Genomic DNA, 1,066,606 nt, shown 5'->3' with positions numbered 1-1,066,606 from the left:
TAAAAATGTAAACACAGTACTATTATTTCACTTAAAAATTAATAGTACCTTACTATAACCAAATACCTAAACAGTATTAAAATCTCCTCCATCATCTCGTAATTTTTTACAGTTGGTTTGTTTGAATCAGCATCCATGTAGCTACTGACTGCTTGAAGTGTGGCTAGTCAAAATTGTGATATGCAAGTGTAAAATATACAACAGATTTTAGAAACTTAACACATAAAAAAGGTGTTAAACATTAATAATTTTTACATTGATATGTTTCAATAATAATACTTTTATATATTGGGATAACTAAAATATAGTATTAAAATTAATTTCATGTATTTATTTTTACATTTTAGATGTGGCTAGTAGAAAATTTTAAATTACCTGTGTGGTTTACATTGTATTTCTGTCGGATAGTGCTGATCTAGAGGCTTAATCAGGTTCAGGTTTGATTTTTTTGGCAGAACTATTTCATAAGAGGTGGTGGTTTGTTCTTTCATGTTGAGGCACATAATGGTTGGCTCACTTTTTATCCTGTTAAGGATTGATCGGTAGTTCTAGCATTGCAGCCTGATCCATCTGTGTCTAGTACTCCGTTAGCTTTTCACCTAGTGGTCTGAGCAGCCACTAATGATCATTTCTCACATCCACTCTTTCTTTTTTTCTTTTTTAAAATTTTATTTATTTAAATTCAAGTTAGCATTGCTTTCAGGAGTAGAACCCAGTGATTCATCACTTACATATAAAACCCAGTGCTTATCCCAACAAGTGCCCTCCTTAATGCCCATCATCCATTTAGCCCATCCCCTCACCCACCTCTCCTCCAGCAACCCTCAGTTTGTTCTCTGTATTTAGGAGTCTCTTATGGTTTGCCTCCCTCTGTTTTTATCTTATTTTTCCTTCCCTTCCCCTATGTTCACCTGTTGTGTTTTTTAAATTCCACATATGAATGAAATCATATGATATTTGTCTGCCTGACTTATTTGGCTTACCATAATACCCTCTAGTTCAATCCACGTTGTTGCAAATGGCAAGATTTTATTCTTTCTGATTGCTGAGTAATATTCCATTATATATATGTACCACATCTTCTTTATCCATTCAGCAGTTGATGGACATTTGGGCTCTTTCCATAATTTGGCTATTGTTGATAGCTCTGTTATAAACATTGGGGTGCATGTGTCTCTTCAAATCAGCATTTTGTATCCTTTGGATAAATACCTAGTAGTGCAATTGCTGGCTCATACAGTAGTTCAATTTTTCCAGATCCACTTTTTCATTAGAGGGTGCTGTTGACTGAATGTTTGTGTTCCCCCCACCCCCAAATTCTTGTTAAACCCTAACCTCAGTGTGATGGTATTTGGAGGTGGGTCTTTGGGAAATAATTAGGTTTGGATGAGATCACAATAGAGTCCTTATGTGGGATTAGTGCCCTTATAAGAAGAAACCAGAAAACTTAGCTTTCTCTTTCTACTCTGTGAGGATACAGCAAGAAAGTGGCCATCTGCAAACCAGGAAGAAAGCTCTCACCAGGACCTGAGGTCCTGGCACTGCCAGCCTACAGAACTGGGAGAAATCAGTGTTTATTTTTCATGCCACCCAGACTATGATATTTTGGTTTAGCAGCCCAAGTTGACTAAGACAATCTATTGTTCCTTCTGCTTTTAAGTAGGAATATTTCTATTAAAAAATACTTTCCTTCATCAAAGATTTAGTTATACTGAAGTTCAAATTATAGGAGATGAAAAATTATTTCCTGTGTTTACCAGTTGTCAAAAGAATGAGTTGGTTTTTTGGCCTCCTTTAAAAGTAGCCAATGAGGATTTGAAAAAAAAATTATGTTTTAAGTATCATAATGAACTCATGGATTTTAACCATTTATTGTTTTAAAAACCATTCCAGTTATTTATTTATTTATTTTTTGATGCTCAAAGTTTGCGCTTTGACCAGTGGAGGGACGGGGACCATATGCAAGCTTCTGAGTCCTTCTGACACAACCCCAATCTTTTTTTATTTTTTTCTTGCTGGTATAGTAAGATGTTCCAGGATCACATTTTAAATTTCCTGCCCCCCCAACCTGGAATTAATTACTTTCCAAATAAGTACTGATTCCTTTTATTGGAAAGTGTTTTTTTCAGAGACCATAATCTGGGTTCTAGAAGTTTTTATTGCTAAATTTATGGTCGTTGCTTCTAAGTACTTTAGTGGAAAGAGCAAAGAAATACATATTTTTTAAAAGAGAAAATACATTGTGTGTTCAAATTCAAATTTAGACTATGATGTTTTTACAGAACTTTTGTATTTTATATTTGTATCTCTTTACACTAAAAACTTAGGTCCTGATGGCATCAGTCTAAACACTTATTTTGCTTCATCCACACACAGACATATGTCATAGTGTCAGAATAACAATTTCAAATATTATTACTAACAATGTGATATCTCATAACCGTTTAAAGGTTGTTTATAATTCTTCATGCTCTTGGAGATATACATGTCTTAGAGAGGTATGGTCAAATTACTGTGTTTTTGAAGTCACTTGAAATGACTCCTCTCTGTGGTTAAATTAACTCTCTTCACTCTCTTTTTAGGGGTTGCTTATTTTCATGAATATTTAATCCAGATAAGAGTGAGTGTTTTTTTTCTTTCAATATTTTTAAATGTTCCATTCCATTCTCTTGTTGCTTGCCTCGTTTCTGAAGAAGTTTGTCATAATTCTTATCCTTGTTCTCTACAATTAAGTTGTTTTTTTCCCCTCTGGCTTCCTTCAAGGCTTTTTTCTTCCTTCTTTGTCATTGGTTTTCTGCAGTTTGAATATGATGTTCCTAGATTTATTTATTTATTATTATTTTTTAATATGTATCCTGTTCAATGTTCTCTGAGCTTCCTGGATCTGTGTTTTGATGCCTGTCATTAATTTTGGACAATTCTTCTTCATTGTTACTTCAAATATTTCTTTAGCTCCATTTAATCTTTCTTCTCCTTCTGGTATTCCAATTACTGATATGTAACACTTTTTGAAATTATGCCATAGTTCTTGAATATTCTGGGTTTTTTTGTTTTTATTCTTTTTGTTCTTCGCATTTCAGTTGGGGAAGTTTCTACTGACACATCTTCAAACTCACTGATTCTTTCCTTGACCATGTCCAGTTTGCTGATGAGCCCATCAAATGTATTCTTCATGTCTATATTTGTGGGTTTTTTTCTCTTTTTTTTAAATTTTTTTTAACGTTTATTTATTTTTGAGACAGAGAGAAACAGAGCATGAACGGGGGAGGGCCAGAGAGAGAGGGAGGCACAGAATCTGAAACAGGCTTCAGGCTCTGAGCTGTCAGCACAGAGCCTGACACGGGGCTCGAACTCATGGACCGTGAGATCATGACCTGAGCCAAAGTCGGACGCTTAACCGACTGAGCCACCCAGGCGCCCCTATATTTGTGTTTTTTTATTTATAACATTTCTTTTTTATTTTTTCTTAGAGTTTAATGTCTCTGTTTCATCTCTCCCATCTGCTTTTGCACCTTGTCTCCTTTCCCCATTAGAATCTATAATATATCAATCATAGTTATTTTAAATACCCTGTCTGATAACTTGAAAATCTGTCATAGCTGGTGCTTACTTTGTTTCTTCAGGCTATGCTTTTTTCTTGCCCCCTTGGATGCTTTGTAATTTTTTGTTGAAATCCAGAAATGATGTATCAGATAATAAGAACTCAGGTAAGTAGACCTTTAGTGTGAGGCTTTATGTTAGTCTGACTAGGAGTAGGGCTGTATGTAATGTTTGTTATAGCTGTAGGTGTTGAAAGCTTCAAATTCTTTTAGTACCTTTGTTTTTTCCCCACTGTTGTTTTGGGTTTCCTTAAGAGTTCCTTCTTAAATAAAGTCTGTGCCTTGCAGCTCTTTCAGCTATAATCCAGTTCTTACATTGGAGCCCTGATGATTTGGCAGTAAGATGTGTGGGAGGGGAAGCATTCTATAATCTTATCATTAAATTGCAGTCTGTTAGTGGGGCTGTGTCCCTGACCTGTGACTTTCAGAAGTGTTTCTTAGTTTTTTTATTCCTGCCTCCCTGGCCCTTAGGTGAGACAGAAAGCCTAGAGAAGGCTGAATTTGGGTAATGATCCTTCCCATGAGGTAATATAAGACTCTGGTAAAATATCTTTCCTCTGTAATATAGGCCTTTGCTATGAAGAATACTTGGGATATTTCAAAATGGTTTTATTTCCCCTCCCCCTGCAAGAGACTGAAGAGTTTTTTCTTTTACTTAAAAAAAATGTTTATTTGGTTATTTTGAAAGAAAGAGAGAGAGAAAGGGAGGGACAGAGGGAGAGGGAGAGAGAGGAAGAGAGAGAATCCCAAGTAGGCTCCGTGCTGACAGGGCAGAGCCTGACGTGGGACTCTTTCTCACAAACCATGACAACATGACTTGAGCTGAAATTGAGGCAAATGCTTAACTGACTGAACCACTCAGGCACCCCATCTTGGCTCTTCATCATGAGAAGCTGGTGTGGGGCCTCCCAATACAGTGGGCCCTTGGAGTCTCTCATTCTCACAGTAGTTCATACTCAGCCTCCAGCAATCTGTTAAAATGACCATTTAAGAGTTCCTACCAGAATCTTCTGCCTGATGTGAGCTGATATCAGAAAAGTTGTGCACCTGGGCGACTCAGTCGGTTAAGTGTCCATCTCTTGATTTCTGCTCAGGTCATGATCTCGTGGATCATGGGATCGAAACCCACATTGGGATCTGCACTGACAGCACGGAGCATGCTTGGGATTCTCTCTCCCTTTCTCTATGCCCCTTCCATGCTAGTGCGCACACGAGCTCGCTCTCTCTCTCTCTCAAATAAATAAACATTAAAAAAACCCTCAAACTTTCATTTATCATAAAAATGTTCCCATGTTATGAAAATTCCATGTAAATATTATTTAAAATATTTTCTAAATCTATACATTTGCTCTACACCAATGCTTTCCAATAGAATTTTCTGTGTTGATGGGAATGTTCTAATGTGTGGTGTTAACAGAGTGACCACTGGCCTCATGTGGTTATTGAGTACTAAAAAGGTGCCTAGGGCAATTGAGGAACTGGATTTTTAATTTTACTTAATTTCAACTAATTTAAATTTAAATAGCCATATATGGCCAGTGACTATGGGATTGGACAGCACAGCTCTTGACACACTAGCCTTCCTTCAGAGCTTCTTTTAAAGCTTGAACTCACAAGTGTTTTTTTCCCCTTCTGGGACCTTCACATATGTTCTTTGCTTTGCATGGAACAATCTGCCCCAGACTCATTTCATGGAAACGTATTTCTTTTATTTTTTTTTAATGTTTTATTTGAATTTTTGAGAGAGTGCAAGCAGAGGAGGGGAAGAGAGAGAGGGAGACACAGAACCCAAAGCAAGCTCCAGGCTCTGAGCTGTCAGCACAGAGCCCAATGTGGGGCTTGAAATCACCAACGTGAGATCATGACCTGAACCAAAGTCAGACGCTTAACCTCCTGAGCCACCAAGGCACCCCCATGGAAAATTTATTTCTATCCTAGAGGATTTTCTATGCATTCCTTCTTCAGATGGGCCTTTCTTGGCCCTTCAATCTATAGAAGGTTAGTTTCCCCTATTATTCTTGCTCATAAAAGTGTCCTTGCTTCTTTTATAGTATTTACCCCAACTTGTAATTATACCCTCATGTGTATCCATCTTTGTTTAATATGTCTTTCTCCTACCAAGCTATAAGTCCCATGAAGCCAGAAAGCACACTTGTATTACTCATCATTCTATCTCTGGGCTCCAGAACAACTTCTGGCCCACGTTAGAACTTCAAAAATCAAAGGCAAAACAGTGAGTAGCATTCTGTTTGTGTAACTACTAGGGCAACACAACAAGAACCAATTGTTTATTTGTCCTCCTTATGTTTTTGTTTTTTTTTCCCCCTTGACAGGAGTTAAAACACACATTCCCATTTCTACCCCTATGATGTTGCTCATCAATAGATAAAAGTAAACAAATAATATAAAAACTTTGAAATTTATCCTACATTTCCCAGTGTGAAACCTGGTAAAGGTTTGAAGGCAATGGTGATAGATGTGGGTGGAGATTGGTGGGATGGAGTTACCAGGCAAGCTTTTGTTTTCTTCTTCATTGAAAGGATACACTCCTAATTTTCTAGCTTTTCTCTAGCATTGTCACTGAATTCTTTCTTTCTTACTAACATTTCTCAGAGCTGCTCTTTCTTGTTTCTAAGCCATCATTTAATTTTCACTTGATAAAGATATTTTCCTTCTTTCTATTTCTACTCTATTAGAACAACTTCCCTTATCTCATAGGAACTTTGCTCCCTCACTTTTACCTCCCTTTGCAAATCCTGAGCAAACCTTGCCCTTATCTCCACTCCCCTCTCTCTATCTCAGTCTTCTAGACAGGTTTGTCTTTATAATTTCAAAAGTGAAGTAAATCATCTAACAGGATTGGCACATTATCTCATGAAGCACTCCTATTTCTTCAGTCTTTTCTCAATTCCCATCTTTGTGGGGACAGGGCAATTCTTGAGTTAAAAAACTCATTGCTTGGGGTGCCTAGGTGGCTCAGTTGGTTAAGTGTACAACTTCGGCCCAGGTCATGATCCTGTGCTTTGTGGGTTCGAGCCCTGCATCAGGCTCTGTGCTGACAGCTCAGAGCCTGGAACCTACTTCAGATTCTGTGTCTCCCTCTCTCTCTGCCCCTCCCCTGCTTGCACTTGTCTCTCTGTCTCCCAAAAATAAACATTACAAAAAATAAAAACAAAAAACAAAACTCAGTGCTCAATGTTTTTTGCTCAAAATCTTCCCTTATGACACTTCATTTCTACTCAGTTTCACACCCAGAATCTCATCCTTGATATTTTCAGGCAACATATCAATGATTAAGCATAAGTAGTAGATACTCTTTTATAGATAGATTACGCTTTCCAATTTAAATTTTCTTACCCATGATTTTCCCCCCAACAATTCTCTAAAGTAGACAGGACAGAGGTCATTGCCCTCATCTTACTCCTCAAGCAGCTGAGACATGGAAAGATTTACTCTTTAGAGTTTGTCAGCCGAAGAAGGTGGACTTTAATTGAAGTTTATAGAAGCAGGTACGTTAGGAAATGGAAATCCCCAGTAGTCAGGGGTTACAGACAGGGACAGCCAGTTCTCTCTACAAGTGCTTTCTTCATTTGGCTCCACTCATGGACTTCTCTGGAAGCAGTGGTAGGTGAGTTTTCCTGGTACTGACAAAGGCTTGCTCCAATACATGAACAGAAAGCATTTCAGTTCAGCAAAAGCAGAATCTGGGAGAAAAGCCCAAGAGGCTTGCAAGCATCCTGGAAGGAAGCAGGAAAACAAGCAGAGGGGAAAAGGACAAGAGGAAAGTAGGAGGGGGAGGGAGAATAAGTGACAGAGAAGGAAAAAGGTGTGAAATAATTTGCCCCTAATTTGTCTTTATGAAAATTTGATATATGAAAATTCCTACTTGAAAATGAGATAAATAAAGAGGTAATTATTTGCATTACAAATTAACTCTTCACTTCAAAAGAGTATTTACCACAGGTGTGATTCTATGATGTGAGAATTTAGAAAGGAATATGACTTGGGGGAGGTAGGAGATTTAAACAATAAAATCCTGATTATATAATATAATAGGAAATAATCCACAGATAAAGGGGGAGCCATCTAAAGAAGGAGGTGGTTGTACAGGGAGCTCTCTGCAGAGCTCAGGTTTTTTAAAAGGTATATGAACAAAAGACAGAGAGAGGGGATTATAGATAAGCTTGAACACAAAAGACTATCATACACCTTCAAGAATGAAAAAAAGGAGGCTAAAGTCAGGAATAAACCTAGCTTTACAAAAGTGCTAAAGGCTGCTATAAGGATGTAAAAGCTTTGCTTAGAGTTGAGAGAACAAACATGGGGCAACTTGTTCTTTGAGTAAGTGAGGTGGTGCAGTGTTAACAGAAGTTAGGTAGTTCTTATGTTTTTCAATTATTTACTTTGCTTCTTTTCCAAGGTGCAAAAAGACACAGGAAATTGGATTTTTCTTAGAGACACAGTGTGGAAGGAAGGTATTGATATTAGCCCACCTGGGCAAGGAATGGAGATTCCCAGGGTTTAGTCATCAAAGACAGGAGAAGATGTGGGAGCCTCCAGGCCAGATTTGGTAGAAAGGTGGGCAGGAGAAGACACAGGAGAGGGACAAAGCCAGGAAGACAGTGATCTGTCTCTTCCCTCTTCCACAATCTGCTCAGATGTTGAGTAAATTCCACTAAAACTTATTAATTGCTTAGTGTGAGTGGATTTCTTATAGAAATAGAAGATGAAACTCAGCCTGGCTCTCAAGGGAACCTAGGGAAAATGAAACCAATTTTTAGATGCAGGGGCCAGAGAAAAGGGACAGTAGGATATACCACCTTCAATTTTGAAAAGAAGGTGCAATGAGAATTGAAGTCCCACAGAGTTGAGAAAGGAAGAAAACAGGGAACCTTTCTAAAGTGGATTTAAGTTTCTAGAGCCAGAGGAATTATATGCCAGGAAATTGAAATAATGTGAAATAATAAAGGAGTTCTCAGAGCCTTTACCAGTAATCTATTGGTGAGTACAGCTAGTGGAAGAAGTGCCTGAAGGCTGAAAGCTTTTTACAAAGGGGAACACATTAGATTCTACCAACTATGGATCGGTGAGCCCTGACATCCATTCTACTGCAAATGATTACCATAAGGTGAAGCCAATCATGGTATTACATTCCCTTTGCCAGGATGCATTGCAGAGTGCAATAGTGACTTAATCCTCGTTAGGAAGACACAAGGGGAAGTCTGCTGGGGGTAACAGGCAAAGAAATGACACCAAGAGAAAGGTGGTTCTGCTGCTGGTAGACATTGTTGTGTTGGATAGGACTCCTGGAACTGCCCCATCATTACCTTGTACTCTTGAGGTAGGGGATGGGGAGCCACCTTGAGCACAAAGCCAGTACAGGTTTCCCCTGTATGTGAAAGTGGAGTGCTCCTATGAGAACTTTTGTAAGCGGAAATGGAGTAAAGTGAAGAATCAGTTGCCATTAATTTATATGGAAAATTATTTGAGCATTCCCAGACCACCAAAATAACCTCTCAGGCCCTTTCTGATATCTTAGGACACACCTTGCTAGCAGATACACAAAACAAATCAATATAAAGCACAGATGCTCACAGACACAGTTCAAAGCTCTGACAGCTTGATGCTGAGATGCTACATGTAGTTCCTGGGGAAGGAGCTTGGTGGGGTCACTCTGGCGACTCTGAATGCCTGCAGCCTCTATAATGGCTGGTTGCAACACAAACTCTGAATGCTATTTTCACTTTTCACATTTTTTCATAAAAGAGAAAATCCTTTTTGGATTTCTTTTGTTAGAAAAAATAGGTACTAACGTAGGTCTCTGTAAAAGCAAAGTGGCGTAACTTGAACTTTCAAAAAGCAAAGGATACCTGTACTCGGAGTTTAGCAGAGAGGTGAGCGAGAAAGAACCTAAATCAATGATGACATTGATAAGCCACTGAATCTGCCAACCTGAAGCTCATACTACCTATAGTGTTCTTCCTAAGTGGTAATAGTAAGCTTTCTAATTAAGGCAATTTGAGACCGGGTTTTCTGCCAGTTGGGGCAAAGAAATTGTAACTGATACAATGGCATATGCTGATTTCAACAAAACATTTTACAGATATTTTTATAGTGTCCTTGATATAAAACTAACTTGGGGCTGGACACAACAACTGCAAGTATATTTGTGGACTGTTGAAAGCGTGGTTGTAACATGCAAGTCCTACAAACATTGCTTGGCTCTGAGGATTGAAGCCTCATTTGTTTTATAAATAACTTGACATCGTCCCCTTTGATACCTTCAAAGCCAGTCTAAGACAGAGTTAAAATTCAAAGTGACTTCACACGCTGGAATGCTATGATAAAAGCAACAAGTTGAATAAAGGACAAATACAAGGTCCAGTACTGGCTCCAAAAATCTAGGACACATATTAGGACACAGAAGTTCAAAACTTTAATGGAAGATATCTGGGAACTTTAGGTGAGCATGGATAGTGGATGCTATTCTCTGCTGCTAAGGCAACAGTTGCCCCAGTTGTGGGGTGTATTGGTGGCTAATGGCCAGTGGCTTTCAGCTGAATCCCTCTCCAGACATGGTCCTCAGCCGAAGAGAGCTGTGTCCCTCACTTCCCAAGTTGGGCCTCCTCCTTGGAGATAGCTGCTTTACATACCTGATCAATATGGGTATATAAAGGCCCATGTACCTAAGGGTGGGAAAAATCTGAAGGGCCATCTCAGATCCAGAAAACCGTATGTGATCTTCTAAAGCCCTTGTTACAACTGAATCAGAGTGACTTGGGTCATGACCTGGTAAAGCCTATGGTATAGGAAATATCATTGGTAGGAAAAAATACCCTGTAGATTTTATGGCAAGCCTTAACAGGAAAATCCAAAAAGACCCCTAAGATTCAGAAGTGAGCCAAGCTACCTGTAGCAGGGTACTATATACCTTTTGAAAAATAACTCTTGGTGTGCTACTGGTTCTTGGTAGAAACAGAGAAGCTGATGATGTGATATCAAGTGTTTATGCAGCCAGAACTACCCATCATAAGTTTTGTCAGACCCCCAACAACAATCAAATGGAAAAAATGGTGTACATCTGCGATCAAGTATGAGCATAGCCAGAGATAAATAATAAACTGCATGATTGGTGGCCCAGACTTCTATGTCACTCACCACCCTTGCACTGATACCTCACCCTTAGCTCATACTTATAGGTACCATGGGGTGAGAGGAAAAGCTGAATTTGGTTTATGAATAGGTAAGATCAATATGTGGTTGAAAAAATAAGTAGACTATTGCTGTACTTCAAGGGTGCAGCTCCACTCAGGGATGTCTCTGAAAGATAGGGATGAAAGGAATTCTTCCTAGTGGACAAAGCTTCAGGCAGCATGCCTGTCAAGAGAAATATTTTGAGGTAATAATATATATCACTAAAGGGCAGTAATGAATGACTTGGACAGTTAACTCTACACAACCTAGGAAACAGAATGTCTTAGCTAGTCGATGCCAGCCAACTTCTATCAATGCTGGTACAGTAAGCACATTAAGGGATGAGCAGGTAAGAAATGGACTCACCATCCTAGAAAGGCTAATTGATCTTGATCATCAGGAGAAGGTAGTTCTGCTCTTACATAATGGAGACAGAAAAGAATATTCCCTTGCCCGAGGCGCCTGGGTGGCTCAGTCATTTAGACATCTGACTCTTGATATTGGCTTAGGTCATAATCTCAGCATTCGTGAGACCAAACCCTATCTGACTCTGAACTGACAGTGTGGAGTCTGCTTGGGATTTTCTCTCCCTCTCTCTACCCTTCCCCTGCTTGCTCTCTCTCTTTCTCAAAATAAATAAACATTAAAAAAAAGAAGAAGAAGAAACAGACCTTAAAGAATACTCCCTTGCTCAATATCAGTGGTAAGGGACAAATACAACAAACATGTCCTGAGAAATGGTGGCAAGGGTGAAGGTTATGTGTGGCCTCAAAACATGGGCTCCCACTTGCTAAGGCTTATCTAATTACTGCTGCTATTGAATATCCAGCTTCCTAGTAACAGACACCTGCACTGAGCTCCCAAAAAGGCTCCAACTCTTGAGAAGATCAACCAGCTTCTTAATGGCAAGTTAAATACAATGGGCACTTCCACAGTGTGATTCATCCTGATAGAAATTGGAATCAACTAATATTCCAATATGGACTTCTCCTTCCTACTCAGACAACCTTAGCCAGACAGTGCTTATGTAGCATTTGATCCACTGGAATAGAATTGCATCAGACCAAGATAATTGCTTATATCAATGGAGGTATGGCCGCTTCTTTTACATATTACACCTCCCAGAAGCTGCTGGCCTAATGGAATGTGCGATAGCTTTTTGCATGCACAACTGAAGCATCTGCTTGGAGCTGATATTCTGATGATGGAGCACCAGCCTTCAGACTGGTGATACACTCTAAATCAAAGACCATTAATGGTGCTGACCCCATCAGTGGGATGCATGGATCTAGGAAACAAAAAATGGAAGTAGAAGTGCCCCCGCCTAATGTTATTTTCCCTGACGTACTTGAGGGTCAGGGAAATTTTGTACTTCTTGTCTCTGTGCTTCTGGACTCTGCAGATTTAGAGGTCCTTGCTCTTTTTTTTTTTTTTAAGTAACTTTTTTGAGGCATATTTTACATAGCATGTAATTCACCCACTTCAAGTGCATAATTCAATGTTTTTTAGTAAGTTTACCAAGTTGTACAACTATCACAATAAATCCATTTTAAAATGTTTGTGTTATCCCAATAATATTCTCATACCCATTTACTATTAATCCCCATTCCCACCCTCTGCCCCAGGCAACCACTAATCTACTTTCTGTATAAGTTTGCCTTTTCTGGACATTTTATATAAATGGAATCCTACAATATATAGTCTCTTGCTGCTTGCTTCTTCCACTTAGTAAAAGCTTCTGAGATTTATCTGTGTCATAGTATGTATCATTAGTTTGTTACTTTTCGTTGTTAAATAGTATTTTGCTGTATGGATACACCACATTTTGTCTATCCATTCACTAATTGAAGGACATTTGGGTTATTTCCAACTTTTGGCTATTATGAATAATGCTGTAAAGAACAGTAATGTGCAGGTCATTGTGTGAATATTTGTTTTCATTTCTTTTGGGTAGATGTCCAGGAGCAGAATCACCAGATGATATGGTAAATCTATGTTTAACTTTTTAAGGACTGTCAAAACATTTTCCAAAGTGACTGCATCATTTTACATTGTCATCAGCAATGTATAAGGATCCCCATTTCTCTACCCACTCTCTAACATTTGTTATTATCTTTTTTTTTATTTTGTAGCCATTCTTTGATGACTAATGATGATCATCTTTTTTATGTGTCTATAGGTAATTTTTAAATCTTTTTTACTAAAATGTCCATTAACATATTAAGCCTTTTTTGGGGGGTGGGGTTAGGTGATTGAATTGTTTGTCTTATTGAATTGTAAAAGTTCTTTGTACATTTTTTTTTTTAAATAAACTCTATGCCCCAGTGTGGAACTCACAACCCTGACTGAGATCAAGAGTCACATGCTGACCACCTGAGCCAACCAGGCATACTCTTTATATTCTGGATACAGTCCTTTATCAGATATGTGTCTTGCAAATATTTTGCAAGCCAGTCTTATTGTTTCTAAATGGTGTCTATGACATGCAAAGTTTTGAGTTTTCATAAGTCCCATTTACCTTTTCTTTCTTTTTTATGGTGTTTGTAATGTCATATCTAAAAAATCTTTGCCTATGTTAAGGTCTCAAAAATTCTTACCTACATTTCCTTTTTAAAGTTTTATTGTTTAGCTCTTATATTTAATTTTAGAATCCATTTTGAATTAATTTTGGGGTATAGCATGAGGTTGGGCCTAAATTTATGTTTTTGCATGTAAATATCTAATTATCCTAGCACTATTTGTTTAAAAGGCTCTCCTTTCATCAATGGAAAATCAAAAGGATTTTTTTTTAGACTTTTGATTCTGTTCCATTGATCTATATAACTATACTATGCTAATTCCATACTTTTGATAACTGTAGCTTTTTAGTAAGTTTTGAAATTGGAAAGTAAACATTCTCCAACTTTGTCCTTCTTTTCAAAAATTATTTTGGCTGCTCTGGATTGTTTGCATTCCCATATAAATTTCACAATCTGCTTATAAGTTTCTGGGAGAAAAAAAAAAAGATCTGTTGGACTTTTGAGAAGGATTGCATTACATATATAGATCAATTTAGAGAGAATTGCCATCTAAACAATGTTGAGTCTTCCAATCAAATAACATGGAGCCTCTAGGTCCTGTTCTTTTTTATATGTTTTAAATTAAAAAAATATGAAGGTCAAATTCACATAACATAAAATTTACCATTTCAAAGTGAGCAATTCAGTGTACCTCTATCTGTTGTGAGACACTTTTTCTGTCTAGTTCCAAACATTTTCATCACTCTGAAAGAAATCATACATCCATTAAGCAGTTAGTCCCCATACCCTCTTCTCCCACCTTTGGAAACCACCGATCTATTTTTATCTCTATGGATTTAACTATTCTAGGTACCATAAAATATGTGACCTTTTGTGTCTGGCTTCTTCCACTTAGCATATTGTTTTTGAGGTTCATCTACATTGTAGCATGTACCAGTACTTCATTCCTTTTCATGGCTGAATAACATTCCATTGTATAGATATACCACAATTCATTTATGCATTTGTGTGTTGATGGCCATTTGGATTCTTTCCAAATTTTTGGCTATTATGAGTAGTGTTGCTATGAACATTTCTATGCAAGTTTTTTTTTTTTTTTTTTTTTTTTTTTAAGACTTGTTTTCAATTCTTTGGGATATACACCGGAGTGAAATTGCTGGATCATGAAGTAATGCTATGTTTAACTTTTTGAGGTAAAGATCCTTGCTCTTAAAGGAGAAATATGTCTAGTAGGGGATGAAAATCCCATTAAGCTTTAAGTTATGTCTTTCACCTAGTCATTTGGAGCTCCTTGTACCGGGAGACCAACAGATAAGAGATGGAGCATCCTGGCAAAGATAATTGAATCCTGATAAGGAGAAGTTAAGGATGTTGTTACACAATGAGGACAGGGAAGAATACATTTGGTGCCTGTATGGTCCACTAAAGTGTCTCTTTGTCTTCCTTTGTTTAATTTTGCCAATATATGGATAAGTGTAGCAGCCATGGTCTGAGAAAGTTACCATATCCCTCAGGGTCACTCCATCAGATTTGTCCCTAGACCAGTAGAGTGCTAATCAGTAGTGAGGGGCATCTAGAATAGATGATGGAAGAAGACAACAATGAGAATTATTTTGGCATTGAGACCAGTTGGTTTGACAGAGATTACAGTCCATCCCACTCAACTTCCACAGAAAGAGAGACCAACTAGATTCCCGATGAAGCTGTTTCTAGAATTTATCATATAAAGAAAGTGGAGCCAAATGGCATTTAGTGTATGCTGTGGTGTGCACCCAGATCTCCCCTTCAGGATTGAGGAATTTCTTCCCCCAGTTGCCAGGAGTGTTGACAATGAGAGCTTTCAACTGCAGAGAGCCTCCTTGCCTAAAGCACGCCTCCTTCCCAGGGATGGTCCACATCCAACTTCTGGCTGGGGCCATAAAAGTCCCTGCTCGCTGAGAAATCCCAGAAAGACTAAGTTCCTTGTATGACTGCATCACAGTTCAACTCCTCCTTCTGCTGAATCTGACTTCTGACTTGCTTTACATATAGGTGTTGATCCCTAAGGCATATCCCATTGAAGTTATCTGTTCAGCATGCAAATCTCCTTCTTAGGATTTCAATAGGAGCCCTAAGAGTCTGGGTAATTTTTGGGGTCATTAAAAATAGAATATTTTAATTATGCAGAAATGAGTCCATAGCACTCTGAACTGGTTAAATAAATGGCATTTAGAGGATTATATTCTATCTGGTGCCCTATATTTTAAGGGAAACACTAACAACATAGCTACATCCAGAAGAAATCAATGAAGATGGAGAGTGTAAGAAAATGTTACCTGGAGTAGAAAAAGGAATTGAGACTTTGGTGAACTGTCTTAATCCCACAAAGGTAGTCATTGGGAAGATGGAATAGAAGTTTCTGCGCTGGAGGAGGGAACAGGGGTGCAAAGGTAGATTTTATAAGAAGACAGATTTTGGTTGAAAGGAGGGAGGAATTTTCTGAAAGATAACCTGTCACTTGTATTGGGGAGAAGTGATTCAGTTTCTTAATATGGCTGGATGATCATGGGTCAGAGATGTTAGAATTTCTGCAATAAGTTGGAGACAGGGCTAAAGTCCCTTCCAACTTCCAAATCCCATGATTTAAGGTTGTTATAAATGGAAGCTTTTCAGGGGTCTTTAATATAGAATCTTATGGAATCTGTAAACCATAATGCAGGTTAACTTAACTCTATTATGTTAAGTTTTCTTAGAAGGAAAATACCATCCTTCACCTTAGCCCATCTGCAATGGTGCTAAATGGGGTAGGAGAAGTACATGATATTCCCTCAGCTTTCCTTAGCCTCAATGGGTTTGCTGTTGAATTCCTTTTTATTTTATTTTATTTTGTTAAGACAGTGAGAAACAACTAAGGATGTTCTTTGAACAGTTTTGACTTTTATTAATAAGCATGTTTGTAGGTTTTTAGGCCTCAGAAGATAATTTATGCCCTTCTAGAATTATTTTTAGCTTGTCTTATCATAGCTTAGGAATCCAGATTTACCACTTTTACTGATAACAAAGTTAAGCACCAGGAAGTTTGCAGAATTGACTCAGGCCACTAAAGAGACTATATGCCAAGGCTGGAATCTAACCTCATATTTTAAATGACAGAGCTTTTGTGAATTTCCACAAGTCATCCAAATTCCAAGTCCTCTTGCCTTCCAGATCACTTTCACCACATTTTATGGATTGATTTGTGTTCCCGCAAAAAGGTATTTTGTGGTTCTAACCCCCAGAACCTGTAAATGTAAACTTATTTTGAAATAGGGTCTTTGCAGATATAATCAAATTAAGATCGGATTAGGGAAGGATCTAATTCGATGACTTATAAGAAGAGGGAAACTTGAACACAGACATACAGCAAGAGAATGCCATGTGAAGAAGGAGGAGAGATTGGTGTTACTCTGCCCCACTTAGAGACATTAAGGATTGCTGGTAACATCAAGATCTAGGAGGAGGCTAAGAATGATCTTCCCCTACAGCCTTCAGAGAGTATGGCTCTGTCAACACCTTGATTTTGGACTTGGAGCTTCCAGAACCATGAGATAAATCTCTGTTGTGGTAAGCCACACAGTTTGTGGTCATTTGATACGGCAGCCCTAGGAAACTAATGCTCCGTATCCAGTATGCTTCTCTCAGGAAAAAAGAGATGGAGTAAGAAGAAAGGCTGTTAGGCTCAGACATCATGAGGAGCAAAGATGGAAAGTCTTGAGGAATACCTGTGTTCTGATCCTCATTCCCTGGCCAGGAGAGGAACAGAGGCCCCAAGGTCACCTTTAGCAAGCACGTATCTGCCATTAGCCTGGCGTCAGATCACTCTATACTTGGGCACATGGCTGGATGAGCAGGGAAAGGGTGTGCTGTTAGGGACTAGCCATTTGCCTAACAACTTCACTACTAATCCAGCCAAGTATCCTGGGAACATTTAGGGAATAAAAGACAAGAGAAAAATCAGATTTCATGTGGGAGGCTGAACAGATTGTGCCTGATAGCATGAGACAATTAGAGAATCAGCAAAGAGAAAGAAAGATGGGCTGTGAACCAGATAGCAATGATAAAAATAGCTGCTTAGGGGGATGATGATGATGATGATGAAGATGATAATAATATCAATGATAATAATCTCTCACATTTGTTAGAGCTTATAGTTGTCAAACACTTCTAATTCATAATGTAGTCTAATCTTCGTCTAGTGAGTAAGGCCATTGGGATGGGTGGGGCAAGACGTCCCAGAATTTGTGCTTGGCACAGACTCCTAGGTTCTGCCTCTGCTAGTGTGTGCGACAGAGCAGGGCTGACATCGGCATCACCCTCCACTGAATCTCTGTGTCAGGAGGTAGTCATGGAAACTCACTTCCCTCCTAAGCTGATGAGGAGAGAATTAGGTAGAAAGGAGGAATCAAGTTAATTGCCTGTCATCCCCTCTCTGCTCTTTGTGTGTTGACTCAAATTAAGCTTTTTCAGCTTTCTGATATCAGCAGATACCAAAGGATGGAAGCACAGGCCTGGGAGTCAGGACCTGCTGGAAACAGCCAGTTCTGAGCAAATCCCTTAACCTTTCTGCTCCTCTGCTTAGTTCTGACCCAAGCATTCAGGAAGACAAATCTCTTTGCTTGACCCCCTCGATTTCTGACCCAAACTCTCTGAACTGCCTTAATTTTAACCATCTCTGATTCTACATCCATTCAGCCAGCCATTTCTCCACTTGTATAGAAAAGAGCAAAGAATTCAAATTGAATTTTGCATTTATTGAAATTCACTGTAGCACAGAGGGAAGTAATTAAATAAGTCAGTTAAGTAAGTCATCTGTGATGTGTGTTGCCCACATGGAGGGAAGTGGGGGAAAGATCTAGAGGTTTTCTGCAAGTTGTATCACCACCTGCTCAGTTACCACCTGAGCAGAGCTGGAGGAGGTCTCCAAAGATGAGGCCCTTTCCTTTCCTGCCCTATGGCCTCTTCTCTACAGCCAGATGGAATTATCTGAGATGCCTTGAATGCTTCTTCCTTGTTTACATCTTTAGCCCTTCAAAGGTTTTCTCTGCCTGGTACACCGTTCCTACTTTTTAATTATGTCTTAACTCTGACAATACTTGTCTGGGAAGACTTGTTAGGGCTGAATATTGAACTTCCAAACACTATGTGAATTCTTTTTACTATAGACAAAAAGTAGGCCATTGGTATATGCATAAGTTAGACTTTCCCAGTGTGCTACAAGCTTCTGGGGGCAGGGACCTTGTCTTCCTTGATGATGTTTCCCAGCACTAACACCATGCCTGGCACACAGAAGGCGATAAATCAACATTTATTTATTTATTGAATAAGTGATTGATTTAGTAAATGAGCAATGAAAGGAGTGTTAGAGGATATGTGCTAGGAAAAGGAAATATTTATTTATGATCTAGAGTTGAATGTTGGTTGAAATCTATCTGGATTTCCACGCTTATTTGCATTTCACCCAAACAGTATGGGAAGCTCTGAGGCTTCATTAGGCCCCAGAACAGGTTTGCCCTCAACAACTCTGCTCTGCTTCATTCAGGGCAACATTTCTCCTGCAATTTTTGGCCATGCTGGCTCTGAGAGTGCAAAGCTCTGAGGTTAAGTGCTGGTTCATAGTGGGAACTATAGAGGTCGAGGTGGTAGAATGAAGAATCCCAGGATGAAGAGGCTGAAGGGAATGTTTGGGATTCCCTTAGAGGGCTCTGCCTGGATCAGAAGAAATTCTAGGAAGGGAATGCTGTCTCAGATTAGAGATAAGAGACACTGTCTAGGAGAAAAGAAGCCTCTCAGCTTAGTGGTGAAGGTGACAGTATGACTTTCTCCTTGTATCTATATGGAGTTTATAGTTTTTATAGAAGAGTTCAGTATATTTGACTGTGTGTCTGTCATTAGCCAACTGTGGGACAATAGTTCTGGACTTGAGTTTCTTTTTGTACAAATGAAGGAGAGAGTAGAAACAAATACTCTCTAAATTCTGTTGCATGATTTTATAAAAACAGATTATGAATTTCCTGGGTGACTGTTTTAGAAATTGAACATGGCAGGAGAGTGAGAGCAATGCCTTGGGCTGGGTTCTTCAGGAAGTTTAGGGGTGGCAGTGGGTCAGGTAGGCTGAAGCTCTCACAGCGATCTTTGTCCCATTCTTTTCTCCCTGTCTTTTTCTCCCACCCATTTACCTCTCTGGTGGAAGGCAGTGTATCATAGTAGTTAGTTGTATGGGCTTGCGAAGCAGGTAGAAGTATATTCAAATCCCAGCTCTGGGGGTGCCTAGGTGGCTCAGTCAGTTGAGTGTCTGACTTCGGTTCAGGTCATGATCTCACGGTTCTTTGAGCTTGAGCCCTGCAACAGGCTCACTGATGTCAGCACAGAGTCTGCTTAGGATCCTCTATCCCCCTCTCTCTGCTCCTCTCCCATTCCCCGCCCCTGTCAAAAATAAATAAACATTAAAAAAAAAAAATCCCAGCTCTGCCACTATGTATAACCTGAGGCAAATTTCCTGACTTCCCTTAGCCTCAATTTCCTCACCTACAAAACTGAGTTTATCTTCTTAAGGTTACCATAAAGTTTTAATGATGTAAGGTTTTTGATGTAAGGAAGGATACACAATATTTGCTATTCATTCTTCCTCATAAATATATTAGTGCTGATGTGGCCTATGTTTTTATTTTTAGTACTCTAATTTTGACACGGAATTTTATTAATTTTAACCCACTATCCTACTTGTTTTCTGTTTATTGTGCATGGGAAAATCTAGGAATCATGTACTTTTACCTCTTCAGATATGTAACTGTCTCAGTCCCCAGTTCTGCTTGCACCATAAACCTACTGAGCTAGATGGTATAAGGTACAAGAACTGGTGGGCACACAAAACTTTTCCACTGAGTTAAAATATAAATACTGATATACACAACAACACGTTAAAAATGCTGGCATTAAAAGCATTCAGGAGTAACAGGTAACTAAGTCACTGGGGATATATATTTCCTTCTTATACACGTAAGGGTTAGAGGAATAAAGATTGGGCAAAGGAAGACTTGGATTCTTTGTAAAGTTCTTGTGCACTTTAAAGCTTTACCAGCACTGGGACACCTGGGTGGCTTAGTCCATTAAGCGTCCGACTCTTCATTTCAGCTCAGGTTATGATCTCACGGTTCGTGGGTTCCAGCCCTGCGTCAGGCTCTGTGCTGACATCAGGGAGCCTGCTTGGGATTCTCTTTCTCTCTGACCCTCCACCGTTTATGCATGCTCTCTTTCTCTCTGTCTCTTTCAAAATAAATAAATAAACTTCTAATTAAAAAAAAAAAAGTAAAATATTACCAGGATTGCTGTGGACATCTGTCATGCCTGTGCACTAACAGCTCTTAACAGTAAATTTATTGAAGTTCGATATGATAACACTTCATAAATTATCTGTAAATTGTATCTTGATTCTGTAGTCAATAAGAAATAGCTTCTGTAGGTGAACAGGTAGTGGTGAGAATATTCAAGTTCCTTCTAAATGCAATTTTGAATGACATCGACACATTATTTTTATAATGCCTTTAATTTCAGTTGTTGGAGTGGTCACGTTCAGATTCTGCACTAGGCCTTTATAAAGACTGTCTGTGTGCTGTCTTTGGACAGCTACATGCCTGGTGCCCTCAGTTCTGAGGTCTACTGGCAGTCTAGGGGAGTCTCTTCCATGCTCACAAATGAACAAACATAGGAGCAGGTGGTGGGATCCTTGAGGGCAGGAGCTGTTTTATTCATTGTCATATATCCAGAGCCTGGGAGGTGACCGGCACTTTGTAGACACTTAGGACTTACTGGGTTTAGGGTCTGAAAGTATTGGGTCTCTGTTAAGCAGGAGATGAAGATGCCTGGGAATAAAAAGTTTATAGCATTATGAAAAGCATATCTGAGGCATGTTATGAACTGCATGGTTTAAAGTGATACTACAGTGGGAGCCATCATTCCTTTTCCACTTAACAACCTCATCCTGAATTACTCTGAGGTTGAGTCTCTGGGATTATGGGAATGGAGTCAAAGGGTCTTCTTAGGTAGACCTACAATACAGGGGTAACAAGGTTTGAAAGGAAGCCCATGTCCCAATGTGGGACAATGTCTTCCTCAGGGCGAGGAATTTTCCTCACCAAATGCAGCCAGATTCTACAGAGAGGTAGAAGCACTGGCCTTGTCCTTATAGTTCAGGATACAATGAACTAAAGGAATGACCAAAAGGGTGTTGGCCCACAAAAGTACAGGGTCAGCCTGATAGTTTAATTATAGGCTCGAAGGAAGAGAGACTGGCTGTTTTGCAAGATGGTTTACTGGCTGAGATTTCAAGGACCCCTGGCGAGTTGACAATTATGAGATCTGTTCATTTTTCCTTCACTGTGATGAATCATGCCTCGGATGACAATTTGGTGTGTGTGTGTGTGTGTGTGTGTGTGTGTGTAGAGTCGAGTCACGTTTTATCAGCTTCTCTCTGAATTATTGCTTATCATTCAGGGACCTCCCAAGCACTTGAAGATTTACAGGATGAAGTCAGAGTTTTAGCTGGGGAGGTAGAACATTCTGTTTAGGAAGAAGCAGTTGGTTACACCTGCTACTCAGGGATGTCCTGGCTCCAGGAATCTTCCTACCCCATGCCAGAGAACATAGCACAGTCTTTCTCAGCAGGCCCTGGCCAGTTGCCCAGTGGCCTGGTAGCTAAAGGTGGGCACAGCGAGTATGTTCTCCTCTCCTTCAGCAAGACAGGATCTTGAGGAAAGCTTTACGGAACTCAACATTGAAGGTGGTATAGATCACAGGGTTGAGGGCACTGTTCACGTAGCCCAGCCACGTGGTGGCGCTGTAAAGCTCTGGGGACACATGGCAGACTTGGCAGTGGGTATTGAGAACGTGGGTCAAAAAGAAGGGCAGCCAGCAGACAATGAAGGTCCCTGGGTTACAAAGGAAGAGAGAAATTGGGTAAGGGGTTTGCTTACTCTTTCTGTTATAACAATGAAAATGACTCATGGTTGTTTGTTATCTGCCAGCGGCTATGCTGGAATTTTACATACCCGTTTATTTGTATACCAACCCTATGAAGTAGGTGTGATTAGCCACTTTTTTGGCGGGGGTGGTGAGAAAACTACATGCTTACATCTTTGATTCATCTCAGGCCTTTGTTCCTAAATCAGTTTTCTAGTTTGCTATTTAGGTAGCTCTTTACCAGTCTTTTCTACTTCTCAATTCAATTCAAATGTTTATTTAATGTCTAGCTGTGTGAGACCTGATCCTAGGCACTGATAGGGAAGAAGACCTTAAAGACATGACTGACAGTTCCTGCTGTTGAGATTACATCTAGATGTTCTCACAAAGTCCCTAAGATATGAAAAAGTGAGGTTTGTCAGTGACAATGAACAGAATAAATTGCCTTCACTAATTCTATATGGTAACTGTGACTTATTGATTTTTTTCTTAATTTAAATAAATCCTCTATTTTTCTCCTATAATGACTAACCCTGATTTTATTCATAACAGGAAACTTGGTAAATACAGAAATGTGAAAGAAGGAAAATAACCATCCACCACTCAAAGACAATCACTTTTGACATCTTGGTAAATTAATTTTCGTATTTTTTTCTCTGTATTTAAAACAATCTAGATGTTATTGCACCATATGACTGAATTTTTTTGCATCCCTATCTTTTTCACTTAATTTAGAATACAAGTAAGCATTTATAAAATATCCAATATGTGCCAGAAATTTTTATTGAATTGTTATCTTCTTTATTATTTGATTTGTCCATTACAACTCCACGTGATAGGCAACAAACCCAATAGCTAAATGGAGCTCAACTAGGCCACTTGTTAAATTTCATGTTTCGTAAATTTCAGCCTAGGTCTTTTGAATTTTCACTGGAGTTAACATTTATACATAACCCCTCCTCAGTTGTATTGCAAACATTTATAAATATGACAGCTATTGAATTTCCAATTTCTGACAAATGCGGTTCCTTAGTACCCCGGGTCAGCTCCACCAACTCAACCTAACCCGACCAAATCCAATGCAACTCAATGCAACATGACCCAAACTCACCAAGCACAATGGCCAACATCTGGGTTGCCTTTTTCTCCCGAAGTGGCACTCCGCGGGATTGCAAGGGCCCCAACTTTAGAGATGTCGACAACCTGCCATTACTGAGTTTTCGAACCTCTAAGCTGAGCTTGGGTGCCATGGTGGGGCTGAGGGAGTTCTGAGTCCTCCCCTCCCTTTTCAACTCTCCTCCTGCTTCTTGGAAGCCTGGTTGCCCCAAGGCAGTATCTTGGCAGATGCTGTAGTAGCGCTTCAGCTCCAGGTGTGCCCGGCCAGGGGATAGTGGCTGCAGGTGGGACAAGAGAGGGTCCTGAGACTCCTGGGGACACTGTTTACCTTCTGAATGTTCCTGAAAAGGAAAGAGGATGCAAAAAGTTAGAGGAAACCATCATGTTGTGAAACCTACATCTGAAAGTAGTGGGATCATGAAAAGTTACAGTATGTGAAATCTGCTTCTGACTTTACAACTAAAAAACACCCATCAGATATAGAACATTTGAGAATCACAATAATCCCCTTAGGAGGGTCGTATAGGGTTATAGCCTGGCCTTTTTGAGCTAGAATGACCTGGATATACAGAGGAACACATTAAATGACACTACTAAGATGTAAATAATAAAATCTGGAATGTGGGGAAGTCTGTAAGATAAATGACTCAGTTTCCTTTTTCTCCAACAAATAAATTGCGATGAAAACAACAGTAACATTTACCAGTTGCAAAGTATGGGTCTTATTTGAATTTTGATTCAAATAAACCAACTACGAAAAATTTACAAAACAATTGGGGTAATGTGAACACTGATTGGATATTTAATGATATTAAGGAGTTATTGATTTGATATTAAGGAGTTATTGATTTGCTTAGTGTGATGTCTTGTGGTTACATGTTTATAAAATAGTCTGTATCCCTTAGAGAGTCTTACAGAAATATTTTTGGCTTAAATGTTATGATACTTGGGATTTGCTTTGTAAGAATCCAGTAGGCATGGATGAGTATAGGTGGGAGTGTAGATGAAATAAGACTGGCCATGAGTTGATAATTGTTGAAGCTGGCTGATGGCTACTGAAGGATTTGTTATATTTGTCTTTCTACTTTTTTATTTTTGAAATTTTCCACAATAAAAAGTAGAAAGAAAGAAAGAAAGAAAGAAAGAAAGAAAGAAAGAAAGAAAGAAAGAAAGAAAGAAAGAAAGAAAGAAAGACAAACCCAGGATTTTCATCTCAGCTTTCCTACTTATCAGATATATCCTTGGGCAGGTTAATTAAATACCTCTGAGCCTCATTTGTAAAACAGAAAAGAAATTGGGGAAAAAAAAGGTTTAGGATGAGTAGACCCTGAGAGTAAAAAACTGCAGCTATTTGGATATTTCTGGTATTTGGCGGGGATGTATGTGTTCAACATCTGAACTTCTTTCTATGCTTGAAGAATCAGACTCTGTCAATCTTGAGTAGTAGGCAGGACCCCTCAGCTCCCATTATTGAAGCCATAAAAGCCATATGTTTACTCTCCCCACATCCTCACTGGTCATCTAGAACTCTGGCACATAAACCAAGCCCAGCAAATTAGAGAATTGTACCTAAGACCTTGAATTGGAGCTTGTGAAGCAGGGAGACTTTAGAATATGTCTAGCAGTTGGGGCACCTGGGTGGCTCAGTCGGTTAAGCGTCCGACTGGCTCAGGTCATGATCTCATGGTTCATGAGTTCGAGCCCCGCATCAGGCTCTGTGCTGACAGCTCAGAGCTTGGAGCCTGCTTCAGATTCTGTGTCTCCATCTCTCTCTGTCCCTCCCCACTCGTGCTGTCTCTCTCTCTCTCTCAAATATAAATAAAAACATTTAAAAAAGAAAAGAATATGTCTAGCATACTGTGGCAGTCAGTGTCCAGTGTCCTAGGTCTTCCAACCAGATTCTTCCTTAGGCAGGAACAGCATCATCTGAAGTTATTCTTCATTGTCTGAGCTACTTTGGTATCCTTCTAGTAAATTCCTTTTTCTGTATGTTAGTCAGTGTTAGCAACCAAGAATGCTCACTACTTTCTCCTTAGTTCAAGGAATCACAGTGCTAGTGCACTGTACACACTCAGAAACATTGCTGAATGAATGAATGCAATAGGCCTTTAATATGATACAGTATTTTTAAAACTCTGCTCCATAGAGGTGTTTATAGGGATTCTAGTATAATATAATTTTAAAATTTTTGATGGGGTTTTAAAATAATTCATATAAACATATTGTGTTTTTTTAATTTTTAAAATTTATTTTATATATATATAGAGAGAGCACAAGTGGGGGAGAAGGGCAGAGGGGGAGAGAGAGAGAGAGAGAGAGAGAGAGAGAGAGAGAGAGAGAGAGAAAGAATCTTAAGCAGACTCCACGCTCAGCATGGGGCCCAACCCAGGGCTCAATTCCATGACCCTGGGATCCTGACCTGAGTCGAAATCAAGAGTCTGATGCTCAACTGACTGAGCCACCCAGGTGCCCTAGGCATATTGTGTTTTTATCTGAATGGCCATTTATAACCAATATTATGATTGTGCTGGCATCTAGTAATCTAAAAGTGACAATATTTAACTTCAAATGCATTACTTCTGAAACTAAAGGACTGGGGACAAATTCTTGAGTATTCTTGTGAAATCTCAGGTTTGAGAACATTGATCTAGTATAATTTGTCTCTATTTTACAGATGTGGAAACTCAGTCCTGAAGAAGCAAAGTGATCCTTTCAAGCATATATATTGGTGAGTGTATTTTTCAGCTCTCTGCAAATGCTCATCACTACCGTCATGACTGGCATGAAGAAACACTGGATTCCTCTGGGTCTGGCTGACAGAGCCCTCCACTCCCAGGTGGTAGGACAGGACCTGTTTCTCCATACTCCTGGCAATGCCAGCCTCTTGGCTCTCCATTCTCTCGTTCTTCCTTTTGGCCTTAGAGTCTCCTCAGACCTTAGATCTGCTATAGGCAACTTTAAAATTCTTACCTATTTTTAAAAAATTATTTACAGGGGCACCTGGGTGGCTCAGTTGGTTAAGCATCCGACTTCGGCTCAGGTCACGATCTCATGGTATGTGAGTTCGAGCCCCACGTCGGGCTCTGTGCTGACGGCTCAGAGCCTGGAGCCTGTTTCAGATTCTGTGTCTCCCTCTCTCTCTGACCCTCCCCCGTTCATGCTCTGTCTCTCTCTGTCTCAAAAATAAATAAACGTTAAAAAAAAAATTAAAAAAAAATTATTTACAGCAAGAATCTCTATCTGCTATACCAGGCATGTGTAAAAAGTGGTTAATTAACTATACAGAGATCGGACAAAGCTCAGACCTTCATCATTATGAGGTTTTGAAATGTTATTCCTAATGTTTACTTGGAGTTCAGGGAGAGGCATATTGATCTTCTATTTAACAGTTCCATTCTGTGCTCAGCTTACTTGGGAAGGCAGGGCTGGATTGAAGTAAAAGGACAAGGATAAGGGTGACCACAAAATTGTCTTGGTTTTCCCCCATATACAGTGGGAAACAGAACACTTGAAAGTCTCACATTAGCATCTCTTCTCTGCTTTTTTCGCTCTGCCCATGTATGCTTCATTGATACCCTGTTCCCTCTAGGCAGGTGACTCTGGATGACATCCTCACACCACACCAAGAGTCAGTGGCTCTAGTCATTGGGATCTATCTCCATAGTGATATGCTTTCTGAATATCATTTGGAGATTCCTATTCTGGAGCTCAAATCAGGATCTCATATTTATTAACAAGTAAGGGATTGGGGCCAGTCCATTCTGGGGTGGAGGTGGAAGCAAGTCAAGTCAGCATCTTGAGAAAATGTATCCTATTCTTCTCCTATAATCAAAGCCATGGCTTACTTACCATTTGCCCCGTGGCATCTGATGGAAATCTGTCCCTTATTGAAAACTGCCGAATGGGGTGCAGCCTCAGACAGGAAGACTAGGGTAGGTTGAAGGAGAAAAAGCTGTAGGTTAAGTTCTACATGGTTGAGCCATATAGATGTCAATGTTTGAAATATAATATGTTCCTATCCTCAGTCTCAGGTCCTTACCTCTTATTTCATGGGGACCAATATTCTTGTTCTACCCAAGTCTTGGAATTTCAAATTTGAGAGACTGACTCTCACTCAGGTCATTATAGGTTAGTCTAAACATCCAAATTGGACCTGCCTTCAAGATCAAATTCAGTTCTTACTCTGTTTATGAAGCCCTTTCCTAAGCATATTGACCTCTATTTTCTCATAACCTCCACAGCACTTATATTTTGGTGCTTAATTGTCTTCATCTCAGTTCATAAACATCGCGTCCAGTTTGGGGCTGTTAGTTAACTTTGAGTGGAGGGAGGTGTGCTTTATTTGCTTGTCTGGATTCTAAACTCCATGAAGGCAGAGGCTGTATAATATTCCTGCTACCCCTTCTTTAGCATATTGCAAGTGACTGGTATCCATCCATTTATGCTTCAAGTACATCTTGTGCCAGACACTGGGATAAGTAGGCTTTATAGCTCAAGCAAGTGGAAGATCAGTGCTGAGGTAGCTCTCCTTTTCAGGGCCTTGAAAGGCCCCATAAAACACATCATCAGTTTTCCTTTTCACAAGCTGGTCAGCATCTTGACACAGGGGCAGATCTAGTAAGGAAAAGAGGTTTCCGTGGACCCCGGTGATTCTTAGAATAAGATGTCTGCTAAAAAGTCAGTCCTGGGGACCTACCAGTGGTGCGTGGGACAACTGCACACTAAGACTGCGAATCCTGTGTGACATTTGAACTTCTGGCCATTTGGGAGCAATGAAAAACTTTGATGGAAAGGAGAAGTCTAGAAACCATCCTATAATATTGCCAAGCAATTTGAGCTCCAAGGAAGACTAGCAGTGCACTTTTTGATTTAATTTCCTACTCTAAAGCATAGCTAATCCCAGCGGATTAGAAGGTGGGTGTCAGATGTGTGTCTCCTGAGGGGCAGTATGGCAAAAGCATGTCCTGCTGGACACAAGGCTGGAGGCCACCAGGCTGGGGACTGTTTCTCCTCTGTCCCTCCAGGGTGCTTACTTGTTGTGGGAAGCTAGGTCTGACACTGATGCACTGACTGTTCTGTCGAGTGAGGATCCGTTTCCGTCTCCTCTGTCTCAACACCACATAGATCCTGGCATAGACAAGGACCGTCACTCCAAAGGGCAGGTAGAAGGACACCACTGAAGAGTAGATGACAAAATCAGGGTTGGAGATGGAGCAGACGGTGGGGTCTCCTATGAGTGAGAGAAAAGGAGAAAGCAAAGCAGTTTGCCAAGTAGGAGACATCAGTGGGGAGTGTACAATATGGCCTCATATCTTGTGTGGCATCTCCACCATCTAATCCACACAGAGCTTTGGGAAGCAGGGTTTCCCAGCCCACCCACTCCCTCATCATGTCTCGGTTCACATCCTACCTCATATGCAGAGGCTCCTAAAATCCAGGAGCAAAAGTGGGTATAAGTATGCTTCTATTTGTGGAAAAATGGATGTACCCACACATGGACACACACATGTGTGTGTCTACATACTTGTTTTAAGCATTGTCTTTAAGATTACTAGTGTTTGCTTCTAGGGAGGGTCACAGGGCAGCTACCAATCTAGGGTAGAAGGGAGACCTACATATATGTATGTGTATATATATTCCCTCACACCTTATGTTTTACCATGGGCAAGAATTTATTTTCCCATTAAAAATATCGAAAGCATATGCATGAGAAAGAGCAAAGAGAAAACACAGAGCTATTTCAGAATCACTGACCCCTGAAGACCCTCAGTATACCATCACTGAGCCTGCAATGTCATCCTGTCCTTTCTCTCCTATCTGGGTAAACTGCTGCCTGTCCCTAGATTAGGCTTTGAGATCTCTCCCACAATTTCTCCATGCTTGAAGTCCTGTGAAGCCTGTCAGTGGGCAGAGTGACACTATGGTGAGCAGTGAGTGGGGCCCTGCCCCAACTCTCATTGGGTCTGGCCTGAGTGTATGTCTTGTCAGTGGGGCAGCAATTCTGGAAGATTCTCTCTGCTGAGTCCCAGATGAGGTGGTGAGGACAGTGAGTCCTCTCCCCCAGGAGATGAGGTGCTTTGTCTCAATTATTTCATTGAAATAGTACTGTGCTGTTGGTACAATAACTATTGGGTGAGTCCAAGAATGATGAATATATGAGCAAAGCAGACAAATGAGCATTTTGCAGGAGCACAGAAGCAGTCATTGGCTGGAGCATAGAGGGGAAAGCCTCATAATGTGATTGATGATATTTACCCCAAATAATTTCAACATTTAAGGAGGAAAGGATGATAAGCACTCACCAACTTCCTATTTCAACAAAAGTATATGGAGCACCTACTATGTTCTAGGCACCATGCTGGGTGATAAAAACACTAAGTAGCCCTACTAAGTGGTCAAAGAGGCTTTTGTGAGCTAGCCTGGAAACCTGAGTCCCACAGAGGTGTGAAGGGCAGGGCTGGAAGCAGGTTGCCTTGACAGGTTCATAAACTTAAAGCTAATTGAAGGCTTTGTCTTCAGCTTGTTTCCAAAGACAGAAGAGCCTGATGCATCTGAATTTAGGATGAGTCTATTATTCTTTTAGTTTTGGGTTTCTCAACTGGGATCCCACCAGCTCCCATGTTCTGAAAGCCAGATGAGGTGTTCTGCTGCTCAAATCTAGATAGCAGTCTTCCATTTCCTTGTTTCAAAGGAAATTTAAGACCACTATTTTTATCTGTGAAATGAAGGGATTGTGCTGCCCATTCAGAGATTTTTAGAGTTTCCTCTAGAGCCACAACTCTCTGCTCCACTGCTGTCAATGATGGGAATTTCAGCTAGACTGCTGGGCCTCGGTGGGGAGCTGGGGCAACTCTAGTGAGCCAGGACCCCCAACCTTGAGACTCTCTGCAACCCAAGATCCTGCCTTATTTCTTATCCAGAAATGCATGTTGCTCTTTTCTCGTACAATGAGGACAACTCCAAGATGGAAGAAACTGATGTTCAACTTTTTTCTGCCTTGTGTTGTCTGACAATTCACAATCTCAAATAGCAGCCTATTTCATTAAAAAGAGCTCTGCCAGGGGCACCTGGGTGGCTCAGTCAGTTGAGCATCGGACTACAGCTCAGGTCATGATTTCACAGTTCGTGGGCTTGAGCCTAGCATCAGGCTCTGTGCTGACAGCACGGAGCCTAGAGCCTGCTTCAGATTCTGTGTCTCCCTCTCTCTCTGCCCCTCTCTCACTCATGTTCCGTCTCTCTCTTTCAAAAATAAATAAACATTAAAAAAATAGCTTTGCCAGAAAGTTCTTTTGTGTTGCACTTCTTAGTGAAAATCCATCCACTTCCAATATCAGGTGTCATTGGCAGTATCCTGCCCTTTTCTCCTCTACTTTTCACAGGGTGAGTAGAAAAAATGGCCGAGAGAAGTCATTTATATTGGGCTTTCGAATGAACTTGGGAACTTCCTTATAGATGGAAGAGGTGCTAGAGGAACCCACATCCATCACAATAATGAAACTGTACTGTGAAGGTCAGGCTGAGGCAGAGAAGGACGGCTGGGCTTCCTCCCTTTGAGTTCTGCTCACTAATTCCCTGAACTGTGCTCTAGGATGAGGTGACTGGTCTCTATGTCCACCAGCAGAACTACTAGTGCTTAGATTTTCTTTGGAGCAGGTGCATAGTTAAATTTTGAGGTATAGAAACCTTTTCTAATACACAATAATAACAACAATAGCATTAGCTCATATCCATTGGGCCCTTACAATGAACCTGAAGCTTGGATGTGATACATGAATAAGTGGAGGGCTGACTATCGTCTTATTAATAAACTTAAAAGTAAGAGAAAGCAGGGCGCCTGGCTGGATCAGTCAGAAGGGCATGTGACTCCTGATCTTGGGTTGGTGAGTTTGAGCCCCACGTTGGGTATAGAGATTACTAAAACAAAAATAAATTAAAAAAGAAACTTAAAAAAATTTTTTTGCAATAGAATAAATCATGTACTTAAAAAAAAGTGAGAGAGAGATTGAAAGAGATGAGACGGAAGTGAGAGTGTACATGTTAAGTCATGGGCATTTTCTGCCTTCTTAATTCTATATTTGAAAATCCTTTTGGAAAGATTTTTCTGAATTTTGTTTCTGGAATAATAATGATCTCACTGGTGACAACAACACCAATTAGCTCATCATTCTTCTGCACTTTAGATGTAGTCATTAACTGGGAACTCTGTCTAACGTCAGAGCTTGAGACTGTTTTAACTGTTACTAGGGTGTGTGTATCTGTGGGAGTGAGTAAAACAGCCCCCGCCAACCCCCATGAATAAGAGGAACCACTCACCCGAGTGAATGGTGGTGGGGATTTGTTGCTGGCCAGGGGCAAGCAGTGCCTTGGCCTAGCAGTGGTTGTGAGATCCCATACTACAAATTCCAACTTAGAATAATGTATTTTTGTATAGAAAGTAGGTTATAGAGGGTGGTTTAGTTATCAGACTAACCCAAAAAGCACATTTAACACTCATCAAAAATAGCATTTTATTTTATTTATTAATTTTTTTCTTAACATTTATTTATTCTTGAGAGACGGAGAGAGACAGAGCATGAGCAGGGGAGAGGCAGATAGAGAATCCGAAGCAGGATCCAGGCTCTGAGCTGTCAGCACAGAACCCCACGTGGGGCTTGAACCCACAAACTGCAAGATCATGACCTGAGCCGAAGTCGGATGCTTAACCAACTGAGCCACCCAGGCACCCCTCAAAAATAGTATTTTAATGCCAGGCAGCCTCTTAGAGTTGGGTTAGGGAATGTTGCTTTGGGGAGTAAGTGTGTGTCTACAACCATGTTTGTGTGTATAAAGTGTCATTCAGTGAAAACAACAAAGTAACTAATGGTAAAGAGTAATGCAAACATGATAGTAACATCGTATTTTAGGAACACCTTGAGTTAACTAGGCAAATATTTGTTGGATGATTCAGATGCTTAACCTTTAATGAAGCAGAGAAGGAAGCCTGACCTTGAGCATGCAGTGTGTGTTTGGCAGGTCTATGTATGTTATTCCAATTTATTCTTGACTTAATCATAAAAAGAAAAGCTCTATGAAGGAAGGAGAGTGGAATTATATCACATGTAGTGTCAGAGTCTAAGGTCAGTGATGAAAGTGAACATTATATAGAACTGAAATTTGCTTTGAAAAATCTCCTGAATCACATACAAAGATATACATGGTTTTATTACAGCCCTGAAGAGCAGTAAGTAAAGATGTGTGATACATAAATTAATATGTCATATATGTATTCTAAAGAGTTCAAACACGGCATGCAATTTTAGAAATGAAGTTACTAGGTTTATTTGCAAGAGGCCATATATACAAATAAATGCTGGTAACTTGCTGACTGAGTATATAGACTCAGTCTATATATTTCAATTTGCTCAAGTTTATGCTCCAGTGTATCCCAAATTTATCAATATGAAAACTTAGAAAAGTTAAGTAGATTGTTCAAGGAGACACAGCTGGTAAGTAGTAGAATTGAAGTTTGAATGTAGGTTTTTCTAATTCCAGAGCCTCTGTTTTCCTAAATGTGTTTTGACTTTTATTTTTTTTTTAATTTTTAAAAAAATGTTTACATACTTATTTTGAAAGAGAGAGAGAGAGAGAGAGAGAGAGAGAGAGAGAGAGAGAGAGAGAGAGAGAGAATCTCAAGCAGACTCCATGTTGTCAGCATAGAGCCCGATACGGGGCTTGAGCTTATGAACCATGAGATCATGATCTGAGCTGAAATCAAGAATTGGACGCTTAACCAACTGAGCCACCCAGGTGCCCTGTTTTGACTTTTAAATTATTGGTCAGCAAATGACTCTTTGATGACTATTTATAAGTTAGGATTTGCCTGTAATTATATGCAATGTGTTACATATAATATCTGTGTATATATAAATACACAGCTATGTGATTTGTACATATATACCAGAAATTAATGATCTTAGAAGATAGTAGGACTTAAATCAATCCAAATGGACAAAATAAGAATTCCAGGTGAACACTAAAACATGACTCAATTAGTTCTCTTTTAGCAAATACTCAGTGTTTATTATCAATACCTGTAACCTTACTGTATATGCTAATAGTTTTCATTCAACACATGAAATCCCTGAGGCTGAAAGATGGACATGGAACAGTGAAAGAAGACTGACCCCTATGAGGTATAGATTTGGATCAGGGTCTTACGTCTAAAAACCAAACATCTCAGATATTCACATTGTTAATCCACATGTCCGTCAGTCCATCCATCCATCCATCTATCCATCCATCTGTCCATCCAATAGAAGATGTACCATGTCCCAACCATCATGGCCAGAATTTTTGTATATTAAGATATAGGAATATACTCTCAAATAATTTAGGGATCTATACTAGCTCTCAAATGCCAGAAATGATTTTTATTCAGTAAAAAATTAGAAATATAGATCCTGTTTAAGGGCTTTTGTAGCATTATTTTGCATTGTAAGCCCATTATGAATTGTCATTTTTTCATTAGCAAACTTCACCTGAATTACTAAATAGCTTAATTTGTTAACTGCCACATTGCTTCAAATGAATACAATATCATTTCTTTCAAAATAAGGATATGCTAGAGTTTTCACTAACTCGGGCAGAACTCCATTTGCCAATAAGTGATGAGATTTTGCTTTATGCTTCAATCAAAATCCAAAACATTGCAGCCTATGGTATCCTTATTTGATTACAAAGTATGCTGATCAGGGTCAGAAATTTCCAGGCTAAGTACCACTGATAGCCACTCAGGCGTGCTATGAATCGCATGGGTGTTGTAAGAGGGACCATCATGTTTACCTGTGGTGTTGAAGCCAAAGAGGAGAGGGCAAGACACGGCAAAGGCTAGTACCCACACGGCTGTAATCATGAGGGCCACACGCCGACAGGAGCTCTGTCCTGTGCCATGTTGGTAGTGGACTGGCATGACCACTGCAGTGTACCTGTGAACAGAAGGGGAGAGAGGATAAACATGATGAGAAGGGATGGGGGAATTGTTCAAAAGACAAGTTGATAGAGGCTCGTAGAGAACTAATTTGGGTGATACATGTGGCAGGAGAGAAACAGTTTGGTTGGAGGAAGAGAGAAAGGTTATTTGAGTAAAAATGCAGAAAAGCTGAGATAACAGAGATGAACCCACTGAGCAGGGAAAGGGAGAAAGAAGAAAAAAGTGAGTAAAGCAACAGACTGGGCGGCTGGAAAGCTTGTTTGCCAGTGGTGGTTGAGGACCAGCATACCTGAGCCTTGTATTCATGTACCCTAACCCTAGACTCTGGGTACTGGTCTGCGTGCCTTTACTTTCTCCCACAGTTTTTCAGGTAATGCTAGAACTGTGCCCAAAGAGGCTGTTCACCCTGCTTGTATCCTAATATAAATTCCGACCCTCATAGTGACAACTATTTCAAGTGGCAGACATTTTTAAAAAATAGAGATGAGTAATATCTAGTGAAGGCTTATTTCAAAATCCAGTTTTCATGCTCTCTTAGTCCATTCAGGCTGCCATAACAAAAATAGCATAGACTGAGTGGCTTAAACAACAAACATTTATTTTTCACAGGTCAGAAGGCTGAGAAGTCCGAGATCAAGGCACTGGCAGATTCATTGTCTGGTGAGAGCCCATTTCCTTGTTCATTGATGGCTATTTTTTCACTGTGTCCTCACGTGGCTGAAGGGGCAAAGGAGTGATCTGGGGTCTCTTTTCTAACGGCATTAATCTCATTTCTGAGGGCTTTACCCTCATGACCTAATCATCATCAAAGGCCTCATTTCCTAATACCATCACTTTGGGGGTTAGGATTATAACATATGAATTTGGGGGAGACATAGACATTCAGTCTACAGCAAAGGCTGTTGCATGGTTAATACACAGTTCTTTGTGTTATTGGACATCGTCTTTTCCGTGGCAACTCCTCTCACACATTTCCAGCTACTTAGCAGAAACATAGTAGGTCTTATACGTTTGCTTACTATGATGTCTTCCCCATTTATCCATGCATCTCTTTCCTACCAGCTGCTTTCTGTGATAGCCACAGCCTCCTGCAGGTCTCTGCTGCCAGGTTCTAAAAGGAAATTTAATCATGTCCTCCCCATCCCTGACCCCCCAGCTGGAAACTGAGAAAGGCAGAATTTCTGCCCTGTACAATCCCCAAAGTTGAATGTAGACTGAACTTGAGAATAGGACATGATGTCACTGCTGTGATTGGATTACTAATCAATAGACTGAGTTATTCAAAAGAGAGATTATCCTGGGTGGGCCTGGCTTAATCAGCCTTAAAAGGGATTGGGCAAGTTCACTAATGAGACCAGACAACTGCCTGCCTTGGGGTTGGAGAGAGATAGCTCCCAAACGATTTGTTACTTGATGGCCAAATCATTTTATAGCCTTGGTATTCCTCATAGGTCCTTGCACAAAGCAAGTAGGAAGAAGCTGTTGACTGATTGCCTTGTGGATTCTGAAGGCCTTCCACATGAGAGGACAATTCTAATTCTAGTCAGGCTCAAGGAATCCAGTGTGCATTTCTGTGTCCATAGAGGCTTAAGTTTTCTTTGTCCTCTCAGTGTCCAGGGAACATAGAGGCCAGATTCAGGGTAGGATCCTCCTTAGCTCCCTTGTGTGTCTCAAGGAAGGGGAGAACAGCCCCTGGGCGGGAGGGGGTGGGGCACATAAGCTCCTCCTCTCTGTGCCAGCCTGCCTAAATCATCAGCCCCTGGTGCACCTGGCCTTGGAGTTCATGTGTTACATTTGCATTCCCACAAGAGCAGCTTGAGAGTCAGCTCTGAGGGCTGAGATGGAGGCAGACTCTGCAGGACTTGGCCTTGGTACCATGATATGTGACAGAAGTGGCTCCTTTCTCAAGGAGAAATAGAGGTCCTTATTTAATAAGTTCAAATTAAGATCCCACCACCAACCCCAAGGGAGGCCTGTGGGAACTCAGTTCCCCTCTTCTGATGCACAGACATTATAAATCCTGCCTGGAATCCCTAACTTGGCGATCAGGGAGCAGGCCTGTAGTACCTCGTGTTCCTCTAGGCTTCTCGCTCTCCTCAGGGCTTTGGACTCAGGGCAGTGGGCTGGGGCTTTGAGTCAAATATGTCTGGCCCTCAGCAGTGATCCCTGAGGCACCTTGGAAGAAAGACTGAGCCTTGAAAACAGCTGTTGGGAGCTGGGTAGGAGAGGTGTGACCAACTTCCTCCTCTCTAGACCAGCAGTTGGTCCGGGGGCCTTCTATTTACATAATGTCTTTTGATAAAAAAGAGCCTGGCTCTCCAGGTGGAAACAGCCCTAATTTGTACCATTTGTCAAGTTCCATGGTAGAAGTACTCCCACCTTTGCCCATTTCAAGCCACACCAAAGGTTTACTAACTGGTTCAGAAATTCTTAAAATGTTGCCCTTTCAGCTCTTGCCAGCTATTAGGAGCTGGCTCCAGGCATGCCGCTGAGCATTTTCCTAGGTATGCTTCAATGTTCAGCAACTCCTTGGAAGCTCCTGTTAATTCAAGAAGTGTGGGGAATGCTGGCTCCATTTTCTAGAGGAGGAATCAGAGACATAGAGAGGTTACGTGATGAACCCAAGGTCCCACAGCTGGTCGTGGAAGAGCCAGGTCTCCTACCGCTGAGGCCAGTGTCTCTCTGGTGTGCCTCACTTCCTCTCAAGGGCACTGTCAAGTCTCTGAGGCCTTGTGGGGAAAAGGGCTTCCTCAGGAAAGGCGGCATTCTATTCGAGAGCACGTGGGATTCCCAGAATTTTCCCCAATTAGTTTGATTCTATTAATTACGGGCAGGGGTGCGGTGGGGGCAGCGCTCCTGTTAAAATACAGATTCCCAGGCCACAGGCTAATTTAATTAAGTACTTCCAGAATGGAACCCAGAAATGTGCATTTTTAAATGCACCCCTACCTATCGTGGGGCCCATCCGGGGCTTGAACTCACGACCCTGAGATCAAGACCTGAGCTAAGATCAAGAGTCCAAGGCTTAACCGACTGGGTCACCCAGACACCCTAAATGTGCATTTTGAACAAGCAAGTGTGTCTTACAATTAGACAAGTTTGAAGTCTGCACCAAGGAAAATTTCCGTCAGAAATTCTTGTAACGGTTAAGAAGTGAGAGACGACGCTACATTTACCACTGTTATGTTACTTTTTTTTTTTTGGTATTATTTTTTAAACATGATTAAACTTCTGGAATAAACGAGGCCCCCAAATTCGCCTGCAGGGTTTTCTGCCAGGAAGCCTGTTGCGGGTGACCGAGACAAAGGTGCTGTTCCGGAACTAGCCATCGGAGGGCACCATAATGCAGCGAGAACTGCCAGCGCGGCAGGGTGAGAAGTTCACCGCTCACCTGGTGGCGTTCCGGACCCCGTGGGGAGGCAGGGGGGCGGGGAAGGCTCGGCTCTGCAAGTTCTCGGAGGCCTGCGGCGGCCCAGAATTCCCACCCGGGTAGGCTGCTCCACAGCTGGTCTCCTCCCGAATCGGCCGCAGGCGACCGCCGGCAGCGAGGGCAGGGCTGGACGTAGACGCGAGCAGTTGGCGGGCCTGGGCTGTCTCTAAGTGCGGCCGCTGCTCTCACCGAGCTGTTCCAGAGCGACTCTGCGCGCCACCTCGCTTCCTCGCCTCCTCCTGTTTGAGCGCCTAGCTCACCGGGCTCTTTCCGGCGTGGCTGGAGCACTGGCAGTGTGTAAGGTGGTTAAGTCTGTGGCGGTCGGAAACAGACTGATAAGCGTCTGAATCCCAGTTCTTCCACTTAATTGTGTGGCCATGGGCCAGAATTTGGCTTCTCCGAGATACAATTCCCTTATGTGTACATTGGGGATAATGATTCAGCCCGATAGGGCGGTTATGAACACTAAATAAGATTATCTCTGTGAAGTCTTTTAGCACAATGCCTGGTACCTATTCAACATTTAAAAAGCCCCATTATTATTATTATTATTATTATTGTCATAGTATTGTGCTAGCCCAAAGGATCTGTGATTATTCATATGGATGAGTTTACGGGTATCTTCCCCTTGTTCCTGGGAACATTAAAGGGAACATTATTTATCAAACAAATATATATAACACTTTCTATGTGCTAGGCAACTGTTTGAAGTGCTTTACAAATAGTAACTCATTTGATTCTTGTAATAACTGTGTTACTATGATCTCCACTAAACAGATAAAGGAACAGAGGCCCAGAGAGGGTAACTGACTGGCCGGTGGCCACATTGCTATTAGGTGGTAGGGCCAGGATTTGTAGCCAGGCAGTGGGGCCCCGGAGCTGAGGGGCCCAGAGTGTGGCTAGGTGCCTCTGCGCAGGGCAGTGTGCTATAGAAGAAAGCGTGTGACTGGATCCTTACTCCTGCACCTACCAGCGGTGTGGTGTGAGCAGACTACACAGTCTAGCCTCAGACTGTTCACTTGTAAAGTGGGGATAATACACCTGTCTCGCTGGGGTGTTGTGACGGTTAGCAATAATGAAAAGCTTTTAGCGTGGCACACAGTACATTCTGCACAAGTGGTAGCTATTTGAGATTAGCACGCAGCAGCCAGGGCACTGAAGACATAGGAAATATGCCTCTTTTACTCCAAGTTGCAGTGGGCTGCCAGAGGCAGCATGGCCAGAAGCTTTGCTCTTGATGTCCCATCCCTACTTCCACCAGTGAAGGGGTGGCTCATTATAATAGAGTACTGGGGGGGGAGTCAGGAGGCCCCAGTTCTAGTCCCAGACCGAAGAGGCTGCGGGAGCCCCTACAAGCATGTAACATTTCTGCACAAAGGAGTTAAACTACGATGCCCCTTCTGGCTCCCAGTTCTGTGACTGGGCTTTGTAGGCTCCTCACTCTGCTGAAGCTCTCAGGATCCTGGCAGAATGTGACCTCCACCTGAAGCCCCGTCCTAAGGCAGGGGGTATGTGTGGGGGGCACTGATGAAGGTGCCTCCTCAGGAAGCTGGCATGCAGAGTGGGGGAGGAAAGAGACTGGTCTGGGTGGGAGGGCCTGAGTCTAACTCCCTGCCTGGGTTTAATGAGCCCCAGAGCTCTGTGAGGGCTGCTTTTCACCACCTTTTATTTGGTCAGACAGGGGGCTCAATAAATCTTTAGTTCTGTGGACTCCCCTCCTGAAATTGTTGAAGGAGAAAGCTTTTTGCAAATGACTGGAAAGCCCTTTGCAAATATAAAGTACTTATTTAGATGCAAACTAAAAATCCAAGGTGCCTGTGACTCATCTGGTACCTATTGTGCTTGCTGCAAAGACGCGGAGGCTTGCCTGTGTGATGGGTGCCATTTGAGAGCCACTTAAAGAACTCCCTGGTGAATGAATTTGGTTGCATTATTCCTGGGCCCCTAGCGGAGGACTCTAATTCTCACCACTCAGAACGTGTCCTCCTCCTCTGACACTTTCTCAGCCCTCTCCCAGAGTCAGTTCTGACCCAGGATGCTGTGGGAGGGGGCTGGTCCCCTGGGGAGGCAAGGAGCCAAGGAGGGGTGGGGGGGGGAAGTAGGGGTTTGTGCTTTTTAAAGAAGAAAAGGCAGCATTAATCCAAGCATCCAGGGCTATGCCTGAGAATCTAATGACAATAGTATTACTTGCTTTCAAAACCCCTTTTTATCATTTCCTTTTCTTTCCTATCTCTTACTACCCTGTTATTACATAGCAGGGCTTCATGGCCAAAAAATGCTGAATCCATTTGGTCAAGTTTGTCAGACTGGTGACTAGCATTGTGTGAAGACCAAAGGTCTGCATGAATGACTGCATTTTTAATGAATTGACCAGTGATTTGGCATCACATGAACAGAATTTAATGCTGTGTACTGCACACTGCCATGAAGGATGATGGAGACAGCTTTTCTAAGGCCTGTTTTCATTCCTGGAATAGAGAGGAGCCTCCATCTTGAGATTTGGTGAGGATTGGTTCATGTAGATGTACCAGCCAAGAAGAAAGCATCCTTCTCTGTTGCAGTCTAAGGCATGACTTGTTCCTCAGATTTCAGGTAGTGAGGGCAACGCCTTCTGGGAGTTGTCCCCTATGGGACAGAGCCAATTCAAGGTTTATCCTTTTGGTTGTGAAAGTGGTGAAAAGTAGAAGTGTCTGTCAAGCGTGGCTGCTGCCAGTGCAATGGTGCTCTTGTGCAGGCTAGGAAAAGGCCCCCTCTCCTGGCCGACTCAAGATTTGCAAAGAAACACTGGTTGAATTCAGTTCCCAAATGCTTGTGCAGGGCACAACCTGCACAACCTCACCTGCCAGCCCCATGCTTGTGAGTGTGTGTGGATGGAGTGTGTAGGCACACTCTTAAGAGGGTGGAGAGTAGGGTCAGGAGCCAAGAGGCAAGGAGGGGGCTGCCCCAGAGCCTCTTCTAAGAAGCTCCCTGCTCTGCTCTTCACCCACTCTCTCATGTTCTTCCTGAAGGTACACATTTGTGCTATAAGCGTTGGCTACCCTCAGACAAAGACCGCTCAGTTTGGTTTAATATTCTTTGTTCAAGGTCTGTAATAGACGCAGCAGGGAGACTCACAGTGATAAGGAACTAGGACTAGTATAAGAGTTTGGGGAAGTGGAGGTGATGATATAGCAAACTAGATGCAGCCTGCTACTTATGTAAATTATATATTTAGGTACTAAATGGCCAGAAATCACACAAAAGACTTAGAAGAGTTCTGTTCTCAGAGACCTAAAAATATTATAAAATCCCCAACTATCCCTTCATTTTAAAACAGCTTTATCAAGATATAAGTCACATGCCACATAATTCAATGTGTACCATTCAATGTTTTGGGGTATATTTATAGAATTATACAACTATCTCCCTTGATTTTGAAATACATTCTTTAGTGGTGGGAGATCCAGCTGTATGGACATGTTCTTTAATTTTCCTTCTCAGGTGGATAGCCAATCAAAGGATAAAGTCAAAAGACTATCCAGTTGACTGGTTGGCCTGCAGTATCACTACAGGGAGGGGTTTTCACATCCATTCTTCAGTCACTGTTCAAGACTCCCATTTCAGCCCGTGAAAGGGAGTTTAGGGTGTTGATAGGGAGGGCACAACCCTGGGTGATGCAAATGTCCAACACAGGGAAATGAGAAGGACCTGCTTTAGATCCTCTAGCGTAGTTACAGAAAAAGCGGTATGAGAGTTCAGGGGTAACTGAATCAAGTTTGTAGAAATTGACAAGTGTGGTAGACCTTGAAGCAAGAGAGGAACTCAGGCAGGGCAACCCAGAAAGTGATGAAATTGAAAAGATAGACGGAGGCTATATTGTAGAAAACTTTGAATCCTAGGCTGTGAAGGTAGTTTTAACATTTATTCCACAGGCCAAGGAGACGCTGAAGGGTTGTGAGTAGGGTAATGGATGTTTGGACTTTACTTCTGGGGAGAGTAATTCTGAGAGTGGTGTGCAGGACCAGTCAGGAGGCTGTGGCAAAAGACTGGGGGAGAGGTCATAGGAACCTAAAATAAGCAGGCATAGTAAGAAAGGAAAGATAGGGGCAAACTGGGGGGAAAATGGCAAAAATGGAGTCTGTAAGCCTTGAGTGCTTAGATGTGGGAGATGAAGAAGAGAGAGGAGTCGAACAAAACTGAGATTGTAAGGCAATGATGTTGCCAATAAGGGACGATCAAATTAAGATGGTTTTGGTTCTTTGATGGTTTGGCTGTTAACGTGTTGCCTTGAAGGAGCCAGTGAGGTATCTAGGTGGTAATGGGGTTTGAAACTCAGGGGAAGTATTAGGGGTGTAGCTGGCAATTTGAGGAGGCTTAGCACAAAGCCTAAGATTATGAACTTGGAGTCAGACATGAATTCAAATGCTGGCACTGCTCTGTACTAGGGGTGTGACTTTAGGCAAATTCCTTAATTCCATTCAGAAGCCCGGAAATGAAGATAATAATAGCAGCTGAGTTGTGAAGATGAAGTGAGTTAGTGCACGTCAAAACCTTAGTCCAGTATGGTAGATTCTCAGTGATTGGCAGAGTTTGTTTGGGAGTGAGTGGATGGTTTTGCTGGAAGAAAGAGTATAGGAGGGAGAAAGGATGGAAGAGGAGGGAGGTGGGAGGGGACTCAGAGAAGGGAAGGTTGGAGGCTCTTGCGTGGCAACAGAGGCTGTGGGCTGGAGAGCAAGCTCCTTTCCCCAGGGCCCCCTGTGGGCCTGGAGATGTTCATGAGAGCGATGAGCAAGTCCAAGGCCCAGGCAGGGGAAAAGGGAAAGAGGAGAGGAAACAAAAGGAGAGGAGAAGTGAGGAACAGAGGCTCCTAGGGCCAGGGCTGGGCACTCTTCGGTAGGGAAAGCGAGGCTGCTTAGGTGGGACATGCACCGAGGTTACTCACAATCACAGAAATCCACTCCACCAACCAGAAAGCAATTCTAAAAACATCACTGTTTCCTTGTTTTCCTTAAACTCCACGAAGGAAATAAATAGATCGTAGCCATAATGCCTAAAATCGCCTTTCTCCCCATACACTTCTCTCTTCTCTCCCTCCTTGCAAATACTCCCAAGCATTTCTCTCTCCTCTCTCTTTGCCTCTTTCTCCTACCTCTTCATCAAAAACAAACAACATAATAATGGGAAATTTTTCCTCCAAAGTCTTGTCAGCTCACCTTTTTTGTCTGTGTCCTGCTCTCCCTTTTCTCCCAATTAGAAATCACAAAAACCCCAGAGGATGGTGGGAAGGCAAAACCAGAATCCTCTTTAGGGGTCTAGTAAGAAGGAAAGGCTAGGAAGGCTATAGGATAATTATTTTTCTCCTGCCACAGGGGTTTCTTCTCTTCTGCAAACATTAGTTTAAAAGAAAACGAGAGAGATGTCCTAAGTGGTAAGTTCTACTTGACAGTGACCCCAGTGTCCTCAAGTGCAAAGCCTGGGCCTCAAATATAGCAGAAGCAGCTTTCCCAGGCTGGTTTCCCACACCACCTGGCAGCCTAGACCTGGTAGAAGGGGAATCCAAGCTCTACCTGTCGATGCTGATGGCGCAGAGGTTCAGGATGCTGGCTGTACACATCATGACATCCAGGGTGACGAAAACATCACAGCAAATTCGGCTGAAAGTCCAGACTCCACCTGTTACCTGAGCATCAGAGACAAGGATGTTAGTGTTTCCCCCGACAACCCAGTCAAGTCTGTTGCCTTCCCTAGGCTAGCCTGCACGTGCTGACATGCCCTCCCTCTGGCTGGTACCATTGTTGCCAAGGGGAGTCAGACACTGAGGAGTTCCAGGCTGCTCAAGATGATCGGTCACCCAAGAAAGGACAGATTCACAGAATGTTAGAAAATTAGTGCTGGAATTAGTCCAGTGTTTCTGAAAGTGTGGTCCACAGTGGGGTGCTTCTTAAAGATACAGATTTCTGAACCCTTCCTTAGGTCTACTGAGTCAGAATCTCTGAATCTGGAGCCCATGAATTTTCATTAAAAAAATTTTTTTTTAATGTTTATTTTTGAGATGGAGACAGAGTGTGAGTGGGGGAGGGGCGGAGAGAGAGGGAGACACAGAATCTGAAACAGGCTCCAGGCTGTGAGCAAGCGGTCAGCACAGAGCCTGATGCGGGGCTCGAACCCACGAACCGTGAGATCATGACCTGAGCCGAAGTCGGACACTCAACCGACTGAGCCACCCAGGCACCCCCATGAATTTTCATTTTTAAATACTCCCTCTGGCCCTCTCCCCCACTCCCTCCAAATACACCAAGATTTGAGAATTACTGATCTAGTTCAAACTCAGGAGGCAACTAAAGCTCCTCGTGGTTAAGTGGTATGCCCATAGATGCCCAGCTGGTAGTGAGAAGAGCTTGGGTGATAGCCAGCTGTGTGCATTGTGCCAAGACTGCCTTTCTGAAGCCCTCCTCACAGTGGAGAGCTTACCATGTACCCAGGAAACAGGCTGGGAACACGTTTTTCATGACACTTACCTCTAAAATGAAAAATCTGTCTGGCTTCTGGTTTTAAAGCTTGGAAGCATTCTAGAACAATATCTGTAAGAACCTGTGTGAAGTAAGTCTGTGCCAATGTACCTTGCTTGGATGCCCTGGTTTCAGTCACCAGGAGGTGGGGGAACAATGGGTCCAGGGCATCAGAAAGGGGTGCTGATTCTATGACTCACGGCACCAGTGAGGATGGTCCTGGCCTCACGCATTTACATGTGTGTTCTAAGCTCCCAAGCTTCCTCCTGGTCATGCTTACAGAGTGCCAGGAACTTAGGTAATTTAATTGGTATCCTAGCACATTTCTATTTTATTTTAAAACTTTTTACATAAGCGAATCAAACCAGACATGTTCAGGGAGACTGTTACTTTCACAGTGCCCATAAACTCCATTCTTGGGCCCTGAGGCATTTGTGCCTCTGCCCTTGGGGACCATGCTTCTCAAGGGGAAACCTGTGAAGCTTTGTGCCCCTGGCTGTAGCTGGGTGCTCATGATATCCCTTCTGGGCAGGCCCAGTGGCTCTCTAAGAGAAAGGGGATTGAAAAACAGGTACACTAACCTCTGAAGTAGCTTCTCAAGGGAAAAAACAGGTATTGTCCAAATGAGAGTGTGCGAAGATGGTATTGTTCCTCTGGTTAGTTTTTCTCATCCAAGATTCATGTTATGTGGCCAAGTCACTTTACTGTTCATTTCTGATTTATTCCACTAAAGAAAGGTTGTGAAAGTCTCTCTTCCCTAATCACTTCTTTCCCCTTAGATTTATTTCTTTTTAGCACCCGATGTTAGCCCTGTATTTGGTCTTCTCCAGACTCTATTTTGAGAAGCCCTTCACCAAGGATATTTTGTTTAAAAGCAACAATGAAAAGTTCAAACTAGTGATGAAGTCGTTATTTTTGTTCATTAGGTTGTGGATTTACTTTCTTATAGTTCAGCCATTTGGCCCTATATAAATAAGGCCTAATATGAATTTATAGGAATTCTGAGAATGAGAAACTCATCAAAAGGGAGCTGTATAGTCATAATAACACAATGATTTAAGGGAGCCAGGAGAATAAAGGATGGTTTTCTCAGTACACTGGATGGTTGTATACTGTAAAAGCTTCTTGCAGAAGTTGAATTTTGTATACTAAGTCTCATTTTAACATAAGTCTACTATGCAATTTAGGTCTTAAATTGGGTAAAGCCTACTTTTTGTTTTGCAAAATTGTGAATGCCTGTGTCTGTGAGTTGGGGGTGAAAATGTAGGTGAGAGAGGATAGTTAGAATAATAGCAAACTCCAGTGCTTGCTGGGTATTCGTTCATTTGTTCATTCATTCACTCATGAAGCAAGTAGTTGTGAGGCCCCTTAGTTCGTAGAAGGAGGATTTGCTTTGTGTTTTAAGAGGTCTTAAAAGTGTACTTCAGGCCTTGTCCTTGAAGAACTTATGTGATAACTGAGGAGCAAGGCATTCTTAAATAAAATGACTAGAGATCATTATGAGATCCTAACATTGTTAATACAATCTAACATTTATTGAGAACTTACTCTGCACGAGTCACTGACCAACATGACCCATTCTGGGAATGTCTATACCTTTGAAGCTTTAGATTCTGAAAACTGAATTTGTTCTTTACTGTATGTGCCCTTAAAGCTTTTAGGGGACAAATGGTATGCTTACTTGATAGGAAATTGAATTACTGTTCCTTAATTCTGTAGGAACAGGGACTATTCTGAAAGAGTCAGTGGTCTCTGACATAACCTGTATTAGTACAAATAGCTAACATTTCTTGAATGCTTACTAAGTCTTGATTCTGCAAAGCACTCTACATACATGGCCTCTATTGCCACTTGTAATCCTATGAGAGACTGCTACTGTTTTTACCACAGAGAAAGGGACGAAAGCTGGGAGAGGGTCAGCACTTCCCCCAGGGTGGCACAGCTAGCAGAGGCAGACAGGGCATTGGGATGGAGGTCATTGGCTGCCCTGCTATACGGGGGTAGTGAAAGCACACACCTGGCAGGATTTTTGGTACCCTGCTTCTTTAGCCCCTGGAGGCCAAAGCCCTCAAGGTCTCCCCTGGCTTCCCCTGTGCCACCCTGTTCTGGTTTCCTCTCTCTTTTTTTCAAATCTTTATTTATTTTATTTTTTATTTCTTTTTTTGAGAGAGAGAGAGAGAGAGAGAGAGAGAGAGACAGAGGGCAAGCGGGGAAGGGGCAAAGAGAGGGACACACAGAATCTGAAGTAGCCTCCAGGCTCTGAGCTGTCAGCACAGAGCCCGACGCAGGGCTCGAACTCACAAACTGTGAGATCATGACCTGAGCTGAAGTCGGACGCTTCACCGACTGAGCCACCCAGTTGCCCCTACTTTCCTCTTTTCCTGTCCCCACTTCTACCATCAAATTTCCCATTCTCCTTGATCTCAACTAAGTGTCAAAAGGAAAAAAAAAGTCTGATCAGCTGATTGAAGTAACTCCCACTAAGGTACCATCACTTAGCCTTTCCTGGAGCTTACTCCTGAAAAAGAATCTCTAACTGGTGGGATATGTAATGGAAATCCTTTTTTTTTTTCTTTACTGGAGTCCTCCACACCAAGTAAATACTAATAAGCAATCAATAGAGCTGCAAAGGACCAAGCACATGGTTAAGTAACTCTCACACGTGAATCTCATAGCAACTCAATGAGGTAAATATTATTTCCAGGTTAAAGGTAAAGAAGTGGAGACTGAGAATGGCCAAGTGATTTGCCTAAGGACGCATAGCTAGTAAAAGCAGCTGGCGTTACAAACCCTGAATATTAACGATTACTGTATTGTGCCTCTCACAGGTTAGCACCTTGGCGCACACCTTCTGGGAAGTCTACAGGTCCACCCCGTTCTACCACCTGGGAGGGAGAAGAGCTGGTCCTGGCCCATCCATCCACCACACAGCCGATAGCAACTGAGTGTCTGATACTTCGCTCCGGTGAGCATATTCAAGTGAGTGGAGCCTGTGTTTGCCCCCAGGGCCTCAGACCGTAGTGTGCACATGTTCGGGGGAGTCACGTATGAATGGGTCCGGGGGTGAGCTGAGGGCCCATGAGGGAGACACGCAGGAAATAACTAGGATACAATGTGAAAAGTGCTCATGGGGACATAAGGACAAAGTGTGGAGAGAATATAAAAGGTAAGGTGAGCTTGGAAATTGAAGGAGAAAAATAAAAAAGCAAAACCAAAATCTGATAGATTTAAAGCTCTGTAGAGACATGATTCTACCTTTCTCCTAAATTCTAATGAATAACTCACTCCAGAATTGTGCAGTGGCCAGGTGGTGTTACTCTCACTTGCTAATGAATATAAGTAACTCCCTTTGGCGATACAGAAGGTGGGAGTAAGCAAGGCAGCGTCTTCAGGTACTGAAATTGGCTATTGATTTCCAACAGACACAGCCTGAGGCAGCATTTCCCAAATTTACTGATTAGAAGACAGCATTCCCCAAATCACCTGAGGCTCTTGTTAAACAAAATGATTCTCAGGCCCCACTCGGAATAATAAGTCCCTCCAGTGAATCTTACTGCCTGGGAGGTTTGGGAAACGCTGGTTTGGGGATGCGGGGGTGGGGGTGGAGGGCAAGACACTGTCTTCAGAAACGGTCATCCCTAAAGCACAGCTTCTTGAACATTCGGTGCCCCATGGATCCCTTTGGTCTCATGGTTCCCTTTCCAGAAGAATATTTTCAAGTGCATACAATAAAATACAGTGGATCACAAAGAATATCAATTATACTGAAATACAGTTACCAAAGTATTTTAATGTATGTGCTTCTTTAATAATGCATTAAATCACAAGACCCAGTGGCAGGCAGGTCCAAAATGCCTGTAATTTCAAAGTACTGGTGAGTGTAAATGGTATTTCAAAGTGTCTGCAACAACTGTAATGCGATTTGAAAACGTAAATATCTGTGATTTCTACTGGTGACACTAAAGATTTTTTCTGCTGTGGGTTGATGCCTACATTCATAATTGAAGAAAATACTAAATGTCAGTCTAGTGAAAATAAAGGAGTAATTTTATTTACATCCAAGTTGATGGCCTCCCCTGATTAAGAGTGCTTGCTCTAAGGGATGGATTTTTAGTTGTTTGGGAGATGTCCAAGAGGCAAACATGGAACTACTTCTCTAGCCTCTTCATTCCATTTTTGTTTGCCACATTTGGAATCTTTTGGGGGGGGGGCAGGGGGATTGTTGTGGGGAAAGATAGGGGATTCAATGATCTGAATCCCAATTTCCTCATCTGTGAAATGGGGGGTTTTACAGATTAGTGGTTCCTAAATGTCATATGGTAGCAGATGGCCAGCTGCCTGCACAGATTACTCAGGCTAGGAGTAGGGCTGGGGCAGGGGGTGCTGATACAGTTACTACAGACTTCCAGGGCCACCCCTGGACATTCTGGTTTGGGAGATCTTGAGTAGGTCCAACAGTCTGTATTTTGAACAAGCAGCTCCCTATAATAAAGGTTTAGCTCAGAACTGCTCAAAGTTTAGACGTGTAAGACTCGTGGAGAACCCATTTAAAATGCTGACTCTCCTTGGGACACCTGGGTGGCTCAGTCGGTTAAGTATCTGACTTTGGCTCGGGTCATGATCTCAAGGTTCCTGAGCTGGAGCTCCGTGTGGGGCTCTGTGCAGATAGTGTGGAGCCTGCTTGGGATTCTCTCTCTCCCCTTCTCTCTCTGCCCCTCCCCCATACATGCATGCTCTCTTTCTCTCTCTCCCAATAAACAAACAAACAAACAAACAAACAAATAAATAAAAGCAGAGATAAAAAAGAGAATATATAAATAAAATAAATAAATAAAATACAGACTCTCCTTTATTTCTAACAATCAACATCATTATAAGGGCCAGAGGCTCCTTTCCCAAAACCCGGTAGCTCTTTCTCATCATCACTATCTGACCTTGATGACTCCCTGGGGTGAATTTCCTTGCCTGAACCCCACCCTGCTCTTTTTTGCTAGGTCTGCATTACTTAACTCTCACATCTTTTCTCCTGTCCACGCTGGGACCCAAGTATTCTGAGTTTAGTATTCTAAATGTTCCTCTGGCTGCTTACGTTGTCTTTCTGGCCTGATATAAGTGCATTACACATTACAAAAGGTGGTTAACCGAGTGGAACAAAATGGGATGTTTGTGCTTGGAGAGGGAGCTGCACACAGACTGCAGCTTCTAAAGCAGGAAATTAAAACCTTGAGAGGGAATCAGAGATAGAACTATTTGTTATGGCACAGAAAAGAGTTTTCGAGAAAATGCTGCAAACTGAATTAATGAGACAGCCAGGCCAACGCCCTCTAAAATAGAACCTGCTTTGAGATCACCTGCATGATTTTTATTCTGAACTTCCCTGCTAGGCCTGAGGACAAAGAACACTGAAGAAGGCCTCTGCTAGCCCCCCTGCCGAAGCCTAGGCTCCTGTGAGCCTTAGTGATGAGAATGGTATCAGTGAAAGCCACTGTAGTGCATACTAGCTGGTTGTTCTCTGGAAAGAACACATCATCTATGCTAAACCGACTCTTCTATCCAGTGATGAGTTCAGAGAAAATCATGTGCCAGAAGCCAGTTCAATCAAAGTACACCTTGACACTTCTACTTGGAATTCTGAGACACAGATTTCCTCTCTTGGTGGAGTGGTATGGGGTACACATGTAAGGCCTATCGCTTACCCTGTGCCTGTGGATAAGGCCAATACATAAAACAGAGCTGAGAGAATTGTGGGGAAATGGAGCTGGAGCCCTGTTCAAACTGTGCCTGTAGCCCACCCTACCACAGGACTTTTAAAGTTCCTGGTATGAGAGCCAATGCATTCTGTTTATTGGCTTAAACAGTCAATTGGAATTAAGTTTTCTTTTACTTACAACTAAAAGTATCTTCCCCTCCCCCCACCCTTTTTAATTTAAATTTTAGTTAACAGTGCAGTATTGGTTTCAGGAGTAGAATTCAGTGATTCATCACTTATATACAACTCCCAGTACTCATCACAAGTGCCGTCCTTAATACCCATCATCTAGCCCATCCCTCACCCACCTTCCCTATAGCAACCCTCAGTTTTTTCTCAGTCATTAATGGTCTCTTGGTTTGTTTCCCTCTCTTCTCTTCCTTACCCCCTTCCCATATGTTCATTTGTTTTGTTTCTTAAATTCCACATATAAGTAAAATCATGTGGCATTTGTCTTTCTCTGACTGACCTATTTCGCTTAGCATGATACACCCTAGCTCCATCCACATCATTGTAAATGGCAAGATTTCATTCTTTTTGATGGCTGAGTAATATTCCTTGTAAACATATACCACATCTTCTTTATCCATTCGTCAGTTGATGGACATTTGGGCTCTCTCCATAGTTTGGCTATTGTTGACAATGCTGCTATCAACATTGGGGTGCATGTACCCCTTCAAATCTGTATTTTTGTATCCTTTGGATAAATACCTAGTAGTGCAATTGCTGGGTTGTTAGGTAGTTCTGTTTTTAGTCTCTTGAAAAAGTGTCTTAACTGAGATATTTATAGCTCACACTTCTTAGTTATCAAAGTGCTTTCTCAGTTGATGACAGTTAAGCCTATCATGAAGCCTGTGACATAGGGGAAGTATAGCTGTCACCTCCATTTGATTCACTTAATTCCATGTCCTCTGACTCCCAGTTCTGAGTCTTTCTGTAGAATAATCCTACGCTGGAATGACATTCATCCCAGTGAATTTCACCAGAAGTGCAATGTTATGGGACATTTTATTTGCCTATCTCACAGCAATTCCTCCCACCACATCTTCTTTTTAAATAAAACCCACATTTTCACTTTCTTTTCTATACTCCCTTGTATCCTTCCCTTATGATCGAGCTTTGGCTAATTAAACTTAAGTGAAGTCCTTTAGGAGGTGCTTTGAGGCACTCCAGGGAAAGGGCTTCTTTCTTTCTCTCTTCTTTTTTCCTTCCTCCCTTCTGTTCACTTCCCTTCCCTTCCATTCCCTTTCTTTAAAAAAAAAAAAAATTACAGTTTATTTACTATTGAGAGACAGAGAGAGACAGAGCATGAACCTGGGAGGGGCAGAGAGAGGAGGAGACACAGAATCCGAAGCAGGCTCCAGGCTCTGAGCTGTCAGCACAGAGCCCAACACAGGGCTCAAACTCACAAACCGCAAGATCATGACCTGAGCCGAAGTCGGGCGCTTAACCGACTGAGCCACCCAGGCACCCCTCGTTCCCTTTATTTCTTTTTCTACTGTCCCCACCCATCCTATCTATCTATCTATCTATCTATCTATCTATCTATCTAGTTTTAAATTTACATCCAAGTTAGTTAGCATATACCCACCCATCCTATTTTTGAATATGGCCATGATGCTGAGAGTTATGGCAGCCATCCTATGAGTAGCATGAGGCACTAAGCCAGTTTGCCAAGGATGGAAGAGATTGGTCCTTGATGACACCATGGTGCAACTGAATCAACACAAACAATTGCCTTCCTCCAGAATTCTGGTTGTGTGAGAAAAGTAACTCCTATTTGTTTAGGCCACAGTTAGTCATATTTTCCAATATTTATAGCCATACATACTGGAGCTGGCAAAATTTGGCAATTTTCCTTTGAAAGAAGGTATCTGGCTGGTATGAGCCAAAATTTCCTTCAAAGAATATGGATGTATTCAAGTCAAAGCACAGGAAGCTATGAATTTGGCAGCTAGTTTGGCCACCACATGGTGTTCTTCTCATTCCTGTGCTCTCCTCTTGGGTGCCCTCATGCCTACAGCAGTCTCTGTGCTATGGTCAACATTGCATCCTTTCCTCTTTCTAAGGGAGCTCTTAGGTATGATCATGTAATTACTCGACCAGCTGCTCAAATCGTATGACCATTAGGACAAGTTAGTGAGAATAATGCTTTGCTCTTCTCTGAGACCCAGGGACTTATATAGTTACAGTCCCTTTAAGGACCCAAAGTACTCTTTTCTCTCCTTAAGGTTCCCTGTCTACTTTTGAAGTCCACAGAAAGCAGGCAGGTATTTAAGATGAGGAAAAGTATATACTGTGGTTGGTTAGGGAGACCTGGTCCTTTGGATTAGAACCATCTAATATCTTAACTGGCTGTCTGTTAATTATGGCTGCTTTAAGTCATGTTGTCTTTTATTGAGAGAGACTCTTAGTGGACTGTTGGCCACATTGGTACAGAAATATTAAGTTGCATTGACTAGAGTTTTAAAGAAAGTGTGTAAGACAAAAAAGAGGTCCCAAAGCCCATTTCCCAGTGGAGAGATGTCTCTCAAATTTTCTCTGTGGAGAGATGTCTCTCAAATTTTCTCTATAAGATTGTAGACTTATTTGACCATGATTTTGATTACTGAATACTTGCCCCAAAGAACCTGTTGGACAGAATGCCTGTGGGTTTTTATGAGAGGGAACCAAGAGCTCCACCAGAGCTCATCTCAGGAGGGAAAACTCATAATTTCCCAGGGTGCCTGGGTGGCTCAGTTGGTTAAGCATCTGACTTCAGCTCAGGTCAAAGTCTCATGGTTTGTTCATGAATTCAAGCCCCGCATCTGACAGTGAAGAGCCTGCTTCTGATCCTCTGCCTCCCTCTCTCTTGGCCCTTCCCCCGCTGGTGCTCTCTCTCTCTAAGAATAAATAAACATTAAAAAAAAAACAAACCCTCATAGACCTAACCTACAGAAAGTCCAGTAAACCTCTGGCAAGATTTCCTGCTGACTCTCTGTGGGCTCAGTTAGTCTTCTACACTCAGCAGTAGAAGGGAGACATCATCAATTTTGGCAGGTGTGGCTAGCAGGGGATGGCATGGGTGTCTAGCGTGGAAAAATCACAATGTCCATATCCTACACTGGTATCTACAGAGATTTTCCAATATGGTCTATCCAGAGTCTTGGAAGCAACCACAAATGGACAGTTGACGAGTGACCCTGAATGGCTTTGTTATAGACACCAGAAGACTGGTTTTATTTCAGAGGCAATTAAGGTGTTCATTATCATGGAGGTCCTCATCTTGACCTGTCTGACTGAAAGACTTAAGAATCTTTGTAATGTATACTGAGAAACACTCTGAGGTGTGGGATGGTGGTGTGTCCATATTATTTATTATGAATCACTAAATAATTCATACTGGTTTGTAGCACCTAAAGTCTGCCTTACTCTTGAACAGAAATATCATATGTGTCTAACTCCTTTTCAGTCTCACTATTGTTAGATGTAAACAAACAAACAAACAACAATTCATTGTAACAATAGATATAGCTGAATATGGTACAAGCAGGAATTGCCCATATGATGCATACATTACAGAAAGGATGCATTTAATCATTCATATATCAAATATTTATTTAGCACATATTATGTGCCAGGTAGTACGTTTGGGCTGCAGGAGAAAAAGAGCAAAGATATAGCTTCTGACTTCAAGGTTGCTTCAGTCATTTTGGGTTGACAGAAAAGTCAAGATAATTATAAGATCTTTTGCCATCAGGATTATCCTAACTGGGGGAAATTAGTGCTTATTTTTTTTAAGTCTTCCCTCAGCCTTTACCTCTGCCCCAATAAGCCTAGATGTTTTTCTGCTTTTCCTTTACTTTTCTATTTTCTTGATTTCTTTCTTTTATGTTTCCCCTTTGAGATCATAAGTCTAATTTTAGTTCCCAGTCATTCTTTAATAGGGGTACCAGCCTAGGCAGTCTATGGTTGAGGTTTTTACTCTCCTGTGATATGTCATACTTAATTAACTGTCACCTTCACTATTAATATTAACCGAGATATTAATTTGATGAATTGTAATTTCTCTTAATCATAGCATCATTTTGATCCTTCATTGGATACCTCTTTAAAATGATACATGATACACGGTGCAGGAGAGACATATTTATAGTACATTAAAGTGTTTTTTTAAAAAACTCTTCAGTAATTGCATGTTTTCCTGGTAAGAATATCTGTTTCTTGAACAGGTGTTCCGTGATTCCTTTGTTAGCAAATGGATGTTTTGTCTTGATCACCTCCTGACTCTGTTTTGCACTTTCAAATGAAAATACTTTCAAATTTAAGAACTGTTTCTCTCCAGAAGAATTCTCCAGGGTTTGCTGCATTATCTGACTGGTAAGGGCTCTGTACTATTAATGGAGGCATCAAAAATATAAATGTGAAGGTTGGGTCTATTTGGTAGCAGAGTCTGTGGAGAGCTGGTACCCAGGAGAAAAGAACTGAGTCCGAGGGCAACTAAACCATCAAAAGAAGTCTGATCTATTTGCAGACTGTTTTTTTCTCTTTTTTCCCCTCATTCATTAAAAAATTCTTTCTGGTTTTTCTGTGATTCCTTCTGAGTCCCCCTGCACCCTCACTGTTGTCTCAGGTCCTTTCTGCACATCCCCAGCCCTCTATATATTGAAACACTGATGCAGACACCCATGGACTGCCTCCCCCAAGCCCCCACATCTTTGCAATGTGATTGGCAAAGAGAATAAACCTGATTAATTTTTTTAAGTAGGCTCCAAGTGCAGCGTGGAATGTGATGTGGGGATTGAACTTATGACCCTGAGATCAGGGGTCACATGCTCAACTGACTGAGCCACCCAGGCACCCTGGACCTGATGCATTTTTAGGATGAGTCTCCTCACTCAAGTCCAGTCACCTGGTTTTTGGAGACCCAGGAACACAATCAATTCCCAGCTCCTTGGTTCTGATATGGGCAAGTGAGGCTGGATAATGACAGCTCTCAGGCCTTCAGTTTCCTTATGAAAGGGAGAATGAGAGGGGCTCTCCTTCCTTCCCAGTCCCTGGATCATGGCAGGGAGCATTTTGAACCCGGAAGGCCAGTACTCAGGGAAGACAAAGACAAGTACAGTCACACAGGCAGCCTGCACTTGGGGCTTACTCACCTCCAGGTACACCACCCAGGGCATCACCAAGGTGGCCACCAGCAGGTCCGCCACGGCCAGGCTCACCACCAGGTAGTTGGTGGTGGTTTGCAAAGCCCGTTCTTTCAGCACTGCCACACATACCAGACCATTGCCGAAGACGATGGCCAGGATGAGCACGCAGTAGGACAGGGCATAGTAGGCATGTGGGCGGGCTTGGCTGGCCCCCGTGGAGTTCTCTGCCCCACAGGTGGAGTTGATGTGGCCACTCAGCTGGCTTAGAGGCGCCATAGCCCAATGGGAGAAGAGTGACCCCAATGGGTTTCCTGGGAGGAGACAGAAAACAATGTCTATAAAATTGGATACTTTGGAGCTTTTTTATTTATTGCTTTAACAAATAATTATTGAGCACTTTCTATATGCCTGGTAGTGTTTTAAGCACTGGAAATACAGCAATGAACAAAAGGGATACATATTCTTGCCCTCATGTAGCCCTCATTCTGGAGGAAAATACAGTAAGAAATAAGATAAATAAAGGATGTAGTATGTTCGATAGTGATATGCATTTTGGAGAAGGATAGATCAGAGAAGGAGGTAAGGAGATGGGGAGAATTGTGTGTGTGTGTGTGTGTGTGTGTGTGTGTGTGTGTGTGTGTGTAGGATATCTGAGGGCAATTTTTTTTTTCTGATTCTAAATTCTTACTTTATTTATTTATTTTTTCAATATATGAAATTTATTGTCAAATTGGTTTCCATACAACACCCAGTGCTCATCCCAAAAGGTCTGAGGGCAATTTTTAATCAGAGTAATCAGGAAGCCCTCGTGGAGAAGGGGACAACTGAGTCAAGACCTGGAGGACATGAGGAAGCCAACCATGCAGATATCTGCAGGAAGAGTGGTTCAAGCAGAAATGATAGCAGGTACAAAGGCAGGACAGGCTGATGTGTGGAAGGTGGCAGGGAACCAGAGTGTCTGGAGCGAAGTGAGGCAGGTACAGAGCAGAAGGGGGTGAGGTCGAGAGGTTGTGCAGGGCCATTGAGAGAGCTATGCTTGGACTCTGAGTGAGGTGGAGAGCTGTGGCTGGATTAGAATCCCAGCTCTGCCACTTCCTACCACTGGGTCCTTGGCATGTTATTGCATCTCCCTGAACTTCATTGTCCTCCTCTGTAAAGTGGAGGGAATCCCGTAGGTTTTTTGTGACTAGCAAGTGAGCTATTAAGTATGTAAGACATTGGAAGTTATGATACCTAGCAAGCTGTGTAAGTGTGAGCTCTTTTTCTCTTACTGGTCTGTCTGCCTTAGCTTCCTATCCTGCTTTCCTTGTTTCCTCTGTCCTCTTCTCTGTTGCCTCTGTTTGCTTTTTCCCCTGCTCCCTCTGTCTCTTCCTTTAGTTTCCCATTCTCTCTCTTGTATTTTACATGAGGCGTGGTAGGAATGCGATGCTGGCTTGTGGGAGAAAAACTCAAGAGTAATGGGGTATAGAGGCAGTACAGTGGTTTTTATGTTTAGGGAAAATCCATGTGTGGAATTTTATTTGAAACCTCCTAATTTTAAAAGATTGGTTACCAATTAAAAAAAATATTTAAGCCCCGTAGAGTCCCTCCTCCTTCCACCTGCAAAATCCCACATCCATGGGCCAATGACCCATGACCATCAGTTTTCAGCCTCTGAAGGGTCCAAAGCCCTCACTTTCCAAACAGGGAAATTGAGACCCAGAGAGGTGAGTAATATGTCTTAGGTCGTAAAGCTTGTTAGCAGCAGAACTGGCATGCAGGGCTTCTGATTTTTCCAACACTCTCCTTTGGCATCTGAAAGCTACAACAGTTGTTGTGTTGTGATCCCACTGGGATGAACTAATCCTCAAACTGTGGGGACTTTGGACTTAGAGTGGGAAAGGCTCAGAGCCCATCCGTTGCCCCCATGACACCAGCCTGTTGGGGCTGAAGAAGAGACTCTGGGCTCTTAGAGCCACATTTGTGCATGTCTGGGTAGAGATGGGCGTGGGGAGGGAAGGAGACAAAAATCATCATCTCCTGTAGAAAAATATGGAAATACCTGTGTCACAATGGTAGCAGTGCATCAAAGCCTTATGTGCTGGAAGAGGGACTCTTGCCCTGCAATCTTTGCTTTAGAAGGTCCCACTCTGGACCCCCTCTGTCATATCCTCCCCATGGGATGAGGTCATGCCCCCACCCCTCCAACAGTGCCAAGGAATGGGTCCACCAAGAGTTCACACTGCTATTCTGGATCACACTCTGGGTACCAAAGTCACAGAATTCTCTGCCCCAAATGCATGGGCCCTGTTTCCAAGGCACAGGCCCTAGTTTGGATCTGTCACCCTGAGGGTAGACTGTGTCATGTGTATTTGGGGCCCCTGGGCTCAAGCAATAGCTCTTTTGGGGGCCTCAGATGAGTGGCTTGGGTGTAGCCTGAGGTAAGGAGAGAAGAGGATGGTGTCCTTGGGGCAGGAGTTGGGATGGAAGGCAGCTTCTCATGCCCTCTCACATTTTGCATTGAACTTTTAAGTGCCCAGGAATCCCGAATTCAAACTTAGCCTTCCAGATGGTTATGAAGGTATATTTGTCAAGGCAGGAGGATTAAACATTTTATTCACTGGTTTGTTGGTTATAACTAAAATATTTAGACATGGAGTACACAGGAATGCTCGCTCCAGCGTATCCCTGGCAGAGATAGAGGCTGACTTGGTGGCCAGGATTTGCTGTCAATCCTGTATCTGCAGCTCTCCTTCGATGAGGGGATTGGCCTAATCATGTCTGTCATTTTATGCCTCATTTTGAAATGTTTCATCCTGGAATGCAAAAGTGTTAAAATGAATAAATGATTGTAAGGGGCTGACTTGGAATGAATGCAGAGAATTGTTTTTTTAAAAATTGTTCTTTATCTTGGCACACTATTTGTACTCAATATATTTTAAAATATAATAATAGTTTTTGATAATAATTATAATTTTCTCATTATTTGGAAAGGGCAGCTGCTACCCTGAAGATATCAGTGCTGCTGCCAAGAGCTTTGTGAAAAATACAATGCTTTCTGATTGTTCAAGGATATTTTCACCTTTGAGATTGGCTTGGACACAGAACACCTTTCCTTCTGTGACTGGACCACTTTGAAAAGTAGTGGCCAGAAATTAGTCTCTCATTGGGTCTGTAGCTGACCAATGATATCTTAGTCTCATCTTGTCTGATAGGTAAGATAAAACACAAAACCTTGGGATATTTGTTCTGATCTTGGAGTTCTTACTCTGCTGGGGTTTGATAGCTACTTAAAAATAGTACAGCTGAGGGGCGCCTGGTTGGCTCAGTCGGTTGGGCGGCCGACTTTGGCTCAGGTCATGATCTCACGGTCCGTGAGTTCGAGCCCTGCGTCGGGCTCTGTGCTGACAGCTCAGAGCCTGGAGCCTGTTTCAGATTCTGTGTCTCTCTCCCTCTGACCCTCCCCCGTTCATGCTCTGTCTCACTCTGTCTCAAAAATAAGTAAACGTTAAAAAAAGTTAAAAAAAAATAATACAGCTGAGTGTCAATGACTAGTTATACAAAAACAAACCCTCAACTCTTTTTTTTTTTTTTTTTTTAATTTTTTTTTTCAACATTTTTAATTTATTTTTGGGACAGAGAGAGACAGAGCATGAACGGGGGAGGGGCAGAGAGAGAGGGAGACACAGAATGGGAAACAGGCTCCAGGCTCCGAGCCATCAGCCCAGAGCCTGACGCGGGGCTCGAACTCACGGACCGCGAGATCGTGACCTGGCTGAAGTCGGACGCTTAACCGACTGCGCCACCCAGGCGCCCCACAAACCCTCAACGCTTAAAGTCAATTCTGAACCTGATGTTGCAATCACAATTGCATGGATTTCTGATTTATTATTATTTTTGCATTGTATCATATCTGGCCTAAGATTCTTTATAGTAGAAGGTAGGTGTGAACCTTGGTTGTCCAAGCAGTTCCTGATGAGTTGTGGGTGTGGGGGATGGAAGCAGAATATGAATGAGATGCTGGATTACTCCCTGCCTCTCAGCTAATTGTATCAACTTTCTCCCTCCTTAGGTCTATCTATCCATCTTTTCTTTCTTTTTCTTTATTTGTTCCTTCCTTCCTTCCTTCCTTCCTTCCTTCCTTCCTTCCTTCCTTCCTTCCTTCCTTCCTTCCTCCTCCTCCCCCCTTTGCCCTCCTCCTCCTCTTTCTCCTCCTCCTCTTCCTTCTCCTTCTCCTTCTCCTCCTCCTCCTCCTCCTCCTCCTCCTCCTCCTCCTCCTCCTCCTCCTCCTTCTCCTCCTTCTTCACTAGGATTGCTTATGTAACACATAGCTGGGCTGGGCTTCTTCATTTCCTTCTCCCTCTGATAAATATATTACCAGATAGCAAACTGGTTTCAGGAGAGCCTGGAGAATTTGTTACCTTAATAATCACTCTCTAAGTAATATATATTTATAGTCTGGTTTCCTCATCAGCAAAATGAGGATATCATACCCACTCCATGGAGTTACCGTGAAGATCAATAAAATTATATATGTAAAGGTTTGGCAGTACTGACGATTTGGGCTGGATAATTCTTTGTTTGGGGGATGGTGTTGTCCTGTGCATTTTAGGATCTTTAGCAGCATCCCTGACATGTACACACTAGTACCAGTAACACTTCCCTTCACCCAGGTTGTGACAACCAACGAATGCCTCCAGACATTGTCAAATGTCATTTGGGTGGCAAAATTGTCCTCCCAGGTGAGAATCATGACTCTAGCATAATGCCTGGCACAAGCACTTGAAGTACTGTGGCTTTATTGTTAAAGGAGAAGAGGGAATAAGTAAAGCGGTCAGGTAAACTACCACTGCAGAGTGGCTAATGGACCTGGAGATTAGGAGATTACTGGTGACCTCAATAAAGAGTGGTAGTAGTTAAGAATGGATGGGAGGTGAGAAAGTGGAGAAGGCAAGGACTAGAAGATTATGGCTGGCCTTACTCTTTTAAGATTCATTCTACATAACACTACTCACAAATTTTAATGAGCCTTTGATCTTCTTACAAAGTATTGATTTATTTTGGTCTTTATAGTTTATTTTAGCATCTCTGAAAGTGAGTGCATAATCTATTTTAAAAAGCAAAGTGACAGAGAGTGGTCAGGTCCCCATCAACTATGACATATATCCTGCTTCACTGATACTCAGTCCCTCAGGGCTGAGCTACCTCATGCCTGGAGCATTTGTGGGGTGACTCCTTGGCACTTGGTTGCATACCAGGCTTGTTAGGAAGATACTCATTAAGGCTTACAAGGTTTTAATTTTTCGTTCCCTTTCCTTAAGGATATTAAATTAGGCAAAAAACAAACACAATAAAAACTAAAACACTTGAGTTCTCATCTCCTTCTGAAGATAGTAGTCATCATCTCTTCTGGTTACTACCACGTGCCAGGCACTGGTACTTTACATGTATAATCTTAATATTTACAGTAGCCCTGAAGGTGGATATTGATATCCTTTTTTTTTGTAGATTAAAAAACCGAGTCAAAGAAAGGTTCAGTAACTTTCTCAAGATTATATACTATATAGGAAGCTGTATAGAGCCTAGCTTTGATCTTAAGTCTCCTTAAATATCAAACTCACAACTTATTTAATGTGTCTATTCTGGGGGTGGACATTGATGTATGGAGTCATTTCCAAGTAGAGATGTTTTTTTTCTAAACCCAGAATAGAACACCTTAATAGCAGGGTTCCATGGCCAAATCTTCATTCGTATCATAGATTCCTGTCTTTTGCTATCTCTAACCTTTCACTAAGTTATATCCTGACCTCTAGTCTTCATAGCTTTTCTGGTTCTGGGCTTCAATGCAGATTTGCTATATTGGTTGAAAAGGTTGATAATTATGGCTAAAATTTGTAAGCATTTTCATATTTAAATCTCACAACAACCTGATAAAGGAGGTAGGTGCTAGTATTACTCCCATTTTGCTGATGAAGAAAGTAAGTAATAGAAAGGTTAAGTATCTTGTTGGGGTCATACAATAATAAATGATGAAACTGATTCAACCCGAGATCTGTTTCTAGACCTTATGTTCTTTTTTTTTTTTTTTTTAATTTTTTTTTTTTTCAACGTTTTTTATTTATTTTTGGGACAGAGAGAGACAGAGCATGAACGGGGGAGGGGCAGAGAGAGAGGGAGACACAGAATCGGAAACAGGCTCCAGGCTCCGAGCCATCAGCCCAGAGCCTGACGCGGGGCTCGAACTCACGGACCGCGAGATCGTGACCTGGCTGAAGTCGGACGCTTAACCGACTGCGCCACCCAGGCGCCCCTAGACCTTATGTTCTTAACTACTCCACTATTGAGGTAAGGAAGACAAACTTGAAATAGAGACTCATTTGAAAACCTTGCCTTTTCAGAGTATCTTGTTCATAGCACCTGACCAAGAACAGTGAAGTCAGTGCAGGTGCACACTGCATTTGAAATAGTGGGAGTTACATTGTCATTATTATTAGAGGTAGTCTTTAGCATTTCTATGGCACTTTGTTCTTGAAAATTGTTGTCTAGTTTATTTTCCTAATGAAGATTCACAAATGCATTAAAATACATAGCATATTTATACATTTGGGCATATTTACACTGTTGGAAATTGTACAGGGAAAAACCATAGCTAGTCTCTGAGATCCAGTAGCTAAGGTAATATACATTTTTTTCTCTAATTAAACCTGCCCCATAGAGCAGAGAATTCCCACTTTCCATCACAACTTCGAATGACCAAGCATTTTATCATTCTAATCAGAGATAAAATGGGAACTCAATAGATCAGTCAATAAATAAGCAAATTATAATCAATGGCAAACTTCAGTGCATTAGGTATTGACTTTAATATTGAGTAAGACCTATTTGGTATTTGCTTTAATTCATATTCTATAATAAGCAACCTTATGTATAGATGCTTTAATATCAGGCATTCATTTGGATACTGTCAGTATTTTCCTTGCTTGAGACCCCTGCTCACTGCTAGCCATACAGACCTTTGAAAATGTTCAACTAAAAATAAACAAGTGTCTGAGTAAGAATCTTTTTCGTATCATGTTTGCTTCTCTTTGGCTACAAGAGATCCAATGGTGTGTCAAGCAGTGATTCTTCACTCTTACCCCAGGAAGGATATCTTACTGACCTTTTAGTATTAGTAAGCAAAGGGCTTCACCTATAAAGTGCAGATAGGAATGCAGAATGAGTTTAGAATCCAAGTTCCACTTTGCTATTGCTGCATTATTATTGTGCGTGCGTTTTGATAGTATTCGGTTAAACTAAATGCATGAACTGGATATGCATAAACTAAATGCATGCCTAATTGCAATGACTTCCATTGACCCAATAAGCTACAATAAGTAATGAAAGTCCAACAATTAAACAACAACAATACCCTCAAAATCACATGCTATCATTAAAGAAAACATACACAATCATCATCTCAAGTACTGCATATCTCTGTTGGGAATAATTGAATTCTGACTTGGAAACAGCCTGACTTTAAATAGACCATTGAAAACAATGCCTCTCTAAACCCTCAGCCCTGGATTACCAGGATGCTAAATTGGGAAGTTTAAAATGACAGACCCTTACAATTAAGTGAGACCCTTAAGGGGAATACAATCAACTTCCATACAAATCCCAGGGATAGTAACAGCTTTTTATTTTCCATCTTTTAATTCTGTCTTGATATAGCCTCTAGAGCCCATGAGGATCTAATTTTGGGGGAAAAAGAGAAAGAGAACAGGTTTCTATTGTTCAAGAAATGAGGGAAAAATGACAACAGTTTCTTCGGGGATTTTAGGTTTTTAAATAAGAGAGGGTACAGAGTTTTAATGCATATTCTTAGAGAACCACAGAACCCCAAGCTGGTTAAATAACCTTCCAGGAAATGCTGTGTATTAAATTAGAAACAAAAGGAAGAATTACTTACCCTGAAAATTTCTTCTGATTTCTGGAGACTGTGGAGTTTAGCACCTCAGCTCCTGCAGTCATTTACTGACAGCAGACATGCCCAAGCAAAGCAAACTTTGCTTTTCCTAGGACACAGAAACTGTGGAAATGAACAGAAAGAAAATCACCCATTTTTGCTTCTAAGGTGAAATCACTTGTGGGCTGCTCTTAAAGCTTTCCTATTAGACCTTACTGCATGCTTCATAGCTGCTTTCAAATTCATACGTTTTCTCTGGAGGACTTGGGAGGGACCCTAAACTGATCAGTGCTTGGGTCAGCCCTTCAGAGGCTCTGTCCTTGGTGCTGAAAGCGAGATGTAGCAGGCTGAAGCAGGATTCGTTTTCTATCTCGCTCTCTTTTCCCTCTGAGCCTCTATCTGCTGCGTGCTATGCTTTTTTAGTACATGTGTGTTTTCCCCTCGGTGCTCTTTTTATCCCAGTTATTCCGCTGTCTTTCCTTCAATGCTTTAATTTCTTTTGAATAACTCTAACCTTCCTCAGCTTAATTGCCAGTGCAGGTTTCGGTGGGTGTAAAGATGATTGGTACAGAAGAAGCAACAGATCAACAAATCGATACCACAAGTGGTTAATATAAATCAGTGTAATTTAAAACACAATTGACAGAATAATTGAACTTGGAGGTGTAAGCTTGTCTGGGAAAAGAAAGTTAAAGGAAATATATTACAGTGGAAGCAAAACCAAGGCACGGAATATAACTGGTGATAAAGATGCGATAAGCTTAATACTGTGAGAAATGTTAAATATTTGTTTAACAGCACTCCTTGCATTCAGAGAACTTTACAAAATCATTTGCGGATTCATTCTCATTGTTCTTCTGAGGTATATGTGAGTAATTTTTCTTTTCTTTTTTAAGTTTGCTTTATTTTGAGAGAGAGGCAGAGAGGGGGGAGAGAAAATCCCCAAGCAGGCTCTGCACTATCAACCCAGAGCATTATATGGGGCTCAAATTCACAAACCATGAGGTCATGACCTGAGCCAAAATCAAGAGTCGAATGCTTAACTGACTGAGCCACCGTGTGGCTGATGCCCCTATGTGAGTAAATTTTCTAATTTTAGAATTGGCTAAAGCGGGATACAACTAAGCACAATGTAAGTAAAAGTCAGTTTCTGAAGCACCACTAAAACTTAATCTTAATATGGTCACCTGTCCATATAACATCCTACCATGGAATCCTAACTATTCCCTGTTCTCTTGTTTTTGAGCTCTTCTTCTTCCTTCAGACAGGGTGGCAATTCTTTCACTCCTTTCTCTGCCAACAGTGGATGTGCTTGGCAGTTGCACTGCTGATTGTCATGGGGAAGCTAGTCCCAGTTCGACTATGCTGGAGACCTCTGCTGGCTGAGAAAGAAGCAGAGGCAACAACAAGGTTTAAATACTGCTGTTACTAACAACAACCACGTTTATTGAGCATATACTATTTAGTCAGTCATTTTTAATGCACTCTTTCTTTTAATCCTTTCAACAATCCTGAAAGGTAGGCATTATTTTTACATCCCTAATTCATAAATAGGAAAACTGAGGCTTAGGGAGGTTAAAATAATTTCTGAAGGTCACACAGCTGACAAACGGTGAAGTCAGGATTTGGATCCAGACATCTTAGTTCTGGAACATGTTCTCTTATCCACTGTGCTATAATTCTTCAAAGGTGAAAAATTCAGATTTCCTCAGAGACTGACAATATGTCATAGAGAATAATAATTATAATGACAAAAATTATGATATCAATGATACACTATTTGTATGGTGACTTATAATTTTAAATTCATGTTCTTGTCTGCATCTTACATAAATCCTTATGATGCCCGTTTTTATAGAGGCTGTTGTGGATTTAATTGTATCCTTCCACCCCCTACTCCCACCCCAAATCCATATATTAAAAGCCCCTCAGAACATGACTAGATTTAGAGATAAAATCTTTAAAGAGGTGACTAAATTAAAATGGTGTCCTTAATCCAATCTCACTGGTGTCCCTATAAAAAGACAAAGAGATACCAGGGAGACATGCAGAGAGGAAAGGCCATGTGAGGACACAACAAAAAGGCATCCATCTGCAAGTCAGGGAAAGAGGACTCAGGAGAAACCAAACCTGCTGACGTGTTGAACTTGGACTTCTAGCTTCCAGAACTGTGAAACAATTAATGTATATCATTTAAGCCCCAATCTGTGGTATTTTGTTATGTCAGCTGTAGGAAACTAATACAGAGGCTAGAGAGGTTAGGTCCCATATCCAAGGTTGCTTATGATTTATAAGGCATAAATACATTGTTATGTGGCATAATTGTATTGAATGTGTCCTAAACCTGGAACTCCCAGCTTGAATGTAAACCCTTAGTGTCTTCTCACGTGGGCTAAGGGATCAAAAGAATATGCACTGTCCAGGGTTGGCATGTCTGACATGTAAAATCAGAGAGAGTGTGTGAGTGGAACGAAGCAGAGGTATATTAAAAATTCAAGGTCTTAAGTGCTCATTTTCAGTATCATGGTTCTGTGTTTATTTTCTTTAACGTCTGAAGATATTGTATCTAATGATACTACTGCTCTGGTAATGCATAAATGTAGCAGGGAAGGCCACATTTCTAAACTTTCTGTGTTGGGATCCCATGGTGTATCCTCACAGGGCAGCTATAAATGTTGCTGGCAAAATTTTCCTCAGCATTTTTTGGAATGTCTTTTTGGGCAAAGTTCAAAGGAAGATCATGAGGGATAAAGATTCTTATTCTAATTCTATATAGGAGCAATGGATAGAGGAGTTAACAGATCCAGGATGTCACCTCAGTCTCCAACAGCTGTCTCTCTCATAGACTTCCTGACTGCCTTGGTGAATAGAAGGGGATTGGTGTAGGAAATGAAAGGGGGTGGTGAGTGAGGTGGTCTTTTCTCTCAGGACATCACTGTAGGTGAAGATCAGCAATTGCTCCTTTTAATTTGGCACTTTTCATTCATACTCACAACACTGAACAAATTTAATTATTTTAAGTAAATGGAACTCTTATTCATGATTGGCATTGAAGATTTTGAGATCTGCCTTCTGGGAAGAACTCCAGGACGCCTACAGAACAGACATGCTTGGGCAGAAATCAAGAAAAATGCAGATCATTTTTCTCATCTTCCTTCCAGGAACCCATCTCAATAGCATGACTGGAACATTCCCATGCATCAGCCAAACAGTGCTTCATGAGGGAAGTCTTTATCTTTTGAACTTGCAATAAGAGGTTTAGAGCAAGAGTTAAGAGGCAGTGGGTTTCTGATACATAGGCATGCTCAGTGGTTTTGTTTCAAAGGGAATTGAGGCAAATGTGTGGTAGAAATATTCCCTTATGATTTTTGCAGTACTGTTCCAGGGTAGCGATTCTTTGGTTTCATCACTGGAATCTTGCATTTCAGCACCAAAGACTGAGTGCAACATGGCTGTTTCGCACTACTCTAAACTTCCACAGAGCTCACACTCAGCAGGACAGTGTGGAGACCAAATGTGGAGGTGTGGGGAGCCAATTTACAGGGCCCTGTATGAACAGAGGAACATTTTGTTTCCATGTCTCAGCAAAACTAGCATTTCTTACTGTGAAATGGAAGATTTGGTTATGATCATCTTAAATTGCATAAGTACCTATCTAGCCCCTCAGTGTGTTTTTTCCCTGGAATCGGACCTCATGCTGTAGCATGTAAATGTAAGCTAGCAAATGCAGTAAGTGGTCCAGACAGTATAGTTGTCCCTTCCTATCCCAGCCCTATTCCTCCCAATGACACTGTGGTCTTGCCATAGATGAGAACTATCTGAGAAAGCCTTAGGTCTTATGTTTGAATTCACTCTGCTGCTGTCATAAATTTTTTGAAAGAGAAAAATAGCTGAATTCATTTATTATTGGCCAGTACTAGGCTCCAATATTGATTCCTTTCTACCAGAGAATGGCAGTAAATAACTTATTAGGCCTCCCAGCCAATCAGATTGGTATTCAGTCACTCTTTTACAGATAGCAGAGTGAGGGTAGGGAAGGTGGGGTGATATTTGTCTTCATATTCAGACCTACTGTTCTGTGGGCTTGCATCTTACTTCCTTCTTAAACATATTTCCTCACTTTTCCAACTATTTTCTTCCTGTTTTTTTTTTCTACTCTATATCAGATAGTCGTCTATTCTTCTACCTTTTCTTCAATTTCTTCCAATGTATTCTATATTTCTTTTCTTCTCCAAAAAACATATAAATGGGAATGGAAGTGGACTAGAATAGAAAATGTATACCATGATTAACTTATTGTATGTTCAAAAAGGATTTGGGGTTGATAAGTATGGCATATTGTATTTCCCAAAGATGACCACAATTGTATTTCCCATCCCTCATGCTCTTCTGGAATTTTGTCATTTCACCATCAAGAGGTAGAGTCTCTTGTCTCTCTTCTTGAACCTGGCAGGCCTTTGTAACTGCCTTAACTAATAAAGTATGATGAAAAGGATGCTGTGTTATTTCTGAGGCCAGGCCATGAAGATGCCATATACTTCCATTTTGTTGTTTTTGAGACACTTGCTTTTGGAACTCTGTCACCATGCTATGAGAAGCCCAAGCAGCCCATGGAGGGGCCCACATGGAGAGGAACCAACATGGTTGTCCCACAGACCTGTCTGAGCTTCCAGCTGAAAGCCATCACCAACTTGCCACTCATAAGAGTGATTCATTTTGAAAGTGACTTTTCTAATTTCCAATTGACCTATCCCACTTAATGTCATGTGGAACGGAGACAAGTTGTTGTGGCAAATTTCTGCCAAATTTCAGATTCATGAGCAAAATAAATGTTTGATACTGTTTTAAGTTAGTAATTTTATTGTGTAGCAATAGATAATACATATACAGAGACTCAGTCTTTCCAGAACTTGTTGTATTTAAAATTTTTTTTATGTTTATTTTTGAGAGGGAGAGACAGAACATGAGCAGGGGAGGGTAGAGAGAGAGGAGGGAGACACAGAATCCAAAGCAGGCTCCAGGCTCTGAGCTGTCAGCACAGAGCCCAACATGGGGCTTGAACCCACGAACTGCGAGATCATGACCTGAGCTGAAGTTGGACGCTCAGCCAACTGAGCCACCCAGGTGCCCCAAGAGAACTTGTATTTAGTGTTCAGAAATGCACATCTCAAATTTTATCAAATCCCATCACATTTTGAAACAATTGCCATTTTGTTATTTAGTATGTTTTGTTTGAATCTCAGATGCTGTTTAGCTTAGACATTTTATAAAAATCTTGTTACTCAAAGTATGGGCCATGGACCAGGTCTGTCAGCTTCAGTTTTACTTCGGAAGCTGTTAGAAATGGAGAATTTACAGTTGCACAAAAAACCATAAAATACCTAGGAATAAATCTAACGAAAGAGGTGAAAAATCTATATGCTGAAAACTACAGAAAGCTTATGAAAGAAATTGAAGAAGACACACACACAAAAAAATGGAAAAAGATCCCATGCTCCTGGCTAGGAAGAACAAATATTGTTAAAATGTCGATACTACCCAAAGCAATCGACATATTCAATGCAATCCCTATCAAAATAACACCAGCTTTCTTCACAGAACTAGAACAAATAATCCTAAAATTTGTGTGGAACCAGAAAAGACTCTGAATAGCCAAAGCAATCTTGAAAAAGAAAACCAAAGCAGGAGACATCACAATCCCGGACTTCAAGCTATACTACAAAGCTGTAATCATCAAGACAGTATGGTACTAGCACAAGAACAGACACTCAGATCAATGGAACAGAATAGAGAACTCAGTAATGGGCCCACAAATGTATGGCCAACTAATCTTTGACAAAGCAGGAAAGAATATCCAATGGAATAAAGACAGTCTCTTCAGCAAGTGGTGCTGGGAAAACTGGACAGCGACATGCAGAAGAATGAACCTGGACCACTTTCTAACACCATACACAAAAACAAACTCAAAATAGATGAAAGACCTAAATGTAAGACAGGAAGCTATCAAAATCCTCAAGGAGAAAGCAGGCAAAAACCTCTTTGATCTTGCCCACAGTAACTTCTTAACACATCTCCGGAGGCAAGGGAAACAAAAGCAAAAATGAACTACTGGGACCTCATCAACATAAAAAGCTTCTGCATAGTGAAACAAACAATCAGCAAAACTAAAAGGCAACTGAAAGAATGGGAGAAGATATTTGCAAATGACCTATCAGATAAAGGGTTAGTATCCAAAATCTATAAAGAACTTATCAAACTCAACACCCAAAAAACAAATAATCCAGTGAAGAAATGGGCAAAAGACATGAATAGACACTTCTCCAAAGAAGACATCCAGATGGCCAACCGACACATGAAAATATGCTGAACATCACTCATCATCAGGGAGATACAAATCAAAACCACAATAAGATACCACCTTACACCTGTCAAGATGGCTAACATTAACAACTCAGGCAACAACAGATGTTGGCAAGGATGTGGAGAAAGAGGATATCTTTTGCATTGTTGGTGGGAATGCGAGCCGGTGCAGTCATTCTGGAAAACAGTATGGAGGTTCCTCAAAAAGTTAAAAATAGAACTACCCTACAACCCAGCAATTGCACTACTAGGCATTTATCCAAGGGATACAGGTGTGCTGTTTCAAAGGGACACATTCACCCCCATGCTTATAGCAGCACTATCAACAATAGCCAAAGTATGGAAAGAGCCCAAATGTCCATTGATGGATGAATGGATAAAGAAGATGTGGTATATGTATACAATGGAGTATTACTCAGCAATCAAAAAGAATGAAATCTTGCCATTTGCAACTACATGGATAGAACTGGAGGGTATTATGCTAAGTGAAATTAGTCAGAGAAAGACAAAAATCATATGACTTCACTCATATGAGGACTTTAAAAGACAAAAGATGAACATAAGGGAAGGAAAATGAAAATAATATAAAAACAGGGAAGGGGACAAAACAGAAGAGACTCAAAAATATGGAGAACAAACTGAGGGTTACTGGAGGGGTTGTGGGAGGGGGGATGGGCTAAATGGGTAAGGGGTACTAAGGAATCTACTCCTGAAATCATTGTTTCACTATATGCTAATTAATTTGGGTGTAAAATTTAAAAAATAAAATTAAAAAAAAAAAAAGAAATGGAGAATCTTGGGCCCAATGCCACACTTACTAAATCCAGAATCTGCATCTTAACAAGATGCCCAGGATATTATTTAAAGTTTGAGAAGCACTGGTATAAAGAATAAGCTCATAAAACAGATGCAGGTATAGACGTTAGACAACTTATTATTTGTTTTCCATGTGCTTTTCTTACCACCCTATGAATGAGGAGGCTGTGTGTGGGGGAGGAGGGGAATGAAGGAAATGGATGACAGGTGTTACAACAGAAGTAGAAATGGCTGGGCAAGTGAGGACATAGGAGCCCAAAAGGGTCCTTGAGACTCTAGACTATGTGGAATATGTTTCAATTGTTTTACTCTTGGAGGTTTGGGACATTATGGGGAATAAGATGGAGGAATAGTAGAAGTAATTTACTTTTCATAATTGACAACATTCTATTATAGAATAGACTGTGATTTTCTTGAAGATAATATATATGTTTATTTTGTAAAAATCGTTTTAAAACCCTTTAGGATTTCCCAGGAGGAAATGTTCTCTGAGATTGGAAATAGACTATTATTATTGTTGCCATAAGTTGGGGTTTCAGGGTTCACATGCCATGCCTCTCTTGGGTAAGTGACTTTATAATGGCTTGATCCCTGCCCTAGAGTACAAAGGATCTCTTTTATCTTCATATCTGATTTTTCAAGATACTCAGCATGTGTAAAGTATATCTATAGTCCATTTTCTATAGGTTACACTTTCTAATCCTCACAATTTAGTTCATACAAGCAGACAGGACTTGTAGAACTTTGTATGTTAATGACAATAATCTTGCATTCAGTGGTAGCTTTTGTTCCCTCCACAGCCCTTTAGCAAACTTTTTGTTGGTGTCCAAATATCTTACTGCACTGCTGTGATTGAATATGGTCACTTCCAGAGTGAAGAGAAGTGACAGACAATTATAAGTGGGCTGGTTTGAAAAAGGACAAATACAACCATCAAAACAAGGGCATTAGGTGTCATTAGAGCTCTTGAGGGAGTTAAAAACTCCCATTATTGAGATATTATCCTTTTTCCTAGACATGGCTATTTCTTCCTCTTTCCTATCTTATTTTATCTTAAGAGAGGATTTCTCTCTCAAACTGGTTTCAACTCTTTTTGTCTTAAATATGCCCTATAAAAGTGCTGATGGTCATCAGGCTTTGGTCATGGTAGGATACTTAGTAGAACCATAACTGATAGCTCAAGGAAGTGGATTGTGCTTATATCCATCCTGACCACACCTCTGAAATGAGTCACTAGATAGAGAATTTCAATGTGGTCATGATTCCTATACGTTAGGATTAGAAAAGGAAAGGAAAAGATGTGAGTATATTCCCCTCTGCATAAAGGTATCCAAGTGTGTTTTCCAATGTACAAAGGAAAGAATCAGTTTCATTATTTTGGTTGGAGCTTTGGCAAACAACAGAAAATCCTTTTTCTCAACTGAACTAAATGATAAGAAGTTGATTATCTCACAGAGGAAGTTCAGAGGTGGGTGACTTCACACTGATTCATCAGGAATCATTTCTTTCTTTCTGTTCTGCCAATCTTAGCATATAGGTCTTGTCCTCAGGCTAGCTTGCCTCATGGTCATAAGATGGCTGCATCAGCTCTAGGTCTTCTATTCTTACACACTATCCAGAGGTGGAGAAAGAGATCTGCTTATAAGATGGAAGAAGCCATTTCCTAGAAGTTATTTAGCAAATTCTCTTTATGCCTTCATTTGCCACATTTACATCACATGCCCATGCTTGAACGAATCCCTAGCAAAGAGAATGAGAACACTGCTATTGAGAGATTTATCAGGACATTCCTGAGTCACAGGGGAAAAGACTGGATACCTGAACAAAATATGAAGTTTTGCTAGCAAGGAAGAGGGTAGGAAGTGGTGAATGGCTACTCTTGAAATTAAAATAACCCCCAACAATGTTGTTAGGGAGAGCCACCTAAAATGGAGCCTAGGTGGCTCAGTTGGTTGAGCACTCAACTCTTGATCTCAGCTCAGGTCTTGATCTCAGGGTTGTGAGTTCAAGGCCCATGTTGGGTGTGGAGTCTATTTAACACACACACACACACACACACACACACACACACACACACCCCAAACAAAAGAGGAATATCATAGCTGCATTAAAATGTTTGTAAAAAGAACAACAATCATGCTACTCTAATTTCATTATGCAATTTCATTCTAATCTTTTTTCACATATGTGTATACTTTTACATAGTTGAAAACTTGGTTTTGTAGTCTATGTTTACCATGCAAATTATTGTGAGTAATATTTGTACACATTTTACATTATTGTTTTCACCTTTGATGACTAAATTATTTTTTATTGAGTTGATTTTAATCCATCTCTATCATTTGAACCTTTTACTGTCATTAATACCATTGCAAAAAAAACTTTAAAAGAGATATTTGTAGTAAGCAAACATGAAATGTGAGGTTATTACCAGCACATCAAGAAAAGCAAGGGCAGGTAGCTGGAAGATCATCAGACTCGGAATCGAGACAAGAATTTTGTCTTAACCCTGCTATATGTTTGCTTTCACTGGATTATTAATCTTTTGGGCCTCAGTTTCCTTTCTTTGGAAAAAATAAATTTGGAATAAATAAAGTATAGGATCATTTCCAGCTCCCATTTTCCATAATTTTATGAATTCTAAGATCCTTTGAAAAGCATAAGTGCTTGGGCCTCAGGCTGGAATATTGACTTAGTAGAGGCATCAAATTGAAAACTGGTGGCCACGTTATGGCTGCAGAAAACTTGGGTTTAGCCAGCTCATTTTTATGTAAAGTGAATGCAAGTACTTTTTAGATAGAGCATGCATGATCCATTTAGACCACAGTTTTCTCCACTGTTGTCTTTCAGAAGGATGCCTCATGTTCTCATAGTACTTGTCTTGTCCCTGAAGGACTTTGAGTTTGCAACCCCTGGAAGAGGGTGAGACTTGTGATTAAATGAATCACCTACCTGAATTGAGCTATCTTTCCATGGAAGTCTTCTTGTGGAGTATTGTTGAGAGGCAGCCTTATTTGTTCGCAAGATCCAGTGATGGTTTCCATGTTATGCACATAAACACCTTGTCAGGCACCAGAGACAGGTTGGAGAGGATGATTGATGGGAGTGGGCTTGTGAAATCACACCTGCTGTCACAGCAGATGGGGAAAAAAGCCGGAGTAACCTGTGGAATTGCTGATTCTTTTTGAAAATTCACTCCTAAAAACATTATTTTAGTTCTTTTGCATACTTTAGAAAGAGCCAGTATCACAATCCAGGCTCTAGGGGAGTGACTACTCTATGAGTTTTCAGGAGCATAATTTCAATAAAATAGCAAGAAGCCTTCAACAACCAGGTGAACTGGTGTTTGAGCTATGGGGTGGTGAGGCAACTCTTTCTTTGCCAAGCAAAAAAAAAAAAAAAAAGAAAAAAGATGTCATTCAAGCTGCAATTCCTGGCTAGCTGCCCACAGGGCATATAAGCCTATCCTCAGTGAATGTTATCCCAGTCCACACATAGCATTGCCTTTGGAGCACAAAATGCATCTTACCAAAAAAAAAAAGAAAGAAAGAAAGAGATGAAATTGACTTTGCACAGAGCAAACCAATGAATGGTCAATGGGAAACAAGGGATATTTACACCAATAGGGAATCCATGAAGCAGTGCTCTGAGATCACTGTTTAAACCTCACTTATTGTTGGCTCTGTCTTACCATTATGTTATCCTAATTTTACCTGATATGCATTAAAAAATGTATTCAACAAACTAGTTGACTCTCCACTATATTCACTGCACTGTTTTATGGAAGGTACAAAGAAGTATGTTTAGGTGGGGAGAATATATGCACATGTGCTGAGCTAAGAAGCAGGGGACAAGTTTAACAGGACTAGGCAGCAGGCTATAAATGAGAGGCATCAAGGCAAAGGTTCCTTTGGATATGATTAAATCCAAAGGAACCCTACAGACATAGCTGTGTGAAGAGGGAAAAGGTGCATCATCTGAGTGGAGTAAGGCTTCCCAGAGAAGCTGGGAATTGATTTGGGTGTTACAGTGCATAGGAGTAAGGTTTGATCTAGGGTATGGTAAGGGAGAACAGTTTCACATACTAGAGTGTAAAATCTCAGGCAGTTCAATTATTCACTCACTCATTCATGCATGTATGCATTCATTCATTTGTTCAAAAAATACTTATTGAGCATCAGTGCAATGCCACGCCTGTTTTAGGATGAGGGGTACAGTGAATAATCATGACAGACAAATCCCTGCTCTGATATGGGAGACAGAGAATAAAACCAGCAAACAAAGGAAAGTTTCAGGTAGTGATTAGCATTATGCAGAGAGGTAGAATTGGGTGATGTGACAGTGATTGGGTGACTACAACAGAGTAGGTACTTTCTTTGCTGCTCTGAAGAGATGATGGCTAAGTGAAGATCTGAACGACAGAAAGCAGCCAGCCGTGCAAAGGTCAGGGGGAAGAGCATTCCTGGCAGAGGAAACAGCTGGTGCAGAGACCCTGAGATGGGAACATGTTTGGCACATTTGAGGAGGCCAGTGTCACTGGAGTGTAGGAGATGACAGGAGGGGTGGAACAAGGTGGGACTGGAGAGGGAATATGCCAGATGGTATAAGAGTTTGGATTTTATTCTAAGTGGGATGGAAGGCATTTGAAGGCTTAAGCAGAGGAATGATATATTTGCAATGCAGAAATTTCTGGCTGCTGTATATGAGAATGGGTCACAATCAGAGGAAGAGAGGAAGCAGTGGTCAGGGAAGGCTAGTGTGGCAATCCAGAAGCACACTGGAGGTTCTTGGACTCCAGCGGTGGAACTGGAGATGGGGGAGAAGTGATTACATTTGGGTTAAATTTGGGATACACAGTTGACAGGACTTAACAGTACGTTGAATGTGGCCGTGAGGGAAATGGAGTTGCCAAGATAGTGACAGCATTGGACTCACTTATTAAGAATGTGCTGATTTCTCTGAAATGCTTATGGAAGCTCTATCACAGCATTGAACTCTCCAAACAAAAGTTAACGTATTGTGAAAATAAACAAAGACCAACCAAATGAGAAAACCAAGGATTATTTATTCAGAGCTCTTAAAAGCAAGAGAGTCAGCCACTGTCACTAGTGTTATGGCAGACAGTCCAAGGCAGGCAGCTTTATAGTGAAAAAACGGAAGGCTGTACGTGTGCCCTGATTGGAGGCTGTTGGCCTGGGGGAGCTCTATGTGGGCTAGAGGAGGGTGTCCTATGTGATTGGTTAAGGGGGGATATTTGGTGTTCTGTGGTTAGCCCTAAGTTGGAAGTAGGGAAAATCATTAGGGAAGTTGTCAGTTACTAATGAAAACCTCTTCACTTCTGGCTGATTGTTACATAAATTATTATTTAGCTCCTGGGTTGTCACTAGAGATAGAAATCTGGCTTCCTGCAAGTCTGACTTACAGCAAGATGGCTTCCTGGGTTGTTTATTCTAGGTAAAGGGTTGCTTTCCTCAGAAAGTTGCTACAAGTTGTAGGGCCAACTTCTATTTTTATATAGGGCCTGACTATTGTAGTCAGACTACGTAGACTCTCAATGTCTTGAAAATCCTTGTTTTTATTTTCAAAGCATGTCATAAATTTCTACATATCTTTTTTTTTTCCCTCCAAGCAAATCTATTTCTCTTCACCTCTTTCTTGTTCCATGTTTCTATTTCTGCTCCAACCTCAGTTTTCCATTGGAAATTAGACATTCCTTCAATGGCTCATAGAGCTCTCACCTCTCCCAGATAACTATTTTATAACAGATATTAGTTGAGTTTCCAATCATAAGACCCAGGGTTGCCCAATGACATTTTATGTCCACCTATTTTAATCATCAAAAGAACATTCTCTAGAGTTCAAAGAGTGGTTTACCAAGTAGTGCTGATAAGTAAACTTTGTTACTGGTCTGAAACAGGATAAATACAGAAATTGAGAGTAAGCCTTCAGAAACATGTAACAGTTTGACAAGATAAATTTATATCTGTTGAACTTAATATTTAAATTTTAGGCTTAGAAGCTTTTTTTTCCCCCCCATTTCATCAATCCAGTGTATGGGTTGGAAATTTAAAAAAAACTCAGACTTTCATAACATTAGTTTGAGAAGCACTGTGCTAGAGTCCTCACAGGGATCAATACTAGAAAAACTGGAAGGAAAAGAGGAATGGAGAGGAGAACAAACAGTTAATGCTTCCATATAGGGTTGAAGATAGTGGCTGAGCTGACTGAGGAAGGGCTACTTCTCCAGCCTAGAAGGCTTCCTGTCCCTATATCTCAGAAGGGTTCCTGAGTCAACCGGACCTACACTGGACTTTGGTTTCTTAAGCTCTGCCAACACAGAACATCCCTACTGTGTATGGAAACCTGCTCTGGCTTGGTGGGCAGAAGTGGGTACGGGTCAGGCAGAGGAGGAACACTTGCTCTTTCCTTGTTTCCTAACTGGAGTCTCCCTTAAACACTCACACCTCCTCTTCCTGGGGTTTGTATGTATCTAATCCCTGGAGTCCTTTACACATTAAAGACGTAGAGGGATACAATATCAAAGTCTAGAGAAAAATCTTAAAATAAGCATCTTAGATTTCATTTGTTCAGTTTTTCTGTGGATAAATGATCACACATGCACAGTTTGGGTATATGAACCAGGTTCAGTCAGCGTTTTTGTTGAGTTCACTGAGTAGATACAACTTAGGTTGTCTTGTTGCCCTGTTCCTCCGTCACCATCCCTTCTGGGGTCTCCCGGTCAGTTCTAATTTAAAATATTCTATCCTATAAGTAAATTCCTATCTGTTGGATTATGTCTTCTGATTTTTGATTTATAGAATATGGTCAAGGTGTCAATCATATTCCATCCGTGTCCACCTCAGTGACCAAGGTAGCATGCCCTAAATGATATCCCAAAATGACAAGTGTGATTTTTGTCCTTCTCCAAGTCAGTGTTTTAAAGTCACTTTCCTCATTCTATTCCCATCTAGCTAGTGGTTTTCCGGTCTAGTTGTGTTTTGGAAGGCACATGCTGGCAGGTCCTCCTGAATCCTAAATCCATTGCATTTTCTTTCCTTCACACCTCTATAGATGTGCCAGGAATGCCAGCCTTTCTGATCTTATAAAACCATGGTGCATGCGGTCATCAGTTTTCCCTGGGATGACCTTGGAGTGACCACCTGCTTTTCCACATTCCTTTGAAGGAAAGCATGTTGTCTTATTTCACAAAAGTCACTTCCTGCCTTGCCTCCTTCCACAGAAAAGACTGACATAAGTCTTGGGTCATATTGCAAAGATTTTTTTTTTTCTTTTGAAATCACTCAAGTAAAACAAAGTCTCCTCTTGCTTTCAAGTCATTTGCTACTAATGTTCAGAGCAAAATCTGCTTCTTGTAGTCATCCACAGTGAAGGAGGAACAACTTTCTTAAGACTTGGGGAAGCTGTCTGCTCTCAATTCTTAGGAAATTCCCCCAGGCAGCCATCTCCAATCAGCTCTAATCTACTCATCAGTGATTTTCCTTCAAAAGGAACCACTTGAGGCTGAGCCAGAGGCTTTTCAAGTGCTTTAGGTCTTTTGGGGAGTACAGAGGAAGGCAAAGAGGGTGGGTGAAGAAGGGGTGGGGTGGAAGTATTTATGAATCTGCTACTAAATACCAGTAAAACCGTTTCTGGAGGAAGACTGAATTCTAAGAGGGAGAATGTTATTTCATGTAAGTTACTTTTGTTTTATTTTTGTCTTATTTTCAATAACTGGAAGATAGTTTCAGAAATCTCTGCAAAATGAAGGCCAAGTATGTACAGCCCTAGTTTAGTGAAGGGATGCCAAGCTGATAGGTCCAAAAATGATAATGCACCCTAGGAAAAGCACGAACATCAAAATGAGGCAATGTTAAATGTTTGCAATCACATAGTCAATAAAATGTATAACATTATGGAAAAATTTCAATTTTTCACAAGTTGGCTAAGCAAAGTAAGTTCTATAGCTGTCTTTATTATTCACATAGTAGCAGAAACTGGCAAAGAGAGACAATAAGACATAGTGTGACTTTTAAAAGTTATTGGCCTTGTGACTGAAAGTCTAGATAGTTTTGCTTTCCAGTTTGAAGTTAATTCAAAGTGGGGAGGGATAGCTAGTATAATGCAATGTTGGTTTTTGCAGTTAGGATTCAAAGGGTTAAACAGAAAGCATTTCTATTTATATCATAAAGCAGTTTAAAATAAAAAAAAATATCTTAGTGCCATATAAAATATCAATTTATCTAAGTAGAGGATCTGACTTGACAGTACGTAGGGGATTAACACTTTGTGGGGAGTGGTTGATTGGATTTTAAATTTAAAAAGATTTAACTGTCTGAAAATAGTGAGGCCAACCAAAAGAGAGAGACTCTTGAATTCAGAGAACAAATGAGGGTTGCTGGAGGGGTGTTGGGTGGGGGAATGGGCTAAATGTGTGATGGGAATTTAGGAGGGCACTTGTTGGGATGAGCACTGGGTGTTATATGTAAGTGATGAATCCCTAAATTCTACTCCTGAAATCATTATTAAACTAATGTTAACTAACTTGGATTTAAATAAAATTTAAAAATTAAAAAAAAAGGATTTAACAGTCTGATTAAAGGAAATGTCTACAAAACTTCAAAACTATGCCACCTAAGGCTGTAGAAGCAAAAATTTACAAAACCAGGGAGAGAATGTTCTCTTTGTGCTCCAAACTGTCCAGGCAACTTTTGGAATGTTGCTGTGCAACAAGAGCACATTCTGAGCAGGACAGTCCTATTGGTGGAGAGATACACGATGATGGTATTCATGAGGAAGCACTGACTCATGCAGTGTCTCTCACACTATGTTTCATAATCACCCCTAGAATTTTTTCTAATTTGAAGTATGCAATTCGATAAGTTTTAACATAAGTTTGGCACCCCTGGGAACATCACTATGATCAAGATAGTGAACAAATTCATCACCCACAAGAGCTTCCTTGTGCCCATTTGTAATCACTCCCAACCATCCCTTTCTGTATCCAACCCCTATTCCCAGGCAACCACTTTTCTGTCACTACAAATTAGTTTACATTGCTAAGAATTTTCTTTAAATAGAATCAGGCAGCATGCACTTTTTTTCGCCTTTCACTTGGCATAGTTATTTTGTATTTTCTTTCTTTTTTATTTTTTTAAAAAGTTTATTTATTTTGAGAGAGAGAGCGCGCGAGCACGTGCACACACATAGGGGAAAGGCAGAGAGAGAGGGAGAGAGAGAATCCCAAACAGGCTCCATACTGTCAGAGCAGAGCCTTATGGGGGCCTCAAACCCACAACCTGGGAGATCAGGACCTGAGCTGAAGTTGGACGCTTAACCAACTGAGCCACCCAGGTGCCCCTATTTTGTATTCTTTCATATGGTGAGTGTGTATCAATAATTCATTTCTTTTTAACACCAAGTAGTATCTCATTGTTTATTTATTTGTCTTAGTGCAGATATGTGCTCTATTTCTCATGGGTGAATACCTAGGAAGAATAGAATGGCTGGATCGTGTGATAGGTGTAAAAGAGTACCACACTGTTTTCCAAAGTGGTGGTACTCTTTTACATTCCCACTTGCAGTGTATGAAGTTCTAGCTCCCCACATCCTTACCAATACTTGTATGGCCAGTCTTTTTATTTCAGTCATACTGATAAATGTGAGGTGATAACTCACTGTAGTTTTAACTTGTGTTACCCCAATGAACAATGATGTTGAGCATATTTTCATGTACTTACTTACTATCTGTATATCTTCATGTCAGTGAAGTGTCTATTCAAATCTTTTCTTCATTTTATAGAGGGCATTTATTTTCTTATTATTGAGTTTTGAAAGTTTGTTATACATTCTAGATATAAGTATTTTATCTGATATTTTCTTTAATAATATATTTTTCCAGTCTGATTTAGCTTTCATTTTTTTAATAGTGTCTTTTGAAGAGTAAAAGTTTAAAATCTTGATGAAGTCCAATTTATCAATATTTTCTTTTCAATGGATTATGTTTTGGTGTCTTGTGTAAGAAATTTTGCCTAAGCCAGGCACAAAGATTTTTTTTTTTTCCTAGAAGTTTTATCATATTAGTTTGTACACTTAGGTCCATGATAAGTTTTGAGTTAATTTTTGTTTATGGTACAAGACATGGATTGGAGTTCATAGTTTTGCATAAGGTTATCCATTTTTTTCTACCACCAGTTGTTGAAAAAACTGTTTTTTTCTGCACTGTATTGTTCTTGCCCCTTTGTCAAAAATGAGTGTCCTTATATGTATAGGCGTGTTTCTGGATTCTCTTTCGTTCCATTAATCTATTTGTTTATCTTGACACCAGGACCACACTGTCTTGATTACTGTAGCCATATAAGGGCTTGAGATCAGGTAGTGTCAGACCTCTGACTGTTTTTATTTTTCAGTTGTTTGTCTGGTCTAGGTACTTTGTATTTTCATACAAAGTTTAAAATCAACTTTTACTTTTTACCAGAAATGTCTTCAGGGATTCTGTGTATGTTACATGTACTCCATAGATCAATTTGGAGTCTTCCTTACAAATGAATATTGAAATTTTCAACACAGGAATAAAGATATACCTCTTCATTTATTTAGGTCTCAGTTTTTCTCAGCCATGTTTTGTAGCTTTTAGTGTGTAGGCCTTTCATTTTTGTCAGATTTATCTCTAAGTATTTTATATTCTTAATGCTATTGGCAATGATATTTCATATTTCAAGTTCCAGTTATTTGTTGGTAGTATATAGAAATACAATGTCTTTTTAAAAAAAAATGTTTATTTGTTTGTTTGTTTGTTTACAGAGGGGGAGAGAGAATCCCAAGTAGGCTCCATGCTCAGCATGGAGCTCAACACAGGGCTTGATCCCACAACTGTAAGATCATGACCAGAGCTGAAATCAAGGGTTGGTCACTCAACTGACTGAACCACCAGGTACCCTGAAATATGATTCCTTCTTATATATTGATTTTGTATCCTGCAATCTTGAACTTACTAATTCTAGTACTTTTTTTTTTTTTTTTTTTTAAATTTTTTTTTTTTTCAACGTTTTTTATTTATTTTTTTTGGGACAGAGAGAGACAGAGCATGAACGGGGGAGGGGCAGAGAGAGAGGGAGACACAGAATCGGAAACAGGCTCCAGGCTCCAAGCCATCAGCCCAGAGCCCGACGCGGGGCTCGAACTCACGGACCGCGAGATCGTGACCTGGCTGAAGTCGGATGCTTAACCGACTGCGCCACCCAGGCGCCCCTCTAGTACTTTTTAAAGGTAGATTCTTTTGGATTTTATAAATAGATGATTGTGTCATTTGAAAATAATGGTAGTTTCATTTTTTTTCCTATCTGGCTGAGGTTTATTTCTCTTTCTCTTTCTCTGTTGGTATGACTCTTTCTCTATAAACAAACAAACAAATATTTAAAAATTCTTACTGTGTTTCATATTTGATAGTTTCTATTTTTAATGTGAAATTTACTAATCTTTTCATCTGTGATGTCTAACCTGCCATTAATCCCATTCCATAAAATTTTCATCTCCCAAATTGTAGTTTTCTTATCTAGAAATTCAATGTTTTTTCATTTGCATGCTTGTACTTAACTTTCTGAATCTCAAGAATGCAGTTATAATAATTATTTTAATGTCTTTACCTGCCAAATTTAATACCTGGATCAGTTCAGGGTCATTGTTGTTTGATATCCACCCCCACACCCCCCCATTATAGGGAGTTAATAAATATTGGAACTAACCCCTGAGTGAGATTTAAAATTTTCCTGGTTTAACAACTGATTAGCAGGCCAAAAATTAAACAGTTCAAATTATAATGTAAATCAGAAGAGCCATGAAGAATGTCTTTAAAGAGAGGCATATACATTATTAATTGGTTGTTGGGAACCTGGAAGTACAAAGTACATTACTGATGAGAAGTAGATGAACGAGAGGTGACAACAGCTGCAACAACAGGGAAATACAATTAGAAATTCAGAAAAAACTAAGTACATATGAGAAAGTCATGTTCTAAAAATGAAGTAAATTATACTGTATGAGATGAGCCATTGATGGAAATGGAAAAGCAGCATTTTCTGAAATAATGAAGTAAGATTTCAAATATTTCAGAAAGATGAAGAGAACGAACTGATGTTTTGTATTCATGTGTCATTTCTTTGGGCTTGTTGTAATTACTAGATTTAATAATATTCCTGCAATGTATTTAGTTTTTCCCTCTTGAAACTAATTTGTCTTTTTTATAGACTATGTTTTCTTTCAGAGCAACCTGTCCCTATTAATTTCCTTTAAAGTTTCAAGCTTTGTTCTCTTTTTAAATAAAAAAAAATTTTGTTCTTGTTGTTTAATCTTAGTGGTATCTTCAGATGCTTAAGAGACATTTGATGAAGTGTTACTTCTTGGAAAATTAAACTTATGCCCATTAAGAAACACATATTGAAAAACTTTCACACAACTACTTAACCCTCTTAATCTCTTAATGATTTTCTTAAATTTTTTTTAACATCAAAGAAAAAAATTGGGGGATGGAAAAGTTCTTGTTTCAAAGAAATTATTTTCTGAAGTTCAGTGATGCCTAAGGTTTTTTTTAGTACATTTTTTTCTGTTACATTGACAATAAAATTATATCTCATAGTTTTTATTTAAGAAGAAAAGATATATATTGACAGCCTTTGTGTTGGGTAAGAAGTTTGTCATTCATTTATTTCTTTCCTATCTCCTCTCCCAAGTCCTAGATTTTATTTATAAAATTGGACCTCTTATAATCAGATTATTTTTGTTATCTTTTAGATTATTAGCTTTCTGACTACAGAATTACATTTGGCATTATTTTTACTTCTAAAAACAGTGAATAGCAATTCTTTTTTATTAGATGTACTGTAGGTGGTTGTCCCTGGGGAGCAGACATGGAGATATATTACAGTTCAACTTGTTCCTCTGCCCAATCCTGCTTTCCAGGACCCTTGTTCCTAGAGAGGATTTCCTACATCTTCCCTTTTAGGCTTCTCCCTCAGATGCCACCACCATTGCTGTTTCCTCTTATTGAAATGTTTTCAATTTTGTCCTTCAGATTTCTGCAATATTCAATCTGTTATTCATTTGTTTTTATGACTGTTTTTAATTCTCACAATAATGGCTTGCTTGTTTCAAGTCTCCATGAAATCTTTCCTTCTTTTATATTGCTTTCTCTTTATTACTAATGGTTTTAGTTTTGTAAATAAAATGTTCTTTCTCGAGAATTCTAAAAGAAACAAGAACATTTGGGGGACATTTCTCCTTCAAAGAAGACTTTTTTTTTCTCCATTAGAGTGATCTTTTTCTTTGGGAGTATTTACATATATTTTAGATTATATTTTAATTTACTTATTGGTTTTTTAGCTAGAATATTTGTATTACATTTTATTGCTTGCTATAAGCTGTATAATTTACATCTGTAACTGTTCATTGTCTGTCTAGAATTAATATTAACAAGAATAGTATTCACTTCACATGAAATGTAAAAATATTTCAACCATAAAGGTCCATTTATTCCCACCCAGATCCAGATTCTTTAGGCTATGGTTGTTATATGTATTTCATCTGCATACATTATAAACTCCAACAAGGTAATGCTGTTGTTTTGCTTTAAACAATTTAATGTATTTTAATGGAAATGAGAAGAATAAATAGTCTTATATATTTACCAGGTATTAACAATTTCTGATGCTTTTCATTCCTTGCTGCAGATTTTTATTTCCATTTGACTTCATTTTCCTTTAGCCTGAAGAATGTCACCTGATTGCTCTGATAGCTCACATCTACTGCCGGTGAATTCTTTTAACTTTCTTGATTTTGTCTCCTTTTTTGAAGGATATTTTTGCTGGATATAGAATCCTGGGTTGACTTTTATTTTATTTTTTTCCTTTCAGGACTTTAAGGTGATTCTCTCTTTATCTTTAACATTTAGCGGTTTGACTATGATGCTGCTGCTACACATCGTTTTCCTTGTGTTTATTCTGCCTAGAGTTGAATCTGCCTAAAGTGAGTTTGTAAATTTATGTTTTTCACCCACATTGGAAAACTTTTGGCCATTATTTTTCAAATAATTTTTTATTACTCCTTTCCACACTTTTCTCCTTCAATGACACAAATTATATATGTTTTAGACCTTTTGATATTGTCTTATGGGTCTCTGAAAGCTCTGTTTATTTTTTCTTCCAATACTTTTTCTTACTTTTTCAGGTTGAGTAATTTCTATCACCTTATCTTTGTTCTCTCCTTTGTCATCTCCATTGTATTGTTAGGTCCATGCAGTGATTAAAAAAAAATGTTTTGATTTTGTAGTTCTTGAATTTATATTTGGTTTTTAAAATATAGTTTCTATATGTCTGGTGGGATTTTCTATCATTTTTTTTTTTCATTGCAAGCATAATTTTCTTTAACTCATCAAGCATAGTTATCACAGTTGCTAATCTAGCATTTGGGTCATTTTGAAGTTGCTCTTCATTTATTTTTCTCTTGAGAACAAGTCGTCACATTTTCCTGGTTCTGTGTGTGTTGAATAATTTCATCCTTGACATCGTGAATGGTAGGTGTGGATTCCATTATATTCTTCTACAAATTTATTTTGTTGGTATTGTTTTATTAGGCAATTAACATGATAGTACTAAAAATGCAAATTCTGGTTTTTTTTATAACAACTCAAACCTTAATTCATTTATCTTTTAGTTGGAGTTTGCCCCATATATGTGTGGTTCAGGAGCTAACCAGAGATTTAGATGGAATTTATACACAGAGTTTGAGGTTCTTCCACTCTGGCTCCCTTTTTTCTGGGATTCATCCCTCAATTTTCAGGGACTGTGGTTCTCTAACACTGTCATCTGGTTCTTCAGGCCAGACAGATTGTGATTTTCTGTTGGAGTTTTAGCTGCTCTGAACAGTTACTTACTGCAGCCTGCCTTCAACCTAAACACTATAAAAACGGCAATTTGACATGTGCTTATTCCTTTTTACACTCTTTTAACACTCCTCCATAATCTACCTGCTTTTGTTCATTCTCTGGTGCCTTTGGATAGTTCGCCTTTTGTATTTTGTGCAAAGTTCATAGCTGACATCTGCAAGAGAATCAGTCTGGTTGGAACTTACTTTGTCATAACCGGAATTGGAACCAAATTCTTTTCTTTTGAATCACAGAATCTTTATCAAGACAGTAATTTTCCTGTGCTTACTCATCTTTAAGAAGTCAATCTATGCTTGACATTTATCAGCTTACTGTAAAGCAAGAGTTGGAATGACTTCTTAAAGAGATTGTTGTGGTCAGTTTCTCAACCCCCAAGTGCAAAATGAAGAAAAAAGTGTAAAGTGGAAGTTTACTTATTTTGTAAATCTGTGTTTTTAGTGTAGAGATGCTGAAGGCTTAAGGGAGCGAAGAGGCAGCTGGAGCCAGGAGCAAACTCTACAGGGGATTTTGCCTCTGTGCCAAAGGGTTTCTCTTTTGTGTTTAGTATGGGATAATCTTCATATGTTTCTGATTTTTTGCCTGGCAGGGCAACCTATACCATATATTATGTTGGAACTAAACCTTGCCTATCCTCAGCTCAGTACATGAATTAACTTTCTAATAACTAGAGGTTGCCAATACTGAGTTTGATCCCACATAAATAGTGAGTTGTTTATCACTGGAATTATTCAAATAGAAGTTTGATGATCATCCATACTTTCTTATTATCACCTCTACTTTTATTATGAGAGGTAGTGGGAGAATATGTTACTGTGTTCCCCCTGGTACATAGTAGGTGCTCAATAACTAAAGGTTGCATAAACAAGTATTTATTGAACTCATTGCATGAATGAATTGAAATAGAGGGTTTTTTTTTTTTTTTTCTGCAACATGGGAAAGCATTTTGCATTTTGAAGGGCAAGGACTGAAGAATTAGGGTCAATATTATCTAATGTCTTTACTTCAGAATATTCTGGTGGAAGAGGACATGAATAGGGCATTAGAACATTTTTAAAAAAGCAATTATTTGATTACAATCAGTTATTTGAAACAATCAGCATATGAAACTGAAAATACCTATTTAAAAATAATTTGAAATTATCACTGTAGAAGAAATTTGGACCATGATGGGATGGCTCATGGCATGCTCTCAGAGCCTAGAAGAGTTTGTGTGTTTAACTCTGCATCTTTCTTTTGTTAGTTCTTTATGTTCTCAAAGAAAAAGCTGTTAGAGTGTTACACAATTGGAACACTCAAACAGGTGTTCCTTGTCTTCTGGTCTAGCTATCAGATAATCATTACAAACAGTACCAAAATGAGTCTTATTTCCTATTAAGAAAGGTTAGAACAGACTTGGTGTTTGTAATTAGTCATACTCAGGAAGCAGTGTGCTTTATCTGAAGATGTTGGCGCAGTCATATTGACTTTTCAAAAACATTTGTAACCATAAGGTGATCTGGACGCTAGAAACTACCTGGAAGATTTTAATTGCTTTAGGGATTTCATCTAATTTTTACAGTTACTCCAGCCATGGCTATTATTCAATTCACACCTCCTTCCCTTACCTGCCCCACTTCATTAGTTGAACAAAGCAAGATTGCATAATAGTACAATAGAATACCATTCACATAGTAAGTGTCCATTAAATATTTGAATGGAGAAATGAATGGTCTTATTTTATTCATCAGGTACCTGGAAACTAAAGTTAAATAATTCTTCCCTCATTTAAAGTGGCACAGACAGATGTTTATAAGCTTGGGTAGGAAAGTAACTTTGCTCTAAAATACTATAAGCTGTCGTCTAATGTACACTTTGATATGTGCCAGGCCCCTTCCTAGATAATTCATAATTTCATTTATACTTTATAATACCTTACGTGCTAGGCATTGTTATCCTCATTTTACAGAGAGAGAGAGACTGAAGCATTAGAGACTTTGGGTAAATAGCTCATGACCAATCGCTCAAGAAGCTGCAGAGCCAGGATTTGAACCCCAGGACACCTGGCATCAAGTCTGAGTGCTTAACCACTGACTTAGACTGCAGTAGGAAATACAGCTGAGCAACATTAGAACCTGTGAAATCACTTCAAGTCCTGAGGGAAACTGAGGTGAAAAGAGAATGATCTAATGAAGGCAAATATGGCTTTTGTCTAATTTTTACTTGAGACCATGAGCATATGTCTGTTCTCTAAATTATCGTAGGAAATATAGTAATCTCTCCCCGATTCCTTCTCAGATTATTAGAGCTGAGAATTTACGGAAAGTATAGTGCTTCAAAACTGACAACCAAGGAAGTAGCTGTCAGTGGAAGCAAATCTGACTTCCCCTTACAACCTCTTTCGTGTCGCAGATCTGGCAGGACATAGTCCAAGGCATCCACACTATTGCCTGTATGGCCTCTGCTGATGGTTAAGTATTTAATTCAATAATGTGTTGAGCAGCTACTGTACTACATTATATTAATTATTTTTTTAATGTGGAAACATAGATATGACATAAAATTTGCCATTTTAATCATTTTAAGTGTACAATTCAGTGGTATTAATTACATTCATAATGCCACACAATCATCACCACTCTCTGTTTCTAAAAACCCTTTCATAATCCCAAACAGAAACTCTGTACCCCTTGTGCAATAACTCCCCCCATTACTCTCTTCCCCTCGTCTCTGATAATTTCTAATATACTTTCAGTCTCTATGAATTTGCCTATTCTATACAAAGGTGGCAGTTTCTCCACATCCTTACCAACACTTAGCTCCCTTTTAAAAAAACGATAGACATCTTAGTAGGTATGAAATGGTATCTCATTTTGGTTTTGATTTTCATTTCCCTAGTGACTAATGATGTTGGGCATCTTTTTATGTGCTTATTGGCCATTTGTATATCTTCTTTGGAGAAATGTTTATTCAAGTGCTTTTGCCCATTTTTAAATGGAGTTGTCATCTTTTTGTTGCTGAGCTGTAGGAGTTACATTCAATATCTTTAATCTTTAACACAGCCCTGCAAATTAGGTATTATTACCCTAACTTCACAGAGGAAAAACCAAGGCTTAGAGAGGTTGGGTTGCTTTCCTGAGAGCCTACAATAAGTGGCAGAATCAAAGTTTGAACCCATGTGTGGATGAGTGGTAGGTAGTCGCTAGGATGGCTCCCCATGATGCCTTCCTCCTGGTATTCATGCGCTTGTGTAATCCCTTCCCCTTGAGTGTGGGCTGCTGTTAATGACTCATTTATAATGGATAGAATACAGCAAAAGAGATGGAATGTCACTTCTGAGATTAGGTTGCAGAAAAATGTGACTTCCATCTTGCTTGCTCCCTTTCATTCTCCTGCTTTTTCCTCTGAGAGAAGCTAGTTGCCATGTTGTGAACTATGTGATAGAGAGACTTCTGTGGCAAGGAGCTGAAGGAGGCCTCTGGCCAACAGCCAGTGAGGAGTTGAGGCCTTCAGTCCAGAATACTGTGACGAACTGAATTCTGCAACAACTGTGTGAAGTGCTTAGAAGTGGATCTTCCCTCAATCAGGCCTTCAGATGAGACTGTAGTCTTAGCCAGCAGCTTGATTGTATCCTTGTGAGAAACCTGGAGGTACAGGCTTCTGGCTGATATGCACCCACATTCTTGATCCACAAAAACTGTGAGATAATAAATGTTTGCTGTTTTAAGCTGCTGTTTTGGAGTAATTAGTTATACAGCAACCCATAACTAACATACCATGTTTACGCCTCTTTTATTTTTTTTTTATTTATTTTTTTTTAATTTTTTTTTCAACGTTTTTTATTTATTTTTGGGACAGAGAGAGACAGAGCATGAACGGGGGAGGGGCAGAGAGAGAGGGAGACACAGAATCGGAAACAGGCTCCAGGCTCCGAGCCATCAGCCCAGAGCCTGACGCGGGGCTCGAACTCACGGACTGCGAGATCGTGACCTGGCTGAAGTCGGACACTTAACCGACTGTGCCACCCAGGCGCCCCATGTTTATGCCTCTTTTAGTAAGGACCTTCCATTGGCTTAAATACTAGGCAAAGATACTTTAAAGAAGATAATGGGGTAAGTCATCTTTGTGGGCCTGTTTGGGCACAGCAGGCCAGGCCAGCCTAAAGAAGAGCTAAATTGGGAAGTGGGAATAGTTGAGCTCTCTGTGGTTGTGAATAGTATACAGAAAATATATCTGTGTATTGACTTCTAGATGGTTCAGGTTCAGCTGATACTCTAGTTTCCCTGGGGGAGCACAGAAGAACAATCTTCTGAAATATCTTTACCTGCTTCTCTGGCTTCTCTTTGTTCTATCATTGGGTAGAAAGGTACAAGGGAGAGGGATGAATGGGTTATGATTTCTTCCTACTATAGAACTTGTTGGAATTGCAACCACAATGTTTATATTCTAGAGTTGTTAAGGCTTTGGGAAGACTGAATTGTACAAGCAAATCCACCACCACCATCATCATCATCACCATCATCAACCACAATATCAGTAACAACTATTGATGGTGACTAGTATTATGAGCCTGTAGTTCTTGAATGAACTATAGGAGGTTCAACTAAGCCCTTGAAATTATAAGCATGACGGTGTATGTTTGTGCAAATGTACATTTTTCTGCAGAGAGGGCCCATAATTTTCATAGATTCTCAAAGGGCTATGGGATCCTGAAACAGTTAAGAACCACTGCTTGAGTTTCTTATTCCCTGCTGTAAGTCTCCTCACTGTTGTTGATTCTCTGTCTCCAAGCAATCTAGATGTTGGAGAAGATGTTACTAATGTTACTTACACATATGTGTATATGTTTACATTATGTTATGTTTATGCACACACACATGTGGGTGTATATATATATACACACATATATGTGGTATGTATATAGTATATATACATATATGTGTGTGTGTGTGTGTGTATGCCATATATACCATTACCAACAAGTGTTAACATCTAATTTCCCCACCCTGTAAAGAGAAGCCAACGCTGTAGTAAAGTCTTCCTCTACCATCTCCACTGTGGGAGTGGTGGCAGAGAGAGTAAAGAACTTGTATTTTTAGTCCTATAGTACATGATTAATCTGAGGGTATCAGATGGCAATGTCTATGCTGGGAGTTGATCAGGGTACTACCAAACTGATTGAAAGTAAACTTACTGCCTCTCAGGCCAGTGAAAGCTTGGAATAGTTTGTATGATCAAAGAAATAAGGAGATATAACATTATTTAACAACTTGGCTCTTTGAGGTACTTTATACCACTATTTATGGTTATTTAGTTTATCTTGTTTATGGAAGTTTTCATACTAGATTTTCCAACTGGAATTTTAACACTACAATAAGGAGCTTGTCCATTTCAGGCATGTGTCTAAACAGTGATGATCTTTTTGAGACAGTATACAATCTGTATTCCTGTAGCTCTACCCAGCTTACGAAACGTTATTTTTTGTTTCCTCCAATAATCTTATAGCGTAGGCGGGATCATTACCCTCTATTTTACAGATGAAGAAGCAGAGCCTCAGAGAGATCAAGGGACTTTCCAAAAGTCATAGATTTGGTGAGTGGTGGTGGAGGTGGGTGGTGAGGGGGCTTCCGATGCAGGCTTTAGGTTCCAAGTCCTGGGTGCCATCTGCCACTGCACACAGTGGGGCATAGTGAGCCCGGAATGGAACTTGTGGGCTGTCCTTTTCCAGCTGGTACCAGAAAGGTAGGTTGGAGATAAAGAGTATCAGAATTGCCCTTCTTTTAGCTTCCTGTAAGAGACACAGAATAGTTTTTTAATAATGGAAGTATAATTTACATACAGTGAAATGCACAGACACTAAGTGTACAATTTGATCAGTTTTGACAAATGCAGATACTCATGTAACGCACATACAATCAAGATGTAGAATATTTCTGTCACTTCCTGTCCTTCTCAATCAATCTTCCCCTCCTTCCCCACCAGTTCCTTCAATCACATCCTCTTGCCAAATAACTTCAGTTCTGATTTCTGTCCCGTAGATTTGGGGAACTGGTTTATGATGGTTCTGTTGTGGTCACGTATGGGAAGAGTTAGATGGGTAGCAGTGACTGTTATCTCTTTGGTTGCCATGGTCAACCTGGAACCAGGCTACATGTGAGCCACTTGGATAGGTCAGCCAACTTTATCACTGAACAGAGGCAGTGTCTCTGTGACAAGTCCCTTCTGTACTCACTAGACAGTGAGGAGCATTTCAACAGCTTTGAGACCTCGCCTGAGGCTCTTTTTGGCATGCACATAACATAGCACTGGAATCCAGTTAATGTTGAGACAAAATATCACCCCCATCCCATTCCACCTCTGGGGAGAGTGGGTTATAAGCACACAGATATGTACTCCTGGGTTCCTCCTCAAGACACAGACTGTCCCCTGCATACAGGACTGGGAAGATGAGTTACTCCCCAATGCCCATTAGCCAACATCATCGTCATCTTCAATTGCAACCACCACTACTCCCTGTTTATTAGTGGTGACTCTGGTGATTCTGTCTAGGTGATGTGCATGTGGGGGCCACTCCTTTTTAGGAGGGAAATGGGTTTGAGAAATTGCACAACAACCAGGAGGTGGCAGGTAAGTGACTGGACCAGACTCAGGAGGTGCTTCTAAGGAGAGATGCCTGGCTTCCCAGTACAGTGTTCCATACCTCAGGGCCATTTCTAGCCAGGGAACCTCTTTCAGAGGGTGGGGTCAGCCAGGAGGTTTTCCCTCCCACCCCAAAACTGTCTTCCTTGCCAGTTCCTTGAAAGGATATTCTTTGTCTGCTTCCTTCACACAGACTGAGAGAGTGAGGCCATTTTGTACTCGGAGCAAGATCCAGCTCATGGTTTTCCCATCCTAGGCTGAGCTCACTCTCTGCCTTGATTAGGAAAGGTGCTAGGAGTGTGGAGCCCACTATCTAGCCAAGCTGGGGCAGCAGCAGGAGAGAGCTTTTTTTTTTTTTTTTTTTTTTTTTTGAACATGCTCACTGAAGGCTCTTCTTGGTCATGCCAATGAAGTGCAGGGGTGGGGACCAGTTCACCTACACATTCCAGGGTATGAAAGAGAGCATGGATCCAGACAGTAACTTGTTTGCATTTGTCATTGCCTATCTTTGTCTCCAACTGGCAAGCTAGAATGGAGTTGGCACTCCAGCAACGGCAGCAGGGAGTCATAGCCTTTTCATAAACGCGTGGAGAAACAGGGGATCAGCAGGTACAGGGTACAATGGCTCAGGTGGAGCACAGGGAATTTATGGTTTTAAAAAAAGATTCTAGGTTCTTCTTTTCCCCTCGCCAACTGATAGTTTTCCCAGTTGCTTCCCTATTGCCCCCAACTTATTCAAAACTGCACAAATTCAGATAATCCCTCTTCATCTAGACAAAAAACATAAAAGGAAAAGACAGTCAGTCAAGATTCTGCTTGATTAGCGTTTCAGGAGAAAGCTAACACGAGTCTTCAGGGATGAAAATAAATGGCTCCGAGCCTGGGCTGTGGTCATAAGGCTGACCTTGTCACTGCCTAAGCGAGGAAGGCAAAGGAAGGAATTAGAGCTCCCGTCCCAGTGTGATTACAGTTATACCCTTAACAGGACATGGCGGTGTTTTTTGGCATTCAATTATGTTTGCTATGCGTGCGTGCATACACTCACACACTCACACACACAGAGCTGGAATTGAAATCATCTCAAGTGAGAATTCTTGTGATGCATTTAAGGGCCTGCATTTGACAGGTTGCTACCTAGTTATGGACTAAAATCTCACCAGGCACCCCCATAGCTTATCGCCTGTCATTTCAAAACAAAGACATCCTGCTTCCCCTTTCTGTGTCACATCTCATCGACTCATTCTCAGCAGAATCTTACTTTCATTACAAGCTTGGTGCCACCTCCCTGACTTTCATCAGATGAGAACTTGAAAAAAAAAAAAAAAGAATAAAGACAAAAAATCCCGTTCCATGTTTTGACTTGGACTCTAGGTGTTATTCTCTCAGTCCAGCTTGAAAGGAAAAAAGCCCACCCCACGAGGGGGCAGGCCTGCTTCCCTGTCTTCTGCCACCACACAGTGTCTGAAGTGTGTGAAGAAGAGAGGAAGAGACAATTAACACTCAGCACCAATCTGCATTTCCTTTTTAGCTGCCATTTACACGCTGCTCAGGTTTTGAAAACCAGCATTTCATGCTGCTCCCTAGAGAGCCAGCACCAGCTTCAGCAGGACCCATCTGCACAGCAGTCACAGTGCTTAAAGCTTCAGCCAACCCAGAATTCATTTATTTATTTTTTGAAAAATGAAAGAGAGGAAGAGAGAGTGAGAGCCAGTGAGCCGGGTGAAAAGAATAGATTGGAATCTGGTAATATTTAACGCACATGCTTGACCAATCCCTGCGCTGGTCTAGACAGGGGTGAGTCAGTGGAGGTTTTCTTTGATCATCTTCTAGATTAGTGTGAGCAGTGAGTGAATGAGCAAGAGCCGTGTGACAACAGGGGCTGACAGGCTGTGAGGTTGGAGGCAGGAAGGACACACTCGATAAGTTTCGGTGCTGCTTATCAGCCTGTGTGTCAGCACGCTCTTGCTGACGGGGAACAGCAGGGAGGAAAGCCATACTGGGAAGTCACTGCTGGTGTGGGACAAGTTACAGGATGCTTCTGGAGGAGGGAAATGTGTGTCATCAACTCCTCAGGTCTGGCCCACTTGCTTTATTTCCTCCTGCCCACCCCCCACTCCCAAAGGGTTGGGAATGGAAGCATAATAGCTTTGATAACCTTTGTTATTTTATCATTATTATTTTTTAAACTGAATTCAGCACCACAGGAGGTCACAGAGTCAATGGTCACAGCTGGCTTTTAAAAAGGGGTTGAGTCATGTTGTGATTGGTAAACAGAGACTCAGCCTGAGATGAGGGCAATCAAATTTCCTGCTTCAAGGCATGGGTTGATCACCACAGGGGTCAGAAAGAAGTGTTTTTCTCATGCAAGTCCTGGCATGAATATCTAGGTGAATGCATAAAAAAAAAAAAAAAAAAAGCAAAAAAAAAGCTAACTTCTCCCTTTGAAGAGGGAGTAGGGCCGAAAAGCCCATCCTTATTTCAATAGACCAATGAGTGTTCTGATTCCATCTAGCTCTGCTCAAATGGCAGTTGTGATTATAGTGTTACAGATGCATTTCCCATCTAAGCAGGGCAAGATGTCACTGTCTGCTTGGGCGCAGATTTACCAAGGGACGTGCACAGGTGTGCTCAGATGGGGAAAAATACCTCAGGGCAGGTTTGGAGGGGGTGGTGAACATATGGCAGTTGGAATAGAAACTGCTGAGGTTTTTTTTTTGTTTGTTTTTTTTGAAGAAGACTCCTAAGAAACCCATAGTGATCTATGGATGCAGTTACATGTCAGGTCAAACAAGGTGTTCTCAGGATAGATACAAGGGTGTTTTGAATCTCTCATAATAACACAGATATGTAACTTGAGTTTCTCAGCCTGCCAGACAGGGGGCAAAATTAAGGTTATAATAAACAGCTTTTGTTCTTTTGGCTCTGCCCTCACTAGGTGGAGCCTCCAATCCTTCAAATTCGTGAATAGTTCTTAGAGGCACTGGTGGCAAGGATGTCCCTCTTCTACTGTTGTGACTCAATGCTACTGGAGTTAGACGGCATGGGTCTGAATCCCACATTCATTCATTCAAAATACATTTAAAAAGAGTGCCCACTATGAACCCAACACCATTCTAGATGCTAAGGAAAAGGTGGTCCAAGCTCCATTTGTAATTTAGGTTCTAGTGAAGGGAGACAAATATAATAAATAAGCAACTAAATATATAATATTCCAGAGAGGGATAAATGCTATGGATAAAAATACATTGGCATGGGGGGGTAGGGAGAACAGGTGGTGAAGGTAATGGTGGTTCGATGTTAGATCAATTAGGCAGTGAAGGGCTCACTTTTTTTTTTTAATTGAAGTATAATTGACACAATATCCTATTAGTTTCAGGTGTACATCACAATGATTCAATATTTTTATACCTTATGAAATGATCCCCACGATAAGTCTAGTTACCATCTGTCACCATACAAAGTTATTACAATATTATTGACTATATTCCCTATGCTGTACATTCTATCCCTGCGACCTACTTGTAACTGGAAGTGTGTACCTGTAATCCCCTTCAGTTATTTTGCCAGGCCCCCAACTCCCTCTTACTCTGGTAACCAACAATTTGTTTCCTGTATCTGTGAGTCTGTTTTCTGTTTGGTTAGTTCATTTGTTTTGCTTTTTAGATTCCACATACAAATGAGATCATACGGTATTTGTGTTTTTCCATCTGACTTATTTCACTTGGCATAAAACCCTCTAGGGTTGTCCATCCATGTTGTTGCAAATAAAAAGCTCACCTCTGGGGTGATTCTTTTGTAGACACTGAAAGGGACAAGCTCTTTGGGCAAAGGAATCAAAGAAGAAAGAGCAGTAGGCACAAAGCCAAGGGAGCAGGAGTATGTTTTGTGTGTCCCAGGAACAGCAAGGAGGCCAGTTGACTACCAAAGTCCAGATATCAAAGGAGAGGTCTAGGCTGGACCTGTCGCCTGAGGAATGATTGTAGCTGGAGGAGGGAAAAGATCTGAAACCCTAGGAGATTGTAACATCTCAATGTTGAGGGAGACCAGGAGGAATAAGCACAGGATACCGAGGTGGTCAACTGGTGAGGGAGGGTTGTCCCAGAATGGAAGGGGAAAAAAGCATCTTAAGGAAGGTGTGGACACCTGCATCAAACACTACTGGCGGTTCATGTTAGAATGAGAATTTACCACTGCACTCAGCAATGAGAGGTCACTGCTGCCCTTGACAAGAGCTGTTTCAGCAGAATGGAGGGAACAAGAGCCTACTTAGGATGTGTTCAAGAAAAGACAGAAGAGAAGAATGGGAGGGAGGGTGTAAAGACAACCATTTTAAGGAGTTTGATTATAAAGGGGAACAGAAATGGAGTAGCAGTTTGATTTAGATGTGGAGTTAGAGGAAGTTGTTTGTGTTTTTGATCAGAGAAATAACATCCTGTTTGTATACGGATTCCAAGAGAAGGAAACTGGTACTAAAGCAGTGTCCTTGGGTAGGCATGAGGGGGTGGGCTCTAGTGCAAAGTGGAGGGATTGGCTTTAGATAGCAGGTGGACAGTTCACCCAGAACAATGAGAGGCCAGGGAAACACATGGGCAGAAATGCAGAAAGATGGGCAGGCGTGATTGTAGAAACTTCACTTTCTCAGTGAAGTTATGAGCTGTGAGCTCTTTAGGGGGAAGAAGTGTTGGAGATTTCAAGAGAGAGGAGGTGAAAGAGTCCCAGGAAGGCGAGTGGACATGGAAGGTAGGCTGCCAGGCACCGCAGGGCCCACTTGAGGTTTGTGGTAACAACTAAAGGGAGATCAGTCAGCATGGTTGTTTCCTTCAGTTGCACTTGGCTGCCCCCATGCAGACATGGGGTAAGGGGAGAGTTGGCTTGAATAGCTTTGGGTTTTACCAGCTGAGCATGCTGAAGGGAAATCGGTTGAGGCAGTTGAAGGTATACACAGGGAGTAACACCATCATGGTCCATGGAAGTTGGGTAAGGAGGGCAGAAGATAGTGAAGGGGTGAGAGACAATTATAGGGTACCAGGAACCTTGGCTTGTAGGTCCTGGTGTGGTCCAAGAATTTTTGGGGCTGGGGCATTAGAAAAGGTGAGCTGGAAAGTCCAAGAGGGAGATGCTGAAACAGAGTACAGCTGCAGTTGTGGTTAGTGATGATGTCTAGGCAGGAGCAGGGACATGGGGGACTAGCTGAGGTAGGTAGAAGAAAATCAGCTTCCTGTTGTAGTTTACATGGCGGTGCTCCCTGAAGCCCAACTCTGTGTTTAAAGCACCAGGAACTGTGATATAAGTGGCTTTGGAAAGAGTCCAACTAAACTAGAATCTTCAAAGAATAAGTGGGAGGGACACAGAGGTCAGGGATAAGGAGGGAGAGGGACAGTGAAGAGGAAGTCTAGCTCACCCTCTGGCTTGAGAGAAATGGAAGTGAAGACAACTCCATCTGGGGGGGTAGACGGTCCTCCATTTGTTAGCCATGTGACCCTGGGGGCGTTATTTAACCTCCTTGTGCCTTTGTTTTTGCAAATGTAGAATGGAGATAATAATTGTACCCTCATACGATTGTTCTGAGGATCCAATGGGAATGTATGAGGTGTGCTTAGCACAGACCCTGGCCCAACATGGGTTTGTTTCTTTGTTTTCAATTGAAGTAGTTCTGTCAGCTTCAATCCGGGTCACCGGAGCTCCTGTTTTTCTGAAGGGACAAGAATGAATCCTTGCCAGGTGCTGGGTGCTTCTCAGGGAGGGTGAGGTGCAGGGCTGAGACCAGGAGGAGATGCTGGCTTATCCACGAGAGGCACAGTTCAGAGAGGAGGGTGAGGCTAGAAGTCCTGCCGCCAAGACGGAGCAATTAAATATGTAGAAGGCGGAGAGGCTTGACAGAAGAAATGGAAGTAAAACATGTTTCTAATCAGAGCCATGATGAGGGCTGCCTGGAGGCTCTATTGGTAATTGATGTGCCTCTGACAATAATTAGAAACAATTTCTGGGGACTTACAGGATAGAGTCACCTAGTGATATTATTTACCATGGAGAGTAGTGTCTGGAGTGAAAATGGATGTTATTGTTTCCTCAGAACACATTAGAAGGTGACTTCATGGTGAATAGATTTTTCAAGATATTTGACATTCACTGACTTTCTATTTAACTCCTCTTAGTCACAGAGGCCATTACTGTAATGACAATACCTGGATTTATCTCTTTTAATGGCAGAAGACATGTGGGAGATAAATCCTCTCAGTGTTGGGTCCCCGACTCCCTGAGCTGCTGAGACACCTGAGGCATTCTGGGAATGCAGCAGCCCAGAGCACAGCTTCAGTCCAAGGGTGACTCACCCACAGAGGCCGAGGGGCAGGATTAGCACAAACCACATTGCCTTTTTCTAATGTGAGCTTTATTTTATGCTACTTGGGATTAAGTGTGATAATGTATGTAAAGTGCCAGAGCTTGGCACATAGCAAGCACTCAGAAAGTGTTGGCTCATTAATTATTATTTTCTTGGGTTCTTCTGATAAGACTTTGAGACCGTGCATATTTGGCATACTCCAAGCCCTGGGGATGGTGGTAGAGCTGAGAGAGAATCAGTGGTGTTATAGGGCCGTGGAACTAGTGGGTTATATTCCTCTTGGGACAGCCATGGTTCAGTGGCTGGAGTTTTTCCTTGAGTTGACTTTTTTAAGCCTGTAGGCAAGATGCCAAATGGCAGTTCAGCAAGGGTACTACATAGGGGTTGGAAATAAAAACTTTACAGAGCAGACAACATGCAATTGCCTTCTGCCCCCTCTGTGCTGGCGGACCAGGGAGCACTGATGTGGTGTCCATGGAATGGGGCATCTAAAACTGTAACCTAGCCTCCAGGCTAGAGGGGCAAATGGAGACCTGACAGCTTACCTCACACTCCTGCCAGTTCATCAGGATGGGAAACAACAATAAAGGCTTGTTGAGGTCTAAGCCCTACAGATGGTTCTCAAAAGGAGTATTATTGGCATTTGGGGTTGGGGTGGGGGAACAGTTCTTCACTGGATGGGACTGTACCAACAATGCAGGATATATGGTACCTGAGGCCTCTGTCTCAGTAACGTCAGTAGAGCTTACCTCACAGGTGCTGCAAGAACCAAAAGATTTCTTAACCTTCCCAGGTTGGGAACCACAGTGTGAGGAACGACAAGCCTGGGTTATCCTCCCTGCAAATATGCCTGCACACCTGCTAGCTGGTGGCCACCTGACCTCAGCTCTGTCACTCCCTCATCCTGGTTCTTTTTTTTTTTTTTTTATGTTTATTTATTTTTGAGAGAGAGAGAATATGAGTGCATGAAAGGGGGAGGGGCAGAGAGAGGGGGAGACACACAATCTGAAGCAGACTCCAGGCTCCAAGCTGTTAGCACAGAGCCTGATGCGGGGCTCGAACTCACGAACCATGTGATCATGACCTGAGACAAAGTCAGACGTTTAACCAACTAAGCCATCCAGGCACACCCCGTCCCCCCCTCCCCCCGCCCTCATCCTGGTTCTTAAGTGTATAAGGCTGGCAGAGTGAGTTCTCAGAGTTGAAAAGTATTTAAAGATTGTAGATCGTGAAAAGTATTTAAAGGCCCCTCCTTGGAGATGTGGCCTTTCCTGAGGGGGCTGTGTTAGTCACCCTACCCCAGTCATGCTTGAGTATGACTGGCAGAAGGTGATTGAACCTAAGGTCAATGGAGCTTCAGATTCAGAACCTCTTCCAAGGCTTGTGTATGAACGAAACTTCCCAAATTTGAACGAAGATTCCCAAATTTGAAACATCCTAGAATTTTAGATGACATTACCAGTAACTCCTCACTTGAGAAGCTTGGCGGTGGAATGATATTAAGAATAGCTGCAGGTTATTATGTCTGTGTGTGCCAGGCACTCTGCACCAGGTGCTTTCAACGGTTCTGTGCATTCCTTTTTCATTACCCCTATTTTATAATTGAGGAAATTCAGGCACAGAGAGGTGCTTAAGATCACACAGCCAACAGGGTTAAGAATCAGGATTCAAACCCCCACGTTTCTGACTCCAAAGTCCCATGTGTTCTGCATTTGGCTACACTGCCTTTCAGGCAGGGGGAATAGCTAATACCAGGAAGTGTGTGTCTAGTAAAGGGGTTTGTATTTATCTGAAGAGTGGGTCTCCAGCTTAGGCTGGCAGCAAGGGGTCCCTGCAGAGGCGGGCTTTGGGCGGGCACGGCGGTGAGTGGGAGCAGTTTAAGAGGAGAAGGGGTGGGGGTGGAACACTCTGGAAGGAACTTGAAGAGTCTGACCAGGCCAAGTTCAATCCAGAAGTTACTATTCATGAAACAACTGTGGCATTGCCCTTCTCTCACTGATCAGAGGCCATGGAGCCCTTGGACTTGCCAGTTCTGGAGCAGACAGGCAAGGCTGGGCCGACAGGCAGGAGAGTCAGCAGAGAGCATTTCTCTGTTGGCAGAGATTTGGTATTTGAAGTACAGGTTGGGTAAGTATAGGCATTAAGAATGTACGTTTTCAGAAAAGAGTAAATAAAGGCACACGCACAAGACAGACACACCCCAGTATGCACTCACATGGGGCAAGAGCAGTGCCCCACAGAGAGGAGAATTCCAGAGAGGCCAGAAGGAGACACATTATCTTACGCACAGAAAGCGAGGGGATCTCTCCAATGGTTTCTTAGTGAGGAAGAGTTTGAAATGTACATGAGAAACCCCTCTTATCTCACTCGTTCAGTGTTGTATATAATTATGCTTAACTAAGCTATGTGTGATTCTCATTATATAATGTAGCTTCATTATCAACATTCCCCTCTTTGCCATCATAAAGTAAAGAATTAAAGATTCACTGGGTAATCTGACAATTAGCAAAATGGAAAATGCACAAGCTCTGTGAGCCGCTTGTTGGAACGTATCTGACAGAACTACTAGCACGGGTACATAAAGAAATATGGACAAAGATATTTATTACAGGACCAGTTGAATAAATTATGGGTCAGTAGACAGTGGATTACTATGTAATCATTAGAAAAGGCTTGAATAGATTTATATTAAGTGAAAAAAAAAGCAATGTGTAGGATAATCTTATTGTTTAATGTGCAAACACAGTCTTTTTATTATTTTAAAATTGCTGTGTGTTATGTATATATCTACATATGTTTGTGTGAACAATGCAGAAAAAACTCTGGAAGGACTGTGGATACCTTTGAGAGCTGAAGTTAGAAATAAGAAGGAATTTTCAGTTTTTAATTTACACCATTCCCCAGAAGGTAGAAGTAGTGGGTTTGTGGGTGAGTTTTGTTTCCTTTTTGCACTTTTGCAATATTTTTCCAAATTTCCTATAAATAACCCATGCTGCTTTGATGATCGAGCTTCATTTCTGCCTGGGAAGCAGCATGGTGTATGTAGTAGCCCCACTGTATGCAGAAGCTGAAGCAAAGCATATGGTTGTGCAGTCGGCACACCTGAGTTCACATTCCCTCTACTGCTGTGCAGTAGATGATGGCTGTGAAGAGATGACTTCACCTCTCCGTGTCACAGTTTGTATCCCATGAGATTGTTGGGAGGGTTCAGTGAGACCCTTTGTGCAGAGGGTGTGGTCAGGATTTAGGAATGGTTGAGTATGGACTTCCTTGCAGGAAAGATCAAGCTCCAGTGCACAGGTAGACAGGTTGATGTTGAGCCAAGGGCTATGCTTTGCTGTCTCCATCTAAGATCGGAGGGACAGGACCCAACTGGAGGCGAAACAGGCCAGTGAAGAGATGAGAGTAGTGTCAGGACCCTGCTTGGGGTGCTTTTCCTCTCTCAGTAGAGCCACAGGGAAAAGGTCCAGAATAACCCTTCAATTTGAGTCCTTGCCCACCTTACATGTGGTCCAGCGAGGTTTTTCCTTCCTCCTACAGACCTCACTTCTGCCTGATTTTCTGGGACTGAAGTCTGAAGGTTTTAGTAGGGGACCTACCCTTACCCTCCTCCACTGGGAGGCAGGGAGAAAGGGAACCTACCCTTTCTGCCAAGTTCTACAATGCCCTTAGCCAATCTGGTCAGGTTGCACCTGTTACCCAATCTTCCCTCAGCTTTCTTCATTTTGAAGCTTGAACAAACCATCAGTCACCGGGAGCTGGGTTCTGCCTATGGTGGAAATTGGTTTCTCAGAATTTACTGTTGGCCTCTAAAATCATGAACACTGAAAATAACTCATGGCCCCATTTGTGGTTCCTTTTCAGATAAATCATAAGCCAGACAAATCTAGTGTGAAAGTCACAGTGGCCAATGTAGATATCAGCATATTTAGGCTCTCTTATTTGACTGATTTGACTGTTTAATGAAACAGGCCTCCAAGTAACTGAAAATGGTCACCTGAAGGCCGTGTAAGGACAACTACACACTGAAAAACACCCGAGCGTGTGGAAGCTCCATGTCTGAAAGCACCCCTCCCTCTTGGTAGGTGAGAACACAGCTATGTCACTTTGCCTCTTGAGATCTCTTACAGTTCTGAGAATACAGGGGAAGGCACAGATGGCCAAGATGTCTCACAGTCTGGCCCTAGTCATTATTGCCAGCCTCACCTCCTACTAACTTCCCCTCTTGCACTTTGCCCCCTGCCTCCTAAACCATCTTGAGAGACTTGCTCCTCTCTGACACCTAAGACATGTGTCTCTCTCCAAGCCAGCTCATGATTTCCCATCCATAGTGGTTTGTGTTGCTTCTCTGATTGGCTAATTCCAATGCATTCTGAGCGACCCCATTCAGCTATAATCTGCTCTAAATGTCTTTCTAGAGTCTTCTACCCTGGTGTTTCCTAAGACTTTGTTCATACTTCACTGGTCTTACTGTTTTTTAATTTTGGTAATATTTTGTTTACTTAGTTACTATTTGCTTTTATGATCTATACTTATACTATTTATCTTATCATGGTGTGTTATATACTTAATCAGTAGCTCTCAAACCTCAGGGGGCAAAAGTATTTACAAGTGGCAGCAGCAACAACAACAATTTATTGAACACCTATAACATGCAGGCCTGGGATTGGTAAAATAGTGGACTACGCAATAGACTGGGTCCTAGAATGTATTTTATGTTATTGTGTTCCTTCTTCCAGAAGGGACCTCTGATTCCGGAGCTTTACTGTGGAGCCTGGGAATCCGCAGGTACTATTGCAACCCTGGATGATTCTGATATAAGTTGTTGGAGACACACTCTTTAGGTAACAGTGTAGTAAACTTACAGTTTATATGAATGTAATGAATACCATTTACAATATTGCTGTAGAATAAATTTGAATCCAAGTGCCTTGAGCCTGGTGTGTGAGAACTAGCCACTTAGTGAGCAAAGCTAATTAACCATCTAGGACCCTCATCTCAACGATAGTGTGTTGTGTTTCTCTTCCAGTCTTGGAGTAAATGGTGTAACATTTCCTAAACAAGTATACTAGTGAACCTAATTCTGCAATACATGGGAAAATGTACTAGGTGCTATAATTGCAGAATAAAGAAAGTGCTATTGGGTAACAGAAGAGGGAGAAATTAATTTTGACTGGGATAATTAATTTATAGCTAGCAGTTGAATGAAATGCCAAAAGCAAACAAACACACACAGGTGTTCAGGATTGTTTTTCTGACACCATTTGCTATTCATTTGTGTGTTGCTTGCTATGAGCAGGAACATGGGTATAACTGGAGATCTGTGAATGCCAATCTTCAAGACAAGGAGCTGCCAAGGAGGGCTTTGATATGGCCAAAGAATTTTATTTTGCATTTCAGAAATCTCATTACAATTATGCCTTAGTAGACAATAGTGAGATATATTCAATTCCAAGCCCACAAAAATCATAACATGGAGGAAAGGCTCTGTAGAGGTCACACAATAACTTACCTTTATGGAATTTTGACATCTCCCAGAGGAAGCATGAAATTATGCAATTTTTATACGATTAATCAATTCCAGAATAGTCTGTTTGTCCAAGTAGCGGACTTTTGGCTTCTCTCTCCCTATAGTAGTGCTTTGTTGGTTGGTTGAGGATTTCGTCGGAGAACTGGGGAAAGATCCTGGAATTTAGCAAGAAACACCATATTAACATCAGACATGTATGTATTCATTAACAACTTCTAGAACTATTTGTTGAGCACTTACTACATGCCAATCATAATGTTAAGCACTAAGAGTCAGTACCCCACAAAACAGGCCCTGACTTCACTCTCATGTAGACACAATCTAGTGGGAGTTACAGAAAAGTGAAGGGATATGGATTTACATTTGAAGTGATTGGTTAAAGTAGCTTGGTTAAAGTAAAGTGATTGGTTAAAGTAGTGATTGGTTAAAGACATTTTTCATGGCCCAAGAAGTAGGGGTAGGTAACAAGCAGTTCTTTTGGAGAGTCCATAAGCTGGCTCATAGGACAAATAAGAAGTACAGAGTCCATAAGTAGGGACACCAGAAAAAGGCAATTAGAAGCAGCAATTTAAGGACTGGCCTCTGGGTGATCATTCCTGGGAATGGTCCTTTAGTCTGATGCCCTTAAAGACTGGCCATGGGTTTGCTGTGTGGCATATTGTCTTAAGGGTGCTGCTCAGGGACTAATGCTCACAGAAGAGAAACCCCCTGGGCCTGGAACAAGGTCAAGTAGACTGAACAAGCCTGTGCCTGGTGCCCCAGACACTTACAGTGCACTCGTTGAGCTTTGTATTGGTGGACTGAGCTTCATACAACAGAAACCACTCTAGTGAACTTAAGAAGAAATATTACCAGATACTGCTATTACCAAATATTGGCTCAAAGAGCTAGCTCTAGGATTCTCCTCAAAGAACACTTCCAGGCTTCAAAGTCATACAAACCTCAGTTATAATCCAAGCAGTTGCATTTGTGCTTCAGGAGGCCACTGAATTAAGAGACTGCTGACTCAGATTGCCTCTGCCTCAGTCCGTACCAGCAAATGGATAGGTGCTTTCTGTCTTCCTCTTTTCAAGTTTATTCGGTAAAACTGGAGTTTTTCTGGAATTCTAGCTGCAAGGGAGCCTGGGAAATGTAGTTTTTGGCTTTCTGGACTCTTCAGCATAGGAAGGCACACTAGAAGGAGGTTAGATTAATTTGGAGTAAGCTAATTACAGTATCTGCTATAGGTATGCATCTCTTTCTGGTCTAATCAGGTACAAGTGGGAGATTCAAATACAACATATCCAACTTCCACCATTTTAATTAATAGGATGAAGGTTTTAGGGATAGAATATTGGATCTCCTGGCCCTGCAGGGTCAGGGATTTGGGTACTTTTTCAAAGGTTGTAGGAGCTGGAGAAGGACAGCCATGAAACTGACAGCCAGGATGTGATCGAAAGGGCCAGGCACAGCCAACAGAGTGCACTCTGGAATGCAGTGGGAGACGAGAGAGGAGTAATGGAGGTACATAATTCAGAGGGGTAGCTGAGCCTCAAAGGCCAGAGAAAGCAGTTGAGATTTCAAGAGCAGGAACTCAGGAATGGTTCACTTTGTTATTCTGATTAATTGTTGGAGAAGTCATGATGTTGACCTATTACTGAGTTAATTAGGAGGGCATATGCATACCACCCAGTGTCTTCCCAACAGTCTGGTCACTCAGTGGTTGATCTTAGTCTCAAGATTTCCTGAGAGACGCAGATCACTCAATCTGATTACCTCACTGAGCAGCTTTCCTTCTGGGATAGGCTTTGTCTTCCCCAGTGGGACTGGGTCATGAGATTCACCTGCAGGTTCAGTCTGACCCAGATCCTGAGCCAACTGTGACAGAGGCAGGAGGTGAGAGAATTCCAGCCTCATCATTCAGGAGGATTCAAAGAGAAAAGTAGATGCCAACAGACCTGGTATGTGGACCACTATGGGTTCATTCCCTTTATTCATTCACTTAACATTGAGCCCCTGTTATGTACCAGACACATGCATACTCTGCAGGGTGATCTAATGCAAGAAAGATGAGTCAGACACCATTAGGTGGAGAAGTGATGGAACAGCATATCATGCAAGAGAAAATAGGATGTGCATAAGCCTTGTGGCTGAAGTGGAAGTAATGAAAGTCAGCGTGGCTGGAGAGATGGGCAGGGGCTGGACAGTGAAGGCTTTATTGACTCCATTAGAGACTTGTGCTTTCTCCTAAGAGTATAGGGAAGCCATTGAAAAAGGTGTTAGGTGGGAAGATGGACATTTGATCACACTTTATCATCAGTCCCATGCTTGCTTTCTTGAAAGATTGATAAGATGGGGAGAGGCTAAAGTAGGTACAGGGAGATCAGGTAGGAAGCTCTGCAGTAGTAGTGAAGGTAAGAAATGATAATCACACAGAGGGGGGTAGTGCTAAGGAGGAAGAAATTTAGAGGAGGAAGAAGACAATATAAGAAATGAACAGTTTTGTTCTTTTCTCTCTAGTCACTTCAAACACTATTTTCATTTTTATTTTTTTATAAAAATTTTAAAAATGTTTTATTCATTTTTTTTTGAGAGAGAGAGAAAGACAGAGCGTGAGTCAGGGAGGGGCAGAGAGAGAGAGAGGAAGACACAGAACTTGAAGCAGGCTCCAGGCTCTGAGCTGTCAGCACGGAGCCCAACGTGGGGCTTGAGTTCACAAACCGTGAGATTATGACCTGAACCAAAGTCGGATGCCTAGCCAGCTGAGCCACCCAGGAGACCCTATTTTCATTTTTAGACTTGTTTTTTATTCTCATATTTATCTTTCTAACTTTTATACTAGCATAAGAAAATCAAAGGGAATAGATCTATTTAGGAAAAGTCACATCACAATATGGATATGCTTGCATATAACACATGCCAAAGATTCTGAAGTGGTATATAGTCTGTATTATATATAGTGCCATGGTTAAGAGCATGGATTTTGCAGAGTAATAGTGATGTGACCCCTGATGAGCTATTTCACCTTTCTGGGCTTCAGATTCAGTGTCTACAAAATGAGGATTGATAGTACCAAACTCGGTGGCTGCTCTGAGAATTAAATGAGACAATCCCTATAAAGCCATTAGCATAGGTCCTGTCATAATGAAAATGCTTGATGAATGTTAACTTGTGTTGTTCTTCATAGATATTATCTGACCATCCTCTACACGGTTGATGGTCCTGTGGGCCTTCAGAGCCACGGTGGAGCAATGTGTAAGCAATTATTGCAAGGACCCTAAAAAAGGTTATTCTTTAATTCTGCCTTTTTCCCCTAAAGCGAGGTTCTGTCTCTGGGACTGCAGAACTTGTTGGAGAAGGATTTCATGGCAAGGAGGGTGGGGAGGAGGGAGGAGAAAGGATTGGTGAGGGGGAAGACTATGAAGTGGGACACAGGATTTCTGCTCCCGTTGGGTAATGTTGGTAATAGTTTTATTGTGGCTCATTTGTTGTAAAGCTCTCATTTGTTTTTTATTCCTCATTCATTGAACATTCACAATGTGCCAAGTACTGATACAGGTATTGGGGATACTGTCATGAACAAAATCTCAGCTTCTATGGAGCTTACATTTTGGTGAGGTTATCTTTTTTGTCAGCAATTTTATCTTCCTGGAAGTCTTAGTTGGCCCTCACTTCTTCCTCCATGATAGGAATGAGAGGATCCAGTGGAACACACTGCCTATTCTAGATCCATATTGAAAAGAGTTTTATTGTGTGGAGTTTGGTGTTTACGCTTCCTATGGAAATTCAGTTTGTCTTCTGTAAGGAAGGGGAATAATGGAGAAGTTAATCACTCCAAAGAATCATCCTCCTATCAGTCTTCAAAATATCCATGTTGTCAGAGATGAAGAAAATGAGGCTGAGAGCTTAAGTGATTTTCCCAAGTGGAGGTTGGACTCAAGATTTGGATTTTACAATCCCATGCTTGATTTCTGTTTTCCACAAACTGGGAGTTATTTGCTCAACTGTAAACAAATAAATTGAATGGCATTAGCCCAGTTGGCAGTTGGCTTGATGTTGGTGGTTAGAGTTTCCAGTTAATAGATTTTACAGTGAATACACTTTCAGATAGAGTAGTCTTCTTGGCATATGACATAGCTTAGTGGTTCCCAAATGCTGAGTCCACTGACCAATGTCTATGATAGAGTCATCACCAATCTCAACAAAATGCGAAATAAATTTAAGTTAAAGGCTATTCTTCTCATAATGTCTTTTCAACTTTTTGTTATGAGATGATGATGAAAGTAAGAGGTAGTTAGGCATTTGTTTGTTTTCAAATTGCTATTTTACAAAATAAAAAGTTGGCAAGCCTATGTCTTGCAATTCTTTCTTTGTTACAGTTTACTGCTGGGTAAATTCAAAAGGTTGGGGAAAACTGATACAGCCAATGAAATGAAAAAACAGAAGTTCTGTTTCTAGAAATATGGAATACTAGGTGTTAAAAAAAAAGATCCTCCTAGTGCAAAACACCTAAAAAGGAAGTAAAATTGGAAAAATTAGATATAAAAAAAATGCATAGTTGTATTGGCAAGAAAGGAAAATTCTTAGAGGCCAGAAACGACAAGAAGGCACAAATCAGAGAAAACTACACCTGGGAGAGACAAGACAAATCTCAAGGTGTGAACAATGTGGGAAATAGGATCTAAGACTTTTGCCTAAAGCTAGTGCTCCCCAATGGTCATATCCTTGGTGAAAAGAGGAAGTAAGAAAAAAAAGTGCCCCTCAAAGGAAGCCCAGTATACAACTGCCTGTCTTACCCTTGGGATGCTAGGAAGGATGAATTTCTCCTAAGAAATTCATAGCCATGAGTCATTCTCATAGGATTTAACGCTAGAATTCCCATTGCTAATATGAGCTGAAAAATCCCAAGATGAGAATCCAAAATAGTCTGAGTTGGGTAGTCTCTCTCCAGGTACCTGATGGGAGCAGGTAAATTTTCTCTGAAGGCGTGCTTCTTGATTTCGGCCTTCAAGAATTCCTACAGATATAATTCCAATTAACATTAGCTCAAAATTAAAAACCACAAAATATATGAAGAAATAAGATGTCCTGGCTAGCAATCAAGAGAAACATCAAGAAACAAAATCAGAACTTTAAAAATTTCAGATATTAGAAATGTTGGATACAAAATATAAAAGAGGTATTAAAGTATAAGAAATTACCAGGTATATATATATATGTATATACACACATATATATATACACATATATATATATTAAAAAAATTTTAATGTTTATTCATTTTTGAGAGACACAGCTCAAGTGGGGGTGGGGCAGAGAGAGAGGGAGACACAGAATCCGAAGGCTCCAGGCTCTGAGCTGTCAGCACAGAGCCCGATGTGGAGCTCGAATCCACAAACTGTGAGATCATGACCTGAGCCAAAGTCAGTTGCTTAACTGACTGAGCCCCCCAGGTGCCCCCCCCCCCGGTATATTTTTTAAAAAGAACCAATTAGAACTTGTATAAATGAAAAATAAAACCACTGGCATTTAGAAGTTTCACTTACACAGGTGGGAAGAGAGTTAGTGAACTGGAAGATAGATATGAAATAATTAGTCTGAAAGCATGGAAGAACCAGGTTGCAAATATGGGAGATAGATTAAGAGAAATGAACGATAAAGTCAGAAGGTGCAATATACATCTAAGTAGAATTACAGGAATAAATAATAGAGTTAATGAGAGAGATGCATACCCGAAGTTATAATGAAGGGAAAACTTCCAGAATTGATGAAATAGAAGAAACCTTAAATTCAAAAATCCTTATGAATACCAAGCATGATAAATAGAAAGCCACACCTAGGGGCACCTGGGTGGCTCAGTCGGTTGAGCGTCCTATTTCAGCTCAGGTCATGATCTCACAATTCGTGAGTTCGAGCCCCACGTCGGGCTGTCTGCTGACAGCTCAGAGCCTGGAGCCTGCTTCGGATTCTGTGTCTCCCTCTCTCTCTGCTCTTCCCCTGCTCACATGCTGTCTCTCTCTCAAAAATAAATAAAGATTTAAAAAAAAAAAAAAAAGAAAGCCACACCTAGACACACTGTATTGAAGTTATAGAATATAAACAGACCTTGGAAAAGCTACAGAGAAAAGAAAAATAAGCTATGAAGGAATGATAAGAAGTTGATAGCTGACTTCTCAACAGTATCTATCGAAATTAAAGGAGAGATACACATTCACAATCCTTCATTGAAAAATAGGTAACAAGCCACATGTAATATCTAAAGAATTATATCCTCAAAAGGCTTACATTGTAGTAGCATTATGAAAACACCTTTTTAACTATAACTGGAATGAATTGGCCCACAAACTTGAAATACAGAATTTTTCCCCTATATTTTTAGCCAGCCATTTGATCACTCATGTGTCCCACCTGCTTTATTTTCAGGAAGCTCAGTGTCTTCTTTCGAGAGTTACCATGCCCCTTAAATTGAATTGTCTAAGAACATTGGATACTTACTCCAAAGTGTATTAGTTCTCTTCTAATGCCAGATATAGAGGGAAATGGATTTGGTCAGTTTATACCACCCAGTGCAGTTACTTTTTCACTGATGTATGTATTGTAGTTGAATTTGGCCTTGAAAAATTCCATGGATATTTGTCCATTGCAAAGACATTTTGATGAGTTCAGATCATTGTTTGATCAGTTTAACTTATAACTTTCTTGAGTAGCAATCATAACCTCCCAGAGAGCAGTGGGTCACATTGACTACTACCACCATTTTCAGATGGAAAATTACTGTACTTATTTCCCAGAGTGGTCACCTGCCTTCTCAGAGTGGAGGCAGAGTTTTAAAACCATAGGAAACACCAAGAGTCTTGTATTCATCTTTCCCAGGGCAATGACACCTGCTTAGTCTATACTTATATGACCAGGGGGACTACTCAATGACCCTCACAGGATCTTCTCCAGGGGATCATTTCTCTTCTTCTATAGACTGAATGTTTGTGTCCTCTCAAAATTCATGTTGAACTCTAAGCTCCAGTGTGATAGGATTTGGAAGCGAGGACTTTTGGAGGTAATTAGGTCATGAGAGCAGAAGCCTCATGAATGGGATTGATACCCTCGTAAAAGAGACCCAGGAGAGCTCCCTTGTTCCTTCCACCATGTAAGGACACAGTGAGAAGACAGTTGTCTATGAACCAGGGAGTGGTTCTCACCAGACACCCAATCTGCTGGGGCTTTGATCTTGGACTTGGCCAGCCTCCATAACTGTGAGAAATAAAATTCTGTTGTTTATAAGCCACTCAGTTTCTAGTATTTTGTTATAGCAACCTGGACTAAGACATTCTTCTAAGCTACAAGGTCTTTTCACTTCTCATTCACAGCCCACTTTCAGCAACTGATCCCAAATGGGCAGAATCTACTTATATCATGACACAGCTGCCAACTTATCTTGCTAAAGGGGAACAAAACTCACAGAATCCATTTCTCATGGGGCAACTCTATGAGGCAGACTACTATAGCTGAAATGCCTGAACATACGTTTACCTGTGGGTAACAGGTATGCTTGTGTGAAAATCTCACTCCTTGCTTATTTCTAAATAGGGAAAGTATTTCTAATGGTATATGATTGCCAGTGAATGATGTGAACAAATATTCACATATATTGTGAGGGAGGGTACAGGCAAATCTGAAGGTATAATCAGTAGATATCAAACCTGTTTTCCTTTCCAGAAAATAGGTCTGATTGCTTGGCATGAATATTACATTGGAAAGAGGCAGAAATACTTCATTTCTTCATTCAGAATGCAAACATGTATCATGAGGTCTGAAAGTAAATCCAGTATACCTAACCACATTCATTCTGCGGCAAATATCTAGAAATCAGCTGTGGCCTGCACACGTGTATTTATGTTTGTGTGTATGTGTGTGTGTACACAGATACATTGATGTTAATAGCAACGAGTACTTTCCTTGTGATCAAATCCAATGAGATTAAAAACTTGACATCTAGTACCTAACCAGTTGCAAAAGGGTATTTATAAGTTACTAGGATTTCAAAGGAAATGAATGTTCGTTGAAGACTAGCCTATGCTGAGCTCTCTTTTATGTGTTATTCTACATATATGTTAGCTCAATGTTTTTAAGCTACCTTATCATTTATTAAATGTGGTCAAGTAACTTTGGATCCTTGATCTCAGGTTTTTAAAGGCACAATAAAAATCCTGTAAAAGTCAGGCCTTATAAGATATAATAGGAGTCATTTTTACTCCAAGGTGCTATTTTTATTAAAATATTGGAATCAATTATTACAAAATAATATGTGATGTTCATTTAAGAACTTGCAAACAATATTTCAGTAAATAAAGTAAAAACTGAAAGTTCCCTACACCCCTGATGGATTCCACTTCCCACTGAGAGCCACTGGTAATAACATTACATTTCTCCCTCCTGATCTAGTTTTATTTCCTGCATCATGCTCTTTTACTTAACACTGTATCTGGGAGATATGTTAACCTCAGTACTAACAGAGATAGATTGTCCTTCCATAGTACTTCATAGAACAAATATACCATAATTATTTCTTTACTGATACACACTTAGGCTGTTTTCAATGTTTCATTTATAAAAACAAATTTATAGCAATTATTTTTATACACATATCTCTGTACATTTGTCAGAATATTTCTCTTGAGTAGATTTCTAGAAATTGAATTAATATGTCAAAGGATCTATATATTTATATTTAATGAATATATTGTATTCATTAAAATTAAAAAAAATTTTTCCTTAAAGTTAGCTAGATTTTCTTTAGTTTGTTTTAGCTCCAATTGAACCTCTAGAAAACTGCTGACATGGTTTTGGAGAAGCCCCTCACAGAGGACTAAAGATGCTGAGAAAATGTGAGGGAAAGACTTTAGGCTCACCTGCTAAAGTCACACAGCTCCAGGACCATCCCTGTGTCCCAGACAAAATGAATCAAAGCAAGTAGACAGAAGTTAAGAAAAACTGAGAGTGCTGGGTGTTCAAAACCGAAGATTTAGAAAAAAAATACCTTAGAGGATCCTGGCTAGCTCAGTCAGTTAAGCATCTGACTCTTGATTTTAGCTCAGGGCATGATCTCACAGTTTGTGGGATTGAGCCCTATTTTCGGTTCCGTGCTAGGCATGGAGCCTGTTTGGGATTCTCTCTCTCTCCCTTTCTCTCTGCCTCTCCCCTACTCACTTTCTTTCACTCTCTAAAAAATAAATAAATAAACATTTAAAAAACTAAAATCTTAAATAGTCTCTCTTTTTTAAAAAAAGTATTTATTTTTGAGAGTGAGAGAGAGAGACAGAGTGCAAGTGAGGGAGGGGCAGAGAGAAAGGGAGACACAGAATCCGAAGCAGGCTCCAGGCTCTGAGCTGTCAGCACAGAGCCTGACATGGGGCTCAAACCCATGAACTATGAGATCATGACCAGAGCTGAAGTCAGATGCTTAACTGACTGAGTCACCCAGGTGCCCCTCTTTTTTTTTTTTTTTTTTTTTTTAAGTAAGCTTCATGCCCAGTGTGGGGGCCAATGCGGGGCTTAAACTCATGACCCAAAGATCAAGACCTGAGCTGAGATCAAGAGTCTGGCACTTAACCAACGGAGCCACCTAGTCACCCCAAAATCATCTAAATCTTAAATGATGCAGGAAGTTTCACAGGCAGTTGAATACGTAGATCCTTATCTCCTTAATTATAAAATAATCTTATGTGGCACTATTTTAAATATTCTAACTTTTTACAAATTTCAAGTATTTCATGACTTAAGCCTTCATATTTCTCACAAAGACTTATGCTCATCAAGACTAGAGGCAGCGTTTTGGAATAAAGAGTGCATTCAACAAATCCTTATAGAGCGACTCTCAACTGTCCAACTCTCCTGTCACTAGCTGTAAGTGAATATGTATATAAAGGACAAATAAAGGGCCAGGCCCTGTTAGCTTTCAGATATCCCCAAGGAAAGAAATGTATGCATATTTCCTTGGGCGTGGCTTTCAGAGAAGTATGAGAGAAGCCGTGCACTCATTTGTTTTTGTTTTCTCTCCTGCTTCCTCCCTTCTCCTTGCTCTTTTTTGTTTGTTTGTTTGTTTGTTTATTATTTTGAGAGAGAGTGAGAGCATGAGCAGGGGAGGGGGAGAGAGAAAGAGAAGGAGAGAGAGGGAATGCAGAAGCAGTAGAGGGAGAGGGAGAGAGAGAGAATCCCAAGCAGTCTCCACACTGTCAGCATGGAGCCCAACACAGGGCTTGAACTCACAAAATGTGAGATGATGAGCTGAGCCAAAACCAAGAGTCAGACCCTTAACCGACTCAGCCACCCAGGCGACCCCTTTCTCCTTGTTTTTTGAAGTAATCTTGAAACGGGCTCAGTGACACCTATGGAGAGAAGTGTGACTGACCTTTCTTCTAAGTGCCCTACAACCAAGAGGTCTTTCTCCCGCATGAATATTCAGATGTCAAGTAAGAGGTTTTCTGTGACCAAGTGATTTTCCATACTAGTTAGATTCAAAAGTCCTTTTCCCTGTATAAGTTCTTGGATGTTTACTGAGGTAGGCACGTGCAAAGGCCCTCCCACATATCTTAATGCTCAAGGAGTTTCTCTCCAACATGACTCCTTCAATGCTAAGTGAGCAGTGAGCAGCAGCTTCAGGCTTTCCTGTATTCACTGCATTCAGAGAGTCGCCCCAGCATCACTCCTTGGGTGTCAAGGGAAGGAAAAGCTGTTACAAAGGGCCTTCCCACACTATTTGTACTCAGCGTTTTCTTTCTCTAGAGTGGATCCTCATGTGCCTCCTTTTGCGTGTGGACTAAAAGGAGGAGGGTAGGCAAAGGCTTTTCCACATTCACTGCACTCATAGGGCTTCTCTCCAGTGTGATTCCTGATGTGTTGAGTGAGGGAGACACTGTAGTAAAAACCTTTCCCACAGTCTTTACACTCATAAGGCTTTTGTGCATTGTAGGTCATGCCATGTCCAATAAAAACAGAGTGGTAGATGAAGGTCTTTCCACATTTGCTGCACGTGTAGGGCTTCTGTCTGGTGTGAATCCTCTTGTATTGAGTGAAAGCAGAGTTGTGGTGAAAGGCATTCCCACATTCGTTGCACCCAGAGGCTGGGCCATGCTACGCAGGACAAAAACAGTGATAGTTGCAGGTCTTTCTATGTTCACTGCACTTATAGGGCTTCTTGCCAGGGTGGATCTGCTGGTGATACATGAGGTGTGTACATGGATGTTGTCAGCATGGGGCTAACAACCTTTCCACACTCGATGTACTTATTGGACATCTCTCCAGTGTGAATCCTCATTTGTCAAAGTCTACCTTTTCATGAAAGGCTTTCCCACACTTGTGGCATTCTTAAGGTTTCACTCCAGTGTGAATGCACTGATGTCAGACAAGGAGGCAATTCTTGTTAAACGCTTTCCTGCATTCTTTGCATTTGTTTAGGATCTACTCTGCATGAACCAAAGTGCCTTTACTTGGTCCCTGTGAGTCACAGTCATGGAAAGCATCTCCTGCAGTGTCTTGCTTCTGTAAAACCCTTGAGTGCAGACTCTTCATCTGTCCCCAGCCACTTGTATTCAAGGCTCATCTTCTCCAGGAGGGCCTCCTTGTGGGAGACTGTAACTGGTCTCAAGTGCCCTTCCTGCATTTCCAACAACCATTCCTGATCTCTGGCTTGCCTCAACCTGCAGGACCTTCTGGTGTCCTGAGTGAGTCTTGAAGCAAGTCCTTCTGAGACAAAGCTGGCTACTCTTGGGTTTAACCTGTCACCTGGACAGGTGCTTCAGCAAAGACCTGTCTCTTACCAGTGCCTCAGCTGTTAGGTCAACTCTGATTTGGGAACTGCATGCTCCAGTGAGACCAGGGGTCTGCAGGTCTCCACACGCACTCCCCAGAATGGGGTCCTCTGGGCCTGGTCCAGTTGCCCTCACTCCTTCCAAGTGAAGGTCGTGGACGGGTCCAAACACTGCCTCCTGGAACGCTGTGCACAAAAGGCGCACGCAACACTGCTTCCGCCTGCACAGAGCTTGCCTGAGACTACAGATACCAGAGCACACAGTGCCCAGCTGCTGCGGCAGGACTACAAGTCCCAGAGGCCTTTAGTTTAAGTTTTTTATTTTTGGGAATTGAATCTTCAGTTACCCTGCAACAAAGTTCACACGTGTGTGGTAGGAAGTACACTCCAGTTGTGTCAGGGAGAACTTCTAAACATGTACTCAAATATGCATGTGACCATGCTGCAAGGAATTTGGTCATGCGGGGTGTGGGGCGTGTCCTACTTGCCGCTTTATTCTCCGTACTGACCCACATAAAACTGTGGGTCTGAGTATGAAAACACTGGGGCTGAGTATGAAAGTCAGTCCAGTCCAGATACTGAGTGTTGGGGAAGGCAAGGAAATTCAAGGTGTCTTTTATGGTGTGTATGGTTCTGTCTTTAGCAAAACTGCTTTGAAAAAGTGTGGCCTTGCTTCCTACCAGTCTTTCCAAGGAGAAGCTTTTCCATGTGTGCCTCAGGAGACATGTACAAGAATGTTCAGGACAGTAAACATCTGGAGGGAGTCCTGGAAAGAGGGTAGATGAATGCCTTCTCCACAGAATGGAACATTTCCTCAGCCGTCTGACAGTGCTCTAGCCTAGGCTGTAGCAGGGAACTGGAAGCATCACAATTGACATTGCAGAACCTGGGAAAGTTAGGGCCCAGCAGTGCCAAGTCCCTCTGGAGCTGGTGAGGAGCAGAGGCCATCATGGGGAGTGTGGGGAGAGAGTTTGAGCATGACCCTGAGCCACTGCCCTCCCCTGTCCAAGCTGGAACTAGTTATGACCATGAAGAGCAGATCTTGGGACTAGAGAAGGAGAGGCTAATTTGAAGGTTCTGGTAGGCACTGGAAAGAACACCGGTGGTCACTGACACTCTGGATGTTGGGACCTCCACCTGTCATTGCTCTTCTTGAAGTTGTTTGGAATGGTCATCTCTGATAGTATGACCAGCTCAAGAGGAGAGAGCTAAAGATGCTGCCAGTACAGGACTCCCAGTGAAATGGCTTGACAGGGTGACTTTCAGCCAATACTTAAACTTTGTTTTATTCTTCTGTCTTCTGTGCTGGCCAAAACCTCCATCTACAATGTTGAAGAGAAGAGGCGATAGCAGGTGCTCTTTTTATTTCCCTGATGTTAAAAAAAATCTAGTATTTCATAATTGAGATTATGTTTAGTATAGATTTTTGTTGACATTACCTGCTTGATCACTTTCATAACATTTGTAAATATTAGGGTCAGAGAAATGAAGGACTAGACAAACATATCACCTGGGAAGATCCAACAGAGTTTTCTCATCCATGGGACTTATTGGAAGTCAGTGCAGTGAGGATACAAGGCAGAGAGGTAGCTGTGTTTTCTCAATATCAGGACTCTCTCCAGAATAAGAGGCAATAGTGGATGGCCATGACTATGGCTGGCAGCTATGCATGAGATAATCTGAATAGGTGCTGGACTGTCTTGGCCAGGACAGGTGCCCCCATCAGCCTCAGGATGCTACACATTTGAGACAAAATTTTCTCCAGCAGTGGTTCTCCAAGTGTGGTCCTTGGTCTCAGCTGTATTCACTTTTAAGAGTTCAAGAAAGGCTGGCCCCTAAATACCGATGTCATAACCAGGATAGTGTGGGCAATTACAAAATGAGTTAGCTTTGCTTCTTGAAAAGTCCATTTTTTTCTTTAGTGAATTTAAAATAGTTTCAATCATATAGAGCAGTTTCTGAAATGATTAATACTTTCAGTCATTTGAGCCATCAGTAGCAATGCTTTTAAGTAGCCTGAATATCTTAGCCAGGAGTTGGTACAAATTAGGTCACATCAGAAGCAATGCTATACTCCGAGTCTGTTATTAGCCATTCTCAATGGCTTCTCATGAGGCTTCTGTGTCAGCCAGGGCTGCTGCAGTTGACAACCATTGTGAGTGCACACTGACAACTTTTGGTTCCCGACCATACCCATGGTCCACCACTATTCCTCTGCCTCCCTTTAGCATTGTAGTCCAAGCATGAGTATAGACTTTTTCTCTGGTATTAGACTGGATTATGAGTTTAATAAGACTTTGCTAAAGGCTGGGGATTTTGAGGGGCTTCCACACAAAAAATAACTTACAATTGGCTACTAGCTATCGTTCTTAAAGCCCTCAATTCCTAGTCTGTCCTCCTGGGGCCTCCATAAGACTGCATTTCTATTCAGAGAACATTCTTTCCCCTTAAGGAAGAACCCAGGTTTTCTCTAACACCAAGAAACACCTTAAACATGCCTTAATTCCTCAGAGTCTAGGCCCCAAGACAAGGTGCAGGGAGAGGAAGTCTCCTTCCCAACTCCATCTTAGGCCTGTCTTTTACTACACCCACCAATCAGGAGAATGATTGATATAGTATCTACTTCCTTTAGTGGAGACTCTGCCCCCATTCACACAGTATTACCCTGTGTCTTCGTTAGTACATCCCTTTAGGACATAACTGGGTAATGTTTATATAAAATATACATACTTACTGGTTGATTGGATCTCCTGCAAAAGATGTTGAAGTCCTAACCCCCAGTAAGTACACACAAATGTGATTTTATTTGGAAAGAGGATCTTTGTGAATGATAAAGTTAAGAATAAGGTCATTAGGATGGTCCCTAGACTAATATAGTTTATCCTTATAAAAAACTTTTAGAAAAAAGAGCTGCTTTCATTAGAAAGAATGATTATGATGTGCAAGAATAATGTTTTCAACAGATGGTGCTGGGACAACTGGATCCTCATGCAAATGAAAGAACTTGAATTCTTGCCTCACATACACAAAAACTTACTCAAAATGAATCATAGACTCAAATGTGAGAGCTAAAACAATAAAACTCTTCGAAGAAAACAGGCGTAAATTTCTGTAATCTCAGTTTAGGCAGTGGTTTCTTACACATGATACCAAAAGCATGAGCAACAGAAGGAAAAAATAGACAAACTTGGTTTCATACAAATTAAAAATTTGGGCTTCAAAGGACACCATTGACCAGGTGCCTAGATGGCTCAGGTGGTTAAGTGTCTGACTCTTGATTTCAACTCAGGTCATGATCTCACAGTTGTTTAGATTGAGCCCTGTGATCAACACAGGGAATTCCATCAAGCTCTGTGCTGGGTGTGGAGCCTGCTTGGGATTCTCTCTTTCCCTCTGCCTTCCCCCCCCAAAACAAACAAACAAACACACAAACAAAAGAAAAGAAAGACAAAAACAAAAGACACCACAGAATAGGCACAAATATTTACAAATTATATACTTGATAAGGGATTTGTATTCCTTGTACAAATAACTCTTATGACTTAATCAAAAGACAAAGAACCCAATTAAAATGAGCAAAGAATTTGAAAAGCTATTTCTTCATAAAGGATATGTAAGTAGCCAATAGCACATGAAAAAATGTTCAGTGCCATTAGCCATTAGGAAAATGAAAATCAAAACCACAGTGAGTTACCATTTCACACTTAGGGGATGACTAAAATTGAAAAGACAATAACAAGTATTGGTGAGGATGTGGAGGAATTGGAACCCTCATATGCTGCTGGGGGGAATATCAAATGCTGCAACTGTTTTGGAAAACTGTGGTAGTTACTCAAAATTTTAAATGTAGAGTTAGTTACCATTTTAACTTTTACCATTTTAGTTTTGCTAAAGGCTAGGTTGTTTCATTTTAAATAACACCTTGTAGAGGACATCCACAGTGTAATCCAGGCTGCATTTCCACAAGCTCTGTGGGGATCTCCTTTCAGAAGCCCCGAGTAAGGTGAAGATCATCTACTTGGCCACTCTTTGGAAGAATCTAAATCTATTGTTAGAAAGGACACATTCCTGCAGACACCCTCTACTGAGGTACAAGTTTGTCTGCAATGCAGACTAGGAACTGAGGTCCTGTGAACTACAGTCCACAGGACCACACAGAAAATGTAGCTTGTTGGAACCACAACAGCTCCATGATCTCTACTTTTCTGTGGTCTCCACCTCTTCTAGGAGGTGTTTCCATATGGTTAAGTTCCACTGGTGAATGCTGTGTTTTACCTATTCTGGAAAATATGTGTTTTATTTTCCAGATCTGTTCTATTGCCAGTTAGCAGAAATACAATACAGTAAAACCTTGGTTTGCGAGCATAATTCATTCCAGAAACATGCTTGTGATCCAAAGCACTTATATATCAAAGCAAATTTCCCTATAAGAAATAATGGAATCTCAGATGATTCGTTCCACAACGCAAAAATATTCATATAAAAATGATTAAGATTCTGTAATATAATACAAAATAATAAATAAAAATAAATAAATTAACTTACCTTTGAAAACCTTCCTGGCTGGTCTGAGGGAGACAGAGAAGAGAGTTATTGTGCAGGATGACTTTCACTATCACTAATGGAATTACTGCTATCTATTGGCTCAATGGAATCTTTTTCTTTCCTGCAACTTCAACAAGGAACTTCTCCAATGACACTTACTTTTGTCTCCTTTTGAGGATTTCACAGAAATGTGACATTGTGTTGTCGTTAAACAGACTTATCACTCACACTGCTATAGCCTTATTCAGGTGGTGATTTCTATAAAAATTTGCACTATTTCCCACATTTTCCACATCTCCCTAATCTCATTTGAAATAAGGGATCCCTCTGCCTTTTTCTCCTCCTCTTCTGTAGACAAGATGCAGACTTCTTATAAAATCTGGCAATTTTGGCCACTTCGCATACCTCGTTTGTACTTCTCCATGATTTCCTTCTTAACTTCCACTGTAATCATCTCCTTCTTACCACCTTTCTTTTCAACCTTTTTCTGCATGGGGGCCATTGTATATAGTCACACGGATGTTGACTATAGTACAGTATTAATAAACTCTTGTCATATACTGTATTTAATGTAACTGGTAATAAGGCAGCAGAGGAAAGGGTCTCTACCTGCAGGCAGCCTGACCTAGATTGAAGCAAAGCATTCCTAAGCTTACTCTTGTATGGAAAAGCTAAGGACTGTCCATAGGCGCTTTGAAGTGATCAAAAGTACACTAGGGCAAGTTGTGGGCACCTTCCAATGTTTTGAAAAATCACTGTTTTTTGCCAAACACTGCAGCCTGAGACTGAGCATGGGAGATGATCACCCACAATTTCACAGAGAGAGAAAGAGAGAGGAGAACCATTGGCTCAGTTGTGATCATGGGACATTCAGTGTCACGTACTACTCATATTGCAAGACATCACTTGTTTATCAAGTTAAAATTTATTAGAAATGGTTTGCTCATCATGTGGAACACTCACAGAACAAGTTACTCGCAATCCAAGGTTTTACTGTATTCCTGTCATTTCATCTTAGAATCTGACTCCTGAGTCCATCTGTAGTAGCAAAGGATCCCAGTTCTGTCTCAAAGAAGACCGGGAGCGAGTTATTTCCACCTGGGAAGTCCTTGAGCATGTAGAACGCCCTTTGACTTCTTTCCCACTCAGCACAAGGTACTTCATGGGTTCATCAGTGCTGCTAAGCTTAGAGTCTCCAAATTTATCCTATGCAAATGTTCAGGCCAGGGCGATTGTCCTTCACTTGGTCAGATCCATTTACCATGGCTCTCTGCATAAAACATAGAGGAGGAGAAGGAGGAAGAGGAACTTATAGCATGAAAACATGTAGGACCTTGCTGTGGAGCCAAACCTCCTGTCCCCTTTTCACTCTGTGCTGGTAGAAAGGAGGGGAGCAGACGGGCCAGGAATAGGCCTGGGAAATGGAAGAGAACTAGAAGGCTCCCAGCCCTGCTCAGAACTTCTCTCTGGATGCTGCTGGCCCTACACCAGACTAGCTGGTGGGAAACCCACTCCAGGCAAACCCACAGATTTCTAGAATGCAGTGCAGTCCTACCCCTCGCATCACAGCAAGCCTGCCCAGCCACTCTTTAAATTCCTCAGTAAGGAGATGGGGAAGAGAAACTCCAAAAGCTGATGGGCCGGGGCTCTTAGCAACAAGATCTCCTGACCTGCAGGCAGGAAAATGAAAATCAAAACAGTGACTTTTAAAGAAACTGACAAGAGTGATATATTTCAATGCTGGCACATACTTTGCCTCCAGAAGCAAAATCCAATGGAAAGGAAAGGTCTTGAAATGTTTTTAGAGGTGAGTTAAAACAGCTTTAAGGGCTGGTGGTCTTTTGATTGCTCCCCTCCCCCAGCCCGGGCTCCCAGAGGAGGGAAGCCCCGTGGGAGATTCTCTATTTAAAGCAAAAGGAAACAACTAAATCTCCCCAGGCACTTCTGGTGGCCAGCCAGATTCTAGAAACTTTGTTAACTCAATTTCCTTCCTCCTGTAGAAAGGCCTCTTGAAGAACTCATCCTTTCCAGACTCACCTGTGATTTCTTCCTTCACCTCTTTGCCTGTTTCTTGCCCCTGCATGGCAAGTTTTTATTCCTTCTCTAAATGTTCAAGTCCCACCTAAAATGCCCTTCCTCTAAAAACGTGAATTCTCGGGGCGCCTGGGTGGCGCAGTCGGTTAAGCGTCCGACTTCAGCCAGGTCACGATCTCGCGGTCCGTGAGTTTGAGCCCCGCGTCAGGCTCTGGGCTGATGGCTCGGAGCCTGGAGCCTGCTTCCGATTCTGTGTCTCCCTCTCTCTCTGCCCCTCCCCCGTTCATGCTCTGTCTCTCTCTGTCTCAAAAATAAAAAAAAAAATAAAATAAAAAATAAAAAAAATAAAAAAATAAAAACGTGAATTCTCCTTGATTCTCCGTATTAGGAATATATTCTCCTTTGTATCTCTCTAGTCCTTTATCCTTTATCTCATACCACTTTCACCTTCTGCCTGGTGATAAGGCTAATATTGTGCTCAGCCTGACTCTCCCCACAGACCACAAGCTCGCCAGACCAGAATTCCTGTTGAATTCATCTTTATATCTCCCAGAGTAGGAAACACTGTCCCTCGCATGTGGTCCTTGAGTGAATACATGTTTTGTCTAATTTGATTCCTTATATAACTCAGAAAAAAGGTGTTTTATACCCCTTTTTTATTGTGAAGTATAATCATCACACAGTCTCCTATCAGTTGTACATCATGGTGTACATCGATCGGTTGTACATCATGGTGATTTGATACTTTTGTACATTACGAAATGATCCCCACAAAAGTCTAGTTAACCATCTGTCACCATACAAAGCTATTACAGTATTACTGACTATATGCCCATGGCCCAAAGAAGAGAATGAAGTCTTACCAGTGTTTCCTGCTTCAAACAAGATTAAGTCTAACAAACAACAAACAAAAATACCACAACAAAACTCAGGGAAGTGTAGCCATTGATTATCTGTTTGGGGAGCCAGCTTCCCCTTGTGTGGGAGTAGTCCACTTCCAAGGCAGCAGGTTGTTACTCCTGCCACCTTGAGGACCAGCTCCTCCTCCTTTCCTTCTGTGGGGAGTTGCCTGTGGGACCCGGAGCTACTGCCATGAGCTGAACACCTGCCTCTCACATGCCCAGTGGACTCTGAAGTCCCTTCCCATGGTGGTTGCTGTAGGGAAGGATGAATTTCTGTTTTCTTCAGAAAATATCCTTTCTGACTAGAGGTTTCCCATGTGCTTCTTGTCTGTTCTACTTGTCTACCATTTGCTGACAGGTTGCCCAACTCCTCAATTATTCATATGCATATATATAAATAAATAAATACTTATTTATTTCTTCTTTGGCATGTTTCCCATTACCAGGCCGACGTCAGATCCTTCACAGGTTGTTATGAGATATCAAAATCTCCCTCTGTAATATCCCACTAGAAACATTCAGGACTAGGAAACCGAGAGAAAACCTTGCTGTTTTTTGGTCTAGGAGAGTTTGACAACTCAAAATGTGAAGGCCAAGGTTTGAGATAGAATTGACTTGTTGGATAACCTTAGGAAATTCACTTCACCATTCAGTTTCTTCATTTGGAAAATGAAGGATGAGCTCTGATAATCTGGACCTATGAGTTTTCCTCTCACCACTTTTAGACTATCCAGTCTTTAGTGAGACTATGGGATATGGGGCATATGGATCCAAGTGTGAAAAAAACTACATAAATCTCAGAATAGGGAGGGTATATTAAAGAGAAAATGTGATCAGGGGCACCTGGGTGGCTCAGTCGGTTAAGCGTCCGACTTGAGCTCAGGTTGTGATCTTGCAGTTCGTATGGTTGAGCCCCGCGTGGGCTCTGTGCTGACAGCTCAGAGCCTGGAGACTGCTTCAGATTTTGTGTCTCCCTCCCTCTCTTGTGCCTCCCCAACTTGTGCTTTGTCTCTCTCTCTCTCTCAAAAATGAATAATCATTAAAAAAGAAGAGAGAAAATGCCATCAGAAGCAGATTCATGAATTTGTAAAATCATAATTGCATGTATAACTCCAATTTGTAATTTAAAGGGCAAATATCACATGGACCACTGTGTTCTGTTTTAATTCAATATAACTCAAGATTCCCACCTCAAAGCTCTCAAAGTCCTTTGCCAAAAAGTCTGATCCAGTCTTGGCCATCTCTAAGTGTCTGATGGATGACCATGCCACCTCTAAGAACTCATTAACTAACTCCTCCCATGCATGTCCTTCCCAGCCTGCCACCCCCAGCCATAAGATTGGACTAAGATGAGGAAGGAAGGATCCTGAATACAGTCTTTACTAAAGCCTAACTAGGGGACCTCCCAAACCATGCTTTCCCAGTCTTGGCTGCCTTAGCCATTATCCGTGGCTGCTTCTTGCTTTCTTATCCTTCCAAAGGCTGATCCATAGAGTTGCCCAGAACTGCCAACTTGAATTCAGTCCCTTCTATCAGTGACTGAATAGGTGTGGCTGTTACTGTTTGAGACCTTCAACTCTCCTGAAGATTTTTTGGCTTCCCTTCCACAATGGGAGTGAATGGAGCTTATCTGGGAATGTTCTAGAAATGTTTTGACCTTTGGTAGAAGTAGGACTGGTTGCTGTGGTACTGCTCTCTGGAATTAGCCTGATACAAGATAGCCTGATTTATTCCAGAACACTCTCTCTCCAGACTCTTCATTAAAAAAATGCCCAGTTTTGTAGGTTTTTTTTTTTTTTTATTATGCCCACAGTTTGAAACTCTCCCCTCAGCAATGATAGGGGGTAGCTCCTCATCACTCCCATATTCAGAGTACATTCCAGAACCCCTCTACAACATTCTCCATAATAGAAGAGTATACATCCTTCAAAATACCCAACTGGTTTGGTCCCTAAATATTTCTCAAAGAGCCTCTTTGATTTATTCATTAAAGCTTAATAGATGGACTGTGGTTCTGGCCAAGATAGAACAGCTCCATTTCTCACTAGTCTTCCCTCTTACAGCTAAAAATTTCCTGATATAACAAACACAGAGACTCTGAAAGGTAAATGGAACAGATGTATTGCCTTGAAACTCAAGACTTGAGAAATGATACAATGGTGAGCTTCCTGGGTTTGTTTGTTTGATTTTGCCTCTATATCCCAGACTTCAGGATGCTGAAGTCTTCAACCTGAAACCTACAACAGGTAACAAAACAAAACAAAAACAACAAACAAACAGATAAAATCCAAGAAAAAATTTCTCTCTCTAGTCAAAAGAGCAGCCTAGTAGAACAGAAAATCTTTTTGGTACTACCTGGCTTACTCCAGCTAATGAATAGCCAGTATACTGGAAAAAGAACAATCAATTTGTGGTGGCAGATGTATAAAGTACAAGAGTGAATGAAGACACATAGACAGGTCTTCATGAAGATGCAAGCAGGGCCAACACATGTCAGAGAGCTTGAGTGGTAGATGAAGTACTATTGCTGAAATTCTGTGGACTCTATTTTTAAGATAAATTTAGAGGCACTACAGACATGATTTAAGGAGATAACAACGGGTTCATATTTATTTAAGTTTTAGGTGCATCGTGTCAAGGGCTAACAGGAGGCAACTGAAGTATTCCATGTGAGAGATGATGAAAGCTTCCATTTTGGCAAGGACATTGGAGATGTGGAGGTGAGGGAAGATTCCAAAAATTTAAGGACTTGGTAATTCGATGTTAGGGTGGTGGTAAAGAAAAATTAGGTGTCAAGAATGACTTTTAGGATTCTAACTTGGATGACTGTGTAGATGGATGCCATCAACTGAGATAGAGAGTATAGAAATGAGTGTGTTGGAAGTGGAAATGTTGAGTTCAGTTTTGAACATGGTGAGTTTTCAGTACCTGTGGGTCACCCAGGTAGAGAATTCTCCCCATATCATCAGTTGTTCAGGTGTGAAGGGGGTCTTACAGTAGGGAGGAGAATAGATCCTTGTTTTTATTTAAAGTCTTCTCTCTCACCAGGATCCAGGACCCAGGATCTAGATTATGACTAAGGGTTGGGAGCTAGGATGGATCCAAGTAACACATTCCATTCAGGAACTGACAGGAGCAGAGATTCTGAGAACTGAGTCTTTGTTCCTTTTTTTTTTTTTTTTTTTAATTTTTTTTTTTAACGTTTTTTATTTATTTTTGGGACAGAGAGAGACAGAGCATGAACGGGGGAGGGGCAGAGAGAGAGGGAGACACAGAATCGGAAACAGGCTCCAGGCTCTGAGCCGTCAGCCCAGAGCCTGACGCGGGGCTCGAACTCACGGACTGCGAGATCGTGACCTGGCTGAAGTCGGACGCTTAACTGACTGCGCCACCCAGGCGCCCCTGAGGCTTTGTTCCTAAATCAGACTACCAGTGACTCATGCTGTCTTTTCATGCAGAGTCTTGTTTCTTGGGATTTCTGGTTTTTTAGCAAATTTTCCAGTCTTTCCTGGGAGGTCTGCCCATCTGGGTCAGACATACCCACATTCCAATTTTTACAATACAAAGAAGGGGTTGAGATGGGAGCAGGGCAAGAGGCATACAAGATAGAAAATTGTTAGCTCTGAGACACAGGGGTGAGAGTTATGAGCCTGGTAAAATAGCTCAAAAAGGGGAACAGAGGGCATCACAAAATATCTTCCTGGCATGATGAAGAGATAGAGTGGGCATGGAGACTATAGGAAGTCAGGACTTCCTATGACCTGGCATAGCAGCCAAGTTAGTGAACAAGGATCCACTATGCCAAAGTTGGAGTGTTTGGATCATTAGGAAAGATTCTGAAGAATTAATGAGGTCAGATGGCAGATGGGGCCTGAAAGGGACCATTTGGTTCTTATAAACCAGAGCCACCTTCATCAGCCCTCAAGAAGCAGAGGGGAACTCATGGGACTAAGAATAACTAGTGTTTATAGAGCTCTTTTCATTTGAGTCAAGATGACTGAGTGGTAGGAAACTTTGTAGATGATAAGGCTGAACTGTAAATAGCTTATAGTAATTTAAAAAATGGCCCAACATTCTTTGAGACTACTTTCCATTGAGAGGTGGGGTCCATGTCCCCTCCTCTCAAATTTGAGCAGGTTTGTGATTATTTTGACCAACAGAGAATGTCAGAGGTGGAACTCTGTGACTTTTAAGTCTAGGTCATAAGTTCTCTTGAGGTATGCGTAGCATCCATATAAAATATCTGACCACCCCAAGATGGCCAGGATGAAGATGCCATATGAAGGCTCTGTGGTCAACAGGCACAGCTGAACTCAGCCTTCCAGCCATCCCCACCAAGGCACCAGACATGCTATTGAAGCCATTTTGGATCCTCCAGACCATCCCATCTGCAAACTGAGTTCTAATGAATGACATCAATGAATGCACTAGAAGCAAAAAACTTACTGTTATGGCCCAAATTGTATCCCCCACCAAATTCATATATTGAAATCCTGACCACCAATACTTCAGAATGTTCCTAAGAGTGTGACTGTATTTGGAGATAGGGTCTTTAGAGTGGAGATTAAGTTAAAATGACGTTGCATGAGTGGGCCAGAATCCAATATGACTGGGGTCCTTCTAAGAAGAGATTAGGATACAGACACACATAGAGGGAAGACTACGTGAAGGCATATTGAGAAGATGGCCATCTACAAGGCAGAGAGAATATTTTCCACAGCCAATTTACTGATGTAGTAGGTGTTTATTTAGTGATTCATGAATTAGGCAGCATCCATTCTAGAAGTTAGAAAGGAGCTCCAAAGCGAGAGGATTTTTAAAAACCAGAGTGAGCAAGAACAAGGATGTTATACTGGGCATTTGCTGACTGGTTGAAGCATAGTTAATTTTCTTATGTGGAGCAAAGAAAGTCTTTGAGGCAGGTCAGGTAACTCGTGGGGATTGGTTGATCCAGGCCTTCTTTTTTTCTGGGAAAGCCTAACATAGAAACTTAGTTAAGTTTTGGTTTGCTGACATGTGGCTTAGCATGAGTGACTCCATCTTGGATATACTCTCATTACTTTAATAGGCCTCAGAAAATCAACCCTGCCTGGCAACACCTTGGTCTTAGACTTCAGAATCGTGAAGGTATTAATTTCTGTTGTTTAAACCACCCACTCTGTGGTACTTTTTTATAGCAGCCTGAGCAAACTAAAATATTCATACAACTAAAATACGAATGTCTCACCTTACAGAAATTGTGAAAGATACTTAAATGGCTACTGTTTTAAGTCACTGAGTTTTTAGGTAGTATGTTCCACAGCAGTGGGAATAGGAACAAGTTTGGACTTCCCAAGTTCCTCTTCCTCTTAGGGATATCTAGTTTCTAACTGCATTGTCAGTTGCGGATGGATCACAGTGAGTAACCTTGAAGAATTGAAGCTACCAGAGAGAGAGAGAGAAAGAGAGAGAGGATGCTGTGAAAGGCCAGAGCTCAGACTTACAGCTTTTATGACACTGGAGAACCAGAAACTTATAAACAGAGGTTTGAAAATATTTTCTCATTAGTCTGAGAAAAATGGAAAGAAACTGTATGCAGAATGCAGCTTCATATAGTCATTCTATGGCTATGTCATTTGGTCAGGTGGGATTCCTTGGGAGAGAGAATTACAGTACCAGATTGCAGGCCGAGGGCCCCGTCTGACCTAGATTCTGATTTTTTAAAAGAGTGATTATAGCTCTGGAGGCAGGGGTTAGGTCTCATGGCCCCCACCAGGAAGTACTTTTCTTAGCCGTGGGGGATATTACATTACAGCTAATTACAGGCTGTCTGCTAAGATTTTCTAATTACTTCACTTACATTAGTCTTCCTTTCCTAAGGATCCTGTCAGCTTTTGGAAAGCATCTTGAGGACAGGGGCACACATCTCTGGGTTTTCTACCCCATGCTGTGCCCTCTTCAGTACCAGCCACCCCAAAGACATCAGCTAGCAGAGGTAGACAGTAGAAGATGAGTCACTGTACGCATGGGCTCTGGGGTCAGGCTGGTTGGGTTCAAATCCGAATTGTACTTCTTATTAGCTTTGTGACCTGGGGAAAATTGGCTAACTTCTCCAAACCTGTTTCCTCGTCTGCAGAATGGGAATACTAACAGTACCTACCTTACTTATCATGCAGTTGGAAGTGTGCCTGTACAGTTGGAAGTGTGCCTGTACTTCAGTAAATGAAGTAAATGCTTTATTCACATTAGTAAGTTCTCACATTAATATATATATATTTACTTCCATTTGGTTCTAAAAGTTCAAGAGCTTCTACCTACTCACTGCTGTCAGGTTTGGGGTTTTGCATGCAAGGAGGGGAGCAGACAGGCAGAAATGGTTGCAGCTAAAGAGCATGGGTTTGGGAAAGATCTAAACCCCAGCTTCCCTCTCTCTATAGGCTGGGTAAATTTACTTAAGCCCATGTCTTTGACATCAGGCCACATGGCAAGGATTTCCAAGGCCTGACTGTTACCACTTCTCTCACCTACTACTCTTACCTCCTAGTGGACAAATCCCAGGTGGCCATCTGCTCCTGTGTCAGACCAGAGGCCCCCACCAAAGCCAGAAGGACTAAATATCTACCCCTGCCATAGCTGGGGTTTGAGAAATTAAAAGGGACCATGTTAATTAGAAAATGCTTAATTAGGAAACCAGTTCCCTAGAAGAAAGGGAATTAATTGAAAAATAGACCTTAATCAAAAAGTTTTGGGCACAAAAATCCAGTGTGGGATCTGGTTTGTACTGGCTTACGGACATGATTGTGTACTTTTCAAAGTTCATGTTCAGTGACATCATGTTGGGAATTTGAAATCACCATGGTGGATGTATTTACACCACTGACATTGACAAAGCCTACAAACTTGGGACTTTTTTTTCTGGGAGAACTGTTGTTCATCATGTACTACCACACAACTGCAAAAATCTAACTTGTATTCCAGTCAGTGGGCTCACTTGTGTCTGGGTCTAGAAACTTGTAGAATCACAGCCTCTGCAATGTCTCAATTCCTTCAAAGCTGATGTCTGCAACATAAGTTGCAAAAATGAGTCATTGGGGTACTTAAAGAAGATATCACATTTGTTATTTAAATATTTTTATATAATATCTAACTTTTTCTATTCTCACATTCTGTTTTATAATGTATAAAATATGTTACTACAGCCCTATGTTTATATACTTCATATACATAAACATTAGGGAAGTCATTGCTTAATATTTTTTTAACTGATGGTATATAAAATTAAAAGGAAAAATGTGGAGAGCATTGTTTTAGGATAAAAGAAAAGAGAATTGGTTTTAAGAAATTCAGACAGGATGATGTAGGAGTAGTGTGTGTATGTCGGCGTGGTAGTAGGGACATGAGATGTTAGAGGTGAAGATAAAAAGTAGAAAAGGTGGCCTCATTGCTATTTTAGGGTAGGATATGTTCATTGACATGCAAGAAGGAAGGTGGGCCACTGCAGTGATCAAGGCAGTGAGGCAGGCTGCTCCTGGATCTGGGAGGAGGATTTCACAACCTGGAGGGTTGGTTACAGTGACTGCTGGCCCCACCCCCAAGAGATTAGGATTCAGCTGGGTGGTGATGGGGCCTGAGAATTTGCATTTCTTCCAAGTTTTAAGCCATGTGATGCTGCTGGTCTAGGGTGACACTTTGAAAACAAGTGATTTAAAGATGAGTTTTCTCTTTTGAAGATAAAAGGGATATTGCTGATGGCAATCTATAGGACCTAGAGGGCAGAATAGGAGAGTTTGGACTGGAGTAGGCAGGAAGGGTGGGAAATTGGGTCAGATTAAAACCTTAAAGGAAGAAGAGTCCAAGTGGCAAGCATTGACCTAGGAGCCTTCCACTTCTGGTGCTGGCTACGACAAGCAGGAATATAAACCATGCTGGGCTTAGCCCTGTGTGCAATCTCTTGTTGGCAGAGAGCTAAATTGAGAGAGCTAAATCAAGCTCTGAAGGCCACACCTTAATTTTGACTATTTCTTCCTATCTTGGCAGAATTCTACATGCTGTTGGTTATTCATTCCTCAGATCATGTCTCACCTTTCTTATGAAGTCTTCTCAGGCACTCTGGAAAGGGAGTGTCAGTTCTATAAGTCCAAGAGAATGTGTGTCTGTTTTGAGGCTGGACTATGAGTGCCACAGTCTGACACTTCCACTCGCCCTCCAGCCCCACAGGAGGCATGGTGTCCCCAATACTTTTAGAGGAGCATCAAGCCATTTGTGCTTACCACTTGACCTGCTCGGCCAAGGGGGCAGGCTATGCACATCAACCTTGTGAGATCAGGTGGGGATTTATGAATCAATGTTCCCCACCTTTACCGAGACTTTGGTCATACCTTCCCTTGAGCTATGACACCATTCACATCTATAATGTTTTGTTTTTCACAGCGTATGTTTGTAAACATTCAGTCTAAGCATGCCCGAGCGTCCCATCATATTTCTGAAGTGTTGCCTAGGAGCACACGAATCTGGGTATGTGAATTAACACTGTCATCACGACTCTGTCCAGGCATTGGCTGCATGCCAACACTTGTTACTGCTTCTGCATGTGCCTTCATATTATTAAGCTATATCTCCTTGCTCTAAGATTAGATATCCATACTTCAGCCGCACAACTACGGCTTTCTTTTCTTACCTAATACAAATGACTATCCTATAAATCTACCTTTGCTTGTCTCTGCCAATCGTTCGCACATATAGCCTACCTTATATTTTATGGTGCTTTTGTTTGGGCCTAAAACTTTCTACTTGGATTGTGAACTCCTTGAATAACCTTTTTCTTCTTTGTATCAACTATAATGCCTAGCACAGCAGTTTTGCAAAGTAAGTGCTCAATATTTGTTGATTGATTGACATGAAGAAATGTGTTAGGGCTGCTAGATTTGTTATGACAGAGAATCAAGCAGCCTTAGCTCAGACTAGGAACTGCCTACCCAATATGAGGAATTTGGCTAAATACTGAAAACTCTAGTTATTATGACATTTTAAATTAATTGTATATTTCCAACTGTATTTTTCAGTTTTATGCATAATTATTATTATGCTAAATGGTATTTATACTTAAATGTTTAGTAATGTAAGCGACTGAAATTAGTAATGTCTCACAGTCAAACCAAATTCATTTTTAATTATTCTCTTCTCACAGCCTTTCTATTGACAATTCCACCAATGCAATGCACCCTTGAATTCTAATCACCCTGTACCATGTTCAGGTGGGTTAAAAGACAGAGGCCCCAAGTTCAGTCCTGAAATAGGCAGGGGCCTCCTTGTAAGGGGTCTCCCCTCCCTCCGCAGCACTGGCTCTTTGACCTTGGGCTTCCCCATCCTGACTGTGCATCCTGCCTGCTGCCTTCCTCTCCCTGCTGTTTCCTTTCCTTATTTTTGACTTTTTACTATGAATTTTGAGTTTCTAGACAAGTAGAATGATAACGCTTAATACCCATATTCCTATCACCTAAATTTAGCAGTCAACATTGTGCACCTTTTCTTTATTATTTTTTTAGGGATTTAAAAATCACAGACATTATGGCATTTCACACTTAAAAGCTTCAGTGGAAATCTCCCCAGACTTTTCCTGTGTAGCCAGTGTCATTATCGCACCATAGTAGTTTGTTAGGGCTGGCATAACACTCACAGATACCACAGACTGTGTGGCTTAAACAACAGAACTTTATATTCTCACAGTTCTGGAGGCTGGAAGGCCAAGATCAAGGTGTGGGCAGGTTTGGTTTCTTCTGAGGCTTCTCTCCTTGGTTTGTAGGAGATGATTTAAAAGAATATAAACATTTGGTTAAATATATGATTTAAAAGAATATATTACATATATTGATTCAAGAATTCATTCATTCAAGAATATATATATTTATATATTATGTATATACATAAATCATGATTTAAAATCAATTGTATTTATAGTTCAAATTCAAATTTAATATTACAGGGGTTTATTTAATTATTTGAATGTATATTTCTATTTCCTCTTATGCTGAAAAGTTTGGTTTCTAACAACATTAATATAATTACCTATTTGTTATATTGTTTTTTCAAAATAACGAGAAAACTGAATGACTGGAATATATTTGTTTATCCTAGAATATATCCCACTAAGGAAACACAAAGTGCTAAGTTTTAAACTCAGTTAACTGTTTTCTCTGTGTAGTTATGCTGTTCATTTTAGATGCAATTAGATTAATTTGTTTCTTTATTCCTTCAATTTTAGGGATGGCCTTTCTTTCACTTTAGTTTTATATAATATGTATTTTTAGATATGTAAAACATTGATACCCTAGAAATTAAATGCTATACCCAAAGAAGTTTCTCTTCCATCCCAATCCCCCCTCTATCCCCTCCCTCTTCTGCCATCTAACATTAACTAATTTAAAACATTGAGTTCTGATTAATTCTTAACAGTGTTCCTTATTACAAACATAGGCAAAATTGTGCTCATATTCTCATTCCCCTTTACCCCTTCCCATGAGGTTTGCATATTATACACATTTTTGGGCACCATACCTTTTCATTTAAGTCTTCTGGAGATCACTCTGTGTTAATATATCAAGATTACTCTCATTCTCTTCATGGTTGCCCAGTTGTGCCTCACATGAGGGTGCCAGAGTTTATTCAGTAAGGAACTGGGTGTCACAGTTTATTCAACAAGATTGATAGACATCTGAGTCATTTCATGTTTTTTTTGCTAGTACACGTAATGCCTCAATGAGTAATGTTTTGCATATGTCATTTCACATTTGTTTTTCTAAAATTATTTTAATATTTATTTATTTTTGAGAAAGAGAGACAGAGACGAATATGGGGGAGGGGCAGAGAGAGAGGGAGACACAGAATCTGAAGCAGCTCTAGGTTCGGAGCTGTCAGCACAGAGCCCAAAGTGGGGCTCAAACTCACGAACCTTGAGACCATGACCTGAGCTGAAGTCAGACACTTAACTGACTGAACCACCCAGGAGCCCCTGTCATTTCATATTTGTGAAGTTATATCCTTAGAATAGATTTCCAGAAGTAGGATTCCCAGGTCCTTGGTAGATACTGACAAATTCTCCTCCAAAGGAATGATGTCATTTCATATTCCCAACAGCATTCTATGGCAAGACTTGCTTCCCCACAGCCTCACTAGTAGAGCGTATTGTTACAGTCCTGACGTTAGCCAATCTGGTGGGGGAGACATGGTATCCCAGTGTTGTTTTAATGCACGTCTCTCTCTTTACAACGGGGGTTGAAGAATTTTCCATATGTTTAAGGAACATTTGTATTTCTCTTGCTATAAACCATCAGTTCGTGTATTTTGGCATGTTCAGGGTGGTTGGTCTTTTTCTTTTTTGATTTCCAGGAACTCTTTATGTTAAAGAGATGAATCATTTGGCTGTGAAATATGTTCCAAATATTTGTTCCTAGTTTGTCATTTGTCTTTTCACCTCTATGACTTTTTAGTGCAAAAATCTTTTTTTTTTTTTTAAATATGTACTCATGGGTACCTGGGTAGCTCAGTGGGTGAAGCGTTGGAATCTTGATTTTGGGTCAGGTCATGATCTCATGAGTTCGTGAGTTTGAGCCCTGCATTGGGCTCTGCACTGACAGTGAGGTGCCTGCTTGGGATTCTCTCTGCCTTGCTTTCTATGCCCCTCCCCTGCTTGTGCGCTCTCTCTCTCTCTCTCTCTCTCTCTAAAAAAAAAAAAATATGTAGTCAAATTCCTCACCACGTTGTATTTATAGATTCCAGATTTTGAATCACAGTTAAAAAGGTTGTCTCTACTTCCAGGTTTCAAAGGAATTCACAGATGTTTTCTTTTAATATATGTATGGTTTCATTTAAAATTTTATTTGAATAGCTGATTCATTCTGGAAAGTTTTCTTTGTATGACTTTTGCACATTTCTTGTTAAATTTATTCCTAAATATTCTTTCTTTTCTTTTCTTTTCTTTTTTTTTTGCTGCTATTGTAAATGTGGATTCTCTCCCAAATATCTTACAACTGGTTGATGATTGTATATGGGAAAACTATTTGTTTATTTATATTAATTTTATATCCTGCCAATTTAACAGAATTCTACTGTTTATGGTATTTTTCCCATTGATTCTCTGGGTTTTCTGCTTATACAAGCCTTGATAACTAGAGATAGTTTTTATATCTTTATTTCTAATTCTTATGCCTCTAACTGCATCTTTTACTTAATCAAATTAGCTAATACTTTTGATCAGTGGTTAACTAGTTGCAGCAATAGTGAGTACCTTGTCTTATTCCTGACTTTAGTGGGAATACCTCTAGTGTCTTCCCATCAAAACAGATGTTGGCTTTGGATGCCCAGGTGGCTCACTTTGTTGAGTTGGCTCTTGATTTCGCCTCAGGTCATGATTCTGGGGTCACAGGATTGAGCCCAGCATTGGGCTCCATGCTGAGGATGAAGCCAGTTTAGGATTCTCTCTCCCTCTCCTTCTGCCCCTCTCCCCTATTTGCACTCTCTCTCTCTAAAATGAAAAATTAAAAATAAAAAAGAAGAAGAAGCTTTCTGTGTGGATTTCACCGTCAATCAATTCATTCGCTCAAAAAAAAAAAAGATTTTGGCTTTGAGGCTGGTTGTGTGTGTGTGTGTGTGTGTGTGTGTGTAATTATGTTAAGAAAGAATTTATCGATTTTTATTTTGCTGAATGTTTTTTTAAAATAATTCATGGGATTGAATTTTCTTTTCAGCATCAAAGGAAATGACCATTTGCTTTTTCTATGTGGATATAGTATTTAATATTAATGAAATTTTTTTGGTATTGAATCACCCTGCAATCATGGTATAGACTCCCTGGTCATTGTGTATTTTGCTTAATATGCTTTTGGCATCTGTGTGGCAACTTTTATTTAGAATTTTTCCTTCAATATTCATAAGAGATTAGGATCTGATTTTCTTTTATTGTGTGCAATCTTAATCATTTTTATATCAGTTTGAAATTCACTTCATAGAACTAATTTGGAAGTTTTCTTTTGTGTTGTATGTCTGTATATTTTCAGTAACATTGAAATGATCTCTCTAAAGGCTTGTTATAGTTCCCCTGTGAAATCATCTAGGCCTGGCATTCTTTTCAGTGGGGGAGGGAGAGCTCTTGATGGTTAGGAGGTTCCTTGAAAGATGTTTCCCTGTACTTCTATACTGAGGGCTCCAGGTGGCAGGAAGTAGGAAATAAGGCTGCAGGGGTAGAGGATACCTTTCTAAAGGCAGATGAGGTCTGGGGTAGATTGAAAGTATAATCACCTTTAGGGTGGAGAAGGGACAAGAGGGGAGTAATGTCGGAGGGGAGGTGTGGGTGCACCAGGAAGAGAAGCCAGAGAGGCCCAGGCTGAGGAGAGATCAGCTGCTTCTTCCCAAAGATTTTTCTTCTGACTCTGCATTCCAACCTCTCCTGGGGGGTCTCTGTCCTATTTTCACAGCTGAGAAGGCAAAGGAAGTTTCCCGTAGTCCACAGCCTCTGTCAGGGAGGTTCTCAGAGTCACCTTACCTGAGGGAGCTTAGACTAACAACAGTCAGCAATCCCCTCCCCAAATTCTCCCCATTTGCATTTGTCCTGAGCCAGTTTTAGCCTACAAGTCCTGTGGCTCACAGACTTATTAAAAATCTTGAAGTCATAGACAGGTCTGAGGTAGCTCTCTCAGCAAGAGGTTTGGAACAACCACTCCACTGCTCAGATAGCTCTGCTGTGAGATGGCTTTACTTTGGCAAATAGTGGATGGGGGTAGGCTCTTCTGGGTGCCTTGAGAGTCCATGCCACCTTCTTTCCCCTGCTTCCTGTCTCTCAGCTTCCTCAGCCCTCTGTGGACCTGCAGGAGGCCCGCCTTGGCCACAATACAGCCTATCACCAACAGGTGCTGGGGTCAGTGAGGTAAAGAGTGGGAGCACTTGGCTAGAAAGGTCATCTCCCTGCAGCTTCAGGATGTTGCATTTGAACAAAGACAAGGAAGGGGAGGGAGAGGAAAGTTGTGATATCCCTGAAGCTCCCCACCACTTCTGAACCCAAGGAAAGACTTTGGAGAGGCTGAAGCTCACACACACTGCTGAGAGATTGTTCTGTGCTCCAAATGGTGTTTCCTGCATACAGGTTGCAGGCCTTGTGGAAAGTGTGATCACTCTCAGTGCCCCCCTCACCCTGTGCTATGATCTCTTCCAGGCCACAGATTTCTAGCTGGAGCTGATGGAGTGGGCGGTGGGTTTGCAGGGCGAGGGAAAGGCTGGGGAGTGCTTTACATTTTAGGCCAGCAGTGGGGCCTGCTTGGGATTCTCTCTCTCCCCTTCTCTCTGTTCCTCCCTCCCTGGGGCTCTCTCTCTCTTTCTCTCTCTCTCAAAATAAATAAATAAACTTAAAAAAAAGAGAGTCAGACACTTAAAAAAAAGAAACAATTAGAGAAACTCTTTAACCTTTTTTAAAAAACTTAGTCTAAGTTTCCTGGGGTTTCTTATTATATAAGATAGATCCTACCTCTATGGCTTTTACCCATCCTACTGTGGAAACCCAGGCTGTAAATTTTTTATAACCCAAACTCCAGTGTCCCCCTCTCTGTGCTCTATTTCCACTACTTGCTCTCAGCTCTCCCACCCTGGGCTTCTCTGCCTGGATAGCCGGTTTTGGAAACACTCTGCCTGTTCAACTTCTGAACCCTCCCTTGGACACACATTAGGTATCACAACTTCCTCAGCTTCAGGCACTGTGACTGTTGAAAAGAGATTGGAGGAGATGTCTTTCCATGTGAGCCTTGAAGCTGAGTTAGGGCAGAGAGAAGTTGAGGCATATGTTGTCTAAGAGGCTGGAGGTGGGCTATGGGGGGGTGCATGGGTCATGGTATCCAGTTAGGAATGGGTGGAACCCAGGGAAGACAGGAAAGTGGTTTGAGATGGAGCATTCTGTGGGGGAGAAGGGGAACAGGAGGACAGGAGCATGGACAGTGTGGAACACTCAGGTTGCTTCTCTGGAGTGGAGGGGCACAGCACCAGGCTTTAGATGTTCCTCCTGGTGGAACATCAGATTTTCAGGATGTGCACCATGAAACATGCCCAAGGTAGCAGAGGTGAGCCCTAGAGGCAGGTGAACAGAGACCCTCCACCTCCTTCGCCCAGAGTGTAGCTTCACTGGAGAGCAAGCTTTGAGTATCTGAAGGCAGGGGCTGTGATTATTCATCTTGTGTTCCCAGAGCCTCGTGCTGAGTCTGGTGTTTCGTAGGCTCTTTGGACTCTCAAGTGAATAAAAGAACAGAGGGAAGGAAGGAAGAAGGATGGGTCAACAGTACAACTTGATAATGAGCTGGAAACTCCAAATGAGTATTGATCAGCTCCTTTCCAGGGTCAGGTAATTGGGGCTCATCCTCCTCTGCACTAGTGATTTTCATGGGCAGGGGATGGGGGGTCACCAGTCATAAGAAAACTCCCTCTTCTGGTCTCCTCTGACTCTGCTGGGTTAGAGAAACTAAGCCAGAGTTCAACAAAATCTCAGTCCAGATAGACGAGACAGAAGAAATCAGATTCAAGAAAAGGACCTCATTTAAAGGAAACTTGCTCTGTTGTCTGAGACTTTTTGTCCTGCCCACATCTAGTCTCTGAAGTAAATGCCTCTTGTTCACTGGCTCATTAGATTTCAAGCGCAAGTCTTGGTCTGTAAAGTATGCAAACTTAGATTTCTCTTATGGGTGCACATTTTTTAGTAGGATGAAGCCAGGGTAGCCCAGTGACCTCCACAGGCTCTTCAGAATCTTGGGCGTTACCAGATACACAGGGCCCTTGAGCTTGTTAGACAAAGGCTGATACAAAACAAGTGCATCAAGACAGAATTTAAAAACAACAGATTAACTAATAGTAGCCCAAAGACCAATGCATCTGTAACCACATTTTTGTTTATTTTTTAGTGTGTTTCCTTCATGGTCTTTCTTGTGGCTCACCCTATGCAGTTTGTGTACTTGTTGAGAGCTTTTTTTTTTTTTAATCTGTCTCTGACATTGTTTCTGCTGAACTCAGTTTTTCCGAGACCCTCTCTCCTCATAGGCTCAGTTTTGGCCTGCCAGCCACAGTCCTCCAGTTTCCGTGGTAGAAGAGGCCTAGGCTGCTTCCTGTGGGCCCCCCGCTGGGCAGAAGCATGCAGTGGTATCTCTTCCTGATTTGGGCACAGGGGCTGAGGCAGGCTCCCCTCCCCACCTCAGGTAAGGCCTATAAATCCAGCCTGGAACTAGAGAAACAGAAGGAGGAAATAAGTCTGGGAGTGGAAGTGAGGGAAGGAAAGACATGGTTTTCAGAATCCTGTGGCCCCTCATGTGAGAAAAGGCAGCATCTGGTAAGCAGGTTCTGTTTTGGGTGGCAGATAGAGGCCTTGGGGTTGGGGTGTCTGACTGGCCAACCCAAGAAAGGAAATGGGGAGAGAAAGGAAACAAGGAGGAGGGATGATCAGTTTGCTTGTAGAAGTTCACTCCTGTTTCATCGTTCTTTCTTCTGTCCTTGAGGAAACTTCTAGAAAGACATTGTACATTTTCTGTGGATCAAAAATGTCTTCTTCACAGATTCCAGAGAGTCTACCATTATAGACTGAATTTACATTAGATATGGTTCCTTCCATAATAAAAATCATAGACATATGTTTCTGAGGGGAGCACAGATATTGAGACACTATATTATAATTTAATTTGTGTGTTATTTTTTTTGAACCATTTGAGGGTGGAGCTGTACCCAGATGATGGGCAGTGGCCAGTGCTGAGGAGGGTAGTTTTGTCTGGGAGAAACAAGTTTCTCTCCAGTCTTCCTTTCCTTTGGATTTTGTGGCTTTCCTGAAGGTTTTTCCAGGCACCTCAAACAGCAGTCAGACAAACAGCAAGGTTTTATTTCAAGGAGTAGTGTGCCCAGCGTAGAACTGGCTGCTGGAAGCTGAAGTAAAACAGAAGTGGTGGCTGACAGGGCTTATGTTGTAGGTAGGGAGACAAAATAAGTACATGGAAATAATCAAAGAGCTTGTCATGAAGCTAGATTATAGCAGCATATCCTGAGTGGGTGAAGTGTAGCAGTTATAGTCCATGTGGGGAGTGACAGGATGGACAGGAGACACTGTCATTCCACAGACCAAATCTAGCCTCAAAGCCCTTTAGGATTTCTATAGGAACATTCCAGGACAGCTGTTGACATAGGACTCATGCACATTTTCTCCCCTTCCCTAGGAGCTGTGTCAGGCAGGATAGTAACAATGGGGAACGTTTCTGCAGAGGAAGGTGGCTCTGTCACCTTGCAATGTCGCCTCTCCTCTACCACTGCCAAAGTGACACAGGTCAACTGGGAGCAGCAGGACCAACTTCTGGCCGTTCATCATGCTAACCTGGGGTGGTACCTCTGCCCAGCCTTCAGGGAGCGAGTGGTCCCCGGCCCCAACCTGGGCCTCACCCTGCAGTCGCTGACCAGGAATGATACAGGGGAGTACTTTTGTACCTATCACACCTACCCCGATGGGATTTACAGAGGGACAGTCTTTCTGGAGGTCCTACAAAGCTCAGGTATGCGCTCTGGAGCAGGGTGGCTAATGAACTTTCATCCTCCAGAACAGAAGATGTGTTCCTGCTAAACACTGTAAGAACAGGGTCTTTCAACCCTGGTTCACATTCAAATCACCAGGGAGCTTTTAAATGACACTGATGCTGGAGCCGCATCCCAGACCAATTTAATCAGAATCTCTAGGGGCAAAGTTGGGATGTAATAGATTCTAAAAGCATGCCTGGTGATTCAGATGTGCAGCCAGAATTGAGAGCCACTGTTTTGCGTAAGAAGGGCATCTTATATGTGTTGGTTAGGAAGAACACTTAGTAAGGTCATTTGGGAAGGGTTCTCATTTATTGGTTTAGGATTAACCAGGCAAATTAGAATTAGCTTCTGGGGCACCTGGGTGACTCAGTCAGTTAAGTGTCTGACTTTGGCTCAGGTCGTGATCTCACAGTTCATGAGTTTGAGCCCCACTTTGAGCTCTGTGCTAACAGCTCAGAGTCTGGAGCCTGCCTCAGATTCTGTGTCTCCCTCTCTCTCTGCCCCTCCCTAGCTCATGCTGTCTCTCTCTCTCTTTCAAATATAAACATTTAAAAAAATAAAAAGAAAGAATTAACTTCTAAGTTTTTTTTTTTTATGTTTATTTATTTTTGAGAGAGAGAGAGAGAGCAGGGGAGGGGCAGAAAGAGAGGGAGACAGGATCTGAAGCAGGCTCTGCCCTGACAGCAGAGAACCCGATGTGGGGCTCAAACTCTCAACCTCGAAATCATGACTTTTACTGAAGTCAGATGCTCAATCGACTGAGCCACTCAGGCACCCCTAGCTTTTAAGTTTTACAAAGGATTAAAACACAGTGTGTGCTAAATGTAAATACATAATAATTTACCTTTGTATGGTACTTCATAGTTTCCAGAGTGCTCTCAAATTCATTATCACCTGAACACTTAAACCAGTTCTCTGCAAAGTGGGAAAAGATTTTTGCATCTGAGAAACAGTATAGCAGAGTGGTGATGAGCTCAGACTATGACACCAGAGAGCCTGGGTCCAAATCTTGGTGCTGCTGTTGACCTCAGACAAGATTACTCAGCTTCTCTGTGCATTGATTTTCTCATCTGTGAAATGAAAATAGATGTAACCTTATGAGGTTCTAACATAGGACTGAATACCATACTACAAGAAAATGCCCTGAAACAAGGCCTGGAATGGGGCGCCTGGGTGGCTCAGTCAGTTAAGCATCCAGTTCTTGGTTTCGGCTCAGGTCATGATCTCACGGTTTCGTGGGTTTGGGCTCCGCATTGGGCTCTTCACTGACAGCACTGTGGAACCTGCTTGGGATTCTCTCTTCTTCTCTCTCTGCCCCTCCCCCACTCGTGCTGTCTCTGTCTTTCTCAAAATAAATAAATAAACTGAAAAAGAATAAAAGAAAAAACAAGGCCTGGAACATGGTAAGTACTGTTAGCTCTTACTGCCAGCCACTCCCATGTCACTATTTGATGGAGCAGTAGAGCTGGTTTTAACACAGATGATCGGGTTCCATTAAATTACACCCTCAGAGCTTTTTGCTTTTTATTTTATTTTATTTTATTTTATTTTTTATTTGAGAGAGAGAGAGAGAGAATGAGAATCTTAAGCAGGCTCCGCACTTAGGGTGTAGCCTGACAGGGCTTGATCCCACAACCCCAGAATCATCGCCTGAGCTGAAATCAAGAGTCAGGCCCTCAACCAACAGAGCCACCCAGGTGCCCCTAGACCCTCAGAGCTTCTGCCTGTTACTATCGATTGTGTTGGAGATTAAGCTTTATGAGTTAGCAAAATATGTGTAGACTGAGAAGATAAAAGGCTACTTTAAAGTTCTTTTCAATGCTGCTTCTTGGCTGGCTCTGGTATAGGTCAATGCTGCATGTGGGGAAGAGCCTATATCCTTTCTGGTTCTATGCACAGCCCGCCACAGCCCTTCTGCCCCCAGAAGCTGTGTTCTCCATGACTACTTTGCTCCCCATCTGCCCTCTTCCCCTACCTGTGGCCAAAGCAAGAGGCTGAGTCTGCGGTGCAGGAGGAACTCATCCTGGGGAGCTTGGGCTCCCTCCCCTCTGGTACCGTGTGGGTCCTATGGGCACTGCCTTGTCCTTAGTGACTGCATTCCTTAGACACCTTTCCCACAGTGTAAGCCCTTAGAGGGAAGAGGGCCTGCCTCTGCTACACCCTTCTCTCAAAACTTCCCTGCACCCCTGGGATCTGCCCAAGCTCGTAGGAAGGAGGTGGGAATAGGACAAGGCAGCCTGGAAACCCTTCTACCTACAGTACAGCACACATCTGAGCAATTGTTCTGTTTCTCTCTCGCTGTCCTTGAATCAGCTGTCACTCTTTTCAAAACTCCCTTTCTGCTTCTCCTCCTTACACTTTATGTCTTAGTGGAAATTCATTTGTTCATGCTTTAATTCCATATTGCAAATATTTATTAAGCACCTGCTATGTGCCAGGTGCTGAGAAAAAACAGGATAAACCTCCAGAACGTTACTCTCTCCAGGGTCTCACAGATGGAAAAATGTTACAGGTTTAATGTGAAAGGTTATATTCTTTCCCCCCTCTTTTTTGTGCTTTAATTAATTAATTTTAATTTTTAATTAAACATTTTTTACTAGTATGATTATAAATATGAAATTTAATAAAATGTTCACTCTCTGGGTTTTTTTTTTTTGGATGTTATTTTTTGTTTCATTTCATGATTAGCATGGAAAGTGATTTTGTCGAATAGAGGAAGGGAGTGTTAACAATGGTCTGCTTTGGTTCCAGAGATTAGCCATTGATTTTACAGTAAGCCAGGTAGATGCTCTTCTGTTCAAGGAGCTGGGCTTAAAGACTCCAGTCCTATGGTTACAGAAAGACCTGGCCAGCCTGCACCTCTGTGCCCTGACACAGAGGCTTCCCTGTGTAATGGCTGCCCTTTGCTTCTGGCTTTCACCACCCCCCCGTCTTCACTTTGTTGCCCCTCCAGTGGCTGAGCGCAGCGCTGGGTTCCAGATCCCACTGCTTGGAGCCATGGCCATAGTGCTGGCAGTCATCTGCATGGCAGTCATCGTGGTGGTCACATTGACCAGAAAGGTAAAGACTGTGGCTGCACATCTCAGTCATGGCCACTCTGCCCCTGACACCCTATCCTTTCATGTCCCCTTCCTGTCCAGAGAGAGACCTTGATGTGCTCTCCCCCGCTGCCCTACATATCTGTTTTACAGTCCTTTCTCTGCCTTTCAGTGCAGTTGTTTACGCTCTTCTGTCGCTTTCCTTGTCTGGGAACTGCAGAAAGGCTGGACCTGTATTCCCCCCCATCTTGCTGTCACCTACAGCTCCTAGTTCTTGTCTGTCCCTGAAGCCACTCCCTAGAGAGTTTGATTTATCTATTGTGAGTTTGCTGTATTTTGGGCATCTACCCGGTACTAGGGATTTTTGTGTGTTAGCTTATGTAATTTTAACAACCTTCTGTGGTGTTGGGCTACCCAGCAGTTCTACAGGATGAGAAATAAACATTCCCCAAATTTAGGGGAAAAAGGTACATGGCAAGATCAGTAGGCTATACATCCTCTGTTGCTCTAGCTTAAGAGGTCATGCAGCTGAAAGAGTGCTGGATGGGGAAGTAGATGATGTCGAGTCTGAGCTCAGCATTGAGGGTGATTACAGGGAAAGTTGTGGAGTCTCCCGGGTCTCCATTTCCTCATTCAGAAAGTGGGGATGATGGTGATTCTACTTGGTCTGTGTCACAGAGCTGTGATGAACAGGTGGCACAGTGCCTGTGACAGCCTTGTAAACAATGAAGAATTAGATGAATGTGCTTGTGTTGTAAACTGGTAGCTACTGATTAGGATGAATGAAAAAATTTCTGCTCTCTGTTTTGTCTGCCCTTTTGGACTTTTAAAGCCATCCCAGGTCGCCTTAATTTCAGTCACCAAACATTTGGGGGAAAGCAAGTCTGTGATTGCCAACATCGTTTTCCACCTCATCCTAGACCCTGCTCCCTTGTTCCTGATTCACTTTCCCCCCAAACTGGGTTTGGCTCAGTGAACAACCCAGCTCTTCATCCCTGACATTTCTTTCTCTGGACCATGTGCTTGGTGCTGTTATTACTGATATATGTGGGTTTACAGCTACCACCTTATTTTCTTCATATATGTTTTGCCTGTTTTTTCCCCTACTCTTTCTTGCTGTCTTTTGAATTAAGTACTTACTATTATAAAAAGATCTATTTGGTAATTATGCTAGATTTGCTATTCTTTTAGTGGTTACACTAGATATTACAAATCATACCCCTGACTTATTCAAGTACAGTATAAATTAGTGCTTTAATCATGTCTTGGATTTTGCAAGAATCTTCGGGCGCATTAACTCTTTTTTACCTACTTTCCCAACTTATTGCTATTATTACCATGTGTTTTAGTTTTATATATATTTTAGACCCTGCAAGAAATTAGTATTGTTTTTAGAGTCACTATTCACTTAGATTTACCCTTTCTGTTGCTCTTTACTTCTTCCTGCATTTCCTGTCTTGTACCTAGGATCATTTTCCTTCTGTCTGAATAATATTGCTTATATTTCCTTTTGTGTAGGTGATGAATTATCTTGTTTTTTTTTTGTCTGAAAATATCTTTAATTTTTCCTTAATTTAAAAATGATATATTTGTTTTGCTGGGTATACAATTCTATGTTGGCAGTTACTTTCTTTCAGCACATGGAAAACATTTTTCTATTGTCTCTGGCTTCCCATATTTCTGTTGAGAAACTATGGGAATCTTATTTTTGCTCCTTTGAAGATATGGCTTTTTCTTCTCATTCCTTTGAAAACTTTCTTTCTCTTTGATTTTCAGCAATTGTACAGTGATATAATTAGATACAGCTGGGAACATGTAGTACTCTTAAGGCGGGTGGCTTGAAGACACTTTAAAACGGACAGTTACAAAGTACTGGGCAGCATTAAGGAAACCATTAGGAGAAGTGTAGCAGTGTATTGTCACCCCTAGTCTTTAAGGGAAAGGGGAGAAGGTGATTACTAGAACCTGGAAAGGGAGACATGTGTGGAGGGGACCAGCTTGAGAAGTACTGTAATCTTTGATTGAAGGTTATAGCCAGTCTAAGGCAACTATGCAGAGAGAATGCCAGGGGAATATATATATATATATATATATATATATATATATATATATATCTATCTCCTCACCTCACTCTCCTTGCCTTCATCCTCTACTGTTGCTCTGCATTGGTTGAGCCCAAACCCAAGCCTGAGGGCAAGGAAGTCTGCTGATGCAGTACACATAGTTCTGTCTTCTTAGGAAACAGAATCAGGTGCAGAAGGCTGGAGAGCAGAGTTGGCGGGTGAACGGTTGGTATCCACCCTTGCTGCTCACAGACCTGGAAACTGGGCAAGAGATTTTGACTTTCCAGGGGTGGGTTCCTGGTCTCAGTCTTCTCTCATGTATTCTTGATCTCTTGTCCATAGATAAGCAACACCCCTCCCTGTTGGTTGTCCATCCATATTTATCTTAGGAGCACTGTGCTTTATTAGCCATCTTAATATCCTGGTGGGTCAGGCTGCCATTGCAGTAACTACATCCACTTTGTTTCTTAAGTGCTACCATCTGCCCCTATATCATTTTGGGGTCTCCTTTCCTATTGCTACTAGGGATCCAGGTCTATAAAAGCATTCAGCCCCAGCCTACAGAGGAGAGATACCACTGAGGTTCCCAGTAATGCTGGTGCTTTCTTCACTAGCACATTCTTTTTCACCTTTGTAAAAGAGTGTCCTCTGGATCTTTGCTAGAAACATAATCAGCTATTGGATTTTCAAAATTATGTAGTACAGGGATCGACCAAGTTTCTCTGTAAAGGGCCAGGTAGTAAATCTTTTAGACTTTGTGGGCTATACGGTCTCTGTTGCAACAGTTCAACTCTGCCATTGCAGCATGAAAGCACCACAGACAATATGTAAATGGATGAGTATGGCTGTGTGCCAACAAACCTTTATTTATAAACACTGAAATTTGAATTTCATATAATTTTCATGTGTCATGAAATATTATTTTTCTTTTGAATTTGTTTTCAACCACTTAAAAATATAAAAATCATTTTTAGCTCACGGGCAGTACAAAAATCTGTGGTAGGCCAGATTCGAGCCATGGGCCTTAGTTTGCCAATCCCTGATTTAGTAGGTTATATTGGGGAAAACTCTGTTTTTTTCTTCTTCTCTACTCTTAACACTGCACAGAACACTTCTAAACAACAGATGGGTGGGTTTATTCCCACAGTGACCAATTCTTCTATACCATCTGGGTGTCCTACAATCAATTCAGTTCTGACACTATCTACTTGGAGTTAACATCAGAACCCACACATTAAGGGCTCAGTCCTACAGGACTGCCCTCACTTTCAGACACCAACTGCAAGTCCCAGACTGTCACCTGTACTTCTGACTGACCAACTATAAATTGAAGTTTCTACAACCCCCTCCTTGGATTTGATCATTTGTTGACAGCTCACAGAACTCAGAGGAACACTGACTTACATTTACTGGTTTGTTATATAATAAAGAATATGATAAAGGATACAGATGAATAGCCAGATGAAAGATACACAGGATGAGGTCAGTAAGGTCCAAGCACAAGAGTGTCTGTCCCTGGAGAGCTGGGGGGTGTTACCCTCCTGGCATGTGGATATTTTTAGAAAACTGGAAGCTCTTTGAACTCCATACTTGTGGGATTTTTATGGAGACTTCATCATGTAAGCAAAATTGATTATTAGCTCATGTTCTAGCCCCTCTCTTTTTTCTGCAGAATGGGGGGTGGAGATGAAAGTTCCAAGCTTCTAATCATGGCTTGGTCTTTCTAGTGACCAGCCTCCATCCTGGAGCCCACCCAACGTCACCTCATTGGAACAAAGACACTCCTATCACCAGGAAATTCCAAGCTATTTAGGAGTCCTGTATAAAACATTCCTATCACTCAGCAAATTATAAGAGTTTAAGGAGCATTGTGTCAGGAACTGGGGTTAAAGACTAAATATTAGTAGAAACTGAAGATAGAGACCAATATATATATGTTCCTTATGATTTTATATACGTCCATCATTGCATCCCTACTTGTCTGAGGGTTTGGGTTCTTTCTTCCTTAGTTTGCCAAAGTGGTGTTGGTATCTCTCTTGACAGCAGTGTATTAGTATTGTCTTCCAGAGTCCTTGTGAGGATGTTATATCTTAAATCACGAGATGTGTCCCAATATTGGCCAGTCTCATATTTTGCTTGCCCAGCATGCCCCTTCGCTCTGAGAATTCACTCCCAGACATGTTCTCCCATTGCTGCCGGTACGTGTTGGCCGTGTCCTTTAGGTATAACCTCTCTCCTCCTTAAGCATTCCTGGCATTCCCTCAGGTACTGTAGGCTGCAGTCTTGCCCTAAATATGGGGCTGATGGCCTGTAGGGGACACAGGTCCTAACAGGGCCATAACTTCCATCAAGGAGAAGTGGGCCATTTTTGTAGCTCCATAGGATACAAGAGAAGCAGGTGGTTCTCAGTGAGTCTACCCAGAGATCCTCTTCCCAAGTCATAGATATCTCTCCTTTTCTAAGCATAAGAGACTTGCACAAGCTTACAATCCAGCCTACTTTGAAGTTCTATCTCTCTTACAGTTAGGTCCTGTGCCTGGTCTTAGTGCCAGAGATGTGTGTTTCTTGAAATGCTATCAAGAAGGAGCTTTGACTCTTCACACTTTGCTTCCAGGTGCTGAGAGATCTGAGCCTGTCATGCTCCCCACTCCATGTACTGGGGGGAATTTAGTAAAAGCTACTCAATCCCACAGTTTGAATAACCACTCTTTCTCCATACTTCTCAAATGTCAGTGATGTGGCACCAGCTCAGATTCCCCTTCCATCTGTGTCCCATCCCATTCCACCACCACCAGTGGGGTTCGTATTCCCATCCAGCTGGGGAGGGATCCCTCCGCAATACCATCCTGTGTCTGCTTCTAGGGCCATTTCCAGGAGCAACTGTTTTGGATCAGATCCCCATAAATAGATCCTGACATATGAATTTTGGTGAGAGTGATTTACTGGGATGGACTCTCAGATGAAGGGTAGTGAAGGAGTAGCTGGATAGGGCCAAGGGCAGAAAGCTCAGCCAGACTTGGTCTCAGCTGGAGACTTGACTGCAGCAAGAATTAATTGTATGCAAAGTTGGCTGTACCTTGAGGCAGGGAGCCAGATTTTTGAAAACCCACCTTAGTCAACCCCCAATTCCATATGCTAACCAGAGAGGGCAGGGCCCAACAACCATTCCCCAGAGAAGGGGCAGCTGTGAGCTGCCCACAGCCCATACTCTCAGTGTCTGGGGAATGGGATCCCTGGTCCAGCAGGTAGGATCTGAGCAGGGTGCCAACAGTGTTCCTTATAGACCTGGAGAGGCCATTGGTTGCATTATTTAGGAGCGTGGACTTTGGAATCAGACAGACCTAGCTTTGGATCCTGGCTGTACCACTTCAGTAGCTATGGTAATATCTATAAAGTGGGAATAATTATGATGCAGCTCTCATAGCGTTGTGGGAAAACATCAGTCAAGTAATTCATGTAAGGCACTTGGCATTTTTCCCGGCATGTATTAATAAGTATTAGTTATTAAATTCTTGTAATTATTATAGATTTTATTTACCGTGGCACTTTATAATGCTTGGTACTCAAAAATATTGATATTGCATGGATGTATTATGACTAAATGAATGGATATTGTTTGCTAAGCAGGTATTGCAAAGAGTTTCCCTAGGGGATCTTCTGTGAGGGAAAAGAGAGATGGCTGTGTCCAGCTCCATAACACTGACTACCCACTGTCTGTCCTCCTCACGTCTCCCGGGGGGCAGTGTTTGTCCTCATAGGACCCAGCTGCAGTCTCCCTTCTTGCTCCTATAGGACCACTTCAGCCCCAGGCTGTTTTTTGTACTGGCAATGACAGAGTCCCGATACACAGGGATTAAATGAAAACTGAGCAGCTGAGAGACCCATCTCAGGAATGTTTACATTTCCCAGAAGACTTTGGAAGCCAAAATAGTCAAGATTCCAGGGCAAGGGTGGCCAGTCTAAGAGTGGAAATGAGAACACACCAGCACCAAAGGTCACCATCAGTTCTTTGAGAAAGAATTGGATATTTATATGTTTGAAATGGATTGGGTTGCATCAAGGGATGTAGCACTCTTTTAGCACAGCATCAGCATGACCAATGATGACCCCTTTTCTTCATACCTATGGTAAGGGTGCAGCCATTGCATTGAAAAGGAATGAATGAAACAGCGAGTGGGAAGAGACCACCTGACTCCTGTGTGTCTTTCTAAGACCATGGCTTCTATCTAGGCCAAGTTCCTCAGGGCCTGCAGTGTAGTGCCACCCCTAATATTTGATATTTGTTCATGGTGTACATCCGTGCAGCCTATCCACCCTTCCCGTTAGCCTATATGCGTGCACCGCTGAGCTCACACTAGCCAGTAAGGATGCTCTTTCCTCTCCTGGGAAGTAGTAGGTGATGGGAAGAATGGGATTTGGTTTTGTGTTTGTTGTTATTTTCCAAGCCTGTGTGTGGCTTTTTGTAATTCTGTCATCCAGACCCGTGGACGCACCCCATGGTGGGAGTGAGTGACATACTTTAGAGCAGAGTCTCCAGTAAGACTGAGAGGGTGTCACCTCTGCAGTTGATGCCATTAGGTGTTTCTTCTGCCAGCCTGCTTGTGCCTACTGGTCTTTGATTTCCTTGGTTTAGCACAATCTTCACCTGTGATGCTCTCATATGGGGGCAATGGCTGACCTCATACCCTTTGTTTTCCCAAACACTGTTTCACTGTCTGTTCTATTTTCCCATAATAGCAATTGTAGCTGTCTGACTATGAGTCCCTTTGATTTGGAAAATCCTGTTCTTTTAGGTATGGGCTGAGGAAGAGTGTGTGTGTGTGTGTGTGTGTGTGTGTGTGCGTGCGCACGCACGTGCACGCATGCCTGTGCACGCGCATGCATGTGTGAACACACACTTTTCAGTCCCAAAACATATATCGAATGTCTGTTATGGGCTCTGAGGTTACAAAGAGGAATACAGCATAGATCCTTCCCTCAGGGAGCCCACAGTTTGGAGAAGTAAGAGGGGTAAACAGATAAGTTCTAGACAGCATTGCATGTTACAACAGAGAACATCTAGAGAACAGGAAGAATGTCACTCTCACAGAAGGTCAGGGAAGGCTTCTTGGACAATGTGCTACGGAGCTGAGTCTGGAGGAAAGAGTAGACAACTTTTTGGAGATCATATAAAAAGTTGGAGGAGGCAGAAAACAGTGCATGGCATTCGAGAAGCAATAAGATGAGAGGCAGCCTGGCTGAGGAGAAAGAGCATGGCCTGGACCCAAGTCAGAACTGGGATTGTCCTTGGGTAAGTGATTTCACCTGTCTGCATATGAGCTCATTCCAAAGCAGAAACTTCAGTAGGGCTGTTGCTGAGATGACATGAAGAAGCTAGCCAGTATGTGCTCATAGCAGCTTCTGAATAAATGCTCCCTGCCTGACACTCAGGCCATATGCCAGAAGCTGGAGTGTTGAGTGGGGATGCACCACAGGTGATAAAGCTGCAAAGGTGAGTGTGACCAAATCACCAAAGGTGTTTTGGGGGGCATCACACACAATCTTCTGCAGGGAATGTAGTGAAATTATGGACTAACCTACGGTGTTTTACAAACCCCTTGACATCCACCTGCAGCCCCTCTGGGAGATTAAGCACTCTTCAGTAGACAAGGGGAGCCATCCAAGGGCTTTAGACATAAGCATGGTCTGATCCAACTTCCAGTTCTAAATTACCACTGTGCTGGTGGCCATGTGAAAGTTGGACCAGAAGAAAGAGGGAGTTCAGAGGTAGGCGGGTGCCGGAAGCACAGGGCGAGATAAGACGTGGGGGTAGGAATAGAGAAGAGGGAAGTGATTTCAGAGGGACTTAGGAATAAAATTGGTTGGGAATTTATGGCCGATTGGAATTTAACATTAGGCTTCTGGTCATCTGGTACTGTGAACCAGGAAAGAGAACGTAGGGACAGGAGCTGATTGTGGGGGAGGGAACATGATTGTCTCATTTGAGACAGAGTGAGTCTGAGCTTGCTGTGACTGGCCATTGGGTGGTCTGGAGCTTGGGGCTGGAGCCCGGGTTAATTTGGGTAGAGATCTGGGAATGTTCAGAGGGCAGATGGTATTTGTAGAGGTCCATATACATGAGGTGACTCAGAGAGTGTTCAGAGTGAGAAAACAGAGGGCAGAGCTTGGGGAGTCCCTTTATTTGGGCAGCTAATGTGTGAGCAGGAGAAAAGCAGGTCTGGCTGAAGGTGAAGGTGGGAGTTTGCAGGAGGAGGAGAACCGGGAGAGAGTGATACTGTGGGAGCCAGGGAAAGAGAACATTTCCAAAAGGAAGAGGTCAGCAGTGTCAGAGGCAGTAAAGAGAACAAGAGAATTGAGACAGAAAGCTGCTTCACAGGGTGTGGGGCTCACTGTATGTGGAACAAGGGTAGTTTCACTGGAGTGGTTAGTACTGAAATCTAGCTGCGATGAGGCTGAGAAATTAAGGGTTAAGAAATTGGTATTGGTAAGAACACAACTTTGCTTGTGTGTCTGTGTGTGTAAGAAAGGAAGAGAGAGATGATTGTAACTATGTATCATGTTGGGGAATAACTTCTGAATGACATCCCCTCCTCCTCACTTTGTAGTTTGTTTGTTTTCAGAAGAAATCTCTCAGAGCCCGTTCTTCGGAAAGTGGCCTCAGGAGAATGCCGCGTGAACAGGAGGAATGGAGTGCTGTCGTTCTGTCATCTGCTGGAAGCTGCATCCAGGCAGAGGCTGTGCCCGTGGTCTTCTGCACAGAGCGGAGGGGAGATGACTGTGCCGAGCCACATGAGTACTTCAACGTCCTGAGTTACAGGAGCCTTGGAAGCTTCAGCTTCCCAGCAGAGACCAGTTAGCTCCCAGAGGCATCGTCTGGGAGATACACTCCTGTCTCTGCTATTACAGGTGGATGATGTACAAGGGTCTGAAGTCTCCATTATTGCTGCGTGTGTGGGTGTGTATGTTTAGTTGAGTGAATGAATGTCATTCTCTTCTCCACATCTCCTCTGCCTTTCCCTTCCCTGGTGGCAGACCCAGAGTGAACAGTTTGTGTCTTGATTATGAATGCAAAGTTAAAAAAAATAACTTGACCTGGTTTGAGCGGATCTTGTGGCTCTGAGAAATGCATTCCCAACAGGAGCATTGGGCAGGGCTTTGGGCTGCAGTTTTGTGAGGGATGATGATGATGATATGATCATCTCATTTGTCATGGTCATTTTCATCAACATTCACACATTCAAGGCATTTTATGAACAAGGCATGACATGGGCATGGGCTTCCATGGGGCGATTTGGGCATGACTAACCCACCCTCTCAGGTCTCAGCCCTTATAAACCTTAAAGTTAAATGGGGTGATGACATTTGCATTAAAGGTAGTAAGAAGACAGGGAGACAAGACATGCGTCTTTGGGAAGAGATGTGGTGCAGGCTGAGGTGGTCAGGATAGGCTTTGTCTGGGGCAAAGTCCTGGGAGGATGGAAGGAACAGTGAGGCTTATGTGGTCAGAGCAGGAATTTTGTCCAGGGAGGTCAGAGAAACCGAACAGAACTACTGAAATTCCCACATGAAGATCCTGGCACCAAGGGAGCCAACAGGGCTTCAGATTTTACTCCCTGAGAAGCTAATTCAAGTCTCCTTTTGCTGGGTGTGCTTGGAGTCCAGGGATGGGCTGCAGCAGGGGACCCCAGGTCTTCCAGCTGCCTGCTGGGGGGGCGGGGGGGCTGCAGCTTAGCCCCTGGCCAGGATCCACCTTTTCTCTGTCAATCCACCACGGATTGACAGTGAGGAAAGAATCTGTGTCCACCAAAAGGAAAACCTGGATTTTTAAAACAGGGACTCTTCCTAGGGGGGAGAAAAAAGAGTGATTGAGGGTTTAAAAATGAACACCCTCCCACTAGCTGCTCTGAACCCTTAAATTCACCCTCTGACCTCTTTGTGCTGGGCTTTGGGTGGCATCTAAGTGCGAGTTTCTGTTTAGCTGACAATCAGGCCTTTATCCTGCCATCACCTCTCTTATAGGATTGAGGGGGAATGCTGGGCACGGAGGTGACAGATTTTCTTTCATGGGCACAGGAAATGAGAGAGGATGTGAAGCAAGGCTGTCATTTGCCAACAGCTGAAGTGAAGTATTGCTCTGCTCCCTAAGTAGGCAGGCTGAGCAGAAGAAAATTCAACTCCTACTCCTTGGATTTGTATTTTTATTTTTCTCGCTTCTCTACCAAATAGGTATGTACTTAGGAGCAACGAGCCCAAATCTGTCCGGACTGCTGAGTCCTTTGGAAGACAGACAGATGCATGTCAAATGCTGTTCTGGGCCATGGCAGCCCAGCACATTCTTCTTGCCGAACTAGTGCAAACGGCTTGGGAGTAGAATACCATTCACGAATTGGAAATGAACTAAAACATACTGACAAAAGGGAGCTGCAGTTTGCATTGGAGGAGACATATATTGAGGTCAAGGCTGGACTGAGCGTTGGGTGTTATTTAACATGATTATAGTGACAGGGAAATATCTACAAATACCATTTGGATGGAAATAAAAATACAAAAGAACCCATAGATGCTATAAATGGGCCAGGTTGCTAAAATGAGATTGAATTAGACAGAAAATAAATTTTCAAGTGGAATTCACTGAACTAGATTTTCCTTGGAGAACCAGAGAAGACAATTCCCTAAAAGCCAGATTCCTGGACAGGTGTCCTGTCCGGTGCGGTAGCCGTTCTCCACAGGTAGCTGTCGAGCAGGTGAGATGTCATAGTCTGAATTGAGATGTACTGCGCTGTAAGTGTAAAATGCACACTAGATTTTGAAGGCTGGTTGTGTGTAATAAAAACAGAAACTATCAGTTTAGTAATCTAAACATATTCATGACATGTCAGAATGATAGGATTTTGGATATTTTGGATTAAAATATGTTATTAAAATTAATTTCATCTGTTTCTTTTTAATTTCTTAATATGGCTACCGGAAAATCTAAAATTGCATATGTGGCTCCCATTATATCTTGATTGGGCCATGCAGCACTAGACTCTGGAACTGAGCACAGCTGGTACCAGGGAAGGGTGTCCATCACTGATTGGTGGTCTCTCTCTTTTGCTCTCATTCAACATAGGGTTTGAGGAGACTTTCTTCTCTTATTATGTCTTTTGAGAAACACATAGGAGAGGATTATAGGGGAGATGGAGTTAGGAGATTATTAAGTGCAGACAGGAAGTGGTCCTAAGCTCTCTTGGATCCCCTCTTGGATTTCATGATAGGAGAAGGGAAGATAAATGAATTAAAGAGTGAGAGTTTGGGCAAGAATAAATGTACTGACTCCTGACCCTTTATTACTCCACATTCTAAGCCTGGGCACGTACAGTCTGATCTCTAATCCAAAGAACTATCCTGAACAAATATGAGAAATTTTGAGTCATAGAGCTTTGAGGTAGGAGATCTTCATGAGTAGATAGAGTTTTCTCATGCAGTTTTATTTCATGACTCATTCCTTCTCACCTGTCAGCCCCTGGGGATGAATCATCATGCACTCAGGTTCATACGGATTCCATCAGTGCTGAAGCTAGACAGACAGGGTGGCTGTGTGCTGTGTGCAAATGGCAGCATTCTGGTGGGCACGCCGTCCCCACAAGGCGGAGGGAAGCAGCAGCATGGCTGTGGCTGCCAGCTGGGGGATGTGAATTTTGTTCCATCTTCTGGGTCTTCCCAGTGCTGCTTCAGGGCTGTAACTAGTAAATTTCTGCATCCACTCCAAAGTACACCTGTCAAGAGGCTCAGAGGAGCCTTATGTGTGCAAGAGCCTGAGCTTTCAGGAAGTCAGAATTATGAACTTCAATGTTTGATAGAATTTTTTTGCAGAAGGTCTAGGTCAGTACTATCTAGTACAGACTAGAGTCTAGGACAGTACAATCCAGTAGAACTTTCTTTGATGATAGAAATGTTTTGCATCTGTACCATTCAGTGTGGCAACCACTAGCCACACGTTGCTATTGAGCACTTGAAATAAGGCTAATGTGACTACAGAACTGAATTTTAAATTTTATTTCATTTTAATTAACTTAAATTTATTTATTTATTTATTTATTTATGAATGAGAGAGGGAGAGAGAAGATGTGTGTGAGTTGGGGAAGGGCAGAGGGAGCGAGAGAATCTCAAGCAGGCTCTATACCCAGCGCAGAGCCTGACGTGGGGCTCAACCTCATGACCCTGAGACTATGACCTGAACTGAAATCAAGAGTTGGATGCTTAACAGACTGAGCCCCCCCCAAAGTGCCCCATCAGTTAATTTAGACATCACAATTCTAGTAAGTCTCTTGCATGTGGAGAAAACACAGAAGAAGTATGTTTATAAGCCATTGGATGGGTCTACAGATGCTATGCATGTGGAAGGGCTCCCACCAGGAATAAGCATGGAGGTCCTCTTCCATCCTCCTGTGGACTTTCTTTGATCAAAACAAAGCATGAGGTGAAAAGCAGGCTGTGCATTTGTTTATTTCAGACTCTTCCCCAAAAGGTATCTGAGGTAGCTAAGGGGTTGTGTTCATGTAAGCAGGGCTACGGTCCTCTAAAGGTTTGCAAGTCATAGGTGTTATGCAGGAATAGACATGCATCACAGGATTTGCCCTGGACTACAGTCATTCTGACTTTATGTCAGAATGTTGTGAAGAATACATCCTCTGGTGCTAGAAGTCTAATTGATTTTACAGAGATCAGAAGAGAAGTACCTAGGGTGTGTTGTAGACTGGAAGGGGTGGGGGGACCTGGTTAAGTGCTAAGTGCTGCTACTGAGCTTTATGGCATTTGATAAGCCACTTAACCTCCTGATCTTCATTATAAATGTTTCCTTATTTGTAAAATGGTGATAATAATATCTACTTCTTAAGGCTCTTGGGAAGATGAAGAAAATGTGGTTGAGTCTTTGTAAGCTATAAAATGCAGAATTAATGTTATCACTATTGTGCCTGGCACTGCTTATGATGCCACAGAGGTCCCCGAGGGGGCATCAGACCTTGTTGGGAGCAACCAGGGTATCTCGAATTATCAAACTCTTAAAAACTGGGATGTAAGGAATGCTAAAAGTTGCAGATATATCTGTGGGATCTGCAAGTTCTCTGTAAGTATTTTAAAATTTTGTGTTTGAAGTGAGACAAACTTTTAAAAAGTCAAACATATCTTGGATAATGATGACTTTTTAAAACAAGGTATTGTTGTTGCCTTCAGTTTCCATATTTGTGTTTACAGTTAAGTTGATTTCAAGACATGGAAGCTTAACTCATAGATGATCCATTTGCTCCAGGAGGGTGGACTGGTGGGAGATTTTGCAGTAGTTGAAATAGTAGGAAAATGGTGGGAAAGCTGTTTTCACTCTGTGCGCAGTATGGATGCCACCCGCAGAGGGACATGGGACAGAGCAGGCAGTCTACCTCACTTTGTGAGTGGCAAAACAACACCCAGTATATTAAATTCATAACTATTTTAAATTATTAAAATTAATAATCCATCAAGATGCTGCTATGGTTCACAAAACTCATGTAAGGGCAAACCAGGCATCATGAAATATTTTCTTTTTCTTTATTTCTATTGCCTAGAGTATCAGGAGAACTTAGGGGTTCAGTGATTGAGTTGCAAGAACTTAGTATTTTAATTCACAGAGGTCACCTTTCAGCCCAGAGTTCTCCTTAAGACCCTTCCCACACCCCTGCCTAGGCATCTGTATTCCTCATACTGGTGGAGATGTCCGTCCACACTCACTTCCTCCAACCCAAAGTCTGAAAATCCCTGGGAGTCCCCAAACTTGACTGCTTATTGCTTGGACCCTTCCCTGGCATGCCCAGCCCATAGATCTTTCTCTTAGTTTATCAACTTCCATGGCACTGACAGTCTGAATGGTACAACCTAGCTCTTGATTTTATATGAATCTTTCTTTCTGGTTGTTAGATTCTAAGGTTTACCAGGGCTAAAGTAATTTTCTTCATTTCCTTCATAAACAGCACAATGTTGAATCAAATGTAGATGCTTACTGAAGACTTGGTGAATCTACTTCAGTTGGGTTGACCTCCCTAGGTACAAACAAGACGTATGTTTTCTCCATCACACCAGTAATTTCTGTGAGAACCATGAGATTCGAGAGTCCTTGTGGGTAAAGCTGCACATGAGAAAGGGACTATGGAGCAAATAGCCTCTTAGGGGGTTTCAAAGCCATCAAATGGGGGCATATTTTGAGCCACAAGCTTTCCTTGGATACATGGATAGAAGGGCATAGTGTCCTACAGTTATTTCCACAGGAGGCAGATAGATACTGATGTGCACACAGGAAGGGGGAAAAAAAGGTGAATCAATTTAGACGGGTAAATGAGCCACATGATCACGTGTGCATTTTGGACAGGAAAAGAAGATGCCCAAATTTGCCTTATGTAGCCTCCAAGTGATATCAATACACCAACCCTGGGATTCTTACATCTTGTATCAAGAGGACTGATGTGTTTAGAACTTCTCTGGCCTTTCAGGCATAATCCTCACTTTTGATAATCTCCAACTAGACCTAGATCACGGGGTATGAGAGAATGTGAAGAACTGCCTGAAACAGAAACCCTGCCACAATACAAAGAAGACGCAATGGGAAACCCAGAGAAGAGTTGTTTTTTTTTTTTTTTAATTATTCCTTCATATTCAAACTTCACAAACAGTGTGAACTTGTACAATACCTCGGAAAGTGAAACTTACAAAAAAAGTGCTGGTAACATTTAAAAAAAAACAACAAAAACCCCAAAAAACAAACATCATTCTTAGCAACATCAATTACTCTTCCACACAAAACAGAAACCTTGTAAAATTTATTTTCGTATTTTTAAGGCGTAATACTTCCGTATAAAGTATATGCAAGAGATAAAACTTCACAGTATTCCAAAATGTCACAATAATAATAATAATATAATAGTATAATGAAGCGCTACAGTTAATTTTTCTTTTTTTGAATGTTTTTTTCCTGTTTAAATAACAAATACAAGTCACAGGTAAATATACGTGAGAAAAATACGAGGCTAATATTAAATGGCAGGTAAGGATACTGTCACTGTAAGAAAAAACTGGCAGGATGTGTGTATTTAGTCTATATTTTAAAGCACTTGATAGAAAAGGCGTATGCAAGGTTTTTCAAAACAATTTTTGTTTGTTTGATAACTGACAACAATTTAAGAGTATAATGAGGAAAAAAAAAAAGGAACAAACTCCCTCTCAAAACTATTGACCTGCTCATCCCAAACCATGTATATACTGATGGATGGATGGATGTGTGTGTTGTGTACACATGGATTTAGAGGGTACACGGATTGATACAAGCAGTGTTCCATGCCCGCCTGCAAAGATCGGAGGGTATAGTCTCTGCAGTCATTGAGCCCAAGTTCCTGTTGGGAAATTATTCTTTCAATTTAAAGCTCACTCTTTCCTTCTCTTTCCCTCTTTCCAAACTCTTCCCCAGTTCTCAGGTCTTCAGTCTGAAAAGACAATCTGGTTAGAAAAGTTGCCCTCCATTCAAAGTTCACTGGGAAATAGATACTGCATAAACAGTGACACCCGCACAGACATTGAAAATACCACTTGGACGAATGAATATGTGCATGTGTGTGATTGTGTGTGTGTGTGTGTGTGTATACAGTAGTAATTGCAAAAAAGGGACCATATTCCTTTCCATACTAAGATACAATGTGATAAGAAACATTTCTGTGCAGGGAATAGGGTTTCTTCGAATCTTATCACAACACTGTGGCGGGAAAATCAGGAAATGGGTTCACCTTTCAGCAGTCACCACAGTAAACTTCATTGAGAACACACATGTCCAGACGTCTGGTCTGTGCACATGTGCATGTTAACAGCCAGCCATTCAGCCAACAGGTAACAGAAAGACAGCAGATAGCAAAACACGTCGATAAGGTGCTCAAAGAAAAAAGTGGCACCCACTCCTTGAATGGATGGCCACATTAAGGTGCTTCAAAAAAGTTTTTTTTTTCTTCAGTTTTTATTTCAAACATTAAGAGAGTACTGATTTGCACATGGTAGTTCTGAGCCAGGCCAAGGGTTTTGAGATTTCTGACATCTTCCATTGAAAAGGGCTTTCACTGTAGTTTATTCAGTTTGTTGTGGGTCACTTGAGTCTAAAAAAATGTTAATGGCCAAAAACTGAAATCAAATCAACGTTGACTAAAAGAAATAACAGGTGAAATGGTATAGAACATTACTGCATTCCCATTGGATCAAGATGGTCTCGCCCATTTTTCCTCTTTCACTAACACTGTTCCTTTTTTTTTCTTTGTTACAATCCATTCCTTGTGAACATACAGAAATAACCAAAGTCACTGCAAGTGGCTGTTTTTATTTTTTGTGATCTGTTGCAAGAGTCCAACCTTGTTTCCTCTGCTGCTGTTTGGGTAGCATCTGTCATGAGCATCTGGGTTTATGATGAACATCTGGTTTTGTTATGTGCATGTGTGTATATATGCACATATACACGCCTATACATGTATAATATATACACTATATATATATGGATATATATAGGAAGTGTGTATACATTTATACATAATATAGTGTATATTGTTTCAACTGGAGATAAACTGAACTGGGTTCAGACACTAGCACATGTTTATCTTTCCCCTGCTCCCTCTGTACATTTTAAACAGTCTGGAGCTTTTATTTATTTTTTAAAGTGCATTTTCAATGCAGAATAACTGTGATCTACTGATTCCTTGGAAAACATTTTTGATGAGAAAAATCTGACGGTTCTCAGCCCCAAGCAAGAGAAACCTGGGTTTGATCGTGCCCGGGGCTGACGTGGCAGTGCCAGGCTTGTGCCTGAGTGATTACTGGGCATTCTGGACTCCGGGCACCTTTAGCAGCACAGCAGCAGCAGCACCTTGACGAGAAGGCGGAGATAAAAGAGGAAGAAGGAAGGAAAGCTCAGATGAGGAAGGGTGGGTTTGCGGTGTGTCTGCAGGTCGGAATTGTTCGCTTTGTATGGGTTTGTGCAGTTCCCGCTCGGCTCCAGCTAAGAGATGCCATCTAGTCTCTTCCCCGCCCACCGACACCAACCTCCCAATGCTCCCCCCAACCCCCTCCCCCGCCCCCGCACGCTCCGGCATCGCCCGTGCGTCCCCACTCCAGAGGCTGACTTCCGTGTCCGTTCCCTGTGGGTATGTGAGTGCCAGCATCAAGCAGGAATAAGGCACCAGAGAAATAAAAATGTTACAAAAAGATGCAAAACCCCGTTTCAAAGAGCCTCTCCCATTGCTCCATTAAAATATTGCATGTGATACCATTCATTTGTGTGTACTTAAAGTGTGTCAAATGCAGTCTCTGGAAGGAACGTGAGTCCCTTCAGCACCAGAGATCTATAGGAATGCACCCTTTATCGAAGCACACCCACTCCCCCACCCCCACGCCCACCCCATGCCACACTCAAAAGCACCAAATCCGGAGAACAAGGCTCTTTGCCCTTGCTCGCCTCATTTTGGATAAACATGAAAGAAGTCTATGAAACAGAATCTTCAGGAATTGCTCTACAGTCAAATGGGTTCAGGCTGTTATGTGTCTGGTTATGCGATGCTCCGAGTGTCCAAAGAGCATCGAAGGGGTTGAAATGTTTGTGTCAATATTTAGGGGAATGTGTTCAACAAAAACTACTTCTCAAACGATACCCAAGTCCTCCACTAACACTTCAACCTCCCCTATTGTTTTAAGCACTGTAAAAAGGAAGAGGTTCATCTAACTATAAAAGGAAGAAATGAAGGCACATGATTTTATTCGGTCCCACAATCCTTAAGAAAAATGGTATTTTGCAAGTGTGTGTGTGTGTGTGTGTGTCTGGGTGTGGGTGTGTGTGTTTGTGCACACACACACACATGAAATGGGAGTCCGAGGGCCATTGGGGCAGTAGTCCAAGGGAAGGTGGAAAAGAACAAGAGAGAATTTTCAGACAGAGAAGAAAGAAAGGAGGAAATGGAGGCCTCTCTTCGGCTTTCTGTCATTGACAGTCTCAAGATTTGGCTGCTTTAGGGTCCAGAACGGTATTTGTTTGTCTTGGTCTAGAAAGTGCCCCCAGTTAAATATCTCCAGTTAATCATGTTACAGCTTTTGGTGTTTCCCTTTTCCCTTCCCTCCAGCCAAATGATTTTTTTTTTTAAAAAAATCACAGTTTTTAAAAATTATTTTTTCAATGTTGAAAAAATATGGAAAGCTATTGAACAGCCTTAGGGCACTCTGCCTCTCCATCTTCACAGTGAGCAGATGGATGGACAATCCACAGAATCAAAAACGAGGCAGACAAGATCCCTTGTGCTAGATGGTCCCTTGCCCTACCTTCCCCAGGGCTGGGGGTGTCTTTAAAGCACCCAGCTGTTACTTTCAACTGGATCCTTCCTCCCCCAGCTGGTCCATAAAATATGGGCTGCGGAGAAAGGCAGAGCCAGTCTTGGAGAGCGGTGGTAACAGAAGGGTCTTAGAAGCTGAGGGTGGAGGTACTGGAAGGCTCTCTCCTTCAGAGGCAGCCGGCAAGCAGTGTGCCCTCTGGGCAGCCTTGCCTCTGGCAGGGAAAGCGCTGTCGCCTGCTGAGAGGTTGAAGTCCCACTCATGTCTACTTCCTGAGACCTCCGGGCCCCCCTCAGGCTCACCACCTTTATGCTTCTCTTTGCATTGCCCCCCCAGCCCTCAAGAAGGTGATGATCCAAGACGGAGAGGCAGAGCCCGTTGGCTGCGTCATACAAAAAAGGGCTACGGACAGTGGGATTTCAGAAACAAATTGAACTTTGGTTTTCTGACTTTTTCGAACCATAAAAATTAAAGCAGGGCTTCAGTGGCTTCCATCATCTGACAGCTGTTATATTTTTCTCATTTGGCAAGGCTAAGGCAGGGGGGAAGAGAAAAGGGGTTTCCCATAATTGGTCGAAGACACAGGGTGGTAAAATGCTTCCACACTTAAACTCACAGTCCAGTGTTTTTGACATTTCATAAATAGCTTTTTTTTTCTCTAAAAAAAGAATAAAACAAGAACAATCCCTTTACTTACTCATCTGAAACAAAATAAACAGCAGTGGGTACAAACTTCTTCTTGTAACAATTACAAAAAACAACAATATAATCCCAACTTTTAACACGCATCTTGAATCAGTTATTTTTTTTTTTTTTTAACCTCAAAACTGCAGCATATCCTTAAGGGCAAACTTTTCGATTAGTTTTTTTCTTTTTTTTTTTTAAATAATGTCTTCACCAAAAAAACAGTCTTGTACCAATAAAATGCATTCAAAAATAGAAAATATTACACAACAAAAATATGTATCCTTCCTTTCCAAAAAAGATTCTTCACAAAAAAATGTAGAAAAAATTCCAACAATTTTTTTCCTCTCCTAAACATTAACTTTCAGTCTAGGGCACAATTATTGATTTAAATGTCTGTTTTTGCATAAAACATGGAAGATGCAAAACAATTACTGTATTAGGATTGTGAAGTTACATCCACTCCCACCCCTACTCCAAAACAAAACAAAACCAGAAAAACCCAGCAAATGTTAAACAAATGATACAGCCACGTGGCTAGGCCAAACACCTGTCCTTCCTTTTGCTGTGCATTTGTATGGGTTAACTGGCTGTGCTGGTATTGGGAATGCTGAAGAAGGGGGGTCAGGTTGGAGACAAGAGGTTCTTTAGCATTAGCTGATGTTCTAGTGATTTAGTCTCCCATGTTGCGGGCCTACCTGCCACAAATCCTCACGGAGGAAAGAAACACGTGAGGTGATACATGGGCAAAGGACTGAACGGCATCCGCCTGTGTCCCATACACATCCCTCTAGGCAAGCCAGTTTTTCAACCATAGCACTTTTTTTTTTCTTCTTCTTCTTCTTCTCAAAACACAGCCCAAGCATAAGATAAAAGGTAACAGAGTTCTAGGAGTTCTGGGCTTATTTCCTCCATGGTTGCGTCTCCCACATTTAACCCCTTTGGGCATTAATTGGAACAATCGCAAGATCTCAGATCTCAAAGGAATGCCCCATTTTCACCATCCCCACTGAGCCCAGGTTTCTTTCATATTTTCAGCACTGTAACTTCTGTGACTTATCTTTCTAATTTGATGATATTTCTCTTTCGTGTGAGATGTACTTTGTGTATTTAGTATGAATAGATTTTTTTCATAGCCTTTTTTCTTGTTGGTTATTTGGTTGCTGGTTTTTTCTTTGTGGTTTTTGTTCTGTTTTGTTTTCTGAATTTGTTTCTGAACAGTGAAATGTGTCCAATTTTATTTCCAGTGCATTAAACAAATTTTAAATTAAAGAAAGAAATAAAACTTTTCCCCCCATCCTTCTAAAGGAAATGACTGAAAAGTACAATATAATAAAATCAGGCATCGCCAAAAATAGCATGATGTGCAACTTCAATTACATCAAATAAAAACAAACAGACAAACAAAAATTATAGAACAGAAGCATGAAGGAGCCAAGACTATATAATCCCAACTATGGTATGATTGGCAAGCACTGGTTAAAAAATAGGTAAGGCTACTCTTAGATTTCTAACTCAACATAGTTAACCACTGCTCTTCTGTCTTTTCCTTCAACTCTTAATCTTTTACTCACTAGTTCTTTATAACTTTAAAATGAACAAATTTGTTTTTTATATTTTTGGTCTACAGTAGAATTACATATTAATAATACAATAAAAAGATATTTCATTAACAGGTTGGTACTGCATCCATGTGGGGAAAATAGAAAAAAAAAGTACTCAAATAGACATAGCAAATGGACTCTATTCTTATAAAAATAACCACAAATATAATAGAAATTATAATTGGGGCAACAGATTCAACAGAAAAACAGGTGTAGAAAGATCTATTTTGGATAATACAAACTCTTGACAAGCTATGCCCTAGAATCACAGCCTCCACACCCTTTCTGTCATTTCCACCTTTCCATAGGATCACTCAAAATTCAAATGAAAATGAAAACAAAATGAAAAAAAAGTGACAGGTGGTTGAGCCAGCCACAGCTTCCAAGTTATCTTAGTTGACTGGTCAAGACCAGGTGGACAGCATTCTGAGAAACTGGTAGGCCATAGGGGAGCCACTGATGGTATCTGTTTTTAATTTTGGAAGAGTTCCCAGACCACTGATAAAGAGAAAAACCAAGGAACCAAGTAATTCTTCTGGTAACATAAAGAAATGAGATGACATATAATTCTGATAGGACAGAGGGGTGAAGTGGGAAAGAGAAGAGAGAGGGGAATAGATAAACTGTGGGTTTATCTATAGATAAACCCTTGTTTTTCTTCAACACATTGGTTTCCTTCTCTAAGCATTTGTTAGGACGAACTACAGGCCCAATGTGCTCTAGGCAAATATGTATCAGGTCGGCTCTCCATATCATATCTCTGCTTTGCAGCTTCCTAAGGGCTTGGTGGCTCTGGAGGAGCCCTGCCCCCCCCCCCCCCCCGCAATTGTCTCAAGCCCTTGATGAAGCAAAAGAGGGACGCAAAGTTGTAATGACAGATGCTCTTTATATTAACTATTCCTACCTGATGGTTAATTTACACTGAAGGTTCAGTGTGGGGGGGGGGGGGGGAAATGAAGGAAAAGAACACCAAGTATGAAGTTTTCTTTCAGGGAAAAGAAGAAGAAGGAAATGGAGAAGGAGAAGGAGAAGGAGGAGCAGAGGCAGGAGGATGAAGGGGAGGAGGAGGAGGAGAGGGAGAAGGAGAAGAGGCATCAGTCAGAAAATACTGCTTTTGGTTTCATTTAACATTGAACCATCCTTGGTTTTTCTCTCATTCAGTTGCTCCAGTATGAAGTAGAGTTTAGAATCTAGTGCAAATATCATCAAATCACATCATTCCAGGAGCAATATCCTGTCCCTTCATCCTAAGCAAATACTATCCCTTCAGACCTCCTCAGAAGACTGGGGGTAATGGTCCAGAAAAGCCTAACTGAACAAATTATTGAGTACTTGCTACAAGAAAGGCACTGTCACAACAGGTCAGCCTCAGTATTGTCCTCGCCATGGGCAGGGACGTTTTAATCACTCCAGCAACCACAATGAAACCCAGATTGTGTCTTTTTCAATAATTGAATTCACTCACCAGTGATCTGACTCCCCTGGCCGTTGCTGTTGGCTCTGGCCATAAAGAACACTGATCTGCTCTGTTGTCTACACCGCCCCATGTTTCACCAATGATCTTTGTTTGGTTCTGTATGATTTAGCTCACTCTCTTCCATGGAAGTTTCTTTCTCTCCATCAGTCTTCAGGTCATGACTCTATTGAAGACTAGTTTACAGTGTCAAAGTACTTTTATTTTTTTTCCCTAGTTTTTTAAACCTCTGACCAAACCCCAAGTCATAAAGACAGTTCAGTAGCTCCTTTAATAACGAGTCTCCTGTAAGTATCACTGTGAACAGAATGAAAACCAAAGCGTCCTCCCTTGACCACCAAAGCATACCCTTCAAGCCTGTCATATTACTTTTGTCTGGGAGAGAGGAGAAAGGGCTCTGGTGATTAAAATCTTTGGTGACAAAACTGGACCAGGTATGCAAGTTTCACGAAAAAAGGTGTTTCCCCAAAGCCTCAAGAGAGGTATCCTAGGACAGTTAATGTGAATGTATTTTAAAAGGTCAATTATTTCTTTCTATACCTTTGGTTTGTTGCAGTCAATATCCTCTTAGTGCTTTCTTACCCAATACACATCTCTAAGTACCTGTTAAGAGCTCTGAATTGAGAGTTTCTTCTTTAAAACTGAGATAATGCTTTGGGTGCTTAAGGGATTGCTTACATTAGTTTGAAAGCCCTAAGTGGTGTTTTTTCTGACTAGCAAGGCGGACAGTTTCCTTAATTTTTTTTTTTTTTTACCTTGTAATAGTAGACTTGGATGGATGCTACGGAGGAGAGATAGGTATCAATGTTATAATCTTAGGAAGGACACCTCAATTGACTGTTTTCCAAATTGATGTCCCCACATGTGCTAGTGTTCAGAGAAATTCAACATTAGCCATTTATATGTGTTGTGGCCCTTTCTTACTGAACCAGAATCTTCACAGCTGTCACCTTGGGTTCTGGAAGAGCTCTTCGGCACCTTGGCTCTTGTGTTATTAATGCCCCACACAATTGATTGCTTTTCCTGTGGTGCAAGGTTCTTTTATCAATAGTCACTGAAGAGCTGTCACCCTCTCATTACTTCTCAGGTTTAAAAAGGCAATAAAAATAAATCCAGTAAAAAAAAATTGAAAAAATTCAGCAACTTCAAAACTAAACGTTTAGGCACTGTTAAGGTCTTCTGCTTAATAAAAGATAGTCTACGATGGAGCAGCTAGTAAGTAGGTTCTGATCAATTTTCCAACCCTTCCTTTAATTTCAAAGTTGGCCCAGCTTGTTTCAAAAGAAACCCTTCACCTCACTGGTTTTCAGTGTTTATTGCACTGTTCCCTTACTGCCATCTTAAAGGATTTTATCACGTGCATGGCCTTCCTCTTTGGTTAGCCTGATCTAGGTCTCACCCAGGGATGGAAAAGCATGCTCAGGCTGAAAGGATATCTCCAACACAGACAAGGCAATGTTTGTTTGAAAGCAGCACACACCATTGCCCTCTGCCACACGGAATGTGCATCAGCAAGGGGCTTTGGGTGGAGGCCAAGGTGAAGCCTTCCAGGTCACCTTGGTTATTAGTTTCCTCACCTTTGCAACTCTTACCAAAAGCTTGGTTGGAGACAACATTGGGAAAGCTTTTCTTTAAACATCTTCAATTTACTGTACTAGCCCTGCTTCTTTATAATAAGAAAACAGATCCTATGAGCATGGCAGTTTCTGGGCCCGATCAAGAGTTAGCAGAGTCCACAGATTCTCACCAACCCTGTTAAGACCAAGCACGACAGAAACAATTCTCCATTTTTGTGATGCTTCCTGTTTCATAACTGCCTCCTTCTTCCCCATATGTCACACACTCTCTCCCAGCACAAGTAAATACATTTCAGTAGTGCAATGCAGTGCAGTCATATTTAGTGCAAAAAAAAAAAAACAAAACAAAACAAAACAAACAAAACCAAAAACCAAAAAACAAAACACAAAACAAAACAAAACAAAACAAAAACCAAAAAAGACCCCAAGGCCCCCAAAACAAACCAAAAAAAAAAAAAAAAAAAAAAAAAAACCAAAAACAAAAAAAAACCCAAAACAAAGAAAACCCAAAAACAAAAACAAAAACAAAAACAAAAAAAGCCCTATTATAGACCCAAGCTCAACCCTAAACAGCTCTTACTAAAGGTTACCAGTGCCACAAAAGTGGGAAATTCAGTCTTTACCTCACGCTTCTGTGAGTCATCTCTTGTTGCCCCTGTTTCAGCTCAGAGGAGAGAAACAACTAGCATGCACTTATGTATTATTCTGTAAAATGTTCAATCAATAGGCAGAAAATAAAGGGAAGTAGATGAGTTGAAACCAGGGGTAGTGTTTAGAAGAGGAAAATAGCTATTTAATGCAAAGGTCAGTAGTGGTTTTTATTGAATGGTTTTCATCATGTCAAATGGCTCTGATACTAAAGAGAATGGGTACAGAAAAAGAGAAAACTTTTCTGTTTCCCCAAACATGTTCTAAATTTAACAGTGCTGGGCTCTTCTTTTAGAATAGTGCAATCAACTCTTCCTGGAGGATTTCTGGCTGTAGCCACCTCACCTAACATAAATAGGGACCCGAGGGGCACTCACTTCTTCACACTGACCACCGTCTCCCTCGCCTCATTCCTCTCCTACCCACTTTTTTCCTGACTACATATAAATACAGATCTACAGACACATACACAGAAATTCCCGAGGCCCCTCTCAGGATGACAGATTGAAAACTGGTACAAATAGCTCAGTGACACACACAAAAAGTACAACTATTAAATACAAAGGTGAATTATAATTACACCCAAATTAAGAATCTGCATTGTACCTCTTCTTGTATTATTCTGTAAGAAAAAACATTCATAGTAGGATATGTCTTATGGAGCTTACTTCTCGCTTAAGACTAATCTGGAACTGGTTTTGGATATGGCAGTACTGAGTGATTCTGGAGAAAGGCTTTGTATTTGATAATCCTAAGAGTTGATCGTTTTGGTTTGTCTGGGTCTCCATTCTGCAAATGTCAATTTGCTCGTCTGCTCATACCCACACATGCATGTTGGAAGTCTCGGGAGAATCAATACATAGTTCAGAATAGATTGTAGAAACAAAGGCATTTGGCATTGTGGGGTCAGCACACCCAAATTACTTTAAATCATACAGTTACCATAGATTTTCTCTATCCTATCAGCTTCTTGCCTTTGTTTGCCATGATGAGGATTACTACTCATCATGGAAAGAAGTAGAAAGAGATTCTACTTTCATTTTTTTCTGAAAGCCACAATTTTGTCTACACTAGGGCAAAAAAGAAACCGATTTTAATTGAGTATGTGGAAGTTACCGTTAATTTCTATCTCAATAGACCCCTCAGGAAAACTGAGGTTCAAGTCAATGGGATAAGGAAGTTTAACAGCTGACAATGCTTTTGAGACTTTTCTCCTACAAATCTACATCCAGATGGTTCCAAATCAAAGTTTGTCCCAAGGAGAGCAGGAACAGAGAAACAAGCCTTATTTTTCAGAGAACCCTCTGCAGTGAACATACACAAAGCACTTTAGACACTGTTCAAATCTTGTATCAAATTTGAACCATTACTATTTTCAGATCTCTCTCTCTCTCTCTCTCTCTGCATATGCCCTGGAGAGATTAGTTATAGGAGCAGTCAAGGATCTGCAGGATTTCTCTATATGGGTTTAATACTAATAAGAAGTCCTAAACCATAAAGAAGTGAGGTTTTCTTACTAATTCATAAGCCTATAATAGTAAGGATGGGGGAGAATGGCAAAGGGTGAGTGGTGTTAGCTTTCTCTGGTAACGCTGAACACTGGCTTTAAAAATCCAGAACTGTATCAGGTTTAGTCCAATCACATTGCCCTACCGCCCCTCTTTGCTTTTCCTCTGTTCACCTAATTGAAATTGCAATTATTTTAAAGATTGAGCTAAAAATGCAAATTATAGCACAAAAGACAGGTTATAAAAAGGTTGTCAGGCCATCTGAAAATTGAGTTGAATTAAAAACAGTTGCTTTCAAATGAAGCACTACAATTTCTCCTTTTTTTTTTTCAAAAAAAGTTTCTAATTTGGTTTTTCCTTCTTTTGTGGTGGTGGGGGTATGCCGGGGTGAAGGAAGTGCTGGCAATGCAGTGCCAGGCTCCCTCTGTGACTGTCACCTCCAGGGCCGGGTGGGGGAGATGGGAAGCAATGGAGAAGTGGGTGTCTCTCTAGTTAAGACCCCAAGGACACATCATAGTTTTGAAATGAATAGAAAAGAAACCTGAATAATTACAGAAATCTATAGATTGATTGACTTTGCATTTTAGTGGCATCCTTTCTTTGTCTTTTTTGGGTATTCTGCATTAGATATTAATAAGGAGCATCCAGTGCAGGTTTTCATTGAGTTAATTTATTCCCAGCCTTATTCCAAAAATTGGAGGAGGCAATAAGGATTTGTAGTGTAAAATACATGACCTTCATCTGCAATCAATTCCCATTCTTTGGCCCCAGACCTGTTAGTTTAGGTAAATGGGGTTTCTCTCAAGAAGTAGTTTTGATTTTAACTATTCTACCCTCAAAGTGCAGAAAGAATCTCTCTCTTCAAAGCTCTCACATGTTTATTGAAAAAGAAGATAAGATTTTCATGGAGAAAAGACTCCTTAATGGTGGGAAGGAAAGCTTTCACTCTAAAAGGGCAAGATTATGGGAAGGGTGGGCATGATCTGACTGATACATACGGCCAGGGACAGTATCAAATTAAAGAATCAAAATCTTTTACTATCTTGACAAGAAAGAGATAAAGGGAAACAAACTTCACTAAAATACACATTCCTCCAGTTTCAGTTTTCTAAAAAGTAATAATTATGCTTAAATCAAGGTTTATAGATAGCAAAAACTGTTTTAATGTGTAAAAGTATTATCCCTTTGCTTTACTAGGTTAGTTTCACTTTCTTTGAAGGAATTGTATCTGTGCACACTTGTCCTAAAGTCCAGTGCAGAAAATAAACTGGTTTGGTACCAGCTTCAATCTCAGAACGTTTCCTAAGCTATATTTGCGAATCCTAAAACTACATATCTGTAAAATGAGATGCAGACTTTCTGAAATGCATTGTGGTGGTGGTAGGGTGGGATGGGGAAGCAAGCTTTTTATGGGGGGAAAAGAAGAAAGAAATCTCTTCTTATTCTCCCTATTATGTACTATAATGTTTATGACCATCATTTTGCTGCATTAGTTACTGATAGGGGCCTTGGTGCTCCTGACAGGTGTCAGTTTACAAAAGCAGGAGGCTCATAAGCAATAAGAAATTCACACTCTGTAGTCTCTAGAATATTATCAGGATTTACACAACAATCTAGACTAATGCAGAGGTTGTGGTGAGAAAACCTGGTCTCAGAGTTAGGGCTCTTCTTGGGGAGCCAGAAGGAACAATGTCAAGAAGGCATCCTGGAGAAATCTTTGTGATTGTGACCAAATGGGGCCTGTCAGAACTGGATCCTCTCATACTCCACATTACACTTTAAACAATAGTAGTTAGGATTTAAAAGACAGTCTTTCACTGTTTCAGAAGCCAAAGCCTGAGGAGAAGAGTACTTTAGATGAAGAATACTTTTTTAAAAAGATAGAGGGAGTTAGAACAGACAAATGAAGAGAAAGACGTGAGATTGACTGGGAAAACATGGCCAAGGGAGGATCACCATCCTAGGCCACATAAATACTGGCTTTAAGAAATGTTGGTTTCCTACTAGATGTATGACTCAGGAAGGTTTTGAACTCTCTCTTTATTTTGTGGCTCTCTAAGGTGTGAGTTGACGTTATAGACTGATTTAATTAAGGGAGGAGATGGGTCAAGCCTCTAGTCACATTAAGAATATACCTCGGATAATAAATTTTGATTCTGTTTGTCAATGGGTAAAGCCAGAATTGAAATAGCATACCTCCAGTGCACTTCAAAGCAGGTAGTACTTTAAATGCCACAGAATTTGTCTGCATGAGAGCCAAGAGGCAATGTAGGAGCATGGCAAGAGGGGTGGACTGGAAGTCAGGAAAGAAGCTATTACAGGAAAGAAGCTATCCCTGTAAAGGGATAGATCCAGAATGATATCACCCCTTGGGGCAATGCTTTAGCAACCAGATAGTTATAACTCATTAAAATGAGATCTAGCATGATGACTAAATTATATGTTGAATGTTTAGGTACTGGGGAGTGTATTCAGTATCTAGTCAAGTATCTAGTATCCAGTCAGCCCTATTATATATATGGTTTACATTTTAAAAATAGCTGCTTGCAGAATAGACACTTTAGACACTTTATGTATCTTTTCATCTCTCAGTAAATTACTGCTTAAATTTCTATGTTAGTCAACAATTATTCGTTTTTCAGAAAGGTAACAAATGAAAACAATGCTTCCTAATTGTTTCCTCCTACTTGAGTGGAAGTGGCTTTACTTGTTTTAGAAGAGCTCACTAAGGCTTGAGCAGTCAGCAAAATTATTTTAAAATGTTACCTCTTTTGTTAGATTTCTTTAAATCTCTTATCTGGTTAATATATCATTTGCCTAAATATTAGCAGGACTTGAAAGGGTCCACATTGATGAATTTTGGTCTCCCTCAGAAATGGTCCTACTCATACCAGGAATTTGAATGCTATGATATTTAAAGAAAAAAAAAAAACAAAAAAACATTTTTTTTTTTCCTTTACCTTTGGCCACATGTGAAGGTGAAAGGGATTAATGACCTTTCTGGTACAGATGACATTTAAAACTGTGACTCAGGTCCTCCCACTCTCAAAAGAATATTGATAACTTTTAAAATTTGAAGGTACAGTGAAGACATACTTCTTCACTCTGCCTACGAATCACAAGGAGCTGACTCCTGTCAGCGCTTTTTAACTGCACAAAGCTTAGAGAAGGGCATTCAGAATGGGGTGGGGGAAGGGAGGGAAGTGAGCACTCAGGAGTCATAATTATTCGCATTCTTCAGGGGTCGAGAAGAAGAGGTAATTTAAAGTAGTCCTAAAGAGAAACAAGAAATACGGGACATGGTTAGGAAAAGAAAAGGGGAAAATTGATACAATTTGGGTATTTTGCAAACATTGGAGAAAGCAACAGTCCCCTTGACTCCCATTTAATTCACAATTCTGTCTGTCCTGGAGACATATATTTAGTTGAAAGCTTTGGAGAAACAGATTTAGAATTTTGCTACTAGACTCAATATGAGCCCCTTCAAAGTAGGCTGGAGTAGGTCTACCAGGCTTCACAAGTGGAGGGTACTGCTAAGGGTGTGAATAAGGGGAGGGGAGATGAATCTTGTTGCCAGGCAGGGAAGGAGGAACACAGCAGAACAAAATGGGATTTGAAACTAAAAATCTATTAGGAAAGATGAAAGGATGGAATTGGTGTTATTTATACTGAGAGGCCTTAATATTGGTCCAGTGTGGGAAGGGCTTTCACACTGAGTATTATAAACAACTGTTTTCATTTTGTCCTGAATGGAGAACTGAGAGAAGGAATCTGGTTTTAGGTCCCCAGGATGGATGTAAAGTTTGTCCAACTATGGAGTTTTCCAGGCATTGGGTCAAGTAGCTAAGGGAAACTGAAGAAGCTCTTTATCTGAAAATACTATTTGAAAATGTTTCTGGCTAGGAAGACAGGATGCCCGATTTCTGAAGTTTCCATGATGGGCTGGCTAAAGAAGAAAGGCACTGAATCCCCACGTTGACAGACAAATGGAGAGAGACACTGAGGGGCAGAGACCCGAGAGCCAACATTTTATACATTCTGCAGGCTAAAAAATGAGATCCCTATTTCTCAGTTCTATTTCTATCAGCCTCTGTCATGAAAAAGTTCCTCAAATTCTGGTTTTATTTAAGAAAGAAAAATCTCCTAGGAAAATGAATGTTATATTGCCAAGCTGCCTCCAGGGAAGCATTGAAGACTAGTTAAAATAATTGTAAAGCACACTGAAAACAGAAATTAGTCAGGAAAGGAGCTGTATTAAAATAAATGTATGAAAACGCAGTTGGGACAGCTAGGCATTTCACTCCCTTATGCTTCTCAGATGAGCAACCCTTTCAAATGCAGCCTGTAATTGTTGGTCAGATCTTATGGAAGTTAAGGAGCCCCTTGGTCATATTTTCAAAAGCAAATATAGAACAGTGACAGTCCTAAAAGGGAAAATCACAGATACATTCATATGCACTTCTTTTGTTCTTCAGATATTGAGAGGGCCAGCTAAACAAGATCACTTTGGATATGAACCTCTTTGTATCAGCCACACCGGAAAAGAAATGTTTTCTTAAAAAAAAGTTTTCACTTTCCTACATTTGCTAAGTCTGAGCTTTAAAAAAAATTCTAAAATCATGTCAAGACAATACTGAAGCTGATAATATAAAAAGCAAACTAGAGCAGTAATGATTATTATTAAATGCACCAGATTAACTGCAGCAGGTTGGTGATGGGTGATAAATGCAAAGAAATAATATTTCAATCAACTCATGATCATAGGCAGATTCAAAGTTAAAATGACTATAATGTAATATATATTTCAATATAGAGTTGTTATATATAATGTGTATGTTCTAGCTTTCAGAAATACTGTAATGTAGTGTACTGTACTTAAGTAAGCATACCTAAATGTAACTCATATTCTTCCACAAAGTCACTAGTACTGTTAATTAAAAAAAACAAAAACAAAAACAAAAACGAACAACTCATTTTTTTCTTCCAGTAAAAAGAAATGCCTATGGTTACAGTCACAGACTTTTGGATATAGAAAGACAATATACATTTTCAAAGAGAACAACAACGAAAAGCTGCTAAGTGTAAGTAGCCTGCCTTAATGGGGGAGGGGAAAAGTCACCAAAATAGAAGAGGAAAGAAAATGTCCTCTGAATTCTGCAAATTAGCAGAAATAACCTACATGTCATAAAAAATAATAGACCATCTAGTAAAAGAAGGGCATGGGAGTGAGAAAACTGAATCCGATGGTTTCCAGGCCACCCTTTAAGGTCGGCTACGAGAGCCAGGTCCATTTGTGCAGACCAGTGTCCCAGAGCAGCATTCTACTTTAACGTTTGAGATGGGCGAGAGCCATCAATTCTTACAGACTACCAAAAAGGATTCCCTCCGAGAGTCTATTGGTTTGCTAGACACAGTAAACAACCCACTCCTGGAAAGACTTCGGCAAAGGCCACGTTGGTTTCAGGAGTCACAGTCTGGAATTACGATGATGACCCCCCGATGCAAGCAGGATGAGGAAGCTTTAGTTTGGGAGTAAAACTTACGGGTGGGCGGGTGTTTGTGTGCACACACTGGGTTCCATAGAGGAAAGGAATGGAGGCTTTCAAGCCATGGACTGGCTCAGACCAAAGTTTGTCCCAGGCCTTGCTCCCTGGCCGCATGCCCCTCCTCCCCAGGAGACCAAGGGAGGTGCCCCAGCCTGCCGCTCTCTTGCTCTGCGTACCACTTGAGTACTTGTGTTCTACCTTCTCCTGGAGGAAAACAGCCTGTCCCTGTAGGTTTGCTGTGGATCCAACAAGCTGCCTTTGTTTCTCCCAACTCCGAAACGTTACAAAAAGCAACAGAGTGGGCAGGTGACTGCTTCCTGGGAAGGGAGCCACAAGTCTCGAGCACAATGGTAGGAAGAGGGAGCCGTATCTACGCACCAGGGCCTATGCCTGCGTGTGCCTCCTTTGAGAGGCACACACACTCCCAGACTACAAGTATACACGCAAACACATACGTATGCACACACGTCAGGAAATCCAGCAGAAGTACAGAGTTTGTTACATGCACTCTACTCTGCACAGCATATTCAAGTTTCTCATGAAACAGGTACATAGAAATGACTGATGGTTAACCTCCTCCAGAATGCCCTCATCACAGATGGTGGATGGCGCTGATGCACCCAACTAAGGCAACAGAGCAGAAGCAGATAGAAGATATGTGAGACTGTTGACTAGCTAGAAATTCCAGAATCTGTCTTGTCACTGGGGAATATGAACGCACAACAGTTTTGTACTGAGAGCACCTCACACCGCGTGTGTACGTGCATAATGTGTACTCACGTATAGACATTTTGGACAGCAGCCGTGACCTACTAGCTGGGTTAAGTCCTTTTCATTACTGGAATCTACATCGAAATGACAAGGATTTTGCTGGGCAATTCCAAACTTCTGTTGTAACAGTAGTGGAAACAGATGTCTCTTATGGGGTTAACCTTTTCTTTTCTATTTTACGCGTATCAGAATCTCACTGAGGTATTTGGAACCAAGGAAACCCCTGAAATTGCAAGAGGACTGGTATGGACTTTCTATATCCTAATTAGGTATCTCAAAAGCCGGGATTCCCATAACTGTGGCTAGGTTTCCTCTATGATCTGCAGATTATGCTCCATCATTGAAGATTTGCGAGTTGTGAGTTTGCATTTAAACAAAGAACCACCAGATGGACCAGATGCTCACCTACACTGAGGAAAACTGAGTCTAGAAGTAAATATATACTGTATAGGGAAAGAAAGCTTTTTGTAGAGACTATTCTCCCTATTAAAGAAATGATTAAAACTGGCATACCAGGCACCCGTGATCATGTCTTACGGGATTTACTATTTGACTAATATGATGCCTATTTTACACCCAGCCCAGACCTATGTCACTGAAATAGGATATGAAAAAATAGCAGCCACTTCCTGAGAACTGTCAGTTCCAGAGAAGTTTGATGCCTCCCTGCAAAACCACTGTTTTCATAGTCTTCACTCGTGAATAGGGCTCATTTTGATGATAATGCAACCATTAAAAAGCAAGAAATGTCTAAGTCTTCGCACCCTTCCAAGCTCTCTAACCTCTGTTCTCTTCCCTGGGCTTTCTGATTTAAGGCAATAATTCTTTACTGTAAGTGGCTTCTGGTGAAAATACCTCGACTGAGGTCACTTCAGATTAGATTTCAGCCTGAAGGTTTTCAATAGGCTGGGCCTCAGGAACCACTGGAACCCAGGGTGTTTCAGTCAGTTATTTCAACCCAGGACATTTTTACCACTTTTCAGTGAAATACATAGTTCTGACAAAGAACACCATGCTCATGCAGCCCTCATCCTCTACTTCCCCATCCTAAAAAGAATGAAAAACAAATCCTAGTGTTCCAAACCATTTTTGGGATCTGTTAAGGTGCATCTCTGACCACCGTGGATTCAGTGTTCAAGGACAAAAAATTATTGAGAGACTTAGAAAAATCTCTGGGCAATTTTGATCAGGCTCATTATCGTAATACCTAGTGCTAGAAATGATGCTTTGGGTTAGTAATTTCCATGTTTTGTGTTTACACAAACACTGAGTCACCATAGCTTTTCCTCTTGCAGAGGTTTAAGCAGTATGAGAAATGGCAACTCCACACAGAGAGCCCTTGGGAATATGAAAATATTCTCACTGGAGAGCAAGAGCTCTTCTGCGCCCCCTTTTCTGTCTCCACATGCTGCCTGAGCACCAGGGTAGTGATAGCTTTTGAAAGTTTGCCCCATGCAATCTATTTCCTGGGCACCTCAGAGAAGGGTCTTTTTCTTCATGACAACGTGAAGAGAAAGGGGCTGCCCCCATCCCAATGGGGAGGTTATGTCGAGCCTCAGAAAGCCCCAGGGGGCTGGGTCAGCACAAGCACTCTCTTCAAGCACTGCAGATGGAAAGGCCTTGGGTTGCCTTGCTTTTTCTATGGAATTAGGAAATCTATTGAAATTCTAGTGCGCCCTTCCTTTTGTTTGTTACCAAGTCACATGGTTCTGTCTTTAGTGTCCTATTTTATTTTATTTTTTTAAATTTCTTTTTCTGGGGGATAAAATTGGCCATTTAAAGAAAGTTCTTTTCTAGTGAGTAAAGAGGTTTCTCAGAGCCAGAAATCACTCAAAAGAAAGTCTGTCGACCCTACTACCCATGGAAAAGCCCAGAGATTTCTCTAAATACTTCTTGCCAAACTTCCTAGGGTTGGGATTGGATGTTTTTTGGTTTCGCATTATTGGGTGCTGAATACAGTGTGCAGTCCTTTTGTTCTCTTCCCCAGGGCTTCCATTACCCTGGACTTCAACTCATGACTAAATTAAAGAATTCTTTCAGGAGATTTCTTTTAAGAGTCAGGTCACAACAGAAACGGCACCCTCCCTTTGAAATCCCAAGGGCATCTCAGGTTGTGTCTGCTCTTGCATTGCACCTTCATTTTGTTTCTTTTTTGCACAGCAGAAGCAGTCCTGATTTGGTTATCTGATACCTCTTCTGCAGAATCTCATACCCTCTGCTCCCAGCCTCAGCTGATTAAATAACATCTTCTGTAACAACAGAGAAAGTCTCCTGCATGGGTATGTCGAGTATGAATCCTGGCCAGATCTAGCTCACTGCTCCCTTTCCTAAAGGCAACAGGTGTTGGGGAGCATGATGGAGGAAGCACATCTAGGAAGGTACATGAACCTTTATTATGTTCTGTCAGGGACCTGAGGGATTTTATAAGGGGCACACCTCATTTTCAACTGCTGAGGGAAAACAGATTTGGGGTATGGGCTGGGCACATACTGCTGGTGTGCTTGTAAGATGGACACACAAGTAGGTCAAGGCATTAGGACTTACTTGAAGCTCATACACCCAGAGGAAACCTTTTTACTTCTCATATCAGAATGTACAAATTCTAATGGTTCATGGGTTCCAAAGGGGTTTCTTGGTCCTTATAGAATATTGGGATGGTAAATAAAACCCATAACTTTTCAACAAAGCCAATCCAAGTCTTTTCCTTCTAGGGCTGCGAACGATTGTGGGCTCCAAGATGCCTCAGAAGAAGGAATAGACTAAAGCTGGAACAGAAGAAGGAAATTATCCACCACACTTACTCATGGCACAAACAGTTTCAGAGCATTAGGAATCTGGGCAGGAAAAAGCCTATGAAACTATTATTAGGACCTAAAGTTTACAACTCAATTAAAATATATAGTAAAAGCCATTTTGATACAGACACTTTCATTTCAAATTATTTTTGCCTTGCTTGTTTCTTAATCTTTTCCCATGTGTAAATCTGTATCAGATCCATCTGTTCCAATTCCTTCCTTTTTGGGGACTATATTTTACACATTTGGGTTTTTTTTTTGGGAACAAATATTGGCATTTATTATAGTTATTGCCCTCTATGCTGAGATGCTACCAATGTTTTCAGTGCTGGGAAATTTTATTTTTCATAACTATATCTAAATGTCATGAGATAAATATTCTCCTTTGACTTTTTTCCTTTCCCTTGTTCAGCTAACCCACTTTTAAATCATAAATTACTAAAAAAAAATGTTCTTTTCCAAACCAGTTCTTGTTCCCTGTATTCATCCTAAGAGGTCTTAAATCTGGAACATTTGCTTCCATTTTATCTATTTTTTTCCCCTGACTACTGAAAAAAATTTTTTTTAGCACTCATAGCATCCTAGCATGAAGTTCTAAATGTAAGAAGATTGTTGCATTTGAAACTAAAAAATAAAGGATTCATGCTCATCGTCTATTCTTGAAGCAAAATGTTTCCCCATTTCTTAAGATGTTGGGAATTATTTAATTTAAAAGTAAGGATTGCCGATCTAAAAGCATCTCTATCCTTTTGAAATAGGTACAGTCTAGTTTACATCAGTTTAGAAGATAGCCCTTTCAAGAGATCAGTAATGACCCCGTAGCAAGTTCATGGCTCCCCAGTTTAGATCTGCAGTCTAGCTTCTTCCTCTCTCCAGAGAACAAATCTGCCAACTATTTTAGACTATGAGTGTTTGGGAGGAATAGACATACAGTAAGAAAAAGTCGACTGCTATGCAAACCTGGAGAGTCCATGTGGTTATAATGACTGCATCACCTCCTCAAGAATTCTCAGGGAGTTCTCCAACATTTTTAAAAAAGAGATGCTTCATTTGAAGGGAAGGGATGAATATTAGTGTTTCAAACCCAAGTGGAAGTTCTTCCCTCTACATGTTCTATAGCAAAATGTGGATTTTCTTTTAAACCAATTGCTTAGATTTTCACATGGCAAATCAGCATTAGGGTAAATGGGTCTCCCTCTGATTTAAGAAGCAGATTGCTAAATGTGGCCCACTATGGCACCCAAGATCAACTTTTCTAGAAGTATTATAAATTCTGCCTACTTTGCTAAGGTTGGAATAAGGACACTATCTTACTTAAGTCAGCTACTGTCAAATAACTGAAAAAATTTTGAAGTGGCTTTTGGCTTCTTCCTTTGTAGCACATGCTGAGTGATTTCATGTCATTTTTCCTCCAGATTAAACAACTTTTTTTCTTAATGTCAATTTTTTCTTTTTTATGTCATGGGTTGAATGAGTTGTTTTCAAGAGATCAAAACAATTCCATGACATGGTTAATTAACTAATGCTCCCTCTGTTGGCAGTAAGTGGAAATATAGAGTCTTAACAACACTGCTATTTTAAAATGCAAAATTAGCAGAGAAAAATGGACTTTATCTTATTTCTGAAGCTGTTCCCCACTAACTTTTAAAACAGGTCAATTTTGGACACATAGCTCTTGTTAGAACTCCTCTTAGAAATCACGATGAGTGACACTCATCAGTTAACCATCCAAGTCTACACTAAACTTCTAGCAAATTATTTACCGAATAAAGGACCATAGGACCAAATAAAACCCACATATACCCTAGTTGCACTAATCCTACTAAACATCACCAAGAACTTATGGAAAAGATCCGAGTTAACCAATATCTAAAATATATGAGTAAAAGCATTTTCGCCATTACAGAGTTGCTTCCCTTGGAAGATTTCTTCTCATTTGTTGCAGTTTTTGCAAATAAGTCGCTGACAGGAGAATTAAAATGCAAAGCAATTTTGAAACTAAAATACTGTCTTTGCTTCTTTTTTAAAATTGTGGTTTGGTGTTTCTGCTTTGTTTAAAGATGTCCTTTTCCCCCCTGAAGAGTGTTAAAACATGCTCAGCAATAAAATCACCTTTGGAATATTTGTTAGGCTTAAGAATTCTTCTATTTGAGACGGAATCCCTTCAGGACACTGTCTAGAATGGAAAAATCCCTATTACGATGCTTTGATCAGGACCGAGGAGAGAAATCCCAACTAGGAAGAGAGAGTGGCATCTAGGATGATGCAATGGACTGGTGGCCTTTTGAATGATGGATGTTGCCATCTGAGAAATATCTGTTAATTTCTTTAAAACTTTCCCAAAAGCAAGGGTTAAGAAATCATCTAAAGGACGGTCATCTTATTTAGCCCTCTCAGCCATGGTGGAAATAGTCAGAAGGTGGCATTTGAAAGGAAGAAAGTAATTTTGGCATCAAGGCATCCTGATCTGTACCAGGCTTCTGATAACGCTGCTCTCTGTAGTTGTGAAGGGTGAGGAGGCCTGAACTCCTCCTCCTGGCTGACCACAAAAGGAAAACCCATTTGTCACGGCCTCTAGACTACTAGCGTTTCCTTAAAGAAAAGAAGTAAAGTCAATAGAAATTCTAGAATCATAAGATCTCAATGAACTTATAGAGAAGCAAGGAATCTGTTTCTGAAAGATAAAGTCCTCCCATGAAAAAGAACAGAATTCTAGATGGATCAGTTGAAAAAAAAATTCAGTGGAGCAACTTAACGCTTTGCTAAAAGTCAAAGAACTACGTATCAAAATACAAAGCAGCAGGTTCAAATTACAGCAGGGATGGGCTGGCCACAGAGGCCCTCAGCAACCCAGGCAATACTTAAAATAATAAAAATTAAGAAAAATTAAAAAAAATATGAAGAAAATATCCTTCCTCTCTTTCAAATATAACTTTAATTGCCTTTTATTCTTTCTATCTGGAAGCAGTAGCGCTAACCTTAACAGTCTTGACTTACCAAAAAATATATATACGTGTGTGAAATAAAATAAAAGAGAAGGGATCGGTGGCAGTGTATGCAAAACCAAAACAAAAAAAAATTACTTTTAACAATCTCACTTTTTTTTGTTTTTTTTTTTACACAAATACTGTCGTAAATATATTAAAAAAATCAGCATTCTATCTGGTAAACGTCACTTTTGCCCCTCTATAAAATTTTGAATTAAAAAAGCCTCAAGAACTTTTTATTATTCCCCCCCACCCTCCATTTCTCTTTCTTTTTCTCTTCCACAAGAATATATCCTGACACTTTTTTTTTTGTTTTTTTTTTTTGCAAAGATTGTTGGAAATAATCCTTCTCTTGTACCTAGAAACGTAGGTGCAAACCTCTGATATCTTTGTTTTATCTGCATTCCTGCCTTTCATGAAAGTCCCTCTTGATTGTGCTGAGGCTGTGGCTCAGCGAAGACACTGAATAAATACGATAGCCACTGTTGCTTGATGCTTGTCCAAGTCTTCCTGGCTTCTGCTGAAAGGGGGGATATGAAGGAGGTGGGCCAGGGGGTGCGGACTCAGCAGAATCTGGGGGAGAAGCCTGCCATTCGCCTTTCCCACACCACCCGACCCACTGCCCGTTCCCACCCCCCCCAGCCCTTTTATGAAATCAGACAACGTGGTAGGTGGAAAACAGCAGGGCCTTTCCTCTGGGTTTTCAACCAGAAGCGATATTCCACAGTTTTAACTGGTTACTGTGAAGTCCGAGCGGCCAGAATTGTGAAAATGTCCACTGAAACACTGCAAGCGGTGTACTTAAAGACAGTAGGCCTTTTAGATTTTGTTATAGATTTTTTGTAGTGCTCTTCACAAGTGAAAAAAAAAAATTTTTTTTTTTTTACTTTTTTTTTTTTTTAAAGATTTTTTTTTTGTAAAGAAGGGTTGTATTTAGAGGCCAGTAGCTAGAGATCCAACCAGTGGACCTCTTGAAGCACTACCAGGCCTTAAGGCCACCATCCGAGGGAGGCTGGGAAAACTATCATTCACCCGAGCCTCCGGAAATGTAATGTACCAGCAGGCAAAAAACAGTTCTTCATGTAGTACAAAATGAAACGAAACAAAAAACAAAAACAGAAAGTAAAAACGAAACCAAAACATTTCTTAAATTCTAGTGCCATAGCTTTTTTTGTTTGTTTGTTTCTTTTTTGTTGTTTTGTTTTGTTCATAAGAAAGAGAGAAAGATAACTACTTATCCGTCAGACACGTGCATCCTCATGTGGTCGTTGAACTGCTCGATTTGGTCAAACTTTGCTGGACAGACGGAGCAGACGTAAGTGGTCCCCTCGGTGCAGGCCACCACCCCCGGGGGGCCGGCGCGGGCACCTGGGGGTGTTCCCGCGGGAGGGGTCCCGTTGCTGGCACTGTGCAGGGCCACGTGTCGCTCCAGGAGGGTCTTGTGGGAGAACTTCTTTTTGCAGATGTAGCACTCATAGGACTTCTCCCCCCGGTGGAGACGCATGTGCACATTGAGAGAGCTTTTCTGGGTGAAGCGCTTGTTGCAGATACTGCACTGGTATGCCCTCACTCCTGTGTGTGTCACCATGTGCTTGATAAGGTAATCCTTTAAGGAGAAGGAGCGCCAACAGATGCTGCATTGGTGGGGCTTCTCACCTGTCCGTGTGGGAAGAGACAGCGAGCAGGACGCAGCGAGACACAGCAAGGGAGAGAGAATGAGAGACGGAAGAACAAGACAACAGAAAACAAAAACAAAACAATTAAAAAACAAATCTGACTGGTTCACACTGCCCTGGAAAGATCCAGGCCTTCCTGGCCTGTCATGTTCTGAGAGACCTTGCTTTAAGGTGATGCCAGGACCACCTAGTTTTCCACGTCCCCAGGCCAGAAAATGGCTCTCTTGGAAAGCTACAAGATAGTCCCCCCACTAAAGCCTTCCAAAGGACATTCTGTGATGAAAAGGGATGGCGACTTTTAGGGGGTTGTTTTCAGCATCATCATGAGGAGATTTAACTGTGTGTTTCCCATTAATTTTATCAAACACACGCAAGAAATAAGAGAGAGGAAAGATCTTTGAAGACGTAGAGTTCTCTAGAATCTTTAGAAACCAAGGACAGTGGTTATATAGCTTGGCTCTTCGGGGGACGGTCTCCGTTTCCAGTATGCTGTCTAGTGAATGCACCTGTGCCCTGACAGGTCTGGAAAATATTGGCCAAGTCATTATTGCTCCAAAATATAGGCACAAGTCGTTCTGAAAAGCTACACTTTAAATTTGATTTATCTTACACAGAAATCTCCCTGAAATGTAATGTTAGAGTTAACTGGCTATTCCATCTTGACTGCGCTGAGCTGCAGACTGGCTTTGGTACGGAGGTTGAGTAGGTGGTGGACAGCACAACAGAGTCAAATGGTCCTGTTCAAATCCGGGCACCAACGCTCGGCACGGCTCTCGGACGAAATCTCCAAATGCCTCTGAGGTATACAGTCCTACTTACCTCACTGTGCTAGTGTTGACATAAATACATATGAAATCACTTTGCGGACCACCAAGGGTGGTATGGGAATACTCTCATGGTATTCTTATTGCAAGACTATCCTTTCCCCCGACCCCCAATTAAATGGTTCCATACGCATTTTTGAACTCTGGGGTCAATTTAAAAAATAGTTTTCTCTTTCTTTGTTCTCAGCCTGTTGGCGGAAACCCTTCTTTCTCCTGTTTACTGCTTTGGTTTGCTGTTGGCTTAGAAACCGAATGTTCAAGCCTGTTAAAAAGATTAAGGTAAGCAAAAATACTGTTACTAAATGTAATACTACTACTACTAAATGTAGTAACATCCACGGACCTGTGACATCTCTTTGGATGAACAGACCCTTGTTTTTGTTGGTGCTGTTTGTTCTCAGCTCTGCTCTTGACAGGTGAGATGAAATGCATTAGGGTGTTTCCGTCTGCCCCACCTCATTACTGATTGCCTAATGGAGGCACCCACTTCGGAGAAAAAAGTCCTTCTATGTACTCTTCCATAACCCAGACCAAGGCCCCAAGCCTTTGAAACTCTCTAGTGTAACTGTTCAATATCTGGATTATGTATCGGGGTAGAAAATCTATTTCTTAAAATTGAGTTAACTTCCAATTAAAATATGTGCCTTGACTGTGTTTCCGTTTTCCCCATTATGGAACAGAAGAGGTTTGAGGTGTCATAGTAATAATGGCAATGAAAACAATCACCATGTATTCAGTGCTTAATATGTGTCAGGCTCAGTGTTAGTGCTTTATGTTCATGATCTGTTTTACAAAACTTGATCTCATCAGAAGCCTTTTCTCATTGTGTTTGTAAGTGTAAAAGGATATGTTTTGAAGCACAGGACAGTGAGGAATGGCTGTTTCGTTGGAATCACTCTACCAATTTCTTAACAATGTCATTGGTCTTTGAACCCTTTTTTCCTTAGTTATTCACAAATGTTTTGGCCTAGGTCCCTCTCCTCTCGACTCTTCTCTGATTTCTTTCCCTACATTCTCACTGATGGGATAGGATAGGTCCATAGGATCATAGGGTTAGAAGAGAAGAAGTTCACTTCTGGACAAATGGGGGACTTTAGGGAAGCCTCATTCCTAAAAGAAGACTTCAGTCTGTGCATGGTGTTTATGTAGGTACATTCTTTTGAAATGAGAGATTCCCAAAGAGAGACAGCCGTGTGTGTTATTTTTAGTTGGAACATTTCTGTCAGCTGTAAACATGCTTGAACTCAAGCTGGTCTTTGCCATCCTTGTGCTTTATGTACACTTTCTAGAGGCTACGAAAGGCTGGCCAACCATCTTTTAAAACATATCCACCTATCACCTTTAATGGGAAGCTTTCTTTCTTAAGTTCCAGATGGTATTGTGGCTACTGAAACTTTATGTTTAAAATGCTCCTGCTATTTGAAACTTTCACCTTCTTACAGTGTGTTTTTCCTCTAGGCAAGGTCACTCATGAAGGCTTTTTGCTTTCACAACCTTCTAATCTGACTATAAATTGATTCTTCACAGTTGGTTGTTATCTTTCCCTCCATAGCATACATCTGTATGTTGTTTGTATGCATGTAGTGTTGGTTCAGCTGTTAATTATCTGTGTGACCCTGGGCTTTCTAAATCTCCTTGGGTTCGTTTCCCCTTCTGAAAGCAAGGAGCTGGACCAAGCACTTGCCATGGCCCTTTGCAGATTTAGTGGCCTTCTGCCCACCCTGACCCACAACCCCTGAGGACTCTAGTCCAGGCCTTGTCAGCACATGACCTGAGGGCAACCTGCTTCAATCACTCACTGCATTAGCAGTCCCACATTTTAAATAGGACAAAGTATTCTGTTCCCTTCCCAGCCACAGAAAATGGTATGATAGTTAATGAGGAAAAATGTTTGTAAAGCACTTGGGAGCTCCTTAAAGGAAAGCGCTCTCTATAATTATTAAGGTGCTGTGTTGGTAGAGCATAGGTATTTCAAGAACTGTCGTACTAAATTGGGCATATTTTCAGATTAATCAGGTGTCCAGAACTTTCATTTATATATGTGTGAATTTGAGACACTATCACTCAGTAGAAATGTTAATATTTTTCTTTCTTGTTATTTTTCTGTCTGTTGCATATAGGGACCCCGAAAGGGCTTTCAACATTATACATGAAATGGATGTGGTCTGCTAATTGTTGCTTTCAGTGTGGAGAAATGAAGAGTTAAGATGAGTGGAAGTGGATGGCTCTTCAGGACTGAGACTATAGTCAGGAATGGCAAGCCCAATCATTGTGTTAGAAAGAGACACAACATCCAAAGCAGACACTAGAATTATAACATAAGGGAGAAGCTCATATAAGCCCCTTCACTTTAAAATGTTCCATTTTGGGCTATACCGATGTGGGAGTCAGATATGAATTCCATTTCCTTGGCTGAGTGACTTGGGTATGTTACTTAACTTCTATAAGCCTCAGTTTCCTTATCTGTAACTTGAGAGTAATACAATAAGACCTGTCTTGTGAAGGTATTTTGAAAACTAAAGAGATAAAGCACTTAGCACAGAGTATGTGATCGTTTTAAGAAAAAAAAAAAGTCAACTGTTCTTTTTAGTAGAAAGAAACTGATGATAAATGAAACCAACTGAGAAATAGTTTGCATTGCATGGGGAAGCCAACTCAGGATAAGAAAATTTTTTTTTTTCTGATAATCAATAAAGCAAGTGATTATACTGCAGCTATGTAATTCAGAGTTAAGGGTATAGTCCGCTCTCAGTTACATATGCTAATGACAGAAGCAGTATCATGAATAAAATGTCAGCAGACAGCGCTGACAGAGGGTTTCTGAGCAAGCGACAGCTGAGTTCTGGAGGCCAAGAAACTACATGCAAGTGGAGAAACCAAAGGGGCGGCAGTGTCCTTTACAATTCCAACAGTGTGGGGGGAGCGGTGAGCGTATATACTCCTCCAGTTTTTGATGTCTGTTCTCTAAAGAGCCTCTTTTAAACTCCTTCTCATGGACCAGCACCGATGCCCTACCATGAATGACAAGTGAGGGAAGAAAGAAAAAAAAAAAAAAAGAAAAGAAAGGAAGAGAGATACTGTTAGGTTAGTAGATACAGAGGGTCTGCCCAAAGTTTAAGTAAAAGATATCCTACTGGGCTGAGACACCCCAATTCTGAATAGTGACTTCTGTACTGGGGGCTCAGCAAGAACCCATTTATTCTGCTGATTCTTTCTCACTCTAACCAGGCTTCTCCAGGCTTGCAGAAAGTATAGTGAATGCTATTACCGGGATGTTTTCAGAGGCACTGTTTCCACCTGTCTCTACCATACTCTTGGCATCTCCATCATCTACTTTAACATGACACCCTCTTTTTTAGGTGAGTATGGTGAGGGGTCAGAAAACCAAAACTGGGAGCTTGGCGAGAGGGTAGGTAGCAGGGAAGGAAAAGGAGAGTAGGGGTCAGGGAAAGTGGTCACTTGCAAGGAAGGAGTCCTGGAATACAGAACATCAAGGTCAGAACAGAAAGTGGGAAAGGTTCAGTGGCAAGAATGGAAGGGTGCTCAGACAGAGTCACAAAGAGCTTTCATTGGCTGGAAAGTCTGCTCTCCACCAGAGAAGTCTAGCTGAAGGAAGGCCTACACACCTGAGATATGGTTGGTGTCCTTTGTCTCCACTTCTGAGGGTGCGATCCTGGTACCAGCTTGGACTGTGAGGCTGACTGGGGGGGGGACTGTTTACTGGGGACACATTGCATTCAGAGAACATCTGTGGCTTCAGTGACAGGTAACATATTTTGGTGTTGGCAGAATTTTGAAGATCTCAGGGAACTTCATCCATGTTATTTAACTTTTCTTACAACTTTATGAGCAGGTAGATACTAACATCCCCAGAAGATGGTATTTCCATTAGAGAGGTAATGTCCTGAGGGTCACCCAACAAGTCAGTAACAGATGAGAGGATGATTTCAGCCTAGCCAGATTATTACTGCCTCCTCCTGTTAACGATTTCCTGCCCTCTGGATTATGCTGCAAAATGTCTATTACTGTAACATATATCTTCTTTTTTAAAAAGTTTATTTATTTTGAGAGAGAGAGAGAATGAGTGGGGGAGAGGCAGAGAGAGAGAAAGAGAGAATCCTAAGCATGCTCCATACTGTCAGCACGTAGCTGGATTTGGGGCTTGAACTCACGAACCATGAGATCATGACCTGAGCCCAAATCGAGTTGGATACTTAACCAACTGAGCCACCCAGGCGCCCCTAACATATGTTCTTAAATGGCTTTGGTAATTTTATGGTGTTTGTGGTTAAGTGCTTTCACAGAAATTATGCTATTTGATTCTTAGAGCAACCATGTAAAGCAAGTATTATTAAGATCCATATATTTTGTGGCAAAAAAACCTAAGGCTCAGATTGATGGCAGAACTTCTATAAGGTGAAGTTTACCACTCTCAGAGAGTGGTAAAACCAAGGCTTTCTTATTTCAAATCTTATACATGTTCATTTCTTCACTGGCTTGATATAATTAATAGCCCAAATTCTGTGTGAGGATTATCACATTATTACCTTGATCTTAGCATTTTTACACTATTTCTGACATGTTATGTTACTAAATTCCTATATCCATTTACATCAAATTCTTGGCAGAAATAGCTGAGCTTCTCAAGTGACAAACAAAATTATCATATATGCAGAGGACACTAACAGACTAAAAACGGTCACCAATAAATGGGCTGTTGATAGTATGATTCAGAAAAAGCCCAAACATCTACCATTTGTTAGTGAAGAAAACACAAGTAGAAATGCAGATACAATAAATTCTTCAGAAAATAAAAAAAGAAAAAGAAGGAAAGAAAAAGAAATTTAAGTCTTGCTAGAAAAATAATGCATTTATGTATAAGTCCCTTGAATTAAATTCTCTGGGAAAACATGCCCACATTTCTGAACATTCATTCACTTACTCACTCAAAAAGTATTTGTTAAGCTGCTACATATGCTAGCTTGTATTCATATATAGAATTTAAAGCAAAGAGTCCTAAGATTGGGTCTTAAAAGAAAGTTCCACCTGGATAGTACTGCGAGATAAAATACATGACACCCAGTGAAATCTGACTTCCAGAAAAGAAATGAATAATATTTTAGTCTAAGTATGTCACAAATACTGCATGGGACATACTTATGCTAAAAATACACTTGTTGTTTATCCAAAGTTCAAATTTAACTGGACATCCTGTATTTGTGTTTGCTAAATTTGGCAAACCTATACCTGCTGGTAAACAAATACTTCAAATGCCATCCTGGTCATTCAGTTCATTCACTGATCAAACATTTATTGAATGTTTATTATGTGTAAGGTATTATGCTGGGTATATTGAAGTATAAGGTATAGATAAAGATAAATATCTTTATCTATCTATGTACCCACCTACCTACCTATCAACCATTTCTGGCTCACAGAGTTCACATTATAATAGGAATGTGCAGACACAACCCCATAATAATAATACAAGTCAGTATTTTAAGTGCCAGGAGGCATACATCTGCCATGGTCCTTGTGCAGTTTGAGAGCCTTAGCTCACCTCTCATACATGAGATATTTGCCTCCGTAATATAATTTAGCCACTATAAAAATCAAGCTGTTATTTTCAACTGGTTTAGTTGTTGCAAATGCATAAGTTCTTATGAGTGGAATTTTAGGGAACAATGCTACGTAACAAAAGTAACCTGATGTCATCCTCGTCATCACCCAGCCTTCTAGGGAAATGATTCCTAGCTTAATGTGAATCAGGGCTCACTGAAACACAGATTACTGGGCTCCATCACAGTGTTTGTGATTCAGGCCTGGATGAGCCTGAGATTATGTATGCTGCTGCTATGGGGATCACACTGTGAGAACCACTGCTATTGGGTTATTTTTGCATTTTCCCTATTGCTTGACTTCCATATGCACACTGACACCAAGTCTTATCCTTCTGTGTCCTCTGTCCTTGCCTTCCTATTCTTTTGACTTTTGTTTTGTCTCTTGAGGGGAGGGGACATAGAAGAGCCCTGCTTTGCTCCATGACAGGACGGTTTGTGTTTATGGTTTTTTTCTCTGACTCTCTTATTTTCAAATACCTCCTTAACTCTTGGTTTCCTTTCTCACAACTTTTATGAGGCTGTAGTAAAGTGAACTGGAGAAACTCTGAGGAGAAACTCTGAGGAGAAACTCTGTGGTTTGTTTGGGAGTGGATAGAATGGTTAGGTGAGGGGTTTTCTTTTACTCTTAAAAAAAAATCATTAAAGAATGAAAAAAAAATGCTGATGTTATGAAGGAAGTTCAGGGGAAATCCAAGGAGCACCACATTGCTTCAGCATTTGAATTCCATAGAGGATGGAAACCTGTTAAGAGCTTATTATTCAGAGATGTGAGACAGAGCAAAGAATCTCAGTGTCTCTTGGGTGGAGGGGGCTAAGATAATAATGATGATGGGTTTTTTTTTTTTTTTAAACATTAGCTAGTACTTTACCTTCTATGACAAGCTCTTAAATGTAGCATACCTTTACAGCTACTCAAAAGACAAGAAAATTATTATTTCCATTATAAACTCAAAGAATCTGAGGGTTATAAAATTAAGTGACTTGCTTATGGCCACACAGACAATTAAAGGAACCCAAACTGAACCCAAATAATATAATTCTAGTATAACTGTCTTTCACTTATGTCCCACTCTAAATTTAGTGGTTCCCTGGTTCCCTGGTTCCCTAAGGTAGAGCTTAGCTCCAAAGTCATTACAATGGACTACTGATTTGTTTCAAACACTTCCCTTCAATGAATATGTGGATCATTAACACAGAGCCCCACAGAATTTTATTTGGAATCCCGATTTCAGAATAGATTCTCTGCAGTTGTCCAAAATAAGTACTATTTACATTAAACCTTTGAGTAACTGAAATGCAAAGCCAAGTACCCTGCATAATAGCTGTGATGCAGAGATCTCAAATATCTTTCCTTTTAATTCTATCAAGCTGCTCTTTCTCAGTAAGATTCTTTTACATTAGATTGTAGAGATTATACAAGATTATATTAGATTATACAGATTATATTAGATTATATAAGAATACTGAAACCATCCATACTTTTCCAAGTATTCCTAGTACTTTCTAGAATCTTTTTAGAGCAACATTTGGACTTTTTTGCTCTGGATTTTTATCATTTCCACTGGGCTCCTGTGAAGCTGGGAGGCCCCCCCTTTTTTTTTTATGTTTTCCCAAGAAACTGGAGAGAACTTTGTTTTGAAATGGAGGGCGCAGTGAATCCAGGTCCTGAATTACTTCCATATGTTCAGGCTGTCATGCCTTTTGAAAAATCTAGACCAATTGTTCTTTGACTTTGTTAGGTTATGGATTCGTTCCGTTAGATAAAGGTCTTGATAGACAAATGGCCCTTCCAAACTGCCACTGACAAATAATTCAGGGTGAATGGGAAGAATTTTGCTTCTTTTGAATGAGGTGCTCAAGTGATATCTGTGTATTAGTAATTGTTCCCAGACGTAGCCATGTCATACACACCAATACAAAACCTTCATAACTTACTGAGGACCTTCATAGTTTACTAGGTTATCTAAAGGCTAAAGGTTTGAGAATAATTTAGATTTAGATTTATGAAATGACTTTACTTGTAGGTTTTGTATCTATGATGTCTAAGTGTACAAACCCATTGCTGGTTTTCTCGTGGGCAAATCTAGTTATTTGGGTTAACCACAGAATCCTTTAGTGAATCCACTGGATAAATGTGTTTATATAGCAAAAAGACAATTTTTGATAGTGCACTGAAAATTTTATGTTCCAAGTTTAAAGTCTTATTTCAATATGTGATCTAATAGAATTTGTGAATTTTATATCTGCTGGGTCTACTGGAAGGGATGCACATTGGGGGAGGGGGGGTGGTAATAGAAATGTATGGATCCAAGACAAGCAAACTAAACTTTGGCTAAGGATACACTTCCACAAATGGTCTCTTTTTCCTCCTTAATCTTTAATTTGATGATTTATGTGACAACTATTCAGGAAAAGAAAGGGAAAAAAATTTTGAGAGCACTTTTGTAAGCCATAAAGTGCCACATAAATAAAAATATTACTGCTTGATCCATTTACCAAATAATGATGATACCCATACCACATGGAAAACTACCCCTGATTGATCTCAGGTGATTACTGAATTCACATTTATCCCAAATAAACATAATGACTTACCTACCTGATTTCCTGCTAAATTCAGTAGTGAGTTACCATGTTTATTTGGAGGTGTGAAAATTGTCATCTTTAAGAACAACTGATTCACATAAAGGCACATGCATAGATTTACATAATGTCTTGCCTTAAGCTGACGGTTAAGAAGGCAAAGTTCATTGTAAGTAACGTTCGGTTTTAGTTGTTCACTTCCATGTTGGGTACCTCATCTCAGTGTTTGTTTTCCTTCCCTTCTATTTCCTAACTTAAGTTTATGTGCCTTATGTCCTATCCCCTAGATGCCTGCTAGCTTATCTGAGAAACAAAGTTGCTTTGAAGAACTAATTTATTTTCATGTATTATAATTCTAGTATATAATTTTTTCTGGCAACTTTTTTGTTTTTTAACAGGGTGTTCTGGAACCAGAGGTATACCAGAAGAGTGACTCTTGTGATAAGAATTTCAAATATGGTGATCACCATTGGGGTAGGTATTTTCAGGTACAAGAGAATCTATGTGACATCATATCACATATGTGGTCACTTAATATGGAGGAGCATCTGTGGAATTCTCACTTCTGTGTCTGTTCTGTTACAGAGCTGGAAAAGGGCAGCTGGGCTGGGCAAAGGGCTGGGAGGGCAGGAGATCTTAGCTCTAGAATCACAGAATCCAGGGATGAAACACCATCTCACCCAATTACTCACCTAATGATTGGGTCCCCCCTACAACATCCCTTTGAAATGATCATCCATTCTCTCCTTGAACACCTCTAATTATAGAAACTCAGTCCCTTTGGGGGCTGCCTATCCCATCTTAGAGCAGCTCAGACCATTAACAACCCTTTTCTTTTATTTAGTTGAAAGAATCTCCTTTATAACTTCCAATCATTGGTCCAGTTCTACCTTTTGGAGCCAAACAGAATAAGCTTAATGTCTCTTTCCTCCCAACCATTTAAATAAAGCTAGCAATACTAATGTTAGCTACCATTTGTAGAGTGCTGATTATGGGCCTGGAATTGTTTTAAGAGCTTCATGTATTAATTCATTTAATCCTGAAAATAACACTATAAGAAAGATGTATTACTATTATCCTGTTTATATAGACAAGGAAACAAGTATAGAAAGATTAAGCAACTTTCCCAAAGTGACAACGTTTAGTAGTGCCTAAGTCTAATTTCAAACCCAGGCAATGTGGGTCCAAAGTTCCAGCTTAACTACTACATTATGCTGCCCTTGAAGCTCAAATACTTGGATGTGGCTTCTATGATGCCCTGAGTCTTTCCTGCAGGTTGAACAGCCCTAGGACTTTCAACTATGATATGCCATGGCTTTGCCTTCCTTTGTCATCCTAATTATACTCCTCTGAATGGGCCCAATCAGTTTATTGTCCTTTTAAAAGGTAGTGCCCAGTCTAATCTGTGGTCTCTAGGTGTTGAAAATAGAGAATAAGCAGTAGAAAATAGAGTGAGTCTATCACTTCTCTTCATTTCAGGGACCACAAATGCAGCATAAGCTTGCATCAGCCTTGTTGTGGTCTCTTCAAGCTGATGATTCATACAGAACTTACTACAGACTAAATCTTTCATTCCTATTCTGTGTATATGACTTTAGTCATATATGACTTTAGCCTATGACCACCGCACTGCTGTAGAAGGAGTGCTCACGGTAAAATGAAGTGACTAGAGTATATAATTTCCAAGGACTTTTCCAGTTCTAAACACCTAGGATCAAACAATGTATTACAAAGTCCGATGCATTTAAAAGATATTGTGCCTGCAAATTCTTCATCAGACTTTTTTCCCATTTGCCCTTCTACATAAAGGGTTTCTGTGATTTTGTATTTTGGTGGCACGATGCTTCATTCCTATGACGGGGGCACCCTTGGGGCTTCTAGAAGATGGGTCCTTCTAATCTGAAAGATGACTCCAAGACTTGCCTTCCACTGCTGTCCTGCCCCTCCCTTCCTACAGCCCCCCTGACACCCACAGCCCACTTCCAGGTCTCCAGGAGAGCTTACACTCACCTGTGTGTACGAACATGTGCTTGACGTAGTTCTGTTTGGCGGTGAAAGTCTTGTTGCAGAGAGTGCACTCATAAGGCTTTTTTTCGCCCTGCCCACTGGCTGTGCTGTGGCCTGCGGATGGGGCCAGGGGCTGTGGCGCTGGCAGCTGTGCAGTAAAGGTCGACAGGCCGGGCTGGGACACTGTCACAAACTGGGTCTGCTGGCCTGCCAGGGGCTGTGGCAGGCTGAAGAGGAAAGGCTTGGGGCCACTGCCCGCGGGCTGGGTAGTGAAGAGGGCCGGCAGGTAGGTGTTGCCGGCTGTGCCAATGACCTGTGTGTTGCTGGTCAAGGTCAGAGGCATCCTCAAGTTGCTGGTGAGGGTTTCTGTCTGGCGTAAGTAGAGCTGGGTACTTGGCAATGGCTGCCCAATGGACGTGTTGACCGAAGGCTGCTGCAGGACGCTCTTGTCGGAGCTGTTGCTGACAGTGATGACCGTGTTGTCCATCTCTACCTCGTTGCTTCTCTCCGGGGAGGAGGCACCTGTTTCTAGCTGGTGCGGCTGCGGGCCGCCCTCAGCAGGAGCTTCCGTGGCCTGTTCGGCTTGGGCAGGCTCGGCCTGGCCATCCCGCGCTGCCCCCGGCCCGAACTGCTGCTCCACAGAGTCAGGCTCGGTGCCTATGGAGGAACTGACGCCCGAGTCGAAGCTCTCGCCCTTGGGCTCACTCTCGGTGCCCTCCGCCTGGTCGGTGTCTTCCGTGCACTCCTCGGATTCGTTGCGCTCCAGGATCTGCACCCTTTGCTGCCCATAGTAGTCGTAATCGTCCTCCATCTCCTGTTTAATGTGGATGTTGCCCACCAGGGTCTGGATGCGCACCGGCCGGGGCTGCTTGCGGCAGTGCGTGGTCTCGGGGGTGGTGGACAGGTAGCGCTCCATCTGCTGCGAGCGCTCATGGATGCGCGTGATCCAGCTGGGGTCTTCCATGTGGTGGTCACGGGGCAGGCCGAGTGCAGTCTCGTGGTGGCTGACCACCGCACCGCTGTAGAAGGAGCGCTCACCACTGCCGTTCTGCATGGAGCATGCGTAGAGTGCCGAGTAGATCCTGTCCACGCTGTGCTGCGGGTGGCTCTGCAGGTAGCCCGACTCAGTGTCGCTGCTCTGGCCCGATGTGCCTGACTCGGGAGTGCCCCGTGGCGTGTCCTGGCCGGAGTCCTGGATCCCCGGGAACACATCGCCCACGTTCTGCGACACGATGCGCGTGCACTCATCGATGACTGTTTTGATCTGCAGGATGCTGGCGGCCGTGAGGATCTGTAGGGCTTCCGACTGCGAGACGCGCAGCACGCCGCTGTACATGAAGTCAATGAGCTTTTGCACCGACTGTACCGACACCACGGATGGGATCTCGATGTCGCTGTAGCCCAACAGCAGCTTGTCCTGGAAGAAGGGGCTGCCGGCTGCCAGCACGCAGCGGTGTGCGCGCAGCATGCTCCCGTGGATGCGCACCGTCACGTCACAGAAGTGGCCACGGTTGCGCTGCTCGTTGAGGGTCTCGAGCACGGAATTGCTGAAGTTGTGAAGGTTGATGCTGTGAATGCGCTCGGTCATCCCCTTGCAACTGATGTCACCTGCACGGTGGGTGGCAAGACAGACACAAGACAGGGCGTGTGGGTCAGGGCTAACTGACTTCATTCCTAACACCCATGTCTTAGGTGGGTAATGCCCATGGCTCCTGGAAACAGCCCCAACCCCCCACCTTGCAGACACAAGCAGGCTCTGTGGCGAGTTGGACATGCTTTGCACAGCAGGCTGAGGTATGATGGCCTACGGGAACAATGCCTTTCTTCCATTTGGCCCCAACAATGCCCCAGCTATTTTGGGTACTGAATCCCTGTCAATGCCCTAGAGCTTCAGCCAGGGTTGTCGAAGTAGAGCAGCCAAATAAACAGATGGGTCATTTGCCTGCTCTTACTACAACTTCAGCAAATAAGACCTGAAAAACAAATGGAAGATTGGTTCTCATGGAACTGTCTACTTCCACTTTAGACAGGTCTAAGACGAGGTCCTTCAGGAAAGCTTACATTTTTCCCAGTTTTTCAAGGTTCTTGATTTTATTCATAGACAGCAATAATATTCATTGTTAAAAAATAAACTCCCTTCCTACTCATTTATATGTATATTTCCAAACCCACACCATGTATGCAAAAACTCTTGGAAAATTCAATCCAGACTAAGACATCCACCAAACAGCTGCTGCCATGTTTTCCAGTTGAGGGACAGGTGATGGAATGCAATCTGCTGGTTGAAGGGGCGCTCACCCACTGTTTTCCGTATGTACACATTCTTCTTGTCATCTCTGACAACCTGTTTGAGAACTTTCTAACTTGGTTGTATGTGATATGGATGGTTTCCTGAATTTCCTGAAACTTAATGTAGAAGGAGTGTTAAAAAGGTCAGAGATGGCAGCACTGACCTGGCAGACTGTAGTATACTAGGTGCTCATACTTAGTGTTCAAACTGGGCACTTCTGAGAGTGCAAGGGAGCACTGTTAATAATTAGGTGAGGACAGCAGGAGTAAAGCAAGAATGGGATGTGGAATCACCCAAGCCAATAGAGTGCTGTATGCACTTGCTACAGCTCCCCGTGGGAAGGCAATAGTGTACTATGGGGAGGCTGTGGATATCCTGACCCATTGCTTATTCCCCACGTTCTGCAGACAAGGGATAATGTCGGTAACATCTGGATCACAGATTGAGAAATAAAATGGATGGCTGTAACACTAAGTCTTAGGGCTTTCCTATTTTTCTACCTCACTTCTCAAATGGTTCCAAAGAATCCTTTTCTCTGAGCCATCCTTCATTTCTATTCCTTATTCTTGCCTTCATAACTGAACAATCAGCTTGAGAGGCCAAGTGAGTAGGCTTTTACCACCCAGGTGGCTCAAGCACGGATTGTTGGCCTGTGACCCAGATCTCTGTGTCTTGTGAGAAGTAACCCCCAGAGGTAATGACCTGCAGATGGGAGGAATGCCCATCTCCTTTGGTTCTTTCTCGTCCACCTTAGGAGGGAGGACCGGTTCAGGAAAGTCTGAGCTCAACCAGCTCTACCTTGCTTCACTCGATCTCCTCCTCATGCTATTTGAGCTCAGTTGGTGTGACCACATCCTTTTACATACTCATTTATTTCCTTTGTTTCCATCTTTATATTTTGTCAGCCTCACATATATCCAGTTAACTAAATAAATGCCTAGAGGCTCTATGTTCACTTTCAGTGATATGATTTGCATTGGTTTTTACGTAAGAGAATTCCTTCTTGTTCTGGCTTCCATTTGGTCTATTATGTGCCTAAAATATTGTATTGGGCTACAGTTTCTATTTTTTTCACTGTTGTAAAACAAATGGTCTTTGCCAGATTCAAGAATCATGGTGAACCCTCTATGACCGTGCTAATACAAAATAGAGCCCTAGGGGAAGGCCCCAATAACCCAGGAAGAAATGTTCAGGAAATCAGTCAGCAGACCAAATTCTAAGACCTTGCTGAGTCCTCCATGCACATAGAGCATGATAACAACAAGAGCATTTATTTTTTAAAAGCTTACCACTTATTACCATATCATTTCACTGAATCGTCACAGCAACCCCTATCACATAGGTAGTATTATTATCCTCATTTTTCAAATGGGAAAACTGAGGCCAGAGAAATCAAGAAAATCACTCAAGGCCTCTTAGGCAATTGGTGAAAGAGTGGCATTTGAACCCAGGTGGTCTGGCCCTAGAATTCACATTCTTATCTGTTTCATTGCATTTGCATGCTTTGCCCCAAATGAAGTCTGGCCCTTAGGTATCCATGGGTCCACTGTAAAGCTGCATGAAAAGGTTTGTCCAATATGTCCTTCAGTTACTTCTATATCTACCCATAAATTAGCATGGTGTTCATGTTTCTAGGCCTTGGGACTTCAACATGGTTTCAGTAATCTAACTTAAAGACATCTTTAAGTTGCACTAAAATGTAGTAAGACTACACTAAAATGTAGTAAGGCTTTTCTTTGTTTTAATATATTTTTTAAACGTTTATTTTTGAGAGGGGGGGCAGGGAGAGGGGACAGAGGATCTCAAGTGGGCTCCGTGCTGACAGCAGCAAGATCCACAAGGTCCTGGCCTGATCCGAAGTCAGATGCTCAAGTGACTGAGCCACCCAGGTGCCCCAAAATGTAGAGTTTTCTACATATAATTTTACTATCACTAAGGTCTTTTTTTATTTAAGTTAACAGTGAGCACTAAAACTGGCCGAGTCTCTGATAAAATCACCATCTCTAAGTAGGATGGATTTATTAGATAACTTTTTCCCACACAGGTGAAAATACTCTTTTTTTTCTTTTAACGTTTATTTATTTTTGAGACAGGGAGAGACAGAGCATGAACGGGGGAGGGTCAGAGAGAGAGGGAGACACAGAATCTGAAACAGGCTCCAGGCTCTGAGCTGTCAGCACAGAGCCCAACGCAGGGCTCAAACTCACAGACCGCGGACTGTGAACCGCGAGATCATGACCTGAGCCGAAGTCGGACACTTAACCAACTGAGCCACCCAGGCGCCCCAGGTGAAAATACTCTTTAAACACACATTTGCTCATAGCACCAGTCACAGACATATCACTAGATTTGCCATTTATGATGAAGAGGTGTCTTCCTTCTGATTAATTCTGGAAAGAAACTTTACCACAAGTATCATAATAATTAATATCATGTAGCATTTCACAATGGACAAAACTCTTTCACGTATAATATCTTAGTATTTTCTTAAAACCATCCTATATGTTTTCAGGACAAGTCCTATTACTACTATTTGATGTAAAATAAGTTGAGGCTATCAAAGTGTTTAAATGACTTAGCCTAGGTTTTACACAGCTAGTAAGAGGCAGGGTTAGGATTAGAACCCACACCCTTGATGTTCTTCCCACTGCATACCACTGGATCTCTGAAGAATGAAAACTGGATCGCCTAAAGATCTAAGGCCACCCTAATTCTCAGGACATAGAAGAAAAGATAAAAACACTGAGAGTGATGATGAAGGTTGCTTTACAGAGGGAAATGGTCAACACCAAAAGCTGTCATCACACTGCACACATTCACACACACAATCTCATGAGAAAAATTCAAACTGCTTGCTTGAGTGAACTGGTCCAGTCTATCCAAACAATCAGGTAACCCTATGGAGATAATCACAAAAAAACCCATTACATGATCTGAATTATGGTTTCTGCAGTAATGTCAACCAACTTCGTTAAAGACCACAGAGACAAACTCCAACCTGCACACATGTACAACCTGACCTGACGAGCCTAGTTGGATTTTTATAGACACAATTTTTAAACATCTCCCTGAGTGCACTGGTCCCACACTGCAGTAAGCAGCCATGAAAGGCTGAATGGGCTTTGCTGATACGGGTACAGATGCTATGGGGGACCCTGCCTCTCCATTCAAGCGCGCCTGGTTCCTCCCGCACACAATGCTGAAGCAATTCTTTCCCAGGCTTTCTTTTATATTTAACACTAATACAGTGGGAAAAAGTTTCTGCCACAGCAAGGCAATGTCCAGGCTTTTGTGAAGCAGGCCTTTTCATCCAATGGGCATTAATGTATAGATTCCAACGGAATAAATCTGAAATAGTCTACTGTAGAAGATTTGTTCCCCATTGAAAACAAATCTTGATTAGATGGTTATTCAGGGACTGTATAGGAAGGAATGGTGTGAAAATGCTAACTCCATTCTTTCCTAGATTGGCACTGAATAGGCATTTGGGCTATTCAAAAACAAAACAAAACAAAACAAAACAAAAAACCACCAACCACCCTCTTAACTCTACAAAACCATGCAACTTTCCAAAGATTATGTATATTTGGGGACGCTACCTCACCCCAAAAATACCCCACGATGGTGTGAACATAGAACTGCGGGGGGGGGGGGGGTAAAATGAAGAGTTGATAAAAATGGTTCTCTATGTGTTTAAAAATAATAACCGACCTCCTTTCCACTAGAGCAAAAATATAGAGTCAGCCTGAGATGGCATTCACTAGAAACACACAAGGCATCCTACCACAGAAAGTGGTCATGTATTCTGAATGACTGTGTTCTGTGAGCGAGCACAATACGGATGGGGCTGAAGCGGGGCGAGCACCAAAGGGAAAATCGGCTTGTGGTGAAAGAGGTGATGGAGGGCCTGGCTCTGCCTTGTAGGAACTCGGCTCCTGACTGTCTCTTAAACTGCGGGTGTTCGGGGACAGGACTTAGCATGAGAATAAAAAGCTGCTTGTGCACAAGGGAAAATGAACAAGAAAGGAAACAGCAGGCAATACAATCTCCTTTAATTAGGTGTGAAATCCAGTCCTTTCTCAGCCCCGGATATATAAAATCAGACCAGTGCAAGGGTGAGGTGCTAGAGAGGGAGATGGGAATTTGAAGTCTCTGTGATTTGGGAGGAAACACCAGCTCTCAAATTAAAACCAAGATGAATTTCGGTCAAGTCAACACGTCTAAGTCAAATGGCAGGGCCGAAAAGCCCTTGAGCTTTCAATCTGGGCCAGCAGGCGCACATGAGGTAAGTGGGTCAGCTCACAAAATAGGGCTAGGGTGGCCAGGCCTCCACAGCCCAGGCTTTTATATCACACTCTTTGCCACCTTGCACCTTGATACTTTTACTGTGTTGAGGTTTCTCTTTCGTATATAGGTGATTAGTGGTGATCGTAAGCTACCGTGTGTTGGTGCTACTTACCAAGTTGGTCATACTAGGAAAGACCCACTCTTCTCCTGAGAAAACAGGGATGCATGTGGTCACTCAGGTCCCTTCCTCCTCAAATCTACATCTGTTGCCCCTGCCAGGGCCAAGACCTCGGATATTTGAGTTCACGTATGTGCCGGGGTGGGGAGGAGCTGCTGAGCCTGAGGAGGGCAGAGGTTGCTTCCTCACGGGCTTCACCATCCAAAGCAGATGGCCCAACACATTCTTTCTATCTCAGGGGCATCTTCACAATCTTTGTGAGACAGGGAAACTGAAGGACTCCGTAAAAACCTGCTTTTTGTTCCCTTTCCCACTTCTATTCTGCTAGGACCTGCATCCCTGCCCTACACATGCCTTAATGTATGTCCTCCTTTGTAAGGGACAAGGAGTTCATGATCTCTTTGGAGTCTTCCAGCACAGCAGATAACATCTAAGGACTGACCAGGCGAGGTCATCATGTGCATATTCCAGACCACTGGCGCTAGACATCTCGATGCCAACACCCCCTGGCTCCAGGGAGTAAGTGACTTATGATGGACACCTGGACTCTGTCCTTGTTCTGACCAGTTCCTGGATGACTGAGAGGACATGTGCACCAGACCACAATCGTCAATAAGAAATCCCCAGGCCCCAAGTGAAGATGAGACTCCCTCCTTTCCTTTCCGAGTCTCCCACACACTCTGTACCTGCACTCTCTTTCTACCTTCAATAAACTCTGCTTTCACCTCCTCCTGGCTCGCGTTTGATTTCTATCCTGCACGCAGCCAGGAACCCTCTTGGCTGGTCCTGTGGGATGGCCTCTGGGTCGTGGGACCCAGCCTGTCAACATCATTTGGAGGGTGGCTGGGAGCACTGGAGAAATCACTTACCACTGGCTCCATACACCTAGCATATCCTAGCTGTCATTGCCCCTGGATGTGGACCGTGGGAGGGTCATTAGCATATGGGAAAGAGAGCTGCACTGCCTTATGCACCCACTCCTGGGTGTAAAGGGAGTGCTTTGGTTTGTCTCCCAGTGGGAGTTGTCCTCTACCTTCCTGATTGTCTAAGCCCAAGGTACAGGAACCATTAGAGGATGTTCTCTTTTTCTCTCTCTCTTTTTTTTTTTTTTATTTTTTACCGTTGGTAACAGAATTGTTCTCTTAAAGCATTAAAAATTTGTTCAACTTTCAGAAATTAGATTTTCAAACTATTTTCAGGAATATACCACCTATGAATGTTGGGAACAGTCTGTATTTACTTTTGTGGTCACCACTTCTTATTTTAGCTGGACAGAGATAGTCAACTTACTAACTTGCCTGAAGTGTTTACAACACCATTCTACTTATGATCTCAGTACCATAGTTGGATATGTCTTTCATATTCCTTGAACTCTCATTCATACATGTAAGGAACTTTCATTCCTTCCGAAGCACAGTTTAAGTATTGAAAGGTCTTTAGGAAGTGTAGTGTGGGCTTTAGGGGTATCCACATATTATCATGAATGGGCATGTTTCTACTTTCTTAGGGATAAGGTCAATGTCTTTCATTAGAATCTCAAAGAGGTCTGTATTCCCCCCAAATTAAGACCCATGAATCGAGAATCAAGTATCTCTCCTCAGGCTGCTCTTAACTACTTTCAGTAATCAGAGCCTCTGAAACTGATGTCACCTTCATGACTACATCTGAGGTAGCAGGCCCGGCAGGCTGATATTTCCCATTTACTTGAGTGGATGCTATTTTATGTGATCAACGCCACAGTCTTAGCCAAAGTGACAGCACTTACCTTTCCAAAGAGAATGATTCAAAAATAAAAATAGGATTGAAAAGGAAGAGAAAAAAAAGAGAGAACAGAAATATAGATGATAAAGTACTAACACTAGCTGAGATCTGGAGGAATAGAACAGAGCTATATAGTCTGACAATTGGTGAAGCCAACTATAGGTTTTTATCAGAGTGGATCCCCTTTGAAAGTTAACACAAATCCATATAAGAACTAGAAAATATCCTTTAATGTTTTTTGGACTGTTAAAAATGAGATATTGTGGTATAAATTGAACAAAAAATAAATACAAACTTAACATGCACTTCTTTTTTTAAAAATCTTAATGTGTACTTCCAATCTAGCCAACAAGGTAGAGTTCACCTGAAAGCCCTGTGGTACTTCAAACAGACGGCTTTTCTTTCTTTTTCTCCCTCCCTCCCTCTCTTCCTTCCTTCCTTCCTTCCTTCCTTCCTTCCTTCCTTCCTTCCTTCCTCCATCCCTCCCTCCCTCTCTCCAGTCTCTCTCTTCCTCCCTCCCTTTTTTCCTTCTGCTACACCCTTAAGTTTTCCTAAGCTTCAAGTATGGGGAACAAGGGGGAAAAACTGTGAATTATATACTCTGTGATCTTCAGGCCCATTCCCAAATCTGGATTGAGTCTCCATTCTTGCCGTCCTTCCCCTCTCTTCACTCTACCAAAAGCAAGAGCTTCATGCTTCGTCTGAAGGATAGGAAGAGACTGATACTGCCGGTGGGATTTCCAGGGCCAAAGGAAAAGTCCCATGGAAGCCTTTTGAGTTGGCTCTGGAGGCTCTCACAGTCTCTCTCTGACAGCCCAGGCCTTTGGCTTGCCTGATTCCACATCCAGTCTGCTGTTACCTCCAAGAAGGGACTGAGAAATGCCTGATTATGCACCTAACATTGCAAATACAACTGACTGATGGATGGAGTTGTTTTGGGGGTCACCTGAATATTCACCAATTCATGAGTGAAACATTTACTGAGAAAAGCCTCTTGGAAATGGATCCATAAGGACACAGGTGATCTAAAATCTAAAACAGTGAAAAGAAATTCATCCATAAGGATCTTTGATATTTGAAACGTATGCTCATCAGTCAACTTCTCCCTGACCTCAGTGCCCAGGAAAAGCTGGTTCTATGTTTATCTTTGTGGACCCTGTGAAAATCGTACCTGGAGCTCAGGATCAAAATTTAGGTCAAATTTTCAGAACTATATGGGACCTCATGGTATGCTTTTCTAAGTCAAATTTACCCCCTGGCCTCATTCTAGTGTCAATTCCTTATTTTACTTCAACTCTGATTTCTTTTTTATAGTTACATGTAAGTATATTTTCCTACATATTTACTAATGTATTGAGTATTCTTTTAAGCCAAATCAAATCCCTTTAGTTATGAGGTGAGGATATAATCAAACAATCAAGAAGTAATTGAACATCAATTTTATGCAACCGATTCTAAATATAAGTTAAAACTTCAGCTTGGGGTATTATCAAGCTACATGCTTTGTGAATTTCTATACTTTGAGCATCTGATTTCAGTGGAACAAAACACTGAATGTTCAAACACCTTCTTTATTCTCTTATAGTACAGCCTGTGAAAGCTAAGTTTTAACTCTGGGAACAAAGGCATCGGACAGCTATAATTCTAGACAACATTCTGAAAGACACCTATGCCCTCATTCCAACGCTGAAATGAAATGACTTCTTCTTGAGAAGGCAGGACCTGCTGGGACTAAGGAAGAAAGTCATTGAAATCTGAGGTTGATGCCTTTAAATCCTCTTATATCATAAACCTTTTGAGACACCTTTTAGGAGTTTGATTTTTTTTATAAAGCTCTTTCCTTACAAATTTAGCTGCTGCCCTATTGTAACCTTTTCTTTTGTTCACTAAATCTGGGGAACAAAAACACAGAGATGCTGCATCCGTGGGTGGGATACAAAAATGAACAAAGGGATCTACTTACATTCACAGTTAAAGTATGCAGTTTGAACCTGGCTTTGGATAGGCCTTAAAGAAGGATCTTTATATTCAAATATATAGTTAATAAGTTCAGTCCTTTTCTTCTGCTTGAAAAGAAATTAAAAATTTTAAAGTGTTTATATAGAAACCAGCATCTTCTTACTTACTAATCTGTTCTTCTTTTGATCTGTATATCATCCTGTACTTATTTTAAAGGAAAAACACATTTTTAATTTGACTGAGTTCAAAGATCCAGAATAACTCCTAGGAATGGCATTCCTTTGGAAAATATCAACTGGTGTTAAAGTAGAGTTAAGTAAGAAATTAATTTTTTGACTTTGGGACAACTTTTATCTGAATTTCAATGAGTGAGAAAACAGAACCCCATAGTGTCATTTTAAAAAAGCTGTTTTTTACTCAAATAATCAGAACTTCCCAATCCACAGAACTTCCTTTGGTCCTCTGTTGCTGCACTGTTTTGAAACTGCCTTTGAAGCAGATCTTCAGATTTGCTCAATGCTCAAATGTTCTCTTTGCTTACGTCTTCCGGGAAAAAATAAGTCACTTCCAACGTGACAACCGGTTTTCAAGCACAGTTCTGTGTATTGGTAGAAGGGGGCTACAGTGTTTCTCTATAGAGGGCATGGGCTTGAGCCATGATACATTGTTTTACTGAAAAAATGAAGGCCTTCTATCTCAAAGCAACAAGGAAAAGCCAAGGAAAAAGGTTATTATTATTATTTTTTTCTGGATTACTAGAAAAGTTAGAAGCACAGAGGGGATTTGATGTTTAGGACAAGTAGTTGAAACTACCTCTTGACAGCCCAGCTAGGGCGATTCATCATGAAACCAGGCACAGAGTTTCCTTAAGAAAGAATAAGATGTAAGTCTTCTAGGATGAAGAAGATCCTAGATAAGTGTTGTTGGAACTCAAAACCTTGGGAGACATGGATAAATAAAGGAAGTAGAAGGCATACTTCATATTATTATAATGAGGAGTAAGATATTTCATTTTTATTTTATTTTTATTATACTTTATGTGTTCTTTTATATAATATTTTAGTACTATTTACCTGTCATAGGAGAAAAGATATTAAGCTGTAAGAGTCTTCTATAGCTGTAGGTAACATTCTAATAATCTCATCTCACTTCACTGGTTTGATCTTATTTTCCCATTTTCCCCAAATAAAATCTTTGAACTAATCAAAGAAGTGGACATTTTGCCATCTCTTGCATGCACTGCAAGAGCTTATTCTTAATTCTCCTCTGCTGAATTTGTCCTGAGTTCTGAAATTCTGTGCTTTCCTCTACTTACCAGACCTTATGACCATTTGAGAACCCTATAAAAAGTTCTTCCTTCTCTGTGGAGCCCTTCTCTGATTGCCGGGTCCATCTTAATTTCTCTCTTTTCTTAGTTCTGACTGGTTGGTGAGGTAATAGATTGAAACATTAATTTCTGTTTTTTTTTTCTTTTCCCCACTGAATGAGAAAACTTTCATAGCAATAAGGCAATTAAGAAAAGCTAAGCTTGTACATAGTTCTGGGCTCTCTTGTCTTAGGAAGTTGTGGCTTCACAGTCCAAATCAGAAGTTAAGCCCTAAAGACAAAGCCCCAAGACGGAGAGCTTTGTTTTGGGAATCTAGGCCCTCTAAGGGAATTAAGCTAGGGCTTTACTAGGGTGAGGAGGGTGAGGCTGGTGCTTTGGAGGTAGACTGAGGTGGCCTGTCAGGGGAGAAAAATAATTACCCCTCAAATGGGGGAAGGTGCTATAAAGTTTGAAGTCTCTGCTTACATACAGCTCTAGTTGGGGTAATTTCTTGGTACACTTCTTGAGGATGGACATAAAAAAGGGTACTGCCTTGACAGGAGCAGTGATGCACCTGGGGCAAGGATGAGGGTGAGGGGCATCTCTAAACCCAGCTACAGCAGTAGTGCCCAGCAGTCAGATGGACCAGGGTCTTTGTCATGTAGACAAGCAATGTTGATGATGGAGACTGCTGTGGACTAAGGATCTGACCTCTCCCTAGATTTTGTAAGTCCCTGTACAAGTCTGGGGAAGGGAGAGCAGCCTTGAAACCTCATGGAATTTCTTGCTATTTTAGTGACATGTTTAATTTGCTTTAGAAATAAGGAAATGTTTCTTCCACCTGAATGTTGAGAAATAAGTCTGAACTTCTTACACATGTACTACCTAATTTAGTATATTATTGACCACTGTCTCTTTTCACTTGTGCTTGTCTGGGTCTACGAGAATAATCGAAGCATCCCGAAGGCTAGTACCCTGCCTTGTTATAACTACAGCTACAACTACAAATTACTGAACCTTCACACTGCCCAACACATTTCTTTACATTGAGTAGGTCCTAACTGAGCATTTGTTAGGTCAAGTCTCTGTTGAACTTCCTGAACATGCTGACAATATCAATGGGAACTTCAGGCTACACCTTTTCTCTGAGGTACTGCATGTTGTAGTCCCAGGGAGTCTTTCTGTCTCTGAAGTTTGAGTGATGCTCTTCTCCCTCTCCTTTATTACTCTACTGCCTCTCATCAAGGAAGAGCCACAGTTCTATTTTCAGTACACATTTAAGGTCTAAGGCAATTGGTTTTTTATGAGTTCACTGAGTTTCTCACAAACTGTGCTCAATCATTTATGATTTCTGACACAGGCCTTACTGTCCCCATCTCCTGGATTCCATTTCTCCCAAAAGACAGCTCATTAGGTCCTCCTGTCGGCTGAGGAGTCAGTGGAGCTCAAAGCAGAGCCATACCTTAAAACCCCAGGTGAGAAGAGACGATCAGTCTCTCATGTGATCTAAAAATGATCAGGCTAAAGTCCCACCACCCTTGCCTGACTTAGGGAAGCTAAACTGCTTGCTCACAGATGTTAGGGAGATCTCTATCAATCAGTTGTGATAACTGGATATGTATATTTGCATAAACAGTGTCAGAGATTGTTTAGAATATTTTCACTTGGTGGCCACTGGGTGTCCTCATTTACAAAGTAAATAAGTAAATACGCGCTATTTAGTGTAGGTCACCAGAGGGAATAAAGACACTAGATTTCTCTTTGGCCTTTCACATGCTGAGCATAATTTTTTTTATTGAACTTACAACCAGGTCAGATATCAGTACTGTTTATAAATGTTTGGGTAAAATTGGTAAGGTTTATAACCAAAGTAACTTTTGTAGGTTCCAGACATGAATTCATAAGGCCATTTCCTCAACAGAGGGGACCGTGATCTAGCTATTAGAATGAGCTCTTATTTGTTTGAAAATTGGCATGGGATTTTGACTATCTGCGCAGAGAGCCAGGAGAGAGAGGAGCAGAGAAAGTCTTCATTTATTCTTAAAAGAAAAGAGAACACCAAATATCTCCATGGGATATTTGTTAGATTCTGTTTTTATCTCAGTTTTTCTGGAAACCAATTAAAAATAATAATGAGAGGGGCGCCTGGGTGGCGCAGTCGGTTAAGCGTCCGACTTCAGCCAGGTCACGATCTCGCGGTCCGTGAGTTCGAGCCCCGCGTCAGGCTCTGGGCTGATGGCTCGGAGCCTGGAGCCTGTTTCCGATTCTGTGTCTCCCTCTCTCTCTGCCCCTCCCCCATTCACGCTCTGTCTCTCTCTGTCCCAAAAATAAATAAAAAAAATAAATAAAAAAAAAATAAAAATAAAAATAAAAATAATAATGAGAAAGATAAAATATGTCCTTTTCCTGGGAAATCTAAAATAATGTAGAAAAACAGTACATTGAACTGGGGCATATAATGATTATGAATCATTTCATATTGAAAGACAAAGAATTAATTTTATTTATTTATTTATTTATTTAGGTGGACCAGTTATCCCATCTGTAAAATGAAGATTCTTATGCTTCACAGGGATGTGGTAGGAGAAATAAAATAGAATAAGGAGGCACGTAGGGATCCTAGGAAAAGAAACTTGTATACCAGATAGATTTTAGGGCAGTACTAACATTCTGACTGTAGCTGAGTCACAGTTGTGGATCTTGTTCCTAACAGCAGACAGGAGTCAAGGCCAGAGTTCATGCAGCCAACAGATATTTCCTGATTCAACCACTCTAAGACACCAAGTGTGAGGCACTGCGGGGCCGTCACTTTGTGCTCCGTAAAGTGATTTGTGCATGCCTAGGATTGTCAATGCTTCTAAACTTGTATTACATACATCCCTGATGGGATTCTTTCCTTGCAAGGCCAAAATGATTTCCATCTCCCTACTCTGTAAATTTCTCACACCTGAGATACAGAGCCACTGTTAGACTCCATATAACAATACTTGCCTTCCAATGTTGTACTTAACCGACTAGCTAACCTTTTTCAAAAGCAAAGTTAACTTTTCTGTAATAATTTTTTCCTCCAGTGCATATCCTCAGCTTAATTATTAGTCTCTGGCATGTCATTTCAGTATATAAATTATCAACATGATTTTGCGCCATAACCAACAGTTTATAACAGATAATACCAGGGAAACGAGGAAGCCCTGTGAGCTATTCACTGCCTTTCAGAGATGTTCTCAGGTCTTACTGGCATTGCTTAACAGCTTTTTTCTGTTTTTAAAAGACCACCCGCCCCCGCCTCTAGTAGAGCTGTTGGTAACTCTCAATCAACCGTTTAAACGCACAATGATGCACAATAGCCAGGTCACTTGCACCCTTGGATTCTACCAAAGGATCACAATGTACTCAGAGTGTATGGAGAAGTATCTCCTTTCTTCTAAAGATCCTTAAATCCCTGGGATTTATAGCATCTTCCAACTCTTTAATTAGTAGATTCATTTTTGAACTACCGTAACCCCAAAGACCCATATCTGCAGAGCCCTTGTGACTGTGTTTTTCCCTAAGCCTTTACTCCTTTCAGTTTCCCCAGTTTGCTCCTTTAATTTCACTTTCAGAACTTCTTGAGGCTCAGTGGCTGAACACCACACAGCGCAGGTCTTATCTGATGTACCGGCGCCTGGTGTGGTCTAAGACACACTGGTGTTTTGTTCTTGAAGTACAGGACTGAAGTTCTGAAACCTAGACTCCAACACAAAGGAGATCATTAGCTCGTTTTAAGTGTCTCTTTTCTTCCCTCATGGCCCCCTCCTACCCACCCCAGTGCTTCCTTAGTCCTATGCACTGGCCACAGATGGCAACCATATTCCAATTCCAAAGCTGAGTATATACAAAATCGTTCCATGGAGAACAGAGTGGCTTCAAAGTTAGCTTTCTATTCAAGTGGGATGGTGGAGACTCTGGAGGAGTGAACTCATCTCTCATTCATTTAACCCTCTATTCATTCAGCCAGAAGCCTGTTTTCCTACACATTCTTCTAGTGTCCAGCCAGTTGAGGGAGGCCGGGTGTGAAGAACTCTCTTGAGGGCCCTTCCAGCAGGAGGGCACTGGGATTCTAAGCCAAGCTCTTGTTTCCCTGGGCCAGCTCTGTCTGCTGCTGATCAAATCATGCCAGTCCCGTGAGAGGTGCTTGGGAGCACTGTGTAGGGGGTGGATTTCTCAAGAGCTGTCTCCTTGCTAGACTGACAGCACATACTGTATTCCCTAGACAAGGATTAGACCAGGGAAAAGGGTGAAACAAGGAGGAGGGTGTGGGGTTTCAGAAAACTCCGCAGGATGGCACAGTAATGGGAGGTGGGAGTGGGAAAACCTTTCCTTTTTCTTGTTTCAAGGTTTGCTGGACCTTTCGCCTAATCATCTGTTTGAGCATCTTGAAAATAAGTATCTATTTTCATGATATCTATGAAAAAAAGGCACCAGATTATACTAGAAAGTTGACCTTAACCCTGCCATATTGTTACTAGAATCAAAACATGTAGCAGCCTACATCCAACAGAAAAGGATTTTGTTTTCCCAGCATAAAAACCAGAGGGTATCTGCAATGCACTTTGTTTCGTAGGTCTGCTGAAGGAAAAAAATCTGATAAAAAATCAGTACCTATACTTTCACAAATGGGCAAAATGCTCACAAACACCATACATCCTTGCTTTTGTTCCATTCTCCCACACCACATTCATTCATTCATTTATTCATTCAATAACTATTTGCTGAGCACTTACTATGGTCAAACACTCTGCTGGGTGCTCAGGATCCAGCAGAGAACAAGACAGGATTTCTTTCCTCATGAGTTCTTCCAACTGGCCCAAAGAAGCACTTAATTTAACTGCTAGCATGTTATTTGAGGAACTGGGATGATTCGTCTTACCTAATATTTTTTCCGAGTCTTTCTGAAACATATTTCTTGAATGTCCAGACTCCTTCAACTAAGACTTCTGTCTTGAATCTCTCCCGTTCTATTGTTATATCCATTCCTTTCTTGGCTACAATGTTGAGAGTTCAGATTGCAACTGCTACCTTTTTTTTTTTTTCTTTTGGTGGGGCTACAACCCTGAGGGATAGTTACTTTTCAAGCTGCACATATATTTTGTCTGTAGATATTGTACCATCTAAATGGTGTCTTTGGATTCTGCTGAATAGCCGTCAACATGATTTAAGGAAGACTTCATATGAGAATCAGAAATCACAAAATTTCATTATTTTAAAGCTCTGACTTGAGATTTATGTGGACTTCACACAATCTAGGTTAGCATTTCAACTGCATCTCTTACTAAGAGACCTGTGCGCTCAAGTTCCATACCCATGTGTCTCTGGAATTCTATACTCAGCGGCAAAAGTGCTCTGGAGGGAGGAGAAGCAAATGTCCACAATTATCTCCACGCATTACCCAAAACCCACGGGACAGGAAACGCGTAGTCGGTACAATGAGCCAACAAGTCTTCCTGAATTTCTTAAGATTATATATATTTTTTCAGCTCCTGCAAACTGCTTCAGAATGGAAGAAGATAAGTGAGCTGGGAGATTCAGGGCAATCCTACTCTGCAGCAACTAAGTTGGCCTCTATTTTCAATTCTTTCATAATACTCTGAAGCCATCGGGTGGACGGTCTTTCAAAAAGATGAAAGGTGCATTTCTTTAGTTGTAAGGATGTCTCTTTGGAGGGGGTCTGGAAGTGGCAGCACAGCTGTTGGCCCGTTCTGAGGACCTCATGTTTCGGCCTTTTCTGGTATTAGTGCTGGTAGGTGGCTTCAGGGAAAGGAAGGTGCGTGGGGGGGTGGGGGTGTGTGTGTGTACAGATGCTACGATGTATTCGGAGCTAATGCAGCACACAGAGCCATTCTCTATAATTTGAAAATCTCTGACTGGAATGTGCTTGAGGACAAGAAGGAACTCCACAGATCAACACTATCAGACTGTCATATCATATAAAGAATAATCTACACCTTCCCCATGTCGAAAAGGAAACATTCCGAGAGATTTTTAAAGCTGTTTGGACTGCAGATTCCTTATCTGTAAAATGGAGTGTTTTTTGTAAGAATGACAGAATGTACCTGACACACAGTGGATGCAAATATCAGTCCTCTGTCAATGTCAGGAAAAAATCAAAATCCACACCAAGACCAATGAGGGCGTAAAAGAAGGCCAAAAGATAATGGAGAGTCTTCCCAGTCCACCTGGGCCTGAATCTGAGAAGGGACAAGGAAAGGGAAAGTGGCCTTTTCCTGAAGTGAGGGGGAAAGTGTCCCACATGCTGTCCTACAGATCCAGGGCCTCTGTCTCCGTCATTCTCAAGGGGAAGTATGCGGCCCCTGCTGCTATGACATACATCATTTATGTTGCATCAATTTTAGTACATATTTACTTAATAATTTAAAACATTTAAACTATAGCTAATGCTCAAATTCTCTGAGTGTTGGCAGTCTTTCTGGTGCGGTTTTAGAAGTTTTACCTATAGCATTTCATTTACTCCTTATAATAACCCCACGAGACAGATACTATTCACATCTTCATTATGCATATGAGGAAATGGAAGTATAGGGAGGTTAAGTAAAAGCATGTAAAATGCATTCATAGGCTGAAGTTCACGTTAAAAAGAGCAAATAAGTAGACCGTGGGGGTGAGAAAACATTTTCTGAGCAAACCTACTCCATTATCAGGTGTTGAAGAAATGGCTTTAGAGGTCTGTTATACCTGCCCCTGCCCTGTGGGCATCTTGAAGGGACCCGAAAGGGCTCTAGGAATCAGTCCACATACGGATGTTCGCATCAGACTTGCTCTTTTGTTTACTTTCGGGGGGCAGGTTTGAGCATGCAGACTCTGTTTGGGCTATGTCTTGGGGAAGTGGCTCTTTCCTTCTTTTTGTTCTCTGAACCCAGCCTAATGAAAGCTATATACTGTGTCTCAGTATATATGCCACTTAGGCAAGCATACATGTGTGCATATCTTCTTAGGAAGTTCATAGACTCTGACAGGGAGGCCCAGTCATGGTATTTTGGTACCTTAACAATTCCTCTTCTAGAGGAATCCCTCTTCTGGAGCTAGAGGGTGACATCTCCATGAAGCCTCGGCCTGTATCACTGCCCAAGGACAGCAGGTCCCTTTGGAGTGCCTCTTAGCATGTAGACCCAGGATTACCGTCTACTTCAGAAGCCCAGGATCCAACCACTCCTCTGGGACCCTTAGGTCAGGAATATAATGGAATAGATCAGATTTCTGGGGGTTTTCTTAAAATTGGAAAAAAAAAAATCCAAACCACCCTGTCCTGCATGCAGAAACCTACAATATTTCCCTGAGGAAAGGCTATGCATCCTTTCCCTTGGAGTTAACATCTAATGGTTGAAGTTCAGAATTTGCATGTGTATTTTCCATGAGACACGGAATTATGCTCTGTAGCTCAAATTTACATATACCTTTCTTCTACTGTCTCCTTTATATCTAAGTACCCAGTTGAGATATGAGGCAAAGAGACAATAAGTGATTATACAGAAAAGAAAATGATTACCAAAAAAATGACAAAGGTAATTTAGATACCACTTCTTGAAATTCTTCATGTGGTGTTCTTCATGCCATGCCAAGCACTCTTAAAAATAAAATAAGATAAAAACCAAGAGGGAGGCAAACCGTAAGAGACTCTTAACTATAGAGGACAAACTGAAGGTTGCTAGAGGGGAGGGGGGCAGGGGATGGGCTAGATGGGTGATGGGTATTAAGGAGGGCACTTGCTGGGATGAGCACTGGGTGTTATATGTAGGTGATGAATCACTAAGTTCTACTTCTGAAACAAACAAACAAACAAACAAACAAACAAATTATGTATGCCTGCTTGAATACTGCATGGGATCTTGGTATAAAACCAATAATATGAACTTAGTTAAAACCACTGAGAAGAAATGAGTAGGAAGAAATTTTGTTTTGGAGTTGGATAGTAAAGGCAAAACTCAAGGTCCATTTTGTTATCAACTATGAATTCATTCTTGTGAGATGATAAAGACTCACATTCAAAATTCTCCCATATGGTTGTTTATATAACTTCTGGTAGTGACAAAATAATTTTCTTATTAGTTTCAGAGGTAATTTAATAGCAGAGAGTTGCATTTGATGTAGTTGGTTCAGAGCACCAACCTGAAGTAGAAGGAAGTGTAGATACTGTGTGTCCAGGTGACAGTGGCCTTAGGCATGTCTTCAGCCATCAAAGAGAACAATACAGCCCAAATAAAAAGTTAAAAAAAAAAAAACCTCCCCAAAACAATGAACTTGAGGATCTCTTGTGCAAATGAAGAAGTACATGAGACAACACATAAGGTTGTTATCTGTAAAGCAGAGCTATTTGAATTGAACCTATCATGAAAAAATTTCACAGAATGTGGCAGTGGCTCAGTTGGTTAAGCATCTGACTTTGGCTCAGGTCATGATCTGACACTTCCTGAGTTCAAGCTCTGTGTCAAGCTCTGTGTTGACAGCTCAGAGCCTGGAGCCTGCTTCGTGGATTCTGTGTATGTCTCTCTCTGCCCCTCCCCTGCTCATACTCTGTCTCTCTCTCTCTCTCTCTCTCTCTCTCTCTCTCCCTCTCTCTCTCTCAAAAATAAATAAAACATAAAAAAAAAGAATGTGGCATTTAAAAGAAGATTATGCCTTAAGAGAACTTGTTTTAAAACATTTTTAGAAAATTTTAATGCTCAACGTATATGGTACTTGTCCTCTGGCTAATGCTTAGAGATTACTGAGGGTGAGTGAATGTGAAGGCATCCAAAGAAGACATGTACAATTCTTGCAGGGCATTAGTTCTTAGTCGCTGAAAGGAAAAGAAAGCAATGTTGGAAAGGAGTAGAGAAAGAACTAATATACAATTACTGATTTGTTGGGTTTGGGTAGTGGCTTCAAATTTCTTTTACATAAATTTATCATCCCAATTGCCATGCACATGGAAGGTCTAATTCTCTCTCACCTTGACCAGTTAATTGCAGAGTCTCCCATAACACTGGTTTTTATTCTTTTGTCTGTAAATGGGCTTGAGACTCTCATATCATAAAAATATTCCCTACCCTACCTTTGTATTACCTGTTCATTATTTCTTTGTAAAGTATTAAACTTCTTTAAAAAGTAGTGCATGATTGTTGCTTTCTCATTCATCTTCTCATTGCTCTTAAACCCCATTTCATGGTGTTTTTGTGATGCATCTGACTCTGCTGTCTTAACAGCCACCAGAAAGCTCCCAATTCTTAATATCTGCAGCACCCAACACTGCTGACCCTTCTCCTCCCTGAGGGTCTTTCTGTACTATCCTGGTGTTCCTCCTCTATCTTAGACCTTCCTTTCTTTTCCTCCTTTTGCTGGTTCCTCATTCTCTTTCTTTTCTTTTTTTAATGTTTATTTATTTTTGAGACAGATAGAAAGACAGAGTGTGAGTGGAGGAGGGGCAGAGAGAGGGAGACACAGAATCCAAAGCAGGCTCCAGGCGCTGAGCTGTCAACACACAGTCCAATGAGGGGCTCAAACCCATAAACCGTGAGATCATGACCTGAGCAGAAGTCAGAAGTCCAACCGACTAAGCCACCTAGACACCCTCCACATTCTCTTTCTTATCACTCACTGTAAATATTCCATTTCCTTTTTTTCTCTCAACAAAGTCTTCTCTGAATTTGCTCCTATATTCGTGGCATAAAGTATGGCTTCTTGGTGAAAGTATTTGCTAGTCCTAATTTCAAATCTTCCTGCTGTACTCCACTACCCTATTTGTGACTCTGTTAATTGTCTCCATTGGGTTTACCCCTGGTGTCTCATTCTCAGTATTGTTTAAAACTGAACTGTATTATACTCCTCTAAACATTTCCTTTGTATCTTCTCTTTTTGGTATCTTAGAGTTATCTTTGATGATTTCCTCTCTCTTAACTAACAGTCAGCTCCTGGAGCTGTCCACCTTCATCTACAAGGTCTGTTGAACCTGGCTCATCATTAGTTCCCTTCGGGTTACCAAAAGTCTGAACTACTGACAAATCTTCCTAGGCTTTCTCCTCCCCCCCCCCCCCCCCTCAGCCACCCCTTCCCACATCCATGCATTCTCTACACCCTTTCTGCTAAATTAGATCTTCCTACAGCAAAGCCTTGAGCATGGCAACCCTTACTTAAAACCCGTCCACATCTTTGCACCAAAATGCAAACTCCTTACATATTATCCTAATGCCATGCCGCCAAAAGAATTCTATTTGTTTTTCAAGAGAGTTCAAATGGAATCTTTTTTGATAAACTGAATGGATATTACTATTAACCATGTTATAATGTATTTTATGAACTTTCTAATTTCTATCTCATATAATGGCAACTTAAAAACATACACTAAGTTTTAAGATTCTTGGTGGCAGGGTCTGGTTGTCTCTACATTTGTATCCCCACAGAACTCAGTGTAGGGTGAGGCACATAAGATGTACCCTACACATGCCTGCCAAGTGAATGAATCAATGCTGTGGTGAGTCCAGGTAAATGGGGACATACCTTTAACCACTCTGCAGGGTAGTTGTTTGTGAATGTCTATGATATTCTCTACGAGATCCCAAGTCTCTGTGCACAGGGCTCCAGTTTATAAAACTGCATCCTGCACAACACAGAGATCCAGTCCTCCACATTGAAAGCATTCAGTAGATTGACAAATGAAGAGTCCTGACTGTTCAGAACACATAAGTTGTCCTTGAAGCCAACTGGGTACCAGGCTGCACAGTATGATGGGAGGAGGAGTTGGGCTCCTGTTTGTCTCTTCCACTCACTCACTATGTGGAAACCTTTTGGTATGACACTGGCCCTCTTTGGGCCTCAGTTTCCTTATCTGAATAACAATGGATTTAGATCAGGTAAACCTTAATCTCTTTCAGTGCTGGTAAAAAGTACTAAGTGCTACACATTCCTTAAAGAAAACAAAGGATACAGAGGCAGAAGAAAAGCAATAAGCGCTTATTTAGCTGATAAGTTAACAAGGGGGGTTGGGTTGACTATGGTAGTTGGATGTGAGGTGATTGGAGGAAGGGTTTGACTTGAAATTTCTTAAAGCAAGGAATTTCTAGAATCTTCATACATGGTCTCAATTGATCCTAAATGACCCATCTCTGAGGCAAATTTTTGTTTTTTTTAAGTCAGGATGTGAGAATCCCTGACAGATATGGAGGAACACTAATTTTATATAATGAAATTTGCCACTAGTGGAGGAAGCACATATGAAACTGCCACTAGCAGCTGCAGATAAGAATTAAAGATGGGAGATGGCAAGATGAAGAATACAGTCCTGAAAATCAGCAGGCAGTCTTACCAATTCTATGTGGGCAATCATAGACACCTTTATGCACTATTTGGGAGGACAATAGGGCATGGGGCAACTTGAGGCAATGGGCCAGGATTTGCCAGGGGACCGGGGAGGACTTCATAAGAGGACAGACTGCTAGAATCTGGGGAGACCGTGAGTTAGTGACAGAGTTCCAGCGTGACACGAATAGGTGACTCTGTGGCTCCAAGAATGAATCTTTCTCAGTAAGGAAAGTTATTTTGTTTTTTGTTTTTTTTTTTTTAATTTTTTTTTTTTCAACGTTTTTTATTTATTTTTGGGACAGAGAGACACAGAGCATGAATGGGGGAGGGGCAGAGAGAAAGGGAGACACAGATTTGGAAACAGGCTCCAAGCTCCGAGCTGTCAGCACAGAGCCCGACGCGGGGCTCGAACTCACAGACCGCGAGATCATGACCTGGCTGAAGTCGGCCGCTTAACCGACTGCGCCACCCAGGCGCCCCAAGGAAAGTTATTTTGAAATCTACTCATCAGAAAAGTATTACCAGGTCCCTCGTAATACTTTCCTACATCTACTGATCGTATGAAAAGAGGGCATCTTTGCCCATTAGAAAACAAGTGGGCTCTTGCTTTACTTTTTATTTGGGAAGGAAATGTCTCTAGAAGGGATATACAATTCAGCCCAGCTGAATTTTAATGACAGGCAATGTTACCCACATATAAACTGTCCTATTAGGTTTATATTAAAATGAAGTAAAGCCTAAGAAGGTTTTAGTATCATAACTGAACTACTCTGTTTACTGAAAACACCATGCTCTGTCTGTCCCTGTGGCTTCCCTTCTGTTCCTTCTGTCTGGAATGCCATTCCCACCCTCTTTTGCCTTACACACACCTGCTCTTTCATGATCCAGACCTAATGTCACCTTTCCACTGCTTCAGGCTCCCTCGTCAGGAACGGTTTACTTCATTTTATTTTATTTTTATCTTTAAAAATTATTTATTTATTTAGTATGAGAGAGAAAGCGTGAGTGGTAAAGCGGCAGAGAGAGAGAGAGGGAGAGAATCTTAAGCTGGCTCCATGCTCAACATGGAGTCAGACATGGGCTTGATCCCACAACTGTGAGATCATGACCTGAGCCGAAATCAAGAGTTGGACGCCCAACCGACTGAAACACCCAGACGCCTTCAGAATACTTTAATACTGCATTTGTATACCCTCCCTCCTCCCCCTTACAGGTTTATAGTTTTAGCAGGGTGTTTGGGAACACTGAGGGGATAGTGTCCTGTTGCTGTCTTGACCCTTTGTCCTCACTGAGGACTTGGCATAGAAGCAGGGTTCAGTAGCATTTGACGGATGACTAAATGAAGGAATGCATGAATGAGTGAGGGAGAGGACTACCAGAAATTATTGCATTAAGTGACCATGGAAGACAGCCAGTTAAATTTGTGTTGTAGGGAGGGAACAAATTGAAAAAGAGGGACCATTTTATAAAAAGAGGTAACTGTGACATGAAACTTCAAGAAAAAGACTTTTAAAAATAAATGTGTCCCCAGATATACTAAGTAGAGACTCTAGGAATTAGAGCAAAAAAAAAAAAAAAACAAAAAAACAAAAAAAACCCAACAAACGAAAACCACAACTAACTGGGCTTCTCATGGGCAAGTGCTGGACTAAGCACCGACATCTCTAAATAAGAGGCTATCAAAGGTAATAAAAATAATTCCAAAGAGATTATGTATCAATTAGCTCAGAGGCAGAAAGGTGACCATTTATAAAGGGAGTGACTATCTGTAAAGAAATGAATCCACATTTAATAGGTAAGAGGTTTACTTGGCTAATGATATAGCAGAAAGACAATTTAAACTGTTAGCTCTGAAAAGGTAAATATGTAATTCTTTATGGTATAGGAGGTAGAATAAAGAGGAATGCGGGGCACTTGGGGGACAATGAGAACACATAGTTGTACCAAAGATGGCTCTATTTACTGTTTAACTGATACGGTCTCCAGTAGAAAATTAATAGCAAAGCCATAGGATAATAGCTATCTGTGGATACTCATTCCCTCCAATTTTGATTATGTTTCTTCTGCAAATTAGTGTGACCCCAAAATGTTTTCAGGATTGTCCAACTTGTCCTAAATTCCATAAATAAACTCTTTCAGAGGATGCTGTTTTTTGCCATGTCTCTATTACGGTTCTTCACAGATGGACCATTTTTGTCCTTCCAAAGCCTAAGAATAACTCTCTCAGTTATCAAGACATACCAAAATCCAGTTCAGCTGCTCCTGTGGGATTCCAGTTAGTTTAGACACATCTGCTGAGATACATGCATTTGAATCCAAATGAAGCTTTTGTTTGATTATACATTTTGAACAGTTAGGGAGGTTTTTTGGGGGCCAAAATGTTTTTCATTTTTTGGCACTCCAAACAGAGATCTTCAGTTATAAACACTGCCTTCGGAGCACCTCCAGCAGAAATCCAATCTTTTCATGTGAACAGGTGCCTCAGGAAGATTTTGGAAGGTTTTACATTGCATCAGCTTTCTGATTGGAAACTTTCTGAACACGCACACAAATTTGCCAAGAAGACCTTCAAACTTGCTTGAGGAGTTTTCACTCATACAGACAGACATTCACACATACAGACAGCCCAAGTAAAAGCAAATCAGAGCCTTGTAAAACTGAAGTATCTTTCCTAAAGGTTAAATACCATACGCAAACAAACTGAACAAAAAGGAATGCATGGCAGGAGAGAGAACGAATTGATAGCAAGGACAGAGGTTCAAATTCTTCATGAGCATGCTCCCCTTAAAGCGTTACTGGAGAGTTTCAGCGGCACATCCTCTTAGTAGAATGCTATCTCACCCAGTCTTGAATAAACGCCCAAGCGTTTGTGATTTTAAACACTGTACCTTAGGGTATTGCTACTGATCCCTTTCACTCACAAACTTGTTCAAACATTTCTTTTGAAACACTTCCTTCCCCAATGCAAATGGGTCAACCGGATTCAAATAGGAAGAGAAAATACTACTCTCTCAACCGGGCTCGTCAGCAAAGCCCATATTTTAGCTGGTTCCCTACAACTTTTCTAGTTTGAGCAGAAGCTGAAAAGTTGATCCAGAGTAAAATGACTTTTTAATCCTTAAGCCTGAAAAGTTATTACAGAGTAAAATCACTCTCCCATTGGGCATGCCCGGGATTCAGGGGGGCAATCTGCTTCCAAGTTGTTCTTATAGCCCTGGACCAGATGCTCTAAGGTGGCCATAAACCTTTGTCTACACCCACTTAGCAGATTTCTGGCTCTTTATCAGGGACTAAGAGGTTTATTTGCAGAAATGAATCATTTCCTTCAAAATATCCTTTACCCTATTTACATGCTTGCATATTCCTTCCATTTTGTTTTCCCCCTACAGCTTTACTAAGGGAATTAATTATCTAGAAGAACAGGAACATACAGTAAGTACATCTGAGATCCAGGATGAGACACAGTATGTCATCTATTAGGCCTGGCTAAGACCAGCAGCTGATGCTAAATGGGAAGGAACATGCACCAAATGTTTTTTAATCACAAAGTTAGTAATTAATTGCTCTTTAAAATACATTTTATGCTTCTTTCTGTCTGTGTACATGAAATGCACATTTATTACATGCCAAAAATTACAACATTATGGTTTAAATGTGACTGGCACGGAAGTCCGGAAATCAGAGTTAATGTTCCCACAGCAACTTTAATTCTGTCCGTGTGCACATGTAGGGCCATAACAGCCTTCCGTTCCAGGATAATACATATAGATGGTTTGGGGAGGGAAGCTAAAGACCCATAGCCTCAACTGTAGTTACAGGAGAAAAACAAAGGGTAAAAACCATGTTCCTTTCCTTTCCACATACGTGGATAAGAAACAATGTTCCCGCGCCTGGTGTTGTGTAATCAGGGAATCAAAGAGTCTGCTGTGCTGCCTGCACTCAAGGGGACAGTTGCTGTTGCTGTGGGAACCTGAACTTTGCATTTCCTGACTTTGGGGTAATTAAAATGTCAGCCTTAATGTGGCATTAATGGAGTCTGCCATAAAAAATCCTCTTTGTTTTGTTCCCTAAAAATTGCTTAAAAGTTCAAACTGAACCAAGTGTACTAAAAATTTTAATCTTGGGGACTTGGATGGGGAGTGGTGGCGGTGGGGGGGGGGGAGATGGGGGGGGAGCGGAAGATTGGGAGGGGGAAGACCAATGAAGGTAGAAGGCCAGAGAGGGAAAGGAGGGGCCGGGCAGGCTCCTCCACGGTGCTCAGCCCCAGCAGAGTCATGCTACCTACAGAGCTAAAGTTAAACCCACCCACACAACAGTTTGGTAATGTGTAAAGGTTAAATTAAAAATAAATAAAAACTGTTAATGCATAAGTGCATCTTGGCAAGGGCACAAGAAATGAGACAGCCTGATGAGGCCGGTGCAAAACACTAGAAGGTAAGTAACCAGGGATGTCAGCTTCCAACAAAACAAAGACATCAGAATAGGTGGATCTACAGCCAAAAGTAGGGAGGATTGCCAAAGGAGTGGGGGATAGACTCACTTGTCTTTTCATTGGGAGCCTTGTTTGGGGGAAAGCAAACTGGAGGCAGCACGCAAGTAAACGTTCTGGTGGAGTCTGTCACATGTATAGGACTGTGACGCACTACAGCTTGATAGTTGTCAAGACAGGGAGAGTGTCGTCTGCCCTCCCCCCCCTCACCCCCCCCCCCACCCTACTTGGTTTAGGCCTGTTTACGCATTTGAAGAGAGAGCCTGAGCTCAGCCAGTTCTGTCAAATACCTAGGGCTTTTCTACCCTTTGCATTCCAAAACTCCTCTTAACACCTTCTGTTATTATTATCATCATCTGAGTCCATTTACTATTGGATTTTTAGAAATGGTGAGGGGGTGACAGGCTAGGAAGGCATGGGGGAATCCTACTAAGAGGCCATTGTCAGTGGGTGCACTGCAAAGTAGCACACATTCCAGTAGCAATAATAACCGCATCATCTCACAAAGGAAAACCTCTCTCCACCATGTTCCTTCTTGTTTTGGATATTACAGGGATCTTTTGCAAAATTTGAAGTGTCTCGGCAGGTTAAATAGACAACTGAGAATTTCATGGGTCAGACTTGTCTAAAACACTGGCCTGTGTCCTTCAGATGCAACAACACTACGTCTGACCCACCCTTATGGTTCATATGCTGAGTGGACCCTTCTTCTGTGGGGATGCTGATCCCCTGTGTTTTAGAACTCGGTCACCAATATGAGTAGTTGCACATTTTCAAGAATGCCATTTATAGGCTTGGAACAGAGAATTCAGGCTGCCCACAGTGAGAGCAAATCCATAAACATCCCTCAGTATCCAAATGAGTTAACGACTGAGTAAGTCATTCATCTATAGACGTGCCAATTTTCTCAGTTTTCTCATCCATAAATTGGGAAGAATTAGAATGACTGACGGGAAATGGGCATTAAGGCATGGCTAAGAATACTTCTGCTAAACACATAACAAATAAAAAGGTGCTATAAAAATTCAGGCACTTGTGAAAGCTTGGAACACCACACACTGGTGGAATGTTTCTGAAGTTAAAGAGACTAACAAGTCCAGGGCACTATTTTTAAATGCCCCAAATCTGTTAGTTCTAAATAGGAGCTGAATATTTTACCTTAAAGAAATTAGGCTTTTAAATTAATCTGTGGTAAGAATGACATTTGAAAGTAAAAAAAAATAAAATAAAATAAAATAAAATAAAATAAAATAAAATCTTCTTGAATGCAAGAAGAGCATCCAAAAAATTTAACAGCTTAAAATAAACCTCTTTCCTGTCTTCTCTCAAGCAATCTCCAAATGGACAGATTTCTGTGAATCTTTCCTAAAAACAATTTTCTTCTAAGGGTAGGCTCAAATCAGGACACACTACAATCCAAATATATTTGTAGAAAAGTATAATCGATTGAAACAACAGGTTAGAGAAGAGAAGACTTACACATCTTAATGGCAAAATCAGAATGACTTTCTAAGCAGCTGGAGATTAGGTTTCTCCTCCCTATTTGCTCTCCTTCCAACTGCATTCAGACACCTCGCTGTGAGCTCAGATCTACTGGCTCCCGCAGGGTCACCGAGGAGCTGTGTGGCAGCAGGAGGCTCATACAGTGTCTTGTACATAATCCACGCTGGTGCCAAGGCCTGGCCAGGGGATGCTTACGGTAAAGTACAATAACTGAAGCCCGGTGCCTTCTCTATTCAGCAAAACGTTCATTTTGCTGTAACAGGGGATGTCTGGGCTAAGGCGGTTCTATGCAATCTTCCCCATAAGGTGTGGCAGAAAGCCAGGCGATGAAGATCTGCGTGCAGGAGCTCCAGGCCCTTCTCCACAGGAACAGGCTACCTTCCTGGTAGGTAGGGACAGTGTGCACATGTCTATGGGCACTGTGCCACGCTATTTTCCAACTCTTCCTGTAATTACTATTAGGCTGGAGACTGCCAGGCAAGAAGGGCCAAGGATGTCACTATTACGATGGTCCACAGAACACAGTCCTTGCTTCTGACCCCCAGATTTCTCTGTAGAGGCAGCAACTTTGTACAAGCCACACGGGCTGTAGAGATTTGGATCTCATTCTTTCTTGTTTCATTTTCTAGTGACAGTAGGGTCTCAGCCCAGCCACGAGTGGAACAAGCTCCTTTCACCCCAAACTCGATCCCTGCATTTTGTCCCTATACCTAGACGCTCTTATGATGAAACGAGTAAGGAGTGGGATCTCCCAGACTCATCCGCTTTGCGCCCACTTTGTGGAGTCAGGAAGATAACAATAGGAGATTTAGACTCTCATTTCCTAATTAATAATGTTTATGTTCGTGAATGGCATAACTGGAGTCCTTTTTTGAAAATGAAACTTTCTTGGTCTTATCTTCCTCCTTCTAAAAAAGAACACACCAGCTCTCTGCCTGTTACTAGACATCCTTTATGGAGATCAGTTCAGAATACTTGTTGGGTATCTCAAGACCAAAAGGAATATCCCTTCAGCCTGGACCCCAAAGTTATTCCATTCCTTTCCATTGTCAACACACATGTTCCTTTCTCTTTGAAGTACTGGGTTACACTTCAGAAAGAGAAAAGCTCCTAAACGTGATTTATCAACTTTCTTAAAATAGAATTTGAAGAAGTGACTCTCAGATTAGTGGGAAGACAGCAAAAATAAACAGCAATGGAGTGATTTCAATAGCGACGATCTCATTAAGCTGCCCATTTCCAAATTTAGCCCGTAGGCAGTTTTTTTAATTAAAAAATATTTTTAACCTGAATGCTTATTGGCTACGTGAAGTCTGGGTGGATTCTGAATTCTTGGAAGCCATTCTCTTTTCTTCTGTAAATTTATGCTATCCTTTAACCACTTCAAAATAAATTAAAAACTGGAAAGACGGAAATTCAGCCAAGCCAAATGAGACTCCAATAACTAATGCAAAGCTGACTTGTATTATGTAATTTCAAAATGGATGTTTCCTGTGTCTAACTGGCTTTTTGAGGTCCATATTTGGTGGTTCAATTTAGTCATGGTGGAAGTGCCATTATTCAGATCGCGGGGACAAAAGAATAATTAGAAAACAGTAACACAACTTCTTCCTTTTTTTTTTTTTTTTTTTTGAGTGGATGCTATGAAAGAAAATGTGGTTCATGTAATTAATCAGCCTTTTGAGTCCAAATGGCTGGACACCTGGTTTTAAAATACACCGTAGCTTTGAAAATATAGATGTTGGCTGAATCAAAATGGAGGCAGGTTACTTTTGACTACTCTAGAAGACCAGAAGGAAACAGCTTGTTCTGAACGCAAAAACAAAAAAGCCAGAACCCAGGGGAGAAGCATGCTCCAAGCGCCGCGAAGACACCATCACCTTACTGGTGTACTCACAATCAGATGACCCGGTGTGAGCGTGAGAGTTTGTCAGTGAATGTGTTGAGTGGATGAGGGCTGGGTCTGGAGACAAAACAGCTTCAAAGTTCAGGCAGGGAAGGCCCGGCTTGGCGTTGGATCCACCCGGCTGAGTAATCTCATTCTCCTCAGATGCCTTCTGGTTTTCAGCTGTCTTGGGTTTCTTCCTGAAAATAAACAAAGGGCCCTTTGAAGGAACTGACTGCATATTTGGGAAAAGGCATTTTTAGAATCTGTTAAAGATAACTTGATTTTTTTTTTTTCTGAGGGGGGATGGGAGGGAGTCCAGTATGTCCCTTGTTTTAAAACAAGCTGATTCTTGTTTTTTTCCCTCCAGTAATGGCCTAACTGGGAACACATGAAAGCATATGGGCCAAGCAAACAGCACCACATTTGGACTCTGTTGGCTGCATAAAAAGACCCTGTCCCAGAACTTTAGACAGATTGAGCTACGTATGGCTGACATTATCCAAGAAAGCATCCTTTTTTCCCCCTTAAGAGTTTTAACATGGTCTGGAAAAATACTAGTGGAGGTTTACCGTTCTAGCATTTGTCAGGAAGCTTAGAGACAGGACCCGTGGAGTAATGGGAGGAGCACTGGACTGGGAGTCAGGAGACTTGAGCTATGGTACTAGCTGTGCCTCTAACTTGCTGTGTGGCCTTGGGCACCTCACTTCACCTCTCTGGGCTTCAGTTTCCTCATCTGTAAAATAAAGGGCTTGGATTAGAAGGCCTTAAATGTTCCTTCCAGCTTCAAGTTTCTATTCACGGAATACATTAAGGAACATTCAACTTTCTTGCTGTTATTAGATTTACTTCAGATGAACACATAATTTCAAATCACAATCTAAATTTGCAGGCTGTAGAGATGAAAGGGTAGTGATGGAGGTTTTTGTTAAAGTAGCAAATGAAAAGTGAAAAGATGAGCTTAGCTGCTAGCAGGTAAAGCGGTAATGTGTCACATGGAGATCCTCTCTTCCAACTCTTTGCTCATCCAAAGCTTAACATTCCCTTTGTTTGTTGATTTGGTACATCATGACCGTAGAGTGTGGGAGTGCGACTGTCAATTTGGGGCGTGAAGAGATGGGTAAAAGGAATTAGAAAGTAATTGTTGCTAATTGTGATTTGGGGTCAGGAAAAGGAAGTAAAAGACGTCAGGTAGTGGTTGGCTCTGGTGTCCTCTCCCCAGGATGATGAAACTGATATAAACACAGAAATACTTAACTTATACTGCATGTGCCCTAGGCCCTAGGCACTCTGCATTCTTAGTCATACCCTGAACATGCCCTCCAATTTCCATGGCTCCGTGCCTTTTTTCTATCATTATTTGATTGGTGACCAGAGAAATTATTTGATTTAATTTTTCGGTACAAGATTATGTGTGCAACAGAATTTGTTGTAAGTAGCTTTGCTTCCATGTCTTTCTTGTTTCTATAAGCCTGGCAATGGACTTGTCATACAGAATATTTTGTATCGAAATTTGTTGTACCGGGTAGTTAAAATCTGCCCTCGCAGAATATGGTGTTATGATTAGCATGCTGTGTTTCTCGTCCAACAGGTTGTGAAATCAAATCTGCTTTTTCAGAGGGCAGGAGGCAGAGATGGCATGGTAAAGATGAAAAGACAGGGGAAGTTTTCAGACATATTTTTCAGTATGGAGGAAGCCAATAAGAGAAGCAACAAATTGCAATGCTTTACCAACTGTTTCTTGGATGGGTGACTATGGAATCAATCCCCAAGACTTGAGTGTCTACATGCACATCCAAGGACTACTTTCTGGGGTTCAGTTTAAGAAAGTATCCAAGATCAAAGTCTCACCTTTTTTTAATCATCGAAAGCTAGTGCCTCCTCTAAGGTCCCATTTCCATCAGTGTTGTCTGTCACCAGGTTTGTCATCAGGTTAGAAACCTTAGGTTAAAAACACCTTCCTCTGCCTTAAAGCCAATTTGTCCATACCTGAGAATACTGCTTCCTTCATATTTTTCGCATCCACGTTTCCTTTCCATTTCCACCGCTATCATCGTAACACTTTTATTTACACTGCTGTTAATTTTTATTGGCTCTCCATCCTCCTTGACCCCTCTGAGATAACCAGGTTAGCCTGACACCCCACATGAGTTCTATACATGCTCTAGTTTAGCTCACATGTCCTACATGTTGGCCATACAGGACTTTCAAGTTTCTTTTCTTTTTGTTTTTCTTTTCTTTTCTTTTTTCCTGTCTTTTCTTTTCTTTTCTTCTCTGTTTATTTATTTATTTAGAGAGTGGGAGAGTGTGTGTGCATGAGCAGGGGGAAGGGCAGAGAGAGGGGAGAGAGAGAACCCTAAGCAGGCTCCACACTGTCAGTGCAGAGCCCGATGCGGGGCTCAATCTCATGAATCGTGAGATTATGACCTGAGCTGAAATCAAGAGTTGGTCACTTAACCTACTGAGTCACCCAGGTGCCCAGGACTTTCAAGTTTTTTTATTATTTGTAGAACATCTTTGGGAATCTGAACATCCTTGGCTCTACATCTTTCTTCAAGTTATTTCCCTTCAACTCTGTTGAAATTGTATTTATCTTTTAACTGTCTTGATTCCCCCCTCTACCAGATAGAATCTCTCTCTCTCTCTCTCTTTGAGATTCAACTCCCTCCCACCTTTTTCTGAAATTCCAAAAATTTTTTACTTTTCCCTATTTTACTCACTAAATTTTTGTTTCAATGATAATTATTTATGTGGTCATCGCTCCTATGAGACTGTAAACTCTCTGAGGGAAATGTCTTAGTGATTTTTAAATCCTCTGTGTTCATCCTTTCCTTCCTTCTTCCTTCCCTCCCACTATTCCTCTATTCACATAGTCATCTTATAAATATCATGTGCCTATGGTGTGCCTGCATAGGTTAGGGGATGCAACGAGCGTGGTTGCTACCTTCCCAGAGTTTGCTCTCTAGTGTGTTCTGTTCATCAGAGTAGCTTAGACAAAGCTGTCATTCAGTATTTGTTTGTTGATGGAATGAAGCGGAATTGAGATGTAGTATATTTTGAGAATAGTCCTCGTCTAAATCCCAATTAAGTTTCCTACACTTTATGCAGCAGTGAAATCTACATTGCTGCTTTTCCTTTGAATCCATGAAGGGCATTCGATAAGAAGAGGACAATTTCGCTCCCTGAAGCGAGCTTGGTCTTCCTGAGTCATTTAAATATCAGGATGAAATACTAATGACAGATATCGCTGCACAGAAAAAATATTTATTTCTGACGCTTATAGACAAAGCCTATGCTAGTTTTGGATGTGTGTTTCAGGCAGTTGAGAAAGCCCTCTTTCAAACATGTGTACATGACCACACAACCAATGTCACTCTTTCATTTTTAATGCTGCAAAAATGGTATTGTACTTCATATAAATGCCCTTGCTTCCTTCCCTAGATTTGATCCTGCTTCCTACCTGACATTTCGCACCACACCCTCTTGTTTGTTGTCTCAAGGATAGCACTCAGAGAACATTCATAGTACAGGGGCATTGAAAGCCACCTCTACAAATGAAAATATTGAAAATTCAACCTTTTGGTTCACTCCCTCATTTGCTTATCCTTATACCACTGGGCTTTTCCCAACTTCACAGATAACAGAGAGCCACTCACTGTCCTTAGAAGCAACTCATTTCCCTCCTCACCCTCTCTAATAGTTCTGTTGGACTCCTTTCCCTGGAGCTGAGAGACACTGAAACGTAGCAGCAGGCTGTGTCTAGACACGCACAGGTGCTGTTATTTTGACCCCATTTTTTCAGTTCGTAGTTTATTAAGGAGGAAAGAGCAAGTCCTGTAGTAATTAATCGAAAATACCTTCTTTGGTTGTGTAAAAAGAATTATATAAACATGGCACATCTGAGGGTAACTCTGTCCAAGCCTCTGTGGCTCTGCATTATTCCTTGGAGCCTTTAGAGGGCAGCAGCACACAGGAGACTTGGGGCAGCATGTCAGAGAGGCAAACTCCCTACCAGACCAGAACCTTCTTCCCAGTCACCATGCCAAAGGTTGGTTTGCCAAGCTCTGTCCGCTCAGCCTCTTTCTTTCTTTTCAGTTCTCATTCTCTCTCTCTCTCTCCCTCTCTCTCTCTCTTCCCTCTCTCCCTCCCTTCCTCCCTCCCTCAATGTTAAAATTATACACTCTGATGAAGTCGCCCCTCAACCGGAAAATGAAAGCTCCAATGAAAAAGTTAGACAAGCCAACAACAACAAAGAAAGAAACCGGGAGAAAGGGGAAAGGGGGATGGTGAGGGGGAAGGATTTAAGAACAAGAAAAGGGCAGATGTTTCGTAAATATATGCAAAGCAAAACTGGGTGTACCCTGAACACTTCCACAGAGAAACAGACCAATCATTGTGCACTTCCTCCCGCCACACTGGTGGAGCTCTGCATTCAAAAAAAAAAAAAAAAAAAAAAAAAGTGTGGCTGGAGGCACCTGCCTTTCAACGGTCAGTTCTGACATTCTCACTGAGTATCTCCCAATTGTCCAAAGAGAACAAAAACATTTTCATCTCCCCACTGCATACATTTCTCTTACGAGAAAAAGGGCTGCTTCAAGAACTGGAAAGGCATTTTAAGGTGACTGGTGGCTGGTTTTTAACTCTCATTGTGCCGGCCCTGGCAACAAGCTTTGGGCTGAAACATAGCAATGAGTAAGGTTGTGGATGATGCTGGCTCTTTCCTTACTAGACATATTGCGTGTGGAAAGAAATATGCATTGAAACATATTGATGAGATGGTAGGTATTAGGCATGTTAAACGCGTGGAAATTAACCAGATCGGTGGCATTTGATGTATATATTTCATACTTCTTTGCACATATTGCACACATACAGTGATGGCAGTGCTTTCTGCAACATATGGAAAATAAATATTTTATCCGTGTGAGCTCTTATCAGGCTCCTGGGGCTGTTGAGAGGCGAGTGCTCTCTTCCATCTCCCTCTCCCAATTTTCTCTCTTCACTGGGCTCCCACCCTCTCCTGCACATTAACATGCCTTCCACTTATCAGCCTGGATGGATAGGAAAGAATTAGTCAGAATCTCCTTTTGATAAATAATTACTCAGTCATTGAATCATGACAATTTAGACCAATGATGCTTTCCCCTCAATTTTGGGGGGAATGGTAACCATTTCCTTATTCTCTTTCCCCAAAAACCATTGGAAAAGATCAAGAGAGTATTTGGGGAGGTGGGAAGAGGAGAGGAACACAGTCCTACCATCAAGTAGCTGTGTGCCCTAGGCAAATTACTGTGTTTCTCTGGGCCCCAGTGGAAACAATGGAGTAATAATACCTACCTCCTTGGGCTGATGTGAGGATTAAATGAGATCATTCATGTCAAGTGATTGGCAGAGTGACGGCACATGGTCAGTGCCCAATGATGGTAGCTCTGAGAGCATCAGTTCTATGGTTTTCATCGTCTCAGCTATAAGAAGGCACTTCCTTTATCTTAGTAATCTTTTTTAATGTCTGGACTCGGGCAGGGACAATGGACTGTAATTGTAGCAAAGATGGAAAGAATGCTAGGATAAGCAATCTCCCCTTCAACACTTTGATCTTACTGTATTACCCTCCTGACACTGTCTTTCTGTTCACCTGTCTGTCATTGCTGCTCCTATACCAAAAGCTCCTTTTGAAGTTGAGGGTTAAGCAAGCTGCACCTGGACCACGGAAGTCTATCAAACCTGAGCACTATGGTCCATGCACTGAGGTAAACCCCTGGGATTCTCACTTATCATGTCTACTTACAATTTATCCCTTTACTACTCTGTCTAATGTTCCCAGGTCAATTTAAGATGCTTTCATAATGAAAACATTTTATTCTCTCGATTTTTTCAACCTTCGTGGCAAGGCTGATTTATAATGTTTTTCAGCATATTTCTCCCTCGCTGTGTCAGTCAGGATCCTGGCAAGAAACAGCTGGCACACTCAAAGGTTTTAGCCGGAGAGGGTTTACTATAAGGACTGTATACTGAGGTGCAGAGGAAGTAAAGGGGCATTCGAGGGATGGTGAAGCACCACCAGGCTAGCAGCGGGGGAAAGCTGTTACTCTCAGCTTTAAACTTAAATGGAAGGGGCCAGGAAGGTGTGGCATTTAGTCTAGTCAGAACTGCAGTTAGGGGGCTGGACAAATCAATACCTTGCTGAACGCGGGCTCCGTGAGAGTGGGGATTTTTGGTTTGTTTGCTGCCACATCTCTAGTCCTTAGAGCTGTGTCTGCAACATAGTAAATGCCCAGTGAATTTTAGCTGGTCAAGTAAATATATTCACTTCCGATGTGTCAGACATTATACACATATTATCTCACTTAATTATCATAACAATCCAGATAAGTAGGCAGGGCTGCTGAGCGTGGCTGTGCAGGTGGTATGGGAGTGGGCAGGTTTTCAAATCTAACACTTGTGCCCTCCGTACTCACCCCCAAGCCTTGAGACTGGCCCAGGGTACTGTCAACCCACTGAAGGGCATATTTTTGTAATTAGTCCACATTTTTATACTTTATTCACCTTAGTGGTTTGGTACCTAGCAAGTATGTAAGTTTTATTGCTGTTTCTTCTTTATATATGAGAGAGCCGAGTTTCTGAAAAGCAGAGCCTGCAAAAGTTACAGCCCAATATGTCCCTGGTAGGACCTGTAAAGCATGAAAGCAGGTGTTGCCACACAGGTAAAATGCTTCCTAGGGCAGAAACGGATGCTCACTTGTGGACCTCCCTGTGTTTTTCAGGACACTGTAAGTCCTGATTTCCGGGTCTGGATCACAGTTCTCTGCAGGAAGGTAGGAGTGGTAAAGACTCTTCCTTCTCCCAAAGGATACAGAACCTGGGAATCCCAGCTATACCCTAGCACAGCTGTGCCACTGGCACCAGCATAGTTATGCTGGGATGCAGAAAAACCCAGAAGACCATCCAGATGTGGGAATTTCTAAGGCACTCCTTGCACTAAAACTTAAGGATGAATGAAGGTGTTCATACAAGTAAGTTCCTTGCCTGGATATAAAGATTTTTTTTTTTTTTTTAAGTAGGCTTCATGCCCAGCACAGCGGGGACTCACAACCCTCAGATCAGAACCTGTGCTGAGGTCAAGAGTCAGATGCTCCACCAACTGAGCTACCAGCAGCCCCTGAAGAAACTATTTTTGCTCTTCGTCATATCTTTGGTCCCCAGGAGTACTGCAGATCACTCTGATGGTCCCCATGTCTGTGCTGTCCAGGCAAGCCTGCCTGTCACCTACACAGCCACTACCACCAATCACCATCCAGGTGACTGAAAGCATTAAAGGTGAAAAGCAATGCAAAAAACAAAACAAAACAAAACAAAAACACCAGCTTTATCCTTTTGGGTATGATTTATGCCAGAATAGCTAAAGACGTAGAAAATAGGAATGTGAAAATCCTACCTGAAAGCCTAAGAGGGATGTTAGTCTCCCAGGGTTAGTGTTTTCCAGTAACAGAGATGTCTGTAAAACACCATCCCATTACCTGCCTCATACCATACAGGAAAGCTCAAAAACACAACTAGAACGAGGTTTTGTCCTAAAATGTATAATTAAGCTATTTTGCAGGCATAGCCTCTAAATAATTTAAATTTCTGGCTTTTCCAGGAAAAAAAAAGCATATATTCATCTGTTACTTTTAGCATCGGTTAATGAATACTTGATACCAAACTAAGTGTTTTCCTGGAGGCATCATATCTCCCACCCCAACTTATTTCCGCACCTTGCCTTGTAAGGGCTGTACTTCTCCTACATCAATGGCTGACACAGAGGAAACTAAATCACACTCACACAGCCATGCATCCAGAGGGCAAGGCTGAGCTGGAAGCAATGGCTGCGAGACGTGGCTGAGGAGCCCAGAGTCCACAGGGAGAGCGCTGGCCTCCTAAAGGAGCAAGGAAGCAACAGCCCAGTGCCGGCATGCAACTCGGACAACAGGCAGATGCAGACGACAGAGCTGGCTCATGGATCTGAGCAGGGTGGCATGAAATGACAAGCTGCGGTGAGAGTCAACAGAAGGTGACGAGAGGCAAAGAGGGGGCGCGGGAGCCACCATCGCTTCGGGTGGGGGTGCAGACGACCAGGCAGAAGAGCACCGGGCCCTGCAAGGTCTGCCCGGGTCTGGCTCAGCACAGCCCTCTGGTGAGGAGGACGCGATGCTGCTCAGGGCGGGCGTGGCAGGCACCCCACGACTGAGTCTGGTGACCTCACTGTGTTCCAGACACGAAGCCATCTAAACTTTCATCTGCATGAAAGTTACAACTGTGTGAGTTTTGTTTGTTTGTTTGCTTTTTAAACTGGGCGAACTAAGAAGCCTTTCGTTGGAGGCAGGGTGTACTCACAGTAGTTTCCAAATCAATGGTGTCACTCTTCAGGTAAATCACTCCAAGGCTTGGGCCTAGTGCAGATGTTCATTGGGGCAGGGAACAGAGAGCGGCTGCATCTAGAGCAGACAAAAAAGAAAGACAGGCTGTTAAATGATAGGTGATGGTGATCATTCACGTTGATGGAGACATTCACGTTGATGGAGACAGATCATTCACGTTGATGGGACTCAGGTAAGAGTCTGGGCCTGCACGTTTGCACCAGAGAGCAGCACGACAGGGGAGGCAGAGGAAGAAAAGAGGATGTCACCCAGGGTCCATTCTCAGGGTGCCCACCTGATGGCCGGAGTGGTCTGGGATCTTCCACCACACCCTGTCTGTGCAGATGGAGTTGATTTTGTGGTGAGGAGATACAAGCCTGCTTGGAAGATGGGGGAGGGTGGGGTGTCCTTCAACCTTGCCAAGCCAGCTCTTCTTCTGGTGTCCTTGACTCCACTGTAGCCCCTCCTGCTTTGGTGCCTAGTTCTTACCTGTTCTAAAACCACCACTGGCCTGGCCAAGGTCTGAGCTCTTACTGTGACTCTGCCCTATAATATGGAACCTCCACTGTCTCCTGTGTCCTCTAACCTGTGGCTCTCAGCCTTAGGGGCTACAGGACTGACCTCTGATTGTCTCCAGCCTCACACCAGAGGTCCTTCCCCAGGTCTTGCCCCTTTGGCCACACGGAGCCCTGACAACCACCTTATTCCCGAAACTGTCCTCCCTTCTCACTGGAACACTGCATTATCCTGACTTTCCTCCCACCTCTCAGTTCTCTCCTCTACCTCCTTTGCTGGCTTGTCTTCTTTCTCCTGTTCCCTAAATGTACCTATTCCTTAAGATTCTCTTCTCAGGCTTTGCCTACACCCACCCTCCATGAACTCAACAATTACTTCTCCATAGCGAACACCCACATGACTATCTTTAGTTCTTGCTTGTCTACAGAGCTCCAGATCCACATTCTTAATAGCCTCTGGTTATTGGTTCATTTGCTCATTTGTTCATTCGTTCATTCATTCATTCATTCATTCATTCATTCATCTATTCATTCATGCGTGTTTGCTTAGCATCTATCAGGCACCGGGAAAAGATGAATAAGGTAGGGCCACTAACCTCACACCTCCATCAAATACAGCACAGGCACATCTAATTCAGAAAGTTTAAAACAGAATTCATCGCCTTCCCTCAAACTATATTCCCATTTCCTGCCATCGATCGGTACCCTCTTCACCCAGTTACTTGGTCCTACCATGGAGGAGTCATCTTCAACGCCTCCTTTTCTTTTGCTTCTCACATCCAATCAGCTGCCAAGAGATGTGGTTTGTGCTGAGGCTGTGCTTCCTAAATCAACACCTACTTTCTATCCCAACACCTATTTGTCCCTTTATCACCTGAGCCTGGGCTCATGCCAGGGCCTCCCTATGGCTTTGCTTCCTCCAGGTCCTTTTTACCTCTAGCCAGTCCTTCACACCAATACCACATTAATTTTCCTCCAGTACCGTTCTAAACATATTATTCCTTTGCTCTTTGCCTAGTGGATTAAATTCAAACTTCTCAGTTTGGTATTCAAGGCCTCTACAAGATAGCCCCAGTCTAATTTCTACTCCTTTACTCCTACACAGCAGCAAAGTTCCGTTCTTTTGCATCCAAATTCCACCTCATTTATGAAGCCTTTCCCAAAGGAAAGTGCCCTGAGTCCTCAAGCACTTTCTGCACTACTCCCTTTGCACGTTCTACGGACTCGGATTGTTATTTATGTAATTTGGCTCCTTCTCTATAAGCTCCTAGGAAGTAGAGACAGTTTTTACTTGGTGTGCCCCTGTAGTGTGCAATGCCTTGCACACAGACTTGCGCTCGGCTGGTGTCTGCTGAACCAAAGTTAAAAGGAATCAAAATTCTTGCTTAGATTCATGGAATGGAGACTGAATTGGAAAGACATGAAAGTTCATCACCTCTCATTTTTCAGATGAGATTAAGGGAACTTACTTGCTCAAGGCCACATCCCTGTTCCTGGTTGAGCAGCAATAACTGATAGAAAAGGTTACGAATCTTTAAATATCTATCCCTGCTTGCTCGGCACCAATAGGCCCAGAAGACCGTTGACAGTGACCAGATCAGAGAGAGTGAGGGGCTAATGGGGTACACAGCCAGCAAGCATATACTGGGTTCCAAGATACAAAGAATTTTGTTTCACTTGTTCACTTCAATAAACTGAAATAATAAATACCCTTTTATAGATAAATGACGTTAAAAAAAAAGAGGTGGATTTCAAAGAACAAGGAAGCAAACCTTTCTAACATGATCCACAGAGACAATTATGAAAATATTGCAAACACCACTGGGGTGATAAACTCAGGGTGAAAACCAGGATGAAGAAATTCCTCATGCTTTAGAAAAGCAGTGGGCTCAGCTAAAGTTCTTGGTGAAAACGTGCCATAGTAATTCTATGGTTAAATTCTCACCTTGTGGAACCAGAGGCTGTTGGCATTCCTGCTATAATGCAACCCACATCAGTACTTTTTCCACCTAGTTTTGTGTGGGATTTATCCTATAAGTTTGTTTACACTGTCACTTATTTTTCTCTCCTTGTGTCACGACACTTGTGGAAATGCATAGGTGAGTGCTCCCAGGTCTGTTCTAACTTTCTTTCCTCTCATGATAGGAGAAACAGTAATTGCTTAATCTCCTTTCTATCCTCATCCTCAACCAGAATCCTTTCCTCTCACCCAAAGATGAAAATCTCCACCTAGTAAACACATGGGGATGACAGTGTTCACCTAGGTGAAAAAAAAACAGGCTTTTCCAGGAATCTCTGTAGTGTTCACTTGGCAGGAAATCTGGGCTCTTAAATGGTAGCCTACAGTGCTATAAGACCTCATCTGCCTCTCTCAGGTGAGTACTTACTCATTGTTACTCACTGGAGGAAAACCTTGGTACTATTAATCATATTCTTTTTGGCCAGTATGGTGGAGCCATGCTATGAATCGAGACATCCATTCAATAGCAACACCCCAGTAGCCACATAAACAGCAAATTGGGCTCAAGAGCTCTCTATAGTTCTTACTAAACCATCTTATGGCCAGACAGGTTATCAACACTTCACCAGATATAGCTTCCTTCTCTTTTCTCCCCCTGGCAACTACATTAAAATGATAAAGGATATCACTCACTGATATGTCTAGTACATTGCAATGAAAAATCACCTGAAAGCATACAAATTCATTGTGTAATTAGATAAGTGTACATTTTAAATATGCCTAACATTTGATTTAAGTTGTGCATTTTATAATTAAATGGAGACGGAATCTTTCTGTTCTTTACTCAAACTCCCCTTTCTTAGCCTCACATCCCACTGCTGTAATCTTCCTTTCATTTTTTGGCAGCCTGTCACCTAATCCCCCTTCTTACTTCCCTGCATGCCTCACCACACACCTAAGGGGCTATTAGTCAGAACTACTGCACAGTGTGGTATATGTTGTTGCTTACAGGGTGGTTAGGCTCTAAAAAAGACTCCACGAGGGGCACCTGGGTGGCTCAGTCGGTTAAGCGTCAGACTTTGGCTCAGGTCATGATCTCATGGTCCGTGGGTTCGAGACCCGCATTGGGCTCTGTGCTGACAGCTCGGAGCCTGAGCCTGCTTCGGATTCTGTCTTCCTCTCTCCTCTCTCTCTGCCCCTTCCCTGCTTGCACTTTGTCTCTCTCAAAAATAAATAAAGCATTGAAAAAAAAAAAACACTCCGTGAAAATGCCTTCATGAGGTTTCATATTTATTCTATGCAACGGCTTTCCATATCCAATATACTCATATTTTAAGTCAAAAGATCATCTTTTTTTAAATTTTATGTTTTATTTTTTAAAATTTACACCCAAATTAGTTAGCAAAAGATCATCTTGAGAGGCTACTGGGGCTATGCATGCTTCCCAGAATCTGGAAATCTAGCTGTTCTCTCTGCCTCTTACATCATCACTGTAATAACGAATCTGCTCTTGGAACCCAGCTGGCAAAGTTCTTGATGGTGTCAGAGGCAGGGGAGACAGTGGGTCATTTCCACTCCAGTCTGTTTTATTGTTGTTGATGTCTCTGTAGCTCTGTCTTGCAAGCCCTTGGAGAGAAGAGCCGTTATGTAACACACTGCCGCAGATCACTGCATGGAATTTTCTGTGGAGGTCTCATTTCACTGTGGCTCCTCCCATTCTTTGGAAATCAAGCCAAAGCATTCTAAAATGACAGACGGGGCCTTTGTGACCAAAGCTTACAAAAAAGATAACAGTAACAATAATAGCTACCATTTGTTAGATGTTTACATTTTTGTTAGGGATGGCATGGGGAATTTTTACACATAAATACATCCTCACTTAATCCCCACAGCAATGTTGTGCTGAAGGTATTAGCATGCCCATTTGACAGATGAGGAAAAGTGAGACTAAGAGAGCTCAAGTAACCACTCCAAGATTAGAAAGCCATGGATAGTGAGGTCAGAATTCAAGGTCAGATATGAGCCCGATCCCTCTGACTTTAAATCTGGGTTATTATTATTATTTTTTAATTATACAACTGTTCCAACACAACATGGACACATTTCTAGTTCCCACTGTGACCTCAGCACAAGAAAGAGGCTTATGCTATTTCCATGATGATTCAGAGCCACTGGAAACACAAAAACCGGGAGCACAGACCTCAGGTGAAGGAACTCTTTCAGAAACTATCAATAAATGGAGCTTCCTCCTAGCTCCTTTCTATTTGAAGATGAGAACATCTTATATCGGCCTTCTCAAACGCTAATGAACAAATGAATCATTCAGGATTTCTGATTCAGCATGTCTGGGACTGAGTCTGTGATTCTGCATTTCTAGAAAACTCCCAGGTAATGCCGATGACACTGGTCTGGGTACCACAGGTCTTATGTCTGACTCTCGCCTTCCTACTGTTTTCGAAGGAGCAGTTCAAGCTGAATAACTTGGCTAACAGCACACACGGCATGACCGGCTTCTGATTCTGGGCCAGTTTGTCAGGTCATCAGGCATTAGACAGAATTCAAGGAGTTTCTGGCGTAGAGCACATTATGAAAAAAAAAAATTGTTCCTCGATCCCCCAGGGCTCCACTAACCCCATTGGAAATTAAAATGATAATGCCTCTAACATGTAAAGTTCCTATTTTTTACATTATTGTTATTTTTAACAATAATTATCTGGTAATAATTCAAATAACACCTTTCCTCTGAGAAATTCAATGAGCTTTACTAACCTTAATTGTCTAACAGCAATTCCCAGGTGTAGATAAAGCTGTCTCAAAGATCACAGTAAATTTAAAATTGTTCCACTTCCCTCCTTTCTTTGCCCCAAATGTAGTGAGGAATTAGTGGTGAGGGTTTCCTAATTGGCAAAGACCCACTGTCTCATAATTTGAGGCTAGGAAATTTTACAAAGGTGGGATAAATCCAAGAAATAATTGGCAGAGAGGTGGTTGTAGGACACAAAATATTGGTGAGAGAAAAAAGGAGGGAGAGTTAAAGAGAGCAAGAGGATGAAAAGGGAAAGTGAAATGATAGAACCAGCTGGATGACCTTGGATGAGTCATTTAACCTGTAGGAGGCTCAGCATTTTCCATTTTCCAGAAAACGTGGATTCTATGATTTTTAAGGGCCTTTAAAACTCTAATAGTCCCCTGAGAAGAAGGATGTGGGAATTAAGTTGCTCATCAACCTGTTAAACCATTAAACCTGTTAAAGAAATCTATTTGACTTTTAACTATTTAACTAATCACCTGAAATGAATTCCCAAGTCTACATCACTAATCCCACCCCTCTGGAAAGTGGTGAGAAAAACCAAAGAATAAGGCACCGAAGGCATCATGGCCAGGCAAACAAGTCAGGAACCCCATCATCTTCAGCTTTCCAATGTTGTAAGAAATATTTTACTTTAAAATATTTTAGCTCTTTAATTAGCCACTAGTTAACCCATGTCCAGAAGAAATACCTCTGATAGCTTGAAGACCCCTGGGATGGCCCTGCAAATAGAAGGTCCTGCTGTTTGTCACATAAAATCTATGTTAATTTTCTCCATAGAGACCTCTGGATTCCTCTTTGACAATTCACAAACTCTGTTAATAACACTTGCATGTCCCAGGAGACATGGAGCTATCAGGTACAGTTGATTCTTGTTTTCAAAATAAGAGATCTTTGCGATCAGGTGACAGATATGTATCTCAATACATACGTATCATATATGGATATATACATATGTATACATACGTATACAGATGGTAATAATTTTTCTGGTTTTAATGAATGACTGGTGATGAGAACTCCTTCTCTAAGTCACTTGACTCTGGAATCTTTTTGAGCAGAAAGTCTGCCACAGGTCCTGGCAGAAAGGTCATTTGAAACTATGTAATGAGGACTCCAACACAGACACGATCTATGGTGCAGCATATTTGTGTTATAGCGGAGTTATCTATACCTTGCTTCTTGTACTGAGTATGTTTTCTGGACTAGTCATTACAGGTTGTGGCTAAATGGAGAAAATAGGCACCAAGAATATCAAAATGACATTACCCTGGAGAACACACTGTCACTGTCTCCAGAGTGAACATCACTCCACTTTTCTTGCTTCCATCACCTCCATTGTAACCTGGATGCTGTTAACTAAATGCTGTGTGGCAGGTATTGTGCTTGGCACTTTTCATACATTGTTTAGTTTCATTTCTTATAATCACTTTGGGGGTAGAGATTATATTCTGATTTTATAGATGAGAAAACTGACATTTAGGAAAGGTGAAAAATATATACCATAGGTCATAAAGCCAGAAAGGGTAGCAAAGCTGGGCTTTAAGGCCAGGTTTTAATCATAGTGCTCTGAATCTTCATCTACACCTAGCTTGTGATCTCCTGCCTGCATCCCACTCCTGTTCATTGGGGTGCTTGCCATAGCTTTATACTAGATTCTGCATCATGGTTCTCTGCTGCTTTCTTGAACCTGTTTTTAACCTTCGCCCAAACCTTCCACATTTGATTTATATTTTCCCTCTATTTCGATCGATACTTTAGTACAAAACTCATTACCATTTTTCCCCATGGATTTTTACCACCACCTTCTCCAGTGACTTTATACCCCTCATCTTCGTTCCAATGTACTCTTTAAGGCTTCACATTTGACATCAAATGCTCCAACCCCAGCTTGAGAACCCCCTTCCTTAATGCCTAAGGAATCAACTCTTTTCACCTGGCCATTTGTAGGCCCCGGCTGACTTCACTGGATGTCTATGTCCAGCCTGGCCTTACTCTATGATCAACCATTTCAACATTGTTCTCAATAACCTTTCAGATTTCCTTGATCCCCGACCCTCTGTATACAGGGTCTTTTCTTGTGTTCTTCAACCATGAATCCATCACCACGTATCATTCTCTCCCGCCCTCAGTACAAAACCTGACACATGCATGTCATCTGGACCCTCACTCCTGCTCAGCGTTGCTTCTAAATACAAATCTCCAGTAGTTTTTCTTTTTTTTAATTTTTTTTAATGTTTATTTATTTTTGAGACAGAGCATGAATGGGGGAGGGTCAGAGAGAGAGGGAGACACAGAATCTGAAGCAGGCTCCAGGCTCTGAGCTGTCAGCACAGAGCCTGACGTGGGGCTCGAACTCACGGACCGTGAGATCATGACCTGAGCCAAAGTCGGACACTTAACCGACTGAGCCACCCAGGCGCCCCTCCAGTAGTTTTTCTTAATACGTCCTACTTCACCGAGTTCATGCTCCATTCTCTTCTTCAGTTGATGACCTTGCCTCCTACATTGGTAAGATGATCTAGACCATCCAGTGTGGTAAGCTCATTGGCTCTTATCTTATTCTCTGATATCTCTGGATTTTCATCATTTTGCTCTTCAAGATATATCTATGCCTCTTCCCACACTCTCTCCATATGCTGGAGGTTATCCTCTTTTCTTCTGATCTTTCTCCTTCCCTTTGGTCCCATCAATGATATCTTCTTCTCTGTAGTCGATGACATATCCATTCATAATAGTACCAGATTAATCATCACAAGATAGTGTTTTGCCCTGCCTCCAACTCCTGCCCTTCAAGATGTTTCCAGGTGGTATATCTCAAAATGAGTTTTATGGAACACTAGAACTCAAAAATGCACCCCAAAGAAAATTCTTTGGTTATAGAAATATAGGAAACACTGTAGGCAATATGTTTCTCTTGCAAACTTATAATGCACATAAGGATAGTAAAGGTGCTGAAGACACCCCCCGCCATTGCCCAGAGTTATTAGATTGCAAACCATTCCCCTGTCCTTTTTAGAGGGAACACTTATCAACCTCAGAGTATACTTAGAGAAAAGATGGGTTAATTGATATCCCTGGTTCCAGATTCTTTAGCTTGGACATGTAAGTTTACTGAATCTATACCAAATAGGCCCTCTCAGATTTCCTTTCTGTCAATACTCCATTTGGTCTAGCCCAGTTAACTTACAGGGTGTCAGAAAGACTGAGCACATTTGTGTTTCTGAGCCCCTGAACACAGTATTTTGGCTGTTTAGTGCCTTTATCACTTTTTCTCATCTAAGCCTTTCCCCTTCTTCAAGGCCCATGCAAAATGATGTATCCCTTATGAAACTTTTCCTTGTGAAACTGTCTTGGCCCATATTGAGTTCTGCCACTCCCTGAGCACTAAAATAAATGCATAGAGTCTAATGCCTGTTTTCTGTATCATTGGGGAGAGTGTCTATTCTCTAGGGCATGGATCTTGTTTTGTACATTACAGAAACTCTAGCACACAGTGCAGCCCTTTGTGCATAGTATGGGGTTATAATAATATTAAAAGTTGCCATAGATACATATGGATAACATTGGGACATGGTAGATCCAAATTTGATTTCTGTAGCGATTGGGAGAGTTTAGTATGCTACAGAACCAGGTGGAATGTACCACCACCTTGTTGGGAAGAAATACCACCCACCATTAACCATCATCACCTCTTCGAATGGTAACACACATGCTTTGAGGAGACAAAGACTAGACCAAGGTGAACAAAGGCATCTGTGCTCTTGGGTGAAAACAGGAATTTGCATTAGTTGACAACAAATGGGGAGAAGGGTAAAATACTCCAGGAACATCCAAGGACCTATAAAAGGTACCACTAGAACAGATGCCTCTCTACCAACGATGAGATTAACATTCATGATCATGAAATCATGGTAACCTGATAAAAAAGAAAAGGCTGTTTTCCTCTACAGGGAAGTCAGGGGCAGTCGTGTGTGAACATTCACTGCTTACAACGCGCCTGATACCTAGAGTATGTAGCGACCACCTGCAGAATGTCAAAGGACTGACAGTACTCTTCCTTTCACTCATATTCCAACTCTCTTTCTCTTTGGGTCATTGTGAAGACACGTTACATTGGAGAAGTCAAGGCAGCTTTACTACCATAGCGCAAGATGCAACCCCCAAACAATGAATTCCATCTTTCTCATAAAGTTCTTTTACTGACACATCATTTAAGAGCAACAGCAATTGTAAGTCTCAGGCAATCGCCAGGTATTAAAAGGCTTTGCGTTTTCCAGATTAGCTGTTATCTGAAGTTGGGACTTAATGCGTTCTCTAATACTGAGTTTGTAGTGAGGCTAGGACTAGAAATTTGGTGTCTTGATGTCTAGTCAGGGAGTAGTATTATGAGGGGAAAGAGTATAGTTTTTTCCCTTAAAACTAACTAAAGCAGAAACAAATGATATTCATCTTTTAGCAGAAGAGGACATGCGTTTTATTTAAAGTACAGTCTGTGAAGTATTTTGCTACCTTCCTGGATGCAAAGTGTTATACAAACAAAGACTTAGTTAAAAAAACTATTTATAAATGAAAATGTTTACTTATGTTTACTTTAAAATAGGTATAGATTGTATTATGTAATGTGTGAAAATAGTAGGATAATGGTAAAAATTCTATGGTCCTTAGTTAAAAGTCATGAGAAAGAATTACAGTATTTATTATTATTAGTAATTAATAAATAAGTGCTTTTAAAACTGGAATTTTCATTGTGGGAGATTATTGGGTTGGTAAAGCGAAACGGCTTAAATATTTTTCTGCCATGCTCCTTTAGCGTTGTCTTTCTGGACAATTTACACATTTGAGAGTGAAAATGAACGGTGGCCTGACTTTTGGATGTGTGATAGGCCATTGGGTCAAGGATGCTGTTTTCTGAGAGCCATGGGCTGTCTTTACAGTAAAATATCTTAGTTCCTTCTTTTTGTAGTAAAATAGGTAGTTTACTTTTATGTTCTGGGTGAAGTCTGAGATCTCTGCATCCTTCTCCTGGATGTCACCTGTGGCAAGAGACAGGGGACCTACTGGCAATGCATTACATTGATCTAGACACATTAAAGGTTATGTGGTACTTTCATGGACACTCTCTAAAAATGAGTTCTCCCCATGATGAGTTACCTAGATGAGAAGACTGAGGTGGAGAAGAGAGGTTTAAGTTTCCTAGATAATGAGCAGTAAAGCTTAGTCTTAAAACCAAGGTTTTCAGAAGAACCCTCCCTCATTTTTTCCCCTAAAAATACCATGGCTGCCAACAAGCTTTGTAGTGAGTCTGAGAATCAGAGAACTAGGTGGAGAATCAGAAGATCTGGTGCATCTTCTGGATCTGGTAAGAATTAGCCAGGCGACCACAGCCAAGTCGCTAACTTTTCTGAACATTATAAACTCAAGTGCAAGGAATCAATGAATGGCATAATTACCTTCCAGCTATAAAGCCTCTCACCTGTAAAAGAGTATTGATTACAAAATGTGTGTTTTTCCTATCTTATAAAGTTGTGGGCTGAGGTAAGCTGAGTATGCGAAAGTAGTTTGCATTGTGAAGCACTGAATCATTGTAGTCTCAAACAATGAGCACTAGAAGAATTAGGAATGGGTCCCCTGTGTGTGTGGGAGCTGACAGCCCAGTCCATTTCCATTCAGGTTTTGGGAGAAGCTGTAATAAATCAGTCAAATCCCACACTATCCCCTCCTCTCCCAGTCTGTCACAGAGCATCACTTGAGCCAAGTTCCTTGAGTGGGTGAGCCAAACCTCCAAGTTCCAACCTCTCTGAGTAGAAGCGACAGAGGATTCTGAGCCACAGTGCAGGTGACAATCCCTGTTCTTCCAGGTGTTTCTGAAACACTGGGGAGACCCTGGGGACAGTACGTCCAGGGAGCTGGGGAGGAAGGTCAGACGGCACTGCTCCCGAGGCCCAGTTTTCTCTTGCACGACTCTGCAGCCTGCATGATTTTACCTGACAGCCCCAGGAGACAGAAAAGACCCAGAATGAGCAGGGGCCTCCTATCCTGATAACCTAAGTGCTGCTCTGATTGAAAGGCAGAGGGTATCAGCAGAATGGCTGTACTGAGTCGGCATTGATTTCTCCAGCCTTTGTCTGCGTCTGGTTTCTGTCTCGTTTGGAGGTGGTTACTGTTACTACAAGCAGCATGAATCATGTCTCTGTTAAAAAACAGAGCTTCAATTGTCTTACATAACCCCTGGTAACTGAACGTCTAATAATAGCAAGCCATTTACAGGTAGGGAGTCTGTCTTCCTCCCAGACACACACATACACACACACACACACACACACACACACACACACTACTCCCAGTGCCTCACAGTAAAGGGAGACAGACAGGGAGGAGCAGAGGGAGAAAGGGGACAGTACAATTGATTTTTTTTTAATTTTACAATATATTGAGTAATCGTGCATCACGGGCTTGCTGACTGGTATGTTTAACTGAGTTTGTTTCATAAACTGAAGGAAACAAGCATTCTTCTTCAAAGAATTCGAAATAGCAAGAAACTCCAAACACGACAGACAGACACCTTCTCTAACATTCTATGGCTGTGTGTAAAAGCCCAAACCCCAAAGACGGAAGGCAGGTATACGTGGTAGGAGGAGGGTTAGAAGTCTCACTGGGCTGGCTGCTCCACCACCAGCGAGCTTTGATTTTCAAAGGACTTTTCCTCCTATCCTTTCTGCTCAACCAGAGAGAGAGAGAGAGAGAGATTCCAAAGGTTCTTGGCTACCGTCATTGCATAAAATTCCAGAGAGAGAAAAGCAACTGAAAACACGGCTGCAGTGTCCCATTATGCCCATGATACAGTGTCAGGCACTGTAATCTGAGCCACTCTCTTTGGGAGAGAGAACCCGTCTCTCTGACGGGTTGTATCTTCAGAACAAGCATCTGAAGACTTGTATTTTTCCCATGAGCCTAATCTTTGCCTTGTAAGACACGATGAGGTCTTTTCGTACATGATCCCCACTCAGCCACCCGTTAAGGTGATTACCAAAAAGCAAATAACAGGACAGGCTGAAAAATGACTCAAAAATTATAAAGGTAAGTTGTCTTTAAACCACCCATTTGGAGGAAAACATTAGGCTCCAGATGGCAAGTTAAAAAGTGTACGAGGGAAAAATAATATAAATTTGCAACTTGCATGTCTCCATTTCCTTACTGCCGCATCATGGCCAACCTAAGAACAATCACTGCAGGCATTACTTTTTGAGAGTGCATTCCCAAGAGCCCCACAGCTCTGAATATGGTGTAAAGTGGACTGGGGGACGACTTTATGGAAAATTACAGATGGAGGCTACATTCTGCCACTCATTTGGGCTAGGCCTATAGAAGGAAAACTTTCTTCTCTCTTTTGGTTATTCAGTAACATGAAACAGTGGACTAGGCTAGTTGAAACCAAAGACTGTCCTTGGAAACACCCATTTGGAAGACCAGCACCTGGGCTAGTCTGCTGCTCATCAGTTGTTTAGTGATAGAAAGCGGCGTATGGATATGGTTATATGTCAAAGTGGTGTGTGTTCCCTCACAATAGGATTTACTGTGCCTCTTTTCCTTTTAGAATGCTTTCCAAATCCATAAGCAAAAATAGTTTTAAGAAGAGAAAGAATAAAAGAATAAAAAAGAAGAGAAGAGAGAGGAAGAAGGAGAATTACTAATGTTTCATTAACCCCACTTGCAAATCTGGCTGGAGTGCATAATAAAACTCCACTGCTGTTCTCTGATGGTCTTTGCTACTGGCCATATGGATGTGGCTTCTGGATGAAATGAGTTCTAGGTTTTTCTCACAAATACACAAACGCATAACGGTAGGGATTGTCACCACTAAATCACCCCGCCTAACAACAGGACCACAGTGGTAGGATGTGGCTGACGGGGCTAGAATCTTCTGCTTATTTCATTCACTTTGCAAAGTAGATAGATCTTAGAGTTGGTACAATGGTCGACTAAATGTTTAATATGAATAGCCACAAGACGCCACTGTTTTCTTCATCAAAGTCTTTCCCTTCTAACTACTGTGATGATATTGCTGAATGATTCCTGCTTCTGGAAGAGCAGGCAGGTTGCCTCTCCTCCTCTCAGCCTCAAATTAGGCTCTCTGCGTTTGTGAGGGGATTACACTTACCTGAAATTTCAGGGTACTATGTTAGTCAGTTCCTTCAACAGTAGTGTGGTTGGTACCTCAGCAAGGACTTGGTGGGCCAGACACATTTCAAATGTGCAAGTGGATTATTAATATTATTTGCATTGCAATAATATGAGCATTTCTGGATTGTTGCTGACAGCTAGATCATAATAACCACATGTGGTGCAAGAAACCACATGACATTATATCAAAAGCTTAGAGTTCATATTTCCAAATAATCTAGAGATTTTTTTTTTAAAGAGAAATGGCGGGGTTGATGGGGGGTGGGAGGGAGGGGAGGGTGGGGGATGGGTATTGAGGAGGGCACCTCTTGGGATGAGCACTGGGTGTTGTATGGAAACCAATTTGACAATAAAATTCATATATTGGAAAAAAAAAATAAAGAGAAATGGCGGGTGCTGTCCATGCTGTCAGCATGAAGCCCAGTGTGGGGCTTGATCTCACAAACCATGAGATGACCTAAGCCGAAATCAAGAGCTGGATGCTTAACCGATTGTGCCACCCAGGTGCCCCCTCCCCTTTCATTAAGCATTTATTGAATGCCTCTTGTCAGTGATGTACTGTTTATTCACAGAAGGGAGCTGGGCTATGCCAGGCTCTCATCATGTTCTTTCTCCTCTAACACTGAACAAAATATCAGTATCAAGTCCAGCCTTTTTTGAACCCGATAGGCAATCAGTATGTAGTGACTGGCAATGCTGATGATGTAGGAGCTGGTGATACTGATGTCAGTGGAATGACTTCCTTATAAAGGCACAGCAGTTTGAGAACATCTCAGGGACAGCTCTGAGGGGGTAAATGAGCAGATCTGGTCTGATCTATTTACGCATTCCAACAAATGTCTGGAGCTCCAGAAACTTCGAAAAGTCTGATAATATGATCACGCTATTTTTACAGGAATGATATGATTCTTAGGAAAAAGAGGCATATATGTTTATCTAGTGAGCTTCTCCTTATTTGTAGAATACTCAGAATACTTCTGAGAACCCACCTTAATTTTTAGCATCATTTATAAGAATCCAGTAATTAATTATTATAAAGGAAACTTAAATCCAAAGCAATTTGAGAAGCTTGACAATTAAGAGACATTAAAACAACACTGGTGGAATAAGGCAAAGTTAGTGTTCTCTAAACTGATTTCAGAGAAACTTTAGAGATGACAGAATGGTTTGGCTGGAAGGCATCTGACTATAAATTGGAGGATCCGGGTCCCCTGGCCATGTTTGTTAATAACTGCAACTGTAAGGTTAATGATCCTACAACTCATGAAGTTTCTCTTGAGCCTTACTTTCCTCATATGTACAATGGGAGTGTTGGATGAGATGGTCTTTAAGATTCTTTCCAATTTAACATTTGCTGATTTTAACGTAAGGAAAGAAGACAGAGCAATTCCCCCTTCCTCTCATTTTGGTGAGTATGTTGCTTTCTCCTGATCTGTGTCTCTGTGGTTTGCATTAGGCTTAGGTTTCTGGATTCTAGATGTCATATAGTAAATAATCATGTCATTTTTTCCTAGTATATGTGGGAAAATAATAGGAGAATAATTCTCCCTTTCCTTCTATATCAATGTCTCTTCTCGATCAGATTTACACATTGAATAAAACCATGATCATCCAGGCCCTGAGGAAGATTCTTCCTTATCCTCATCCCAGCCCTCACTCATTCTCATGCAAGCTTATCTGATTGAGTTATTTCTATATTTACGTCCTGGCTATTTTTTCTCTTTCAACTTGTTGAAATCCCTGGTAAGCATAAAGCTGCAAAAAACCAAAACAAACAAATAAAACAAAACAGCTCTGTTTGAATAATTTACTTCAGTGAAAGCAATGTAAGAAAACACTGTAACACTCAGGGAAAAAGAAAAGCTTTTTAAAATGCTCCTGTATCTTAGAAAAGACCAAATAAAATGTTACTTTGATGATAGTTTCATATGTAGTTACTGTTTTTTCCTTTTCAAAGAGAATGTTACATATTGGGTTTACAGTCTGTGTACAGACGTGTCTATTTCTCCCAATATTTCTCAGGCCACTTCATCCTCAACGCCAGGAAGGTCCAGAATTTACTGAGCTAGCTTTACGTAGACAAAGGAGCCACACAGAAAACCCAATACCTGGAGCTTATATCATATCCTGACTAGGCACTCCAGTTCCTCATGACTTGCTCTTTTCCATCTCTCTCCTGTTTCTTCGCTGGTTTAATTCCCGTCACCTAGGATGCCCTCTGCTTGCCTCCCTTTACTGCCCAAGATTCTTCCTATCTTTCAAGAGCCACCTAGCTCAGGCCCCATTTCCACGAAGCAGCTTATGTTGACCCAACTTGGGGCCCAGTGGTAATTTTCATGGCTAGCGAGTGAAAACTAGCCTATGTGACAACCAGGAATTACTGACAACACATATTTAGCAAGTGCTCAGAGAACACCAGAGAAAAAGACTGTTAACAGTTGCAGGGTCCTCACAAAAGGAAGAAAGGCTTAAGAACAAGCCCAATATAGACGCCATGGTACATAAGAGAAAAGCTGTAACTTTGTAAATAAGAGTTGTGGCCTTGTAAAGGAAAGTTGGAGTCTTATACAGAAGGGATTGTTTTAGAATGGCCTGACCTTTCTTTTCTTTTCTTTTTCTTAATAAAGGAAAAGCAAGAACTCTCTTAAAAGAAGAGGTTAAGACATGGGATATAGCAACATATAGTGTAATAAAGTTTGATTGTACTAATTATGAAGCTAAAATGTCAAGATTTTAATAGGGAGAATATGAGGCACAGCAAAAACAGGCAGACAGAGATTATGTGTATAGAATCTGAATTTCATCTACCCACAAACCCCCTCAGTCTGATGGCCACACAACGAATTATGATAAACTCTGACATTGCCTAGCTGGGCTTACGTGATGGGCCATGATATACTCTGATAGTAAAAGATAGAATGAAGCTCCGAAATGCTGGATGCTGTTATATATGTATATGATTTTATTTATGTGTATATTTTTATATCTATATATACAAACATATATATTTGTATGATGTTTGGCAACCTCACTCATGGTATTCCTGTGAAGTAGGCATGTGGTAAACATAATTAGCCCATTAAACAGATGGTAGGGCTCTGGCATATCTCACCATATTCTAAAATGGTGGAGCTGTGAGCAGGAACTGAAGAGAAAGTGCAGTTTGATGCACGGTTCACTGCAAATCTCTGTGAATTGCTACTTTCCTAAAGACAATCTGGGTAGGCTGCGTTTGGCTGAGAACTGGGGATGGTTTGGGAAGCTTTAAAAATATACAAGGGGACAACTTTTCACATTCATTCAGATATAGTATCTTCATTTTTACTTACTAGGGACATTTTTTGAAAAACAGCTTTTTATCTTAACTCATCTGTGTTCCAAGCAAACTCCCAAATTGCTGAGCAGATTAAAAAAAAAAAAAAACACACACCCACATGCCAAGTAGAAACACTGGGTAAGTGTGTGTGTGTGTGTGTGTGTGTTTTAATTGTCTTAACAAAGTGCACTATTGGAAAGGATGAAGTTGAAAAGAGCTTTGGTACCATAAACATAAACACATAGCTATCACTGTAGCACAGTGATCAGATACGTGCAAAAGCACGTGATCCACTTTTACTCAGCTGAAGTATGTGGCTGCGGCATTGCCACTCCATGGTACAGCTGGCTTTCGAGAGCCTGTAATTAAATATACCAGCCCAATTCTTTGTTGACAGAAACAGGGGCTAGCAGAAGGGAAAGGGTTACTAAAAGTTAAGACTTGCATTTACAAATGTATTTGAACTGGCTTCAAGAAAACATGAAACGTCAATACATCTGGAGAATAGAACTTGCACTTGACTGTTCTTTACCATCTGGTCTCAAGAACATTTTCTGCTTGGAAGTTGCATAAGCAATGAAAAAACACACAAACAACTTCCTGTACCATGTTTTTGGTCACTTATAATGACGTATTACAAAGTAAACCAGCGAAATAGGCGCAGCGGTGCCTTACTCCAGATGACACCATACGTTATATAACTAAGATCAATGACAGCGAACATCTTTATTTTAAAAGATCTAGACTTGAACAAATATTCAAGAATAAATAGCCTTCCTTCCAAGGGGTTTTTCTTGAGTAGTGTTAGCTAGATTCTAGGTTTTTAATGTCACTGCAAGACTTCCTAATTTTTTCCAAATTAATAATAAAAGATCAAACAAAACAACAACAACAAAAACCACTCTGGGGAATGAAATGTCCCATATATATATGGTTTTTTTTAATGACATAAACTTGTCTCTTTAAGCAATAAACTATATATTACACCTTTTTCAATACAAAACTTTTACATATCCCTGTTTTCATAAACAGACTAAGCGGATACTGTTTACATTTTTTCATATGATACGAGGTCACCCTTGTGAGTGCCCATTGATCCTGTTTTTCTTGAGATTTGGACTCATCTCTCACTGCTCAGTCTAAGGGCCATAGGCTAAGTGGCAGCCATTATCCACTGCTGTAGCTCCCTGGCATCACTGTCCAGTTTTTCAGGGCCATCTCCTTCCAAACCTCTATGCTAGGTATATTTTCTAGTCCACTTTGGGTTCGAAAATCAGGTAAATGAGTGCTATAGACACAATATTGCTTGAAAGGAGGGTTTGGTCAGAGACATTGGGACACTCATTTGGATGTTTGAGGGTCTTTATTCACTTCTTTGTGAAGGGTTGTAATTCAGAAGTCTGAACTGCCAGAAAATCACAACCTCAAAGTTGTGATTGTGTAACACAGAGTGTGACATTTATATTCTTTTATTGCAAGCATTCGTGTTTTCAAAGAAGTTGCTCAGTAATCCATTCTTGATTACTTTACTTGTAGGTTTCTGACCATTCCACTTCCCTCCCTTGATTTCTGTAGGCAATGTAACTAACATGTAACTTTGACAAGTAAAGAAATAGTACACTTTTAAGGGTAAGGTAAGTCTTGGAAATTCATCATAGGGGTGGAAGCAAAAATATACAGTCAAGTTAGAACATTTCTCTGGGTTTCCATTTCCCCCCTAGATTTTGAACAGGACTCTGGCCTTATTGGACATAATGTAAAGGCTTTAAAAATTGTGAAGGTATTTGTAATAATTTATACGTTCAGAAAAGTAACATCTGATCATCTTTTCTCCCTTTCCCCCAAAGGGTAAATCCAGCATCATTTACAATCTGTGATAAAATAGGGATTGTGTTGAAATATACCTTTTCCCTATCTCTGAAAATGGATTTTTAAGTAACAGAGATTTTTAGTTTTCTAAGAAAAATAATTGTGTTAAGACTGTTGGGGAAGGAAAAGGGAGAACCATGTTTAACCTATAGGAGGGGAAAAAACTTTTTAAATACTTTAAAATACACATATTTTATAAGCTAGTGACAATTCTTACTTTGAAGTCAGTTCTCAAGAAACTCTAGTTGTTAACAGTTTGAAATCTCAGTTCAAAGTACATAAAAATACTCCATGATGATTCATACTTTGAGCTAATGCAGATCAGTTGTCTGTTTCCTAGTTGGTCTGAACTGGTGAAGTTTTGCAAAATAAACAGCAAAGCTTCTTAGAGCTACATTTTCTACTTGTCTGATTGGTTTGTTAATTCTTGTAACCTGTTTATACGATGAAAAAATACTATGTAAGTGCTATGTCTACTTGTTACAGATTATTTTTGGATAAAGATTGTTTTCGAGAAAGTGTCGATTTAACAGCAGCCAAGGTTACTGCAGACTGAAGCAGAAATTCAGGCATAAACTGGTCTACCAGTTTTCCACAACAGCATCTGAGGACATGGTTAATGAGTTCTGAAATTCATTTGCAACATTGTTAATCTTTTAGGAATCTCATAACCTTGCCTGACCTTTTCATAATCGTGAGAGAGAAGCCTTGACGAAATTAGAACCAGTTGTCTTGTCCTGCCTTCCTTTCTTCTAGTTACTCACTTTCTTTCTTTCTTTTTCTTTCTTTCTTTCTTTCTTTCTTTCTTTCTTTCTTTCTTTCTTTCTTTCTTTCCTTTCTTGTATTGGGACAATCAAAAGATTCCATGTTTTGAAATTCCATAGAAGACTAATGATTGAATAATTCTCTCACATCTCTGTTTGCACTTTCGCAGTCTGGTTGCATTGATTTGTGTCTCATAAGTAGACATCTCCTTTGTTGGTTACAAATCAATGGTATAGAACAAACCTGCCGACACATTCCCACCTCCCCCACCCCTTGCAGTTTGAAAAAACAAAGCACAGTTTTCTTTTTAGAAAATAATTTCATTGGTTAGTAATATACTAAAAGAAGAGAAAGCCCAGAGTTAAAACAACAACAACAACAACAACAACAACAAAAACAGTCCGTGGGAACAAGAGCTCCTCCCAAGCTGGTCTCTGCTCCTTTCTCACCGCCTAAAGCAGAGAACTGCCTAGTTGGAGGGCAGTTCTCCTGTGCCACTGCTCATGATGTGCTCTGTTAACCCAATTAAGGTCCTCGCCTTCATACATCACAAGGCTACCCTAAGCAACACACTGTGATGTCACAGTCAGATATGATTTCATGGCAGGAAAAAAAAAAAACAACAAAAAAGGCAGAAAAGGTTGAATGTGTTCTGCTTTTATTCAAATCTTATAAGAGAGGGCAAAAAGGAAGATAATTTTTTGTTTCGAAGAGAAAAAGAGCACAAGCTTTCTCACATGAATGTGAAAACTCAGTTCTGAAGATACCGTGGTGCTTTTACCCCCAAGTGGAGAAGTATGAGTAAAGACGCACAAAGAAGTACTATCACCAGTTTGAATGCTCCTGCCTACACTTAGCTACAGGTGGAAAGCAGGCAGGCACGATCTGATTTACCTAGATTAAAAGAGCAATTTTCTGTCCTCTTTTTTTCCTTTTAAAAACAGCCAATTTTGGCCTCGCTATTGCTGACTGCACCAGGCCCATCGTAATACACCAGTGATTAAATGGTAGGTTCATGGCTGAAGGCACTTCGGCAGGAACAAGCAGGAGTTGCTAAAGGAATGGAGATGGGAAACCGAAGCCCATTGCTCCGGAAAGCTGGCAGGCTTACTACGTTCGGCACTCCGTGCAGGCCACAAATACGAGCACTTCATCGGTGGGCTATGAGATAGCACACTGTGGACTTGACCCAACTGAAATAGAAATCTGGGAGTTGGAAACCTGGAATTCATTTAAGCTTTTTAATTGTGACCTTAAGAATTACCGGAGGGGGAAAAAAATCAAAGTCCTTTGATTTTTTAAAAATACGGATGGGGGAATATATGGTGTGTCCTAAGTTGCAATGATATCTGAAACGAAGGTGGAAATTTGCTTCTCAGGCACCAGTCTATTTAACTATATCATGAAAAAGTTAAATTTTCATAGGTTGCAGAGTTAGGGTCATCTACCCAAGGGGATATAGTTAGAGACGCTGCTTGGTGAAATTGCATGAAAAAGAAATAATACAGGACTTTTTTATAGGGTGGCTATACCCAGGGATTCGTTGGGCAGCCCGCAGAAAAGTGAGATCTCCGCTAGTTGTGGGAAATAACCATCTGGATTATAATCAGAAAGTACAACCTTAACCAGAGTGTGTGGTGGGAAAAATATACAAGGGAGGGACTCTTTCAGGTTACTGTTAAAGAGACCTAATATCCACAGATGTTTCTTCCAAAAATGCCAAGTCTATCTGGCAGGTGAGATTGTAGTTCCACAACTGACCCGAGGACACAGGAATTGGTCTGGGAATTTGTGAAATCCAGGTTTAAAAAGTGAACCTACCTTTTTTGTTTCTTGTGCCTACTGCTTCTCCCTCCCCTCTCCCCCCTCCCCTTTTTCCTCTCCTATTATTGTTTACTTAATTTTCATCATGGCCTTAACAGAGACAGAACTGTATCCACAGGTACTGTTAAGAAATTTCAGGAAGAAAGATTTAATGAGGCGCTTAGGAGTTTTGGGAGGAGGAACAGAAAATTATTTAGAGAGAAATGAGAGAAAAACTAAGAAGTTACATGTCAGAATCAGCGCAATGGCTGTAGACTAGCTTGTTCGAGACACAGATGGTCTGCATTCTCCAGAACAAAAACAAACAGGAAGTAACAGGGCCAGAGCCCCCTCTCCCCTCCATTCCTCCTTCCCGGGTAAACTAGAAACACACACACACACACACACACACACACACACACACACACAACCAAAATGTGTTCAGTTCAAAAAGTTTTCCTTTAAACACTGGAAAGTGACCAAAGTAAAAGAAACATGAGAGAGCTCGTTCTAGCAGGTAAAATGCTAAAGGGACATCAGATTTTGGGGATTAAACCCACACACTTTGGAGAAAAAGCAGGCTCTGTGGCTAACTAATATAGCACACAGGTGGCAAATTTGAATTCTGGAGGAGAGGGAGGACTTCATTTTGAGCAGTCTGTTTTCTGAAGGGGGGGTGTGTCCTGGGGCAAATGGCTACTGTTGGGGTGCAGAAGGGGACAGGTGACTCAGAGGAGGGAAGCAGAAGGAATAAATTGGGGAGCCGTCTGGGGGCACACTGAGTCAGTTAGGGTTTCAGTCTGGATGACAACAAGCTCTCGGGACATGGAAAAAACTGTCGCTGGGATGCATGGCTATTTGCAGAGTTAAAAACAACAAGCTATTCCATTCCTGAATTTGAATGCTGAAGTACTGCCTAAAGCAGCAAGCATATACATGCGAAACAAAGCAAAAAATCCGCAAAATGGGGGTTCAGGGCCAGAGAGGAGGTTCCTGACACGCACCTCCTTGCCCACAGCCCTGAACAGCACAGAGCTCTGGCAGGGTAATTGCCAGTGAAACCGGAGATTTACAAGCCTTCCTACAGAGATAAACCACCCCAGATCCCCTATGACTCCAGGCAGCAGTGAGGACAGTTTTCATGTTCCAAAACTAATTGGACAGTAAGGAGTGTCTGTAAGAGTAAAAGGGGGTGGGAGTGGAGGATGGAAATAAAAGGGAAAAAAGTGTCCTTGTTGAAAGTTTTAAATTACAGGCTCAGTAAAAAACTGGCATTCCACCACATCCGGTCTAGTTACCAAATGGAAAAATAGGGTCATTAACATGTTTATTTGAATTACATTAGTCCTTCTCTTTCATATTTAATTTATTCTGTTAGAAAAAAACCCACCACACACTGCATGCTGGTGAAAGGCGGGTGTGTAATGGATCAGGGAGCTGAAATGCAATGATCTTTACCCATTATCTACCCTGCTAAGGCTTTCCAGAACTTACTAGGATCATTCAGGGATTCTGCTCCTTAGGAAAAAGGGAAGGGTGCAGAAAGGAATAAGGTACAGATGCCTGTAGGTTATTAAAATAATATTGGAACACATTCAAATTAAGGAGTGGGAGTGGGATTTGACTACGGAAAGGAAGTTCAGGAAAAGAAGAAAACTGACCTCTTCTCTGGATTGAATGTCCAGACATAAGGTAGATGCTGGGCTTATAGGACCTTCTCCACAGGGTATGGCTATTGAAGAACACAGAGAAATCTCTGTGTTCTTGGTATTCTGCGTATTAAAAAGTCAAATCTTCAGGATGATCTCATAAGCCTTGCCATTGTCCAAAACAGTTTAGATCAACTATAATGTGACACATTTAGGGGAAAATGGAAGAAAGTTTATTTTTGGTGTCCAGAGATGACCTGGTTATCATTGTTGTAGTGACATGAAAAGGACATAAAACTTGCCCTACGATTTACCAGCTATACTTGTACACATTTTAATTCAATCAGTTTTCCTCATCCATAAAATGGGCACGAGAATGGAGTTGGGAAGAGAGCTGATCTATGTGAAAGTGTCCTCTAAAGCACTGTACACATGTAAGACATTCCTATTTCCCGAAGACTGTGGTACCCAGTACAGGTTGAACAGCATGTCAAATATCCTTAGAAACAGGGTTGGAAACAAAGGAGCAAAGACTCTGACAAAGCTGAGGAGGACACGGGTCTCCTATCTCAGTGCTGACTGTGTGTATGAGTTGCTCCCAGCAGGGATTTCTCACCGGGATGTTGACCTTGGGTTCACGGATTGCCTCCACCGTAAGTTGCCACCCACTCCCAATGAGTCATATAAAGTTCAAATCTTGCTTCGTGCCGGCGATGCTAATGTAGAGGTAAGTAGTTTTAGGCTTGTTAGTGGCAGGTTTCTGCTGGCATTGTGGAAATGGTAGCCCCAGCTTCTCATTGCAACGCAGGCCAACCAGTCCAACCTAAACTTGGTTGTGGGTCCCTGAGTGTGCCAAGTCCGGCTTCCAGTTCCAACAGAACAAATGGGCTGGGCAAGCACTGCCTTGTATCTCTTTTTTAGGAACTCCAAAATGAGTAAACATTTCGGTCTCTCCCTTTTCCTTAAGGCAAGTTCCTCACTTTGCTACAGACAGAGTCGCATTTTCTGTGACCATTCTTCCTTTTGGTCTTGTTGGTTGGACATTTTGCCAGCTGCTTGTAAGCTGAATCTTGGCCCAAATATAATTGCATTCACATTAAGATAATTCTGGTTTGAGCCCAAAACCTCCTTGGGATATAATTTTGACAGAGGAAGGGGAGAGTTAAATCACAACAACTCTAGAAGATGACAGTGGCAACCCATGTGTGGGACAATGTTTCTGGATGAAGTGCTTTAATACATGCATACATTCATATGTCCATATGAAGAGAAGAAAGCTCAGAATCAATTAAATAACCATGATATAAGATAAGGGTTTTCATCCATAACGATCAGATCCAGAAAGGGATATGGTGGTACATGTCTACAAGGAAATGAAAGCCTTGGTAAAGTGACTATAAATTTGTTTATCCAATTCTAAAATATGTGAATTAGAAGTCATCTTATTCTTCTTTGAAAGAAAGAGTTTAAGACAAAGTAAAATACTACTTTACACAGTAGGCAGTAAACTTATAAAACTCATTAGAGGTTGATGACAAACAGTATCACAAAGGCTTAGCTAAACTCATGGATGAAAATTCTATAGTGGTTTATTCATGGAAACTAGGATGTCCGAAGGAAAGTCTCTCTAATTCTTGAAGTTAGCAACAAGGACAATTGTGTCTTACATGACAATTTCCTGGTCCTGTAATCAGAAGGTGAATGCTGAGCTGAAAGGTCCATGGGACCAGCCCAGTGGGGGCTTTTCTTATAACCATATGGTCACAAGAAATGAGGGCCAAATGCAGTGCTAATAGCAGGCATGCTGGGCCCAGAAGTGCCACAGATTCTTCAACCTACCGTCACACATATCATACTGCCTAAGTCATGTTATACCACTCCCTCTCTGCAGCAACTGTGGTTATCTCCATGTTACACACGAGAAAACTAAGGATCAGAGAAGTTCAGAGAGGAAAAGTAATTTAACAAAAGTCACACAGCTCATAGGTGGCAGATCTGGGATTTGAACTAAGGATTATCTATTTCCAAAGCTATGCCACCACACTGCTTCTGTTTTCTGCCCAGTAGCCGGACATAATAATGGTAACCTACTAAAGCTATATGGTCTTCTTTTTCATTTCCTTCAGTGTCTAAACAATGTGTACAGTAGCTTCTTGCTAAGAAACCACATAAATATCTACTTTATATGAAGATGTCTCCAGCTCTCATTAAGAGGGAACAAGAGAAGCAAGCAGATCATGAGAAGGTAAAAACATGTAGCTACCAACACATTCGGCTATGGATTACTACGGGGTACCACAGACTACAATGTCAGGGAACAACAGCGTTCTCTGTTGGCTCATCCAGAGATTCATTCTTAGTTTTCCTAATCTAAACTCATGTATTTCAATGAAAGTGACATCTAGGAAGTGAATGAATATCATGGACTCCAACAACTTCCTTGATTGACTAGTTCTTTAAAAAAAAAACAACTTTTTTTATGTTTCTTTATTTTTGTGAGAAAGGGAGACAGAGTGTGAGCAGGGGAGAGGCAGAGAGAGAGGGAGGCACAGAATCTGAAGCAGAATCCAGGCTCTGAGCTGTCAGCATAGAGCCTGACACGGGGCTCGAACCCAGGAATGGTGAGATCATGATCTGAAACGATCATGACTGAGTCACTCAGGTGCCCTTTGATTGACTAGTTCTAATGTTGAATGGGTTATCAAAATGTAAGATGAAAAATGCAAGAAATTTCTGGGTGGTGAGGAGAAGCATTGAGAGGAGCAGAGAAATTAAAGTCCAGAGTTTACTTTTCCACATGCTGGGTGATCTAATCCTCCTGAGCTTTGTTTTCTCCATATTTTGAAGAGTTTAAATTCAGTTGCAGGAGATTCTGTGATGCGAGACTGTTGCTAACCTAAAAGCTGTGATGACATATTTAAGGAGCTTTCTGTCCCTCATAACAAAAATAAAAAGCCTTTCAAAATTGTTTATGCCTTTGAATATGTTGGTGAATATTTGTATCTTAAATTCTGTCCTTGTAAAATGAGGCCAGTTTTTAAAAATAGATTCAAAATTATTGTATATATTTATAAATGAATAGGAACTATTTATGCATATTATGAAAAATTCAGGTAAAGTAAACTCATCTATAATCTTTTTTCTAGGGTTCTCTTTCTTTTTCTTCTTTACATTTATGTTCTTCCCCTTACTTCTCCCCCAGGATTTTTGCACAGACGTAACAGGTTTCTGTAACACAACTGACAATTCATTGCTTTCACCAATTTACCCCTGGAAATGGGCTCTTCCAAATAGTGACTGTCACCAATGGAAAAGTCAGTGTGGGTTGATATTATTTAGAAATGATTGAAATAATTCTCTGAGCAGAAATTATTTCATTCTTTACGAACACTTCCCACTTAAAGACTTACTTTCCCTCAAAATTAATTTGACAATCTCACTGCAAGTAAGGCCTAGGATTGTGGCATTACTGACCCTCCCAGGCTATGTCATGATGTCATTGCTTAACTGAAATGAAGGAACTGATCATGCCAAAGAAGAAAAGAGAGTATGAGGGAATGTCAGGGGTTTTTGCGTAGGCCCAGAAAAAACTTCCCAACGAAGACCTTAAATGTACTAAAAGACTCCCAACATCATGTACTGACTGTACTCTCTTCTCCTTCCATGCAGCAATCTGGACTATAGTACTTAATTTTCATAGCCTCTTCTTAATGATAAGACCCCAGTGAAGACTGGTTAGCTCAGCTCAGCTCCTTGGACTGAATCCTGACAACCCTAAGTTGCTGGGGTTGATCTCTGCTTGGCTCAGGCCTTTTGACTTGGGGGAGGAAGGGCGTACAGCGGACAGAGCATTAGAGTGATGCCCGCCAGCTCCGAGCTCTGGTTCTGGCTCTTGATGCTAATTAGATGTGCTGGGCAAAATGGACAGAATGACTGAACTGTCTAGGCTAAATGCCTTCCTCTGCAAAGTGAAGGACTCCTTTCAGATCTAAAGTTCTGATTTTGTGAGTCTTGTCTGGCTGGTTTTCTTGGTCAGAGTGTGGGTTTCATGAGGTTAACATCATAAATTCAGTTCTCATACAAATAAGATGGCCCTGTATAGTGCTTCACACATAGTACTTGCTCAATAGCTACTTGTTCAATGAATACATGTCTTGGTCTAAAGAAAAACTCTATCATCTCATAATCAAAGATTCTACTTTAGGTTAAAATGGAGAGCTGTCAGGAGAGACCATAGGGCTTGGTACCAATGCATCCAAGGCCCTGGGAGAAATAAGTCAAAACACGGGTCTCACTAATGTTGAGCCTGTGGTATTGCTGTAGCTAGTGGTAATACAAGCACAAGGTTACCATTTGTTATTCCTCAGATCAGCTGAGAGTACGCTTCCCGGAACCCTTTTCCAAAAAGATATTAATCCTAAGAGGACTCCCAGAATTTAAGATGACATGAAGAGCTCATCCATTCCTCACAACATTCAGCTGAGGTATGGAAATTACAGATAACTTCCTCTCCATTTTTCTCATGGGAAAAGAGAAGGCTGATTCCACTGCAAGTCGCCTTAGTTCCTGCAGTGGTGGGAAACAAGTCAACCGGTATTAAAATATTTGAGCATAGACTCTGCCTATGCTCGGGATACCCAATGATTTAGGCAGCAATCATGTGCCTCAGATGATGAGACTCATGTCACAAAAGGACATGTAAACATGTAAATTAACTGAGACTGTATCAACCACCTCATCAGTGTGGTCAGATATACCGTAATTTGAATTATTTACAAACTAGAAAGAGGAATTTGAACCGGGAAGGTGAAAAATCAGACGTTAGAACAAGTAACCTGGGGTTATAAATGTTCTTTGACATCTTCAGTTTTGTTCCCAATATTTGGGTTTTTCTTGGCTTTCTTTTGTCTTTGGTTCCCCCTCTCTCTTTCTAGAGCCTGGCCAAGTGTAGACGTGGAGGGTGCAACCCAGTCACGCGGTGTTGACAGAGCTCCTCTTATGGCCTGCAGAACCGACCTACTGAGTCTCACATCTCCTGAGCAGCGGTGACAAGCAAACACTTTATTTCAGCAGCTCTGCTCTACTTCTGCGGGCGGCTGTCCTCACTGCACACAAGCAGTCCCTCCCTCTCTTCAGGGGGTGCTAACTCAACCATCAAAATACCAAAATATGCTCTGGTTTAAAACTTGGTGCACAGAGTCTCAAGCCCCAGAATGACTGTGGTTTGCGTCCAAATTTAAGAAAATATTGAGTTTTGTAGCTTACTTGTTTACTGTTTTCAAATATGTCTGAAGAGTCCTTTAAACTTTCCATAGGAAAATGTACTAAAAAAGACATGCCATTTTAATACCTTTAATGATTCATTCTGAATTTCAGCACACCACTGAAAAGGACTGAATGGTGGGAAAAAAAGAGTTTATTTGTTTTATTTTCTTACCAAATACAGATGTTTTGACCACTTGGGTCCTCATCAGTGTTCAAAATATTGGTGTGTTGTAACATAATAAAATAAAGGCGTTAACTTCTTTGTTTTGTTTCTTTCAGTGATGTGCAGAATGGATTAATGAGTTCTTGTTTTTGGCCCCTGTATAACTCAAAAACTCATTTCAACTTAAATAAATTAAGTAAGTAATTAGTTCATAATATGGCCTAATCACCTCTGGTATTTTGAAACAAACAAAAACACAAAAATGGCTGTTGCACATTTGTACTTAATTACTTCCATATAAAATACCCGTGTGGGTTTTATTACAGGTGACATAAATTTCAAGTGTAAGCTTTGTTTGTGAGAGAAACCTGGGCTACGGAATTCTGTAGACTCTGTACCCTTCCCTACTATTTTCCTGAAGAAAGACAGTCTATGGAGCTACATTCTTGCTTTCTTAATTGGCAAAGGAGAGCACTTTTATTTCAAAAACTCTGGAGAATAGGCTGCTTCCTACAGAGGCCCAAAGGATGTTAATAAAAGAATAGTAGCATTTCTGGAATTTCTGTAATGTTCAATTTTTGCTCTTGGAGTCTGAACAGTTCTTGTTTGCATACATGTCTATCTGGGGATTGCTCTTGGTGATCAGGACAGCTTATGGAAATTCTTCCAGATGAATATACCCGATAGAGCAAAAAATTGTGCTATGTCTCTAATGTAAAGGAAAAAAAAAAGACTTTTTAACAACTGTGTAATTGTGAGTTCTAGCCTTAAAGGAACTTTCTTGGCTTAGATTTCTTCCAACCTCCCTCTCAGATACTTAATAATCAAAGTATATGCCAAGAAACTAATGATGCAAACCAGCGTATTGCACATGAACTTGGGCCTCTTTTCCATTGTGTAGTGTGTATAGTGTGACTAAGATTAGACCCAGAAAGTCAATGATAGAAAAAGACGGTACAACATGATATACAGCCAGATTTCACTATCTTGGGGGACATTCAAAGATCCATGTCTTAGCCTTCATACATAGGGATAAAGAGCCCCAGTATAGGTTCTGAAGTTGCTAGGCTAACCTGACAACCAGCTGCAAGAGGAAGAAGGATCAAACCTTCATTAGTAAACATCCAGGTCATTTGCTTGGCACGAAGCCACTGCTGTGTCAGCCGCACACCTCACAGCTCTCTAGGTGATACCTGATATTATCATGTTTCTGTAATACCTTTTGAGTTCTGATGTGGAAACCTAAGCACAAATAAAAATTTTCCCCACACTGTGGCAGCTTTATGGCTGTCACTCATTTTAGAATTTAGACCAACTTTCTTTTGGATGTTTGACCCGGGAAAGCTTCTCCTTTAGCTTTCTGATTCATGCAAATCCATCGGATGCAGTGCTGTGACTGTTGCTAATTGTGGCCATTCATTCACTTAGTGATGCCTTAAACATAGTAGAAGGTCAATAAACCCTTGCTTTCCAAAATAGAACTGGCCTTATAGGAAGGGAAAAGGGAGTATATGATGGAGTTCTGGATGAACCTGAAGGAGGACTAATAGATGTGGAGTATATTAAAAAAATTCAAGCAGTGAAAACAGTTGGGCTTTGATACAGCTTCCCAGGGGAAGTAGTGGAAGCTTCATTACTCAGGGCACTTAAAACTAGAATAGACAAAACACTAGTGGGGTATGTTGAAATAAAATATGCCTAGTCCGTCTGTGAATTAGTGTTTACTTTCAATATAATTATAAGTGAAGCAACACTGTAATGGGAATTTTTCATACACACGAAAGCTATGGCTACTATGTTTCCACATCGACCATATGTTGCACATATTGGTTGGTGTGGATGTGTATCCCTACTGCCCTCTAGTGGATGAAATGTAAGACCTACCTGATCAGAAGGATCTAACAAGCTACTATGGCTTGGGGGTATATCAATCCTTAATCATTTAGGGTAGAAAGAAAATAGCTGTGTTGATGCATTTTCCATCAAATTATAAAATTGAAGGGCATTAAAAACAACAGAGTCAAACTCTGTAATTAAGACTGCCATTTAATGTTTGTTCGCACACGGTATTCATTTCTGGGTATCCCTGCCAAAGATCCATTGTGTAATGTTGTCCTCACATGACATTAAAAACACCAGTTCCCTGGAAAATGTAAAAAAGAAACCGTGCTGCCTTGAAATACATGGAGCTTACTTTTGGAAACAGAAAATTAATACAGATGCAGTAAGATAATTTGGAACACGAATAATGGCTAGAAGAAACTTGAAAATCAGGACGGCTCCTTAAATCTAAGCAAGCATATTAGCAATCTATGGGTGTGCTGGCTGATACTCAGAAGAGGCCAGGCAAAACAGGCTGCAGAACAGGGAAGCAGATTTGCAAAGGACTGACCGAGCCCACTTTTATCTATAGTAATGGGGCAGGAAAGTAAGTCTAAACACACATTTTCTGGGATATATACTTAATGCTATCATATTTAGTCTGCTTTTCAGGTGTAGAATCCAGATGTCTTACTCCACCAGAGAAAGATATGGATCTGTAGTTCGGCAGCATTTTGTCATTAGTCATGGGATAAATCTGAAGGCAGGTCTCTCTGTATAATATTAATTATTTTAAAGGATTTAGACTTTGATCACTAAATTTTAGTCACAAACTTAGCATGTAAATTAATCCTCCTAAAAGACTGAGAGGAAACAATTGTACAATTTGAGTTGTGAAAACAGCTGATACACTGGGTTGAGTAAACGCAAACTGAACCAAGAGAAACATATCCTATGCATGCTGAGCACAGCAAGCCAATGGCCATTACTAGGAACGTGGAGGAAATAAATGGGCTAATTATTTAAATATCATAAATTATTAGAAGCTGGTGATGGGGCTACATGTACAATTGAGGGGAGGGGATCTAGTTGGGGATGGAGCCAGATTGCTCCCTTTCGGTTAGTGACGGTTTTCACAGTACAAGATTTGGTAAGGAATGACGGTTTAGCTAGCAAAGGTAGATCCCAAAGAACTTTTCAACTTAGAAAAAGAAAGAAAAAAGCAACAGACCTACCTAGATGAAGGTGAAAAACAACACAAAAATCTCTTATTACCTGAGTGACCCAGAAGAAAATCTGACCCAATAAATATCCTGGAAGCTTGGTTTTCATCTCAATCAGATTTCCATACAGCAATTAGCATCTCTATAGACAAATGACTGGAAGCCCCAGGAGAGTTGGGGGTAAGCAGTATGGGCCACAGGGAAAAAGTACAGCCAATTTCCTACTTAGCACCACGGACAGAGCTGTCAGCAGCGAGAAACATCCCTGGAGTTAAAGAAACACAAAGAAATCAGTTCTGCATTTTAAAGATGCTTCTTATCCGCAGTATGACTGGTTTGTGGAATTGTATTGGAATTGTGTCCCACAGCATCCCCATAGTACAGCCGTTGGAGCTGAACAGGGCTAGCTCTAAATAAAAAGATGTCTTGCCCACCTGTACATGTGGATGAAGGCAAGGTTGATCGAGGAGAATGTCTCCTTGACCTTTCTCTGTCACTTTCTGGTTTTTGAAAAATCACAGTGCTCTGAGGAATAATATCTAAGCTTTTCCATGACAAGATGAGTCCACATGTATTTCAGCCTTAGGATCTGTAGGGCACAGAGATTGCTATGGGGCAGAACTAGGGGAGAGAATAAGTAAATATAACTTTAAAGGGAAGTTAAGAACCCCTATTCCATCTCCTGTCATGGCAGATCACAAATCAGACCCTCTTTTCCCTCTCAGTTCTGGTCTTGACAGGGTGAAAGGACTTTTGATTTTGTATTTGAAGAACAGAATCTGGGAAATTAATCCCTCTCACATCTGAGCAGTGAGTGGGTCTCCTTTTCTGCCCTGCTGGACCTTGATGTAGAGACCTCGTTTTATGAAAGAAAGCATCCTGGCACAAGCCATCTGGCATTAAATCTCACTGTCACTTGCTGAGGATTTGGACTCATAGCTTCTTCTATTTGATTGCTAACAAGAAACATCCTATTTCTAAAAAGAATCTGATGGTAGGAAACTTCGGGGTTGTAGTTTTAATATATGTTTTTAGGGTTTTCTTTTATATCTTTTGTTTCTTAGTCCTTTATGTCCCCAAAGAAGTTTGTGGAAGGTATAAAGGGAGTTGGAACCTGGAATTTCTGTCAGCTTACTACACATGTTCACCAAATGGTAAAGTCCTCACTTTAAACCCCAGCAAGACAAGATAAACTCTGTCTGCCCAGCAGCCTTTCAGAGGCATTAAGGGTAAGAGAGAAGGTAAGTAATTCACTATGCGTCCCCATTTCTATAATGGGGAAGGACGTCTTGATACATTTACAATACTCCTCTGGGGATATTTCATCAGTTATACCTAAACTCTAATGGACAATAATTGATTTGAACTTTCCACTTAGCACAGAGCTGTAAACAGCTTCACTGCAGCCGGCAGCAATGAGCCGACGTTTTGTAAAGTGGAGAGAGATTCAGAAAACTTTTGTACTGGGTCAGGCCGTAGCCTAACAGCTTTTGTATCCAGGGAAGAAACAGTTTGTCCTCCTGGTTTTAATAGCTGGGCTAATCGAGTTTCAAGACTGCAGTACGTATAGGTTATCTTCTGAAGGCATTCCATTTTCACCCCTCACTATTATGATGGGTTTACAGCCCAGCCGTAAAAATGCACTTGTGATTTAGACATACATCAAGACCCACTCAGAAACAGAACTTTCAGAATGCTAATTTCCTGATGAAAGGAAAAATAAGACATTATGGTCATTTTAAGACTGTAGTTGTTGTTGTTTTTCAAGCTCTCTGTGGTTGGTGAACCTCTCAAGGAAAATATTCCCTCTCCCTCAGTGTTCTTCATCTGGTTGACATCTGTCTCTCATCCTCTACCCCCACCTCCACTTTGTCTCTGGCCATATCGTCATGCAGCCAGCCTCTCACAGAATGACCCGAAGACTAATCTGCTGCGAGGAATGGGCCAAGCATGAGTGTGTCTGTGTCCTAGAGCTTCCACGGGCCCCTCTCCAGCCTTGAGGAACCGAGAAGCAGACCAAGTTTGGAGGGATTCTTATTCTTTTCGAATCAGTTTTCTCTCTCCCTCTGGCATGGCAGCAGGGTAAAGAATGAAGAGAAATAAAAGACTTACTACATTTTGCTTAGACCACTGTGTGTTCTGCACACACTGTGGCTTTCCCCCACCTTGTCCCGGGGATTTCTCACAACGGGATTCAGAGCACAGCAAGCAGCTGGTCTAAGACAACAAAGGACAGAGGCTCCCTTGGAGTTGCTGCTGCCCCTTCTCTGGTGTCAAAGATCTACAAACCCCATGGGGGTGAAGTAAGACCTTATGTAAGCACCAGTTAGAGCTTTGTCAAAGCCATTTTGGTCTGAGGAACACACGGCAAGAAGGTACATTTTGTGAACATATCGCTCCCTGTCATTACTCACTCACCTCATGTGAGTTTCACACAGAATATGAGTTTTTTTGGTAATTCAGCTGATGAGATTATAAGAGTAAAACCACTTCATTGTCAGAGAATAGATTTAACCTCCACCCCAACTGTGGCTCCCTTTCTAGAAATCTACAGAAAAAATAGGACACAATCAGACATTTTGTATGATGTTGTCCAAATTCTGATGTCGATTAAAATCAAAGGAAATATAACTTGCTCCACGTGGCCCTGAAAACAACACTCTGTAGATTCTCTGTAGATCGATATCAAGCCAGGTTCTGGTCTTGATTTTACCACTGATTGTACAGGTAACATTAAGCAAGGCACTTAACCTTACGGAGGCTTAGCTTTCCCATTTCACATTTGGGGAACATGGTATCTGTCCATTCATATTCATTCATATGTGTATTCATTCATATTCATGTACTGACGAGATGAAGGGAATGATATGATAAGCTATTGGATGCAACGTTATAATATATATATATATATATATATATATATATATATATATATATATATTTAAGGTCAGTCACATTTAGAGTTGCATGACCAATGACTGCCCATCATCAAAGTTCACTGCATTTTATCCTCTCTTGGGTAGAATGCAACATGGAAATGGCATTTCCTATCTGTGGACTGCAAGGGCCTAGCCCTGCCCATATTCTTCTCCAGGCAAACCCTTTTCTTCCATGGTCAAAGGGCAACATTTTACTATCTGATCTTTGAATCAAAATTTGCATTTTCAAGTTGGTTTTACCAAGGTTTAAAACTCACTTAGCTTTCAGTTAAGTCACCAAGACCCTCTTTCAACATCAGGCTCCCATGAAACACTATCCACAAAATTTCAGCCAGTGGTACCCAGTGACTTCAAATTACTTTCTGAATGATCAACAGCTTAACAGTTACTAGCCTGTGAGGTGTTTATATTGCAAACCATTACTATATCAGGTTCAGCTCTCATAAATTGCACAAAGCATAAAATGTGCTTTATACATAAAATGATGACAAAAGTTAACAAGAAATGGATAACTTAAATTCACCCTATGTTTTATATCAACCTTAGGATTCAAAGTTCCATAATTAATGGAAGCAGAAAGAGCTTAGAGAGGGTTCAGGGCAAAGGTCGAAGAACTTTCCTCCTTTCTTGCCCCAAATATTTGAAGAGGTGATTTGATAATGGTTATCAGTAAGATGATGTGTTAATAGATGTTCTTTATCTATAATTCTGATTAAACATTTAAAAAGGGGGGTTAAGAAGCATCAGGGATTTGGTTTACTTAAAAAATTCTGACATATTTCAGGAGATATTAAATCCCCATATGAAATACTGTGATGTCCTAGTATAAGTTTTATGAAATTCATTTGGTCTCTTTTTGTCTGTGACAATTTAGGTAAAGTGTTGCTAGAAGGCAGGGCAACTGAACCAAATGAGTTCCAGACTTTGGATTTTATGAAAGTTAAAAATGAGTCGTAGAGCTTACCTTGAAATACTCTTTCACAAAAAGCATGTATGGGACACAATGACTGAAACTGCTCATATGCTAAGTTGACTACTGTCACAGGGAACCAATCTTATATGAACTGTTTAATTTCATTATCGATCGGTCTTTATAAATGCTTGGCAGAGGTTAAGGAAACAAATTTAATCCCCATAAAACAAATAAGAGATTTCCTTGTTTGCCTTAAAAAATAACATTTACTGATATTTTTCTTTACAGTATTCAGCTGTATGCAGCCATATTGTAATTGTCATATAATAACCTTAATTCAGGGGCACATCTTTTTAAAACAATGTATTATTCAGCAACCTCAGGTAAATGTGTAATTGAGGAGTAGAAAAGATGCACACAGAGACAAGTAATCATAGATACAAAGCATGGTGAATTTCTGTGCCATGCACTTCACACCCCAACTCATTTCACAGGGAAACTAGAGAAGGGGCAGAACCATTTCTATTATGATAATTCACAAAGGGAGGCCATATAGATATGCATGCAAAGTCTCTCCCCACCTCTCCATTTACATGCCAGGATTTCAACTCTGCGACACTGAGTCCCTTCATTTAGCCAATTAGTCTTTCCAGCTTCATGTAATGCACGCCAAGAAGAAGGAGAAATAGAAGTGCTGACGTTCACTGCTTTGAAAGTTGCTATTCTAATGCCAAAGCTGCCTCTTGAGCAATTTCCAGAATGTATTAACATGGGAGCAAAGCTCTATTCCCAAAGACATAGATCACATTATGCAGGGGAGCCCCCTTCAACGTGTCACAATTGCACAGAATCTCCTCCATCCCTCGTAAGACCTTAACATTTGTAGTTAGCATGGGCTCAAGTTTATGGTACTTACTCAGGCAAAACCTAGGAGGTCTTCCTGAAGAAAAGGGTCCAATTTAAAAATATTTAGCAAGCAAAGCATGTTTTCTGAATTATGCATTGGCCAAGTCTTTGGATGGCTGTACTGAAGAGAGCCAGTCAAGGTCCAGGGCAAACCAGTTTCTCAGCTTAGGTTTGAGTTAAGGATTCTTCAGTTTCTGCCTTCTTTGTGTTGTTTTAACCAACTACATGTAGGTTCAATTTTAACTATTTTAACTCAAGCAACCCTAGGATTTCCCCTCACTATTAAGGACCAAGTTGAAGAGTTGATATTTTGGTAAAATATAAATATGCCTCTATGCTTGCAAAAATGTATAGCTGTGCATCTTTAAGTGCCCTCTTCCACATGTGGTTTAGACACTTAGCAGGGAATGAGAAGTTGCTCTGAAATACTCAAAGGGATTCATTCCCCTTCTTCTGGTTGACCATCCTGGCCACGGCTGAAGTAGTGACAGAGATTTTAATAACACTTTCTCCTTTTCTCTCTCATCAACGGATATACACAAGTCATTTTGCATTAGCCTGGCCCAAGACAGTTTCAGACTTTCTTTGCTTAACTCCTAACATTTGCAAGAGGTGACTGGACAAGTCCTTCACCAAGGGAGCATAGCACAGTGGCAAGAGCACCTGACTATGATCAAAGGCTCCTATGCCCAAGTCCTGGCTCTTCTATAAGTTAGAAATTCTTCTGCTTCTCTCTCCTAGGCCTCCTTTCCCCCAGACACAGAATTAGGGCTTTGGCAGAGATTATCTTGCAAGGCTCCTTCAAGCTTGTTTTCTCCCTAAAAAGCTTCTTAAAATGGCTTCCTTTTTTGTCTTCGGTTCTATAGTTTAAAATCTTGACTCAATCTTCAATTGTTCCCTCACTGTTCCTTTACTACCTCTTGAATATGCTGTCCACAAAAAGCTGACATGCCCATAGTATTTTCTTTTTACAGTCATGTATTTGAGTCCATGCAGTCCTCTGTCCTTTCCCATAACCTACGTCAATTAGTTAGGGTTAAGTTAACTTAGCTAACACTTCCTCTTCCAAATATCTCTGATCAGATCTTTTGCTACCAACTCAATTTCCATCTAGAGCATTCTTTCTTTCCTTTGAAATTGTTCTACAATCTGAATTCTATATAACAGTCCATGACACGATCTGATGATAAACTTCCACATTTTAAAATATGTTGCTTCTCACATATAGACAATTATCAAATCCAGAAAATTTCTTATAATGATCTTAACTCAAATATACATTTTAATTTTTTTTTTCATTTTATTTATTTTAGAGAGCAGGGGGCAGAGGGAGGAAGAGAGAGAATCCCGAGCAGGCTCCATGCTGTCAGTGCAGATCCCAACACAGGGCTTGAACCCACGAACTGATATCATGACCTGAGCCGAAATCAAGAGTCAGATGCTCAAAGAACTGAACCACCCAAGGGCCCCTCAAATATTCATTTTAAACTATTATCCTTAGGCAGCTTCTGATCACACTGCATGTGAGTTGTGAAAACTGCCTCCTCACAGCAAACATGTTCTCAGCAGTTTGACTGTCATCATTTCCTCTTCAGTCCTCCAGTGGATTCCCATCTTACTTTGGGCCAATTGTGAATTCCAAACTCCCAGCACGGAAAGCCCTCACTGGGTTTGCTCATCTAGTTTGTCAGAAAATGGTGCCACAAAAGCCCACTTATATCCATCTGGCCTCTTCCCATTGAGAGTTTTCCTTTCATGTGGGAAAAGTTCATCTCTGAACCTTTCCCCCATAAACCTGCATCTGTGCTATTCCACAGATATGCACAAAATCCCTCGTGCACCGAAGAACATCTTTCCTTCCCTCAAATTATAACTTAAACCCCATTTCTGCGAGAGCGATTTCCAAGATTACTATCAGCCAATTAAAACAAAGCAAAACTGATTTCATCCACCATATCATACTTAAAAACCTTATTGTGCTTTAAATGGATATTGTAGTTGCTTATAAATTCCACCAATGACAGGAAAAATATAGTGGGCACTCAACCAATAGTTATGATTAATTTGTTACCTTGCAAACTTAGGTCTTGATTTTAAATCCCTATATATAAAAAACCCCATCTGTCCTGTTTCATTACTTTAAAACATATAAATAAAGCCACTTAAATCTCCTGATTTTGGGGAACTGTCAACTGCTATGCATGTGGCTGGTATCAGCAAACACTTATTGAATTGGATTGAGGAGGAACCATCTTAAACAGTTTACTCATGAAGGAAGGAGTAATCAGAAGAAGACTATTAGCGTAAGTATTCCATAACAACATCTAAGTGTAATGAAAAATAATACCCAAATGAGAGTTTCTAAAATCCTCTTATTCTCTTGATTATTTGATATTATATTGATAAAAATATACTTTTAAAAATAGCTTTGATTTTGAAACACTAAATTTACACACTAAGAATTAGACACCAGCAAAATCTCATAGTCTGATTTATTTCTCTGTAATATATCTGTCTTGAGAACATCAGCAGGAATACACCAAAGAAATATGCCCCTCACGGGATCAACTATATAAAAAGACAGAACACATCATCAGCACAAAAATCATTATCCATCTAATTTCTCCCATTCTAGATGGCTCCGGTGAGCCCCTCCATCATTACTGACTAGGGTTAAGATAGACCTTAATGGATTAATTAAACCAAAGCGGGACTGCATTGCAGACCAAAGAGGAGGAGATCTTGACACAGACGAGGCAGCAACCCTGTTCTTTCATGCAAACGTGCAAGACGTAGGTACCCCCTAGAGCTGTGTGCATTTATATTGTAAAGGAGTCTCCAAATACAAGATTTGGAGTTTGTTGTGTGGGTCTTCTCCTGGGCAGTCATCAAAATCTAATACGTGGGTGCTTATCGAAACTTCTCATGGAAGAAATGAAATGTTAAGACTCTCTTTTTCTTCAGGAATGTGGGGAGCATTTGGAAAAGAGGTAAACCAATACAGATGGCACACTCATTTTGGTAATCAAGAGGCACCAACGAGGGAAGAAGTTATGTGAGTGCCAGTGTGATTCTGAGATGGCCAGGACACAGAACATTCACAAGAGCTGAAAGGATGAACTGCCCACAGCCTCAAAGTCACCAGGGACACGCCCAACGGGCAACTGCCATAATAAAGACCTTGAGGATTGTTCTTTTAAAGAGGACTTTGAAATGCAAATGTACAAGGAGAAACTGATAATTCAAAGGGCACAATTTAGGGTCTTTTTCTTCTGGTACAGGAAGAGGAGAAAAGGAGAGGGAGAAAAAAACAAAACAAAACAAAACAAACAAACAAAAAACAAACCCAGAAGTGTTGCACCATACTGGCAGTTTGCTGTCTCTTTAATGAACCAAATCAGTGTATTAATGACATGAAAGCCTACTTGCCTAATGAGGACAATCAGGCTCTATCACACATGACATTAAATATACAGGTATTGAAAAGGAAAAACAATACTGGAAACACCCCACTCTTGAAATAGTGGGGCTGACTGAGGCAGACTGTGTAGTTAATATCAAGCACACTGCGAGTCTAGGAAAGAATCTGTGTATCTAGACTGGAACTGGCGGACCTCACTTCCACCAGGGAGGAAGTACACTTAAAGTTTCCAGAAGGGGGACCTGGAAGCCTTCTGTCTCCTTTTGGGAAAGACAGAAACAGGGCGGGCTCCTCTGGGGTTCAGCATGACCCCACCATGTTGAGTCTGTGTCTAAATGATAAGTAATTGAAATGAAAAGATACCTATTTCAACCTCTGCCCTGAGTTTTAAAAGCAGTACAAGTTTCCCCCCCCCCCCCCCCCCGGATTTCATTTGTGATTTCTGCATTAGGGAGAAAGTTTGTACTAAGTTCAAACAATAGCACATCTCTCAAAGACACATGTCATTTGTCACTAGAGAGAAAGAATAGAATTATGGAGTTGGGAGGCTTTCCTACCTTTGTCATTATTTAATCTAGTCATCTTGTAAATAAGGAAACAGGACTGGTCAGTGGTCAGAGTTTAATTTTGTAGCTGGCAATTTTATCAGTAATGAGTCCACAGGTGGATTCAGGGCTATTAGTGATCCAATGGAATTGGGTCCCTTGAGGCTTTTTATTTTAAACAATTATATATACAAATATATATAAATACATACAAACAGAGACAGGGGGGTAGAGATCTATAGATATAGATAGGTGTGTATAAAATATATTGCTGGCAGTAAAAATAGGATCCCGTGTTGTAACACTGTCAACTACTGTGGTCAAGAATCTACTGGCTAGATTTCATTTATTCATTAGACAAACGTTAATTGAGCTCCAACGATGTGCAAGTCTTATGAAAGTGAAAAGTGTATGATTAGGCATGGTTTGTGCCGTTTCAAAGAGTTTTACATCTGCAGCACAACCACCTAAAATAATCGCATAGCCACACTCATTCCCATTGGATGAATATAAAACATAATCGTTGATTTTTAAATCAGGAGAGAAGACATAAACTCTGCATTATACTTTAGTCAGAGGCTGGAAATAATTTGGAATGTTCCTAGCACCCTGAATCTAGAGGTTGAGCCATTGATGTCAGCTGCTCCCAGAACTTGGGCATGTTTTCCCTTCAGAATCTACTGCAGATTCACTGCCCTAAGTAGCTCAGAATCAGGGCTCTTTAGGCCTTGCTGCTCTGCTTCTGCCTGGTCTCTGAGAGGGTATTTAGGTCAAGGATGAGGGTGGAGCTGGGGATAAAGCAAAGAACCTGGCGGAGCCTGCGTCTGTCAGATCCAGCACCCTCCCTAACCTTCAAGTGATTTCACTTACGGTTATATTTCGGTACATGGTAAAGCACAGTGATCTCCTTTGAGATAAACAAAAACTGAGTGGCTAAAACCTAATGAATATGCTTGGCTGAAGTCATCTGGTTATGGAGAAAAATCAGTAATAGTAGGCTTAAGACCAAAGAAGTGATCATGTCACCCAGGCATTTCTCTTCAAAAAGAAGGGAGGAGAGTAATAACATTTGAGTGCCTACCATGTTCAGATACTATGCTACATATCATTGTGATATGTGATATTCCACGTATCATTTCAAACCTTATAAAGACCTTCCAGAGTAGACATTATCATCCCCATTTCTCCAGGTAAAGAAACTGAGGCTCAGTAAGGCTGTAGTTGGATGAGACTCACAAAGCAGAACATAATTTACAGGACTTGTGTGTGGATCTGAGTTTGTCCATCTACAAAGTTTACTAAGTGGGAGAACCCAAAGGAGAAACAATGATGAATGTCACTGGCCGTATTTTTAGTGAGTGTCTGCTATATAGCGCTAAATCGTGTGCAGAAGTTGATGCAAATATAAACACACATTTTCTGCCACCTTGGCATTTAAATATGCTAACACGAACACACTGACTTTAGACCCACCAAAAAGAATATTCATGTGGAAAATTCAAATGGTTCATGTACAAAAGGGTGTACATTTTTTCAGTTATAAAGACAGTCTACTTGACATTGCAAAGCTTTTGTGCAACTAATGTTTAAAAAACATAACCAAACAAACTTAAGACACCGAAACACTTTCAACACCAGAAAAACATGAGCAATCCCCACAAAAATCTAGCACGGTCAGTTCTTCATTAGTTGCCAAAAGATAGGGATTTGTCCTCAAAAACATTTAAAGGTGAGCATACGGTTTATACTTGAAGGCTTCATTTTTCACTCCAGGGTTGACATTATCACTGCCTCTGCTTACCTTGTCTTTCGTAAAGCATGGGAAGGGAAAGGTTTGAGTTTTTCTTCCACATAATAAAGGTTTAGCTGTAGGGAAAGACTGTTTCGGTGAAAACACTCAGTTGCTTTCCTGGTGGTAGGCTAGGGTATTGGGAGATGCCCTCCTGCCTGCCCTCCACCATCCACGCATACAAACTTCCTCGCCGAGTTTCATGCAGGGTAGAAAAAGAAAGGGAAGGAAGGAAAAGCACGCAAGGGTGTAGGAAAGGAAGAAAGAAGAAGGGATAGGACAAGAGTTGTGGGAAGTGGTGATGTTCTCCAAGAGGGCTGCATGAAGTGAAAGCAGGCTAAGAGGGAGCTGATGCAGCAGGGCATCTCCCAGCTCCCAGGGGACAGCTGCGTCCCTGAGCTCCAGAACTGAAGCCCTCTGTGGCCAGGATGTTGTTGAAAGAAGGTGGGCACTGGACAGATGCTGCACGGTTTTCCAGCCCCTTCTACACCACACATAAAAACAATTCTTCTGGAAGTACTTCACTTCCCAGAATATATTCAAGTGCGAGGGAAAGGTGCACTGTAAGATGAAATGTGACGTGAGAATTATTTATTATTTATCATGTGACAATTATTTATTGATAATTATTATCTAACGATGACACTGCAGGCTTTCATGGCCCCTTGCTAATCGAGTGTTGAGAACATGCCACTTTCATTGCTTTGTTAAAGAAATAAGAGGGAGCAACTGAGGTCGACATGAATTAATTGCATTGCAATCACAAGAACACATGACCCGTATCCCCAAATCAACAACAAAAAATGTCAATAGCGAGGGCCGAAAGCCCCGGATCTTTGCTTGATTTTTCCACAGTCAGAACCAAAGGGAAATTCGGGTTGTAACAGGCCCTCAACAGATAGTATCGATGGCTACTGCAGGCTAGCGTTTTCTGAATTAAATTTGTGATTGGGATTCCAGAGTCACCCATGCTGGAAGCAGCATTCACATTAGCTTTGCCAGCGAGCCACATATGGGAAGGAAAGGGTAGAAAAGGAAGCATTAGCACCAAAAATCTCCAGTCATCTTCGACCATCTTGACACGGGTTAGCTGAAGGCCATGGAGAATAACGGATGTGCAGTCGCCTCTTTCTTATACAGACAGCAGAGGTTGGGGGGCGGGGGGGAGCCACACACTTGTATTTTGCTAATGTAAAAGTCCCAGTGGAAACATTAGCACTCAAAGACATTAATGTGGATTTAGGACACTCCCTGAAGGATTTTGATTCCATTAGAAAAAAAAAAAAAAGAAGACGGTGACAGATATAATCCTGCTTTGATATGTTTAATGCCATTTAAAGAGAAACTGCACCCATTTACCTCAGGCCGGGACCCCAAGAGTTCAAAAAGTGAAATATCATTTCTCAGTGCAAAGAAAAAGCTTGGAAAATATTATGTGAAAATTAATTTGGCATGCTGCTTTGAAATTTTAGATTTCTGGGATGAGCAAATGGGTACAGTTTTCTTTTAACTGTTTTTGAACACCATGTGTTGAGAAGAAAACAACAGAATGGCAATTGCTCATCCAAAATGCTAACTTGTGGCATGGCACAGTCAAGATGGCCTGCCACAGCCAAAAAGCAGGTGTGCGCTATGCCTCTCGCTTCGGCAGCGTGCGCGCCACATGGCCCTGCGTTCCGCAACCTCTCGCATTTGCTTTGGGAACCTTTCTGAGGGGGACAGGAAACATGACTCAACAGAACGTCTAGCCTGGGAGGCACTGGCTCCCCCGGCTTTCTGTGAGACAGACTCTGAGGAAGAACCAAGGAAAAACTGGAATAACGTATCTATTTTGGAACTCTTTGCCACATCACGTCCTGTGACCCAGCGCAGAAGCGACCGGTTTCAGATCATTTTGTGTGGATGAAATTTAGGACTTAATCAAGTTAGAGAGTAACAGTGAAGGCTTTTGTGTGGCTGGAGAGAACCTATTAAATAGGCTGTCTCATTTGGGCTGAGGACACAGTTAATGTAGCTGCTACAGATCATAAGCACCTAATCTAATGGCTTAGGGTAATAAACCCCTCACCTCTACGGTCCAGGAAAAAGTTCAAAACATAGATATACAAAATTATTTGATATGCTGGGACGCCAAAGCTTCCTCAGTCTGACATTATGAATCTATCATGTTTAAAAATTTATTTATTTATTTATTATTTATATATTTATTTATTTATTTTGAGAGAGAGCACGTGTGCACAAGCAGGGGAGGGGCAGAGAGAAGAAGAGACAGAATCCCAAGCAGGCTCTGCACCATCAGCACAGATCCCGATGCAGGGCTTGAACTCACAAACTGTGAGATCATGACCTGAGCTGAGATCAAGAGTCAAACGCTTAACTGGCGGTACCATGCAGGCGCCCCTGAATCTATTATGTTTTTTCCAGGAATTAAGAGATTTTTATACAGTCATAGGTCTCACTAAACTATATATATAACAGTTCCATGAGGAAGAAGAGACAGTAAAAAATTTCCTCTGCCCTGTAACAGGTTTGATAAGGAGACCAAATTAAAACTCATGACCATTCTTAAGCCTATGCCACATACCTCTTGGAATGAAATCTCAGGATATCTATATTGTGGGGGTTGAAAGGGTCTGAAGAAAAGATGTAGAATGGGGATCAAAATGACTATTTTAACATAAAGAAATGGGAAATCATTGCTTTATTCTCTGGCTTAAATTAATAAATCAATAATCATTTATTAAAAACCTACGATGTGCAAATACTGTCAGCCAAGAGTAAGGAAGAATGAAACCTATAAATACTAAATTGGAAAAAAAAATCCTTAAGCTTTACAGATACAGCTGAGTGCTGTTCTCTGTAGGCTAGCTTCTGGATAGGCATTTACAGAGTTCGGAAAAGAGTTTGCTGCCAAATACTGATATGCTATTGTTAATTTGACTCATTAAAATTACTATATTTACTATGAACCTTTTAGTTCTGCCAGTACTTTCTAGGTGTTGAAGGGGACACAAACTGTGTATAAACACAATCTCTGTATTTATGAAGCTTTCTGTGCAGTGGTAGGAGGAATGAGACACATATAAACATACTCTAGTATAGAACAGTATGTAATCAGTGCCACATGAGACATATAAATAAGTGCTTTAACAGCTGGGCAGAAGTAAGACCTTCTGGTTATGGAACAACCCTTCCACAGACTTACTAAAATGGTTCAATGCACAAAAAGGAAGGGACCTGGACCAAGCTTCAAGTCAACTAGCCATCAGTGTGCATAGTGGTTTAGCTAGGCTGTTGGGAGGGAGGGGGGTGAGGGGAGGGGATATGTACTCTGTATCCACAACACCTCTCACACTGAATTGTCTTGTAACTAATGTTTACCAAAAGCACCCATGGATGAAAGAGGAGTCAATATAGGTGACAGGCTAGGTCAGGGGGCCTGCATCAGTCCTAGATATTAAGATGATGATTAATACTCTGTAAGAAGTTGGCATTGTAATGACATGATTTTTTTCCTCATACTAGTGTGAAAACTTCAATACTTTATCCACTCCAGAGTGATGGAAGGTGTGATTCAGGGTTTCATCCTTCTGAGTAAGCAAACACTTTGCCCATGAATTCCCTGCTAGCCCCTCAAAAGGATGAGTCAGAATGCATGCACTTTAGAAATAGTAATGGCAGTGGATCTGGGGTACCACAGGTATGTCGTGGTCCATATAAGAAGGCAGGCAGGCCCCCATGCAGAAGGAAACAGAATTTGGATGTTGTGGTTTCTAGGTCTAGGTTCTACCTATAGAATCACCTTTTTCAATTTTTATTCTTTTTGGAAACTCTAGCCCTTTGCATCATAAATAGTGGCCTTCTATATCTGATGTGTGTGTGTCTGTGTGTGTGTCTTTTTAAGGGGGAGGATGGCATTACTGATGTGCTTTTATAAAGGATTCAAGGTTGTCTGGATCCTCAAAGAATGCAATTGGAAAAAAAAATACTGTTTCTTTGATTCAATGGTGCTTACATTTGGGCAGAGTTTTCTTTTTCCATCCTCAGATACAGTATTTGAGACAATCTGCCCACAATGGAAAGCTTTTAGAGCTTCAAAAGTGTAGGCGAACCAAATCAGAATTAATCTCTGTGAAAATGGAGACTCAGGCACATGGAAAAAGTTTAGACAAGAATCCAGGCAAGGGGCAATCCCATAGAAAGATATATGACATCTTCCCTAATTCCAGGTGAGCTGGAGTAGGACAGGTGAGGAAGGACCATGGGGAGTTCCAGCCACTCATATAATCCACCCTCTCACCTGTGCCTAGAGAACTGGGGTCTCTGTTACCAGGGGGTCTAGCTGATTTAGTTCCTATGTGTCCTGTGGTCTGACACGCATTGACCCAGAGGAGATTAACTAAGGGAAGTCTAGGCTAATTGGGGCCATGATAGCGTGGCCAACAGCTATTCACTCAAAATGAACTAACCAGATCAGTCTGCAGGGTAAAACCATAGCAGTGTTTGCTTTTATTATCATATTAAAAGCTGTGCATTTTATTGGGGGGAAACACTCTTAAAAAAAAAAAAAAAGCCTTGCAAACCATAGAAGCAAAAAGGGTGGAAGATAATGATGATCACCTTTGAATACTTGGTATATACCCAGAAGTTTTTGTTTTTAATATATGTGGATTTCTCAACATATGCTATCTATTTGATGCTCATACCAAAAGAGCATAGGACTCATAGGAAGGAGCTCTATTTTGCCCGTTTTCTCTGTGAGCAGCCTAGGGTTCAGAGAGGTTAGGTGACTCTCCTGCAGTCACCCAGTTCACAGGGGCTAAGCTGGGATTCCAATCGGAGGGACAGGACACAAACCCTGTGCTCTTTGTCATGCCTTGTGCTTTTCATGGCACAGAATCAGTGTTGGGGGAACTCTGCCCAGCATCTCTGGTTAGCAGAGTGAATCGCTTTTATCATTTGCCAACATGTCATAGAAAAACCCAAAACCACAAAAAACTTAAAACTTCTGCCTCTAGGAGATTTCCTACTGACCACCTGAAGTTTGGTGTGGTTACATATTATTTGAGTATCTGTCCATCTTATAGAAAGTCTAACAAGAGTAAAGAATTTTTCATTTATGCTAGCTCCTACATTAGTTAAAAGTCTCCTCTTCCTATATAACACTGTGCCCTGGGAACTCTCTTGCTGCCAGAAACTCATCTGGAAATGCTGAAAAGTCAGAATTTGGGGCCTTTATACGGACTAATATTACCAGCTGTGAGTCGGCTTGAACATCAGTAATATGATATTTCCCGCTACAATTTGATTTGGTTAAAACGTGTTTGAAGTTCACCCTTTTATTAACTAGAATTACCACCTCCTGTAACTGGAGGGCCCCTGAGAGCAGGCTGCTAGTGCAATCCAACCTCCTACCCGCCATCAGCGCATTTCCTGGCAACAAATACTATCAAATTGATAACTACAGAAACAGGTCAAAATGTCTTTTCAATAGTTGCTAATGTTCTCCTAATGCTCCATGGCCTCCCTTTGATTCTCCTGCTAACATTTGCTATCACATCACACCAGCAACAACTAGTGAAGAGAAATGACTAGAACATGGTGAAGCTTGTGGAGGATGGAGGCCCTCTTAGGAGTTTGCCAGATTGCTGGATAGAAGAGCTACATTTTCCTCAGGGCTGGGGGGCCCTAGCTCAGCTCTGCATGTGGGTTGGGTGACCCGGGAGAAAAAGCCGGGTCCTATCTAAGCCTTAATACACATGTCTGCAAAAGAGGAAACTCAAGGTGACTGATTATTCAAATTTGCAAAACACTCTGAGTTCACAGGAGGTAGGAGCCTTGATTTATCACAAAGCAGTCAGTTTTAAACTTATTTACTCTACTTTCATAACCATACCCATTAGGGCCTTGACTATCCAAGATAGAAACTTATTTTCATATCAAAAAAAATGTGACTGTGGCATATTTTTGTAACAGAAGACCCTCTGCAATCATCTGGGGTTTGATTATTCACTGTGTAAACCTACATTCCCCCCCCCCCCCACCCCGCCCCCGCCTCTCCCAGGAAGAAAGTTTGCTTTTCTGAGTTCACATCACATTATGTGACCAAAGATAAAGATGGGGGTGGGTGGGTATAGTTGCATCGGGATGTCACTGATTCCAGGCAGACTAGTTTGGCTCCTAAGAGACAGCCACCTATACAGTAAGCCTCCTTGTTCACGAGGTGCATTTCAATTGCCAACACCTCTTCTGAAATGCAAACATCCTGTGTGTGTGGAGGTTAAGCCATTTGTGCCTCATGCCCTAAGCACTTTAACCCCAAGAGGGCTACCCCCATTTAAAGTAGTTTTGGGGAAAAAAAAATTAAAAAAAAAATAAAGTAGTTTTGAATTAGAGCTAGGGGAAGGCAGGGAGAGGGAGAAGAAGGAAGTCAGATTAACACAAGGACCTTGGGCCCTGGAGGCAGAGGAAAGGAGGAAGGGAGTGGCTATGACTGAAAAGGACTCAATTTCCTTTGCCATTTTTGCCCTGGGCCTCGTCTGGAGAAGCCAAGGTTTATGAATAAGGCTTTTGGCTCTTCTGTTGTGCCACGGTTGTGCTGGTGCTAGACAGGAGATCGGCACTGATTTAAAAACTTGCCAACTTCAGCCTACCTGGTTCAGGCAAGAATAGGCTACTCTAATCTGCAATTTAAACTTGCAAAGCCAACACACAGTCTAGGACGATTCCACCAGATTCCTCCCTCTTTCTTTCCTTTCCTAGAGAGGAAGAGTAAATGTGTAGAAAAGAGGGTAGGGGAGAAGGAGCAGGGAGAGGTGCAGGAAGCTAACCCTTCCTGACTGAGCCTCTCTCTGGGTCCTCCCAACAATCCTGGAGGCATTATAAGTGATAGGAAGTATTTTTATAGGTTCAGAGAAGCTAACTAGCTTAAGGTGACCAGGCACGTTTTTTTTTTTTTTTTTTTTTTTTTTTTTTTTTTTACATGTAACTCTCCCTGCTCCTAGTTTCTCCTGTATATTTCCTCCTCTTCCTGCTTAGAAAATGGTTTATGGGCCGGTCATTTAGAATAGATCTTTTAAGAATGTTGAGGGTGTTCTGAGTCGTCAAAAGCATATCTGGCTAGGAGTCTGGAGGTTTGGATTCTTCTGGTTAAATCCTGGTTCTAACACACTGTCACTGTGGACAGGCCCATGCATCTCCATGGGGTCTAATCCAGACTTTATGATTTTGTCATTCATACTCTTCTAGGTGGTGGCAGGGGTTAGCGTGTATGTACAAAATTTAGCAAGAATCATTCTTATTAGATGCCATATGGAGACTAAAGAGAGGAAATTCCTCCTCCTCATGCCAGTTTTGAGTAAGAAGGATGAAGTGATGGGCTGAAGGCAGGAGGACACAGCTGTGGCAGCCGCAATGGTGGAAGTCTAAGAGAGACAGAAGCCCGGGGTCAGAGCTGGGAGATCAGCTTGTTTTTAAAATACCCTGGTGTGTCTGATAGCATAATGCTTGGGAAGTCCTAGTCTAAGGTTACTTGAATGTTAGATGTTCTTTTTTTCAATCTCAATTTAATGGTTGAAGTCTATGTTAATCATCCAATAAAGGGCAAAGACTTTAGTACCACAACTATTTCTCCCAAGTATCAACCTCTAGCAAAGGAAAAAAAAAAAAAAAAAAAAAACCAAAAAAAAAAAAAAAAACCCCAAAAAAAAAACCAAACTTGGCTGTGACAACTACTACTGAGTTTCTGATTACAAGACAAGACCATCTTGATTATAATCATCTCAAGTTGTCTGTAGGATGGAAGGAGTGATGGGTTCTTCAGAACCACATTATATGGACAAAAATCTTCTAAGTTTAATACAGGAATTAGCTTCTGAAGAATTGAAAGAGGATTATTTTCAGTAAGAAGAAAAGACATGTGCCTGATACCTTCAGTTGGCATGCCAGGAGAACATAAATTCCAGGTAGGACCGACTATATAATTTGTAGGGTTTAAGGTAAAATGAAAATGTGGAGCCCTGTATTTAAAAATCATAAGAATTTCAAGATGGCAAGAGCAGAGCATGAATCCAAGCACACAGCCCTACTAATAAGCATGGGGCCCTAGAAGGTAGCCCTGATTCTAGTTATTGTTTTCACTAAGCCATTCTCCTCCCATAGTTGCCAAGACCAAAATTAAGAAAGATGCACTACTGTTCTCAAAACTCTCCGTGAACCCTGTCTTTCTAGGGTAAGGATGCAACTGAAGTCTGTAGCAAGGATCAGAAATATCTGAGGTCTGCCAACATGTTTGATAGATCGCAACTGCACTGGCTTCTGCTACGTTTGTCACAGACACTAATCCCCACTTCTGTCACAACCCAGAGATGCCCAGGATATTAATGTCTGGGAATTAAAACATATTTTCTAAAAACACAAATTTCCCTGAAACACACACACACACACACACACACACACACACACACACACACACAAAAACAAGCAGAAGTTACTAAAAAGAAACTGACTTTCCTGGATGTTAAGTCCTGTCCCTGATTTCTTTCTGGCCTTACCTTGAGCAGTTCTTGGACATGTGCACATAGGCTCAAAGCACAGGTGAATTACCACAATGACTCTTTTCAGTTTGGGAAAAAATAGAGGAAACAGGAGAACCTGGTCATAGCCCAGCAGAAACTCCTTGTTTCACTAACAGTATGCTTGTTCCCTCTCTCTCTCCTTATTATGCTAAGTTGGAACTATGACTTCACTTTTCATGCAAGCCAGTTTCTCTTTCTTGGATGCTTGGAATGGACCAAAAAAAAAGTTAGTAGTTGGTACCAGTCATGTCAAAAACATCACATTTATTTATCTTCACCTGCCTTCCTCATATCATTGCTATTCCACTGAGGTCTATATATAGAAAGTAGAGATTAAATAGCCAAAATGAACATCAAAAGAATTGTAGCAGTAGATAAAAGTGGCCTCCTTACCAATGATCTTAGGGGCTTTATATATACTGAGTCTGATTCTCATTGGGACAGACGGGGAGCCTGGGCAGCTGCCTAGGATATTTGTATAGGTTGAAGCTATTCTCTCTTTATCCTTGTCCCATTTTCTAAAAAAGTAAGTGTCTAATACAGAGCACCCGTTCATTCTACAGCCAGAATTATACTTTGATACTACACCTTGATTTAGGATTTTCTTTACAGTGTCTATTGGCAAAGCTAATCATTTACTTTGCTTAGTAAGCTTCCACTGCCTTTAGTTAAGGCCACATGGGTCCATAAGTAGATAGAAATGTGTTTGAATCTCTATAATCATGTTAGATTTCCAAAAGCTGTCCATCTCATAGAGGTGATAGAGGCTTACTTATCATTGCCGAATGTTTTAACACCTGGCAATTAATAACGAAGCTCTTAAAAAAAAGTGACTGACCTTCATTACAGTTGCACATATGAAATCCTGATTTGTTTATTTTTAAATCATTCTCCCCTGTTGTAAATAGATAGCTATAAATATATACATTTATATACACGTGTACAATCAGCCTTAGCAATACTGTTGTGAGGGAGATAGGATAGATGGTTTTCTAGTCATTTGACAAATGCACTGTTATATGGAAGGGTTAAGTGATCTGTCCTGTAAGGAAGGGTGGAACTGGGTAAAAACAACCCTGCCACATCTGTTCTCAAGTTATACCACTCTGGAATGAGGCAGCCATTGTTTTGGGGCTACCTGATCTAAATATTAGGCAAGGCAATTTTCTGAAAAAAAGAGTTTAACTCTTTCTTCTGTCTCTCATACTTTCTCTCTCTCTCTCTCTTCCCCCTGGGGTTATTATAAACTATTGATAAATGTGCCTGCTCTGTGCTTATACTTGCTCTTTGTGGGCTCTGATGGGTTTTAGCTTTTAAGAGAGCATCAGAAAAAAAAATCACCTCCAAAATGTTCGAAGGATAAAGAGAGCTGGAACAGTTAGTTTGAATTAATGTGCCTAATAAAAGTTGATATGGATACAAGTGAGTCTTGGACTCTTCTTACACAAGAGCTAGTCCATAGGCTATAGAGTGATAGATCACTCAGCAGAGGCTTTTTGGAGGCAGGACTTGCTCATCCATACCCCTGTTGTCCTCCTGGGATCTCAGCTGAGGGCCAGAGTTTCTGTTGCCTCTTTCTGCTTTCACTTGCTCCTACTGTACCTTAGGGGTGCACCCTCTAAATTCCTGACCTTAGTCTTTCTCTGTGTTTGGTATATATTTGCATGTCACATACAGTGCTCTATTTGATTAAAAAAAAAGGAGGGGGGCGGACCCTTATTTGTCCAGAGAAAGACTATTCGGGTATTATTTTCATTCCTTAGGAGCTATTTTGTTGATTATTTGTGGGAATAAAAAAAAAAAAAATCTTACGTTTCTTGCCTCTGTTCCTACTTCCTAATGTTATCTGGTAAATGCTTAGGAAATACAATTTTAATACATCCTAAACAAAACTTAATTGTGCAAGAAAACCAAGAGAGAAGAACATATAATGAATTTGGAAGCTAAATGTGATATGTTACTTAATTCTGAAATATCTGCCATTCTTACTCGTTTGTATCAGAATGTAACACTGTTGACAGATTAGCTATCCACGTGAAGGTTCTTTTTTTTTTTTTTTTTTTGAATGAAGGGACAGAATTATAAGTTTCCTTTCTGGTGATAAGAACTACAGCCCCTGCAGCACAACAGCACCTGAGTAGCATCTGCTACATGAAGCCGGCTTCTGTGATTCCTCGTGAAGGAGGCTGTACTATCAACATGTTCAAGAAAGCTGCTTCTATTTAGGACCCAGACTCCACGCAGGGTGTCCGCATTTCCCTCGGAACCTCTGCTGGCTGTCATCCCACGAGGTGCCCAGTCTGCAGCTGCCACTCAGACGTGTGTGGGCCAGGAAGGGACACGGAGCTCTGTCGTACCAGTGCAATTATTGTAAGGAGCTAGCTTTGCTGCAACGGCTTTGCTCTTTTATATTCCAGGCAACACGCCGTTGAATATAATTCATAATGAACATATTCAACATTTTTCCATCAGTTCAATACATTATTCATAAATATTAGAGATGGAAAAGACCTAGTAGATTACTGAGTCTAAACCGCCTTCCCGCACCTCCATTCCCCCCAACTGTTGATGCTAGCTCGAAACAACAACAACAAATCACCCAGGAAAAGCAACAGATTCACAATTTTTAAGTAAAAAGGAAAGCTCCCAAGAAGCCTGTGTGGAGGGTGGGGAAGTCCGAGGCCTTCCCTTCCCACTGCTGTGGCTCTGAGGACAAGGACTACTGGTGACTCTTTGCTGTGAAGACAGGCCAAGGGAGAGAAATGCCCTTTCTCCTCTGGAGAATCAGAATTCAAGGTAAAGAAAGCCCAAGAGGCGATACCATGTCCTGGGGCAAGTGCTTACTATCTGTTTCCACAACCCGACGTGGACTCAGGCACTCTTCTCTCCAGTTAGAAGTTGAGATACTGACTTTAATGATAAAAAGAAAATGTATAAATAAATAGAAAGTTAAAACTACTAGAGAATGCTCCCTGGGATTATCTGTACTATCAAGATAGGAAAACTTTGCAGATGCTACTGTCTCTCTAGAGGAATAAATGCTTGCATTTTAATATTCTCAGCAGCTGGTTCCTGTTGAATACCATCAGGATGATTCAGCCACCCACCAGGAACACCAGTAACAGCAAGTGCACACGCAGAAATCTGCAAAACTTTCTTCTCTTGATGCCAACACCATTACTCTGGCAAAGTCAGAACCCTTTACTGAATTACCAGTTCTACTAAATGTGACCCTTTCCCCCCCAAATACCAGCACACTCTCGAATAAATGGAACTTGTGGCTGAGTAAGAAGCAACATTCTTCCTGACTTGGGCATACCCTGCTAGCAGTCTCTCTTTGGCCATGGTCATATGACCTGCTCCTTTTGACATTTCTCACATATTCGCTGTAACCTTGAAAGACCAGCAAGATCTGTACACACCCCGAGTCCAACTTGCACGTCATCGCACTCTAGTGGAAGCTGTGCACTTAATGCTGTATCTCTACACTGACCTGCCTCAGGTTATATCCTCACTTCCATTTTTCAGAAGTTTTCCCTTTCCACAGAATGTGGCTGCAAGCCAGGACAAACAGAAATGTGTAGATGAACGGCACTGACCACCGACATCATTAATACAGAATTACCATGCCATACTCGAGTTAGAGAAAAGTCTATACTTGCCCCCTTCTTCAAACAGACAAGATTAGGCATAAAGGGGAAAAAATGCCAAAGATGATAGCTGGCTATCAAAATTGTCTCACTGCCTCATTTTCAGGTCCCCAAAGTAAAATCTAAGGACATTCAACACAGATTCAGGTGCTCTCAACAGCCATGAAAATATATGGCTGGAGAGGGAATCTATAAATGTAATGAATACACAATTGGCTTATAACAGATGCAACTAAAATTAAATTCAATATCTTGACCTGCTCTCCAAAGTGAAAGTTTCTAGTTCAGGCTACAGACAGAGGTATAACAAGCTCATTAATCACATGAACCAGAACTGTAAGCTGACATTTCTGGGGATGCTGCAAAGAGCAATCCTAAGTGGTTGGGGGGGTCTGTGAGGAACCTGGAAGGGAACGCGGCACTGATAGTGCACAGGGAGCAACAGATACCCTTATGGCATATGTAGGTCAGCACTGGCCACAACCAGCCACCATTCCAAACTTCCAGGAAACAAAGTAAGGCCCTCTATAAGGAAGTAATAGACCCTATGGACTTGCATAAGAAGACTCAATATATTTTTATTCAGTTCCTATTATGTAAAAGTCATTGTGTTTGTATTTGTTGCCTGAGGAGATAATGAACTCAATGAGGTCCATCTATGACCTCAAGAAGAATGTTGCTGGGAAAGAGCTACAGACAAGGGAATATTAATAACGGTAGTAGTAACAACAACGATATCAAGTGATAGCCACATGCTAGTCCTCGTGCCATGAACTTTCTATACTCCATTTCATAAAATTCTTACAATATCTCAGCAAGGTAGTTATTTTCCTATTTACAGATGTGGAAAGTGAGGCTCAGTGAAATTAAGTGCATTGCCCAAAATTACATAGACTTGTTCCTTACATTACAAATAAATACACAAATGCCTAATGTGTAAGACAGAACATGACAAGAGCCATTAAAAGACAGAGTATATTGTCATGGTGCCTGGGTAGCTCAGTCAGTTAAGTGTCTGACTCTTGATTTCCACTCAGGTCATGATCTCACAGTTCATGAGTTTGAGCCCCACATTGGGCGCCCCATGGAGCCTGCTTGGGATTCTCTCTCTCCTTCTCTCTGTCCCTCCTCTGCTCATGTTCTCTCTCTCAAAACAAATAAATAAAACTTAAAAAAAAATTTTTTTTTAACGTTTATTTATTTTTGAGACAGCGAGAGACAGAGCATGAGCAGGGGAGGGTCAGAGAGAGACGGACACACAGAATCTGAAACAGGCTCCAGGGTCTGAGCTGTCAGCACAGAGCCCGATGCGGGGCTCGAACTCACGGACCGTGAGATCATGACCTGAGCCGAAGTCGGATGCTTAACCGACTGAGCCACCCAGGCGCCCCCCAAATAAATAAAACTTAAAAAAAAAATAAATAAAAAGAGTCTTGTAGAAATAAAGAACACCAGGGGAAAAGGAACAGGGATGTGAAAATGTGGTGTGTGCTTAGGAAGCAAGGAGTAGCCCAGTCTGTAATGTGTTTAAACTTGTTGGCTCAGCACCCTCTGATTAGAACTCATACTTTGATAAGATAATAAGATACATCCATCTGTACAAAAAGATTTCTAGGAAGAAGGACTTCTTTTCAAAAGATCTTCTGGCTACAGTTTCTCAAATTTTTTTTTCTTTTCCTTCCTTCCTTCCCTCCTTCCTTCCTTCCTTCCTTCCTTCCTTCCTTCCTTCCTTCCTTCCCCTTCCTTCCTTCCTTCCTTCCTTCCTTCCTTCCTTCCTTCCTTCCTTTCTTTCTTTCTTTCTTTCTTTCTTTCTTTCTTTCTTTCTTTCTTTCTTTCTTTTTCTTTCTGTGGGGGCAGATGGAAGAAGAGATATGACATACACTTTGGAGGAGATATGAATGTCAGGGGAGCAGTGTTAACTGCAGAGGATGTCCAGGAAGTGCAAGATCTGGATGCATTTTCTCTTATTCCCCAGAATGCCTTATCCTTAGCACATGTTTGCCCCTGCCTCATTAAGGTAAGGTTATTGGTTAAGGCAATAGGAACCCAAAGGGCTTGGTTCCTTTGCTCTCTTACTCAATTACTTCTGGAATATCATTTAGTTTTTATCTTTATAAAAAATGTTTTAGGGGTCAGAATGTGGTATAGGAGCAGTAGCTAGAAAACCTGAGTTCTAATACAATTTGCCTTCCTCATCTCGAGAAAATTTTGTCACTTCTCTGTTTAAATTTTCTTATCAGTAAACTAAAGGGTTTAAGCCCAGATAGCATTTCTTAATCTGTCAACCCCCCTGTCCCTTTTGATGAAAATAAAACCTTATCCTTTTCTGAATTTTTTTCACTCTTCTCTATTTAGATCCCCGGTTCACAGAATCCATTGTACATCACCACTAGTCAAGATGAAGTTCGTGGAGCTTTATTTTCTCTATTTTTTAAGCTTTCCTATTAAAATTTTTCCAAATATAAGTCATTGTAATACATAAAAAATACATATTTTCTCAAATTCTATGTGGTCTTGTGACCATATATTCAGTATTTTTTTTCTGGAGAGTTTTCACTCACCCATATTGAGATATGTAAGGCTCCTTCAAGCTCTAAGATGTAATGATTATGATTCTATGATGCTGACATTTGCTTTGTTGACACTTAACGCAGAGCTTTTCAACTTCAAACAATAGCATAACAAGTTGCTATAACAATTACACTTATAGAAATCTTTAAGCAGATGTATACAACATCTCTTTACCAGTATCACACTGGACAGCCAAAGCTTAGGAGGTTGTTAAAATTCTTCACTTGATTATATCTTATAGAAAAAAGGATTGCCTTCCTATCTACTTTTAAAATTGATTGACTCTATTTTTTTCCGGCATGTTAATTTTCCAGCATGCCACAGCTTTAAACATTCTCCAATAACTTTAATCACTAGCCCCCACCCTGTCACAGCCCCTGTGTCTCACCCTTCTGACCTTCCCCACTGAGTTCACTCTTACTGATGTAATCATACATGCTTCTTTGTAGTGACATTCGTCACAGTGCTCATTTAGAATTATCATCATTCCTACTGCACCCTAGGTCAACGGAACTAAACGTGCTTACGCAATTTGTTGCCATTTTAATTTTGTCAGTTAGGACTTCTTCATCCAGAAGGACAATTTATTTTATCTGATCAATATATAACTAGCCAGTCAAATGACTCTGAAAAATTGGCAGAAAATCATTCGTTGGGGCAAAATTTTATATCAAAGAGAGGGTTTTGTAAATCTGAAAAGTGGCATTTCACTGACCTTGAATCCACAGGTCCAAAATTTATTAGTGTGAACTTAGTTTTTCAGTCTATTAAAGCAATGAGCCTAAAATATAGGTGATTTATACTTACGTGTGTGTTGAATTTAATAAACTAGTCGAGAATCAGGCATTTTTAAAGAAATCTTCAGCCTGTTCCACATTGACTAATTCACTGATTTTGAGATATAGTGGAAAATTTTTTTTTTCTGTAGCTTAAACTTTTTTTTTTTTTTTTAATAAATAGAGCTCAGAGACTGCAAAGTGGCAATGTGGGTCACTGCGACATTCTATATATTTCTCAACTTTGCTCTTTCTACGGTCAGGGTATGCACAAATAAATAAATCCACAGTAGTTTAAAGATAGAAATTTGGCTGAACTATGAAAACATAGCTTAATAGACCTGAAAGCTTGGCATCTCATCATGGCTGTATTTTATAAGGCTGACAATGCCACCTTATAAAAGATACATTCGGTTATTTTCATGTTCGATCAAAAGTGAGGGTTTCAGGAATGGGAATGGATTACAGATTGTTCTCTCCTGGTTATTTTTGGCTTTAAGTATATTGATCATTTTATCATTTTCTTGTTTTAAACTGCTTTAAACACAGCACAAATGTTATTCTCATCATGCCAGAAATGGGTTTGGAATTGATTTTGAGTTTCCATCAATTTTACTCTTTGCTCTCTGTGAGAAGTTTTTCACTTGCTTAAATTCAAAAGGATAGTTTTGTTCAAAAGATGTCAGAGTACAACATTTAGAGATCCTTAGCTGGACAAGAAAACTCACATTTTCTGCTTTAAAAAAGAATAAAAGTCATGAATTTATTACCATGGACTTTATTGAAATTAGTGAGGAATCATTCATACGAATGCAATTTCAAGGGCGTCCTCCCTCTTTCTCTTCATGTAAGTGTTCGACAAAAGCATGTATCTTCTGAGAAGCCGGCCTGATTGGTCCAGGTTGGCACTGTTTCAGTGTTTGGCCTACGGCGGCTGCTTAGGAATAATTTTGTCTCATCCTCTCTATTTTCCTGGACCGTATCGGACTCAGACACGTGGTATGCAAAGGAAATCCAAGTCCCTTAAAAATGCTATTTCTTTGGGTTCTAAAGCCAAGCCGAGTTCTACTTTGGCCAAATGATCTTATCAAGATTTAACAAGAGATATGCAATAATATCTCCAATCTGTGAGCAGACATTCACTAAAGAAGATAATTTACTACATACAGAATACATATATTTTCCCTCCTGATACTGGGGAGGGACATGATCGAACTTACTCTATTGGCGCTGAGAAAAACATAACACTGAGACAAATTTTATGGCAATTATTCATTTCAGTTAATTTAGAAAGAAATAAACAAGTAGTTCTTTTCATATTAAAACAGATACCGGAGATCTATTTTCAGTTATTGCTGAAAATATTTTGGCTTCCATAAAAGCACCTTACTAACACAGCTGCTTTGCCCTCCTCTGCGCTGTCACAATTCAGAATTTGTAACATTTCAGCCAGGTTCTCTAGACTAATTGGATGAAACAATTGCATTACAGTGTTAAGATTCCTTTGCAGAATCAAATAAGAGGAGATCTGCACAGTTCAGATAGCCTGGAAGATTTGTAACAAATACAGCCCAAATCCTACATGTTCCATACATTTTTCTGCATCTAAAGTAATGATCACTTGTATAATAAGTGCTAGGGTTTAACTTCACACTTAGGACTATCAACACAGGGAGATATTTAGATATGTAAACTTCATTTCCCTACCCCATCCTTACTTTTCCCCTGTACCGTGTTTTGGGTTTCAGAGCAAAAGCTTTATCTCTTTTGAAAAGTGCCAGGAAATCTCTTCTCCAGTTCTCTAGGCCCTTGATTTTACATGTGTAGTAATGACATACCTTGAAACAGCCCCACAAAGCAGAGTGGGACATTAATTTAAATACAGACTTAGGGGGAAGAGCTCCATCTACTGAATCAGTTAGATCATAGTTTGTACCCTACAGTTATCCCATTCACTACTTTCAACCTCTCAGAGGCTCTGGAGAGAATAAAGAAAGTTATAGCCATCAAACAGCTTTGAGTCTGAGGCCATTTTGACTATTTCCCAGATACTCTGAGCCCCTTTCCTTCACCCTTCCCAACCTCCAAAGCTTTCCATGTTTCAGTATAAAAGAAAAATGGGATGCTTTGCTATATAAACCATCCTTGGAAAGGCAGGAAGCCTTTGGTTACTAAAGGAAAAGCCTGGATAGCTAAGGGGAAAGCTACAGAAAGAAAACCACTCCACCTGGCCAGTTGAGCAGCCCAGGTAAAAAGCAAAGAGAAGTCTACTTACTCCTCCCGCCTTGCATCATTGCTGGGGAAGTCTGCAGCCACCCAGGATCAGTTCTTCTGGGCTCTCCCCAGCTGCACAGTGTTGTTGTGGCATTGGGAATTTGCTGTGGCTTCGTAAGATTATGGGGATATGCTTCAGCAAGCCAAAAGAGTCACAAACAAAATTCAGGAGAGAAAAAAAAAGTACAAAAACAGCTGATCTTACTGGAGAAGCTCTTGGCATTTTCCTACATATGCCACAATTTTCTTTGGTATTTCCTGGTTCTGTGATCAGAAAAATTATCTTATCATGTTGATTACTGTTGTTTTCTCAGGGTTGCTGGGGGTGAGGGGTAGCACAGTGAGGGCAAACAGACAGACTGGGCAGTAGCAAGGTAAAAATGACTTCTCCCACTTGTTTGAAAGTTTTCCAGGTGATCACAAGGTTAGAAAGTTTCTTCTTCATTATACTGAAGATATATAGAAATCATATATAGGAAAAAATGGCCATAGTCTTTCTAGACTGGGAAAGTAAAAAACTTCTTAACACAGTCACAGATATGGAACAAAGCAAACCGTATCTGAATAAACTGGAATGTTAATATAGCTGCATAAAATTCAAGTGTGTGTAAGACTTATAAAAATGCTCTATAAATTAAGATACCTTATTAGAATACAAATAGACATTAATAAGTAAATACATATATTAGATAATCAGATGGAGACAGTAGTTAACTGGATTTCTAAATTATAGAAAAAATAGAATACAATAAATTAATAAAAGTTTGCATTAATGCTAATCCTCTTTTATGTAAAAATAAAATTAATATAAATGTAAAGTGGAATTGCGTATCTGGGTCTGTGTGTCTACATATATCTGCACAAAGTATTTCTGACTGACATTGAAAGGTGATATGTTGCATGGAAATCGAAACTTTGAATTATTTTAAATTGTTCATTTAAAATATCAACATAACCTGGCAGTTTTTCTCTTTCTTTTTTTTTTTTTTTTATTTTACACATTTATTTTTCAGGTTCTGTTTTAAAGCATGAAAGGAAAGACAAATTAGAAAAACATTGCATATCAGTATGTATTTTGTAAAAGAATCCACCTGGATTTGCTAAAATATTTAGTTCTCAAAACAAAAACAAAAACAAAAACAAAAACAAAAACAAACCAACAACGGCTCATTGGATTTTTTTCAAGTCTTTCCAAGACAAGTTCAGTTCTGAGTCAAGAAAACTATGAGATATTTCACCTCAAAATGAAATTTGTTTGGATAGTTATAAAGGCCCGAAAAACAACATTATCTCCATCATAACTATAACAAACAGCTAATGAATAAATATATTTCTGACAAGAATCGATCAGAATTGCAAAGCCTGGGAGGGTCATCGCAGACTTGAGAAAGGTAACCAAGTGAGGAAACATCAAACGGAGTTAATGGAGATAAAACCTTCTGAAAAATGGAAAGTGTTAACAATCACTGACAGGAAAAAATATACTTCCACAACAGTGACAACAACAAAACAAAACAACCCAAAACAACTGGAAACACATATCTCTAGGAGCAAAATATATGACTACTTATTAAACAAGAGGAGAACCTACTTCTTTGTCATTCCCTTTGGAAGCCTGGCTAAAAAGAAAGAAAGAAAGAAAGAAAGAAAGAAAGAAAGAAAGAAAGAAAGAAAGAAAGAAAGAAAGAAAGAAAGAAAGAAAGAAAAAAGGTTGCACAAAAGATACATGTGTTCCTTTTCTGGTATTATTACAGGCCCACCTAGATTTAGCTTTCGATTCCAGATGAGATCAGGCATGTTCAGACTAGCACATCTTTGCTCTGTAAGAACAGAGCTGCTATCATTTCACTGGCAAATTCTCGTATCTCCAAATTTATGCACAATAGATGCCCTTAAAAATCTGCAAATTTTCTACTTCAGTCAAATACCTTACTGAGTTAAATTTTTTCTTAATTTAGTCTGCTAGTATGAAGCCGAAAAGTTAAGGCAAGCGACTCCTATAAGAAAGGAAAGTTGAATAGTACTTACCCTAAGTATAATGTGCAAGCCTGAATGGGGGAATCTACTTTTGCTCTATGATTTTTAGAAGGGAGTCCAGGTCTAAACTCAGCTCTCGCCCTTTTCCCTTCTGGAAAACTGAGTAGACTCCCTGAAGGTAGCTCTGAGAAAGATCATACAATTCAACAGCCTTACCTGTGGCCATTCAGAAGACTGCACTTTGGTGTGTGTTTAAAACTATGAATAAAGTCAGACACAGCGCATGCTCAGCAGGCAATTTAAAAATATTTATAACGTTGTTGTTTCAAAAACAAATTTCCTCAAACAAAGCAAAACTCACATTTCTTATCCATGCCAAGTTTAACGTTCTGAGACAAAGCTGTTTTGGAGTTTTCCGCTGGGGGAAAGAAAGGCTTCTAAAATTTTTTGTTGAACGAAAAATAGTTCTCCCTTCCCTTTTGGGTACTCTTAAAGGGGTGGAATAAATTTCCCTCCAAGTTTCAACAGAACTCACCTCTGGCTAAGATAAGCATTAGAAATTTAAGGTCTGTGAAAAACCATTTTAGAGAAAGTAACAAGGAACTAACAACAGTGGGCTTAAAGAATGTAATGGTCATCTGAACATTCAGGGCTGTCTAGTTTATTACTGTACTTTAAAAAACCCTGATACAGACAGGATATATTATGCTTATGCGTAGATAAAGTACATCATGATGAGAATAATGCATAGGCAACCAGCCATTTGCACACACCTAGAGAAGTTATGTTTTTCTTCTGCTAACTAAAATCTGAACTCTCCAAAATTGAAAAACAGATACATCAAAAATTTAGGAGAAACCCCATAACAATGTTAGTTTAATTCCTCTGTTTGATACAGGAAGCATGGAGGGAAGGCAATCACATTATCAATTGGCTAAATTGCAAGTTACACAAAATAAAAATTTGATTAAATATGATTCTCAAAGTACCAAATGCAGCAGGAATGCCTGTGTTACTCCTGCCTAGGAATTTCTCTCTTTCTCTTCCCTGAGTATCCCCAAGTTATGCCATTTTACCATCTATCACCAAACCCTTCACGGCCCCCCAGATCTCAGAGATCTTCTTGAAATCTCCCACTTAATTCTGAAGTCTCTGAATGACTTTCAGCCCTTGCTCTACTTTGCAGGGGTGCTCAGCTGACCTCACAAAAGCTCCACAGACACATCATTCAGGATCTCTGATGCTTTCAAACTCAGCAGAGGGTGCCAAAAAAAAAAAAAAAAAAAAGCCAACGATTAAAAAAAAAAAGTTTATTAAAGTGAAACTAGGAGTGCAGATTTGAAGAAGTTGCTTCTACTTTTATTTCCCTCTCAACTCGGCACAGGTGTTTCCTAACTCACACTACCCTGCATGCTGAGGAAGGGGGGGGGGGGGGTGGTTAACTTAAGGTAAGGGAGTGGGCCAAGGGCCGACCCGCAGCCAGTTAGGATCTCTACCCTCATGTGTTAATGGATGTGTTTAAAAATGGACCCCCCAAAAAGCCTAGAATGAGGTTTCTTTTGGCAAATGATTAAACCAGTATACTGAAATAATTAAAGCTTTGTCCTTAAATAAAGCATCAGATCAACAGAACAAAAACAAAGATAAAAATTGCACACACATATGCATGCGCGCACACACACGCGCGCGCGCACACACACACACACACACACACACACCCTCTCTCTCTCTCTCTCTCCCTCTCTCTCTCACACAGATACACAAAACTAGCGGGTGAGGGGAGAAGGAAATTAAATAAAAGAAAACAAACAGAGTCCTAACAGGCCATTCTCCGAAAAGGAATCTAAATAAAAAGTCATATGATATCTGATAGTGCAGGACACGTCGCCAAGAACTGGAGCGGATTGCCTACAGGAAGAAAGGGCCAGTGTATTCCAGCTCAAAGAGCTTTTCTTTCCTCCTCCTCTATTTTTTTTCCCTTTTCTCCTCGACTGTGAATGTGTTACTCTCAGGTCAGATCCACGAAGAATCTCAGAATGACAGCTATCACCTTTCACTGTACTCTTGGCGGCACAACTAGCTGATAGGAGCTGCCTGAGTTGGGATCAAGAGGGGCTAGTGCAGCTTTCAGTAACAGCCTCTTACCCGTAGCCCTTCTGCCCCTTCATAGACCCCTTTGGTCACATAAAAAATAGACCAAAAACAAAACAAAACAAAACAAAAAAAAAGCAAGAGCAAAAAAAAAAAAAAAAAAACAACAACAAAAAAAACCAAACCCAAAAAACCAAACCAAAACAAAAAACAAAAATGTAAACACAACAGCCCACAGCAACAAAAGAGTTCAGGGGAAAAAAAATCAGAAAGAAGCCAAAAGTGTGTGTGTGTGTGGGGGGGGGAAGCTCTTGCCTTCAATATAAAACTTTTTAGAGACTGAGTTTCTTTTCTCTTATTTTGATGACTTTCTCTTTAAAGATCCTTTTGTCCTGAAGCACTATTAGAAGCATAAAAATCTTTACAAAGAGAAAAGTCTGGAGGCAATACAAGAATCTTCCCGAAAAAAATACATAAATATAAGGGAGCTACCTTAGAAAATTTTGGATTTGTCAAAAGTTCCCCTAAATCTAATGTCTTTCAGGGAGTTCAAGTGGCCACCTAGTTCTTGTTTTTTGTCTGAGGGTCATTACTGAGGCAACACATACACAAGTAAGGTTTCCCGAAGAGTCCTTGTTATCAAGTTACTTCAAACATAAGGCGCTCACACCTCCCAGCCAGAAGGGTTTACTGACTAGTAGACATCACTGCCCTGATATGTGTTACACTCTTAAGAAGTAGTTATATAAATGCAGTCTAAAAATATGAAAAAATGTATATATCTATATTTTCCCTACAGTTTTTCTCCCCAGGGACAGGAATAGATTGTATTTTCAGTGAATGGAAAAAAAAAAAAAAAAAGAAGAGAAAAGAAAGAAAAGAGTTTCTGAATCTTGAAACAACTGTTGTAGCTCATTTTCACTTGGTAAAATAGTTATCTCTAGTTAGGTATTGTACATAATACATATTTAAGGATTTTTCTGGTGCTTGTGCATTTTCCTCCTTGTTCTGTTTTATGTCTGTTAGGTACCTTAAAAAGATTTCCAAGTGACAATCGAGATACAAATGCATTAGGAGGAGAACTTTTAGAAAGAAAGCATTTTCTTGAGTTTGTAATTCAAGAATATTAGTATAAAGATATAAATGCATTTAGAAAACGATGGAATTGGTTAGTACATTTTGCACATACAGTTCACATGCTGATTTCTTTTTTTCTTTTCTCGGAGCATTAATTTGAAAATGATAAGCATTCTGGAATGTTTGCTACAAACACAAATTCATGGTAAAAATATACAAGCATAGGCAAAAAATCAAGTGGAGAACACAAAGCTACATGGCAGTCAGCATCGCTGAAAAATCTCTGTCTAGACTCTATTTCACTTGAACTAGTGTATCATGGAGGGGGCAAGCCATCTCTCCGGGGGTTTTTGGCATTTACGTAATTAGATGGAAACAAAAATAAAATACAAATATCTGCTCCCTTTAGTACCTTTTCTTTAATAACTGACAAGTGACACAGGCAGTACCAACACTTGTGAGACTGAGTGAACTAGTGCACCCCATTGGCATTTGGGGAGCCCGAATCCCTTAATTAACTTTTTACCCAAGTGGCAAAAGTAGAGGATGTTCTCACCACTAAACTGATTATTCGGTGCACTCTCCTTCTCCCCTCCGCAGGATTTTGGGGACCCAGAAAGGGTAAAGAGATGATAAGAGAAGATACATCCTGAACAACTTTTATTGTGAGTAGAAAAAAATAGCAGAGTGAGCATAAGAACAGTTGGATTTAGAAAGATTAAAAGAGGAGAAAAGAGCAACATATCCAACTTCATTAGCCTTTTTCCTTTTTGTTTTTTATGTATATATCTTGGGGTGATGGGGAGAAAAGATAACCGGATTTCTTTTGAATGTCTTTGTGTCATTATAGAGTGAATGTTCTGTTCCTGTCTCTTTCTTTTTAGGCGAAAAACTAATAAAAATAGAAAAACATATATCAGACATTAAGCTCACTTCCCCCCCCCCCCCCCCCTTCCCTTTGTAAAGAACTCTTTGTTCTCTAGTGAAAATGCTGAAAAATCCCCGGGCAGCTACTCCCTGAAACAAGTGCAAAACACTTAGAGGCTTTTGGGCTGGCTGGGAGCCAGGAGCCCTCCCGCTGTCTGCTTAGAAGAGGGAAAAAAGAGGAGAGAGGGAGAGGGAGAGAGGGGAAGACGGATGGGGGGGCAGAGGGAGAGAGAGAGAGAGAGAGAGTGAGGGAGAGAGAGACGGAGAGAGAGTGGGAGAGAGAGAGAGGTAGAGAGAGAGGGAGACAGAGAGAGAGAGAGAGAGAGAGAGAGAGAGAAATTGGAGCTTCCTTTAATAGACATAGGAAGCAACGTTTTTTTTCTTTTTCTTTTTTTTCAAAACTGGCGGTCAAGCGTTAAGTAACTCCCGTCCAAATCCACCTGCTAGAAATGAACTTGGGTAACCCCCCAGGGGTGCACAAAGACAGGGAAGACAGTAACATACTCCATACTCTTTCCCACCCCCCCGTTGTACTGCTTCCATTCTTTCTGCTCCCATACACAAATGCCCACAGATCTCACGCCACCCCCCCTTACCCCCCAACAACAAACACAGCGAAATACATGCTCCCTCAGTCTCCTAAAAAAAAAAAAAGGCTTTTCCATCTCGGTTGCGACACAGTGATAAGGGGTAGCGAACATCTCATACCTGGTGTGAATGCTAATCAGTCAGGAGTTCTCCTTTTCCCAAGACAGGGAACTGTTTCCTTCCAAATTTATTAGAACCTCCTCCACTGCCTCTTTGAAAAACCTTCTTTGTCACCCTCTCCCAAGTCCCGATACTTCTTTAAAAAAAAAATGGCTTCGGAGCTCCTTCTATTCTTGATATTGATTCTCTCTCTCTCCCCCCACCCCTCCTCCTCTCTCCTGTCTGTGTCTCTTCTGAGTGGTCTATTGATAAGTCCCTGGAGGCACTGGGTCAGCCTGCCCGTAGGAAACCAGACACAATGCACAAATCTCCGAGTGCCATTCTGCCATCAGCAAGCAGACCACGTTTAGGAGAGAGAGAGAGGAAAAAAAAAACAGTAGAGCAAGAGACAGAGAGAGAGAGAGACCAACCGAAGGAGGGAGAGAGAGACCGAGAGAGGAAGAGAGAGGGGGGAGAGAGGGAGGGGGGGGGAGAGAGAGAGAGGGAGAGAGAGAGGGAGAGAGAGACACACACGGAAGGAGAGAGAGAGTGTGAGAAAAAGACTGATTGGAGCAGGAGGGAGGGAGAGAGAGAAAGGGAGAGGGAGAGAGAGCGCGAGGGAGAGCGACACTGCCAGTCAGGTTAATCATCCCTACTTTAATTAGCTGTTCGGCTTAGACATAAAACAATTGAATTTGAATGATCTGTCAGCAGGCTCGGCTGAACCAAAGGGGAAAAGCGAATATTACAAAAAGACTGTTGGTGTGTTCTGATAAGCAATACTGCTCGTACTGACAAATCCTCAAAGGGGGAACTATTAAAACTTACAACTAAACAAAAAGTGCAAATACAAATGGCACTAGATAGAGGTCTTTTAAAAAAGGGAGTTTTCTCCCCTAGTTTTATGAACAGTAGATATTTGTGTGCAGGTGCCCATATATTAGGGTCTGCGTGTAATGTGTGAAAGTTTATTAACGATGGTCTAGGAGCGTAGCAGACAGATGCTGCAGAGAACAAGACAGGTACAGTCAGATGCCTAGTCTAGATCTTGGAGGGAGATGGATGCTGGGAGAAGAGGCACCGTGGCAAGAGATCAGCACAGACAAAGTCAGTGGGCAGACAGGCAGACAGATTTTAGGCACGGCACGATCTCGTCTAAAAAGGCAAAAGTTCTGATGCAATAATAGGTGCAAAACAATCCATCCATCCTCTCTCCCGGGAGCACTCTAAGGTACAGTTAAAATGGATTAATCTTTGTGACAAACAGAGCTGGCAAGGCAGACTATGGCAGACACTGAAGGCGATTTGCAGACCCAGAGAATACCAGAGCCGGAAAAAGCCAGGGAGATCAATCTCCCCAACGCCCTAATTTAGCAGACGAGGAAACTGAGGCCCGGAGACTCAGGCCAATAAATTACAAAGGCAATCGCAAGTTGACATTGGAACCCAGGGCCTCAGCAGCCCACCAGGCTGGTGCTCTGCCTGTCATACCAGCTAACCTCCAGTTTTCATTACAGACTCTGGCCCAACAGGTATGGCTATCACCCTTGTCTCCAGAATAACAAGATTGCTCCATCCCTGCAGTTACTGCACAAACCTCCAGTTTTTAAAACGTCTGAATAGCGAAGTTGAAACATTTTCTTGTCCATTTTGAATTCTAAGGATAGGGATTTAAGTCTTAATTCAGTGTCAGGAAAAAAAGTAGAAAAATACAGCATGGTAGAGGGCCTGTCTCGACAAGGTATAGTTGGTGTCACATTCCAAGCTAATGAAGGCCAGTGGATTGATCCACAGAGATCTCTCCCAGAGTTTGCAATTCTCTCTATGTATATCATCTGCTGTGTGTCACCATGTAAGAAGATGTTGTTTTCCCCTACAAGTCATTTTTAAAATGTAGGCACACTGTGGGTGAAAGAGATTGAGGCTATTAGCCTACAATGCCATTCTAAATCACTGGTGAGATTTGCTACCTGGAACATTAGCTGTGGGCAACTCTTCCTATATATTTCAATTGAAATGAGCTTCTAAAAGAGAAAGGGAAAACAGTATTACCTGCCCATACATTGGATGGTATCTTTTTTTTTTGACACATATGATCCTATTCAGTAAGGATCTCCCTTTTGACAACAGATAATTGAAGGTGCTTTTTTTTTTTTCTTTAAGGGGGAAGAGGTGCTTATGAAAAGAGCAGTACCATCAGGTGTCACTGGAGAGATGAAGTCTCTTGTCCTAAAACAAGAATCATGGTGTACATAAAAGGGAAAACTCCTTCTCAGTCATGCTTCAGTGACGCTGTTGCTACTTAGGGTGGAAGAAGAAAATTGACAGAAATGTCAGGCACCTGGGAGCCCACTGGAGGACGAGTAAGCTGAGAGAAGTCATAGCCAGAGTCATTTAGTTTATTTGTACATCGACTCTTTAACAATGGCTGCTGTGACGTGTCTAAAACACCTGGTCCACAGTCAGTCAATTTAGGGAGAGGTGGAACCACCGATTTTGACACTGGTCCTCCTGCAGGTCTCAAAGCACCTGATAGGCAAGAACCTGCAGCAGAGAAGTGATGTGCTTAGTAAATCCATGTGGGGTGAATTGGGTGAAGAAGGGAATGAGCTTTGGAGTCAAAGAGACCTTTATAACACTGTGTAAGTCATGGCCACTCTCAGAGCCTCAGTTTCCCTACCTGTAAAAGGTGATAATATTAATCCCACATGGTTGTTCTAAGCATGACATGAGCTAACATATATACAGTCCATGGATGGTATTACGTGGCAATTATTATTGAGGTAGGCATACAGTGAGGGTATAAATAAATAAAACTGCGTGCTATGGATGTGCTGAGTGTGTTATATTCAAAGCATGTAGGTTCAAGACAGGGATACTCATAGTAAAGCAAGGACCTAATATACAGATTTCTACTGGAAAGTACTGGCAGTAGAGATTACAAAACTTAGAATCCCAAGGTTCTAGAATTTAAACTCCAAACATCATCTGAGAATTGTCTGATCTCTTTCTACCCAGACTTTGGTATATTTCCCAGCTCATAATAATAATAATAATAACCAATGTATTACCGAGTACTTGATTTGTGCTCAGCACTCTAAGTACTTGATATTTGTGTCATACCTTAGTGTCACAGCAACTCTATGAATTAAGCACTACAAATCCTCATTTCATAGAAAAAACCCCCGAGGAATAGAGGGGTGAGATAACGTGTTCAAGAGCACACATCTAGTAAGTGTGGAGCTCGAGATGAAATCCAGGCAGGGTGACTTTGAAGCCTGTATCCTCAACCATGATGCTGGGCTGCCACACGGTAGGTATTATTCAGTAAATATGTGTTGAATATTTGTTGAATAAGACACCAGTGTTTTGATTTCATTAAAAATAAGTGAAAATCTGTGCACAATCACTTGTGCTCGGATTATGCAATCTGCACCTATATCTCTTCAGCAGCTCACTTCAGGTGGCGGCCCTTCCTCAGAAGCCAGGGTGAGCCCTGTCCCTGTGTGCTGTTGAAAATGGATGAGGCGAAGATTGCTGGCTATGACCACCCAGGGCATTTAAATATCTGACGACATTTTCAGCACTTTGAGGGTAGTGTTAGCACACGGGTTATTAATTGGCTTAATTCCAGTTCGGATAATTACATCGTGTCTCTTTAATTTTTCCCCGACTATGCCATTCTTCATTTCCTGTCACAAATGTGCTCTTTAAAAAAGCATAGGAACACACAAAAACATATAGTTATATTTAAGGTTTGCATAATAGTATGGGGTGTTCTTTTCTTCTAACTGATTACTGTATAGGAGCCATGTAATAAATGAATGAATGGGCAAAAGAATTAAAGTCATCACAAAAAGATAACTAGCTGAAGCTAATATTTGAAACAAACAGATTTTTAAACCATTTCCTTGGTGACAGGATTCCAATCATATAGTTTTTTTTCCTCATGGGCAGATATTTCAAGAGCTGATTTATCATGATGCTCATGATAAACTGATTTCCTTATACTGTATAGTTTCCAGCACAAAAATTAGCAATGAAAACTGATCTTTTAAAGTAGAAACAACACGGTTCTGAATGGTATAGTATACTGAACTCACGGGTTTTAGAACAGTCATTAATACAATTATTAGACCCTGACTTATTTGGCAGGTTTTTTCTTCACCAAACATATTACTAGAATAATCTTCAAAATTATGGAAGAAAAGGACAAAGGATCCCAACTTAATAAACTTAGGAAAGTTTGACAGTCATAAACACACACGACCCTTCTTCTTTTCCCAAAGAATTCTTGGCCTTTGAAATACAGACTGTGTCTACATGATACCAAAGAAAATCTCCTGAAGGCATGTATTTGAAGCATGTGCACAAATAGTTGAATGTACTCAAGGTAGAGCATGGTTTATTAGTCCTTTTCAGTGTACATTTGTATGAACAAGTCCACCAAATATAGGGAGCGCAGAAAGTAACAGAATAAAGGGTTAATTTATTTACTATGCATGAGAGTTTCTAGACCTTTGCTTCCTCGGCTTTTAGTTCAAAATTCCATGCATACTCTGCACATAATAATAAATGCCATAATTCAATGTATGCCATAATTTGATTTACTTTCAAGCACCTTTTCTGGTTCAGCTCTCAAAGCTTTCTTTCCTATAAACTTCCTCCAAATTATTCTTTGTGGCCCTCCGTAAATCATCATTTAAAATCAGTGTTTGTGGGATGACTCCCATGCTGTGGAGAGATCTGTAGCAAACTAGCCCGATTTCCTTTTGTGAATCAGTGGTCAAGTTCCAGGTCTTATCTGAGAACTGAAAAAACACACTGAAAAAAAAAAAAAAAGCAAAAACAATAAAATCTCAGCCCTTTTCCATCTCTTTGACCCTTATCATAATGACAGCAGTCACTCAGTGACTATCCTCTAGTTTGTCATTCATGCCTTGAGACCGAGATCTTTGGGACAAGGTCTTTACACTCTCCTTGGCATATTTAATCTATTGTACCTGCTCTTGGTAGTAGATGGTATCTCAGATGAGCTGACGCAACAACTATTCTCTCTTAGTTCTTCATATGCAATTACAGTCTATTCTTTCTGTGTTCCTAGTATCCAATATGTACAATACTAGTGATTTGACGTTTAGACTAAAGTAGTATTATTGGATAGGATATTTAAGAATTAGGTAGCAAAAAGTACTTATACTGGCGATTTTCCTAGCCTCACCATGATTTTTACAGTAAGAAGTCCTTGGATAGCACAACTAAATTCAAAATTTAAGTGAATTTGGAATTCAAAAGAAAGGTGAACAAGATTTGCTCTGAATATTAGAGGTGGTAAGCAAGCTCTTGTTTTTAGATTTAAATATCATCTAGATAGATTTAAGGAGGCACAGGATCTTAGATATAGGAAGTGTTTAGGAGATTCTTTGGTTCCGTCAGTTCACAGAGAAGAGCTGAAACATTTTACAGAGACATTTTGTCAGATGAGCTTACGATTACACAACTTGGTAGAAGCAAAACTTGTGCTGGAACCTAGTTCTTCTGTTTCCTGGTCCCATTCCCTCTTCTTCATCATTGAACCTCTTACGCACTGCTGCCAAGAAAGAAGTACCATGTTCTTAACGTAGTCCGAGAAACATATCACAAAGAGGCTGTGGCAGGCTGAATAAAGACCCCACAAAAGATATCCATGTCCTAACTCCTGGAAACTATGAACATTATCTTCTATGTCAAAGGGGTCTTGCCGATGTGGTTAATTAAGGGTACTTAGATGGGGAGATTATCCTATATAAGGTAGGTAGTCCCTAAATGTAATCATGAGGTTCATATAAAAGAGGGGCAGGAGGACCAGAGGTAGTAGAAGGATCAGAGCTAGTAGTAACTGCTAGTAGTAGGAGATGATGATGGAGACAAGAGGTTGGAGTTATTTGTGGTCCTGGGCTGAGTACAGATGGCCTCCAGAAGCTAGAAAAGGCAAGCTTCTTCCTTTTATTTTTTATTTTTACTTATTTATTTTAGCAGACGTATTACCTTGTTGACTCAAACTGAGCCTATGATAAAAGAAACTTCTCCCCAGTCTTCAGAAAAACGTTGACTAGGATAGATCAAGAATGGGTCTCTCTTTCTTGCCATTAAGAACATCCTAGGTTGACATGGAGAAATCTATCTAAAGATTGTTGGTGAATGGATCAGTTGTCTATAGAGGCATCTAATCACGTTTGCCATGTCCAGTCTTAAAGCATTTCTTCATTTCTGGGTTGGCAATCAGATACCTCCAAGTTAATCTACAGTAGTAGGGTTTTGCTTTCACAGTAAAAGGGTTTTGCTGTCCAATTCTTGAGTGCCAGAAGATTTAAACTCATTTTAAACAGCAAGGTGCCCTCTTACCAGCTCCCCTCCCCCCACCTGCTCTGCTCTTTCCCAGTGGAGGTCACAAATGGAGAAAAGGATGAGGCATGAGGTGGCATCATGCAAAACAAACTTCCTCCTTCTAAGACTATCTTGCCTTAATGTATCATTGCCATTCAATTACTGCAATCTATAGAACAGCACTCCTAAAACAGTGCTCCTTGGCAGCATTAGAATTGCCTAGAAAATGGTTAGAAAAATAAATTCTTGGGCTGTACTCCAGACCTAGTGAATCAGATACTCAGAGGTGGATATATCAGTGCCTATGTTTTAAAGATCCCTTTAGGTAATTCTAAAACCTGGCTGAGAAGCACTGTCAGAGGGCAAATCTGTGAGCCTTGGCAAGTCTGGTGAAAAATATGGGCTATGAGTGAGGTCACCTGCTCACCTGGGTATAACTGTGGCTTTGTCATCAGCTATGTGACCACAGATCATGTTCTTAGTTTATCTCCTCATCTACAAAATGGGAATGATGATGTTGATAACAATAATAATAATAGTCCCCCTGTCCGTGCATACGGCTAATGTAGGACTTAATAAGATCATGAATATGAAAACATGCTATAACTGCAGGATTATCATTATGGAAGAAACATTAATTTGGATTGTGAGTGTCCTGAGACCAAGGTGTTGGGGATATCGCCTTGCTTTTTTGCATCAGCTGGGGCTCTGAAGTAATAATAGCAAAAATTCAAGCTTCAGGTGCCAGGTCTAACTCTGCAAGCCAAAATGAAGGCTGGAAGTCTGTAGACTTGTAACGGATCCATTATTGAATGGAGGACCCACCGATGTTTTTAGTTTCTGGAACTAAGTGCTGAATTTCTTGATTTGAAACTCCGCCTTTCTATTCATCAGGTAGCAAAATTTAGTGACAGCTCTGAATTCTATATTGCAAATGAAAGCTTGCAGCTTCTGCGATTCAGAACCATACTTCTTTATCAACTCCCAGTGATACGCAGTTTTAGTAAAGTGGCCCATGATCTCCATAATTTCCATACCATATTTTTAAATAAGCAAGAAGCTCCAGGAAGCCAGCTCAAAGACAACTGATTTTATTCACAAATTTTTCAACAGAAAAGACATAAATCTTGACAGGTGGGAAGCACTATCCAGGTCAGGATTGAAACTTTTTTAGATATTAAATCCCAAGCTCTTAGGGGGCTGGAAAAAACTCTGATACAACCAGATCAGACACAACTGTGATTTCATGGAAAACCATCAGGACTTTATCCAATCAGTAAGTATGAGAATTCTCAGAATTTACCAAGGACTCTATATAAGGGGGGGGGGGGGGTGCACATGTTATAAAAAAGACAGCTAAGCATCCCTTTTCCTTCTTGCATGAAATCATAGCAGGTACGCCTCTTGGCCTGAGGGCTCTTCCATCCTCCGAAGATTTAAGTCTACAGGTCACACTCTGGCAAGTCCTGTGTACCTTGAAGGATAGTTGTGGTGTGGCAAAGATTCCGTCTGGGTTGCTGTCTCCTCTGAGCCAGCCACACTGTGAGCATTAGAAGCAGGTGTGCCTTTTAAGAGCTCTGTGTCCTTAAGAAAGTCATCTGTCCTTGTAGACTTCATAGATTTTTCCATTTGTAAAATGTGGATGATGTGTGCCTTGCCAATCTCACAAGTTGTTGAGATCACACACTGAGGATCAAAAGGGATGATGTATCTAGAATGCTTTGTAAACTAAGGATCCCTTTTGCTTGGTATTATTGATGTTATTATAATTTACACTTCAGCAGAAGAGTAAGGTATGTGCAGAAATGTTGGGCATGGTAGTTTGCATACTTTGCGACACTTAAGTTGTATATACCTTCATGGTTTTCCCCTGAACTTACATGAACCTTCTTGTTAGGTTATGACTAAAGTGGTAACAAGAGATGTTATTTCCTTTTAGTCCCTATATGATCTCTGGGTTGATTATGATTGCTTATACATTAAATAGCATTTATTTTGGTTGCGTTCTGGTCAACTCTACTTTGAACATATCCGCTACGTAAGACCAAATTCAGTATTATAAAATTGCAGAAAGCATGGCTTCTGAAGCTGGTATTGAGTAGTGAAAATATCTCCAAAAGCCATTCCTTGGCTGCTTGACATCAAACATCTACTTAGAAATATCTATTAGTTCAACAAGTATTCCTGAAGGAAAATTTGTAGTAAAGCTAACAGGCATTCAACATTTAAAAGGACAGGAACATGTATTCTGCCATAATGCAAGTTATTACTGCCTGAATTGTCCAAACTTTGTTGAAACATATCTGTGAATTGAATTCAGATGAAGATCTCATGGACTGTTGCTATTTAGGTGGCTATACGAATATATGGTACCCAATCAGCGAGTCCTTCAAGTGGAACAGAAATTAACTGTGTGGTATATTTTAATAAAATTATTAAGGTAATTATGCAAAAAACACACTGGAATATCTTGAGCCGTTATTTAAATCTTTAGTTGTTGCGTGCAATTCCACTTTTTCTGTCATGTATCCTTGACTAGACTATAGGCTCCTGGAGAATAAAACCTGACTTCTACTTCTCTGAATTTCCCATTGCCCCCAGTACAGTGGTTTATACATAGCATTTGCTTCAACATATCTGCTGTTTAATTGGATTCACTTCTTATTGGCTTTTCTTGGGGGGCAATTAAGACACATAAAATGCCCATAGATAAGCGCATCATTATCACTGAGGTAAAAGTTGTGATTCTTAATTTTTTTTTTTAAATTATGCATTGGGCCACTTATTTTTCCCATGTGACACCTGACCTGACTAATTATATAAGTGAATAGAAAAACATGATTCTCTTTTAAACAGCTCACTTTACGTGTATGGTGATGAGGGTGATGGTGAGGCTCTAAGTATTACAGCCCTGATGGAAAATATTTTAAATTAAAGCAAGCTACCCATAAACTTATACCAACAAAAATATGCACTATCCCACAAACACACATTTGCACATTCTTAAACTTAAAATTAATGCAAAGAAAAGATATATTCTTTTGTTCTAGTGGAATACAAATGATGAAGACTAATAAATGAATAAATAAAGCACTGGGTAACCAAATCAATGTCTGCTCAATTCTGGTCAAGGAGGTGAAGTGAGGTTTCCCTTTGAGTCAGAGAATGTAGTGGATAAAAAGGACGTGAATAGCTGGGGGGATTTCCTGAGGCCATTGCAGACCAGCTCACACACTGTTAAGAGGCTCATTTTCATGAGACTTTTGGTTGCATTTGTTAACACTTGCTCTAGGTCCCCTAGAGCATTAAGTGCCACATCACAGCACTACAAGAACAGGACTAAATGTGAGAAGGTACATTACAAGGTTCTTTTTCTTTCAGATCCAAATATCCAGGAGTTTGTAGATACTTTCATGACAGCTTTTTTCTCCTTTTTTTCTCTCCCCCCTCCCCCAAACCCCACATACTCCTTTCAAGCAGGACTGTAGGGAAAGGACTTTCTGTTTTCAGTGAAAATCTAAATTCTTGTACTTAAAAAAATAACCAACTGTAAAAGCTGTGGATTAGTACAGTTAATTATTTCCATAGGTACAACATATTTCATTAAAAAAAAAAAAACAAAACCTGGTCAGACTGCTAAATTTGTTCTAGATTACGGATTTAGCCACAATTTGGTAAGTATTTGTTCTCTATTAGGCTTGGTGCATATTAATTGGTACATATTTTAACATTCCACTACTGCATTAAATTATTAATAATTTGAAATTATTAGCTGCCACCATTTTCCTGAAGCAATGTGCTACCTATTTCTTCTAAGCTTGTCCCAAACAAAAAGTGTGGAATTTGATTTGTCAAGAAAACAAATGTGAAGTTCAGAAAAAGGCTAAGAATCAACAAAAGAATGAGATTCAATCTCAAAATGATTAGGGAGAACAAGAGCTTGTTTAATCCTCAAAGTCAATGTAAAAGATAGGCATTCAGATTTTGTAGATGAAAAACCTGAGGCTCAGAGAGGTTAAGTAACCCCCTCAACGTGCACAGTGAAGAGGTGGCAGAGCTGTGTGTTAAAGCCTCATCTGTCTGACAAAGCCAGTTCTCTTTTCTTTTAAACGTTCTATCCCTAGACACTTAAGGTCTCTGGCTATCCAGGAGTTTCTCTGGGATCTGCCATTGGGTAAATGGGGTAAAAGAGCAATGACAATCACAATAGTTGTTAAATAGATATGCATATGTATTATTCAGTATGTATAAGTGTATATACTTAATATGCATATGATTATATATACTATGTATACACCATATATATGAATACTTAACAGCCAACACTGATTAGCACTTAGAGCGTACCAGGTATTATTCTAAGTATTTTGTTATTTAGTATGTGGTATATGGTACTATTAGGTCTCATCACATCTCTGTAAGATAGAAATCATTATGATTGTCCATTTTTACAGATGAGAAAAGTAAGGCACACAACTAATAAGTGGCACAGCCCAAGGTACTTTCCATCACGCTACCTCTTTCATGAACCTTTTCCTAGTTGTTACCTCCTTGAGAACATACCTGACTTCTAGTCTATTCTTCTACGACTTTGTTTCCTCTTAGATGATAATGAGTGAATCTTAGAAGATGGGAGACCTCAACTATCAACTAGTCAACAGTTTGTTGCTAGGGAAGAAAAAGACAATTTAGTGGAAAATCCCCATTTGTAGAAGAGAAAGTTCCCTAAGGAAGACATTATGGCCTGGAAAATAGGGGAGACACTTCGGGTGGATGGACTTCCTGGGTCCTTCAAAACATAATAGCCATTAATACATAAGCCCAATTTATCATATAAAACTAATTTAATATTTAATGAGGACCTGCTATGAACAAAGGACTTTGCTAGGATCTAAGCTCTAGAAAATAGCTACAAAGATAAATAAGAAGACATAAACCTAATATTTAGAATCTGGAAGAAAATAAACACCATATAATTAAAATACAACACAAAATAAGGCAAATACCATAAAAGGTTGCTAACAGAATTCTGTAGGTTTAGTGGCTTCAGGAATATTATTTGATGATGGACACTGAAAAAAGTTACCTGAAGAAAGCAGTGTTTGTGATAGACTTTGGAATATGGGTAAAGTTCTAACAGAACCTGGAAAGAGAAGTTTTAGGCAAAGGATACAGAATAAGAGCATGGGGAAAGGAAAGCACAAGGTGTACTTGGGATTGATTTGATTACTTCTAGACTACCCAAAGGATAGCAATAGGAGTTTGAGGTGCTGTGGGTGGCACATCCAGTGGAGATGTCCAGTGGCAGCTGGAAACCCATCTTCATGGTACTAGAATTGACAGGTCAGAACTAGATATTCCAATCTTCAGGGGTGTTGCAGCTCTACGGGTTCCATGAACCTGCCCACAGGCTTCAAAGATGTAGTGAGGGAAAAAAGAAAGGCAAACACATTTTGTGGGCACATGAAGGGAGAATTATTGAAGGATGCAATGGAGCCCAAAGCTAAAGAATGCTCTAGAGAAGTGGAAATAGATGGCCCAAACCGTCAAATCAGAAACAGTAAAAACTAACACTGCCAGGAGAGAGCTGGAGTCTTCAGCTCTGTACCCATCCTTGAAAGGACCACCTCTTACTCATTTACACTTTTTCCCCCAACTCATACCTGTACTCAACCACACACATAAACACACATTTCCTTTTTCTGGGAAAAAAATGGTATTATTAGTTCAAACTCTATCTGGAAGTTTTATGAGTAAAGTTCAAATTTTATTGCTTAAGTTTTACTTAAAAGATGACTGAGTTTTTGATGTGTGGGTCAATTGTTCCTTGGTGGGAGTGTAAATTTATTCATATTTTATTTAACAAATACTGTTGGAGTCTTTCCTATTTGCCAGGCACTGTGCTAAGTGGTGGCATCAGAAGAATTTCCATAAATGCTGAGATGGATTTTTCACCTGTGAGCTTTGCTTCCTATGGAAGCCAAGTGGGACAAAATTGCTTCCTATGGCTAAATGGGACAAAATTGATGCCTTTGTGATGATGAGTTTCAATTCCAGCCCTCTAAGAGTTTTTATGTTCATGTTATTAACTGCATATATATGTGTAGTTCCACGATTTTTTTTTTTAAGTTTTGAATAACTTTTGGTGTTAGCAAAAGGTGCTGTAGATGAACAAACCCATTCCAGGGCCACACAGGAATTGATTCTCCTGCTTTGCCATGATGACAGTCTAGTATGTGGTCAAGCAGGAATATTTTTCAAGTATTTAAAACAATGATGGAAATCTTATTCTTGATTGTATGTTCTAAAGTATAAAGGCAAAAAAAAAAACAGCTTTACAAAGATAATTGAAAAATAGCTCAGTATATGTTCCAACTGTTGGGTCAAAATGGAATAAGGACGCTTTGGGGAAGTGAATCTATAAAGCTATCCTTAGGGCCTATTTATTAGTTTATTTGTACATATTTTTTACATATGTATATATTTTTCTAATACTGCCCTGAGACATCAGTTTAACCTTTTTATTATATGCAAATTTTTCCCTTTTATAAAATAAGAATCTTGCTGCATACATTATTTTGTAAACTGCATTCTTTTAAGACATATATTTAAAAAAATTTTTTTAACGTTTTTATTTATTTTTGAGACAGGGAGAGACAGAGCATGAACAGGGGAGGGTCAGAGAGAGGGAGACACAGAATCCAAAACAAGCTCTAGGCTCTGAGCTGTCAGCACAGAGCCCGACGCGGGGCTCGAACACACAGACTGTGAGATCATGACCTGAGCCGAAGTCGGCTGCTTAACCGACTGAGCCACCCAGGCGCCCCAGACATATATTTTTAAACCCTGCATAGTATTCCATTCGACAGATATGTCAACATATATTTAAGAAATCCCCAAGTTTTGAACATTTTGGTTACATTCCAATTTTTGTCACATTCCAATTTTTGTCATTTTCAATAACACTTTGTTGAGTGCTATTGTGCAAAGCATTTGCAGTGCTATTATTTACTGGAAAGAAATTTTTGGAAGCTTTAAAATTTAAAACTACAGGCAAAGAAAGAAAGGAACTTGCTTTATACATCTACCATAAGCAAAGGAAGAAAAGTCAAATGCTTCTAGGAGCCAGGATGATAGAATTTCAAATGAGGGAGGTGGGTGTGGCATAAAACATGGGGTGATAGGAATTTTGTCAAACTGGAAAGGACATGGCTTGTCTGCAGGGAGAGGCCACTGTTCAGGTCCAGATATTGGTGCCATGTAAGAATGCAGGTCTAATACTGCCAGATCTCCAAATTAGCAGGAGAAACCGGAAGAAGCTGGATTTTTTTTGGTGAGATTTCTTGATCTTTAAAGGTTGGCTCAAACTCTCAAATTATTTTAAGATACTCTTTGGACACCAGTTTCCCCTCCTCCCCCCACCCCCCAATCTATGGGTTAGTTAGACACAGCTCACAGGCCACTGGTTTGTAATCTTCAAATGAAAGAAAGGGAAACATGGTGTTTGGAAATACATTTCTATGTAGGGAGTTAAGCAAATAAAGTTTTGCTTCAAGTTTTTCCAGTAACAAGGGATGTGATGTGGAGAAACTGAACCTCAATATGCAAACCTTGGGAGATGGGTAAATACTGCTCTCCATTAACTACAAGCTTCTAAAGGGTCTCAAACTTCTCAAAGAAACATGCTTTAATTCCATAAAACTTTAGCCCAGTGCTCTGTATTTTGACATCTAATGCTGATTTCCCTTCATTTTACATCTGAACAAACATTTCCCATTAACATCCACCTGCACTACTTCCTTGCGTTAAGAGGCGGTGGTATTTGGCTATGCTCTGGTTCTGATTCATGAGGACTCAGCCCAAGCCCAACATTTCTGTTCTTAACAGATTTTGGTTTTTAAATCTGTAGAACACAATGTTTCCCTGGGCTGAGTTCTAGCATGCCAAGTTTTGGCTGGCCACAGACTTTGACATCTGAGTGAAAAATCTTTCAACAATGGCATTTAAACTGAAGAATCAACAGACCTTTAATTATAACACTGCTTGTAATCCACCCCCCCCCCTTTATCATGATGTTCAAATTGCCTCAAATCACTAACTGCACGGACAGCATGTTATTCATTTGCCATTCCATAATTTGGAAACTCAGTGACTTGAGATTGAGTATTAATTTTTGAAAAATCAGTATGACTTTATTCACTATAAATCAAAGAGGCCTATAGAATGCAGGTCAAAATTACTGATTCATTAGAAATAAGAAACAAAACCACTCAGCATACAATTTCTCAACTTATCTAAAACGTTCAAGATTTATTTAGATAGGAGTAATATTTCTACTTAGAAGTTAGGCATTAAATCTATCAAAACACGAAGTTTCTTTTTTGTGAGGTTTCACTAAGTGCCTCTGTATTTCTCCATAAAATGTTAAGTGACCGTTTTTTATGGCTTTTTTATGACACAGACTCAGATCACCCTATATTTCCCTTATGTACAAAAGATACTTCTTTTTTTTTTTTTTTTTTTTTTTTTTATTTTATTTTATTTTTGGGACAGAGAGACAGAGCATGAACGGGGGAGGGGCAGAGAGAGAGGGAGACACAGAATCGGAAACAGGCTCCAGGCTCCGAGCCATCAGCCCAGAGCCTGACGCGGGGCTCGAACTCACGGACCGCGAGATCGTGACCTGGCTGAAGTCGGACGCTTAACCGACTGCGCCACCCAGGCGCCCCCAAAAGATACTTCTATACTGCTAAAGTACATTGGGAATCCTTTGAAAACTTTCTTTTTTGGAAATCAATGTTGAAAGGTACTTAGCTGATATTCAGCCTATCTGAATATATTTAGCGGGCAAATTGAGATTAAAAATGTAAATGTGCAAGATGTTTTTCTATTGTTAAATCCTACATAGGTTTTTGTTTGTTTTTTAAATAGAGAGACTGGTTATAAGGAATGTGGGCATAATTTCAGTCCCTTTTCATCTTGAAGAGAAACCTGGCTCTAAATTTCCAGGAAATGTATTTATTTAGACCAAACAACATGCCAAGCTTTTAAGCATAATTTCTAATCTTTATAATATGTTTACAAGATGGATATCATTAATCTTGGTCAAATTACTTGATTTATCAGAGCCTCAGTTTCTTTATCAATAACAGATTAATGATAGGGATTTTGGAGTCTTTTGCCCATGGATTTTAAGTGGTGGAGTTTGGAGGCAACTCCAGATCTGACTTCAAAACCTCTGCTTTCTCTTTTGTGGGTGGGGAGGAATACCTCCCTGGAACGTAGACACTTTTCCTTGTGTAATCAACCTTGCTTTCTTGATACAATGGGTTATCAGAGAAGTCACATTCTCAATTATGATTAGCACTACCTTGTGATTCTGAAATTTGTCTTCATCTAGAGTATAAAATTCACATTCTAAGAAAGATATGGTCTCATAAGTCTCTGATTTCCTGGACAGACCTGGTTTCAAATCTTGCCTTTTATTATACCCACAAATATGCTTATATTTATAAAATGATGTCCTGTCTTTGTTCAGAAAATAAGGCTCTCATTGTCTACTTTGTGTGTAAACTGTAATAAAAAGGTCCAGGAACCTAGTACCGACCAGCACAGAACACTGAAGAATTGGACCCTCCAAGGTAGAACCGGTAGAAGGAATCCAATTCAAAGTTGTTGAAGGGAGTGGAGATGATAAATAATATTAATAGTAGTAACTATATATATTGGACACTTAACAAAACATTGCTGATTCTATGTATCATATTTAATCTTCACAGATGCCCATTTTACACATGACAAAACAGAGGCTTAGAGATGATAACTTGCTTATGTTCATGTCCCTAGTGATTAGCACCTGCCCCCCAGTGCTTAAGCTTCACTTATTTACTAAATGATCTCCAAGAGCAGGGGAACAAAATGTAAAAAGGTAAATTTAAAGAGCAGTTATAAGATTATAAATAGGAGATGGGGCACAACTCAGGATTTGGAGTGGGGACAGAGTAAAACTGAAGGAGGTAGGTCCAACATGGTGGAGGTCAGCAGGTGTCTGCTATAGGGGTGTCATGTGACATTAAAAGTATAGGGACATGCAGAGCTGAGAGAGAGAGGAACCTTAGGTGGGGGGTGGTAGATAAGGTACACTGGGATGCTTGGCTGATTGCCTATGTTGTTTTCTTTTACCAACATAAATAAAGCTTTGTATGCTGGGGGACAGAGGGCAAAGAGGATGTGTCTGAGAGACCTACTTAGAAACATCTCTTTTCACATGTCACTTCCTGGAGGGGGGAAGAAACCCAGTTGTCTAACAAGTTTCTTTTTAAAAATACACATTTCTCTAAGAGGGTTAAACCTCATTTACACCCTTGAGTAAATTACTTTAATGAGGTTGCCAGACCACCTGAGTGTAATTAAAGTCACGGAGCCACAGTTTGGGGAAAGGTAACGTAACCGGAGCTGAAGCATGGAAGAAGGGTTGTGGGCGGTGATACAAATGAGGAGAAGGACTTTCCTAGGAGAGTAGGAGGGCACCACATCTAATTCTGTGCAAATACTGTGAAGATCTACAGAAATGTCAAGTACTAGCATCATCATTATCGTTAATTCTACTCTGCGCTTATGTTTAGAATTTTGGTAGTAGCCAGTGAGAAATCAAAATCACAATCGGTTGCTAATTTCTGATGTAAAGACTGAGCAGAATGCCCTACTTGTGGCATTCCCTCCATAAAGGATTGTCAAGCAAATGGGATGTCACAATTAGTTGTAAAGTTGGAAGCCCTCATATTTCCCAAATGCCAACCTGTTTCTGCAGTCTAGGTTAATCCAGCCCAACCTGTCAGTTTCAGCAGACTATTTCCTCAGTGGGAGGAAGGGAGAAAGAATATAGAAAGTGGAGAAAGAATGGATACCTCAGCCCTCTCCTGCTTTCCACCTATGTGGCCCAGTACAGAACGCTCTAGGCTTTTGTGGGGACTTCAGAATGTATCTTCCATGAATGCTAAGCAATAAAGGAGCTACGTACAAGTTTAATTCTGAGGTGTGTGATGAAAAACGAACAAAGAGATGTTAAGAATGAGCCCATTAATGAGAAAGCTCATGTGCCCCCAGTAGAATCTCATTAAGGTCTTTAATGTCATTCCAGACCTGTGCTGGGTCTATGGTGTGGTGGGCATGTTTGAATTCCCCCAAATTCACATGATGTAATTGTAATACCCAATGTAATGGTGTTGGGAAGAGAGGCCTTTGGGAGGTGCTCAGGTCATGAGGGCAGAGCTCTCCTGAGTGGGATTCGTGTTCTTATAAAAGATGCCCCACAGAACTTCCTTGTCCCTTCCACCACATGAGGATACAAACAAACAGAAGGGAACCATCACTGGCCTTGCTGGCACCCTGATCTCAGACTCTCAGTCTTCATAACTGAGAGATACATTTCTGTTTATTATAAGCTACCCAGTCTGTGGTGTTTTGTTATAGCAGCCTGGACGACTAAGACAGTCTACACAGGTACTTCAGAAATGCTCATATATACAATCTGACAGGTACAATCAGAGGCAGCACAAGGACCACACGCCTCGAGAAGCACAGCCAGAACAATAAAATCATCTCTAGAGCACAGGCAGACTTGAATTCTGGGTATGTGGATGCTCCTCGGGTGTGGCTGGAGGAGAGCATGCTGTATGTGTGCATGGTCATACCCTCCTTGGTTTTCTTCCCCTTCCATCTTCCCCATACACATATCTTTCATATTTTATAACACCACAGGAGTCTTCCAAATTCAGTGCTTTTCAAATACACTTTGTATTTTACTCCTAACTTAAAGGGGGGGGGGAGTACTTTGTTATAGATGCACTGAATTTGACAGCAAATTTGTTATTTTGGATTCTTATTGGTGACTTGTGGCTCAAAAAGCACATTTTGTCTAAATATTGATAACACTTCAGAATATAGGAGCTGGGAAGCCTAGCCCAGTGGTTACTAACCCATGCTGTCTATGAGTATCACCTTGGGAGGTTTAAAAAATACAGATTCCTGAGCCTTGGCCCCCACCCCGTGCTTCCCCAAGTGAATCTGATATAATGTCAGTTTTGGCTGCTTGCAGCCAGTTATGGGGACTGAGGATCTTTTTTTTAAAAAATTTTTTTTAACGTTTTATTTATTTTTGAGACAGGGAGAGACAGAGCATGAACAGGGGAGGGTCAGAGAGAGGGAGACACAGAATCTGAAACAGGCTCCAGGCTCTGAGCTGTCAGCACAGAGCCCGATGCGGGGCTCGAACTCATGGACTGTGAGATCATGACCTGAGCCGAAGTCGGACACTCAACTGACTGAGCCACCCAGGCGCCCCCTGAGGATCTTGATCAACCTTTTCATTTAACTGACAAGACATTTGAGACCCAAAGAGGAATAGTGACTTCCCTAAGGTCACACAGGAATATATACTATGTATGAAGATAAAGACTGTGGATGATGTGAAATTGACCCCATTAGCTATATTCAAAATTACTTCCTTACTTTAGAATATATTTTGTATGTTTGTATGTATAATGCAATAATTCCTTCATCACCAAGCCACTAATGCGGCATTCCAAGTCTGATTAAGAAGAGGAAGGAAGTGAAAACAACTTGCACTCAGCCCAATCTGGCATCAGGCAAATCACACGTAAGTTTCTCTGATGGGCTTCGCTTCTTGCCTCTTTGTCCTCATCGTCTTTGAGACAGAGATGACTCCACATCTCTATCTCCAGGCCTGACCTTTTGGCTGCGCTGCAGTCTCATGTCTCCAAAAGCCCCTGGGTATCTCATGGATACCCAGTCAGTACCTTGTCTCAGTGTGTTCAAAATTAAACTCGTGCCTCCTCCTCCCAAATGTGCACCTGCTCTGTAGCCCTCTGCTTCCATTTATGGTCCCACTCTGGCTCAAAAACATAGCGATGTCTTTGGTGCTTTCTTCCCCCTTGCTCCCCAAAGATGATAGGTTAATTCTCTTTCTGCCATGTCTCATAAATCAGCTCAGCAGCTCTGTTCGATCCCTCTGCCCCTGCCCTAGTTAGGGCCCTCACTGCCTTCTCCTGCATTGCTGTGATTGTCTCCTATCTGACCTGTGCCCTCTGGTCTCACTCCCTATTCGGGTCCACTTTATTCACTGTTGCCAGGTTAATCTTTTTGAGGCACAGCTCTGATTATGTTACTCTCCTACTAAAAACTTTCAATAGCTCCCCGTTGTCTACGGAATAGAGTCCAAATTCCTTGGCCTGCTAATCAAGCCCTCTCACTTTCTGGTCTCCATCTGCTTCCCCCGCTTTATTTCCCACTCCTCGCCTCTACACAGGGCATGCTCTAGTTAAACTCACCTAACTTCTCTGCAGAATCTTTCCCCTCTGATTCTTCCAACCATTGTTCATGGTTTCAGAAATGCTCTTTTCTTTTCTCTATCTTTGTGTGCTCAAGTCTTCCTTGCCTTTCAAGGCCCAAATCCAGTATCAGCTCTTCTGGTAAATCCCCCCGTTAGCCCTTCTCTGAACTCCAGTGTACTAGTTTACCTGTGTTATAGCAAAGTAGGCACAGGTCTCAGCTCTGCTGCGAGATTAAACCTTTCTGAGGGCAGGACTGGTGTCTTGTTTTTCTGTGTATCCTTTCCATTGCTGTTCACACAGTGCACTGCTCACAAATATTTGCCACGTGAACGAGTTAATGCGTAGACTTTATATGCAACCTAAACAATGTTGGTTGTTTGTTTTCCTAGCCCAAACCAGATTAGAAGTAGTGCATTTGAGAAGGAATGAGGATCTTAGAGGCTTGCACAACAAGAAGTAACTTGATAGCTAAAGAAGATAAATAAAAACTATAAAAAGAAGACATGAGGACTAAAAATATTATGCAGTCTGGGGGTAAATAAGCACAGAAGCAAATAATCTTATAGACTAAGGACCAAATGGTTAATGCCAAATGGAACTGGTTGGAAACCACAAAACAATATTCAAATATACAGAATTATTTTTATACTTCCACATCCCCATTAGACACGCAACACAATTATTGTTTAAAATGATGACCCTGAGTCATTGAAAAATGTTTGAATTATGGTAAGCATATTATCAGAAAGCTGGATATGCACATAAATTTAAGGCACTATACATCAAAACTTAATAATAAAATAAAAAGTCCTTTGATAATTAAGAGGAAATAAACTTCTGTTTATCTGTTATATGGAATATTCTGTTACACAAACTGTTTTCCATAGTGAAGTCAGATAAGTAAGCTCTCTCTTCACACAGGAGTAAATTTATATATTTTCCTAAATATTGGGGAAGTAATTTTTGTATCATTAAAAATGAAATATGCTCATGATAGACAATTTTGGAAATATTGGAAAGCAGTAAAACAAAATAATTTAAAAATCTTAGATTTGCAAGATCAATTTTTTTTTGAAGTTGAGATTATACAGTATGTAAATTAGGTATACTACCTTTTAACTAATATATAGCATAAAAAGTATAGGCTATTGTTATAAGCTCTTTATAAATATTTTAACGGTTCAAACATTCCAACTAGTGGATATGTCATAATACACTTAGCCAGTCCCCTGGAGTTGAATATATAGTTTATTTCCAGTTTTATAATATAGATACATCTAACAAGATTTGCTGTGAGCTGATAAATTGTTGAAGCTGAGTGTGGAACTCACAGGGGTTCACTATGATGTTCTTCATACTTTTGTAAATGTTTGAAATGTCCAAAATAAAAGAGGTAAAAAATACATTTATCTATGATAAGTATCTTGTTTACAATGATTTCTGTTTATTTGTAATGATTTTCTTGGAGTTTAGTACTAGCTGGGTGGTTCAAAGTCTGATTCTACTATTACGTAGTTATGAAACTGTGGCAAGCTGCTAATGCCTTCTCTGCTTCAGTTCCCTCATCTGCAAAATGGGTATAATAATGGTAACTTAAAAGACTGTTTTAAGCATTATATGAGACAATGTGCATCAAACGCCTTTCACAGTGCCTGGCACACTGTAAGTGGGTGATTAACATCAGCTTGAAAAGACAAAATGCCGGCTGCATAATTGTATGTGTTGTGACTCTAAAAAAATCATCACGTATAAACTGAGAAACATGGCAGAAATAACACACTAAAGCATGCAATCACCTCCATCTCTAGGTTAGGCACTTAATTCCAAAGATACTGCCAAGATTAAAATAATTTTGATTAATAATTACCATTATGGAGCATTTTTCTATGAGGCTGATACTGGGGTAAATGCTTCACAAGTATTATCTCATTTATTCTTTGCAAGAGGTCTGTGAAGTAATTACTATTACTATTCTTATTTTATAGCTAAGGGAATTGAGGTTTAAAGGTTAATTAACTTGTCCCAAAGGACACAGGAACAGGCAGAGACTGTTGTCAAATACAACTCTGAGCCCCTGGAATTTGTCCCTCAGCTATTGGAAATGGCCTTTGGACTTCGGGCTCTTTTGCACAGATTCAGTGTTTCTAATCTTTATCCTTTAGAGACGAGATTTGAATTTGGGACAAATGTTTGTCCCAATTTTGGAAGTTTAACTGAATCTGTGGTTGGAGTATATTTTTCCTTCCCTTCACTTTAATCCGTCTTATTTATTTTAAAAATCTTATTCTAGAAGATAATTTTTAGAGAAGAAAAAGGGGTACTCCATAAAATAAGGTGCCCTTCAAAGAATGTGAATCTCATGGTCCAGAAAGATTAATATACATCTCGGTTTTGAACTATGATTTCCCACTGGTTTATCTTATGTTCACTGTAAAATAATCCATTACCAAACACACACCTATACATGCTCTTTAGAAAACTTTTAAAGCAGTCCATATTTACATGTTTCGCTTTAAATGTGTGATCTGTAAATGTGTGCGCATCTTTGGGTATGTGTAAGACAAAGACAGTGAAAGTCTGAATTTTGAAAATGCTGTGAAAGTCTGAAAAAGGTGGCTTCCTACAAAGATTATGAAAATTCAGTCGCAGGTCGTGATTAAAACAAAAAAAAAAGTTCCATGGCAAATTAACTCTTTTTTATTCTGGGTGGGGGGAGGCTACCCTCCATGCTATCATACTCTCTAGACAGGAACTACCAAAGGGGAGGTTGCTACCCCTCTGCCTCAGACAGCACATTTATGCATCTGTATCACAAAAAATGTGCCAGCTCCAGCAAGCTCACAGCACTGAGCAAAGTGCTACAGTTACAGCTGGGGATTTGTCTTTCAGGGCTGGCTCTATTTCCTGGTTGTTTTTGACTGGTCTGTTCCTCCCTGGGGGAGGGGCCCAGTGGGGTGTTTTTGTGGGGCGGGGGTTTGAAGGAGGGAGTTTTTGTGAGTTCTATTTTGGATTTGGGTGAATAAGAAAAGCAGGGAATTTGCCAGCCTGTTACTCAGTTATACTGAAACATGATACAAACTGCCTCAATTTGGAGCACAGAAGGTGCTGAAAAATCTTTCTGAGGAGGTCTTGAAATATTGAAGCCTGTCTTCAAAGAAGGACTTATTTCTCTCAAAAATCGCCCTGTAAATAATAAAGGTGTGCTGTTGTCTCTTTGCCCATCCCTGGCCCCGTAAGTCACTACTCAAACTATCAAAATCTAAAGGTAACCAATATGATTTTTTAAAATTACATCGTAGTGTTCTTTATTCCCAGGAGAGTATTAAAAGGACTACACGTGAGTGTGGGCCTTCTTTAAAAAGTCACTTCTACGTGTGTACATTGTTAGGAACATGGGCTGCCAATGAGTGAACAAGCTGTACTTTCTATATTTGCATTGTCCTGTCTATTCTCTTTTCCCCTATTTTCCTGAATGTGCCTGAACATATGTGTCCAGTATAAACATACAATTGCATGGACAGGTCTGTGTGTGTTTCCAATTCTACACTACCTTGAAAATGGTTCAGATTTCTAGAAACACAGCCATATAATTTGTTTTGATTTGAAAAACTGCTCAGCAAATGCATGCCGGTCATGATGGCAGGTAACAGACCATTTATTGCAGTCCTGAAACAAACAGAAAACAAGTTCCAGGACAGCATCACAGAGCAGCACTTCCTTGTGAGATCCTCTTGGCTAAGTAAGGATTGAGTGAGACAATAATAAAACAAATACCTGTAGGCTTTTCAAACAGTAACAACCGGCTCAGGGTTATAGCAGCCTTTCTAGACCTTGATGGTAAATGGTATTCTCGACCTCTGCTTTCAGACACTGGATTGCTGCTTAAGTAGCCTTTATCATGCCCCCTATCCCCACCTAATTTTCATTGAGGATGCCCTTGAAATTAGATCATATTTGATCCTGACAAAGCATATGCATATTGTGGCATCACTCTAAAACCAAGGATTGGTTTTAGCTCTATGAGAAAAAAAATTCCAACAACCTTTCATGCTGAGATTTCTCATGCTAGTTCTCAGCACAGAAGTGATTTTTTTTTTTTAAGTTGCATAAAGCCTAGCAAGGTTTAAGTTTTCCCAGCAAGGAGAAAGTGTTTTTCAGCTGTTAAATTTTTCAGATGCTTTTTTTGAATTTGGAAAAAACTCAAAAACATGTTTGTTTTAAAATGTAAACCTTTTTATGTACAGAGGTTTGCATATAGAGAAATGCCATTACTATGTTTAAAGGTACTTGCTTTTGAAATAAAGAAGTCCTAGGCATTTAAAGAAAATAAACTGTACGTTGCATTATGAACATCTCATTAGGTGCTAACATAAATACGGTGTTCTGGAGGACCACTGATACACACGTTTGCTGACAGGATGACTTATAATACTGCTAGTGAATGTATTTCTGTGCGAGAGCAAAGAGTGGCCAGGTTTGAACTGAAGAGCATCTTTACAGTTAGTATGCTTCTGAAAGATCTTTTACTCCTTGTATGAGGCTTGTTGGCCCCAAACCTACTTGATTCCTCAGCTTCTTGACTGGGCCAAAGTTGATACAACATATGGTATTTCAAGCACAAAAATGATGAAGAAACACATTGAGGTATAGCAGCAAGGCAGAGATGAGGGTAAATCATCAGAACGCCTGCTACATGCCATTTTTAATGGGCTTAGTCACTCTTCAATTTTAAGCAAATTATAGATTGCTAAAAAGGAAATACTATCTTGATCTACCCAATTTCTTCAAACATTTTTATTGTATGTTTTAAACTGTGATCCAGTGGTTGTTTACATACATACATGGATATCTATCTATCTATCTATCTATCTATCTATCTATCATCATCATCTATCTTCTATCCATCCACCCATCCATTCATCCATTCGACCATCCATCCATCTAGATCTATCTCATTGGAATAAGGGAGTATGTGTGTACGTGTGTGTGTGTGTGTGTGTGTGTGTGTGTGTGTTTCAGAGGCAGAAAGTAACTTATCTACCCAAATTTTAAATCTTAAAAGATTCTTCATAATTACATTGATTATTTTATTGTTTGGAGAGCTAAATATCAAGGTCTAGAAATTCAGCACACATCAAACTTATAATCAAGGATTTTCCAAAATTAAGAAATCTTAAGAAACCCGGTCTTCTGGTTTAATCTTTGAAATGCCAACAAATTCTTTTTTCCCCTTATTCATTCATAACTTAATAATTTATTCATTTTCCAAACATTTATTGATACCCCACTACATGCTTTACACTACATACCTGCAACGTATTTTAGCCCAATTACTTTAACAGTTGCTTTAGGATTTATGGCAGGGTTGGCCAGATGGTTCTTGAAAAGGAAAATCTTCCAGAGTAAAACAACCTGTTCACAGTGTTTCTTATCTAGCAACCAAGAGCCCTGGTAGGATCTCTTCTAACCTCTTATTGTGGCTCCAGTATAAAATCATAAGTCTAGTTTTATTTACTTTTCATATTTAACCCTAATTAAAAATACTGAGTGCAACCATGAGATTTTAATGTTAGAATATTAAAAGACAATTTTCCCATAAGGTCTTCCTCATATATGACACATAGAATATTTATATAATTTTTTTTGTGCTATAGAAATGCAGAGAACTGACCATTACCTACCTTTATAGTGATTTTTGAATAAATGAGCTAAAGCATGTTAAGTTCCAAGAAGTAGAGTAAATAAATAGATCACACTAGTGCCATTAGACAGTCTGTCTGCTCCCCTCTTAATGAGCACAGTATACATACGGTAATAAGACAGGTCCTAGATATTTATTACCAGACCTTCTTTAGGTAGCCACGTCCTTCTATTCCAGTAGAAGTGATATATAAGTATATGGCTAGAGCCCAATTCAATTATTTACATGGCCTTTCCAGAAAATGGTTAATGCTATAGACCAGAGACTTAGAAAATGCGGAAGACCGAACAATACACAAGCGAATGAGACATTAGTCTCTATCCTTATGATGCAGGTCATGGTTCAAGGTCATGGAACTAATAGTAGGAGTTGCTACTTTTGAAGAGTGAAATGCTTTGAGGCTTTTAGGAGAATTTTAAGTAAATTAACTTAATGTTTTGGGAATTATGATTTGGGCATTATTAAAATATTATAATTGGCCATTGTTTCATAAATATAATTACAGGCCACCTTTTCAAACGGCCTTCTTAATAAGTCTTTCAATTTTTTATGGGTATGCTTAGTTGTCTCCCTAAAGTTATTCCATTTTCCAAAGCTTCTTACTGTCTGCACAAATGACAAATTGGCTCATGCTCATTGGCACAGGGAAAGAAGTAACTGCAAAGGTCACATAAGTAGGGATATGGCAGGCTTCAAGCACTGGAGGCCAAAGGCACCAGAAACACAGGCAGACAGCTTAAAATTGTCCTTTCTTATGTTTTTGCATTGTTTCTATATGGAAAATTACATTTCTCTGAGAGTATATGTGTAAATATGCATCTGCTAGTGTTTTGGCAACTCTAAGTTACCTAAATTAGTTTTGATCAACACTGTCGGATTTTTAAACCCACCAACGTAATAAAAGCGAGTTTAAAAAAACACAAACAAACCCTACAGTACATTGTGTGCTCTGCTGTTCTAAGCCTCAGCTTCAAGACAAAAGGAGAGTGAGACTTTGTCATTTGCTAGCTGTTAATAATCAAGAGAAGATCTGCCAGACAAGCTCTTCGAGGGCTCTGTCTGTCTGGACCAGGTATATACTGCAATACACAAAGGGCTTTGCAGGGGGAGAAAAATGAGTGTTCGTGGACAATGATGCAGCTTTCTTAATTAAGATTTTCATTACTGATACATACATTAAGTTCTGCAACTGCAAGAGCCAAAGCACTGTCATGTGCAGGTAGATGTCCCTGATTCCATCTTCAGGCAGTAAAGCTAAAACCTATTAAATGTGCACCCAGCAAATGTTGTGGGAGCCAGGAGAGATCCAGAAATATTTCTGTTGGAATGCAGAGAGGCCCATTAAAAGCAAATTTGTAATGCATCTAATAGGTACACAAAAAGCTTGTATCAATAGATTGGGTGTGCATGGGCGTATGTGTGTGCATGTGTTCCTGTATGGGACTGCTTTGAGGGCCTAAACCACAGACAAAAGTAGTTGTAGCTGACCTAGAAATAATCTCTATTTAAATACATCAATAGCTCAGGCCTTAAAAGGAACTTTGATCTTTAAGTTTTCCAATGCCTATTGTTAGGAAAGAAAATAAATGGCTGATTTGGGGTAGCTTTTGGAATATGGTGAAGACTCCTGTCCACAGCTGGCCCTGACTCTGTCCCTCTGGGTCACTCAGTCTATTTTCCCTGGATCCTCAGGCTGGTCCACAAGTCAGTGTGGTCTGCCAATGGGTGTACTGTTCCCATGAAATAATCTGACTGTGGTGTGGGGAAATCTTTCTTAGATCAAGTTATTTTTACAAACAGAATTTTGCTAAGAGTTGAGAAGAACTGAATTCTGCACAGTCCTCAAAATGGATGAGTATCTACAGTGCACGTTTTTTATTTCATCTTAACTAAAGCCTAATTCATTTTAGGGTTGTTGCTACTGTTGATGTGCACAGTGCTCTGTTGTTTTTCTGGTTTCTAGTTGCATCCCTTCCTGTTTTAAAGTTCACATGCATTTGGGGGGCTATCCTCTCTGTCTCCTCACTAAAGAAGACCTTCATCTCTTGGTGATCCCAGACTAGAGAGGAGTGTGAGATGTCGCACTTCATGAAATTTAATTTTATTATAATAGTCAAAAAGTACACATTCGTTTCTTAATAGGTAAAAACATTTATCTGGAATTTAAATGTAATCCCCTATTTTCTAAGAAGGAATAAACCAGAATCCAACACCAAAAGGGCTCAAAAGGAATTCTTCCAAGTATTTTGGCTGTAGTTCTTTGTTGTTTGGGTAAAAGGGAAAAATTCCAAATAATAGTGGCCAAGAAGATTACTATTGGATTCCTGCACCAAGATTCAGATCTCTGAAGTAGTTTTCTGGATGTTGGTGTATGTTTCTGAAACTCTTTCCCTAGGTATATTAGAGAGCTAGGGCAGAGTGGTAAACACACTGCCCGCTGTGAGATGGCTGGCCTCTGAATATATTCTAGATGAGTGATGTTCATGACTGGAGGTAGTAAGATGATGAAGAAATCAATTCTTTATATGTAGATGCATAGATAGTATGCAGACACCCTGTTAACAGATGCTTCATGCATTTTGGGAAAAGTAAATAGCATTACGATTCTTCCTAAAGGTTACCAAAAAGTACTGTTATAAAACTGGTTAGAGGAGTACGTGGAAGCTGTTGGTGAAGAACCAATATAGTAGACATTATCCAAGGCTTGTGATGATGTGAAAAAAAGAAGAGGAAAAAAATCCCAGAAGAGGATTTTAATTGCAGATTTCCCATTACTTCTCTTATGTGTCCTAGACTTCCTTGTAAGGACCAGACCAAAGGACATTGTTAAAGGATTTATGTGTACCTTTTCCTCAAATTCTCTCATGAGACACATGCTTCCCTTACTCGAAATACAGAGTCAATTTTAATTTAGAGGTGATAGTTATTTTCTACATACCCAAAATCCTAGAAATTTACAAGGGGGTACTAAATATGGAATCCATTTTTGCCTACTAAAGTGTGAGGGGTAAGGTGGCCCACTCTAAATAATTACCTGGAAAATGATTCTCTGGGATAAGGAAGTTATGCCCGATTTGTCGTCAGTGTGCCCACATTAGGAGAAATGAGGAATTAAAGGCTAGAGAAAGAATACATAAAAGAAGAATTTAATGGAAAAAAATCTTAATTTTATCACCACAAAGATTTCTTGTAGAAGATGCCTCTGCAAGTGCCCTAGTAGAAAACTTCTTTGAAGTAGATTGTGTAGGTACTACATAGATATAGGTGGAGATAGAGATGACAGAGGTAGAGATAGAGATAGAGATAGAGATAGAAAGAGATAGAGATAGAAAGAGATAGAGATAGAGATAGAGATAGAGATAGAGATAGAGATAGAGATAGAGATATCCCTCCCCAGCTTTGAACAGGCAACCACGATGTTTGGGGAAGAAAAGAGAAGGGTGAGAAAGAACAAGAGAGATACTCATAATAGTAATTAATAGCACTCAACCTTAATCATGTCCTCATTTGGCCTCTGAGTATAAGCTATGTTGTAGAGGCAGGTGTATAATAGGTGAAGTTTTCTAAGGGCATAAGAAAGCCAGACATTCAGCACTCTGAGCCCTGGGTACACTGAGCTAGCTGTATGGCCTCTAACAGCACCAGGCACTACTGACAACCTGGCTCTTAACCATATCCTTCCTCCCACCTCCTGGGGAGTTAGACTGTTCAGGTAGAGAACAAGCTGCTAACTAGGCCCAGTTCCTACCGCTCGCCTTAGCTTGTGGTTGGCCTAACGGGGCTTCCATACAATGTTTGACATGTTTTGCCTCTATTTCTTTCTGGACACTGTCTAAGGATTTAAGGCACACAAGACTTCCTTGTACAAAGTTGTTTGCCAAAGACGGACAAAGAATGCCCTGGAGTACATGCCATCCCTTATCATCTGCAAATGAAATTCTTGTGCTGAAGAATGCTCCAGTTACCATTCAGAACAGTTGTGTACAACTCCTGCTCCTCTGAAAGACTCAGGGAACTCACTCCCAGATTCCAGACGCTCACCTCCCTATCCCAAAACGCAGGGAAGATGCCCTGTCACAGTTTGTACTGTGGAAGCAGAGGCTGATGCTGTCAGTGTGGCATTTCTGCCTCTCCAGCGTCTTTCACTTTCCCTGAAGTTGCTGAAAAATATTCCATGTCATTAAGTATGTAGCAATACACATGGGAGTCAGAAAGAGAGAGGGAAAGGTGGAGGACATTGATGACATGGCCTCTAGCACTTTATTTATGAGAACATCCAGAAATCTCTATCTACATCTGGTAGAAGAATAGTGTCAATTCTGCCCTGGAGACATGGATCAGGCAATGTTGCCAGTGTGTATTTTTCCCTTCCCAATAATTTACTGATTTTGGAGTCTGATGGCAGAGCGCAGATGATCATTTTTACACTCATATGAGTGAACAATTAGCTTGCCTCAATGGGGGATGGCAATACTAAATAAATATAAATATAAATAATATGAATATGAATATGAATATGAATATGAATATAAATATAAATATAAAAAGTGTAATCAAGAGAAGTACCAACCGTCCCCCACCCAGAGACTCCTCAGGTTCCCTGATTGGTGCTTTGCTCCCCACTGTATTTCCCAGGCAGTGAGGGTTGGTGATGCCCTTGGGGAAAAGGAAACAGTGTTGGAGGTGTGCTCGCAGGACTTTGGGGAGCACTGTCTTTGCAGTGAAGAATGAGACTAAGCAGCTAAACATGTGTTAGACTGCTCGTTTGCCCTTCCGAATTTCTATTGTGTCATTCACCTTTTCATTGTTAATTTACAACCACTCTTAAAATATTAGGGATAGGTCACAATTTTTCCCAGTTAAGTTTTTTTTTTTCTACCACAGTGATTTTTATTTTCATGTAATTACAATTTAATATATTTTCTTTAAGTTTTTAGGCTTTGGTTTCATGCCTGGAAAAAGCATCCCATACCCTCAACATGAAAATATTCACTTATATGCAAAAAGCACAAAAATTGGCATTTGCCAAATTAGTGAAGATGCAGGGAAATGGGAAGTGTCTTTTTTCATTGGTGGAGGTATAACTTGATACATATGTACTGGAGGACAGTTTAGCAATAGATAAATTTTACTTTCATAGTTCCACTACTAGAAATTTATCCAAAGTAGATAATCAGGACAGGGCTTTTTAAAAATGTAAGTGTGTATAAAGACAGTTATTGTAGCATTGTTTAGTTAGACAAAAAGTCCAAATATCCTAAATGTCCATCAATAGGTGATTGACTAAATAAATTATCCATAGAGTACAATGTAGCTATCAAAAAGATAATGTAGATGTATATTTATGAAATGAAAAATGCTTATTACAATGTTGAGTAAAAAAGCAGATTAGAGAGTAAGCAGCTCTTCCTTTCATTTTGGAAAGAAAAAGACAAAGAGAAAGAAAAAGAGACAGATGAATCGGTAAGTATGGAAATGTATTTCCTAAAGCGTTAATCATGGTTGTCTTTGTGGAGTGAGATTTTGAAAGAATTTTATGTTCTTCTTTGTATATCATCATTGTAACAAATGCAAACAAAACTAAGTGTATACTCTAGAACTAAAAATCAGAATTTTATAGAATTTTATTTTGAGGGTAAGAGAGCTTATATAAACCCTGTAACAGCTACTTAAAAATTCAAATATGAGTTTGATAGTCATTAGTGATTAGTGTCTCTCTTAAAAGGATGACATCATTGCCTCTCCACTCTCTTGATCGGTGACATCAGTGCCTGCCTCAACATTCCTTCGAGTTGGACAATTCCAGGTGATACACTGTAGTTCTTGCCATATAGGACTTTAAAACTGAAACACTGGAAATAACCCAAATATCTATATTGAGGGCACAGCTCAGTAAATTCTAGGCGGTTGCATGATTGATAAAAAAAAACTATTCGGATATTACAGTGGCATTTATAAAGAGTTTGTAATTACACCAGGAAGCACTTATATAATATTTAACTGAAAATGGGATACAACTCTACACATACAATGTATGCCTAATTATGTTAAAATCCAGAGAAGAGACTAGAAGGTGATCTGAAAAATTATTAATAATAGTTGTTTCTGTATAGTGGCATTATAGATATTTTCTCTATACTCTATACTTTCTTAATATTTTACAGTATGTGTGAATTGTAGAGTCATGAAAGAAGTAAATATTAAAAAAATACAGCTGCTTTGCTCAACAGCTGCCAAATTCTACCCCAGATGTAGCTGCAATTTAGTTTTGAGTCAAATGGCCCTAATGTCATTTCCTAGAGGAATCTAGCTAGCATAATGGAATGTGTTCAAATAAAGGAAAACTACCATTGCTACCACCTCTTTCTGTTACCATTTTATAATGCTCAGAATAAATCTGAGTAAGGAACCCTACTTCTACTGGAAATTAGGAATTTCCACATTCTCCAGTTCATGTCTTAGGTTGCCAGAAGCTGGATTTAATTATTCTCTAGTACTCTGGTATGTCTCCAGGTTTGGAAGCTGCTTTGGGGAGGCTGTGGATGTAGGCCACCACTAGAAACGGAGGCTCAATTATTCATTTTGAATGGGGGTTCCTCTGAAAAACAGGATGGGCTGTTAATATAAGATCTTCTGTAGTTAGTTTCCTTTCCTTCACTACCTTCCCTCCTCCTTCCTTCCCTTTTTCTTCTCTTCCTCCTCTTGCCTACCCACTCTTCCTCTCTCTCTCCCTCTTTTAAATAAATAGCCTTTCTGTACAGTTAGATGCCAGTTCTTAACATTTAGAGAAAATTCACACAGTACTAACATCACACTTCAAATAGATCATCTAATTGTTCCTAAATGATCATATTTTAGCAAAATGATGATGGGAGAAGTCAGAATTGTCACTCACATGTTTATGATGCATGTTAGAGGCTTGGCAATAAGGCAGGCAGTAGATATTTTTTGAGAAAGCAAGAAAGTAACTAGGTAATGCCAGGGTGGGAGGAAGGAGCAGCCAGAAGAAAGAAGGAATGACATGGGTTTCTGTGTCTTTTGATAAAAGTTACCTAACCATGTGTTCCTGGACTTTTGGACCAAATGGCAACCTCCAAACTTCCCTACACTATGAGCTATTTTAGGGCAGGGAATTGTGCCTTATTCACCTCTGTTTTTTTTCTGTATGCAATACAGTGCTTCGTGTAATGTAGGTGCTCCCTAGATACTTGGAGAACTGAACTGAGCCTTTTTCCTGCCCTTTTATTTTGGCCTCAGCTAGAAAGAAAGAAAGAAAGAAAGAAAGAAAGAAAGAAAGAAAGAAAGAAAGAGAAGGAGGGAGGGAGGAAGGAAGGAAGGAAGGAAGGAAGGAAGGAAGGAAGGAAGGAAGGAAGGAAGGAAAGAAGGAAGGAAGAAGGAAGGAAGGAAGAAAGGAAGAAAGAGAGAAAGAAACTAAAACCCCTAAATCTTTACACACGTACTGGGTAAAACCCCATTCGAATTTGAACTCAGGTACTCATCTCTCTACACTGCCACTTTGGTCAATGAATTGTTGGAGAAAATCACCCAAGACAGATGGATATCAATATTAACCCTCCAGACTCACCTAGGCCTTCCATATTGCCAAGGAGAATGCTCCTAGGTTGCTCTGGTGAACTTAGTGTCCCATTTGTCCCAAGAACTATTTTAAACTTTCACTTTCCTCAAATCTCCACTTCACTTATTCTTAGCAGGACCCTGACCCCCAGGAGCTATCATTTGAGAAACCACTCAGCCTCTCAGTATGTGGCACACATCTGCCCCCATCCTTTCTTTTTCTTTCTTTAGCGGTAGAAGAGATGTGCGTCCTCCCATCCCTCATTTATGCTCAGGATTCCATGTCTCTAGGCTTACCAGGAATCTTACATTACTAATCATCCCAACCTCTTCTCCCTTCCGTAAACTGAATCTCTCCTCTCTACTGTATGCTTCCCATATACATACAAAAATACCAATATTTCCATTTTTCTCTAATCTTCTGACTTCACTGTCTCCTTCCCAAAGCATGACTCTAGCTCATTTTCCTTTATAGTAAAGCTTCTAAGAGTTATCCACATTTGCTCTCTATTTCTTTACCTCTCACTCTTTCCCCATACCATTACAAACAGGTTATTGCTTCTACCACTTCAACAAAACAGCTTTTGCCAGAGTCAACAGCAACCTCCACATTAACATACTAAATGCAATTTTCAGTCTCTGACTGACTTCTCAGCAGCATGTCTTACTACAGACCACCCTGTTCAAAATGCTCTCTTCTCTTGACGTGTGTGCCAATGTTTTCTGGTTTTCCTACTATCTACTTAGCTGTTCCTTCCGAGAGTGTTTCACAGCCTCATTTTTTTTCTACCCGCTGATTAAATATTAAGAGTTCTTCAAGTCTTGGTTTGGGCTTTCTTCTCTATGGAACCCTGTTTCCTAGGCAGTATCATCCCTGCCGACAGCCTTATTTGCTTTCACTCTACTTCTAATATCCAATTGTGTATATTAACCTGCCTATTCAATATGCTCAGTTATCTTTACCAGAAATGCCTCACACTAGATATCTCAAAAACAGACCTTGTAATCTTCCCTCAATTCCCATTCTCCTTTGGTATTTCACATAACTGTGAGTGGCACCAACCTCCATACAGTTTTATGAGCATAAACCAGTAGTCACGGTTGCTCTTTCTCTCTCCATCTCCCATATCCAGCCCATGAGAACATCCTGTATGTCTTGCTTCTGTATTATCTCTTGGTTCCATTTATTTTTCTTCCATTCCCAGTAATTGCCCTAGTCTATCTCTTATCTGTTATACTATAATAGCCTCCTTATTTTTGCTCCTGTGAAACCATTCACAACGATGGACTAGTTTGAGCTTTTTTGTTTTTAAATTTTAATTTTACGATTATTGCAGATTAATATGCAGTTGTAAGAGATAATACAGAGAGATCTGATATACCCTTTACCCAGTCTCACCCAATAGCGATATCTTACATAACTATAGTACAATATCACAATCAGGAGATTGACCTTGGTTTTATAATGGTACAATCTACCCATCTTATTCAGATTTCACCAGTTTGATATGCACTTCGAGTGTGTTTAGTTCAGTGCAACTGTATCTCTTATGTAGTTTTGCATGATCACCACTATAGTGGAGATACAGAATAGTGCCATCGTGAGGCTATCTTGTGCTACCTTTTGACAGCCATTGGCAGCTCCATCTCTTCCCCACTCCTTAACCTTTGCCAATCACTAATCTGGTCTCCATCTTTATAGTTTTGTTGTTTTAAGGATGCCATATAAATAGAATCATAAAGTATAGAATCATAAAGTATATAATAAAAAAAAGATTGGCTTTTTTTCACTCAGCATCATCATACCTTTGTGATTAATCCAAGTTGTTGTATGTATCAAGGGATACCCTTTAATGCTAAGTAGTATTCCATGGTATGGATATACCACAGTTTGTTGAAACACTTGCTCATTGAAGGTAATTTGGGTTGTTTCCAGTCTGGGGATATTATGAATAAAGCTGTTACAAACATTCGTGTACAGGTTGTTGTGTGGATGTTTCCATCTGTCTGCAATAATTGTGCAAGAGTAGCACAATCATTTTAGAATACAAAATTGGGGCTCCTGGGTGGCAATTAAGCATCTGACTCTTGATCTCAGCTCAGGTCATGATCTCACAGTTTGTGAAACAGCCCCACGTTGGGCTCGGCACTGACAGCATGGAGCCTGCTTGGGACTCTCTCTCTCTCTCTCTCTCTCTCTCTCTCTCTGCCCCTCCCCTGCTTTCTCTATCAAAATAAATAAATAAACTTAAAAAATAGAATATAAATTGATCATGGCACATTCCTTCTTCAGTTTTCTTTTTCTTAGGGAGGTCTTTAATACAGCCTACAAAGATGCTGACATCCTTATATGTCTTTTCAACCTCAGCCTGAGCTGCTCTTCCCTTCATTCTCTCTATACAGCTCTATTTGATGCCTTCACCTATGCTGTGCCCTCTCCTTGGAAACCTCTACCACCACCTAATCTCACTTCTTGTTTTTCATCTTCAGATGGTAGCTCAAATGTCACTTACCAGGGAAGGTCCTTGTGAACTCCTAGACTCACTTAGATTCCCCTCTTCTATTTGCTCTTAGAGCCCCTGGAACTTATATTTCATAGGGGCAAGCACAGTTTGTAATTACAAGTTCTTTTGTGTGACCATTTGATTAGCATGCCTTCCATCCCCTAGACTGTAAGTCGAGTAGGGCAGCAGCCATATCTGTTTTGCTTTCCATTATCTTCAGCATTTAGTAGACATTCACTTTGTGTTTGATCAAATTTGGCCAAGGACTTTAAGACAGATAGTCTTGTATTCAAATTCTATCTTTATCACTCACTAGGCATTCTTGAAAAAAATTACTCAAACATGCTAAATCTCTGTTTCATCTTCAAAATTAGAATCACAATAGCATCTACCTAATGACTAGCTCTAAAGGTTAAATCAGGTAGCTGTTAAGAGTATTTTGTCCAGTGCCTAAAATAAGTCAAGCACTCAACACATGCTAATTCTTACTGTGATTGTTAGTTTAACTAAAGACAAGATTTTTCTATATTTTTTCCCAATGAGGTTTTAGTCCATTATCTTAATTTCTTGCCTGTGTCCTGGGGTTCTGATTCAGGTAACTTTGAGACTCTAAAAAGAAACCCTCAGTTTAGATGGTACCTTTTTGACTATGGTTCACATTTTCATCTCACTCAGTACTTCCTTCTCTTGCTTTCCAGACCGTGCATCAGGGGGCTGGCTGGAATGCCTCTTCCCAACTCCTAGTGTTCAGAAGGAAGTTTTCTGAACATAACTTGTCTCTGCCTCATTCCTTACAGTTCCCCATGGAGGTGAATCATCTTGTGGATAAGATCGCTCTTGCTCCATGTCTCTTAATTAGGGGAACTGAGATTGAGGTTTGTAACAGCAGGAGTTTAGCCTCTTTCTCTTTCTTTTCCTACAATGGGAGTTAGTAACCTGGAAGAGCATTGATCTTATGCTGATTCAATTTTCCTTTGGGAGGGCTTTTTCAAAGTATAGATAGAAGGGAAGGGAGTCAATGAGCCCATTTTACCTCTCATCCATCCTACATCTTTCAACCAAGCCTTACCAAAAATTTTTGGTCCCTAGGTTATAAGTTCTTTTGTCTTATTTTTCAATGGGTTTAGAACTTGAGTGGGAAAGAGCCGTGCCATTTATTGGACCCATTCAAAGATTCCAAAACTTAGGTTTATTCTTTTGTTTGGAATATCATTTTTTTTTGCTCCTCATCATTTTTTTTAATTCTAGCCATTTTTCAAGACCCAGCTAAATCATATTTTACATGAAACTTTCCAACCCTCAAGGCTCTCTTTCATGAATGAAATCCTATAGTACTTACTGGACTGTATCATTTGTTTTGGAACTGTCACTTATTGTCTTATATGCATATGGAATACTCAACAGTATAACTTCTTTTGCTAATCCAATTTTGAGTTCCTTAAGAGCAAGCAAGGGCAATGTCTTAGATTTATGTTTTAACCCCATACTAAACACAATTCTTTGTATTTAGTAAGTGCTTAATAATATCTCACAGGATGATTGTGCTTGAAGCTGGCCCACTGACCAAGCTGTGGTTTGAAGGATCAAGTTACAATTAATATGGGTTAGTGGCTGCATAGTTTCTGAAGGGGTGGTCGCAGTGGCTAAAGGGGGGAAAAAGGTTAATATGAGTATGTCCCTGAGATGTGTATCGGCACAAGTCTGGATACATATAGGTAGTGAAGCTTAATCTTGTTATGTGCTGAGTTTTCATCTTGATAATATATTCCCCTATTTTCCTTTATGAAAAACATAGTATACTCATGGTCTGATAGGTAGAAGGCTAAGAGAAATGCAAGCAGAGGGAAGCAATGCTCCTAGGTGTGGTAGGCTGGTCTGTAGTGTGTTTTGATTCTCTGAATTAGTTAAAAGATTGAAAAAAAAAACCGCCACTACTACCTCAGGAAAAAAAAATTAGAAGGAAGGGTCCTGAAAATGGTATCTGAGCAATGAAAGACAGTGAATATTTTAAAGATCACTGAATTTAATTTATTCAACCTAAATGCATAAAAGTACAGGTGGGAACATTATTTATGCAGGTATATGCAAATCACTTTATAAAATAGGCAAAGCCCTTCTGCTTTTTATAAGTTGCCAAGGTGGTTCCTGATATTTTAAAAGCTATACACCTTTAATGTAATTTCCTAAGAGTTGGAATCCCTCTGTCGGAATCATAGTCATTGTCAGAGTGAGTATGTATATTTTTCTTTCCTCTGGGACTTCTACAAGGCTCTCATAACCATCACAAAAAGGGTAGTTTCCACAGAGATATGACTGGAAATATCACTTGGAAGTCACTGAGGAGCAAGTCACAATGTTCAAAGCAGAGAACAGGGCCTTTGAAAACATGAACCCATCTGACCTCTTGAATTTAGTACAGTGAATTCCTGAGCTCTGAAACATGGGGCCCGGCTGTGCATGCCATATTGGTGCTATAAGACTGGCAGTAGGTTGGCTGTGGCATGGTCTATTTCAAACTCCTTCACAGTGCCCAGTGTTGCATGTTCCCAGATGACATTTGGTTGGCAGAAGCTGGGCTTCCAAAGCTGGCAGTCTGGAATGCAGCCCACTATGTTTTGACAAACACATAATTGACCATCTGATCACCAGCCTACAGTCTACACTCAGGTCACTGGGGGGACCTGGGCTTTCAATAGGTCCCTACTCCTCATCTTGTTCATCTTCTCAAACCTTTCTCCAGAAAGCAATATAGAGAAGACTTAAACACACCCACACATACCCTCCCATTTGCAAAGAGAACATGGTCCATGAAACATAAGCTGTTGAAAATTTCCTTTAAATTGTCCTGGCAGCCCAAAGTGAACAAGAGAAAAGCACATTTATGGTGAACTCTAATTCAGAAAGAAGGAAGAGACATACCGAACTGTTTCAACACCAGCAGTATATATGTTGCCATTCAGTTCAATGGCTTGGAACTTCTTAGAAAAGGACAGTATAGACAAATGATAGGAAGTTGGGTATTGTTTGGTTGTAGGGGGACATTACTGAGAAATTGTTTCATTTTCAGGTGAAAGAAGGGAAAAGCGGGACACTGGAAATGGCTTCTTCCTTATCTGCCTGACACTCCCCCAAATTTACTATGGAAAAAGAGTCACACATCTCTGGAGACCAGCAGGCAGCATCTCAGAGTGAGGTCAGATTCAAACTCAGGTCTCCTTTGGAGCTCCTGTAAAGAGTGTTTTGGCCTGAAATTTGGCCCCACATAACACATCAACCTTTCTCCTAGAAGGCAGGGACTGTGCACTGGGCCAAGATATGCTGGCATCATGCAGATGTCAGTGTCTATGTCAACACTACCAGATAGCCTCTCTTCTTCACTCCCACCCCCACTGTACAGTCCGGGCCCTTTGTTTTCACTTGTGACCCGGTCTCCCTTTTCCCAATCAGCCATCTCTACATAGCCAGAGCACTCTTTGCTTAAAATTCTTCAAAGCCTCTTCAAGCCTGCAGCATCACATCTAAACTCCCCTGCATGGCTGACAAGACCCTCCGCAATCTGCCTCCTATCCACTTTCCAGCCTCATCTCCCAGGCTCCCCTTTCAACCACCATGTTCCGGCCATACTAAGCTACTGTCCTCTGGAGCAGGCTGCTGCTCGACACTCTTGACTTTGTAAATGCTCTTGCTTTTTTCGTGATTGTGATGCCCTTTTCTTTTCCTTCCCCTACACTGACTTGGCAAACTGCAATTCATTCTGTAGACTTTTAGATCCAGCTTGCAAGTGGGCACTCCTTTCTCTTTGCTCCTTGTTACACCTTTGTACCATCTCCTTGCTCCTCTTGTTACATCTGGTTTATGCCTCCATTCCAGTGTCCATCACATGCTGTAGCCTTTATTTACTATTTATCACCCCTACCAGACCGTGAGATTCTTAGCAATAGGGAGCATTTCTTATTTATCTTGGAGTTCCAGGAATGACGCACAATAACTAGCTTTCCATAAATGTTTGTTGACTGAAAACTGAATAAAGAGCTGTGCATGATAATTAATCAAAATGAAGCCAAGCAGTAGCGTTAGCCTCTATAAGCTAAGCATGGAGCCTATTAGCAATCTAAGGAAGGCAGAAGATCGCAGCAGTAAGGCACTTTCTGGCGGTTCTCACAGGGTGAAAGGAAGAATGAGGGATAGAGAGTGTGATGGAGGAATGTCTTGTTAGCAGAGAATGCCACTGAGGCAGTGAATTTGCAGCCTTTTCAACACGGGAGTTTTCAATACCGGAAGGTTTTGTTCTGAGAATGAATCTGAGTCTGAATCGTGGAGAGGTCTAATTTATAATAACCTGGTTTCTCAAATAGGCTCAGTCTGTGCTACCTGCTTCCAGGCAGCGTGGCAGGTTACGGCAGGCTCCTCTTTGTTTCTGCTAAAGAGTAACGGAATAGAAAACTCTTGGGGGGGAACATCTGGAAGCTGTTCAGTTCCCATTGAAATCTGTGTCAAATCCGGATTGGGACTTTGGACTAAATGCAGTGCCAGGGAGAGAAGGCAGCATTCTGCACCTGTCTGGAGAAGGCCATTGAAGAGGCACTAGGAGCTAGAAGCGCTGGGGAGATAATGTTCTGATCTGTTCCCAGGAACTTTTCTTTTCCCTTTGATAGGTATCTGGGGCACCACCACCGGGGGCCATCAGCTGTGTCTGTGGGGCACTTGAGGACAGCAGGGCTATCACAGGTCCTGTCACCCTTGAAAGAAAAGCAGCCTTGGGATTTGGAACAACCCAAGCAAGCATGAAGCCTGGCCCACGGGTGGGACAAGGTTAGGGGGTACAGGAGTGGGCTATCAGCCCCATTACAGGTCATTCTCCCAGCTTTATCTCTGGTTAAAAATTAGGATCTCTCTAGAAGCTGCCTGATTAATGGTGGAGGTATCAAGGAATCAGTTTCACATTTTCCTATGAGCCAGAAACAGCCTTTCAATTACGTTTTTATCTCAAAGGTCTCCCCCTCGATTTCTAATCTGTGACACAGGTCTCCAGTCCCCTGTACTGCTTGTGTCTGAGGCTTGCCCTACGGTGCTGACGTCATAATAGCTGAGCCGTGCGGGCAGGAGTGCACTGTGCTGACTCATCCCCAGTGATGTGAGGATTAATGCCTTGTCTAACACGGAGCTATTCTGTGAACTGTTTTTACACAAAAGAACTGTAACAAAAATGATTTGCCAGTCAGAGGACTAGAAATATGCAGTGCTAGGTAACTGAAGGAGGGACACGGAAACACAAAGTGGTAACCAGAAGCATGTACATTCACACCCTCCAAAGCATTGACAGACCCGCTCTATCAACATGGAGAATAAGGAATAACAAGACCTGTCAGGGACAGGGAGGATCCGGCCCTGCTATGTAAATGCATTACACACAGCACCCGTCATCCTTGGGGAGTTTCACCAATCTCCTTTCTCTGTCAAACGGCTGTCACTTTGGACTTTAGTCTTAGTGTCCGTCCTTGGGGGGGATTCTGCTCCCTTAAGTGTATCTGCAACATGCCTCTAGGAATGTTAGTGGAAGCCACACATGTGCAAGAGAGCCATGGGACCCCCTTTCTGTGCAAATGAGGACCACACAAGAAACACCTCGGAGAAGTCAGTGAGGCAGGACAGAATGTTGTGAATCAGGGACAGTGTTCACCAGAGAGGGAGAAGCAGCTGGGAAGATCTGATGCTTATTTATCACAGAAGGTGACTGCCACCACCTGTAGCGTGTCTTGGGCAGTGTCTCATGCAGTGAGTGACTATGATTATTTGGGTTCACTGCCACAGAATCTCTTTCAAGCAGCCCAAGGTAAAAACATATCCAACACATTCGATGCAGCCTGATTTGGGCTTTAAATAATAAATGTTCTCTCTTTTCATCTGAAATCAAGTTTTCTCTCTTGTTTTTTCTCCTTTTTCAAATGACTCCCCACCTTTTTTGAAAAAGGATGGTACCTTCTATAAACCTCTCAGCAGATGTAATCCTGGCTTTCTCTCTCTTTTCTTCCCCCCTGGACTTGTGATTACACACACAACTTTAGCCTAAATGGGTCAAGCCTTATAGTTCACTCTTGCACTTCTTAGTAAAAGGGTATGGAAATTTTGTCCATAAATGAAAGATGTGATGTAGAAGTTGAAATTAAAAACTACGGGATGTAGACATGGGTATATAGCTGATGAATAAATAATTGCCCATTGATTGACAGTGGAGCAAAAGCCCAACTATTGCTGATATCTGACTGAAGAATGCAGGCTATGGTTTAGAGGAGCAGTGACTTCTGCAAACAGCAGCTGCCGCTGAGAAAAATGCAGTCTTTATGTAGTCTAACGCCCGGGCCCTGGGCTTTCCAGCTCCCTCATGGATGGCAACTACTACCAGCACCAACAGCATCAATTCCAAACCCAAAGTAAGCTAATACATAGTGAAGAAGTGCTGGAAACCACAACAAAGTCAACCAGAAACCATGCCAATAAAGATCTGAATTTCCCAAATATGACACTTTATGGAAAAGTAAAGAAACCACTTTTACTTACAGAAAGAGAAGGGGCAGGCCACAGACTGATGGTCAAGGAACTGAAAAACAAAAACAAGGAATTAAAAATAAACCCAGTGAGGGGAAGGAGAACGAATCTAAGTTGTAGACAGAACTGGTTGCTCCTAAGGGTTAACAGTAGGAACCTGTTTTATTACCTGGAGCCCAAGGAAAAAGAGATCCAGCCCCATACAATTTTCCAAAGGCCATGACCTCCTGCTAGATGACCAACACAGCACTCCAGCACATGGCATGCCAACCTCCTTCTTTGCTAACTTCATTCTGATCTGAATGGTGTGAGTACTTTCTAGAGCTGTGCTCCTCAGTAGCCACTACCTATACTTATCTATTTGAATTAGTTAAAATTTAGTAAAAAACTAAATGGTTAATTCCTGGTCACACTAGCCACATTTCAAGTGCTCAATAGCCACCTGTGGCTGGTGGCTGCCTTCTAGGGAGAACATTTCTATCACTCCATAAATATCTATTGGGCAGCACTGATGAGAATAGGTAACGGCCATCCCGCATAGCACAGGGCAAATCTTAGATAATTTTGACAAAGATGAATGAAACTGATTAATGTTGGCTCTTTTAAGGGTAAATACAGTATGTTTAATGCGCAGAAGACCCTCTGGACAAATTCAACATGTACGTGTATCATTGGCCCTCAAATGAGGACTCGGTGTAATGTTGCCTCTTGTCGGCTTGGTGCCCACTGAGGACCATATACTGCCTCATCTGCCCCTTCTATCCAGCCTAGGAATGTCCCCACTGACAAAATGATTTTAAATGAAAGCATCTGTCTCCCAAAACACATCTCTAAGGATGAAAACCTCAGGTTTGCGGGGAGTTGATCTTAACAGTTCCTCCATCTGTATTTCAAATCAGATAATTCTCCTTTGTCATCTTCAACTCACAAGCCAAATGAGCTATGATGGGACTGGCCTGCTCACACTACTGTTTTGACAGCTTCTCTTATGGAAAAATAAAACTGAAGTAACAGAAGATCCATGAGAAATTAATAAACCAAACAGGGATACTGAAAAAAACAAAGCAAGTCTCCCCACCCACACCCCACTCAAATATATCAAGGATTTAATATATGCTGATTGAACTCTTTCCTCTCTGACACCATGATTTTAACCACTTATATATAAGGCCTCTAAAAATATGCAAAACAAATTATACTAAAGGAGATCAAGTACAGAGATATGATTATATAGTTTGGCGTAGAATAAGGCTAAAAGCAAAAAAAAAAAAAACAAAAACAAACAAAAAAAACCAAAACAGAACAACAGCAACAACAACAACAAACACCCCTGTCAATTAAAGAGATTTCACTTCTCAACAAGTTTTCTAGACAGGTGCACTATCATAGAGATTCCTCCAAAGAAAAAGTTTCCTCTTTATGGCTGAGGTGAAACCCTGTACATGCACATGTAAGTGTGAAGGATGGTGTTCGTCTTCTTGAATAAGAAGAGTTAAGATGAAAATCTGCATCCTAGATCATAATGTATGCTAACATGAGAGAGGCTGGGAGTCTCCAATGCTTTCAAATTATTTCACAAAATTGATGAGTTTAGTGAAAACTTTAAGCAAGACAATTAGATTATGTATGATTCATTGGAAGTACATACAAACTTGAAATATATATAAAGATTGACTAGTCTTCAAAGACTTTAAAGTTCTAAGTTTTGCTAAGTTCTAGTCCCTTCTATAAGCCAAAATCCTAGACCATAGCACTAGTCTATTTTTTAAATCTCCTTCCTTCCTTTCTTCCTTCCTTCCTTCCTTCCTTCCTTCCTTCCTTCCTTCCTTCCTTCTTTCCTTCCCCTCTTCTTTCCTTCCTCCCTCCCCCATCCCTTCTTCCCTTCCTCCCATCCTTCCTTCTTTCCTTCCTCCTTCCCCCCTTCCTTCCTTTCATGCTTCCCTCCCAACTTTTTTGAGCTTGTTTTTTTTCCTCAGCCTTTGAGAAAAAGGAGAAAGATGATTAGTGGTTATCTATGAAATATACTCACTCATCATTTCTCTCTTGCACATTTAAACCCAATAACTCTCAATAATACATTGTGCTTTTTAAAAACTATACTTAGCATTTATGTTCTTATATCTAAGCACATAGGTTTCCTTTTCAAATTCCAAGGAGCATTTATTCATAAAGTTAATCAGTCAAAATTAAATTTTTGATGTGATCAAAAGAGATCAATATAAATTGTACCCAGATTGACTAATACATCCAAGGTCTGGAATGAAGAAGAAATATCTTTCCTGGATGTTAAGTGACACACAGGCTGTCAATGACAGGAATCCAAGATGGAAAGAAAAATCACAGTGTGTATGTCACAGTCTAAGACAAATTAAAGCCAAGTTAAATTGGAGATTTTATTGGATATAATTGTTGTCTTTATATATTAATGAAAAACAATAATACCTATCCAAAATTTAATATTAAGGCAAAAAATTTAATCTCAGAGCTCTTATATAATTTATAAATGTTCATAAACGTCAAAAGGCCCCTACATCTTGATTGAATTACAATCTGCAATTTTGAGAATATGTATTAATCTACATAGGTTTATTTCTGTTCAGTTCAAATTGTTATTTTATTGATAATGTGCCCTTTCTGCCTAAGTGATATTTACCTTATACGTCTGTAAGTTGTTTTCATCTGAAATGGAAAGAATTATCTATAATAGTTTTGCATATGATGAAAAATATTTGCGTTACGCGTGCTAGGCTCAAAGCATAACTATCTAGCAAAGAATATATAACTGTAAAGCCCAAATGAATCAGGACCTTAATACATGGTGGGGGGGGGGCAAGAGTAGACAGGGGGAAAAGGGGTGGTTTGTGGTGAACTCTGATTGTGTTTTGTGATATTCTAGTAGAAATTATTGTATAGTGTCAATCTCCAAGGAACTAAATGTACTATTAATTAAATGGATTGTTAATAAAGATTAATCAATTCTGATTTCAGTTTACATTATGTAACGTTCAAGGACAATGGTTTCCAATATTTCCAGGTGATATGGATCCCAATGAGAATCCCCTCCCAAAGAAACTCTTTAGAAACACCAAGTTTCAAAAATCTTCCAGACCCCATGAAGGTTGCTCATGAATTCCAGGTTCGTCACCCTTGGCTTAGGGGGAGAGGGGAGAAAATGCTCATGCAATTCCACTGCTTATCACCTCTAGGAAGCTTGACAAGTCGCTCCAAGCTGAAGCCAGAAGCAAACAAAATGTATAGAAAATAGAGCTCTTCACGGCTGTGTGTGGCTAGAGACACACAGACTCCTCTAAAGGCCTCCCAGACTCTGACTTCCCTAGTTCTTTATGATTTCCATAGAGGCTTAGGAACAGTGCGATAGAGGAGTAGTGAGCAGAGACATAAGAGTTACTATTTACTCAGCACCTTCTGTGGTTTCAGGCATCCTGCTAAGTAAATGCTTCTCAGATTTGAATGTGGGCATATCCAGGGACGTGGAGCAGCGTAACGGGAGCGCACCAAGCCACAGAATAAGTAATAAAGACATAACCGTCTTTCGGGAGGGTCAGTTGTCCTTGTGGCTGAGCCATTTAAACCCTTATTTGTACACATATTCATTTTCTTGGATGTTATAGGAGGAATAAAACAGATACTGTTTTGGTCCTCATGGAACTTCTAGTTTAGTGAAACAAACAAGAACATAATGAGTAGAATGCTAAATTTGTATGTATTTGTAGGATGCACCCTGAGCCATCACTGAAAAGTCTCATTTGTGGCAGATTGCTTCAGGCAATGGCCCAGCACCCTGAGTACTGGATCACTCACTTGAAAGGGAGGATCACCTCTGTGGAAGAGTTTGAAAAGCAGCATTAGCAGTGTATCATTTAATCCTGACTAGAAGAGGAAATACCATTAACTCCCAATTTACTATAGAAAAAGGGAGATTTGAGAAATTAGGAAACTTACCCCAAATCCCACAGCTGCTGGGATCTGAATAAGTCTGCCCCATTCCAAAGTCTACATATTTTTAACCACTAAATTACACTACATGTAGGTATTTCCCATTTTATGTTTCCCCTTGAAATCTGGGCTCATTCAGGATTTTGTAGGCTAGTTTAAGCTTCTCCTTTGGAAGGAGACAGGTTTGGCTTGATTTGTATTCTAAATATTTCACAGTGGTAAGGGAAAGCTATTATTATACCCATTTTATGGTGCGGAAGCTGAGCCACTTGCCAGCTGAGGTATCTGGCTGGGTTAAAAACGGAATCGGGCTGTCAGTCTTTCATTCCTCTTGACTGACTGAAGCCTAGGCAGCGGTCCTGTCTGAGGGCTTTTTTGTACATGGGATTCACACCGGCTGAGAAAGCGTGAGAGAAACTTTGCAAAGGGAAAATAATAGTGCAATACAAAAATGGAAAATAAGTAATCATAACTCACTCATAAAAATTGGTTACTTTTAGTGCTGTGAATAGAAAAGAGAGAGCTTATTCATCACAAATGAATCAGAAAATTAGAATGTGTCATAGCATTGATGACAGGGCTGAGGAATTCAGACAAACTGAAGTTCAACACTTATCCCTCTATCTGAAGAGGGTAAATGGTGTGACAACAGGGCAGAGATGACCTCTTACACACACCTTTAATCTTTCCAGTCTTTTCTCTTCAGCCCTCTCTCTAGAAGTTGGGTCGGTTTATATATCTTTGTTTTCTATGGGTAGAGATAACATTTTAACATCCTTTTCATGTTCTAGAAGTATTGTGTTAATTAATTCTTATGTGGGAGTCATTCCAAATAGTAGGATGAAGATTTTTACCTTATTGATTTTCCTAGTACCTCTCTGGCTTCTGTGTTTTCAAAGGCTGAGGCACTATTGGATTTTTAGATTCATATGTCTCTCAGAATAAGTGCCAGCTTCATAGGTTCCTGTCAATTGATATTCCATCTTCTCTATGGATACATGATTTCCTTTATCTGACAGATTCAAGAAATTTTATGCTAGATTTAATGACATTTCATGCACCCTGAATTTTGAGGTTTTTAATTCTCTATTTTCTATCTGGCAAAAGGTTTACAAAGTTAAAGTCAGAGGGAAGGGTTATTCAGAGTGCACACAGAGCCTGTGTAATCTCCCGCTAGGTACTTCGGAGCTTCCCAAAGAAAAATCTCTTGAAGTATTTTCATTCCTTTTGGTCAGTCCTAAGAAGACTATAAATGCCACAAATGGTCATTAATATCTTAGGGTCTGCTTTTCAAGACCATCCATTTTTTTGGATCCATCTTGAGAAGAATGATAAAGAAATCACAATGATGCCTTACCTCTCCTCAATATGCTATATTAACTCTCAATGAGTTAATATCACTCTGAAGGAATCATGTCTACCTTAAAAAAAATTTAGGTGATCAGATTTAAAAACGAAGGTTCAGCATTTAGGTCTAGGACTGTTTCTAGGGCTGAGACATTGCTAAGATATAACTCGACATTCCACCCCACCCCATACAAATCCTCCTGAGTCTTCCTGATTTTTACAGGTATAGGGGCCTGAAATACAAGAATGAATTAAAAGCCAGGGAGCCAGGTAGGGTGCAGGGCAGGGCAAAAAGCAGTGTCAAGGACTGGATGTGTTTAATACAATTAAGATGATTTCTTACAGCTCCTAAAATAGACCAAACTCTTGTCAGGATGACAGTCAAGAGCTCTCTACAATCTGATCCCAAACAACTTTTCCTTCTTCTATATCTCAAACCTCTGCAGTTGCAGCTTCATGGATTCCAAACAGATCGGTATACCACGGACTTTTACTATATATAGTACACTGATATCCTTTAGGGGATGCTAGAAAGGTCTGGCATTGTTATCATGTGGTTCAATCAATTAGAAATATTTGGTTAACACTGCTAAATGCCATTAATGCCATTTGGCACAAAAAGGTTGTGCCTAATACAGGGGAAACTCATCTTGAGACTCCTCAGTGTGTAAACTCAGAAAGTAACATGTTAGTGGTACAGAGGGCTTTGGAATAAATATGGGCACAGCAGGAGAAAGAAACATCCAGATCAGTGTGAACAGAAGGCTGTCTTTACTCAAATGGTTCCCTCAAGTGTTTTTTTTTTTTAATTCAAAGGGAAAAATCATGACATAAAATTTATACCAAAAGATATAAATCAAGAAGGTACTTATACCCAGTGATCTGTTAGATACTAAACCAAGAAGACAGCATGCACACAGTATGTGTTTTAAAGACCTGGAAAGAGCTTTCCACAATATAGACTGAAAAATGTTACTTTTGTCCTTGTCACCATCAACTATTTGCTTAAGGGAATCCACAGTCTTTCACAATCTGGCCCCAATCCACCTCTCTTGTTTTTTGTTTGTTGTTTCTGTCCGCCCCCCCCCCCCCCCCCACTGCTTCTTCCTTATATACTGTGACAGGCTATTGGCTCCTCCCTGAACATGCCTAGGACATCTTTGTCTTTGAGTCTTTGCTAACAGTTCACACTTGAATCTCCCAAGCCTAGCATAGTGTCCTAAACACAGCACGCACTCCAACATTTGTTGAAGAAATGCTGTGTGTCTATTTTAGGAGACAAAGATGATAGAAAAAAGTTGTTAAATCAGTAAATAAATAGCACAAAAGAGAGGTCAAGGAAAAGTTAATTTTAGTGTGTTTTAGGAGTGGGGGCAAGATAAGCTTTAAGATTAGGAAAACTGATGCTCTTTATTCTTGGGTCTAGCCAATGCTATGAGTCAGTTACTTTTTTGGGAACAAGTTTCAACCTCAAGGTTAAATGAACACAAATGCTCTGTCCATCAGCATATAATGAAAAAGCTGTGGCTATTTCCACATCAGCACAGTGAAATTAAAATATGCAGTGTCTTTTTCAGAGGCATCATATATGACAGAACTTTTTAAAATAGTCCCCTTTGCCACTCTCATACAGAAAGAGCTATAAAAACAAAAGTGAATGTTTAAAAAAAAACACTGGGATAATTTTGCTTCAGAAAGAAAATGCTGAGGTATATCTTCATGGTTTTCTGACTATAAGAGTTGTTATAAGGAAGATAATGATCGACATTTTTGTCCTAGGGCATGGTGATATTAAACTGTCCAGTGAAGAATTTAAGTTAAGACTTAAAGATGAACATCCTAAAGGTGCAAGTGGTAAATAATCAAATAGATTGCTAAGAGCAGTTACAAAATTTCTATCTTCATGGCTATTTAAAAATAGGAAAGATCTTCATCTATTTTGGATGGAATAAATGCAGCTTTGCCTCCAGTCAGGAGATGGATTCAATAACTTCTCTCATCATGTTTAGCTCTATGTGACTACAAAATCCTATAACATGTTGGTCCTAAAAATTGTACAGAATCACAACACAGTCGAGTAAAATACATTCTACAGTTTGAAGAGGATTAGGCATAAAAAAATCTGTAAATTACTAAATTCAAAATAGTATATACAATGCTTACGTCTCAATTCAATTTGCTAAGTGTATATGTCACAAATAGAATTGAGGAAAATGTACTTGAACCTACTATAGTTTAAACATAATGATTAGCTAGATTAAAACATTCTAACAATTAATTCTTTCATGTCTAAGAAATTTAGCTGAATATTTCATAAACCTGGTATGAATATGCATATAAACTCAATCTCCTATTAAAAAAAAAGTTAGAAAAGACCAGAAAGTAATATAAGAACTCACTATTTTTATTCCCAGGACTATCTTCAAAAACATCAGGAGAACCAGTGAACAAGTCCTTTTAAATGACCAAAATGGGCCCCATATGATTAAGAATGCAAATCCAATAACAGACTTAAGGAAAGCTCTCACAGAGGTGGCAAGTTACTGGCTTTCTTGTCTATTTACCTTGCAGTTTTGGAGCTCAGCAGAAGTGTCCATTACATACAGCACACAGGGTTAGATGAACAGTTCCAATGACCTTGTCTGAACCAAATTCATTTAAAGCAGTTTGCTACATTTCTTAAATAGAAGATGAGCCTATTCTATCTATGGCCCACATTTGGACTGGATCACTGAACTATTGCCCAACTCTTATAAGCAAAGCACTAACATGCACCAATCAACAGGCAGCCCATAGCAGAGGCATCAGGAAGGTCAAAATACACACACATAAGAAATTGGCAGTACATTATAGAAGAAAGCTATTTCTAAAGATGAACTTTGGCTACTAAAGCCTTTGAGTGTTATTCAACCTTTGTTAGGAAAAAAAAAATCAGTCCCAATGTAACCTGTAATAATCTAGCTAAAAAAATGTTGAGAGAAATATAGTTTTATTTTGCAACACATTATTTTCATAAGAACATGAATCAAAGAGATGGACTATGCCAATTTCTTCATAGCTGAATTGTTATAGGATATTGTTCTAGTCTTTACTAATGACTTTTTGAGGTTGGTTATGCTGTGATTAGGATTTGGAAGGATAGAGGTCTAAGACCTTTCAAAAGAAACTTTTTTTTTTTTTGGTTCGGTATCACTACAGAAAAAAAGCATTAAGCTAACTCTGACAACCTAACGAGGATAATGGTAATTGCGTGTAGTCATTGCTTATGCTGTTTCAAATGATGGGAATGAATTGAAAAGCAAAGGTGTCAAGCTAACCACAAACTTGAATTTTGAAAAGTCATAGTATAATAAGCAATAACATCAGTTGTTAGACTTACTAAAACTTACACCAAAACTTACAGATGCAGCAAAGGCAGTTCTAAGTGAAAAGTTCATAGCAATAAACGCCTACCTAAAGAAATAAGCAAAAAAAATCTCAAATAAATAAGAAAAATATCAAATAAGTGACCTAATAAAAGCAGCTAAGAGAAAAGTTCATGGCAGTAAATGCCTACCTAAAGAAATAAGAAAAAAAAAATCTCAAATAAGAAAAGTCTCAAATAAATGACCTAACTTTACACCTTAAGAAACTAGAAAAAGAACAAACAAAGCCCAAAGTTAGTAGAAGAAAGGAAATAACAAAGATCAAAGCAGAAATAAATGAAATAGAGGCAAAAAGAGAAAAGATCAATAAAACCAAGAGCTGGTTCTTCAAAAAGATAAACAAAATTGACAATGTTTGGCTAGATTCAGTAAGACAAAAAGAGAGAGGGCTCAGATAAATAAAATCAGAAAGGAAAGAGGAGACCTTAAAACTGATACCACAGAAATACAAAGGATCTAGGTGACTACAATGAACAATTATATGTCAACAAATTATACAACCTAGAAGAAAATGGATAAATTTCTGGAGACATGAAATCTGGATCATGAAGAAATAGAAGGTCGGAACAGACCAATTACTAGTAAGAAGATTAAATCAGTAATTTAAGAACTCCCTACAAACAAAAGTCTAAGACCAGACAGCTTCACTGGTGAATTCTACCAAACATTCAAAGAAAATAGAAGAGGAGGAAACATTTCCCAGCTTATTTTATGAGGCCAGCATTATTCTGATACCAAAACCAGACAAAGATATCACAAGAAAAGAAAGGTCAATATCCCCGAAGAACATAGACACAAAATTCCTCAACAAAATATTAGCAAACCTAATTCCACAATACATTAAAAGGTTCACACACTATAACCAGGTAGGATTTATGTCAGGGATGCAAGGATGGAAATCAGTTTGATATACCACATTAAAAAATGAAGGATAAAAATTGTAGGATCATCTCAATAGACGCAGCTGAAAGCTTTTCTTCTAGGATCAGGAACAAAACAAGGATGTACATTTGTGCCACTTTTATTCAACATAGGATTGGAAATCCTAGCCAGAGCAATTAGTCAAGAAAAAGAAATAAAAGGCAATTATATTGGAGAGGAAGAAGTAAAACTCACTGTTTGCCAATGACATGATACTACATATAGAAAATGCTAGGGGTGCCTGGGTGGCTCAGTCAGTTAAGCATCCAACTCCTGATTTCGGCTCAGGTCACGATCTCACAGTTTGTGAGTTCAAGCCCCACATTAGGCTCTGTGCTGACAGCATAGAGCCTGCTTGGAATTCTCTCTCTCTATCTGCCCCTTCTTGGCTTGCACACTTTCTCTCTTTCTCAAAAATAAATAAATAAATGTTAAAAAAGAAGAATATCCTAAAGACTCCACAAAAAACCCTACAAATCTGTTAGAACTAATAATGAATTCAATATAATTGCAGGATGCAAAATCAATACACAGAAATCAGTTGCATTTCTATACATAACAACATACTATCAGAAAGAGAAAGTTAGGACATAATTTCATTTACAGTTGCATCAAAAAGAATAAAATACCTAATAAGTTTAACTAAGGAAGTGAAAGTCCTATACACTGAAAACTATAAGATATTGATGAAAGAAACTGAAGACACAAATAAATGGTAAGATACTCCATGCTTGTGGAGTGTAATAATTAAACTTATTAAAATGTCTATACTATCCAAAGCAATCTACAGATTCAATGCAATCCCATCAAAATTCCAAAGGCAGTTTTCACAGAAATAGAACAAAGATTTCTAAAATATGTATGGAAATATGAAACACCCCAAATAAGCAAAGAAATCTGGAAAAAGAAGAACAAAGCCAGAGGCATCATGCTCCCTGATTTCAAACTCTATTGCAAGCTATAGTAATCAAAACAGTATGGTATTAAAAGAGACATGTAGATTAACAGAACAGAGATCCCAGATATAAACCCACACATATATGGTCAATTAATTTATGACAAAGGAGCCAAGAATATGCAATGGGGAAAGGATAGTCACTTCAATAGATGGTGTTGGGAAAACTGGCCATACACAAAAGAATGAAACTAGACTACTAACTTACACTATATACAAGAATTAATTCAAACAAGATTACAGACTTGAATGTAAGACATTAAAACTCCCAGAAGGAAACCTGACATTGGTCTTGGCAACGATTTTTTGAATTTGATACCAAAAGCAAAGGCAACAAAAGCTAAAAATTAACAAGTGGGACTACATCAAACTAAAAAGCTTCCACACAGCAAACCATCAACAAAGTGAAAAGGCAACTTACTGAATGGGAGAAAATATATATGCGATAAGAGGGTGGTAGATATGCATAAATATATAAACTACTAATACAATTTAATAGCAAAAAATCTGATTACAGAATGGGTAGAGGATTTGAATAGACATTTTTCTAAAGAAGACATGCAGATGGCCAACAGGCACATGAAAAGATGGTCAACATCCCTAATCATCAAGGAAATGCAAATCAGAACCACAATGAGCTACCACCTCACACCTGTTAGAACGGCTATTTATCAAAATGATAAGAAATAGGGGCACCTGGATAGTTCAGTCGGTTAAGTGTCTGACTCTTGATTTAGACTCAGGTCATGATCTCACAGTTGTGAGTCAGGCTCCATGCTAAGCATGGAGTCTGCTTAAAAATATCTCTCTCTTTCTCTCTCTCAGTCCCTCCCCTGCTCTCTTTCTCTCTCTCTTTCAAAAACAAACAAACAAACAAACAAACAAACAAACAAACAAGTAAAAGCAACAATGAAAAGTTCAAACTAGTGATGAAGTTATTTTTGTTCATTAGGTTGTGGATGTACTTTCTTTCGATTAAAAAAAAATTCATAGAACTTACTCATGGCCTCCCTCCCTCCATCTCTTCTTATCACCCTATTTCCACATCCATATGCTATCAGGCAGTTGAAGAAAAAGAAACAAATGTGACCGGAACTGCTTCTGTGGGGACACTCTCAGTCCTCTGTCCTCCTCAACTGCAACTTGCACTCACTTATCTGAAAATCTATCAATTTAATTGTTTCAATACTTCCTCTCAGGGGAATCTGCATTTCCTTAACTGTCTTTACAAGATGTAGATTCAGGTTTTTTTCACAGGCAATTAAGGAAGTATGGCAATTATGTTCGTATGTGGTGGTGGATTCTGCCTTGGACTTTTCAAATTTTTCAATTTCACCACTTCCCCAATTGAAGAAGCCAGTGTTGCTTATAGTTTAATTGCAAATAAAGATATATACATAGGTTTGCCTACATCATATATATTTTTTTCCTCTCAAAAGTTATAAGAAATATTTAGGGATTTTTCTGTCCATATACTTCATGGATTGTTCCTACTGATGTCAGAGTAATTTACATAGAAGTAGAAGAAAACATAAATATTTTGCACTCAAACTTCACTAGCATGTTCTTCAGTGGTGCTTTCCTCACAGTCAATCTCCACCAGTCCCCGGCTCTTGGTTAGCATATGCTTGAAGAGTCTTTTTCACAAAATCTTTCTTCCCTAGAACACTCTGCCTGTGAAATTTCCCTGTAAATACCTGAATTTTCTGATTCACCTAATAATGATCTAGGAATTGAGGATGTTTCCTGCCTGCTCTTTCACCCCCTACTTCGTGAAAGGATTAGACTGTAAACAACCTGGTAGGGATCCTGCAGGCCAAACTAGGGCTGAGCTGATCTCAGCAGGCAGGGAACCTGTGGCAGTCCGTGAAACACAATTATGAAAATAGAAAGGATTCGTCTGTACTTTCAGGAAGACATTATGTTGTTTCCAAGACGAGACTTAGCAAGTAAGCCGCGTTAAAGAAACCAAGCGAGACAATATGATTTCAGAGTCCAGCAGAGGTAGATTTCAAAAAGTGCCGATTGGCCAGGGCTTTCTCAACTGCAGCTTCATTTTCAGTGTCTGCCAGTGGCCTGCACCAGACGCTTGAAGGGAAGTCCATTCGTCTCTCACCAATGAAGCCCAAAGTACTCGTGCTACAAAAGGATTCCTTTCTTGTCTCCAGAGGCAAGCATCAATTTGTGCCCCAGAGTCTGAGAGTTCGTAGCTTTCTTTCAATTTTGTTAAGTCTGCACATGCGTGGTTCCTCCTGTGTGATTTGGTCCTGAGGAAGTGACCCACCCACAACTCCACAGAGCTAATTAACCCCATACTGAGTGGGTTTTTCCCCTCATTTCACACATCCACTCAGTGCTTTAAATGACCCAGCAGTAGCATGATCAGATGATTTTTTTTTTCTTCTCAAAAAAAACTGTATAGTGATGGGAGAGCTAGGGTATATCTGCTCAAATTCAAAACAGCAGTGTAACCCTAAAATATTGCCCAATAACATCTTATCAGAGGGTGCAGAAATGCTCAAAAATGCTTGAATTAAACCCTTTAATGTTATTCAACTTATTGAAGTTTCCATTTTAAACAACAAGTAATACATAATAAATACTGAGGTAGAGAAGTTTGATCTCTATCCAGATTTTTTTTTAACGTCTCATTTTGCTAGAAAAACTAAAAAAGACCTAGCCTCCTTCCTTATCTTTAAGAGCCTCAAGAGAAGGGCCAATGAGAAGAATGATATAACTCATCTTTTTTTCCATTTCAAGGAATAGGCTCATGTTTTTCTAGATTTATTTTTGCCAAAGTGAATGCCTCGAAAACTCAGAGATGCTCACTGTTTTCTAACTCTTCAAAAAAGAAAAAAGTGAACATGATGATGGTGGGTGATTTAATGGAAGCAGCTTGTCGACGTGATGAAACTGAAAACGCTTTTACAGAATATGTCCACATGCTAAAATAAAAACAAAATCTTTAACATCATGTGTATGGTGTAGAGTGGTTTGTGTCATGGCAGAAGAAAGAAGAATTGTTAATTTAGACAGTAAGTGTGAGGTTCTGCTAGAAACCCTCATGGGTACATCACGGAAATAGTTCTTGGTCAGACAAATGGAGCCAGACAAGTTCTAGTTCTTTCAGAAGCTATCGAAAGGGCAATCAGATTTTAAGTCTGTCATCTCTGCTACATGATAAGAAAAATTCTTGGCTATTTCCTTCAGTTAGACTAGTCTATGACTTCAGAATTTTAAAGATTTATACATAAATGGACAAGAAAATGACCTCCCCTGGATGTCCCATCTTAGGCAAACGGTCAGTTCTCTCTCATTCTCAAAAGCCCGTGTGCCAAACTGGCTCATTCTGGTATGACTCGGTCATAGAGCATGCACGTCTTGTGTGAACTTTCAACCTCTCTTTCCTCTGCAAAGTGATTTATGTGCACACTAGCAAATGCCCAAGAATTCCATAATTCTTAGCACAGCAGAGAGTCAGTACAAGGGGAAACCTATCTAACATTTAAAATTCTTATTTGAAGTGTCTTAAATACTATGCTTTGGGACCAAAGACCTTATGAAGTTCTAAAACACATTCAATATTGTTCCCTAAGCTTCTTGTAGGTGTGGCTGCTAACCGGGAGTGTCAGGTGGGTAAAACTGATTAAACAGGCAACAAGGAGGTCCAATGAGGCACAGGTTTTGTGTGTGTGTGTGTGTGTGTGTGTGTGTGTGTGTGTTTTACCTACAGTGGTCAGAAATTTTGTATTTGATATATAGCCTAAATCAAACTCTTATATCTGTGCTTCCAGTCTTTGGCTGAAACTGCTTCATCTGCAATAGGGTTGTTGTGATTTCCAAGACTCCTGTCCATCAGGCTTTTTCAGACTCACTGATGCTTGGGATTCTGAAGCCCTTACCGTGGTCTATGAGACCCAATCCCTCATTACCTCTCTTGACCTCATTTCCCATCACTTTCATGTAAAAGTGGTCCAAGTATCAAGAGAATATGATTGCCTAGATGGGTGAACAAGAACAGGAATGCGAATGGGATTAAAACAAATAAATCAATAAAAATCAGTGACTTTATGCCCTTGTTAAAATTCAACTATCTCACTGGAGAACCTAACAAAGTTTCTGAACTTTCCTTGAGAATTGGTTACATAAGGAAGAATATGCAAAGCATTGCCCACATGGAGGGATGTATTAATTCGTTAATTTAACAGATATTTTTTCAGAGTCTATTATTAATTACTCTGCTAATTGGACTTTACTCTTGCTCTCAAAGACCTTTCACTCTCATGTATGCTTTAGACAGTTATACCTCCATTACCACTGACGAGTTATTAGCCCACCAGGTTAGGTAATGTAACAACCTCCCCTTGTTCCTTATTCATTCTTTCCAATTGCCCTGTGACATCCACTGAGGCCTCATGAACGACCTCCTTGTGGTCTATATTATCAACTCTATTTCTTACCTAGATAAGAAACCCCTTCCCCACCACCTACATTTTCTTTCTCAAACAGCCAAGAAAATATTATAAAAGTCTGCCCACAACTATTGAAGTGTTAGAAATGGGTCCTTACAGACCTATTTGAAACATGAATTTTTTTTGGAACAATTAATGGGGCCTCAGCCCCTAGGAAGCATATCTTGAACTACAGGCAAATTATGAGTCAATGGTCTGCCAGACACAGCACTCACTACTCTCCAGGATAGAACATTTCAGCACACAAAAGAGGATCCTGGTCTTATTCGAGTAATCCCCATCTCAGAGAGGATTTAATGGAGCACATGTCTCTGGCCTCTATGGTCCTTATATAGAGGAGTACCTCCATCATATTTTAGTCTTTTCTAAACTTCACTATCTTAGGTCACTATGTTAGTGAACATGGGATAAAAGACACTAACTCTTCCTCAACTTATTAAATTTTTTCTTCCTCATATGCCCAATAAACAAAAATGGAAGGATTTAATATATGTACAGAACAGCAAATGTTCTCTCCCTACTTCTTTTCAAATACTTCCTTTTTATTATAAACAGTGGTGATGGAATCATAAATACCATTGTTTTACATCTATGTTAATACTCTTATTATCTTGCATAAACAGAAGTGAACAAATACGTACATGACACCAATCAATCCCTTCTTTAAAAATGCAGTTTTCATCTTTCTAAATAGTAGAGGGAGAATTAATGAATTCAACTTGTAGTTTACCTGTTTATATTTTGAATGTTAATAAAGTAAAACCAAATTATTTCTAGAGTTCTTTTTAGAGATGCATCAGCCATTAACACTCTCCATGCCAGCATGGGATGGGGGAGGGAGAAACGAATGGCAGTGGGTCCCAAGAGCCATTGGTGGCTTAAGGGGCTGGAGAGGATGTTAAGCTGCTAGGGCAGGAGATTCCGACCTGTTAGGTAGGTGGGAGATATTTGCTGGCAGTAGAAACATTATTTTTGTAGAACAAATGGCTAGGAGGAGGTCATGTGGGGCACTAGGTGAGAGGAATATCCAAACATAAAAAGCACTCTTAGGGGACTGGGGCAAAGGGAAATCACTACTCATTCCATCTCCTCACTGGTTTTCCTTCTTCTCTAGCGTGCTTTCTCTTTTTATTACTACATTTTCTCTCTCTCCCCCGTTCGTCAGCTTTCGTTCATTTGCCTCTTTATAACAAAGAAGCATGTAGGGACAATTTTACGAGACAGACCAAAAAAGAATTTAGAGAAGACTTATGATAATATACTATACATTCATATGTACAAGAAAATACAACCTATATTTGATTGACCAAGAACTAGAAACTGGGACTTTTGAGATTTAAAAAATTCATGGTATGTCTGGTCATATTAATCTCTAGACCAGCTGGTTTTTAGCAGTGCTGGAAAGAGCTTTAATAGAGTCATGAGTAAGGAAAAAAAAAGGAAAAAATGGAATTTTATAAGGATTTATATTTGTAAGGAAAAAAGGATCTTCTTCATAGTTGTCTATTGAAGTTCTCACCCAAATTATTTTTTGAACTTGCAAATAGACCATATCAAGAGAAGGAGCTTAAAAATTCTCGTAGGTTTAGGCAACTACTAAACCCTGTGTATTATGTTCATCATAGTCACTCAAGCAAGTAGAGGATAAGTAGAGCATGGTATCTCACAGTGAATAACATGGTTGGTTACTTCGCCAGTCTGACATAGGGAGACAGGGCCCACAGGAACAGGGGTCTCCTTATGAATACCATAAAGAGACACCCAGGTTCATCTGAATACATAGGGCATGAGGGGTTAGTTGTACAGTGTCAAATGGGAATTACCTAAAAGTATTCTCTAACCAAGCACCAACTTTTTAGCCTTGTCTTTTTGGGGAAAAAAATCCAATATAAAGCTTATGAGAATACTTTATTTGGTCACTGGTTGGGGGAAGGTTGCTGAGACAAATGACCACATTTAATGCCTAAAGGCAGGAGGAAACAAGGAAAAAGAAACACAGAAAGGAAGAATGAGTGCCAAAAGAAGGGTGCCAGCTCTGGAGACTCACTAACAGAATAGAGAATCTTGGAATGAGAGAAATAAATGAGCATGCTTTAAGGAAACATCAGTACATTTTTGGAACCAGGGGCAAAAAAGTAAAAATATTTGCCTCTTGTCATTTATCACCATTGCCCCATTTATTCTACTTTCATATACACAAGTAACACGCATTCCCTAAGGATCTGCAAATTGCAACAATGGTGGTCATGATGGCAAAACATTAAGTTACTTTAAATCATTGGCGAAGTTGGGAATGAAATCTTAACCTGCAGGCTTTTTCTGGGTCCAGTCTATGCCCTCCAAAGTATTCATTCTGCTTTCTGTGGTTTCTCTCTGACCGGTGTCAAAAGATAAGTGTGGTAGGGGCAAGCTTCTAGAAAACATGGTTGCACAAAACAAGTACTCTACCTTCTTACCAAAGAGTTTTCAATTTTCGCTTTTTCTCTCTTTTTTTTCCCCAGATTATTAATCTCCAATTTCTTCTCTACCATCCGGGACCCTCAAGGTTGTTAACTTTAAAGCACCTCATCCATGGTTCTCAAATGTACCTGGCTAGTTCTTGAGCCCAGATGAACCTGCTCATGTGTGTTCTCAGCTCTCAGGCTGCTGAACAATGCTGGAGAAGACTTCCCAAATTGTACAGCTTGGGGCCTCTCCAGAGTCCTGGTTTCCAGCTGGTGTTTCAGAACTGTTACAGTTCTTTTATTGTTCCCAGTAATTTTCCTTTTTTATTCCCTGGCTTCCATTTATCACTCTAATTAACTCCTTATAACTTACCTCCTACTCTTCATTCTCAACTAACCTTGTATCTTTTTTCAAAGAGAAACAGAAGTCATCAAATTGCATCTCATCCTTCCATCTCTCTCAGAACCCATCCATAACATCTCAGAGACCTTTCTGTCTACTACTTACAACCTGCTCCAGGATGTCATTATATTAATTACTCCTTTCTTCTGTTTTTTTCCATTTTGTTTATTGCCTGCCAACATGCTTCAGCTGCCCTCATCTAAAACAAATAATAAAAGCCATAACAAACCAGCAAATAACAAACCATCTTCTGTGGACAACATCTTTCCCTTCTTGTACCACCTTCAAGCTTCCTAAAACCCACATTTATTCCTCAATGCATTAAAATCTGGTTTCTTTAGCTGTTTCTAATTAAACTGTCAAGGTCACCAAAAACCTCTGAATTGCTAGTTTTCAAAGTCCATTCTTTAACCTCATCGTTTTATTTCTTTCTTTTTAAAGTCAGGTTCATTGATGAATAATTTACATACAATTCACCCATTTTATACCCTTCTATAGTTCGAAAAGTTTTGAATTCTGTGCTGGTTCCTTGATGTCTGTAAAATAAAGACCAAATGCCTTTGATTCCTATACAATTTCCTTCTGAATCTTTAGCAGTCTTCCCCACAAAACCCATTGTTGGTCACAGATTATTCAACAAAATGTGCTATGTACATTCATGCCTCTTGGACTTTCTTCACGTTCCCCCTCTATATTATAAACACACAAGTTTTTGTGTAATATAGTAAATGCTGTTAATATCACCATATCAGTTTCCATACAGACTCATGAAACTAGATGTTATTTTGAGAAGTTGATGTTTTCAAAATAGAAATTAACTATCAAAATAGTACTACCTTAAGATTTGTTATTTTAGTATTATGACACTATATTTAAATTCTGCCCCCTTGTACCACAGAACACGACTATATTTGGGAATAAGGTCATTGCAGATGTGATTAATAAAGTTAAGATCAGGTAATACCGGAGTAATCTAATATGACTGGGGTCCTTATAAAAGGGGAAATTTGGACTCAGACATGAACACAGAGAGAACACCATGCAAAGATGAAGGCAGAGATCAGGGTGATGTTTCTAGAAGCAAAAAAAAAAAAAAAAAAAAAAAAAAAAAAGAAAGAAAGAAAGAAAGAAAATACCAAAGACTGCCAGCAAACCACAAGAAGTTAGGAGAGATCCATGGTACAGATTCTCCTTAGAGCCCTCAGATGGGACTAACTATGTGGACTAACTAGGTGTCCAGCTTCTACAACTGTGAGACATAAATTTCTATTGTTTAAGCCACCCAACTTATGGCACTTTGTTATGGCAGCTCTAGTAAATGAATATGCTTAGTAAATGAATCATTTTTGAGTACATGTGAATACTCATTATCTCATTCACTTATCAAATACTGAGTGCCTACTATGTCCTAGACATGCTCTAGGGTGTTAGGATGCATGCCATCAAGATATATTTGTTGAATAAATGAATGAGAATTTTATCATGTTCCTGCATTTTCTTTTTTAAAAAGTTTATTTATTTATTTTGAGAGAGGGAGAGAGAGAGGCAGAGAAAGAGAATCCTAAGCAGGCTCTGCACTGTCAGCACTGAGCCTGATGTGGGGCTTGATCTCACTGATTATGAGCCAAAATCAAGACCTGAGCCAAAATCAAGAGTTGGACCCTTAACTGACTGAGCCCCCCAGGCATCCCAGTTCCTGCTTAATATTAAGCAATTAATATATCAATCAACATAGGATTGATTGAATGAATGCTTTCCACTTACTCATTTGACAAATATTTCCTGAATACTTACTATGCATCAAATACCATTCTGGACCAAGAGGATAAAGTTATTGGTAGGACAAATTCTCCACCTTCCTGGAGCTTAAATTCTAGTGGGAGAAACAGACATCAACCAAGAAAACTAGTAAATAAATTACATAATTTCTCTCTGTGCCCCACACTGACAATTATACACACTTATCCTTCTAATTCTTCAACAATGCTCAGGGCATCAGTAATACTTTAAAATATTCCTAAATACCATGCCCTGTTCTTTTTCTTACATTCCTGAAATCTCTAAATAATCCTGAAATATCCCTAAGATTAATGAACTTAAGCTGTTCCCTAGACTTTCTGATTTAAGTATGATTTTAGGAATTTGCATGCTACTTTCGAGTCTACAAAATAATGATCAACACAATAAAGTCTGATAGTGGGGGCAGGGTAATCTATAGGCAGTGCACAGGTTGGAAGTGTTTGGGGAGGGCTCCACCTCAAAAGCTGTGTTTCTCAGTCAGTCAACACATATTTCTTAAGCATTTACTGTGTGCCAGCCCCTGTGCTGAAGATAGTGGAACTGTGGGTAGAGCAGGCATGGTGCTGAGCCACACTGAGATTCTAATCTACAGGGAAACATCTGAACAACTAATATCATAGTCCAGTCCTTAATTTCAATGATGATAAGGATAAAAGAGAAGTGTTAGGAGGACGCCTGGGATGGGGGACTTTGCCATGAGGGTTTTGTGAGAAGGCTTCCTTGAGGAAGCAATGCCTAAACACTGCTTTGGGTTTGGGGTAGGGGTATTTGTTTGAGCAGGGATGGCAAAGTCTTATGTTTTTTCTTCCTCATCTCCTTTCATCCACGTGCACACATTTCAAACACTTAAAAGCATTCTTCAAATATACTAAGAACACCAAAACTAAAACAAGAGAAGGGCCCTCCAGAGGAAAGAGGCCAAAAATAGAAGGAAAAAAAACCCCCTAATCTCACCATTTGTTTTGAAAACACCCCAAATGATTAAAACATATTATAAACTAAAACATATGAACTAATCACTTGCCAAGTTTCATTTTTAAATCAGTGCTGTTTTTGAGGTTCATAAACTGAGAAAGAGTCTTCAAATATGAACTTGGTTTTTCTTTTCTTGGCCTCCACTTGGCTTAAAGCATTTGCTATTAGGCTGTGTAGAGGGAAAGGGATCCAGCTGGTTAGGAACATGTGGCACACATCTACTAGAATGTAAGCTCCACGAGATCAGGGTGTTGTTTGTTCATGATGGCATCCCTGATACAGAGAAGAGTGCCTGCAAGATAGTCGAGATTCAGCAATCATGTGCTGAAAGACCAACTGAATGAATATTCTGGGACTTTGCAGGAATTTTCCAACTCTCTTTTCTTACCCAGGCTACATCTTGCTCTAGGCCAGTGGTTCTTACCCTGGGGCAATTTTTGTCCCCACCAGGGTACGTTCGGCAATATCTAGAGACATTTTGGGTTGTCAAGACTGAAGAAGTTGCCACTGACATCTAGTGGGTAGAGGTCATGGATGCTACTAAACAACTTACAATGTGCAGGACGGTTCTGTACAACAAAGATTTATCAGTCCCTAAATGTTAACAGAGCCAAGGTTGTAAAATGCTGCTTTAGGCCCTTTGTTTCTATTGGGTTATACCTGGAAGTACAATCCTCCAATATATTTGAGAGGAAGTTGAGTCCTAGAGGAAGCAACCAAAAGAGATTTCTTACTTCATTCTCCTTCCTTCTTCCCAAAAGAATTGCCTCCACCCTAATGCACTTTGGGAGACAGCCATTTTGCCTTTTGCCCTCATGGGTCAATATGCATTTGCTGGGGAAATCATCTAGAAAAGTCTGTCTCTACAATGGCAGTGAATAATTTTTATAGCTTATTGGTAATTTCCCTGAGTTTACCTAAGAATATATCCCGCTTTCAGTAAAATTAGCTTGTTTACAGACTACTCATGTATCCCTAAGAAAAAGGAATGTCTTCCCCTAACTCAACCAGTTTATCTGTATCTAGTCAGAAGCTTTGCACCAGTCTAGCTTTATTCATAAGATCAACTTCATGAATTCCAACAAAACCCAATAATGTGCCTGTAGGAAGACTGAGTTTATAGCATTTCCTCTGTTTCCTTCCTTGCCCTGCATATTAAAATAGTACTATCTGATTCTAGTTTTAATGGGGAAACTTCCATGGTGCCAAAGGAGTACATGTGCCGATTTCCCAACTCTGATGGTTGCTCCAGTAATCTTGGTATTGTGGCATGTGTCCCAGTTACCATAGAGACTGCATACACTAACAGTGTAGCACTAAGATTGGTGGGGAAGACACATTTCACAGAAGCTTTTTTGGAGGGATAAAGATAAGACACAAGAAAGAAAGTGAGACTGCCAATAAAGAGGCACAGCAAAGAGAAGTCCCTGACAATCACAGATTCTAGAAATTCGGGACAACAGAGATTACAACTACTACTATAAGACCAACATACACTTTCCATTCAAAGGCTGTCTCTGTCAGGAAAATTTCAACTATGAGGAGAAAGAACAGATACAAAATATTCTAAAATAAAAAGGTAAATAAATGAACCAAGGTATAGAGGTACCAAGGTATAGAGGTGACAAAAGTGGTATGGCCACAAAACATGTTTAGATAATTCAAGCCAAGGAAAAAATAAGTAATCTAAGAGCACAATGAAATTGGAAGTTATATTTCTATAGGATGAGTGACTTACAGAGAGACTGGTCCTCAGGGAGTAACTGAAGTTCTAAGTGCCTCTGTTTCCTTCACTGCAAATGGAAAGAAAACCAGAAAAAGATGACCACCCTCTCATTTTTTAACAGAGGTCTCCTTAAATATCCCAATGGTTTGTGTTATGACAGATGAATTTGATCCATGCCAAAGAAAATCGGACAAAAACTCTTAGAGAATACGTAAATTAGGGGACATTGTTCACCATGCAAATATGTTCATTCCATAGTTTTTTAAAATAATGAGAGCTTAGAGTTCACGAATGGTGTGAATTCATGCATGTTCTTTTTCTTTGCATACAATTTTGAGGTATGCATTTTTACAGCTATCAGGCATGTATGCAATGTAAAGAGTCCAGGTGTTGAATTGTAGACGTTTTTAAATAAGAAGGCTGGGACAGGATGTGGGCTGGTATAGGGGATGAGTAGGAGTGAATTTAAGAGGAAATTAGTCTAGGAAAATGTCAGATAAGTGATCAGAAGTTCCTTAATGTCCAGGTCACATCTGTCTATGTTTATTCCACATACTTCACACAATTATGTCCATTGCCCATTAGACATCCATGTCTCCCAGTCTGAATTAACATCAATATGTTAATATCTTTCAAATCTGTATTTTAAGCCATTAGTTCTCTCCTGACCTCTGGTCCTCTATAGCAAATGACCTACTGGAAAATTCCAGTTGGATATTTCAATACGGCCAAAGCTGACTCATCTTCTCCCTTAAAGTTTCTCTTCTTCTGTTCTCTATGTGAACAAATAGCATCACCATTCACCCATATGCCCAAGCCCCATACCTGGGAACCATCTGTTGCTTTTTCATCACCCCTCAAATAATCATCAGATTTGTAATTCTAATGTAATTTCTTTTAATAACTGAGGGAAGTTTTTGTGCATAGAAAGCAATATTTACAGTTAATTGGATTTAAAACTATTGTGTGTGTGTGTGTGTGTGTGTGTGTGTATATATAATACTCTATCAGTCTAGTAATTTCAGTATAAAATAAGAAAAAAAAAACTTTAAGGAAGGGTGAGGCCACTAGGTAGAAAATATGGAAACTCAAACTATTTCAGCTGTCAGTCAGGCAGTTGGAAGAATGAAAGTTAGGGTCTCATCTGGGAATACCTTCCAGAATGATTCTAACAAAGTCACCAATGAACACACTGAATATTTTTGTAGTAACTATAACAATGAGGGATTCTAAGTCCATATCCTACAAAGGGATTTTTACAACTCATGTCTTCTAAGTTCCAATTCCACTCTTACCTACCTCTTTTATAACCACTTTCCACTTTATAGCCTGATAAGGATAGGCAGTATTTTATTTTCCCCATCAACCCAGTTTCTTCATTCTGGTGACCTTTTACTTATTGATGTTTCTCACATTTCTAGGTCTCTTGTTTTCGCTGTACCACATTAGCTCAGGCCTCTGTTGTCTGTCACTTGTGATATGGTAACAGTCCACTGTACTATGTTCTCTTTATTTTTCTGAGCCTCTGCACATGTCACTACCTGTGTCTAGAATGCTCATATTCCCTGATAAACATTTACCAAATGAAAAAGAAAAGTACTTTAGATGTTGCTGCTTTGGGTGCTAAACAGAAATAGTGGCCTATCTAATATTCTGGATAAACCTGCACAAAGTACACTTACTTTCAAAATTAATTTTGAAGAATCTGAAAATTTTGCCATGGAGAATCATGGGGCCCATGCCACAATATTAAGTTTTGTATTTAATAAAAACATCTGCAAACTCAGGGAAAGAAGCACTCATTCTTTCTTCATTCATCCAGCAAATATTTACTGAATACCCTTTATAGGCCAGGCACTGTTGTAGACACTGGGGATTTCTTAAAGTAGAAAATAGACAAAAAAAAAAAAAAAAAAAAACACCCAACAACCCAAAACCATACAACAAAACCCTGCAATCATTGGGCTTATATTCCGTGGCAAGGGGAAATAAATATATAAATAAAACCTATATCTGAACAGAATAAATGCTATGAAGAGAAAGGAAGCAAAGCTTCTCAGTGAAGCTTGAGAGGAGTGTGTGAGGGATCAGGTGCTCAATAAGGACATGGAAAATAGGGAAAACAATGTATAGTGCCTTCTGGACTACTGTAAAGGCCTTGGCTTTTCCTTTGAGTAGATGGATTCCTTTGAGAGAGTTCTGAGCAGAGCAGTGATTTGGGCTGACTTAAATGGCCTTACCTACATTACAAAGAACCACTCTGGCTACCATTTTGTGAATAGACTATACGTGGCAAGGCCACAAACAGGGAAGATAACTAGGAGGCTACCGCAATAATCCAGGTTAAAAGGTGATAGTAGTAGGAGCGGTGAGGATAGGAAGTGGTTAAGATTCTGAATGTATTTTGAAGATCTGCAGAATTCGTTGCTAAAGTTGAATTTGTGATGGAAATAAAAAACTGGGAGAGAAATAAACCTTTGGGTTTAGCAACTCTAAGGATGAGGTACTGTTTATCAAGGCGGGGAAAACTGTATTTGCTGAGTAAAATAAGGAATTCCACTTGGGGATGGTAGGTCTCTAATGTCCATTAGATTCACAATGGAGCTGTCGAGGAGGCAGCTGAACATGTGGACCTAGAATTTAGGCCTGGACTAGAGGTACTGGCTGGAACCACAAGCTTGGGTGTGACAATGAAGGAAGTGAATGGAGATAAAGACAGGAGGTTCAGGGATTGAGCTCTAGGTCCCTCCAATGTTTACATGTTTCAGAAATGAGAATACACCAGCAAAGGAGACTGAGAAAGAATGGCCACTGAGGTAGGACGAAAATCAAGTGAGTGTGGGAGACTGAAAGCCAACCAAGTGAAGAAAGTGTTTTAATGTGAAAGAATAAGGAGCCATAGAAAACAATCCTGGCAGATGGGGGAAAGACAAGACTGAATTAAAGGACTTGGCAACTTGGAAATTACTGGTGATCCTAGTGGTGGGTGCAAACATTAATGAGAGAAAGATCAAGAGAGAATTAGAGCATAGAACAGGAGAGTGTCTGTAGTTATTGGAGGCATTTCTTGAGAAGCTTTGGTATAGTGGGACTCAAAGGAATGGGATGGTAGCTGGCAGGGATTGTGGGTTAAAAAAGAGTTTTTTAGAATGAGAGAAATTATGACATGTTTGAGGGCTACAGGAAAGATTTAGAAGATAGGAACAAATTGGTAAAGTAAGAGAAAGCAGGGGTATCTTTCAAGGGTACTGTTCACGAGTGTGTGCGAACAGGGTGGGATTGAATGCACAGTGAGGGTGGACTGAGACGAGAATGCACAGGGATTATCCACAGTTATTGGGGAGGAAGCAGTGTGTGGGCATGCCTGCAGATGGGAGGGTAGGTGTGCTGGAGAGCCAGTGTTCACGCAAGTTCTTTTTTGACTGTTTCTATTTTCTCAGTGAAGTAGGAAGGAGGGTCATAAGTTGAGAGTAAGAATAGGGAAGGAAATGTTGGAGGTTTGAGAGAGGGGAAAGACAGGAAATGCTCTTGTGGAAATACGGGGAAGAGAATGGATAGGGAAGTGTAATATGGTTGCAGGGCAGATCTAAGAGCCTCTTGGAGTGATCAGGAGTTTACAGTGAGAGTCATCAGGTTACTTGTGTATTTTTCTCCAGCCACTGTTAGCTGGCATCAGGCCTGGAATAGGTATGGAACTGCAGATGATCACTATGGTGGAGATTTGCCAGGAGAGGTCAGTGAAGAGAAGATGAAAGAAGTTAAGGGCATATGCAAGGAAAAGATTAAAATTGTTGTCCAAGGAATCTAAACTATATAAGGAAGTGAGAATATGAGGGGCTAAGGGTGGAATCAATGAATAAGAGGTCATAGAAGGTTCAGGAGTTGTTGTAATAAGCGGGATTGCAAAAATATTAGGTGGTGGTTGAAGAGAGGATGCTTGAAATTGAGATTATGGAAAAGTTGTAATTATTAGTAATTAAAATGCCACAAGTGTAACCATATAAGTGGATAGCTACAGTAAGGTGGAGGACAGATCATAAGACAATCAAGGAATTGAGATGCAAGGTGTTGGGAAAGATTATATATTTAAACACAAAAATGACCAAGAACTATCATAAGGTGGAAATAAAAAGAGGTCAGTGAGCCAGTGACAAAAATCCTTAAGAAATTGAGGGTGGCAGCCAAGGCTTTAGTGGGTCACTGCAACAAGGAGGGATTATGGGGCCAGAGAGCTTTCTTACCACCTCCCCAAGTTTTCCTTTCTCTCTTTCCATCTTCCCAGTTTATATGACTGGCATTAGCTAACTCTTAATTTCCCTGCCTACATAGCTATAAATCACCTGTGACGTCCCTTTGTGCATTCTCTTCAAATTATATCCAAGTCCTAAGAATTTCTACTTTCAAATATTTACCCTTTTCTCTCCATTTTGGGCCATCACTACTCCTGCCAGTGATTCTCTTTTCTACCACTCAGTTTAATGTTCTTCATGGCACTGATGACTCTCTGAAATTATCTTGTTCATTTATTTGCTTGCCTTTTGCTGGAGGGAGGTTCTAATTTCCCTCATCAGAATGGAAGTTCAAAAGGAGAAAAGCCTTGTCTATTTTGTGCCTGAAACATAATATACCATCAAAAAATATTTCTGGAATGAATTCATCAGTGACCCTATCACATGCTGAGGAATTCTGATCGTCTCCGTTTCACACACTGGCCTCACTTTACCATCCTAACTTGTTTCTCCTTACTCTTCAGCTCAAACCATCCATTCCACCCACCAATGGCATTTTACAGCTTCCCCAAAACACCCTGTTGATTTCTATCCTCACGATGTCATCATATTTCTCCCTGTTTTTAATGTCGGTTCCCCACACACCATTCTTCAAGTCTCAGCTTGGGTCTCATCACTTGGATGGCTTTTCCAGGATTACTCTAAGGTCAGCTTATTTCTCCCTTCCAGAAAATTCTGCTATGACTAATAACATCAACTGCCTTATTTTTTCTAATTGATGTAGGTGTGTCAATGTCAGTCTTATCTTCTCACTTGGAACATAGCATCATTTTTTGGCTTAGGGATCCTGACTTATATCTATAGTTCACTCCCTAATAACTAACAATGTAGGACCAGATAATGGATGTTCAAAAAAAATACCATGGCTTCATTGGACAGTTTTACTGACTTCTGTCTTCCTCAACAATCTGACAAACCTGACTCCTGTCTCACCTTTTATTCTGCTTTTAGCTATATCTGACCATTCTTCCTGCTATACAGATACTGTGTCCAAAACCAGACCCTCTGTCCACCACACAGAATTCTACACCCTTGCATTGCAATTTCCATAACTAAATCATTATCTCTGCCATTATTGTTCCTGGAGTTTCTTGGCAATTTTAGTATATTCAGGACATAGCTGCCAAGATCATCTTTCTTGGTGGATTTGATTCTTTCGTTCAAAAAAAATCCTTGCAATTCTTTTTCATCAAACTTTATGTATCCCCTTGGGGTTTATTTTTCCTTGGCTCCATCCTTGGTCTGGTTCTCCTCCACTTTTTCTAACTATGTTCAGTCCCTGCTTTTAACTCGATTTGCCCTTTGTCTCATTTGAGGGAATCAGCTTTCACACCTTCTTTCAAACCACCCTGTATATTTAGAGTAGTTTCTCAAATAATATAAAATTTATAATATTTATGAATAAATGACACAATGCCAAGATATTCTGTCTCTTCTTTCAAATAACATCTGAAGATGCACCTGCACCACTGAGTTCTATATTTAAGATATTGAATAAGTATCATTCATCCATCTGTTTTCATTCTGTCTTGAATTTTTTGGGACCTGCTTAAGAGTTGTATTGTGAGGTCTTTGGGGCTAGAGACTGTCTGGCATAGTTCACAAACTGGCCTTTGCTCTGTATATTCATGTTTCTTTGACAAATAAATAATAATAATAGCCCACTGTGCATTTTTACATTCCACTCATAAGTCCCTGGAAAAAGGAAAACTAATAAACAGGGATTATAATAGAAACACTGAAACAAAACTAACCTCTTACCAGGTTTTGCTACAGTAACATAGACGTCTATAGACTAATATTCTAATAAATAATTACCTACTTAAGTCATTTGTAAATTGTTCCTTTGCCAACATTATGTATCATATCAAATGCCTATGTGGTTTATAGGACAGGGAAAAACAAGTAGAACATTACAGCTATGTGGGGGATCAGAGCAAAAGCAGCAAAATAAGAGGTTTACTCTGCTGGGTGCACAGTTTGTAAGAATTAGTCTCACAAGTAGAACTACTTGACAGAATATGTGCCTGCTCTCCAGCTTCCCTCCCCCCCCTTTTCCTGCAGTGCTCCACATCTCTTTTCAATAATGGAAGACTTTCTTTCTTCCTCCTTCTCCCCTCTCCTCTCCTCTCCTCTCCTTTCCTCTCCTCTCCTCTCCTCTCCTCTCCTCTCCTCTCCTCTCCTCTCAATCTCTTACTTTCTTAAATTTCAGGTGGGAAGTATACATTTTGTGTGAAAAATCTGTTTTCCTGTGAGTATAACAAATGTTCTGCTTGAAGCTGCTCTATTAAAATGGCAGTATGTCTAAGGAAAAAAGAGGGGACTGTGTTTAATGGCTGGAACGCCCCCCTATTTATCTGCAGATGAGCTACATTTAAACTCCAGTATTCAAAGGAAGACCAAAATGTTATGATTGCCTTGTTACTGCAGTGGCCACTAGATGGCAGGTCCAAAAATCTGATTGGAGCTTCACAGGAGGGTAATTTTTACATGGGAAATAGAATGTTTCTGCCACTCAAGCCAGTATGGGTTTATCAATAAGCCTCTTCTCTCTGTCAATACATTGGGTGGATAAGACAATATCCACATTACTTCACAGGGCTGCAGTGAGAAGGAAGCCCTTTAATATCAAGGTCTGTAGAGTACTGTCATCACATACTCACATACCCAGATACAGCTGGATCTTGAAACTTCCATCAACAAACATTCTCAGATCTGGTGTTTATAAATGTTCAGCTGTATTTCATTATCTAACAGTCTTTGTAATACCTTGCCATAATCTCAAAGATATAAAAGGTAGTGGTCTAATCTACCTCTGTAGAAACACATGGAGAAGACTGTCAAACAGGCTGGATGGGTAACACATAGCTGTATTCTGTACACTTAATATATATTTACCAGTAGTTCCAATTGAGTATTTTATATCTCTATACACCTCTCTCTCTCTGCCTCTAATTTTCTATATAGAGGGTGATCATATATTCATGCTAATTATTCTGGAAAAAATAATGTTTATGTAGAAGAGACCTATTATTTAATAGAAAAACATAATTAAGCCTCATGACTGAAACTGACATGAGTAAATTTAGGACAAATTCTTTGTTGTACCCGGTATCATTTCCATTTTCGTGCACTGAAAGGGAGACTTCGAGAAGCGGATCTTATGAGAACATAAAAGAAGTCATTCTGAGGCAAATTCTTCTGAAAATAGATTGAATTCCTCCCTTCATAACTTTTTTCTTTATCTTTTTTTTTTTTTTGGTTACCAGATTATTCTGATATGAGTGATTTGACTACATGGACACTGAGCACTTTTCTTTATCTTTTAATTAAAGAACTGACCTTATGATTTTTAAAAGTAAAGAATCACAAGTTCTGAGATAATTTATCATTCTCGCTTAAGAAAATATGTTCTAGAGTCAATTGTATTTTTGTACAAAAGCTGTGACACGCATTTTGATATACATTGAAGCATTGATACCAATTAAAATTTTATAACAATGAAAGCAACACAAACTCAATTATAGCCATCCGACTCACTTACCACTAACCTTAGGTTCCCTTTTTCTTTTAAAATTAGGTACAAAACTATCATTAAACATGCTGATTTCATCCACACTTGGTCTGTATATTTGGACTGTTAAAGATCTACATGAGATATAAGAAGAAGAGAACATATATACTAGCCATCAGAATAAAAAAGAAAGATTTTTTTTTCGTAAGGAGTAAATATGGACTATCCTGATTAGCACAGAAGAGATTTTACATCAGTACTAGCTGACTTCCTTTAGTTTGGCAGTAGAATTTAAAATACGATGACAGAAACAATTTATGATGAAGCTCCATGGTTATTTCTACATAATCGTGGTGATTGGAACTTAACCCTTGCTCCTCCCCTGCAAAAATGCTACAACTTGTACCTCCCTCACTGAAAGAGCTCTGGAATGGCAGCTGACACCTGGGTTTTACTCTGGTTCCGACAATGCCTCAGAGGATGAGACCCAGAGGGTTTGGCCTCACTCGCCTCCTCTTCCTTACCTTTAAAATGAGTTTTAAGGAGATAACCTATGATTCCTCTCTGCTTTCAGGTTTAATATCCAGTGAAGTAAATTAGTATGCATTACATATTTTCTTCTCTTTAATAAATGAATTTGCTCAGATCAGAGAACAATGGGTTGTGAAGGAGCTTATGTTGAAATCTAACATGTCCCTACTGCCACTGTGGACCCTACCCATGCAGGTGAAGTTGGAACACATCCTTCTTCCAACCCCCCCTTTTCCCATTCTGCATCACTTTTCCATGGACTCCCCCATAATCTCAAAGTCTAAATCCCACCCTGGAGACCCTCCCTGACCCTGGGAAGTCACTGGCTAATATTAAAAAAGCACTTTGTCTTTTCTCTTGGGCACAGAGCTCAACTCCATTGCCCAGCTCTCCTTGCAGCAGGTGACCAAATTCTGGCCAGTGGGTGTCAACAGAAGTGACAGGAGCTGCTCCAGCCCTGGCCCAACAACATTCCTGTGTAATCATTGCTGTTTCTCTTTACCAGTCTTCTGACTGGAAGTCACACCCAAGGTGACCTTGGAAGCTATGTGCTGAAGATGATGGAGCCTCTGCCAGCCTGGGTCCCTGAGCACCCTTTACACGAGTAAAAGAGAAACTTCTATTATATTTAGCCACTGAAATTTGGAGGTTTATGTATTATAAAAACCAACATTACCTTAACTAAGACCCCCTCTACACCAGAGATTGGCTCTCCCTCCAAGACACTTTATTCATGTTTCTTAGACCATGTTTTCACCACGGAATGAATTCTTTACTGGTGTGTAAGACCGTCGGGGACAGTACACGCTTTTTTCACTTTCTCATCCTCCATGAAACTCTAGTTGAGAAAATGTTGAATACAATATAGTTTGGAAATTATCGGAGGTGGTAAAAAACATCCTAGTTTTTTTGTCTTGTCCTATTTAGGTAGAAGGTAGAGATGATGAGTTTTTCTGGTGGAGAGATAGAAGTATGACATCCATAACCTTTTAATATATTTTGTATACTGCCTTCCTAATAACTTAGCTCCCCCAAATACAGTGCAAATTAAATATTTTGCAAAGTTAAAACAATACTAAAGGGAGGGATAAGTGAAGAGATAAATTGAGAAATATGAGAACTAAGGGATTTAAAAAAATGTGATGTCTACCACCACTACCCCTTATGAAATTATGGCTATAAACTATTATCTCAAGCAGATCACTGAACTTTTGGTACTTTACTCTCAGTGTCAGTATTGACCTTTTTGAGCCAAATTCCTTGGACATTTTCTGTTTTATTTTCGGTTGGCCTTACCACAGCCCCTCCCTGGAACACCTCACCCTTGGTTTCCTCAATGCTGGCCTCGTTTTCTCACTCTCTGGCACTGACAGTCCTCTCTTGTCTTTTCTTTGGCTTCACTTTCTTGTCCACTCCTTGAGACTGGGTTTCCTTGTATTCTGCCTGGAGTTTTCTCCTCACAACTCCTAGAGTCCTCCCTGCCATCCAGTCTTACAGCCACACCTACCACCTCCTGACAAGTAAGTCCCAAATCTCTGCCACCACCAGAACTTTCTCTGGAGCTCCAGACCTGGATTGTCTATGGCCTCCTTGAAATTTTGAGAAGATCTAAACATCTTGCAGCAGACTTAAATGCAAGTCCCAAATCAAAGGCATTATTTGCCTTTCTTGGAAAACCTCTTCTTCCTTTTCCCGTTTTCCCTCTCTCAGCAGATGACATCAATTTAGACACTTTAAACTTTCCATATCCTTCTCCTCTGTTCCTTATCTAAATTAGCTAATTACAGTCATTACTATAAGTTACTTCACATAAACATATGAAACTGGCAAGAAGTATGGAATGACAAAAAGGAGATTTTCATACCCTTCTATCACACCTGAGTTACACTACAAATCTGCAGGGAACGATTAGTGTTAGTCTCACATTCCATTTCTCAAATTGGGACTGCTTTGAAACAAAATTGAATCAATGAAAGGAAGAATTTTTTGCAGAGGTGACAGGAGCTTTGCTCATTCCCATTCCTTTGGTAACCTTTGCAAAAAAAAAAAAAAAGAGTTAAAGAATGTCCCTAATGGCTAGAGCTGCAAAAACTCTAGGCCCATGGTTTTCATTTTTTTAAATGTTTATATATTTATTTTGAGAGAGAGAGAGTGGGTGCGTGTGTGTGCGCATGCGAGCATGAGTGGGGGAGGCGCAGAGAGAAAGGGAGAAAGAGAGAGAATCCCAAGCAGGCTCTGTGCTCCCAGCTCAGAGCCTGATGAGAGGTTCGAACCCACAAACCCTGAAATCGTGCATGACTTGGGCCTAAATCAAGAATCAGAAGCTTAACTGACAGAGCCGCCCAGGTGCCCCTCTAGGCCCACAGTTTTCATTCATTCCTGGATATAACTATAAAGGCTCCCATTTATTTTAAGTGTTATGCTGACATTAAAATGAGATGTCCCTTCATCTAATCAGTTGCTTTGATTTCTTGGTCTTAAAATTCATTTTTCAATGTTTTCCACAATTCTTCAACATTAGTAATAACTTCCTATAGCAACTGCAGTCCTTTTTCTTTCCCTGGTGATATATTTATCATCTATTACACAAACCTCCTCTTTGCTTCCTCCCTTTGCACCACCAGCTCTAACATCTTAAATTTTCATTTGACATACTGCTTACCTAAATTATTTCATGTGTGTTCCCATCCATGGAAATTCATTTTTGTGTGACATAAATCCCTACCCTATTCTATTTCACAGTAATAAAACTTTATACTGAATTGCCAAAGAGATAGGTAACCAAGCACGCAGTTTAAATTAAGTGCAAGATACACATGTTTGAATATTCTGCTCTCTGTCTAAGATGTGTAGAGACAGGTCCTGTTTGTGTCTGAGCATTCTGTCATCTGACTCAAACTGTTGGAGTTAAATCATGTAAAAACAGTTTTTTCACTTTCATTCAAAAGTAACTTCTGCTACGCAAAATAAATAAATAAATAAATAGGCAGCACAGTAATGAAATATGTATATTAAAAAAACCTCTTCTAATTGATGATTACAGTTGGGCTCAGCCTATGAAAGATGCTCCATGACTGGTGCACATGCCAGCGAGATTAAAACTCTTCCAGGGTTGGCATTCTCATTGTTGTCCTTCAGAACCTTCCATGGTTTCTAGGCCTTGTCCACACTAACCTTTGCTAGTCGTTGTAGCCATGGTAAATATCCTATTTATTGGATTTTATTAGCATTTCAAATTTTGACATTTGGAAAAGCACAATCCTCCTTCTTTCTCATCCTGTCATTTTTAATGTATAAGTGTCCTGGCTTTTTCCAATTTGAAGTTTCTTTTTCCTAGCGTCAGAAGAATATAATTTTGGAAAGTCAGAATTACTTTGTTAGTCTGTGGCCAGAACGTTGCAATTTCATATAACAAAATTTTAGGCAGAGGCATCATTCACATAAGTTAAGCATCAAAGTTTGCTTCTGCCACAATTATTTGGCATTTTTGGTGAAATAAGTTCTGGTCTGAATCATCTATTTAATTATGTTGCTTCTCCACCATTTTTGATGACATGACAGTTATAATGTTAGACATTTGCATAGCACCATAAAGTTTTCAAAGTGCTGCTATCAGCGTAGTTCTTATTTGACTCTCAATATACATTGTGGCATAAGCAATCAGACAATACACCCATTTTATAGATAATGAAACACAGGAACAGAGAATATCATTCTGGAGCATGCGTGGTAGGCAGCCGAGGCCGGAGCAAACTCCTATTCCATGTTCTCTCCTCTACATCACATTATTAATAAGTGTTTACTTATTATTGCTTTCCAAATATCCAATCATCATACCCTCCTGCACGGCACTAATATCATTCCTACATACTTATTTGATTTCTTTCTAGAATGTGTCCACCCTTCCGGTTTCCCACAGCCCTCACTAGAGCTACTCAAGAGTCATGTTTCACCCGTGTTTGTATCTGGGGAGCTCCTACTGCATGTTTGCTGAGTGACTCCAAGCTATCAATGTTCTTCTTCTCTTAGTTGTAAACTGTTTCCAACCCATGCTTTTGAAAAATATGTTATACATGTTTGTATTATTTGAGAAGAAGGCGTTTCATCCACGTCACAAGTAGAAGAATGAAAAATCAGGAGAGTGAATGGCTTATTTGAGACTATCTCGTGAGTCAGTGGCAGAGACCTGAAAAAAACCCAACACCAGCCAACCCAGGTGTCCTCCTGCTCCGGCACCTCCATACCACATGGCCAGATGCACTGGGACGATACAGACTGCGCGGGCTGTGGAAGTGGCATAGACAGCACCACTGCATCCCTTGCACAGGCTGCAATTATTTAAAAGAACTGTGGCAAACTGGACATTTTGTTCCCTTCTAATTTATCTGTGTTCCTGTAGCCGTGTCTCCACTTCTAAACACTAATCACTTCTCTAGGTGAGCTTAAGTACCTAATTATTAAGAGCCCTCCAAATTTCTAGTGCCATCTTCAATACAGTTAGTGCCCTTTCTGTCCCATTTGCCCCCTGTGCTTGGTACTGAATCAGAACAGCAAATATCCCTAATGAGGAATCATGATACAGGATTAAATTTACAAATTAAGCAATTCCTTTAGTTTTTATGTCAATTCCTTTTATCTTTGAATCCCCACCCTCCATTTGCTTAAAATACATCCCACTGTGAAACTAAAAAAACAATGCTATTATGACAATTCAAAGAGAAACACTGAAACCTAGGTCATTTTCCAGAGACTCCTGTCACCTGTAAGCTCTTGCATACAGCATCAGATAACTGAGGCTTCCAGGGAATGGTAGGACAATGCATCAGCAGATTTAACATTAATCTCCAGAATCCCAGATTTATTTCCTGTCCAGGTTAAGTGCTCTTTTGATTATTATAGCAAAAAATAATACAAAAAATCGATTACAACCATTAATGGAGGCTTAAAATATTAACTTCCATAGCTTTAACCCAATATCTATAATTAAATGCAAAAAAGCTACGTTAATGCAATGTTAAGGTTGAGCTTCTAATTGCACAAAAGTCATGAAATTTAAAATTAAGGTTTCTAGTGCCACTCTCTGTCAGTTCTACAACATTCCTCGCATGATTTTTTTACAATATATGTTTAATTTAAATGAGTCAGTGATGGAGTTCCTCGGAAAGAATATAAAATATAATAGATTAGGATTGAACTTGTAGATGTCTGCTTAGAGTTTTATATAACCAACATAATTGGGAAAGTGCAATTAATTTTAAATTATGATGCCCCATTGGAGTGATTACCATACTCCTGGTTAGGAATTTATCCATTTCCCCTATAAATCCTTTCACCTTCACTTCTGATTACAAACTAGCCATCCCTTGGAGGAGGAAAGGGAATTTGGATTTAAAAAACAACAACAACAACAACAACAACAAAACACAAAGAAACAACCTGTGTTGGTACTGTGGGCTGTGATGGTACATATGGGCCAGTTCTGTCAACATATAACAAAAGGTATTTATGTGGGATGATTACTTAAGAAGAATAAGTAACTCTGAATCTTCAGGTTGATGGGCACATCTAACAGAACAAGTAAAGGGTCTAGAGGTGGGTAGATAGGGATTGAAATCCTTTTAAAGCTACTTACCAGCCATGGGGACTTTGAGCAAGTTACAAGAGTAATCATGCCCCCTTTGTAGGGTTATTATGAGGATTAAATGAAGTAATATATGTAACATAGGCTTTGCAAAGCTCTCTTGGAATTTATGGCACCAAATCAGCTCTTACTATTAAAGAATGAATCGCCACAATTTAACTATCATTTAGCCACCCATAGGTACCTCTGAAACACAAAACAATGATCATTTACAATTCATTTTATTGAAAGGTACATAGAACGCTTTTCATAATAGTTTCCTAAGGTTAGGTATGTGTCTGTGGTTTTTTACTGAGTGATCAGATATGTTCAATACATAATGCACTGAGATGCATCAGCTACCTCTGAAGGCAGGTGAGTGAAATGAATTCTCGAATATTGGGCTGCCATGCCCAACGTTTTCTTCAAATTGTATGAAGCATTTGTGCCTAAATAGAGAATGTGCCTGAGAAATTCTAGTCGAACGTGCAACTGCGACAGAAAGTTATAAATCAGAAATACAAGGGCTTAAAGCGAAAGTGCCACCTCAACCAAAACAACAATAAAAACTCCTAAGTGTGTTCTGGCAGGAATAAATGCAAGCAGCAAAGCCTGTTGTGGACGGTGCGGAGCCCAGGAAGGTAACCAAGTGAGTAAACAGCTAAGGCAGGATTATCCTCATTTGGGAGGAATCCATTCCAGACAGGAATTAAAGGAGAGGGGGCTCAGGAGGGAGAATGGAGGCTGGGGGGAAGGGCTTTTGCATCTGAAAGCAGCTAAATTATCCTGTGGAATGAAAAGGAAATTTGTTTTTCCCTGTCAACAGTAATCTGGTTTGAGGTCTAGCAGACTGGTACACAAAAGGTACATGTGTTCCACCTACTGGATTTTTCTCCTTTGGCAGGGAGGTACACAGGCGGGGTGAAGGTGAAGCAGGCCCACTCAGAATAACGGAACCAAATTCCCCTCCAAAAGTATAAATACTGATTCTGCAATAGCTACCAAAGTCCCTTCCAAAGGTATAAATACTGATTCTGCAATAGCTTTATTCAGGAGACAGATACCTTATTGCATAGTTCCTAGAACATTCACAGCCAGGTTTGCTCCTGGGAGTACTACAATGCAAAAAAAAAAAAGGGGGGGGGCGGGGGGAGACCTGGGTGGCTCAGTTAGCTAAGGGGCCGATTTAACTGATTTAATGCATTCGAGCCGGGTGTCTGGCTCTGCACTGACAGCGGGGGGGGGGGGGGGGGGGGGGGGGGGGGGGGAGGGGGGGTCTGCTTGGGTTTCTCTCTCTCTCTTCCTCTCCTTCTACCCTTCCCCTGCTTGTGTGCACTCTCTCTCCCAAAATAAATAAACAACAACAACAACAACAACAAAAAGGTTTAAATGAAAGGCAGAGATACCTAAAGATACCTATACCGAAACCATGAATCACAACTGGTAACAATTACTGAAACCAAAATATCTTACACACATACAATACCCAGAAAGTCATAAATAACCGATAATTTCTGAGTCCTATTGGCTCTCCCTATGTTAAATAAATGGTGTAGACGAGATTTCAAACAGAGGATCAGAGAGGAAGAATCAAATCAATGAGGTCAGCATCAAGTATCACCTCTGACTACCTGTGATATGGACCAAGTTGCCTATCTTATTGGCACTTCATTTTCTAAACAACAAGTAGTAAATTCACTATAAAACCTTTAGCTGATATGAATTCTATTAGAAAATGGGCCGTTTCCAGAATAAGTCAAGGGCTATAGCTGTCTACACCCAAAGACTTGTATATCTGAAGCTTTTTTAACAACGACAGCATATATTTATAATAATACAGTTTACACTTCTAAGACCAAAGAAAAAGGTAAGGTCTCAATGGTCATAAAAACAGAAATGAAAGTAATGACTATTTTCTAAGAAAGGAAACAGCTCCCTTTCAGAATAGCCTAACTCAAAAGTCTTTTGAAGTCTTTTGATTTAAAGGTATTCATACAAAACTTACCTTTGAGAGTAAGTAGGAAGAGTCTCAGAAAATAGATAAATATTATGAATTTAAATGCTTCCCTCCAGGAAACCTTACAAAACTAAATGACAAACAAATTAGAGGTAATTAATTAATTAATTAATTCAGCAACTATTTATTGAGCACCTACTATGTCTGGCACTGGACAAGGCAGTGAACAAGAGGGTCTGGGTTTCTGCTCCCACAGATAGTGGGAGCTATCTCCTACCATCACTAAAGAGAGACTAGTCATAGTTAGGCTTATTGGGTTTGGTCACGGAGATACATGAAGTTCAAAACAGTGGTCATTCAAGTTTCATCTCATTAAAGAATTTTTGAAATAAGAGTTTACTTATATCATTTAAAGTATTTGTTTACTAATTAGCTTCTTGCTAAAATTCTGAGAATTGGCAACTAGAGCCATTTTTGAATAATGGAAACAAATCAATTAAAAAAAAGGATTTGGGGGAAGAAAACTATTTTATAAAAAAAGGACATTACCTAAGGTCAATAAAATTATACAATGTGCTCTTAAAAACTAGATTTTCAAATGTGTAGGATATCTCCTAGCTATGTTAAAAACTCTGTGACTCATTCATTCAATCTGTATTTACTTAGTGTCTAGAACATGGGAGATAGTATCTCTAGGAGCTAATTTTACTCCATCAATAAATTTAGAAGAATGACTACCTATTTCATGTGGCTATCATGAAGGAACCCTGTCAGAAAGCTAAAATGAAATGGCTCATGAAGTTGATGCATATATTAAAATATAAGAATTCTGCTCACACCTGTTCTTTCTCCTTGGAATGGCATTTATCCACAAGTGTCCCTGTATACAAAGGAGAGAAAACCTACCTTGGATATTTAGGTTCCTGGCTAGCCTAGTCAAAAAGCAATAGGAATTCTGTTGTTACTGAATGGTCTGGATGCATTACAAGAACAACTTATAGTTTTTTGTATATAACCAAAAGGGCTGCTACTATCTTTAAAGTGTTCAGAATAAAAGCCATTTATTAAAGTTCTTTTCAGGGTAATTTAGAAATTGTCCTCAGGATTTTCTGTCTCCTAGATAAACTACCATTTGTATACCAGTTTACGGTCTATAAAATTCTTTTGTGTTCATCATGTAATTTAGTGGAAGACAGCAGTGTAGGGATTCAGAGCCCTGGTGTTGGCACCAGAAGATCAGAGTGGGTGTTCATCAATGACACTTACTAGTTGTATATCATGTGTAAGCCACCTGACGATGTTAAGCCTCAATTTTCTTATTTATAAGTTAGGGATAGTAATACCTACATTCCAGTGAAGTAGAGGTTAGACATGGTATAAAGTGATATTATCATTGATAATCCATAGCGTGCACACCAAGGGTTTCTCAGTAGTCTGCTTTTCTTCATCAGGCTGGAGGAAGCGGCTCTTCATCATTACTTCAGAATACATAATCCGACTCATCTGGCTCACAGAGATTGTCAAGATGCCTAACAGAAGCCTTTGTTCATTCTACTTTAGAGGAAACAGAAGTTGATGTAGACCTTGGAGTTTGGGAAGAAAAAGAGGCCAAGGAGAACAACTCTAATTAAAGTAATGGTCTCTTCAAATCTTAGATCTGAACCATCTCCATAAAATCGTTCTTTAACTCATGGCCAAAAAGGCCTTTCCCTATACTCTCACAAAGATGGTCTTCCTTTGGGAGCAAGACATAAAATTTAATCCTACTTCTTTAACCCTGGAACTATGTTCCCTAGAGCAACTCATGGACTGCCATCAGATTTTATTAGGTGGGCTAAAAAGAGTCAGAAGGATATTTCTTTACATAACAGTTGTCCCCATGGGACCTTCAGAGAGACTGTTAAAATGTTCTAATGAAGAATGTCTGAGACCCGTCATATTAATGGCCTCTCTCTTTTCCTCATTCATTGATAAATCTCAAACATTGGGCTGGCACAATGAGAGTAAAATAGTACATTTTGCACAGTGTAAAGTGGTGGGTGTGGATGTTTTGGGAGGCATCAGTCTCTGGCAGCTGACTGAGTCACACTTGTGTTTGTTGCCCACTTACATCTTCAGAGAGCAGCTTGGGTGGGGATGCTTGTCACATGTGCTCATTTAAGGACAAACCCATCTGAATATGATAATATTTGGCAAGCTTCCTCTACCAAATAGTGAACTTGCCCCACTGCCTCTGAGAACTACTGCTTGGCCAGGAAACATAGGACCTTTGATGTTCTTCACACAGAACACATTCAAGGCCTTCCAACTCAACACCCTGCCTAAGAGTCCTGAATGCTTTACCCATTCCTTAAACATTTTTAAGTTCCTGGTCTAGACCAGTAGATTATGGATGTGCAGTGAGTCCTTTTGCAATGTACAATGAATTTTAATCACAACTGAAGAATCCAAATGGCTTATTGAGATCTAATGGTCACACATTTCATTAAGAGGTTAGAGCAAACATTTACTGAGGTTCTTTATGGAGAGTTCTGTATCATACTTAGGAAACTGCTGTGTACTCCCTTAGGATGTTTATAATCTTGCTGGGAATGAGGAAACAACATCATCTATAGAGGCAAAACTTCTTAATGCTTCTAGAGCAACACAAAAGTGAGTGCACATAGAATATATAAAGTCTTTAGGGTAAGCAAGAGGATAGAAGACTATGGCAGGGAGTGGTGGATATACATTTTCTAAGGTGAGAGAGAAGAGTACCATATGGTGGAGAGAGAGCATAAACAAGGACATGGAGGTGGGAAAGGGTGAGTCCTTTGACTTGGCTAAAGCAAGGTAATGAATAGAAGTGTCACTGCAGATGCATGGAGCTGTATGAGACACCGACTCATCTGGCTCAAAAAGATTGCCAAGATGCCTAACAGAAGCCTTTGTTCATTCTACTTTAGAGGAAACAGAAATTGATGGGGACCTTGGAGTTTGGGAAGAAAAAGAGGCCAAGGAGAATAACCCATCATAGAGGAACTTTAGAGCCAGATGAAGAATATGGATTTTAATTTATAGGTAGAATGAAGCATGTAGATTCCTAGGTCAAGAAATGAGATCAGGGGAAATAATGGCAGGAACAATTATTTTAGATGCTTAAAAGGTTTTATGAGAACGCCCTAAAGGAAGGGTGGTCTATTTCTAAATTCAGAAAGGAGATAAGGGCCACCCTTTTCAAGGCCCACTGTGAGGTCCTGAAAATGAAAAGAAAGAGGCCAATTGAAGAGATACTGTTGAGGAAGAACTGGCAGTATGTAGTGACTGAACGGAAGAGAAGGGCAAAAGAAGAGACTTTTAAAATGATTTTAGTGCTAGGGCTTGAGGAAAGGGTATCATGGAGAGTAACTGGGAAATAAAATGGATGGCTGGAGTGGAAGATGCTTTCGGCAGTGATGGGATATTCAAATGATTAGGAATGTGTGTGCTTGTGTGTGTGTGTGTGTGTGTGTGTGTGTGTAAACTATAGACATGCAGGTCAGATTTAGGAGTCATGTCTCCTTTTCCCTAATGTTATGTGACAGCTTACAACTTTCATTCAATTATCTACTTCTTTATTAAACAAGTATTTATCAAGTCCCTACTACATGTAAGGTTTACAAGAAGATGGTGCATAAGGCTTACGGTAAGGAAATATAAAAGTTCCACCCTTAAGTGGAAAATGGCTTAAACTTTATAGCAAAATTATTTAAAGGGTGCATTTTTAGTTTTTATGTTATTTTCTATTGTTTGTAATTCTTAAGCCAAAGACATAGTAGTGCTTTCATCATGACAGATGTGCCATCTCAACACAATTTATAATCAAGTGATTTTTCTTAGTGTACTTGGATATCTTCTTTTTTTTTCTCAAATAGCATTTATGCATTTACATGAAGCCAGTGAATAAGGTGCCTTTACAGCAGGTTTACATTTCTACTCAGATCAGTCTTAATCAAAAATCTTGTGGTTCCCTAAAAGGGGTACATGTGTATGTGCATATTCTCTGCCTCACTAAGATTTGGGGCTTATGGCCATGGAATCAGAACTACTGTCAATTATATTTTGGATTCCTGCTTGTCTGGAGGCAAGAAGAGAAAGGAAAATTTGTGCTTATTTTGCACAAAGCACTGTGCAGGAATCCAATGGTTGTAGCCTCTGTTCATCCTTAATTCAGGTATGAGGAAAACTGTGGGAAGTCTACCTGTAGCACTGATCTCTTTTATCATCTCCTTTTTCTCATGCAACTGATACCTAAAGAACCAGCGAGCTCCAGGAGATCAGTTAGTCTCAAAATTGAGTTCATCTACAAGTGCATCAAGAGGAAACCAAGTTTTAAAAACATGGCCAGATTATTTTTTTTAAACAATTTATAAAGTAAAAGAAGCACAGAAAATGGATGTAGGAATCTCATTTTTTCATAATTATTAAGATCTGAAAACCTACTTTGAAGAAAATCAGTCATGGGTAAGAAAATCATTTCTTTACAGTGGTTAAAGGAAAAAGCACCCAAAGAAATAAACAAACATATGAAAGCCTCTTAATATACCAAGGCATTACTATATTTATTTCTGACCTTTGACTACTGAGAAAATATGAAGGATGACAATTCTATAGCTATTCTATATAATGGCAGATGTTCCTCTTATTGAAGAAAAAATCTTTTTAAGAAATTTCACTAAATACTATCTAACCAAGGAGAATTGTGTGTTCACTTCAGATAGTCCTTTCACCAGTCCTTAGAATTACAAAAAATACCTTTTATTAAGCAGGCCACCTTTCGGTAGTGTGTTAAATACTTTCTTTAAGATGGATTCAGTGTTATATAGTACATGACCTAGTAGAGTGGGAAGACTATCTACAAAAATACTTCTATCAGTCCTATATTTTTACCTACTTCACTTGAATATTACCAAATTAATGGCAAAGTCCTTTTACATGTTCAATGTATATCCTCGATGCTGAAGTTTTTCACCTAGTAATAGTACCACAATGGCTCCTCCTATCTTAAATCCATGCAGCACAATCCATTCTCTACTAGACCATCGTTTTCTTTTTGTAAACCAAAATTTGGCTTTCACACAGCAATTTCTACCAGACTATAAAAGTGCTAATGATGCCTGATTTAGGACATAAACAATTTACTGCTGTCCTCCTTTGAGCCTTTCTCTTTTTTCAATTCCCTAATCATCACACTAAGGATATTCTTTCCTAGAAAGCTGTGGGCAGGGTAAATTCCACAATGAGTTACGAACTGATTATTTTTATTTATTTATTCACTGATGCTGATATTAGACTTTGGTGAACCTGTAAGTTAAGCAGTGCACCTTGAACCTGATATTTTTCTTGCTTGAACAACCGACCCCAGCTACTCCGTTTCTACTGCTTTGCTTTTACCACTGTGCTTCCTCAATTTTCCTTCCATAAAATATTCTTTCTGCTTCTATATAACCATATCTTCTTTCATTATTTTTCCCTCACTTATCACATTCAATCCTATTTTTCTTATGTAATTAAAATATTTCCTGAGTACATTTTGGCTCAGTGGTAGTTGTATTTACATCACTATTCCATAGTTTGATGACTTGTATAGAGCATATACATTCATCAAACTGATTCACATTCCCTGTAAATGGACTGAAATCCAAATTGCAAGTTTATTTGTCCATAGCTTTGTGTTAAATATGATGCCAGACAAGACTACTATTCTTTAATTCTATTTCTTCTTCACTTATGGAGGAAGATTGAAGACAACAAGTGTGTTGTTTTAGCCTTCTAATTTTTTTTGGTTGTCTTTAAGTATTTCCATTTATCCTTTAGGAAGAAAATTATAATTTCTTATTTTCTGGTCCCATTCACAATCTCTTAGTTTTCTTCCAGTTTGTGTATTTGTTCTCCATTTAAAAAGTCATAATTTATGAGTTATCTTTTGAACATACAGAGTCTTAAGATGATTTTTTAAAAAGAGGATCTGGAGGGGGCGCCTGGATGACTCAGTTGGTTAAGTGTCCGACTTCGGCTCAGGTCATGATCTCGTGGTTCATAGGTTCGAGCCCCTGGGCTCTGTGTTGACAGGTCAGAGCCTGAAGCCTGCTTCAGATTCTGTCTCCCTCTCTCTGCCCCTCCCCTGCTCACGCTTTCTCTCTCTCTCAAAAGTAAATAAACATTAAAAAAAAAAAAATAGGATCTGGAGTAAAATATGCCTGAGCATCTGAAACAAAGGGAGCTTATAGACTCACAAGGATTAAAAAATATTTTTATTGTCTTCCTAATTTTGAATATAAAGATGCTTTTATCTATCAGTGTGTCCTATAAGTAGTATGGGAAATTGTCAAGAAAAATTTCTGTTTCCAATGAAAGAGATTCAGTTTGAGTTACAATATTTATTGAGAATCTACTCTAAGACTTTATACCAAGTAAAGTTATTTCACTTGAAGAATTCATACCTCGCAGAGGAATTAGACAAATTACAGATGATAATGATGATACAAATTAGGTATTAACTTTCATAAAAGAAGCACCAAAATTTTGTTAGGGAGTGTTTATAGGAAGAATCAATGACCTTTGCTACAGACAGAGGTGAAGAGAAGAAGGCAAGAAAGGCTTCATAAACATAGTGGCATTTGAGATGGGCCTGAAGGAAAGATACATTTGACAGAGAGAAGTGAAGATAGGGGTGTATATAAGCAACCAAGTAAAGAGTGTTAGATCAAAAGTGGGTTATTGAGAAAAAAAATGCTTTCCCTTGGAAACCATAGATAATATTTTGGATTTTATTCTTGCAAATAATTCTAAGCAAAGTTGCCACTCACCCATTGGTGTGAGTGGTATTCAATGTAAATATTCTTCTAGCCTATAAGGTACAATAGTTTTGAAGCCAGAAAGGATTAAGTATGTGTAATGATGTGACTAGACATACCCTGATTGTGCCCAGATGTTTCTGTAAGCTTCTCAATATGGTCTTCAAGGAAAACAGCTCGCAGAACTTTTATTGTTTTAGAACACTTTTAATTCTATAAATAAATGGAAACTCATCTGCAGCTAAAAACATGGACATTCTGGATATAGGTATATATTTACGATTACAACTTCTCTATATTTCCTTACTATTTTGTCTCTAGCTAAAATTCTCTGGAAATGAATATCAAGGTTATCAAATACAATCCAAAAAGATCATGAAGTCAAGGACAGTGAAGTTTTACTTGACTTTTGGAGTTACTTGACTCTTATTTTTGTTGTTGTTGTTGTTTGCTTGTTTGTTTTTACTTCTTTTAGTCATTCACTAATCAGTTCCACATTAGAGCCACTGAAATAATAGAAAGGTTACAGAGACTCAAATAAATGTTCTTATGGCCAGTTTCCAAACAGCACCAAATTAATGAAGGAAATGGTTAAAGTCAAAGAGCTTTTTCTCTGACATGGATTTCTAAACAATATAATTATGGTTCACTCCATGGTTATGAGTTTTAAGAGCTCCCACAAAAAAGTCTTTGCTGCAGATGTGGCCACCAGCTGCTCTACCAGACAATTTGATCCGTGTTTGTAGTTATTTTAAAGCACACACGTGTGTGTGTGTGTACACACATGCACACTCACACACAATCTTTTTGTGTTTGGTAAAGTAAGATAAAGCTAGACACAAAGGTCAGGTATTCCAATATGGTCTCTTTCTATTTGCTCTTTCATGACCAACACGGAAGCTTAGAAGGTCGATACATGTGAATATTGTGCCTATTATTTTGTGTTAGATTTTTGACTTCAGAATTATTGTTTTCAATAACACTTTTTTATATAAACACAAAAAATAATTCCAAGTTGAACTACTGATACTGTGTCACTTCAAGAAGTGTCCTCAGCATAGCTTCGAAATTTACTGTCTTCTCTCCAAATTATCTCATAGGGCAGTTATATGGTATCTTGCCAATAAAACAACTGAGAGTAATACCTCATGTTCAGCTGGGCATTTAGACTTGAGAAGCAATCCAGTCCAAGCCTTTACCATAGGACTGCCAAAACAACTGGATATTAGGGACTTATAAAAGACTTTAAGAGCTCTACCATTTTGTATTCTATATAGATGTATGATGTGGTATGCGAAGTGTTAATGCTTTATGAGAACAGTAGCTCAACTTTTACCAATTTCTGGCATGTGCATTAAGTTATTTTATAGGAAAAATATAATAGATTAAAAGCATAATTTAACTTTACTTTTCCTGAACATGTAACCTCTTCTTACCAACCTTCTTAAAGTATTTTTTTGATCTTTGGGAGATCAGTGAAAACAGAATTTTGTGTTTGATTATGTGTACATTTACTAAAAGTATACAGGGCTTCCTTTTTCTGATGCTATTAGAAATGTGTTACAGCTTTCCTAACCCAACCTTACTATTAGGCTGGTCAAATTATTTACAATGAACACCATAAATTCATGATACAACTTATCTGGTACATTCCTTCTACTTGTAGTTTGAAAATGTGCTGTTCAATACTGAAATGGCTCAAATATAATCATATTTTATTTCAAGAGAAGCAAAGACTCCATCACAAATTAACTTTGCCCTAATGGAACTAATACAGTGTACAAGTTCAAGAATGGGTAGATGAGAAGAGGAAGGGAGAATGAAACTTACTCCCTTGCTAGGTTCCGCAGAATAGCTTCCTTATTCCCACAGTGTGACATTTCTCTTCCTTATTTCTAGCATAAAGTCAATAGCCTTAAAAATCTTCTACATAGAGGTTTGTGTCTCCCCCGCTTTAAAAAATATAAAGATAAGCTTGCAAGAAAAAGATGTCTCCTGCTAAACTGTAGTATCAGATTAAAGAGTTACCAAGCCCAATTTGAAGAGGTAGTCATAACTTCATACTACCTTTCTATCCTTGTCTGCTTCACAGATCTGAGGATGGGGGTCACAGCTAGCTGATCCCTTTGGGTTGGAAAGCCTTTCCAGATGAGGTCATCATTTTCATTACTCTGTTTCTTTTCTCTCACTAGAGTGTGTTTCTAAAGGCAACCGAGGACCTCTTTAGTGAAATATTGAAGGCAGGGGATGCCTGGAATGATTAAAAGAAACAAAGCTTTCCCATAGCACTTGTCCTTTTCTCTGTAAGGAGATGAGGTAATATATAATCTCCTTCCTATATTACTACCACAAGGGCAATTTGAGGGAGGAAGAGATGGATTTCTGGGAGTGAAATCTTACTGCATAGTCAGGGCTATTTTCAGAAGGGCTTATCTTCAATACCCTCATTTCAGAATTGGTCTCTTTGCTCAGAGCAGTACCTTGAGCAGCACCAAGAAACCCCCATCTTCAAGGTAAGAATGAAAGTCATTTCCTTGCTGTAGAATATCTGATGAAGAAAAAGAAAGATGAAAAAAATAAAACAAGAGATTCTGCTAATAAAAGGTGATGCGTATGAATAAATGTCAAATCTTTCTGCTATTTCTCATGTGGTTTGTGTGTGACACTTCATTTGATCTTTTGCTCTGCAGTTTCTACCACCAGACCACACACACACACGTAATCTGGACAGGCAGCTAGTTTGCGTATATACAAATTAAATAGCCTCAAGTGCCAGTAGACCTCTGCATCTTTTTAATACCCCAATAACTGCTTCAAGTAGGAATGGTTACAGAGAACCTTACTGTAGGACATGGAATTCGCACTTGCCAAAGAAATCACTGCACGTGTAAATTAGAAACTAATCATCACTTCCTCTCTGGATACAGTGGCAGCTTTGCCCGAGTTTATGTTGAAATATACATTTTTATGAAATATTTCTCACTGTAGTCAGCATCAATTTAGAAGTATCAAACATTGAGTCCCAGTTCTAGCACACCAGAAAACCAGGGAGGGAAGACCTGAAAAAGGAAATTGACAAAGTCCTGGACTTTTCTTACACTTTAAGAAGTTAATTGTATTTGTAAATGCCTGGTTAAAAACCTGACAATTGTCAGTGACAACTGTCACTGCCAGGCTATTCCTGGGCTTCCTCATCATATACTTTTCCCCTAAAGTCTCTCATGGAACTGAAGGGCTTCCAGAGATGAAAATGAACTTGACAATCATGTTGCAACTCAAACAGATACTGATTCTTTTCGTCACTTTTTAATTCATTGCAGATGGTGTAAATGGGATGTTTACTGGCTGGCAGGTAATGAGTCTTGTTGTAGATAATAGTGATGGACGGAATCTCACGCCTGTTGACAGCCTCGCATCTCAGCAGCTGTATGTGGCTATCACCCATAGCTTGGCAGCACATGCAATATCGTGACAAGATGCAAGTCAAGTCCATTTCCCCCAACAGAAATGATGATTTGTACACCTGAACCTCACAAGGTCACATATGAGTTGCCCTGATTTCATCCTCACTGTCCACATGGGTAGACAGTCTAAGATGTGATCTAATGTCTACTGCTCTAAAAGGAAAATGTAATCTGTTTAAACATCCAAACACTCCTCTTCCCAGGTACCACCATTCATCACAACTGTCAGTGCTTCTGTGGAAGAGTAATGACCCTCAGGCATGGGATAATGCTCCATAGGGGCCTTATGAATGCCACTGCCAAGCACAGAAATTGATCGGTTTTCAGTGGGGCTGGTATGTGCATCATGAAAGACCTGCACTTACTCACTAAATTACAAGTGGCTGTTTACCCCTTATACAATAAAGCCAGGGTTAGGGAGCCACAGACCCTGCTGATTTTAATTGTCCCAAACATGTGAGCACTAGATTTGGACTCGTCAGTGAGATAGATTTAAACAGCTTGAAACTGAAGTTGGATCAGAGTCATTCAAAAATACATTGGAAGATAACACAGGTATTGTTGCCTTCCACTCCTTCTGCTTTTCTTTTTTTTATTCTCTCTATCAATGGAAGGCAACAATATCCCACCATCCAATATAAACACAATTAAAAAAAAAAAACAGAATAAGCATGCCAGTGAGAAATTAACTGTTTCCTTCCTGTGGGTGTTCCTTCACCTCTGGATTTGTCCACACATTCATTCTACAAAGTAGGATAAAGATGAACAGCTATGTAATATGAACTCATGATTTTCAAAGTGTCTCCCGACAGATCTGTTTCCTCATCTAACCTATGCTGACCTTTTTCTTTCGATTCCTTCTACCCTCCCAATCTCAACGGCATTTACTATCAAATCTTGTTGGGAGATAGGATATCTTGCACTCTATAGACTATTCATACTTTGATAAATGATCTATCACTATGAAAGTTTCATCCAAAATGTATCTCTTCCTCAGCTCTTGAGCATCCTTTTTAAATCTGGATATTCTCTTGTGATTTCTTTTGATCCTATCTCCTTTAGTTCTAGTAGTAGTACTCTATCTTCAAGGCTTTTAGATTCTAGAAAGGGCACCATATTTTTCATATTTCTGTGATGTGACTTCCTAATATACTTCTGATTTCTAATTTCTGTCCAATCATTTTTTTTTTGTTTTCTTTTTAAACCTGATAGCATTAAACACTTAACAACTGTAGTTTATCTTTTAGTAAATAAGTTTTGAATGTCCTGTTATTTTATTAGATCATAATATTTTTAAGCTTTTCCTTTTTTAGGGGGTAAAATAGGGATGCCAAACTGAAGGGAAAATAAATGATACCCTTCAGGATGTGACATCTACATTAACTCACAAAGCATCAGTTGGTCTTGCCTTGGAAATTATTTTCCAACCTGTATGAGTTGAATGGCTCAACATGACTAAATGAAGAAAACCACATCTTTTGCTCACAATGACTCATTCCATTTTTAAGAAAATTTAGTAAGTAGTGAATCACCTTGTGAAATCATTTCAGTTTGGAGAGCTCTTTCTGCTTGGGAGTTCTCTGTTCTCTTGGCAGTTCAGGGTTATGCCCAGCTTAGCTATACATTTGGTGTTCACAAAATTCTGCTTATTAATATCTTTAGTGATGGGACTCAGACACTTTCTTGGGAAGAGAAACTTACAATTAGAGAGATTTTAATAATTAATGCGATATACCAATGAGATAATGAAATTGGGAGCTCTCAGTATACTGCCAGGGATGAAGAAATCTTTTTGAGAATTAGGAATATGCTAGAAGACAATAAAAAAGATCAGATAGTGAACTGAGCAAAATGACCTTTGATGTAAAGCGTCAGCTAGAAATGTCAATCCAATTCAGGACTGGATACAAAGGGACATTGTGTTGCTGAGCAGAGAGGTATTAAGTTACCTGATTATCTTCTCTGGAAGAATGCATTATGGTTTAGACACTTTTATTACCTGAAAGATGTAGACAAATCAGGGAAGATTAACAACCAGTTTTATTAGGAGGTAGCAGATGAGCTGGCATGAATAGTACTGGTTGTTAAGAGTTCTGTATTCTCTTCTCAGCTTTGATATTCTCTCACGTGGGAATAGTCATTCTTGAAATTTAGATAGGATAATTTACATTCTGTTCCCCAAAGAAAGGGCAGTTTGAGAACTGGAGGGAAGGAAAGGTTTAAAAAAGCATAAAGACCTGAAGTGGCAAAAGGGCAGGAAATTCTATTACAGCCTTAATAGAACATTAAAACAACAACAACAAACAACAACAGTAATAACCATTTGTTAAGCCTTCACTTAAATAAATTCAGTGCATTTAGTATTTGCAACAGGTCTTTCATATATAGTACCTAATTGTTTCCGGCCCATGAAATAAGGCTATTTCATAATACTATACTATTATACTCAAGTTTCCCTGGAAATATAATTTGCATTATATTCATTCCAGGATCTCTGATTATGAAATTCAACATCACTTTCAGTTAGTTACCTTTAACTCTAGTGCAATTTGCTCACCCTGTGCCACTTACTCTGAAGCTGTAACTTATAGTCTCATAGGAATGGCAGTTGGAAAAGGCTACTGCCCCTTGCCTTCTGAATGATTTTCTAGACGTATTTTTATACATAGTTGCATATTTTACCAATCTGCATTATTTATGAGTGTCATTGAGCAATGATTAATATAATTTTCTAGCTTATTAGTGAAAATAAGTTGTTTATAAACTAACAATACATCACTGTTTTTACACAGGTCATTATTCTTGGGTGTATTTATTACGGTTTACCATTTATTAAAGGATTTCAGTTGGTTGACAAAGTATAATAGAACTAAAATTCTTGTAAGCAATGTCGGTGACTCACTAAAGCTCCAATACATTACACTAACATCAACTCCTGGACTTAATCTTTTAATTTGATTGGGAAACACCTATGAACAACAGAATCCCTTGCTTTCCTGATGTTCAATCAAGTTACATTTGCCTCTAACCCCTGTAAGTGATCTTCTCTGTGGACTAGTTTGAGTGGTAGATGGTGGTGAGAAGCAGAACATTTAAACCCATTAGTTAAAAGGGGCAGAAGAAGAGTTCAGAAGACTTGTGATCTTAAGCTGGTCTGAGAAAAACAGAAGAGCAGACTTGTAGTGAACCTTAGTGAAATAGGCCCAAACTCTCCCTGGCATCCTTATCTACTGAGGTTCCTGATTGCTGGTGACTTCCTCAGTGATGTTAACAATCCTCTCCCCACCAAATAACTGCTTCATTTGCCAGTATCATTAGGCTTTGTTCATATTTCCTTTCTTCCTTCTCTCAGGAAGAACATTTGTAGGCCAAAACAATCCTTTAGTAGGCCAAAAACATAAGAGATGCTATATTTCATAATTCCGTTTCTGCTCTCTTGGCTGGTCAACATAAGATATCTCGAATTTTCTGTGAGGCCATATAGATGTGGCCATGAGACTATAATCTTCAGCTTTGGGTGTCTTCTTAACTATTAACTATTTACTTAACTTCTTAACTATTAACTAACTTAACTATTCTCTTCTTGCTCCCCTATACTCCATTTTCTTTATACAGCAACAACAATTTCTTTCTTTAAAAAAATTTTTTTTAATGTATATTTATTTTTGAGAGAGACAGAGATAGAGTGCGAGTGGGGGAGGGCAGAGAGAGAGAGAGACACAGAATCTGAGGCAGGCTCCAGGCTCCGAGCTATCAGCACAGAGCCCTATGCAGGGCTGGAACTCACGAACCGGAAGATCATGACCTGAGCTGAAGTCAGATGCTTAACCAACTGAGCCACCCAGTCACCCCAACAATGATTTCTTTAAATCAGAAATCAGACCCTTCCATGTAAGTCTCCAATGGTTGCCCAATGCAACTAGAATAAAATCCAAACTGCTCAGTGTGAAGCCTATATAATCTGGCTCCTGACTGTTTTTCTGATCACATCTCCAATATACTTTTCCTTATTCACTGACCTTTCATAATTCACATGCCTAGTTCATTTTAATCTCTGAGTCTTTGCTATTCCACTCTGCTTGAAATGCTTTTCCTCCAAATTTTCATATGTTGCTGGTTTCTGACATCATTCAAGTCTCAGCCACATGCCATCTCCTTACATGCTATTTATATTAGGTTATACTCTTGTTTTCTTCTTTTCATTCATTGGTGTATGTTAGTGCATTTACATATTTATTGACTATATCCTCTAACTAGAATACTCCCTGAGGAAAGGGGACCTTGTGAGTCCCACTCACTATTATATTCCCAGTGCCTACAACAGTAGGGGCTCCATAAATATTTGCTAAATGAATGAATAAATAAATGACTGAATAATAAAAGAATGGACAGTAAACAAGGACAATACCAGTGCTTTTCAATGGTTCTTCAAATGCATCTCAAATGTTCTAAAAACAAAAATGTACATTCATAGCACATCAGCATCAAAAGTATTAATTTTATTAATTAAAAGCCTGGACCTTAGTGTACATTGATGACTGGTCCAAACTCATGTGGCAAAATAGTATTGCATAGGTCTGGTCTTGAATCACATCAGACCAGTCAGTTCCAGAGTGTTTTTTTGAGAACACAATTGTAAACCAAGGATAATTAATCTGAGGTCTGTCATTAGGCTTGAGGGAGTCTATGAATCCTTTCACAGGGTGTTGTCCATCTTTGGGGAGATGGTTCACAGCTTTCTTGAGATTATTAATGGAAGCCTTAAACCAAAAGAAGCTAGAAATCCTTTTAAGCAAACCCATTCTTTTTTTTTAATGTTTATTTATTTTGGGGAGAAATAGCAAATCAGGGAGGAGCAGTGAGAGAGGGAGACAGAGGATCTGAAGTGCGCCCTGCACTAACAGCAGAGAGCCCGATGCAGGGCTTGAACCCACAAACCATGAGATCATGTCCTGAGCCTAAGGCAGATGCTTAACTGACTGAGCCACCCAGGCACCCCAGGCAATACCATTCTAAAGCATTTGCTATGCTATCTTCCTACGTGGTAGCATATGCTTTAAAAAAAAATTTTTTTTTAATCTTTATTTATTTTTGAGAGAGGTACAGAGTGTGAGCAGGGGAGGAGCAGAGAGAGAGAGGGAGACACAGAATCCGAAGCAGGCTCCAGGCTCTGAGCTGTCAGCGCAGAGTCCGACAGGGAGCTTGAACTCACAAACCATGAGATCATGACCTGAGCCGAAGTTGGACGCTCAACAGACTGAGCCACCCAGGTGCCCCAAGCTTTTTTTTTTTTTTTTTTAAGTTTATTCATTTATTTCGAGAGAGAGAAAAAGATGAGCAGGGAGGGGCAGAGAGAGACAGGGAAAGAGTATCTGTGCTAAAAGCATGGACCTCAATGTGGAGCTCGATCTCATGAACTGTGAGATCATGGCCTGGGCCGAAATCGAGTCCCACGCTTAACCAACGGAGCCACCCAGGTGCCCCTCATGATTTAACTGTTATTTTTTGGAATAGCACATGACATACATGTCTGTATCCTCCACTCTGCTAAAACACCTTTGGCCAGTGGGATTTAATCTCATTTTTACCTGAATAGGTTAGGCATAAGCATCTTATTAGCCTAAACCTCTATATAGACATTTATTAATTTTACAATTTTAGGAGAAATTTTTAATCTTAGTCCTAGAAGATTTAAATGAGATAACACAGGGTATGTTGAACCATATAAAACTGCCATTTCTGTGGATGAAAACTGACAAAGTGAAATGGTTCAACCTGTGGTAAGTATTCAAATGTCATCTGTGATTGCTCTTGGAGAAGCAATTCTCACTTTATAGTCCTCCCTTCCTGTAAATATTTCACTCATGTGAAATGTATTATTGGTAAGTGGTGCTGGGGGATGGGGCTGAATTTGCCCATGATTTTAATTTATAATACATAGGCTTTCTTAATTCTTACCACAGCAGGTACCTCCAAATGATACCACAGAGACAGCCTGGAGAATGGGCTTTAGAAGATGAAATTCATAGTCCCCAGATGCACTTTTAACTGGACAGCTTTTAAATGGAGATCAAATCCATGGAGCAGATTCATGGGTTCTGTATTGGTCTCTTATTGTTGCTTAACCAAGTATTACAGTCTTAATGGCTTACAAAACAGGAATTTTTTTACAGTTCTAGAAGACAGAAGGCCCCAAATCAAGGTGCAGGACTGCATTCTTTCTGGAGCTTCCAGAGAAGACTCCCCCTTCTCATCTTCTCCAGCTTCTCAATGCAGCCTGCATTCCTTGGCTCATGGCCCTTCCTCCACCTTCAGAGGCAGCTATCTTTCATCTCATTGTCTCTGAGGTTCTGCTTCATCCTCACATCCTCTTCTCTGATTCTGACCCTATCGCTTCCTTCTTCCTCTTCCAAGGACTATTGTGGTGATATCAGGACCACCCAGATAATCCAGTATAATCTTTCCATCTCATGATCCTTAACTAACATCTGCAAAGTCCCTTTTGCCATGTCAGGCAACAAATTCACAGGTTCTGAAGATTAGGATAGAGAGGAGTTACCATGCTGTGTATCACAGGAACCAAAATTGCCCAGATACCTAAATTTCAAATAGCAAGCAAGATAGTATTTTACTTCTTTAAAGCTCCCATCACGGTAAGCTGCATAGAAGGGTTTACACATACCCTCATATAATTTTTAAAGAGACGGAAATTTACAACTCTTCAGCTTCCCTTTTGGCACATGCGTATGGAAATCATAGTCTTACTTTTGGTTTGTAGTGTCTTATTTTACTCCTTTACCCACTTTCAGTTAATCCTTCTTCTATTCCAACTGGTCCCTTTTTGCAGAATTCATACTGCATACTGAATGATCAGTATGACAAATTCTCTCAGCACTACCTTCTACCAACTCTGAGAATAAAAGGTTGGGTTTTTTTTTTAGCCAAGAACCAACCAGGAGAGTTTCAGTGTAGCTCATCACACCTTTCTGTGCCCTTCCTTTGGGCACTAATATATACAACCTGTCTCTGAGGGCTAACCAGCATTTTCAGGTATTGACACAAATGACGCCACCATGAGAAATCCCTTCTTTCAGCTCCTTGTTTGGATAAATGTAACTCAAATGTCTTCCTTCTTCTTTCACCTAAAATATCTGCTCTCTTGACCTACATCTCCTCTGTCCACTATCTCCTGTGAATGCGAGCCCGCACACATTTAAGTCTCCGCAGCACGGGCCCATCATGACAGCCTAACATCCTTGTCCTGCTGGAAACTATTCAGCATCCAGAGGACCATCTTTATGCTGATAACACTAAAATATAAAATAATGCCAACAGCTGGTGCTACAAATGGCTTTTAAAAACGATGTTCATTCACTAAAATTCCTCTTGCTACTTTTGACATGAAACACGCAGTCTCTAATTATTCTGATCAAGACGGTGAAATACAAAAACAAACTTTAATTGTGTTTAACAGATATTTAATCAGGACTCACTGAACTACAGATTAAAGCTGAAATTCATAAACCATAATTACCCGATTGTCGCAATCTTTTGGTCCACATTCTCCTTCCGTCTGGGCGTCTGGCACCTTGCCCCGAATTTCTTTTACTGTCTTCTCAGCTTCGTTACTGTTCATGTTTTTCCAGCAGAGATTTAGCACAGATTACAAAATATCTGTTCTTGGCAACTTTCTTCATTAGCTTTTTTTCCCCCTTGCAAAAAAGTTTATTTATTTATTTTTTTCCTACCAGAGTAGCTGGAACAGGCATACGTTTAGGGTGCTTCTGTGACACCAACTAATTATATAGTTATCAGGAGATAATATGGTAGCGATAACTAGCGTTACTATAGTTATCACGTAGGTATCATGCAATTTGTCCAGTATGCCAAGCGGTATGTCCCAGTCACCATGTAATTACCTCATGTCACTACTGCATTGTTTTATGGAAAATGCTTATCTCTCCCTAACAAAACCTTTCCACCACATTTGAAAATAAGTAATAAAAAGAAGTGGAATTCTGAGTTCTCATTTCCAGGACTGCTCATTTCCAGTAAGATGTCATGTGAATTAAGAGAAACACCTGTCCTCTCCTAAAATTTTGGTTAAGGAGCAAATGGAGCACTTCTATTTTCTTTTGCTTCATTCCGTCCAGGTGAGAGAAGTAATTACCAACAATACATACATTTTCTTTTTCTTTTTTTCCTAAAAAAGCAAAGTAACAAACAAAACATACCAAAAAACCCACCGCACCCCACCCTATTTACTTAGGATTCGTTTAGTCTGGCACTTCCCCCCTACTCTTCCCTTTCAAATCTCAGTCACTCACATTTGTTTTTTCCTAGAATTATGGTGTAAATCATTCTTAACAAGCTAGCTTGAAACTTGTCTCACTCGGTAGAAACATTTAACGCCACTGTAATTGAAACACGGAACTGCAAGCTTGAAACTCTTTCTAACTATTTTTTTTGGGCCACTCTTCAGAAGGACACACAGAGCTTCCCTTGCCGTGCAATAACCCCTGTGTCACACAGTCAGGATAACATCATAGACCAAGGCAAGAGGATAAAGAGAAGGCTCTGGCAAAAGAAGAGGTGGGTGGTTCCTTTGTTCCCCCCAGTTGGGCACACAAGCCTATGAAGCAAGGACTGCAGTTCCTACTTATTTATCTCAAGTTCATGGCTTGAAGTCTGACCTCACTGAGACCTCTGGATAGGGCATTCCACCGAGAGTTCCAGTTTGAAACAGAATGGAGTGGCTTACTCTGCGGCACAGATGAAAGCTGTTTCCAATTCTGCTTTTATTAGTCACCTCCCAGTCTGATAGCTGCCCATTCAATTGTACACTTAACTCAAGTTGGGGTAAAAATCACCCCCAGATGATTTAGAAGGGCCTGAAAAATTGCTATTCCATCCCAGCGCATTGTTCTTCAATCACATAGTTCCTCTAAATACAGTTGACAGCCTTTGAGATGCAAAATGCATCACTTTAATGTAGTAGAGGTCCCCTTCACTGCATTGCCAAATCTATTTAGCAGAATCTTCTTGGAATAATCTGTCCCTAGACCTGAGGATGCGCAGTGATTTTAAGCATTTTAAGCTAACGATAATGGTTAGTGCTGAGAACAGATGTACCTGGCTGTGATGTGATCTATTCCAGTAGGCTTTTATGAGCTGTTCATTCCTATTGACTTAGCATTTTATGTCTGTGCTTTTGCCTGGTGTGATGGTTGCATAGGGGTGTCATGTGTGTATTTTCCTGATGTGTGATGGCTGCACAGGGGGCTGTGTGTATTTTCTCACTGCAATGGCTACACAGGGTGTTGCGTGTGTGTTTGCCTGGAGTTATAGCTGCACGTGTTACTGTGTGACTCTTACCCCCATTTGATGCCTGCTTGCAGGGTCCTATGTGTATCTTTTTCCTAGTGTGATGGTTGCACTCGTCGCTCTGCTAATGATGGACATTTCTAGCAATTATCTATCTACAGGGTCCTGGGGAAAGAATTGCAGTAAAATCAATAAACAGTGCTAGACAAGCCCTTGTAAACATAGAGTAACACCCCTGCATAAATGCCTTTTCCTACTATAACATGTTAAAATCCAAGTGCTGTTACCGTATTGGCATCGGGATAAAATTTCTATGGTCTCTCCATCTCTTTCATATATTGCAGTTGTTTGGGTGAGTTTGAGATTACTGCTGTTTGGAGGGCTTTTACACATGAATCCATCTAATGACACTTTTCACTACATTGTCCTACATATCACCTCTTATACTCCACCCTGACTTGCTCTGGTACAATAGCTGATGTTCTGAAAGTGAATATGCCTTTCATTTATTCCTGCAGTCTCACCAAGCCCTCCCCACATGCCCCCTACATCACGCACGCACAGCTCCCTCCCTTGCCTCCCTGTAGTCTCTGTATCCCTCCCGTGTTCACCAAATGGAACTGACAAAGGAAAGAACCAATGAGGTTAAAATCTTTTGAAACCCCTGGAATACAGATGAGCTGGGAGGCATCTGGAAACAAAACCAGACACTTGAAATCAAAGAGACAAGTAAATTACTATCCTAATCTAGGAAGAATAACTAAAGGTGTCAGTGGGGTTCCATTGATAGCACTTGGCCCTGGGCCAGAATGCCAAGGGTTCAAACTCCACACCAGCTTTGGGCTCAGGCCCAAGACTTGCCACTGCAGGGCGCAGCAGCATGTGTGGCAGTGTTAAAGGTGTCAGCCTTCTGCAGAGAGCTTAAGTCCAAGTCCTTCTGCCTGCTTGTCATTATACCCCAGAGGGATGCCGAGACAACCCTAGCTTCCTCTCCAGTGCCTTTCTCAACAGGACAGGCTGTGGAGGAGCTAGTGCACAGCGGCAGTATTTGCTAATATCAGTATTGTACATTTACTGAAATGCCCCTTTTCTGATGAGAATGCTTGAAGGAATAAAGTATGTGCAAGAAAATCCAACAACCCACCAAAAAAACCTGATGTCTGGCCTAAAGATTCTTCCATCAATGCAAAGAGCTAAGTTTGGAAACCTAAAACCACGTGTCTAAATGAAAGGAAATGTTTTCATTGGAACAGCTTACATGTCTGGTACACTTGCATAAAAACTATTGCATAGCATTTTAGAGCTAAAATTGCTATAAAATGCTTAATACAGTAAGAATAATTATGAGATTTTGCACGCACAGCTGGTATACAACTAAAGTCTCAGCCACAGATTCAATGGAGCATGGGAAAACCATTTATAAAAATTCCTAGTATGCCAGTTTAAGTCACCATCAACAGCCCATCAACACTTCCTCCATTCTTTAGGTGGATGGGGAAGAGATTTACCTGTTAAATGCTTTATTTCTTCTTTCATGGATGTCATTAATACTTTATTCAGGGAATTCTAGTTATTACTTGACAATAGCAATATAAATTATAACAGGACACAAAAGATTTGAACCCAAGGCTTCCTTCCCCATTGAGCATAAGGGTTACAAATATAATAAATAATGAACCAAAAGACCAAATTATGAGGTCTACCTGCAGTACCCTCCCACTTCTTTTACTTCTTTCTATCCCTTCACTTCTTCTCATCTCCTCTCTTCTCTGAGATTCAAATCTCTCAGTGACTTCCTGGGTGCTCTGCACCCTCCCTCCCTCCCCCACCAGTCACAGCCCACCTGGCCTGGCCTTGCCCTAGGTAACACCTCAAGGACAGAACTCTTCCTTTTCTTTCTCCAATCAAATTATAATGGTTCCTTCTTCTCCATTCCTTTTAGCCCCAACTAATAATCACTTGAAAGGAGCTAAAGTAGTTTGAATGAGCTTTTAGTGGTTAATAATAATTTAATATAGATTATTTCTATATTTAAAAAAAGTGAATTTAAGAGTCAAGGAAGAATTTATTGTGGCCTCTTAGGGTCTATAGAAAATGCCAGACCAGGTGAGATGATTCTAATCACAGGAATTTCGGGATGTTCCATCGCACTATTTTGGTCAAAGGATAAGAAGCCACTGTAGATATATGGGAACCCCCCAGAGGGACAGTCTGCTAACACAAAGCTAACATGGTACAATATAAACTGAACTGGACCAGAATCATGAAACCGAAGTTTGAGTATCAATAAACTTTGCCACCAAATGTTTGGGGAAATCATTCAGTTCCTTCAGCTGGGAAGTTAGGCCCCTGTATTAGCAAATCTTTATGGTTCTTCCAGCTCTAAAATGAGGGTCATGTCATGGCTCTCTGACTGAGGGTCAGTTGGCTCCTCTGGTTTTGCTGCTTCTTCCAGCTAAAATTAGAGGTTCTGAATAAAAATGGTTACCAGTAGTTCCACATGGAACCTAACTAAAGAAGTGTTGAAGCCCATAAGTAAGTTTTAAGTTCTCTGTTTACTAACTACATATACTACCTTTGAGCTGGCTCCTTTATGCTGTACAGCTATTTTCTTAGCATTTTGTTTTTTCCAATGTATTAATTGAAAAATCATTAAGATATTTTTTTTAATGTTTATTCACTTACAGAGAACGAGCAGAGGAGGAGCAGAGAGAGAGGGGGAACACAGAATCCGAAGCAGGCTCCAGGGTCTGAGCTGTTAGCACACAGCGCGATGTGAAGCTCAAACTCACGGACCAGACCGCGAGATCATGACCTGAGCCAAAGTCAGATGTTCAACGGATTGAGCCATCCAGGCGCCCTGATTCAACAATCATTTAATGAGCACTTTCTATATATGAAACACGGAGGTAGTCACTAATGATATAGCTTCTCTGCTTCCTAAGAAGCACAAATGAATCTACTGTTTTTGTCCATTCTCTCTGTCTCTTCCCTTCACTTCTATGAGTAAATACATATACCTCTAAAACTATAAAATTAGTATAGAAAAAATAAGAGGAATTAAATTTATCTAATCTGCACCCAGTCCAAAGTACTGTTTATCTGCAACAAAAGAATATGATAATAATTTTGTATTAGAAAATTATAGTCATTCAAATATGCACTTCAATAGTATCAATGGTATTTCTCAACATGTAGTTTGAGGTCACTGATTTACATTAAGGACAATAATTTGGGTGGCAAGAAAATTATAAAGGTGAAACAATCTCTTCTATAGATAAAATTGTTGGATAAAATCTGAGACTCCTATAAATAGCCTCTGAGAAAGTGAGAACACAGAGTATTTTTGTTTAGTCTTTTTTCCTCAGAGGATTTAGGGTTCTTATCCCTCCAAACTTTCTTTCCTGAATTAATAATAATAACTGCCATTTGTTGAGTACATATTAAATTCCAGGCACTTCCAATACATTACTGCATGTTAAGAAAATGATTCTGTAACGTAGATATTATTACTCTCACTTTAAAGATGTGAAAACTGAGGACCAGGGAGGTGAAATAATTTGTCAAAGATAATACAGTGTGCAGAGTTAAACTCAGGTTTGCCTTGGTGAAACATTGTTCCATAAACATTTCTTGGTTCTACCAAATCTAACTCTATTTAAAAAATAAATAATCTTGCTTGAATGCTTTGTTCGCAAAAGGGGAAACACCCTTTACATTCTTTCTTCCCATTCATTCATTGCATTACATACAGTACAATGAAAACAAGAGATGGTTAAGATTTTTCTAAGTAGGTCTGGCTACCTTTTCGTATTTATTTGGACTGAGATGAATAATTAAATTTGGGGCTCTCAATCAAAGGGAAAGAATGAGCTATTTGCTATCTGAATATGTGCTTGTTATTAATTGATCAGACATGGATAAAGTGTGCCATTACAACTATATTTGTGAGGTCTGATTTATGTTGTTCTATTGCATATTACTCTGTGCTGTTTTTCATTTTCTTGCACTTTGGACTTTTTGTTTTGTTTTTATGAATTTAGTCACAGTTGGTTGTGTTTTGAACTTTATAAAAATGTAATACTCAGAAAATTTAAAAAAGAAAAAGAAAATATTTTCAAAATGATGTCAAAATCAAATCTACCCTCACTAATTTGATTTGTAGGAAACGGAGAACAAAGTATTGCAAGCAGAATGCTTTTAAATACATCCTAATTACTTCAATGTGCAAATGCATTGACTAAATCAAAGCATGCATTTAACACTTTGCACTTCAATTGTGCTTATTCATCTAAGTTCTATAGATAGCAGGTCCACGAAGAAACAGGAGATAAACTTCAGTATAGTCAATCATTCCACAGTTATAGGAGCAAAACTACTGTTCTGAAGTTCAAGCTTACCTGTCAAGTAAGCTCACTTTTGGACTAATACAAAAGACCATCACTCCAACTAATACCAAGTGACAAATAATTTACTGCAGCTACTTAAGTTTTCCTGATTAACTCTGTCTTCCCTATTCTTCCCTTCTGCTTTCAATGGGGCAGGACGAAGGAGTGGGGGCAGCAAAGCCCCACTTAAGTATTCAGTAGGGTGAGTCCTGGGGAATGATGCCAGGGGGCTGCAGGCGATATGCAGTTGAGGGTGGGAGGGAGTCATGATGTCGGGGTTACCTAGAGCTTGGTCTGGGACCAGCTACACCAGAATCATCTGAGGAGCATGTCAAAAAGACATATGAACTCCAGAGCAAATCAACTAAATTAGTGTGTCTTGAGGTGGAACTCAAAGATCTACATCTTAAATGAGCTTCCCAAGTAATTCTTATGCTACTAAATAGCCTGAGAAACACTGGCTTATGCACTTAAGTTCTCTGATTCTAGAACCAGTGTGAGCCCTGATGGTATACCAACCCTCTGTCCCAGTTGTCAAGATACAAGTGCAAGTACAACCAGCTGTCCTGGGAGGAATTAATTCTGGTAATAATAGGCCCAAAAGGGCTTAGCCAGGCATGATGCTGTGTGACATGCAAGATCTCATCCAGTCTCCACAGCAAGGACTGTGAGATAAGCAATACTACTATTCCCATCTTTCACTTGAAAAGATCAAGATTCAGAGATTTAGTAACTTATTGTGGATTTCACACTAGTCATTGCAGGCACTCTTAAGAACTACACTACTTTAATTCTTAGCCTTGTGCCTTGCAAAAAAATATGTTCTTGAAAGATATTTATTTCCAAAGATGTTCATGATTTGGTGATAGCATCATTGTAATGGAACTTGCCTAAATGTTAGGAAAATAATACATAGGGTGTGAACATTTGAAACCAAGTTAACTTTTCCTTCATTTATCTTTATAGATACTGAAGTCATCTAAAGCAGCTAATCTTTCATTAGTTCATTCAACAATCATGCACTTTGCCAGATCCTGAGGTAACAAAGATAAATAGGACATAACCTCTACCTTCACTGGATTACAGTTCTGAAAAAGAGACGATATTGTGTACAAGTAGTTCTGGGTTAACTTGTAGTCAGTCAGTGGAGGCCTGAGCTGGAGGGAGAGTGGTTCATTCTCCTGGCAGAAGGGAAAGAGGGTGCCGTCTGGAAATGTTTAGTTACTCCAGCACTATGCCATTGGCTAGTGTAAGGAATTTAGATATTTAAAGATTACATTTTCACTTACACAGTTTTGTTAGAAAAGGAGTGGACTAAGTTACTTGAGTATTTTGAGCCAATAAAACTTTATCTGGTTCATTCTTTCTGGCATCTAAGTGGGTTTCTTTTTTGGCTAAGTTCTGTGTACAGAGCCAAGTAAGTTGTTATGTTTATTCATTCTTACACAGAGTAGCCAAGATTCTATTCTTGAGATGGGTGCCTGATAAATGTTATCAGTAGTAGTTTATTTTACCAATAAAAGTGACTTTATGTTGACATATTGGCTGTGTCCTTTACTTCATTTTCCTATGTCTCAATTACTCAAAATGTTATTATTAGATTATTAAATTATTACAGGATGAGAAATTTTGAAGTTAAAAACAATTGAAAACATAAAGAGTGATCTAGATTTCTTCCTTTATGATAATCTTATATACATGTACATGTGCTTTGAGCATATTAATGTCAGAACTGATTGATGGAGTAAAAGAAAATGAGGTTCTAGAATGTTAGAGCACAAGCTGAAAACCTGAGGCAAATGCACAAGGATCACAAAAAAGAGAGAGAGAGAGAGAGAGAGAGAGAGAGAGACTCTGAGAAGCACTGAGCAATAGAAACAATGTGATGTGGCTCAGGAAATACACACCATATCATATTCAATATGATCTAATTCCAAAAATCTGTATCACAGATATTTCAAAAGCTTAATACATTGGAAAGCAAAACATTTTAATTCCATTAAGGGTGATAAATATTAAACATATATTAATTTCTTAAATTGAATTATTATCAAATTTTAAATTAATATTATTTAAGTTATTTGCTGTTTGCTTAAAAATTTTATTTTTTATAATTATTAGCATATTTCTAGAACATTTAGAAACTTTAAGAAAAAGAAGAAAAAAATCACTTAATTTCACCATACAAATGTGGTTCACATTTTAATGTATTTCCTTTGATTATAACCAAATATTTTCATTTTTATAATTGGAACATGTTATAGGTATACTTATACCTATAAGATTCTTATAATAGGATCATGTTAGGTGCACTTTTAGTTACATTATTTCATGAACATTTCCTAGTAAAAAAGTTCTTTAAAATATCTTTAATAACTACGTAAATAATACTTGCTATATGCAAAGATGACTACGGATGTTCCATAATTTGTTTAATAATTTCTCCAATTAAATATTTTTTAGATTTTTTTTTTAGGATTTATTAGGATTTTTTCCCCCTCTTCCACTTTTGTAAATGACACTGTGATGAACATCTTTGTACATAAATCTTGGTCTGAGTTTCTACCCCCAATAGATAGATTCCTAGAAGTAAAATTATTCAGTCAAAAAGATACATTTTTTTAAAGAAAGGTTATGGATGATATATTGCCATTTTACTTTGTAGAATTTAGTGTCAATACAATACCCCCACCATCACTATATGAATGCCAGTTTAACTGCACTCTTACTAGCATTGAGAATTATTATTTTTATAAGTCATGCCAATAAGTGCTAGTATGTTATAATACTTTTTCACATGTTCATTAGACATTTGCATGTCCTCTTTCATAATTTTTTTCTTTTAATAATCTTTTTAGATTTTTTAAACAAATAAATATCTCAGTATCTTCGTATCTTTGCTTCTATTCCATCTCTGATATTATCACTATATACTGCCTGTCTGTATTTTAGATTTCTTCTATTCTGATTCCTTCTTTATATTTATGATATAAAACATATTAATACAATATAAGGTATATTATAAATATAAAAAGATGCAACTCTTTATAAATAAAAAAAAAACTGACTCAAAGCATTCAATAAATTACCCAAGAGAAGAGAACCTGTTAAATGACAGAACTGGGACCCAAAACCGTCTCCTGATTCCCAGTTACAGTGACTTTTAAATAGAGAATAATAAAAATCATTTCTACAATGTAAAGAATAGAAACAGCTAAGAAGACTGTTTAATTTCAATCTGTTCTTACATAGAAAATACTATTAAAATCATGCCACATAGGAGGCTTGAGTATTCTTATAAACACAAATATGCACTTCTTATAAATTGATCAAATATGCCATTAAAATTTCCATAAAATTTGCACATCAGCAAATGATCCAGTTTATACTAGTTTGGGTTTTTTTTTTTTGTTAATCTACATTGTTTCATTTAATCTGCTTTGCTACAATAGAAGCATCATATATTTTTAAGCATGTTACAGATCATCATTAAATTTCTTGGTACTATCTAGTGGTGTTCAAAGGAAAATCCAATTTCCTAGCAACTTCTATAAAGAATTTCCTTTGACTATGACTGGGGATTTTAAGAACTATCCTTAAAAAGTAAAACAACAAGAACTACTGCAAAATGCCTGTATTTAAAGAGTAAACAACATGAATCACTGTGGAAGAACATGGACCAATAACAATTGAATATGATTTAATTATTGATATTTAGTCACTATTTCATATTCAAGAATCACACATTATTTGCCAAATGAAAACTTAACAGTAGTCACTGAGTGAGAATGGGAGTTGCCAGATATATTTATTATATGTAGGGGTAAGGTAGGATAAGAAGGGGCAAAGGTGGAATTAGCTGTGAGTGAAACTAACTTTGATAGAGGCTCATTGATTGCAAAGGGTTGGCTCACAAAGCAGGTGTCTGCCTAATAAAAGAAGTAAAAGAAAGAGTATTTACTAAATCATATGGTGGCCCAACAGTTTATAAAATCCAAGGTAGCAGTAGAAGTAGATTCTAAAGACATTTCAGATACGTTTTCTTTCTCTGTATGTATTGTACACAAAACAGGTCCATTCGTTTCATACTCAACACCTATTTATTAAGTACCTACTTTGTGTTAGAAGCTCTCTACTACCAAATAAATGATTTAACTTTTTGCAATTATCCCCTCTACAGCTGTATCATAAAACTAATAATAATCTGTAACTGACATAATATGTTATAACAAAAAATGGGAAACTGAATAGGAGGAGAAATAAAGAAACAGCATCCTAAGTTTCTCATTTCATACAGCATACAATTTCATTAATGATGATAATTAAAGAAAATAGGGCTGGATTTTTAAAAAATAATAGTAATTGTTATTATAAGAACAAACTATGCTTTATAACTTCTAAATTGCTAGATTAATAACAAATAGAACAATCATATATCAAAAGAGAAAGGAAAGAGAGAGTGAGAGAAAAAGAGAGAGGGGGGGATAGAGACATGATCAAGGTTACATAAAAAAAAAAACCAGACAATATAAAATAAGATTTCTGAGGTTTAGGAGCAGGTATATTTTTACAATAAATAACAGTTAGTTTATTTAATTTATTAAAATAAACACGATAGCATAGGTTTTTTTGTTTTTTGTTTTAAACACAAAATGTAACCAGAGGGTAGTACTTTAAAAGCACTAATTTTGGTAGTGGAAAAACCTGAGTTCAAATCTTACTTTTGCCATTTACTATTATAACCTCTTTCCTAAGGGGGAATTTAGCCTATCTGCCTCAATTTCCTAGTTTATAAAGTGGGAATAAAAATAACTGATTATAGAGAGGACTGAGTAAGATAGTATCTATAAAGTTTAGTGTCTAGTACAACTAGACATTCAATAATAACAACTGTTATTTATAATATTTGTTTTAAAATGATATATCTAAATAAAAGAGAGGTGAAATCAAAGGAGTACCACCTGAGATATACTGTTAACTAAAAAAAATTGATATGGTATAAAATGAGAAAATCAAAGAGGCAGAGTTGAATTTTAAAAAGGATCATTTTTTACAAAGAAACTAAAAGAAGCAAATGGGGCTGAAGCTATAAGCCTGGTCAAATCTGGACTCAGAAGCACACAGACATGGCTGGGAGTCTAGCGGCTCTTTGGAGTAAATGAGGCCAAAAAGCTCCATATAAAATGGTGGACCTGAGCCTGGCTCACTACTTCAGCAAGAGGCTGCAAAAAATTTGGCTAACTGCTACGTTGGGCAACAGCCTATATAGCACTTTAGGCACTGAGAAGTAGAAGGATAAAGACACAGCCTCATGATCAAATATCCTTAAAGAGATAAAGCTGAAAGCTACTGGTACAAGATTTGGATTGAGATTAGGAACCCAGAAATCCCAATAAGAGGCAACTGAAAAACCACTAGCCAGGGATGCATGAACAAAGAAAAAAAAAAGAGGAAGAAAGAGGACCAAGAGGCAAGTCAAAAAAAGCCTTATGACCAACATCAACCTACAAAATAAAATTCTAAAACATAGCAAGAAATCTAATGATAAGAAAAACAATGAATAAAATTAATAATTGGAACATTCACTACAGGTGAATTTGATTTTATAGAATTGTCTGACAATGACCTCAACATGAGTATGCTTGTGATGCTCAGAGATAAGAAATCATACTTATAAGAGAACAAGAAATTATTAAATAAAAACATAGAGCAGTAAGATAAGAATAGGTGAATAAAGAACCAATCAGAAATCTTAAAAATGAAAAATATGTTCATTGACATTAAAAATGCAATAGATAGGATAATTTAAGATTGGGCAATTTCAAGAAGAGCATTAGTGACTTGGAAGGTAATATTAAGGAATTCACTCGAAAAAAAATCACAGAAAGTAAAATATATTTTTCAGAAAATGAAAGAGCAATTGAAATATGTGAATTGACTAGGAAACACCAATACACATCTTACAAAATCCCAGAAGAAAATGGGGGTAATAACAAAGAAATAATAAAGGAAAAGATAATAACTGAGAATTTTCTAGCATTAGAGTCCTGAGATTAGAAAGTATACCCTGAGTTCATGACTGATAATTCAAAATAAATCCACATCTAGACACATTTCAGAGAAACTATAAGACATCAAGGATATAGAAAAAATTTTTTTAAGTCACCAAAGGGAAAAGGTAGACTAACTACAAAGAGATGAAAACTGGATTGATAACAGATTTCTCTTAAGTAATGATAGTTGAAGAACAATTGTGTAAGATTAATTGAGTAATATCCTCTAATGCTGAACAGAAATACCCAGATAAATTGCTGTTTAAGACAAAAGATAAAATAAAGACATTTTTAGATATATAAAGAGTATACTCCCCGGGGCCCTCCCTAAAGAATTACTAAAAGATGTAATTCAACAAGAAAAGTGCACCCGAAAGGAAGCCATATCATTCAAGAATAATGGCGGACACAGTAATAATTAAAATATACGAGAAAATATAATTAGGCATTAACTATAAAAATCAATGATAACCACTTTTGCATATATTTAAAACAAATAGGTAAAACTAAAACTCCATTCAGTACTTATAATAACAGATTGATAATTAGTAAGTAGATAAAACATGCTACATGCTAGGCACCTTTTTTACATTAGGGAGAAAGTCAGAAATACTGAAAAGTGGACTTTATCTTTTATTAGAAAAATATATAGTTAGGTATACATATAAAAATTTTAATATGAGCACTGAATAAATAGATAACATGTCCTAGGTCACAAAAATTAAAAAAAAAATTTTTAATTAAATCCATATAAAACACATCGTCTCATTACAGGCAATTAAATTCAGAATTAGTAATAAAAATAGAGTATATTTATGTTTAGAAAGTAAAGACATATACTTCTAAGTTAAATATAAATCAAAACAGACATTACTAAATATTTAAAATTGAACAAAACTACATACCAAAACAAGCTATCCGGCTAATAAAAAACTTAGAAAAAAGTTTAGAGACTAAAGTTAACTTTAAAATAATAAAAAACATTGAAATTGAATGAGTAATAATTTAACTCAGGAATCTAGGAAAAGAAAAACGATCTAATTTTAAGTAGACTGAAGAAAATAATATTGATAAAAGCATAAAGTAATGATATAGAATGTAAGAGGCAATAAAGAAGATAAAATAAAAAGACAGTTTTTAACAAAAGTAAGTGAAACAGACAAATGTCTAACAATGAGTAATAAAAAAGGCTCAGATAAATAATATTAGGCATAAGAAGGGGACATAATTAAATATAAAATTAAAAATCTAAGACTATTATGAACAGTTTTATACAAATAAATTGGAAAGTGTGGATTAACTGGGTTTTTTTAAATTAAAAAATTATTTTAATGTTTATTTTTGAGAGAGAGAGAGAGAGAGTGAGCAGGGGAACGGCAGAGAGAGAGGGAGACACAGAATCCCAAGCAGGCTCCAGGCTCTGAGATGTCAGCACAGAGCCTGACATGGGGCTCAAACCCACTAACTCTGAGATCATGACCTGAGCCAAAGTTGGATGCTTAACCAACTGAGCCACCCAGGCGCCCTGATTAAGGATTAATTGTATATTTTTCTTTAAAAAAAAACAAAAAACAAACTTACTTCCTAAAATTAAGATGAAATAGAACACTTGAATAAACCAATAACCATGGAAGAAACTGAACTGATAATCAGAAGTCCACCCTACTCTACCTACTCACTATGGACAGAAAATACCAGGTCCAGATGATTTTACAGGCAAGTTTAACCAAATTTTCAGAACAGGTAATCCCGATTTATATGAAAGCTATTTCAGAAATAGAAAAAAAAGAAAAAAGAAAAAAATGAATGTTGCTCAACTTACTTTATGAGGCTAGTACCACTATAACACCAAAACTTTACAATAACAGTTTAAGAAAGAAAAATTGAAGACTAATCTCCCTGTGCAAACATATTACATAAAATATCAGCAAATTAAACTCAACCGTGGATTAAAAAAACATACCAGGACCAAGTAAAGTTTTATTCCAGGAATGTAAGAAATGTTTAATATCAGGAAATACATTAATATCATATAAAATATTAACATATTAATGGGAAATTTTATCATATTGATGCAGAAAATACATTAGATAAAATTCAACTAGTATTTCTGATTAAAAATGCATTGCAAACTATAAATAGATGGTGGCAAGTTCCTTAACACAAAAATTCCAATTTATCAAAATCCTAGGCAAATATCACATAACAGATATTCCTAATATCATTGCTTTTATTCAACATTATATAAAAGTCTTAGTGCTGCAATATGACAGGAAAAAGAAATTGAACACTTATGAATTAGAATTGAAGAGAAAAGCTGTCATTATTCACTGATGATACACATACCTATGTAGAAAATCTGAGAGAATTTTCAGTTTAGTCATTAAAACTAACAACAGAGTTAAGCAAAGTTTCTGAATATATAGTAATGATGACCAATAAACAATGAAATGGAAAACAGACTCTACATAAGAGCTCAAAGATCCAAGTAATATGAGAAGAAATCTAACAAAATAGGTTCTAGCAAGACCTTTATGGTAAAACTTATAAAAAATTAATAAAGAACAAGAATAAAGATCTGATTTAGTAGAGGAATATAGTCTGTTAATGGGTAGAAAGACATAATGTTATCACAATGTCAATTCTTCCCCAGGTTATTCTCTAAAGTTAATGTCACTACAAATAAAGTTCAGCAAGGCTTTTGCAAAACTTGACCAACTAACCCTAAAATTTATATTGAGTAATAAAAGGCCAGAAGGAGCCAAAAGAACTTGAAAGAACAATGTAGAGATTTGTCTTACCAGTTAACAAGAATATTATAAAGCTATGATAATTAATTATAATTAATTATGATCATTATAGTGTTAACACAGGGATAGAGAAACAAATGGTTGAAATAAAGATCCTAAAAATAGATTTAATGTAGGCAAAAGATAGCATTACAAATTAGTGGGTAAGAATGCCCAACTTGTTAAATGGTGCTGGGATAATTGGGTCATCTATGGAAAAAAGAAAATGGGGTGCATTTAAAATACCACATACAAAAATAAATGCCAAGTTTACAGATCTAAATGTAAAAGGCAAAACTTTGAAACTGTTAGAAGAAAATCAAGGAAGGTTTTCATATGGAGGTATTTCTTAAATGACATAAAAACACAAACTATATATATATATATATATATATACACACACACATATATATATACACACACACACACATATATATATACACATATATGTGTGTATGTGTATACACACACACACACATATAACATATATGTACATGTTTTTAAAGTAGGCTCCACGGCCAGCATGGGGCTTGAACTCACTACCCTGAGATCAAAAGTTGCATGCTCTAACTGACTAAGTCAGTCAGGCGTCCCAGCACAAACTATAAAGGAAAATATCAATAAACTTAACTGCATTAAAATGAGAAGCTTTAAAAAAATAAGCTACTACAGACACAGCTAAAAAAGAAATTACACATTAGGAAAATATATTTGCAATCTCTATTACCCAAAGGATGATAATCCAGAATACTACAACAATCCAGAATACGACAACAACCAAAACCAAAACCCAAACCGGTCCAAATAACAGTAGCAAAACAAATAACCTAATAGTAAGATGGGGAAAGACCCAAACAGGCAACACACATGAGAGAGTCCCGATGGTTTATAAATTAATTTTTTTAAATGAGGCATTATTTAATACCTAACAAACTGACAAAAATTTTAAAAGTCTAGCCATTCCAAATGTTGTGAAGTATGTGGAGAAGTTCTCATGGGTAGTTAATGAGAATATGAATTGCCACCACTACCATTTTGGAAAGAGATTTTACATTCCTAGTGAAAGTGAAAATGCATGTTTCTTATAGTTAAGCAATTCTTCCTGTGTAAAAATATGTATAAAAATGTTAACTGCAGTATTTGTTGTGATTGGGAAATACTAGAAATAACATTCAACAACGAGAGATTCAATAAATACATTCTAGTGATACCTACAGTAGAATACATTTTATATAAGCCATACTATGGCTTGGCTTGTGTAAAACTAATTCGTAGTGATAGAGGTCAGAATAGTTTTGCTTGTTTTCAACCTCATGTTAAAGCTTTGGAGAATATCACACATGGGAGGGCACAAGGACTCTTCCTAGGTATTGTGAATGTTTTGTATCTTGGATTGGGTGTTGCCTCATGGAAACACACTCACATAAAAGCTCATCAAGCTATCCACTTAATTTATGTACATCATTGTATGTAACTTAGAATAATAAAAGACAAAAAACAGTTTTGAAAATAAGTGTGCCAAATTAGTTAAGGTTTGTTCAATTTGGGTGCGGGATTCTTGTATGCTCATGTTATTCTTTATATTTTTATGTGCTAGAAATATATTACTTTAAAATAATTGATAAGGCAAAGACTACTGCTTTTCCTAACTAGAATTAATCAAGGTGAAAGAAGGCACTAGTGTCACATTCTTTTCACTGTCCCTGACAATAGACCCGACCCCAATACTCCAGGAATCAGCAAGCGGTTCACAGCCGTTTAAACATACTTACAAAGTGCTCATTTTGTCAAACCAAAAGCAAACCGTTCATTTCTTGACTATGTGTAGAACCTAGGCTTTCTTAAGTGAGTGACTGGCAGCATATATTGTTGATGTGGCGCTACCAGTGCACAAAGATCATCTATTCAGGTTTTCAACAAAGTGGGGGATGCCTCGCCAAGTGGGGGACAAGGTGGGGGATGCCTTGCCAAGGACTTTTCTGATATAAATCAGCAGGTGGTTTGGCATCAACATTGCTATTTGCTCGTGCGTTTCACCTCTGGTTTCAGAAAAGAAAAAGAGACGATACCTTTTCAATGCTGTTTCAAGTCGACCATATGGAAAGCAAGGTTTTATTCCAGCCAATTCTCTTTCTCTCAAAGCGTGGAGGAAAAGTGCCAGTCACTGCTACACTCGCCACCAGCCACGGTACAGATGTTTGGAAAATGCAAAAACAGAGAAATGAAACAAAAAGAAAACCCTCAAAAATAAAGTTTTGCATAAATGAAAAATAGAGTATATAATTATCATAGCTGCAAAAAGGTAAATGCATTTTTTTAAAATTTTCCCCTTGTGCTAAATTAAAAGAACCAAAACAAACAAAAACATTGATGTCTTAATCAGTGTTTTGTTGGGGAAACTGACAAGGACCAACTCAAACATGGCTAAAAATGGGAATAAAAAACAGATTTCTTTTAATCTGATAAAAGATTTTTTGTCTCTAAGAATGTTAGAATATGATCTACTTAAACGAATATTTATTAAAGGAACAGACCCGTTTAAAAATATGTTTTCAGGTGCCAAAATGGGAATGGAGAAAGTGTTTCCTTGAAACCTTGTAAGAGAAAAAAATTCATTGAAATTGTAATGGTTCCTTCCATGACTCAGATTAAATACAGCTGAGGAAGAAATATCTCCAAACTATTCAAACGTACGTCCCTAAACTGGCTTTGCCAGTATGCAACCCCAGTTATTCCAAAAATGAATGCCCTATTAGACTTAAGTACATCAGTGTAAGTTATTCAAATGAGAGTGTTTGTTTAGAAGAAAGTTTTAGGCCTTGATCTGCCACAATCTCTTTGGGTATCTTCATTCATGTTATTAAACATCTTTTGGTCTCAGTATCCACCTCTCAAGCGTGAGTATGACACGAAGTCACTATCATCAAGTTCCTTTCCAGCCCTAAAATCCTATGAATTTAATGAGGTTACTCCAGCAAAAGAATTTTTCTTTTATTTCTTCCTTTCTTTCTTAAAATAAATAGACAAATAATCAAATAAGTAAGTAAATATATATTAAAAACACATACACATACACATACACTAATCAGCTATCACTCTGAATAGGAAGAGGGTACGTTTTTTATTGTTGGTACCATTATCTATTCCCTAATGTGTATTTAAAAAGAGAATTCCCATAAAAAAGATTTTTATTTTTTTCCTGAATCAAAAACAGCATACTATTTCTTTGCTATTTAAGTTCTATTAAAAAGGAAAACACAAAATCATTACAGAAATCCTATTAAGGAACTTTAAAAAACAAAGAAAAAGTCACTAAAATTCCATTTAAAATTCAAATAGTTTGCTTACAGGTGTTCTTTTTCAGAAAATGTAAGTGCCCCAACCTCAAACTACTTCCTCCTCCTTTTCTGGGGACAGATCCTTCCCTGTGTAAAACGTAGGACCCTGCCTCACACCCTTCCCACCTGTCTTCTGAGGTAACAAAGCCGAGGTATCGATTGCAGCATGAGATATTTGGGATGGGAGTAGAACATTTCATCTGGGAGACAGTACTGTGGTCAATTTGCCAAATCTAAAAGAAAGGTAAGCCCCATCACTACTTTGGCAAGAAATATGGGTTCCCGTGGCTGAACGACGATAACCATTTTTACACAAGATGGTTAAAAATGAAAGCACCTGAGGCAACAGCCAGAAAATAAGTCTGAGAATGCGAGTTCTTCTCATCGATAGTTAAACCAGACAAGACAGTATCATTGCACCTTTAACCAAGGGTCTAAACGGAATCCAGGGCACCTGACACCTTGATGAATAAGAGAAGCTCAGCTCTATGAAAAGGCCAAAGTCTTAGGGCCAATGCTCCATTGTTCAAGGGCTGGTATGCCCAAGGCACCAGCAGAGGCAGGATGCAACAGGCAAGTCTCCAGTTACAGGCTACCGCTCAGCTCTGTGTGCTGATAAGCCTGAGACCCACCACACTGCACACTCAAGGAAGCTCAAGGGTGGGTCCCCCACGGGAGGAGGACTACACAAACAGTAAGGCAAGAGTTGGAAGTTGCACAGTGTGTGAGCACTCCCTGCTGGCAGCTGAGGTTGGAGATCAACAGGGAGTGTGTTAGAGAGGGCTAATGAAAGTGTCTGCAAGGAGGCCAACGGACATTCCTCACTTTTCAGGGATAAGAGCATGGCTCTGACTAGGTTTAGATAGTTCCAGATGCTATTCTGAATGGGGAGGAGGTTAGGAGAGGCCGCTAATAGGGGGAACTCCAAGAACTGGCAAAAACTATGTTTGAAGCTGGCATACACTTTCATTAACTTTCCCAGCTATTAATATTTTATGAAGTATATACAGGTCTGCATGTGCACACGTGTGTGGGGAACGGAAGAGGTGCAGTAGGAAATGAAATCTCTGTGCATCTCCCTTTATCCCAGCAAGAGACTCCTTGGGACAGTGCAACGTGTTTGCAACATTTACAGTTTCCCAGGAAATCCTGACGGAACTGCCTGGTGTGTCCCCTATACTGCTGCACCTAAGTTCTGAACAGGTGGTCCTTGTTTATCTGTACAGCCTGGGGCAACAACACTGGTATCTCCCTAGTGCTCCGCTCTGTTAGGGTTCTTCTGTAGAATAAGATGAAGGTCAAGATGGCAGCCTGCTAAAAGCAGCAGTATTTCAGTTGCAGGAATAACTTGCTTGTCATCAACTTGTTAATGCAATAGTCAAACATTTCTTTGACATGCACAGTATCAGCTAACTTCAGCAGATAAAGGGTCTAGAACAGGAAGATGCTGCAGATGCTTTAGCTCCGAGGAAGGCTTAGCAGAGCCAAAACGTCAGCAGGGCCTGTTTGTTCCATCCTTTCCATCGGGCTCTGTGAAAGAAATGTTAGATTACTGCAATGACAAGTTTGTGACAAGCAAGTCATTTGTGCAACTGGTGCGCTCCTGTTTTTATCTGTTTACCATTCAGACTTGTGAATGCCATTTCAAGCACTTACAGGATTTCTGGCTCCCATTAAGGGGAAATGGTTCCTCCATGTTTAGAATTTTCTGCCTCAAAGAGAATTACTAAGCAATTATTTATTCCTGTGGTCACAGTGTCACACAAAAGCACTCTTGAGTTGTTTAGTTGGACTCTGAATCATGAAATGGAGTCCTGCAGACTGGATAGCTTGGAGCATCAGAAATTTCTTGTCTAGTTTATTGGAATGACTACAAAGAAAGCCTGTGAGAGTCAATAAAATTGTGGCCAGCTTGAAATACCTTGCTCTTTTGCTCTGGGATCATATATCAAGGCCATATGCTTCAAGGCACATAAACTCACTTGTAATGAGTAGATCCTGGGAAGCCAAGGCCTGACTATGTCACAGACAATGACATGTGATCTAACATATGATAGTTTTGGTGACAAGGACTGCTTTAGCTGTTGAGAAGAGAACTGACACAGCTTTCTCCCTGTATCCTGTGGGTAATCAGAGGGCAAGTCCAAATCCAGAAAACATTTTAAGCATGTGGTAAAAACTAATAACAGAATATAAAATTTCCTGGGGGTCATCCTCTGTAGGCTGACTTTTTCTCAGTAAATGGAGACCCTGGCAGATTTTAGATCAAGATTTCTAGATTGATTCATTGGATTCCTCATCTGAGATCACTGAGTGACTTTTGGTGAGTCATTTTAACCTCCCAGGAAGACAGTATAAAATAATATCTTGTTCACTTGACATGAATGGGCTCAGGGTCAATGTTATAAAAGATGAAGAGTGCCTTCAGAGTTCAAGAACAAGAACAGTATTTCCTAGAAGTCATGTATTCTTTTATGATTTGAAATATTTGCACATTGTTGGTACTGAATTTACAAACCATTGTACGTATACCTTTTAAAGAACAGAAGCATGAAATTTTGAAGCAGGGAGATAACACAGTATCTGGGGAAGCAGGTCAAAGCTGAAACAGAGTGTGGAATGTCAAGGACCAGACAGAAAGTAATGACGTAAGATGAGGCAGGGTTTGGTGTAAGTGACCAGAAAACGTTACGAAAATGGGTAACAGTCCTCACTGAATAAAAATTTTATTGTTAATAATTATTTGCCAGACACTACATGTGTTACACAATTCACATGTGTAATATAATCTTTAGAAGAGCTCAGTGGTGTATGCATTATCAATTTTTTTTAACATGTGGAAATGAAAACTTAGAGTAATTTAAATACTTTCCCATAAATCTATCTGTTAAGTAGCAGAGGATTGAAACCAACTTTCCTCACTTTAAGCCCTTAGACTCTTAACCACTAGAGAACTAAAGTCATTTCCACTACCTTCAGAAGACTTTTCTCTCTCTGGTGTACTGGAAAACATTTTAATCTGTAAATGTAGATATTCAAGATTTCATATAAAGGGGCCAGTGAGAATATTCTGGCTCTAGCTGTGTTGCCGCCCTTTGTAGGCCCCTGGGAAAGCTGAGCCTCATCAGGATGTCATTCCTTTTGCCTCAGCCTGACCTATTCCTACTTGCATACCCTGGGGAAGAGGCGAAAGTGATTCCAACCTAATCACGCATCTCTGCTGTGAATGCAGGGTGTTTGGCCGCATCTCCTGTGTCCATGCCAACCCCTTTCTCTCTCTTCGTGTGTGCAGCCTTTAGTCCCCCTACTCGTTGCTCCCATGTTACCTCCAGGGAGCCTCCTTTTGTCACTTGTCTGCTATTCTTTTCAGGTGGGGGAAGGGGCGGACATCTTTCTTACCATGACAAGGATCTCTGAAACAGTCTAAACTTCTAACTTTGCACAGAATGTATCCTTTGTTCAGTTTTCTGCTTTGTTTCTCTTTAATGATAGCTTTGCTACAGGTCCCATTCGAAGGAAACTTGGAGCTATGCAAATCAAACTGGAAAGCAAGACTTTGCAGAAGCTCCGTCTTTAAATGAGTATATGTCCAAGAGGTAGAGACCTCTGAGGGAGGCATGTCTTCCGAATATTATGTGTCAAATAGCCGCTTTCCTTGTAAGAGTGGCAAAGAATAAGCTCAGTGAGATCTGTATTGACATTCCCTTATCTCTTTTTAGTGTGTGTTCAGAGTGAGTCACAAGAGCATTTAGCTCACAAACTGTTTCGTTTCTTTTGTTTTTCATACTTCTACTTTTTTTTTTCTTCTAGGGGTTTCCCCAAGCGCAGGATTCTTACTTAAAAGCTACTCGAAAAAACCCAATGCATAATATAAAATCATAGGATCAGCAATGTGTATAGAACTCTAATCAGTGGCCTGAGTTTTGACCTAATGCCTGAGTTTGCTCATGACGGTCATTCAGCTGCACACCATCAGGGGCATAGAGCTCTCAGCCTCATAGGCAACCCAATTCTGCTTTAGACTCCTTCTATTTGTACAAAATATGGCACCAAATAAGGTTTCTTATGTTGAACCTTAAGCCATCTTTCTAAAATTCCCTTCATAGCTTCTAGTCTTTTCTCACACCACCTTTCAGTTGGGAGAGCTTCAGGGGATCCAATAGTTTAATGGCTCATTTAAAGACACACTTTGTGCATATCATATACCAATAAGTGGGTTTAGATTATCCTGCCTTCTCCCTCTCTCCTCACCTCACACGAGTTAAATTCCCAGTTTCTTCCTCTGACAACACTGGGAGAAATGAAAGTCAGTGTACTAAGTTTTTCATTTGTATTTCTATTTGAATGTAGACAACATGTGTGGCAAAGCATTCTTAATCTCTTTGATTGTCTGTCCTAATCTGTGGAAACTCTCGCTAGACAACCTCAGGCAGATTTGACGGCTATAGCTATTTATGGGGTAAACGTATAACTTACTGTCAAAACCAGGGCATATAAGGACCCTATGAATAATTAAACCACCATAGGCACAAACCAGAATTGTCCCAGGAAAATCTATAGAGTACCTTGCTTATACCTTTACTCCAATACATATCTATTTAACTAGAGTTACCCGTGTATGTGTCTGTTTGTTTTCAGTTAGTCTGCGAGCACTCTTTACTGATGGAAACTTATTTACCTCTGAACCTCCAGTTCCTAGATGAGTGCTTGGCAAATAGGAGGAGTTTGGCAGATTTTTTTCTTTTCTAATTGAGGATGTCTTCTCCCTAACTGCATTCTGTGGGTCTCTCCCCTTATTTATAGCAAATACCACCAACACTTATTGGCTTTATATTTTTGGAGATGAATCAAAAATATTTCACTTACTGCAGTAGGAAGGGGATGGTTTAAGTTTAAATTTTTTAAAAATGTTTATTTACTTTTGAGAAGGAGAGAGAGAGAGGCAGAGTGAGAGCAGGGGAGGGGCAGAGAGAGAGGGAGACACAGAATTGGAAGCAGGCTCCAGGCTCTGAGCTGTCAGCACAGAGCCCGAAGGGGGGCTCAAACCCATGAACCATGAGATTATGACCTGAGCTGAGGTCGTACACTCAACCGACTGAGTCACCCAGGAGACCCTAGATGGTTTAAGTTTAATGGTAATGGGTTTGACTTTGAATACTGACACCAACAAGCAGAGAGTGAAATGTGATAACTTTTGCACTAAAAGTCTACTATACCTTTTTATAGAGCACTGAACAATATGCTCTAATTTCTTTGTTCACAAGCAAATTTTTTTTCAACCACTGTTGAAAGTTTGTAGTAAATCAATTGTTATAGGAAATGATTGTAACAGAGTGTGATGGCTACATAAGTGAGCATATGTAACACAGAGTAATCTAGTGTGATTCATGATTCATTGGTGGCTCTGCTATTGCTTTCCCATTTGCCAAGCACATTTAGAAATCCCCGTAGCTTCCCGCAGTTTTTGCCTCTGAATAACAGTGGCTTTAAAAAAAAAAAGGGAGAGAAGAAACGTGTGAAAAATGTGAACCACCTAGAGAAATCATTCCTTTTCTTCCCCCTGACACAGGTAAACTGGTCCAGAAGATGGGAGTCTATCCGATTTAAGTTAAAGAGCCTCACAGAAGCCAATCTCATGACTTCCCTTTCGGTATTCAGAAGCTTCACTATCAAGATCCTACCTCATTATCAAACCTAAAGATTTTTTGTTGCAGGATAAGGATAAGCATACTTCATTACTCTGGATCCTCAGTGAAGAAAACAGAGAAAATCTCATTTCTTATTTCCCTTAACTTGCTTAAAAGCTGGAATTAGCTCAGTAACTCAACTTTCCTTTTTCTAAGATGAGCAAAAAAGTCTCCATGTCTTTGAGACATTTGTCCCTTAAAGAACTTTTTTTTTCTCAAAATGTTAAATTTAAATTGGGGGGGGAGGGGTTTTATCACTCTTTCTCACTAAGATGTTCCTTCAAATTTTAGTGAATTCAGAGAAGAATGATTAAGTGTCTGATCTATGCTCAGAGGAAATAGTGGCAATGTCTATATTCTGCACGCTTCTTAAGAATTTCACTATTACAGCTATTTTTAAATTTCTGTTTTACCTTTCACACTCCTGATTAACTTTCTGTGCTCTACTTCTAGATGCTATTGTGCCCACAGAACTAGTCATTCTTTATTTTCAGTCCATCAGTGACATGTGCCAAACCATGGTGGGTAATGGAAAATACAAGACTTCAAAGAAGATTCAAAAGAAACAAAGTTATATGCCTTCCCCTGCAGACTCTTTAATTTGTGGAGGAAGAAGACAGTCCCACAGAAAGCAAGCAATGTGGATATGTATGTTCAGGTATGTGGTGTTAGTTTAGCAGCTGTTAACATATGCAAACTAGTAGAGCTATTATGAAATTTTATATACATGTAGTGAGGGAGGTGTGAATGGACTGCCACTTGGGAGGTTTGCTTTCCCTCCTGGGAAGAATGCTACCTCTCCCCATTATTTAATGACATTCTGTTTATTTTCTGTTTTACTGAGTGTCCATTTCAAATGATTGTCCTCTCTCCCAAGTCTCAAATTACTGTAATTTGGCCACCGCGCATAAAAGCACCATACTTTAAAGCATGCATTCCCTGTCCTCGACGTCTAAAATCGTGATTTGCAACCATTTAAAATTTCTGGTGTCCTGTTATCAATGTGGTTTTGCATCACTTTTCCCTTCTTATTCCTTCTTAAAATACAATTTTAAATTAAAATTGATTTTGCATATTGAAGTGCTGCTACCAATAATTTAGACTACACCGAGTTTGCTCATATTGGAGACCATGTGTTTAGATAATCAAGGCAATCAAAAACCAGAATCCAGGATGGACCCCGATGGCATACCATTTCTACACTTCTCCATATTGACTGATCCCTTCATAGACATTTCCTGATAATTCTGAAGTGTTTGGCATCAAATACAATAAATGAGAAATTTTAATGATTTATTGGTGGATTGTCATTTGAGGCAAAATTCAAAGCTCTGCTAGTTGAGTGGAGTGATATCATAACTCTAGCTTTGCCTTAGTTCACCAGAGCTCTCATTGGGCCAAGAAAGAAAACATACCAGTATGCATTGCATATTACCTAATGTCCTAGCATTTTCAGAGGATTGGCAAATCAGTTCACCGGGGTTTTTCTGGGACATTTCCTTGCATGGAGGTTAGATTTCCATGTCAATAACTTACAGATAGAAGTATCAAAATGACTATTTTCAGGTACAGTTTCCCAAATAGTGAGTCTCATTTTGGCAGAGAAGGGACAATGAAGTCAAATGTGGAAGTATTATCACCCACAAGCTAAGCTAGAACATAACTGCAGCTTTCCTGGGTGATCAGCCACAGAGCACCATTCTTGTCAGAGTTTGAATTTCTATAATGATTTTATTTTAAAATTATATTAAATACAAATATAAGAATGTTTTTAATGGAAAGCTCATTTATTAAATTTCTAGAGAATCTTCCTCTAAAATACTTAGTCCTATCTATTCTTAATCCAACCTATTCTCAATTTTCGACTAGCCTATTGTTTTTATAGAATTTTATTCTATAGAAAGCTAATAGTGTATATTTTCTAACAGGATAATCCATTCTTATACCTATTACAATTAATCTAATCAACTAATCTAAGCCCTGATCTAGTCTATTCCCAGCACACAATTCCAAGAGATTCACCTACAAAACTGAACAGTCATTACTTCTGGGCACATAAATGGTCACTGGATCCATGGCTGCTATTTAAGCAGGTGGCATCTAAGTCACTATTACTTGAGTAGAAACTGAAAAGTATATCCTTTGTAATTATTGGGGAAAAGAGGGCTTTGATTATAGAGAAACATATAGTTATTTCAAAAGCTCACTTTTTTCAAAAAGAACAAAGGCAACGGTCTCCATTCTGGTGTATGTACATCAGAAATTCAGTTTTTGCCTTTTCTTTAAACTAGATCTTGAGATGAGTCCTAAAAATCACTTCTTTAGTAGTAATAACACTTCTTACATGGGGTCCTTTTCAGTTAAAAGTTGGCAAGTAGACTTCTTAGGAGGGTGGAGGGAGTAACTATTATAAATCATTCAAACGTTCATGAACTAAAAATAAGAATGACAACTTATTGATTAAAAAATGGAGGGAGACTGATTTCTGAGTAAAGGTGTCCCTGTGACTGGGACCTAACAAAACCAGATAGACCCATTTACTTTTTGTGCCATGTGGGGTGGGGGTTGTGGATCTCTCTTTGAGTGATGTCTATCACCAACAAGGGTCATCTCCATAGCAATAGAAGATTGCACTTTATGTTAAGATAGGCCTTGTAAACAACCCATTCAAGTGTTCTGTTGATTATTAGCCATCCAGTCAGGCAGCTATTTCTTTTCTGGAAGGGGTAGCCAATGCTGAAGAGTCAATGAATGCACCTTCCCTGCTTAGGTGGGATCAGAGGTACTCCTTCAGCACTCTGTCCCACAGTCCTTATTTCTGTCACTTTACTCGGTGATCAGTAGACAAAATATACACTGGCAAAGAAAGAGCTGAAGAAGTGGCTAGCATCTCTAAGGGAGAAGAATCCAAGTCTTTCCTGGTTTAAGCAAGAGAACATTCTAGTATTAATGAAAAGAGATGGTTAAATTGCAGCCCATCAAATTTCAACTACAGTTCCAAAATGTGTCTGAAGTGATCCAAAAGAAAATTCCTTCTGTCCTTAGCTATAAATTCTGCAGGACGATTCTTTATTCTCATCTTATTCTGGTTTCTTTCTCTGCCCCAGAAAGGATTAGTGTCTAACATTAAACAAACAGTATATAATAAAGAACAGATATAATGTATATTCATAAGATTCTGAATCCAGAGCAAGAGGAGGTTACACTCTAAGCCCAGCAGATGAGTTTTACTGTTAGCAATAGAGACGTTTCTAATTCGTCCATGGAAGGTGCTGAAAATGTTCTCTATTATATCTCGAAATAAAGTTTTGGTAGTATAAAAATTTTATGATTAATGCCATATATTGGATTTTTCCTCTTCCTCTATGGGACCACAAAAACGATCTAGGTACAGACAGGAGACAGGAGAGCATTATTTCTTCATCAGCATCTGTGGATGTTACTATATATTTTTTTGTAAATGAATTATGAAGAAACATACCAAATCTCTTGATCCAGGCCATGTTACAAATCCATGTATACCTAGGCTCTTCTTTTTCCTGTTCTCTCAATCCTTGTGCCTATTTTTTCTTTTTTGAATTCAAGACCTGCCCTTACAATGCCAGATGATCTTTGATGGTTGGAGTCCTTGTGACGTTTCTTTGTCCATCTATGCTGTCTAGTTTAATATGACACTCCCAAGAGGCCTTCAGCCTACAAAAGATGATGACTGATTGGAGTTAAAAAATGATTTATATATTATGAAATAAAATCTGGAGGCAGCATTTATAGCTGATCAAGTGAACTTTTAGCCTTACGTATGAGTCATAATTATGAGGCAAATAAATATGTGTGTTTCCTTTTCTGAAGTATAACTAGAGGTCCTAGAAGTCCTGAGTTTGTGTTCAGTTGTACTGAAACTACATTAATACTGTTAGCTAGGTACTTTTTTCCTCAGTCCTAACAAGAAAACTTCCCATGGTAAGTGAGTACTCATATGTTAGGGACCTGGATTGAAAATCCATACTGGGAAAGATCTGTGAATGAAATGAAGCTTGGGTGAATTCATTCAACTTAGGAGTTATTGCTGGTCCAATGAGTCCAAGGAAGCAGTAGCTAATAATTCCATCCAGGAGCATTAATAGTTCCAGGATAGTCTCTTGGACATAGGAAACCTGCATTATTTAATCTGAGCAGGACCGAAAGCTTGGCAAATCCTTCCATACCCATCCTTGGGTTGGATGTAGATCTCCAAGATAAGCCTGGTTTGCTGGTAAACTCTCATCTTCCATGTTCCTTTCTTTAAAGTTCTGATTCCTGACAGATTCTCATTAGAGGATATCATCAAGATTATATACAGGTTGAGAGCACACAGTATTTCCATAACTAAAATGTTGCCCTAATATTGGTCTCTCTTACAAACCTCGAAAGGCCAATATGCTATTATCTAGGGTAGTTCATGGGAAAGTTGACCAAATAATGCTTTAATGATTTAATTTATAAATGGCCCATTTCACTGAGAAGTAGAAAGGATCACTAAGAAATGTTTGAAAATGTAAACAGTTTTTGTTTACAAGAATTATCTTGTTTCTCCAACCTACTAATATTTCTTTTTATGTAGCTAAATCTCTATCACACGAGACTCATACATAAACTATGGAGACTTCACCTAGAAAGTCTTAACATATATATTTCTGCCATAAAATAGCAACAATAATTTTGGTCCACATACAACCAAAGCAAAAAAGAAATATCTCGAATATAATAAAGACTGTGTTTCCTATGCATATAGCTATATACTATAAAACCTACCAAATCAAGATTGTACAATGATGCCATTTATTTTGGTTTCATAATAGCATGTTTCAGAGATTCCTATTTTTTTTACACAGAGGGAAAAGTGACATCATATACACAAACAGAAAGGTGCAAGAGGCAAATGCAAGATGCCCATGTACTGTCAACAAAGTCTTGCCAGTTGTAAAAGAATTTGACATGCTAATATCCCTTCATTCGGACTTGTTACTGAGATACCAAGAGAGTGATCGCTGGCAGGCACTGCATTTAAGTGCGGTTACTGAGGCCCCCAAATATTGACAGAGTGCCACATTCCAAGAAACTATTGATGTACACAGCCAGCCACAGCTCCAGACACCTCTCAGACAGAGTCTTTAAATGTCACAGATAAATGAATTTTCATGAAACTGAGAGAGAAAGGAAGAACAAGAAGAGAGAAAGAACACACATGAGAGGCAGGATAAGAAAAAAGAAAGACGAAAATTGTTTCCATACCACTGGCATGAAAGTATGTGGCTTCTCATCCCTAAAGTACCTGATAAACGATGTGAGATCAAACCTTCTGAATGCATTCTATGTTACCACAGCACTTAAATGCCTTTAATAATTCCATTGGGTATTTAAAAAGTTAAGGCGGATACATATTTTAGAATAGCTTCAGTAAACTACGAACAAAATAGGATTCAAATATAAATATTGCAAAACTCAATCTTAAAAAATTCAAAATAAAGGAACTACAGGCACAAATAATCATGAGAAAGTCTCCTACATAGGTCTTCATGTATAGTAGAGGTTAAAAGTTAAGGTGCTATGATATCTGTTTTTTTGCCAAGACACAGATGTGTCTTCTGACAGTTTCCTTTCCAGAGTCCCACCGAAAGCAGTGACACCTAGTGGGTTTATAACAAGATATTAAAGAATACCTTCCTCCACCTTTTTCACTGCCCTTCCACAGAAAACACCTGCCAGAGAAACAAACATGAGGTAAGTCAGTTACTTGACACATGATTACAGAAATGAGCCATGGTTATAACTGCAACAACCAAGTGTTCTTCAGAAATCATGTGAAATGCAATATATTTTAAATGTAAATGAAGCTTTTTCACTTTGAAAGTCTTCCATCTGCTGAGGGCACCTTCTCTTGACCTTGATGCACTGTGTCATTAAAAGCAACCACATATTCAAGGTTAGAATGTGGCTGGCTTGCCCATTTTCTTTTCTGTATTAGAGATGTGTGCAACCTCCACATTTTACATAGAGCAATCATGCCAATGCCCACAAACAAAATTCTTCCTTCAACTCAAAAGCACATAGGTTAATGTTTTTTCAACCTGCAGCAACATGGTTTCAAAAAGCTTCAACTGCCTTTTTACTAGCATTACAATAGGTCTTGGTATGAATTATTTTCCTGCATCTGGCTCTGTCTTGGGTAACTGGGACCTTAGCAAGTACTTGGAGAATAAAGTTACATAGCTCATATATTCAAAGGAGGATTTATTTTTATATCAACTTTTTAATGATTTCTTAGGTACTTTTCTTTCTTTATGTCAGGAGATAAAATGAAAGGAATCAGATTCCCTGCCATGGAAATAAAATTATTTTCTCTGTTTTTAGAGGCCTATTTATTTATTGTTCTTGAGGTATAATTGACACACACTATTATACTAGTTTCAGGTGCACAACATGGTGATTTGATGTTTGATTTGATTGGTAAATGTCCACCACAATAAGTCTAGTTATCATCTGTCACCATGCAAAATTAACGTTATTGACTATATTCTCTATGCTTTACTTTATATCCTCATGACATTTAATTTACAACTAGAAGTTGGTACTTCTTGATCCCTTTCACCCATTTTATACCCTCAACCCCTCCCCTCTGGCAAACACCAACCTTTTCTCTATATTTATGAGGCTGAGTTTTGTTTTGTTTGTTTTGTCTTTTAGATTGTACAAATAAGGGGAATCATGTGATACTTGTCTCTCTCTTACTGACTTATTTCACTTAGCATAATACCCTCAAGATCCATCCTTGTTATTGCAAACGGTAAAATTTATTGTTTTTTTATGGCTGAGTAGTATTCCATTGTGTTTACATACCACATGTTTTTTATCCATACATCTATAGATACAGAAAGGTTACTTGTAAACAATGCTGCAATAAAGATAATGGTACATATATCTTTCTGTGTTAGTGTTTTTGCTTTCTTCAGATAGATACTTTGGATAGATAGTAGTGAAATTGCTGGATCATATGATAGTTCTATTTTTAATTTTTTGAGGAACCTCCACAATCAGTTTTCCACGGTGGCTATACCAATGTACATTGCCACCAACATTACACAAAGGTTCCTTTTACTCCATATCCTAGCCAACACTTGTTACTTCTTGTCTTTTTTATTATAGTCATTGTAACAGATGTAAGGTAATATCGTGGTTTTGATTTGTATCTCCCTGATGATTAGTGATGTTGAGTAACATTTCATGCACCTGTTATCCATCTGTATATCTTCTTTACAAAATATTTATTCAGGCCCTCTGCCCATTTAAATTTATATTGTTTGTTTTCTTGTTATTGAAATGTACGAGTTCTTTATACATTTTGATAGTAATCCCTTATTGGATATATGATTTGTAAACATCTTCTCCCATTCAGTAGGCTGCATTTTATTTGTTGATGGTTTCTTTCACTGTGCAGAAGCTTTTTAGTTTGATATAGTCCCATTTGTTTTCCTTTGCCTTCAGAGTAAGATCCAAAAAGCATCACTAGGACCAATGTCAAAGGAGCTTACTGCCGACATTTTCTTCTAGAAGTTTGATGGTTTCAGGTCTTAGATTCAAGTCTATTCCATTTTGGGTTAACTTTTGTATATAATGTAAGATAATGGTCTAGTTTCATTCATTTGCATACAGCTGTCAAGTTTTCCAGCAACATTTACTGAACGGACTGTCCTTTCCCATTGTATATTCTTGCCTCCTTTATAGTAATTAATTGGCCTTATATATGTGGGTTTATTTATGGGCTCTCTGTTTCATTGTTATATGTGGCTGTTTTATGCCAATATCATATAGCTGTTTTTTAATTTTATTTTTTTAATTTGCATCCAAATTAGCATATAGTGCAACAATGATTTCAGGAGTAGATTCCTTAATGCCCCTTATCCATTTAGCCCATTCTCCCTCCCACAACCCCCCCAGTAACCCTGTTTGTTCTCCACATTTAAGAGTCTCTTATGTTTTGTCCCCCTCCCTGTTTTTATATTATTTTTGCTTCCCTTCCCGTATGTTCATCTGTTCTGTGTCTTAAAGTCCTCTTATGAGTGAAGTCATATGATATTTGTCTTTCTCTGACTGACTAATTTCGCTTAGCATAATACCCTCTAGTTCCATCCACGTAGATGCAAATGGCAAGATTTCATTCTTTTCGACTGCCAAGTAATACTCCATTGTGTATATATACCACACCTTCTTTATCCATTCATCTATTGATGGACATCTGGGCTCCTTCCATACTTTGGCTATTGTTGATAGTGCTGCTATAAACATTGGGGTGCATGTGTCCCTTTGAAACAGCATACCTTTATCCCTTGGATAAATACCTAGTAGTGCAATTGCTGGGTCATAGGGTAGTTCTATTTTTAGAGGAAACTAAAATACTAAAAAGGAGTTTCCTTTTGAGGAAACTCCATACTGTTTTCCAGAGTGGCTGCACCAGTTTGCATTCCCACCAAAAGAGATCCCCTTTCTCCATATCCTCACCAACATCTGTTGTTGCCTGAGCTGTTAATGTTGGCCATTCTGACAGGTGTGAGGTGGTATCTCATTGTGGTTTTGATTTGTATTTCCCTGATGATGAGTGATGTTGAGCATTTTTTCATGTGTTGGTTGGCCATATGGATGTCTTCTTTGAAGAAGTATCTATTCATGTCTTTTGTCCATTTCTTCACTGGATTATTTGTTTTTTGGGTGTTGAGTTTGATAAGTTCTTTATAGATTTTGGATACTAACCCTTTATCTGATATGTCATTTGCAAATATCTTCTCCCATTCTGTCGGTTGCCTTTTAGTTTTGCTGGTTGTTTCCTTCGCTGTGCAGAAACTTTTTATTTTGATGAGGACCCAATAGTTCATTTTTGCTTTTGTTTCCCTTGCCTTCAGAGACGTGTTGAGTAAGAAGTTGCTGTGGCCAAGATCAAAGTGGTTTTTGCTTGCTTTCTCCTCAAGGATTTTGAAGGCTTCCTGTCTTACATTTAGGTCTTTCATCCATTTTGAGTTTATTTTTGTGTATGATGTAAGAAAGTGGTCCAGGTTCATTCTTCTGCATGTCGCTGTCCAGTTTTCCCAGCACCACTTGCTGAAGAGACTATCTTTATTCCATTGGATATTCTTTCCTGCTTTGTCAAATATTAGTTGGCCATACGTTTGTGGGTCCATTTGGGGGTTCTCTTTTCTGTTCCATTGATCTGAGTATCTGTTTTTGTGCCATATCATATAACTTTTTAAGTTTGAAATCAGGGAGCATGATCCCTCCAGCTTTGTTATTCATCCTCAAGGTTTCTTTGGTTGACATAGGTAGGGTCTTTTGTGGTTCTATATGAATTTTAGAATTATTTGTTCCAGTTCTGTGAAAAATGCCATGGAAATTTTGATAGGGATTGCACTGGACCTATAGATTGCTTTAAGTGATATGGACATTTTAACCATATTAATTTTCTCAATCCACAAGCACAGAATACCTTTCCATTTATTTGTGTCTCCTTTAATTTCTTTCATAAGTGTCTTACAGTTTTCACCTCCTTGGTTAAATTTATTCCTAGGTATTTTATTCTTTTTGATGAGGTTTTGAATGGTATTGTTCTCTTGATTTTGGTTTCTGGTAGTTCATTATTAGTATATAGAAATGCAATAATTTTGGGGGTGCCTGGATGGCTCAGCTGGTTGAGCATCAGACTCTTGGCTCAGGTCATGATCCCAGGATCATGGGATCAAGCTCCAAATCAAGCTCCACACTCTCTTTCTCTCCTTCTGCCCCTCTCCACTCTCTCTCTCTTTAAAAAAAGGAACTGCAACAATTTTGTATATTGATTTTGTATCCTGCAACCTTGCTAAATTCATTTATGTGTTCTAATAGTTTGTTGTTGTTGTTGTTTTGGTGGAGTCTTTAGGATTTTCTATATATAGCATAGAATCTGCAAATAGCATCAATTTTACTTCTTCCTTTCCAAGTTGGATAACTTTCATTTGTTTCTCTTCATCAATTTCTCTGGTTAGGACTTGCCATAGTATATTCAATAAAAGTCAGAGTAGGCATCTTTGCTTTGTTCCTGTTCTTAGAGGAAATGCTTTTATCTTCTACCTTTAAGTATTATATTAGCTGTGGACTTGTCATAGAAGGTTTTTATCATGTTGAGGTCTATAGCCCCTTTGTTGAGACTGTTTATCACAAATGAATGTTGAATTTTGTTAAATGCTATCTCTGCATCTTTTGAGATGTCATATGATTTTTATCCTTCATTTTGTTAATACATTGTATGATGTTGATTGATTTGTGGATGTTGAACCATCCTTGTATCTTGGAGTAAATCCCACTTGATCATGATGTATGATATGATCTCTTTAATGTACTATTGTATTTGGTTTGCTAATATCTAATTGAAGACTTTTGCACTTATTGTTAATCAGGGGTATTGGCCTGTAACTTTCTTTCTTTCCCTTTTCCCCCTCCTCCTCCTTCCTCTCCCGTTCTCTCCCCTCCTCTCCTCTCCCCTTCTCTCTCTCTCTCTCTCTCTCTCTCTTTTTTTCCCCTGGTGTCCGTGTTTGCTTTTGGTTTCATGGTAATGCTGGCCTCATAAAATGAGTTTGGAAATGTTCACTTTTATTCTCTTTTTTGGGAGAGTTTTAGAAAAATCAGTATTAACTCTGAATATTTAGTAGAATTCACCAGTGAAGCTGTCTGGTATTGAACTTTTGTTTTTTGGGAGGCTTTTTGTTACTAATTAAATTTCATTACTAGCTATTAGTCTATTCAGATTTTATTCTTCTTCATGATTCAGTCTTGGAAGACTGTAGGTCTCTAGGGATCTATCCATTTCTCCTAGGTCATCCAAAATGTTCACAGTAATCTTATGTTCCTTTGTATTTCTGTGGTATCAGTTGTGATGTCTCCTCTTTAACTTCTGATTTTATTTATTTTCACCCTCTCTCTTTTTCTTGGTGAATCTAGCCAAAGGTTTGTCATTTTTGTTACCTTTTCAGAGCATCAGCTCTTAGTTTCATTGATCTCTCATTGCCTTTTAATCTGTATTTCATTTCTTTCTGCCCCAATCTTTATTATTTCCTTCCCTCTATTAACTCTGGGCTTCATTTGTTCTTTTTATGGTTCTTTTAGGTGTGAAAAGTTGTGTATTTAAAAATTTTCTTGTTTCTTGAGGACTGTGTTGTTAAGAACATCTCCCTAAGAACTACTTTTGCTTCATTCCATAGACTTCAGTATGTGATATTTCTGTTTTCATTTGTCTCTAGGTGTTTTTTGATTTCTCTTTTGGTTTCTTCTATGACTCCATAGTTGTTCAGTAACATGTTGTTCAGTCTCCATGTATCTGTATTTTTTGCAGTTTTTGTTTTTGTTTTGTAATTGATACCATTGTGGTCCAAAAAGATTTCTGATATGATTTCAGTATTCTTTAATTTACTGAGACTTTTTTCGTGGCCTAACATATGATCTATCCTGGAGAATGTTCAATGGGCAATTGAGCAGAATATTTTTTCTGCTGCTTTTGCATAGAATGTTCTGTATATATCTATTAAGCCCATCTGGTCTAATGGTCTAATGTGTTATTTAAGGTCAATGTTTCCTTACTGATTTTCCTAATGGATAATCTAAATCTATTCATTGATGTAGGTGGGGGTGTTAAAGTGCCCTACTATTATTGTATTACTGCAATTTTCTTCCTTTAGGTCTGTTAATATTTGATTTACATATTTTGGTACTTCTATATTGGGTTCACGTATATTTACAAGTGTATAACTTCTTGCTGGGTTGATTTTTTTATCATTATGTACTGCCCTGATCCTCTTTGTATTTTATTACACTCTTTGTTTTAAAGTATACCTTGTCTAATATGAGTAAAGCTATACCGGCTTTCATTTCATTTTATTTGCATGGAATATCTTTTTCCACCCTTTACTTCCCATCCCTTTACTTTCAGTATGTGTGTATCCTTACACTGAAGTGAGTCTCTTGTAGGCAGCATATAGATGGGTCTTATTTTTTTAATTAATTCTTCCACTCTTTATCTTTTGATTGGAGAATTTAGTCCATTTACATTTAAAGTAATCAGTGATAGGTTTGTACTTATTTCCATTTTGTTAATTATTTTCTGGCTGTTTTATAGTTCTTCTATCCCTTTCTTCTTCTCTTCCTCTCTTCCTTTGTCATTTGATGACTTTCTTTAGTGGTATGTTTAGATTCTTTTCTCTTAATCTTTTGTGTATCTGCTATAAATTTTTGCTTTGTGGTTACCATGAAGCTTACAGAAACAACTTGTATGTATAAAAGTTTAATTTAAGTTGATAACATTCTAAAGCTCTATATTTTAACTCCCTACTGTTTCATGTTTTTGATTGTTACATTTTATATCTTTTTATTTATATCTCCCCTAACTAATCATTATAACTTTAGTTAATTTAACTATTTTGTCTTTTAACCTTCAGAGTATCTTTATAAATGATTAATCTGCTACTTTACTATATATTTATCTTTTCCACTGAGAGTTTTAGTTTCATAATTTTTCTGGTTATTAATTAGTGGTATTTCTTTTTAGCTTAAAGAAGTCCCTTTAAACCTTGATAGTAAGGCCAGTTTAATAGTGACAAACTCCTTCAGCTTTTCTTGTCTTGAAAACCCTTTATCTCTCCTTTGCATCTGAATGATAACCATGCTGGGTACAGTATTCTTGGTTGGAAGTGTTTTCCTTCCAGCACATTGAGAATATGCCATGCCACTCTCTTCTGGTGTACAAAATTTCTACTCAGAAATCTGCTGATAGCCTTATGGGGTTTCCCTTGTATGTAACTTTTTCTCTCACTGCTTTTAAGATTCTCTATTTGTCATTAACTTCTGACATTTTAATTATAATGTGTTGGAATGGATCTTTTTGGGTTCATCTTACTTTGAACTTGCTGGGCTTCCAGGACATGGAGGTCTGTTTTCTTCCCTAGGGTAGGGAAATTTTCAACTCTTATTTCTTCAAATAAGTTTCCTGCTACTTTCTCTCTTTCATTTTTCTGGGACCCCTATAATGCAAATGTTATTCTGCTTGATATCTTATAGATCCCTTACATTGTCTTCATTTAATTTTTTATATTTTTGCTGCTCTGTTTGGATGAGTTCCATTGCTTTGTCTTCCATCTTGCTAATCCATTCTTCTGCTTCATCCAGTCTGCTGTTGAATCCCTATAGTGTAATTTTTCAGTTCAGCTATTGTATTCTTGAGTTCTGTGAGTTCTGTTTGGTACTTTCTTATATTATCTACACCTTTGCTGAAATTGTCAGTGTGTTCATCCATTCTTTCTCCCTGTTTGGTGGTCACCTTTAATGACCATTGCTTTGAATTCTTGACCAGGTAGATTACTTATTGACCTATCATTAAGGTCTTTTTCTGGGGCTTCTTCTTCTTCTATCACTTGAAACATTTTCTCTTCATTTGAAATATTATCTCATTTTACATGGCTCTCTGTGTTTGTTTTTATGTATAAGGCAAAACAGCTATCCCCGCAGTCTTGAAGGAGTGGCCTTATGTGGGTAATCAACTTCACCCTTAGTTGATTGACCCTTAGGGAAAAGTTTAGCTTTTCCCTAGTTCTTGGTTGTGTCTGAAGCATTTGTGATTATCTAAACCACTTGATTTTCTTGACATGTTCCTATTGTTGTAGGTATGACAAGACCTGTCAGTGTTCCAGGGGAGGAATTTAATTGAGCACCTAGTTTCAAGATGACTGAAAGCCAGACCCTCACTCAATAGCTTTTAATGTATATATGGGGTGCTTGGGTGGCTCAGTTGGTTAAGCATCCAACTCTTGATTTCAGCTCAGGGCATGTTCTCATAGTTGTGAGTTCGAGCCCTGTGTTGGGCTCTGCACTGACAGTGTGTAGCTTGCACTACAAGGCTAGAGAAGATAACCACGTTCATTTGGATTCTGTCAGATATGTCACCTTGTAATCTTGAATAAGAGTGAGAGCAGGTAGCAATAATACCTCTATTGGCCTATCCTTTTTAAAGTTAAATATCAATTTTGGGAGTACCTGGGTGGCTCGGTTGGTTGAGTATCAGACTCTTGATTTCAGCTCAGGTCATGATCCCAGGGTCATGAGTTTGAGCCCCAAGTCGGGCTCTGTGCTGACAGTGTGGAACCTGCTTGGGATTCTTTCTCTCCCACTTCCTCTGCCCCTGCCCCCACTCTCTCTCAAAATAAGTAAATAAATCTAAAAACACACAAACAGACTAAAGTATATAAACCTATACAGTCTTGCGGGTCTGCAATAATAATCCCTGCTGCACTCCAGACTAGGAGTTACAGGGGTGAACCCTGGGCAACAGTTGCAAAAATTAAGGTTCCAAATGAGTGTATATGTTCATTTCTGGAGTCTTGTCAATCTGTAGTGAGGCCAAAAGGTTGTACAAGGTTGGTGTTTTCTTGTTTACATTCCTTGGGAGTAAGTACCACCTTAGTTTCTAGATATGTGGGAAATCTAAAGCATATCCTTTAGGCTGAAGCTCCAGGCTAAGTATGTAGTCTTTTTTCACAGGAAGACTGGGATTGTGTTTCATTCTGCTGTCTGTTCAGTGCCCTGGGGGTGGCAGACTGTCAAGAACTGTCTTTCTGATTTCATGGAGCTCAAGAATGCCAACCCCCTTGGTCTTGAGGGCCAGGAAATAAAGGGGCATCCCCTGTGTGGATTGGTGCATCCATTGGCTTTAATTAGGCAGCTGGAGACTATAAGAGCAGGCATTCTTGCCAGCTTCAGAAAGGCAGCAGGTAAATGTCTTGACTGGGTGCACCCATGGACTTCAAGAATGCAGGAGAACAGTGTCTTATCTGTGTGCAGGTGCCAACTTTAGGCTAGGAGCATATTGCAACTGTTTGTGCTTGCCAGCCCCACAGCCTGGGAGTAAGATAGTGTTGCAACCACCTGCACTCTCCTGCTCAGCAAGACAGCAGGATAGTGCTGTGACCACTTGCCCTGCCTGTCTTATCAAAATGGTTGGAGAGTGCCATGTCTAAGCTCACTTGCCTGTGCCAAAAGTGTTGGTTGAGAGTGTAAAAATAGTGTCCAGCAGGGCCTCCATCCCAAGGCCATGTTTCAACTGTCCCCTGCCCCTCCAGCATATGATTTTAAATCAGCAAATAAGTGTCCTTCATGCATAGTCCAGGTGCTTTTCAAACTGCTATTTTTTCTCTGGGTCTCGGGGCAAATGAGATTGCATGTGAACCCTTTAAAAAAGGTCAGCCCTGATGGTTTTCTAAGCCAGAAATTTTGGGGGCTCATCTCTGGTGCGGATCCCAGGAGTTGGAGCATTTGAAGTGGGGCACCAGCCTCTTACTCCTCTAGAAGTGCCCGACTGATGAGATCCCTTCCTACTGTGGGTTGGTACACTAACAGTGGGGTTTTTGGTGAGACTATGTCTCTGCCTCTCTTAGCCATCTCAGTGTGGTCATTTCATCCTTTGTTGTGGAGATCCATTAATTTAATTTTCAGATCTTTCTCAGAGGGAAATGATCCATATGAAACTGTAGATTTGTTGTGCCCCGGGGAGGAAGTGAGCTCAGGATCTTCCTACACTGGCACCTTGCAGAAGCCCAAAGACTTTTGTTTTGAAGACAAAATGAGTTTTAACTCAAGGGAAATTGCAGTAAAATCTCAGACACTGTAATCAGTGACTGCATTAAAACTCACTAGAAGTATGCCAACTTCCATGTGAGGCCACAATTCATCCAGGATTACAAAGAAACATTATCCACTTTGCTTGTGGCCATTCTGACATTTTATACTGTAAAATTATAGATCAAGGCAATCATCTCTAATATGTTACACACAAATATACACACATACATACACAAACATACAGTGATTTTTCTTCTGTGATCATATAATAAACAGAAAGTTTTTAGTTTACTCTAGGCTAAGGTCTAGCAAACACATATAAAAAGCATATTAAATTTTTCTGATTATAAATATTATAGTGTTCACCAAATATTCAGTGACTGGTTAAACAATTGTGGTACACCCTTACAAGAAATCCTATGAAGTTGCCCAAAAAAGGTAGATTGATATGTTATATGACAAGACACATGACATACATGATAAATCCTCTTGCATGAATAAAATGAAGATCTATGTGTATATATACTGGCATATACATAAATATTTTTTTCTGGGAAGATATACAAGACACTTTTGATTGGAGGGACAAGGAGAATTATATATTTTTATATATTATATAAATTATATCTTTTATTTATATTTATATTTATTATACATTTTTTTATTGTTTGAATTTCCAATTATATGCTTAAAAATAATGCCAATAAGAACACCTGAGTAATAAGGTTATGAGTAATTTTTTCTCTCTTTTTCTCTGTATTAAAAAAACACATATTTTAAGAGGAAATATCTCTAAAATATGTTATATAAAAGTAATTCATGTTATAAGAAATTTGAAAGTACTAAAAAAAGAATTTAAAAAACCTTGTAATTCTCTGGCTCAACAATAACCACTGTTGAATGTTTGGTGGCTTGTGTTCAGTTTGTGTAGTCTTTTTCCCCTCCACTTTGGGGAAAGTAGAAAGATTCTTTTCATTCTTTTAGGTGGAGGGACCTAAAAGAATGAACTGCTCCATGAACTGTTCTGCTATCTTTCCGGACGCCCTCCATCAGTACACTGTTTTTGATTGCTAGGATGCTGTTGGAGCATCACAGGCTATATGTGACACTTCTCAAAACTGCACAAGTAGTCCTGGTATTGCTCCCTGAAACGCATGATCCCTGTATCACTTCATAATACTATCTGGCATCTCATTATAGACATCATGTGATCTCTGTGGAGTTGGAAGCAAAAGTACCCTCATCATGTCCCACAATTATTATAGTGTTTGCACCAAAATAGTGTCTGGAGGGCTCAGAAGTGCTCTGTTTTTCTGAACATGTAAGATGCTTCCCTGCAAGGTACTTGGGCCTTAGAATTTCTTCAAAGGTAAGGACGTTGAAAGAACACAGAGAGGTGACATACTTTGTGTTATTTCTTAGGCAATTGACTTCTAGATTACAACACCTTCCAGTACTTTATTTTTTGAGGATAATTTTCTGAGGTAGGATTTGAACCCTCTCTTCCATGCAAACACCTAGGTGTTACCATTCAGCTTTTAAGTACCTTATCCTCTTTTCAACAAATTTAAGAATTATCCCACCTTTGTTGTTGCTGTTATTGAATATAAGATAATAATGATAATCATTATTTTTATTATGGCTAACTTTCATTGATTTTTTTTTATATGTTGGGCAGCCTACTTACACTATTCTTATTTAATTCTCAAAATACCACTATTGTTGTTGTTATTTTATAGATGAGAAAACCCAGACTCACAAATGTTGAAAAACTTGTCAAATGTCACAAATTCATTAACAGGCAGATGAAGACTCACATCTGCCTTGGGCTGATTCCAAACCTCCCTTAAGATCACTTTTCAGATTAGGTTTACATGACTCCTTACTCAGAAGTGCAAACGATGCCCACAGCTTTCCTTTTTGCTTTCTTATCTTTCTATTACTGTGTGTGTGTGTGCACGTGTGTGTGTGTGTGCATGTGTGTGTGCAAGACAGAGAACTCCAAATAAAATACTACAAAAATTCCTTCTTTAGGACTCCATTTTTCGCACCTCTAAAATGGATAGCAACTATCTCAGAGGTTTATTATGAAGACCAAATGAGATAATATACATGAAAGCACTTAGTACACCTAAAATAAAACATTATCCTTATTGCTATACATGTTTCCCTCCTTTGCATAATGGATGTGTTCTGGAGAAGGTGATTATGGAAATGTATAGGCTTAACTTCTATTATCAAATCACAGAGCAATTACATTATAAAATCGTAGAAAAAAGATTCCCAACAGATTGTGATGAAGACTTGATGTAAGGCAGGGGTTCAGGTGGAGGTTGTGCCTCTGAGTGTTACACTGGAAGCATTCTGTGTGTTGGCATCACTTTCCAAAACCCCTAACTCTTTCTCTGCAGCCTCCAGATAATTCCTGAATCTAACTCATCAGTTTCCAGAGATGATTTCATTCTTTTCTTTTTGTCTGATTATGAGGTCCAGTGGAATTTGTATGAAACAATGATGCTTCATCTGATGGCCCCATCCCACACATGATATAGAATAGTTAGAAAATTCCTTTAATTTGAGATTTCCAATTAGATACACTGACTCTGTATGTTGGGTTATAAGTTTCAGTAATATGTATTAATAATACTTAGATTCATCATATTCATCATACTGAAAGGCTTCTGGGTCAGGAACCATGTCTTCCACTTTTTTGGAAACCCTACACTTACAAATGAGTCCTATAAATAAAATAAAACTTTAAATAGTACTGACTTCACCTTCAACTCATAACTAAACCTGACTCTGGGATTGAAGTGCTATTTTCTCCCTCTAGTCTCATCAGACATGAGTGTGTTATGTTACTGACAGAGGCCAAGCTATATGCTCCCATAATTCACTTCTTTGTAACAACCAGCTGCATCACGGTGCTTGCCTTTTCTTAAAGAACTAGGACTTATTCTTAAATTAATGCCTTAATTATTCTTCTCTCGGGACATCCTTTATCTGTGAAAAATATTCAGAAAGAATGGAATTTTAAAAATAAGCCATCTGTTGCCCAAATCCTGAGAAAAGCAGTGATGTCTGAAAACACTAGATTCATTTAATCAGGGGGCACAAAAGCCTTATTAAATGTATTAGCTTTCTTATGTTTAGAATTCAGGTAAGAAACAAGATCCAACCTTAACATGCCAACAGGTATCAAGTAAAAGAGGTCAGCAGAGTCTACACTCTTATGAGGTAGCTTGGATACATCAACTAGAAATATTCTTTATAAATTCTAAGAGGAGACCTTGTTCCAGATTATCTTACACATGACAGCAGCCTAGGAAACCACCAGATAGCCTCCCTAATTCTAGACCAATTCAAACAAGGTACACTTATATTTCATTTAATATTTTCTCATAAGTAGACTATAGGATCTACTCAAGATCACCTTTATTTCACTGCCTGTTCATATTTCCATAGCTGTCCTCTATCCCCATTTCACTATTCATTCATTTATTCGTTATACAACAAATATCAAATACCTTAGGAGAATGAGTAGATACACATGATAAATGATTGATAAATATTGATAGACAAAATAATAGCTAGCTAGATTAAAAATTTTTTTATGGTTTTTAATTTATTTTTGAGATAGAGAGAGAGACAGAGACAGAGATAGAGAGCATGAGCAGGGAGCGGCAGAGAGAGATGGAAACACAGAATCTGAAGCAGGCTCCAGGCTCTGAGCTGTCAGCACAAAGCCAGATACAGGGCTCGAACTCTTGAACTATGAGATCATGATCTGAGCCAAAGTTGGCCACTTAACTGACTGGGTCACCCAGGCGCCCCCAAAGGTAGCTAGATTAAATACATGTGAGTCATGACCTAAAGAAATGGTTAAGGAAGAAGATTCCAGATGAAGAAGTCCTTAAACTAAATATTGAAGGATGGATGGGATTTCAAAATATAGAAAGGAAAGAGAAATCATTTGAAGCAGAATAAACCGCATGAACAAAAAAATTGATCATAAACTGGGTAAAGCAAATCATTTAGTTTAGTTAGTAGCAAGAAGTAAAATTGATAATTTTGGGGTAAATTAGCACTAGATCACAGGGGAACTTGAGTGCCAACCAAAGAACATTTACTCTGTCAAGATTATAAATCTAAAGAAAGTTCAATAAACCACTCAACAGCATCATAATTTCATTGGAGAATTATAACCTGTCACAGCCTCTGAGGTTTTGGGCTCCACAGGGAGATGCTACATTAGTGGTAGAGAAAAGGTCTTCATCTCTAATGAGTGTTACTCCAGCTGAGATTATCATGCTTCATCTATTGAGGTTAATCACATCATATGACTTGACCAAGAATCTCACCAGCCCCTAATCACATCAGCATTGGTCCTTCATTCTCAATAACAAATTCTATAGAGTTGCTTAAAGGGTGATGGTGAGTCTGGTTCAGATAAGAGAATTGAGTATCTGCTTACATGTAAGATATCTGTAGAAAAATGTGACATAAGCTGTCATTTGGCTTTAGATAGAGCCAATATGTTCATAAATGATTGGTTACCTACCTATATTTAGTTCTGCTTCTCCCTGTGATACAAATAATCATTTCAGTGTATTTGGAACTCTGAGATATCTAAACTGCTAAATGTGTAGAATTCTTTGATTCTAGACATCATAGAAATATCCCTTTCACAACATTTCCCATCCCCTTCCCACTTTATTGCTCACTATTGTACTTACTGACTTCTCATATGCTTTGTATTCTATGTGTGTTTATGTTTATTCTCTGCCCTTCCCCTCCAAATATTAGCTCTTTCAAGATAAGGAGTTTCTGTGCCTATTTTATTTACATCAGAACCTAGAATAGATACTTGTTGGAAGACCACTTTTGAAAGTGAAAGCAAAGGGGCGCCTGGGTGGCTCAGTCGGTTGAGGTTCCGACTTCGGCTCAGGTCATGATCTCACGATTCATGGGTTTGAGCCCCGTGTTGGGTTCTGTGCTGACAGCTCAGAGCCTGGAGCCTGCTTTAGATTCTGGGTCTTCCTCTCTCTCTCTGCCCTTCCCTTGCTCACACTCTGTTAATCTCTCTCTCAAAAAATAAACATTAAAAAAAACTAAAAAAAAAAAAGTGAAAGCAAAATATAGAAGAGGGTAAGCAAATATTAACTGGAGTATGAGGGAAAAAAGTTTTCTACCCAAAGCCCCCTTCTAAGAATTCATATATTATATAATTTTAAAATATCATCAACTAATAACTTTATGAACTAATTTTCTATAGAAAGCAAGGAACTTTTTTTAATGTACCTACTGGCTTTCTTACTGTTACCAAAATAACAATCTCATTCTTGCCATTTTATCCATATGGCAGTCATGGCAAAAAAAGATGCTCTGGGGTACAGCAAATGAATTCAGAGCCTCTGACTCCAGGGGCTAGGTTGTAGGCACTGTTTTACACCAGTTTGCATTTTATAAGCAACAAGATTTTAGTGCTGAATTGTAGAGGATACTAGAATTTGAACCAAAATAATGCCATTAGCTTATGACCTTTCTACTAGTAGACAGCCTTCTCACAGAAATAATGAAACAAACAAACAAAAAAATAAAACAAATAGCAACATAGAAAAACAAAAGCTAATTTGCAGCAACGTGGATGGAACTGGAGGGTATTATGCTAAGTGAAATAAGTCAGTCAGAGAGAGATACCATATGTTTTCACTTATATGTGGATCTTGAGAAAATTAACAGATCATGGGGGAGGGGAAGGGGAAAAAAAAGTTACAGAGAGGGAGGGAGGCAAACCATAAGAGACTCTTGGATACTGAGAACAAACTGAGGGTTGATGGAGGGTGGGTGAGAGGGGAAAGTGGGTGATGGGCATTGAGGAGGGCACTTGTTGGGATGAGCACTGGGTGTTGTATGGAAACCAATCTTACAATAAATTATATTTAAAAATATTGAAGGTGTTCAATAAGTAATTACTGAATTAGGTAATGAATTCATGCATGCTTCTGGTCCAGGTCCAAAAATTCTGGAATGGGAATCACAAAAAAATAATTCTATAAGCTCAGTTACCCTTATGTACAATTCAGCGTTGACAGAATAAAAGTCTCATGTTTTTCTTTCTATAACATAAAAAAAACCAAAGGCTAAACATAGTCATTTTTAAGTTTAATTTTAAAATCCAGATTGTTCTTTTTCATTGTAATTGTATTGTATCCTACTGGCAGAAAGGAATGAGATTTAGTATAGTATGTAAATGATAGTAGGTCAGCCACAGCTCAGTAAGCTCTGGGAACATTATAGTTTCTCTCTCCTCAGGACCTCCTTTATCCTGAAAATATTTTCTGGAGTAAAATTCTCATTGTGTAAATCATATTTTTCAATATAAAAATCTAAACTATCAAAGTACTAAAAGAAAACATTGGTAAATCCCTTTATAATCTTGGCATGGGGAAAAACTTTCTACCTATGACTCAATATCTAGAAGCCATAATAGAAAAGATTGAATTAAAAACAAACTTCTGTCTGGCAAAAATATATGTACCATAATGAGGAATTTTTTAAAAAGATAAACTGGGAAAGATAATTTCAATATTCTCATGTAGATAAAATAATTCACAATATTCATATAGATGAGCAGATTATCTCTTTAATATATAAGTAGCAGGAAACCAATGAGAAAAAGGCTAAGAATCCAACAGAAAGAAGTAAAGGAGATGAACAGACACACTATAGAAAAATAAACACCCAAATTATCAAACACATTAAGGGATGCTCAGAATCATTCATAATAAAGAAAATGCAAATTAAAAATATAATAAGATATCATCTTTACCGATACAATTGGCAAAAATTCAAAGGCTAAAGAGACCCTATTTTGTTGAAGCTGTGGCTAAAGGGGTACTTTCATATATTACCAATGGGGCTGCTCATTAATACAACACCTCTGGAAATCAATTTGGCAAAGTTTCTCGAATTTTAAGATGCATGTATACCTCTGACCAACAATTTTACTTCTGAGAATTTATCCTGCAGAAACCAGCACATCTACAAAATGATTAATGCACAAAGCTTTTCACTGGAGCATTGTTTGAAATGACAAAAACTGTTTATAAGTAGGGACTGGTAGAATAAACTATGACACTGTTAAGTAATGGAATACCATGCCACTGAATAAAAGATTAAGGTAGCTCTCTCTGTTTTGATATGGAAAGATATCCAAGATACACTGGAGAATGTAAGATTGAGAGCTGCATTGAAAAATATAAGAATGACCAATTCAAGAATAATCTCAGATGAAAGGGAAAATGAAATTTTCATGGCAATTGTATAAATGTTCCTGAGCTCCCCCATCTTTTAGCCACTGGTACAACCAACATTTGCGCAAATATGGTAAGCCAGTGTTTGACTTCCATGGGACTCCACCATCTTGAACCATAAGACGATTCAGGTTCTTCTCTCACAGGCCCAATAGCATTCTCATGATGTTATTAAATCTTATAAATTCCTTTCTAGGCCCAATGGAGTTATTAGTAAAATCTAATATGACATTAAAATGTTGTAATCATGAACTAGCTGGGATAAATTTCACTTAAAAGGCTGAGGTGATTCTCTATATGTTCTACTTTCCATGTGTTGAATGGAGATGTGGTTAGCCACCTGTTGCTATATGAGAAGAAAATGCATTTTGGTGGGAGTTTAAATGTATGAGATTATTAAAAATAATGACCTTAATTCATTCATTTGCTAGATACTATTTATCAAGATTCTAGGGTACTCAGGTGGTAAATATTCAGTATGCATGAGTTTATTAACATGAGGCAGAATACAGCATTAGGCAGATGATGTATGCTGAATACTTGGGGGTTCCTAAAAGAGAAGCCTATGTAAACAGTACATTATTATTAATTATAAGTTTAATAACAACAGCCTAATTTTTGTACAATAAGTGACACATTTATTTACTGGTCAGAAATTATAGCATTAGTCCAACAAGCTGTCTCTCCAAAGGTTTCCTCATTCACAGTCAGAGTGTTATCTGGAACAACCTATAAAATTTGATTCTCCATTTCTTTTGTCCTATTACTTTTTTGGTAAATAGGTAACTGATGAGTTATCCATTCAGTATAAGAATTTCTTCCTCTGGGTATTTATTTATTTTAGGCAATGATTTTAAAACATAGAGGAATGTAGGAAGGAAGTATTGATTGATTCTTTAGTAATTAAACATCCAATATGTTCTGGGTATTTTGCTGGCATTAAAGATACAGAATCCCTGCCCTCAAATATTTTAGTCTTTTAGGGAGAAGGGAAAGTAAAATCCAATGAATTATGACATAGGGTGACATCTGCTATACCCAAATTAAGCATAAATAGCTATGTGAGAACAAGCATGGGACCCTGACTTTTAATGAGGAGGCTCAATAACAAGTTTGGAGGAGATGATGCCCGAGATGAAACCTGTAGGATGGGAGGAGGCAAAGACTAGAGGATGGAAGGAAATACCAGGTTATGGTAACATCAAAAATACAAAATAAAATTAAAAAGTTTTTAAAATCACAGAGAAAGGCAGGGTATGGCCCATTCAGCAAATTGTAGGTGGTTCCAGACAGAGCACTTGGTGATGTTTCGGAGTAGGAGGAAATGGGGTTTCAGAGGTGGGTAGGGCCCACCCAGGTTGTGATGGAAGCACCACTTTAGATGAGGTGGTCAGGGAAGGCTGAGACTTGGATGAAGAGAAACTGCCAGCTATGCAAAGCTCAAGGAGAAGAACATTCCCAGCAGAGAAGTGCACTCAGTGCACAGATAAGTCTATTCCAAGGAGTGGTTAAAGAGCTAGGGGCACTGATTCCTGGGTGTCAGAGATGAGCAGAACAATTCCAAATACTATTCCCCTATTATCTAATCTCTTTTGTTGTCTCTGGAACCATGGCTCTTTCCCATCAATGAATTCATTCAGTCCCTGTAATCAACTCTGATTAGTGTTGTTTAACATCAATCTTTTCTACTTTTTTTCAAAGAAAGATACCAATCAGTTCTACACACCCCTGCTTGTTAAAAGCAGCACCTCTCCTGCTGACTTACCGTTCTCTTAATCAAAAGGGCAGGAGGAAGCAGTTGGGATTCACTTTTCTTTTTTTTCTTTCAAAGTACACAAATGTCAACTTCCTCGAGGATGTTTGGCATAGCTGAGTTCAGTCATGTAATGTACAAAGTCAGCTGCATCAAAAGGCTGCAGGCTGCCCACTGCTAAAATGGAGGGAGAAAAGGAAACCAAGGGCTTCTCTGAAGTGTGAATGAGTGCATAGGCCACTGTCATATGTGTATTTACACTGAGGACATGCTGAGCTGACAAGGGAGTTTAGGAAACATAAACCTCTACCACTATACTTCTCTGCCTTCACCTTCAAAACTCTGGAGCAGCATTTTCTCCCTTTCCTGTTTTTATTGCTGCACCCAGCCAAGCAGTTTTGATATAGCTTCATAACACTCCCAAGCTATGACCATTTATATTTATTTAAAAATTATCTTCATTACTAGTCTTTCGACATTTAGCCGAAGGGTATAATTCTCCATGCCTCTATGGACTTGGAAGTGTTAGCACCTAGAACAGGCACCAGCACCAGGTTGTTGGTTGGCTGGTTCGTTCGTTCATTCATTCATTCATTCATTCATTCTCTTACTCATCACTATCCATCATGTGGCTTCAATATGACAAGCCCTTGTCAGTGATTATCTTGGAAGATGCTTCTAACAGTTAGAAGCAGAACAGCAGTTTTCCAAAGAGTTTATTATCTTAAACTATAACTTAACTTTGTTTCAGAAATAGGTAAAAATTCTGGAAATAATATTTATGAACATGTCTAAACCTGCACATCTGATCAAGCACAAAAATCATCGTATATGGTTATGGTCCCTAAACAAAGTCTCAGAAGTTATTTAATATTTGTAATGATATAGAGCTGGTAATGGTTCACAAGTAACATTTTCTGCAACCTCATCATTGTTCTAATGTGAGCAGTTAAGCTATGAGGCGGTACAAGGTCATAAAGGTGAGAATTTCAGCCAGAACTACAATTCAAGCTCCAAATTCCTAATCTAGGAACTTCTATTTTACATGATTACCATTTATTAGGTAAAGCAACAAACCCTGATCTAGAGAAAGACCTCCTTTACCCACTTAAAATGCCTCTGACTTCCTGGGAAGAACACAAGAGAAATGTACATGTAGGATCACTTTTATATGGAATAAACTGATCCATCACTCCTTCTTTTCGGGTGTTCTAAAAAAAGTCTCTTAGAGTAGTGTTTCCCAAATTTCCCTGATCATACCAACTGACTAGGTTTCTTGTATCAGATACAAATACCAAGACTGCTCCATGGAAGTTTCTGACTCTCTAAGTCTGGTGTGGGACCCAGAAATGTGCATATTTCACAAGTCACCCCTATGATTCTTAGGATCAAGGGCACACTTGGGAAACACTGTCCTAGAGAAAGATTTACATTGGCAGCTAAAAAATTCTTCATTCCTAATGAACCATTCCATTTTAACATTTTAAGCAGGTGCAGACTCTCCTAGCAAAACTAGAAACTCACTATTTTTAAAATAACTTTAGATATATTTGTGAGTTTTAGGGCTTTTATCAATAGCAACATAGTCAAATAAGGTTCTTAACTAGCTCACTCCCACAGAAGTATCAGCTTTAAACTCCCAAATATCAATGTCTAATTATTTTTTTAAGAAGCTTGTGTTCAGTAAACATCCTTAATTGTAAACAGGGTTTCTTTTTTTCATTTTTACTTAATCAGCTGCCAATCTGGTTGATCAAATTATTAATTTCTATCCTTTTGGAGGTGGTCTTCAGAAAAATCAGTCTGCTTTTGCTGCATCCCAGACATATTAATAATAGTAATAAGAAGAAAACATATGAAAGAAAAATAATTCAGAATAGAAATCTCTACGTTTGAGCCCAGTACCCCTCCTGCTCAGTAAAACATCTGTCTTCTACCTTTTTGACACTCAGAAATAGGCCTTTTCACATCATCTCACCTCTCTCTGATGAGTTAGTCTCTTGCCTTCCAAATTCTGGCTGAGACAAAACTCTTCTGCCTTTCCCCCTACCTCTTTTTTTAAATATATTTTTTTTAACGTTTTTATTTATTTTTGAGACAGAGAGAGACAGAGCATGAACAGGGGAGGGTCAGAGAGAGAGGGAGACACAGAATCTGAAACAGGCTACAGGCTCTGAGCTGTCAGCACAGAGACCGACGCGGGGCTCGAACTCACGGACCGTGAGATCATGACCTGAGCTGAAGTCGGACGCTTAACCGACAAGCCACCCAGGCGCCCCTCCCCCTACCTTTTAGAGAAAGGCACAGTCAGGAAACACTAAGAGGAGTTCCATTCCTTGTGTCTTTCAGTCAGACTTCTTTAAATGGATGCAAAGTCAACCAACCGAAAAACAAAAATACTCCTGTCACTTCTTTTGCAATAATTCCACAATCTTGAGGAAAATTGAATTTGGGGGAAAAGAATGGTCCATGCCCTCTTATAAGCATGAGAAGGAGGGGCAATGACTGTAAAGAATGTCTTTTAATTGTGGTTGTACTGTAGTTATATTAAGAATTGCACAATTAATTCCCACTATCAAATTAAACGGGTAAACGGGCCTAGATTAAAAACACAAGTTGGCTGTGCTTGTTTTCCTCAGTTATATACAAAATAATAATAAATTCAGCTTGCCATCACTACTATGTTGTTATTTTAGAGGAAAAATGTCTTTTTCTTCACAAGGCATATTGCATATTGATGGTCAAGACCAGGCACGGTGATGTATGTATTTGTAGGGGTGTGACTGCTGCTAAAATAAGCACCGAAGATAGTAGATGATTTCCCTTAGAAGCTTGAAGCACAATGATTTTTTCCAACTGGTAGAGGCTGTGTCTCTTGAGTGGGGTAGAGGCTAACAGACAGGAAGTGGTAGAGGTTGCAGCAGGAAATGCACCTGACAGAATCCAGGAGGATAAGACAGCATCAGAACAGCATTAGAGACAGTGCCTGGAGGTGGCAGAGAGGTAGGAGACTCTTGAGGTATAACTGAAAGATTATAGATGGTAGGTGACCATGGCTGTAAGACCTCATCTCCACTGGCCACACAACATTGGCAGACAACATTTGCAAGGTCTCCTTAGTTTTGCCAGTGACCAGAGCTAGCCTCCTAGATTAGGCTAGAATGACAACTGACAGGATTCCTCTGGCCTCCTGTGGGACTCAAATGATAAAGCCACAACAGCAGCAGCAGCAGCCAGAGCACAGCTTTGACCTGCAGTTCTCGCCCATCAAAGAGCTTGCCCTGTCTGCTCCCACTGACAGGCAGATAAATACAGAGATCTGTTGGCAAGTACATATTTATGTATATCTACAGCTCCTTCATACAGATCTACAGAGAATGCATAACAACTTCCAGTGGTGTAACACATTCACCCACTAATGGGGTGAGGCCCATTACTCACAAATGGGTGAAAGGAGGCATCAATATTCAGGTCTTAACCCCAGTTTGTGGGCAGAAACCTGTCATTCCATTGCAGGCCGATAGGTCTCCTATTCAGACAGTCCTTGTTTAATTTTCTAAACACTCTTCCTCTAAATGGTGCTACTCTACCCTGTGAAGACAGACAGGTTTGACGAGCAGAGCCATCAATTTCACATTCCCTATGCCAACTGCTGGGAAAAATTAGGCCTAGTATATATCTGGGACTATTGGCTGGGGACACCAGTGAGTTTGATACTTAGGAGGTATTTTCCACATTAAAGACGCCAGACTTCATGGAGGATTGTCCCTGTTCCAAGTACATGAAATCGGGGGTGCCTGGCTGGCTCAGTCGGTAAAGCACATGACTACTGATCTCGGGGTTGTGAATTCAAGCCCCATGTTGGGCGTAGAATTTACTTAAAATAAATGCATGAAACCAGGAGAGTCCAAAAATGTATACTGGTGGTCTACTGTGGGGCATACATTATGCTGAACCCATAACATAGAAAAGTAAGGCATGGTCTTACCTAAAAGGAGCTCTGAGTAGGCAAGAAAATACTCTAATATAGTATAAAATGGGGAGAGGGTGTGTCAAAGAATGAAACAAAGCAAAGTATACACGCAATTTTTGGTCAACAGAAAGTTAAATATAGTCATTATATATTGGCCAAATTGTTACTCTCCAAGAAATGTCAGAACCATCCAAAGAAAGGCCCAACTGGGAGCATGATTGATAATGATGGGTGAACTAGGCACACAGCAAAGGACAAGTTAATGAGCATTGTTTCTCACAACAAAGTATGAGGATACCGTTGGGATCTCTGAGACTGTCTCTGGATAAAGACAAAGCTTGGGATGGACTTGAGACTTATGCTAGCATATAGTCTTTTGGTTTTGATCTGGTTGAATTAAAGAAGGAAGGAGGAAAATGGTTCTATTGCTATTTAAGAGTTGGGCAGTGAGAGTTGGGAACTGTATAGTTAAGAAACTTCCTCCTGAAAAAAAAAAAAAACGGTGATGGATGGAACAAACAAAAAGAACCTTCTTCCTAAATCCCCCTAAGCAAATCAGAACTTTATGGTATTTGAGATTTCCTGCACAGTCATGCATTTCTGGATCTCACAAATGGGAACCGAGAGATGTCTGTGTGTCCCCAAGTTTATTACCTGAGCAGTTGAACTTTGAGATCACATTAGGTTGTTCAGGGATATAATAAAGCCCTCACTGGTTGGAGGCTTGAGTGACCCCCGGGGTCCATTCCTCAATCTGGTTCTACCTTATGAGTAGTAACCAACTTCACTAAAATCAACCCAAAAGGTAAGGAGGACCCCACAGTTAGAGAAGATATTCTTCAGTGAAAATTATGGTTAGCTGGGACTAGGGTTAGGGCTGGTAGGGAAGAGACAAGGAGAGTGCTGTTAATATGTTTTAGAAATAGGGGCGCCTGGATGGCTTGGTCAGTTAAGCATCCGACTTCGGCTCAGGTCACGATCTCACGGTCCGTGAGTTCGAGCCCCACGTCGGGCTCTGTGCTGACAGCTCAGAGCCTGGAGCCTGTTTCAGATTCTGTGTCTCCCTCTCTCTCTGACCCTCCCCTGTTCATGCTCTGTCTCTCTCTGTCTCAAAAATAAATAAACGTTAAAACAAATTTAATAAAAAGAAAAGAAATAACCGCCCCCCTTTTTAAATCTCCACAATCATGACTATATTTGAGTTTTGATTGCTCTACATCTGAATGACTGCAATTTTCTCCCAGCTGGCATCTCTGACTAGAATCATCTCCCTCATACCACTCTGCACACTATAGCCAGGTCAACTCCTAAAACACTGCTTTCATTATTTTTGCTTGCTCAATTATTCAGCAAACTTTATTGAGTTTTAATTGTATGACTGTATGTTCTCATCACCCACAAAGAATAAATTCTGGATTCCATCTGCCTTTCCAAATTCATATCTTAATTTTCACCAACATGGATCTCATCTCTAATTTCCTTACTTCCTCTACACGCCATCATTCCCACTGCCATCCCTTCTTTCTGTTTGAGATTTTTCTTCATTGTCACTACTTCCCTGTTTCTGACAGCACACCATAGCAGTCCATCTTTCCTTCTTCCTGAAAGACCCTTTTTCCTTCATTCTTCAATGCTCAGCTTTTACATACACATATACATATACAAAAATATGTACAGTTAAAGCTCTCCCTCTACTATGAAGCCTTCCATGTATTAGTAGAGGTTATTCTGATATGAATTCTTATAGTATTGACTGCCTTTCATTATTGCTCATTTTGGTGCATAATAATAGACTAGTAATTTCCACATAATTAGCTTTAGGATCTAATTACTAATCTCTGCAACAAAACTATACAAACTATAAGCTCCTTGTAGGCAGGTATCATATCATTGACAATCAGTAACACTGTTAACTATTGTGACAGATACTAATTAAGATTAGCATCATACTTGTTTCTAAATTTAAATTGTAACTCTTCTGGTGGTGCCTGGGTGGCTCAGTCGGTTAGGCGTCTGACTTTGGCTCAGGTCACAATCTCAGGGTTCAAGAGTTCGAGCTCTGAGTCGGGCTCTGTGCTGACAGCTCAGAGCCTAGAGCCTGCTTCAGATTCTGTGTCTCCCTCTCTCTCTGCCCCTGCTCTGTCGCACATGCTCTGTCTGTCTCTCTCTCTCAAAAATAAACATTAAAAAAAATTAAATTGTAACTCTTCCCGTTTAAGAGTCTGACAAATAGTGATAATAAAGAGAACACAATAAATATATCAACATATAATGGTTAATGGTCTTTACTGGATGCAACAATGTTGCATTTTGCTTTTAGTTCCTCCCCCTTTTACATGTGATATTTACTACTAGACACATTCTACACTAATGCCAACATTGCCCAATTAAATTTTACATTAAGATTTGGATGTTGTTAGCACCAACCCAGAGGTAAAGCAGCTATAGGGCAACTGAGACCTAGTTCAGGATATAAGATCTCTGAAAATTCATCAAGGGGCTAAGATAAGGACCATTGTGGGAGGCATAGCAAATAGTACAACACAAAGTCTGCCAAGGTTGTTGAATGCTATTTCTTACAGATATGGCTTGATATCAGCTTCCATTTACTTATTATTGATATAAGCATATTTTCCTCAAAATATAATATATATAGAAAGGGTTATGTGAACAACATGATACAAAGATCAAAATCAAGGTTGGAAACAAGGACATCAGATTAAAATGTGAATGGATAATGAATCACTTGTAAGATTAAATTCAAATTTCAAATGGGAAGAAGGCATAGGTAGAGGCATAAAGAACATAGTTGTAAAGATGATGTCCATGGCACGATGAAGGAAAAAATGAAGCAGATAGAAGGGTAGGCCTCTTATATTTATTGGAAATTTTTGTTGAGAGTTTCAAATCAGGCAAGAAGACAGAATTAACTGGGAGAGTTTGGACTGGAAGACTGAGAATAATAGTGAGGGACAGTGAATACTATGACCTAGGTAAATAATGAGGTCAGCATTTAGAACATCAGATAGCCAGGACTAAGACCTAAGTGAAGAGGCTGGAAGTAGAAGAACATTCATTCACTCATTCATTCATTCATTCATTCATTCATTCCTTCACCCATCCTACATTTATTGAGCTGACATAAAAATTTATTGAACTATACTGCTGAACTGATCAATAGACCTGGATTTGGCCATGCTTAACAGAATCTACAGTTTAGTAAGAACTTAAGTGATAAGAAGAGAGGAACTAGAGTGAGTAGGTAATAGGAGTGAGCCCAGCAACTGAGTAATTCTGCATCAAGTACTGGAAACCAACTTTTAAGGTTAAACTAGAATCCAACCCACCACATCCATGTATGAATTCCTTATATGTTCTCTGCTTAAGATGACATTGAGCTTAATGAGACATTGAGATTCATGTGAAGGTGAAGTTTAAGCCCACAGATGGGATAAGCAAGCCATCTTAGGTGGATAGGGTATGTGTGCGTGCGTGTTTGTGTATGTGGGCATACATACGCTTGTGTAGGTTTTTTCCTAACAAGTATTAACCATGACTTTACAGGGAAGGAATAAGTGATGACGAGGAGGATGATATTGGTGATTATAACAGCAGCCAATGTTTACTGGGTGCTTCCTGTGTACCAGGTATTGGGTGAAATATTTTACATTCATTAGATCATTTACTCACCACAATAATTTTATGATTATGGTATCATCATCTCTATTTTACAGATTAAGAAACTGAGGCACTGAGTATTAAACAGCTTTTCCAAATTCACACAGCTACTAAGTGGTAGGACCCAGGCACTCTGCCCTCTTAAGCACTCTGCTATGCTGCCTAAATCCAGAGGAACAATAGAAGAATTGTATTATCTCACGTCAGAACTTGTCTATGTCTATATAATAACTTTTTACATTCCCACAAATATAAATGTTCTGAGGATACTCTTACTTGAGCAATAGCCCTTCTCAGAAGTGTAACAATGGCATATGTTGTTCAAGCATATAATGAAAGTATCATGGTAACAGATGAGAGAGATTGGGCTCTTACAGATTTTAATTTTTAGGATACTACTTAAGCAATAAAGAAATACTGTGATGAAGTGGTAGAACAATAGGCAGGTCAATATGGAAAGTGAAAATATCAGTTTCAGTCGGCCCCTGTGTGGGGGTCCAGCTCTCGACATTTTCATTCTCCACTTCTCCACAGGGTGACATAAGAGTTAATAAGATGACTATTTTTTTTTTCAACGTTTTTTATTTATTTTTGGGACAGAGAGAGACAGAGCATGAACGGGGGAGGGGCAGAGAGAGAGGGAGACACAGAATCGGAAACAGGCTCCAGGCTCTGAGCCATCAGCCCAGAGCCCGACGCGGGGCTCGAACTCACGGACCGCGAGATCGTGACCTGGTTGAAGTCGGACGTTTAACCGACTGCGCCACCCAGGCGCCCCAATAAGATGACTATTGAACACCTTTACCTTATGAGGAATCATAAGTTCTATTATTACTGTGATTTTTCTTAACCATGATAATTCTGCTAGAATTTCTTATTCAGACAGCATGTGGACAGATGAATCCTAAACCAGGAATGAGAGTGACCAAATAAAACATCAGGACCATAATGGCTGAAGGAGTTGGGACTCTGGTGTCCAATTTTGTAGTGTCTACTCTTAACAAAGTTGATTGTTAATGTAGGGGTATAAACATGAAATTTTCATTAAAACAACAACAACAACAACAACAACAACAACAACAACAACAAAACACACCATATTTAGCTTTGATTCTTTCTTTTTTTATCTCCTGGAATCAATTCCAAAGCATCATAGACATTCAAGTCAATTATTACTGCTTGCAATTTTCAGCTTGACTATATCTCAAGACAGAACGTCCCCTTTAGACATCAAGGGAATCACTTTCATGGAGCACTATATAAGCTGCATCTTACTGGGTACTAAGACTATCCAGTACTATTATTTTCAGAAGTGATCTGGGTCAAACAAAGAGGGGAAAGAATGGGGCAAGGACTTCTAGGCTGTAAACCCGGTTGTACAGGTAAGTCCAAACATCCCTATTTTGTAGCCTCAACATGCCAGAAGATCCCGACCTCACATTTGATAGAGAATATCTTGAAGCAGAAAAACAGGAACACCCAACCTCTGAACCCGCCAAGGGTTTCTGCCCCCTTTTAGCATTTGACCTTCAATGAATAATATAGCTGCTTTTGGCCCTTAGCTTGAAGTAGCTGCAAAGGTGACTGACACCTGTCATATTTTAGGACAGATTATCACCTCATCCCCTGGAGTGATTGAGTATCTATAGACACAAAGATAGAAATATAAAGCACATATGTATAGGCAGGAGTCCCCTGGAGGTGGCGATTAGGACCAGGCAGTAATTTTAGCTTGAAGTTCCTATGACTTAAATAGCCACTTGAGCTCTGCTCTTGCAGTTTACGATGTCAATAGAACCCCTAAATGAAATTACAGCCTTCTGATACGCAGCAGGATATCCTTTCTTTGCCATGCAATGTACACGGCCAGGAGAAATTGCTCTGTATATGGAGTTTCACTAAAGCAGAATTTATCATAAGGCTGCTCTGCTAAAATATCATTATGCTGTTATTCACTGGATAACACATCTAATGACTCGGGGTGCACTTGATAGCCATGTTTCAGTGAACACAGACGCACGTCCTGATGTGAACTGGGCACTCCAGTGCTGCAAAGCGCTATCGATTTCAATTCTACCATAATTTACACCTGGCTTGTTTTGCCAATAGCTTGAACCCATGCTAACAGTGGAACATACACATACAAGTATTAGAGACATCAGAAAGGAACTGTATAGCAAAAATGCATGCCGCCAACATTCTAAGATCCTGCTTTTATAATAATCTCCCTTGATGCTAATTAAGTATTCCACACAACTTTCTCTGTTATGCATGGGCATTTCCTCTGTTCTGTTAGCACTGTTCCATGGCTGCTGGTGAGAGTAATAATAACCTCTTACATTTGTACAAACTGTGGGTACTTCCGGGGCAGGATCCGGGTGCCAGTCATCTTGGTTCCCCCACCATTTGGCATGATGACCGGCCTATGATAGTTGCTCATAATAGTCATCCTTTCTAAGGCTCCTCTTCCTCTCTCTGTTCCATCAATGTGGTAAACTCCTAAGGATCAGCTCCCTTTTGCTTTCTGTCAATAAATTTTCTTTGAGAAGAGTCCACTCTATAATTATAACTACTACCATGATGCTGACAATTCAGATGATTGTCCAACTTATGTCTATCTCTGACCTATCTTCAGTTTTCCTGACTAAATCCAACAGCCTACCAGAAATCTGGATTCTCCCGATGTCTCAAAACAAACACATTCAAAAGCAAATGTATCAGCTTTCCAGCCTACAAAACCTGCTCCTCCTCATAGATTTTCTTGCTTAGTTGTATGAGGCAGAAACCTGGGAGCAATCCAAAATGCCTTCTTCTCTCAATGCCCAGCCCAAAGGTTATTAAATTGTGCTCGTTCTGCCTCTTATCTCTTGAACGTGTCTCCTCTCTATTCCCACAGTTATTGTCCTAGTTCAGGGCTTCACTGTTTCCTGTCTGAATAATTTCAGTTGCCTCCTAATTTTCCTGCCTCCATTCTCCCATTCCTCCAATCCATCCTCCAGCCTGCTGCCAGGGCGATCTTCCATAACACAATTTGATCATTAACCTTCTCTACTTAAAACTTTCGATAGCTCCCCAAATGCCACAGGATGAAGTTAAAACTTCTCTGCATGGTGATCAAGGCCCAACATGATTGTTCCCTGCCTACATCTACAGCATCATTTTTCCCCACTCCTCTGCTAAACATTGGTGACACCGATCCCCAACTCTGCTTCATTATTTCCTATTTAAGTGCCTTTGCCCCTCAGCCTTTCCTCCCTCTGACCATCTGGGAAAATCCTTCAAAGCCCAGCATGGATTTATTAGCTCTTCTGTGAAGCTTTCTCTGCCCCCTGCCCCAAGGTACGTTCAACTGAACACACTCTTTTGTGCCTACAAAGTTCCTTGAACATCCTTCAATTATGATACTTAGCATATGGCATCATCCCAACTTGTCTGCCTATCTGTCCCTCCCGTGGAGCAACATGAGGTCATGTCTTATTCATCTGTGTATTCTCACTGACAAAGTCAAAACCTTCACCACATCATATAAAGGCCTACATGCCCAGGTCCCCACTGCTTCCCTTCCTTTAGCTCCCACCATTCTTCTGCCCGCCTACTCTGATCCTGCCACAAAGACTACCCTGTTACCATTCAAACTTGCCAGGTGCATTCTTGTCCAGAATTTGGTTTGGACAAATACACATTTGTCCAGGGCCCTTGCACTTGGTTCCATGGCCAAAATGCTCTTGCTTAGATATCTATAAAATTTTCTTCTTCACCTTTCTCATATGTTGCCCCCTCAATGTGGCATCTCTTCTCTCTTCAGTTGAAAATTACAACTTATCCCTGATACACTCTTACTCTCTTTCCTTCTTCACTTTTCTCCTCTTCAACATGATACATTTGACATATGTACTTGCTTATTATTTTTGTCTGTTGACTAAAATCTAAGCTTTATGAGAACGCAGACTTCTGTTTGTTGTGTTTACTGTAGTATCCCCAGCCCTTGCAAAAGTACTGGGTGTACATAATGTGCTCCTCCATAAATATTTGTTAATAAATGCATCCATCTTTAGTTTCTAGAATAATACCTGACACAGAGTAGGGGTTCAAAATGCTTCTTGAATTAATAAATAAATGAGTGAGTGAATGAATTAATGTTAAATCCATGCTTAATGAATGCATTGAAAGAACAGTCTTTGTAATCTGATCCTCATAACCACACTGGTAAGTAAGCTGAGTGGGTACCATTATCCTCGTCAGACAAATGAATGAACTGAAAGGTAAGGAGCCTAAATTAAGACTGCATGGGTAGTTTAAGGTTTGCTACACTTTTCATTTCAGTATTAAAAGGTACAGACAATTCTTTGCACTCTGTTCATGATGTAGTTCTAACATTTATTACACTATTTTGGTTCCTCTTGACTAGGAAGGCAATTAACGGGAGGTGCAAGGTGCTAATACTTTTTATTACGATTTGTGTCTTTCCTTATTAGGTGCTTTTCATAAAGCAGATCCTTTTCTTTCATTTTCAAAAGTGGATTAGGCACTCACACAATTTTGCCCCTCGGAGTGGTTCGTACATGACTACCCAAGAGGACATCATGCTACAAATCCTGCCAGAATGAACTGGAAGGTGAGCGTGGCATTTGTATCTTGAGGATGAACAGGTTGTTGATGCCAAGTTGTGCTAATGGAGCTGTCCTTAATGTGTTAACACCCAAAGGAGAACAAATTCAACAACAAAACATTTTATTTTTTGGCATGTCTGTGGAGAGTTAACATTTCATTGTTCAAGGGTTAATTATCTATTATGTGAATCACTTCTCCTTCTCCCTCTGGCTGCTTACCTCTAGGAATTCAGTTTACTAAAGGATAAGTAGGGAAAATAAAAAGAGATGAAAAGGAAACTAGTACATTTCATTATATATATTAGAAGTTCTAGAAAAGAATTCTGTGTAGGAGAGAGAATTAGATGTAGTCTGCACATTGCCAAGTTGACTGACCATTGACAACAGATTTAATTAAAGCACATTTTACACAATATTTTGATTTCTTTTAGTTGTTGTTTATCAGGGTTGGTTTGTAGCATATGAAGTAACTCCCTGAATGTAATTCATGTCAGCAGGGTGCCATTCAAGGTGCTGGAATTTCTCCTCTCCTCTGATGTTCCCAGAGCACTAAAGGCTCCTTAGTGTGCTGTGGTTTAATGACTGAAGCAGCACCAAGAGACCCCACCAATTTCTCTACTCATCCATGAGAAACAATTGCACTTTTTAAAGCTGTATCGTACCTAAAAAGGGGCATTTAATTAGTGCTTGTTAGGAAATGATTTGGCTGCCTGTCCTCTTGCCCCTTTCTTAATTATGCTGTCCGTCTGCCCCACCCCTTCCCTATCTAGTTCACAGGGCATTCATAGGCAGTCTTCATGCCTTTCCACATCTGACATCAGTCTGAGCTCCTAAGATGTTGGGTTTGAGGAAAGGAAGAACCACTGATTGACTGTAAGTGAGTACTAACACACTGGAGAGGCCTTTGGTCAATATGATATATTCTAGGTGAATCTGGTACTTTCAGACTGCATGAGCATAACAAGTTGGGTATTTGGCCACCCTCAAGAGTCCTGGAAAATGAATGGAACCACTGCAAGCTCAAAACCCCATGTCCCATCAGAAATCACCTGTGCATTGTAGAAATCTGAGAAGGTACCTTGGCAAAGGGCTGCAGATGCTGTCAGCTAGTTGGAAGATCTAATATGGGAATTTAAGGGGTTCAGATACAGAAGAGTTCATTGATTTGTTTTCTGGACATATTTCTTTTGTTATAAGTAAAACGTATACATTGTCAATGAATTGACATATAGATATTCATTCATCACCTATTCCTCCATCCTCCACTTAGAATGAGGCAATTAGACATTGACTGGGAGGGCACTACATACAAAAAACTTCAAGTCAAAGCAGTATCTGATAAGGGCCAACTGATTTTCTAAATGCCATCAGTGTCAGAAGGGGAAGTTAACTTTTAGTTTGGGTTATCATAAAAAGCTTCAGAGAAAAAAGTGTAACTTGACAAGGATATGACATGGCTGGGTGTCTTGAAAAGGTGTCTGGAAAATTATAGTTGCTGATGCTGATATGTAAATACAGCATCAAAGTATTTAATGTACAACTAACTGAGAACCTAGAATAACTTGGGACATTTGTATATAGATTCACTCTTACAAAATAAAGCAAATTCATTAAATATATTCTCAATTTTAAGATAATTAATAGCAATTTAATTTCCTTCCACTTAATTTTAACTACTTTATACATATAGCCATTATTATTTCGAAACCGTACGTAATAGAATCTAGGCTTATAATCCAACATTTATATTTGTCAGAGGATAATTACTAATCTTATTGGCTAACCAAATCTCACCTTTTGCAGGCACTCTTCATAAATATTTGTACAAAATTTCTGTGTTGTCAGTATGATAAAGTGTCAACTACAGTTCACTTAAGGTCAATTTATAAAACGTCGGACTGAATTCAAAGGCAAGGAAGCCTAGCTAGTAGTTGGTCATATTATCAATAGTGGAGTATACATATGTCATTACGCAAGTATATGCATTTACAAGCTAACATACATACACAATCACACGAAACAATGAATCAACCCCTTCTTTTTAACTTTTGAAAATATGCATCTTTTTAAAGGACTCACATCAATATAAAAAGCACTTTTATGTAAATAAAAAATTTACTTTTTTAAATTTAGTTTCTTATTGGTGTGATCATAATTCTGTTATTTAGCAATGTCACTTTTGTCTAACTATGACTGCCTAATTAAATGAATATAACATACGGGTAGTGAATGCTAACATGATGCATGCAAGAAAATCTACATTTTACAACATGCATCCTCTGAAATGACATTTCAGTTTTTCAAGATGAGCACTGAGAAACTGCATTACTGGTAGTACACTATTAAGTTTTATAACATAGGCATTGAAAAAAATCAGGTAATAATACAACCATTTAAACCAAAAGAAATACATCATTATCTTAACTTGTGTATCAGAGATATACTGATCATATTCTGACTTATATACTCAAACTTAGCCGTGGAATTCTTCCACAGCCATGTGGACCTCCAGATCTTGCCAATAATAAGGAAAATCTCTCTGGCAGGTTATATATTTAAAATGTCATCTCTTGGGATACACTCTTAGAAATTCATGTTTATCTATTCTCTGCCTAAAGATGCTCAGAAAATTATATATATAGACGTAGGAGATTTCAACATTAAAATGTTTTCAAAGAGTTAGAGAGTCAGCCTGCCTTAGGTGTAGTCCTAATAGACATCCTTACCGGAGGCTTACGGATAGTTCTCCTGGGAGTCTGCAGCCTGAGTGTTAACTGAGGGAAGTGCAGCCTCCCAGTTAGGTCTTGGTGGTAGTGGGATAAAAGCTAGTTACTTTTTTTATACCATATTTAAAAAATTTTAACACCATTTTTCTATTCAACTTCTTTCTTTAGAAAACAAGAGACTAATGGAAAATCCCCAAGAAAACATTATAACATACAAACAGCACGGCCATAACTAGCATGCCTAACTGAACGGGCAAACTTTACCATTATGTACCATTAAACTTTTGTCACACTGGCCTTAATAAAACTGGGAGACTGCTTCCTGTCACAATGACAGGTGAGGGATTTGATGTGCCTCACAAATTGTAGGTATTGTGATAGGAGCCTGACTCTTTGTTCTAGAGGTCATGACAGATCCTTGATGAGGCTGTTTCAGGGGTCCGTCTCTGTAGAGAACTTGGGATATATGAGCATGTGTGAGTTTCCTGGTTAAGAATGTGAATCGCCCAGAGTAGCAAACAAAATTCCGAAGCTAAGAACCAATGTAATACGTTGGATGACTGCACCGTCTTGGACAAGAGTGCATACAACAGGCACACACAGTACACATCTGGTTCAATGTAAAATCAATGATTGCTAAAGCATTTTCAACTTTTAGGAGGAATCTACTGGCAATGTGTTAATAGCAAGGACAACTAAAACAATAAAATAGCATCTCTTTCCAAATATTTAAGAACATCGAGTAAGTGCCCCTTAGGCTGGGTTGTGGCTCTTGAAAGTTTTAGCCTATGAGAACCATATTGGGGACATCAAAGACTCCTCCCTCCTTCCAAAGAGCAATTCACTTCAGATGCTGCCACACAGTCAAATGTTTTTTATGGCCACCAAGGGGTTTTTTTTTTGTTGTTCGTTTGGTTTTTCCACTTTTAATATTTTGGAATGTGCCAGATTCTTGAAAGTGGAAAAGAAGATAAGAAAACACGGTAAGATCAAATACCTTTGAAAAAGCAGCTAAGTAGGCACCTGATGGCAAAGGGCATACACACATTCTAGCTGAAATTCCACTTCCATGGAGAATGTGAGTTATCAGTAAGGACATGGAAGGCACATATTGGCTCTGGAAGTTCGTCTGTGGACGCCTCTGCTAGTCTTGTATCAGACAGGATGCAACCACCCTCATTCCATTCCTTCGACAACTTCCCAGAGCACACTCAACCAGTCTCTTATATTGAGGACAATACTATATTTGGGTTTAATACTGTGAGGACAGTCGTCTAGTTTTCCTATGTCAGGATGATAAAATTCCCTGGAACCAAATAAGGATTCTCACTGCATTCTTCTATTTGATACCATGAATGCAGAAGAAGAAAGAAGAGGGTGTGACAAATAATATTTTCCAAGTGTCGGGTGAGGGGAGGTTCCCTAACATTTAAAAGCAACTGGTTCTTAGCAAAGTGATCATTAGAAGAACAGTATTAACAATATTCCTTTGCTATGCATCTACGTTTCTTCCCTGCTCAGCTGGGTACGTAAGGATTCTGAGCAGAATGTAAATGCTCAGAATAGAGTTGCGTGAAGTTGGTAGAGAGCAACTCCAAACGCACGATGAATCCCACTTTCATTTCCCCCTCTTACCAGCCCGAAAGCTACCTCCCTGCCCTCACACACTCACCTACCTTCCTCCTCCCACAAGCATGTCTGCTAGGCATGTCAAGGCTGACATCCATCGGTGGCAGCGTGAAACCTATGCCTGCACGATCCTCCTGAGAACAGACTCAAGGCTCTGCCATTGTCCATAGAATGCTCTCAGCTGTGCACACTAAACTCTTCATCATTCCGTTGGATTGTTTGGTAGCGTTTGAAAAAAACTGTATTTTTTTTTTAAACACCCTTTATTTCCTGACTGCCTCAGAGACACCAAGAATAGAATCCTTGACACATCAAATTCTGGAACCTCACCACTCACCAGGACTGTGGTTCCTGATCCAAGGAGTGTCGACTGAGAATCAGCACAGTCTCTTGAGAGTGTCCAGGCCTGGCTGCTAAGCTCCCTGCTCTGATTAGTTTGTCGAGTTCACAGTGTTCCAGAGTGCTGAAGCACAGAAATTAGGGAGGGGAGGTGGAAGGAAAATCACTGGAGCCTCTTACGATCTAACTTCCACTAACTGAGAGGAAATGTCTTATAAATAAACAACAGCAAGAGAAACAAAAAAAAACCCCATCCCGTCCTGCCAGAGGAATGTACATTATTGTCTCCCGACGGAAAACTTTACACCACACCAGAATGCAGCCATGTCTCCTGAAACTACCTCCCTCAAAACAGAAAGAAAAAGAGAATCAAGAAGAAAAAAGGAACCAAAAAAAAAAAAAAAAAAAAGAGAGTTTTCATCCCCTTGAATTCTGTTGGGAAGTTCATGTGAGTTCCCAGTAGACAAACTAAACGAAGCAGTTTTAACAGTGTCACTGTTCCAGGATTTCTTGCGGAGGCTGCTTATTAGCAAAATTTCATTTCTGCCCAGATCATTGCTGTGCCATCCGGACATTTTCAGAAGGGAAGTTCAGGGAAGCGGGGGAGGGTACAACTGTGGAGGAGAGGAAGAAGAGAGGACAAAGGAACACTCCTGATGAACCGGAATGCCCTGGCCACGGCCATGAGAAAGCCAGCCCCCACCCACCACCCGACCACTGCTTGTTGAGGACTGGGTGATGCAGTGTGTGTAATCTACTTACTCTTTCTGCTCGGGAGGCTGAGGTTCCTACATTTCCAGCTCATGCTGGACTGTACCGTAAGCAACAAGTGAAATGAGTTCAGTGATCTCATTCTAGTCCTTCGACTCCTGTCCACATCGCTAAGCGACTGCACAGCTTGGCACAGGCCAGGATGAGTCAGCAGTCTCTGGTCATGAGAGGCCAGGCCTGGAATAGCAGGGGGGTTTAGGTCAGGAGCAAAACGAAGCAGAAAGGCAGTCTAGATGGCAGGGCTCAGCCCTGCAATACACGGAGATACTGCAGGTCAAAACAAAAGAGCCTCATCAGCTCTGGGGCGAAGACTGTAGGATTGTAGAGAAAGGAGCAGCAAGGGAAAAACTTAGAACAGCTGCCTACCAAAATAACAAGAACAAATCAGAGTACCCCAGGCAGAAAAAAGGGGCACTGGCAGAGCCCTGGAGGAGAAAAGATGTTCGTTAAGATCTCTGGAATTCTTTGTTTTCCAGTGTGCTCCTGAACTTGATTTCAGAAAGCAGTGGTTATCTATATACTATCCTGGTATTTTGGTATTGCTTTCCCAATTTGGTAAGCAGCAACACAAACAAATAAAAGCAAAGCACTGCAGTTAAATAGCAAGAAGCCTCCTACTCCCTAAAAGAATGTAATTACAAATAAAAGACTGATATCTGAAAGATGTACAATTTGAGTCAGTAGTGTCTTTGTATATAACCTGCAAAATACTGGTCATAAAATAGCTAAAGAGTACAGAAGTACTCCTTAAGTCAAACTTGGGTGGGGGTAAAGAAGAGCTGAGAGAAAAGAAAGGGACAAGTTCAGTGATGAAACACAATGGACATATGATATTGTGTCCTTATTTCTACTCCATGGGGTCAGCATAGATGTACATCAGAAAAAGAGGCCTCCCACTAACAGGACTTTCCAGCATCTCTCCCTGTACAGTATTCCTCCAATATAGCAAGAGGAGAGGGAAAACAAAATCTCAGAGGGAGGAACAAGTTTCAACATAAAAAATAAATCACTAACAGGGGTGTGTGGGTGGCTCAGTCGGTTAAGCGTCCTGTTTTGGCTCAGGTCATGATCTCACAATCCGTGGGTTCAAGCCCCGCGTCGGGCTCTGGGCTGGCAGCTTAGAGCCTGGAGCCTGCTTTGGATTCTGTCTCCCTCTCTTTCTGCCCCCCCCCCCCCCCGGCTTGCACTCTGTCTCTCTCAGAAATAAATAAACATTGAAAAAATTTTTAAAAAGACCACTAACAGACATTTTGTTTGGGAGGAGGCAATCACCCTATGAGCCAATGGATAAGGAAAAATCTTAGTATCTGAAACAACCTTAGAGGAACTGTATCTGGATACGGAGACTGGGGTGGAGACTGAGAATTATCAGCAAATAATAGGGATGACCTCATAATAAGGAGGAAAGCAATCTCAAGTCAGATGGTGTGCAGCAAGAACAACATGGAAAGAGAATAGATCTACAGAGTTGGGAAATACTTGTAGAATAATAAGGACCCACTATATGTTCCTAATTGTTATCCTTCAGAGTTGCATACATATGTAAGATGTGTAAGAAAATGGAGAGTAAATTGCATTTAGTTCTCATGCCCCAGTGTATCAAATTATTTCAACACATCTTTATTAAATGCTCAACCTTGGGCAGATGACCTTTCTAGCCTCAATTTTCTTTTCTTTGAAATGGAATGTTATCACCCTTATTGAATTATTTATAAGGCTTGAGGAACTGTTTGTCAATCCTTATCATAGCAGTGTCCGTCACATGGTAAACACTCAATAAAGTGCTATTGTTTTTATTTGATTGTCATATCATCTTCGTAAATGCCCACTGAAAGAGTCATTTCCAGTGTTGTTTTACTGAATCCAGTGGAACCAATATAAAGGCTCCAGTAAAATCAGCTGCGTAACACTCTTCAGAGGATGCTACTTTAAAAAAGTTTATTTCTGGGGCGCCTGGGTGGCTCAGTCGGTTAAGCGTCCGACTTCAGCTCAGGTCACGATCTCGCAGTCCGTGAGTTCAAGCCCCGCGTCAGGCTCTGGGCTGATGGCTCAGAGCCTGGAGCCTGCTTCCGATTCTGTGTCTCCCTCTCTCTCTGCCCCTCCCCCGTTCATGCTCTGTCTCTCTCTGTCCCAAAAATAAATAAACGTTAAAAAAAAATTTAAAAAAAAGTTTATTTCTATTTGGATATATTAAACGTTATACTTGAACACAGAGGATGTTGAGAATCTATCATGTTAAAATCCTGACTTGGGGTATCTACATTATCAAAGCAGCTTGAAGCTTAACAGTGTCCAGTAACTAGAAGCCTAAAAAAAGAAAAGAGGGATTTTTAGAAGGTTCTCCAAAAGCAACAGGATAAAAGTGCTATTGGCCTTGACCGCATGATGAGGGTTTTTTACCAAAGGGGAAAACTTAGTCCAGTTGATCATCCCAGCCTAATTGATTAATTGTGGGTCTGACCATCTGGCTGATGAATGCTGACACCCAGCAGTGATTACTGTGTAACACAAATCCGGATGTGCTCTCCCTGATGCCTCCCACAATAATGGCAACTCTGAACTTAAGGTTAGTTTATTCAGGCCTCTTGGCTCAATCTCTTCATGGAACAGTGGTTGTGGCAGGGAATATTTTACTAGACCTGGTCAAGCATTATCTTCTCTTATTTCAGTTACCCCCTCCTTCCCAACTCCACGCCTACCCACTCCTGAGCCCTCACTTGCCTATAATCACTTTTCATGCAAAGCATTCCATCTGTAGTTTTCATCATACTGTCTGATTCTCTCATTTCCGGTTGCTCTATTCTGAAAAATATTTGGTCTAAAAGACCTGTACTGCTATTTCACAGGGAATTCTATTGAGACATTTTTATTGTATCTTCCTTGCCACTGGTTTGCTTTAAATTACTCTTAGCTTCTAAAGTAAAAACAAACAAACAAACAACAACAACAGCAAAAAACAACCAATGTGTGTGTATACGTGTGTGTGTGTGTATTTGCTCAAATTCTCCATGAGGTTAATAGAATACAAGGGTTAATAGAAGATAATTCTTATATCTTGAACATACATCTGATCCTCAGTTAGGTGTGTCCTATGGAGAAGACTCTGGAGCATTTTTCACTCCTGGAGAAGGAAAGCCAGGCTCCTGTAAATCACAGGGATCAATAGCAATGCCACCCACAAACCCATCTACACCTGGAGATAACCTGCACGTAGGAGAGTTCGCTAAGCAAATCAAATCTGAATGCATAAATATAAACCCGGGGGATTACAACCAAATATTTTATTAGTTTTTGTGGGAAGGCACGGGGGAGTAAACTGACATAAAGTGTCTTGCACAAGCTTGGCCAATGAGTCACAACCAAGCGGGATCATCCATTTCCTCTCTCCTTTTCCCAGACTGATTTCCATCTCAAAATTCATCATGTTTCTTGTTCCCCACAGATGCTGAATTCTTCTATGTTCCAGGCTGGGTTAGTGTTAATTTTCAGGAGACGATGGCAATAGCACGCTGAACTACGGAGTTCCAGACTGGGAACTGGGAAATGTTTTTTGCCTGACTGTCAGTAAACAACTATGTGTCTAGGGCAAGTCAAGTCCCTTAACTCTCCGTGTCTCAGTCTCTTCATTGAAAAATGATAGGGTAGGACCACATGAACTCCATAGTCTCTGCCAACGCTAAGATTCTATGGTCCTATAGCTCATTTCCTTTTTCTCTCTGGCATCAACTGCTCAACCACTCTGCTTATAGTCATTTCTCTGCTCTCAGTTACTGATGGAAAAATATCTCCTTCATTTACTACCCGGTATTTGGTATTTGTAATCCCGTTTTTTCTCTCTCTCTCTCTCTCTCTCTCTCTCTTTCTCTTTGATGCTGGATATTTGGAGTTATAAACACAAACATATCCAGATAGATGCTTTACATTTGAAGCCATTTAAGGAGAATAGCTTTCCCATGTAGAGCATTTAGCATAGCTCGGCATGGAGGAAGCAAGCCATCCAAAAGTGGAGCAAAGGGGCCAATTCACAAATGAGAGGAAGCCTTTCATAATAAGAGTCTCCAGACTCTTCAATTTCGATAAAGCTAAATGCTACCAAATTCCTACTACTTTTCCAATCAATCTCAGACATCATCACAGACACTTGGGACTACAAATTTGAGGACCGGCACTGGCAGTGATGCACTTCTTATTTCACCTCCACTATGTATTGCCAAGTAGGATTTAGGATGGCATAGTAATAAGAGCCAAGAGGACAATCTGTCATTTATTTTCCTCCAAACTTTTCGAAATTTCCCATTTGGGCTCTGTTTCCCAGTTTTAATTTGGTAACTGCCATTTTTCAGCATTTCTTTTAACAGGTTACTAATAATTTCTGATACAGGATCTCATATTTCATTTTGTGCTGCTAGGACTGCTGTTAATATTTCATCTGCCTTCAGTTCAGCTCCGAATAAAGGCTGCTAGGTTTTTGATACACTGTTAACACTTTGGTTCTGAGGATTTGATGACCAGTATTCATCCAGTCTGTCCATATCTTGTTGGGTCAAAGTAAGAGATTGCTTGTCTCGGAAATATCTCAGGGTGTGGTATACATTCTAGGGATACTTCAGAGTTTTTGTTTTTGTTTTTTTCTGGATATTTGATGAAAACAACAAAAACAAATTTTTGTGTTTGTTCTCCCAGGTAACTTGCTATCTGCTTCAGTGGTAGTGTTCTGGAAGCAGAGTACAGTGGCTAAGAACCAGGGCTCATAGGGATATCTAGGTTCAAGTTCTGGCTCTGAAACTTACCACACATATCATGTTAGGCCAGTTCCTTAACCTTCCCAAGCCCCTGTTTTCCCACTGGTAAAACAGAGATAATAATAGTATCCACCTGTATTGCTATGAGGATTCAATAAATTAAAAAAAAGTGCTAAGGACTTTCCGAGTTCCCAGTAAAGGATGGGTGTCATTATTACCCTAGTATTAATAATCTGCCAATTCACATTACAGTGTTATTTTGCAACATCTTTTCAAGGACAACAAATCACTTTTGAGTCCAGACTTCTGTTGTTTGCTTTATTATATAGTTCACATTTAAAAAATTCTCAGTGAAATCAAGTAAAATATTTTAAAGTTGATCCTTAACATGACATATACTTAAAAATAGTATATAACATCATATCATTATGTCACCTTTCAATGTAGCATCGGATTCTCAAAGTTTTTATTCATCTAATAGCCAGGCCTAGAGAAGGTGCCTTGTACCATACCAACGCTAATCCATTCCATAAAGAGATGGCTTATCATATTTACTTTCCCATACTCCCAAAGAATACAGATTATTCTAATATTCTTTGGGTATGTATTATTCCAGGTCCATTAGGAGAGAGAAACCACATAGCAATTTGAACAGGAAAAGTTTAATATAAAGAATTATTAACTATAACAGCAGATTGCAGTAATGAGGGAGTAGCTAGTAAGAAGTAAAGAGAATTCTAAATTATATAAGAATAGCAAATATAAGGAGCAATCATTACTTCTAGGGCTGAGACACGGTGCCCAAGGAAGAGTCTCCTGAAACCCAGGAGAGGGACCCAGATTTTGGTGGACCAGGCATGGATATTTATGAATGGTTGGCAGAGAAACTGCTGGGGAGCTGTACCGGCAGAACTTGCCGGACTTCTGCACTCTGGGGAGCAGGGTGGTGTCTCACCTGAGGCACTCTGCTACACGAACCACCCAGTGCGTGTGCGTGTGCGTGTGCGTGTGCAAGTGTGTGCAGGCGTGTGTGGTGGGTGCTGGAGGGAAGCTACGGGTCGGTGGGCCCTGGAGAGGCTACATGTTTTTCAGCTGCTGGACCCCAAGGCAGTTGTGTGTGCTGCAGGGGCCGGGCCCTGGAGAAACCATGTATACTGCTGGAATCTGCTAAAGGAATACCCAGGAACCAGGAAGGAAAACCACGTCCTCCTGAAACTTCTCTCCAAACCCCCTGCTGACTCCCACCAGCTGGGAAAAGAAACATATTTAAAGAACTCAGATACATCTTCCTAGGGAACGTAAGGAAGGGTAAATTTGGATTTGAGAGGCAATGCATTGATAACTGGCCCAGTTATCATTATTTGCTCACATATTTTATAAAAATAGTTAACTTTGCTGATTACAATCCAATGTTCTGTTCACCTTCACTAATAAATTAGCTCTGTACGGCTAAATAAATACTGTCAGAATTAAGGAAAATAACATTCTATTAAATAAGAGTAGAAATACTAGTATTTGTATAATATTTTCCCTCAAGTGATGCCCATGTATGTTTTACTTGTTTATAACTTACAGATCAAGGAAAAGATGTACATAAATACTAAACTATTGACCTAAATTTATGCATCAGTAATCCCAGTCCAGAATCTTAACTAAGTGGGTAATCAGAGAGCCATTACAAAGAACCCACAGCTTCGAGACAGGTAAAAATTATCTTAATTATCATTTTTACTTTTTTTTTCTCCTTTTCTTTTTATTGACTCGAGAACTCATATTTGCTGTTGACTCATTTTTGGGGGAGACTGTTAAGTATAGGTTGCTAGTTTTCAGGAAAATGTATCATCTATTTAGCAGGAAATTTTTCCTATGGTTCCTGTCCTATATTGTCATATCCTCAATATCAAATAGAGAAGCATCAGGAAATGACCCATGTGGTGCATTCTTCAAGGTACACAGTGATCACTCTTAGAATTGGTTTTGCATATGAATAGGGAGCTATCTTGCCGAAATACTGCCCCTGTTTTGCCTAATCCCTCAATTCCTTTAAAAGGAGGCTTGAATCTGGCAGGCCTGGGTGGCTCAGTTGGTTGAGCATCTGACTTCTCAGGTCACGATCTCTTGGTTCATGTGCTTAAGCCCCATGTCAGGCTCTGTGCTGGCAGCTCAGAGCCTGGAGCCTGCTTCGGATCTGTGTCTCCCTTTCTCTCTGCACCTCCCCCGCCGATTCCATCTCTCTCTCTCTCTCTGTCTCTCTCTCTCTCTCTGTCTCTCAAAACTAAATAAACATTAAAAAGGGGGGGGGGCTGTACTTTTTATTCTCTAATTAGAGGTAGGGTTTTAAAACACAAACCTCTGACATTAGGAAAGGTTGTTGTGGTGAGAGGCTGAAGGCACAGTAAGCAGTTCTGTGGGGAGAGGGACTATGGAGCACAGACTATCGCCTCGTATCGACAAAGACCACAAAGCACACGTCTCACTCATTTACCCGTTTCTACCCAGGCCTCGCCACAAGTTGTAATGCCCTCACTGTTATGGGAAGGACCTACTTGCTTCTTCACAGTTGTGTTTTCTGAAAACCAGTGGTATCATCGAGCCAAGCAAGCCTTGTTGGGCCGTCTCGCAGTCGTTGGAGGCAGGCAGGCGTATCTAGGATGTTCTTTCGTTTGTGTTGTGTGTGAGGATTGAGGTTAAACCTCATGACCCTATACACATTTGATCCCCACCTCCCCAGCAAACACCCACACACACACCCACACACACACCCACACACACACACACACACATCTCTCCCTTGCAATTTCTGAGTCCAAAGGGAGATGATGACAAAGGAGAGCCGTACGTCCACGTGAATCAGGCGGGCGAGTCCCTTTTATTTTAGTTTGCCCTTCTGTTCAGCAGGCTTTTCTGCTCTGACCCACTATACTTACCCTGTCGGCTGCTCTTACTAGCAACATGCCTTTTTAATCAGCCTTCCTGGGGTCTGCATTTGATTACAGCATTTGTGTTCTATTTTGATTCTTTTGTACTGTGCCCTGTGGTGTTAGCTTGAAAGGTGTTATTTATAAAATGAAATTCTATTGTATTGCCACTTGGATTCAAAGAGGACATATAATATTAATGCAGAATGTATTTAATAATATCTTGAATCTATTAAATCAATTTCTTCATGAGAACACAGAATGGGAGGGAGGCCAGTTGGTTAGTAACCAGGTAATGAGATTTAAGAATTACCTGAACTTTCCTTCACAAACACTTGTGAAAGCCGGCACAAGAATCATTCTCTTAACGTCAGGGTTTCCAGAAGGAGGAGACTACCTTTCCTCAGCCAGCCCAGTGCAGCATGCACCTGTTTAAACATTCAATTGTGAAGGCCAAACATTTTCCTAGGCCCTTAGATGCAAATTTTTTGACTAAGGAAACCATGAGGCGAAACACGGATATGACTTTTTTACTACCTAGGAAAATTTAGGTAAAGAGGGAAATATAATCACCTGTTTCCAAGGAGCTGCTTGCAAGATTTGTAAAAGAAAAAAAAAAAAAAAAGACATTTCTTATGTTCCTGACTCCTCTGGAAAGCAGGCTAGGAAAATCCTAGTGATACTAATAATGGAGGCAGAGTTTTCAGGGTGGCTTGTTTAGAATGATGTTCTCACCTAGCATAAGTGCAGCTTTCTTTACAGCTGCTGGTTCTCTACACTCAAATGCGTATGGATTAGATCGATGAAGAAGTCCCCAGCTTCTCTTCTAATTTTAATGCATGCCCAACACTGAAACATTATCTCACAGTACTTATCACATCTGTTGCTGTACACATGCCATTCTTCCCCTATACCCTTCCCACCCAGCCCCCACCCCCACCCCCATTGATACAACTGAAATCATCAATGGCTAAAGTGCTGTTTGAACATGGAATAAGGAAGGATCCAGTGTGGAAGAAGTCTGTTGGGCCCTACAGAACTTGCTAAAAGAAACTGTCACACCCAAGGAAAGTTGGCTGTGCAATTCTGGATGACAGCTCCTAGATTTCCACGTGTTCTCACTCACTGGCTCATCATAGAACTCCAGGAAATCTAGGGTCCAGTTTCTAATCAGGAAAATGGGAATAATTACATTTATCTTTTTCTACATGCATTGGGCTTCTTTAGGGTTGATGAGATAATAGTTCTGAAATGCTCTAAGTTCTCTGCAGTGACGGTAGGATGCAAATGCACAATTTTATTAAACTGATAATTCAGACCCTCTTTTGGGTTCTTCAAATCCAGATATCAGAAACAGTGATGAATGAATTTGCACCCCTTTGGGAATAAATTATATACCCTCATTCATAAATAACATCCCAAATACAAGGAGTGAGGATGTGTTGGGAAATAGACATCTCAACCTCGAATGCATCAAATTACAAGCTACTTATATAAAAAGATCATATTATTCATCTCTGTATCCATCCAGATTTCACCATATTGATTTGCATTATGTAAGTATTCTACTAATATTTCTTGAATTGAACTGAAAAATGAGATCATACAATTTTAGAGCTGAAAGTAGCTAGAGACCATGTAAGTCCAGTTAACTCATTTGGCAGGTGATAAAACCAATGCCCAGATAAATTAATAACTTATCCAAGTGCAATATTAGCAATGTTACAAGTCTTTGGAGGAGTTGTTAAAGATCTGCCACTGAAAATATATCCCTCAATCAATTAAAACAAAATAGATGTTCTTTTGTCAAATAAGAAGCACTCGTCAGATCAAATAAATCCAAAGTATTCTAATCTAACCAGGGAGGCTGAAGTCTAAAGTAACAAGTAAATTTCATTAAATGGCTATAGACCATAAGAGTGCTAAAAATGCCAACTTACTAAAGTTGCGTATTTTATTTATTTTTAAAAAATTTTTTAAGTTTATTTATTTTGAGAGAGAGACAGTGAGAGTGAGCAGGGGAGGGGCAGAGAGAGAAGGAGAGAGAATCCCAAGTAGGCTCTGTGCTCTCAGCATGGAGACTGATGAGGGACTTGAACTCACAAACCATGAGATCATGACCTGAGTCAAAACCAAGAGCTGCAAGCCTAACCGACTGAGCCACCCAGGCATCCCTAAAGTTGCCTTTTTAAAACACTGTGCCTATCCCCCAATCCATTGGTGTACTTCTCAGGTAAAATCGAGGTCATACATATAAAAAGTAATGTTAAATCTTTGAAATTATATGGGATTCATGGTGGTGCAATTTAAAGATGAGATTACTTTTATCTATTATTTCAGTCTACTATTAAGCCATGTAGTAGACCTGTAAACCAAATTTAAATTCTAGGTTTTGGGAAATAAAATAGGACAAGAGACTTTATCCTTTGTTAAATAAAAAAAATAAGCAGGCCTTATAGTGAGAAAGGCAATTTCCCTTTGGTGGAAGTTGCTTATACAGTATTTGCAGAAACAAGTTGGTTTGACTCTTGGCTGAGTCAAGAATTGTCTGGTTAAATTAGTACCATAACAACAAAAGTCAGTCAAACTATCCTTCTGACTGATTTGATTTCTTTTTTTTTTTTTTTTGAAGAGTATTAATTTTTTTCTTTTATCTTAAATCAATCAAAACATTTAAATTATTAATTAGAATGTAAGCAACTTGTAGTCAGAGTTATTTCAATAACCTCCTAAAAGCTGTAGCAGGGTGACTGGCATACAACAGACCCTGAATAAATATAAAAATTTCAATTGTTGTAGAATAGTAATCGAGGAAATCTCCAATGAGCGACTTTTCATTTTTCAGAAGCTCCTAGCACACTGGAAATCCCTGGTCACAGAGAACAGAACTTGGAGCAAAAGGAGCAAAGGAGTGCTGCAGGAGTGGTGCTTCCAGGGCTTGGAGGGCCTGTTGGACACTACTGTTTGTGTATCACCAAAACTGGATTCTGGAAACACAACTGGGCTTTCACAGGTCAAGTTCAAATTATTACCTTGGTATTTCAGCCTCCACTTCTTGCTCTACCTTGCTTAGGCATCCCAGGTCCCAATCCATCCCAACAAGTATTCTGGGGTAGAGCCAGACTATGTTAGTTTTTCCCTTTATCCTGGCATTGTCAAGGGAGTCCTAAATTTTACATTTTCTCTTCTATTATCTCCATAATTTGTGAAGTCATGTCTGGACTTCTGGGTTGAAATATTATGTGTTCATTTACTGTGATTCAATAATCATCTACTGTGTGTGAGGCACTAGGAAAATAAAAAGAAATAAGGCTTACTTCCTGCCTTCAAATAATTAAGGAATTCACAATGCAGTGACTACTTCTCATATACAGCATATGTGTTCCTGCTCTCAGCTTTTGTTCTTCTCTTGTCAGAGGGTCCTATCGTTATTCTTTTATTGATCTCATTGTTTTAGTTACTCGTAGTCCAGCTTATGTTCTACCTCCACATACATCATTTTCTAGTTTTTGTGGTACACATTAACTTCCCTTTGGTTCCGGTGAACACAAATAAGAGTTGACACGAATGCCCCCCCAATACCCATTCCCCCAATTCCTCCTAGCTACAGACCCCTATTTTGTTCAGAATGGTAATGTGCTCAGTCCTGGATGATGACTTGTGATATTTCCAAGCCAATTATGACAAATCTGTTTCCTGATTTCCTTGCCTCCCTAGCAACCAACGGCGGCTTTGGGACCCAGTTCTAGTCAGTAAGTTCCATATGGCAAATCTGCTGAGAAAGCTTTTTCTCTTCTGATAAAGGGAGAGGTAAAAGGTGATCCTTCGGCATCTCCCTTCCTCCCTCTTTTTTTTTTTCTCCTTTTCTAAGTTTTTATTTAAATTCTAGTTAGTAAACATATAGTGTAATGTTAGTTTCAGGTGTATGATATACTGATCCAACACTTCCAGACAACACCTGATGCTCCCTTCTTCCCTCTTTCAACATAGACATGATGCTTGGAGCTGTAGCAGCTATTTTGTGATCCTAAAGCAACAGACACAAACAAAAGGCAAAGAGAACCCCAGAGATGTTGGCCCTGGCTTTATCACACACCAGCAATTCCCTACCTCTGGACTTCCTGTTCTGTGAAAAACACAAACCCTTATTGTTTAAGCCACTCAAGTCAGGATTTCTGCTACTGTACAATTTCTAATCAAGAAAAAACTTTCATAATTTGAATTATCCAAACTATTCTTCCTAACGAGATGGCAAACACTGGTTACATTCTTGGCATTTAATAAATACTCATTTGCTTCCTATCTTGACTATGTATACTAGACATTCAATATATGTAATGAAATTCTCATTCTGAAAGCAGGAAAGGGGAAAATTGTACTAAGACATGAAAAGAGAATTAAACAAGGTCAAAAAAGAAAAAAAAATGAGTCTAAAATAAGAAGTTCTATGAGAAGAATTTGTTACAACCCAGTTCAGTTACAACCTATAATGAAAGAATCTTTCTAAAGTTTTCCAAAATTAGTAGAAATATTTTTAAGTAAGAAATAAGATATTAGAATAAGCCCCAAAGGGATGAATATTTTAAAGAAGAGATCATATAAACAAGATTTCTATTAAATACAAAGAAGACAATGCAATGCAGTTCCGGCTGTATTAAAACTAAGTGAGGAACCAGCATTGTTAAATATCACTTTTAAGGAGACACTTTCTCTGTCCCTTAGGTAGCAGGACTGACTCATCCAAATGCTCAAGTTCTTAGCATGCTAATTAGTTTCCAAAATCTTTCACCTGAGGTTTAACCCATGCTTGAGGAAACTATTATATATAGCATTTGCTTTTGGAGAAAAACTACAGAAGCTGGGACAGAAGCTATTTTCAAGGCTTCCAAATATTACAGGTAATGGGGAACTGTTGAGAGAAAGAAGTAGCTTTGGGTCATTTTAGGTTAGTGACCTTTAATATAAGGTGTGATTTAATCAGAAGCCAGAGTAATCATAGCAGGAGGTGGGGAAAAGGACTCAGAGCTGCCTGGAGTTAGTGATGACTTTGGTGGCCACTTTCAGCTTGAACTCAAACTGCAGGATTCTGTCAGAGGCTCCACAAACAAAGGGCTGCATTATGGAACACATCTTGTATTCCTTTGTGAAGGATTCCACAACAAAGTTTCATTAGTTCCCCTCCCCACCACATTTTTCCCACTTCCAGGCTGCAACCTGTCCAGAAGGGAAACTTTCTCCCTCAAATAAAAAGTTAAGTTGAAAAAAAAAAAACAAATCTGACTTTTTTTTTTTTGTTAGGAACTGAATGAAATTGATTTGAACTTTATACTGACAGGGAAAACACTTTTTTGTTTTGAATATTTAAAAAAAAATTTAATGTTTATTTTTATTCTTTTGAGAGAGAAAAAGAGAGAGCATGAGAAGGAGAGGGGCAGACAGAGGGAGACACAGAATCCCAAGCAGGCTCCAGGCTCTGAGGTGTCATCTCATGAACCATGAGATCATGACCTAGCCAAAGTTGGATGCTTAATCGACTGAGCCACCTAGGTACCCCACTGGGAAAATACTTCTTAAACTAGGTGGAGAAAATTAATCTCATCTGAAGAACTTCCAACTAATTCAGCAACAGTTAGCAACGACTGTCAAACTCTCTGTCTAGATTTATCATTTTCTGGTAGTGTTACTCTGTTGGCTATACCGCTCTTAGAGGGTCACCATGCAATACAGCATTTAAAAAAATTTTAACGTTTATTCATTTTTGAGAGACAGAGAGACAGAGCATGAGCGGGGGAAGGGCAGAGAGAGAGGGAGACAGAATGTGAAGCAGGCTCCAGGCTCTGAGCTGTTATCACAGAGCCCAATGCAGGGCTCAAACTCACGAACCATGAGACCTGAGCCGAAGTCAGACAGTTAACCGACTGAGCCACCCAGGCACCCCCTCAATACAGCATTTTATAGGCAAAAATGCAAGACTGAACATTGATGATGCATAGCAATATATTTTCATAAATAGTATCTTTTTTCAAAATAAAATTTATTTTTGTGCTTGATATGAGGATGTTCTAAGATTAAACACAATCCTATGCTATCATATTTAGCTTTGGTGTATAAAAATCTATTTTTTAGCCCTATGGTTTTTTTTTATTAATTACTAACTTAAGACCCTTCCGTTACACGATATTATTTTGATCGGCTGTAAAAATAATTTAACTGCTGAACAGACTTTTCCCTTTTAACATTTCAAATGTTGGCTTAATGTTTGTCACTTAGATCCCTATAAAAGTGACTGAAGTTTACAGAGTAATACTGCATAGAACATGTCTTTTGGTCTGAGTCTGGGTTGTGCATAGGCAAAGCTTAGATAGGAGCCCCCAACTACCAAGTGATATTAAAAACGTTAGGCTTTGAATTTCAACAGGTGACCTTCTTCCTTCTGACTAGGTCTTAAATGGATGTAACATTCCATCACCTCTTGGGCAGAGTGGGAGACTGAACCAACTTCATGGTAGCTGGAAATCAAGGCAAGTTACATGTGGGATACCTGGCTGTTCATTCGGCTGGTCTTTTTTCATTCAAAATGCATCACTTTTAGACTCAGGATTATGTCTTGTATATTGGGTAACCATATCTTCCCATCTAATTCCAACTGTCCAAGCACAATTATTAACAGTGGTCACTTATACTCTCAAAAGTGGCCCAGTTTGGATGATAAATTATAGGGCTATCCTACATATGAGCTTTAAAAAAGTTATTTATAACACCATTTGCAGTGATAATCATTCTCTTTAGAGCAAATTAAAATAATCACTATTGGTCAACTTCTGTAAAGAGAGGAATAAACTAAAAGCTTATTACTTTAATCCCAATGATTCAACCGTAGAGATTTTGCCATCTCAAAGTTTATTTTAAGATGAGAGTAATTTTGGAATATCATATTTCTATGAATTATTTAGGATTCCTAATTTTAGGCAGTATTGGTTTTTTTGTTAGCCCTATTTCAAACAAGAAGGCTCATTTCCCCTTAAAATTTGTTATAATGAAAAAAGCACAAGATCTGAAATGAAATACTTTGCATCTTGCATTTGAATCCTAATTCAACTATTTGCTTCAATTGGAAAATTCAAATAATCTCTGAGAACATCATTATTATTAACCCCTCTTAAACTGCCTTTAAGGACATTTTAGAAGCCATAAGTGAAAGAGCAATGTATATTGTAAAAAGGTAACATAATTTCAACATAGTTATTATTTATTTTTATAATAAAGACAGCTTATCCCTTTGCAACTTCTAGGACATTTGTATGCTGAAGAAAAACTGCTCCAACAGTAGCTAAGATTGAGCCACATGTGTGGGGGCTCTTCTCTGACACAGTTTCATCACATTTTGGGTGACACCTGTGCATGGACATCGATGGCCCACAAAGATCAAAGGAGGAAAGACTAAGGACCTTACGCACTAAAGCCAGAGAATGAAAGGCTGAACTTTAAAGTACATAACTCTGGTCAAAAGTTTTGTTAGTGGTTTCATGAGTTTATAATATGGATAATCTTTCCTCAAAAGAAAAGGGGAACATGGCAATAAGAGGGGCTGGAGTAGAAAGGTTAGTTCATGGAACAGGAGATTTTCTTTTTACTGGTCACATTTTTCAGACATTCCTGGATCCTATAGATACACTCCTCTTTCTTCCTGTTCTGCTCTTTTTTCTCTGAAATTCTTTTTTTTTTAATTTTTAATTTTTTTTTATTTTAGAGATTGAGAAAGAGAGATTATGAGCAGGGGAGAGGGGAAGAGAGAGAGAGAGAGAGAGTGAGAGAATCTGGGCTCAGCATGACGAGGTCTCATTACCCTGGGATCATGACTTGAGCCGAAATCAGTAGCTGGATGCTCAACGGACTGAGCCACTGAGGCTCCCCTCTTCTCTGAAATTCTAAATTTTCTGGCCCAGAAAAAACATCTGGGTGTTCAGACTTAATTCTTTTAAACCACCTGACATCAAAAATTATGTGAGAAGTGTTTTTAGTTTTTCATCTATATGAATGTAATCAAATTTTATTTTATGAATATTTTATTTTATTTTATTTTAATTTATTTTATTTATTTTAAAATGTTTATCTATTTTGAGAGAGACACAGCCAGCCTAGCAGGGAAGGGGTAGAGAATCCCAATCAGTCAGCCCAGAGTCTGCCAGGCTTGATCTCATGAACCGTTGAGATCTGAGCGGAAACCAAGAGCCCGAGGCTTAACTCTTTGAGCCACACACACAACCCTCAAATGCTTTTATTTAAAAAAAAAAAAAAAAAAGAAATCTCTGACCGGGGCACCTAGGTGGCTCAGTTGGTTGTGTCAACTCTTGATTTCAGCACAGGTCATGATTTCACGGTTCCTGCATAGGGAGCCCCAGCTTGGGCTCTGCGCTGACAGCATGGAGTCTGCTTGGGATTCTCTCCACCTCTCTCTATGCCCCCACCAAACCTCCCTCAAAATAAATAAATAAATAATAAAAACATGACTCTCTGATTTCCCCCCACCTTGCCATTGTTTCAAAGACATTTCTTTAGGGACACCTGGGTGGCTTAGTCGGTTAAACATCTGACTTTGGCTCAGGTCATGATCTCCAGTTCGTGAGCTGGAGCCCCACTTTAGGCTCAGTACTGATGGAACTGTCAGCTGTGCTTCGATTCTGTGCCTCCCTGTCTCTCTGCCCCTCCCCCACTCTTGCCCCTCCCCCCCTCAAAAATATTAAAAAAAGGCATTTCTTTAGAACTTTTAGTAACTGTAAGAAGAGTTCTTATAAATTATCCTTCATCCCAATAATTAGACGTAATAATTTAGCGTAATAATAATTACGCTAAAAGGAGAGCTAATCCTGTAATATATGGCACTTTTGTCTGTTTAGATTGACTTCTCTGAGATTAGGGCTCTTGTATCTAATTTAAGGCCTCAAAAGATCTTTCGATTTGTACAAGGTTCTGTCAGTTAACCCTGTAACCAATGGTCCTCAATTTTAAATATACTCTGGTTGCAAAGACGGGAGGACCCAAAGAGGAGTGAATGGCAAGAGACTTCAGAGAGCAACAGAATGCCAAAACTATTTGATATCCCTGGGCTGAAAAAGAGCTTTAGATATCTTCCCCCACCCCTTGGAGAGAAAAATCTCTCTCACACATTCCATCTATTAGAAGTTCATTTGTGTTTAACAAGCCCCTCTTTTAAAATGCAAATCTGCCTCGTGAACCTGTAAACCTCTTTCACACCTTATTGTTAATTACGTTGATGTTCTAGGATATGATCAACACTTAACTGATATTGGCAATTCAGGAATGAACAAATAGCTCAGAGTGGAAAAAGGGAATTTTTGGTGTAGAGGGACTGGAGGCAGTAGCGTAAGGATTTCATTTGTGAGCAACAGGGCACACCAATTATTTTGTAGTTTTCATCTAGGAGAGTGGCAGTAGCTGGAGTACCATAAAAGGCGCATTTTTCTTTTCTTTTTTTAATTTTTTTAATGTTTATTTATTTTTGAAAGAGACAGAGACACACATAGTGCGACTGGGGTGGGGGTGGGGCAGAGAGAGAGGGAGACACAGAATCCAAGCAGGTTCCAGGCTCTGAGCTGTCAGCACAGAGCCCAATATGGGGCTCAAACTCACAAAGGGTGAGATCAAAGGGGCGCCTGGGTGGCTCACTCAGTTAAGCGTCCAACTTCGGCTCAGGTCATGATCTCACGGTTTGTGAGTTCGAGCCCTGGGTAGGGCTCTGTGCTGACAGCTCAGAGCCTGGAGCCTGTTTCGGATTCTGTGTCTCCCTCTCTCTCTGACCCTCCCCCGTTTATGCTCTGTCTCTCTCTGTCTCATAAATAAATAAACATTAAAAAAAGTAAAAAAAAGTAAAACAACAACAACAACAACAACAACAACAACAACAAAGGGTGAGATCATGACCTGAGCTGAAGTTGGACGCTTAACTGACTGAGCTACTCAGGTGCCCCCAAAGAAGCCTTTTTTTTGATTGCCATTGTCTGACTGAGATCAGAACAGGTCTGGAAATCTGCAACTTAAGTTTAAATATTCAAACTTTAAACTTCAAACTTTAAGTATTTAGCCATAGCAACTTAATTGAGTTTAGTGTTTCCTGGAAACCTTTCTAGCTAATTCTCACTATCTCTAAAACTTGGCAACCTTGGATTCTAAGACTGTTCTGGTTCAACCTACCAGCTCTGAAGCTCAACTGATAAGTGAATTCTAAAAATAAGTGAATGTGGGCCAGTCCTTTTTCATTGTGTCACTAGTCATTCACTTCTTTGGAGATTATGGTATGTAATCTAGAACACTGTGAGCAACTTTAGAAAATGTAAGATATATTATTTCTATTCTGTTTTAGTAAGTGCTACTTGATCTGGTATCAAAAGGTTGCAAAATTTGAATCTGACTTCAATTGACTTAAGTTACAAGTTTTAGCTAAACAAAAATTCAAGGAAAAATATTTTATGACATCTTATAATATCATCTGTCATCTCTCCATTTATATGAAAAATAAACATGCTAAAATCTTCACTATTAAGAAAAGGGGTCATCTTTCCCGCCCAAATCGCTATTTTTAGTTTTCATGTGGTTGGATACATTTATAAACTATTACATAAAAACATATGGTTGGAACATGCTTATTCCTTCATGAGTTCCTCTTTTGAGGCTGCAGAATTTTCTTAGTTGTTCCATGTGCTTTTTTGTTGTGCTGATGACTTCTTGTTCTAAATAATTTTCTTCCTTTTCTATTGTTAATGGAATGAATTTCAATAAGGAAAAAAAGAAACCCTCTAATGAAAATCCCTTTCTTCATAGACATGGGCTGGGAAGTATTATAGGACACAGGGGGACAACAAATATGTTGCACATTGTTCAATTGATCCCTCTGTGGTTTATTCACCTGAACGCGTTTTGAAAAGCAGTGAAGAACAGTGGGAAAGGGATTGTTTGTGTGGCTAATTTCAGTTACTTATAAAGTACTAGACAGGTTTGTCTTATTATTAAACATAAATACACACAGTTTTATGTTTCCTCAAATCAGTGAACCCCCATTTTAACGTATCTCACCCATGTAGAGTGCAAAGTCCCAGAGGTATTAAAATTGCACCAAGCCTGAACTTGGAGTTTTGTTACATGATTCTTAGTTGACCTTTAAGTGTGACAGTCAACTATTGAATTGGTATAGTTGAATTACAGTTCTTTCAAATGGAACAGTATTGTTGAACAATTGAGAATCCTTCCAACTATTTAATTTGATTTTGTACTTTATATTTTGTCTTTACCTTCCCTTATAACACTCTTCCTCCATTCCCTACATACTTTGACTCCCATACCTCTCAATTCTGCTTGACAGTGAGACTCTACAGTTTTGGCACATGCTGGGTTCTCTATAAATACTTGTTGAATGCAGGAAAAACCCCATGGATAAATATTGTGAAACAAGCAATAAGAAAACTTTTAATTAGGCAAATTAACAAATCTATAGTTTTGGGGGACATCCATGATAATAACAAAATGATTAAAAATTCCAAGGATATTTAGAAGGATGTAACCTAGAAGGTTAAAAATGAGAAATTCTAGAATTGGAAAAGAAGAAAAATAATACAGCTCAATACAATTGAAAGCACATGCAGAAGAAAGCTAGTATATTGTTTATTAAAACATTAAATGGAAAGACTGAAATTAGAATGCTAGTTGGTATTATTATATCAAAGCAGAAAGTTCTTTCTTATTGTTCCAACTCTGGAGAGAACAAATTCTCCAATGCCACCAAGAACAGAATAGGGAGAAATGTTTGGAATTTAAGAGTTGCAGAAGATAAAAAAGCTAGATGTTCAAGGTAAGTCAGCTTGGTTTGTGTGGTAACCAGCTTCCAAGATGACCCCCCCCCCCCCATGACCCCTGTCTCCTGGTATTCACTCCTTTGTATAGTCCTCCCTACACATTGTAGCAGGGTGGTCTGTGTGACCAATACAATGTGGTGAGAGTGACTCACCATGCTAGGTCAGAAAAGTCATTACTGCTTCTTCTTAGTCTTTTTGATCTTGGCTTCTGGAGAAGCCAACCCCTATATCATGAAGACACTCAAGCAGCCCTACAGAAAGGCAAGGAAGTAAGACCTTGCTTACTTGTGGCAAGGTCACTTACTTCATGTGGCAAGGAAGTAAGACCAACAGGCAACACTGACTTATGAGCCATGTAAGTGAGCCAACTTGGAAGTGGATCCTCCAGTGCCAGTCAAGCCTTCAGATGACTGCAACCCCTGCTGACATCTTGACCTCAACATCATGAAAGAATTGAAACCAGACCACTTCTCTAAGCTGTTCTTGAATTCTTGAGCATGAGAGATCCCTGAAAGATAATACATGCTTATTGCTTGAAGTCTCTAGATTTTGAGATTTTTTTTTTGTAGCAATAGATAACTAATACAGTGATTATGGCTTCCCCCCATCCCTACGCCTGAGGTGCACAGAACTGGATTAATCATAATCCTTGGTGCATGAGGCATACTCATTATTGGTCCATACTTGGCCTACTTTAATTCATATAGTTAGCTATTTTTTTAATAAGTTAATAAACACCAACCAACTAAGTCCATAAAGGAAGAGCTAGGAATTTTATAATAACCTACATCTATCCATATAGTTTACCCCATCTTATCTTGTCTCTCCCACCTAAGATAACCATTATCCTGATTCTCATGTTTATTATTTATCTGAGTTCCTTTTCATATAGTTTATCATGTCTATAGGTATGCTTAAATTTATGTTTGTGTATATTCACGTATGCATATATATTATGTATCTAATATGTACATATTTTGGTTGCTTTTAACTTTATAAAATGTTATTATGCTGTATATAATGTTTTGAGATTTAATTATTTTCACTTAATATTGTTAAGGTTTATCCATGTTGTTGCGTGTCACTGCAGCTCATTCATTTCGTGTCTAATTATTGATGTTGCCAAGGTAGTAAGACAGAAAAATAAGACTAATAGACTTTACATCACAGAAATATGCAGTTGTAAGTGAGTAGGATAAAACATATCTAGGATAGAATTTCAATAAATTCACTAGCTCTAGACATTAAAAAAAGCAGAAAATTAATTTAGAAGTTAAAAAATTATCTCCTGGGGCACCTGGGTGGCTCAGTCGGTTAAGCGTCTGAGATCTCAGGTCATGATCTCATGGTTTGTGGGGTTCAAGCCCTGCATCAGGCTCTGAGTTGACAGTGCGGAGCCTGCTTAAAATTCTCTTTCTCTCCCTTGTTTTCTGTCCTCCCCCATCTCAAAATAAATAAATAAATAAGCTTTAAATATCTTAAACAATTCTTTCCTTATGGGTAATAGCATATTTTAGTAATGTATACATATTCATTTTAAATATAATACAGTTTATTATACACACACACAAATGATGTACTCTACAGATGTTTGTTAAGCTCAAAGATCTATGAAAATACAGTAAGAGTTGCCTATATAAAAATAAAATGCTAATGTTTTGAAGGACTCATTGCAACAGACTACATTGGTGAGTGAACACCAAAGATTATCTTTCTTTTGTTTAAGAATTCATTGGGGAACCTGGATGGCTTAGTCGGTTAAGTGTCTGACTTCAGCTCAGGTCATGATCTCATAGTGGTGAGTGAAAGGCCCACAAGAGGGGTGCAGCTCAGATCCTGGAAACTGCTTCAAATTCTGTGTCTCCCTTTCTCTGCCCCTCTCCCACTCTCACCCTGTCTCTCTCTCAAAAATAAATAAATAGTAAAGAAAGAATTCATATATTTTTATGTAAATAATATTTGTGTACAGAAATTTTCTTTACTACCAACTGTTCTTGCACACATACACAATTTCAAAGAATTCCTAAACATGATTACTTAATGTCTACCTCAAATCTTTATGCATACAATTTGAAGTATTACTGACAAATCGAGTTAATTATATATCCAAACAGAAGGGTCTTTCAGTCTTACCTCTTAGCTTCTTTCCAATCAAAGTGCATATTCCACTGTCTTGACAGCACTATCCAGATACTAGCCTCATTTGTTAATGACAGACATGTTTCAACTATATTTGTGTCAGCCAACTATTTTCTGATATCTTTCTCACTGACATCAGTTTACAATGGATAGTATTGTTGAATGTAAAAGTTACTTTATTTTAAAATTATTATTAATACTCTTGCATCCCTCCCCTCCCCCAACCCCCACCCCCTACCTCCCACCAGTGCCTTATGAATGGATGTTGATTCATGGAGATTTAATATGTTTCCTTAAGCTAAATCAACTTCTAGTACAAGTAGATTTTTGTTATGGAGTAGCCAAATTAACTCTATCCATTAAATCAAGATCTATTTAGCCATTTGGCTTTACCAAAGAGACACAAACACTTTTCTCTGACTTGATACAATTACAAAGAATGTGTGTGAAAACTATCTATAAAGCAAGAAATATTTCATTCTCGATTCTTCACTAAACAAATGGTGAAGGTTTAAGGAACAGAAGGAAAAGAAATATTGATGGAATAGAGCCCTCAACTATGGCATAAAGTCCAAAGCATGGAGCAAGTAAAAAAAAAAAAAAAAGTAGAGGATTAGTAGAAGTACTGAAGGTGATGAGAAGTACTGATACAGGAGAGTCACCTTTTTTTTTCTGTAGTCTTTTCCCTAAGGCCCTTTACTAAAAAAATTTAAAAAGAATACATTTTTCTTAAATTTCTCAGTTAAAAAAAACCCAAACCTCTACACAAGAAAGAAGGACTATTTGAAAAGCAGCTCAATGGGAGGATGATAGGAGGTATGGGCCAAAAAGGAGGCTACCTGAGCCAGCCCTTGCCATGATGCCCTCTCTCAGTAGCCTTGTGGTAGATGGAAGAAATTTGAAAAAATTTCATATGGGAATGAAAATAAGTAGAAGCCCTGGTTTAAAAAGAGTTAAAGAAGTATCTTTTTCTCCCTCATACTAGAGTTTGTATTTGGTGAAGGAAGAGTCTACTTCCTTGTGATGAAAACTTCTTCCTAATGAACACTCCACTAGGAATGTTTGCAAATAGGCAAGACACAAGGCAATAGGCAATGGCAATGGGAAAGACAGACCAGGTTTAAGATTTGCTTTGGAGGTTGAACTGATAGAATGTGGTAAAGCTATAGTGTACACTAAGGCAAAAAATAGAATAATCTCTTTCTTCCAGTCTACTGTACAAGGGAGAGTTTGTTGACTTAATGCTGTAAATGTAAAAAAAAAAAAAGTTTCATTCATCCTCCTGTAATAATGCCAGTCTAATTTGCTATTAAATTTCCATTTAAATGCTCTATTTTATTTAGTTTTAAGGGATTAGATCCCCTTAAATTTACCCAGGAAGTTCCTATGGAAGTCAGTTGCTGAGAGTATTCTTAGAGGAATCTCCAAAATGTTGCAAGATAAATAACCTCAGTATAAGAGGAAGATTAAGTAGAGTGGAAGGCTTAAGAGCTACCTTTGGAAAGGAAAAGAAAGGATTTAGAATTCTGGGCTAGAGTTGCTAGTTAATCACTGATTGAAAAGAACTTAGTCAAGGTAGTTTTACACGACTTCCCAGGAAGGGAGGACTTCTACATTTTTCCTCATGGGAACAAAGCTAAGAGTTTTATCATGGAGAGAAATCCAGAGAGGAATGTTCATCATTCTCTCCCCTCCAAACACACACACACACACACACACACACACCCTTCCTTTTCTTCTTCCTTTCAACTCCACAGCTCTTTGGTGACTTGAAGATAAAAGACCTAACAATAATAAGTCATAGATATCGCCTGGGAAGTCTCAAAAGCCTAAAGGGAGGTTTAACTTCTGGAAAAGGCTTTTGGCAATTTACTTAGGTTGAGTGAAAAAAGCAATGTGATAGGCAAAGCATGGGTTTAGGATCGACAGCCAAGATTTTGAAGCTTAACTCTACTACTTATTATCAGTGTCACCTTGAGCAGGTTAGTCAACCTGTTTAAACTTCAGTTTAGTCACCTCTAAAATGATGATTACCTATGGAATCTGTGTTCCAAAGACCATGCAGGTACTCAGTAAGCACTCAGTACTTCCCTAGTGTCTCTCTAAACTGAATTTGGAGTAAGGAGCTAGTAAACAAGACATTTATGTGAAAGAAAGGAAAGATACTTAATCCTGAGAGCACTCACACTAACAATCATTTGTTGACATCTCTTCATTTGCTAATTGATACAATGTTTAGAAGTGGAAGAAAAAAGATTAATCTCTAACTTCTATCATCTGAAAAAAACTAAAGGTCAGAACCAAGAAACAGAAGACAATACTAGATTATCTCTAAGGTTAATCTTCCAGAGATTTTTCACAAACATATAGTATTCAGTGTTCTCACATTATAGACCATATTCTCTACTTATACTTTGATATAGTTGTCTATCAGAAGAATAAAAAGAAGTACTTTAAGCGTAAATTTTAATTAAATTTCGTGCTATGTTTCAATTGGTTGTTTTACCTGCACTATTGGATTTGTTATGACATTCCTTCCATTATTGTCCTAGCACCCCAGTTAATAAGAAATTTACCAAGGAACCTATTAATTAACATAATTAATATTTGTTACTTATTATGTACGAGATATTGTACTAATCACATTATTATTAGTATTTTAATATCATTAAGAACTATAAACATATTATGTATAATAATAATAGGAACTACCTATTGAATGCTTATTGTATACCACATTTTGCTAAGGATTTTATATATATTTTCAGTTAATATTTTCAAAGATCTAATGAGCTAAGTAGCAGTAGATAAATGAAGAGACATGTTCATCTTTTCTTATTATAGGAAAACTCACCATATCCAGTCTTTTAAGCACTGATAGAACAGAATGGTAATGTCTTAAATTTAGAAAGTGTCATTCATAAAAGTGTACTGTTGACTACTTTACTGACTTGTGCTACATGCAATAATAATCTTACATTACACAGGACTGAAAGGCTGCTCCCTAAAAGATAGCATTTGATAAGTTGTACACAAGAATCCATTAGAATAACAGCTTAACAGAGGAACAAAATTCCATTTGAAATATAGAAAGAAGTTAGAAAAACCAAACACTTTAGCTTAACTGCAATTTGTCCCAATCTATTTCAGAGTTCATAAATATAATAGGCAAAGATCATTGACACTGTCAGGGGATTATCATGAAGTTTCAACCCAAAGGCAACAAGCTCAAGCAATGCAGATGTAGAAAGCAGTGCCTCCTAAAATAAGAATAAAGCAAATATCATGACTTATTCCAGCTCCTACTCTTTTGACTAACTAGCAGGCTCAGAAATTAAATACGTAAAGATTTAAAAATACTACAACTTTAAGCAGTTGACCAATATGTTACTAAATAAAATAATCATTATTACATTTGAAGTGTCTCATAGTTTAAAAATTTAACTTATACTCATCTATCTCCTATATCCCCAAATAATAATAAGAACTTAATTATCCCATAATTTAATCTGGCAGAGGAATCAAAGAAAATATGATATTCTTTCATTGCTACTTTACTTCAGGGTAAGGAAAACAATATAAATTTTATGGAAAACTTGGTGTGTGTGTGTATGTGTGAGTATGTGCATGTGTGTGTGTGTGTGTGTGCATGTGTGTGCATGTGTGTGTGTGTTCACCACAATGCTTTTGCAAGTAACCCTCTTGCTGACTGAATACAAAATGTTACCATTCAATCACATGAGTCTGCAGGAAGTTAGCAACATCCAAGTGGAATTTATAAAATAAAGAAGATAAATAGACTCCAGAATTTCCAGTTCTTGACAAGTGGATTATACAGAAAAAGACTATTAAAAGTGAAGGGTTAAAAAAGTGAAAGGGTTAGTAGAAAATCTTCTGAGTTCATTTAATAAGAGAATGTGCAATTCCATGAGATTCTTTTCTAAAGAAACCACTAACAATGCTGTAGATATACAAAATCTGTAAGAGTGCACAATGTACTCAAACCCCTGCTTTGTGACTCATGGGTTTAGTTCATCAGGATGGACTTCCTCTTTTAGAGGGTCATATAGGTGAATAAGCTGACAAAGTCTACAGAGACAGAAATTCCAGATGTGTCACGGGGATAAAATGTATTTGATCTCAGGTTCTATATACACATAAAAAAACTAATTTTAATCCAAACCTTAATGAAGGTACTGTTGGTGGTCTTTTGCCTCTAGAATGTCCCTTTCTTTTCTGCCTCTAGAGAATAACTCAAATTTATTTAACTTTAAATTAACACTAGGTAAAACATAAATAAATAAAAGTAAATTTATACTAGGTAGATTTTATATTTCTCAAATCCTTTATAAAAAGATAAGCTAAATGAGATAACTTCTAACGTCCAGTTGAAGATTTTCTTTTGAAAGTAGTAATAACAACAACAATATTAATATGACAATGATGAATAACTGAATACACACCATGTATCAGGCACTTAGCTGAGAGTTGTACATGCATTAATAAATTAATAAATCAATCAATGCTTTTGAGAACCTACTCCAGACTAGGCACCATACAAAATGTGTCACACACACACATACAGAAGATAGAAGTAATTTTAATTATATAACACAGAAAATATAATGGATAAGACTATCATGGGAGATTTTTGGTAACACTGAATAGATCTTTTCATATTTCTCTGTTTGAATCTCTCCAAATATCCCTAACGTCTGCTTTTAAAAAGAAAAAGAACTATAATAATTTCGAAAAAAAATCATTCACAAAGAAAACTGCCACTCATATATAAGCACTGATGGTTAACTTCTTAAGATAGACAATATTCTCTACTATTCCTAAAAATCATTGACAAATTGCCATAAAAACCTAAATAATAACTGAAAATATTCTTCACAGATCAATAGGCCAAGAAAAATTATTGTAATATGCATTGGCCTCCACCTACATTTTTCAATGTCATGTACTTCTAACCATCAAAACTCTCTTCTGTGATTTTTTTCATATTCCTAGATTAAGGAATAGCAACATTTATTTACAGAAATATTCTGAGAGTGTGCCTACAACTGCGTATTTCTATGAAACCAAGAAAACAAGAAGAAAGCATGATAGCTACCTGGTGTCTTTTTAGTTTTTCTTCTTTTTTTACTACCATTACTGTTATTAAGCCTATTGCCTATTTCTAATAAGCTGCATCTTTCATTAGACCCGAAATACAGATCTCTTTATTTAGGACTTGGACATAAATATCAGTTGCTCAGTTGTTATTTTCATGATCATTTTAAGTTATTTCAACCATAACTGCTTTAATTCCCTGAATATCCTAAAGCTAAGTACGGATATACTCCCACCACATTCCTCTGGGCTAACATAGTAAAGCAGTTGTAGTAAAGTTTCATTAAAATATATGAGAGAAAATGGTACATGATTAACACTTAAAAATTAAACAATAATAGAAGATAGTCATAGGACATAAGATACAGTCAGGTTTCAGAACTTCTGATGTGTCATTTTAAAACATCATTTATCATTTTGATAGAGCTGAGGTCAAGTTTCTAAAAATGCAACTTGTTAAAAGCAGGAATAAATGAATGAGGGATGAGTCAGCTCATTTGATGGAAAGGGTAAAAAAATAGTTCAAAAGCATACCACATGACTTGGTAAATATTCAGTGTATCAAAATGTAGTTGCCATCTGGCGTTGATAGACTGGACTAGAATATGTGTTAAAAAAAACACAAGAAAGGAAATAACTCAGCCAGGTTAATGTGCTCTTGTCTACATTTCATAATTCAGGTACTAAGTGCTTTAATAAATATTCACTACAAAAGAAAGACTGCATTACAACCCAGAATTGGACAATGTTTGTTAAAGACATTCACAGATTTGTTGGGGGTGGTTGGAGAAGAATAAAATCAGATAAGACCTGATGAAACCTATATAAGCTGAAAACAAAAAAGTGTTTTAGGTAAAGTAGAATTCTCAATTATAACGATACCGCCTGGATACCAGCTTCACAGATAAACACAGGGAAGTGGTAAGCCTACATTCAGAAAAAAAAAAAAAAACCCTGAAATCTTGTTTATTGTCAGCTTTGAATATTCAATTATTCTTTTCTTTGACTATGACTATTTTAAAGTATAGAGTAAACGAAGGAATAAACAAAGCTAATGGTTGGATTGGAGAAAGAAGGAAAAATTTGAAAACCCTGATATTCTTTGAAGTGTTTAAGCTAGAGTTTGCTATTAACTTTGCAATATGTAATCAAACAAAAAGTAAATGTGAAGGATTTTATTCCTCTTACTCAAGAAATGAATGAAGCACATTTACAAAACAATATCATTTGCAAAAGAAAAAAAAAAAAAAACAACAACAACAAACCCTGAACATGAGCAGTGAAAACTTGCCTGTCTAAAGCCAAGTCTAGGGGGTTGTTACTAAGATACCTCTCTCCTTAACCCTGAATAGTCCCTGAGTTTCCACATCTTGACAATTTATGTTCTACCCACATCTCTTAAAATCATGGCAGTAGGCAGAAAATAAAAGTTTTCATATAGCTTTACAGGTCAATTAGAACAGAGTCCAGGGAAACTGTTAGCAAAATAGGTGAAATACTTCAGGAGAGAGTTGATTAAGGTCAAGCATTGATTTTTTTTAAATGAGGTAAAATTTATATGAAGCAAGATTCACAGATTTTAAAGTGCACAATACAGAATTTTGATAAAAATATATGCCTGTGTAATCACCACCCTAACAGACATATAGAAAGTTCCTTTGTGCCCACTTCCTGTCAATTCCCATCTCTATAAACAATCAATATGCTGATTTTTATCACCACAGATTAGTTTTGCCTTCATATAAATAAAATCATACAATGTTGTAGTTTTTTGGGGTCCTGACTTGTTTTGCACAACACATTTCTGAAATTCATCCACATTGTTGTCTGTATTATAGTGTATTTTGTTTTATTTTGCTTGCTTATTAGTATTCTATTCTATGAATACAGCACAATTTGTATATCCATTTTCTACATGTGGGTGTTTCCATTTTTAGACAATTATGAATAAACTTACTATAAACATTCTTGTGCAAGTCTTTTTGAGGGCACAGTTTTCATTTCTTTTTGTTAAATACCCAGGAATGCAATTGCCAAATCCTATGGTAGGTATATGCGTTAAACTTTATAAGTTTGTTGACCCAGTTTTCCAAATTGGAACATTCCCCACTAGCAGATGTAATAAGAATGCCAAGTATTCTACATCCTTGCCAACACTTTAATGTGTCAGCCTTTTTTATTTGAGTCATCCTAGTAAGCATGAACCATAATCTTGCTGTGGTTTTGATGTGACTTTTCCTGAAGATTAATGATACTGAGTACCTTTTAAAGAGTTTATTGGCCATTCTTAGATCTTCCATTGTGAAGTGCCAATTTAGGTCATTTGCCCATTTTTAAATTTTGTCTATCTGTTATTGATGTTTAGGCATTGCTTACATATTCTAGACATGAGTCTGTTGATATATTTTGCAAATATTTTCACCCAGTTTGTTGCTTGCTTTTCATTTTCTTAAGTGTTTTTTTTTTGATAACCAGAAATTTTTAATTTGGATAAGATCTGACATTATTTTTTTCTTTTATGTTTAGGGCTTTCTGTGTCCTCTAAACAATTTTTATCTACCCCAGTGTCATGAGATTTTTGTCCCCTATGTATCACTCTAGAAGGATTACAATCTTAGTTCTTGCAGGTTTAATACATATCAAATTAATTTTAGTGTGTAGTGTGAGACAGAGGCCACAGTTTAATTTTTTCCCATATATTTATCCAGTTGTTTAAGCACCAATTTTTGAAAAGATTTTCCTTCTCCCAATTACATTATGTTGTCACCTTTGTTGATATCAATTGACTACATATTTAGAGTTGATACCTGGACTCTCTATTCTGTTACAATGACCTATTTGTGTGTGTGTGTGTTTTCCCCTGGGGGTAGGTAGGTTGATATAATCTGTCTTTATTATTACATATTTATAGAAAGCCTTGAAATTACATAGTGTGAGTGTCTTGACTTTGTTCTTGGGTTTCTAGGTAATTTGCAATTCCACGTGAATTTTAAAATCAACTTGACAGTTTTTCCAAAAGTTAGAAAAAAAACCGTTGAGATATCTTGACCTCAGATTGTATGAACTCTATAGATCAACTTAGAGAGAAATGACACTTTAACAACCTGAGTGCTCAACCACGAACAGTGGTTGTTTTTCTAGGGCCTTTTTAGTTTTGAGAGTAGAAGCCTTATATTCCTTTGTGAAACTTATTCTTAAGTAATTTATATATTTTTGCTTTAAAAATCCATATTCAGATTATTTGCCACTACTACATAAAAACATAATTAATTTTTGTATAATAATCCTGTGACCTTGCTAAATGCACTTATTAACTCCAGTAGTTGTAAGATTTCTAATGTGAACAATCATGGTATATGTGAGTAAAGACAGTTTTATTTCCTTTCTTATCCTTATACCTTTATTTTTCTTGCTTTATTACTCTGGCTAGGGTCTTCAGTACAATGTGGAACAGAAATAATAAAAATTGATAACCTTGCCTTTTACCAGATCTTAAATGGAAAGCATTCATTCAGTCTTACATCATTAAGTATGATATTAATTGTAGGTTTTCACAGAAGCTCTTCATCAGATTGAGGAAGTTCCTATATTTTCTAGTTTTCTGACAGTTTTTATTATTAATGCCTATTAAATCATTTCAAATGCTCTTTCAAAAATATATTTTTCTTTCTATTCTAGTAATATGGTAAATTTACATTTGTTTTCAAATGTTGAACTAAACTTGAATTCCTGAGATAAACTCCAGTTGGTTATGAGTTATTACGCATTTTGCATATTGCTTCATTTACTTGCTAATGTTTTTAAAAGATTATTGTGCCCAGATCAATGAGGAATACTGGCATGTAATTTTCTAATAATATCTTTTTCAGGTTTTGCTAATAGGATTATCCTGGCCTCATAAAAAAATTCAGGAAGTGTATTCTCCCACTATATTTCCTGAAAGAATTTGTGTTGGGATTAATATTATTTCATCCTTTAATTTCTTATAGAATTTTTCACTGAAACAATCTGGGCCCGGGTTGTCTTTTCAGGAGTGTTTTTGATAACAAATTGAATTGCTTTCATAAATACAGGGTTATTCAGATTTCCTGTTTCTTGTGTCAGTTTTGGCAACATGTTTCAAGGAACTTATTACCTATTTCATCAAAGTTGCTGAAATTATTAGCATATGTTTTCATAATATTCCCTTGTTATCTATCCTTTCAATATATATGAGATATGTAATGATATCCACTCTTTCATTACTGGTATTGGTAGTTTGTATCTTTTCTTCTTGATCATTTTTGCTAGAGGTTTATCAATGTTGTTTATCTTTCAAAGAGTAAAAAGTTTGCTTTTGTAAATCTTTGTTTTCTATTTCTTGAATTTTTTACTTTGTTATTTATTTCCTTTTTTTCTAGTACTTGGCATTTAATGTAATCATATATATATATATATATATATATATATATATATATATATTTTACTTTATTAAGGTGGAAACCTATGTTGTTGACTTTAAACCTTTCATCTTTCGGGGCACCTGGGTGACTCAGGTGGTTAAGCATCGACTTAGACTCAGCTCACGATCTCGCGGTTTGTGAGTCTGAGCCCTGAGTCCGGCTCCAAGCTGACAGCTCAGAGCCTGCTTCATATTCTGTGTCTCCCTCTCTCTCTGCCCCTCTTCTGCTCATGCTCTGTTTCTCAATAATAAATAAACATTAAAAAATTTAAAAAAACTTTCATCTTTCTTCCGTTTAGGAATGAAAACTCTTGATTTCTCCTAAGACCTTCTCTTCTTTAACCTATACTGAATTTTCAATATAACTTGGCTTAAAATATTTTATAATATCTCACATGACTTTATCCATGCATATATTTAGAACTTAACTTGCTCAATTTCCAAAAGGTCTTTTCTAGATATTTTATTGTTTTTTTATTTCTAATTTAATTACATTCTGATCAGGGAATACATTTTTTTAGTATCTCAATCTTTTGAGGAATGCCTGAAGCTCATTTAATGGCCCAGATTATTGTCTACCTTGATAAAAGCTCCATGTATAGAGACTGAACATATAAATAATTTTTGTAAATGTACAAAACAATGCATATTTTGCAAGTGGGAATAATTTTCTATAAATATCAAACAGGTCAAGGTGGTTATGGTGTTTTAATATCTTGTCTATCTTTATTGATTTTCTGTCTACTTATTTTATCAAGTACCAGGAGAAGGGTGTTAAAATCTCCAATTGTTACAAACTTCTCTTTTCTGTCATTTTCTGTATACATAGTTTATTACTTATGTTTTCATGATGATTTAACACATTTCATTATAAAATACCCCTTTTTAACTTGAATAATACTCCTTGTCTTAAAGTTTATTCTGTCCAATATTAATATAGTCAATCCAGCTTTCATATGTGTACTGTTTGTATTATATATATCTCCACATTCTTGCACTCTCAAGATATTTATATCTTTATATTTAAAGTGCATTTCTTGTAGACAATATATAGTTGAGTTTTACTTTTTTTCATCCAGTCTGACAGTCTCTGCCTTTTAATTGTAGTGTTTAGACCATTTACATTGAATGGAATTATTACTATGGTTGAGTTTAGATTTTCCATCTCATTACTTGCTTTCTACTTTTTCTTTTTCTTCTTTCTTTCTTTCTTTCTTTCTTTCTTTCTTTCTTTCTTTTTTTTCTTTCATTTGTTGTTCCTCAGCTTTTCTTTCTTTTTTTTAATGGGTCAAACTGGTACGATAATTTAATATTCTGTTTAAAATCCACTACTGGCTTGTTAATTGTACTGTTTTGTATTAGTTTTTAGCAGTTGTTCTAAATTTCTTTAATTTATTACTGTATACTCAGAAATTATATTGTAAATCTTCTGGTAAACGTGTGAGTCTTACAAGAGTATAATTCTATTTAATACCACTCTGTCTTTTGTATTATTTTCTTATATATTTTGAATCTGTAAGTATTACAAATCTATGATAAAATGTTATAATTTATACATTAAATGGTAATTTCAAAATTAATAGAATAAAGAAGGATATTCTTTTACATGTACTTACTTTGACAATTTTTAGTGCTTTTTTATTAAAAAACAAAACAAAACTGTTACCATCTGATGCCATTTCCTTTCAGCCTGAAGAACTTCCTTTCACATTTTTTATAAGAGTTGTGCTGAAAATAAGTTTTATTCATATGAAAATTCTTTACTTTTTCCACTATTGGAAGATATCTATGCTATATGTAGAATTCTGGGTTGACAGTTCTAAAAATAATTTTTAAAAGTGAAATTCCATTGTTTCTAAATTCCATCACTTATGATGAGAAATCAATTGACATTTACTTAATTGCTCCTCTATAGGCCATCTGTTCCCCATATCCCTTTCAAGATTTTTCTTTTTATCTTAGACTTATAGAAGTTTGAAAACAATGTCTGCATGCGATTTTTCTTGTATACTTTTGCTTTTACATCAAATTTTGGACATTTGCAACTACCATTTCTTTATTTTTTTAATGTTTATTTATTTTGAGGGTGAGGGCAGAGAGAGAGAGAGTCCCAAGCAGGCTCCACACTGTCAGCACAGAGCTCAACACAGGGCTGGAACTCATGAACCATGACATCATGACCTGAGCTGAAATCAAGAATCTCATGCTTAAGCAACTGAGCCACTCAGCTGCCACTCAAATATTGTATTTTAACACTTCGGTTCTTTTTAGTAATTCCATTCATTTTCTATGCTTCTGAGACATTCCAAGAATATTAGACCGTTTGATATCATTCTATAGATCATTGACAGTGAATGTTTGTCTGTTTTTCTTTTTGTTCTTTATTTAATAATTTCCATTGATCTGTATTCAAGTTTATTGTCATTTTCTTCTGCCATCTCCAATATGCTGTTAAGCCTCTCCAATTATATTTTTTGTTTCAGATATCATATTTTAACTTCTTTATTCTTTTCAATAACTTCATTTCTCTACTTATTTTCTCATCTGTTCCCTGATTATAATCATATTTTTCTTTAAGTCCTGAATAAGTTTATAACTTTTGCTTCATAGTCCATGTCTGCTAATTTAAACATACGGATCATCTAGGGATTTGTTTCTATTAACTGTTTTGTTTTTTTAAGTTAAAGGTTACATTTTTCTGTTTCCTTGTCCAGTCATTATTTTTTTTTTTTCGTTTTTTTTTTTTTTTTTTTTTTTTTTTTTTTTTTTTTTTTATTTTTGGGACAGAGAGAGACAGAGCATGAACGGGGGAGGGGCAGAGAGAGAGGGAGACACAGAATCGGAAACAGGCTCCAGGCTCCGAGCCATCAGCCCAGAGCCTGACGCGGGGCTCGAACTCACGGACCGCGAGATCGTGACCTGGCTGAAGTCGGACGCTTAACCGACTGCGCCACCCAGGCGCCCCTGTCCAGTCATTATTTAATTGCATTTGGACCTTGTGTATGATATGTTGTGGAGACCCTGATCTGTTATCTTTTCCTAAAGAATGTCTTTTTATTCTAGCAAATAATTAAATTACTGCCTGACCACTTTGACATTCTGGTGGCTTAGTTTTATAGAGACTTTCAATGTTGCAATTTTGTCCCTTTTTCTTGAATTAATTTCTTAGTCCTGGGTAATCATCTATATTCTTAAAGCTTTCTGGGTTTTAAGTAAAGCCTTAGACATTTACCAAATCCTTTTAACTTAGTAAAATTCAAACTTCTAATTTTGTCTTCCGTTCATCTGATGTATTTGTTCAGTTCTCTCAGCCTTCTAGTTATTTCTTTCCTCCAGGTTCTTACAGCCTCCCCTGTATCTGCACAGTTCACAAACCAACCAAAACACTAGGAGAGTTTATATGCAGATTTTTGGGTAACTTCCCTCTATGGCTCCATCCTTTCCAAGATTTCCTCCCTCAGTGTCAGCCATCTTGCCAACTACAAACTCCAGCTTCTGATACCTCAAACCAGTAACATTGTAGCTTGCTTCTTGAATTCTAACTTCCCCACACCACATAGACTGGGAGGTTCCTTGGATGAAAAGCTGTGATAAATGTGGATTTCACCCAGAACAGATTTTGTCTGTTTTTGGTCACTCTCCAATGCCTTCAAATAATTGTTTGTTAGTTTTTAATTGCAATTTAGTTGTTTTTAAAACAACTAGTTGTTTAAAACAATTACTTAGTTGTTTTAAAATTCCAGAGCTTGGAATTACTATCTGAGGAAATGTTTGTTTTAGAATGGGACAAGTTACTCCTCCATTACCAAAATCAGAACTATCAAATGAATTGTTTTATGGTAGATAGTACTTAGAAATGGATTTGGAAAATTGCATTATGATTAGTGTCAATAGGATTTTCTCTTCTAACAGACTGCTTGTTCCTTTTGAGAAAATACTATTTAAAAAAAATTTTAGGAAAATCATTCACAGTGCCTAGGAAAATGGTATGGTATCCACTTACTAAGTATGGCCAATGAATATTTGTATAGTTAAATTTAACAGAATAATCTGGATAAGTGAAATGAAACAGAGTTAAAAGTAAATAAAACCATAAAGAATATGCTTGGGAGATTAATGGTATGTGATATTTCTGATTATAACAGATAATCTGAACATGTGGTACAGCTATCCAGGGAAACTGGGTAACTCAATCCTCACAATTTTTCAAAATTTATTTATTTTGAGAGAGAGAGAGAAAGAGAGAGAGAGAGAGAGAGAGAGAGAGAGAGAGAATCCCAAGCAGGCTCCATGTTCAGTCAGTGCTGAGCCCAACACGGCTCAATCTCATCAATTGTGAGATCATGACCTGAGCTGAAATCAAGAGTGGGTTGCTTAACCAAATGAGCCACCCAGGTACCCCCATACTCACCATTTTTAAAGCCTTATTTTAAGACAGGCATTTGCTAAGTATTTTGTATAGATGAACTTATAAAGTAGCCCAGGTAATCAGACTCCAAATTAAATTCCAACCATTCCCTCTTATTGCCTACTCAGAATTAACATCAAACTCATTCACAATACTCATCACTAGTTCTCCTAGTACGTATCTCCTATTAATATTCTTCCCATCTCCTACATTAGCAACTTGCTTCCTCTGTCATGCAAACTTACTCTCCATCCTTCCTGTACAATTTGTGCTCATTTCACGAAGCAGTGGTAAAATAGAGATCTCAGATTGAAGCAGTGAGTGGTTAAGAAATACCTCTGGAATCAATAAACCTGAGACAACTTGTCCAGTTCTGCCCACCTCTCATCCTTTAGAATCAGTTTGAAATTCATCTCTTCCAGAGAGCCTCCAGTATTTACCCTGGAACCACTTACCACTCCATCTGACCAATTACCCTGGCAAATTGATACAATAGGGCAACCATTAATTATTTAATTTTATGTGTCAACAATATTCAAGGTGCTGTGCAAAAAATAAATGAAGAACAAGACAAGGGCCTTAGCTACAAGCACATTACACTTTGGTTAAGAAAATTTTACCCATCACAGTCACCTACAGTGTAAATTTCATCCAACTTAACTCATCAATCTCTATGAATACATATATTCCAAAATGTTGTTTTACTTTTCTTTCTTCTTTGTCATTATTTCATGCAAGCTATTTCAAGAACCTAACTGACCTCCTATTGGTACTCATCTCTTTAATGCTCAGAAGTGGGGCCAAGTGGAGCCATGTGACTCCTATCAGTTCTGTCTGGTGCAACTACTCCTTGCTGCCTTATCCAACCTTCCTCACTCAGCTTGTAGTCAACTTAACTTTTAAAGTCTTTGTACACATTAGGTAATATTTGTCCTCTGTACTCCCAGGGGACTGTGGTCACTGCCCAGCTAGGAAGCCCTACCCTTCATTATTCAGCAACAGCTTGAAGAGTATTCTAATTCTAACCTTCCGCCCTCTGACGGACCAGCTGCATCAAAGGCTGTGTTCCCTTGTTTGTTTGTTTTTTCCCTGAAGCAGAATCATGATTTCAAACTAAGTCATCTATTAGAAAAGCAAGGACTCTGGGTCCAAATTTTCAAAACATGTCTCTTCTGTGAACCACAGCAAATCTAAGCTGGATTATGCCTTATGTTAGAGTCAGAACTCATGTGGTCCCCTTTTCTCTGCCCCTCTGGATCCCTGCATGCTGTTCAGGGGAAGTTGCTGGCTTTTGAACTGACAGTTTGGAAATGAAGGCATTTTTCTTTTAGGGAGAATAGTCCTTCAGTGATTCAAACAACGAGCCTTGTGATCAAAATAATTCATAAAGGAAAAGATTTATGAAGTGACTTCACTAGCACACAATGCATTTTTTAAACTTTGTTTTTAAAATAAATCTGTCAGTACACAAGCCAAGACAACACATCTGAATGCAATATCAATGGACACACCCTGAATCTCTTCTTTGCTTGTCCAAGACTGTGGCAGAAAAGGAAAATGCTTCTCTTTGTCTTTTAAATTTAATATTAGTTTTTTAATTAAAAAATGCTAGTTTGATGAAAAGACTTTTAAAAATTATGCATATTCTTGTTTCTACATAAAACCTGCCTTTAAAAAATGTGTTTTCCATCTACCGCTGAGCTTGTTTAAAGAAATAAAAAATAAATAAAAAAGTATAACTTATAATGAATTCCTCTGGCATAAGGAAGCCTGTTCTAATCTCCCTTTATCAGGTTTGAGTGATAGTTCTGCTCAACGAGTATTGACAGGGCTGTCCTGTTTCTCAGGCTTTCGTTTTCCTCAGTTGGAGAAGGATACAGTGCATTTTCACATTCTCAGAGTCTGCAGTTGTTTTTATATAAGAAGCAATTTGCTTGGGTCACGTCAGGTCGAATGGGATGCCTGCCCAGCTCTTGGTTTTAAAGGAAAAACATACAGAAAGACACAAAAACACAGCAGTTTCCTTCATTAAATTCCACTCTACCTGCCATGGGCTTCTAGCCACAATGGAATTTCCCACCCTGGCCTAGTCTAGCCTAACTTTTATTTTTAGGGATTTTTTTCCCCTTAAATCTTACGAGCTTTCTTTCAAGTGAACTTTGAGGTAAGGATTATTAAATGATAGAGTAATTGCCTGTTTTAAAAGGAATCAGATATAAGAGACAAATGCCTAGTGACCTTCATAATATTGTTGGGTAACCATCCTCTGGATGACAGCCTTTCACAAACCTGTTCATAATCAGTGCAAGACAGGTCATGCAAATCAAAATCAAAACCCAAATCATGAAGTGAAGAGGGGAACAGCACCTTCTCGGTAATACCCTCTATTTACCATTACGTTAGAGAGAATTTTGGAGGGAAAAACAGAACTAAATGACTAAAAAGCAAGGAAATACACAGATAAAGAAGAGCGAAGACAGAATAGCAGACAGTGAGGGGGAGAGGAGGGGCAGGGAGGAGAGAGGGAGGGAGAGAGAGACACACACAGAGACAGGCTTTAGGACTAGGACCATTTTCCCCTAAAAACCATTTATGCTTTTGTCCATGGCCTAGGGGTAACTGATTTAATCAGTATTGTTCATGTGGATTATCTAAACTATGAAAAGCAACAGGGAGAACTTCCCAAGAAATCCAGACTGGGTTTGCTGCAAAATACTTGGTTTGGGGCCTCGAGCTAAGGAGACTATTCACATTGTACTCTGGGTCCTAAGGAAAGTGCCTCACCACCTCTATAATTCTTTGTCCCTTTGATCTACCTCACCATTTGGTGTCTTTTGGCATTATAAATGCTCTTGAAAATGACCCTGCCTAGTTAAATGATTTACAATCTGAGGACAAAAAAAAAGGAAGAAAGGGGAAAAAAAAGGTTAGTAATGAGAGAGGAAGATATACTTACTTCCTGTCTTTCCTCAACATCATTAAAAACTGAAAGATGTTATTTAGGGGGATGTGAACCCCACTCTCTCCACTTTTAGCAATGGCACTGTCAAAGCCAAATGGAAGCCTTCTCTCAATAACTCTCTTTAAAACATATCAAGTTGGCCTCTTGTTCATTATTTTCAGGCTGTATTTTACATAATCTTCCTTCACATGATGAAGTTTACTTTTCAGGCATGTCATTTGCCCTTAGCATTGCTGTTTTTCTCTACCCACAGCAGCTTCTTACCCTCAAATCCCTGATTCCTCGTTCAAGTTTATTGTTAACGTAGCCATTCTTTAGCATCGCAGCACATAATTTAACCAAAGATAAGTTCACTCTCTCTGACTTCCAAAACCATTTGCTGCTTGAGACCATTTCATGAGTTTGTCTACTCATGTGAATAAACAAAAGTGTGTCTATAATGTGAATTTGGAGAAGGAAAGTGCAGCTACATGGAACAAAGTCTACAGAACCAAAATTACTGTCACTAGTTCCATGGATGCCGCCCTTGCATATGCTATTCTATATTAACTCTATCTTAGATATTAGAAGAATTCTGCTTCTTAATGGATGCCATTTTCCTCCAATAAAACCATGTGGTTTACCCTGACATTTAATAGTGATTTAGTGATTTTAGAGTGTCTTCTAACTCAAAAGTAAATGTTCCTGAGACTCATGAACGTGAATCTAGACAATTAATCTGAGCATTTTAGCAGTTCCCTGAGGCTGCGTATAATTTCCCACAATCCCTTGCAAAACCTAAGATTTCAAACCACCTCTAGTTTGTGGTTGCACTGCCAAGGAATAAAGTAAAATCATTACTTATGGTGATTCTCTCTCAAGCACTGTAGTGAACTGAAGTACGAGGAAGTCTTTACCATATTTCAGATAGAACATTAGGATTAATGCTGACAACCAAGTAACTAAGAGCCTAAAAATATACCAACCTCAAGGAGAAGAGATTAAACAATACTGGAGTTTAGAAGCAAAAGTAGTACTGAATCAAATATGTTACTATGCAGCCAATCATTACAACAAAACTAACCAAAGCACAGCCTAAGCACCAACGCTACTTGAACTGGATTTGTAGAAAACAGTTCTCATGGGTCTCTTACTCACCCTTCTTCCCAATGCACATGTGCACGTCCACATGTATGTATGTGTATGTATATACATTTATACGTTACTAGACTAAGCCTATGGCTCCTGTATTAAATTTGTGTCTGTGAGCCACTGAGAGGCTGCTTTATATATACACCATAGAAGGTCCAAGTGAGAAAACGGATGTCACCATGGTTTTGTGTAATATCACAAGGAAACAAAACAAGCTCAAAGCAAGTGAAATGGACAGTGGTGGACATAGAGAATAATTCAGGATTTCTTAGGAATTGGTAATAGACCTAACTTTGCATAACACATTTATAAATGACTTAGTCACCCCAGCATCTCACACTTTGCCTGGCACATAGTGGAAGCTCAGTTCAGTTTTGCTGAATGAATGGATGAATAATCTGCTATAAGAAGTACACAATAAATTATCCAAGTATGTGGATGGAATTAAACTTCCCTGAGCAAAAAAAAAAAAAAAAAAAAAAAGTAAGCTGATGGGGCACAGTACTTGTCCAGGTATGCAGAAAGGTGGCAGTGTGAACATAGACAACCAAAATATCCAAATTACAAAAAAAAAAAAAAAATAGCTTTAAGGGGCGCCTGGGTGGCGCAGTCGGTTAAGCGTCCGACTTCAGCCAGGTCACGATCTCGCGGTCCGTGAGTTCGAGCCCCGCGTCAGGCTCTGGGCTGATGGCTCGGAACCTGCAGCCTGTTTCCGATTCTGTGTCTCCCTCTCTCTCTGCCCCTCCCCCGTTCATGCTTTGTCTCTCTCTGTCCCAAAAATAAATAAAAAACGTTGAAAAAAAAATAGCTTTAAGTCTTAACTAGGAAAGGGGCTTGAAGGCCACTGGACTGTTTCAGGCAAAAAAGCCTTGAAAATTTTAGTCACTGTTAAGAGGAAGAATGAAAATAAAAGTTATACGTTATGTAAAACCTTCTGCTCTTAGAGTACGCTCCTATGACATGACATCCTGGAGTTCCTTACATAGGGCAGTCATTAAAGAATTCAAACTAGATTAATATAATAAAAGCTGGTAGAGAACAAGTTATTTTGTGATATCATAATACATATATGAATATAATTCACTGACGATAAGAACAATGCAAATGGCAAGGTTGTTAAATGTTATTTAGCTGACGCCATATTGACATTTCTTAATAACTTGCTGCCATGGCACCTTCCTAGTAAAGTCTGATTTTTGTCCACTCTCTGAGCTTATGCACTAGTGATCTTGCAGCTTTAGGTGTTTATATTTGTTAATCCATTCAACGAACTTCAACTGAGTTCTTACTTCAGCTGTACCAGGCTGGTGATAGCAGACTGGATCCTTTAGGTATTGTCACTATCTTAAGTGAACCCCAGGCCTCTTTTCTCTGATTTTTACTTGTGGTAATCTATCATGATTATACATCTAGATCCTTGATCCCAGTTCCTTTCCCACTTATTTTCCTTGATTTATTTCCTTCTTCCCCATGTGTCTTTTCCTATGAGGAGTCTAGAGGTTGTCTAGTTCTTAGCAGTGGTCATAGTGTTATCTAGAGCAGACCTCCATCAGCCCCAAATACATTGCCTTGTTGAAGACATATACTTTCTGCAGTCAAGAATGATTTGATTTCCTTTTCCTCCATGGATATATTACAAGTTAACAGTGGTTCTCCTGTTATAAGCCACAATAGCAACCTATTACCAACATCAGTTACTAAATTGTATCATGATAGAATTCTAAAATTCTTGTTAGACCTTCTTACTACAGGTTGCCTATTTCCTCTGGATACAGTTAATTTACCTAGCAACAAAGATTAATTAGCCACTTCTTATATGCAGTTAGAAAGAAGTATGGTTTTTCTTCACTTATAGAGACTTCTGGTAAGTGGTGATAGCTTTCAAAACCCTCCTCTTATTTGGTAACTATGGTTCAATTACCAGGAACTCCAAGTTCAGAATCTAGGAACAGTGATTCTGTTCTGTGATTTTACACATGCTAAGGATTAGTAAATTGCTGAAGACTTCTTAAATAAAAGAAGAGAAACTGTTCTCTTCGTCTGCAAGGAAAAAGCAGGCATTTTAAAGGGGTTTTAGAGTATCTGAAATACACAATAAACTCTTGGCTTACTTTTTAAAAACTATCCATGAAGTTCTCTTTAGAAAGAGGACAGACTATAGTGAATGTGGTATCTCATTTCTATGAGGTATGGATGGAAATCCCATCTGTAACAATACTTTGCAAAAAAGACATACTAGCAATACCTATTCTAATGAGACGCAAATACTAAAAATAGATATGAGCTGGGCAAGATAATTTAAAAATATAGGTAGAAAATAATCAAAACGACTGTGATAGTTTAGATTACATATGTAATATATATAAAAGACTAATAGAAAATCTTCTCTATTTTTTTAAACTATGCCAGAATTTCCCTCCTATGCTACCAGCATGCCTCTTACATGTTTACCAAAAGTAACTTTTTTAGGTTCATGGAGAATGCCTTGGTAACCATGCCACAACTGTAAGCAAAATAATTTTGAAAAGAATGAGTCTACATATATAATTTCATCATTTTTAGAAAAATGGATGTTATTAGACTTGCAGGTAACCAGTGGATTGAATCAGCCCATTCTCATATCAACCAAAATGTGATCTGATTGCAGGCTACTGTGATTAAACACTTTTGAAAAGAAATGGGTCTTCTCTATGCTTCTCAAAGTGCCCACCCCTCTTCCGCCACAAAATAAAGCAGCCTCAACTCAAACCAGTAAGTTAGAGAATTGGATGAAATATCACTTTGGCATTATTTTTTTAAAAATTACAAATGATCAAAAGACGTGACCCAAATGTTTTAGTGAAGATGATCAGGATTAAATTAAGAACTAAGGGTATTTACCTGTTGACTAATATTGATGCTTAGAAAATTTTATGAATCAAGAAAACCTTTCAACCACAGGATTCCAGATTTAGGAATTTTTTAGTGGGTATAATATATAAACAAAGATGCTTGGAAATTCATAATTAAAAAAGATAATGACATCTGATTTATTTATTTATCTAAGTTCTTGTGTTTTCTGGAAACAGTATTTATGAGAGGTATTTATCTGACTGTTAATGAAGGAGAGTAGAAATCATCCATTGCAGGCCAACCATATTCATGAGTAAAATAATCTCTCAACCTCCAAGTGGAAATGGGGCATTAGAAAATAATTTGAGATTCTGTAGATGGAACAGATATTTTATGAGGATTCTATAAATATTATGTATTTTAAAAATAGTGTAGTACAATTATAATATCGCTGATTATTAAATACGTAAGTAACCCTTTCTTCTTAATCATTTCCCTCCCTTAAATCTGAAGGGTCAATTATTTTCTTCATTCATTCTTTTGCATAAATATCCTGTTCATAGATGCTTGATCTACAGCCCATGACTTTCCCTAAATTCTAATATATTTCAATGGACTTGAGAAGATCGACAACTGTGGAGTACTTACTAACTTGGAACTTGCCTCTGTCTCTCACAGGCTGTGTGACGTTGAGCAAGCTACTGACTTCAGTAGCTCAGGCTCCTCATCTGTGAGAACAGGGGTTATGCTGCTTCCTGGGGTTACGGTGAGGAGTGAGGTTTATACAGTCCAGATGAGGCTACCTCTCTGCATCTTTGAAATTGACTGAAATCATGTTAGTTAAGCAAAACTTTGGTCTCTTCATTTGGCTAGTGATCTCCACATTTTGCTTGTGGCCTCTGACCTTCTGAAACAGGTGGAGCAAATCCCTGCTTGTGTATTTGCCATGTTTCTGTCTCAAAGCCAGGATGGATTTACCTGTCGGTTTTAGTTTCCACTGAATCTCTCGTTGGCTGCATGCAACTAAGGGTAAAATATCAACTATTAAACTGTTTGAAGCAAGTAAATGTTGAAAGGGGAATTTAGTTAAGTCAATAGCAGTGTGCCAGCTTGATCTGCCTTTCAGAAAGATCACCATAATAAGGAGACCAATAAATAAATAAAAAGAATAAAATATACATCTATGTTGAATCTTAGAACCCTTTCTGTAACACATATCATTAAAGGAAGCTCTGAGTCCTGCTTATGTAATTTGACATTTAAAATAGAACCCATCACAGTTCTATGGAAGAAATTCACAGCTGAGAACTACCAACTTTCTTCAGATCAGATTTTTCTATACTCCTTTAAAAATAACAATGAAAGCAAAACAAAACAACAACAAAAACAGTGGTTCTGGTTGTATGTAAAGTATACTACTAATCCAGAGGTTTTTAACCGGGGGACAACTTTGTCCCCTCCCTCCTAAGGACAGTTGATGATCACAAGTGAAGGGTGCTATTGGCACCTCGTGGGTAGAGGCCAGGAATACTGTTAAATGTTTACAATGCACAGTACAGCACCTACCAGCACCCCCAAAAGAATGACCTGGTCCAAAATGGCCATAGTGCTGCTGCTCAGAAACCTTGTACTGACCTGTTATCCCAGAGACATTGGCCATAAACCATTAGGCGCATCAACATTTAAGAGACTCCATCTATGGGAGAGTCCAACAGTCGGAGAATATGCCTACAAGGAACACCACTTCAAATAGACACCTTGACAAATCTGAATATGGTGCTACGGAAAGAACTGGTAAAGCGAGTAGTTGTTTGGTAGCTAATTAGGCCAAATATTACACAGATAATTTTACATTACTGAGTCAAACAGACTCAAGATCCTTTTTTTTAATTACAGCGGGGGTGGGGGGGGGGCTAAAATTATGAAGTTATGGACTAATGCAATGTTATCCTGACACAGAGACCTTTTGAAATGATTTATAACAAGCAGTGAACACATTGAAAAAAAATATGGCACAAATGAGTTATGAAAAGTTAGGAGTCATTTATGTGGGGCAGATTTTTCTTCTGCACACAGGATTTTCCAGATGTATCACAAACACTTGTTTGTGCAGACCGTAGCACCACACTTGTAACACTGCTTCTCTCAGAAGGCAAATCAGGCTCAGGCTCAGAGTTTAAGAACCATTTCTGTGCAAGCATCATTTTCAGCAAAGGGAGTACATGAGCTCTAAGGTAGGTGTGCAATTTATTTTTTTAATGAGCCTCAACTATTCTGCAAACATTCAACTCCATGCCACCGTTAAAGAATGGTGATTACATGTGAAAGGAAGAACCCAAAAAATGAAATTGGAAAATGAAGAAGATAAAATATGTGAAAATTATTTTCATTATGGCTAAGATTCAAACATGTGACATTTTATTTTTTGAGGGGTTCCCTGTCAATGGAAACACATTTTTCTGATGAAAGAGGCTGCCTGAAACTGACAGGTGTCAGTTTATAGGAAACTCACACACACTGGGGTGCATGAGGCTGTGCTTATTCACCTCTGCAGTTACCCTCTTGCTTTTGAATTTTATTTTGGTTAGTGGTACTAGAAGTTAAAATGTGTTGAGGGCCTCAGAAAAACTGGCATTTACTTCTTCTCTCTTAGACCCCTGAGAACTTGCTTCTGAGGCAGGCACTTCTCACTGATGAGGAAACAAGAGGTGAACTTGGCTTAGCTACATAGAGAATGGAAACTCACTAATTTCTGAGCTGCCAGTATCTTTTCCTCTCCTGTTTTCAATTTTAATTTCTAGATTTAGCTCCAAAACATTTGGTTTTTCTCCCTTAAGGGGAAGTTCTAGAGTCAGAAAGGTAGTGGAAGGGAGGGTAGGGATGGTTGTAGGTTTTCACAGCAGTTCAATTCAAAACTGTTAAATGCACTTTTTATCAAGAGACCACTACTAAAAGCTACTTCTAGAACGAAGCAAAAGAAGAGATTTAAAGTAAGGAAAAAATAAGAAGGAAACAGCAACGTTCTGGCACTAGGAAAGACTCGGGAGAAAAAATCTAATTTCTGCTCTCGTGATGCTTACAAACTTGCTCTAGACAAAAAAAGAGATGAATGAAAATAACCAAATTACAGTAAGAAACAGAATAATTAAGTGAAAAAATGGGTGGTAGGAGCAACATGCTGTGGGAAGCCATGCCTCTTACATCTTTTCCAACTCAGAGCCAAGAGACAATGGGTCAAAAGCAACCTACCCTAGCTTCTGATACTAGTTTCATAATTCCGCTACAATCCCATTACAAAGAACTTCAAGGAACTGTTGACATTTTTTGCTGCCCTGCAGTTTATCGTCTCAAGTATTGCTTGAAATACTAAGCTACAAACAGAGGTGTCTGCCCTAATGGTATTTGTTGCCCTGCATTAAGTTAGGGTGCGCCTGAATAAATGGAGATGAACATCACAGGGAACCAGTCACTCCAATTGCTGGGAAGTAGGCTGGCAGTATTTTTTAGAATGTTTTATTACTTTTAACCTAAACACTAGACATTTAAAGTAGAACATTATTCTCAAATAATCTTATTATTACATAAAACAGTAATATTTATTATGGGTGCCTCTGTAAAGACCAAAATGGGGATATGCAGAGGTGGGTTTCCTGGGAATTTAATAAAACTTAAACTTCAGGGCCCTCACTTGCATGGCCCCTTGCAAGTGTCTGTAGTTAATTTGTAATTATAATTTTGTATTCTTTTTCTTAATGAGAATCTCCCAAATAGTTTAAACTTCTGGCAAAATCTTGATTCAACCTGCGTATAAAATAACCTTGAAGGGATCAAACCTGAGAGTCCTGAAAGGCCTATTCTGAGAAGGGTACAAAGTGTACTATTACAAGGATATATAAATTACATTTCCAAATGTATCCCTCCTGTTGTCTCTGCCCTCCACTCTTGCCAAAGAATAGGTGCCATCTTACCCCACTGTTACAAGGATACTGGTTCTTTTAAATATAAACTCTGATTATTCAATGACTGGGAATAATCACAGATAAAAAGATAAAAAATTCAGAGGCAGAGGATAATTTCTAGGAATAAAAGGTATGTTAGAGACCCCAAAAAATTTTTCACTAAAACAGTAATAATTCTTATTCATAGCTAAGGGATACATGCATTTAAGAAAACAAAGGACATGGAAATTTTCTCAGTACAATTTACAGTAGTACCTACTGAAAAATGTGGTGAGTTTATGCAGAGTGTGGGAATTTTTACCACGAGTAACACCACGTGTCTGTTTTCTGGTTTCTGAAAACTCCAAATAAAATCCACAAGCACCTCTAAACCCCACCATGGAATTCTGATACTTCTGAGTAAGAGGTTCAAAACAGAATAAAATCTTTAGATGCACTATGTCTGTCTGCAGTTTTTCCTATAATGCCTTGTCCCAGTTTTTGAAGAAAACTGAATAAAAATTAATTCAAGAAAAAATGAGTGAAATTACCCCAAATGGAATAGTAAATTGAAAAATAATAGTTAAATTGTTCATAATCATTTCCTGTTATATTTTTTCTCTCTGTCTTAGAAATGGAGTAAGAATGCTTCAAATAAAAAAATGTAAAACCCATCCCATCCCATAAAGGGCCCACTCACGTAAACAGGAAGCTTATTAAAAGAGCTTTTCTTGGTTTTCTGGCAGAGCCCACTTTTTATTTTGGTGGCAGTACCTATTAAGGAGAGGACTCTTTTTGTGGGCAGAGTGAAAAATCAAAACATTGCAAATCCATCAGGCACCCGCTGGATTAGAGTTAGTTGACTGACTTGTTGGCTAGAGGGAACAGAATGGCTCTGAGATCGAGAAACAGGCTGTGTTCAGCCTAGCCCTGCCCAACAGATGACGGCTTTCTCTGTCCAGGTGTCACAAATCAACCTGAGGTTCCAGAGGAGCCAGTACACCAGCCCATAACGGTGCAAAGTGTTTCACATGCACGTTGAACTAATCTCTACTTTCCTTAACCTTTAAGTACTGTTTTGTTTCTCTGATTTCCCTTTCTAGGAAGTATTGTAGCATAATTAAAAGAACACTGGTTTTGGAATCTGAAAACTTGGTTTCTAGTTCCAGCTCTGCCAAATACGGTGACGTGTTGCCTTCCCAAGCCATCATTTTCTGATATGCAGAACGGGGACTAACAATTCTTCCATAATCAGCCCAGGTTTCTCAAAGCATAGGGAAGCATCATAGGTCTCAAAATCACCAGGGGTGAAAGTACAGATTCCAGGGCTCCTTTCTGACTTATTAAATTAGACTCTTTGTGAGCTAGAAAGCCTTGGAATCTGCACTTGAAACCCACTTACCAAATAATTTTTGCACATTAACGTTTTAGAGTCACATCCTAACTTGTCTTGAATCAGCATTAAATTAAACCATTTTGGTGAAACTTATCTGTGAGCTGCAAATCAGGACATATATGTGAGCTGTTCTCACTACTGTTATTTTCCAAGGTAGCTCAAGGCACCAAAGCCAGGACACAGGACCATCTTCCCAAAGATCTCCCCTGGAACCATCCCCTGCCAGGCCACAAGCATTCCTCTTTATCTTCAATTAGGCAGGATGGGTTCACTGGGGTGGGAGGAACTAAAGCTCAGTTGTGACACAGGCAGGATTTCTGTAGAATTTCATTTATGTGACTGTACCTACCCTACAGGGTGATATAAGGATTAATTCCTATTTGGTAATTTACTGTGTGTAAAATGCCTCAAGCCCCTTGGAGGAAAGTGCTATATAAATGTAAAATAATAATTACAATAATAATAATAACCTTGACTATTTAACTGATCAGAGAATTAGCCAGAAGATTTAGGCTGCCAAGGGACAAGGCAGAAACCATTGTAAGTAGAAACACTGTACATAATCATATCTCATAACTGTTATCACAAAAAGGGGAAACAAAGGTTGAAAATTAAGATAAATCCATGTTCTTCACTGACTTAAGTGACAGAAGATCACAAGTAATGTTTCATGAAAGCCAAGAAATGCAGAAGTGACAGCTGCATTGTAATTCTAACTCAGGCACACATCCTAAGGTTTAACACACTTTGGTCTTTTATTTGCATAGAATATATGTCATTGGTGCAACATCTCAAGTTTAGCGTTATTAAGGCACCTGACTACAATTTTGCTTACTTAAAATAGGTTCATAAGTCATGCCTGTTGATAGGTAATGATTTTTCTATCTGAAAAATTATTGATGTTACCCTATGAAGTTCCAGATAATATTCGAATCCTCTGTTTACTAACTCCTGTGTATCTTCCTAAGAAAACTAGGTGTGTTTCTATTTCTGAATTCAGGAAACTAAAACATACATAGATACTTTTCTTCCCAGGAAGGAAATATTTTGGTGCATAAACTCACATGAGCTTAACTGCACTCAGTTCTTACATTATTTGTTTTATTTATTAGATTCACGGAGACCCTCCCACTAAAAGCTCAAGGGGCTGAACTCAGAACTTTCATATACTGAACATGAATCACTTCTTAAACCACAAAAAGCAAAAGAAAAGCCTATAGAAATCTTAATGGGCAAGCTTCAGATGCTCAAAAGCAATTGTTTAGTTACTCTACTTAGTTATGCATCATTCAAAACACTTTCTAAATCAGGCAAAAAAGGTTCTTTGTGAAGAATAGGCTTTGGGGCCTTGGACAAGTTTTAATTCTAGTTGTTTTATAGCTCACACACAAAGTAGTTTCGATGTGAATTTAAAGAGGTACTGTACTTCTAGGCAATAAAGTTTTCAGTTGAGTATTTTGAAAGGGAAAGAAAGAAAGCAAGGAGAGGAATGAATATATGGTACCTTGCTCTAGTTTTAATTATTAACTCATAGACTCAAAGATTTACATAAAAAAATTCCAATAATCGGTAAAAATAGGTATAGACTAAAGTGAATGAGTACCACAAAATACAGTTAATCAGTAAAATTCATTATCTTGTACATACTGAGATTAAGTTTTACTATGCTTATAGGGTAGGGAGAGAAAGAAAGACAAAATGACAGAAAGACAAAGTGAAAAATCTAAAAGACACAGTTGTAATTGCTTTTCTTTGCATGAAGTAGTAAATATTAAAAATGCCTTTTAATTTATAAAAAGTCATAGGATACATAAAACCCAACACAGCAAAATATTCCAATGTGATGTGTGTTTAAACACACACACACACACACACACACACACACACACACACGTCAAAAATATGGGTGTTTTGGTGAAGCTTTTTGTTTTCAAAGGGCCTCTGAAAAGGGCAAAAGAAAAAGGGTTTCTGATAAACTGCTTCTGCCAGGGTCACTAGCAGAGAGCAAATCCAGCCAAGTGCTGCCAATAACCATTTCTATTATAAACATTTTTAAAATCCGGCGTTTTTTTACATGCTTTTCCTTCCATATAGCTGATATGGTAGCCAACACCCTGGTCCGCTAGCCACATTGGAATTTCTTGCCCTGCATCACAAGCCCAGCTGTACTCATCAAAGTAGAAAAACTGACAGCATTGTCTGAAAGACACAGCTTGGGATAATTGCTCCTTGTAGTTCCCCTGTCAATGAATATTATCATATTCTTCTCACGAATAAGGTTACTGTACTTTTTTTTTTTATTTCTACACACTTAGCCACTAAGCACAGTACTGTTCCTTTAATGAAATGGAGTAAACGTGACAGTGTGAGCTAAGGTTTAGCATTTCCAAGATTCTGTTCTAAGGTTTCTGTGTGCACATTTTTAAAAACAATCTAAGTACAGAAGACATAAAAATGACAATAATTTTTTACTTGATATTACTGTTTTCTTAAGAAGGCTAACAGAAGTGTCAATGGACAGGCACAAAGCAAAGCAAAAAAGAAAATACGTGAGGCTCTCAAACATATCCTCTTACCGAACTTCTTTCACCCAAATATACAATGGAATCTCTGATAAATGCATTTTTTTTTCCCATTGTGCTAGGCTGAAACTGAGTTCTTCGGTTGAAAGTAGGGAAAAAAAACATGCTTTAAGACTTCTAATGATATACACCTTTGAAATATTAGTCTCTCTTTAAATTTTAAATGCAAACTCATTTAGATGGAAGAAATTTCAAAGTATTGCAGTCACTCATAACAACAACAGAGCTAACATTCATTGAATGCACAGATATTCTAGGTACCACTATAATCACAAGTATTGATTGATTCATTAAATCTTCACAACTCTAGAGGTAATGCTATGATTCCCATTTTATAGATGGGAAAATACAGACACACAGAGATTAAAAACTTGCCCTAGAACACACAGCCAAGCCCAGTGCTCCTTATTTCTCCCAAATCTCCTCCTCAGCTAATCAGCAATCAGTGCTCACTTTCCCTTCTGAATGCTTATACGCCTGTTTACACACAGCCTACTTTGGTTATCATAGTTGTGTAATACTCAGGGCCCTGGAGTCTGACAAAAGGGTCTATCCCCAAATATAAGCATTGCTTAACTCTACTGATACCTACACATCAGTTTCCTCCTGTGTAAAACAGGAGTAATAAAACCAATTTCATATAGTTGTGAGGGTTAAATGGGAGAATGCACATTAGAGCTTAGTGGGGGTCAATGCTTAATAATCTATTAGCTTCATTATTACTAATTATAATCTTTTTTTAATTTATTTATTCTCAAGTTAGTTAATATACTGTGTTGTCCTGGCTTCAGGAGTAGAATCCAGCGATTCATCGCCTACATATAACACCCGGTGCTCATCCCGACAAGTGCCCTCCTTAATGCCCATCACCCATTTTTCTCACCCCCCCAAACCTCCCACCCCACCAACCCTCAGTTTGTTCTCTGTATTGAAGAGTCTCTTATGGTTTGCATCACTCTCTGTTTTTATCTTATTTTTCCTACCCTTAATCTCTTAATACATATGATCCTTTTCCTCAATTAGATTGTATCTCTTTTCAGAGAAATTATCAGTATGAATCCTCATTGTTTTGTGTACAGCTTCCCAGATATTTAATATCTGTTGTTGAAGTCTTAGATTTCCTAGACACCACTGTAATAACATGTATGGACTCATTAAATCTTCATAATAATTATATCAGGTCATGTACTTATTCATAATATTGCAATTAATATAGTATTTATAGCAAAATCTAAAACTTAGTGAACACTTACTATGTGCAAGGAGCTCTACCAAGTGCATTATGGCATTATCTCATGTAATTCTCCCCATAATCCTCCAAACAAGGGACTTTCATAATCTTCACTTTACACAGGAGGAACCAATGCTCACAGTACACACTTAAGTGTTCAAGAATGTGAACCCTTAACCACAACCTTATACTAACTTCTAAGGAATGAATTTAAAGCAGGCATTAATAGGAGTGCCTGGGTGGCTCAATCGGTTAAGTGTCTGACTTCAGGTCAGGTCATGATCTCAGGATTCATGCATTTGAGTCCCACATCCAGCTCTGTGCTGACAGCTCAGCTTCGGATTCTGTGTTTCCCTCTCTCTCTGACCATTTCCCATTCATGCTCTGTCTCTCTCTTAGTCTCTCAAAAATAAATAAATATTAAAAAAAAGCAGGTGTTAATAAATATTTGGTCTCAATGATGAACCAATTGAGTTAACTACTTTTGTTACCAGAAACTTTGTGCTTACAGCAAACTAATGTGGTCTATCTAATATTCATTCATTAGTTAACTATTACAAAGAGATTATTGTGTGCTAGGTAGAGCCAAGTATTGGCAATGAAAAGAACACTATGGGTCTAAAATTCTGTCATCAAATGCAATTAAAATTTAATGTAATTTCACTACCACCATCTTCTATGCCTACTCTTAGAAAATCAAACTCCTTCCTCTCCCTCCTTTCCAAGTTTCATAGTATTAAATTTATACAAATTTTTTGCCCATAAGAAGCTTAGATGTCAAGGCAAGGAACCATTTTAATTATATTTACTCTTCATTTTGAGTATATTTCTTTTTCATATCTGACAAAGACTTTTGAAGTGACTAAAGAAAGGCGAAGCAACCTGATTTTTTTAAAAAAATTTCTTTCATGTACAATCTTTTGTCTGTAATATTCTCATAATAGCTTAGAAATTTTAAAAGAAGATTTTAGTTATTTCTGCTTCTTTCAAATTGGCAAAATTTGAATTTTTTTCTTCACATGTTTAGATTGGCTTTAAAACCAACAAACCAGAAAATAACAACTTACAAAACACACTCTTCATGGGTGCCTGGCGTCTTCAATTAGTGACAGCATCACCCTGAAAACTGAATTTCTGTTCTGTTTTTTTTTTTTTAAAAGGTTGAAAAAAAGTTGAAAAATGCACACATAGAACTCACACAACACCAAGCCTGCTGTCTTAAGGACAGGAAAAGTTTCAGGGCAATGGGAGACCATAACCATCACTGCAACAAACTCTCCAATCAGCTAGCAGACCTTGTCAATATCTCCTTTGTCTCCACACTGAAGGTACAGGCATTTTGTCTGTGATTATAAACAATATCTATTTATGTGTTTGGAGTGGATAGTTCTAAAGTTGGTAGTGTTCAGGTACACTTTGAAGAATCATTGTTTGTTATGTATGCCTTTTAGTTGTATTGAGTTGATAATTTCAAAAGGAGGGAACTTTTGGTAAAAGAAAGCTCTCTTGAAATTCTGTCATTAAATGGTTCAACTCAGCAGAATTATTTAAAACATAGCGCCAAAGAAGAGTATTTTATATCCAAAATACATGGCATAAGAATGTTCTTCAGAAGTTAGATGAATGGGTTAATTCACTAAAGATAAATTTATTGTGTACCTACTGTGTGCCAGGCATTATAATAGACAGTGGCAATACAAAAAATGAACAACTAGATCTGAAAAATAGTAGCAGGGGTATAAATGAGGCTGGCGAGAGAGAACAGAGGAGGTGATAAGATGATTACAATCACAGCTCCCACGAGCTGAGGGCCTGTCATGTATCAAGGCAACGTATGAGGTGCTTTATATGAACCCCCTCACACCAATCCTACAGGACAGATACCAGAATCTCACAGAGGAGAAAAATCAAAGTGCTGATTGATTACAAAGGGCTTTGTAATGACATATGATAAAGGTTATATTTTATTTTATAAGTAATGAGAAAACATTGTTAAGGTGAGAAATGATAAGATCAATTTCTTTTTTAGAAAGGTAACTTTGGTGTTGCATTCATTTTGATATAGTATCATTTTCATTGGCTAAAAGTGTCTATCCTACAAGGATGTGATTTTTTGGGTGGAACTGTGATTCTCTATCTGATGCAGAGTTCATCATCAATGGAGCCCACTATGAATTGAGTAGTATCTGGCTTCTGAAAAGCAGATTGGATGCCACTGTTCTTTACTTAAAAAAAAAAAAAAGTCATGTTTAATGATTTCCATGAACTAGTTAACAGAACTTCATTCTGAGGCATCCATGATCTGCTCCTGAACACTGGTACAGCCTCGTCCCCCAAATTTTGGAATGCCTTAATACCCTGCCACACTTGTCTCCTTCCTCACCATTCCTGACACACACCAGATTCTTTCATGTCTTCCTGACTCAGTTCTCCTGACATTCCCTCAGTCTAGGTGGGTTTTTCTACCAGGTGAAAACCTCATTCATTCTCCAACATTGCTTGAAAGACCACAGTCTTTCCAAGTTTTCCTTCTCATTCAGCTTAGATTCATCCACTTTGTCTGGTTTCCCACAGCATTTTGCCTATCCTACCACAACAGCATCTCTTTCATTATACCTTATATTGAAGCTCTTTGTTTCCAAGTCTCTCTCTTTCTAAAATCTAGAAGATTAACAACTAAGGGTATTGAATTTAATCGTTCACCTAAGTTTTACAAACAAAAAAAGGATAAGAAGCATGGAGTGTTGATATACTTGGCCAAGTATGATATCCAGATGCTACACTGCCATAACCAATGCTCAATAATTGTTAGATGAATAAGATGGAGTCATTCAATCATTCACTCACTCATTTTTCATTCGTCATTAATTCTAAATGCTTATAGATATAAGGAAAAAAGCTCCTTTATAAAAAAGTTTTCTGTTCATTTGAATAAAAACCTTTCACAAATCAACAGGCACAGAAAGATAAGTCTATTATATTTTTAAAAAAATTTTTTAACGTTTATTTATTTTTGAGACAGAGACAGAGCATGAACGGGGGAGGGTCAGAGAGAGGGAGACACAGAATCTGAAACAGGCTCGAGGCTCTGAGCTGTCAGCACAGAGCCCGACGTGGGGCTCGAACCCACGGACTGGGAGATCATGACCTGAGCCGAAGTCAGCCTCTTAACCGACTGAGCCACCCAGGCGCCCCGAAGTCTATTATATTATAATTACTATTATTGAATCAAATAAACAATGGGTACATCTAAAGAGTACATTCCATGCTACAGTCAAGAAAACTGGTTATAAACTGTAGAAAACCGAAAAATGCACCAGCTTACCATTTAACATCACTACCTCCATATAGCCTATAGGTATTTATTGACTATCTCATAGTAATATGAGAGTGCTTGTGATACTGGCAAAAATAGATGAATCACCTGCCCAGAGATGCTACTGAAAGGAAATAAAACAATTTCATAGCAATACAAGGGAAAAAAGACTAACACTTAGAGATCTGTTTATTGTCTAGGCAAGGTAGTAGATTCCAAACATGTATTATCTCACTTAAATCCTCATTAAAACACTAAAATGGCTAGTATTTATCCATTTTAAATAAAAACATAACTGAATGTAAGAATCGTAACTAAATTCCCAGAGGCCACACTATTAAGAGGCTGGGAGCCAGTATTAAAAACAATTTAGAGCTCTTACTTAGTTGGTGTTTTCCATTTATATTAAATTACTTCTTAGAACCTACTTATACCCAAAGAAGTTGAAATAAATGTGGATTTATATTTTAATGAAAGGCTTTATGGGAGACTTTAATGTAGGCATCAAAAGACAGAAATGATAGTTAATATTTATTGAATATTTACTACTGTTCTAAACATTTTGGATGTATTCACTCATTTAATCCGTACAACATATTTTGGGAGGTGAGTGCTATTATTATTGCTGTTATCACTTTAAAGCATGGAAACTGAGCCAAAGAGAAGACAATAAACTTTCACAAAGTAACACCCTTAGTAACTGGCTGTGCAGTCAGACTACAGCCTAGAGAAGTTCACCATCATGTATACTGCTCATCAGGCTAAATGTTATTAAATGAGACAGCTTAAATAAAGTTCCAAAAATAGAGCATGGCACAGAGTAGGCCTTTACTAAATGTTACCGTCCTTCTTTTTCTTCAATTTCTAAAGTTTTATAATTGTGATAAAAATAATACTTTATTTTAAGGTATATTTTGCTTTTTAAAGACTTAATATCTGATTAGACAAAATAGGTAGTGAAGTATAATACAGTAAATTAGTATTAAAATGGTGTTGAAAAGTATTTAACAGTACTGCATGTGACTTATAATATAGATTTTAAGTAACAAAGTATGATTCAAAACAGTGTATATCGTGTTTTACCAAAAATAAAAAGGCACAGAAAAAAAAACAAATAGAAAGCTATATCCCCAAAAAGTTTAAAAGGAAATTATTTCTGGGTGATTGTGGATGATTTTAATTGTCCTCTTGTATTTTATTCTATATATTTTACCATGCTTATATATGCTTTTCATAATAAGAAAAATAAAAAAGAATAGCTGGGACAGGAACATTCCTGATTGGTTGATACAATACTGAGCAACAACATTCATAGAATTGTGTAAGATTCCACACTTGCTTAGAGATATAGCTTGAGTAGAACCCAAGGTTCCTCATTTTTAACTTAGTGTGTTTTCTCTGACACCCTATTCTCTACTCAGTGCTTATCTTTACGAGGAATTCACAAGTAATCTATGAAGACGACCTCTGGAGGGTGGTTAGAGATACTGTGATTGCAAATGTGTTATGAGCACACATACACACACAGGTGCTCTACCACGTCAAGGCTTCCTAAGTTGCTTATGCAACTGTGTAAGCCATTTGTTTCTGAGTCCTAACCAATACCATATATGGAAGACTGATTTTCTCAAATTCTTCACACTCTTTCTGCAACAGAGCTGTACATCCACACAAAACTCATGATTTTAGCATAACTCTCAGTAGTGTGTGTTAATGTGGGGAAGAGAGTATGTATCCCTGTACCCTAACTTTGAGTTTGGTCAAGTTACTTGCTTTGACCAATGGAATGTTGACAGAAATGCCATGAGTAGTGATTTGGCTTGACTTCTTATGCCCATGCAATTTGGAATAAGAAAACTTTGTCTCAAGTATCTGGTCCCTTCATCCTGAGTCCCAGAATGAAAAGCGTGTAGAGAAGATATGAAACCAAATGCAGTCTAAAATAGTGGTACCCAGATGCCACATAGACCTATAAGTAAGAAATAAATGTTTACAATTATAAGCTACTTAAATTTGGGGGTTATTTGTTATGTAGCATTATCACAGCAATAGCAAACTAGTACACAAACAACTATTAATGCAATCTGTGGTAGCAGGTTTTATAATGTGTGTGTGTGTGTGTGTGTGTGTGTGTATACTATGCACAGACACGTATGTAATATATATCTATATCTATCTATATATAGTATACATATTGTCTCTCTATATAGATATTTCTCTTCTCTCTCTCTCCCTCTCTCTCTCTCTCTCTCTCTATATATATATATATATATATAGGCACACACACACACCCCCCAATGCCATATATATCCTGAGACAGATATACATATATCTGCATATATATATATATATATATATATATATGCATACACACACAAGTGTAGAAAACCTGCCATCACAGATAGCATATAGATATAGATATAGACATAGATATAGATATGGTGTATACACACAGATATATATATAAAATGGTTGTCAGTTGAAAGTTCATAAGAGGAGAAGCTACTATGCTTTTTAGTTAGCCATGTATGTATTTTTCACATTTCACTGCACAGAAAAATCATCTAGGATTTTATTAAAACGCATGTTCTCATTTAGCAGGTCTGGAGTGAGGCCTCAGATTCTGTATTTCAAACAAATTCTTAGGTGATACTGATTTTACTAATACTTCTATACTCTGAGTAGTGAAGGCAGAGGACAGATAACAATACCCATATGTAGGAAATGGCCACAAACAGGGGAGACACTCTGCAACTAAGAATGGAAATAATTTTGATTACAATTTTTACCTTTATCTTATAATGAAACAATTCATGTAAAAGACAGAAGAGTCAAAAGAAATGGGCCCTGTACACAAATCAGATGACAAATCCAGTTAATGGTGAGCATATATTCCCAGTCATAGCTATAGATAGAGATATATAGATAGATATAGCTATAGCTATAGCTATAGCTATAGCTATAGCTATAGCTATAGCTATAGATATAGATAGATGGATACACATACACAAACATGTCTACTAATGACTAGTACTAGAGTCCCCCTCCAACAGTGTAAATGTAGCATCTCAGTGCATTTTGGATGAACATATATACTGATAAACTTATAACCTGGTAGCACTCCCTTATGGAAAGCCTTACATATAAGTTCACTTTCTGAATTGCAGCTTTCTAATAGCAAACTTGTCTTTATTTGTCTATTTTCTCTTTTTGATACTTCATCTACTCTTCACTAATATCCACTGGATTAGTTGTCTTAGTTGGCTCAGGCTGCCATCATAAAATGCCATAGGCTTGGTAGCTTAAACAACAGAAATTTATTTTTCTCCATTCTGGAGGATAAGCCCAAGACCAAGATGCCAGCATGACTGAGTTCTGGTGAGGGGCCTCCTTCCAGTCTGCAGATGGCCACCTTCTCACCATGTCTTCATATGGCACAGGGAGAGGAAGTTCTGGTGTTTCCTCCTCTTGTTAAAAGGAGCCTCCAGCATGCAGGCTCCACACTCATGACCTCATCTAAACCTAATTAGTCCCCAAAGACCCTACGTGCTAATACCATCACATGGGGGTAAGGGGAAGGGCTTCTACATATGGATTTTGGGAAGATACAAACATTCAGTCCCTAACACTAGTACTTCTCAAGTTTTTTCAGGTCAGACATGCATAGAAAAGGGTAATATTGTCCTGGTCACTAGGATAAACTAGGAGAGATTTGGAGCTTTGGAGGAGGCTCTGCTGGGCTATAAAAGACCAACCCTTGGGCTCCAGCTATCACTAGGCCTCCTTGAGGGGATCCATAACCATCTCATATAATGTGGCAAATTACACACTGGTTAATACCACGAACTCTTCAGCCCACAAACCACATTACCAATTACTGTCACTGTTTCTGAGCCTCATTTTGGATCTTTCATAATTGAGCTTATATTTTCTGGAAAACACTAGTATGGAAAGAGGTTTCCTAGGCAGTCGATCAATAACCACTACAGAAAAGATGAGAGAATTTAGAACATTATGCTGGAAGGCATAGTAAAAATTTCAAATAAGGCCACTTTGAAAAAACAGCAGATAAGGTAGTTGACTTTTCTTGAAGAATATGTTTTTAAATGTTTATAACTTTATATATTTCTCCAGGTATCACAACAGATGCTAAGAAAGTAAATGGGAATCACCATTTCTTCCTGGGGCAGATACTTGTTTCTTTTGGGGGGCAAATTCAGTAATGGCTCAAAGCTTATCTTCTCAGAATAAAAGCTTAAAACATTTTTGAAAAGTAGGGAAGGAAACAGTTTTCTTCCCACAGGAATATAACTAACATGAAACATCAGGTCCTTTGGTACTCCAATGCGGACAAAATAAACTAGTTGGGAAACTGAGGTGACTTTTCTTGTAGTATTCTTTATCCTTCACATTCTTCAGTCCAGATTGGGTCATTGGGTTATAAGGAGGAGGCTTGTGGTATTAGGGTGATCTTCCTGGTCACCACACTCTGGAACTAGCTTTAAAATATCCATCGTCTTCGACATTAAGAAGCATAAAGAGAGTTTCATACTTTCCATCTCATTATTATTTGTGTTCCGGAGCCTAATTAATTTCTATCACAGAAGCTGGACTCTTCCCTGGTGCTGATTATACATATTGTGGATCTTATGTTTCTGTCTAGAAAACAGGCACAAATAAGACTTCACCATGTTTTACTCCAGACTGGATTCACATGGACATAGAAACAAATATCCCCAAACAAGAGTCATTCAAAAGCCTGTTGAACTCGATCAGATATTTCAAATGGGAGCAGATACTGCCACCCTTCCTACAGTATGATCCTAAAGTCCTCAACCTTTTCCCCCCACCTTGAGGTATGAGAAAGATGATATTTAGATTTTAACACATTCTCATGGGTTTATCTAGAGTTATTTGCAATTTCTGGAGTCCAAACTAAAATATTACCCATTGGTTCCCACTTAATAAAGCATGTTAGACAACACATGGGGCTCCTGAGTGGCTAAGTCAGTTAAGTGTCCGACTTCGGCTCAGGTCATTATCTCGCAGTTTGTGATTTTGAGCCCCGTGTCCAGCTCTGTGCTGACAGCTCAGAGCCTGGTGCCTGCTTCAGATTCTGTGTCTTCCTTTCTCTCTGCCCCTCCCCTGCTTGTTCTCTGTCTTTCTCTGTCTCTCAAAAATAAATAAGCATTAAAAAAAAAAAGAAAACACAAGTATATGAGGGTAACTGTATATAGGAAAAATATTGTTTTAATTTAATCTTTAAAAGAGTAAATTAAATACATGTACTTCATAAATTTATTATTCATAACAATTTTACTGTAACACATCTCATGCTTGATTGAAACACCAGTATTTCTTATTACTGACAATAAAAGTCATTGGCATAAATTATGAACTTACTCACTCGTCCAACAAACATTAACTGAGCACCTACTATGTGTCAAGACAGTGCTAGGTACAGGAGACCACAGATGAATAAAACAATGTCTCTCCAAGTGTTAACAATTATTGATGTGAGTAATTGGGCTTCTATTTGACTTTGGGAACCAGGCTATGAATGGGCAATAATTCACTATAGGTAGTAGACGATAGAGAAGAATATGCTGTGACCTGACTAATTAAAACAAACAAACAAACAAACAAACAAAAAATCTGAGTACTGTCTCCTTTGGGGATCCTTCCAAAGAAGAGTTTTCAACAAGGATCTGGGTACAAGCTGTAATTTGGAAGGTGATCTCAGAAGGCAGGTGTGAAGGAGAGATTGGTGAGTCAGAGAAGAAAACAAGGCAATGATAAAAATGTGTCAAAGTAACACCAGTTTACCAACTGGAGCATAATTCCACTTGCATCTCTGAGCCTTGTACATAATGCCTCCAGAGTCACCCATCTGAAAGAAACAGGCTGGAACATTTTTTCTCCAGTTCTGTTTGAGAGTTTCTCCCATTATGCTCCCAGGGCATTAAGCTGCCAACCCAATTTCCCCAATCCAGCGTAGATTTATTGAGCTCCCCTAGCCATGGAAAAGATCCTGGGAAAAACACTCCTGATGTGGGAGTCTGGGCTAACACAGAACTGCTCCAAGTGCAGCCGAAATCAGAGGTGAGGTGAAGGGCTGAGGTAAGTGTCAGCCATATCTGCTAGACAAGCTTCTAAAGACTTCTGGGGAGTGGGGCACACTATACTGCAGCCCGATCTAGCAGCCCCTAAAGGATGGTCTGGGGAAGGTTAGAATGACATCTTTTTACTAATTATATTCCACATAAAGTGTCTCTGACTCCTGTAAGAAGTCAAACTTTGCGACAGTAAATCCTGACACTGCCCAGGTAAGAAATAGAAAAATGATGATTTGCTAATCGGCTTACCTGATTCTCTGGCTAGAATGTCAAGATTGGACTCAGCAGTTCTTGTGAAAATCCTGACACTCATTCACCAATTATCCCCCAGAAGTTGATATGTATCGATCTCCCTGTGTTTCAGGGAAGAAATCTTTGAACTGCTTTAAGGAGATTTTCCAAAAATGGTGGTACATTTTTGCATCATTTTGTCATGACTGGGCCTATTGAAAAACTTCCTGAACTCTGAATTCATGGCAGTAATATCTATGTTGCTGTATTTGGCTTGTATTTTTTGTTGTTTTGTTTTGTATTAAAGTGGAGAAGAAATGGGTAAAGATTAAATATTGTACCTAAATGTATTAAGCTTGAAGGCTTTCAGTGTAAATGAGAAGGTTTATAGGAAGTTATTCAGACCTTTAAGCTTCCATAAACGTTTCATCATTGCTGACAATATCCACTTTAGGTAACCCTGCACAAGCAGTTCCAGCGTTGCTATAAGGGTGAAGGGGAGTTTTTTGTGCAATTCACCAATCAGGGTAGGAGTCTGCTGGAGAAAATTTGGTTCGGGGGCCCAGAGCATAAGGTTAAACAAAAGATACTTCTGTGGTGACCGGAGAATTGATAGACCCCTCTTTCTTTTATCATAATGTATAAGGGAAAGAACTGTATTCCTAATCCTTAGAAAATGTGGTGGTGGTGGTGGCAGGTAGTTAATCGTCCCTTATATGAACATATGTGGCCTCCCCGTGACAATGATAGGCAAGTCTTTAAAAAAAAAAAAGCTCTGAAAAAAAACAAAGAAAGAAAAGCCCCACGGACCATTTAGGCTCTGTCAGTGGGTTCCATCCCGAGACATCAAATCCAGTTGCACAGAAACCAAATGTCAATATTTCCAAAGCTCTTTCCATCTCATATCCCACTTCCTTTTTCTTTTGTGCTTTTTCATCCTCTTTCTTCTTCTCTATTCCCTTGAACCTCTGTTTCACTCTTTCTCCCATTTGTGCTCACTTCCCCCACCATTAGTCAGGCCATAATCTGTTCATCGCCAAAGAGGCTTCAGTGATGGAAAAGAAAGGGCTTCAACAAAGCCACCGTCTAGGACGGAGAGCTCCAGAGGCTGGGGAAGTGCCACTGGGGCAAAGCCTGAGGACGGGGCACCCACTGCTCGGAGGCTCTTCACCCAACAGGCGATTAGGCTTCAGTGGGCTTGATAGCTGTACTAAGCCTGGTGATTTCAAAGCTTTCAGGGGCTGACAAGGACTTGCTAATTTCAAACTTTCTAACCAATTACAACCACAAAGAACTCAGGACAATCATCAGTGAGCAGAATGAAACTGCTGGAGCTGAGCAGCCCTTTCAGGTTTCACTCTTGTGGGTCCGCCACACTGCGTGCAGCTCAGACTCTGCCTCAGCGAGTAAATAAAAATACACTATAAAACAAAAACACACACACTGGGTCCCGCTTGCTGTCTTGTTCCCGGTAGTTGGGCATGGAGGAACCCTGTCCTGCATGTAGTCCGTTAATTTCTGATGGTGTTAATTAAAAACTTTTGATGCTGGTTTGAATGGAAAATACCTCAAACAGTGTTTCCTTTATTGAAACACCAAGTTCCAAGTCTTGGATTATTAGGTTAAGCTCTGTCACAGCAGTGAGACCAACATAAATGCTTTTCATACCATTTGACTAATAATAATAATAATAATAATAATAATAATATATTATATAAATGATAATTATTTCATTAATAATAATGAAAAGAAAGAAGAGAGACTGTTTAGGTTGAAACTCCTTTATTTCAACCTGTTTTTTCCTTTTAGAACTAAATTGAAAATCCGGGTCCCTGAATGTAGAACATATGATATTTTAAAAATCTTTTTTCAAATCCTTACAGAACATTCAAATCACCCAATGTTCCAGGACCTGAATTTTTTATATTTTAAAATGGGGAAAGCTGCTTAAAATAAGTGAATCAGCTGCTAAGTGATTTCTCTCTGTCTCTTCCCCTACTCTCTTTTGAGAGGGTGAAAAAAATGCTTAAAATGGTATATGCAATTGATATGTGCTGCTTAAGAAGCTTAATATAATTACTGAGGACTCAGACTTTCTATTTAAAATGAAGATAGGCTGGGGCAATAGAAACTATGGGTTGTGAGTATTCCTCCCTCATGAGGTGTGGAAGATGTTTCCAAACGTTTAATCCACGGAGCAAAGGAAGGGGTGTAAAGTAGTTATCCGCAGATTTCTCTGTCCTCCTAGTAAACCTCGGGAAACCTGGGAAACCCTAATAGTGATGCCAGGACCCAGCAGGACAGGTACCGAGAAGGAAGTGAGCAAATAAAAATGCATCTCTGCAATCCAGTGCTTTCGTGAAGTTCTAAGCAAACCACCAAAACATTCTGATTGGTTTCTAAGACTCTCCTCTAATTTAATTTTCAGTCGCTCTTCCCACTTGTACCGGGGCCTGAAGCTTTGGATGTCCAGTCAGAGAGGCCCTATAAACGTCATTGCACAGATGCCCTTTTCTCTCTTGTGCCTTCATATACTTCACTTTCTCTACCATTTTTCATCTCCCAATCTGTTTATTCATGCTGTCTGCAACATCAACTGAATCCTTGAGGGACGACAAAACTTTCCTTTTTTACCCTGAAGGTCTTCATCAGTCTTATTCTTGTTTTGATCTACATGTCCCTAAAGTGGATGAAGTTCTCCATAAAGGAGAAGCATTCTGGCAAATCTCCTTCCCTTCCCTCCCTAACCGCAGGCTGCATTGACCTCACCCTCTTGAAACAGTTTGCAGAACCGGCCTCTCAGCCTGATGTGACATGATGGTGATCCTTCAGCAACATCAACAACAGTCACAGACAATCCTCCTTGTGAAGCACGCGAGGGGAATATGCAGAGCAATGGAAAGAGCTAAAACTCCAAAGGGGACGTAGGCCTGAGCAAACCACAGCATGAGTCTATTCACAAAATTTATGAATTTTCCTGAGTAAATTGACAGGCGATATTGTCTACAAAGGACTAGTAAATGTAAATTAACGAACAGATATGTAGCAAATGAGTGCGTTTAAAGATGATTTCCAGCTGAAGTGATTTTTCTTCCTAGAGACCAAGTTTTTGTTAAACTTAATCCTACTCTCTTCCCTCTCCAGCAGCAGAAACATCTGGTCGGTTTTAGATTCCCCTTGGATTTCCAACTTCAAAGGGAATTATAAAGAATAACAAATTCATGTACCGGCACTAAAAAAAATTAGAGCAGCAGGAGAGAATGGTAAAATTGTCCTTATTTGACTGCTAGTGACAGGCGCCACAGGCAGAACTATGAGAAAAGACAAAGGCAAGATCACCGGTTGACAACCAGAGTTCCTAGAAGGGACAGAATCTTTGGCTTCATGCAAATATGCACAGGGCCCTTAGCAATCTATAAGGAAACTTCTCCGTGCTTAAATGAGAAAAAAAAAATTAAAGGAGTTAGGAGGGAAGGAGGGAAGGAAGGAAGGAAGGAAGGAAGGAAGGAAGGAAGGAAGGAAGGAAGGAAGGAGAGAAGGAGGAAAGGAAGGACAGCAGGAGAGAGGGAAGGAAGGAAGGAAGGAAGGAAGGAAGGAAGGAAGGAAGGAAGGAAGGAGTGATGGAAGGAGGGAAGGAAGGAGAGAGGGAAGAAAGGAAGGAAGGAGGGAAGGAAGGCAGGAGGGAAGGAAGGAGGGAAGGAGGGAAGGAAGGAGGGAAGGAAGGAGGGAAGAAAGGGTAAGTGAGTTCACATTTACCTGTCACATAGTAAGCATTAGCAAAAGTTTGTTCAAAGAATGGCATGGAGAATGTCTTAAGGACTCAGCCTCTGGGTTTTTTATTCTATCTACAGAAAACTGTGAGTTCTGATTCCACCAAGAGCTATAGTAGCCATGTCAGAAGTAACTTGGGCTCCTAAGAATCCGCTAGAACCATCATTTCCTCCTAAAAGATAGACCTCCAAGAGTCTCAAAATTAGTCTCTGTTTCTTCCTTGCTCTGGATCTTTATCAAAGGATGGCCAGAAATCAAAGTCCTCCAGGAGTGGAGGACTAGGGCTTGAATGAACTATTGATATTGGCAGTTGTGCTAAATTATGCTTGAGATCACTTTATAGAACTGGATTTATCTTTCTCTTCTGTCATTTCCCTAGCAAAACTGAAACATACTTCTTAGAGTGCAGGTCTTGATATAATGAAACATTAGAAAATTAGAGAACAGTTAGAGAAAGTATAATTTTGCCATTATAATTAGCTCTTACAAATAGCCTCGTTCCTGTTTTATGTACAACGTGTACCACAACAACAATAAAAATAAACAAGACATGATTAACCAATCAACTTGTTTGTGGACAGAGAAACAGTTAAGGGCTAAAATGTCCTTAAATAATTCATTATAAAAGTCTTTAAACTGAGTGTTCAGAGGCTACAGTTCCCCACATCACAAATACATTAGGTTGATTCACAGAGTGGTCATCAAAAACCAAAAAGTAAATTACTTTTGGCCAAAAAGTATATATCAACAGCATGTTAAGAATATTTCACACAAGAGGACAGAACACACAGAACCAATTCCCTGTGGACCCTAGCACGGTTTGCAAATGGAGTAGTCCCCCAAAGAGAAGACCATCTCCAAAGTATGTTGTTTATATCACAGGCTTTGAGTAATTTCTAATAAAGGAAGAGAAAGTTAAGCCTTCTCTTCAGCATTTCCAATGTAAAGTGACTGTGCTGGCTGCAAAATCATCTTGAATGTCTGTCTTGAATGGGGTATTCAATCTTCCCTCATCACTCCAGGTAAAGCAGGATCACCCAATATCTCACTCAGAGAATGTCATAATTCGTCCTTATGGTAATTGCACATGATGATGTATTACATATCCAATAAAGTTTATCCAGAAAATACACCAACTTCGGGAAACATGGATCTGATGATATAAATAAACTGCTTTTTTTCCTTTTGCAACTATCTGTGTCTTTGGTCTAAAATGAAAATCCTGGCTTGATGCAGGCATTTGCAAAGGATTCTCTGCCCTATACAAGCAGAATCATCCACCAATGATTCTGAACTTACATAGGGGGAAAGGTGTAGAGGATACGGAGTACTACTTTATTCCAAGAAATGCTGTTTTATAGCTTCAGGGTACATACAGTCACAAATGTAACAACAATTGAACAAACACCAGACCCAAAGGCCAAGCATAAGGAAACCTCATACACATATCAAGAAGCAAACACTATCATTAATAATAATAATTATTATTATAGTTATTATCAGAATGAGGCATTGATGGTTCACTTGGGTGCAGTGTATAATACATTAGCTAGAGAGAACCAAGGGCAAACTTATTCTTATCTTTAAAAGGCAGTTTATATTCTGGTTTATATGACATGAGCTATATAATTAACACACATAAGAAAAGGATGCAGGAAGAAGTGAAGACTTATGCCTTTATTTCACTTGTCTTGTTGTTAATATCAATCTTAAAAATAATGATGAAAAGGTTAGCTGTTTTACAATATGGGTGTTATGGGGTATGGTAAAATGTCTTTGCAGCTTTAAAATAGTGGCTAGTTCCTACCTATCTTTCCTTAGAATGCCTGGCTCAATGCCAAGCTATCAGATTGTTTCCTGACCTTTTGAGGACATTTTAATGGTAGTAATGTCAGATCAGGGTAAAGGAGAAATAGAGAGGATCAGAAGACCGAGGGGAAAAGTGAAATGGAAAGAAAAAAGTTTGCATTGTTTACACCATCCAGTCTGGCAAATTTTACAGATGCATTCTGTTTGCTTGGGATAGTTTATTGCTTATGTTATTTCTTTTCTTTTCTTTTCTTTTCTTTCTTTTTTTTTTTTTCAAATGTGCTTTCCTCTACCAACTTTGGCTGAAAATACTTTGTATGTGTCCATACTGTAAGCCGTCATATTTTTCTAGAGATTTAGTGTAGTTGGAGAAGCTCTTTTTTTTTTCTTCCCCAAGGGTTATGCACATCAATATTCTAGCTACTCACTTTCGAGGCCAATGGAAAATGTGCTCCTAAGATTAAATAGACCTGAGTAACACATAAATCCAGTTTATACTGATGCAGTATGTTACATAGTTACTCACATCCTGAATTTCTGATGAGTGGAATACACTTTTTGGACAACACACTGCTACTGAACCGTCACTGACTGCAATTCAAAGATGGCGAGCAGGACTAAACCCTAACTATAGGTTCTCTATGGAGAGCCTAATTTGCCCAGAGCCCTCATCATCTGTGGAGCTCTGTGTGTAAAGGATCTAGTCTAGCAACAGAAAACTAGATTCTTTAAACATTCTTAGAGTAAACTAGAACAATACATATAAGCAACATAGGGAGTGCCCTTTTTTATACAATGAACCATCTCCTTTGACCCTCACTTCCCCAAACACAGTGCTTTTCTTTTTTTTAATTATTCAGACTATTAATATATAATTCTTCCCTTTTCAGACTTTGTAAATGCCCTCTTAGGAAGAAACCTTTCTTTTCTGCCAATATATCTTTAAAAAACCCGAAAGTTTTAAATCCAGTGTTAGGTCTGGTTTAAGTAGGTTGGCCACATTGATCCACTATGGGTTGGCTGTAACCATGCTAGACTTCTAGTCAGAGCACTATGTTTTCCTTTCACCTCAGATACAGAATTGTATATAACACAGTGTATATCCCGTCACGAGTCTAACTAATGCTATACAGAACTAGCAGCAAATTATCATCCTAAGTTTGAGGCAAGTGAAAAAAAATGTCAAAGAAAAGTTCCCCCATGAAACCTAGCCAAATGTGCGAAACGTCTCTCTAGTCAACCAAATTGCGCTTTGGCTTACAGATGCATCTAAGAATATTACGAAACACTCTGCTGAGATTTTCTAATCAATTGTTACATTTTAGGAAACATAATGGCAGTATACTCAGAAGAAAAATACTCCAATATATAATGATTAGAACTATTTACCTCAATATTTATAACATTAACATATGAAAATGTCCTTGTGGGCCCAACATATTTATGGACTAAATGCTGTGATGTCTGGGGTTTGCTTCAAAGTAACATGGTAGTAGAATGGGAAAATGGCAGGCCATGAGCTCATCATTGTGCCAGCTAAGTGATGGGTACATGGGAGTTCGCTATAGTAATCTCTACATTCGTGTATTTGAAAGTTTTCATGATAAAAAATTCAAAAATATATACTGATTTAAACTTTCATTCTTTTACTCATTATTGATTGATTTTGATTGATTCATCTACTCTTTGTATGCAAGATATTGTGGAAATGTGAAAAGTAAAACAAAACACCCAAAATGCTCTTGTCGGACACTTAGGTTAAATAAGCAATTCTCTTCAGGAATGAATATATATATATATATATATATATATATACACACACACACACACACACACACACACACACACACATACACACACACACATTCGTAAAATGACATTTATAAGAACCATGTAATTACATGTAAAATTCTTAGGTTAAATTTTGAAATTCTGTAGAAAGTACGTTTACAGCATGTTTTTAAAAATATATATATCCTCAGGGAAAAAATGAGAGTAAAGAAATACATCAAATGGTTACTAATGATTGGATTTAAATTATAGAAATAATTACTTGTATTTTTCTTCATTTTACTCCTATGTGTTTTTCCAAATTATTTTTAATGAACATGTATCATTTTAAAATGAAAATAAATATTTATTCATTACTGGATAAGATGTGCTCTCCTTTCCCAGGGAGCTTTTCACTAAAAACAGAGAAACTGCAAACACACAGCTTTGCCCAGATACTTTAAATCTTCATACCTAGAAGCGAAATACACCCACAGGAAAAGAAACGTCAATACAGATTTTATCTGATCATAGAAACATAAAGAGCTTTCTGTGTGTTGGACAGAAATAGGGGAGGAACCAGCTTCTCTGCAAGCCAGAAAGAGTGTGAAATTCAGGCCATTTTGTGATGAGATCCTTTAGCCATGAAAGCAATGGGAGCAACAAATTAAAGTTACCAAATAAGCCTGTCCCTGGACTCAGGCCGCTCACACTGATATGCGCGTTTCTTTTTAGTCAGTGTAACAAATAAAGCGTGGGAATGCACATGGGGTGGTGGGGGTAGTTACAATCCTAAAGGCTTGAGGCCTTCGCTGGTGAGATGGATATGTTCAGAGGTAGATGTGTGACAGAATTAGGAACAAAAATACAGCGACAGCTATGGATTATGTGCCATGGATACAGAAAGTCCCTGTTAGAAAGCTATCTTTATTGCCCCAAGAGATTATTTTCCCCATTTTATGCACATTCATATAAAGTGAAGTCAAGAGTGTAACTTTTAAAAGTTTGGATGAATATGATGTTCATGACTAACTCGGCCTGGCTGGAGCCAGACAGAGTCTCATCAGATGCCAAGCAAGTCACCCCCTTTCGTCTTCCTCCCTCTCATTTCAGGGCAGGCCAACCTCTACAAATTCAGCTTTTATGCTCTTTCTGACTTGATGATGCTCTGCGAATATACCCTCAGTCCTGACCTGCACTCTTCCTCTCAGCCACTGACATCTCAAGAAATCAAGAAGGCCACAGTCCCAACCTTCCCGAAACTTCACAAATTTCCACTAAAAGACATGTAGACCTCAAAGTTTTCAAAGCGAGGCTCACTTGCAGCTCTGGTCTTGGCCCTGTTAATTCATTAAAGAGGTGGCTATCCATATTCATGCTCCTAAAGGACATTTTTCCTCTTCCGTTTGTGGGTGTGCACAAGAGCAATCAGGTCTGATTTTCAGATTGGATCAAATGAAGTGAATGCATTTCAAATGTTTCGCCTATCATAGAATAATAATAAGTAGTTGAAAGCATCACAAAATGTGTTTAGAAGGTTCTGTGTTTGTTTGTTTAATGCCAAAGCGTCCGATGTTCCACATGGAAAATATCCACATGGAGACGTCCATTGAGGCGTCTCCTTTGGAAATATATATCTCCAGAGAGCCTGACAAACAAGGCCTTTGAATGCTTCCACCTCTGCGTAGCAAAATCATTGTGAAATGTTCGTTGAAATCTGTGATCGTAGGTTCTTGGGATCACATGTCTTATCATTCTAAACGATGGTATTTCAAATGAACAAACTGGATATAAAATATGTACTGTTCACCAATGTCAAAATACGTTCTGTTCAAATAGTACTTGGAGGTGGTGGACACACCACAGCCTTCAGGTTGAATTCTTTCAGAGGCTGGCAGAAGTGTACTTGACTTCTTTGCACCACAATATTCTAGATTGTCATTTAGAAATAATGAAAGTTACTTACCAGACAGCAATGTTGTGAGAAATATCCAGTTAGTGATGGTGAAACATTCTGAAATGAAAAGAATACGGTCAACCCTGGGTATTTAATAAATGTATGACAACACGGTGATCATGTAAAATAACCCATTCGCCTCTCACATTGGGACAGTGCCTCGGTGACACTGTATGAAGAGTAAAGGATGCTTCCTTTTGGAAGGAACATACAAGGGTGTGCTGAGAAGGTGACGCCTGCAACGGTCTGCATGTTCAGCTTGAAGGGCTCCAGCCAGTTGCAACTAGTTGTGGAAGACTTGCTGCCCATTTCTGCAAATTCACTGTAACTTGTATTGGGAAAGTTATGTTTTATGGTTAATTATCCATGGTCTGTTTGAAAAAATAAATCAAACCATTGTGAACCACCAGGATTTGCAGCTCCATTTGAACTTTACTGTACTTTTGATTAAACATTTTGTAAATAAAAACAAACTGGTTTCTTCTTGTTTTTGGTTGCTTGTTACTTGTGTTCTGGATATAAATATTGCGGCAGTGGTGGGAGAGCAAGTTATGGATTATTTACCCCCTGGTTTCATGAGTTGTGAGTTACTGGCCTTATTCTCCTTCATGAGCATAAATAAATGTATAGTATTATATTCCAAGTCCTGTAAGACAAATGGAACGAGTCAACTGAAACCTTTTAAAACCAAAACCTTTTATGCTAAGTCACAGAGCAACAAAACAAACCCCAAATTAACATTTAAAAAGCTTCTACTGTGGAGCAACGAAATCCCCCAATATTATATAATCTGCATTTTAAAAACTGCTTGCCTAACAAGCAGCAGTCTATCAATAATTCCACATGCTTGTTTTTTTCTCTGCTTTTATAATTTAGTAGCCATAGATGGTTTATCAGAGATCACCTCCCACCCCCAATATCACCACCAGAATGACGCCTTGAAAATAACCAGCATAACTAACCGAAGCCAACATAGATTTAGAAAGATCTGGAATTATTGTAACTAAAAGTAATGAAACTATGTAAAAGAAAAACTATATAAATTTGTCTATATTCATCATCCCAAGACTTATATAAATAAAAGAAATCTAAAAAATAATTGTCCAGGGAAAATGAGAAAAGCCAAGATTCAAAGGACCCTGTAGCACAGTGCAAGAGGAATATGTTTGAGACCCAGAATTTCCTAAGTTCCTGACACATCTGCATATGAAACTTAATGAGAACCACCAAAGTAGCTTGCCAAAAATTATGTTTTTTCAAATGACCCACTGTTCGCAGCACTGACCAATGAAAAGGACCTCTAGGAAATACACAAAATTGCCTTCTGCCATTTGCTACTTTTATAAAGACAGAGGCAGGATAATAAGGGGTTTCTTATAAAATGGGGTGATCTGTCCATTGCTGGGACTTGAGTGCTGCATCTGACTTCATCTTATCCCTTACTCCTCTCGTGGCTTACTGCTCACCTGCATAAGCACTGGGAGGAAAGTGCCATAGCAGGTCCCTCATCAGCTCATAAAAATGTGGTAAAATATTTATGAAGGGGCTACTATATGCTACTATATGCACAACTAGAGTAATTCTGTTTGGAAAGGTAAATCAGTGGCTAAGGGTCTTGTCACAGCATTTAAAAATATCTATTACTGATGCCAACAGCAAGGAGAAGTTAGGTTGAAAGTGTTGTGAAGGACTTCTGAAAAATGAGAAAATGTTTAAAACTCTCCCTAGCTTCTCGCATGTCCTGGGAACATAAGGTGTAGGCCTGCTAGCCCTTCTTAGCCTGGATCCCATATCACAAAAGAAAAACTAGAAGTGGCCTGTTTCCAGGGCCTTGGTTACAACTGAAAATGAAGGCTGAATGGAATTAGTTGGCAGCCATTGGACGCTGGAAGGTCAATTCTGCCCTAAGTATGGTTCAGAGAGTGTAAAAACCCACCGAGATGAAAATGGAAAACTATTCTGAGAAACAGGCAGAAAAAAAGTTCAAAGATATTTTACTTCAACACAGTTTCCTCTATTTCTTTTATGATACATGCTTCCAACTATTTTGACAACCAAGAAAATGCTCATCGATGAGTTCTAAGTTGTCTTTTAAATCGTTCCCTGCATACAGAGTGTTACAGAGCGCTGGTTACTGAGGAATAATCATGTTCAAATTGTATTATAAAGTATGGTATTTTACATGATGCAGGTATATACAAACCGAATTGTATACTGGAATCTAAACTCAGCTATAACACATGTAGAGGGACACTTAGAAAAAATATACATAGGAGTATGTTTTCCTGGTGAAAGACTATTCTGATTGACTGTCATTATTTTTCCATAAACAAATCTACCTGAGCCATAGATTTTTTTAAAGACAAAAACCAGGAAGTGTATTTATAAATGGTTAAAAATATATCCTAGCTTACTCATGATTCATTAAGACAATTAAAGATGCCTCCATCATCAGAGATGCAGAGACATGATAATCCCAAGTCTCTTGATCACTCGGTTGTTGCAAGAGAGACAAATTCAGGCAATGAAACCTGAAAAACCAGACAAAATTTGCCTGGCTTTGATTTTTATCTTTATGCACCAGATTTTCCCATACAAAAGGAGTCATAAATTTAATAGCTAACACATAAGAGAAAGGTAAACAAACCAGGAAATAGCCTAAATCTTTTTTTTTTTTAAGTGAAGGAACACTCATCTCTTACCTTCAGTAAAATCAAATGAACCATTTCATCTGCCTTTTCCATCCAGAAGGAAAGTATGACCTACAGCAATGTTATTGACCTCAAATACAAGGAGGTGAAGTGCCTCAAGAGTTCTACTCACGTCTGCCCTCTTCCTTGACTGTTTTCACCTTCTCACAGATTACATTAAGAACGATCAGAACTACCACCAGAAGTACCCCTCATACATCTGCTCTTACCTTCCTCTAGCAGATACCCGACAATGCCTAGTCAGGTTCTCTCTACCATTTTGGCATCCATTTTATAACTATTCAATAGGCAGAAACTCAAAAGGAAGAATAAAACAAAATCAACAAGTCCTCCAACCTCCCTCATCAGGTGTATGTCTGATTCCCAGAGGACACGAGTCTGTTAAATGAAATAAAATATTGTAACAGGGAAGGAAGACTGATAAACTTCACACAAATCTCACTGAGTTCCCACTCATGCTGGGAAGGGAGTTATTCTAGTGAAAACACGGGGGTGTAGGAAAGGAGTGAAGGGCTACAAAGGGACTAGGAGACATAAAGGTGGTGCAATGGACCCAAAGGTGTTCCAGGGAATGGTGTGACAGAAAGTTCAAAAGGAAAATTCCAGAAACTGCAAGTTTTTAAGTGGAACTGTTGTTTAGGGGATAAATTCTATACGGAGTTTGAATTAAGTGTGTGCTATAGCATCTAGATGTTTTCTTTTTCATTAAGACTTTGGAGTTTGAATGTAGTTTGTCATGAGAAAAAAAAAAACATGAGAGCTTTATACAGCCCCCAAAGTAAAAGACACGAGAAAGACAGGGTTTATATAACTGGCTTTTTACATAAATATTACATCAGGATACTTTTCAAATGAAAACACACACACACACACACACACACACACACACAGCCATCTTCCTTATCCTCTATTTTAAAATTCATTTCATACTTTAAATGTTGTTGATTTTTCACAAAACAAGTAAAAACCAAGTCAGCATTAAACACCTCAGAATAATTTCAGTCTTATATTACTTGGAAAATTTACCACATCATGGTGGGTCACAAAATCCTGTTTAAAGCCATTTGAGGCACTGACAATTATGGGATGTTTTGCTGCAGCCTAGGGCAACTAGAAATGGCCACGGATGTTAACTAACTCCCTCCTCAACAGTCTGAGAAAAGGGAAAAAAAAACTGTAAGTTTCCCCATCTGTTATTTCCTTTTTTTTTCTTTTTGGCTGTGGAAAAGTAAAATTATGCAAGAGCTTTTGAATGTAAAGGCTGTGTGTGCTTTTTCCCTTTTTGTCTCTGTGTACCGGTTATGTGATGTTGCGTAACTGAGTACAGAGTAGGCGGTTAGCGTTTACTATTGATTTACACTATGCCATCTAATGAATTCATAGCACTCAAAAGAAAGGAACGAGAGGGGGAGGGAGGAAAAGGAAAGGAGGGAAAGGGGAGGGTAAAAAAGAGGAACAGAGGAAAGAGAGAAAGAGCTCATTTAGAGAAACAGTTCTAATGTCCAGAATAGTTTCATGCTTATTCCCTCTAGCTCTTTTGGTTGTTGTTCAGGTCTCAGAAAAAAGGACTTTGAGCTAGTGACCCCAATATTCCAATCTTATTTCTAATGAGGATCACTGACAGGTGAATGTCTGAAAGTACTAATGTGTCAAATGACTTGAAAGCAATTCCACTAAACTGTCAGACTTCTCCGTATGCACTTATTTATGATTCTCTCTGTGCATTTGGGAATCTGTATCTATGATAGCCAATGCGATGGTCCGACTGGTTTACCTAGTCACTGATATTATTTGAAAGACACATGGGGCAAAGAGAAATATGTCCCACTCTACCCATCTCCTTTGAAAACTGCATAAAGGATGCATTTAGAAATCTTTGAATAGGTCACTATTTTACTTTGGAAGAAGATATGCCACAAATTATTTGGCTCCACAGAACTGCCTAAGACAGGAATGTCAAAGAGAAATGGGCAGAACAAGAAAAGATTCTAAACTCATGAACAATACTTGAAAAATAAATTTAAATAATTTCTTATATTATGCCTGTGGAGAGCACTCAAAATATAACTTTTGATCAGGATGATGGTAGACATTCCTAGTCCTCAGTGTTTCCCCTGCTGTACAGTGAGCTCCCAAATTATAGGCTGGAAAGTAAGGGTGAAGTTGATTCTGCTGCTAGGCATGGGACCTTCCTGTACCTGAGTGCCCTCCAATGGCTGAGAACAACTACTAATGTGAGGAAGATAAGCAGATATTTTCTTTATTAGCAGCCAGCTTGAGGGCATGGCAGGGAGCTGGTTTCCTTTCTGAATGTGGGTTTGTAAATGGTGACTGGGAAAAATCACATGAGGTCGTCCAAAAGAAAGAACAAGAGTCTGAGGTTTCATTTCTGATCGTCCAATCATCTCCTCCACCCAATTTAGCTTATTCAATATTAAACAGATGCCTACTCCATCCATTTGCCAGGGATGCTTTAATTAATTGACAGCTGTGTGCACACGGTTGTATGCTGAGCACTTAGCACGGTGTTTGGCGCACTCTCTCTGCTCAGCAAGTATTTGTCGAAACAGTAAAATGATTATAGGAGACACGTCACTGTGGGCAAAGTAACCAGAAAAGCCTCGGAAAAACATATTCCAATGATTTACAGGCAATCTTAAGCTGTATTTCTCTATCATTTATCTGTAGACACAAAAGGTTGATATAGAGCAAGAATCGGGCAGTTATTTGGGGACAGTTGACTTCAGTTCCATTTTATTGGAAAAAAGCTTAACAAAAATTATAATGCTGATAGCATCAGCGAAGTTTTGTGTTCATTTCCACCAGCCCTTTTGGACTATTTTTCATTTCAGTCTTGGGCACAGAAAAGTCCATTTTAATTTCCATGGACACATTCTAAAGGGAAAGTCATGGGATATCAACATAATTCATCTTTTAAAAAATACTGAGAAGAATGTAGCCATTTAGTAATGGGAGAGAATATAGTTTTTTTTTTTTTTTTTTTTTTGTTGTTGTTGTTGTTGAAGGGCAAGGCAGGTTGAGTTTTGATTAGGTTATGCAAATTTAAATTAATAGCAGGGCAACCAAGAATGTATTGAATTCCATTTTCTTGGTTAAACAGGAGTTTTATATGAACAAAAATTCTGGATTACAAAGTCAGAAATGCCATCTTTCAGCTAATTGGAGAATGAGACCTTTAGAGGAAAAGTTGCATGGGCATTCTCTCAGAAATTCCAGTTGAAGACTCAACTAAAAGCGTGTTTGGCAGTGGCAGCCGCGGTACTTTTTAGAGAGCGGGACTACCTGCTAGTCCATCTGGGATGAGGCAACTTTTCAGTCAAAACCTTCAAAAAGTTTTTTTTTTTTTTTTTTTTAACTTTGGTCAATGATATAATCTCCTCAAACTCAGCAACTCCCTTAAATAAGCATTCGGGCAGTATGTTGACAAGACCATCCCATGTGCCATCTCATTTCACGGATTCTAAAACATGAATGAGAACTTGCTGGACCCCTTATTTCATTTATGAAGATTCTGAGGTTTGAGAGGTAATTTTCTCAGGGACATATATTTTGAGATAAAGCTGGGACTAGAGTCTAAAGCTCACAGTTCACTTCCCCACAGCATAGAAGAGGTTAATGTTGTATAAATGGAATCTTACTTTATTTTATTTTTAGTTATTTATTTTTAGCCCGTTCTTTCTTTTTTAAAAGTTTTAACTTAAATTCCAGTTAGTTTACATATAGTGTAATATTAGTTTCAGGACGTGTCTTATTTTATTTTTTTTTTTAATTTTTTTTTCAACGTTTTTTATTTATTTTTGGGACAGAGAGAGACAGAGCATGAACGGGGGAGGGGCAGAGAGAGAGGGAGACACAGAATCGGAAAGAGGCTCCAGGCTCCGAGCCATCAGCCCAGAGCCTGACGCGGGGCTCGAACTCACGGACCGCGAGATCGTGACCTGGCTGAAGTCGGACGCTTAACCGACTGCGCCACCCAGGCGCCCCGGACGTGTCTTATTTTAAATGCCATAAAGATTTGAAATGATTCTTTGATAAGGAATCCTTACATTATGTAACAATGTTCACCTTAAAACTATCTTATACTTCGTTTTTTATTTTTAGTCGTTTCTCCTCTTTCCCGTCTTCCTCTTATTCTTTGGATCTTTGATTAGAGTCACTTTTAACTGTTTCTAGCTCATTCATGCCCATTCCTGACCTCAAATGCTTTCCTTTCTCTCACGTTGCATCTGAAGAACCAACTTTTATTTGTTACTCTTCCTCATAAACATCATTATTTTGTTGATGTGCTTTGAGAGCCTCAGAAATCATAAAGGAAGAGAAATTTTAAATTTAACAATATACAATAAATATATCTTTGGTATATATTCAAATTAAAAAATAAAATGTGCAACAGGACACTGACAACTTGTAGGGTCTGTCATAGGATGTTACAGCTGTAGAGACCTGCATCGTCAATGAGACTGGAGCCTCCTGTCACAAGAAATCTCCAGACCACTCATTTTCCACTACACCAGGTCACCTTTCTTTTCCCTTTTCTTTCTTTCCATTCCACAGACACAATTATTTTGGGACTAATTATGGCATAGCAGGAGCAGGTCGGGAGAAATCCTAGTGGCTGAATGTGGCTTCATGATACTGGCCAAACTCTCTCAATTCCAAAAAAAAAAAAAAAAAGTCAGAAAGAGTTGCATATCAAAATTGCAGCTACACAGAAAGTGAAGTCTGAGGAGGTTAAAAGAAAACTTGGACTTTTTCGAGAAAAGGAGTCCCTGGATAACAGGAATGTTGCTGCCAGAATCATTGTAATTAAGATTGTGTCATTGTTTCCTTTATAAATGTTAACTCTTACGGGGTTTACAAACGATCAGCTAAAACGATCAGCTCTAGGCTGAAACATAGCTCCAAATATCTTAGATTGGGAAGTATTTTTTCCCTCCCTATTCCTTAAAAGAGAAAACATAAAGCAACTATTCAGAAATTTCAACATTGGATTCTGACCACATACCTTTCCCAAAAAAGAGTAGGTGCTAATTAAGGAGTCTAAACGTACAGTGAGCTGAGGTGAACAACATCCACTGTGGGATGAAGGACATTAGCCTGGTATATGAGTGAGCAATAAAATAAAAGGGTGTCCTATTGTTTTAAAAGGTTTAATGTACATCACTCGGATAGATATTTCATTCTGTTCTATCGATCTGAATAGGATTTTGGCAACGCTGTGTTGAAAAGTCTTTTGCTCTTATTTGCTAACTAGAAAAACTTACAATTATAGGAGGCAGGAATTTTGATGGTTTCCTTATATGCCCATTTTCAGGGTGGGTATTGCATAATCAATAATTTTTTTAAACCCATTGCTCCTATTTCTCTGGCATTGGCTCTGGTGTTTAATGGCTGCAGAAAGATGCTCACAGTGGTGACGAGGGACAGGAGGAGGAAGTCACAGACTCACATTAAAATTAATAGGCCAGGAGGAAACTAGCATTTACTTAGCACATATTACATGCCATGTACTTCATTAACATTATTCCATTTAATGCAACAACCCCCCCCCCCACCCCCGAAGTAAGTAAGTAAGATTGGCTTAAGTTTCAGAGATTAGCAACCTAGTCGCAGGGTTGTCAGCTAACCTGCTTAAGGACACAGCCAATTAAAAAGTTGTGCAGGTGAGGATCAGGACCTGTTTGACTTCCAGGCCCACAGGTACACTGTAAAACACCACAAAGCCAATGATGAGAGCCACCACAAGCTCCAAGTAGGAGGTGGGAAGGGTAAATGACTCCTAAAAAGAAACAGGTTCTTGCTTTGCTCTTGGTTCCAATAAATCCCTGTTTTCTAAATGTATATTTGGAAAATGCTTTTTTTTTTGTCATAGATAAGAAAATGCACAATTTCCTGGGAACCTTTAAATCAGACATTTGAGTGTTTATAAAAATCTCTTTAAAGATTTATACTAAATAACTAGATAATAGTTTAAAAAATATAATTCATATCATTTCAGATGATTAATACATAACAATTTAATGACTGTGTGTATGTGTGTATATGGGTATATATGATTTGTGTGTGTGTATATAATTTTTTCCCTTGCCAAAATTTCTGGTAACTTACTATATACTGTACTTGTCAAAAGCTAAACAATAAATATGTTAAGGCAGGAGAAAAGGAAAGAACAAAGAAAGAAGAGTGTGTGTGTGTGTGTGTGTGTGTGTGTGCGCGTGTATGAGACGTACTATTCTCAAGCCCCCGGGGACATGTTTCAAATATGTTTTTAAAATCCTAGTTTGGTGAAGAACTTTACAACAAAGTAATTGTAGCCAAACAGATTTGAAAGGATGAATTAATAATTCTTTCGGCAGCACACATTTATTCCTCAACTTTTAATACATCCTTTGCTTTGTCCTTTCCTCCTTGTCTGCCGTAAGTCTAAATTTGATTGGGAGCAGGAAGGAAGAAATACTAACTTCTGGCTTAGCAGAAGCATGAAACAGGAGAGAACTAGAGTATCTTCCTGGCCTTTTTTTCTCATCCTTATAAGGAAAAGCTACAGTAAACTAAACAACAGAAAAAGAAACAACAACGACATTGACAGTTTTGCTCAGGCAAAAGCAAGATTCGTATCTGCACAACTTCAAGGACTTTCTTCAAATGTTAGCTTCTCTGCATGGTCTTAACAACAAAGCCGAAGAAGAGATGAGATCTGTTTAAGGAAACAGATGAGATTTGAGAGAAAATAGGAGGCCCTCCTTATTTTCAAATAGTATTTAAATGCATGACCAAGATAATAACTTGCAACGTTAAAAAAAATTACACAGTTAACACAAACCTGCTAAAAATAACTCACAATACCCTCTCCGCTAAAACAAAACAAAATAAAGCAAAAACTCACAAACAATTATTTTGACTGGTAAAAACAGTGACATGAAAGTAACAGATGGGACAGCCCAGTTTTACTCACACAACACACTCACTAAACACAATTGCAAGCGTACCCACAAAAATAACTCAACAATGGTGACTTTGGCCTTGTGCTTCAAATATCTCCCTTAGGTGAGTTTCCTTACAGACTTCAAAGGGCTTGTGAGAAATAATGTAGAATAAAACCAACTTGTCTGTAGGAACCTAGGAACGGGAAGGGGCTGCCAGTCACAGCCTGCAAACAAAAGGGATCTTGTCACCTTCGTCAAGTCCTTTCTCAGGACTGGAATAGGTGTTCTTTCCCTGTGTATTGTTTCTTGTTGTCTGGTAGTATTTTTAGGAAAGGTGACATATCTGTACTCTTAAGAAAACATCACACTACATACCATCTAAAAACTTTCATAAATCAAATAATTAAAAGTAACAAATCTTCCTGCTAATTGCTCCTCAAAGTTGAAAGACAGGTTATTTTCTTACCTTACACCATGCCTTCTGATCTGACAGTGTCATTCAATCAATAGTTTCAATGTCACTTACTGATTTTCAACTCTTTTATTACAAAGACTTCAAGCAATAATGAAATGGTGCTGATCTGCTTGCTTTCACTCTATATAACGTCTATATTTATATGCTTTGCTTCTATTTGGATCTATATTTATCTGCTTTATCTGCCTACAGTGCATCTGTTTCTCATACACACAGACATATATTTATATATATACACACATACTGTATATATATAGGTTATATATAAACACACATACCCACAAAAATGTATGAATGTATGCTAGTGTGCTTATTTCAACAAGCATGCAGGTGCATAAATACTCAGACACATGACAAATATACCAAGAACATAAATGTACATGTGAACATAGTTGTACAGGGAAAAGCGTATGTTAACAATAGGCCTGTCTTTGATACTTGGCTGTTGGCCTTTGAGACTTACACACTCAGGAGTGACAGCCACAGACTACCCTGGGAAGGAGAAAAATCTTCAGAAAGTGAAACTATATAGCTAAATAGAGATCATGCATTCTGACTTACTCATTTTAAGATGAGGAAACAGAGACACTGAGAGGTTAAGAGAGAAGGTCTGACGGCTTTCTAGCGGCAGACCTGGAAGCAGAACCCAGGACTCTGCCTTCTCTAGATAAATGCTCTACTATGCTGACCTGAAACCCAATTATCACCTTCTAATTTCCACTCTTTTCCTATTTTCCCCTTTCTTTGCTGCATGAAATGTAAGTAGCCAACAAACATTCAACCCGAGTCAGGCCTGCTTCCAAATGTTATAAATGTGCTATATCATTTAGTCTGCACAATAGCTCTACAAAGTAGGTATTCTTGTTCATGTCCATTTTACAGATAAAACATCTGAGGCCTGACTACTACATAACTCACTCAAAGCTACACAGCTAGGAAGCAAAGAAGCTGAGCTCCTATGATACTCCACACCCTGTGTTGTTCCCACTAGATCATGATGTTTTCCCTTAATACACATCTGAATGCCTTTATGACCCACCCCCACCCCAGTACCACAGCCTAAGCATGATATAAATCTGTTTCAGGATATATAATAAGCCTAAAGCAGAGGTCCTCTCAGACTGAGAAAAAAAAAGGGGGGGAGTGGAACAGGTGTGAGTTCTAGTGCAAACCCTCTAATAGAAAACTGAAACATGTAAAATTCAGGCCCCCCAAATCACCCCAAGGGTAGTCTTATGTGATTTAAAGTCTTAATGACTTCTAGCCTATGAACATTGTATGTCTTCTCCATCAAAAGATATGTCAAACTGATAAAATTGAATCAGGTGGGATATAGAGGCACAAGAAGGCAAAAGGAGGGTAGCAAAGGGAAGAAAGAACTGCACCCCCTCTTCTACTCTTGGGACAACACTTCCAAAAATAAACATCTTATCAAAAAATCCAAAGCCAGTACCAAAAAATGGTATTTCACTCCCAGTGAAGTGTTAAGAACAAATTCAGAAAAGAAAACATGTCTATGGTAATTTCATACAGATTTCCTCAGATAGTAACCAGTTGTGAGCTATCCCAACACACAGGAGTTTTACACGTTGTTCAGCTTACACAGAACCCAGCACCAGGAGATGCCATGTGGGTTTGTGAAACTCCCTGGGGCATACTGCATCCATAAGCCAAGGAACAGAAATTGCACTGATCCATACATGCAGCTCTTCATCTGTGACATATTGATAATTACTCTTTATTTGTGAATTAAATCCAAGTTATAAAAACAAGTTTCAGACATTTGTCACAAACAGGGTGCTTTTGACTTAACTCTTTCAGAACTCTATCTAGTTACTATCTCCAGGAAATGGGAGCTAGCATTGAAAGGGCCTGATACTATGGTAGGATTATGGCCTTGATAGAGAGAGAGAGACTGACTTGAATTTTAATCCCAAGTCTTCCACTGATTAACAATATAGATTTAGGTGCATCACTTAAATGGATCTGAATCTCAGTTTCATTACCTGTGGAATGAAGAATAAAACCACTCATTTTGTAGGAACATTGTGAGGATTAGAGATAGTCCCACAGCAATGTCCTCCTCATAAAGGAGGCCATTAAATATTAATTATTATATGTTTAAGAAGACCTTTTGGCTGTGTCTTTCCATTGTATAAATGATACACAATTCTTTTGGGAGTAAAAGAAGAAGTAAGGTACTTTTTATGCTTGTTTAATCAAAGGCCAACTTTTTGGTGATCAGGTGTGTTCCAAGTAATGATAGAAATGAAAGCATCTCATAGTGTAACATTTTCACTGGAGGATCTTAAAGCACTTAGTAAGCCTCGACTTTTGTGATGCGGCTACTCTCACTTAACTATTGGGCCAAATGAAGCTCGGAGATCCATCCCCCAGATGAATAACAACTTTTAAACAATCACCACCAGGGGTGAGTAGAAATTCTGTCTTTAACATCTAAACCACATAGTGTCCAGCTGGGTAATAACTGTGGTAAGGTCACAGATACAAAGGGCCATGCTCTCCCCAGAGCTCTTTGAGATTATGCACTGAAGCCAAAACCATTAGGTAATGCTGTGTACATCTGCTGAGATAACAAGGGTGAGTCAGGGTTAGGTCAGGGTTTCAGGTTATAGGGGTGGGGTGAAGAGTGGCTTTCAGATCGAATGCTGAGAGCGGTTTGACTGAGCAGCAGACAAGCCCCATAGTATTTAACATAAGAGGAAAGAAAGAGGAGGGAGCCACTGCCGAGAGATGGTGGGTGGGAGCACGGAACCCGTGGGGCTCCAACAGGGAACTGTGCCTCAAAGAGGAGACCCTCCCATGTGTGCACACACACTGAGAAGCGGACAAAAAAGCCCAGGGTGCAGCATAAATCCTGCTATCCCAATAACACACACAGATGTTCTACCATTGTTTTCTTTTATGCACATTTTAATTAAGAGATCAGAATCAAGCATTAAAATGTTATTAAATGGCTTGTTTACATTTTCACTATATGTCATTTATTATGCATTTTCTAAATGTGTATCTATTCAGAAGGGCTATTTGGAATTTTTATGTCACTGTTACAATTGTGCCTCTAACGCACACCAGTTTGAGCTAACCAAGAAACTGTCGGAGAGTGGGATAGAAACTCTGGCTTCTCTTACTCTCAGTCAAGCAACCCCATCCCCCATCACACCTCCCTGCAGTGTGACAAACGGCACTGGCACCACTGTACTCAGCACTACAGGATGTCCCAGGTCCACAGCAGCCTTGCTGATTACTCATGAGAGGCCTATTTTTGCATATTGTCCTGTTGTCTTCACAAGAAAACGGTCTCTCTATCCATGCCATACCCTTCCCTGAGCAGTTCTGAAAACCTCAGGAACTCAAAGCTACCACACGGAGGAACCTGGCCCCCTCCCAGTGGCACAGGCTCTCCCGGAGGGGACACAGTGGGAGAAGCCGGAATGAGATTTTTTTCTCTCCTCATCCCATCACTTATTTCTAGTCTACCACTTATCTCAAAGTATCCCTGCAGGAATCCCTTGAGTTTTCGGTATTATTCTAGAGTTGAAACAGACACCCAAACCTCACGTTCTCCCAGGCTCCACAGATACTAAGACTTATTCACACAATCCACCTGCAAATGTGGGGCACAGGTGTCCTGTAGTCTGCCTGCCCCATACGGCCCAGAAGCCCATGGTCATGTTACGCCTTATGAATCGTGGTGCACAGAATTATAAGGCAGAGGGCAGGACTCATACATATCTCATGCATGTTCGGTTCAGTGCCTAACATATTGTGAGTGCCCAATCAATCCAAATAAGAGAGGGAGGTTTCCTTCCTTCCTCCCTCCTTCTCTCTCTCTTTCTATCTTTCTTCCTCCCTGCCCCCTTTCCCTTTGTCTGATTGTTATCCAGGATAAAGCAGAATGCTTGCACACAGCAGGCACAAGACAGGAACGCATTCTAATCCACTGTCAGATTATATTGCTTATACTGTCTCATTTGCAGCATTACTGATCCACAGAAGCATTTCCATAACTCTAAATATAACCTTGAGGTTAAGAGTTGAATTGAGTCTGCTATACCTGGTGGACCAGATAGGATCCTGAGAAAAGTAATGGCACAGCTTTAAATGGAGTTTCTTTTAAAAGGAAACTTTAAGATGTTACCACAGAAAGAGTAAAATTGGCACAATTCTCTGGAGAGCACCTTAGCAAATAATGCATCAAAAACTTAAAAAGATATGAAATGCTACTTGACCCAGAAATTTCACATTTAGCAGTTTATCTAAAAGAAATAACCAAAGGGGCGTCTGGGTGGCTTAGTCGGTTAAACATCTGATTTGGGCTCAGGTCATGACCTTACAGTTCATGGATTCGAGTCCTGTGTCGCGCTCTGTGCTGATGGCTCAGAGTCTGGAGCCTGCTTCAGATTCTGTGTCTCCCTCTCTCTCTCTGTCCCTCCCCCACTTGTGCACGCTTTCTCTCTCTCAAAAATAAATAAATAAATATTAAAAGACTTTAAAAAGTAGGAGAAATTACCAAAGATCTACACAAAGATTTAGAAGCCAGAGTTTTTATCATGGCATTACTTATAATTGTGAAAATTTGGAAACTTTGTCAATAGATGGTTAAGTAAATGATTGCACATCCATGTGTTGGAATATTATGTAGTTATTAAAAATCATATATTGAACATTACTTAATGACATGAGAATTTTTTTGGAATATTGTTAAATTAAAAGGCTTATTAGCCAACAATATGGAAAGGTTGATATATTATTTAAGTAAACCTTTCTAAATTAAGTTTTTTTTTTTTTGTTTTATTTATTTATTTAGAGAGAGACAGAGACAGGATGAGTGGGGAAGGGGCAGAGAGAGAGAGGGAGAGAGAAAATCCCAAGCAGGCTCTGCTCTGCCTGCACAGAGCCTGATGTGGGACCCAAACCCATGAAACCGTGAGATCATGACCTGAGCCGAAATGAAGAGTTGAACACTTAAATGACTTAACCACCCAGGCACCCTGCTAAGTTAAATATTTTTAAAGAAATGATATATGTGTATACACCTAGTGAAAAAAAGACTGGAAAAAAAGTGATTGTTTCTGGGAAGAACAATTTCAAATAAGTTTTGTTTCTTTTGAACTTTTCCATAATGAAAGCCCATTACTTATATAGCAAAATATTACTTAAATATTACTATTTAATATTTACCATAAATATTACTATTACTTAAAATAGTAATCTACACATAATTTCCTTCCCTAAACATAAGTTCCTTCCCTAAACTTTCTATAGGCATTTTTGTACCTAGGAGTCTTCCCTTTCCCATTTTTATAGATACTATGTATTGCTTTCAAACATCTTAAGTGTTTGATACTAGGTAGTTGTAATAGATACCTCTTAAACAAAAACTTTTACTAGTCTATGATTTTAGTCTTAGGCCTCTCCTTAGAAAAAATCCCAATGGCCTGTGAGTTAATGATATGGAATCTTAAGAAGTAGAACAGCGCTACTATGGCTGGCTCTCCTGAAGTCATAAATTTTGCTTTCAATTTAGGCTTCATAATAGTAATGCATATCATCAAGTTGTATTACTTAAGCCCGCATACCACTTTTGCCTATTTTGATTTCCAAACTCTTATTTATTTCCCCAATACTATATCTGTCTCATATATGCTGATGCTATGGAGAATACATGAAACTTAGAGTCCATCATTCAGGAAAAAATCATCATAGGTTTGGCCAAGCAAGGAGTTCAGCTGAATGCAGTCTAGTTCCCCCTGCAGTGTTTGATGTAATAATCAGGGTGCTTCTTGCACCCACAGCTCCTTGTTAGAGATACTGCTCTTTCTGCAACTTTTACTCACACATACACCCACCAGGCATAGGCTACTCTTCAAGGGATTATAAAGTAGAAAGAAAATGGAGGAGTCATAACTGGTCACAGGTAATCTCAAGTCATAAAACAGGACAAGGACACTTAGTACCAACAGAAGAACTGAGTGGAGATGTGAAGAAAAGCCAAGCTCTGATACCAGGACTATAGAAGTTCCATGAAGCCCTGCTGCAAAGGTCACTGGAACAGCCCTGGACCTGGAATAGTCTCAACAGAACTTCTCCTTGGAACTCCTTCATTGTGCCATGTATATCTCAAAAACATATCCCCACCACTGAGCAAACAGAGTCTCTATTTCTTAAATAAAATAATAATACGAGTAATATCTGACATCCAAACTTTGAGATTTCAACAGATGTAAAACACACTTTTTTAAGCCTGAGTTTCTGATTTCACCATGGAAATTTGAAACAGCTAAAGTGGAGCATCACGAGTTTCTGTGTCAAGTCAATGGAATTATAAATTTAAGTGTAAATGATGTATAAGTGGGGACACCTGGGTGGCTCAGTCGGTTAAGCTTCTGAATTTGGCTCAGGTCATGATCTCATGGTTTGTGGGTTCGAGCCCCATATTGGGCTGCCTGCTGTCAGTGCAGAGCCTGCTTAGGACCTCTCCCTCCATCTCTCTCTGCCCCTCCCCCATGCTCTCTCTCTCTCTCTCTCTCTCTCTCTCTCAAAAATAAATAAACATTAAAAAAAATGATGTATAGTGATTACAGTTGCGTGGCAACCATTTACTAAGGCAGGAAGTTACTCTTGAAATGAATTTGCAGGCTTCTGGGTTCCTACTGGATAATGGCGGCAAACTAAATTTGAACTTTTCAAATATTCTCTAAAAGTAACGTAGATCAACAAGGAGAGAAAATAAAACAACTTATGTCTATAGCATAACTAAAAGAGAAAGTTACAAACTTCAATTTCTGCATAAGTAGGGAAGTAAACATTCGGAAACGAGAAGAGCTAACTTGGGAGCCCGTACTAGAATGGTATCTGGAGGCAATGCTACCTGGGAGTCCAGGAGGACTGTTTTCTCTAGGAAATAATCAAAGCTTTAGGAAGGAGATGTGTTCCGGAACAACCATCCTGTGAAAAGTATAAATGCCAGGGCCCTTCTAAGACCTATAGAATCAGAATTTCCAGAAGTGATATCCAGACGTCCACATTTTTAAACTCCAAAAGTGATTCTGAAATACCCCAGGGATGAGAACCAGTGTGCTACTGGGCAAGTTCAACCTTTATAAATTCATCTCCCCTAACTTCACAAGCACAAAAACTCTGCTCTTGCCAGGCTAGTTTCCTTGTTCTCCATCCTTTATTTTTATTTATTTATTTAGAAGCGGGGAGGGCAGAGACAGGGAGAGAGAGAATCCCAAGCACATTCCACTATGTCAGCACAGAGCCCAATGTGGGGCTCACTCTCACGAACCGTGAGGTTATGACCTGAGCTGAAATCAAGAGTCAGTCAGTTAACCGACTGAGCCACCCAGGTGCCCGTCCTTGTTCTCCATCCTTGCTTTCCCCCAAAGAGATAGTTAATTTATGTCTTCATGCATCTTCTCCTGACTTCTCTCTGAAATACTGTGTATTCTCCTTACTGCCTGTTTAAATTCTCCCCACTTCCAAAATTGGGTTCAAGTTTTACCTCCCTTCTAACTCACATGCATTCCACCTACATTAATAAACTACAGAATATGTGCTTTCCCCTCTGTCTTATATTCTTATGGAAACAATAATTTATCTTTGTCTTACATCTCAGTGAGATCATAAACCATGTAAGTCCTCAGGACATGTTCATATGTTTTTGGTGGGACCTCTTTGCTATATATACATTCGAGACTTTCCAGAGACAGCAAAATGAATGAAAGTAGCACCTTTATATTCATCATCAAACAACATAGGGGATACATATTTACCTCAAAAACTTCTCAGAATCCACTCCTTGTACTCTGTAAGCTTACATTCTAAAGACTATGTATGTAGAAGTGAAAAAAAGTGAAGAAAAAAAAAAGATAAGCAAGGGTTTGCAGCTCTAGCACTATTCCTTCTTCTGCGTTCCTGAGTCATATATCCAAATGCCTACTCAATTTCTTTACTTAGGTAAGAATTGCAAAGTCAACATGCCCCAAATCAATTCATAATTATCTCTGCCCCCAAATCTGCTCTTTCTTCCATTTCTCCCATAGCTCCCAATTCCACGGAGTTCATGATACTGCCATTCATCCAGTTGCTCAGGGCAAACACTTGGGACTCACCACACCTGGTGCATCTCCTTCTAATCTCTACCACATCAAGACCCTCAGCAATTGCTTTCAAATTACATTCAAATTATTCGGAATTGAACTCCTTTCCTGCTGCCATTGCCCATCACATACTGGGCTCCCACAATAACCCCTGACTAGTCTTCCTCCTCTACCTTTGACCCTTTAAGCCTATTTTCCACAGAGTAGCCACAGATCTCTTTTAATTTATAAACTAGAGCATATACCCTTTTGAAAACCTGCTAACAGCTTCCTGTCAGTCTTTACCATGGCCTCTGTGATCTGGTCTATATCTACCCACGTGACCATTTTTGCTTTACTCCACTTGAGCCACACATTTCTTCTTCTTCCTGGGATAATTTAAGTTGTTCTTATAGATTTTATAATATGTATTCCCTTTGCCCCAAATCCTCTTCCTCCTGATCACCACATGCTTAGCTCCTTCTCATTATTTTAATCTCTGTTCAAATGCCCCCTGTTCAGAGAGAATTTTTCTACCTGCCCTACCTCAAAGGACACTCTCTCCATCATCTATCCCTATTTCTCACCCCTGTATCCTCCCTTGGTTTCTTCCTAGATCTTGTCATTATTTTAAATGATATATTTTTGCTTAATTATTGGTTTTCTCTTCTTTCATTATAAAGTGTGTTTCATAGGGGATTTTGGTTACTTTTTCATTATATCCCCAGTAAGTATAACAACATCTAAAACATTATAGGTGGTTGATAGATATTAAATGACTGAATGAATAAAGTGTTCCAAATCTCATCCCAGTCATATCAACTATAAATAGAAAATTTTTATTCTGCATGGTGTAGTAGCTGCCCTGGATTGTTCCAGACACTTCTGTTCTTTCAGTCAACTGCACAAGCCAATCTGGGTACCCACCTACATGCTACAGCTCAGGTCTTAGAATATAGTTCTTGGGAAAAGTAAAGTGAAATTAGATACTCAACTAAAACTAATATCTCCTTTGAATCTACAAATGGAGAATTTCTCCCTGGTCCTGGTGTCTTAGACTGGCATGGAATGCTGACGTGCCCATCTTGCACTTGAAGAATTCCCAATCTGGAGGGAAAGTGGGGTATCCTTTTGTACACTTTATTTTGTGAAACTACCAAGTATGACTCATCCTTCTATCCACAGTGTTCAGAACATTGCTGAGCAGATAGTAGAGCTTCAATAAATGTTTATTAAACAAATGAACAAACCAATCCATGAAAGAAACAATAACAATTTTAAGTGCTATTTCTTCTATGTCTTAAGCTTTGTAATAGTATTAACTGATCTCAGTGAATAAAGAAATTGCCTCAATTAGACATATACTATATAAAATTCATTCCTGCAGCTTCTCCCCCCCCCCCCACAGGTTAAATTGAAGAACTCCTTGTGAAGGACTCTGTCTTATCCAACTTTTATCCTCAGTTCTTAGCAGAATATCTGGCTGTAAAAGGAGAAAAACTCCAAAGCAAAAGATAGAGAAGTTAGAAGTCCTGGCAGTAATCGGAGAGTATTAAAGAACGCCAGTCTGACATGATTATCAGATGTTAGGTGATGAAAATCATGCCAGCTAACATATGGATTCCTACCCTGTTTCTATGGAAGACTTGAGCTCTAAAATTATTTCCTGAACACAGGGGATCAGAGCTGATGCTGATTATTTACTATGAGACTGCTACTTTCCAGAATATTGCTGATCAAAGTGCTAGACACTCAATGCATGCAATTCTACACTTCTTTACTCAAGTCTCCTATAGTTAGGTAAAATGCTTTAGCAAATGGATGCTATAAAAAATAGTTCCTAATAGCAGGTTCTTTTCAAATATAGGATGAAATATACAACATAACTATTAAATCAATAGGCTCATGAGCGTCCCTTTTGGTTAGGGTAACTGACTGCCTTGGTTTACCTGAGAAGATTCTTAGGATGTAGGACTTTCAGTGTTAAAACAGGGAAAGTTCTGGGTTAGCCAAGAAGAGCTGGTCACCTAATCATGACATAACTTGTTAATTTAATTAACAGCTATTCATATACATCTATACATAGCAGTTTTACATATATATAGAATATGATAGACCCTGGGCATTACCAGGCCACAAACATGAGAGGATTAAGGATGAGTCCACCTGTGTTGTACTAGTACACTATAGAAAGTGCAATTCCCTTTGTTTAATTTTCTGTCCGTGTTCCATCTCCCCCACCACCATATTGGACCTCTTTCTTACGTTTTAAAATTGTGTACTTGTATTGATTTTATTATAGTCAAAGGATATTAATTTGGGCTGTTAGGACAATTTCCTTCTCTCCAAAAGAAAGGGAAAAGTGAGACTGGTCTCCATTGACGCATGGACTCATCTGTTTTTTACAACCCCAAATGTGGTAATTTATGATGGTGATGTCACTGCAGAGAATTAAAATTTTCCTAACCTAGAATGTGTGTTTTCTACATATTCCAGGACTGAACACATGCAGATTAAATTCTAAAATCCAAAGTGAGATCTACAAAAGGATCCCAGTCTGAATTCTGCTGAGGTTTTATTGTAAGACAAACTGGGACAGCCTCTCATGGTTTCCTCCACATCCCGGTGGCCCCCTTACATGCATCATCTGGCTTTAAGGAGGTTGCCAAATAGTAGTCAGTCTGGGGGCAAGGGATAGTCATTCGAATCTGGATTACAATCTGAAAAGTATTGCATTTTGCAGAGTTTACACTGCGAGGCTTTAAACATTGAAGGGCAATATCTTCTTTCTAAATATCTCTGGTCAGTCTTAGTAACTAGACCTACTTTTGAGGCTCCATTTCTTTTATGTCTTTTAAATTTAATGATAAAGAGGAAAGATCTAAATTTATAATACACATGAAACAGTAAAATTAGGAAAAAAATTCTATTTGATGTGAGCCTGTTTTTTTTTAAGCTCCCATGACTAAAAAGATCAACAGTTACGTACATTTGTAATATTTATGCCTCCCAGACTCAGTGTAATGAGTTTCATCTCTGATCGAATTTTTATAACTGACTTTCATTTACCTGTGAAATAGAAAGCTTTGGTAGGCTCTTGCCCTAAAGAATCAGATGCAAAAGTTAGTTCTATTGCAACGAACGGTAGGAAAAAAAATTCACCCTAACATGCTACTACTGCATTCTTCTGCTTTTTACAGAAAAAGAAAGCTAGGGCTCTAGATACCAATGCTGCCATATGTGAAGTACAGCAGACTGGTGTATCAAAAACCTGAGAAGCATGGTCATCAGCTCTCTTCCATGAAACTGTGGTGTGTCCTCTTGACTTGGGCCAAGTGCCTGGCTGAGAGAACGCTCCCACAAGATAAGCACGTTTCAGAGCACACCCTTGTCCTAGCTTGGGTTTAAAAAAGCCCAACTCTACATTCTGTTCAGGGCTGTGGTTATGTAGGTAAGCCCAAACAGAGGAGCACGACTGCCTCCATTAAACTGGCTGGAACCCAGGTTATACTAATTCAGCCTAAATAGAAAACCTCTGCTTTTCAATCCCTTTGTTCTCGTGGATGTCACAGCTCCCTGCTCTATTCGCTTCCTTTTATAGTCTTTCCTCACCAAGCATTTCAGGGGAAAAAAAAAAGCTAAATAAAGATCACAGCCTGTTCCATTGTGTCCCCTTCTTCTTCATCATCTTCTTTTCCATTTGTGCAATGTTGTGGCACCTATTAACTACCAATGTTTTCAGAATGACATTATACAAGGTGCAGGCTGTACCACTGTGCCCTAAAAATATCAACAACTGCATTAGTCTCACAATAATTAATGGCAGGCATTATGCAAATGACAACTTTTTCACTGCAAAATAATGACATTTCTTCATTTTGAGCAGAGTTATGCAAAACAATGAATTTAGGATGATAAATCACACAGGAGAATTAAGAAAGCCATAACGTTCCTGCCCAGGCAGGCAGAAAGATAGACAGACCAACAATTTAGAAGACATTGTTTGTTCTCACACCACTATAAAAAATCATAGCCAGTCGGCCATTAATGTGTGTGGGTTTTTTTCCTTCTCCCCTTTAGGCAACAATGCATAAGGGGATGCTAAATTCTAGCAATTGGATCATTACAAGTCACAAGCAAATTTTTCTTTATTAACCTTAATAAGTCATTCACTCAGAGACTATAGTCATCAGGCAAATAAAAAGTATCACATGCCATTCTGCTACACATTAACTAATTCCTTATGCAAACATCACAACATATAGCAATTACTGCCGCTCAAAAAAACAAAGTCATTTTCAATTTATTTTATTGCTTTTATACTTGGCCATTTCCTGTAGCACATTATCGTTTCTTTCCATAACAACCCGAGGTGGAATGGAGAAGAATTTCAGTAGCAACGAGCACTTCCTCTAGCCACCTCTGTCATACCTTTTTCCCCTTCAGTGGCTGCTGAAAGAGGTTAGGAACAGGGTGGGTGTGCATGTGCTCCTTCACAGCTAATCTCCAAAGCTCTAATGGGAATGGCACTGTCAACCCCTACCCCTGTGACAAAGGGGGTCAGGAGTAGGCTAAGAGACTGGGTCTGTCTCCCACACTTGCTACCATAAGGCTGACGGCTTTCCTCGATTCTGTAGCACAGGGTAAGAGTGCAGGTTTGGATTTGCCACTAATAGGTGAACATTAAAGTCAATATATTCAGTGTTAAGCTGAGAGATGCCTGTTATGGTTAATGAGAATTATGAGGCTAGTTCATCATGCATCACTCAGCGCATAACCTGTCCCTTCAAGAGTTCTAAGTGAAGAACAATAATAAATATTGAAACCCCACCCTCCAATGTCAGACAGACCCTCTTTGTTGTTTCTGTTTTATTCCATAGCACCGTTTATCCAAGCTCTCAGGATGTAAGACAAACACTAAGCAAACCTTATCTGTGCCCAGTAGATTTTTTAGCCCATTTTACAGATTGACAAGTGGATTCTAAGCAACTAGGGGCTTTTCACAAAGTTGGACAAGGAAACAGGTCAGATCTGACTAATTCTCCAATGTTCTAACCTCTGAGGCCATGGCCTCTTTCTCATAATCATGAGCACTCTTTCCTGCTGGTAAACAATTATGCTGAAAACAGCCTGTACATGTCCCTGTTCACACAATAGGATCATCATCTCTCTCTGTTCTCTTAAATCCACAATCCATTCCCCCTTTTAAAGGTAGAACATTTCCAAAATACACGAGGGAAAAGCTCCCTTTTCAGCTTCTCTTCCTGAAGGTAATAACATTTTGCAGTTCTCCTTAAATAAAATCCAGCCCATGCTGGATCAATAAGAATGATGCCCATTTCCCTAATGGCAGCCGATTGCCATTTGCTATTCAAATCAGACTAGATAAATTACAGTACATGCCAGGGAACAGGCCAGTGAATTAAGACAGGCCTCCAGAGGACCAGCGATATTATTAATCTTTTAAGACACTATCATATTTCTTCTTGACAGTGTGCGTAGACTCACAGACACACTGCACCCAGATTGAAATATCAGCTGCTGAAAAAATCAATAGTGTTAGAAACACAATAATTTTTGGTCTGCAGGGCCTGCACTAAGCAACACTTGTACCCCTCTGTGCCATCTCTTCTCTTCCCAGTTCCCATTTTCTCATCCTACTTTCTTGCTCTTCCCTTTCCATTTGGATTTAAAAGCTAGTAAGGGCCAAATGACAAGATACTATGAAGGAGTTTCCACTGCTAACACTAGCCATTGTGGTCAAAGCCTTGATTTTCCATGGGCTGTTGGCAACACAATATCACTAGACTAGTATTGGATTTTGGTGTAGGATTGTTCTTCCTATGCACTTAATGCAGACCCCCTAACCCTATGCATTTGGTTCTGTTTTATGAAGAGATGCAGATATTGGGGTGCCTGGGTGGCTTGGTCTGTTAAGTGTCTGACTTTGGCTAAGGTCATGACCTCATGGTTTGTGGGTTCAAGCCCCACGTCGGGCTCTGTGCTGACGGCTCGGAGCCTGGAGCCTGCTTCAGATTCTGTGTCTCCCTCTCTCTCACTGCCCCTCCCCGGCTTGTGCTCTCTCTTTCTCTCAAAAATAAATAAACAGTAAAAAAATTCTTTTAAATGTGGATATTTAGGGAGATGGGCATACTCAGAAATCCCTGGAGAAGTAAAATGGAAAGAAATATAAATAATAGAAACCTGGACCAAAAATGGAAAAAAGGGGAATCACTCAAAAGTGAGGTGAACAAAACAAAACAAAACAAAACAAAAGACTACAGGGGAAATGGGGAGCACTATGAGGTGGGAAGAATCTTTGAGTTATAGTCTAAAATTTGGAGTTTCAGCCCTGCTCCTGCTATCTACATATTGTACGATTTTGCCAGCTACTTAATCTTTCATAGTCTTGGTTACCTTACCTATTAAGTAAAACAATATAGCCACTTACCTTGTAGCAGTCTTGTGAGGGTTAACTAACAAGATGTGAGAGCTTTCTAAATAATAAAGAGTTTGTAAGTGGTTAAAAACAATATAAATTTTATTTCTACTAAAGAAGGGTTTCTGGAAATATGTCTGTTGTTTTTTCCTTTCTGGAACTAGAATATCATAAATGGACTTTGCATGCTATCAATAAATAAGTAGGCAGATACAGAAATGGTATTTAGGGCCTTATTACTGGGAGCCGGTAGAATTTGACCTAAAACCAAAATCTGTTGACTTTCAGCCAATACCTTTCACATTTTACCAGGCCGGTTTTGCCTTTTTCATCTCTTACTCCAGATTTGAGGCTTCAATTCTAATTTGTATTGTTTTTCAACTGGGGAAGCAAATCAAACAAAGACAAAGCATAAAACAAGACAAGAAACCACCATGCTTTGCATATCTTTGTTTGATATTCTCTTGATCCCAAGTCTCTCTCCAGTTACTTTCCATTTGTCTTCCTTTCCTGGCAAAATTTATTGAAAGAATTGTCTCTGAGCCATTACCGTATCTTCACTTTCTATTCTTTCCTCAACACAATCCAACAAGGCTTTTATCCATCCCACTCTACCATGTCTGCTGTTGCCAAATCCAATGTGCACGTTTTCATTCTCATTTTACTCAACTTCTCAGCAGCGACTTAACATGGTTAACAAATTCCTCCTACTTGAGACTGTGGCTAGCTTCTGGGACACCTCTCTTTCTACTTCTTCCTCCTACCTTATTGGGCACTTAAAACCTATTTAAGTCTCTTCAGATTTGAAATTTATTACTTATAATTCTACCTTAAGTGGCTTCTGATTTGGGATAAACACAGCATATTTGGCAAAACAACAATCTTAGAAGGTGCTTGTGAGATATCCAGATTTTGAATGTCTGGCTTTATGACTCTGAAATGCAGAATAGAGCAGAAAATCTGGTTCTTCTAAATAAATGGCTTCAAGCTCATTTATTCTTACAGCAAAAATTATTAACAACTGACAATTATCCTTTGAGTAGAAACCAGCCAAGTAGACTTCTACATATAGCCAAAACACAGAGTATCTTCAACGGCACAGAATTTCAGAGCACATGTTAAACTTGAAATGCACATATATGCAGCCCCTCATAGTCTTACCAGATTTACCTAACTGTTCCACCCACTTTCTTCCAACAGTTGATCTTTGAGGTCTACATTGCAAGAAGTAAAGATGAAAACCCAGAATAACTTTAATATGATTTCAATTCTAGGTTGGACCTGTGAACCCTAGCAAAAGCATGAAGATTTCTCATAAGAACACAATATATGCTCTAGCAATCGACAGATGAAGCTTGAGTTCGCCTTTATCTCAGGAGAAGAAACAGCCCTTTCTGACTTATGAATACAGCCGAAGAGCAATACCTGAACAGTCATTTCACCACACGTCTGTCTCTAAGTTTTGATAACATTGTAACATATAAGGTCACTGATATGACAAAATATCACAAGAAAGCACAGGGATTATCAAAGCCTAAAATTAGCCAAATATGCTGTTTGGAGAGATTCCCAACAACTTCTTTTGAATGTAATATTACCAAGAATATGAATACAGGGTATTTTCTTAAGACAAAAAAAAAAAAGGGATGTTCTCATTATTTGCATGTCATTTGCAACCCAGGAGTAGATTCTGGCGTTCCTTTCTACTTAAATTCTTCCACAGTCAGCTTGCCAGGTCTGTAACCAAGGTCTTTCTTTTATCTAGATTAGAACATGTATTCCATTTTGAATCATGAAAACATATCAGCAAAATTCCCAGAGTTAATACTTTTATTTAATTATATACATATATTTATTATTTTTTTTATGAGCTGTTCCACTAAGTTAAACTTTAACCATATTAATCCAGGGGAAAAACTCCCTGATTGCCAACCAACAATTTTGTAAACAGTTATCTCATGAGTTAAATATTAACTTGAAAAATTTAACTCAAAACTCCAAACAAGCAGGAAGAGCCAAAAGGCCAGTAGAAAAGAATAAAGATTTTGCTGCCTCTGGTATATCAGATCCCCTTGGAAGAGAGTGACAGTTAGGCAAGGGAGTATTTTGGTGGCAGCTGGATGATGTGTAGAATTGGGGTAAGGAAGGGGAAAACAAGAAAGGAGTCTGGAAGACACCTACTGCTTATCAAAATCTCAAAACTTAGAGCCATGGGGTCAAGATCTCATGGAATAGAAAATTCATGGGAATATGAATCCACTGATAATGTCCACAGGAATTCAGGGACAATAAAGGTATGTGCTTCCAGAATATGGACACATTGTTTTTTTAAAACCAACATAGGTAAGCTATACAATATAAAGCTGGCTGGCCCTTATTTGCCTGCCTGCCACTGAACCTCCTGTGGAACATTCTGGGCCCACTCTGCCATTAGAAACCATGGAATGAAGACTGATCTGCCTGTCCTGGTTCCATTTGATAATAATAAAATAAAGTTGAAATGCCTCTGTGCAGTACTGGGTTGTTAGGAACTAGGATTTAAAGTTCTAAGCCACCATCACTGTCCATCAATTCATCTCCTGATTAATAGAAACATAGCACCTAAGGAAAAATTGGATCTAGGCAATGGACCAACGTCTGAATGGTGTTATCGTAAATATTGTCCTCTGGTTAGGTTTTTGGCTCAAAAATTTCAAGAAAATCCACATGGTCAGATAATTTACACAATCTTGATCTCTGTGTTATAAGATAAGCTTGATTCATTTTTCATGCTGTTTCAGGGGTGGTTAGGAATTATTAAGGTTCTTCCTGATGGTCTGCTAAGGAACAGTCCTATTTGCTGATTAAAAAACAAAACAAAACATTAAAATAGAGTCTTTTTAGTGAAGGGCTTTTAAGGAAGACTCTCATCTGCCCTGTAGATAGATTGAGGCTACATAATGTGAGTTGCTCAAAAGAAGGGTGGGATTAGATGGAAAAAGAGGAAATCCATGAATGCAGAAGGAACAATCCTTAGATAGACATGGATATCTTACTTAGATACAAGGAATATGATACAGCTCATCAAACCTTACTGTTGATATTGTTTTAATTGTTTTTTGTACTTGTAGCAAGAATTACTATTGAACTCCATTCACCGGGCCAGAGATCCTTGTGGTGTTAGTAAAAGACTTACCCCTCACGTAGCACACAACTTACACTTGTGAGCTCATCGGCCAGCCAGAGGCCTCAATTCCAAGCTCCAACAATGTGCAGAATATTTTAAGTACAGGGGCGCCTGGGTGGCGCAGTCGGTTAAGCGTCCGACTTCAGCCAGGTCACGATCTCGCGGTCTGTGAGTTCGAGCCCCGCGTCAGGCTCTGGGCTGATGGCTCGGAGCCTGGAGCCTGTTTCCGATTCTGTGTCTCCCTCTCTCTCTGTCCCTCCCCCGTTCATGCTCTGTCTCTCTCTGTCCCAAAAATAAATAAATAAACGTTAAAAAAAAAAAATTTAAAAAAAAAAGAATATTTTAAGTACATATTTAATACATGAATGCATGCTTACTTGAAGATATTTAGGCACTATAAACTATACCTTATGTTTATAAAGCTTTTTGCAGTTTATAAAATACTGTCATATACTGTTAAATAATGTCATATCTATATACATATGCTATCATTTTTTGACAACTCCCAAAAATAAAAAGAGCAGGTTCTATCATCTCTGTTCTATAGATAAGCAAGTATCACCCTAGCATTGATGTAGTTAGTACAGAATGAACTAGAACAGAAAAACCAGAGCCTATTAGCAGCCTGACTGAACACGATGGGTGAGGGGATAGCATGATGGCTGTGGAACGGAAAGGCATTATAAGTGAGTGATCAGAGAAGGGGAGCAAGGAGGGAGAAGTTTCAAAATATGCACAGACATACACTATGAATAAAGGACAAAATTCAAAGTGATTTGTTGGAAAGAAAAGGTGGTTAGAGCAAGGAAGAAACTCCAAATGGAGACCTCTTATTCATTTGGCATATATTCATTGTATACTTATGTTTGGGTTTGTTTGGATGCCACCGGAAAAAATTATGTTTGAGACACTGACCTGTGTCTGAGATACTTAATATCTAATTATTGAAATAACCTCAGAAAACAATTGCAATACAAGGCAATTCAGTATTCAGAATAGGGATTTAGAGAAAATCACCTCTTATATCGAGGCTGACAATGGAAAGCTTCACTACAGTGAAAAAATACACTTGAACTAAGAAAAATGTGTAAGATTCAGGAAGTGATAAGACTCAGGTTAAGTGAAGAGCAAGAGAGAAGGCATGGAAGCAGAAAATGGAAAGACATATTTGGGAGCAACAAATAAACAAGTTAGTGGGAATTATAATAGGTAATAATGTTGGAAAGATAGGTTAGGTCTGGAATGTGAAGGGGTCCTTGAATATTGGGCTGACTAATGCACTTTATTCTATAGGCAAAAGAGGTCTATTAAAGGCTTATAAGTAGGGCACTGGCATCATCACAGTGACATTTTAGTATAAGTAACTGGGAATGGTAGACAGAATAAATTGAAACAGGGAAAGCCCAGAAATAATGACAGAGAAAGAGAAAGGGAGAACCACTGCAATAACCCAGGCACTATGAGATAAATATCTGACCTTGGTAGCATTGGTAGAGATAGAAAAGAAATGAAAAGTTCTAGAGACACTGTAAAGGAAGAAAGGATAATATTAAGCCCCTACTACGTACTAGGCACTGGATTATGTGCTTTATGTACATTAACACATTTAATCTGCATGTCAACCCTAAAAGGCAAGTCACTTTATTGTTTCTATTTTAAAGATGATGATTAAGCAAATTTTTCAAGGTTATGCAGTTAATAAGTGATAAAGCCAGAATTCAAACCCAGGTCATCTGATTCCATAGCTTGCCTGCTTAACATTGATGTTTAGGAGTCTTGATGTTAGATCATATATGGCAAATTTTGACAGGACTTGATGATTGATATTTTATGAGTCATAAGAACTTAAGATTCTTGGGAATTCTGATTCTGAGATTTTGCGGTGATGGATAGATTTGTGATACTATGAAAAAAACACGGAAATAGAAAAGACCTTTTGGACTTCATATTTTGCACTTGTTTTTAATGTTCCAATTGCTCTTTGGATTTAAAATGTCAATATACAGGGGCACCTGGGTGGCTCAGTTGGTTAAGCGTCCAACTTCAGCCGAGGTCATGATCTCACAGTTTGTGAGTTCAAGCCTTGCCATCAGGCTCTCTGCTGTCATCACAGAGCCTGTTTCAGATCCTCTCTCCCTCTGTATCTCCGCCCCTCCCCCACTGATTCTCTCTCTCTCTCTCTTTCTCTCCCTCTCTCTCTCTCTCTCTCTTTCTCTCTCGCTCAAAATAAATAAATAAACTTAAAAAATGTTAACATACAATAAAAGCCACAAAAGCAACCGAACCACCAAACTTAAAAGCTTTTGAAGATAGATATTAGGTGATTCTTCCTTCCAGGTTTCACTAATGTATATGTGGAGCATAACACAACACATATAGGAGGTGCTTAGCAATGTGTTAAATGAGTCAATTAGAGGGGTATTAACCATAAATTAGTGAGAATAAAGGGAGGAAGGAGAGTACAGTCAAAAGAGATTGGCCCAGAGTCAGACAAATCTTGGTTCAAATCCTGGCTCAGCCACTCTCTAACAAAAGGACTAATGTTTACTTTAAACATTTTGTATAAGATGGGGTAACAGTTCACAGGGAAGCCAGGTACCTTTCTGGATTCAGTTCCCATATGAAAGGTAGTGGGTCCATGCAAACCTAGAAAGGATGCCTGAAAAGGCCAGTATCTCTGACAGAAGAAAACTTGCAACCCTCTTCTCTTATTGAGTTTAACTTCTAAAAATTACAGTGAGACTTATAGGAAAAAAATGTGTCAAGTAATTGCCAGTTTTAACAGAAAAGTAAATTATTTTCAGAGAAGTAAGAACTATAGAGCTTCAACTGAAGGGGAGATTTTAATTGCAGACAGACATATCAGCTGAATGGTTTAGCTTGGACTTGTGGGATCAGGAACAGCCAGTGGGATATATATTAAAGAAAAACCAAGTTTAATTAGCCTTAAGATTTTATATAGCTTGGCTCTTCCCTCCCACACCTGGTCTGATTCCTTCAGGTCAATCTCCCTTTCAATCACATGCTCTCCCATCCTTTTTTCAGTTGCTGTCATGACAAGCCAATAGGAGAATGACATACAGATGAAAACAAGGTTTGAATAATTACTGCACTGCGGCTGCTTGTTGTTTGAGCATCATTTTATTTCCTCCAATCACACAGGTCCTTGGACTTCACAGCCCCATGTTTCAGATGGGGGTGATGCTGATTACATTACAGCAAAGACAGGCAGATCAGACAAAGTGAATTTCACTCAGTAATTAAACTGCAGTATCTTTCGTCTAAAGTCCAGAGCAGGATTAATCTAAAGGTAGCTCTTTATCATCTCGATTAGTGCTGGGATTTGAAGAGTGAGCTCTGATTTGATAGCTAGCCCTGAGTTGGGCTGACTAGTGGCCCCATATCTGTCTATCTTGCAAAAATAATATGAGATCAAGATACATTTGCAAGGTTATGCCCTTCCCTTTTATTTTATTTTTATCTGAAGGAAATGCAGATAGATTAAAATATGCTGCTATTTCCATTACCCTGTTTTCTATTACAAAAATGTCTATTAAAAAGAACAGGTCCTTCCAAACCCCACAACGTTTTACAGATGGTTTCTCATAATTCCACTTAGTACCATGCTCTAATGGCTTCTTATTTCTTGCCTTTTCATTATCTGAGGGTCAAATCTGAATATTTGGATAGCCCAAGCAACAGCTTCTCAAGCTGCTCATGAGTTCCACTTTTATTTCCAAGGACTCACTATAGGACTTATGGAGGGATTTTGCTTCCTTCAATTGCTCTTTTCGTAAATAAGATATTCTCAAATTCTTTGCCAAGTAATGAATTAGATCACTGATTCTCAATCCTACATGCCTATAGAAGCACTTGTGAGGCTTTATAAACAATCCATGTCCAGCCCCCACTCCAGACCCCATGATTCAGTATCTGTAGGAGTTAGATCCAAGCATCTGTGTATTTTTAAAAGTCCATAGGTGATTTGAATGTGCTGCCAAGGTTAAAAACCATTGAGTCAGCCATACAGAGGTACCAGCTGTATTTGCAAAAGATTTATCAAAACAAAGCATTGTTGAGGGAAATTAAGCCTGATATTGTTGTAGAAAATCCCTTAATAAAATGATAAAAACCTTTTTGTAGTAATCTTTGCATAGAATATATATCAGGTCTCTTAAGAACAATAGAAGACAAGGAAGACTATCAGACAGGTTTATGTTGATGATGCCTCCATTGATCCATCTGATAATATTGAAGGTGATGGCTTACTGATTGAGCCTGTCACATGATAACACTACAGCTACCAGCCAATAATGTAAGGACGACTATGGACTAACATCATAATATCTCAGAGTTTGGACACAAACCTGGAATTAGCTGCTGTCAGCTTTACTGTGCAGCTGGCTTTTTAAAAAGGGAAAGGCAGGATTGAAAAGATCTGATTTCAAATTGTGACTCACTCCTGTTTTGGAGTTTAAGAACACACATTCTGGAGTCAAACTGAATCCAATTACTAGTTGGGTGACCTTCAGAAAGGTAATTACTTCTCTAAGCCTTAATTATCTCATCTTTAAAATGGGGCCAAGAATACTTATATCACAGAATGATTTGGGTTTTGAATTGATTAATTTAGATAAGAGTACCTGGCAAACAAAAGTATCCAAACTAAATAAAAGTCTGTTGAAGGCAAATACAATAATAACTTAAGGTTGTCACTGAAGCTCTCTGCCTAAAAGACATCAGTGTTGAGACTCACTCCTCAGTTTTCTGGAAGATTTGATCCCCCAGAGGGAAAAGAAAAAAAAGAATTAATCCAAATAAAAGTGACTTTTCAAATTTAATTGTGCATTCGCATCACCTGGAAGTGATTGTTACAAATGTAACTTGCTGGGCTCCAATCCCAGGGATTATAATTCAATATGTAGGGATGGAATCCAGGAAAATGCATTTTCGCAACCATCCATGTGACTTTGACTTAGGATCGAGGATCCTCACGATGATGGAACAGCTATAAAGCAATAGAAATTGGCCAAATATTTATCCCCCAAATAGTCACACATTGTGGCCTGTACCTGGGAGAGGCTATGATTTCTTTCCCTTAGGTAAGAATTCAGCCAGGTGAACTTAAATAATGCACAAATATAACATGTTCACAGAGTATGTTATGCTTACAGAGTAAAAAAACCTTTTTTTTTTTCAATGAAATACACTTCCTGAATAATTGCTATTTGGCTGCTAATATTATCTTCATTTTTTTCCATCACCATTATGTACATGCAAGTGTATAGGCAAGGGTCAGATTCATTTTCAACTTATCCTTTTTCTTCTTATAAAACAATCAACTAACTTCCTGAAAATTGGTAAATTCTTTAAATAACAAAAGTAGCTATTCCCTCCTTTAAAGGCATTTTTATAAAGTATTCTTGAAATGCATTTATTAAAATTGATGATAAGAATCAATGCACAATTGTGAATTGAATATTTTAAATGCAATCGATAAATTAATTTGCTAAAATAAAGAGAATCTATAAGTGGACAGCTTTCTGGATCTAAGATGAAATGTTAAAACCTTCACTTTCAAGATTTTCCAAAGAAAAAGCCAGACAAATTCCAGAAATATTTAGAATTTGTAATACAATATGCCAACAGATATGCATTAATTCTCTATATTCTAAAAGTTATTGTAAACACAAGAGAATTGTGGTCTTTAATTGCAATTGGGCATACAGTTAAGCTGGGGAGAATAAAAAAAATACCAATATGAGAAAAGTTTATCAATGTTATTAGATAATATAGCATAGTGAGTAAGTCTAAAGGAGAATCTTCTTTTTAATACTTACCGTGTGAGCTAGGGTAAACTACTTAAGATCTCAGCAACTCAGGCATAGGACTCTCTGAGAAGGTTGTGGTAACCATAGTGGATACTAAATAAATCCAATGTTTATTGTAATAGTTGACAGTTTATTATAAAAGGTATCCGAGAAATGTCATAAGGCTTACATGAACAGTATGGACACTGAGAACTAAGAAAACCAAATTGAGAGAATGCTGACATGACTGGTAAAGTTTTTGCAAGGAACAGTATTTGAGTTGGATGATTCAGAATGAATAAAAATTTGTCTAGAAAGAGACACAAAGATCATTTTAGGATGGGGGTAAATGTTGATATGAACGGCAGGTCGAGGTAAAAAGTATTCAATAGTTTAGGATACAACTGTGAAATAGTTTACAAAAGATAACTTGGGGTAAAATGATAGAGTTCTAAATTCCAAAAGTCACTGTTGTTTTTTTGATAGAGTTTTTACTTGCTCCAATATAATCCCAGTGTAATTCAACGTCTTTTTAGAACACTGGTTCTCAAATTGTATTATGTATCAGAATCACCTGGAGGGCTTCTTCAAGCACAAACTGCTGTACTCCACCCCGAAGTTTCCATTCAGTAGGTTGGGCTGAAGCCCAAGAGTTTGCGTTATAATATATTCCCAGGTGTGCAAATGCTGCTGGTCACTTTGAGAACCACTGCTTTAGAAGATGATGACAGTTGGATAGAGGAGGGTTTTCCTCAAAGTAAGAAATACTTGAATAACTGAATACCTTCTTTATTTCCTGTAAAATTTCATCCTCCTTTGCATACCAAGTCACAGAAGCACCTACATGGAAGTTACCCAAGGAAACACAAATGCTTACTTTGACCTCCTCGTCTCTCTACTGAATTCAGGTGTTTAACTGTGGGAATGAGGAGACCCGTGACGCACGGGACCCCAAGCCAACCAGCCTGGAAACTTAGAGAACACTTCATCAGCATTAAGGTTATTCAAGAATTGAAAATAATAGAGCCAAGAGATTAAAGACGGTGGGTGGACTTTTTATTCTAAAGAGCCTCTATCGATCCATGCCGCACATTTTGTACCCGTGTTACACTTGATTGCCTGCCCCATAATCCTCAAGCTACTTTCAACTCCCTCTTAGGTGCAGGTCACTGCTTAACTATTTCCACCTCCTGCTTCAAAATCTCTCTCTTAAACAGACTTCCACTATTTAGTAACTACACTTTAAGAATTATTTTAAAAGGCAGAAAGAGGAAATGAAATTCTCTGACCCTATTTTCTCATGCATGACTCTGAGGACACCATGTCACTAGTTAGTATTTTATTTTCAATGGTGGAGCAAAAAAATGTTCTGTTTGAAGATTCAGGTAGAAGTCTTTGTGCAAAAAAGGTCAAAAGTGGATTTAAAATGTTTGAAACTCCAAAAATCTCTCTATAACAGCAACTTGTTTATTTTCTAGCCATTTATCTTTCCTTAAAATAAGAAGCTATATAATTATGAAGTATAATTAATAATAACAACAATTACCACAAGTGCAACAGAAATAATGATAGTAAGCACCATGGGCCCAGATCCCCACAGTTTCAAAGGATAAGAATTTGTCTTAGTATTTTCAAGAATAGACAGCAGTCCAAAAATACAGGGGAAAAAAATAAAAGGAAAAAAATGTTTCCTATGTTCCCTGGGAAGTACCACAGAAAAACAGACAATAAACTTTAATGCCTCTTGTTAAAGATCTTCATTTTACAGATCAGTTCAGGCAATTTAAATAGACAAAAACATGAGGCCTCTAACGTCTCTTAGGAAACAGTATCAACGTTAATTCCTGGCTGGTCCCAATTCCATTTCTAGTTAAGCATCCCCATCCACTCATAAGAAGAAAGAAATAGCATTTGTACAGTGTTTTACAGTTTATAAAGCACTTTCACAAACATCATATTATTTGATTGTTTCGACAATCCCATGGGATAGGTAAGTAGGGAAAGGATTAATATTATACCTATCAGAAGGTGAGAGAATTAAGGATCAAAGAAGGAAATAAATTACATTGGGTCAAACTCTGTGCAGACCTGAAAAGAAGCCCAAATATAGAGTTTTACATAACATGGAATAGGCTCAGAGAATCTGATACCTGCCCGAGGTCACAAGTGGCAGAGCTAGGAGGCTGGGATACGGGTAATCCAGCTCAAGCTGCCATGCTCTTTCCAAACCAGAGACCCTACTCTCAGTTGTAAATGTCTAGTTACAGTAACTGGCCCTCTCAAGGGGAGGCAATGTTCAATTGCCAACTGTTACAATCACTGTTAGTGTTCAGGTTTTTTGTTTGTTTTTAGTTCATCTGACAAAAAAGGTATACATTCCTTGAGAAGACGTGCTACTGTATAATACTACTTAGTCTGTCAAGAGAAAAAGAAGAGAATGTATTATTTCACTGGCTTAGAATACTGGCTTTTAAAGGTAACTCCAACTACACACAGACACAAGAGACAACACAGCCCTGTTTCCACAGAAATACTCGTTATAAGAAAGACAAACCAAAAGACTAACCAAACTCAGAGCCTGGCTTCTAGCATAGGTTCAACTTTAAACTGTTAGTTTCTAAGCATGGGGCCAATACCTGTGCATATTAAAATGAGGAATAACAGCATTGCATGTATGAACAAAATAAATCATTCATTTGTTGTTCTGAACTCAAAAGCCTCAAAGCCGTAGATTCAGACTTTGAAACCTTTGGATTAAAGTAACATACCTCTTGTTATTCTTACTTTTTACATGCATTTACTTGTACAACTTCCCTATTTCACCTTTTTGTTTTAAGATAGTTACATTCTCCCTTCACTTACATATGCACAACTTCTGACTTAGAGCATTTGGAGGTTTGGCAAAGCAAGGTCTTCCCACAAAAGACACAGAGGTTTCACCTAGAATGCATCTCGGGAATTTGGGCTGAAGAAGTTAAGGGAGGTCTAGCATATGAGTAAATATTTGTGAATTAGACTGAAATTTCAAATAGTAAATGAAAACATTTATTAAAGAAGGTTGTTGTATGTACTGAACAACTACCTTCCGACTGAGCATTTCAGGGCATTGCAGAATTTCAGAGTTGATGCTCCACTGGAGATTTTATTTTTATAATGACAGAATATTAGTGTTGGAGTTCATTAGAATTATAGATTATAATTATCTAAGGCTTTAACACCCTGTAAAGCATCTCTGCAAAGTGGCTGTCCATGCTCAAACACCCTGGTCTCGGGGAGTTCATATTTGTTGATATTAGGGACTGTTAGGGACTGAATATAACCCCTCCTCAATCTCCCAATTCACATGTGAAGTCCTAACCCCCAGTATGACCATATTTGGAGATAGGGCCTTTAAAGAGATAAATACGGTTAAATGAGGCCATGAGGGTGGGGCACTGGTCCAATAGGTCTAGTGCCCTCATAAAAAGAGGAAGAGACACCAGGGAGGAGGAGACACAGCGAGAAGAAGGCCCTCTGCAAACCAAGCAGAGAGACCACATGAGGAATCAACTCTGCTGACACTTCAATTCCTGGACTTCCAACCTCCCAAACTGAGAAACACATTCCTGTAATTGAAGCCACCTGGTCTATGATACTCTGGTATGGCGGTCCTAGCAAACTAATACAGATGCTAAAGTTCTACAACTTGCAAGGTAGGAATTGGTTAAATCCACTTATTAGGTACAGAAACAGATTATGGGACATTTGAAACATGTCCCAAAGAGACAGAAACGATAAGTGGCGTAACCAAAGTTTAACCAGGTTTGTCTTCCAGACTAATATTTTTTCTTTCTTGTCTGTTTTCCAGCTTTGAGCACATAAGGGTGTTACAAAGTTAGTTTTTATAAACTGACCTGAATATATATTCTTGTATATTTTACCACTGGCTTGTGTTCTACTTGGAGTCACAGGAAACAACATAATTTATCTTCCATGTGACAGTCCTTAGTGTACTTGAACATAGTTATCATATTCATTCCTCAAGAATTTCTTTCTTTATTTTTTTTAAGTGTATTTATTTATTTAGAAAGAGACAGAGACAGCATAAGTGGGGGAGGGGCAAGGAGAGAGAATCCCAAACAGGCTCTGCACTGTCAGCACAAAGCCCAATGCAGGGCTCGAATTCATGAACCCGTGAGATCATGGCCTGAACTGAAACCGACAGTCAGATGCTTAACCGACTGAGCCACCCAGGGGCCCTGTGAATTTCTTTTTTTTAATGTTTATTTATTTATTTTGAGAGAGAGATAATGAGAGCAAGAGCACCAGGGGAGGGGCAGAGAGAGACAGAGAGAGAGAATCCCACGCAGGTTCTGTGCTGTCAGCGCAGAGCCCGATGTGGAGTTTGATCTCACAAACTGTGAAGATCATGACCTGAGCTGAGATCAAGAGTTGTACATTCAACCAAGTGAGCCACCCAGGTGCCCCCATTCTTCATGAATTTCTAAACAATCCCAGTTCCCTTAACCATTCCTTGTATCACATGTTTCATTTCCCTATCATTCTGGTCACTTTCCTCTGAAGATGTTCCTGTTTGTTTAGGTTTCTTATACTGGCTTGTTAAGCCATATACCACCCATATAACTCATGAATAGTCTTTAAAAATATGAAGACAAAGTCTGGCCTTTATTCATTTTAGAACTTTCCTCTAGCTAGATGTATCCCATTGCTCCCATTTTCCGAGATGCCTTTGGAATTTGATTACTTAATTCAACAACTTTTCAATGCATTTGGATTCACGTCATCTGCAACTCTGATGGACGTGCTTTCATCCCAGTAATTGAAAAAAAATGGTGGCCAAGAGAAGGCTTAGGTTATTCCTGAAATATTCCATAGGACTCCCTTCTAGTATGACATTGAGACATTTATTTGCACTTAATAGTGTGGTCATTCAACCAGTTACTAATCCATCTGTACATCTAACCAGGCAAGATCAGATCACATATTGTAGACCTGCTTTCACTGAAGCCATTCTGGTTTCTAGCAAGAACCACTTCTTCCAGAGGAATCATAAACCATTGCTTTATGCTTTATTGTTTTAATAATACATTCTAGGCCTTTGCTCAGGACCGACATCATGTTGTTTGTCCTTATAAACTACCTTCTTCTACTTTCTAAAAATCAGAACATATTCTACATCTCTAGTCATCTAACTTTTTTGTTTGTTTGTTTTTTGCTTTTCCTCAGATATGAATGGCAGTAATTAGTCATCTTATTGACAAATCTTCTCACTAGCTTATGATTCTCTAGCCCTATTTTCAGGCTCTTCTCCTTTTCCTTTTTCATATTTCCTGCCAAGGAAGAGAGTCACTCATGTGTAATCATGGACTGCATCCAGAGATGGCATGCTGGTCAGAGGTGGATCTGCAAACTAAAAGAGTAGGAGAACTTAAGGTGTTGTCCTTGGGCCTGGGTGTATTGCCAGTGGAGAATGGGCTGTGATTAGGTGAGGCTTTGCTTCCATCTCTATGCATGGCTCTGCCTGGCTTCTGTTGTTGACTTCTAGCTGTGCAACTGGACATGGTTACATCCTTTTCTTATTCACTCTGGATGATTTTCTTTGCAAAAGATTCAAGACAGCTTTGTATTTTTCAGTCTTTAACAGAGAAAGGTTGTGACATATAATACTTTTATTTTCCCATGAAACCTTCTCTGAGGCAGGCATGTACCCCGACCTTTACCTAATCAAGAAAAGTTGTTTGGGGGATGGGAAATGGGAAGGCAGGTTGGACTTTAAATGCACAAATCACTTCTAATAAAAACACTAAGATTCAGGTGCCTGAGGTTAGAAATACTGGAGGGAATTCAATTACACTAATTAATATTTAAGAAGGGCTAGAGATCACATACTGAATGTGGGAAACTAGGCCAGTCAGACACGAGCATATGGGGAGGGCAAGATCAACTGATAAAAGTAACAAACAAATCATACATAAATGCTGCAACAGGAATGAAATAGAGAATAGGAAATAAATGTTTCAACAGACACTGAAGAGGAGGTAAATGGTCTACCACATAAAAGCAAAATGTTCTAACACACACGAGACATTTTATTGGCTTTATGTAAACACCTATATTATAAAAAAATGATCTTTTTCAAGTAAGTTAGCAGAAATGTTACCTATTTGTATAAACAGACTTAGTTTGGGTTCTGTGAATTCACAGCATACTATATTGCTTTTGTTTCCTCACTGGCTCATCAAGTAGTGGTCTCAGTGAGGCATGATGCTCATACTGGGGAGCTCCCTAACGGCTAAGCTTACCTGGATACCCCAAACCTACGGAAGGGTGGAAAGCAACAGCGTATTCTGAGTTCTACACAAGTTTTTCTTGCTCTGGCTCTGATATCATTTGGTTGGTGTCATAGCTTATGCCACATTCTCTCTTTGGACTTGATTTTGTATTTGTGGCCCAGAGAGTCAATTCTGATTTTTGGCCACTCTTCTGCACACTTCAATGCTTTCAGAGAAGGCACTAGTAGTACCAGAACTATCTTGCCTCTATCACGTAAACGGCTCCTTCTTCCACACTAGCATTTACCTCACCTTTTCACTTCTTCTCTACCTCTAAGCCTCCTCCCCCTCCTTCCCTTTGCTCTAGTTTATCAGAAGGTCCTGTCCCTGAACCTTATTCCACCTCTCCAGCACTCATTCTTTCAAAGTGCCACCCTCAAAAGCCACAATTTGTGGATTCACAGCCCCATCTTGGAAGCTCTGAAAACTGGAAGCCCAGAGAATTCACTGAACCGTTTTTGTTATCAACATCATCATGTGGGAACAGAAGTAGAAACATAGAGCGATAGATGAGAGGGGGGTTGAAACTGTGATTTGGGCCCTTTTTGCAAATTCTCTAGTGTGCACAGATGGTAACTATGACTGAACGAACCCCATGTCTATACACAATGTGTAATATTAGTCTCATGAAGAGAACAAAGCAAAGAAACAAAAACAAGATTCTTGCCCTTTAGGACTTTAACCTCTAGCTGAAGAAAGAATTCAAATATACCAAAACCCACAAGAAAAAGCATCCCTAAAGGGTTGAATTGTCCTCAAATAATAGAGGAACAGAGAGGAAAAAATAAGGTTACTTCCTAAAAATTTGAACCAAAGTAGTGGTTTTCAAACTATGCTTCATGGTCCCCAAGCTCACAAACAGATGATTACAAAGAGATGACTGAGCTGTTAAATGTTTAATTAAAATGTAAATTTATAATTGTGATAAAAATGGCATGCAAATTAAATGTATTATGTAATTTTATTTTATTTCCTATTTCAAGTTTTTATTTAAATTCCAGTTAGTTAACATACAGTGTACTATTTCAGGTGTAGAATTTAGTGATTCATCACTTATATACAACACCCCCACTGCTCATCACAAGTGCCCTCCAAGTACCCATCACCCATTTGACTGGAAAACAGACTATTAACTAGAGAGAACAAACTGAGGGTTGCTGGAAGGAAGATGGGCAGGGGATGGGTTAAATGTATTTATGTAATTTTAAAAAACATATTGGAGACTAATGTGTTGCTAATAGATAAGTACATACAATAGGTTTAACTAGTTTTCATGTAGGCCTCAAATTAAGACCCTGATATCAGAAGGCCAGCTGTTCAAAACAAACAAAAAACTGTTGGTATCTGCAATTGCTTACGCGTATCTCCTGATTTTCTTGACACCATAAGTACTCCATCCCTCATGCAAAAATACACTGAGCTTAGTCTGCTATAATAAACCAGTCCTGAGTTTCCACTTCTTCTCATATTCACCTTTATATTCTTAGTAATTGACTTTTATAATATTAAAATGATACATAATTTTAATTTATAATACAAGTTTAATAAAATACTACTCTTACTGGTTCATATATAAAGGCTCCAATCATTTATTTTGAAAAGAGGATTCTGTTGTTAAAAGAAATATGAAAAATCTCTGGATCAGAAAATTTGCATGAACCCTCCAATTCAAGGCAGTACAATTCTCATGCATCTGGCTCCAGAATACTCAATTTCTGAATTTAGTGACTTGCTGGCTTAGAACATTGTATACAGCAGATATATTGGGCCCAAACTAGATTTCATATATTGGTTATTATCCCTTCAGGCTGAAGAAAGATGGTATTTTTACATTGAGGAATAGATTACCATGAAAACATCATGCAATCAAAAAAGTCACCTTGTCTTAAGTTTACTGAGTACATGAAATTTACCAGATAGTCTTAGAAAGCCAGATCATCAGAATTTAATATATTAGTTTAAAATTTAACCAGTACTAACCAAAAAATAAGTCAATGGAAACTTCTTTATTTAAGGACTGCTTTTATTAATTATGTAATACATGGATATTTATTCATTTATTTTACATTTACTCAAAATATATATGTCAAAAGACTCCAGAAGACTTTTTTGCTATCTAACATTAATCAGTCATTATTTCATGTTAAAAAAAGAGTGAGCCAAAAACGACTTTCCACCACTACAGAGAATGAAACTAGCAAACTTGAGTTGAAAGATCCATTTTCCAAAACCTGAACCATGCTCTACCATGGAAATATTTCAAAATTTCTTAACACTGAAGTATATGTCAATAATAAATTGACTTTAAGGTCTTTCATGGTCTCTACTATACAGTAGTCAAACTGGAATTTTGCATGTATTTATTTTTTAAAGGCTGTAACTTGTAAAGTACCATAGCATAAAGGTTACAGATGTACCTGAGTTTCTGTTTGAGCTCTACAGTCCTAGCTATGAGACCCTAGGCAAATTACTTAAGCTGTTTAAACCTCAGCCTTTTGCTTCCATAAAATGGAAGAAATAATTAAAATGCTGATTCGTATAGATTTGTCAGAGGAATTAAACGTATAAAATAATGAATGAAAGTTGTTTAACATGTTGCCTAGAACATAAAATGCTCTTAATAAATATTAACTATATTTATTAAAATTGCTCAGCACCTAAAAGCCAGTTGTTTTCTGATTTTTCCTATAACCTGATTTTACTCATAATTAATTAACTACATGTTCTTCCCTTTAAGAATAATGTTCTATTTATGGGGCACCTGGGCGCCTAGATGGCTCAGTCGGTTAAGTGTCTGACTGCAGCTTAGGTCATGATCTCATGGCTCGTGAGTTCGAGCCCTGTGTCGGGCTTTATGCTGACAGCTCAGAGACTGGAGCCTGCTTCCGATTCTGTGTCTCCCTCTTTCTCTGTTCTTACCCGGCTCACACTCTGTCTCTCTCTCTCTCAAAAAAAAAAATATATATATATATATATTTTTAAAAAATTAAAAAAAAAATAATGTTCTATTTAGATTTCTTTTTCTTTGTTTCTAGAATGTTCTCTGATATGTTATCAGAGAATGTTATCAGATAGGATTGCAGGGCTTCATTTTGATAGTACTGTACTTGCTTTTCTTTGAATGCTTGTGTTATTTTCTCGTTCCTACTCAGTGATTTAAAAAGTAAAACTCAAAGAAGAACTAAAAATTATGAGGAATTTATTGAGACTAATGGTTATCAAAATTGGGCAAAAAAGAATGTTATTAAAAATAAATCACACCAAGGGAGAGCAGCTGATGACAGCAGCTGTGAAATGACTGTACATGGTGGGAATCAGTGAACCCCAAAGAAACAAAAGAAAAAAAAAAGGAAGGCCATGAAACTTACATGATTTACAAGGAAGGCCTAAGCTTAATGAACAGACTCTTTAGACTACAGGAGCCAGGGAAGTCATTTCTGGATGAATATTTGCACAAGACAGTAACACTGGAAGGACTGATATTCTCTGATCAAATGGAAACTACTAGTAAGAAAAGAAAGAGAAATAAGACAACTGAAAATTTTTACTGCATTTTATTTCATTACTGCTTTACCTGCACTGAGGGCACAACATCTTCATGTAATATACTGATATAGATGGGATGCCGAAAAAAATGCTTGGTGCTGATGGAAATAGCAATAAGGATGATATATTTTTAAGAGGCAAAGTTAGAAATTCATGGGCAAGATAAATTAAAGTTAGAACCCATTTGGCAGACATTGGGACAGGGTATTCTATGACACAAAAGCTTTTCTTAAATAGGACTCTAAGAATTTAGCTGTTTGAAAAACATTTCAAGTAGGCAATAACAAAAACAAAAACAAAAACAAATAGTTGCTTTACTGCAAGGATGCACACAGGCTTACAACTTTTTGCCTTGTGCCTAGATATGGACCTGCCTCTCAACCTCCACAAGCAGTAAATTCAGTTAAAAACTAAAAATTAAGATGGTACTATAACATCATGCTCGAGAGAATAAAATATCAAGATGATGAACAAAACCAGCTGAAATGGGACTAGCAACTTAACCCAAGTCAAGGAAGCAGTCTACAGTGTTAAAACAAAAATACTACTAAACAGAACCAAACATGCTACTCATGGGACCAACACGTGAATTTTTTTCCTGAGAATCTAAGTGGATAATGCCTATGAGATTACTCTAAATGTGTAGATTGTTTTCAGAATTGCCACTGTTTCCAAATGAAATTTAAAGACATTTTATGAACCACGTGAAACCTTATAAAAAAGGAAGTCTTTAAGCCAAAAACAAAAGGCTGGCCTAATTAAGAAAAGAAAATTTAAGTCAGTCACAAGTGTTAGATCACATTAATTCAGAGAGACATAGTCTGAAGTATTTCCATTAAAACCCTGATAGCTTCCCTTCTTGAGAAGAAATCACTCTTCCCTGCTAAAACAAACAAACAAACAAACAAACTATATTTAGTTGTAAACCAGTACTCAATGTATATTCACTTGAAATCTCCATGTAGGAAAAAAACAAAAAAAAACCCCAAACCACCAAAACGCTTTCATCTCCATTCCAATATGAGCTATATAAACTTCTAAAATCATCTTAGAAAGAAAAACATCATTCGCTCTTCTTATTAAGTATTGTTGCTTTTTTCAGTATTTGGACATTTTAAAAATAACAATATGCAAGAGTATGATGTCATAGTGAATATAACCACCAGGTCAATATGATAATTTAATGTATGACTTTAAAATTGAGCTTTCCTTTAATCCTACTATTCTATAAATAACTTCATCATTCTGTCATGATTAAAATATCTTTTCATCAAATTTGATATAAATGCACTAGGTATGGTAAATATATTTCTGGCTTAAAATGGCAACAATGCAAATTGTATGATAAAGACTATATCATTGTCCCACTTTCATTTTGATAAAATCTCTTTTTTGGTGATATCATTTCATGTTAGGCTTTTTTGTGCTGCTTAATATTATAATTAATAATTCATATTTTTTCTTTCCCCTCTCACTCTGACAACTTTTATTTTTAATCGGTGGGCATGTGCCAAATTGGTTTGTTATTTATTTATAATGTAAAATGACAAGGAAATTGAATATGTGGAATAAGAGAGAGATTTTCTTTCATATGACAAAAAATTCTTAGCAATGGGATATTTCTTGCTTATCCTTATGGACTCAAGAATTTTCGAGGTTAGATCAGATGGCACCAGTACTTCATATGCAACATGTAATAGACATATTAAATGGAACTGTTCACTTATGTTTTTAAAATTCATTTTAGTTTTGTGAAGACAGCTGGGCACATGCATAAAAAAGAGAACAAAAAATAACAAAATTTGTAAAAGACTCCTTATTCCGATAGATCCTATAGTGCCAAATTAAGTAAAAATTCTGACCAAACAGCTCTATTTGTATTCTTTCCTAAATGCTAAAACATGCAAATTTAGTAAGAACAAACAGATAAAATTTTAAAGATATGGAATCTCCATTAAAACAAATAAAAAGTTCTGTCTTGCAGGGCTTTACAGAGCCTTAAATAATCCCTTCAGTTTTCCCCATAACCAGAAGCCACATAGTTTAAAGGCTAGAGCATTGAATGGCTATGACAGTAAATTCCGAGAATGGTCTCAAGGCCATCAGCAACCAAATCACCAGAGGAGCTAGTTAGAATGAAGAATCACAGGTCCATCCACGAACTACTGTGGAATCAGAATCTGTAGGGATATGACCCTAGAATTTGCAGCCAGCTCCTGAGGTAGAATTAACTTTGAGAACAGTCTTATGCCAAAAACCTGCATCTTCCCCAGAGCTTCCCCTTGTCAGATAAGCCTTTTCAATTCATCCTTTGAGTTGAACATTGGAGAATTCACATAACATAACACAAATAATACGCTTCCTGCAAGATGTCTCCCATTTCTCCCATTAATTTAAAAACCATAGTCCACTGCCACTGCCCTGCTTAAGGCCCCTTCTCTCTGGCTCTACCTTTGTTGTCAACCTGTACAAAACAATCAGACTGTGACATCATCCAATTAGTCTCCATCATTTGGAACAAGAAACTTTTTCCCAAGGATTTGGTCCAAATTTCCATTTAAAACTTGATCATTAACAGACTGTATTTGTATCTAATATTGAACACTTAAAAATAACTTGATGACCTTAATTATTTTGATCGGTATTAACATGTAGGAGGTTGTAAGTTGACATTGAGCCAAACATGGGAACTGATGCACAGGGAAGTTAAATCCTTTAACCTTAGTTAACTCATTTAGTGGCAGAATCTGAACTAGAGCATATACATTCTAACATTATACCACCGTGCCTTTCAACCTGCTCCTTGAGCAAACTTTCTCCTGCCTTTATAGAAAATGCCTATTTTATGGGCTCTGTATCTCTGAGATATTTCATTTAGACTTTGTGTACATGGTGTTTATCTTTCAAAATGAATTATGAAAAAAAAATTTTACTGTAGGATTATTTAATCTGGGGTGGTCGAGTTAAAATGGCAATAATAGTGATGCTGACGCCAGTCTTGTGAGGCACTATCTCTGACCCGATAATAGCTCACTTTTAAAAAAACTTAAAAAAAAATCATTTTGAATTTCCATAATTCACTTTAATGACACTTTTGGTTAGCACTTTTGGTGCTAACATGGATTTAAGAAAGAAACATAACTGCTGCCATGTTGAATGTGTATCAAAAAAACTACTAATAGTCTTGACTACTACTTGGTTAGCTATATTTCACTATTTGAATGTAACTATGGAAAGTGGTGTTCTAGAATCTCATTCATAATAACTTCCATATAACAAAAGGAAATAGAAACTATTAGCATAGGTATAATGTTAATGAACTGGTAAGTTTTCAATAGAGATTTATCAGACCAGATTATTTGAAAATGTTCCCTGTCTATAGGAAGAATACAATGCCCCCCCCACACACACACATACACACCCACACATGACCATATCAAAATTATTCATATTTAAGTTTCCAGGGAAGAAGGCCAATAAATTTGTTTGTCAAGCACTTTTGCTTAAATGGTATTATAGGATCTTTTACAAATGGAAGTTGATTCAGATTTTAGTATACTCTGATCCCTGGAGTTTAGGGCAGGGGTGAGCTAAGGAAAAGGAGAGTAGGCAGAGAATGTGTGTGTTGTGGGGGCTTGGAGTGTGTGCACTTGTGTGAATTTAAGTACCCTGAATTTAATGAAGAAAAATTTCATTATTCTGTGTTTATATATCTTTGTGTGAAACAAGTACTTTTCTCCATAACTGGAGTTTACATAGGCTCTATCATAACACCCTTTGAGAATCCCTTTAAACATCAAAATGGATTTTTCCAAATAAAAAATCCCATGATTTAGCTTTATTAACATCTGAATGAATGTTTCCATTGAGTTGTCCAGAAGAGGGACTGAGTAAGGTTTAGAGAGCAATTTTTTTTCATGATGATTGGTAGCAATGTTTCCCTTCTATCAGAAAGCAAGCTATAGACATACAAAGCATTAGATATACACCTAGATAAAAGTAATATTGCAGAATCCAACTGGTATCCGAGAGGTGAGGACAGGCTGAGATGGACTCCTTGGCTTCCTTATGTCCAAAAATTTTCTGTTTCCTTATTTCCTATGGTTACCACCATGGAACATGTTAAAATCTCAGTAGGGACTCTGCTTCAACTTTTCCTTTCAAAACACAGTGAAAAAGCTTAATGGAAAAAAAATGTCCTTCCTATCTCCATGCCAGGCACAGTGTAAGATCCACAAACTTAAAAGCCAGGCAAATAGTCTTTTATGTGCCCCAAAGCTCGGCAAGTGACCTAGTGCTACAAAAATTCCCAAATAGGCATGTGACCTGACTAATGTGTGCTGTGAGATGAGTCAAGGAAAATGGAACCATCTGTACTTTTATTGGACAGTCAAATAATTCCCCTCTGTCCATCCAAAAACATAATTGGATACTTTAAGGAAGAAACAAGGGGAGTTTTTTCAAAACATCTAATTTTTTCAATTGGTGACATAAAATATTCTGAAGTGTATAACCTAGTCAACATAGACACAGATAAGCCAACAGGTTTAAAAAAAACCATGGCTGCCTTTAAAAATTGTTATTACTCAACTGTATTAAAGCTTCTTTAAGACTCACAGGAAGAAATCAGGGAGAATGAAGGGAATTGAAACTGTAATCTTTAAGAAGTAGGGTATGGGCACCCTTCCTCCTCTGTGACAAAAGCTACCAATGATTGAACTCTCAGAGTGGGTGATGGCAGAAAACAGAGCAATCACCTGGAAGGCCATATTTTTGTACATGTTTACAAAGCTTTGCCATTTATTTCTTAAGCATATTTGTGAACCATACATCATACTTCCATTACCCCATATGGGAATTACAGTGGATTTGTTCTATTTTTCAAGTTTTTAGTATTGATACGAAGAAGGAAGACAGACTAGCAATAGTTGGTAAAATATAGTAATAAAGGCTGAGTCTGTCAAAGACTGCACCTAACAAAACATGCGTATTTAGGAAGTGAAAGGGCCTGATGGAAAGGAGTAGGATACTACGGGTAAGGTGACAGGCAAGCATCTATACAGAATCCTAAAATATCTGTCTTCCATTTCATAAATTACTCTCTCACTGTACAGATTAAGAAATCAAAGTGCACTATAACATTGGCTAACATGTAAATAGGTCCATACCATAGGCCAGGAACTATGTTAAACATTTAAGTGCATCATCTCATTTAATTCTCACAAATATCTTACAAGGCTAGTGTTATTATTTGCATTTGACAGATGAGAAAACTAAAACTGACAGAGATTAAGTAACTTGTTCAAGTTTGCACCGTAACTGAGTAGAAGCACCAAGAAAGGGATTCAGATCTAATTTCAAAATCCAGGCTCTTTAAGTGCTAGGCCTGTAGTTTTTAACCCAGATAACACATTAGAAACATCTGGAAAACTTTTAAAAACTTCGGATGCTCAGACCCTACCCCCAGAACAGTTAATCCGAAGTTCTTGCACATGGGGCCCAGACATGGGTGTCTGTTTCAAAGCTCCCCTGGGTGACTGTGACCCACAGCCTGGATTGTGAACCATGGCACTATGCTGTCCTGCCCTCTGTGAAGATCAGCAGACCCATGCCAGAGTGAGGTAGCACTAGAAACAGGGTCCTCAACCTCTTTGCAGTGGCTTCTCCCCTTCCCCAACATGTATTCCTCACCAAATTCATCCATCATGACTACATGAAGAAGTAATATACATGTGGAAAGTTTTACAAAGCACTGTCACAGCAGAATATGGTCACAAGTCCACCAAAAAGAACCCGTTCACATCTATCTATGGGCTATGATGAATGAACACAAAGAAGAGTCAAGTTTATTGCTCTTATCCCCAAAAGGGAAGTATAAGGCTGGCCTTAAAAGCCCTTCATACCAAAGCAAGTCACTAAATTTTGGAATGGCCCCTTCTTCTCTTTTCACAAATCCAATAAGAATAGCTACTAGATCCAAGGGGGGAAAGATCCAATTACCACTCCTTTACAAAGCTATTTCACTGAGGATCTCAAGGCAACTGAAAGTCATTCAAAACATAAAAGCAGTAGAACTAAAGAAAAATGTGTGCAGTGGAAAGACAGTAAGATTTCAAGTCAAAAGTCCCAGGTTTTTGACTGCATTCTGCCACTTTACTGCCATGACTTAGATCACTGGGCCTCGGTTTCCTTTTCTGTACTTAAGCTACATCTCCCTTAGTGTAGTGATTTTATAAGTGTGGTTCCCACCAGCATCACCTGGGAACTTGTTACAAATGCAAATCATCACGGGGCGCCTGGGTGGCGCAGTCGGTTAAGCGTCCGACTTCAGCCAGGTCACGATCTCGCGGTCCCTGAGTTCGAGCCCCGCGTCAGGCTCTGGGCTGATGGCTGGGAGCCTGGAGCCTGTTTCCGATTCTGTGTCTCCCTCTCTCTCTGCCCCTCCCCCGTTCATGCTCTGTCTCTCTCTGTCCCAAAAATAAAAAATAAAAAAAACAAAAAACAAAAAAAGTTGAAAAAAAAATTAAAAAAGAAATGCAAATCATCAGTCCCTACCCTAGACTCGGAATCAGAAACTCTGCGGGGCGTGGGGTGGGGTGGGGTGGGGTGGGGTGGGGGGTCCAGCAGTCTGTGTTTTAACAAGCCCTCCAAGTGACTCTGACACATCTACTTCCATAGGGTTGTTGCCTAAGGATAAGAGGAACTTGTACATAAAATTGTTACTTTTCATTACTGTCTGCTTAAGTCAGAATTCTCAAATTCTCTTGCAGAAATATTTAGAGAAATAATGTTATAGTCTACATTAGTTAGATTAATAACCTCAATTCTGAATTTCACTTTGAGTGTGTAGACGAGGCACAAGTCAACCAGAGGTTATGCAATTAGCTTGGAGTCAAAGAGAAAGCAAGTTGTAGAACTGAGAAGGAAACCCCAGAGTGAACTTGATTTTAATTCAATCAAACTGTTAAGGTACCAACCACGCACTTTCATCTATAATCACAATGAACCTTTTTATAAACAAATCTCTATCTTCTTAGCTTAAAAAAATTTTAACAGTGCCTTTTCAAATTTTAAAATGGATTGACTTCTATAATTAGGGGCTAAAGGTAGCTCTGGAAGCAGTAAGAAGTCCCAAGCTTTCTATAGTGAGAAAGGGCAATTGCCCAGACCACTCTTTGTGTGAAGTGCAGACAATACTCCCCTTGCTCACCTCATAATTCTGATTACTGCAACGGTGGAAACCATGATAAATAAAAGTGCATATCTAGTGGTTGGGCTCAATCTCTAATGTTTCTATAATTGTTTCTGTAATATTATTATTTGGATAAGATATATCATAAACTGGATTTTAGGAGATGCTTTGGAATGGTTTTCTTCCCCATGCTTCTGTCAGAAGCACTCTATTTTTTTTTTTTTTTTTTTTTGCTGTAATTTATCTGATATAGCTACTAAGATGCTTGATACTTTTACATGCAAGGGTGCAGAAAAACAAAGACAGGGAATGGGCTGTTAATGAAATTCTCTGATTGTAAAAAGCACTTTGCAATGATCAGGTGGTAAATAATAATAAGAGGAAATAACATAAAGTGCCTAGATGCCATAGCAATAGTCACTATATAAATGCAGAAGAGATCAGACATGAATAGAATTTGCATTTTATGCAGCTTCTGTGTGTGTATATAGAATATACAGTTGCTAATTTTTCCATAACACTGGTAAAATATTGTTCAAAATCTATTCTTGCCATCTTATCACTTTAAAAGACATCATATAGAAACACCCATCTGTCCTAATGAAATGGGAAATGTGTTCAAAGAGACTAGAGAAAGAGCCTCTTTGCACACAGGGGAAAAAAAAAAAAGAGCTCAAATAAAAGAAGAGGATGAAGAAGAAATAGTAACACTGGTAGAACAGCTTTGGAGACTTGCACAAAGGTGATCTTTGAGAAACACAAGGGATGAGTGACTGTTAATGTGTGGCAGAAGAGCTACAATGAAGATATATGGTCAGACACCAAAAATACAGATATGTGCTGTCTCTTTCCGGGGCTGTTTTTATGATGGTGGTTTTTTTTAAATGGAATTGGGGAGAGGGGGTTTTCTTTGTTGTTATTGCTCTTGAGTTTAGCTATAACACTAACAGCAACTCCATACCAGATTTTTCCAACAGTTCCCTGACCTCTCAGTGCTTCTAATGAACTGCCTTCGATTTTGATGTTATTTTCCCTTCGTACTTGTTCATAATCCATGGCCCATTCATTAGGTATACTAAATCCTAGTCCGTGATCACTTTACTTTTGAAGACACAGAGAAGATACTAAGAGTTGGGGAGATTCTTTTAGACATAGGGCAAGAGTCTGATCCGGATTCTGAGAAAACAGAGACCTTGATAAAAAGACCACTAGCCAAATAATACCGAGCACTGAAAACTGAATCAGCCAAAGTACACAATTCTCTCCCTTCCTTTGTCCTCTTTCTTTGTCAAATAAAAGATTGTTTCTAAAATCTTTCCTGCCTCTGGTCTTAAAAAGCAGGATTGGACTTGCACATACAGCTATATTTCAAAATATCTCAAATTTCCAACTTGGAAGAAGACACATAAACTTTCTCAGAGAAAGAGAAAGCAACTCTGCATATTCACAAAACTTTCACTTATTTCTAGAATAGGAAAACGGAGAGATCATTACCAACATAAGAAAGGAGTAATAATATTATTAACAATGATATTAATACAAATACTTGGGATCCTAGAGCATGTTTTATCACAAAGATTCACCTGTATTAAGGGAGACTCCAGGACAAGGAGGTCGTTAAGGTTATATTTCTATCTTCAAGATTCAGCCCAAGTCAGACTCTCCGGAAAGCTGTAAATGCTCTCAGAACAGACCTTAGTAATGAGATTGGAACGAACGCTGGGACCGTGGCATAAAAGCATCTTCCTGTCCCTTGTTCTAAAAGTTAACTATTAAACCATATGTTGTTCATCCTGATTTGTTTTACTCAATTCTAGAAACAAGGACACTCTGATCAGATTGCCCTGGGCAACTGAATACCTCGTGAAACCTTTCTGAAGACAGGGTTCTTCCCACCAATGCAACCGAAAGGGCTTCTATTATCAGACTATCAATTCTGTACTACTGGTGAAGGATGGAAATTATCTTCTTTTGAAGAACAAGTTCTTTCTCTCCCTGAGTTTTCTGCTTTTAGTACACTTAACATTTTAATTACTTGATCTCCCTACCCACCCCCATTCCCTTTTTTCTACTTTAGTTTATTCTTTTAATTATTTACAGACTTGCTTGTCTGGACACTTTATTTTAGTAGAACTTGGTTGATTTTTTTTCAGCACCTTTTAGTGGAATGCAATAATAGACGCATAGAGAAGGAATTGATCTTAATGGTATTTTTAGTTTTCTTTTTTTTTTCTGTGACAGAAATCTTTTCCCCTTATTGATTTTCCCCCATGGACTGTCCACTCTACAGCTTGAAATGGCTGCAACCGTGTTTGAAAAATTGGTTGTTAGTCACTGTTCAAACCATTTTTCAAAACAGCTCTTGCGAGCCCCATTTTACTCTGTTTTAAGGACAGTTTTGTTAGGGCTGGTTTCGTTTTCTTTGAGGAGTCATGCTGGCAAAGAAACACAGTCTAGAACTTTGCTTTTAAATGTGGTATGATTGGGATTATAACCATATTGAATCTATATTCAAAATATATTACATTGAGTCTGTGCAGCTAAAAGGAAAAAGAGGTCATAAGTCTTCAGTATTTTTCATAAAGATGAACACCAAGGGATGCAAATGTTAAAGTTTACCAAGCACAACATGATATCTCGCTGTTGGAAAGATATTTTCTCGTGCTCAAAATTTGTTATGGAGTGGGGTGGGAGGGAGGGGTCTGTGTGGTTCAATCGGTTAAGCATCCAACTCTCGATTTTGGCTCAGGTCATGATCTAGCATTTTGAGAGTTCAAGCTCCACCTTGGGCTCTGTGCTGACAGTGCAGAGCCTGTTTGGGATTCTCTCTCTCTCTCTCTCTCTCTCTCTCTCTCTCTCTCTCTGCCATTCCCTGGCTCTCTCTCCCAAAATAAATAAATACTTTAAAAAATTCATTGTGGGAGGGGCGCCTGGGTGGCGCAGTTGGTTAAGCGGCCGACTTCAGCCAGGTCACGATCTCGCGGTCCGTGAGTTCGAGCCCCGCGTCGGGCTCTGTGCTGACAGCTCGGAGCCTGGAGCCTGTTTCCAATTCTGTGTCTCCCTCTCTCTGCCCCTCCCCCGTTCATGCTCTGTCTCTCTCTGTCCCAAAAATAAATTAAAAAAAAAAAAAAAAAAAAAATTCATTGTGGGAAAGATATCTATATGAGGAATTTTCCTCCATGTTTTTAATACTATCTGTGAATATGCCTTATATCTATGTAATATCTATGCAAACAGCATGAAAGGAAGTCCATTTTGAATACAGCAAAAAACAGCACTTTCCTATGCTAATCTTCTAAAACAGTTAATTTTCACTTGTATTTCCAGGACTCAATGCTCTCCAGAGAAGAATAAAAGTTGAAGAATTTGGAGACCAAGAGAAAGGGTGAAAATAGGCAAAGGTATTCAGCTTCATATAAAATGACAATATTTGTTTAAAAACAAGATTTGGGGCCAAGTTTGACAGTGATTATTGATCAATGCATAATATACCTTGCTGAATCTTCAAAAAGTGAAAGAATGAAATACCTACCTCATTTCAAATTTAGAGTAATAAAACATGGTGAAGACACATACCAAAATTGGCAATGGCTCAAGTTTGAGAGAAGGACATTGAAACGTTTGCTGTGACTGGAGGAGAGGCAAACATGAGAGACGCAGCCTGGGAAAAACCTCATACTGTGCAATCCAAAACTTGGCATTGGACAATAAAGTTTTCCTATTTTTCTTTTCAGGGACATATCTGAAGAAAGATGATTCCAAGGTTTTTGCTATTCTTTTTTCTTTTCTTTTCTTTTCTTTTCTTTTCTTTTCTTTTCTTTTCTTTTCTTTTCTTTTCTCTCTTTCTTTCTTTCTTTCTTTCTTTCTTTCTTTCTTTCTTTCTCTCTTTCTTTCTATTATTATTATTATTATTATTATTAATTATTTTAGCTAAAATTTCACTCCAAATTCTGGGGAAATTTCAGGAGCTCCTCTTAGAAGAACTGACCCAAATGAAGTAAGTGGTTGTAGTACAATAATACACTAAGCCAATCTATGCTAACCCCCAAGTCCTTACTCAAAGCAATGTCTCAGGGCTCAGAGTGCAAACTGGCACCTCATGGTCCAACTGCACAAGGGCAAATTAGAAAATCAGGCCTAAGTATTACCCTGAAAAATAAAGATTCTCAATCTGAAAGGGAGTCCTACCAAGTCTTTACTGTATGCAGAAACTGTGGCTAAATTATCTCTATTTTCATTGACTCTATGGAAAAAGCAATGTGCCTTTTTTTTTTTGGTATGTATTTTCCAAACTGTAAACTGTAAAGAGGCATCTAAAAGTGGTATTAATGCTCAAAAGAGAAATATATAGATTGACAATGAATGGATTAAAAATGTATGAAGTGTTTGCTTTAAAAAAATGCTAAACATTATGGTACTACTACTACTAATCCTTCCAGAAAGTTGGTGGGAAAAAGGTCTATGGAATACAATTGTTGACAATAACCAACAGATTTTAATTTTAGCAAAAAAGACTAGGACAAGTCACAGAAGGCTTTTCACCAGAAGTCAAAAACCCTTGGTCTATGCACCACCCATTTTAAGCTCCGGTTTCTTCAGAGCTAGTAATAACTTGTCTCCTAAAGCCAAAGGAAGCACTCCAGAAAGCTGCCTGGATTCATGTGCCTCACCCTTCTGGAGATCCAGTGAACCCATATCTTGGGGTTCATATTTCTATTAAAATGATAACACAGTAAAATCTCATCGCCACTTTGTTTGCTTTGATGAAATTGGTCATGCCCCCAATTAAATTATACGATAACCTTCTCTCCCACTACCAACAAGGTAAACATAAAACCAGGCACAAACATTTGGTAATGGAGAAAGGATGGATTTCAGAGTCTTAGAACCTTGAGTTTGTATCCTATTTCCACCCTTTAGTAAGTCATTTAACCTCTCTAGGTCAAAGTTTTCTTACCTATTAAGTAAAGATAATGGTACCTATCTCAGAGGATTGTTTTAAAAATTAAAAGTAAAATGCTTGGTGTAGAGAGGTCACTCAATAAAAGGCAGCTGAATCACTGCCTGCAGTAAATCCAGATAAAACATATTTAGGCACACTATTGCTCTGTGAGGTACATCTGGTATCCACGCTACAAAATCCATCAAGACGAAATAATTTGGTCATTTTAACAATACTCTTCAGAGATTCTTAAATGACATTTCCCCAAAGCCAAGACAACTTAGAGTTACATAGAATTGTTGCATTTAAAAGGGGGCTTTATTCAGTTCATAAAATAGTGTATCTAGTCTTGTCCCCCCAAATCTAGGATCATAGAGACCATCAAGCGCAAAAGGTAAGAGAGACGTTTAGAAAACCAGGTTTTTTAAAAACTATGGCAGGAAATGACTGCAGCTGATCAGGATGACAGGAAGTGCCCCCCCAAGTCAAAGCAACGTGGATTAGAAATCTGCCCTGCAGATGAAGAAGGATGGCATGACACTCTAAACACTTGCAAGGAATGGAGGAGGAAAGAGCAATATTGAGTCCCAGAAGACTGTAAGTTAAAAAGTGATGGAAACTCTGACTCTGAGGTGAGAGGGAAAGGCTCAAGGATACATACCTGTGGGAAGAAAAGCAGTGAGAGCAAAATTCTAGGAACTGAGAAGCAGTTAGGAGTAAAATCCTTAAGTGGATGTTCCAAGGTGGTGCTAGCTTCAGAAAATACAAATATTGATGGGTTAAATCAGGACTGAGGAAAATATAAAACCAAATATGGGCAGCTCGGAGGGAAAAAAATAGGCAGCTTGGGACTCAACTGTCATCACAATTCATTTGTGTTTCACATCCCACTGTTTGTGACATTAACAGAATTTCGAATTTAGCAATGAACTATTTTTGTATTGTGAATCTCTGCAGCCATTTTCCATATGTAGCTACCACTGCAACTAGCAATAATAGCCTTTTGATCTTTAAAATACTTCCAATTAATACTATTCAAATTAGGGGTCACCCAAGAGTTTCTCAAGTTAATTCACTTTTTCTCCTATTTGAAGCAGTGTTATCCCTGCTCTTTATTTGCATCAAGTCTAAATTATTTGACTATTTTAGTAACAAATCCTTTGGTGGCTTTTGCTTTTATTGTCATTTTTTTTTTCAAAAGATAAAGTTAGTTTTAGATTTTTGAATTCTATTTTCATTTCACTAGAAGAGCTAAAGCAAATTTTGCATTTGAAAAATGCAAATGTTTTTGCATTTGAAAAGGTAAAGTTTACGCAGAGTTCCTACTGTGTGTCAAACATTAAGCAAAACAATTGTAAGTATTAGTATTTTTATATTAGCACATATGATTTATAAATTTATTATATGATGAATTATATTCATTGTACCCAGGACTGTTATGTTTTCTTGTTGTCATTGCTGTCACTAGTGGATATCATTTACTGAGTTACCCATTATGTTCCAAGAGCACTTGTAGGCACTATACACCCATACCATGGAATGAGCCCACTATTGCTCCATTTTCCACTTGAGGCCTTAGACCCAAGAAACAGCACATCAACAGCATGCAGTTTGAATGGTAGAGGTGATGACCAAAAACATGGCTGCGCAAGTATGGAACCTGCATTCTTTTTCACTATGTACGTCTTCCTTTCATACAGAGGCAGGCCTACAGTTTTAGAAAGTTACCATAAAGTGTTGTCAAGATTGCATACAACTGCTTTTTTCTAATACATTGTTATTCCCTTGTGTCGTCATTCTCTTAAAATCTTTTTTGCATTTCCACAGAACATCTACACTGATGTGCACATGCCTTTTCTTATAAAATGTAATTCAATTTAAACAATTCTTTAAGCGCCTACTATGTGGTGCATGGTAGGCTAGATGTCTTTGTTCACTATCATGTTAAAATGCAGATCTACAGTGCAGAATCTTCTCCTTCCTGAAGATGCCTCTTTAGCTAAAATTGTCTTTCTCATCTTTTTCAGCCACTGATGGTATAAAGAAATGTAGCACTGTGTGAAAAACATGAGCTTTGGACTTAAAAGTTCCTTTTAATAAAACAAACTAGTTAGTCACAAATTGTTGAAACAAAATCTGTAACATGAAGGTCATTTAAGGCAGATTTAAACATCATTTCTACCTAGAAACAGAAAATTAGTCTGCATAATGTCATTTATCTACTGAGCTAAATTATATTATAATTTTCAGCTATAAACCCAGATTCTTAATGTGTGTCGCAAAGATGATATCTCTGACCTACCCCCCCCCCCCCAGTAGGAAATGTGTTTTGAGTTGTTTTGTCAGTAGTGATAATGGAGTTGCACTGGACAAAATATATTTTTGGCAACTTTTCTTGATAATGAAAATAACTGTAATAGTAATAATAATAATAATAATAATCAGCATCATAACAATAATAGCATTTGTTGAATACTCTACTATGTGCCAAGTACTGTGATTAACACTTTACACACACTATCTTATTCAGTTCTGAAAATATCTCACAAAGTCATTAAGTATATACTGTTGATAATCCAATTCAACAGAGAAAAACACTGAGACACAGAGAGGTCAAGTAACTTGCACAGGACCACACAGATGGAGAAACAGAGCCAAAATTTGAACCTAGTGAGTCTGACTCTCACAACTACATTAGGTAGGGGTTAGGGCAGGTGCTCTGTTATGTGTGCAGGAGAATTCTGCATTTGTGCCAGTCTATCTACATCAACGAGAACGGAATCCAGGTGGTTTATAAGCCCAAATCTGAAGACAGCGAACAGGAGTTACAATTTGAGTTGCTGCTATTCGTACTGCCTGCTAATTAAAATGCTCCCTTCTGAGACGACAGTGGCCGGTTGGCATAACCCTAGAACATAATACATGTTCAAAAAAGTATCTGCTGATTGTTAACAATGGTTTCTCTAGGTGCGGAGTTAATAGGTGATTTCCCTTCCCACCTTCTTTAAAAAAAAATATGTTGTCCAATTGTCTAAAATATTTTCACCAAGGGCATATGTTACTTAGGTGATCAAGTGAAAAATTAGAGCTTTACTTTAAAAAATTCTTTTTGTTTTGTTTTACTGTTAGATTGTTAGTCTCAGTTAAAACATGACTCCCTCTGGGAAACCTTTCCTGTTGCTCTACTCTGATCTATTCTAGGACAGTACTCCTTACTCTGTCGTCCATAGAACCTTATCAAAGCTACATACTACTGCTAACTGTCTTTTCTACCGTTAGTCCTGTGAAGACTGACCCCAGAACTTATTTACCTTAATTTAGACCCCTGGGCATCTAGGGTGACTTGCATTCAGTTCATTAAAAACAAACAGACAACACAGAACACATATACACACACGCAAACACACACACACACACACACACACACCATGAACAAGCAAAAAAAAAAAAAAAAAGAAAAAGAAAATGAAAAAAAAAAAAAGATCTTGTGGTTGACTGCACACTTTTTGGTCCTTGCTTTCTCCCTTTACATTATGTACCGGTCTCCCTAAGAAAAAGCTTCCCAGAACTAGGAGTATGCTGAATTGTCTTCTCTGTTTATAAAGTTTATAAATGCATTAAGGTAGATGGTAGGTAGATAGGTAGGTAGGTCAACAGATAGATTCACACACAGATTCATACAAACACATTATGAAATATCATGAATATAATTGAAAGTCATGGCAAATGCAGTAGGCAAAGTCTCAAAAATGAAGCATATTTTTTCATATTTATATTACTCTACATTTTACATTTAGCAATTTTACTTTCTATCACTAATATCCTACATACCCTAATATAAAGTTCATGAAGGTGTAAACTTTATTTTATTCACCACTATATCTCTGGTTGTTAGGAGAGAACATGAGCTAAATATTCAGTGTGTGTTTTTAAAAAAAGAAGAAAAAACGATACAGAAGTTCTCACAATATTTCTCATATTGTTCTGGAAATAATAAAAGGGGCGGGTGTTTTCAGTACTCTTCCAGAAAAACATGAATCAGCAATGAGATTGCAAACTCTCATCCTGTTCCTCAGACCCAACTACCCAATTTCTTCATGGACAATATGTCCCTGCTAGCCTACTGATACCCAATTCTGAGACTTGGGGGAAGAGTACTAGGTGAGAGCAGCTTGAGACCCTCCATAATTTGCCCTGCCTACCAACTAGAGAGGCTGCTGCCATATAGACTCCAGTATTTCCTACCCATCAGCTGAGCCCCGAGAGGGGCAATGGAAAGAGACACAGAAGTCCTCATATTGTCAGGTACACTCACTAACGTATTTCTTCCCTCCTCTCAAAGAGTATAGTGGTAACAAATCACTGAGTGGCGATGGGAGAAATGGAATTAGAAGGTCCCAGTGATACCTTCCATCTCACTCCTGGGGGATACAATCTCTGCTGACAGGGAAGATGGTGGACCCTATAAGTCACTTATGTTTTGCAGTTTCCAAATTGTAGCAGGATTCTTCTATATGAAATTGCTGCCAGCAAATGTATACTTATACTGATATGATACAATGTAAATCTTGAGTTTTGCTCAAGAGGAGATTCTGTGGCAATTCATACTCACCCTAGTATGGAGAAGAAAATATTCTAGTGATAATAAATTACCCTAGATTATGAGTTTTTGCAGATAACAGACTTTCCAGTTCCTATACATCTTTGTATGTCTAGTATCCAGAGATACAACATATGACTTACCATATAGTAGTTTTCAACAAATGGTAGCTAAAAAAATTAAATAATGTTTTATACAACTCTGAGATATGGCTTAAAGGGTTCAAAAAATGCAGAGTTTTTCTAAGCTTGATCTTTCCAATTTTATTAGCAGGTAATCATCACTTATTAAATTGAACATGCATTAGTGTTTTAGTTTAGTGTTAATATAATAAACTCTCATAAACTGTGGTATGGAAATCCTCCCATTTTATGCTCATATACCAGAAATTTTACAGTCAAAATCTCGAAACACTGGTTTACAAACTGAGTGTGCATAGCTAAGCTGGGTAGCTTTCTAAATTATAGATCTCTGGACTCCCTCCTCAGAGCTTCTAATTCAGAAATTCTGTAATGAGGCCCAGGAATCTAGGAATCTTCATTTTGACAAGCAGCCTAGCAAATTCTGATACAGGCGGTCCTTGGACTATTACTGTGGGTTGAGTTACAAAGATACTGTGAAAAAAAATCCTTATGCTTCACCTTTTCAATATGGAGAAAAGACTAGCCTATTCAATGTGACTTAACCATCAAATTTACCTGTGAAAAGACCAGGCGGTTTGCGAAGACTTTTGAAAATGAACCAGGGGAGGATGCAAGGGCAAGAAACATTACATTGTAAGCTAGAAGAGTTTCCTCTGAAAACTTGACAAAGATTGGCAGTGAGCTTAAAGTAAAAGGGGAAGAATGTCAGCAGGGCAGCAGCGTTTCATGACCAACTTAGGGAAGCAATGTTGATTCAAGAGGTTTATTTGATAACATGTGTTTTAATTGCTATTATAAATGCTGGTGCCTTCCAAATCTTTGGTTTACTAATAAAAAATACATGAACATTTATATGAAATAATTTTCAAAATTCCCCCCTTAACTCCCAATTTGCCATAAGATCTTAGTCTTGCCAACATCATTGCACTAATCATAGCTTTTTTTCTACCCTAGAAACTCATCCTCTAGGATTGAAAGGAGATTCGTCTACTTCTCCACACATGTCCCAGGGAAGGTATGGCTTCTGCTTCTGTCCTGGCATTTAGGTCTCCACAGCCTATAATTGTTTTCAAGGGGAGTTGTCTTACCAGTGAGTTCTCTAAAAACTCAGGGTCGGTCATTTTTTACAAGCTCTAGCAATCAATGAGGGAATTTATTTTATATTCTTATGAATGTTGGAAAACCTGTCATGGTTTTCTCTTTGTTTTGGCTGCAAGGAAGTTTAAAGACAAATGTATAGCACTTCCCTGAATGTAATTTTTACGGTGACTTCACTCCTGATTCCACTTTTATGTCCTTGCCCTTGTTTATGGTTTTGTCTTGTTTATCGTTCTTATCTACTTCCAATTCATAGATTTCACTGTACTGTCTATTTCGTTTCCTTTGTCAGCCATTTTAATTCCCTCATGGGAACAGGGTGGCAGAAAGAAATGAAGAAAACAAAACAAAACCCAGAAATGGACCCAAAAGTGTGTGTGTGTGTGTGTGTGTGTGTGTGCGCGTGTGTGCGTGTGCTAGGTATATATATATCAAACTCACCCAAAATTTAAAAAAAAAAAAAAACAGCCCCCTGAAATAATGGAAATATTTTGTAGTCTTTGGGCTAAGAGATTCACTAGATTATTTGTAGGATTGCAATTTAGGGAGGCATAAAATTAAAATATCTCTATGAGAAAATCCATATGAATTTCAATATAGGTATTCTCAGCACCACAGCATTGATTCTGACATCCCTCAAGAACGGAAAGCCAACTATACCTGTGTTAAAAAATGTGTGTTCAGTCTTTAGACTAACTGTACATAAAAAGTCCTAGGCTTAATCTGCTTAACAAAGTGCACAATTTTGAAAACATGTTGCTTTTACAAAATTTTATACGTATACATGTAATAATATGTGTGTATACATGTAATCTACTTATAGTATTTACACACACATTTTATTTAGAATCTTCAAACCAAACACCTTAGTCCTTTACCTCCATTATTATTTTCTTTAATTAGATAATTTTCATGAAGCAAAGGGACTGACAGGTCATCTCAACACCAATAAGTCAAGTTGGTTTCTGCATTTCTTATAATAATGATTTAGCTACTAGTCTCAGACTGATTTTAGTAAAATGCAGGTAAGTTAAAAGTACTCCTACTGGGCACTACACACCTTAACAATGATACTCATCTTGATTTGTCTTTATGTGATGGCTCTGGGCTGCAATGCCATTATGTTTGGGATTTCAATGTGATTTCTGTTCTTATATTAATTTCTAGATCTCATATCCTTCCAGATGCCAAAGAAACATAGTACTACCCTGGAATAATGTCAAGTTATGCTCATTTTAGGGGGCTTCCCCCCAGCATGGGCAACCAATAGCTGATTCATACTTTCATTACATCACAATTAGATTATAGAAGTGCTCTTTAGTGTGCCCTCTGCACGTCTCTTGCAACTCATTTGTAGATAGTCCAGAAGCTAGCAGCTGGACTTCGTTTTTGTTCCAGCAGTCACCATTTTATGTTTCTCCAATTCACTGAGAGTTTCACTATTGACAAGTCAACCCCAAATTCCAAAAGGCACTTAAATTTAGTGGGTTAAATCAGAGAGAAAATATTACCATTACCTTCCCATAGATTCATGTCACTTGACTACACTTTGCCAGGCATTCCGTACATATCAAAAGGGTGTAATGATATTATTCGCCCATAAAAGACTCATGAAAATACTTAGCAAAAGTAAGTGGCTGCAAAACACTTTTTAAAATCAAAGCACTGTAGATTTTTTTTAATCTTGCATAGAACTCTGGTTCAATTTTTGAGCCTTTCCAAGTCCTCATAATTCTGTGGTATTCATAATAAAGCCGGCAGATGGTTTAGTCTCTGAACATATGCTTTAAATGCCCCCTTTGCTATTCCAAAATAATGGACCAAATTGTGCCCTCAAATAGTCACAAGAAACTTTAAGGAGGAAATATGAGGACAGAAGGTTATCCAGTGGGAATTAAACCTTAAAAATACACATTTTCTAAACTTTTTTATGAGCTCTATTTACATACAAAGACAAACGATACTTTTTAATAAAGTAAGATATAGTAAGGAAAAATCCAACACAATATTGCATGGTTCAAGGAATAGATTAGAAGGTAAAATACAAGTTTCTTATATTTATATTTTAAATTTCTCATTCTCTAAAACTTTTTGAGTCATCTGATCTAATTTCTGGGTGATTGCCAGATTTTCCATTTTTATTATTATTCCCACTATTATTACTATCATGTAGATGTTGTATCATTAAAGCACTTTGCAATTATTAATTAGTTAATTTAGTTTAAATTATGTTTATGTCTTTGTTTTAAATCCATGTTATTCATAGTTATTATAACCCTAAAATGCTGTTTCGCCAGCCAATTATTCTCATTTCAAAAACAGCTTGTTGTCAATGAAAGCAAATTTTCTAGGTTTTCACAGAATATAGAATTTACCCTCAGTGGATATACATATTTTGATAATGCTCTTCATATAAGCTAGCTATACTTAGCAGAGTATCTCTGTTTCTTACTGCCTACATTTTATACGTGGAATGAGCCTTTATTTCTATACTTGTATTTTGATACATTTAAATTTGGTTTTGAAATAGCCTCTAAACTAGTCTCACCTATTTCACAACGTCTACAAAACTCAGTAACGTGATCAACATTTCAGATAAAAAGAGCACACAATTGATAATAAGGACACTTTTGTTATTACAGAAGCCTGACGTTTAAGTAACTATTCCAGAACTGTAATGTCCCTTTCGAAATTCTGAACAAGGACTAGCCTGGTGCAAATGCACAACTGAGTTTACTTCAAAAAATAAATGCAATCGTTGTATCCAAATATGTTTGGGGCACTGTTAAAACAGGTCATAATTAAATGTTGAGAATAACTAAAGAGCCCTAACTCAGGAGATAATTTTATACAGGTATCCACAAATACCGGAGCAAAGTTTATAACTATTATTGGGGCAAAATATTAACACATATCCTTCTGCTGATAAAGACATAAAGTAACTCTAAGAAAACAGTCTCTCTCGTTTCTCTAACTTTCACCGTAAATGCAGCACTGAAACCAAATTCTCAGTCAACTTAGAAATACACCGAGCAGTATTCCAATAAACAACAAATTGATGTTAAGAGCCCACCAGATTAAAAATTCCCCCCATCTCTCCCTTGCTTCCCCTTGTTCTTTCACTTTCCATGCACACACAATCACACTTACCTGCACAAGTCTGAAACATCAGTCTATGTATTTTTTTTGAAATGTACTCTGTACCGATGCATTTTTCTGTGTTTCTTTCTAACCCTCGGGAATGTTAAGAATTTAGGAAGAGAGCCACAGCTTAAGAGAGCAATTATTTGCCAGTAAATACTCAATTTGCTTGTCCTGTGATTTTTCTTCTAACTTGCATATTCAATAATCCGTCCCTGACTGCGTCACGAGCACAAAAAGTCTTTTCTCCAAAGGAGAACACTTTCGCCAATCAACCTTCAGCCATGCCAGGGCACAGCTCGTCAGGGTGATTTGTTAGCTTTAATTAATAATTCCTCACGCTGGCCATTTTAACAAATAACACAGTGAGACTGGGACGCTAGATGGCTATGATTCAGGCCGATAAAACTACAGTGAGAGGGGGTGGGGAGGGGTGTGGGGGGGAAATTCAGACGCCGTTTATAAACACCTCTAATCATACTCTTTCAGTTTACAATATAGAGGACATCTCAGCTGAATTACCACGTTATGTCCACCAATTTGTATTCAGATGGGAGCCATATGTTCCTCCACTTTATCTGCTAAGGCCTCCTCGGTGCCAATGCATTTCGGGCAGACAACATTTACAAAAGAGGTCTCTAGCCTCCAGATTGCAAAAGTTTACTGCAGGGTGAAGTTGAGAAATCAGACATATAAGGCACTTCTCAGTGAGCCTGCGTAACAGTCTAGAAACACAGAGGTAAGAGTTACGAGTGTCAGATACTCTCTTATTCTGCTGTCTGACACTAGGCATTTCACTTAGTCTTTTTAAAAGAAATCTCATACCTCATCCTCAAAACAGTGAATAATAATGGCTGATTTGTTCATGCATTCCACATTTATTGAATCCCAACTATATGCCAAGCACTGTATTAAATGCTGAGAGTTTTTTATGCAAGTAAGACTTTTCTAGTGAACTGACACAACCCTTGTTTTTTTTTCCCCCACATACAGATAATATGCTTGAACAAAGCCACCAAACAGCATGCAAATAAAAAAGATTTGTAACACTGTCTCTGTGGTTCCATCAAGTAATCAGTACTTGATAGCACACCTGAGTCCATGTGCAAAAGAGACGCTCAGACTAAAAGCAAAGAATATGGAAAGGTAATTTTTTTCCCCCAAAGATTAGAAAATTTCCCCCAACATGACTAGAACACTCAGAAACATATCAATCTCTTCACAAGCAAGTTAAAACATTCATAAGCAGTTGAAAAACATGCAAAGACATAGGAAATTTTATTCGTGACCCTAATCTAATGTGTGTGTATGTGTGTCATTGCAAGTTCATTAATTTATTGGATGCATATTTATTGAACACCTACTTTATGCTAGGAACAACTAAGTAGTAATACTGTATATCTAGATATTAAAAAATAATAATAACACAGGCTTTGTCTTCAAGAAACTTACAATTTAGTCACTAGACTCTAAAAGAAAAAATACATAGCTAATGTGAAAATAGAATAATACAATATAGCGAGAGCAGTGATACAAATATGCATAAAAGTAGGAAACAGAGCTCCTAGAAGTAATATATGGAGTATTCCTAATGGAAGAGTGGGAATATCACTGGTAGGAAGAATATTCTAGGGAGAGGCAAACCTTTGAACCCTTTCTAAAACTCTTACTAGAATTAGATGACCAGTTAGAAACTGTGGTATTTAAAGCATGGTAATTTCAGATCCATAACAGCAAACATTTCAGGATTTAAAAATAAATTAACAAAGGAAAAAAACCTCCTGCAAACTATAATATCTTGACGTCATCAGATAAGTATGCAGCATCTCCAGGACTGGGACAAATGGTGACAATATATGTCTTTCTTACTTTTAATGTGTTACTTTCAGTGAGCTTCCGTTGGGTCAGACAAGTAGGAAGCATTCGTGACACACACTGCCTTTTTGTTTCGTCCAGGCCATTTATCTTCTTTTACTGTACATACTTGGACAGCTTCTGGTTTCATTGTACCATAAGATAAATCATATCTACATGACTATTAAAGAGAGGGGAAAATCTATATCCACTTGGTGGTCACACATACAACTCTAGTCACAAAAGGCAGGCCATACTGTACTAAGGATAAAAATCTTGAGGAAAAGAAATGATACTCCCAACTCCCCAAAAAGGCTCTTTCAGAATCAATAAGTGCTTCTGCAAATTGTGTACGATTCTTAATGACATTGAACGTTTTGTTTTATATTAAATTCAAAATGTGAGGCAGTAGCCAGAATACTGCATTTGCCAAAGATCAGTAACACATAGTCAGTTTAAAGAACTGATACCATGTATTCATCCATTCAATAGATATTTATTGAGCTCCTAGAACTTTGGAATTATTATCTCATTTAACCTTCACAATGATATTATGAAGTAGGTCCTAGTGCCATCTACGTTTAACAGGTTATGAAACTCACAGGTAGCGAATCTGGATGTGCACTATGTGGATTCATTCTAAATATGAGACCAGTGTCACTAATACCCACCGAAGATCAGTTCCATTACTTTATAGTTACATAGTCACACATGTGTTTATGTTATTATTTTTATTCTAGCAAAATTAAGGTGGTTTTAGGTTAATTTGAGAATTAAACTAAACTGTAACTACTGAGAGGCATGTCTCACAAAATAAGACTGGAAAGTAGTGTTCAGGGTATCAACAAGCTAGTAGGCTGCACTGAGAGATTAACTGACAACAAGCTCGAATGTTTTAGGTGATAAAAACTAGCACCAAAAGCCATATGCCACAACAGCCCCCTTCTCCCTTGTTAAAACTCCATAGACTTGTAGAAGATAATGCAGAAACTTCTCCACTTTTAGAAGCAGAATGAGTGAGTGATTTTAAAAGAGGAGAAGAGGACTTTAAGTCAGAATGGCTTACGTTTTAATCCTAGCTTGGCCACTTACTAGCTTTGTGTCCTCCATCAAATGAAGTAGGTTGTCTGGGGCTCCGTTTTCTCATCTCTAAAACGGTGTCTTGGGAAAATTAAAGGACATGGTGTACATAAGGTGCACCATATAGAAACTAGGTCCTAAAAGGTGTACAATACATGGCATTTTAAGTATCCAAAGTTAAAGCTTATCAGATACAACTTAGACATACTATTTCTGGACTATCTAAGCCTGCCTTAGACAATAAATGTAAATAAGTCTTAACTAATGCAAATTGGAGTTGGTAATCTGGCAGAATATCCTTTGAGAATGTTTATAATATAGCCAAATGGTTGTGTTTAAGAAAACAGCTGACACACAAAATAGAAGACATGGGAATTTACCAGTTAATAATAGAAAAAAATTCCTACGTTTCCAAGTGAATAATACAATAAATATTACATCTTATTTAATGGAGATGGAAAAGCTCCTTTGGGATTCACTGGGGAAGCCACTCCTCAGCACAATCACACGCTCTCTTCAGATAACCCGACGTTGCTAACTTAACCAACCACCAGCCAACAACCAGTGTTCTCCAACTCCAGGCACTCTGATGCCCTCTCCACATACTTCCTTCTCTTTTGGACCTTGATTAAGTTCGGTCATCTCCAGTTTCTGACTGTTGGAGCAAATATTATTGTTATGTTCCACACACATTTATTGATGGTGATATAAAGCTGGTTCTAGGTGAAATGCGGTATTTCTTCATGGAGGAGTCACTGGAGGGGCTTCACACAGGCTCGTCTCATTTACTTGAAAATGTATGTAAAGTTCCTCCTTTGGGTATTTCTTCGGGATAAAAGACTTGCTAGATCTTGCGTAATTGGTCCTTACCATATGGCCTCTGGCCGCGATCAGGTTTGTATGGGAAAACTAGCAGATGAGTTAGTGAGCATAGGGAATGCCTGCACCATACTCACCTGGGCAGCCAGAGCTTTCTAGAATCTGCTCATTTGTCAGCTGGAAATCCTAACTGATAGGGAGTTAAAGTATGGAAGATTACTTCATGTGCTCTTTCCCTAGACTGGTAACAATGACTTTAGTGGTAACAATGACAATGAATTTTGGCCTGTTTGGTTCCCTCCTTCTTTATTAACTGCTTGAGTCTTCGGCCTTATAAAGGGAAATTTAATCTTTTTGTTGAAAATGACGACAAGCAGAAGTTATTACAGAAACATTTCAAAGTAGATGCTATTTGTATAAACTTTTCCCAAATAAATCCCATATACTTAATACTTTACAAATGTATACATTTTTGCATATGTATATAAATACCGAATTCTTAAATGTTTTACAAAGTGACAATTAGATAATGAAGGAGGGGGAAGATGATTTACTTTCAGTTTCAAATTGAAATTTCTGTCTAAACAAAGAATTTTAGAATTCTAACATCCTGAAACTGTTAAATGTTGATCAATATATTTGGCTTACTAAGTTGAGGTTAAAAACCTTAAAGTTTTTCAAAAGTTTCTAGTGCCTTGAGGCATTGCTTCCTCAACGAAAATCTCCAACCTTTACAAATGTGAAAATTGGGATTCCCTGAAGGAGAAAAATGTTTCTTGTCAGAAAACTAGTCATGGCTAGTTCAGAGTGAAGGAGTCTGAGATCTTATCAGCTTTCCTGTGACCTTGCTATGTGATTTGCTAAAAGCCATTTAATATCCTCCTATGTCTCAATTTTCTGTCCTCTTATCTATATTGCCTGAATGACATTAAGAGGACAATGTGGATCCAATATTTTGATCATCCCATAGAGCATAAGCTAAAACCCTAAATTTCATAATATCTGAATGATACTACCAGTATCAAATCAGCAGACACTTAACACCCTGCACAATCTTAAACAACATATTTAGCACCTCAGTGTCTCTACTTTTTCAGCTATAAAATGGGTAGTCATGTTTACATTGTCCATCAAACAGTGTCTTGAAATGGAGAAATGGTCTCATAATCTATTAAAACTTTCAGCAAAAATTTCATACAATGTCTATGTTTTGACCAATATCGTCAAGCCACTAAAAGTGATTTTCAAATATAGTAGAGAATTTATTTCAAAATACTGAGGCATACAATGAAGTAAATGTTTCCAGATACTTATGAAACAAGCCTATGAAAAGATAGGGAGGAATCCTTTTGTGTGGTCACATTTTATGGTAGATCCAAGACCCCAGGAATGAGAAAACAGAATCAAGGAAAGCGATTTTTAGCAGACTGGTGAATGATATAGAAAATAAAATGTATTCACTGATGGGTTGGCAGAAATGTTATACATGTGCTTGGAGAACCAGAACTGTTTAAGCAGTTTTTCCTACTTGGCAGAGCTGTGTTCCTGAAGTGTCCCCTTACAACCCCCTCCCACCTCTCATTTTTTGTCCTACAGTACCAGGTGGGTGCAGTGATGACCAAAGGGAGGGGTAAGACAGAGTCACTCACTGTGGCAGGACCCACTCCAAGGATCAAAGAGCCGATCTTGCTATGCCTGCCAAAACCGGAGCCTGCCGTAGAGGGTAGCTCAATGGCATAGTACCTTGGGGACCCCAGGGGCTGCTCCCAGTAGGTCTGCACCTGGGGGTGCGGGACGACTACCTGCTAAAAGCTGAATGTGCACATTTCCTTACCCACTCACGGCGTTTGATTTCAACACGATGCTGTGCTAGTAACAGGTTTATTGAACATTCTCAGTAGGATAGATCCCATACACATCACAAAAAAGCATAATTTCCTTCTAGTCAGATTTCACACCTTATAGGATTCTAAGGAGAACTCGGATTCTCCTACAGTAGTGGGTAAAATCTTGGGCAACTAGTAGTCAAAATAATTCAACTTCCAATATTTTTATCACCTATATATTAAAAAAATTTTTTTAATGTTTATTTATTTTTGAGAGAGAGAGAGAGATATAGAACATGAGTAGGAGAAGGGCAGAGAGGGAGACACAGAATCTGAGGCAGGCTCCAGGCTCTGAGTTGTCAGCAGAGAGCCTGACGCAGGGCTCAAACTCACAGACTGTGAGATCATGAGCTGAGCCAAAGTCAGACGCTTAACCGACTGAGCCCCTCAGGTACTCTTATCAGCTATATTTCTTTAGTTTAAATATGTATCAGGAGAAAATTATACATTCATACCTCAGTTATCCAGCAAGCTCATATTCACTTATAGGCCTGTCTCCATTTAACATGGTAGAGAACCCAGAAAAGGAAAATAGAGCCCTTGAAAAACTTAAAAAGATGTTATAAAATATACACTGTTGCCCAAATTCCTCTTTACACATCAGTGAGACTTTAATTTAGAACCAATACATTCTTTAATACACAGTAACAATTCTTGGGACTCTCCATTCATGTTCAATGGGAAAATGGGACACTTCCAGAAGAAAGCACAATGGTAACTGTAAGCAATAGCCCCTCTGTATCTCTGAATGAAGAGGAAACAGAGAGAGGAGGGGAGGGATGAAGTATCCAAAGCTGAGAGCTATGTACACCTTGCAAACATGTTTATAATTGAGTCTCTCAAAAATCAATGTGATAGAACTTGACACACAAAAAATAATGTTCCTAACTGTCATGGGTTGAATTGTGTCCCTTCAAAATCGCTATGTTGAAGTTATAATCCCCAGTACCTTAGAATGTGAACTTATTTGGAAACAGGGTCATTACAGATGTAATTAGTTAAGATGAGGTCATATGGGAGAAGGGTAGTCTCCTAATTCAGTATGACTGATGTCCTTATAAAAAGGGGGGATTTGGATATAGACACACACAAAGGGAGAACACTATAAGAAGATAAAGGCAGAAATCAGGGAGATGCTTCTACACACCAAAGAAAACCAAAGATTGCCAGCAAACCATCAGAAGTTCGGTGTGAGGCATCGGACAGATTCTCTCTCCCAGCCCTCAGAAGGAACCAACCATGCTGACAGCTTCATCTTGGTCTTTCAGCCACCACGACTCAGACACAATACAGTTCTGTTGTTTGAGACACCCAGTTTGTGGTATTTTACTTTAGCAGCCCTAGGGAACTAATACAATGATGATGATTGAGGAATCGTGATGTAAATATTAAACCATGTTCAGAACACTTTGTTTAAGAAGATTGAAAAATAGAAGATTGACGGCAAAGAGAAATGTCATTAATATGCTTTAAATAAATAAATCACTTAATGTTCGAGTGGCATCTAGAGACTAATATACATGGAACATACAGTTTTTAACTTTTGCTAATTCAATAAAATGTTGCCACCTTCACTAAAAAGACAAAGCAATGTGCACTCCATAGAAGATACCAAAGAAAGACTCCCCAGCCTCTAATGAGCATTTCTACTAGCCAGGTTGATAAATACTAACTTATTTTTTTTATTCATTTAAAATACATAGCTTAATGAAGGTGGAATGGTTACCACAAGAAGTTATCAGTACAGAAGAGGCTGCCTACATAGAAGGGAACTATTAAGAAATGGAATTTGAGTTTAGATTGAAATTAACAAGTATTCATGCAGATAAGAAGCTACACACATTTCTAAGTATAGGGAAAAATGGGGGAAAATAAGGAAACTGAGGCGAAGGAAAAGTGGAAACAATCGTAAAGAAAATATGAAAGAAGGCTAGCTGGTATTGAGACTAAAACAATCTAAAATGGGCACCGAAAATGATAAAAAGTCCTGCAGGTGGTAACAAAGACAAGAGATAGTAGTAATCCTGTATTCTGAACAGGAAAAACATCTAGTCCAAGAATTAAGCTTTCTTTAACACTAGTGCTTTGAATGCTTTTGTGTGAATAAGAAAGACTGTACCTTGATTTTTCTTTAAAAGGATTCAGTTGTGGAATGGAAACTTTTTTTTTTTTCTTTAAGCGTAAACTAAGCAGTTATGGCAGGTAGGTCAAGGAAGAAATAAAATACTTCATGGACAGGAAGCTATAACTTTCTACAGTGTTCCCTGGAGAAGTTACAAAAAATAAAAATAAAAAATAAACAAGGATAAAATAGGACCATAAAGTTTGTTTGTTGTGTTAAATAGCTTTAAAATCCTACCTCTGCTAATTGTTCTTAACATTTTATTCAGCCAATTATCAACTTAATCTGGGAAAGAAAAATCAACTTGACTTTTTGACAGCCAAGTCAATCCAACTGGAAAATTCAAATCCTACAAGAACAGGGTAAAGGGAAAACTCTGCACAGCAACATTTTCAACTGCCAACAGAAATCCATAATAACAATCATCTTTTTCTTTCTTTCCCAAGCTCATTCTCTCTATAAAAAAAATTAATGATGGTACAGAGATGTTGGATGAAATGAAAAAGTGAAGAGAGCTATTCACTCTTTATGGTAATAGAAAGTTGTTACTCAGGATGGTCAAAACTGTAATCTTTTTCTTTTCTTCATAGAAGCTGGAGCTGTCCCTATCTACATCTCAAAAATAAGTCAATTATATCATTAAATAGAAGAATTACAGTTTAATTTCATCTATTTTCTATGTTAAACAATTCACACATCAATTTAATTATTTGTTTTATTTTATTTTTTCCATTGGGGGAAATTTTAAGCTTAGGTAATTATGTTCAAATAGGGAATGAAAATGTTGAAAAGGAAGGTGAGGGATATTTTTTATGTGGGTATTACCTTTTCTTTCTACTGATTTCTGAATGCTTTCTGCTATAGAAATGCCTTTTGGAGAGATTCACTACTTCTGGTGGATAGGAAAGAATGCTCTCCAAACTGAGATGATAGTAAAATGAATAAATTCACACCAATGGGAAAATAAATGAGAAGGGGATGAAGAAAGGGATAATGTTATAGCATTAAAAAAAATGTTTTTGGCCTTTACTCAAAGTAGTGCTTACTCAAACTTTCTCCTCTGAAGAGAAGTAATTGAAAAGAGAAAGGGGAAGGAAGGAAGGAAGGAAGAGGAAGGAAGGAAGGAAGGAAGGAAGGAAGGAAGGAAGGAAGGAAGGAAGAAGGGAGGGAGGGAGGGAGGGAAAGTAGTGGGGGAGGGAAGGAGGAATGAAGGGAGGGAAAATGATTGAGTGATTGAGCATAAAAGCAAGACAGTAATAAAGTGGAAAAGAAGGAAAGAAAGAGAGAAAGTCACTAACAGAGGTACTCTCTCATCCCTTTCTTAGAGGCTGGCCCTCTAATCTTCCTTCCTCACTACCTTCATGATCCAAATGTTTGAGACACAACTGGAATAGTTGAAAAGGCAGTGGAGGAGGAAAATTTCTCTTTTCAAGTAATGTTCACTTAGGTACAGAATTTGAAATGCACTGGGTCCAAGTGTTTTTAAGCTCATGTGCCCTTTTGAGAATAAAAAAGTTATGATCCTCTCCAAGGGAGAAAGAAAGGACATATTTACAAATGCATATAAAGTATACATAAACATATTCATATACATACTTATAAAGTACATTTGCATACATTTTCAAAGGGTTCATATAAATTCTGAACTGATCCCTGCACTCCAATCATCCATTAGTTCAATGTAAAGATCTGTTAGCTCTAGAATCAGGACCAAGCCAAAATAAATAGGTGAGGATAGGGACATGGAGAAATGGGAAATAAAATGAACCAAACCAACCAATGAACACATCCATAAAAAAGATGTCCCTTGTCCCCAAGTCAACTTTTAAGCTTTTGATTGTTTTCATTATTTTTGGAACTTAGAACAGAGAAAATTATGACTTCAGTAATGGACTATTTAACAAAAATAAAGATAAATATAGAGAAACATCTATAATGTTATAGTGATTCTGTATATTTTTAATCACTAATTTTACATTCCTCCTGTTAATTGCCTTCGGTAATGCACTGACATGTAATACTGCTCTGATTTTGAATATTAGCTCTAACATATACAATAGCATTGAAAACCAGTGCTACTTAATATTGGGAATAGCAACTCATCAGACACATAAGAAATGACATGAAGAAGACCTGGTAATGAAAATGAAAAAAAAAAAAGGAATAATAAACTAATTTTAACATTTTAATTAGACTGTACATATTTGAAGACAAAGACCATGCCATAACTGTAATAGTGAGGATTGTTTACATGTTTTTAAAACATAATAATTTTCATAGTATTTCATAATCTTTAAATGCCTTAGGGTATCTTTAACTCATCTGACTTGAGTACCAACACTGGAAAGTAAATAGGAGAGTTATCTTTATCTTATAAGTGAGGAAACTGAGGTTATAAATGATTAAATGACATGTTTAATATCATATATGTAACATGTGGCAAAGCAAAGACTTACAACCCCAGTATTTGTATTTTTCTGCTGTCCTATATTTCACTCAAGATATGTTCATTACACATAACTTATGTGTTAGGAACTTAATGTTGCCTTACTTTGAAAATGAGGAAAATGCTTTATACCCTCAAATGAGTTCATATCCATGACATTTGTGTCCCACACCAGGATTTGGTGGATGCAGTAGAGTGAAACAGAAAGTATATTAGCTGTTTTAGAGGTGCAGGTAGATATATTTAAATGTATATTGAATATATTATGGAAAGTCTCTACAACTGACATGTGTATGTGTGCATCCATGCATATGTGTGTGGAAACTAATGTGTATTTATTTATTCATCCTATTAGAAAACAATACTATCAAGTTATACTTGCACTTCATTATTATTAATCTTGCATTCAGTGGTGGCACATACTGACAAACAATTTATACATCTTTCTTACATCCTAGAATTCAGAACCCACCTGGAGCAAAACTGTGAAGTGTAGATGAACCTTATCTCCAGTTACTCTCCCTTATCTCCCTTGACCTTGTTTCCTTTTGATCTTTTTAGCCCTTCCTTCAACCTTACCAAAAGATTTATTTCTGGTCCCTTTTCCCTGGGGTGCTAGAACCTTCCTCTTTAATTCCAGCTATAAACTGGGGTCCTTATTCAACTTGGATTCCTACTACTGTGTCCTTAGCCCAACCTGCCAACCCCTGAATTGAAATGCTGCCATCTATCTGACTAATTTCACTTTGCCTTGTTCCATGCCTACACTTACCAGAGCACACATTCTTAGATACCAGGGAGAGACTTGATATTTTCCTATTTCATGGCAAGTTATAACTGGATGTATCCCAGCCCTCCAGGTAAATCATCTTTACTAATATTTCAGCAACCCCATTTCTGGTTCACTCAATCTTGACTTCTTTTGGCTACCCTTTCCCAGCTGGACTACCACTATGGTTCTACCATGGAGAATAAAAGAGTGCTGATGAATAAAACCTGGACCATAAGCCAAAAAAACCTCCAGTCTAGCTCAGGTCCTAATGATCAGCTTGGTTTCCTGTGCCCTCATTATTCTATGTATCAGGTGAGAAAAAAAAAAAAACACAAAAACTTTAACCAAATTCAATGAGATATATAAGGATCAATGTTTGTTAGGAGAAAATGTACTGACAGATTTTGTAAGTATTCATATCAAGTCTTTTCTTCTACTTCTAGATCAAAAAAGAATACTCAGAATAATCTAGAAATATATAATAGAGGTGATCTATTCCTCTAGAATTCATCTATAGTAGGCTAAATAATTGCACCCCAAAAGTGCCCATGCTCTAATATCCAGAACCTCCAGAACATGGAAAAATGTTATGCTACATGGAAAAGGGACTGTGTAGATATAATTAAGATCGTGGACCTTAAAATAGGGATAATATCCTAGGTAATCCAGATGAGTCCAATCTAATTACCTTACAAGCAAAGAATATTTTTTCTGGCTGGAACTTGAAAAAAAAGATGAGGTAAAGGGGAAGTCAGAGAGATTCCAAGTGTGATAATGATTTGAGGCACTCTTGCTGGCACTGAGATGCAGGGACCTGTGGCAAAAGGCTAAGAATATCCTCCTCAGGTCATAAAGAGATGGGCACCATAGTTCCACTACCACAAGGAATGGAATAAGCTTGGAAGCAGATTCTTCCCAGAGCTTCCAGTTAAGAAACCAGCCATCTGACACCTAATTTTCATCTTGTGAAAACTGGAGGAGAGAAATCTGTTGAGCCAACCCAAAAGTCTGATCCACAGAACTATGAAATAATAAATTTGTGGTGTTATCAGCTGCTAAATTCGTGGTCATTTGTTATAGAGGCAAAAGACAAGTAAAATACCATTCCAATTCTATGGCCAATAGATATAATAGTTTAAAATTATATGGTGAAGAGCTGGAACAGGAACCACTATTATGAACATAGTAGGTTCTTGGTATACTACAAACACATTTTCCCCTTGATTTTCTTTTTTATAGTCATATCCCTAGAGAAAGTGAAATGACACAGGACTGAAGGACAAAGATCATAAGACTGTCTATCTGCTTAGTGCAGTGTCCTCACCAAGAAGCTTCACAAATATGCTTTTTCCTCACAGGCAAGAATACTATCCTACTAATGTAACATTACTCACACCAATTAAATTCCCTGTCCTGAAAAAGAAAAAGAAAAATCTTAGAATAGTCACAGGTTTATAAAGACATGATGATAATGGTCATTTAAGAGACACTTAAAAGAAGGTAAAGGAAATCCAAGCAAACATACCTAAAATTCAAAGATCATATGTATACTAGGGTGTGCTGTATGAGTTGTCTTAAAACCGTATCTTTAAAGGAAATTATTTTCTAACCTACAATTATGTATTTTTATATGGCATCACCAGAGCTATTTTTCAAAGTAACTTCCAAAATTAATTTTCTTTCTTATTCACATTTTTATACAGCCAGATTCTGGCTTCAACAGAATATAACAATATTGGAAGAAAGGCAATAACTTCCAATGATTTTTTTAAGCATGGAAGGTTTAGAACTTGACTTTGGAAGATTTACTCAAGTTCATAACCTAAAACTCTTTGAGGTATAACAACAACATGCTGAAAATGGATACTTTTGTAATCAACTAGAAATGATTCTCATGGTAAAGGGTAAATTCTCAGCAGGTTGTACATATCCTACTTTATAATTATATCACAGTATGAAATAATACCAAAGAAAATAGGAGGAAATACAAATATAGTGATTAAAAATTCTTGTTGAAACAGGATAAATGCAGTTAATTGTTTTTTCTGTAGAGACAGAAAATACACTAAAAATTACTAATGACACACTGTGCAGCTTTTCTTTTGTATTCCATGAGGCCATAACAGGAAGTATAGTTCTACTATACTTGATATAGTCTTGATATGGCCTGGTTAAGAGCAGTGCAGAATGGAGAAGGCCACTGGAGAAAAAGACACTCACCTTTCTCCTCTTGTGAACACTACATTCTGCTTCCTACAGACCTCTGAAAACTTATTTAAAAACTTTGGTCATTTTACCGGAAAATATCATAATTTTGAGGGACTTTGAGCCTCACACACAGCAAATTAATACCCATTTTATGTCTGTCCCAATTTAGTATTTCTAAAGGGGATGGATAATAAATCCTGCCATCTCTCTCTCTCTCTCTCTCTTTTTAGGGCTATTCAGATACTAAATAAACCAGGAACATTTTAAAATCCAATCTCACAAAAATCTGCTTTGCTTAACCTTCTCTCCTTCTTTAAAAAATAAGAAAGGCATGATGTTCTTTTTTTGTTAATTAATTCACTTTAGACAATTCCTTAAATTTTCATTTTAATAAATTTTTGTGTGGGTGCATTAATTACTTTCAAAGACGCTTTACAACTGTTACCTATTAAAAGCCTTTGTTAGTGAATAAAAAAAAAGGAAAAAACTTCCAGCATGCCCCCTCCCTTCTCCATTCTGAGCAGGTCCTTGCTATCAACTGCTGGAGTATGCTCGCTTTGCACCTAGAGCTATAATTATTTTGCTTTAATTTTACAAAACCTTTTGTTCCATTCCCACGAGCCCACCTGATCCTTATATTACACTCGCTCTATTAAAACACTCATGCAGAACAAAGCATGGCTGTACTGATTCATAAGTAACTTTTTTTTCTCAGTAAAATGCCACTGGCTAGGGTTTGGGACATAGTCCTGGGCTTCACCCTCCTCTGCCAGTTTTCATGCATTAGAGCAAAAAAATATGTTGTTTCAGAGTGCCGTATTCTTCCCCAACATCCTTTTTTGCCCTGCTGGTTTTTTGTGTGTGTTTAAAAAAATATTTTGTTATACTTCATTTTACTCTGCAGCAAAATAAGTGATACAGTGTTGAGGGTTTCTTTCATTCATATGGTTAAATTCTTTTAAAAATCACTTGCATTGCCTTCTTTAATTTTCCTTCTCTCTCCTTACTCCACCCCTTTTCCTTGAGATCTTGCAACACATGTGGGCTTTTGGCAGAAAAAAATTGCAGTGACTCATCAAGAGAATTGTTTGTTTGCTCTGAGGAGCACCCTGAGGACCCTCTGGGCTGCACACGGAGCCCTTTGATCCTAGGAAATTTATTTCTTCCAGATGTTTTCCCCATAGCCACCTTTCTGCAATGTCCCTCTTCATTATGTAGCATAAGAATAAACACTCAAGACCCATTGCTACAGCATACAGTTTTCCTGAATGGAGTGTGACAGGGAATTGACATTTGATTGAGCTGTTGGGATGTCCTTGCCTTAGGCAAAATGATGGAGGAAGGTTAACACTGAGGAAGGCAGAACTGGGTCTCTTCAGGCAAGTGTCCTTAGGATTAAGATGGAAATTATGTGAATCAGGCCAAAGAAAATATACAAATCTGCACACCACTGCTCATGGACCTAGTCTTATCCAATCCTATAAAGTATTAATACTTGGATCTATCATGTTACTTGTCTAATTGTTCCATCTAAAGTCTAAAGTATGGGTGGCCAGGAAAGTAAAGTCTTTGGATACCTCTTGTACTTTCTTGGTCTGGCTAAGGATGCTGGTAGAAATGAGAAGGGAGACAAAGCAGGAGATGGAAAGTAGGCACACAAGATGATGTGCACTCCCCCACCCAGTGGTACCCACATACTCTCCCTGAAACCTATGACTGTTAACCTTATATAGAAAAATAGAACTTTGCAGATGTAATTAAGGATTTTGCGATGGAGAAATTATCTAGATGGGCCTTAAATGCAATCACACGTAACCTTATAAGAGGGAGACTTCACACCGACACAAGAAGACAAGTCAAGATGACCATGGAAGCAGAGACTGAAGGGATGCAGCCACAAGCCAAGAAATGATGGCAGTCACCAGAAGCTAAAAAAGACAAGGTTATGCATTTTCCCTACAGCCTCCAGAAGAAATGCATCTTGATTTCAGCCCAGCAATACTAAGTTTGGACTTCTGGTCCAGAATTTCAGAGAATATATTTCTGATGTTTTAAGTCACCAACTTTGTAAGTAATTTGTTAAAGTAGCCATGAACAAACTAATACAGAGGGTAACTTTAAGACCCCACTGTTGGGCACATTCCTGAAATCACCAAAGGTCCAAGGAGGAGTGGAAAATAGGATCCCAAGACTTTATGTCAAAATTCTTTACGGAGATGCTAGACTTCTTTTTTTTAAGTTTATTTATCTATTTTTGAGAGAGACAGTGAGCATAAGTGGGGGAGAGCAGAGAGAGAGAGAGGGAGAAACAGAATCAACAGCAGGCTCCAGGCTCTGAGCTGTCAGCACAGAGCCTGATGCGGGGCTTGAACTCACAAACAGCAAGGTCATGACCTGAGCCAAAGTCAGACACTTAACCAACTGAGTCATCCACACATCCTGGAGATGCTAGACTTCTTAAGAGAATTTTTGATCTACAGCAAGTCATGAGTGAAAATAAATAGGGCAAAGAGAGTACATGAGGGCATTTAACAGGTTGTATGGATTCTGAATGCAAATACTCTTTCTAATACAAATTTGCATATTTTATGAAGAAGGACAAGTCTATCATACTTTCCCTTTAAAATAAATGTTTATATATAATGTATTACTAGTCATTTTTCTCCCTAAATCATCAGTAGAGTGAATTTTAGTGACCATTGATTTGGCATGCTTATATGATATTTGGTGCATATACACTATGCTATAAAAGGTAAAGATCCTCCGCCAGCACTTGAGGTAACTTTCCTTTAGTTATTCAAAAGACAACAGATTTTTGAAGATTAACCAAAAGATAAACCAAAATTCTTGATACCTAAACTCAAGAATTTTTAAATACATGTATTAAAACAATAACTGAAGTCTAGAAAAGCCCAAGAACAAAATGATTATTGTGTGACCAAATCACCCAGCTTATTACTTTCTCCAGCTCATGATAAAAAATCTATAGCAGCTGCATCATTAAAAAGGACCAAGGAAGACTCCTCAATTCCTGTAATTCTTTTCAGCTATTGGGCTTTTCAACAACCAAACTATTAATCTTCATAATCAACATGACATGATCTGTAGACTAGGTCACTGATATAGATGAAGAAATAAAGTTCTGGAGGGCCAAAAGAGATTCTAGATCAATCAGAAAATCAGAAGAGCTGAGAAAATTAGGTAGAAATGCGACTCTATTCTCCAGTACCTTTGAAAAGCAAATAGAGATTGAGTTCTCCTTTTGAGGATAACACTCCAAAGACAGAACATGTAAAAGATGGTTATTTTTTTGCTATTTTCATATTGTTACCACAGAACATTCATTTGACAGTGGGTTTAAAACCAGAAGGAACTCTATTTTTTAACAAAATAAGCAAATGATAATCTGATGATTAATACAACTATTGCACTGAAGAAATATATCCCAAGACATTCAAACTACCAGGAGGCAAAAAAACAACACACACACACACACACACACACACACACACACACAAAACCCCAAAAACAAACAAACAAACAAACAAACAAACAAACAAACAAACGAACAAACAAAAAACACATACATTTGGGGGAAGCATGAATAATGAGAATCCCAATATATTGTGTTTTTCCATTTCCTACCACTACTAGCTGTGTCCTGACCCGAGGCAGTTCAAGGTCTCAGGACTTCAGTGTTTCACTATCTGGAATGGAGAGCAATCAATATAAATTCTACCTTCATACTCCCATGTCTCATTGTTTTATTTGCTTTAACACTATGTACACCTTATCTTCAGAAGAACAGAATGCATATCTTTGCTTTGAGTGTGCTGCAGGTTTTCATAGTACCATATAATTACAGTTACTCTTTACTCACTTATTAACCCTTCCAACAACCCAGAAGGCAGTTGTTAACATTCTCATTTATCAGCATCCCACCTATTTCTATAAGCTCCTAAAGAGCAGGGAATGTTTTCTTTTTAACTAGCTACCCTTAGCTCTACAACATCTGGTAAATTCTTACGGAATAACTGCTATCATATAACCCAAGGTACAGGAGAATGGGTAGCCAGGATCAATGGGGATTGGCCCATTTGACTTTGCAAACTTTATAATAAAATACTGAGCGCTGAAGAGATAAAACATGTAAGGATTTTTAAAAATCCTAATACAAAAGTACCTTAACTCCCTTAGCATTTATTATAATACTGAAAGCTAATAATCTACACTGCTCCATAACAAATATACTGTGTCATAACAAATACAGGAGAATGAGTTTAGTGTGATGCAGTTTGCTACAGTAGGGAAGAGGTTGAGATGAATAGGGCTTTAAAAATCAAGAGTCAAGGACATTTGGGAAGATATAAGATGTACTTGGGTACCTTTTAAAAGGATAAGGACTTGTCTCTAGCATTTTAGTCATCATGTTCTTGGGACCTGAATTAATCAAACTCCCAAGGTATCAGTTACTTAGTATAAATTTTCCAATAAACACCCCCTTGATTATGCACTTAGATCTTCAAATTGGGTAGATTTATACAGCCCCTTTTACATAGGCAAATTATGCACACACAAAAAAAAGTAAAGCTAATATTTTTTTTCTTTGAAGCTGTTTAGTGAATTTTAAAAAATCCATAATGAATAAAATCAGACTTTAAATTCTGGGTAAAAATGTTCTACATCAATGACTGTCATAATGTGTCTTGGTTATAGATTACTATATTTTTTTCTTAATAAAACGAGATCATCATCAAATATATAGATAGATCAGTCTTCCCATAGGGAACTTTAAGATCATCTAATCCAATGCCTCATTTTACAGATGAAGAAACGATATGTGAATGTTTTAATAAAGCCTACTTGAGGATTTGTGTTGAGACAAAATGGCTGTTACATGAAGACAGAAGCAGAAAAAGACTGAACAAGAGAAGGTTAATGAAGGAGAGAGGAAAAAGAAAAGAGAAGGGATTTTTCATGGAGTAGGGCACTAAGCAGAGATTCATTCTCTAATGTGTATCCAGTTCTTTGCCAGAGACTGGTTTAAATATTACAAAGATGGTAGCATCCATTTTTTAAAGAATTGCTTAGATTATTAACATATAAACAGTTTAAACAGGTTTATCCCTCGAGAATCACATGACTTGTCAAAAATAAACAAGCAGGATCTATATTTCTAACATGGTCACTGTCAACTCATTATACTGCATATCACCACTCACTTCCCCAGCACATGCAAATTGAAGGGAAACACAATGACCATGGTTAAAATTTATTTTAAAATAAATATTAACCCATAACCAGAGAAAATGTGAATACTTTTTAGTGTTGTATAACGATAAATTTTAATTTGGCTACTTGCTACTAAGGAGAATGTAAACTTGTTAAAAGTGAAAACTCTGGAACCAGACTTCCTGAGACTGAATTTTGGCTTTATCATCTACTTGACCTTGAGCAAATTTCCTCCTCTGTGCCTCAGTTTTCTCACCAGTAAAATTAGAATAACAATGGCAACTACTAAAAAAGCTGTAGTGAGGATGGAATCATAGATCTTTACATATAAATATCTTAGAACAGGGACTGGCACATACTAATTACTCAATAAATAGCTGTTACTAATAATGCACACAAGGCTGTTAAACATTTTCAGGGGGTAAGAGTATTCTCATTAATGAGACTTGCTTAAGTATTCTGTGTTTCAATGTGTTGCCTAACTTAATTTATGCCAATATTCCATTTCAGTATGAATAATGAAATAGTATGAGGAAAAGCCTCAGTTTAGTTTGCTTAGATGTGTTTGAGACAGGGATTATCATCCTTTTGAAAGGAATAAGCTAAAAGGCTCCACTCGGTTCTGGCTTGAAGCAACCGAGAGGTGATTCTTAAAAAGCAAAGGAGAAAATGAGGGAGCAGGGGAGGTTTAGCAGGATGCACATATCCTCTGATGTTGTGGGAGCATGAGAGAAAACTCTCAGAGGCAAGTGAAGGTGCTGACTCTCTGGCAAGCAAATGCCCCACTTATAGGACCCCATAGCATCTTATGCATGTCTCAAAGCAATTAACCTTCTACTGTGTAATTAGCTGTTTACTTTTTTTTCTTTGATTATACAGTGATCTACTTGACAAAAATCGTTCCATTCATTTATGTTCAATAGTTGCTTAGTAAAATATTAACTGAATGAATGACTTAGCAAGTTACTTGACTAGTTAATACTACAATAGGGGAGGCTAGTTAGCAGTCCCCAAAGGGAGAGGTAAGGCTCTCACAGGTACTCCTCAATGGAGGGAAGTGTTGAGGCAGAAATGACGGCTGTTATGGATCTCTGACCTCTGTGCTGGAGACAAATGCTTTCAGTAAGAATAAAATACACTTCAAGTTATGGAGCACCTGGGTGGTTCAGTTGAGCGTCTGGCTTCGGCTCATGTCATGATCTCAAAGTCTGTGGCTTCAAGCCCCATGTTGGGCTCTGTGCTGACAGCTCAGAGCCTGAGGCCTGCTTCAGATTCTGTGTTTCCCTCTCTCTGCCCCTTCCTTGCTCACACCCTGTCTATCTCTCTCTCTCTCTCTCTGTCTGTCTCAAAAGTAAATAAACATTAAAAAAATATATATTTGAACTTTAAAGTTCTATTAAGTTTTATAAGGGTTTTTTGTTTTTGTTTTTTTACCATAGCTTTCTTTTTTAAAAATTTCACAAATATTTGGGGTACCTGGGTGGCTCAGTTGGTTAAGTGTCCGACTCTTGATGTCAGTTCAGGTCATGATCTCACAGTTTCATGGATTGAGCCCCATGTTGGGCTCTCTGCTGACAGCACAGACCCTGCTTAGGAGTTCTCTCTCTCCGTCTCTCTCTGACCATCCCCTGCTCGTTCTCTCTCTCTCTCTTTCTCTCTCAAAATAAATAAATAAACTTAAAAAGTTTTTCACAAATATTTGAGCATCTACTACGTGGCAATTTACAACAGGCAGAGGAACTAAGTGCGACACGGGGTACAAATATAATCAGACCAACAAACCATGGCAAATATCTAAAAGTAAATTTAATAAGAGTCCCAGATAATGTGCTGTAGTACATCAGAGAATAAGTAACTACTGACAGCTGGTAGGATCAAGATAATTTTAGTAGAGGGGGCAGTATTTGAACTCAGTCTTAATTATAATAATTAATCTAAATCTATGAAAATAGAGCATTGTACACTTAATCTGGAAACCAAATGATGCACAGATACACATGAAAATATCTGTGAATGAATGACATAAACATCAAAGGTGTGCCCAAGTCAAAGTACCAATATATATGAAAATCTGGCTAGTAGTTGATGCATAAATCTCTGTAATGGCAATCAATCTGATAAATAAAATAATTACAATGCCCCTTAGAAGAGTCATACATTGATGAATACATGCATTCATTCTTTCAATCTTATGTGAGGACCTATGGTCTATCAGGTTTTGAACTGTGCTGAGTACATTGGATATTGTGGTTAAGACCAAAGTAGATTCTGCCCAAGAAGTAGATTCAGATAATTAAATTAATAATTACAATATGATACATGCTATGTTAGGTGAACAACTGGATATTATGGGAAAACATACTGTAAGCTATTTATACTTTAACTCATTCCAGAAATATGGCAGCACTATATTGGGGCAAATATAAAGTGCTAGTGGTTTTTATTGACCTTGGATTTCTTCTGATTTGGTCTTGCTTATGTACAGAGTAGATTGCCATATGTGGGTCTTATACACACTGTTTGGTATTCAAAATCTTGTCTTTGAACTACCTACCTAATTATGGATACATCAAGTACAAATACATTTGTTTTCTTAATTTCTTTAAGACTAAATATGGCAGCATTTTTCCTACCTCAGTGTTTCTTTTTCCTGTTAAAGTATATCTTTTATTATAAATGACAGCAACCTCAAGAAGATGATGGTGACGATGTATGAAACAGAAAAAAAAAAATATGCTCTCCTTGCGAGATTGTATCTACAGGCCCAAGAAAAGTAACATCTTGTTTGGACTGGTAAATTGAACGAACAACACAGGAGTCAGAGGAAGCAATTATAGGCAATGCCAATTCTTATCATTTTAATAAGTGAAGGTTTCAGTTGGTCTTTTTTTGTGTGTGCTTCTTTAAATTCAAGCTATAGCCTATACCTTATAACAAATATTCCACACACACACCCCTGCCCCACACAAAAAGTGTCATCCACAAAGTGCAGCCTGCCTTAGAAACCAAAACTCTAGAATTATTAAAGCAGACAACATGTGGTCCTCCTTCATTTCAACCTTAGGGAGGAAGAAAACTGCCTTTTTTTTTCCTTTGCATGAAAAAATATACTTAACTAGAGCTGCCACAGGCTAAAGGACTAACAGGGTAAAACACTAAATGATCCAATACATAGGGCATTTATCTCACTGGATTTCATCTAGTTCAGCATCATGGCTTTGTAGTCTAAGCAGTAGATGAAAAGCCTCAATAAGCTGGGCAAATAATGTTTTATGTGAATAGCATAGAAAAAAAAATGAATAGAAACACAACACTTCACCACAGCACAGAATACAATTAAATATGATTATTAAAAAAAAAAAAAAAGAAAAGAACAACAGCAGCCAACCCTCTGCCCCATCACTGAAAGAAATGTGATCAGTTCAAGTAGTCTTAAATATGGTGAAAATGTTCTTAGGACAAGCAGGATGAGAGAACAGAAAAGTCTCACTCTCATCTGCTGGACTCAGGGCAGTGTGCTGTGTAGCTACCATTTAACTGCTCTGTGTTTAAGTTTTCCCAACAATCCTATCAATTATGTATGCATGTTTGTGTTTTATAAGTTTATAATTTTTTAGATTAATTCGTGGAGCTCTGTTAAAGGATGAACAAATCATGCTGCAAGAATGAGAATGTGAATAAATGCCAATTCTTCCCCAGATAGGAGATGGAATACCCTCAGTCCTAGGATAAGAAAATGAAACACAGGATCAGATGTGGACTAGTCCCTTCTCTTAAGGATCTCCAACTAATGAAATACATTGACGCTAATTGTCACAATAACAATTATTGAGCAATAGCTATGTGCAAGGCACTATTGCAATCATTTCACATACATTCTCTCATGTAATGATCACAACACAATATTACAGATAAGGAAACGGAGGCAAAGAGAAGTTAAGTAACTTGCTGAAGATCCACATGCTAGTAAAAAGTGGAGTTAGGAAACAAACCAGACATTCCAGAGCCCATACAATTTTAGAATATTCTGACCCAAAGAGTTGAAAGGGGTCTAACCAATACCTTGGGAACATTATTCAGCTTTTCTGGACTTTAGGTTCTTCATCTAGAACAGGGTTGGGCAAACATTTTCTATAAAGAACCAGATCATAAATATTTTAGGCTTTGTGGGTCAAGAGGCAAAAATCAGGAATGCTGTATCATATTGGTACTTATATAACAAGTAAGAAAACAAATCACATTATATTTTTTAAATAAAATTATTTAATTTAAAAATAGTTAATTTAAAATTTTTAATTTCAAATAAAATTATTTAACATAAATCACACTTATTTTATTAACAAAATGTAAAATATAATAATAATTAAATATATTTTTTGTAATACAGGTCTATTAATGATAATACAATTCTTTTCTACAGGATAACATTTTGCTTAATTAGGGTCAAAGACAGTGTCCCTATTATGAAGTCAGTTGTAAATGTTCATTTGTGAAAACATTCTTACCTCATAGAGGCCACACAAGCTGGATTTGGCTCACCAGCCACAGTTTACCAATCCCTGGTCTAGAAAACAAAGTCAGAACCCTTCCAACTTTAAGATTTGATGATACTACTTTACTCTAAAAGCATAATAAGTATGATTTTCAGTGCCTTCAGTAAATCTAGATAAAATGTGAAATCTATAAACCTTATCTATACTCTATACATTCTAATAATTAAGTGAACAGAATGAATGCAACTATAGTGTCAAATATTTGTATTTGCCTTGCAGATTATTGTTGTCTTAATTTTCGTAGGACAATTTAGATTTTTACCATATTTCCACAGGCCCCTTTCAATGTCACTACAGAGGAATAAGCTTTCTGTTGAAAAGGCATTTGAGTGGTAAAAGAAAATGTGGCATTGAAAAAATCAGCTTAGCCTTACAGAGAAATAAGAAAAGATTAAATACAACATATAGATAGTTTCCCTACTGAAGGGAATCCCCATATGACTTAATTCTGTGTTTCTATGCTAATATTTGGTTTCTTAAACTAATAATCTAAAATGATACTTTATATAAATTGGTGCTGGATTTGCTAAGTGTGGTTGTTGTATTGTCTTATTATTATTATATTGTTGTTGGTATTGTTGTTATTACTATTATTACTGAAACTCCTATGGTTAGTCATATGAATTTCCCAAAAAGCTTCTAAACTCATTGTCAGCTTTAATAGGAAGTAATAAAAACAGATGGCTTCCAGCATACGCAGAATCTTTTCAACACACACCAAAAGAAGTAGAGATTTTGCCCTTACTTAGAGCAAAAATATCAAGAACTTACTGTCTCACATTCATTTATACTCAACTGCCTATTTTCAAAAAAACATTAAAAGGTCAATCTCAGATTTGAGGTCAAATATCACATGATTTGTCAATCATTGAAGGCATAATTGAGCACTTCTGTAATATTAAAAGTAATAAAATTAACAATTCTGGAAACTTGGAATAAGTTTCTGGTATCTGATTCCTGATTGAGTCAAAGATCTATTAAATGGTGCCATTATGCAAATTTTTTGATGGTCCTAAATAAGGTTGGCCCTGGCAAAATTCAATTTTATATTTACTCCAAATACTACATTTTATTTTTCCCAGGTAAAAATGAATCAACAAATCAATTAATGCTATTTTGTATATACTTCCTAATGATTCTTCCAAGGCAATAGTTTTTAATTTTACAGGGGCTTTTTATTTGAAACTATTAAAAACTCTCCCTCCTCCATAAACATACAAAAGATAAAGTTTTAAAGAATTACAAACATTCCCACCACTTAAAAATAAATTTTAACAAGAAGTAAAAGAATCTGCCTCCATACCTTCAATCTTTCTCAGTTACCACCCAAGATAACCAGTTTGGAGTACACTCTTCCCATATCTTTCAGGCAGTTGTATTTCACTCTGTACAAGGTAAGATGAGAATTACCCACACTAACCTACAACTTCCTATTTAAGCTTAAAACATGTAATGCATATGTCATCACAGCAGTATGTATGGATCTATTTTATGCTTTGTAATAGTTTGATATAGTCTAATATAACAATGTTTTAAGCCATTTATCTTTTTTTTAAATGTCTATTTATTTTGAGAGAGGGAGAGAGAGGGAAGCTGGGAAGGGGAAGAGAGAGAGAGAGAAAGAGAACCCCAAGCAGACTCTGTGATGTCAGTGCAGAGCCCCATGAGGGGCTCCATCTCACCAAGCGTGAGATCATGACCTGAGGTGAAATCAAGAGTCAGTCGCTTAACCGACTGAGCCACTCAGGCGCTCAAAGCCATTTATCTTTTTGATGGAAATCTAGTATGCTTTGAAATGTTTGCTATTATGAATAAAGCTGCAATGAAAATTGTTGTAATAGGGGCACCTGGGTGGGTCAGTCAGTTAAGTGTCTGACTTCAGCTCAGGTCATGGTCTCATAGTTCGTGAGTTCAAGTCCTGGATCAGGCTGTGTGTTGACAGCTCAGAGCCTGGAGCCTGCTTCGGATGGATTCTGTGTCTCCCTCTCTCTCTGTTCCTTCCCTGCTCGTGCTCTCTCTCTCTCTCTCTCTCTCTCTCTTTCTCAAAAATAAATAAATAAATAAATAAATAAATAAATAAATAAATATTAAAATATTGTTGTAATGTATGTGCATGTATGGAACCACAAGTACCACAAGTGGATTACTGGATCTTAAGATATATTCCTTTGAGAAACTTGTTTTTGAAGGTAGATTCTTGAAACATTTAAAATACCAAGTAATTTTGTTAATTAAATAATGACCATTATTTAGTACCTAACATTCTAGGCAGTGTGGCATGACCTTTAAATGCATTAATACATTTCAACATATGGAGTTTATTATATATGGAAACTCTACTGACCAAATCCTGATCACACTTTGGAGTTGGACTGCACCTCTACAAGCAATGAGGGGTCAGTGAAAGTTTCTGAGTAGAAGAATGGCCCACTTTCCTCACTCAGAATAAATCATTTCCAGGAAGAAAGAGACCCTAGTAGCTGGAGGAGACATTAAATAATATCTAGTGAGCTTGGGACTAGACAATAAAGAACAATCCTTGCAAAGAGCTAACATGAAAAAGGCTTAACATGGAGCCATCTTCTGTATCCAAACTAAGGCAAAATGGCAGCATTAGCAGGAGAAACACATCTCCCTTCAAGTATTATCTGTCAGACAGACGATGGCAACATGCTGGGAGCAATAGCAGATTAAGAACATGCTGAGCCATCCTGCCTATTATATCCAATGGCCTCCAGACAGCTACTATTAATTGAAGAAGGCAGGGAAAGGGAGAGCAAAAGGCCCTTTAAAAAATAAACACAGAGATTTCAGGCTTAAATGTATGTCTAATTGGGGGCACCTAGTCGGTTAAGCGTCGGACTCTTAATTTTGGCTCAGGTCACCATCTGAGATCACGCTCCACGTTGGGCTCTGCACTGACAGCATGGAGCCTGCTTGGGATTCTCTGTCCCTCTTTTCATCTCCCCCACTTCCTCTTTATCTCTCTCTCGAAATAAATAAACATTTAAAAAATATATGCCTAGTTGAGAGTTTCTGCTGTGGTTACTCACATACAGAAATTATCTAAAACAAATGGACCAGACCAACTAAGTGTCTAAGGAAACTATATTGACAAAAATATAAAAATAAGAAAAAAAGATGAGACAGAGTATAACAGGATGGTGCTGTTCACAGAGAATGGGAAGAGGAATCAAGATCTTTTACTACATTTAAGATGCCTGGTGGGACATCCAATGAAGACAGCAAGTGAATGGTTGCTTTTATAATAAGTCTGGAGCCCAGGTGACAGGTTAAGGTCAGACTTGAGATAAATATCTGTTATCATCAGCATATAAGTAGTACTTAGAGCTACTGGATTGGATGAGCTCATCTAGAGTATATTGTGGAGCAGAGAAGGGGGATCTAACACAAGAGACTGACAGATCAGTAAGGTAGGAGAAAAATCAGGAGAGTGTGAGGTCATAGAAGTCCAGGGTAGACATTATCTCTCTCCCTGCCTCTCCCCGACACACTAAAGGATTAAATCACATTTTGAAATGCTTCTGAGAGGTTGAATGAGAATAGGCCTCTATATATCAGGGTACAGACAATGTCCTGCAGCAAGGAATAATAAACAAATTAGTGAATTGTGTATGCCACATTATGATAAAAAGAGAATATTTGTTAAGAAGAATAAAAATGTTGCCTTTCTTGTCATCACTGGTAGCTAGATGTGAATCCTGAAAATAAATTTGGAGAAGTGAAATAACTTGCCCCAGCTCCAAAGCTACCAAGGGGCAGAAGTCAGGCTGTGATGCAGGTCTTCTAATTCCCAGAACAGGGCTGTTTTCTCTAAAAGAAAATGTGTGCTTATTAACATAAATATGTTTTCATTTTTCCAAAATGTTATTTTAAAGTAGAGACTAAAACCCATTCAACACCTGATGTGGTGATCTTGAAGAATTTTATTTCAGGAACCACATTCTCAAATATAATTTGCCTCAACATTAGAAGTACGAACAGAGCTATAATTTGCTTTTTTTTTTTTTCAGATTGCCCTTTCCTGTTGTATCACATATCATTCATGTAACTGGCCAAGATATAGCAAACACTCAAAAACCATGTACTGAATGAATACAGTAATTTTCTTATGTCTCATATTTATATAGGTACATACACTATCTTAAGTATGTTAGAATTTAGATATATAGAGGCAAAATTTTTTACATCTTCAAAAAGGAAATTTCTGAAAAATTAAATGAATGTACTATCATAGGGGGAAAAAGGCAATTCTGAGAAGAGTAGAGAAAAAGCAACTGTATCAGAAATCTAAATATAATAGACCACACTTTCTTTTCCTGTGGGAGGAAAAACGTACATACGAATAGAATATCTCTAAAACTAAATCAGGAAAGATTACGGCCACAGAATCACATTGTCATCTATAGTTTTATTTATTTTTTAATTTTTTTTAATGTTTATTTTTGAGAGAGACAGAGTACAAGCTGGGTAGGGGTAGAGGGAGACAGAGTCACAGAATACAAAGCAGACTCCAGGCTCTGAGCTATCAGCACAGAGCCCAACGCGGGGCTCGAACCCAGGAACCACAGGATCATGACCTGAGCCAAAGTCGGATGCTTAAGTGACTGAGCCACCCAGGCGCCCCTCAGCTATACCTTTAAACTATGTAGTTAAAAAATGAACAAAGTGTTTCCGCTCCACATCTATTACACTGACTAATGTAATAGAAATACCTGTTGTCAAGGCTGTGGAGCAACTGGAACTCTTATCCATTTCTGATGGGAATACAAAATGATACAGCCACTCAGCAAAACAGTTCAGCAATGTCTTATAAAATGAAATATACATATGTCATGTGACCTAACAATCTGGCTCCTAGGTATTTACTCTAGAGACTGAAAACTTACGTCTGCACAAAATCCTATACACAAATGATTATAGCAGTTCTATGGTAATTACCCTCAAGTGAAAAAAAGAAAAAAACAACCAACTAAATGTTTTCCAGTGGTTAAATGGATAAACAGTCTGGTACAACCATACAAAGGAATATTAGCAATGAAAAGAAACAAACCATTAATATATACAACAACATAGATGAATCGTAAATGCATTATGCTGAGTGAAAGAAGCCAGCCTCAAAAGGTTACATACTATTTGGCTCTATTTATGTGAATAACAGTTCTCAGGAGGACAAAACTATAGTGATAAATGAGAGATCAGTGGTTGTAGGAGTTGTACGGGAAAGGGATAAAGAGATAGCATAAAGAAGTTCTTTGGGTGAGGGAACTGCTCTGTATCCTGATAGTGGTGGCAGCTGTAACACAAATATATATATGTATTAAAATTCATTGAATTTTAAACCAAGAAATTTATAAAAGTTAGTAAAAATGTTCAGCATTTTCAGAAGGAAAAAAGAGAAAGCAACTGGCTTACATACTGAATTATTGGAAAATATGGAATATTTCTAAAAATACGGACTCATACAAAATCATGGCTTCTCCTACCAAGAAAATAATTTGGTAAGAGATAGTATTGTTGGTGAAAAAGTAGCTGTCAGCTCTGCCTCTACCATCAGTTAATGAAAATGAGAACTCTAGTACAGCTACGGCACTTAATAATAACCCTCTTTAAGATTTGGTCTCTATAGTTTATGACAGTCATTACTGCTTATGAATCAAGGATAATACCAGCACTTGAATATCGTAAATACGACAGGCCTCAATAGCAAAGTAAAGATTATTGCTTAAACTAATAAGTTATTATATTTCATAGAGCCCTCGTGAATCTGTGAATAGACTACTCAGTTCAGTTGCGCCTCTGCACCCTGTAACTATAATCCATTTGCAGTGAGAAACCTTAAGTTTTAAAATGTACGTTCCTTTATTTATTTATTTATTTATTTATTTATTTATTTATTTATATTCTTTTTATGTTATTTAGTGGTAAAATATATGTAACATAAAAGTCACCATTTTAACCATTTTTAGGTCTACAGTTTACTGGCATTAAGTACATACACACAGTTGTGCAGACATCAGCACCATCCTTCCCCAGAATGTCTTAATCTCTCAAAATGAAACTCTGTAACCATTAAACAATAACTCCCACTCTTCCCTCCTTTCAGCCCCTGGTAACCTCTATTCTACTTTCTTTCTCTATGAATTTGACTGTTCTAGATACCTTGTATCAATAGAATCATACAGTATTTGTCTTTTCATGTCTGGCTTATTTCACTGAATATAATGTCTTCAAGGTTCATCCATGTTGTAGCATGTGTCACAATTTCATTCATTTTTAAAGCTAAATAATATTCCATTGTGTTCATATGCCACGTTTTGTTAATCCATTCACCTGCTGATGGCCATTTGAGTTGTTTCCGCCTTCTATCAAATGCACATCCCTTTGACATTATTGTCAGCCACCATTCCCTCCCCACCCCCACACAAATGAGACGCAAGGCATATTCTGATACTCTTCAGCAACGCAAGACATTTCATTTACAATAGTCAAGTTTAAAGAGAAATTTTAAAATTTGGTCACCTATACATAGTTTCTAACTGATAACTATGGAAATAGCAATTTTATGTTTCTCAAATATTTGTTCAAGTTTGGTCATTAGCTTAAAAATGCGTGTGACATACATGTCTGTGAGACGCATAGAGCTGTATTATGCATGTTAAAGTTTTATTATTGTCTGGTTAGGAAGGTAGTCATTATCTAGAAAAATGGTTTTCTAGTGTGAAGCAGCAGGTTAAACCAAACACGAATTGAAAATTCTGAGATGAAATAAGAGTTTGGCTCCTTTAAGGTATAACTTGCAGCTAAACTCCACTTCCGACAAATTAAAACAATATCTGGGGGATGCCTGGGTCAGTTGGTTAAGTGACCAACTCTTGATTTCGGCTCAGGTCAAGATCTCACAGTTCGTGCTCTCTCTTGCTCTTTTAAAACAAACAAACAAAAAAACAAAAACAAAACAAAACAGAATACCTGGGGTGGGGCCAGTGCATTGTTTTTGTTTGTTTTATTTTTTTGGAGTTTTTCTTTTTCTTTCTTTCTTTCTTTCTTTCTTTCTTTCTTTCTTTCTTTCTTTCTTTCTTTCTTTCTTTCTTTCTTTCTTTTTTTCTTTCTTTCTTTCTTTTTTTCTTTCTTTTCTTCCTTCCTTTCATTCTTTTTTTTCTTTTTTACTTTTTGGGTGATTTTAATATGTAGCCAGAATTAGGAAACTCTGAGCTAAAGGAAGAAATCCTGAGTTAAAGAGTGTAAGAGTAATCAAGTGAAAGCAACTGTAAAAAGCAATTGGGGCCTGGTACATCAAAATGAAAAGAAGAGAAATTCAGAATTCTAAGTGGCAGAAGAATCACTTAAACAAGGAGAAATTAAATAGTCTTTTAGTTAAAACAGAAGAATAGAAGAGTTGTCAATTTTAAGAATAATTAACATCTATATTCTAAAGAGCTCCAGAACCTAAACTAGAATGTAAGCCATGAAAATGGTCTGAGAAAGTCCTAAGCTGAAAATAAGATAAATAGGTAAATATTTAGAGGAACAAATTTTTTGGGTTTTGGAAATATCAACTTTCTTGATTGTATATAGTTTTTGTTCCATTTAAATGTTTGTACTAACTGAACTTTATAGGTGTAACATGAAATAATTTCTCATCTAAGTAAACATTTACTTTATACACAAAAGCATAGTTTGAATATATCCATTGACCTACCTTACTTCTTTGGGCTTCTCACACATGAAGTGACAAGAGTCCTATTTGCGCTGTACTAACCCATCACCAGGAGCTAGAAAATGTAACATCTCTGTCACCACCCTCTTCCCCCAATCACTCCACCAGAACTGAAGGGATGCTTGAACATTAAAAATGACCAGAACATGGTACCACAATAGCAGTCTATAAAAAAATTGTCAGAAACATTATCATGTCACTCAAACTTGAGGTGAAGTCTCTTTACTATAAAGGATAACAATATTAAAATTAACACTGATCAAAAGCAAAGAAACAAAATGGCAAATAAGGAAGAATATCCCAATAACACTTTTCCTTTTATTCCCTCTCTCTTCCCCCCACCCCCCTCCTTCTCTGGACATTTTAGAAAATGAAAAAAAAATGGAAAAGAAGTGAATAATGACCTCTCAGAAATAAGCCCTAATATTTTATATGTTTTGTGTCTTGCTTTTTTTCTACCTAATATGAGCATTATTTGTCTCATTAAAATCTCCTCATAAACATTACTTGTTTTTCCAATCACACCTCTATTACACACCTTAATCACACACACACACATCTTTCTAGCTACAGTTACTGTTCTCACCAGCCTATTGGGGCACTGGTAGGAGTCACATAATAGACAAGAATTCACATTCTTGTGTAAATCCTCTCAACTGAAGGCATAGGGAGGAGCTTTCCATGATCAGCTGCTTATTGATTTCTTCAGCTCCCTGGAGTTAAGAGCAACAAACATAATTGCAAGCATATTCTAGAGATTTCCTCACACCTGTAAGTGGTTTACTCTGAGTCAGCACTCTCAAAATGGAAGGAGAAGACAGCTGGCTGGCTGGAAGTGCCAAGACGACCCAGCCCACCCAGGGTAGGACCCATGAGGGACCAGGGAAGATTTGTGCAGATATAAACAGCTGGAGTGTCAAAATACATTTCATTTGTTCATGCTTCCGAATCTCCTAACCAATCACCTTCTTCCATTCATCCACCCTCTCTCATTTTTATTTGGGAGGAAGAATTCTCTCTGTCTCTTTTTCCCTCCCTTCATTCCTCTTTCCTTCTTTCTCCAATTCTCTTCCTCTCTCCTTCCTTTTTCGTAAAGCCTTTATCGTAATTGGCTATAGCATGAAGTAAAGTATGCCTGTTTATCATTAGTTGTGGTTATCATATTACAACTTCCCTGTGTTTTAAATTTAGCTCATGGTGCCTCTGTCCTGTATCCTTAAAGATCAGTCATTGTCAGGACTACTCTGATGGGATGTAGAACATACTGACTCTGTGAAATATAGTACCTCAGACTGCACAGTCCTCTCTTGCCTGGTTCCAATTCAGATATTCTGCCCAATTCAGAGGCTCAAGGGGGCCTTTGGTGCCTGTCTTTAACCTAAGGTTTCTGGATCTGACCCTCTGAATACTTAAAACTCCTGTGAATTTTCTGTTGGGAATATAGTCCTGAAACCTTATCTTGCAGAGGTGTTTTTCTTTTCCTTCTTCTTCTTTTTTTTTGTCCCCCTCAGTGAGTTAAAGAAGACTGAAAGCCTAGTGAGATTTCCATCAGAAAGGGAAGAAAAAGACAGACCCAGCAAGGAGTTGAGAAGTGAACAGAAAAGTTAATTGACCTGGGCCTGAGGAGGGTTAGTGAGAGCCCTTGAAAAGGATTGTGAGGCAAAGGCAACAGGAACATTGGGGCAGCTATTGTGGGAGATGTATTGTGGATAAGAGATGGCCAAAAAACCAAAACAACCCCAAAAATGTTTAGAAATAACCTCTCAGAAATAAGCCCTAATATTTTATATGTTTTGTGTCTTGCTTTTTTTCTACCTAATATGAGCATTATTTGTCTATTAAAATCTTCCAATAAACATTATTTGTTTTTCCAATCACACTCTGAGTCTTTAGACTCAGATTACTTTGAACAACTTTTGCTTGTTCAATTATTAATTCTTTGTATATGATTCATGTATGAACCTGCATCATGAAAGAGTTCAGCTTTACACACACACACACACACACACACACACACACACACACACACACATCATACTTATTAACAAGAACCAGTACCATCATGAAGCTCAGGAAATATTTGTTGAGTAAATGAAACACTCTATTTAGAGTATGTACTTTACTCTGTCTTATGGAGGTTGAGGCACTACAATGAAGTTGAAAGTTCTGTATGGTGATTATTTTTCTCGGGCTGCTTTTCCAAGGAACAAAAGGAAGTAATTTAAAAAATAATTTTACATATTCATTTTCAGACATACTTTCATAAAATTCATTATAATTAATGAAACAATAAAAAATGGTTAAAGAAAAAATTACTAATCTTCCATCAGTCCTTTGTGATTCTCAACCATGTAAGATGACCATTGTGAAGAATATGGTCACAGAAAATGCACAACATTTATTCATAAATGTTCATTACCCTGAAAATTTGCTCTTTTCATCTAATAAATATGGTCATCCTCCCAGGTCAATAGCAATAGATAGAATTCATTCTTTATCTATATCTATATCTATATCTATATCTGTGTCTATGTCTATGTCTATGTCTATATATCTATATCTTATATCTTATATTTATATATTTATTGTATATATTATAAAATATATTTTTTATATAATATATATGCATATACATCTATATATTTATTTTCGAGAGACAGAGCACAGATAGCGGGGAGGGGGGTGAGGGGGAGAGGCAGAGAGAGAAGTAAACACAGAATCCTAAGCAGGCTCTAGGCTCTGAGCTGTCAGCATAGAGCCCGACATGGGGCTCGAATCCACAAACCGTGAGGTCTTGACCTAAGCCAAAGTCAAACGCTTAACCAACTGAGCCACCCAGGCATCCCAAATTCATTCTTTTTCTAATGGCTCTATAATCTTCAATAACATCTGTCCATATATGGTATATATATGGTCAAATTAATAAATTTAATATCCTTTTTAAAAACAAATTTTATTAAATTTTACTAAATTTTTACACAGGATACTCAACACTGAACACCTATTTGGTACCAGTTTTGCATACTGAGAAAACTAGTAAATTACTCATGGTTCTTTACCTCAAGAAATTCACTGTCTAATATGAGATAAAACAGTTAATTTTTTTTTTTAATTTAAGAGGAACTGCTCAGAGAATTTATAGTAGAGAATGCTTTTAAAATAAATCTTTAAAAGGAGTAACATATTACTGGCAATTCATTGTTAGTCATTGCTTCAAATGTAGGAACAGTGCTTAGGAGCTACAGAGTAGCTCCCTATATGGCAACTCAAAAAACAAACTAATTTTCTAAACAGTAAGAACTCAGATAAAGCACCTTACTCCCGAGACCTCAAAGTGATTTATAATTCTACTAATACTTTTACTGTAATAGTAATACATGATATTTATGAGCTATCTTTATTCCATAGAACTCTAAATACTTCATATGTATATTTGACTTGTTTGTATAATGTCTGCAAGTTTGAGAAAAGTGTGCCCTACAGATAAGGAAAATGATCTGAAGACAAAACTATTTGACAATGCCTGAATCAAGTCTCCAGATAATCAGCCTCATGCTCTTTCCTTTCCATTACATTTGCTGCCTCCCTCGTGGTAACTGAAATGATAATGTGGATATTATGATGTAATCAAACAGAAAGTCTCATGAAGCATGAGAGAGTCAGTACTTATTAAAAAACAAGGGTTTTTCATGCAAACTATTTCTCTGTCTACTTAAAGAGCTTATTAATAAAGCTTCACTGACAAGTTTTCTAGGTGAGATGAGTCTGTTAACTTATGGAGCAGCCAGTCTAGTGGGCCCCTCCCACTAACCAATGCTGCAAGAAGATAAGACAGATAAAGCCCTAAATGTGTAACCCAAATTCACAGCTGTTCCTACCAGCCCTAGTCCAGAGAACAGAACTCTGATAGTAATAACAGTGGCAATGGCAACAATGTTAGACATATATTGATTATTGACTATTTAATAAAGTCCTACAATATTCAAGTAAGTTAAGCAAAGAACAGCTCAGTAAAATTGTAGCAAATTTCATATGGTCAAGTTTAGTGCAAAATTGCAAACAAGTAAATGTCAAAAATCTTAATCTTCGAATACTCAGTAACTGTCAACATGAGCAAACTTCTTTTACTATATCTTTGAGGACATTTTATCATAGGAGGTTTATAAGTCAGAGAATCTGATACTACCCAGAACACTGAGTTCATTCTACATTCAATTTTCATGACCTCCTGAAAGAATGTCAGTTTAGCATGGCCTCTTCCCTTTTCCAGATGACAAAGAATGGTGCTTTCACATTGTCATTTGGGATACATGATGGGGTGCATTTAGAGCCAATGTACTGCACCTGATGTGTAAAACTCTTTATTGTTCTAGAGAAACTTGTGCCTAATTCCCTGACAATTAACTGTTTCAAAGAGTCACAAGTCTCCCAATTGCTTGTCACCAGTCTCGAAGAGATTAGATAAGCTTCCTCCCTGTTACAAAAGCTTTTCTTCATTCAAAATTCTTTTGAGAACAAAACATTAAACCAGAATTGGATTTTTTTTAATGTTTATTTATTTTTGAGAGAGAGAGAGAGAGAGAGAGAAGTAGGGAGGAGCAAAGAGAGAGGGGGACAGAGGATCCCAAGCAGGTTCTGCATGGACAGCTTGGGCACTGACAGCGGTGAGCCAATGTGGGGCTTGAATTCACTCATGAACTGTGAGATCATAACGTGAGCCGAAATCAGACACTCAACTGAGTCACACAGGCGCCCCCAGAATTGGATTTTTAACAAAATACTATAAGATTGTTGAAAACACTTCTTCTTTCTCCTGACAAGACTCAGCAGTTCAAAAGATATATTAATGTACTTTGATTTAGGGCTACTAGCAACATATTGCAAAGTGCAAGGATGAACCAAAGAACAAAGTCCCTTCTGCAAAGTAGAAAAGATGGTTTTCAGAGTTATTTTGAAGACGTGAAGGGACGCTTTCACACAGAAAGACTTGGAAGTCAAACTCAAGAAACAGAGAGGACAAAGTAACAGCTGTAGAACCCTAACAAGAAGGCATCACTTTTAATTACCATGAACTTATGTGTATTGCTGCCATTCTACAGTGACAACGGGTTTTCAAATAATTGTTCAAGTATGTTGATAATGGAAAATGACCTTCTCAGAAATGAGAAGCACTGCTAAAGTTGGCACATAGAAGGAAATTCAGTATCATGTCTGAGTGGGAGCTACCATTAGCTAGTGTTTCAAATCTCTTCCTCTTCTTTCCCTTTTTTCCCTCCCTCCTTCTGTCTCTGTCTCTCCTACTTTTACCAAGAAGTTCACTTCTAATGTAGTTCCCAGTGGTCATTAGAAAACAGTCTAACAATTCATAAGTATGTTTGGATTTTCAGTTTTGTGCTTTTTTTAGAAGCAGTAACAATGAATTCTTTCATTGACCTATATCTCTGATCAGGCTTATAAGGCTTCAAATAAGTTAATCTTGAGAAGGAAAACGTAAAACTTCTTCCTTCTTATTGGCCTCATAAACACAATAATTTACTTCTTTTTCTTTTCAAAGGTGTGTTCAAGTATGGTATAGCTTAGCAGTATCATTGTCTATGATGTGATTGGGATCTTGCACACAGACGCACAGTGAGTCGAGATAATGTGGGGATGAAAGACTAATGTCATAGATTTTACCTATCTTCCCAGCTCCTCATTTCTCAAAGAAGGAAACATATGCAGGGTATTGCTTTTATTTCTAGACAAGGTGATACAACTTAATTATAAAAGCACCCTTCTGACACACTCTCTTCCTTCTTGGGAAGTTTATGAGAGCATTCATTACAATTCTACTTTGTCAGATAAAGAGCTGAGGTGTGAAGACCACAGAAGACTAAACAGCATCCAGAAAAACAGACTTGAAGGTTGGTGGAACAATGGAAAGAATACCTGGGATCAGACAGATCTGTGTTTGAATTCTAGTGAGGTTTTTACTAAGATATGTGGGCAATTTCATCTCACTGAAACTAGGTTTCCTAAATTTTAAACTAAGGATTATAACATTGATCTTGAGGTACTTGAGGGAATTAAATGTGAAAAGATTTAAGCAGAGAGGGCACCTGCTAAATGTAACTTTCTTTCCTTCTTAACTCTTTTCAAAGTTTGAACTATTAGAGAACTAATGACCTATGTGACCACATGAGCTAAGGTGATAACAAAATGCAATAGATAAAAACACCAAGCAGGAGATAGTACAGAGTTTGAATCAGTTAGGCCTGGCATCAATACAAACTCACTTACTGGCTTTGCAATCTTGGATGTTACTTAATGTTTCTGGAGCTCAGTATTCTCATTATAAAATGGAAATGATTCTTACTTTGCAGGGTTGCTGAGTGTGGTAGCAAGGATTAAAGACAACTTTTATAAAGCATCTGGTACATTAAGTAAACAGATTGTGAGTAATACATATTGTTCAGATTTTTATTAATTAAAGCTTGTCTATAGACTCATCTCCTGTACTTAATATTCCTTTTTCCACCCAAGACCTTGAAAGGGTGATTGTAGGGGTGCTGATCACTGATTAGCTGGTTTAGCTGTGTTAATCTAGCTCCTAAGAATTAGGGTTACAGTTCCAGCCTTGCCATTAACTATTTAACTGTATGTCTTAGATAGGACTTCTAGGCCTGAATTTTGTTCATCTCTAAAATGAGGAGGCTGGAACAAATAATTCCTAAGGTTCCCTGTTGCTATAATATTTTATGATTATAGTGTCTTTTTATTGAGTTATAGCAGATAAATCCTCATATCTTTAGAGCTTAACCTACTTCTCTATGGTTTAATTTTCACATTCCCTCTACTGTATTTATTTTCTCCCTCCCTTCCTTTCCTTTCTTCCTTCTTTCCTTTCTTTCTTTTCTTTTTCTTTTCTTTTCTTTTCTTTTCTTTTCTTTTCTTTTCTTTTCTTTTCTTTTCTTCTTTTCTTTCTTCCCTTCCTTTTTTCTTCAAAAGGGGATAATTTCTATCTATATTAGTTTTCAAGCAAACCAATATCTCCATCTTGACTTAGTGGTATTCCATGATATTAATGCATCACACTTTAATATAATCTGGATTCGGGGGCACGTGCATGGCTCAGTAGGTTAAGTGTCTGACTTTAGCTAAGGTCATGATCTCGCGGTTTGCAGGTTCGAGCTGCGTGTTCGACTCTGTGCTGACAGCTGACAGCTCAGAGCCTAGAGTCTGCTTCAGATTTTGTGTCTCCCTCTCTCTCTGCACCTCCCCCACTCATTCTCTGTCTCTTTCTCTCTCTCTCTCAAAAATAAATAAACATTAAAATAAAATAAAATAAAATAAAATAAAATAAAATAATGTCGATTGTGTTTAATCCAGAATTCAGTAATATTATAGGTAGCAATAATGAGGATAATGATGATACATTTCAAGCCTTTCTATGCCTCCAGGCCCCTGGTCATTGCACATAATAAAATATACCAAAATTAAAAATAAGATTAAGGTTTAACAGATAAAAATACATCCTAGGAGTAAAACACATTTTTGGTACTCATTCTGACATTACGCAATAAGCACTTAAAAATAAACAAAAATAAGAGATTCATTAACCAACAACAGAATCTTAACAATTATTAACTAGAAAAGAAATAAAATTAACTTGACCTTATCTTAGAAGGTTGTCAGAAATCAACTTTGGTTATGTAGATGGGAAATATGTTGTGAACTATTAGACCTTAGTTTCAGAAATCCAAACCCTCCTCAAACTCAGAAGTGAACCTTCAGTTAAGATTCGAAATAAATGTATAGATTCTATGAGCTTGTGCATAGTATTTACTTTTGAATTATTTTCATCTTAGTCTATTCAATTAGAATATACATATTATATTTACTTATTTATTTTATATGTACATCTATTAATGTGTTTTTCCAGCGTATTCAAAATAAAGGCCAAATTCCTCACCCTGGCTACTCCTCTGACTTCACTTCCAATTACTCTCCTCCTTTGTCTACTTTCCTCTAGCCACTCTGGAATTCCTTTATTTCCTTGAATACACAAAGTTTGTCTTTGCCTGAAGGCATTGTCCATGCTGTTTCTGTCTGGAGCTTTCTCTTCCTTCCATGTTTCTACCCCCACTCCAAATTCTTCACCTGCCTGATTCTTCCTGTGCTTCAACTATCAACTTAAATGACACTTTCTATGAGAATTCTTACCTAAGCACTCAATGGATAGTATAGCAGATTTTCTCCATGCATTATAATCTTACATACTTATTTCCTCTTTTCATGAACTAAAGCTTGTAATTTTGTAATTATTTGTTTACTTATTTAATGTCTGATTCCTTTAGGAGACTATAAATTCCATGAGAGCCTAAGGGATCACTTCTATATTCCGAGGATTAAGCATGGTTGGATAATGAATTAATGATTCTATTGTGGTAGATTGTATAGAGTTTAGAAATGTTAATTAAATATGGACTCTATTCCCAAAGAATTTGTTTTCTAGTAAAAGGATAAAGCATACACATAAGTGTTGTTAAAAAATATAGAAAGTAATTCGTGTCTCAAAAAAAAGTGTAGGTAAATGCTACATTAGTTTCTTAGGCTATTGTGAAAAATTACCAAAAACCTGTTGCCTTAACAGAAATATATTCTTTCACAATTTTGAATGCTAGAAATCCAAAACCAAATTGTCAGCAGAGCCACTACAGTGTTAAGTGAGTTTGGTAAGCAGGGGAGAGTGGATTATTTCTGGCTACATCAAGGAGGGAAGGTTTCATGGAATTAACAGTATTTAAAATAGACCCGGAAGGATGGGTTAGATTTGCACATGGAAAAACAGAATAATGGCCATTCCAGATGGCAAGAACAATATTAATAAAGGAGGGGGGAGGGGATAGTGAGGAAATTTGGCTCGAGTGTGTGGTATATTAAACCACAAGATTAAGTCAGAAATGAGGTTAGAATTAGATTTTAGATGGTCATGAATACTGGTTAGAAATTGTTTGGTAATTAATCTAGAATTACTAAAGTTTTGTATGAACAGAGGTGACATAATCTTAGAACTCCTGCTTCAGGAAACCTAATGAGGCAGCAGTGTTTAGGATGAGCTGGTCTCCCTTCCCCCATCTCTCTTAATTAGAAGATAGATCATTGCAGGCAAGAGAAGATGAAAGCCTAAGGCAGAGGTACCAAGGAAGGAGAATTAACAAGAGTTGGCCACTTATTGGACACCTGGAGGACGGTGGAAAGTAAGAATGATATATTTTGAGTCAAGATGACCTGGGTAGTTGAGATGAAAAAAATTAGCATAGTCAAAAAGAGGATGATTTTTAAATAGAAGGATAAATTCAATTTTGATATACTGACTCTGAGGTTTACATAAGGACATTGGAAATATAGGACTGGAATTTGGGAGAAATATCAGGACTAGAGATATAAATGTGTGAGTTATCAGTAGTGAAATGACTGAAGTCATGCAACCCTGGAAAGTGTCAAATTATGGGAAGAGTATGAATGTGGGGTTTGACAGATATATTCACATTCTATCCTTTATATTACCTGCTGTATGACCTGGGACAAATTGTTTAATCCCTCCACTTTCTCAAATACACAGTGGGGGGGAAATAATATTATCCTTTAGTTAGGATTATAGGATTTAAGTATCTAAAAGGACCTATCTTTTTAAGATATGCTTTCATATTTTGGTGGCATGATTCCCAGTAAGACATATATTTATTTTGCAATCCATTATCTTAAAAATTTGTAATATACTTTTTATCAATTTTTCCCTGTGATACTATTTCATTAAAAGCATATTGACTGTGATCTTTCAATTGATTCCATGACATATGAATGAGTTGCAACCCACGCTTTGGAAAACACTGGTTCCAACCAGTATCCTATATTCAGATCTCACCATTACTATTCACTGTTGCCTCAACTTGTATTTTTGTTACTTCCTCTACTTGTGCTACTTGTTAATATCCTGTAATTTCTTGATAGTCCAGAAGAAATGATAACTATTTACTTACTCCACTGCACCCACATAACATTCTGTCTTTAAGAAAGACATATCTAGGGGCGCCTGGGTGGCTTGGTCGGTTAAGCGTCTGACTTCGGCTCAGGTCATGATCTCGTGGTCCGTGAGTTCGAGCCCTGCGTCGGGCTCTGTGCTGACAGCTCAGAGCCTGGAGCCTGTTTCAGATTCTGTGTCTCCCTCTCTCTCTGACCCTCCCCCGTTCATGCTCTGTCTCTCTCTGTCTCAAAAATAAATAAACGTTAAAAAAAATTAAAAAAAAAAAAAAAGAAGAAAGACATATCTATTGTCCAAACAGATTATGAACTCCTTGATGATAGGAACTATATGTTATTTACCTCAGTAAGACGATTTGTTCATAAGGGGCACAGAATAAATTTTAATTTATTATTATAGAGAAAAGAGAGAACCGGTCTGAGGAGAGAACCTTGTTGGACACTTATATCCAAGGCCCTTCCCTGGCATCCTCATGAATGCTTCAATTCTTCCTTCTCTCTATGCCAAAGCTTCCATTGAATTTTTTAAGGCAGAACACCATCTCCTCATTTGGGGCACAAAGACATAAGCCACTGATATTTGTATATAGAAACTTGAGCTTCTTCACAGTGGGGATGGAAAGGTTTGGAAGGTATAAAATAAATCTGAGGAAGAAAGTAAGATATATCCAGGACTTAGCTGTGGGTAAAATAATAGAAAAGTTCCTACACTGGTCTCTTTGGATTGCTAAATGACAGAATCCAATAAAGGCAACCTGAAATAAATTACTAAGGCAAGTAATTCATTTTAAATTATTAAAGTTTATTTCATTTTTTTTCAGACCCTGAAAAACTTTTCTCTGACAGAAATGACCCCTGGCAACAGTGACATTCTGACACCATGTGTGATGCATTCACTTGGGAAGTCTGAATTCCATGTCACAATGGCTCTGTTCAGATTACTGGTTTTATCATGCCTATAAGCACAATTAAACTACTGAAGTTTCCAATGGTCTTCTGTCCACTTAGTAAATCATCATAAAGAATATTAAGTCAACCAAATAAATTTGCTTCCATGTGACTCATTGTACAACCGGAGGCATAATATCAAAATGTATAAAAAAATGAAAAAAAAAAACTTTTGTTAACAATGAATGTTTTCAGAATACCCTTATATATTAATTTTGGGCTAGTCAGTGGAGGGGACTAACAGTTCAATGGGTCTCATAAAATGAGCCTAAGGCAATTTGTTCCCTAGAAACACTGTTCAGGCCCTGAGTACAGAGGAAAGATCAAAACCCCAGAGTCTAAATTTGGGTTGACTCTCAGGCCTAGATGTCTAAAGGGTGATCTGCACTGCTGGTCATTATGGTTTGGGTAATTTACATGCCCTACCCTGGGCCTCAGTTTATTTATTTCAAAATGAGGTTATTGGACTTCTACTTCCAGACTTTCTACCTGTAATGTTTGATGAAGCTCTACCTTAAAATCCCTTTCACCTCAATTATTAATCTTAAAAAAACGTGAAATGTGTTTACAAAGTTCTTTGATGTCCTTAAACGTTATTCAACATGATAACAGTACAATTCATTAAGCCTAAATTTTATCATTTTAGTTTTGCCTCAGAGGCCACGTTTTATGAAAGCCTTAATTTGCATCACCAGCAGCTGATTTAATAAAAATGAAGGGACCCCCTTTTGGAAATAAATTTAAATCGGTGGGGGAGGGCAAAGAACTTTATGCAAAGAAAACACCAAAACAAACAAACAAACAAACGCACTCAGGAAGCTAAATTTAAAAGGGGTCAACAGGTTCTGAGTTCTAAAGAATGTTGTGGTCTTATTAGTGCTGAGAAACTGGTCCTGGCTTTTTATGCACTGAGAGTTGAAGTTGCTAATCACAACTTAGACCAACGGGTGAAGAGTCCATCCTGGAGTCAGGTAGATTTATCTTTGGAGACAACTCCAGTGTATGGAATGTGAGACACAACCTAAATGGAAAACTTCTGGAAACCATTTCACAGAAAAAGAATATAGTATGAACGCCCTCCTCATCCTGGTGATGAGAGAAGCGTAAAATCAATGAGGAGAAAGACTGAGAGACTGATACCTGATGCAATATGAGGAACAGCTCGTTTGCCTTTGACAAATTCCTTTAAAATTGCCTTCCTGTCAAAAACTTTCTTCAACCCCTCTCCACAATAAATGCCCTCTGAAAGAATGAATCCTGAAGTTCTGACTATTAATAAATTTTGTAATTGTATTAATAACAGTAGCTATTTCTTGATTACTATTATTATGCCAAGCACTGGAGATTACAAAAATGAATAAGAAACAGACCCTACTTTTGGAGACCTTCCTGTCTATGAGTTTGAACTGTTGTAGTTATGACAAAAACATGATAAGCATCATTTACCACTCATACTAGCCAAGCACTGTGCTCAGTGGGCAACATGCATAAGCTGTCTGTCCAGGCTCCCTTTCCATTCATCAGATACTCTGACTGTGAGATGATCTTGCTCTGTTCATGCATCATCTCTCTCCTCCCACCAAAAAAAATGGACGTAGCAGAAATTCAGACCATAGGTAGAGATATTTCAACAACTTCCGGACTATCTATAGTCAACACACGAGAACTATAGCCAATAGTGAAAGGGTGCAATGAACCAAAGTAAAAATGGAAGAAACCGAATCACCTTTAGTGCACTCTGTTGGACAGACATGGTGGCAGTCTGAAAACCACGATGCAGTGTACCCTGCATCCGGCATTCCAACAATGACTCAAGGAGATGAATGTTATTGAAGTGTTTTGAGACTCTAAGGAAAGACCTTGCAATACATTAAACTGCAAAACTTAGGAAGACATCATAACCTTCTGGGTTTCATTACCAAAACGTACATTTTCATCTAAAATTAAAAAAAAAAAAGATTGACTTTTCTCCTAGTATTTCACAACCTTTGAGTGCAGCATTAAAATGCTTTTCTTTTATCCCCCACCAACTATAAGCTTCTGTTTTCTTACCCTGGGCGTCTGAATCTTTTATATGCTCGGGTTCTATTCACTGCCTGTTATTCAGACATTGAAATCCCAAGTGTTAATTGTTCTTCCAAGTACATTGACAAAACAGCAGCTAAATAAGGGTAGACCAGACTGTGGTAGACTCTGACATGCATTTATGGAACAATGGGGCTCTGAGAGACAGCCTTGTAGCTCACGGGAAGACATAAGATGTGCTATTTTGACTGCTTCATAGCAGAATGGGGAACACACGCACACAAGGGAATTATGCATTTTACTTAGTTTTGCCCAAAGTCCTCAAGGCAACAGAATCTTGTGATGTCATCATGAACTTTTTTTCTATCCATTTCCATTGACACAAAGGCTAAAAATTTCTAATGACATCACAAAGGAAAAAGGATTCTATTTTGATTCCATAAGAAATCTATTACCTTCCATGAGACTTAAACAAAAATGTGAGAATCCTTCCTGTCAGGGTGTATGTCACTGCGGATTCACAGTGGGTGACACCCTCCCTAATGCAATTCAAACCAGGCAAAAAAAAAAAAAAAAAAAAAGAGGATTCACAATTTGGGTTGAATAAAAAAGACATATTGAATATTGTGCCCAGCAAATTTTCTTTTTTTATAGAAGGAAATCATTTAAACATATATTTCTTCAGGGATATTCAAATTTTTACTCATGCTTGGTTACTATGTTACCAATGTTTTTGTCTTTTCTTGGGTTGGTCACAAAATCACAGAGAAAGAAGGTGCAGGAAGCTTTCACTTACAGGAATGCAGTGCAGCTCAATCTTTTGTTTTTAAGGTGCAGTGATTTTAGTCTCTAAATGTAACTTCAGGCAGTCTGAAAAGAAACAGGTTAAAATCTCTTTCAGTTATAATTGGTATTTCAGATTTAATTAAAAATTAAACTTTCATAATGTTTCACCATCCAAAGCAATGCATTATCAGTCAAGCGTGGCTTTTTTTTTTCTGTTAAGGAAAAAAAAAAAAAAAAAAAAAACTCTTCCCAGACTAGTTTTTTAATGAAAAGAAAAGGATCTAAAGAGTAAAAAAGAAAAAAAAAAAAGCAATTCTGAAAAACAAAATATGCCTCCCTGTTTAGGACTTCATAATGATACGACTAGGAGCTCAGTACCTCTGAATTTTAGCTAAATTCTATCTGATTTTTTTAAAAACTCCTAAACAACAATTTCACAGCCTAAAGATTACATAAAATGTTAATTTTAGAGAATAAAGAAGAAAATCTATTATCTGAATACACATGTTGAAGGGAAATTAGGACTTGACATAGAATTGGAAAAAAATGTTAGATCTACTACTTTCAAGGGACTGAATTGGTGGTGGGGCAGATGGTAAAGTAGAGGTAAATGGACATATTTAGCAATACAAAATGCCCACTGCAGTGTATTGTGGGTTTGGCATGCCGTATACCCACATCATCTATACGTATATCTCATCACATGCAGCTACTGCTCTGTGAAGCAGCACGGGAAGACCCTCAGGATTTGAACCAGAACTTCCTGTTTTAAATAACTGAACCACATTTCTTAATATGTATTTCCAATCTTCAGATTGAGAGTCCAGGCATTAAAATCTCCAACTACGTCATAAATATTTGGGCTTAGAATGGCACACTATTTTTTCAATCCTTTCTTTCTTCATTCGACACCATCTCTAAATAAGATAACAGTTAAAAAAAAAAAAAGAAACAGACTAGATTAAGTCATCCTTATTTTTAGCTTTAGATAACTGACACTACAGGATTTAGAAAAATATAGCTTTTTTAGTGTGAAATGAAGATAATACAATTATCTTTCGTTTACTTCACACCATGGCAGTACATTTTTTTATATATTTGTAGCACTAAATGTGGTATGTTTATGTCCACTTTCACATGAGTGCAAGGTAATATTTTAGTATCTCCACATATGAGAGCATGATCATAAATCACCCCTGAAATTGCCTCTATTATTAGAAATTGCATCTAGTTCCAACTTATGAATTCTATTTTCTTTTTCCCTTGAAGTATATGGAGGAATATTTTAGGTATTGTGTCTACTTGATATATATATAGATTTTAAATGCAAACTGGTTGAGATTCACAAAATCCATCCATGAATGGATCAGAAAAAAAATCACTGACATTGACTAACTAAACTTTTCCCCTGCTTCTCATATGCCTGAATTAGACTAAAAACGCACCAGTGTAAAGACAGAAATTATGGAGGCGTCACCAGGGACAACTGAATGAGAGGAGGGGAGTGCACATATTTCCTTATAAGGCAACAAAACATTCATAAAAGAAACTGACAAAAATAACTCATGCTCAGAATTATATGGAATAACAATAATCCTCGATAAATGATTCAGAAATATAGAAACTGCCCACCTCTATATAAATCTGAACTACCGATTGGTATTGTTCTACTCACCACTCAAACAAGGTTAGTGAAAAACTGATTCACTGTCTAGTTCATGCAAGAAAATGTGATGAAAACTAGGCTGCATATTTATGTATAAACTATTTAACTGACAACTAGCAGTTCAATTTAATCAGTCAGATTTCCTTTTCCTCAATTCACCAGATGTTGAGTCAACTGAACTATCAGTTCAAAATAAGAAAGTAATTTCTATGAACAGACTGTCTGCTATGTTACATTCTCCTCCTTCCTCATGTATTCCTCCTCTTTGACCTTTCTCTTCATTTCTGTTTCTGCATGTTTCTTCCTTACTTTCACTTTCTTCCTTATTTTTTTCCCTCTCTTTTTTTTCCCCTTGGTGAGGGTAATGAAGCTCAAAAATAACATCTTGTATCCTGTTGAGGGAAACTTGGTCACAACTATCCTTCCAGATGACAAACTCATTCTTAAATGTCTGTTTCTCAATCCAAAGAAAACAGAGCAATTGAGAAAATAGAGACGCAACATCACTTACCACTACCAACACCACCACTTTTAATTCCCATGCTACATTCATCACAAGGAGGACTAAAGTTTATTTATATTATCCCCTAACCTCAAATAGGACCACAAATAAGACTAATAACAGGACCATTTTGTGGCACTCAGGCAAACGGCTGGGCAAAACAGATGGATCTTACTTTGCGCCAGGACTCAAAAAATACAGTCGCCAACTCACTGTTGGCGACTACATATCTTGGCCCAAAGATGGACCTGGAAGTGGGACCAGTTGTCTTTGATATGAATACTGTTCCTATTCATATCTGCCTCATGAGATAATCATTAACTCTGTCACTATGTCGTGGGGTTAAGTATTGGATAGAAACTGGAAAAATGGTCATCAAGGAAGTGAAATATTCTGAAGGCATGTCGGATTAGATTAAGGAGCACAAAGTCAGGGCTGGAACACTTTTGGCACTACTGTCCACTTTTCAACTTCCTGTTTTTTTTTCAAGTTCAGTACCGTACACAGTACCCACCTTTAAAATAGTAGCTTTCCAGAGTATGTGTCAACAATAAGAATATTTTGTTCTTGACATTTCAGGTTCTAAAATCTGCTAATTTTTTTTTAAGTCACCGAGATCGACCTCGGTCATTATTAAAAGTGACCACCAGTGTTAGACTTCTTTAATCAGGACAAAACTATGTAAGGCTTTATAGATTACAGTCAACACCCAGTGATGCACTGGGAAACAGCTCAGTCAGTAATCAATGCAAATTACAAAGCCCGGAAGAATGCTTCTCTTGGCAGAGACCCTTTAGCAAAAGAGTTGTGCATTCTGCACTAGTTAGAGATTCTGAATGGCTTTCCAGAGAAGTAGCAAATGCATTATATTACAGTAACCTATCCTGTAACTCACGAGTCCAAAAAACAAAGCCCTAGACAATAAAGAAAACTGAAGGGGGGTGAGGAGCTATAGATCTTAACACTGACTAGTAACAAAGGGCTGCTTCTGACCACACTCTACTTTTTAAAAATCTTCACATGCATACAAGTTTTAGGCATCACCAGGTCACAAAACTTCAAGAAAAGAACAACAAAGCACTCCAGTTTAGGAGGTCTATGCTAATTCAGGCATTTCTCTTAATGTTCTCCCAACGATTCAGCATCGATTGTATCTTGCTCAGATCATTTTTGAGAGTTTATTCACCTATGATTTATCCATTCTGACACTGCTCAGATGATTTTTAAGAAACAAACCCTGTCTGTGGTCAGTGTAGAGGGAAATTATAATATTTTAATTATTTCTCTTAGTCTTTTTTTTCTTTTCACTTAATTTTTTATTATGGAAAATCTCAAGCACATGCAAGAGTAGGGAGCTTAGTAAAATGAGCTACCATGTACTTACTCATCACCCATGGTCCATCTTTTTTTATCTATAGTCATCCACTTTTTCTTCTATCAGCTCATTTTAATGACAATTCCAGATATCATATCATTTTATCCACAAATATGTTAGTATGTAGTACTAAAAAATAATGACTTCTGAAAATCATAACAAATATCATCATACCGTGTCAAAAATAATAGGGATTCTTTAATTTATTAAATATCTTAGGTCAAATGATTGAATTTTAAATGCTTTTTGTTCTTTGTTCATTTTTATGACTGGTTAGTTTGAATTAGGATCTAAATAAGATCCACATTACATTTAAGGCATAACTCTCTTTGAATTGATAAATCCCTCATTTTTTTTATTTTAACTTTTTATTTTGGAACAGTGTCATGCTTATGGAAAAGTTGCAAAGATACTTCAGAGAATTCCTGTATTTTCTTCACTACCTAACATTAACATCTTATATAACCATGGTAAATTCGTCAAAGGAAGAAATTAACATTGGTACAATACTATTAACTACATACTTTATTCAGATATTACCTGTTTTCCCACTAATATATTCTGTGCCAAGGGTCTAATTCAGGATACCACACTGCATTTGGTTGCCTTTTCTCCTAAATCTTCTCTAATCTGTGAAAGCTTCTCAGTTTTTTCTTTTTTTTCTTTTTATGACCTTGATAGTTTTGAAGAGTGGTGGTGGGATAATCCTCAATTTGGATTTGTCTGATGTTTCTCATGATTAGGTTGGGGTTATAGTTTTAGAGAAGAATGCAAATGAATGAAGATCTCTTTTTGTAACATCCTATCAGGGGGTACATGATATCCATATGACTTATCACTGGGGATGTTAATCTTGGTCATTTGGTTAAGGGAGTGTCTGCCAGGTTTCTCTTTCCTTAGTTTTAATTAGCATAATTTCATAATTTTAACAGTCTATTGAGGTGTAATTTACATAACATAACATTCACCCTTTTAAGTGTACAACTTAAGGATTTTAAATAAATTTACAGTGATCATCACCATAGTCCAGTTTTAGAACATTTTTGTCATCCCAGAAAGAGTCCTCATGTCCTTAGTCAACCCACTCTTACCCCAACCCCAGACAATAACTAATCAGCTTTCTTTCTCTATACCTTTACCTTTCTTGACCTTTCATATAAGTGCACTCATACAATATGTGGTGTCATGCATGTGGCTTATCATACTGTTTTTCAGAATCTTCTATGTTGTGGTATGTAGCAGTAGCCCATTCTCTTTTATTAACAAATAGTATTCTATTGTGCAGGTATACTACATTTTGTTCATCCGTTCATCAGTAGGTGAACATGCAGATTGTTTTTAGTTTTTGACTATTATGAATAATTCTGCTCCGAATGTTGACATAGATACAAGTCTGTGTGTGGACGTATGTTTTCATTTTTCCTGAGTAGATATCTAGAAGTGAAATTTCTGGGTCATAAAGGTAACTTTATTTTAACTTTTTAGAATGGTTAAGCCATTTCCTAAAGTGGCTGTACCATTTAAATTCCTACCAGCAATGGGGTGCCTGGGTGGCTCAGTCAGTTAAGTGTCAGACCTCAGCTCAGATCATGATCTCACAGTTCATGAGTTCAAACCCCGAGTTGGGTTCCGTGCTGACAGCTAAGAGCCTGGAGCCTGCTTCGGATTCTGTGTCTCCCTCTCTCTCTGCCCCTCCTCCACTTATGCTCTGTTTCTCTCTCTCTCAAAAATAAATAAGCATTAAAAAAATTTTTAATTCCTACCAGCAGGTTCCAATTTCTCAGCATCTTCACTAACACTTGTTATTACATGTCTATTTTTATTGTATCCACTCTAGTTAGTGTAAAGCAGCATCTCCAATGGTTTTAATATCCTTTTTTCTAAGGATTGATGATAATAGGTATCTTTTCATATTCTTATATCTTCTTTGCTGAAATATTTATTCAAACAAATTTTTAATTCGGTTGTCTTTTTATTATTGAATTAAAGAACTCTTTATATATTATATGAGGACAAAAATCCTTTATCAGATATATATTTGCAAATAATAAATCTTGCAAATATTTTCTCCCATTCTTTTCATTTTTTTAGTGGTAGATTTTGAAGTATAAAAGATTTTAATTTTATTGAAATCCAAATTATCAAGGTTTTATGTTCTGTATCATGCTTTGCTGCCTTATCTAAGAACCCTGTCTAACTCAGGCCATGAAGACTTTTTTCCTGTTTTCTTATAGAAATTTTATAGTTCTAGCTCTTACATTTAGGTTCATGATCCATTTTGAGTTAATCTTTATGTGGGTATGAGATCAGGACATAAGGTTATTTTTTTCATATAGGTCTAGCACCACAGATATTTATTTTTATTGCATATAGTCTTAGCGCCAATTGTCCTAACACTATATATTTAAAAGCAAAAATAATACAAAAAAACCTCATTCCTTCCCCCATCAACTTGTTTTGGCACCTTCATCAAAATCAATTGGCCAAAAACATAAAGGTTAATTTTCTGAACTTACAATTTCATTCCACTGATTTATGTGCCAGTACTATATACTCTCTTCCTTACTACAGTTTTTATAGTAAGTTTTAAAAACAGGAAGCACAGGACATCTACCTTTGTTTTCCTTTCCAAAATTATTTACACTGTTCTAGGTCCTTTGCATTTTCATATAAAGTGAAAATTAGGATCAGCTTGTCAATTTTTACAAAAATGCCTTTATTCTTTTTGATGCTATTGTTTTTAAATTTTACTGTTCACTGCTAGTATACTGAAATACAATTAATTTTTGTATAATGCTCTGGTATCCTGCAAACTTGTTGAACTAATTTACTTGTATGTGAATGCATTCCTTAAGCTTTTCTATATAGCTTGTTTTCTGCAAGTAAAAAGTGTTAACTTTTTTTTTTTTTACTGTCTAATATGAATAACTTTGATTTCTTTCTTTTCTGTTCTTTTTTTTCCTCCTTCCCTTGCTTTCTTTCCTCTCTTTTCCTATTTGTTTGTTTGTTTGCTTATTTTTATCTTTCTCGACAAAAACCCCAGTAAAATGTTGAATAGAAGAGATGAGATCTGACAACCCTGCCTTGTTCCCAATCTTAGGATTAAACCAGAGTTTATGAGGGTTAAATGTGATGTCAGTTGTAGATTTTGCATAGATGCCCTTTACCAGGTTACAGAAGTTCTCTTCCAGTCCTGGTTTGTTGAAAGTTTTAGTCATGAATGGACAGTAGATTTTCTCAAATGTTTTTTGTGTATCTATTGTGATAGCCATAGGGTTCTCTCCTTATTCTACTAATACGGTATATTGCATTAATTAATTAATTACTGAATGTTTAACCAGCCTTGTACTCTTAGGAAATATCCTACTTGGTCAGGGTGTATAATACATTTACAGATTGCTGTATTTGGTTTGTGAAAATTTTGTTGAGGATTTTGATGTCTAAATTCATGAGGGATAATGGTTTCTTTTCTTACAATGCATTTGTCTGGCTTTGATATCAGGATAATATTATTGTCATAGAGTGAATTGAAAAAGTGTTCCTTCTTTCTCTATTTTCAGAAGAAGTTTGGTGTTGTTTCTCTTTAAATATTGGATAGGATGCAGTGAAGACATGCATCCAGATTTTTCTTTGTGGGATGACTTAATAAGTCTCTCTCTTCACAATTATATATCTATTCAGATTTTCTATTTCTTCTTGAATCAGTTTCAGTACTTTGTGCATTTTTGGCAATTAGATGATTGTACCTAAGTTGTCTAGTTTCTTGAATATATTTGTTCATAGTATTACCTTTTAATCTTTTTAATTTTTAATTTTTTTTAGGGTTGGTAGTGATGTCCCACTTTTATTCCTGATTTTGGTAATCTGTTATCTTCTCTACTTTTCCCTCCATCATTCTAGTTAAATGTCTGTCAATTTTGTTGTTCTCTGCAAAGAATCAACTTTTATTTTCATTGGTTTTTCTCTATCATTTTCTTGTTTTCCATTTCATTGATTTCTGGCCTAATCTTTATCATTTTCTTCTTGATTTGCATTCCGTTATATATTTATGCCATGTCTGCATTTATCTACATAATAATATTATAAGTGCAATTTATTTCTTTGGGTGGGCTTTAATTATTTTTGTCATTTCCCTCAACCTAAAGGATTTTCTTCAGTATTTCTTATAAGGCCGGTCTGCTAGCAACAAATTGCCTCAGTCTTTGTTTATCTTGGAATATCTTTCTTTTATCTTCATTTTTGAAGAACAGTTTTGCTGAATATAAAATTCTTGATGGTCACTTTTTAAAAATCTTTTTTTTTCAGCACTTTGAATATGTTGTCCCTCTGTCTTTTGACTTTGTTTCTGATGAGAAGTCAATTTTTAGAGTGTTGGTTCCTATAGTCAATGAGTCTTTTTTCTCTTGTTTCTTTCCAGAATTTCTCTTTTTCTTTGGCTTTAAAAGTTTGACTAGCATGTGTCTATGTATGGATACTTTTGCATTTATCATACTTGGAGTTTGTTGAGCTTCTCATATGTGTAGATTAATGTCATTCATCATATTTGGCAAACTTTTGGTCATTATTACTTCAAAAATCTTTTTTCTGCTCTTTCCTTTTCTCCTTCTTTCCTCTTCTCCCATTACACACATGTTAGTATTCCTGAAGGTATCTCAGATCTCTGAAGCTCTGTTTATTTTCTGTTTTTTTTTTCTTTCTGTTTTTCAGATTAGAGAATTTCTACTGATTTATCTTCAAGTTCACTGATTCTTTCTTCTGCTATCTCAAATCTGCTGCTGAGTTCCTCCGGAATATTTTTTATTTCAATTTTTGTGCTCTTAAACTCCAGAATTTTTGTTTCTTTTAAAAATAATTTCTGGAGTGCCTGGGTGGCTCATTGAGTTAAGCATCCAATTCTTGATTTCAGTTCAGGTCATGGTCTTGTGGTCATGGGATCAGGCTCTGCAACAGGCTCCGTGATAAGCATGGAGACTGCTTGCAATTCTCTCTCTCCCTCTTCCCTTCTCTGGCATGCTCTCTCTCCCTCAAAATAAATAAATAAACATTAAAAATTTTTTTTAAAATTCTATCTTTATATTGATACTCTTTATTTAAAAAGTAATTATACTAATATTTTATTTAATTATTTAACATGGTTTTCTTTAGTTATTTGAATATATTTACAATAGCTGCTTTCAAGTCTTTGCTAAATTTGACACCTGCTCTTCCCCCTCCAACCTAGAGATAGTTCTATTAACTACTTTCACAACTGGGTATTAGTTACACTCGTTTCCTTACATATCTGATACTTTTTTCCTTGTAAACTGACATTTTATACAATATATTATAGCAACTCTAGCTTCTGATTTTTCCTTCCAGGGGCTTGTTACTTATTTGTTTATTTAGTGACTTACCAATCTAATTCTGTGTGGTCTGTCTCCCTCAAGCTGTGCAGCTGCTGATGTCTCTGGTCAGTTTTTGTAATTCTTATTTTCATTTTTTAGGTAAACCTTGCCCCTCTGTCAGTACAGTTTGTAGTTCACATCTAATAATTTGTCGTGGGGGCAATAAGCTAATATTCCTTTGCTGATAAATATATGTATGGGATGGAAATGCATTCAAAGCTCAGACAGTTTAACATGTTTTCCTTGACTCTTACTTTTCACTGGCATTCCTCTTCTCTTTGCACAAGGCTCTAGGGTCAGCCTTGGGTATGTGGATACCTTGGACCCTCTCTGGTTTGTGACACCTAGGGGCATGTGGTTTTTCATGTTCTACTCCATCAAGTCAGGACGATGTGAATTTTCATGGCTTGGCCTGTCCTGGAAGATCTATTGTTGTCAATGGAGTTTGGGGAAGGGTAAGTAGTGGAGGTAGTCCCAGCTAAAATACCAGATTTCACTTATGCCTGTTGTCTCACCACAATTTTTAATATGGCCCCTTTTACTCTCAGAAGTATCCAGTTTGGGTGATATAATTTATGATCTCCTTTTATATAGTGAGCATAAAAAATTATGATATTCCTTCAACAGATAACCATTGCCTAATTCTTTTCCTTGTAATGCAAGATTTGGAGGCCCAGCTGCAAGGGTGTGCATGGGTGGGTGGGGAGGTCCAACTGACATTGAATGAAAGTTTCCATGATGGTTACATGTATATAGCAAATCCTCAATTGCCTGTTCCACTACATTTCTAAAAGGTTTAAAAGTTTTGGAGATTAAGAATGTCTGTCAATCATGAGGATTGGGAGGTAACTGGAGGATGAGGGTGAGGGGGCAATACCTCCCTTATGGGAATTTTGCATGACTTTTTTAAAAGTTAATTTAATTTAATTTTTTAATTTTTAAAATATTTTTTATTTATTTTTAAGACAGAAAGAGACAGAGCATGAGCAGGGGAGGGGCAGAGACAGAGAGAGACACAGAATCAGAAGCAGGCTCCAGGCTCTGAGCTGTCAACACAGAACCCGACGTGGGGCATGAACTCATGAACCGTGAGATCATGACTTTAGCTGAAGTCGGACACTTAACTGACTGAGCTACCCAGGAGCCCCAATTCTGCATGACTTTATAGACCTGAGGGAAATCAGTCAAGGAGAGGAGCTAGAATTACATGTTTCAAAATGGATTGCTAGAAAATTTGGAGCTGGACTGAGCTAGAACAAACCCATTCCAAGCAATTATGGAGAACATGCCATCTAGATTTGATCTCATACAAAGTAGTTGCTCCAAGATCTCTCTAAAGAGGCCCAAATACTGAAGTGAATCAAGTTAGTATTTTCCAACTTATTCACTCATAGTTTCCTGGCATGGCCAATCCATATTTCCTCAGGAACATACCAAAGGAATATACTTCTCTGGGAGCTTAAACACTCTTGTAAATCAGAAAGTTCCCATATTGAAATAGGGAGCAATATGCACTTTAAAAATGATTTTTCCTTTACATAATGATCCACAATAAAATTCTCTTGAGAATAGATTCTTCTAGAGCATTTAAATTATGAATAGATTTACAAAATCACTCATCACATAAAATGAGATAAACACGTAGTATCTGCCTCTAGGATTTTCAAAACTTTTTTTTTTCTAAATGGAGATTGAAAGGAATGGGAAAATCAGCAAACTTTGTGCAGTAGAAATTCAGCGTGTATGATGCATTAACTTTGAATATCTTATTGACATTTCTGGATCAACATTAATCCTTCACATTTATAAAGTGTCAAAGAAATCAAAGTATTCACCAAACTTCATCTTACTGAAATGTCATAATAATTCACCTTTAACCCAGGAACCTGTAACAAGTAAATATTACTCTTTCTATTTGGAAAAAAAAAGGAATATAATCCATAAGATAAAGCATGGAAACATCACATAAATTGCTTAAGGACACAAATAAGTCTGGTGATGGAGCATGTGATGAAATTCCCTCACCTAATGAGAATTAGGCAATATCCAGGCTGTAGCAAAGAAGAAACTGGAGACTCCATCTCCCATTTGTCTGCATGTTATGGCAGAATGAAAATAAATGTTTAAAGAGGGTGTCTTTTTTGGTCCTATGAAATGGCACTTCTCCAGCTAATTTCTCAGGTAAAGTGGGTGGACATTTTTTTGGCTGTGTGTTTTTGTTGGGCTTTGCAATTTCTACAATAGAATTTCAACCCAACCCCTAACTTGATTACTGTTTCTGCTATTAATTAACAAAAATAGCTGTTTTCCAGTCATACAGTCTAGAATTCACTGTTATCTCAATTAAAGGCATAACTTAGGGAAATAATATCTATAAAAAATTGCAGTTCTTCCATTAGGGTTTAGCATGTAGAGATACTCTAAAATCTTCCTTTGAATTATATCAGAATGGAGTGTCATCTACCTAGTGTGTATCTTATAAGACTGAAAATACCAAATTACACATCACTGAGATAGAAGTATTCCTATAAAATATTCTTTGTTTCTCACAAAAGTGAGTATCTATCATTGGTATTTATGATATAATACAGCGATCCCTTTATATAATGAAGAGAATTAGAGGAAGACAGTTCTTTCTAGTCTGAGTATTGGCAATGTATTTCTTCAAAACATATGGTTAAGAACCCAATTTGTAAATATATATAAGACTCTATATAAGATGATTTTTTTAATATATAGTTCTAATTCTTACATTTTTACCTTATGTTTTTAGTTTTCAATTATTTCACTTATATCATATATTTCTTTATATTTTATTTACATTTGTTTATATGTTATTTACATGTATATGTATAACATATATCTACGTGTCTTTTTTTTTTAATTTTTTTTTTTTCAACATTTTTAATTTATTTTTGGGACAGAGAGAGACAGAGCATGAACGGGGGAGGGACAGAGAGAGAGGGAGACACAGAATCGGAAACAGGCTCCAGGCTCCGAGCCATCAGCCCAGAGCCTGACGCGGGGCTCGAACTCACGGACCGCGAGATCGTGACCTGGCTGAAGTCGGACGCTTAACCGACTGCGCCACCCAGGCGCCCCAATCTACGTGTCTTTTAAAACATCTTTCTTTCTTCTCAGAAGAAGGAGATGTCCATCTATGTCTCTTTTTATTTACCTTTTGTATATCAAGCCATCTAAAGTTACAATAAGATATCCCAAAATTTTAGATGCAATTTCAAAATGCAACCTAGATCTTCTAGGAGCCAGACTTGATAAACTCATCTGTGCTTTTGTGGTGACTTTATTTCATTTCCTTCTACCTCAATGCTATTCAAATCAGATGTCTGAAGCGAAGTAATAGATTTGTATCATCAGGGTTCCAGACTAACTTAAAGCTTAGATAAGCATCTTTTTGTTAAGTCACCTGAAGGTGATTCTTTGCTTTCTGCGCAAGAAAAGAACAGTACGGAACCTATTTCCAAATCATTAATAAAGCATAGAACATAGGGTAGTCGTGACTGAGTGTGCAGGTTGTGTCCTGCACAAGGGCACCCAGTCTAGGGGTGTGCTCCATTCTAGAAGCTATCCTCCTTGGCCCAAGCTGCATCAGCTGGAGCAAACTATTTTTATAATTTGCACAAAGGTGCTGAAAGAGGTCACATTTTTCTAAGTTGTACTAAACATTTATGTAAGTAACAGAGGCCTAGGGTAACATATTTATATAGTATTTCTAACAAAAATAATTAATTCCATTAATATTTAGCTGGCTTTCTGTTACATGTTACATAAATATTCAGGTAAGCCTCCTAGTAATGCCCTCACCACATGAACCTGAGTCTCCGTGACTTGGACTAAACAGGATGGTAGTTATACATACAGTTCTCCTCGGGGAAACTAACTTTGAAACAGACTAGGAGATAAAGGATCCTTCTAACACTTTCACCATAGATGACGACAACATATAGCAGATCATATTCTCAACATAGTAAAGCTTTTTGTCCTAAGTTGAGTCAAAAAGTGGGTGCAGAACATAATGTTATTCATATTATTACTATTTCCTTGATTAAGCCGTCTCCAGTTTGGAAGTTTCAAACTGAGAAAGTGATATCAAAACTTCAATAAATTCTGAGACAATGGATTATATGTGCAATGGAATACTTTGCCTTTAAATTTAGCTCATGGTGGGGCGCTTGGGTGGCTTAGTCACTTAAGTGTCCAACTTCAGCTCAGGTCATGATCTCACAGTTCGTGGTCTGCGTCGGGCTCTATGCTGACAGCTCAGAGCCTGGAGCCTGCTTCAGACTCTGTGTCTCCATTGCTCTCTCATTCTCTGCCCCCCCCCCCCAACTCGCCGCAGATCATGCTCTGTCTCTGTCTCTCAAAAATAAATAAACATTAAAAAAATTTTTTTTAAAATAAATTTCGCTCATGGCTTTCACTCTTCCTAGGAGACTTTATACAGTTAACTCAATGAATTATTTGCAAATGAGGATAATACATAACATATTTGTACATAAACTTTTCCTGACTACAAAATTATACATGCCCATTGGGAAACACACACACACACACACACACACACACACACACACACATGCAGGAAAATACAGAAAAGTGTAAGAAGAAGAAAAAAAAACCCAGAAAGTCTGATCACAGAGACCATCAATTACTACTGGCATTTCAGCATTTCATTCAAACATGACAAATTTCAATCCCAGTTTGGCTTCTTTTTCTCCAGCACATCATTCAGTTGCCTCCATTCCCACTATTTGGTATGCACGCAACAATAATAATTATTTGTTACAAACTAATTTAGCAATGAACCACGTACTATTATACTTCATAGGTCTGTTATTAATTATTATTCATTCTTATTATTACTCATTATTATTGCTCATTATTACATGAGTTCAGTTTTATCCAATCATGCCCTGTGAAGATTATCATATGTAACAAAATGTGACATTACACAAATGTTAGACCATTTCTGTTCCATAATATGGATGTTAGAAATATGGATGTTAACCCATGGAAAACAAAAATAAAATGGTATTTTGATGCTAAAAAGTCAAATGTTGTATATGGAGGCCAAAGAGAAATTATTTTAGATAACAAGATTGTTTATTTTTATTTTTACTATATTTACCACAACACTTTATTAGTATAAAAACCCGAGAGTTAGCTGTGCTTACAAAGGTAAAGCCCTATAAAAGCCCGAAAGCATGTATCTCAAGAGTCTAATCCAATTCTATCTGAGGAGTTATCCTCTTTCCGTGAGCTCTGTCATGTAGAATTACATCATCTCCCATGGCTCAGATTATCTCCAATTCATAAAATGCTTTAACGAAAACTGTTATGAAGTAGGTTCTATTTTATATTCACATAACTTCCTCCTCACTTTGGTTTAGCACGGAAATACACAATACATCAATATGTGTTTCATTAAGACAGTTGTTTCGATATAGTAACGAGCTGGGCAAATAGAGGAAGTGTGCTGGATGTAATTTATTTACATTTTAATAAGACCTCAGATGAATGATACCACACAGGAAGCTCATAGTAAGGTTAGAGAGAGTGGTGACTGACAAACTGCCTTGAAGTTTGGAAGCTGTAAATATTACTTAATCAATACTATTACTTCTGAATTAAGATAGGATAACAGTTCCACAGGGATAGGTATTGTGGTCTATGACAAACATTATGCAATGCAGACACTAAAAATTGAGAGGGATATAAATTTTCCAAAATATGATAAAATTTTAAGGTTATAACTTAGAACATAGATCAAATGCTAAAGTGTAAAAGAGATATCTCCATGATATAAAAATCTCATCAAAGCCCAAAGGATAGGACTCTACTTCCTTAATACACCAAAGATTACTGCTAAAATTCCCATTTAGTAGAGATGCTAACTTCGTGTTAGCATTTGGATTTCTCCTACTTTACATGTTATCTCTTGTGTGAATGGTTCTAAAAATCAGGGCAAGTTTTTTAATAAGAGATTCAGAAAGCAATGATTTTCAGTCTACAATTACAGTAGCCTGCACTACTCCTGTTTCCAAATGCTGAGCAAGGCCATTTTGTATGAGACAAATTATCACTAATAATATTTCAGAAATTAATGTGCATGACATTTGTCTACCTGGTGTTGTTCCAAATAGAATTTTAAAAACCTTGCAAAAGTAAATATAACATTTAAGCAGCAAGTGAAGAAATAATGATAAAGATACAATAGAGCAGGAAAAGTATGAAGAGGCCAGGGTGAGGTCAATATACAAAAGGTGCATTGTAAATTCTAATACATTTGCTTGAGTGCAAAACAAGACTATGATCATATTTATATTAGCTACTATAAACATAAATATTTCATTAGGATTTGCTGTCATGCATTTTTTTCTTGTTTACATCTTATCTACCAACTAGAAATTTAAGTTTCCTGAGAGTTTGTGATTTATGTTTTTCTCTACTACAATTCATAACAACTAGCATGATGCTAACTAGAAAATTGATTCTTGATCACTATTTGCTGATTTGATTTGTGTGAAATATAAAGAATCTGGTCAAAAGGGTATAGTTTTAAAATATCAGATGTTCTTGCATATTATATAAAAGAACAAAATAAAGAATCCTGAAAAATAAAATAAATTAAAACAGTAGATTGGAAAAACTAGGAACATTATGCTAAACTCCATTAAAGCAATAAAATTAATTTAAAAAAACTTCATTGAAAATAAATCAATGTAAGTGGACACTTAAATCCCACAGATAATACAGAAGACTCCCAGAGAAATGAAAACACAATGTTGGCATCATAAAAGTGATTTGCCCCCAAATCACATATCATTTGTGTCGTACGATATAAGAAGTGATAAAGTATGATTGGAAATTCCAATTTGCTGATTGTATAGAACATACACAATCTATATTATAGAGGTCTATGAATTTTCTGAGACGGTACCAGGTTTTATAGATGCTCTTGATTAGAATCTGAACACTATTATTTCAGATGTAAAAACTCATAATTTTGATTTTAAACAATAATTTTAGTTTTAGCAATTTTTAAAATCCACATTTTGACATGGTATACAATTGGGTTATAAAAGCCTTCAAAGTGTTCTTCATAAAATACTAAATGTGATGTTTTACTAGTTATGCAAGGACAATTTAATAATGGGAAATCAATTACTATAAATCCCTTGCTGAATTATCATGCTCCGAATAATCCTATGTTTTTAGAGAAAGAAACTATGCATCTGAATTCTAATGCCCAGCAAACAATTTCTGGCACATAGTGTAAGTACTGAGTAAATGTGTGTTAGAACTGACCTGAATTGAAAAAGACATCACAATAGAACTCTATGTCCATCAGTTAGAGTTTAAAAATATTTATTCAAAAAGGCATGTAATGTACTTCAACACTCATTCTTAATAAACAAAGAAAGGGTTAGAAATAGTTTTCTAAAGAATATCTGTCTTAAATCAACAACTAATATCCACCTTGTGACTAAGGGAAAAAAAAAAAACCAAAAAACAACTAGAGATATTACCACATAATCAAGAACAATGATGCTTCCTATCTTCATGGTTACTTAGCTGTTTTGGAATTTCCAGTAATGAAACAGGGTATTAAACAGAAATAAAAAGGAAAAAAGATGATAAAGTCATCATTTGCAGATAATTTAATGATCTTAAAAAACTCAAGACAAAAAACTTACTAAAAAATTATTACGAAATTTGAATAAAGTAGCTAGATAATAAATGTTACACACTGCTATATGATATACAGCGATGTTGTTAAGAGAGTAAATCATAAGAGTTCTCATCACATAGAAAAAAAATTTTTTCCTTTTCTTTTTATTGTATCTATATGAGAAGATGAATGTTGGCTGCACTATTGGAATCATTGAAAAATTTTAAAAATTATGTAAAATCCTAACAAATCATAACAAAACTATTATAAAGAAAATATGGCTTTTCTTGGAATATACACAATTAAGACAATAACAAGGACATAGCATGCCTTTACTTAAGTATAATAAAGAATTTGGGTACCTATATGAATAGTAAGACACAATTTATTATTATAAAACATTACATAAATAAAAACATACGATGCTGCTGAATGTGAAGACAACATTGCAAAGATACTGATATTAATTTATAGGTTTAATAAAATTCCAATAAAAATTCCAATGGAACATTTTTACAAACTGAATGCAATAAGCTAATTTTGAAAAACGAGGAGGTGACAATACAGCCAAGTATCTTTGAAAAAAGAAAAATAAGGAGGTTTGACTTAACCTATGTGTAAACTTACTATGCAGCTCTAATGGAAACAGTATAGAACCAGTGAAAGAACAGATAATTCAAAAACAGATTCTAATGTTGATAAAAATTAGTAAGCAATAAAGATGGTACCAATCGGAAAATGGTTTGGGGACAATTGATTAACTATAGGGAACAAAATCGAGATGCTTATCACATACCTTAGGCTAAAATAGTTTCTGGAAGGAACAGAAAATTAAAAATACAAAATAAAATCATGATAATACCAGAAAAATGGTGAGTTCTTATCAGACTTCAAGCTGGTAAAGAGAAGATAAAAGCAAAGGCACAGTCATAGGGAAAGCAATATAATAGAATTGTGTTGCTTCTCTCATCAACAACAACAAAAACCATTCAATGGCATATGAAAACTGGGAGAAACATTTTTACATTACGTTGACAAAAGCAGTGATTTAACATTTTAAATATCTTGCAAATCATCAAGACAACAACTTGAGTAAAGAACAGGAGCAAACAATTTACAGTAAAAAAAAAAAAAAAAACAATGGCAAATAAGCATATGAAAGACATTCCAGCTCCATATTAATCAAATTGTTGCAAATTACAACAAAATAAACAAGGGTGGTTTTTTTTTGCCTGCTGAATTAGTAAATATTTATAAAATAATACTATTCAAAGGAGGTAAGAGTGTACTTAGAAAAGCAATCTCATATACAATTTGGGAGGAGTTATCAAAAGAACCTTAAGAAGTTTACATACACTACCCCAGAAATCAACCTTCTAAAAGTGATGCTGAAAACATAATCCAAGATGTAGATAAAAGTATATGTGTAAGAATGGTTGTCAGAGCAGTAGGAAAAATGGTGGAAAATAACTTACATGTCAAATATGGAGAAGTCTAAAAGTTTTTGGTACATAAATAAAACATAATATTGTGCAGCCATTAAAAGTATTTCATGATTCTGAGAACTAATAATATAATTAATGCTAATTGAAAAAAGCATAATATTGACTATATGATCCAAAATTTTTAAAGAAAATACATACACACACACACACACACACACACATCCACATCCACTTAGAAATATACATAAAATTGGAAGGAAGCAGAGCAAAATCTTAGAATTGTTCATCCCTGATTTAAATTTATGCACTATACATTTTTTCTATTTCCATAATTATATGCAATGAGCATATTTTATGTTTTAAGCTGGAAATAAAAACTCAAAACCTTTATTTTAAACCTAAAATGAATTTATATGTGTTCAGAACACATTCGGGAAAACAAACACCAATAGAAATCACTTTTCTTATATATATGGAAATATTGTGCTCATTCATTTGTGGACCTCCATAATTTTGTGCATAAGGAACCTCTATTGAGATATTTGATTTTCTTATTTTATTTCCAAAGAACATAATATATCTCCTGAATTAAAAGCAAAGGAAAATAAAGTCACTCTTAAGTACCATATTTGACCACAATGCTCTTCCAATGCTCTGCTGGCCCTTTCTCTGACCACTTCTACATGAAGTTTACCTATTTTGTTAATAACTATTTTGGTATCAAGTTCAGTAATATTCAATCTGAGAATGTTTATCTAGCCCATTAAGCCAACACCAAGAAGTCACCTTCAACCAACTGTGACCAACACAGTGAATAGTGCATTTGATTTTCACATCTCCTTTGCCTGGAACACCAGCCATGCTGAATATTCTGAGAGTAACAATGGATGGGACTTAGATTTTTCATCAGTGCTTAAAAAATAGCTGCCAAAGTCAAGACATGCAGTAACCTTCTAAGTAAGTTTGTTGGCTCCATATTGTGTTTGAAGGCACACCCCCTCCAAACGTCTGCACTCACCATCTGCTACTCAACTGCAGAATAATGCACTCAAGTCTGGTGTTGCTTGGCATAGGCAAGGATAGTCAATGTCCAACTCCATTCAGACATGTGCACCATATCAGGAACCTTATGACACAGTCCTCAACATCAATGCAGCACTTTCAAGCCCCACTGCACATCAATCAAGTATGTATGACAGTCAAGCTGATAGACAAAATCTAAGCCAACCCTAAACACCTACTGTGCATGGATCTCTCCAGTTTGCCTGCAGCTCACCTTCTATTAAGACGATAGCTTTGGCCTAGTCTTCCATGCCAAAACAAGTCCATGGAGTCACTCTGGCAAGAAGAAGGGTCTATATCAATGTCAACGAACAAGTTCCTTGCTGCCGACCCTACCATCTGTCCTCCTGCTTCCCACCTACCTTACTTTATGTGGACCTTGATGAATGGGATTCTAACAGTCCAAGATTCTAGGTTAGCCAGCCTTTGCAGATGGGGTCAACATGACTGCCCTCTGGCCAAACACCCAGGGTGACATAGCTGAAGGTTACCAAGAGAGTGCCTTTTTGCAAATTTGATATTGGAAATAAAGCAAATAAAGATGTTCCTACCTGTTTTTGAGGTTTGGGTTTGTGAAGAGAATGATATGTTCAGTGCTTAAAATGAGGATGATTTCTCTTTAAATTTTTTGAAAATATTAAAAATGCTAAAGAATAAATCCCATTTCAACACTATGGATAAGAGAAGTAAGGTAAATAAAAATAAAACTGAGGTTGTTTTAAAGTATTTACAAAGTAGGTTTGAGGAAATGACTTGAAAAATCTCAGAAATATGTAGAAATAAGACTTTATAATGCAATATTAATATAGAAATAGAACATTTCAATATACATTAGATGCAACAATATTAGAGAATAGTGTATATGCTAAATGGAGAATAATAGCTTTCAGACCTATTCTCCATCAGTTGTATAGCACTTATAGACTTCATGGCTGAACAGTAGAATTTGATAGAATTTTAAACATGAGTAGTTAATGGAGAAATCAAATTTTTTGATCTTAAAAAAGATATATGAAATACAATAAATCAATATTGCCTTAAAATTGAAAATAAACTGTTTTTGTGAACATGTTGACAAATCTTTTCAATTAGGTCATTACAAATGCACTGGAGACTGAGCCTAATGACATATAAAACCAACAGAAACACCACTATTTTCAACCCAACTCAGCTTAATAAAATGATATAATGATATGCCTTTATCTTTTCATTCAAGAGAAACTAAATGTACTTCTAGAATGGCCTCTGGACTCACCAAAAACAAAACTCTACCCTAAATTCAAAATATAGTATCATCTAGGCAATTTAGATAAGTAATAATTATAAAGTGAATCTTTACCACACCAATAAGATAATGAACGTGAAAAATATGTTACACATATTAAGTATCATACACAGAATTATTCAGAGCTTCTATCTCAGTGCTTTGTACATAGTAAGCACTTACTAAATGCTTGTAGAATTGATTAGAATTTAATTGAAAAGAGAGGTATAATGAGACTTCTATAAGTAGAATTCAGATCCTTTCAAGATCATGGGAAAAAGTTCAATCAAATTACATTACTAGGTACATCAGTTGTCTTTGATGTTATAAATCAAGATGAGCTTCTATTGTATCTAAAGAAAATTTTTGTAGGATTATCTTTGGAGAAATCACAGTGGAATAAAAAGCATGATTACTTTTAATTTCTAAATATATCCAAATTTTTTATCATTCTTTGGTCAAGTAAGATAATGCTATAGAAATCCTACATAAAACCCGAATTTACAATGTCCTGGCCTAATCATCTGGATAATCTCTTTGAATTTTCCTAAAATATGCTCCCATCCCATTTTCTATGGGAATTCTCCCACTGATTAACACAGAGAATGAGAATTTGGCCTGTGCTCTATAGACACCATTGAAATGTGGCCACCTGAGGCATGTAGGGAGGGCATCCAGCTGGCACGCCACATGTTGCCCTGGAGTAGAGTACAATGAGAGGGATATTTTGGCTAAGACTACCTGGACAATCTCTACAAAGGCCCTGATTATGAAAAGGACTTCAGTATCATCATTGTCTCTTGAGTATAATATGAGCCAAGGAAACTTCTGTTTCTAAGTTTATATATTTTACCAAAAAAAGCACTTATAAGAAAAATCAAAGAAGCCTGGGCCATTGATATCAGAATCTGAGCATTATCCATATCACTGGGGGCAACTCTTTTGATTTTGAGAACCACAGACACTTTAAAATTGATGCTAAAGCACACTAAAGACTTGACCATAAACTGCAACATAGTAAACTCTGTAAGGCAAAGGATGCAAAAACACAGAATGCAAATTTGTCTTTAGTGCAATTGCTAGATTATATATTATGAAAATCAAGAAGTTCATATACTACACATTTAAGAAATATTTGACTTTATTTGTACTTTATGCAACTTGTGGGAAAGAAAAGCCATGCATTTGAACTGCAATGCCAATGAAATAATTTTGTCAATTTTGAATCCTTTTTTTCAAAACACCATACGTGATTAGAACACATAATAATGCACTACTATTTTTGCCAATTTTCGTTTTAAAACCAAAGTTGTTTTTGTATTACATAAGCACAAAATCAGAATTTCAAAACCAGCAAACATATTTAGGAGTGAATTTTAAATTAAACCCACTTGATTCTTTGTTAGATCAACTTTGAGCGCCAGGAACATTTTTGTAAAATTCCACTGGGGTAAATAGGGTAGCTAGGAAACGCTCCTCATAGTGAGAAGAAGCATATGCATTATTTTCAAGTTTTGTTTAGATTTTTTCATCCTCCTACTGAATGGTTCTAGTGATATTTACAATACAATATGAGTATAAATCTTAAGGGATTTATGATGTCACCAAATGCTGAGAAACAATTACAGCTGGGATTTACATTTGTGTTTATGTATTATTTTGCCTATAGATTCCAAAAACCAATGAAGAAAAACTTTTGATACAAAACATATCCTGGAACTGAAAGACAGATTCCATCTATCATTATAACCAGTTGATAGTAATTCTGGGACAGAGTTTGACAGTAAGTGAAACAAACAAACATAATGGTTTAAATATGCCACTTCAGCCACTAGAGCTGTCAGTCAAGAGGCTTTTTTTTGTATCATTAATTCAATGCCATATAAATAGGAATTCTTACTTTTCAATAAATTTTGGTGACAAGTTGTCTACACAAAGAAAACCAACACCTATACGGAAACTTTTAATTTGTTATCATGAATGTCTATTTGAACTTATTTAAAATGTTATAAATGTGGGCTTAATTTACACGCATATTTTTCCCCTACAAGCTCAAGAAAATCACAATGATCACAGTGTTCCTAAGCCTAATGAGTCCCAATTTATGACAGAGAAAAATGGAAGCTCAGAGAGATAAAGAGTACTGGAAAGGATCATACTGGAAGTCCAGGAATATATTAAGTGCAGTCTCATGGAATTTTAATAAAACCATAAAAATTATCCTTTTATATTTTTCATTAACTTATCATTTTACTTAATTCAAAATATTGTGCAGGAAAGTTTTATTGCCGACTTAGGTAACTGAACATTTTTATTAATTTAATTAGGTTTTGCAATTTGTGACCAATAAGATTTGGCTTACATCTTGCCTTTTTCTTCAGGAATTTAGAGACTTTACAAATCTTAATACCCTGATGGCTACGTAAGACTTATGAGGCTAGGAAATAATGAGATTGAACTTGGCCCCTCTTCCATCTTTATTGACAGATAGCCCGAGTGCCAAAAGCCAGCGCTGCTGGTTGTCCATCATCATATCTAAATATTGATTTTCCTAAAACTTGTATTTTGAGACTTTCTTCATTTTAGAATTACAGGTAAAGTCACTTGCCTTTGATATAAACTGCATGCAATAAAGAAGGAGGCAGTCCTACACAATAAATATGTAGGGAATGGTTTTCCACCTCTGCATGTTGCAGAAAATCCCACTGAGTTAAGTAGGGTTCTACCAAGGCCACTTAAACATATTAGCCTATTATGCTCCACATTTCTTTATTGTTCTCAAAAAGCTAATGAAATGTTCCAGTGTAATGTTTATGCTGGAGCACTTTTAAAGGCATTTTCGAAGTGATATTTCTCTCATAACTCCAGAAAGGGGTTCCACTTCCTACAAGTATTTAGTAGACCGTGCAGAGACCATGTAGTCTCATTACTGAGACTGTTTAGTTGCAAGGCTGGAGAAGAATTCTTAAAGATGATCACTTACGAGTTTCAGTGTGGGCTTTAACATCACTGTAGAGTGACAGGAATTACAAAGCTGGCAAGCACACATGGCATATTGTCCTACTGAATAGATAGATTTTTAAAACTGTGTATTGTCCATTCATAGATAACACTGACTTATATTGTCAATCTATTGGTTCAGGGTATATCAATGTAAAATTAAACAACTGGTTTTCTAGATTCAGTTCTTTTTAGAAAAATAAGAGACTACGGTCTTCTATCATGAAAACAGTCAGTATGGAGAATGAAACCCCATCAGTTACCTTAGCTGTTGGGGTGTCAGTTTCATCTGTAAGAGACAGGAATCAGACCTATTGATCTCCGTGATATCTTCCAGTTCTAATATATGCTGGTTTTATGATTCCAAATACCAACACTGTGTATTGAGAAATAGCAAAGTATGCAAAGAATAAGGGAAAGAACTTCATTAAATTATTAGCTTTACAGCAAAACTGAAGTTATATAATTGTGCCTTGAGTTCTCATACACAACCACCTCACTTACTAAACATCATCAATAATATGAAAGAAAGGGTGAATGTTAAGGTCACATGTGGTAAGGTTAAGGTTAAAGCCAAGACTAAAAATATAATTAATTGAGAACTGAAAAAATTAGAAACTTCTACCAAAATAATATGTAGTATGCCTTGACAAATGACAATTCCTTATATAATCGTTCTCAATTAAAAGCAACAACTGGGAGAGATCTTGGAATTTTTTGTTTTTTATTCTCAAGAAATCATACTATAATCCTAAAAAGTATTTAACAGGAGTCATAGCTCTGACTTCTACTGGATAATGCTAAGAATGTAATATCCTTATTCTTATTCTTTTTTAAAAAAATTGATATTAACATTTAATATAAATACTGCACTTAATTAATGCCAACTATGTTCCACATGGTTTATTTGCATTCACTCATGCATTCACTCATGCAATCCTTCCATCAACACTAGGGAGTAAGTACTATTAGAACACAGAATCATGGAGGTGGTTATCAGTAATGCTAGACTATCAAACTGACTTATGGGTCCCCCCACTTTTTTTCGGTGTGCAAAGCTAACATAGTGTGCCACCGTGTTTCAAGAATATCACACCTATCAAATCATTATGTTTTTGTATTCTTCCTAATATTAACCAAGAGATGTAAATTCTCCCATATATTATTCTTCCATACATGAAAGTAGAGATTGAACAGAGATGAAATTAGGGGCGCCTGGGTGGCTTAGTTGGTTAAGGGTTCAACTCTTTTTTCAGGTCATGTCATGATCTCACGGTTTGTGAGTTCGAGCCCCACATCAGGCTCCGTGCTATTAGCATGGATTTTCTCTGTGCTATTAGCACGTACTATTAGCTTGGGATTTTCTCTCTCTTTCTCTCTCCCTTCCTCTCTCTTTGTCCATTCCCCGCTTGTGCATGCATGTTTTCTCTCAAAAGATTTTTTAAAAAGAAATAAAAGAGATGAAATTAGAAGGTACACACTTTTTTTCTCACTATAAGTGTGAAGACATATCCATAAATTACTAGAGGCATAAAAACCAATAACCAATGAGAATGAAATGGTTTCAAATGACATTATAAGCTCTTTAATAAGTGGATTCTTATAGAGTAATGAACACTAGAATGGCACAAGGAACCTATATTTTAGTCCTGAAGCTACCACTATCAAATTGTATAATTTTGGGCAAGTTAACTTAACATTTAAGTGCATCTATTTGCTTATTTTTTTTCTAATATGGGGAGATTTAGATCTCAAAAGTTTCCTTCCAAAAATAGCATTCTATAGCATGCTACCACAAAGTCAAGTCATGATTTGCTTTGTTTCATTTATTACATAACAGCCATTGATGTAAATGAATGGTATTATAGTCACAGCTTTAATTTACAGCAAAGATTGGGCCTGCTTTGTAATCATCTCTCTAGCTACAGCTCTGATATAATAAGGTGCTATCTTGAACATTGTGAGATATGTCATGTTCATTCCTGCTCAAGATATCTTGGCAGTAATCAGATCATATAAAAACTAAGAAGTGCATGAATACTTGGACTTAATCTTTTTTTGACCTCTCCCATAATTTTTGACCTTGACTTAACTATCTCAGCCTGCTCCCCTTGACCTCTAATATTGCTAAATACTAAAGAAGTTCCTGGATATTATGTACCCAAACCAAGAGTGGCAAGCATAAAACAGGTGGAGGTAAGGGCAAGAGTATTATAATTCAGTAACATTTCTCATGCTCCCCATTATTTATTTAGTTATATTTGTTCCAGAAACTATTTTAACATATGACTATAGGAGAAGTCATGTGCAGCAGGCTGGTATTATTAAGTAAAATAAAAAAAAAAATCATGGGAACATGGAATATCAGGTTCTATCATTTAAGCATTTCTACCACTAGAAATACTTGACGACCATACCACTTTCTTTGTAATCTGGAAATTGTTTTAAGATAAAGTCAGAAAGTAAAAATCCAGTTTCTATATTGTGGGCGATCAAAGGTCATTTGAAAGGAGAGCAGAGGTCAAGAGCAAACCCCTAGGTCTACTCCAGAAATTTCACTAGAGGGTGCTCTTGGGCTTTTATGAGTTGTCAGTTCTCCAATAAGAAAACCAAGTATTGCTTAGAAAATGTTCTGCCTTCCCACAAGTTGGATTCCATCATGGAACCCATGTCCAATACCTCATTATAAATGTAAGAATACTTCAAGAAAACCTTGAGCCTCGTTCCTATTTCCCTTTGAAATTGACTTGTTTCTACTGGTATTATATTTGTAGGCTTCACAAATGTAAGACCCACGAGAGATCTCACAAGTCTTCAAAAGTCTGCATTCTAATTAGGTAACCACAGAAACTTCCTGAGAAATCAAAATGAGCTTAAATGGGGTTAACTGATGAAGGTATTTTTGCAAATGTATTTTTGCAAACACAATTTTGATCTTGTAATTCGTTCATAATTTATATAGCTACTGAAAGGATTTTCATTATTCTATAGGACCTGTAGATGTAATCTTACTGTCAAACCAATCTCAAGCAATTATTTATATATTTATTATTTGTTTTAATGACAACATCTAATATTGAGCACTGAATAAGTACTCAATAAATATGTCTGTATCTTTTACTGGGTATAGAAATTTCTGCAGTATATTCCCAAGAAAATGTCATATAATTAATTCATAATCTCTACTCCATATGTTAGACAATTTTCCTTTATGACTATAGTTTTCACATTTCTTGAATTTATATTAAATGACTTATTCTAATTATTCCTGATGCTAGCTTCTTTCTATATGCTTCTTGTTTTTGCTACATTCTTAAGAGAAAATGGAACATGGAAATTGTTTTCTGTGATTACCTTTTAATGTTTATTTTTTATTTATTAGGACGACTGAGCATGTTTTTTGTTTGCCTACACATTTAAAAAATGGCAATAGCATATGATCATACATGACAATGCTCTTCTTAAGAATCAAAATTAAAGTCTAAGTAAAATTCTTCTTCACCTTCAGAATGTAAAGAGTCTGAACCACTGATGGCCACTGGCCATTATGCCTGGCATCACAGTGACCTCTCATCATGCATGCTTGCAATATTGATGGCTTTAGCATCTTTACAGTTGATCGGATAATTCTGAAGATGATTATGGAATACTAAGGCTTTGTCTGCATTTCTAATCTGGTTAAATTTGAAGTTTCATTATTCTTTAATTGAATCAAGTTAAACAGTTTCTCTCAAAAATTGGCTTGAAGCTTTTGACAAATAAATTCAGGGCCAAAGAGTAGCCCTTTATACTGCATGATTCTGTATAAAGATATGTTTTAACTTCTCATTTGATAAAAGACAAACCAGTACCATCTATGAATTCCAGCTCCTTTCAACATCCTGCATGGATTGCAACCAGCATGAAAGGTTGGGAAAATAAGTGGATTCTGAGCTTATGAGGGGCCCTCTGTGAGAAGCACCAGATATTTAAGCACGCACATCTGATACATGTTATTCCCCCATTCGACCTGCAGAGGATAGAGTCACCAGCATATATTCAAAGTATGCTTCATCCAAGTTGGTTATAAATAAGTTTAAAGCACTCTATAAAGAATTGGCAAAATTCCCATGGATACTGTGAAAATAAAGGGAATCGATGAAAAGATATAATTATTTTAGCCCTAGATGTAATTAATTTGTGAGTGAGGTCATTTTCTCTCAAATACATTCAAGTTTCTCCAAATACAGGTCAATGTTTGCTAGCTGATGGGAGGAAAGACCTATTTGGTTTGAGTTTGCCCACGTTCATATTCATTTCTCTATCATAGCAAAATAAAATGTCTTATAAATCTTCACATCTGCAAAGAGGGTTCAAGCTGAGGCAGAGTGACAAGTATTGCTGATTGGCAACAAGAAAACCTCTTAACTACTCATAAGTATCATTTCTATGATTTCTTATTCTAGTCTTTCTATTGGAAAGAAACAAAATAGTTCTACCTCATTTTATGAATCAGATGCACTAAAATGTTTAGCTAGAAGTTACACAGCAGATCTCAGTCTAACCTGATTATTTCACAATTAAGACACTAAAACACAGGAAAAACAAGTGGCATCCTTTCCCAGGCCATACAGTTAGTAATGGCAGGTATTATTCAGCGCTCCTAATCCGGTGTTCTTTCTATTGCACAATTTTCCAATGCCACTTGGTTTTTCCCAAAGGATCTGTGTATCATATCACAATTTCATGTTGACTTCCATTGAAATTTCAGAGAAAGAAAAAGATATGGGGAAAATTGCTTTTAAGTAGCCAACTCTTCAATGTAGGCAACATCCCTATGTCCAACGGTCTAGTAGTCAGGTGATCTACATGAGCTTGCATGCTCACTAAAAATGTATGCATCACAGGGGCGCCTGGGTGGCTCAGTTGGTTGAGCGGCTGACTTCAGCTCAGGTCATGATCATGCGGTTTGTGGGTTTGAGCCCCACGTCAGGCTCTGTGCCACAGCTAAGAGCCTACTTTGGATTCTGGGTCTCCCTCTCTTTCTCTGTTCCTCCCTCATTCACGGTCTCTCTCTCTCTCTCTTTCTCAAAAATAAATATTTTAAAAATGTATGCATCACAAAGTACAATTAATATTCTCCCTGACTACAGCACCCTCATATGTTTTCCCAGTTCCCAGCCAATGCCATACTGAATCCTGGAGGCATTCTTATTTCCCTGAAAGTCAGCCCAGCATGAAAACCCTGCTGTCTTGTGGGAAGAAGAGTGCAGGTGTACTCTTTGCTTTAAGAAGACTCAATAAGCCAAATTCTGAACTTACCAAACAGGCAAATTAGGGGGTGATTATTCACATGATAAAAGCATTCACCACAGGATGCTTTTAAATCATAAGCTGCTCTACTACATTCAACATAAGTTATATTACAAGGCTTCCTTTTCACATTCTAGAGTCCATGGTCCCTTATGCAAAAGGCGGTGAATGATTGATTGGTGGGCATAAAGTCCTACCACTTATTACCTGCTAGGCAAACCTTCCTTTTCCATACACAAGAGGAATTGGGAGTGTAGTTCATTTTTTAAAAATTAATGAATCTTCACTCTTGAAAAAAACTAGTATCTTTTGAGCACTTACTATGTGCCTGGCACAGTGCTAAGCATTTTATGTAATGATCTGATTTACGCCTCCTCACCATATGTCTAGAAGATTAATACAGTTATCCCAATTATAGATGAGGGAACTCGGAGTCAGAAAAGTTAGACTGAGTACTTAGTTAAGTACCCCGACTAAATCTAATAAAATGATACTGCCAGAATTCAATGCCAGATCTGTCAAGAGCTCTGGCCCTCACATGCCTTACAACATTATTTCAGATGAAATGTAATGTCACCCCTTACCTCTCACCTGAGCACAGCTGTACTCTGACACTCCGATGTACCCTCCCCACGCAGCAATCCTGTCTACAGCAACAGGAACCACACACGCAGCCTGTATACACAGACAGGGAACTCACTAACAAGGTGACTTATTTCGATTATCACACTGCTTTATTAAGCCAGAACTCATCTCCTTACAATTCCCACCCATGGGTCCTAACTTTATTCTGTTGTTATTGAAAATTACTAGAATCCCATTTCCCCATAGCTATCACATTCCTCCCATGGTTTCTTCTTTATCTAGGTAAAATTCTTCAGTTCTTTGAACCTTTTATTTTATATAATGGGTATGTCTGCTGTTCACACATATTCTATTCTTTCTTAAAACCGGTTCTTCTGGAGCCCTGAGAATTCATCCATGCCATTTCTAAGCAGGTATGTAACTCATAAATGCTTGGGAGGCTGCATAGCACAGTGGTTAAGGGCAGAAGCTCTGGAACCCAGACCGACTGGCTTCAAATCCAAGCTTTACCACTTACTCTGTCTGTTTCCCTGGTGAATTTACTTGATCTCCTGAGCTTCAGCTTCCTCCTTCAGTTATGAAATGAAAATAGCAATAGTACCTACTTTATATGGCTCTTATGAAGATTTAAAAGAGAGACTATAAGTAAACCAATTAGGGCCCTTCTCAGCAGGTTGTTAAATGTTTGCCATTATTATTCATGCTACAGGAGTGGGCGAACACTTAACTGCCTAGGAAAAAATATATGGCCTACATTATTCTATGGTATTGACTTTATTGTCCAAATATAAAGAAGTCAAGCTCTGCTAGAAATGCACTCGACTAAAGACCTGCTTCTACTCCCAGCTCTTCCAAGCACTCCAACTTAAAGATCTTGGACTAGTCACCTTACCCAACTCATCTATCACACGGGAATGGGACAATCTTTCTACCTCTAAAAGGATATGGTTTTATTCTACGATTCTACAATTCTATGATTCTATTCTCCTAGGCCCTGCTTAAATTTCTTTACTAATTATGTTTGAAGACTACCATTAAAATACTAACTTTTTATCTGAACATTTATATTAATCTTTTGAGATTTCAAGCAGCTTAACTCCATTATTTCCATGAAAGAGAATAAGCCTTTAAGATTCTATAGACGGGTCTCCTGGAAAATGAAAGATGTTATAATTACATAGAAAGGAATTTAATGTTACTTTTGAGGTGATAACCCAAAGTCCTATTCTGCCAGATCAGCAGAATCCTGCCCTCTTTCTGCCCCACTTGGCCCAGGCTGTTCTCAGTCATCTTGTTGAATCTCAGAGTAGCCCCTTAGATAAACACAACTCCAGGTTTGGGTGGAATGCCAAGTTGATACAACAATCATTAATGTTCTTGTCCACAAAAGTGCATCCAGGTTGGACTGCTTCTTCCCTACCCCAAATCACTTCATTCTGTAATATATATAATGTTCAGCTAATTCTGTTATGGCTGAGTGTGCCAGTGCAACTTGTGTGCCCTATTGTTTATCTCTACATCTAATAAAGGCATGGGGACAGGTGTCAATATCCAATCAATTGTCTGTCAAAGAGTGTGACAATCTACTCTAACAAAGTAAATTCCACAAAGCAGCAACGGGACAACCCCAAGTTGACTAATGCCAAAATCTTTGACATTTTGTAACTGAGAATAATGTATTTTTCTACCAATAAAAATGGCATTATTATATTCCTAAAGCTATGAAATGTTATCTTTTCTATTTCTAGAATTCTCTATGTTCAAAGTTAACAAGTTTAATTGATTGTATTCCTAATTGCATGGACAGCTATGATATTTTAAATCTTATGGGGAGCCTGGGTGGCTCAGTCGGTTAAGCGTCCGACTTCGGCTCAGGTCATGATCTCACGGTCTGTGACTTTGAGCCCCGCGTCGGGCTCTGTGCTGACAGCTCAGAGCCTGGAGCCTGTTTCAGATTCTGTGTCTCCCTCTCTCTGACCCTCCCCCGTTCATGCTCTGTGTCTCTCTGTCTCAAATAAATAAATAAATAAATAAATAAATAAATAAATAAACGTTAAAAAAAAATTTAAATCTTAAATACTAATTTGTGCATTAAACTAGTCTCGCCCACTTTAGGTATGACCATTCTTGTTCGTATATAAAACAATTAATATTTTAGGCCAGTGTTCTGTTTTGGTTTTTGGTTTTGGTTTTGGTTTTGGTTGTTGTTGCTGCTGTGTGTGTGTGTGTGTGTGTGTGTGTGTGTGCTCTGTTTTGATAATTGACTTATAGCATCTATTTGAGAAGGTAGAAAGGTGACAACTTATTTCAGGATATCTACAATTTCATAACACTAATATGGCCTTTAAATATTCTGCTTAAATAATGTTTAAGTATCAGTCTATCTATCGCCTTTGCATTGTAAAGAGGAGCTTAAAGCTGAAGTAAAGACTTCAGAAAAAGGATCTGAACTTTATATTCTGGAAGGTAGAAATCTTAGAAAAACCAAAGAAATGAAATTAGAGATTTTGGAATTTCTGGTTTTTTTCTGTACATAAGAAAATAGTGTGGTGTATATTCATTTACCAAAAAATCATAATATTATTCAGATTGTCTAATACTAATTTTGCTATACCAGCTTTGTTTTGGTTAACATTTGCATGATAACTCTGGTTATGTTTTTAACAAAATGCTCCGCAGAAATGGAGTCATTTATATGTATATTGCATTACATGTGTACAAAATCATCCCTTAAAATGCAACACTGTTGCCTTTGAGAAATAGAATGTATACAAAATTTGTTTAAAAGATTAAATCAGGGGACACTGGGTGGCTCAGTCTGTTAAGCATTCAAATCTTGACTTCGACTCAGGTCATGATCTCATGGTGTGTGAGATTCAGCCCGCATGAGACGGGGTCCACACGGACAGGAGAATCCCTGCTTAGGATTCTCTCTCTCCCTCTTTCTTTGCCTCTGTCTCTGTCTCTGTCTCTGTCTCTCTCTCTCTCTCTCATCTCTCTCAAAATAAATAAACATTTTTTAAAAAACAATTTTTAAAAAACATTTTCATAGCACTTTAAGCTTCCCTAAGACTATTATTTCACTGAGTGTTTAGAGACCTTTACAGATAGGTATTATTAACTCCATTTTACAGATAGAAAAAAAAAATAAGGCACAGAAAGGTTAAAATGAGTTGATAAAGTCAACAACTGGCAAGTAGAATATTTTAGACTGCACTGACATACTAAGTATAAGGGAAACCCATCATCTGTGTGTATTGCCCCTCGATAATACAGAAAGGTAAAACACTATCCCATCAGAGTTTTGTAACACCTATTAAACATTTTAAATCTCAGTGGCATTGTCATGTATTTTAAATCTTAAAGAAGTAAAGAATAATAGCACCAACTTTGCATCCCTTCAAATTTGTAACCCTTGGAAACCCAAAGTAAATTTCTAACTCCTGACTTATAACCCCTCACGGAGGAAACTTAAAAGAAAACCAGAGACAAGCCCTTGGTTCATTGTGCCTATGACGCCACGGATATACAAATCTGCCCCATTTTACAGTACACAAAGAGGAATGGAATTCAGCTGTTATCAGAGATAATAATAAACTTCTGCTGGTGAGTCAGTCTCTTAGCCTCAGATTTACATTCCCACTGTCAGCAAGAGTTTTTCAGTTAAACACTTTTTAAAAGTAAAAATTCAATAAACAACGTTTATATTACCAACAGAATGTATTCTCATTGCTTTGGTGCTTAACTATCAGATTCTTTTTGACTTTGCTCTCTTATTTCTCTCTTTTGTCCATTTCTTAGCTCCCTCACCGCAACCCTTGCCGCTCTCCATACTTGCTCTCTCCCTGAAGCTGCAAACTGCCTGGACGCCTGCACCCTCACGCTTCTGAGATTAAACCCAGACCAACCCATGGCATGGCTCCCGTTCTTTGTCTGAAGCCAGTGTCTAATTGAGTCAGATATGGACTTACTATCAAATTGAACAGCAAGCCCAGATTTTTTCCTGTTGAGATAAAATGTATGATACTTATATATTTGTATAAAAAATGTCCATCTAATAAATTCTCTCAAAGAAAATGGTCTCATTATATTTTCACCTTATTTTCTCATTCTATTTTTAAAGCCACAGTGAAAGGAAAATTATTGTGGTCACTCTAAAATATTCTCTCCCCTCCCAGTTAAGGTCTGGTTTAGACAAAGCTAAGGCAGTAATTTCTAGTTTGTATTTAAGGACACTAGTTACTGTTTACCTATAGATGTTTACATACTTGGACTAATGGGGGGTGGGGTGGGGAGGTTATCCTCGGAGTGATAACTAAAGCTTGCCACTTCGTTGTCATTATGTTGTAGGTGTCGGGAGGGTTTTTGTAAAGTTAATTTTCTCCCAATACCATTTTATTCCCCCAGGGAGTGAGCAAGAGGGAAGAGTTGCTTTTCCGCAAAATAAGTCTTACAGCATTGACCAGGGCATTTAAATGTATCTTTACAATTCTCCACTTGGTCTCCCAGGAACAGTTTTTATAGATTTAGATTTTTTTTTGTCATAAAGTATTCTATTTATTTCTCAGCAGCTGGTGTCAAAAAAGTTGTTGTTGTGTTTTTTTTAATATTCCTTTTAAATAAATAAAATCTGTTTTCATATTGTGTAAAATTAGTTTTGCCTGCTGTGAGTTTGTGGCATTATGAAGTGATCATTTCTTCCCATGAATTATTTAAAGTGAGGATATCAAAATCTGACGGAACAATACAATGTACTATACAATTTAATTTTATAATATACCAGTTCATACTAGTACCTCACAATGCACAGCAGTTATATAGTACACTGGCTCAGAAGTAGCAGATCAAGACTATGCCCCTCAGTTTCATATTTTAGTATCTGAGAGTCCCTTCTAAATTTCTCAGTGTGCTAAGAATCACTCCATATTTGGCTAAAGACATTTTTGCTAACTACTCATGCAGGGCACTGATGTTCAACTAGCCTGGATGATATTTAGCTTCTTTTTTTTAAAACTTTTTTTTATGTTTATTTATTTTTGAAGGAGAGAGAGAGAGAGAGAGAGACAGAGCAGGCGAGCGAGAGGGGCAGAGAAAGAGGGAGACACAGAATCCAAAGCAGGCTCCAGGCTCAGAGTTCTTAGCACAGAACCAAACGCAGGGCTTGAACACACGGACTATGAGATCATGACCAGAGCTGAGGTCTGATGCTTAACCGACTGAGCCACCCACGTGCCCCAAGCTTTTTTTTTTTAATTCTTTAAGACACTGCATTTGATAGTTGTTCACTTTCTCATTACTGTTGGCATTATTAGCCTTTTCTCTGGAGTCTTCTGATCACTTTGTCTTATGGGACAAATGTATGTATGTAACTGTCATTATTCTCATTACAGCGTTTGTAGAGGAAGGGAAAAACAAACCACTCAAATTTCCCACTGCACCTATGGGACTTTTAGCAAAGTTGTTACAAACTTTTAAGGTGAGTGGGGTGTCATGAAGAAATTTCTAATGAATAGGGAAAGGCATGATTAGAAGCTATAACAAAGTTTGGATCAAGGAGACAGCATTGACTTGTATTTGATATATATGTTATCTGATATTTATATTATGTGGTATTTATGTTATGGTAAATTATAACCAAAATACTACATGGGTTTTTTTCCTCAAAGGATTTTGTAGCACTCTATAAAACAGATTACATCTGATTAACTCACTATAGTGAAAGGATGGAGTTAATCGACATATGTTATGTAAGCATCAAATAGCCTATGACAAAACTCAACCACAAACACTAAAAAAGAAAAACAAAACTCAGGAGGAAAGAAGATATTATGGGATATCAGAGGCGGTTTTCTAGACTAAGAAACTGGGTTAAAGCATAGAATAGAGATTACTGGGCACTTCTCTTGTTAGTTTCACATGATATAGACTAATACAATGCATCCAGAACAAAATTTCTGATTGCATAGCACCAACGGGCCACCACCTCCCCCACCAATCAGACTGCACGTCCTCAGTGAAAGGTGCCACACCCATCCAGTTGATCAGACGGGGCACTGGAAGCCTTGGAATTCCTTTTGCCTGACCCAACGCATCTAATCCACCAATAATCACCATCAACTCCATCCCCAAACTACATTCCAAACCCAACCATTTCTCACCCTCTCTGCTATCACCAACCTAAGTCACAATTATCTCATTTGGTCTCCTAACTGATTCTCTGCTTCCACTCTGCTTCTTAAAACCCACTTTCTGAACAGAAGCCAGAATGGGCTTGAAATGTAAAACAGATCATATAGTAATTCTCTTGTATAAAATCTACAACACAGAACAAATTGAGGGTTGATGGGGGGTGCGGGGGGAGGGTGGGTGATGGGTATTGAAGAGGGCATCTTTTGGGATGAGCACTGGGTGTTGTATGGAAACCAATTTGACAATAAATTTCATATATTAAAAAAATAAAAATAAAATAAAATCTACAACGCATATATGTTGCAATAAGAATGAAATTCAAATTCAAAATCATGATCAGTAAGTCCTATTATTGCTGCACACCTATCAGATGTCATTTCTTACCACTCTGTGGTCCTTTCCGTCCCTCAAACAAGCCAAGCCTATTCCTACTGTCCCTACCCTAGATATCTCCTATACTTGGACTGTCCTGCCCCTGTATCTCCACATGACTGACGCCTTCTCATTTACTTTCAGCTAAAACATTATCTTCACAGAGAGGTCTTTCTCTCCCTGATCATGATATCCAAAGCATCCCTAATTCACTCTACCCTGATTTATTTTACTTAGAAAGAATAACTACTATCTTCCTGGCTTAAATATATACATATTGTGTGTGTGTGTGTGTGTGTGTGTGTGTGTGTGTGTAGCCTCTATCATATTTTAGGTTCCATGAGAGTTAGGTTCTTAGCCATAATGCTACATTAGTTATCTATCATGGTGAACGAACTTATCCTAAAACTTGGTAGCTTAAAAAAATTCATTATCTCATAGTTTCTGTGGGTCAGAAATCTGGGTGCAGCATGGGTGAATCTGGGTCAAAGTCTCTGGGTCAAAGTCCTTCAGGAGGTTGTGATCAAACTTGGGCAGCTCTATGGTTTCATTTGAACTAGAATGGAGAATCCACATCCAAATTCATTCACTTCATTGTTGGCAGGACTTGATTCCTTGCCAGTTGCGTTTATCCACAGAACTGCCTCATGACAAGGCATTTGGCTTTCCCTGTAGAAAACAACCCAAGAGAGAGTGAAAGAAGTACCCAAGATGAAAACAACAGTCTTTTCTTAATTTAATCTTGGAAGTGACAGCCTATCACTTTTGTCCTTTTTAGAAATGAGTCACTAGATCTAGTCAATACTAAAGGATAGGGAATTACACAAGGAGGTGGGACATAGAATATGGAGATCATTGGAGGTCCAATGAAGTTAGAAGTTACTTATCATAACTGCTTACCTCTATACTCTCAGTGTGCAAAAACAGTTCCTGGAATTTAGTGAACAAACGAATAATAAATGAATTTCCCCTGGATTAGCCCTTGAACTTATCCTAATTCAACATTGTGTCAATGATCAAGAAAAGAAAGTAGTGAATAAAATTTCACTCAAAGTAGTGACATTCACACCATTCAAAATAAAGAGATAACTAGTAGGAAGGTTAGGTTGTGTGAGTAGCAAAAAGTAGCAATACAGCCTCAGTTTCTTCATCTGTAAAATACAGAAAGTAGTTGTACCATGTTGTTAGAGATTTAATGAGGTAGCTCATCTGGAATGTTTAATTTGGGGCCTCAAAAATCAAAGACATTGGATAAGTGTTGCCTATTTTCTTTTTTGTTGTTGTTGGCTATTATTCTTAATGAAAATAAATGCAAGCCAAACATTTTGGGAGAAAAGAACACAAATTATGTTTCTAAGATGATGGTATCTGAGATACCAGATACAACTAAAAAAATCTATGTATCACTTTGAACTATTTACTAATGATATTACAGTTTAATATGAAACTATGGCCAAAAATAAAATGTTGGGACTAATCAAGTATGCTGAAAACAAGGTGCAAAAGTGTTTTTTTTTCTATTTTTACGTAAAATTAAGACACCTTTGAATGCGTGTAATTATGCATTTCCAGTCTGTACAATACATGAAAGCTTTTTTATTAAAATTTTTAAAAATCTTTATTTATTCTTGAGAGAGAGACAGAGTGAGAGTGGGGGAGGAACAGAGAGAGAGGGAGACACAGAATCCGAAGCAGGCTCCAGGCTCTGAGCTGCCAGCACAGAGCCCAACGCGGGGCTCAAACCCACAAACCCTGAGATCATTACCTGAGCTGGAGTCAGCTGCTCAACAACTGAGCCACCCAGGTACCCCTCAATCCATGAAAGCTTAAATGGAGAGGGATGTGTGCAGCTTTGGGATTGGAATATCCACAGTGTGACTTGGGGTTGAACTTTCTGAAAAGTTAAAGGAAGGGCACTAAATCCTGATCTATTATGTAATGGGGTTATGAAAGTTATGAAGAGAGTTAAGCATAGAACTATTTATTAAATCCTATTTAACTATTTATGAAGTCCTGAATATTAACACTAGAGGACAAACTTCAAGTTCGGGGAAGCACAAATAGGGTCAGAAAATGAAATACTATTCCATATTTTAAAGAATGCCTACCTTAAAAGGCAATAAAGATTAAGAAATTAAGTAAGTAGTTGAAGAAATTCATAGAAGATACCAAAATACACCATAATGGTATATAGACTTGAGGTTGGCATCAGAGAGGGAAGCTAGATGTCTTATTATGAGGTCTCTATTTGCAATCAAATAGGCAAGATGAGTCACAGCTTTAGTGAAGCCCCTCCAAAATCATGAACAGCATCTGATAAGATTTTATCATTCTTGTTCTATTAGTGAGAGAGTGATACTCACTATTTTACAGATGGTCTTGATGAATGAAACTTTAGCTTTCTGAATTTTGACTAGTAAATATTCCAAAGGTTTATCTACTGTTTTGAGAGCAAAACAGTTCCTACAATACCCAATGTATGAGGTTGAATGGTGGCTACCTAAAAGATACACCTACATCTTAAGCCCCAAAACTTGTGAATGTGATCTTATTTGGAAAAATAAAATAAAATAAAATAAAATAAAATAAAATAAAATGTGTTTGCAGATCTAAATAGTTAAGTCTCTCTAGATGAGATCATTCTGGATTATTCAGGTGGGCCCTAAATACAATAAGTCTTTATTTTTAAAAAATGTTTTAATGTTTATTTATTTTTGAGAGAGAGTGAGACAGAGCATGAGCGGGGGAAGGGCATAAGGAGAGGGAGACACAGAATCCAAAGCAGGCTCCAGGCTCTCAGCTGTCAGCACAGAGCCCGACGTGGGGCTCTAACTCACGGACCACGAGATCATGATGTGAGCTGAAGTCGGACGCCCAACTGACTGAGCCACCCAGGCGCCCCCAATGACAAGTCTTTATAAGAGACACAGGAAGAGAAGACAGTAGACACAGAGGGGCAGACCATGTGATAATGGAGGCAGAGACTATAGTTATGCAGCCACAAGCCCAAGGAGCAGCTGGAGCCACCAGAAGCTGGAAGAGCAAGGAAGGATTCAACCCTAGAGTTTTTAGAGGGGTTGCAGCCCTGATGATTTGTTGATTTCAGATTTCTGTCACAAATAACTGTAAGAATATTTCTGTTGTTTTAAGCCACTAGGTATGTGGCAATTTGTTACAGCAACCTTGAAAAACTAATATGCCCGGAATAAGTCATGATTTCACAAGGAGGTGTTGGAAAGGAGTAGAAAAATCACTTAAGCAAGACAGATTCAGATTTAAGCCTGGGGTTTCTCGATACAAGTTGTGTGATACTAAAAGCAAGTTACTTTACATCCTGGATCTTCAGGATCCTCATTAGTAAAATGGTGGTAACTTCTCACTGTAGGATCACTGTGGGATATGGAGATATGTAAAGTGCCCCACTTGCTGTAAGCTTTCCAACAGCAGAATATTACTCTGCTCAATAGTCAATACTCAATTAACCTGTTAATAATAAATTCAAAAGTGTGTCACATATCTATAAAAGTTAAAAAAAAACTGTTGTTTTCCTTGAGAAAACATTTTAGCAAGGTATTAATTGGAGCATAAGGGATTACTTCATGTGGAAACTGGTTGTGCAATACCAAATGTCTCAATGAACCTTTATTACAAACTGACTATGCCATTTTAAGCAACCTCCTTGGCTGTCAGTGGAACCATATTCTGTCAGGTTCCTCACTGTCTCATCTTTAATATTCTCTCTAGTTACTTATAGGCAGATACTGGAAAGCAATGCCAGAGCATTACTGAAAAATGTTTCCATCTAGCTTGGGCTTAAGACAGCCAGGTACAGAGGCAAAGACTGTGATAATAGAATTTTCCTAAATGTTAGTCTAAGAAAATTGACAACAGCATAATAATCTCTTGGACAAAGTTGTCAAATTCATTCCAATTAAGGCCAACAAAAAAATAATAAGAGGAGATCTAACAATAATTTTCCTAGAGAAAAAAATATAGGAATCATGCCGTTCAGATATTTCATATTCAGGAATAACTCTTAATACCAGAAAATTGAGACTCTAGTGAGATTTATTCAAAATACATAAAATAAAATGAAACAAATTTTCAAGAAATTCTATTTTTTAAATTTTTTTATTTAAAAAAATTTTTTTTTACTTTTCTAGGGAAAAACTGGGCAAATATCACACAAAAAAAAGTTAAACTGAAAAATGTAATGGATTAGCCATAACATTATTTCTGCCTATTCAAGTTATTTATTCATTCATTTACTCATTCATTCACTCAACAAATATCTATTAAGTGCCTAATCAATACCAGGCATTGTGGTAGGCACTATGGACATAGCCTTGAAGGAGATTACTATTCCCTATCTTAAAGGTAATCTTGGCAAAACAATCAATAGAAATAAACCACACATTATAGGAGTACAATGTAAGGCAATTTTAATTAGCTGGGGAATTAGGGAAGGCATCCCAGAGAAAATGAGATTTTAAGTTGAGATTTGCTAAGTTATTTCGGTGTATCTGAGCACAAGGGGAAAGAAGGGAGGAATGGAAAGGTATTCCAAATAAGGGAGGAGAGACTCAGGTGAAAGCTAGAAATGAGAGTGAAGGTGGTGCAATGCAGGCACCAAAAGAAGTTCAGTATTATTGGAGCCTAGAATGCTAGAGAAAAAGTGATTTGAGTCAGGCTAGCAACAGAGACAGGAACCAGCCTATAAGATTAAAATTAAGGAGATCTGAAGAATGTTGCAATAATTTTGGAGAGAAAGATGGTCTCATAGATCAGCATAGGAGCTTTGGTAAGGAGAAGAGTAGATAGAGTTAAAGAACACTTAAGAGTAAACATTAGTAGTGCTCAGAGAACAGTCTGAGCTGGAGAGAAAAATGTGGTCATCATCTAGATGAAGATGGTAATCAAAACTATGGAAGTGCATGAGATTGACTAGGCGGACTGCCCAGAGTGAGGAGAGTCCTGAGAACGTCAATTTTTAACACTGCAGTGGTTAAGTAACATTGTCTATATGGGACTTTGTGACCCATCATAACAAACGCTTACGTTTCTACAGCAATTCAACACTTACTCTTATATCCATTGTCTCTTTTGGCTCTCAAACAAGACTACGGAATAAGCAGGTGGACAGTATAACTCTTATATGTATATGAGAATCTAGTTTCCAAAAAGTTGGGCCTGAAGTCATTGCATTTCAATGTTAAGACCGGAATTTGGGCCTCCTTTTTTCAGATTCATTTTATTTCCATGACACCACTGTACTCTCAAGCATCAGCTGCTTACGGCTTCTTCCTTAGTATCAACCTGGGCAAAAGCCTAGGTCTTGATTCTAAAGGTGTTATGCTTTATGCACATCTCATCAAAAACCTCTCCATTTGGAACTGCTCTTAGGACAGAGAGCTAACCTGAGGCAAACAATGAAGGGGGAGAACTGTTTCTTAGCCCTTTGAGCTTCCTACGGTCTCCATCCCTGTCTTCTTTTCTTTAAGGACATTTGTTCATTCACCCAAATATTAGTTACTAAGCCAGATACTTTGTGAATGCAGGAGTTACCAAGTCATACCCAGTCTCTCCCTGACGTTTCGAGTTTTGAAAGTTCTTCATATTTTCTGGATACAATCCTTCATCATATATATTCTTTGCAAATATAACCTTACCATCTGTGGCTTGTCTTTTCATCCTCTTATAATGTTTTCAAAGAGCAGAGTTTTTAATTTTGATGAAGTCCAATTTATTCTTTTATGTATCATGCATAAATGGGTCATGCACTTAACAACTCCTAACATATTTCATCTTTTTCACTGATGGATCCCAAGTACCTAGAATAATACCTGATACACAGTATGTAATCAGTAAACATCTGATGAATATATAAAAATTTCAAGGAGGGAAATGCAATTGTAGAAATTTAGTTTGTAGGCATCTTTGAAAATAAAGTATTCTTAAGTGCAAAGTCATGTTTAATTTTTGTTATCTGATCTAGTATAACATTATATTGATATAAGGACCCAAATGTATTAAGTTCTCCTAACTAAAGAACCTGGTACTTTTCCTGGAGATAATTCTTTCTCTCCCAAAATATTAATTTGAAATTCTGCAGAACTTCAATGTAAAGCAGTAAGTCCCCTACCCATTTCCATTTCCCACCTCCTCAATAACTCAAATACTATATTAATCCCTGTAAATAAATCAAAGCTGCTGAATTCTCGAAAACTCTAATTGTGCCAATTATAAATAAGCCTCAGGATGGATTTCAACCAGCAGCGTCCCCAAAACCATTATCTGCAACTATAATCCATTATTTTTTCTTTCATAATTAATTTTTCTAAGTAGGTCAGTACTATTCATTTTATTTAAGTGCTGTTCCAGCAATCCCATTTTCCCAACAACTAAAGTCAACTGTAACTATATACATATTTTTATTTAATACACCAAAACATTCTTATATTACACAAAACACTAAAGTAGGCAGTAAAGCTTTTTCTAATAAGTAATAAGGTGATGTACTACATTGGTCTTCAATTACACATGTCTTGACCATATGAAATATGATAGAATCTTGAATAAACACCTTCCAAATATGTGGTGCTTAAATAGATACCAATCCCTCCCCCCAAATTCTTCTTTTCATAGATTTTAGCATCTAAATCACTAAGAACAATTAGAAGAGATGTAAATAGGTAGATGGATAGATGAATACACAATGTTCTAGGCATATATATTATATGTCATATAATATATTTTATATATACCTATATAGTGTGTGTGTGTTAGCAATCAAAACAACTCACTGGAACACAGGAGAGATAATGGTCAAGTAATCAGCAGGATTCACCTCACTGATAAGCTTGACTTCTAACAGAGCTGCTCACGTCCTCACTGGAAGTCTATATATTCTCCATTTAGACACAATTCTAAAAACCTTTGGGGATGTGCTTTTCCATCAACAACAGATCAAATTCAAGAATGTAAATGAGCTTATGGTTGATACTAGCTATAAGCAGCTTGATGTAGGGAGAAATGAGAGCTCTAATAGGGCCCATCCAGGTAGTATCCTGGCGGGAGCACTGAGGCCTGCTCGACAGGAGAAGGCCTAGTACATGTGGGCAAAACTTCTTGGATGAAAATAATTAATCAGGGAGTTCATTTGGATGAAACCTTTGAGAATTCAGTGACAAGGGTATATGGATCCAATAGGACACTAACAACAAACAGAACTTAATGATTTTGTTATATAGTGCTGGTTTTTTTTGAATGAGTGTCTCCGTATCTATGTTACCACCAGGTATTTGTGAACCATTCTGAGTGAATTTATTACTGTCTGCATTTTTTAAACCACTTTTGACACTATATATTAGCCAAATCTTTCTATACATTAGCCAAATCTTTCTTAAAAGATAGAGAAGATAGTGGTTTGCATTTCTCATAAAGGGAAAAGAATACCACAAATGTACTCATTACAAGTGTATATATTACACACCATGTATTCATTATACACCTTTGAGGCACGAATTTAGGAGAAATTAGGTTGAATATGGGATTACTATCCTAATTTTCTATAACACCCTGTGTGGCTATCACCAGAGTTCCTAATTCAAATATGTACTCTTGATCTAAAAATTAAGCTAGTCCAAGGAACTGAGCTGAAAGCATAGTGATTTAGTGAGGTAGGAGAAGTTTCATTTCACTCCAGCAAATGGTTTTGTGTTCCAGCTAAAGGACAGCTTCATCATGTGGGAGCCATCATTATAAAGGGATGTGACTGGATTTTTTAAATGTATTATAACATAGACCTCTAATAAGGGCTATTTTTCATAGTGGTCATCCTGGGAGAAACTTCCTCCAGGGATCCTGTCATTGCTTGAAAGATGGGGCACTGTCTTTAGAATTAGCTCATGAGAAAAACCAGTCCTTTCTGCTTCATAGTTACCTTTTTCCCTTTACTACATGCCCCTGACTTCCCTACTTTGAATGTGCCTCATTTACACTGATCAATGAAAATCCTCCTCTCCGACATTGGTTTCACAGACTGTCCCGGGCTTTGCTGGGGGTCAGGGGTTGGAGAAGGTTTCTGGGAATTAAAAAAGTCTATTTTTGACCGTTGCATTCGTATGGCATATCAAACTCCTTTGGCCAAAAAGGCAACAGAAAACTAAGACTATCAGGAGGTTTTTTATCCCTGGAACTCATGAATGGGAAAAATTCTCCATGCCCAACTGGAGGTCTTTGAGGTATCATTTCTCTTCTGAGATTTGAGTGTGTGTGTGTGCTCCTGGGTTGTCTCCTTACTGAACTGCTCCTCCAGGATCTACTGCAGTCATTTGCAATCTGGAATCTGAGAGAAACCTCCGACCTCACCCAGGCAGTTGTAGAGTAACACAGTAAATAAAGCACAATGAATTAAGCTTAAGCACCTAATGTGAGGTTCTGTGTACCCTGTGGGTCTTCAGTACGTATTTGCTGATTGACTGAATGTCTGATTCACTACCAATGTGAATAAAACACGCACATGTTGCTTTTAAAATAAAACAATTAACACAGATGCTTTCTAACTTCCCGGAAGTAAAGTAGCAACTTGGCAGAACCATTCTCACCCTTCCTAATCCTCACTCCCTCCAAACCAATTCAAAGGAAGAGAAAGAATATGAAGAGAAAATGAACATAAGAAAAACAATTAGCCAATGCACTCTGCAAAGCCTGTAACATTATCTAGAATGACAGCACAGCCGTTGTTCGGGCTGCCAGAGCCCTGCATGCTTGCTAGCTCACCCGAGGCCCTGGGAGAATAATAAACTAAGCAGATTAGATGTAGACTGATGCCTCCATGCCACCACCGCCTCACACAACACACACACTGTTCTGAGTGTCTGAACACACGCAGGCAGGTAAACCTAGAGAATGGGCACTCCGTGTTGGCGGGAGGGGAAGAGGCTGCCAACAAACAGGGCCTGTTTATTATTTAACAGTTGGTCCCGCTAGAGGCCTGGCGCTGCTATAGAGCACTCTCTGTTCCAGTGCAAGTCAGCCTGATTATGAGAGCGTGTGAGCCAAATCGTGTTTACCGTAGTCTGTGAGAGCCTCAGTGCCCCCAACAGACATGGAAATTCTTACAATAGCTCTTGTCCAAACAGAGAAAAGCATTCCTGAGATGGACGAAAAGGGCTCCACATCCTGAAATCTTGTCTGGTCATCTGCTCAGGGTTTCAGCATGTACCTGCTTTTCCCTACGCAAGACCAGTCATTCCTCTTCGGTGATACAGTTTCTACTCCTCTGCTTCTGGTTCCTTTGCTTGGGATCTAAATCGGCCAAATAACGTATGAATCACCCATCTACTAATATTGCCCATGCTGTCCTATGCGCTTTGGCTTTCCAGCAAAAGAATCTGCTACCCAGGACAGCTACCTCCTACTTGGCCAGGACTGCCTCACGGCAAGTCTCTTCCTGCCAATGTGGCCACAGGTGGATGCCTTCCTACAAATCCAATCAGCAGGATAATGTGCTACTATCACAAGAGTGGACCTTAATGACAAAGAGCCCTGCTTAGATGGTCACCCCATTAACTTTGATTTGATTATTCTGCCCCAACAGAACACTTGGCGTCACAACCACAGATGGCACCAGCCCAACATAAAACCTGTAGAGAAAGTGGTCTTGTTGGGTTTATACATTTTCAAAATATTAGATTTGATGTAAAAAATATAAACATGAGGTAGTATTAGATACTCTCTGACTCCCCAGAAAGGCACAAACTGTGTGTGTGTGTTTTTTTTTTTTAAATATACTAAGGTCAGAGCAGATGAGACAATTGCGATAACTAGGCAACACAGATAATCTAATCATTTCCTTTGAAATTCAACATAAATCAACATTTCTTTTCATGTAAGAACCTTGGCTTTTATCTTCGATATACAACCAAGGCAGGCTTTGATACTTTATGTGACTCTTTTCTATACAACTGTTTATAAATTTGAGATAAAATTGGCTCCATATAAGCTAGTTCAGTATTTTGAAACTTAATCGTTCCTTGGATACACTTTCTCTGTGACCACAAGTAAATCACCGGATGCTTTCTACCAAAGAGGATAAAGGCAGAGCAAACTAGAATTCTTACTTGAAACTGTATGTATTAATTTTTTTAATTTTTGTTTTCTAGTTGACAGCTGATATTCATATGCTTATATAATAAGCTGTCACCTTCAAATACTGCTCAAAAAAAAAAAGAATATATGCTGAGTAAAGTTAAATAAAAAAACAATTTTATATTTTCACTTTATTGTGTTTTTCAAAGAAAGCAGTTGTCTTTAGGTCATAGATTATATACACACACATAAGAAATAAAACTTTACAAGAACAGAGAAAATATGAAAAAACAATTCCTTTTTTAGGATGAAGTTAATCCCTAGTTCACTTTAATTGCTTCTTCTATCGAACAGAGATGATTAATAAACAATCCCAAATTAAGGAAGGTAATTCTAGGATTATGAGTCTTCTTCCAACATATCCTGCATGTGACAATGCTCATAACTACCAGTTAATTGAAGAGCAATGGATCCAATCGTAGGTCCACAAGGGGAATGGTGGTATCTATTTCAGCCATGATCAAAATGTGAGGAAAGATTGTTCACAATGAGTAGATTAAAGACAGGTGATGTGATTATCTCTGTGCTAAGATAGTTCACAACTAGTAGGAAACATTAATAATAGTTTGTGCTTGCAGAGAGCTTCCTCTGTGCTGGGCACTCTTCTAAGAGCTTCCTATGTATGTACTCATCTAATTGTCATGATGGCCCTATGAAGTGGGTACTGTTATTTCTCCATTTTACAGATGAGGAAACTGAGGTACAGAGAAGTTAAATAACTTTCCCTAGGTCTTGCAGTAAGTAAATAAAGGGGCTAAAATTTAAACTACAGTGGTCTAGCTCCAGGGTATCACTGCAATCACCATGTTTGTTCTGCTGTTCACAATGATGATGATGATTCCATCTGAGGTCTGTGTTCAGTTAAAAGCTGTACAGTCCCTGAGGCTGTATAAAGCAGTTTAGAATTGTCTACTGCATGGCTCTAGAACTCTAGGTGTGGAGAGGAGGTCTGTGAAGAATGTGAAGCCTTAAAATTTTGTGGATAGATACAGCTTTCTGGGAAAAGAATATGAACCAGGAATGTAGTCCAAATCTCTTAGTTGAGAGATTTAAAAAATAAAGCCATAGAGCAATGAATGCAAATGTTACATATTATAAGCAAGAAGTAGCAGAACCCGACCTAGAAACCAAGGCTCTTTTCATTCGCCTCTCAGACCTAACTCTGTTTGAGGCAGAAGAAACCTGAGTGAAGGACACAGAGACAAGTGCCTCTACACAGCTCCCCACAACACAGTTAAGCAAAACAATGAGGAAAGATGTACCCTCCTGAAGAAAGAACAGAAATGGCCAGAGGAGTCTGTTCTTGACTACTCAGTGCTAATGGAAAAAAGTTGAGGGCACATTTAAAAGATAAGAAAAAAAGTCATCTCTTAACCAAGTCGACGAACTGATTTGTTTAGCAAACACACATGCACACACACACACACATGCTTTATTTAGTGGTAGCCCTGAAACTTTCTAAATTTATTTCTATTTCTCTTGGATCAATCTATATTTACCTAGGACACACCCATTGTGTCTAAAATATTCAAATTTATCGGTAAACTATTCATTATAATTATTTTAATTCCTTCTATTTCTATGGTTACTTCCCCTTTTGTATTTCTAATTTTGTGCATTTGTGGGCTTTCTCCTTCAGTAATTAAACCATGTGATATTTATTTATTTATTGCTTTGTTATTCTCTTTGAAAAACCCAAATCTTTATTAGTGTCTTTTCTGTTTCTGAATTCATTAATTTCTGATTTTATTTTTTATCAATTCGTTATTTCTGCTTGGCAGATTTATTTATTTTTTAATTTTAACCAACTTCATGAGATAAATGCTAATATATGAAAATTTTTTTTTCATATCATATTAGTATTTAAAGCTATGGATTTTCCTCTGAACACTGCTCTATCTCTATCCATCTGTGCTTATTTTCTCTAAATTCTATAATCTCTCTTTAATTCAAAAATGGATTTTGAAAGTTTAAATTCTACAGAGAGATATTATTTAAAATTTTTCTTTCTGATATTAATCTCCAGCTCATTACATTGTGATAGAATAAGGTCTGAATTTTCTCAAATGTCCCTTAGGTACCGTATTTTTTTTCTTTTTAATTTTTTTAACATTTATTCATTTTTTGAGAGATAGAGAGAGACAGAGCATGAGTGGAGAGGGGCAGAGAGAGAGGGAGACACAGAATCTGAAGCAGGCTCCAGGCTCTGAACTGAGAGGACAGAGTCAGACACCAGGCTCGAACCCACAAACCGTGAGATCATGACCTCAGCCGAAGTCGCACACTTAACCAACTGAGCCATCCAGGCGCCCCTTTTTTTTCTTTTTTGATCTATTAACCTGGTTAATTATACTGGTAGACTTCCTAATAGTAAACCATATATATTTTATTATTTAAAAAATTTTTTATTTATTTTTGAGAGAGGAAGAGACACACAGAGCTCAAGTGGGGGAGGGCAGAGAGAGATGGAGAGACAGAATCCGAAGCAGGCTCCAGACTCTGAGCTCTCAGCCCAGAGCCTGACGTGGGGCTTGACCCCACGAGCTGTGAGATCATGACTTGAGCCAAAGTCAGACACTTAACTGACTGAGCCACCCAGGCAACCCAATATACCATATGTTTTTAAAAGATGACTTTAGCCCTATATTTATTGCTATAAATGTATACTTGATCTTAATTTTCTCATCCTATTTCACAGTATTTTAAACATCACTTCATTTCTTTTCTAATGATTTGCTTTGCTACTCTTGAGTTTTCTTCCTAACAGTTTGGAAGTTTTATCTTAGATTAATTCTTCTACTGCAGGGTTTCTCAGACCTAGAGGATTTATTGAAAACACAGATCCCAAGCCTCATTCCTCTCCACCATAAGATCCAGTAGGTTTGAGTTGAGATCCTGGGAATGTATTTTTTAAAAAGACCTTTGTAATACTCATCCTGATGGTCTGATGATTCAACTTGAGTACACCATTCTAATGGTTAACTTTATGCATTTTAATAAGAGAGGTAAAGTCCTATTTTTGATTTGATAACTTTAGAATACAACTTTGGATCCTCGAGAAAATTATGAAAATACCCCCACTACATTTCCTTTTGTCCTCCACTCTCCTTCCTCTTCGCCACCAGACTAGGATTGAATTTTTACTTTTATTTCTTCAGCTTCATAGCTTTAGAGAACACACCCACATCTGTTATGTAGTTTGCCAGCTTTGATGGTATTGATCCCTTATTCTCTACTATGAAACACAGGTAATCAATGTACTCCTTCCTCCTTCTATTTCCTCTTCTCCTTCCAAATTTCTCAGGTTCTGTCATGTTATGATGTCTATGTCATCAAGATTTATACCACTTACATTCCAATCTGTGATATACTCCCCACCCACTCCCACTGTTTAGTGAGAAGTCTAGTTTTGAGTCACCTAAATCCACTTATCTGTCATGGCTTCTCTCAATCTTTCAGTAACCAAAATTTATCATTCACCATTTTGCTTTGTTTGTTTACCAGAATAGGTAATGGTGTTACAGTCTCTGAACTCTAGCAGTTTAAAATTTTTAGGCAAATCCAATCTTTCCCTTTTGGATACTGTTTCCTGTAGGCTTTCCATGTTTCCTTGCTCTGCCTTGACGTTCTGTAACTTGATCAAGATAGGTCTCAGTTCTTACTGCTCAGCACCACAATTTTCCTAGGATACATTGTGCCCTTTCAGGACTACCTTTATTCCATAAAAATTGTATTCTTTTACATACTGAAAACAAATTGTTTTCCATTTGTTCTGTTCTTTTTTTTTTCTTTCACAAATATCAGTTGTCCCTATATTTCCTTTGCCTTTCATAGGTATAACATAAAATTTTCATCCATTCGCTTTTAATAGATAACACATTCACATTATTCCAAAATACAAATATGTGAAATGATAAATATGGTAAAAAGTCTCTCTCTCATCCTGTTTTGTCAATCCAGTTCTTACACCATTTTCTGACAGATAACCACTGCTATTACTTTGCTTTCTAAAAAACAGATATGCAAAAATAAGAATAAAAATTAAAAAACAGATATGCCAATGAAAACAAAAATAGATTCTTTATATATATTGTTACATTATACACACTGCTCCACATCTTGCATTTTTCATTTAAAATATATATACTGGAAGGATATCCAATAGTTAATTAATCTAGTTCCTTATTAGCATTTACATTATTTCTAATATTTCCAACAACAATGCTGTAGTGAATAATCTTGTGCATATATTATTTTATTCATGTGGAATAAGTTCTTAAAACCAGAGCTGATAGGTCACAAGTAATAACATGTACTTGTTATTTTGGTAGATATTATAATATTTACCTCAATTTGAAGTTATTTTTAGCATTTTGATAGATGAAAAATGCATCTTGATATATTTCTAATTCGTTTCTCTTATCATGCATATTTTAATCTTTAGTTCTCTTATTATATATGAATTAAATATCTATTAGTATGTTTAAGCGCCATCTGAATATCCTGTGCTAGTTTTCCTATAGAGTTGTTGGTCTTATCAATTTGCAGGAGCTCTGATTTATTAGGGAGATAATGTTTTTGTCTAATATATGAGTTGCCAATCATAATTATCGCTTTGTCCCATCATTTTAAAACTATTTTAAATTCTTTTATTTTTCTTCCCCAAAATTCTGGTGGTATTGTTAGAAGTTCTTTCCTTCTATTTTCTGCATCTAAAATGGCTCTTTGTCCTAAGACAGTTTTATTTTTCTCTTCCATTTCTTTCCTGTTTTCTCACAGCTCATTTTATTTCCCTTTTTGTTATCTTATCTCTTTGATCCTATATATCTAATCTTTGACTTCTTATTTTAAAGAAGCTACAATTTCTTCCATTTCTTTGTTACTATGGAAAATATGTTATCATTTTCTGGTATAATCTCCTCCTAGTATATATCATAATCTGCTTTTCCTAATGTTACTTTTGTCTTATAATTTGGTAAGCATGGGTCCAATGCTGGTTTCTTTTTGATGATTTCTCATTTTTCAGTCAGTTAATTTTATCAGCTGTTTGCTGAATAAGGCTGGGGGAGTAAATTGCAGGAGTAGGGAGTTTCATTTTGGTGCCATATTTCTTAGCACATTACAGCTTTCTCACTAACTGCACACAACGTCCATTGTTCGAGGGATATGCCTCTGCTCACTGATTTCCCCACTTAGGTTAACAGTAGCCTAAAAAGATTTGCATGAAGTCTTGTGCATTACACATCTCATGGGTCATGATTTAGTGTTTCCTTTTCTTTTCCTCAGTGTGATCAACATGGCTAAGCTGATGTGGTTTATTATCTCCACCTTGCCACCCTCACATGCTAACTCTGGTTTCTCATTCACTGCTGCCTACTCTGTTAACCTCTGCTGTAGAATGAGGCTCACAGATACTTCCAGAGCCATTTGTGGCCTTAGGCTTTCCTGGTCCATGTAAGTAATTGTAGCATGTGTCCCTTGGGATCTTTCTATTTTTTGAAGCTTCTGCCTTCTGCATGTATTTCATTTACTCTCAACATCCCCCCCTTGACTAGATCTAAATTTCATAGTATTCCATGTTTTGTGATTTGGGATTATTCTTACCTTTTAAAGAAGAGGGTTTGCATGTGTGTCATTTTACTTTGTTTTCTCGGGGGGGGGTTTGCATAAGAAGATATAAAATGGGATTGCATTTTTTTTCCTATATGTCCTCTTAACGGGCAAAAGCAGAACTTTCACTTCTTAGCTCCTCTCCAACCTTTTCCTCAATTAAGTTCTTGGCCATTTCTGTCCCCAAAACTGGACTAATCCATTGTAAGTTGTCAAACATAGTATTCATATTAGTTGACCATTGCATGTCTCCCTTCATAGGAATATTTGCATTTAAATAGGGAACTTTACACCCTACGCTAAACCTTGGACTTCCAGATGAGGCCATGAAATGAAGCTGTGATTGCAGAATGACAAGTAATATGGTAGTTGTAGGAAGGAAATAGAGGACCCCAATTAGTAGCTGTAAAATTATCTCATGTGGGTGAGTGATCAAGTTGTTTGAGTTGCTTCATTCTCTTGAATTTGCTACTGCAATGCCTCTTTTTCCCCCCTATAATAGAAGAATAACAGGAGAAAGTAAGTTTTCTAGTTGACTGAACAGCTTCTTTTTAAATGTTAGGTAAAAATCTTTAAAATAATTTCCTATTTTTTAAAATAGAGAAATGACTTGATAAAGTGAAAATATACTGAAATAAGTACACTGGACTTTTTTTTTATGTTTTATTTATTTTTGAGACAGAGAGAGAAGAGCATGAGTGGGGGGAGGGGCAGAGAGAGAGGGAGACACAGAATCCTTACCAGGCTCCAGGCTCTGAGCTGTCAGCACAGAGCCCAGCACAGGGCTCGAACCCACGAACCATGAGATCATGACCTGAGCTGAAGTTGGACGCTTAACCAACTGAGCCACCCAGGTACCCCATTACACTGGACTTCTAAGCATGGTGGGAAATAAAATTCCAGCAAATCATTTATGCTACCCAAGCCTCAGTTTCCCCACCTGTATAATGGGTATAACAGTACTTCTTTTCCTACCATATAGGTTTTCTGTGAGTGGCAAATGAAATAACATGTCAAAATGCTTTGTAAACTAATAAACAATCAAAAAAAAGTACAAGGAATAAAAGATGATCCAGATAAAAATAGGGACTTATGATACTGTCAAAGATATATAAGGGCAGTTTATCCTACACAATATGATATGATTTTGCAGCCCTTTTGTGCACTTTTTCTAATTGTTCATCTAAGCTCTGAACTACCATTTCATTTCTCACTGCTTTCTGTGAGTCTACCTCCAGTAACAACACTTCTCTTTTCCTGCTTCCTTTTCCCCAGCACATTTATATAGTTCTTGTTTGTTTCTTTGTGTTTTTTGTTGCCTTAAATCTGCTACAGAAGATAGTACTAATAAAAAGAGAAAGAAGCTTTGGAGTCAGACAGACATGGTTTGAATCCTGGTGTTTTGTAGTTGTGCTTATGTTAACATCCTTGAATCTGTTTCCTCATCCATAAAGTGAAAGTTATGAGTATTGTTATGAGAAAAATTAGACAATATCTACACAAGGTTTGGTACACAGCACTGGATCCATAAATAGATTTTAAAATCATAGATTCCCTCAAGGGCTATCTAATGTAAAAGTTCTTGGACTTTATCAAATCTCATTTGCTTTCTTAAAAGCATATTTTGCTTATTTCTATGTTCTTAATTGAGATTTCATGACACTTGACAACTAATCTATTCCCATGCTTTGATCAACAGCTTTTCTATTCCATGAACCATTTCACTTTTTTCTAAATGGCACCATAGAATCTACGTTTCCTTAAGATCTACTTTTTGTTGATGTCCTTGACTAATTTTAGAGTTACAAAAGTATCTCTGTTCCAGTTAACAGCTTTTGTCTTAACTAACTTTTTTCTCTTATAAAATAATATATTCTACTTTTAACCTTCAGGACAAAGATCATATGGTCTCTGTTTATAATTCATTGGATATTCTGTAAAAACTATACCACTATTAAGTAATCATTATATATGTGAGCGTTCTAGATTCGACAGAATTTATCTACTTTGAGCTCATTAATTCTCATTCCTAGAAGATCACAGAATATTATTATGTATCAATTATATATATATATATACATATGTGTATATATATATATACACACATATGTGTATATATATGTACACACATATATATATACATATAGTCATTCTGCAAACATTTCATAATCATTTAATGGAGGTCTTCAACATACTAGTATAGACTGGTCTTGTTATTACTATTGGCAAGAAGAGGAAACAAAGATGGAATGATGAAATCTTGTCAGATCTCAAATCCCATGCCACCAGGAAAAACAGAAGTAGGACTCAGTCTCTTATTCTCTGATCTGCTGATACCCTGTTGAGCTAGGTTTACCTTAGCATCAGAGGAAGGAATGGATCTCTTCCTTTCCAAGTATTATTATTTGGAAAAGGTCTCCTCGGTATTAAAGAGGTGGTTCTCTTTATTTTCAAAATAAATAAAAAGCAAATCCTGGTGATTCTTGTGACTTGGGGTTGGAAAGCAGGACAGGAAAACCACAGGTCAGGGCCATAGAGCAGGAAGAAGGTAAAGGAGATAAAATGGGTTATGGGTGCATCCTCATCCATCATTACATGGGAGAAATATTTAAAAAGGAAGGCCACTACCTTCTCTCATCTGAGGCTTTCTCCAGAACCTGTAGGAAAGGAAGGCATACTGCTGAGTCCTCATTTGGGGAGCAGCACGACAAGGCAGTTTCTCCTTAGTCAAATGAACCCCTTTCTGACAGCTGTGGGGAAATGTGCCACCAAGTCCCTTTGAAAATTACTCCTAAAATTACTAATGTTTACTCAATTAAAAAAAAAAAAAAACAACTTCAAAAGGAAAACAATGTGGAGAGCAAATAACATCCCAAACTTGATGTGACCCTCCTAACATTTCCATAAGGCCTCTGAAGGTGGAGAGTGGAAAACACCCTGAGCTGGGATTTAGGAATCTTGATTTTAGTTTCAACAATTTCACTATCTGGCTGTGTGGCCTCAGATAAGTGGCTTAACCTCTCTGGCTATGTGATCCTTCATACTTCAAACGATGGAGGTGGTTATTAAGTGATGTCTAAGAGGTCTTCTAGGGGTAAAAGTTTCCCAATTCACAATAGTAATAATTAACGTTTGATGGTGCTTTACCACCTATAAGTGGTTTCCACATATATTATCTAATTTGATCCTCATGCCAGTTCTGAGGTAGCATTATTATGATCATGCCCATTTTTACAGGAGAGATTCAGAAACCACAAAATGGCAGAGTTGGCATTGAACAGATGTTCCCAAGAGGAAAGTACCCCTTCAGTAAAAGAAGCAGCTGATGCTAACAAGGATAAGCAATAGCAGATAATTTAGGCTGGGAGCCCTTGTTTAGGGGTGCAACAGAATTTCTGGATGCTGCATCGGGGCAATGATAATCCACTATGTGGAATGTTATCTGATGATGTATTTATCAAAAAAAAAACTAATAAAAAGAAAATTAAAAAAAAGATACAATAATTGTTACTGCACTACACCCTAATGAATTATTGTGTTCAAGGTTCCTACAAAAAAAAAAAGTAATATTATACTCGGCTTATGTTTTAATTGATTTATTAATATTTTATCACAGGAATGTAATTTAAGCTCCTCATGATTTAGATCTCATAAACCTTTAGCATTTTGCAAATTCAAATTCCAATTTAAAGCCAGGGCGAGCAATTAACTTTTCTATCATCTTGTCAGGGGAGAAGGTTCGTGTTTAATTTGAGACAAAGTGACAGAAATATATATACACTGTATGCATTACTCCAATTTAATTTATGAGTCAGCACCATCCACCTTCAAAATGTAGATTTAATAGAAGGGGAGGAAGAAAAGGCCGTGCTGTCATGATAGGGCTGTGGTATCTGCCCTGAATTTCTTACACATATATCCATAGTCCCCTGTTTGTTGAGATATCAGGCTAGATTGATTGCGGGCCTATTTCCAATTCTTGTGTTTTAAATTCCGTTAGTAATTATTTGCTCATATAGCACACCATCTCATGGATACCACAGGTAGCTCCTACCCCTGTGTCCACGCCTACTCCTAACCCCTCCTCTATTCTCGGTTTCTGGAGAGCTGCCCCTCCAGGTTTATCCTGAAGCTAGCTAAGTGAGACACACTAGGGAAAAGATTGCCTTTCGTTTATTTCTTCATCCCCTTTCTTATTTTCCAAAGCAATCTTTTCAATGCTCTTTACCTAAAACAAATAAGCAGACAAAACAAAAAACAAACAAACAAACAAAAAACAAAAAACAAAAAAACCTCCCCACAACTTATAGGATACGCATTACAAGTTAAAACCATGGTATTTTCCAGTGATCCTTTACAAAATATTTAAGGACAGGGTCAGAAGAAATGAGCTCAAACCCCAGAAGGTAGTCAGGTGAACTGAAGGGAAGTACTTCCCTTTGGTGGTTATTAAACACTGGAACAGGGCTGCAGAGAGAGGTTAAGGAATTCTTCCTAGCTCTGTTATCCTATAATTCACCAAAGGCGCACAATGCTCTATGCTGATGAGATGAGTTACATGACATCTCCTCCCTGGTTCAATCAAAGGGAAGCAATTTACATCTCAAACCAGTTCTCTCATCAGTGGGACATAAAGACTGCAGAACAGAGACACAGCAAATGTGCTTATTTATACAGCATCAACTCAGTTGCCACTGTTCTTTATTATTTTCCTTTGCTCCCTCCTCCTCTGTATGGTGGCCATTTTGAATAGGATGCTTTAAATTCTAAAGTGAGAAAAATACAGGACTAAGAACAATTCAGGATCAAAATTAACTAAAGATTTCTTGTGATTCTGACAATCACTGGCCTTTGTAGTGTCAGGCCAATCCCTTTGTTCCATTTAAAAATAAAATTGGATTCCCTTTGCAGACCACAAGAAGGGAATTAGAAGATGGTTAATGGAAAACTCTGGAAGGTAGCCTGACAAATGTTTATTCACTTTCCAGGCATGCAATTCAGTGGTACATAAGTGAATGCAGTGCATTTGTCAAAGAAAGGCTATGTTGAATGAGTGTGAGTTCTTCATTCATAAAACAAGCTTATTTTACTAATAGTCTCTATTAATCTCAGCTTAATTATGTCAGACGTTTTGCACTTGCACACAACCGTGAAAATCGCCAAAAGTGCATTTACTGCACCTGCTTAAATGCAGTCATATCCCTAAAAACTACTGCAGGAGCAAACGCTCCCACAGACATGGCTTTTAGGCAGAATATGGGATTATGGCAGAGGGGTTTAAATACATGAGGTAAAAATGGTAATCATATTCATCAAGTACACAAAGAAGTAAAAACAAGAAGCTCTAGATAATTCTTTTTAGTGGACTCACTAAAATAACAATAACAGCTTGATGAAGAGAACATGATTGTCGAAAGCTTGTCCATTTTACATTTTCTCTTTACACAGTGCAATAAAAAGGGAGCACCTGCAGTTTCTACTTGTGTTTTTTTTTCTTCTTCTTCTTCTTCTCTGATGTTAAAAGAAATCATAGGCCATCATGTTTGTTTTAGGAGCTAGTAGTCTAATCTCTAATACACATTCCCTACCCCAAACTTACATTTGAGCCCTATGGGAATACCTGTGCTGTTCAGAGGCGATCTGCAGTCTCAAAGTACAATCTTTGCTTCACACCCCTTTTCTTCATTCAAATACGTCAGCCCTTTATCACTTCGGAAATTCTGCTCAAACAGGGCTTCTCTGTCATGAGCCTTTTTAGACAAAATATGTTGTGATTTCCATTATTTGGTTGCATCTACTTTAGTATAGATACCAGCTGCTACAGCATCACCATTGTGGTGTCCTAATACTTATCCAAAAAAAAAAATATTGTTAACTACACATTGTGGATATTTGAAAGTGCCTAAGAAAGCCATAAACTTAATTACATTGGAGAGCTGGTGTGAGCTCACATGAAATTTGAGCTATCATTATTAAAAATAGAAATTGCATTTACTTAGTGCTTCTTACAGTATACCAGTCAGCCTTAAATTTTCAAGGTTTTATAATGAGACAAAACAATATTTTTAAAGAAAAAACAGAAAATGAAGAATTTAATAGAAACATTTTACATGTCAAAAGAATCATTCTTCCTCTTTGTCCCTTTTTACCTCCCTTTTCTTCCCTCTTTTCTTTTCTTCCCTCTCTTTTCTTCCCTCTCTCCTTTTCTTCCCCTTTTTTCCCCTTCTTTCCTTCTTTTCTTCCCCATTCCTTCCTCCTTTCACCCTCCCCCCACCCTATCTTCTTTAATTTGGGGGAGGTGGTATTTAACTTTGAGTAAGGAAATCATATTTTTGTTTCAGAATCCATATGCTTTTACTACTCAAAGCACTGAGTTAGAGAAGGAATGAATTCTTATGGTATTCTTTTTTTTCCCTTCGGAGTCTAGAACTATCCTTCAGGTATCAAGCTATTTCCAAACAGTCCTACAACAGCCTCCAATATTCCACACTGTAGTCTGTATTATATCTTGGGAAGGTAGTCTTTCATAAAAGACTGCAATAGTCAGTGAAGAACTATTTTTTTCCAATTATTTTTGTAAAGGCACAGAGTAAATGACAGTGGAATTAGATAAAGCAAAGGTTCAAACTGAACTTCACAACTACAATGTCACTAACAGGCATCATCTGCTTGCGGTTGGTTCTACATATCTAGATTCAAGTCTGAGGCTTTGAATAATCTTTAATAGACAAGACAGGATAAGGGACTAACTCGCCTTTCATGTTCCAATACTATAGAAGGTATTGGAGAAAAATTTCTTTCCACTGTGAATACCATATATACAAAATTCTGAAATTATGTCAAAGTGAGGATCTGATTATGTATTTTACAAAATGATTTGCCATAGGCTTCCACTGAGGAGATAGCAACTCCAAGTATGTCAAAATTTAATTTTCTTTTATCTTCATAAACTTTTTAAGAAAGGGTGCCATAATATATGATATGTCAGTATCTTCAGAACAAGCAGAGGTTTCCCGAGGCAGAAAAATATTATGGATTACAACATTACAACAGACGCTCCTCATACTCCTGCATCCAACAAGATCGGTTCAACCAGTGGGCAGAAGGTGCTTATAGGTGATCATGAGGGTAGATGTTTTCTAAGTGGAGAAAGGCTAAAAAATAAAAGAGCACCTACATGTGTGCATTCATTCATCTCTCTTGCCCTACAGTCACCCTGCATCTCTCATGGATGTGCATTAACTGTCTTGTGGCACTACTTCTCAAAGCACTCTTGGAGGACTAAACTTCAGGTGTTACTAGGAGAGATTTGATCCTGTGCCACCAGACAAGGCATTCAATCCTTCTATGGTTTTACTAAAATCAAAAATAGCATGAAGACACCTTAAAATCTAAGATTGGAACTCACATTGTAAGGATGCCTCAATGTCTTCCGCCATATAAGGGTGTATAAGGAAAATTAAGTGTACATCATATGGGTCAGTTTCTACCTGGCTCTTCAGGATTTTAGAGATTGTCAAAGGTCATAAAGTATTCCTTCTTTCCTGGGACACGCCAGGCCAAGTCCCACCTCAGGGCCTGCAAACTTTATTTTACCTACGTCTAGAATGTTCTTTCTCCAGAGATTGGCATGTTCACTCTCTTCCTTTTGTCTGGTCTCTTCTAAAATTGCCTTTTCAGGAAATCTACACTGAACTTAATATTCTAAAAGAGCTTGCCACACCCCACCCTTGCTACCATACCCTGCTTGATTTTCTTCATTGTATTTATTCTTTCCTAAAATTATCTATTTACTTGCTTCTTATCTGTCTTCTCTACTAAAATATAAGCTTGGTGAGCCAGACTTGTCTTATCCCCTGTGGTATCACTAGTGCCAAGAACTGTGCCTAATGCATATGGTGGGTAGTCACTATTTATTTGTCAAATAAATAAAACTTACAGCTAAGATACTTAGCTTTGAATTTTACAATTTAAACTCATTCCATCTGCTGAAGAGAGAGCATCACATACAATGACCCTTCACAGTCTAGACAATGTTTGAAGTAAACATGGAAGAATCACTATTCTGGGAAGAGTGTCTTCAGACCTGGTTTAAAATCACAGCCTGTTGCTGTGGGACATTTATGGTCTGCCATTTTGGTTAGACCACTGAATGGATGGAGTTAACCGAAGGGCTGACAAGACCCACACACGCGCACACACACACACACACACACACACACACACACACACCCCAAATAAACCCCACAAAACAACAACAAATCAAACAAAAGCCCTCGTTACTCTTGGAATTGGAGGGCATTACTACTTTAGTCCAAGACCACAACAGCTAAAGAAGAGAGACGAAAAGCAGGACTTTGGAAACCACTTCACCAGAGCTGCCACCTGTCATTTATATTAGAAGAAGCAATCATCCATCTGTCCAGACCAGAGAATCATAAAGTCCTAAATATCACATACTGACCCCAAACTAGTGATTTCTTAGACATGTTTTATATCACATAATAATGAAAGGGCATGATCTTTATTTATTTTCCTTAGATATACATTGAACATTTTCTTTAAGGTACATTCAACTTTTAAAATATGAACACCAATTAACTGAGGTGTTTTTTGGTAGAGGAAAAAATGTCTATCATAATTTTAGCGGCAATAATAGTTCTGTATATTTCTCTTAGCAAATTTAACCTCACATTTCTAAGCACTATGCAAACATTAATTTACTAAGTTCTGCTGTGTTCTCCATGTGAATTAGATGATCACATCTTCATTATTTTCAGGTGAGAATAACATGGAAGGGCTCATAGCTTGCCAAGACCAAACAGCAATAATAATAATAATAATAATAATAATAATAATAATAAAGAGAGATACCTTTTTCTTTTTGAAAGGGAAGATTAATGAAATAAAGTAAGAATATACCTAAAATAGCATACGCTGATAACTCAGCATAGAGGCTAAGGGCTCTGAATAAACATCCCTGAAAATAGTAGAGTCAATCTTTAAAAAGAGCAGTTAGCAATTACTGAGCATTCAATATGTGCTGGGCACTGTTCTAAGAGCTAGAGTACACAAGGACTTTGTTTCTTGCTCACCACTGGGAACTAGGACTGTGCCCAGGCCAGAATGTACGGTGAATCAATACTTGTGATCAATGTATGAATGACAGAAGAATCCTTGGTTCCAAGTGACTCAATTGTCTAGATTTTGTAACACAACCTGTTTGTATGTTGGGAACAGCCTACACAAATGCTTGCTCTTGGAAATGGGGGAAAAAGGAAGAGATTTGACTTGACCTAATGTGTAGGTAAATCTAGGGTAACAATGAGTCTTTTTATAATAGAGTTCATCTATTTAATAAACATTTGTTGAACACACACTATATGCCAGGTATTGTAAGAGGTTCTAGAAATAAAGACAAGGTGCTTGTTGCTACAGAGCTTAAATTATTGTTTATGTGTCTGAGAGGAGGATATCTTTGTATATAATGTAATTACATGGCAAGAACTTTCTGTAAACCAGTGATTCTTGTTTGTTTGTGTTTACCATTTTACTATCCTAACTTGCTAATGTTATGATAATTCAGCCCATAAGGAAACTTTAGCAAAATGTAGGTGTACTGATTAATTAAAACGTATCTCCATAAAATGGAGTGGCTATCTGACAATTACCTAGACAAATTGATTAACGCATGGAAGACCATTTAGGCATGAGGATGAGTTCTGGAAGGTATGAGTCATCTATTTTACCTACCTATACTGTCAATTCTCAGCTTCATCTATACAAGTCTTCAGCTTCATTTGGGCTGTCCCAAATTGGAATCCAGATGCAGCTCTTAATAGATAAATTTAAGGATAACACCATTTCAATGAAAAGAAATAAGTACACAAAATAATATAAGACAAATAAGGTCTTCCCAACTCCCTATCACATATGGACTAATTAGAAAAGTTATTGCTACGAAGGTTGGCAGTCTCATGCGTGTTCACCCTCTGGGACTATAACATGTGCTACTTCCTTCTACTACACAAATTCTCTCAAAGCATAACTGACCAAAGTATAGCTTGTTGAGGAGTATGCATAAATGAATTAATTTCACTCTGATAATCCACTTGAGATGTCTGGTTTCTCTAAAACAATCTCAGTTCTTTTGGCTTTACTTTTACATGAAATTAAGCTTTTGCTCGTTCTCTCTCTCAAATATAAAATAAAACACGAGAAAAAAAAGGAGGGATGCCTGGGTGGCTCAGGCAGTTAAGTGCCTGACTTTGGCTCAGGTCATGATCTCACTGCTCATGAGTTCAAGCCTTGCATCGGGCTCTGTGCTGACAGCTTGGAGCCTGGGGCCTGCTTCAGGTTCTGTCTCCATCTCTCTGTCTGTCCCCTTCTTGCACTCTGTCTCTTTCAAATATAAAATAAAACATGAAAAATAAATTTTAAAAATTAAGCCTTTGCACATATTTCTACTTGTAAACTGACTCTTCACATATGCTATGGAACCTGAGCTCTGTAAGAAAACCAAGGGGTCCAAGGCAACCTAAGTTTGACGTTTAACCATTTCTAGCAGCCTACTTAAGTTTCCTCCTCCAAAAATAAAGCTGAAATATATGTTTTAGCTGGGAATTCAGCAATGCTGGCAAAACATTCTAAGTACTTTTTGGCAAATGAAGAAAATTTTAAAAATTACATTTGATTTTCAGTATATTGAAATCAAGAACTAAATACAGGTAACAGATCTGCTTCAACCTGCTGCCCTGTGCATTTGTAATACTGAAATTTGATATCTAAAAATTACTCTTGTATACAGAATTACTCAACATTCCCTTTCTGTTTACACACATTTATGTCAATGATACAACAGCCTCAGGCATGCTTCTACCAATCTCCCTGTACATGTCCTTTGACACTGTCTCTATCAAATTCAACCCAATAAAATTAAATGGAATTAAATAAAGCAGTCTGCTTGAACCTCAGTCTTTCTCATCTCTTATTGTATTGTACGTCTTATCATTTCTTATTTATTTAGCTAAGGCAAAAAGGTTTCTAGACACAATTACATTTTCTTTCCTGGTATCCTATTAAGTATTTTTTTCTTTGAGTAATGTTGTTCATGTCAATTGCCACAAATAAGTAAATAAATAATCCTAATAGTTCTATGAAAATAAAAAGGATATGATAAAGTAACTGCTATCTCATACCAGAGAAGACATTTTCATCTGATGTTTACCCACAAAATTTTCATCTGATTCCATTCGTTTTCACATAACAATATCTACAACTATTGCCTACTTGCAGAAGATTCCAAGTTGTAGGAGGCAGGTGGGTGGTAGGTAACTCAGAGAGAAACTTGGTAAGGAAGGTTTCCACCTCCAGCTTCAGGAGTTAAAGTTAAAAACAAATCAATGAGAATACAAAAGTGGTGACGATGAAACGCAATTCACTTCCGGTTTCTACCCCCACTCTCAGGCAAGAAGGTGCCTCCCATTTCTCCCCATTGTTTCCACATTCCCCTCAACCTGCACATGGGTTTTATGTTTCCCCTTCAAGGCTACCCTTAATATTAATTTTAACCTGATTTCAAGTGTTAATAAATATTTTGTAGTGAGGGGGAAATAAGACACACAACGATTTTCTCTGGAGTGCTCTTTGCCTAAGCAACATCCAGATGACAACCAACCTCTCATTAATCTCTTGAAAAAAAGTCAGTAAGTTTCTTATGTCCTTCATACAGGATTGCTGTTTATTATAAATTGTGCTGAAGGACCCCACACACAGCAAACTGAAGCATGTGGCATTTAATCCATCACACAGAAGGATCAAGGATTGAGTCAATACTTCTAGGGCTTCTACCCACCCCCAACTATGCATTTCCATGGTGCCCATTTCCATGGTGTTTAGACCTTCAAACAAACACATTTGTCTAAAAACAAATACATATGTAGGAAAACAGTTCTCCAGGGCTCTTGCCTTTTCAGCGGCTTTTGGTTGACAGATGACAAATCAGATACAACATTCTGAAATTCTGAGCCTTCTTGTCTTATACAGTGGAGAGAGAAATATCTGGTCCCAGATAGTGGATCTTTCATGGCTTCTATTAAACACGCAAGAGAGTTACAAAATGAGGTCCTAGGATTTTCATCCCACAATGGACTCCTCCTTGACTTCTTTTCACCTCCCATCCATTGGTTTCAACTTCATTTTGAGGATACATGCAATTATTCTGAATGAAAAACATTATTTTTATTCTCTCTCTCTTTCAAAAAAACAAGTTTTCTAAGAAATTTGTTTCAAAGCAATGCTATCTATAATATGTTAATGTGCTTTTAATACTTTTTTAGATTTCATAAATCTTACCCATCTTAGGAACAGCTGGGATAATTTGAAGGCAACTGAAGAAATCTCTCCTCTATAGTCTTCCTGTGGCTGAAATTCTATCACTTAAAGTTTATAGATGAAAGCAATATCCCTAGAAATCTTTTGATTCTTTGTTAGTCTGGGAAGGATACTATTTTATTCCTATCTTAGAGATGAGGAAACTAAGACATAGAGAAGTTAAGCAACTTGCCTAAAGTTTCTCGGTAAGTCAAAGAGTCAAGATTTGAACTCACGGAGTCTAACACCAGAGCCTTAACTATGACATTATACTGCTTCCTTGCAAAATAGAGGTTAGCAGAGAAGAATGACTAAATGCCTCATTTCACCACTTACTAGCTATGTGACTTGGGCAAGGGTCTCAATCTCCCTGAACCTTTATTTCCTTGTGCAAATAAAAAGTAGCTAGCCTTCACTGAGTACTACACTATGTCCCAGTCTTCAAAGCTAAGTGTTTTATATGTATTATTTCATTTGATTCTTACAATAACTCAACAAGGTATATAATACTATCATCCCCAATTTAGACATGAGGAAACTGAGGTTAAGTAACCTGCTTATTGTTAGACAGCAAGCGGGGGAGATGGAATTTGACTAAGGGCAATCTCACTATAGAAATCATACATTTAATCATTAAATTTGGTGATAATAACCAATAGTATTTACCTCATTGAGTTTTGGGCTTTATTTTGGCCAGGATTAAATTAGGTAAACCATGTGTGATGGTTACTTTTACGTATCAGCCTCACTGGGCCACAGAGTGCCCAGATATTTAGTCTGATATTATTCTATGTGTATCTATGAGAGTGTTCCTGGATGAGATTAATATTTGAATTGGTAGACTGAGTAAAGCAGATTGCCCTCCCTAATGTGGGTGGGCCACATACAATCAGCTGAAGGACTGCATAGAACAAAAAGGCAGGTCCTCCTTGGAGTAACAGAGAAATCCCCTTAACTTACTGCCTTTGAACTGGGACATCAGTGTTTTTCTTTCTTTGGATTCTAACTAAAACACTGATCCTTCCTGAGTATTGAGCCTACTGGCCTTTGGACAAAAACCATCCCATCGATTTCCTGGGTCTCCAGCTTGCCAACTGCAGATCTTGGGGCTTATCAGTCTTCATTATAATGTGAACTAATGCCTTAAAATAACTTCATATATGCATAAATACAACTCTGTACATATGTATCTCCTATTGATTTGTGTATATGTATAATGTATATAGACATATATATCTCCTATTGGTTCTGTTTCTCTAGAGAACCCGACAAATAATGGCATGTAATGTGCCTAGTGTCTGACATACAGAAATAGTCAATAAATGCTTCTTAAATTTCTTTCCCAAGTAAAGCCAACATAAAAGAAATTATAAAAGGACAAAGCCTCCTTCAGTAATGAGAGCAAAGATCAGTGCAGAGGAAGAAGATGAATAGTCTATGGGCCCTGGGCTCTTAAGAAAGGAGTGGGGGCAGAGGGGAGTGGTTAAAACACAATTTGCAGCAGGTCAGATGCTTAGCTTCTTTCTGTAAAAGAAGAGATGGTAGAGACACTGGTTTGATCTAGAATAAAAGCTACTAGCATCTTTCCCTAAGTAACATGGAAGGGAATTTTGGCTCCCTACCATAATGACAAACTCAGTGAGAATACAGAAGTGAACTTCTCCTTACAGAGGTAAAAGGTTACAGGGAATGAATTGACAGAAAAGGTCAGGTTTGTTTAATGCCTGACTTACAGTGCACTAATCCAACCAATCCAGCTCCTACATATGTACTTTGTTCCCAGCTATAAACTATGGGGAATAAAAAGACTTCTCTACGGAACAGGTTAGGACCCCAAGTTTTTCAGCTAAAAACATCCTAGAAGTGGCATATTGAAGTTTCCTAACGTATGTGATTTACACTGATACCCTTGAAATACTGACTTAATCACTCCTATCCACCACGGCCATCACTCACAAACATCTCTCCTTGAACGTCTCCTTCTAAATATCATTATTCAGTTAGGGTTAGCCAGTAACGTGACCTCAAGAAGTCCACACAGGAGGAAAAAAGTGGGCTTTCCTCTTAAGAGAGTGTGTGTTTTGCCCATCATCTGAGCTAAAAAACAAGGAAGCTGCAACAGCTGGGAAAAGAAGGAAAAGCAATTTAATTCTTTAATTGTTAAAATAGAAAATAAAAGCAATCTGTACAATTCCAATGTGTGGCATCTATGCTGATTTTCTCAAGGAAAAGTGCTTATTGTCAACCAAATCCCCAGAGTAACCACAGCTGACACACTTCTCAGCATTAGAACGCTTGGCAACTGGCAATAAGGCCTGTTCCTTTCCCAGGCAGATGAAAAGCCAGGCCCTCCCCAAACAAAACCAGTGCAGCTTTTCTTGACTCCTCAGCTGCCTGCGTGTCTTCTGAACATAGCAGTTTGTCCTGTGCAGTGGGACTCTTGTGGAGCAAATGTATTTGGCCCAAAGCACCAAAACCAATACAATGAATATTTCTATTCTTTTGGCTACTTTAACTAGGGAACCTTTACTGCCCACTCAAACGTTGCCACTGCTGATGTACACATAATTGTACAAAGACCTGAGGAGTACTGTTGATAAACAGAAAAATAAGTCCTGCTAAAGAATGCCTAAAAATGCAAAGGAATGCAAATCCTTTACCATACACAGGATCTTTGTTTATACCAGTTGCGCATGGCCAATAGAAGAGGCCATGAAAAACACTTTTTAATAAACAAATTGTCATCTCGCATTAGCTTATACCAATAGAATTCTTCCAAGGTTTTTTTCATAATAAAATGTGTATAGATTGTTTTGATTATTTTTCATTCTCATCAGAGGGAAAAAAAATCACCTAACTTAAAGTGTTTCCTCTTGTGCGAAAGCAGGAAGCCAATTTCAAAGGCTACCATTTTAATAACAAACGACTTCATTTATACTTTTGTTAAAAAACAAGCCTATTTCCTTATCTGAGTTCTATGGAAGTCTTTCTTACTTTTCACACATTAAACTGCATGTGTGAAATTCTATCAGTGTTATTACCAATATTTATTCCTGATGGCCACAGCTTTTCTAATCTTTGTGTAGCCATATGTTTAACGTTACATAATCCAGTGGGAATTCCTTTTTAAAATACAATAAAATAAATGTGGGTTTATTAAACTATGTTCTTTTTTTTTTAAATGCCAAAAGTAAAAACACAAGAAAGTTTCCCAAATGGACATTAGATAATGTATACAGTTCACCTTATAAAAGATGTTATTTATGTCAGGAAGTCTTCACACAGACCTGGAAATCCCAGCCCTGGGGTGGCACCAAGTTCCCAGACACATCAACTGAGGTATGTCCACATATGTCAGTAGTCAATCTTACAGAGAATGATTTCTTGACACAACAGTTATGCTGGTTGAACTATAACTAATTCCTAAATAACAACAACAACTAACAGCGTTTTATCAGATAATGTTTACTTGCTATCATTTCTTATAGGAATCTTGATTAATTACCTCTCATCCTCCAAAGATTATTCCAAAACATAATAGTGCCTGAAATAAAAAGTTTTTTCCTCTGAACCTAAGCATGAATTTGCTGTGGTTAATATGAAATTGCTTTGCAGAGCTGACCCCTCACAAGTAAAAAAACATGAATTAAGAGCAGCATGTAGGTGAAATGTACTAGAAATCAGGCCATCTTGAGGGAACTGCCATCTGATATGGATCACATACTAGTCGGCCATCATCCTTCCTCTCTTGTATTTTTCTGGTGTTAAACTTAACATCAAGAACAACTGATAAACAGAGCATAAATCACAGAAGCCCACAGATTCCTGAACACTGGGATAATTCTGAGCCTCACTTCTTCACTGTGTTGTGTTGGTGATGGAGGTGGAAATGTGAGAACAAAATAGTGGCGATGTTTTACCTAATTTTGATTAAAAAAAAAAAAGCTGCCAAGGAGAGAAACACACTAAAAAACAAAACAAAGAAAAAAAAAAACAAAAAACAACAGCCCATTTTGTTTAGTTTCTCAAAACAAAACAAAACAAAACAAAACACACCAAAAAGAGGGAGAGAAGAATCCCTCCTCTTTGTCTTAGCCACATTGAATATGGACAGAAACAGTGCCCTAGAATCTCTCTCATTTTCACCTCCAGCACCGATCTCTCCTCATCCTGTCTTTTCCTCACAAGTATCCCCCACTCCTTTCTTCTTCCCATTGTTCTTCCCATCTCTGTTCTTTTCCTCTTATTCTAGTAAACTCTTGCCACTCGGCAAGTCATCTGCCCCTCCCCCAGCCAAGGTCACTTTTCCAGTTGTTTTCCATTCCCCTGGTTCTACATTACCAAAGTCCTGACACTTCACCAGCATGAACAGAATTCTTAAAAGGAAGGGAAGGAGGGGAACTGAGAAGAATTTTCTTCTGTGATAGAAGAAAGTCAAGGGATATGAGCACTCATATGAAAATATGCAGGCCTCAAATTTTGTAAACCACTTGCTGCTATCCTCTTATTAAATCCTCTGCACATTGCATCTCCCATGTCATATTTTGGTTAGTTATCAGTCATAGATAGTTAACTTTCAACACACAGGGTAGGGAAGGTAGGTTACTCCCTGGCCTCTTTTTTTCATCAGGTCTATGGGTCTACATCTACACCCCAAATGCAAAAATCCATTAAACCGATTTTTCAGTATCTCTGCCTTCTTACAGTCTTCTGATAGCCATCATTTTATTTTTATTTTTAGAAGACCTTTTCACCTTCTTCTGGTCAGAACAATATTGTTCTTATTCATTTTCCTTTCCTTCCCAAATATCTTACCTCTGGCTTAACGTTACATGTGGTACTAGTACAAAATTCATTTTTCTCATTAAACAAGACCATCGTCTTCAAATCATGAGATCCAAACCATCCAAAGTAGGAGCCCTCTTTAATTATAATCAATAGAAGTGACTTAAACTCATATACATTTAAATGAGAGGTAGAAAGTGATGTTAAAGGATACATGGTTCAGGAAGATGAAGTGAATTATTTAAGGTCATAAAGCAAGTATGGAATCCAGCTTGGACTTGGATTCAGACCTTCTTTCTGACATGATCCCTCATTGTTTTTTCCTTGCATTCATTGATTGCTAAATCTCACCGTTTCTTTTTTCACACATAAAAAAGCTACTGTCCGTATTCTTGTGACATAGTGTTCTCTTGAACACAAAAATACATTCATGTTGGAAAGTGAAGATTATTCACACAAAACATTAAACAGCTTGTAGGCCCTTCATAATACATTCCCAATTTAACTTTCTAGACTTCCTTTCTGTCACCTGATCCCCTGCTTTCTTGCCACCAATCAACTGTTTGTACACATAAGCTCTTATTCCTACATAAAATTTATTTTTCTTCCCTCTTTCCTCCAGGAAAAGAAAATAAGAACTTTTTTTTTAAAGGGCAGACTTAGACATTATTTGTTCTTGGAAGCCTTCCCAGTATCTACTACACGAAGCCTCAACTTCTTCTCTTCCTCAACACTTTCCTACTCGTAGATCATATGTGTTACTGTTTTAAAACTCTTGCCCCTTGTTAGCTTGTGAGATTCCTCTTGGTAGAGCACATGATAAATATTGGGAATACAAGAATTAAAGACACTATCCTTGCCCTCAAGAAGTTTCCAGTATGGTCAGGAAATCGAAAACATAAACAACTATAGTCCAGCTCTGACTTAAACAGCATATTTCTGTATAATTGACTTGAGTTACAGTTGCACATATTTTTTTGTGTAATCAAGGCTATATTACATATGATAAACACAAGTACCCCAAAATTGACTCAGAAAAAGCAGGCAAGTAGTCAACGTACATAAGAAGGAGAGCAAGGAGAAATAAACTATAAAGATGTAATGGGAGAAAAAATACCAAGTTAATTGAAGTACAGGCTTAATGCAAGAAAAAGCAGCTTGGGGAAAGGAAGCAAGATATTTTTGGTAGCAAGAGCCAGAAAGGCTACAGTTGCCAGAAATGAAAAAGGGACTGACTATGGAGCAAAGCTATGTTCCAGGGTGCCGCTGGGCATTGACTTCAGTGATTTATATAGTTTATTTCAACTAATACTCATAACCACCCTGTGAAATAGGAACTATGAGGAAACAGAGGCTCAAAGCAGTTATGACTTGCTCAGCTAGTAACTGAAAGAGCCAGGATTCAAACTCAGTAACGATGGATTCCAAAGTCCACCCTTTATATATTCAATTTTGACCTAAATCCAAGGAAGCTGTGTCCACAGAATTAGTCAAAAATTACCTTATTTTCTCAAAGATCAAAGTCTAAGAGAGACTGTGTATGAACCTAAAGGTCTTCACATCATTAATAGAGAATAAATTCATTTTATAGTATAATCAGATTATCTAAATAACTCTAGCACAGCATATTTGAAATGAAGATACCTGGGAAACCATCTAGTACAACTTCTTATTTAGCAAATATAAAGATACTAGTGCTAGCTAATTGAATTATATAGATTACTAAGGAGAAAAGTTTTGAGAAGGAATAAAGTACAAACTCTGTGTTCTTAAGCCTGCAGATCATGAGAAAAATACCATTTTGTCCTGTGTGGGTGAGCTCCATAATGCTGGGCACTTGTTTCTTTTTGAATAATTGCATCTCCATTATTCAGGATGGTAAATGGTACTGTTACTGGCACATAATACACATTTTATAAAATAGTAGTAGTTTCATAAAGGGATGAGTGGGTCTGTGTGTGGGAGTGTGTGTGATGTGGGTGCAAGTGTGTAATTAATCAGAAGTTTGGACATATTAGCTAAATTAATTTTTGTTTGCCATTTGGTTCATATCATTTTCTCCTTGAAACCTTCCAGCAACCTCTTAAAATGCCTTACATAGCAAGGTCTCTGCTTTAAAATGACTTCATCAGAAATCAAGTTTAGTATACTGTCAATGAGTGGAACTGGTAAGGTATCCTTTGGGTAGAATCATTGGGAATTTTTTAAACTTATCAAGAAATAACTCAAAATACTTTTGATAAAGTGGTAATATGAACATTTCATCTTAATCTTAGTTTTGGGGGGGATGGGGAACACAGAAGCAATGTTTCATTTCTAAAACCATGTTCCCATGAAGCTGAGCAGAAGGACTGCTTATAACAGAATTTTCCAGCCAAATTCTCAAAGGGCCCCCAACAGGCTTTCTCAATTTGTGGGCGCTGTCCTCTAACAATCTATTCCTTTCCAGACTCTCCTTGGAAACCAAAGATTTATGACATTCTCTTCATATTTTAAAATGAAATTGGTCCTGTTAAAATAAAAATGAAAACTGAAGGCCTGTCTTTATTCCAATACCAGTGCTGTCTGGACAAATCCCTCATTAATATGTCCTACTCTGAAGATATCACCCATGACTTTGCCTCTGTAGGAGTCTTACCATTATTTGGACATTTCCAGAAATCAAGCTCACTACAGGCATTTGTGAAGATGAGCTGTACTTAGGCAGAGGCCTGAAAAGGAAAAGTAAATAAATACTTGGTTTATCAGGTTGTAAAGGGGGAAGGAGACCCTCCCTTTTATAAATGACTTCTAAATCTCCTGCTCAAATTCCAGAGTAAAGGAAAAGTCACATGGACCGAACATATTTCTTTAAAAAAAAAAATGAATATTCACTTAGTAATCCTGAAATGCTTTCTGCTCTTTGAATACATTCAAACAAGTGGGTATCGCAGCATTTCACTGATAGCTTATCAAACCACAGAATAGAACAGGAGGAGTGAATAAAAAGGGCTTTCCTAGGGGAGCTCCATGGTCATTGTTCTATAAAAACATATGAACATATTGCTATAAACTCATCTTCACAGGAAGTCACCCAGCTTAATAAGCACAGACCTGCAAGTTAATATTAAAATTCACTTTGATTTCTGCAGCAACAAGGCTGATCCAACTAGGAGCTATTACATAAAACTCTTATTGTCATATTCGTCATCACCACCCTCAGTAGAGACCACTGCCAGCACCAAGAAGCCCTCAGTTCATCTCAGGAAATATGCTACACAGACGGCCATCCCACTAACAATGTGGTGGTGAGATGGCCCTGTTTATTTTATCAGAATGGCACTCCTTTAATTGTTCAATTCTCTTTATTGATGTCCTCTTTCATGTATAGGTCTATTAGATTCTACTTCCTCTACTGTCCTCCCAGGAATTGGTGCTTGCCAACTACAATAAGTTGTTTTGACAACTTGTCTAGCTATACAATACTCTGTTTCTTTCCCTCTGCAGTCTTTTTGGCTTCAAATGAGTGCCTTCAAAATATAGCAGAGACTATCCAACCAAACTACGCAACAGGGGAAAAACAGCTTTCGATGCGTAAGCACCGTCCTGCCAAAACCGCAGTCTTTCGTGTGCTCATAGTTCTCTCTCCTTTCCTCCTTATTTTTATGGAAAAATCCCCTTGCTATCTTGTCTACTCCTATCTTAATAAGGAATGACTGCCGTGACTACCCCATCAACCAACGCCATTCACCGCCAGCACCTCTGCTCTCCTCGTGTGCTTCAAGAAGAACTGATTAGCACTTTGCATAATTAACCTGATTAGCACTGTGCATAATCAAACTGATTAGCACTTTGCATAATTAAAAAGAAATAATAATAATAACAATAATAAGCACTAAGTAATATCAAAAGCTGTTAGTCCCACAGCCCTTTGGTTACCTCCAAGATGAGTTCGGTAGGGCATATTTTGCACCTTCACATGGAAATCTTTTCTTTTACTCAAAAGTCAAGAAAAATACATTAAAATGCTTTCAATCCATAGACCCATCATGATTTTAATATCCATATCAGTTATCAAAATAACCATTCTTGCCCATGTGTGCATTCCTCAGTTTCAGCCTTGCATATTTTACCCATATCAAAATGGACAACAGGTGGCTATAAAACCAAATAGATAAAAAATGTTTGGAATCAAATTAGAACAAGGATGTATGCTTCTTTCTTTTTTTAATTTTTTTTTTTAGTTTATTTATTTTGAGAGAGAGAGAGAGAGAGAGAGAGAGAGAGAGAACATGCAACTGAAAGAGGGGCAGCAGAGAGAGAGGGAGAGAGAATCCCAAGCAGGCTCTGCACTGTCAGCATGGAGCCTGATGCGGGGCTCAATCACATGAACCATGACATCATGACCTGAGCTGAAACCAGAAGTTGGATGCTCAACTGGCTGAGCAACCCAGGCACCCCCAGGATGTATGCTTCTTATGTAGCTATAGAACTATCCCATGCATTGTTTCTGGGTTTTAATGAGGTATATGAAAAGAATTGGACAGCCTTTCAGGAAAACCTGGCTCTGATATTTACCCTGTGACCTCAGCTAAGTCACTTAACTTCTCAGTAGTTCAGTTCCCTCACCTGTGAAATGGAAATAATAAGGCCAGTTCTGAAACCTCAAAAGTTGCTGTGATAATAAAATAAAACAGTAATTTAGGAAGGTACTTTGTAAACTGTAAGGCACTACCTATACATGAGATTCCCCAATTCTAGGTCTCTAAACCTCTTATCCCCTAAATTTTATTTCATACCATGGACAATCTTAAACATTATGAACAATAATATAATTTTATATATTTAATGCCTTAGAATTAAAAAGTTACAACATTTTTTGCATACTTTACCTTATTTCCTATTCAGTAGCTGAATGTGATTAGAATTTTGATTTGGAGTTATAATTTAGCTTTCGTCATTCATGTATCCGTTACACAGCTCTCATTTGTGTTTCTACAGAGGTTAAAATCAAGCTGTTGCTGGAAATGCATAAGAGAATAGAAGAAAATCTAGTATGTTTGTATTAACTTAGTACTGCAACTTAGAGAATTCTGCAACTTGCCTTTTCTCTACCAACCATGGCCAACCATCTGCTCCTGGTGACCTTCAAAGGATTCATTCCTTCCATCCCACTTTCCTCCAGGAATCTAGGAAACCATCTCAGATACTCTTCAGTCAGAATTTCTCTCCCTCTCTCTCTCTCTCTCTTTTTCTGGTGCTCCCATAATATTTTAGCTGTAACTCTACTGTGTATGGTTTGCTATGTTTTAAGTAGGTGGTATGTGTCTGATTCCTCTGGAACACTAGGAGCTCCCAGAGAGAAACCACTCTGGCTTTTCATCTTTGCCCCCCACAACAGCTGCCACAATGAGTGATGGACATGGTAAGCACTTGACACATTTGTTACTGTGGGCTTGAGGAAACTAGACAGTAAAGTATGTATTTCACTGTGTGCTTAACCTGTAACTGCTGTATGCAAATCTGGGCAATTGCTTTACTAACTGTTTGCTGGGGACTACAAAGGTATTTGACATACCCATAACCACTTTATTGGCCATTAAAATGTTTAACATATGTCAAATTACTTTTTTTTTATTTACTCAATCATTCATTTAGTCTTTCAAAAATAAATGTGAGTGCTTAGTAAGTGCTAAGTATTGTGCTAAACATTCAATATAGCATTGATCAAACTCAAAAAGAACTGTTGGTTCCTCTAAAGAAGTTTATAGTCTACGTATCTTTTAAGGCGCCTACAGTAGCTTTTATAAGGCTGGGGTGGACTAGCTTGGAAGGGGAACCTCAAAGTAGCCAAGATCATCAGTTGCAAGCTACCCACCATGGAGCCATAAGCCTCTCAACCTAAAGGAAAGGAACCCACAAAAGCAGTCAGTGTTCCTGAGCCAATCATCCATTTTACAATTCATTTAATTCAAGAAAGAAAATGCTGCTGTGGAGATTATTCAAGTCCAAATGTTCCTGGTGAAGGTGCTTCCAGTAATTCTGGGAAGGAAGCCAATCCCCTAGTTTTATATGTAAATATTTAAAAAACACACACATATATATAAGCACAAAGGAAAGGTCAGGAAGACGTAAGTCTTTTAAAAATCTATTTTAATAATTTTTTTCTATAACTGTCCACAGAAGTTTGGGCTTTTTTGTAGCCTTACATTTTCTTTTACACAATACACCTGCTTTTTTTTTCTAAACTAAATATTTCTTCCATCTAATGACTCTCTTTATTAGACAGCATCTAATTTGCATACATTTACATACAATTTAACTGCTAGCTTGTGAGAACAAAGAAATGGCTCTGTATTGTACTGAAGGACAATACTCAGTAAAGGAAGGTATAAAAACCAACCAGCTCAGTGACTGTGTAAGCTCTTTGTTTCAAATATACCAGGCTTTTTTTTTTTCAACATACCAGTTAAAAGGGGCAAAAATTATTTCATCAAACAATGAAAGATACAGCACTACTTTGTTTAACTGCCCATTTCTTCCCCAGCTTGGTTACTACAATTCAGGGGTCCAAGTTCCCTGAATCTACTATAATTTCCTTTATTAGATTTGATGGATTCAATCCCTCCACATATTTTTGTTTAGAGTCTTATTCCTAAATCCACCTGGGATTCCACTGTGATAAAGCTCTGTTCCGATGCTAATTTGTGCTGCCACAGGCCTTGTTCCACTAACCGTCAGGGTAGATATGACATGCTGTTCACCAGTGAAAAATGCCTACCCTTACCCTTAGTAAGAACAGATTTTACTGAGACTTCAGGGCTTTCTGTACGTTATGAACCAACTCTTCAAAAGAAATGTTTTTCAGCATCCACTGGGGAGTAGATGGGAAAGGAAGACCTGAATATAGGGAGAGAATATATGCTGAAGGAGAAGTGAGAGATAAAGAGTTGAGTCAACTGCTCTCCACTTTGCAATGGCACCATTTTTGTAAGTCTCCAAACCCGGAAGACTACTGAGAGATTTGAATAAGAGAAGAAAAGAAAAAAAAAGAAAGAAAAAAAAAAAAAAGAACTGGAAACCAGGGGTCCTTGATCCTCCTTTGAAAGTGAATTCATACACTCTGTGACACAGGGTAAGTCACTATGACTCTTCTCTGTACCTCTCATCTTTGACGCATGGAAAGGGAGATTACAGAAAGCAATCTTGAAGAGTTTGTTCAGTGTTTTGTAAATATTAACTATTGAAAACACATGAAATAAGTAATAAAGCTGCGGTCACAACCAACTGAAAATAAACACTAGAGGGATTTGAGTTTCTGAAATGCCATGTGTAAAATACCACAAAAAATGAAATATGGTATACAAAAATACTTTAAAATTATAACAAATGATACAGATATAAGGCAATATAGGACAAACCAAAAAACATAAAGCCGCATATGAATTGGCCCCACAGGCTCAATGAAAATATAATCCATAAGTGGGTGCTAAAAGAGGTCATGGAAGATGCATTTTCTTGGAAATGCATTTAATATCATTAGTTTGGCCTGTTTTCTGCATCTGATAATGCAGATTTAGAATTTTAATGACCAAAAGAGGTGTGAACTTGTCAGTGATAAGTGAAGAAATTCTACCACTCTGTGGGGCTGCAGAATGCCCACGTGATTTGGAACCTTCAGCAGCCAAACAGATTGCACAATCTCTACCAGCGATCTTGAAGCATGTCTGATTTTTCCACCTGGTGAGAAGAAGCCTGAGTTAGAGACTTGTATTAATGCTGGAGTGCTGGCGTAGACCAAGTCTGCCAACTTCCTAACCCATAAGCAATTCCAAATAATGATCCAAAATAGCACTTAAAAGAAATGATGAGACGCTGTCCTTTTAAAAACCCCTAGGTACTGACTAGATTCTAGTCCCTATAATGAGGGGAAAGGAAGGAGTTGATCCGCTAAAAACCATGACTTAGCTTGAAAAATCCTTAAATTCCAGGGAACCTGACCCTGACCCCCATACCCCATGCTCCATGACAGATTGAGGCAATCACCTCGTGAGTGACTGTCAGTAAGTTTTACGTGTAAGTTCTGTTTCTAAGGCTCATTAGCTATCTCCTGTTGATATAAATTTGAGGTTGTACTTATTTTTCATGTCACAGAATATTATCTGTTGACACCCAGCATCAGACCTATTTTCTACACTCTGACAGATTAAATTCTGCCTTGTTTGTTTGTAAAGCATCTCCTAATACTAACTCAGCCAACATCACCTGTGTTGGAGGTGGTTAAGATCCACCTCCCCAAAGCATGTTACCACGGTGACAAAGTAGTGACCTAATTTGCACACACCTGCTGGGTTAATTGGGCCAAAATGAAAGATGATATATATGCTCAAAATCCAAAACTGATTTTTTTCCTCAAAATTAAATATTTGATTTTTTTAAATTAGCAGTTTCTAAAGCTAAGTAACATACTCCAGGTGTGCATTTGCCAGTTAATATACCCTGAATGTTTCATGACTCTTGAGGAGCAAAATATATTGAGTGATGAATACAAATCTTTTATGTATTTTCTGTGTGCAATGATTAGTATGAGTAAGTGGTCTCAATCACTGAATACATGGGGTGTGCCTGAGGGGTCAAGCCATTGCCTCAAAGCAAATAGGGACATTTCAACTGTGCCAAGTTAACATTCAGAGTCTGAACCGCTTCTGAAAATGCAAGTTCATTTTGGAGCTACTCTCCATAGCCTGTGGCAGCCTGCAACATCTCCTAGACAAAAACATCACTTAACTCTGGTTGACCTCCTCTACCCCTCTGTACTCATCCTTCTGAGACCACTGATAGTTTTTCTTTGAGCCATATAAAGTTACATATCAAGAACTGATTAAGATATGAGCAGACACTTGCAAAGACTGCTGACCAAGCCGCAACAACAGGTAAGTGGTATAGCTAAATGCGTCAAAAGCTTGAAAAACGCATATATCTGTGACTCTATTCTGCTTATAGTAATTTATCCAAAGGACATAATCGGGGATGTTCATAAAAATGTGTACACAACAACATTCATCATATGTTATATTTTTTAATTTTTTTAATGTTAATTTATTTTTGAGACAGGGAGAGACAGAGACAGTGAGCAGGAGAGAGGCAGAGAAAGAGGGAGACACAGAATCCGAAGCAGGCTCCAGGCTCCAAGCTATCAGCACAGAACCCAATGCGGAGCTCGAACTCATGAACCGTGAGATCATGACCTGAGCAGAAGTCAGATGCTAAACCGACTGAGCCACCTCGGTGACCCATATGTTATTTTGAATAGAGAAAAACTGGAAGCAACTTGCATGTCCAAGAGTAAGAGATTGGCTAAATTATTATAACACATCCATTGAGTGGAACACTATAAAATCAACAAAAAAATCATGCCACAGAAAATTTATTTATTAACACAAACAAATGTTCACAATATATTGCTAGTTGAATCAGAATCCACAATCACACAGAGTATAATCCTATATTTTTGAACGCACACATACACACATCAAAATGTTAACAATGATTGATCTTCTAAGTGACAATCATAATATCAAGGGTGATTTTATTGTCTTCTTTTCTGCTTTTTTTGTGTTTTCCAAATAGTTTTACAATGCTGATGTCTTACTTTTACAATAGAAAAATGAACATTCTATTAAAAATAAAGGGTAGAAAAAAGTTAAATTACATTTCCTGATTCCTCTCCCTCACTTAGATTTCACATCTCACCTGTCCTTAGGTCTCTCCTTGTCAATTCCAGTCATGAATAGAATAGCTGTTAAACTGAATAATATTCTTTTATTGCTAAATAGTCCACTCTTCTAGCTTAATTATTTACTTTACTTACTTACAAACTTTCAAAAATGAAAGCCATCAGACCCCTTCTAGTCTTTGAGCTGCTTTTTAAGCTTTAGAAAAGCAAAGGAAGTAAATGCCCTTCGGTAATGAAGGTGACTGGAAGGGAACTTTTCAAGGTACAAATATGTCTATTTATCACCTGGCTATTACATCCTGCTTAAATTACAACGTTCATACTTTGATTTTATTTGTACAGTTATAAGGTCTTACTGATAAGTAAGTGCTTCTCTTAAGTAAGTAAAATGAACATTACCATATGAACTGGAATTACTGTTAAAAGTATCTCGCTAGGGGTTTGATTTATTCTATGATGCTTTCACTGATTTAATCATTGCTGGAATTATCAAAATACAATAATTTATTCTCACAAGTAAAAAAGTTTCTCGGGATTTTCCTATGTCATAAACAATAGACATCAGTGATTGATAAATAAAAGAAAAATATGCCATTTTGACATTTTAGTTCTTATTCTAGCACTTTTTTTTTCTGCCTTAGTGCTTTAGTGACTTCCTATAAAAAGTTCAGGGGACAAAAAAGTGACTCTTATTTCAAATAATGAAATAAAAATTTATTTTAATGCCCCAAAATAAGTGTTAATAAATATTTTTAAAACATATAATGCACAAAAATAAATTTTTGTTGAATTAAAGATGTAAATATTGAAAGAGACTAAATCACCAAGGTACTAGAAAAAAATATGGATAATTTTTTGATAGGAGTTTTCTATACCATAAAGGAACTGACTGATAAATCTAGCCACAGAAAAAGTCTATAGTAAAAGTCAAACAGCAAATTAAAAACTAAAAAAATGTTATATTTTAATTTTTATTATTTTTTTAAAGTTAATTTATTTATTTTGAGAGGGAGAGAGAACGTGCGTGGGAGAATGAGTGGGGGAGGGGCAGAGAGCAGGGGAAAGAGAGTCCCAAGTGGGCCCTCACTGATAGCCCCAATGGGGAGCTGGAACCTGTGAACCGTGAGATCATGACCTGAGCAAAAATGAAGAGTCAGAAGCTTAACCAACTGAGCCACCCAGGTGCCCCCAAAACAAAAATATTTTAAACACCCCTTACAGAAAGTGTTATTTTCTGTAATATAAACACCGGTTATACACATCAATAAAAGATTTTATAAAAACCTCTACAGAAAAAGTTAAAAAAAAAAATTAATACCAATTTACAGAAAAAGAAATACAAACACTAGTAAACACTTTAAATGTTTTTAAATCTAACTCATAAATTAAAAGAGCAAATCAAAATAATGATAAAATATCATTTTCACTTTTCAGATTGGAAAAAAGTTGTTCAAACTCAGTTTTGGTGAGGTTGTGGAAAAGCAGGAATTCTCATACACTGCTGTTACAAGTATATATTAGAGCAATGTTTATGAGGGGGGCACTTGGGTGCCTCAGTCAATTAAGCTGTCTGACTCTTGATTTCAGCTCAGGTCATGATCTCACAGTTCATGGCTTCAAGCCCCACATCGAGCTCTGTGCTAACAGGACAGAGTCTACTTAGGAGTCTCTCTCTCTCCCTCTCTCTCTGCCCCTCCCTCACTTGCATGCACAGTCTCTCTCTCTCTCTCTCTCTCTCCCTCTCTCTCTCTCAAATTAATAAACTCAAAAAAAAATGTTCATGAGGAAAAATTCTTAATAGCCATAAACATTTGAATTATGCAAATATTCTAGGAGATTATATTATGTATATTAAAATGAGTACAAAATACATGTAGAAGGCTGTTTATTGTAATATTTTTGAATAGAAAAGAAATTGGAAATAACCGAACATCCATAAATTAGGCACTAGTTAAGTACATTTTGTTAAATCTATAAAAGAAAATATTAGGTAGCAATTAAAAAAGATGATATAGCATAATATACTATAGTATAAATACCATAAAATCTCTGAGATATGGTATTAAGAAAACAAAGAAAATACATGGGAAACTGGAATGATACGATTTTCTCTGTATTTTTATTTATTTGTTTTTCCCTCTCTATTTTTAAAATGAAGGTATGTTGGTACATTTCTGTACATAAATACACTTGGACCTGTTTAACTCTGGGAATAGCACTGTAAGTTGAGGAAGAAATACTTTTCATTTTATATCCTTGTGTACCACTTTATTTTCAAAAATTTTTTACCATTTGCATGCATTTTTAAGATAAAAATAGCAAAAATGATTGTTCGGTGTTATAGAGTATAAGGAAAAAGAGTACCGCTTTGCTCATCCTTCACTCTGTACTTGTCTAGACCTATTCACTGTTTCCATTTCCCCATCTATAAAATAACTGAATTACATTAGAAAGATGATATGTAAATTATCTTATAATTCTACAGTTTATATTTTTACGTCTTAAAAATCCAGTACAGAATAGTGGATAAATACATTTGAGATTCCAATACCTACTTTGAGCATCGACAGCTACTACAATGAACAAATCTCTATTTGGTACTTTGTAGACAAACTGTATTCATGTCTTTATGATGACAGAAAATGATGTATATTGCTGAAAATTTTGACAGGCTGAATAAACTAAATATACTCACTGTACAAGTAGTGCTTCTGGGTCTCAACAGGTCTCAGGTGTTGAAATATGCCAAACAAAACTGATCAGAAATGTATTTCTTATATGCTTTACTGCCAACTTCTAACCTTGGCCCAGCTGTTTTCTTGAATTTGTCATTGATATATGCTCTCAAATACACAACTTGAGTAGAACAAAATGTCAAAATGGTTTATAATTTCAGGCATATATTGCCATACACACTCTTTAAGAGTACGTGATATTCTATAACATTTTAGTGCATGATTGCAAATTATAAGAAGTGCTCTGTATCTTTTTAATTTGTAGTACCTGAAGCTGCAGTATGATAATGACCTTCTTCCATTATGACTTAACATTCTGGTCACTTGGATAGTTGTTTTTAAAAGCAAAATTTCTCAGTCATGGTTTGGATGACAAATATTAGCTCATTTAAGTTATATAGTGAAGATTTTGTATTGTGTATTTTTCTGAGAAAGTAGTTCTTTCCTCCATTTCTGGTTGCCATGATTGTGATAAGAACAGTGCCATGATTCATTCAATGGTATCACTGATAACAATGTTGTGTTATCAATCACATCATAGTTTTGTTTACAAATTGGAATGGAGGTAAAGCCTATCAAAAATTGTATTAAGAGATTTTTTAGTTTCTCTGGTGAAAAAAAAAATTAAGCCCTCTCATCTAAAAACTTAATCATTTCTGAAAATGCTATTTGGCTCCATTTTTCAAATGCCCACAGTAGACTGTCTACTTCCTTGTGCATTTTTTCATATAGTATCAGCCTAGGTCATGGTAATGCTGTCATCTGTTACAGCAGCAAGCAATGGGAAAATAATAATGCTGTGAGTGTAATGTTGATTAGACACATTAAACTCAGGAAAATTCAATCAAAACTCATCAATTTCAATAATTTACTACTACACGTCCTTGTCTAGTTAGAGATAAACAATTTAATTTTGAATGAAGCATTTGGAGAAATTTCTACTTTGGAATGAAAGTAAAGATGAAAAGAACAGATTTCTTGTACTCACCTGAAATGGAAAGATAACTACATATTCTTGAAAAGTTCTGTGCTAAATCTTGGCCTGCTATGAGAGTAATACTTAAAAAAAAAAATTAAATCTAAAGATACTCAGTTTGACCGTCCACTTTCACTTATGGCCTGGATACACAGAAAAAGAGATAAGGGGGTGATGTTACTCCTAGAAAAAATGATTTGCCAAAAGGATACATGATAGTTCAAGAAACCCTGTGCCTCCTTTACTGATTCCTGTTACCAGAGCATGCAATGGAACTCAAAAGGAAAGCTAAGATTAGCAATGAATCCAATCCCTCTGTGGCCAAACCAACTTTGTTTTTCACACGCAGCAAGTTTGTTAAACTTTAAGGAGATACAGTTGAGCATTTTTAGTCCATTTCTGAGTGCTTACTATTGCTGTGTTTACTATCAGGATAAAGAGGAGAATCAACTGGTTGCCCTGAAGCATACCTCTTAATTATACATCGTTAATAGCTAACAGACAGCTCCTTGCTCCTCAACTCTAACACATATACACGTTGGGAGCACAATTCTGAGTAACCTGTAAGAATATGGAGGTCAAATTTCTCGTACTCCAGATGTTCCCTTGACTGGATGCTTCATATTATTCAGCATTAATTTAGTTCTGGTATTATTTCCTCAGAAAGTCCACTCATGATCATTCCCCGTGCCCCCAGCCATTCTTCATCCTATTTTTTGTTATTGTACTTCTTGAATAGCACACGCCACTTTCTAAACATATTTATGTATTTGTGAACTTGAAACTGCTTATGGTCTCTGCACATACACACACACTACCACCCCACCGCTGTATTAACTCCATGAGGTACAGGATCAGGGTCTTCTTGTTTAAAATGTTTGTTTGTTTATTTGTTTGTTTATTGTGAGAGAGACAGCATGCACCAGTGAAGGAGGGACAGAAAGAGAGGGAGAGAGATAATCTCAAGCAGGCTCTGCGCTGTGAGTGCACAGAGCCCAACCCCAGGCTCAATTTTACTAACCGTGAGATCATAACCTTAGCCAAAATCAAGAGTCTGATGCTCAACCAACTGAGCCCCAGGGTCTTCTTGTTTAGATCTCTATTTCCAGTGTCTGTGACTAGGTCTGACTTTCCCTATTGTATTAAGAGAGTGATCCATACCAGAGAGAACTCTGCAATTTGGTAGAAGGATACTTTGCTCTCTTTGGTTCTTCTAGCAACAAGAACAAGCCAAATTAGAATAGGTTAATTCGGGAACACCTGGGTGGCTCAGTTGGTTAAGTATCCAACTCTTGATTTTGACTCAGGTCATGACCTCAGGGTTGTGGGATTGAGCCTCGAGTCTGGCTCTGGGCTCCCATACTGAGCATGGAGCCTGCTTGGGATTCTCTCTGTCCCTTCCTTGCTCTCTCTCTCTCTCTCTCTTTCCCTCTCTCTCAAAATAAATAAAGAAAGATAAAAAAAGAATAGGTTAATTCAATTAATGTAGTTTGGGTGCTAATCACAGTTTTGTAAATCAAAATCACATTTTCACATTTAACTACATTACTATTTCAGAAAATATTTAATTTTCATTTTCACCTCTTATTTTATCCTGATTTTTTTGCTGGAAAGGAAGTCTAATACCTCTAAATTTTTATGTCCTATTAGTATACTATTATGTGTTAACCAGAACACAAGTGCACCATAAAAGCTGTAACTTAATAGAATTGTTCAGTAGATAAGACTGGTCATAATTCATATAACCACTCTACTAATTATCTATTTTTAAAATTCAAATTGTTGATTTATTGAGTATTCTTAAAGAAAACACACTTGTAACAGACCATAATCATGAGGTGGAAAGGACCAACAAATGCTTTCACTTCTATTCCATTTCTTTTAGGATTCGCTCTAATTCACACCCTCTGTTGGCCCTCACTTTAATAGTAGTCTACCCCTTATGAGAAACAAAAAACACTGTCCAGAACTTGAGAATCGACTTGGAAGAAGTACAAAGAATGCAAATGTTTCAGGTGGGCAGAGCTGAGCTTAAATTCTGTCTCAGTCACTAACTGGCTACACAGAGTTCAAAACTGACCTTTCTGAGCTGAGCCCTGCGTTTTCAACCTGGTCCTGGAAACTCACGACTTCCAGTTATGAGTATACTTAATGGCTATATATTTTTATAGATAGCCACATGGATGATTCTCTAATAAAGACCTTGCCTATGCTAAATACAGAGAGAGATTAGTATAGCTAGTTCATGGTTTCAACAGCTAAAATCTAGCATAATGACTTTGTCACCCTACAACACTAAATTTCAGTTGCATACCTGGTTTACAGAATCTGGAGACGATCATGAAAAAATGATTCAGGTTATGAATAAAACTATTTTAAAGTTGTACTTTATGAGATATTTGGCATCTCAACACACATGGATTCACAAAAAAGCTGAATAATACCCAAGTCAGTTTTTAATTTTGCACTGCATCTGTGGAGTAACTGTAACCCTGTGAATTACCGAGTCTATGCCTCAAGTTTAGCGTTTATAACAAAGAGAAGTTTCAGTAGTTTAAAAGAATATGCAGGAGAATGACTCATGATTCCATTAAATCCATAAAAACACCAAAGAGATAAGGCAACAAGTATTCTATAAATTCTGAGCAGATAAATTTTGTCAACTGCAGAGCGGAGAAAGGATCAATATGTGAAATGTAAATAAGCCTTCCACAGATATTTACTATAGAAAAATAAAGTTACTCTCTATAGTAGGTTGAATACTGTCCCTCACAATCTCATGTCTACCTGGAACCTCATAATATGATTATTACTAGGAAATGAGGTCTTTGTAGATGTAATTAGTTAAGCATCTGGAGATGAAATCATCTTGGATTTCAGGTGAGCCTTAAATCCAATGACTGGTGTCTTTATAAGAAGAGGAGAGAACAGAGAGACAGAAAGAGGAAAAGGCCATATGAAGATGGAGGCAGAGTCTGAGCTCATGCTGCCAAAGCCAAGGGATACCTGGGGCCACTAGAAGCTGTAAGAGGCCAGACAGACTCTTACATAGAGCCTTCAAAGGGATGTGGCCATGCTGGACCTTGCTTTTGGACTTCTGGCCTCCAGAACTATGAGAGAATAAATTTGCTTTAAGCCATCCAGTTTGTGGCAATTTGTTACAGTCCAGTCATCCTAAGAAAGTAATACACTCTCTCTGTACTCCATAAAAGTAGAAGCTGACACAGCAGTTTCATGAGAGTAAATGGTGACCTCAAAGTCTCCAACTGATAAGGGCATAGAAGTATGAGGAAAGATCAAAGAGAAACTTACTGGGAGGTTGGGGTGATGGTTGCTAGTAGTCGTTACTCAACTTTAAGAGGAATATAGTGCCCACTATTTAGAGTTGTTACCCCTTAAATCCTATGGAAAGATGCTATCCCAAAGTAGTGTAAACTCTTCTAATCCTATACTTACAAGAAAGCCAAAGACTGGTCTTAAACAGGTGCTGGTCATTTTTTCTTAAGAAAATGATGAGATAGGGGCGCCTGGATGGCTCAGTTGGTTTAAGCGTCTGACTTCGGCTTGGGTCATGATCTCGTGATTCATGAGTTCGAGCCCCACATTGGGCTCTGTGCTGACAGCTCAGAGCCTGGAGCCTGCTTCAGATTCTGTGTCTCCCTGTTTCTCTCTCTGCCCCTCTCCTGCTCTCTCTCTGTCTCTCTGTCTCTCAAAAATAAATAAACATTAAAAAATTTTTTTAAATAAAATTATGAGATAATAAATAAAAAAATATTTAAAAATAAAATTATGAGATTTATATTTTTTAGAATCCTAAGTGAAATATTGACATGAATAAATAATAAATATTTTATGATGGTGCATGATCAATAGAACAAATATTCTTAAAATCATTTAAGTAAACATAATTTAAATCAGCTAACAAATTAAAAATTATTTATGCTGTTGAAGAACTGGATTCAGAAAAATAAATATACCCATTTCTGATCAATGGAAATTTAAGTATGACATCAAGTGACAAATATACAGGGGAAAAAATCAATTTCTTTTGGCCTAGGGTTTATCCTATCCTGACATTGGCAAAGACACTAATAAGTATGTATCACTTTGCTTGAGGCATCAGACCAGCATTATTAAAAATTATGTTGTCTCCTAATATCCAAAATTAATCATTTTTTAAAAATAGTTCTGAACTCACCTATCCCATTTGCTATATAAATTTAAGACATCATAAAAGCAACATGTTTAGGTAATTTTCAACTCACCAATTTTTTCTGTAAATACCATTATGTTTCTATACTTGCTTAAATCTCAAAATTCAAAACTTACATTTTTTATCTTTAAAAAGTTATGTACTATAGTACAATCCTATTTTTATCTTCTTAACAAAAAAATGAGAATAGTAAATAGTGTGAAAGTTTCAAATACTTTAAAGAAAATATATTTTGAGAAATAAAAGATTTATTCATACATTTTACCCGAAATATACAGAAATTCATATATTTAAAACATTAGAAATTATTTTCAAAAATTCCCTTAAAGACCCTCAAAATCATAAGAATGCTACATGCAGATATCCATCATTAAATGTTGCATGTTCAAATCAGGAAATATTGAAGGGATTATCCTTCTAGGAAGCAGCAACTATCAATTATTATTTTTCTCTTTTTTTTTAACCCAAGAGATATGCAGTAATCACTGACTATTGGTAAATGAAATTGTTTCTGTAGTTAGTACATTTTAGCCAACCTTCTGATCAATCTTCTAGTCATCAAATATTCTAAAGGTGGGAAAAAATGGTGCTTAAAACTCAGAGATGAGTTCATTTATATTCAAATTGTTTTCGGAGACTTGGTCTCTGAACACTGTATTAGCTCAGCAAGATGTAGCAGATTAAGGTATTTATTATAATCAGGTGGAAAGTTGTGGGTTCGGCTTTCGGCTTTGTCCAGCAAAGCCGAGGATGGCAGAAAGCATTACTCAAGACTCCATGCAAGTCAAGAGAGGAGAGAGGGAGGCTAAGGGAAATCTCCCTGAGCTGTGCTCAAACTCCCGTATTTACTGAGCATGCATTCAGGGAAACAATGTGCAATGCGTCAGTGGGCTATGTGCCAGTAAGAACACACTGAAAACGTGAAGAAAAACAAGTTAAGACAGGGTAAAATATTCCATGCAATAACATGGCCTAAGGAATTTATGAGTATAGGCAGGACCGAACCCCTAGATATACATTAACTAGATAAGTGAAGTGAGTGCCCCCTAGATATACATTAACTAGATAAGCGAAGCACAACCCACAGTTTTCAGCAAGGCCAGGAAGCAGAGTTCTGCTTTGCAACGCGTTCCCTATAATCTCCTAATCCAGGACATAGCGATTTGATTTCCCACAAAAGTGAATACAGTTATGTCAATAGCTAGAACAATTTCCAATGAATGAATGAATGGATGAATCAAACACATAAAGGCAATGTTTAAAATGGATCAATATAAAAAATTAAAAAATAAATGGATCCATATAAAACAGTTGCTCTAAATATATAAATTATTAATATTAAATAGTTATATTTCAAATGAAAGAATTGAGGAGCTATTAAGTTATGGAGGAGCAAATGATTCAATTATAAATATTAGTAAGGACTAGGTTATGGAGTGTTTCTTAAATTCTTGGTTTTATTAGAGCAAATAATAAAAATGGTAGGGGAAGAAGGATCTATATAGTAGACGATGTTAAACATTTTAGTACATGGTTTCAGGGTAATATGATAATGAGGATAAAGGAAAAGAAAGAAAAGGAGGAGGAAAAGAAAAAGAAGAAGGAGAAGGGCTAATTGTATTTTCAGTCTTTGGTGTACTGTCATCTCTAATATACAGATGAGCAAACTGAGCCTAAAAGCACACGGGGGCCTGCCCAATTTCTCATAACCAATAATATGGAATGCAGAAACTTAAATCCAGATCTTCTATTTGTAAACCTCACACTCCTTCCACCATCATGTATTGTGTCTTTGTTCCCTGAAATGAGAAAAATGTACTAAAATCCTTAAATACTATGGTTAAAATAAAAATCCCCCAAAATTAGTGTTGAGAGTGCCGTAATATTTACAAAAGTAAAAATCAGTTTTTTTTAAAAAATATTGTTGTTACATACCTTTATAGAGGACAAAATCCTCTTTGAATCACCCTCAATTTTTAAATAGAGATTACTGGCAGTGAGAAGATGTTCCCCAAACTGTTTTGTACCATGAAGGACAAAAATAAGAAATTACAGAAACATAGGAGAGCCTAATTTAGATAGGAGAAGTCAATGAAGTTCTCTCTGACAAGGTATTGTATAATAAATAATAATATAATACTTCATGGAATTTATAGTCTATCAGAGGAGAAAAACTTTCAACTAATAATTACATAACCACCTCTATATTTGCAACTGAGGACCATTCATTATCCTTGATTATTCACACAATTCCATACTTAACTCATCTATTCATAGAACTCCTCAGCCTGAAAACGATCTCCTTTCTCTTTTCAAGTTACTTATGTCTTATGTTTCATGTTATTTCAAGGCCTAGTTCAAAGTCTCACTTCTTACTTGCAGCTCACTGAGCTCTTATCTCCACGGAATATCTTTAGTACTTAATGACTTTTTCAGCAATGGCAAATTGGTTTCATCTTACATCCAACTTCCATCAGTCGGTAATGGTCGTCTAAAGTGTTGGCTTCAGGAGGAGTCTTAGATCAAGTTCTGGGTTAATGGCAGAGAGAACCATGACAGATTGTGGTGATGTACTTCATGGGCACCGAAGGGAAATAGGAGGACATCAGATCCAGGGCATTTATTTGACAGGAGTGCTGATATTTTCACTTTTACAGCATTCGTTTGACACCACACCAAATCCAGGTCTAAAGCATGAATTTAATACTGAGGGTGACTTATTTTCTTTTATTTTAAAATTTATATCATGTCTCTTCAAGAATACTGGAAGATTCCTACAGTCAAGGACCATCTATATAACTCTTTTTGTCCATAGTGTCTAGGCCGGCCTTGCAAAGTAGGCATCTGCTGATGATAATGAAATTTCTTTTTTTTCATAATTCACTATGACTATTATTCATAAACTCAATTTGTCTCTTGGTTTCTCCCAAAAGATCATCAATGTCAAAACCATGTTAAAAGGACTCTGTAACATGAACTATAAACTTTAAATACATTGTCTTTGTCATCTCCAGGTTGAAATGAAACACTAGGAAATTGGTAATATTTAAGGGTTAAATATATGCCTATCAAATAATATAGTGGGATGAAGAGAAGATAAAGTAAATACACATTTTTAAATGGATTTAAACATTTTATAGAAATTCCAAATCTGTATCTTTTAAAATATATTTTGTATATTTAATATGTCCTAAAATTTTTTTCCCGTTTTTAGTAGGCTGCCCTTCTTGCACATAATAAGTGTTGAAGAAATCCATGTCGATTGGAGTTACATTAGAGAAATAGTTCCATTTTACATTTCCCCCCTGCTAAGCAAATGTATTTATCATATTCCATAACAGCTCACAGTTTGTTATACATTAACTGCTCATTCTCTGTGCCAATAAGACTGTGCTGGAACAGCAAATGAATTTGGTGCGTTCATTTAAATGATTCTGCAAACCACAGGCTACCCAGTTGTCTAATGATAAGAGAGCCCCAAAGCCACCTGATCACCATTATACTCCCTTTTTTTTTTTTTTGGACTAGCATGGTCAGTACTGTCAGGATCCCGATGCTGAGAAGAATGAGAAGCAAAACTATACTTCAGACATAATCATGAAAAGGGGCTTTATTAATTCAGGCACCAATGATGATGTGGCTAGATTGGAAGGAGAATGGAATATAGGGTCTGAAGTGCTTTATCTGCTCCAAGACCAATGCTGGTTTTGGCACTTCTCTCACTCTAGTGAGCTGCAAAAAAACAAGCAGGTGCTAGCAATCTGAGAGACCACATGCCAGCTACAGCTGCTTCAAACTGATTCAATTACATCTGCCTGAATAGTCCCAGGACATCAAACCAGTTGAAGAGATCCATAGGTTGCAAGGAGACCTAGTCTGTCCTGAGACAACCACCTGCAAATATCTCCAGGTTCGGATATAAGTGATCGTTCTACCCTGAGGCACAGGAAAAAAGACGGGTGGGGGCACAGGGAATGTGATTTTAATTCACTTTAAAATTAGAAATTGGTTGGAGAGAGCACAAAAGACCCCTTCTAATTTTCATGTTTAAAATCTGACAGTAGCTGAGGTCTTAAGGATACCTTGAAACAGCCTGGTTTTGTGAGAACATTTCCCAAATCATTGGGTACAGCACATTTACAGAACATGCTCTTGGGATCCGGACTTCGCTCCAAACCTTGTTTGTACAAAAAGGGGCCAAGCAGCTGGGAAATTCTGGAGTGGAGTGTGTCCTCATTAGTTCCCATCTGCCACCAGAACTCAGCTCATGGCAAGTTTGGCTAAGTCCTGGTGTACTCAGGTCCAAATGTGGGTCAGTTTTAATTACACTATACAGAATTCAGTGTGCAATTTTAAATCCTTATTATACAGCACAGAGGAATGGGCAGCTCTCCAGCTAATCAATTTTTTAAAAGTACATATATAAAATTTTTAAACCAGGGTAGACAGACAGTGGGTGGAAAAAAATCTTATAAATGAGTACAAGGGTTACTTAAGAGAATTATTAGTGAAATTAGGTCATGAGCAAGTTCTGCTTTAAAACCTCAAAGTGAGAAACAAACTGTTCCATGGGTAAGATACGAAACTTAAATAAGGTACACAATACCCCTTGCTCTGGTAGTTTGCATAAGCAACAAGGCTGCAGCCAGTTTATAGTAAACACCTACAGAAGCACTAGCTTTCCCGTAAGCAGAGATATTTCCTACACTATCATTCTTCACACCTCATCCCTTTCAATGTTTATCACTCGTGGCAGGAACTGTAAAAGGGGGGCAAAAAATCACAAACTACCTGTTAAGAGTAAAACAAAATCAAAAATCAAGTATAAGGGAGAATGCACAGAAGCGGAGCAGTGTGCACATGTGCTGAGTAGCAGACCCTGGGCATGACTTGGCTCTCAATGCCTTCCACACAAACTGGGGCCAGAATCAATCCATGCAGTCTATGTTCAGAATCCATCCTGTCCAAAGGCTTCATCAGGTGCGGAAGAGCTAAAACACTAAGACTTCAAAGACAATTATCAGTAAAAAAACATCAGGAGTGAAGAGGTAGGCAGTCAGTGCTGGGCATTTAGCAATAATAGCACAATGCACCATTTTCGAGGGATAAAATGTCCTTTGGCACAGGCCCTAATAATGACACACACACAAAAAGGAAGAACTTCCTCGAAGTATTCTGGGGGCTTGTGACTGAGTTGTTATGAAGCTCATCCATTCAAAATGCAGCCTGGAATTATGTGGGTTCAAATACTAGCAATTTAACATGTACTAGCTGTGTGATCTTGGACATATTGCTTATTCTCTCCAAGTTTAAGCTTTCTCACCTATAAATGGGAAAAGTAACATCACCTAATAGATTGTTGTAAGGACTATCAATAATATATATAACACATCTGAAATACAAAAGTCACCCCATAAATGTTAACTATTAACCCGACTGTTATGAGTTAAATTGAGCCCTCTCCTCTAACAAAACAAAACAAAACAAACAAAACAGGTAATCAAACTAAAATAAGATAGAGGGGGTCTTAATCAATATGAATAGCGTCTTTATAAAAAAAAAAAAAGGGGAAATTTGGATACATAGATCAGCATGGAGAGACGATCATGTGAAAAGACACGGGGAGAAGATGGCCATCTATACATCCATTAAGAGAAAGAACTGGACGAGATGCTTCCCTCACAGCCCTCAGAAGGAACTGACCCTACCAAAACACTGATTTCAAACTTCTGGACTGGGAGAATATGGATTTCTCTTGTTTAAGCTGCCCTAGCAAACTAATACCTAACTAATTAAAAATTTCATTAATCATCAATGTTTACTTTGACTCATCATGATCAAAACTGTACACTTGACATCAGGCAACACAACTTTATGAACTCTGCTGAGTAATGGTCTATTCCATATATTATCTAGTGCTTTTCCCCTTCTTTTTTGATTGTTGTTCAGGCAGATACTGTTGCAATATAAATAGGATGACAGGAAAAAAAGATGGTTTACCATAATTAAGATCATCTAGTTTTTATTAAAGATAAGTAAGGGAAAATCATACACACAAATTCATAATCCACTTTTCTACTATTGAGGGAGTTTGCATAGGAGAGTATCAGGATATTTTACCACACTAATTTCCTTCTCAAGAAAAAAAAGATAAAAGCCTCACACAGCCATTTACTCATTGCCAACCATGTTCCCTACATCTGAGGCCGCTTACATTGTGACACCCTTCCCAACAGAACCACATTCAGTTCACTAGGATGCATATGAGTCCATGGTTTAATGGGGAAGACTGGTTCTTCCCTGTTTGCAAGAGATTGTTTTCCTGGAGTTGTATCAACAGACCTTCCATTGAAAGGCACATTTCCATAATACAGACATTGAAGTAGATGGGATTATCCTAATCCTAAATTTTTCTTTAAACAGCCCCAGTCTTCTACAGACATGTAGCATGTATAGTTAGAAATGGTGAGTCTAACCATGGTGAACTGAGATACTCAACCACCATCACTGAAGATTTAACTTTGCCAGAATTAATTTTCTTGATGAGTGAATCCTACACTTCCTCCCAATTCCTATACAGCACATCATAACAACTTTTATATTTTAACAAGAGGAGAAAGAAGAAAATTAATATGTAGGGAATACTGGGAATACTAGTGAATGTTGCACACTAAATAAAGCATTTTGTATACCTAATCTACTTTAATCCTCACATCTATCATTGAAAAGGTAGGTATTCTTATCACCATATTTTAGACAAAAAATGAGGTTTAGTAAGGTCAGGTAACCTTCCTCAGGTCCCACAGCTACTGAGGTTTTGGACTAGGATTTCAATGCAGGCTATTTGGACTCCAAAGCTCCTAAATTCAAATTCAGGCAAGAGATTTAGAATCCAGATATCCTAAAAGGTATTTGCAATCCAGGGACTCCTTTAAAGCATCTGAAGTCACAAAGATAGTAAATGTCTTGCTAAACTTGACTCAATTTATCCTCTTTAAGAAGATATCAATTATTCACAAACACAAACTGAGAAGCTTTAATAAGCTTAGATAAAATTAATACCATTATAAAAATACCTGTCGGTCTTTTAGATTCAGTACTATGATAGCATTTCTTATGGTTAATATTCTTGCAACTTGACCTAGTCCATTTACTTCCTGGAGATAAACAATCAGCTCTCAAATCACTAGTAAGAAGATATTCCACATGAGGTATCTCACACTAGACCAAAAATCAAGAGTCAAATTTACATCTCTCACCCTACTGGGCTGTATAACACTGACAAGTACATGAATTTTTTCTGAGCTTCTTTCCTCACCATGGATATAATAAAGATGTTTGACAGATGACCATTAAGGTCCCTTCAAGTTCTAACACTGTATGACATTTAGAATCTCTTCTTAGATATAAGAAGCAGAGGTAAAATTGGATAAAACCTCTAAAACAATCTATGTGACAATGACCAGGCCAGGATCTCTGCTTTCAGGCAATTAGATGTCTTTCTTCAGTATCTAAGTTATAGTAGTGGTGGTAGTGATAGAAATAATAGTAGTATAGTTAAGATTTATTGGGCATTTGCTATGTGCAAATCATCAAACTCAGAATTTTACATGTATTGTCTGATATCTAACTTGACACAACACTATATGAGGTAGACACTATTATTTTTCCAATTTTCCAAAGAAGTCACAAAGGAACAGAAATATTAGATATGTTGACTGGGTCCGTACTCATGATAAGTGATGAAACCTAAAAGAGTTCTAAACATATCTTTGCTTCCTGTACTAGTCTGTATGCTCTCTGAGGACAAGAACTTTGCTTTATTCATTTAGCTTAGCACTGTGTCTGACAAATAGTAGGCATCCATTTACTGTGTAGAATAAAAAGAAGAAAGAAAATGAGTAAGGGAGGGTGGAAGGGAAGGAAGGTAAAAAGAAATTATATTTAGACATTCTTAATAAATGTTGATTTTCTTCCTTTATTTCTTTAACTCTAACATCACAGAAAAATCTGTAATTATGCCCAGGAATCCTGGTGCTTGGTGATTTCTCCTTCCTGGGGATTCCATACTATAATTTCTGGTACAAGTCAGTGAAACAGCTACCGTTATCCGGTTTAGTAATCTAGCTAATCAATGTTCTTACCTCATCTCTTAATTTCTAATGTTGAGACTAAAAGAAGAATATAGTTTATTCTACCACACTAAGCTTCAAGGAAAAAAAAAAAAAAAGAATGCCCTTGATACTGGCCTCTCACCAACTGGTGTAAACTACGGTGAAAGAAAAACTGTTCCCAGAGGAAAGGTACTTCCAAGCCTAACAGTACCTATGAATAACATTAATTAGTGGTACCAAAAATTGAGAAACATAAAAAAAGAAAAATGTTTTGATGCACCAGATAGACATTGGCTCTTTCTGCACCCTCTGCCATCGTTACGTGACTGCCGAATGCCACACAAAATGGATCTCGAGAAGGGCTTATCCAAGCAGGTCTTAACTACCCCATTTTGACTGTGCCTCTACTTGGCTTTATCTCTACTTATTTACAGTTAGAATTTAGTGAATAGCAGAAACCATAATTATAAACATGTATACAGTAAACATAGGACCCATTACTTAATGTTTAGCAAAAACAGTTACAGATTTTTAATATAATCTGATCTTATCTGACCTGAAGAAAGTTAACATACATTTTACTTTTGTGTTTTCAGTGAGGTAGAGATTGGGAATGAGGGAGACCGTGATGAAAGAGAGACAGAAACAGAAAGAGAGAGAGAGAGAGAGATGAAGAGAAAGTGATTATTCAGGGAACCCATGGCATTGATCATACAACGCAGAAGATTTGTTTATTCCTATGCTGCAAAGTATTTCTAAAGTTACCAGTAACTTAGTCATTGAATGCCTCAGCATTGTGCAAAAAAACAGGTATAATATACTTTTCTCATACTCAGCAAAAATATATTGCAAATCGTGTTATGTAAATTCTTAATTATAATGAGGATCAATTCTTACATATTCATTTCTCATTTTAAGGACAGAATTTATCAGTAGTCTCATCTCTGTCTAATCAGCAATATGAGAACTAGAAGTCCAGAGACCCATTCAGAATATATAAGAAGTAACAAATTTCTAAGACTCTCTATTCCTCTGTTTCTAATACAATTCCAGACATGTTTTATTCATATATACCCTCATTTCTTAATGACCACCTACTATGTATAAAACATTGTATTATAAGTTGATGATTAAAAAAAAAAACTTAGATGGATCAATAAAAAGAAAAGATATACAAGTTCTAAGATTTTGTTACTAAATACTAATGGAAACTCCTTAGGCTTTTTTAAAATATAGTACTCTTAAGGAGAATAATGCAAATTATTTGAATAAGTTTTCAATATCAGGAATTTGGGACTACCAAATAAATTATTTACTTAAGGACTTTTTTTATATTAAATTGCCACTTTTTATATTGCATTTAAAGAGTTTCACCTAATTAGTATAAGACGCAGTTTCTCATAGCTTTTCTACACTAAAAATTTAGATATTTATCAGAAAATAGAGCTATTGACATCTAAAACATCAACACTTGGGAAAAAATACCAGGTGACAATGATTTGATGAAAGTAAATATTAATATTCCAGCCTTAAAATCCTCACCTGGATTTTAGCCCTTTTCTAGGACTACCACAAAGTAAGTTTTACTTTTTTTTTCCTCTCTCACTTCCACCCAACTGCAACAGACACATGCACAAATCAAGAAATCATCTTACAATATACCCTTAAATTTTCTGAATATGCCCCATGTGTCCACTAATAGCCAAATGCTTTCAAATCTGTTCAGCTAAATGGATCAATAACTACATCCAGCCTCATATAGTGGGGTTGCCAACATGGTGAAACTGAGCCAAACACAAAATGTCTCTACCAGGACCAAAATCATTATCCACCCAGTAATCTAGAGAGATCGACTTTCCCAGGTATCCCTTAGAGAAGTTAACATACACATTATCTAGGGCAGTCAACAGCTAGTTGAAAAAAAAAAAAAAAAGAGACTCAGAACGAAGGATTTGGAGAAAATAATGAGTTTTATAATAAACCAATGTAATAGTTCAAGGTCTATATCAAGTAGGAATCCTTCACACTCAGAGTACACAAAATACGTAACAGCACGAGCAAACTGCTAACAAGCTTCTCTGTGCACTCACTCATATGACACAGCTGCAAGAAACAATTGAGCAGGTGCAACCAAGCTTTTCAGAATTCCTGCCTGTTGCCCAGGAACCACAACACTGCACAGTTGAGATTTTAAACAGGTGCAAACATTTTTTTTTCCATTCCTGTAGTGCTTGAGACAGTGCAGCAGACAGTACATCTGCAACCACTCCTTACCTAAAACAACCACCACAGAAAATAAACTCACAGCAACAAAAAAAGTTTGAAAATAAAACAATAATGTCAAAAACAGTGGTTTTGCAATAGTCTCTGACCCCATATCAGCAGTCGCTTTAATAGAACAGTTCCATAAAATACTCTCTAATCTCTTCACCAGATGAATGCTTTGTAATTAAAATTATTCTGCCTCATCAAATCTTAGAAATGTTTATTTGATTCTTACAATAGAGTGAAATGCAAGGTATGTATAAAATGCACTCCCCTTTGAAGCTGTCAATATTAATAAGTACTCAAAAATTAACATTTTCACATTATGAAATCTGTAAGCAATTTTAAAATACAAAATTGTAATAACTTGCAAGTTCATACGTAGATTTACATAACTATTGGTAATTCATATACATACCTGTGCAGCTATGGGGCACAGACAGATGTGCAATCTATCAGGCACTCTGAAATGCAAAAGAAATATATCATATAAGTAAAAATTAATTTTCGAAGTGGAGTCAGTATTTATGCTGAGGCAGTCTCTGCAGAGAAGTAGAAAGGACTGTTGTCCTTAGAGAGGTGGGTAATTTTATATCTATATTTTCTCCAGATGATATTTCAGATCACCCCAAATTTATATGTGTGAATAAACACACACAAAGAGTCCCTTAGCAGTGTTATCAAAAACAAGTACCAGCAAGGGACTAAGACGCATCATGGCCCCTGAAACAAAATGTTTTCACTAGAGAACAAGGTAAACACTTAAAAATGATTTTTTTTATTCTTTCAACACCATTGCTTTCCTAAAACAAATATGACACTACTCTGTAAAAATGAAACCACGCAGATTCATCTGCACTAAGTTTGGATTGAACACTTGTGAGGAAGAAAGGTGCATTTCATAGGGCAATCCACAAACAGGCATAAATAAATAAATAAAAGTAAGCCTTGAATGTTCATTAACTTCAGGTTATAACAGCAATAGAAATGAGTGTTGTTTACCTACAAGAGAGAACACTAAAGTCGCACCAGATAGAATGCCCCAACCCAACACACTTTAAGAAAATTGCCAGTGATGTGGTATCAATACAGAAGGTAAAGGAAATTCTTCCAGCTCAGAGTATGCAGAGTTTACAACTAGACCTGAAACATATTTGTTTGTAGGTGGAAACTGTATTGCAACACGTAACCTCTGAGCTACTGTGACCCTTGAAAATATTTCATAATTCTTTCTGAAAGCAAACTGAAGTGTTTAATTTATATACTTCTGAACACAGTGAATGAAGGTAACATATTCAAGTCAGTGGGTCTACTGAGTTAACCCTTGCTGAAAAGCGTGTAGAGGAAATAATCCATTTGGATGGTGACTCAATGAAACACCATCTTCATACACTTCTGATGGGAGTGTTAATTGCTATAAATTTTCTGGAAAACGATTAGGTAATGTGTATCAAAATTTTTACCCAGTCGTTTCTAGTACTAGGAATCTATCTTACATAACTGGAAACCATAAATCTAAAAAAGAAAATCTGTATGATAGCAAAAAACTAAAAGCAAACTAAATGTCCAACAGTGGAAAAATAATTAAAGCATGCACATCCATGTAAAGGAATATTTTGCAACACTCCAAAAGGTAACTTGTGGTACTATAATATTATATAAGCATATAGGGTACCAGTTGCATAGACATACTGCAATTGTGTAGATGAGTACAAAAACAGAAAGAACACACAAAAATATTGAGTGATTATATCTGGATGATAAGACTATGGATAATTTTAATTTTTGCTTTTTTAGTTTTGTATATAGTTAAACTATACAGTAAACATTAGTTTTATAATAGGAAAAAATATTAGTTGGTAGGGTAGGAATAAAAGAAAAAAGTTACAGACTGCCATATGGAAATCATAAATCTAACCTTCATAAGTGAAGTAAATTAATTCAGTCACACATAAAATCCACAAAGTATACCTACAGTGAGAAACTCATTCACTGCTTCCTCAGAGGGGTACAGCCAGGGTCTCTTTCATCCCACTGCTTTAGAATCTACACCAGTAATTCAATAACACATTTTTAATCATCTTAGTTAAACTTTTTTAATTATGCAGAGTGAAATGATGGCAAGAACAATTTAGGACTGCAAATCTGTTCAACCTATTACAGACTAATTTATTCACTAAGTCAACAATATTTAGTGAGCATCTAGTACACGCAAAGGGTTGTATTTGGCATTATGATATGCTAACATAAAACAGAACATATCTTACCCTCATAGAGCTAACTATGTAAAAGTGCTAAAAAATATGTTCACACACCTTCCTATTAATTTTGCTGTCAATCCAACACTGTTCTTAAATAAGAAAGTCTTAAAAACAAACAAAAAACCAAAATAAAAAATATGTACATATAGCTCATATAACACAATACAGTTTAAGGTATTTAAACATCTGTATTTAAACAGATATGGTACATTTTATTTTTTATTTTTTAAATGCTTATTTTTGAGAGAAAGAAAGAGAGACAGAGGGAGAGAATGAGTAGGGGAGGGGCAGAGAGAGGGAGACAGAAGATCTGGGGCAGACTCCGTGCTGACAGCAGACAGCTCAACGTGAGGCTTGAACTCGCAAGCCTGTGAGATTATGACCTAAACTGAAGTCGGATGCTTAACCAACTGAGCCACCAAGGCGCCCAGATATGGTACATTTTAAAACAAGAAAGCATATATCAGACATCTCCTTTCATATTAGTGCACAACAACTGATACTTAGGTAACATTCAAGAAAATGTCATGAGTACATGAGTGTGTATCACTTATAAAATACCCTAATAAATTAAGTGTTTAGTTTTGTTTCTTACGTGATCTATTTTTTGTTAATACAGAATTATATAACAGGAGACCAGTTATGAAGGCATATTAACCCAACCTCAGATGCCAGATGTCTAACTAAGCTTGTCTCAGATTATGTAAGGCCACACAAAACATATGCACAATTATTAACAGCTATAGTTATTTATTGGCAACTAAAGTAAATAAGTGGTTACTTGCTAACCTTGCCAAATGTACTGTTACAATACTACCAGGGAAAGGAAAGGAGATAGGAGTGGACAGACTAAATGCTGAGGGGATCTCTAACAGCAGAAGGTGGTGATGGAGGTGGGTAAGACCATTTTTGTTGTGCAGATAAAGTGATGCAGCAGAGTTTCTCTTAATAGCAGCTCAGCTTCCTTTTGGCCTGTAAGCATAATGTAACCATCATGTGCCCTTCTGAAGCAAGTGACACACGATGGTTTTGAGGTTCGGTCAATGGGGTCAGCCTGTGTGAAGTGGTGCCAAGAATGGAGAGAAGCTACTCATATGACCAATTATCTGTAGTTCTGTCCAGAGTTCTGGACAGCATGAGAGTTATATGAGGTAGCACGGTGGTTACGAGATTAGCTTTTGCCATCAGACAAACCTGCAATTGAATTCCAGCTCCCGCTCTTCAACTGTGTGGTCTTGAGCAAGTGACATTTTCCCTGTCTGTCAAATGAAGATCATGTTACCTACCCTATAGGATTGTTTGTGCCTATTACATGTTAAAGGCATGTAATGGAACCAGCACAGTTCCTGCTATAAAGTAAGCATTGCTGAAGGGAGGCTATTAGTTTGGCCCCAGTTGTGTGAGAAAAAGAGAGGATGTCTGTCCCTTTAAGTTAAAGTGGTAAACTAAACAGCGAGTACGGAGATAGAAAGCTTACTCAAGATATCACTCTATATTCCACAGCTCATCCAGGAGCCAGTATGGATGTTCGCAGAGTATCTCTGAATCAGGAAAACACTGTAACAATAGTAATAGCCACAGTACCCAGCCCTAACCAGCTTTTTAAACCACCATTCCTATTACTGAAGAGGAAGGCAGTAGGATCTCAGTAATATATGCCCATTTTTCTGAGTGAAAATGAAAGTTTCTTTTCTTTTTTTTTTTTTTCTTATTTATTTTTGGGACAGAGAGAGACAGAGCATGAACGGGGGAGGGGCAGAGAGAGAGGGAGACACAGAATCGGAAACAGGCTCCAGGCTCCGAGCCATCAGCCCGGAGCCTGACGCGGGGCTCGAACTCACAGACCGCGAGATCGTGACCTGGCTGAAGTCGGATGCCTAACCGACTGCGCCACCCAGGCGCCCCTGAAAGTTTATTTTCCATACTTAGCTGAAACAATCCAGGAAATAGAAAATAAGGATGACATAAATGTAATTATTCAATTGGAATTAGGCCAAGGTGTTGTGGGCCCTTAACAATAACATGTGGCAGAATCACCTTTTCATGTTTTCTAAAGAGACCCTGCAAATGACCTGAGCTCACATAGAATACAAAGTTTGCAAATATAATGAAAAATATTATAGTCAGTTTTTCTCTCATGGTTTGGAATACGTAAGTGAGTGTATAATGATGTTGTTATGACAGTCCTGAGTTCTGTCTTGATTTGGAGGACAGCACAGATCTAGAACTGTTAAATGGTATCTTGAGAGTCCCTAGAATGGTTTGGGTCACATGAGGGTGAAGTTGCTATCAGCACCATTCCAGATGGAGATATACTACAGAGGATTTGTGTTAAGTTCTTTTTACTTGCAGGCTGGCACAGCTGTATTCCCCAGTGGGGACTGAATAAGTCCAATTCCATGCTGTGAAGTGCAGGAAAGTTTATCTTCCCTCTATACTGGTTAGGCCTGACTAGACATGGAAGAGGCGGGTAATCGGTGTTGCCTCCTGGGCCATTAATAAATTGAATAGCTAATTCATTTAAGGCACTGAAAAGGGCCTCAGCAGGGTCTGCAGGGGACAGTGGCTCCATAAAAGAACTCTGAACCTAAATTAGACTGCAGACCATTTCCCCAATGACCTAGTGAACATCCTTAGGAACATCTTAAGTGCTTTACATTTTAAGTTTGACCTATTTTGAGAAATGACATTATGTGATCCAAAATATTTTTATTTTATTTCATATGTGTTTACTTTTGGACCCACTACCGAGCTGAGCTTGGTGCTCTATCATTATTACATTGTTATTATAAAATGTTGAATTTAATCATCAATAGAGGCAATTTAATTTTTAAAATCGAGGTGCCCCAATTTCTGTGGTTTTATCTGAACAGAAAGCCTATGAAGAATAAGAGGAATTATAATTTTAAAAGTAGACTCAAAAAACTAGTTAATTATGCTTATTTTTATAAATTACTAAGCTAGATTTAGCCCTTCACACGTAAAAAAAAATCTATCTTCCTATCAGAAAGAGGAAGTATGAGAAGCAACAGTTATCTATTTATCTATTCTGTGAAATGGAAATAGATAAAGGGTAATAAGGAAGGAAAAGGGAACCATACAATAAACACCCATTAACCCAAGAGCACAGCAGGTCTGTCTAGACCTCCGGTCAGACCAGCTATAATGAAGCCACCACCTGTATGAAAACCTAAGCTTATAAAAAAAAAAAAAAAAAAAAAAAAAAAAAAAAAAAAAAAAAAAAAGTGAGGTTTGACTTTTCTAGTATTAATGGCTACCACTTAAAATGAAACAATATCAAATTTTATGTATAAACATGATGAATTTGAACTCTCACATAGAAGCCTGATCTATAATATATTATAAATAACTCTATTCTGTAATCCACTCTTCACAGTTTATTAAGGAGAAAATAGTTTTATTAAACAGATGATATCTTAAAATTTAAATTCTTTAAATCAAAGTTTCAGAGCTAGTCAAGAAAATGCACAAAACTAGAATTTAGATAAAAATTGAGAATTATTGACATTATGATTACGGAAAAAACTTATTCTTGGACAATGTGAAAGTTCTACTGACCTGCATGTACACATCCCTGGGGTATCAGTTTAGATATTTTCTTCCTCCAGAGTCTGAAGCCCTGTCCTTAATCTTGTCATAATAATCATAAGACTGCATTGTAATTGCCTTTAATATAAGACATGGGAACAGGGGTTTTGTCTCATTCATTGTTACATCTCTAGTCCTTAGTACAATACCTAAAAAATAGTAGGTATGGCTTAAATACTGGTTAAAGAAATACTGAATGAATTGGGTTACCATCTGTTCCCGATGATTAAGAAAATTTACACTGCATAAAAAAATTAAGGAATTACATTCCTAAACAAATTCTTTTTCAACTTTTAAAGGACTAACCTTCCAAACCTCTTTTTACTTTCCCCTCCTACTTTTCCTCTTATTCTGCAGAAAACTAAATGATGACAATCCTAGTCTCAAATATTCACAACAGATTAGAAAGCCTGGTTGGTGTGGCCCCAGGGTGGGCAGGGGAGAATGCTCCAAATCCCTCTTGTCCACAGACACATTGAGTCATAGTGCCCTAGAAGATTTCCGCAGTCCCTGACCAACTGCGTGCTTCTATTCTCTCTGAGAGGCCACCTCCAACTATTGTTTCTGAGACAGATCCTGCCATTATTTTATTCTTTTGTAGCATTTATAACAGTTTGGATTATTCATGTGGTCATGGGTTTATGTGTTTATTCTCTCTTTCCCCAACTAGGTTGTACACTCCATAGAGGTCACATTATTTAGTTTGGCACTCCACATCCAGGGTCTAGTTTTGTGCCTGACACACACAAAAACACTCAATTACTATTAGTCAGATGTATAAATATGAGGCTTGGAGCAGCAGGTTTCAATCAAAAGAGACTGTGAAATCTGGTAGGTAACAGCTACCCCTACCATTGTTTTTTCTACATTCCAACTCTGTCTACCACTTGGAAACCTCAGTGCTGTAAGAATGCTTTAATTATAAATTCCATTCAATCAACAGCAAGTCAGGAAAACTTCAGAAGCAATTCTAGGTAGGCTGAAGGTGGAATATCTAGGAGAAGGAATGGAATTATAATGAGAACAGCAACCACTTCCAATTAAAAGTTTGGGGTTTGAATTCCAGCTTCCTAAGTGTGTATCCTAGGGGAACCTACATAATCTCCCTAATACTGTTTCATCTTATTTAGAATGGGGGGATTTTATCTAAAACACGGAGTTTTTAATGGCAATTGAATGAGATTATATATATGAAAGCAGCTGGTAGTATAATTTATGGCATTTAGGAAAAGGGGCTGGCTACAAATTAGTTCCTTTGCATTGGCCAGCCAGTCTGCAGCAAGATAGAGAGATGATTTGACTAAAAGCCCAGGAACAGACATTTTGGATGGAGAAAAATGGAAGAAACAAGAGCTCAAAGGCAGAATAAAAGCAAGTAGGTGCTAAGGACTATAACTAAAAAAAGCATAAGACAGACTAGTAGGACTATAACAACAGAAATGGAAAAAGATTTTAACATGATAGAAAAATTGCCAAGAAATCTATTAGCTTTTCACTTACGTGATACAGCATTCCCCACATATAAATAAAATAATTGCCACTCTTATAGTTAGGAGAAAAATCGACTGAAATGTACATTAAACACATATTAGAGGTTTAACATTCTTCACATGATTTCATGTGCTGGAAACTCAACCCGTGTAAATATAGCCACGAACTTTATTATTTACTATGATAAAGTAACAGCATATCCTCCTGTATGTACTACCTGCAGAGGTATAAAAGGCAAATGTGTACTTGCTCTTTAGGTACAATTACAAGGCAGCACAATGTAGAAGTAGGACCTTTCTTTGCATTCTGTGCTTATCAGACAGTGGCTACCATCACTGAAAAAGAAACAGTATCATGAAAACTTCATTAGAAATTCTTTTTTCCACTCTTAGGTGCTTTCATTTTTCTCACTGCTCTAGTGAGTGACTTATGTCAGCTCCCTTGTTAAAACTGTTTTCTAAATCAGTGTCTTTCTCATCCGTGTGTGTGTGTGTGTGTGCGTGTGTGTGTGTGTGTGTGTGTGTATTCTTTGAACTGTTCTTACACAAATCAAAAAAGAGAGTAAGAGGTCTTAGATGCACTGCATACCAAAAGTAACCACCATGGCTCCATACTTGCACCTCAAGGAATGCTGATCTGGTGTCAAAAAGTTTACCAAAAGAGTCCTTTTGAGTTTATAGCATTTGCCCACCTGTGGTGATAAAATGTTTTCTAAAGTCTATGTTCTCTTCAAGACTGTCATCTTCATGAGGGCTGAAATCGTGTCTATTTTTCTATCTTTCATAGCATCACGACTTCATTCAGGGATAGGCACCCAATATACAGCCATTGAATATTTCATTCACTTATTAAACAAAAATCTATTGAGTATTTACTATGTACCAGTCATTTCTCTCGATAGCAAAGATACAGGAATGAATAGATGAAAACTTCTGGTCTCATGGAGATTACATTTTTGTGTGGCAAGTGACAATAAGCAAGAAAAAAAAATAAAATATATACAATAATAGACAATCATCCATATTATGGAATTAAAAAAAAAGTTGGGAAGAGGAAAATAAATGTTGGGATGGAGGAATTGGGGGGTAAAATTTTAGAAAGGGTAATGGGTGATGATATCATTGAAAGATCACATTCAGGTAAAGACCTGAAATAAATCAGGGAATGAGTTAGGAAGATATTCTTAAAGAACAGGTATTCAAGCCAAAGAAATAGAAGTCGAAAGGCCTTCTAGGAGGAATATGCTCTTCTGTTTCCTATAAAATGTCAGGCTAGATTCATAGAGGAATGTTCCTTTTATAACCCAGAGGTGCTACATTTAAAAGAGAAAACACACAAACACATATACAAACAGAGTCTTTTAAATGTTTGATCTCACAAGAAAGAAATTAAAATTCCAAAAAGATAGAAACAAAAAGGAATATAAAGGACAGGGCATTTGGCATATTACTAGGATGCTGCCACAACACTCAAGGGTTTTATGCAATTCAGTAATTGCATATTTAGTCAGAGACACAAAGCAAGTTTATGATAACTGGAATCATAGAGAATGGCAACCAAGTAAGATACCTGGACTACCTAGAAGAAGCAAATCTACTCTGCTAGAACAACTTCAACAAAGCATACTGCAATGAAAAAGAACTCACATAGCAAAAATATCAAACACATGAAGAAAGGTTTTCCCATAAATAAGTCAGAAGATACAAAAGTGCTTTATATTAAATATGATCATTAAGTTAGAAAATGAACAGAGCACAGTCTTAAGAACTGAAGTAACAACAGTAATCTCAGATTTAGTGGGGCAAAATGTTTAAGATGCTAAGAAATTTAAAAAGAAAAGGGTGAAAATAAGGAGGAAAAACCTAAATAGGTAGATTTGATTAAAAAATAAAGAGATTCTGGGTGGCTCAGTTGGTTGAGTGTCCGACTTTGGCTCAGGTCATGATTTCATGGTTCATGAGTTTGAGCCCCATGTCGGGCTCTGTGCTGAGAGCCTAGAGCCTGCTTAGGATTCTGTGCCTCCCTATTTCTCTGCCCCTCCCCTGCTCATGCACATGTGCTTGCTCTCTCTCTCTCTCTCTCTCTGAAAAATGAGTAAACATTTAAAATTTTTTTTAAAATAAAGAGATTCATAGAATTGAATTTTTTATTAAAATTAAGGTCTGAAATGAGGCTATACATCACATTAGACACAGCTAAAGGAAGAATTACTGAACTGAAAGATAATTCCAAGGAATTTACTCAGAATAAAAGGGTGAAAAACATAAAAAAGACATTAAGGAATACAAGAGACAGAACAAAAGATCTAATATATGTCTAAAAAGTATTTGAGAATGAGGGTAGTCTGAATTTTAAAAAGTCCTACTAAATGCTGTTTACGAGAGACTTAGCTAATACATAACAAGAGAGAATGTTTGAAACTACAAGAAAGGTAAAAACTGAGGTAGGCATATTAAAGCTTAATAAACCAGATTCTAAGTAAAAGCATTATTAAAAAATAAAGATAGCCATTAAATAATGAAAATGAAACAGTTCATAACAAGACATAGTAAATTGTTTAAGCATCTAACAGCACAGATGTAAAATATATAAAACACAAACAGCAAAATTCTTAATCATAGTACAAAATTTGGTCATATGTCTATCACTAATTCTAAGAGAAAGCAGGCAAAAAAAAGTAATGATAATTTAATAAGGCAGATCTAATTATAAATATAAAACACTACACCTAAGAATTATAAGATACACATGCCTTCAAAGCACGCATGAAAAATGTGCAATAATTGACCTTATGTCAAGCCACAAAGTAAGTCTCAACACATACTAAATAATTAAAATCATTAATTATCTCCTCTAAGCACAGTTAAATTTATATTTAATAACAAAAACATAGTCTTGCCCCCTAAATACCTGGAATAACTGGAATTTTTCTTAAATTAAAACTTCATAAAAATCATGGGTCAAAGACTAATGAAAATTCAAAAATTACAGAAAAAAATAGAACTTAATGAAAATGAATAAAACAACAAAACTCACAGGATGCAGCTTAAGCAAAGAAAAATGTATAGCTATAGATTTTTATGTTTAAAAAAACTAAAATTATCAAGTTAGAAAAGGTAGAATAAAGTAAAACCAAAAATGTAAGAGCAGAAAAATTACAAAATAATATCAGAAATAAGTGAAATAAAAAAACATACAGATAGTCAACAAAATAAAATTTGGTTCTTTGAAAAGATTAATAAAATAAAATTTTGGGAAGTTTTATTAAAAAGAGAAGGTACAAATAAACAGCATTAAAAAGGAAAAAAAAAGAACAAATCTGTTTAGAGATTTAAAATGATTACTGAATACCATGAACAACTTTATGCTATTATTTAAGCTAAATATTCAAGCTATTTTAGAACTTCCATGAAAAGACAATTTTATTGAAAAATTTTAACTTGCTTGAGAGGAGTCAGAAAACCTAAACAGACTATTGTAAATAAAAATATTACATAAGGAGTTAGAAACCTACACACACACACACACACACACACACACACACACACACGCTCATGGCCCAAATACATTTAAAGACTTCAATAAACCTCCAAATCCAGTTATGGTCTCTATTATAAAAACTACCAGCAAAAACAGGAAAGTATGTCAACTTACTGTATAAGACTATTAACAATCACTAGATAAAGGTGTTATGAGAAAGGAAAATTATTTGCAATAATGAAAATTAAGAGAGACAACCAAGCAAAGAACACTCAGGAAAAAGATTAGAACAGCTATCATTTATATAGCCCCTATCAGGTGCTTTTTCAAGAGTTTGTGTGTGTGTATATATATGTGTGTGTATATATATATGTATGTATACATATGTATATGTATACACACATAATCTATAAATCAGCCATGTGAGGGAGTTTTATTTTCATCTTTATCACTATTTTATAAAAGAAGAAAATGAGGCTCAAGTGATGCTCTTTTCTTTGAGACAAGAAACTACCTCAAGGTCAAAGATCTAGCTAATAAATAGCAGAGCTTAGTTTTAGCAGACTAAAGCCTATTACTTAAACACTACCTTCTACTGTTTCCTCATCTTTCTAAAAGTAAATTTAAAAAAAACCTAAAACTAAATCTGATTTTGAATGCAATATAATTTTGGCTTTCAGCAGCTTTATTATGATACTCTTAGACATTGTTTTCTTAAATGTATTGTGTTTTGAGTTAACTAAACCTTGAAAATCTATATATGTCTCTTGCAAAATTTGGGAAGTTTTGACCTTTATTCTTAAAAAAATTACAATATTTTTTCTGCCCTATTCTTATTCTTTAATTACCTATATGCTAATCTTTTTTTTTTTTTTTTTTTGCTAGATCTTTTAAAATGTCCTTCAGGCTTCTGAGGTCCTACTTATTTTTTTTCCATTCTTTCTCTCACTCCTTTCTAGATAGGATGCTTTTTATTGAACTATCTTCAAGTTCATCAACTTCTTCTGTCACTTCTATTAATGGTATTAAGCCTATTAATAATTTATTTCAGATAATGTATTTTTCTGTTCTAAATTTTCCATTTGGTTATATGTTTATATATATTATATATATGTAATATATATGCATTTCTCTTTGAGATTTCCTATCTTTTTATTCATTTCAACAGTATTCTCTTTCACCTCACTGAGCACAGGTAAAATAGCTACATTTTTTTTAAGTTTATTTATTTATTTTGAGACAGAGAGAGTGTGTGTGTGAGCAGGGAAGGGGCAGAGAGAGAGGGAAAGAGAATTTCTTTAAAATTTTTTTTTTCAACGTTTTTTATTTATTTTTGGGACAGAGAGAGACAGAGCATGAACGGGGGAGGGGCAGAGAGAGAGGGAGACACAGCATCGGAAACAGGCTCCAGGCTCCGAGCCATCAGCCCAGAGCCTGATGCGGGGCTCGAACTCACGGACTGCGAGATCGTGACCTGGCTGAAGTCGGACGCTTAACCGACTGCGCCATCCAGGCGCCCCTGGGAAAGAGAATTTCAAGCAGGCTCTGCACTGTCAGCATGAAGCCTGACACAGGGCTTGAACTCAGGAACTGGAGTTCATGATCTGAGCCGAAACCAAGAGCCGGCCACTTAAGTAACTGAGTCACCAAGGTGCCATTGGAATAGCTACTTTAATTTTCTTGCCTGATAATTCCAACATTTGGGTCCTTTCAGGATTGTTATCCATTGATTTTCCTTTAGAGTTTTTGTTTTTTGTTTTGTTTTATTCATATTTGACTCATTAGGGTTTTATCTTGGACATTTTCAATGTTAATTGTGGATACAGTGAATTCTGGTATATAGAGCCAAAGAGTACTGATATTTTTGTTTTAACAGGCCATTAACTTGCTTCGTCTCAAACTGCAAACTCTGTCCTGTTCAGATCTCAGTTGATTGCTTTCAGGATGTCATATACATATGTTTTTCAGGAGGCAGCCATAGTTAGGCAGGGTTTATATACAGAATTTGAGATTCTCCTATCTCTATCTCTTTCCTTTCCTGAATTGCCCCTTATTCTCTGGCATCTGTACCCATTTCCAGGATTCCTCCAATCAGAAAGCAGTGGGCTTTCTTTTGGAGTTCAGTTGCCCTGTTGCCACCAGAGCTATAGTTACCCTCAGGAAAAGCCACAAAAATGTGAAACCACCCCACCCCATTCCAGTTGCTTAATCCAAGTTTCACTCTCCTCAAAAATCTTCCTACTATTGTTCATTCTCCATAACCTTTGATCATTGTATTGTTTTTTGTTTTGTTTATTTTTCTTTTGTTTTTTGCTTTTGTTCAGAGTTTTGTTCAGTTGTTATTTGCAGGTGGGGTGTTGGTTAGAAGTTCTTTCTTTATACCAGAAGCAAAACTCATATATTATTATTAATTGGGGGAACAGAAAGCTCTTAAAAAGTATCAAGAAGTATAGATAAAAATTGTAGTAAATGGGCTAGTAATATGTCACTTGCTTCTGGAAGAGGCCTGAACACATGAAGAAAAGGGGCAATAAAGTGGGTAATAAACTTAAAAAAATATGTGCCACCAAATGAGTAAGAATAAAAGTGAAATGCATATACATCAAATCCTCAAAAGTTTTGGAAATGGGAAAAAATGTCAGTCATATGTTCCAAGACCAACATTTTTCATCAAATCTCAGAACCAAAGTAAGGAAAACAAATAGATAAAAGAACTTCTGTTCAAAGAGGGTTTTTTTTGGTCAAGATTTACATTAACCCACAACATATCTTAAAGTTTGAAAAACTGTCTCAAGAACTGACAATGATTAAGTTCCCAACTAAATTATATTTTCTAAATTAAAAACAAGCACCTACTCAAATGTAACTTTTTTTTAAATGAAACTAAAGCACATTCACTTTATAGATGAAAATAGAGCCCATACATCTTTATCGTTACAAGATCTGTTTCCAGACTTGATACATTATAGGACATGATAATATCAGGCAATGAGAAAAAAAATCTCATTGAAAACTCAGCAAAAATCTAATTTCTGCAAGAGATCTATCATTGGAAGTAATTTCACTATACTCCTTTCTCCTTTGGTATACCTCTGGATCTAACTGCATCAGGGTACAATGAAATATACCTTCAGCTATCAGAAGATATGGTTCCACCATCAAGCAGCTGAGGGATCTTGGACAAGTCCCTTCACCTATCAAAGCTTTAATTTGCTTATCTGAAATGTGAGGCCAGAACACATGGTTTCCACTCTCTAACTGCAGCATTCTATGACGATATACATAGTCTTATTTCTGGATTTTTCAATGTTATGGGCATTATTGTATGATTTCTGCATAACAGATATGGCAAATTCCTCAGATCCCAGGCCTATGGAAAAGATTTAGGAAGAGATAGATTATCCTCATTACAAAGGAGAGTTAGGCAGGCTTCCACATACAATTTCTAGTAAATCATCAACTGACATCTGAAGTTGCCATGTCTCCAAAGATAAGAACTGTATTTACATCAGTACTTCAGGTGAGTGGGATAATTTCTTGAACGGTGTGTTAACATAATTTTAATGTGAAGATTAAGCAATTGGACATTTATTATGAATTTCAAGGAAATGATGTTACAATATTAAGATTCTGAGAACTTTAGATGTATCTCCTTATAAAAACTGCTTACTTGTGATGAGCGCTACGTGTTATATGTAAGTGATGAATCACTGGGTTCTAGTCCTAAAACCAATAGCACACTGTATATTAGCTAACTTGAATTTAAATAAATAAGTTAAAAAAAAACACTCTGCTTAGAACCAAAAAGTGTTATAAGCAGTGCAATGTTCTTGAGAACTGCCTGAATTACATTCATTCAAATAACCTTAACAAATATGCATTACACACCTGGTTGGTACAAGGTGCTATACTGTTCGCTGTTCACACATACATATAAGAAAGAATTTTATGCCTGCCTTTAGGGAGCTTATAATTTATCAGAAGCAATGCATATTAGAAGGCATCCAGACATAAATAAGAATAGTGCATAGCAAGAAAAGGTAAATACAATGAAGGAGGAAAACAGAGAACCCTGTGCTTCAGGCTTTGCTCCCAGCAGAGAACTAAACAAGTGGGAATGAGGATCACACTGCAGGAGGTGGCCAACCAGATAGCCTGAAGGACACTCAGAGTTAGCTAGTGAAGCTGGAAATAGGGGGATTGCTAGAGGAGCCTGGAGAAACAGGCAGAGCTGTGGACCTAGAAGACCAGCAATTAGTTGAAGATCTGACAGGTGGCAACTTGGAAGATAAAATTCCTATATTCCTATCCTGAAAGGACCCAAGGATGATTCTGTGCAGCTGGGAGTTGAGAAAGGATAGAAGTGAAGTAAGTTTTCTGTTATGGGAACAAGATTCTTCCAAGTTAAGGAAATATGAGCAAAACCATAGAAGAAGAAATTTTGAGTTTGTCAAGTTTTCCGCCTCATGACCATGTCAATATAAGCAGAAATTATATGAACAAGTAACAGGTTTTTATCAGTTTACAAATTCTGGCAGGCTAAATTAAACCTGAAGACGAGGACAAAATTACCTTCAAGTTCCTGTTTACAACTTTCTATTCCCTAAAAGGCTATTTATATAGGTCATATGTGCAATTCAGTTGCATCCTTTCTAAATAATTCTATTTAAATGTGAAATGGTTGGACTCAAATATCACTGGTCTTCATTTTGTTTTGAAAGGACAGTAAGAACAAATTAATCTATAATCACACTAATGATAAGAATCAGAATTTTAACTCCTTCCTTTGAAATGAAGAGGCAAATACTTTAGCCAAGAGCTTGCAAGTTTAATTTACAATTCACAAAAATCTACAAACATAAATCAAGTGATGAGAATTTCCCTTATCCTTACTTGAATATCACTGTAATATTTTGAATATCAGTTTTAACAAAATGAATAAGAGCGCAACAGAGTTCAGATGAAGCTTATTTCTTGCCAATATCCATATGAATGCCAAATACCATCCAAGCAGATTGTGTGGCTACTTACTACAAATGAATCCTCTTGCACTCCATTCAAACTAAAAAAAAAAAAAAATTCCTCAGATTGGGCACTTGCCACTAGTTAGAGTCCCCCTAGTCACTGCTTCATAGTGAACAAGATCTAAGAGAGACACAGTGACCTGTTGAGGCCACCTCGGTACCATATTGTAGATCACTCATGTTGTGCTTCTTCAGAAACAAGCTATGAATAGTAGAAAGAGAGGGTATGTTACACTTTGCCTGTGAATCTTGCTTTTTGGATGGAGGAAGGAACAATGAAAAAAAGGAAACCAATATTTAGTTACGCTCTGTTTTGGGCTAGCCACTTAGCAAATGTTTTGCTATTTAATTATCACAATCAAAGGAGGTATTAATCCCATGTGATGTAAGAAAGGAGTGGAGTTCAAAAAGCCAAGTTATTTTTGTGACATCATGTGTCATCCCAATTTGACTCTGAAACACCTGTTCTTTCCCATACATCTTATTTTTGTTCATTATCCACTTCTAAAAGGTAGCATACTTCCTTAGGATTGCAGCTCTGGTTGGCAGAAGAGTCCCCTCAAGCTGTTTTCGGGCAACTTGTTCAGGGGTTGTGCACTGATTGTGTTAATGGTCACCTCCTCTCCAGGTCTAGTGTCATGGATCACCTATAACAAAACAAACTGAAGGAGTATTTGCCTATGTACAACCAAGAGAGTTGATTTCAAAAGTGCTGAGCCTCACAACTAAGATAGTGGCAGCAGCCTGTACAGAGGCTGATCAATGAAATCATGTTTTTGTTCCACTGGTTTCTGTTCTTTGGAGTCCCCAGGGTGCACTCTATCACTGTTGGATCTATGACTATAGTCTCCTTTCCTTCCAAGCTTCTCTCCAAGCCATACTTATCATGTCTAGTTTTTTGATATCACAGATATTGTCAAACCTTAGGCCTCATAAATTTTCTACTCTTTTATATTGTCTTTCTATCCTAGCCCCAACCCCATAACACATAACTTTCTTCTTTTGTTAATACCCTCCATTCACTTTCTGATTTTGCTTCATTTATCAAGCTCTCTTGGTTGAGATTCTAAGATGGGAAATTTAGTGTAAGTAGTTTATTTGGGAGACAACCCCAGGAAACACTAGTAGGGAATAAAGGAAGTGAAGCAGAGAAGGGAAATAGACTGTCAGCAAAGATAACCATCAACAGTTCCTCAGATCCTTGTTGTTGAATGTTGCCCCTTATTTCAAAAGGCAAAGTTTAATAAGAGACTCTTAAATACAGAGAACAAACTGAAGGTGGATAGGGGGTTGGGGGGAGAGGGGAAAATGGGTGATGAGCATTGAAGAGGGCACTTGGGATGAGCACTAGGTGTTGTATGTAAGCGATGAACCATGGGAATCTACCCCAAAAACTAACAGCATACTTTACATACTGTAGTTAGCCAATTTGACAATAAATTATATTTAAAGAGGGTGGGCAGAGTCTGTTTCCCTTCATCTTGAATCAGGGTTGGACTTTGACCTTTTGACCACAGATTGCAACAGAGGTCACACTGTGCCTGTTCTGAACAAAGGCTGGAAGAGTCCTGGCGGCCTCCTCTTTTGCTTTCTTGAGATGCAGACACCATGTGAAGAAGCTCTGACTAGACTGGTGAATGATAAGAAGCCATGCGGACAGAAAGAGGTTCAGACAGACTCCAGCTATTCTAGCCACTGCACTGAGGCCTCAGACTTTGGTAAGTAAAGCCATTATGGATATTCCTGACTGAAACAGGCTTGCAGTAAAGTGCAGTTACATGTGTGACCTCTGGTATCAGTAGGCAGGAAAGAAGAATACCCCAGCTAAGTCCAGCCACCCCACAGTGCTATAAGAAATAGACCCTTATTGTTTTAAGTAACTAAGTTTGGGGGTAGTTTGTTACACAGCCATAAATGAAACATGTAGGAAGTCCATAAGGGGTACATTTATTAAGCAGCTTACTGCTATGGTGAATTGGAGCTCAATCTTACTGGGACATTTTGGCAAACAGTGCAGAACATGCTGACAGTTAGCCCATGTAAAGGGTGAGGGTCTTAATTTATCCAACAACTTGCCACCAATTATTTGCTTAAGGCTTCTTCTAGTGACATTAGTTCTTTGGCACTTGAAGCCTACCCAACATATTCACTCAACATCCAGAAAAAAAGCCTGGGAGAGAGTCACAAGTATCAGCCATAAGTCCTCAGTGACAAGATATGAGTGGTGGGGAGAAACAAAAAGAGTGCAGACACTGGTGAAGACCGGTTCTGGAGCACCTGCCTTCTCCACTCCTAGAGTTCAGAAGCTACAGAGGGTCTTATAAATGCACGGACTGTAACTACTCCCTCCACACTTAGCTGGGCCCAAAGCTGCTGAACAGTCCTCCTCTGTTTCCCTAAGCAACATCTCTCCACTTTTGTATATGATATCTATTTCAAATCTTCCCTCTTCCTGAAATCTAACACCACACCCTCTGTCCATTCAGTGTCTGCTACCCATCCTAGTGAGAATATAAAGGTCATTAGATCAACTTTTTTGGTAGCTTACTTACAAACCAATTCTGCTAATATCCATCTGTTCCCCCTTCCCTACCAATGCCAAAGGAAAGGACCAACTTCAATCCATCATTTACCCACCCACCTCTCTGTCACTGAAACCTTCTGCCTTAGGGCTTCTGCCCCTCTTATGTAATTGCCCAATCTCTCTCTCTCTCTCTCTCTCTCTCTCTCTCTCTCTCTCTCTCTCTCCCTCCCTCCCTCTCTCTCTCTCTCTCTCTCTCTCTCTCTCTCTCTCTCTCAACACACAAATATGATCAAGCCACTGAATTACTGAAATTCTACATACTTTTTTTCTCCCCTGACATATACTCATTTCTTCCTCACCCATCTGCCAGACTCTTCCCTGGCAAACTCCCCTTCACCCTTTAGCTAAACTTAGCTATTTCCTCCTCAGGAATGCCTTCTCTAACCCTGCTGTGCATCACTTCCCAAATCTCCGCTTACTCCCATCAGCGCAGCTGGCTGTCTATTGAAAGTTCCATGTCCCCTTTCCTGATATTCCCCCTTTTCCTCCCATTGGATGTAAGGTCCTCCAAATCAGATATTTGTCTTATAAATTTTTGACTACAGTCTCTCTACCTGGAACACATTGGGTGCTTAATACATATTTATTGAATAAATAAATGACTGGGGTCCTTTTATTCTCCTCTTCTTACCATTCCAGAGTAACTTAAGCGAGAGCTGCATTCAAGATATAAGCATGCTGTGGTCCTTCTTTCCATTCTCTTTTTTTTCTTTTTAGTCTTCTATAAAAAGGTATCATACTGACACCTTCTTTAATTTGTACACTGTTTAGTAAAATAAATAAATAAAATAACAGAGCAAAATGCATTTCCTTATTTGCTCAGAAGCTCAGAAATCCCTTGCTAACTTGGAACTTTTTGTCTTTTTATAATGCTATGGAGAAACAGACTTCAACACTGCTTTCTAAAATGGAATGTGTATTTCTTAACATCAAAACTTCACAATTTCTTAAGTTTCAAAAGGATTTTCATAGGTAAGAACATATACTTGTATATTCACAGTGAGCTTAAGAAAATTTTTCTAAAAAAATGTTAAACAACCTCCTTTTTTTTGTAGTCAAATTGACGAGCCTGTCAACATCAGTTTTTACAGTTATGGTTTTTATTTTCATCAAAAAATGAACCATCACCTTTAAGAGAAATGAAAAAACAATCAGTGTGGGTTTATGGTCACTTGAGGGCCCTCCTACCTAGTCTTAGAGTCATTTCTTAAACCATAGACCAGATTTCCTGGGAAAGGATTTGGAACAAGGAATATATTCTCTCTGCCTCCTCCCCACCACATTCTCATCGATTAGGGAATGTGAGACATTTTAAGTCTTTAATATGAAGTAAACCTCACTGCTTAGAATGCCTGAAATCCCTTTCCCACCATGCCACCCTTTGGAAGAGTGGGGGAGGAAAGGTGGCTTTTACAGGCTGGTCTTCAGGGAGATAAGAACATTGAAATGTTATTATTTTTATTTCCTGCCACCTCAAATTCAGAGTATTTTTGATATGATGAAGTCTTTCTATTCTTCACTAAAAACACCCTGCCAATTCAGATTGTTAAAATTTAAATTAAAGCAAAAAAAAAAATTTTTAAAGGTGAAATCAGATTAGCAAACCATCTGAAAAGCACTGTCATTTATAAAACTTGGTAAAATGTAGGAAGAAGCATATTTCCTACTCTATTTTCTTGGTCTGTGGATACCTGGGACATAATTCAGTTTTCCATCCCCTGTTCCCTGATCAGCTCACTCTTTGTTCAGCTCTATCTTCACTCTGGCATATAATTACTTCTTCAGCTCCTGTGCTATTTGGTTTTAAGCACCTCTTACCCCCAAGGCCTCATGGCTCTAAGGCACATTTAAATCTTTGTCTTTAAATGAGTAAAATAAAAGTCTTCACACCTAACAAGGAGAACTATGCTATCCACCTACACTCTAAATGCGCATGTTATAATTGTCTACCAGATCATAATGAGCATCTATCCATCCTCAAAATCAGAGAAAGGAGGACTCATTCTAGAGGTAAATTTACAATAAATGGTTTTATCCTCGATTAGCTATGTGTGTTTGGGGACACGGAGATTGGCACGTGCATAATTTAACCTAATAAGGATTGGATGATCAGGGACATCTTAGAAATAAAGGTGGGGGAAAGATAGTGGAAGAAAAACAAAAGAAAAAAGCAAGATTACTAACAGAAAAATATATAAGACAACAAAGTGAAGCCTTAACTCTCACCCAGCAAACTCGACATACTTACACACATCCTCATACTCACACGTGTGCATGCACAGGCACATGCACGTGCACAGACATACACACAGTGTAGTTATGTTAAATGTTAAATGTTAAAACATTAGGCCTTTCCTAGAGACCTACAGAAGGCCTGACTCTCTATTACTGCTGCTGCTAGAAAATCATAAATAGCATCTATGGTCTTAGTTTAGCCTTGAGTAATCAGTGATCATGATATTTGTTACATGTTCTTAATTTACCTCAGCCACTGGTAAATGAGTATTGAATGAGACTCTCATTTAAATACACTGTCAAAAAGAAGTATTTAAAAATAGGTATTATAAATATAAACTATATGAAAAGTTTTTAGTGAAAAAATGAATAAATTTTAATAGATCTCAAATGAAAAACAAGAGATATTTAATCTCATGAAGGAAATACAAATTTAAAAAGTGAAATACCATTATTTCATCTATCAAATCAATGAAAGTTAAAAAAAAAAAAAAAGGAAAGAAAAATCCAGTGTTGAAAAATTACACTTCAGTGAGGATGGAAACTGGTACAAAGTTTTTTGAAGGAAAATCAAGCACTCTGTATCAAGAGTGTGAATAACGATTATCTGCTGTGTCGGTTTGGGTCCTCTGGTGCCAATGCCAATTGGGTGTGTAGGATACTTACTAAGGCAATAGACTGTGAATGATAAAGAGTGAGAGACTTAGCCAAGGAGAATTGTGAGGCTGTGAGGCAAGTGTGACACCGATAAAAGAAAAGAGGGGAGAAGAGTTTCGCACGCAGAGCAGCTCTGAGAAAGTCTTAGCCAGGTTGGTGGGAAATCCTTGAGTCAAAACTGCCCCTCAGAAGAATCTCACATCGCAAAGAGTGAGTACTCCAAATAAGGTTGGTTACTGCCTAGGAGCAGCCCAGGGTAAGCACATGGATGCCTGAGTGCTTTGGTGAACCTAAAAGTATGGCATCTGGAAGCTGCTAACTACCCATACTGTCGAGAACAGCTTCTCTTGAAAAGAGATCCAAAAATGGCATTGTCATGGTCAAACATATGACTTTATTCCAAATCTAGGAATTTATCCTAAGGAAACAAACTAAATACTAGGGGACAAAACTTTCTACACAAAAAGCTCATCATATTCTTTTTAAAAATAGCTGAATCTGGAAACAATTTAAATATCTAAGTATAATGATTAAATCACTATGGTATATCTACTCAGTAGAATATGCTGTAGCTATTAAAATGGAAAAGCCACCTATGTTTTCAGTCAAATTTAAATATTAGACACAACATAGTGTAATCATTAAAATTAAAACCTTTGAAAAGACTGGGAGAAAGTGAACCAATATAGTGATATAAATATTTTTCTTTGAGACTTTTAAATTTTTCCAAATTTTATTCTTTAATAAAGAAATCTTTATTTGGAGGAATGAGGTATGAAAAATGAAAGAAAAAAACATGATATTTAAAAGGATTTATAATGGAAAGTAAATAAGAAAAACATTAAGATATAGAAAAAAACCAAATAAAACAAATACAAGTTTGATGAAAACTATCTTTAAGAATTCTAGAAAATGGCTTCCCGGATTCAACACAGTAATTTTTTTCTTAAATGTAAAATGGCTTCATGGAGTCAACACACTATTTTTTTTTAATGTTTATTTATTTTTGAGGGAGACAGAGACAGAACGTGAGCAGAGGAGGGGCAGAGAGAGGGAGGGAGACACAGAATCCAAAGCAGGTTCCAGGCTCTGAGCTGTCAGCACAGAGCCCTATGTGGGGCTTGAACTCATGAGCCGTGAGATCATCACCTTAATTAGCATATTAGATCATGACTTGAATAGCATATTCATTTTTCAACTTAGAATTGAACAATTTTCTGAGAGTTATCATATGCCGGGAACTATGCAGGTAACTCAAAGGTCACAGAGTAATGTGATAAAATGTTTGCTTTACCCTGTATAGGCATACCTTGTTTCATTGTGCTTCACTGTATTCTGCTTCACAGATACTGCAGTTTTTACAAATTGAAAATTTGTGGCAACACTACATTGAGCAAATCTATCAGTGCCATTTTTTTTCTGACAGCATTTGCTCCCTTCATGTCTGTGTGTCATATTTTGATTAATTCTTACAAGATTTCAAAATTTTTCATAATTATTATTTTTGTTGCTCTGTGATAAATGCTCTTTGATGTTACTATTATAATCATTTTGGGTCAACACCAACTGTACCCATATAAGACAGCAAAATTAATTGATAAATGTTGTATGTCTTCTGATTGTATGTGTTCTGACTGCTCCACTGACCATTCCCCCATCTTGTTCCCTTTCCTTGGGCCTCCCTATTCCCTGAAACACAACATTATTGAAATTAAACCAATTAATAACCTCAAGACAGCCTCTAAATGTTCTAGTGAAGGGAAGAGTCACATGGCTCTCATTTTAAGTCAAAAGATAGAAATGATTAAGTTTAGTGAGAAAGTCATGTCAAAAGCCAAGATAGGCCAAAGGTTAGGCCTCTTGCTTGGCCAAATTTTGGATGCAAAGGAAAAGTTCTTGAGGGCAAATTTAAAAAATAAATAAATACTTATGAAATGATGAAAAACTACTCCAGTGAACACAGAAATGATAAAAAAAAATAAAACAGTCTTATTACTGATATGGAAAAAGTTTCAGTGGTCTGAATAGAAGATCAAACCAGCCACAACACTCCTTTAAGCCAAAGCCTAATCCAGAGCAGGGCCCTAACTTTCAATTCTGGGAAGACTGAGAGAGGTGAGGAAGCTGCAGAAGAAAAGTCTGAAACTATGAAGTTGGTTCATGAAGTTTAAGGAAAGAAGCCCTCTTTTCATCTTTAACATAAAAGTGCAAGGTGAAGCAGCAGGTGCTGCTGTAGAAGCTGCAGCAAGTTATCCAGAAGATCTAGTTAAGATAATAGATGAAGGTGGCTGCATTAAACAACAGATTTTCAATGCAGATGAAACAGCCTTCTATTTGAAGAAGACACCATCTAGGAGTTTCATACCTAGAAAGGAGAAGTCAATCCCTGAAAGCTTCAAAGAACAGTCTGACTCTCTTGTTAGGGTCTAGGACAGCTGGTGACTTTAAATTCAAGCCAATGCTCACTTACCATTCCAAAAAATCTACAGCCCTTAAGAGTTCTGCTAAATCTACTCTGCCTATGCTCTGTAAATAGGACAACAAAGCTTGGATGAGAGCACATGTGCTTACAACATAGTTTACTGAATATTTTAAACCCACTGTTGAGATCTACTGCTCAGAAAAAAACAAAAACAAAGAACAAAACAAAGATTCCTTTCAAAATTATACCGCTCATTAAGAATGCACCTGGTCACCTAAGAGCTGTGATGGGGATGGACAGTGATATTAAAGCTGTTTTCATGCCTGCTAACACAGTATCCAGTTTGCAGCCCATGGATCAATGAGTCATTTGACTTTCAAGTCCTACTGTTTAAGAAATACATTTTGTAAGGCTATAGCTGCAATAGATAGTGATTCCTCTGGTGGATCTGGGCAAAGTAAATTGAAAACCTTCTGCAAAGGATTCACCATTCTGGATGCCATTAAGAACATTTGAGATGGGATCTACTCCTGCTAAAGATACCAAGAAAACTGTTGAAACAATAAGGATTTAAAATGTGACATAAACTTCTACTCTGGGTAAAATGCTATTACACAGCATTTCATGCTACAGAGAAATTATTTGCAAAAAGTAAGATGCAGAAGCTTCATTGTTGTCTTATTTTAAGAAATTGCCACAGCCACCCAGCCCTTCAGCAGCTAGCACCCTGATCAGTCAGCAGCCATCAACACTGAGGCAAGAACTTTTTCAGCAAAAAGACTACAACTAGCTGAAAGCTCAGATGAAGATTGACATATTTTAGCAATAAAATAATATTAATTAAGGCATGTATATTGTCTCCTCAGACATAATGTATTGTACACTTACTATACTACAATATAGTGTAAACATAATTTTTATATGCACTGGGAAATCAAAAAATTCATTTGGCTCTCTTTATTGCAATATTTGCTTTATGTGGTGGCCTAGAACCGAACTCGTGATATATCTGAGACATGCCTGTATTCTGAAATTGTTTATAGGAAATACATATTTCCAAACCCATATGTCCATGTCCTTGGAATATCTGTCCATTTGAGTATAATATGTTTCATTGCTTTTCAGATTTTATTTAATATATACATGAGGGACAGAGTCTGATTACAATTTGATTAATTCACATAAATGAAGAAAGGAGGACATTATCCATTTATTTCTTACTCTCTTTTGACTGTCAAAAGTATCCTGAACCTTGCTATAGTGAGCCAAACCCTCTCCAGGTAGAACTCACAAGCACTGGTTTCATAGATTGCTGTCATGCTCCCTAATTAAGCGAGTTTTCTAGGTATACTTGCATAACATCTCTGATATAATGCATACCTATCTTCTTATTCAGCTTAAGCATGCATTTTTTTTCATTTAAAATCCATCAACTAATGATCTGTGTCCTTAAGTAATTAATTCAATGATTACATGAATTAATATAATGCATATCCCTTTAAAGGAGTTAATATTTTCTATGTTTATGTTACAGAACTGGCCTTGGGTGACTATTATCCATGCCCTGAATTTCATAGTGGTTCAAGGACAAACTATTTCCCCTTTGTAATTCGGTAAGTTTGCTCCAAAGGAGCCTAATGCTTCTCCACTCAACAATGAGTAAAATGCATTCAGAGACCTTAGGGGACCTATTCTTAATAACATAGAGTTCTGTCCCAGTTTGTTAAATTCACTGAATTTATAACTCATTGTTACTGTCAAAGAAGTAATCCAAACATGTTACTGGTTTGATCTCCTGACATCCACAGAGCAAATTTGGAGCCATTTTTTTTTCAAACAAATAGAATAACAAAAACAAAAATACACTAGATACCAATAAGTTACATATAGGAAGGCAGACTTCATTTTTATCACTAGAAAAGCTATAGAAAATTTGTCTCAAAACTGTTTTATGCTTCTGAGCAGTGCTATAGCCATCCACTATCATCAGCACCAATAATGATGATGAGAACAATAATAATAGCCCCCTACATCTGCGTGATAGTTTCACTTCGGGAAAAGACTTTCACATACTACCTCTAATCCGGTCCCTGTAATGACTCTGAGAAAGTAAGGTAAATGCTTTCAATGTCTCATTTAATGAAGGAGGAAATTGGAGTCCGGAGAAGATAAGAGCCTTGCGTGACAGCAACATGTACCTGGAACTAGGTCACTGGCCACTTGACTTTGACTTCCGGGTTTGTATTTTAATACTTTCAAATCAAAAGAATACATGATTTGCAATGTCTTTATAAATTATGTACAAACCACTTGAAATCAAAGCAATTTATGATATAGACAAAAATTTGAAAGATATGTCTTTGATCGGCAGGGCCAAAGGGGAGATAAGTCAAAAGATATCTAAGGATTCTATAGCCCTTGAAATAATTACTCGGTACTTTTACTTATATTTCATTCTTGTTTCAGAAAATATTTAACTTTTGAGGGTTTCATGATTATAAAATATAATGGATTGTTAATAACAATAAATAAATCTTCATTCTGTTTAAATAGGTGTGCTTATCCAGGTCCTTACTATTCAACTGTCATTACAACTGGTTCATTTGACCCAAGTTTCCAGGAGTGGATCCACTAGGACAAGCACTGATATATCTGCTGCTGCTGATTTTACTAATTGAATATTATATTATACCAATTCATCACATTATCCAGGGAGACAAGAAAATTTCAGGAAAAAAGTGAATAAGTCAAAATTCTTTAAAAAATTATTTATACCCCACTTACAAAGCTATTTTCTATGCCTAGTTATTTACTACTCTCACTACAAGATATACATGAATGCGAGTTTTTAAATGATATTGACTTCCCTTTATCGACCCCTTTACCCATTGTTAAAGGAAACTGGCACCAGTTTATTACAAAGGAAAACATTAATCATGGTTTAGAACACAAAGTGGGGAAGAATATTATAGCCCACTAAAACTGCCATTTTTATCTGGATTCTCGGGATGCATATAACTAGAAGATTTGCTTTGTACCAGGTATAACCAACTTCATTTTAGAAAACAGTAATGGTATTTTTGGTGATTTTTAAATTTCAAAACAGTATAGGTTTAGCTAGGGAGATTAATGTAAGTGTTCAAATGGAGATTTATCAATTTGTACATGTCAAATGAACTTCACTAACAAATTCTTTTCGTACTTTTAAATACCAAAGAAATAATGGTTAGGTCCAAATACATGTAAGAAATTCATATAAAGAGGAGTATAAATATATTTGAAAGTGCAATATATCTTCATATATTACTTTGTAAAGTAACAAGATAGTTAACTCAACCCACCCCCAAATAACCTGTTAACCAAAATAGCATCCTGAGAGGGCCCCCAGTTCTACCATGATAGAGGGGCTTGCATCAAAGCACCCATCCTGCTGAGAAAAACTATACAAGGTAAATAAAATAATTTGAAAAACTGTTTGATAAAGGGACCAGGAACCAACCAAATGTTTTTAACTTAAAACTCAAGATATTGTTAAGAAGAGAAATGCAATAAATTAAATCCTGTCTGTGATATCTACCCCTTTTTCACTTAAAGCATCTAGTGATCCTGAGTAGCACTGGGCTGAGACACAGAGCACAAAGCTCTGGATCAGAGCACTAAGTACTCTAGTGGATGGGAAACAAAAATTGCCCTTGGGAGCTGTCAAAATAACCATGACATCAGAAGCCAAGTTCCTGGACAGTTCGTAAATGCAGTAAGGTAAAAACTATATTGTTTTACACTTTTAACCCTTGAGGCATTTGCAGATTCCTTTTCATGTAGTGAAAACCCCCTCCCCCTGCAAAAAAACAAACAAGCAGAAAGTATCAACATGGACACTAAAAAATTAAACAATGTTGGATGCCAAGTTCTTATGATCTTATGGTGTCAAGAAGGCAAAAACTGGAGTTTAGGGACCATATAAGAATTATTCCAGAATTTTATTTGAACCTCTAAATAGCTTTTTATAGAGTAAGGGCCAAACAGACAGAGGCTAGCTATCACAAAGGTAGAAACCCAACTACAAATTGTCTCAATTCCTGATTAGATCAAGGTGAATTAACTTTAGTCTAATTATCCACAAGAAGAAAATTAAATACTCCTTGGAAAAGCACAATATCACACAAAGGCTTTTTAATTTTTATATGCAAAGATCATCAGACAAGCTAGGAGGTATGATCAGATAACCAAAAACCAAGGGAAAAAAATAAACATAATCTCAAAAAATATAAAAGACTCATAGGGCACAAACTTTTAAGTAATGTGATTAATGTGGTTTCAAAAGTAGAAGAAAAGATTGTGAATTACCAGAGGACTGGGATCTATAAAAAAATTAAATGATACTCTAGAATTAAAAATAACTGAAATCAAGAACTCAATAGATGTGGCTAATGCAGATTAGACAAAATATTAGAAGAGATCATGAACCTGAAAATAAATCCACAGACTAAAACAGAGAGAAATAATGAAAGAGAAAATATGAAAAGAAAATATGAAAGAGAAATAATGAAAAATACAGAAAAAAGACAATAAAACGTGGTTAGGAAAAAAGTGTCTAACATACAAATGTTTATAATTCCAGAAGGAAAGGGTAAAGAACATAAGAAGAAGTAAAATTCAAAGTAATAATGGCCAAGAATTTTCCCAAATTGAGAAAAGATATCAAGCCACAAATCTAATTAAGAACATCTAAGTTACCCCAAGCAGGATAAACACAAAGAAACTGACATAAGAGGACAGATGTTGTTTTTTTTTAATCTGCTTAAAATAAAATATAATTAAAGAAGAAATCTGAAAAAAGTCAGAGGAATAAAAATGCATTACTTTTTAAGGAGTTATAAGTCTGATAGCTGATCTCTCATGAAAAACAGTGGAAATCAGAGAACAAAGCAATAACTTTAAAGAGCTTTAAGAAAGTAATTATCAACCTAGAATTCTATAACCAATGAGAATATCCTTTAAAATGAAGTAAAATAGCAAATATTTTTAGGAAAATAAAACTGGAAAGAAAATCACCAATAGAATCTTACTATAAAGAATACTAAAGGATATCTTTCAGGTAGAAGGAAAATTGTCTAACAGTGATATGGAAATTTAGGAAGAAATGAAATATACCAGAAAAGACTAATATCAGAGTAAAACAATATATATAGGCAGGGAAAAAATAACAATAATTTCTTATAAGAATTAGAGCCTGGAAGTACCTTTTAACTTAAATTTTAGTTAGTTAGCATACAGTGCAATATTGGTTTCAGTAGTAGAATTTAGTGATTCATCACTTACACACAACACCCAGTGCTCATCACAAGTGCCCTCCTTAATATCCATCACCCACTAGCCTATCTCCCACCTTCCTCCCTCCATCAACCCTCAGTTTGCTCTCTATTGTCAAGAGCCTCTTGTGGTTCTCTTCCCCACCCCCTTCCCATATGTTCATCTGTTTTGTTTCATAAAATCCACATTAGTAAAATCATATGGTATTTGTCTTTCTCTGATTGACTTATTTCACTTGGAAGTATTACAATACAGTACAACAATAGCACAAATGGTGAGAAAGGAACAAATGCAATTTCCTTGCTGGAAAGAGATAAAAAGTATAATTTTATAGTAGACTTTATTGGATAGCCATTAAAAAATGAAAAATATATAGTTAGCAAGGTAAAATGGAGGGAATAAAATAAAAAGATTGACTAGTAACAGAAGTTAAGAGAGAAGAATTGGCAAACATAAAACAGGTAGAAAAATATAGTAAGATGATAAAATTAAATCTACAAATATTACTAATTGTATTTAATGTAAATAGACTAAATATTATAATTGGAAGACAAATGCCATCAGACTGCAAGTTAAAAACAACAACAATATGCTGTCCACAAGAAACACACCTCAAATATAAACATACAGAATAATTGAAAGTAAAAGGACGAAAAAAAAATTTACCAACCATTTTCTTATAACATCAGTCTAAGTAGAACTCAAGACAAGATATAGTAGAAAAAGAGCATTTAGTAATGATCAGAAGTTCTGGTTTATCTAAGATGGATCACAATTCTAATTTTGTATACAACTAATAATATAGCCTTTAAAAGCAAAAACTGACAGAACTAGGAAGAGAAATAGACAAAGCCACAATCATAATAGTATATTTTAAATGATAAATATCAATAAATGATAGAACACAAGAGTAAAAAATCAAGAGAAATAAAAGTTTTGAGCACCAAGATTTAACAAATTTAATCTAATTGGTATGTATAGAACTCTATACCCAAAACTACAAAACACACATTATATTCAGGCACATATAGAACATTTACCAAAATTTCCCTTAAACTGGGTCAAAAAGCAAGTCTCAATAAATATCAAAGTATTTAAATCACATAGCACATATTCTCTAACCATAAACCCAAGATTAATTATAAAATGTTAATCACAAAATACCTGAAGTATTTTGAAATAAGGCAATATATGAACAAATCCAAAAATTCCTTTTTGTTAAGATAAATGAAAGTGATCATCCTCTAGAAATACAGATTTTAAAGCAAAGACGAATAGGCAAACATAACCCTAACAGAAATGAAAAATGCAGCATTCCTCTAGATACTACAGACATTACAAAGGTAAGAGGATATGATGAGCAATTTCACATTGATAAATTTGAAAACCTAGATGAAAAGGCAGATATTACGAAGATAATAAGAGGATATGGTAAACAACTTATCAATAAATTTGAAAAATTAGATGAAATGGATAAATCTTGTGAAAACACGTATTACCAAAATGGACACAAGAAGAAATGGAAAAACTGCATACTTAATTTAAAATCTTCCCACAAAGAAAGAAACTGAATATTTAATTTATAACCTTTCCACAGGGAAAACTTCTGGCCCAAATAGCCAGGTAAATTCTTTCTAACGCCTAAAGAAAAAAAATAGCACCAATCATAGACAAACTTTCCCAAAGGTAGGAAAAGAGGAATACTTCCTAACTTGTTTTATGTAAATACTATAGTCTGCAACCAAAACCTGACAAGAACATAATATTATAAGCCAAACTCTTTTTTTGAGTACAGACAAAAATATCTTAAGGAAAATATTAGCAAACCCAACCCAGTTCTCTATAAAAAGGATAACACATCAACATTAAGTTTATTCCAAAAATTCAAGGATGGATTAACATTCAAAAATAAATGAATTTAATTTAAATGTTAACTAACATATTAAAGGGAAAAAAAGGATTTCAATATATACAGAAAAGTATGTAATAAAATTAAAAACCCTTTGATCATTTAAATAAACGTGTGCATGTGCGCGCACGCGCGCACGCACACACACACACACACACACACACACACACACACACACACTCACATGAAAGCCAACTCAGAAAACTGAGAAATCAAAAGGAACTTCTTTAATTTGATAAGGGCATTTACAATTAAAAAACAAACGAACAAAAAACCTAGTGAAAATATGCTTTTTTATTCAATATTGTACTAGAGGTGCTAGCTAATGCAACAAGAAATAAAAATTAAAGGTATATAGAGAGCACAGACTTCAGTTATAAGATAAATAGCCTGTGGGGATATAATATAACAATACTGTATTGTATACTTGAAAGTTGCTGAGTTTTCTCTTAAATGCTTTTACCACAAAAAGGAAGTGGTAATTATGTGAGGTATCAGAGGTGTTAACTAATCCTGCTGTGGTAATCATTTTCTAACATAGAAGGCTAAAAATCACCACATTTTACACCTTAATCTACTACAATGCTATTGGTCAATTATATCTCAATAAAGCTGGAAAATTAAAATAAAGTTATATGAAAAGGAAGTAGAAATAAAACTGAAATTATTTACAGAAAACATGATTGTGTTACTAAAACTCCAAGAGAAGCCACAAATCTAATAGAATTAATAAGTGAATTTAGCAAGATCCCTAGCTACAAGGTGAATTAATATACATAAATGAATAGTTTTCTTATATACTAGCAAGAGACATTTAGAAAATGAAACTTAAAGCCTGGGTGGCTCAGTTGGTTGAAGAACCGACTTCAGCTCAGGTCATGATCTCACGGTTTGCATTGGGCTCTGTGCTGACAGCTCAGAGCCTACTTCGGATTTTGTCTCCCTCTCTCTCTTCCCCTCCCCTGCTTGCACTCTGTCTCTGTCTCTCTCTTGAAAATAAATAAAACAGAAAAAAAAGAAAAGAAAACTTAAAATATAATTTACAAAAACATAAAAATAAATACTAGAAATCAATCTAACAGAAAGTATAAAAGTCTTCACAGAAAACTACAAAACATTACTAAGAGAAATTAAAGACACTAAAATAAGTAGGAAATGTAATGTTTTTATAGATTGGATATCAATTTTCCCAAAATATAATCTCAATCAAAATCTCAGAAAATTCCATTTTGTGGATATTAACAAGCAAATTCTAAAATTTTTATGGAAACACAAAGGACCAAGAATGACCCAAACAATCTAAAAGAAGAATATATGTAGGGGCACCTGGGTGGCTCAGTTGATTAAGTATTGTACTCTTGATTTGGGCTCAGGTCATGATCTCACAGTTCATGGGGTCGAGCCCCGCATTGGTCTCTGTGCTGACAGTGCAGAGCCCACTTAGGATTCTCTCTCTCCCTCTCTTTCTGCACCTCCCCTGCTTGCTCTCAATCTCTCTCAAAATAAATAAACATTAAAAATTGTTTCTAAATGTCAAGGAAGAAAGAAAGAAAGAAAGAAGGAAAGAAAGAAAATATGTAAAGGATTTACACCACCAGATTCAAGATTTCTTCTAAATCGACACTAATGAGCAATGTATTATTGGTAGAGGGAAAGACAAATTCTGATGGGACAAATTCTGGGAACAGAAGAGAGCATCCAGAAATAGATCCATTGTTTATGTAAGCACTTGATTTATGATAAATTTACTGCTGAAGTAACTAGGGAAAGAGCCACCTTTCCAACACATGGTACTTGATCAATTAGACATCTACACTAAAAAATAAAGAAAGAAAATTAAATGAATCTTTTATACCCAACCCCCAACTTCACACCTAATACAAAAAAATACATTCCAGGGAAAATTCAGACCTAAATGCTAATGGCAAACAATAAAGCTTCTAGAAGATAACAACAGAAAATATCTGCATGATCTTGTGGTAGGCAGAGGTTTTTCTTTTTAAAATAGGATATAAAAAAAACCTATAGAATAAGAGATTGGCAAATTAAGTTTTATTAAGATGAAAACTCTTGTTTATCAAAAGACAATTATACATAATGAAAAGACAAAGCTTAGTGTAAGAGAAGATATTGCAGTATGTATACCTGACAAAGACATACATCCAGATTATATAAAGAAACACCACCAGAAACAGTAACAAGCCCAACTGTAAAATGGGCAATGAATGTCAAAATGTACATTACAAAAGAGGATACTAACTGGAAAATAAACACATGAAAAGATGCTTAACCTTCACTAGTCATTAAAGAAATGAAAACTAACGTCATAAACATAATGTCATAATGTCTGCCATGTCACACATACCAGAAAAGCTAAAATGAAAAAGACAGATCATACTAAGTATTGTCAAGGATTAGAGCAAGTGGGACTCTCATACTGATACCGTGAGTAGAAATTGGTATAACTTTGGAAACTACTTCGCAATATCCACTAAAGCTGAACACAGGCATATCAGCAATGTGACTCTTCAGTATACATCAAACAGAAATACTTAGACAAGATACACAAGAATGTGCATATGATAACCCCTATTCACAATGATTCTAGGTTGGAAATAACCCAAATTTCTGTCTACAGCAGAAGAGCCTTAAATGAATTTTAATGTATTCATACACAAGAATATCATAAAGCAATGAAAAGTTTTTTAAAAATCTGCAGCTGAGGGGCACCTGAGTGGCTCAGTCGGTTAAGCATCTGACTTCAGCTCAGGTCATGATCTCACGGTTCATAAGTTCAAGCCCTGCATCTCGCTCTTTGCTGTCAGTGCAGAGCCCACTTCAGTTCCTCTGTTCCTCCTCCCTCTGCCCCTCCCCCGCTCATTCTCTCTCCCTCTCTCTCTCTCTCAAAAATAAATGAGATGTTTAAAAAAAAATCTGCAGCTAAACACAGATGCAACACAACAGGAATGAATCTCATAAACATAAGCAAAAGAAAAAATACGCCACATATATTGTTCAAAAACAATCAAAGCTAATTTATTGTATTAAAAGTCATGATAGTGGTTACTCTTGGAGAGTAGGAAGGGAAAAGAGCAGACCTCTGTGGTCTGGTAATGTTTTGCTTGTTGGTCTGGGCACTGCTTACATGGGTATATTCACTTCCTGAAAACTCACCTAAATGTATACTTATAATTTTTGCACTTTAAAAAATATATGGCAATTAGACAATTAAGAAATTAGCTTAAGGGGCGCCTGGGTGGCGCAGTCGGTTGAGCGTCCGACTTCAGCCAGGTCGCGATCTCGCGGTCTGTGAGTTGGAGCCCCGCGTCAGGCTCTGGGCTGATGGCTCGGAGCCTGGAGCCTGTTTCCGATTCTGTGTCTCCCTCTCTCTCTGCCCCTCCCCCGTTCATGCTCTGTCTCTCTCTGTCCCAAAAATAAATTAAAAAAAAAAAAAAAAAAAATTTAAAAAAAAAAAAAAAAAAAAAAGAAATTAGCTTAAAAAATAATTGTGGTCCCATGAGGGTTTGGTGAACTCCCACTGCATTTATTTTGCTCTCTCTGTGCTCTCACCACTTGGCCTTGAACATAGGCAGTTACAGAAATAGGCATGAGAGTACAGTAAATAAAGCCACAGCTTGCTACCTGGAGGGCCAAAAAAGGCAACTGCAGGGAAATGAAAAATACCATCAACATCATGGAAAGAAAAGGGCTCAGAAAGGTAATCCCATAAAATTGTTATGAAATTCTGGGCTCATCCCCAAGCTGCACATATATGTATCTGACTTTAATCAGCATACAAAAGAAATTATGAACTAAATTAACACATAGGGCTGTGCCTAGGTCCAAGACTGGCCTCTGATACATACACAGGACAAATCTGAAAATAAAACTAGCATTCCAACTATAGAATATACAGCCTGTAACTTGTGACCTGAACCTAACTACAATTGCCTGCTAAAACAAAATTATCAACATTCTCCATAGAATTTAAACAAAACTCAAAATCTCATAGTATTTAAAATGTCCAGATTAAAGTGAAATAAAAATTTCTGGGCAAATGAAAAACCAGGAAAATCTCAACTCACATGAGAAAAGATAACTAAGAGTCACAAACACTGAAATAATACAAATGTTGAAATTATCTGACAAAGACTTTAAATTAGCTATTACAAAAATGCTTTAACAAGGAACAGTCTTGAAACAGAAAAATAAACAACAAGAAAAAGATCACAGATGCTCTCTCAATTGCAAAATGAAGATGACAGAAAAAGAGTCTTTGAACTTTAGGATAGATCAACTGAAACGATCTAATATGAACAATAAAGAGGAAAAAAAATTAACAAGATTCAGAGACCTATAGGACAGTGACAAGAAGTCTAGCATTCCTGTCATTAGAGTATCAGAAGGAAAGGAGAAAAAGGGTACAGTGCTGAAAAAAATATTTGAAAAATATTTGGAAACTTCCAAATTTAGTGAAATAGATAAAACTACAGATTCAAGTATAGTAAGCTCAAATAGGATAATAACAAAAATAATCCACACCCAATACATCATTTCAATTTATCTGAATATTGAAGTATAGAAACTGAAGATCAGAAAAAATATCTTGAAATCATTCAGAAGAAATCACATGTCACTTATGGGGGATTAACAATTCATAGGGCTGTGGATTTTTCATTAGAAGCCCTAGAAGCCAGAAGGAACTGATACAACTTTTTAAAAGTGCTGAGAAGAAGAAAATGTCAACATAGAATCTATATCCAATAAAAATATCTTTTCAGAATGAAGCAAAATAAAGACACTGTCAGTTGAAAAAAAAAAAAAAAAACCTAAGAAAATGTGTTGCCAGGAGACCTGTTCTAAAAGAGTTACTAAAGGAAGTTTTCCAGACAGAAGGAAAATTATACTACGAAGAAACTTTATACAAGAAGAATAAAGAGAAAGCAATAGAAATGATAAACATATCAATAAAAACAACAAAATTGTTCTCTGCTTGAGTTCTTTAAAATATGCTTAGCAGTTGAAAGTGAAAAATGTAACATTATCTGATGGGGTTTCAATATATGTAGATATAATAGAGTACAATAACTGCAAAACTGGGAGAGTAAACAAACTTATATGGTGGCATGATTTCTACATTCTACTTGAAGTGATAAAATACTGATTCTAAGAAGACTACGAAAAGTTAAGTATGTATATTGTAAACCTTACAACCTTAGAATCCCTAAAAAACTACACAAAGATAGTCAAAAGCATAATTAATAACTTACAGTGGAATACTAAAAAAAACATTCAAGTAACCTGAAACAAAGCAGGAAATGGGAAATGGAAGATTGGAAAAGAGAGGGAAAAAAACAGGAAACAAAAATATAAGAGGATAGACATAAATTCAAACATGTCAATAGTTATACTAAATGTAAATGCAATTATTGATACACATTCACACTCTCTTACAGTTTCCTGGGCCATATATGTTACGGAGGAAGTAACCATGGTACTGCGGTATGGATTAATAAGAGGGTCTTACTTTAGAATGATCTGAGAAAGTTGCTTTAGAGAGGTATTTTTTAGGCTGAGACCATTGAGTCAAGACAAACCCACCCAAACAGTGAGTTTAAGAAGTGCCAGTTCCAGTCTGCTTCAATAATATGCTTAGACAGGGACGACTGGGTGGCTCAACTGGTTAAGTGTATGACTTGGACTCAGGTCATGATCTCGCGGTTCATGAGTCTGAGTCCCACATTGGGCTCTGTGCTGACAGCTCAGACCCTGGAGCCCGCTTCAGATTCTGTGTCTCTCTCTCTCTCTCTCTCTCTCTCTCTCTCTCTCTCTCTCTGCCCTCCCCTGCTCATGTGTGTGCTCGCGTGTTCTCTCATGCTCTGTCTCTCAAAAATAAATAAACATTAAAAAAGAAAAAAAAATGCTGAGAAAAAGTGAAAGCTGAATAGTTGCAAGTCTCTTCCAAAGTAAAGGATTTATGGCACCTCAAGTGCATTCAACAGCAAATACTATTTATTAGAAGCCTGGGAGAAATACCAGAGGAAGAGATACTGGGTCCTGGCTGAAACAACATCTTGTCAAGCTGGGTAGATCCTACCCTGCTTTGACTAATACTAGGGAACAAGGGGGAAAAATGTGCTTTCACCTGCAGCTGCCATTGCTGCAGACAAAGCTCCTTTACTATAGAAAGGCTAAGAGTCATTCCAAAGGAAACCACTTTTACCATAGCAGATAAGTGGGAGTTTTGGACTGTGCTTCATATCCCACAACTATCCCACCGGAGCAGGTGGGTCCAGTACTACTGCCACTATGGTCACCTGGAAGTTAGAGGTCAAGTGTTCAGCCACTCACCAGCCCAGCCTAACTAGTACAATAGGATGAGCCATCCTATGACTCTGAATGAATTCTGACAACTCCAGCTCCAGAGACTCCTGGGCAAGTCCCTAAACGGCAAAACCAGCGACAGGCTAGCTGTGCCTCCTTCTACCTACATGGACACTCTAACTAAAAGTCAGAATATCTATCCATGTCCTCTTTTGAGGACCAAAAGAAACAAGAAACAAATTCCTGAGCTCTGTTCATAGGGTTCACCCAGATCCTACAAGTATAAATCTCCAATTCATTACTCAAGCCATTCTGTAATTGTCACTGGATCAACACAACGAAATCAAGGATGAAGCTAAACTCTGGCTTTTTCAGTCAAGCCGGTGAACAAATGCTCATGAGAATAGCACGTGAACCAGAAGGATGACAGCAGAAAACTGCCCATGCTCAACTCACCTCTGTGTGACTAAATGCTGTTCTGCCCAGTTCCTGATGACTTAAGAGAGCAGGGTAGGTATCTTGGATAGCCAAATAATCATCCTCTGCTAGGAAGACATATTAAAATCACTACAAAAGCTTTTTTTTTTCCAATTAACCTTTCCCTCCCTCAGCTGAGAACTGTGGACTAGATTTAATTGGTACAAGCACTCCAGGTGAAGGACATGAAGAAAATTAAGGCTTGCCATTAGTAACTATGTCCCTTAAAAGTACTCTGAAAAGCCAATATTCTGACAATCTTCTAAGAAGCCAAGAATTTGGTTAACTTTATACAACCATGATAAATTGGGCACCACACCAAAACATGCAGGCTACTTGGCTTCACATTTTCTTCAATCAGCAACATGCAAGGGCAAGGAGGCCCAATATGGCAAGTCACCATCCCACAGCTTAGGGATGACCCACTTTGACAGGAAGAGCAGAGTCTTTCACACTCATCTCACTGAATCTTGTTCACTGTAATGTAATACCACAGAGTTCCTAATATGCACCACAGAGGCCACTTTGAGTCTTTGGATCCAAATGCTGTGAGGGAAATGAAAGAGTGCTCTCAGTTTTTCTTCCCTCACTGTCATGACAACAGAGGACAAAGGAGGCTATCAGGCTTTATACCTGGATGGTTGGCACACAGGTCTAGCCTCTCCTAAAACGAAATTTGGACCATAGTCACACATGGAAATTTTGAGCTCTGCTTAGGATAAAAGGAAACCAAGTCACAATAGAGCAACACTTCAGTTATTTTGTCTTTATCCTGCTCTTACCAGGAAATGTAGATCTCTGCAACACCGTTTTTCAATTTGTAGGGTATACCATTAGTGGTCTTGAAATTAAGGTAGTGGGTTGTAGACTCTCAAAGAAAAGAAAAAAAATAGCATAGGATAGAATGTAAAATATTTGTAGGCATCAAGCATAGGAAGGGTAAATAAATACTGTCTTGTGAAATTTTTTGTTTCATAATATATATATATATATATATATATATATATATATAATATCTGTGTGTACTAGGTTATGATTTAATTGTATTTCTTTCAGATAGCTACTATGAAAATGTCTAAAAACTACTGCTATAAAAGATACCTGATTGCCCAAATAGCATTTCTCTACAGGAATGCTACTGGCTTTGAGAGCTGGCCAAGTCTCCTTCCTAAGTAATCAGTTCACATACCATAGAACTTAAAGCCATCTCTTTGCCCTACCCGCTAAAATACAATAGTGCTTCCAGGTCATTGTAGCAACCACACATTTCTGAATGCTACTCCTGAGGTGATGTCACTCTCTGTAAAGAAATATGAATCCACAAACAAAAAGGTTGCCAGTTCAATTCATACTTGATGAGAAGCAAGTGTTTGCCAGTATCCTTTTCTATCTAGAGCTTGACGTCCAATAGAGATCACTTTGCAGGCCTTTAGCTGGGATATATACAGCTGCTCTAACTACTTCTGCAAATTGTCTTCTGTTCCAAGCACCCATCAATCTGATACTAAATTCATTAGCAAAATAATATGAAAAGAACACAACATGCATTGCTATTAATGGACTTCCACGCATGTCACTCCCCACACAATGTACTAAAATTGGACTCTTCTCTGAGTGCCTCCACACTAATATCTGTGCTTTTCAATACATAGCATTTCAGGAGAGAGATTTTCCCTAAAGCTAACCAAGATTACTTATTTTAAAAGCTCCCTTTCAAAGCTAAACTTCAGGTATTTTCATCATCAATTTATGTTGACTGAGTATTTACTCCTTGGAGGATCTTCCACAGAAAAGATCCATAGAGAAATCATGGTTTCTAGTCTAAAGAATTTATATTGTAATATTTTTTAGAGTGCAAATATTTGTTACTTCCTGTGACTGACTTTGTGTGACAGTGATAAACAGCTCATAATGCTTCATCTGCCATCCTTACCCACAGAATCAGGGAATAGTATAACATACAAAAAAATTTAAATGAAGATGGTGTCAGCTGGTAGCTTCCTATTGGAGTATAATATTTACATTTTCACTTGAGTTGGGGAATTTTTCTCATTTAGAACAGAATCAAGTCTTTATTCAATAGATTTTAAGTTTGAAATAATAGACATTTTGAAGATATCAAGAGAAACAGTCTGAATTTATAAATAACCCAGAGATGGTAATCTTACACTTATTTTTTTTCACAAACTCTCCCATTTCTGGCTAGCTTGGAACCAAACTATGTGTAACCATAATTTAAGGAGACCCAAAACTAAAAGTCATAAATACTCTTAATTATTCAGCTAATTTCCTTCCAGAACCTAAGAGGAAATGATCTCTCATTTCCTCTGAAGAACACTAATAGACAATTAATTAGAGATAGACAAGCAAACCTTAAAAGAGGGTATTTATTTATTTATTTGTAATAAATTGTCCAACGTGGGGCTTGAACTCATAACCCCAAGATAAAGAGTTGCAGGCTCCACTAGATGAGCCAGCTAGACTCCCCAAAAGGAGTGTTTTTAAAACAGAAAATCACAAAGGTTGTTCAAACAATTACTTTTTTATACAATAAAATGTCAAGGACTAAAAACGTGAGCGCAAAGGAAGAGAAAAGTGGAAATAGAGACTATCACACTATATGTTTAAATGATAAAATGAACAAAGAAATATGAGAGAAAGACCATTTATTTTTTAAATGGAAAGATTGCTCAGATGAGTAAAATTAGGCCACGTAGTGGAAGGCCGGAGGGGATAATCCAGGTAGATTACACATTGCAAGTGTTTAGTAAAAACTATCCAATTGGAGAAAAAAAACCTTCCATTAGATATTGCGTAAGGAACCTAAGTAAGGAAAATGAGGCCACATTTGCAAGGAACAGCAACACCAATACGAAGTGTGTTTTCTCTTGTTGTTGTTTCAGTTCTTTGGTTTTTTGTATGGCAACGTAATAAATTAACTACCAATAAGTAGGAAAATTTAAAGATTAGTTTTACTAAATTGATAACAAAAATATGTAGGTAACACACACACACACACACACACACACACACACACAGAGTAGGAAAACATTAAGTTGATTCCCACACCTCAAGTATATTTAGAGCACACAAATTAGCAGATTCTAGTTTCAAAATAATGACAAATACAAAGGTCATTTTAAAATTAATTAATAAGCTAGATCTAGATCAATCATTAGCATCAAATGGGCACCAACCAAAAATAAAACTGTGCTGTGAATATCTAACTTAATATGTACTTAAAGTGGCCATTTTCACAGAGTACTGAAAGTACACTGGCAATGTCAACCAATCACACAAAACAGGTTTAAAAGCAATGTGGGTAACCAAACACAAACAAGGGAAATATGTACAAAAGTGTAAGATACCTACAAAGCTTACCCCCAGGAGTTAATTGAACACTTCATACCTGGACTTCTTGTGGTATTAAATGAATATCTGCAAGTATAGAAACCAGAATACATAATCTATTCAGATTGTCAAAAAGTTTTTGATAAACTTTCATGGCAAAACTGTCTAAAGTATTTTTAAGCAAACATGGAATTAAGAACATGTATTTCCATAAGCATGGAATTACCTTAAATAAAGGAAGCAATGTGTGAAATGTAGATGTGGAAAAGACAAACATTTTTATATAAACTTTGAATATGGAATTCAAAGTGTCATCTGAATATCCTTTAGACTTTACTAACTTCTTCAGATTGTAAAATAGCAAACCACGGCATCATGAAATCTTAAAGAGCTGGGATGGCTCCCCATATACTATTGATTAAGAAACTAAGATTCTGGGGCACCTGGGTGGTTCAGTGGTTTAAGCACCCAACTCTTGGTTTCATCTCAGGTTGTGATCTCATGGGTTCATGGCTTTGAGTCCCACATCCGGCTCTGTGCTGACAGCATGTAACCTACTTGGGATTCTCTGTCTCTCCCTCTCTCTGCACTTCCAGTGCTCACTTGCTTGCTCTCCCTTAAAATAAATAAATAAACATTAAAAAAGAAAGACACTAAGATTCAATGAGGATTAACAACTGCCCACGGTTAAAACATAAACATCAGTAAGATTTTATAAGATATACAATTACAACCAAAGTTACCATATGAGTTCCCCTATGGGCATGTGTTGAATATTACACATTACTTAGTAATAAAGAATAAAAGAATATGTATTTAACCATAATCTTTGAAATGCGGTCCTCCCAAAAGAACTTTGAAAGAATTATGGTACATTTTCCAAAAACATCTCAATGTGTTGTGGCTACAAAGATGCCCCAAATGCTGGGCATCAACAGAAATGCTTTGAATCTAACCTTGATAATTACCAACATTCAATAGCTGGATATGGAGACTAAGACTGCAAACGAGGTATCAGGGAATAATAAAGAGCATAGGGAAAATATCAGGAGAGTATGAGGCCATGGAAAATGAGGGTGCAAAGCATTTCAAAAAGAAGGAAGTGTGACTACTTCCACAAGGTCAAATGTCCAATGAGATCTCAATAAGAGTTAGTTTGTTGAAGTGATAGAGGTCTCTGAAACAGACAAGGTGAATTGACTAGTGTATTGGTGAGGAAATGAAAACAGACAGGATAAACATCTCTGGAGAAATGAGTGTATTTGGGAAAAGAGAGAAGGTAGTAGCTAATAGCATTTTCTATCTTTTTATAAATGACACTAAAACTCACAAAGCCAGGAAACTGACTCATTCATGACTGCTCCACCACCTTCCGTATCTATTTGATTATTATGTGGTATAGATTTTATCTCCACACTCTTGAATATATCATCTTAACATTCATCTTCCATTGACTTACCAACAGTGATAGGATATCCGATCTCCTTAGTGTAGGATTTATGGCCTTTTTTAATCTGACCAACATTACCCATCTAGCCTTACTTCTTACTTCCACACTAAGACACAGATGAATCAGTCAGGCTTTCCCATTCCTTTGGGCTTCCTTGCATACTGTTACGTTTTCCCAGAACATTCCCCAATACGGCCAGTGCCCCCCTCACCTTCATGTATCAAACTACTATTCACCTTTCAAACCTCCATTCAAGTATTATCTTTATGAATTCTTCCTTGATCTCCTACTATGTTCCCATAGTAACTTTTTTAGGCCCCTCTTAAGTTATTAATACTTACAGAATTCTACTATATTTGAGACCTCTGCAGCCCACAGGTCTCTTGAGAGCAGCCACCCTATATTTTCATCTGTATGCTTCACAAATAGTTAGCATTAATAAATGTTTTTAAGTGAATGAAAGGATGGATTTGTTACTAAAGACATAGTACAAACCCAGAGTATACTAGCTTTAGATGAGGTCATAGGTGGGATATACATAATTGGCTACTAGGGGAAACTAGTGATTTGGGAGTCACAGGTGAACTTATTTCCTTGAAAATTTTATGTATTTGAAAATTAGGATGAATCATATTCTGATATAAAAAAAAGTTCACTGAATTACCTTTCAATTTGGTGACTCTCTTCACTAACCTCAGCTTGTCCACATTAAAAACAAGAATCACCTAAAAATGCACTACATACCTGCAAAATCCAAAGCACTAACGAGGATACGAAGTTATAAATAATACATTCCTTGCTCCCACACTTCATAATCTGGTGTGGGATTTAAGAAATGTGAAAATATATACTGCTTTGAACCACTTTCAGTGCTGATTAGGCAATAAGTGCCTTATAAAAATCAAGAAAGGTATAGAGAGTGATCCTGTCAAATAAAGGGTTTGGTGAATGCCCCCATAATGAGAAAACATTTCATCCTAGAATTCACAGCCAAGGAATATCCTGATTCCACACAAGGATGATCTCTCCTGTTTTAAATAGGTTTTAAGTATCCTCCTGCTTAGAGGTAGTAGAATAGCCACAAATTAAATCACTTTGCCTATCCTTCTAGCATCCTATTTAAACTGTATAATAGAAATAATTAGAAATTAAAAACAAATCCTTTTTCAAAAGGATTCAGTTTAAGTGTTTTATGGTACAAAACAGTTTCGTCCTTTCTTATTGCTGTGCAGGATAGATGAGTGATTAAAAAGAGTTTAATGAGTGTGTGTGTGTGTGTGTGTGTGTGTGTGTCTCATTCAGAAAACTTGGCGTTCTTTTACAAGTGTTCATTTTTTTTAATGTTTATATTTTTTTGAGAGTGAGAGAGACACACACACACACATAGAGGGAGAGAGAGAATCCCAAGCAGGCTCCATGCTATCAGCACAGAGCCCAATGCAGGGCTTGAACTCATGAACCATGAGTCAGATGCTTGACTGACTGAGCCACCCAGGCACCTGTTGCTTTTACAGGTGTTTAAACCCCCAAATTAGCAGCCCCTTTGTCTTCCTTAACATTTATATGTTATTAGGGGGTTTGTTGTTTTTTTTCACTGAACCCCCAAACTCAGTGTCTGTTAACATAAGATAGGAAGATATAACAGAGGGTACAGGGAAATACTGCAATAAAAAAATCTTTATTCTGTTCTCTCTATTTAAACTTCAAAGGAATGATAGCAGCTAAATTATCAATTTCTAGTATCTTGGCTCTTAGACAATTGTCTACACCAATAATTGTCAACCTGAGGGGGTTCATTTGAAAAGACCCCACAGGTGGTGATTCCACCTCTACTCCCTCCACTTTGAGAATCACTGTTCTTATTCAGGCAGCTGATGCATTGCAACTGTAGTGACTCACCCATTCTCTTTTCAACAGTGTTATTTTTATTCTTTGGACTTCAAATTTTATCCCAAGCTGTAGAAAAAACAAAAAAACAAAAACAAAAACAAAAACATGACCACTGGTCAATATAAAAGTCCAGGCCCAATGATTTTAAGAGGAGATTCAATATTACTCATAATCATGCTTTTTTCACCATAATTCCCAGTCAGACCTGTCATAAGCCAGGAAAGAAGGCCTCAAAAGAACTTACTCAGAGCTTCTCTCTATTAGGATGGAAAATAAAAGGCATCCATCCGGTTTGCAGTAGGGCTATCGACCTTGCAAGACTTCTGCATTTTGGTTTAATCAGAGATTTTCCAGAAATCTAAAATGCATCTTAAAAAAAAAAAATAAGAGAACCATACAGCTAACTAGCTCTGTAAACAAAGAGAAAACAATGATCTTAAGAGATGCCTATAGGCTCACTGTTTCACATGATGAAATGAGAAAGACTGGGTGTGGGGGGAAAGTCACAGAAGTCTTGGATCATTGGAATTGTTCTAATTGATGAATCTTCTTCAAGGAAAAAAGTGGGCTCCATTTCTGTTTTTAACAATCCAGAATGTCTGTAATAGTGCAACTAATGACAACCTTCCCGTTGTTCTCACTTAGGAGGAAACCCTATAATAAGAGCTTCCCAAAATGTCAAATAATACTTGTCTCATAACAGGGCTTCTTTGTTCATTCACCATGTCTCTTTTGATATGCACAGATAATAAAAGTTCATGTAAAACTAAAGGTAATATAGAGCAGAAGCCAACACTAATTCTGTATAAATATGTCTGATTAATAAGAGTGCCATTGTTATGGTTATTTCGTAATGTCACGATTGTTACAAGAACAGAGGATAGAAGTACTCTTACTCTCACTGTTTTTGTTCATCCTCTGTCATCCAACCAGTTTGTGAATTTTTGTTCAATGGGGGAAATGAAGGATAGAGTTTCGTCCATTAATTATTTCTGTTTCATTAGTTCATCTCGTGAGCTGTGAAACTAGCTTTAAATTCAGGGGAAAAAATTAAGGGTTTTATTCTAAAATTAAGCCTCACATCCTCTAAAAAAAAAAAAAAATGAATACATGCTCCGGGCTTAATACATGCTCTAGGCTCCCTTTTCCACATGCACAACAACTATATTGCTCTGGTGCTCATGAGCTCCTGAAAGATAAAATTTAGCATGACAGCACTAAGACCTAACTAGGAGCCTAATATGTTAAACCTAAACTATGGTTTAATTCTACAACCATAAGAAAGGTTTTAGGTCAGACTCAGTTCCATGAATTAGAAATGCACCCTGGTGAAGTAATAAGAAAGTCCAGAAATGAGTACAGAGTATGGTTCCTTATTGGAAAGGAAATAGGAAACAGGTATTTGAAAACAGAATACGTTCACAGCAAGCAAGACAGGCTGACAGATTTTGAAGACAATTCTGAGGCTGGTAGATAAGTTTGTATTGTCATTACTTTGCTTTTCTCTTTAAATTCTTATCTCCCAGATCCTGGCCTCCCCTCTTGGGGCAGCAGCATAATATAAAAACTTAACAGTCGATCTTAAATTTAGCTGACATTTTTATATCCTTCACAACATACTCTTTAGATTGCACCCAAGAAGGAGATTATTAAATAGTAGCAGGAGACCAGTTACCAGACCATTTTGACTGAACAAAAAACAGCACTATGCCTTCTTGCTGACAAATCAAACAACATTTATATAATCATTATAATCAATTTCATAAGTAAAGGGCTATAAATGACTGGGGGGGTGGGTATGAAAGAAATTCTATTTCTCCCAAGTCCCTTCATCGACTCCTCAAACCCTACATTAGATTCAGCAGTGGAGGGAGCTACGCATGAAAAAGAGAGGACTCAGCTGAACTGGAGTCTCCTGTGAAGCAGATTCTGTCAGTCAGAAGGCAAGGACACATTTCTGTGATTATTTCAGCCTATTTCTTTGTAGTAATTAGCCAGAGTTCCATTTTGCTGGGGCTGGCATCGCTCACAGCTCACTTATTTTTTTTTTAATTTAGGCTTTTCTTTCCTTTTTATAAAGTAAATTTACATATTTTCAGTCTCTCAATCCCTTCTATGTTTTATTTATGAATATAGCCCTTCTTGGTGGTAACTTTAATGTGAAAGAGGTAGTAATTAATGTCCCAATCTGCTAGGTTAATCCCTTTCCACACTCTCTACAGAGAAGTTTAAGGTAAGTAACAGTTTACAGTCAATATTAGGTTTAATTATGCTTAATGAGAGTTAGTGTCTCTGTTTACTAACTGCATTTAGGTGTGTGGATCCTAGATGAGTTTTCCCTTGGCCTCATTCTGATTTGTTAATAGTGCCACTGTGTACTGTATACTCAGTGCTTAAATCTATAAAGCTGCTTCTAGAGAACAAAGCAAGTAAGGCACCTGTTTCAGCTGAGACACCATTAAATGAGTGCAGCCTGAATACAGCAGCATCTTTCTTTGGGCAGGGAGCTATTATTTTATAATGCTTTCCAAACAGATCCATTTGAGAGGCTAATATTGCCTAAATTTCAGATCCTGGATAAGTCTCTACATATACAAAGCTGTTTCAAACTAAGTACAATCATCAATAATGGTTACTATAAAATCATAGAGCATTAAACACTCTTAAGACTTCATGTTATTTCACATGTGAAGATCTGAAACTGCTTTGACAAGTCACTGGTTTGTTCCTCTTTTTTTTTTCCTAATAAATGTTTTTTGTCTTAAAGTTGTACTTAACTTTATGCCTGTAGGCATACCAGCATATAGAACACAACATTTATTTCCTTACTGAGCTACAGAAATAAACACCAAAACAAGTACTCAGACCTAAAGGAAATCATGCAGTGACACAAAGGAAACTTAGTACACATATTTTTTAAAGGATCCCTTTTTGCTATGTTTTTGTTGTAGATAAATTCTGAGTACAACTGATAATATAGTTTCTCTGATTCCCTTGACAGACAAATCAATTCAAGAAAAATTTATTGAATACCTGGTCTGAGATAAACACAAAAATGAAGAAGGCATATTCCCTTCCCTCAAGAAGCTTATCATCTGAGAAAGGAGACAGGCATCACTAAAAACTAACTATGAGACAGTGTTAGAAGTGTTATACTTATGTGAGCAAATGTGAAGGAAACACTGAGAAAGTATGTGTTGACTCTGTATTAGAGGGTAAAGACAGCATTTTGTGGGCCACATGAAAGGCCACAGCAGGCTGACTGAACTGTAAGAACAAAGGCATAAAACATGACAGAACATAGCGTGTTAAGACAGCAAACAGTGCAGTGTGGGCAGGAAGAGTTATGTGCTTAGGGAAAGAAGGTGAGGCAAGGTGGGAAAAGCAGGAGAGGACTTTAGAAGTTAGGGGCTCAAAAAGTGGACTGGGACCTAATTAAAAATAATTTTTAATGTCATCCTGTACTAGCTTTTAAGTAATATGAAGAATAGGAAAAAGTGAATCTTTATCAAACAATGGTGAGGTCAGTATAAAACTTGAAAATTAAACTGAAATTTTCTCAGTCTACTGATCTCTAAAAACTATTTTCAAATTTAATAACTCCTATAATGTGTTTATAAGCCCTTAGATTGAGTTCAAAAAATGAATGATTTGCTATGGGAAAATAAAATTCCTAAAATGTGTCCATCTAAAAGATTGTTTGATTATATATTAATCGAAGCTAGTGGGGAGAAAAGCTGGTATTCATATCCCTGAGAAATCTGAAAATGATCAAATGTACTTAGTGAAATAAAAATTTGCTTTGAATTAGTTTCATAAATTTTTTACCTCTTAAAAATTCTACATTTAGTTGGTATATACTGCCTTTACTTTTGCTTTCAGAAAAAAAAAGAGGTAAACATTTCCTTAAAAATCACAAACTCATGGGTCTAAAAGAAAAAGAATACATTCTAAGCTATATACTTAATCAGAAAAAGATCCATACATCTGGATGTCTCTCTACACTTAGCTAAACAGACCTTTCTGCTATGTCCTTTTCAGAAAATCTCAGTACTCTGAGCTATGCACATCTGTGAAAACCACCTGACTAGTTTATATTCTTCCCCATCAAGCTACTTTGAACCATCTAGAGGACTTTCAAGTTACTGTCAGACACTGGCCACTCATAGGTAGGTACCCACTTCTGTACCCTTGCTTAAGGAAAAGAAAAAAGCCTAGATTCAAATAATAAAAAGGTCTCCATCACCGTGATAAACATACATAAATAAAAAGTCAGTCTCCTCCTGATACCAGAGTTATATAAAATGAGTCTGATCTTTGTGTTAACTCACAGGTTATTATAGAAAAATCTTTATGGGTATGTATAACAGACTTAATGTACTTGTAGAAATATGCATAAATACACTTGATTATAGCATGCTTATGCAATATATTATAGCATATTCAAATATAAATATATATTTATATTATAAATTAAATATATAAATATATATTATTATATATTATATAAATACAATAAATAAATATATATGTAAACACACACACATACATTTACATGTCAGCATTTATTCCTGAAAGTTAAAGAAAAAATACTTAAACTGTTTTCATAACACAAATTCTAACTGAAATAAAATGTCCTTTAAAAACTATAATTAATGGCTGCTGTGTCAAACAGTGAACCAAAGGGTCAAACCTTATAATTCACAGTTTGAGAGGTCATAGCTCAAATTATAACTTTAAAAAACTGATTATCTGTGAGTAATTTGACAAATCCATCTAATATACTCTGAATGCATATAAAATCTTTTTGAGACTAAAAAGGATGTATGTCCAAGTGGACAGCTGATGGAGGAAATGGCCTTTTTACTGAACAAGGCTGAAGTCCAGCATAATGACTTGGAATGCCTTTGAATGAGCATGCAAGGCTTGAAGGCCAAACAGTACACACATCCAAAGCGAGCATAATGAACAACCTGATCAGAAGACAAAAATATTCCACACACATGTCCAAAGAGAGTAAGGAAAAATATACATTTCGATCAGCTACTATTTTATCACCATTACTATAACCCAATTAACAGGTAAACTCTGGACTATTAATAAACAATCTTTATAAGAAATAATATTTTGTAATTTAAAAAATACTAGAAATTTCCATGATTTTTCAACCTGAGATTTGAAAACACCTACATCATATATATTAAGCCTGGTTTACAAAACCATTTTATTTATGTTTTAAAGCAAATATTGCTTCATCTATTTTCATTCCAAGGCCACCCATCCCATAAAACATAATCTGAAACAATTTGGCCAACCTGCATTTTTAAAAAAAAATTTTTTAATGTGTATTTATTTTTGAGAGAGAGGGAGAGAGAGCATGAGCAGGCGAGGGGTACAGAGGGGGACACAGAACCTAAAGCAGATGCCAGGCTCTGAGTTATCAGCATGGAGCCAGATGTGGGGCTTGAACCCATGAACCATGAGATCATGACACAAGCCGAAGTTGGACGCTTAACTAACTAAGCCACCCAGGTGCCTGTGCAATTTTTTTAATCTAGAAGTGATCTACTATTATTAATAAGGACAGTCATTGAAGATAATTTCTCCACTATAAATTCCCTAACCCACACCAGAATTGAGAAGTCCAGCAAAATAAGTCACTTAATTACATATCTATGTTTGTAATATTTATTTATGTGTTTATTATATTTTCCTATTAGACGGTAAGCCTCACAGGAATAAGGACTATGTCTCTATTGTTTGGCAGTTATATCTAACACCTGGGATGTTCCTGGCACAGAGCAGACATTCAACAAATATTTGCTGGAGGTAGGAAAGAAGGCATGGAGAGAAGGAAGATGGGAGGCCCATGGTTAGCAAACCTTCTCTCCATTATTTGTGTGGCAATGGGGAGAGAAATCTAAAAGCATGTACATTCTATTTGGTCAATTTACCTACCCAGCAATTCACTGATCCATCTATCTGTCCCAGAAACCAAAAAGATTTAAAATAGCTTCCAATGGTACCTAGTTACAAGATAAAATAAATTAAATGGAAAATGAAAAATATGGAAATTACAGTAGGAAACAAGATGTTTATATATGCATACATGTAAAGACAATTAACTCATAGGAAAGGAAGGGAATTTATTTTCTCAATTTCTTCAGCTTAAATTAATCTTATTATAACCACTATTATAATGCTCTTATTATAACAAAACACTAAGAAAATATTTATTTGATCCTCATCTGGTCATACACTATAAAAACCACCACATAACCAGGTTCCTTATATCATAAGCCATACAGTCTATTGGAGGAAATAAATATTCAATTAAAATAAAAATGTAATAAGTAAGTTATAATAGTAAACACATAGGTTTGCATGAGAGAACAAAGCAGGATTCTTCTCTGGACCAGCAAAAGTGCTTACATGGTAATTGCTTTACTTTGATGCCACTATGTCCTATTCCCAGAGTCTTTTCTGATGTATGTAAACATTCCTAGCTCTTGATGTACAGGGAAGTATATACTGTCAAATGTTACTACTACAAATGAGGTCTAAACATGCAAATCACTATATCATAAGAAAACACATTTGAAAAACGTCCTTTTTCTTATAAGTGAAAGCCTAACTCTGATTCCACTTAGCCTGGTAATGTGCTTCTGTCATTCCGTTGGACCAGCCCACACATACTGGGTTCTTGATAGGTCCTGGGCTCGGCCATCTGGCCCTTTATTTACTTAATTCTTTTTTAATACTGACAAGTGTATTAGTAACACTTCCTTGATCACTGGTAAATATAGAGCCACCACACAACCAAGATTTTCCCTAATTCTGAAAGTCACTAATTAGTTGTGGGTAGGGGTTGGGGAGTATTACAAAGATACGTTGAGCACTACTACAATAAGTAATCTAATTCCCAAGAAGAAAGCATGTTAATCTGCTTCCCACTTCATTAGAGGAATAAAAAACATCTTGTCATCACTAAAGGATACAAAGAGAGACCTGGATATTAGGGGGGATGGTAGATAGGGAGGAAGAATGAAATCATCATTTAGGCAAGAAACACAAATCCCCTACATATCTTGGACAATGTTCACGGTTTTTCTTGGTATCTTTTGACTGATCTATTTAGCAGTGTGTTTCATGCGTGTAGTTTATTCATTAATAAATACAAGCTTGCAAGGGAAATGAAGGTAAATGAATCCTATTCAGAGGAACTGGTACTTACGTTATATAGTAGGCTACTCTGGAAGCTGCCTTAATCTTTTCAAACCAGTAAGGTCTCAAATTACTTGAGCTTGCAGAATAAAGCAGTGTAAACTTAAAGGAGAGAACACAATTTCCAAAGGGGCTAAAAGTCATTTAGAGAGAAGAGATGGTCAAATTATAAATACTGAAACTGGAAATTTATGTATTTTAACTCCATTAGGAAATATATTTATTTTCAGGTTTTTTTTTCTGTAGGATAAGAGACAGTCTAACAGATTTAATATTCCATAAAATTCTTCAAAGAACATTAGATGATCATTATATGCGTTAACACCAGCATCAAGTTTAAATTATCAACTCCAACTCCCTGAAATTAAAGATTCTAACTGTATAACATTAGGTCAGTTGTTCTCATTTCTAGAAACAATGCAACATCAAGCAAGAGCCTTTTAAGATTATTTTGGGTTTTAGTCTTTCTCCTTTGTTCATAAACATTTTTGGGGAAAGGATGACATTCTCTTATAGTACTCACCCCAAATAATTAGAATCTCAATGAGAAACTTATAAAACTGTGAATTGTGAGGTAGCTGTTAGTATTTCCTTGACCAAATCCCATTACTAATGAATAAAGTTAATTGGTACATACATGGAAGTAAATTGGTGAAAGGCAGATGAATATAGTAAGGGGGAAAAGTATGTTGTTTAACATGTAATTTAAGAATTGTCAACAAAGTGTGACATGTCTTATTTATCAGTATTTGCAAAAAGAAGAATAGATGTTTGGTATACAAATAAATGCAGGTATAGACACATAATAGAAGCTTTGTGTTACAGGGGAACTTAAACTTCTCTGGGCAGTGATCTGCTAAGAAGGAACAGAGACAGTTACAATGCAGTGATTAACTAGCTGACAAATCTATTATTCATGGCAGGTATGTAAGCAGTCAGGGCAACGATGTTGGTGGCCTCTACTCATCAAGCAGCTTTGCCAGTACAGACTGGATGTCTGGAACCAGGCAATACACAAAAACAATAAAACCTATATCCAGCTAGAGGAAGATTCAGCACAATCCATCTCCAGTTTTAAACAGTACTAGAAATCTCCATGCAAGAACGTTTTCCCTTAGGAAAAGATGCTGACCAACATTTATGTCTATTTATCTTCCTTTGCAAAGCAACAGGCCTGAAACACCTATGTAGAAATTCCCAACATATTATCCCCAAAAAGCGATTTTAACATTAGTTGGCAGAAATTTCTGTTGATAGGTATGACCATCATGTCGTTATGTGAACAGATGGTCAAAGTGTGTCCATTTCACTGACAGTGTATTATGTGGGTTTTTTTTTATCCCTGAACAACCAAACCAAACAAAAGCACAACACAGAAGAGGTCATTGTGCCTTCCCTCATTTGGCTGGCAGCTTCATCTGTGAAATATGAATAAAAAACCAACACAGACTATAATTCCTGTGTAGTACCATTTCTGCATAACATTTAATCGAATATTTAAGTATTCATATCCAGAAGTCATCCTGACGTTTGTGAAGATGGAAAAATACACGGAATCTTTAAAAATCTTTTAGCTCCATGATCTCCAGTAAAAGAAGAAAAACAGTCATATTTCTTGTTCTTTAGTTTTGTTTTTTTTTAATCTAACTGACAGTTTATAGGAAAAAAGGCAAATTAAAACTCTTTATTGGCATTCAGGTCTTTTAATGAAACCTCAGGAAAAAAAATATTGAAAAAAAGTAAATCCCTATATTAAAATCTATTTCCCTCTGAAACAGAGGTGCTCTCCCTTCGTATATAATATTCTTACTGAATAATTTCTAAATATTACAGCTGAAATGTTCATAACCAAATGAATTAATAGTCTAACGGATATCCAATCACCAATGACTACATCTTATACCATGAGATCTCTTAAAATACACACACACACACACACACACACACACACACACACACATTGCTGTTTGGATGCTTAATATGGTAGCTTCACCTCTGTAACTAACCTAAAATAGTTTACCTTGATTTTGTGAAATAAAAATAAATAATATTATGAGGAAAATGAGAGATTGAAAATTAAGAATATATTTCTATCTATAACAGCTACTAGTAAAAACAACAGCTGACAATTATATTGCCAAAATGCATCTACACATGTGGCTGTAGAAACTTATGTGCAAGAATACTGCTGCTACCCACCTTCAAAAAGGGCTGATGAAGTACGAGGTTTAAGAGTACATGTTTCATATTTCTGTAACTTAAAATATTGCGGAGTATTAATTTTTCATCAAGTTGTCATTTTCTCTGACATTTGGTTTTATTAATCAAGGCATTTATCATTAATTTGTAGAAAATATCATAATTAAGCCAAATAAAATAAAATCCTTAAAAGGTTAAAATTAGAAAGCAGGTGAATTAGAACTTTGACATTACCCTGTTGACATACTGGAGCATTTTGAAAGTATGGGAATCAAGTCTTTGCAGTGAGTTTGGTGCCTCAATCTTGGGGCTGGCTGGTTTTTAAAAATGTTATAAAGATTTGATTTAAAGCTCTCTGACAGTTTTGACATTCAGGTGAAAGTACTGCTGCTGCATTTGGAACAATTTGCATATCCCACTGCTAAACGGAATGTTTGAGGTGTGCACTGGTGTAAAGAAATTAAAAACAAGCTATCACACATGCTTAAGTGTATGTATTCACAAAACTGATGGTTGGATTGCAGCGCCCCATCCCCCTCCAATGTAATCCGTGATTTACTCTTCTATAATAAATTACCCTACCATGTTATTCTCGCTGGAAGATCTAACCATGCATGTAAGAAGCAAAGTAATTACAGCCCCCTCTTGTCTCAGAAACCTTCTTCAATCCCTATGAGCTCTTTACACACAATGCAGCCACACAAGTCTATTGTAAACTTCTTGCCTGAAATTCTGGACTTCTGGCTATGAGTAGCCACTAAATCTCATCTGCATGGTTTCCCGTACAGTTTTGTTGCCCGCAACAAATGCATTTTATCACTTATAGTTAGTTGTAAAGCTCTTCCTGAGGAGGAATGGGTGCTGACTTCTTGGGTTTGAGCCAATCTATTTAAGAAAAGGGCAAGGTAAAAAATCAGAAGAGTTCCCAACTGATTTCAAAACCAGGGAAGGGCCATCATACATTCTCACAGAGAAGGAAGAAGAGGTATAGCAACACCCAATTAGGCTGAGACATTCTGAGATAACACAAGCGTTCTTCTTTTTTGACTTATAATTTTAGTTTATTTTTAGGTAGACATAGAAAAAGATATTTAATGTGTTAAGGGGCAATAAAGGAAAGACCTGATACAGTAAACCCAAGACCTTAAATATTACGAAACTTTTCAAGAAGATAAAACCCATTCAAGAAAATAGCACTGGACATTACCTTCAGCCTTCAGAGTCTCAAAGGGCAATTCTTAATACTTCTTTTTGTGTGACTGTAAAAAGAAAATACTTCAAATTAAAAATCTTCAAGGAAACAATTTACATTTCCATAGCATATTTATGACCAGTCATGAGAAGTATATAGCTGAGTTTGTGTATGTCAACTAATATCTACAGTTTTCAAAAGAAAAATAAAGGCTAACACATTCATTTGTGTATGTGCAGTACAAGTACATAGTAAAGTGTGGCACGAATACACAATTTAAGTCACTGTGTGTACAGGGCTTAGATGTAGACCAGGGTATTTATTACAGTATTATTAGGATTTCTTAATTTACACAATTAAAGGTTTTTACACTTATGTTTTTATAAATAAAAAAACTAATACCAAATAGTTTTTATCCCATGTATTTGTTTATTCTTCATTATCAGAGATTTTGCAAAGATCCGCTGTGTACAATATGTTGGTAAGTACTGATGAGTTAGGAAAAATTCAAAGATAAAGCACAGGCGCTATCCCCAAAACAATGAATGAGATAAAAGAGATTTGCATAAGGGAAGATAATCCAGAGGATGAAAAGTAAATGGATGGAAGAAAAAAGGGACCAGAGGCTAACATGTCCAATATAGCTCGAACTGGTGCACAGTACCTAATGCACTGACATTAGAACATGGCTTTATGTTTCCTGTCTCAGCAAGAAAGCTATGATTATAGGGTCCTACTCAGATTTGGAGCCAGGGATGTCAAACAAATGGATGAGTCACTTTTACATTGCTTTCCATCCAAATGTATATGATAGTATAGAATCAAAGCTGAGACTGGGAGCAGTCAAGCAGGCAGGATGTTGAGGTGCCTTTAAAGCCAATTTAGTGAGTTTGAATATAAAAAAAATTAACTAGAAACAACTCTCCTATTAAAAATTGAACTTGATATTTTACGTCCTCGGAAAGCTATCCCTCCAAATTTGCTACAAAATTTCAATGATGACCTTGATGTCATATTAACTAATAATCTCCACAGAGATTCAGCCATTCAAAGTCTCAAAAGCAGTTTTACTAATGGAAACACATACATGAACATAAGCCAATCCTATCAGCTAGTGCATCTACAGTAAAAACAAACAAACAAACAAAAAAAACAAAAAACAAAAATGCAACAACAACATATTAAAATGAGAAAGATCTAAGGTTAATTGATTGGATATTTAATATGCATAAGTAATATTTTATGAAGGGAAAACAAAGAACCAAGTAACAAAGTATACTAGTAAACTAAAACAAACCTGAGTTTAAGCTGTACTGATAAATGGGATAGAGAAAAGGAAAGTGATATCCCTGTCATAGTCAGGATACATGAGTAATACAGTTATTCTGCAACATCAAACTTTAGAAGAGGCACTGAAAATTAGAATCTTTTAGGAGGAATGAGATCAAAACCATTCATCATGGATAAACAGAGGATAACAAAGAATAGGGAAAAAATGTTCAGATTGTAGAAATGAGGTCGGGAAATTTAATTTGGAGAAAACTAATTTGGCCATTACATGATATATTATAAAAGTAATTTTAATTTATCTATTGTCTCCCCCACTAGAATGGAAGTGCCATAAGGGCAGACACTGTATTTTTCACCGTATTCCCAATTTCACAATGAGTGTCTGCCACATACAAAGATCAATGAATATTTACCAAATGAAAGAATGAACAGCTTGACCAACCTATGAGACAGACACTAGGTCTATATCCATTTACAGATAAAGAAATTTAGGCTTAAAGAAGCTGAATTTTGTATATTAAACTTTGCTGTTTTGCAACTCTAAACATTTACAACCCATTGTTTAGTCTTCCATTCAATATTCATTCTAGCAGTGGAAAACAAATAAGCAAATAAGCTGTTAAACTAATAATGTCATATAGCTAGTACTGTGAGTACAAACCACAAGGTAACAGCATTGAGAGTTACATGGGCTTATGTTTTAAATAGGTTTGCACAGGAAAGCTTCTCAGAGGAGGTGACAATAAGGAAAAGTGTGCATGAAGTGAGAGAGTCAAAAAACTATCTGGAGGACTATTACAGGTTATTACAAGAGGTAAACAAGTTAGTATATATTACCTTGCTTTCTACAATGCACACAGCAAACGATACTCTTAATAACTATTATTTTATTATATTGCTCTTATTTTTTATAAATAATGAATTTCCCCACTAAATTATAAATTTGTCAGACATTCATTTTTCTTTCCCTATAGCTCCTTAAATAATGCCTACCAAATATTCAATAAAAATTTATAGAACTGAAAATAGGAAGACGCAATTATCATTTCATTAATTAGAAATAGTAACAGACTATATATAAAGTCATCATATGGCTGAGTCAATCTGACTCTGTTAAATCACTGTCACTTAATCTCTTTTGGATTTAAACGAAAGATAAGAAGGAAAAAGTTATACAATGTCTAGAGTCAATAAGTCATAGATTAAAAAAAAAAGAGTAAAAAGAATCAGAATAAAAATGAAGTTACCAATATTAGGCCACTATCTTGACCATTTACATGCTCTGTTTGCCTCCATCAGATTAATACATTTTTCTAGCGCAAGGTCTCTACCACACAGGCTTCCAATTCTTTATGTCTTCCTAAAACAAGCACAGGGACTGGTATATAGCAAACATTCGATAAATCTTTATTTAACTAAATTGGACTAAAATTAACTTTAGTAGTTCTGATGCTTTAAAGTTAGTTCAAATTTTAAAACAAAACAAAACAAAACAATAAAATAAAATAAAATAAAATAAAATAAAATAAAATAGGAGGTTACAACAGAAAAAATATCAAGTGTTAGGTTTTGACTCTGCAGTAAATGAGTAGAGAACAAGGGGAGTTTTTACCAAAGACTGAAATATAAGTGATGGTGTGGTACAGGCAGTGTTAGAGACAGACTAGTGGAACAGACCATAGGGACTCTAGTATGGGGTAGCATTTTCACAGTGTTGAGATTTTTCTCTACCTCCTCCCAAGCACCAAAATATAAATCAGATTGATACATCTGAATATAATAAGTAATCAAAGAGCTGTAAGAAAACATATCTATAAGGATGCCTGGGTGGCTCAGTCAGTTAAGCCTCCGACTTCAGCTCAGGTCATGATCTCACGGTCTGTGGGTTAGAGCCCAGCATCGGGCTCTGTGCTGACAGCTCAGAGCCGGGAGCCTGCTTTGGATTCTGTGTCTCCCTCTCTCTCTCTGACCCTCCCCCACTTGCACTATGTCTCTCTCTCTCTCAAAAATAAAAAAAAAATTAAAAAATTAAAAAATTAAAAAAAAAAACATACCCTAATGGATAAATATGTGATATATATGTATATATGTATACACACACACACACAATGGAGTATTACTCGGCAATCAAAAAAAATGAAATCTTGCCATTTGCAACTATGTACGTGGAACTAGAGAGTATTACGCTAAGCGAAATTAGTCAGAGAAAGACAAATATCATATGACTTCAGTCATATGAGGACTTTAAGATACAAAACATATGAACACAAGGGAAGGGAAACAAAAATAATATAAATAAAAACAGGGAGGGGGACAAAACATAAGAGACTCTTAAATATGGAGAACAAACAGAGGGTTACTGGAAGGGTTGTGGGGGGCGGATAGACTAAATGGGTAAGGGGCATTAAAGACTCTATCTACTCTTGAAATTATTGTTGCACTATACGCTAACTAACTTGGATGTAAATTAAAAAAAGAAAACATATGTATATAATTTTCTGAACTCCAAAGTGAGAAGATGTTTTAAGCCACATAATCAGTAGTAGATTATAACCTAAGCATAAAGATTTATGAATTTGACTACTTAAAATTAAAAATTTTTCAAAGTCAAAAAATATCTTGAATAAAATTGAGGCCGACAAAAAGGGTATTTTTTTAATGTATATGACATCATAGAGTTAATCTTAGTAAATAAATAAGTGAAAGAAATATCTTATTTTTTCAAATCAATAGGAAATTCACAATAAAATATATACAAGCTAAGATATATAAAATAATATTAATCTATAGTAGATAATTATCTGTAATGAATATTCTTTAATAATTAATCTGTACTGAAAAATGCAAAAAAATAGCCTAAATATTCCATAACAGTGAACTGGTTAAATAAATAATATGTGATACAATAATAAGCTTTCATTAAATACAGCAAGTGAAAATTTACAAAGCATCATGAAGCTCAAAAAGCAGGCTGCAGGGGTGACTGGTAGCTCAGTCAGTTAAGTGTCTGACTCTTGATTTCAGCTCAGGTCATGATTTCACCAGCTATAAGTTCCGGCCCTACATCCAGCCCCACATGGAGCCCAGCATCCATCACTCTCTGCCACTCCCCGACTGTGTGTGCGTGTGCACATGCACTCTCTTTCAAAAATAAATAAATAAACTTAAAATAAACAGGTTGCAAAATGGTATGAATAAGTAACAATTTTTAACAATGCTTTTAAATTTTTTTAATGTTTACTTATTTTTGAGAGAGAAAGAGAGAGAGAGACAGAGATCAGAGACAGAGAGCATGAGTGGGGGAGGAGCATAGAGAGAGGGAGATGCAGAATCTGAAGCAGGATCCAAGCTCTGAGCTGTCAGCAGAGCCTGACGCGGGGCTTGAGAACCAGGAGATCATCACCTGAGCCAAAGTTGGATGCTTAATTGACTGAGCCACCCAGGTGCCCCAATTTTTAATAATTTTTTCGTATGATATATATGTATATAGACTATGCACAGTGTTTGATAATATGAGTAAATAAATGTAGATCTTATGTATGTATGTATACATGTATCAGAAAAAGCATTTATGCATTAGAAAAAGCATGTAAGGACCTATACACTAAATTATTCCTAGTACTGATCTCAGAGAGTTAACATTATGGCAGATATTTTTCTTCTTGTGATTTCTTTCCAAATTTTCTACAATAAACACAAATTACTTTTTATAAACATAAAAGTCACTAAAACAAGTCCTAGTCTATGTTGCAGAAAAAAGATTAGATAATATATTACTAGATTTCCGAAATGTTAAGTAAGCTTGTTGAAAAAGTCTATCTGTCCCTAGAAGTTTACCTCTATAAGCTGCATAGACTTAAAAAAAAAAAAAAAAAAAAAAAGTAAGGATGGAAGGAAAGAAGATGGAGTGAGGAGGGAGGGAAGAAAGAGAATAAAGAAAAAAGAAAGGAAAAACAAAGGAAAGAAAAATAAGATTTGGCAAAAACAGCAACCACTTGTAATGGTATCTATTAGATTTCTGGAAGCCAAACTTTAATTTAACCAAATTTTCAAAGAAATACACAGAGTGTAATGAAGAAAACTTGAGAAGTTTGAGGGTATATTTATATAGTAAACATACTATTATAAGAGAAAACAGATAAAACATGCATCAATTTCAGTGATAGAACCATTATAGTTACAATTTCAAATAAGTAAAAATAAAAAGCAAGCAATGATAACTTAGAACAAAATAAATAGAAACTGCTAAAGGCTATTCTCTACCAATAATCACAGAAAACAAGTCTTCCTCATTAAATAAAAATTTAGGTATGAAGTTTGGTTGTATCTCATCAAAAATGAAAAATGAAAACCAATTTATAATCCCTAAAAAAACTTCAGAAAGAACCTGTACATACATGGTTAAGAGGACAAGATGCAGTCCCTCGAAGACAGGAAAAGGCTACTTCAGTTCTAGCCCATGATGGTGCTTCTCAGAATGAAGGTATTCATTCTGGCTTAGGATATTACCAGAGTTTTTAAAGCACCGAAGAATCTGATAAGTTCTATGGTAGACGTCTCCAAGAATCCATAAAAGTGACCTGGCCAAACTCCATAATGAAGCCATCTAAGATCAAATCAAATTCCACTGAACCAGCCTCTAGGGCAACAACAAAAGACTATTCACTTGACTCAGTCATACTTGCTGTTAGGTATTTCAGTTTCTCTTCCAAACAGAGGGGAAAAGTTCAGAAAGATTATGTACTAAACACTTCTTTTAACCCTGAAATCCAATCAATTTCTTTTTTTTGTCACTTGTCTCTTTAAAAGTAACCCAACCCCTTTCCTTTATTATGTGCAGCTTTACTCTGTTCATTTTTATTTCCCAATAGCAGAATGCCTTAAATAAATTCTTAAAAACCAACACACCAACAAATAAATAAATTAAAACTCAATGACTATAAAAAGTACACCGTCTAACCTGCTTAATTATTAAGAGGTAAACAGAATGCATTTCTGAATTATTTAATCTCCTTCCACTAAAAACTTTAAAGTTTTTGAGCTTGGAATGTGTACCCTTTCTAAGAACCCATAATCAATTATTTTAAAATATTCTATTAAGCCATTTTAATAAAAGGAATTTAAAAACATCAAAGTAAGTGTGAATTTAAACATTTGCATAAGTGCATTAGAAATACAACACATTTTTAAGATTTCAGAGGTCAGTAAAATTTCCTTCTTTCTAATTGTCCATTGTCCTCTTTCAAATACCCTACTCCACAATACGTTTCAACACAATGAGTAGAAATGTTCTCTTCTAAATTATATTAATGAGATTGATAGAATACTGGCTTTGGAGCATTTATATAATGTTCTTGCTCCTAAGCATATCATAAGAAATATACCACTATAAAACTATGGAAAATGTTAATAATTCTGAAACTATAAGAAAATAAAGAATGAACAGTAAATAAAATTTATCATTTTCTCTGGACAAAATACTAGCTCAGCTAAGAATGACTGCTGCTTGACACAAGTAAATACTGATTCCCTGGAAGGCCAGCTAATTAAATTTCTGGCTAGCTAAGTGTTCACCAGAGAAAATAAAGTTTTTGTTTTGATTCTTTTAACTGAAAACCTAAGATGTACTAGCAGATTTCCCTGCCTTGGTAAATAGGGTTTTATAATTTTATCTTCATTAAAGATGAAAAATTTATACTGCCATAGAGGATGGCCCTTAATCTTTTGGGGAGGGGGTGGTCATAAGCCCCTCTGAGAAGATGATAGAAAACCAAGGATCTCTTTCTCTAGAAAAGTGTACATGTTCTCAAAATTTTATATGTTTCCAGGAGTCCAGGGACCCACAAAAAGATCATGTGCCTTAGAATTTTATAAAATTGTAAATGCATACACAGTGGAGATTGTACAGACAACACAGTGATCCCAGGCAGAACAAGGATGTTTAAAGTTGCTTTTTGAAGACATCTTTAATAGTGAAGTACTTTCTTATGATTTGTTTCCTTTCCTCTAAAAGGGGATTGTAAAAACAACTCTGCTTAATTTAGTCTTGGTTAAAGGTTAAGTATGTTTCCTTTTAGGATAATTGCACTACCAGAGTTTGAGCTTTAAAACAAAATAGTACTGTTTTCAAATCATTCCACATTCTAGACGTGGCAACAATTTTCTTACACTTTTTTAACTCTTAGAGGAGGCAGTGTCAGAGAGAAAGCTATTTAACGTTCACCTTTACTTCTAAAAATTATCAGATAATTGCACATACATAAACATTCCCTGTAGTGAGGTTTTATTCTAAGTACTTTATGTGTATTTACTTATTTACACCTCACAAAAACTCTAGGTGGTGGGTACCTAGATACCAGATGTCATTTTCCACATTTTATTGACATTTAAACTAAGGCATACAGAGATTATGTGATTCACCAAAGATCGCCTCTCTACTGAATGGCAGAACCAGGATGCATTCACAGTCTGGCCACTCAGTCTGCACTTCTGCAAACAATATTACGTTTCCAGTGTCATGAGCTGATGGGTTTTCTTGCGTGGTTGTGTATTTAACACAATATAGTCTTCACTACCATGCAAGACACATTCATACTGGTTTTCCCAGACATAAACATTTGAGGAGTTGTTCCTAGGTTGCTGACAAAACTGGCACCACCTGTGTGCAGCTGGCAATTATATACTGCTGTTCACTTAAATGCCCAGATGGAAAAAAATAAAATGTCACTATGTCAGTAAATGTGGAATCCTACAATAAAATCTGACCCTTCATTTCCTTTTTGGAAAAAGTTCCAGTGAGATACAAAATTCAATGATTGTACAGTCTAAAGGCCAACCAAGACAACAGGATGAATGGCCAATAGTGTCATAATCACAGTTCCCAAAGATGAGGGCCTACGAGATGCTCCAGTGGCTAAGTTAGCTGCAACAACATGAACATTTCCTTGGCATACCCTTCTCACTGATGGATTGAGAGCTCCCAGAGATAGCGACATACTTGTCTCATCTGCTTTCAGTGCACCAACCTTAATATTTCGTGTAGTCCCATAAAGAGCAAAGGCTGGTAAGAAAGGAATAAAGGAAGAGAGAAAGAGAGGAAGAAAGGGAGAGAGTGAGAGAGAGAGGGGAGGGAAGGAAGGAAAGAAGAAAAGAAAGACAAGGAAAAAATTCCATTTTTATAGTTTGTACAGAAGAGTTTTCAGTTAAAAATTTGTTCCATTTAATTTTTATTCAATTACTCTTTACACATAAATGCAATTAAGCAGGTACCAGTGAGATACAAATATAAAAGGGCAAAATAAGGCAGAATGTTCAGAGTCCTAAAAATGGTTAAAGATCAGATAAACAGGAAAAAAAGCACAGCACAAGGCTAACAGGAATATAGATGCAAGAATGCAGAACAAGAAAGAACCTTGGTAACTGAGGCAGCTTTTCTTCATTAGACCCAGGGATTTTTATGACGTAATTGATTCCAAAGCAGCCAAGTCAGGCTGGGAATGAAAACCTGGTCAAAATAAAATAACATCTTCAGCAACTTTTGTCTCTAACTCATCCTATATGCCATAATAAAACAAATATTAGGAAATCATCTAGCCATTACCTTATTTCCTGTAATGACTCCCAATCACGTAGACTATCAATGTGTTTGGTTTATAAAGTCTTCCATAATCTGGTTGCGTTGTGTATTCTGTCTTCCAAATAATAAAGAAATTTTACCCTCCAATCCAATCAGATAAGATTTTAAACCAGTATACATTGATTTGGCAAACATTTATTGAGGCCTATAATATGTTAAGGATTGTTCATGTAACTGAAATCTACATGGTCTGGGAGCCAAACAACGAATGCTAATCTCCAATTTCTCCAAAACTCTATCTCAATGCTTTCTCTCTTTTCTTATTCTTATCCAGACATCTCTCCATGGTCTTCCCTTGGACTCAACAAAAAATTGATTCCCATACGATCAGTTCAATCACTCTCATTTTAGCTCAGACACATTTCAGTTTTGAAAATCTGATCATAAAGACATATATACAGAAGGCTATCCTTATGCGCTGTTCCCACTAACACTCTCATACAGACACAAACATGGATCTCAAATTAACATGACACACATAAACTCTTACTAGGATCCAGACACACTTGTCTTCTATCTATACTTTTATTAAGCCACACTTGTTTGGGGCTTTGGAACTTGGTCTTCTAAGGCTCTTCCCCCAGATCATTTCATGGTGGCTTCCCCTTCTCATCATTCAGTCTCAGCTCAAATGGCACCTCATTATTCTTTATCCCATTATCCATATTTTCTGACCCAAGTCACTCTTTCCTTCACCATCCAGTTTTATTTTCTTCATAGGTTATCACTCTCTGCAATCATTTTGTTTATTTAAAAACTCATTCACTGTGTGTCTTCCTACATTAGGGATCCTACCAATTTAGCTACATGTAATTCACTGCCAAATCACTTTCCCCTGGCATTATGCCTGGCATACAGTAAGCACTCAAATATCTGAAGAATGAATAAATATATACAAAAATAATTATGGAGTTAATATTCAATCTGTAAATATTTTTACCTACAGTGAACAATATGATTTTTTTAAGTTAAATCCCAGACTGAGGAATGCTCTGCCCCTAACATAATTACATTTAGGAGAAAGATCCAAGATACATTTGATGACACTTGAGAGTTTTAACAAAAGAGAGTATCATAGAATTAGACCTAACTTGTCTTGATACTTAAGACTAACATCATTCCTCTTCTTAACCACAGCTCCCTCGTATTCCCCCATTAAACCTACTGATATATCATCATCAACATTTATAATGTCAAGAACAGTTGAATTTAACTGAATGAAGGCAGTGACAGTGTCACATATCTCATTTTGGATGTTTATTGCTAAAATTATTGAGTCAGTACCCATGAAAGATGGAAGATGCAGGGTACGACTAGACCCTAAGTATAACATGTACAGATTCACTGCCTCCCTCATTCAGTGTACAAATATTCTACCTATGCCCATATTTGACAAAAATTCTAAATACTTCTAAAGATTAAAAAAAATCATTCATTTAAACCAGGGATCAGCAAACTTTCTGTAAAAGGCCAAATGATAAACGTTTTTGGCTTTGTAGGTAATACAGTTTCTGTCTCAGTTACTCAACTCTGCCATCATCTCATGAAAGCTGCCACAGGAGGAGCGCCTGGGTGGTTCAGTCGGTTAAGCGTCCGACTTCAGCTCAGGTCACGATCTCGAGGTCCGTGAGTTCCAGCCCCGCATCGGGCTCTGGGCTGATGGCTCAGAGCCTGGAGCCTGCTTCCGATTCTGTGTCTCCCTCTCTCTCTGCCCCTCCCCCGTTCATGCTCTGTCTCTGTCTCAAAAATAAATAAAACGTTAAAAAAAATAAAAAAAAAAAGAAAGAAAGCAGCCACAGGCAATAAATACATAAACAAATGACATGCCTGTATCAATAAAGCTTTACTTACAAAAACTGTGGGATCATCAGGGAAATGCAAATGAAAACCAAATCACCTCACACCTGTTAGAATGGCTATTTTCAAGAAGATAAGAAACAAGAAGGGTTAGTGAGGATGTGGAGAAAAAGAAACCTTTGTGCACTGTTGATGCGAATGTAAATTGGTACAGCCAGTATGGAAAACAGTATGGAGGTTTCTCAAAAATTTAAAAATATAACTCCCCTATGATCCAGCATTTCCACTTGTGAGTATATCATGAAGGAAACAAAATTACTCTCTCAAAAAGATATCTGCACCCTAATGTTCAGTGTAGTACTATTTACAATAGCTAAGACTATTAGTTGATAGATGGATGAATGGACTTAAAAAAAAAGTGGCATGTATATACAATGAATGGAACATTGTTCAGCCATAAAAAAAAAAAAAAAAGGAACTCTTGCTATTTGAGGGCATTATAAGATAAGTGAAATAAGTCAGTAGAGAAAGACAAATATCATATGATCTTATTTATATCTAATGGAATTTTATATATGTGGAATTTAAGAAATGAAACAGATAAACATAGGGGGAAAAAAGACAAAGGCAAACAAACCATAAAACAGACTCTTAGCTACAGAGAACAAACTGAGGGTTTCTGGTGGGGAGGTAGGTGAGGGGATGTGTTAAATGGGTGATGGGTATTAAGAAGGGCACCTGTGATGAGCACTGGGTGTTATATGTTAGTGATGAATCACTAAATTCTACTCCTGAAACTAATATTACCCTATATGTTAACTAATTGGAATTTAAAAAAAACTTAAAAAGTAAATAAAATAAATACCCCCCCCCAAAAAAAAACAAACAAAAAAACTAAACTCATAGAGACAAAGAACAGATTGGTAGTTGCCAGGGTGTGAAGGAGGGGCAGGGTGGGGCTGGGTGGGTGGGTTGGTTTGTATGTGAAATGAGTGAAGGTGGTCTAAAGGTGCAAACTTCCAGTTATAAAATGAATAAGTCCTGGGGATGTAATGTGTATTATGGTGAAAATATTATACTGCACATCTGGAAGTTGCTAAGAGATTAGATCTTAAAAGTTCTCATCACACATACAAAGGTGTTAACTACGTGTGGTGATGGGTGTTAACTAGACTTCTTGAGGTGATCATTTTGCAATATATACATATATCATATCATGTTATATACCTGAAACTAATATACTGTTATATATCAATTATACCTCAATAATAAAAATAAACAGTAGGACAGATTTGTTGACCACTGATCTAAATTCACCAGTAAAGCCTACTGAATTTCTACATAGAGGAGATTTAACAACACAATTTAATTGGAAGGGGTACTATGAGGACTTGTGTCAGAAGCTGTTTTTGTGAGATATGCATGTTGATTTTACATGAATTATAATACTATCTGGGAGGAATGATGCGAATGTCAAGGGACCTAAACCCCTCAGGTCACCCTTGTCACTGCCATCTGATCCCACAATCAATTTGGGGGTATTTTTGGCATTACATTTTGGCCTTATATATGATTCACTGTCTTTCCATAAATATCCAATACATCAGATTATTTGTATCCTAACATTAAAATTATTTTTGAAAAGCCACAGTAAATACTTGGTTGAAGTTTAAAAAATATATTCCCTTTATCCATGCTAATTTTGCAATTCTATTTTAAACAACTATTAATTTTGTCAGACATGATTTGTTTGTAATAAACTCATTTTGTTCATTGCTCATGATTCCTTTGTCTTCAAGATGTTTACTGATTTCTCTGCCAGTGTTTTATTGAAAATGTCAGGCTATTTCAAGTTACATTTTCATTACATCTATCATGATAAAGAATTGTTTCTCCTTCAAATTCCTTTAGGTCATCTAAATTTCTCCATTAGAACATACCTTCATATATCCAAAGGACTAAATATCCCTTTACTTGATTCTTATTGATAACTATTTTTAAAAGACATTTTAAATCCATTTTATGCTTCTCAAAATTGTATCCCAACACCAAAATAACTACACAATTAAACGAAAATTTGGTGCATAAAGATTCTAAATGATCCACATTGATCCACATTGTCATGAGATAAACTATTAATCAGTAACACTATCATTTTCTATTCTCCACTTTACATTTGCTATAATAAATTCTAGTGCCAATCAGCTTTCATTAACCTATCAGCCCTTCTATCTGTGATAACCAATAATCCACCTTTCTGACATCCAATTCTGCTTTATCTCTTCTGGCTACATAAATCTCTAGAGCCTATGGTGTCAAAATATTTTTTTGGCTTCAACCAGACTACTGTAAAAACACTACAGCTATGACGTTTAAATGTAAAGTTTGCCATTATGTTACATCCGCACATCATACAGCCATGAATTTTAAAATAAAATAAGAAAATATAAGATTTTTAGATAATATTATAAAAACTGCTTCAATTGTATTCAGTATTCAATAAATGAAAACACTTGAGAATTCTAGCAAAAGTAAACCTTGAGATGGTTGAAATATCCATTCTAAATAATGGGAACATTTAGGTAATTGTCTGTACAAAACAAGGATCCGACTTTTTGAGGTCATAAAAAGCTTGACCTTCCCAGGTAAGATGAATGTGGAAAGCTTACCACTAAATTACACAATAGGGATAAGATTATTGAATCTGTCTGCAAAATAACATTCTCAAAATCTTCATAGAGTAACTGATTCATTAAAGAAATAACTGAAGATTCTTTCTCTTTTGAAAGATATGAAAGAGAATCACAAAACATTGCAATATTTGCAAAAGAGGATGGAGTGCTCATGTCTCACTTGTGAAACATGAATACCTCCTTTATTACCTATGTTCTTGCTATGTATTGAAAATACTGAAGAAAAGCAGTTCCAAAAGAACACAGGTTTGCTGATCCTGGGTTCCTGTTAATATCACATGATAGAGTGGAAGCCTTCACATACAATCAAGATGACAGTTACTTTGTACTCTGAGGGACCGATTTTTCTCTGTAGACATGAGCACAGCACAAATCACAAAGTACCAAAAATTGAGCGTAAGTGCAAACTTCTCAATTTCACTCAGGTAACAGCAAAAGGACAAGTTTAGCTACATATGAAAAGAAATCGGGTCCAAGAAGTTGAAGGGGAGAGCAGACTGGCATTAGGATCATTTATCTGACTCTGTAAGTTCATCTGCCTCACTGAAAAGAATTAAAGCAGCTTTGCCAAATATTTGTCTTGTTTAGCTACAAGCTGTCTTACTGCAATCTCACCCACACCCCATCCTCGCCCTAGCTCCCGTCCTCTCCTCAGCTATCACTTCCTTCATAATGGTCTCTCTTCCCACCTAAACTCTAACCTCTCTCTCCCTCTCCCTCCCATCATGTACACACACACACATACACACACATACACACACACACACACACACAAAGAAATACACACTGCGTGATGTTAACTGTTAAAGGATATTTTCTTTGAAAAAAATCACATATGATTATTGATATGACAATACAGAAGTATGTCAGCCACTGAAGAATTACCATGCTATAAACAAACATGACAAAGATTCACATAAAGTGCCTAATAGACCTATAAGAAGTAGTCAGGCTAGTATGAAATGCTATTAATTGCAATAAATATGTCATATTCTACTAGTGATTATATCTCTCCACTTCAAATACACAGATATTTAGGATAATTTTGATAATTAAAAAACTGAGCCAAGTTAGAATGAAAGATGGAAAAGGAAATCTCTGATTGTCAGAAAAGAACAGAGAACTCAAAGGTAGAGCCAAGGGTGGAGCTGAAGCCTTGTTGGACCCTAGAGCATCATATTCACATATACCCAGATATTTATGATGTTATATGGAATTTCAACACCAAAGCATGGGCAACAGACAAGACCTAAATCCAAAGACAGGCAAGGAGGAACAATTGAAACATGCTTATTAATGGATTCCCCCTCCATAAGGTGTAGAAAAAACTAGACTAGCATGGAGAAGCAGTAAAGATGCCTGAATTCTTCTTAGGGCTCTGGGTGGTATAAAGTCACATGAAAGATATTTGAAACCCAGATATGTTCCATAAGCACCTTAGGAGTCAGCATTTACACTATTCTTTTAGAACATAAAATCCAAGTTTAAACATTAACACAAAAACAATCTGGATTTCTTTAGACTCTTATGGGCACAGATCTAGGGTCATGGGATAAAAGAGAATGCCAAAACACTTTGGAAGGAGCCACAGAACTCTCACATAACAAACTCCTTCAACTGAAAAGGAGCTCACCGTAATATCAGAAATAGCTATTCTTTTGTTCATTCAGTCAACAAATATATATTAAATGCCTGTTGGAGGCAAGTATGATTTTAGACCCAGAAGGTAACAATAGTGAATAAAACATTGTTCCTGTCTTCAGCAAGTGTATTTTCCAGTAAGGGAGACAATGAACATAAAATATAAAATACAATGTCCCATACTAACAAATGCCATAAAGAAAAAGCAGGATGAGGGAAAAGAGAGAGAAGTTCTGAAGAGGCAGGTGTTTTTTTCCAGTTTTTATTTAAATCCAAGTTATAACATACAGTGTAATAATGATTTCAGGAGAATTTAATGATTCATCACTTACATATAACATCCAGTGTTCATCCCAAGTGTCCTTAATGCCTATCACCCATTTAGCCCACCTCCCTCCAGCAACCCTGAGTTTGTTCTCTATAGTTAGGAGTCTTATGGCTTATGGTTTGCTTCCTTCTCTCTCTGCGTGTTTGTGTGTGTGTGTGTGTGTGTGTGTGTGTGTGTGTGTGTCTTTTTGTGAAGAAGCAGGTATTTTAGATAGAATGCTGATAAAAAGGCATTCTAAGGTGAAATTCCGAAAGAACTCTGAACAAAGTGAAAGACTGAATCCCGAGGCAGAAGATACTTCAAGAGATGAGCCAAAAAAAAATCAGTGAAGATATAGAAGATTTAAACAATATAATTAATAATTTTGAACTAGCTGGTGTGTAGAAACTTTTCCCCTCGAGGATTGTATGTTCTTGCCAAACTTATGTGTAGTATGTATAAAATTCAACAATAACTGATCCATAAAAGAAGTCTCAACAAACTCAAGGAATTCATACCCTACAAAGCATATTATCTGGCCACAATACAATAATATCAGGAATCAAGGCAAAAAGACAATTTAAAAATCCTTATATATTTGGAAACTAAAAAACACATTTATAAATATTCCATGAGTCAAAAAATCATAATGGAAATATTAAATATTTAAAACTAAACAACAATGAAGACACTACATATCAAAACCTGTGGGATGCAGCTAAAGTGGTACTTAGTAGAAAATTTATGACTTTAAGTGCATATATTACATGTTAAAAATTTCTAAAATTAATTAGTTAAGGATCTGACAGCAAGTTAAAAAATAATAGCAGAATAAAGCCAAATAAAGAAGGAAATAAATAATAAAGAATATAACAAGAATTAATGACATAGAACTTATGTACAGTAGAGTACAGTAGAGCTAAAATAGGTCCTTTAAAAAGCCGAAACTTGGTTCCTTGAAAAGACAATAAAGTATTGTTTTAAACCCTATGAAATTGTCAAAATTCAACCTAATAATAAAATCTATACTGATCAAAATATTATTAATCATTAAATATTAAGCAGGAAGAGGCACTGATTAGAAACTCTAGGAATGAAGAGAATATATCTCTAAAGATAGAGGAAACATTAAAATATTATGAGAGAATATACTAAACAACTGAAGGACAATCAACTTACAAACTGAAATGAAATGGGCAATTTCCCAGAAAAGTGCAACATAACAAAATCAATACAATAAGAAATAGAAAACCTGAGTAACTTTATGATCAATAATTGATAGTAAAAAAGAGAACACAAGAAAGGAAAAGTATAGTCAATCTCACTTAAGAACTTAGGTGCAAAAATTCTAAATGAAATAACAAACCAAATAAAGCAAAATGAATGTGCATTTTTATACATATACACATAAATACATAACAATTATAGGAAATTTATCCCAGGAATGTAAGAATTATTCAACATCAGAAAATACAAATACAAAAACACTAATTCAAAAAAATATATGCACTCCCATGTTCACTGCACCATTATATACAATAGCCAAGATATGGACACTACTTAAGGGTCTATCAGTGGATAAATGGATAAAGAAGGTGTGGTATATATACACAATGGAATACTACCCAGCCATCAAAAAGAAGGAAATCTTGCCATTTATGACAACACAGATAGGCCTGGAGGGTATTATACTAAGTAAAATAAGTCAGATGGAGAAAGTCAAATACGATATGATTTCACTTATATTCAGAATCTAAAAAACAAAACAAAACAAAAATTCATAAATACAGAGAATAGACTGGTGGTGACCAGAGGGGAAGGGGTTGGGCAAAATGGGTGAAGGGGTTCAATTTTATGGTGATTGGTAGTAACTAGATTTATCATGGTGATCACTTTGGAGTATATACAAATACCAAGTTATAATGTTGTACACCTTAAACTTATATAATCTTATATACCAATTTTACCTCAATAAAAACAGAAAATATATTAAGTGATACACACCATATTACCATATTCAGAGATTAACTGAGAAAAAAAACATCGTTTCTCAAATATAAACTAACAAAAAAACTCCAAACATTATAAACATAAGTAAAAGACATGCAATAGACTAAGAGAAGTTATTTGCAACATATATAACCAATAAAGCATTCCTATCCAAATATATAACAAGCATCAACAAATCATGAAAAACAAAACAAAACAAAAGCATTATAATTTTAAAAACTGCTGAAGAGAATACAAATGGAGAAATCAGAGAAAGCAAAACATGTTTGGCCAATAAGAATATGAAGAGAAGCTCAACTTTATAAAACTATTAAATTAAAGTAACAAATGGATACACTACCCTATCTTCTTATCAAAAGTTTAAAAGTCTATCAATATCGCTAATTGGAAAAGGTATGAAGAAAGGAGAACTCAGAAAAATCTGGAGACCAATTTCTCACACCCTTACCTTTACCTTGTAAAGTTAAAAAATGTATATTCTCTAAACCAGCAATTCAAATACAGAAGTTATCTCACATTTATACAAGGAGATATTTACAAGGATATTTACTGTGACAATGACTGTAACATAAAAAAGAAGAAAGAAAAAAAAGGAAGGAAAGAAGAAAGGAAGAAAGAAGGAAGGAAGGAAATAAAGAAATGAGTGAAGGTGAGGGAATGAAGGGAGGGAAGGGAAGGGAAGAGAAGAAACTTTTAAATGTGTTTCAGTAGGAAATGGATAAATTGTGGCTCAGTCACACAATGGAATAACGCACAGGACTATATACAGCGGCTAAAATGCCTTGGGTCTATAAGTACCAACATAGATAATCATAAAGATAATGTTAAGTGAAACCAAAATATGCTGTAGAATGACTCAATATTTCTCAGTTCACAAGAACCTTCAATGTGTCATTCTTATTTTTTAACAGAGTCCTTAGTGTCTTAGTAATGTTTTCACAGCAAACTTAGCCTAAAAATATACCTAACAGAACCATTTATTTTGTAGTTTAGTTAAGCAACTCAATAAGTATTTATGTCCCAGCCACTTAGTGGTCATACAAAAAATAATAAACACAGATTAAAAGAAAAATATTATGTTAATTCAGCGCTTACATAACCATCCTTAGTTATTATTGGGATGTGTGTACCTGTTGAGCATTGCACAACTTCTCAAGCCTTGGAATCAGAATGGATGTGGCCACCTTTTCTCCCTGTTCTATATCAATTTTCACACAGTTCCTGCTTTCTATGACAGCACTTGACAAAAAACCCAGCTTCTCAAACACATGACACCATCGAGATTAAATTAAATTTATTTTATTAATAATTAAAATATTATTAAATTAAATGCTGAAATTAAAATGTTGAAATTGTGAACTACTTCAAGTTGGTGACTGACCTAATGTTTGAAAAATGTGGAATATTGCTACGTTTCTCTTGAAAACTGAAAATACCCCACAACACACGTGTAGGTTCACTGTGGCACTCTGGGAGCACCTTGGTACCTACATTGGAAACCACAGCATTATAGTAAGGTATGATGTATGTATAACTTTTGTTAACATTCAAAACTACACCACTTTCATGGGGACACACAGGAAAATTTAAAATATAAAATAGTAAAATTATGAACTGAAAGCATACATATTAACCTCAGGAGAATAGTTGTCTCTGGGTAAAAAGATGGGGAAATGTAAACAGGAGGGGAAAAGATAGGGAAGGTAAGGAAAAGATAAAAATGAAAGGAAGGAGGCACAGCAAGAGGAAGACACAGACAAGACTACTAAGAAAAACATACAGGGCACACACACAGAAGGATGAAACAAATAAATAAATTAAAAAAAAAAAGTAAAATTTTCATTTTTTTAAAACACATAAACCTTGCTCTACAACTGAGCAAGTTACTTCTCCCTAGAATGTCTTTTCTTCCATCCTCACCCATCAAGGTTTCCATCTGTGTCCTTCTATGTTCAGTTTAACCATCATGCCCCAGTTAAAACAAATCCCTCTCTTTCCTGTATTTATGTAGTGCTTTGTAACTCCAAGAGAACACTGTCTTGCAGTAGAGTTGTTGAAAAGTATTCCCCTCTCTATTTATTCTCTGCATTTTGCCTCAGCGCCTACTACAGTGTTTTGCATAATATATATGCTCAGTACATATTTACTGCACTGTACTGAAGTTACATATCAGATATCCAAAAATCAAAGACTTAAATATCCTCTATTGCAGTAGAGGTAATATCTTTATTCCATAATTCTACCATTTTCAAAGCACTGTAAGTTATATCTCTTTTGAAATTGCCTTTAGAGACTGCACAAAGCCACACAAGATAAATGGTTTTGTCAGTTCTGTATTAAAAAAAAAAAATGCCCTCATTGATCATGCAAAACAGACAGGCCGTACCCCTAGAATTCTAAGAGTAGTGTGAATGGAGTGGATGGGACAAAGGGCATGCAATTGTGTTGCAGAGTTGGAGGTGAGGAAATGATAAGGGATTTTAGAGAACTGCACCAGTCAGAACAGGCCAGGTTTTGCTATGGCAATAGACTTGTTTCTATTCAGTAAACATGGCTCTAAATTACTCTTGACTATTTCTAAAAATCAAACCAAATTAAAAGTAGTGGTCAGCGAAAATATTCAAAAGGTTATGTTGTTACCTCTAAAGGCAATTCAGGGGCACCTGGGTAGCTCAGTCAGTTAAGAACCTGACTCTTGGTTTGGGCTCAGGTCATGATCTCACAGTTCGTGAGTTTGAGTTCCACATCAGGTGCGATGACAGCACAGAGCCTGCCTGGGATTCTCTCTCTCCCTCTCTCTCTCTGCCCCTCCTTTGTTCTCTCTGTCTCTCAACATAAATAAACTTAAAAAAAAAATAAAAAATAAAAATAAAGGCAATTCAAACACATTAGGATGTTTAGAGCAATGGCTCTACTACTTAAATGATGAAATATCTCTCAAGGTGACTACTTTACAAAGAATAATACTCATTTAGATGCAGAAAGTTGCATTACCTAATAGATGGTTGCATTTGTTTAAAAAATATGAGTTTTAGAATATAGAGTTCTTTTTTATGTTATATAAGTGCAAATCAAATTTTATAAAGAAATTATACTTTTAAAATATTTTGCAAGCCATAATTCCATATAACAAGCCACTGTTCCTTAATTTATCTCTTTTTGCAAATCTTACCTTTCCATAAATTAGGTTTTTAAAAAAGGAGATCACCTGAATTATTATGTGGAAATATTCTAAACTCCAGGATAAATTTCTCTTACTTTTTATTCAAACTATTTTGAATACTGTGTCTTAAAGGCCAAAATACTGCCACTGTTCAGAAAAAAAAGGTTCAAACTGCAATCAATTCCTAAATCCTTAGGCTGATGTGTAAATTGCATATTTACGTTGATCTGAAAGTCTAGCCATGTTTAAGATGCCTCTTCTCAGTTTTTTGTTTGTTTTTTTAAATGAGGACAAGGACAACATTCTCCATAGAAATGTGTGAAATATTTTAACATAATACTTAGTTTAACAATGATACAACCATTCTAATTGTAAGAATATACTTTTTTAAAGGATGGCGATTTTTGGGGTATGGAGGAGAGGAAACTAAATAGTAAAAGTAGAACTTCGTGTTGACACTGCAACAGAATGATGGTATTGTCCTTCTTTCAGACCTCCTCAGTGTGTATAGCAGGACACAGGCAAATATGGTTATTTTTGAAAGGATTCATGTTTGCATTCATTATACGAAAATTTTAAAAACTTTTCACAATATAGGATATCATTGAAAAGAGCAGCTTCATTACACAGAAACTTCATTTGGTAATATTTGTAGTGTGACATAAATACAGATTTTAATAAACTGTGTGTGCATATATGATATACATAAAAATATATACTGTCCCCATCTTTACAGTAAGATGTTAGACATTATTATGTTACAACATAATAATGCTTTTTCAGTAAGGTTGCTTTTGTTGTTGCTGCTAGACTTCATACGTTTAAGCCTGACTTCAATGAGAAATCGGAATTATACCAAAAGTTCAAACATGAAGTTCTTTTTACTCATGCAAGTTATTATCCAGGAAAAGAACAGTTAAAGATTTCTTCTAAAAATACCATAAATTAAAAATGGTATTCCAAATATATGAAGGAAGAATCAAATAGCACACAAAATGTAAAGCTGACTTTTGTCACAAGATAAAAATCGTCTGCTAAAGTACGAGTTATAGAAATAACTAAGAGATAAAAAACCTGTTGTCCATGACTGCTTCTTGTCCTTTACTCAATCTAACAGCCTGCCAAAATTTTAAATTAGCTTAGAGTTCTACAACCTATAGGACATCCAACCACACAAAGTTAAACTGTAACAATAATGTTCTGCCTCATTATGGTATTAAAAGAAGGTAACATTTAATAGAAGGAAAGCCTTCATTTGTAATAGAACTATTTGATGTAAAATCAATCCACCCCAAACAAATATTTCAGCAAATGTTCTAAAAGATTTACTATATAAGCATAAATAGAAGATTATGAAATATATTTCCATATAGAAAAAGTACATATGTGTAATATATGTTCATTTAAAGAAAGAGATGAATAAATGTAAGGGAGCAAACTAGATTTATGTGTTAGGCAGGAGAGAGAATATAATGAGTACAGTACAATGAAGTCTCTACATTTCATCTTTTCTCTATTACTCTCAAAAAAGACAATTAACTGTTTTTAAAAGAAAAAGGAGAAAAAGAAAATATTTCTTCGTTGAGCTGCTTTTAAGATTCTTTTACTCAAAGTTAAAGACTGTGGCTGCCATCATCTAGTCGGGTCATTAATTTATCTAAATCTGTCTAGACCTCACTATAGTGTTTCTCATTATGTGTCTTCGAATTCATTATCATTCGTAAAGATCTGAAACCTCTGCCACCAAAACCACTTTCATGGGATTTAACAAAACACTTTGAAGGATTTTTAAAACACTGAGGCTAAATTGACTATGTTGATTGACTCTGATTGGTATTATTTTTGGTACTCCATAGATGCAGCATGACCATGCTCACACACATACCAATTTGAAAATGTCATTTGTCTTTCTGGTATACACCATAAACCACGACAGGCAGTATATTACCTAAGACCCTGGGTGCTTCAGGTGGCTGAAGACATGTGGCTTTCAGGACTTTACTTCCAAGTACATTTGCAAACGAGCAACTAATCCTAATGTGGTGTAGTGTTGCCCAGTAATGCCTCGCCTGTCAACTCTTACAGGAAAAATCGAATACTTCATTTCCAAACATCTCTGCTTCTTGAACACACAATTTTAAAATCCTTTTTTCTCAGCTGGACTGCTCTGCATTGACATCTCCGGAATTTTTGTTGTTCTTATTTTTGTTGAGGCATTTTATTTCTTCTCTAATTATTTCTAGCTCCTCCCTGCATTTTTCTTTTATTTACTCAGTTTTTCCTTCTACTGCTTCAGTGCCACCTCTTCAGAGCTTTCTGTTGGACCAGAATTTTTTTTTGCAGTTTTCTATAACCACAGGGACTCTCCTGTCGCTTTTGGAAGCCTGGACCGAAGTAGGAAGAGACTACACTTTGTTTCATAAATGTTCCTCAAACATCTTCCACCTGCATTCAGTATATAACCAGACTTTATTTCACATTCCTTCAAATTCCCTTCCCACCCTCAGTCCATTAATTTTTCAATATAACTTTTATATGAAACAAATGTTCCTAGGCACACTGAAGACTAAAAGAACGAATAAGGTACTCAGATATCGTCTAATTTTCCATGGGTCTAATATTAACATTGAGACCATTTCAATTTCTATTAAGTCTGTAACTTGTTTTTATTGTATGTACATCATGAATAGTTGCTGCTTAAAAACTAAAAAACAGATTGGACATTCATTAAGTGCCTCAGGGCACCCCATATTAGAGAATTCTGCACACTAAATCCCAGACAATACTCAGCCTTCATTTTGTTTAAAATACAGTAATTTCTTTTGGTGAATCATACATCTCTTTTTATTTCTAATACAACCCTTGAATATGATCATTAGTGATTCATCAACAAACTATCTAGGTTCAAAATTAATCCATCTCAAATTGTTTTCTCTGTCAAGAAGAAGGACAGATTTAAACTGCTATCTAAAAGACAGATAGGTAACTAAAGCATTGGGAAAAAATTAGATTTTTCTTTTTTTGTGGCAGTACTTACAAAGTATTTAGTCGTAAGTGAGTAAACAGCTAAGGTTCAAACTATAATTTGACCTGAGCTCAAAGGACAAAAATCACACAATCTAGAAAGGAGAAAAGTTAACACTGTACTAAAATTGTCAAGCAACTTCTAAACTAGATCAATTGCCTTCATAATATTCTCAGAACAAAATGTTCTCTAAGAGCAGATCTGATATGAAGAGCCAAAAAATGGAAAACATTCACTACCAATTTACTGCAGTCACCCATAAACTATTACAAGAACATTATGTATTGGGGTTCAAGCCAGCAAGCTATTAAAGTGGACTGCCCTGTGTCTTTTAATTTTACTTTAATGCTACCAAAGCATTAATAAGTCCTCGGGGAACTGTACTTATGTTGAAACAGTCTTATCATGTAATCAATTTTTCAAATATTCCAAGACTTTTAAAATGTGCTTTATTTCTTTTGTTTCTTGTTGGACAATGTCATTCCACCTTCACAAATGCCATCATCATTTTTTGTCTGCTCCAAGTCATACTTTCACTTTGGAAATATATCAGTCTAAATGGTGCTAATTGCCATAACTAATGAGTGCCAAGACATCTAGCACCCTTGGCCCCATTGCCACTCTATGTGCTTCTGCTCATGTAGAGATCAAAGAACAAAGGATGGAAAGAACCATCTTCAAAAAATAAAAAGATGTCACATACACACCTTTTTAGATTTGTTTGTATGTTTGGTTTGGTTTTAAACTTTGATTGAAATAACCCTGCTGAAATTACTTTCCTTTATATAGTCGCTGGTTAATTTTAACTTGTTAAAATTTTTCTAACTTAATTTTTTTTCTTATTTAAAGGATATTAATGCTACTCTGGCAGAACATAATTAACCCAATTATTTCATGCTTTAACTCACTCTTCACTGTTTTCCCTTGGTGGCATAAATTCCAGGCAACTGAGGCATCTTCCAGTAATAATGGAAAATATTAGTGCATAAAAACATCCCACAAAATAAGAAGTCTCTGTAACCTTCATGGATCAAAGCAATGATTCAATTTATAACTGAAATATAAGAGGAAAAAGAACATTTAGGCACACAAAAAAACTTTAGGCATAAAGCACAAACTTCAAGCATTTTTTTTTTTTTTTTTTTTTGGAAAAAGTCATTGAAATACGAATCCCAATGATCTAGGTATTTCTTGCTATTACAAAACTAACCACAACTTAGTAGCATTATGTAAAGTAAATATTAATATATTTTTTGATTATTTAACATTTATACGTGTATGCATGTACATGTGTGTAAATATACATATCTATCTCAATTATGTTGTGAGATACAGGAGCCATGCTTCATTTTATCACATTGTATCTCATATTGCAGCACAGTGCCTGTAACAGCATTTACTCAACATATATTTGTTGAAGCATTATAAGTAGGTAATAATACAAATGCAATAGTACACAATTCAAACTTTTTAAATCTTTAATATAAAAGAAATCCTGGGGAAACAGTGAGAACATACTTCTTCAATAGGTAGTTCAATTCATACCTCTCCATGCCAGCTTATTATTGCTTTTTTTCTTGGCCTACTACAATGAAGATTGCCATCTTAAACCATTAATTAATTAATTTATTTTTTCAATAAATGAAATTTATTGTCAAATTGGTTTCCATACAACACCCAGTGCTCATCCCAAAAGGTGCCCTCCTCAATACCCATCACCCACCCTCCCCTCTCTCCCACCCCCATCAACCCTCAGTTTGTTCTCAGTTTTTAAGAGTCTCTTATGCTTTGGCTCTCTCCCACTCTAACCTCTTTTTTTTTTTTTCTTCCCCTCCCCCATGGGTTCCTGTTAAGTTTCTCAGGATCCACATAAGAGTGAAAACATATGGTATCTGTCTCTCTCTGTATGGCTTATTTCACTTAGCATAACACTCTCCAGTTCCATCCACGTTGCTACAAAAGGTCATATTTCATTCTTTCTCATTGCCATATAGTAGTCCATTGTGTATATAAACCACAATTTCTTTATCCATTCATCAGTTGATGGACATTTAGGCTCTTTCCATAATTTGGCTATTGTTGAGAGTGCTGCTATAAACATTGGGGTACAAGTGCCCCTATGCATCAGTACTCCTGTATCCCTTTTAAACCATTAATTTATACCACAAACTATCCTTGAAGATATTTATTGGCAATTCGGTCCAAAATAACTTTATCAACCTATCATACAGCAATGAAACAGTATGTTTCTTTTATCTGTGCACACACCATACCTTCTTTTTACCTCATACTGCTTATCTTAATTAGCAGATCTAGAAAAGCTGTTTTATGTTTCTTGTATAACTCTCTCATGTAATTAGTCACATTCCAATCAAACTTACATTAAAATAATAAGCAATGATTTCTACCTGCAAGAGCATATAGGGCATCTGAGACTCATCACACAGCAAGTAAATAAACATAGCTCTAGCTAAACTTCTCTGTTCCCCTTGCATGTTTGGCCCTTCATAAAAGAGCTACAAGATGTGATGTCATTAGAACAGCCAGGAAGGTTTTCATCAGAGTTGTTTCCACAGGCTTTTAGAAGCAACTGCAACTTTATAAAGTGACAAGTGATGCCAGACAATGAAGAGCTGGTTTGTTTTGTCCTGTCCTGTTGGGTTTGGTTTCACCAGACTCCTTGACAAGCTGCTTACACCAATGTTTTAATGAGAAATGTTTTAAACCTCAAATAAAGAAAACCAAAAATTAAACAGAAACAAACAAAAAGACACTGAGAAACATTCTTTGATCAACAGACACTTTGAATTTAGAGTCACCTCTCAGAATTAAACACTAGACTATAACCTCCGTGAGAGCACTATTTTCGTTCACCGTAATAACTGCAGTACCTAGGAAGCCCCATGATTCACAATAAAACCTCTACAAATATTTACTAAAATGAATTGATTCATATACATACTTTAATGACAAAATACAAAAGACCAGTCTAAAGGAGGCAAGCAATTTGAAACTAAAAATGCCCTCTCTTCTTCTACTTTCTGTGTTTTCTGGTTAGACAAATTCATAAAATAGGCTGCAGATGAATTGGGGTGGTAATCTAATTTAAACAAAGCCAACAAAAAGAATTTCTCTAGAAACTTCTTTTTAGGACCAAGAAAAACTTTTAAAACTATATCTGAAATACCAACTTTTTTGTTTATTGTTATTTATTTATTTATTTATTGAGAGAGAGAGAGAGAGAGAGAAAGAGAGAGAGAGAGAACAAGCAGGGGAGGGGCAGAAAGAGAGGGCGACAGAATCCCAAGCAGGCTCCACACTGTCAGCACAGAGCCCTATGCAGGGCTTGAACTCATGAACTAGGAGATCATGACCTGAGCTGAAATCAAGTTGGACACTTAACGGACTGAGTCACTCTGATGCCTCTGAAATACTAACATTTTTATGAATGAAATTTTATGACATCTGGATTTGCTTCAAAATAACTGGGGGTGGATATGGTTTATCAGCCTCTTATTGATAATTATTGAAGCTATGAGATGTACACATAAGGATTTATTATATATGTGTAAATCTGAGATTTTTCATAATAAATCTTTTTTTTAGAAATGAGAACACACATACATACATTGTGTATTTTAGTATTTTCAAAATAAAATAAAATTAATTTGGAGGCTTCTGACAGAACTTTTCTCAGTCCCCCCAAAGAAAATAATTGCCAGCAATAATTAATAAAATGATGGAACACAACTTCCTTCCATAACTATAGAAAAGTTGCGGCCAAAGAAAGATAGGCAACTAACATACCTCCTAATTTGCAACATTCTGTTACATCAGAAATAGTTTTTAAAAACTGAGTGGACAAAATCCTAAACAGAACTTTACTGATAGTCCCCAGTTTGGAGAACATTTAAGAGAAGTGTGAAAATCTTTAGGTGGGAGTACAGGAATTAAAAAGAGAGGGAGAGAGAGAAAGAACACTAGAAAACCCTTCAAACTTCCTTTGGTGGGAAAGGTAAATGGTCAAGGGTTACCATTATGTTTTTTCTTTACTGGGAAAAAAATAGGAAAAGGAAGACAAAACCATAATAATTTCCCGAAGCTAACTACCTTTACTAATAAATAGGCAGTTAGTAGAATGTGAAACAAAAGAGAAAATAAATAATACAGAGTAGTCTGAGGAAAGAGGTGGCTGGAGGGAAAAGCCACATGAACAGGCACAAACAGAGTCCCCATTTGCCAGTTCTAGTCTTTTATGGACTGTGTGAGTCTCCTCCAAGTACATATGCTGAAATACTAACCCTCAGTATGATGGTATTAGAAGGTGGGGCCTTTGGAAGGTCATTAGGTCATGAGAGTGAAGCCCTCATGAATGGGATCATTGCTATTTTAAGTTGAGGACAGAGAGCTACCTTGTTCTTCCCACATGTGAGGGTGCAATGAAATGTCAGCTGCTTGCAATCCAGAAGAGGGTTCTCACAGAACCTGACCACGCTGGCACTATGATCTCAGACTTTCAGCTTCCAGAACCATCAGAAGTAAATTTATGTTAATAAGCCAACCTGTGTATGGTATCACAAGCTAAGACAAGCATTAACTGTAATATCAAAACCCAATAATTTTCACCTGATTTGTCCTCATACTCTAAAAAAGGATGAGAAGGGATGGTCCTTAAACAAAAGCTCAGAAGATAAATCAACATGTTTGGATTCACAGAGGGTGGGAAGAGCATCAAAGGGTGTATACCCACACTATTTTTAAACATATATAATGAGGACTATATAGTGGTCTGTATATTGCATATTAAATGAAACAAATGTGTATGAATAGTACAGAGAAAGAATATGTAGCATGAAAAAATATATCTGAAGAGTATGTTCCAGAAGAAAACCTAACCCAAGAAACATAAGGAAATTGAAGAAGAAAAAAGCGGTCAAAGGATATTAAAACATGGTTCATAGAAAAAAAATATACAAATGTCCAAGAAACATACGAAAGTATGTTCAATCTTACATACACACAGACCAGACCATTTTCCTTTATCAGATTGACAAACTTCTTAAAACTGGATAACATTCAGGGGCACCTGGGTGGCTCAGTTGGTTGAGCATCCTGCTTTGGCTCAGGTCACGATCTCACCGTTTGTGAGTTTGAGCCCCGCATTGGGCTCTGTGTGGCTTAAAGCCTGGAGCCTGCTGCAGATTCTGTGTCCCCCTCTCTCTCTGCCCCACCCCTGCTTGTGCTCTGTCTCCCTCTGTCTTTCAAAAATGAATATACATAAATTTTTTTTTAACTAGATAACATTCAAGGTTGGTGAGCACATAGGAAACAGATATACATGGTGGGTGAGTAAGTAAACAGTGTAAAAAATTTTGGAGAGCAATTTAGAAAAACTCTCAAATGTTTTAGTGTACAGTAAAATTCCACTAACAGAAATTTACATTGTGTGTATATACATATATTTGTGTATATATACATAGATATATGAATGTATATACTTTGTTTAGACTCTGCATCCTATATTATTATGCCCTGATTTATCCCCTACCAAAAAGAAATGTTTGTCATCACACAGATTGGGGGCATGGAGGCATTACTTATTTCTAATATTAAAGAAATACAAAAATTACAGAAGTAAACCTAGATTTTAATCTTTGTTCTTTCATTAACTTGTCTTTATCTTAAATATGCATCTCCTCTCTCTAAGACTGTTTCTCCATATATGATTGCTGTGTGGGATTTTTTTTTTTAATGTTTATTTATTTTTGAGACAGAGAGAGACAGAGTGCAAGTGGGGGAGGGGCAGAGAGAGAGGGAGACACAGAATCTGAAACAGGCTCCAGGCTCTGAGCAGTCAGCACATAGCCCGACGCAGGGCTCGAACCCACGGACTGTGAGATCATGACCTGAGCCGAAGTCGGACGCTCAACCAACTGAGCCACCCAGGCGCCCCTGTGTGGGATTTTTAGAATGTTCAAGGACCCTTCCACCTCTTAAACATTCAATGTTATTTACTAATAACTGTCCTTTGCATTTAACCTACTCATTACCAGGAGCATTTTCATGGTTATTTTTCCAAAATTGGTTGGGGTATTGATGACAGAGACATTTCCTGTAACAGAGACATACATTCTTCCCTCACTCTGCCTTCAATCCCAGCATACAGATCTATAAGGCAACTGTAGGGGAATAAAGGAAAGAGCAAACTCAAGGTTCTTCCAGACCACGCTGGTGGATGACAATGCCATTCAAAGAGATGGAAAGAACAGAAGAAATATGGCATTTTAGAGTGAAGACGATATCTGCAGTTTTGACCCATGTTAAGTTTGAAGTGTGTATGGAATGAACATTCAGCTGAAAATATCCAGTGGCCAGGTATATGTTGAAGTCTGGAGGGGGATAATAGAGCTGACATATGTGTTGGAGCTACAGATCTGAAAGTCATCACAATAAAGATGATGGTTGAAACAAAAGATGTGAATATAATCACCCAAGAAGAGTTATGATGTGAGAGCAAGAGAGGGAAGGAGGAGGAGGAGAAAGAGAAAGAACAAAAATGAAAGAAAAAAGAGAAGGAAGAAGAGGAGGAGGAGGAAGAAATGTAAGGGCAGGAAGAAGACCCTGAAAAGGAATTTAAGGGAGGCCAGAAAGAGGAAAAAAACCAAAAAGTATCATGAAACCAATGGGAGGACAGAGTTTCAAAATAAAGGAGTTGTCAAAGTGTTAAAAACATCTGAGAAATAAAGTAAGGTCAAGACTGAATATATTCTATTGGATTTCACAATTTTCTTGTGTGTAATCTTGGTCACAATACTTTAAATTCTTTTTTTTTTTTTCAACTTTTTTAATTTATTTTTGGGACAGAGAGAGACAGAGCATGAACGGGGAGGAGCAGAGAGAGAGGGAGACACAGAATCGGAAACAGGCTCCAGGCTCCGAGCCATCAGCCCAGAGCTTGACGCGGGGCTCGAACTCACAGACTGTGAGATCGTGACCTGGCTGAAGTCGGACGCTTAACCGACTGCGCCACCCAGGCGCCCCACAATACTTTAAATTCTACTTCAAGGACAGGAAGTCAGATTTTAGTGGTCTATAGAGATAGTGAGAGATGAAGAAGTAAAAATTCTTTCCTGAAGCTTTGAATAGAAATGAAAGAGAAGAAAGTGGAAACAAAGCAAATCTTAAAAAAAAAAAAAAAAAGAATTTTCCTTCTTTTTTTGTTGTTTGTTTTGTAGTGTGTGTGTGTGTGTGTGTGTGTGTGTGTGTGTGTGTGTGTATTTGATGGGAAAGCATTTTGTATATTTTGATGGGAAAGCACAAGTTTATATGCTAAGAAGAAAGAACTAGTAAGGAAGAAAAGGTTCAGTATAGAGTCGATAAGAAGTGATAAATAGTATAAAAATAGCAAGTGTTGTATAAGTATTTACTGTACAGCTAATTTTGAATTAGCAGAGTTCTGGGGATGAAAGTGTGACAGCATTCAGAACACACATAGCACACTTTATTTAAAATATTCTTTAATTATCTCTTCTTTCCTTCTCTTTCTTTTCCTTTTCTCTTTTTCTTCAATTTAAGAAAATGGTATCCCTCCTTTATTCAAATTTAGTAGATATCATTTGGTAAATTAAATGATTAAGTACATATAGGAAACAATATCTCAAGAAGCTGAAGTCATAAATGATATTTCACTTGATTTTATCAATAAAACAGACATGTTTTTCCGAAGAACCAAGAAGAAAATACAATAAATGTATTTCAGAAATTTACTTAAAACATTAAACAGGGGTATCTGGGTGGCTCAGTCGGTTAAGCATCTGACTCTTGGTTTCAGCTCAGGTCACGGTCTTAGGGCTCGTGGGTTCAAGCCCCATGTCGGGCTCTGTGCTGACAGTGCAGAACCTGCTTGTGAATCTCTCTTTCAATCTCTCTCTCTCTCTCTCTCTCTGTCTCTCTCTCTCTCTCTCTCTGTCTCTCTCTCTCTCTCTCTCTCTCTGCTTCTCTTTCTGCTCCTTCTCCCCCCCCCCCACCAAAATAAATAAATAAGCATTAAAAAACATTAAACAGATTCTGGTGTGAATTCAATGACTTGAAAGAACAGAATTGGCACAATGAGAAATGGAAACAAACATAAATGAAAATATTTTGCAGAGAAATTCCAAATACTCCTACTCTCATCATTAAGTTTACTAACAATCGAAAAGACTGAACCAAAAAGAAATTTTCTGATATTGCTATGTTAATTCAGGGGAAAAGTCACCTTAATTGAATTTCTAAATAAAAAGAAACAACAAAATTAGGTTAAACTGAAAAGATTTCAAATGAATCTAAGGGCATAACTAGTAAAAATTCAACGGACAGGAGAAACCTGGAATGATTAAACACCTACAACTCTAAACATAAATGTCAGACTGCTGAAACACATTAGGAATTAGACGGGTTTCCTTGGAAGGTGTTTAGACCCTTGAGCCTAGTGATGTCCAAGCACAGTCCCCACGAGCACGTGGTGGAGGATTTGTAGAGGAGGCTCAGGCCGCAGGGGGATGATGGGAATAGATGGGGTTTAAGGGGCTCTTCAGCTCCATGGCACTATGATTTTATGATTCTTTGAGGTATTTTTCTGAAACATAAAGCCACAATATGTTTTGGGTTGGCCAAGCAGGAAAATTGTATGTTCTGAGCAAGGAATAATATTCAAAGGAAATAAAAGAAGTGCCATAATTTCACATATGCCAAACTTTACTAAAGGACAACAAAAATACACAAAGTGGTAAAGAATAAAATATACATTGCCAATTGGGTAAATTTTATGACTATAAATCTAATTAATATGAAAACTGATTGATTGATTGATTGATTGATTTGGTCAGTCATTTATTCATCCAGTAAATATTTACTGAGTGCCTACAGTGCTGAACATTGCATAAGGATAACAAATAGAATATCCCTGTCCTCATAGAAATTTCAGTGTACTGTGGGGAAAAGGGAAGGATAGATGGTAAACCAATAAAATAAAGGATTACAAATTAAGAAGGTCCTCTGACAATAACTAACAAAGATCCAAGCAAGGCGGAGAGGGTATCTCTTTTAACTGTGGTATTTTAGTTGAAACTCCAAGAATGAGAAGAGTCTGATGGTGCAGAAAGCCAGAGAAGAGAACAGCATGTACAAATGCTCCAAAGAAGAAAAGCACTTGACATTGTCTAGGAACAAAAAGGACATCAATGTGGCTAGAATGTCCTGAGCCTAAAGGAGAGAGGATTTGAGATGAGGTTAAAGAAAAGTGGGAAGAGACCATAAAGAATATTACTCTAAGTGACATGGGAAGCCACTGGAATTCATGGACATAATCCAAGAATACATCTCCTTTTCATGTAGAATGGTTGGAGGCAGCAAGACAATGAAGAAACAGTTAGAAAGACTAATCCAATGGTCTCGAATAGTAATCACAGTAACTTCCACTACTGCAGCAGCGGAGATGGAGAAGTAGACAAGAGATTGCCAGGTCCTGAATCACCTTAGTTGTTACCTACTCTCTCTGAGCCTCAATTTCATCTTCTATAAATAGGAGTTAATTACACCAAAGCAACGTGATGTTCAGAGCATTGTGTGAGACAAGACGTAATACGTACATGGAATGAGGTAGGTTGCAATGAATCTTAGTTCTTGATGAATACCTATTTAAAAACAATGTTCACTCCAAGTTTTAAAATAGTGATAACAACTAAATATCTGGTCCTATATGAATTTCTTGGCTTTAAAAAGAGGTATATCATTTCTGAGATAACAAAGGAAAATGTTTAGAATTAGATTCATGAAATATTTGGAATCATTCAAAAGTTAAACAGACATTAACTCAATGCCCTATTGGCTACAACAAAAAAATTAACCCAAAAGGTGGAAATTTCTATTTAAATTAGTTTTCAACATCAGTGTAGCAAACCTTTAAAAAGCATATTAAAAATAGAGAATTAAAAATAAATTCTTCTGAAAAAAATTCTTCTTCCTAGAAATGTGCCTAATGGTTCAAATGCAATGACTGCCCACTTTCCCTCTGTTTCTCCTCCAACAAAACACACACACACACACACACACACACACACACACACACACACACCACACACACACACACACACACACACACACACACACACACACACTGAGCTTTTAGCAACCTTGTTTAACTTTTGTAAAGAAACAGCTGACACAATAGAGGGGGGAGAAATAAATACATGGCATCGGCTGTATATAAATGAACATTCTTCAAATTCTTTAAACAGAAATTTCAGTACCATGGAGATCCTTGAAATAGACAGATAAATGTGACCAATTATAGCCAAATATCTCTTGCCAAAAATTTAGAGAAATCTTCCATGAAAATGACAAGTAAATTAAAATCTCACTTTGTAATTATATTATAAATTGTGTTCCTCAGTTCAAGTATTATACCCTTTAAAATAGAGCAAAAGAAAAACTGGCTGTGTTCTGTGTGAGAAGAAGCCTCATCTCTGAACAAAGAATGAAATGGAACCGAAGAAAGAGGACTGTGGCAAATGGAAGACCCTCTTCTTCTTTTTCTTCTGGTCTTTCCTTTATTAATGTATAAAACTGAAAAAAGAACAAAGGTACAAACTCCAGGGCTTATTACACTACACAGAAACTTGTTTTCTAAGAGTTAGTGCTAGATCTTGCCATTTAAGTCCCCAATAGCTATCTTCTAATGAAAGATAAATACCCTGCTTCCTAGAAAGAGGAGGTGGGGAGAAGGAAGGAAAGAAGTTAGGAAGGAAGGGAAGGAGGGAGGGAGGGAAGGAGGGAGGGAGGAAGGAAGGAAGGAGAAAGGGAGGAAGGAAGGGAGGGAGGAAGATAGTAATGTAGAAAAGAAGGAAAAAACACCTTTTATCTGATGTTTGAGAATACTTCTCATAGACAAACTCAAATTTGGGTAAACTTTTACAATATGGAGTTTTCAACTACTCCTCTTTGTACTTCTTTCTTTCCTTTTTTCTTCTCTCTCACTTCATTTCTTTGTACTATCTCCAAATTTTACACTTTTTTTTCTGCCTACATTTTCTTTCTCTCCTAATTTACATGACAATGCTGATGTCCACAGAGAGGGGAAAAAAGATAATAAAGGCAAGTATTATTTTCAATCAGGACATTACTAACAGTATTTCCAAGCATTGTCAGTTCAATCATGCAGGTTCAGCTAGAATTTTAAAAGAGGATTCGAAGTGATATCTCCCTTCTGAATTAAATATTAAATGACTAGTAGTTTGGAGATAAACTTATTAAACGAAATTTAGAGAAACCAAGTCTTTTATATTTGATATGTACATTCTACTTCCCAACTATGCTGCCCTAATTTATAGTGCACAGAAAGTTTCTTTAGCTCTCCACTACTTGCAGGATGAAATCAGAGGACTACTACTACCAGAAGGCAACATTGGTCAAGGCAAAAAAATGGACCTGATGGTGTTTATCAGACCCTCCATAAACCTGATCTCCTAAAGCCCCTATTTTCTTTTATTCATTTGATAAATTTTTGCTGAACCCTAACTATTTGCCAGGAACTATGATAGGTGCTATTGATAAAGAGATGGATTAGGCTTTCTCTGACATGGAAAAGTTTACACCTAGGTGGAGAGGCAGGAACGGACCTAATCATTTGATAAGGTCCTTAATGAAAGCAAGAACAGATTGCTATCCTCATTATGCATCTGGCTACTCAGAGTCCTCTATTTTATTCCTTAGGTTTTCCCTGTACTTGCAACCCACCTATCTCTTCTCATTAAACTTACCTGTTGGTTAAGCCCATTTTTCCATAAGGTACACCTCTTGGACAGGTGTCTTGGGAAAACAATCTCACAAATCAACTCACACTGGACATTAAATGAGTAAAGCATGCACATCACATCTCACATTATAACAAATCACTCCACTGGAAGAGAACTGGTTGCTAAATAGTGGGGATTACAAGAACTATATAGTAAGTTCTTAGGAGAAAAAACTTAGGAAGAACTTCTCATACACATCAATCACACCAGCAAGGGGTTAATTCTTCTACATGAAATTTCCATTTATATGCCTTGACATTATTATTTTTAAAAATTTTTTAATGTTTATTTATTTTTGAGAGAGAGAGAGACAGAGACAGAGCATGAGCAGAGGCAGGGGGTGCAGAGAGAGAGGGAGACACAGAATCCAAAGTAGGCTCCAGGCTCTGAGCTGTCAGCACAGAGCCCAACACAGAACTTGAATCCATGAACTGTGAGATCATGACCTGAGCTGAAGTCGGATGCTTAGCCTACTGAACCACCCAGGTGCCCCTTGACATTATTATTTAAAAAAAAAAAATGTTTTAATGTTTGTTTATTTTTGAGAGAGAGAGAGAGCATGAGCAGGGGAGGGGCAGAGGGAGAGGGAGACACAGAATCTGAAGCAATTAAGTTTCTCAGGATCCACATAAGAGTGAAAACATATGGTATCTGTCTTTCTCTGTATGGCTTATTTCACTTAGCATCACACTCTCCAGTTCCATCCACGTTGCTACAAAGGGCCATATTTCATTCTTTCTCATTGCCACGTAGTACTCCATTGTGTATATAAACCACAATTTCTTTATCCATTCATCAGTTGATGGGCATTTAGGCTCTTTCCACAATTTGGCTATTGTTGAGAGTGGAAGGAAAAAAAAAAAAAAAAGAGGGTAGAGTGGGAGAGAGCCAAAGCATAAGAGACTCTTAAAAACTGAGAACAAACTGAGGGTTGATGGGGGGTGGGAGGGAGGAGAGGGTAGGTGATGGGTATTGAAGAAGGCATCTTTTGGGATGAGCACTGGGTGTTGTATGGAAACCAATTTGACAAAAAATTTCATATATTAAAAAAAATAAAAATAAAAATAAAATAAAAACAACCGTAATAATGCAAAAAAAAAAGAATCTGAAGCAATTATTATTTTTTAAACAACACAGCATGCAACATACTTCTTCACTTAAGAAATACAATTGAATCTGGGTGCCTGGAAGTCTCAGTTGGTTAAGCGTCTGACTTTGGCTCAGGTCATGATCTTGGAGTTTCTGAGTTCAAGCCCCTCGCTGGGCTCTGTGCTGACAGCTCAGAGCCTGGAGCTTCCTTCAGATTCTGGGTCTCTATCTCTCTGTTCACCTCCCCTACTCATGCTCCCTCTCTTTCTCTCTCTCTCTCTCTCTCTCAAAAATAAATATTAAAAAATTTTTAAAAATTTAAAAAGAAATAAAACTGAATCTGATTACTACTGTTAGTAGTAGTAGTTTCTATTAGAAACTGCTGTTACTAAAATAGGGATTATAATTATAAAAGTTTCCCTTATTCTTTGATGTTATTATGAAGGTTTACATTAGATACATAAAAATAACCTAGGATTGTCTTCTAATTAGAAATACATGATTCTGCAATAATAGAAATAAAACAAAATTAGACATATTTAAGTATATCAATAAAAATGATTTATGGAATCACAAAATCAAAATTGTACCTATCAAGGAAAACAAGGATTATTTAAGATACTATCTATAGGAAAAATTATTTAATATCTGTGGATCTAGGTATCCTCCCCCGGAAAATGAAGGGCTTAAATCAGAATAAACTGTTTGTTCCCATGCTTGATATATGTGTAAATATTTTGCATAAATATATCCCAATATTTCTATGACATGACATTTTATAGATTCTGCAATATCATAATTGAAGAGTCTGCATGAATAATAGGAACCTCTTACATTTGTGTCCACAATACTAATAAAATGCCTAACCCAAAGTAAGTGGCTTAATAAACTTTAGCTGGATAGATTGAAAATTATATGAATAGAAAAACACATTAATGTAAATGAATGTTGCAAATTACTCATGGTAGTTTGAAATCATTTCACCTGTAACATGCAAATGCCCCACATACCTCACTGCACAAATCTCAGATCTCATCTCACCAAAGTTTCCTGAAAATTAATGGTTCTTCACCTAACATCTAAAACTAAATTCCCCCACCTGTAGAACAACAACACCTATATTACAGAGCTATTGTGATAATCCACTCAATGGATATCCACTCAATGGATATCATAATTTCGTTTATCTTCCAACCCATTATCATTATCCTTCTCCTTGAGGCCACACCCTCCACTTGCATACTTGATTTTTATAATCTCCTAAAATCTCTAGGACTTTGCTGTATCAATTATCACTTCTTTCACCTTATCTTCAATGTCTTCTATACTGGCTCTTTACTTTAAGAACATATAAATCACCTTCACCCTAATACAGATCTCCCTTAACCCCTTGCCTCTCTTTAGCAACACCTCTCCCTTCTGTTCTCACCTCGGTTTATTGATTAAAAAAATAAACAAATTTAAAGGATTTACCTTTTGATATGAAAAACATATGTGGGCTTTTTTTTAAGTTTATTTGTTTATTTTGAGCAAGAGAGAGAGAGCATGTGAGTGGAAGAGGGGCAGAGAGAGAGAATCCCAAGCAGGCTCTGCACTGACAGTGGGGCTTGAACCCACTAATTGTGAGATCATGACCTGAGCGGAAATCAAGAGTTGAACGCTTAATCAACTGGGCCACCCAGATGCCCCATGTGGGCTATAAAAAAAAAAGGAAACAACAAACACCTGTTGTCAAATGCAGGAGTTTCTTCCCATGTAATAAATAGTTACATATAACTTAACTGGACCTATCATCTACAGTTTTGAATCCCAATATTTCCACCTAACAAACTTATATGCCAATTCTCCCCAAAACAATTCATAAATTTAATGCAACCCCTATCAGAAGTCCAGTGAAATTGAAGATTGGGCAGGATAGGGTAGAGGGAGCTTGATTAAATTATTCTGAACTTCATATGGAAGATTAACCACATAAGAATAATCAGTAATATTTTAAAATGAAAAATAATAAAAGGAAACTCTCATTAATAGATTTAAACTGTATTGTAAGAGCTACAGCAATTAAAATAGCATGGTCCAAATAAAGAATACAGAAACTAATAGAACTGAAGAGAAAAAATAGAAAGGCTAGAAATCGAATAGAAAGGCATGAAACAAATCCATTTGTAAATTAAGTATTTAGCATATGATAAATAATGCATATCAAATCAACGAGGAAAACAGAGATTTTTCAATTGATGGTGCTGGGACAACTGGTTAAATATTTAGAACAGAGTAAATTTAGAGCCTATCTCACACTGTATATCAAAATAAAATTCCAGATGGCTTAAAGAGTTATATGTAAACAATGAAACCATAAAAGAACTAGAAGCAAATATAGGAAAAATTTTAATCTAAGTTGGAGAAGGTCTTTCTAAGCATAAAAGCAAAGGCAGAAGCCATAAAAACAATGTAATAAATAGTTTTTTTAATAGTAGATTTGAACACATAAAACAAAGAAAAGGTCTACATAGCAAAAACAAATGAAATTAAAAGGCAAACAATAAATTCAGAAGAATCATTTGAAACATGACAGAATACTATGTTAGCAATTTTTTAAATATTTTATGAAAAATAATTAAGTACCTGAAAAAAATGATCAGCAGATGCTATTAAATGAAGAAAGCATTACAAATCAATATATACATTATGATCCCAACTTTGTAAAATATATGTATGTTTGGGTATAATGGCTTCCCCCACACACTATGTTGTTTATAATCTCCATAGTTTTACTCATGCAGTTCCCTCTGACCAAAGAGATCCCTCCCTCATTGTTGAGTCCTCTCCTATTCATTTTTCAAGGATCATTTCAGACATCTCTGCAGATATCAAGAACTTCTGTCTGAATTATCGGGCCACAATAGGTACTCTTTCTTTGTTTGCTCATAGCACAATGTTGCACACCATTATATTAATGTCCCATAATATTAATATTATCTGTTCATATATGTCACTGTATATGATTAAAGTTCCTCAAGAGAAAAAAAAAAACTGTATTTTACTCTCTGTGCATCACCAGTACTTGTTACTATATCTATCATGTAGTACACATTTTAAAAAATGGTTTGAATTATTGTTGAAATCTCTTCTAATCACGCATATTCCAAAACAAGAGCTAATGCCAACAGGGAGCTAAACAGCATAAGAAGGATCAAACAGTATAAGATGGATGAAAGAAAAAAAAAAAAAAAAGACATAGCTATTTAGTGAGAATTCATTCTATGCATCTTTCCAAGACATACCAGAAACTTCCTTCAGGGTACAACTAAATGATTCACCCTAGAGTATCCCAGGTATATATTGATCTTTTCAAAAATCTTAAGATGTACTACTTACAGACTGTGCCCCACAATTTATCACCTAAAGTTTATTTTTATTTATTTATTTCTCATTTATTAATCTTTTCTTTCTCATCAAATGCTGAGCTCTGTTATAGGAAGAAGCCATGCCTTATTCTAGTGAGGTATCCTACAATATATGTGGCTAAATAGCTTATTACATTGATAAACATTCAATATATATTTATTTTATTTATAGCTCTGGATGATTATCTATGTTTTTATGTACATACTTCTCTAATTCTCTAGGCTAGGGACAATCAATTCCAATTCCCTCCTTTACCTATTAACATTCTGAATGGTGGATGCATATGGAGTATTACAAAAATACTTGCACTTGCTGAGTAAACCTGATTTCACCTAATCAGAAGGACAGCTTCCATTATGCTTACTTCTATCTGTGCCAGGCCACAAAGCTTTCCTAATTTTCATTAATTACTGGAGATGATGTCACCTCACTTTTCTAGTGAGAGTACATGAGAATATATAAATGAGCTCATCTCTGTACAATAAAAAATAATTTTCACTAAAAAATATTCAATAGTAGGTCTTCGTGAGATAAATCATGAGAAGACAGACTAGAGAGGGGTTTTTTGTTAGTCAAAACATTTTTCTACATATAGCTTAGTATATACAATATCCAAAACACACAATCTTAATTTACAGCTAATGTCAGTTTACTACCACATTGTTTGATATATTCCAAAGTTTTCCAATAAGATATTTGACTTCCTATAGACTGAAAATAAAATCATTAGATTTTAATTATTTAATGCCAAGGAAGAAAGTCATCTTTTTCTCCTTCTTATGTCTTTGTTTCACAAAACTATTATCAGAGAGGCCATGCAAACAACTAAAAACAAAAAATTATATGGTGTAGTTAATTGAAAAAATGCTTTTGCTGCACACAGAAATTGACACTAAGTGCTGTATTAGCAGGAAATCAGTGATTTTCAATTGACATTGCACAGGAAATCACTTAGTGTCAATTGATATTAAATGGGCAAAATTGTACTGAATTAGTACAAAATGATTTGGTGGAAAGAAATGTGCTTCCATCAGGTGACTTGGTATTAAGTGGGCTCAAATGTAATACGTTTTAGAGGTCACTAGTCAACAAAAATTAGGGCATGCTATCCAACCCTGAGTACATCAGACTGGTTGCTTTTAACATCCTTATCAAAAGATAAGATAGTATCATATTATCAGGACAAAATTGTCTTCCTATGAGCTTTCAAGGGAAGTGGTAAAATTTAAATTGTTTAAATGAATTAAATTAACCAGTGGTAAGAATCATGACTTCTTTAGCCCATTTAGTTCTATTTCTTTAAAGAAAAAATACACACACACACACACTATACTACACTACAGAATCTTTAGCATGAACTAAAAGACAAAATAATAGCATCCGCTTTATGCAATATGGTCCAGATTGACTTTTCTCTATAAAATGGCCTCAACAGTAAGCACACAATACGTTATTGGTTGGATGAGTGATATCAATGGATTTTATGAAGAAATTACTTAATGTCATTTAAAGGAACTGATGCTTTTAAATCTGAGTAATGGGGAAAAGAAAGGGTGTAGATGCAGGAGCTATGGGGAGTGGGAAGAGGTGGGAGAAGATATGTTTTACAGTTACTACAAAGAGAACAAATTACATAAAATACTTCAGATATTTTCTGAGAGTAAAAGTGGGAATGTTTGAAGTATAAAAAACTATAATATCACTTATATTAGTAATACAAAAACCAATTATGAGGTAATGGGAATACACAGAACTCTCTGCCAACCATTAAAAATATACATTCTTCTCAAGTGCACATGGAACATTTTCCAGTTTAGATCATATATTAGGCCGTAAGTTAAATCTCAATAGATTGAAAAAGATATTCATACAAAGTACTTCTCCTTGTTCATGAGGAAAAGATAGGCTTTTCAATCAATGGTGCTAGGAAAACTGGATAGCCATACTTAAAAGAATGAAGTTGGACCCTTATCTAACATCATATACAAAAATTAACTCAAAATGGATCCATGTTTTAAATGTAAGCCTTAAAACTGTAAAACTCTTAGAAGAAAACATAAGGTAAAAGCTTCATAACATTGGATTTGGCAGTGATTTCTTGTATAAGACACCAAAACAACAAAAGAAAAAGTAGACAAGTCGGACATCATTCAGAATTTTAAAATTTATGCAGTGAAAGATTCTATCAACAGAGTAAAAAACTACTCACAGGATGAGAGAAAATATTTGCAAATTATGTATCTGATAAGAGATTAATATCTAAGATATATAAAGAACACTTAAACTCATCAAGGGGCACCTGGGTACCTCAAAGAGTTGAGCATCCAACTCTTCATTTAGTCTCGGGTCATGATCTCATGGTTCATGAGATGGAGCCCTGTAGCAAGAAGCCTACTTGGGATTCTTTCTCTCCCTCTCTCTCTGCCTCTACCCTGGCACTCTCTCTCTCTCTTTGTCTCTCAAAATAAATAAATAAATAACATTTTTTAAGAAGGGGGAAAAAACTCAACACAACAACAACAACAAAAACCAATCTGATTAAAAAATAGGCAAAGGGTGTGAATAGATATTTCTCAAAAGAATATATACAAACGGACAATAAACACATGAAAAAGATGTTCAACATCATTTTTTAAATTGTTTATTTATTTTTGGGAGCAGGGGGAGGGGCAGAGAGAGGGAGACAGAGGATCTGAAGCAGGTTCTGCGGTGTCAGTACAGAGCCCAATGTGGGGCTTGACCTCACAAACTGTGAGATCATGACCTGAACTGAAGTTAGACGCTTAATCAACTGAGCCACTCAAGTGCCCCTCCACATCATTAGTTATTAAGGAAATGCAAATCAAACTATAAGATACCACCTCCCACCCATTAGGATTGCTATTACAAAGAAAGAGTGGGGGGAGGGAGGGAGGAAGAAAGGAGAGTATTGACAAGGACGTGGAGAAATTAGAAAACCTGTACACTATTGGTGGGAATATAAAATGTTACAACCACTGTGGCAAACAGCAGAGCAGTTCCTAAAAAAATTAAAAATAGAATTACCATATGATCCAGCAATTCCACTTCTGAATATATACTAAATTTTTCACATATGCTACAACAGGGATGAGCCTTGAGGATATTATGCTAAGTGAAATAAGTCAATCACAAAAGATAAATATTGTATGACTCCCCTTATATAAGGTACTTAGAGTAATCAAAATCATACAGACAGAATATAAAATGGTGGCTTCCAGAAGCTAGAGGGAGAGGGGAATGGGGAGCTATTGCTTAATAGGTATAGAGTTTCAGTTTTTCAAGATGAAAAGAGTTCTGGAGATGAATGGCTATTACACAACAATATGACTGCCACTTAAAATTGGCTAAGATGGCAAATATGTTATGAGTATTTTACCACAATTTTTAACATGGGAAAAAAAATGGTAGCAAAGCTTTGTAACTTTTTACTTGCCCTTTCCAAAGTAAAAGAAAATTGTGGAGAACTCACCCTGCTGAGCATTGGGCTGAAGAAATAGTAATAATTTTCTTGTCCTAATTTGACTCAGACAATGAAAAAAAAATTCCTCTGAAAGAACTTGAAATCCTCAGAGAATTCATCATGAAGCACAAAAAATTAAACTAATAACATTGTGTAGAATTAACAGGAAGCAACCTAAAATAAAACTCAGCTTTAACCCTGAAGGAAGTATACAAGAAAACTAGAGGTGCATTCAGGATAATCTTAAAGGGATGGGAGCTAGTGAATTAAATAGATGATGCAGAGAAATATGATTGGATAGTAATCTATAATTATGATAATTACTATTTATTGAGCCCTTATTAATGGCAAACACAATGCTCAGCATTCTTTGTAAAATATTACAATTTTTTCTCTTAGCAGCCTGATGAACTCTGATATTTTAGAAACAAAGATCATGAGACCAAGAAAACTGACCAAAGTCACAAGCAGAGTGGTTGTTAAAACTACATCTATCTGAATCCAAAGTCAAGGATTTTAACTAGGTAAAGAGGACTTTCAGTTGGTATTTAAAAGAAAAATCCCCTTGCAAGAGCACCTGAAGCTAAAGAATAGCTGCAGCTGACCTGCACACAAGCTAGGAGGTTTTAAGTACATGTATGAATACACTGGATGACTTCATCTGGGGCGAGGAGGGAAGCTGAAGCAGTGATTCACAGAAGATGAGTACAAAAGACACATACCTATACCTCAACGTGGCTGTTCCTTTACATTTGCTTTGACTGTTGGGGCGCCTGGGTGGCTCAGTCGGTTAAGTGTCCAAGTCTTGACTTTGGCTCAGGTCATGATCTATCTCATGGTTCATGGGTTCGAGCCTCACCTCAGGCTCTGCACTGACGGTGTGGAGCCTGCTTGGGATTCTCTCTCTCTGATTCTCTCCCTCTCTCGCTCTCTCTCTCTCTCCCTTTCTCTTGCTCCCACCCCAGCTCTATCTCTCAAAATAAGTAAATAAACTTAAAAAAAAATCTTGCTTTGAGTGTTATTTTTTAAAATAAATACATCTACTAGGAAATATTTATTCTGTCATTTTAATACAGAATTCTAGTTTAATTTCTAAACAGCACAAATGAGTTGAAAATTACAATTAAATAATTAATTTTGTTATTCTAACTATAGAAAATTTATCTATCTTCAAGTAATGAAATTTCTCACATGTGCCACTACCACTTACATAGTCACACATTATCAGGTTATAGTCAAATGTGTATGTGTATATATATATATACACATATATATGTATATGTATATATATATGTATATATATATACACACACACATATACACACACACACACACACACACATATATATATAGATATATATATACACATATATATTAAAAAAAGAAAAAAACAACTAAGCAGCTTTTCAGGTTTAACCTTCCAGTTTAAATCCTACGTATGATGATAAATGTCATAGGCTCACAGACCTGCAAGGAAAATTTATGTAAGCTTTAACGTTGGCTAACCAGTATGTACATCCAAGACACATTTGTTAAGAGCAAGCAAGTACTACACACCCTCACTCTGAAGGTACTCACAAACCCAGTTAACAAACTTCAGTAACAAAACTTGCCCCTTGTGTGCATATCACCAGAAAATTCTATAAGAGCAAGTATAGTACAAGCAGAAAACTTTCTTGCTTATACAGATTTTATAATAGAAAGTTTAAAAATCACAAATAAATAAATGGATACACAACCAGTCAAATGAGTAAATATACTCCACTCACTTAGTAAATTATTAAGTATTTAAGAAAGTAAGGAATGAAAATAACAGACATAATTGTTTAATGGGCTAAACTCATCTGATGCAGTTTCCTTAATAAATTTTTTGCTATGTAAATCATTTTTCCTTAAATTTTTATTATAAAATCAAAGGTATATTTTACTGAAACAAGTTTATTTCTCTATATAAAGAATTCACCCAACCTTAGAGAAGTCACAAATTCCATAAAAATAGATGTTTTTGATAAACTATTAACACTGTTGTTATAGTCAAAGGAAATGCTAAAAACTGAAATTTAAATTATAATGTGGTTTTAAAATCTCTAATACTATCAACATTTGCTTAACATATTGCAATAAAAATGCAGCAAAATCTAAAAGTTTAGCATATTTTCAATAACTTCCAGCAATTTAATCATATTTATATTTAGTTCACACAATTTTCTCCCTTTTGTTTATTTTTTTTTTCATTTTTTCCATTCTCTCCCTTTACTGAAGATCACTGGCTTCTTCTCTGACATCATTGTTAGATACTATCTCAGTGACCTGTTACTGTATCCTTGGATAGGAAGAGATAGTATCTCCAGTAAGGTCAATATGACTCAACCATGTGATATGGACATTAAAAAAAATCAGATTAAATCTTAAACTGCTAGCAGAATAGCAATATCTACATGAGGGAGATAAGAGCCCTCACTCTCGTCAGCAATGGTCAGATGACATGATGAATATCATGATACAGAATTACCCAGAATCACTAGAACATTTTAAGAAAGGAAACAAGAAAGAGTGCAAGACTAGAATCATGGAACGGTTGAAAGACTCAAGAGTATTGAATGCTACTATTTATGGGATTGGGGAAATAGAATAGAACATTTCCAAATGTTTGAAAACTTCATATTAGATTTATTCTGCATGGAATCAAAGGATATACTAAAATAATGGGCTGGTAATACTAGATACAGATTTCAATTCAAAATAAATAAGAACTTGAACATCATAATTGATCACAGAGATATTAGTGAGTATAAGTGACTGAAGGTATTTATTCAAAAAGTGAGGATTACCCTAAGAACAATTTTTTCAATATTGATTCAGTGATTCTTCTCAAAACTAAAATGTTTAATCTTGCTAAGCTGCGGATGTTTTTCTGATGCTATCAGGAGTCTGCTGTTATCAATCTATTATTTCATTTTTATCAGCAAAATATCAAAAAGTTGTTCTTTTCCCAGTAAGTAGTTTATGCAATGGTGAATGCTTTTCAAAAGTTGTGGGGGTTTTTCTGCTTCAAGAAATATGGACTGACAAAGTGCTAAATGACTCATTGACTGATTGAATCATTCAGTTATTCATTCAACAAATATTTATCCAGAGCCTGATATGTGCCAAAGACCCCAAGGTGGCATACAAAAAGAGAAGAGATAGAGCCTCTGCTTATAATCTATTAGGGTAAGTAGACACTTAGAAAAATCATTTATAAAGTATTGGATCTTATTGTAGAAGGATGTGCTCAGGGAAGATACTGAAATGGCGTTTAACTTTCCCAGGAGAATCAGGGAAGACATTTAGAGGAGATGGTATTTGAGCTGGGTTTTACAAGATTATTAGAATTTCACTAGATAGTAAGGGAAGAGAATGGTATTTTAGGCAGAGGAAGCATCATGTACTCTGAGGCATGTAAATACACAGCATGTTTAGAAGAAATGGCAAAAAAAAAAAGTGGTAAGGCTAAAGTGTAAGACATAGAGTGAAGAGAGAATATAAATAAAATTGACAAAGCAGCTTATGGTTAAATACCTGAGGACAATACAAGAATTTGGGTTTACCTTGAGTGCAAAGGGAAGATGTTTCTAGGCAGAAGGGTGACATGACCAGATATGCATTTTTAAAAATTTATGAGCATCAGTGTGAGAAATTCATTTTCTTCAAATACTAGTTTTTGCTTTGAAATATACTCAGGGGGAGTTGAATCCTCCAACCATTGGCACCAGCAAGGCTAAGTTAATAAGTGCCAAATGGCAGCACAGAGCACCCAATTCTTTACAATATCAGTTATCATTTCTGAGCCTCTATTTTGACTTAAATAATTCACTTATTCAAAAATTCCATAAATGAATGAACACTATTTGGACTGATTGGTATGAAGGAGATTACCGTAAAAGGAATAATAAGCCTTTTTAGAGTTAAAGACCATGTTGATGCACAATGGAGAAAAGGCAGTTAATTCAAGAAAGATAAACATATCTGGATCGACTTAGAAATACAACCTTGCTGGGGCACCTGGGTGGCCCAGTCGGTTAAGCGGCTGACTCTTGGTTTCGGCTCAGGTCTTGATCTCACGATTTTGTTCATGGGATTGAGCACCGTGTTGGGCTCAGTGTGCACAGTGTGACATAACAGAGCCTGCTTGGGATTCTCTCTCTGCCCCTCCCTCTCTTGCAATAAATAAAAAAAAAAAAATTCCAACCTTGTGTTCAATGGACTCTTAAATTTTTCTTGGAGAAGTTGCCATTTATTTTGAACTTATAACAACACATATGTATGTATACCACCTAAAATTTGTGAAGTGATTTCATATTCATCATCTTTCCTCTCTGTCTTGATTCCCATATGAATATGAATATACATTACTATTCCCATTTTATCAGGAATAAAACTGAGGTTCATAAAAATTAAATTACTTGCCCAGTTTACATGTTACAGATAATAAATGACAGTGTCAAAACCAAACCTCTAATTTGTGATTATAAGTCCAATCTTCAGTTCACCTTATCATGTTTCACAACTAAAAAAACGGTTGAAAACTAGGACAGAAAACTAGGAGGTGACAGAACCAAATGATTCTATGCAATTCTGTGGAAAAGAGACAGAAAGAGAATGGAAATACTATAAATTGGATTTGCATTATTTTCTAAGAATTATTTTGGAAGAATTTTTCATGTCAAAGAAAATGATGACCAGTATTTAGGACCATTAGGGAATTTACTAGAGTAGCTCTTTACTTTTTTTTTTTTTTTTTTTTTTTTTTTTGGTTGGAGGTGCTAATTATCAAAACACACAGAAATAACTAACTTAGGACCTAAAAAACTTCAAATGACTATAAATTCTTTATGGAGAAATCAGTTCTCTTTGTCCCATGTCATCATATCTTTAAAATTAGGCACAAAAACGTGGATAGTTAACAATGAAACTGTATATTTAGTAATGTGGAAGGTCACCTTCACTCTATTTCCTATGGGGAAGAAACTATAATAACTCATCCTGGATTATGAAAATAAAGAGTTCTTTCTTTTCTCAGAGAGGTTATTCTAACAGTGAGAGATAAAATTTTTTGCAAATTTGAAAATGTCCATGAGATCAACAGCAAGAAGCTAGACCTTTTCCATGCTTTCTTACTACACTCCACTTTTGCAACTAAACAAAACAGTTATGCAAAGAATAGAGACCGATACATTTGATCATAAGTGTTGTAATCCAAAGTTAAATCTAACCTTTTGGTTTTAACACAAAAAGAGAAAATAATTAACAGAAGTCATGTCATTCGGAAATATTTCATTACCATCTATCTCCAGAAATTGTGGTTTTTCCCAATTTTTGGCTTCATGTTTCCAGAAATGTACATCCTTTTCCTTGCCTCACTCTGAAAATAGCATTTCTATCCATAAAGTCTCATGTTGACAGTGTTTCACATCTTGAGTCACAAGTTTCTATGATATCAGAATGAATCGGCACATTTTATATGTGGTATTTTAACCCCTGAAAATACATTCTCTTAAATTAAATATAAAAAGGTAACTGGACTAAGAAAAGAAGAGGTCATCAACCACATCAGAATAGGTTTGAGATACAGTTTTACTTCACATTTTCGTTGTCTCTTATCCCTCCTCCATCATTTCTACTTTCTTGAATTCATAAGCCCTACTTTCAGGATTTACTCTCTAAGAGATTGCATATCATGTAAGACTGAACTCTGGCATGTTGCTGCCAGCCAGGCTGGTTTACCCTCTTTTATTCCCCAGTGAGAAAAAAAATCACTTAATTCATAAAGCTCATTTTGATTTACAGAGGTAAACAGTCCTTTTATTTCTAAGTATCACACATACATTTCTCCAAGATTCAGACCATAAAAGAGAAGGTAAAGCCTAATGTATCTCAGTCCTATTACCTGGTTAATCTAAAAGGCAAAAATAAACAACATTTTAAAAAATTAATTAAAAAAAAAACACCTAAGCCAAATGGCAGTGGTTTATGGACATTAATGAATAGTTATTAAATTTGCACAAAAAATGAAATTACTTTGGTCATTATCTATGTCAGTGACTTCAAATCATGGCTAAGCATAAGAATCACTTGGAACCTTTTAACACATACCAAAGCTAGAGCCCCACCCTACACTGATTACATCTCAATCAGCAGGGCCAAGTTTAAAGCATACCTGGGATAGCATTTAGTTGTTGCTGCTGACTATTTAGCAGTTATTAAGAACACAGGCTGCTTTTAACCTATAAGATTGTCAGTTTCCTCAACCCCAAAATGGGCATAATGATTATGTTATGTGGATACTGTGAGAGTTAAAGGAAATAATGCTTGTAATGCTTGTAAGGAGCCTAAAACAGTGACATGCCATGCACTCAAATATTTGTTGGTGCTGTTGCTATTAGAGCTCTTGCTGTTCTGCGTGGATATGGGGCCTATCAGTGCAACAGAAGGGACATGGTGTTCCTGTGAATAAGAAGGAAGAATATTCTTCTAACATCAATCTCAGCAAGCAATGTGCTACAGGGTGAAGCAGGGGGAAAAGCAGCAAATCATATTTGGGCTTCCTCTGATAGATGTTACCTCACTGAAGTATCTTCATGCCATGCCATGACACAGAGTCACAAAAACTCTGTGGAATGCAACGTTTAATTTACTGTAAGAATTAACCTAGACACCCAGGGGTGTCTGGGTGGCTCAGTCAGTTAAGTGTCCAACTCTTGGTTTCGGCTCAGGTCACGATCTCATGGTTTCTCATGAGTTCAAGCCCCATGTCGGGCTCTGCGTTGGCAGCACATGGAGACTGCTTGGGATTTTCTCTCTCCCTCTCTCTTTGCCCCTCCCCCACTCACACTGTCTCTGTCACTCTCAAAATAAAATTAAAAAATTTTTCTTTAATTTATCAATCCCATTCAGTTAGTCATCTTGAACATTCCTCCTCAATTTCTCTATATCAAATTTCAACCACAAAACATGTAGCATATGATCCTATTTATATATGCATATATAAGATTAACATATATGTTTATATATACATATATAGAAAATTTTGTTTGGCCTATATAATTTTTTTTGCAGTGGCTGAATTTTCTATAAGAAGCACACAGCATTATTATGATAAATAAAACAATAGAGTTAATGCCATTTGAATTACATAAAATTTATATCCACTAAAAAAATTAAAGAAACTATATTTTTCTAAAACTAAATATGTAAAGAAGATATTTACAGCAAGGTTTGTTTCTAAAGAAGTTCTGCTTTCCTATCTCAACTAAAAATCATGTTGACTATAAGTTAAGGCCATTTAAAAACTGAAACATATAACTTAATGATGCTACTTACAATTATAGGAATAGTCTGGATAGGCATTATAAGCATTATGAAGAAATATTTCTCTCATTCCTCATTCATACTTGCCAAGGTAGCTTATGAATTGGCTTTCAAGAGAAACCGTTTTGATTCATGTATAACAAAACTTCACCTTGATATGGGCAAGATTCCCTACTCCATACTGTAACAATGACACTTCCAGTCAACATCACAGCTCAGAAAATCATTATTAAAAACAAACACAAATCTCTTTTGTAGAGTATGGGTTTTTAGTGATAAGCAGAACAAAAAGTCATCAAGCACTTCTCCCTCAGATATTCCTGGCACAAATGCCAAGAGCTGATTCAGACCTTCCAACTTGAAATTTAATTATCTGCTAGCACATACATTAGACGATATCTATGTTTCCACAATGCATTAATGTGTCGATGTTATCCCAAATCAAGCAATGTGGTTTGATAAAGGAATCTTATCAATAGTTTCTTCTCCTTTGTCTCTAAGTCTATTTGCCACTAACTTTAAGGTTGATTTGCCAGTTTTTAAAGCAACCCTGTGCATTACTTGTATCTGTTTTTGCTTTGAGGAGTACAACTCTGAATTAAGCCTTTGTAGTTTTGATCTTTTCACCCTTGGCAACAAAAGTCATCAAGTTTTGTACCAGGAAGCATTAAAAAGGAAGTTTCAGTAGCTTCCATTGATTATGTGACAAAGTTTGAGAGAGGCAACAGTAGGAACTAGGAGACGGCTGCTGGTATTCATCACTAGGCTTTTCCAATTATACTTCTCAAGTACTTGTATGAAATCATCACATCTGCATCTTCACTTTTCCCAGCATATACCAAATATACATTCAGTATCACTCCAGAATATTCACTATAATATTATTACAAATTATTTAGTTAAAAATTTTACCTATATTTTTATATTTCAGTGAGGCTTTTTTAAATACATTTTTTGTGAACTGGGAATATAACAGAAAACAACAATCTGAAAGGGTTTTTAAATTTTTTTAATGTTTTTACTTATTTTTGAGAGAGAGAAACAGAGACAGAGTGTGAGTGGGGAGGAAGGGCAGAGAGAAAGAGACACACACAGAATCTGAAGCAGGCTCCAGGATCTGAGCTGTCAGCACAGAGCCTGACCCGGGGCTCAAACCCAGGAACAGTGAGATCATGATCTGAGCTGACATCGGATGCTTAACTGACTGAGCCACCCAGGCGCCCCAACAATTTGAAAGTTTTATAAAGACATCCTAGCTAAGACATGTCATATACTGTATCCCATTATTAATTGAGATAAACTGTCTTTGCAATATGTATATGTGAACAATTCACAATACATATATGTATACAAAAACTCGTGAAAATATAATTTATGCTGTGAAATGATTGTGAAATTAATGTGAACAAAATTATTTCATTACTTTTTTTTCCCTCTAAAACTACCAAAATTCATGAGTCACTTGATAAATTGTCAGGCAACAAATTAGGGAAACTGTTACAAAAGGACCAAAACTGGAAGGTCGGAGTTGGGGCAGGTGAAGCAGGAAAGACAGATCTTTATTACACATTAAAAAACTAAGTAATTGAGACACTTTCAATAGCAACCCTTTCACATCATAAACAATCCTCCTTGCCTTCATCTGTGACTGAAAAAACATGCTTCAACTAAATACTTTGCTATGAAACACTGAAAGAAAGCACCAGCCATAATCACATTCAAAGGATCTCTTGAATAATATAACATCGATGAAGTCTAGTCTATATAAAAGTGGACTTCCTTAGTACAGCATGGCTTGGATAGTATCTGAAAAGGATCTTCTCTTGATCAATGGTTCAAATGAACAAGCAGAACAGAATGACGTATTGTAGATATGATTTCAGAAGATTTTCATTACAAATGTTAGTTTTATTTTCACAGCAAACTCATGCATGTGTGTGGCACTTGAAGATACAAATCCTAATGTAAATACTCACCTACAAATAACCACACACTTCAGTCACAGTACCATGACTTCTTTAAACATATTGCAAAATGAGAGGTCAAGAGGCTATGGTAGTAGAACCAAGAACAAAGAAGATTACAGATAGGAAGTGAGGGTTCTTTCAAAACCATAGGCACTTTCCTCTCCCTTGGTATTATTTTTCATCAATTCTTTTTTTTTTTTCACTTTTTTTCTATTGCAGTATTGATATAATGTCTGACTTGGTAATAAACTTGTTTCTACTCACTAAGAGAACACTGTAAGAGGTTCTGCTTTTGGGAGCACAAGACTTTTCTGTCCCAAATATGGATGGTCTATAGGCAGGTAGTGAAAAAAATATAACCTGGAGAAGCTACCTCCTACACTTCTGCTGAGTTTGCTTATTCTATATATAATGCAACCAAAAGTTCCTTAGGAAAAAAAATGTACTCAGGAGTACAGACTATAATTTATTTCTCTACTTATTAAATTCTTAGTGTCTTCTGGCATATGGTTGGAATTATTATATTTTACAGGAAACAAAAAAACAGAGAATATAAAGCTATGTCAGAATGTTGTCACAATTTACTCAACACAAACAACTCACGCTTTAATTGATGATAAATAGCTACTCTCATGTATAAGTTTACCTCACATATGATGGAAAGGGGTGCTGACAAGTCTTGCTCCCTGTGCAGTTAACCTGGAAATGTGGCAAGTCCCTGATCCCAGAAATAGTATGATCATGATGTTGGAACAAATCAAATACTCATTACTAGCTGATACAATTTTCTATATCAAATACCAATTTTCTTTTTACTTGAAGTATATCTACACACACAAGAAAAATCTTTAATTTTTATTTCAACCCAATTAGTCTTTATTCCTGAATTGGTTTGGATAAAAGAAAAAAGTCCCCACATAAACCTGTCCATTCTGAGACCACCTCAAGACCTGTCTACTCAAGGCAATTTATTTTTTTATTTTTTAAATTATGCAACCAGATTTATTAAATGGACACAAGTCAATGAGAGTTGATATAGGAAACAGTTTCCTGCCCACCTCCCCTACCCATTGCCTTCAATAATATTATGCTCTTATTCTTCATTTTTCCACCTCCTGTTTTTCCTGGGTCTTTTCTAGGATCAGTGGTGGAAGTAGGCAAGTAGAAGGAAAGGGGCAAAAATCTTTTTGCTTGTTTGGGTGCTGCTTATCCAGCTCTCTCTTGGTCCTTGATGATGTCGATGTGTGACATGCTTACACGTATCTTCTCCCTGTGAGTTGCTCTTCTGAGTTCTTTAGAGGACTTTGGGGACCTCTCTGCTTCATTGTTCTTTGATACCCTCTGAGCTCCTGCTCCTGGAGGTTGACCCCAAAATCTGTTACTCAGTCAGCCCTTAAATTTTAAAAATTATTTTTATAATATAAATATATAATATATTTTAATATATTACCTTATAATACATATATAATATTATATATTATTTTTATAATTAACAGTGTTATATTAGTTTCAGGTGTACAATATAATGATTTAATAATTCTACGCATTACTCCTATGATAAGTGTTCTCCTAATCCTCTTATGTATTTCACCCTACTTAATGTGGTTTAAATCCTATGCCAAAGTCAGGGCCTTGGGTTCATATAATTTATATTGATAACTGATAACGATAATTGTAATAATATCCCAACAGAAGTGTCTGTTGTTTCAGGTAAAATAAATAATCTTGGCTGAATTAAACCAAATGTTGAGATGATTATTACTGTGTACATTTCAAAGCAGTCATAAGCTTCACAAAATGAATCAAACTCAACAATTGTTGCTATCATAGAGTTTATGTATTAAGAACCACTTTGAAAGGTCATTCCTCAGTCTTTGTTCACACACGTAGGAAATAAAACCAATAATCTGTCCTTTGTTTATAAAGATGTGGCTACTTTTAAATTTTTATTTACATTTTAATTGACACTTCTTTTTTTTTTTTTTTTTTTTTTTAAATTTTTTTTTTTTCAACGTTTTTTATTTATTTTTGGGACAGAGAGAGACAGAGCATGAACGGGGGAGGGGCAGAGAGAGAGGGAGACACAGAATCGGAAACAGGCTCCAGGCTCCGAGCCATCAGCTCAGAGCCTGACGCGGGGCTCGAACTCACAGACCGCGAGATCGTGACCTGGCTGAAGTCGGACGCTTAACCGACTGCGCCACCCAGGCGCCCTAATTGACACTTCTTAAACACTTGTCTTAAAATAGTAACTCTGGATGATCTACAAAAGAATATATATTAAAGATTTTCTATCTAAAAGGAGATTTATAGTATCCATGCACGTTCTAGTTTACCTCTACAACTTCATCTTTTACAAACTCACACACACTCACCTACAAACTTCACTCCAGCATATTAAAGTGTCTGCACACTCATGAACCTGTCACACACTGTTTTTCTGCTTCTTTTTTTTCTTTTTTTTTTTAACTTCCAAGTTTCAGACAAGCTATTTCCTCTTCCTGCAATACCCTCAACACATCTACCCCTGGCTAATTCCTACTCACCTTTCAGTGCCATCTTGTGCATCATATCCTGTAGGAAGCCTTTCCTGGCTTGTGTTAGGTGCCCCTCCTGTATGCCTCCATACCTCTCTGTAGTAAATTGCTTCTACAGCAATTATTGTACAGTATTGAAAATGTCTGATGACCTGCTTGTCCCTCCTTCTATACCATATGTTCTTTGAAGACAGGGAGTATTTGGTGATTACATTTACACCTGTATCTAGACAAATAGGAAGCATTGACTAAATATGGTAAATTTCTGGATACAAGGCAAAATGTTTACTCAATGTTATTTTTCATAAGAGAGGTTCCATATTATGAAACACATTCTCAATTACTTTATTTATTTATTTTTTTAATAAATGGCAGACAGCAGCCATCATGCCACTTCACTGCTAAAGTCTTCCTTTTTTTTTTTTTTTTTTTTAACGTTTATTTATTTTTGAGACAGACAGAGACAGAGCATGAACGGGGGAGGGTTGGAGAGAGGGAGACACAAAATCCTTAGCAGGCTCCAGGCTCTGAGCTGTCAGCACAGAGCCCGACGTGGGGCTCGAACCCACGGACCGCGAGATCATGACCTGAGCCAAAGTCGGCCACTTAACCGACTGAGCCACCCAGGCGCCCCTCAATTACTTTATTTTAAACAACAAAGTACTACTTGGGAAAGATGTATTAGCTAGAAATGACCTTAGTCAGTACTGGTTTTAGACGGTCTTATAGGTCATTCTGATAGAATAGTTAAAAATGGAGACAAAAAATTTAATACATGTTTAGTGTTTTTTCCTGGCAATTTTATTCAGAATCGTATTAGATGTCAATGTAGATAAGGTTTTCAAAGATCATTTAGAAAAACAAAGAATTATATGACTATATCATAGAGGTCATAGTATACAATTGAGGGACAGTGTTAAAAATAATTCCCTAGTGTTATGCAAATGGCATTTGTGTCTTCTGATGATATTTTAAGTGACAGCATCAAACCTGTACACAAAATGTGCTATAACCAAACTAAATTTAGGTAAAACTAAAGGTAGACTGAAGAAAACTTTAAAAGATTCTGACTTTAAAAATTTATGTGAAGAATCTGAATAAACCTCTGTAAATTAGAATTAAAAAATAATATTAGTAAATTATAATATCATTTTATGTGACATTATTTTTAATTATACATATGTTTCTAAATTACCAAGATAGGTAGGTAAACATTTATCTATTTCATCTGAAGCTCTCCTAATCTTTTTTTCCATGATAAAACAGGGAATCCTTTGACTTACAATCAGATTATGGAATTTGCCAAATGTATGATTAAATGAGTAAGTGAATGAACTAAGTTCTCTTCTCTCCTCTCTTATAAATCAAAACTTGTATTACATTATCAAACACTTTATGCAAAGACAATTTACAATACATTTTACAAGTTAAGATAACTTGGGTATTGGGGCACCTGGGTGGCTCAGTCAGTCAAGCATCTGACTTCAGCTCAGGTCATGATCTTGTGGTTCGTGGGTTCAAGCCCCACTCGGGCTCTGTGCTGACAGCTCAGAGCCTGGAACCTGCTTCAGATTCTGTCTCCCTTTCTCTCTGCCCCTCCCCCACTCATTCTCTCTCTCTCTCTCTCTCTCTCTCTCTCTCTCTCTCTCTCTCTCTCAAAAATAAAACATTAAACGATTTTTTAAAACAGATAACTCGGGAATATGTGCATTTATACCATTACCATTGATCCTCTACAGCTCACAATCATTTCTTGACTTCTTTTTCACTTTCTATAATCCCTGAAATAAGTATCCAAGTAAGTACATACCATCTCACAAATATAGCCTAATTGCCATGTAAATTTAGGGATCTTTTCAACAAAGTTTTTTATGTGTGGATGCTAGTTCTGATTAAAGTCTATGATCAATATGTCAACGAATATGGACATGTGGCTAGAATATTACTATGTAGTCTTATCTACAGAAAAGGGTGGCATAAAAGGATGGTACTAATAAAAGCTACTGCAAAATTCAATTAGAACAACAGAAAGTTAAAGTCACTCCAAAGTCATAGGAAGACAAATATTTTGTTCACATTTTTATACATTGTTTATCTGTTTATTTGTTGGGTGAAAGAAGTTTTTAGATATTCTAAATACAAATAATTGGTCAGACATATGTATTGTAAATATTTTCCTAACGTATATGGCTTACCTTTACATTTTTTAAAGAACCTATTTAATTTTACTTATTTGATGAAGTTTATTTTATCTTTTATTTTCTTTTATGGTTCATGCTTTTGGTATTCTTTTTCAGAAAGCTCTGCCTACTCCAAGGTTACACACATTTTCTCTGGTCTTCGAGAAATTTTTTAGATTTAACCAGTTGTAGTAATATTATTTGTTAGGGAGATTTTCTCTGCCTGTTGAATTATTTTTGCACTTTTGTAAAAAAAAAGCTACTAGCCTTATATCTGTGGGTCTATTTCTGGGTTCTCTATTCTACATGGGGGTCTACATGTCTATCTTTATTCAAAAACTACCCATCTAGATTACTACTGCTTTAGAGTTAAGTCTTAAAATCAGGTAATATAAATCTTTTTACTTTGTTCATTTTTAAATTATTTTGCTATTCTCAGTCATTTACATTTCCAAATAAATTTTAGAAATACTTTGTCAATTTTTTATAAAAAGCTTACTATAATTTTAAATGAGATTGCATTGAGTCTACAGATTGCATTGGGAAGAATCAACATTGTTAACAATAGAGTTTAGGGATCCATGAACATGGTTTATCTGTCATTATATTTAGGTCATCTGTACAATTTCTTTCACTAACATTTTGTTAGTTTTCAATGTACAAGTCGTACGTATCTATGTGTATATGTCTTATGTATGTACCTATCTATGTATAGAGTTAATTGTATACCTAAATATATCCAATTTTATGCTATTATAAACATCATTTTATACTTTCTAATTATTTGTTGTTAATGTAATGCAATATAATTGATTTGTGTATATTTATGTTGTATACTATAGCTATGACATATTATCTTACAAATTTTAGTAGTTTTTATAGAATCATAAGGATCTTATATAAAATTTTGCTTTTATAAACAAGATGATGTCATTTGTGAATGAAGTTCTTTTTCCCTTCCAACATGTATGCCTTTCTTTCTCTTGCTTTATTGCACCTCCTGAATACATTAAATAAAATTGGTCAGAGTAAACATTACTTTGCCATTGATATACACAGGAAAGCATTTAGTCTCTACATCGTCATCAAGTATTAGGTTAGCTGTGTCTTGTGGAAAATTTTCCCATTTCACCTAATTGCTCAATTATTGCCATAGAGCTGTTTGCAATACTCAAATATTCTATTATTAATATAATATCTAAAATACCTGTAGTGATTTCTCTCCATTACTGATATTGGTAATTTGTACCTTATTTTGTTTTAATCAGTGTACCTAAAAGTTTATCAATTCATTCGTATTTTCAAGGTAAAAGCTGTTTTCATTTTTTCCTACTGTTTATGTATTTTCATTTATTTTATTTTCAGCTTTCTTGTTTCCTTATTCCTGCTTATTTGTCATCACTTCCCAAGTTTTGTCTAGCTCCTCAAGGCAAAAGCTAAGATCAATATTGTAGATCTTTCTTAATATAAGAATATAAGAATTTAAAGCTATAAATTTTCTTCTAAGCATTGCTTTAGTGGCATCTCCAATATCTAATATTTTATGTTTCATTATAATTTATTTAAATATATTTTCAGATTTACCTGGTGTAGTGAGTTGAATGAAAGCCCCAGAAATATGTCCATGTCCTAATTCCTGGAATCTGTGGATATTACCATATATGGCAAACAAGTAAAAATTACCTTAATGACAAAAATGTGATTAAGGATCTTGAGAGGAGGAGATTTTCTGGACTACACAGGTCAGTCTCCTGCAACCACAGATTGTCCTTAAAAATGAAAGGCAGAGGGAGTTTGGACATACAGACACACAAAAAGATGTGGCCACAAGCCAAGAATACCAACAGCCACTAGGAGGTGGAAGACAAGAATATATTCTTCTGTAGAACTTTGAGGGTCTATCTCTGCCAACATTTTGATTTCAGCTCAATATAGATTATAGGTACGTCTGGTTTCTAGAACTATAAGAGAATAAATTTGTGTTGCTTTAAGCCATCCAGTTTGTGGTAATTTGTTACAGAACCCCCAGGAAAATAATACATCTGGGGATTTTGATTTTTGACCCATGGATTATTTAAAATAATATATATAATTTTAAATAATATATAAAACATAAAATTATATATATATATATATATATATATATATATATATATATATATAATATTTCCCCCATGTTCATCTGTTTTGTTTCTTAAATTCCAAATATAAGCAAAATCATATGGTATTGGTCTTTCTTTGACTGATATATTTTGCTTAGCATAATATACTCTAGCTCCATCCATGTTGTTGCAAATGGCAAGATTTCATTAATTTTTATGGCTAAGTAATATTCTATTGTGTATATATACACCACTTCTTCTTTATCCATCCATCAATCAATGGATATTTGGACTCTTTTCATGATTTGTCTATTGTTGATAATGCTGCTATAAGCATCAGAGTGCATGTATCCCTTCAAGTCAATATTTTTGTATAATTTGGGTAAATACCTGGTAGTGGAATTCCTGGATCATAAGATAATTCTATTTTTAACTTTTTGAGGAACCTCCATGCTGTTTTCCAGAGTGGCTGCACCAGTTTGCATTCCCACCAACAGTGTAAGAAGGTTCCCCTTTCTCCGCATCCTCGCTCACATCTGTTGTTTTCTGTGTTGTTGAGACATTCTGACAGGTATGAAATGATATCTTATTGTAGTTTTGACTTGTATTTCCTTGATTAAGAGTGAAGTTGAGCATCTTTTCATGTGTCTATTAGTCATATGCATGTCTTCTTTGGAAATGTCTATTATGTCTTCTGCCCATCTCTTAACTGGATTATTTGGTTTTGGGGGGGTTGATTTTGAAAAGTTATAGATTTTAGAATACCAATTCTTTATCAGATATGTCATTTTCAAGTATCTTCTCCCATTACAAAGTTTGCCTTTTAGTTTTTCTTTTATTGTTTCCTTCACTGTGCAGAAGCTTTTTATCTTCATGAAATCCCAACAGTTTATTTTTTATTTTGTTTCCCTTGCCTCTAGAGATGTATCTAGTAAGAAGTTGCTACAACTGATGTCAAAGAGGTTACTGCTTATGTTCTCTAGGATTTTGATGGTTTTCTATTTCACATTTATGTCTTTCATCCACTCTGGACTTATTTTTATGTATAGTGTAAGAAAGTGGTCCAGTTTCATTCTTTTGCATGTTGCTGTCCAGTTTTCCCAACACCATTTATTGAAGAGACTGTCTTTTTTCCATTGGATATTCTTTCCTGCTCTGTCGAAGATGAATTGATTATATAGTTATGGGTCCATTTCTGGGTTTTCTATTCTGTTCCATTGATCTATGTGTCTGTTTTTGTGTCAGTACCATAATGTCTTGATTATTACAGCTTTGTAATATAACTTGAAGTCTGGAATTGTGATGCCTCCAGCTTTGCTCTTACTTTTCAAGATTACTTCGTTCTAGCTCTGTGAAAAATGCTGATGTTATTTTGATAGGGATTGCATTAAATGTGTAGATTGCTTTAGGTAGTATAGACATTTTAACAATATTTGTTCATCCAATCTATGAGCATGGAATGTTTTCCATTTCTTAGTGTCATCTGTAATTTCTTTTATAAGTGTTCTATGTTTTCAGAGTACAGATCTTTTACTTCTTTGGTTAGGTTTATTCCTCAGTATATTATGGTTTTGGGTGCAATTGTAAATGGGATCAATTCCTTGATTTATCTTTCTAGTGTTTCATTATTGGTATACAGAAATGCAACAGATTCCTATATGTTGATTCTGTATGCTGTTACTTTACTGAATTCATGTAGTAATCTAGTAGTTTTTTGGTGGAGTCTATCAGGTTTTCTACAGAGAGTATCATGTCATATGCAAATAGTGGATGTTTGATTTCTTCCTTGCTGATTTGGATGCCTTTTATTTCTTTATGTTGTATGATTGCTGAGGCTAGGTCTTCCAGTATAATGGTTAAGTAACAGTGGTGAGAGTGGACACCTCTGTCTTGTTCTTGAACATAGAGGAAAAGCTTTCAGTTTTTCCCCAGTAAGGATGTTATTAGCTGTGAGTCTTTCATATATGGCCTTTATGACGTTAAGGTAAGTTCCCTGTATCCCTACTTTGTTGAGGGTTTTTATCAAGAATGGATGCTTTACTTTGTCAAATACCTTTTCTGCATCTGTTGAGAGGATCATATGGTTCTTATCCTTTCTTTTATTAATGTGGTATATCATGTTGATTGATTTGCAAATATTGAACCACCCTTGCAATCAAGGAATAAACCTCACTTGATCATGGTGAAAGATTCTTTTAATGTAGTATTGGATTCAATTTCCTAGTATTTTGTTGAGAATTTTTGCATCCATGTTCATCAGGGATATTGGCCTATTATTCTATTTTTTAATGGAGTCTTTGTCTAGTTTTGGAATCAATGTTATGCTGGTCTCATAAAACAAGTTTGGGAGTTTTCCTTCCATTTCTATTTTTTGGAACAGTTTGAGAAGAATTGGTGTTAACTCTTCTTTAATTTTTGGTAGAATTTCCCAGTGAAGCAATGTGGTCCTGGACTCTTGTTCGCTGGGAGATTTTGTTTACTGATTCAATTTTTTGCTGGTTATCAGTCTGTTCAAGTTTTTCATTTCTTCCTGTTTCAGTTTTGGTAGTTTATATGTTTCTAGAAATTTATCCATTTCTTGCAGATTACCCAATGTGTTGGCATGTAATTTTTCATAATATTGTCTTATAATTGTTTGTATTTCTGTGGTATTGGTTGTGTTCTCTCCCCTCTCATTTGTGATTTTATTTGTATCTTTTTCTTTTTGATAAGTCTGGCTAGGGGTTTATCATTTTTATAAATTGGTTCAAAGAACCAGCTCCTGGTTTTATTGATCTGTTCTACTGGATTTTTTGTTGTTGTTGTTATTGTTTCTAAATCATTTATTTCTACTCTAATCTTTATTATTTCCTTTCTTCTACTGGCTTTAGGCTTCATTTATTCATCTTGTTCTAGCTCATTTAGGTATAAGGTTAGGTTTTGTATTTGAGATTTTTCTTGCATCTTGATGTAGGCCTGCGTTGCTATATACTTCCCTCTCAAGACTGCTTTTGCTGTAACTCAAAGGTTTGAACTGTCATGTTTTCATTTTCATTTGTTTCCATGTATTTTTTTTATTTCTTCTTTAATTTTCTGGTCAACCCATTCATTCATTAGTAGGATGCTCTTTAATCTCCATGTATCTGTGGCCTTTCCAATTTTTTTCTTGTGGTTGACTTCAAATTTCATAACATTGTGGTCAGAAAATATGCATGGTATGATCTCAATCTTTTTGTACTTGTTGAGGCCTGATTTGTGACCTAGTATGTGATCTATTCTGGAGAATGTCCCATGTGCACTCAAAAAAAAATGTGTATTCTGCTGCTTTAGGATGAAATGTTCTGAATATATCTGTTAACTCTACCTGGTCCAGTGTGTCATTCAAAGCCATTGTTTCCTTATTGATTTTTGCTTAGATAATCTGTCCACTGATGTAAGTGGAATGTTAAAGTACCCTACTATTATTATCAATGATTTCCTTTATGTTTGTTATTAATTTGTTTTATATATTTGGGTGTTCCACATAGGGGGCATAAATATTTACAACTGTTAGATCTTGTTCAATAAACCCCTTTATTATGATATAGTGCCTTTCTTCATCTCTTGTCACAGTGTTTGGTTTAAGATATAGTTTGTCTGATATAAATATTGCTATTCCAGCTTTCTTTTGATGTCCATTTGCATGATAAAGTTCTCCATCCCCTCACTTTCAATTGGCAGGTGTCTTTAAGTCTAAAATGAATCTCTTGTAGGCAGCATATAGATTTGGTTTTTTATCCATTCTGACACCCTATATCTTTATACATAAATTTAGTCCATTTACATTCAGAGTGATTACTGACAGATATGAATTTAGTGTCATTTTATTACTTATTTTGTCATTGTTTCTAGAGATATTCTCTGTTCCTTTCTAGTCTTTGTCACTTTTGGTCTTTCTTTCCCACTCAAAGATTTCCCTTTAATAGTTCTTGCAGTGATAGTTTAGTGGTCACAAACTCCTTAGTTTTTTTGTCTGGGAAACTCTTTATCTCTCCTTCTATTGTGAATAATAGCCTTGCTGGATAGAGTATTCTTGGCTGCATACTTTTCCCATTAAGCACATTGAATACATCACTCTTTTCTGGCCTGCCAAATTTCTGTGGAGATATGTGCTGCTAACTGTCTTCCCTTGTAAGTGAGGTACTTCTTTTGTCTTGCTGCTTTTAGGATTTTTTTCTTTATATCTGTATTTTGCAAATTTAACTACAATAGGTCTTGGTGTTGACTTGCTTTTATTGATTTTGATGGGAGTTCTCTGTGCCTCCTGGATTTTGTATCGGTTTCCTTACCTAGATTAGGGGAGTTTTAAGCTATAATTTCCTCAAATAAACTGTCTACTCCCTTTTACTTCTCTTCATCTTCTAGGATTCGTATGATATGAATGTTATCATACTTTATGGAGTCACGGAGTTCCCCACATCTACATTCGTGATCTAATATTTTTCTTTCTCTCTTCTTTTCAGCTTCACTATTTTTCATAATTCTTTCTTCTGTATCATTTATCCATTCCTCTCCTTCTTCCATCCTTCTGGTCATTACATCCAGTTGGTTTCAAATCTCAGTTACTGCATTTTCATTTCAACCTGACTAGATTTTAGGTCTTTTATCTCCACAGTAAAAGACTGGTGTCCTTCTATGCTTTTCTCAAATCCAGCTAGTATCATTCTGATTGTTGCTTTAAATTCTGGATCGGGCATATTACTTATATCTGTTTCAATTATATCCCTGGCTGTGGCTTTTTCTTGTTTTTTATTTTGGAATGAATTCCTCTGTTTTGGCATTTTGTCTAGGTCTCTGTCTTCTTCTCTGTGTTAGGAAGGTCTGTTATACTTCCTGCCCCTGATAGTAATGGCTTTATGAAGACTGTTCAGGGCTTGGCACTTCAGGATGTGTCTCTGGTGTATGTGGTGTGCACTCTGCTGCTATATTTTGGCTGTTCTTTCCTTTAGGTCAGTTCTCTGCAGAGTTTCTTCTTGCCTGCAGTATGGAGTGTTTGGACCTTGGCCAGAGTGTGGCAAGTTTTAACTAAGTCTGTTCTGGTCTGCTTGTTAAAGAGACCTGATGCTCTTTCCAGTAAAGCTGAAGCTTTGCATAACTCTAGTCAGTAGACATGGTGTGTGCAGGGGTTGTGTGTGGCGGTCTTCTGGGGGAGGGTCCTGCTGCTCTGGTTCTCAAGTACACTTCCCTAGCAAAGCAGCACCTGCAGAGTGTGGGGGGGGTGGATGGTTTAGTGCAAATGGTTTAGGCCACCATTGTTGGGACTGCGCTGCTTACTGAATTTAATTTATGCTAAGGGGCAGGGGAGGGAGATGGCACCCACCAGCTCTTTGTCCCTGGTGATTCAATGCCACCTCTCTCAGATGTGCTCCACGAAGAGGAAACTGTCTCTTCCAGTGTGTCTCAGAGGATCCTCAGATCACAGTATTTGCCCCAGGCTATCTGCCCTCCTTCTCCACAGGAGAACTGCAGCACCCTCAGGGCTCCACACTGGCCACTCCACAGACCTCTAAAACTTCAGTCTTTGAGCCCTGCTGGCTGTAAAAACTCATAAAAATAGCTCCTCATTTTCCCAGTCAATGGCCTTGGAGAAGTGCTTTCCTTGTGTCACCACCAGGCCTCCCTTCCCTCTGCAGCACCTGCAATCCGTTTCTCCCCCAAACCACATCTCTGCACCTCCTGCTTTCCATGATGTCACCTCTTCTCTCCCTCTAGTTGTGCAGTTTGTTCTGTCAGTCCTCAGATCAATTTCTCTGGTGTTCAGAATGATTTAATATTCATCTAGCTGTGTTTGAGGGATGAGACAAGCCTAGGGCCTTCCCCTACTACTTTGCCATCTGAGCTCTTCCCAACTTTCTCTATGCTTCCTATTTCTAAATTAATCCCATTGTGTATAAACAATATATTTGTATGACTTCTATCATTTAAAATTTATTGAGACTTGCTTCAGGGCCCAGCATATAGACCATCTTGGTGAATGTTCCATGTGTACCTCAAAAGTATGTGTATTATGCTACTGCTGGATGTAAGATTCTATAAATGTCAATTACATCAAGTTCGTTGATACTGTTATTTAATTCTTCTACATCTTTTTGGTTGTTTTGTATATTTACTCTATCAATTACTGAGAAGTATATTAAAATCTCCAAGTATAATTATCTACTTTTTCTCTCATTTTTATTAGTTTTTGTTTCACTTATTTTGAACCTGTTATTAGATGCATACATCCTTAGGATGTGTATATCGTCTTTATCTATGGCAATATTATTTGTCCTGAAGCGTACTTTTTTCTGTTAATACAGCTACCCCAGCTTTCTTACGATTAACATTTGCTTGGTATATCTTTCCCATCCTTTCATTTTTAGTATTTTAAATATTTTTCTATTTAAAATAGCAATATTATAGACAGAATATAGTTGGTTTTTATCTTTTATCTAGCCTAATAATCTCTGTCTTTTAATGGGACTGTTTAAAGCATTTAATGATATTTAATTGATATGGGTGAATTGATTAATTCACTTCAGAATTTTGCCAGAGAGAAAGTTAACTCTGTAGATTACAGAATTTGTCTTTAAATTTTTACACATTTGCTTATATCTGGTATTTGATACCTTCCAACTCTCCAAATGTGATCATATCTAGAAGTTATGAATTTCAGTGGAAAAAGCATAGCCTTTGGAGCAAAATTCATCAAGTTTGGACTCCAGATGTTTTGATGAGTTGAAAATTTTATTTAATTTCAGTTAACATATCTGTAAGTGGAGAGCATAGTGTCTTCTTGGGTATAGTGAATAAAAAATGAGAGTAAATAAAAAGGTATGAACTAGTGCCTACTATTCAGAGTAGTAGTAGCTTCTTCTCAGGATCACTATAAGCATCTAGTGAAAATACATGTTGAAAATTCTTTGAAAAACACACATGATATAAATGTGCAGGGTGCTTTTTTTTTCAAAAATTATGGTTAGTACTATCATTCTAGAATAGAATTTGCCAAACTCTATGGAGTTTGGTTCTAAATTTGCAAAAAAAAAAAAGCCTCTTAGTAACAATTCAATTGTTGATTTCCATTTCCTTCTTCAAATTTGAAGAGTTTTCCTCTTAGCAAAAAAAAAAAAAAAAAAAAAAAAAAAAAAAAATATATATATATATATATATATATATATATATATATATGTAAACAAAGTAAATGTTCATCAATTCTTCCTTCTCTGTATCACCTCCTAAAATTATGCCATATTCTTCCAAGTAATAACCCTTTCTGTTTAGTATGATGTGACTTTTCATATACTTATAAAAGTTTATGATTATAAAAGAATAGATTGGACATGTTATTGGACATAGAGATAAAAACTTAAAAAAACTGGAACAGATTTTCACAAATAGCAGAAAATATTTAATTAGGATATCCTAAAAAATCAATAATTAAGTATAATTAATGCTAAAAATCAATTATTTATTTTATGAAGGAAATATTTCAGTGTAGTTATATCTGAGTATCTACTGAATTTTTTTAGGTCATAAACATTAGTCCCTTCACCAACCACTACACAAAAACTAAATAATATGCACTCTATCCACAAAAAGACAAGTACACACACACACATACACACACACACACGTGTGTGTGTACGTGTGTGTGTATGTGTGTGTGTGTTCCTATCTCTATTAATTGACCAAAAAGTACTTTCTGACCCTGAACTTAGACTAACCATAATACAGAAGCTGTCATTAAGTGTTCAGTTCACACACATACACTCCAAACTGGTCCAACAACTTCTATTATGCCAGTTACCAGCATTGCCAGCCCCTTTGCCCTTCACTGCCTGGAGAATGTCCATCAGAAACAGGGAAGCAGAGCAAGCTGCCACAATGCACCATTGATGTGTGAGCAAGGCTGCCCAAGCAGCTGCAACAACAGGGCAACTCTTCAAAGTGTCAGCATTGAAACTTAGAATTCTCCCTCCCATACAACCATCAATGAAAACCTTTATAAGCTACAATCAATTACAAAATAAATCTTTGAGACAAATCATGTTCTTTCTTCATTTCTTCTCTCCCCCTTCTCCTCTCAACACCAAATGTCCTTGGTTCAAAAAAAATATATTCAAAGAGAAATTCCCTTTTTCTACCTCGGTCTCTGTTTCTGCCTCTCTTATGTTCTAAAAATTCTTTCAAGGAGGTTTAAGATTGTCTGCTAAACCCTTTTGTTTATAAGACATGTTCTGGGGGTTTTTTTGTTTGTTTATTGTTGGGTTTTGTTGTTGGAGTTTTTTATTTAAAAACTTCAAAGGCACTTGATATTTTGAGCACACTTGTAATGGATTTTTGGCAAAGCATTTTTTGATTATTGAAAGATAATCTAAATTCTGAACTGCATGCACTGAATCACATAACCTCCATATTTTTGTAAACCACAGCCAAAGTGGTTTTACATTAGCTATAGATGAATAGGTAATGAGTCAGTGAACAGTTAAAAGCATTCCATGAGAATGCATGAACTAGCCATGTGAAGTTTTCAAAAGGAAAAAATCTTAAGTATTTAGACTACTTGGAACGAGTGGAGGCTATTCTTTGTTTAACAAATAAACTATGTTTAATTTGTCTTATATGCCTATATCTACCAAATCAAATGGAAGTCTGTTCACGAGTTTTCCATTTCTCCTAAGCCCTCTGTCTTTTATTTGGAACACATACTTAAGGTCTGAGAATTGTGGCAACAACTTTAAGATTTCTTACCATAGTTTTCACCATGCAAACAGCACATGTATCTTATAGGGATAAGAGGAAACCTCTCCAAATAATAGTTAATCTCAAGAAACAGAATGCCCAAATGTCAGTAACGCCAGGATATAAATGATTTAGTTCCTCCAAATAATTAAAATATGTACTTAATCAAGAGCTACTCTTCTATATGAAAAAATCAAAATCCAAAATACTTCTATTCCCAGTCTTTTAAATTTTAAAATTATGATTTCTCATTGTTTCCAAAGTAGTACATCTATATAGTTTAGTAGTTAAATAGTACCACAAGGTTTAAAAACAAAAACGGCACCCTATATCCTACCCTTTCAGATACCCTGTCAAAATTATTTCTAGTGTTTATCTCTTTATCTGTAAATAATATACAAAAATGTATAATTCTTATTTTTTATTTGTATGTTGTAGAAAATCTATTACTTTCCTATCATGAAAGATAAAGACTTAGCTCTCTTATACCACCCACTTTTCTTCCTTTCATCCTCCCAATATTCATCCAGTTAGTATAATTTTAATACATTTCCTTCTTTGAGTAACAATGTTTCCTGCCTATAGTTAATATTGCCACTTTGACCCCATTCCAAGTGTCTACAACAGAAATGTAAAACCTGTCTGAATATATTTCACACTCTTAAAATTAAGCATTCTGTTCATTCTAATTCTTCCTTCTGAACATACCCATTTCTGGAGTTTCTCATCTTCCTGCCCAACTAAAGACCAGTTACTCTTAAGGCCAATGCATAGCTGCTGTCCAGGAAATTCTCTTGACCTTTCTCACCTCATTATCATCACCTATGTCCTGAATCCTCTTTCCTCCTCAATTTCTCCTCATTTGGATGTAGCACATACTCCAAAAGATTCCTAAGAAAGCAACAATGTAAGGTAAAGTATGAGGATCATTTGTCTAAAAATGTCTTTTTCCTAACCTCATCTCACATGTGATTAATAATAGTTTGGTTAGGTATAGAATCACAAGTTAAAAGTTATTTTCTCTCAGAATTTTAAAGCCACATATGCCAGCTTTGAATATAGCCATTAAAAAAATCAGATACTATTCTCATTCTTAAGCCAAAATGTAAGGTTTATATTTTCTATCTAGAAGCTTCTATCATCAATATATTGCTGCTAGTCTAAAATTTTCCAATATGTATCTTGGTATAGATCTGCTTCCTATTTTTTATGAGCACCCAGCAGACTCAAACTAGAAACTAATGTCCTTTAGTTCAGAACTTTCTATAATATAATGTTATGATCATTCCTTCCATATCATTTTCGTTGCTCTCCTCTGTTTTCTGGAACTATTAATCAGATTTAGGGCTTGTTAAATTATTTGTCTGATTTTATCTTTTCTCTCCATTTTCCATTTAACTGAATTTTTGCTCTGTTTTCAGGATAATTTCAATCCTTCCATTAAAATTATTTCATCAGCTATTGTAAGAGTGCTTATTCTGATTATTCTTTTTTTTTATTTTTTTTTTTCAACGTTTTTTTATTTATTTTTGGGACAGAGAGAGACAGAGCATGAACGGGGGAGGGGCAGAGAGAGAGGGAGACACAGAACCGGAAGCAGGCTCCAGGCTCCGAGCATCAGCCCAGAGCCTGACGCGGGGCTTGAACTCACGGACCGCGAGATCGTGACCTGGCTGAAGTCGGACGCTTAACCGACTGCGCCACCCAGGCGCCCTGATTATTCTTTTTTTATCATCCTATCATGTTTCATGGAAGTACTATCTTTCCTATCTAAATATATTAAGTATAATTTATTTTTACTTCAGCTGTTGTCTTCCAATTCTTGAGCCAGTTCTTGAGCATGAACTGACTTGTTTTCTTCTTGGCATAACACTCTCCAGGCACCTGTATTTAGATTTCTTGGTTCTACGAAATCCTCCATCCACTTTACATCTTCCAAAAACTTTGATAAGTTGCTTCCTCTTCCTTATGTTGGTGGATTCTTTTTTTTTTTTTTGTCTTTTATTTTTTAGTCTATCATTTATACCTTTAGTTCCTTACCAGAAGGGAACAAGGAAAAACATGTATTCAATCACCAGGTTTAACTGGAAGTCGGTTGTTAAAGTTTCCAAAGATGGTAATCCTACAGGTGTAGTCATGCTATTCAATGGGTCATAAAATCATAGGATTTTTACTGTTAAGAATCTTTTCAGAAATTAGATGGTTCAACCCTTCTATTTTAGAGGTGAGAAAACAGAAACTCAAAAAGGTTAAGTGGCTTGTACAAGGTTATTTAACTAGAAATTTATATGGCTAAAACTTGAACTTCCCTTCATTTCCATATGGCCTCCTCATATAAAGAACACCTTAAAGCAGCTGCTCTCTGAGGACTCCCAGACACATCATAATGTTAAAATTTTTGAATATGCCAGTCTAACTTTTGGTTCACAAAATGGAGGAAAGCTGCCATGAGGAATATCTGGCAAAAATGATTCCAAGAAAATAAATATCAGATTCTAAACTTTCTATTTTCCCTTCAAATCCCCTACTCAGTACTCTCCCATGAAACTCATTCTCATTAGCTGCTTCAGCATGGCAGACTTACCATACTTTATACTCTTTTAGGTCACAGCATCACAACATAGTTTCTCAAAGCAAAGTAAATTTATGTTTAAACTCAACTGAATTATATCCTTCCTTATCTCCCACCCTCACCGTCTCCCTGACCTCACAATGGCCAGTAACCCGTTTCTTCTAAAATAATCCTTTCTTCCATGAATAGTAGTACCCAGGTCCTCAAGCAAAAATCTTGAGAGTCACCTTTTTTTCCTTAATAGCATCCAACTCCCACCTAAGCAGTCCCCAGATGCCACCTTCTAAAAATCAATTCCACCTTCCAAAAATCTCTGGAACCCATCCTTCTTGATGTTCCTCACAACATCACAGCTACTGCTTCAGTTGAGGCCCTCACTGTACTTCATCCTGATTACCATTAATTGTTTTGTCTCACAGACTGTAGTCCTTTCTCTTTACCTGAAGGGTCTTTTCTCAACAGAACTAAGTAGTCATTTCCTCACTTAAAACCCTTCAGTGGATCCCACCTCATTTCTAGCTCCTTAGCAACATACTTAATACAAGTTACTTCATGGTAGGCACTTGCATATCTCTCCATCTTCATCCCCTGTGGTTCCTAACCTTGTATTTTATTGAACTAGAAACCAGGTGGAAACCAAAAGGCTTCTACCTTGGTCACTACCAAATGTCAATTGTCCTTTACCATGTCTTCTCCCAAATAAAAAAAGGAATCAGATGAAAGGAAAGAGGGTGATATGACTAAAATCAGTATTGTATCTATGAAAAGTATTTGATAAAGTTATGATTACCATAATACTTTATATTTATATTTAAAACATTCTATGTTATCTTTAGAGATTATAATCTGCTTAAAGGTATTGACATTACATTAAATTCAGTATACAGAATACTAAAGATGAAAATTAAATATTTGATCATAAAAACAATAATTAGACCATTAGGATGTAAAATAGATAAGAGACCAACATATTATCATAGTAAAGACCAAATCTAAGAATGTTTTATATAAAAGCCACTAAACTACAAATTTTAGTAGGTAGGGACATTGCCTTTTTTTTTTTTTTTCAATTATTTTAAATGTTTGTTATTTTTGAGAGACAGAGACAGAACATGAGCAGGAGAGGGACAGAGAGAGAGGGAGACAGAGTCTGAAGCAGACTCCAGACTCTGAGCTGTCAGCACAGGGCTTGAACTCACAAACCATGAGATCATAACCTGAGCCAAAGTCAGATGCTTAACTGACTGAACCACCCAGTTGCCCCTGGCAGGGACCATGTGGTAATCATCCTTGCCTTACCTACCACATACAATCCCTAACATAATAGGTGTCCAGTGAAACAATGAATGAATGAATGAATGAATGAATGATTAAATTAAATAATAGATAACATCAGGCCAACAAACTTAGGTAGCAAAAGCTTATTTGCTGTTTGATAAGCTACATAATTCAATGGAACTTAATAGCTGATCAACTTAGTCAAATGTCATGAATACATATTTTAAGTATGTGTATATATATCCAGCAGATCTTTATATGAAACATCAATCTGATCTTTTTTTGAGCATCTGTTAAATCATTCAATAGATAGCAAAAAAATTCAACATAACAAAAAAATATACTATTTGAAAAGCAAGTAAAAGATGTTCCCATTGTTAGTATTCTTATTTTAGATTGTTCTCCCTACATCTCTCCAAAACAAAGAAATGAGAACTTAGAGAAACTAGAACTGTGATCAAGTTACTACCTTTCATATTTCGTATCATTTGCAATGATACCCAAACTTCCCTTCTAAACAAAATAGAAATAGCATCACTGTATATGAACAAAGCCTAATTTTACATTCCTTCTACCATATCAACTTAATGTTTCATGATATTCTGAACATTATTATGCACTAAAGCCAACTTTCTTGCCTACATAGCAAATCACTATTAATCACCATGAACCCATCACCTGGGGTTCAGCAAAGCATCCCTAGCCAGTTACAGAAATACCTTAATCTATAAATTAAAATTTAAAATATCAAGGGGCTGGTCCCCAGGGATATGAGTCAAGAACACAGCATTCTGAAGATATCCAAACTGAGACTGACTCTTTTCTCTGCCTAGAAAGGTGCTTGGCAAAGGGTTCTGAAGATCATGTTGACTGACAGGAATTTCATATGAAGAAAGACATTCTCTCGAATTTTAACTCTTTAAAAACATCTTGCATAACCAGAGGGTGTAATGAGTAGGTCCTCATTGCATAGAAACCTGAATACCTAGCTTATTGTTCTTCAGTATAAACACTGCTATTTTCTAGGATACTGCCTAGTTTTTATAAGTTCTACTGTTGTCTTCATGTGAAATAACTCTATGGAAATGCTATAGCTAAAAAAAAGTGGGCTAAATTTAAATCAACAAATTTAGGAATAAAAGTGTAGGTTACAAAGATGGATACAAGTTAACAAATGATGATACACAGAAGAGAAATTTATATATATATATGGATACATACCTGAGGACAGCTGAAATTGGGAGGACAAATGATTGAAATGAAAGCACAGGAAAGACAGACTATAGGAGAAATTTGAATAACATTCATGGGTAGGAAAATGTTGTATGAGCTGAGGTAATCCCAATCTTATGATAAGCCATGAAGTAGTAAAACAATATTTCTTTTAATCAAAAATATTATGACACGGGGCGCCTGGGTGGCGCAGTCGGTTAAGCGTCCGACTTCAGCCAGGTCACGATCTCGCGGTCCGTGAGTTCGAGCCCCGCGTCAGGCTCTGGGCTGATGGCTCGGAGCCTGGAGCCTGTTTCCGATTCTGTGTCTCCCTCTCTCTCTGCCCCTCCCCCGTTCATGCTCTGTCTCTCTCTGTCCCAAAAATAAAAAAAAAAAAAAAAAAAAAAAAATATTATGACAGGTAAGTGTAGACTACAATACGAAAAACAAATAGACCTAATTCCATAATAGCCATAGAAAGTGACCAACGGTGATACTTATAATACTTAAAAACACAAAAGGGTACTTAACAAATTTTGATTATGCCACTTAAAGTTTTTTGAACTTTGGAAAATGTCTTATACTCTATTTTGCTTCCTATTTGCTTTATTTTTAAAGATTATGGAAGTGCCACATAAATCATTTATAGAAGGTAAATAATATCACTTATTTGAATGATAATAATAATAATAAATGGTTGATAAATTATTCACTCTAATGCCACTAGAACTGAATCAATCACTAACATCCAAACCAAGGGGGAAACTATCAGCAGTGCTGGTGTTCTCTCTGACCCTGAAGCACAAGCTTCTTTCCTATAAGGAGCACATTCTAAGGCAGGAAAACTGAATGTAAAATGGTATGAAAATGTGTGTGTCAGCATTCAGAAAGAAAGCAGGTAAATGCTTAATTCTCCTCTGAAAAGCAATTTCTAAATATGGATTCAATAATGAAAACCTATAACATACCAATTTGCAGAAGCGTTTAGGAATTGATGGCACACAGTAGAAGGCTACTGTTCTAGGCAGTATTTGACTACCACACAACTGTTCAAGTTTAGCTAACAGGGTATTTTTGTCACTTTTTTTCCTTTTCCTTTGCTGTTTACAGTTGTGAGAGGGCAGTGATCGTGTAGCTTAGTATTCATTTAAGTGAGACATCCCTAGACTAGATCTAGGCTCCACATGGGCAGGTACTATGTACACATTCCACATCACTCCACCACAACATGCTAAACTCTCCTTTCCATAGTCTTCAACTGAGACTACACCTCGCCCTTTCACTTACATCTTACATACAGTTTCAGCTCTTAGCATCTCCTGAGAACAGGTATAGTAAAACTTCTTCCTAAAAATCCTGAAAAAAAGGGTGCAGTGAAAATTGGAAATACATAGTTTTGCTAACTGAAATAGAATTATTATGTTTTACTACTAAAATATTCCAATCACTGACAGTATTTTAATATAAGTATACATGAGCCCTATAGCAGATAATCTCAGATGATGATGATGATGATGATGATGATGATGATGATAATTAAGAAGACAACTTTTTTTTAGTACTTGTGACAGGCATTGTTCTAGGTGCCACGCATGTACTATTTCATTTAATCCTCACACACTCAAAAAAAAAAATCCTTGTCAGTAAAATTATTTTTATGTTCACTTTACACATGACACTGAGACAAAGACAGAAGCTGGTTAAAGCAATTTTCACATATTTAGTTTATTTAAAGGTAAAACATGGGGCACCTGGGTGGCTCAGTCGATTAAGCCTCTGACTTCGGCTCAGGTCCTGATCTCGTGGTTTGTGATCAGACTCCGTGCTGACAGCTCAGAGCCTGGAGCCTGCTTCAGATTCTGTGTCTCCCTCTCTCTCTGCCCCTCTCCTGCTCACACTCTGTCTCTCTGTCTCTCTCTCGCTCAAAAATAAACATTTTTTAGAATTTTTTTTTAAAAGTAAACCATAAAAACTTTACACCTGTGGACTAACCTTTTGATGTAGGACCAATGGGCTGTCACTGATTCTTAGTCAGCTAAGTCACATTATTCTTCCTGTTCAAACTGTACCACATTGTATCATCTATTGAAAGATGATATTGAAAGTCAGAGTTTAAAAATTTTTGATTCCTTAAAGTCAGTGAGCGATTATAGGGACTGGCCAAGCAAATTCAGTGCGAGATCTTTCCAGAATTTTTACATTCATCCCCTACCCCCAAACCCCGATAATTTTACACAGTTATCTAGCCCACACCTATCTAGATTGTAATCTGTTTTGGTAATTCACTTTCAAAAGTCTTTCCAAAGCATTCAACTTAGATTTCATAAAATCAACAATGCTTTATACCTTTTTACTCAAATTTCATCAGTTTGCATAATTAAATTACAACTGCACATTCAACTAGCATAAACAAATCTGAAAACAAACACAAATGACCCTAGGGCAGCATACTAGCAGGTAAACAGATAACCAAATACACCATTTTTCAGAGTATCCTATTATCCTGAAGCAGGGATTGGCTAAAAGGGCTTCTATTATATTCATGTCTTCCCTAACTGCAAACAATACTCTTTAATAAGTATATGGATAGGTATATTAGATTTACAACAGAATGGATATGCAATTGAAAAATACAATCAAGGGGCGCCTGGGTGGCGCAGTCGGTTAAGCGTCCGACTTCAGCCAGGTCACGATCTCGCGGTCCGTGAGTTCGAGCCCCGCGTCAGGCTCTGGGCTGATGGCTCGGAGCCTGGAGCCTGTTTCCGATTCTGTGTCTCCCTCTCTCTCTGCCCCTCCCCCGTTCATGCTCTGTCTCTCTCTGTCCCAAAAATAAATAAAAAATGTTGAAAAAAAAAATTTAAAAAAAAAAAAAAAAAAAAGAAAAATACAATCAAATTTGATAGAGGAGTTCAAAATAACACCAAAATTCTACACTAGAAAGGTAACACATTCCGTCTTATTTTTCTTAATTAGAAATCTTAGGAGACTCCTTCACTAATAAAACTAGGGCTACAAATTGCATCCCAAACTCAATGGAAGGGATGCCCTTTCCCAAAGCATGAACATACACACTCACACAAACAAAACCTTGTAGTTAATCAATAAGGAAATTTAGGTTTTAAGAAAGAAACTTCCCCCTACTATACGAACCATCATCTTACATAGGAAAAATTCTGAATTTAAAGCTCAGATTCAGCCAGTTACTACTTACTTAATGTGGGCTAAGTTACTTCACCTCCCAGAGCTGTAGTATCTTTATCTGAAAAAGGAGACACTAATAACGTTCTCCCCACCCCACAGAACTATGGTGAGAATTATATAAAATTAAATATATGAAAACACTCTGCAGACTATTAATCATCATACACATACAAATTATTACTACTGGAAATCCTTGTTTGTATTTTGGACACAGAACTTCAGAGTCAGGGGAGGTCATTTCACAAATGATGAGGCTGAAAGCCAAAAGCCTAAATTACTTTCCTACTGACAGTGGCATGGATGACAGAGCAGAAATAGAGAATTCTTGATTAACCAGGAAAAGAATATCACAGCCATGGGAGTGGGATCATTTGGAGATTCAAGGAAACCAAAGGGCCCAGAATGAACTATTGCTGCAGCATAGACTGTGAACAGAGATGAAAATTTAAAGGCTGAGCAGTTTTATACAGTAAGTCCTAATAGTGACTTTAGTGAAGATATTAGGAAAGAGATAGAAAGATCAATCAAAAAAAAAAAAAAGTTGCACTATACCAAACATTATTGTTATTTCATCTTACATAATAAAATTTTGATGGCTTGTCAAACTAAAGAAAATAAGGAATTTAAGATAATCCTCCTATTTATGTTATTCCTTTTCACTGGTCAGAATAATTAACCATAGGTTAGGAAGTTAAGACAACAATAGGATGGACGTCAGTGAAGTTCAAGTACTTTAATTGGATTCCTTCGGGTACAGTTTGTTTCCCTTTTTCTCTGGCCATTAATCCAGCAGAGGAAAGTGATCTAACACAGCACCATGGCACGAAGGGATGGACCCTAGAGCCTGTCTCTCTATGATGACTGTTCTTGTGCATCCAGACTGCCTATTGAAACTAACAATGCCTGCTGCTGCTGCCGAGGAGGATCATCCAAACTCTGAAAATGAAACACATCACACAAAGGGATGAAAGAATTCTTATTCCACAGGGTTTAGCTTGCAGCTGGTCATGCATGCCAGAGGGATGTGCCATGAGGATGAGAAAGAAGCTTCCAAAGAGAACGGCTGGGGCAGCCAGTTGAACATTTTGAAATACTTAGAGAACTAATTCTTTTGAAACTTAGGCAAATAACTAGACTTCTTTAGAGCTGAACTTGAGAGTCAGGGCTTTTTAATTTCTGCAATCCACCTAGGTGTGAATATTCCTGTAAGCAAAAGAAACAGAGAATTTCTAATTGCTTATACATTTTGGTGGTTCCCCACTCATAGTAAGAGATCATACTACATATTTTTCCCCCCTCTGGGCTACAGCTCAGTAATACTTTGGAGTTTAACACTGTTTGCAGGGGTAGGTTGGGTTTTTCTGCAAGTGATGCAAGTATACTGATTAATATGCTTGTTATACAAAACAGCACAGTAGTTAAGACTGAGGTCAGATCAGTTGTGAAACTGATGTGGAACTCCTTCCATGGTATTGGGTCCCAGGGGCTCTAACTGTGTAGAATAGCTATGCCAAGTAACTTTTCCCACAAAAGGTATTCCTAATAGAGTTATAAGTTGTAAGAACACTTCCCTGTGGCCACCATTGCTCCTGGTCTCTCAACTGGCCTCATCAAGGTTTTCATAATGGTTTTCAGGTGCTCTGGACATCACTGTCCAATGGATTGCCAAATAGTATCTTTGCTTTGGAAAGATTTGCCACTGTGAGGAATCGGCCCTTTTATTCTCTGATAAACTCACTCTGTCAAAAACACAAACATTTCCCTCCTCTCCTGGCCCCTTTCCACTTCAGGTCCGAGAAGCTCATCTTCCTCTGTTTACTGCATAAAAATGAGCAACTCTTTTCATCGTACATAACAGTACACACATCAGACTTTGTGATCCATTTTTACCTGTTATAACACTGATTTCAAATAACTCCACTGTAACCAGATGTATAGCCTTATGAAAGTTACTTAATCTAATCTTTGATTCTTCATTGGTAAAATGTAAGTAATACCTGTCTTATTGAAGGTATCTTGTTACTGAAGAATAAGATAATATTTACCTGCTAGTTCAGTTACCAACACAAAGGGCAATTCAATAAATAATAGGCATTGTGTCATTCTCTATAACAGGAGTAAGAAATAGTTCACATCAGACACTGAAATAAGAAATGAAATATAATATCAAAAATATTCCCCTACCTTGTCAGGATGCTATTGTTGACTTGAACATTGTATCATTTTTCTTTGGTTAGGTCATACTTCTCAAGAAGCATTAGTTCCTTAGAGAATTATGCCAAAGTGAATAGAACGAATTGGGAGAAATTTTCCTTCCACATATTCAATCCATTAGTTCTAACTAATGTCCTTCAGACCACTGTAAACATGTTCTTGTTAGAAGTGTCTTAACTTTTCAAATAGCTATTATATTATATGCATAAATATTGGCACTGGAGGGTTTCCATAATTGTTTTAATGTCTCTTGTTCTCCCACTTCTACCACTGTTTCCACTCTCTCATTAGCTCTTCTAATGTCTCTTGAAAGGAAAAGAAAATTTGGGTGACAGGCAGTACTACAAAATCAAAGTTAAAATATATTTGAAAAAAATTAATTCTCACTCTGGGTCATTCTACAGGTACTATCTCACTCAACTGCATAAAGTGAACTTTTAGCCCTGAGTTCATTAACAACATATTTTAAAGACTAAAAGAAGCAATCTTTCAGATAAAAATTAAAACTAACAAGGAAAAATGTATATATGCTATATATATTATCCAAAGAAAAGGGATTATAATGAGGAAAAATATAAAGAGATAATGATATTTGTAGTACAATAGAAAATTATCTCTACATAAGAAAATAAAACCCATAAGCCATTTTCCTTTAAAAATTATAAAATACCTTAAATTCTGAGTGTATTCTAGTAAAAAAACTAAAACAGAGTATAGATAAACCCTTAACATTAATTACTTCTTTACATTGTGAAATTTAGCTCTCAAGTTTTTACACTAAGATCCTTCATTTAGGTGCCAAAGAAGACAAAATAACCTAATATTTCATTCTAAAGGAATTGATCAACAATGTGTGAAAACAAGTCTTCATTTTTCTCACCATTCCTTTTAAAAGTGCCCATCCAAACAACCCCCAGATCCTGCCAATGCTCTTTCTTTTCCCACTGTTATTGCTGAAAATCCTAAGTAATCTAATTATATTCAACCCCTAACCTTTTTTATCCATCTTTATGCTTCTAGAGTTATCTTCTTTAAAATATACATAGTATATACATATATATATATATATATACATTTGTATACTAGTGTAGTATTCAAAGTCTTTCACAGTATTGCACAAAACTACAATTTGTAGCAATTATATTAAAAGTAAAAGATATCCATTAACTATCTGCTATGTGCCAGACTCCAAACAGTAGTGGGCTGGTAGTGGGGTAGAGATGAACCAGACACAGTCCCCATTCTCAAAGAAGCCAATGCAGTGAGGAGGCAGATAAGCTAACTAAAACTTGGAATGCAGGTAGTGAGTACAGAACGAAGTACCCAGCTACAGGGTGTAACACAATTAGATGATAGGTCCCAAACTCAATAAGGAGAAAAGTGAAAGCAAGGTGTTGGTCTTTTGCTTCTGCAAATGATGGAGTAACAGAAACAGGACCTAGTCTCCTGCCTCAAACTGCTAAAAACTAGACAAAATAATGGTTTACAGATACTGGACAACAGGCATAACATGCCATGATCAGCTCTACAACTGCTGTAACTTACTGCCTAGAGCTACCAGACTACATCTCAGAGACAGAAACATGAACAGAGCCTGATTTGCCCAGGGCCACACAATTAATGAGTGAAGCTGGGCTTCAGAAACGAGTCTTTTTGACTGCAAGGTCCCAGAAGTTTTATTTTTAACTTCTCTACGACCTTTAAATCTTTGCTTAGACTATTCACTCAACCTAGAAATCAGTTTGCCCCCTACCTTTCCATTCTTCCTTGCCCTATAGAAATCATGCTTCAAGCTTTCAGTTTAAACATTACTTCATCTAATAAAGCTCCCCTAATTCCATTCCCCAGCCACAGTGAAAATTACTTCTACCATCTTCTATAATACTGCATTACTTTGTATTGTTTTAAGGCATTAATTTTATTCTGTTCTACATAATAATAATATTAATGCTCACCAATATTTATTGAGAGCTTATGTTATTGCTCTAAATTCTGTGCCTGTACCCGATCATTGAATCCTCAGGACAATCCTATTCAGTAGGTACTATTTTCGGCCTCATTTCGTAAGTAAAGAAACTGAAACACAGATAAGATAAATAACTCACCTAAAGTTATATAACTAGTGTTAAGGCAGGGATTCAAACCAAATAATCTGGCTCTAAAATCCTTGCACATAACCTCGGTGTTTCCTGTCTGAACAATCTACTAGACTTCTTGAGTAGGGACAGTTCATGTAACTAATCTTGCTATTTCGTAGATCTCATACCACTCAGAACAATGTTTTGAACCTAGTATATACTCTATGTTATTTTCCATACGAATGAATGAACAAAGGAGCTCTATGAGGCTGTGGAAGAATAATTATACTGAGTGCTAAGTCAGAACTCCAGAAAACTCTAACCTATGGACAAAATGTACCTATAATTCTTTGAGAGAAATTATTCTTCATCCTTGCAGCTCCTCAGAAATTTCATCCACAAGCAATGAAAACTTTCACATCCTCCAGTGATGGGAATCTTACTTCCAACCTAGCAAATTTCAATATTGAAAAATTATATAAAATGTTATTTATGTTGATTTTTTAATGACCAATATGAGACATGTTTCCCACATTTATTCTAAGCATAAGACAACACTCCTAGTAAGACTAGATCCAGCTGGAAAATTGTGTGTGGGGGTGGGAGTGAAGAGCCAGCAAAGGTAATAATAAAATAAAAGTAACAAAACCACTACCATATTCAAGCACTTACCATGAGCCAGGCACCTGTATTATCATATTAATGGCAATTATAATGCCAGTGCATTATCTCACTGTTATTAACACTCAAAACAACCATTCATAGGCATAAAATGAACCCTGAAATTCTGGGATTTTCATTTTTTAGCAATAGATTGTTGTCAGATGAATTAAGAATGTATCCGCAAAGTTAGTATTCATTTTACTAAATTAGAGTAGAAGTTCAAGTCATGGGACTATTACAATGAACTACATTTTTATCACTTACTGTTTTTCATCAACTTCACAAGTGTTATATAATGGGCCAGCAAACACTATTATTCTGCTTACATCAATAATATATGTTCAATATTTATTCCACAAAAGTTCATTCATGATTTAGTGCATTGTTTACTAAGAAAATGTAGTGAAGTCGCCAGATACTTGAGGTAAAACATAGTGGTTATGAGACTTTAAATTAGATGCTCACATCCACTTAGGTAGGTAATAAGTGCTAGAATCAATGTGATCCATGAATTGGTGTGAATAATCCCTCTAGGTGATCAAGAAGTTCCCTCCAATTGGTGCAGCCACTCTGGAAAACAGTGTGGAGGTTCCTCAAAAAATTAAAAATAGACCTACCCTATGACCCAGCAATAGCACTGCTAGGAATTTACCCAAGGGACACAGGAGTACTGATGCATAGGGGCACTTGTACCCCAATGTTTATAGCAGCACTCTCAACAATAGCCAAATTGTGGAAAGAGCCTAAATGTCCATCAACTGATGAATGGATAAAGAAATTGTAGTTTATATACACAATGGAGTACTACATGGCAATGAGAAAGAACAAAATATGGCCCTTTGTAGCAACGTGGATGGAACTGGAGAGTGTTATGCTAAGTGAAATAAGCCATACAGAGAAAGACAGATACCATATGGTTTCACTCTTATGTGGATCCTGAGAAACTTAACAGAAACCCATGGGGGAGGGGAAGGAAAACAAAAAAAAAGAGGTTAGAGTGGAAGAGAGCCAAAGCATAAGAGACTCTTAAAAACTGAGAACAAACTGAGGGTTGATGGGGGGGGTGGGAGGGAGGGGAGGGTGGGTGATGGGTATTGAGGAGGGCACCTTTTGGGATGAGCACTGGGTGTTGTATGGAAACCAATTTGACAATAAACTTCATATATTGGAAAAAAAAAAAAAAAAAGAAATCCCCTCCACTTACTCTCCAGAGCTAAGGAGTCTTGCATGCAATAATCAAAATTAAAGCAGAAGTGATGAAAATATATGTGCACAGCTGTAAAATACCCTAATCTTTAAATTAATCTTTGGTCCCCAGTGCATTAAATCACCAAGGTTCATGAGAAAGTTTAAGTTTTTTTCATTTCTTTAATTCACTCCATTCTTGTAGTAAAAACTGATATGATAAACTTTCAATAATCGAACAACATATTAACCATACTTTAATAATGATATTATTATGTTACATTACATTATGTCATATCACATTACATTATTAATGGATATCAGTAATTGAGTGCCTACTATGTGCTGGGCAAAATATTAGGTGTTTTACTATATATGATATTGTTTACCCTCCACCACTCGGGTTTGGTTTTCTTATCTGTGCTCTATAGATGAGTAAAATGGCTCAGAATAACTTGTCCATAGTTTCACAGACACCAAGCACTGTTCTAGAAGCAGGGCTCAAACCCACCTTAGGCAACCATAAACAATTAGAGAATTTTGCAAAGTGAGGGTTTGCAAAATTAGCATACAAAAATCCATAGCCTTTCTATACAGAAACAAAAAGCCAGTTAGAAAATATTATGGGAGAGGACTCTGTTTAGGTAGCAAGTTTGTAAAAAAATATATATATAATAAGCAGTTGAATAAACAAATGAATAGAACACCAAGGAGCAAACTTAGTAACAAATGTTTAAAACCTTTATAAGGAGAAAAGGTGCAAAACTTTTGAAAGACACAAGTTATTGAACAAATGGAAAGAAGAAGCAGGTTCTTGAATAAGGGAACTCAGACTCGTAAAGATATTAATTGTCCCTATGTTAATCCATGAATTTATCATAATTTCAATAAAAATACCATCAAGTTTTTCCCCCCTCAAGGCCTGCTTCTTGATTATAAAGTTCATTTGGAGTTACAAGAAAGCAAGAAAGTCAGGAAAACCCTGAAAAAGAAACATGCTGGTGGGGGTGGGGTGGGAGGCTAACACTTCAGATATTAAAGCATATTCTAAAACCTCTATAATTAAAATAATGTGATAATGGCATATGAATAGACAGACCAATGGCATAAAGTAGAAAATCTAAAAATATGTATGACTGCATAGGAAAATTTACAATAGGAAACCATGTAACTACTGGAAGAAAACATGGATGAATTCCTTTACAAACTGCAAGTGGGGAAATTTGTCCTAATTATGCCTCAATGACATAAGTCCCAACAAATTCAACTAAATATTATTAATGGCAAATGCCTCTCTTGGTCAGATAATCATCATTTTTATGGATTGTATGGAAAGCAAAATCCAACACACCCCTGGGAATCACGGAAATTGCACAATCGTTCAGTAAAATAAACTAATACCTTCTCTTTCTTCATCATCATTTTTAAACCCCAACAAAAAGATTGTATTAATATAACCAAAACCTGGGAGAAAGAAGCTAAACCACAGCTGTTGGATTTAGTTGGAAATAAAGTACACTACGTCATATCCCAATTCATTCAAGACTTTCTGGATTTTAGCACTATACTTACTTTTATTTTTTTAATGTTTATTTACTTTTGAGAGAGACAGAGACAGAGCAAGAGTGGGGAGGGGCAGAGAGAAAGGGAGACACAGAATCCAAAGCAGGCTCCAGGCTCCGAGCTCTCAGCACAGAGCCCTACAGGAAGCTTAAACTCACCAACTGTGAGATCATGACCTGAGCCCAAGTCAGGCGTTTAACTGACTGAGCCATCCAGGCACCACCATATACTTACTTTTAAAAGGGATTGCCATCCTTGAATATCTTAATCCACTGTTTATATTAGCAAATGTATAAGTAATTTCTATGTGCTACAGGGTAAGGGTGCTTAATAGATATTTAGATTTATCCTATAATTAAAAAATAATAATAATGCAAATGTATGCTAAAGCTCTGTAAACAGTATCTTTAAAAAATTTGTTGTGGAGAAGGACCCCTGGTGTCCAGCTGGATTCAAGCCAGTCTATAGTGTGGCTGTTGACTGCACAGCATTTGAGTCCATGATGAGACAGCATCTTTGTTTACTCTGAGATATTTTACTTCACATCAAATATGTCAAACCTCTAAAATTTGTAAAGATGACGTGTAGGAAGAAATACCTTGGTTGTTTTACATTTTTCCCAATAAACATTTCAAGAAGTGTAACATAGATTCTTTGGACACCAAATACGCCATGACTGACTGCTAGGAATGTATCTCAGACACAATAGTTACAGTGTCTGATTGGAATCTCCAGAACATATAGATAACACCTACATTTATTAAAATGACTTCTATCTCCACAAGTAGCTTCTGAAAAAGGCTTTTTAAAAACAACATAAAAAATGGTGTGTTGGCAAAAGACATGATCACAGCCTTGCTGTACACTAACATTGCCTTGCAAATGAAAACGTGCACCATTCCTTATGATCAGGGTTTCACCCATTTATTTGGTTAATCATTCAAATGGCTAAACAGACCTCTAATTTGAAAATAAAAACCAATTGATGCAATCACAAACAAGTTCTAAAATTGCGGTTTATAAAAATTGAAATCTTGTTCTAAGCCAAAACACACACACAGTTACCTTTTCCTAATCAGAGCATTCATTTCTCCTCATTATGATCTCACAAGCACATTAAAATCTTATTAACATTAATTACTTCTGAGCGCCTATGCATGAGCAGTGACAGTCGTGAGCGTGCGCGTGTCTGGATCATATCTACATTTATATACCTTGCTGCACTTTGCTTATAAAACATGTGAAAATATTTCTGCTAACACCAATTAGCTAATTTCACACACACACAGATAGTAAACTGCTGTCTCGCTGCACAGCCTATCAGAGACCCATAAACATATGGACAAACGGACAAGAAAGAAAACAGAAACACCTCTTGAATGTGAGAAATAAAACGCCTTATTGTTGAGCCTTAATTCCTGAGGTACAAACAAGTTGAAAGAACAAAATAACAAAAAATAAAAAACCATTAAAAATTTAAAAACCAAGCATTTTATTTCCTACCCAGATGGATTCAATGATAAAAATGATAGACACAAAGAAAAACTGGCAAGCAAAAAGCAGCTGACACAGGAGAGATGGAAAGAGACAGATAAACAAAGAGACGGAAGTGAAAGTGTCCTTCTTTACATGTGTACACATCCACACATGTGCGCGCCCACACACACACATCTGCTCCACATAATTATACTCATACTACAATTTGAACAAAAACAATATAAACTTTACACTGACCGTAAGGTAAGAATAATAGCACACCACACCTCAAAATCAAACAGGTCTATTTCCATAAGCAAATACAATTCCTGCTCAATCCAAATGATTTATGAATTCTACTTATACCAAGAATGTTATACATAGGAGCCATTTGTCCCTACAACAGAAACTCAAAGTGCAGTAAAGGAGGCAATGATAGCCACAGAACTACATATAATCCTTATCTCTTTTCTTCACACTCTCCTTCTCTCAGCATGCAACTATTTTACCCTTCACACATACACTCTACCAAATTGTCCTTCTTTCCATCCTTTAGAAGGAATTTCGTAGGAATTTTCATAAAGAATTAACTATTGATCATTACAGCCACATTTTCTTGCCGATCCACATGTCCATCTTCTTTCATAGCCTACAATTTATACTAATCCAAAGACCTATGAAATACACTGTATCTATATCCATACATCCTATCCTGAGTCTTTCTGCCATCTTTAATTTCTTGTTTACTATTGACCACTATACCAACACTGTATCATTTTCCCAAAGAAAATATTTCAAAATTCCTAGGAAAACACCAGGCATCGGCAAAAAAAAAAAAAAAAAAAAAAAAAAAAAGTTCATGCTTAGTTCCATAATGACTTTTTTTCTGGTGAGAAAAATACTTAACTTCATTCGGTCAACATACTATGTTTGTAGGAAAAGAGAAATAATATAACTTAATCTTAAAAGTATTTTAACAATTGACTACAGTCATTAAATGATTTTAGAATGTTTCACTAAGAATGAAATAGAGAGAGAATATGAGATATTCAACCATCCAGCATAATTAATGCTCAAGTTGATGTAAGTGGGTATAACTCATTCTAAAATTCCAATGTTCTACCTATTGTCTAGCAGCCTCACTGGTATATTATGGGGGCCAGTGACTTAGAGCAATACAAGTGTGCACTCTACAGGTATGCTATGTAACAGAGGTCTAAGTACATATGAGGAAAGAAATGGTGGAGAGTAGATTTTTGAAACTTTATGAAATCATATTTAAAATACATGACATTGGTATCAATATAAAATTTAAATGATAGCCAAGAATACTGAAGTTTATTTTAATTTAATGTTTTATTTAATTTATTTTAATTTAATATTATTCAACATGCTCATAACTCAAAACAAGATGTAGTGGACATTCTCTGGGAAACTCAAAACATGCCAATATAAACATCATTAGTAAATGAAGTGTTAATTTTTTTTTTAATAAACTAGAGGATAATAAAATAAGGCCAAATACAATAAAATGGTATTTACAGATGAGCAAGAGTTATTTCAAGTAATTACCAACTTATCATAACAATTTAAAATAAAGTGAAATTATCATCCCTATGAAGTTTACATAGACATTATATAAGTCAGTAGCAATTGTTAGAGTACTATATATGACTTGCAAATATTCTGATTTACCAGATTTAGCAAACAGAATCAAGTGTGGCCTTTACAAGAAAGTCTACAGAAGTGACAAAACAAAAATTTGAAACTAAAAAACTAGTGGTTGCCTATCACAACACAAGAGAACTCTATGCTTTAAAAATATATTCATTTTTAATTAGTAACACCTAAATATTTGTTTATAGGTCATTAAGAGCTTAACAGATTCTGGAAACCAAAAATTAAAGTATTAGCAACCACTGCCAAAGGAAGATTAATTTGATTTTATTTTTAAATCTGTAAATTTACAGATCAGTAGAAAAATATGAGATATATAAAAAAAAATTACATTGACATTTTCAGGGATATATTGCATTAAGATAGACCCCCAGTGATCAGAAAAGTATGGAAAAAGAGTAGGCACCAAAGAAATAATTTGGGGTAGACACCAAAAAAAAAAACAAAAACAAAAAAAAAAAACACCTCACAATAGTAAATATTAGTCTGCATGTTGCAGATAGCTTTACAGTGATCCACTGACAAATGACCATGACAGAACTAGCAAAAAGTGTAAAAAATAGGTTGAGACTTAGAACCCACCTTCCCTCTCATAAATACCACATCACAAACTGCAGAGATTAGGTGGCCAAATTTCAGCGTCAAAGGTATACTTGGCATTTAAACCAGATCTAAGAATTATGGTCTTTGTTTTCTAGTAAAAGCTAATAAGCTGAGGTTTACTTAACTCTTTCCTGGTTTTTCTGTTTTTGTTTTTGTTTTTTGAGCTTCTCAAGGATTACTGAAAATGAAGACTACATGTAAAAAAGACAGTTCATCATTTCCAAAAAAGATATTCATCCAGATTGCCCTCCAATCCGTGAAATCTGAGATGCCTAAGGAGTCTTCTTTGTGAAAGCCTTACAAATATATCCAAAGATGGTGAGTCCCATATGGCTCTGATAAATGAAACCCGTTATTGTGAATTTCAAGCTCTTCTTTAAAACAAAACACTACTGGGTGAATTTGGTGCTCATGAAATAAAGCACTAATTGCGTGGCCTAACAACACTCTGAATCCTCTCCCTAGCAGACATTTTAAGTTGTGCCAAATTGGTTTTGGGATGTGAACAAATATCCTGGAGCCAGACTCTCACATGCACGCACTACTCCCTGGAAGTAAGTTGGACACTCTTGGAAACTGCATTAACTCTTTCAGGCCACCAGGGAACCTAAAAAAAAAAAAAGTGCCTCTTTTAAGAGGAAGACAAGTCATTCGGTCTAAAGTTAAACCCAAGTAAATGATGAAATAGCAAAAACTGATTTGGGGCCTTTTCAACATAAAGTATCCATTGATATTAGATAGCCCCAATAGATGCTTATTCAAATGTATCCAGAAAATCTTATTCCTCTTTTCCTATGTGTGCATAATTTCCAAGACATTAATAAGACTTGTGTGCATTCAGGAGAGGAGAATTCATTTTAAGCTTAATATGCCACATTTGCCTCAGGCATAGTGATAAGAAACTTTTGTTTCTTTGGTAACCACTTTCACCTTATTAGAACAGAAAACTTCTTGACTTTGTGTCTCACCACATGAAATATAATTTCCACACTATAATTTTTTCTATGGTGTTTCCATCTTGGTTCAAAAAGATGACTACAAATCTGGAACTGCATATTTAAATGGAAATTAATCTAATCCCATCTCCCTCTCACTTGAATTTAGGAATTAATAAAAACAATTTTTTAATTAAAAGTACCTACATGTAAAAAAAATTTATAACTACCAGATTCTTCTTTCTTTCCTTTTTCTTTTTTCTTTCTTTTTCTAGTCCTAATTTCTTCAAAAGCAAAATAATTCTTAGTTAGAAGTTATTATATTTTTAAGGAATTTTAACCGAGCATTTTATTTACAGTATGCCACAAGCAGCACATCCCCTTGAAACTCACTGATAAATATCCTGAGTTATATTTGTCCTAAAGATTACCCAAACTCCACTAACTATAATTTTACACTTTTAGGTCACTGTCATTCTGTGGCATCCATTCTCTCCTTTCATCTTAAAGGTTTAGTAAAGACATAGATAGAAGAAAAATTACTTTTTCTGTGGGTAGAAAATAATTAAATGCCTATGAAGAAGGTTTTTTAACCACTTCTAGTTTAAGCCTTCTACAATATATTTCCTAGAGAACCATATTTTATTTCCTTCCAATTGGTGTGAATTGAAGAATATTGCCAGAAGTCTATGTTCCATTTCTAACAAAGCATTATATTCCAACAATTAGCCTGTGTACGCTACTGCCAATGACTTTATTACTGAGATATAAAACAACAACAACTTTATCAGACCCTAAAAGGAAATTTACAAGTAGACAGGACATTTAGTGAACTAAATGTGGAGCTGCTTCTGACCTCGATTAAATCAAACTACAATTCTTAGAAGAGAAACCAACTCTGCAGATGTGTCAATATAAGAACATACACCTGACTTTCACAGAGGTGGTGGCACTCTGAATAACTCTTAAATATTTCCTAATAAAAATTTTAAGGATCTGTTAGTGCACAGGGGTCTGTTTGTAGCATGTCTGACATCACAGCATTACTTCTATGCTCTGTTGCATATTTGTGTAGTTAGTTGCTGATAACCAAATAAAACTCACATTCTAGTTGAGTTTTTTTGGAATTTAGAGCCATACTAATGGCATTAAAAGGTAATCGGTTAATACTCAACAGGCACCTCAACATCAAAAAAACTTTTATCTATGCTTAAAGCCAATATTCATTACATCAGTGAGAAACTGACTCAATACATACCCACCACTTCAACAAAGTAATAATAGGGCCAAGAAGCAATTTTCCCATGAGGTCCAAACAGAGAGGATATTTGGGGGAGTAATAAACCCCTTATGGAAGACTAAAGTTCTGATTCATATTTCTACCATGGTCTTCTTTTTCACCCCAAATTCATATAATGACATCAAGTTAGGAGAAAAGGTATCAAAATGTAGCGTACGTTCATTTCAAATTCCTATGACAAACTATAATTAGGACTTATAAAAACCATGGCCTTATCAAGCACCTGGGAGGCTTAGTCGGTAAATGTCTGACTCTTGATCTCAGCTCAGGTCATAACCTCATGGTTCACAAGGTCAAGCCCCATGTCAGGCTCTGTGTTTGGGATTCTCTCTTTCCCTCTCTCTCTATGCCTCGCCTGCCTGGGCTCATTCATTCTCTCTCTCTCTCTCTCTCTCTCTCTCTCTCTCAAAATAAATAAATAGACTTAAAAAAATAAAACAACCAATGACTTTTCTTTAGTAGTATGCTTGTATTTTTTATTAAGCTTTTTATTTTAATTCCAGTATAGTTAACATACAGTGTCATACTAGTTTCCGGTTTACACTATAATGATTCAACAATTCTATACATTATTAATTGCTCATCATGATAAGTATACTTGTAAGCTTATATCTCTCTTTATCTTTTGTGTATTTACTGTATGTAAACCTTATGGTAACTCACAAAAGGTAAAGAGAAAGGAATATAAGTATACAACTAAAATCTAACCACAAAGAGAGCAAGGTAAGAAGAAATAGACAGGAAATACAAAAATAGTCAGAAATAATTAACAAAATGGCAATAAGCACATATCTATCAATAATTACTTTAAATGTAAATGGACTAAATTTTCCAATCAAAAGACACAGAGTAGCTGAATGGATTGAAAAAACAAGACCCATCTACAGGCTGCCTAGAAGAAATTCACTTTAGATGTAAGGATGCACACAGACTGAAAGTGAAGGGATGAAAAAAGATATTCCATGCAAATGGAAACTAAAAGAAAGCTGGAGTAGTTATACTCTTATCAGACAAAATAAACTTTAAAACAAAGACTGTAATAAGAGACAAAGAGGGGAATTACATAATGATAAAAGGGTCGATCTACCAAAAAATTATAACATTTGTAAATATTCATGTATCCAACACAGAAACATCTAACTATATAAAGCAAATGTTAACAGACCTAAAGGGAGAAACAGACAACAATACAATAACAGTAGGGGACTTTAATACCCTATTTACATCAATGGATAGATTATCCAGATAGAAAATTAATAATCAAACATTGGCCATTGAAAAAAAGAAATAACAAAGATTAGAGCAGAAATAAACGAAATAGACCCTACAAAGACAATAGAAAAGATCAATGAAATTCTGAGCTAGCTCTCTGCAAAGGTAAACAAAGTTCACAAACTTTTAGCTAGACTTAATAAGAAGGAGAAAGAGGATTCAAATAAATAAAATCAGAAATGAAACAGGAGATGTTACAACTGACACCACAGAAACACATAACATTATGAGACTCCTTTAAATAATCATATGCTAACAAACTGCACAACCTATAAGAAATGGATAAATTCCTAAAAACATACAATGTACCAACACTGAAACATGATGAAATTGAAAATCTGAATAGATCCATTACTAGCAAAGAGATAAAATCAGGAATCAAACCCAAGAAAGTCCAAGTCCAAGACTGGAATACTTCACTGGTGAATTCTACAAAACATTCAAAGATGAATTAATTCCAATCCTTCTCGAACTCTTCCAAAAAATTGAAAAGGAGAGAACTCTTCCAGACTCATTTTACAAGAGTCTGATTTGTAATCAGAATTACCCTGATACCAAAACCAGACAAGAATGTTACAAGAAAAGAAAATTATAGGCCAATATCCCTGATGAACATAGATGCAAAATTCCTCAACGAAATATTAGCAAACCCAATTCGACAATACATTAAAATGTTCGTACACTGTGGTCAAGGGAGATTTATTCAAGGGATGCAAGGATGGTTCAACATCTGCAAATCAGTTAATGTGATATACAACAGTAACAAAAGATAAAAATCATATGATCATCTCAATAGATACAGAAAAAGCATTTGACACAATTCAACATTTATTTGATAAAAATTCCCAACAAAGTGGGTATACAGGGAACATATCTCAACATAATAAATGCTGTACAGGACAGCCCACAGCTAACATCATAAAGCTTTTCCATTGAGATCATGAACAAGACAGGGATGGCTACTCTCACACTTTTATTCAATATAGTATTGGAAGTCCTAGCTAGAGCAATAGGAAATAAAAAGAAATAAAACCATCCAAATTGGAAAGGAAGAAGTAAAATTGTCAGTTTTATGTCATTTGCAGATCACATAATATTATATATAGAAAGCCTAAAAGACTCCATCAAAAAAAAAAAAAACACATCAGAATTTTAACAAATTCAGTAAAGCTGCAGAATACAAAATTAACACACAAAAATCTATTGTGTTTCTATACACTAATAATGACCTATCAAAACGAGAATTTGGGGTGCCTGGGTGGCTCAGTCAATTAAGCATCCAACTTTGGCTCAGTTCATGATCTCATTGTTCATGAGTCCAAGCCTGCATTGGGTTTGCACTGACAGTGCAAAGCCTGCCTGGGATTCTCTCTCCATCCCTCTCTCTCTGTCCTTCCCCCACTGGTACATGCATGCATTTTCTCTCTCTTTTGCTCTCTCTCAAAATACATAAACTTTAAATTAAAAAAAGAAAACTATAAGACATTAATGAAAGAAACTTAAGAAGACACAAATAAATTGAAAGATATTCCATGCTTATGGATTGGAAGAATTAGTATTGTTAAAATGTCTATGTCATTCAAAGGAATATACAAATTTAATATAATCCTTATCAAAATTCCAATGGTATATTTCACTGAAATAGAACAAATATCCTAAAATTTGAATAGAAACATAAAAGACTCTTAATAGTCAAAGCAATTTTGAGAAAGGGGAACAAAGCTGGAGGCATCATGCTCCCTGACTTCAAACTATATTACAAAGCTATAGTAATTAAAACAGTACTGCATTGGCATAAAAACTGATACACAGATAGATCAACATGACAGAACAGAAAGTGTCGAAACAAACCTACATATATATGATCAATTAATTTATGACAAAGAATCCAAGAATATATAATGGGGAAAACATTCAATAAATGGTGCTGGGAAAATTGGACAGTCATATACAAAAAGATGAAACTGCACCATTACCTTACACCACACACAAAATTTAACTCAAAATGGAGTAAGGACCCGAATGTAAGACCTGAAACCATAAAACTCCAAGGAGCAAACATAAGCAGTAAACTTCTTGACACTGGCCTTGGTGATGACTTTTGAATGTGACACCAAAAGCAAACAACAAAAGCAAAAATAAGCATGTGGGACCACATCAAATTAAAGAAATTCTGCACAACAAAGAAAACCATTAACAAAATGAAAAGGCAATTTAGTGAATGGGAAAAAATATTTGTAAACCATATCCCTGATAAAGGGTTAATATCCAAAGTATGTAAAGAACTCAATAGCAAAAATACAAATAATCCAGTTAAAAAATCAGCAGAAAATCTGAATAAACATTTTTTTCAAGAAGAAATACAGATGGCGAGTAGGTACATGGAAAGATGCTCTACATCATTAATCATCAGGAAAATGGAAATCAAAACCACAATGACATCTCACCTCACACCTGTTAGAATGACTATTATCAAAAACACTAGAAATAACAATTGTTGGCAAAATGTAGAGAAGGAACCTTGGTGCACTGTTCGTGAGAATGTGAACTGGTACACCCATTAAGAAAACCGGTATGGAAGTTCCACAAAGAAATGAAAATAGGACTATAATATGATCCAGTAATCCCACTTCTAAGTATTTATTTGAGGGAAATGAAAACACTCATTCAAAAAATATATATGTACCCCCATGTTCATTGCAATGTTATTTACTGTGGGCAAGATATGAAAACATCCTAAAGGTCCATCGATGAAAATGAATAAAGATGTAGCATGTATACATAATAGAGTATTATTTGGCCATAAAAAAGAATGAAACTGTGCCATTTGAGACAACCTGAATGGACCTGTAGGGCATTAGGCTAAGTGAAATAAGTCAGACAGAGAAAGATAAATACATGATCTGTCTTCTATGTGGAATCTAAAAAAAAAATTTAATTAAAAAAAAAAACCTTGGGCGCCTGGGTGTCGGTTAAGTGCATCTCACTCTTGATTTCGGCTCAGGTCATGATCTCACAGTTCCTGAGTTTGAGCCCTGCATCAGACTCTGTACTGATAGTGCAGAGCCTGCTTGGGATCTTCTCTCTCCCTCTCTCTCTGCCCCTCCTCCACTCATTCTTTCTTTCTCTCTCTCTCTCTCTCTCCCTCTCAATAAATAAATAAACCTAAATAAAAAAATAAATAATAAAAAAAATACAAAAAAACAACCCTAAGCTTATAGATAGAACAGATTGGTGGTTGCCACAGGTGGGGGACAGGAGGTGGGAGAAATAGTTAAAATATTTTTGCTTTTTTATTGTTGTTGTCTAACTAAATTGAATAAGAATTTTTAAAAACCTAAGGAAATTTGAATAAACTCTGGATAATCGTTAATAATAATGTATCAACATCAGTTCATTAATTTTAACAAGTGGGCTGTATTAATGTAAAATGTTACTAATAGGTGAATCCATGGTGGGGAGGAAGACTAATATGTGGACTCTGTACTATCTGCTCAATTTTTTTTTTTTTTGTAAATCTAAAAACAAACAAAAAAAACAATGGCATGTCTTTTATTAGGTACCCACCCCATTTTTTTCATATTTGGAAGTCTGCCAATGAGCTCAGAACTAATTTATTCAAAGCCATTTGTTTTCTGCTCCATGTTCATTACCTGTGTACACCAATAAAATAGAGGCAAAAAGCTTAACATGATACACACCGCCCTTCTAGGTCAGCTAGTTCTCAATAGTTTTAGTAGTCAAAATATACTTGTTCAAATAGCTTCTAACCCGGAAATTATAACCAGAATGATTTTTAGATGTTAAAAGAGAGCAGCAAAAAAAAAAAAAAAAAAAAAAAAAAAAAGGAAGAAAGTAAAAGGGGTAGGAATATTAGAAGGGCATCTTGATCTATAGGGAAAATGGACTAATCATCTTATTGAAGCAATGAGTAACCTAGTTCCCAGGACCAACTCAAATACTGGAAACTACTGTGTAACTTTAGCCAACTTATTTAACCTCTATTGGCGTCTGTTTCCTAATCTGTAAAACAGGGGTAAACTGCAGACACCAACTGCTTTCTTTATCCCTACAACTGGCTAGGATCTTTTAAAATTTATTCCCTGAGCCAAAACCTCACCCACATGCCATCCGTTATTTTCCCTCCTTTTTCCTGTCTCCTTTGCCTCTGCAGAGAAATAAAATTAGCAGTCAAAATTAAACAAGCCCAGTGGGCAAGACAGCCTTTGGTTTAAGGAAAGGGATGGAGTAAGTTGTGTTAAATTGCTTACTTGGCCCCAAAAGGTTCATTGTTGGGATATTACCTCCCACAACTAGCTCCACTGGAATTTTTCTCAGGAAAATGGAGAACTGTTTTAAGATAGACATGCCCTTTAAGTTGGTCTCAAATCAAAATAAATTTAGGATATTCAAAAACACCCTACAGGATTTTCCCTGTGGAGTCTAAATAAATCACTAACCAAATTTTCCAATTTATGCTCTACTGCTAAATGGGACTTTCTAAAAAATCATGTTTTAATTTCTACATATGAAAAGGGAGTATAGGTAAACTTCTTCACTATGTATTTTCACCCTCCTTTCTTCATGGTAGCATTCATTTTCTTCATAGAATTTAAAAGAATGCCATTTGGGAAAAGACTACACTTAAAGAAGAAAGTTGAAATACAACCCAAGTTTCCAATAAACTAGAAAGTCAGCTAAAGACAACACTATATACCTTGGTTAGTGTATCTTTTAAAATATAATTATAGAGGCATTAAGAATACCTCCCAAATGTATGCATATTAAACTGTAAAATCATGATTAGTTTTACACTTAAAAAATGCATTTCAGAGCTCCTTTAAATTAATAACTCTACTGTATTTAAAATATTATTAAATCTATAAAAATGTACATAAAATATCTAGCAATTCATATACTTAGTAAATGAGAAATTGTATTAGTTTGTACACTGCACTGTGTACAATAGGCTGTCATTGTATATGAGGCTTTTTTTTTTTAAACAAGAACATCAAAAATGTTCAGGAATAAGTTTTTAGATATTAGGAAGCCCTGTGGCATTTACACTATTAATACACGCATTGGATTTTATTTATTTATCATAAAAGTTTTTTTGTTTTGTTTTTTAGAAAGAGACAGAGCGCGAGCAGGGGAGGGGCACAGAGAAAGGGAGACACAGAATCTGAAGGAGGTTCCAGGCTCTGAGCTGTCAGCACAGAGCCCGAAGCGGTGCTTGAACCCACAAACCATGAGATCATGACCTGAGCCGAAGTCGGATGCTTAACTGACTGGGCCGCCTAGGTGCCTCTATTTGCATTGGATTTTAAATACAAATAAATTATTTTAAGACCAACAACAATGGCTATGTTATGAAATTATTGTTTCATGGCATGTCATTCAAATAATCTCTTCCATCAAAGAGTTTAAACTCTCAAAAATAAAAATATAAACAAAAGATTATTCACTTCAATGGATAGTCCCTAAAATATTATGCATTATTAACATCAAACTTTACAATACTTAAAAAAAAAAAATACTGGACTGATTAAGTGTGGCAAAATGGTTTGTTCCCCACAAAGGAAATGAATTTAAGTCCCAAAAAGTTTAATTAGCATTTGGTGGTTTGAACTTACCAAATAGAGGAAACGGCCTAACTCTGAAGGTTAACTGTAGAGTCAGAAATTACATATACTGGTGGTTAAAAGCACCGACTGCTATCAAATTTAGATTGAAAGAGTTCAATCTCAGTTCTGCACTTACTAGATCTGAAATCTTTGGTAAGTCAGTTAAACATCCCAAATCGGGCTTTTCTTCTCTGTAAACTGGGTTAAGAAACTCCTCATAGCAAAGGCATGGGAATTAAAGGAGATTCCACAGACAATGTTCTTTAACAGTTCAATAATTGTGATTATTATTACTACTTAGACCCCTTCTGATCATTCAGAAAACTTAAATTCTACCTCCGGCTAAAAGTTACTTCTCAGTGACAGAATAAGAAAAATATATATATCAATTTAGTTTACATGGGATAAGTAGTAGTTATTATACCATATCAGTAATACACTTTCTGGCCCTCAAAGCTAGACATTATCATTTAACATAGTAGGATCCTGGTAAAGATTCATTGATTAGGGAAAAATACAATATGATATAGTAGAAAGAGTATAGGCTCTGAATCTGGCTTTGATGCTTAACAGCTGTGTCAAACTGGCTATCAATGAGCTTCATTATTTTTTGTTGCTTTTGTCTGTCACAGAGACAGAAAACCAGGGTATACAACAAAGTCATTGGTAAGACTAAATTAAGCAATGTCTATGAAAAGTCCTCAGTAATTTCTCTTTTCCTTAATTCTGAGGTTATAGGGCAAGAATGGTAACTGTTTTTCAAGGCCGAACTTTTCTTACTCAGCTGTATCAACTTTGTCCTTCTATGTAAAATGAGATTAGATTTCATTAGGGAATATTGTGAAGTATGAGAATGAATTCAGGTGCAATGGTAAATAATATACTCTAAAGACAATACACCCTAAAAACAACAGCAGTGATTCCCAAACCTTGCAATATTATCAGAATCTATGAGATAGTTTTTTGTAAAATATTGATACCCAAATCCATATCTAAAGACTCTGATTTAGGATATCTGGGAGTAGAACCTAGAAATGTGTTCATTTAGAAAGCCCCCAGCTGATTATGATGTACAATAGCCAAGGAAAGTAGCGTTTCTAACCCATGTGAACCAGATAGAACCCAGGATGCCTGAGTTCCATCCCAGACCTTTTAGAGATGGAGCTTAGAAATATGAATTGTTGCAAACACCCTAGGTGATTTTAAAGTACACTAAAGTTAAAGAACCACTAGAGTAGAGTCCAATAATACACTATCAAAAAGGTATATACAATTCTTCATATTTGGTTATTTTAAATTTTTTACCTTCTATTTTAATAAATTTATCACTGTCAAAAATGAACTTATGAATGATAGGTAAAAAATTTATCCAAAGAAAACACTAATTTTAGACTCAAAGGCATTATCATTGTCATTATCACAGGTTTTTAAACCAAAACATAGGAAATAGGGTAAACACAACATCCATCTCCAGAGCCTAAAACCAAGAAACACTACAACTAAGAAAGAGATGGCATCAGTTTCAGTGTTTTTAGAATCTATATTTTTTTGCTTTGACTTAGGTTTCTATTATCTATCCCTTCTCTAATTAGAACAGTAATAATGATAAATATTATTAATATTGGTATAGGGCTTTACTATTTATAAAGAAATTCCATATGCATTAATCATTTTAATCCTTACAATCCTACCTTGTGAGGTAGGAAGGAAGGGTAACATCTACTACTACCTTTCCACAAATAAGCAAAACAGCTTAAGCAACTTGCCCAAAGTCATATAGTTTGCTGATATTTATGGTAACACATGGATTGAAATCCCAGATGTAAGTTCCATGCAAACATTCTGAAATTTAAATTTTAGCACTCATTTTTAAGTGTTACTTAAAAATCTTCAAAATAGCATGAAAGAGTCTCTGAATTGCAAATAGTCTATGGTCTCATACCAAAGCATGAGTTGATCTTACTATTTAAAGTTACTGTAATTTATTTATTCTACAGTTGAAGGATAGAAGGAAAGTGGAGCTCAAGTAACCAAAAAAACAAACAAACAAAAAAATTAAACAAAAAATTGGAATCCCCATAAATTATAATTTCCCTGCCCACTTGCAGTTCAACCCTCTCTGAAAAAAAAAACAAAAACAAAAAAACCCTCCATGCCTCAGTTTCCTCTTCTAAAACATGGTATATTAAATAATACTTTCAAAGGATAGCAACTTAATTTTCAACTATACGGTACTTCAAAAAGCGTTAAACAAAATGTACAACTAGAGTGATACTACCAAATAACCAATCCCTACAAAAACCCTGAGTCAAAAGTACCTTAAGAGCAACTAGTCCAGCCTGCTCATTTTATGCATGGGGAACAGGCCTAGAAAGGTCAAATACCTTACCCAAGATATCAGCAAATTTGTTATAAAGCTAAAACTAGAAATTAAGTATCTCTACCCCAAAGTCAACTACAATATATTACCTGTAAATAGGCAATGCAATCTCTTCTTCTCAAAAAAGTCATTTTAATGTGAGAGAAAGTCAGTCTTTAAAGGGAAATTTGGAAAGGAGGTGGTATCAGAGGTGTTTTTTCCAAAGAGAAAAGGCCCTAAAATTATTTAAAACCAAAAAAAATGAAAACAAAAATAACAAATAAGAAGTTATAAACCATCTGAACATAACCATTCATTCAGATCTCAAACATCTGAGTACCTCTGGGCTGAATACCATAGAAAATTATGGAGGCAGAAGGATGAATAAGACACACACTCTATCCTTGAGAAGCTCATGGTTTAGTTGAAAGATATGCTTACAAACAATACAAAACAATGCAAAAAAGTATTACAAACAATATAATGTGAGAGTGGTATTAGCAGAGAATATAAAAGTTGCTCTGAGAATGTGCAGAAAGGAGTCCCTCACTGTCTAGAACGATTGGGCTAAAGCTTTCCAAGTGGTAAGAATTAGGTGAGTATCTTGGACAATCCCTGCCCTCTTCACCCCCAATTCTAAATTGAACATTTGTGCCTATTATATCTAAAATGTTTTTAATACAAAGTGGGATGAGGGAAGGGGTAAAGTGCACACATAATTTCTCCTTGAGTAGCTAGAATTGCCAAACACACTAAAGCATGTATTTTTGTGCAGCTACTGCAAAATCAGAGCTTAAAACAATCTGCCAAATTTTTGCAAATGTCCTGTTCTTTCCTTTTCACTGGCTCATGCATCAGGGACACAAGGTGGCACTGTCGTGCTGACATTCATTTCAGGGCCCTTTCTAAATGGACAATTTGGAAAGAGGCAAAAGGCCCTACTGTGATAACTAAAACCAGAGTGGTAATACTGGCCTTCTGCTATGTCTACCAGCATTAATGGTGGCTGAGGAAAGAGTTAATCATTTTGTATTTCATGAACATCACATGATGCCTGTATATGAAAGAGAACATATTCTCTGATGGTTCCTACAAAATGCCATGTTGTGTGTTCATAGAAATGTCCAAAGGAATACAGTGCCCCTCTGCCAGTGGAAAGCCGTAAGTGAACTGTTTACCATGGGCAAGGCCGTGGACATGGACCGCCTCTCCATCTAGTGGCCAGTGGGAAAGAATGGAACCATAGTGTTCGCTTGGTTAAAAGCAGGCCTTTTATCAAACCAACCATAGGCAATTATGTCACTTTGTCTGACAAATGACAATTTGGGGTTTATTGCATTCATTGAATCATTAAACAGACCTAATAATACACTGAATTGACATTTACTTGAGCTAAAGACAACAGCAACCAATAATAATATAATAATAATAATAATAATAATAATAATAATAAAGTACGTGGGCTCTCTCAGAGCAACTAAAATCCCTTTATTCTTCCATCATTACCAACTTAAACTTCTCTCCAGATGTTTATGACTTATAGTTAGAAAATATAAGCAATATTGTATAGCTATTTAAAATAAAATTATACATTCTTTAAGATAAAAGAAAATCTGCAAAGGAGCTTTCCCCTTCATTTTATAGGCAAGGAATCTGAGGAATAGGGAGGTTATGATTTATTCAAAGTCATTATAGTCAGGACTAGAAACCAAGCCTCCAGATTTAACCACTTTAAATCCTTTTTGGCATTAATTAATGCCTCCTGTTCTGCAGAGTAGTGCCTTTTTTTTTTTTTTAAACCACGCCATAGTGTTTCTCCCAACATGCTAGGAAAATAGTTTCTAAAACTTTTATTCACATATTTTGATGCTAGGTTGATAGGACTGAAGCTATTGTATATAAGCCCTTACACATCATCATATGCATGGGCATATTCTGAGGCTATTATAATAACATGCTTTTAAAAAAAACTAACCAATTAGTCACATTCATTCAACATTTAGAAAGCAAAGTGGGCAGGGAATAAAGTAGAATGTGCTAGTCAAACTCACTATACAGAAATGGTTTCAGAAAGCCATTTTGCAAAAAGAAACCTAAATCCATTCAGACTGACAGGAAGTTTAGAGTTGTTTTTTTGTTTTATTTTATATAAAAAGTATTTGATTTCATTTTAAGAGAGGAAACACACACACAAACTTACACTGTCGATCACTTCAACCATTTTAATTAAACTCATGATGCAGTTTTGCTACATGCCTTGGGAATGCTTTATTGGGAAGGTTTCATATCAAAACAAATGAAATCTGTCCACCAACTACGAAAATCTGGTCACAACTCCAAACCTAACACTTAAAATAAGACAAAAGGTATGAAGAAATCCTGGCAAGTGAATATAGAAGTATGAGATGTTCTGGCTTCCTCTTCTATGATCTTTTGGTGGCAACTTTGGAATCTTAGAGCGGAGGAGGAATTTAGCAGATCTACAGTAGATAGGTGTAGGAAGAAGATAGTGCTGTTGTTGGATAGGCTAGATGGCTTTTGGGGGGGGGGGTTGGGAAGTCTTTTTCTTTCGCAATAAACATAGAAGCTTCAAAAGCACCCACCCCTCCACTCGCAGCTTTACTTCTATTCTTATCCCCATTTGCTTCCTAATCATCTCTATTCTTCTCCCCTCTTGAGATGAGGTGAGGCAATAAAACCACTGTTGATGTGAGGAATTCAAAAAAGTTAAGAACTATTCCAATTCTTTTAACCCAACTTACAGTGCAGGTGGTAGGGGCATAAGACCAAGAAGATGCAAACATTAGTAAATATGTGCAGACCCATAGTACATTTAATGTGCCAAAGAAATTGTGTAATGTTAAGTATTTAAAAACAGAAAAACCCAACACATAAAGCCACTCTTGCAACTCTATTTGCCTTGTTCCCATTTAAACATAAAAGAGAGGATAACATTTACACTGCTTAAATGTCTTGGTACCTAAATAAGGTGTTTTTGTTTGTTTACAATAATAGCCTTACAGTTTTCATATAAATACATACATCTACCAGATAAATTACACAGCCTAGAACATTCATAGTTTTCTGCTAGCAAGTTTTTTTACTAGGTTTTAATTTTGTACCTGAACAAACTGACAACTTTACTTTAATTTTCTCTCAGTTGCATTTCATTTACTGGAAAGAAGCTCAAACTATAAAAGGAATTTGCCAACAACAAATCACAATTTGATTACAACAGTAATTCAGAGAACATTTCTGAAAGAAAGGTAAAAATAGCAAATACCCAGGTTCATTTAGTAAAAAACCCAAGGCTTCTAACCATTAGATAGAATTAAAATTTAATTAATTTAAAGTCAAACATGGATTTTTAAAAGTTTAGATTAAGAATTTTCAAAAAAAATACCATTATGTATGAGATTAATAATTATTGCCATTTTTAGTTTCAATTTATTGAACATTGGTTTAATTTCCAAAACCCTAAATTCCATTTAGTAGTTTCATATGTATTGAATGCAAATCTTTACATTAGTTTTCTCATATTGAAAGTTTTCAAATACTTAACATTATAACATATGTACATTAAATTCAGGATACCTTGAGACCCACAGGTATTCAGTATCAAAATACTTCTAATACCAAGGAGGTAAACATATTATGCTATAATGACCACCCTTTCAATCAGTTTCAAAGGCTAACTATTCAGAAATTAATAATATCCCCAGTTGCCATCTAGTAACGAGATAGGTCAATGAATTCAGCCGTTGCTCCTTGTCTCAATATTCCTACTTGGAAATCAGTAGCTAACTTTCTCCGGGTTAAAGCAGTTATAAAAGGGTTGCTTTGGTTAACTGAACTGTAAAACTGCTGGCTGGAGTTTCACTTGAGTGTCAAAAGACTCCCTAAAGGTAAGTGCCATGCCCTCAAGCTGATTACTGTCAAGTGAACTGTAGAATCACCAAAGGCTAGATCCTGGAGTAGAGGAAAGGTTCTGAAACCAAAGTTAAGCAGAATTTGCACACCACTTAATTATTATCACAGTTGAACAGCTAGAGTGGCAGAAAAGCCCTTTTTTCTTATGGGCCCTTGAATGTTGTCCCCAACATCTGTTGTAGTGGTTACTACATATACTACAGTAATGATAGATGGCATTATTTCCTCCCACAACCTTAAAAGCTTGCCTATGATAAAATCAGAAGTAAAAGAGCTCAAAGAATATATTTTTGATACATTAAATGTAATTGGTATCAATGTTATTTGATGATTAAATATAAAATAACTATGTTACAGGAAAACATAAATTCAGGCATTCTCTAGAATTTCTTGATACAGATATTGCCCTTGGGTTTTTGGTAAAGAATTAAAAGGATTTTACTAGCGATTTGACATTGGCTATAATCCCTGAGGATTCTGCGAAATGCCAGAAATTACTTAAGCAATGAAAATGCACAAAACATAAGTCTGTGAGAAAATTATATATTTCAAGTTTTGCCAAATACCTACGAATCCTATACAGAATTTGAAAGTTCGGAACAAAGAATCAAATGGCCAATGATACTCTAGTATCATTATAAATAATACCTAATGATTATACAAGGTAACCAAAATGGTTTATACAATATGAAAAAAAAAAAAAAAACATTTGAAAGAGTTGATTTCTAAGTTAATACTAATGCTTGCATGTATACACTTACTCAACTGCTAGGTGTTTATTGTCCTTGTTGTAGGTGAACTATAAGTGATATTTGATTTCCATAATTTGCTTGTGATAGTTACACAGCCATAAAAACAAAACTATTTAGATTTTCTTTTCAGCGCTATGCAACTTTTCATGCTAATAAGATTCTTACTGGTTAAGGAACTTGAGATGGATATACTATTTTACTTTTTTCATAGAAGTTCAGTATATTTTCCAGTGACAACTGTAGTTTGTTAAAATGTATTTGTAAAGTGGCCTGCAAGGCAAATCAGCTCTAATATCCTTTATCAATTTTAGACCTAAGGAGGCCACCCTTGAGACTGAAGAAGACTGGAACTAGCAGCATTCAAAGAATGTCCACATGAGTCCTTCCTTTGCCAGAAAGGATCACTAATTAGCAATATCAGCAATATCGACACACCTTGCCAGACCCTGGGACAACACATTTGCTCAGAGTCTGAACTTGGTTTCCTATGTGGTAGCATGGCCAGCCCCTACTCAGACTTGGGTAAGTCCATGAACACATCCACTGATCATTTCTGTATTTGTAGAAAGCTAGGACATGTGTAGATAATCACACAATTGGATATTTATGAAGTGCCAGATTTTATGAATACGGGAATTTGTTAATTAGCACAAGGACTAATCATTAAAATTCAAAAATAGATAAATAAACAGGAATGTCATTTATTTGTTCACATTTCAGAGGAAAGTATGCAGCTGTGATCCTTTTGATGAATGTAGACTTCTGGAGAAAAATGTGAAGAAGTAAAGTATCTGCAAGTTTTAAAATCTTAATGAGTAAAATCCAGGAAATTACTATATAGTCTTTATATTAAAAATAATCATAGTAATTCTTTCCTTAAGTTAAAAAAAAAAAAGTTAAAGCCAATGTGTGCTTAGCATTTGAATTATACTGTCTTGCTATTCCACTGTTTTTGGTCCTTTCCAAGGAGCCAAAGCTAATTTTTACCACACAGAAGTTAAAAAGCACACACACGTCACTCTGTACCAAATTGTTTTAGCTGTAGGGCATGGCAAAGCATGAAATAACTGCTTTAGAGCACTTCCTCATGTGGGTGTGTTAGATAACTGTCTGCTCCAATATTAAAATGAACCCCACTGTGACCTGACCAAGACATTCGGGCTCTCAATAGTCTTCATGTGCTGATAGGAAGGGGCCACCATAACCAGTAAGGCTACTTAATGACTTTTCCGGCACCCGATAGACCTGCAGTGACACACACCTTTCAGCTTTCCAAAGCCCCATCTAGCAGAATACACTGGTTTTAAGTTTACTTATGCACATTTTACGATGTTCTGCACTATACAGACTTTGACAGTCCCTCCCCAAAGAGGCCAAGATTATTTTTCATACTAAAAATATTTTATATCTACTGAAGGCCAACAATTATAATGCAAAGGAAAACATACGCACATTCTAAAAATCAAGCCAACCATAAATATGACTAAATTTTTGCTTTCTTATATTCTTTCTAGAAGGTTAAGATAAATTTTCGTCTCCTAAAAGCCTCTCCATTTTTTGTTGGCTTCTCATTAACATAAATATACTTAACATGAAATTTTTAAAATGTCATATCTGCAAAGAATCTGTGATTTCTTTACCCATACCTGTGTGAGAATATATACATACTTTCACATATATGCACACAGATATCTCCACACATACACATAAATAGAAAAAGAATTGTTGATCAAGAGATACATAAAAGATTTCTTAAAAAAAAAAAAGGTAGAATTTCAGATAGTCCTCACAATGTTAATGTAGAAAATGACAGGTGCATGAGACATGCACATTTTTGACATGACACTTTTTTGTTTTAAAACAAATTTTTGGGTCAAGAGTTTGAAATGGAGAAAAATCACATTTGAAACAGTATATACTATGTACCATATTAACATGCACTTTCAATAGACTCCCCCAAAAAGTTTCCCTTTAAATCTTTGGGGGAAAAAAACCTCTGACAGGACCTGAATGTACTTAGTATTTGTTCTGCTCTTGGTCAAAGCTGTCCTTTCCAGTTTAAAAGACACTTTAGGCAATAGAAGCAAATTAAAAGTCTCCAAATAAATTTTTAAAAAGAAAGGGGAAAAAAAGACTTTTAGCAGTAAAAGTTCACCACCCTCTTGGAATAATGGATTTTTAATAAACATTTTACTAGGTTTGAACCTTGAGAATATGTTTGGGAATCTGCTCTAGCGTCCCAGGTGGCTTTAGAATATTGCTTTATGGACTTCTTTGTGTTGTCAGAGAGGCCTAATGGAATTAAAAAAAAAAAAAAAAAAAGTCTGCCACTTCTATTAAATAAATATTTTATTACGAAAAAGGTGATTGTTATTATCAAAGATCTTTATAGATCAGCGTCCATTTTTTATCATTCCTCCTGTATATGCTCAAAAACGTTTGCGTGTCTTACTGACTTAATTTTTATCAAAGGAATGGCAGTTTTACTTTCGGACAAATCCGAATAAAACTCCATTAAGAGTCCATTTCAAATGGACCTATTTAACTACTCCTTTGAATTTCGAAGAACACTCTTCTGGGAAAACTGTTCAACAATGTCAGCTAGTTGTGAAATGCAACTTTTCCCACCATAAAAAAGAAAAAAAAAATAAAGGAAAAACAAAGCACCTCAGAACTATGTTTGAAATAACAAATACATTATTTATAGTTCCCGAAATGTTCAATGAATCCTTGCAGTTGTGCATAAGATGGCCTGATACACTTCATAGCTTCCACTTTATAAAAAGATAGCCAGCCCCCACCCTGTCCTCCCCAAGCATAAATACACAGTAACATACTGAAAAGAAACTGTCCTAGGATAAAAACTGTTTGTTAAGAAAGTTTGCATTCTTACTAACCACAGTGATATCCCTATAAATGCAAAAGTCCATCTGCAAAATAAAAGTTACAAAACAGAGTACCTTGTTCCTTTCAAAATACACCCCCCAGATGTAACATAGAAGAGTGTATGATGATAAAAATAATTTCTAGATTCTTACCCACCCTCAGTGACTACTCCTCACCTTATAGCCAATGCCATAAAATAAATATGCTGGCAAAAAGTATTCAACCTGCTTCAAGGATTTAAACTGTAAATATGGACTTTAAACTTCAATGTAAAACAAAGAACAAGAGTCTCACTTTAGTAATACCCGCACTGGCACTGCAGCTAAAACTCATTGGCACATAACTAACAAAACCCAGTTAGCAATAAATAAGGACAACATGATATATAGACAGACAGATGGAATTGCATAAACAGACAAGAAAAGCAAAGAGACTAACAAACATACGGAGGGGTCTGTTATAAAGAGTGAAAGATACTGATTTATCTGGTACTGTAGTGAGAAAAATAGGTTTGTTTGTAATTATTTTTAAAGTAATTAAACTGAATCACAGGGGCACACCCTTAAATAAGTAAGAGGAAAATTGGTAGAGTGTAGGCCTCCTATAAATATTCCAAATTTCAAGCTAGCAACAGCTCTGTCAAACTTAAATCTGGAAATTAAAATTCAAGGGAGAAAGAATAAAAGCATTGGGGGCTAAAGGAGATGATAGGTAGAGGGGGGATTGAGGAAGCAGGCATTTTTTTTTTTATGAAAGTTGTCTGCCCTACCTTCTTCCCCAGCGCTGAGTTTCTCTTCTCATAATCGGTGTCTCCCTGGAAGTACAGTGTGAGTGGTAATGACTGCCTGCCTCCCTAATGAGTCCATTTTCCTGCTCTTGATGTTGTGTATATACACACACTGCAACCTACCTTACAAACCACAGAGACGGGAAGAGAGAGAGAGAGCAAGAGAGAGGGAGGGACGGGGGGGGCAGAGAGGGAGAGAGAGACAGAGACAGAACAAGCGAGTGAGAGAGAGAGAGAGAGAGAGAAGAGGAGGAGAGAGAAAGAAAAACAGAAAGAAACAGAGAGAGAAAGGCACAGACAAAGCCCTCCTACCAGACAGCAGACAGCCCTCCTTCCCCTATCCAGCAAAATGCAACTCGGTCTAATGCAGCAACAGGTTCAGTATTGCCAGACTAACAGAGTGAAAAAGGTATATTCTCTATATCATTACTGCTTGCAAATAAACAGTTTAAGAGCAGCTGGCTCCACCTTCTTTATTTATGCTCCATTATGAGGAATGTATTGTTTCAGTTCTGGCACACAGTACATGTAATTATCATAAATACATTTTTGCATATTAGCAGGAACTAGTGAAATGCATAGCTTATTTGTGCAATCTTTTAAAATTTTTTTAATGTGAGAAGAGTGTCAACAAATCTGCTCTGACAAAAGCCTAGTAATGATTTTAAAGTCAGAGGCAGTCTTAAAGGAGGCTCTGAAAGAAAGACTCCATACAATAGGAAACTGATCTCAGACAAAACTGATAACTGCAAAGAAGAAATCATTGCTCGGTAAATAAATCAAGACCATACACAAAATTGCAGACAAAAACAGAATTAAGTTTAATTAAGTACTAATAGACTAGTACTCTAGAAGACTTAGATTGGTTTCTTATTTGAAGCATCTATCTGTACAAATATCACAATGCATTGTACTCTGTGTGAACAGGTGCAATGCATATAGTACATAATGTTACAACAACAGAAATAAATCTCATTAGGAGCTTCTGTCATAAATAGGACAAGATTTCAATGAATATGGGTCTGAAACCATAGCAGAAACCCCTTGTTCTTTTATAAGGAGGGAAAAATAAAATTAATCAGTGTTTCTAAATAAGTCTTCCTTAAAAGGGAAAAACAAAACGAACCAAAACAAAACTGTTTTTCTTTGTCTGATATACGAACCATTTTTTTCATGGGCTAGAACCAAAATACTGCTGGTATTACACTCCCCACCACACTATGTGATCCTCACACCTTTTCTCTACTCCCAGGTGACTTTTCCTCCCTTAAGTGATATATTTGCAGCTATGGAATTACAAACATCAAAAAACAGAACAAGTTTCAAGCTCTTCTTCTTGTCCCCAGATTTTTTAAAACTATACTCTGCTTGTCTACCTACACATCTACCTTCCTTAAAATATTTCTATACAGTTTGGCTATGTGTCACTATGTGGGACTTAGAAACATCACAATAGAAGTTAAATATTCTAAGGAAAATTTACACAAAAATGAAAAATGTGAGTGCCTCTGACCTACTTAAACCCTGAATCTGGGCACCAATAATTAATTGCATATTAAGTATATTAATTTTAAAATCATCCTTTTTATATGGTTTTGTGTTTTACCATGCTTCAAAAATTAGAATACGTTCCTTTGCATAAGCAAAACTACTGTACCATATAAGCATCAATTCCTTCCTTTAAAAGCCAGTTTTCAGTTAATAAAATAAAGAACTTAATCACTTCAATATATAACTTATAGATCAAGTCTATCGTGAGCTGATTCACAAAAATATTTTAGAACATCAGTTATACCTTGGGTCATTACATTGGTTCAGAATGGAGATAGGCATTGTTTTAGCTATTATAAGGGTAGATAACCTATAGAACAGAAATTAGAAGATGATGTCTAGCCACACATTGTGCAAACTGTCCTGGGAAATTCTAGTAGGAAACCAAGAGTCCAGCCCTCCACTCTCACTGAAAACCACTAATTCTAATTCTCAGGTGCTGCTGCAATAGTGTTTTACCCCTCTCAAGGGTGGTTGCGTAATAAAAAGGGGACAGACACACAGGAAAGGGGATGTAATAAAATAAACAGATATGCTTTTGGTCTCACATCTTAAGAAAAACCTTTCTAAAATACACTCAGTGTTGCCTAAGGTACTAGCACGCATCTCACCCCTTACTGCTCAGCCTGGCAGTTCTGTTTTTCTACTATTGCCCTATTGTTTCTCTGAAGCTGTATTCCAATGTTTGAAGAAAAATGCCACTTAAAAAAGCACAGAGGCCTCACAGTTTGACAGACTGATTCAAATTAGATATAACTATGTCCTGATTTTTAAAATAAGGTTCTAGGTATTTTTGTTTTGTATCGTTTTGTTTTAACCCAAGGAGAATAAGAAGACATTATTTGATTTCCACCAGCAGGAGTCAAAAGGAATGTAAAGGACCGTGAAAGTTATTCACCTTTTCTAAATAACAACTAGCTAGTTGAATTTTAAAAAGAAAAAGAAATATTTTGGCTTAGTGCAAAATGCACAACACCTCAATGCTTTCTCCATATCTTCACACTTTACTAGATTCCAAGCACAGTAAGTGGCACATTCTTAGTATTTTCTGGAGTTCAAGATACACTCTCCCCGCTGGGACGCAAGACCCATGCACTGAATTAACCATAGCACCATGTGAAACAATAATCCTAATTGACTATCAGACTCTGGAAGTTATAGTTATTAAATTAAGTGGTTTTGTATGCTGATATGCCATGGAGCAATTTCATCTGGTAGAAAGATCCTTGAGTGGGAGTTAAAAACTGGTTTTGGTCTCAGCATGGCCACAAGTAGATTGTATGCCCTGCGCAAGCCATGTAACCATCCAAATGGAAATGAAGTTTCCATTTCTTCATATAAAAAAATAATTAAATTTAAAAGGAAGGAACTGAAGTAGATAACATAACAATGATTACGATGATAGCTAATGCTTAGGTGGTTACTATTTGCCAGGTCCTCTTCAAAGTACTTTTCATTTATTAACTCATTAAACCCTAGTGACCCTATGAAGTAGAGATTATTTTTAGTGGCACTTTCAGGTGAAGAAACAGAGAGGTTAAGTAATTTGCCTGAAATCACACAGCAGAGGAGTAATAGCATTTGAACCCAGCCTGTCTGGTTTAGAGCACAAGTTTAATCCCTGCATCCTACTCTCTCCCAGTATCTAATGGCAGCTAAGTCCCCATCTATCCACAAGATTCTGTGCTTAGGAGTCAAACTCAACACATCCTGACGATTTCTCACATCTTGCTTACTAATACAGCATAGTACAGATTTGCTCTTCTAATTTACAGAGTTCTCAACACATCTGGTTTAAGAGTCTAGCAACTCTATTTAAAAATTTACATAATCCATTCAGTTGCCTTTCTTTGTTTCCAAATGTCCATAAATACGTGCTTCCGTTTGCTTGAACTGAAAAACAACCTGTAATCAACAAGTCTATCAATGTATAAAGCCTACTTGCATTATATATAATTCCCATAGATTATTTGCTTAAGTGCCCTCTGTTTAAAAAACAAACAAAAATTTAAAAAAATCTACATAGTCCTTAAAGTTTCCTTAGTTCAGGTATCAAATATCTAATACTAATGCAAATAATTGCTTTAAAAAAAACTAAATAAATAATAAATAAAATACAATAAAAAATACCGTTTTCCAATAGCCTGAGAAAAGCGTGGAAAAAGCAAGGATTCAATTATACATGATTTGTAAGAGATGCTGAATAACCATCATTAGATTTTACACACTTGGTTTTAACTTTGAATTATTTAGAGATATATTCTCAACACTTTGATACTAATGACTCATTCTACAAGAAAGAATTTGCCCTTGCTCTGATCTTTGTGCATTAACTAAACATGGATTATATGCCCACTCTGTGCCATTCAGGGTACTTGGGGGTAAAAAGTGAAGATGAAACATATGATTTAGTTTCTGCTTTTGAAGACTTCACAGCCTGGTTGGGGGACAGACTTGCAGCAAACAATATTAGTATAAGCAAATAATCTTGCCATTACATAGCGTGATATCTCATGTAATGCAGTGTCTTAAACTTTGTGCTTCTCCCTCAGAATAAAGTCCAACAAAATAAATACCTAAATTTAATATGTGGCTTATGAAAGACGTGTACGCACGCACAAGACAGGGACTAGTACTAAGGTTAGATCGGAGACAAATGTGGAGCAGAGGGAGGTACTGGAGACAAACAGTTTATTCTCTAGCAGTGTAGTTTATAGACCCATTGAGTACACTTTATTCATTGCCCCCAAGGTGCCTAGAAAAGTGTCTTCTACAAGTACACAGTACATGAAATTCTTAAATGATTGTGGAAATCAGTGATAGATATTAACCTGGAGCATACAGTTTCATTAATTTTAGAGTTACAGAGTACTCTGGGAAATGAACACTCCCAAAAGTACATGAAGGGTGAGATTTTTTTTTTTTAATCTTGAAGACAAAAAAATTCAACTAATTTCAAAAGCATTTACCACTATCCTGAACACACTTTAATCAAGTCCTTTTTCAGACATCTCTAATGTTTTTATATCATGTGAGGCTAAACAGGAAAAAAACGTTGAAACATTTTAAGATTGTTCAAAGGAACACTCCCAAAAGAAAAGAGAAGGGGGAGTAGTTAAAAAAAAAAAAAAAAAGTCATATTGCAATGAAGGACAGAACAAGTTTTAGCCCTGGTACATGGTTGGAAAAGCAAAGACTGGGGTAATGGGTCAAAATGAGTAAGTGCTATACTAAGTACTGATTTTGTCATTGAGGCCACCATCATAAAGTAATTCTATTGTGGTATATATAATTAGACAATAATCCTTAATTTGAGTCATCAGTTTTAAAACTGTGTCCCAGGAGTCCCAAGAAAAACTAGAAGAGCCTATAGATAAATCATAGTTTACTAGTAGAAGACCAGTAGTATGATCCTTAAATGGGAAGATACATTTCAATTCTAGTCAACATATATTTAAGTTTTAAACAAAAACAAAACATTACATGAAAACTACATCACGGGGAGTATCTTTAGTATGCCCTTTGCAGTGCTACAGTCATTTTATCCTTTAATATACTTTCCATTGCCATTGGACTGAAGGACCCACCAGAACAGGGACTCTATTTATCAAGCTTTGACAGCCTAATATCTGGAAGAACACCTGGAGTACAGTTAAAGCTCAATAGAGCTTTCTTGAATGAATGAATGAATGAATGAGTGAATGAATGAAAAAACAAAGCAACAATATATGGAATTTATAAACCTTGGTTAATTAAATATTTTAACAAACTTGAGTTCTAAGGATGATATAAACCACCTCTAAATAGCATTTAAACTTTTTAAATTATATATAAAACATATTCTTACTTTAAGATCTTGTGAAAAATGAAAATGGGACCAAAAAAGTAATACTATTCAACTTTTCTCTATGTATGAAAAATTTTTTTAATAAAATGTTGAATAAAAAAGTATTGTCCTATATAGCTAGCAGGATTTTAATTCGAATCATCTCTGAGAAGAAAATTCAGCTTCCCTTCACATTTCACTTACCCATTATTTCTTTCACTTCTACTACATAAGTGGTCAAGTATAAGTTGAAAGTTAGCCTTAAAATTCCTCATAGGAGAGGAACAATCCCTTTTGAAGAAAACACTTTAGTAAGCTGGTTAAGGTCAGAAAGTGGGTGGGAACTGAATAATTCTTCTTGTGGTGCCAAAGTGTACTCCATAAGAAACTAATGACAATTTGAAGGCAGGGGAGCATAGAGATGAGAGAAGAGGAGGAAGAGAGTAGAATGATAAGAAAGAAAGGTGGGTAGTGAGAAATTCCCAATGTCAAGGTGGCCAAAAGATTTTTCTAAAAAGAATGATGCCTAATATTAACTTCTAAGACATTTACATTTTGCCAATCTTCTTCTCTTCAAACCTTCTGGAAAGCTTGTACGGCTTTGTTTACTAGTGTAATGAGGAGTACAAGGATGGAAAATGAAGGTACTGTGATAAATTCATCCATATACTGTAGCCCTTGCAAACATAGAAGCTTCTTAGAGAGACCAGAGTTCCAAGGAGTGACCAGTGGCACTGTGAACAGTGGTCAGTAAACGGTGAATGGTGAATAGCAAAAACTCAAAAGCATGTTTAACATAGAATGACTCAGATATAGATATGAGTCAATCACCTTTTCCCACAAATATACAGGAGAAATACGGTCAGAGAGAAAAAGCATATAGATTAATGTCTGAATTACAATTTATTATAATTTAATTGTTAATACCTCCATCAATTAATCTTAAATGATATGAATATCTCCAGAAACACAGGAAGAGAGTACCTTCATGACACAATAAATTTTAAATCAAAGGGTTAAAAAGCATTAAAATGTCATTTGCAATATCTCCCTCGCTCTAGAAAAATGTATTAGACATGTATACTACATGAACTTTTCCTGCTCCCTGCTCAATCGTCTCTCTTAAACAATCTAGGACAGTGCTGGCAACTGTCTTTAAAGTTTCAACACTTACATAATAATTTATTCATATGTACAGGTTATATTCAATATGCAAGGAAAAAGAAACAGAAACTATGGCGTGTGTTCTATAGGAAAAATAAAAGTCACATAGAAGATACATAACAGAGGCATCTTAATTGCTAATAGCTGTTATTTGTCCAGCAGATTGGTGAGCTCTCCACCATCCTCCTTGGTGATTCTACCCGCAAAAACTCCATCTTGTTCTTCTGATCTAAAAGGGTGCTACTGGGGCGCCTGAGAGGTTCAGTCGTTTAAACGTCCGACTTCGGCTCAGGTTATGATCTTGTAGTTCGTGAATTCCAGCCCCAGTTGGGCTCTGTGCTGACAGCTCAGAGCCTGGAACTGCTTCAGATTCTGTGTCTCCCTCTTTCTCTCTGCCCCTCCCCACTTGCACTCTGTCTCTTTCTCTCCAAAATAAACATTAAAAAAAAAAAAATTAAAAAGCTGCTACTATTAGAAAAGATTCATTCTTAAAATAAAAATTACCACTACTACATGTGTCAAGAACTGTGCTTAATGCTACTTACGCATGTCATTGAATCCTCCCTACAGCCTTGTAAGAAAGGTAATATTAATGTTCTCATTTATAGATAAGGACACTGAAGCTCCAAGTCACCTAGCTACTAAGTGGTAGCAGTCAGGCCTAAAATCAATCCAATGGAATTTATGAGGGATAGAGGGAGAGGCTTGACAAAATTACTTTAAAAATGTTCTAGAATAATAAACTGGTGATATTAGGAAGATTTTGAAAAAAGACTAATGGTGGGAAACAGGTTTGAGGGCACATGGATTTCCCAGATAATTTCAATACTTATTTCACATATTTTGAGAAAAATCGTATTAATTGTCACAAAGTAAAATTTAAAGAAAGGATAATGAAGAAAAGCAGCATATAAACAATGTTCAAAAGTGATAAAAGAAAGCTACCATGAACCAGTTTGATTAAGGGGTTGGAAACATTAGTAACAATCTGTCCAGTAATATTGAAGCCAGTTATTAATAATAGAGTCAGCATGACAACAGCCTGCTAACTCCTCTGAGGCAACAGGCCACACGGATGATTCAAAATGGGTGGAAACAGTATCTCTTATTTTTGTTTAAGAAAGCCCATTTGACCCCAATAACTTACAAGTTTACAACCACAGCCTTTTACACATATAAGGACATATCAAGTTTTTAGAAAAGAAGCTGTGTAAAATCTCAATCTTTTTCATTTCTATTAATAACAAATACAGAAATATCTTATTAATCAGTGTGTGTGTGTGTGTGTGTGTGTGTGTGTAATGTATATATAATACATTCTGGTGTGTATATGTATATGTGTATATATATATATATATATATGTAAATATTATAAATATTTATAAATATTTATATATATGTAAATATATGTCTGGTACATGTATATATATATTTACATATATGTAAATATATACACGTATATATACATATGTATATATGTATGTATGTATACATATATGAATACATACATATATACATACATATGTATATGTATATATGTATACATGCATATATATATACATGTACCAGACATGTTTTGCAGGATTCTTATGAAATAGAAATTTTGAAATGAATTATATTAAGTAAAATGTTATTTATTTATTTTTTTTTTTTTTAAATTTTTTTTTCAACGTTTTTTATTTATTTTTGGGACAGAGAGAGACAGAGCATGAACGGGGGAGGGGCAGAGAGAGAGGGAGACACAGAATCGGAAACAGGCTCCAGGCTCCGAGCCATCAGCCCAGAGCCTGACGCGGGGCTCGAACTCACGGACCGCGAGATCGTGACCTGGCTGAAGTCGGACGCTTAACCGACTGCGCCACCCAGGCGCCCCAGTAAAATGTTATTTTAATAGTTATATCAGGTATTTCAAAATTATCAAAAGTGTCAACATAAATTCTATTTCATGTTGAAAATCCATAAATCTAGGCTTATGTCCTACTCTGTTTCAAACTGATGACATTATACTACTTAAAATGTAATAATGGGATCTTTCAAAACACAAATAGTATGTCCAACATCTGTTAAACCTATATAGAACAGGAGCCTAAAAGAAGGGTCTCACCAATTGAGGAAATAGTTTTACTAGTAATCAGTAAGAGAGGAAAACTGCCCATAATTAAATCTGTATTAATTATGAAAAGGGCTATGAAAGAACTGAGTCGTCATTTTAAGTTCATTTTAGAAATTTAGTGGTCTGCTACTCCAATACACACTTCTTATGATGTCATATCTAGAAGTCTGCAATTTAAATAAACTGAAAAACACTCTAAGCTAATAATTGAATAAAATGCATGTTGTTTTTGCCTAAAACAACTAAACTTCACCTACACTCTCTCCACCAATAAGTGCATTAATTCAATGTGCCACTAAACAATTTATGCTTTAGCAGTTTAATCAGATGTTTAAAGTATATTTTATAATAAAATAATAGATATTATAAAACATAATATTAGGCATTATAAATTAAACAAATTCTGAAGTCTTCAGGTGCTGCATTTTCACTATCGCTATTACTTTAAAAGTTAAATTAATAAATGTATAGAAATTAACAATAAATCAGAGGAGATTTTAGGAAGTGGTGGATGATATACAAAATATTTATGACTGATAAGGTCTGGGCATAGACCAATAATAAATGTCACTGTAACTAATCAAAACAAATACTGGCTGTAAATAAATGATACAGTGCCAGTGTTTGCTTCCTGAATAACAACGCTAGCTTTAGATAACAAACTAGAATACATTCTAAAACAAATAAATAAAATGTGAGGATGTAGTTTTACTACTGCTATACTCTAGAGCAACAGTTTCTCCAATTTTTAAAAACTATAGATCCCATCATTAAAAAAATATTTTAAACTCTACAAAAATCATTTATCTGTTGGTTCCCAACTCCATTCCCACCCCTTCCATCGTCTTCTGTGTTGGAACCTGAAAACTACATTTCCCAGATTACTTTGCCAGAATGAGAAGCCCTGGCAAATGATCAAAGAGCATTTTTTTTTTCTTCTTTTGCTTTTGGCATTAGCAACCTCAACAAAGGTACTTCAGCAGCCTCTGCAGTGCAGGGCTCTTGGGATCTGGCTCTTAGGACTGCTGATGGCAGCACCAGTACTGCGGCTGCAGAACAGCACACGCTCTAACAGCCTTGGCAAGTAAAACAGCATTGGTGGAACCGTGGACTGCTGGGCTCTTGCCATGTCAGTAGGAGTGCGGGTGCCTGGCTTCCTGCAAAGAGTGGCAATGATGAATCCAACAGCCACAGCAGCAGCAGTGCTCCAGCTGCCTCTGCAGCACAGTGCTTGTAAGCTCTGGGTAACAAAACTTTCCCTTGCTTTCTGCAGATATTCATTGTTACATATTGCCACAGTCTTTCCCTTCTATCAGACTTTCCAACACATTTGTAACCAATTCTTGGATTAAAGTCCCTCTGTCTTGAGTCATTTCTGTTTTTCTGACTGGGCACTGATCAATATAAGCGCACACCTCAATATATATAATGATTTGTAAGTTATAGACTTATACTACCATGTTATATACATTACAGAACATATGAATAAGCCCTTTAAAGGATAAGCACTTTAAAGGATAAGAAAACAAGAAATAAATGATGCTTTTAAATAAATTTTAATTTTGTTGTATTTATTAGCAATTTTAAAACATTTTTGCTCTCACTAAAACACAACACTTTAGAGTAATTTGGTTAAATATTTGCCATTCTTTATATCTTAGCTTGGTTTTACACTTTGTGACACAGTCACATGAAGATCTGTTACTACAAACCGATTATTGTGATACCTGCTGGAATGGTCACGGTGGGAGAAAAGCCTCACAAAATAGTAGAACCAAACGGAAGAAGGGCATCATTGGTTGTGCTTATTAAATCACAATACTCAATTTTCAATCTCAACCAACAATTACGTTGAAGATTTTCTTGAAATTTGCCTAGTAAATTTTCATCTTTCCAAATGTACATGAGTTGTTCTTATAAACTAAAAGGTATTTGTAGTATTTTTTTATTAAAAAAAAAAAAGAATTTTAACGCCTCTTTAAAGATTTCATTTGGAAGATTTTGAAACAAGTTATAAAATTCTATTCCAAATTTTAAAAAGTTCTCAGATACAGTTTTTATACAGTTTTTCAATTATGCAGAAACTAGAGTTTTACAATTACATTGGTTTTGGCAACAAAATCACATTATAATGAATATAACTACAAACATTCAATATGAAAATGTTCTCTCCATACCCTGAGTCGTTACCTTCTCAACTCATTGTTAGTATCACTAATACTCAGCCACTGAATAACCAGTGAAACTCCAGTGGTGCAAATAATATTCATGTCCACTCTCCATCTTACTACGAACTATCATAAAAATTCTACGAAAATTTTAAGATTCTTCTATATTTGATGTATTTTCTACTATACTGCAAAGCATCTGTTGAAAAAAAAAATTAACCACATCAATGATATCCTACAGTACCCATGTATCCTTTTGACTTTGACTGATTTGCTAAAATAAGTTGCTTATAAATGATGAGTAAAAGAATTTCATGTGTAGAAGTACCTCTGTAATCTTACCTAGAAATCTTTTTTTCCGTTCCACCCAAGCCCTCAAAAGCTCCAAAACTATGTTAACACAGGTTTTTCAGTAGGCATTGTTTTACTTAAAGAGTATTTTGAGGCTTAGCAAGTATCTCCCCCAGCAAGCCTTCTAGTGTTTCATAAAAATGTAGTTCTTTGTAGTAGTGAAATTGAGCCTAACAAATACCATTTGTTGAAATATTGGAAATATCAGTACTTTGATTTAACTATATAGTAAACCTTTCACACTGTATAATTTTTTTCAAGGACTTATTTTTTTTAATCTTCAGCAATGTTTTCTATGCATCTTCTAACATTTGCTGACACATAAATGTGATATAGTTTGCTGCCACTTATTTTTCATGCATTATTTCAGTCACTTTGGCTTAGGGCACATCATACACTAAGGGTGAGGTTCATCCTTAATGAGAATGAATATAAGTATACATTTCAAATATGTATATTTGATCATTATTTTTGGCTGACTTGTATTCTTGTATCTTGATCATCGATGTATTCTTGATCATTATTTTTGGCTGACTTATTGTGAAATGACTAAATCGTCATTGTTTTTACTTTATAATATAGCTGACATGTGCATAATATGTATTAAAGATACTCTTGTTTAAATATGCTTGACTATTATTCTATCTTTGTTCTGTTATTTTTTTTTAAGTCAGTTGTCTGTTTTGTAAGAGTTAGTTTAGTTAAAACTGGATAGCATAAACTGTGATTCCTCACAACAAGGCACAAATAAAATTCAGTACCCCCAAATCTTAAAGCAAATCCACTCCCACTCTCCTTTCAGGATACTTTGCACAATGCATACAATGCATACAATGCATATGATTGATACTTTGACATTGCCAGCACCAATCTGCATACTAAAGATTAGTAAACTTTAATCTTAGTTTTGTTAAACAAAAAATATATACATAAAAGTTTTGATTATCTTCTCAAACCCTAATATGTCATCCTGCATATTCCTTAGGGCACATGCCCACTGTTTTTGAGACTACTGTTCTACAGTATGAGCCTTGAATTCAGATCTGAATAATACTTATTGACTGTATCCTTAAGCAAGTTATCTATCCCTGTCTTTGTATAGTTCATCTATAAAATGAGAATAAAAATAGCTATCTTATAGAATTGCTTTAATGATTACATTAGATTGATAATAGTAACAGATAATATTTGTTGACTACCTACTAAGTGGAAGGCATTATTCAAAGCACATTGAATGCATTAATTCTTGAGTACAGTGTCTACATATAATGAACACTTGATAAAAAAAAAAAAATAGTTTTCTTCCCCAGGAAAGACAGAGATTAATTGTACAAAATCAGGAATATTTATTAAGGCAAATAGAGTTGGTTGTTTGCATACTTATCCCTTCCACAAAATTTCAAGTTTCCTGGAGGCAAAGTTATATTATAGCCATCCTTATATCTTAATAGAGTGCAAAGTACAATGCTTCGAATGTATTAAGTGCTCAATAATTAAATAAATGTTGTTGAATGAATGTACATAGGATACCACCATAACTTGCTGTTTATTGTTTGTAAAATGTCAGCCAACTCCATAACTGACAGGAATGATCAGTTAACTGCACATGCACTGCAAAACACGCTATTGTTTTATACATACTCCATTATACTTTTGCAGTAAGAACAACACTCTCCACAATTTTTGAAAATACAATAACCCTTGATTATTTGTATAAACAGATGAAAAGTAAGGTATGGATAATACAAAAGTAATTTCTATTTGGATTTTGACGTGTGTTTCTATATTTATATTAAACTACTGATATACCTAATATTCTATAAAAGAGACTGCATGTGAAACAAAATAAGCTACATTATGAAAAGCTGACTTAGAAGGAAGTTGAATGCAGTTTAGTTTCTGTGATCTTTCCCTTTATTTAACTCTTCTGTGTATGTAACCCACACCACTTTGATTACTCAAACTACATGGAACTTTCTATTTCTCAAGCCCTCCCCAGAGGATAAGAAATGTTTAAATGTTGCTTTTCATGGGGATATTTTCTGTGTAAAGTAGGCAATTCTCATCAGTGAATCTGAAATCATGACTGCCTATGTATTATAAAAATCAGTTAAAAGACATTATGAAATACACTATTTGCTTCACTTAAATTAAGAATTTTCATTTTTTATAAAATATTTTATTCATTTGTGAAATGCATTATAAATGTTCTTCATGACTTTCTTTTTCAGGTAAGTGACCTGAGGTAGAGAAAAATCAGTTGGTGATATACTTAATCACATGTGAAATCTCACAAAGTTTTCTATCCAACTCATAATGCTGTTATAAAGGGAAAAAAAGCAAATTATTTTCAAATATTTAGAGAAAGTAAAGGAAGGAATAATAAATGCAAGGCATCACTGTACCTTAATGAGAAACTAAAAGATTAGCTTTTCATCTTTCTCCTAATTATTCATGAATAGTACACCCCATCTCTAGGTGTACAGAAGGTAGAGTGTTTAGGTGGAAAGAACATGGGCTTTAGAGTCAAACAAAGCTGAGTTTGAATCAAGCTCCCATATTTACTAGTCGTGACCTGAAATAAGTTATTCATTTTCCCTGAATTTCAGTTTCCTCATTAGGGAAAATTGAGCAAAAATATTCAATGAAAACAGATACAAAGTGTTTGACTTATAGTGAAAATTCATTAAATGATAATCCATTTCCTCCTTTTATTCCTAAACCAGAGGTTCTCAATTTCTTTTTTGTACTATGGATCTCTTCTAACTAGCAATGATTCACATCAAAAATTTATATTTATTTGTCTATCACATAACAGCTTAAAACATTTCTTCATATCAACTACTGAATTTGATCTTCACTGTCACCCTGTGAAGTTATTTGACATTATCCTAATTATTCACAGTAATAAATTGAACTTCAAAGAGAGTAAAGAATTTGTACAAGATCTTGCAAGTAGTAAGTTACAAATTGAACTTTCACCTACCATTCCATCAAGCCTGGTTACCCAATTACTCAAAGGAAAAAAAAAAAAAATCCTAGCCAGAACTAACAAACAGAATGCTTTATACTAAGAAAATTAAATATAATTAATACATATTATTAAACTATTTACCTGGGCCCAAAGTGAAGTAAGGACATATTCACATTATTATCACTAGTGGTTCTAGGACCTGAGAATTGGTTGGTGCAGCCAAATATTTTAGTAACACTTTCCTAGAAGATAGCTTTTTATGAAAAAACAGTGAATTAACGAAGATATGAAAACTTATAATAGCTAATCTGGTTGTTCATTGTAGAAAATGACTTTAAAATAAGATTTAGAGTGTAACTTTATATTTTTCAGTAATACACTAAATGTCCCCCGTAATCAATATATTTCTTCCCAAATGACAGTATAAGATAAATAAGTTCTGGGTAGCAAACATACAGAATAGTGATGATAGTTAATAATACTGTATTGTATATTTGTAATTTGCTAAGAAAGCAAATCTTAAGTGTTCTCACCACAAAGGAATAAAAAAGGTAACTATGTGCCGTGATAGATGTGTTAATTACCTTGATTGTGGTTATCATTTCACAATGTATACGTATATTAAATCATCACATTGTACATCTTTTAGAAATTCATTTTGTACAACCTAAATATACATAATTTTTATTGTCAGTCATACCTTATTGAAGCTAGAAAAAAAATTAAAATAATAAAAAATACAGATAATCTTAAAAAAAAAAAAGCAGTTGTCTCTGAGTACTGAAATCATGTACTTTTTTTCTATAAACTTTTCTGTTTTTTCAATACTTCCTATGTAGTACATATACTATTTTTATAGTTATAAAATATCTTAATAAAATAATTACCTCTTCATCAAAAACAAACAAAAAAAAAACACAAAATACTGAAAAAATAGGTGTGTCTAAAATATTGGGTGGGCCATTCAAACAAGATAACCATTTCATCCAACCAACTCTGAAGGAACAGCTAATTAATCACTTAGATGATCAAAGACTCTCAATGGTACACTTAAAGAATCATTTATTTGAGCCCTTATCTTTCCTTGTATCTGTTTCTTACTTAATTAGGAGGAAATAAGAGCATAAAAATTAAAGGTATGTGGGTTCTGGATTCTGACTGCTGAAATTCAAATCTTGGCCCTACTACTTTAGACAAATCCTTTCAATATCATTAAACCTTTTGTCCTCTTCTTTAAAATGGGGGAGGGGCAGCTAGGTGGCTCAGTAGGTTAAGCTACAGACTCTGGGTTTCCTCTCAGGTCATGATCTCAGGGTTCCTGCAATTGGGCTCAGCACTCACAGTGTGGAGCCTGCTTGGGATTCTCTGTCCTTCTCTCTCCGCCCTTTCCATGTTCACTCTCTCTCAAAATAAATAAATAAACTTTAAATTAATTAGTTAATTTTTATTGATTTTATTAATTCATTAATAAAATGGGGGAAATAACAGTACCTATAGAACAGGTTTTCATGATGATTAAGTGTGACAATCTAAATATTGGTAATAAGTAGCATTTATCAAGCACTTTATCAAATAGTGAATACCATGTTAAACATTTTATATATATTCTTATTTAATAATCATAAAATCCTGTAAGTACTATTATTATCCCATTTACAGATGAAAAAAGTGAGGCCCAAGTCCCACAACCAATAATAACACTAAACCAGGATTTACATTCAGCAGACTAATTCTAAGTACAAATGCTTAGAGGCTAAATTCAATAAGCTTAATGCCAGGCACATAGTAAGCATTTAATAAATCTTATTTTGTGCTCTGTGTTTGTTTCTACTTCACCTAAGTGTCAATTTCTTATTTAACAGTTCTAAATTGAATGAAGTAGTTCTCAAAGACTACTATTTCAGGATTCCTTGGACTTACCCTACTGAACACCACCATTCTAAAAAGGGATTTTTAGGGTGGTGAAAATACTCTTCATGATATTATGATAAGGAATATATGACATTGTACATTTGTCCAAACCCACAGAATAACACCAGTGGTAAACCCAAAGTTAAAAAAAAAAAAAAAATGGACTTTGGGTGATTATGATGTGTCAATGTAGGTTCATGCTTGGTAAGAAAAAAAAAAGTACTATTTTGATGAGTGATGATAATGGAGGAGGCCATGCGTGTGTGGGAGAGGGGTATACAGGAAATCTCTGTACATTTCTTTCAACTTTATCATAAACCTGAAACTGTTTTAAAAATATAAAGACTTTAAATGTAACATGGTATCCTGGACAGGATCCTGAACCAAAAAATTATATTAAATAAAAAAAAAGAAATCTGAATAAACCAGAGACTTTAGTTAATAATAATATGTTAACACTGGTTCATTAATTGGAGCAAATTACCATACTAATACAAAATATTAATAATAAGAAAAACTGGGTATGGGATGTATGAGAACTCTGTACCATGCTCTCATTTTTTCTGTAAATCTAAAACTGTTCTAATAAATAATATTTATTTGAAAAAAGATCAATTAAAAAAGTCAATAGAAGGGGCACCTGGGTGGCTCAGTTGGTTAAGCATCCAACTCTTGGTTTCAGTTCAGGTGGTGATCTCATGGTTCATGGGTTCAAGCTCCATGTTGGGTTCCATGCTAACATTGTGCAGAGCCTGCTTGGGATTATCTCTCTCTCCTGCTCTCTCTGCCCCATCCCTGACTCACACTTTCTCTCTCTTTCTCAAAATAAATAAATAAATAAACAGTTTTTTAAAAAGTCAATAGGACTTGTTTTGGGAATGCAAACATATGAAGTGAAGACTTGAGTAGGATGTGACCACAAGGATGAATTTAAGTCAATGACTTGAGTCATTTAAGTCTGTCATTTAAGACAGAGTGTCATAGTACTTTAATCTAGGAAAGGAATTTTTTTTAAAAAGTAGCTTTGAATGGTCAAAAGTCCCAAAATGACAAATTAAAGACAATTTCAGATTAGAAGATTTTATGGAGTGAAATAATTACACAGAATCATTAAGCTAGTTCATGGAAAGCTGCGACTGAAAACTCTTCACTCTTCACTCCCAATCCAGTGCTCTTTCTACTACAACAGATTGGTGCATTAGCACATGTTTGACTCAAGGCAGTAATTAAGTAAACTGAAGGGGGGAAGAAAGTGACAAAATGGAAAACCTTTGAATCAGACTCAAGTATTCTAGTTAGTATGGCAAGGAACAGCCACAATTTCAAAATGGCTTTAACCAGAAAAGAAACAAAATAGACTAGACATTTGATAAGGGAGGAAACATTGGAATTGAAAGAAAATGATGGCAGGCTCCCTGTTTGGTGGTTTCAGATCCAAGCTTTTGCCTTGAAGGTAATAATTCAAAGTGGTTTAAAGCCTGGACTGACCATACTAAATAACATAGAATTATAACCTGTTGAGATAAGATCATTTTATAGTCTGTACTCTGAAATTCCCAAATTCATATTATTTCTAACTGGGCAACAAACCGATTGTTGGTTGGGCTAATTTATCTTATTTTTCTGACTGCATTAAAAAAAAAATATCAAAATTTTCAACCATACAAAATTAGCATATAATAAAGGATTTCTCTTGTACCCATTATCCAGTTTCAATAATTCGCAACATTTTGCCTATTGCCACCACCACCTTTCCCCCAACCCCAAAGGGACTGAACTCACTTAATATGAAGAACAGAACCATCTTTGGGAAAAGGAAAAAGGATGGAGGCAATGTTTTCAGTCTGTCATCCATTGAGACTTAAACCAGAAAGATTCCAGACTTTGAGGCAAATAAATATAAGCCAGGGATAATAAAGTGAAAGTTTGCTAGCAGGGTAGTCTAAATATGTTATTCAAGAATCAATGGAACTGTTGTCTTTGTGGAAGGAGGATATTTTAAAGAATTATTTTCCAACTTTTTAGTTTGACACAAACAGGTGGGGCAAGAATGATTATAAAGCTTCATTGAGATTATAGTTTCTAAAGATGATTTTAGTTTTGAGGAACACAAAGTTTAATTTCATCATCATGTTTACATTCACACAATCACAGACCTACCATATTCCAATAAGCACCTAAACAAAGAACAGTTGGCACTATTTACCAAATTTCAATATCACCAAGACTCAGTTTATTTTGAGAGCTCAGTTTATTTTTATAGTAAAATATTTTCCCATGAAGTCTCTTTGTGTGCTTGAGAATGTTTTCCCATTTTTAGATTTAAATTATTTTAAAATTAGAATATATAGTGACTTTGTCAAATTCAATGGTCTTTTTGTAATCTTAATGAAACTATATATTTCTGGACCCTGGAGGATTCTTCCACACATTTGGAGTTTCACTTCAGTTTCCTGTCTAAATGTTGAAGGCAGAGACTATTAGAAGCTGGCTATGCAGCAAATATAAGTACATCTAAAACATCTTCATTGAAAAGAAAACATGAACGTTATGCTGAACTATTTCAATTTTCATCATGAAACAAAAGACAAAAATTAGCAGGTAGAGATAGGAGATGATGGGGAAAGGGGAATTAAAATGAAATAAGTAGCAAGGCTCAACTGAACTTTTAAAGCAGGTATCTAAATACAGGTGGGTACTTTGGTAGGAAATGTGAGGCAGGCTGGACAATGAGAATATCCACTATCTGAGCCAATAAAGTTACACTGGTTTTGAAAAATATACACATACATACATACATACATACATACATATCAAGATACACATTCTCCTTCTCAAATCTGAACCTCCCAATTGGCTTTAGATTGCAAATGGCAATGAACAGAATTTAGTTCTTTCCTCCATCTTCATTAGCAAAATGTTAACATGTAGCTGTTTCTTGCTTTCCATTCTTTCTTAAATTATAAAATTTTTCTCAATCAAAAAATTCCTTCCTATGTTTCATATAAACTAAGCTGTATCTCTGACAGTCCTACATCTCTCAGGATATCCTTAGTTCTCCACAGATTTTAATTCATTCAATAGTATCACAGCCCCATAATGCCTTTTTTATGCCCTGGTTCTCCAAAAAGTCCAAGCTCAGCCTTCTCCAAAGAACATTTGTTTATAAAGACCATCCACACATTGATCCTATTCTTCATTCTTTCTGACCACACACTCCTACAATTGCTATACATTCTGACTAATATATTTCTACCCCTCAGGTTATATCCCATTTTAAGAACCGCGGCGTCCATCCCCTACTGGCAATCACCTTTCCACTCACATAGCTAGATCACTCTCCAAATACTGCTTACCCCTCTAAAGTCTGCCTTCCTTATATACTAATTTCTAATACCAAACACCCACTCTTGAGGCAAAAATATATCAGCTAAAGGTCAGGGCCTATTAATTTATCTCAAAATTCCAATCATCATGGAAAACATGCACGATTTTCCATAAAGTTCTAACTCTTGCTACTTTCTAAATGATCTGTCTTGGGTAGTTTTGTGTACTGTGCTATCCTACATCTCTCTTTATTGTATCCACTACAGCTCAGTGAAGGTTCTTTCCTCTGCTTTCTTAAATCTACATCCCCCTAAGATATCTGGTCAGCACACAGGAAAAATATTAAAACTCTCATATATCAGCTCTTTGTCACCATCTCTTGATATTTTTGCGAGCACCTATTCTCACTCCATCACACAGAAACTTTTTTCTCCTTAACGTTTGCCTTTCACATAATTTAACAAATAATACCTAGAATAGATTAAACTTGAAGATGTTTTCATATATGAATTATTAATAAAACATGATCATTTACCTATCTGGTTGTATATTTTTATTTTAAAAATCAAAATAGACACAGAATAGGAAACAAAAGAAATAAACATTTTAGAAACATAAAGGATTAAGAATGGAGACAGATTAAACTGTCAAGTGTGTCTTTAATAGAAACAGTAAATAGAATACTTGTTAATCCTCTGACAAATATACCACTGTACAAGCTCTGGACATCTGAGAAGGGAAAAAAGGAAGCGAGTAAGAGAGGTTCCCCCAAAGCTAAGAATGACCTGAGCCCTGAAGCTATGTCATGTATACAATCAACCTACTACTCAAAACCAGTAATTATATATCCAATCCCCCAATTCCAAAGCAATTTTAAATATTTCTTCAAGGTTATGTACTTTATATTTTATGTTCCCTCTCAAGATTGGCTTTGATATCAATTTTTAACTTGATTCTCCTGAATAAAAATATTTGTCTTTGAGGCAGAACTGAGGCTGGTATCTAACTATCACAAAATTAGTTTTGCTGAAAGATAGCCCAGTGACGTTTTCATAGAAAAACATTTCATAGCACCATCTGTACTTACCATCTGAACCCCTACCTAATAAGTAAGCTACCAGTCTAGTTAATCTCTCTCAGTTTTTTTCCTTCATCTATAAAATGGGGATAATAATATTAACTACCTCATAAAGTTGTAAGGAACAAAGGAGTTAAAAAATGTTAAGTAATTAAATATTGTCTGACATTTAGTGATATTAAAGAGCTGAAAATTATAATAATCCCTGAATGGTTGTGATTCCATAGGTTATATAATTTATCTTTAGCTTTATTTTAAAAAACTGCTAAAAGCAATGTAAGTGTACAGTATATGTTTTTTGTTTTGCTAAATTAAAAAATTATGATAACCTGAAATCCTAAAAATAAATAATTAAATTTAGAGTGGTATTCAAATTGAATTAGCTTAAATACTTTAAGATTGGCTTTAAATTTTGTTGTTGTTGTTTTTGGTTTTAAATTTCACTGGCTGGCATCATCAACAAACTGGAAGCCAAAATAGTAGTTACTAGAAGAAGTGTTTTGGATAAACTTGAAGATACTTACAAAAAAAAAAAAAAAATATATATATATAGATATATATATATATATCTATATATATATATATCTCAATAACTAGGTTGTATACACAAAGAATGAAGCAAAGCACATAGTTCCTAATTAAAATTTAGCTGAGGCTGGAAAAGGCTGACATTTAAGGAAATGGTAGAACTAAAAAGATGAATTCTGGGGGCCTCTCCCTATCACACATAAGAACTTATTAGAAAACTCTAATAATTAAGAAAATGTATTGTTGTCATAGGGATAGTCAAATCAACCAAGATCACAAAAAAGGGTCTACAATCAGACCATTGCCTTTATGAACCCTTGCCATATGAGAGGTGGCAGGGCAGATCACTGAGGAAAGATAATAACATACATTAAATATAGCCGGAAAACTGTGTCTCTCTTAAGAAAACAACTTAAAGTTTAATCTTTACATAATATACAAAATCAATGCCAGGATAAGCTGCATTAAAAGATACAAAAAGCATTAACTATAAAAATAATGATGAGTATGGCCGCATAAAAATTAAGATTTTTCTGTTCATTAGGATACACTAAAGGAAGTGAAAAGACAACCTATGAATCAGGAGAAGAAATTAGTATCTAGAATATATAAAGAACTCATGCAAATCAATAAAAAGGCCCACAGAAATTTAAATGAAGAAAATGGGAAAGCCATGAGCAGTTATTTTACAGAAGAGAAACACATATACATGTTCACAACTTCATGGTAAACTAGAAAATGCAAATCAAGACCACCGTGAGATATTTGTTACCTATTCAAGTAGCAAGAATTAATAAATCTGACAAAATATCATTTGTAAAAGAGAATATGGATCAACAGAGATATCTTATACATCATTGGTGAGGGTATAAATGGGTAATACAATTTTGAAAAAATAATCTAAGTCTTTTGTAAAGTTGAGCAATTATATATCCTATGATCCAGCAATTCTAAGCTCAGTATACACCCAAGAGAATGTCTTGCAAACATCACCAAGAAACATACACAAGAATGTTTATAACAGCACTCTTCATATTAGCAAAAAAACAAAAAACAACCCAAATGTCCATTAAGGAGAAATGATAAATGGCATTGTCATAAATATTATATAAAAGCAAAAATTAACCATATGAATTTCAGTTACCTACAAAAACATGGGTGTATAATCTTAATAACTTAATTTTGAGATAAATACAGCATGATATTAATATATTAATGCATATTATTATATCATATTTATTATATTATATTATATTATATTATATTATATTATATTATATATATTATGTATTTACATATTATTTAGTCACAACTTTATACTTTATACAACTTTATACGCGGCACAGCTATATATATTATTTGCGGGAAAAAAACTATGGAAAATAAACACAAAATTCAGAATGGTGGCTACTTTTTTTTTAAGTTTATTTATTTTGAGAGAGAGAGACAGAGAGAGAGGACATAAGTGGAAAAGTGGCAGAGAGAGAGAAAATCTCAAGGAGGCTCCAGCGCTGTGAGTGCAGAGACTGATAGGGGTTCCATCTCACCAAACTGTGAGATCATCTCACAAACTTGAGCTGAAATCAAGAGTTGGGCACTTAACCAACTGGGCTGCCCAGCCTCCAAAGAATGTGGTTACTTCTGTTTGGGGAGAACTGATGTGAATAGGGGAAGAGCATATAGATAAGTGTAAATTATTGTTAAGTTTCTCTTTGGTTGGGTCTTGGATTCACAGATATTTATTTTGATTAAAAATAATGAATGAATGAATGAATGAATAAATGAGTGTAATACAAGAGGATAATAAATGAACAATGACTCTGAACCATATTATAACTAACCAATTCTGTGCACCTTAAGTCCAATTAAAAATGACAACATTTTAGTATTATTTTTCAAATTTTAATATACATATGAATAACTTGAGATATCTTTAAAAATGAAGATGATGATTAATAGGACTGGGATGGAATTTGAGGTTCTGTATTCTAAGCTCTCATATGTGGATGCAGCTAGTTTCACAGACCATAATCTATCAATACTATCCACTGATTTCCAAATAAGAAGTACAATGGGTGCTAAAAAGATTGATACACTCAAGGCAACAATAAATGTAAAGCTTGCCATCTAAGGGTTTAAGCAAGTAAGCATTTTTACTTGGTCAAGATAAAATCCACTTAAAAAAAAAAAAGAAAAAATTTAAATAACCTTGGTTTTAAGATTGAGCATCAGTGACTCAATAAATTCAGAGGCTTGAAAGGATAAACTAAATAAACTGACCTGACCACTGAATGGGATGATAGGCACCATATTTTGGAAAGTTGATTATGCCTTTAAGAAATAATGATTTGGTTTCACCTCATTCCAAAGTGGCACAGAAGATATTGATAAAAGATACTGAGATTCAGAGTTTACTCTGAAGTGAAAGAAACTTCTTTCCTGAGTTTTAAGAAACTGAAGGAATATTAAGAATTAATGAAAGATCACTTTGGTTTCTTTAGGATGAGAATAAACAGATTAACTTAAAGATTTCCTCACTCTTCTCTATCACACCACAACTTACATTTGGGGAATAATCACTGGTGATTAGAAATTTTCTTGGAAGGAAGCAGAAAAACAATTAAAAGATGACTGTAATGGCACATACATCCAAGAATGCATGCAGCATATTCTAACAAGTACTTCTACTGCTTTAGCAACACTAGTATTGCTAAGCAAGAGTAGAGAGACATGTTTAAAAAAGGTATCTATAATTTCTGTTAATTTCATGTTGAATAAAGATAATCAATACATAAACAGAAAGTAGAATATGCCTGATTTTAGAATGACTTCATTAAGTGAAATCCATGGTATCAAAAAGAATCAATTCAGGTAGTTTTTACTAGTGTTTTTACTAGTGTCAGATAAGGTCTATTTAAAGAAATGCAAAGGCAGATTGCTATCTCTTTTAAGATTCTCTTTTAAGATCTACCTTTTCAGCTTCCTAATAACACTGTCTCCATTACTGGAATAGTAAAAAACAGAAGGAAATTAGACCAAGGAAATAGCAAGAATAATTCTAGAAAAAGTGAAAGCTGAATTATTGGGGCAAGAAAATTTTAAAATAAGGATGTATTCTTGGAAAGAGTCAGGTATAATAATATTCGAGTTAAGAAAACACGTTTATACATTCCATTTTCTCCTAACCAAAATCTAGATGGCTTTAATAGTATTCTACAGCACAGATTCTAGAGAATTAAGATTATATTTATGTTTCTATAATAAAAGAATGTAAATGTGTTTTTTGTAGTGTTGTGTCTAATAAATTACAACATAGGTATTTCCTGGTAGTTAGTTGCCTATCCCCCCAAAATTAGCCAATGGCAAATTTGGTGTCTGGCAACTAAAAGATAATAAAGATTTTACTATTTAAAGTATTCATGCTATAGTCACTAGTAATTGTAGCTATAAATTACAAGGAGAGAATCTGTAATGAAATATAACAACAGATTACACAGCTGTGCTTAGCTGTTCAAGGCCATTTATTAAGTCAAAACACAATGCAACATTATCATTATGTCCAGATGTGATGAAGGCCCAGACATCCCACAAAACATTAATATCTCTATATTAGAAGAGGTCATCAGGAGATATACCTGAATAAACAATTTCCCACAATCACCAGAAAAATAAACACAGAAATTCTGGAGACTCATCTTGGACTTTAAGCAATTAAATGTATTCACACCTTCCATGAATCCCACTGTTTTGTCTGTTTGAGGCTTTGAAGCTTTATCAGTAATATGTTCTATTATTGAAATGTCAAGAGGCTTAACATCAAACATACGACCTGAAATAGATATATGTCATATAAATGTATCATATAAATATATGTCTATTAAATGTAAAATATGACTGCCCTCAGATTTTCATTATCATCATTTTTTTGCACAATGCATGGTTTTTCAAAGCACTTAAACATTTATTACTTCCCTTGACAAAAAGATTATGTGAAATAAGTGAGGAAAATATTCTATTCTAAATACTAAGATTCTGAGACACAGAAGTCATTTGCCTAAAAAGCATACATATGCTGACTTGTAGTTTCATTTAAAAATACCCTTAAATGCTTTTATTTCCACATTTGTTACCTTGTTAAAATCATTACTGTACCTAAAATTATGTCAAGTCAGCAGGTATTTAATAAGCAACTTCTATGTGCAAGTCTTCCAATCATGCATAATTGTTGTTATAATTACTTTGTAACATTGACAGGGGTGATATTAAAAACAGTTAACAATTAACAACAGAAGGTACCAACCAAAGAAAATGAACATGTGAACAAACTGAAATATATCACCTACATTTTACCAAAGGATATCAGCTGCACGTCAGTGCTGACATAGACATGACTCAGAGTTTGATTTGATCTTAAAATACCAATCATTTGTAGATAAGCTTATTTGGTCTGAAATGCTAGATTAGCTAAAGATTTGTTAGAATATGTAGAAAATTCTAATAGTATGTGGTACAAAATTAAAGAATTCGCAAATGTAAAAGAAAAAAATATTTCCCAGGTGAGAATCTTTGAAAATATGGAGTCATTACCACCAAAAGTGGTCATACTTATAAATATTTTTATTTAATATCTTCAAACATATATGTTCAAATTTAATTACTTTTATTAAAAAGCATAAGTGGGATGGGATTCTGAACATGCTTTTACTGCAATTTTTCTTTTCCTTCCATTGCTTTACTCTCTATTCTCCCGCTGCATTTCCTCCCATCCAAAGTAATCCATTTTAACAACTTAGTGCGCACCCTTCCATGTTCTTCTCCCTTTGCAAATAACTCTGCTATACAGCAGATATATACATATACATATCTTACATATAAAACACTTTTCTATACCTTGCTCTTCCTGCTCATCAGTGACTCCTGGAAATTCTTCCAGATCACCTGAAACAGCTGTAATTCACATCTTTTAATGACTGCATTATAATCCATGTTGTAAATTTCCATTACCTATTAGCATTACCTTATTAATAGAATTATTTTTTCCTCCAATTTTACCACTATAAGCAAGCTGTAACAACTCTGAAACCAAAAAAATACATATGTCCTTAAACATTGATACTTAACTTCTATGGGATATATCCCCAAGGAGGGCATTGTTAAATCAAATATTATGAATTGCAATTTTTAATAGGTGTTACCAGATTGCATTTCAAAACAGTTAACATACACATTTCTACCAGTAAAAAAATAAGCATCTCCTTCCCTTTATCTCCACTAGCAGTAGTTTTAAACCCACTAGACTAACAAACTTTTTAAATACTAAGACACATTGCCTATTACTTAAATGTGAATTTCCCTAATTTCCTAGTGAAATTGAACATCTTCTCATACGTCAACCAATAGAATTTGCTTTTCTATGAATTGTCTTTTCCTTTTATATTGGGTTGTTTTATAATTTTTTCTTAGCAATATCAAAGAGATCTTGGTTATTAACCTTTCATGTTAACACATATTACAAACATTTTTCCAAAACTGTATTTCCCTAAATGATTTCAATAGTTTGTTTTTTTTTTACTGGTATTGTTAACTCTTAAACTTTCTGTTTGCACTCTTGTTAAAAAGGTTTTATAAGTAGTCTTCTAGGTTTTTTGGCAAGTTTTTTGTTTTGTTTTCATTTAAGCCTTTCATCTTAAATTATTTTTGTATGGGGACACCTGGGTGGCTCAGTCAGTTAGTTGTCCAACTTCAGCTCCAGTATTTTCTCATGGTTCATGAGTTTGAGTCCTGCATCCAGCTCTGCATTGAGAGTGAGGAGCTTGCCTGGGATTCTCTCTTTCCCCTTTTCTCTGACCCTACCCCTCTTTCTCAAAATAAATAAACTTAAAAAAATTATCTTTGTATGATGTGCAAAATGAGAATATACTTTCACTCTTCCACAAAGATAACCTGTTATGATAATCCCACTAATTAAATGATCCATTATTTTCCAACTGAATTGTCATCTGTTTTAGGATTCTCTAACCTGTTCAATGTATCTACTTGTCTATTTCTATGCTATTACCATATTGTTCTGGTTAGCTGGCTTGGTAATATGTTCTAGCATGTATAATGTAAATCCCTCCTCACTGTTCTTGTTTAAATTTTCTTGCTTTTTGTTAACACTTAATCTTCCATGTAATTTTGAAAAAATATTTTTAATTAAAAAACGTCCTCATTGAGAATCTAATTGTAATTGCATTAAATAAATATATTTAATGTATAAACATAAAATATAACTGGAAAAATTAACATTTTGCTATTGTTGTCCCATACAAAAACATAATCTGCCCTTCCTTTAATCAGATATTGTTTGTCTTTAAATAAGATGTTACCCCTTCTTCATACAGATCCTATATCACTTTTAATAATTTTATTAATAAGCATTTTGTAAATTGTGTTTCAATGGGAAATGAAATAATTTTTTCCTACTGGGAGAAAATGTTTCTTAGACACCAATCACTTCCAGAGAAAATCTATTGATTTTCATTCAATTATCTTCCATCTTAACTACCTTTTAGTTTACCTTACTAATTTTTCTAGAGTCTTAAATTAGAGTTCTATAATTTTTTAAGGTCACATATCAGCCAAAAAGACACTGTAAGGTCTTCTGTACAAATGTTAGTGTCATCTATATGATTTGCCTACTATAGCTGCTAAGCCTTCCTCTTTAGTATTAAAGAATTATAATAATGATTACTTATCTCGTTTCTGATGTTAATTGAAATATTTTTAGGATTTAACAATTTTGGATTATATTTTCTGTTGGGTATGAATGAAAATACCTTATTATATTCAAGCTATTCTATTGAAGATGTATGTATTTCTCTTTGTTGATACAATGAACAATGTTGATACATTTCCTGTTGTTGAATCATGCTTGAATTCCTATTTAACAACAACAAAAAAACCTCCTATATCCTGATATATTATTCTTTCAGTCAATTGCTGATATATTTCCTAGCATTTTATACAGAAATTTTGCATTTATTTCATAAGTGGGACTGGACTAATTTATTTCATACAATCTTTATCAGTTAGATTTTAAATAAATTAGGAGAGGCTTCAATATTTGTTAATGACTTAGAATGACTTCAATTACATCCAGTTATTTATTCCTTTAAGTGACCACGTTTGGTCAACTTTCCAATCTCTTCTATGCTAACTACTAGGTATGTTTTCTACTTCTTCTTAGGTCAATTTTATAATTCACATTTGAATAAAGATGTTCCATTTCTCATAGGTTTCAAATTTATTGCCAGCCAGTTGCATTTAGATTTCTTTTAAAATTCTTTCCATCTTCCAGTTTTATCTACTTTCTCATTCCCAATTACTGTCTATATTTGCTCATTCTCTTTTCCATAAACTTTATTATTAAGATAAAAATTATATAACAAACTTCACCATTTTAATCACATTAGTGTATAATTTGATTGCTTTTAGTACATTCACAAGGTTGTATAAACATCACCAACTACCTGGTTCCAGAACATTTCATCGCCACGAAAGGAAATCCTATACCCATTAAGCTGTCCTTGCCCATCTTGTCTTCATCCAGGCCCTGGCAACCACTGATCTACTTTCTGTTGCTAAATATTTGCCTATTCTGAATATTTCACATAAGTGGAATCATGTAATATGTGGCTTCTTATTCTGGATTCTTCCACTTAGCATAATGTTTTCAAAGTTCATCCATGTTTGTAGCATGTATCAATACTTCATTCCTTTTTATGACTGAATAATACTCTATTGTCTGGACACACTACATTTTTATTTATTCATACATTAGTTGATGGACATTTGAGTTGCTTCTACCTTTTGGCTACTATGAATAATGCTTTTATGAACACTTGTTTTATGTGAACACAAGTTTTATGTGAATATATGCTTTCAATTATCTCCCACTTCACAAAATTGCTGGGCTGGTTTTCTTTTTTGCTTTTTCATCTTCATAAGGAGTTTATGTATTTTATTTGTCTTTCCAAAAAGCCAGCTTTTAGATTGATTTTTATTATATTTTGTTTTCCATTTTATAAATTTCAACTTTAAAAAATTAATTCCTCGGGTGCCTGGGTAGCTCAGTTTGTTAAGCATCGGACTCTCGATTTCAGGTCAGGTCATCACCTCACGGTGCGGGATTGAGCCCCACATTGGGTTTTGCACTGACAGCACAGAGCATGCTTGCGATTCTCTCTTACTCTCTTTCTCTCCCCCTCCCCACTCACATGTGTGCACTCACACTCTCTCTCTCAAAAATAAACTTAAAAAAATTTAATTCCCTCTTCTTCTACCTTAAATTATTCTTTATTCTGATTTCTTAAAGTTAGTAAATTGCCCTTTTTTCCTTCTTAACAATGAAGGCATAGAAGGCTATCAACTTTCCTCTGACAATTCCATTAGGTATTCTGCATAGGTTTTTACATAAAATAATCTCCTTTTCATGGTTTTTCAAGTGACTTCCTCTTTACCCAAGAGTTATCTATGAGTATTTAATTTCTAAGTGTTGATAATTTTTGTTACCTTTTAAATTCTACTTACACTAGCTTATAATCAGAAAATGTGCCTGTAAAATCTTTCTAAAATTTAGTTTTCTTTGTACCTAAACAGAGATGTTCAAAAAATTTTTTAAAGAATATCAGATTTTACATATATATTAGATTATTTTTATGAATTACATTCCATTACTCTCAGTCATTATTTGTATGGTTTAACAGAACTGTCTGGACCTTTCCCATAGTTTTTGCTTTATGTACTTATTTGCTACAAATAAACCTGCTGTATATACGGATTTATGCGGTAATTTTCTTCATTAACTCTGCCTTTTATCAGGACAGTATCCCTATCAATGCTGTCACTCTTTTTTTTTTTTTTTTTCTATTTTCATTTTGTTTGCATTGGCCTAATGTCTTTTATGTCCACCATTTTAAAACCTGTCTCTTTAACTCTGTCATAGGTGTTATTCCTGTAATATAATTTGAGTGGTTTATGTTTTTAAACTCAATCTACAGGTCTTTTAATTAGAGAATTTTGGGGGCGCCTGGGTGGCTCAGTCAGTTAAGCGTCCGACTTCAGCTCAGGTCACAATCTCACATTCCGTGAGTTCGAGCCCCGCGTAGGGCTCTGGGCTGATGGCTCAGAGCCTGGAGCCTGCTTCCGGTTCTGTGTCTCCCTCTCTCTCTGCCCCTCCCCCATTCATGCTCTGTCTCTCTCTGTCTCAAAAATAAATATACGTTAAAAAAAAAATTAAAAAAAAAAATAGAGAATTTTGTGCATCTACATTAAACATAATAATTGATGTGTTTGTTTATATCTCTTCCAATTACTTACATTGTCTTATTTTACATTATTGTTTTCTTGTTACCTTTTTAATATTTTTTATTTGATCAAGTAGCTCTGCGTTCTATTTTCTCCTTGCTAGTATGGTAGTTCTACATGGTGCTCTATTGTATTCCTTTCTCTACCTCCCTCTTCTACTCCAATTAACAGACACTTTCCCCCCTACCAAGAGATTCTATCCCCTTTTCCTTTTCTCCTAAATAGATGAGATCTTCAGGATACATTCACTTTCCTCCCTCTTCTCATCCTTCTTTCTTCTCATCTCCACAACTCATTTTCCTCCTCTTTTACATTCTTCCAGCCCATCCCCTCCATCAACTAAGTTTCCATGAGACAGTTTAGTACTTAAAACGTTTCTTTACAGAAATATGATCTTTTTATTTCAAAAGTCTGAAATTGTGTTTTATTACATATTTGCAAGTCATCTATCTTTATCTTTTTTAAAAGTTTTATTTTTCTTATCTTTATTTATTATTTTATTCAGTGTAGTATTTTTCTATGCCCAATGTGGGGGTCAAACTCACAACCCTGAGATCAGGAGCCACATGCACTACTGACTGACCCAGTCAGGAGCCCCAATCTTTATCTCTTAAATGAAATTATAACACACACACAATCATATTAAAATGCTTATTATTCACCACTATATTCCTTTCATCTTCTTCAACTTGAAGTCTTTGTTCCAATTCATTTGTGATTGATTGTAATCTATTCTCAGGCATTTTCTCAGATGGGGTATAGTAATTATATGTTCTGAGTTCTTATCTCTTAATGTATTTCTTTCACCTTGACGAGCAAATGGCAACTTCGGGGATGTTGATTCTTGGACTGTAGTCATTTTCCTTTTGCAGTCTATAGATGTCACTTCACTATCTTCTACCTTGCTAAGTTGCAGATAAGAAGCTGTATGATATTTTGATATTTTTCCCCTTTATAGAAACTTGTTCTATCTATAAGATAGTTCAGTGTATTTTTAGAGTTCGGAACTTTGATCAGGATATGCCTATGTAGGTCTTTTCTTTCAATCGAAACCATAAACACTTTCAATCCACAGACTCTTATCTTTCTTAATCTCAGATTTTCTTCTGTTAATTTCCTCTCTTCCATCTATTCTTAATTTTCCCCTCTAAAATTCCTATTATTCACATTTTGACTTCTAATCTGACCTCAAAGTCTCATCCTTTCTTTCAAGATTTTCATCAGATTTACCTATGTTCTATGTGCTTTGATATAATTTTTGCACTTGGTATCTAAGTTCACTGATTCATGTTTCAACAGTGATCATGCTCTCCGTCATGAGAAATTGTTCAATTGAGATATGTTTTTTATTGTATCTGGAATTCCTTTTGTTCTGTATTTTAATTTCCTTAAATGCTCTTAATTTTTGTTTTTTTTTCAAATTCAGGTTGCACTTATTTTTGCCAATAGCACTAGTTGCCTAGGGTATGTGCTTTGATTTTCCTACCCAATCTTCTATCTCATTCACTACTGGGTCCCCTTAAATGGGCTGTTATTTTCCACAAATAGCTCACTAGAGCTCAGATCTGGTTGTGTAGTATCCTCCATGGAAGAAGCATCACAATTAGTAAAATGCAAAGGTAAACAACCTGTCAGATCCTGCCAAGGCACAAGAGGAAGATTTTTGTTGTCCTATCTCTTTTTAGCCTCAGGGGCAGAGGAAATCCAGCCAGCACATTTAGTAACTTTGGCTTCTTAGTCAGTTGGGGAGACCTGGATACTTAAATGAGAAATACTGATACTTTCCCATAGTGGTTCACACATCTCTGAAGCCCAGGCCCTTCTCAATGTCTGCAGTTTTCCGATAGTTATCTGTGAACTCCAGTTTGTCCAAGTGAAAGTAGAAGTTTCAAAGCAGCATCTCTGCCTGACATGTCATGGCAACTGTATTCAAAACGGCAGTCAGAAATTGGAAGTGGAGGGGAAGACAGTCATACACAGGTCACTTTGTTTTCAGAACCCTTATTAAGTTTTTTCCTTATTATCATTTTATTTAGAGAGAGAGAGAGAGAGAGAGAGAGAGAGAGAGAGAGAAGGCAGGGTAAGGGACAGAGAGAGAATCCCAAGCAGTGTGGAGCCCGATGTGGGGCTTGAACTCATGACAGTGAGATCATGACCTGAGCCAAAGTAGGGTGCTTAACCGACTGAGCCACCCAGGTACACCCAAAATCGTTGATTTTAAAAATGTTATAGGAGGGAGGTATATGGGTCTGAGATGTGTCTGGGACCTCATTATAATGATTCCCAAGAATCAACACTTCCCTCAGAAAGCATATTCCTAAATATATAAAAATGACAATGTGTTCTCTTTATGCTTTGGGATACAGATCCCAAAATATACTACAGCTATTAATCACTTGAAGTAAGCTTTAATGCAATCCCAGTTTTAATTATTTCAGGACATAATTACCTTTTTTTTTTTAGAAATAACTTCAAATCAATGTGCTGTAGTTGGTAGAAAGACAAATTATGACTTTGCCCAATCACATAAGTCTCCCAAAGTCCAACAGCAAGTCTTATAAATATGAAAAAGCAGGGCACCTGGGTGGCAGGGTTGGTTAAGCATCCGACTTGAGCTCAGGTTATGATCTCACCACTCATGAGTTCGAGTTCCATGTTGGGCTCTGTGCTTACAGCTCAGAGCCTGGAGCCTGCTTCAGAGTCTGTCTCCCTCTCTCTGCCCCTCCCCTGCTTATGCACTTGTTGTCTCTCTCAAAAATAAATAAACATTAATAAAATACAAAAAACCATTGTCAGTATTATATAGGAATTAAATATGCATCCTGAACAGTGGTTTACATGACATTACCCTCCATATTGTTCATAGCCCAATAACCCTTTTTGCTTTCTCGAAAAGCTAATGATATCACCTAACATTAAAATGTTTCTCTGGACTAGACTTCTAAGCAACTTAGATAATATGCTAAAACTCTTGTTTTTTAATTGTATGAACTTTTATGAACTTTTTTTTTTAAGAATTAGGAAGCTCATATAAAATGTTCAAAATCTCAATTGCAATCTAGTAAGAGCAAAAAATACTGTGGGTTATTTGTCCTACTATCCTGATAGGAATCATATAGGATATGAAATTTGGGTTTCATCCTTGAATCACTAGGTAATGTAATTCTGTGTACTCTATTCAACACAATATCCTGAATTGATTGTAGATTTGCTTTACCATTGATGGGTGATATCTGATATATTTCTTTTCTGAATCACAGTACATATAATTTTATATTGAAACTTCTGCCATGACAGAATTTCATTAAGTATCGAAAAGAATAAAAGATCATGAGCATGTGTAAAATGTTTGGGTCTTAGAAAAGTACAGAGAAGGCCTATAATAGGTAACAACAACTGTAACAAAGCTAAATTTGAACCAGTCAACAGAAAATAAAGGAATGGATAGACTGGTAAGGAAGAATCCAAGTAATCTTCCTAGGACAGCTACAAAAGAGCCTGATCAACAATGAATTCCTCCAAGTGTGCCAGGTAATATCTTCGACACTAGGACTTTAAAGATTAATAAAACATGGTACTTGCCCTTAAAGAAGTGCAGTTCAGTGTAGTATAATTCTAAATGCTACCTTTCTTGAGTGATGAATGTCAAAGAATTTGAGTTATGAGTTAAACTGCATCTAAAACATGAAACTGAAATTTACTTTATACTGGATGTACCCATTTTTGCATAATAAAACTCATAATTACACAAATAATAGAAACAGAGGTATTATGCATAACATGAAATTACAGAAAAGCAACAATCATTTATTTTTGGCTTTTATACACTTTGTGAATTTACTTTATAACAAATATTGAGAACATAATGTAGAATATCTGAATCAGAAGTGCCTGGAATCCTGCTCACATTTTTCCATACTGTTTTTCAGCTCAAGTCACCCATTTCAGTATAGTATTGCCTTGTTCTCAACCCTTTACTAGAATGAGGGCTTTACTGAGAGCATGAGTTTCTCTAAGGGTCAGATAGATATATAAAGGAAGGTTAGATGCAAACAATATAGCTGTTAAAAAGACTGAGTACCAAAAGATGCCAATCCTGAATACTCATTTACCTTTCTACCTTCACAGAATATTTTTCTTAGTGATGTATTCATTTAAAACATACAAAATGAATATTGTACTGTATTTCCTAGTACACTAAATTAAGAGTCTGAAGAAAAGATCAGAGATATTGTCCTAAGGAACAGTGAAGGCATAGAAGTAGTGGTATAGTACTCTCACTATTCTTTGACCCCATTCAGATGATCCGACTCATATAATATGGCTTAACAATGAATATTAGCTCTTGAAAACTTTTGAAGTCTCTAGTACCTTGTAGACAAAAGTATGAGTATGTATGTATACATGGCATATATAGCTGTTTGTAATTGGTTTGATGTCTTTAAAATTATTTGAATAACAAAACCTCACTTGGCAAGTTTCTATAATTCCCCTTTCCTTAACTCATGCTGACTAACCTAAATATAATCCAAACTCATATATGCTGACTTTGCCTGGGCTGATCATTTGAGCCTATTACTCTGACAGAAATGCATTTATCCTATCAAATAGAATTAAACGTTTCTTTCAATATAGTGACAAATTAAGGAAAAGCTACAGTTACATAAGAGAAGTCTAGACTCTATTCTACCTTAAGCCCTGTGGAGCCTGATTTAAAACTCCTGTGGAAAGGAGGAGATCAAAAGCTAAGTTACATAATGAAATAAAATAAAAGTATAACTTACTTCATCATTTAAATCCTTAGAAAAGCTAACAGGTGTTTTCTTGTATTTGAAAACTGGACAGCAGACAGCAACTTATAAATGCCCCTAAAAACAGTGATTTATGAATTGAGTGGCACATAGTAGATAATAAATAACAGCTATTCTCAGGTTTACCACATAGGTTTCTGTGCTAAACTGCATCTCTCTGTAATGCATCTAAACTTAGTGCCTAATTCTAAGTTATTATTGATGAGCATGTTTTTGTGTGTGTGTGCCAAAACCATAGCAATCTTTCTATCCCAAACACTGGGTGGCCCCTATTTAAGCCAGCTGTTCATTTCTGACACAAATGTAAGGGAACAAACAATAAATTTAAGGGCCTTCCAAAGCCCTAGAATCTGTCCCAGTTTTATATATATTGTTTCTATTCTGCTTCATCCTTTTTTTTTCCCCTGTATGATCCCTAGTTCTTGGTTACTCAATATCTGCTTAGATTTAGTTCTCCTTTTTGACCTCTACCTTCCCAGGATCCTCAGTATCTAATGCTTCCTTTGACCTGCTCCTACTTAGGATTTTTTCGGCCTTCTTTAACATGTTACCCACATCCACAGTTGTCCACTGAACCAAATCAGGCAGCAGCTACCCAGTCCATCCACTGTGAAACCTTTAGACAAATTCCCTCTCAGCATTTGTAATTCTAGACTGTAGAGTTACATTTTAAAAACAGACTCTACCATAGCAACCATTCCTCCCACTTACAGCTCTTTCACCTTGTGCCCTTCTCTGAGGCCTTCTCCAAATCCACTATGCCTTTCTTGAAATAAAATTATCAGTACTAATCTGGGCAAGCACTGAGTGAAAATGATCCCAGAATAGAGGCATGTGGGGTGGTGTTTTAGAATTTAGGTGCTCTAGAGTTGGACTTGAGTTTGAACTCCCAGCAGTGTGACTTTGAACAAGTTACTAAACTTTTATGAGCCTCAGCTTGCTTATCTTTAAAAATGCCATAATAAAAATACATGTCTCATAGGATTATGAAATTAATGGAGAAAATGCAGATATAACCAATGCCTGGTGCAGAGTATGCTCTCAATAAATGTTGGCTACTGTTGTTGTTATTGTTATTATTGGTTTATTTTCAGATTTATTTTCACTATGCTTTCCACCAGTAATTTTCCTAGTCTTTTTGGCACAATGCCTTTGGAATAGTCTTTTTGGCTAGTCTTTTTTTCCTAGTCTTTTTGGCACAATGCCTTTGGAATAGAGTTTACATTGAGGCACCTAGGTGCCTCAGTCAGTTAAAGGTCTGATGCCTGATTTCAGTTCAGGTCTTGATCTCATGGTTGTGAGTTCAAGCCCTGCATTGGGCTCCATGCCCACTTAAAAAAAAAAAAAAAGAAGAAAGTTTACATTAATTCTTCAGTATGTGTACTGGGTTTCGGTTAACTAATCGTCTAAAATCAGTTTCCCTTCTAAATATCCCTTAGAATATTTTTCCCTTATTTGCACGCATTAAAGCAATCATAACACCTTTTGTGTCCTATGTTGGATCTAACTGTTTTCTTGACATTTCTCCCTATTGGTAGGCCCGAATAGCTGGGTATTACCTACTACATTGGACAGTGTGCATATTTGGCCTAGGAGGAGATGTATAAAATGTTTATAATCAATACCAGAACATCTACAGCTATGGGTGGGTGTAGGGAAGAGGGAGGATTCAGGGATTGTATAGCTTTTTCCACACTGCTGTTTCCATTTGTGAATAGGTAAGGACGTGATGTTTTTGAGCCTCTCGCTATCATTCATACCAGCAAAAGAAATGTGAGTCAATTAAAAAGAAACTGAGAGTGAAATTTTAAGTGAAAACTTCAAGGTTACCCCTAAATAAATACCTACAAGTAGGCATACAAGAATTGTGTATAGCTGTTTGTTTCTATATATGACAGAACATTATTTGCAAAGCCTTCTCTTAACACAGATTCTTTCCGCTTTTCTTCACCAAATAAGAGTTCATTTCTTTGTCTTCCTTGCATCCTTTCTATGTAAATCTATCAATGGATAAGTATAACGAAGGATCAAAAATCAAATGCAATAGTTAATAATTATATGGAGATGGCCCGATTACCCAGAGTATATTTATTTTTTGCTTACAGAAGCACAAAAACCAAGTTTACCTTTTTTCTTTGAAGAAATATATTTATTTTTCTATATATTTTATAGAATTAGAAAATGACTCTGAGTTACTTCATGCTGTCATTACCTGCTTTCTCCAGTTAAGCAACTTTATGTGGAATAAAATGCAAGAAATTCTGTTAGCAACATATCTTCATAAGCGAAAGTGAGTTGGTGAAATTTATGTAAAAATAGTAAGCTTATCATAGTTACTAACTACAAAAGATTGTTAAGTACTTAATTTTTATATGTATGTATACTTTTATAGACATGCTATATTTGCAAGCAAGTATCACTAAAATGAAACTTGTATCAAGGACTAAAAGTAAAAAGCAAAGTCAAATATTTTACATAGGCTTTTTCCCAGTGCCCTACATATCACTTCCAGTCATGTTACCTAAAGCTAAAACAGGGACCCAAGTGTCAAAAGAAACATACTCATATTATGAGAGCTGAAAGAGACCCTGAAGATGAAAAGCTAAGGCAGAGATTCAGATTATGTGACATGCCCAAGAGGGTACAACTGGTGGCACCACTAGACCCAGAACAACCTCTCCTAATTCTACATCTGAGATTTCTGACAACGTGCAATGAAAAAGTTAAATCTAATGCATGAGAAATTGATTAAAAAATTAGATGTCCCCTCAAGTTGAAAACCTTTGGATTTCATAACCTCTACTTACATGATTTTGTATTAATAGGAAAATAAATTTTAAACAACATAAAATTGTAAAAACTGACTAAAAGAAATGAAAACTACAAAGAAAATTTATACTTTTCCTTAAATCAGAACCATGGAAACAGGTGTTTTTTTTAAGTCTAAAAAAAGCCAGAGATTTATTTATTGTGTATGCATGTGTGGTAGTAGTGGGTTTGGTTTGTCTTGTATTGTTTTATTTTGTTTTGTAAATTGTTAGAGGATCTTCCAGTTTCCTGTGCAATGGTAATCTGTGTTCCAAAAACGGGGGTACATATAAAATTAATTTCTGATAATTCATAAAATACTTAACCATGAACAACTAAGTCTCTAGAAATTTTAATGACAGAAAGAAAAAAGTACCAAGAATTTCAAGATGAAAAATCTCTACGTTTTTAATGTTGTGCAAATTGGAAATAAAGAACATCTTTTAAAAAGTCAAAAATAATTGAAAAAGAGATTAAATCAGTAAACCAATTGTGTATATTTTTCCTGAAGTGCATATTCATGAGCTGACAGTAGAAAGAGGCTTGCTGCCTTGTTTGACTATAGTTCTGTTTACCTCATACTGTCAAGAATGGATTTTGACACTCACAGTATTAATATTGCTATTTTTATTGATATAATTAGCACTGCTATAAATAATTCCTCAGTCTGCTATATCTAAGTATATCATTACAATCAGCAATATTAGAGCTTCTTTTTCTTATATAATGCTTTGGAAATAGACTGCTAGCCCAAAGAACCACAGTGACCTCATGATGTGGAAGTTACTAAAAAAACACTGCCCTGTCAATAGAGACTACTGTTTTGTGTATAACTTCACTAAACAAACTAGTTTATATTTGTTTGAAACTAAAGTTTCTCACCAATCTGCTGTTTCAATTTCACATCACACCATATTGTACCTAAAACAGGCAATCTGGATTCCTGTTGCTACTCCCCGCCCCCCCCAACCCCACCCCCAAACAGCGCAGGAACAGTTTGAAATACAAGGCTTGCATATATAAAGCAAAAGAAACTAAAACACCCAAAATTCAGAATGGGTGGGTGAAAATACGTGTGCTTGAAGTCATTTGTATAACTGCTAGTGGGTGGCCCACTTGTGAGTTTTTGATCATCACATGAAAGCAAAATCAAAACATATTTTATCATGCCTCTGGATCACATCAGCTGCGATGATAACCTTATCTAGACCTTGAATAGTTTGTTCATAAAACAAAGTGGGGTGACCAACTCAGTGCATATTCAACACAGAGAATGAAGGCCAAAACAAAATGACAATACAATTCAAAACAAGTTTGTAGAAATTTTAGGCTAGTATATTAAACCTTTCTTTGTCTCTATCACTTGACAGATGGTTAGCCTTCACACAGCCTAGTATCTCTGGCAAAGAAATGACTGTATCTAGCCAATAACACCCCAAATTTTTATTTAAAATGCAGTGTACACATACTTACACTTACCTTAAAAATATGAATATTAATAGATTAGTCATTTTATTCTATTTCTTGTTTTATCACTATAAAAACTTGTCAGATATCAAGATTTGCCTTTTGCCCTATGAATACCTCTTTCAAACTCAACTTTCTTATGTGGATCCAGGGTTCTAAGAACTCTTCACTTTCGATTTTGTTCATTTAGGGGCTACTGGCTAATTATGCTTTAAAAAAAACAAAAAACTTCCAGTAACTTTTAATCCGAAATTATTACAAAAGTTACAACGATTTAATTAGCTTATGTTTCTATGTAGCTTGGAGCAAAGTTTTGGTAGTAACAATGAGTTAAACAAAATCACCTGGGAACATGTCAAGGACCACAAGGCAGGACTGGAATTATTTATCCAATACTGAAATATGTCTTTATTCAAAAACTGCTCATATAAAAATGTATACTCACACACACATAAACACACACTAACCAACCATTAGAATTAGCAAACACTCTTAGTTTTTAACATTCTATCAACCATTCTTCCCCTTTCTCTTTAAAAAAAGATTTCATCTAAGACAATATATTCCATTAGCAATATTCTCTGCTCTTCTTCCTAAATCTTCCTATTTATAGCTTTCCAATGCTGGCAGGTCAGTATACAAATAGCCAGAGGCAACCTCAACGTTTTCTAAAGTGCATTAATATGTACCCTTTCTGGAAGAGGTGATTATGCTACAAATTAGCATAAATAGAGATCTAATGTAGGTATAGAAATTCAAGCCCTTCACAGCAGGGGATAGGAGGGCTGGCAGTGGGAGGATTGTGTGTAAAAAAAAAAAAAAAAAAAAAAAGTTATCCTACTTACCAACTGAACACTGATTTGGCTAACAAAACAAGACTCACTGTGGCAGAGAAAAATAGCGAAAATCAGAACTTGTTATTTGAGAACTATGAACTAAGTTTTGGAAAGGTGAGACACCCACCACTTAAAGCAACAAACTCAACGTTAAATCATATACTCTGTTAACTGAGCACCAAGTTTCCTTCTGTTAGAAACCTAGGATTTTTACACCTACAGACTAAATGATTAAAGTAATGCTAAAATCTTCTGTAATGTTCCTCTTGCATTACAAATGGTCTATTAAATCAGAGAAGTGCCAATCAAATGCCTTTGTAGTTTGAAAGAAAGGTTTAAATAACAAAGCATTTTTTGCAGGCCTCTCTCTTTTTCTCTCTTTAATGTCACCTATAAATTAATTACAACAAATTTCCATCTTCTCTTCATAAAACCACAACTGAAAAAGATTTAGGCACTTAATTTTTCAGACATACTCCTAAAACAAATTCTTACTAAAAAATTAAGATATTCTAGCTTATGTTTTACCACAGTTTTCTAACAAGACAAAAAGCTCCATCGGAATTTTACAGTAAATTCCAAGACACAGATTTTTTTTTAAATATAAAGTAACATTTTATTTATTTCAAAGGCATGCTTAAAATTATGAAAAAAAAGAAGACCCCTATCTGTTAAAAAGGCCTACTAAAATGTATGGAGAAAGTTTCATGACAATAACGAAGGGTACAAATAAAGTTAGCTCTTCCTTTCTTGCCATTGGCAATTAGTAAACAGCTCCATGTCCCTCCAACTTCCGTACATTCTTTCAAATTGTACTCTCCAAAATGAGAAAACAGCTAGGTTTTAAAATTTCATACAAAAATCTCTTCTCCTAGCAATCTTAAGTACGCAAGGATATGTGACATTAGAATGCAAACTCCACAAAGGCAGGTTATTCTGTCTTGTTCACTGTTACATCTCAAGTGTCTAGAACAATTTTGTGAATGTAAACATCCATTTCAGAAAAGCATGATTATTTCAAAGAACAAAGCAGAGCTCATCAATCTCCACTTCTATATTCCAAATGTTTTAAAGAAGTCTTTGTCACTCATTCTAAAATATTTGAAATAATTTGTAATTCACTTATAAATTTTAGATCTTTTGGGGTAACTTAGTTGTATCTAAACTGACCTAATTATTCAGTCAAGTCCAATTTGGTAAGAAAGCCTTCTTTAGACTCTCGCTACTGAGATAAAAATAATTCATTTAACCTGGCTTTTTCCCTAGATTTTATTCCTATGCCAAGTAGTCAAATTCATATTAATTTGACAGCAAAATTAGTTGGGTATTTGTGGGTCACAAAAACTTTCTGAACAAACTACATAGTAAACTGCCATCTCATCTAGTAGTTCTAAACACACACACCCAAAATTGTAACTCTCACTAGCCACACAGACATAGAAGTTTCTTCTTTCCTCTAAACTCATGTTGTCTTTCAGTAGGCAGTGAGTGTACACATGAACTATATCTGATTTTCTTGGTGTAGTAGTAAGCTTAAAATACTGGCATCTTAATTGAGCTAGACAGATAAGCATAAAGACTTCTTCCCAAAAATGAATAAAATTTAACAATTTTTTAATCTTAAACTTTTTTCTTTAGTCTGTTAAAATTGGGACCTCACCATGAAAGGGCGTATTGCTTTGGAGGCTGGTAGACAGTTAACTTGTCACCTGATCTTCATATGCAAAAGGCCTGTATTCCACTGGTCTGTGAGATCTGAAATCACAAAACCAAAAATACCCAACTGCTGGACTCACTGAGCAGCTAATATATTTCTAGAAAATTCACTTTTCTTCTTCCTCTCACCTGTTTCCTTGAGCACCATAGATTCTTAAGCCTAAAGCCCTCCAAAATTGAACTCAATGGAAATCACAACCACAATCTTAAGAATTAAACCTTGAGCACTGAACAAAGAGTAACATCAGCAATTCTTCAAGGGCAATTCCAAAAGCTTTTTTGAGAGAAGCCCATTCCCAAGAGGGCACAGTGATATTACCATGCACAATTTGTACACCAACTTTGATACATTCTGATTAAGAATGAGAAGAGTGAACAAAGGCATGTAAAATCAATGTAAATTGTCTTTTTTGTTTTTGTTGTTGTTGTTGTTGTTTTCCTAGAAATCTAGAAGTAACTAGTTGTAAAGCTGAAATGCAGAAAGTAGCCAAATCTGGCCTGGTCAAACTTACGTGAGGGACAGAGGAGAGTATATCTGAACTATTCCCATGTGATAGCAAATGGTATTTGAGATTATGAGCAACAGGTAACAAAGTAAACCATTTATGAACTGAATTTGCTAATACAAATGCTTATCATTTAAATTTAGTCTTTACAGCTAAAGAATTTATTTACAAAATGGTCGCTACAATTTGTTTTCAAACTTTCACTAGCAACAAGTTAAGGATAGCTAACTTTGGAATAGAACTCGCTTGAAAACATGGGGAACGAGTGGCCTCTGTTAATTCTATTAGCTGAAACTTATACACGACCACGCAGTGAAAAACTCTCCACTTTAGCATCATCTTGGCATACTTGTTAGCATCATTTACCATACTTTACCATTAATGGTTAAGTGGTGAAGACAATCTCCACAGGTCTAGAAAGTTTACGTGTGCCAGTGCTGATTCTGAGGACATTATTTAGCCCACAGACTTCCAAATTACTTCCTATTTCTTCCAGATTTTTATTTGAGAACTGTCATCCTGCCACTGACCCCATTCAACTGAGTTCAGTGTTAAGAGATCAGCGGATTACCGTGCTAGGTAGTGTAGCTGTACGCCATATTGTGTTTTTCGCTAATGTTTATAGTTTATGTGTGTGCCTAGCATATGTTTGTGCAAGTGTGTTTATCAATAGAACTTTTAGAAAATCCCTGCCTCCTGCCTCTTCAGCATCCTTAAAAAGGGTAACAGCTGCGGAGAGGGGGGTGGGTGGCGGGGGGCGTGAGGTGGGTGGTGGAAGAGGACCAGAAGCCACACAGTAATGCATTTAACAACGTAGGAGAGTGCATTTCTTTTCAACTTTCAAAAAGCTTCCAACCGTTCTATCTCAACTATCGAAAAGCGTAAACATTGTTTAATGTTTCCAAAGGGGCCCAAAGGACAGAAAGAAGGAAAGGCGTATCTTCCCTTCCCAAGCCCCCTCCTCTATAGTCGTAGCAGCGAAGCAGGCGGGGGGCCGGTAGCTTTGGTGTCTGGAGGGGCGTCCAGCGGCTCTGGGGCCAGGACACCTCCCGCCCCCCCCAGTTCTCTGAAGACGCTCCAGAGACCGCGAGAGCCACGGTAAGCGAGGGGAGGGCGAGGAGGGAGGGGGCGGAAGACAAGCCGGCGCCTCTAGCAGCTCCTGAGCCCCGGCTAGTCCCCCTCAGCTCTTCTTCTTGGAAGCGGCAACTCCAGGCGCAGGGAGTAGAGAAAAGAAGGCAAAAGACACGTTTCCAGCTGCGGGACTGCCCGCCCGCCCGCTCCTGGGACCCGGGACCCTCCCGCGCTCCCTCCCTTCCCGCTGGGTCGCGCGAGGCCGCAGCCACCGCCCCGCGCGAGGAGGGGCGCCCGGGGGGGAGGGGGCGCAGGCGGGGCGGGGCGCGGGGGCGCGCGCCCTCGGCCGGCCGACGGCCCGCGGGCTTGTCTCTCTAACTCGCTCCCCCAACCCCACCCCAGTCCCTTCCTTTCCCGTCCCGTCGCCCCCCACTCCAAGTGTCTCGCGGACGCCTCGTCCCCCTCGCACGCACACTCCCCCCCCTCCAGCCCGCCCCACAACAAATTAGAGTTTTGGGGGTTACCTCCTCACGCTCTTTAATCTTCTTTCCTCAACTCCTAAACTTCCCCCCGCCCCTACTTCTTCGGCAGAAGGCCCACATTGGGTACCTCACGCCGCGAACCCTCTATCTTTTTCCGCTATTGGATTGTTCTTATGCCACTCTTAGCTTCAGTGAGCCAATCAGAATGGGGCGCCCCTCGTGAGGTTGCCGCCCATAAACAAAATGCACTCTTCCTCCTCCTCTCCCCTGTCCCCGCCTTCATATGCTTCTTCCCTCATCTCTACCACCTTCGATTGGGCTAGAAGAGGCCCAATCCGCTATCGCAAACATCCATTGGGGCACGGAAACTTCGCTCAGAGAATCCTTAATAGGCGATTGGTCGACATTCTTCCCACTCCCCCTACCTCTACCGCACCTTCGCCCACTCTGGAGAGGTCAGTCGTATCTCGTTGTTCAGTGATCCGAGAGGTGGAAAACTATTGGTTCAGAGAGCCCGTCAGACCGGATTGGAGTGAGCCATGATTGGTCAGCACCGACACGATCAGGTTTGGTTGTCTGCTCCTCCGCTCCTCCTCCCCTTTTCCTCCACCTCCGCCCCCTCCCCCCCCACTGCTTTTACTTTCTACGCATTTCTATTTCCTCCTTTATTTATTTATTTGTGATAAACTTAAATGACCCGGCGACGGAGGCGGGACTCGCGGCGAGGCGGAGGATGACGAGGGACGGCCCGGGGCCAATTGCCGCGGGGGCTGCAGGGTGAGGGGCAGCTTCGGTGGCCAGTGAGAGGCAGGTGTCTGGAACGCGCTAGGCCTGTGGAGCCGGGATGCCCCAGCGGAGGCGGCGGTTACCCGCTGTCTGGCGCGGCGAGCTGGCGGGGAGGGGTAGCCGCGGAGGGGAGGAGGGGGTGTCGCTGTCGCAGACAGCTGAGGCAGCAGGATGGAAGCTGGAGCTAGGGCCGTGGGAGGAAAGCTGGAGGGAGGGTCTGGCGAGGAGGCGGCTCGCAAGGCCACACTGGGTCACGCTTGATTCCTGAGGGGTAGGCTGCAGGTTGCCAAGCCAGGAGGTCAGCAGAGGCCACTGAAGCAATGCCAGGGCGCAAAGAGAAAATTTGTCCGTTCAGGAGGTTTAGAAAAATACTATGTAAAACAGTTCGTAGTAAGCCGCCCTTAATAAAAATGAGGATATTATCCTAACGGGAAAAGCAGATTATGTTTCTTATTACTAAACGCCTGAAGTACCAACGACCCAACCGGAGCCCACAAAATTCAATATCCTGAGGGCTAGAAGGAACAAATAAAGCAACATGGAAAATTAAATGCGGTTCAGATGCTTCAATAAAACCTTCATCCTCATCCATTTGTCACTCAACATAGCATTCCCCAGGGCCAAATTCTTACCAAGTTTTGGTCCAGTACTCAGGGATTGGGAGAAAAAAAAAAAAAAAAAAATGAGGCTCAAGGCCAGCAAGATGTTCAGGAAGGATTCCTAAAAAGGGGTAAGATAGAAAAAAGTGTATATATTCCCTTTCACTATACAAAGAAAAAAATAAATCTCTGCCAAAATAAAAAGTTGCGTTTTTTAGGGAACTTATATAACAATAATTATCACAAATTAAGGGACTTTATGAAAAATAAAGAATTTACACTCTGCATACAGAATTTACACTCTGCAGTTTGAAAACAGAATTTTTTATGGAACATGCATTTGGTGTAGAGTTTCTGATAGACTGTGTTAAGTTCTCTGAATTTTATCCTAGACTTCCTTGGGATATGCAGCATGCATTAAAGAAAAAAATATTCCTGACTTGTTAGAGATGGTAAAAACAGACTTTATTCAGGATCATTGAGATAGGTATAGATACGACCACTGTGATAAAATTTTTGCAGTGGAAGGAGATTGGGCTGAACTCCAAGTATATCATGGGCAAGTGGGAATTTTAGCCAGGGAGCAAGGTGGAGCGGTTGAAAAATTACAAAGAGGCAACATTAGGCATAAGTGGGAATTTTGGTTAAACCAACCTAAAATGATTCTTGCTGAAGGCAGGCCAGGGTGATCAGGGAGATGGTGGAGGAAAAGGACCCTGGTCATCTATGAAGAGTGATCAGATTGGGGGTAGGGGGAAGGTGCTTGCTAAACTGGCTTTGAGGAGTTCTTGCTGAAACTGGATTTCACAAGAAAGTGCACAGATGCCTGGCTTTGATTAGGGGTCTTTGGCAGGACCTAAGCAAAAGAAATTGGCCCTGGTGGGAAAAAAAAAAAAAAAAAAAAAAGCAAAAACATAGAAGCCTTGACCTCATAAATACAATTAGCTATCTTTTGAGGAGTATATGAGGGTTTCAGAATGTATAAAATGATTGCATCAGGTGTCAAGTTTTGAAGTCCAATAAAGTGTACAAATTGCTATTGAATCTGGAAGCTAAAATATTTCAGAACTTACGTATAAATCTTAGAAGTGATGTAGTGACTGTAACATGTTCCATACAGAATAGTCAGCTTTACATGAGAAAACTCAGTAAAATTTAACAAAGATGTTTAAACAGTTAATCCCTTAACTTTTCCAAGGGGCAGTGGCCACTCCCTTTATGTACTACTTAAAACTCATCCTTTTCAACAAGGTTGGTGTTTGTTTGTGTTTATGTTTACTTATTTATTTGGAGAGAGAGAGTTCCAACAGGGGAGGCACAGAAAGAATCCCAAGCAGGCTCCACTCTGTGAGTGCAGAGCCCAATGCAGGGCTTCATCTCAAGAACCAAGAGATCATGACCTGAACTGAAATCAAGAGTCCAGCACTTAACCAGCTGAGTCACCCAAGTGCCTCTTTTCAACAAGTTTTTAAAGCTATGATTCAGTGTTATTGGTGTGAGACTTGTTAGGATTGTAATGATAAAGAATTAGGAAAGCAATGTAAGGTGCTCCAGTGGTGCAGTCGGTTAATGCATGGTGCTTATACAGGAAAGCAGTGTAAAATAATACTCTAATTTATAAATATTTGTAAAATATTCTCATTTATATCCAGTTTTCCTGATGTCAGTTTCTGGGGTTAGAATGATGTGTCTATAAGGAATATGTCAGTCTTTATGTTTACATTACCCACGCACAGACTTCAATCACCAACCTACCCACACACAGATATACAAAAGTCCCGAAAGATGCAGCAAGAATTCCACACTTGTATCAAGGGGCAAAGAGATGTTTCTTTGGTGTAGCAATTAGCAGAATTGAGAAAAGGGATACAATAAGAAGGATGTGGTAACAAAGAATGAGAGGGTGATGAAGAAGGCATGATTGATAGAAAATGAAAAAAGTGAGGATTGCTTAGCTAAGGAAGAATTTTATAAGGAATTTCTCTCAGGACCTTAACCTGTTTCCTTCACAGATCTTAAATAGTATACAAGCCCTAAAATTTTAAAGGTGATTAAAAGAAGCCATACTAGTAGTAAGTGAATTCTTCGTATGTTACAAATGAAGATAGACTTTCAATGCTTTATCTGCATCACAAGTGGCAGAGCTTGTTTTCAAACTCATCTGTTTTCCTTTTTCACTATGCCATTTACTCATTCATTCATTCAAGAAATACTAAGTGCATTTCCTCATAACAGATATATTTATGAGCCTTTAAAATCCCTGGGAATTTAAAAACCAAAGATACACAAGACTTGGCACTTTTCTCCAAAGAGTTTACTGTGTATTGGGAGAGAAGTAAAGGAATCAATTACTATGCTATGTACATATGTGATATATATAACATGGAAATACAGAAGAGAGAATGCCTAACTCCTTAGAATTGGGGAATATTTGTAATACACTGAAATCACTATACTGAATACAAAATTAGATCATGTTCCCAAGTGGCTTAGATTCTAATAAGGGCACTAATTAGACATATACAGTAAAAAAAAAAAAAAAACAAAACAAAAAAAAAAAACCCTATATTACTAGCCAAAACAAGAAGAGTTTTTAAAGAAGAGTCTTAATGATAGAATAAATAGTGTAATGGGAGGTCAGAAAAATACTGTTTATAGCTTGAGGGATGCAGGGGTAGGAAATCAGGAAAATTTTAATGGCAGAAGTAACTTTTGAGATGGTCTTTGAAGGATGTGTTAAAAGAAATTACCACCTTTCCACACATAAAACCATATATGAAATACACTTGATAGTTTTGCCATTTACTCAAAGACAGGTACCACTTTTCTGTATATGTGCTCACCATTAATCTAAGCAAATAATAGCCAATAAAAATGTTAAAAGAAATGAATCTTTTATAGTGAAATAAAGTTGAGTTAAACATCAAAATGTGTTAGGACAACATGCCAATAATAAAGGTTAGACAATTCCATCTGAATCTCTCTAAAGAGAGATTTCTATAAATCCAGTTAACCCAGATGTGATATAAGGTATTCTAGCCCTAGGTACTTATTTAAAATTTGCCGTGACCCCCCAATATGGTAGAAGCATGAAGCCCTTTATAATATTTCACTGGATTTGCAGGGGCTTGTGTTTTCTTAAGTTCCTATACCCAGATACTCATTTCCTTTTATGTTTTCTCTTTTGCCCCAAGCCATTGATTTCAATGGGAAAGTCACAGCAGAGCCATGAGTTTCCACCAAAACCTCATTCACATAACGAAAATATAATGGACTTGGCTAAAGATTGCGATATTGGGATAGGAAAGTAGAGAGAGTAGAAAAGAAGAACTCTGCTAACTGGTGAGGGGCTGGCCCAGGATAGGCAAACTGAACAAGGGAATAGAAGAGAAACCAGAAATAGACTCATGCTCATGCATAAATGACAATTTGATAGTATTATATATCATCAACACAAATTACTGGGAGAATAGAGACTATTCAATAAATGGTGTTAGGAAGATAGGGAATAAAGGATATTGAATCTCTAGTTTACATAAGATATAAAAAAAATCTGGGGCGCCTGGGTGGCTCAATCTGTTAAACATCCAACTTCAGCCTAGGTCATGATCTCACCATTCAGACCAAGCCCCGTGTTGGGCTCTGTGCTGACAGCTCAGAGCCTGGAGCCTGTTTCAGATTCAGTGTCTCCCTCCCTCTCTGCCCTTCCCCCACTTGCACGCTCTCTCTCTCAAAAGTAAATAAACATTAAAAAAAATTTTAAGCATAAAAAAATCAATTTCATTCTCAGTCCTAATAGGACTAGATTATGTGTTCGACCTGCAAATGGGAGGTGGGCACTATAATTGATGGTTCTGTCTGAATTACATGACTGGATTCTGGGAGGAACAGTCCCCAACAGGAGCACAGGATAAACAACAACCATACAGCATAGCACAAAGCTCAGAGATCTCCTGAAGTCCTTAGACCCTGTTGTGCCTGAGACCAACTATATCCTTGTCATTCTTAATTATCACAAGTAAATGATTTTCTTTTAACTGGTTAAGGTGGTTTGAATTGGGTTTGTGTCAATTGCAATTTTACATTTGTAAGTCTTAAAGTCCATTGGTAATTTTACAGTTTATTTACATAGATCACACGAAGTTTCATCATTGCCACCGAAAATGTTTTATAGTTGTTGCCCACAATTGTACACAGGGACGTTTTTTAATTACTTATATGTAGGAAAACTACTTGTGTTTATATATTGACTTTATACTCAAGACATCTTAGCAAAAACTTTACTTAACACTCATCAGTTGATTTCTCTTGATTTTATGTTAAAATTCATATCATCTCCTAACAGTGGTGATTCTTCTCTCTTTTCAGTGTTTGTGATGTATGGTTTCTTTTTCTTGTTTTGTTGACCAGACTGATGGCAAAATGTTGAACAATAGTCATGGTACAGTGCATCTTTGTCTTTCTGAATATTTGATGTTGCACCTTTAAATATGTTTCTTGCTGAAAGTTCTGTTAAAGCAGTTGCCATATATTCATAGTTTGCAAAGTGTTGTATCTTGAAAATCATGAATAAGTATTGAATTTTATCAAATATCTTTTCTAAGTGTACAAAATAATCATTATTATTTTCCCTTTATTCTGTCAATGCATTGAATTACAATGACAGGTTTACTGATATCGACCCATTCTTCCATTCCCAAATTATTTTTTTACTTTTATTACTATTTAAAGAATAATGTATTTAATTTATTGATATTTTTATCTGGGAATTTGAAAAATTCAGAGATTGATATTTATAAGTAGGATGAACCTTGTTCAGCCTTTATCTAATTTTGAGATTTTTATTGGGATACTCTCCTAGAATTAGTAGGGAAAATTATGTCTTTTACCATGCTTATGGTTTTTATTCTTTTTTTTAAGTATAGATTTTTGTTTTTGTTTTTGTCTTAAATTTATTTATTTTGAGAGAGAGCGAGCAGGAAAGGGGCAAAGAGAGCAGGAGAGAGAATCTTAAGCAGGTTCCACACTGTTAGTACAGAACCTGACACAGGGCTTGAACCCACAAACTGTGAGATCATGACCTGAGCTGAAGTCAAGAGCCAGAGGCTTAGCAGACTGAGCCACCAAGGCACCCCTAAAAGGGTAGACCCCATCTATCTTCTCAGTTCTATAGTTGTGGACACTATACCTACCTACCTCCTCCTGATTCATTTTGATAATTTAAATTTTCTTAGAAAGGTATTCCTTTCTCAAATTTAGGTGTTTTTTATTCAAATTTCCATATTTACTTTTTAATTTACATAGTGTTATTTTATTTTTTAATCACTTGTCTTTTTTAAGTGGCCATAACTGGTGTCTTTGACAGCACCACATTTATTTCTTCGTGAGCAGATGATATTATTTATGTATTTATTTATTTATATAATTGTATTTGCAGTTTAATTTTTTTAGCTGCAGGCATCTGAATCATCTTCCTACATCTGAGGAATTTTAGAATTTTGGACCTTATCTATCACTGTGTGACGAGCTATTCCAAAACTAAGTGGCTCAAAACAACCACTGTTTTCTTTGCTCCCTATTATATGAGTTAGCAATTTGGGCTAGGTTCAGTTGAGTGGCCCTTCTACTGGACTTCCTATTGTTTGGGACTTCACTCCAGATCACAGAAATGTCAAAAGCCCCACTTGTTTCCCCTTTACATTACTAGAGTCACCCTGTGTATGGCAGGCCTTACTCTCCGTACATGCACAGACGCAACAGATACTTCCCAGGAAAAAGTAGCTGGCAAATTCAGTTTACCCAAGAGAAACTCTTCTCCCTCTGGTATTTTGGTTTCTCAATTCTTCTTTGTATCCACAGGTCTCTGGTTTTCTTAAAAATACAGTTTGATAATGTATGTAATTTTTTTTTTTTTTCTAGTTCAAGTGGGAGTTATGGCCTGTTACTATCTTCTGCATCTTGCCTGGAGGCAGACATTTAATATTTAAGTTTTAATTTCAGATATTTTTCAGTTGTAGAATTTCCACTTGATTCCTTTTGATGAAGTCATATCTATGCTGAAATTCTCCAGCTTTTCATCTTATTCCAACATATTAAACTTATTTAGAACATACTTATTTAAGTAAAACTCCCACACCTGTAGGCTTGTTTCTGTTGTCTTTCTCTTGGTTTGAGTCATTCATTCGTGTTTTTTTAGTATGTCATATAATTATTTACTGAATGCTGCTATTGTGATGAACAATTATGAAGATTAAGTTTTCTTCTGGAAGGCAGAAGAGTGTAGGCAGATCACTTTGATCCTGATGCAGGCTGGTGTTAGTGTTTATTTAGGAATGTCCCTTTGAGACAGGTTTATTTCCATAGGCAGAGCCTTTCTAGGGTCTCAAATGAAAGCCTTGGTATTTACCGGTTCTATTTTAGCAGTCTCTGAACTCCATCCTCTGTCCTGAAGCAAGAAATTTCTGCTCAGCTGTAGCCTTACAGCTGCTGTTTTCTGGTGGATTTCTTGAAGTTACTCTCTGCATATATAGCTTAAAGTCCACAAGCTTCTCAAGATAAATCACCTGCATAATTTTGGCCTTACTTGGGTCAATCCTTCCTCTCTGAAATTTGCCCTTCAAGTTTCAACCACTTTGGCAGAGTCAAACCCTGTCCCATCATGCCTGTAGGTCTCTACTCAGACTCTATTCCCCACTTTGTGAACTAGCAAATGGCTCGGGGAAAAGGCCAGACTGACTTTCAAGTTCACCTTGTTGTGCTTCTCTTCTCTCAGGAATCATAGCCCTTCAAACCCTGTCTGCATCGATTGTCTTCAAGTATTTTATATATTTATAATTTATTCAGCTTTTATAGTTGTTTCTGGCACAGAATTAGTCTACTAAAAGTTACTCTATCATAACTGGAACCCCTATGAATAATATATATCACTTTACCATGTTGAACATATAAAACCAGTTTACCAGTCCTTTAATATTCAAATTAAATATTTGTAATCATCCTCTAATAGAGTAAAGATGTCCTTCATTCCAATTCAGGATATCCCAGTGATAAGTCTAAAATTCTCAGAGATGCTTACTAAGTTATGACAGTCATTCATGCTTTCGTATCATGACCAAAACACCTGATTTACTCACTAGGAAAGGTTTCCATTGATTCTGTTGCTTCCATCCAATGTTGCTTTCAAAACTGACAGATCTCTCTCTGAGATAGAGTGCCTAACACATATGTCACTACAGCTGGTCCCACTTTGGTTTCTTAAGGGTCAGGCATGGTGTGGAAACCTCTTTCCCTATGTTAGTATCATTTATGGACCCATGAGCCTAGACTTCAAACCTTATAGTGATTTTGTTATAGAGATCTTCCAAAAAAAAAAAAAAATTAGAGATAGTTTACTCTTGGCATCCATGCAGTGGATGGGTGGTGGCATCAGAAAGATTTCCTGCCTCATCCACATGCTGGGCCAGAACAAGCCCTTTCCTCCAGACTTTGTGTTCTAATCCTCAGGTAAGGATGGAATTATTTCCTTCATTGTCCTAAGACTTGCTGTAATTTCTGTCACTAGATAAATCAATAAATCACATTTTTGGCTAGGGAAAGGTTTACAATAATCTCAAAAAATAATCTCTTAAATATTATTTACCCAGGAAAGTTCTCCCTCTCTAAGGTTCCATTGTTCAGTGAATGCCTCAATGTTGACATGTGGACCATTTCAGTGTTAAAGAATGTCCATAGATCTGGTATACATTAGAAAGCTACTAGAGATATGTTAGTTTCCTTTTGCTGTTGTAACAAATTATCATAAGCCTAGTGACTTAAAAAACATAAATTTATTATCTTACACTTCTGGACATCAGAAGTCCAAAATCAATCTCAGTGTGTCAAAATCAAGGTTGTCACAGGCCTTGATCCTTCTGGAGGTTCTAGGAGGAAACCCATTTCCTTGTCTTTTCTAGTTTCTGGAGGCCACCTGCATCCATGGAACCATGAAGCCCCATCCTCCATCTTCAAATCCAGCAGCATAGCATTCCAATCTCTCTCTGCTTCTAATATCTTCTTGTTTTAACTCTGACCCTCTTGCCTTCCTCCTATGAGGATCCTGGTGACTGTATTTGGCTACCTGAATAATACAGAATACTCTCCCCATCTCTGAGATTCTTAATCACATCTGTAAGGTCTCCTTTGTTCTGTGACATATTCTAAGGTTCTGAGGATTAGATTATGGACATCTCTGGGAGAAGGATAAATATTCATCCTATCAGAGAAGGCCTCTTAAGCACTATGATCTATATACTCTCAAAAAACCCAAGGAATATAGGGCTCTTGTTTTAGAAATGGAACCTAATAGTCTAAACATAACTTCTTAAGTCTTAACAACAATCCTTGAGTATATGTATTTTTACATAGCAATTCTATAACCCAAAGACTGAAACACTCAATTTCTATAGCCCAAGGATTTCTGGACTATTTCCTAATGTATAGACATTAGAGTGGATGAGGTGGAGATGGCAAGTAGGAATTCTCCATTGCTAAATGTTTTTTAAAGAACAGTCCTAAAAGCTATTCTTTTAAGATCTTTCAAAATCATGCAACAGTCTAGAAATAGCTCAGTTTATCAAAGATTAATTACACTCTCTCTCACAGGCTGATGGAAAATGCATTGGAGTCTAATCCAGAATCACAGCCAGAAATCTAGAGTCACAAGAATTCACAAGTCCATGAATTTCACCAAGATCCTTTTTTATGCCCCTCCTCAAATTCAGTAAGTGCACTCTCTAAGCTATTTTATTTATTTATGTATTTATGTATTTATGTATTTATTTATTTATTTATTTATTTATTTATTGTCTATCTGTAATTGGCAGAAAGGAATAAAAAGACCTTTGGTGACTTATTTTTTTCTTGAAAAATATGACTTTAAGACAGAAGTCAGTATCTTTGTGAACCCTACAGAAAAAATGGATCATGCCTCTACATAAGGAAATACTAAAGTCATCACCTAGTAGAGAAAAGCATAAAGGAAATTAGAGACTTTTTTTTTCAAATTGTGTATCCCTAAACTATTTGTGCAGAAAACTAATCTGCTCTGTATTAAATCTCCAGAGAAGATTGGTTTAAAAGTAACTCCATTGTTTCTTCAACATCTTAGTTAGAATTTTCATGTTTCCAAGTTTATGAAATGCACCTAAATGAATGATATTCTAAATGCCAAGGACATTTTGAGTTTCAAAACAGGATGCCTTCCTGAGAATCAGATTTAAGCAGCTATCCTCATAAAAATCTTTGGCAAGTACAGAAGCCACAGGGGGAAATGACAATAAACTTTTAAGTTTGAAGACTGGATATTTGAAAATATGATGCCTATTTTCAGCACCTTTTATAGATATACAGTAAACTTGGTTGTTTAAGAATATGCAAGTATATTATGTTTAACTTGATTTTCTTGGCCTATTTAGAGATCATAAACTCCCCCACAAGGTAAGATTTTTTCCTACCTTTTAAACAAGTCATCATGAAAAATGTTTTCCTCACCTTCTAATTTTACCATTTCCTTCAAGCCTTCATGGGCTATACACTTTGCAAATAATGTCCAAAATTGGAGACTGAGGGAGTGTCATTTTAAATGAAAAATTTTCAATGGATCCATACACATCTTTCATTATGGCTGGTAGTGACTCTGGGAGGGGGAAGGCTTGTTTTAGAGCAGAAAGATTTAAACTTGTTGAAGGATTTCATTGAAAGACTGGTATTGTTCAAAGCACATAAGAACTAAACACTTGCAATAAGTGGTTATATTCTCAGGAAATTTGGATAATTTAGATTTGGGGGACAAGCAAATGAGTGGTTCCCTGTAAATAAAAGGTCCAGGAGCATAGACTCACAACCCTTGCTAGCTCTTCTGCTTCCTGTATATCCTCAGATATTTTAGTGCTTCCCATATCAGTAGTGTAGGAGAAGTAGTACATATGCCTGAGGTAAACTTGAGTTTCTTCATAGAGGACCAGAGACCAAGGGAAAGAAAAGGAAAGACGTTTAGACCTGTTTCCTGATTCTCATTGGGAACACTCTGATTTACTTTAATCTGTACACACTGGATCGTGCTTGCGTTCTTTGCATTCTCTACTACCTACCCTTCAAATTCAGAGATGATACAACATTTGAATTTAGAAGGAATGCAAAGCACAAATCTTGAAAATCAGCACATTATTTACATTGTTATTTGAATTTATATGTGATGATTTAAATATGATTTAAATATGAAAGTCTTTTTCCTGTTTTCTTTCATGGCCAAAGTTTAAACTCTAAAATTCAATTGAGAACTTCCTAATTTTGCTAAATATTGTATGCATAAATACACATTACCCTTATGCATCAGACAATCTCCTGAAAGAAGCATGTTAATTCTGTTGCAGTCTAATAAGGGCCATGGTGGAGGTATGTCCTAAACCTAACATTTATTGAATGTTTATTGCATGCTTAAGGACTATATATACAGTTAATTTTTCCATAACTTTATGAGCTAAGTACAATTATTATCTCCACTGAAATACAGGAAGAATTGAGGCTTAGCATGTTTAAAAACATAGTGAATTTTGGGGGAATGTCAAATAGTTTACAGTGACTGACATCTAGGTTTCTGTTGAGATATCCTTTATTGTGGGATAGAATTGATTCATTAGGTTTGTTTTTCTTTTTCTTTTTTTTTTTTTTTAAGTTTACTTATTTATTTTGAGAGAGAAAGAGAGACAGAGAAACAGAGAAAGAGAGAGAATCCCAAGCAGGCTGCATGCTCAGCATGGAACCTGACTCACGGCTCAGTCTCATGACTGTGAGATCATGACCTGAGCTGAAATCAAGAGTCAGACGCTTAACAGACTGAGCCACCCAGGCATGCTTCATGAAATATTTTTTTGATAGGCTGGTTGAAGTATCATCTCATACAGCTTCTCTCTCATCCAATCTGTATTTTAACCATTGAGCTTATGGCCTTCTAGTCTGACTCCTCTGATGTTCGTTCTGTCCATTTGTGAGAGGTGAAGGGTGCTGGGACTAGAAAAACTCTTGGAAAGAAGGGTCCAAAATTCATGTGACAATGATAGATGCATGAGAGAATAGTCTAGAATAGGATCCTTCCCCATAAAGATAGCATCCAAAGAGGAGATTTCAAAAATAATAACTGCAGAAAGAAGAATAAAGCCATAGCAATGTCAAACCTCTTGTTTTGTATTAGAAGTTTTATCCCTTAGCACTGGAGACCAACAGAACCTTTGACCTTGAGCCATGCAATCTTTCTTTATTCATGGTTGTTTGGAGAGAGGGAGGAAGCTTTGAGTGTCCTTTGGAGCCTGGAGTATAAAATAGATAATAATCATCCAATGGGAGCATATAGAACGAGCCCCAATCAGTATTGAAAGGATGATGTAATTTATCTAAGCCATTTTTGAACTTTTTCTGTAATTTTTAGTTAGTACTATCTCTTAAAGTAGCAAATTGGTAATTTTGCCTGAATGACAACTTAAATTAAGGTGTTCTGACCAATGGTTATATTATATTATATTCAGAACCTAGTTCTGAAAGATTATAGTATTTGTTTTATCTCTGTTTTGTTTTCACATCTAGTTCTTATGATGGCCTTTACGATGGAATAATAACTCAGTCTTGGAACCAATAAGAAACACTACTGAATTTGTCAGGAGTCCACATTTGCAAGTAGAATAAACCCAGCTCAAATCAATTTCAATAAGAAGGGATACTATATTAATTTACATATTAAGGAGGAGCCTCATTGCTGTTACCAGCACTCAGTCTCTCCAGCTCTTTTTCCTGGCTCTTTTCTTCACTTTGGCTTTATTCTTGGGTGGGCCATCTCCATGTAATGGCAGATGTGGTAATGAAAACTTCAGGCATACATGATCTTAAGTGCAAACTGGTTTAAATAATAAATGTACTGGATCACATGACAGATAGAAGTCCAGATGTAGTGCAGTTTTAGATGGATTCAATCAAGCTCTCTGGGATTTTCTTAGACCTTCATAGCTTTCTAGGCCTCACAGATCTATAGGTCATCAATCAGAGTAAGAGAACAAATCTTTCCCCTCAATTATTGGATAGAAATCCTGCATTTCATTCTGTGAGAACTAAGCTTAGGTCATGCCCCATCCTGGAACCAATATCTAGGGCTACAGGGATAAGAATTCTTCTGATTGGCTTATACTACTCAAGACCCACCTCTGGACAGTGGGTAACAGTCCTACTCAAGACAAATGCCTTCTGTGTAACAGGACAAGTGAGATTGATACTGGGGAAGGCAATACCCACAGGACAGAATGAATAGTTCTTCATTATTCCAGCAAAAGTGTTGAAGGAGTTTCCCATTGGAGAGTTCCATTGGCTCAGGCTCATCTAGGCCCCACTTGACTGAAGAGAGTGAATGGGTCTTCATAGGCAGAAAAGAATTTTGAGAGCAGTCCAAACAATAGCTGTGTACTATAAAATACTTCCAAATCACATCTCCACTTGCTCCATTTTAACTTCTAAATGGAAGTTAGTCTTGTCTACTGCCATAGACACACAGACTAGAAAAATAACATTTTAAAATTCTTGAGTACTAACAGCTGAATTTTTATTTAGAGTATGAAAAGATTAGGTAATATTTTCCAGTGGGAGGGGGAAATTGAGATTTATAGCAATAGCATTTCTTGCACAGAAAGAAACAATGTCTGTTTTTCTGGAAACAAAAGCTGGAAAAGAATAAATCATGTTTTAGGAAAAATTGGTAGAAAATGACAGTTTCTCCCAATCCTTTCATAAAATGCTAGAATTAGCATGGTTTTCAAAGGGCAGAAATGCAATGGTGGCTGATATAGGGACTTAATTCTAATGAAACAACACAGAGAATAGTCTCTGCTTTTAGGAAGAACATTTGTGTTTTTTTTTTCTTTTTCTTTTTTAATTACAAAAACATAGTACACGCAATTTGATCCTGAATATATTTTAAAAATACATGATTTCTTTCCTTGCATCTTTGTTGAGTATATTAAAAGGTAAAGCTTTAAAATTTTGTGAAAGTTTCAGATTCAAGTATAGACTTCCAGGGAAGGATCAAAGTTATGAGATGTAATTTAAGAATATTGCTAAATAAAATCCTTCCAAGGTAACCTGCCTTTGATTTATCTTTTCTATTAAAGATTAATAGTTTGAAATGTCATAACATCACAGACTTGAGGAAAACTAAAGCCTCGTAGAGTTACTGTGTAAACTTATATATAATGAGCCTCTGGTGTGCTGTCAGAATGCAGTGTGGAGATGGAGGCTGAGAGATAATACCCCACCCCCTACTTCTATTCCCCAAGGTGGGTGTGGCTAACTGTGGGGAGTGCAAACAGCTGGCAATATAGTTACCTGGTACTTTTCTGGCTTGCCATCATTTCTCATTCTTCTTCTTCGTAGTATTTTTTTCACCTCCAGATATGGTTTTTATTTATGCAAGGAACCAAGGGGTGAAAAGTTTTGCCAGCAGATCATTTGGTGCTATGAATACACACTAGTGGTTTAAGGAAGTTGATGGCTGTTTCTCTGTCTCTAGTGTAAGTAAATTAAATGCAGAAGAAAATAATAGATTCTATAAACTGTTCTGTTCTTTCTGCTGTCTGGGAAGAAGTCTTATAGGACATCCTACATATGAAAGAAAGAATTCAGCGTCATTATTGAAAATAGCATGTAACAGATAGATTTAGAATAATTTTTAAGTTGGCTTTAGGAAGAATATTGGGATTGGATGTCACTCGAATTTAATATGTTCTTCCTGGGGGTTTCAGTGTGTCTGAAGACTGGGCTAGCTCCTTTGGGAAGATACATAATGTCTCCACCTTCAAAGAACTGATAGTCTCTATAAATGTAAAGACAGGCATGCAGTTTGCAACAAAAGACACAAGAGAGGAAATAATAAATGGCTAGTGTTTTAGTTAGTTTCATTTCCAATCATAGGGACTCACTGGGGGTGGGGGTGGGGGTGCAGGTGTCATTAGAATTCATCTAATAAGAGAGATGGGATCTCATGGAGCTGTAAGGTAAAGATCCATGCCACGGAGTCATAGAAATACAAGAGCTGGACGCTTGTCCTGGATTCAAGGCAGCTGATAGGACCCCAGCACCAATGCTCTACCATTAATGGGATATGACTACTGTCTGGGTCTATTCTTCTCTGTTTTTCTCTCTGCCCCACTCTCTTGTAGAGTTTGGGTTCAGATTCCTGAGAGAGAATCTCTTTGACTTAGCTAATTGTTAGAACCTCACTTAGCCTGAGCTAGTATTTTCCAGTGGGAGAGGGTAATTCTCACCCAGCCATTGGCAAAAGGATAGGTGAGCCAGCTGTTTGTTGGAGTTGAGGGGAGGAGTGATTTGTGAAGGACACAGGGCTGCCTCTTCCACAAGGCATTGTGAGTGTGTGGCAGAGGGCAGCAAAACAACATGAAAGACAGCAGTTAAGCATATTACTAATAAATGCAGTGTGAGAACAAAGAAGGGAGTACTTAATATGGAATTCTTAGCCTAGTGAGACTTTATGGCAAATAGGGATTTGAACTGTGTCCTGAATGGTGAGCAAGAATCTAGTTTGTAGAGAGTAGGGAGGAAGGGATTCTAATATAAAAGTATCGCACTGCCTGACTAATAGCTACAAAACAGCCTTTATCTTTACCCATAGTAACTGGGACACATTTTTAATATAACTTTAAAAATTTGACTGTGAGCCCAAAAACACTTATAGCATTTAATTAGTCTGATTAAGGACTAATTTTCTAGTTGTGGAGGTGAAGCCAGGAGCAGTTTTTTTTTTCCCCCTACTAATTGAGTGGGTCTTTATACAGAGATGTGATCTCCAAGTGGAGATAAGCATACACTAGCTATATTGTCATCCTCACATGAACTAGAAGGGAGGAAAGGGGAGAATCCCCAGCAAATAGAAAGAATTAGGAAGTGCAGTTTCTTCCCACTCCAGGAGAAGTACCGAGAAATTTCCTTTGCCTCCCCATCCACTGGCAGAAACTATGTTTTCCAACAAATATGTATTTGCCTATTATGGTTAGTCCAAGCACCTAGATGTGAAATATTCTGTTTATATCCCTGATGCAAAATTTTTAGGACAAGAACCCATTTGCCCAACTAGGACCAAATGTCCACCCCAGAACAAGTCAACTGTACCTGGGATATGGATCTCATTTTCGAAATGGAGCATCTCTCTCTTTGCAAATTTATGGTTGCAGGGTTTGATGGAGGCAATACTCAGAAAAGGAGTGCTGTGTAGACGCCACAACAATTGTTCATTTTAGTGTCCCTTTCACACCAAGGAAAGTATCAAGCCTCTCTTCCCATATGGGGCTTTGTTTTGACTTTCCTTCCTTCAAAACCTGAGCTGCTGATATCCTTAGCTGAAATTCTCTAGAATTTAACACTGAAGAAAGTTTGTGAGGGAGCCTAAACTAGTTTTGGTTACTCCTCCACATTTGTCAGAATTGTAGGATCCCCTAGGCACCATAAAGAATACAGTATACATGGGGCGCCTGGGTGGCTCAGTCGGTTGAGCGCTGACTTCGGCTCAGGTCACGATCTCGCGGTCGGTGAGTTCGAGCCCCGCGTCGGGCTCTGAGCTGATGGCTCAGAGCCTGGAGCCTGCTTCCGATTCTGTGTCTCCCTCTCTCTCTGCCCCTCCCCCGTTCATGCTCTGTCTCTCTCTGTCTCAAAAATAAATAAAACGTTAAAGGAAAAGAAAAAAGAATACAGTATACTTGTCCTTTCAAGAGATCTTTCAGGGGCCTCTGGTATATATTGGAAACTGGGCAAGATTATGTACCTTTCCTGGGCAGTTCTTCAACAGCAGCAAGACTTCTAATAGGAGGTAAAGGAACTGTTACCTGTATAGATTTCCATTTTCTTCATTGGTCTTTGTAAGTTGCTAGAGAGAACCATCATCTTCCTTTATGGAGGAAAGCAACTAAACCAAACATTAAAGTCCCATAGGAATCTTCTATTCATCAGTTTAGAGTCTACTTCCTCATACCTGCTGTGACATAAGAGTAATTATAAAAATTGCCAAAAATTATTTAGTACTTATTATGTGTCATGCACCTTCTAAGTCAGTACTCTACAAACTATTATAGATTGGCCCAGTTCAAATCGAGCCTGCTACCTATTTTAGTAAATAAGTTTTTATTGGAACACAGCCACTCCCATTTGTTTACATATTGCCTATGGTTGCTTTTGCCCCCCAACAACCAAGCTGAGAAGTTGCAACAGAGACCCTATGGTCTACAAAGCTGAAATATTTACCATCTGGCCCTTTTCGGAAAAAGTGGCTGACCCCTGACTTAAGCACATAATGTTTATCTCTTTGAATTCTCACAATAATCCCATAAAGTAGATACTCTTTTTTTCATTGTTATTTTACAGATGGCAAAAATGAGACACAGAAAGTTTTAAAAACTTCCTCAAGGTCACACAACTAGTAACTGTTAGAGAACTAGACTTATTCCTTTCAGAATTTTGAAACATTGGTCAGATCTAATGTGCGTTTAGACCCCAATGATAATAGTTACCATTAGTAAAGTACATATATATGAGGGCTATATAGCTGCTGTTGGATTCGATGCTAATTCATAACTCAGCGATGCAAAGGTAGTGTAATGCTGGGCGTTGTAGCAAGGTAATTTGTGGGTAAAGAAAACCTTGTGGCAATGTGATAAATTGCATTAATGACCCTAGTTCTTTACCCTTCCCTGTATCTGTGCTGTTTGCCATAAGACTTCACATTCTTCCTGCTAAAGAGGTACAATGTATTTTCTCATTCTTTGATTTTGGGTGTGGCCACATGGCTTATTTTGGCCAATGGGATGAGGCAGAAATGGTAGTATGCCAGCACTAAACCTGAGTCAAGAGGGACCTGCATTTTTCTTATCTCTGTGTGCTTCTGTCATTGCCACAGAAAGAGCAGACCTGAGCCAGACTGCTGGACCCAGGAGAAGAAAGAGGGACATGCAGAGCATAAGTTCCCTAACTGGCTCACTTCCCTTGGTCCATTCCTGATCAGTCAGTCTCTGGGCAACCCACCCACTGATACATGAGCTAAATGTTGCTGAGATTTAGAGGTTCTTTGTCATACAGCAAGAGCTAACTGACACAGGCAGATTTCTTCAGCATAAGTCTGTGGATATGGTAGCTTTAACCAGAATGATTATGAGAATGGCAGGCAGTCAAAGTGCCACAGACTTCCCTTATTTCTTCAAAATATGTCTGAGGATGTGGAAGCTTTAACCAGAGTGCAGTTGTGGGAATGGCTCCAGGTGTCCCAGATTTTCCTCCAGAGGTGGTTCCCTTAAAGCCCAAGACAAAGATATTGCAAACAACTCAAAAGACTGATTAAACAACAACAACAACAACAATCTCCAATAAGGAAGAATGTGTCTTCTTGTGTGAGTACATACAATATATAGGGACCTCAATCCTTGGTACTCTAGTAGGCTTTAAAAAGTATGGGCTTGGGGCGCCTGGGTGGCTCAGTCGGTTGAGCGTCCGACTTCGGCTCAGGTCACGATCTCGCGGTCCGTGAGTTCGAGCCCCACGTCAGGCTCTGGGCTGATGGCTCGGAGCCTGGAGCCTGCTTCCGATTCTGTGTCTCCCTCTCTCTCTGCCCCTCCCCCGTTCATGTTCTGTCTCTCTCTGTCCCAAAAATAAATAAACGTTAAAAAGTATGGGCAATAAATCTAATGTAGTGGTTATAAAACCAGGCAGTAGAACCACAAGGGAAGGAGTGCCAGGCATCTACTGGAATGGCAAATATATTGGTAGCCAAGACTTTCTCATACCTTTCCATAATGTTAAGCAACGCTCATGGAGAGCTGTAGAAAATGCAGGACAACACAGATATTTGATGAGATCAGGAAGTATAAATGGAGTTCAGGTGTGACTTGGGCAAAAATCCAGGACTCAAGAATGGGATTTCCTCTGGTGAAAGATCTTGGCTTTCTGAGGCTGGCTGGGAATTTCAACATAACTGAAGGTTGAGACTACACAGAGACTTTTCCTATCTACCACTTTTTATGGCACATGGCAAGAATGACCACAATTAGTACGTTTGAGGCATTTGTAAGCACGATAGCCACTACTGTGATTTTCCCCTCACACGCTATTTAATACCTTTAATTGCTTTTATTTAAATAACACTTTGTTTAATAACACTTTTTGGTACTCAGTGGTTGGTGTGCCTTCAAGAGAAAGAGAAGAGTACATGTTAAGTTTCCCGACATATAGAATGAAATTTTTTCAGGCACAAAGTATGGCTGAACCCTACAGAAGTATGTGATGCTTAAAGCTATAAAGAGCAATGTACAACATTTTCTCTGCCTTCTATGTATTTACCCTGTTGTTGAAGAGACAAAATTCTTATGTAAAAATAATTATTAACTATGGAAAAATGCTAGCTGGCTGAGGAAATTCCTAGCGAAGTCTTTTCTATAAAATCTTTTTGGATAATATTTGGCATAATAGAAGTAAGGTTGTTACCACAGAACTTTTTTTTCTTTAAACTGGTAAATATGTTAGAAACTGTAAACTGTGTTATAGTCTAGGACAAACTGTACTATTAATTCCTTAAAAGCTTTTTAATTTATGAGTAGGCTATGGCAATCTGGTCAAATAAATGAAGACTCATGTAGACATGAGTCAGACAATCAAACATTATCATTCTTAATCTGTTATGCTTTTATGACCATACACATAATTTTATTTTAAAATGTTAAGCTTACAATGGTGCAGAAAGGATTTCATCTTTAAGATGTTGATTCTGAAAAGTTTAGACTTTAAGAAACAATTCTGGCATTTATGAAACGGATAAGTTTTCTTGGTTCTCTTTCTATTGTTAATATATGTAGTAAAGTATACCACCACAGAAGTGTCTCTTCTTCAGACGTATAAATAACAACAAATACTACTATAATAACCACCTTGAAGTGAATTTTTAATTGGTTTGATGACGATAGTAGCAATTCCCAAAATATGCTAGCTCTGTTTACTCTCAATTTTATTCAGCATATGGACATAGGAAAGCATTAGCATTTTCCAATTCCAAGGACGAATGTGTTTAATGTTAAAATAACTCAGAACAGTTCTATGTTTTGCATCATAAAGTTCAAGCAAAAAATATAAATACAAAAATTCAGTTCTGCTGCTGTTATTCTCTATAAATTTGGTCAGGCTGTCAGGGATATGACCTTGTGGATCAATTATCGGGGCTTCCTTTAGCCATCAACTCAGTTGAACACAATATTGTTTCCACAATATTCTGAATATCCTTTCCATGGAGGCTAGAGCCACAGTGATTGGTGGAATACCTGGTAGTAAAGTATCAAACCATAGGAGTTTGGTTTGAGTCTCAGTCCACACAGCCAGCTTGCAAGAAATATAACTTTCATCTCTTATTTCTCACCTGAACTTAATTTCAACTTTCAAACTGCATTCTGCTGAGTGGTGGAAACTTAATCACTTTGGAATTACACCCCTGGTTTCCCAGTGTTGAGTCCAAAGTCCATGGGATGGGAGTAGAGGAAGAATCAAATATAGTTTGTCTTCTATCAGTCCTGGAATCTTCAGGGACAGCTTCTTTCTCACCTGACCTTCAGTTATCTATCAGCACAGAACATTTCTGTGTTTTCATTTTTTCCTGGCAACGAGATTCTTTCATGGTTTCTCCATAAGCTTGTCAAAAACAAATTTCAAAGCCAAGCAAGCAGAAATTTATAAAGTTTGACCATTCTCTATTCAATCTTCAGGGAGAAATTTTCTTGGGTGAGGGCTGATATAGCCATGGAAGTACATTTGCGGCTTCTTGTGGAAGCTAAACCACCCTTTCCCTCTGCTAATTTGCTTCAACCCAGCAACCATGGCTTGACTTAACCTGTGCTATGCGCTGGGAGAAGAGGCTGCATGACACTGGAGAGCTCTGTCCCTAGACCATTCTTTGGAGTACCACACTGTGGTGTAGTTTTGCCTGTGAGCAGAGATCAAGAGTCAGAGGCTTAACCGACTGAGCCACCCAGGCGCCCCAGGATGTATTTTGTATAGCATCATTCTCAAGTACAAAATACCTCAGCACTATAATTGATGGTGAGGACTGAGCCAGAAGTCACAATACAGTCTTACTTCCCACCCACGCAACCTTTTTTTCCCCTAACAAATGATGGGGAAACATTTTCCCCTATTTTTAAAATGTTCCAAAAACAAGGCAGCAGAAATTATAAAATATTGCCCAGAGTAGGGGCTCCTGAGTAAAGCGTATTTCTGAGACCAGCAGCATCAGCATCACTGGGAAACTTGCTAGAAATACAGTTCCTTGAGCCCTTCCAGAGACCTGCCTCATCAGAAACTGGAGATGAGGCCTAGAAATCTGTGCTTTAACAAGCCCCTTAGGTGATTCTGATGCATGCGCAAGTGTGAGAGCCACTGGCCTGAAGCAAGGGTGGGCAAACTATAGCCCAGAGACTAAATCTGCCCACCTATTATGTAAGAGTGTTATTGGAACACAACTTTGCTCCTTGTTTATGGCTGCCTGCGCTGAGCTACAACAGCAGACTGGAGTAGTTTTGATACCTTAAGCCCCACAAAGACTAAAATATTTACTTTCTTATCCTTTACAAAAAGTTTGCCAACTCCTGGTCTAGAAAAAGGAAGCCTCTTCAGTTTTAGCTTGTACATATTTTTTCTCCATTTGAAGTACAGAATCTATCCTAAGCATTTACCCCAAGTATTCTATGACAAAGTGGCCGTGAACTTAGAACTTTAGTTGAATATGCTGATGTGGATTCTATTCGTGTAGACTTTTTTGGAATGTGGAATGACCATTCTTGCCTCCTATAATTTACTTCTCTCCTAGAAATAAATATTAAGTGTAAGAAAACAGTAATTCTTAAAAATGAAAGCCCGAAGACAGATATTGCTGTTTAAAGTAAGAGATAAAATAAATCTAAAGGGTTCCACCTGCTGGTGGAAATAAAAAATGACTACAAATTAATGTAAAAATTACCTAGTCAGTCAAAAGTGATAGTCACAGAAGTTTAGACTGAAAGGATAATCACCTAGTTTCTTTATTTAAAAAAATGAATTAATATTAATATGAAAATAAAATTAGAATCCATTCCTAATAGGTTATACAAAGCATACAGACAATACAGTTTTTTAGACTATAAGCTTTGTGAAGGTAGGGGCAGGGTCAACTTTGTTTATTAGGATATTCCCATCCCTAAGTAAGGTTCTTTGCAAATATGTATAAATAATTTTGTCCTATGATTTAGAGTTGCATGAAACACTAACCGTTGCAGAAAGTTATGTATTTTTAATTTAAAGAATCATAAAATTATGTTATGAAACTACAAAAAACACATTTTGTAACAATTTTACTCCTTAAATGAAAAATTTTCATGGAAGAATCTAACATAAATATGTCATAATACATTTTATTTCTTAGAAAACTAAATGTGCCAATCGGGATAGGCTCTATTATGCCTAAATCTTGGCGGCTTACAATGACAAAAGTTGTTTTCTGTTCACATCCATCATGGTTTGCCTATAGCTCTGTTCCACGTATGTCTTCATTTTGCAACCCAGGCTGTTGAAATAGCATTTGTCTGGAACATAAATGGTCGTCTTGATACAGAGAAGAGAAACTTAAATCACACACACAGACTTTTTTTTTACTTTTTAAAAAGAGCTTTATTGAGGTATAATTTCCATACCCATTCTAAGTAAACAACTTAATGATTTTTAATAAATTAACAGAGTTGTGCAACTGATCATGGCAATCCAGTTTTAAAACATTTCATTTTTAGCACTCCCAAGAAATCTCCTGTCCCCATTTGCAGTGAACCCACATTCTTACCCCCAGATGTAGGCAACAATTAATCTGCTTTCTGTCTGAAAATTTGCCTTTTAGGGACATTCTTTATTAACGAGGGAATACAATATATATTTTCCGTGTCTGACTTCTTTCACTTAGCATGTTTTTAAGGTTCACCTGTGCTGTAGGGTGTATTGGTAGTTTGTTTCCTTTTTTATAAAGGAATAATTTTTTGTTGTATGGATATATCACATTTTTAATCTATTCACCAGTTGATGGACATTTGTGTTGCTTCAGGTGTTCAGTTATTGCACATAAAGCTGCTGTGTACATCCATAGCACAAGATTTGTGTGGACATGTGTTTTTATTTGTCTTGGGTAGATACCTAGAAGTAGATTTGCTGGGTTGTAACATAAATTCATGTGTAACTTTTCAAGAAACTGCCCAACTTTTACAAAGTGACTACCCATTTTACATTCCCACCAGCAACACATGAGGGTTCCACTTTCTCCATCTCTTCACCAACAGTTGTTATTGTCTTTTTTATTATAGCCATCCCAATGGATATGGAAAGGTATTTCACTGCAGTTCTAATTTACATTTTCTAGTTCAAATGACTAATGTGATTAAGCATCTTTTCATGTGTGTATTAACCATATCTTTGGTGAGATATTTATTCAAATCTTTCACCAGTTTTTTTTCAGTTGTCTTATTATTGAATTTTAAGGGTTATTCATATATTATGAATAATATCTTTATCAAATATATGATGGGAAGATTTTCCCAGTCCGTAGCTTGTTTTTTCATTGTCTTAGTGTCTTTTGAAGCACACAAAAAAAGTTAAGGTTTACAAAATCCAATTTATGAACTTTTTTTTCTTCTATAAAGTATGCTTTTGGTGTCACATCTAAGAACTCTGTGCCTAACCTAAGGTCATGAAGGTTTTCTATTATATTTTCCTCTAGAAGTTTTATAGATCTTGTTCTTATATTTAGGTCTGTGATTCAGTTTTGAGTTAATCTGTGGTTTAGTATGCAGAAAGTTGTATCATCCTTAAATCTCCCCATTATATTTCTGACAAGTCTGGCAGTCTGTTGCTTGCCCTAATCTTAATCACAATTTAAGACTACCTGCAATATTGTCCCTCCCAATTGTCATCAAGTTTTTGACAGTGCCCTGGGCATGGAGATTTTCCATTCTGTTCCAAATCAAGTCAGTCCACTCTGGCAGTGAAGATGATAGTGTTCGTGGCCTGCTTGCCCTGAGGGTGGTGGTGGAGCCTCCCTTGGCTAAAATGCCATAAACCCCACTGTTCTTACCCAAGGTTTGGTAGTTTTTCTTGAACAGATGTTTCTTAGTTAATTGTATGCCTTTGGTTAATTTTCATAGTTGGGAATATATATTTCTAATGTCCAGCAATGTTGTTGCTTTTGGGGAAGAGGATTTGCCAAGCTACTCACTCCACCATTCTAGAAGTTCCAGCCTCTCTGAGGTAGTTTTCATAACATAAGGTTTTAAATGCTTGAAACATTATAAAGTGTCTTATTTCTGCCTAGATTACATGAACCAAAGCAAGTCACATAGTTCAACAAGATAGGGCTGCATAATCCTCATGTAGCAGAACATCACAGAGATGATTTGGCAGGCAACTGCTGAAATGGTTCCTAATGGTCTTGTCTTCTGGAACTCACACCCTGTGTCATCCCTTCCCGTGGAGTGTGGCCTGGACTTAGTGACTGGCTCCTAATAAATGGAATTCAGCAGAAGTTTTGGGATATGATTTCCATAATCAAGTTATGTAACAAGACTGTTACTTCCATCTTGCTAGTACTCTCTTTCTGGCTGGCACTTTCTCATTCTTTCTCTTGCCTGCTTGGGTTGTTCACATTGACAAAGCAAGATGCCATGTTGGAGAAGCTCATGTGACTAGGAACTAAGAGTGACTCCGGCCACAGCCAACACAAAACTGAGAGCCTCCTACTAAGTGCAATAGCCAACAAGGAACTGGACCCTGCCAACAATCACTGATGAGCTTGAAAGCAGATTCGCCTTCAGTTGAATCTTGAGATGACTTCAGCTCTGACAACTTGATTGCAGCCCAGTGTGAGACCCTGAAGCAGAAGACCCAGTTAAGGTTCCACATTCCTGATCCGCAGAAACTGAGATATTAAATGCTTATTGTTTTAAGCCACTAAGTTGTTGGGGTAATTTCTTATGTGGCAATAGTTAACTGATACAGAGAGGAACTGAAATATTTGGTGAAGAGTCATATAATCTACCACAATAAGCACGTTAGGCATGGAGCTGGATAGATTGCTTTTTGTCATATACAGGATCAATGCTTCTAAATGAATCAAATTTTATTCAAAATGGATTTCCATGGGACTTATAACCTGGCATTTGCCATGAATTTTTATTCTTATTTTATAAAATCATAAAATATTGGAATCACAATTTTAGTATTTCCAGAAATTATAGAAATACTGCTTACCACAGCAAAATAAAGTATGGTTTTGTAAAATGGGATTAAAAAATTATATTTTCTTGGTCATTCTCATTGATATTTTATAATTGCTAAATGTTTTGATAACTGTTTAATCTTTATAATATATTTTAAAAGTCTATAAATGCTAAAATCAATAACCTTCACTTATATAAAAATATTCAGTTAAAAATATAAAGGGAGATTATTCCAAAGAGTAGATTGTGGAGAAGAAGACCAAAAATGGTAACTTGACAGCAGAAGAACCTGACTAACATGACCTCAAGCCAGGTGACCAAGGTTAACATCAACAGTGATAAATCGTATTGGCAATATGTGCCTTTGATATGACATGATGAGAATGCCACTTTAGCTCTGTGGATTCCTTCTCCAAAACACATTACCCTAGTCTAATCATGAGAAAAATATCAGATAAATACCAACTGAGAGACATTCTACAAAGTACCTTACCAGAATCCTCAAAACTGTCAAGGTCATGAAACCCAAGGAAAGTTTGAGAAACCATCACAACCAAGAAGAGTTGTAGGAGATATGACTGCTGATAATAATGTGGTATCCTGAAACAGAAAAAAGACATTAGGTAAAAGCGAAGGAAACCTGAATAAAACATGGGCTTTAGTTAATGATAATGAACCAGTATCAGTTCATTAATTGTGACAAATGTACCATACTAATGTAAGATGTTAATAGCAGAGGAAACTGGGTGTGGAGTAAAGAAGAACTCTCTTTATTACTTTCACAATAAATTATTTAAATGTAAAACTTCACTCAAATAAAATTGTTTATTATAATACAAGAAAGATCTCCTTCTTAATAACAACAAACCCATAAAATATCTCAAAATTTTAAAAAATTCAAGATCTATATGAACAATTTTTCTAAATAAGGAGATAAAAGATTTGAATAAGATTTAAATAAGTATGTTGTGCTCCTGGATCAGAGGGCCAAACATCAAGTTTTTTCTGCCCACATGTATTTATTATTTCAAAGTAATTCTAAATATACCAATAATATTCCTTCTTGAACTGGGAAAAATGTCTTATCTGTTAAAATAAATGGACAAGGGTACTCAAACTACTTTTTAAAAATAAAGTAAATTTGATGATATATCCAACCAGATAGTAAAACATATTATAAAGCTATAGTGAAGTCATTAAAATAGTGTAGCACTGGTAAAATAATACACTCTCATTTTTTTCTTTCAATACATACTACTCATCACTTTGGTAGGCACTAAGAATAGTGTGGAGGAGGTCAGACATTATCCCTGTCCTCGTGGAGCTTACAGTCTATTGGAGAATGTAGCTATTGTTTACAACAATTACAACACAATGTACTGAGTGAGTTGGGGAAGATTTACTGGAGGAAATGGTATTTCAGTGAAGCCCTCAAGGATTTTAGTTAGTTAGGTACAGGAGGGAAAAGAGTTAAAAAGATCATAGTGGACAAAGTAAACACTCCATGTGAATGAAGGAAAGATATTAAGCCAGCTGGAGATAGAAACCAATGGGGAGAATGTGAGATAGGCAGTTAGAGTTAGGCAAGTACCATAGTGCATATATTCTCATGAAGGGTCTTAGTTTTTACCCTGAGAACAATGGAAAGTCACTGGGGATTTTTAAACTGGAGAAAGACCCAGTAAGATTAACATCCATAAAATGATTGGTATGATTTCCCTCAGAAAAATAAATTAGAATGGAGCTAGAAAAGTATGCTGGGAGATAGGAAACTACTGTAATCGATGAGATTATAAAGATTTAAATATAAAGGCAAGAATAGAAAGATGGTGGAGATTTGAGTGTGGTTAAAGAGAAATGGACAAATAAGAATGTTATTTAGGAAATTTAGTCTGTATTGTAGTGGAAGAAAAACTTTCAAAAAATAATAGCAATGAAAAAAATCAAATAATTAATTTGCCTACGTTAAAATTTATTTTTATTTTGTATATAAAAAAATTCAGGTACATGGTGCACAGTTCAGAGAAAGAGAATAATATTTGTAATAAAATCAGAATAAGATAAATACTCTCATGAAAAATGGACAAAGAATATTAACAAGAATTTTATAAAACAAGATTTACAAACACTTGAGAAATATATAAAAACATTAAAACTCAGCAATGATAATTCCTATTATAATCAATAACCAAGGAAATGCAAATTTCAAAATAATACAGTCCCAATTTTAATTTCTGGAATAGGGCAATTTAAAAGCAGTGATAATTTCCAGTGTGGGCAAGGATTTGGAGAAAACAGTCATTTCACAAATGAAATGTGAGTTCTTTTTTTTTTTAATTAAAAAAATTTTTTTTAATCTTTATTTTTGAGAGAGAAGGAGACACAGAGTGTGAGTGGGAGAGGGGCACAGAGAGAGGGAGACACAGAATCCGAAGTAGTCTCCAGGCTCTGAGCTGTCACCACAGAGCCCGACGCGGGGCTGGAACTCAGGAACCGTGAGATCATGACCTGAGCTGAACTTGGATGCCCAACCAACTGAGCCACCCAGGCGCCCCAAAATGTGAGTTCTGATGAAAAGTTTAAATCAGAACTCTTTTGGGGACGCCTGGGTGGCTCAGTCGGTTAAACGTCCAACTTCGGCTCAGGTCATGATCTCGTGTTTCATGAGTTCAAGCCCCGCTCGGGCTCTGTGCTGACAGGTTAGAGCCTGGAGCCTGCTTCGGATTCTATGTCTCCCCCTCTCTCTGCCCCTCCCCTGCTTGTGCTCTCTTTCTGTCTCTCAAAAAATGAATAAATGTTAAAAAAATTTTTTTTAAATCAAAACTCTTTTTACAGAAAACATTTTCACCATCTACATGTATAAAGAGATTTTAAAAACATTCATACCTTTTAACTCAAAATAATTCTAGGAAATTAACCTGAGGAATTAATCTGTGATGTGAATAAATATTTATATAATAAAATATTTTCACTACAATATTGGTTATAATAGCAAAACCAATTTTAACAATATAAATAGGAAAATGTTTAATGGCAAGTGAGAAATTACTTAAGTCATTGAAAATGATATATTTGAAAAGCTTTAATAACATGGGGAATTATTTATGACCTAATTTTAAAAGAATAGTTATTATACAATGTTATGCAATAATACCCCAAATATATAATGACTAGTTTATATCAGAAAGAATGCAAGAAGTTGGATAAGTGAATAAGAGAGTTTGAAACACTCCAATATTCAAATGAAGACCTTGAGCATAAACACAGAATTTGAAAAGTATGGAATGCACTTTGAAGACCACCCCATGAGAACATACCTCTGGCTGGATTGCAAAATCCATATTTTGAGGAGTAAAAGAAAACATGGTAAGTCCTAGAAGCTGAGTTCTAACTCCTTCTCGTGGCTACCAAAACCCTGAAGGAATAGAGGTCCAAGGAGCTTCAGTTTACTACAGGGATGTGGGGCATTGCTTAGGAGGATTAATTTTATAGCAGCAAGCAAAATAAGAGATGGAAAACAGAAGAGGAAGTAATACTGGTAGGGAAGCCAATATTCAGTTGATGATTGGTGGTTGAACTGAGATAGTGTTGGTGAGAATAAAGAGGAGTGTGTGTTACAGATATTGAGGAAGTAAAATCAATAGGATTTAGCAATTGGATCTATAGACACTGGGAGCTAGAGGGGTTTCTAAAAGGTGATTAGAAGGGTGATGCCTCAGTCTGCTCTAGCTGCTGTAACAAAATACATAGACTGGTTGCTAATAGACAACAGAAATTTATTTCTCACAGTTCTGTAGGCTGGAAGCCTACTACTAAAGTGTTAGAAGATTTGGTGTCTGGCAAGAGCCCTTTTCCTTGTGCTGTCTTCTCACTGTGTCTTCACGTAGGAAGGACACAAGGGAGCTCTCTGGGGTCTCTTTTGTAAGGGCATTCATCCCATTCTTGAGGGCTTAGTTCTCCTGACCCTAATCATGTTGAAAGTCCCTACCTCCAAATAGCATCACATGGGGGATCAGGTTTCAATATGGATTTTAGGGAGATACAAACATTCAGACTATAGTTGATGGTATCGCCATCCTTGGAAATGGAGGAGATTCAGCTTATTGTGCGGGAAGTTGATGAATACGTTTAGACGTTTTGAGTTAGATCTACTAATGGAGAACACCAATTGGAGATCTCTTCCATACAGTTGGAAATGTAGGGTTTAGGCTGTGAGACAAATGGGGCCAGAAATAAAGGTACTCTTTCTCTCTCTCCAACCCACCATGAAGCCTGGAAGAGGTTGGAGTTAGCAAAGGAGTCAACATGGGAGAAAAAAGGTAATACCAGAACCTATGAAATTGACTACATTTAAGGGGAGGAGGGAAAAGAGAAGCAGAAAGGAGACCAGAAAACTGAAGTGCAAAGTGAAGTGCGGAGAAAACTATCTGAACCTGAGCCTCTGTATACAACGTTTAGAATTTGGGCCTGGTTAGATCAGGAATTAAGGGAGAAAATTGAAAAAAATGAATAGGATTTTATGTATTTTAAGACTTATTATGATGGTGACTATGACATAGGATGAAAGCAAAGAGTGGACAGCAGGCATTCTAAAAATTACTATAAAGAAATGCACCAATAAATAAGCTTTTATATTTTCCTATAATTCCTAGTTTCTCTTTATCATGCAGGTTATTTTCTCAATAACTATTGGTAATAGTATATAAAATAAATATTTTTGGGGGAGGCAAATGTGATATAAGGGACAAGGAACAGCCCTATCAAGCTAGTATAATTCATCTGTAAAATGGGGATAATAATACTTATCATCAGCTGATCTCTGAGAACTGTTATGTGAGCTAATTGAAAAGAACTATGCAGCATTGCCCGCATGTAAAAGCTACAGTAATGTACCACAGAATTAATATTTAGGGAATTTTTTTGCTTCTGATTTTATGCTGGTAAAATTGTCATTACTTTAAATAAGCCATAAATATCTATTTTTTGCTCTATGTTCAGTAAACAAATGTTCTATTTCTTACACTTATAAATTTACTGTGATTTTGCCTTCTGTGAGATGTTTGCATTTATCTTATTTTTGCCCGCTTCTGCTCTGGCAAATACGTGCCAAATAAAATGTTAGTATCAGCAAACAAACATTTTTGTTGGGTGTGTCCTCACTGTCCAAATGTTTGTTTTTAGCCAGAGCTATTTGTTTCTGAAGCTTTCATGAAACACGCATTTGTTTTTGAACCCTCCCAACAGCTCGGATATTCCTGACTACATTTCCTTAGGTCACCTTTTACTCAGCACTTCTTTCTTATGAATTCTCCTGTTGGCCAGAATTTTTTCTGAGGCTTCAGTACTTGCCTGGTAGGAATGCTTATAAAAACATTTGTGGATAGCCCAAACATTTTCAATAACATTTGCTTGGAAAAATTTTACTGGCAGTCAGGACACATTATTTAAACATATTTCAAAATATTTATGAGTCCCTGCAATACTTTGGCGGTGTCTGTATAGCAAGGCTGAATTGATGGTTTTCTAGTTAAGTCTTTTTGTTTGTTTGTTTTTGGTCATTCATAACAGTTGATTGATGAGTGCTTGATAGACTTTCCATGCAGTTGATTTGATTAACTCGATAGTAGGGTAGCTATAATAACCAGTGAGCGGTGTTTGAACTTTCTTCCTTCTCCGAGAAGGGAGCTTTATAAACAATTTAGATTAACCTTACTGTAATCTCTTCAGATGCTTGATTCCCAGTTGTTATTTTAGCTCTTTCTCTTCATCTCCTTCCCAGCAGTAATTCAGAAAATGGTAGATTTGTTAGGATCATGTGGGGATTAGGATTTAGTAAAAGAAGCAGCTGAGACCTATGTTTCTCTATATAGGATTCACATCATTTTTAAAAGTCATTTTTCATGTTTCATGACTATGTCTAAATGAAGAAAGAAAATGAATGAATTATTTATATATTTAGGTGGAACAGCTAAAATAAGAATTTGTTTTATTTTGTATATGTGTTATTAGTAGAGTACTTCTTTGTGTTTTTTCAAAATAAAGAGGGAAATCTAAGTCTGTGATTATATCCGATCCTTGATTTTAGATCATCTGACCTGCAGGAGAAAAAGCAGGACATATTAACTTTGGCTACCAGGGATGATAAGGCCACATAAATTTAAAAGGCCTTAGTAAGTGTATCTTTAAAAACCATATTAGAGGGTTTTAATTCATGAAAGCCTCCTTTCTGACTTTGCCTGTCCCCATGTTGCTAAGTCTACTTTCTGCATATCTTATCTTTCATCTCTCTGTTCTGTACTTTTGTGTGTAGATTTTTTCCACATGTGCTTGTGCTGTATTTTTTTTTTATGTGATTTCACTCTATATACCACTGTGTATATATATCTGACTGTCATTTTCTTTGCCTCTGCATGTATGCCTAGCCTACATTTTCTTTAGGTGTCTCCATTTACTTTTAATCTCTGTCTATGCCTTCATCAGTGCACCTCTCCATATATCTATGTTTGTGTGTATATAGATGTGTAAAAGGTTTGTGTCCTCTATTTCTATGCCCATTTTGATGTATCCCTCTGCTTCTATGACTTATTCTCTCTCATTGTCTTTCTCTCTGTGTTTCATTTTATGTGGCTTTCTCAACTTTTATTTGATTTCAGTTTGTTATAAATATCTTCCTTCTTTTATGATTTATGTGGTATTATATTTACTAACTAGAATTTAAAATTTCCTGTTCCATTCCACTAGAAAAGTGAACAGGCCATTCATAAAAGAAATAAGTGGGGTAATAAATTTATAAAATGGATATATTCTCATTAGTAATTAGGTACATACAATTAAAATAATGAGATTATATTTATTGACTATCAGGTTGACAAAGATATCCATCATAAAAGAATAGTCAGTTATAAATTATAATGGCATTGAATCAACATTTTAGGAAAACAACATGTGTTGAAGTTTTAAATATATATGAATTTTGATTCAGCAATTCCACTTTAGGAATTTGTCTCCTCAAAAACTGGACAATTGTACAACTGTTTATTTCAGAATTGCCTTTAGCAGTATAAAATTGAAAGTAAATGATCCTTAGTAGGAGCTTGGTTAAATGAATTATTATACTCAAATACAATAGAATATTAGATTTCTATTGCTACAGAAAAATTCTGTGGTATATTGATAGCTGGAAAATAATCAGTTTCAAAAAAGTGTGTAAAAATGTACATGTTGTATATGCCATTTATTTATTTAAAAAAAAAAATAGGGTGTGTGGGTGGCTCAGTCGGTTAAGTGATTGGCTCTCTATGGGGATTCTCTCTTTCTCTCTCTCTGCCCCTCCCCTACTCACTCTGTCTCTGTCTCTCTTAAATAAATAAACCAAAAAAACCCACCAAATTTATAAATATATATATATTAGATATATGTAATATATATTATAAAATAATAAAACATAAAATATATATTATACAAAAATATACAAATATATATATGTCTACATGTATATAGTGTGTGTGTACTTTCTATGTGCTAAGCACAATAAAGACACTATAGAATCGTTCATATTATTTTATATGGGGTGTAAGATAATGAAAGAACTTCCACCTTCGCTTTACTATGGATTTAACAAGTGCATAATGTAAAAAAAATAAATAAATAAAGTTGCAGCAATTTTTACCAGAGTTTTCTTAAATTTTTAAACAGACAAATGCTTTTCTACTTTAAAATATTAAATTAAGTCGATCTCTTCTTTTGTGGTTTTTCTTTCCTTTTTCTTCTCCCTCCCCCACACTGTGGAACAGTGATCCTCTATATAAAGTGATCCCCAATCCTGGCCAAGAAAGTATTCTTAGGTGTTCTGGAAATGCTATGCCTTAGTACATATGCCTTAGTATAATTCTTTTTTTTTTTTTTTTTTTTTTTTAATTTTTTTTTTCAACATTTTTTATTTATTTTTGGGACAGAGAGAGACAGAGCATGAACGGGGGAGGGGCAGAGAGAGAGGGAGACACAGAATCGGAAACAGGCTCCAGGCTCCGAGCCATCAGCCCAGAGCCTGACGCGGGGCTCGAACTCACGGACCGCGAGATCGTGACCTGGCTGAAGTCGGACGCTTAACCGACTGCGCCACCCAGGCGCCCCGCCTTAGTATAATTCTTAATGAGTTGTCAAGAAGAAACATTTATTTAAAGCTTTTGGAAAAATAAAAAAATTTAAGCCATGTACTTGTCAAAATGTCATTCCAATATGAAGCATGGAGAGTCTGAGCAAATGTAATATGAAACAATAAAGGTGAACTCTTGGCTCAGTCATTGCAAATTGACACTAATGTCAATGGAAAACCAAACTTGAAAATCTAATGTTTACTACAATACTTTTCAAATTTTTAAATGCAGATTCTTAGACCCCACCTTCAGAGATTCTGATTTGATAGATCTGGAGTAAATCATAGATTCTGTAGTTTAATAAGCTTCCCAGGTGATTCTAAGTTTAAGGGCCACATTTCAACAAACAGTGCTGATAAGCTAATCTACAATAGCTAATCTACTTTAAAAAGTTGACAGATTTACCTTCAATCATATCTACTAGATATATTTCTCAGAGAATTTTTTGTACATGATTACTTAAGGGATCATGGAAGTTAGTTAAAGAGATTGTGAGTTCATAAGCAGGTTATATTCCAATTCAAGACCCATTGGCTTTCTGGACCACAATTCTGAGCCAAAATTTTAATGAGCTGCCAATGTTTACTTCCATAAAATAAAAATTATCATGCTTTTTCTTCAAAAAATAGCATCAATATTAATAGGTTTCATTTCATTGCTATTATTTTATAATAGGTAGATAGTGTGAGTTTTCAATAATAATGTCATAAAAGTATGACAAAAATGTATAAATAATAGAAGACTACAAATGCAGAATTCTGATCAATAAAAGCAGCTATGTAGTATAAATAGAAGACTACTTCAGAGCATTTGGACACAGTCAAAATAGCAGATCTATGAGTTTTAAAAGATTGAATGATATGCAATAAATATGTTGATAGAACAAATTTATATGTCTAAAGTACAAGTTTGCCTGAAAAGTAACTCTGAACTTCCTGCACAGAAGAGTCATGAGATGTACAGCAAGTTTATCATGTTTCTATAAGATATAACCTTCCTGTGTATATATAATTAAGGTGTACACTAAACACACAATTTAAATATTTTGTGGTCATTTAACACAAATCTATTTGTAATTCTATTTTAAATAAAATTTATATGGGTGGGAGGGGTATCTGGGTGGCTTGGTTGAGCATCCCATCCTTGATTTCAGCCCAGGTCATGATCCCAGGGTTGTAGGATTGAGCCCTGTGTCAGGTTCTGTGCTGAGTGTGGAGCCTGCTTCAGATTCTCATTCTCTCTCTCTCTCTCTCTCTCTCTCTCTCTCCCTGCCTCTGCCCTTTTCCCCCACTCACGTTGTCTCTCGTGCTTTGAAAAAAAAAAGAAAAAAAAAAAAACAATTATATGGGTCAGGATCCAAAAAACCTCACACAATGTAGCTGATAAATGAAACACCTGACCAGTTCAGAGAGCTTTATAGCTGTGGAACCATTTAGTTCTGTGTTTCTCAAACTTTACTGTGCCTATGAATCCACTTGGGAATCTTGTTTAAATGAAAATTCTGATAGTCTAGAGTATGTGACCTGAGAGTCACATTCCAAATAAGCTGTTGGTACAAGGACCACCCTTTTCATTGCAAAGATTTATTTCAACCCTTTCGTTTAATAGATGAAAGAATTGAATGTGGGAAGACATGGCTTTGTAAGGCATTACTAGGACCTTGGCGGACTTAAAGTCATGGAACTGAATTGTATTAATGGTATCAAACTCTTATCACTAAGGTAAGGCTTTTTTGTTGCCCTTCCTGAGTTGAGATTTCAGCTTTCTCTTTAATTCTGTGAGAGAACCAAAAGACTCCTTTCAATAAATTTCCCCTTTTTCTTTAAGTTTCCAGAAACAGTTTCTGATGCCTGCAATCAAAAGAATATATTATAGGCTCTGTGTTGGGACTTGTGTTGCAAAGAAATATACTATATTTATATCACAAGGAAATAAATTATTCTACCCCTGGAACATAGTTACATATATATTTCCTTAAAAAATTTATACAAGTCTGCTGGTGGCTCTCAAACATCTCTCTCCAGCATGACTCTCCCCTCAGTTGCTGAGGTTAAAACCTAGGAATCAGTCTCCGTTTCTATTTTTCCCTTCCCACATTCAATCCATTAACAAGTTCTATCAGTTCTGCCTTTAAAATCCAGCCAGAAATCAACCACTTTTCATCTTAACCACTTTTCATCGCATTCTAGTCTAAACCATCACCATCTTCACCCTGGACATCAGCAACAGTTTCCTAATCCTTCTTTTTGTTTCCACTCTAGCTTTTCCACACAGTAGCCAGTGTGATTCTTTTAAAATGTCATCAAGGGGCATCTGGGTGGCTCAGTTGGTTGTGTCTGACTCTTGATCTCAGCTCAGGTCATTAGCTCACAGTTTGTGGGATCAAGCCCTGCGTAGGGTTCTTCACTGTCAGTGTGGAACCTTCTTGGGATTCTCTCCCTCCCTCTCTCTCTGTCCCTCCTCCACACTCTCTCTCTCTTTCTCTCTCTCAAAATAAATAAATAAACTTAAAAAATATATATATAAAATAAAATGTCAACCAGATCATGTTACATTCATGCTCAGAAATGCTCAGTAGCTTCCCATACCATGGAGAATAAAATCCAAACTCCCCACCATGATTTACGTGGACTTATGTGATATGACCCTTTACTAAACCTCTCTTACTTCATCTTGTTTCACCTTCCTCCATGTACATACTGCGTCACCTATACTACTCTCCCTGATAACTCTTTAATTGGAATGTAAGTCCCAAAGACAAGGATTCTGTTTACTCACTCTTGTATCCCTAGTACCTAGGATGATGTTTGGCATAGACTAGATTTCAATTACTAGTTCTTGAATGAATGAGTGAATGAATGAATGAAGAAATATATAATCAATGAAATCAATTCGGCACGGTAAACAAGATACACCCAATTACTAGAACTCTGGTAGAAGTAAGCGGTTGGTTGTGGAAGTGAGACAGCAAGATCTCAGTTATTACTACTAACTTTTTATTACTACTTATACTACTAATTATCTATACATTAAAATCACCTTCAATTTTGAAGTTCAAGGCCCTTCCCAAAGAACTTAGGGCAAGACTAGCAGTAAGGTAGGTTGGCTGACACCTGAGCCTCTTGATTTGTCCCAGCCAGAGGAATACACACCTTGGTGGCCTTGAAGTGGCCTTAGAGTGTAGAAGAGAGATGTCAAGACAAGCAGCCAGACAGATGATTATGTTGTTGTTGTGGACTAAATGTTAGTGTCCTCCAAAATTTATATTTGAAATCCTAACCCTCAATAAATGGTATGAGCATGTGAGGCCTTTGGAAAGTAATTACATCTTGAAGATCAAATCCTCATGAATGAGATTACTGCCCTTATAAAAGAAGCAATATAAGAGGTTGCTTTCTGTTTCTGATGTCCAGTATAGGAGGATATAAAGAGAAGACAACCATCTGCAAACCAGTAAGTGGCTCTCACCAGAACTAAATCTACATACACCCTGATCTTGAACTTCCCAGTCTCTAGACTGTGGGAAATAAAAATTATTATTTATGCTAACCACACTATGGTGATTTGTTTTGGAGTGTAGGCTAAGATAGTTGCTGTGACTATAGAGAGTTACTATGGTAATTTTGGTAAGGAAATAAAGTGGATACTTGCAATGCATCAATCAACCAAATGAATTGCTTATCATTCATTTTTAAGCCTGTTCTCAGGAGGAGAATAGAGGCACAAAACATTCATAAAAACTTTATATAAGGGAGTTGTCACTGAGAAATCTTTTAATTAAAAGTGGTGGGAGTGTTCACAAGGACAAAGGAATAAACAATGAACAGAGATTTTCTTTTTAATCACTCAACACACCTCTGCCATGGAAAGATGGCATTCTAGTTTCTGTGAAGTAGTGTACATGAGCATTGCTGTTCTATAGGCATTTAAGTATCTTTTAGTCCTTTTGCCTTCATTTGCTCAGGGATATATATCGCTTTCTCAGTCTTATCCAGATGCAAGCTCTAATGACCTTTCTCCAATAGGCTCAATGCTGCAACTACCTGAACCAGTGGAAACCAGATTTTAATCGCTCAAATTAACAAGTGAATAGGGCCTGGAAATAATCTGTCGCCTTTAGTCTGAATTTTAGTATCCTGGGCAAAGCTCATTGCCACCTGCTTTTACAGTGAGGGGCAATCTGCCCAGTAATGTTCAACATATGTAACTAGTCCATGTGCCAGGCTTTCTGCTTCCTTTTTGGTGTGCAATCCAGCTTCCTGCTGGGACGGTAGCCTTGGCTTAACCTCTACGTCATTTACCTGGTGCTTTGATCCTCTTTCTTTTTTTCTGCTGATCTGCTTTTCTGGGGGTGACCCTTACTTTCAGGATGTCTCTCTACCTAGCTTAACCTAACTGCAACCAAAATAATTGCCCAAGAATTCAGAGACTCTTCGTATAGTACCCTGTCTTCTTAGGAATCCCTTAAACATATCAGCATAAGCCAGGACTAGGTTCAAATTTATACTCCTCTTTGTGACCTGCCCTACTGCCACATTAATTCCCTTAGCCCAATTCTCTGCTCTGGCTAACTCTTTTTTTTCTATTTACAGCATAGCATGCCTGAGCACAAAGTCTATGTGCGTTGGGACACATCCCTAAAGGTCTGAGAAAGAATGAAATAATTAAGATGCTTGTGAATGCTGCTGTGTTATGGACTTGAACCTGTTGCACAATTCTGTGCTCTGGGGAAGGAGATAGATCACTAATGGAAATGAAAATTTCATATGGCTCTGTGAGGACTTCTAAAAGTCCAAGGTTTTACCTGTTGGTTTACTACAAGTTAGACAGTCATAACAGAGATAGGATCTCTACTCTCAATCATGTAAAATAATAATGCTGATTTATGGAAAGGTTAGGAATGTCCTAGTTGGGATGAAACCATTCTTTTTTTCTAAGTGAGACTTTTCTCATTTAGAGATTACAGGATTGGGATCCTGTTCTAGCAAGCCCATTCTCACTAATTTATTACCAACATTAACAAAAATGAAATGATAGTAAGAGAGGGCAGGGATAGACATTTGTCATAGAAGGAAAAACTGCTAATTGAGTTGCTATGTAGACAATTCCAGGATGCATATGAGACCTGCGTGGATTAGGATATTAGCAAAAGGTAAACTTAATAACTTAAATAGGAATAATTGGTTGATAAAACAGTATAGTATTCCTCAGTCAGCTTGGTCAAAGGACATGTGCTTTTCCAATTTTGATAGAACTATTAAAATGTTCTCAGTAGAGGAAAATAAACTTTTAATGCTGGATTTTAAGAAATTACTGTTAGGGGTGCCTTGGTGGCTCAGTCAATTCGGTGTCCAACTTCGGCTCCAGTCATGATACCACAGCTTGTGAGTTTGAACCCCACGTTGGGCTCTGCACTGAGAGCTCAGGGCCTGGAGCCTGTTTCGGATTCTGTGTCTCCCTCTCTCTCTGCCCCTTCCCCACTTGTGTTCTGTTTCCCTCTCTCTCTCTCAAAAATAAATAAACATTAAAAAAGTTTTAAAAAGATGTCGAAAAAAGAAACTACTGTTCTTAGAGAATATCTATCACTGCTAATCAAATTAAGAACAGTTTGGAAGGCTAGGTCTACTCTCTGGAATAATGACAAGTGGGAGATGGCTATCAGATAACAGCCTAGAGAAGTTCTTCCAAAATAGTGCCTAAGGATTTCATCAGGTGACAATGACCACCATTTTGATATAAGCCAGAAAAAGTGGAAATATGTAATCTGGTTATGAACAAGATAAGCATGTATCTCTGGGATGTCATAGTTATATAGATTGTATACATTTTATGGGATTTAGGTCAAAAGGGATTCTGTACTGTGATTAAGATTTTATTTCTTCTTTACCAGAAGGTGGAGTGAGCACAAAAAAGAACTATACTCCATAAGGCTACGTGACCCTAGTTATTCCAAAAATGTTTCAAGAAATTTGTTCATTCATTTATTCATTCAACATGTATGGATAGGGTACTTACTAGTAGGAACTGTATAGGTCACTATATACAAAGGGAGACAAAATAGTCACGGTTCCTGACAGCTTCACTGATTATAATCCAGTGGGACCTTTAACGTGCAATAAAATATTAATAATTATAATTGTGAATAGTGCTAAGAGGTCAAGACAACAGTGTCTATTAGAAAAGCAACATGGTCTCATAACTTTGATTTTGTTGGTGAGGGGAGGGGCAAGGAAAACCTCTTTGAGAAAGGGACATGTAAGCTAAGAGCTAAAAGATGTAGAAGTTGATTAGAGTGGAGGCAAGAGGAATTCAGGCAGAAAAGATCAGCATGAAGGAAAGCTCTGAGGCTGGGGAAAGGGTTTAGTGTGTTCCAGGAAATGAAGGCTCAGTGAGGTTAGGACAGAGAGAGTGATAATGGTTCCAGATATGTTTGGAGAAGCAAGCAGGGACCTGATCCTTGCAGAGCTTTGTGACTGTGATAAGTTTATATTTTAAACACAGTCGGAAGCTAATAAAAAACAGACTGATTTGTGGATGGGAAGTCACACAGACATTATCACATGTGGTACCCACCCCATCTCCCAAAAGGCAGATTTATTTAGAATGGAATGAATGTATTGAATTATGAACTACAGATTTAAGTAGAGCAATGCTTTATAATGTGTATCCTGCTTTTTCCTGGTTTCCTTCTAGAGAACCCATTATTTTTGACATCAAACCTACATAGTATTTACTTCCAAATAAATAAATAAATATAAATATATAAATTTATATATATTTATATAAATGTATAACATATTTATAAATACAAATTTATAAATATGTATTTATAAATATGTATTTATAAATATAAATTTGTAAATATGTATTTATAAATATAAATTTGTAAATATAAATAGATATTTATGGATATAATTATAAATAATAAATATGTAAAATATATAATAAATATATAAATATATATGAAATAATATATATAAATAAATATATAAAATTTATTTACATATATATATATATATATATATATATATATATATATGTCTGGTTCCTCTAAGACACAAAGGACAAGAAGGGATTAATTAGGGACACCTGGGTGGCTCAGTCAGTTAAGCTTCCAACTTCAGCTCAGGTCATGATCTCACAGTTTCTGGGTTCAAGCCCCACATTGGGCTCTGTGCTGACAGCACAGAGCCTGGAGCCTACTTGGAGTTCTGTGTCTCCCTCTCTCTCTGCCCCTCCCCCACTCATGTTCTGTTTATCTTTTTCTCTCTCTCTCTCTCTCAAAAATAAATAAACATTGAAACATTTTATAAAATAAAAGAAGGGATTACTTAAATGTATTTAATTAGGGAAATTGCTGGTGTGATAAAATGGTGAGGGATCTATCACATGAGATGGATGGAAGTCTGATTCTGAGTGAAGGACAAAAGGAAGGAACTTTGATGAAAGCATCCTAGAGTGCAGACCAGTCTAAGCAAGGCCCACTGGAGAGTTCTAGAGCCAGAGTTGGTTTTCAGATACAGGAATAGACCTGTTAGTATCCCTGCCCACTCAGTCTGGCTGGAAGGAGCCATTGGGAAGCACGGCCTCAGGGCAACCACAGAGATGGATTTCAGAACACAGCAGCTGGACCCTTGCTGGTTACATGACCAATAATTGGAGGCCTGTGAGGCAGGCACATCTGAAGGCCATCACAGACAGAGAATACTTTTTGTAAAAACTACAATTTTTTGCTTTTGAGGCTTTTACAATTTGAGGAGATGCTCCAAGAATTTAAAGAGGGTCTATATAGTAATGTAATGTGCAAAGTGGGCTAGACCTCTGAGAGAGTAACAGTGATAGGTGAGTCAAAGTGGTCCTGTCTGTCTAAATTCATTTTTTTTTTAACGTTTATTTATTTTTGAGACAGAGAGAGACAGAGCATGAACAGGGGAGGGGCAGAGAGAGAGAGGGAGACACAGAATCTGAAGCAGGCTCCAGGCTCTGAGCTGTCAGCACAGAGCCTGATGCGGGGCTCGAACTCACGGACCGTGAGATCATGACCTGAGCCGAAGTCGGACACTTAACCGACTGAGCCACCCAGGCGCCCCTAAATTCATTTTTTAATTGAGGAAGAGGAGAAGAAAAAGATTGCAAAACAAAAGAGTTCCAAACGCTTGCAAAACAAGTATCAATAATTGAACACTCACATTTTTGAAGAGTAAATAGTGATGTTACTAAAAAAGTGCTGACCTTTAAGGGTTTATTTTTAGTCTTCAAATAATTGGACAATTGATATTGTGTAATACAAAACACACAATACAAAAATGCCCTGCTGAACATGTAGAGAAAGTGAAAATGTTAAGAAAATCTATACATGGACTAAAATAAAATATTAAGACTATTTATTTTATTTTATTTTTTTGACTTAACTTTATTTTTTATTTTTTAAAATTTACATTAAAATTAGTTAGTATATAGTGATGCAATGATTTCAGTAGATTCCTTAATGCCCCTTACCCATTTAGCCCATCCCCACTCCCAGAACCCCTCTAGCAACCCTCAGTTTGTTCTCCATATTTATGAGTCTCTTTTGTTTTGTCCCCCTCCCTGTTTTTATATTATTTTTGTTTCCCTTCCCTTATGTTCATCTGTTTGTCTCTTAAAGTCCTTATATGAGTGAAGTCATATGATATTTGTCTTTCTCTGACTGACTAATTTCATTTAGCATAATACCCTCCAGTTCTATCCACGTGGTTGCAAATGGCAAGATTTCATTCTTTTTGATTGCTGACTAATGCCCCATTGTATATATACACCACATCTTCTTTATCCATTCATCCATCGATGGACATTTGGGCTCTTTCTATACTTTGGCTATTGTTGATGGTGCTGGTATAAACATGGGGGTGCATGTGTCCCTTCGAAACAGCACACCTGTGTCCCGTGGATAAATGCCTAGTAGTGCAATTGCTGGGTCGTAGGGTAGTTCTATTTTTAGTTTTTTTGAGGAACCTCCATACTGTTTTCCAGAGTGGCTGCACCAACTTGCATTGCCACCAACAATGCAAAAGAGATCCTCTTTCTCTGCATCCTCACCAACATCTGTTGTTGCCTGAGTTGTTAATGTTAGCCATTCTGACAGGTGTAAGGTGGTATCTCATTGTGGTTTTGATTTGTATTTCCCTGATGAGTGATGTTGAGCATTTTTTCCTGTGTTGGTTTGCCATCTGGATGTCTTCTTTGGAGAAGTGTGTATTCATGTCTTTTACCCATTTCTTCACTGGATTATTTGGTTTTTGGATGTTGAGTTTGATTAGTTCTTTATAGATTTCGGATACTAACCTTTTATCTGATATGTCATTTGCAAATATCTTCTCCCATTCTGTCAGTTACCTTGTAGTTTTGCTGATTGTTTCCTTCACTGTGCAGAAGTTTTTTATTTTGATGAGGTCCCAGTAGTTCATTTTCGCTTTTGTTTCCCTTGCCTCCGGAGGGAGACGTGTTGACTAAGAAATTGCTGTGGGCAAGATCAAAGAGGTTTTTGTCTGCTTTCTCCTTGAGGATTTTGATGGCTTCCTGTCTTACACTGAGGTCTTTCAAATAAACTTTGAGTTTATTTTTGTGTATGGTGTAAGAAAGTGGTCCAGGTTCATTCTTCTGCATGTCGCTGTCCAGTTTTCCCAGCACCACTTGCTGAAGACACTGTCTTTATTCCATTGGATATTCTTTCCTGCTTTGTCAAAGATTAGTTGCCCATATGTTTATGGGTCCATTTCTAGGTTCTCTATTCTATTCCATTGATCTGAGTGTCTGTTCTTATGCCAGTACCATACTGTCCTGATGATTATAGCTTTTTAGTACAGCTTGAAGTCTGGGATTGTGATGCTTCCTGCTCTGGTTTTCTTTTTCAAGATTGCTTTGGCTATTCGGGGTCTTTTCTGGTTCGATACAAATTTTAGGATTATTTGTTCTAGCTCTGTGAAGAACGCCGGTGTTACTTTGATAGGGATCGCGTTGAACATGGAGATTGCTTTGGGTAGTATTGACATTTTCACAATATTTGTTCTTCCTATCCAGGAGCATGGAATCTTTTTCCAATTTTTTGTGTCTTCTTCAATTTCTTTCATCAGCTTTGTATAGTTTTCAGTGTATAGATGCTTCACATCTTTGGTTAGATTTATTCTAAGGTATTTTATGGTTTTTGGTGCAACTGTAAACGGGATCGATTCCTTGATTTCTCTTTCTGTCACTTCATTGTTGGTGTATAGGAATGCAACTGATTTCTGTGCATTGATTTTATGTCCTGTAACTTTGCTGAATTCATGAATCAGTTCTAGCAGTTTTTTGGTGGAATCTTTTGGGTTTTCCATATAGAGTATCATGTCATCTGCGAAGAGTGAAAGTTTGACTTCCTCCTGGCCAATTTGGATGCCTTTTATTTCTTTGTGTTGTGTGACTGCAGAGGCTAAGACCTCCAATACTATGTTGAATAACAGTGGCGAGAGTGGACATCCCTGTCTTGTTCCTGACCTTAGGGGGAAAGCTCTCAGTTTTTCCCCATTGAGGATGATATTAGCATTGGTCGCTCATATATGGCTTTTATCATCTCGAGGTATGCTCCTTCTATCCCTACTTTCTTGAGGCTTTTTATCGAGAAAGGATGCTGTATTTTGTCAAATGCTTTCTCTGCATCTATTGAGAGGATCATATGGTTCTTGTCCTTTTATTGATATGATGAATCACATTAATTGTTTTGTGGACATTGAACCAGTCCTGCATCCCAGGTATAAATCCCACTTGGTCGTGGTGAATAATTTTTTTAATGTATTGTTGGATCTGGTTGGCTAATATCTTGTTGAGGATTTTTGCATCCATTGTTCATCAAGGAAATTGGTCTATAGTTCTCCTTTTTAGTGGGGTCTCTGTCTGGTTTTGGAATCAGGGTAATGCTGGCTTCATAGAAAGAGTTTGGAAGTTTTCCTTCCATTTCTATTTCCTGGAACAGTTTCAAGAGAATAGGTGTCAACTCTTCCTTAAACGTTTGGTGGAATTTCCCTGGAAAGCCATCTGGCCCTGGACTCTTGTTTTTTGGCAGATTTTTGATTACTAATTCGATTTCCTTACTTGTTATGGATCTATTCAAATTTTCTGTTTCTTCCTGTTTCAGTTTTGGTAGTGTATATGTTTCTAGGAATTTGTCCATTTCTTCCAGATTGCCCATTTTGTTGGCATATAATTGCTCATAATATTCTCTTATTATTGTTTTTATTTCTGTTGTGTTGGTTGTAATTTCTCCTCTTTCATTCTTGATTTTACTTATTTGGGTCCTTTCCTTTTTCTTCTTGATCAAACTGGCTAGTGGTTTATCAATTTTGTTAATTCTTTCAAAGAACCAGCTTCTGGTTTCATTGATCTGTTCTGTCTTTTTGGTTTCGATAGCAATTGATTTCTGCTCTAATCTTTATTATTTCCTGTCTTCTGCTGGTTTTGGGTTTTATTTGCTGTTCTTTTTCCAGCTCCTTAAGGTGTAAGGTTAGGTTGTGTATCTGAGATCTTTCTTCCTTCTTTAGGAAGGCCTGGATTGCTAAATACTTACCTTTTTGCTATGTCCCAGAGGTTTTGGGTTGTGGTGCTATCATTTTCATTGACTTCCATATACTTTTTAATTTCTTGTTTAACTGCTTGGTTAGCCCATTCATTCTTTAGTAGGATGTTCTTCAGTCTCCAAGTATTTGTTACCTTTCCAAATTTTTTCTTGTGGTTGATTTCGAGTTTCATAGCATTGTGGTCTGAAAATATGCATGGTATGATCTCGATCTTTTTGTACTTACTTAGGGCTGATTTGTGTCCCAGTATATGGTCTATTCTGGAGAACGTTCTATGTGCACTGGAGAAGAAAGTATATTCTGCTACTTTAGTATGAAATGTTCTGAATATATCTGTTAAGTCCATCTGGTCCAATGTGTCATTCAAAGCCATTGTTTCCTTGTTGATTTTTTGATTAGATGATCTGTCCATTGCTGTGAGTGGGGTGTTGAAGTCTCCTACTATTATGGTATTACTATCAATGAGTTTCTTGATGTTTGTGATTAATTGATTTATATATTTGGACGCTTTCACATTAGGTGCATAAATGTTTACAATTGTTAGGTCTTCTTGGTCTATAGACCCTTTGATTATGATATAATGCCCTTCTGCATCTCTTGATACAGTCTTTATTTTAAAGTCTAGATTGTCTGATGTAAGTATGGCTAGTCCGGCTTTCTTTTGTTGACCATTAGCATGATAGATGGTTCTCCATCCCCTTATTTTCAATCTGTAGGTGTCTTTAGGTCTAAAGTGGGTCTCTTGTAAACAGCATATAGATGGGTCTTGTTTTCTTATCCATTCTGTTACCCTGTGTCTTTTGATTGGATCATTGAGTCCATTGACGTTTAGAGTGAGCACTGAAAGATATGAATTTATTGCTATTATGATGCTTGTAGAGTTGGAGTTTCTGGTAGTGTTCTCTGGTCCTTTTTAATCTTTTGTTGCATTTGGTATATATATATATATATATATATATATATATATATATATATATATATATATATATATATTTTATCTTTTGTCCCCTCAGAGAATCCCCCTTAATATTTCTTGCAGGGCTGGTTTAGTGGTCACAAACTCCTTTAATTTTTGTCTGGGAAATTTTTTATCTCTCCTTCTATTTTGAATGACAGCCTTGCTGGATAAAGAATTCTTGCTTCATATTTTTCTGATTCAGCACACTGAATGTATTCCACCACTCCTTTCTGGCCTGCCAGGTTTTTGTGGATAGGTCTGCTGCAAACCTGATCTGTCTTCCCTTGTAGGTTAGGGACTTTTTTTTTCCCTTGCTGCTTTCATGATTCTCTCCTTGCCTGAGTATTTTGTGAATTTGACTATGATGTGCCTTGTTGATGGTCGGTTTTTGTTGAATCTAATGGGAGTCCTCTGTGCTTCCTGGATTTTGATGTCTGTGTCTATCCCCAGGTTAGGAAAGTTTTCCACTATGATTTACTCACATAACCCTTCTACCCCTATTTCTCTCTCTTCCTCCTCTGGGACCCCTATGATTCTGATGTTGTTCCTTTTTAATGAGTCACTGATTTCTCTAATTCTTAAATCGTGCTCTTTTGCCTTAATCTCCCTCTTTTTCTCTGCTTCGTTATTCTCTAAAAGTTTGTCCTCTATATCGCTGATTCTCTGTTCTGCCTCATCCATCCTTGCCGCCGCTGCATCCATCCATGATTGCAGCTCAGTTATAGCATTTTTAATTTCCTTCTGGCTATTTTTTACTTATTTTATCTCTGCAGAAAGGGATTCTAATCTATTTTAGACTCCAGCTAGTATTCTTATTATCGTGATTCTAAATTCTGGTTCAGACATCTTGCTTGTGTCTGTGTTGGTTAAATCCCTGGCTGTCATTTCTTTGCGCTCTTTCTTTTGGGGTGAATTCCTTCATTTTGTCATTTTGAAGGGAGAAAAGGAATTAATGAGGTAGAAAAATTGAAATTAAAAACATTAAAATTAAAAATTAAAAACACACCCACACAAAAATCGAATAGATGATGCTAGATCCTAGGTGTGTTTTGGTCTGGGTGTGGAAAGTGGTTTGACAGATTAGAGAAACAAACAAAAAAAAAGGGGGGGAGAGAGAAAAAAAAGGAAATCATTTGAGAATTGAAAAATGAATACACTAAAGTAGACTAAAATACACAAAAGTAGAGAATATAGTAGGAAAAAATTATAGAAAAATATTTTTAATAAAAACTAAAAAGAAATATGAATTTTTTTCATTTTCTGTATTTAATAAAAAAGAAAAGAAATGAAAAAGAGAAAAAAGATAAAAAAAGAAAAAAGGAAAAGACAAAAAAAAGAAATCGTTTGAAAATTTGAAAAAGTGAATACACTGTAGTAGACTGAAATAAAATGATGGGAGTAAGATAGAATTTGAAAAAAAATTACATAAAAGCAAAACATATAGTAATAAAAATTAAATAAAAATATTTTTAAAAGAAATTGAAAGTAAAAATGAAGTTTTTCTCTTTCTGCATTCAAGAAAAAGAAAAGAAATGAAAAAGAGAAAAAAGAAAAAGAAATAAAAAAAGGCAATTGTTTGAAAATTTGAAAAGGTGAGTACACTGAAGTAGTCTAAAATAAAATGATGGAAGTAAAGTAGAATTTGAAAAACTTTACACAAAAGTAAAAAATATAGTAATAAAAATTAAAGACAGATAATTTTTAATATAAATTGAAAATAAAAATGAGTTTTTTCTCTTTCGGCATTCAAGAAAAAAGAATTGTAAAAGAGAAAAAGGAAAAAGAGAGAAAAAAAATTGAATAGATAAACCTGCTGACAGAATGAAGTAGGACTGAAATTGTTTCGTTTTCCCCTAGAGGTCAGTCCATGTAGCTCTTTATAGTCCATAGATTAAGCCGGTGGTGAGGTTGTGTTCTTGAAGAGCGAAGTTGGCCCATTTGGGCAGGGCTCGGTGTAACAGTTCTGCTATCCCCTAGATGGCGCTGCTAGCCTACTGGGGTGGATTGTTGCGGTGCTTGTCAGTGCGCATGCGCATGCATGGGAGCGGTAAAATATGGCACCACCAGCCATCCAGTCTGTTCTCCTGGATCAGCAGTTGCGCACCGGTCCTCTGCCTTCAGCTCTCGTCCACTCCCCACTTTTTCACTCTCCATGACCAGGCCCCAGGCAGTACCTCTCTCCCAAGTTTTGTCTCAGATACGGCTGTTTTCCCCGGCCCCTTACTTCTGAAGGACTGCGACTTTGACCCGCTCTGCCCCTTTGCGGGAGGATCTCACTGAGCAATGGCTGAAAGAGCAATGGCCGAATGTCGGTTACACCCAGGAACGCCCACTGGATCCTGCTGTTGCCGGTGCCCCAAGACTGTAGCCAGGTGCCAGCCCGCCCCCCAAAAAAATCTTGAGAGAGTGTAGCCTCAGCATTTCAGGGACCATGGAAAATCGCAACACGCATCTGACACCAAGCTTCACCCTCAACAACCTTGCCCCAGCACCAGCAAATGTGGCTGCCTTCCGGGATCTGCTGGGACCAGGTGGCTTCAACAGTCTCTACCAAATATCCTTCCAGCAGTGGAACCATTTTTCCCTGTGTGGTCTGAGAACCTCCTGGACCCCACTCTGTTCCTGGGGATTCACCTTTCCCACCAGAGCACCACCAGGCATGGAGCTGCGGAGTTGCAGCCTTTGCACTCCCCTTGTTTATAGTCTTAATGGAATTTAAACCCTCTCCTTTCTCCTTTCTCCCTTTTTAGTTTAGTCCCTGTGGCTGTTTCCAATTTTCCACTTTCTCTCCAGCTGCTTTTGGGGAGGGGTGCTTTTCCCGTATGCTCCCCCCATCCCCAGTCTCCGTCCTCTCCCTGCCCGCAAAAGGGGTTCCCTACCTTTCGGGGCTTCTTGCTCCCCAGGTTCAGCTCTTCATGTCACATACCTGCTGAATTCTGTGGTTCAGGTTGTGCAGATTATTGTGTTAATCTTCCGATCGTTTTTCTAAGTGTGTAGGACAGTTTAGTGTTGGTCTGGCTGTATTTCATGGACGCGAGACACACCAAATATTAAGACTATTTAAACACACAAAAATTACATTTTGGTTTACAAAAACAAAGTAATGCAAAAAAAAAAAAAAAAAAGAACTAGAAAAAGAAAGAAAAAGAGAAAAGAAATTTTGACCTCAAGATAATTGGGAATACTGGAGGAAGAAAACCAATTCTAACACATAGAAACTATTACAGAATCACCAAATGATATTTTTATTGAAATAAAAGATATCTCCAGGATTTGACTTCCAATCAGAAAATATTCTCAAAGAAAGACTTCCTACACATTCAATTCTTATATTTTTTAATACTTAAAAGATTTATTTCAATCTGCTACGTAGAGAAAACTATACAAATACAAAGATTACAATGATTTCAAATCTCTTTTTTAGAGTTAAGGGGGAAAATACTTGAAGCTTTATTTTTCTTAGGTAATTTTAACTAAACTTTTTTTTTTCTGAAGGCAGAAAAAATATTTTATTCCAGAGAGATATGAAATAATTTTTCAAGAGGCAAGAGCCAAAAAGATCAGAATGAGGAAAAATAGAAACTTCAGAGCAAATCAGAGTTATTTGTAAAGTGATTAGAATATGAACATTAATTTTTCAATTGAATGCTTTATCATGAGAATTTTAAGAAATTTTTTAAAAATTTGGCAACTTCCAGAATATAACAAGGAAGAGAGAATGTGAAAAGAAATGATAAACTCTGTGTTTTTAAAAAATTTTTAATGTTTATTTATTTTTGAGAGACAGAGCATGAGTGGGGGAGGGGCAGAGAGAGAGGAAGACACAGAATCTGAAATAGGCTGGAGGCTCTGAGCTGTCAGCACGGAGCCTCACTTGGGGCCCAAACTCATGAGCTGCAAGATCATGACCTGAGCTAAAGTTGGATGCTTAACCAACTGAGCCACCCAGGCGCTCCAATAAACTCTGTGTTTTAAAGTAAATAAAAAGTTACTAAATTCATAATAAGTTTGAATATATAGTTTAGTTATTATTATAGTAACTGTGTTAACCCTTGAGAAAAGTTGAGAAATTAATCATTTTAAAATATAGTAAATGGTCACATAATTCTTATTCCGTGCCCAAGTCTTATTCTAAATTCTTTACAAATGTTAACTAATCTGCAAACAGTTCCATGAGGTGGGTTGTAATATTATCCCAGGTGTACAGGTGACCTCAGGTCACTTGGTTCATAAGTGGCAAAGCTAGCATCTGGACCAGGCAGTCTGTCTTGGTCTTTACTCTGCTGGACTGCCTTCCCAATTCGGTGGTAATGTTTCTGTAGGGTTAAGCTAAATTGGTCTCACTGTTTTTGTTTTTGTTTTCTTTTTTAATTAAAAAAAAACGAAACACTTTATTTTTTTTTTTTAAAAATGGCCACATTTTTAATGTGCTTACAGGGGTACCTGGATGGCCCAGTCAGTTAAGCTTCCAACTTCGGCTCAGGTCATGATCTCACAATTCACGAGTTCAGGCCCCACATGGGGCTCTCTACTGTCAGCATAGAGCCTGCTTTGGATCCTCAGTTCTCCTCTCTCCCTGCTCTACCTCCGCTAGTGCTATGTCTCTCTCTCTCTCTCTCAAAAAGAAGTAAAATCATTAAAAATCATATTAACAAAAATAAAGTGCTTACTCTAAGTGCTTTACCATTATCTCATTTACTCTTCAGAACCACCCCTTTTAAAAAGTTACCATTGTTATCCTATTTTGCAGATGAAAAAAGTAAGGCCCAGAAAAATGAGTAACTTGTCTGAGATCACAAAGAAATAACTTTGGAATCTGTACTCAAGCAGTCAGGTTCTAGGACTAGCTTCTTAAACAATGTGCTATATACTGCCTCTTTGATTATAAAATTAACATGCTCATTGTATAAAAACAATGTTAACTGAAGAGTATAATAATTGTTCTTAGCCTCTTGGAGGATATATGAGTTTCTGAAAATTAAACCTGAAACAAATAAACAAACCTATAGTATTTGTGGATAGTGGATGTTTTCTTCAAATAACATTTGGCTCAATTGAGAGCTCTGCGTAAGGTTAAGCTCTGGTAAGAATCTTTTAGTCCTGTAGTCTGGGTGGGCAAGCAATCCATATACCAGTTGGTGAATTTGTGTTAGATTATATTGAATTTGAAGGCATTACAGGTATCTATATTGAGTTGTTCTAGATTGTTTTTGGGAAAAACACATACACAGAATTTAAAATCAAGACTATTGTTCAGGGGTGCCTGGGTAGTTCAGTTGGTTAAGCATCTGACTCTTGATTTACGCTCAGGTGATGATCTCTTGGTTCTTGAGATCAAGCCCTGTGTGGGCTCAGTGCTGATAGCACAGAACCTGCTTGGGATTCTCTTTCTCCCTCTCTCTCTGCCCTCCCCCACTTGCACTCTCTGTCTCTCTCTCAAAATAAATAAATAAATAAACATTAAAAAAGAAAAAAAAAGAATATTGTTCATAAGCCTGGCATTACTCAAGAGAAAAAGGAGTGTTCACAGTCAAAGACTGGAAACTGTCATACCCTGGTTCCTTAAAACATCCAGATTACATGCTTTATTTTATACAAAACTATATCTTCAGACTTCTCTGAGAATTGCTTTGTGTTGGGGGTGGAGGGAGTTCTTCTGAAACATTCAAGTGGGAAATATGGAACCAAGTGGCTACTTGGCAGCAAAGGAGGAAAGAACTTTGTTATGGGTGAGCAAACTTCAAATGTCTTTTTGGAGAGGGTACTGACAGCATACGTTCAAAAGTATGTTAGGTTGTAAGGCCACATATAAATAAAAATATTGTTTTTATAAAGAAGTTATAGCAGTTTCCTAGGATACTAAAGATATTGAAGATAATTTTCATTGAAGATCAGCTATGATTTAAACTTTTAGGGGCACCTGGTTGGCTTGCTTGGTTAAGTATCTGATGCTTGATTTCAGCCCAGGGCATGATCTTGTGGTTCATGAGTTCGAGCCCTGCATTGGGTTCTGCACTGAAAGTGTGGAGCCTGCTTGGGATTCTCTGTCTCTCCGTCTTTCTCTGCCCCTCCTTCGCTCATTTTCTCTCTCAAAAATAAATAAATAAACATTTAAAAATAAAATTTTTGAACATGTGACAAGAGGGTCTGATGACCATAGAGGGGCTGATTTTCTCACTAGTAAGTGTTCTGAAGATTTGGGTCTAGAATTCAAGAGGGGTCAGAGATGAAGGTGCCAACCGGAGAATGATTATCATAGAGGTGACAATTAAAAGCACATCAACTGATAAACTGACCCAGGAAAGAGTGATGATCAGTGATTCATACTTTGGGCTGCAATTAGGATCATCTGGAGAGCTTTTAGAAATGGCGGTGGTAAGCCCCACTCCCATAGATTCTACCTTAGTTGGTTTTAGGGATTGGGCACCAGGTTTCTATAACGTTCTCCAGGTGATCATAATATGCACTCAGTTGAAAACCTCAGTAGAGGTAGAAATGAACTAACAATAAGTGGCAGTTATGTAGGGTGTGTTAGGCAGAATTTTGGCCACCAGGATGGCTTTCACCCACTGGGGCTACTTGTAAATTTTTTACCTTAGGTAGCAAAAAGGGATTTTGAAGAGGTAATTTAGGCTCTTAATCAGCTGGTCTTAATATAGGAGCTTCTCCTGATATCCAGGTGGACCTAATCTGTAGATAGGTGCCCTTAAAAACAGAGAGCATGCTCTTTCTGGTAGAAGGAGGAAATCTTATGCTCCTAGCCTAAGAAGGATTAGAAATGCCTGTGTGGGTATGAAGATGAAGGGGCGGGGCGCCTGGGTGGCGCAGTCGGTTAAGCGTCCGACTTCAGCCAGGTCACGATCTCGCGGTCCGTGAGTTCGAGCCCCGCGTCAGGCTCTGGGCTGATGGCTCGGAGCCTGGAGCCTGTTTCCGATTCTGTGTCTCCCTCTCTCTCTGCCCCTCCCCCGTTCATGCTCTGTCTCTCTCTGTCCCAAAAATAAATTAAAAATGTTGAAAAAAAAAAAAATTAAAAAAAAAAAAAAAAAGATGAAGGGGCTTGTGTGTCAAGAAAATAGGGAACTGAGTTCTGCCAACAACCAGAATAAGTTTGGAAGTGGAATCTTCCACAGGTAAGAGTTGAGCCTGACTACTTGATTTCTGCCTTGTGAGGCTCTGAGCAGAGAATCCTTGTGAGTTCTCTGTGCCCAGTCTTCTGACCCACTCATTGTGAAGTAATAAACGGGTGTTGTCATAGGTGGCTAAGTTTGTGACAATTTGTTGTGACAGCAATGGAAAATTAATACAGAGGAAGAGAGCTGGTGGAGTCTAGTATCACAAAAGCCAATGTAGAAAGAAAAGATGTTGTATTTGTCCATTTAGAAGTTGTTGATTTTTGAGAAAGTAGTTCCTTCCCCTTAACGAATAAGGTGTGCTTATGACCAGGGCTAGTTTTGGTAATTACCGTGGCTCATACATCTGGATTTTAAGTATACCCAGTAGACAGCCTGATACATGAATTATTTCTTATACATAGCATTTTATTTTTTCTAATGCACTTAAATCACTTCAGTTGGGTCCTGGCTCTTTTTTTTTTTTTTTTTTCTTTAAGTTTATTTACTTACTTTCAGAGAGAGAGAGAAAGTGAAGGCAGGGCAGAGAGAGAGGGAGAGAGAATCCAGAGGCAAGGCTGAAACTCATGAAACTGTGAGATCACGACCTGTGCTGAAATCAAGGGTCAGATGCTTAACGGACTGAGCCACCCAGGCACCCCTCTGGGTCTTTTCACAATTAAAGTGGCCTCAGCTGTAGCAATACCAGTCCTTACTATGGCATTTTGCTATGCAGCTGGGGTCTAGAGGTAGGAGTTGGGGACTGAATTTGGTGATAGAGGGCAGGAAAACAAGGTAAGGATAGAAGCAAATATTTGGGAGAGAGGATGGGACACAAAAGTAGACCGTTGATCTAAAATTGTCAGGAGGCGATAAGTAAGCAAATGCATTTATTTGGATCAGAAAATTGCAATTCAGTGTACACAGATCTGGACAGCAACCCAAATAATAATCCCTTAGGGAACAAAAGTCGGGGGTTTTAAAGACAAAATGGGAATGCTTGTATATGTTATTCACAAAGAATTTTGGTTGGTATTGGCCACAGAAAATGAACCCTAGCTAAACCTCATTGGTTGATAGGCTGTCACTAAGCAGAAGTCTGTTACTGTAGCAAGTTGCAGGCATTTGTGCAGACTCCTTGGAATGTTTTCAGTTTGGTCTAGTTCAAAAGTTTGTGGTTCCACCTGGTGAGGACATGCATAATGCACACCTCTTTATTGGCTTCTGTGCTTCATTTTAAAACCCCTGACATAAGTGACTATTTAATTTCCTCTTTTACGAGAGTGGGAGCAGAGTCTTGTGACAGAACAGTGGGCAAAAGCCTCCATGTGGTAGGAGGCACTTCTACCCAGTTGAAGCAGATACGTGTGTTCTGGAGTGTGATACTGGGATTTATGATGAGAAATATATATTTGGTCTTTGTCCTGTTTCAAGCACAGAGCTCCTAAAGCCCTCCCAATTTCCTAAAGAGCTTACAAAGGTATTGTTATGTTAATGAGCCCACTTTTGGATACACCTAAGGAAGGGGGCTGGTTGCCAGAAGAACCAACTGTAGGGATGGAGAGTGGAAACTTTCAGTCCCACCCCATGACCTTTGGCCTGGAGGTTGAATTAATCACCAGCAGCCAATGATTTAATCAAGTGTGCTTCTGTTATGAAGCCTATGTTATGTCCTTATAAACCCAAAAGGACAAGGTTTGGAGAGCTCCAGGTTAGTGAACTGGAGGTACAGGGGGAGTGGCCCTGGGGAGGGCACAGAAGTTTCCCTTACCACATACCTTGTCTTCTACATCTTTGCCATCTGCATGTTCATCTGTGTCCTTTATCATTCTTTTACAAAAAATGGGCAAGCCTGAGTAAACGGTTTTCCTAAGTTCTATGAGCTCCTGTAACAAGTTAATTGAACCTGAGGAGGAGCTCATGGGAACCTGTGATCAGTAGCCACTTGGTCAGAAACATAAGTAACAACCTGGGCTTGTGACTGACCTCCAAAGTGGGTGTGGGGTATTGGGAGTTTGGCGGATGGGGGACATGGGCACATGTGCAAGCAGTAGCAGTCTTGTGGGACTGAACCCTTAACCTCTGGGATCTGATACAATCTCTGGGTAGATCACGTCAGAATTGAGTTGAATGGTGGGACACCCAGCTGGTGTTGGAGAATTGCTTATTGTTGTGGGACCCCCCCCCCCCCCACACACACACACTGCATCTTAGAATTGGTTCCAGGATCCTAAAAGATGGCATCTCAGAGGAGTGGTGGGAAAGCCAGCAATGATGTAAAGTGACTGGGAGAGGGTTGGCCGCTGGGAGAGTAACTGGGATGCCAGTGGGGGAACTGCAGTTCCTGGCCCCCATGTTTTCTGTAAGCTGTTTATTGTTCTTTCCCTACCTTGTCAGTCAGGTCTCTGCCTCTGTGCTGCAAACACCATATTTATGCTTGGTTACAGTGCCTCATCATCCCAACAAATAGAAACAGTGAAAGTTCTCTTCAAATAGATAGTGAACTTCTGGAAGGTTGGACCCTTGAACAACATGAGGCTTAGGGGTATGGACCCCGGTGTAGTCAAAACTCCATGTATAATTTTTGACTCCCCAAAACCCATGTTGTTCAAGGGCCAACTGTATATCTAGTTATCTTTGTTTACTAAAAGAAGCATTCAATGTGTAGCTGGAATTCATGGTGATTTGTTATATGTCTCATACTTAAAAAAAATTTTTTTTTAATGTTTATTTATTTTGAGAGAGAGAGAGAGAGACAGATAGTAAGTGGGGGAGGGACAAAGAGAAAGGGAGACACAGAATCTGAAATAGGCTCCAGGCTCTGAGCGGTGAGCACAGAGCCTGATGCTGGGTTTGAACTCACAAACTGTGAGATCATGACCTGAGCCGAAGTCATATGCTTAACCAACTGAGCCAGGCACCCCGATGTTTCCCCCTTTAAAATGTGCACATTTGGGGCGCCTGGCTGGCTCAGTCAGTAGAGCATGCAACCCTTGATCCTAGGGTAATGAGTTGTAACCCTATGTTGTGAGTGGACATTATATAAAAAATTAAAAATAAAATCTTAAAACAAAAGCATGTTTACTTTGATACTAAAGGTGTGGCCCATATACCATTATCCAGGTATGGGCATCACCCAGGAGCATTCTGAGAAATGTTAAATCTCGGGATGCCTGGATAGCTCAGTCGGTTGAGCGTCCAACTTCGACTCAGGTCATGATCTTGTGGTTCATGAGTTCAAGCCCCACCTTGGGCTCGCTGCTGTCACATTGTTAACACAGAGCCCACTCAGATCCTCTGTCCCCCTCTCTCTGCCCCTCCCCTGCTTGCACTCTCCCAAAAATAAATATTCAAAGAAATGCTGAATCTCTGGGGTGCTTGGGTAGCTCAGTCAGTTAAGTGTCTGGCTTTGGCTCAGGTCATGATCTGCAGTTTGTGAGTTGAGCCATGTCAGGCTCTTTGCTGACAGCTCAGAGCCTGGAGCCTCCTTTGGATTGTGTGTCTCCCTCTCTCTGCCCCCCCCCCCCCCCCCCGCCGCTTGCACTGCTTGCTCTTGGTCTACCTTTCTCTCAAAAATAAATAAACACTAAAAAAAAATGCTGAATCTCAGGCCCAAGACTTGGTGAATCAGGGTCTGTATTTTAACAAGAATCCCACATAGTTCATATTTACAGTATAATTTGAGAAGCACTGGTGTAGGATACAGTTCACCTAATAGAGAGTTCTTTTGCATTCATGACATACAAAGCCCTTGCTAGTGTTTTCCACATATATTCTGATGGAGTATAGCTTCTTAGGAGTTGATAAGCTTATCCCACCATCCAGAAAAAGCTTGCCTTGCATAACAAAGTCCATTACTCTGAAGAAATCATTTATTAAAGGAATTTATGCTCCTGAATCTAGGTAGTTTTCAAATGGTGTATTCTGTAAAGTAAGCTGAAAGCAGCTATCCTCCAACTGCGAGGTGGCCTCACTCATCAAAGCCCTGACCTTTCTCATGGACAGTTCTGGCATTTGCTTTGGCCTCTCAGCCAGTGAAAATATCTGCTTTTTTGTTTGTTTGTTTGTTTGCCTGTAGAAAAGAAACAGATAACAAACATACTTATCTTGCATTGCTTCTGTTACTCTTATGTATTTGAAAGCTTACTCTAATTTCCCATTTTCTTATGTTCTCTGAAATTCTATTCATCCATCACACTGTCCTTAATATAGTCTAATCTTTTACTCAACTCTTGTCTCAAGAATATTAATGAGATAAATATGAAAGGCTGCATATCAACAATTCCATAGTCCTTTATTTATTCTTTAGTTCTATTCAGTTATTCCAGAGTTTTGAATAGAGCACAGCATCTTTATATATATTATCCCTTTATATCTTCCCATATCCTAGCATTATTATTAAATATTTACATGTGGGCATCAATATATATATATTTTTTTTTATGGAGTTGTGCTCATCTACCTTGAGCAGTGTTCCTCTTTGCTTTGAGGACTTGATTCGTCTCCGAAAGCAGACTTCTACTTGAGGTCTAAGCTCCTGTTTTTCAAGCTGGCCTTTCTTATGCTTAAAATACTCCAGATTTTTCTTGAATAGCATCATCTCCAGTTTATTTTTTATAGCAATTAGTTTGTATTGTTTCACTTTGCTTCTGCAAATTTAATAACATCCTTCTTTTTAAAATATCCTTATACCTTTCAACACAGGCCAAACCATTTTTGTTGGCTCTTCCATAATTTTCCTCCAGTGTGTCAGAGGACACGTCCTGTTAGCAGAGGTAACCAGCCTTTAACAAAGGGCTTAAAGTCTCCTCAGAGTCCTTTCCTTTAAAACTTTACGGTCCAACAACACAATGTGGTTAAGCAAGGTGAAAGGAAAGCAGGGGAGAAAACAGGAAATTATACTATCACAGGAAATTGTAGTAATAAAGTGAAAAGCCAAGAAAGCAACTGGCCAGCAAATCATAAAATTCTAATCATGCAGCAGGGATAAATTGAACCTCTGCTCACTGGCTAGCAGAGTTTTGTGTTGTTCTTTGAGTCTTTATTCACATCGGTTTACATTTGTGACTTAAAGGCTATCTGGTCATTGTACAGTTGAAGTAATTAAGAGACTTAGAGTGATGTGACTTCACCACTATAGCTGGCAGAACCAGGTCTGGGATTTGGGTCCTCGGACTCCGAGAGCAGGACCTTTTCCCTAGTTCAGGATGTTTCTTAAATTTATTAGAGTCAACAAGTTGCTAGGTCCTGTCCTCTGTGCATTTTAATGCAGCAAATCTTTCCTACAAAACCATGAAGTCTACTTCCCATTTTATAGATGAGAAATCTGAGGCTGTGGGAGGCAAACTTGACGACGTTCTTTGCTGTGAAAATGTTCTCTTTTGCTCCTGAAGGTAGACTTACATGCATGAAATGACTTTACCAAGTCAGCAATAGTATCTTAGGGACCTGAGAGGGGCAGAAAGAAGAATCAACCTTTCCTAAGGATAGGTGCCCTCTAGTTGCTATAACATCTGGAAGCTGATGCAAAGGCTTTTCTGCTAGAGATTTTTTTTGTATGGAAGGGATTGTCCTATCTGACCAGTAGCTGAAAGAGTTTGATTAGCCTTCTTAATTAAAGCAGAGGTATCCCAAATGGGGGACATGGACCCTAGGAAATACGCAAGTCAGTCTCTTGAAGTTTGAGAAAGTATTGTTTAAAAATATTTCCTAATGAGGTATAATATATACATAAGTACACATTTCATAAGGGTATAACTTAATGAATTTTTCAAACTAAACACATTTGCCTAGCCAGCATCAAGATCAAGAAATAAAACCATAGTAGTATCCTCGAAGTCACCCCTATTCTTACCTCTGGTTAGTATCCTCCCCCCCACCACCACCACACACAGGTAATCACTGACTCCTAAATCTATGCGTTAGTTTTGTCTGTTTTTCAGTTTTAAGTCAATGGAATCCTACAAAAATGTATTCTTCTGTGTCTAATTTATTTCACTTCATGTTATGCCTTGTGTAGTAGGACTAAGTTTTTCATCATCTTTCTGTGTATATATTTGAATGTATATAATATAACCGTTCAGTAGTAGATCCATATAATGGATAATGGATAATGTATATTGTATAATGTATACATTATATAATGTATATATATACACATATAATGTATATATATACACATATAATGTATATATATACACATATAATGTATATATATACACATATAATGTATATATATGTACATATATATACACACACATATATAATGTATAATGTCTAAATAAGTATAACATTTGTTGGGAATGCATTCTCAAAATTTAGAGTTCCTGGCTTAAATTATGATGCCGCTTATATGCATATACTGACTTTAAGGCACAAATGGACTCATTCTCTTTGCTTAGAGAGAATCATTCATAACTAGACTATGATCTTGACCTCAGCTAGACGTTTGCTTTCAATAAACCTATTTTTTGAGCACCCACTATGCACAAGTCTTTGTAGGTACTCTGATACTTAGGCAAAAACCAAAATGGCCCAGGCTCACAAGGAGCCTATGACCAGTGGGAGAAACCGAGTAGTAAACTCAAATAATTACTACAGGCAGAACTGAGTCTATAAAATAGGCACAACTAAAATGAGGTAGGAGGCTGGATTAAGGAAGCTTCCAGGAAGCTAGGAAAGTCACATTAAAAGTCTTAGTATATGAACTTTGAGCCCTTTCAGCTTTCCAATTTCTAAGATGTAATCAGATTTCTCATGACAGAAACAGGATTTTTATTCCCACAGTCTATCATTGCATTATGTTTCAGGTTTAAGGCTGTATGGTATATATAGCTCTTAACAGTCAAAAGGGGGCAGCATTCACCCTTTTTCTGAAAATCAGAATCCTTTGGCCACATCCCTTTCTTTCTAGGAAAAGAATACTTTGATCAGATAGCATTTTAGAACATACATATATTTTAAGCCCCCCTGTTTTAATTGTTCATTTGCAGAGATAGCAACTGATTTGCACCTTCATGTCATTGAGACCAATATATCACACATCTATAAATAAAGTCGGGCTGTCTCTGTGCCCAGAGTTCCCCTATTTCTGCCTTTGTCCCATGACTGGGCGTGGCAGTCTTGCTCAGACTCAGATTGCTAAAGGGCGGTGGCTGGAATGAACAAAAGGAATCAGACCTCTACTTTTACCCTGAGAAAGATTGCCAGGGGAAGCCTGGGGAGAAAGGAATGCTCTGCGCCTCCATTATTGTTTGAATTACCAAATGCTTTTTTTTTTTCTCTTCTGAATTTTTTACTCTTTAAAAATCTTTTTTTTTATGAGCATAAAGATTGTATTAAAGGTAAATGAGATATGTGCGCTATGGGGATATATGACTACCCTCAATCTTCAGGGCATTCTTTATTAGCCAAGTAACCTTTAGAGTTTAAGTAATGCAGTTCTTTTCTTGCTGATGCAGTAGCAGAGGGTGTAGTGGTGGAAAATGAGAGGTTTAATGCTCAAGCTGTCAGACTTGAGTATCTCTATGACCTCTAACCACCAGACCATCAGATGACTGATTCTGTTTTGTTAGTCAAAACACCGATTTTAATGACTGACTTCTATTGCCTCTGTTCTCCTTGATTGGTTTTCAGAAAATCAATGTTAATAGCATAATACAAAAGTCATAATACATAAATACATAATACATAAATACAAAATTAACTATCTCTTTCTAGATTTCCTCATACCATGTCCAGCTCTAAACAGTACCCTGACTCTTTTTTTTAAAGACTAGACCTTAACCAAATGTCCCTGAATGATAAAGGACACTTGCCCGCCCTATAATTAGCTTTTGTAAATATGGAGTCAAAGGTCAGAGCAAAGGTCATCTGATTTCTCTTTTGTGAAGAAAACAAGGGTTTTAGTCACTATGACTGATTTCAGAATAGTAGCTAAGGATGAGGTCATTGCTTCCTTTCTGAGCAGAGACTAGGATTGCATTTGGAAGAGTCACAGAAACATATTACTGTTAATATTAGAGAACAATGATAATTTTTGTAGCAGTTACAAATACCTATGACCCTTAGTTTTAGATTTAGTGAAGTGCTTTGCCCTGTCAGATAAATGATGCTGAGAGAGCAGCTCTTGAGATGATTGTTGATTACATCATGTCACTGTGCTTTCCCACTTCTAGAAGATGCCATGCCACACAAGAATTTCACAAGGCAAAATAAAATCTCAACCTTTGACTGTGTTAGCACTCATTTGACTAAATTAACAAACATTGAACAATCTAAAAAGACTAAAGCCCATGTGAGAAAGAAGACAAAAATGTTTGCATTTCTGTTGAAATTAAACCTCATGAAGTTGAGATTGTTGTCATTTAAACCAAACAGTAAATTGAAATGTGTGTATCCAGGCACTTGGGTGGCTCAGTCATTTAAGCGTGGGACTCTTGCTTTCAGCTTGGGCTATGATCTCACGGTTCGTGAGTTTGAGCCCTGCATCCAGCTCTGTGGTGATGGTGCAGAGCCTGCATGGGATTCTCTCTCTTTCTCCCTTGCTCTCTGCCCCTCCCCTGCTCATGCTCTCTCTCTCTCTCAAAAAAAAAAAAAGAAAGAAAAAGAAAAACTTAATAAAAAAATTACTTTAAATGTGTGTATCAAGTGAAGAGTCAGGGCTTCCTCACAGACCAGCAGAGAAAGTTAGGTGACCACCTCTCTTAGGCTGCCAGGGACTGAGGGGATCTCTAGGATGTGAGGCTTTCAACTTTAAAATCAGGGCCACTTGAGGCAAACTGGGAAAAGTTGGTTAGCATAGCTGGAGGACCTCTTTGAGGCCATCTAGTCCCATTACCTTGTTTTACAGTTGAGAAAACCAAGGCCTATAGAAATTTTCTTCAAATCTAAAGATCTCTATAGAATCCTTTTTCTCCCTCATTCTTGTCAATGTCTTGTCTTTTCCTAGTTTCTCAGGTCACATATTACATTTAGACCATAGGATCATACAATGGAAATAAATGGCCCTTCTCATCATGTGGGCCTAGAATGGGGCTGAGCATGGGATTGAGTAGCTCCATTCTTTGATTTGAAGGTCACTTGGCTGGCTGTGGGAATGCCTAGCTACTCTTCGGGGGGGGTGGGGGGGGGTGGAGAACAACCTTATCAATAGCTTGTACACTATTCTGCACTTTTCTGAGGGACACGGCAAAGTACCAAAGATCTACATTCACAGTCACAGAGAAGGGGGAACCAACCAGGTCCTGAGTCTTGGGCTACATCAGGAGTTTAAAACCTTTCCAAAGTAAGGGAGAGGTTGCTGACATCTGTTCATCAGGGTCCTAAGGAAAGCACAGGGGTAGAGGCTTAATTCACTCCTGGGAGGATCTGCCTTTCCAAATGAGGACTGTAAAAGGTAATCATTACTTAAATGAATGTATGGGCTGAGTGGGAGGCATAATATAGCTGTGTGTATTGATGAGTTAGGTGATAGAGTGGGATAAAGACTGCTTTTTCAAGTCTTTTCTTCAAGGACTTTTCTTCAAGTCCTTTTATAGAGAGGAGTGCTTTTATCAGAAAGAAAAAGAGAACTAACAATATTTCATTTCTATTCATCACGAAGAGTAATTATAGAACTGAGAGAACAAACATTGTAAAAACATGGTACAAATAAAACATATTCAGAAACGATGGGTCCCTGGATAGTCAAAGCCATTCAGAGCCCTGGTACAACCCTGGTTACCTTCCACTGAAATAGAGACCTGGCTCTTCCATCCCTATTTCCTTTCACCTGCCAAATACATTTCCCCATCTCCTTTTACTGGATTCACCTGTATGCATTCTTAGTTCTCAGCCTGAATATTACCCCTCAGGAAAGTCTCCTCCCTCACCCTCTAATTCTACTTTAGGTCCCCGTGTTAAATGCCATTATAGCATTTCTGTAACTTTTTTTTTTTTTTAACCATGATTTGACATAAAATGAAACAACATGAATTAAACTAAATTTATACTTATAATAATGTCTGTATCCCTTTTAGACTTAAATTCCATACAGGCAGAGACTATCTTTTTTGGTCATTGTTGATTGAGGCTCCAGGCACATAAATACTCACTAATTTTTTGCTGAGTTAATAAACTAACCATTTGGGATGAGTTCAGGGTTTCAGATTTTGTGTAGGCTTCCTATTGTATACATTTATAATATGTGGAAAAATCAATAAAATGTATTATATAAAAAAGCATTTCCAATGTATATATATAGTATTGCTGTTCAGAATTGTCTCTATAGAGGACAACTGGATCCAAATGTTGGCTCTTACCTCTAGAAAGTGGTTCTGGAAAAGCTTTGTTTCCCTCATTTGCAAGATAAGGATAATTGTGTCTACTTCACAAGTTTCCTCTGAGGATTAAATGAGATAATACAGGGAAAACATGAAGCATAGTGTCTGGAACACAGGTTTTCCATAATTAGGTTATTAATTTGAGTAAAAATATAGAAACAGGTAAATGGTCAGTTTTTCAAGACGGTGGAAAATGTAAATGGCTATGTGATTAGAAACAAGGATTTAGTTCTAGTTTTTCATTAGCAGACTAATGAAAATATGACATTAGGCAAATTACAAATATCTCTGGGCTTAAGATTCTGCAAAATGAGATTTAAAGTGTTCTTTTAGGGTACATGGTGAGAATCAGTGTTTTGAAAGTCCTAAATTTATATAAAGTTGAATGTTATTCTAAGCAGAGTTAGATCTTTTATTAGATTCTTAAAGAGATTGTATTGCAGGTCTCGTTCTTGGAAAGCAGACAGAGATGGAGGTTAGTGTGCAGGAAGTATACCAAGTCGTATTCTTAGCATTGACACCTGTTGGGGAAAGGAAGGAAGTAGGGTTGGGCAGAGGGAGAAGCAAGCAGTCAAATCAAAGGCCTTGGCCAAGCCTTCCTTGATGAACATTTTGCCAGATTCTTTAGGATGAACATGACCAATATGACCAGTATCATGAATTCAGCATTTTTTATTTTGAAGTTTGTGGTAGATATTTTGCTACTATCTTCCCAGCATCCACCCCCCCATGACCTCTTCCTTGTCTCATTCCAACCATGGAATTTATAAGATAGAGGCCATATTCTTACAGACTCTGCTCCAGGGTTGAGTGCCTACCTTAAACCATGGGCAATTTGAGTCAGTTTTGAGAAAGAGTCATTCTTTGGCAATGGGGGACAAAATGTGAAATTCAGTCTGGCATTGCTCATGACCTCTGAGGAAATTATGATGGATTTCAAAACCTACTCCTGCATGTGACATAATAATAAAGAATTTAGTCTCCAAGAAGTCGTAACAATCCTAAATATACATGCACCTAACACATTTCAATTTATATGAAGCAAAAGTTGTTAGAACTGAAAACAAATATAGATACACTTACAATTATAGCTGGAGAATTCAACACTCTCAGTAATTGAGAGAAGACCAAATCAGTAAGGATATAGAAGACATGAACACTCCAAACCAATTTGAACTAGTTGACATTTATAGAACTCTACCCAATAGCAGGAGAATATACATACTGTTTAAATGCATATGAAACATTGATCAAGGTAGACTATATTCTGGGCTATTAAACCAAAAGAAATTTAAAAGATTGAAATTACAGAGTACATTCTCTTACCATAATGGAACTAACTTAGAAATCCATAACAGCAAGATATCTGGAAAATCCACAAATACTTTAGAAAATAAACACCCTGCTAAATAATCCTTGGGTTAAAGATAAAGTCAGAAAGGAAATTAGAAGATATTTTGGATTAAACGAAAGTAAGAATGCCACACATTAAAATGTGTGGGATGCATCTAGAGCAATGTTATATGTGCAATTCATAGAATTAAATGCTTATGTTAGAAAAGAAGAAAGATCTTAAATCCATGATCTAAGCCTTAAGAATCTAGAAAAAGAAAAATTAAACCTCAAAGCAAACAGAATAAAGGGGAAAAATAAAGAGTAGAAGTCAAAGAGAGAATCCATGAAATGAAAAGCTGGTACTTTGAAAAGATCAATATAATTGATAAACCCAAACTGAGTCAAGGGGAGGGGAAAAGAGAAGACCAAAAAAAAAAAAAAGACTAATATCCACAATGAAAAAGGAAACATCACTAGGAAACATCACTATTCTATAGACATTAAAAGGATAAGGGATTATTACAAACAGCTCTATGTCCGTATAGTCAATAACTGGATGACATAGTCTTTGTCTCGAAAGTCTAGCAAAACTCCTGCAAGAATAGATAACCCCAATAATGTATCTTCTAAAATGTGGTACTTACTAAACTTCTAGGAAAGAAAGAATACCAAATCTACACACACTGTTCCAGAAAATAGAGGTGAATGCTTGTTAACTCATTTTACTATAATGCCAAAACGAGAAAAAATATTACAAATAAACTAAAAATATTCCTAATGAACAGATGCTAAAATCCTCAAAATATTAGAAAATTGAATCCACTATATAAGAAAGGATAATACATTACGACTAATTGGAGTTTATCCTGTAAATGCAAGGCTGGTTCAGCATTTGAAAATGAATCTGTATAATTCATCATATCAGCAGACTAATGAAAAAAACTACATATTTACAATCTACAAAAGTGTAAAATTTAAAACATATACATGGCTTATAAAACAACAAAAATTCTCAGCAAACTAGGAATAGGAGACTTAATCCACCTGTGATGGGCATGTACCAAAAAATGTACAACTAATGTCATATTTAATAATTAATGCTCTTCCCCTAAGATTGGGGGAAAAAAAACCAATCACGTCTACTCCTACCACTCCTGTTCGACATTACACTGGAGGTCCTAGTTAATAAGGCAAGATCAAGAAACTATTGATACATGCAATAGCATGAATAAATATCAAAGACCATTATGCTCAGTGAATGAAGTCAGACTTAAAAGACTGCAGACTGTATGGTTTCATAGGACATTCTAGAAAAGGCAAAACTGTGAGGACAGAAAACCCAGTCAGTGTTTGCTTGGGGATGAGGTTGCAGGGAGAGTTTGATTGCAATGGCTTGAGGAAGGTTTTGGAGAGTGAGAAAACTATTTAATATTTTGTTTATAATGGTGGTTATAGGGCTGTATGTGTTTGTCACAACTCCTGGAACTGTATAATAAAAAGGGTATATTTTGTCATACGTAAATTTTACCTCCATATACTTCGCAAAGAAAAGGAGATCCCACCCACAGAGAAAAAAACATGATGCAGATTTGTCTTTGGAACAAAAGTCTAGTGGTGTTTTTTTGTCTATAGTTGCATTTTTTTTTTCCCAGAAGCCTAGATATATCTCTGGTCTTTTTGAGGTTTGATTGTTCATGTATTCTATGAATTATGTGAGTGACTCAGGATATTTCCAATTTACTCTCCATATTTTTACCCAAGCAAGTTCAAATTAGGTTCCTATCCCCTATAACAGCCAGTCCTGAGTAACGCATGGAAATACACTTGCACAGGTAATTGTTATATGAGGATGTGTGAGGAGTGCTATAACAGAGGTAAAAAGTATATGAGAGCAGAGAGGGGAAAGTGATTAAGTTTGACTGGGGAATCTTAAGGATAGACAGTAGATGAGTTGGCCTTGAAGACTTTTTGCAATTGGAGTCAGGGGAAGCATATCTCATTTTGAGCATGATGATATGATTAAACAGACAGATGGATGATTATGTATGGTGTCTTTAGGGGTAAGAGGTGCAGTAGGGCTGAAACGTAGAGACCATGGAACCAGGAAAATGGTGGAAGATAAACTTGGAAAGGTAGACTCTTACCAGACCAAGAGACCTGCCTGCGTGCAAGTGTTTGAACTTTATTCTACAGAGAGTAGGCAAGTGGCATACTCAGAAAAGCATTTTTGAAAGGCAATGTAGATGCAGTTTGAGGAATTAGCAGACACAGTTATGGATAGGTCAGTGAGGAGGCAGTTGCACTAGATTAGAAGCCTAAAGATGACATACTGTGAATAGGTATAAAGGGTGTGATACTGTTGATGTTATGATAGCAGTTACCACTTATTCACCACTTGCTGTGAGCGAGGCATTGTGCTGAAATGCTTTAAATACACTCTCTCACTTCATCCTGATGATCATATAAGGTACTTGGTATTATGCCAAGATAGTAACCAATGATTTTTCACTGGGGCCATATGGGTGAAGCTGACCTATTGCCTTTTCCAGCTTCCCAGAGGTGGGAACATTAGGGATAGGCATGTGTTTTAGGCCATCTAAGAAGCATCCTTTTTTTCCCCCCTCTCACTACAGCAAATGGTGAGGGACAGATATATAACTCACCATATTTATCTAGGTAATTCCTACCAAATTTATAGGACTAATTAGTAAAGGATTAATTTCATCAGCATTTGATAAAAAAAATGGAAAAGTTACTTGGAATCATTTATTAATTGATTCTTTATCCCTGTGTTTACCAATGGTTTTCTTTAAACATTAGTCTTAAGAAATATTCTGTGAAAACGTTTTCTATTTTGCACATTACCTGGGAAAACCTTGCATAGAATATCCCCCTCAGAACATATTAAGGCTCTAGAAATCCAGTAGAGAAATCTATTTAACTGTGTTTAATTCACCTTTCTCAAAGTTATGCAATGAAGGTGCCCTTTTCACACATCTTTTGGTTACAGTCTACCACATTTTGGGAAATACAACAGTAGGAATTTATCTTCCAAACTATAGTTAAACCATTCAAGATTTTAATAGCTGGATAAAGGCACTGCTCACCTTATCTCCCATATCTCTTGAGGCAGCATTTCTCAGCCTTTTTCCTCTAACACTTTCAAAGGTGCAGATCATGATCTGAAAACAAATTGTAAAATGTAAGTGTCAGGGGCATGTTTTGGTCAATTTGGACTTAAGCAACCCATATAACACCATTACACAGCCTTCAGGATACTCCAGAATTCATTACTTGACAACTGTGGACAAAATGGTGTCAAAGTTGGCTTATAATTTGCCTGAGACTCCCAGACATAATACCTAAACAGATTTCTTAAGCAAATGAAGGGTTATTGAATGATGTGAGGTAGAAGTTTACATGCTCTGCAGCACAATTACCTGAGAGTCTCACTTTAAAATTTGGAATGTGAAAATAGGCTTAAGGAGTAATTGAGAAAATGCCCAGCATGCCTGGCATAGTACTGGGTGTGGTAAATATGGCAGTAGAAAGATCCAACATTGTTTTCATGGAGCATTCTTGTTGTAACTTCAAGTGTGATATCTCTGATAAACCTCCCATCAATTTATAATTTACCTCAAATTTCTTTCCTTATAAATTTTGATGAAGTGATACATAAAATGCAATGAAAATGAGAAAGAGCAACGTCATTCCTAAAAGAGAAGCATTTTATAAGATCTAAAAGCAGGTTCATACAGAAGGCCATCAGTGGGGCACCTGTGACTACCATAGGATCTGAAATAACAATTATAATTACAAATATTTCTTAGTCATTTCAAATACAAAGGAACTCTTCTCTCCTCAGGAAACTTCACAGCGTTTTGCTGATGACAAACTGGTGTAATAAAAATAAAGACACACTAAAATGGAATTTTTACAATTATGATTCTTAAACATTTAGCACTGCTATGGAAAAAAATACAATACACTTTTACATACCCAAGCTATCTTATTTAAGCACTGTTTTGCAAACAATTGAGAAGTCTTAACAATCAATCCATGCTAAAATTAGCTCAAAACATGTGCTCTCTGAATGAATTACATTGAACATGTTCAGGGAATCCAAGATGATTTTAGTTTTTCATTTAGGAAAAACCCACAACTAGTGTTTCTCATTATCTTGTTTAGTAGCTTTTTTTGCTTACCAGAAGGGTTGAGAATTATAGAAACTTCTAGAAGGTATACATGTCTTAGAGATGATGATTTTGAAGCTGAAACAATATGGGGGACAGAAAAGATCATGGGCAATGTTTGAAGGGCAGTATAATCTCTGTTCTGAAAGAGGTTACAATTTATTCAGTGGGAAACCATCATGTATACAACTGATTACAATTAGGAGCATCATGGAGTGAGCATGGAAACTATCCACAAAGCTTACTTTTACAATGACCTGACTTTACTCTTTGCTCTTGTCATCAATATAACATTATTTCTATATAAGGGAAGAAACTTTTTTTCCCTCTGCCCTACTAGGTTTTCCAGCTGGGGCTCTGCAAATTAGACCAACAGGAGAGAACAAAATTTGTTTTATATGTGTATTCCACTTATAAATGGGAGCACTCAGATGAGTAACTCAAAGGGGTTGTTAGAACTTGGGCTTAGGTAGCATCTTAACAAAAGAACCATGAATTTTTAGAGAAGTGACAACACAAAGGTCCTTAAGGTTCTAGGGGAAGTAAATTGTAGGAAGGTAAATATATGAGAAAACTAATGAAAGACAAGGGCTAGTTAAGTTATGTAGATTCCTCTGGTGCCATCTCTGCACTATGAATCTAGGATTGTCTTTGATGATGAACTTCCTGTCCTTCCTGTTAGAGAGTGGAGAATAATACAAATTATATATAAATTTTAGACAAATAGGGATGGGAAAGAGGTTTTTTGTTTTTTTTTTTTAATCTGCTTTTCCATTGCTTTGAGAGTTCAAAATAATCCTCATGCCAAAGTGACATGTTTTGTGGTAGTGCTTTCTACTCTTCATCAGGATGTTCTTGTCCTGGACGACAAAAGTTACATATAACTTCATTGTTCATTCCAGGAACTTCCTGAAAGGCCCATTGACTCTTTAATAGACAATATCAAAGACCATTTATACCCCAAGACCTCAGAACTTCTTACTTCAAAATACTTGTGTCTACCAACATCCTAAACCACCATATGATGGTTCTTATCCATTTCTAACCAAGTGTCTTCATTGAAGGAACTGCTTTATTTATTTATTTATTTATTATTTATTTTTTTATATGCAATTTATTGTCAAATTGGCTTCCATACAACACACAGTGCTCATCCCAACAGGTGTCCTCCTCAATGCCCATCACCCACTTTCCCCTCTCCCCCACCCCCCATCAGTTTGTTCTCAGTATTTAAGAGTCTCTTATGGTTTGCCTCCTTCCCTGTCTGTAACGTTTTTTTCCCCCTTCCCTTCCCCCCTGGTCTTCTGTTGAGTTTCTCAGGATCCATATATGAGTGAAAATATATGGTGTCTGTCTTTCTCTGCCTGACTTATTTCACTTAGCATAAGTTCCATCCACATTGCTACAGATGGCCAGATTTCATTCTTTCTCATTGCCAAGTAGTATTCCATTGTATATGTAAACCACATGTTCTTTATCCATTCATCAGTTGATGGACATTTAGGCTCTTTCCATAATTTGGCTATTATTAAAAGTGCTGCTATAAACATTGGTGTACAGGTGCTCCTATGCATCAGCACTCCTGTATCCCACTAGCAGTGCTATTGCTGGGTCATAGGGTAGATCTATTTTTAATTTTTTGAGGAACCTCCACACTGTTTTCCAGAGTGGCTGCATCAGTTTGCATCCCCACCAACAGTTCAAGAGGGTTCCCATTTCTCCACATCCTCTCCAGCATCTCCTGCTTTGTTGAAGGAACTGCTTTAAGCCAGACTAAAATCTCAATGAATATCCCAGCTTTCTCTCTTTCCCCTCTGAAATGCTACTAAGACTACCAAGGCAGTTTTCTCACTTACCGCAGTGAGATTTGTTTTGTTAACAGGTTGTCTTGCTAATCTTTAGTATATTTGGGGAAATCAGCATTCAAAACTCTTGGGGGCTCCAGGAAATCCAATTGAAATGAGAACATCTTAACACTCTGTTTTGACCTGAACACAGTTTTTCCCTTTGGCCTTTCAAGCCTTTTCTTACCTTACCTTCAGGGGAGTCTCTGAATGGATCACACTTTGGTTTCTTTTCACTGAGCAACTCAAATGTTAGGTTTATTTTTAATTTTAAAAGTAAGAAACCCCTTTCAGGAATCTTTGATTATCTGATCATATTTTAAAAAACTGTTATCTATGGTGGAAATCTGCCTTATTACCAGTAATGCTGCTATTTATCTCTATGGTTTACATTTTGCTCTTTCCTTTCTCCTGAGATAGAGGCCATTATTACCAGCTCCTTTACTGCAGAGGCCCAGATTGCTAGAGTTGGTGTCCACAAGGGAATGTGAGGGCAGAACAAAAGCCTCATGGAGCAAGGAGTTGATGAAAATACCTATGGAATAATGAGCTTCATCATTCATTCCTTTGCCCTGCCCCATCCCCTGGGAGATTGTTTCCTTCCCATGCTATCCTACACATGGAAAGGTGAAAGTTTGAAACTCTTTCATAAAAGCATAAGAGCAAACAGTGAACAAAAGTTGCTGCATGTGGTGGTGGGGAATGGTTATTTCTTGGTCTGCTCAGGCCATAACAAATATCATAGATTGGGTAACTAAAATTTCTTAACAGTTTCAGTGGCTGGGAATTCTGAGATTAGAGTGCCAGCATGGTTGGGTTCTGGTGAGAACTCTCTTCTGGCCTTGTAGATGGCTGCCTTCTTGCTGTATCCTCAACATGGCAGGGAGGGTGAGGTAGGGTGAGGTAGGGTGGGAGAGGAGCAGGCACTCTGGTCTCTTCTTCTAAGGACCTGAATCTCATCAGGGGGACTTCACCCTCATGACTTCATCTAAACCTAATTATCTCCCAAAAAGCCTATCTCTCTAAATATCATCACCTTGGGAGTTAGGGTTTCTACATATGAATTGGTGGTTGGGGGATAAAAGTTCAGCCCATAGCAGGCTGTAATCAAGAATAATTGTGTTCTTCTGGTTTCTCCTTCACTAATTCATCCCTGTACACTCCTTCATATCCCTAGTAGCTTCCAGCACAGTGATCTCACTGATGCAGTGATGAAGTCTTACTAAGTAGTAGGTAGGTGTTAGCTACATAGCTTGGGGCTTTGATAGCCACAAGCACTGTGATCTCTAGGATAGACTTTAAGAGGGAGTGGTGGTAGTAGTAAGATCACTTAGCTAAAAGGTAAATCAAGAAGGATAAGACCTAGTTTCAGATGCTTGGAAAGGCACAGATAGTTTTCAGCCCTGCGAATGGGGTAAGGAAAGTTAAAGAATAAGTGCAAGATTTGTGAAAGCTTCAGGGAGTCAGAACTATTCAGAAATAAGTCCTTTTAGGTAACAGGTTTACCAACTTAAAGTTTTATTTAAAATTTAAGGCACTTATTAAAGATATATTTCTAAAATGGATTGTACATTTTGCTGCCTTAATTAAAGAAGGTTGAACATTATTTAACCTTTTCTTGATGACTCAAAGTCCTCATTGTGCACATCAATGATTATTCTGCAGAGCAGTGATGCCCTCCAGGGCCATCAGGGTATACCAGGCACTCATTTCTACATTACTCTTTCTAGATTGCTATGATATTTGAGTTTGTATCCACTTTTAATTGTCTTTCATGTTGTGGGCACTATGCACATACCTTTTCCCTCCACTATCAATGCACTATGTGATCAAGAAGGTCTTCTCGCTAATAAAAACACGTTGCTTATAGTACACTGTGGTCTTGTAAATGACAGACAAACTTGTTAGAATTATACACAAAGTACAATTGAGAGTGATTAGTTTCTGATTGGAATGGTAGAATGAAAGAGTGCTCTGGCTCATAGAATTTAGTGACAATGACTTTGGCCATTTCGTTTCCTCCTGTATATACCTACCCTACTCCAGGTAGGGTAAAAAAAGAAAAAAAAATAGCTGATGTGCTCCTGATAGGTGAGGTTCTCTTGAAATAGTGTACCACTATGATTATCCATTCTTCAGTGACATCATGGCCATCCTGAAAGGTGAACGCTTAGCTGCTGCTCTATGCAGGATTTCTGGCACAAATGTGAGTAAGAGCCCAGTATCCCTTTACTTGGAATGTTAGCCATTTTGGAAGTTTCCATTTTAGTCTCTGATTTAAAAATCAAACAAAATAGGGGCACCTTGGTGGCTCAGTTGGTTAAGCATCTGACCTCTGTTTAGGTCATGATCTTGCAGTTCATGAGTTGGAGCCCCACATCGAGCTTTGTGCTGTCAGTGCAAAGCTACTTTGGATCCGGTCTCCCTCTCTTGCTTTGGATCCCATCTCCCCCTCTCTCTGCCCCTTTCCCATTCTTTTTAGTCCTCTCCCAAAAATAAACATTAAAAAAAAATCAAGGTAAAAATGATAGCAAATGTATTAATTTGGCACCATTATTAGCATTTCAATGGCAGTTCCTTCTTTTTTTTAATCCCTCACAGTTTCCAGATATGTTGTATGATTTCCTTGATTTTTACCACTACCTTTTGTGGCAGAACTGCTCACAACCTGGCACTCACTCAGGGCCGTTCATTTCCCAACAGACAGGCTGTACGGATTCTCTCTTAAGCTCGATGTCTCTGAGATCCTTCCTGAATGTCAATGAGGAACCATCACAAGCAGTTGTAGCAATTGTCTCCCTCAGAGGTAACAGATACACTCATTAAAAAATTGCTGAGGACAAGGGCGCGAACCTTGAAAGCCTCCATCAAAAATAAATACGTAAAATTATTGTGCGTACTTGTTTAGAAGCCTCTGGGGAATTCTCAACAAATGAATGACTGTCTCACAGCATCCTAGCTGCTTTCTTCAGTAATATTTTAAATAATCTTCAGCATAAAGGTCATAAAAAGCAAGGGACATTTATTTGCAAGAAGGAAAGCCACTTTTACTCTTTTACTTTTTCAGTTCAACCTCTCAACCTGCACTTCTGCAATGCAGCACATTTGTTGAGCTTATGATTGCCTTCTCTCCTGTGAAGGACTTTTCCCCCTCATCTTAAGTCAGTATGTGAGAACACAAGATGAGCCTTGGATCTTGCACTAAGCTTGCTGTGTTCAAAATCTTACTCATCTGAAGTAGCTTCTATCCAGTCAACACATTTCTTGAGCTCCTAATGATAGTCCAGGCATTGTTCTAGGTGATGGAGCTTCAGCAGCAAACAACAGATGAGTGCTGGAGGCTGGAAAAGACTAACAGATTCTCCTGACCTGCACTGAATGGGTTACTGTATAGACCCCTTCACACATGGGGGTGGTACTGACAGGCAAGAACACCAAGCATCACAACCCATCACTGCTTTTTTGCCCCCAGTTTCACATTAGTGTCAGAGAGCTTGGGGGGGATGGAAGAGTTTAAGATTTTACTTACTTTAGTGGGCATTAGGACTTGTTTCTTGCTCCTTCCTGGATTTGCACTAATGAAGTTTTAAATGTGGACTTTTAATATGGTGCTAGTTGTGGTAGAAAAGTCATTAGAGCCAGCACACCAGGGTGAAGCCCCAGATTTGGAAGAGTACATGATTTAGGAAAAAGAGTGCAGGCTTTGGGGTCAGATTTTATTTGCATCCAGGCTCTCTGACTTCTTAGCTGGGTGAACCAAAAAACACTCTGAATTTTGGTATCCTCTTCTGCAAAATGAGCATTTTAATACTTAGTAGAATTAGGAGTATTAAATGAGGTTTATATACATGAGTGTCATTCTAGCTAATAATTCTCTTACTAACTAGCTGGTGTGTGTGTGTGTGTGTGTGTGTGTGTGTGTGTGTGTGTGTGTGTACTTTGAAATTATTTTCCTACCTCTGGGGATTGAGATGGTATCTAGATATTCGTTATAGTCTATCATGTGCATAGACAAGTCATCTCTTGCAGAAGCCAAATCGTTTAGGTGCCATCTCAGAATTGATTCACACCATGGAAATCCATGTAAATTTATACTATTTAGGTTGAGTAAAAGTTGGCCAAAAATTATAGGAAGTGCAGTATATACTGTTTGGTGAATTTGCTTTAGTGATGATAAAGTGCTGTGCTAGACTACTCTGTTGGGTCTGTTTCTTCTACCTAAAATGCATGATGTTGTTCTGGGGGAAAGTGGTGGAAATAAATCTAGTCTTCTCAACTGGGATATGAAAATACACATTATGGTTTCTCATTGTTAAAGTGAAGTCACAGGATTTAGAATATGGAAAAGACAAATGTAAGTAACAGCATGGATTGGATTATTTAAAAGTTTTAATTGTTAATAAATAACGAGTGCATATATTGTACTTAAGCTTAAGCCAAGAGGGTGCTACTCTGTAATTTAAGACCTCAATACCCTAACACTGTTTATTAGGAATAAAAATGTTTCTCTCCTCCTCTTGCTTTAAAATACATGAAGACTTAAACTGTTACTTTACGACGGATGGAAACACTTGTTACATTCTGTATGTATGTGAATAGCTATTTCGAAGCAAACACAGGGTTCAAGAAGCCTGGGAGCAAATCAGGATTTCCTTCAAAGGGCGCTCCTGAATCAAGGATTCAGAGTCGCATGAAGGAAGAGTGGCAGATGGAGGGCAGTAATTTGCCTCTCTCTTTCCCTGGCTGGTTGTGCCTGATTGAAAAAGAACTGGGTATGTTCACAGTAATGAGTAAGGAATAGAGGAGATGTACAGATGAGGTTAGAGCGGTGGATCTCAACTTCTGTATTAGGTGGCTGACAAAGGGGAAGCTATTGCAGAGGTGTTTTGGAGCTGGCTTATTTCAGTTCATGAGAGTAGACTGTTAAATTTTTAGGAATCCTGTGAATCAACCATTATAAAAATTAAGTTATACTAACATACACTTAAATACATAAAGTTAGGAAAACAAAGGCAATACATACTCAGTCATCACTTCTTAATTGTTCTACTGCATTTTACTTTATGCTGTTTACATTTACTGTGTCAGTATGCTGGAAATGTCACCTAAATAGCGTGCTCCTGTGCATCTTTTCCCAACTCTGAATTCAATGATATCATATTGGCACTTGGAATTGGCCATGGTAGTATTTACACTATGAAAATTGGCAAATGCTGCAAACCAGGGCTTTTCTCTTTTTTTCCCCCTAGAGCTGGTTTGCAAACATTTACTAGCATACCGCTGGATGTGAGAATGAAGTTTTAGATAGGATTGGACTGAATTTAGAAAAAAAAACTACTTTAGGAAAAATTTCAAATATACATGAAAGTGGAATACTATTTAGAATACTCATATGCCTATTTTCCAACTTCAGTAATCACCAACATATTGTCTGAAGTATTATAAATCAAATCCCAAGTACCTCATAGGTTTTATTTAAAAACATTGCTGCATATATCTCTAATGCTTAGGAACTTAAAGATATAATCACAATTTTATTATACTAAGTATTAACAATAATTTCATGATATTCTTTAATACTAGTCCATATTCAAATTCTTTGACTATTTCAAAGATGTGTTTTTAGAATTGGTTTATTTGAATCAGGAACCAAACAAGTGAACTGGTCTTTTTAATAACTGGAAGAGAGCAGAAAGCTATGAAGTCTGTCTGAGATGTCATTAAAGAGCAGGAAAGGAAGATTTGACAGAACATAGTTCAAAGTAAGGATTAGAGAAAAATAAAACTGTTTCATGTTTATGCCCTGCTGAGATCAAACTCTTCAATAAACTGGTTATACAAAAAAAGCACACAATATATTTGGTGCCCTTAAAAAGTTCATGTTTTAGGGCGGTAGTGGATGTTTAACTTTTTTTTAGGTCATAGGCACCTTTTGAGAGCTAACGAAAGTTACCTGCATGTGTGGACCCACATTTGCACACAGTTATGCATGCTATTTGAAGGCGCATGGAACTCTCCAAAACTCATCCTGGAGCCAGTGGAACCAGAGCTAAGACCTGGGATTTGGAGGGTAGAAGGAAGACATGTTCATGAATAATTAGAATCTATAGTAGTAATGTTAGAGCCTAACATATTCCAAGTGCTTTTGGGACACAGAGGAAAAGAGTTGCTAATTCCTTTTAAGGCACAAGAAAATTGACATTGGAAGTGGAGTTTGACATTTGGAGTAAGAGTTTCTCAATCACAGATGGTAATTAAGGCTGGCATACTGAAGTTGGAGGTGACAAGAGATAATACTAAACAGACAGCTTAGCTAAGAGGTCAAGAACCACAAAGAGCTGTATAAAGGAATTTGAGTTTCAGTTGGTTTGTCATTGCAGGATTCTAAACTAGGGAGTGACATGATCAGATTTGCATAAGGGCAAGTTCAGTGCAGCAGCAGTTTAGGGGGTGGGAATTTCAGGTGGAGACTGAACACAGTGAGGCCTGGTAGCAACTGTAACTATTATAATAGTTGAAATTAAAGATGACAGGGTCTGGACTATGGCACAATCAATGAGGTCAGAAAAGAAGGAAGGACTTTAGGAGGTATTTAGGAGATAGTAGATGAAGTAGTGTGGGTGCATGTGCTAAGACTCTTAGCTTTAAGGCTCTGATAGAAAAGGTAATGCTATTTACTGAAATAAAGAATATAGGATGCATAGCTGTGGTCTAGAAGAGAGAGGGGACAGAAGAAGGCCATTGGTTTGGAGCACTTTGAATTTGAAGTATCTATGGAACAAATAGGAAGGGATTCCCATAAGGAGCTAGAAAGAAAAGATCAGCTCTGGGAGCTGGCCCAATGCTTTAGGTGCAGAATGAGTATGAGGAGGCTTAGTCTAGTTTGGGGTCATTTCTGGTTTGAAGTTGTTTATGGTCAGAGATGGACCATGATTAGTTATGGGACCCAGTGAACCTTCAGGGCTTCTCCATGGCAAAATTTTATCCTCCAAAAATTTACCCAAGAAGCATTTCTACTGAGAAAAACAAACGAACAAAACAAAAAAAAACCCTGTTAATCTCACAGTATTCTTTTTTTCTTCAATCCGATTTCATCTCCAAATGGCAGAATTTTACAAATATAAATCTGGTCATATCTCCTGCCCACTTAAAACCTTTAAATAGTTCTCCATTGCCTAGGACAAAGCTCAAACTCTTCCTTACCCTCTCCTAATTTTAATGACAATGATTGTTTTTTTCATGTGGATAGTAATTCTTCAGGGAACCCTTTCTAACCCTTCAGGGCCAGGTCTCAGTGATGTTGAAAGTATTGTAGATAAGTTAAAAGTTGATTACATTTCCCTCTACTAAGCAACTTTTTTCAGCAAACTGGTATCACTGATTTAGAAGATACTACTATGGAGTAGAATTGAAGTCCTGCTATGTGCTGGGTAGTTTGAAAGCAGTTGTTTGAAACTACAGTGATGAAGAAATTGAAGTATAAGCTCCAAATTGCCTTGTCTCAATTATATATTGTGTTGTCAAGAGATTAAAATACTAAACTTAGTGTTTAGGCATAGGATAATCATGTTCCTGGTCATTTTTCCTGGGTTGATCATAGAATTTTTTGTGGCTGTACAACTGGATGCCAGTTTCTACCCTCTGCTGACTCCCGGCCAGATTATTCTTTAATCTGTCCTCAATTTGATTTTCTTATCCAAAAATAAAAAATGGGACTCTAAGAGCCTAAAATGAAGGTGAGAAAGAAGGCATAGAGGCTGAGTGAGAGAGAAACAATGTGTAATTTTTACTTGGAGAGACAGCAAGGGAAATGAGCAAAAGAATAGGCTCTTGGAGTCATGTTAAATTCTGTGCTGTGCTATGTAAACACATCATGAGAAAAGTGTTAATCTAATGCTAGGCACCCTATGAAAATCTGTCATTCCAAAACTATGTTCCATTTTCAAGGGACTAGAGCTTTGCATTTCTTGGAAGCATTGATCAGTGTAAGTGCAGGTCGATCAAGGCTTTTGTGTTTGCATTTAAATGTTAATCAATCACATTTTATTAAAAATTTAAGGCAAGAGTGAGAATGGAAAATTGTATGGGTCTGTGCTTATGACAAAGAAGTCAAGTTGAGATCCATTTTGAAATGACTGGAGAATTTCATAATGTGTACAGTATTAGGGACCCATCTGGACAACAGATACTGGTGGTTGTAATGATGGGCATGGGTTGGGGTTGGGACTAATGAACATTTATTGACAATCTCTACTTTCCAAGATGAGAAAGTGCCTTCCGTGATGTCTGGACAAATGAACAGTGCATCCGGGCATCCCATTAATCATTCCATACATAGTTATAGTAGTAGTTATCATTTTAAGTGTTCTGAATATACCATTTAAAAAGCTTATTGTGATAACACATATATAACCTAAAATTTACCATTTTATCTATATGAAGTGTATAGTTCTATGACTTTAAGCACATTCACGTTGTTCTGCAACCACCACCACCATCCATCTCTAGAATTCTTACAACTTTCCGAACAAACTCCATACTCATTATATAATCACTCTTTATTACCCCTTCTCCTGAACCCCTGGCAGCTACCTTTTCTTTTTTTCTATCTCTGTAAATTTGACTACTCTAGATAGATCGTATAAGTGGAATTATACAATATTTGTCCTTTTTGTGACTAGCTTATTTTACTTAGAATGCCCTCAAGTTTCATCCATGTTGTAGCATGTATCAGAATTTCCTTTTTAAGGTTGTGTAATATTTCATTGTATGTACCATATTTTGCTAATTCATTCATTAATAGATCATTCAAGTTTCCATCTTTTGGCTATGGTGAATAATGCTATGAACATACATATACAAACATCTGTTCAGTCCTTCCAGTTCTTTGGGGTTTATACCCAGAAGTGGAATTACTGGATTACATGGCAATTCTGTGTTTAATTACTTGAGAAACCAGCATACTGTTCTCTACAGTGGCTGCATCATATATTCCAACCAGTAATGTGCAAGTGTTCTAAAAAAACATAAAAATATGTTTTTCTATAACTGAAAGTTAATAGGAAAAGTGCTGTAAAATGTTAAGAAGGAAAGCTGGGGTACAAAAAGTCAAGTGGAAGAAGGGTAATTTGTTCTTCCTTTTGAACTCTCTAAACCAGAAGAGATTCCCAACTGATGAGCTTCAAATATGCTGCTCTGATGTCGATCCCCTAAACTTTTAGGTGGGGTAGACTGTGGAGGATGAGGTCCTGGGACAATAGGCAGGGCCTGGGGCTAACAGCTGGGAGAGTCTGGAGCAACCTCCCCTATTTACTACAATGTGCCTAACAAACCTAATCATTTTCTCTGTAGGCTAGTATTTGAAAAAGGTTGGGAAACACTGTTCTGAAGTATAGGGGTAAAGCCAGTATTCAAATCAGGAAGAGATGTAGAAGCATGAAACAAAATAGTTCAACGACCATATTTATGGAGTACCTTCTATGTTACAGGGCCTAGGTCAGACTGGGGCCGGGGGGGGGGGGGGGAGGATACCTAGTGGATACTATGGGGTAAATGAGGTAGAATCATTATACTTTCAAAGAGCTCAGTCTCTTGAAGCTGAGAGATAGGTAAAGGAACAATGGCAATGACTTCTAAGGTAATCTGCTGAGGGATGAGGGAACTACAAGGTGCCCAGCCCCTGCCTATTCAGGCCTTGAGATTTGAAAAGAGAGTTAGAGAGTTCTCTGAACTCTTTTCATTTTCCCTCCCATGGGAGGCCAAATGTAATCCCTGCTTCTCATTTTGTGGGATGTGGATGCTCAAGGTAACTTGGCCATGTCAGGAAGCAAATGAACTGTCTGAACTGAATGGAGCTGTTTGTTAAAAAGCTTGGAAGTAGTGTTTGGATAAGGTGTCAGGGCTTAGGAAAATCATTTGCAATACAACAGAATTTTGAAAACTCAAGGAAGCCCTCCCTGAAGGCTTTTCCTCATATCTGGGGTCTGGGCTCAGTTGGGCTCTGGTTATCCCTATTCTCTGCACCCTGGGTTTATTTCTTATGAAGGCACATAAGTACTGTGGTTGTCTGGTTATTTACCTAAGTCTCCCATTTGTCCCCAAGTGTCATGGAGACAGAGATCCTACCCAGAAACATTTGTTGGATGAGTAAGTAAGTGAGCAGAGAGAGGGCTACAAAGTAATCGGGTCCATTGACATGAAGTAGTAAAGGCACTCACAATCACTTAGATTGCTTTTGGAAAATAGATATTCAATCTCTGTTGTTAGAAATTCTGACAGCTACAGAATGGTGACATGGTGCTATCATAGTTCTTGCACTGTAGCTCAATACTTTCCAAAATGTTCTATTAGGTCTCTATCCCAAAGTCTTCCCTATCCCATCCCCCAGGTAATCAATATATGACTGAATGTCTCTATAGGTTGCAATTGTCTGAGTTCATTATGTTGTTGTATTTTTTTGCTAAATGTTTGTAATACTGCATGTGAGACCCAAAAATACTGCCACACTTTATGTAGAATAATTTTAAGAGACTATTGATATAATTAGCCCAATCATTTCTATTTTCCATCCAATTTGATTATATTATACCTACCTTTGATTCTAGGTAGGAGGATGATAAGACCATTTCATTTTAGCTTTCCCATTTTTAACTGGAAGTAATATGATTCCTAAAATATCAATGAACGATATCCCAGAAGAATTGAGGAAATAATGGGATGAGGACTACGGTAAAAAGTGCTTTGGTGACCAGCATTTGTATCTGAAGTGTTGTAAAAGTATACACATCCTGCTGGGAAGAGGATCAGTAATCTCTTTCTAACTCAGAGCAGCAGTATTCCAATCTGGCTGAAATTCTGGGAAGTGCTGGAAATCCCCGAAGCAAAGTGCCAGATGTCATTTTTGGATCCTGGCTATGTGGGCTTGGTTGCTAAGAAGATGATGACTTCCTTCTCCCCTTTGCCACACTCATCTGACGCCCGAGCGACAGGGAGTTGATGTAAGCAGAGCAGGGATCTAACAATGTCAACTGTGCTGACATCATTCTAGCTGTGTGGGGCTGATGGGAATTTAGAATATCAAACATCATATCAAGGGCAGTGACCAGGTGTGAGTCATTTCCCTGGAGAAGCAGGAAAGAGGAAGAGAGGGCAGGATTATCTCACGCTGACACATACAGCATTTCAGGCTGAGCTATTTGACTGGCTTATTTAAAAGCAGAAAAACCTTGTGTTTCCTCTCTCTCTCTCTCTCTCTCTCTCTCTCTCTCTCTCTCTCTCTTTTTTTTTTCTACCGGAAATACTTTGTATTCTGGTTCTGTGTGTGTCAGTATAGATTCGAGTGTTTCAACATCATAATATATTAAAATACACATTCTTTAGGATCATTAATTTCTATATTATGTAAGAAACATGAAAACTCAAAGAATTTTGTTTTTCTCTATTTTCCCTTCAGGTATCACCTAGTGAATTGTTTCAGCTATCACTGAATTGAAAAGGAGCCGAACAAAAGAGCATGCTCTAGGGCTGATGACACTGTTTTGGGATTGCTAAATGAGTACAGCACTTCAGTATTCTAGCAGAGTATACGGCTTGGTGCAGGGAAAGGGGATGTGCAGTGAATATTTCTTGGATAAACAATATAAAAATCCTGTGAGTTTGTGAGTGTGGATGTCAATATATAGGCTCTCACCTACTTTATGGAGTTATTTATCAGTTGCTTTTAAGGGATAATACACATGGAGCCTGGGTACGGTAACCATTTTGGTGTTAATGAAGATACTGGTTTCACAAAGCCTTTGCCCATTTCATTAGAATGATTGTGCTAGGGCAGTTAAGTCAGAAAGGAGTAAACATCAAAGCATCCAAAAAGCCTTCTGCTTCCAAAGATTCAGTGTTTAATAGTAATGCAAGAGGTATATTGACATATGGTTGTATGGTCTCCAAAATAATCCCAATTGTGTCTTGTCACTCTGTGGAGTACTAATTTATCTGTCTTATGTCAGCCATAATTCAAGGAACTGAAGAACAGTTGTTGTTATCCTGTACTCAATGTTAAAAAAAAAACAGCATTTATTATTCCATTCAATGTGAATGTTTAGTAAAATGGCATATGCATGACAGATTGTGCAACATATTGGAATTGATGTGTATCAGTTGTGATTGGTGTGGATTGGACAGTGCAAACAGAATGGTGTGGTTCAGATCAATCTATCGGGCAGTACTTGTATAATACAGATGGTGTTGGAGGCAATGGGAGGGGAGAATGTGAAAAGGGAGGGATGGCTTCTTTAGAATGATATGTAGAATGACATAAAGAACTCCAGGTTGTTGTTATGGGATAATAAGTAAGTTGATAAGAGAGATGAAAGGGTGTTAGCATGTTCCTAGAAGGCATCTTAAATGTCTGAAGCAGATGTTAAGAAATGTAGAACAAATTTACATTTCATTTCCTTTCCTTTGAAAGTTACTTGGTAAGGGATTTCTCTGTCTCAATCACAATTTCTAATATAGGGAGATTGAGATTCAAACAATGGTTGATAGTAACGTTTGATGATGGTCTGTGCACCCTAAACAAGTGGTTCTCAAACTGGCTCTTAGGATCCTTAAAAAAAGGAAAAAAAAATCCCAGGGGAACATTTCCACATGCCTGAAAATTGACATCACAGTATTTCTTGGCTCATAACTGCTATAAAAGTCTGCTCTGGTTTTCTCCTTCCACTTCCAGAAGGACCTACCTAAAAGTTCCATGTCCCTTTTAGGATGACATGGTGCTATTATGGGGCCCTCTAAGAAGGAAGTGGAAAGGGTAAAAAAGATGTGAAATAATTATTGAGACAGATTATTTCTTCAGATGAGAGAATTTGGTTAACACTATTTTATAAACAATGGGAACTATAGCAAATCATCTTGTGTATCCCACAGAGAGAAAATAGCAGCAGCCCTTATCACCAATGGATGGAAAAATACTGCAGAATGTCTGCCTTGTGTGTCCACCTTAATATTCAGACTGAGATGTAAAGGAACAATTTAGAAGCTATATGAGGACAATTTTCATAAGAGCTCAACAAATTCCTCTTCTCGAGTTAGGTTGAGGGGATGTGTGATTGGTGGTCATGTCTCAATTTCTTTTAAAGAGAGGCATAGTTGTTTCACTCTTCAGATAACCACATCTAGTAAAGAAAACTATATGGTTCTGCACAATAGGATACTGAATTGGACCAGTTGTAAAGAAAGAATGTGGGATGCTTGAAAACTTCTTTAGCAACATGCAGAATAGAACTCACAACAGTTATAAACAATGTGATCTGTTTCTTTGTTGACTAGAGGATTATAAAACAACTAGCCCCCTTCAAGGTCCTTTATGCTAGAATTGCATAATCAAGGATTATTGTTATAGTTGGGCTTATTTGTCTTGGAAAACTGTACTACTTAGGCGATTTGGAGAGTGACTATAAACATACATGGGAGGGAAATTTGCTATTTACAGATTAAAATTTCAATCACAAATGGAGCTCAAAATACTGTAGTTTAAATAAGAGTTTATTTCTCTCTCATGTAATCCAGATCTGTAAAATAGTGCTGCCAATCTCAGCCTCAGGCTTTCGTCTCTGGGTTTAGGAGAAAAGTTCCCTTTCTTTCTGTCTCTTAGGCAGTCAGTGGGAAGTAGAAAGGAATCAGGGGAGTATATGTCCAATTGTTTTTAGAAACAAGACCTGGAAGGGACACAACACTTCTCACATCCTAGTGGTCTGAATTAGTAACATTGGACTCTTTCACCTTCACCTACAATGAAGACTAAAAAAGATCCTTAATTAGGTAGTCATGTACTCAGGTAAAACTATTGCTGTGGAAGAAATGGAGAGCAGATATTAGGGACAACTAACAAGGTCTTATGGCTAAGCCCATAGGAGATCTGGGTTTGGAGTGTACTGAGAGATAACAAGAGACTCTACTATAGTGCCCTTCAAGGGATCTTTATAGCCTAGAAGAATCATTCTAACCTAAAGGAGAGTAGAAGGTTTATGCCTATTACAGGATCAGAGAAGGAACGCCTATATAGGGATGTGCTAATATGTGATGCCAGGAGGAATTGTTTTACCTGGTGACAACTGAGAGAATGATTGCAAAACATCACCCCCAAACTCCTTCAGAAGGCTTAGAAGGTATATACATGTTCTCAATGGAGGCTAACAAAGCCTAAGCTTTAGCCATAGAATAACAGGAATAGCCAATAGACTTGGAAGCTGAGTAATGAGGAGAAGGGAGATTTGGGGAATGTTAACGTGAGTGGCTGATGGACAGAAATGTGTAATGTGGAAGATAAAAGGCTTGGGGACATTGATCTGTACTCTATGGAACCTGGCCCGTTTCTAATTGAACCTTGCATGGTGTTTGGTCTCATGGCCTTAGCCAAAATAGTGCCCGAAGCAGTCTACATGCTCTGCAAAAGTTTCAGAGAAGTGGTTCTCTATCCAAGTAGAAACTACTTACCATGGACCTACTAGCTTCATTGCTAAGATAATAGAATACTCAACCTACAACTTCTAGGGGATTTGTAAGTACTTAAATTTGACATTATGGTTTGTATTTCTTGTAGCAACAGTCATGTCAAAATAGGATGCAAGTTACCTATGCTTGTATGCTGTTTAAATGGTGTAATGGTATTTGGCTAAAAGACTTAGAGTCTGCACATCCAAATCTTTCCTGGCCATTCTCAAGTAGGAAGACTCTAGGAAATATTTTCACAGAGGAGGCCAAAGCAAGAAAAAAATAATATATGACCGTTAGCTGGAGCTTTGGATCCCAACTCCAATGTAGAACTCTGGTGCAGAGAAGTCTTTTTCTAAGCGATGTATATTGAATGGCCTAAAACCAAAGAGGCCGAGAGGCTTACTTGCATCATTTTCACCTTCCAGCTAAAACCCAGGCTTGGATATTACATTTCAGGCCTTACATACACCCTTGAGAAGCAGAGGAAAATGCAAAGTTGAGAGATCTAAATAAGGTGGATAAGAGTATGCATACTTGGATCATATCTTAAATCTCCAAATTCTTGGGACAATAAGTGTACAAAAAGGAACCTGAGGGGTGTTATTAATTGATTGTTGAAATTTTCAACATTTGAAAGGCCCAGTGTGTGTCCTCTTATTTGAACAATTTGGATCAGCCAATCTGGAGGAAGGTGGGCAATGAAGAAGATACAGACAGGGAGGTACTATCCATATGTATCCATCAATCAAGCTCTTTGAAGAGGCCAATAGTGACCTCGTTCTCTCCAGAAACTCTGTGTGTGTGTGTGTGTGTGTGTGTGTGTGTGTGTGTGTTGTCTTTGTTTTGTTTTGCAACACAGTGTAAACCTGAGTAATAGGCTGTATTTGTTGGCTATTCCCTATTGAGAACTCTGCTATTAAATGTTTATGCTTCTGGCTTTACCTGGGCTCATTATAGCATAGCTTCACTGGATGAATATTGAGAAGGGGTATATGGAAAATACGTGGGACTCCACTGACAGACATGGTCTGCCTCAAATCATCACAGTAATCTCAATGGAACAATGTGAAATAGAACCCAGAGCTTTTACTGTTAGGGTCATCGCCCTGACCAGATCAAGCTTTTTTCCTTCCTTTGAAGAAATGCTGCCTGTGGTGAGTTCTGCACATATGTTTTAAATAGCTCATTATTTTCTCACAGGATCCCTTGCTAATGTTAAGTTATTTAGATATTATTCCCCTGATATATATTTCAATCTCTTCTTTCTTACTTTACAATATTAATTTTGTTTTAAATCCCGTATCTCCTAAAGCTCACCCTTTTCTTGCCTGGGGATATAGTTTTCATTTTGGCACTTCCATTTTGATTGAGGGATTGAACAATAAAGGCTCATCTTTGTACAAAGGACAATTTATTATTTATGTGAGTCAGACAAATGTGCAGTTTTTTGCAGTATGTGGGTAATGCAGGGAGTGAATATTCAACCCATCTGATTGATATTTCTATTAAAGATTGTAGTCAGTTAAATAAGTCCTTTGGATTGATATAAGAGCCTTATGTTTTCATTGAAATATTATTTTGGTAAATATTTGTTATTTATACTTTATTACTAGTCCTGATATATTCTTTAACTACTGTACACCAAAGGATCACAATAGGAATATTGTTAGTTTTTGAGTCTGTTTTGAAAAATATTATTTAACAAAACTAATATTTTGAAAACTATGGGCTTCCTAAAACTAAATATTGACATTTGAGGTCCTAGGTTATTGCATTGATCTTTCTCTAGTGACTCTGGAAAAAAAAATCCCTTCAGGCAATATTATTTAACATAATTGGTTTCTTGGCATTCTGAGAGATAAGGAACAATATAGCCTAGTGTTCCAATTTGGAATTGGAAAAATCATACAGACCAAGGCCAAGCTATAGTTTTTCTCTACTGCAGGGACTGGTACATTTTTCTAGGTTGAAGCTTTCTTCTTTATTTATATTTCTTTTGAATACCAATCCATTGTTGGTTATTAGAGGATATTTCTAAAAGAAAAGAAAACTCTCCACACACGTTGTGAAGGTAGAGGCTGAAAATTTTTTAAATGTCACCAGGTTGTTTTTAACTTTTCATTTGGTTACAAATATTTTAGAAGTTGAAAAGAATCAGTGTGAGTAATATTCTGAAGTAGTAACACTATTTATCTGTATGAATTGGCCATAGTGTCTCAACTGTCTAGATATTAAAATTAAGCCTTTTAATTCACTATCAACATTTATACTGTTTTAGAATTCCTGAGGCTTGGGGCGCCTGGGTGGCGCAGTCAGTTAAGCGTCCGACTTCAGCCAGGTCACGATCTCGCAGTCTGTGAGTTCGAGCCCCGCGTCAGACTCTGGGCTGATGGCTCGGAGCCTGGAGCCTGTTTCCGATTCTGTGTCTCCCTCTCTCTCTGCCCCTCCCCCGTTCATGCTCTGTCTCTCTCTGTCCCAAAAATAAATAAAAAAAATAAAAAAAAAACAAAACGTAGAATTCCTGAGGCTCCAAACCATACTGAAATAATAATTGCCTTTACCAAACTAAAACTACTTTGTAACATCCTCTTGTTTGGAAATGAAATGGGCCATTGGCTGTATCTCTTTTTTTTTAATTTTTAATTTTTAAATGTTTATTTTGAGAGAGCACAAGTGGAGGAGGGGCAGAGAGAGAACCACAAGAAGGCTCCATGCTCCTTGCTGAGCCTGAAGCAGGGCTTGACCTCATGACCATGAGATCATGACCTGAGCTAAAATCAAGTCAGACGCTTAACCAACTGAGTCACCCAGGCACCCCTGGAGGTATCTTTTAAAATGATTATATGATGGGGTGGTTTTCACACTGTCCAGTCTTCTCCAAATACAAGTGCTGAGGACTTCACAATGCACACTGCTACCAACTAACTTTTGGGTATTGAGGTATACACCATCTGTTTCAGGGGCTTACAAGTGTCCTGAGAGTTCAGTGAATTCTCATTTTATGGTTGGATGTGAGCACAATTCAAGATGTCCTGCAGGACCTCACTTATAGGAGGAATAGAATATCCAACTTGGACCTCAGTATATGTATTGTGCTCAGTTGAATGGTGACAGATGGTCTGCAATTGTAGGTTTGGTTCCCATGTGGATTCCCTTTAAGGGGGATCCCAGGTCTTTCCCCTTAGTTCCATATTAACTAAGCTATTGAATTAGAAGATATAGGGCTGGCAAGGATATAGCATAGATTTCTTTGGCACGTGACAAAATGAAGTACTGTAATCTAGCTATGAAAAATAATCTAGAAATTTCTATTACGATCTGAAAATAGATATTCAATACCCAGTGACCTCCCCACCCCCATAGAGCTTCATCTTAGAAATAAAAGCTGTATGTAAGCCATATGCACAGGAATGTTTAACTGTGGTGCTATTTGTAGTGACAAAAGTATCTAGAGAAGAGTTGAATGGCCATCAAGAAAAAAATGGTGGAATAAACTAATATATAGTTTGGGGCCATTATGCAGCTTTTATCAGAAATGAGTTAATTCTTTTATCTATTGACTTGATGGAATATCTATAATATACTATGAGGAACAACGTTCCCTGAAAGTTTATAGTTTTTGAGATCTCATTTTTACTTATTTTTTTAAATGTTTATTTCTTCATTTTCAGGGAGCAGGGAGGGGCAGAGCAAAGGGAGAGAGAATCTCAAGCATGCTGCACACTGTCAGCACAAAGCTCCATGCAGGGCTCGATCCCACAAACAGTGAGAACATGACTTGAGTTGAAATCAAGATGCTTAACCGACTGAGCCATGTAGGTGCCCCAAGATGCCATTTTTATAAAACCATTACAGCCACCACAAAACCCTGTGTATACTTCTGCTTGAAAATCTTTGTGTAGGTGTGTGGTAAGCTATTGGTAAGAGACATAAACTGGTTACCTTGAGAGACTAGAAATGGAGGAAGGGTGAGGGAAGAGACTTTTTTTTTTATATGTATCTGTCTTTTTTCACTACTTCTAATAAGTATGTATTTATATATAGTATTTTAAAATAATACATTTTGAAAATACTTATCATACACAAAGATTTTCAAGCAGAAGTTTACACAGAGTGTTTTGTGGTGGCTGTAATGGTTTTATAAAAATGGCATCTTGGGGCACCTACATGGCTCAGTCGGTTAAGCATCTTGATTTCAACTCAAGTCATGTTCTCACTGTTTGTGGGATCGAGCCCTGCATGGAGCTTTGTGCTGACAGTGTGCAGCATGCTTGAGATTCTCTCTCCCTTTGCTCTGCCCCTTCCTGCTCCCTGAAAATGAAGAAATAAACATGTAAGTTTGCATTGAGAATATTGCAAAGGGATCTGTTTTGACTCTCTACGACCCATTCTGTGGAAGATTTTGTTGGATAATTACAATGTAAAAAAAAATCTATTGGGTTCTTACAATATAATTTATTTTTACTGATGTTGAGAAGCTATTATAATGAATCTATAACTATTAGATTATAAACTCCTTGAGGGTAGGGTCTTACAGATTTTCTTATCTTTCTCAGGAGTTTGAACAGCATTTGTTGAAAATAGGTCAAATAAAAATATCTCCCAAATTGTACTTTTTTCTTTATCATATTCCTTCCAGACTTCAACAAAAGAATAATATGAATTGAATTTTATTTGGACAATAAACAATTGCAGTCTGGATTCAAACATCACTGTTTGATGCACCCAACCTGAATCAAAGGATCTTTCAAATCCCACTAGGCTGGAGATAAATAAACTCAAGGCTTTGAGAGGAGTCTCTTAAGGGAGTTGAGAATGAGACAGCCTCTCAGCTTTATTTCACAATTTTAACTATCAAAAGAAATAAAGTAAAACCATCTTGTAACCAATTAAATATTGCCAGGCCAATCTAGGAGTTAATCTTAGCCACCAATTTTAAATAAACTTAATTTTAATACTTTAAATGATTTCTGTAAAATGCTGTGTTTATTGTCAAGTGCTAAAAGAAGCATTATGTTTCACAGAGCATAGTGATTCAGAGTATGGGCTGTAAATCCAGACTGTCTAGATGCTCAAGATTTCAGACCTGGCAGAGCTGGTTTCACAAGTTAATCTGTGTGCCTCAGTAGCCTTTTCTGTAAAATGGGGATAATGAGAGTACCTATGTCCTGGGGTTGTTGGAAAGATATTAGAACACTTTTTGGCATACAAGCAAATGACAGTCCCCAATATTATATGCTTGATAATTAGTATTACAAACTACTCAGAGATATGGCTCATAGATCAGAAACCTGTGCAGAGATCTGGATGCTGAAAACTTTCATTCATGGTCTCTAGCAATAGAAAAATCTGCATGCACAATTCAGATATTCATTATTTCCAATATTTCTCCTCAAACCCAGTGGAAGTTTTTTGGTCTTTCTTGTTCTTGTGCTTATCACAACCATGATGGATTAATGTATTAGTTATATATTGCTTTGTAAGAAATTATCATTAAATTTAGGTCTCAAGGCCATAGACCTGTTATCTCAGAGTTTCTGTGGGTCAGGATTTCTGAAGCAGGAGAGTTGGGTGATTCTGTCTCAGAGTACAGTCAAGATATTAGCTGGGGCTGTAGTCATCTGAAGATTTGGATTGGGGAATCCACTGTCAAGATGGCTCACTCATGTACTAAACAAGTTGGTGCTGGCTGTTGGCAGAAGAGTTCAGTTCCCCACCATATGACCAACCCATAGGACTACCTGAGTGTCCGTATGACGTGGTTGTTCCCTTTCCCAAGAACACGTATGGAAGAGAACATAAAGTGGAAACCACGGTATCTTTTGTTAAAAAAAAAAAGACAACTTTTTAGAGCAGGTTTAGTTTCACAGCACAATTAAGGGAAAAATACAGAGATTTTTCCATATAACCCCTGCCTTCACAAATGCTAGCCTTGTCCATTATCAACTTACCCCACTAGAGTAATACCTTTGTTACAATTAATGAACCTACCTTGACACATCATAATCACCCAAAGTCCATAGTTGATGTTATGGCCACTCTCATGTTCATAATATCTTTTAATGACATTATGTCTGAAATCCCATTCTGTCATTTCTGCAATATCTTATTGGTTATTCAGCGTGGGAGGAGGTTACACAAGGGCTAAATACCAGGAGGCAAGAATCCTTAGAGACTATCTCAGATGTTGACTACCCTAGTGTTTTACCCATTTCATAAATTTCATTTATTCAGTTAGCATATAAGTACAATATCTCTTATAGCCAAGGCACTAGGCCAGATGCTGTATTGGTGCATAGACATGTATAAGTTTTCACTTCTCTTAAAAGTATAATACTGGTGGAAAGGATGAAATTTGCATTGTTGTAGTACAAGGCAATATGGAATAAATACCAAGGAAGTAATGATATCTAAGCTCCCTAGGTGTTCAGAGGAAGAATAATTTTTGGTTGGAGTTTCAGAAGAGAGGGAAAATAATCTCCGTCATTAAGGATGAAATAGAATCACTGTGGGTGGAAGCAAGAGAAAGTGGGTCTTATGCAGAGTAAACAATATGAACAAGATCATAGGGCTGAAAAAACAAGGTGAGTTTTAAAGTCCAGAAACCAGAATAGAAGTTTATGTGGGGTGAGAGGTAAAGGGAGGGAGAAGTAGACAGAGGCCAGTTTATGGAAATCCTTAGAAGCTATGTTAAAACTTTTAAAAAGTCATTGGGCAAACAATGAGAGAATATGAAGTTTTTTGTGTGTCTTTTTTAAAGTTTATTTAGAGAGAAAGAGAGTGCACATGTGTATGCATGCCAGGGAGAGGCAGAGAGAGAGGGAAAGAGAGAATCCAAGCAGGTTCAGGGCTGTCAGCACAGAGCCTGCTTCAGGATTCAGTCTCACGAACCGAGATCTCAGTCTCACAGAGATCATGATCTGAGCCGAAATCAAGAGTGGGATGGGTAACTGACTGAGCCGCCCAGGCACCCCCTCCTTTTTTTTCTTTTTTAAACTGGCAGGTAATGTGATGTAAAGGGTATTTTAGGTTATACTTCAGTTGGAGTTGAGAAGGGAGAGATCAGAAATGGATACTGCATAGGAAGAACTTGTAATAATACTAAGGAGAGAAGGTAGTACAACAAAGGTAGTAGTAGGATTAGAAAGTAACAGGAGTAATTTTGAAGAGGGAATTTGCAGCATTTAGCATCTCATTAAATGATCCTTCATTTGAGTAAGCTGTCCCAATAACTTGAGATTTGGTGCTTGCTTTAGAAGAGGAATTGATTTAAAGAGGAAGAGGAGTTTGTAATAGGACAGTGGGTTACAAAGGACTAAATGTGTTATTTCCTTTATCCCACAAAGAGGCTGAGTCTCCCTGAGTAGTTGCTCTCTGAGATGGATTAAATCTTCAAAGTTTGGGGGTGTCTGGTTGTCTCGGTTGAGTGTCCAACTCTTAATTTCCCCTTAGGTTATGATCCCAGGGTCATGGGATTGAGCCCTAAATGGGCTCTGTACTGAGCATGAAGCCTGCTTGGGATCTTCACTCTCTCTCTCTCTCTCTCTCTCTCTCTCTCTCTCTCTCTCTCTCTCTTTCTCTCTCTCTCTCTCTCTCTCTCTCTCTCTCTCTCTCTCTCCCCCCCCCACCCCTCTCTCCCTAAACAACAACAACAACCACAACAAAATCAAAAAACAAGCCAAAAAAAAAAAAAAACCCACTTCAAAGTTTGGGAAGTTGGGGAATCCTACCTAGCATCGAGGTGAGGAAAGAGTGGCGTGTGGGGCAGAACCTCAAGAAATTGAATTAGTTGGCTCAAGATTCTGTTGGACTCCACTGGAAATCATGATGGTGAGCAAAAGATGAGAAGATGAGACTATTATGGGCTGAGAATAATATAGTTAAGGTACTAGGCTTGGGATCATATAGACATAGTTTCAAATCCAGCTCTCCATTTCTAGCTGACTTTTGATTACGGTATTTAATTTTTAAGAACCTCAGCTTTCTAATTTTTAATAGGATTTATAATAGGGTCTTGTGAAGTTTCAATGAAATGTTTGGCATGTAAAACTCTTGAAATGGTGGCTAGAAAATTTATTACATACTGTAATAAATTAAGTAGCTTTATAGAGATGGTAAACTTTATGCTACTGAAATATGAAAATTGATATTGTCCCAGGATCTTTTAGACCAAGTGAACAGAACTGTCAATCTCTTGGAATTCAGTAAGTCCCATATTACACACAGCTGCGGGAGAGGAGACCCCACATGTGCTTATATTATGATCTGTTTATATTAGGAGATATCAAGTAGAAGGCGTCGACAAAACCATCAGCAAATGTGCCCATTAATAAACACACCCTAATATTCATTCTCCTTCCCTAGGAACTTACATTCTTGTTCATTGGTTTTAAGTTTAGTGTTACCTTTATCCAAATTAACAAATGAGAGTTGGTCTGTACTTGTGGATTCCTTCCTGATGGGAAGGCATAATTAAAATAAATTACATACTTATACAGCTATACATAAAAATCATAAATGTGATTTCTTAATGATTATCTTTTCTATCAGTTAAGGGTACTAGAAGGAAAGTTGATATCCTTTGGGATAATTCATCAAATATACAAATAGGTTTGTTCGTATTCTTTGAATTGCAACTGACAATAAATCCAATTCAAGCTGGGTATGGAAAAAAAAATTCTCTTTTTTTAAAGTTTATTTCTTTTTAGTAAGCTTTACTCCCAACATGGGGCTTGAACTCATGACCCCTAGGTCAAGAGTCGCACACTTCCAACTGAGCCAGCCAGGTGCCCTAAAAAATTCTCTTAAGTAACTGAAAATTCCAAAGGGGATTGTCTCTGGAGGGGTTGTTCCTAAGGGCTGCAACAGTGGCTTTAGGGTTCTTTCTTTTGGTGCTTGTCTCTGGATTAGTTCTCTTCTGCCTCTTTTAATGGCAATATGGTTGCCAGCAGCTTCAGATCCTTAATCTATGCTCTCATAAACTTCCCCAGAAATAAGGTATCTCTTGGTGACTCTGGAAAATAGTCTCAGATTTCTCTGATACTATCATGTGCTCTCTCCTGAACCAATCAATCACTGTAGTTAGGGTAATGTCATGTGCTGGTCACCTTAGCTTACATCACATTTCTTCCCCTGTTACAGGTGACGGAATCGGTTTTAACAAATGTCATGGGTTGAAACTAGGAAGGGGATTTTCCCAAGGCAAATCATTATCCTATTACCAGGGGTGGGGCGGGGGGAAATGGATACTCTGAAGGCAAAAGCTTCCCACAAAAATTTCCTATAATTCATGAGTTAAGTTGTGAGTCAAGATTCAGGTATAAAAGAGCACCAAGTACAATAGGTGAGAGAGCTTTAATCACTTTCCTCTCTGTAGGTTTTTTACTTTTTAGCTTGCTAACCCTGTGATAGCACATTGTAGGCAGTCAATCAATACTTGTTGAATTGAGTTGAACCTGATTCAGACTCCTGCATTCTCTCAGGGTTGAATGATTCAGGTTTTCTCCCACCAGTCATTCTATTTAGTTTACACAACCATTTTTACGGATATGTGATCCAGAGCTGGAAACCAGGGGTTCTAAAAACAAAATGAATCTTTACTTTTTTCTTTCCCCAGATTGACCCCATTCTCCCATCCTCCTGCCCTTCAAACTTCTCAAAACTTTTTCAGAGAAGGAAAAGTGGATGTTTCTGAATGACCCATTAGTTTTTAAGAGGAAGCTCTGGTGGAAAGTTGGAAAAACTATACCAGATGTAGAAAATTAATAGATGGAAAAACTTAAGCTGCTCTGGATGACAGAGAAGAAGGCATCTCTTTCTAAGTGCTCTGGAGGGGTAACTCAAAGCACTTTAATCTTTGATGAATGTGATTGAACTCTTTCCGCTACTCAAGGAAAGACAGAAGTGCTCACAAGGGCTCATTCTGTGCTGGCTCCCTGCCACTATCAACCCTGCCTTCTGCATAATTATCAGGCCTTTAACTTTTCTGTTCCTACTATTTTAAAATTCCTCTCTCAGACAAGAAAATATGAGATACGTGTAGCAAATGGAAGCCAGGTATTGCAGTAAGAGTGTTAGAATGGGAGCCAGGAACTTAGACTGGGTGCTGCATTAGTGGACTCCGTGTAGCTGTTAAGTCTCCAGTGTCTGTTCTCTTTCATCTACCATGGCCTCCACTCTGAGTTCCTTTTAGCAATATTGTCTAGGAATCATGGAAGAGGTACACATACAAAGATGCTATGGCATTACAAATCTAGTCATGTTAGGATTAAACCAAGGAGTAAAACATATCCTCTGAGTCAGTATGTAGGACTTTTACTAGTTAACTAAAATATCTTTTCATTTGATGGTAAAATACTTATGAGTACACAGGAAAGGTACACAGCTCAACCACACTCCAAGGCCGACAAACACCATGATGCTTCTCTCTGGGAATACTGTGTACTACCTATGCCATAGATGGAACTGGATTGAGAAAAACACACAAATCAACAAACCAACAAAATAATGATGGATCCAGACTAGAGAAGACTGAGGAAACATACTGGCCAATCACCAGGATCTGTGCCCACCACAAATCCAAGCTATTCTTCTTCCCCTGTGGGATTCTGCTTTTTGTAATGTCTTTATTTTGATGCTACAATTTTCTACAATCCTTTTATAAGCATTCAGAAATAATTGAATGTCAGAATAAGGAGTATTTGCGTGTGTGTAGACTAATGTGGCACATTCCATCCTGGAAGGTGTACTTCTCAAAGGAATGTAAAAAGGATCTGGGTAGTAGTATATGCCCAGAGTTTCCATGTCCCATGGACTTTGTGGATTCAGAGAATCAGAAAACGAGATATGAATGTGACAGATTCTACAAACTTAGTAGAGGGGAGTTGCCCCAGGTGACTGCACAGAAATGAGAAAGGAGACTTTTTAGCCCTAATATAAAGCTGTGCATCTGAGAAAAGACTTTGTCTGTGTTTGCATTTCTTTATTTTCCAAATTTTCCCAAATCAAGAAAATATAGAGAATCAACTTCCGTTCATTTTGCACTTTGTAGTTTTAAAGCATATTTTATATTCATCTCTTTTTTTAATGTTTATTTTTGAGAGAGATAGAGAGGGACACAGGATTCGAAGTGGGTTTTGCTCTGACAGCACAGAGCCCCAGGGGGACTTGAACTCATGAACCATGAGATCAAGACCTGGGCTGAAGTCAGACACTCAACCGACTGAGCCACCCAGGCACCCCTATATTCATCTCTTTTGATTCCTGAAATAATCCTGTAAGTTGGACATGGTAGATGTTATGCTACAAATGGTGCTGCTAAGGCCCAGGGAGATTTAATGTCTTGCTTAGCTTGTGAAAAGGGAATGGAAGTCAAATGCTATTACAGAAGACTAGTTAGCTTTCTATGAAGTTTCAGACAAACCACCAACAAGGACAAAGGGTTAAATCAAGATGTACCAGAGATATTCGGAGCCCAAAATAGAGTGAAATGGTGACAAATGGCTATCTTATAATTATGGTCTGTATATCCAGGTAAAACAGTGCTGTGGAGAGAAGGAATTTGGGGATCGAAGCAAGGGTGAAATGAAAAAGTTAGGAAAGCTAATGTGGTGGAATAATTTTTGTTGTCCTTGGTAGTGCCACTCTGTTTTTAACTTTCCAAACTGTATGTATGACAGAATACTTATTCTTGAATTTATGACACTTTTGAAACAACTGTTTGTCTCTCACTTTCCCCTGTGGCTTAAATAATTAAGTTTTCTTTGCTGCCAAGTCACCTCTGCAACCATAATCCAGAACTACCAAACTTCCCTGTTGGTTTTGTGGAAACACCTGTAATTATCTCCTAGCAATATCTGCCTGATTTGTGTACCCAAGAGGCAAGCGCTGGGAATAATTATCCATTCTGTAACCTACCTTGAACAGACTTGCAAAATACCAAGCCTTGCTTTGCCCCCTTTATCCTTCCTGACTTTATACTCTAGCCCCAGGTCATTACATAACACTGTGCACCTCACTGGAAGCAGGGCTACAAGCCAAACAGGTAAGCATGGAGCTTTGTGTATGAAGGACATGCAGGTTTACTCTCTCTGCTTCAACTCTTTAGTGTTTGATGTCTTTATTCCTCACAGCTCTGCAAACCTATGTCTGAATGTGTGCTCCCCTAAAACCCAGAAGCAGATGAAACTCATTAGGTCACACCAGTGCTGTTACTGATCTTTATCCCAAGCCTCAGGAAACAAAGCCAAGCATGATATCCTCAGCTTTTATCTTCTTCTTTTTTGGGGGGGGGGGGGAGTGGGGGGAGTCTAGGCCTGGAAAGCTGTAGATAGGATACATCTAAAATCAGAGTTTGGGAGGAACACTTTTTTCAAAGGGTTTTTATTGGGCAGGAAATGCCACATCTTAAAGTGTATCTGTGTGTTTCTATAGCTAATGCAGACATCTGAAGTTTTTGAAAACCAGCAGGAAAGATAAGCAAATTTTGGCCTATAAACTCATAGAATAGAAGAAAGAGTTGGCAATTATTTGGATTGTGTATTCACTGTAAAGACCCAACTAAAATATAGATAATTCAGGATCTTTTGGATTTAGTTTGTTGGCTAACCAGCAGCATAAATGAATCACAAAAACCATTATTTCTATTACTTTGAATGTGTTAAGTGAAGCGATGACTTCTGAAACATTGAATGAAAAACTGAGGACCTAAGGCTGGGTCAGTACAGAGTAAGCCTTTGCAATTGGCACCCCCATGGTTCCGGCTGCTTTTTCTGGCACAGCACTAAAATGGCACGTACAACTTTCATCAGCACTAGCGTGTTGCTCATTTAGCATTTAGGAAACACAGTGAATAGCAATTATCAGCCAAATAGCTGGGAAGTGAAAATGACCTAGTAATCAGAGTAAATATACATTATGCTGTCATATTATAATGTGTAAATATTGGAGAGAAATTGCAGAACATGGACATGCAGTAGCTTTCTTTTGAAGCCTTGTACGAATGCAAGTCCTGTCTTTGCTCTCCAGCTTGTTTTCTGGGTGAATGGTACTAAACATGCCAATTTGGTGAATAGTAGGTCATCCTCATTATTTGCTTGCTTACAGGTATCATGACCAGGAAAGGCATTGCCCTGATTTTTGTCAATTCTAAGCTTGGCTCCCAATGACCAGGAGACATATGGAGAGATGATAGCAGCTTGGTGGGAGTTTAGACATCATAAACCTTGCACAGCCAGTTGCTTTAGTTGCTTATTCCCATCCAAATGCATGTTAATATTACAGAAACCTCCTTCCTTTGTTAAACTTGGAAAATATGAAAAGCTGCCACTGTCATTTTGGTTATCATCATCTTTGAAGCAAGGCAGGTGGGGATAGTAGCAGTGTTGCAAAATGTTACTGAACGGAGCACCTGGATTACATGCTGTGATCCAGAGGGGCATAAGAGTAAGAAGAATATAGTACTAGGGAAATTGTGCTAGCTGATGGCTCAAGTTCATTAGCAAGGTTCTAAACAGCAGGCACATATAATTTCCCCACTTTGTCTGTTAAGGGCTAACAGAATAGATCTAATGGTACATCTATGGCAGAAGAGAAAGTGGGATGTTGTTTGTAGTGGATGTTTGTTGTTTTGGAGGCAAACAATATCCTTTTTCCCATTGCTTAAAACTTCTTGATATTTGGGGAGTGGATGTAGTAGGGGGCAAATTCTCTCCCTACATGGGGTGCAATCTTAGTGGATTGGTGAATTCTGGATCCCATCCTGTTTCTATGGAATCATGGCCTTCCTTGGAGGTTCCTTCTCCTAGATTCTCTCTCCGGGACAGCCAAGCACTGAACATGTGCCCTAACCTTAGCTAATAACACTCTCTTGGCCAAAACAAAACCCCAAAGCTTGCTCACTGGAAGCATCTGCTGAGATAATGCTGAGACCTTTGGGAGCTACCTGGTTCTTAACTGTTTTAAGTTGGGTTCTTCAGGCTTCTGTTTGATCATGTGCATTGCCCAGTCACTTTCCAGTATTACAGCCCTTGTTCAAAGTAACCAGAGCTGTCTCTATTGCTAGCAACCAAAGAACCCTAATTAAGTTTTGTTTGTTTTAACTGAAATGTTGGGACTGCCTACTTAACAGACGGTCAAAGGGACTGTCAAGTCCGGGGTGGATCTCTGGTAGTAACAGTCAATTTGAATATGATATTATAACATTTGGAATGTCTAAACCGCAAAGACCATCTGAATACTTCAAAATGGTAGGTCCTACTCATGTTTCTAGATATTTCTCTACTTCACACTTGATTAATTAAGGTGGAGTTGAACCATTTCTGCCCTTGGCCTTAAGATGCATATGCATAAGGCAATATTACTAGAGAGATCTTTAAAAAAATTTTTTTACATTTATTCATTTTTTTGAGAGAGAGAGAGAGAGAGAGCGAGCACAAGTGGGGGAGGGGCAGAGAGAGAAGGAGACACAGAATCCGAAGCAGGCTCCAGGCTCTGAGCTGTCAGCACAGAGCCCGACCGGGGGCTTGAAAGCACAAACTGAGATCATGACCTGAGCTGAAATCAGATGCTTAACTGACTGAGACACCCAGGCACCCCAGAGAGATCTTGATTCAATATATATACCTCAAACACTATCTGATTTCAGTAGGCGAGTTTGCAAAGGAAGCTGCAACCAGTGTCCCCAGATGGAATCATTTCCCTTGTCCATATATCAGCAGCAGTCAGCAAGTATTTTAATTTTTTGTCATTACAGAACTCTAAAATCAAAGCCTTTATTAACAAGGACATACAAGTTATTTGTCTTAGCTGCTGTAAGGAAAACAAACATAACATAGAGTTTCTGCCCAAAGAGAACATGTAACCTTTTGTTTTTTTTTAATGTTTCTTTATTTTTGAGAGACAGAATGAGCAGGACAGGAAAGGGGCAGAGAGAGAGGGAGATACAGAATCTGAAGCAGGCTCCATGCTCTGAGCTGTCAGCACAGAGCCCGACGCGGGGCTTGAACTCACAAAGTGTGAAATCATGACCTGAGCCGAAGTCAGATGCTTAACCAACTGAGCTACCCAGGTACCCCATAACCTTTTTTCAAAAGTTTGCCAGATAAGCAGATTTGAAGGTTTTATAAGAAAGAATCTTCAAGCTGGAGAGACTAGGAAAGACTTGGTGGAGTAAAGTAGAATTCTGTCATTGAGAATTACTGCTGACTTTCAGCAACCTGCTGATTTTACAGGACTTCCTGGTCCAGGGTGGACCTGGACGGTTCACTGCTCTATCAGGCCACTCTTGCAGTTGATTTTACCTAGGATGGCCCCTACTGAAAAGGACTTGGGATAGTGATAATTAAAGATTTTGCTTTAGGGTGTGTGTGTGTGTGTGCGCACGCGCGCGCATGTGTGTAAGATAAAACTCCTCTGCTGTCTTCCATGAGCTTTCTTGAAAGAAGTAGAAGTAGAGTATATCTCAAAGCAATTTATTTCCTAATTTTGTGAATTGCTGTGAGAAGGAAATTAGTGAAAAATCTATTGCACTGCACAAATAACAAAACAAAATGTTTGAATTGGAGCTCAGAAGATGGGTGCCCCTCTCTCTACGTACTTGCTCTTTTATTGTGGGTGAACAGGACTGAATTCTCTTAGAAGTTTCAGTCTCTGAACCTGGAAAGTCTGTTTGCACATGGCTAAATTGGGCTGGATTGATTATATTCACTTGCTCTTATTTTGTAGCATAAGAAACAAACAGAACCGGTACATTCCAGTTTCTGTTCTGAGACAGCATGTGAAAGAATTAGGATTCATGATAACATTGAAAACTTTTATTCCCCTTCATTATAATAAAATATAGGGGGCAGAAACTATTCTCCACTTTTTTCAAATGGGGAAAACACTGAGGAACTTTCCAAATATAACTCAGTGGCAGAGTCGGAATCAAAACTCCCATTTTCGGACTTCAAAACAGCTTGATTCACTAGGGCATGTTGCTTCCCTTTGAGCATAAAATAAAAATAGCCCAACTTAATCAAACTATGTTTGCCAAGTTCTAGTCTATAGGGAACTTTTATTTTTATAGCCAAGAGTAACACACGCTTTATACTAGGCGATTTTAATGGCAGTATTGGGACAAACCACACTATAGCTTCACAAATGGAGTACAAAAGCCCGTGGGTATTTTTACCTATTAGAAGTTATGTTTGAGAAGGAGAGCAGTCCACAAATATTAATGCAGGACTACTTCACCTACCTGGGAAAAATCCCTTGTTTAGTTCCAAAACTGGAATCTTGTTTGCAATGCTTCTCCTCCCATACTACTCTTTTCAACATTAGCAAATTATAATTCCTACAAGGCAAGACCTACATCTTGTCTCTGCCTTTCAGAGATAAACATTTGTTGAATAGATGAAGAATGAATATAGTTAATGAACATTTTGTTTTTTAAAGTGTATGTGTGTTAATGGGGGGGTGGTGGTGAGGGAGAATCTTAAACAGGCTCCATGCCCAACATAGAGCCTGATGCAGGGCTTGATCTCATGACCTTGGGATTATGACCTGAGCAGAAATCAAGAGTCTGATGCTTAACTGACTGAGCCACCCAGGTGCCCCTGAACAATTTTTAAAGCAAAAAACCAATTTATATCTGTATGAGTAGGAAGCAATGAGTATATAGACAAACTGAATCCAACTATAATGTAATAGTGTTTGAGTACCAGTAGTATTTACTATCACTCAGAGGTGGGTTCATTATATAACGCAACCTTTTTTTCTTTCTTTTTTTTTTTTTTCTGTTCTAGGTGTTTTGTGTATAGATTAATTCATTTAATCGTTGGAACAGTTCTGTGAACTACATATTCTTAGCTCCATCTCAAAGATGAGGAAAAAATGTGGGTGTGATCAAGTCACTTACTTACCACAGTTTCACAGCTAGTAAAGAAAGGAATAAGGGATTTGGCTCCAAATCTGGTACTTATACCATTTACTTACAGTTTGGTGTACAAATAGCCATGGCAAATGCCCATCAGTAGGCATCTCCCAGATGAAGTCCTTTACACTGACTACTACTATGTAGCCAAACCCTTAATTTGACTTTTTACGCTTAGTCACAAAAACCACTGCTTTCTTTTCCAGAGGGGCTTCGGCTTGATTTCATTTAGAACATGGGAAAAAGTTACAGAAAAATTAAGTAGTCTGTAGACAAATTGTAGAATTTCAGAGGAAATTGTAAATGTGAATATTCCAGTATCACATTTTCTGGAGAAGGTTCAAGTGTATATTTTCTTGGGTATTCAGGGCCAGGGGAGTCATGTGAGAGCCTCATTGAGAGGTGGGTTCATTACAAAATGCAACATTTTTCTTCTTTCTGAATGATTGTGTACCCTGGCTACAGGATAGCCCTCAGCTTTCAGCCTGATGTCACCCTGACCTTGGAGTCCTTCTAACTTCTCAATAGCAGGCTGGAGAGTCTTTCCTCAAGGACTTCCTATCACATTGGCTTACTGCAACACCAATTTGCCTGCCTCTCCCCTCCTCCAAATTTTATTCTAAACAAATCCTACATAAGAAGAGTCAATAACCTAGGATTCTCAGTGAAAAGAAGGGTCACCTCCATTTCCCTTCTCTTATCACTGGTACAGTGGTGGTCTCTGCATTCAAGCTTCCTAGTTCTAGAGCCTGACTTCATTCTCCAAGGTGTGAGAGCTCTGAGGGAAAAAAGGGCATATCAGAACATAGAATCTCTGTTTTCACTAAACAAGATACTTAGAAAAGAAAAAAAGTCAAATTGGAATTTAATGTAATTTGGCTTTTGGTTTTGGAAAATTCGTGCATGTTTTTTTTTTTTTTTGGTCCATACATGTGAAAACCTGTTCTGAAATCTACTGGCCAAACTTATCTGGCCTTAGCAACTCTGAACCAGGTTGCAAATCCCAAGAAAATGTCATTGTGTGACATGACATGGCATGGTGAGAACCCTGGGATCAGGAGGTACAGAGGTGTTCTGGGACATATAGGGAAGCAGGGCGACATGAGTGTAGAGATGGTCCAGGAGTTTTCAGACTGGAGCTGCAGTGTATTGATTTTGCTCCAGTGTCCAACTACTTGAGGAGGCCACACTCTGTATGAAAATCTGGACACTCCCCTCTCTTGCGATTTTACCATCTTGTGCATGATGAAGGGACCAACGTGGCCCCACAGCCCCATGACTACTTCTCCTAGAGTATCACACACTCCATTATTGGTGCAATTCCAGAAATATGTGTGATCCTTTCTGCTGTTTCTAACTTGACAAGTGTGATCCGCAAATCTCTAAAGAATTTTGCTCTGCTAAATATTCAAGAGGGTGTTTGACAGAGTGAAGGAAGGGAAATTAGCAGAGACAAAAAGGAGCTGGGCAAGAGAAAACAGTTATGAGAATGTAAAAAATAGGAACTTTTTACATACCAAAGATTCTACCGAATCCTAGTGGGAAAAGTGAATCTGCCATATTAACATATTAACCATTTCCATTAAACTATAATATTTCAGAAAAGAGGATAATCAGCTTATGGTGGCATGATTCCTTTATAATTTTATTTCATTTAAAACGTCTTTTGGATAAGTTATTTGGAGAAAGTATCCTGTTTCCTAGTGAGAGGAAAACTCCACCCCTTTTTACATGGTGCGATGATTCTAGTCCAAACGCAATGAGTTTCTGGAAATGGCAAGTGAGACACTTGTTGCCATGGTGATTGTTAATAGTTCTGACTCAGATGTAGTGTTGCTATAGCAACTGCATGGAAGCCCTTGGGAGGTAGTGCAGTCTTTTTTTTTTTTTTTTTTTTTTTTATTCAGCAAAAAAGAGTCTGGGAAGAACCATTTTAGTAGCTTCTTGCTGCATTGCAGTGACGAAGCTTTCAAGGCTATTTCATCCAGATGAAAGATCGTCCTGTTCCTGCACTGATGAAGAAGATATGTTACACTGCAGGATAAATATAGTCCCATATATCATAGTAGCAAGCACATTATCTGTCTGCTAATGAATTCTAATTTTCTGACTAATGGTTTCTAATAACACAGGCAATATCTTGAAAAATCCTAATGTTACTGGCAATAAAAGAAAGCCAAAGGTTGAAGGCTGACCAGGTCCAAATCATTGAGATGTAGACTGTTTCAGCTTAGATGCATCCCTGTAAGGGTGAGACACATAGCTAATAAAGCATTTAGAAAATCTGTTTTGGATGGTTTGGTTTGGTCCCCCAGATTGTATGCTTGTATAGCATCTTATATGTATCCAGTGATTGGCACGTAGAAGGTCCTCAAGAAGTCGCGAGGTGAGTGAATGAATCAACTTGTCAGGCAGTGAACAGTAGTGTTTACTTTTCCCTAAGACTGCTCACATAATTCCGCACCATTGCAAGGCCTTTGCTACATTCTGTGGTGCTTAGAAATGAATGCGTGCAGTAGGTCTGTGTTCTAAAAAACTGATAAGTGGGTGCAATTCTCAATGTTAGGACTTATTCCTGGCTTTCAAGTGTTAATTATCCAGATTAGACCTTCCTTGAGCTCTCAAGCTTTGATAGAGATGTGGGGGCAGCTGGAATGGAAGTGAATGGCCTCTTCTCCAGTCAGTAGATCAAAGCAAGGCACTAAGACTGTCCTCATTGCTGAACCAGGATTTGAAAGGGATGAAAGAATCCCTGGCTCTACCCTGAGACCACCTTCTTCCAATTTAGTTCACTATCAACAGCCCCCTTCTGTTTTCTCCGGTAGACTCTTGCGCTAAGGTGAGTTTTCCCTCCTCAAGTTCCTTTGAGGACTAGGATGGTTCTTTGTTCATCTGTGCATATTTCCTAGCACGTACATGATGGTTTCATTTGGTAGGATCTGAGTAAAACCAACTTAAACATAAAAGAAAACTAAATGTCCCCTAATATGACTTGCCTTTTGAGTGCATTCCTTCTTCCTGCCTCTGAAGGTAGCAACTAGTTAATATGAGAAAAGCATAGGTGTTAACTGATAGGTTTGGTGTTAATGGGAACATTACCTTTTGGGTGGAAAGGAAGTTAAAAAGGTGGCTGGTGAGCAATCAGAAGCAGTGAAATTCTCCATTATAACACACCATGGAAGGTAACTGCCGATTCTGATCGTTTAAGAAGTAAACCTGATTCTGTATCTATATAATAAATACTTGTGGAATAAGTGATTACCTTTTTCCATAAGATTTATACATGAACTGATGATTCCAGAGAGCAGTGGACTTAGTATATTCTCTTAGTTCCCTGCACAGCTAGAATGTTGGCTATGTGCTAATGAACAATCTACCCCTCATTAGGCCAATATTGAAGACAGTTATTCCCTTAAGCTGGTTGAAAAAGAATTTTATTTACCAGGATGGCTCTTTGTAATGTCTTCTTCTTGTCCCATGTTATTAGACCATGCTTTAAATGTTTGAAAATGCCTGGAACCTCTCATTTCCCATCTTGATAGTTCATAGTTTCTTCTACCCCCATTCTAATCAGTTTCTAAAATTTTCAGGGACTCAGTATCAGGCTGCTTTTTTTCTTAGTTGAAAAATTTTAAATATGAATGGAAAGTTGATTTGAAATATTTTAATGAGCTTTCCCTTTTTTAATGTTTATTTGATTTTGAGAAAGAGAGACCTCATGAGCAGAGGAGGAGCAGAGAGAAAAGGAGGCAGAGAATCTTAAGCAGGCTCCACCCTGTCAACACCAAGCTGTTGAGGGACTGGAACCCAAGAACTGTGAGATCATGACCTGAGCAGAAATCAAGAGTCCAATGCTTAACTGACTGACCCACCCAGGTGGCTTTAAATGAGCTTTCTTTTAAAATGAGCTGAGAGCCAAAGCATAAGAGACTCTTAAAAACTGAGAACAAACTGAGTGTTGATGAGGGGTGGGAGGGAAGGAAAGGTGGGTGATGGGTATTGAGGAGGGCACCTTTTGGGATGAGCACTGGGTGTTGTATGGAAACCAATTTGACAATAAATTTCATATATTGAAAAAATAAATAAATAAATAAAATGAGCTGTTTCTGTAAAACAGCACCTTGATAGTGGCTCCTAATAAAAATTGTCTCTTCCTTACACATGTACCTACAAAGGTGAGAAAAAGGTGAAAATTTGCAGTTGACAGTGACCTTCAACTTAGTGCTGGAATCCAGGGGAATTTCCATCAGCTACAATGTCTTTGGGTCTATAAGGAAAGACAATTAGTGGCTTACTTTTGTTATGCTCAACTGAAAGTAGTTAAGAAGACCTTCCCCCCTCCATCCTCACCCCCAGGGTCTGTGTCTCCTTTCACAAAAGCTAGTTTGTGTTCAAATAAAAATCTGGGCAGCAACCCTCTGCCACTTATCTGCTGCCTTTTGAGGGTAGCTATAAGGCTGGCTGTCTTCTATCCTTTTCCTTTTTCTTAAACCTAATCAAGAGCTAACTCTCTCCTTTTTTTTTTTTTTTTTTTGAATTATGGTAAAAAAAAACAAATAGCAAATTTATCATCTTTACTGTTTGGTTTTTTTTTTTTGTATACAGTTCAGTAGTCTTAAGTATATTCACATGGTTTAGAAGACCTCTCTTTTTATACCCAGTTAGAACCTGTAACACCAGAAAAAAAAAGTGAGGGGAGGAAGTAACATGGAGGTTGGGGAGGTGAAGCATTGCATCACGGGAAGTGGAATCTCCACAGGTAAAATATACTAGTTGAGAAAAAGAGGTCAGGAGAGTGATGGCTAGTATACAGGTTTCCCCCACTATCCAAAAGTGGAGTGTTTCTATGAAATCTTTTGTAAACAGAAATGGGATAAAGCATAGCAATTACCATTAGTTTATATGAAAAAAGATTTGGAGCTTTCCTAGGCCCCCAAAATAACCTCTCAGGTTTTTCTGGTACTTCAGGACTCATCTTGCTACTGGGTGCACAAAATAAGATAAAGCAGAGATGCTCACAGACACAGTTCAAAGCTACGGTAGCTAGATGTTGAGATGCCGAGTGTAGCACTGGGAAAGAAGCCTTGGTGATGCCTTCTACCTTTATGCTGGCCTGCTGCAAAACCAATGCTGAATGCCATTTTTACTTTCCACCTATTTTCATAAAAACAAAAATTCCCTTCGATTTTGGTGGGGGTGGTCAATGAAAACAAGTACTTAGGTAGATCTTTTGTAAAAGTGAAGTTGTATGACACAAATTGTCAAAAAGTGGGAGGCCCTGTTTAGAGTGTCAGCAAGCCAGGAAGTGGGCTGGTCCAGAAGAAGTTTATAGAAATACAAGTTGTAGACGTCAACCCAGACCAGTTGTGTATCTGAAAAGAGGATTCGTCTGGTGCTTAACTGTGCAGGGAGGTAGTATGAGCCAATATGGTGAGCATGAAGAAATACTGCAAAAAAAGGGGAAATATAATTATGAATGTGTAAGAGAAAGAGATACTGTTGAAAAGGATTTTCTAAGATCTAGAAGAAAATTTTAGGAAATTGGCCTTTCCTAGACAATACAATAACACATAAAGTCTAGGAAATAGAAGCAGAAATCTGAAAGCATTATAGGATAGAGGCAGATGGTTGGCATAACATATAATGTGTAACACAGTGTCTAGCCCCATGGACTGCTATAAATCATTTGAACCTAAGACGTGCTTGAATATTAACATGAAAGAATGCCTAGAAATCAAGACAACATGCAAAGCCCTATTAATTAAGGGCCCAAGTAAATGATCTAGATCTTCTGTGCACTGGGAGATCAGGAAGAGGCAAGATCAATGTTGGCTGGAATTATCAGAGAGCTGAAAAAATTTGGCTCAGTAGGAGGGAAGGGAGAATAGAATTCCAGGGGCAGTGGCATGATCAGAAGCTTTTATTTGTTTTGAACAAATGCCATCTTCTTCAAACTCTCCTCAGATAGTCTTACTTCTATAATTTTTTTTCATTAATTTGTTTAACATATCAAAATCTGACCCTACTTTCTGGACCAATATTCTCTTACCTGGAATTCTTCTGAACCTTTACGTAAGGTTTAGTTCACCTGTCTCCAACTCATGGACTTTGCTCAGGCAAGGTTCTCAAACTTCTAATGTCTTAATAATATGCTAATTTTTCTAACTTCAGTCAGATCAGACATTTTTCAGGCAATTTCATAATAATTTTGTGTGGTAGTGATGATAAATATTCCATTTTATAGGTGAGAATATTAAAAAAAGCTAAAGGGTTTTCCTAGACTTCTTTCTCTATAGAGTAAGAAGGTTGTTAAAAGGTTTTAAAAAGTCCAAAATTTTGATTCCCAGCCTCGTCCTGTCTATAACAAGGGCAGTAAGTGACTGAGTTGTAAGAGTAAGGGAAAAGAAAGGTGGTGGAAATGCACAAATGAAGATGTTTTATTTATTTGTGTCAGGTAGAAGTAGGGCTATGAATGCTTGAAAACACTGGGAAGGAACCTGACTTCCCTCCCCCAAAACAGGTATCTACCCCAATTATTTATTCAGCTAGGGGATAAAGGATGTTAAGATCCAAGTATTCTTCTTGAGAAATAAAGGTTAGGGCATATAAGATAATGGGCCTCATGACAAGGAGCGTCTATTTGGACAGGGGCTGGGACCATTGACCACATTCTGGAGAAGTGACAGTATGGAATATAAAATTCACTTGATTTAGCAAGTCAATGCAACTGAGTAAAGGGAGAAAAAAACAAAATACAAGAAGATCAGACAAAGGAGAAAAGCAAAGAGGGATAATGACCCAGGGAAGAGCATAATGTCCGTAGGGCACATCCTAGAATAGAAAAATCATATAACCAGAACTGTGATGCAAGCTTGGTAACAATCATTTGACAACTGACAGTGAGAAAATCATACATTCTTTTTCAAGGCAAGAGAGTGTATCTGTTATCACTGCTTTCCACAGTGCTACTGACCTTGGTCTACGTAAGGGAATGGGAGTCACGCCTTGTTGATGGAACAGAACTGTTAGGGGAAAGCAAGATTCTGGGATGACTGGAAGAATGGTTTGTGGTATGAAGTTTTCACATGATAAATGTTACATAGTACCTCAGTATAGTCAAACTAGTCCAGTAATCTGATGCGACATTTGCCAAATTATTTTATGCAATTGTATATGTGATTGTTGTTATATTTTCTTGATGCATATACTTTTGATGGTTGAATACGTTTCTCATTGCTCAAACTTAGTCTTTCTCTCCTGTGTTTAACATTTTCTAGCTTTAGGAATCATTATGTTCTTTGTCCTCGTGTACTCATATACACATTGGATTTATTTAAGCTACAATTTTGATAATGCCAGTAGCCACTTCTCCCTGTTTGAAAGATGTGTCAGGACTCCTATGTAGGGATATCATGGCCAGAAGTCCTATAAGTGAGAACAATGTAACTCTTTATTCATTACCCTTGCAAACTTACAGAGCTCACCTTAGTCACATTTTCAAAGAGAATAGTTAAAAGTTAGCCTGCATTTTAATTTTGTTCTGTTTTACCCAGAAAATTACCATTCAAGCTGCAGGCACTCAGGTTCTCAGCAGTATTTTAGGCCTAGGGAGACCAGACTGCTGGACGGGTCTGACTTATCAGGCTTATCATGTCCTCCACCTTGCCTGACCTGTTTGCTGCCAGGAATGGAATTCTGAACCCTAGAAGCACTTGGTAACCCTCTCATTATTTTAATGAATTTTGGATACACATAATAAAATGTCTGCTTTTCCTCCTTTTTCATTGAATGAACACTAATTGGCAGTCTCTGTCCAGCTGTTGGTTCCCTGTCTGCCCCGTTCCTAATTCTCTCCAATTTCTAGATGTACAGCAGAGAGAGCCGTCTCTTTGGACAAACAGACATAGACCCATCTTCTTGAGGACCACTGCAACTGCCTCGGAAGCTGTTGGTAGGGCTGCCATAATAAAGTACCACAAATTGAGTGTTTTAAAAAGAAATTGTTTCCCTGTTCTGAAGGCTAGGAGTCTAAAATACATGCTTTAGCAGGACTGGTTCCTTCAAAGAGTTGTGAGGCAGAAATCTGTTTCATGCCTCTCTCCTAGTTTCTGGTGGTTTGCTGGTAATCTTTGGTGTTCCTTGGGTGGTAGAAACATTGCTCCGATTTCTGCCATTATCTTCACACAGTGTTATACTTGTGTGCATGTCTATTTTCAATTTCCCCTTTTTATAAAAATACCAATTTTACTGGCTTGGAACCCACCCTAACAACCTCATTTGAACGTTATTTCTGTAAAGACCCTATCTCCAAATAAAGTCAGGTTGTGAGGTACTGGGGATTAGGATTTCAACATATTAATTGAGGTGGGGGTGGGGGTGGGGGTGGGGGGAGCGTATGGCGTAGCTCACAGCTCAACCCATAACAGGAGTATAGACTTTCTACATCGGAAAACAACAAAATAAAGACCCTGGAATCTGGTGGGTTTGTTTGTTGTTTGTTTGTTTGTTTACTGGTTTGGTCTCTTCCTGTGGTCTTTATCTTTTTCTGTTTGTCTCCTTTAATCCTTTCTTGCCTAGGACCCTCCCTTAGAAATTTGTTTTCTTTCAGTTTTAATTGTCTCCTTCAAAGTTTGTTTTTCCTTAAATTGTGTTTCTTGATAATTTCCACTTTTTTCTTTTTTTTTTTTTTTTTTTTTGGTGGATATTTCCTTCTGCTCCTTTTATTCAAAAGAAGGGTTAACATCTCTGGGTGTTTGGGTGGCTCTTTCCCTTAAGCATCTAACTCTTGATTTAGGCTCAGGTCATGATCTCAGGGCTCCTTGAGATGGAGCCTTGCCCTGGGCTCTGTGCTGACAGTACAAACTGCTTGGGATTCTCTCTCTCTGCCCCTTTTCTGCTCAGGAGCCATCTCTCTGAACCGGTGATTATCTGCCATGGAGGTGAAGTAACCTAGTGAGTCCCAGGGTTGGGAAATAGTTCAGATAACTTATTCCTTACCATTGGTAAAATATCCAATTCTACCAAATGATTTGCCTTTTAAATATGTATTTCAGAACAAACCCTTAATAGTCACCCATTCATTTACATTTTGATATGCTGTCTTGATGCAGGAAGAAAGGGAAGTTCTAGCCAGTGTGTGGGAATTTGTATGTAATGGATAGATTATCATAACTGTTCCCACAGAGTTTGTAACACATGTGACTTATCCATCATGTGTGTTGAGGCAGAAAACAAAAGGGTGAGAGTCCTTCCTTTAGACCCAAAGAGTTCTTGTGGACCGGGGACCTCCCTTGAGGAGGTAAAGAATAATTTTTCAGTCCCAACATGTCCTTTTAAAGTTTAAATCAAATAATATATACATATTCTCGGATAAGACAAAGCAGATTTTGTTTATATGTGACAAATTTAATTGACTTTACCTTTATACTTTGATATTCAAAAGTGTTTGTGTATTAATAAGTTAAAATTTTCTCATCAAATTTAAAATATCAATGATCAGTATCTCACAGCGGTGTTGACAGTGGGCAGGAGTTGTGAAATCTGAGTTTATCATAGGACAGACACTGACAATTTACTGTCACTTCAGCAGGTCACTTAGATTCAGTAGGCTAAAACTTCTTTGTGAATTATGATGTTTATATCAGTAGCTGCCAATTGTTTACAAGTTTTAAAAGATAATTTTAAAAAACATATGAATCTCCTACTAATATAAATGAGCACCTGTCAAAGACTTTGATTTAACTCATTAATTAATGAGGGAGCCAGTAAACTGTGACAACTAGTTCCCAAAATAATTCAAAGACATACATACTATGTAGGTAATAAATAAGTTTACAAATAGATGCAAAGCCAATACCCACAAGGCAATATTTCACCCAAAAAAAAATAATTTGCCTTCCTATGAACAAGAATCACTTGCATTACTGTGTTTTATAACTTATAGAGTTCTAAAATACCTCAAAGACAACAGAAGGTCCAGGCTTCTCCAAGTGAAATAACCCAGAAGGACTTAACAGGATTCCCAGTAATCTATTTTTGTCCATTTAGAAATCCTTTACAATTTTTGCGGTAATTATTGGAGTCCTTCATCCTTTCAGATGTTCTATGAAATCAATCTCCATAACACACATGAAAAGCAAAATCACTTTGGTTGAAATGAGTATGGGGGCTTCTGGCTAAACTTCCTTTTTATTCTTAGATCATTCACTGAGATCTCAACTCAGAGTTTTCAAGATCTATGTAAATCACAGTTTGAAAACCATCAGATGTGGGGTGCCTGGGTGGCTCAGTCGGTTAAGTGTCCGACTTCGGCTCAGGTCATGATCTTGCGGTTTTTGAGTTCCAGCCCCGCATTGGGCTCTGTGCTGACAGCTCAGAGCCTGGAGCCTACTAAGGATTCTGTGTCTCCCTTTCTCTCTGCCCCTCCCCTGTTCACACTCTGTCTCTCAATAATAAATAAACGTTAAAAAATTAAAAAAAAAAAAAAACATCAGGTGATTTCTTTAATTACTGAAATCATATTCAGTGCCTTATATTCAGTCCCTCAACTTTTTTTTGGTAGTTCCCATGCCCACACATTGTACCCATGCCTCTACCTGCCCGCTACTAAAAACACAGACAGAAACACAAACCCATACTGCTATATCAGGCAATAAAGTTATCCCTTTCAAGGTCCTTATATATCCTTACAAATCTGAAATTCTAAGACTGTCCATGACTAGAATTTTTCATCTCTGAATTTCATGGAATAATTGCAAGTTACTTAAAAGAGTACTTCCCACTTGACTAAATAACCTGTACCCTAAGAGCCTTAGAGTATTTTTGAAAATGATTTATAAATAGATCAGTTGGGTGTTTACTGTGATGGCATCTTTATCATTAATGTATTCTCTTTATTTTGAAAAACAAGGCCATATTTTTTAAATGCCTCTGGGCACATGTACTAAAATATATCTATAAATTCTGCAATCATGTTTTCTTGTTCTTTATTTCTATTTTAAGTCCTATGGATTGTGAAAGTCTGTTGTCATGGGAAAAATAGTGAAGGACTTCTTCACAAACAGGACATAGTTTACTTGCTACCCATTCTGGTCTAAACACTTTTCCCCTCTATCCTGTCTGTAGATTTGGCCATAGTCTTACCTCTGTCTTAGTCTTGGGCATGGCATATGTGAAATTCTTGCCTTAGTGGCAATGGTAGACCCAGACTCACTGTTAGGAATTCCCATCTTACGACCCAATGTCTACTGAACCAGATCCTCACAGTGAGACTTAGATGGTCAATTTCATGATGCTTGCTGCTTGTTCTTAGAACTGTACCCTCCATCCCCTTGACCTATACCAACTATATTAAGCTGATCTCCTTAGACTTGACCTTTTGCCTGCCTGAGCCCAAGATGCCTTCCCATTTTCTTTTTCCTGCCTTATCTAAGAATACCTCTATACCCTCCAGTCCTGTGTCATTTTGGCTAGTCTTTCCTGGTCCTCTCTGTCCTTTAGCTGCCCAAATGCTGCACTGACCTTCTTTCCACTGTGTCATCTCAGAGTTGTGAGAGACCAAAATACTTAAAGTAAGCTTCAGTATTGCTTAGCAATATCCAAAAAGTAGCTTTTCTTGTCCTAAAACTATTATTCCCTCTCCCTGTCCCAACATTCATTCACAGTGATAATAGAGACCACTGTTTTCTTAAAGCAGCATTAAATGAAATCACTCTTCTTGTTCTACAAGGGTCACTGTCTGGAAACTTCTTTGCTTTTCCCTCCTTTCTAAACTTTGTCTCTTGACTAGGACAGAAACATAGACAAAGAGAAAAGGATAGATAATTTTATTTAGTAAGGACTACCTACTAGGTAAATGTTTAAAAATGTTTAAATGTTTTAAACATGCTAAATGTTTAAAAATCGTATTTGTTCTGGACGAATAATAATGTAATAAATAAGCTTTTCTAACTCCAAGCTCACTAAATTCTACATCCTCCCAGGATAACAGACTAACGTTACAGTTTTTTGTAACGAGATACTGTGATTGTGGCAACCTTGACTGATTGTCATGTCAAAACATGTACATTCACTTGTGGTAGAAATTTTTAGAGACAAATCATTAACCTGAAGGAAATCTCAGAAAAAGAGAAACCTCAGAAAGTAGAGGTGAAGATACAGGTCACTAGACCCAGGTTCTAGTCTGAGCTCATGGGCAAGAAGCTCTCAGGATTTCTGTTCTCTCCTATGTAAAATCAGACTTTCACACTAAGTCATCTCTAAGGTTTCTTCCAAAAATGTAGCTGCTTCCTGAGTGGCCTTGGAAAAAAAATCATACACAGTATAATCAATTTCTACAATTGAAAGAAAGTTTTGGCAGCACTGTGCGTGGGTTAGGCTCGTGTGGTGAGGTTAATTATGCAAGTCAGTCCAACTCACCTGTTGGCCTTGTCCTCTCTTGCTCTGTATCAGGGCAACTGCTGAATGAATCCACTGACAACCAGGCAAATTTGGGCAGCAGAGTTACTTCTTAAGACTGCTGTCACCAGGGGCGCCTGGGTGGCTCAGTCGGTTAAGCATCTGACTTCGGCTCAGGTCATGATCTCACAGTTCGTGAGTTTGAGCCCCGTGTCGGGCTCTGTGCTGACAGCTCAGAGCCTGGAGCCTGCTTCACATTCTGTGTCTCCCTCTCTCTCTGCCCCTTCCCTGCTCATGCTGTGTCTCTCTCTGTCTCAAAAAATAAACATTAAAAAAAAATTAAAAAAAAAAAAAGACTGCCGTCACCAGAATGGCAGGTCATATCACCAACAGGAAGGTGTGGGATGCATTCTGCCCTAAAGCCAGTCTCTCAGCATGGAGGAACCATCTAACCCACAGCCACTAGGTTGGGGTTATGTGGAAAAAGGGGGAATGTTAAGAGATGTATCCATAGCAAATGATGTATTGCAAGTGAGAGTCTAAAACTACAAGATGGAAATTCTAAAACATGCCGTACAGATTCCTTGGAACACAGCTTGCAGGAGGGAGGCCTGTGTATTGTTGAACAACAAGAGCAGCAGACAGATCCCATATATGCAGTAATCAAGAATGAGGGTGTTGGAACATCTGTTATTTTGTCTGCCTGGCTCCCCTTTCTTTGGAAACTGCTTCTCTACTACACCAAGCAATTCTGATGTGCCCTTCTTTCCTGCCACAGGGGTGGGCAAATGACTCAAGGTGGCCACTCAGAGTATCTCATTCCTCTGGGGCCCAGATATTCATTGACTAGGGGTGGCTGTGAGATCTAGGTAGGAACAATCAGTGTCCTGCTGGGGGGAATTGCTATTGTTACAGGAAGAGAGAGAGGATCTTGTTCTGTGCTCATGACCTGTAAAGATCATGGTAAGGTGTGGGACGCCTGGGTGGCTCTGTCGGTTAAGCATCCGACTTCGGCTCAAGTCATGATCTCGTGGTTTGTGGGTTCGAGCCCCGCGTCAGGCTCTGTGCTGACAGCTCAGAGCCTGGAGCCTGCTTCAGATTCTGTGTCTCCCTCTCTCTCTGCCCCTCCCCTGCTCACACTCTGTCTCTCTCTGTCTTTGAATGATAAACGTTAAAAAAAATGAAAAAAAAATAAGATCCTGGTAAGGTGTGAGTGACAGGTGGGCCATTGGAAAGAGTAAGTCAACATGGAGGAAGGGAGGGCAGGAGACATAGGGCTAAGGACCTTGCTTAAGTACTCAGCCCCAATATGTCTGAAAATAGAAAACACCCAGCCTTCCTACATATATGAGCCAATAAATACCTCTCCCCCTGTTAGAACATGTCTATTTGGGTATAATTTACATGCAGTAAAATTCGTCCTGTTCAGATAAATAGTTACATGAAATTTGATCAGTGTTTAAAGTGTGTAATTACTACCACAATCAAGATATAGAATATTTCTATCACCCCAGAAAGTTCTATCCTGCTTCTGTGTAGTCTGTCTTCTTCCACCCTTCCTTCTGGCAATCACTGATTTATTATCCCGTCCCTACAGTTTTGCCTTTTCCAGAATGTTAAGTAAATGGAATCCTTAAGTGTATAGCCTTTGTGTATTGCTTCTTTCACTTGATTGAATGCATTTGAGATCCATCCACATTGTTGCAAGTATTAGTAGTTTGTTCCTTTTTATTGCTAAATAGTATTTCATTATATGGATATATCACAGGTTATATATTCACCAGCTCATGGGTATGTGGACTGTTTCCAGCTTTTGGTGATTATGTGGAAAGCCACAATAAATAATTGCATACAGATTTTTGTATGAGCATATGTTTTCATTTCTCTTGGGTAAATACCTAAGCGTAGGATTGCTGAGCTATATGTTAAACATTTATTTAATGTTACAAGAAACTTCCAAACTGTATTCCAAAGTGGCTATACCATTTTGCTTTAGTACCAGCAATGAGCATTCCCATTGCTCTGCTTTCTCACCAGCATTTGATATATATATTTTTTAATTTGAACAATTCTAATATGTGTGCAGTGGCATCTTATTGTAATTTCAATGAAAAATAATGTTAAGCATCTTTCCACATGCTTATTTGTCATTGATACATCTTTAGTGAAGTGTCTGATAAAATCTTTTGCTTTTTAAATTTTTATTATTATAATGTGAGAATATATATTCTGGATACAAGTCCTTTATCACATTTATGTTTTGCAAATATTTACTTCCAGTCTGTTACTTGTCTTTTTATTTTTTTAGAGGTGTTTTTCAAAGAAGCAAAGCTTTGAATTTTGAGCAAGTTCAATTTATCAATTGTTTTATTTTATGGTTTATGTTTTTTGTTTCCTCTTTAAAACTTTGCTAAACCAAGGCCATGGAAAATTTTCCTTTTTTTTTTTTTTTTTAGTTTTTAGAGTTTATATATGGAACTGGGGTTGATTCTTGCCTGCAGTGCTCCCCTCTCTTAAAGATGACTTAGTTGGAATTTGTTTCTGGCAACCAAAAAGTTTTGACTAATGTAGATGGGATTGTTCACAAATGTTAAATCATTTCTTAAAATGTTTGTCATTTATCTTTGGAGTTCTATTTCAAGGCAACATGTCAATTCTTTCCAAAATTAATTTCAGTGAAAATCCCATCAAGATTTATTTATTTGAACTTGACAAAATGAATTTTTAACCGGGAAGAATAAGTGGGTGAAAAGAGCAATGAGAATTTTAAAAATGAAATAGACTTTGGCTATAAGGTATTAAAACCTACAATAAACCGTGATAATCGAACCAGTGTGGGGCTGGGTGGGAATCAATGGGCAAAGCAATGGAACAACATAACGGGTGTAGATACAGGCCTAGCATGTATGTTTTATATTAGAATAGAAAATAATTCTCTAATCATTGGTACTGGTAAAATTAGTTTAAAAAATATATCTTTAACTGTCATCAAAATGCCATATGAATTAGAACAAAATATGGAAAACTGAAAGATTCAGAGTCTGAAATTGCAATCCTGAGCAGGCTGGCACCTTCTTGGTCTTTTTCTCAAATCAGATTTGCTCTTTTTATGTGATTTAACCAGATTTCATGATTGCGCATACAGTCTGCATCCCATTACAACACACCCAGGTCATGCAGCAATATAGGTTGTATTGGTCTTCTTTGTTGAAAGCAGAAGTACTCTGTTTTGATGCAC

The 1,066,606-nt window shown here is 37.8% G+C and overlaps 3 protein-coding genes, 1 long non-coding RNA gene and 1 other non-coding gene across 56 annotated transcripts; 2 read left to right on the top strand and 3 right to left on the bottom strand.

The window, feature by feature from the left end:
• Window positions 1-20,585: 20,585 nt before the first annotated feature.
• On the bottom strand, window positions 20,586-63,463 carry DRD3 (dopamine receptor D3). The gene is made up of 8 exons (XM_058731350.1): window positions 63,097-63,463; window positions 55,176-55,480; window positions 43,347-43,459; window positions 34,223-34,365; window positions 28,435-28,631; window positions 27,251-27,328; window positions 23,397-23,742; window positions 20,586-22,254 (listed from the first exon to the last, which is right to left on the bottom strand). The coding sequence occupies exons 2-8, from the start codon at window positions 55,443-55,445 to the stop codon at window positions 22,058-22,060; spliced, it is 1,344 nt and encodes a 447-aa protein (XP_058587333.1). The 5' UTR covers window positions 55,446-55,480; window positions 63,097-63,463; the 3' UTR covers window positions 20,586-22,057.
• Window positions 63,464-138,591: 75,128 nt separating this feature from the next.
• Window positions 138,592-154,540, top strand: TIGIT (T cell immunoreceptor with Ig and ITIM domains). 3 transcript variants are annotated; one of them, XM_058731347.1, is made up of 5 exons: window positions 138,592-139,154; window positions 140,157-140,486; window positions 143,465-143,571; window positions 152,218-152,518; window positions 153,839-154,540. In XM_058731347.1, exons 1-4 carry the CDS (start codon window positions 139,091-139,093, stop codon window positions 152,467-152,469), a joined length of 753 nt encoding a protein of 250 aa, XP_058587330.1. In that variant the 5' UTR covers window positions 138,592-139,090; the 3' UTR covers window positions 152,470-152,518; window positions 153,839-154,540. The 3 variants fall into 3 exon arrangements, with proteins under 3 accessions (XP_058587330.1, XP_058587332.1, XP_058587331.1); XM_058731349.1 differs by having other exon boundaries at window positions 138,593-139,154; window positions 152,236-154,540; XM_058731348.1 differs by having other exon boundaries at window positions 138,599-139,154; window positions 152,233-154,540.
• A 16,335-nt stretch (window positions 154,541-170,875) lies between these two features.
• Window positions 170,876-948,741, bottom strand: ZBTB20 (zinc finger and BTB domain containing 20). Of its 50 annotated transcripts, XM_058732426.1 has the most exons (17): window positions 948,385-948,741; window positions 946,228-946,322; window positions 796,503-796,554; window positions 785,882-785,938; window positions 782,554-782,619; window positions 741,814-741,859; window positions 718,249-718,377; window positions 716,016-716,088; window positions 644,640-644,713; window positions 535,494-535,541; window positions 415,402-415,499; window positions 342,176-342,215; window positions 233,636-233,736; window positions 225,835-225,998; window positions 225,275-225,462; window positions 194,277-195,881; window positions 170,876-183,218 (listed from the first exon to the last, which is right to left on the bottom strand). In XM_058732426.1, exons 14-17 carry the CDS (start codon window positions 225,843-225,845, stop codon window positions 182,797-182,799), a joined length of 2,226 nt encoding a protein of 741 aa, XP_058588409.1. In that variant the 5' UTR covers window positions 225,846-225,998; window positions 233,636-233,736; window positions 342,176-342,215; window positions 415,402-415,499; window positions 535,494-535,541; window positions 644,640-644,713; window positions 716,016-716,088; window positions 718,249-718,377; window positions 741,814-741,859; window positions 782,554-782,619; window positions 785,882-785,938; window positions 796,503-796,554; window positions 946,228-946,322; window positions 948,385-948,741; the 3' UTR covers window positions 170,876-182,796. The 50 variants fall into 50 exon arrangements, with proteins under 50 accessions (XP_058588409.1, XP_058588414.1, XP_058588405.1 ...); XM_058732431.1 differs by lacking the exons at window positions 716,016-716,088; window positions 718,249-718,377 and adding an exon at window positions 865,548-865,630; XM_058732422.1 differs by lacking the exon at window positions 718,249-718,377.
• LOC131513064 (uncharacterized) lies at window positions 195,798-201,756 on the top strand. The gene is made up of 2 exons (XR_009262450.1): window positions 195,798-196,067; window positions 201,357-201,756. It is a non-coding gene; the product is annotated as an uncharacterized LOC131513064 (long non-coding RNA).
• LOC131513303 (small nucleolar RNA SNORA62/SNORA6 family) lies at window positions 563,267-563,420 on the bottom strand. The gene has a single exon (XR_009262522.1). It is a non-coding gene; the product is annotated as a small nucleolar RNA SNORA62/SNORA6 family (small nucleolar RNA).
• Window positions 948,742-1,066,606: the final 117,865 nt, after the last annotated feature.

Source organism: Neofelis nebulosa, chromosome 5, assembly GCF_028018385.1.
Source record: "Neofelis nebulosa isolate mNeoNeb1 chromosome 5, mNeoNeb1.pri, whole genome shotgun sequence".
Taxonomy (NCBI): domain Eukaryota; kingdom Metazoa; phylum Chordata; class Mammalia; order Carnivora; family Felidae; genus Neofelis; species Neofelis nebulosa.
This window is presented reverse-complemented; position numbering and strand designations above follow the sequence as displayed.

Excerpts from the sequence above, each read along its gene's own strand:
- DRD3 (XM_058731350.1), bottom strand. The coding sequence starts at position 55,445 with ATGGCGCCTCTAAGCCAGCTGAGTGGCCACATCAACTCCACCTGTGGG. Across the intron at positions 34,366-43,346 it reads TGCGCCATCAGCATCGACAG|GTACACTGCAGTGGTCATGC; the intron begins GTAGAGCTTGGA and ends TTCTGTTCACAG. Across the intron at positions 27,329-28,434 it reads GACCTAGCTTCCCACAACAA|TCTTCCTGTCTGAGGCTGCA; the intron begins GTAAGCACCCTG and ends AACCTACCCTAG.
- TIGIT (XM_058731347.1), top strand. The coding sequence starts at position 139,091 with ATGCAGTGGTATCTCTTCCTGATTTGGGCACAGGGGCTGAGGCAGGCT. Across the intron at positions 140,487-143,464 it reads GGAGGTCCTACAAAGCTCAG|TGGCTGAGCGCAGCGCTGGG; the intron begins GTATGCGCTCTG and ends TTGCCCCTCCAG. Across the intron at positions 143,572-152,217 it reads TGGTCACATTGACCAGAAAG|TTTGTTTGTTTTCAGAAGAA; the intron begins GTAAAGACTGTG and ends CTCACTTTGTAG.
- ZBTB20 (XM_058732431.1), bottom strand. Across the intron at positions 195,882-225,274 it reads TCACACCGGGTCATCTGATT|GTGACATCAGTTGCAAGGGG; the intron begins GTGAGTACACCA and ends CCCACCGTGCAG. Across the intron at positions 183,219-194,276 it reads GCACATGTTCGTACACACAG|GTGAGAAGCCCCACCAATGC; the intron begins GTGAGTGTAAGC and ends CCACACGGACAG.